We start from the raw sequence: 1098474 nt of genomic DNA on the forward strand, positions 1-1098474 counted from the left end.
GCTTTTACTACTTTCCTCAATTACTAAATATTGCTGAGGCTCTCAGTGATGCACAGACTAGTTTAATTGAAATTTCAGAATCATTCATATCTGAAGAAATACCGATTTTATCATTTTGCTCATAGCTTTCTTAGAAATACAACATACAGTCCTGGTACCAACAAATACGATGGAAACAAAACAAGTATCTACTATTTTGTGCACACAATAGAAAATGAACTATAGGTTTGAGGATACTACATTGAATATATTTGTAAAAATTTCATGATTTTGAATTAACACGAGTAACAGGCAACATTAGTACAAGAATCATTCAATATGAATGCCAGTAAATATATTAATAACACAACAGAATGAGTGTTAATATGCCTGTTTTACTAACTTAAAATGAAAACAAATAAAAACAAAACAAAATTTGGCTCAGCCCACTAAATAGCATCTCACCTTCTTTAAAATAAGATGATTTATCCGTACCAGGAAACCTCACACATTTAACAGGATGTATTTCAAGGACGTTAAAAAGGTCAGCAAGGAAGACAATCAAATTCTGCCTCATGGATCTGGAAAACAGTAAGAGCTACTGATTTAAACCATTTCTTATCTATATATTTAAAAATACAATAATTTAATCAACAATGAATAAAAAGAACAGTATCTAGTGTACTGTGGACTATGTAAGAGTAGGTTAGCTTTTTACTGGAGTAAACAAATGTTAAATTTATTTACATGATCTAAACCAGTGTTTCCCAACCTGGGGGTAACTAGCCCCTGAGGAGTAAAATGAAATTTCCTGAATGGTAAAAACTGTAAAAACTGAACGGCTCAATTCTGCTTCATGAAACTAAATTTTTTTCAAATTATCATTACTACTGTCAGACTTTAACACGGATTATATAAGTTATCAATAATTACTTTTTCTCAATCAGTACAATTAGTGCGGTGGAGGTTGCAGGATCCTCATATAGTCACTACTCACTACACACACACACGTGTTTTGTCTCATACACCGCTGATAAGACAGACACATACGTAACAAACGCTAAACATCTCAAGAAAATGCCTTCTCCACGTTGTTGACAGTACCTGCGGTAGTCCAGAAATTGCTTCACTGCTGACTCTAAACAGATGAATAAATCAGCTGACAGTACAGCTCAGCAATAACTACATAAAGGCTACTGTAGTGCTATACACAGTATTATTATTATTATTATTATTATTATTATTACTATTACTGTTAGTGACTGTGGTCAGACACAAAGTAGTAACAGCCAAAAGCCTTTTAATGTCTGCCACTTCAGAAATAATATGAGCAGCAACCAAGTGAACAGTAAGCATGGTGCACATATTTTAACTTGGTTGATTGGAATTGAGGTTGCAGTTGCAGGTCAAGCAAGTCCTGCAAAGGAAAGGAGTAATGCAGGGGAAATTTTTTTGTAACAACTACCTACCCTCACTGTGAATAGACAGCTTTCTTATCTGAAAAGGAGCCGTGGGTAGCAGCTGTGGTGCTCCACAAACACAAACACATACACATAAACTCAATACCATTCATCTTTCATCATTTTAATAATAAAAGTGTTCCAAGAAACCAAACAATGGAAAATAAAGGATGCAAAGTAACAGTATTATGAAAAGGAATGTTGCCACTCACCATATAGCAGAGATGCTGAATTGCAGATAGACACAACAAAAAAAACTTAAAAAAATAAAGCTTTCGGCCAGTAAGGCCTTCGTCAAAAATAAACGATAGACGTACATAGTGAAGCATTAGAAAATAGCAACAAAGGAAAACAGCACTGGGTTAGGACATGACAAGAGACGACATTGGAGGGGGGAGAGGGCTACTAGCTAATATCTCATTGCACTCTCAGGTAATGGTCTTACAAAGGTTGAGAACCACTGATTTAAGAGTTTAACATATTTTTTTCTAGCAACATATTACAGAGTTTCCAGTCTTTCAACTTCTTATACACAAAGTGACAATTGTTCAATTCTTGAAACTCTCTACCTGGGGAACTTTAACATGTACTCATTTTGGGAAGAAAGTGGCAGTAGCTTAACTGATTCTAACCATATGCTGTGAAACAATTACTAACAAAGAGATAGAGGGGCTGGCCAGTACTTACCTCAGCTCAGTACAGCCGATAGAATCACAAAAAAACAACCGAAAATTTAAGTTCCTAGCTTTCGGAATAAATGTTTCTTCATCAAGGAGGAGAGGGGGGAAAGAAAGGGAAGAAGGGAAAGTGGATTTAGTTACTCACAACCCAGGTTATGAAGCAACAGGGAAAGGAAAACAGGGAGGGTAGCAAGGATGGAGGCATGGTTGTCAGAAGGAAGCCAAATATATTCTACTGTAGGTACTGTGCCAGCTTCAAACCAAAGAGGATGCATACAGAAGTAAAGAGGTGTATAGTATAAAGATGTAGGATGAAAAGATGCATGAATGGCTAAAGAGGAAAGGGAACAAGGAGAAGACTGAAAAGTAAATGGGAGTGAGGTTGTTTAACGTAGGTTCAGTCCAGGGGGATGGCAGGATGAAAGGATGTGCTGGAGTGCAAGTTCCCATCTCCGCAGTTCAGAGGGACTGGTGTTGGGTGGGAGAAGCCAAATGGCACATACGGTGTAGCAGGTTCCTAGGTCCCTAGAATTATGCTGGAGGGCATGCTCCGCTACTGGGTATTGGACATCTCCTAGGCGGACAGTTCGTTTGTGTCCGTTCATGCGCTCAGCCAGTTTAGTTGTTGTCATACCAATGTAAAAGTCTGTGCAGTGCAGGCATGTCAGCTGATAAATGACGTGTAGTTTCACACGTGGCCCTGCCTTGAATTGTGTATGTTTTACCAGTAGCGGGGCTGGAGTAGATGGTTGTGTGTGTGTGTGGGGGGGGGGGGGGGGGGGGGGGATGCATGGGGCAGGTTTTGCAGCGGGGTCGGTTACAGGGGTAGGAACTGCTGGGTAAAGAAGGTAGTCTGGGAATATTGTAGGGTTTAACAAGGATGTTACGGAGGTTGGGGGGACGACGAAAGGCAACCATATGCTGTCTTCCCTTTAAAACTGTCTGTGGGCAGTTGACATTACTTCAACAGCAGGAAGTACGGACACCTTTCACACATGAACATTCATACCTGCATAACTGAAAAACACATCCAACATGTTTACACAAAATTTTAGTTTCTTTTCACATTTTCTCATTTACTGTACGGATACAGGACATGTCTGGAGCTCACAGCAGAAAAATTATCCTTCAATTGATTGTGTCAATGGTTATCATGAAGTTGCAACTATATGCCTTGTCACCAGACACCTGAACTTACTTTTCCTCGAGGAATGTAATTTCTGGAACTGCATGGAAAAAAATTCAATTCTTTTACAGAAAACCTGTAGTAGGTTTCTATTAATAGAAAAATTTGATAAAGTGAAGTGAGAAGCAATGTCAATCCTCTGTCATTGGTCTGTCCAGATTATTCAATAAATGAATTCAGTATTTTAATCTGGAGTGCAATTGGATAAGCACACGTGCTTTGGGTGATTTCCATAGCAACACTCAAAACAAAGTGGTACACAATTATCAGTTGGTAATAGTTTCATATATAAAACACACTTAACCTATACAAGCACATTCACCTAAGCATCTTTGTCAATAAATAAGCAACAGCAACTGTAAATATATTGCAAAATTATGATCATTAAATCACACCACAGCTCATGTTGATTCCAACAACCACCCTTGCACAAGGTAATGTGCAAAAACTGAAATATTTGTGGCAATAAGAAATCATTGGAAATTGTCTGATAAAAATAGACACTCTTATCAAACTGTTTATTTTATGCACAATAAATAAATATAGTGCTTATTTATTAACCAGCAGTAGCTGTAATTATAATGGAGAGCAGGTGACCTACTCTGCTGCTGGTGTAAACCAAAGAAATAGGAATAGGAAAGTCCTGACAGCGATCAAGGAAAGACAAGTTAAACACCAACCTGACCTCTTCCAACTTCAATTAATTTGTAGGGTTAAGACTCAAAAATAATCAACTACATGTTACCTTATCAAAAAAGTAAGTAAACTGTCAAATTATCTCCTCTTTCAATTCACTTCCTACATTTCTGCTTTCTTTTCAACTGAAATACTGAAAAAAATCTTGTTCAACAATCTACGTTTTAACAAGAAGAATCTATAGAAACTCACTAAATTCAGTCTGATATTCTGATAAGTGACTGGTATTACTGAGTGTAAAATATTCATTTTCAAAGCCATGCCATCAAAATGAAAACAACATTTAAAGATGAATACACCAGAGAATTTCCTTCAATGAAATGGGGTTGAAGAGAACACAAAGTGGAATGAAAATCCTGTAAGTAACTCACTTTGGTGAAATGATAAGTAGGATTTCCCTTACCCGCAGTCAAACTTAGAAATTTTAAAAGTAATTTTCTTTTTTTCAATCGCACATGTTGGAGGGGGAAGAAGGGGAGGGATGACATCATAGATCATGTAGGTACAGTGTACTGCTCAGCAACGTACCACAGCTCTTATAATTCCACCTTGTATAAAAGCCAATTATTCTCAACAGTATTCAGTGATTTGAGAACTACAAAAACATCTTCCAGTTTGAAGACAAAAACTGAAGCAATTGTAACGAACATATTTTTGCCTTTAATACAAGCAGAACTGAAAGAAAACCTTAACAAACATTACACATGCTGGTAATCATGAGTACCCCAAGTAATTTCCTGCAATTAATCAATACTTTGTTAAAAGATAAAGCAATTCAGTAGAAACTGTTACAGCTGTGAGTGTAACAAGGAACATTCCGACAAAATTTCTGAATTTATTCATAATGTTAGACAACACAACAATATCAATAAGACGACAAGTGCTCATGTGAGTAACAACACAAATATGCATGTGTGAGGGGGGAGGGGGGGGGGGGGGGGCAATCTCTCTGTTGTGCCTATCTGCAGCTCAACATTTCTGCTATATGGTGAGTAGGAATCTGTCTTTTTCATAATATTCTGAAATTCTAAGGACTGGGTGCCCAGTCCAAATTATACGCAACTGACTACAAACAAAGAGCGACTGTCTTCCTGTAGATGTTCAAGCTTTAATTGTGGAACTGTACTGTCACTTCTCTAGACATGCTGTTTGAGGTGTGTCATTCAAAGGAAGTATTGTGAATTCGTTAATATTATTATCAAGACCCTCAAAAGCCATGTAAAACCAAGATGGTTATGGTTTTTTCTGGCCATTTGAAGATTTTTATGTATGTTTGAGCCATTAAAATCTTATTTCATATCATTACACAAATGCCTAGTTCTCCTGAAGTCTTTTCTCAAATGAAGTTGCTGAGGCTTATTTCTAGTTTCTCATAGCAGAGAAAAGTGTAGCAAAAGTTCATTGCCAGAACTGAAATGAAAGACTTCATTCAGTGAGATTAGGAGGGTGCTGCATGAAGTAATTGACAGAATGCTAGTTTTGTTATTACAAAAGTGAAAGATTCACTAGCTGATCTGCCAACAGCCCAATATCTGAGGTTTCACGACAAATGCATATCTTCGGTCTATGCATGACAGTGCACAGTATTAATTTGTTCCAAACAGCTGTGTGTGAACATGTGATTTTCCAGGGAGTTATATCTTGGGTACTACTGATCACAGAGATGAGGGGACAAGTGTTTTGGTTAACCCCTGGCCTAGTGACCACTGTACGCCTAACAGGAGAACAGGCGAACTGTGGCTATCCTGCAGTAAATCGTCAAAATTTGAACATTAAACACTTCCTTCAGCACAGGCAAATCTGTTCATTCTTTTGCATTGTGTGTGATCTGGGGTGGACCTTAAGCAGGTCAGCACTATTTGTTCATGGGTTGTTCGAGAGAAAACCTAAAAAAAACCATGATTTTTGGGTACCAAAAGTACAAATTGTGGAGATGGCTACTTCCATAATTTCTATTCATTGCAGATCAATGCAATTTAGAGGTTCAAAGTTACCACACTTATACATGTAAAATATGCAGTCTGAGGCATAAATATAATTTTCACAGATATGACAAAAATATGGCAAGGGTTCTAAGGTCACTAAACTATGTTTTCAGACGGCATTTTTGCACCAACAAAGCTTTATAACATACTGTCTCTGTATAATGGGCATTTCACTCCTGTAAAAATACATCCAAAGTTGTACAGCAGTGACAAGAAATGGGCTAAAAAGAGTCCTCACATGCCTGAAAAGGACATAAAATTACTGCCAAAAATTATGCAAAACTGGAAATACTGAAAATTCTGTAAAATATTCATGACATTTATATTCTTTTAAGATACAAACCATAAGTTGGGTGTTTTGGTGAACTGTGATCTGTGAGCAAAGTGTCCAGACAAAATATAAAGCAAACAATTTTACATTTTCCTTATACACTACTGTCCATTACATTTGCTACACCATGAAGATGACGTGCTACAGACCCAAATTTAACCGACAGGAGGAAGATGCTGCAATATGCAAATGATTCGCTTTTCAGAGCATTCACACAAGGTTGGCGCCGGTGGCGACACCTACAATTTGAGGAAAGTTTCCAACCGATTTCTCATACACAAACAGCAGTTGACCAGCGCTGCATGGTGAAACGTTATTGTGATGCCTCGTGTAAGGAGGAGAAATTCGTACCAAGTTTCCAACTTTGATAAAGGTCGGATTGTAGCCTATCGCAATTGCGGTCTATCATATCATGACTTTGCTGCTCGTGTTGGTCGAGATCCAATGACTGTAAGCAGAATATGGAATTGGTGGGTTCAGGAGGGTAATACGGAATGCCTTGCTGGATCCCTACGGCCTCTTATCACTAGCGGTCGAGATGAAAGGCATCTTATCCACATGGCTCTAAGAGACCATGCGGCCACGTCTCGATCCCGGAGTCAACTGATGGGGACGTTTACAAGACAACAACCATCTGCATGAACAGTTTGACGACTTTTGCAGCAGCATGGACTATCAGTTCTGAGACCATGGCTGCGGTTACCCTTGATGCTGCATCACAGACAGGAGCACATGCGATGGAGTACTCAATGACAAACCTAGGTGCACGAATGGCAAAACTTCATTTTTTCGGATGAATCCAGGTTCTGTTTACAGCATCATGATGGTCGCACCCGTGTTTGGTGACATCGCGGTGAACGCACTTTGGGAGCGTGTATTTGTCATCGCCATAGTGGCGTATCACCCATCGTGATGGTATGGGGTTCCACTGGTTACACGTCTCTGTCACCTCTTGTTCGCACTTTGACCAGTGGACATTACATTTCAGATGTGTTATGACCTGTGGCTCTACCCTTCATTCGATCCCTGCGAAACCCTACATTTCAGCAGGATAATGCACGACTACATGTTGCAGGTCCTGTATGGGTCTTTCTGGCTACAGAAAATGTTCTACTGCTGCCCTGGCCAGCACATTCTCCAGATTTTTCACCAATTGAAAATGTCTGGTCAATGGTGGCCAAGCAACTGGCTCATCACGATACACCAGTCACTACTCTTGATGAACTGTGGTATCGTGTTGAAGCTGCATGGGCAGCTGTACCTGTATGCGCCATCCAAGCTCTGTTTTACTCAATGCCCAGGCGTATCAAGGGCATTATTGTGGCCAGAGGTGGTTGTTCTGGGCACTGATTGCTCAGGATCTATGCACCCGAATTGTGTGAAAATGTAATCACATGTCAGTTCTAGTATAGTATATTTGACCAATGAATACCCGTTTATCATCTGCATTTTTTCTTGGTGTAGCAGCTTTAATGGCCAGTAGTGTATAATGAGAAGTCATTCTTTGTTTTGTGTCAAACATGTTGAAGTTTATAAATAAGCTGTCAAAACTTCACTGATATACAAATTTCTTTTTATATGAACAGCACATCCTACTAAGGGAGGAAAGGGGGGGGGGGGGGGGGGGGAAGACAGTCATAGCGGGAGAGAGAAAGTGGAGTGAAAGAGAACAAAAGAGGGATGAAGATAATAGCAGTGGCAGTCGGAGAGAGGAGAGAGGAGAGAGATTGGTTGATCACCGAGAGGAAGTGGCAGTAAGAGATATGGATGGAGATAGAAACAGTCATAGCAAAAGAGAGAGGAGTGGAAATGAAATACACAGATGAGTAGAGACCATAAATACGCTTAGGATGGTGGGAGGGAGGGACGGGGGTGGGCTGCACCCTCCAACTCCAGGGAACTTTTCAACATGTAGGTTCAGTAGAAGGTAAATTTTGGACAAAAATTTTAAACTTGTGTGTGTAGAGAAAAAATAAGTTGGACCCCAGAATTTTTGAAATGCTGAGATATGGTGGAGACAGTGGCAGCGGGAAAGAAAGCAGAAAGGAGACTACATGTGATAGAGGAGACAGTGGCAGTAGGATATACTGTAAATCAATAGGAGGAAAGGGAGGTGGTGGGAGAGGGATAGAGAGAGAGAGAGAGAGAGAGAGAGAGAGAGAGAGAGAGAGAGAGAGAGACTGGCAGGGAGGAGGAGTTGCTGAATATGAAGCCTAAATTACAAAGAGACACTGAGTGAGAGGATTTATAAGTTACGGGTTGAAAGCGCATGCCAAAATTCTTTATGGGGACAGTGGAATGAGAACTGAGGCAGCTGGTTCCCAGTTTTCTGTCAGAGAGTTTAAATGAGGAATGTATTCACCTTTTTGTCTGCTCCAACAGCATAATTTTTCCACTGTTCATTTTATGAAACAACTACTGACTATCAGATGAAAGGGAACAAGTCTGTCACAACAGCGATATTTTGATTCCAGAAAAAAATTTTCACTCTGCAGTGGAGTGTGCGCCGATATGAAACTTCCTGGCCGATTAAAACTGTGTGCCAGACCAAGACTCGAACTCAGGATCTTTGCCTTTAATATTTCGATTGGTTATTTCTGCAGATGATAATTACATAGGATCTGGTAGAATATTCTTTGATACGGCTAGGTGACTGCAGTAATTGGAAACTGAATTAGCATTATGTTGTTTGAAAGGTAAAAAAAAGGTGGGTACTGTTCTTCAAATGTTTCGTATCAGAAGAGCAATGCTGCTAACCACTAAAAATAGCACAATTTAGTTCCCTTTTCCTGGCCACAATGCTAATGCAGAAAGACTGTCCCATTAATGAAGGCTCACTGGAGAGGATACAGACATAAGAAAAGAAGACAGAAATAAATTAAATTTGACATCACTTACGGCCACTGCATGAAGAGTTTGACAGAAAACTGAAACACCCGAGTCGAAACAAGGCCCCAGGAGTTGACAACATTCCATTAGAACTACTGACAGCCTTGGGAGAGCCATTCCTGACAAAACTGTACCATCTGGTGAGCAAGTTGTATGAGACAGGCGAAATATCCTCAGACTTCAAGGGGAATATAATAATTCCAATCCCAGAGAAAGCAGGTGTTGACAGATGTGAAAATTACCGAACAATCAGTTTAATAAGTCACAGCTGCAAAACACTAAAGCAAATTCTTTACAGATGTATGGAAAAACTGGTAGAAGCTGACCTCGGGGAAGATCAACTTGGATTCTGTAGAAATGTTGGGACACGTGAGGCAATACTGACCCTACGACTTATGTTAGAAGATGGATTAAGGAAAGGCAAACTTACGTTTCTAGCATTTGTAGACTTAGAGAAAGCATTTGACAATGCTGACTGGAAAACTCTCTTTCAAATTCTGAAGGTGGCAGGAGTAAAATACAGGGAGTGAAAGGCTATTTACAATTTTTACAGAAACCAGATGGCAGTTATAAGAGTTGAGGGGCATGAAAGGGAAGTAGTGGTTGGGAAGGGAGTGAGACAGGGTTGTAGCCTGTCCCCAATGTTATTCAATCTCTATACTGAGCAAGCAGTAAAGGAAACAAAAGAAAAATTCGGAGTAGGTATTAAAATCCATGGAGAAGAAATAAAAACTTTGAGGTCCGCCAATGACATTGTAATTCTGTCAGAGACAGCAAAGGACCTGGAAGAGCAGTTGAACAGGATGGACAGTGTCTTGAAAGGAGGGTGTAAGATGAACATCAACAAAAGCAAAACGAGGATAATGGGATGTAGTCGAATTAAATCAGGCGATGCTGAGGGAATTAGATTAGGAAATGAGACACTTGAAGTAGTAAAGGAGTTTTGCTATTTGGGGAGCAAAACAACTGATGATGGTCGAAGTAGAGAGGATACAAAACGTAGACTGGCATTGGCAAGGAAAGCGTTTCTGAAGAAGAGGAATTTGTTAACATCGAGTATAGATTTAAGTGTCAGGAAGTCGTTTCTGAGAGTATTTGTATGGAGTGTAGCCGTGTATTGAGGTGAAACATGGACGATAGATAGTTCGGTCGAAAATAGAATACAATAGAAGCTTTCAAAAAGTGGTGCTACAGAAGAATGCTGAAGATTACATGGGTATATCATATAACTAATGAGGAGATATTGAACAGAATTGGGGAGGAGTTTGTGGCACAACTTGACTAGAAGAAGGGATCAGTTGGTAGGACATGTTCTGAGGCATCAAGAGATCACCAATTTAGTATTGGAGGGCAGTGTGGAGGGTAAAAATCATAGAGGGAGACCAAGAGATGAATACACTAAGCAGATTCAGAAGGATGTAGGTTGCAGTAGGTACCGAGACATGAAGAAGCTTGCACAGGATAGAGTAGCATGGAGAGCTGCATCAAACCAGTCTCAGGACTGAAGACCACAACAACAACAACAACAACAACAACAACAACGGCCAGTCTTCACATTCGTATAGTACAATAAACACCAGTTGTTCTGACTTCCATGCATAAATCTCCAGCGAGAAAATGTTAAACATCTTGACTTTATACATGCATCACAAAAGAACAGTTGGCATAATAAAACAAATTATAATGCTATATTTAACTGCTACTATGCATTTGTCCTGGATTTGTGGATGAGGATTATGGCAATCCTATTCTTAATACATATGCACATTATACACAAAAACTTAGTATAAACTGGTTGTTTCATCACCGAACTTTGTCAGTGAAAAGGTTTAGACGACCGAAAGGAAATAGTATACGAGTTGTTTTCTTTCTCTTCTCCAAACTGAGGTTAACAATTTTCTCAATGGTTAGCAACCGTTCTGAAAAAGATGTTTGGTCATTCACAGAAATCTCTTGTTAGTTTTCCCAGAAGAAAATACGACATCTGTTTATGTAACCTTATTGGCATTTATTGTGTTTGTGCTCTAACCTACTTAAAGTAACTTCTATGATGGCTGATATACGAATAAAGAGTTTAACTGCATGTTCGGCAAAAGTAACCGTCGAACAAAACTTAATACATTCTTTGCATGAATGACTCACTTATCGCATATATTTCCCTCTTCTGCAGTGAACAAAATCAATATTAATTAGCAATAGAGTATTTGAGCTCCATATTTCAATTTCCATTTACAAATTATTGACAAACAACTACAGGCAAAACAAATTTCACAATAATTTAAGGTACACAATAGATTTTTCAGTAGTAAAATGGAAATACATTTATAGATGTTGCGTTCAGCGGCCCCCTTGATGCTCTTTGAGAGGAGTATGCATCATCATCATCATCATCATCATCATCATCATCATCATCCCCATCCCCAACACGAACATGACAACGCGCACATGCACACGGAATGGTGTGTGCACACGCACACGCGTACCGTCACAGTCACTTACACTTAGCAGATTGACTTATGTACACAGCTCTTATTTCATGAAGGGACAGTGCCTGCAGGTGTGAAGAATGGGGAGAGTCTTTCCAATTAGGTAACTAAACCTGCCCTATGGAGTCTCCCAGCCATGCATGCCATATGGCTTTCCTTTACTTTGTAGTGTCACATGATATCTAGTACATCTTTAATGAACAAACAACTAAACTGTAAATTTATTCTGCTCCTAGACAAAATTTCCTTCAGAAAATTTTTATATTTTACAACCTCCAATAAAGGAAGTAACATGCAACCAAAGTACCATTCTTTATTTTACTCACCACTGTTAAATGATTAATTCATTACAGTGTTCAACCAAGTCCCCTACATCTGACTTAGTAGTAAATTACTTGCGAAAGTTCATTAGTTAAACAGTTTTTACAGAAAACATGAATTTTCTGTTTTTGATTGAATCTTCCTACATTTTTATAAAATGTTTAATCAAGTCTTTATACCCGTTTCTTTGAAGATATTGCTTCATCACTGGTGACACTGAAGCAATTGCAGTCTAGTGTTTGCTGCATTTTAGTAGGATTTTAGTTTCATGGGAGGGGGGGGAATGCTGTCAGGGTTTCTCTTCAAAATCACATATGTATGATATCTGTACAATGTTTGGTTCTTATGCAATAAATAATTGGAAGTGTTCCTGGACTTTATGTACACCCTGTATATTCCCAATCCACATATGGAAAATGAAAGTCTTTTGAAGTTCCTTTACAAATAATAAAATTATAAATATCACTTCACACTGCAAGCAGATGTTTTCTTAACAAAATGTTCATGAAACCTGAGCAAAGCAAGTTTCGCAAACAATGAATCTGTTAAACTGAGGTTTTATTACACGATATAATGAGTTGAGCACCTCATTTTGTGGTAGGGACTTGACTTGATTTGCTGCATTGCAACTATTCAATGTGGCATTTTTTTGAAGCAGCTCCAATAGTTCAATGAGTTTTCTTGTGTGGATTAAACAATGTCTGCATAGTTCCTACACTTTCAGGATTTGAGTCTTTACAAGCAAATATTTAACAGGTTCTGCAACTCAATGGTTTGATTATGAAGCAAAATGCCATTAAGCAAAAGTCACTTTCCAAGCTGTAAGGCTCTATTTATTAAGTCTTGCAACATTCTACCTTTAGTGACTTTTGACAAATGCAGCAAGGAGTTGCAAAACTTTATAAATGGATTAATATGATATGCCAAATTCCCGTTAAGTAAAGCAGCTGGGGGGAAAAAAAAACTGTCATCAATGAAAGTTGCAATTGCAGCAGTTGGAGCAATAAAGAAGGGGATATCAATACATGGAAAAAGCTGTAACATAGTGAGGCACTATTTACGCCTCGACAATTGTATGTTTTATTCTTCTGCTTGCACCTATTAATATGTCTTTTCATTGATCAGACACATGGTCTGTCAGAAACGATAATGCCAAAGATATTATCAAGCTGATTTTGTAATGTATAGATTATTCACAACGCAAGTTGTGGGGGACTTAGAATTAATGTAAGTGATCACAGACTACTCTTACACACCACACAGCAATGAAAAGAAACAAGCACCTGTGTTTCAATTAAAGCAGAGGTGATGTATTTAGGTAGTGATTAAACAATTTAATAAAATTTAGGCTGGCATACTGTTGCTACAAAACACAACTAAACAATGCTCTAAGTCTGTGTCGGCTGGCCACCAAGAGCTGTTGCAGGACAATTTGATTCACGGATCCAGTTATATGGCTCCTTCCATGTCTAGCAATTTTACGACTATCATGAATGGGGCCTGAAGATGGCATCAATGTAATGCCGTAACTGGTAGCACATAGAAGTTCATAAAATAAAATCAATTTCTACATTACATACAGCTGTTGGTGAAGTATTGCATCCAGAAGCTATTGTGAAGAGTTTTTTTGTTACATAACAATGGTTCTGACTGGAAGCAAGTCAACAGTGGCCACGTTGTGGCAATTACTCTGGTCTCAGCAACCAGTATTAAGCAAAGAAACTAAAAATATTATTCTGTTCCCCACATATGAGTCCTGTAGGGATCATGAAGTTAGGATTGGACTAATTATTGCATACAGAGGCATTTCAGTGATCATAAACCCTCCCCCCCCCCCCTTTTATACAACTGGTAAGAGAAGAAACCACTTCACATGGTACCCTGCACTTCAGACCGCAGATGCTTATCATCTTTGTGATTAATGCCATTGTGAAATCTGTTAAGATCCTTCCAGTATGACTTACTAAGATTGCTTCATTTGCAAAGTACTAAGGCTGCTTCAATTGCAAGAAGTATTTTTACATTGGGAGGATGTCAAAAGGGGATATACCAAATAATTTGCTAACACTATAACATTGTGTTAGATGATTAATACTAAAGTTCTGATGAAGACTGTTCCATCATTGCACATACTGAAAAACATTCTGTGTCAAATTACGCTGCAACTGTGTCAAAGACCAAATTCTATTCTCAATTCACCTTGCATGGGGATTTTCACCAACAAATTAAGATAACTTTTCTACTTCATCAAAACTTTACCACTTCTTTTCTGGTGTGTAGTTCCAAGAGATTGACTGCATCAAATCTTTTGTGTTATTGCTGGTTTTGGTATCATCAGCTATTTTAGTCATATAGGTAAACAGTCTTGCTTCAGTAAAGTTTGAACTTTCGACTATAGTTTTGAATTTGACAATTATTTTCATTTAATACACCCCCCCTCTCTCTCCCCCCCCCCCCTCCCTTTCCTCCCTAAACTAGCTAAAATAATAAAATATACTAACCAACTAAAACTAAAGTAATAAGTAAAATAATAGTGGTTACTTGTACGATTCAAAAGCAATGAACACAGCTTTAATTTCAACAAGACAGTGATACATTAATCGTAAAACAACTATAAATCAAAAAGCTGCCAAATTATATTTGCTCAAAATCAGTAAAGTAAACCCATACCACAATGATATACAGGTAACGTACTAATAACTACTACCCTACTCTGAAGTGACTGCATTATTGTTTACTTACGCTTGCAAGTACGTGACATCCTCTGGCATCATATGGAATACAGAGCTTGGTAAACATCGATTGCAGAAGTTGTATACAAGCATCAAGTTCTGGACTGAATCAGATATCTTTGGTAAGGAGCTAACCACAATATCTGACCATGGTAGTTCTTCAGGACAATAGAATGACACTAATCCTGCCAGACTGACACCATCACACAAATCCTTCAGTTCTCTAACAGGGGGAAATTCTGGCACATGTTGGTGTTCACCCTGCACACAATTAAAAAAACACAAAGTCATTCACAATTTCAAGGCAAAAATTAAAATAAGGAATAGTTTAATAATAAATGCTGTTTAAAAACTCACTTATTCATGCAAAAAAGCTGATAACAAGAAATATCTTAACATGCACAAAATGTACAAGAGACAATTATAAGTAACATGGCCAAGTTTATCTGTAGTGGTGGTGGTTTTACATTCCTGAGTAACATAAAAGAAGAAGAAAATTCAGTTACCAGAGAGTTTTAAACTGCTCATTATGGTCATGCCAATTATATACCAACTACGGACATGCAGATGATTGTGAGATATAATAATATTTGGGAAATACAGCAACTCAAATTAAACTGACAATGATTTCACCATACTTCTGTTCAAAGAAGTGACTCAAATGCAGTCCAAGTGCTCCGCAGGAAAACACATTAAGGATGAAAATAAGAGAAAGACCATGCAAATCAAAGCCATGCAAACACAATGTGATAAGACAAGTGTCAGACTACCTCCCCAGGGGCCAGAAGCTGCTCCTTTTGGGAGGTGAGAGCCAAGCATTGGTTGAAGGCACAAACACAACTTGGACAAGGAACCTGATCATCACCAGTATCGTCCCAACCAGCCACCTTCCGAACTGTTTTTGTGACGAGATGATGGCATGCCTGCAATGATGTTCTATCCACAGGACGATCGCACACACGTTTCGATACCTGTAGGAGAAACTCCATTTGCCCCAAACCACATACACTATTCTAAGACTTCGTAAGTATCTGATCAAAAATTTACTAGCCGGCCTGTCCTCAAACATGAACAATATACAAAACAATCCAGCACATAGAACGGTATTTTCAAAAGTTATTAAATCATTTAGATTACAATGAAGATTTGTTGGTGAACAAATGTGCAATGAATCATATCAAATTCCTTCACTGCTCCTTTCAATCTTATCGAGAAGCACAAACAAGACTGCCACAAACCTAACACACATGGTAAGTGAGGCCCATGTAGTCTAATACATAGTTGACTGTTTTAAATCCTGCAATGACTGCAATAAAATTATGTCTTACAAAAGTCAGAACATAATCAGCAATTACAGACCATTCCACATTACACTCAGAATCACCAAATTCTCTCTCTCCTATTTCACAACAGCTGGTGTAGCTTCGTTAATTCGTTAATACTTTCTTTAATTGTAGCATACAAGTTGCCGAACTTCAATCATCATGACATTTAAAAAAAAAAAAAAAACACACACACACACACACACACACACACAAATATATAAGGAATGTGATGCAGAGAGAGATGGTAATGTTTTGAAGTAAGCATTGTTCTTGTAAATATATTGAAAAATTATGACTATTATATCATCACACCACAGTCCATATTGCTTTCATCTTCCTCTGACACCTTTGCAAGAGCTAGTACCAATATGCACAAACTGAAATATCTGTGGCAGTAAGAGAGCCGCCCTAGGGAATTAATTTAAACTAGTATGCTTATATCATATGACTGTATGTGCAATAAATATCTGCAACTAGCTATTTTCTTCCATTTTGTGGAAAGTGTTATCTTACATTGACTAGCAACAACTTTTCATCTGAGGTCAAAGACTGACCCCTTTAGTTCTATTTCTGGGCTTCTGTTGGGAATCAGATACATTTCAGGGTAGACAGCATTTTAATTATATTTTGTTGATTAAATCTTTTATTATTTTCCACTTCCTTTCTGTGCTCTCCTACCATTGGCACACACAAAAGCCTTACAAATTATCAGATGATTGAGAGTGAGAAGAAAAGAAAAAAAAGGAGGAGGAGGAGGAGGAAGGAGAAGAAGAAGAATTAAAGGGAAAGTCAAAATCAGTTCAACAACTGCATACTAGTCCTGGACTACTGAGAAAGAACATATCATTACATATTTACAGGATTAAAAAAAAATGTATATTTTGAAATGCGCTAGGATGTGTTCTAAAAACACAACTTAAGAGGTATGAGCACTTTGATAATCTTTACTACCATGAAGCAAATTCTTCTACTGACCAGTTCATAAATCTTATGCGTTTCAGAGCTCAAGTTTACTGGATGTTTCTGTACCTCCATAGAATACTTTAACACCCCCCCCCCCCCCCCCACTCTCTCTCTCGTCAGTCATTATCTTCTCCAATTTAAACTGTGGATATATAAATCTGATCAACACTGCAAATGTAACAAAGATATGATGATGATAATAATAATAACAAAAAATAACAAAGCTGAACAATGACTTCCAGCAAAAGTACTTTTCATTCAGTCAGAAGTATCATCAGCACTTGCTATTGCCCTAAACAGCAGGTCATGACAAGGGAGCAGGGGTGGGGAGGGGGAGGAGAGGGGAGGGGGAGTGGTAACTGGGCAGTTGAGTGGCCACAAGTGGATTGACTGGACTGCCAAGACGCGAGTTCTACAGCTACATATACATTCTGTACGTCGCCAGACAGGGTGTGGCGGAGGGTACCCAAACCACTACTAGTTACTTCTTCCTTTCCTGTCTCACAAATGGAGCAAGGGAAAAATGACTGTCTATATGCCACTGTACAAGCCCTGATTCTCTCATATTTGTGGCACTTATGTGAAATGTACATTGGTGGCACTAGGATCATTCTCCAGTCAGCTTCAAAAGACAGTTCTCTAAATTTTTTCCAATGGTGTTCCTCAAAAAGAACATAGCCTTCACTCCAGGGATTCCCATTTGAGTTCCTAAAACACATCTGTAATACTTGCATGTTGTTTGAACCTACCAGTAACAAATCTACCAGCCAACTTCGCAACTGCTTCAATGTCTTTCTCTAACCTGATCTGACGCAGATCCCGAATAGTAAATTTGTGCTCAAGAATAAGTCACACTAATGTCCTGTATCATAGTGTAAACGTGGACAAAGAAAAAAAAATCAAGGATTTCCCGGTTACAAAACACACTTTCTCCCGAGTGAAAATACACTTTTTCCTTGTTACGTGATATTATATTTTTCCTCAGAACTGTAAGACTTATCAATCCTTTGAATGGTTATGGTTTTATACACTACCGTAGAATTTCTCAGTCATTCAGAAAATGAAACTCGGAAAAAAAGATAATGTACACTGATTGTTTTCATATTACGAAAGTATTAATTTGAATTCCACCAAACACTGCATGTTACTTTCTGAAACATTGAAATCGAGATTGGGATGTGCTTTTGTAAACCAGTCATACCTCATGTCACTTCATCTCACCAGCCGATGCAGTGGATATTCATAGCCTAGGATATGTGATGTAGTCAGCCAGTAGCATTATCACTGTTAAGTAGCGCGTACACACAAACAGGAGAAGTTAATGGTGTAAATTAATATGCATAGTGCTGCTACAAGAAAAGCAGAGCTTTCACATATAATATTGGTCTTGATGACTATTAAGCTGCAAGAGAAGCTAAACTTTCACGTATAATGTTGATCTTTTCTGCGCGTGTTACACTTTAAGATGTATCACACAAATGTGCCAGTAGAAATTTTAATTCCAACATAAATGTCCGATCTTCTGGGCTCGAAATTTTTTCTGAATGGTTGTCCTCAAATAGTTGATTCTTAAATTAGAGTCAAATGCTCTGTTATTTAAGAAATTCATCGCACATTCTCGCACTTAGGTCATCTTGTGTAAAAGGAAATTTACTTTGAAAGTAACGCTTTTCAATCAATCATTTGCAATATTTTCCTGCGACTTGTTAAAAAGAGGTTCATTTCAACAGTTTCCAGAGAGCACCAGATAACAGGCGTCACCGCGCTTGTGCAGCTACAATGATACACAAAGCCTATATGTTTGTATGTGTAAAACATTAAAAGATCATAAATTACGTCATAAAAGAAACAAGACATCAGAGGAATTTTGTAAACCATAGTAAAATGCATAATTTGGCTTAAAGTGCACATTCGTATGTTCAGATTAAGTTGTGAATTTTCTTGGAGTACCATTACTGTATTCTCTCATTTTGGTTCTTTATTATAGCATAATGCCATATGTGCTAGAAGGTGAAAACTAAATGCAGCGAATAGCTGAAACTAGCCAATAGTGTGGAATTAAACACTTCGTTTCAAATAACTTGACCGCCTCAGCCAAAAAGATTAATAATGCCATATTTCTTCAGCGAACTGACAAAAACAACAACATTGTTCTGCAAGGCGATTAATGCTTGAATGGAATTGCCACCCAGGACAGATTCCCCGGTTTCCTCCCAGTGAATATGGCAGCTTGCACTCGTCAGTAAAATTTTTCTGGGTAGCATCTTGCTGCTTGCTTATAAGGCTAACAGCCACACTTTTGTAGCCAGAAGCGGGAGAAGTACATGCACGATTAAATTGTACATGTGCATGGGCCCATATGCACTCGCCTTTACCAATGATACATGCAATCCTAAAATTCTCCCAATAAACAGAAGTCAGCCATTCACCTTCCCTACTACAATCATTACATACTCATTCCATTTCATATCGCTTCACAGTATTACACCCACATATTTCAATCAACATAACTGTGTCAAGCAAGGCACTACTAATGCTGTATGCAAACAACAGGTGTTTGTTTTTCCCACTCATCTGCATTTTTCTGCTTTTAGAGAGAGCTGCCATTCATCACACCAACCAGAAATTTTGTCTAAGTTATCATGCATCCTCCTATACTTATTCAATGACAACACTTTCCTGTACACCTCAGCATCATCAGAAAACTACCACAGACTGCTGCTTACCTATCTGCCAGGTCATTTATGAATAAAGAAAATAGAAGTGGTGCACTGGTGCACTCTTGATGAGACCCTTGTCTCTGATGAACAGGAGGGGAGGAGCATTTGGGGCTCTAATGACCACTTGCCATCAAGGAAAATGTACTGGGTTCTGTTGCTTAATAAGTTTTCGAGACACTCTTCTGCCTGGGAACCTATTCTGTATGCTGGAATCTCCATTAACTGTCTGCAGTGGGACACCATGTCAAATGCTTTTAGGAAATCTAGGAATATGAAATCTACTTTTTTCCCTACAGCCTTTATTTACAGGATATCATGTGGCAATACTTACCCTATCATTTACCTTAGAAGATAAATTAAAGAAGGGCAAAACCTATCTTTATAGCATTTGTAGACTTAGAGAAAGAGTTTGACAATGTTGACTGGAATACTCCCTTTCAAATTCTGAAGGTGGCAAGGATCAAATACAGGGAGCAAAAGGCTATTTACAATCTGTATAGAAACCAGATGGCAGTTACAAGAGTCAATGGGAATGAAAGGGAAGCAGTGGTTGGGAAGGGAGTGAGACAGGGTTGTAGCCTATCCCAGATGTTATTCAATATGTATATTGAGGAAGCAGTAAAGGAAACAAAAGAAAAATTCAGAGTTGGGATTAAAATCCATAGAGAAGAAATAAAAACTTTGAGAGCAGAAGAGCTTCTGTGAAGTTTGGAAGGTAGGAGACGAGGTACTGGCAGAATTAAAGCTGTGAGGACAGGGTGCGAGTCGTGCTTGGGTAGCTCAGTTGGTAGAGCACTTGCCCGTGAAAGACAAAGGTCCCGAGTTCGAGTCTCGGCCCGGCACACAGTTTTAATCTGCCAGGAAGTTTCAAAAACTTTGAGGTTTGCCTATGACATTGTAATTCTGTTAGAGACAGCAAAGGACCTGGAAGAGCACTTGAACAGGTGGTGGTTAGTGTTTAACGTCCCGTCGACAACGAGGTCATTAGGGACGGAGCGCAAGCTCGAGTTAGGGAAGGATTGGGAAGGAAATCAGCCATGCCCTTTCAGAGGAACCATCCCGGCATTTGCCTGAAACAATTTAGGGAAATCACGAAAAACCTAAATCAGGATGGCTGGAGACGGGATTGAACCGTCGTCCTCCCGAATGCGAATCCAGTGTGCTAACCACTACGCCACCTCGCTCGGTACTTGAACAGGATGGACAGTGTCTTGAAAGGAGGATGTAAGATGAACACCAACAAAAGCAAAATGAAGACCATAGAATGTAGTCGAATTAAATCAGGTGATGCTGAGGGAATTAGATTAGGAAATGAGACGCTTAAAGTAGTAAACGAATTTTGCTATTTGTGGAGCAAAATAACTGACGATGGTCGAAGTAGAAAGGATGTAATATGTAAACTGGCAATGGCGAGGAAAGCATTTCTGAAGAAGAGAAATTTGTTAACATCGAGTATAGATTTAAGTGTCAGAAGTTGTTTCTGAAAGTATTTGTATGGACTGAGTGTGAGAGTGAAACATGGGCGATAAATAGTTCGGACAAGAAGAGAATAGAAGCTTTTGAAATGTGGTGCTACAGAAGAATGATGAAGATTAGATAGGTAGATCACATAACTAATGAGGAGTTATTTAATAGAATTAGGGAGAAGAGAAATTTGTGGCACACCTTGACTAGAAGAAGGGATCAGTTGGTAGGACATGTTCTAAGGCATCAAGGGATCAAGTTAGTATAGGAGGGCAGCGTGGAGGGTAAAACTCTTAGATGGAGACCACGAGAGAGTACACTAAGCAGATTCAGAATGATGTAGGGTGCAGTAATTACTTTGAGATGAAGGAGCTTGCACAGGATAGAATAGCATGGAGAGCTGCATCAAACCAGCCTCTGGACTCAAGACGACAACGACGACAAGTGAGAAAAGGGAAAACTGAGATACAGACAAGCTACGCTTTCTAAAACCATGCTAATTTATGGACATAAGCTTTCCCATCTCAAGGAAATTTGTTACATTCAAACTGAAAATATGTTTAAGAATTCTGCAGCAAACCTATGTTAAGAACATTGTTCTCTGATTTTGTGTGTCACTTCTTTTATTCTTGTTATATACAGGAGTCACCTGTGCTTTTTCCAGTCACTTGGGACTATGTGCTGGGTCAGAGATTTGCAATAAATGCAAGCTAGGTAAGGAGCAAATGTCATAGAGTACTCTTTGCAAAACCAAACTGGACACTTATTTGCTTTTGGCTATTTCAGTTGTTGCTCTACACCTGGGATGATTATTATTATGCCCTCCATATGGAAATCTGTGTGGTGATCAAATGAGAGTGTTTATACAGTTCTCTTGTGTGAATGATTTCTTAAATGAGAAATTTTAAACGTTGGCTTTTGTTCAGCTGTCTTTTCCTGCCACACCAAACTGGTCAACAAGTGACTGGATAGAACCCTTAGCTTAGGGATTTCAAAAGGGTCAAGAATTTTCTTGGTCTTCTTGGCAGTGGTAGTAGGTGTATGCTTTGCATATCAATATTTTTATGGATACACAAATTTCTACAAACTTTTGCCCATCGTCATTTGAGTGTTCTTGTTTGAATGTGAGAGAACTGTCTTTGCTTCCTTGGCATTTTCTGAATTTTGTTGTTAAGCAACAATGAGTCTTTTCTATCCTTAATCCACTTATTCAGCACATTCTTCTCCAGAGCACAATTTTCCAATCCATTTAAACTTTGCCCTAAATCCTCTACATCCATCATGCAGGAACTAAATGGTGTCAATTCATTGTCTAAATTGTGATGCTAAGAACTGCTTATCTGCTCTTTCTAAAAGAATTACTCTTCTAGCCTTCTGGATTGATTTATAAGCTTCAGTAATCATAGTCGCTAGGATATCATGATCACTAATCCCTATCTCTGTGCTGACACTGTTGATTAGGTCACGCATTTTTGTAGCTATGTGGACTCAAATATTTCCGTTGTGTGTAGGCTGTCAAACTAGCCTCAAGACAGTTTTCAGAAAACATGCTCACACGAACTTCGCAAGACTTTCTTTATGTACCCCGTCCAACAAATCCAAAGCTGTCCGAGTCTCTAATCGTTACGTTAAAGTTGCCTCCAAGTAATATTGCATGATCTGGGTATTTCCGCACTAAAGACCACAAATTTGCTTGATATGACTCAAACTGTCACAGAGGAATCGGATGGCTGGTAAAAATATCCAACCAGAATTCATCTGCACCTAATATACATGACCAGACAACTTCACGGCCAGATTCATACTCAACCTCAAGAGAGAGAATATTTTTGTCAACTGCAATAAACACTCTCCCTTCTATGACATCTAATATGTCTTTTCAATATACACTCCATGAATCAGTGTATATCTCTAGAGCTTTCTACTTCATATTTCAGCCAGCTATCAGTCCTGAGAATAATTTGGGTACAAGAAATTTTTGTGAGGGCAGTACGTTTGAGAACTTTATTAAGAATACTCCAACAATTTACTGATAAAATTCTGTCAGTCAAAGTGTCATTACTCTAACACAGTCTGATTTTGCTGTTTGTCATCTGGTGAGTATTCATCAGAGTACCTAAAACAACCATCTAGCCTAGAAAACATGCAAGTGTTCACCACCAGTAATCTGTTACCCTACTAGGAGCTTCCTTTATGTACTGCACCCCTGAACTATCCCGATAATTCCTACAATTTCCCACCACATAATGCAGGTCCAGAAACCTGCAGCCAAGTTTATCACAGCGTTGATGAAGCCTTTGGTTGAGACCCTCCACTCGGCTCCTAACCAAATGACCCTGATCAACCCTGGAAACAATGCAAATTGTGGCCTCTGCTTGAACCCAACACATGAGGCCAGCAGCCTTCATCACATCTGCCAGCTGCCTCTATGAGTTCAGGACGGCCTCAGAACCCAAGCGACATGTGTTGTTGGTGCAGACGCGAGCCACAACTTCCAGAAGACTGCACCCTGCATGCTCAATAGCTGGCAAGGCCTCCTTTACATCTCTGATGAGGCCCCCCAGCAGACATTCAGAACAAACATTGGCTTTCTTTCCAGCTCTAAACGCTATTTCCCTAAGGAACTCCATACCACAAATAATGGAGCTCCTAACAAGCAAATGTCTGCCACCGTGAGCCTGCTTGAACCATGCTGAAGGAGCAGCCACCTATCAACTCACAGGGTGAATGGCAATGCCAGATAGCCAGTCTTCCCATTGGCTCCCTGCCTAGAGCAACACGAACATGTTACCACCCACCACTCATCCTGCCAAGAGGGCAGTTCCACTGCATCAGGTACACCAGTAGGTGCCTCACCAGCAAAGAAAAAAGCTACACCTGGTGTGTCCCAAGTGATGTGCCAGATTCTCTGCCACCATTACACTCCAAGACAGCAGCCTGTAAATGACTGTAGCTAAAAGCATATCCAGCTGTCCAAGAACTGTGGCCAGCTGTACCTGCATCCACACACAGTATGCCCACATCCTACACACCTTGTATTACTAACTTAAAAATTAACTCGCAGAACAACACACACAGAAGTTAAGAAATATACTACTAAGAAAACACAGAAAAAGCTACATACATAACTTGCTGCACTGAAGGTGTGTGACAGATGACAGTTGGAGCTGACTGGCCAGAGGTATGAAATGGAAGTGAAATGAGGTGGGGTCCATGAGGGATTGTGGTAGAAGGGTGAGTGATGTGATCGTAAGCAGGAGGGAGGGATGCAGAGAGGGCAGTGATGGAGATTGGCAGAGGTGGGGGATCCAGGTCCAAGGGCCCTGTCTGTGAGGGAGGAGTGTGGTGGTGTAGGGGCATGTGATGGGGATGAGTGATATGATTTTTTCAGGGGAGGGGGAGGTGGGAATGGGGGTGGAGGGGTGAGAGAGAACATTGTTGAAAAGAGGCGTGGAAAGGAATAGTAGTCAAAATACATACCATACCACAATTATAGAAATCACAAACAACTACAAAGGTTGCAGTTTGTGTACACGAGAAGTGTCATCCTACGCGAAGTGTCACATTATTAGAAATCTCTGTATAGTAGTTTGAAGATCTTACAATACTCTTAGTTTTATTGAAAACATTAGCATTGTGTCTACTACTAAAATACCATCACAGCTGAAACACACTAGTGAAATGGCATCCTGATTTTACCACCACATCAGAAATAATCACACAGCATTATCAAATTGATTATGCAACTCCATACTTAATACCTGTACTACACTGCAATAAACCACACACTAAGGATGCATTTACAAAAAATTTGAATTCTTGTTTCACATAAAATGCACACGCACTCCGCAATCTACAAACAAATTCTATCTTTTAATACTGTCAGTAACATGTACTGAATAGTTGGAAAAATACATAAAGATTTGGAATTTATTTCCTAAGGCACAGGAACAGTTCATTACGTTGATAGCACCCACTTTTGCAAGAAGGCAAACAATGACGGTCATCATTTCTACACAGTACTGAAATCATGGGATATCAAACTGTCCACCTGTGTGCCTAAGGGTTTAGCCTCCTCCTGAGCTTTCAATGATGGACAATAAACGTATATAAAAGAATAACAATCAATTTTATCACTACAACAGTAGCGATGTTGTAATGACATATAGTATCATTGTAAGAAATCTGAGAACACAGTTCACGTGGATGATTCATCTGCGACTACGTCAATGATCACATATTTTACAGCTAACTTTTAGCTCAGAGTATTTGAAAGCTAGGATTTCAAATTGTGTACCATTGCGGTATACATCCTGACTCCAACAAATGTCATCATTTTTCTAACTTTTTAACTGCATCAATTTACTTTCTTTCCTCAGGAGCACACCACACAAACAAAAGGAGAGAAAGTTGCCATGCAACAGAAGTAATACACACAATTTCTCAATTTTGTACACAGAAATACATGCCAGAATTCATGGACTTCACAATATACAGAATATCATCCTGTGCACAGACACTATTAGTGGCAAAAGAAATACCCATGCAAGTCTAAGATTATTATTTCATTTGGAAGAGTTTCACTATACACACTAAAAACTACATAATTACATGTGCATGCTGCTACAGGTACACCAAACCTTTTCGAGCTATTACTTCCAAAGACTTGAACAAAAGCAACTAAAACAAATATTCCTATACATAATGTACAATTTCACCCCCACCATTAGAAAACATAGGAGGGAAGAAGAAAAAAAGCCCCTATTCCAAACTGATGATCCATCAAAATAAAACTTCATCAAGCTTTTCAAGATTCTTCTAGATTTAATGTGACAGGAAGGAAATAAATGATAAATACAAAATATTATGCAGTCAAAACTGAACTCAATACTAACTTCCTACACACACACACACACACACACACACACACACACACAAGGATCTGCAAAACTGACTAAACCCTAGCACCAAGGCAGCAATGAGCAACAGAGCAAATGCTACTACACTGTCACTGAGTTACGGTTCTGGAAATGAAAACACTAAAAGGTACGGAAAAGTGAAAAACAATGAAAAGTAAAAACATTGTGTACAATATGACAGTGCATAAATGTAAATAATAACAGTCCAATACATGACGAAACGGATTGATACGTTTTGAGACAGGTGAGAGAAGGTGTAGGCAGAGGTCCCAATGACAGAAACATCTAGGTCTTGGCAATTGTTATGCAACTTCATCATTCATCACAGTGCTCTGGTACCATTTCAGTCATTCCTGAGTGACATTTTCAATGTAATTTAGGCAAATATTTACATCCCATTCCCTTCACTCCAAAATTTGACAATACAGTAAAGGTAGACTGCAACAATGGTGGTATTGGTGAAGTCTAATTTTTCAGGAACTGAGGGGGAGAGTGGAGGGAATAAAGCCGTAGCACTGATTTTTGATTGAAAATAGCATTGCCTTCAAATTCTTTCCCAATATCTCACCTTTCAATTCAATAACAAAATAAACTAGTTTATTATGCCAGGGCCCTGGACAAACATACAGGGTGAATATTAACAAAACCGACAAACTACACGGTGGATTCCTGACTGGAAATAGAGGAAGAAAGGTCCTACGAACATGTGTCCAGAAATGCATCAGTTCCTCTGACCACATGCCATGTGTTCATTGTGTGTTGCAAGCTTCGTAATTGATGCATGTACTGCAAGCAGCACAATGGTCGGGCATTTATGTGGGGAGCAAGCCGAGACGGTGTTTGTATATCGCAAAGCAGATGGAAACGGTTGTGGGGCAGCATGGCTACACTGAAACAAGTACTGTCACAGACACTAACCACATCACATAACATTTCAAGGCCTTTTCGCGTGTTTGTCTTTATGAAAGGACCCATGATCACACAAACATGCGGGAAGGTGGTTGACTATGCTTACACCAGATTTGGAGGACCGGGCTCTACAGGATATTGATACGAGCCCTAATACATGCTCCAGGCAAGTGGCCCACCAAAATGGTGAAAGCAAAAGTACAATAACGTGTATCCTGCATGACAACCACTACTATCACTTGCATTATCATGGAGGCCGCTTTGAATTTCTGTTGTGATGTGGATAATTTCTGTTGTGATGTGGATGCAGTCACACTCTGCCATTTCTGGATACATGTTCATAGGACCTTTCCTCCATTTCTTGTCAGGAATTCGTCCCTGCAGTTTGTTGCTTTTATTAACGTTCAACCTGCATATGACAGTGATATATTACAACACACACACAGTGTGCGTGTGAACAAGAAGACACGGTATGAGCCACAGGTTCCTACTCTGTAGTGTCCAGATATACCATTTGTAATCTACACTGTTCTTTACAATCCTCTTCTAAAACAGTACAGTACTCCTGGTACATCATTTTGTAAGATTTAATAATAACAGAGCACCACATAAAATTGAAGCAAAGCAGAAAAACTTTGGTTGCGACATGTTAAGAACCGGCTGCAGATGTTAAACAAACATCAGTAGAAATAGTGCCTCTTCACACAATGTTGATGAGGGATACAGAGTTGAACAATGTCATTCTAACTTGTTTTTTGCAAGATACAGATGCAAATGTACGAAAACTAGCAGTGGAAGTAATGCCCTGAACCTACAAATTTTAATTACACACAGTGACATTCTCATAATCTGGCCATAGTATGAAATGAAAATGAAGAGCAGTTAGAAATAAGAACAAAGTTAATTCAAAAGGATACAGAGCTCGTACAACGCAATTTAAGAAACTGAAGTGGAAAACCAAAAGGAAACCAATATGTAAAATGTTGCTATAAAGCCTAATTAGTGTAACAGATCTGCAGGATGTCACCTTATGTAACTTTTACTGGAAAACTAATTTCCTTTTATTACCATGGACATGCAAAGCCCACAAATTAATTTTCTGCTAAAAGAAAATTGCAAAATTCAGCATAAGTCAGCTACAAAAATAATTGTTACTATTCAAAACTCTCTCTGTTCACACTCTAGGCTTTATTTAAGATTTGACTGTCTATTATCTGAAATTTTTTGTGGCTCATTCATCTAGGAAATAATCCCTGTTACCAGTCGCACGTTAATAGCGTATCCTCGTTGTCATACTCCAAGCAATCACATCCGACACATATTAGCATTAGTTAAAATGTGTCACATTTTACAAGTAAAAACAATTTAGAGCTCTACATTCATTGAGTCTGGAACTCCTTTACAAAGAACTATGTAGCAGCAGTTCATAATCTCACCAGCCATTTACAACATCAAGACCAGACCATGCCTTACCCCTCTCTCTCTCTCTCTCTCTCTCCAGTCTCCAAGACATTTCATACGGCATTCTCTCCTTAAAACATGAAATTATGGTATCACCATTTTAAAGCCAAGAAACATACCTTACCCCTTTTTCTGTACTTCTGGTGCAGATGGGACTTTCTACAATGAGTTGCTAACAGCAAAAAGTAAGAAGAGAGAAAGAGAATTTTTTGCCTCATTAACTACATATCACTTCCTCGCATTTATCAAAGGGAGTTGCTGTGAACTCCATTACTAAAGTCTAAAGTTACTTTGAAATCTACAGAAATCGTACTCTGCAACAAATAAGTTGCGTTCCATTATTACCTAATACCAGTCACACAAACTGAGGAGAGAACAAATCAGATACAGGGCATTAGCTTTCCAATACTTTTGAAATGTCCTGTCATCAAGAACAGCCAGTAAATGGGAAAACTGAGCAAAACCTAGAGCTCTATGGGAGAGAATGTATGGGGGGCCACGTTGACTACACAAATAAGACTATGACGCTTTGTTTAGTGCTATTTTAGATCTAGATTGGAGTTAGTTAGAGCAGTGACAGTAAGATGCTGAGCAATGGGGTTCATTGACAACACATACAAAACTTGTGAGAAAACAAAAGGGAAACACTACAATAAAAATATCATGTGAGAAAATTTAACTTTATTTTATATACAGTTAATTTTGTGTTGTATGTTGCTCGGCAGTATTATCAGCTATCTAGAAAGAAACTTACATCAGTTGGAAATTGATTAATGATATGTTCTCCTGAAGGATTGACTGGATGAAGTTGCATATTGTGTGAACTGTAACTGCTAGAATGAATCATGTAAAGCCGGGATGCAATTAGAAATTAAGAGTTTGATAATCTGTCAACTACTCCTTCAGAGATCTAATACTGATCTCAACCCAACTACCCACTGCCTCAACATGGTATTCAACTTTTCCTCCAGCACACACTATCCTCAGTGAGGTTTCCACTATTCTAATTCCATTCCAGCCCCCTTGTGATCCTTCAGTCAGAGATGCTGCTCCTCCTCATCGTTGATGTCCTTCTTCTTCTTATTCTTATTCTTCTCCTTCTCCTCCTCCTCCTGGCTGATGGTATTCAACTTTTCCTCCAGCACACACTATCCTCAGTGAGGTTTCCACTATTCTAATTCCATTCCAGCCCCCTTGTGATCCTTCAGTCAGAGATGCTGCTCTTCCTCATCGTTGATGTCCTTCTTCTTCTTCTTCTTCTTATTCTTCTCCTTCTCCTCCTCCTCCTGGCTGATGGATCACGAGGGGGCTGGAATGGAATTAGAATAGTGGAAACCTCACTGAGGATAGTATGTGCTGGAGGAAAAGTTGACTACCATGTTGAGGCAGTGGGTAGTTGGGTTGAGATCAGTATTAGATCTCTGAAGCAGTAGTTGACAGATTATCAGACTCTTCAGAGAAGAAGATGCTCTGAAAGAATGGTTCTTGATAACCAGGTGTAAAATTAGTGCACTATAAGAAATAAAGGTCTGAAAATGTTGAACAATCTCTTGATGACCCACCTACTGTGCTGCTTTGTTTCTGCTGTGCTATACTTAGCATGATATGTATGGTCTGGGGAAGAAGACGCATAAAACCTATTTCCAGATCTCTCAAGAAGATAAAGGAGATGCTGTTACCAGTTAAAGACAGTTCTCTGTCTCTGACTCATTGGAATCTGTAAGATTCATTTCAAGTGCAGAACTTCAAATGCATATTAAAAAATCAAGAGCTTGATGAATCAGCAGTTGCTAAGCTGTCTCATAAATAAACAGACAAATTGTTTGATGAAACTAAACTTTTGTTCCACATTCCTACATACTAGGATTCTTTTATTAATGAAGGAGTAGAAATAAGATTGAACCAGGACAATTTCAACCACTACAGTGGCTATAGTCTTAGTGGTGTGTGGGAGAGATCTCTCGATACTGAGAAGCCCCAAATAAATGTGCTTAGTTGTTTAGGTACCTATGAGAACAGTGGTGTCATCAGGGCAGACATGGGCACAATCTCTAGCAAGATGACATGATGATGATTTATGTCACCCAATCAAGCATCATCTATGTGCTGCGGATGTCAAACATGTCTCCTGTCTAATTCCAAATATGGTGACAAAACTTGAGGTTACATATATGACATGGTTTGTGGTGATCATGCTTCTATATCTGACCGAACACTGATCATCCAATAAAAATGAAGGAAGATGGTCAAAATACAACTTTGTACTTTTTTGCTCTTCTTTTTCTCCACACAATTATATTGCTACCATTACACTTAAAAACTAAGTGGGACAGCAACAGTGGATTGGTACGATATAGCATTCTTACTTTAGCATCCCAAAACCATCCAGAAAGAAAAAAAGAGAAATCGCCCTCAATTCAAGTTATAGTATTCCATATGACACTGTACCTGAATATAGGTACTACTGTGTAAGTATGTTTTGGTGAGTTTTAAGAGACTTTGGTGTCTACTTTACAATCCAATTTCATACTTTTATTTTTATTTTTATTTTTATTTTGACATACAAATCAAATTGGTAAGTACTGTTTCTAATTCACAGAAGCAGCTATTAAATGTTTCTGAGCTACTTTCTCAGTGATGCATTACCTTAAGTAAATGGTTTGAGATGATGCGCTGGCACATACCACATTAAAAATACTACTTTAAGATAACCTACAAATTTGTATTTTAAAAAATCTGGAGTATGTATTGATCTCCAGTTTTCTTCAAAATGACTTACTTCTCGGTAATGATAATACATTAACACAAATCATTCTGAGTTTTAAATGAAGTAAACCTGCATACCTGCAGAGGAGATACACGAGAGGTGCAGGAGGTAAAGCACATCATCTTAAAACGTTACAATTTCTAGTGATACAGCCTCATTATGGCAGAAATGTAAGTTGTGCCAAGGGCTTGAAAAGAAATATTTAATACAAACCAGTAATCACTACAGAAATATATCAGAAACATTGTGAGAAATGACAGGCACCTATTAAATGGAGGAAGTGTTGAGCAGGAGAGTGTTTCTATTTTGGCCTGCCACACAGTTTTAACTTGTCACATGCGTTCAATGGAAATTAGAACTTTTTTTTAACATTAATCCAAAGAGTGTGTGCATGCATGTGTGAACTTGCACAACGTGCATTAATCTTAAAAATTCTAACTTATATTGACTATATGAGAAAAGTTAAAATTGTGTAGGAGACCAGAATAGGGACAAGATTTCAGCCTGTACTGTGATAAAATCAGTGCAGGTCTCAGACCAAAGCAAACATTAACATACCCTGAGCTTGTACTCCCTCCCCCCCCCCTTTTCGCAACAGCTCACGGATAGTGCTGAAGCGGTAGTAACTCCATGATAATTAATACAGCAGGGAACTTGGCTTATTTACAGCCTCTGGCTTATGTGAATGTCTCAATCCCACCTCCCCTATTTGGTGAGTATTTTCTTTAATCATACAATCGTTCACATTTCTACCAGAATTTGCCAGGAGCTTTTTCGTGACACAGTAAGTGTTATAAATCTAAAATGTTTATCATAAAGATAGTGTAATATAAACACAACTGACAGCAATACTCTGTCGCACAAAATATTGTAACTGTTGCAGTTCTCGTCTTATGTCTGAAGAATAGTTTGTAGTTGTAATGTCCATGATTCAACTTCCATGTAAGGTTATACTCTAGACAAATACATCTACATTTGATATATTTTTTAATTATGTCATGGTCAAAATATTTTTAATTGCCCAAACAGTACAACTCATTATTACCTTTTGAGTCACATTTGCTAGCATCATCCAACTTAATTCTACTACAGTCCATTACCTAGGCAAAACTTCTACATATCTTTATCTTACAAATTAGACACTATTCATGCTGGTCAGTTGATCTTCAGTGTCTTTTGCCTTCTCTGGCAAAATTACATTGAGTCAACAAATCTTAGTTTTTCTTTCTTCTCACTGTAATTTAGTTTCTTTTCCAAACTTCTCCTTGGGTTTCTTTCCTGTTTGCTCTCTGCAGAGACTGTGTAACAAGTGACAGCCTACAACCCTGCCACACACACTTCTAAACTACTGCTTCCGTTTCATAGATTTCAATTCTTATGGCTGCAGTCTCTTTTCTGTACAAATTGAAGATAACCTTTTGCTATCTGCATTTCATCCTTGCTTCCTTCAGAATTTCAAGGAAACATTTCAGCCAACATTATTAAAACCTTAATCTGGATTTGCAGACACAGTAAGTGTGGGTTTGTTTTATTGCAATCTACTTTTGTAAAATAAGTTGTATAGTTGGTGGTGCCTCTGGTACCATCCTATTTCTCTAAAGCCAAACAGCTTTTATCCTGGGTAAGCTTCCTGCTTGTTGTCCCATTCTTGTGTACATAGTCATAATTAAGCATTTTGCAATAATGGCATATTAAACTGATAATTCAGTAACACACATGCCAACATTTGTATTCTTTCGTATCGGGACTACTGTAATTATCCTCTTTTTAAAGAAAGTAATGCAACTACGTGAGGTTAACCCACATAAAGCCCACAACAATAAAAGATGTTTTTGTTGTTGTTGGGGACTTCAGTCCTGAGACTGGTTTGATGCAGCTCTCCATGCGACTTTATCCTGTGCATGCTTCTTCATCTCCCAGTTCCTACTGCAGCCTACATCCTTCTGAATCTGCTTAGTGTACTCATCTCTTGGTATCCCTCTACAATTTTTACCCTCCACGCTGCCCTCCAGTACTAAATTGGTGATCCCTCAATGCCTCAGAACATGTCCTACCAACCGATCCCTTCTTCTAGTCAAGTTGTGCCACAAACTCCTCTTCTCGCCAATTCTATTCAATACCACCTCATTAGTTATGTGACCTACCCATCTAATCTCCAGCATTTTTCTGTAGCACCACATTTCAAAAGCTTCTATTCTCTTCTTGTCCAAACTATTTATCGTCCCTGTTTCACTTCCATACATGGCTATACTCCATACAAATACTTTCAGAAACGACTTCCTGACACTTAAATCTATACCCAATGTTAACAAATTTCTCTTCTTCAGAAACGCTTTCATTCCCATTGCCAGTCTACATTTTATATCCTCTCTACTTCTACCATCATCAGTTATTTTGCTCCCCAAATAGCGAAACTCCTTTACTGCTTTAAGTGTCTCATTTCCTAATCTAATTCCCTCAGCATCACCCGACTTAATTCGACTACATTCCATTATCCTCGTTTTGCTTTTGTTGATGTTCATCTTATACCCTCCTTTCAAGACACTGTCCATTCCATTCAACTGCTCTTCCAAGTCCTTTGCTGTCTCTGACAGAACTACAATGTCATCTGCAAACCTCAAAGTTTTTATTTATTCTCCATTGATTTTAATACCTTGTTTCCTTTACTGCTTGCTCAATATACAGATTGACTAACATCAGGGAGAGGCTACAACCCTGTCTCACTCCCTTCCCAACAACTGTTTCCCTTTCATGTCCCTCGACTCTTATAACTGCCATCTCGTTTCTGCACAAATTGTAAATAGCCTTTCGCTCCCTGTATTTTACCTCTGCCGCATTCAGAATTTGGAAGAGAGTATTGCAGTCAACATTGTCAAAAGCTTTCTGTAAGTCTACAAATGCTAGAAATGTAGGTTTGCCTTTCCTTAATTTTTCTCCTAAGACAAGAGATAGGGTCAGTATTGCCTCATGTGTTTCAACATTTTTACAGAATCCAAACTGATCATCCCCAAGGTTGACTTCTACCAGTTTTTCCATACATCTGTAAAGAATTCTTGTTAGTATTTTGCAGCTGTGACTTATTAAACTGATGGTTCGGTAATTTTCACATCTGTCAACACCTGCTTTCTTTGGGATTGGAATTATTATATTCTTCTTGAAGTCTAAGGGAATTTCGCTTGTCTCATACATCTTGCTCACCAGTTGGTAGAGTTTTGTCAGGACTGGCTCTCCCAAGGCCGTCAGTAGTTCTAATGGAATGTTGTCAACTCCTGGGGCCTTGTTTCGACTCAGGTCTTTCAGTGCTCTGTCAAACTCTTCACGCAGTATCGTATCTCCCATTTTGTCTTCATCTACATCCTCTTCCATTTCCATAATATTGTCCTCAAGTACATCGCCCTTGTTAGACCCTCTGTATACTCCTTCCATCTTTCTGCTTTCCCTTCTTTGCTTCAAACTGGGTTTCCATCTGAGCTCTTGATATTCATACAAGTGGTCTCTTTAATTTTCCTGTAGGCAGTATCTATCTTACCCCTAGTGAGATAAGCCTCTACATCCTTACATTTGTCCTTTAGCTATCCCTGCTTAGCCATTCTGCACTTGCTGTCGATCTCCTTTTTGAGACGTTTGTATTCCTTTTTGCCTGCTTTACTTACTGCATTTTTGTATTTTCTCCTTTCATCAATTAAATTCAATATTTCTTTTGTCACCCAAGGATTTCTACTAACCTTCGTCTTTTTACCTACTTGGTCCTCTGGTGCCTTCACTATTTCATTCCTCAAAGCTACCCATTCTCCTTCTACTGTATTTCTTTCCCCCATTCCTGTCAATTGTTCCCTTATGCTCTCCCTGAAACTCTTTACAACCTCTGGTTTAGTCAGTTTATCCAGGTCCCATCTCCTTAAATTCCCACCTTTTTGCAATTTCTTCAGTTTTAATCTACAGTTCATAACCAATAGATTGTGGTCAGAGTCCACATCGGCCCCTGGAAATGTCCTACAGTTTAATACCTGGTTCCTAAATCTCTGTCTTACCATTATGTAATCTATCTGAAACATGTCAGTATCTCCAGGCTTCTTCCATGTATACAACCTTCTTTTATGGATCTTGAACCAAGTGTTAGCTATGATTAAGTTATGCTCTGTGCAAAATTCTACCAAGCGGCTTCCTCTTTCATTTCTTTGCCCTAATCCGTATTCACCTACTATGTTTCCTTCTCTCCCTTTTCCTACTACCGAATTCCAGTTACCCATGACTATTAAATTTTCGTTTCCCTTCACTACCTGAATAATTTCTTTTATCTTATCATACATTTCATCAATTTCTTCATCATCTGCAGAGCTAGTCGGCATATAAACTTTTAGTACTGTAGTAGGCATGGGCTTCGTGTCTATCTTGGCCACAATAATGCATTCACTATACTGTTTGTAATAGCTTACCGGCATTCCTATTTTCTTATTCATTATTAAACCTACTCCTGCATTACCCCTATTTGATTCTGTGTTTATAACCCTGTAGTCACCTGACCAGAAGTCTTTTTCCTTCTGCCACCGAACTTCACTAATTCCCACTGTATCTAACTTCAGCCTATCCATTTCCCTTTTCAAATTTTCTAACCTACCTGCCCGATTAAGGGATCTGACATTCCACACTCCGAACCATAGAACGCCAGTTTTCTTTCTCCTGATAACGACATCCTGTTGAGTAGTCCCCGCCCGGAGATCCGAATGGGGGACTATTTTACCTCCGGAATATTTTATCAAAGAGGCTGCCATCATCATACAGTAAAGCTGCATGCCCTTGGGAAAAATTGCGGCTGTAGTTTCCCCTTGCTTTCAGCCGTTCGCAGTACCAGCACAGCAAGGCAGTTTTGGTTAGTGTTACAAGGCCCGATCAGTCAATCATCCAGACTGTTGCCCTTGCAACTACTGAAAAGGCTGCTGCCCCTCTTCAGGAACCGCACATTTGTCTGGCCTCTCAACAGATACCCCTCCGTTGTGGATGCACCTACAGTACGGCTATCTGTGTCGTTGAGGCACGCAAGCCTCCCTGCCAACGGCAAGATCCATGGTTCATGGGGGGTAGCAATAAAAGATAGCATTTTGATATTACTGTCCTGTATCTATCATCTGCATCTGTCATTAAATCATGCCAACATTTAACAGACTCCTCTCAATGTTTCAGTAAGAAGTATGTTTCTGTCACAATATTTTATGACAATCCATATTTTCAAACAAAAATGTACTTCCACAAGCTTTTGGTAATGTCTCAAACAGCTCAATTCACGTAGTGTGAATACAATAATTTAAGAGTTATTTCGTGTTTTACTTCTGAGGAGCAGGCTTAACATTTTAAGAAGTGTCATAAGCATGTAATAATGAAAACTGGAATGGTTAAAAGGATAACATGCTATCTGCCACAAAAGCAGTTAGGTACAGGACTGATACAGAAATATTAATGTGTATGTGTAGTGTCATTTTTCCAGTGCAGGGAATGTAGTAGCAAGCATTATGGGAAGCACAAGCTACCATTTGTCAGTAAAGATGCAGATTATGTGGTAAACTCAACAAAATATACTTAAACATAGATAAAAATCAGTTTGATGAGTACAACAAAAATATTACTCTACATGTCAGCAACAGGCAATGAAAATTAAAATCCGGCCCTACAGGTAAACGTCTGTACTGAATTAATAATTTGTTTTCAGAACAATATCTCCTTTTAAAAATGCACGAACTTTTTACCACAACAACTAAAACGTACTATTGAGCAATGGGTAACATGTTGGTCAATTGTAACAAGACGCATTTTAACTGAAAATAACAACAGACAAATGTAGGATAATCTCATACTAACAAAGAGACACAGAGGCTGGCCAGTACTTACCTCAGCTCAGTACAGCCGATATATACACAAAAAACAACTGAAAATTTACGTTCCTAGCTTTCAGAATAAATGTTCCTTCATCAGGGAGGAGAGACGGGAAAGAAAGGGAAGAAGGGAAAGTGGATTTAGTTACTCACAACCCAGGTTATGAAGCAACAGGGAAAGGAAAACAGGGAGGGTAGCAAGGATGGAGGCATGTCCAGGACAGCCATGTCCAGGACAGCCATGCCTCCATCCTTGCTACCCTCCCTGTTTTCCTTTCCCTGTTGCTTCATAACCTGGGTTGTGAGTAACTAAATCCACTTTCCCTTCTTCCCTTTCTTTCCCGTCTCTCCTCCCTGATGAAGGAACATTTATTCTGAAAGCTAGGAACGTAAATTTTCAGTTGTTTTTTTGTGTATCTATCGGCTGTACTGAGCTGAGGTAAGTACTGGCCAGCCTCTCTATCTCTTTGTTAATATTTGTTTCACATCTTTATATGAGATTTTCCCTTAATTATTTACATCACCTATGTTGTTAATCTCAGTTTGTTCAACAGTTATTAATAAAGAGCTCAATTATATTCAGTTCTATACTTTAAGGAAACATTTAACTGTTGTGATCTTATCGTAAGATTGCATTTAAGAAACATGCATATTCATAAAGTTAAGTGAAATTCATCACACTTAATACCAGCTTAAAACCAAAATGCTTAGAACAATACATTATGAGACAAACTGGGATTAGTGATTTATATCAAATGTATTTTTCGACAGCAAATACTAAGGACACTGTCAGCATGCTATTTGTTCCATTTCTGTTACTACTACAGGACGAAGATCAATAGTGGACTATTTTGTTTCAACAACAATAATGAAATTGCACAAAGAGTTAGTAGATGTCAGACACTACAACAATACATAAGTAATTATACCAAGAAGATAGACTATGATGTATGATACCAACAAATCGAGATTATCCTTGAGGGTATTGTCATGGCTACTGGAAGCCATAGCCAAGCAAACTGCTCAGGGAAAGGAGTAATGTAACCACATTGTAACTACATTGAAGATGAATACACCCCATTATGTGGCGCAGAGGACAACGGTGCTAATGATCATAGAAGAAGAGAAGCTAACACAATTAAGGGATGACAAGTACCAAATTTAAAGAGTAGGAGGGAGGGCTTCAGCCAGAATAAATGTGGTACCGCATATATTGTGAGAGAAAATATTTCTTACTGTCCATACAAACATACCACCACATAACCTTCTACAGAAATATGGATGTATAAAAACAAAACAGAAGGGAGAATATAAATATTATTCATGAATCTATACTGTCCCACACATCAGCTTATGCCCAATTGTGTACTCAGGCAGCATGTTGTAAGTAGACAGAGGTTGTGTGTGTGTGTGTGTGTGTGTGTGTGTGTGTGTGTGTGTGTGTGTGTGAGAGAGAGAGAGAGAGAGAGAGAGAGAGAGAGAGAGAGAGAGAGAGAGAGAGAGAGAGAGAGAGAGAGAGAGAGCACAAGCAAGAGCAAGGAGGGCGACCACACACATGCATGCGAATGTGTGTGTAACCTAGCTCGAAAAGGATTTGTCTGAAAACTAGTGAAGTTTTCAGTCTTGTTTGTATTCTTGTTTATGACTCACCACTTCAACTGTTTGCTGAATTACTGTATTTACTCCTAATTTTTTTACATTCTGCCAGAAATTTTCATACCATATCTACAGGTGATTTTATTTTATTGTGATACCATGTATTCCTCTACTAAGGACTCATAATATTGGTGAATACTAATTGTGCATTGGATACCAATTCATGTAAAGGTAAGACTCCTTAATATTACTCTCTTTAAATACAAAATTATTACGTATTACCTCTGCAATACCATGTTCAAGTTCTTGATGAATCCGACGTTGCAGGGCTAGCGTAGCATGGCGCATCCATAGAATCAAGCCCTCTTCATGGTCTGAAGGAAGCTTCATTTCACCAGCATCCCTGTCATGGCTAAATCGTTGGATTGCTGCTATGACACGGTCTGGTGTAACCACTTCTTTCGCATAAAGTACCATCATTGCTTCTATTACTGCCATGTGTGCACTCTGAAATGAATACTACATTATTAGCGAAGGGTGAGAGCATCATAGCTGTTTGCTCTCAATTCAGGTAAGTTTGAAACTAACACTCAATACTGATGGTATTGTCTTAAGGGTACAACTTTTCCGACTCAATATTATGTAAAAATCAACACGTCTTTCCTTCAGGCACTGTTTAAAATGTATATGTTTAACAGATTTTTTGTTGATATCAGGTAATGCAGCACACTTTCTAAACAAACTAGAAGCATTTTGAATATTTTTGAACCGGCTTAGGGTTATTAAAAACATTACAAAGAAATTGATGCAATTTTTTTCCAAATGCTTCCTCAAATTGAGGTACCATTTAATCCAATGTTATACATTTGAAGGAGACCGAATTTTTACCAGATATGCATGACGTGATGGCTGAGGTACTGGACCTATTTATTTCCAACTATTATGTATATTACAAGATAAAAAATATCACGTCTTACATTTTAATTTTTATATTTTTTCCCCTAATAAAAATGTTATTTTTTCTATAATTTAGTTAATTCTGCAATAAAGCTTAGGTCTACTACATAAGCATGGACTATTGAAAGTTACAGAAAAAGATTAGAGAAATGCTTTATAAACTTTAGGAAATATTTGTACTTCAATTCTGAAAAATACAACTTGTGGGAAATTGCAAATGAAGATATGAGTCCAATTAAACTGTGTCTCAGAACATTCCTGAAGCATAGTCTTCATCCGGCAACATTTCTTAATCTTCAAGCTTCCTCTTGGCATTCCTTTCAGCACTTCTTGCTTCTTTGGTAACTTGAAGAGTTAATCTTTCAGCTTCATGCAACCATTGTCCGTCACATGCAAGCAATTAATCTTCCATATTAGAGCCATATTTTATGCCTGAATTTCTCAGGACTTCCAACCTGCCTATCACTCCGTCATTGAAACATATCACTGCATCTATTACACCAACTTTTAATGTTTTTAGTCCTAAGGAAACATTCTTAGGTTATCTTTCCCATATGCAATGGTTGAAACTTTCATTTGTTTAGTGGCCCCATGAAGGCATTTACTAAGCAAAACAGGGACACTCAATGTCTCTAAAAAAAATTGGTTATATTTCATCATAACAAGCTCAGTAAGAGAATGCTTAGGATGGTATATTTGACCACTTTCTTTTGCGTTTTGGTAACCACACCAAGAATCTGCTCCTTTAGGGCAAAGTCATTGAAAAGGGCGGTCACCTGTGAACAACTCATGAAAGTAGGTGGCCCATACAGCTTTTCTCATTGCTATAACATCATTCAGAGATGCAGTTCATCTAATGGCCAGTCCATAATAACTCTGAAGGAGGCCCATTTCAGTTTCTGTCAATCCCCCTCGGCCAGACAGAGGTTTTCCATCAGACAGCAACTTTCCTTTCATATCTCTTCGTAGCTGCCTCCATCTAGCACCCATCCTCTTTTGCACATATCCAAAACATTCCAGTTTTATTACCAAGGTATCACCATAAACATTGAACTCATTAATTTGATTGAAAGCTTTAAAGTCCCCATCGCCTATGTACTTCATATATCTAACATTATAAACGAGCACGGACCTCTTAAATAATTTTAGAGCTCCATCGCACTCCACACCTCCACTGTAACCATCATAATTCTTAGAACACTGATGTTCACTATGTCCTTCAGTGTTACCATGGCAGGTGTGGCAGTACTTAGATAAGCACTCAACATCAACAACTTTTTCATTCTACAGAGGAGTAGCACTTACAACACCATTCAAGGAACAATGTCTACAATGTTGCCATGTCCCAGCAAGTGCAACAGCAATGTCCCGGGTTCCACTAATATTTACAGTTTCTTCTACTGCATGTTTCATAGATGTTTTAGACAAAACTGTCAAGGCACCTAAGAGCATTTTTATGTATTTGCTGAACCTACTGGGAGGAAGAGGAGGAAGGTCCATCAAACCACAAAACATTTGAGCAGCCTTTTTTCCTTTTCCTTTTGCACGCATTGCATACACTAACTTAAAATTCATATCATATGAATTATGCACAATGTTCGAAATAATTTGAGGTAGATTTATTGCAGAATCTACAAAGAACAACTAATTTTGACGCTAAATCCTTCCTGCTACTTTGTTGTTCAGTTATTTCCAGATAGCCTACACCATCACATTGTGGAAGGGATGTCACTTCCTTTACCAAAGAAGGTAAGATGCTCACATCAACAACAACAAATACACTACAAACAGCATCACGGTTAACACAAAAATTTGAATCACTAGGAGGTGTGCCACGTGGAAGTTTCTTCCCTGAAGGACTGATACATAGGTTACTTTCAACAGTGTGGCTTGCTTTGTTTGTGAACTAGTTAGCACGGAATTTCCTTTTATTTTATTTCTTGATGCATGGCTAGTTTGTATTTACTGCACACTAAAGGACATGTACTTCCACAAATAGAGGGTCCAAAAAAATGTATCCACTGTTTAAAAGTCTGTAACTTGCAAACTTGTTGACAGTTGTCTCATTTTTGGTGAAAGTGTAGCTTAAAGTCCAACTTAAAGATATCACTGTAGGTGTTCGAAATGGTAGCCATTAACATCCACACACAAACGATGCCGCTGAACTGCAGCACAAACTACTGACTGGAATGTGTTCAGTTGGTAATTTGCACATAAATGTATGATGGATTCTAGAAGTTCATCCAACATGCGTGGCTTTTGTCGATGAACAACGTCCTTTACTGTTCCCTACAGGTTAAAGTCCAGAGGAGTTAGGTCTGGGGAACGTGGTGGATACTCCACAGCACCTCTACGGCCTATCCATCTTCCTGGAAGATTTTCGTCGAGATACGCCCTAACATGATTTTGGTAGTGGACTGGGGCACAATCTTGTAGAAAGTAAACTCTTCCGTCTCCATACAAGTCTCGGATGGCAGGTAAAATGGATATCTGAAACTTCTGAAGGTAAACCTCACTGGTAACTGTGCCATCAAAGAAGAATGGCCTCAATCAAGCCCCAGTAAGACAACCCACACCACACATTTTCTCCTGGCAAATTCACGGCTTTGTCTACATGGACGTTTGGATTTTCAGTTGCCCATTGGGTTCAATTGTGGCGATTTACTGTACCACACAATCATCTCTGCAAACTCTTCATCGCTGCACACCATGTTAGTAAACTACTCACAGTACTCCAGTCTACGATCTGGGCCGTCCTCGTTCATTGCGTGTAGCAAATCGTGGGATGTAGCACTTCCACTTTGCTATCTTCAAAATTCGCCGAACACTTGAGCGACTCACTCCAGTGTCACGAGCACACTGTCTCACAGACTTCTGTGGTGAGCAAGTGAATTGTTGGAACACACGACGGGAGTTAGCTGGATTTTTTACTGTTACAGGTTGTCTAGATCATTGTTTGTGTACACCTTTAACACACACGTGGCTTCAAATTTCTCTCAAATGCAATGAATCGTTAAACGTGTCGGTGGCTCTGTTTGATACTCATTTCGACATTTCCGTTGAACCTCATTAATGTTTTCATACTTAAAATACCACTCCAAAACTGACTTCCTTTCATCGAATGTAAGCCTTACGCCAGCCATGTTTACCCGAGTAACTAGGTGCAACTAAGAACAAAACGCTGACTACCTGGCGGCTGTCATCTGACAAAACAAAACAACACAATACAACGCTTGTGTGGCGATTGCCGGAACTACAGACTATTACACTACCAAAGATGAGACAACTTCATCAATTAGTTTGCCAGTTATGGACTTTTAAACAGTGGATACATTTTTTTGGACCCCTCTGTTATGTAGCACTTGGGCAACAAACATTCAGTAACATGTGAACAAACTGCTTCAGTGAAAAAAATGAATAAATACCAGCAAAGATTATCATTTACAGATACTAGAAACCTGCACTGTTAGCAATATATAAAATGTATCATACATATAATCACTGGAAACAAAGTTCACAGTTCTTTTCGAAATAATACTGGTTTCTGTAACAGAAATAAAGGGGGCATGGCACCATACATGACTGTAACTTAAAAATTTGGTATGTGTAGGTCATTTTTTATTTAAAACCCTGTAATGTTTATATCAATGTAATCAGGAGAGACTATAGAATTTAATAAAGTCATAAAAAATTATGATTTTTCAACCTATATCCTTAAAAACCTAATTACTTACACATTAAAACAACTGAACATATGAATCAGAGAAAAATGTAGACGTACCAATTTCAGTGGTGTTGTTTGAATGAGTACAGTTTCCGTCAGCTGGGCATCTGGTGGTTCACTGACAAACACTCCTTTCCTGGCAAGAGCTTGAATTATTGCCCAGTGATTTAGATTGTTGTAATTTGGATCAGAGTATATATTAGCAAGACCTAGGCAGTACAACTCTGCATTTGCTAATGAATGCACTATTTGAGGTTTCAAATGTTCCTGATCCTGTAATCAAACAAGAGATTTTTTAATAGAAGTAATCTACCAGCTTAAGTAAAAAATATTAATTTTAAAAAGAAGATCATCATTTTCAAAATGAGCAAACAATTAATTCAAATAATGAGAAATCTCTCTCTCTCTCTCTCCTCTAACATCACAGAAATTGAGTTTTGAGACCCAACTACTGAACAGAGCAAAGACTGAAGGGATAGATGACAAGGGCAGTTGATATGGAGGTCTCATTTTAATCAGTAAATGAAAGAGGCAGGTGCAAAACTCACTCAATCCACAACAACAATGGTAAGGGGCCATGGGAATGGTGACCTCCCAAAACTGGCAGTCTATACACATAACAAGAAATTCTTTTGTTACAGACACAATCAGAAAACAACTAATGTTGTAATGCACGATACCAAACTATAATTACTACCGATTACAGGCAAGCTCATAACAACAAAACAAATTTCTAAGATGTACAGGAAGTCATGTGTCCCAGCACTATTAAAATGTGGGGAAAGAGAATGAACAGTCTTAAGTAGTATTGCCCTGTCTCGCTTTTTACCCTACGTGGTAGCTATTCTATACTCCTCTGGTCACAACTGACTATCATTCCTTTTACTCATTACACAATCTAAGGAAGCTTTCATACTACCTTTTAATACTAGGTGTATCTGCACTCACTTTGTAGACAATTACATCTACTTCCACTACAAAAGACTCTACTTCAGCTGCACTTAAGTTTTGGTTATTAATGTTTTGTACTACAAACTGAGAGGAGCAATGGCAGAAATGCTACAACTCTAAGGGGAAGGTGGTGGGGGCAATGAAATACAATGTTCAAACCAGCACTGGACACATTGGCACTTGTTATAGCTACAGTAAAAACTACTGCAATTATTATCTAGTCCGAACGCATTCGAAATTTGTTTATGATCCTAGTTTGGGGACGACATGAAGAGAATGTTCTTTCACAACTGATGCAAAGATGTTCATTATTCTTGAATCAATCTATAATTGATATATGATTTCTTTTATTATGTATCTGGGAGATTTACTTAGGTATTCATCAGACCACATATTCACAAATGTGATGAACATTTAATCAATGCAAATATCTGATGGTGTACAGAAGAATTTGTATCAACTTACCACTGAAGTATTTATAATTATTGTATTTCAGATGTTGTATTATGATTATTTGGCTATTTCAGGAGCACCTCTCAAAGAATAAGTAATCTACACTGACCCACAACAGCAGTGTGTCAAGACTCCTTTTCAGGGCCTGTGGGGGCAAAGCTGGTTGCGTCCGTACTGAGAGGGGAGGAGGGGATATTATCTCTCTTTGAGGTATCTTATTTCCTTCTACCATCTTAACATCCCTGATCATTTTCTTCTTTTCTTGCTTCCCTCTTTTGCATACTGGTTCTATCATACGCTCTTAATGGCTCTCAGTTTCTTGTGCGTACTGAGATTTTGCCACTCAGACTTCCAAAGCTGAAAAACCTTGTGGCATAATAACGAACGCAGGTCAGTTGCAGGGAAGCTCATCTCCAGAAGTGGTTTCCATGTAGCCTGCTTGGCCAGCCTGTCAGCAAGTTCATTTCCTGGGATTCCGACGTGACCAGGGGTCGAGATGAACACCACTGAATGACTGAACCGTTCCAGGGCATAGCCAGACTCCTAGATGGATGCTACCAAAGGACGACGAGGGTAGCACTGGTCGATAGTTCTCAGGCTGTTCAAGGAGTCCATACATAAAAGAAAAATCCCCAGGGTATGAACAGAGATACTGAAGTGCATCAGAAATGGCCACCAGCTCTGCAGTGAATACAGTGCAGCCCTCGGGTAAGGAATGCTGTTCAATATGTCCGTTGTGAACGTAGGCAAAGCAAAGGCGACCATCAGCCGTCGAGCTGTCGGTGTAAACCACTTCAGAGCCCTGGAACACGTCGAGAATCAAGAGGAAGTAACAGTGGAGAGCCGCAGGGTTAATGGAGTTCTTAGGGCCACATGAAAGTTCCAGACGAACCTGCGGCCAAGGCATATACCATGGAGGCGTATGTGAACGGACCCAAAGTAGAGGTGGTAAAGGGAAGGATTCCAGCCCTGCCTTGGGCTGCCGATGCGGGAGACGACTGCTGGGGGCGGGAACAAGAGACGGTAATTAGAATGCTCTGGGGAACTAAGAATGTGTGCTGCATAACTGGTGAGCTGTTGCGCACGTCTGATCTGCAATGGAGGGACACCAGCCTCCACCACTATGCTGGTCATCGGACTCATCCTAAAAGCTCCTGTCTGAAGTCTAACCCCACAGTGATGCACAGAGTCGAGTTAATGAAACGCTGAAGGCGCTGTCGAACCATAAACCACACTTTCATAGTCAATTCGGGATTGGACAAGGGACCTGTAGAGCCACAGGAGCATAGAGCGATCTGCACCCCAATTGGTGTAGCTCAGGCAATGGCGGGCACTGAGCTGCTGGTTCCGGATGACGACGCCGACAGAAATGCATGACACACGAATTTGCAGCTGAAAACTGGATGCCATGGGCTAGAGCCCATAACTGCACCTTGTGGATGGCTCCCAGTAGGCGCCAGTCAGAAACACCAGTACTGGAGCAGCAGTACGAAATGCAGAAGTCGTCTGCAGACAGAGAAGGTGAGACGGAGGGCCTGACAGCTGCTGCTAGATCATTATAGGCCGCTAAAAATAGACACACACTTAATACAGAGCCCTGCAGGACTCCATTCTCCTGCATATGGATGAAACTGTGAGAAGCATGAACTTGGACATGGAAAGTATGGAGCGACATGCTTCAGGTTGAGTCGTATGCTTTATGCAAGTCAAAAAAGACAGCAACCAGGTGTTGGCATCTGAAAAAGGCTGTTCGGATGGCAGATTCGATGGACACAATATTATCAGTGGTAGAGCGACACTGGCGTAAGCTGCCCTGACATGTAGCCAGCAGGCCACGTGAATCAAGGACACAACCCAACCGCCAACATATCATACATTCCAGCAGCATACAAAGAATGTTGGTGAGGCTGATGGGCCGATAGCTAGCCACATCAAGCTGGTTTTTACTGGGTTTGAGCATCGGAATGATGCTGCTCTACCGCCTTTCTGAAGGAAAGATGCCATCGCACCAGATCCAGTTGAAGATGACTAGGAGATGTCGCTTGTAGTCAGATGAGGTATGTTTAATCATCTAGCTGTGGATGCGATCAGGCCCAGGAGCTGTGTCAGGGCAAAGTGTAAGGGAACTGAGGAGCTCCTACTCTTTAAATGGGGCATTACAGGATTAACTGCACTGTGTAGTGAATGAGAGGACGTTCCCTTCCAGCCGCCGTTTTAGTGTACAAAAGGCTGGGGGGCAATTCTCCGATGCAGAGGTTCGAACAAAGTGCTTGGCAATCGTGTTTGCGTCAGTAGATAACAAACCATTTATGGTAACACCGGGGACACCTGTTGGGATCTGGAATGCAAAAAGACGTTTGGCACCCAATGGCTGAGATTTATCTCTCCAAACACAACCTGTTTCCGTTGTTTGATAAGTTGGCGAACGCAGGCTCGGAGCCGTTTAAAGGCTATGAGGTGCTCCAGGGAAGGGTGCCACTTACGCCACTGTAGAGCACGCCGACGCTCCTTAATTGCTTCAGCAACTTCTTGCAACCACCAAGGGATTGCCTTACACTTTGGGCACCCTGAAGAGTGAAGAATCGCGTTTTCTGCCGCATATACAATTGTTGTAGTCACCTGCTCAACCATCACATCGATGTTACCGTGTGGAGGGAGCGGGAAGAGGGGGGGGGGGGGGGGGAGGGGGGGGTTTTCAATGGTGGCGTGAAACTAACCCAGTCCACCTTGTTTAAAGCCCATCTGGGCTGGCGTCTGTGGGCCTGATGCCAGGGCAGTGACAGGGAGATGGGGATGTGGCCACTACCACTCAGATCATTATGTGCTCTCCAGTGGACAGATAGGAGAAGTCCTGGGCTGCAAATTGATAAATCAATAGCTGAGTAACTACCATGAGGCACATTGAAACGTGTGGCGGTCAAAGTGTTTAAGAGCTAGAGGTCAAACTGAGACACTAAAGTTTCGACATCTCTGCCTCAGCCAGTAAGCATGCTGCCACCCCAGAAGGGGTTATTCGCATTAAAATCTCCCAAAGTAGGAAAGGTTTAAGGAGTTGATCAATCAGTGCAGCTAATACATTCAGGGGTACTGCACCATGAGGAGGAAGATAGACATCGCAGACAGTTATTTCCTGTGTCGTCGTCATTCTGAAGCCACAGCTTCAAGAGGGGTTCAAAGGGGCGCAGGTTCACTACAGACTGAGTTTACGACATAAACGCAAATTCCACCTGACACTCGATTATTGTCGCTACAGTTCCTGTAATATCCCTTATAGCCACGGAGGGCAGGGGGTCCGCATTGCTGGGAACCAGTTTTCCTGAAGGGCAATGCAGATAGCAGGTGTAAAGCTTAACACATGCCGTAGCTCAGTCAAGCGATGGAAGAAGCTACTGCAATTCCACTGGAGGATGACATCGTGAGACTGGGAAGGCATGGAACATTCATTGTGGCAGTTTACGTCTCAGTCACCTGCTACCACTCACTTATTGCCTGAGCTGTCTATATCCATTGTGTCTGAGGGTCTGGCGAGATCTAGGCCCACAGCAGACGCCAAAATCTCCATCCCCTCCTCAGATGCACAGCTTGTAGGTAGCGGTGCTGTGGGTGTCACCATAATTTCCTTTGTCTTAGGGGTTTTCTTTTTGGATTTCTCTCACTGCTCCTCGAGTTTCTCTGGCTGGGAGGACTTCACTGGCTCAGTCTCCTGGACAGAGGATGAGCGTGAAGCCCTACAACCAGCTGCTTTTGGGCTCTTCAGCCACTGGTGGGTGTCGTCTTTCGCACTAGCAGAAACCTGGGAAGGGAGTGACCCAAGGGACCCTTTCCTAGCGAGAGAAGCTGAAGAAGTCTTACGTTTCTCCGGCTTAGAAGTGGGGACAGGTGTCCCTGATGGTTGGGGCAGTGTTGCTCGCGAAGTAGATGGTGTAGGAGCAACAGGGAGGGGAATGCTCCCCCACCATCAAGGGGGCAGCTATAGTCTTCTGGCTCTGAGAGGTGACTTGGGTTGGTGGAGCTGATGGTGCCAGAACTGTTGTAGTGGCGGCATAAGAAGATGTCATATGCACAGGATGCAGGCATTCAAATTTTCTCTTAGCCTCAGTGTAGGTCAGTCAGTTCAGGGTCTTTTATTCCATGATTTTCCTTTCTTTCTGGAGAATCCTGCAGTCTGGCAATCAAGGTGAATGGTGCTCTCCGCAGTTGCCACAGATGGGAGGCAGGGCACATGGAGTAGTAGGATGTGATGGGCATTCGCAATCTCGACATGTGATGCTGGAAGTACAGTGGGAAGACGTATGGCCGAACTTCCAGCACTTAAGGCACCGAATCGGGGGAGGGATATAGGGCTTTACATCACAGCAGTAGACCATCACCTTGACCTTCTCGGGCAATGTATCACCCACAAACGGCAAGATGAAGGCACTGGTGGCAACCTGATTATTCCTCGGATCCCGGTGGACACGCCGGACAAAATTTACACCTCACCACTCTAAATTGGTGCGCAGCTCATTGTCGGACTGCAAAAGAAGGTCCCTGTGAAATATAATACCCTGGACCATATTTAAGCTCTTATGGGGCATGATGGTAACAGAAACATCCCCAGCTTGTTACAAGCAAGTAACTCCTGTGCCTGGGCAGAGCATGCTGTTTCGATCGAGACTGACCCAGATCTCATTTTGGACTAGCACTCCACCTTCCATAAGTTGTCCTCTAAATGCTCAACAAAAACTGAGGCTTCATTATCAAGAAAGATTCCCCATCAGCTATCGAAAATAGCTCCCATGGTGTGGCCATGGAGGGGAACGATTTGCGGTCTTACTTCTGTTTGTTGAATTGAGCTTGTGAATGCTTAGAGACTGCTGGTGTTTTGCCACCAGCAAGAGATGATGGACTACACTTCATCGCACGTCATCCGTCCTGATGCCACCCACTCTGACCAGGGAACCTCCCCATGGATGGACAGATTTGGGAATCCTGCTGGCCACAAGATAACCTTTACCGCATGCATACAGTTCAAAGATGACATGGATTACCATTGCCCTGCTGAAAAATGGCACGACGATAGCTGCATGAGGTAACACAAAATAACATAAGAAGTCCGTGATGTACTGATATGCCCCAGAGTTCTCTGAATCACCAACAGACATCCAGACGTCACACCTGATGGCTCCCCACACCATGATACTGCAAGTAGCACCATAGCAACTCTCCAAAGATTGGAAGAATATGACTTTTCCATAGGTCCCCACCACACCAGCCGACAAAGATCCTCCAGGTTGGTGGAGAACTGCGACTTACTGCTCGACACAATCTACATCTACATCTACATCCATACTCTGCAAGCCACCGGACGGTGTGTGGCGGAGGGTACCCTGAGCACCTCTATCGGTTCTCCCTTCTATTCCAGTCTCGTATTGTTTGTGGAAAGAAGGATTGTCGGTATGCTTCTGTGTGGGGTCTAATCTCTCTGATTTTATCCTCATGGTCTCTTCGCGAGATATACGTAGGAGGGCGCAATATACTGCTTGACTCTTCGGTGAAGGTATGTTCTTGAAACTTAAACAAAAGCCCATATCGAGCTACTGAGCGTCTCTCCTGCAGAGTCTTCCACTGGAGTTTATCTATCACCTCCGTAATGCTTTCGCGATTACTAAATGATCCTGTAACGAAGTGCGCTGCTCTCCGTTGGATCTTCTCTATCCCTTCGATCAACCCTATCTGGTACGGATCCCACACTGCTGAGCAATATTCAAGCAGTGGGCGAACAAGCATACTGTAACCTACTTCCTTTGTTTTCGGATTGTATTTCCTTAGGATTCTTCCAATGAATCTTAGTCTGGCATCTGCTTTACCGACAATCAACTTTATATGATCATTCCATTTTAAATCACTCCTAATGCATACTCCCAGATACATTATAGAATTAACTGCTTCCAGTTGCTGCCCTGCTCTTTTGTAGCTAAATGATAAGGGATCTATCTTTCTATGTATTCGCAGCACATTACACTTGTCTACATTGAGATTCAATTGCCATTCCCTGCACCATGCGTCAATTCGCTGCAGATACTCCTGCATTTCAGTACAATTTTCCATTGTTACAACCTCTCGATGCACCACAGCATCATCTGCAAAAAGCCTCAGTGAACTTCCGATGTCATCCACCAGGTCATTTATGTATATTGTGAATAGCAACGGTCCTATGACACTCCCCTGCGGCACACCTGAAATCATTCTTACTTCGGAAGACTTATCTCCATTGAGAATGACATGTTGCGTTCTGTTATCTAGGAACACTTCAATCCAATCACACAATTGGTCTGATAGTCCATATGCTCTAACTTTGTTCATTAAACGACTGTATCGAACGTCTTGCGGAAGTCAAGAAACACGTCATCTACCTGTGAACCCGTGTCTATGGCCCTCCGAGTCTCGTGGACGAATAGCGCAAGCTGGGTTTCACACGACCGTCTTTTTCGAAACCCATGCCGATTCCTACAGACTAGATTTCTAGTCTCCAGAAAAGTCATTATACTCTAACATAATACGTGTTCCAAAATTCTACAACTTTCCAATACAACATCATTCATTAGCAGTCCATGCTTTCTGGTCAATCACCACTCCAAACACAACCACTTGTGTTGTGTTAATGGCAGCCTACACATAGGACAGTAAACCCTAGTCCAGCTACTGCTTGTCTCCGACAAATGGTGTGAGATGATACAGAATGTTGCAGGGAGTCCATCACATGGTTGGATAGTAGACACAGGTGTGAAATGACTATGATGTGCTTTATGCACAATACGGGAATCCTTCCTTATGATGGTAAGATGTGGTAAACCATTAACTTGACAATGAGTATGGCTGATTTCATGTTCCCGTACAGTTCAACATCAGGCTGCTGTCATACCCAAGAGCCCCACGAATCAGGATACAGCACAATTCAACCTATTAGCCATATGAAGAGCCACAATTAGCTCCCTTTCGAACTCTGTCAAGTGCTAATAATGCTGTCTCTCACGAGTACGCAGCACCTCTCTGTCCCTCACAGTGATTACTCACTGCCTGTTATTGTTCATTCCATTTACTATTATAACAGTAATGCACTCTAGTGGCCATTCTACTTGTAGCAGAGAAGTAAAATTCTGGTCATTTGCATTGATAGATGATGTGTAAGTGTATGAAATTACACTGATGTCATACATTTCTTCGGTGTGCCTGATTTTTTTGTCAGGCAATGGATATAGAAGAGAGGTATAATTTTTAAACAGGATGCTCTGCTGTAACACATGTGGTATAGTAGGAAATAGAGTACATGTACGTAGGAAGGAGTACCTACACTTTTGTTGATGCAAGGGAGGAATAATATATTCATAGGAACTCCAGCTCTGTGAAAAAACTATGGCTCAATAGGAAAAAATGTGTATTTTGAGAGTTACTCCAATGTTGTACAGAAGAAAACTTGTACAAAATTGAAGGAGCTTGTAAAGTATAAGGAAATAGGAAATTATTGTAGATGGGCAAAGTAATAGTTTGTGGGGTTGAAATGACTGAATTTTAGGAGAAAAGAATCACACAAGCGGTAGGAAAATGTAAGGTGTTTTCATGAAAACTGAATGCCATTTTTAAAAAGTCTTTCTTGAGATTATGTCTTGTGAAAACAGTGTAATAATTTCACTGCAGTGGGATTAAGAGGCAAATAATATGACGACAAATCAAAACTAGATGAATAATCCAGCACCTTACACTAAATAAGTATGCTGTATGGGGCATTAAGGTTGAATGTTTATCATGCTGAGAAAATACTGTGTGCAAAGATAAAAGAACACCCCTTTCAGTTGAGACATGATTAATATTATTCTGTGAATCACAAGGAAACATCCAGCATGGAAGTACGAGAAGCATAGTACTAGAATCACCGTACAAAAATTATTAATTTCATAATACACCAGTTCATAGAGAACTTTATACAAGGTGTTTATTGATAATAAAAGGCTTTGCTAACTTACAGAAATTTTAACATATGAATCAAGCAAAGTAGCTATATTTACTGCCCATTTTTCTAACCCTGGGGGGGGGGGGGGGGCAGTGTTATGTCTTACTCTGGAAGAGTGATATGTATCCCTTTGTATGAAGCATTTTCAGAAACAGTATACTGTGACCATAACAGGGTGTGGTTTTTTGTTTTTTGAGGGTTGGCAATACTGTTTGGTAATGAGGGATCTCCTGAGCAGTGCAAACATCACAGGAACTCCACCAGATGCAAGTCACATGCTGTGATTTGTTTCCTAATCACCTAAAAAAAAGATTTATGACAAAGGTGTTATGAACAGAATGAATGTGTTTAACAGGTTTAGTGGTGGAGGCAAAACAAACTGACTATAGTAAATAAGTAAAATAAAATTATAAACTGAGGAAACTGTTCATGAAGATGCCATTTCACAGTGGATGAAATTTCTTTGAAGTTTCCACAACTCTTCAGAATACTCTCATACAAGACACTGGGATATCAGAAACTTTGCACAAAATTGGTCCCAAAACAGCTGACAGAGCAGAACACGAAAAATCGGGTAAATAGCGCCCACAAGTTTCTTGAGTGACTTGAACTGGAAGGTGAGGATTTTCTGAGCTCTAATTTAAGTGGAGATGAAATGTAGGTGGCTCATTATACACATCAGACAAAATGACAGTAGCCCACTAGCCACAATGGCATCACACCAATTTCCAACGTCCAAAAAATTCAAAATTACAATTTCCCAGAAAATAATCACGGCCTCAATATTTTGGGACAGGAAAAGAGTCATCTTTTTCTCGAATTTCTGCCTCAGAGACCACCAATGCACAACAATATTATGTGACCCTCAGAAAAACTCAAAAGGAGTGTTGAAAACAAAGGATCAGTTGGTTGTTTGGATTGGAGAAGGGACCAAACTATGCGGTCATCAGTCCCTCCGGCCTTGGAATAAATAAAACCGATAAAACCTCACACTATAAGAGGAAACTACAATGACCACAAAATTACAAATTATTGACAGGGAAGGAAGGAAGGAGGCGAAAGAAGAGAGGAGGGAAAGAAAGTGAGTAATGGCAGGGGCATGAAGGAAGAAGCACAGGTAGACAATATAGACACTCAAGATAAAACAGACCTCATAACAAAAGGAGTGGGAAAGCAGAAGGCGGGAGTGAACCACCAAGCCTAGTCGACGCCAGTCCAATCGGGGCTCAGGGGGGAGCAAGACAGCCTGCCATCCCGTCCACCCACTGATTGGTTGGGTTGGGTGTGGGATTGAAGGGACCAGACTGCTAAGGTCATCGGTCCCTTGTTCCACGATAAAATCACACGAAATAAAAACTGTCAGTCGTAAAAACGGAGAACTGAGACAAGGGACGACACAATACAAGAAAGACAGACAAAGACCAGACAAACGGAACTAAAATCACACCGAGTGTGAAGGTGGTTGGCCGACCATGAAAATAAGGAAAAGCCAACCACCAAATGACATTAAAACCCACAGTTTAAAACCACAGGCCAAAGGCCCAAGTCAATACAGGAAATAAAAGGACGAACACTCAAATCATACGATAAAAACCCCCTGCCCGAATAAAACTCAACACGAGGTCCGCCATAGCAACGTCATCACATAAAAGGGCAGGGAGGGTATCAGGCAGCGCAAACGTCTGCCTGAGTCCTGTTAAAAGCGGGCAGTCCACCAAAATGTGGACCACCGTCAGAGCTGCCCCGCAGCGACATAGCGGTGGGTCCTCCCGGCGCAACAAATGGCCGTGAGTCAGCCACGTGTGGCCAACGCGCAGCCGGCAGAGGACGACAGAGTCCGTCCGAGAGGCCCGCATGGAGGAGCGCCACACACCGGTCGTCTCCTTCACCGCCAGAAGTTTGTTGGGCACGGGCAGGGTGCACCACTCATCACCCCAGGCACCAAGCACTTTCTGGCGCAAAAGCGACAGGAGATCACACTCCATAAGGCCGAGTTCCAGAGCCGGTGAACTCACTGCCTGTTTAGCCAGCGTGTCAACCCGCTCATTGCCCGGGATGCCGACAGGACCTGGGGTCCAAACAAAGACCACGGAGCGGCCGCAACGGGCAAGAGCATGGAGCGACTCGTGGATGGCCATCACCAGACGGGAACGAGGAAAGCACTGGTCAAGAGCTCGTAAACCACTCAGGGAGTCACTACAAATGACAAAGGACTCACCTGAGCGGGAGCGGATATACTCTAGGGCGCAATAGATGGCAACCAACTCGGCAGTGTATACACTGTTCCCGGGTGCCAGCGACCGTTGCTCACAATGATCCTCTAGAGTAAGAGCGTAACCAGTGCGACCAGAGACCATCGAACCGTCGGTATAGGCCACGGCAGATCTGGGAAACTCGGCAAGGAGAGAAACAAAGCGGCGGCGGAGGGCCGGAGGAGGGACCGAGTCTTTCGGACCCTGTGCCAAATCCAGCCGAATGCATGGTCGGCGCACACACCAAGGGGGCAGACGGAGACTGGCCCGGAAAACAGGCGGGAGAGGAAAAAACTCAATCCCACACAGTAGAGCCCGGATGCGAACCGCGATCGTACACCCCGACCGGGGCCGCCTGTCTGGAAGATGGACGATCGAGTGCGGGAACAGGAGACGGTAGTTGGGATGCCCTGGCAAACTACAAACGTGGGCAGCATAAGCGGCCAGAAGTTGGTCGCGCCGGATCCGCAATGGAGGAACACCAGCCTCCACAAGTAAGCTGTTAACAGGGCTTGTCCGAAATGCTCCTGTGGCGAGTCGGATCCCGCAGTGATGGATGGGATCCAGCAATTGCAATGCTGATGGTGATGCCGAACCATAAGCCACACACCCATAATCAAGGCGGGACTGGATCAGCGCTTGATACAGCTGGAGAAGGGTGGACCGATCGGCACCCCATCCGGTGTGGCTAAGGCAACGGAGAGCGTTTAAATGCCGCCAGCATGTTTGTTTAAGCTGCCTAATATGAGGCAGCCAAGTCAACCGGGCATCAAAGACCAGTCCCAAGAACCGATGCGTCTCTACCACAGCAAGAGGTTCACCGTCGAGGTAAAGGCGTGACTCAGGGTGAACCGTGCGACGCCGGCAGAAATGCAGAACGCAGGTCTTAGCGGCCGAAAACTGGAAGCCGTGCGCTACAGCCCACGACTGTGCCTTGCGGATAGCGCCCTGCAGCTGGCGCTCAGCAACTGCAATGCCAGCGGAGCTGTAGTAGAGGCAGAAGTTGTCTGCATACAACGAAGCTGCGACGGACGATCCCACCGCCTCAGCGAGCCCATTGATCGCAATTAAAAACAGGGAGACACTGAGGACAGACCCCTGTGGGACCCCGTTCTCCTGGACACGGGAGGAACTATGGGACGCAGCAACTTGCACGCGGAAGGAACGAGACGACAGAAAATTCTGAATAAAAATCGGGAGCGGGCCCCTAAGACCCCACCCATGAAGTGTGGCCAGGATGTGATATCGCCAAGTCGTATCGTACGCCTTCCGCATGTCGAAGAAGACGGCAACCAGATGTTGGCGGCGTGCAAAGGCTGTACGGACGGCAGACTCTAGGGAGACCAGATTATCGACGGCAGAGCGGCCTTTACGGAACCCACCCTGAGACGGAGCCAGAAGGCCTCGAGACTCGAGAAGCCAACTCAACCTCCGGCTCACCATACGTTCTAGCAACTTGCAAAGAACGTTGGTGAGGCTTAGGGGGCAGTAGCTGTCCACCTCCAGTGGGTTCTTGCCAGGTTTCAACACGGGGAGGACGATGCTTTCTCACCATTGAGACGGGAACACACCCTCAACTCAGATGCGGTTGAAAACATCTAGGAGGCGTCGCTGGCAATTCACAGAGAGGTGTTTCAGCATCTGGCTGTGGATGCGGTCTGGCCCAGGAGCCGTATCAGGGCAAGCAGATAGTGCACTCTGGAATTCCCAGTCGCTGAAAGGAGCATTGTACGACTCCGCGTGGCGCGTGTGAAAGGAAAGCCTCCAACTTTCCAACCGCTCTTTCCGGGAGCGGAAGGCCAGTGGGTAATTCGTAGATGCAGAACACTGAGCAAAATGCGCTGCTAACCGGTCCGCAATCGTGTCGGAGTCAGGACACACCACTCCATTCAGCGAAAGCCCAGGGACAGAGACAGGTCGCCGATAGCCATGGAGTCGCCTGATCTTAGCCCAAACCTGCGATGCAGAGGTACGGACGCCAATGGTGGAAACATACCGTTCCCAGCACTCCTGCTTCCGTTGGCGAATAAGGCGTCGGGCACGGGCACGGAGCTGTTTAAAAACGATGAGGTTCTCCAAGGACGGGTGCCGCTTATGGCGTTGAAGAGCCCGCCGGCGATCTCTAATCGCCTCTGCGATCTCGGGCGCCCACCATGGGCCGAGGGCCCCGGATGAACAGGGAATCGCAGATGCCGCCGCAGAAACGATGCCGGTGGTGACCGACTGAACCACCGCATCAATGGTGTCATGGGAAGGAGGCAGATCACGCCACTGGGTCACCTGCTGCCACCGATGGAGGACCAGTACAATCTGCTTCCATGGTGTCTGAGGGTCCGGCGAGATCCAGGTCCTCAGCAGACGCCCGGGTCTCCACCTTATCCTCGGACGCAGGGCCTGTAGGGAGCAGTGGGGTGGATGCCACCGCGTGTTCCTTGGCCTTAGAGGTCTTCTTCTTCGTCTTGTCTCTCTGGTCCTTGGGTTTCATTGGCTGGGAGGGCTCCAGCGAGTCAGTCTCCGGGACGGAGGAGGAGCAGGAAGCCCTGCGACCAGCCTCTGGTCTGCTTTTCTTCCATTGGCTGACGTCACCCTTCCCAGAGGCGGAAACCTGGGAAGGAAGGGACTCAAAGGACCCTTTCCGTGCTATTCGAGCCGGGGAAGTTTGAGGCTTCCCCAGCTTAGAAGTGGGGACTGATGTCCCCGATGGTTGGGGGGTTGCTGCTCCTGAGGCAGGTAGTGCAGGAGCAGCAGGGAGTGAAGTGCCCCCCACCATCAAGGGGGCAGGTGTAGCATTCCGGCTCTGAGAGGTGGCAGTCTGAGGGAGAGCTAATGGGGCCATAACAGTAGTAGCCGCGGCGTAAGAGGCAGTCATTCGAACAGGATGGAGGCGTTCGAACTTCTGCCTGGCCTCAGAGTGTGTCAGGCGGTCCAGGGTCTTATACTCCATGATTTTGCGCTCTTTCTGGAAGATCCTGCAGTCCGGCGAGCAAGGCGAGTGGTGCTCTCCACAGTTTACACAGATGGGAGGCGGAGCACATGGAGTAATGGGATGTGATGGGCGTCCACAATCTCGACATGTGAGGCTGGAAGTACAGCGGGAAGACATATGCCCGAACTTCCAGCACTTAAAGCACCGCATCGGGGGAGGGATATATGGCTTGACGTCACAATGACAGACCATCACCTTGACCTTCTCAGGTAAAGTATCACCCTCGAAGGCCAAGATGAAGGCACCGGTGGCAACCTGCTTATCCCTTGGACCACGATGTACGTGCCGGACGAAGTGAACACCTCGCCGCTCTAAATTGGCGCGAAGCTCGACATCGGACTTCAATAGAAGGTCCCGATGGAATATTATGCCCTGGACCATATTAAGACTCTTATGGGGCGTGATTGTAACCGGAACATCCCCCAGCTTGTTACAATCGAGTAACCGGCGGGACTGGGCGGAAGACGCCGATTTGATCAAAACCGAGCCCGAGCACATTTTGGACAAGCCCTCCACCTCCCCGAACTTGTCCTCTAAGTGCTCGACGAAGAACTGAGGCTTCATGGATGTAAAGGATTCACCATCAGCTCTCGTACACACCAGGTAGCGGGGCGAGTATGTTTCGCTGGCATCCTTAGTCTTTCGTTCCTCCCATGGTGTAGCCAGGGAGGGGAACGATTTGGGGTCATATGTAGTTGCGTTGTATTGAGCCCTGGAACGGTTAGAGACTGCTGGCGGCTGGCCGCCAGCAAGAGATGATGTACCACGCTTCATTGCGGGTCATCCGCCCTGATGCCACCTACTCTGACCAAGGGCCCTCCCCACGGGCGCCACCCAGCCTCAGCAACGACCACCTGGCTGGATGGCCATTGCCGGGAGTCCCAATGCCCCAAGGAGATAGGCATCTACTCCTTGGCATACGCGGGGAGTTAACGGCGCTGGCATCAGCAGAGCGATCCCTGTGTAGTCAGGGGGCTACAACCAACAGGGTACATGGCGGCCCCACCACAACGGACTGGCTACCGTGCTGGATTTCAGGTGATGTAGTCCAATATCGTCATTGACGCATAAAGCGACACAGCATAGCAAACTGCAATAAACTGCACCCAAGAACAAATCCACACCCAAGAGATGGCAGGTGAGCGGGACTGCTAAGCGATGACAACAAACCTGGCTAGAGATGGTAATGCATGATGGACACATCGCTCCTTGTAAGGCGCCCTTCCCCAATCGGCTCGCTCTTCGGAAAATTTAGAAGGATGGAAGTCAAACCCGTTAGGGGACCATCTCACAAGGCCAAAACATTTGAGACTCCTTTTAGTCGCCTCTTACGACAGGCAGGAATACCGTGGGCCTATTCCTACCCCCGAACCCACAGTGGGGACCCACTGATTGATAAGGTTGAAGGTCCCACCCTTAAATAAAGCAATAAAAGCCGCCATCATGAAGAAATCGTAAAACTGGATCAGCCGCTGAGGCATAGTCAGCTAACACCATGGGTAGCGAGTCACAAAAGCTAAAAGTCCGTCGCAGGGCAGTTAAGTTGGGACAGTCAACACTAATCCACAATGACAGAGAGGGGGGTCCTCATGATGGAGGAGATAATCATGAGTCAGCCAAGTATGGCTGATGCGGAGCCGGCAAAGGATGACAGAGGCCTTAAGAGAGGCCCATAAGAAGGACTGCCACATAGTTGTAGAATCCTTTATCGCCCTGAGCTTGTTCGGCGAAGAAAGAGTGAGCCCATCTGCATTCCAAAGTCCCAAATCGTGATGACTTAATGCTGAGCGAAGGTCTATTTCCAGAATGCCAATAGCAAGAGATGCCCTGTTTGTAGCCACTTTAGCCAGTAGATCAGCAAGTTCATTGACAGGGACCCCAATGTGGCCTGGGCATCCGGGTCCAAATGAAGCATCCACATTTATCAAGGAGAGAAAAGAAGTCCTGACAGCTTTGACCAATGGGTGGCGAGGGAAGCACTGGCCGATAGCTTGAAAACTGCTCAAGGAGTCACTACAGATAGTGAAGGACAGTCCTGAGCAGAAGCGGACAGAGTCCAGTGCACGCACGATGGCTACCAATTCCACAGTAAAAACACCACTGTCATCTGGCAAGGAATCAAGTTCCATGTGTCTCGCATAGGTGTAAGCATAACCAGTGTGACCAGCAACCATGGAGCCATCAGTATAAATCACTTCTGAACCCTGGAATGAACTGAGGAGACAGTAGAATTGATGGCCTACAGAGGGGCAGAATCCTTCGAATTGATGGAGAGATCAAGACAGAGCTGTGGCCGAGAGACACACCACATAGGGGTGAGCGGAGAAAAGAGGCGGTAAAAGGAAGTGCTGGAGCTCAGAAAAGAGTGACTGAATGCGGGCAGCCATGGTAAGCCCACATCGTGGCCACTGCCGTGGGAGGTTGATCTCAGTGTCTGTATAAAGGAGACCATAATTAGGGTGCTTTAGAGTGCAGTGAATGCAGAGCATGTAAGATATCAGCTGTTGTTGGCGCAAAACTTGCAGCATTGGAATCCCCGCCTCTGCGAGAAGGCTAATCACAGGGCTAGTCCGGAAGGCACCAGTCACAAGTCATACCCCACAATGGTGGATGGGGTCTAGTATCTGCAATGTTGAAAGTGACACAGAACCATAGACAGGACTCCTGTAGTTGAAATGAGACTGGACCAGCCCTTTATACAATCCCAGTAGAATGGAGCGGTTTGCACCCCAAGTGGTCTTCCACAGACATCTAAGAACATTGAGATGTAACCAGCACATCCTCTTCAGCTGGCGAAGATGAGGGAGCCATATCAACTGAGCATCGAAGACCAGACCCAAGAAGTGATGGGTGTCCACCACCCCGAGGGATTGGCCATTGAGGAACAGGACCGGATGGGGATGGACTGTACAGCGACAGTAGAAATGCATGATATATGACTTGCCCACTGAAAACTGAAAGCCATGGAAGAGAGAGCCCAAGTTTGCACACAGTAGATTGCCCACTAAAGAAGGCATTCTGCAGCACCCACGACGAAGGAAGCGACGTAGATACAAAAATTTTCAGCATACACAGAGGGGGACACTGTCGGCCCAGCAGCCACCACCAGGCTATTAATGGCTATGAGAAAGGGAAAGATGCTCAGCACAGAACCCTGTGGAACTCCATTTTCTTGCCGATGGGAAGTGCTGTAGGAATAACCAACTTGGACCCGGAAAGAGTGACAAGAAAGCAAATTACGGATAAAAACGGGAATAGCTCCACAAAGGCCACATTCGTTAAGGGCGGTGAGGATGCGGTGACGCCAGGTGGTGTGGTAGGCTTTATGCTGATCAAAGAAGACTGCAAGGAGGTGTTGCCGATGGGCAAAAGCTGACCAGATAGCAGACTCCAGGTCAACCAAGTTTTCCACCACAGAGTGGCCACAGTGAAAACCACCTTGAGTTGATGACGAAAGGTCGCGGGATTCGTAGGTCCTAAACAGCCACCAACTCACCAGGCCTTCAAGGAGCTTACAGAGGGTGTTGGTAAGGCTAATTGGATGGTAGCTATCCAACTGAAGCTTCCCAGGCTTCAACACCAGAATAACAATGCTTTCCTGCCACTGGGTAGGAAATACCCCCTCACTCCACAAACGGTTGAAAAAGGTTAGTATACAAGGGTGGCAAGCCACCGATAAGTGTTGAAGCATTTGGTTGTGTGTCTGATATGGTCCAGGAGCCGTGTTGGGTCAAAGGGCGAGGGCGAGGTGCTGGCGAATTTCCACTCACTAAATGCAGCGTTATAAGGCTCCAAGCACCAAGAAACGAAAGACAAAGGCAGTCATTCCGAGCGCTCTTTCAGGAGGAGGAACATGGGTGGATACTGAATCGATGCAGAGGTTTGGGCGAAGTTTTGAGTGAAATGCTCTGCGACAGAGTCCAGATGGTTAAAGATGACACTATGCACAGAAATTCCTGAAACACTGGAGGGAGGACAATGGCCAAAAATTCGCCCGAGTTTCGCCCAGACTTGTGTAGAGGGGATGTGCTGTTCTATGGCAGCCACATATCATCCCCAGCAAATCCGTTTCTGAAATCTGATTAGGTAGAGTGCCCGGACGTGGAGTCATTTAAAGACCAGAATGAGAGCAGTAGAAAGGTGCCGTTTGAAGTGTTGAATTGCACAGCGGCGGCCTTTTATGGCTGCAGCAATTTCCGGAGTCCAGCAAGGGACCATCTTTCCACATGGGAGGGGGTGGGGGGTGGGGGGGTGGGGGACGACCCGGAGGAAGAGGGAAGAAGGGATGGCTGAAACAGCTGCAGAAAGAATGGAGGCAGTCAAAGTCTGTGTAGGCTCATAAATACTGCAGTGTGGTAGTACAGGGGGGATGGTAGCAGAGGAGAAGGCATCCAAATCAGCTTTAGAGAAGGCCCACCTGGGAGGGTGATGGAGCGGGATACACTGAAGGAATGTCAAAACAATCGGGTAATGGTCGCTGTCACGTAAGTCATCATGGATACCCCACTGACTGGAGGGAAGAAGGCCGGGGCTGTAGATGGAGAGGTCAATAGTAGAGAAAGTGCCGTGTGCCATGCTAAAGTGTGTGGGAGGGCCGGTGTTAGGGCCGGTGTTTAGTAGAACAGCTTCAACTGCCCTGCCCAGGGCAGTAGTTTTATGACTACCCCAAAGAGGGTTATGGGCATTTAAGTTCCCTAGAAGCAGGAAGGGATAAGGGAGTTGTTGATGAACAGTGGTTACGGCAAGGGATGTGGGCAGCCTGTCAGGCGGGAGGTAGAGATTACAGATTGCGACTGGAGTCATCAGATGGACCCTGGCAGCAATTGCTTCCAGAGTGGTATGGAAGGGAACCCATTTACTAACAACGTCCTTGCAGACCAAAGTGCAAACACCACCAGAAGCCGGCAAGGGGACAATTCGGTTCCAACGAAGTGTGGATCCCACGAAGGGTGGGTGAGTAAGAATTGACAAAATGAGTCTCCTAGAGAGCAATGCACGCAGCAGAGTAGGAGGAAAGAAGGGGGCTGCAACTCCTGAAGGTGATTCAAATATCCATTACAATTCCACTGGAGGATTTCTAAGCTGGAGTCCAAATGGGAAGTGAACGGACTGGAGCCGGTCACGCTGCCGAGTCGCCATCTGTCACCGATAAGGATGGGGTAATGCCCATATAGGTGGGGTCAGCTTCTATTAGTTCATTGGCTGGAGGAGGGGAAGGCAGCACCTCAGGGGGTACCAGAGGGGTCTTACCCTTGTTCTTGTGTTTCTGCTTCTTCTCTTGTGAAAGAAGAGAAGGGTAGACTGCAGCGTGGTCAGGCACGGAATTACACATGCCAATCTTGGCACCCACCAGCCGCAGTTTGTGCTGCCGATGTGGAGCAGCAGATTGCCTTTCAGGGGAGTGCTGGAAAGAGGAGTCCTGGGAGGGAGGAGTCCTGGGAGGGAGCTCAGTACCAGAGGCTGCCGAAGAAGGGGGTGCACTTCTCCAGTGGGAGAGGGGGAGCAACACCCGAAGGGGTGGGTATGGGTGCTGATGGGGAGGGGCAAGGGGTGTGTGAGAGAGAGTGGGGGGAGAGTGGGGAGAGTGGGGGGGAGAGGGAGAGGGAGTGGGGGGAGAGGGAGTGGGTGGGGGAGGGAGAGGGGGAGAGGGGGAGAGGGGGAGAGGGGGAGAGGGGGAGAGGGGGAGAGGGGGAGAGGGGGAGAGGGGGAGAGGGGGAGAGGGGGAGAGGGGGAGAGGGGGAGAGGGGGAGAGGGGGAGAGGGGGAGAGGGGGAGAGGGGGAGAGGGGGAGAGGGGGAGAGGGGGAGAGGGGGAGAGGGGGAGAGGGGGAGAGGGGGAGAGGGGGAGAGGGGGAGAGGGGGAGAGGGGGAGAGGGGGAGAGGGGGAGAGGGGGAGAGGGGGAGAGGGGGAGAGGGGGAGAGGGGGAGAGAGGGAGAGAGGGAGAGAGGGAGAGAGGGAGAGAGGGAGAGAGGGAGAGAGGGAGAGAGGGAGAGAGGGAGAGAGGGAGAGAGGGAGAGAGGGAGAGAGGGAGAGAGGGAGAGAGGGAGAGAGGGAGAGAGGGAGAGAGGGAGAGAGGGAGAGAGGGAGAGAGGGAGAGAGGGAGAGAGGGAGAGAGGGAGAGAGGGAGAGAGGGAGAGAGGGAGAGAGGGAGAGAGGGAGAGAGGGAGAGAGGGAGAGAGGGAGAGAGGGAGAGAGGGAGAGAGGGAGAGAGGGAGAGAGGGAGAGAGGGAGAGAGGGAGAGAGGGAGAGAGGGAGAGAGGGAGAGAGGGAGAGAGGGAGAGAGGGAGAGAGGGAGAGAGGGAGAGAGGGAGAGAGGGAGAGAGGGAGAGAGGGAGAGAGAGAGAGGGGGGGGAAGGTGTGGGGCGAATGGGGCGGGGCTGGAAAGAGGAGGGAGTAGGAGGGGTAATGGATGTAACTGAAGCAAAAGTAGAAGTTATAGGCACGAGATGGAGCCGGTCATACTTTCAACAAGCCTCAGTGTAGGTAAGTTGATCTAAGGCCTTGTATTCTTGAATCTGTCGTTCTTTCACATACACCAGGCACTTGCTGGAGAGCATTACAGTTTAAGCACACTGGCGGGGGAGCACAGGCACTCCCCTCATGGAGGGGGCACCCACAGTCACCGTAGAGGTGATCACTGGTGCAGTGGGAAGATGTGTACAAACTATAAGCATTTAATGCATCTCATTGGTGGTGGAATGTAAGGTTTTACATCACATCGATACATCATCACCTTTACCTTCTCTAGGAGGGCATCCCCCTCGAATGCGAGGATAAATGTGACTGTTTTTAGGGCTTCACAACACACAGCAGATAAATCGAACTCCTTGTCACTCAAGGTTTGCATGGAGCTCCTTGTCAGTTTGGAGAAAAATATTCTGGTGGAAAATGATGCCCTATACTGAGTTCAAAGATTATTGGGGTGCGACAGATACTGGGATGTCACCGATGTTGTTGTTGTTGGGATGTTTAAGGGGGACTAAACAGCTAAGGTCATCAGTCCCCCATTCCAAAAAACCGGCGAAACAAAATTTACGGAACAGGTAAAACCCCAAGGGGGGAGGAGATGCCCCTCCCCCCAGTCACTGAAAGAACACCAATGTGTCAGCGAACACTAGAGACAAGAAGAGTACAGACGAACACTGGACAGAAAGAAACGGAAGAAAATAAGAGGGTCGGAGACTGGTTGACTGACCATGGGTACAAAAATTGGGAAAGAGTCAACCATCCGAATACACACATTAAAATCTGCAACCAATGAGACACTCGAGGACAAGATACACAGAAAGGGAAAGGGACAGGTCCCCCCTAAATGGAACCATAAAAAGGACTACCACGGATAAAATTTAAAACGTCGTCAGCCATGGAGGCATCGTCGCATAAAACCAAAGGCAACGTGCCCGGGAGATTAAAAGTCTGCTGGAGGATGCGCAGGCGGGGACACTCCAACAAAATGTGGGCGACCGTCAACCGGGACCAACACTGACACAGGGGGGGATCCTCCTGACGCAAAAGATGTCCGTGCGTCAGGTAGGTATGGCCGATGCGGAGCCGACACAGGATGACAGAGTCCCTGCGAGAAGCCCGCAGGGAGGACTGCCACACATCGTCGTCTCCTTGACAGCCCGCAGTTTATTCGGAGAAGTCAGGCTACGCCACTCGTCACGCCACATCTGAAGCACCTTACGGCGCAACGCCAGCTGCAAATCACGAGCCGGGAGGCCGATCGCCAAAGTGGGGGCGTCGACCGCCCCTTTGGCCAGCCTGTCGACACGTGACCTGGCGTCCAAACAAAGACCACCGAACGACCAGAGCGGGTAATGGCAAAAACAGACTCCTGAATAAAGGATACCAGAGGAGAAGAGGTATAGCAGCGGTCGATAGCCTGGAGGCTGCTCAGGGAGTCACTGCAGATGATGATGGACGTACCTGAGCAGGAACGCATATGCTCAAGAGCGCGCAATATGGCCACCAGCTCTGCAGTAAAAATACTGCAGCCAGCCGGCAAGGAGTGCTGTTCAACATGGGCAGCGTGAGCAAAAGCGTAGGCAGGACGACCATCCACCAGGGAACCATCAGTGTAGACAGGCTCACAGCCTGAAAATGAGGCGACGAGCGCAAGAAAACGGTGACGGAGGGCCACATGCGGAACCGAGTCCTTGGGTTCCCGTGCCAAGTCCAGGCGGACGGACGGACGGGTCATACACCAGGGAAGCGTGGGTGCACAGGCCCGGAAGGGCAGCAGAAGAGGGAACGACCCCAGTTCCGACAGCAGGGACTGGACACGGACAGCAATGGAAAGCCCAGACCTAGGTCGCCGGTCGGGCAGAGGGAGGACCCTGGCAGGGAAAAGCAGGCGATGATTGGGATGGCCTGGTGAGCAATGCACGTGGACAGCATAGTTGACGAGCAGTCGGTGGCGGCGAATCCGCAGCGGGGGAACCCCGGCCTCCACCAGCAGACTATCCACGGGGCTCGTACGGAAAGCACCAGTTGCAAGCCGAACCCCACAGTGGTGTATGGGGTCCAACAACGTCAACACTGAGGGCGATGCAGACCCATAGGCCAGGCTCCCATAATCAAGCCTGGACTGCACAAGGGCTCTGTACAATCGCAACAGCGTGCTGCGATCTGCACCCCAAGACGCATGGCTCAGGCAGCGGAGGGCGTTGAGGTGCTGCCAGCACTTTTGCTTCAGCTGAGTAATATGAGGAACCCATGTGAGCCGGGCATCAAAGACGAGTCCTAAGAAGCAGCTAGTGTCCACCACTTCAAGTAGGTGACCGTCGAGGTAAAGTTCCGGATGAGGGTGGACCGTCCGACGCCTGCAGAAGTGCATAACTCGAGTCTTGGCCACAGAGAACTGAAATCCATGAGTCAGAGCCCATGATGCCGCCTTGCGAACGGCTGCTTGCAGCCTGCGTTCGGCGACTCCCGTAGTCGTTGAGCTAAATGAGATGCAGAAGTCGTCGGCATACGAAGAAGGAGACACCGACGACCCCACAGCTGCAGCCAGACCATTAATGGCCACTAGAAATAAGTAAACGCTCAATACCGAGCCCTGCGGGACCCCATTTTCCTGTATATAAGATGAACTAGAGGCGGCACCGACTTGCACCCGGAAAGAGCGGCGCAATAAAAAGTTTTGAAGAAAAGCTGGAAGCTGACCACGAAGACCCCACTCGCGCAACATAGCAAGGATGTGATGCCTCCATGTTGTGTCATATGCCTTCCGCAGATAAAAAAATACAGCAACGAGATGCTGACGGCGGGAAAAGGCCGTACGGATAGCAGATTCCAGCCGCACCAAATTGTCCGCAGCAGACCGGCCCTGACGGAAGCCACCCTGGGATGGAGCAAGGAGACCGCGCGACTCAAGGACCCAACACAAATGCCGCCCCACCATACGTTCGAGCAATTTGCACAAAACGTTGGTTAGCGTAATGGGACGATAGCCGTCCACCGCCAGAGGGTCCGCACCGGGCTTCAAGATGGGAACGATAACACCCTCTCGCCATTGTGACGGGAACACGCCCTCGCTCCAAATGCGGTTAAAGATGGTGAGGATGTGTCTCTGGCAGTCCCTGGAGAGATGCTTCAGCATCTGCGCGTGGATGCAGTCCGGTCCTGGCGCTGTATCAGGGCAATTGGCGAGGGCAGCGAGGAATTCCCTCTCGCTGAAAGGAGCATTGTATTTTTCAGAACGACGTGTGTGGAACGATAACGGCGTCCGCTCGGCGCGCTCCTTTAGAGAGCGAAAGGCAGGAGGGTAAGTTGCAGTCGCAGAGCTCGTGGCAAAGTGCGTGGCAAGGTGGTCAGCAATGGTGGCGGCGTCCGTGCAGACAGCGCCGTCCAGGGAGATTCCAGGGACACCCATAGGGGTCTGGTATCCATAAATCTGCCGGATGCAGGACCACACGAGCGACGGGGAGACACGGGAGCCCAAGGATGAAATGTACCTCTCCCAGCATTCCTGCTTACGCCGTGCAATAAGACGACGGGCCAAGGCACGGAGCTTCTTAAAGGCGATGAGGGTCTCCAGAGACGGGTGCCGCTTATGACGCTGGAGAGCCCGCCTACGGTCGTGAATAGCCTCAGCAATCTCCGGCGACCACCAGGGGACAGACTTCCTCCGAGGGAGTCCAGAAGAGCGAGGGATGGCAGTCTCGGCCGCAGAAATAATTGACGAGGTCAAGACACGGACCACCTCGTCAATGTCACCCTGTGGGAGAGAAGCAATGGTGGCAGTGGAAGTAAAAGCCGGCCAGTCAGCCCTGTTGAGAGCCCAGCGGGGCAGGCGCCCAGAAGAATGACACTGGGGCAGTGACAAATAGATGGGAAAATGGTCACTACCACACAGATCAGGATGAACTCTCCAGTGAAGGGATGGGACAAGTCCGGGGCTGCAAAGAGAGAGATCGATGGCCGAGAACGAGCCATGGGCCACACTGAAATGCGTGGGAGCACCGGTGTTCAAGAGGCTAAGGTCGAGCTGAGCCAACACGTGCTCCACAGCGCGACCACGGTCATCGGAGACAGTCCCACCCCATAGAGGGTTGTGGGCATTGAAATCGCCCAGAAGCAGCAATGGCGGCGGGAGTTGAGCCAGCAGCGCAGCCAAGACATGTCGGGGGAGTTGCCCATACGGAGGAACGTAAACAGAGCAAACAGTAATAGCCGGCGAGACCTCAATCCTGACAGCGACTGCCTCTAAAGGCGTCAGAAGGGGTACTGGTGACCTACAGAGTGGTGAACAAAGAGGCAAACTCCACCTGAAGCTCGTTGAGTCAGCGCGGTTCTTATAGTATCCCCGATAACCGCGAAGGGCAGGGGTCCGCATTGCTGGAAACCAAGTTTCCTGAAGAGCAATGCACAGAACAGGGGAAACACTCAAAAGCATCCGGAGATCAGGCAGGTGGCGGAAATAACCGCCGCAATTCCACTGGAGAATGGAAGCAGGAAGGGACTGGGAGGGCGTTAAGTCCACTAAGAGGCAGACGGCGCCGCAGAGTCAACGGCCGCCACCGAGCAAGAGTCAGCTGTGTCGATAGGAGAGGTCCCCGAGGGTTCCGTGAGGGCGAGATCCGCGGCAGAGGCGAGGATCTCCACCGCATCCCCAGAGCCAGAGCTATTGACAGCAGGCGGTACTGAAACTGCCGGAGCGTCCTTCTTCTTGGACACGTTCCGGTCCTTCTTCTCGCGTCTGTCCTTTGGCTTAGAGGGCTGGGAGAGTTTCTCTGAAGGAGCGTCGGAGGCTGACGACGACGCAGAAGACCTACGACCAGCAGGTGGATGAACCTTCAGCCACTGGCTGACATCCGGCGGGGTAGCAGAAGAAACGGAAGAAGTGAGGGCCACGAGGGACCCCTTCCGCGAGAGAGGAGCCGGCAGAGACAATGCCGGCGGAGACGACGCCGGCAGAGAAGGGGGAGGGGGAGGGATCGAGCCCCCTGGTTTTAGAGCAGATGTCACTCCTGAAGCACGTGCGGGGGGAGTGACAGAAGGGGGTTTGCCCCCAACTGCTAAGGGGGCAACAGAGGAAGGCTTGCCCCCAGACACAAGGGGGGCAGACAGAGATGGACGGCCCCGAGGGCCAACTGAAGGCGGCACAGAGGAGGCGACAACTGCCGCCCGCGAGGGCGACGATAACGTAGCTGCAGCATAAGAAGTTTGAAGAGGGACAGGATGCAACCTTTCAAATTTCAGTTTTGCCTCGCGATAAGTAAGCCGGTCCAGGGTCTTAAATTCCATAATCTTCCGCTCCTTATGAAGAACGGGGCAGTCCGGCGAGCATGGAGAGTGGTGTTCCCCACAGTTGACACAGACAGGCGGAGGCGCACATGGAGAATCGGGATGAGAGGGGCGTCCGCAATCTCGACATGTGGCACTGGATGGGCAACGGGAGGACATATGCCCAAACTTCCAGCACTGGAAGCACCGCATCGGGGGAGGGACATATGGCTTGACGTCACAACGGTAAACCATTACCTTGACCTTCTCAGGCAATACAGCACCCTCGAAGGCCAAGATAAAGGCACCGGTGGCCACCCTGTTGGTCTTGGGTGCTCTGTGCACACGACGGACAAAATGCACACCACGTCGTTCCAAGTCAGCTCTCAGCTCGTCATCGGACTGTAACAAGAGGTCGCGATGGTAAATAATCCCCTGGACCATATTTAAGCTACTATGGGGAGTGACGGTAACAGGGACGGCTCCCAGCTTATCACACAAGAGCAACACCCGTGACTGGGCTGGGGAGGCCGTCTTGAGGAGGATGGACCCATTCCTCATTTTAGACAAACCCGCCACTTCCCCAAACTTATCCTCCAGGTGGTCCACAAAAAACATAGGCTTTGTCGAAAGAAAGGAGTCACCATCAGTCCTGCTGCAGACAAGGTATTGTGGTACATAAGGCTCCTGCTTGGCACTAGATCTGCGTCCCTCCCATGGCGCAGCCAACGAGGGGAACGACTGAGGATCATATTGTGCAGCATCGAATTCAATTTTGCCTCGCTTAGAGACGCTGGTGGCAGTGCGACCACCAGCTTGGTGAGATTTATTGTGCTTCATTGCGCCACATCCGCCCAGATGCCACCTACTCCGAACGAGGGCTCTCCCCAAGGGCGCCACCCAGCCAAAGCAACGGGTACCTGGCCGATATCCCATTGCCCGGAGTCCCCGTGCCCCAGACAAGATGGGCACATACTCCTTGGCATGCATGGGGAGGAAACAGCTCTGGCATCTGTAGTGCGATCCCTGCGTGGTCAGGGGGCTACCACCAAGAGGGTACATGACGACCCCACCACAACGGACTGGCTACCGTGCTGGATTTTAGGTGTTGAAAGGGTCCACAGTTGCCGTGGGCGCTAAGAAGGGGATTGCGCACAAGACGAGGAGGCAACCCAGAAGACATGGGGTGTAAATCCCTCCACACGACAATAGATAGCATGCAATATGGAGGTGCACGATGGACCAATAGAAAAACACCACGTAAGGCGTCCTTCCCCAAATGGCACGCACTAACAACGGAAATTTTGAAAATGGCAGGTCAAACCCAAGTGGGGACCATCACATAAGGCCGAAACTTTGAAGACTCCTTTTAGTCGCCTCTTACGACAGGCAGGAATACCGCGGGCCTATTTGTACCCCCGAACCCGCAGGGGGAGATAGCATCTTGTGGTGGGGTGCTAAGGGTGATGGCAAAAGCAAAGGCATCCCAGTCAGGGCTGTTAAGATTTCATCTGGGTGCTGAGGGAGGCAGAGGACAATGTGAAAATGATTACTGTCACACAAGTCATCATGGACTCTCCAAAGGCTGGAAGGGAAAAGACCGTGACTGCAAATGGAAAGATCAATGGCCAGATAAGAGCCACATTTAACACTGAAGATTGGGGGAGCAACAGTACTCAAAAACTACAGCCAGTGGTCATAGATCCACCCCACAGAGAGTAGTATGGGCACTGAAATCATCTAACATTACCAATGCTGGGCGAAAGACGGGAGATGGGCTGGGAGGAAGGGAGGGGGGGGGGGGGGGCTGAGCACCACTGCTGACAACATGATCTGAGACAATTCATGGTCAGGAGGGAGATACACATTGCAGATGGTTAATTCCAGAGACATCTTCACACCAACAGCCACTGCCTCCAACGTCTTATCGAGTGGCATGTATTTGCCGTAGACAGAGTCCAGAATGTATGTGCAAACACCACTTGATGATCTTACATAGTCAGTGCCATCCTTAAGACAGTCCTGGTAGCTGTAGATGGTAGGGGCCTGCATTGTTACCTGGAGGGCAAATGCACAAAAGATGAGGTAGCTCAGTGAGATGGCGGAAAAAACCACTAGTTCCATGGGAGGATGACACTATCAATATTCTGTGGGGACATCAAGGGGCCAAGGAGGTGCATTGTGTTTCAGGATAGCCTACTGACACCAGTTCCACAGATACGCCATCAATAATCATCAGTTCTGAATCAGGTTTGGGGGTGATCACATGCCACGAGGGCAATCAGGAACTCCACCTTGGGTACAGAGGCAGAACATGCAGGGTCTGATGACATGGGGGCCAATAGAACCTCCATCTTGGAAGTCTGTGTTTTGTCCTCCTCCTCCTTGGATGATTTCTGTTTGAGAAGACCTCCCTACCATAGTTTCAGGGCAAAGGAGGAACCTGAAGCCTTAGACCAGCACCCTGGGTCTCCTTCAGTCACTGACTGATAACTGCTTGCACATCAGCAGAGTCATGGGAAGGGAGCATCTCGAGGGAGCCCTTCAGGGGAGAGGCTGGAGGAGGTTGTTGCTTCTCCACCTGGACTGGGACATGCCTCAGTGGGTGGGGAGTCAACACTCACTGAGTGAGAGTCGGGGAAACAGTAGGAGGAGGGTCCCCAACTACCAGTGGAGCAGCGTTAGTCAAGCAGCTCTGAGGGCCCAACGTGAAAGGCACGAAGGGCAAGGATACTGATTCTAGAGAGGATGATGTCATTGTAGCTGCAGCAAACATCATCCATAAAGGTTGATAATATTTCTCCTTGACCTCCCAATACATTATTTGGTCAGGAGTCTTATAGTCTTAGATTTTCTTCTCTCCTTAGAGACACAACAGTTCGGTGAACAGGAGAATGGTACTCCTCCACAGCTGATACACACAGTGGGAGGAGCATAAGAAGCTTTCAGGTGCAACTGATGTCCACAATCCCTACAGACAGTGTGAAAGCATGTACCTGAATCTAATTCACTTGAAGCACAGTGTGGGAGGGAGAACACAGGATTTCAAACTGCATGTATAAACCGTCACCTTGACCTTTTCACCCAACAAGTCACCTACAAAGGCGAAGATTATGTCCGCAGCATCAACCCTATCCCCACTGGACATGGCAGACAAAATTTACATCTTGTCATTCCAAATTGATGTGTAAATCATCAACAGTCTATAAAAGAGGGTCGCAGTAGAAGTTGGTAATCTGTACTGTATTGATATTGTTGTAGTAGTTACAGGAATGTCACTCAACTTGTCACAGGTAAGCGTGGCCGGTCATGGACATTTTTTGTATGGATGCATGATAGCAAGTTCTTTAGCGCCCACATGAGAACAGATTGAGACGAGTGGCAGTAAAATACACGAAACAGGAAGATGAAACAGCGATGAACCAGCCACTCTGCAACATCTAAAAACTTCAGCCTAAAATTTTTGGCTAGAGTCCATATCCATCACAAAACTTTAAAACCTTAGTCACACTCATCTCATCATCAACTAAAACAGAGGGCAGATCCCCACCAATATTTGTTTCTGCCACTGCATCACGATATAAAATGTACTCCGTTAAAATATGGTGGATCGAGTTATCAACATCACAAAAATGGGGATCCTCTCATCATAGCAAAAAGCTATGTGTGAGAGGGCAGTGCCCAATTCTAAGACACATGAGGTCACTTCAGCCCACCTGAGCAACAGGCAGGAGGAACTCCATGGGCAGGTTGTTGACTTCACCGATCACAACTTACTGGCCATCACCACCAACAATTACACATCCCACAACTGCATGCACTTCCTGTGTATTGCAGAAACAACACCCTGCAAGGGAATAGGACACTGTGCCACTTCCTGTCATCTGCAGGCCTCCTAGGCAGTGCAACCAGCCTGCCCATTTACCCGTATCCTTACATGACCTGGCACCCAGTACAATGACACCTGCTTACCCTGGAGCAAGTTCAGTTGGTCATGTATCAGCTGGACCAACTTCTCAGCTGTGTATAGATTCTGTAAATATTGAAAGACACTAAAGGAATAGGAAAAAATGAGAAAACCGTTCGTCTCAAATACGGGGCATCTGCTCCAGTGACTTCAGGATCATGTGGAGCTCCACTGACAAAATGGTATACTCGCCAGGAAAGCGAATCCTGATGGCATGGTCAGGAAACGTGACAGAGCAGCCAAAGGAATTCCCTTGTTTGGAGCCATCACTGTACACTACTGTGAAATAGCGATGCACATCTAAAATGTTAAAAAACAGAAATTGAAATTCAAATCTGATGTACGATCTTTCTTAAAATTTGTCAAGTTTAAAGTAAGTCTGGGCCTTAAGAGAAGCGAAGGTGGAAATCTGTTCCCACTCCGATGTAAAACATGAAGACCAGCCACACCCCTCTCTAGAAAGTAATCATGTACACGAATCCCATAGGGCCTCATTGCCTTTTGCTGGCTACGGAAAGGCCTTTCCATTGGAGGCTGAGCAACAGCATGGTAGGTGGGTGTATATGGTGTGAACACTATTTTATAAACCTGGTGTATCCTAAGCAGCTACAGCCTAACATGAAGTGGCGGTTCACCAGCCTCTGAACAGAGCCTTGGTATGGGGCTTGTTCCGAATGCCTCAGTGGTCACCCAAAACCCTTCATGGTGCACCACATCCAACATCTTTAAATAAGAGGGTCTCGTAGACACATACACCATGCACCAATAATCGAGCTGAGATCGCACAGATGCCCTGTAAAACCAGAGAAGACAAGCCCTGTCTGCTCTCCAATGTACTGTGGCTATGACATTTTAAAATACTTAAAGCCTTAAGTGACCATTTTTTCAGGTCCTTAAGATGTAGTACCAAATAAGCTTGAAGTCAAATATGAGGCCCAAAAACCTCAGTGTCTTCAAACATAAGGACAGTGTCACTCAACCTCAACTCAGGGAAGTTTAACATGGAACCAGAACGGTTTTAGAACATGCACACAGTTTTCAGTAGAAAACTTAAAGCCACTCTTCTGCGCTCATTTATCCAAATATCAAAAAGTTAGCTGCAACTGACGTGTTGTCATTGTGATGCTTTAAGAAGAGAAAAACACAGAGAAGTCAGCCACAAACAAAGAACACTGGACAGGACTTTTCACTATGGGCATAGTGCTATTAATAACTAAGGCAAAGACAGTCACACTTAAAAAGCTACCTTAAGGGACACCATTCTCCTGCGCAAAGTGATCAAACAGGACATCACTGACTCGGTATCTAAAATATCGTGGCGAGAGGAAGGAATGAATAAAACTAGGAAGACAACCACAAAATCCCCATTCGTGAAACTGCTCCAGGATAAGACATCTCCAAATAGTATCGTAGGCCTCCTCGATGTCAAAAAATATACCTAGAAGGTGATGCCAGCATAGGAAAGCCTGTTGTATAGCTGCTCCAGGAAGGCAAGGTTATCAAAGGTGAAGCGATACCTCCTGCACCCACACTGGTAGCGACTAAGTATTTGCCTGGCTTGTAAGATCCAGACAAGGTGGTGGTTGACCATCCACTCCAAGGTCTTTCCTATGCAGCTAGTGAGGGCAACACTGCATTAACTACTTGGGGAAATATGGTCTTTCCCAGGTTTTAAAACAAGAATCAAAACTGCCTCATCCCACGAGTCGAGAAAGTGACCTGACGCTCAAATGCCATTAAAAAGTGCATGGAGGACAGCCTTGTTTCACCTTGTGAAGTGCTGCAGCATTCTGTAATGGATCCTGTCATGACCAGGGGACTTGTCATGAACTGCTGACATTGCACAATCCAGCTCCCACATGGAAAATGGGAAGTTGTAATCTTCATCAGAGGTGGATTGGAACTCCAAACTGAATCTCTCAGCAACAGCTCTGTGGCACTGGAAACCTGGATCTCGACTAGCTGTTGCAGTAACTGTGGCAAAATACAGTGCCACGGTCTAGGCACTGTCTCGTGGATTGGTTTGGAGAGTGCCGTTCCCCATTACAGCAGCCATGTGGTACCTGCCTCCTCTCCCAGAAAATCTCCTGATGGTCTCCCACACAACGGAACTTTTGGTGAACAATTGATGGAGTTCAGGTATTGTTGCCCACCTTGTTCTTGCTCTCTTGAATAATTTGGCAACACTTTGCCCTCGCCGCTCGAAAGGCTGCGAGATTCTCTGCAGTTGGCTGGCACTTGAACCTACGCAGAGCCGCACGCTTAGTCCTGATTGCAGAGTGGTATTCAGCACTCCACCACGGGACAGGTCTCATAGACTGTACAATGGATGTTCCAGCAATGTGCTGGATCATTTTGGTAATGTGATCCACCCATGCCTCAACATTCGCACAATATTCGAACTAGGCCTACTACCTATAAAGTGTCCAATCAGCTCTACTGGTTCCACCCTATCTTGCAGGTGAATCCAGATCAGGAAGTGATCAGTTCTGGGAAAGTCATCGACCACTTCTGTGCAAGTCATCAACCACTTCCCATTGAGCAGTGAGAGCAAGAACTGGAGAGCAAAGAAAGAGATCAATGGCAAAGAACGGCCCAGTTGTGTGCAGAAGTGAGTGCTCTGTCCCACATTTAGCAAGTATTCGCGTGATGACATGAGAAGCCTCTCAATTGCTCTACCCCTGGGGCAGGTAGCTGCAGAGCCCCAAAACATATTGTAAGCATTAAAATCACCACAAAGGATGTAGAGGCAGAGGAGCTGTGTAATAAGGTCTGTTAGGGCCTTTTCATCAAGTGCATCATGTGGGGGCAAGTAAATGGAACATATTGTCAACGGATGAAGCATGTGCACTGATACAGAAACTGCTTGTAAAGGGGGGGAGAGGGAGAGGGAGAGGGAGAGGGAGAGGGAGAGGGAGAGGGAGAGGGAGAGGGAGAGGGAGAGGGAGAGGGAGAGGGAGAGGGAGAGGGAGAGGGAGAGGGAGAGGGAGAGGGAGAGGGAGAGGGAGAGGGAGAGGGAGAGGGAGAGGGAGAGGGAGAGGGAGAGGGAGAGGGAGAGGGAGAGGGAGAGGGAGAGGGAGAGGGAGAGGGAGAGGGAGAGGGAGAGGGAGAGGGAGAGGGAGAGGGAGAGGGAGAGGGAGAGGGAGAGGGAGAGGGAGAGACGAGGAGTGGTACTCACTACTGAAGAAAATACCTATGCCCCTAGTTCTCACCCCACTCAGGTTGTCCTTTTTTTGTGGAGTACGTAGCCTCGCAGCTCGGGGGTGTATGATTGATAGAAATCAGTCTCCTGGAGACACAGACACAGTGGTCTGCCCTCAGAAGAGACAGAGTTCCTCCACATGTGTCCTGAATCCCTGAAAGTTCCACTGTAGGATGGAAGCCATTTCATCAATGTGGTTTTAATTAACCCCTATCTCTGCACTGCAGAGGTGAAGCACTTTTAGAGCAAGGGGGAGTGGATGGGCTGTCTGGATCCAAGGCATCTAACTCCATAAACGTCCTCCTCATCAGTCAGAGGTGAAAGAATGACGTCTGATGGTGCTCGGGACAGTTTTTCACCTGAACGTCGTGAACCTTTCCCTGCACCCTGTCCCTTCAAGGATGAGGGGGAAAGGGGGCATTGAGAGGCACTCTGCTTGTTGTATGTCTTCTTGACACTCACTACGGAACTGTTACTGGTCTTTTCTGTGAAGATTGCTTGGATTGGTTTATCCTTACTTGTTTTGCTTCGGCATGTACACAAGCAAGTACAGGAGGTGGTGGTGGTGGATGGTTGTACACTAGACGATGTCTGCTTTGAGGCGTTGACCTTAGGAGCAGGTTTCTGCATAATGGAAGCAGAAGAAGTGGTAAAGATAGGAGGTTTCATCTCCCTCTATTCCTTTTTTTGGCTTCAGCACAGGGGATCTGCTTGGTGGCTTTTAGTTCCTGAATTTTTTAGTCCTCTGCAAAAACAAGGCAGTCTCTGCTCCAAACTGGGTGGATCCCAGAGCAGTTAATGCAGACTGCTGGAGGTGAACAGTCAATATCAGCTTCATGGGCTGCCTTTTCACATTTCCCACAGGTCACTTAACCCCCACAACATAGCGTTGTGTGACCAAAATTCTGGCATTTGTAGGACCACATAGGGTTAGGTACATAAGGCCTAACCATAAGTTGGAGGGAACCTGCCATGATGACGTCAGGCAAAGTTGGAGAATTAAAGGCCACAATAAAGGGCGGTCTTCTCAATTTCTTCATTATTCTTACACATCCTTTGCTCTAGGTCCACTACCACTGTAATGTCCATTCCTGTTGAAGTTCAGCTATGTCAACATCCATAATGTCATGGCATGTGACCACACCCTTGCTAGAGTTATGGGAGTTAAGCAGTTCAACAGTAACATCATATCCACCCAAGTTTTTGGTCTTCGTTAAGTAGTTCCACCTTCTTTGCCCTGGTAGTCTCGACCAGTAGGGAATCATTCTGCAGCAACTTAATAGACTTCAGACTTCTAGAAAGTCCTTCCAAGCCTTTATGGATATAGAAAGAGGACACTTTTTCATACCTCCCCTCCCTCTTAATGACCAAACACACATTTTGATTTCTGATTCCTTGAGCTCTGTTACTTTAATTTGACCGATGCAGGTTACCAGGAGGACTATCCTCCCTCATTCATTTGGAGGATTGGTTGTGAATACTCCCAGGCTGTACACCCTTCCCATTGGGAGGAGAAAATTATTTTGAGGGTTCCATCTTGGTCCCACAAGAAGATAAGGAAACAATGGTCCACTCAGAAAGAGCCCCACGTGCCTGAGTAAGCCTTATACAACTGAGGTGCGGCAGGTTCCTCAGATGTTGTCCGCTAACGAGTGTTCCACCTCAACAGCTATACATCACATCAGCGCGCAGCACAACCTTGAGGCTGAGGTTTTTTTTTTATAGAGGTTTTTACCATCCTCGCGATTTGGGCAGTCAAGCCAAGATCCCCACTCCCTGCAACGCACAACGTTCCACTGTTGTGCCATACAGTGGCCATTTAAGCATGCCCAGACCTTAAGACTGGCGGCACTTACCAGTCCCTAGCTCAGGAACCCTGAGGTTGCCAAGCCCAAACTCAGCAAATGAATGCTGAGCCACTGAGGTGGTGAGCAATAGCCATGACTGAGCAGGGAATATGGTTTTAATCAGAACTTAACCACTTGACAGTTTCAAAATTGCTTCCACTTTCCGAAACCTTTCCTCCAGAATAATGCCTTTGTGGCAGAAATGATTCACATTGGTCCTAGAGCAAGCTAAGTGTTCTTGTGAGTGAGTATCACCTTGTTTCTTAGACCTACGTTCCTCCCACATCCAGTCAGGGAAGGAAACATTGTGGGATCACATTGCTATGTACTGTAGTAAACCTTTCCTTCAGGAGAGACTGCTGAGGCTGTGCGGCCATCAGCGGAAATAAGTCTGAGCTGCATCTTTTGTGAGTCATCCGTTTTGGTGCCAACCACTCTGAATGTAGCCTCCGCAAAGGTGCCACCAAGCCATAGCAATGGCTACCTCGCTGGGCAACGGTTGGCTAGCTTTTCCATGCCCCTTCATGACGGGCTCATACTCCTTGGCATACACAGGAAGTTTATAGCACAGGCACCAATACTGCAATCCCTGCTTGGTTACAGGGCTACCCAATGTGCAAGTACTCAGCGAACAGCCTACTCCACCACCACCACCACCACCACCACCACCACCACCACCAAGGTGCAATGATAGAAAGTCACAAAAGATATAATGCACATCAAGTTGCGCAACCTTCCCTGCACAATCTGCAAAATGTCAAACTCAACACAACAGAGACCATGCAGTGAAAGATGACAAGTTGTATGAAGTGCCAGAAGAGAGAGACAGAGATCTTACACCAAATCTAAACCCAGACAGCACCAAGAAGGTCATTCAACAGAAAGTCAGAGAGGAGAAAAGAATAGTATAAGGTTCGACTTCTAGCACGGAAAGGGAAGTGAGGAACGAGCGGGAGCCTCGTGTTCGCCAAGCATATACTCAGAAGATATGTGGTCCCTGCAAATCTTCACCTAGGATCGTCAAAGCAAAAGGTAGGTTGGGGGGGGGGGGGGGGGGGGGCAGCAAGAGTAATTGCTTCTCCAGCCAAATGGTCAGCCAGTTCACTTCCTGGGATACCGACATAAAATGAGACCCAAAGGAGGACAACAGATTAGGCTAAGTCCTGAGAGAAGGTTCTTAACAGCAGATATCCCAAAAGTAACACTGGTCAACACAACAGCTTGAAGACTGCTCACACAGTCACTAAATATATTGAAACGGAGTCAAGGGAGCCACATTTAATATCACAGTGGCTTCTGTTAATGGCCATCAGCTTTGCCATTAAAACACTGTATGTTTCCAGCAAAAAAGGGTGTTCCTAATTGACAGGAGATGTAAAAGTATAACCCATACTGTCCATGGTTTCATAGTCATCTGTATAAAAGCACCATGAAACTCTTGAACAATTGAAAAGAAACAACATCAAAAGGTCATGGGGGTGACAGACTGTCGGTCCTTGAAATAGTTTGGTCATAATTCATGGCGTGGATACCAACAAAGAAGGGTTGTGCAAGAAAACACATTCTTCTGAAGAGGATAGGTGGAGGTCTTGGCAGATGGTTGAGAGGCGCATAACAGTTGGTAATCCCACCCGAGGACAAGTATCATGGGGTTGATGGCCCCCTTGTATGCAGAAAGAATAGACTGTTACATAATCAAGAAACTGTTGAATAGCGATAGCATAAGTGATCAAGAGTTGGTACCATTGGGCTGTATCTGACAGTTTCAAAGACAAAGCTCCCATAGAGCCACAAACCTGTAAATCACAGTCCAATGTAGGATTTCATCCCAGCCTGGTAGATACAACAGAGAGTAATCTAATGCACACCCCAAAAGTTGTAGGCAAGGAAGCAAAGAGCATTAAGCTTTGGCATGCAGTCAGTATTTAGTTGTCGAATATGGGGCAGCCAATTCAGCTTCTTTCGAGAAGAGAGATCCAAAAATAAGGACAGTGTAAGGACGTCCAAGTGCAGTGTAACCAAGTACAGTTCCAGATCACAATGGACAGTGGTATGGAGGGAAAAATGCATGGACCATTTTTTTTGCAGGGACACAATTGGAAACCATGATGGCACCTCGAAGGCGGTGTTTAATCGAGGCTACACAGTGGGAGCTGTATCAAATGCAGAAGTTGTCGATAAACAATGCAGGGGTGATGCATGGACCAGCCTAGATAATCCAGCCCAATGATCTTTTTTTGCATGTGATTTATTTTAGGGCACTTATGTCATAACCTTCAAACGATGGAACATCCAGGATGCACTGTAACAATATTATGAAAAGGATGGTTGCTACTCACCATGCAGTGAAATGCCGAGTTGCAGATAGGCACAACAAAAAGACTGTCATAAAATAATCTTTCAGACAACCAGGCCTTTGTCAAAAATAGTCACCCTCGATCCAGATCAAGAAGATGTCATTAAACACATCTGAACAAGGTGAGGGGGGTTTTTAGGAGTCTGGGGGTTTAAAAAGGACTCCTCTAGATGGTCCATGAATAGAGTGGCACACGATGGTGCATGCAGGTGTCCATAGCTATACGCCACATTTATTTGTAGGTAATGCCTTCAAAGGAGAAGTAATTGTGGGTGAGTATATAGTTGGTCATGGCGACTAGGAAGGAGGTTATTGGTTTGGAATCTGTTGGGCACAGGGCAACCTAGTATTCAATAGCGGTAAGGCCATTGGCATTAGGGATGCCACCACTAAGGGAGGTTGCATCAATAGCGACAAGTAGGGCACTGTTGATAAAGTAACAGGAACTGCAGAGAGTCTGTGGAGGAAATAGTCGGTATCTTCTACGCAGGAGGGTAGATTGCACGTAATAGCTGAAGGTGGTGTTCAACAAAAGCAGAGACTCTCAGTTGGGGCACAGTATCCTGGTTGGTTGGGTTTATGTGCTTGGGGAAGCATGTAGAAGGTGGGGGTGCGGGGAGCGGTCGGGATGAGGAGAAGGATGGACTCTGGGGAAAAGTTCTGGGAGGGGCCTAGTGATTTGAAGAGAGACTGGAGATACTGCTGGATTTCTGGAATGGGGTCTGAAAGACAAGGTTTGCCAACTATGAGGGGAAGTGAGGGAGGTCTGGCGGTTGTTGTAGAGGTGGTGGACAGTTGTAGTCCATGGTGTGAATAGTAAGTGAGCAGGGTGGAGAGTTTCTTTGAGGTGGCACAGTGCATGTTGCTCTTGTTCCTAGAGAGCAAAATTTTAATGTGTGTTGTAGGACCCATGAATTTGGGATTGCGTAGCAGGAAAATTTTACGGACAGAGAGAAGGTACAGTAAGGAGGTTTGGGCTTGATAGATATGGTTTTGCAGGGCTATGTTGGTGAGGGTTAAGAACTGGTGGAATCTGAACAAATGGAGGTCACTGTGGAAAGAGGGGTGGCAACTGGAGATGAGGGATTCCATGAGCCAAGCAACAATGTAGGAACGGTGTGCAGGACTAGGTTCTGGCTATGGATAAGGAAACTTTTCTGTATTGATGCCGATGGAAGAAGAAAGGACCCATGGTGATGGAAGAAACGCGAAAGTAAATAAGAGAATTACGTCCAAAAAATTCGAAAAAAGCAACCAAATATGTGGGGGAAAAAAATCATGAAAGGTTGAAACAGTGAAATGCGGGGAAACATAATGAAATCTGAGGGAGTACGTTGACAGTGAAAGGAGAAAACCAAATTAAATTGGCATGAAGTCACAAAGAGAGCAAATAAGAAATGTAACCAAAAAAAATATTATCAGTTTGCTGGAACATTTCCCTCATGTCGCAGTACCACCCAGGACTGGAGCAACTGATTTATATTCTCCATCAGGGTTTCTACTATCTCTTCACGTGCCCTGAAATGAGAAATGCCCTACCCACCATCCTTCCCCCTCCCACCCCCCACCCCCTGCAGTGGGATTCTGCTGCCTACACAATATCCTCATCCATTCCTAGGCAACCTCTGCTCCCAATCCCTTGCCTCATGGCACATATCTCTGTAATACACCTAGATGCAGCACCTGTCCCATACATCCTCCCACTACTCCAGTCCACTCACAATCACCACCTAACCCATTAAAGGCAGGGCTACCTGTGAAATCGGTCATGTGATCTACAAGCGAAGCATTCTATGTAGGCATGACAACCAATAAGCTGTCTGTCCACATGAATGTCCACTGAAAAACTGTGGTCAAAGAACAACTGGACCACACTGTTCCTGAGCACAACACCCAACATGACATTCTTTATTTTAGTGACTGCTTCACAGTCCATGCCATCGGATCCTTCCCACCAATACCAGCTTTTCTGAGTTGCACAGGTGGGAACTCTCCCTGCAATATACCCTACATAACCTTAAACCATCCTGTCCTAAACCTTCGTTAGTCACAGCCCTTACTCATCTAGTCCCTTCCCTGCTCCCATTCCATCTCTATACTGCCCTCTATTTCCACCAGCACATCCAGGCTTTTTACTTCTCTCTGTTTCTGCTACCCCCCCCCCCCCCCCAACCATCTAACCTCCCAACTGCACCTAGCTGCCCTAACCTCTCTCCACATTGTCCTTGCATGCTCCCTCAGCAGCACTTTACTGTCCCCCCACCCTTATCCTACTATACCTCCCACTCCCCACCCCAGCCTATTCCTTACCCCACCCTGCTGCCTCTCCCATCATCTGCTGCTGTTCATATTCTGGTTTCAGTTGCCAGAGACTGTGGGTCATGTGTGTGCAAGTTACATTTGCGTAAAGAGTGTGTGTGTGTGTGTGTGTGTGTGTGTGTGTGTGTGGGGGGGGGGGGGGGGGTCCTTTTTGACAAAGGCCTGGTTGGCTGAAAAATTATTTTGTGACAGTCTTTTTGTAGTGCCTATTCTCTGCATGATCCATGAATAGATTGGCACAGGATGGTGCCATGCAGGTTTCCATAGCTGTACCCCGCATTTATTTGTAGGTAATGCCTTTGAAGGAGAAGTAATTGTGGAAGAGTTTATAGTTACTGCAACTCACCATCTCCACTACATGGTGAGTAGCAACTATCCTTTTCATAATGTTGTTACATATCATAACCTTGGTACACTAGAAAATAAAATAAGTTAAAAGTGGCTACACATTAAGCCCAATCAATGGAAGGAAGGAGCTCAAAACAATCACTTCTCCTTGGAGAAAGATCCACATAATATGCCATAGAAACAGAGGTGGTCCTGAACTACCTCATTGCTATGAGGGGTGAAAGTAAAATGCAGCTGACAGCCCGCACATCGTCTCCTAAAATGGCTGATCTACATCTACATCTACATCCATACTCTGCAAGCCACCTGACGGTGTGTGGCGGAGGGTACCCTGAGTACCTCTATCGGTTCTCCCTTCTATTCCAGTCTCGTATTGTTCGTGGAAAGAAGGATTGTCGGTATGCTTCTGTGTGGGCTCTAATCTCTCTGATTTTATCCTCGTGGTCTCTTCGCGAGATATACGTAGGAGGGAGCAATATACTGCTTGACTCTTCGGTGAAGGTATGTTCTCGGAACTTTAACAAAAGCCCGTACCGAGCTACTGAGCGTCTCTCCTGCAGAGTCTTCCACTGGAGTTTATCTATCATCTCCGTAACGCTTTCGCGATTACTAAATGATCCTGTAACGAAGCGCGCTGCTCTCCGTTGGATCTTCTCTATCTCTTATATCAACCCTATCTGGTACGGATCCCACACTGCTGAGCAGTATTCAAGCAGTGGGCGAACAAGCGTACTGTAACATACTTCCTTTGTTGTCGGATTGCCTTTCCTTAGGATTCTTCCAATGAATCTCAGTTTGGCATTTGCTTTACCGACGATCAACTTTATATGATCATTCCATTTTAAATCACTCCTAATGCGTACTCCCAGATAATTTATGGAATTAACTGCTTCCAGTTGCTGACCTGCTATTTTGTAGCTAAATGATAAGGGACCTATCTTTCTATGTATCGCATCACATTACACTTGTCTACATTGAGATTCAATTGCCATTCAGTGCACCATGCGTCAATTCGCTGCAGATCCTCCTGCATTTCAGTACAATTTTCCATTGTTACAACCTCTCGATACACCACAGCATCATCTGCAAAAAGCCTCAGTGAACTTCCTATGTCATCCACCAGGTCATTTATGTATATTGTGACACTCCCCTGCGGCACACCTGAAATCACTAACTGATCTGATCTGATAACTCAGATGGCAAACATGCACTGGAATCTAAGCAGTTAAAAAAGGGCATTTGGTCAAGAAATGGGGAACTGTCAAAGGCTGATACAATTAAACACAAAGTGGAGGGGGAGCATCACTTAACAAATGGTGATGGCTAAAAAGACAGTGCCCAATATGCAATCTTGATAAAATAGCTATCTCGGAATGAAAGGGTGAAGAGGAAGTTGGTCAAGCTGCTCGGAGAGGTTTAATTCCCCGGAGCTTGTTCCTATGAAGTGAAGAACATTGGTGAAACCAAAGTATGCCATCAGCAAACAAATGGAAACAAGGAGGTCTTCCAAAGAAATGGAAGAGCTAGCAGACTGAGGTAGGACTGCAGCCTTGGAAGCAGCTTCAGCTTCCTCTTTTCCTGTCAGACCAACATGTCCATGAACATGAACCCACATGAACTCCACAGTGGCTCCCTCACCTGCGAACAAGTGGACCCATTCTTGAACCTGTTGCACTAAAAGATGGACTATGGACAGCATATAGAGGCTCTCAGAGGAATTGACAAAATCAGAGTATATGAGACAATTTAACAGCCTGTGTCTCCAGATGTAATGCTGTGATAGAGGGGGAAGAGCTCTGCTGTAAAAATTGAGCTGTTTCTGGAAGCCAATACCGAAAATCGTCAGGGCTGATGAAGGCACACCCAACACCACAGTCAGTGTTATAGTCACCAGTGTGCATGAAATTACTAGCACTAAGTTGCATGCAAAGGTCGAGGAACTTAGTGATACATCGAGTCCGTAGTAGTGTCCTTGAGATGCAGATGAAGTCCTAGATGAACAGGGGTCGAGGTATGAAGCCAAGGTGGTAAAGGGTTCACACTCACAGGGAACATGAAACGTAGTAAGAAGTAAAGCTGGTAGAGCAGTAGTTGAAAGGAAACCCCGGGAGGTAACACGCGAAGGGTGCACCCCATAGTGACTGTCAACAGAGTTACCAAAAAAAGAGGGCATAGGATGGGTGACCAGACATGGAAGACAAACGGCATGCATATGCATTGAGGAGGACATCATGCTGGTATGACAGTAGTAGTTCAGCATCTTCTGCTTGGAGACACTCAACAGAAGTAGTGTAAAAGGCACCAGCAGCCAAACGTATTCCATGATGGTGGATTGTGTTAAGGTGGACAGATGTGAAGATGAATAAACAAAACATTCATATTCTAGTTTGGAACAGACAAGAGATTAGTATAAATGGAGAAGTGTGGTCTGATTCACTTCTCAAACAGTACCACTTAGGGCCCTTGAGACATTGAGGGACCAGGTACAGCATACAGCCAGGTAAGATACATGGGAGGATCATGACAGCTTCCTATCAAGTGTGAGCCCCCAGGAATTTCACAATTTCAGTGAACAGAAGAGCAACTGGCACAAGAAGTAAAGACGGTGGGGGAAACCCATTGTGCCACCAGAAATTCATATAAACAGTTTCATCACTGGAAAAGTAAAAGCCATTGTTGATGCTCCAAAAGTAAAGACAATCAAGACATCGCTGAAAATGCCACTCAGGGAGACAAATTCATGAAGAACTGCAACAGATTGCGAAGTTGTCCACAATAAGGTTAAGGCTATAGTGAAGAGCAGGACTCTTCAAACCGAGCCTTGAGGCATACTGTTCACCTGGATAAAGGTGTCCGATGAGGCCAAACCCACATGTACCTTGGAAGCCTCACGTGTAGAGAGTAAGGATACCCGTCCTCCAGAAAACTGTTCATGATACGGGTTGACAAAGTGATGTTGTGGTCAACTGATGAACAGCACACTCAAAATGCATACTGGGTAGTGGTTAATAAGCTGCGAGACTTGGGCCACCAAGCAAGCCGGCCATGAATCATATATCCCATTACCTTGCAAACACAGCTGGTGAGAGTAATGGGGTGGCAACTACAAAGAAGGTATTTGTCCTTATAGGCATAGGTATGGGTATGACAGTGACTTCAACAGCTTCATGCGAGTGTCTGGGAAATATGCAATCTGTCCAAATGCAATCATATATATGAAGAAGGTGCTTGTCCACAAGAGAAATATGATGCAATGCCTGAATGAGGACATTGATCGGCCCTGGAGTGGAAGATGGGGATGAAGTAAGAGCATGATCTAGCTAACTCATAATAAAGGCAGCCTCTTAGCACTCACGATTCCAAGAGAAGGACATCATCCAAGCCGCCTCCACTCATTTCCAAGGAAGGAAGGGAGGGTGATAGCAGGTGGAGCTCGAAATCTCTGGAAAATAGTAGCCCAAGGTGTTGGAGACCACAATAAGGTCCACAATGACATTTTCTGCTACAATCAGGCTGGAAATCGGGGAATGGACCTCAGTACCAGAGATCCAACGGAAGTTGCCCCACGTGACGAAAGAGGGAGTTAAACTGTTAAAAGAACTAGTAAATGAAATCCAGCTAGCTTTTTTGCTATCATAAAGAATGCAACGACACTGTGCATGCAACTGTTTGTAACGAATACAGTCCACCATCACAGGATGATGGTTAATCGTGTTGCAACGCACTTCAGTCCACCAGGGAACCAGGACATGGCGTGGTAAAGGTGAAGTGTGAAGTATGAAGTGTGAAGTGTGAAGTGTGAAGTGTGAAGTGTGAAGTGTGAAGTGTGAAGTGTGAAGTGTGAAGTGTGAAGTGTGAAGTGTGAAGTGTGAAGTGTGAAGTGTGAAGTGTGAAGTGTGAAGTGTGAAGTGTGAAGTGTGAAGTGTGAAGTGTGAAGTGTGAAGTGTGAAGTGTGAAGTGTGAAGTGTGAAGTATGAAGTGTTCTGGGGCAGTAAGGATAAAGTTTGTAAAGTACTCTACGTGGTCATCACAACTGGGGAAAAAACGTCATCGGAGGTCGTGAGGGGAGAGTGAAGCCTCCAGTCTGCCTTAGAAAGCTGCCAGTTGGGTTTACATGCAGATGAGGTAGGAGTAAGCAAATAGATAGCGCACAGGAAATGATCGCTCGAGTACATGTCTGCGAGAACGGACCACTCAAGACGACAGGGAAGCAGGGCAGTGCAGGGGTGCAAATGGAAATAGATGCGAGTGGATTCTGAAAGGAACACAGGTGCTCCAGTGATAAGACAGATGAGGTTCAGTTAATTGAGGTCAGCCAAAAGGGAACCTCTTTCAGTGTTCTCAAAGAATCCCAAAGAGGATGGTGGACATTATAGTCGATGAGCAGCAAAAAGGAGTGAGGGAGCTGACCAAGCTGGAGTAAGTCTGCCCCGCCAACAACGAGTAATTAAGTGATGTAGACATAAGAAAGAGAAAAGGTGAAACAAAGAAGGAAAATGCAAACTGCAACAGCTCACAGCTGGGTGTTAAATGAGATGGTTTGGCTGTGGATATCATCCCGAATGAGCAGCATCACCGCCATGCGGTTGAATGGCATCAGGGGAAAGTTCAATGCATATCAGAAAGAAATGCAAGAGGTCAAAGCAATCACAAGGACACTATTTTGTTTCTTGGAGACAGGAAACAACCAGACACTGCCATCCAAGAGTGGCCGTAATTCCTCATTGTTGGACCTAATACCACGAACATTTTATTGGAGAAGAGTCATAACTGGGAATGGGGAGGAGGGAAAAAATGAAAGGCATTCACCTCAGTGGCTGCCCAGTGCTAATTTTCAAAGACTCACAGTTACAAGGAACAGAGGCTGGAGGATCCTGTTCCATGAAATTTGCAGAGGCATTGGCATTCTCTCTGGTTTGGCCTGTGAACTTCAGGGCAGAAAAACGGTAGGTGGTGTTCACCGGCAAAATGGAGGTTGGCCAGGTGAGGGTATCACTCGGCAACATCATTGAAAAGGATTTCCAAGTTGGAGTATAAGAAGACCATTTGCCTTTGTTCGATTTCTTACAGTTTTTATGGTTGGCAGACGAAGACTCAGATGTTTGTTGGCTGGAGTGATGTATAAAGTCTTTGTGGGAGTATTTCTTTTATCCTTTCCAGCCTGCCGGTTGTGTAGCAGGTGATTTCGTCACTGGGGGGGGGGGGGGGGGGGGGGGGGGGGAAGATATGGTGGTTTGTTGCTCATCTGTAGTAGGAGGAGACAGAGATACTACCCTGACACTGGGCGACTTCACAACTGTAGTACTGAATTGGAGGTTACAAGTCTCTGTGGCTATGTTCTTCATGGAGTGTGATGTAGAAAGAACAGTATCACAAATGTCAGATGGTGCACTAACCAACAACTTGCAAACAACAGGGTATACTACTACTTCCTTCACTCAGATAACACTGATGACCTGCTCATCCGAGATACATGGGATTAAGCAGCATGGTCACCATAACAATTGATAAGAGCAGGGAGGAGGAGGAGGAGGAGGAGGAGGAGGAGGCATGCAGGCAGGCAGTCGCTCCTGTCAGCATCTCCAACACAGTAACACATCTGGCTATGTTTGGAAAATATAAACGAGTGTGGTTATAACGTTGACAATGGTAGCAACATGTCAGGTTTGGAAAGTCTGGTTGGACCTTTATGACTTCATAGCCTGCTTTAATCTTTAATTGAACTACTACTCAATCAAATGTGAGAAAAAGAGTGCATGTATGCACTAAGATGGCATCAACATTTTTAATTACCCGATGAGCTGAAATGATGCCCTGATCTGAAAAAGAATTTTGGATTTCTTCCTCAGTCAGACCACCAAGCAGCCAAGAGCAAATAACACCACATGAAGAATTCAGCGTGCTAGACACAAACAGTGTAGCCATGGAGAAGTGACACTGTTAACAACTGTTGGGCTTGAAAATCACAAATGATCTCCAGAAGCAAAGTCCCATTACATAGGAGAGAGCAGGATTTCACAGAGCCTGCAATAGCATCAGCAACTTTCTGTATAATAAATGGATCAACCACAGCAAAGGTCTGACCTTTCTAAGTACCTGACACCATGAGGAACTGAGATGCAACTGCAAGAGTCTTTGAATCTTTAGCCTCGTTCTTTTTACATTCAGTAGATGTAGACTGAAATGGTGATTGGCTCACTGTGAAGAAATCCCCCATGACTAAGTGTGTGTGATGGCGTGCTCCTTCCAACTGGCATCCCCCTTAGAGGGGGCTCACCCACCTTAGGAGACTGTTCACACCTCAGGTCACTCATCCCAGACTCCTGACAGAGGGATTAATTGGCAGTTGAGATGGCAACAGCTCACACAAACACTCCTCCCTGGGGCTGGCCTGTACCAAGGGTATGTGTGAACACTACCTCTTTAAGGGCTGGGAATTACGCATTTCCCAGTCATCTGCTATGCATCAAACATGTGAGCTGGTCTTCAGGAGTGCACATGGAGGAAGAGGAAACAAAGAGAGATCTCAAACACCAGAGCAGAGGAAGGGGAGAAGATGTACAGACAATGGACTGTTCCAATGTTGGGCTACCAAAATTTCAGAATGCATTCTTGCAGATACCCAATACCACGTTCCCCAATAGAGGGAAAAAGAACAGAATGAAGTTAGACATGAAGCATGGAAAGGGAAGAAAAGACTGCAAAGGCCGGGGTCCCGTGGTAGCCAAGCACAGACTCACCAGAGGTGAGCCTCCTTCGGGGAGGGGGGGACTAGCTCACTGATGGTGATGAGGAAGGGTGTGACATACAGGACCCTGTAGGGCACTGTTCCCTTGGACCCCTGAAGAGCTGATAAGTATAAATTCTAAACCAGCACAACCAATAGGATAAAAACTGAATTAAAAACTGTTAGGGGGCATCAAACACCACAGTCAAGGAGAGTAAGTCAAATGTCGGTGTCATATGCCTTATGTAGATCAATAAAAAGAATGCAGTGAGACATTAGCATTTTGTAAAAGCCCTGCAGATTGCCATTTGAAAGCTAAGCAGGTGTTTGGTTGTGGGCCATTCTGCCCAGAAACCACATCAACTGGGGAACAAAATTACTTAACATTAGAGAACAGAGCATAACTGGCAGTTAACCAACCTTTCAAGCAGTTTATGGAGCGCATTTACAAGGGTAATCGGGTTGTAATTATCAAAGGCTGTCAGGTTTTTGTCCAGCTTAAGGATGGAATGATGATACCATCTCCCTATTGTAAAGGGAAGACACCACAAGCCAAATACAGTTGATGATCTGGATAAGATGGAGCCGCAGAAATCAGATTTTGTATCACCTGAGTGTGAATGGAAATAGGGTCCACCGCTGTATTGTGACGCATGCAGGAGCCTGAACCAATTCCCAGTCAGTGAAATGTTCATTGTATAATTTGGCATGCTTGGGTGTGAAGGAGAGGGGAGTTGTCTTCAATTTGTCACTTACAGATCTAGAACACAGCTCACGAGAAGAGGACAGAGACATAGACGCAGTTGCAAAATGGGTCACAAGGTATTCAGCAAGAGCGTGACACGTCCATACAGAGACCATCCTGACAGACGATACTAGGTACAGTTGTGGGTCTTTGATGGCCAAGGAGACTACAGAGCTTGCCTACACTTGGGATAAAGAGGGATATGTTCCCAGAAAGAAGTCTTAGTGCTCCCAGCATTCCTTCTTACTCTGCTCAATTCCATGGTGAGCCTTACCACAAAATAACTTTATAGTGATATGGGTGGTTTGCAAAGGATGTCACCTGTAAAATGCAAGGTTCTTTGGTGATTCTGGACAAGCTATTACCATGTATTTGGTGCACCAAGGCACAGACCAGCGACCTATAGAAATGAAATAGCAGTTGCAGTACCATAGGTGATCACATCGGAAATGTCTTGCGCAACATCGATGATGCAATCTGCTCGGGGGCAAAGCTAAAGCAGAGGTGTACAACCGGCAATGGCAAGTAACAGGATCACTCTAAAGTGCTCACTTTCAAAGACCATTACGTACTGACCAAAGCAGTGTAGTCACCAGGAGATTGTTAGATCAACAGCCAAAAAGATACCATGGGCGACAACGAAGTGGGGAAGAATACCAACATTGAGGAGATGTACATCATGACTAGTAAGAAATTTGTCCAGTAAAAGGCCTATACCAGATAACATGTAGCTCTGCAAAAGGTGTAGTGTGCAATGAAATACCCAAATAGGAGAAAAGGGAGGAAGTAGCTGGAGTAAGGTGACCAACTCAAATAAATGGCCTGCAAGTAAATGTTGCAAATGGAGTTCATCAAGGTCATTTGCACCCGCACCACTATTGCTTCCAATGTGGTATGAAGTGGAATCCACCGGCCGACGACATCTCTCAAAACCAGAGAACAGAACCCAACATATGACCCAGCGCTATTCCAACAGAGCGCATAACAACCACAGAGTGTTTTGAAATGCCCATCAGCGAAAATTGTTTCTTGTACTGAAAGGCAAATTGCAGAAGAGCAGGAAATACAGTTGTGTAGTTCTACCAGGTGACAGTATCCATTACAGTTCCACTGAATGATCACATTACAGTTGTCGACATTAAGCATGAAGAGGCCGTAAGGACTGCCTTGATGCCACCTCCTCCAACCATGGGCTCTGCAATTGGACTCCACCTAGCTGCAGCAAAAGCTATCTCACACAATGGCCACTGCTGGGTGTCCTGATGCCCCAGTAAGACAGACATTTACTCCTTGGCATAGGTGTGGAACTAGGAGTTCAGACACCAGTGTGATTCCTGTCTCGTCAGGGAGCTCAACTCAACAGGTACATAATAACTCCATTGTATTGGATTGGCTACCACATTGGTTTCGGAGCACATACAACAGCCTACGCAGGTACTGTGCACACATCATCTTTAACAGTGTATGCAGTATGTGCTATTTAGGGTGTTCTTACCTAGAAGGAGACCAGAAACTACTACAGTCAAAAAGGTAATGAATGAATGAATGAATGAATGAATGAATGAATATTCCGAGAAAGGAAGGCAGAACCAAAGGAACAGTCAGGTTGATATTGAAGGCTGCCATTATGAGAAAGGGAGCAAGAGAAAGGAGGATAGTCACAGATGACAGGTTCCAGCACACGAAAGGAAGTAGACACTGTGATAGCTTGGTGCCCCAAGCTCACCACGTACACTCAGGAAAGAGTCATGAGTTTCCTGAGGGACTAAGTAAACTAGTATCAGGGCAGAATTTACTGAGAAGCCAAGCAGAAATGTTCAAAGAAAACAGGATTATTGAAATAACTTTGGACAAATCAGCAACTGGAAACCTACTATCTTCTTTCTATACTTAATAACCTTAAATTATTAAGTTAGTTAGTTTGCGCGTGTGTGTGTGTGTGTGTGTGTGTGTGTGTGTGTGTGTGTGTGTGTGTGTGTGTGTGTGTGTGTGTGTGAGAGAGAGAGAGAGAGAGAGAGAGAGAGAGAGAGAGAGAGAGAGAGAGAGAGAATTAATTTATTTTGTGGTTAAATTTAAACTAGTGACCAGACCTGACTTCGCACAGGTAGCACGAAGTATCTAAGGCTCTATAACTTGGAGGGTGTAACAGTAATAAATATGAAACACATCTTCCTCTTGAGTATGTCTACCTGTTGGTGAAAACTGGGGCTGTGGTTGTCTAGTGGGTACAAGAACAAGCTCTAGAGTTCCAGGGGTTAATTCCCTGATAGGAGAGGGTTTTCCCTTGTTCCAGTCCCTCCAGGATGGCTCCAGGTCATCTCAGGCTGCTGTCAAATAAGTACTGGGGTTCTTTGCCGAGGATAAAAACTTGCCACAGTGAGTGACAAGTAAATGTGTAATGTAGAAATAAACAGTAGTATGTGTCTGTGTCATGGAATTTTGACGATATGAAACTGGCAAACTGAAGTGTTCATAAATTTGAACCATGCTCATTGTACAAATGCTATATATTATGATGGTCATTCAATCTTCTTTTTATCAATTTGCCGATGGCCTCAGTCACAATACAAATCTAATTCGACAATCATGTGAGCAAACTCCATGGTCAAATGTGTTGTTTCATAGAATGTAGTACCCTTTTTTAAATTTTAGTAAAGTGGAGTTCTTGGTGAAACAGAAACAATGGAAAGAAAAAAGTTAACAACTAACTATATAACTGTGGCAGTGACTGGTTGCTAGGAGCTGCAGAAAAACAAACACACACACACACACACACACACACACACACACACACACACACACACCTGGTTTTGTCTAGTGTCAGTTCTAGTGATTACCTTGCATGTAACGGATAGCAAACTGATAGGCCTATACTAGTTTTGCTTGCGATGCTGAATTACAACACTGATTCAGGTTTGGGGGATTCTCTCTCTCTCTCTCTCTCTCTCTCTCTCTCTCTCTCTCTCAGCATGCATTCTGGAATCAATTTTGTAAGTTTCTTCTGTATTGCTTTGCCTCTAGCTCCATATGTAATCATCTCAAAAGGATCACCATGGGTTTATACACCTCACCTGAAATTCCTTATGAAATGTTTATTTTCACAATTACATATTTGTATTTCTGACATATCTCGAACTACACAAACACGTAACGTAATCTGAATGACAATGATGTTTTCTCTTGGTTGTCAGTCACTTTGCTATCTGCATTCTAAATTGATAAAATGTGATGCCTACCAAACATAAATTTCTGTTTTGGCTTCTTGATACACTCATTGGTTTATATTTACTCTTAACTACTTGTCTGCTCTTATACTCCATTTCTCAGATGTGGTACTCTTTTTGTACCCTTCATCGTTCCACCAGCAAATATCTACACATTCATGTTTCATTTTCTTCTCTCTTTAGTGCTGAAGAATATTTGGACTAACAATCCAACCTTTGGTGTCCTCAAGAGTGTGTCACTATTAGCCGAAATTTAACTGTTCAGAGAAATAGTCTTTTTACTGAAATAAATTTAAACTTTTTTCTATGATTATATTAATAATTATATGCTTTTAATACAAAAATCTACCAGCAATAGTAATCCATAAGAGTACAGAAAGAAATATCCATGCATGCACACATTTGCATTAGGAAAATGTGAAATACTTGAGCTGATAGTAAATCTGGGAAGGGGGCTGAGCTGTTAAGAATGTGTTATATTTCAATCAAGTATTTATGCTGTTTTGAATATGTATGATGTCCAGAAATCTCATGCTACTGTTTTCCAACTGTCACGGTACATAACTTGTGTAGGTGGTATACCCATTATGCACATAAAACAAATAAACATGTAGTGACCAAAACCCAAATAAATTTTACCTCGTGGTCACGATAAAAAGGTTCTCGGATGTTTTCAGGAACTTTGTTGTTGTATGCTTTTGATAGCAACCATTTTATTGACGCCCGCTGTTTTGCCTGGAACAAGAAAAAGTGAGAGGTTAGGTATGGCTATGTATGTGATGATGTCTGACTAATGTTATTAGTGAGATCTTAACATTATATTTCTCATTATCATATGAAAAGGAATAATATCAGGTTACAAAATAAAGACAATACGGTATATAGTGAAAAAGGAAGCTGGTAGAATATGAAATGAAGTCAAGCAGATGGTATTAAAAGTAAATGATGCATTGGAAAAACGTGCAGTGTTGTAAAACTTACAAGCATTTCATAAGTGTTACTAAAAAAAATGTTATCAGGTCAGTATATGCTGGAATATCATACCATCCATTACAAATCCCTTCAATAATGTCCCTCACTACACCAGGAAAAGTTATAAGGAACAAGTGAAAGAAGTATCATAAAACTTTAATTTTTTTACAGCATTCTCAAAACTTTTATAAACGGTATATATATATATATATATATATATATATATATATATATATATATATATATTAACCATCAGACTACAAATAAATATATTGCCAATGTCACAATTTGTATTTATGAAGTACTGCGATACTGAGAAAGCTATTTATACGTACAGTGCCCATGTACTTTATTCGTTGAACAAATTATACACTACTGGTATATTCCACAATCTGCCAAAAGGTATTTGACAGTGTAAATCGCAATATCCTTTTGCTGGGTCTGACAGGAAACAAAGAGTCTCAGTACAAGACAGCCCACTATTACACTATTATTCATCACACAACTGGGAAATAATTACATGTGGTCTCCCATAAAGTCCCACTTTATTATCATTACTTTTCTATGTGTATGTTAATGATTTTTCGTTAGTATATTAACAAATGCCAAGCTTTCTCTAGAATGAGATTTTCACTCTACAGCGGAGTGTGCGCTGATATGAAACTTCCTGGCAGATTAAAACTGTGTGCTGGGCCGAGACTACCTCGAACTCGAGCCAAGCTTTCTGTTTGTGAATTGTACGAACACCGAAATAAATAGAAAATCAAGTATAACTTTGAAAATGTCAGTTATTGGAATTTTTATGGACATTAATAAATGGTCCCTAGCAGATTATTTGTCATTAAACTCATGAAGTGGTCTCATTTTGTAAACATTAATGGTATATTCTTGTTTGATGACGTGTTCTAAATCCTTGAAGACGGAAGTTTCTTCAGAAAAAAATATTAATACACTGACTAGCAGAACCGGCTACTTCAGTGTAATATGGATCTGGTGCTGGGAAGTTCTACGGAGAAAAAAAGCATGGGGAACAGTTCCGCAATTCGGATGCATAATTAAATGAACGGCATCCTAAGGCCAGCAACTGTAACGGCCAAATTAGGCGTGGCGAGGCGAGCCGGCTACTTGCATTGCTCGCATTAAAGACATCTACGGAGGTCTGACGACATATTTGGAGCATCAGCAATGGTAGGTAGCGCGAGCGAGGCACAGGTGGAGGCGCTCACACAATGATTATTCTTTCGCGTGGTTTGACGAAGTAGCTATATTACTACTGTGTTCGATGAAGTATGAAAACAGCCGTAATAAAACAGCACTGGTATTTTGTACCAAATATTCTTATGCCCAACAATACTGGGACTATGCCTTCGAGAAATTTCTTAGCCTTTTTAACAGCGCAATAGCACGCGAAAATAGATATCGGATGAAGCAGCGACCTCGAAAATGGCCAATATACAGGGTGATTCACGAAGATATGCAAATATTTTAATATGTTATTCTACAAGTATAACTAAAGAAAAAAGTTCATAAAAGCATAGGTCCGCAAACGTTTGGTTACGGATTTACGGCTAATAAGATTTTGCCTGAAATTTAGCAACTTCGGTAATATGAGGCCATCGCAAAACCGTAAAAGATTAAAGTAGAGCACGATTTCCATTCATTTAGTTGTTATTGGTCTGGTGAATCTAATTCAACATGTCCTAGACGTGGATTTGCAGTAGTTTTCCCGAACGTCCAGAGAAGCAAAGATTATTATACAAGTGTTTTCCTTTTTATTGGCTTCTAGCATACAAACGTTTCAGCCCTCACAAATAACTGTACTGACACTCATAACAAGATAACTTTTTTCTACGTCATACATACTGTTTAGGGCATACATTCATATTTTTTCAGATCAAAATTATTGTAATCAGATTACAAAATACAGTTGACCGCTAAAAATGTTAATTAAGTTCAAATCATTTTAGATTTTTATGTCTTCTTCCGCTAGAAACTGGGATATGGCATCGTATGTACTCCGGGTTGTGTCTCCGAGAATTGGGGTAGTACAAAGCGGCTGGCAGTGACCAAGTCTTAAAGAGCGCCTTTAAAAAGTTGACTACCTTTCTCAGAGCGTCTACACTGAAATACGATATGATTTACATCACCATTTGTTCCTCTTCACATTGACAGTAGGATGTCTCCGATACGCCGATTCTATGATAGGTGGCAGGGAAAGATTCATGATTGAGACGCATTCTCACAATGGACGTTATAATTTTCCTTGAATGTTTGAAGTTAGAAAACCATGTCCGTCTTGGTATGAATGTCTGTATACGTGCATAGCTTTCACCTCTTGTATGTTGGCTTTCATTCTATTCTTCCTGCCATGAGAGAATCGCTTGTCGTTTTACTTTTAGGAGGTATTCTGTGTATGGGAGTTTAATGTCCATAGGTCTTCCACTGTTAATCGCATCTCTCGCTAGTTGATCTACTTTGTCATTGTACAGATTGCCGGAATGTGATTTGACCCCTACAAATTCTATAATTTGGCCAGTCTTCTTAGCTTTGTGATAATGATCCAGTATGTCGAGAGTGTATTTACTAGTTATTTTGTCCCAGTTCCTGTAACTAATGGATTTCAGTACGCTTTGAGCGGGTGATTCTTACTGCCTTGGGTATTCTGAGAGCTTTTGCATATTTGATTGCCTCTATAATAGCGAAAGTTTCAGCGAGAAATATGGAAGCATCACCCGGTAGTTGAAACTTCCTATCTTCTGCAGATTCTGGACAGAAGAAAGCACATCCGGTATGATTTTCCATCCCCATTTTTGAGCCACCTGTATATAGTTTAAGATATCCTGCCCACTTTACTGTCAGGATCGATGTAGGTGAAAACTGCCCATAGCCTTTTCCTTTGCTGGAGTAGTCTACTTATGTCACAGGAGTATCGTGATAAGAGCTGTGATAGTCATATAGGAACATTGGAAGAACCTCACTTCGATGTACTTTCTTTTGGAGATATTTCCAGTCTTCGTACCGCTTGTAGATATAAAACTACTGTTTCCTGAGCGTTTCGCACTTTTTTATCAGTGGGTGTTTAGTATCTGCCATCCGCTATAAGATATAACTATCACACATCGTTGCTCTGCGAATGTGTGGAGGCATTTCTGATGCTTCCAGGAGAAGGGCGTTGTTGGGAGAAGAATGCATAGCTCCGAGACAGATGCGTAAGCTTCTGTATTATCCAATATTGCTAAGTACTTAGTACTAGTGCTAAGCAGTGTGATAGACGGTGCATCCGTAGTCTATGCGGGAATGTATCAACGTGAGGTGGAGAGTGAGCAGAGTGTTGGGGTGAGCCCCCCATCATACTCTTATCACTGATCTGAGAAGGTTCAATGCTTTTTCACACGTACTGACGAAGGTTTGAATATGAGGTATCCAACTAATTCTGGAATCGAAGAGAACACCAAGAAGCCTCGCCTGGGATTTTAGTGGTATTTTATGACCATAGTCTTACACTATTCAAGCAGTCTGGCATAGTTTGGTTCCTGAAAGGAACAAGTACCGATTTTTCTGCCGAAATCTGTAACGCACAGCTACGTAATGTTTGATCCAGTGTTACCATCGCCTTTGAAATTGGCTTTTGGTAGGCCTCTTTCCGAGCTATCAAATTGCTAAAAGATTGAAACTTCACCTGGAGTGTTGCAGTATACTTTGGCCAGTCAACAACCTTTATTTTCCACCTGCTGTTTGAATAGATAATTTCTACTGTGTTTATAGGTAAGTCTATTGTGATTTCCAAAGGGAAATGGTCTGAGCCAAGGGGGTCTCGTTTGACCGTTCACTCCGTTACAGAGTTGAAGTCAACAGATCACAATGTCAAATCGACGGCCGACGGTCGTCTGTTTGGGTTATGTATCACAGTAGGTGAACCATCATTTAGAAGAAACAAATTGAGCTTTTCAAAAAGTGTAACTAACTCTCTGCCATCCGCGTTATCTATTTCTCAATCCCATAGTGAGTGGTGTGCGTTGAAGTCTACAAAAAGGAGAAATGGCGTTTGAAGCTGGGCTACAATCTGATCCAGTGAAAGATCTTGTACACTCCTGGAAATGGAAAAAAGAACACATTGACACCGGTGTGTCAGACCCACCATACTTGCTCCGGACACTGCGAGAGGACTGTACAAGCAATGATCACACGCACGGCACAGCGGACACACCAGGAAACGCGGTGTTGGCCGTCGAATGGCGCTAGCTGCGCAGCATTTGTGCACCGCCGACGTCAGTGTCAGCCAGTTTGCCGTGGCATACGGAGCTCCATCGCAGTCTAACACTGGTAGCATGCCGCAACAGCGTGGACGTGAACCGTATGTGTAGCTGACGGACTTTGAGCGAGGGCGTATAGTGGGCATGCGGGGGGCCGGGTGGACGTACCGCCGAATTGCTCAACACGTGGGGCGTGAGGTCTCCACAGTACATCGATGTTGTCGCCAGTGGTCGGCGGAAGGTGCAAGTGCCCGTCGACCTGGGACCGGACCGCAGCGACGCACGGATGCACGCCAAGACCGTAGGATCCTACGCAGTGCCGTAGGGGACCCCACCGCCACTTCCCAGCAAATTAGGGACACTGTTGCTCCTGGGGTATCGGCGAGGACCATTCGCAACCGTCTCCATGAAGCTGGGCTATGGTCCCGCACACCGTTAGGCCGTCTTCCGCTCACGCCCCAACATCGTGCAGCCCGCCTCCAGTGGTGTCGCGACAGGCGTGAATGGAGGGACGAATGGAGACGTGTCGTCTTCAGCGATGAGAGTCGCTTCTGCCTTGGTGCCAATGATGGTCGTATGCGTGTTTGGCGCCGTGCAGGTGAGCGCCACAATCAGGACTGCATACGACCGAGGCACACAGGGCCAACACCCGGTATCATGGTGTGGGGAGCGATCTCCTACACTGGTCGTACACCTCTGGTGATCGTCGAGGGGACACTGAATAGTGCACGGTACATCCAAACCGTCATCGAACCCATCGTTCTACCATTCCTAGACCGGCAAGGGAACTTGCTGTTCCAACAGGACAATGCACGTCCGCATGTATCCCGTGCCACCCAACGTGCTCTAGAAGGTGTAAGTCAACTACCCTGGCCAGCAAGATCTCCGGATCTGTCCCCCATTGAGCATGTTTGGGACTGGATGAAGCGTCGTCTCACGCGGTCTGCACGTCCAGCACAAACGCTGGTCCAACTGAGGCGCCAGGTGGAAATGGCATGGCAAGCCGTTCCACAGGACTACATCCAGCATCTCTACGATCGTCTCCATGGGAGAATAGCAGCCTGCATTGCTGCGAAAGGTGGATATACACTGTACTAGTGCCGACATTGTGCATGCTCTGTTGCCTGTGTCTATGTGCCTGTGGTTCTGTCAGTGTGATCATGTGATGTATCTGACCCCAGGAATGTGTCAATCAAGTTTCCCCTTCCTGGGACAATGAATTCACGGTGTTCTTATTTCAATTTCCAGGAGTGTATTTTAGACTTAGGTGGTTTGAAAAGGTAACGATGGTGAATGCGCCGTTAGGAGTGTAAATTACAGCAGCAACTACCTGGCATTCTGTTGTCCTAATAGTGATGTCCAATTTTTTAAACTTAACTGTCTCTCTAATCAAAATGACTACTCCAACTCATCTTCCATCATCTCTGTCGTTTCTGAAAACAGCGTATCATTTGAATTGTACTCGTTGGGTTGGCTGAAACCAAGTTTCGCAAATTCAAGCTACCGGTACGTGGTTGCTGCTAAGCTCCCGATAAAAACTTTCTCTGTTCGAGATTGCTGACCGTGCAGTCCACTGGAGTATTTTAAAAGCCTTTGTCAGATTTGCATAAGTCTTCAGCAGCATTATGCATAAGAAACAGCCTGTTCGTTACCATGTCTGTTTCGTTTTTAAGAGAAAGAAAGATCTGCATTATTAAAGCACAAAGGCTGTTAATAGTAGTTTCTCAACCAGTATAAGATGTTGCCCGAGGAATGGGAGGATATGGATTGTTTTGTATTGAGTTCTGTGGAACCCGAAATTTGTATCCATATCAGAATAAGCCTGCTTGTATGGACTGCGAGTAAATGGTTTATTTTTGTAAGACCTGGGAGCTGGAACCGACATAACTGCACGCTTAGGTTCCTATTGTAGCCTTTTGTCCGTGGTGTTCAAACCTTTCGGTTCCTCGCATACTTTAGCCCAGTCACTAGGAGAGAGCTCACGTGTTGTAGAAACACCAGCAGTAGTCTGCGCAAATGATGGTCGTGGTAACGAGACGGCAGTTGCATAAGAAGGGCCATAGGCTTCGCTGCGCTTTGCTTCCATGTGCTGCTGATAAATTGGGCAACAGCGATCAGTAGCGAGGTGGTTTCAGTTGCAATGCAGTCACCTGATCTTTCCGGCATGTGAGGTCACATGCGCTCCCATGCATTTGGCACAGTGGGCACTACTACGACACGGCAAACTTAAAATATTTAAGGCAACTGTGACATCGCAAAACTAACTGGACATACGGTGCGTCAGGGCATCGAATACCGCACAAATATACGTACTGGGGAAGTTGTTGAAATTTAAACGTTACAGCACGTTTCGTTGTGGGAAGTACTTTCAACTCTCCATTTTCTATAACTTTCTTTGTGAACCTTCGTACGTCGGTTACTAAAAATTCCGACTTTCTTTCTGCAAGGATATCTTGGTGGGATAATGCAATATCAACATCACGGATAACTCCGCTTCCCTTGGTCAGTGGAATCCTCGTAGTAAAGACGATGCATCTTCTTTGGCGCCAGTTACATTTAACCCTTTTCCCCTCGGCATCGTGTTCCACCACCTATCCTCTGTACAGTACCAGTAGAGTTAACTGTTTCAAGTCCGCGTCCGTAATTGGGTAGTAAGCGTCGCCGATTGACAATCGGATGGCCCAGGTTCGATTCTCGGTATTGCCAGGGATTTTCCCTCGGTGAGCGGACTGGAACGGAGTCGACTCATCGTGATGCCAACCAAGGAGAGGCTTGAAAATTAGCAGCGCCAGATGCCGCCATTGGATGAAGCTCACACGGGCTTGACCTGCCCCATCTGTGGTCAGAACAGGGGTGCTTTCCTTTCCTAACATTAGCATGCACATTCACTGAACTTCGCCGATACCACTGTCACTATCGTACCCTTCTCACTGCCAATAAATTTAATTACTTACAACAAGCATTCTCAGCTAACCTTTCCCAGGTATGTACAGCGAACATGTGAATTTCCCTAGCACCGGGAGCTCGCTTTGCTTTGCTTTGCTTTGCTTTGCTTTGTTGAGTAATTCGCTCTTATTAGTAGCTCCAGCAAGCCGCAAGTCATCTACATCTACATCCATACTCCACAAGCCGCTTGACGGTGGGTGGCGGAGGGTACTTTGAGTACCTCTATCGGTTCTTAGCAGCTTCTATTCCAGTCTCGTATTGTTCGTAGAAAGAAAGACTGTCGGTATGTCTCTGTGTGGGCCCTAATCTCTCTGATTTTATCCTCATGTCAAAACAAAGAAGTGATGTCGCTCTGCAGTCAGCGTCAGTGGTATCGATGAAACAGTCGGTTGTCTGTTATATCTTTTTTTCCCAAGCCAGTTTTACCTGACTGTTGAAACCACTCAATTACCAGTGGCTGAAATAACGATTTTTTTTTTGTTTCTATTCGTATTATTTCCTCCAATAAACGTAAAAATCAAACAAAGATTGAAAAATTTTAAGTCCCTCAGTTTCAAGATACATAAAATCAAAATATTAAAGACACAAATAAATGAAAATGTAGTCCGTCCACTGTCCGGTGCTTTTCTCGAAAAGTAATAAGTGTCTGAATACTATAAAAAACTCACCAGTATTCTCCTATAGATTCAATTTTTTTTGAAACTCTGATCAAAAATCATGTTGTAATCGGGATGAAACCACTACTTGGACATTACCAAGAATGAGTGCTCACGGGTGAAAACTGAGGTTGAATTTTATTTTTCGTGGCGTATTATATAGTCACAGGCAGCACATCAGCTCCTTTCTATTTTTTTTATGATTTCATAGAAACAGACAAATCTTTAATCTTTTAAAGTAAATTAGGCATTGTACTTCATCGTTATGCCGCTTCTTAAAAATATTCTCAGAGCATGGTTAGTGCCATTCTGAAATACAACGGATATACTGCGACGACAGCGGTAAACTACCGTATAGATCGGTAGGGGCAATTCTTGCACACTGCACGTAAACCGGTGCCTTAAGCTACGACACACGGCAGAATGTACACCATCATCTCAGCAAAGCGGTACTGATTCTTATACCGCTCGTCTCGGCATTGTTATTAAAATAGCACTGATCGCTACAATAACGCAATATTTCAAATCAATGCAAATTTTACGAATAAAAATCACTCCATGTTTAAGAAAAGAATTATTTAAAAACTAAAAATTTTAGCACTGCTACTATGATTAGTTTATTTCGATTTTTATACTCGTTTATAATCAGAAAATAAAAAAAACACTTGTTATACCCGAGACAAACAAATACTGAAAAATGTACATTATTCAGAACTAAAATACCGGTATCGGTTTTAACAGGTCGGTTTTTCCCATCCCTAGTCTGTGGACGAAGCAGTGAGAGCGGTGTGAGTGGTAGCCAAAAGCCGGCACCGGGCTGGGTCCAGCTTTGACGTTCGCTGCCCACACTCGACGGAGCAAAGGCGTGGCTGCCAGCTGAGAGGCTACGCGGCAGCAAGGAGCAGGCGACACAGCGCGGCCTTGGCTACCCCTGGTGGGCGGCGCGCGCATTCCGCAGCAACACATCTCGCCGGGTTGCAGCCCCGTTGGTGCCTCAGCACCAGCCAGGTCGCGCTGTTTTGCCATATGCGTGATTATTGACAATCCACGAGGGGCGTTCAGTAAGTAATGCAACACATTTTTAACTGAAAGCAGGTTTGTTTCATTCAGGATTCCAATACACCATATTATTCCCCTGCTCTTCAACGTAACACCTGTTCACTGCGACGGCCTTACGCCATATTACTAGGAGACCGGTATGCTCGCAGGGTACCAACCTACTGGTCGGCGTCGGAGCCATCAATAATCTCACCATAATCCACATACTGCTTCCCGCGAAGTCTCTGTGCAGTCTGAATACGCAAGACCAAGCTGTGGGCGGACGAGGAAGAAGAGCCCCACGACATTTTGTGAGCTTCTATCGCGTGAACAGGCTTATGTGAGGCCTTGCGTTGTCATGGAGAAGTTCGTTTGCATTTTTGTAGCGACTAACATGCTGAAGTCGTTTCTTCAATTTGCTGAGGGTAGCACAATACACTACAGACCTGATCGTTGCACTATGAGGGAGGACATCGAACAGAATAACCTCTTCAGAGTCCCGGAAGACTTTACCAACTGAGGGTCCGGCTTTGATGTGACACGGCGCCACTTCAAGGATTGCAATTTTGTTTCTGGTTCGAAGTGACGAACCCACGTTTTGGGGCCTGCGACGGTGTTCGACAAAAAATTCTCACAATCGATCTCGTATCGCGCAAGCAATTACGCACAGATGGCCCTTCATTGCTCTTTACGACCACCTTTTAGGCAACGAGGAACTCGGCGATCACACACCTTTGAGTTCCCCAGCTGGTGGACGAATGAGTCAGCACTACCAACAGACGTCCAGTTGAGCGGTGAAGTATGTGTGATCTGTCGGTCACGTAGAATGAGAGTGTCCGCACGTTCCAACACTGCAGCAGTCACAGGTGTGCGCGGCCGGGCGGCCCGCGGTTGTTCGGACATGTTTGCGCGACCTATCCGCGATGATGACAGACGCCTCGCACGACGACTCTTCCGTTAAAGCCAGCAATAATTTTCGCAGTCTGATTCCCACGAAATATTTATAAGAGAAATCCCAGGAAGTTGTGGCCATACGTAAAGTCAAAGAACGGATTCAAACCTTGCACACAATCTCTCTTGAACCTGTCTGGTGTCCAAACTGAAGATAGGTTTCCGGAACCAGAAGTTTTAAATTTTGCATCTGAGACCCTTTTTATGCAAGAGGATACTATTTTTAGTTATGTTAGAGAACCAAACTGAAAATTTTTGGAAATTTATGGTTAAGTTCTATGGGACCAAACTACCGAGGTCATCGGTCCCTCGTCACATTGACTCACGGATGGGAGATAATGATATTAGCTTCCCCGGTACTGGAAAAGAAGCAGGACTATTTGCAGCTAAAAACATTGTACCACGCCTTGATAGACTTATAGTTAATTTTTACAATGAAAACTCCGCGGAATTAGCTCCTTTCCTAGCCGATATCGAGACTCGTTTGCGCAGATATTCGACAGGGCAACAGAAGTTCCAACCTGTCACCTGTGATTGGAAGGGAGTGCGAATCACTCCTGTTTTTGAGTCATATGACACACAGAATTATACTTTTGCACTTACGTCGCCAAATTCCGCCTGCTGCGGGTCCCTAAAGCACATTCTAAGCTAAAAATAATATGACGATGCTGGAAAAACATTCTGCTCTCACACAATCAACGTGGATTAAAAAAAAAAAACACTCGCATGTAACACGACGTGCTTACTAAATGCAGGAGAACATGCGGTTTTCTTTTTCCTTGATTTCCGAAAGGCGTTCAACACTGTACCTTCAACTGCTAAACAAGATACGACCACACGGAGTATCTTCGCAATCGTGTGATTGACTTGAGGGATATTTCACTAACAGAATCTAGTACATTATACAGGACGGCGAATATTAAAAATTGAAAGCAATTTCGTGTGTATCCCAAAGAAGCGTAATAGGACGTCTTAAGGTTTTCAATATACAGAAAAGATTTTTAAAATAGGATCAGCAGAACTATCAGATATTTCGCTGGCAGTGCATCTGTCTATAATCTATAGCAAAACATCCTCCTTGAAAGATCGCAAGGCAATATTGATGGACTTTACCATAATTTCCACTCCTTGCAATGAATGGCAACTCTGATTATACGTGGATAAATGTGAGGTAATGGCTGTAACAAAGACAAAGAATCTGATAATATCTAATTAAGAGATTAAGGAGTGACCAGGTTCAGCACGTAATATCATTAGCATACAGGTGCAACATTAAAAAGCAATGGGACGAGCACAAAGTAGTATGAAAGACCGATTTGTTGCAAGGGTTTTTACAAATTCCTGTGTATATGTGAAGGAAATCACCCAAAGACGCTAGTGTGACCAATTCTACAATATTGTTCCAGTGCTTTGAGTCCTTATCACGTAGGCGTGACCAACTGACTTCGAACAAACTTAGAGATGCGCTACTAGGAAAGTAACTTGTCGTTTAGTCCATACGAAAGTATAACAAATGCTCGGGGAACTCAAATGGGAATCCTTGGAAGAACCACGACGTAGCCCTCGCGAAGCCCTGTCCGGTATATTTCAAGTATTTGTATTGGAGAGAAGGATGCACGTGGGGGTAGTTACTCGGAGATGAACAGGCTCCCACGGGATAGAGTAGCATAGAGAGTTGCATCAACCAGTCTTTGGACTGAAGACCACATCATCATCATCATCATCATCATCATCATCATCATCATCTAGTGCCTGACCATGTGAACTGTGAGAGCGCGCATATGTTTGTGAATCAGCTGAGGCGGGATGTGGGTACCAGTCCGATATTCACCTAGTCGGGTATGGAGAAACCGTCTAAATACAACATACAGGCTGGCTGGCACACCGGCTTGCGTTGTTAATCCACCGTATGGGTTCGATCCGGGACCGACGCACCTCCCCGAATCCCGGAAGCGTCCTCCAAATGCGCGGCTGCTCGGATGGATTCAGAAGTGGCGCACGTCATCCTGGTGAACAACATTTGACGCTAATTGCATCTTTTGCACCACTTCATCATAGGCTGCTGCCTGAGAGCAACCTTGCGTCTTTTGAGAATTGTCAATTACACTAAAAAAACAGGTGATAAAAACACAATTTCCTCTTATTTATGCAGGATTTTCATTAATCATCATCACGATGAATGAATTTGCCAAACTAATATTTTTCTCGTCACTTGCACTGTGTTTGGGCTACATTCTCATCTTTCGCTTACTTTTTATTTTGTGCATAGGGTTTACCCAGGCCCATAGGAGTTCATACTTATCGAAACAAGAACACAAGACTGCACTCCAGCTCGGCGTAATATATATCTGTATCTTTATTCAGAATTGCAGACATCGTCCCTTAAATACAATAACTAGCCCTTGTCAGAATTATGTTCCTGCTTAGCAATGTAGAAGCAAAATGAGGTTAAACGTCTGCGACGCCGGCACATTCTATTAAGGAATGCAATCGATCAGCTTGCTAAATTATAGTGGCTGCAGAAACACTAGTTCCCTGCTGCGGCGGCTTGAAGAGCTCGTGGCGCACGCCTTTAAAGGTCAGGAGTACATCCCTTTATTATAACTTCGAATTTTTAAAAATTCGTGTTACAGTAGCATTTAGGTTTCGCTTTTCCTTTCCGGAATGCCCAATACTGTGACTTTCGAAATGTGATATATGAACGTCCAACAATAAGAACGTTGTTTCAAAGATCTAACTTCGTCTTTTGCTTGACTCATACGGTCCATGAGAACAAGAACACGCTATTCACTCTTAATACTCTACTAGAGTTGTCACATTAATTGTAGTTCCTTACAAGGGTAAGAGTAATTCAGTTTCAGACTAACATTGCAGGCTGATCAGGAAGCTACACTGTTGGTAAATTCCAACGCAAACAGCACAGAAGATATCAATGAAAGGCGTTACACTGATTTCTATCACCTCACTACCTAATGGAATGGTGCCGACAGAATATTAGGCAACAACCAACGTGTGATCACAGTGTAGTAACAGCACGACCAAAAACCGGTTTTAACATGATGTTCTGCATGGGATGTGTTTACCCGTCGCTATGAAATTAAAAGGTGATATTCAAAAATGACATGTAAGAACATCTTGAATTATTGCTGACTGGCAGCACACGAAAGACGTCATCGTTGGCTCAGAGCGTACGCGGCAGACATAACATTGATTAACAGGTCATTCATGATGTTGAAAAGATGTGGCTGTTTAAATGTATTTATTCACTCGAATCTCGGAAAAATGTTGAAATGATTGCAGTAATGAAAATGATTTTCGCTATGCTGCTATAGGCTGCACCACACACAATTGTGTGGCCACCCCCAAAAAACACGTTTTTCATATCAGGTGCATTGTGCTGCCACCTACTGCCAGGTTTTCTATATCAGCGACTTCAGTAGAGAGCAGAATGGGGCGCTCCACGGAACTCTGAGTTAGACGGGAAGTGAGAAAACTGATTTCATAAGCCACACATCACGCCGGCAAACGACGGCTCTCTTGGTGTAAGGAGCGTAAACACTGGACGATTGAACACTGGAAACACGTTGTGTGGCGTGACAAATGACGTTACACAACGCGGCGATCCGATGGCAGGGTGTGGGTATGGCGAATTCCCGGTTAAAGTAATCTTCCAGCATGTGTAGCGCCAACAGCTAAATTCGGAGGCGGTGGTGTTATGGTGTGATCGCATTTTTCATGGAGGGGCTTACACCACTTGTTTTGAGTAGCACTATCACAGCGCAGGCCTGTGGCGGAGTGGTTACACGACAATGACATCCTTGTAATGGACTGAACAGCGCAGACTCCTGACTTGAATCCTACAGAACACCTTTGGAATGTTTCAGGAAGTCGACTTCGTGCCAGTAACAGGTGCCGACCGACATCGATACCTCTTCTCAGTACAGCACTCTGAAGAATGGGCTGCCGTTCCCCAAGAAACCTTCCAGCACCTGATTGAACCTATGCCTGCGAGAGTGGAAGCTGTCATTAAGGCTAATAGTGGGATAACACCATATTGAATTCCAACATTACCGAACTTTTAAGTCATTTTGAAAAGATGTGGCTGTTTAAATACGTTTACTTCACTTGAATCTCGGAAAAAGTTGAAGTGATCGCAGTCATGAAAATGAGTTTTTTTATGCTGCTGTAGACTGCGCCACAAAGCACGCACAACTAGCTGCTGCATTTGTCGTGCGCAGTCTTCTCAGCAGTGGATTGTATATAAGAGTTGTGATTAGGGCACAGACCTTTCTATGCTGCCGAGGTTATCAGTTGCTTTCTTGTTTGTGAAATACTACTTGCAACCACAAATAGGCGACTGATTTTTACATGGTTTAAACGACACTTCGTAAGGTTTTAGAGTGTAATAAGAACTTACGAATAAATGTTACAGTGTCTGCATTTTTCCAAAATTTCCTGTCTTAAGAGAGTACAGTGATCGGTGCCGTCCAGGGACGCAACCGATAAAGCTTTAAACATAACCCTCAGAATTTAATAAAATAGGATGTCGGAACATTTTGTATAATTTTCTTGACTGTCCCAATTTGTGTTCCCACACAGGATCACTAGAACTGTTTAGTTAGTAGTGGAAGAATTTCTTTCACTGGCACAAATCTTGTGAATTACTGGAATTTAATCCTAAGCTGTCTTTTTTGTGGGTGTCGCGTGAAGCTTGGAGGAAACTGGTGATGAACTAAGAAGCAAACTGCTGTGCCCTACCACACTCCCCATTTTGTACGTGTCCACCTTTACTCTTCTGTAGCATTAACTTGCAGGGGGTTATTTTGCCAATGTTGGATTCATACGGAACATTGTTGTGTGAAGCAGATAGGCAGTAATGGCAGACGGTTGCAACGTGGATAGGTTCTTTACTCATTTCATTATCACTGTGATTGGCGCCTGAGTTGTCGCAAAGGGAACGGTACACCAACCGCCAAGTTGATCGCATTTCACTTTTGACAGCAGTGATGTCTTATTTTTGAAAACTTTTTTGCATCACTTGTCCCAACTGTTCTTTGCTTGGAATCGAGCGTACTTGGAGGCTAATTCAGCCAACTGTGCGTTATCACGTGTGAAGCTACTGAAGGTGGAAAGCTGACATGCGTACCACACTTTTACAGAACGTTATAGCAACCTATATAAAGGCAACAAGATAGATGCCATCGACTTCTGACACAATTATCTTCAGAAAATTTATATACGAGGGTTGGAACTTAAAAAGAGGCAACTATTTATTCACAACCGATAAAATATAGTTACATGTTTGCACCTGTTACTATCCTTCAAAGTAGTCACCAGCGTCGTGTAGAACCATCGCCAGTGATGTGGAAGGTGTAGTATACCGTTAGCAGAGCCTGTTCTGTTGATGGTGCGAATGGAGCGGTCTACTGCCTGTCGAATCTCTGGAACAGTTGTGAGGCGAATGCCACGCAGTGGTTCCTTCATCTTCGGAATCAAATCAGTCACAAGGACTTAAGTCCGGGGAGTATGGTGGATGGTACAGTACTTCCCAGTCCCATCGACCGAACGAAGCAGCCACAGCTTGCGTTGTACGCGCCCGCGCATTGTCGTGCAAACTGATGGGTGGGTTGCGCAGTAAGTGTCGGCGCTTCTCTCGCAAAGCTGGTCGCAGGTGATGCTCCAAAAACGACCAGTAATACTGTAAATTGACGGTGTGCCTTGGAGGAACGTAATGCGTTAGGGTAAACCCTCACAGTCGTACAGGAGAATCTCCATAACTTTAGACCGCACCATTTGCACCGTCAACAGAACAGGCTCTGCTAACTGTATACTACGCCTTCCACATCGCTGGCAACGGATTCTACACAACGCTGGTGACTACTTTGAAGGACAGTAACCGGTGCAAACATGTAACTCTTTTGTATCGGTGGTGAATAAATAGTTGCCACTATTTAAGTTCCAACACTCGTATCAGCTTTTCCAGCAGACTGAACGGAAAGTACGTCCGCGGCTCCAGTTGCGCGCGGAGAAAAACTCAAGTAGAAAGTCAAGATCGCCATGGCCAAGTTTGGCGGGCAGCGTGTGTGTAGAATGCGGACGGCTGGGCTGCAGGTCGCTGAGGTCACACATCTACCAGCACTCCTTCCTCTTCCTGGTCGCCCACGGCCTCGTCGCAGTTCGGGTTAATATCAGTCAATTTCTTAATTTATCAGTAACCGCTGTATAAATCATTCGTGACCACTGACACTGCGTGAACAGCTACTGAAAATTATCAAAAGAAAATTGCGTATCACAAACGGTGAACAACGGAAAAACACAGCAAACCTGCTGCATATAATAAGCCAGTATTTTTCGGATCCTAAGCAGACGCGGGGTACGAGGGATCGCACCGCCTCATCCCTCGCAACCACTCTTCTGAGCTGTCTACAATACTTCAAATACAATACACGCGATATCAGTCGTTCACGTGACGCTAAGTGTTCAGCTCGAAAAACGCAACGTTCATAGCACACTACGTGAATGGTAAGTTTACGAATACTACTGATTTCATGAGAATTTATTAAGTTTCATATAGACGCCATATGTTAACGGTTGATGTTACATGTGTGTCTGCAGAGACAGTTCAAATAAAAACAATGCTCTGGGGCAAACAATTCAAAATATGGTATGAGGTAAACCTAGATGCTAGCAGTAGCATATTCTGTTGTTCAACAGACAGGAGGTCTAGATTAATCGTCATCAGACAACGGCTTAACTTTTAAACAATGGGTATGAATATAAGAAATTACATTGTTTCCAATGAAAAGAAGAATAATTTGTGAAATTAATCTGAAGAGGCCCACACACCACCCTTGAGTAATATAATGCCGACGACTAGCAGGACAGAATGTTATATTAGCCACAGAATAAAATCCACTATTTCTATTTGTATGTGATGAAAGGGATCAAACTGACTATGAATATCAGAAAGCTATATCCCAAATCTCTACTTCCAGTTATAAAGCGGATGGCAATGCTCCATTACTTAAAAGTCACGGACCTCGCAAAAAATAGTTCAGTCACCTCCACAACATTCTGCTTTATATTATTATCAACCATAGAACACAAATGTTGAACTTTATTAGCATGTTTCGTTTGCTGGTGTATATATTTGACCTCCACTGGTTTTCTGCTCGCTTAAAAAAAAAAGTAGCACTGCATGATCTGAATATTTGCAATACCCTCAATTTATGTTGGGACTGTAATTCAGCTCTCTCAATACAAAAAACGAAATGTGGTCAAAAAGATTATAAATGTAACATTTCGATCGTGTGAGCAATCAAATTTTCCTCTAACAGACTTTACGGTATATTAATACAGAACTTACTGCGCACTACACATGGACGAGCACATGCGTTTAACTTTTTTGTACTTCAGGTACGAAATATCATAATCTCCTAAATTTTGAGACCGTGTGCAATAACACATCTTCGGAAAAGATGTAAAGTCAAACTGCCCGTAGCCATTTATTTTTCGTCGTCGTCAGCTGATTGATCGGAGGCAGCTTTCCACGCTAGTCTATTTTGTGCGAGTCTCAATCTGTGTGTGACTACAGCTACCTACGTCTGTCTGAACCTCCTTACTATAATTGGTTTGTCTCCTCTATAATTGTCATCACCCCAGTCTCCCTTCATTACCAAATTAACTATTTCTTGATGCTTCAGAATGTGTCCTACAATATATTCCTTCCTTCAGAAATTTCTCCGTATATTTCTGTTCTCCCAGAGCCAGTTCAGTATCTATTCATTAGTTATGTAATCGATCTAATCGTAAGCATTACCATTTAGCAACACATTTTTGAGTCTTCTATTTTCTCCTTGTCTGTGCTATTTACATTCCACGTTTCATTAAGGCTACACTCCAAATAATTACTGCCAGAAAAACCGATTAGTCATTTAAATTTATGCTAGATGTTTACATTCCTGACTTTTTCATATATTGTTTTCAGTCTGCATTTTATATTCCGTTACTTTTACCATCGTCAGTTACCAAACAGAAACATTCGTCCACAATTTTCAGCGCCCCATTTTCTAATCAAATTCCTTCGGCATCATCTTATTCAATGGGACTACACACTATTACCCTTGTTTCACTTTTTTATCTGTGTTCATGTAATCTATTTTTAAGATACTAGCCATTACATTCAATTGATCTTCCAAGTCCTTTGCCGTCTGACAATATTACAATGTCATCGGCAAACTTCGAAGTTTATATTTCTTCACGAACTTTAATTCTTTCAATGTTTTTGTTCCTCTTTATTGCTTGCTCTATGTACAGACGGAACTGGGGATAGTCGTCAACCCTGGGACACTCCGTTTTCAACCAATGCTGCCCTTTATCTTCTACTCCTATAACTGCAGTCTCGTTTCTGTAAAAGCTGTAAATAACCTTTCGCTCCCTGTACTTTACTCCTGCTACCTTCAATTCCAGTCACATCGTCAAAAGCGTTCTTTGTGTGTAGAAATGCCACAAACGTATGTTTGCCTTTCCTTAGACTATCTTCTAAGTGAAGTCGCAGGGACGCTACTGTCTCTCGTATTCCTTCATTTCTCCGGAATCCAAACTGATCTTCCTCCTATTTGGTTATCACAAGTTTTCCATTGTTCTGTAAATAATTCGTGTCGGTATTTTGCAACATGGTTTATTAAAATGATGGTTTGGTTATATTCACACCTATAGGCCCTTGGATTCTTTGGAATTGACATTCTTAGCAAGGACTGTAGGTATTTCGCCTGTCTTACCTAACTTGCAAAGCAAATGGAAGGTTTTTTTCCCCTCTCTCTCTCTCTCTCTCTGCCTAAGGGAGTATGTTCTCCCAAAGATACTATTAATTCTGAGGGCTGTAATCTACTCTAGGGGCCTTGTTACGACTTGGGTCTTTCGCAGCTTTGTCAAACTGTTCTTGCAGCATCATATCTGGCCCCTAATCTTCATTTGCTTCCCTTTTACCTTGTATAATACTGTCTTCAAACTTGTTTCCCTTGTATAGACCCTTTATAAACTACTTCCACTCTTTCCCTTATTTAGTTCGAAATAAATTCGTTATATGCGAATAACTTGGTGCCAGCTGTATTAGTTACAGATTTTCTACCTGTTGGTGACATGTGAAAATTTGTGCTGGACCGGGGCTAGAGCTGCTAGAACCCAGATTTCCCGCTTATCACGAGCGGTCGCCTTACCATTAGGCTATCGGTGCACTCCTACTGAACAGACCCAAACTTCAGTGTGTCAGACTGTCTACATCCCCATATCATACTCTCTTACTTTCGTAACTGAATGCTCGCAGCTTAATTCTGTCTTCCCGATGGTGATAAGCTGGAAATTCGGGTTAGAGCGCTTATCCGGCACAAACTGTCATATGTCACCAACAGGAAGAACATCTGTACCAAATACAGCTAACTCCAAGTTATTCGCATATAGCGAATTTATTTCTATCTAATGTAAATATCTCCCTTGTTTGATTAGCGATGGCCTGCCGTCTGAGTTATTATTATTATTATTATTATTATTATTGGTACACCGTACGTACAAATTCCATCATCAAAGACGATTCCGACTTCAAAGTGTGAGGTGAGGGGATGGAGGGAAATACTTCTTCAAAACACTTTTATGATCAACTTCTCGGGGCCCATATGTCTGTCAGTAAGACACCTCCAACGGGTGGAACTGTGTCGTATTGCTATTCTACCAAGGAACGTAGCACCTTATACTGTGTCATGGGAGAGGAACATTCCGCTCTAGATTTTGTACGTTACGTACATTGTACAGAGTCTCGCAGAACATCGGTCTTGTTGTACAATTTCGCTGTCCGTGATCGTGTGCAGACGGAGTTCTGCATATAGGCCGACGAGGTGAGTGAAGCATCTGGTCGCCCGACTACATACCGTTTATCATGTAGCGATGAGATTATTCTTAATTATTTAGGGCACCATCCATGTCTAGAGTTGGTATATCACAATTATTATGATCGTTGGACAAGTTAAGAACGCTGTACAGAACACAGCTCCGTAAAGCTACAAATACTGCGGATTGTCAAACTAAATGTCAGTAAGTAACATACGTGACATAACCCAACTTGTCAGTGCAGTGTACGGAAAGAGGTAAGCAAGCAAATGAAAGCGAATGCTAGGGGACGGGGTGGGGCAGTGTTGGCGAGCGGTCCCAGAGGGAGCAGCCGGTGGCGGCGGGCGGATTAAAGAGCGCTTATTGGGTTAGTACTGCGAGCCGGCGGCGCCATTACACGCCGGGCAGTCCACTACAAAAGCTGCGGCGCCTCTTTCCACTGTGCTTTTGTTTCTTCATTTCATGTAGCTGAGCCTCATCAATGCTCAACGGAGATGCGAGTGACTTATTTAGCAGTGTGCGACGTCCGGACACATTCCCATTTTTTTTTTTTCCTCTCTTTCTTGATGAACACAACACAGTCATGGATAGAGATCTGCGCGGATAAGAAAAGTGCAATCCGCATCCTCTCCGCACCCGCAAGTTCCTTACCCACATCCGCATATATTTAAGTTTTGAATGAGTAGTTAATAGTAATGGACAGTGGTACTTAGAATTATGGTATGTAGTGACATAGTTATTGTTGGGGTGCCATTTCTGCGACAAATTAACTACTTTTTACTTTTTAAATCACAGGAAATGCTCTATACCTACTCTACAGCAGACCATTCCAAACAGGAAAGCATTGGCGCTCCCGAGCACACACAGTAGCGGTTCGGATCTCGTGTGATTGGAACCGCTATTTTAAAAAATAAATTTCAATGTAAAAGTATTAAATGATGAAAATACGTGTACAGAAACTATTATATGCCAAGGCAGCTGAAAATGACGATGGTTTTAAACTGTTACTAGGACATTGCATCATTTACCGACAATTTTTTGTACTCACTGCTTGGATGTGTCAAATTTTTGAAGCCATTCATGTCAGCTGATGATTATATTATAGCTTACGCGTTCAGTCCTCGTCATTTCCAGTTGAAAATATTTACAGTATTAGGCCTACACTGCAAAACGCTGGCGCACCTGTGAAAAAGTTAAACTGCCAGCAGTAATTGACGTTGTTTGGAAGAAATAACTCTTCTTCTAAAGAGTGACAGCAAAATCAGTGGTTATAGAAATTAGGATTGGTTGGATGAGGTAGCAGTTCCTTAGCACTCACTGTACCGTACTTGGCCCCCACATCAATAAGAAACTGTGCCGTCTCGAGAAACAGAGATCCACACGCAACTTCGAATGGTAAAATGTCTTTGCTGACAAGCTTGATAAGTTTTTCTGTCGCGGCTGTCTTCAAATTTGGCGGAACTTCAGCAACTTTCACGTCTCAAAGTAATTAAGCTACTTTGTCGAGCCTCACACGAATGTGTAGGAATTTACTATTTTACATGCAAAAGAAGCCACTATATCTTATCTTTTCGTTGCCATCAAATACGTATGCGATTTTTTTCCAAATTGGCGATTTCAATTTGTTTTCCTTCACTGATGTAAAATCACCTTTTTTCACCTTACACGAAATTGTATCAATCGATATGGTGTTCATTTGAAGAAAGAACTCTCACTGATATTTGCTCCGATGCACGTTGTCACTCGGCCACTACAAAGCGCTAACTGAAGGCAGCGGAAAATTGCAACAGGCACCTGTCTGGTAGACAGTGTGCAGGTTTGCCACCCAGAGAGCACTTCAGGGGCCACACGAAAGGCACGGTCGCGGAAAGGGGTTAGGTGCAGGTCTCTTGGGTATAGCTACGTCGGTCGTAGCCAGGGGCTGAGGAAAACGGACATCCCCTCTACCCGGGACCAGCAAGATTCCAAGAATGTCAACAGACTAAGTTTTGAACATTACAACATACGTACTGGGCAGATGCCTTGCTCATTATCCGCAGATGACCCGCGGATATCCGCGCCGGTCGCGATTTTATCCGCCAAGTAACAAATACCGCGGATATCCGCATCCGCGCAGACCTCTAGTCATGGGTCTAGTATTACTTGGTGTGTGTGTGTGTGGCGGGGGTGGGGATGGGGGGAATAAACAATACGCGACTGTGGTTATGTTCTGCACATTAATTATAACAGTCGCTATGAGCCGTGCACGAGATGCCTGCGTTTACCACAAAAAGTATTTGGACAATCGTCAATTTTCAGAATTTGACTAATTTCGCTGCTACACTGTAAATCTCACACTTCTGTGTAGTTAGAATCCCTCAAATTATTTTTATTAGTAGCTCAGTCTTAGAAATAAGGGCAAATTATGTTGCCTTCTTAGTTTCTGCTAGTGTTTTTTAATTAAACAGCACAAATTGTTTATGTTAACAACTGAACGATCCACTGGACACCGAGATATCAATTTCATTTCTTCCCAGAAATCCAAACTCCCTTAGGCAGAGAAGAAAAAAACTTCAAAAATAAACAAAACGCACCCATCCCCTTCACAAAACAGGTGCCCTTAGAACACAATCTTGTTTTCTAGCACTCAACACTTTGCGCACTGTTCAAAGAACTCGAAAGAGCATTCACTTCTGATAGATATCTCCATCTCCACCTCCCAGCAGGAAACAGGGTAAACAAAGGCTTTCTGTTGTACGGCTAAGCACTTCTATCAGTACTCTATCTTGCCACTTCGACAAATTGTTTATCGAATAAATCGGTATCACTATTCAACGGCATGGTCGTTATATACGTAACAAGCCATTCGTCAACGAAAAATCTTTCGGACAGCACTGTTCTAAACATTTTCTTCCTATAGGCATTTGAAAGGGTCGACTGTTATTCTTGCAGTAATATCGCACGATTTAAATTATGGATTCTGCTCAGTTGTTGTCGAATAACGTTGCATCCTTGGCCGTAGCAATCCACATTCAATCTTACTACACGATGGCTTGCGCCACCAACCTACCTACCTACCTACGTCTGCGTCTCTCTCTCTCTCTCTCTCTCTCTCTCTCTCTCTCTCTCTCTCTCTCTCCTCCCCTTCCCTACAAATGTGTCTTTTAAATCTCTGTCTGATGTGCTGAAAAGTAATGCTTGCGATCCTTAAAGCTTTTTCATATGAAACAAACTGTATTAACATTCTACATCTTTATTCTTCATGTCTACATATTTATTTCTCAACACGATTACCCTGGCGACGAACATATTTCTCTCAACGAGAGACTGGTTTGTTGATACCTTCACTGCAGAATGTTTGGCTTTGTTGGCGCAGCCACAACCTCATCTCTGTTTGCGCCACTTCATCACCATCGAGGTGTAGTTCTGTAAGGTATTCAATCTCTGGAAACAAGTGAAAATAAATGGAACCAAGCCTGTATGGAGGGTGACAGATTACAGTGAACCAAAGGCGTCGGATTATTGCATTCATGAAATGTATTCGCTGTTGCGAGTACGAACTATTACCAGTTGAATAAGGGAATGACGATTACGAAAATTTGTGCCGCACCGAGACTTGAACCCAGATTTCCCGCTTTACGCGAATGGTCGCCTTAACCACTTTGGCAATCCGTGCACGACTCACGGTCAAACTCCCGTACGTCGCCGTTCCTGCGTCTAAATCTGTATTTGTCCACACGTGATACGATTCCTGCACAGGGGACGACATTGTAATTGCAAGCTGCTGCGTAGCATCAGCGTGGTGGATGAGTACGGTACCGCAGTGCGTGTGTTGTTAAGAGAAACGATGCAATGTTCTTGCGGACACGAATGCACGACGCATCTTTCTTCGTTACACAAGCACTGCAATATCGTATCGTATTACTGTATATGTCGCGAAGAGGGTGCTCCATTATGGACGAACTCTTCGAATTCGAGAAGTGATTACAATACTCTGTTCCTCTCACACCGACATAGTTACGTCACGCACCGCCATCTAATATGCTACAATTCGGAGCCCTCTAATGATAAACAAAAAATTCGGAAGCACTGCTTTTCACCATGACCGCGTATCAAGTACCTGCTTATGTCGAACCACCACCACCATTACTAAGCTTTTAACTGTCCCTAAAATGGGTTGTACTTGGAACATGCCTTTAGTTAGTAAATACAATAAAGAAAAATAAGCATTAGAGAACAGCGATACCAAAAACTATACGAAAAGAGAGTAACAAGTTGCGGAGTATATGGGTAACTCTGGCAGGATCATCGCAATTTGGCGAGTGAAGCAGGCGCGTGACGTGCAGCAGAGTATGCGATGATTCAGCTGCATGGAGGCTAGCGCCAGACATGCGTCAGCTTTAAATCTGACCTTACCTTCCTTCAGCAAAGTTAAGAATCTCGGCAACGGTTTTAGGCGTGAGACACACGGCGCTACACCATTCTTGTTCGTCCGTGCCTGCCGATGTACTCACGATGTAATCCAAAATAGCCTCTAGGCGCAGTTGGAATGACTTGGGACCAGGACGTAACGACTATTTAACATGCTCTTACAGCGCTTCGGAACACGTTATGAACACACCTTCCTCGCTGAAAGTAAAGCGACAGTGTTTTCAATAGCTACGCGTCCATCAATTAATTCCCGAAAATATTTGTGCCGTGTGTTCAAACCTAAACCTAGTGATGCTGGATTACGAGGGAGCAGCGATTCCTACGAAAGACAAAACGTGACGCAGAGCATCGTCCTGTGCCGCCAGACAATGCCTCGTGACAAGGTCAATTATATGTGCATCTACCACTAGAGAGCAGCGTAAAGCGCACACTGCTGGCAGATCTGAACAGTCCACTGTGGTGACAAACATCTGCAGTGTGCTACGAGCAGCCTTGCCAAAAACACCGCGTGTGCGCTTGCAATACTCTTGTCCGGAAAACAACCAGTTTCACTGCGGTTTAGCAAAACTATTCTTTCTCGGTTCGGCCAAAATCTTAGAACCGCACTTCAAATACTGCTAAAAGAAAATTAACTGCAAAACGAGAATTCAGAATTTGTAGGCTTTGATGATCAATAAAATGCTACTGGGAACGGAACTAGTGCCATACACATAAAGTAAACATCTAATGCGTCATGAAGTCTTCAAGATACTGAACAATATTTTCGAAGAAGTGATAGCCTGCAGCGTTGCGAAGATTCTGAAAAATCAACTAGCAGAAGCTGCCCTAATCAGTGGCAACCATGGGAAGGTCCCTCTGCCATGCGGTTTAGTATTTTGCGGAATATACATGTAGGTGTAAAAGAGTATTTTGGTGTGTAACATGCGAGTATTTAATTAACGAGATATTGCAGCAATTATATTCTCATAAAATGACGGAATACTTTTTTAGCGGCGTTCGATAGTTCTAAGGTAACAAAAGCTGATGGTAAAAAGCATGTTAATATTTGATTTTAGGTGCTTGTCCACAACGTCGAAGTACTTGGGAGAGTCCCTATCAATGACCCGGTCGTGAACTGTTGTTCCTGATGTACAATCGATGTGATCAAACAGATAGTCTGCGGTAATCTGACAATGTCCATCGGAAGAGGCATTCCCAACCTTAATTAAGGTGGCTGGCATGATTAATGAAGAAAGATTAATGAAAATCAAGCTTTCCCTGGACTTGGGGGGCTACCGGGCGCTACCGGGCACAATGTTCGATAAGGGAATGCGCTGTTTCTCACTTACAAAATTCACTAAATGAAGAGACACAGCGGAATTATTCTGACTCAGCCTATGGAACCAAGCTTTCGAATACCAACACGGTTACTCTCACTATTCTGTTTCCCGAAGATTTATGAATCACTTCCCGCAAACGGTCAGGTGGCTCCTTATTCAAGGTCGTGACTCATTCCTCCGTCAATCCTCCTCCAGTCCCAGTAAATGCCCCGCTTGTAACAGCCTCGCTGCTAACAGGATGTTATAGACACCACAGCGGAAGAGCATGCGCCTACGGACACACGCTTCTCTCAGTGAGACGAGGAGGCAGTCTGTGGAACGCTGCCAAGATCGAAAGCATGTGGTTTGCGAGAATACGTTACGTTTAGTTTACAAGGGGACAATGAGCACTCAAAACTATACTGAGTAGTCAGCGAGTAACTTAAAATTTTCTTGAAGGAGCGAAACCATTTGCTCCGCATTTTTGCAAGAAGCCGGTTTCTGTAACGGTTTAATTTACATCACTAACATTCATAGCCGAAAAGAGCTTCTTCATATCAGTGCAATTACGCAAGCACAGGGTGTACCTCTGGCAATGTAATTTAGTGGGATTAAAGAGCGAAATTTGTGAGGTTTCCCGTGACTTTGTCCATCGACCAGAGCCAGACACATGCAGGTCGACTGCATCAATATTGCCAAAGTTCTAATACAGCATCGAATAAAGTTGTTCTAAACGAAATCAGATAATGTCTCATCAGGCCATAATACCGAACGGCCATCGCATTCACAGTCGAAGGGCGAACAAACTAGAAAACTTCCGATAAACTAGATAGGTTTTTCGAAGTCAGATTCCTACGTGTCCGAAAAGGAGGCTCCAATGCACACCACCGGTTTTGACTTCCTGGATTGTAACAGTGACTCAGTTCTAAGTAGATTCAAACACTGGGAGTGGGGCGGGGGGCTCAGGAAGCAATGGAGTGATGAACGGTTGGTAGACTGACCAAGGAAGTTCTTTCCTGACTCCAACAGCTTAGGAAAGACCGAGACGACGACCTAATGAAAACTGAGTAGATAACGTTAGTAGACATGCAGGGACACGTTTGATGCTTATATCTGAAGCCCGTAAAAACACGGAAAAATTTAGAGGCGACATTTATCCAGCAGTGAATGATAAGCAGCAGATGACGATGATGCACTCAAAGCGTGAAACACAGCAACAAAACTTGGATGCTTCTTTTGTGTGCGTGTGTTCCAGGATCTCTCTGGGACGCCTGTAGCAAGGGCGATGACGTGTAAAAATCATAGAACGGAATCTGCCATTAGGAGATGACGTTGAGAAAAAGAAAGTAACATGCAGAATAGAATTTGCGTTAAGGGTCTGATTTAAGTTCAAAGCAATCTCCTTTAATTCTGGGATAGCTGAAAACCCTTAGCTGCCAGAGCCGCGTTCCCGACTGCCCGCAAAATGCAAGTGTGTTTGTACTTCACATGTTGCAGACGCGATTTCCCACACACAGAATAAAAACTACCTTTTCTGTACAAAATTGGCTAAATACATGAAACTGGCCCTGAATCCAAGCTGGGGGTGGAGCGGGAGTTCTCCTTATTTAGGTTGAAACGTGTTGCGGGCGTCATTATCCCAAAATGGAAGGAATACATATGTTTCAGCATCGCCTAAAGAGCTAAACGTATGATCAAGAACTACTTCCCACTGACGCATTGTGTTCGAGGATACCCGAGTGAAAGGACCAAAAACAATTACCATTATTAATAATGTTAGAATTGGATAACACCAATGGGAGCACTGTATGCCGTGCTGATTTCTAACAGTGGTCAAAAGACCACGCTGATTTTCAATCACTGTGTAGGATAGCATAAAGACAGTCGCTACGGCAGATGCTATTTGCGTACCTTACAAATGCTAATTCTTCCACACAGAAAGGCACAATAATTCAAAACGTATACAAGGAAATGAATTTACGCTGTCTTCCCCACATGAATGAGTTCGAATTAAATCATCGTAATTCAGAGATCCGCGAAAATCTTAAATCTGGGTAGTGGGGCAGTGTTTTAAAGGGCCATTATTAGAAGATGATTTCACTGCCTTGAAACGCCACTAGTTTTGCACTACCCCATCCAACGATCAGATCGGTTTTAGACACCTTTATTCTTTAGTCCGTCACCAAGAGGATGCATGTACAATTATGATAACGACGGAACACCGTGAAACTTTTACATAGCTCAATATTTCAGTTTACATGAAGAACTGTTAAACTATTTTTGGCTGTACTTGAAAATGATAAACCCGTAACAAGTATGCCGAATCGTGTGGTAGTTGCGGCACCAGTTACGAAGTAACCGCTAGTCAAACAAAATTACAATATAGCAGACACGTACAATGCCAGTAGTAGACACAGTACGACCGATTCAGCCAGTCTTGTCTCCGAGTAGACGTGGATGTTAGTGGGTACCATGCACTGAAACAATTCTGACTTCTGGAATGCTCCAAATCAACAGCTAAAATCTAGAGAAGATGAACACATTCACGTACGTGAGATCTATTTAGAAAATGAAGAACACGAATAACATTTCCAAACTAACAGTTAGAAAAATGGGGAAAGAGTTAATCTCAAATCAGTAAAATTCTGATAACAGTAGAGTAAAAATAAAGCCGAAAAACATGAACTGACAATTTTATTTTCGTGTGAGGAGCAAGAGATTAGTTTTTAAAAACAAGTCAAAGAGTCCAGTGTCACTGTATCAATTATTTCAATTTTCCTTTTCAATTATTGTGCGAAATGCCATAATATTACGTAATTATCAATGATTTCTTACATATGTCCACTAAACAGACTAAGGACTCCTCCGTAGTACGAGGGTTTACTGATACGTTTCGATATTTTAAAAATCTAGTTATACTTTTACGAAAAAATTATCACAGCAATTCATCTGCGAAAAAAAATTCTCAGCATAATCATCGGAACAATGCATTTGGTCATCAATAAATAATTCCAGCTCTACATATTACATAATGGCGAGTCCATGATTCGCCTCAAGCGCCCTGATCTCATTAACCCTTTACGTTACGAACAAACTTACACAAAATCCTTCCTTTGTCTCCATAGGTCCGGTGCCAACAAAAGCAGAAAACTCAGCTGCTTCGTGATCAGAATTACAACACAGTATACATCAGTTCGTATGACATGACTATCACCCCCGCCAATCCCTGAATCTTGGCAGGCCTACAGTAGAGTTTTCTATAGCGATACAGTTAACATTATTTAGCACAAAAAACATTTCCAACCGTCATTCACAATATATCATGTCGTCAGGAATCGTAAAACTACTTGATTAATTAACTATTTGTAATAAGCGCAGATTTTCGATGAGGCAACTATGTATCTGACCAGCAGTCCGCAAATTTTAAGTAAAAATGTTTCATCAGTTGTGATTACTCCTAAGAGTTAACTTTGTGTCTCATCGGTTTTTTATAGTTTGAAGAAAAGACTTATAATACCAACACAAACACACAGCATTTACAATAAAATATTACGTCCATCGATTTATCTTTTAGATGCTAAATGGATGATAAGTGGCACACATATAAATAAGCCAGGGTACACTCCATGTCGGTCGGTATCGGAGCCAATATTAGCTGTCTGCCTTATTCCGTTCATGTATGAAGCGAGGGGGAAAAAAACGGATTTACATATGAATGCGTCTGCATGCGCACTAGTCTCCCTCCTTATAATTCCTACGCGAGATGTATCATGCGTAGTGCACAATTATTACGCAGTCTTCCTCGAAAACGGATTTCTTAATTCATCGAAAATGTGTACGCGAGGAGAATTTCCCTATCTTCCAGAGATTCCTATGTATCTTCCAAACTTCTCTGTATCTGTCGAGTGAGATATGAAAGCTAAAACAGTAACCCGCGACTGATCCACTAGCATCTCATACGCAGTTTCCTTTAAAGATGCATTGCACTTTCCCAAAACCTTCCCAGGTCATCCCTACTAAAGATTTGTCGCGCTAGTCCCATTTCTTACAGTTTTTTAGTACTCGCAATAAATGGTTAAGGAATATGTGAGGTTTGAGTTGTTTAGCAGTAATCTTACAGTCTGAAACTATCTAGTTACCTCTACATTTTATTTGACGACATTTAACGAGAGCTTCTGTCCAAAACACAAAATGGAATTACTGTACAGTAATCCACCAACGAACCTTTCCCGAAGGCGACATAGTCTTAGTCAGCGAACAATTAGTATGCTGCTGACACTCGCTGATACATGGTTTATCTACACAAATGACATTAGTGACCCCATTAGGCTTCCATAAGGCACATCCGATGTTAATACCACCTCTGTTGAACACTCGGCGTCCGGTATAAGGTTCTGAGGTCCATCTGGAAAAAATTCTTCGACCTAATCACATCCGTGAAGACAGTTTGTACGATTATATCTTTATGAAATTTAACTCACCCACGAAGAAAGTGGCTTAAAAGGCAGTTTTACGACCGATTCTTGAGTACTGCCCAGCAATCTGGGACCGTTATCACGTAGGATTGAGAGAGAGAGAGAGAGAGAGAGAGAGAGAGAGAGAGAGAGAGAGAGAGAGAGAGAGATGATCCAACGAAGAGCGCCACGGGATCGTTTGGTTGGTGCGAGAGCGTTACAGTGATGTTAGACAACCTCCAACGGCAGACGCTACAAGAGAGGAGCTGTACATCACACAGGGATTTACAACTGAAATTTCGAGAGAGCACTTTCCGGCAAGAGTCGGACAACATACTATTTCTGCCCACAAACATAATACAGGGACTCACCGACAGTTATTCTTCCCACGCACAATTCATGAGGAAACAGGGAATGAGGGGAGTTGGGCGGGGGGGGGGGGGGGTTGGTTAGTGGTACCAGTAGTACCCTCGGCCACACGCTGTTAGGTGGCTTGCGTAGTATGGTGTAGATCCACAAATCACTGTTATCATTGGATAATATGGTGTAGTGTTGGAAAGCTGTTTACATCAACACCGTGTGTACCAATTGCCTAGATCTATCTGCAAGATATCTTGAATGGCGAAAGAGAGTCGTCCTTCACGCCAGTGGTATCTACTGAACCTCTGACGATTCTCCGACAGAAGCTATTTTTGCTCGAGGAACGTCATATTAGAGTATGATCTAGAATCCTGCAAAAGAAACAAGTGAGGGACACAGTGTTTTCATACACACACCAATGAGATGTTTTCTTTTCGCAGTGATAATCGATCGTTCTCTGCGGTAAATAATCGAGATAAATGAAAGAACCATACTCCGTGTAGAATGTAACAGTTCAGCAGCGCCCTGGGGCTGCCTTCCCTTTGTGTAGTTGCAACAGCTCTTCAATACCAGGGGTGTGTCTGGTACAATGGTATCAGAGGTATCTGCCCAGGCAGGAGAGCGCCCTTTGAGAGACGGATACGGTGGTGTCTGTGAGAGGCGGTGAGTAATGGGTGCGCCGTGTGCCTGGAAGCTGCGCGCCGCGGGCCGCGCCGGGCCTGCCGCCGCCAGCCGCCAACCTCCGCAGGCGCAATGCGACACTGCCTGCTGCACCCGCCGCCCGCCACGCTGCACCGCTCCGGCTCATTCCAGGCAGAGCTTTTTGCCTTCGCCGTATAGTGTGTGTCGGCTGGTCCAGACACGTTTACTTCACTATTGCAAACAGAGGCGACCACTTTACCTGCAAGCGACAGAGATCTTGTCATCTAACCACATCTGTCTCCACTTCATCAATTACTTCCGAGCTGGTGTGAAATTCCGGGTAGAAGTACACTGAGATGACAAAAATCATGAGACAGCGATATGCACATACACAGACGGCTGTAGTATCGCGTACACACGGTATAAGAGTGCAGTGCATTGGCGGAGCTGTCATTTGTACCCAGGTGGTCCATGTGAAAAGGTTTCCGCCTCGATTTTGGGCGCACAACGGGAATTAACGAACTTTGAACGTGCAATAGTTGTTGAAGCTAAAAGCATGGGACATTAGATTTCGGAAATCGTTAGGGAATTCAATATTCCGAGAACCACCATGTCAGGCATTAAATCTCACCACGGGCAAAGCAGTGGCCGACAATTTGTGCTTATCGGCGGAGAGCGGCAGCGTTTGCCTAAAGTTGTCAGTGCTAAAACACAAGCACTACTGAGTGAAATAACGGCATAAATCAATGTGGGACGTACAACGGACGTGTCCTTAGGGCAGTGCTGGGAAATTTGGCGTCAATGGGCTATGGCACCAGATGACGGACGCGAGTTCCTTTGCTAATAGGACGACATCGCCTGCAGCGCCTTCGTTCGTGACAACATCGGCTGGACTCTAGAAGAGTGGGGAATCCCGGCCTGGTCACATGAGTCCCCATATCAGCTGGTAAAAGCTGATGGTAGACTTCGAGTATGGCGCAAACTCCAATGAAGCCACAGACCCAAGTTGCATTGTGCAACCTGGTGGTGGCTCCATAACGTGTGGGCAGTGTTTACATGGAATGGACCCGATCCTCTGGTCCAACGGAACCCATTAGTGTCTGGAAGTGGTTACATTCGGCTACCTGGAAACCATTTGCAACCATTCATGAACTTCATGTTCCCAAACAACGATGGAACTTTTATGAATGACAATGCGCCATGTCACTAAGCCACAATTGTCCGCGTTTGGTTTGAAGAACGTTCTGAAAAATTCGAGAGAATTATTTGGCCGCCCAGATCGCCCGATATGAATCCCATCGAACATTTATGGGACACAATCGAGAGGTCAGTACGTGTACAAAATTCTGCACCGGCAACACTTCAGCAATTATTGACGGCTATAGAAGCAGCTTGGCTCAGTATTCCTTGTGGAGTCCATGCCACGTCGAGTTGCTGCTTTTCCCCCCCTCTCTTCTTTTGACTGATTTGATACGGACCGCCACGAATTCCTGTTCCTGTGCCACTTGCACCCTACGACCTCAATTATTTGCTGCATGTATTCCAATACCTGTCTGCCCCCTACAGTGTCTGACCCCCTACAGCTCCTCTAGTACCATGGAAGTCATTCCCTTATGCCTTAACAGATGTACTATCATTCTGTCCCTTCTCCTTGTCAGTGTTTACTCACATACTCCTTTACACTCCGATTCTGTGCAGAACCTCTTCATTCTATACCTTATCAGCTTCCATCATTTCGTCCGTAGCACCACATCCCAAATACTTCGATTCTCTTCTCTTCCAGTTTTCCCACAGCCCATGTTTCACAACCATACATGCGTTCCAAACGTACATTCACAGAAATTTCTTCCTCAAATTAAGATATGTTTGATACTAGTAGACTTCTCTTGGCCAGGAATGACGTTTTTGCTAGTGCTAATCTGGTTTTGACGTCCTGATTGTTTTGTCCGTCACTGGTTATTTTTTGCCTACGTAGCACAATTCCTTAGCTCTGTTTCATGACCATCAATCCTGATGTTAAGTTTCTCACTATTGCCTTTCTTGAACAGAGTATTCGCTGTTACCACCTGAAACTTATTACAGAACTCAATTAGCCTTTTTCCTCTCTCATTCCTAGTCCCAAGCCCATATTCTCCTGTAACCTTTTCTTCTACTCCGTCCCCTACAACTGCATTCCAGTCCCCCATGATTATTAGATTTTCATCCCCCTTTACGTGCTGTATTACCCTTTCAATATCCTCATTCTCTCTCTCTCTCTCTCTCTCTCTCTCTCTCTCTCTCTCTCTCTCTACACTTTCAGCTTGCGACGTCGGCACGCATACCTGAACTATCGTTGGTGTTGGTTTGCTGTCGATTCTGATAAGAACAACCCTATCACTGAACTCTTCACAGGAACAATCTCTCTGCCCCACCTTCCTATTCGTAACGAATCCTACTCCGGTTATACCGTTTTCTGCTGCTGTTGACAGTACTCTATACTCATCTCACCAGAAATCGTTGTCTTCTTTCCACTTCACGAAGCCCTACTATATCTAGATTGAGCCTTTGCATTTCCCTTTTCAGATTTTATAGTTTCCCTACCAGGTTCAAGTTTCAGACATTTAATGCCCCGATTCGTAGAACGTTTCCTTTCGTTGATTAGTCAATTTTTTTTTTCTCATGGTAACCTTCCCCTTGGCAGTCCCCTTCCCCTTGGCAGTCCCCGAATGGACTATTCCGAAATCTCTTGCCATTGAAGAGATCATCATGACATTTCTTCAATTACAGGCCACATGTCCTGTGGACGCACTTTGCATGCCTTTAATGCAGTGGCTTCCATTGCCTTCTGCATCCTCATGCCGTTGATCATTGCTGGTTCTTCCGCCTTTAGGGTCAGTTTTCCACCCCAAGGACAAGAGAGTGCCCTGAACCTCTATCCGCTGCTCCTCCTCCCTCTTTGCCAAGGCCGTTGGCAGAATGAGGGTGACTTAACGCCGGAAGCCTTCGGCCGCTGATTATTAATCAAAATTCCAGCGGCGGCTGGTTTCGAATGCGGGACCGAGAACGTTTTGATTACTAATTAAAGACGCTACCCTTTTTTTGTCAAACTTATTGATCTTTATTGTTCGTTGCATTTATTCGGGGCGGACGCCCCATGAGATGTTTTCAGGTTCATCGTTGATCCGTTCACTCAGTTTTTTATTATTATTATTATAAAAGACAAATAACCCTCTGACCGAACACTCAGAGCTACCGTGCCGGCATTCCCAGACCACGAGTGCTTCTTGCACTACGCAGGTTAAAAAGGAGGTCCGCTTGCACTACGCAGGTTAAAAAGGAGGTCCGCCACAATATTAGGAGATATCCCAGGACTTGTCATCTCAGTGTAATGCGCGTTGTTACCGGCCGCAAGCACGGCAAGTGACCGCGTAAAATTGCTCATAACAAAATTTAAATTGTTGTCGTTGACCAGGAGAAAGCAGCGATAGTGCATACGGAACAGATTGCGTAACGTGCAAGCAAAACGTTAAAGCTAAGTCGCTGGTGTGCAAATTATGGCAGGGGGGACACGATGATGCTGAGATGAGTGGGACTGAGCCATTTACGCCAAGGAAAAATGGGCAAAGTGTGCGCAGTATATAAGGTGAACCAAAATTCGCGTGCTCCGATGCCACAGCGCGATTCTTCGCATGTTAATAGTATTACAAAATCTCGTACCGTGCATATTTTCTGTTCATAACTCAAGATAAAGAAAGGAAATTTGGCGACACTTGCAAAGCAACTACCTTCATTCAATAGAGTATGGCCATGTTGCTCATGTAGTGCAGTGGAGTGGAGTGGATTACGCGTTAGAATCCTCGAGTTCGTGACTTACATTCCGAGTGTAGAGGATTTTTTTTTAAATTTTTTAATTCTGATCCGTCCAATGATTCTGTAGAATTAACAATAAGTAACCTACAACTACAGTTTTCTTAACGTTGAGCATAATTATTGGTCAGGTATGTCAGAAATATTCAAGAAAAGTAATAAACATTCAAAAATAAATTATCTGCCATAGAACAGGGATAACTACAAAAATTACGAAGCAGCCTGTTGGAAAGTGTGAAATATATTATCAGCGACAGCATGACTAAAAACGAAAAAGACGACCTTCATAACAGATGCTGAAAGCGACCTCCCTGAATCTCGAATCATTTATCAACTCTCTGGATCATGCTGCTCTGACTCCATAGCAGCATAATTGCATCCACAGTTAAGAACAGCATTTCCTCCATATTCCCTGTACGTGGAAAAGAGAACGTAGACAATTTCTCCAAACGGACCGCTGTCACTGCCGCACATAACCCCTCTCAAAGGCTATTTTTGGTGGTGTTTTTATATATGGAGATCAAATTTAAGGTTTTTAAAGTCGAATTTAAGTAGCAGGCCATTCCTTGCCAAAGTCAACGGTATAAAAAAATTTCAGAACAGTATGGACTGCTTTCGCAGAAACAAAATAATGATGAATAATTAGTAGTCCGCAACAGGAATCGCGTAACATGTGATGCTCTCAGACAAGTCAATAAGCAGTCAACAGTGAGTGAGATTCACAACGTGTTCTCGCCGTCAGGAAACACTACAATCTTTTGCTCTTCTTTCAAAGTCTCAATTTCTATGTTTTCATCACTACACTATTGAGCGCAGCGGGCAGTCAACGTGTACACGTGCCCGCCCTGTCGTCACATGGGTGTGCGCCCATGTCTCTCTAGCGGCGAGCACGGGGCCTCGGCGCTCTTGTAGGGACCACAACTTCTGCAGTAGGCAATGGCAATTACGACCCCTTCAGCGATTTTCATCTCACAGTCTCTGGCTCGTTTGTTTTTGAATGATCCTTATACCAATTGTGGAGTCTTCTGCTCAGAAAACGCAATCTATTTCACCCTTCCGAAGGCTGCAGCGAGACAACTCGTCATATTCCATAGAGGGTTCAAGTGATCATTTCATAACCCTTCGCTGAAACTTTTCCATACTGAATCTGCAATTATGAATTTTTGTCACGGTGCATTAACAACAGAAAGACGAACGTGTGGCCGCTAACCACACCTACATCTACACTCCTGGGATGGAAAAAAGAACACATTGACACCGGTGTGTCAGACCCACCATACTTGCTCCGGACACTGCGAGAGGGCTGTACAAGCAATGATCACACGCACGGCACAGCGGACACACCAGGAACCGCGGTGTTGGCCGTCGAATGGCGCTAGCTGCGCAGCATTTGTGCACCGCCGACGTCAGTGTCAGCCAGTTTGCCGTGGCATACGGAGCTCCATCGCAGTCTTTAACACTGGTAGCATGCCGCGACAGCGTGGACGTGAACCGTATGTGCAGTTGACGGACTTTGAGCGAGGGCGTACAGTGGGCATGCGGGAGGCCGGGTGGACGTACCGCCGAATTGCTCAACACGTGGGGTGTGAGGTCTCCACAGTACATCGATGTTGTCGCCAGTGGTCGGCGGAAGGTGCACGTGCCCGTCGACCTGGGACCGGACCGCAGCGACGCACGGATGCACGCCAAGACCGTAGGATCCTACGCAGTGCCGTAGGGGACCGCACCGCCACTTCCCAGCAAATTAGGGACACTGTTGCTCCTGGGGTATCGGCGAGGACCATTCGCAACCGTCTCCATGAAGCTGGGATACGGTCCCGCACACCGTTAGGCCGTCTTCCGCTCACGCCCCAACATCGTGCAGCCCGCCTCCAGTGGTGTCGCGACAGGCGTGAATGGAGGGACGAATGGAGACGTGTCGTCTTCAGCGATGAGAGTCGCTTCTGCCTTGGTGCCAATGATGGTCGTATGCGTGTTTGGCGCCGTGCAGGTGAGCGCCACAATCAGGACTGCATACGACCGAGGCACACAGGGCCAACACCCGGTATCATGGTGTGGGGAGCGATCTCCTACACTGGCCGTACACCTCTGGTGATCGTCGAGGGGACACTGAATAGTGCACGGTACATCCAAACCGTCATCGAACCCATCGTTCTACCATTCCTAGACTGGCAAGGGAACTTGCTGTTCCAACAGGACAATGCACGTCCGCATGTATCCCGTGCCACCCAACGTGCTCTAGAAGGTGTAAGTCAACTACCCTGGCCAGCAAGATCTCCGGATCTGTCCCCCATTGAGCATGTTTGGGACTGGATGAAGCGTCGTCTCACGCGGTCTGCACGTCCAGCACAAACGCTGGTCCAACTGAGGCGCCAGGTGGAAATGGCATGGCAAGCCGTTCCACAGGACTACATCCAGCATCTCTACGATCGTCTCCATGGGAGAATAGCAGCCTGCATTGTTGCGAAAGGTGGATATACACTGTACTAGTGCCGACATTGTGCATGCTCTGTTGCCTGTGTATGTGCCTCTGGTTCTGTCAGTGTGATCATGTGATGTATCTGACCCCAGGAATGTGTCAATAAAGTTTCCCCTTCCTGGGACAATGAATTCACGGTGTTCTTATTTCAATTTCCAGTAGTGTATATTCTGTAAACCACTAACGCGCGTGAGAAGACGTACTTATTACACCACCTGATAGGGCATCTTCTCGTTCTATTCGGGTATAGACGCGGGAAGAATGATCGCTTAAATGCCTCTAAGCGTGCCGTAAGTAGTCTAATATTGTCCACGCCGCCCCTACGACGATGATACTTCGATAGCTGCAATATACTCTTATTTAGATTTCTCAATGCCATTCTCCAAACTTTGATGCCATCTGTCTATCTAAAACCTACTTACCATCTTCAACCGTCTGCCAGTTCACGTTTTTCTTTCTTTTTCTTCAGTATATCAACGACGCTCCCGCATAGGTCAAACAAACCTGCCCTAATTTTGCATGTTCAATATACCCTGTTAGTTTAATTCCATCTGGATTCCACACACACATGAGTTTTTTGAGTGCCCCATTTCACGTTTTTTTTTTAATATTTAAAGTGAACTGACTATTTTCGCAGTATTTTGAAATGTTGTTAAGATCTGACAATGTTTATTTAGCTTCACTGCAGACATAATATGCAAAGAAATCTTAAGCTATTAATAAATTGGTTAGTAAGGTCATTAACATACAAGATGAACAGCACTGGTTCTAGCACACTTTATATACAAGTGGACGCATGCCTGAAGTTGCTCCAATGATTCATTTCCAATGATCGTCACATCTCGCCGGTAGATGTTGCTAAAAGAGTAAGCGACGGAACTGGCTACCCTAGTTATTCTTAGCTTTCACACGGCAATGATGGCTGTCCTACTCTTAACGAAGCAATGGATTAATGTAAATATTTTTGCAAGTTTTTCGTGCTGATCTGAGCGCCAACAAAATAGTCAATTTCTGTCGCTTTTCCTTTGTTCCCACGGATAGTTTCTGTTCGTGATTTTGTTTTCCTCCGAACTCGATTCTTGCCTTTTCTCCAAACACAAAGTCGAGCAAGGCTGTTTAATTTTCGTCTATTTGAAGCCACACAGGCTGGCTGGCAAGTCTTTCGTGCCCAGTAACCAGAAAGTCGGCAGGCGAACAAAGAGGCCGCACGCGAATGCGAATTGCGATGCCGAAGGATACTGGCGCGGCCACTTCCCGCCTGCGCTAACTGTAGAGAACGAACCGGTCATGCCAGTTGTGCAGCAAGCAGTCTGCTGGGTTCGTGGGCCTCCCGGCGTCGCGCCGGCAGCTGCCTGTTGGCCGTGAAACAGGTGGGCGTTCACCCGGCGCGCTCTCTCCCAGCACAGCCTCCGCTTACTACGAACCGTCCCACGGCAAGGAGGCTGGCTACCACGAGGTCCTGTGTTGTTAGCATCTTCACAGCTTGCTACATATTAGACATCTTCATGGAGTAGGAGTAGGAGGAGGACCATTGAAGCTTAGTGGCTGATGGTCACAACAGATATCACAAGACTACACAATAGGAAAAGAGGCGGGGGGGGGGGGGGGGGTGGTTAGGGAGACAGGTGAAAAGAGGGATGTTACGCGCAGGATCAACCTTCGTTGTATTTTCTGTCTACCTATAAAGTTGTAATAGGACGAGACTGTACTACGTGAACTTCACTGTCACGACGCCTGTAATTAACATACAGAGACAACTGCGGCAAACTGAATCATGGATAAAATAGTATCTCCTGCGTACATGCGTTGACATCATCTCTCACTGGATATTACTTTCTGCACTGAAACAGTAGACAAGGCCTATCTGGTAATACAGAAACTGCATAACTTTAAATGCAATTTCTGCAAATGAGCGAGGCCCTAAACAGACAGGTACAAAATTTAAGTGGTCTGTGCATAGGAAAAGAAAACGGTCCTCTACAGTATAACAACTCCCTCTAAACAAAAAAAAAACTTCGCAACTTCACATTGACTGATAAATCTTTAAGAGTACATTGTACATATTAGTTTCGGGGAGATCGGCAATTTAATGCAATAATTGTATTTTTTGTACGAAATTTTAGGATATTCCCACTACAGAAAGATTTTACTGATGTCAATCCAGTAATTGGAATGCACAGCTTTCACGAAAAGCATAAGTTAAAGCAATCGACTGTAATTGGGCAGGAGCAGGATTCAAATATCCGCTGACCAAACTAGATTTATGTTTCCAGAGGTTTCCCTGAAACAAATCATGAGAATGGTAGACTTTGAAAAGGCACGGTCAATTTTTTTCCCTGTACTTAGACGGTATGAACTTGTAATCGCCTCTAAACACCTTGCTGTCGGTGGAACGTTCAACACTGATCTCTCCCTTCTTCAATAAAGATGAGAATCAGTAACGCTCGGAAGAGAATAGAAGCTTTTTAAATGTTGTGTGTCAGAAGAATGCTGAAGATTAGATGGGTCAACCATGTAGCTAATGAGGAGGTACTGAAAACAGAATTGGGGGAAAAAAAAAAACTTCGTGGCCAAACCAGACTACACGAAAGGATCGGTTAATAGCAAACATTCTGCCATATCAAGGGATCACCAGTTTAGTACTGTAGGGAAGTGTGGGAGTAAAAATCAGAGAGAGGCTAAGAGATGAATACCATAAGCATATCCAGAAGACCGTAGGTTGCAGTAGTTATTCGGAGATGAAGCGGCTTGCACAGGATAGAGCAGTATGGAGCGTTGAGTCGAACCAGCCTGAGGACCTAAGACTACTATTACTACTACAACAGAAATTCTCTTCGCTTACTGTGATGGAATACATCTGTCTATTTTCCGACAGTAAACAGTCCCTATATAGCAAACAAGAGCGAGCAAGAATAGTTAATGTGTTAAGAGACTAGAATAGCACCGTGCGTAATTGGGCGTTGAAATTTCATTTTGCAATCTGTAATTTATTCCTCTATATTTTCCGTGCGCTACTTGAGGGTAATGCAGCAACTGACTCTTCGAAAACTCTACGCACTGATTGATTTCACAGTTCCTGTTCAATTAAACTAGCGCTCCATCTCGCTTTAACCTCTGTCTTGCGGGAGATTAATACTGTTTCCTCTAGAACATTGAACCAATGAAGGGATGGAACTCATCGATGGCGTACATATAACCTATATGTGAGCTAAGAATTTAGGTGTTGTTAAATATGGCAACACTATCTACAGGACTACGCTGCGATTGGCTGAAGACGGGCCGAAGTCGAGTTTCTTCCCTTTAAAACTCTTGCCGAGCGGTAAATTCCTGTGTGGTGCATACTTTGCGGTTGCCACTTTGGTGAAGTTATGGCGTCCTACTCAGAGGCACTGATTTCCCTGGAGGCCGACGGAACTTTTAACACCGGCGTGACAGCCCATACGGGACGAGGGAGATGTAGCTAGCGATACAAGCACAAACTGTTATACTGCATTTGATAAGCACTATGGGCTCCAACTTAAACGAATAACACTGTAACCGCCAATTGCGTCCGTTCGATATGAATGCGTGTTTCCAAGCGATCAGAATAAGAAAGATGAGAAAATATATAATACGGCTCGCGAAACAACGCACGTGGGTGTGAGACAACTACACTATATACAGTTTAACATCAGCCGCCGATTTCGTATCAGCAGCATTCGTCATCGGATTAGTAATTACAGGAGGTCAAATATTTTATATCTAACGAGGCCACGATAATGCTCTCATCACTTTTGGCATTAGAGAAATGGAATCCATTACAAACGCAGCCCTAATTCATTACAAAACAGTACTATACGTGCGTAAAAATATCACAAAGCTATTTAAAAATTTATAACCGATCTGGCAATCGCTTTCCAGCCGCAACAACGCCCTCTTTGCGACGTGCATAACGGAGAGCGCAAAGTTCGACAATTTCTGGATCTTCTCACAGCAGCTTCTATAACTCAATGTGCTTCCACAAAAGCTGACTAGTTTAAACGTCTGAACGCAGAATTAGAGAACTGTAGTCAAGCGGCAGCCAGCACTGCTTGCTATCTCCTATATAGGGTTCTATACTGCCCCGAAGTCTCTACTTCACTGCAGTATAGAATTTGGGTTCACAAAACTTGTGCGGGTTTCTAAAGATGCCCAACCATTTTTCCCAGCTTTTTTAAGAACAAAATGAGGTAACTGTCCAATGTCCATCGACGTCAAGGTCGTTAATGGCAGAATCCTCGTCCGGACTAGGCAAGAATCGAGAAAGAAATAGGCCGTGGTCTATCTTAGTGCTGGCAATAATCTCAAGTGAATTTAGTAAAAACAAAATAAGCCCAAATCCAACTGCGTGTATGGCAATTCTTGACCTGTTCCTCATGAATATGAGGTCTATCTTCAGCGCTACGATAGATCACTGTTGCTTTTGGAGATCGTACATAACGAGCGAAGTGGAACATTCCTCTAAAAACAACGTAAACACTTGCGTAATACCTATCTCCGCCATTTTTTCGCAACACTAATTTGCCTGTTTTGTTAACTCTCTCGCAAAACAAAACTTGTTGACGAATCACATTACTAACAGTTATATCAGTGGAAGAACTGAACTGAACCCACAAGGTAAAGTGATCTTCATTTTTATGAAACGAAACCCAAATTCCTTTCCTAAAATTAGCATGCATCACCACCCACCCACTCACCCACACACACACATTACATATATATATATATATATATATATATATATATATATATATATATATATATATATATATATATATATATAATCAATCGGCTCTGGGCTAAGCTGTTTACTCAGAGGGCACAGATTTCATGTTTGTGCTAAGTAAAACAAAAAAACTGAAAGGAAATTCCATCTAAGCAACGCATTAATTGATGCTTTACAAACTTTACAGAGACAAGATCAATACGAACTATGTTTAAATTTCTACGGCACGTCTAAAAACTATTACTTCAGAACACCAAAATTGCAGTATACTGGAGCTGGAAGTATTACATCTTTAAGGTGTGTCACTCGGCCAAACAAATAAGCTGATTTTCTATATTAATAATTATATCTCACCTATAATCTTCTGTTTTACGAAAAAGTACAAATTTCATGTCAATGATAAATTCAGTACATAATGCTGGATCTTTGCAGAGTCTTCCTACAAATCAGATGTCGTTTCGATCTTTGCTTCTGTCTTTAGGGCAGTAACACCCAAGAAACGTTGAACACAGCGTGGACATCGAGTTGAGTCTCAACTTAGGACCAAAATTATGTGCTCTCAAGTCCCCTGAGGCATTAAAGAATGGAGAAATATTCAGCGTTATTCGAAGCTGATATGCCAGTTCATGTTCAAACGCACAGAAACAAAGGAGTCAATGGAACAAAAACAAGTTACTCACAACAAAAACATTTAGTTTTCGTATTCTGCAAGAATTATGAGCCAAGAAAGAGCTTAGTGCTACGCTATGATTTTCCACGGCGTGACAGTGATATTGAATGTCATGGTTTCTCTTCTGCCATGCCTTCATTGTAAGGTTTACGATATAGTGACTGTGGCAAACCATACTAGCTGCTACGAAAACAGGTAGGTATACCCCAAGTTCATAATACAGTCTCTGATGTTACATAAACTACAGCATGTACTGGAGCAGGAACTGAAAAATTACATCAATGTGAATATTTCGCCTTTTTACACATTGGCGGCGGCGGCATCTAATCTGATCTCAATGAGATGCATATCTTCTTACAATACTGCGCTAGCGAAGCGTTGCAGGACGAGCTCTTTTTCTGCCAACAACACATAGTTTAAGTGCTGCTGGGCTAATACAGACCCATCAACACATATCAAGCACCAACACTAACTGTACTAAAAGCCTCATCAAAATTTAAGTTCGTTTTTTTCTAATCATCACAGCGCTGTACAACAAGAGCAGCCCAAAAGTTTCTAAAATGTGTTGTTACAGAAGAATGCCGAAGATTAGAACGGTAGATCGAGTTGACAAAATAGAGGCACTGAACATAATCTGGGAGGAAAGAGATTTGGCTGCAAGGTGTCCTTTCTCCTGGTGCTGTGGTTACAGAGAGAGTCCTATGTGAACACAAAAATATCTTAACACAAAAGAGTAAGGAATAAAATTCTCTTCAGATTTAGCATTACTTTTTGAAAAATCATCTGTTTTTCATGCGTTCAAAGACGGCTACAACTTTAAGTAGAGATGAACAGGTTTGCACAGGACAGACTAGCGGGGGACAAGTGCGTGAAACCAGTTTTGGGACTGAAGAGAGGAACATGCTGCGTTCTTGGCCTCACAGCGACCGGTATTGCCTAGCTGCAGCACACGTAAGCGACAAACTTTTCACTTACGTTGGAGGAGGATGCTGCGTTCTTGGCCTCACAGCGACCGGTATTGCCTAGCTGTAGCACAAGTAAGCGACAAACTTTTCACTTACGTTGGAGGAGGTGCAGTGGAGTACTATACGCCGGCTCCTCTGGCTACAACACAGTGGTCCACATACAGTTGCCAATGACGGTGTTGTAATAGAGATGGGTGTGATATGAAATCATGTGGCTGTAAGGTCTCGTGCCATGCTGTCTACGTGCAGGGCCCAATGGTCAATGATCAATGATTTTAAGTATACGCGAATAATAGCAGTTAGACCTGTGCACAGGGCAACTTACGGAGCAGAACCAGCATCAAACCAACAAACTCGTCGCCCTTACATCCGCCAAATTTTCTGACACATTCTACAAGAATCACAGTGTCTCAAGAGGCGTATTTGCCAGCATTGGGTTTACAATTACATATTTATTTTTCTCCAATAAACCGCTCTTTACACTCGAGTTACGGCAGGTCTTGTGTTGCTGCTACAAGCTATCGAGAGCAGGCTACAAGTTATAGAGAGCAGTAACGTCAGCATACAAATTTATATCAACAGCATCCATCTGGTACCTAGTAAATACACTAAGTGAAAAAATAATTAATGTAGAGAAATGAATTTCAGGAATACATTTGTCTCAGTAACATGTTGAAGTGATTAACACTGCAAGATTACAGGAAAGCGCGAGATAATCCACTGCAAAGGTGAAATGCTGGTGCACGAATAACCGGTGCAACTGCCAGAATGTCGAATGCAAGCGTGCGAACGTGCATGCACTGTGTTATGCAGGTACCGGATGTCTGTCTGTGAGATGGAGTTTCATGCCTGTTGCACTCGGTCGGTCAATACAGGGACGGTTAATGCTGTTTATGGATGACGTTGGACTTTTCGTCCCTATGATGTGCCACACATACTCCATTGAAAGACAGATCTGGTGGTTGAACAAACCAAGGCAACATGTCGACAGTCTTTAGAGATGATGTGTTAGAGCAGCGGTATGTGGACGAGCGTTATCCAGTTACAAAACACCCCCTGGAATAATGTTCACGAATTTCAGGTCGAATCACCAGACTGAAGTACAAATTTGCAGTCGGAGAGCGTGGGATAATCACGAGACTGCTCATTCTATCATACGAAATCGCAACCTGACGACTCCAAGTGTAGGTCCTGTACGTCTAGGTCACAAACAGGTTGGTTGTAGGCCCCCCAACTGGCCTGCTTTTAATCAACACATGGTCATCATTGGCACCGAAGCAGAATCAGCTTTCATCAGAAAACGCAACAGACCCCCACCCTGCCCTCAAACGAGCTATCGCTTATCACCACTGACGTCGCAAATGGTGGTGATTTTACGGTCGGCGCAATGCCCGCTTCAGGACGTCTGGTTCGGAGCTGTCTTTAAAGTAACAGATATGGAACAGTTCGTTGTTTCACTGTGGCGCCAACTGCTTCCCAAATTACTGCTGCAGATGCCGTACAATGTTGCAGTAACTTACGCCTAAGACGTTGGCGTGCCCTCCCGGTAGTGCCACGTGGCCGTCCGGAGCACGGTCTTCTTGCGACTGGACGTTCTCGTGACCTCCGCTATCAGCAATCACGCACAGTGGCCACATTTCTGCCACGTTTTTTCTGCAATATCACAGAAGCAACAACCAGATTTTCGTAGCTCTATTACGCGACCTCGTTCATGGCATCTTATTCGCCTTAAAGGCATTCTTGATTAACATCAACTCAGCACGTCCAGTTTCAAGCTAACTAACGCTCACGACCGCTACAGTGTGTATATAAAGCAAACCTTGCTATTTTTCCCATAATGCCACTCCTCCCAGATAAGATTTTCATATTCAGTGCGGTCCCGATAGCCTAAAAATTTTTTTCTATCAATTTTGAGTATGGCCATCGGCAATTTGCTTTGCACGACTACATAATTTAGGTCTACTTATACACCGACGGAAAAAAGACCACTACGCGAAGGACCTAAGTTCGAAACGAACGTGGCCGAGCGGTTGTAGGCGCTTCAGTTCGGAACCGCGCGACCACTACGGTCGCAGGTTCGAATCCTGCCTCGGGCATGGATGTGTGTGCTGTCCTTAGGTTAGTTAGGTTTAAGTAGTTCTAAGTTCTAGGGGACTGATGACCTCAGAAATTAAGTCCCATAGTGCTCAGAGCCGTTTGAACCATTTGTGCGACATAAACCAATGTTGATAGGCGTGTTTCTACACTTGAAGATGATGTATATACAATTTTGCACGTTCGCATTCCACATTCTGGCAGTTGCGACGGTTATTAATGTACCTGCATTTCACATTTCAATGGCTTATCTCGCGCTCACATTAATCAATGATCCTACAGAGTTAATCAAACATGTTACTACACAAATGTATTCCCGGAATTTTTTCACTCTACATTATTTTTTGTCATTTCGATTTTTCCGTAAGTGTATATTCCGCAAACAACTGGACTGCACTGAAGTTTATTAATGGTTCAGCTTTCATTTCAGTTCCATTCACAATAAAAATTAGGTAAACTTCGATGGCAGCAGTTTTTACTGTGTTTAATAATCTGAATCTTCTGCTTCCACTCACATTTAGTCGCTGTCTTAAGAATCTTAGCGCATGACGCACGTAGGTGACCAATGTTACACGTTTTATGCATTGTTTGGTACTAAAAATTCACTTTGAAAGAGTCGTATGAAGACTCTAAGCAGAGAATGTACTGGACGGGAAACAGTCTGCCATGGAATGTCACCAGGAGATGCAACAGCAGGAATGCTGAACAGTATTACACTGAAGAGCCAAAGAAACTGGTGCATCTGTCTAATATCGTGTAGGGCGCCTGTGAGCACGCCGCAACACGACGTGGCATGGACTCTACTCAACCTGAATCCTGCAGTACGAGGGGGTGGACAGCACAATGCAAGGCATCCCATATATGGTCAATGTTCAAGTCTGGTGGCTAGCGGAAGTGTAAACTGAGAACATTGTTCCTGAGCCACTCTGTAGAAATTCTGGAAGTGTAGGATGTCGCATTGTGCTGCAGGAATTGCCCAAGTCCGTCGAAATGCACAATGGATATGGATGGATGCAGGTGATCAGACAGGATGCTTACGTACGTGTCACCGGTCTGAGTCTTATCTACATGTATCAGGTGTCCCATATCACGCCAACTGCACACGCCCCACACCATTACAGAGCCTCCACCAGCTTGAATAGTCCCCTGCTGACAAGGAGGATCCATGCATTCATGAGGTTGTCTCTTATACCCGTACACGTCCATCCACTCTATACAATTTGAAACGAGACTCGTCCAATCAGGCAACATGTTTCCAGTCATCAACATTTTAATGTCAGTGTTGACGAGCCCAGACGAGGCGTAAAGCTTTGTGTCGTGCAGTCATCAAGGGTTCACGAGTGGTCCTTCGGCTCCGAAAGCCCATATGGATGATGGTTCGCACGCTGACACTTGTTGGCCCAGCACTGAAATCTGCAGCAATTTGCGGAAGGGTTGCACTTCTGTCACATTGAACGATTCTCTTCATTCGTCTTTGGTCCCGTTCTTGCAGGATCTTTTTCCGGCCGCAGCGACGTCGAAGATTTGATGTTTCACCGCGTTCCTGACATTCACGGTACACTCTTGACTCGCTCTTTACCTAATTGGAAAGTGCCTGGCTATCTCTAGGTTGTGCAAGATAAATATTTTGCATTATTCCTGGGTTACCTAATGTGTATTTTAGGTGGGCCTATTGTTGTGTTGGCCCTATTGTGTGATGAGAATTTTATGGTGGTTAATATACATTGCTGTGGCGGTTTTTGCTGCCTTAAGTCGGGCCCTTTCGGTGTGGTATATTCCCGAGGTTCGCGACCAGTCTGTTTTCTGACTGCTGTGACTTCTCGTAAAAAAGGTAGAAAAGTCGAGCAGTCTGTTTTATTCTGTCCTTTATTGGCTGCACTCCTGTGATATTATGTAACTCCCTAGTGGGGAAGTCATGGGGCAGATTCATGATCATTTTAAGTATTCTACCCTGGAGGCCCTGCAATCTTCGGACGTGGCAGTCAGCCGCGTTGCCCCACACTACTACTGCATACTCTATTACCGTCTTTATAAGGGCGAGAAACAGCGTAGTACCGCAGCGTGTGGGTAGGGTTGTCCTCGGCTTCAAGATTGGGTACAGAGCTCACAATTTTCCATAGGCTTTACCCCTAATATCCCTTATGTGTGGCCCCCACCCAGTGTCACCTCGAGGTACTTCGCGGTGCGAGTCCATGGGATGAGGCCTCCCATGATCCGCACCGGCTGTAGGGCAATGGAGATTCTTTTCCTCGTGAAGATGATTGCCTGACTTTTGTGGGCCTTGCTGTAGATATGCCCGCTCCCGCACGGACATTGAATGTTCGTCCACTCAGGTAAGACTCGATGAGAAGGGCGTGCCGCAGAGATTTGAAGTTTTACCGGGTTCCTGATATTCCCGGTACACTCGGGAAATGATATACGGGAAAACCCCACTTCATTGCTATCTAGGAGATGCTTTGCCCCATCGCTCGTGCGCCGGCTATAACACCACGTTCAATCTGACTTAAATCTTGATAAGTTACTATTGTAGCAGCAGTAACCGATCTAACAACTGCCCCAGACAGCCGTCTTATACAGGCGTTGCTGACAGCAGCGCCGTATTCTGCCTTTTTTACATATCTCTGTATTTGAATACGCATGCCTATACTAGTTTCTTTGTCGCTTCAGTGTATATCTCCATACTTATTCCACAAGTCACTTACGGACCATGTTAAAGAGTGCTAGCCATTTCATATTCCATCTGCACATGGAGCGAGGGAAAAATGGTTGTATGCCTATATATGAACGCTTGTTATCCTTATTTTACCCTTAAGAGTCCTTATGCGAGAGGGAGTAGAACAGTTACTCAGACCGAAAATGGGGCCTGTGTCCCAGGTGTTCGTCACATGCGAGCTCCTGACTTTTACATTATCTTCCTGCAATACAGTAGTTCGCTATTTGATGTTGTAGTCTTCCGACCGAAGACTGGTCTGATCTACTTCTTCATAATTACTCTGCAATTCACAATTCACTATCTGGCAGAGGATTCATCGAACCACCTTCATGCTATTTCTCTACCATTCCATTTTCGAACAGCGCGCAGGAAAAACCTACACATTTTTCCGTGCGAGCTCTGATGTTTATTACGATGATCATTTCTCCTTATGTAGGTGAGCGACAACAAAATATTGTCATGCTCTGAGGAGAACGTTAGTGATTGAAACTTCATGGTAAGATCCTGCCACAACGAGAAACGCCTCTGCTTTAAACCAATTCACGTACCATGTCCGTGGCAGTACACAGTTGATGCAGCTGTCCATGCTGCTCTCATTTTGTGCGGGCCTCTTCATCTCTGAATAAGTCCTGCAACCTAGACCCTTTTGCATCTCCTTACTGTACTGATCACTTTATCTCCCTGTATGTCTTTTACCCCCCACACTCCGCTACAATACTAATTTAGTGATTCTTTGATGTATCAGAATGTGTCCTACCAACTGATCTCTTCTTTTCGTCATGCTATACCACAAAGTTCTTCCTTCTCCAATTCTATTCAGTAAGTCTTCAATAGTTACGCGATCTACCCATCTAATTTTCAACATTCTTCTGTAGCACATTTCAGAAGCCTCTATCCTCTGTCTACGAAAGGCATTACGTCTGATCATTTGCTGACGTAGAAGCGCCTGGCGTATGAGATGACCGGGCACACGAGAAGTGTGTCAACATGCCGAGGCGTCAGAAGCCGTTTGAGTTAGAAAGCTGTCACTTGCCAAGAAGCAGCAGTCGCCGCCGCCGCACACAAACCCAAATCACTTTGCATCATACCTAAGTAGCTGTTACAGTGCATAATGCATTTCATTAATGAAACCACCTGCCTTGACGGATGCTGAGAAGAACCTGTGTGACGAGCTCACCGACCTAATTCCTGGAGCGTAACCGCATCAAGTGGCAACGAAACATGCGATGTTCGCCAACGTCAAATCTAGTCCCTCAGTGTTTGCGAGCCCAGTTCAATTAACCGTTCTGAAGTAACTAACAAGAAACCCGTAAAATATACTTCAAGATACGCGTGGCTCTGGCGATACAACGTTAAGAGCAAGAGTGCTCCCTGCCACAGGAAGTCTGTCAAGTTGCAGCTGCGAGGATGCTCCCTTGTGGGGCCGTATGTCCCGCTGGATTGGGAACCGAACAGCTTACCTTGACTTAAGTAAATGTACGTGAGAGGAAACAGCACATGTCGTGGCAAGCAACATGACACAATGGTTAGCCATGCTGGATTCGCATGTGGGCGAATGACAATCAAACCCGATTCCGTCTATAGACAGAGGTTTACAGTAGTTTACCAAAATCCGTTAAGATTAAAGCCAGGATCGTTCCTTTTATAAGAACACGGTTGGTTTTCTACCCCACCCATGTCATGTTCGAACTTTTAACTCCGTGTCTAATGACTTCGTCGCCCGTGGTATATTAAAATGTAACCATCCTCCTTACCTCTCGTGAAAAGATCTCTTCCATTCCGTCCTGCCTCGCCACTACTTCTAATTAACAACTCTATGGAGAAACACAACAATCCAAGTCAGAGTGATCAGATATTTTCGTCAAAGAAGCTACTTTCAGTCGTCTAGTGTCTTAAATACTAAGTTCTACGTTTGTATTTTGTGATGAATGCAAGTCGCCAGGAGACACTTGTGGAACTGACGCAGGTTAGTGTCATTTTTTTCATAAACTTTGTTTACTTAGCTTACGGTACCCTTGAACTTACATGCGATTACCGGTAGAATTTGTTTACACTTTTCAATCTAAAATTCTTGACCACGGACAAAATTAACCACCTATACCACAAATGCGCTGACACACGAGCTTAATAAACTATCACAGTATCCTTAAGCTTGGCCGTTCTCGCTGTTATAGGGTCGGGAACGTGACGAAAGCTTAAATGCATTTAAGTAAGAATCTCTTAGAGGTTTATGTTTATTAAATACATAACAATGTATGTCTGGAAGTCAGCCAGCGTGAATTTTGACGAACATAAAAATGCGAAGTGCTATGCTATGTCTGTGGAAATACATCATATTGCAAAAGTGGAAACCACTGTAGTACTTTCTCAGACTGAACTTGAACCACTGTAAACGAACGCGATAGTGGTAAGACTTCATCCGTACGGTAAGTAAACCGATGAACATTGTCAGCATACAGCTCCTTCAGCACAAAAGTCTACGTACATTGAGACTGACGAGTGAGAAAGTCGTGTAAGAGGTATGTGACCATTCTATAAATTTGAAATTTTTATTTATACAATGCTGTTATAGTCGCTGGAGAAAAATGTAGTCACTTTATGTTCAGCAACTCAACTTCATTTACGCGTTTCGAGTAAACTGACCTTCAGAATATCAAAGGAGGTGAGTGGTCTCATACACACGGTAACGCGTCGTGTACAAATAACCTATTACAAAGCTGTACCATTACAGCGATCGATGGATAAAAATTTCAAATACGTAAAAAGAGTTACATCACTTACGTATTTCGTACTAGTTCAGGGATATCGGGCCAGCAGGGTGGTATAAGTAGTCATTACAGTTACAAATTTATTAAAAATTATTATATCTTTCACATGTCATACACTAAACTCTCGTTGATCCACCCCTCAGTAGTCCAGCCTCTAACTCTGCTCATAACCAGGCTCTGGTCGCTCAGACACAAATTACGCATAAAACAACGAATTCTCGTGTGCAGTAATTTAGTTAATTACACTGTTAAACAATGATATCCATATCTTTAACTGTAGCTTTCTTTACAGTTCAATACCACGCCTTCTAAAAGGAAACATTATGTTAGACCTCATGCGGAAATCGAGATCAGAGATAAGTTGAAGTGAACTTCTTTGAAGAAAGCCATGGCGGCTGAGTTCAGTGTTGGGCAACAACAATTTATGACCAAACTTTAACAGACGAAAAGATAATCAAGGGCGTACAGCAAAGTTGTGATGAAACTGATGAAGATGAGGGCATAGGAGAGAACATTAAGATATCTCCCGCTGCTGGTTCTGAAGCAGCTGACATATTCCTGGAATACATAATACAACAATCAGAAACGTGCAGTACCGATGTAATACTTGTAAAGCCGTTGCGTGGTAAAGCATACTACGGTCGCGTATCATCATTGCGACAACTAAAAATTTGGGAAATGTTTCATTGTGAGTGATGCTACTGTATATGTACACACTCAAGGACTAAATTATCTATGAACATGAATGTATCTTTGGATTTAATAAAGTATAATCCGTATGAATTTACACTAAATGTAAGACAACCAATAGTCCGGCACTTCCCTAATCCGGCACCCATGTGTGCAAGGAAAGGCCGGATTAGCAAGGGTCTAATGTACCTACAACAATTTTACCGACATGGTGCTTTCACCTTTGTCACATATTATTTCTCTGGGGTACGACTGGAACAACTTCTCCCATGCGGTTTAAATGAGAGTGAGATTACATAGTTATGCGTAAAAATAGATTTCTCTAAAAATAAAACGGCTGGAGTATTACGTCAAGCTGCACAGCGATAAGGAAAATATATGCGAAGAGAATGGCACATCCATTGAGTTTACCCTGTAAGACAGCGATAAGTAGTATCTTGAAACACGCTCCGCCTACTACGGGTTCGCAGAAAATTAGAGGAACTACGCCAGACTTGACAACGAGCCTAATTAACGCAATCTGTATAGCAGAACGTTGCATTTCATATGTTCACCTGCAACTTGTCACGCTCTGTAACCAAAGACGAGTACCATCTTAATAATTTGTTACCGAACAACAACGCAATTACGCGTAAGATTTTTTGGTTCATCTTATCGTTTCCCCGAAGATAGCCAGGCAATAGCACAGTGCACCTAGTAGCTTGGTGTGTTTATAATGCTCGAGAATATATTTTTTGTAAGTGTGTTACTACTACGAAAAATGTTTGGAACACTATGACCAACAGTTTTCTGATCTAAGAGACGGAGAAATTACTCTTTACTTTCAACCAAAGGAAATAATACTCAAAAATGTTTGCAAACAAATCTATATCATGTTCTGTACTTAACTTGATCAGGGTACTGTGTAAGCATTCGTACACAGCATATAGCTAGAAAGATTTCTGCGGCAGCCAACGCATTCATGGAAGAATTAATTTATGCTATTCCCCTATATTTATTATCTTCTGTGTTACGATCAAATGTGTGTTGACAGCTGTTACTAAACTTCCTAATCAACTTATCCAATTTACAAAAGTGCGTACTCATCAAGCCATGACTTATTACTACCCTCTAGCACCCCCAAAATAGCCGTCGTTTGGAGCAAATAAATAGCACCTACATGCAATGGAAGTTTATCGGGGTATACGTCTGTAGAGGTGGTCTCACCTACGTACAGATATCTTAAGATCCGGGAAATATGATAGAGAAATTCTTTTATGTTTTTAAAGTTCCGTGCAGTCGTTTCTAAGCACTGACAAAGTGATCAGTCTGCTGAAAGATCCCCTCTTCCCACAGAAGAAAATCACGTGGGAGTGAACCCGATCCTCTAAGAACACGTAAACGCAACCGGTCACACGTAACTTACACGGCGATTAATAATCAGAGAGCCACAAAAGCATTTAAGAGACCATACTGCCGTGCCGATTGTCTTGCATTTTTGTACGAACGTTTGTATAGTTGGTGCTTTCGTTAACTTTTCCTTCTGAATGCGGGAGTTCTATATAGTCACAAGTGGGGTGCAGCGAATTTCCACTAGTTTATTAAAAATGGTGTCATTGGTTCGTTCACGATATTTTGAGCACGGAAACAGGAAAACAATCTACAAATTTTGCTATTTCAGAATATTTACACCCCATATCCACCATGAGAGAGTAGTCAATACCCACTTTTCTAATAAATAAACTGCTTTGTTTTATCCACAATAGCAATGATAAATGCATAAAATAACTTGTAAATTTGCTTGTTTCCTCATTTCAAGGAGCACACTACGTGACATGTTATGATGTAACGCACTATCCCAATAGGTACCGCAGTTTGTCCTTTTTCTTCGCGGTGATAAATTTTGTTTAATTGTTTGCTCTCATACATAGCCATGATTCGTGGATTAAGGTGTTATAAGCATAGGAAAACACTGAACCAACCGATGTCATCTATTTACACTGACCCAGATCATCAAAATGGCGGACGCAAGCTGATACTACAATCCAATATGCGTAAGATTGGAGTCATAACAACTGTACAGGACGCATAATACAGAAAACTGTGATCTTATATGCACTACATATACTGAATGTCCAATAACAAAGCATTGCATTATGTTCTGCCAATTTAGGAGTAACTATTTGCTAAGCGGAAGCCCACAGAATCAGTATCATTTGTGTTTCGCGGTTCAATGCCCCAAGGCAGTGAACTCTTGTGAGAGATAAGATTACAGCTGTAACAGCTTGCAGAATAACCGAATAAAAATCAGGTAATACGGAGCGCTTTGACCCTCGCCTGGAACACCAAACTCTCAGGCAGCCTGGTGTCGTGTGTGTATCATGCGGTGGACAGCGAAGGTGGCTACATGCATTTCTGTTGTCTTATCTGGCACAAGGCGCTCACTGGCGCCAGGCACGCCGAGACGTGAGAAGAGCACACTTCTACGGCTCTTCTAGACAGACTTCTTCCGTATCTCGCTTGCGGCGCTCGAAAGCTATAAACGTCTAATGGATAAGATACTTAAGCACGTCTGCAACCCTTCCCTCCACTGGGATCATCATCCTCCTCTCTCTCTCTCTCTCTCTCTCTCTCTCTCTCTCTCTCACTCTCTCTCTCTCTCTCTTTTTTCAGATCAGTGTCAGGTAATCCAACAATGACATTTCGGAGAAAAAGCACTCTATAAACAGTAAAACCCTTCGCTAAAAGTCACCGCCTTTTCCACTCTACTGTGTCTGGTACAAGACAATCTAAAACTGCGACTAAGTTTTAGTCTCAAAACAAGCAGTTAAAATAGAAAGTCACTGACAGACGGGTCCAAACCAGTAAATCAGGATGTTGCGTCTGGCTGATTAGTACTCAAAAATTAGATGAGCCAGCCACCGTGGGGCAAACTGAAATCTTCTGATAATTTAGGTACAAGATAGAGAGCTTTAAATCTAGCAATATCTTTCCAATGCCGCCTACAATCCAGTGAGTACCCGTTGCTAAGACGATTGCTGCTCTCCAGATTGTATCTCATGTTGAATTTTGCTTCCCTCTTTCAAAACGGAGAAACAAAAAGGTAGCACTATAAGAATGAATTCACTGCATCACCACAAGAGGCAGAACTGCCACCAGCTTTTAGAGGTGTAATATCAACTACCAGCGCCAAGTCCTAGAATAGGACAAATTCATGTTTACATCGCGATCATTGCGTTCGGATTGCGTTGAAACGTTTAATGAGGGCAAAAATAAAGTCAAATATCGGCAACGTCTTCTGGTCGGTTGAACAGTCATATAACAGGTGTCTAACAAATGGGGGAGGTGGAATAAATGTAGACCTCAGAGTGTCTTTTACGGAACTGAAAAAAGTCGCTGAGTAGTTCTATACGTCATGTAAATGTCTTAGTGTTTCTAAATTGAAGTATCTATAGCATGCTAGGACCTAAAAAGGCAGCTGTAACATATGAATCAAAAAAGTTAACACACTCGTCACAGGAAACTTCACGACACAGTGAGACAGTGCAGATACCTAACGACGAAACAGGAAGGGATGTTTCTTTAACTTCTCTTTCGCGGTGAGGTCATTTTATATGGTATCCAAGCTTTGCATGTGAGTGACAGGGGTAGGAACTGGCTGAGGGATTTTCAAGGGGCTGCGTCGAGTCGTCTGAAGCGCAAGTCAGGGGAAACCTACGGGATGGCTAAGAGGCACCTTTTATACTTACCGGAAGCTATCCGAGTGTTATTTCTTAGTGATCAGTACTACGCTGTCAGAAGTCAGTTTCAAGTTTGTTGTGAATACAATTCTGCAGAATGCATTTTTATCTATATTTTTCGTTGAAATTTTTCGATGTAAATCGTTAAATGAAAGGCTCAAGACAAAATATCCAGAGAGAACCGCTCCTGCAGAAAGGGTTGCGCAGAGATTTATCACTAAATTTCGAGCAACATGTTCAGAAGCTAACGCCAAACATAACTGTGTAAAGAAAGTTTACTCGCGGGAAAATATTGGACGTGTTCACCGAGACTACGGTATGAAGTCCACAGAAATCAATTAGCCGTCTATGCTTCCAACTAAAAATCAAACCAACGTCACACCAGAAAAAAGTTGAAGCTGTTCCATTTCCGAGAATGCAAAGTAAGAGTGATGCGAGCATTAAAATCTACGGATTACGCACAACGTCAATATTACTGCGAATGTCTTCTCACGCTTGTTGCTGATGGTTATCTCAATCCAAATCTTTACTTCAACTCACACGAAACGTGATTTCACCTTAGTGGATACGTGAACTCTCAAAACACGCGCAATTAGCAAACATACAATCCCAGGGAACACTTTGAGATGTGCCCGTATAATCTGAAAGTAGGTGTTTGGTATGCATTTTCAGGTCAACGGATTATAGATCCCATCTTCTTTAACACCACCATGTACTCTAAAGTCTATGTAACAGCATTGTTGCAACCATTCACAGCGCAGCTAAGGGACGAAGAACGAGAGTATGCGTTTTCCAGCAAGATGGCGCTAAGGCGCATACTTCATGGTTTTCTATGTGGTACGTCCACGAAGCTTAAGGAGAACAACTTACAGTTCCCGCACGTTTATGGCCTCCCAGATCGCCCGATATCTACCTGTGATTTTTATCTGTGGCGTATTTTAAAGGGTAAAGTCTACAGAAAAAACCCAAAGACATCTGAAGAGTTGAAAAACATTCGAATGGGATTGAGGAATCACACTATATGAATTGGCAAAAGTTTCCACAAACATGTTTAGACGTTCTGAGTTGTGTATCGAAGTTTATGGCTAACATTTTCAGCACCTCCTGTGAACTACTGAATGTTCAGTTTGTTGATTTCATAAACACAATTTACTACATCCTATTCTGTATTTACGATAAACAAGTGACTTGTCCGTATGTTGTTTATAAGACATGGGGCCCTATTTTATTCTGGCCACCCTGTACAACTGGATGGAGAAATTCTCTGTGATCTTAAATACTGCGCCATATTCCACAATGTAAGATGGCATAAAGTGAACAGTCAACGAACAGTGAACAGAGGACTGGGCCACCAGTTCGTACGTTTGAACAGTTCCCTATTCTCACGCTGGTAAACTGATAGTGTTACATCTGCTTTACAGATGATTTCCCGCGTTTTCCAGTCTTTGGGCTGTGAGTGCGTAAACAGCGCACTCGGGGATATTTTTCCATACAGCCTGCGGGAATGCTCTTGCAATTGTAGATTCGTAAAAAAACCATTTCCAGTCACTTACCCCCTAAATTACTGCTGCGTTTAGTACGCCAGCATCAAGGACAGGTGTAACAACAATCGCCGTCGAATGGAAATTACTATTGTGGTGAAAGCTACTATATTCTGAATTCAGCCAAGCTAATGTTTTTATTCCTCGTCCCGGAAACGACAGCGTCAAGCACCAATCAACGTGCCTGCACCACATGCTCTCGAGCCCTGCACAGCAGACAATGTCGCCCCGGATCGATGTTATTTGAGAGCGGCCATTGTGCGTTCTGCAGACGGGCAAATGAGCCCGCTTGGAAAGGTGCCCACTCTGATGAATACTTGCGGAAGCCTCCAGACTGCCGTGTTCCTGAAACAATAGAGCGGCGCACAACTCCGGCAACCTACCGCCCGACTATGGCTTTCACTATCACAGAAACACAAGCAGCTTTCCTACGCGATAGATTCAACAAACCGCGTAACGAAGTACTATGAGCTCGTATGGAGTCGCCACACACAGAGCTGACTGCTTGAAGCATACGACAAGTCTGACCTCTGTAAAGAACACTGAACACGTCCTCACATTTCAAGTCGCAGAACACATATCTAACTCGTTTGCGTTGAGAGAAGTCAACTTCTTTAACGAAACACTGCACGCAGACCTGTATATATAATATACAGGCCACCTTACAGTGTCTAAAGCATGCTATTCCATGTACCACTATCAATTTCCACTTTTCCAGTTAAATAGTGTATAGTGTGGCGAAAGAACTATTATCTAGGGTTTCACATAAAACTGAATTTCTCCGATTTTCTTAGTCGTGGATATTTTGCAACAAATTCATGTCTGAAAAAAATAAGTTGCCTGATTTCGTGGGACGTTTGCTTTCAGAATTTTTGCAGAAAACCATTCCTTTATACACAACAGTTATCCTGAAGGGACTGGGACTAGAGCGTGATGAAATACCATATTTTACTTGGAGGATGTCAAACTAAACACTTTTCAGCCGTCAAATTTCCAACCTTATTTTATTTGGCAACCAGTCTCAGCGTTATACTACGGCATCTTCAGGCCCCTGACCGACGTTTAGGAAGGTTGTGATCTAAACAGGGGCCAGCGATACTGGTATTAGTAGATACTTGCTACAGGATCACTTCATCTATCACTTGCAGACCTGTAGCAAGTATCTACTAATACCAGTATCGCTGGTCCCTGTTTAGATCACAACCGAGGTAGATTCTTCCTAAACGTCGGTCAGGGGCCTGAAGATGCCGTAGTATAACGCTGAGACTGGTTGCCAAATAAAATAAGGTTGGAAATTTGACGGCTGAAAGGTCTTTATTTTGACATCCTCTATCGAACAACCTAGTCCCACACTCATCTTTAAGTTGGACATACAGAGATATTTTGCTTGACTTTAAATTTAGGCATTAGGTGAGGAAACAATCTGAGTAGCTGCGTAATGTACACACATTTGTTAAAATTGATCCTATCCACTCAAAGGGTGTGCCTGGTTCCCCTGCCAAATGACGGAGTCTCCCATAGGTGTATCAGTTGCACGCCCACAATTAAAAATAAAAATAACTTTTTCCCATGAATTTGTCAAACATTTATGTCAACTGTTTCTATGCCCGACGCTTCATGGGACACACATTACGCCGGGAATACTTCAAGACCCACAACTGTCATATCGCCGCCTGGATGACAGCATTGCTCGAGACAAATTTCGTTAGACGCTCTAATTCACATATCTCGTACCCACAAAAAGGACTTAAGTTTGTTGCAGTATACTTCGTGTAGTAGAAAGGTCCGTTAAAATCTGAATCAACGACTAAGTGACGATGGTCAGTGGACTTGGTCACGAGTAGGCAGTGGCAACACTTTGGGAGCTCGGGGTAAGGGCAAACTAATTAGCATTTCCTAATCAAATCTCTCCTATTTTAGTTTATCGAGATTACCACGACTTTACAATTAAATTAAAGGTACATACTTCAGAAATTATTTTTAGATTATGTAATTTTTTATTTGGAAAACACGCAATCCAAAGTAGCACCGTACGCAACACATGATCCCTTCTTCATCGTTTCATTGCCGATAAATCCGAAGCCGTAGCAATCAAAAGAAACCCAAAATAAACATTTTACACTTTTGCTGCGTTGGCTCACTCGACGTAACGAGAATGGCTCGATACAGCAGTCGAGAACAGAAACTAGCGTCTCTTGACCATGGAAATGACGATCTATTGCTCTAAATAGACCAATCCGGATCTCATGGTTCCTTCTGATGGCAGGCCTGTATCTGTCCCTCCCCACTTCGGTGGCCCCAAATCGATGATGTCGTCGCCGTCCTCCTCCTCCTCCTCCTCCCTCTTTTCTCTTGTTGCTGTTCTCTGTTGAGAGCGTCACAAAACTGCGCCCCACGGAAACGCCACCCAAGGCACGGCCCCAGCTCCCATTCTGTAGTTACGCCATTTCGAACAGAGTTAAAATTCCTGTCAGGGAACAATGATTTAACTTTCTCATAACTTCATTAAACAATCTTAAGCCACCACGATAGCATCCTATCCTTGTACTTTCACAGTGAGCCAGTGTATCCTGCCTACGATACAAACTACTCTACATTACACACCCAGCCATTCGCATTTGCGTACTTTAATACTACTCCAGCTAAGGGTTTGAATATCGGTTAAGTTCTTGTTGCCCACATGTAAGAGGGGGCATTCTATAAGTAACGGCACATTTTGTTTTGAAAGCAAGTTGGTTTTATTCAGGATTCCAGTACACCATATATTCCCCACTCTTTTGGCTACAATATTTTTCAACATAATCTCCGTTCAATGCGGCGGCCTTGCACCACCTTAATGGGTGGACCTGTATACCCGCATGGTACCACTCTACTGGTCGACGTCGGAGCCAATGTACTGCTTCCTGTGGAGTGCATCCTTCAAAGGGTCAAACGGATGGAAGTCAGGCGGTGCGAGATCCGGATTGACCCATGGATGATGACCACCAACCCAATAAAGTTTTGTGAGTTCCTCTGGGTGAGGCCTCGTATTGTCGTGATTGGTCGATCACCTCCAATGATTGTGTCCGCACGTTCCAACATTGGAGGAGTCACAGCTGTGTGTTACTGGCTGCACAGGGTGATTGGGCAGGTTTGCGGACCTTGATGTGATGCTGATAGACTCGCCGTGCTCTGGTTTTCTGCCAAAAGAAACTCAATAACAGCGCTCTACTTTGAACACGATGTCTCTCAACAAATTCCGTATTGTGTCAACCGAAACTGGCCGAGAAAAAAAAAAAAAACACCTGTGTTGCATTACTTATTGAACGCCACTTGTACGTACATATTCTGTAACCCACTATCCAGTGTGTAGCAGATCGTAATTTGCTTCACTGCTAGGAATTCTATTTCCTATTTGCTAACAGAGTTAAGGAAAAAAAACAATTGGCTACACAAGTCTGTACGAGGTCACACTTTGTCCTTATGACCATTAGGCAAGAGTAATCATGTAGGTGGCAAAATAATTTGCACTCTGTCGCTAATGCTTATCTTTCAACTTCGTCAGTAGCAGTTTACTTAAAGTCTCTTCTTCCCGTCGAATCTAATGGGAATTTCAGTAAAACTCTTACTGTTCCTGCTTCTGAATGCTTCACCTCGCTGGGCAGTGTGGTGTATACTCATTGCTTGCTGATCTCAGAGCTAATGCATAGAAATTGCCCACTACTGCAGCTGGTGATATGGTCGTGGAAGCAGGGATGTGGCCACAGCTGTGCCGCAGTCAGTCCCACGAGGCAGACTGCCTCCAGAATTCCTCGGGCGCTGATGTCGGGCACCGGGGCGCCCTCCGGCAGCAAGGACGCAGAGGGTCGATAGCGAGAATATGTGGGCTACAGCCACACCGTGCCTCACCAGCCCGCGGCGCATTAGCGGCCGCTGCCACCACCAACCACTCCAATTGTGCAGCTCGTTGCTTTTCTGCACCTAGTCTCACTGTGTAGGCCAGTACGACCACGCAGTTCTGTCACCAAGACGACTGTACCAGTGTAATGCGCTGTTCTGAATCTGTTTTCATTCGTCTCAATACTGTGAAATGATGGGATGCAGGTGATTGAATTTACTGTAATACCTGAACAGCTAGTGACAGAACCGCCATACAAGCGAATTATGGGCATAAAGCACTGTGACTGATGTGTGAGATGAGTGAATGAAAAAGCAGCTACACCTCCAATGTGCTGTTACAATTGTCACTGCAATGTGTTATTACTGTACACGTAATACACCGCAGGAAAACTGAAAAATGTTTGTGACGTACCTTCATCAAAAAGGTTCCCTGATTAAATGGAGTTATCAACACTTCTTCCGTGTCATGTGACAATACTTTCTCTCGGAACCATAAAATTTATTAACCCTTTGAATGGTTTAAGTTTTATACATCGGCGTATAACTTCCCGGCACTTTAGAAAATTAATCTCGCCCCCCCCCCCTGTGCCCCGCATAAATGAAAATGTTCAAATGTGTGTGAAATCTTATGGGACTCAACTGCTAAGGTCATCAGTCCCTAAGCTTACACACTACTTAACCTGAATCATCCTAAGGACACACACACACACACACACACACACACACACGCCCGAGGGAGGACTCGAACCTCCGCCTTAGACTGCTCGGCCAAAAAAAAGCGTTTTGGGGAGGTGTTTAATGTGCAGCAGCATGTACGCTGCGTATTTTCGTAATACGAAAATATAGACTTGAATTCCACAAAACACAGCACGTTAGTTTCCGAAGCATTCAAATCGAGACAACGACGCGTTTCAGTAAACCAATCATAGCTGATGTCACGTGATTTCGCCAGCCGATGACAGATATACAGAGCATAGAACAATTGACGTAGTCAGCCAATAGCAACCAACATCACTGTTCAGTACCGTGAAAACACACAGGAAAAATTAATAGTTTAAATTAATATACGTAGTATAGCGACAAGAAAAGCTAAGCTTTCACATATAATATTGGCCTTTTTGCACGTGTTCCACTTAAATATACATCACACAAATGTGCCAGCAAAATTTTAAATAATACATAAACGTCTTAAACGTCTGGACTCTAAATTCTTTTAAGTGGTTGGCCCACAGAGTGTTAAGTTTTAAATGAGAATCATAAGCTTTGTGATTTAAGAAATTCAAATCACAATTGCACACGTAACGTAATACACCCTACGTAAAATTAAACTTTCTCTGAAAGAAGCGCTTTTTAACCAACATTCGCAATATTTTCCCACGACCTGTTAGAATTCGTTTCAGCAATTGTCACAGCGCCAGAAAACGGTGTTACTGCGCGTGCGCAGCTACGATGACGTGGGAAGCTTACATGTTCGTACGTATATAACATTAAGAGATCTTACAATACGTCCTAAACGAAACAGAACTTCGGAGGATACTCCACGAGTATTGGAATTTCGTAATCCAGGCTAAAATGCATAATTCGGCGGATTGCACACATTCGTATGTCCAGATTCACGAATAAGTAGGCCCAAACTGATATTAAGATTTTCAGAGTGATTTTCGGGCTGCAAATTTTCTTGGAGTACCAGTACCGTATTATCTGAAATTTGGTTATTGTGGTGTACGTGCCAAGAGACAAAAACGGGCACTTGTAATTCAGCAAAAAGTCGACATTAGACAATACTGTGGAATGAAACACTTCGTATCAAGTAAATTGATTGCCACTGCGGAAAAGACTAATGGAAAGCCAAATTTCTTTAGCAAATCGACAAAAATAGCTTCAGTGTTCTGCCAAGCAATTACGGCTTGACTGCCAAAAACATGGAAATATTAAAATCAGGAAACTAAAACTAATAACATATTTTAGCCTTCCATAAGTTTGTGAAAGAATTTTAATTCACTTACTAGCTCTCGGCCACAGAAATCCGTTTTGTTTTCATTTGACATGAGAGTTGTAAATGAAGAAGAAACTATCACTAAATCTAAACACGGGCCATGTGGAGACTACCGCTCTCTCCCCTGCAACTTTAAGACTGCTCTGCGCATGTGCGAATCTGGCAGCTTGTGCTCGCCAGATGTATTTTTCGGGCTACTGACTGGTTGCTTGTTGCTACTGCTGATACAGCTAACAGCCGTACTTCAAGCAGCCATAAGCGGGAGCAGGTAATGCTCATACGCGACTCAACTGCACATAAGCACGAGCACGCTGGCAACTGCTCAAAGAACCTAATAGAAACCGTTGTGAACTCATGGTCGTTGAAAGCAGTTTTTTGTTATGAAGTATTGCATAGTCTTCGTCCTACTCTCTTTGACACATTTTGGTGTTGGCAGACACTTGTTTATGCACTGTGTTTTGTTGCTGGAAATGGCGCATTTCCTTTGCAATTTCAAGTTTCTTTTGGTTTTCTTTCCATCGTTTGTGTTTTATTGCTGCAGTATTATTCTGCAGCAGCGGACTAAAGCAAAATCCTTTGTTAGAGTATCAGTTCTTACCAGTCAAAATTGCAGAAATTTAACTGAAAACTGAAACAATGAAAAACTCCTGGAATTCTAAAAAATCATGGATTTTTCCCGGTTGTTCTGGGGCGTATACACTCTGATATAAAACAATTAGACACAGCTTGCAACCGACCGTAGCCTAATGAACTCCGAAGGTAGATGATATAACTCAGCTTTGGATGGTGTTAGTCTGAATTGACTTGTCGGTGCGGTTCGAATCAGTAGCTTCATCAACAGATACCAGTAAACCCACCACCTTTCTTTACAGAATCTGACTCTCGTATCTAAAACATTTAACTTCACATTACTTTTCAAATTAGTTATTGTAACTATTTGAAATAAAGAATGTAAGCGACGATAAAAGATTAGAACAGATTTGAAATTACGTGTAAAGTTTGGTGGAAGTCGCCAAATACTCCCATTCTCAAACAGGCGATGAATAAAGTGCACGTATTTGCGCGCCGTCAGTTACGCTGCTCCACGACAGGTGAACAGTTGCTAACTGTAATGCTTGTCTTACTGCGTTAATGTTTAATACAAGTTTATACCTCTTAAAGCACCAGATTAACAGCATTTTAAATTTGGCCAACATCAATATAAAATTTTAATAGTCAAATTATTGTTGTCTCTAGAAGCTGTTACATGGGCACTCTACACTAGTATAGACGGGGGGAGGGGGTGCTGATGCAATTTTAATTAAAATTGATATGCAAACTACTTAAATTAGTCGATCAATTACCACGACCACGCCCACCCCCAGGTGACTCCACGTGTTTTCCTCAGCCTGCACATGCATTTCCAACCCCTCCCCCATCCCCACCCCCACCTACCTTATAGGTGGGAATTTCTTTGTCCCAAGGCTGTGCTAATGCCCCTCCCCCTTTCGGGAATTGGCGGGAAGTTAAAAATGGTGGTGCCCTTTCCAGGGCTTGAACCCTGGCCCTTATGGACAGAAAGCCCTAGTAAAACCACCAAACACTTTGGACCTGCCCAGTCGCAGGAGAGGAAGATTAAGTTGGCGTACTCTACTTTGGTTGGGAAACTGAAGATGTCTTAATTATGTTATTAGTTATAAATATTGGGCCTAATTACACAACGTTACACAAGGACAGCGTAAAATAGCAATAGAGCTCAAAACTTGACGCCGCCAGCAACAGTTGTTATCCTGCTACGAAAAAAATTCACAATATCATTCTAAACTAGTGGTAGACGTACAACTGTACCCTTCACCTACAAGCTGGCGGGAAAACGGGTTGGATGTAAGGCACTCTATTTATTCATTTATTTATTTATTTTGGCAGGAAATATATTAACGAGTTGCTGGTGTTGGACAGAAAAGAGTTTAGTAAGTGTATTACCTTTAAGCACACATCTGAGGACCATATCCATCAATGTTTGACATCACAGTTCGCTACAGACGCCTGCTCGACAATCACCCAGCAGCCCATGTAATTGAAGCCCAGAATTGAAGCCAATACACGCTAACAACTGATGGAAAGATGGCATCACTGATCTAATTACACTTCGAAATTGTCGTGAAAAAACCAGCACTCCTAATCAATGGGTCATAATCCAACACTTGTACTGGGGATTCGGAAAAAAAACATTGTAACTGCAAAAACCGACCACAGATGATTGCAGAGTGGCAGCAGTGTCCTCGTCAATGGGTGCTCATAAACTATTCAACTTGGAGGTAGTCTTACCCCCCCCCATTCCACCTCTCATCCCTCCCACTCTCCTTCCCTCCCTCCTACCCCTCACTGTAGGTAGGGACAGATGTCTCCGGTGGTCCACAAAGAGATCCTTCTTGTGGCATTGATATACTGTCACCAGTCCGCATAAATCTGTCACAGATAGACAAAAGACTAGAACAAGATATTTCATGCAATCTGTTAAACATATTTCTCGGAAAGACTGACATCCCATGGAACAAAAATGACTTGAATAACAGGAAGCCCTCAGCCTAAAGCGACAACAGACCCCTCATATCTGGGAGCACAGTCTTCCTCAGAATGTGACTGGAGTAGCCTGCAAGACGTGGCACGAGCTCGTGGTCTCCTTAAGGCGACGGTCCTTCGCCAACACGTAAGGGAAATTAGCGGCACAGGCCCGCCCCACGTGCTGCCCCTGGTCGCAGCGCAGCTGTGTTCAGTTGACCCTACACAGTATACACGCCCCCAAAGCCTCCCGCAGAAAATGGCTCTGAGCACTATGGGACTTAACTGCTGTGGTCATCAGTCCCCTAGAACTTAGAAATACTTAAACATAACTAACCTAAGGACATCACACACATCCATGCCAGAGGCAGGATTCGAACCTGCGACGTTGCGGTCGCGCGGTTCCAGACTGTAGCGCCTAGAACCGCTTGACCACTCCGGCCGGTTACATTCGACAACTGCAAGCTATAATTCAAGAGGACGATGCTGTTTTGTACAGTATGGCAAGTCCCATTACACCAATGCGAAACTATATCACACCTGCATTTACGAAACAAATCGTGAGAGCCTGTCTTGTCACAGAACCTCCTGTAAGATTTTACCACGTCTTTCTTCCCTCACATCAAAACCAATGACCATCTGCGTACTTGCAGTACCAGGAAGGTACTGGCATGAGAGAAATGACTATATAGTTAATGATATACAGTTTCCGAATATTAGTCGTGCGGAATGCAACGCTCTTAATACTCTAATGCAGGATATATTAATCCAGCATCACACATGCAACCACCCCGTAAGTTTCCTACACCAATCACTATGGTAACAAACTTTAAAATGGAAAAAAAACTATTTCCTTCCGCACTATTCTGGTGTCCTAGGATGGCATAGAGTATATCCACCGTACGAGCTGCTTATAAACCAATTAGAACGAAGTCCGGAGACTGCTGTCCTGTCTCGTAGGAAATTAATATATTTTATGCGTCGGAAACGTGCGTCGGAAACGTACGTACCCTCAATCACAGTTCCTGCGTCAGTCATCCACATTATTATTATTATTATTATTATTATTATTATTATTATTATTATTATTAGTAGTAGTAGTAGTAGTAGTAGTAGTAGTAGTATTGGTATTGGTTTTGACGAATGCGGCTATGTCTCACTAGGAAAAAGAGTAAAGAAAAACAGGCATGAATATTTTCGATAGCTGATACATTGAGGTACCACCCATACTCTGCTGCACGAAAATGCACATGAAGAAGCAGCAACTTCTTACGAGGCAGTAAGCACCACGACCAGTAGCCAAAGGAGATTTAACAGTCTTACTGCTGTTTACACCCCGCCTCACACTACTTAAGGTGATACATGCAACATCGGTTCCTCCTACAGAACACACTAGGGAATGGCTTAAGTCTGATAAACGCATTGATTCTTATACTTAATGAACAACATTATTTTTGAGAACCGGCCGTAATTCGGTAATACACTTGGTTGACTCCATGTGTAAGAACACAGTTATGGATTGGGATACATATGTTTTGCTTGGTTTAATATGGAGCCTGTGTGTAATACTTTCTGTAGTATATGTTACAAAAACCCACGTAGTTGACGGGGGGGGGGGGGGGGGGGTGAGTGTTAAAAGTGAATGCAGCCAATGCATAATTTTTAAGTTTTCTCAGGCTTTAGTATCCGGGTACCGCCAACCCACCTCCATTGCATGCATTTCGTGGTACTTTTTCTCTAATGTGATGTATTCTTAAGCAATTTAAATGATTTTGCAAGTTTTTTTGCGAATTTATATATTTCGACGTATTTCCCTCACTTTAACTTATTTTCGTTCACTTTGTCGTAATTATACCAGGTTTTCTTCGATTTTTACCGATTGTCAATATTCATATTTTTTGATATTTTTCAGTGTGTATATGGTCATAATGCCGTCATACCCATGCGTTGTTTGATTTTATACGAGGATATTTGCGTGTCCTACACACCAGCATACTAAAAAATCTTACGAATTTCCCTCTTCCCTATGATCTACACACATGCATTGTGGATAGGAGAATCACGAAAAATATAGTAACACCTCATACCTAGATGAGACTCAACAAGTGGTGCAGATTGAAAACTCGTAGCCTGAAAACAAATCCGTCTACTACTACGACATATCAGAGGGCTTGTCTGCAGACTCATGTAGCGACGTAAGTCATTTGTTAGTTGACAGTGTGTCGATTGCACTTAGTTTAATGAACTGAGTTTGCCCTCCTCGTACCTAAAAAGTGCGCACCCCCTGCAACATAATTTATAGACGAACAGTTATGCATTCGAATCGCAACCGTCCACCGCTGAAAGCTCTACACACATACATATAAGGACTATGCATGCATATTACTGATCGCGAAGTCTATTTCAACCACTTGCACGTTATTTTCGACAGTGCTACAGCCACACAAATAGCGAAGAACTCTTCACAAATGGATTCTTTAGGGGATGTAAGCACATTTATATTCATCCTTCTAACAAGCGTAACACCTACGATGCAAGTTGTGTTGCCAACATTTCATAATATTATCTAGATTCTCCAGTAATAACAACTAACTACTCTTTAAAGATCCACAGTGATGGCACATGATCATCCCAGTTCCACTATTTTGTGTCCGAGATGTCCGCTGGATGGAATGAGACAGTCCATATTATTCTTATGTACGGTACAGAACAGCACATTAGTCAGATGGTATAGTACTGTCTCGAATGCGCCTGGTCACTCACAACCAAATATTCTACAGAAGCAATGCATTTCCTCTACTTTTTGTGTGTGTCTATACCCATATATGCGTTGCGGATAGCTCCAATAAAGTTCTGTATAGAAATCACGCAAGAATGTGAAGCATATGAGTTGCCGACAAATATACAGGAAGACGGGAAGTGCTTTAACATTAGCATCATGGAGGAGATACAAGGAAAAAATTAAAAAATAACCCGAATGCTCTCGCCTAGAAGAACTGCAGCAAGGAACTGAGCTAACAGTTCAGCCATAAAAAAGGTATTTTACAGGAAGAAAATTAGATTTGTATTAGAATTCGATATTATACCATCTTTATATTTGTCAAATTATGGTTGGAGAAAAAAATAAATGATGCAAATGTGGATTTAAGTTATAAGTTAAAGTTTAAAGTGGACACTATTACAACTACATCTAACAAAAATAAGGAAAGAGATGTTTTCTGTGAGAAAATGTATATGCGAAAGTTACTAAAGAGATTATATAAGAATATTTACCCGTCCTATTCGCTAACCTACCAAAAATCCTAAGACATTTCCTATATACAACGATCTATGTGCATGTATTTCAGAGTGGGGGTGGCTGGTTGGATGATCTTGAAAAGTAGTTGAAACCAGGTAGCCAAAAGCGTAGTGGCCCCCTTTCCTTACCTGTATTAGTGCATCTGCCACTAGTTTCGAGTGATAGTGTGAAATATTTCCCCGCAGGATAACAGCAGTTGTATGGCATTGTCGAGTTTTGAGCTGTATTGCGATTTTAGGCAGTTCTGGTATAGCGTTATGCATGTAATTCTGCAATTCGATCTTTATGACTAATTACATAATTGGGACCGATCTTTACTTCAGTTTCCCAACCAAAATAAATAAGTACCCTAACCTAGCCTTCCTTTCATGCATCTGGACAGTTTTCATGTATTAGTTGGGTGCACTTGGACTTTCCATCCAAAGATCCAGGGGCTGATTCCCACAAAGGGCATCGCCATTATTAATTTTCCCCAATTCCCGTGTGGAGGATGAGGTGGTATATTAGCATAGACCTTGGGACAAATATTTTCAAACAAAAATTGGAAATTCCCACCGATTGGGTAGGTGGTGGAGGGGCGGCGACTCACGTGCCACCTGAGGGATACGTGACACCCAGAGGGCGTGGGAGGTAATTAATTGATCAATTTAATTTGGATATAAATTTTATACTAAAATTGGGACAGCACCTCCACCTCTCTGCTACTCCCTACAGTTAAGACTGTGCACGATGTACAGGATTAGCCATTTAGTAATACTTATTATTATTATTATTATTATTATTATTATTATTATGTCTGTTCTAATTCGATAATATCGTCAATAACGGCCACCAAGATTTAAGAAGTTAGTTTTGGCAATAATTAGCTATGATCCGAACTTTTAATCCTATAATGGTGGTTTTATCTCGTCGTGGAATATCAAAACATTTTTCAGTCATGCCGCCAAACAATTCCTTATTTTGAAGGGATATCCTGATCAAAACTGATTAAGATACTTCATTCCGCTCAGTGCTGATTCAAGAAGTTACAAGCCAGAGAGAGTGTGATCAAATCGAAATTCCCAGGACCACTATTCCAGGCAATAAACATTACAGCGGTGTGAGTATGGACTATGTCTCATGTTCGTAGTGTCTGTATCAATCACGAACCGACTAAGAGACACTTGAACAATCAAAAACTGATAACATAAATTCTACTAGTCGAATTGATATCTGAATTGGAAAGGAAGTGCTCCGTTGCACGCACAATAATTTATCTTCGTCCATTACCTAGAAGTGCAACATTCTAACGCGAATGACGTCCATAGGTCATAGGTCACATCAGCGCGATATCGGTCTTTTCCAGGACACTCGCGGACAGTGTGGGCGCCAGTATACGCCAACGAGGCCTTAACGATTTAATGCAGTTTTGTATAGTCGCATACGTCCAACACTGACGTGACTTGAAATATACAGACCATCCCCGCATAATATGCCTCACTCTCATTGGCACACTGCCCGTTTATTAACAAGTGCAAATGAATATCTGCAATCTGACCCCCCTCCCCCTTTGTCTTTCACAAGTAACGTCTGTTCAAACTGCATGAGCACTACCACCACATCATTAGATCAGAGAGAACAAACTGACTTGGAAGATTTAATTACGACGGCAGTCTTACAACAACGAGAGTGGCTGTTAGACGGGCAAGTAAGTTCTTTGTCGACTCGAAGAAAAAAGAAAACACCGAGACAGCGACTATACGGAAGATGGGTAGATGTCAGAAAACATGAAGGAGCACCAACTATGCACAACTTTCTGCAAGGCACGGGAAAGCCTAACAGACGTCGTTCTCTGGCAGTGTGTGTCAAATGGTTGTTGATGGGTGTCTAAATTACGGTGAACCAGAACACGGTAGTATGGACCAAAACAAGGAAAGTGTCTAGTAAATATGGGTTCTAAAATGCATACCGTAAGAGCTATGAGCAATTTTTCAGTAGAAGAGAGGTGTTTAACAGTAGCGAAGTTGACTAAGTGCTCGGTGCTCTTATGGTATGCATTTAGACACTTTATTCTCGTTTTAGTCCATACTTTCACTTCTGAGGGTTTTTCAGTAGAGATCTGGTTCACCGTACATTTCTTTTCAAAATATGGACAGACATACACGACACGGCACCCGCGCATGATTGAAAGCTGAAATATCGCTGTCAGTGCAAATAGTTAAGGGCTTATTGTCTGCTTAACGACCTGAATAGCTACGCTGATAAACATGACAGTGTAGCACGGAACTATAACACTGATATGGAATTTATTACATAGTCAGCAAAATCCAATGAACAACTGTGAAAAGTGTTCCATCGGCCAACAAGGCAATGGGAGTATATCATGTAACTGTTAACCCAAGGATCGGAGTTGTCTCATTTGAACACAGATACAATGAATAATTCTATTTGCAAAACTACTTACAAACACTAAATCTCCTTAAACCGAAGCAATAACTGGATAAACGTTCCACATTTCGCCGTAGTATTTATAGTGTAGAAAGCAAGTCAGAAGTGTGTCCAGTATGAAGAATGGAAAGGGATTACAACTCACGTCGGCAGTAAAGTCATTCGTGTATTTTAGAAGGTATCTTCTATCAAGTGATAAGCAGCTGATTCAGAAGCATTCAAACCCAGAAAATGGTCGAATTCTAGCAAAAAAAAAAAAAAAATTTAAATAGATGAATGACTGCTCAATGTTTGGTTACAAGGACTCCTTGGTATCCAGTGGCTCATTAACATAGTTCGTGCAGTTTTGTTACTCTTATTACCTTTGTGATTGTACTGCACTAATGATACGTGCATATGAAAATGTGACGTTCGTTATGCAAACATTTCCACTGATACATAGCACTGGCTTCAAACATAATTAAATTCATTCTTGTGTCTTCTCGTCCGAACTTCAATTATGTTCTGCTCAGTTCTGTCTTGGGATCTTATTCCGGTGCTTAAGATGTGCGCCCCACGATGTCGGGATAGTCGCAGTATAGTTTTACGCCAATTTTCTACTCATTGGAATTTCCTGGGATTTTCGAATGTGGAAGGCAGACCAGGCAGCATCGTTTCGGTAATCATTTTAACAAGTATTACGTATTGTAATGAATAAGGCGGCGATCATGAAGTTTCCGTTCCAAGGAACCCTGGACACCTTGCCTACAATGCCTTACAGCTGCATCGAAGACGTGCTTAATTGCATATACGCTGCTCCAAAGCCCTCAAACGGAAACGTTTTGATCGCCCCCTTATACTTAACTCAACGGATCATTAAGTTAACCATGTGGCAACAATACTCTGTTTTCTAATTTTTCGTTATTCGTTCTTTTACTCTCGACAGCTTTCAGCAGTGTTATTAAGTCAGTATACAAGTTTTCTTTAGAAACTAAGCACGATTATGTACTATACACGATCATGTACTGATGTGCGGGCTTTCTTAGCGTATGACAGAGATAACAGTAAAGCGGTGCAAAGAAACTGAACGAGCTACAAAGAAACAACAACAGATAGTGAGAAATTGAGCACCCTTGTTCTTGGTTCCTTTCGAACCCAATTCGACAACCATTAACTATTTAACCACCCCTCCAACAGTCAAAATTTCAGTTCTGATGAGGTATCGAATCAAGCAAATATGACCAGAGGCTAGGCACGTACTTGCTCAGACATACAGGCCAATTGCTAAAGTACTAAAAACTACAATGTAATTCATGTGGCCAGTAGCAATGCAAGTCCGGCAACAAGATTCACTGCTGGGCATTAACACATCAGCCACTTCTTATGTAATTATGTTCAACCTTCCTAGTTTCTCAAGAGAATTATTTTCTTGCAATGAACGATAATGAGCCAGAATTTGGTGTTCTGCCTCATCTCCGGTTTCCCTCTGTCCCTTTCTGAACCGGCTATTATCGGTCTCCATGCTCTGTAAAAACAGTGCCTTGGAAAAATTGTCTTAGCTGTGAACTCCCACTCGTAGTGGGCCTGTGTGTGAATAACTACGTGGGTTCTGTACAGGATTGCCAGGTATCTCGAGTCAGGCAGGACTGCTCAAATTTCCTGTTGAAAACTCGTCTCCCGATTAAACCTCATCAGAATAGGTAAAAATCCAGAATTGGTAATAGTTCACATAATTGGCCTACTCTGTTCAGTATGCAAGTGTAAGTTAAGAGACGGCCTTATAAAAGTAATAGAAATTAAGGCTTTTATCCCGAAGAGTGCAAATGCGGCAAACCAATAGCCGTTAAATTTAACTTATTCACATTCAGTAGAGTCAAGTCGATCAAAACAATCCGTTCATGTCAGTGTACAGCTCGTTAAACATTTATACAATTTAATTAATCGTCAAAAGAAAAAAATAGTGAAGTATCAGTGCCCCCATATGTACCAAACGTTGAAGCTGAAATCAAAATATCACAATGAATGCTGGAGGATTCAATTCGGCTTAAACAGAGGTAAAGAGGATTGTAAAGCTCACTTATCTTTTTGCCCTTTATTTTATTTTGTATCAAGAAGGCGAAAATGACGTTAAAAAACAAGTACTGAAACAACACACAAACCCTCCGTTCACAAGTCGGTCTAGAAAACGCAAATAAAGAACTTACTTTACCTTCTGTGAAAAAAGTGGTAAGCTGCGGCAGCCTGATGATAAGTGCACAAGTTTTTTTCGCTCATTTTCTACTGGGTAGGCACCAGGGCCTTGATAATCTTTTTTCGCTGCCATGCAAATTGTGCGAACCCGCTTAACGTTGTCTGCCTCGTGTTTTCTGTACCCCATTCTAACGCCTCTCTTCCGAAAAGAATATTTAGCCTCACGAAAAATCTTGGCAAGGTGAGAGGAATCCTCTCACTGGTCTCATTAGAATTTGAATTAGTGATAAACTACTGATGTCATAATACAAAGGCAGCTGAAATGCAAGCAGAAATATCAGTAAAGTGAAATACAGAGCTTATAGTTTTGCTTCAGTTCAAACTTTGTCATTTGTGTCTTTCAAAGCTAAGGATTAATAGTAAATCAGTAATTATAGGACATACGTTTGAGTTGTAAATTTATAAATCTGAGTTTCGAAAAAATCCCGAAGTTCTTCAGTTTACAAATATCAGGTTCGTACAAAATCACGACTTAGTTTAGAAAAATCTTGGTAATCCTGGTTTGGTGTGTTATGCCATGTTTAGTGTACAAAGGACTATTTCTAGCAAAATAAAAAATATTTGAAAAACCCCCTTGTCCAAGTTCGAACGACGTTACTTTCAGCGCTAAAAATAGTGGAATGTATCAAATCGACGACTGTTCCATAATAACTTCTTGCACAATTTGGCTTAACCTCTGGGGCATGGGAGCTGCCGGTCAAGGAGGAGAGAGGGGCAGAGGTACGAAAAGTTGGCGACGCGGCGGCCGCGGTGATCGACCACGGCGCGCCTTGTCTCGCGCACGCCTATCGATTCCGGCGGCTCCAGCTCGGCTCCAGTAGGAGGGCGGGACCACAAACTGTGCCATGTGGGTCAAGGAGGAGGCTAATTGGGATGCAACACGGTTACGCCGTCTAGCGTCCCAGCACATGCCAATTCCTGCCCACCTTCCAGCAACGTAAGACAGTCAAAGGTACGCCGGCAGTGTACTGCTGCTGGACATCACAGATTCAGTATCATCTGGAGGAGGGGGAGGGGGGTAGAGAGAGAGAGAGAGAGAGACAGAGAGACAGAGAGAGAGAGAGAGAGAGAGAGAGAGAGAGAGAGAGAGAGAGAGAGAGAGAGAGAGAATAACGTCCGAAAAAAAAAAAAAATGCAGAACCACCTGCGTTACCGACGGTCTGAGATGTGTAATAGAAGGTATACAGGGAGCGAGTAACGCAAACAGCAGTGGACCCCCACGTCGCCTGCTGCTGTTTGTACATGTGCTACACGTACAAAGGCGCTCTCTGTGCTCTCCTCTCCCAGCTACAGCCGTTGACCTAAAGGGGAAATCGTGAGTAATGCTTGCTTTAAGCATGCGCAACTTCCTGTCCGCATTTCTATACCTCGTTCGTGCTACTGTTAATCACAAGCTTTTGATGGTTCTAATTTCACACTCCGGTATGAAGATTACGATCATACTTCACTGGCGTCACTAGCCAATCCTCTCTCAGTATGGAATACCGACCGAGAGTGAATGTGCATCACAGAATTCTCAGTGCATAACGTGGCCATGAGTCCATGACTGAATGGATGAGGCTATTGTCTCTTTCCCGCTGATGATTTTATCATTTATCAACAGTTCTTGAACACATCCAAAACGCGGGTGGAAAAACAGAGGTGGTTGTTTTTGGGCACGACGTAAATAATGAATAACGAAGGGGATTTGCGTAAAATTCAAGGTCATAGAAATAAATAATAGAAAATATGACAAATTTGCTACAAAAACATTACAAATCAAACACGATCGCGACGTGCGACGTTTCGAATGGTGTTTTCTGTTTTCGTTGAGCAATTACACATAATTACATTTACTTTTTTTTTTAATTCGCGAGACAAACATTTCTGAATTAAAGGAACGCTCACTAAAATAGTCGGATTATAATTGCGGCAGCCAGTCTAAAAGAACAAGTCATACAGTTTAGGTTGGTTGGTTGGTTGGTTAAGGGACTAAAGATCGAGATCATCTGTCCCCTGGTCAAGAGAAAGGTCATGTGTAGTTAATGATGTCTGCCGGAAATTTGATCGAATTGTGAAAATATGTATGAGTGGTAAAATCGCGACAGTGAACGCAATACTGACGTCAGAGCTGACAAATAAGCTTCTGACCCCTGCCAACCCGATTAAGGAACCACGGCAGTTGACGAATAAAAGAATGCATTTTAGCTGAGAGGATTCGTAACAATAAAAGGGTGAAAGCTAAAAACTTTATGAACATTAACTGGATCAACAACAACAGCAACGAGAGAGTCCCTTGGACCTCAGCAAGTGGCGGGATTTGTCCCTCCCTGATCCTTTATAGTCAAGGTGTTAGAAATGGGAACAGGACTCACTATTTGAGAGGAGTATAAAAGTATGTTGACCGGTTCTTTCGTCATCAGTGAGTATGTAGGGTAAGGAGTTGCCTTCATCGGAGTGCTTCTCCTAAATTGTGAAATAGGAGGCTACAGAAGAAAAAAAAAAAAAAAAAAAATGGGGAGGTGCGAGTAGGACTGCCAAGACATCAGATATAGATCACGGGAATTCTAAGATTTTTTGAGAGTTTTAATTTTAAGTTTGATGTAGGATAACAAATGAAATATTTTTTCGTGTGATATAATTACATATTAACAATTTTCCGATATTTTTCTTTACTTGTCTGGGCAACCTTGCTTCTTCCACATTTCATGATTTTAAGTCAATGAGCGAGTTTTCAGTATCTAAATATGGAAGTGGTGGTGGAGGAGGAGGATGAGGAGGAGTTAGGTTCCTATGGCACCAAACTGCTGAAATCATCCGTCCCTAGGCTTAGACACTACTTAAACAAATTTAGCTAAGGACAAGATACACACCCATGCCCATGAAGGACTAACCTCCGACCGGGTCAGCCGCTCGAACCGTGGCAAGGCGCCTCAGACCACGTGGCGATTTAAATATGTGACAAATGGCCGCATATTTTGATTACACTGCCTTCGGAGCGTACATTTATTACACAGCCAAGGGACCACAGATGTTAGTATGTGAGAAATTTCAACTTGATACCTCTACCCATTCATGAGAAAAGGGGGTTTTAACAGACGCACATACGTAATAAATGAAAAAAAAAAAAAGGTTTTTGTTTTCGTTTGAGATAATTACAAATTTGCAGTTTACAGATTTTCCACCTACCTTTTAATGTTAAACCTCGTTTCTTGCCAAACGTCATCATTCTAAGTCAAAGGGAAGTACATTATAGGTTTAGATGTGCGACTTTGCAAGTATCAAAATATGTAACATAAATGGTTGTATCTTTTGGTTGCACTAGTAGCTTAGAAGCTTCAGTTTTGTAGACCGCCAGGGGACTGTGGACTTTAGGATGTGACATGAATTTCAACTTGATGCGTCTACCACTTCTTCAAAAAGGATACTAAACAGTCGGAAGGGCGGACGGACAGGCGAACAAAGTTATCCTATACCAACTGTGGTATGGAATATAAAAATGGGCAAACCGTATCTAAAACCAACTTAAACGAAGGAAAAGAGGGATGACCAAGGCAGCTCGCGAAGGAAATAGGATCAGACTTATAATGCGGCAGGGACCGCCCAATCCCAAACACACCGCTGCCGTGCCCACAGTTGTGTAAAACGTTGTATCTGAGAATAAAAACCATATTCTAGGAGAAAAATAAAATCTCGTTCAACTGTCCGTACGTCGTCAGCGAATATCAGAGGCACGGAATTCAGAAAACCATGCTTAACTCAGAGTGTTAGAAGGAGGGGGCAATGCACCAGTATGGAAGCTGTTGTCAACTGAGCTCCACAGCCACAAAGTTGGGATGCATCATTACATAAGATAAAAACTATGGTTAATGTGGTATGACCAATGCGAAAGAGATCTAAGGCGACGAATTTCTTCCAGAAGGAACGGTAGGAGGAGCGCCAAGCAGTAGCAGTCTCCTTGATAGTGCGTAGTTTTAATAGAGGGGGTAATAGCCCACAATACTATGTTCCATCTCCGAATGAGGAGGGGACCGATTTGCATCCACAAATCTGCACCTGTGATCATCAAAGCGAGTGTTGGGTTAGTAATCGCTTCTCAGACCAAACTATCGGCAAATTCATTTCCCGGGTTATCCACATGTCTGGGAACCCAGAGACAGACAAATGAACAGGCAGTACGACTTAAGATCAGAGAAATGATAGTGAGTAACAAATATAACCGCCAGCGGGCTGCTCAGTGAGTCACTACAAATTAAAATGCGATCGAGGGACGTTTGATTTATTAAAACAACGGGCTCTGTTAATGGCTGCCCGCCTCTGTAGCCGAGTGGTCAACGCGACAGACCAGGCGGTGTTCGATTCCCGAAAATGCCCGAGATTTCTCCTTGGCGAGAGGGCTGGACCAGAGAGCACTCAGTCTCCTGATGCAACCTGATTAGCTGCTTGACAAAGATGGCGGCTCTAAGATCTAAACATCGACAGCTAACAGGAGTGTGGTTTGCTGACCACATGTCCTACAATACCGCATGCGGTGATGAATGGCTGAAGATGATACGGCGGTCGGTCGACTACTGCGTGGTCTTCAGGGCCTGGCCATTGATGGGCATCAGCTCCGCAGTAAAAACGCTACACGTTCTGAGCAACAAATGTTGTTCCTGAGCCGCGGGAGATGTGGGTATAATAATGATTAATAAAACAGAAATTCTACAAGAGATGAAGCAAAATAGTAGCAAACACGAACATTCAAGTGTCTTTGTATTTACGAAAGAAATGGCAGCGGTTGGTTTTTCGCCAAATAAAAAGTGTGTAGTCCTCCGAAGTACCATACGACATAACTCTGTACATGAACAACATCAAAAAAGGAAGCCTGAGGTTGTGAAATAATACAACCAACGAAGTTTGGCGTGGATGTTACGGATCAGCTAGTGCATATTTATACAAGCACAAGACCTACGAAACTTTGGCCCATAGCTCTCTGGTAGAACAATGGACGCATGCACTCTAAATGCATTCGTTCTTTACACAACACAACAATCCGCACACCACGAACGGCGCTTGCACAAGAGGAGACTTTTCATCAAGAAACTTCAAATGAGTTGTTGCCAGGTCTTCCAGTCCCTTTCAACAGAAATCCATATACCCAAACATGGGGGGAGTTCGTTACTATCCCTCAAACAGGAAACAGCAATAGTAACAGCACGGTCGGCCGTCAGAAGAGGAGGGGTTAAACTATTTCAAATTACAGAAAAACAAAGTGTGTGCTGTAAGCGTACAAAACGTGTGCCAAGGACCAATTCTGTTGTGCACCAACTGTAAAAATTAAGGCGACGCTTTTGTGTTCAATGATTTGTTCTGCCGGCCGGAGTGGCCGTGAGGTTCTAGGCGCTACAGTCTGGAGCCGAACGACCGCTACGGTCGCAGGTTCGAATCCTGCCTCGGGCATGGCTGTGTGTGATGTCCTTAGGTTAGTTAGGTTTAATTAGTTCTTAGTTCTAGGCGACTGATGACCTCAGAAGTTAAGTCGCATAGTGCTCAGAGCCAATTGTATTGTTCTTTGTCAGTAGCGTAATCACCAATTAGTGAAGAGTTTGTGATAAATAATACTGGTGGCTTACGTTCAATTTTCATAATGTAATTTATTCAACGAAAATTCTTCATGATTAATATTGTTCTTTTTAACTTCACAAAACTGCCAAAAATTAGGTGTCTTTTACCACACTGATAAACGTGAAAACAAAATATTCGTGCATGATAACAAACACGAAATACTTGCTTGCATTTAAAACCTCGTACTGGACACAACGAGTCAAATGGACCCAGGTTATGTGCGTGTGCGAAAGAGACTTTAGGTCATGCAAGGAAGGGTTAAATAAGCCATTGCACTACATCACTTAAAAAATAAATAAATAAAATAAAAGGCATGTGAGGGCCGTTGTGGGACAATTGGACGTAGAGTAACGGGCCTTAGATGACAAAGGGTACACCTGAAACACGAGCTAATTTTTACTGATGTACGCGATAGCGAGCTTACATTTGAATACACACACATCAAAAAAAGTTTTGCATCACCTCGGTTCTCAGAACTCCTGAAGAGAGACACTGACTATGGATATTGTATAACAGACAATCCCTTTGACTGTTCAGAGATATCACTAAACTCGCCCAAAGATGTGAACAACCATGCATGAGCAGCGCCTATTAAACGGAGAGCGTCCGACATCCGATCAGTTCCAGTCATTCAGGCAGGGAGGAGGTACACTGCTCGTGTTGTCTGTAGTGCAACCATGCCTACACGGTCAATATCGCAGTTCGATCGCGTCTGCACTGTTACTTTGTGTCAGGAGGGGCTCTCAACGAGGGAAGTGTCCAGGCGTCTAGGAGTGAACCAAAGCGATGTTGTTTGGACATGGAGGACATACAGAGAGAAACAGGAACTGTCGATGACATGCCTCGCTCAGGCCGCCTAAGGGCTAATACTGCAGTGGATGACCGCTACCTACGGGTTACGGCTCGGATGAATCCTGACAGCAACGCCACCATGTTGAATAACGCTTTTCGTGTAGCCACAGGACGTCGTGTTACGACTCAAACTGTGCGCAATAGGCTGCATGATGTGCAACTTCACTTCCGACGTCATGGCGAGGTCCATCTTTGAAACCACGACACCATGCAACGCGGTACAGATGGGCCCAACAATATGCCGATTGGACCTCTCAGGATTGGCATCACGTTCTCTTCACCGATGAGTGTCACTTATGCCTTCACCCAGACAATCGTCGGAGGCGTGTTTGGAGGCAACCCGGTCACACTGAAAGCCTTAGACACACTGTCCAGCAAGTGCAGCAAGGTGGACGTTTCGTGATGTTTTGGGGTGGCATTATGTGGTGCCGACGTACGCCGCTGGTGGTTATGGAAAGAGCCGTAACGGCTGTACGATCTACGTGAATGCCATCCTCCGATCGATAATGCAACAATGTCGGCAGTATATTGGCGAGACATTCGTCTTTAAGGACGACAATTCGCGCCCCTATCATGCACAGCTTGTAAATGACTTACTTCAGGATTTACGACATCGCTCGACTAGAGTGGCCAGCATCTTCTCCAAATATGAACCCTATCGAACACGTCGTTGAGGAGTGGGGCAATCTGGACCAATAGTGCCTTAATGAACTTGTGGGTAGTATGATACGACGAACAAAGACATGCACCAGTGCAAGAGGACACGCTACTGGGTATTAGAGGTACCGGTGTGTACAGCAATCCTGACCACCACCTCTGAAGGTCTCTCTGTATGGTGGTACAACGTGCAATGTGTGGTTTTCATGAGCAATAAATAGGGCGGAAATGATGTTTATGTTGATATCTATTCCAATTTTCTGTACAGGTTCCGGAACTCTCTGAAACGCGGTGATGCAAAACTTTTTTTGATGTGTATATTACAACATGCTATACATCAAACGCTGTGAGTGTAATGAACACATATTCCTTTTGGCAACTTGAGAAATCACAATTCACGAAGTATTTGTGCACTATTTCCCTTCGATATGGCATGGCAGACTGCAAACACCTTGAGTGTCTGTCGTACATAAGGACTGTGTTTAGCGTGTGTATTTTACGGGTTGTAATACCTATTTTTGTTGCCTGAACGCCACATTAACCAACCTACCTTAATTTCAATTAAAATTTCTACTTTATAGTGCTTTTAAACAGATGGAAATAGGAAGCGTCCATTCTTTATGTTCGGAATAGGAAGACAATGTTCCGAGATATTTATAATCAATGTGGCACGCGAAATCAAGTAATTCAACAGATTCTGTTTCGATACCACTTCGTAATAAGTGATAAATCTTCTACAATTTAGTATAAGGTGCTGTCATAGAAGCGCTTATCACGTCGCCCATATTTCGGAGAAATAATTAAAACAGATATTTAAGGTGGAAAAGGCGTTGTAGTGCAGGCTTTGGTGCACTCTGGCAGTGTGATTACAATTACATGCTTAATTTTTTCATGAATTACAACTCTAATAATTATACGTAAAAAGACTAACGTTACCACTTGTGGAATTTCAATATTCTCAACCAGTGCCAGTGCACACGGCAGATCACTTCTGGATAACAGCAAGTAAGAACGATAGAAGTAATAATTCATAAAATTTTGTACGAAATCCTACTGGCGACAGACAAAACAACGGCAACCCGCTATTCTAGTACACACTGCGCCATCAGTTTCGAAATGTAAGAGAGTTAGAATGCTGTGCACCTGCTATTTGCCAACATCCACTAACGGATGCAGGTGATGTAGCCAGTTCCAAGTACGTCACTTTTCTGACCTTTGCACTTAAAGACTGCTTTGGTTTACATTACCTTCGTTTGAGGCGCTTACAGACATAGACATAGCTCTCACGAGCTATACACCGTCAGTATTTTTCGTAACATATCTTAGGTTTCAGTTTCAGAGATTCAGAGATATGTATCAATTTCGGAGATTACTAACTACCCTTGAAGCTCAAACCAAACCTGCCTTTTACAAAAAAAATTACTCCTTCACAGTATGAAATCGGCAAAACTTCTGAAATACAAACAATAAAAAGGTAAAAGCTATATTCGTTATTCACGGAAAATGTTCCTGTAAGATCTGAGTTGACGTACAACGTAACGATACGAACTATTAACACCAGCACTGTTCAAGATCATTAGCAAAACGTGCATTTCTCCTTTAAGGCAAAATCATGCTAAACACCAATTAAAAACATATTCTCCAATTCTCTGACTTGTGCGCTTGAAAATTCTCAGACCGGAAATTTTATACTGCCGTGTGTCACATGGAAAATCGCGGTCAAGACAACTCCCGTAGCCTCTTTGTAAATGATCCTCGAGCCGTGTTACAGAGCCTCATCACAATATCGCCCTCGAGCAGATCTTACCTGACAGCCACTTGAACCCCAATTTCTATGTCTTTACACCGTCCACTAAACGGTTCGCTCAATGATACAGACCTACAAGTAACTGTCGCAATTCTCCCAGGAGCAGCAGTAAGTATTTTTGGGAGAGGGAGAGAGGATGGGTAACTGTGCAGTAACATTATTTGAAGCTAGAGCCACTGAAACAGTTCTATAAATTAAAAACCTGAAATCTCAGTTAAAAGCGATAGTAGCTTCTCTAATTGCTTCGGCCATAAAGTTCAACTTGGGGGTGGGTGGAGGGCGGGAAAGACGGGGGAGACAAGTAATTCTAATATCATTGACAGTGTGCACTAAACGTCGCTTCCACTTTAGACATGGGTACAACAGAATTGCTCGAAAATATGGTCGACGTGAGAGAAATGTGCTTATTCCTAGTATTTGTGCAGCTACAATATCACTTTATATTATGTACTAGTAGATTAATATCACACAGCATTTACCGTTTCAAAAACAATCTAGTTATGCCAACAGTAAGTAGTAAAAGATTAAAATGCTTTATGGATTGTAATCCGCTGTAAAGGCGGGAAGAATATCGTACTGTAACGTATGATGACATTCTTCGTAAAACGCCACCAGGCGTGAATCTGCTCAACTGTCATCCTTTCAAATAACACAGAAAAACCGATACTCATTATTTACGTTTCTGTATGTTATCCGTTACTGTTGTGCTATACGTCGGGGTATTGACCAATTATATCAACAGTTTTAATTCACAAAGTAGTACACATTAATAGTGCCATTTACATTCACCCAATACATGCTGCCGTGCACCGATTAACTGCATTTGGCTTTCTCTGAAATACAGAGGCGACCCACTTGAAAGCTAGTTTTGTCAGATGAGTCTTTTGCAAGCCAGGGTTTTGTCTACCCTATGCTTACTCTTAACTCAGCGAGATACTGCGGAAACCGTAAGTTCAACCTGCAGCCTGAATCACAATTAAGTATACAATTACGCTCGTACACAAAATACTAGTGTAAAAGTAGAAGTGAGTGACAAAGAATTTTGGAACCGATGGCAGACCGAAAACTGCATCTCTGAACCTATAGTCTCACACCCATGAAGCCTTCTATCATCATTGTAAGGTACTTCCTTGCCAGCAGGTTGACTATGAAGTGTCTTATCGCCTCACTCTGGATGGTTGTATAAGTGAGCTGCAGTAGAAGTCATTTGCAAAAGAGGTCTGAGATGTCAGGAGATTTGTTTGTAGAGTGCGCTTTAGAGTTTCCCAATAAGCAATTACTTTCGATGGAGGTGAGCCGTGACCCTGTCGTTTCTAATTCACGGTACTATCGCTGACATGAGGCTCAGGCATGTGTAACTTTCGTGAACACACACTGAGGAAATTTCCGAGGTAGTGAGTCCTTCAATTATGCACTATTCCACCTCATTTAACTTATCATCTAGAAAACGTGTGTATGATAGTGAATTTTGCTTCTACTCGTATTTACGTACTATCGGATGCACACGTAACGTAGAACACGTTCGGCCACCAATTACATCGAGAATGACTTCTTTACAGTGCAGTGTGCGCTGGTTTTGAAACCTTATGAGAAAAAAATTGCTCTGAGCACTATGGGACTTAACATCTGTGGTCATCAGTCCCCTAGAACTTAGAACTACTTAAACCTAACTAACCTAAGGACATCACACACATCCATGCCCGAGGCAGGATTCGAACCTGCGACCGTAGTAGTCGCGCGGTTCCGGACTGCGCGCCTAGAACCGCTAGACCACCGCGGCCGGCGAAACCTTATGAGAGGAAAAAAGTTTCTGTGGTGTATTGGGGCACAAATACGGACTCATGGCAGGAATTCGTTCTTACCATACTCTCTGCTTTTTTTAGGCTTGTGCGGTAGACGCGAATTAGCCATCCATTCTTCAAAGGTAACGTGATTTGCATCAGTCTTCAACGATTTAATGCCCTGGTAAACCACACACGGTAACACGCGACAGACCACACACGCAATGGGTGGGGCCCGACCACGCACCGCAGCTTTCCTCTGCGTACTTTCCGTGCCTAGCTAACGGCCCTCAGTTACCGCCTGTTCAGTATTCTTTGAGTGGGAACAAGCGTGAAGATATTATTAAAAGGGATGATGATGTGATACAGAGAGAAGAATTGACAGCGCGTTGAAAGGCCTGAGTCGAAACAACAGCCACCGAATAGACATAAATCTCAAAGAATTATTGAGATCCTTGGCAGAACATTCGTGGCAAAACTATTCTACCTAGTGTGGATGATATGAGAAAGGCGAAATACTTTCAGATTTAAAGAATAATTTAATATTTCCTGCTGGTAAGAATATAGGTGATGGCAGGCATGAATATTACCGAACCATCAGCCTAGTAAGTCATGGTTGCAAGGTTGTGCCACGAGTTATTTGTAATGTAATGGAAAGAAAAGCCAACCTCGGAGATATTTAGGATTCCGCGAGGCAGTACTGACCCTACAACTTACCTGACAAGATACACTGAAGAAAGGCAAACGTAGGTTCATAGCATTTGTAGATTTGAAGGAAACTTATACAATGTTTATTGGAATACACTCTTTGGAAACTTAAAAGTAGCAGGGACAAAATGCAGAGAGCGAACGTTCATCTAAAATTCTTACAGAATCCAGACTACAGTTACACAAGTCGAAATTCGTGACAGGGAAGCAGTACTTCAGAAGGTAGTGAGACAGGGTTGAAGCCTATTGTATTCAATCTATACATTGAGCGAGCAGTAAACGAAGCAGGAGTTTCGAAGGGCGATTAAAGTTCAGGGAGAAGAAATAGAAACTCAGGTTTGCCCCTTACATTTTGTCAGACGTAAAAGACTTCTAAGATCAGTTGGACGGAAATCTAAGCTCCCGTAAACAGTTTTAAGTGAACAACAGTGTAGCAATGATAATGGAACTTATATTGTCAGGTGATGCTGGTAGATTAGGAAATGACACTAAAAGTTGAAGATTAAATTTGCTATTTGGGTAGCAAAGTAAATGATGGCCGAAGTAGAGAGAGCATTTGAAATGTAGACTGGCAATAGCAAGAAAAGCATTCCTGAAAGTGAAATTTGTTAACATAGAATATAAAATTTAAATTTTAGTCTCTTCTGATAGTATTTGTCTGGAGTTTAGGGTACACAGTTCAGACAAGAAAGAATAGAAGCTTTTGAAATGTGATTCTACGCCAGAAAACTGAAGATTACCTGGGCACTTCGATTTGCTGATGAGGAGGTGCTGAGATAAATCAGTAAGAAAAGAATCGAATGGCGTAACTTGACTAAGTGAAGGGATCGATTGGTAGCACATAACGTGATACTAACTGAGCTAGGATGCAGTAGTTCTGCCCAGATGCATGGGCTTGCACACGATTTCCTAGTTCCCTAGCTTAGGGAGCTATATTAAGACAGTCGTGAAACTACAGACAACAGCTACAGCATTTTTATGTTAATAAATTAAAAATTCTTGACTGGACTGGTAAGCGAATAAAAAGAATTCACTGTGTGATCAACAACGATACAGTGTGCGTTACTCAGATTAGCACGAATGGACCTCGCAGGTGTCCGGCGAGAAGTATTTACCTCGGTTTCCAGGCGACGAATTTAAACGCATAGTGTCTGGAAGGTCTGTTTTTATCGTTTGGAATTAATTACGACCTACTGAACATCGAGGTTATGGAAACAATTTTGGCCACAGTTTGCTACCTACAACGGGGCAACAGTTTTGAATTGGATCTTTTCTATCTTCAGCAATATTTATGCTCCGCAAACAAAACTACGATCATGACATAGAATTTCGAAGAAAATGTGATTTTGCTGGACTGCTGGACTGCTCTACTGAAAGCACTCTTGCCTGCCGCATCGCGGTCGGGAAGTGGGGCCGAGGCAGTTACAGGTAAGTTTTTACAGTCTGACGATAATTTATGGATTTGTAGTTTAGCTTGACGATGTCAACTATGGAAAAACGGTAGTTACTGTTATTCTGAAGAAGGTTGGGTTATCCCGACTGAAACATAGGTAAAATCTAGGTAAACGGTGCAACTGAAGCTCCTGAGAGGAGCAGAAGGGAGAGCACCAAACTGCAGTGGGCTCCCAGATTGTGCTGAGTTTATTACTGAGAGCAGTGTCACAACAGATGTCATTCTAATTTTGGGCGATGAGAGATGACGTAAATCCGCATATCCACAACTGGAATTATGAAAGTGGTTGGGAGGGAGGGGGGGGGGGGGGATGTAGGTGCCTGCTTCTCTAGCCAAACGGTCAGCCAGCTCATTCCCTGGGACACCCACATGACTTGGAACCCAGAGAAAGACAACTGAGCTGGTGGCACAGCCAAGGGCAGAGAGAATGTAATGTCCAGCAGAGACCAAAAGATGACGAGAGTAGCATCGGTCGATAGCCTGTAGGATACTCACTGAGTCCGTACATATTAATACACTGTGCAGGGAGACCTGAGAAACAAAATTGAGGGCTCTGTTGAAGGCTAGTAACTCTGCTGTGAACACATTACATGATCTCAACAATAAATGGTGTTCTAAGCTAGTAGGAGACATGAAACTGCATCCCACCTTACCTATCGTCTTAGAACCATAAGTGTAGAAGATAGTGGCTCCCTGGAACTCTACAAGGATAGCAAGTACAGACGATGGAAAACCATAAGGGCGACGGAGACCTTAGGACTCTGTAATAGATCGCCTAGGCACCATCCAAGAGGGTGTGGGTGGTGATGGTGGTGGTGGTGGGATTACACGGGACACATTCCTGGAAGTGGAGATGGAGATGCCGACAGAGGAAAGTGAAATCCATTCCAACTGGCAATCCCATCCAGGGGTGCTTACCAGGAGAGAGGCATCCTCCGTTTGCAAAGAGGACAGTACACGATATGCTCAGGGAATGTGCAAATGGAGACTGCGTAAGAAACTAGGAGTTGCTCTGTCATATTGTAGAGGGGGAATCCACACTTCTGCGAGGAGACTGCCAACGAGACTAGTGCGAAAGGCACCAGTAGCTAGACACATCCAACAATGGTGAACAAGGTAAAGTATTTTCAGAATATCATTGAGATATAATCTAGTCTGGACAAGACTACAACATGGTAAAGATTGAGAAAAGTAGCATGATCTGCACCCCAAGATGTGTGAGCCACGAGGCGGAGAGCTTTAAATTTCGGCAATTTAGTCTTCAGGTGGCGAATATGTAGCAGCCACGTATATTATATATATATATATATATATATATATATATATATATATATATATATATAAGCACAAGAAATGGGACATCGAGGAGCTGGTCGCCTACATAAAGTTCTGGATTGGGGTGTACTGTGGATTGACGCCAAAAATACAAAACCCGCGTTTTGGAGGAGGAAAACTGGAAGCCATGGGAGACTGCCCATGCAGAGGCCTGTCGGACGGTGCCTTGGAACCAGCGATCAGCAAATGCTACAGAGTGGGAGCTCCACCAGCTGCAAAAATCTTCGACATACAATGCTGGGGTAACCACAGGCCCACCAGAAGCTACAAGCCTATTGATGGCTATGAGGAGGAGTGTGACACGTAACAAAACTCTCCATCACTATACGGAAGAGAAAGGCATGCCTTCTCGATCATAATAAACGTATTACATACTGATGGCCCTTCACTGATGTTGTGATAGGAACTGTCGACGTACCCAATGTGCTGCCACTTTGCAACAGTTGATAATGTCCCTATGGCGTGATGACCACAGACCGTCCGATACTCTGTTGTACGGCAGCTGTGACAATGAGAGCACCGTTCCGCATTCATCACTGCAGTATTAATGTTTGCTGGATGTGCGTGTTGTTAAAGTCTGACACACACTAGTTCATCATGGAACCGCTGACGTCACCGGCCAATCGCTGTGATATCACGTCTGGACCACAGGCCTCAACGAGCTGCGCATGTTTTCCGCACCACGTGCTCACTTAGAGCGAACAACTGTTCTAACTGGTTTCTTACAGATCTGAGACCTACTTGTGCCAGTAAAAATGCTGCAAGCCTTATGAAGTGAGTATAAAACGCCAAGGGAGTAACACTCATATGTCTATTTTTGTCTTGGTATGTTACAGTCGTTAGCACACACTAACACAGTAGACTGCACACTGTACAATTTCTTCCTGTTTTCGTTAATTCTTTACATAAAAATATGTAAAAATTATCTCTGAAGCCACTAACATTCCTGATGAGAATGGCCTTATCTGGATATATTAGGGCAAAGTGCAAAGTTGATAACAATAGCATTCTTTTTATTATGTTGGTAGAGATTGCGTAACAACCGTGGTCAGACGTCAAATTCATCTGTGGAATATTTCCTTTTGTATGATTTATTAAGGGAATCGTGTAGTGCGTTTTTCATTCTAAAAGGATGTCATAACCAATGAAAATTCATACAAATTCACAGAGGTTTATAAGGAGTATTTTCCTAATTTTTAGAAGCTCAGAAATTGGTAGCGTACTAATCTTGTAATACAGGTAAAGGACATCCCAAAATATCAACAACAGATTAAAGCCAAGTAGTCTGTGATTAAAGGCGTGTGAAACAATTATCAAAGGCATATCAATACGAACGTCTTACGCAAAGAATTAAGCAAGGGGAAAGTTTGAGCAAGATGGATAGATGTGTGTTTTGGTGAAAGCCAAGATCGCTTGATTTTAATTTACTCCGATTTCCAGTTTCGATAGACTCGTGCTCTCAATTTGGGATTGGCATTACACAGTATAAAAAAAACTGGTAATCGGTAATCTGCACCATATACAATCATTTTTTGGGATGACCCAAATTTTATAAAAACTTTTACATACCTTTGCATACATGTTCATATGCGTAAGTTAAAAACTCCAAATTGATTGTGATTTATAAAACAGAATGCTCCCAAAAGGGTTGTCAAATGAATAAAAGGTGGAAGTACAACTACCGTAGCACCAACAGAGTTAAAACTACACGCCACGTCGACCACCCCTTGTGACTTGACCTGTAGACCTAAGGTGGTGCCATCGTGTTAACCGGCGACATACTGAAGTATTGTGACATTAGCCTCATGAAAATGTTTACACAATTTTAAAAAAATGCATGTTATATACTATAGGAATCACAAAGGTAAATAGTTGTACCTGTTTCTTATACACAGATATGGCGCATTTCACCAATATAAATTAAATGTTTGGAAATACGTAATGGTAAGAAACATTTGCAATTCTCCTACACTGTCATTACGTGTTACAAGGCGATCAATAAATAACAAAAGCCAATGAGCTCGCCTACTGTAGGTGATGGTCTTTTTATTTATCCCCCATACAATTAACTAATCCGTACAAGCTTAGTCATACAAAAAAAATGTACGCACCATAGAACAATAAATCGAAAAATCACAGGGAGGGGGTTGAAAGTTGGGGGAGGCAGGGGGGCCGTGAGGTGAGGGGTGGATAGCAGGAGGAGGAGGAGGAGGAGGAGGAGGAGGAGGAGGAGGAGGAGAGGGGAAGAGGGAGGAAGAAGGGGTGAAGGGAGATAATACGGAAAGGGGGCGGGAAGTGAAGGAATCCTCCCCCTTTCCTCCTCACCTCCACGGCCTCCCTTCCTCCCCCCTAACCTCTCATCCTCAGACTCCCTCCCCTGGGTTTTTGGATGTATTATTCTATGGTGCATGCAACAATTCTTTTCTGTGACTTGGCTTGGATGGATTAGTGAACGGTATGTATAGGGTATAAATAAAGAGATCGTCGTGAACAGTGGGCGAACTCAGTTGTTGCAGTGTATTGAGTCCCTGGTAGGCCATAATGACAGTCTAGGAGGATTACAAATGTTGGTTATCTTTACATTTTTCTATACATCTAATTTATATTGGTGAAATGCGCCAATCTTTATATATGAATCAGTTGAGAATTTTTACCTTAATGATTCCCATAGCACAATTTTTTTAAAAAATTGGGTAAAAATTTTCATGAGATGTCAAAATACTTCAATATATGACCGGTTAATATGATGGCGCCGCCTGACGTCTACATGGCAAGTCGCAAGGGCTGTGCGGCGCCTCAGTTTAGTCCACGTGAGGTCGTCGAAATGACGCAGTTTTAACTCTACTGGTGCTACGGATGTTGTACTTTTACCTTTTCTTCATTTGACAACCGATCTGGAAGCACGCTGTTTTATAAACGACAAACCAAGCGAAGTTTCTTTAATGTATTTACACTTTCTCAAAATTTCGACGGCACATGTATGTGAACATATACGCAAAGGTGTGTATAAGTTTTTGTAAAATTTGGGACATCCCAAGAAATTGTTGTAACTCGTGCAGATTACCGATTACCTATTTTCTTTTCATGCAGTGTAATGCCAATCTGAAGATTATATCACGATTCTGTCGAAACAGGATCGATCTTTTAGGTTTTACATGTTGTTGGGGAGATATATATTATATATCTATCCCAAACAATATGTGTAAGTTACAAGATGGATATCTCATTGGCTGCATGCACGCTCAATGTAAGAGGAAAATTAATTTCTCATCATGTTGGAACGATTTTAAAAATAAAACATTGTGTGGCGATTTATGACTGCAGATGAGCATGGGATCACTTCACACAAGTAACGAAACAGCAGTATAAACAGTAGCCGCAAATGGTGACGAAGAATTTATTTATTAGCAATTTATACAGTGTTCTCCACGATCCAAAAGGGATCCTTCTAACCGATTGTCTTGCAGACGGTAGAGAAACAAATAACTGACAAATAATAAGCATATTTTATAAGCAACCTGAACAGAAATGATACACTAGAAGGGCTTTCAATTGGGCAAAAATTAAATTAGAACAATGAGCAGTAAAAAAAGCCACACTGGAATTGCGAAAACGGAGAACAGTGCGAAAGCTTTAAATTAACAATTTAGACAGATCAGTCACCTCTACGTATATTAAGCCCGACTGACATACTTATCTAAGCCAATTTATGGGTGGCTTTCGCACAGTGAAACAGTACTAGATGCTTATTTTGCATGTCTTCGAAGGCAGCATAACAAATTTGGAACCTGGTGAGTGGGAAAATGCTGGATTGAGATGGAAAGGGGCAATGGCGAAAATTAAGTGCGTCGTTCAGTGGCATATCGAGAAATTTTCAACGTGTCCTCTCATGTCAATCATACTTCTCTGTCTAGTGATCAAAATACCCGCTATCCCTACCATCTATAGTTTTCCACGCCCCACCATCTGAACCGGTAAAGCAGTGATTAAAATGAAGCGACGCCCTCCGCAGGTGGGTGAATTAGAGCGGAAGAAATCTAGCAGCCAGTGAGACAAGTAGTGTGTCTTTGTCCGGAGTGAGGTGGTCCGGTGATTCGGCCAATTACTCCGCAACCCAGAAAGGAGCGACGGGCGGCAAGGCGAGTTCCGTTAATTCGCTTGTTACTGCAGACGCAGAGCGCAACTCCTTAACGAAGTGCTGGCGGTGCAGCACAAACCACCGCGCCCGGGATCCCCCCCCCCCCCACCCCCCTCACAACTTCCTCATAGACCCGTCGCAGCTTCCGCTTCTTATTTTCGTCTCGCCTCTACGAATACCCGACTGTGCCGGCGGGAAACACAATCAGGCGAGGCAGGTGTCGGAAATAGCTTCGAGGCGAAGACAGACTACCGGAATTCAGTGAAATCCTCCATATGCTGGTCGACTACATCAAAGTTACCATCAAAGCGCGAGCCACTTCCACAGACTGTATAGAGTCTGAGTAACGACAGGGGCTGAATTACAGTGGAACATTTTTCTCGGGTGACCAACGGATTAACGTTCCGCCACAGTAGGCAACATTCGTGTGCACACTACTGGGAACGCGGACATTCCCCGCAATTCCAGTTATTGTAATGGACGCTCTTCAGGGTATGTTGTCGCAACATGTACCGGTATACTTTGTCGGAATAGCAGGAATTTCAGAAAGATAAGAATGCTTGCACACGCGGGAGATAAGGAAACTTCGAGCGTGAAGTGCGAACGTTACAATGGGGCCTAGGTGACAAACCATTCGCATATATGAACAGCATTTTACTCTATGTAGGAACGAGTCTGATTTTTCCACGAATTTACCATATTTTCGCTATTGATTTCAGGTTGCCAACTTTATCCATTACAAATATCTTCCATGTATAAAATCATGCCTCTTGCGCTAAAATCTATGTTTTCGTTTTGTTCTGGATTCCAAAAATTTATTGTCCAAGAGTACCATAAGAACACGAACGAATTATTGTTGGTACCATGAAAACCCTCTGCGTTAAAGAGATGTTACGAAGTAACTATGAAGAGCCTACAATCTTTCACATTTTGAAGTCAGTTACGAAACTAGCCATGACGGTATAGTAGCAATCAATGTCGATCTCTACAGAAACTGTAGAGGGAACAAGTTCCTTAAAAGGGGGATTCAAAGGTCAAAACGGATGTGCTATTTTATTTCATCCAAGGCCTAACAATTTTGCTAAATCCTAAGGAAGAGCCCAGTTCCTGACTACAAAGTTTGGTTCATATTTTAGAGAGAAAAAAAGTGACCATCATAGTCTCATTTCATCCGACGGGATACTGTCCCTCCGAACAGGTTCTCACACGCTCCTTATAGTAAATCGTTAAAATGTACACATTATACACACGAAAGCACATAAATACAGTAGCTTGCATAAAGAATGAATGCTTACATTACACGTACACTCCCACAAAAATGAAACTAATTTTGGCACTGGAATGACGCAGTTCTTCGCGAATAAATTGTGTTAATGGTTGGGATGGTCCCACTGTAATGTTCGGACGTGTCACCAACACTTTGCCGAATACAATTTAGAATATGCCGTGGTTACATCTGGCAATGCCAAAGAGCACAACTGAATAGTAAGACTACATCAATACGGTTTAGTTTTCGTGGTCGCACATTGAGTAAATATTGACGTTATAACGATGGCATCCAGGTCTAAATGGTTGGACATTCGATAGAAACATAAAAATATGTATTTATAGCTCGTTTTACCACGCGGCTACATAGCGTAAGGAATACAGATGCCACAAACAAAACTAAGGAATAGCTGGATAGAGAATGGGATTCGATGAACTTTTTTTTACACTTTGTCACGTGCTGCTTCTCATCGATGCCAATACTGTGTGAACAACAAAAGTAAATTATCGAAACTGCGTTCTCAACGCTGTTTAATGAAAACGCGTAATCATGTTACTAGCAAGTTCTAATTATCATCAAAGATCATGTCACATAGGAGACTACTGTGAGAAAATTTTTGCAGAAAGAACCACAAACAAGACAAGGTTGTAAGAGAAAGTATACTCAGTAAGGAAAACTCACTGCGCTAAGGGAGTTGGAAACTCAATTCGGCAACAGTTTTAAGTGGGAGCCCGTTAAGAGTGTCACTCAAACGCAAGTCGTAAGGAGGCGTGTCCGGCGACCCCTAAGCGAAACAGGAAATTGTCTAGGAAGACACAGGTTTGTGACTGACATTTGGATCCTCCACTGTACCCCACAGGGCAGGAGCAAGGGTACGAAAGATGGCTGCTAGTGAAAATACTGGTTACCATAATTTTTGTTGTCTTTTTGTATTTAAAAGTATGTTAATCCTATATTTTCTTCACCGTATTGGAACTAAAGAACGCAGTACATTGTTACACGCCGACCGGCGACATGAAAACTGCACCAGTGAACCACTGGGGCAAAACTAGGGATAACTCAGGGAACTACTTAGATAAGATTTGGTTGTTTGGTTGATTTGGGGAAAGGGATCAAACAGCGAGGTCATCGTCCCATCGAATTAATGAACGTTGGGGAAGTAAATCGGCTGTGCCCTTTCAAAGGAACCATCCCGGCATTTGCCTGAAGCGATATGGGAAATCACGGAAAACCTAAATTAGAACTGCCGGACGCGCGTCCAGTGTGCTAACCACAGACAAGATTTACCACCCAATACCTTATACATGTTTGTATCGCTTAAGTTGGTGTCCAGAGCAGAACAATTTAACGACGATGAGACAAATGAACAGCATGTTCGTTGAAACTTCCTGGAAGATTGAAACTGTGTGCCGGACCGAGACTAACTCGGGACCTTTGCCTTTCCCGGGCAAGAGCTACACAAGCACGACTCACGGCCCGTCCTCACAGCTTCAATTCTGCCAGTAACTCGTCTCCTACCTTCCAAACTTCCAGGAGTGCTTGTGGAAGAGAAATAACGAATAACCCACTGAAAGAAACATTTTACTTTCCACATGAGTGGGTAAAAGATGAATAATCTTGGCACTGATGGCCGGGAGTTCCCATTACGCCAAATAGGACGACTTGCGCGTATATGGTGGTGAAATGATGACAACACAACACCCAGTCCACGAGCGGAGAAAATCTCCAACACGGTCGGGAGTAAAAACCGGGCCCGCTGCATGGTCGGACACATGAGTGGGTAACATCTGTTAATTGCGTACCATGTTTACGTTCCAGGTTACAAACACTTCTCAATGTGACGACCACCTGCGTCCACTACAGGCTGGAACCTCATTACAGATATCACTTCACAATTTGTTCGCATTACTCTTCGAATAGTGGACCATGAAATGTTCAGCTGTCTTGACAGCTCATGCACTACTTAAAGTTCGCACACTGCTTTCTCAGCCATGGCGGCAGTAATTTATTAACAGTTTATGATGCAACTGGCCGTTGGCCTCTCCCGGGATCAGTTCCCAAAGGCCCACATACTTCTAACTCCCGAATCATGTTCTTCAACCCCAGTACAGAAAGAGGACCTTTCCGTACTCCTTTAATGCGTCGATAGTCGCGATGAGCAGCTATACTATTGCTGTCGTATCGATACAACATCTTTACGATCACTTTGTCCAGACCCATGTTGGCTGTCTGCAACTGTAATCCACACCTGTATGTTTCATCCTACATCACCCTACAAGTACTGGCACTTAACGGCAAATTATAACACACACACTGCCAACAAAACAAATTCTGCAACGCATGGTCTGAACACATTTCTATAAAGTTGGGTACCCATAAGGTAAATAGTTTTCCGTCTACAGCCGCTCAAGTAATGGGAGTTTAATTATTACCACCCTGTACGGCTGCAGCGATTAAGGATATCAGACGAAAAGACTGTACGAGGGTTCCCACGCTAGAGAGGCTGCAGATGACGTACATGACATCTGGCGCATTCAACAGAGCCTGGGTGGACCCAAGTTTCAGCGTGAGAAGTACATACGACGCGAGACGTGACAGTAAGGAGAAGATCTGTAATTCATACGCGAATGGTACTGTGGTTTTTAATTATTTATAACAAAAAAAGGCAATCGTCGAGGTGGACCGCAGGCACTACTAAAGCGAAATGGACTTCTCATTATTCGAAACTCTTAAGATTGGAAACACTGAGAGAAGCTACTGGAAACTTGAGTGTTAAAGAGAGATGTGATCAGGTCACTGATCGAGAAAAGGGCACTGTAAGAGAAAAAGTGGATCTCGATTGGATTCCCAGTCCTACATGACATTTTTAACTTTCCGAAAGATTATTAACAGTCTGACAAACCGACTCTAGACGGACATGGTACAGTCAACAATTAAAATACCCAGCTGAGAAAGGTTAACGCTACGTAATCTGAAACATCAAGATACTTTATGACCTGAACAGTTTCGCTTCTTTGCAAAAACAGACATAATGTCTTTTGGGACAACAGCAATCAGTGAAATTATAATGTTACTTAAAAACCGTCTTGATTGCAAATATTTTTAGTCATATGACCGGTTTCGGTTCATTCAGAACCATCTTCAGATCCGATATTTCAGTTACAGGAGTAACCCGTCCAAATCCAGCAGTTTTCAAATGCTACGTCACATAGTTTCGCTTCTATAATGACACAATTATCAAGTGTGTTGCAAGCTTATAACAGAAAACAAAAAAAGAGTAAAGTACCACCTATAATCTAAGTTACATACCGACCAATATGAAAATATTTATCATTACGTATGCTGTGCATTTTTGTCGGCTTCTCAGACGTGCGTGAAATGAAACGTCACTGAAAAACTATAAATGAAGTTTACGTGAATTACTATATATACACACACTTCATTTATAGTTTTACAGTAAAATTTCATTTCACGCACGTCTAGGAAGCAGACAAGAAATGCATAGCACACGTAATGATAAATATTGTCACATTGGTCGGTATGTAACATAGATTATAGGTGGTACTTTAAAATGTTCGTCGCGCTTTTTTGATTGATTTCTGTTATACGCTTGTGAAAGGATATGAAACTTCGTAACTAAAGCGACCGCAATCTGCGTATGCCGCTATGGGATAAAGTATGAGACATCTAGGGACGCAAAAACAATATCGTCAAGTCGTCCTAAAAAATTCAAAGCTGTTCTCTCACAGACAGGATGATGCTCAACGTCTTTTTCGACGTCCGATATTACATACTCATCGAACTCCTCAAGCACGGAAAAAGTTAGCAGTGATGTGTATGAATTGTACTGAGAGACACCCCACAACCTACGGAAGCCCGTCACGAGCAAATACCTTGATAGCTCGTGGAGGGAGGGAATCTGTTCCAGGATAAAGAGAGTTCACCACACTACAAGGTCACACACGTATAAGGTCAAGTTCAGGTGGAAGCAGCTTGAGCATCCGCCCTAAAGCCCGAACATGTCGCCCTGCGACTTCCATGTTTCTGGTCCGCTAAAAAAATCTCAGACGGAAGCGCTTCAACTCTGACGGCGAAATGAAGGTCACAGTGCAGGGCCGGCTTCTGTTCACAGCCATAGGAATTCTGGGAAGAGGGAATCCTTCGGCTCTTAATCAGTGGGATAGTTTTTCTCAGACATCTGGTGAATACTTATGAACATACACTTCAAATAAACCCGTAGAGTTGTTTCGTACTTTTCTGTTGAACACACTCATAATACAACTCTTCCACTTATCTTCATGAAATAGAACATGTGTTTGTAGGAGGAGGAGGAGGAGGAGGAGGAGGAGGAGGAGGAGGCGTACCACCCAGCCTTTAAGGGAGACTAGGGAATTCACCCCACAATACAGAAAAATGGACGACTTTGACCCAGAAACAGAATTTGTGAGTGCGAGCAATTCACGTTAAATAAAGTCTGCATAGTACTATCAGTTTCAGCTTTGATAAGCTCAACTTTATGGTAGGACTAATGAGTCATTTCTCCAGGTACACCTGATCGCATACTCTTATCATTAAAAACTGGAAACATAGGAAAAAACGAAATCTGTCAGGCAACACGAAAGAAATTTGATATTTGACATACGCCATCAGTCATCGCTAAAGTGGAATCTCTCCCTGGAGGATGAATGTTAGCGTCATGGGATGATGCCCAATCCGCAGGCGAGGGAAGACTAGATTACTCTGTTAAGCCTTTGTGGCTCAGAAGGAGCTACACCACGGACGGCTACGGTTCCATCGACTTCATCTTTATTATTTCCAACCGCCCTCCTCTTAATAACTTCTTACTGTGCTCCTCAACAAATAAGTTACTGCAAAAGTAATGCAGTTTGAAACGGTAGGTTATGATACACCATCTCGGCTACTGTAACCGTCCCTTCGTTGTTCCGAATTCCCAAATACTCTAGTATCCAACAGAAAATTATCCGCTTCACATGATGTTGAAGATGAGGGAAGGTATCCTAGATGTTTCTGATTGGGCTCTCTGTTGGATAAATGCAGAGAATATTCGAAGCTCAATTTCAGCTCATGTGTTCCATTGGCCTCAAGACCACATGCATTTCTCCGCCATATACAGAGATTCACTCCATCAGTGGATCCAGCATAGTAAAAATAAGTGCTTTGTCGCATCTACAATAATTTAGACATCGTCAGTATGGAGCCGGCTCCATCCCAGTTAACGACTGAAATTCTTTCAATAAAATTTTTCTGGGTTTGTGACCGCATTGTCAATGTATATGAAACTACCGACGCTTCGGTCCCTATTGCAAGCGACCTCCTTCCGGATGTTTTGTTTAATGCTTCAGTTAACAAAAAACACCCTGAAAAAAAAGGTCGCTTGCAATAGGAACCGAAACGTCGGTAGTTTTATATACAGTGATAATGCGCTCACAGACCCAGAAAAATTTTATTGACTGTGACTGTGACAAGCCTACGTTTGGACTGAAATCAATTCACACGAAGGTTTAGTACTTAGTAAGGATACCAAACAGCTCTGGTATGCGGGAGCGAGTCGCCTTTTCCATGGTTGGGCGGACAAATTGATGGACTGCGGTTGACATCGACTAGAAGAACAAGCAAGATAGACTGCGGTTGATCTTAGATAAAAAAAAACGCACTCCTGCTACACCACTAGCAGCTGACACCGGACGATTAGTGGCGCCTCACCAGTCTCAGCACAGAGGTACAGATATTTGTCACGGAGTTGGTCCCACAGGTGTCTAATCCTGCCCACTCCACTCAAACGATGGAAAGCGACACTGACCTCTAGACGTATAGGCCTTGCCTATCCACACACCCAGCACCCATAATCCAGCCGAGATGGCACTAAAGAGTAGATGTGCTCTCCATTATCTGCGACTAATGTACTTAATGAGGTTTAATACTTTGAGGCCTCGGGAAGGAAGAATATATATATATATATATATATATATATATATATATATATATATATATATATATGTGTGTGTGTGTGTGTGTGTGTGTGAGAGAGAGAGAGAGAGAGAGAGAGATATATATATATCTGTAGGAGACGGGCGTTAACGCGCTAGCCTTGAGAATTCGAAAAATTATAACACTGTCAACAGACGCCGACGCTATCGCCCACATCCGAGGTACAAATTCGTAACGTTGGCACTGTACTCATTTTTTCACAACTGCCACCAGCCATTTACAGCGTTGCTACAGCACACTCTGAAACCTCACTCTTTATAAAATTCAGAAGCCTTTTCTTCTATTTGTGTTAACGTTACGGTTGAAAATCCACGGTAGTGACTGAATCCATTTTGTTATGTGATGTACAACATCGTAATGGCTTCATTATGGTTTAGATGAAGAAATTAGGAAACACATGAGGCACTGCTAAAAAGAGATTAGGACATCAAGTCTTCTTACAATTTTTCGTGCAACTGATGATTTTACAGTTCAAACGTATATTTTTAATTTTTGTTTTGAGTAACAGCTGTCTGAATAAGCTACAATATTTCAGTACGAAACATTATCTACGGATGAGACCCGGGGCGTTGTGAAACAAGAATGGATTACAAAACTACATTTAAGGCTTAACAGCCTGTACAGCCTCAGAAAAACACTGACATAACGTAGTGAGTGTGGAATCAAAATATTGGACATGAGAATGTTAGCCTGTCTATTATGCAAATGAAAGAAAAAAATTAAGTTCTACAATCAAACTTTGGTCATATAATTTACTGTTTCGCTGTGATAAGTGATATACTGATATCTTCATGTCACATTGATCATTTCTGGAAAAATAAATACGCTTCCTCATACGCATAGTATCATTCAGCATGTTTACAGACGATGTTCCGAATAGTTTCATATACATACAAACTGTTCTCATAGTCGTGACGAACCTAGAGACACATCTTTAACAGAGTACAGCTCAATGCGTTTGGACTAGGCGCGCAAATGGTTGACTAGAAAATATCGCACGCAATATCCACCGCAAAAGAAATCCATGTCAGTGTCCCACAACACACGGCTTGAAGAGAAGCTGACTCAGACATATGCACCCACTTTTAAAAAAAATAGTGTATACTCCACACAACACTAACATTTATAGCCCAACAAACAGAAATCTGACGATGGCACAATATACCACTTAAAAGGAGAGGTCCTCAGGGATGCGATCAACTTTTTGAAACAATCTATTCGGTAGTGAATGTCACGGACCCAGTTAAAACACCTTAGAGCCATTCATCAAAGTGCGCCAACATTTGCGAGGAATCGACACGAGAAAGAATTTCGCTTAATGCTACAACAGAAACTTAAATTTTTTAAAAAAAGTGTTGTGAAGCGTGGTTGTGTAGTGCATTGGTTGTTGTTGTTGTTGTTGTTGTTTTCAATCCTGAGACTGGTTTGATGCAGCTCTCCATGCTACTCTATCCTGAGCAAGCTTCATGTCCCAGTACCTACCGCAACCTACGTCCTTCTCAATCTGCTTAGTGTATTCATCTCTTGGTCTCGCTCTACGATTTTTAACCTCCACGCTGCCCTCCAATACTAAATCGATGATCCCTTGATGCCTCAGAACATGTCCTACCAACCGATCCCTTCTTCTTGTCAAGTTGTGCCACAGATTTCTCTTATCTCCAATCCTATTCAATACTTCCTCATTAGTCACGTGATCTACCCATCTAATATTCAGCATTCTTCTGTAGCACCACATTTCGAAAGCTTCTATTCTCTTCTTGTCCAAACTATTTATCGTCCATGTTTCACTTCCATACATGGCTACACTCCATACAAATACTTTCAGAAACCACTACCTGACACTTAAATCTATTCTCAATGTTAACAAATCTCTCTTCTTCAGAAACGTTTTCCTTGCCATTGCCAGTCCACATTTTATATCCTCTCTACTTCGACCATCATCAGTTATTTTGCTCCCCAAATAGCAAAACTCCTTTACTACTTTAAGCGTCTCATTCCTAATCTAATTCCCTCAGCATCACCCGACTTAATTCGACTGCATTCCATTATCCTCGTTTTGCTTTTGCTGATGTTCATCTTATATCCTCCTTTCAAGACATTGTCAATTCCATTCAACTGCTCTTCCGAGTCCTTTGCTGTCTCTGACAGAATTACAATGTCATCGGCGAACCTCAAAGTTTTTATTTCTTCTCCATGGATTTTAATACCTACTCCAAAATTTTCTTTTGTTCCCTTTATTGCTTACTCAATATACAGATCGAATAACCTCGGGGAGAGGCTACAACCCTGTCTCACTCCCTTCCCAACCACTGCTCCCCTTTCACGTCCCTCGACTCTTATAACTGACATCTGGTTTCTGTACAAATTGCAAATAGCCTTTCGCTCCCTGTATTTATCCCTGCCACCTTCAGAATTTGAAAGAGAATATTCCTGTCAACACCGTCAAAAGCTTTCTCTAAGTCTATAAATGCTAGAAACGTAGGTTTGCCTTTCCTTAATCTAGCTTCTAAGATAAGTCGTAGAGTCAGTATTTAGTCACGTGTTCCGATATTTCTACGGAATCCAAACTGATCTTCCCAGAGGTTGGCTTCTACTAGTTTTTCCATTCGTCTGTAAGGAATTCGCGTTAGTATTTTGCAGCTGTTACTTATTAAACTGATAGTTCGGTAATTTTCACACCTGTCAACACCTGCTTTCTTTGGGATTGGAATTATTATATTCTTCTTGAGGTCTGAGGTTATTTCGCCTGTCTCATACATCTTGCTCGCCAGATGGTAGAGTTTTGTCAGGACTGGCTCTCCCAAGGCTGTCAGTAGTTCTAATGGAATGTTGTCTACTCCCGGGGCCTTGTTTCGACTCTGGTCTTTCAGTGCTCTGTCAAACTCTTCACACAGTATCATATTCCCATTTCATCTTCATCCTCTTCCATTTCCATAATATTGTCCTCAAGTACATTGCCCTTGTATAAACCCTCTATATACTCCTTCCACCTTTCTGCTTTCCCTTCTTTGCTTAGAATTGGGTTTCCATCTGAGCTCTTGATATTCATACAAGTGGTCTCTCTAATTTTCCTGTAGGCAGTATCTATCTTACCCCTAGTGAGATAAGTCTCTACAGCGTTACATTTGTCCTCTAGCCATCCCTGCTTAGCCATTTTGCACTTCCTGTGGATTTCATTTTTGAGAAGATGTATTACTTTTTGCCAGCTTCAATTACTGCATTTTTATATTTTCTCCTTTCATCAATTATATTCAATATATCTTCTGTTACCCAAGGATTTCTACTAGCCCTCGTCTTTTTACCTATTTGATCCTCTGCTGCCTTGACTACGTCATCCCTCAAAGCTACCCATTCTTTTCTACTGTATTTCTTTCCCCCATTCCTGTCAATTTGTCCCTTATGCTCTACCTGAAACTCTGAACAACCTCTGGATTAGTCAGTTTATCCAGATCCCATCTCTCTAAATTCCCACGTTTTTGCAATTTCTTCAGTTTTAATCTACAGGTCATAACCAATAGATTGTGGTCAGAGTCCACATCTGCCCCTGGAAATGTCTTCAATCTTTTTCGAGACGATTTTTTATTCGGCTATTTGGTTAAAACCTATTTTTTTTATTTCCAATACTCTGACGCGTCATTTTCATCGTCGTACTGATTTTCTTACTTGCTCTTATTTCTTCTATCACGTTTTTCTTTCATATGGAATCGTTGTCCACGTGATTTTGCTTCTTATTTATCTAATAATATTTAAACGTTTAATAAGTACCAATCTATAGATTAAAAAAATAAAAGATGAAATAATCTACGTATATTGGGTTGTGCAATGGTATTAAAAATGTATTTTTCGTTATGAGATGCACATTTTTTGGGTTGTGAACATCACACAAACATTTAAAAACAAATTCTTGTAGCGCTATGGGCAATAACTTTGACGCAAAAATGCAATGATAAACAGGGTAAATTAAATTGAAGTTAGTAAATACATATAATTAAAATCACGTCAACAAAGATTACAAATTAAAAACCACAGAAAGAAAAAAAATTAGAGCAAATGCATAACTTAATACGACAATGAAACGCTACATCTACATACATTCTCCACAGGCCACCGTGTTGTTCATGGTGGAGGGTACCTTGTACCACTACTAGCCATTTCCTTTCCTGTTCCATTCACAAACAGAAAAAAAAACCTCATGTCTGTACGAGCCCTGACATGTCTTGTCGTAACGTACGTGAAATGGACGTTGGTGTCTGTAGAATCTGTCTGCCGTCACCCACAAATGCCGTTTCTCTAAATTTTCTCAGTAGTGCCTCACGAAAAGAATGTCTTCTTCCCTCCCGATATTCCCATCTGAATTTACGACGCATCACCGTAATATATGCGTGTTGATAGAAACTGCGGGTAACAAATGCATCAGTCCATATCTGTCTTCCTGTAACCCGACCTGGTGCGGGTCCAAAGTACTCGAGCAGTAATCAAGAATGGGTCGCATTAGTGTTCTACACGTGGTACTATTCGCCCTCCCTACAAATCGTTCCATTTCACATCGCTTTACAACTTTACGCCTAGGTATTTAATCGACGTTATTATGTCAAGTAGTAAACTAATAATATTGTATACGATGTATTTCAAAATTACAGGATTGTTTTCTCCACCTATCTGCATTAATTTGCATTTTTTTCTACGTCTACAGCAAGTTCTCATTCGTCACACCGGCTAGAAACTGTGTGTAAGGCATCTTGTATCCTCCTGCAGTAACTCCACGACGATATCTTCCCGTGCACCAAGGTATCATCAGCAAACAGCCATAGAGTGATGCTAATCCTGTACGACAGATCACTTATTTATAGAGAGAATAAAGGTGGTCCTATCACACATTCCCGGGGCACTGGTGAAGATACGCTTGTCACAGAATTAGAAGAAAAAATAACGCATTTCAACCAATTATTAGAATAAAAATACAAGTCATTTCAATAACGATTTACACATCTACATGTCTACTCTATTCCCCCCACTTAATGGTTTAGCAGATGGTTATTCGAACCATTTTCAGACTGTTTCTCTACCGTTTCACATGCTAACAGTGTGTGGGAGAAATGAACACTTAAATCTTTCTGTACGAGCTCTGTTTTATTTTACTACGATGATCACTTCTCCCTATGTAGGCTGGCGACAATAAAATATTTTCGCATTCAGAGGACGAAATTGGTAATTGAAGTTTCGTGGAAAAATCTCACCGCAACTAAAGACGCCTTTGTTTTAATAACTGCACCGCACTTTGTCTATTCGTACCGCGGTTCATATTTGAACTGAAGGTTCCTCGATGTCTACATACAAGGACATCAATACGATTATGGTTGCGGAAGGATTTAGTAGCAAACAATCTCAGCTTGTGGGGTTCAATGTCACAGTCGTCAATTATCCGCATCGAAGTTTTGTGGACTTTCTTCACAATACATCAATAGTAAGTGCGTGACCATTTTCCATTTGGCGAAGCGATGGGTCATCTATACAGGGAGCGGAAGAGAAATCGAGCTCGCGTAGCGCATGTCCAATAAATTTGCGCTTCACGTAGCTTTTAATCACTGCTGTACTGCTGGCTGCTCTCCTACATTTCGGCTTACAGCGCAATACAAGGTAAACGTCCAACACCACGTAATGACAAGTCGTGCGATACACTCTGCTGCGAAGTTCTCACCCAACCAACGGCACTGTGCACAACTGATAAAGCAATCACACCACCAAAGTTTTGCGAAAACTTGTGTGTCACTGAATTTATTCTCCCCAACCAAGTCACCGTCGTGTGCAACTATCTCTTTATTTTAGCAGTAAAGATCTTTCTAAAGGTTGTGGGTATTACATGAATCTATGGTCCTTATCTGTATTAAGAAAGGTAAAATTGGAGTTTGCCGTCTAATCGATGTCTATCTCTCAGATTCGGAGCACAAGCTCTGACTGAAGAACGATAAGGGAAGAAACTACCGTGGCCTTTTTAAGAAACAATGATATACTAACTAAGGTGGAATTACAACAACAAACGTGTAATGTCGCAAAAATTGTTAACTGTGATATTAGAAGGCAGGTGTTAGCCGGAAGACCTAGGCCTACATGGATTAAAAACCATATCCACATGTCCTTTGAGAGTTGACGAAATCGAAAAACAGGAACAGAAAATCTCCTGTCAACGCGAGCTATGTCGTCGTCGTCGTCTTCTTCTAAGGACTGATTTGATGCAGCTCTGCACCCTAGTCCACCCTATCCCAAGTCTGCCTCATCTCTCCTTAAGATGTATTACAACCTACATCCATCTGAACTTGGTTACTGAATTCAAGCTTTGGTCTACTTTCATTACCATTTCACACTTCCCTCCATTATCAAGCAGTCGATTCCTTGCTGATGGCTAGGCTCCAACTCTCTTCAGGTGTGAACTTATGATCCACGTTTCACTTCCGTATAAGACTAGACACCGAACAACAACCTTCACAAAAGAAACAATAACACAAATTTAAATTCAATGTTGACAAATGTCTTATTTTTCGGATCTGTTTTCATGCTTTCGCCAGCCTGCAGTTTAAATTCTCTGTGCTTCGCTCATCATCAATTATTTTGCTGCCCACGTAGCAATACTGGTCTTCTACTTTTAGTGTGTAATTTCCTGAACTAATTCGCGCACCCTAGCCCGAGTTAATTGGACTACATGCTATTACAGTTGTTTTACATCAGTTGGCGCTCAGCTTATAACCTCTTTTTCAAGACGCTATCCATTCCATCCACTACTCTTCCAAGTCCTTTGCTTTTTTGACAAAATTACAGTATCATTAGCAAACCTCAATAGTTTTTATTTCTTCTCCCTGATCTTTAATTACCTATCCAAATTTTTTCTTGGTTCCCTTTAGATTAAATAACATGGGGGCTAGGCTTCTACCCTGTCTCACTACCTTCTCAACTACTGCTTTCCTTTCATGTCCAACTGTATTCTGGTATCTGTACAAAAACCAGAGACTTATTTTCCCAAGATCAGCTTTTACAAGGGTTTTCCTTTTCTTCTCTAAACAATTCGTGTCAATATTTTGAAACTATGGCTTATTACATTGACAGTTCGGTAGTATTCACAACTGTCTGCGTTTGCCTTCTTTGTAATGGGAATTATTACGTTCTCGTTGAAGTCAGAGGGCATTACGCCAATCTCACATCTTGCATACAAAGAGCAATTGTTTTGATATGGTATGTTCTCTCAGGCATCTTGATAATTCTGAGAGCATGTCTTATACTTCAGAGGCCTTGTTCATCTAAGGTCTTTCACCGCCATGTCAGATTATTCTCGCAGCATCATATCTTTTTTTGCATTCACTTCCTCTTCGCTTTCTACAGTATTGTCTTCGAGTTCATTTCCGTTGTACAGCCTGTTCCTTCCACTTCACCTATGCTTCGTATTGGCTTTCCATCAGTTCTCATTACTTATACAGTTAGTTTCGTTATTCCATGCATCATTTTGTACAGCTAATTGTAATGATGTGGAACGAGTCATTTACATCAACGTTACACATTCATATGTAGACATTGCTTCATGCTCACCAGTTACAAGAACTTCCTACCCACAGCCTTTATTCCACAAAATAGAAGTTATTAAGGAGAAACTTTTTCAGTTCGTTTACGAATTCAACTTTGCTGTCTGTCTGTCATTTTAAATCTTTGTGTAAAGGATCAAAAATGGTGACTCGGTGTGGACCCCCTTTTGTGCTAAACGAAACTTTAATGCGCAATAAGTAACGTAATTTCTTTTTCTTCTGTTTTTGAAATTATGTACCGTCACTGTTCTCTTAAGATAGCTCTATTTTTTCCGTAGGCAGCGTCTATCTTTCCCCGATTCTACAGCCTTGCAACTGTAGTTAAGCCGTATCTGCTTGGCCATTTTGCTCTTTCTGTCCATACTTTGACGTCTGTACTCCCTTTTGGCAGCTTCATTTCCTGCATTTCTAAATTTTCACCTTTCATTAGTGAAAAGCTCAATACCTCGGGTGTTATCCAATGATTTCTATTAAGACTTCTTTTTCTTCCTGTTTAATCCTACGAAACCATTATTTCATCTATCAAAGCTATCCATTCGTCTTCTGCCGTACTAATTTCCCTGCTTCTCATCTTAAAATCTGATACCGAAATCCCTGTCACTAATTATATAACATGCCTGAAGCTTTCTGTTGTGTCTATGTCTCTTCCACGTGCACACCCTTCTTTGATAATCTTTAAATCAGTTGTTGGCAAAGATTATTTTACGTTACGTGCAAAATTATACCGGCCGGCTTCTCCTTTCATTCGTTCCCCGCTGTCCATGTGCTATTATTTTTGCATTTCTTTCGTTTCCTACAGTAGGATTCCAGTCTTTCATCACAAATGTTGTGTACTTTAACACTCTGAATAATTTCTTTTAACTAACCATACATGTTTTCATAATGGCAGAAGTAAAGCTGCGAGGACGGGGCGTGAGTCGTGCTTGGGTAGCTCAGTTGGTAGAGCACTTGCCCGCGAAAGGCAAAGGTCCCGAGTTCGACTCTCTGTCTGAAACACAATTTTAATCTGTCAGGAAGTTTCAATCATACATGTATTAAATATCTCTATGTGAAAAGCAAGTAGGCACATGAACATGTACTATAGTGGCAAGTGTGTGCTTTGTGTATCTTGGCTACGATAATGCATTCACTATGCTGTCGATAGTATCTTATCCACATTCCTACTTTCTGAATCATTATTAGACTGACTCTAGCATTACCCCTACTTGCTTTTGTATTTATAGCCCTGTACCAACTTAACTATAAGCCCTGTTCCCCGTGTCACTGCAACTCACCAATTCTCACTATAACTTCAACTCATCCATTTCCCTCTTTAAATCTTCTAGCCTACTTTATTGTTTAACGGGAAGGATTTTATATGCAGAATATTTTACCCAAGATGACGCAAAATCATTAAGCCACAGAGCACAGCTGCATGCCTACACGGGAAGTAACGGCTGTAATTTTCCAGTTTCCCCTTGCTTACAGTCGTTTGTATTCTCAACATAACACGGCCATATTGGCCAATGTTACAATGCTATATCAGTCAAAAAAGTCCAGGATGCTGCCGGCCTCGATACTGAAAAGGCTACTACCCCCTCAGGAAGCGTAATATTGTCTGACTGTTCTCTTTAGATGCCTCTCCGTCTTGGATGCACCTATTGTATGTATATCTGTTCTGTTGAGACACACATATCTTTGCTCTTTTCAGATGCTAACCCTCTTCAGGTACCATAGGACTGTGTGGCCTCTCCAGAGATACCTCTCCATTTTGGACGCAGCTACGGAATAGTTAAATGTGCCGTTTGTGTACTCTTACCTTTTCTCCCACCTTGCAACTACTGATTACGCCGCTACCCCTCTTCAGGAACTACAGGACTGCCTAACCTCTCTATTGGCACCTCTCCATTTCCCTTATCTAATGAGGCAGTAAACGTTCTGAGTGCAATGAAGAGTTCATGGCATAAGGAGAATGGTGCTCTGTAAACCTTCAAGATCGCATTTCTAGGATGGAATCTCCTGGTTTGAAAAGTGTCGGATGAAGTGTACTGACGTAAATAGGGCTTTTGCGTAAAATAAAGACATTCCTGAAAAAAAAATCACTGCCAGCCCGGCCGAGAAGTTATTTAGCACTATTCACTGAAGGCTATGTCGTTAGAAGAAACAATGTAGGATAAACCATGGAAGATACACAAGAAACAGACGACAGTAGACTGAAAAATCCTCTAACCTCTGAATCCGTAAGCTGTTGGTTGGTTGTTTTGGGGAAGGAAACCAGACAGCGTGGTCATCGGTCTTATCGGAGCAGGGAAGGATGGGGAAGGAAGTCGGGCGTGCCCTTTCAGAGGAACCATCGCGGCATTTGCCTGGAGTGATTTAGGGAAAGCGCGGAAAACCTAAATCAGGATGGCCGGACACGGGATTGAACCGCCGTCCTCCCGAATGCGAGTCCAGTGTCTAACCACTGCGCCACCTCGCTCGGTAAACCGTAAACTGTATATAACTTATAAACCTTATACACTGCGCGCACAAAATCCACGCGATACCTCCTAATATAGCGTCGGGCCCCCCTTCGAACGACGTAGTGCAGCAACTCGCCGTGGTATTGACTCAAAAAGTCGTTTGAAGTCCCCTGCAGATATACTGAGCCATGCTGCCTCTATAGCCGACCACAATTGAGAAAAGTTCCCAGTGCAGGACTGTGTGTACGAACTGTCCCATCAAAGTCCGATGAAATCCATGTCGGGCTATATGGGAGGCAATCATTCGTTCGAATTGTCCAGAATGTTCTTCGAACCACTGGCAAGCAACTGTCGCCCAGTGGCAAGCCGCATCGTCATCTGTAAAACTATTTCCAGTCAATGAACTGTTCAGTTGGACCAGAGGACCTAGTCCGTTCCATGTAAACATGGCTCATAACATTAAAGAGCCACCACCAGCTTGCACAATGCCTTGCTGACAACCTGGGTCCACGGCTTCGTGTCGTCTGCGCCAGCGCCAAACCCTACCATCAGCTCTTACCAACTTAAATCGGCCTCGTCTGCCCAGGTCAAGGTTTTCCAGTCGTTTAGGGCCAGCCGATGTGGTCTGAAACGCAGGACGCGCTGCAGGCGATGTCGTGGTCTCATCAAAGGAACTCGCGTCCGCTGTCTGCTGCCACAGCCCATGATCGGATACGTTTCGCGTCCCTCTCACATTGATTTATAAGATTCTTTCACGCAGTGTTGCTTGTCTGTTTGCAATGACAACTCTAAGGAAACGCCTCAAGTCTCGGTCGTTGAGAGAAGGCCGTCGGCCACTGCGTTGTCCGCGGTGAGAGGTAATACCTGAAATTTGGAATTCTCGGCACACTCTTGACACTGTGAAACTCTGAATACTGAATTCAGAATGATTTGAATGTCCCAAAGCGTCTAGCTTCAACTGCCATTCCTCGTTCACAGTTATTAATTCCGGTCGCGTGGCCATAACCGCGTCAAACATTTTCACATGAATCTCTTGCGTACAAATGGCACCTCCGCCAATGCAATGTACTTTTATATTCTGTGTACGCGATACTAAAACAATCTGTATATGTGCATATCGCTATGCCATGATTTGTCACCTCAGGATAAAACTTGCACTGCTTAAGACTACGAGAGACAACGCAGTCTCCCGTGAAACAAGATTAAATGGCCTTGATGGCGACAGAAATTGAAAAAAGAAGGCAAAGAAGAAGCGCTAAGCTAGTCACATACGCAGGGGCAGGCCGCACGTGGTCACCGTGTGACGTGGTGGGCTCAAGGCGTCGGCGAGAGCAAGGTGCGGCGTCCCAGATAGAGCTTGGAGCGGCGCTCCCATATGAGGCGTCGCGTGGTCGTCGGCGTCGCCGAGGCGAGCCAAGGTCACGCCTCCGCCCGCCCACTGAGCTCTTCGTAAGCCGCCGCGCGAGGCTTTCACTGCTGACTTACTTTGCCTGTTGCCACTGCTCTTGCTACAAGAAACTAATCACTTGCTACCCGAAATCACCAACATTTATCCACCAAACTACACTGAGGTGACAAGTCACGGGGACCCTCCCAATATCGTGTCGGATCTCCTTTTGCTCGACGTATTGTAGCGAATCGAAGTGGATGGTCTCACGTCGTTGGGAGCATCCTGAAGAAATATTGAGCCATGTTGCCTCTATAGCCGTACAAAACTGCGAAAGTGTTGCGGGTGCATAATTATCTCCACGAACTGACCTCTCGATTATGTCCCATAAATGTTGGATGGGATTCACGTCGGGAGATCTAGGCGGCAAAATCATTCGCTCGATCGTCCGGAATGATCTTCAAGCCGTTCGGGAACAATTGTGGCCCGATGACATGACACATTGTCATCTATACAACTTCACCGTTGTTTGAGAACATTAAGTCGATCAATGGTCGTAAATGGTCTTCAAGTAGCCAACCATAACCATTTACAGTCTATGATCGATTCAGTTGGGCCAGAGGAGCCAGTGCATTCCGTGTAAATACAGCCCTCGCCATTATGGAGCCATCACCAGCTTGCGAAGTGCCTTGTTGACGTCTTGGGTCTCTGGCTTTGTGGGTCTGCGCCACATCCGAATCCTACCATCAGCTTTTACCAACTGAAATCGGGACTCATGGGACCAGGTAACGGTTTTCCAGTCGTCTAGGGTCCAGCCAATATTCTTGCGAGCCCACGAGAAGCGCTGTAGGCGATGTCATGCTGTTAACAAAAGCACATGCGTCGTTCATCTGCTGTCAGCCCATTAACGCCACATTTTGCCGCACTTCCCTAACGGATACGTTTTTCGCACGTCCCGCATTAATTTCTGCGGTTATTTCGCAGTGTTACATGTCTATTAGAACTGACAACTCTACGCAAACGCCGCTGCTCTCGATCGTTAAGTGAAGGCTGTCGGCCACTGTTGTCTGTGGTGAGAGGTAATACCTGAAATTTGTTATTCTCGGCACACACTTGACGCGGTGGATCTCGGAATATAGAATTCTACGAAGATTTTCGAAATGGAGTGTCCCATGCGTCTAGCTCCAACTACTATTCCGTATTCAAGGTCTTAATTCCCGTCGTACGGCTGCAATCCCATCGGTCACATTTTCACATGAATCACTTGAGTACAAATGATAACTCCACCAACGCCCTCTTGAGTACGCGATATTGCCGCCGTCTGCGTATGTACATATCGGTATACCCATGACTTTTGTCACCTCAGTGTATATTATTATTGTACCACTTCCGCGTGTTCTGCCGTAGCACTATGTTTATCTAGAAGCTCCCAAAGCGTGCTTGCGGGAAAGGAATTCTCAACACTGTTTATGAAGTTTCATGCATACACGCCAATATCGATTACGGAATGCTTTTCTGGCTACCACATTTCCTCTTCCACAATCGGTTTTCGCCCGTATGTAAGCGCTCACACACGGTTGGGTTGTTAGGTTCAGTCTTATTTTAAAAAATGTTGGCTAATCTAGAGAAGCAATATTTGATTGAGGAAGAAGTTACACACCTACCATATTGAAGCAAAGAGAAACGGGTATCATGCTCACTACAGTGGGAGCAAAGGACACCACACGCGAGCGGCGGGTTGCAGTGATTATCCACAGACCGCTCGTATGAGGGGTTAATCGCAGAACGCCGCAATCGATCGATGGCCGCTCTTAATTCTCAAGCAATATGATGAATCGCAGGCGAGGGATCGGTCATATGGCAATATAGATGAATGGAGGGATTCGTTTGTCTAGTTACTAAGAGTCGTTCTCGAGTTCCGCACTGTTTGGCTAAACCCATGGGAAATGAGGAATGTATAGTTATTTATGAAGGGCAAACCACTCTGAAAAGTTAAGCTGAAGGCAATGTTGGCATGACTTAAGAAGGAATACAAAACCAAATCAATGGTTTTCTTGGATTCTGCAATTTGTGTTACAGAAACAGAAATTCATACGAATCACAACAATATACTGGGGTGTCCAGCTGATTATTTTGAGTCCTTACGGAACAACTACACGTATTACTAACCTTAACTTCTACCAGAATGGGGAAATATTAAGTAAACATTTTAAATTAAATGTCGAAGCAATACCTAGTCTTCAATTATACTTAGGTTAAGGGCTTGTCATTCCATATAATCTATTACCTCTCCCACAAAAAACTTACAACGCGAATGATGGGAAGAGTAATGCTGCTTTGATGCTTTATTTTCTTCAAGTATTGGTCCACATATGGATTATCAGCTGCCACTGAAGGTAACTATAGTTAATTATCCATATTAAAACTTGGCGACAGCGGCGTAAAAAAAATAAAAATGGTTAAAATAGGTTGGTACACTACAGGTGTGTGCCGCGATCGTGGCGAGTGACATATTGCTGGCGATATCGCTGCGATACGTCGCTCCAGTGTGCGACTAAACCTCAGCTTCCCAGTGGCCACTCGTATGAAACAATTGATGTGAAAGTAGATGTTTGACCTGGGTAGCAAAAACGGTCCAGATCTAAACATGGTAGAGCAAAACGGCTCCCGAACTTCGTCTTCCGGATGCTATGTCGGATATAAACAAGGAATAGGACTTGTCTATCCTTGGGAGAAGCAGCATTCTCCAGGATCTCTTCTTGTCCGTCGTCCTTTTGGTTTTATAGTGCAATGAATTCATCCTAATATCTGTTAGTATCTTCTCCGTGCTTTCACCTTTCATATATAGTTCCTCGAAAAGCATCATCACTATGCAGTCTCATCACGGAATGCCCACGTAATTAGTTTGCTATTAGTAACGCCTCGTTGACTTCATATTTCTGATTAGCTCCTTTTATATTCACCCACATCCAACCTTTTAATTCGTCTAAATGATGGTTCCACGTCTTCACAATACCCATGGTTTAGTACAAAATAAGGCAACGTTACAAACAAAACACTTCACAAACTCTTTCCTTTCATATTCATCTCTCAAAACTTTCATTTGTTGTTAGTGTTCTTGTTTTCGCATTTCATACAGATCTTTATTTTGCATTCCAAGTACTTAAAACGGCCTTAGTGTTGTACAGTCTCCCCCCTTATTCACACATTTATCTTCATACAATGTTATTAGTGTTCTTGACTTCCTTCAAACTGTTACGTATTGTCTCCTCCTAAGAATGACTTCCAGTAAATCTAAATCGTATAAAATTTTATTTCCACCTACAGCTATTACTTCGTGGAGATATTTCTTTACCACTCGTTCATGATAAATGTTGAATATAACAGGCAATAACCCACTTATCTCAGAGCCATGCGGTAGTTCGTCTCTTCCCACTCTGTTTTTTTCCTATTCCGACTTTTTTTGTCACACACAAATAGCTCATCATAACCTTTCTTTCCAGCAGTCTCCATATCCTTGGTCCACTTCACTCTATTAAACACATCTAAAATAAAGCTAACACAGCCTTGTCGTTGTCAAGATATGTTAGCAACTATTCTCAGAAGTTCAGCACCATCCTTAAAATGCCTGCAGCGGTTCGAACATCTTTCGTAGAAGAATGATATAAATTGAAGACTACTTTAAAAATGAATTTCTCATAAAGCTATCAATTCCCACCAATTCTGCGACAAACAGCATAAAATCCATATGCTACTTTACTCTCAACAGAACAGTTTAACAGATCGCATATGTCTTGACCGCAACAAATTTTGTCACAAGGGTGCGGCTATGTACTAAAATTGTTCCAGAACATATTCAAAAGGCTTTGTGTCTTTCATTCTATTTACATACAATGAAACACTTATAAATATTGTAGCAATCTACTGTCGTTGTACTGACATTGTATTAAAACGCTTTTGGGGCGCCTCAATGAAGTTCTGTGCTACATAATGCCTATGTAATGGCTAAAAGGTATAGAGAAAGCATCCATAAACTGACTGCCAACTACTGGCTCTTGAAACGGTAATTTTAGCCAGGGAATGACTAAACTAGCGTACTGAAAGGTCCATGCGCAATAGAGACAAAGAAGAGAAACAAAAATGCTCGGAAACTTCGCGAATAGTCGAGCCACGCTGTGCCAAAGTTACGAGAAACCTGCACGTACACTCATGACATAGCTTTCCTGGCGCCGCTCCTTATCAACCAGTAACTTATTTACACTTGTGCAAATGATAGCCGTGCTGTTCGATGACACCTACGCCACAATTCTTTGTAATAATACTCGTCGAATTAGTGCCTGCTCTCGACTGCTGTGCGCCTTCTTTCCAAGGCGGTGACGCCCTGGTGACTAACGTGCTCTTCCTGTCTTGCAGCTACAGCGCGCTAGCAACCATGTCTGAAATGCAAAGAATAAGAAATTATAAGCTCTCTGAGAAGACTGTCTCAGATGCAGCAATCTTGCCACTTTATGGCTGGGCGTACCCGTTATTCAGTAACGAAAATATGACTGACAGAACCGGAAAACTTTGCTGTTTCATTAGTTGCATACACTAAATCATGAATCGTTTATAATCATCGAAAGTTTTCCCACTAAACTACAATTTCAGCATTTTATTAAAATTTACGAAGATAAGTTTAATATTTCAACTGCGGAATCCTCCTAGTCTTTGGTATTATGAAGAGAACTATGAGAAACTAGTCTGTCTACCTGGAACATGGGCAGACTCATTCGTTTTGTTGACGCTTCCAATCAGCTCCGACGAACTTTTTAAAAGCATTTTACGTAAATAGGGTGGAAGAGATGCAAGATGTGATCTGTAGTGTTTGCCTCGTGCACTACAGAAGTAACACTCCAAATGTTTCGATTTCGCAGTCTTCCTTGCAGAAGAAACAGCAGGGCCCCAAGAGATGATTCGTACCTGTCTAAGACACAATACACATGTTTCCATTATGAGTTTAAATGGTCGCTAGGAAAATACTAATGTATAATGCGTAGAGATTAATCTAGTCTCTCCTTATTGCATGATAAAAATACTGACCACCGAAGGGCTTTCATAATATATATCAGGCGAGAAGAAGGATTGGAGCATGTCCACTACCGAAGACGAGGTGTTTCAGAGACGGTGTAAAAGTAGTTCAGACTGTAGACGGCTAGCTTTCAACAGTATCAAGCAGCCATACAACTTAAGAGATTTTATGACCAACGAAAAAAGTAAATTTGGATACCGGATGTTGAGTTTAACATTGTAGCTACTGAATGCGATGACCAGACCGAGTCGTCGTCCACGTAAAACGAGCTGTTCCGCATTAATATCTATGCAACAATACGGACTCTAAACCAACCGTTCTCAGGAAATTTTCAATTTGTTGTGTAAACAAGCAAAATTCTTTAAAACCAGTGGGAAAATAAAGAAAACATGCTATGGATAACTTGCTTTTCAACAGATGGAACATTGTCGCGGAGAAGCAAAACTGTGTAACACCAACCCAAGCGGAACAAAAAAAAAATTCATGAAACATAATTTACGAGTAATGAATACTCGTTCTATGAAGAGGGCACTAAAATAAGAACTCAATTTTGCTAAACTAGAAAGATAAGACGAACGACGATTTTCTATTTTCGTAGCTGATATTGCAAGGAGCACGTGTTAGGACAGATAAATGTCTGTCACTTTTCTTGCTGTACCACGCTGTAAAACATGGTATCAAAGTTGGTTTTGTGGCTCTACCTAGCATTCTAGCATACAGACTGATCTCCATATCAAAGAATAATACCTGAACTAAAATACGAACATATTGACTGACGCTGTTTTTATTTGCTCAGTTTCCTTAAACTGAACACCCCCCCCCCCCTCTTCTCACACACACACACACACACACACACACACACACACACACACACGACGGGCAAAACGTGAAAAATAAATGGGGAGAAATTAATCTACACAGTAAAACAAACTCAGTGAACCAAGACTTCCTTTACTACAGAGAGAGAGAGAGAGAGAGAGAGAGAGAGAGAGAGAGAGAGAGAGAGAGAGAGAGAGAGAGAGAGAGAAATCGAATAGAAGTTTGAAAAATCGCATGGCATCGATCCCAAATTTTCTTATATGGTATCGTTATTACTGCAACTATTATATCATTATCAACAATAGCATGCACACATTCTTTTTGCTGTCGAAATGGGGCTGAAATCCTAAAGTGCTTTAATTAATTCAAGCAACGATTATACATTTTCCCATGAACTGCCTATGGTCAGAAGTACCACAATTAAAGTAGAATATCACATTTTCCGTGAGAGCGTACAGGTTCACGGCGTCAGTAATCAGACGATGTACTCCGTAGGCCACTGCCCTGGGCCAAAACACCTGTTACTGTGACATAGTAATCAGTGATGGTTTAGTGTTCTTCCTAGCATTGGATAATGGTATCTCTGAAACAGAGGCAGCGAGCGAAGCATTGCACCGTCCTTTGAACTCAACTTTGGTCCAGAGTTTCGTTCGATAAACTGAGCACATTTAACACTGTATAAGAACCCAATATTTTCCACAGTTGTGTAGCATGTTCGGCTTCTACTAATTATTTAACGAGTAACTAGCAGCCCAGAACATAATGTGCCTATGATACTGCGCGTCGTAGTACTACATTAAACAATTTAAGCACCTGGCATGAAATGTGGTGCTCAGTTAATTTCAGTTCATTCATCTAGGCGAATGACGGGCTCGATCCTCCTGTGTTCGTGGCACGCACAGATGACCGCTCGCATCAAGATTGTTAGCAGGTGTGTGTTCTCGCGGGTTCATATTCAGAATTTAACTGATGTGATGGAATGTGGAAATAGCTTCAGAACGCCAGTTGTAAATAAATAGCGCCGAAGACCAGAGCTGCTGACATGTTTAGTATGAGGGCCAATCCCAGAAAGACGACTTCGCTCCCATCCCAATATAAAAACCGTACTTTATAAATTAACAACAATATCATGACTAATTCGGTTACTATGAAGTACAAGAGTTCAAAAGTATCGCCAGCCTGAACATGGTAAGACATGATTCTTCAGACATCATGACCACTACGTTACTGTATTTCTTTCAGTCAACAATGCTAGTTTGTTAGTACTATAGGTTGCTTTTGTGATCTGGTGGCATTGTACGTTGCTGTCTGAATTAGTACTGCAGAAAACACGCAGGGTCTGAGACACCTGAAAATCCTTGTAGGGATCACTTTCGTAGACTGGGCGCTACTGGGATACGGCAATGATCCGACCATGCCTTTGTTGAGTAAACCATGCTAGTTTATCGTAATTCCATTTGAAGAAACCGTAGAGAGCCAACATCAGGAGGCACAAAACAAGAACGGCACAATTCACAGCCACTTGTGTTACAACGAATTTCGCAATCCAAATGCAACATCGGTTTGTAAATAATACTTATTCAAAAACAAATTTTGCAGAAAGGTTCTCATTGGCTACTACTAAAATGACAAGGCAATAAGAAACTATTTGCTCCAAACATTTCTCAGCAATGTTAACAAGTAGCCTACATCACGTATCTTGCAAATTACCACTATACCCTTCCTCGCTCGATCCGTGGAATATATTTACAGGTCCTTAGTTCTAATAGGTTCTTTTCTTTTAGGTCTCCAACAGAATGTTCAACAGTCAAGAGTGTACAAGCTGGACTACTCGTCAAACAGATGGACCTCGATGTCGTGGATGTACGCAAGGAAGGTTTATCAAGCCACAAGGTGACACACAGGTACACAGAAGTGTAACACCTCACTGCGACAAACTTATGCAATATGATGATTTTTTGAATATTTTAATGATGATAATCAACCATGCTTAGCCTTAGGTGATCAGGATCGTTGCATTAATATTAACCACACAGGCCTAATTAGAAATGTGAATCTGCGACAGCTACTGTGTTAGTATATGGCCACTTTGTAGGCCTTGTAAGAAATATGTGGAACAATTGGCACATTGTGGTTAACACCCGACAGACTTGAGAAATTGTTCTGAACAAATAAAAATTTTTTGTCTACAGCGCATGTGGAAACGATCTGTAAGGCACACAAAGCTTTTTGAAAGCAGCAAGTGTCAAAGTGTAAGCGTGTGCATGTGATACCTGGGATTCCACGTTGCAGTAAATACTAACTAATTATTTTATACCTTACTAAGCTTTATGTCTGTGCACCTCAATCATGATTTCAGCTACGCGGCTGCTAATGATTTTGTCTCAGACAACGAGAAAAAAAAAAAATCACATTTACATCTCCATTCAATTTCTACGTGTGTAGGGCACTGTAAAATGAGCGAACAATAGGGCTTATAGTAGAAGCGCATGCACGTATCTAACAAACCTGGTGCATGAATTATAATAGCGAAGTTATGGTGCACACGTGTTCATGTAGATAATGTTATCATCTGTTAAATGTTGAAACAATAACAAAAAACATTTATTATTCCAAAGTAAATAATCCATAATATGGGGGCAAAAAACACTAAAGATTTGCTATTTTAGATACACTGCAGCTGAAGTAAATTAACTCAGTGTGTACTAGTACCAAATGTAATAAGGGAGTGATAAATGCAATTAGAATATTCAAATGAAGAGTCATCCAGGACTTAACCAACCCAGCTCTGAGCAGATCAAAAGGAAATCATTATAATTCACAATATTGATACCTAATGTCTAAGAGATACAACTATTGCATATGTAAAGACAATTTCATCATAAACTAACACGAAGTCAGAATATAAAAACTTAAACTGTATTAAGTTTTTTTTATACAGTTCGCCGTTCTCGGTAGTGTTTTCACTGAAGACTAATATTAAGTTTTAAGATTCTTTGTCATTCGATTACCAACTGTGTCAGACGTCCAGAATAAATAGTGCTTTATATCACCTATCACGTACTCCATAACCAACGTCGCTATCGATCTTCCAGAAGTCTTCGGGCAGTGCTGTTCACATGAGGACGGAATACAATGAAACATACCTGTCTAGTGTCATACGCGTCCTGCAACTCCAAACTGGCACCAAGTCTGCGTCGGTCTTCACTTCGATCCATAATGCTATCATTCACTCTTCAATATCACCGTTACTCGAGCGTAAGCTCTCAGCTGAAAATAATATAAATATACCACTCCACACTCAATAACTTTCACAAGTCATGATCAGCCCTTCTGTCACCGAAACGCCTTGACCGACCTACACACAACATTTGACAGGCACTGAAATATCATTCAAACTGAGCCAATCTGAAATCTCCGAGCGCGGTTTTCTGCAGTCGCTAAATAATTAATGTAAAAACACGCCATTTTAAAACATCGGAGAAACACAGAACAATGTCATTTAACATCCTCTGCAAATCCACTTCCCCAAACTTTAATACCTCCCACAATACAAAGCTAAAATGGGAGAAATACATGTACTGGGCAATACCCTCTGAGCCAGAGACTTTCCACACAATGTCAAAGCAGTTCACAAACTTGAAGATACGCCACAGCTATTGACATACCAAACATCAACAGTATATTACGTCAATGTATCCGTCACGACTAGTCAAATTTCGAGCAATCGTATTGCTCTTCACGGGGAAAAGATTGTATGTCATACCTGTAAAAATTATAAAGGAACAAAAACTGGGAAAAGTTTTAATTACGTGAACTGTATTTATCTTTAAATAGATGTCAATGTCGTGAAACTTCTACGTTATATGAGATCACAACTATTCTTGGGCTAAAAGACAAATTCACACCTAACCTCACGTCACTTCCCGACAAAACATTAGACCACACATTACAAATGGCTGCATTCATACAGGCCGTGAACGTCACGTCACGTCAAAGTTTCTCCAGAAGAAAGCTTAGAAGGTGACATTGGTAGGACGGAGGAACTGTGCCTGTTAACATCGGAAGTTAACCTGTGCTCCTCCCGCGCAAACCTATAATAGTACAATTTTGTACTTTTGTTTCTTCATAATATTTATTTTCTTTTCTCTTATTTTCTTTTTTTTTCTTGCCAAATTACAAATGTTTGATGACGATTTGTATACTTTTTTCCACTGAGTGCTCTTCCATAAGCGAGGCCAGGTATCAGAAACTGTAAAATTATTTAGATATTTCTTTAATGGAATAGGGCTAACTATGTTTCTAATTAGGAACATTAGTTGATGAAGAAATTTTCAGTAAACAATATTTCATTAACTGAAAAAGTCAACTCTATAAAACAGAAAATACCAGTGTTCATGACATTATTTGCCCTGTAGGAAAGCAAACTTAATGGATCAGGCAAACAGACTCTATGTTTTCCCTTTTGTGACATAAGTTACTGTTCAAGTAGCAGGCGCAAGAGATAAAAGACGAATCTTTCGTTGAAAGAGAATACTTATTATCAGTGTAGTGTTCTGTACGTTACTTACGATTTGATGCGCAATAAAGTTATGTATTGTGTAATCATCTGTGTCTGCAGTTTATATAGAAATTACTTCTTGCCATCTAATTGCCGATAGTCTGAGCTCGACCTGACTCCTTGAAGATTGGGAGATTCAGAACTGAAAGTCTTTTTACAGTAATGATGGACATGACCTCGCAATCGCCAGGGACAGAAGTTAAAGAGGAACAAACCACATCTCTAGCTATGTTGCAACTTTCAAAAGCTGGCATAACTCAGCAAAATCTGCATTCCAAGATCCATTCTGCTCATGTCAACCTCCCGCTATTTTCGTTTAATTCCCTTTTCACATAGTTCACGCACACAGAGTGCATTTTTCAACAAAATGGAATGCACACCAACGAAGAGAGGTACATACAGGGGACAGGCAAAACAATGTGAACATCTGAAACTTCACTGCAGAGTAAAACTGTGTGCCAGACCGAGACTCGAACTTGGGACCTTTGCCTTTCATGGGCAAGTGCTCTACCAACTGAGCTACCCAAACACGCCTCACGCCCCGTCCTCACAGCTTTAATTCCGCCAGTACCTCGTCTCCTACCTTCCAAACTTCACAGGAGCTCTCCTGTGAACCTTGTAGAACTAGCACTCCTGGTAGAAAGGATATTGCTGAGACATGGCTTAGCCACAGCCTGTGGGATGTTTCTAGAATGAAATTTTCACTCTACGGTGGAGTGTGTGCTGATATGAAACTTCCTGGCAGATTAAAACTGTGTACAGGACCGAGACTCGAACTCGGGACCTTTGACTTTCACGGGCAAGTACTCTACCATCTGAGCTACCCAAGCTGTGAGGACAGGGCGTGAGTCGTACTTGGGTAGCTCAGTTGGTAGAGTACTTGCCCGCGAAAGGCAAAGGTCACGAGTTTGAATCTCAGTCCCGCACACAGTTTTATTCTGCCAGGAAGTTTCATATAAGCGCACACTCTGCTGTAGAGTAAAAATTTCATTCTAGTAATGTGAACATCTGTACTTACTTGGGAATGGTTTATTAATAAGGGACTGGACCCCTATTTGCCCATAACACAGCTGGAATTCTTCTTGGGCTCCTGGCATAATATAATGATTGTATGGTCACCAGTAGAATGTTACACCACTCTTCAATCACAGCCCGTTCTAACTCTTGTAGTGATGAGGGAGGTGAAAATCTGCTCCTGAGTCTGCACTCCAATACCAGCCACAAGGGTTTGATGATGTTCAAGTCTGGGGACTGTGCTGACTCGTCTGAACATATGATGTGTTTCCACCGGATCAGCTGCCCAGGCTTTATGCTCCCAACACCATGCTTTACGCTTCTTTTCGTTGGTTATCATCACGAATTGTTCTGGTATAGGAGCACCTCCCCGAATATTTGGTTTTTAAAGTTCTCAGCGGACAGTGTCGATAGAGATGGGGTCGTGAAGATGGCTATTGCACTCTGCAGTCACTTTAGCTGCTTTAGTTATGTCTTGTTTTGATACAATTCGTGTAAGCGTACGATGATGTCTGTCATTTAATTTTGTATTGTGACTAGATCAGGTAGTCCTTGGGCATCTCTATGAGGCATGGGGCACAAAAAATGGCTCCTGAGGATTTTGAGGAGATTACGCACCACTCAATGCCCACACAATTCCCTATCGTTACTCCACGCCTCACGTGACTGACTGTTTCTCATATTCAAGAGTTTAGTGGAGTTCGAGTGTACAAAAGCAATTTTTTGCGAATTGCGGTAGTGCTGGAGGATGTCCAAAAGAATGGTGTAACAGCGTCTTTTGAACTTTACCAATACAAATTTTGAGTTGTATTCGTTAACACCGCAAAGAGTGTTCCCAGCAAGCGAGAGATGCAGTTTTTGGGATATGTAGTCGCATCAGCCAGTCTGTCACTGATTCCTGCATGTTTGGGTGCATTGTAGGATATACCTCTGCCGACAAACTACAGAGAACCTGCAGATTTTTGGGGAAGTTAAATTATTACCAGTGACGTATTCATGGGTTGGCAGGTCAATAGGAAGTACTTACTGCACTGCTCTCTGGCAAGCATATAACCTTGGACTTCCATGATGTAAGTGGCATTTCATTAAGTCAAGCAATGTTTGGCACAGGTAGCATAGTTGGCTCACTATTACAAATCCAAACAACAAAAACTGATCTCCGATGGTGCCATGCCATGTCATGATATGATGTGAAGTGAAAGTCAGTGTGAATTGGCTTCAGGTTCCTTTGAGAGTATTCTGATAAAATAGCCTCATACTTAGCTGTCATATGCAACTGCTCACTTGACGAAAGATGCATACTAAAATAGTGGAAAGTTGTATAGGTCTTGCAGATACCCAAGAAAGGAAAGAGGAGTAATCAGTTAAATTACAGACTCATGCTATTTACATCGATCTTCAATATGATTTTGGGAAATATACTGCATTTGAATATCATGAAGCACATCGATGGTAAGTGCCCATTGACACAGAATCAGTGTGCGTTCAGAAAATATCTTCCTTTCGGAACAGAACTAGCTCTTTATTCGCAAGAAGTAATGATTGTCACCAGGGGATCTCAAACTGATTTCATATATCTAGATTTCCAGAAGAGTAATGGCACCATTTCTCATAAGAGACTTATTCCCGTCGGAAATTTCACAGTACATAGTAATCAAGAGAGTATCATCGAGTAATTCAGAAGTGATATCTGGTGTTCCCCCTCTGCTGTTCCTTTATTATATAAACGATTTAAGAGACAATCTGAGCAGCCCTCTTAGAATGTTTGCAGATTCTGCTGTTATTTACCTTCCACTAAAATCAATAGAAGATCAAAATGATTTAGACACAATATCTGAATGGTGTGAAAAGGGACAAGTGCCTCTCAAAAACAAAAAAGGTGTGGGCATCCAAACCAGTACAAAAAGAAATATGTTAAATTTCTGTTACATAATAAGTCACACGAATTTAATGAATGTCAGTTCAACTAGATATCCAGGGATTATGACCAACTTAAATTCAACAATCACATAGATCATGTTGTGTGGTAGGCAAACCAAAGACTACAGTTTATTAGCAGAACAGTTAGAAGATGCAACAGGTCTACTACATTCAAGAAGTGTAATGTAGGCTGCCTCTGCCTACACTAAACTTGTTCATGCTCTGCTAGATTACTGCTATGCGTTATGTTATCCTTACCACGTAGCATGGACAAAAACATCGAAATGGTTCAAGAGCAGCTCGTTATGTATTGTCGCGAAATTAGGGGATTATGATGGATATGATAAGCGAGTTGGGAGAGGGGGCAGTCATTAAAACAAAGGTGTTTTCCATTGCTGCAAAATCTTTTCACAAAATTTCAGTCACCAAATTTATCCTCTGATTGTGAAAACATTCCATTGTTTCCAACCTGCATAAGGAGAAATGATCATCATAATAAAATAAGAGAAATCAGAGCTTGTACAGAAAGATTTAGGTGTTCATTTTTCCCACATACTGTTAGAGTGTGGAACAGTAGAGAAATAATCTGACGGTGGTTTGAAGAACCCTCTGACAGGCACTTAAGTGTGAATTACAGAGTAATCATGTAAATGTAGATGTAGGAAGCAAGAATGTTATCTGTTCTACTGTATATGTAACTGGCCTTTGAGTAGATATGACATGGCAATGACACTGAGTCAGTAAAAAGAAAATAATATAGTACTCTGTTGATGAGCTTTTAATGATGATCTGATCATTTGGTCAGGATAAATATTAATAGTATACATATTCAGATATTTTATAGTTCCAGTAAATGTTGCATTCCATGTACAACCTATTACAGTTATAAGCTTTATTAGTGTCCTGTTCAATAAATCAATGATTTGACATATATGTTATGAGGCAATAAAATTCTGATTCTTTAATTAACAAATGCACAGCCAATGTATATATTCTGTGCAAATCATTGGTGTTTGTGTGTGTGTGACTGGTTGAATATGTCTTTGAATCTGTAGAATATCATGTACTGTAGGCTAGCTGAGTGGATTATGTCTGACGTTCACTAACAAAAATAAAAAAAAAACTGAAACAGTAAGAAACGTGGCTGATGGAAATGTGTAGCCCATGACAGTATTCATCTTGTAAATCTTAGTACCCACTAATTCATTGTTCATATATATATATATATATATATATATATATATATATATATATATATATATATATATGTGTGTGTGTGTGTGTGTGTGTGTGTGTGTGTGTGTGTGTGTGTGTGTGTGAAGACTACATGTAGACAGTATTGTATTCATACAGTTCTATGATGCTTAGAATTTCGGTGAGGAAAGAGATCTCCTTAAATATACAACAAAAGATAAAAAACGAGTATTCTAAAAGTAAACATATGTGTGAGTGTACACGATTCTCCACCATTATCATACAAAACAGCACAACACAGTAAATATCTAGGCCTGTCTCCTCTCCTCTCTTTCTGTCCACCTCCTCTTCTCTATCTATCTAATGTTGAGCCTTGTTTATTGTTATTGCCGACGAAACCTTGACTGGTAACTTAAATCGTTCAAAATGATTGGGTGGCTCAAATGGGATAATTGATGTATGGGATTTGAAAGACCACTCTTGCTGCTGGGTCAGTGAGGATAGTAAACAGTATTTATCATACTTTTACTCCCCAAATAGGTCGGATTACAAAATTTTGGACAATTTAGATTCTGTAGTAGTATTCTAATCATAAGCCAGTAAACCACAAATATAATGTTCTTGTTTCCTACAAGGAAGAAAACAAAACATTACATAATTATGCTTACACATTTTATTTAAAATTATATATGAGGAGAGAGAATGTATATGGAAGAAACACTCTGTCTATTGTTCAGATACACTGCTATGGTAGTTAAATCTGACTGTGAGAAAGAAAACGAAACTGCATATATTCACAGCACAGCATAGCACAGTATTTTTTTCTCACAGTCAGTTTCAAAAGAAGACCTGCACACCACTGAATAAAGAAATATATATCCTGTGTCTATGTCTATTGTGTAAAAATTTGAAGTAAGTCAGTCAAAAAAGTTTGGGATGCTTGTCGACAACATTTGTCTATTACACATTATATATGCATTTACGTATTATATGTATATATTTAAAAATAGACTCTGTCGATCCAAATGTTTATTAGAGGACCATGTAAAAATTTGAAGCGAAATGGTCAAGAGCTTTTTGAGATTTTTAGGTAACATTATTTCCCTTATATCTACATACATATATAGCCTTTGTCCATACAGCTGTTTATTAGAATACCATATTGTGCAAAAAATAATTTGAAGTAAGTCGGCCAAGAACTTTTTAAGATTTTTGCTAACAATGTTTCGATTTTGATATATTACTTATACATCATTGTGTCCTGTATATATTAAAAATATATAGCTTCTGTCTTTTCATACTTTAATTAGGGCACCTTTAATATATTAGACAGAGCCAGAGAGAGAGAGAGAGAGAGAGAGAGAGAGAGAGAGAGGGAGAGAGATTTTTGGCAGCAGTTAAACAACGACTTACTGTACAGCTAACAGACAAAGAGGAGTCATATGGAATACCACGTCTGAAGATAAATTGAATGAAAATTGGAGATGTCTTGAGCGTCAAACATTAGATTTATTTATTTATTTAATCGTATGGCTAGGGCCCCCCCCATAAGGCAGACCGTGTGCCTGTCTTTCAATTTGACCCCATTTCGGCGACCTGCAGTCGATTAGGATGATAGGATGATGATGAGGACAGCACCACATCCAGTCGCTGGGCGGAAAAAATTCCCCGATCCAGCCAGGAATTGAAGCTGGGCCCAGAGGATTGACACGCTGTCACGTTGACCATTCAGCTACTGGTGGCGGACAAGTATTGGATGAAAGCCCCCAATCATATTAGAGAAAAAAAAAGTTAGTCTTGAAGTAGAAAAATAGGGAAGAAGAAGCCTACAGTTTCATGAAAAGTGTATCATACATGACAACTGGTTGTATATTCACACAACGTTAACTTAATAACACAACAAATCTGACAACTGAACAAAGAAAACGTGAGTTGCGTGTAGGTTTTCAACAAATTCCTAGGACTTGAAATGAAGGACATTGATATGCAGAAAAGACAAAATTGGGAAATTCAGCCTCTGTTTTGGTAGATTCTGGGGTCTGTGGCATTCCTGTTGAGTCTGAGGATGTTAATCTATAAATAATCTTTCAAGGTCAAATACGTGTAAACAACTTTTTTATAAGGTGAAATACAAACGATATGTAGAAAGCCAGTTAACCTTCAGATGATAAGCTTCCTGAACTATTTCGCAACTTCAGAAATAATCACTGAAAAGCTTCGTTATGAAAGGCGAAATAAATAGCTCAAACTGATATAAAAGTCACCTGTTGCTACCTAACAATGGGCAGCTTTATTGTTGCAATTTTCCAAGCAGCAAATCTAAAATGTCACTTTGAACTCCTCCTGAAATTTGCAAACAATATGACATAGTCACTTTGTATTTCTCGTAGCTGTGTTACTTATACATCTTTTTACTACAGTCGCCTTTGCGTTATTTTTCTGCGGCCTTTTATCAGAAGACATGCTGTACAAACCAGCAAACAAGGGAGTGCATAGCAGACCGGTTGTTTGGTGAAGCAACTCGTAGGCACGAGAACGCGCATGCGTATATATGTTCTATCCACTAGTTTTTGTGTGTGTAGTCTTATTCCCATGTGCCTGCGCCCTGCAACTGTTCACATGGAAAGAGGCATCGTGTGGACTTCGCAGGCTTAATACAAAAACCTACAAATTTAGAATCTACTGTTTGTGTTTTGAGAGAATCATGATTGAAAAGTCGATGTCAAAACTCCAGTTACGTCTGCCTGTAAGAGAGGCTGTCGTGCTGCATTGGGCATTAAATATTACTTATACCAGAAATTCTGATATTATGTTTGTAAAATATCTGCTATCACACAGTCACTACGTTTACGTGTGACACATCTTCCGAAAGACGAACACCGAATTTCGGCAACCGTTTCTCCCTGTCTTGTTTACACGTTATTGACTGAAGCGGATGCACTAGCACAGTTAAATATGGAGCCTGAAAAATCGCTGTTACAGTTTCTTGTTCAGTCAGCACAGTGGCAATTTCTCTTAAAAGGCTTCAGTTTTAACATTTCGACTTATCCTTCACTGTGCAAAAAGCCACTCCATCCATATCAGCAGAAATTTTTTATAAACATGACGATAGCTGACCAGCGTAAGTGGGCGAAAATCGATTGGCGAAATGGAACTTCGGCCACTAGAAGTGGATTTCCATAAACGATTTTGAAGCATGTACAAGACCACCCACATGCGGTATTAGGAAATCGGTTTACGAAATCCGATTTTGGAGCCCTATGTGAACGGGGCGGAAGGTGTTTAGCTAAAAGGTCAAATAAATAAATAAAACACTACGTGTCTTTGGCTACACTTCAAAGATCTTCGTTAATTGGGCAACATAGATTGGAAGACAGTTGTTGTTGTTTTAGTGTTTTGTGTAAGAATTGTTGAATCTGGTGGGTTTGGTAATTTGTTGAACAATGACTACCGCTGCCAGGCCTACCTTCGAACCTGCCCGTGGTGGGCAGGGCAGAGGCGAGAAAGATTTGAGTGCAATTTCAAGACAGTATTCGAGCAGAGATTTGCCATCTCATAATAAACTGAAATACAGGTAAAGTATAGCAAGGCCAGTGGATTTTTGAAACGTTTGCAGAGATGTACCTTTTGCGTTCTACAAATGTATTTTCTAAATTCTTTAGTTAGTTTCAGTCGTAGAGAACAGATGTAGTTATTCATGAGCTTATTCTTACTCTAAGTATCTAATAAGTTTTATATGTTGTAAGTGAATAATGAATTGAAGATCTGCAGCCAGTAACAGAATAACTACAAACATTGTGTGTTTAGTGTGTTTAAAAGTAATGGTAGTCATGAGTCAACGTCTGTAGCCAACATGTACGGTTCACGATCTATACTTATAATTTTGCTTGTATACCTGTAGCATCCATATACGTTATGCAGTCCATATTCATACATCTGTTGATATGTAAACATGTGATGTAGGGCACCAGTAAATGCACGTGTAAACCTACATACAGTATGACGAAAATGAAATAGCACAGTGGCAGATAATTTGTCTGTTTGGCCATATATCTTTTGATACCAGTATATACTGAAATAATGCTTCATTAACACTTTTATGATGTATGTGTCTGTCCGCCGTTTATAGTATTAGGCTGAGTAACAACCTGTTAATGGAAGTTTCTGTTCTTGTTGAAACATGCATCCTATTCAGCCTTAGCAGGGAAAAAGCTCTCTCTCTCTCTCTCTCTCTCTCTCTCTCTCTCTCTCTCTCTCTCTCTCTCTCTCTTCCTCATGTTTTGAAAATAAATATATTAATTATTTTCTCACATCAACACTGTCTTTGGTCTCTGTGCTATCTCTACACTTCCCACTTGTTTGATGTGCATTTGCATTTGGGGGATTCCATTGTTAAGGGTGTGACAGTGATACTACATTTTTCAACAGACAAAAGCTAATATAACAAAAAATTACAAAATATAAGTAAATTAAAAAGTGATTGATCACATGAATAGTTGTTTTACCTCCTATTTAATTCCCGATGTCAGAAGTTTACAGCGTGAGCTGTTACTCGTCTGTAAAACTTTGTCTTTGGTGGGACAGTAAATGGTCTCAGCATTGAATGTCCACCAACAATGTACAAGAACTGTGAATTTTGCACATATTTTCTTTTGAAAACATTGAATTCCTGCTATTAAAACAATTCTCTACATGGCAAAATATCAATAGATGTTACATTATTAATAATTACTTATGAAAATTGCAGTAGAAGAACATCACAGTTTTTATGAGTTAAAATTAATTTGATTATTTTATATGAAAGAGCAGTTAATGTATTTGGAGCTCACTTCCCATGTAAATGATTTTGTAGAAAAGTTTTGTTTCCTGTGTATAGCATAAATTACAGTACAGTATTACATTAAAGTCCTGGGTAGCTAATAGTTTTACTTTAAATAAATCCACAACCAAAAATGAACTATGTGGCTGACTACTCATCCAATTTCAATCATGTTTAAATTTCCCGAATACTCATAACGCTGAGTGTCCTTAATGTTTAGACATCTGGATGTACGAAACTAGCAAGCTTATTCAAACTCAATGTAGGATGGATTCTTCTTGTCAAATTAGAACACCCCTACTGATCTCGTACACACAGTCTGTATTTATCCATATTTTTCAACAGCTCTCTATGTGCAGTTGCAGTGTACCTGTATTAGGCTGACTACCTTCTTGCAGTTTGTAACTCAACCAAAGTAAATATTGCTGGGATGAAATTTTCCATAGCAGGTTCTAAGCTTGTAACTACTTTGAGATAGTATGTCTGCAGGTCACGGAGACATGATCAATCATCATTCATCTCAGATTCTGTGTAGCTGAGAGAATATGTGTAGTGTGTAAGTTGAAAAGACTTGATTTCACTGGTTTGTACCAGAAAGAAATCTTACCTTCATAGTCTCGGATGTTATTGAATTTAGCGTATGTTAAAATGGACTAACTAAGGAAGGAAATTTTTTTTTGTTTTCTCAAAAAAATCAACTCCAAAATACAACCTTCTAAAGATGACACTGGGCATACCATTTTGAAGTTGCGAATTTTGGAAACATTTGTGAAATACTGTATCTCTGGAACAGTTCTAGATATTTTACCTTTTTTTTGAAAGACAATTGCTTTATGATTACAATGAAATGATCCATTTGGACTTATTTGTCAAAGTTATTTTACTATAGTGTTCTGAGCATTTTTAATAATTTATGGATTTTTTTTCCAAAAATGACTACATAAAATTTTGATTTTTTTTCTGGTGATTAGTACCATATATTTCTAGCGTGGTGAGTAGTGTCACTGACTCTCGAAATTATTTCCCCCAAGAACCATGGACTTGCTGTTGGTGGGGAGGCTTGCGTGCCTCAGCGATACAGATAGCCGTACCGTAGGTGCAACCACAACAGAGGGGTATCAGTTGAGAGGCCAGACAAACGTGTGGTTCCTGAAGAGGGGCAGCAGCCTTTTCAGTAGTTGCAGGGGCAACAGTCTGGATGATTGACTGATCTGGCCTTGTAACACTAACCAAAACAGCCTTGCTGTGCTGGTACTGCGAACGGCAGAAAGCAAGGGGAAACTATGGCCATAATTTTTCCCGAGGGCATGCAGCTTTACTGTATGATTAAATGATGATGGCGTCTTCTTGGGTAAAATATTCCGGAGGTAAAATAGTCCCCCATTCGGATCTCTGGGCGGGGACTCTCAAGAGGATGTCGTTATCAGGAGAAAGAAAACTTGTGGTCTACGGACTGGAGCTTGGAATGTCAGATCCCTTAATTGGGCATGTGGGTTAGAAAATTTAAAAAGGGAATGGATAGGTTAAAGTTAGATATAGTGGGAATTAGTGAAGTTCGGTGGCAGGAGGAACAAGACTTATGGTCAGGTGAATATAGGGTTATAAATACTAAATCAAATAGGGGTAATGCGGGAGTCGGTTTAATAATGAATAAAAAAATAGGAGTGCGGGTAAGCTACTATAAAAAGCATAGTGAATGCATTATTGAGGCCAAGATATACACGAAGCCCGCGCCTACTGCAGTAGTACAAGTTTATATGCCAACTAGCTCTGCAGATGATGAAATTGAAGAAATGTGTGATGAAATAAAAGAAATTATTCAGATAGTGAAGGGAGACGAAAATTTAATAGTCATGGGTGACTGGAATTCGGTAGTAGGAAAAGGGAGAGAAGGAAACGTAGTAGGTGACTATGGACTGGGACTAAGAAATGAAAGAGGAAGCCGCCTGATAGAATTTTGCACAGAGCATAACTTAATCATAGCTAACACTTGGTTCAAGAATCATAAAAAAAGGTTGTATACATGGAAGAAGCCTGGAGATACTGACAGGTTTCAGATAGAATACATAATGGTAAGACAGAGATTTAGGAACCAGATTTTAAATTGTAAGACATTTCCAGGGGCAGATGTGGACTCTGACCACAATCTATTCGTTATGAACTGTAGATTAAAACTGAAGAAACTGCAAAAAGCTGGGAATTTAAGGAGATGGGACCTGGATAAACTGAAAGAACCAGAGTTTCAGGGAGAGCATAGGGGAACAATTGACAGGAATGGGGGGAAAGAAATACAGTAGAAGAAGAGTGGGTAGCTTTGAGAGGTGAAGTAGTGAAGGCAGCAGAGGACCTAGTAGGTAAAAAGGTTAGGTCTAGTAGAAATCCTTGGGCAACAGAAGAAATACTGAATTCAATTGATGAAAGGAGAAAATCTAAAAATGCAGCAAATGAAGCAGTCAAAAAGGAATAGAAACATCTCAAAAACGAGATCGACTGGAAGTGCAAAATGGCTAAGCAGGGATGGCTAGAGGACAAATGTAGGATGTAGAGGCTTATCTCACTAGGGGTAAGATAGATACTGCCTACAGGAAAATTAGAGAGACCTATGGAGAAAAGAGAACCACTTGTATGAATATCAAGAGCTCAGATAGAAACCCAGTTCTAAGCAAAGAAGGGAAAGCAGAAAGGTGGGGGGAGTATATAGAAGGCCTATACAAGGGCAGTGTATTTGAGGCCAAAATTATGGAAATGGGAGAGGATGTAGATGAAGATGAAATGTGAGATACGATACTGCATGAAGAGTTTGACAGAGCACTGAAAGACCTGAGTCGAAACAAGGCCCCTGGAGTAGACAACATTCCATTAGAACTACTGATGCCTTGGGAGAGCCAGTCCTGACAAAACTCTACCATCTGGTGAGCAAGATGTATGAGACAGGCAAAACACCCTAAGACCTCAAGAAGAATATAATAATTCCATTCCCAAAGAAAGCAGGTGCTGACAGATGTGAAAATTACCGAACAATCAGTTTAATAAGTCACAGATGCAAAATACTAACGCGTATTCTCTACAGACGAATGGAGAAACTGGTAGAAGCTGACCTCGGGGAAGATAGTTTGGATTCCATAGAAATGTTGGAACACGTGAGGCAATACTGACCCTACGACTTATCTTAGAAGCTAGATTGAGGAAAGGCAAACCTACGTTTCTAGCATTTGTAGACTTAGAGAAAGCTTTTGACAATGTTGACTGGAATACTCTCTTTCAAATTCTGAAGGTGGCAGGGGTAAAATACAGGGAGCAAAAGGCTATTTACAATTTGTACAGAAACCAGATGGCAGTTATAAGAGTTGAGGGGCACAAATGCCAAGCAGTGGTTGGGAAGGGAGTGAGACAGGGTTGTAGCCTATCTCCGATGTTATTCGATGTGTATATTGAGCAAGCAGTGAAGGAAACAAAAGAAAAATTCGGAGTAGGTAGTAAAAATCCAAGGAGAAGAAATAAAAACTTTGAGTTCACCGATGACATTGTAACTCTGTCAGGGACAGCAAACGACTTGGAAGAGCAGTTGAATGGAATGGACAGTGTCATGAATGTAGGGTATAAGATGAACAACAACAAAAGCAAAACAAGGATAATGGAATGTAGTCGAATAAAGTCGGGTGATGCCGAGGGAATTAGATTAGGAAATGAGACACTTAAGGTAGTAAAGGAGTTTTGCTATTTGGGGAGGAAAATAACTGATGATGGTCGAAGTAGAGAGGATATAAAATGTAGACTGGCAATGGCAAGGAAAGCGCTTCTGAAGAAGAGAAATTTGTTAACATCTATTATTAACTGAAGTTTCAGGAGGTTGTTTCTGAAAGTATTTTTACGGAGCGTAGCCATGTATGGAAGTGAAACATGGACGATAACCGGTTTGGACAAGAAGAGAATAGAAGCTTTCGAAATGTAGTGCTACAGAAGGATGTTGAAGATTAGATGGGTAGATCATATAACTAATGAGGTGGTATTGAAGAGGATTGGGGGAAGAGAAGTTTGTGGCACAACTTGACAAGAAGAAGGGATAGGTTGGTAGGACATGTTCTGAGGCATCAAGAGATCGCCAATTTAGTATTGGAGGGTAGTGTGGAGGGTAAAAATCATAGAGGGATACCAAGATATGAATATGCTAAACAGATTCAGAAGGATGTAGGTTGTGGTAGGTACTGGGAGATGAATAAGCTTGCTCAGGATAGAGTAGCATGGAGAGCTGCATCAAACCAGTCTCAGGACTGAAGACCACAATAACAACAGTTCTACAGTCCCTGAAAAGGAGAGCTTCCACTTTTAGGTTGAACAGGTTTTGCCATACATACAATGTGTTTTATGACCACATTGTCACATAACAGACTCATAAAGCTGCATTTAACTTTTAGTTTTGTGAGATGAACAAGAGACTCATTTTTCAAGCATTTTAAACGGTTCCAGAATGCATGTAAAAGGTCCAAAGTCTCAAAGGTTTGGATTTTTACAACTTCTGTGCAATCTATTTTGTACTGAAATTAGCCAGTGAGTGAACTAAAAATACACTTCTTCAGTATTTTCGTTTGATACCTTCCTGCTGAATCAATAGGAACTGGAGCACTTAAAAATCTTCAAAACATTGTGAACAGGAAGTGAACACTGATGGCATTGTTGCTGTCCTTCAGCTGGAAACCTATAAGCAGCAGGTGGTCCAAGTGGTACGGTAGTATAAAGTTCACTACAATTTCATTTAACTCATAATAGGTGTCTGTAATCTCTGTAATCCAGCAGTCACAGCCATACACACACACCACAAACTTCCCCCCACTCAGGTTTTGAATCTGATTATTATCCTTCTGTTTCTGAAGCATTGGCCGAACAAACGGAATTTCTTCTTTCTTGGTCTTTATAGTGTGTGCAATGTGAATTTGCCCATCACTTTGAGTCCAAAAATGTGTCTTTGAATTCCTCTCATGGGAGTAGTTTGGTTGGACCATTCTTTTTTTTCTGCTAACAGAATTCTTCGATTTCCTCTCTGGATAAAATATTGAGGGCTGTGGATGTGTAAGATTTCATGACTCTTGTAAAATCCTCAGCATTTTTGGTATTGGTGTGGAAAGATTATGTTTTGTAGCATGGTGTTTCAGGAAGCCTACACCATCACAAGGCCCCTTCCTGTGACCAGTAGCACTGTATACCCAGCCATTTGGCATGAGCGACTTACTCAATTGAAACAGCTGATAGGCTAATGATTTTTAAAATGGCTAGGAGCACCATCAGAAATAATGATGATCTCTGCCCCTGTTTGCAGTTGAAGAATTTCACGCATTGCTAGCAAAGAATGTGCTGAGTCATGTCTTGTGTCATCACTTGTAACTACAACACTTGTGGTTTTGTTATGAAAATATGTCATTCCTGTAAAAATTGAAACCTGGTTATTGCTCCAATGATACCCTTGCACATATTGTGGGAGAATTATGGACCAGTTCTGAGCAAAACCACAGTGAAGCACTATATATAGTCCTTCAGCTTTTACACCCCCTTTTCACTTCTGCAGCACATTGTTGTTGCAATTTCTTCAGATGCCGTTGTGTTACTGCTTTCACTGACCATTTACCAAGTTCATCAATGAAACTGTCAAAGACAACAAGTTTTCTTAATTAGTTCATTTCCCTCCCATGTTGCATATGTAATTTCTGCAGAGTTACCTGCTATGTCTTCCAGGCCAAGTGTCTGTAAAGACAGTCACCACATTCTTGGAACAAACAAGTCTCTCGCTTTATGTCACATACTACTAATGACTTCACATGCCCAACCAATGTGTCATATGTTATGTGCTCCAGTAAGTTCCCAAACGAAGTTCAAAATTACACAGTACACACACAAACAGACATCTCTACGTGGGAATTGAACTACCCTCTTAGGTCATAGTGCATAAAATTTTGATCTTCCAATATGTGAAGTTGTATAGTTGCTCTTATAAATTGCAAAAGTTTCTTTAATAGTGCAAGTCATGTACCTCTTCACTTTCACAACTTTTTGACCTTCAACTGTTACAGTTATAGTGTCTTTTTTGTCGGCACTCTCGCGAGAACAGTCGCCTTTATCTTCCAGATAAAATGACTGCACTATTTGAACTTGTGCTGCTTCTACAGGATGACCGTTATAACGATCTGGTCTTTGAAAACTCATTTTACAGACCTCACATTTTGTGATTTGTCTACCGTGTACTTTGACACTGATGGAATGGTGTTCAAAATTCTTTTATTTGAAAATGTCTCTGGAATAATAGTTAAACTTGCACCTTTTCACTGTAGGATGCACAATATTCAACAGCGGAATTGATATTTGTGAAAAATTCCTGGCAAGAGGTGCAAGAGAGCTTTGGTTCATTTTCTTCTGAAGAAGGAATTGCTACATTGAAGAATGTGGTCAGTTTTTCTATAGGCTAGTGTATTCATCCATAGCTTTTTTATTAATCTGTGCTTTCTTGATGCATAGTGCTTATGACTCGACTTCACTGACCACTGTTTCTTAACAGGACTAACACCTAACTCTCTAGTTGACTGATTCAGGGTATTTAATTGTTTCTCTATTGGTGCAAAATCTGCATCATGTGCGCCATGGGAGGCTTCACCTTGTTCAGATACTGTTGTTGTTGTTATTCTGACAAACCATTCATAACACAAACATCTTCATTTTGAAACAGAATTTTCTGATGAGAACACATGCATGATGTCTTATATATCACTCTTTCATGGATGTGCAAATAGTCACCACACTTCACTCTCCTGTGGCTCCAGTCAGAAGACATTTCAAACAGTGCTTTTCACAAAATACGCTGCAACTGTGTCAACTGGCAAATTCCTCACGAAAACGCATAACTGACTGGATGGTTGCAGATTTCTTAGAAGCCTATTCAATAAACAAATTAGCACTGAACGACTACCATACAGAAACCTGCAATGAACAACCACAACAAAAAAACTGACAAGAAACTACAACAAAGTGTAATAAATATCTGCAACAATGAAAGTGAAAAGAAATAACTGCAACAAAAAAGTGATAAGAAATAACTGCAACAAAGACAATAGAAATAAACATTGTAACAAAGAAATTAGAAGAAACAACTTCAGGGAAGACATACATTACCCTTGAAAGTAAAAAAAGACTATTTCTTTAAAATAATACCTATCCAACTTAAAAGTTCTCCTTGACGGAGAATATAGTACTTCATGGTAATGATGAACAGAAAAAATCAAACTTTTCTGGGTAGGTATTTTTGAGAAACAATTTTTTTCTATAAGTTATTAAAAAAATTCAAAAGATGACACTAAAATGTCTTCGATAGATATGTCCAAGCGGAGGGTACCATTGTAATCTTAAAGCAATTATCTTTTAAACAAAAAAAGTTCTAGCAAAATATCTAGAACTTTTAAGAGATACAGCATTTTAAAACATTTTCCGAAATTAGCTCCTTCAGAATGGTGTCACCAGTGTCATCTTTGGAGGCCTGTATCTCGGGCCAGGAATTTTTTTGGAGAAAACAAAAAATGTGTTTCTTACTTACTCCAGAATTTTAACATATGCTAAATTCAATAACAAGAAGGTAACCCTTCCTGCCTGAAGTGATACAGATTATGCCCCCCTTTCATTGTCATTTACATTTAATGTTTCTGCAAGCTGACTTTTCCTAGGTCGTTGTGTTTTCAGCAGATTACCCTATGTAAGTTTGTGAGATTAAGTTTTCTTGTCTACTAAGAAATTGTTTTGCTCCCTTTTTAGGCAGGCTTTTCCATACTTCCATACATTTTTTTTGTGACAACTGATTTTTTTTTTTTTTTTTTTTTTTTTTTTTTATGCTATGACCACCATGTCTTCCATTCTGAGTGTATACCATATTTCCTGTTTTCCTTAACCACAGTGTTTTTTTCTGCTCTCTTGTCCTTCATGTACATGTCTTTATGTTATAGAAAATCATTTCTGCCCTTTCATATTCTTTTCGTGTCATATTACTAGCTGTTACCTTCTGCATGCAAATTGAAAAAGTGAAGGTAAGCAGTTGCCATATAGTAGAGTCTTTGGACAGTTAAAAAGCATGTAAACGAGAATGGAAGTGGTGCTAAGCTTTCAGACAGTGTCACCCTTCAGAGCTCTCATATCAATTTTCAGATGAATTTCAGCATTGTGTGTACATGTAAATGCTATACTCTTTCACATGTTTAGGTATTCTGGAGATTGGCATTTAAATTTGTTGAGATGTCTTATCTCACGAATTTACTGTTGCTGTTATAATCCCTGTGTAGCGAAACATGCTGAGTTGTGGAAATTTACTGCCGTTAACGAAATATAGCACAGTGTTTGGATAGAATGACATCTTCACATGGTTTGACTTGACTTGCTTTTTTTTTTTTCATCAGTCTACTGACTGGTTTGATGCGGCCCGCCGCGAATTCCTTTCCTGTGCTAACCTCTTCATCTCAGAGTAGCACTTGCAACCTACGTCCTCAATTATTTGCTTGACGTATTCCAATCTCTGTCTTCCTCTACAGTTTTTGCCCTCTACAGTTCCCTCTAGTACCATGGAAGTCATCCCCTCATGTCTTAGCAGATGTCCTATCATCCTGTCCCTTCTCCTTATCAGTGTTTTCCACATATTCCTTTCCTCTCCGATTCTGCGTAGAACCACCTCATTCCTTGCCATATCAGTCCACCTAATTTTCAACATTCGTCTATAGCACCACATCTCAAATGCTTAGATTATCTTCTGGTCTGGTTTTCCCACAGTCCATGTTTCACTACCATACAATGCTGTACTCCAGACGCACATCCTCAGAAATTTCTTCCTCAAATTAAGGCCAGTATTTGATATTAGAAGACTTCTCTTGGCCAGAAATGCCTTTTTTGCCATAGCGAGTCTGCATTTGATGTGCTACGGATCACTTTTATGGAACCAGAAATGCCTGTTTCTTGAGTGTTTTCAAGCCTGTGCTGCTTTCTTATAGAGAACATGGGCAAGGAACCACTGAGGAACTCAGATCACGAGACTTCCGCAAAGAACTGGAGGAAAGAGAACGTGAGAAAGAAAAGAACAATGCCAGGGATCGCCGAACCCAAGAGTCCAGTTCACAGTGAGTTTTCATACTTGCAAGTTGTTTATTGGAATGAGGCATATTTAATGATAATTGACAATCAATTTGTTTCTTTACTAGCAAGAGACCCAAGTTGGACCAGGTCCCTGCTGCAAGCCTAGATGCGGATGATCCATTAGATGAAGATGATTCAGATGATGGTGACAGTGATGATGATACAGCACAGTTGTTGGCTGAGTTACAGCGAATAAAAAAGGAACGTGCTATGGAACAGGCAAAAAGGGTGACTATCTACGTAACATATTGTTGAGGAACATGTTCTGTAGATATTTATAATATAGACTGCAAAGAGATTTGATTGACAATGTGAGCTTGAAGATATGAGCAATGGCTTCAGTGTTGACACCAATCTATTTTTATAGCTTTTTTGTGGTAATAACAAGATAATATTTTGGTGGAGGGTTTAAGCTCAAATCCTTATCCCGTCATTGTGTTTTTTATTTGTTGCAGTGTCCTTGAATCACTTGAGGTAAAACTGGGATTTTTATTTTAGGAACACTACCAATAGTTCCTTCAGAACTTCTACTAATTTAATTCTCCACCATAATTGTATCAGTGTTGCTGGGCTTTTGAACATTTATTTAATTAATTTAAGTTCATTGTTTTGCTGTTTGAGTTTCCCTTTTCATTTCATTGTCATCACGTTAAATTTCACATCCATCTCTACAAGGACTATATGGTCTAGTTTTGATTTTGGTTGTAAACTCTGGATGTGAACGATGATAAAACATTTCCCTTTGCTCAAGAGCAGTAGTGATAAATAGCAACCATAACAGAAATAGTACATTTCTTTCCCTTTTGCTGTTTTTTCAGTGTTCTTTCACTTTCATTCTGAAGTTTCATTCAACTCTCCTTCTCTATACTTATATTTTTCTGTTAAGAAATAAAATGAAAAGTTAATAACAAGAAATGATTTATTTACAACAAGGAGTGTTTAGGTGTTATATAATATCACAGTTTGTCTCACAAATCTAGAATACTTAAACAAGGTGATTTTATTTGTGAAAGGCATGAAATAGTGAAAGTTCCAGCAGTTTTTAAATGTTTAGGAATTTCAAATGTATGCCATCTGTGAGGTAGGTCTATATGTTGAATCATTTACTTGCAAATCAATCTCTGAGATTCTAGCTTAGATAAAACTAATTATGAAGTCCTCATGTTAGGAAATGCGAAACATATGCTGCAGTCTTCCCTGCTCGTTCACGGTGTGTGTGCCATCCTTTGGAGATATCTTTATCGACCATGGGTTTTTGGGCTACCATGTCAATTTTCCATTGCTTTGTTGTGAATTTACAACATTGTTATGATTTCCTGATTCACACTAAAGGTTATGGGTATTTATAAAGTATGATATTAAATATGGATGTATTTGAACACATTTTGTTGACCATCGTAGTATTCACAATACTAGTAAGTTTGCTTGGACTTTGTCCAAGTTTTTTGCTGTATTATGCTTCAAGTAAACAGATGACATAACACAATGGGCACCAGTTTTACCGTATATGTGTTCAAAGTATCTTATTACTGTTGCATTTTTTGACGCCAGCTGTGAACATTGCTACGAGGATTTGTCATTCAAACGTCCTGATATGGAATAGTGTCAGATGACAACAACAGGAAATGATATTTCTATAGATGATGGAGAGAAAGAAAAAGGTTATAAACCACTAGTTAAAACTCCAAATATACTTGTGTTTGGTTTAAGTCTAGCTATTGATACCCAGTCAGAAAATCCCCATCAGCACACTCAGATAATCTCCCACTCTGCTTGATTTTTAGTTATTTCTTTGCAAAGTCAGTACTTTTATTAGGATCAGTAATATAATAATAATAATAATAATAATAATAATAATAGTAACAGTAATCTGAACAGAATTAAGAATAGTTACTGTGCTACACAGGCTGATTATAATTAAACTTTCACTACTAGGGCCAGTGTAGACAGAAAATATGTATGAGTACCCAACTGTGTAGGAATGATGCTCACTCAGACTGTATGCAGCCGAATTTGCGTTGTTGGCAGTGTTAGTGTCATGACTAGCTGTTAGGATCCAGTGCTAGTATGGTTATGTAGGCTTGAAACACAAGTGTGCATTACAGTTACAGACAACAGTACTGCTGCTCCTCACAAGTATCGACGCAAAAGGAATATGGAGAGGCCTCCTTCCTCACTAGGGTTGAAGAACATTATTGGAAAGTTCAAATTAACGAATGATTTGGGAATTGCTCCTGGGAGAGACCGACTGTCAGTTGCAGCACAAGTTCTTGATCAAGTTATTGTTGTCATGGCTGAGAATATTGGATGCTATGTGCAATCTTCAAGGAGTGTGGGCCTTCACAACAGTTTAACAGTCCGTGGTCCATTTTATTTCAGGCAGCAATTGGGCAATCACTAGTGTGGCTCCAGGCTGTTGTGGATGCAGGTGGTCACACTGAGCAAAATTTGTAATCTGCATCATAAGCATGAGACTCGATAAACAGATATTACATTCTCATATGGAAATTGTGTTTCTTTCTATGGTATATGCACTTTTAATATGGAAATTGTGTTTCTTTCTATGGTTTATGCACTATTTCTCTTTGGCCTGTCCTCCCAATGCTTCCACAAATTTTTATTGTCCAATGGTCACTCTTTCTCATGGCGGCCATTCAAAGTGCTGAAAGCTTTATTATAACTCCCCTGTATTGAAAAATGTTTATTATCTTTTCTTACAGCACATTTTCAAGTGTAGTTTCGTAACTGAGAATGCGATGTGATCTATTCGAAGACAAACTTTGAAGAGTGCTTTATTCTGACCATTGTGGATTTGATATGTTTGCTCATAAGTTTATCAGATGGTTTGGGAATTCACATGCCACACAGAAGGCAGTGCCATATATAACACATATCAAGAAATTAATAAGTGGAAAAGAACAGGCTTGCAACTTAATGTGGGAGCTACAAAGTAGTAATTAAGTTTGTCAATAGACAGTGTCACCTTGTTGGTATCTGATGTGGAATTCTTTGCAGATTTCTGTCTGATGCTCCATTAGTCCCAGATCTCCATCCTGCTCTGATTTCAGCTTTTAATAATTTAAGAAAAGCTTAAAAAGTTGATGAAAGTTGCATCAGTGATTTTTTTTCTGGATGTTGAAAGTGATAATGCTTTTCATTCAGAGCTTGCTGATTTGGAAACTGTTACTCCTAATAAGCTAAAGTTGCTTAAAGCTATTTAGACTGCTTTTGATTTCAGAGCATAGAGCATTGCTTCAAAAATTCATTCACAAAATATCACTGTGATCTCAGTTGACTTATCTGTTCACTAAAACTAGGTTTAAACCAATTCTGGATTGACAAGGAAACTTCGATTTTCCATGTGAAAGTGGCACTTATAATAAATGCTGAAAATTTTCATTATTGTAGACATCCTGGAGGAACCAGGGACACATCCATAAGAATGGTCACAGTGAAACATCCTCTCACATATACCAAAAATTATTTTTGTTGAATTTGGATTTCACATTATTGAACTTCATTGTTAAAGGTGTGTGCTTGGCTAGATCATCATTTTTTATATAATGCAATGAGAAAATCATAATTGAATATGAACACTCAGTGGTTTAGTAGTGGGTCCTACAAACCAATCAAATAGAAGCTTGAGAAGTCACCTCCTTTCATCAATCTTTAAAAATATATGAGAATTGAAAATAACAAGTGTCTGTTTTTGTTTATCAGGAGAAAGGAGAAAAAGATTAGCAAGATGTTCTCTCCCACACATATAAGAGATCAGAAAATGAGACATGGACATGGAATCTGTGGTGGGAGGAACTATATCATGACGTGTTCAAAAGTAGCAGCTCGCACAGGCATGACCACTGCCTCAGGCTGCCCAGGCCAAACAGGGAGTAGCTGCGCATGATAGGGGTAAGGAAGAGGCTAGGGCGGGAAGGGGAAGGGATACCAAGGTACGGGTAGGGGATGGTAAAGCACTGCTTGTGGGAGCATACAGGGACAAGGTGGAGGGAGGATAGGAAAATCAGGTGCAGTGACGGGGAGGGGGGGGGGGGGGGCAGCGGAAAAGGAGAGTAGTAAACCAACTGTGTGTCAATGCTTTTGAGAGGCCTCACCTTTTGTCCCACTCCGAAAATCAATCACGCAGGACTTGTTAAAAATCTCCCCTTTTCATCTCAGTCCCTAACAGTGACCCCATTCTAGAAATCCAACAGGATCTCCAGTCTCTCCTCAGATCCTTAGGCCCAAGAATATGTCCCTCCCTCCCTCCCTCCCTCCCTCCCCCCTTCCCTCCCTCCCCCGTCCATTCCTCATTTGTACCACTTCCCACACGCCAGTCTTCTACATGCTTCCTTAAAGTCCATTAACCCCAACCACACAGCACACCCCATCAGGGCTGGTTACTATGCCCCCACTGAGAGAATCTGTGCTCTTGTATACCAACAACCTCAGTCTGTTACACACAACCTACCCTTCTGTACAAAAAACACTTACCATTTCCTCCACCGACTCTCCACAGTTCCTGTTCATTTACCATACAGTGTCCTGCTCACCACTATTGGTGACATGTCCCTTTACAGTAACATCCCTATCGCCTTCGCATCATTGAACACTACCTTTCCCAATGCCCAACAGATTCCAAACCTATTACCGACCTCATCCCTGGTCACCATGACCAACTATATCCCTACCCACAATTATGTCTCCTTTGAAGTCATGGTGTATGGCATTGGCCACCTACATGGCACTGTCATATGCCAACCTGTTCATGGGCCATCTAGAGGAATCCTTCCTTAACCACCCAAAATCCTATAAACCTCACCAGGTTCAGATTAATTGATGACATCTTCGTGATCTGGGTTGAGTGAGGACACCCTGTCCATATTACTCCAGGACCTCAACTCTGTCATATTTGCTTCACCTGGTCCTCCACAACCCATCTAACTTCACCTTCCTCGATGCTAACTTGCAGCTCAATGATGGCTACATCAGAACCTCAACCAACAGCAGTAGTCCCACTTCGACAGCTGCCACCCATTCCGTACCAAGAAGTCTCTTCAATACAGGCTAGTCATCAGTGTCAGTCACATTTGTAGTGCAGTGCATCTCAAAATATACCAAGGCCACATACCATAATTACCCTCCCAATCTTTTAAAGAAACAGCTCTTCTGTGCCTTGTCTCTCCAGTCACCCCCCATCTCCTGAAGTCCCACCTCTGGCTAGAGAGGAGCATTCCCCTTGTGACTCAGTACCACCCTGGAATAGATAAACTGAATCACATTCTCCATCAGGGTTTCGACTACCTCTTATCGTGCTCTAAAATGAGGAATGTCCTACCCACTGTCCTTCCTGCCCCTCCCACAGTGGTATTCTGCCACCCACTGAACTTATACAGTATCCTTGTCCATCCCTAGGCAACTCCTGCCCCCAACTCTTGCATCATGGCGCATATCCTGTAACAGACCAGATGAAAGACTTGTCCCATATATCCTGTCACCACCACCTACTCCAGGCTGGTCACAGGCATCACCAGTCCCATCAAAGGCAAGGTTACCTGTGAAACCAGTCATGTGATTACAAGTTAAGCTGCAGCCCTAGTGCTGCATTCTATATGGGCATGACATCCAATAAGCCGTCTGTCCACACAAATGGCCACTGATGAAGGTGGGAACTCTCCCTGCAATATATCCTATGTTCCCATAAGCCTCCTGGCCTCAACCTTCATTAGTATTTGTCCTTCACCCACCTAACCCCTTCCCCGTTACCACTATTCCACCAACGCAACCAGTCTGTTTACTTCTCTCCTTCTCCGCTGCCCCTCTCCACCCCCATCCCCTGCCCTCTGTCTGACTCCCTGACTGCACGTAACTGCCCTGCCATCTCTCCATCTTGTCTGTGTGAGCTCCCACAAGCAGTGGTTTACAGTCCCACCACCCCTACTCTGTTATCCCTCCCCACCCCAGCCTCCTCCCTACCCCCAACACCCAAACTGCTTCTCTCATCATGAGCAGTTTCTCGCCATCTGGCCTAGAGCCAGAGACAGTAGTCATGTGTGTGCACAGGCGTGCGCCTTTTTCGCCGAAAGCTTTTTCTTGTTCGACAGGCTTTTTGTTGTGCCTGTCTGTGACTCAATCATTTCCACTGTAACACGAGTAGTAATCTATTCTTTTCATAATAATATTATGAAAAGGATAATTCCTACTCACCATATAGCAGAGATGCTCAGTCACAGAAAGGTACAACAAAAAGACTGTCAGAAAGTTAGCTATTGCCTAACACACACACACACACACACACACACACACACACACACACACACACACACACAGCCACCGACCCACCCACACACACACACACACACACACACACACACACACACACACACACACACACACACAGCCACCGACCCACCCACACACACACACACACACACACACACACACACACACACATTGTTACATTCCATCCTGGATTATCCTCTTCATAATATTGTCATGATTCCATCCGGGTTTTTCCGTTGTGTTATTTTGTTAGTTATAAGAAGATGCACTGTTCACTTCTGTCATTTCTGATGTTTCTGTGACTTTTCCATAAAAGAATAGCCTTTGATCCTACTACATGCACTTGCAGGGTGTATACGACCCGGGACAACCGGGAGATCTGAGAAAAACCCGGGAATTTTTTCATCCGGGAGAAATTCGAGAAAAACCCGGGAATTTTTCACTGTTTTAGTTTTCAGTTAAATATTTGTAACTTTGATTGCTAAGAACAAATACTCTAACAAAGAATATTACCGTATCTCGCCACGGCAGAATAATACTGTAGCAATAAAAAACAAATGACCAATAAAAAAAAACGAAAAATAAAACTTAAATAGCAAAGGAAATGCGCCATACACAACACAGTGCTCATACAAGCGTCTGCCAGCAGCAAAATTTGTCAGTGTCTTTAGGAAGACTATGCAATGTTTCATAACAACAAATTACCTCCAATGAGCGTGATGTCACAACTGTTTACATTAGATTCGTTTGAGCAGTTGCGAGTAAGCGTATGTGCATGTGCAGTTGAGTTGCGTACGAGTTGTACCTTCTCCCGTTTCTGACTACAGAAGTGTGGCAGTTGGCTGTATAAGCAATAGCAGCAAGCAGCCAGATGCTATCCGGAAAAATTTTACTGGTGCGCTTAAGCTGCCAGATTCACGGGTGCGCAACAGGCCTGGAACTAGGGGGCGGGGACAAACCAGGGTATATTCATATTATTGAGGAAAAAGACGTTTTTTCACAAAGTCCCTAACAACTAGCGCACGTTGGTCTATCTATTACTCACATGATTTTGAACGCATCCCTGTTTGTTTTTGAACAAATTCTGAGTTGATTTCTGAAAGAATTGTAAGCTGATTTTTGAATGTGTGCATAGTGTACGTGATGTCTCTGCCATAGGAATTCCCATCGCATCTAGAAATAAACTTTCCTGCAGAGATAGGAGACCGGTCTATACAAGCAGAGTAGAATAAAGCTGTATGGGTGAATGCCAATCACTGTTTATGTGGTTGACTGGGTTTTCAATTGATCAACGTTGTTATAACTAGTAGCGAATTCCATAGATTCAGACTACCAGAGTGGAAATAAATGACTAACAGGAATAACAGTCAACAAGAAAATGAAATTTTGACAGAAAATTTTTGGCCAGTCCGCTACACTACTAAGGACCAGTAATACATTCCCCAGCTAGCAGCCGCTAAAGTTTTATTCTGGGAGTTGCGCAGAAAACACGTTTTATGAACACGTAATAACGGCTACCGGAGAATAAATGCGGGATAACTAAACTGCTGGTTGTGGCAGGGTTAGTGAAGTTAACCAGAGAATAAGTTTTGACAGTGGCAGGAATAGTTACAGGATTAGTGATGACATGATTGTTTGTTAGAACATGGAAGAAGAAGAAACAGGGACTCTCACAAATCACGGAACAATATGATGATTCCAAATTTATATTAAAATTTCGTACTACTATTTTTCGACCTCATGCTTCAGAAGCTAGAGAGTATGAATTAAATGTGAAACTATTTCCTAACATAAAACTTTTTGGTTTTAGTAGACTTAATAGGCATTTGATATTGGTACTTCGTGAATTATATTCCGTCGTGTTATAAAAATGACTATTTGTGCCAAAACAGTCTTGTTTATTTGGTGTGTGTAACAATTGCTGCAGTATTAGGCAGGCCTATTTTGTTTTATCTAGCAGTGTCAAATTACACGTAATCGTATCGAGAAACCACACCGTCTTGGGTACTATTTGTATCAACAGCATTTCTAGTATTAGACAACGACACTTTGTTTTTTCATGTAGCAAAACATTGACAAACATTGATGAGGTAATAGATTCTTTCCCAGAAAGGAAAATACACCAAATAAAGCTGTGTCAAGATTAGAGAGAGCAAAAAAAAGATAGGACTTAAAAGGATTGGAGAAATGTGTTCTACTGTCTTGCATGTCTCTTGTCTTTACTCGTTTTATGTATCCGATATTTAATTCTATGTCACGCAAAACAACAAGTTATTAGCTAATAGGCAGTAAAGCTCGCAAATTTTTTGAAGAGTTCTTGTTCTGCCGGTTACAAATAATCCCATCCATTATTAATTGCGAGATTTTTTAAAAGAGGGGCATGATGTCAAACCAGCCGACTGGGAGCAGGAGAGGTACCTCAGGACATTTTAATTTCCACTGACATGAATATAGTTTGATGGCACCCATTACAAAATATTACATGCTTGAATTCCACAGAACGAAATACAGAGATGTGCGATGGAAGAATGCTGTGTGAAGAGGTGTGGCACTGCACTTTGGCGCACTTAAGACCAAATAAAATTTCTTACACACGACCCGTGTTTACCTTAAGTGATTTTGCTGTTTTCTCTTCGTTTATTGCTCTCAAGTAAAATGAAAACAAATCGGATTTCTATGGCCTGGAGCTATCAAATGAATTAAAATACATTCACATAATTACGGAAGGCTAAAATATGTCATTAGTTTCAGATTTTATTTTGTTTCCACCTGTCTGACAGTCAAGCGTTATTCGCCTTGCAGAACAATGAAGTTATTTTTGTCAGTTTGTTAAAGAAATCTTTTCTGCTGAGGCAGTCAATTTATTTGAACGAAGTGTTTAATTCCACACTATTGGCTAGTTTCAACTGTTCGCTGCATTTCAAGTTCATGATTTCATCTCCTAGCACATATAGCATTATGCCTTAATAAAGAACCAAACGTGAGATAATACAGTACTGGTACTCCAAGAAAATTTCATATCAATCTGGACACAAGAATGTGCACTTTAAGCAGAATGAAGCATTTTATTATGGTTCACAAAATTCCCATGCTCTTGGAGTATCCTCTAATGTTTTGTTTCTTTTATGACATAATGTAAGATTTTGGTTGAAAATCAAGAAAAACTAGTCGCATTCTTTAAGACACTAGGAGATAGACATGTCAGTGCTGAATTGGAATAAAGTAAAGTTTGATAATTAGTAGGCTAGCCTCAAATGCGTAGGGGGAGGGGGGGAGGGGGGTTGTTGTGTGCTGATAGTAAATGGGCCCAAGATACAGTGTGGATGGGTTATGGAGCGTGGAAGGGTATTCTCTGGCAGAGATACACTCAACAAATACCACATGACTTTGGTGTTGGTGTTGTGACTTCCCCAGTAAGCATCATCAGATCCCTTATTTTAGTGCTGCCACAATGTGTTGAGTTAGTGATTATGCCCAAAAGCTAAGGGAAGGCAAAGCGTAACAAAAAGGCATGGGAGCTCTGTAAGGTGAAGCGAAATAAGATAACACTCTGATAAGACAGTGGACTCTTATTTGGGAGCACAGCAGTTCATGTCTATATCCACTAATACAGATTTAAGTTTTCTGTGATTTTCGTAAATTGTATAAGGCAACTGTTAGGACAATTCCTTAGAGAGGCCACAACTGATTTCCTTCCCCATTCTGCATTTATGCTGCATCTCTAATGACTTCATGGTAGTCAGGATGTTAAACTTGGCTGATTAAAGGGATACATATGAAACACTCGAAAATATTTGAAGAGTCAGGAATACCATGGAAACATATCAGATTGTCTAGAATGTGCATTGTAGTGTAGGTGAGGGTTGAGGACAGGGAAACTGAATATTTTGCTGTGATGACAGGACAGGAGTATGTTGAACCTGGTATTGGAGGAGACAGTAGCAGAACTGTGAGTGTAGATGCTGAGGTGAAATTGTTAGATTTTGTGAAAAATATTTTTCTTATAGCAGAGTAGGAAGATGAACAAACAAGGACAGCTAGAGTGTTAATAGAGAGATACAAAATAGTGGGTTTGAAGATCAAAGAAAAGAAAATGGAGTTTATAGTAGTAGCAAAGGAGAAGATAAAGAAATAGCAGAGGTAACACTGGAGACACATAGCATGCTGTTCGAGAAGGCTGGATCCTTCAAATACCTGGGAAGAATTAATAATTAGAATAATAACAATGGGAAGGAAATGTGGAACCATATAAATTCTAGAGAAGGAAGTGTGTTTGCAGTGAATGAACTATTTACTGGTAAACTGCTAACAAGAGTTTTGTAACTCCGAATTTACAAGACAGTTAATGTATGGGGCTGAGGCATGGACATTGTAGAAAAAGATGGAGAAGAAATTTATTACTTTTGAAAACAACATTTTAACATTTTGGACAGTGTTTCAGCAAGGAGGTTTCAGAAGACGAAAAAACATTGAAATACTTGCACTGTATGATGAGGTGCATGTGATAACGGTATTAAGAAAGAGGAGAAATGAATTACCAGAACATTTACTGAAAAGGGAAGAAATGATGGTTAAAAAGAGTGCGAAAAGGAAACCCAGAAGGAAGGAGACTCTTAGGTAGACAAAAGTTGAGGTGACAAGGATTAGTCAGATACGATCTGGACACCATGAGAGGTCACGGAATATGACCAGAAGTAGAAAAAAAGGAAGATGGTAAAGTTTCAGTTAGTGACCCGAATTCGTTCCTGTGCTCATCTGGGTAAGGGACAGTTCTCAGGAATCAGATTGTACCAGTGAATGGAGGAGGGATGCTTGTTAGATTGGAGCAGATAGTGAGTGCAAACAAATGAGTGAGTGAGTGTGGAGAACAAAGAAGAATTTTTTGTATTTAGAGTGGGGTTTTGAGCTTCCTGTTCATCCTATACACATCGTTTTGGCTGCACATGCCAGGAGGTTGTTAAGGCATTATTATGCATAGGACCTGGCTCACACAACTAAGTTCATCATGGACAGTCAGGATTGATATGTTGGACACATCTTGTAACAAACTTGTATGGATAAAATTGAAATAGGTAATGCATGCACAACACTTGGGTGTATGAGAACTATCTCTGCTGCTGATAATTTTTCTCAACTACCTATATGTGTAGGAGATTATTTTTGCATGTATTCCGTTATTATCAGCTGTTTCCTGAAGCTGAGGACTTTTCATGGTTGATTGAGGATTTCATCCGATTCATACGAAGGTCTGCTTTTTAAAGTTTTTCAAAAAGACAAAGAAGAAATTTTTTGTCCCCAGTCATTTTATTGTTTCTTTAAATACTCACTTTTAAAATTTATGCACTTTAACACACATAAGGCTAGTAAGACAGTAATTTGATGTTTTCTTCCATGAAATAATAAATTGTTTCACACTGTGTGTGAAATGCGGCATAGCGATGACAAAAAGTGGTGCCATGTTTTTGGTTGTTTGTCCTGATTTTTTTGATGATCTATGGTAAAGAAATAGTTGTACATCATTCGGCATTCCTCTGAAGCAACAAGACCAGTGTAAACAAAAAAACAAATAATCTTTTTTTTTTTTTTTTAATATGCTTCACGGTTTTATCTGTCTGCAGCTTGTACAAATATAGGGTGTATCAGAAATGATGGTCAATATTCAGGGATATGACAGGGATGATGATTTGAAACAAAAAAAAGTCAAATAAACATGGGCTCTAAAACACATACCTTAAGAGCTTTGAGGAATTATTGATCTTTGATACTGTAAAACAAATCTCTTCTACTGCAAGCTCTGTATTTTCAATATTTTGGGAAGTGGTAGTATGAAACAAAACAAGAAATAAATGCCCAGTAAACGTGTGCTAAAATGCATACCTTAAAAGTTATGAGCACTTGTGCTGGACATTTTTTCCCTTGTTTTGGTCCATACTACCACTACTTAAAATATGGAAAACAAAGAGCTCGCAGTAGAAGACATTTGTTTCACAGTATTGAAAATCAAAAACTGCTCATAGCTCTTAAGGTATGTGTTTTAATGCCCTTGTTTACTTGACTTTTTGTTTTGAATGATCTTTCCTGTCATATCCCTTAATGTTGACCATCACTTCTGAAACATCTGTATATCTGAGCTCCATCTCTTGCTATGATGATGTACACAATTTTTTTATTTCCTTGGTCAAATTTTTTGATTATTTCCTTACATTGGTTGCCACAAGCCTGTTTGAGCTTTCGGAAATTGTGTGGATTCTGGGTACAGATCGTTTCACAGCTAAATGCCATGGAAAACTGAATGTACTGCAATCTTTGGTATGTGTAAGTATGGCCCTGTCTCACAGTAAGTCACATATTAATCCTCTTCAATCATCAAAATGAATTTTCAGTATGCAGCAGAGTAAGTGCTAATCTGACATTGAACTTAGAACTTTTGCCTTTCATGGGCAAATGTTGTATCAGCTGACCCTCTCTCACAGCCTTACATTTGTTGGTACCCCACTTAGTACCTTCAAAACTTCACGGGAATTTTCCTGCTTGTTTCACAGGAGTAGCACTCCTGGAAGAATGATATTGTGGAGACATGGTTTACAACCAAATCTCCAGATGTCAGACACTCAAATTGGTACCAGACGTTTTGTGTTGATAGAGTATCAACCAAAACATCAATTTAATTCGTGCTGTGTGCTATCATCCTGTAGAAGATGCGTAAGCAATAATTAGAAGTAACACCAGACCTAGCTTTCGCTTTGTTAGTTGAATGTAGCAAACCTATAAGAGTACATTTGTATAGATAGCCGTGATGTTATCTATACAAATATATGCTATAGCTTTGCTACATTCAACTAATGAAGCGCAAATGGATTGCCAAAAGAACATTGTTACAAACTTCGAAACATACTTTTACATGTCAGAGAAATGTTCTCCCATATAACAATTTCATGCATAAACCGTTAAAAAAAGGTCTCCTCTTTAGTAGGTTTCAAACTCAGGATCTTCAGTCCATCAATTTGACGAGCTTCTGACTCACCTGCCACTGTTCTTCACACTTACATCTCACAGATATGCTTTTCCTATAATCTGTAGTTCTAGTGTTACTTTTAATAACTGTTTACGCATATTCTACTGGACTATAGCACACAGCATGAACTAAATTGGTGCTTTGGTTGATACTCTTATCAACATACATTGTTTGGTACCGATCTGAGTGTCTGACACCTGGAGGTTTGGGTGTTAGCCACAGCTTGGAGATTGTTTCCAGAATGTTCATTCACTCTGCAGCATGTTGTGCACCGGTTCGAAACGTCCTGGCAGAATAAAATTATGTGGTGGACAAGAACTCGAATGAGGAACCTTTGCCTTTGCAATGTCTCTGCAACATCCTTTGTGTTGGGAGTGCTAGTCCACAAGGTATGCAGGAGAACTTCTGTGAAGGTCAGATGGTAGGAGATAAGATACTAGATACTAATGGGAGTCAGGCTATGAGGGCAGGCCGTGACTTGTGTTTGGATAGCTCAGTTGGTAGAACACTTTCCTGCGAAAGACAACGATTCTAGAGTAAAGTCCCAGTCTCACATACAATTCTCATCAGCCAGGAAGTTTATCTTCAATCATGTTTAGCACAGTATCAATATTGTTTTGAAATGCTTGATTTTGGTCAACCTACATAAAGTTTATCGCTTACAGAAGAATGCCTAACAAGACATTTGACACTGGTGCTGAACACTTTTCTGAAGGTTATTGATAACTAAAAGTACAACAAAGCAATTTGAGGCATTGTTCTTGAGTTAGGCGTTCACAGAAATCATAATAAACCATGCAATTGAAAACCTTTAGGTGGAATTTCCATTTTTGCCCCAATGCTGGTTCTTTAAGCGCTCTTTGGTGACAAACTAGTTGGCCAATTTATGAGCTGTTACTGTTTTAACATCAACAAATGACAAATTTTAAAACACTAATAATATCACAACTCAACAAGACTATCTAGCATTTGTTTGTAAAAAATTGGATGGCGATTGTGTAATATGCTGTACATTAGCAAATGGTGAGTCTCTTGTGAATTGTTTGATGGTCCATTGTAAATTCTGTGCACAGCACATACTGTTTCAAACTACAAAAACTGGTTGTTGAAGTAAGGTTCAGTTTTAGAAACAGAATTTGTGAATATACTTTTCATTGTTTAGATTGCGAGAGGAAAACTTAATGAAACTTATGCATTTTAGCAATTGTTGTTTTAGCCTGCAAAGTATAGTTACTTTATGCAGTTGTCATTAACAAACTCTTTATTGTTAGCCAGTAGTTTTAACTTACAACTTTTGGCACACGGGGAGGTGAGCCTGACTGGAAAGAATCCACTTCACAGATTAATGATGGGTGCTGGTGAGCCGGCCATCCTGAGTTTGGCTTTAGGTGGTTTCTCAGATCCTACTACCAGGTGAATACCAGGCTGGTACCCATGTCCCATCTCAGATACAAGTTACTCAAACAAACATTTCTAACATTCTTACACTTGCACATAGTATAAACTCTAGACACAGTCAGATGGGGGTGGGGGGTGAACTAAGAGACTTGGATATTGAGTCTCTTCACACCCTTAATCAGCTGCTAACAGCAGCAGCTGGTGGAAAATACTTGAGTGCAAAATGTCATTGCTTATATATTTAATTTCCTTGCAGTTAAGTTGCTCAATGGATAGGCTCACAGCCCATTGGAGGTAGCTGCGAAGAATTAGAGTTGCATTTGGACCAAAATATGTAATGGTATCAGGAGTTTAATATTGTTGGAAGCGAAGTATGACAATGTTATTTATGCTACTCACCTTGTAACATTGTAGCGTAGATATTGAGTCACAGATATGCAGAACAAAGAGACTGTCAAACAAGTAAGCTTTCAACCAAGAAGACCTAAATCTGAATTGGACAACATACACACACACATGCAAATGCAACTCATACACATACAACCACAGTCTCTGGCTGCTGAGACCGGACTGACAGGTTGACAACATACATATACACACACACATGAAAATGAAAATGCAACTTGTGCACACATGACCGCAGCCTCTGGGTGCTAAGGCCAGACTGGCAGGTCTGTTTTACTCACAGAAATTAAAGTTGTCCTCTTAGGTTCCTGCCTATCCACACACTCAGAAATCACCATATATTTTGCTGGTCACATGAACAGCAACAATTTAAGCTGTTCTCTTAGGTTCGTGCCTAACCACACCCTCGGAAATCTCTATATATTTGACGGGTCATATGAGTTGCAACAGTTTACACTGTTCTCTTAGGTTCCTGCCTAACCAGACGCTCTGAAATTGCCACATATGCCAAAGTAAACAACCAAATATTTATTTCATCCTTCATTCTCTAATGTTAAATTACATTGAATATTGCACAACGTGCTTGTGTGACATTCATAAGAAAGCCTGGCAGTTTGTAAAATTAGAATATAGTGTCTCTTGAAGGCATTGACATTTTATTAACTGATATTTAATGATAAGGGTGACATGTTCATGGCACATTTTCAGTGTGCTGTTGCCTTGAAACAACATACTGCAAGTTATAATTCAAGACAGCTAATTATGGCAAAATGAATATGGCACCTGCCACATCGATTGTTGATACTGCATGGGATATCGGAATGACCTTACATATGCAGAAAGTCTTGCGAGACAAGTGTTACCCTTGCTGATGTCATTATTCAACCTCACGACCGAGCGAGGTGATGATGCCCAGCCATCCAAAGATAGGTTTTCCACCATTTCCTAAAATCACTCTAGGCAAATGTTGTGACAGTTCCTTTGAAAGGGCACGGCCAAATTCCTTCCCCATCCTTGACATAATTTGAGCTTGAGCGCAATCTTTTTATGACCTTGATGTTGACAGGACATTAAACCCATCTTCTTTCCTTCCTTCAATGTGAATCCCAGAAGGTGTCAAAAACATATTTAAGGAACTTAGTTTCCTTTGTATTAAAACAGAAGTTATAACAGTGAAGCATTTATATTGCTTGAAGTACAAAAATTTGCTTTTATTTATTTGTAATTGCTATATTATTGGAGTATATTAACATTTCCACAGATCTTAGTAGGACTACAGGGTGAGCACTAAGAACTTTATATTTTCAAGATTTCGTACAAACTGTTCTAAGACCTTGTGCAACGTGTTACTTGTGATGGACTCTACCGCAATTGCGATTTCCTGCCATAACTGTGGCAAGGATTGGATTGTGGCCATCTGCATCACATGTTAAGCCATATCCCAGGCAGATGTGTGTTTAGGTGTTATGTGTGGAAATCAGGATGTGCGCCATCTTGTTGGAAGGTGAAGTTATTGAAATCTTCTTGCAATTGAGGCAAAAGCCACACAAGGAAGCTTGTGAAGTAGAAAATACCTGTGGCAGTTTTCTTCATGAAAAAGGAGCTGTAAATCTTCTCCCTCACCATTGTGTAGAATTGATCTTTGGCAAATCTCCTCTTCTACCGAGGAGAAATGAGTTTTCTGTTCCCCAAAAAATTAACATTCGGCTGATTAACTTTACCAGTAGTGTGTGAAATGTTGCTTCATCAATTTTAACTTTTTTGTGTCATCATTGTCTATCCTTGCCTACATCTTGGTGCAGAAGTCAGATTGTGCAGCATAATCTCCTGCAGTATGTGGACCATCTGCAGTCTGTATGGTTGGCTTTTGAAAATGGTTGTTTGTGGGATCTGAAGTTGATGACTTAGTGGGCATTTTGATTTCTGTTGTGTTTGCTGGATTACTGCTCAACCATGATCAGTATTTTGCTGCAACACAAGGCCAACCATGACTTTTGCCTGTTTAAATGCAGCCTTTTGTCTTCAAACTGTTTGTACCATGCAAAAAAGGAGACTTTGCTGGTGGCTCCCGGTGGAAGTGTGAGAGAAATGCTCACTGAGCAGCAGTTACTGACTCATTTTTGCTATCTAAGGGACACACTAGCTCTTCGGTTGTGGTGTAGTTGCCACTTTGTAAACTAGCACAGATTGGTGTAACAGCTTGCAACAAAAGAATTGTGCCCATACATAAAAGAAACTTCCAGATGTAGTCTATTAACAGGTGTGACACTAATACTTTGTACTGGTTCGTTTGCATGAATTTTGAAAGTTAGAAGTCTTTCTCAATATGAATGCAGATGGTAAATAGGTATATATGTAAATTGGAAAATTTTGTAGATCTGAATTTACCTGTTGGATTAACCAGATTTATCTCTCTCTCTTCCCCCTCCCCCCTCTTATCTCTCTCTCTCTCTCTCTCTCTCTCTCTCTCTCTCTCTCTCTCTCTCTCTGTGTGTGTGTGTGTGTGTGTGTGTGTGTGTGTGTGTGTGTGTGTGTGTGTGTGTGTCAAGACAATGACATTCTTTAATCAAATACTTCTAAATAATTATAGGAATCTGAGAAACGACAAGAAGAAGAGAGAATAAGAATGGAGAACATTTTGAGTGGAAACCCATTGCTGAATTACTCCGCACAGATGCAGAAGGCAGATTTGAAGGTGATTAAGATATGCTGTATCATTGTCACATGTATGGAGATTCCTATGAAAAGTTCATTTGTTAATTTGTTGTTCTTTCCAGGTCAAGAGACGTTGGGATGATGATGTTGTATTCAAGAACTGTGCCCGTTCTGAACCAGAGAAGAAGAAAGACCAATTTATCAATGATTCATTGCGTTCAGAGTTTCATAGAAAATTCATGGAGAAATATGTGAAGTGACTGTTTCTCTGTTTGCCTCTGAATGTGGGATTACAGAAATGCAGCTTTGGTTTCTGCACAGTTGTGAAAGACAAATTTTGAAAGTACCTCTTGAATCAATGTGCAAGGGTGTTGTTGCAGTGGGACAACGAGTGGTTAACTTGAGAAGACATGCAAATCCATTAATGTTTAATTATAGTCTCAGTTTCTAAAAGTAAATGTGACTCGCGTGGGAGCTACTACTTGGTTATAAAGAAATTAAAAAGTTATATAAAATAATGAATCAAGTGAGCTTAAATACAGCCACTTTTGTGTAATATATGAAACCATATAGTGTTTTACTCTTTGATAATTCTTTACTATTTTGTGATGCCAAATAGTGCAATGAGCATTTATTTCTAAGTAGACAAATGGTGTAGTTATTTGCAGACTGTCGTTTATAGTGCAAGTGTCTAATAAATTATTTCTGATACATTTAGACCATTATCAAGCCTTTTTATGTCACTAGTTACTGATGACAGAAATAACAACTAGTCACTGTACATATTTTTTAATGGGTCAGAATATGTTCACATCATTGTCTGAAATGTATTATGAATGATTAAATCTGTGGCAAGCATTGAGTATTTACAATTTTTCATTTTCAGTATGATTACACATAAAATATTGCAGATTTAGGTTAATGGTTTCTGTCTTATGTTAGTGGTTTCATTTACAAAAGTTGCTGAAATGTGTCTTTGATAATGCAGCAGAGTGGAGGCTGTTACAAAATTTCTTAGCAGATTAAAACTTCATGCCAGAAACAATCCCTATGTTTCCATAATTGAGGACAGTGCAGTAGAATTTATAACTATTTTATAGCTTATTGATATAACACTTTTGGGTTACCAGTGTGGCATAAATGACTGCTGCACATGTTTCAGTGTATAAAATTTAGTGCTATTGGTTGTTCCCAAGAATATCCTACCTATAGCCTTTCAAAGAGGAGCAGGCTGCTGCTGGCTTCTCACAATGCCATTGTAATGTGAATTAGTATTGACAGGTCCAGCAGCAGTGTTGTGTCATCTAACAGAGATTTCCACATACATAAGGGTTTTTAAGCAATGTAAGATACCGTTCAAGGTTACTGTACTCTTTAGCTTTCTAGCTTGAGAATGACTGTCATTTTTGTATTACCAGTATTTCACTGTTATGCAGATGAAGCTAGATAAACAAGAGTTGAAGGGACCCTGATTCCCCCCCCCCCCCTCTAACTCATAGGTGTTTTTCACTTATATACATTCAAAAGTGGTTTCTCTCAGTTATAGAGGTTTTTCTTAACCCACATGTGTGTCTCACTTATAGAAGTTTAAAAATAGGTGGGGAACAGCAAATAAAATGCTTACAGAATTAAGAAACGCATTAATGGCTAATGACATAATTATCTGAACAAGTATTATGTACAATAATACACTTACTGTATTTTGTGGACTATAAGATGCACCTCAAGTTTTAAGCAGTTTTTTTAAAAAAATAACATTTTTATAATTAGATTGCAAATCCAGACTAAAAAAATCATCATTTTAATAAAACCAAACTGACTGTAAAAATCCCAGAAAAGCGTCATCTGAACTTACTTTTTCTTTCTCTTCATTGTCCTCTCTGTATATAAGAGGTCTTCAGTGTCATCAAAAGTGTTATTTATACCACACTTCTTGAAAGACTCAACAATAATGTACTCTCTCTCTAGACCACGACTGTTTTATTCACCGACACATTTGTGTGATTGTAGGTAGTTTTAAAGCACCCTTCACCGTGAATTCATGTTGGGTTTCATCCATCATCCATTTGTCCCATTACTCTCTCATATATACATTTTAATTGTTGCAATTATAAGCCCTCCCAGAATAACACAAGCTCTTTATTTCCCTGTCTCAACTTTCTCTCTTCTTCAATAAAGCACATTGCCTTCTCTCCCACACTCTTATTAATCTACAATTTCATACTAGCTTCTTCCATCCAACCCTTGTCATTTATGTGAACACCACCACCTGACAGTATTTCAGAAGGTTTTGGCATTGGTTTGTTCTTAAAAGTGATCATTGGATTAAGTTTAGTACTGTCAGCACAACCATCCGCCACTCACCGTCAGGTGGCTTACGGAGTATGGATGTAGATGTAGATGTAGAACGTGGAAGGATAACAGTGTAGTGCATTTTTTCATTTCCACTTGTTTTCATAGTTGCAGTTTAGCACCTTTCATGTCAACAGTTCTGTTACTTGGTACATTAAATGTTGGAAGAGTTTCATCCACATTTGCTATTTGGCTTAGTTCCGCACTAGTTTTCTTTCAATATTGAATAACATAAGTGCTGAAAATATGTTTTCTCTTCATACTGTTGTGGCATTTTGTGAGATATTTTGGTTGTAATTCACATGCTAAGTCTCTGACACTTGTGTATTTGAATCATTGTTGTATTAGGTAGTTCCAATGCCATTTCGATGGTGTCTTTGAATCCATTTCAATACATCATCTTATAGTTTTGGCCGTTTTGCATTCAGTTCTCTATTTGCACATTTTTTTCAGTTCTTGTTTACTAGCCTACCAATTGCGAATAATTTTTTCTGTTTGTGGAGGGTCGAGATGCTGCTCAGCTGTCCTGTTTCTGCGTTGTTCTGCATATGCTATTACTATGAATTTATAGCCTGCGTCATATGAATACCTTTTTTTTTCCATTTCAAAACTAGCTACTTACAAAAGCTTTGTACCACTACTGGTAATACAGGTCACTTTAAATTCAAGTCCATTGGCACTGTTAACTGCAATGATGCATCATAGGCTAGACAGTTTTCTGTTTCTGATGGCGGCGTGAGAGGGAGACAGTAAGCTTGTAAATTCTTGCAACTCATGTTCGTTGCATTGGTACGTCACTGCTGTCAGTTGAATCCAGTGCTGCCAGATATAGTTCTTCCACAGCATATAATATAGGGCCATTTTTAAGATAGGCAGGAATTTTAAATCAAGCACTGGACATTTTTACACTAATTTTGAGTATAAGGTGCACCTGAATTTTAGAGGCAATTTTTTGAATGAAAAATGCGTTTTACAGCCTGTAAAATACAGTCTTTAAATAAATCCATCAATTCTCTCTCTCTCTCTCTCTCTCTCTCTCTCTCTCTCTTTTTCTCTGAACCTGTTTTTCAAGCTTGCATATCTTTTTTAAAAATTCAGTAGTCAGAGTCCATACAAAATTTAAAAATAATCTATGCGGTGTGTCTAGCACATTTAAAACTTCTTACTTCTTTAGAAGGTGCTTTTCTACTTCCTCAAAACATCTGTTTGATCATCTTCATTGTCATTGCCATTTCTGCAAAAATGTCTCAATGTTTAGTCTGACAACCAGCACATTGTTGTCCACTCCTATGAATTCTGAGGCCCATTCTTTGTTGCTAAGCCCAGTTTTAACACCAATTCTCTCTGCTCCTGAGGCTTTGTTGCCCGTGCTGATCCAAAACCCAGCTTTCTTGATAGTAACATCACTTACAGCAGACATTGTGCCCCCCCCCCCCCCCCAGCGAATTTCATAACAATGAGAAAATTTACCTCAAGGTAGTGTCCTAGTCCAGGACAGTCAGAATGTGTCTGACTTCTTTGTGATAATAACATTTAAAAGTTTGTGATTTCTTGGTCCAACAGCTGTAAAAAGTGGCAGTATTGCAAGTAAAGAAAATGACTTCAATATTACTGAGAATATGGTCAGAGCAATGGATAATAAAAAGTTTTCTTCCTTTATTCTTCATTTGGTTATAACTTACTTCAACATCTCTTGTCATCCAGGCATTTGTTTTACTATCATAACCAATGGGTCCCTCCCATGAACCATGTACCTTGCCGTTGGTGGGGAAGCTTGCGTGCCTCAGCGATACAGATGGCCGTACTGTAGGTGCAACTACAACGGAGGGGTATTTGTTGAGAGACCAGACAAACGTGTGGTTCCTGAAGAGGGGCAGCAGCCTTTTCAGTAGTTGCAGGAGCAACAGTCTGGATGATTGACTGATCTGGCCTTGTAACACTAACCAAAACGGCCTTGCTGTGCTGGTACTGCGAACGGCTGAAAACAAGGGGAAACTACAGCCGTAATTTTTCCCAAGGGCACGCAGCCTTACTGGATGGTTAAATGATGATGGCGTCCTCTTGGGTAAAATATTCCGGAGGTAAAATAGTCCCCCATTCAGATCTCCGGCCAGGGACTACTCAAGAGGATGTCGTTATCAGGAGAAAGAAAACTGGCGTTCTGCGGATCGGAGCGTGGAATGTCAGATCCCTTAATCGGGCAGGTAGGTTAGAAAACTTGAAAAGGGAACTGGATAGGTTAAAGTTACATATAGTGAGAATTAGTGAAGTTCGGTGGCAGGAGGATAAGACTTTTGGTGAGGTGAATATAGGGTTATAAATACAAAATCAAATAGGGGTAATGCAGGAGTAGGTTTAATAATGAATAAAGAAATAGGAGTGCGGGGAAGCTACTACAAACAGCATAGTGAACGCATTATTGTGGCCAAGATAGACACGAAGCTCACACCTACTACAGTATTACAAGTTCATATGCCAACTAGCTCTGCAGATGATGAAGAAATTGATGAAATGTATGATGAGATGAAAGAAATTATTCAGGTAGTGAAGGGAGATGAAAATTTAATAGTCATGGGTGACTGGAATTCGAGAGTAGGAAAAGGGAGAGAAGGAAACATAGTAGGTGAATACGGATTGGGCAAAGAAATGAAGGAGGAAGCCGCTTGGTAGAATTTTGCACAGAGCATAACTTAATCATAGCTAACACTTGGTTCAAGAATCATAAAAGAAGGTTGTACATATGGAAGAATCCTGGAAATACTAGAAGGTATCAGATAGATTATATAATGGTAAGACAGAGATTTAGGAACCAGATTTTAAATTGCAAGACATTTCCAGGGGCAGATGTTGACTCTGACCACAATCTATTGGTTATGAGCTGTAGATTAAAACTGAAGAAACTGCAAAAAGGTGGGAATTTGAGGAGATGGGATCTGGATAAACTGAAAGAACCAGAGATTGTACAGAGTTTCAGGGAGAGCATAAGGGAACAATTGTCACAAATTTGGGAAAGAAATACAGTAGAAGAATAATGGGTAGCTCTGAGGGATGAAGTAGTGAAGGCAGCAGAGGATCAAGTAGGTAAAAAGACGAGGGCTAGTAGAAATCCTTGGGTAACAGAAGAAATATTGAATTTAATTGATGAAAGGAGGAAATATAAAAATGCAGTAAATGAAGCAGGCAAAAAGGAATACAAACGCCTCAAAAATGAGATCGACAGGAAGTGCAAAATGGCTAAGCAGGGATGGCTAGAGGACAAATGTAAGGATGTAGAGGCTTATCTCACTAGGGGTAAGATAGATACTGCCTACAGGAAAATTAAAGAGACCTTTGGAGAAAAGAGAACCACTTGTATGAATATCAAGAGCTCAGATGGAAACCCAGTTCTAAGCAAAGAAGGGAAAGCAGAAAGGTGGAAGGAGTATACAGAGGGTCTAACAAGGGCGACGTACTTGAGGACAATATTGTGGAAATGGAAGAGGATGTAGATGAAGACAAAATGGGAGATATAATACTGCGTGATGAGTTTGACAGAGCACTGAAAGACCTGAGTCGAAACAAGGCCCCGGGAGTAGAAAACATTCCATTGGAACTACTGACGGCCTTGGGAGAGCCAGTCCTGACAAAACTCTACCATCTGGTGAGCAAGATGTATGAGACAGGCGAAATACCCTCAGACTTCAAGAAGAATATAATAATTCCATTCCCAAAGAAAGCAGGTGTTGACAGATGTGAAAATTACCGAACAATCAGTTTAATAAGCCACAGCTGCAAAATACTAACGCGAATACTTTACAGACGAATGGAAAAACTAGTAGAAGCCAACCTTGGGGAAGATGAATTTGGATTCCGTAGAAATATTAGAACACGTGACGCAATACTGACCTTATGACTTCTCTTAGAAGACAGATTTCCAGGCAGATCTACGTTTCTAGCATTTGTAGACTTAGAGAAAGCTTTTGACAATGTTGACTGGAATATTCTCTTTCAAATTCTAAAGGTGGCAGGGGTAAAATACAGGGAGTGAAAGGCTATTTACAATTTTTACAGAAAACAGATGGCAGTTATAAGAGTTGAGGGATATGAAAGGGAAGCAGTGGTTGGGAAGGGAGTGAGACAGGGTTGTAGCCTCTCACCAATGTTATTCAATCTGTATATTGAGCAAGCAGTAAAGGAAACAAAAGAAAAATTCGGAGTAGGTATTAAAATCCATGGAGAAGAAATAAAAACTTTGAGGTTCGCCGATGACATTGTAATTCTGTCAGAGACAGCAAAGGACTTGGAGGAGCAGTTGAATGGAATGGACAGTGACATGAAAGGAGGATATAAGATGAACATCAACAAAAGCAAAATGAGGATAATGGAATGCAGTCGAATTAAATCGGGTGATGCTGAGGGAATTAGATTAGGAAATGAGACACTTAAAGTAGTAAAGGAGTTTTGCTATTTGGGGAGGAAAATAACTGATGATGGTCGAAGTAGAGAGGATATAAAATGTAGACTGGCAATGGCAAGAAAAGCGTTTCTGAAGGAGAGAAATTTGTTAACATTGAATATAGATTTAAATGTCAGGAAGTCGTTTCTGAAAGTATTTGTATGGAGTGTAGCCATGTATGGAAGTGAAACATGGACGATAAATAGTTTGGACAAGAAGAGAATAGAAGCTTTCGAAATGTGGTGCTACAGAAGAATGCTGAAGATTAGATGGGTAGATCACGTAACTAATGAGGAGGTATTGAATAGAATTGGGGAGAAGAGGAGTTTGTGGCACAACTTGACAAGAAGGGACTGGTTGGTAGGACATGTTCTGAGGCATCAAGGGATCACAAATTTAGCATTGAAGGCCAGTGTGGAGGGTAAAAATCATAGAGGCAGACCAAGAGATGAATACACTAAGGAGATTCAGAAGGACGTAGGTTGCAGTAAGTACTGGGAGATGAAGAAGCATGCACAGGATAGAGTAGCATGGAGAGCTGCTTCAAACCAGTCTCAGGACTGAAGATCACAACAACAACAACAACCAATGGGTCGAGTTTTACCCTTATAAATGATTAAATTAGTATACCATAACATTGACTCATCCTTTTCCTCCACCTTCAAAGCAGAAAATCGATCCGATTAGAAAATTAGACTTATTTGGACAGAAGTAAAGGCTTCCTGTTTAGTGAAGAGCACGGATCACAAAAATCACTTTCAGCTGAGCTGATTGGCTGGTCCTACTGCCAGTTACAACAACTGGCACTCAATCCCCTTCAGTTGATTTTATGGGCCCCAAAAGTTGGCACTGCAATAGTTCTATATGCACATTGTTTGATCGTGTTGTGAACATCATTATGGGGGGGGGGGGGGGGGGGTTAGTGACGGACATCCTCTATCCATGAGGAGCTGCATGGATCTCTGATGCAATAGCGAAATGACAGCCTGTTGGGGAATTGGACGTTATATCTCTTGACCAGTTATGGTACAACTACATGGAATTGAGCCTTGGAGATAACAGTAAGCCCCATTGCAGATAAATACATGAAATACAGAAGAATAAAAAAAATATACGAAACTCGTTATTTTACAGGTAAGAGTGAAAATAAAATGAAATTTTAAGAGGCTAAGTATACAGCAGTCTGCAAAATCCTGTTGGTGCTAGGCTTATTGGTCCGGGGTGTATAGGTGAATTATGCAAAGTATCATTAGATTCATTACAGCATCACAAATTGAGTGTACAGATTTTTTGATTGATAAATAACATGCTCATGGATATTTTTAAGGAACTGTGGGTCATGGCATGGCTGACATTACTTTTTGGATGACAGGATAGCATTTTGTTCACATTAATATTACTGTATTGTAGTTCGAGAAAGCAATCTGTGGTGTGGTGCCAGGTACAGGATATCTGGGCTGGCGATGTGCCACTGTCATGCTGTACTCCAGTGCTAGTAAAGTATATTAAATTGTGTTGCAAACTCACCTTTGAAACAGAGATCATTTTAATTTCTCAGTGAAGATAAGAGGCAGTTTGTTCATCCAGTAATGTTTACGAGTTACCTTTGTAGCACACTTTTTTTAATAATAATAATAATAATAATAATAATAGTTTTATCAGGAAAGCACTTTGTTTTCATTGTAAATGTCATCTGAATGATACTTGTACTAAATAATTAGCAGATCTTCAGTTTACTGCATAGCTTTCCAGAGCCACTTTTTGAAAAACCTGTATTCCTGAGTTTTATTTTGTCAAAGTAATGTGGTTTTCCTTTCACTAATGGTCCATCTATGGGAATATTTTTATCAAGGGTTTGTTGAATTCATTCCCTGAGATGCTCCTCGGTGTTGGGAAATGCAACAGCTCTATTTTTGTAATATTTTCATGTCCCCCTTAGTACTGAGACATTGTAGTATGTCCATCTTTGATAATCTTTTAAAAGATGAGATGAGGTAAGACAAACTCACTTAAAATCACACTTCATGGCATCTTGCTCTTGAAGCACTCAACATTCTAAGTTTGTCACTTTAGTTTTTCACTTTGACATCATGAGAGTGCAATACAACTTACTCAGAGATTGACACTTTTCAAATAATTCATTTTTATCTCTGAAAACATTGTCACTGTTCAGAGAAACTGTAACCAAACCTTTGTCTGTCTGGCATATCAAAACATACACAACACATTGCGTTTCTCACGGTATTTACAAATAAAGAAGTATTTTGTTCATTTGTATACTTAATAATGTATCCAATTTTGAAAGAGCTTAATAACAGAAATGTGTCTAATGTATGTATATTCAAAATGTTCGCTAAAATAACTTATTAGTTAATTGTTTTGCCACATTTCCCTCAAGTCAACCACATATAACACTTAAGCTTTGTCTTTTTAATATTTATTACTCTTGAATATGTATGAATTATATATGTGCCTATAATGCTTTAAATAATGGCATAAATGACTGGTTTTCTAGACCCTACATGCTTTGAGGTGGCTGGTCTCTTAATTGTTGAGATGATGATCTTACTTATAGAGATGTGGACAAGAAAAAATAATCTTCATTAGAGGGGTATCTACCTAGAAGTTCAAGGGAGCAAAGATGAAGGGACCTGATAACTGGTATCACTTATAAGAGTGTCCTTTCTCTTGCCTAGGTTCAGTTGTGTCTATTTATTATGACTGGGTACGTGCTGTAAATGTTAAGGAAGTGCAAGAATTGTTTGATCTCATCAGCTGACTTGTTTCTATCTACAGCTGTCATCTGTTATGGTTATTGTAACTCGTCCAGAAATAAATTCAATAACCTGCTCCAATAACATTTATCATTTTTGAAGGACAGTGGAGCTATATTTTTCTATTCTTGAATGTTTCCACAAATATTATCTTTGGATCATCTTCGTATCACACTGGAAAGTATTGTGGAAATGCAAGTAATTCAAGGAGTAAACGTAAGCACACATTTTGTAGTTGAGACGAGAGATTATCAGGCACATAAACAAGGTTCTTCAGAGCTAATTGATAAACATCGTCTTGGCCGACTACATAGTCTTCGTGCTGTGTATTGATTGGATTGTGTTAAATGTATTTTGTATCAAATAGCTCCAAAGAAAGAGATTGTCCAAAAACAGATACTTTTTTTCAATACTTTTTTATGTGCTCATCAAAAAAAAGCTGTGACTGTACAGTGAATGGCTACCTTTACTCCTTCAATCATCAGCATGTCTTTCATATGTCAGTGGCAGGTGTGCATACGTATTATGCTACTTCGTTTCTTCTGGGAGTTTAGAGAGATGAACCAATCCAGGTGTTGATGTTTTTTCTATAATCTGGCTTTGGAGTTTGTTCATGTGACTGAACTTTCAGAAAACTCCCTCCTGAGTTTTGTTGTACCTATGTAGCTGTGTGTTGCTAATGCACAATTTCTCTAAAATTAATTTAGTGCAGTTTCATAACCATATATTTTTAGGACACACAGATCTTGTTTCTGGTGTATATTACTTCTCATCATTGTTCACTGTTTGGTTTCATGTGGATTTCATTTGTAAGTAAATTCGTGTTCTACTTACTTAATTCATTGAAGACCCCAGTCCTTTAGTCCTTTAATCACAACAGAGTATTCACATGAGTGGAGGCCTTTGCACATAGAGTCCATTTCAGTACTTTTTTTTGTCATGGTGTGAAAACTATCAAAGTTTCTGATATCTCTTATCAGTTGAAGCACTTTCACACCTATAAACTTTTATTAAAATAAACATTGCAACTATACCAATGAAAATAATTTTTGAAAATATAAAGCAACTGGATGGATAAAAAATTTACTATCCAAGCAGTGGCAGGAGTGTGCGCACGTATAAATGTTACAAAAATTTGCAAGCTTATGAAGACATTGGCTGCTGCTCCTGGTAAAAGCTTTGAAGGGAAAGGAAGAAGGATGAAAAAACAGGACTGGTACAATTTAGGAAATGGAGAGTTTGAGAAAGTTGCCCAGAACCCCATGTCAGGAGAGACTTAGTGGATGGGATGAGAAGGAAAGACTAATCATTGGGGAATGCACCAGACAAAATATGAAAACCTGAGGGCTTAAAAGTGGAAGGTGGGTACTTGTAAGACAGATAATACTGACAAAACAAGTCTCGCATGATATTTTCTCAGAAATCTCTATTGCTTATTACCATGTCTTTCACTTCTAAGACCTTCAGTTTTTCAAGTCTCATTTGGTGCACGCCCCAATAATCAGTTATTTTTTTAGCTGTGTGTCTTTTTATTACCAATCCTCCAGAATTTGACTTTTAGTAGCACTAGGGCCTCATATGTGTTCTGATAGTATGTCGCAAACAGTCTGAAGGTCTCTTTTTGTGAATCTCTTTGCAACTTAACTTTTTGCCATTTAAATTTGCATAATGTTTTGTACCATCTGCTGATAACTGGCCCTTTTCAAAGGCTTTGTGTTGTGTTTCCGTACCAATGAGGTAACACTGAGAGAGCCAACAGTGCGATTATCACGAATTGTGGAGCTTGCTGTAGAGGGTTCGCACGTGTCTCAACACAGATACATGTAGAGTAGGTGCGACCACATCAAAGGATATCTGTGGTCAGGTGACACCAATGAGAAGGGAAGGAGACCCTTTTTTCAGTAGCTGCAGAGGCAAAAGTTTGGATGACCGTGTAATCTGACCTTGGATAAATGTTCTGTTTTCAAATCATGTCAATTCAGATAAAGTTCTCAAGCTTCCAACAGCCATCACCAGAAGTTTTAACTTCTGCTTCCAGTATAGGAAAGGTGTTCTGGATAACATAAGGCAGCAGCATCCAGAACATTCCAAATGTGGGCAAGCGTAACACATACGCAAGAAGCCGAGTAAAGCAGTGTATTGCAGCACTTACCCACTACCAGTGTGATGATGATGACAGCAGATGTGAGGAGCTGGTACCATATTTGAATCTGCTCACCTACCAACCTGTAAATGTCAACTCTGATACTGTTCTGTGTCCAAAGCCTGCCCCTATGCCCTATCAAGTGTGTACCCCAGTTCTCCACTCAAGTTATTGTGCTGTATTATTTATAGTAGAATCCCGCTATCTTACTTTGCCTCCTCAAGTACATATCATTTTCCAATTTCCTACATTGCGTATGGTCCTTGTTGTTCAGCAAAGCATTTTGTGACTGTGGATAGTTTGCTAGGCACTAAGTATTCTACAGGTGTTCCAACCTGCTTCAAAGATTCATGAAAATTACGCCATGTTTTAGATTAAGTTGCTGAATGCAGATGTATGGTATTTACTGTGGATGCAGTGGTATTAGTGTAGGACAAACCACCCACAGTTGCCAAGCCCTACACTGAACACAAAGTACCATATAAAACAATGAGAACTGGACAAGTCTGCTACAGCAGAACTTTGTTTATAGAAGGGCCACAGAATATCACATTAGGAGAAGAGACTTTTGGTACAGGAAAGTACACATTAGGGTGGGAAAAAAAAAAAAAAAAAAAAAAAAAAAAAAAAAAAAAAAAAAAAAAAAAAACCAAGGTTTAGTTATGGCACAATAACTTTATAAGAGAAAATGAGTACAGAGTTATCACATGGGGTAGGCTTATGATGCTGGACAGAAGCAGAGGAAAATGCTTGACAGTTACAAGATGGTGGGGTGCTTGTTCCTCATGCCAGCTGTTATCATTGCATTGGTGCTGTGGTGGACTACTTAACTTTCTGTGCACATGTTAATTCATCCCATCTCTAGAATGTTCTGGATGGTACTGCCTCCTGTATACACTATGTGATCAAAAAGTATCTGGACACGTGGCTGAAAATGACTTACAAGTTTGTGGCACCGTCCATTGGTAATGCTAGAATTCAACATGGTGTTGGCCCCCCCGTAGCCTTGATGACAGCTTCCACTCTTGCAGGTGTACATTCAATCAGGTGCTGAAAGGTTTCTTGGAGAAAGGCAGCCTATTCTTTACAGAGAGCTGCACTGAGGTGAGGTATCAATGTCGTTCAGTGAGGCCTGGCACAAAGTTGGCGTTCCAAAACATCCCAAGGGTGTTCTGTAGGATTCAGGTCAGGACTCTGTGCAGGTATGTTACTGTCGTGCAACCACTCTGCCACAGGCTTTGCATTATGAACAGGTGCTCGATCCTGTTGAAAGATGCAGTCATCATCTCAAAATTGCTCTTCAACAGTGGGAAGCAGGAAGGTGCTTAAAACATCAATGTAGACCTGTGCTGTGATAGTGCCACGCAAAACAACAAGGGTTACAAGCCCCCCTCCGTGAGAAACACAACCACACCACACACCACACCACACCACCACTGCCTCTGAATTTTACTGTTGGCACAGCACATGCTGGCAGAAGATGTTTACCGGCCATTCACCATACCCACACCCTGTCATAGGATCGCCACATTGTGTACCGTGATTTGTCACTCCACACAATACTTTTCCACTTTTCAATTGTCCAATGTTTACGCTCCTTACAGCAAGCAAGCTGTCGTTTGCCATTTACTGGTGCAATGTGTGGCTTATGAGCATCTGCTCAACCATGAAATCGAAGTTTTCTCACTTCCTGCCTAACTGTGACAGCACTTGCAGTCGATCTTGATGCAGTTTGGAATTCCACATTGCGACCCTCTTCAACTGTCGGCAGTCTCTGTTAGTCAACAGAGGTCGGCCTGTTCGCTTTTGTGCTGTACGTGCCTCTTCACATTTCCACTTCACTGTCACATAGGAGTGTTTAGGAGTGTGGAAATCTTGCGTACAGATGTATGACACAAGTGACACCCAATCACCTGATCATGTTCAAAGTCCTTGAGTTTCACGGAGAGCCCCATTCTGCTCTCTCAGGATGTCTAATGATTACTGAGGTCACTGATATGGAGTACCTAGCACTAAGTGGAAACCCAATGCACCTAATACGAAAAACCTGTTTTTGGGTGTGTTCGGATACTTTTGTCACATAGTGTGTAAGGTTGACATTTCCCATCAATTAAGAGTTTCAACTCCTGAAAACAATAGCAGCAACTGCTGTTTAAAGCTAGTGAATGTTATCTTAATTGATGAGACTGGAAAAGCAAGAACATTTTATCCACGAAAGACTGACGATATGTGATGTGGCCTTGTAACACTATATAAATGGCATTTCTCTGTTGGAACTGCAGTATGACTGAAAGCAAGGGGAAAATACAGCTAATATATTTCCCAAAGACATGCAGCTCCTCTGTGTTATGTGATAGCATCCTATTGGGCAAAATATTTTTCAGGTAAAATAGTCCCCATACTGTTCTCCATGTGGGAACTATTCAGGTATGTTTGTTATCAGCATAAGAAACAAATCTGGAATTCTACGTGTTGAGTGTGCGATATATATTGTTGCCTTCAGCGTACTTAATGTATGATTACTGTATGATGAGTTGTTATTCATAATTGAATTTAATGTTTCAAAAAATGAGTTGACATTTAATGAAATAGGATGGAATCAGACACAAAGAAAGCAGCACAAATTCATACAAAGGAATTGATGCATTAGTTATGCAGCAATTTTACATGTGAAAGTCAAGACCACGTGGAGTGAGATAAAAATTGGACAGGGCATCCATTTAATTGTAAACAGATAATGGGAAGATACTGATTATCACTTTTTAAGAACCGATTGGCTGGTTTTGGAAAAGCCAGCAAATTAATTCTTGAACAAAACTTACAAAAACTGCTTTTCTTCCATTTTTTTGCCCTTCAAAATTGCTCTCAACATCACCAGTAGACATAATATGCTGTCTGCATCTCACTGTATGTTATCTCTCTTACTCATTACATCAAACCATGTCTTCATAACTCTTCTCTATCGGTGTGTAATTTTTGTTATCCTTCATTAACAAGAGTGCCTGCTACCTCCCTCCTGGTACCATACCATACAGTTAATACAGTTATCAACTTTTAAAATTAATTTTGCTTAGAAGCTTCCACATAGGAAAAATATATTAAAAACAAAGATTCCAAGACTTACCAAGCGGGAAAGCGCCGGCAGACAGGCACATGAACAAAACACACAAAACTCTTTGCCTTTAAATATGTCTGCTTGTGTCTGTGTATGTGCCGATGGATATGTGTGTGTGTGTGTGTGTGTGTGTGTGTGTGTGTGTGTGTGTGTGCGAGTGTACACCTGTCCTTTTTTTCCCTAAGGGAAGTCTTTCCGCTCCCGGGATTGGAATGACTCCTTACCCTCTCCCTTAAAACCTTTCATTTTTCCCTCTCCTTCCCTCTTTCCTGACGAAGCAACTGCCAGTTGCGAAAGCTCGTAATTCTGTGTGTGTGTTTGTGTGTTTTGTTCATGTGCCTGTCTGCCGGCGCTTTCCCGCTTGGTAAGTCTCGGAATCTTTGTTTTTAATATATATATATATATATATATATATATATATATATATATTAAATCTGGCGAATGTCCTGTGGTTCTTCATCTTTCTTATCTGCAACCTTCGTCTCAGTGTGTATATGCTTGTGGACAACAGTCCCTTATAACCAGTGGTTAAGGCACTGGGGTCACATTTGTGAGGAGGTGGATTCAATCTCTATCCAGCCACCCAGATTTAGGTTTCCCATGGCTTCCCTAAATGTATTATGACAAATGTCAAAATGTTTACTATAAAAATAGACATACTTTTCCTTCGCCATCCCTATCCTGTTCCAGACAGTGCTCCATGTCAAATGATCTCTTCAATGGTGTGACTTTCAGATTGAGTGGCATAAAAAAGTGTTGCCAATTCACCTATAACAAATTTGGTTGGAGTATTATGATTGTTCTTCTTTTTCTTGTTCTTCTCCTTCCCCTTCTCCTTCTCGTTCTCTATGAATAATTATTTTCTAACAATAAAGACCTGAAATTTAAGTATGTAAATAATTCCAAATTCAAATTTATAAAATCATTGCATGCATTTTTAGTTATATGTACATTATCTCAAAAATACATTTATATCAAAATTGCACAAAATACGTGTCTGGAGAGGAAGACACAATAGCTAAAATTACGCTATATCACATAGTAATGCAACTCCTCGTAGTACCCAATGATCCGGTGGTTTGTCACTAGGGAGCCACAATGGAGTAATGAATGTCAAATCTGTTCGATTTGGCTTTTTGTAAACTGGACACTGAAAAAAAAAGGCAGGTTATTAATACAATACTTAAAGTACTCAAGCAACATGTAACTTCAAGGGCATAAGTACAAATACCAGAGAAAAACATGAACAGGAAGGGAAAAATGAATAAAATGTTTGAAACAGCGCCAGATGACAATTCGTGAAGCAGTGTTAATAAAGCTCCACAAATCTGGAGGTAATAATACTGTGTAGGTTCTCTAGATGGCCTACACATATAAATAAATATTTGTGATGATTCCTATTCGCACCATCCCCAAGTGGCAAAGACATCAAGGGGAGGTATGATTATATCTGAGTAAGCTGACAGAAAACTGATAGCTATACTATCAATTCTTTTATGTACCTCAACTGTTTTCTTCACCTATCTTGGTGCCTGACAGTCTTCTGAGCTGGTGTGATCAAGATGTATGTGCTTGCACCTTCCCAATATTGCATTAATTAAAAGTTGTAATATGAAGAAGCTGCAAGTTTTCATTCTCGTACCGGGCTACATCTTAATCTTCACATCCTGGTATGACGAGGGCTTACATTTTAAAATGGAGCTTTTTGGAGAAGAAGTCAATACAGAGAGAGAATAGGCGATGCGGCCATGCCAGCATCATCGTACATTATTGGGGAGACAAGGTAAATATCAAGCCGTACACAAAAACACCCAGGAATTAATTTTCAATCAATGTTCCAGAACTGCCACAACATTTCTTAACCCGCGAGCAGCCATAACTGCATGCATTTCTGGACTTACAATTTCTGGTGTGGCTAAACATTTATTAGTATAACTACATCAGCTCTGAATGGTTTACATTACCTCTTCCCCTAACCACTACAATACACACTAGAGAGTCCTAGGTGGAACAAATAATGAAAGAGGAAGAATAACCTCTCATTATATAGATGATTAGTAGGGCAGCTGACAGGCTATGGGGGCTCTTATATGACACTTTTTAATTTCTTTTATAATTTTTCTTGATTTTTGTTGTTCTTTTATTCCATTCCATGTAAAAATGAGCTGTGTGAGGATAAGGGGCAGGGGTGCCAATGTGCCTTCAAAATTGGAAAGCCACAAAAGTGAAACCACCAACATTGCAAAATATCGCTTCTGCATTATTAATTCATTGCCCAATATACATAGTTTGTTTACCTCAGTCTCTCTGACTGAGGCATTCTTGTGACACAAGTTGCATTAGTTTGATTACTTTGTGGATCAGTGACTCCAAGACACAGAGATGGTGAAGCGAGCTGAGCCTTTCCCTTTTACAGCTTGCCCCAGACCACATAGTAGTCTTTCACTTTCGAGGTAGAATAGTAGATGGAAGAGGACCAATGTCATCTTTTTTGGTTCAGGAGAAGATTTATTTAGTTGGGTGTTACTCCGATGAAACAAATGAAGCAAACTCCTAACAATCGAACAAATGTTTATCATTTTGTATTACGGTTTATGGGTGCATGAATTGAACTGTGATTAGCAATAATGATCCAAGATCCAAAATCTCAAACTGAGGTATTGATCCATTTGCAAACCATTTCATTGTAAAATATGTAATAGCTATCATTTCCAAAACTCGTAGACATGTAGGCAGTTATGTACACTGTATTAAAAATGTCTCTTGGATGATTATTGCTAAATTAGCAAACTATTATTGTGGGTCAGCAACAGCAAATTGTGACTATTCTGATGTTGGCGATAGTAACAAACACATATATAAACATTTCACAGCAGTATTTATTTCTTTCATACTAAAGTAAATACAATACGGAGAGATGTAACATGAAACACATGTTCAACCAAATATTCTGCTCACGCCTTATGCAACCTTTTTGACATCATTGCATATCTTCTTCAAAATCAACTACACTATTAAATCTTTTGATGTCATTGATGACTTGATCATCTCAGATAAGAGAATGATAAACATGGTTGGCATTACGGGGTATCAAGTGCAACATAGATTTCAGATCTTCAAGTGTAGGTTTAGATATGCCATTCTCTTGAGGAAGGGTTCAAAGAGTCCACAAAAGTTTGAGTTACAAGGTCTTCCATGCTGCTTCTTTTGCAGGTCCACATTGACATAGGCATAATCATTATGGTCTGCTTTTATGTACAGCTTGTATGGAACTTCCTTTTTCAACATTATTTTAATATTTGTGTCCAGTTAGTTGTTTCCTGTTGTGTCAACCTTATATTTCACAATATGTTTCTCCATTTTAGAACCTCCAACAAATTGTTGGTCTCTATTAAAGTTACAACAAGGGGATTTCTTTTCCTACTAGTATTCATAACATCTAGATAGTTACTTGGTAGGTACATGCAATGCTGACTTTTCAAAACTGAAATATGCATCATTTGACAGAAATGTGTGCCTAGGAATCAGAAGCCTTAGAGAAACTGAAGTATGAGATTGATAGTTTTGTCTGCATTGAAATGTCACACCAGTTGTGAGGAAAGTGACGATCTGTTGGGAAAAAACACAAATTCCAACATGGGTAGAGAAACTGAATACCAAAATTAGAAGCTTTGTATTAAAAATGGAGCAACTACAAAAACGTGCTGGTAGACTGTTAAGACACACATAAATGGAAATAAATGATACTGTTCAAAAACTTGAACACATTTGCGACATTGCAATGCTAATGTTTTAAATATCATTACTACTGAAGAACAGTTTTCCATCTGCTTCTTTAATTGCCTCATCCTCCAAGAACATTGACAATCAGTAACACGATCTGTTGTTTATCCATGGCTTTTCCAAACAGGTTTTCTGCGCTCAGTTCAAATCACTGCCCTAGGTTCTTTAGCCAAGATGTATGTCTTGGACCATGTATGCTATCTATATTTCCTTTGAAGATTACTTGCAGCAAGTTGCATTCCTTGTTCCACATTATATGGACAAAGTATTAGAGTTTTCTTGTCCTGATGGTGCTGAGAATTTCTAAATCTTTGTTTATACACTGTAGAGCTGCCACATTTGTGATATTATCTATTCATGGTATTATTGATATCCTTTAAAACACCAATACTTCAAATGCCTCCAGTTTTGTACCTAATACTGCAGTAAGTGTCCATGACTCCACTCCAAAGCGAGTAGGATACTGAACATGTCACATCAAAGTAGTCAAGTGAGAAGTGTAATACTTATGTCATGGCCTTCAGAATTTTGTCAGTTCCTGAAAAGTGCTTCTAGCCTGTTCAATACTGCAGCAAATTTACTGAGAAAAGTCCCAGTAACTGTTGATTTTACATGTCAAATATTTATATGATGACATTCTTTCAATCCTACTGTTACTGGGTGTAACAGTTATTGAATTTCATTTCAATTTCTGCTGACAACCATCCATTTTGTCTTCTTGACATGTAAACATATCCTCTCTGTATTGCTCCCTTTGGCAACGGAGTTTATAATTCTTGCAGATATGCCATCCTGGTTGCAAGTAAAACAGTGTTATCAGCTTATATTAACTCCATTAGCCACCACTGCTTGATAGTTTCCATCAAGAGCCCCTCAGAAAATCTTTTCATAGCAGATGTTGAAAAGTAATGGGGTAACTTCTTTCGTAATCAGTACCTCGCGTAGCTGACCACTGTACACACACCAGCACTTTGGTTCCAATAGACATTCCCAATCAACTGGATGTCACAACCATCTAGCCCCAGTTCACCAAAGTTTGCACATTAGTTTGCCATGCTGGATAGTGTCAATGGCTTTCCCATAATCAATGAAATAAGCATAAACATTGACATAAACATCAAGAAGCTTTTGAGTCAATACCTGAATGCTCCCTGAGTCCCAACACAACTCCTGGATCCAGAGTCTCCAATGCTCTCATCACAATTACAAGATATTCTGAAATGCAGTATTTTAAGGAATAATTTGAGGGTGCTACTCGTTAAACTGATTATTCCGCAATGATTGCAACACTTTGCATTGTGTGTTTTGGGAAGTGGTACAAACAAAGGTTTAAGTCAGTCATGTGGTAAGATTCTGTTTCGATAGATACTGTTTAACCTTCGGGTGCTTTAGTACTACATTGTGCATTTTGTCAGGACCTGGTGCCTTTGTATTTGATGATGTGGCATGCTCTACTTCTGCTTTTGTGATCCATATCATCACTTTCCCAGTGGTTAGAAAGATGACTATGTTTCATGCATGGAATCACTCAGCAGCTTGAGAAAGAGTGAAGAGCTGAGAGCAAAGCAAATATGAAATCCAACAATTTGGTAAATAATTTATTTATAAATTCATGACATAGATATATTAGAATATAAAATAAAATAAAAATCAATTCCTCATTCTGTGCTGATGACTTTGCTCATATTTTGGTCATTTAACTGGCTGTTCTTCGAATCTTTTTAATCATTTTTTCATCTCAGCAATTGGTGAATTGGTGACAGATTCATGTAGTGTTGAATCAGAGTTACTTGTGTTTGAGGTAGGTATGGGAACACTGATAACACTGACACAAAATTCCATTGCCTCAAGTAAAATGAGAAAACATCATCAAACAGTAATGACCCCAAAGTTTGCTGCTGCCGTTGTGGGCTTAGTCACAGGGAAGTAGTTCATATTCTGATAGCTACTATCCATGTGGTATGGCAGGCATTATCCATATGAAATTATCCTCTTAAGTGTTTTTGAGAGGAAGATGGGCTATAGTAATCTTAAAAAGATTTAAAAATGGTCTGGAAATGATGTGAATAAATTCCATTGCAATTAAGTATGGAAAAGACAAGGAATACTTGGGTCAGGTCAATGTGTCTTGAACACTTGATTTTGATCTGGATACTTCAAGATAACAGCAATCTTGAGAGCGTTATACATAATTTTTAGAGTTTATTGTGATTTTTCTTGGCAAAGCAGTATCTCATGGAGTTTCTTTCCATACTCCAGAGACTATCTATCAGGGTGGAATGTGAAAGGCATTTGTTATTTGAAAATGTTTGTGTTCCATGATGAATTTGAATTATCATCACAGTTTATGATATTTGTATTTTCCTGTCATTGTGTACATCTATTGTGGTTCTCTGCCTCTTCCACAGCCAAAGTGCCATATATAGATTTCAGCATTATTTTGCAGCTTTATAAATATCAAACTGTCGATTGTGATGTCTCTTGTGAGGCTTTCCAAAAATGGAAAAAATGTCTATTGTTCCTGTCTCCTAAATCTTCCGTTTTTGCATCTTTGGTCCTAATTTGTCTTCTGATTCAAAAATCAAAATGTTCAATACATTTGAGCATTAGGGGGAACCATCAGAAGGAAAAACTAATAGAGTTCAAGTAGGAATTGATCAATTCACAGAAATAGTCAATAATGGGATTGATCAGCCAGTTATTAATAAAAGAAGACTACTGCAGTTTTATTTTGCTGGATCTGACCTGAGTGATTGAGTTCTTTAAGGGGAGTATGTATGGCGGAATTGGTCAAAAAGTGACATTTTCGAATTATCATCTCTTATTAATATTTGATCCCTCCTGAATAATTTGATGCAATATTTGTCGAAAAATTCCAATTGGAAGTGTAGTTTTTATCATTTCAAAGTTAATAGCGCATGTGTAAAATTATCCAGAAGTTCTGCACTGACTTGCCTAAGTATCTCTATCTCTTGAACTATTCAATCTAGAAGGCTGTGGTTTTCAGGTATTTATTCTTTGAAATCATGTTAATGTTTGTGTTAAGAGGTTGGATGCACTGTGTAAACAGAAATGGTGGTATAGCACATGCATTTTGTTTATTTACTTTGTGGTTGTTGTGTTTCATAAGTTTTGAACTGAAACCATAGTGGTTTGGTGTGTTATTATACGCTCTTATACCTCTTTTCAACATGACGAAAAGAAGGGGTTGTTTTAAGAAGCAACATTTCCATAGAAATCAGCATATCACAAAATCTGAATCCAGTGTTGATTCTGAAATAGGTTTTTCACAGACCCGTGATAAGGACATGCCTACTAGTGCTTCGAAGAGGAAACTTGGAGACCATGAGGATTTATTTATTGGCAAAGATAAAAATAGTTTAGCTTATGTTCTTTTATATTTGAGTGTGTTAGGACAAGTTTTGCAAGATGCTGTGTCATGTAAGGTTTGTGGTGGGCAAATTAGCATCTCTGAGGACTCATCTGCAAGGACTGGACTGGCTAACAAACTCGATATTCAGTGCTAAGTTTGCAGGCTCTCGACATCATTTTGGACTTCTGAAAAGTGCAAGAATGACTTGTTTGAGAGCAATGTTGGATTCCTGTATGGAATGAAGTGCATTGGGAAAGGATTGGCTGCAGCTGAAGTATTATGTGCTATGCTGAACTTGCCAAACACACCAACCAGATCAAGTAAGTACACAGAAGTAATTGGCGAATGTGTCAAATCTGTTGCTGTGGCTTCTATGAAAGCTGCTGCTAAAGAAGCAGTAGAATTAAATAGCACAACAGACTTATCTGTGGCAGTTGATGGCACATGGCAGAAGAGAGGTTACACATCAAAAAATGCAGTTGCAACTGTCACTAGTGTTGACACCGGCAAAGTTTTAGACATTAAAGTGCTAACTAAATACTGTCATCAGTGTAAATCAGTTGATGAAACAAGTGAAAGCCATAAAACAAATTGTGCTAAGAATTATGAGGGAACTAGTGGGGGTATGGAGGCTACTGCAGTTGTTTCTATGTTCAGACGTTCACAACAGAAGAGAGGTGTGTGTTACACTGAGTACTTGGGGCTGTGGTGATTCAAAGCTTACAAATCAGTAGTGGAAAGCCAAGCTTATGGTAATAAGGAGATTGATAAGATTGAATGTGTGGGCCACATTAAAATATGTATGGGAACATGTCTCCGAAAATTGAAGCAGACAAAAGGAAAAGAGAAGGTATCAGATGGAAAGACAGAATGGTAAAGGAAGACTTACAGACTAAAACATTGATGAACTCCACCATTATTATGGAATGGCAATAAGAAACAATACACATGACCTACAAGGGACGAAACAAGCAGTGTGGGCTACATTCTTCCACAAATCTTCCACTGATGAAACACCTAAATATGGTCTTTGTCCACCTGGTGCTGATTCATCTACATCTACATCTACATCTACATGACTACTCTGCAATTCACATTTAAGTGCTTGGCAGAGGGTTCAATGAACCACAATCATACTATCTCTCTACTATTCCACTCCCGAACAGCGAGCGGGAAAAACGAACACTTAAACCTTTCTGTTCGAGCTCTGATTTCTCTTATTTTATTTTGATGATCATTCCTACCTATGTAGGTTGGGCTCAACAAAATATTTTCGCATTCGGAAGAGAAAGTTGGTGACTGAAATTTCGTAAAAACGTCTCGCCGCGACGAAAATAGTCTATGCTGTAATGACTTCCTTCCCAACTCGTGTATCATATTTACCACACTCTCTCCCCTATAACGTGATAATACAAAACGAGCTGCCCTTTTTTGCATGGTGCAAGTACCACAAAGCTCAGACAGCAGGTAGCGGGGAACAATTTAGGCGCAAAAATAGCATACCATCTGCAGTGATGGAAACTATTAAACCAATATATAGAGAATTAGCTCATCCTGACCTTCTTTCCAAATGTTTCCACGATCGAACACAAGACCCGAATGAATCTTTCAGTAATGTAATTTGGACCCGCATACTAAAAAATGTCTTTGTAGGAAGGAAATCTCTATGCTTGGGTGTTTGTGATGCTGTGATAAAATTTAATGATGGTGTAAAGGAAAGAATTGGGGTACTAGAGGAACTTGGTATCACTCCAAGTGCTAACACACTGCAAGCCTTTCAGCGAATGAATCGACTTAGGATCATGAAAGCCCAGCGTGCAGCAGAGGAAATGACTAAAGAAGCAAGAGGCAGGAAAAGAAGGAAGCTTATAGGTTTGCAGGATAGTAAAGAACAGGATCCAGATAATGCTTGTTATGGGCCTGGCTGTTTCTAGAAGCTGGCATGCCTCCATGTGTAAGTTGACGTCAAATAATATGTTTGAACTTGATTTGCCGGAAATGACATTTTTAAAATTATTTGACCTGTATCTCTAATTTTACATTATGTTACCACTTAGTATACTACAGCTACAGAACCTCCCAAAACATCTCTACCTCTAACAGGTTTTTACTTACAGAAGAAAAAGTGGACTTTTAAAAGAAAATATTGAACAATGTTTTTAAAAAATTATAACTAGCTAATTATTTCTCTGTACATTTTGATTCTGGTTCAGTAATCAGAAAATGAGTGATACTATACATCCCAAAAATTGCAGATCTCTATCTGTCACAGGTTCTGAGATAATGGGTCAACAATATTGCACATTTAACACTGTGGGTATATGATGTATGTACTCGCCTTAAGGAAAATCTTTCACAGTGGCACAAAAAAATTAAGATTTTGTCAGTGCCCTACTCTTGGTCAATAAACTGCAAGTCACAAATGATCTGGCAGAAGAAGGTGAAGGTGGCATTTTGTAAAGTATATCTAATATTGCCATCAGTTTGTGGGGTATAAAAAAGATTTTTTTGAAAGAATTAGGATCTTCAAAAAAAAGTTAATTTTTTTCATCATATTTCCTTCACAAACATTGTATGCAGTAATGTTTTAGATTGTATGTTTAAAGTTATTACAATAAATTTAATAATTAATTTTAATCAGCTGCTTTTGTGTAATAGTTTTAGATAAAAAGTAAATGAGATTTTTTATGTGAGTCTTCATTTAGGAACTGGTGCCTCCTTTTATTATGGAGCCCAAATTACACAAACTCTTTTTTTCATGCAGTAGTACCAATTTGGGGATGGCAGAAAGAAAAACGAAAAATTTCACTGTGAGTAACATAAACAAGGCAGAAAATATTGCTGAGCTTGGTGACTGATGGATGATGGGGACTCAAAAGTTGAGAACTGAGACTGTGCAGATTCAGTGCCACTTATTACTCAGTGTAACTTTTTGTAATTAATTTCACTCACTTTATTACATACAAAATTTTCCGATTATATATGATGACACTCATTACCAGGAAAGTCATGCTAATAATCAATTACTTACCATATACAGTTTAGGATCCTTAGGTGCTGTGCTGTTAATTGCAAACACATGGACTACTGGCATACTGACAAACAACTGTTTTGGGCGAGACTCAACTAGTTTTACAGCTCTTTTGTTCCAGCCACAACCTTCAAGAAATAGACCATGCACATATACACCCTCCTGTAAAATAACGATACAAAAAAGAGAAATGAGATCTAGTATAATGGGGGAGATAATAGTAGATGTTAGTAAATAGCAGTTTTGGCATTTGTGTGTGTGTGTGTGTGTGTGTGTGTGTGTGTGTGTGTGTGTGTGCGTGTGTGCGCTACAGATTTACTTCTGCTGCAACACCAATGAAACCTCAGTTACGGAAAGGAGTAATTTATGAAATCTCAAGTGAAATATCAACTAACGCCTTAGTTTAGCCCAATTTTTTTGCTTTTTTATCTGACACTTTGCCAACAACAACATTAATGGCTGTAAACAGATGAGACAGATCAACGAAATAATGAATTTGCTATGGAACATAACATCAGTGGCCTATAAGATTGTTTATCCATAATTCTTCCACTAAATTTTGTTTGCATTTACAGCACAAAGGTTTCCTTCAAGTTCACTTCTTACAATATGTTTCTGTCCTGTGCTTGCTTATCTTGACTTTCTTCTCACATGTGCTGTTTTCTTATAGAATGCAATTCAATGTGATTGGATGCACAATTTTTATTTTTACTTTGCTACCTTTATGATTCAGTGATTGGGTTTTGATTGGCTGTCCAATGTTAACCACACAGTGTATATGTACTGCAGGATGCCTTATGTTACATAAATATTTTTGATATTAGAATGTCACCCTGCCTGGAAGTTCTCTTCACTGCCAAGAGGTCCCATGCATTGCAAAAAATTCATACCTTGTCACTGTTACAGACAAACATGAAATGTGACTTATTCGCATGTGACTTACCAGCTTTCACACCTCTAGTATCAAATGTCATTATTCCTCTGTTCACACTAATGTTTGTACCTTATGGCTGGACTTAGATCTTTAGGTGTTGCACTTTAATTTTTTGCACTGTTTAAATGGTTGTAAATGATTTATCATGAAATAAATATAAACATCCCTGATTGTGATTTTGTAGCACCTTTTTTCGACACCAGCACCTATTGTATCATTTCTTCTTCTTTCACTTCTTTAACTCTTTCATGATAGATTTTGTTTGCCCTTTCTTTGTGACCCACTGCTGAATGCTTTGGCTTGAAAAAGTTTCTTGTGGAAGACATGTACCCAAATGTTCACATTTTGGTTTTCAAAAAATAGTAAGAGATGTATATCCCACTGGACCTGGCACAGAAGAGTTATTCCAAAAATTTGAATAACCTCATAAAATATCAGTTTCAAATATCAGCGATTTCATGCTTCATTTACGTTTTCTTTATTTCTTGCCCAACCCATGCCATGAAACATGTCCCATTTGAGTATCTTTCTTCTTGATTATACCATAAATGTGTGCTTCATAGCATTCTAAATAATTTCTCATGCCCTTGAGGTTATACCTACATTTCAGTTTCTTCATTTGAAATAGGCATACATCTCTACTGGGGCTATTTAGTCTCACTGGACACCCTGTTTAGCATTTTTAAGCCCCCCATGAACCATGGACCTTGCTGTTGGTGGGGAGGCTTGCGTGTCTCTGTGATACATATAGCCATACCGTAGGTGCAACTACAACGGAGAGGTATCTGTTGAGAGGCCAGAAAAACGTGTGGTTCCTGAAAAGGGGCAGCAGCCTTTTCAGTAGTTGCAAGGGCAACAGTCTGAATGATTGACTGATCTGGCCTTGTAACAATAACCAAAACGGCCTTGCTGTGCTCGTACTGCAAACGGCTGAAAGCAAGGGGAAACTATGGCCGTAATTTTTCCCGAGGGCATGCAGCTTTACTGTATGATTAAATGATGATGGTGTCCTCTTGGGTAAAATATTCTAGAGGTAAAATAGTCCCCCATTCAGATCTCCAGGCTGGGACTACTCAAGAGGATGTCGTTATCAGGAGAAAGAAAACTGGTGTTCTACGGATCGGAGTGTGGAATGTCAGATCCCTTAATCGGGCAGATAGGTTAGAAAATTTAAAAAGGGAAATGGATAGGTTAAAGTTAGATATAGTAGGAATTAGTGAAGTTCAGTGGCAGGAGGAACAAGACTTTTGGTCAGGTGACTACAGGGTTATAAACTCAAAATCAAAAAGGGGTAATGCAGCAGTAGGTTTAATAATGAATAGGAAAATAGGAATGTGGTAAGCTACTACAAACAGCATAGTGAACGCATGATTGTGGCCAAGATAGACATGAAGCCCACACCTACTACAGTAGTACAAGTTTATATGCCAACTAGCTCTGCAGATGACAAAGAAATTGAAGAAATGTATGATGAAATAAAAGAAATTATTCAGATAGTGAAGAGAGATGAAAATTTAATAGTCATGGGTGACTGGAATTCGAGTGTAGGAAAAGGGAGAGAAGGAAATGTAGTAGGTGGATTGGGGCTAAGAAATGAAAGAGGAAGCCGCTTGGTAGAATTTTGCACAGAGCACAACTTAATCATAGCTAACAATTAGTTTAAGAATCATGAAAGAAGAATATAATAATTCAAATCCCAAAGAAAGCAGGTGTTGACAGGTGTGAAAATTACTGAACTATCAGTTTAATAAGCCACAGCTGCAAAATACTAACACAAATTCTTTACACATGAATGGAAAAACTAGTAGAAGCTGAGCTCGGGGAAGATCAGTTTGGATTCCGTAGAAATACTGGAACACGTGAGGCAATACTGACCTTACGACTTATCTTAGAAGAAAGATTAAGATAAGGCAAACCTACTTTTCTAGCATTTGTAGACTTGGAGAAAGCTTTTGACAATGTTGATTGGAATACTCTCTTTCAAATTCTAAAGGTGGCAAGGGTAAAATACATGGATCGAAAGGCTATTTACAATTTGTACAGAAAACAGATGGCAGTTATAAGAGTCGAGGGACATGAAAGGGAAGCAGTGGTTGGGAAGGGAGTGAGACAGGATTGTAGCCTCTCACCAATGTTATTTAATCTGTATATTGAGCAAGCAGTAAAGGAAACAAAAGAAAAATTCGGAGTAGGTATTAAAATTCATGGAGAAGAAATAAAAACTTTGAGGTTCGCCGATGACACTGTAATTCTGTCAAAGACAGTAAAGGACTTGGAAGAGCAGTTGAATGGAATGGACAGTGTCTTGAGAGGAGTATATAAGATGAACATCAACAAAAGCAAAACGAGGATAATGGAATGTAGTCGAATTAAGTTGGGTGATGCTGAGGGAATTAGATTAGGAAATGAGACACTTAAAGTAGTAAAGGAGTTTTGGTATTTGGGGAGGAAAATAACTGATGATGGTCGAAGTAGAGAGGATATAAAATGTAGACTGGCAATTTCAAGGAAAGCATTTCTGAAGAAGAGAAATTTGTTAACATCGAGTATAGATTTAAGTGTCAGGAAGTCTTTTCTGAAAGTATTTGTATGGAGTGTAGCCATGCATGGAAGTGAAACATGGACGATAAATAGTTTAGACAAGAAGAGAATAGAAGCTTTCGAAATGAGGTGCTAGAGGAGAATGCTGAAGATTAGATGGGTAGGTCGCATAACTAATGAGGAAGTATTGAATAGGATTGGGGAGAAGAGGAGTTTGTGGCACAACTTGACCAGAAGAAGGGATCGGTTGGTAGGACATGTTCTGAGGCATCAAGGGATCATCAATTTAGTATTGGAGGGCAGCGTGGAGGGTAAAAATCATAGAGGGAGACCAAGAGATCAATACACCAAGCAGATTCAGAAGGATGTAGGTTGCAGTAGGTACTGGGAGATGAAGAAGCTTGCAGAGGATAGAGTAGGATGGAGAGCTGCATCAAACCAGTCTCAGGACTGAAGACCACAACAACAACAACAACAACAAGCCTAAAAACTCATCTCCAGTCTCCTTGTCACCATCCCCACAATAAGAGAGGAAAGCTATTTTGAAATAAGCTTAATTTTTTGATGATTTATTTCTATTGTAAAGCTTATTGTTTACATATCAACTGTCAGTCCTACAGTAGCAGAAAAGGTACCTTAATACTTTCTGCATAAATGTTTTGACACTTTAACATATAGCTGATGAAATAAATATAATTTCCTAATGTAAGACACCATTATCACATAGTCATCAATAACAATCCATTTTTTCTAATAATAATAATAATAATAACAATAGATATAGAAGAAAAATTTCAGCTGACATATATAGAATACAAAGACACAAATACAGACATTAGACCATTCTTGCATAGACCACCAAATAACCCACAAGTCAAAACAACAATAAAAACTATCAACACAATCATACACAACAAAATAAATGAAAACACAACTATGCAAGAGTTACAACTACTGGTTTATATAGGAGCTCTCACTACACTAAATATACACACTAGGCAGAGATCAGAACCAACCAACACACAGAAGAAACCCACAAAACCAGCATGGCAACACAGACTACAGATAAGAATAGAAAAACTGAGAAAAGACATTGGACAGCTAACACAATTCATAAGAAAAGAAATATCAGACAAAAAACGAAAAAGGTTAGCTAAAATCTCACAACAAGGAGCGATAGAGCAATTAGATGAAAAGAAGCAGAAATTACAAGCATTGGCCAAACGACTTAGAAGATACAAAAAAAGTGAAAATAGAAGGAAACAAAACCAAACATTCAACACAAACCAAAAGAAATTTTGCCAGACAATAGAAAACACACACATTAAAATAGACAATCCACCTAACATAACAGACATGGAACACTTCTGGAGCAACATTTGGTCAAACCCGCTACAACATAACAGGCATGCACGGTGGATAGAAGCAGGAACAGACACATACAAGATGATACCACAAATGCCTGAAGTGATAATTTTGCAACATGAAGTCACCAAAGCAATTAATTCTACTCACAACTGGAAAGCCCCTGGAAAAGGTAAAATAGCAAATTTTTGGCTAAAGAAGTTCACCTCAACACATTCACATCTAACTAATTTATTTAACAGTTACATTGCAGACATATACACATTCTCTGATACACTTACACATGGAATAACTTATATGAAACCTAAAGATCAAGCAGACACAGCAAACCCAGCTAAATACCGCCCCATAACATGCCTACCAACAATATACAAAATATTAACTTCAGTCATTACACAGAAATTAATGACACATACAACACAGAACAAAATTATAAATGAAGAACAAAAAGGCTGATGCAAAGGAGCACAAGGATGTAAATAGCAACTGATAATAGATGCAGAGGTGACATATCAAGCTAAAACTAAACAGAGGTTGCTACACTACGCATACAGTGATTACCGAAAAGCTTTTGATAGTGTACCCCACTCATGGTTACTACAAATATTGGAAATATACAAAGTAGATCCTAAATTGGTACAGTTACTAAACATAGTAATGAAAAATTGGAAAACCACACTTAATATCCAAACAAATTCAAATAATATCACATCACAGCCAATACAGATTAAGTGTGGAATATACCAAGGAGACTCATTAAGTCCTTTCTGGTTCTGCCTTGCTCTGAACCCACTATCCAACATGCTAAATAATACAAATTATGGATACAATATTACTGGAACATACCCACACAAAATCACACATTTGCTATACATGGATGATCTAAAACTACTGGCAGCAACAAATCAACAACTCAACCAATTACTAAAGATAACAGAAGTATTCAGCAATGATATAAATATGGCTTTTGGAACAGACAAATGTAAGAAAAATAGCATAGCCAAGGGAAAACACACTAAACAAGAAGATTACATATTGGATAACCACAGCGACTGCATAGAAGCGATGGAAAAAACAGATGCCTATAAATATCTAGGATACAGACAAAAAATAGGAATAGATAATACAAATATTAAAGAAGAACTAAAAGAAAAATATAGATAAAGACTAACAAAAATACTGAAAACAGAATTGACAGCAAGAAACAAAACAAAAGCTATAAATATTTATGCTATACCAATATTGACCTACTCATTTGGAGTAGTGAAATGGAGTAACACAGACCTAGAAGCACTCAATACACTTACACAATCACAATGCCACAAATATAGAATACATTCAGCAACAGAAAGATTCACATTAAGCAGAAAGGAAGGAGGAAGGGGATTTATTGACATAAAAAACCTACATTAGACAATTTAAGAAAGTTCTTTCTAGAACGAGCAGAAACTAGCAAAATACGCAAAGCAATCACTCATATAAATACATCGGCTACACCACTGCAATTTCATAACCAATTCTACAACCCTTAAGATCACATAACATCAACAGATACGAAGAAAGTTAATTGGAAAAAGAAAACACTACATGGCAAGCACCCGTATCATCTAACACAGCCACACATCGATCAAGACGCATCCAACACATGGCTAAGAAAAGGCAATATATACAGTGAGATGGAAGGATTCATGATTGCAATACAGGATCAAACAATAAACATCAGATATTACAGCAAGCATATTATTAAAGATCCCAATACCACAACAGATAAATGCAGACTTTGCAAACAACAAATAGAAACAGTAGATCACATCACAAGCGGATGCACAATACCAGCAAATACAGAATACCCCAGAAGACATGACAATGTAGCAAAAATAATACATCAACAGCTTGTCTTACAACATAAACTTATAAAACAACACGTTCCCACATACAAGTATGCACCACAAAATGTACTGGAGAATGATGAATACAAATTATACTGGAACAGAACCATTATAACAGATAAAACAACACCACATAACAAACCTGACATCATACTCACCAATAAAAAGAAGAAACTAACACAACTAATCGAAATATCCATACCCAATACAACAAATATACAAAAGAAAACAGGAGAAAAAATTGAAAAATACATCCAACTGGCTGAGGAGGTCAAGGATATGTGGCATCAGGATAAAGTTGACATTATACCAATTATACTATCAACTACAGGAGTCATACCACACAATATCCACAAGTACATCAATGCAATACAACTACATCCAAACTTATATATACAACTACAGAAATCCGTAATTATTGATACATATTACCCGAAAGTTCCTAAATGCAATATAACATATACCATACAGTTAAAAGGAAGTCACGCTTGATCAAGGTCCACGTCACTTTCCACTTTTGACCAGACATAACGTCTGAGATAAGAAAGAAATAATAATAATAATATAAAATGAGTAAGCAAGACAATATTTGTAAAATGGTAATAAAATCACATTTAGCACCACAAGGGGTGTGCAATGTATACTAAGAATAGTGAACTACAATGTGGCAACAGTGTAGTGAGAAACTGGCATTTTCGAGTTCAAAAAGTAATAATGATTTTTTTTACAATAAAGTGGAAATTTATTGCATGTGATATTCCTCTTCCAAGCTCAACACTCCCATTAATAACCGTTATCTGGAGAAGTGTACCAAAAAGTATGTTCCCAGTGAGGGTGCATTAAGAAAGTTACACCTCAGCTGTTATATAAAGAAAAACTGTCACAAATCAGATGAATAGTATCTGATGTTACAGTATATATATTCTAAATGAAATAATTAACAGGCAGAGCAAATCTGTATAGAATATTTTGTGGGACTACTGAATGGAGAACAAATGAAGCCAATGATTTTGTTTGCTGGCAGCCAGATACAGTGGTAACATGTGTGAGGTGTCTTTGTGTGAATGTGTGTTTTCCAAACCAGAAGAAGAAGGTCTTTTTGCTGAAAGCTTACTTGTTTAGCAGTTTATTTGTTGTGCCTGCCGATGACTCAACATCTCCACTATACTGCCACTATTCCATCCTGGATTTTCCATTGTTTAGTAGTATGGCTGTATGATTCAAAATTCAATCATGTCCTGATTTTGATTAAAACAGTTTGGAAACACAAAGTTATTGGTGTAGGTCTTGAGGGATTTGGTATTAGAACATACAAGTTTACTATAGGTACTTTGACTGTAAGGAAGGGTGCTGTCTCTTTCACATTTTCTCTATTTTCTTCCACTTATTAATTTTTAATTACATCCTTTTTACCGCTTTCATTTTCTCATTATGTTCTAGTATGTCTCAGACACAATATACTCATCTTTTCTAACACCTCTAAATTGAGATTGGTACAGTGTTTACTAATGTGCTATATTTGACCTCCTATTCTTTCTGATGCTTTTTCCTTCACTTTTGCTTCCCTTCCAACTTGTCATAGGCGAATCCCACTTGACTTCAATTTGGAATAGATTCTTTCCTTACCTTTCCTATTCAATCTCCCTTTACCGAAGAAGTAAAGGCTAATCTTTCTGTCTCCTTGTGGTTTTAACAATTTTCTGACTTAAGTTTTCATTTTCATGCAGTTAACTGCCTTTTGTTATTGTCCATTATCTGCTGCACTATAGCCTTTATAGTCTCAGTTAGAATCCAAGCTAGCCAATAGCAGTCCTTGTCATTCATACACTGTTAACTACAGCATCTAGACCTGATGGAAGTGTTTTAGATCATTTCTAAGATAAAATTTAAGCAAACAGGTAATTGCAGGTACATAGTGGAAGCTTAGTGAGCAGTACTGTCATTTATTTGCAAAGAAACTCACAACTGGTGGAATTCGAACTTCTTCCAATGCAAGCTTTGTCACCTCATTGTGTAAGGTAACAACGTCCAATGCCCAGCCCTTATGTGCTCTTGCTACCTCCTGTCTCATTGCTGTCAGGAAACCTGTGAATTTAAGTGGATTATGAAAATTTTTGTTTCATACCTTACTTTAAACTGTGATGATAATGATAACAAATGGCACTGGACCATGGACTAAATTAAACATACAAACATCTCTAAAATATTTCAGATTCAATTACAATAATGTACATTGATTTTTAACATCAGTTTTTGTAATTAGGGAGATCCTTATAGTTAAATTAAGTACACCACTTCCGTATTTTAAAATTGTATGAATCAGTTCAAACGTTGCACAAAGATAGATAAATTGATAAAGTCAAAACAAAACTTTTTTAATCCAATATTTTTTATCTGTTGTTGAGATACAATGATTTGAAGTAGAGCTAAATTAAACGTGTAAAATTTGTTCTTGCATGAAATGAATGCACAGAAATGATTTAAAGAGAATCAGCTACATTGAAAATGCATTCTTACAATAAAATTAAAAAACTAACTTGCAAAAATTTAGCTTCATGCTGATTTCAGTGCACCATCCCGATATATTGGGACCATCACCATTATAGAGTTATGAACCTTCTTGTTCCAACATCCCGACAAGAACCAATTTTCTCCCAATTTTGCAAAACACTGTTACGAGCTTGGCTCAAGTACTGAAGTAATGCCATTTGTTAGCACAAAATGTAAAAACAGCTATCTGAAACCCCAGATTGGGTGATGATTAAAAACCATATTTATTTATTTATTTATTTATTTAGTCCTTTGATCACTTGTAGTACAATGTACAAGATGATATTGGACTTAATTCTGGTCATTACAGTAGAGAGTTTTTCAGGATTACAGTATATATAGTACTATGTGTTATACATTACATAAGTTACAGCTCTATACATTTACTGCAGGTCCGGTATTCATTTACTGACTGGATACGGTGGTACTGTAGATATTTTCTAACAGATCATATGGAAGTATTAATATTTAGTATACATTTTATTTCATTTGGCAACTTGTTGAATAATATTATTCCCAAGTAGCATGTACCTTTCTGATATAAAACAGTATTAGCTGGAAGTAAATGCAAATTACCTTTTAATCTAGTGTTGTGGTTATGTAAGCCACAATTTTTTCTAATACCATTATCATTTCCAATTAATTTCTTTTAATATACATTAGAATGAACATACAAGATAGTGGTAGATCTTTCGATGTTTTAAATATTGGTTTACGTAACTGAACAGTTCTGCTCCCTATAATAATCCTAATGGCATTTTTTTTTTTTATTGTGAAGGTCCCGAGAAGTGCTAGGGAATTCTCCCAGAATATGAGTCCACATTTTAGGTATGCATTGAAATATGCATAATAGGCAGACATTAGATCCTGTTCATTTATGCATTCTTTTAGGAACATTAAAAGGTAGCAACCTGTATTCAGCTTGGAATTAACATGCTCAATATTAAAACCTGTCAACACATGGTTTCTTTGGAATTGGAATTATTATATTCTTCTTGAAGTCTGATAGTATCTGCTAGTATTGGCTAGTTCACCCAAAGCTATCAATAGTTCTAATGGAATCTTATCTATTCCCAGAGCCTTGTTTCAACTTAAGTCATTCAGTATTCTGTCAGATTCTTCCTGCAGCATCATATCTCCCATCTCATCTTTATCTATGTCCTGTTACATTTCTATAACATTGCCCTTGAGTATATGTCCCTTGCATAGAACATTTACATATTTTTTCCAACTCATGACAAATGGGATTTAATAGAGAAGCCAGGGTAGGTAAGAAAAAAATACAGTATTGTGTAGTATTTATAATAGCATCAATGGCCTTCTCATAAGCCAACCCATTAATGGTCCATCTAAAGGAAGCTATTCCATCCACCCAGGATCTTAACCCCCTTGTATTGTTCCAGTTCAGTGATTCATGATTGGGACCCAGTGCCATGACTTTCTATCCTCATTCCTCTATGATCTTTACACCCTCATTTCCATTCATTTCATGTGGTACATTTCAGCTCAGAGTGTCATTTTCCCACCTGCTGACCCTCAATACTTGGATGACTCTGTAAAAATCTTTGGGCTTTATAAGCTCACCAACCATCAATGATACCTTAAAAGTCTCTCTTATAAAAGTAGCCACCAGAGGAAATTGTATCTGCAATGATGAGCAGTCCCTTGCCCTTTATGCTCAAGGTCTTACTACAGTCTTAACAGGTAGGTACCACCTTCCAGTCCTAGTCCACAAACAGATCTCCTATAGCACATACAAACATTTAAAAAAAAGGATTCACAATTCTATTCAGAATAGGTAGCTGAAAAGTTCTAAGCCAACACTGTTAATTTAAAAGCATGTGTCATATTCACACACCCTTAGTCATGATTTTCTGGTTCAGACAAAAATTTTAAAACTGCCCAATCCATCATTAGCATATGTGTTATTGATTGAAACATCTTGTGAAGTGCCTTGATTGGTTTAGCAAGGGAGAGACAGAGAGAGAGAGAGAGAGAGAGAGAGAGAGAGAGAGAGAGAGAGAGAGAGAGAGAGAGAAGTCTACATAAAATGTAGAAATGTGGGGCATGGTTCCATGTCCTTAAATATATCAGCATTTTTTCTGATTATATATGTGATACATATGTTATAGTTATGTGAAATGGTGAATTTCTTATTCACGTTCACAAAACTTAATCATTCACTACATAATGTCATCATTTATAATTACAAATCATATTTAGTTTATCTGGAAACTATTTATTTAAAGAATTATTGACCATGATAATGGTGTAAGTTGAATAAATGAATTAAAATTATTAAACATTTTTGAAACCTACAGAACACACAGAGCTGATATTTTCTATAAACAAATAGCTAGTTATGTGTAAAATAATATACCTCAGTTTAAAGTTCTTCAGTGCCTCTTTTCAGCAAGAATTTTTGTTTTCCTGAAAGCTTCCTATTTTAAAAGTTTCCATCTACCAGAAAAAATTATGTTATTTTGACTGTTAAGCATGATTAATTCTAAAACAAATGTCAGTATGTGGTTTTCATGATTTTTTCCTAGAAAAAATGTTTGGTTGAAACATGCATTGTAGTCACAATGTAATTCCAACTACACTGATGGAAAGAGTTGCAACACCAAGGGGGAGTTGTGCGATGTAAGTGAAAGTTGGTAGGCCTGTTTCTACCTCTGAAAGATGATGTCTATTCGAAATTCATGCCAGTTGCATAAGAGTGGTGTTAGTAGTGTGTAGAATGGCTATGAGCATTAGTTACCTTTGAGACTGGACTTGGTGAATTGATGTTAGTTAAGAATGCCTTCAAGGCAACAAAGATACCATTGTCAACACCTAACTGAGTTTGAACAAGGTCATGTGATAGGGCTGTGAGAAGCTGAATGTCACTTCTGTGATTTTTCAGAAAGACTGGGCAGGAATATAGCAACTGTAGGTGATTGCTGGAAGCAGTGATCGTGAGAATCTAAGGGTTGCAAGAAAACTAAGCTCTAGATGACCATGTGGCACTACCAAGAGGGGAGACCATTATGTTTGGCAAATGGCTCTGGTGTATTTTACTGCATCTACAGCAGCAATTTGAGCTGCAGTTGGCAACAGAGTGACACAATGAACTGTTACAGATTGGTTGCTTTATGGACAGCTTCAAGCCAGATGGCCTGTAGCGAGAATTCCATTGATCGCAAACCACCACTATTGGTGACTTCAGTAGTGTCAAACGAGAGTTCATTGAAGGGCACGTTGGAGGTCTGTTGTGTTTTCTAATGGAAGATGGTTCTGCCTTGGTGCCAGTGATGGCCATGTGTTGGTTAGAAGGAAGTCAGTTGAGGGCCTGCAACCAGCCTGTCCATGTGCTAGACACACTAGACCTACTCCTAATGTTACGGTATGGAATGTGATTTCATATAACAGCAGGAGCACTCGTGCTTATCCCACACACCTTGACTGCAAATTTGTATGTCAGTCTGATGATTCGACCTTTTTTTTTGCTGTCATTCATGAACAGGATTCCACCGGGTGTTTTCCAACAGGACAACACTCGCCCACATACCACTGTTTTAACCCACCATGCTCTTTAGGGTGTCAACATGTTGCCTTGGTCTGCTCAATCAACAGATCTGTCTCCAATTGAGCACATGTGGGATATCATCAGATGACAACTCCAGCATCATCCACAAACAGCTTTAACCATCCCTGTATTGACCAACCTACTGCAACAGGCATGGAATTCCACCCCATAAACTGGCATCTTGTACCTGTACAGTGTACTACACAATGCATTCACATTTGCATGCTTGCATTCAACATTCTGGTTCCTAAAGAATGGAAGGTAGCACAGGTCACACCTATATCCAAGAAAGGAAATAGGAGTAACCCATTGAATTACAGACCCATATCACTGACCTCAATTTGCAGTAGGATTTTGAAGCATATACTGAATTCGAACATTATGAATCACCTTGAAGAAAATGACTTATTGATACATAACCAACACGGATTCAGAAAGTATCATTCTTGTGCAACACAGCTCTATATTCCTGTGAAGTAATGAGTGCTGCTGACAAGGGATCTAAGATTGATTCCATATTCCTAGATTTCCAGAAGGCTTTTGATACTGCTCCTCACAAGTGACTATTAATCAAATTGCATGGATATGGAGTATTGTCTCAGTTGTGTGACTGGATTTGTGATTTCCTCTCAGAGAGGTCACAGTTTGTAATGACAGATGGTAAATCATCGAGTAGAACAGAAGTGATACCTGGTGTTCCACAAGGTACTGTCATAGGCCTTCTGCTGTTCCTGAGTTACATAAATGATCTAGATGATAATCTGAGCAGCCCCCTTAGATTGTTTGCAGATGATGCTGTAATTTACTGTCTAGTAAAATCATTAGATGATCAATTCCAATTACAAAATTATCTACAGAGAATTTCTGTATGGTGTGAAAAGTGGCGATTGACACTAAACAAAGAAAAGTGTGAGGTCATCCACATGGGTACTAAAAGAAATCCAATAAATTTTGGGTATATGATAAATCACACAAATAAAAGGGCTGTCAATTCTACTAAATACCTAGGAATTACAATTACAAGCAACTTAAATTGGAAAGACCACATAGATAATATTGTGGGGAAGGACTGCAATTTGTTGGCAGAACACTTAAAAGATGCGACAAATCCACTTAAGAGACAGCCTAAATTACACTTGTCCATCCCCTGCTGGAATACTGCTGTGCAGTGTGGGATCCTTACCAGGTACGATTGATGGAGGGCATTGAAAAAGTGCAAAGAAGGGCAGCCCGTTTCATGTCATCACACAATAGGGGTGAGAGTGTCACTGATATGATATGCAAGTTGGGGTGGCAGTCACTGAAACAAAGGTGGTTTTCTTTGTGTCAAGATCTATCTACGAAATTTCAATCACCAACTTTCTCTTCCAAGTGTGAAAATATTTTGTTGACACCCACCTACGTAGGGAGAAATGATAATCATAATAAAATAATAGAAATCAGAACTCAGATGGAAAGATTTAGGTGTTCATTTTTCCGATGTGCCATTCGAGAGTAGAATGGTAGAGAACTAGTATGAAAATGGTTCGATGAACCCTCTGCCAGGCACTTAAGTGTGAATTGCAGAGTAACTACTTAGATGTAGATGTACATTGGTTATTAATGTATCAGCATTTCATGTTTGCAATAGCTTATCTTGTGCTTATATTAACCAGTGAACGTGCAATGTTCATTACTTAAATATGTTACCTAGACAGATGTATTCCCAAAATTTCATTAGTCTACATTAATTATTGTTTAGTGTTGTGATTTTTTTTCCATCAGTGTATTTTGTTAATTCTCTCATTACACAAACTGTAGTTAAATGGGTACATTACTTTGCCCATTGTAAATATGTATTCTCTAAATTTGCTCTCTTCTGTGTCAATAACTAATACATATCTTCATAATTTGTGATCTATCCTTACACAAATATAGAAATGAGTGTAATGGTCTATGCCACAGGTAATCTTTGGGAGTCATTTACTTTGATAACATCAAATAGGCACTTGTGTTGTGAATTAATATTTAATGAACACTTAATGAAAAGCCAATAAGGAACATTCATTTTAACCTATATCGTTACATGTTTTGTGTTATTCTGTTGAGAGGTGCGATTACACACCCGGAGTGTGCCCCATGCTGTGAGGTTTCTAGGCTTATGCTAAGCTCTTAGTGCAGATAGCTACCACTGTATTCATCCATTGTGAAAAATCTACATGTGTCTATCCCTATTAGGCTTACATACAAATGCTACTTTCGTTATGTGTCCAGCAAGAATGACATAGTACACTGTGCAATGTGGCTGAATGACATTTACATGTTCCAACACTGGAGCTGACAACCCTTCACAAATCCTCTACTGCAATACACATGATGCACACAGGTGCAATGTGCCAGAACAAAAGCATGCGACAGTCAGTTAAGACGTGGAAGATGTGGAATTAAGTCATGCAGAGATGCAATCAACTCCTGCAACACACAGAGGATTTGAGTCTGCTGATGACTGTGCTGTAGACTTTAATCACTAAGACAGTATGTCTCCCACTCATGAGCAGATGAGATTCCCACATACATGTCCCGAAATGACCATAATGAGAAAAATCAAATAAATTAGAGCTAATACAGAGGTTTACCAACAATCATTCATCCCATGCACCATGCGTGAGTGGTACAGGGAAGAGGGGATCAGTTAATGGTACCAAAAGTATCCTCCACCACACAAAAGTTAGGTGGCTTGCCACTTATGGTTAGGCAGTTTGCAGAGAATGATGCATGAGGATGGTTTGGAACGTTCTCAGAATCATCACGAGAGGTCAGCACTAGTGCAACGAGTTGTTCATGTGATATTCATAGGATTGTTGCTCATAAATATGTGCCACGTCAGTGCTCTTGGAAGAGAGCTGTGGTGGTGACATGGCTCTGTTGTTGTTCCTGTGTAGTGATTTGTGAAGATGGAAAAAAATGAGAGTAGAGCTGTGATTAAGTACTTCATAAAGAAAGGTATGAAAGCAAAGGACATTCATGCTGATTTCCAGGATACACTGGGGGTCTCTGCTCCTTCATATTCAACTATTGCCAATTGGTCAAATGAATTTAAATTTGGTCAGGAGAGCTTAGATGATGACCTGTGCAGTGGTTGACCAAGGTGTGTCACTACTACAGAAATCATTGCAGAAGTGCACAAAATGATTGTGGAGGATCACCAATTTAAAGTGCATGAACTTGTTCACACTTTCCAGATGTCATCTGAAAGGGTATATAACATTTTAACTGAATAATTAGAAATGAAAAAATTATCTGCAAGATGGGTGCCGCGACTCTTAACGATGGATCAAAAACACATGAGAATGGATATATCGGAACAACATTTGGCCCATTTTAGGAGAAACAAACAAGATGTTTTGCACCAGTTTGTGACCACAGATGTAACTTGGGTGCACTAATATACCCCAGAGACAAAACAACATTCAAAGCAGTGGAAACATGCTGATTCTTCGCCACCAAAGAAAGCAAAGACAATTCCTTTGGCAGTAAAGATCATGGCATCAGTGTTCTGTTATGCGAAGGGGACTCTGTTTGTAGATTATTTCCCCACTGGGCCGACAATTTCTGGAGGATACTATTCTAACCTCCTGGACAAGTTGCAACAAAAGGTATGTGAAAAAAGGCCAGGTTTAGTGGGAAGAAAGTCATCTTCCATCAAGATAAAGTGCGCCTCCACATGTGTGCCTTCACTGTGGCAAAATTATATGAACTAAGGTATGAATTGTTGCCACACCTGCCTTATTCACATGATATGGCTTCATCAGACTTCCATCTCTTCCCAAAACTGAAAATTTTCTTGGTGGAGGAAGATTCACCTCATATGTAGAATTGATAGCCAGAGTTGACAAGTATTTTGCAGGCTTGGAGGAAACTCATTTTTGAGATGGAATCAAGGCACTGGAATATGATTGGACCCAGTGCATTTGTCTACAAGGAGACTACTTTGAACAATAAAAAAGGTTTCAGTGAGGTAAGTACTTTTTCCTATTCCATTCTAAGAACTTTTCAAACCACCCTCGTAGAAGGGATGGGGAAGAGGAAACGTGTGCATTATATGTTTGAATGTGTATGCGAGTGAAGCCAAAAGTTTGATACACAAACTCCTTGCCTTTAGAGGACCAACACTGGAGGAAGGGTGGGGAGAATTAATAATGCTCCAGCTCTAATATTTGCAGAGTTTCAGACATGCATGTTTTTTTAAGCCCCTACCATACAGGCTGCCTTACACTACTGGTGTGTTGTGTGGGAGTCATATCTGCCTGCTATGCTGCCTGCTTTCCAGGGCAGCCTACAAATCAGGGACAAGAAACAGTTTTTCAGAATACTCCCCCTCCCCCAATGTGTAGACTGTCCAGCACAGGCATGTTGTGCTGGAGTGGTATTGGTCTGCTTTGCATGGGAGCCTAACATCCCGGGATAAAAAGGGTTCCCAAGCCCTTGGCATATAGGTTGCAGTGCACAAGAGGTGTGATGTGGGAGTAGTGAGAGCCTGTTTTATTGACCTCATTTACAGGGGCTACATGTGTGGATGGGCATACCTGGGAGAAAGTTGAGGTAAATACAGGAGATGGAGAGAGTTGGGTGGCAAGAGATGATGGTAGGGAGAGGGGGGATGGATAGGGAGAGGGGTGGCAGAAGGGTATGTGGAGACAGGGAGGGGGAGGAGGCAATGGACATAGAGAGAGAGGGGGGGAGGCTGAGAATTGGGAGGAGGAGACTGACAGATGGGGAGGCAAGGAGATGATGGGCACAGAAGGGAGAGGAGCAGATGGACAAAGAGATGTGCACATTATATGACATTAATGTACACTCACAAAGCCATAGGGAAAAGGCTAGTATACAAATAAAGCCAAGTGTGTGTATGTATGTGCATGAACTCCTCCCAGGCCACTGGGCTGAAGTGAGCCAAATTTGACATTTGAACTCCTTGCCACAAGTGGATTGATGTAGAGGGGGAGGGGGGGGGGGTTTACAACACTCTACCTATAAAATGTATAGAGATACAGACATATGTTTTTTTGAGATTATGCATGACATTCATACTGTGTGAGAATAGTATCAGCCAGCTTTCTCAAATGTTTTTCAGGGGTTTCACATTTGGATGGACTCAGCTGGGGTGGGAGTGGGGTGGGGTGGGGGGAAGGTTGGGATGAGGAGGTTTGATAGAGAGGGGGGAAGGAAGGGATGGATGGAGAGGTGGGCAGGAGGGTATGTATAGGGAGGGGGTGAGAAGGATATGGGCAGAGGGGAGGAGGGGATGGATAGGGAGGGGGTGAGAAGGATATGGGCAGAGGGGAGGAGGGGATGGATAGGGAGAGGGTGCAGAGGAGATGCACAAAGGGAGGGACATAAAGGGAGGGACATGATGAGGAGGAGGAGGAGGAGGAGGAGGAGGAGGAGGAGAGAGAGAGAGAGAGAGAGAGAGAGGGAAGGAGGAGATGGCTAGATTGAGGTGCGAGGATGAGACAGACAGAGAGACAGGGGGCAGAAGAGGTGGTCACAGAGAGGGGGGAGGAGGAGATGGAATGACAGAGGTGGCAAAGATATGGTCAGAGAGACGAGGAGGAGACGGACAAAGAGAGGAAGGGGAGGAGATGAACAGACAGCTGTGGGAGAATGGGGTGGACAGAGAAATCGAGGAAAAAGAGGTGACACAGAAAGGGGGAGGAGGATAAGTGTGCAATAAATGGGTCAAAAGCATATGCAACTGAAGCTACAGGGAAAATCCTAGTCATTAAATATATTCACACAATTGTTATAGCTTATCAGTTAATGCAGTAAGCTATTTAAATAAATTATCTCTCACCAAGCCTCAGAAAAAAACCATATACTCAACCTCTATGTTAGAAAGGGCTATGGTTTCTTGCTTAGCACTTTTCTATGAAACTAGTCACACAATTGAAAAATAAGATCATTGTATGATTTCCTTTATAAATGGCAGTTTGCCAAGCTGTATCTAGAAAACCACATAATTCTAAATCTCTTTTTGTAAACTTTAGACAGTATAAGTCTTAGTTTCCTTAAAATATTTCAAAATTCTCTTAGCACATGATCATTTTTGGCTTAAATAGCTCACACTGAAAGAAATACATTACATTACATATTAGTGTATGATAAGGAACATCATTAACCTTATTTTCTTTTTCAGTTTGAAAATAAATTAATTTCAATGTGAGTTTTTAGGGTTTTACAATCTGTCATACTGAATCTTTCCAATAGCTAATTAGAATGCTTCTCTTGAGTTGAAGCTAACTCTCTGTTAATCTTGTCATATTTGATGTCTATCCCTAAAAATATCTTAGCTCTTAGTTTCAAGAATTTAGTCACACAACTATCATTTGGAAAAGTGTAGAAATCATCAGTATATAATGCCTTTGTCCTTTTGTTTTAGAAACAAGCATGATTCTAGTCTTGATGTTTTGAAACATAAACAATTTGAAACATGATTTTCTCTTTGATTCCACACTCTGGATGATTGTTTTAGTCCATACATAGCCTTTTTTAACCTCAAAAACTTTTCCTTTATCATAATAAAGAGTTTATCCTTCATGTTGCTTATAGAAAAACTTCCTCTGTGAGAATACCATTTTAAAAAGCTGTCTTCATATCAATATGTTTGATGTTTAAATCTAGTTCAACAGATAAAGCCATTATAAATCTAAGTGTAGAATACCTTACCACATAAGAAAAAGTTTCATCACAATCAGTTCCAGGTTTATGAGTGAATTATCTATCATCTTGACAATATCCTAGCAGGATGCTACATCTAAGAGTCACTGTTGACTGTTTTCTTGAAAATCCATGTACACTGCACAACACTAGACTTTCTGGAAGTTTTATCAGTCCTATGCACTGTTGTCTTCAAAAGGTTGTATCTCTTCATCCATAGCATCCATAGCATGTTTCCATTCCTTTGCATCATATTTGGAGTGGTCTTCCTTCACATTTATCAAGTCCTTCATTTGATCTGAAGTTCCAGCAGAAAAATAAGCCTAATAATCATCAAATTTTCTATTTGGTTTGAACTGCCATTGTGATCTTCTGATCTTCTTCATTTTATCTTATTGTGATACAAAGTTTTTGAGTATTAGTTTCTTCCTCCACCGTCAGGTGGCTTGCGGAGTACGGATGTAGATGTAGATTATGGACGTCTTCTCTTGGTATACCATCATACTCAGCTTCTTATTTATTCTCTCCCACTGAACTCATGATTTATTCATGATTCTTTATTTCAGTTTCTATATCACTAACATTTTTCATGTAGTCACATCTCTACTTATTACATCATCATTTGCTTCAGGCTCATAAAGTCTATAGCCTTTTGTGGTGTTGCTATATCATATTAAGATCATTTCTTTTGGCTTTTTCCTAATTTTGTCCTTGTAATTTTAGAATTGGGCATCATGTCTTTGCTTCCAATTATTCTGAGATTACTAAAGGTTGGTTTCTTGCCAGCCCACCATTCATAGGACATTTTATTCAATAAACTTGAATCCTTTTACCAGTGGCATCTTGTGACATTCTGGGTGTGCACAAGTTTTTAGATTCAGATAAATCTGACAATGTGGAATTAATAGCTGTATAACAGTTATGCTTATCAACAAGTTTATTCAACTACAACTGCCAATACTGTGGCAGAACTGCCAGAAAATATTAATATCTTTGCTTTTTTTTGTACTTTGTTTTACTTACTTTGGTTGTTGACTAGTTGGTGTGAGACATTCATCATGACTGTTACTGTGTTGTCAAAAACTATTTCTTTGTGTTTTGATTTATCTTTGGCCAATAAAAATATTACATAGTGAAAGTAAATGGTGTTTTCTGTGTTATAAGTATAACACATGCCATACTGGTGACCTCCGACACGCAACATACGTCCAATTCGATAATGTGGCCGTTTACTTCGACATCTCCACACCGCTCACCCTCCACTTCTTTTGGACTACAACATGATACTAATGGTGCCTCTACACTGCCTTTCCATGGTTTCCTATGCACAACGCCACCAACAACTGGGATAAAATTGGAAGATAAGTTCAATGCCGTGGAGTTTTCTCCGTCATCAACAATGCCGTTGTGGACTCTTTCAACATTGTCAGTGATGTCACCTGCTATGAAATCTTTTTCTATCTTCATCTATAACAAACCAATCATGAGTGCTGTGCCTAAATTTGTGACTCACAGTGCGTCATATGTAAACCTCCTGTGACATGTAGTGTGCAACAGTGCCCCAACACTATGAACCTCACAGACTTTTCGAGCCCACAGATCACGTGGAGCTCCCCACATATTGCTGATAAATCGCTTTTGGACACATTATCTCCCCACCCACTACAAGACTCACTACAAAAACAGATGGGTACAAATTTCAGTGACAACAATTACTGGTTGGACAGTCGTCCTGCCCTGATTGTTTCCGCAGCCCCAGCTGCGCCTGCCATGCCTCCAGCACCAGCCATGTTTAAACCAGACGCCACGAACGCCGCAAGTGACAGCTTCATAAACACTCCGCCATTCCTGTCGGCTGTGCTATCAAATCTGTTACATCCACAACAGAAGAGTGAGAAAATTCCTAAATTACCAAGGTTCACGATGGACAATCCACATACGTGGTTTATTTTGGCAGAGACTATATTCTGTGCCCTAAACATTTATTCAGACAGTGCTAAATTTACTGCACTTATTAATGCCCTAGAGGACGACGCTGAGTGGGTACAGGACTTAGTGCTGTCGGCGGCCCCCGCAAATCGTTATGCACTGGCAAAACAACAGATCTGCAAACGTCTAACTAAGACTATGCAAGAGTCTGTTTTATACATACTGCAAGATGTACATCTCAAAGACTCAACTCCTTCACAACTGTGGCGACATATCAGAGCAGTCTTCAATAGCAAAACTATGCCAGATGAAGCTTTACTTTCTTTCTGGGTTGGAAAGCTGCTGCAAGCTACCCAACTGCAGCTCCTATCACATGATCAGGAACCTCTACAAGCGAAATTATTGCTTGCCAATGCTGCATATAAGATAATCAACAGAAGAAAGTTACCTATGTGTGACCCCATCAATATTAAACCTCCCCCGCATGGCAGAGTCCAATCTTTCCAAAACAGCAGACAGAGTACACTGGTTGAGCACCAGATTCCACATTGTCCTTCACCATCCCATACCACAGCTTCAAGTGACGTCCTTCACCCGGTAACAACACAGGATCAGCAAGTTTATCCTCTCTGCTGGTATCACTCCTTTTACAGTAATACACCCAGGGATTGCTGCTCACCCTGTGCAATGCGCCCAAACACGCACGGTGGGCCGCTATAGATGCACCGGTCCGCACTGTGATGTCAAGTTGCCTAACAGATCACAGGCTAGTACTTCTGAAGTATTCTCTCGGACGTTTGTATATCCAGGATATAGCTTCTCAGAAATGGTTTTTAGTGGACACTGGTGCTGATGCAAGCATCATTTCATGTTCAATGGTCACTTCTACAATCACGCATTTGCCTTACCAAATCAGAGCAGCCAACAATTCTTCATTAAAGGTTTATGGTGTAACGCAACTTCGTATTTACTTTGATGATACACATAATTATGAATGGACATTTTCGGTAGTAGAAATTGACTTCTTAACTGCTCATAACTTTCCTTTGGACTTAATTACACCTGCCCTCTGCTCAGTGGATTTTAAACAAAAATGTTCGGCGAGATTTTCTCCATCCACACCGACAGAATGCAGCTTGAATACATCCTGTCAACAAGACAAAGAGACAGTTTCTGTTCTATCTGAGGAGGTCAAAGCTGCCATAGTGAACTTAGTTATGCAACGCCTTGAAATCGACCAACTGTCTGAAGACAAGGCAAAGCTACTTCAATGTTGTGATGTCCTGACTGATGAATTGCGTGGGTTTAGAGAGGAGATCAAGATTAAAAGTAATAACATGCACGAAACTACATGGGACCTGCATACTGCACCACTGTTTATACACAGCCACAGCAGCACTTGCTATGACCCAGACAGCAAAGACGGCAACCCACTCAGCAACCCCCCACCCTGCGCTTCACCGTCCACCTTTCACCAAAACACAGAGATGACAGCTGTTACAGGCGATGCCGCGCACATGTGCACAATGATTCCTTCGTGCAGTAACGCCATAGTCAATGGAACCCCACTGGCTGTCGCACAGCGCAGCTCCACGGACAACACTGCAGCTTTCGCTGAACTACTGTTCAATGATAAAGTATTTCAGTTTAGTTCCCTTTCATACTTACCGTGCAACGACGATAACGTCGCCCCTCCTGTGTCCCTCCACGTATTTCGGCCACACATATTCACAAAATCAAGGCCATTACTACGAGCATCTGTCACAGGCTTAACACAACTAAGGGACTGCCTATCCGTTCTAGCCCCCGACACCTCAATGCAAAAAAACTTACCACTGCCGAAGAATGTATTAATGAACTTTTACGCTTGGGTATAGTCCGCCCCTCGGACAGAGCGTGGTCTTCCCCAATACATGTCATTCCCAAAAAGGACAATTCCTTTCGACTCTGTGGAGACTATAGGCATTTGAACACCAGAACAATACTTGATAACTACCCTGTCCCACACCTCCAGGATTTTTCACAATCCATGTTCAGTGCCAATTTTTTCTCTGTGTTAGACTGCAAGAAGGCATACCATCAGATTCTGATGCACCCGGAAGATATCCCCAAAACCGCTATCATCACTCCTTTTGGACTATATGAATATTTGTTTATGCCTCATGGATTGCAGAATGCCACCCAGACCTGACAAAGATTCATTGACACCATTCTATGTGGCCTTAATTTTTGCTATGCCTACCTAGACGACATTATTATTTTCTCCACAACTGCCAAGGAACACAAGCAACAACTCCAACAGGGTTTTGATAGATTGGTACTGCACGGAGTTAAGATTAATCATGACAAATCCCAACTGGAGAAGCCAGAGGTTATTTTCCTGGGACATTTGGTCAATAATGAGGGCATTCATCCCATCTCAGATAGAGTGCAAACAATTACTTGACCTTCCCCTCCCTCAAACCTATTAAGAGCTATGTAGATACCTCAGAATGGAACATTTTTTTAGACTCCACATTCCACATGCGGTATCTCTTCAAGCCCCTCTCACTGAGGCCTTAAAGGGAAAGAATACCACAGGTGACAGACACATAGAATGGGATCAGACCATGCAGCGAGCCTTCGACTCACTTAAGTACGCCTTGGTGAATGCTATTACCCTGTCTCACCCTCACCCTGATGCCTCCCTGACAATAACCACAGATGCTAGCGATAATACCATTGGCGCAGGTACTACACCCCTGTGTTTCTTTTCAAAAAAGCTCACCGAAACACAAAGAAAGTGGTCCGCATTTGATTGTGAACTTTACACCATTTATGAGGCCGTAAAGTACTTTCATACAGATATTGAAGTCCAACTTGTGAGAGTTTACACAGATTAGAAGCCCTTTGTTGAGGCTCTCCACAAACCAGCATTAGATGTACTCCCCAGAAAGTTTCGCCATTTGGTATTACAATATGTTTCAGACTTTCAATATAACAGGGGTAATGACAATGTTGCAGCAGACTACCTGTCATGCCTGTCCTCCCTGAAGACAGCTATTGATCCTCACCGCTTACACGAGCTTCAGCTATCCAACCCACAGATACAGCACCTTTTCTCTGACTCTGATACTTCCTTAAAAATTGCTCTACATCCCTTCCCTGATGATTCCTCTTTGTATTGTGACATTAAAACAGGTCATCCTCGGCCTATAGTCCCTAAAGCTATTAGGAAAGACGTTTTCGATACAATCCACAATCTCTCTCACCCGAGCATTCGAACGACTACGCGCCTCATTACAGAGAGATACGTTTTGCCTAATGTAAAAAGAGATTGTAATCCGTGAGTCAGAGTATGCATACCTTGCCAGAGAGCCAAAATACACAAACATACCAAGCCCCCGTTAGACAAATTTACTGTGCCCTCAGGTAGATTCCGTCATGTCCATTTGGACATCGTTGGTCCGTTACCAATATCTAACATCTTCCATTACTTACTGACCATGATAGATCATACCACACATTGGGCCGAGGCTATCCTCATCATGGACATTACAGCCGACACTGTAGCTTACGCTTTTGTACACCATTGGCTTTCTCATTTTGGTTTCCCTACTTCACTTACCACAGACCAGGGGAGACAGTTTGAATCTAATCTGTTTAATTGCATCCGTCAACTGTGTGGTATCAACAAATTCAGAACTACAGCCTATCACCCGCAATCTAACGGCCTAATAGAATGATGGCACCGTACCCTGAAGGTCGCTCTCATGTGTCATTCTTCCTCTTAGACTGAGGCACTCCCTTGGGTCCTTTTAGGTTTGAGGATGGTTTTCAAAGAAGACCTTAAAGCGTCAGTTTCTGAGATGGTATACAGAGAAAACCTCGCACTTCCGGCGGATTTTCTTGATGACCCTACTCTTCTTCTCAAGGATCAACTTCCCGAGTTGGTACGACAGGTTCGACAGCATATCACCAAGTTACGTTTTCCGCAACCTCGATCGCATGCTACCCCTCCAGTTTTCATTCACCCACACCTCAATTCTTGTAACTATGTGATGCTTAGAGAAGACACCATGCATCCACCCCTTGCTCCACACTACACTGGCCCATACCAGGTCCTGTCACGCTCTGAAAATACTTATACGACCCTCTTTAAAAACAAACCATCTGTCATGTCCATTGAGCACTTGAAACCAGCATGGATCCCTAATGACACCGACATACATGATAATGAATTTGTTTTGCAGGAAACTTCAGAAGCCTGTCCTCTCCCTTCTGCACAAGCTAATCAAACACTCTCTGCAAGTCAAGGCCCCCCTCTTCTATACTTCACGCCTCCAAGTGCCAGCAGTAATGAACTAGTGTTTCAAGTGAACTTGAGTGACTATGATGTGGACTCTATAAAAATACAACTTGTGGACACTTTTCTTTTTTTATTTGAAATTCAAAACAACTGTGTGCCATCTGACGAGAAAGACATTAAAGCTATTACAGTGCTTCAATGTGGCTCCTGGTACTTCACAAAATGACATTTCAGCCCATGTAGACTCCAATAATGTTTTATTTATAAGAGTAACCCCCCCTTCTCCTTCGTCTTCCCCGAATCCCCCTACCCCTATTTCTATCACCCGTGTGCTGGCCGCACCGTACGGCCACTTCTCAGACTTCTTACCACTTACTCCTCATCACTCCTCCTATGCGCTCCGCACTCCTCGGAGTAGGGGTGGGGGGTGGGGGTAGGGGGGGGGGGGGAGGATGACGACTCTGTGGCCGAACTGCCAGAAAATATTAATATCTTTGCTTTTTTGTACTTCGTTTTACTTACTTTGGTTGTTGACTAGTTGGTGTGGGACATTCATCATGACTGTTACCGTGATTGTTGAAAACTATTTCTTTGTGTTTTGATTTATCTTGTGCCAATAAAAATATTACATAGTGAAAGTAAAAGGTGTTTTCTGTGTTGTAAGTATAACACACGCTATAATATTAATAACAACAGTAATAATAATAGTAATAATAATAATGATAGTAATAATATGCATAACTTATCTGACAAAAGAAAGAGCTGTTTTTGTGGAATTTTGTTATTTTGTACATAATGAAGTACAGTTTAGGGCAATAATGAAATAATGTGTAAATTGTTGCAATTCTCCACTTCTCATTTTTAGTAAGAGGGCATTTTTGTGCTTTTCCATTTTTTTGGACAAATGTATGAATTTTTTTCCGGGCTGAAAATCAGGTATTCTTACATTGCACCCACACAACAACTTGTGCTAACTGTACACTTCTTTGTTAAATGTTCATTTGTAGTCACACTTGTTTGATTTTGTCACTCTCTCAATCAAAGCATCTATTCTCAGAGGCCCTAGTTCCTTTGTGGATAACTTTTCCTCTTAATTTACTTTTCTGTTCCCACAATGAGATTTTCACTTTCAAGCAGAGTGTGCACTGATGTGGGACATTTGCCTTTTGCAGACAAGTGCTCTACCAACTGAGCTACCTAAGCACAACTCATGACCCATCCTCACAGCTTTGCTTTTCTGTTAGCATTTAAACAGATTCAACATAGTTCATGTTTACACTGCGCACAGAAGCCCATTCCCACACAATAAACAACCAACCTCAAACACAATGTGCCATTTGTGGAAATGATTAAAATCGAGTAGTAATATCTACCAAGATGGTTATTTTACTAGAATACAAAGGAGGCACTGAGATCCATAATGGCCTAAATCACACTGCCGTTGATCCCACATTTAAGTGAATATTAGAGATGCAGTGATACAGCTTTTTGTGAATTTTTGTATACACACAGTGTGGGCCTACAGCACAGATAAACCCTAATCACCATAAGATCAACAGATTTCAGAAGCATGAATAAAATGCAACAATCACACAATCTATGGTGATGTGCTTTAGGTCCTTATGTGGCCTCAAGTGGATTAGTGTATGATAAAATGCGTAACTTAATATACTATAGCTCATTCACAAAACTACAAAATAGGTTTACTGTCAGTACATCTATTGTTGTCTGATCTAATTTTAGTACAGTATATTGTGAGTGAATCTGCATGTCTGAGGAGTGTGCTATCATCTAGCAGAATTTATCCATGTGAATGGGGAGAAAACTGCCATAGTGTGCTACCATCTTGTGGCACTAACATAAACTTCTAGTTGAGTGGCATCATGAACCATTTTTTATCTACATAGCAGCCACCACTGTCTTTCACCAACTGGGCAAATATACTGCATTATTGACAACTTCAGCCTAAAAGCTTTTGTTAGGTTTACCATCAAATAGTAAACATCTTGCCTTTTCTGTCACAGTTTAGTTCAACCTACCTGCTAAACCATTTTGTTTTGATATAAACTCCTGGAAATTGAAATAAGAACACCGTGAATTCATTGTCCCAGGAAGGGGAAACTTTATTGACACATTCCTGGAGTCAGATACATCACATGATCACACTGACAGAACCACAGGCACATAGACACAAGCAACAGAGCATGCACAATGTCGGCACTAGTACAGTGTATATCCACCTTTCGCAGCAATACGGGCTGCTATTCTCCCATGGAGACGATCATACAGATGCTGGATGTAGTCCTGTGGAACGGCTTGCCATGCCATTTCCACCTGGCGCCTCAGTTGGACCAGCGTTCGTGCTGGACGTGCAGACCGCGTGAGATGACGCTTCATCCAGTCCCAAACATGCTCAATGGGGGACAGATCCGGAGATCTTGCTGGCCAGGGTAGTTGACTTACACCTTCTAGAGCACGTTGGGTGGCACGGGATACATGCAGACGTGCATTGTCCTGTTGGAACAGCAAGTTCCCTTGCCGGTCTAGGAATGGTTGAACGATGGGTTCGATGACGATTTGGATGTACTGTGCACTATTCAGTGTCCCCTCGACGATCAACAGAGGTGTACGGCCAGTGTAGGAGATCGCTCCCCACACCATGATGCCGGGTGTTGGCCCTGTGTGCCTCGGTCGTATGCAGTCCTGATTGTGGCGCTCACCTGCACGGCGCCAAACGCGCATACGACCATCATTGGCACCAAGGCAGAAGCGACTCTCATCGCTGAAGACGACACGTCTCCATTCGTCCCTCCATTCATGCCTGTCGCGACACCACTGGAGGTGGGCTGCACGATGTTGGGGCGTGAGCGGAAGACGGCCTAACAGTGTGCGGGACCGTAGCCCAGCTTCATGGAGATGGTTGCGAATGGTCCTCACCGATACCCCAGGAACAACAGTGTCCCTAATTTGCTGGGAAGTGGCGGTGCGGTCCCCTACGGCACTGCGTAGGATCCTACAGTCTTGGCGTGCATCCGTGCGTCGCTGCGGTCCAGTCCCAGGTCGACGGGCACATGCACCTTCCCCCGACCACTGGCGACAACATCGATGTACTGTGGAGACCTCACACCCCACCTGTTGAGCAATTCGGCGGTACGTCCACCCGGCCTCCCGCATGCCCACTATACGCCCTCGCTCATAGTCCGTCAACTGCACATACGGTTCACGTCCACGCTATCGCGGCATGCTACCAGTGTTGAAGACTGCGATGGAACTCCATATGCCACGGCAAACTGGCTGACACAGACGGCGGCGGTGCACAAATGCTGCACAGCTAGCGCCATTCGACGGCCAACACCGTGGATCCTGGTGTGTCCGCTGTGCCGTGCGTGTGATCATTGCTTGTACAGCCCTCTCGCAGTGTCCGGAGCAAGTATGGTGGGTCTGACACACCGGTGTCAATGTGTTCTTTTTTCCATTTCCAGGAGTGTATAACTGTTAATCAACTGATGTATAACCCCATGATTCTTCAGCACGCTGTCAAAACTCACACAACAGAATTCTTTCCTTTATCTGTTTTCACTGTTTTCATTTTCCTTTCTTGCTGTTTTTCCACTGTTTTGTCTTTAGGAAATACATAAATTCTACTTGGCTATTAATCATCTTTCAAAATGAGGAAATACTTTGCATCACGTAACAACACAACTCCCATTGGTCCACAAAGATATGCTTGTATAGCTTCCAGTAGTTTAGTAACTCTAGTGCCTTCATATAGAAAAGGCCATCTGATTTGCTTGCCTTCATTATACATTAGTTGACCAGAACGCTATTGCACATGGGAGTGAGGGCACTTCGGTCAGCTTACATAAGTGAGCTTTTGTTGTGATATTTCACAAGAATGCTCTGAACTACTTGATAGTATATGCAAAAATGTCTTGCAATCATTTACAGTGTGATGGATTTTCTGAAGTCACCACTGTACTGGTTTACTGTAACATCGTTGTGTATTTGTGATAATGGCCACAGAAGGCCGGGTGCAATAATATTGTGGTAGGGTAGCACCACACAGTTTTGTTTACAAATATTTATGTTAATATCCTTACACAATATTCCTCCAAGAGACAATTTTTCATTTTTATAAGGTCCTTTGCATTTAAATGGCCTAATATTATATGCAAACTAGATGCAGTAACCATTCCTAAAAGATTATTTCTCTTGTCAATGTTCAGTTTATAAACACCAGTTATAAGATATACACTTGCAACTAATTCTTGACCACCACTAAATTCAACTGGGTTTCCTTGTTCAATCAATCTGATTACAGATACCAAATGTGTTGTTATTTCTGGAGACAAAACAACATTTTTCACTGTGATATCACAGAAAGTCTTTCCAACTACAGCTGTTAAATCAGCTTCCTCAGAGCATAAAACTGTGATTTCAGTCTGATGTGCTGTAACCATTTTATGCATGCTAACATTGTTCACTATATTCTTCTTACAACTTTTATTTGCTGTGAGATGCACACTAGCAGACACATAGAAAGACCCACTTAAAAGAACTGTACTGAAGATTTTTGAGGTTCTATTTTGTCTGATAGCATTCTTCTCACTCTGAGGGCTCTTACTTTTAAAATGCCATGGCTTTCTTGCCACACACAACACATTGAGTTTCTGCCAAATGTCCCCTGTCATTTCTGTTTCTTTTATGTGCAAATATAAATATGGATCAACAGTGAGAATTATTTTCCCTTGACAGTGGTAATTTCTGCTTGGACTGCTTCTGAGCATATTTTGCCAATAATTCGATGAGCACATCCTCAACTGCAAACACATCTCCATAGGTCAGACATATTTTTAGCTTCAGCACAGTAGTCAAATAATTTGACACCATCATTGTCAAGTAAAACAATTTTTCTTTTGAACAGTAGTATTTCGTGGACTTCAAATAGTAACACATTATTCCTGATCTCTTAACTGTTTTCAGTGACAATTATTTGGATACCTGGGTCCATAAACTGTTGAGAATTCAGTAACATGAACATTTTTGCCAATTACTTGAATTGAGAACACTGGCAGACATATAATTTGACACTTTATAAGACCACTTCATGTTAAAATAAACCCACGCATTCTACTGCTCTCAGTGCTACAAGCTACACAATGAACAGACATGACACCTAAGGCACATAAAACATGACAGGACATGACCAAAGCAAAGACACTCATATATAAAAGAAAGACAAACAAAAGATTGTGGCTCACAGATATTCACTTGAATACTTTGATCAAGCTCAACATATGTGTACTGATCTAATGTGATGGCTGAAAGCAATTTTGCCCCAGATTCAAGGACTGTAAGTTTATAAATTGCTCAGAAGTTATCACACTAAACACATAAAATGAATATTATTTCAGTAAAAGGCTTCTTCAACAATTCATAAATACCTTGGGGATTAAAAAATCCTGTCATCCAGAATGATACAGGGCGTTTCACCCATATCCAGGCAGAAAACTGAGCATTTCGTTCTAGAAGCTCTGTGAACCAGAAGCCTAACGTTGAAGAAGCCCATGAACCTCTTTTCCATGTAGTTGGTACACGGGCATCATAAATATTATCTAATGCATCTCTAAGTGCCTGTAAAATTAAAAATATTTGTTTTGTAAACAGGGACAAAAATTTATTAAGTTTTTTATTTTTTTAATAAAAGAAGGTTAGGGTTTAACATCCCATTGATACATAGATTAAGCATGGACTGTAGAAAGATGGGGACAAAAGTTAGCCACATCTTTTTTGAAGGAACCACTGTGGCATTTGCATTAAGCAATTTAAGGAAGCACAGACAAATTAAATCTGGATAGATGGATGGTGATTTGAACCTCTATTGCTCCAAAGGCATGCCCAGTGTTTTATCCACAGTGCCACATCACTTGATCCAAGCAATTATGGAGAAGCTGCAAGCTTTTAAATCTTTGATAGTTTTGGTGCTCGATTGATTCTAGGTAAAAGCAGTCAGGAATGCAAGTAAATTTGTTGCACTTCAAAAATACAAGTGGAAATGTACAAATTAATATAGAAATCTAAGAGTTAAAGAGGACCAAGCATTTCTGTAATGATGCATTTGTCACTTCAAGGAAATGTTAGATCTATTAGAAAGCTGATTTTTACATAATACTAAGTAATTAGCATTTTTAAACCAATTGTAGGGATATGTGACACACTTCTAGTTCAATCTCTCTAGAGAAATATATTGATAGAGACGATCATGATGTTATTATTAAGCATAAGAGAAAAGTTAATACTTCGACTTCACTGACACTGGAGTGTCCCTGGACAATGTTCTGACACAACATCAAGACAGTTATGATTTGAGCAAGACAATAGACCCTAAGACAAAGTGTTTCATTGAACATCTAAATTGACACAGAGAACAGTCCAAAAGGGACATAGTGTGCCACTATGCAACAGAAAACAAAACACTACTGTTTTTATCTTTGATTTATTGTTGTTATTTTGGGAGGAAGGCATGATAATATGGGCATCAGAAAAAAAGGAGAGCATGGCAGATAAGTTAAGAATTTACACCAATAAAAATGCAAGATAACATAGGATAAACTTAATAAAAAATACAAACTTTAATTAAAGTATGACAAAAAACATAATGACTTCCAAAAAGAAAAATGCTGCACACTATGCTTATTAGAATAAGCTCACTGGACAACAAGATATATTATCTCTAAAACTTAAATTAGATGGATATCAGTTCTGAACTGTAGATTAAAACTGAAGAAACTGCAAAAAGTTGGGAATTTAAGGAGATGGGACCTGGATAAACTGAAAGAACCAGAGACTGTAGAGAGATTCAGAGAGAGCATTGGGGAACGATTGGCGAGAACTGGAGAAAGAAATACAGTAGAAGGAGAATGGGTAGCTTTGAGATATGAAATACTGAAGGCAGCAGAGGATCAAGTATGTAAAAAGACAAGGGCTAGTAGAAATCCTTTAGTAACAGAAGAGATATCGAATTTAATTGATGAAAGGAGAAAATATAAAAATGCAGTAAATGAAGCAGGCAAAAAGGAATAGAAAAGTCTCAAAAATGAGATTGACAGGAAATGCAAAATGGCTAAGTAGGGACAGCAAGAGGACAAATGTAAGGATGTAGAAGCATATATTGTGAGGGGTAGAATAGATATTGCCTACAGGAAAATTAAAGAGACATTTGGAGAAAAGAGAACCACTTGTATGAATATCAAGAGCTCAGATGGAAAACTAGTTCTATGAAAAGAAGGGAAAGCAGAAAGATGGAAGGAGTATATAGAGGGTCTATACAAGAGTGATGTACTTGAAAGCAATATTATGGAAATGGAAGAGGCTGTATATGAAGATGAAATGGAAGATATGATACTGCATGAAGAATTTGATAGAGCACTGAAAGACCTAAGTCAAAACAAGGCCCCAGGAGTAGACAACATTCCATTATAACTACTGATAGCCTTGGGAGAGCCAGCCCTGACAAAACTCTACCATCTAGCGAGCAAGATGTATGAGACAGGTTAAATACCCGCAGGCTTCAAGAAGAATATAATAATTTCAATCCCAAAGAAAGCAGGTGTTGACAGGTGTGAAAATTACCAAACTATCAATTTAATAAGTCATGGATGCAAAATACTAACATGGATTCTTTACAGATGAATGGAAAAACTGATAGAAGTCGACCTTGGGGAAGATCAGTTTGGATTCCATAGAAATGTTGGAATACATGGGGCAATAATGACCCTATGAATTATCTTACAAGACAGATTAAAGAAAGGCAAACCTACATTTCTAGCATTTGTAGACTCAGAGAAAGCTTCTGACAATGTTGACTGGAATACTCTCTATCAAATTCTGAAGGTGGCAGGGGTAAAATACAGCGAGTGAAAGGCTATTTACAATTTGTACAGAAACCAGATGGCAATTATAAGAGCTGAGGGGCTTTAAAGGGAAGCAGTGGTTGGGAAGGGAGTGAGACAGGGTTGTAGCGTATTCCAAATGTTATTCGATATGTATACTGATCAAGCAGTAAAGGAAACAAAAGAAAAATTTGGAGTAGGAATTAAAATCCACGGAGAAGAAATAAAAACTTTGAGTTTGCCGATGACATTGTAATTCAGTCGGAGACAGCAAAGAACCTGGAAGAGCAGTTGAATGGAATGGACAGTGTCTTGAAAGGAGGATATAAGATGAACACCAACAAAAGTAAGGCAAGAATAATAGAATCTAACCATATTAAATCAGGTGATGCCGAGGGAATTAGATTAGGAAATGAGACACTTAAAGTAGTAAATAGGTTTTGCTAATTGGGAAGCAAAATAACTGATGATGATCGAATGAGAGAGGACATAAAATGCAGACTGGCAATGCCAAGGAAAGCATTTCTGAAGAAGAGAAACTTGTTAACATTGAGTATAGATGTAAGTGTCAGGAAATCTTTTCTGAAAGCATTTGTATGGAGTGTAGCCATGTACGGAAGTGAAACAGGGGCAATAAATAGTTTAGACAAAAAGAGCAGATTAGCAGACACATCATAAGTATAGCAAGAATTACATTAGATCACAGCAGTTTTCCAGCTCATCTGTTGAGAATCAGTGTCATGAACAACCACTAATGTGTTTGCAACAACAAATCTATTGAAGATATAGACCATCTTTTCTTTGCATGTTCCATATATGAGGATCATACAGAATCTACATCTACATCTACATTTACATGGATACTTTGCAAATCAAACTTAAGTGCCTGGCAGAGGGTTCATCAAACCACCTTTACAATAATTCTCTATTATTCTAATCTCAAGGAACACAGAAAAAATGAATACCTATATCTTTCCATGTGAGCACTGATTTCTCTTATTCTGTTATGATGATTTTTCTTCCCTATGTAGGTTGGTGTCAACAAAATATTTTTGCACTTGGAGGAGAAAGTTGGTGACTGACATTTCATGAGAAGATTCTGCCACAGCTAAAAATGCCTTTGTTTTAATTATGTCCACCCCAAATCCTATATCATGTCATTGGAACTCTCATTCCTATTTTGTGATAATACAAAATGTGCTCCTCTTCTTTTAACTTTCTCAGTCTACTCCATTAATCCTATCTGTCAAGGATCCCAGACCATGCATAACTAATTCTCTTCCAAAGTGTACCATAGTGATATTCATGTGTCCTAAGCACTACAAATCATTGGACTGTCTCAACACAGGAGGACTCCATGCGTCATGAACAGTGTTCAGTCTGAAGGAATCTTGAGAGGCACTGTTCCTCTGTAAGGTTATCAGTCATGTCGATGTTACACCACTGTAGCCAAACAATCATTTCCTCCTTTGCCACTGCAGGTGCCTTGTCAACAACAACTGAATGGCAAGGAGCATTAGCTGGAACAATTGTTCTCAGATTTCATAGATTTTGAATAAGTGATTATATGAACTACTCTGTAAACCTAGTGTGGTTCATTTCTTCATGATAATTCCTGTCTCTGTTTGGGAGAAATCCTTGTGAGGTGCCTGCATGACAAAGAATAAGTCTGTCCCCCTTCTGGAAGGCATTGCCATTTTTCCTTTACTTGAGACATCTGCCCAGTCCTGCTTGACCAAGCGGCCAGAATTGATCCGCATTTCATCAAGTCACACCACTCCACCAATATTCATGCCATGAAGCTGTCTTAAAAACTGGCATCAACCACACACCTATATCCTCTCTGTTCATCAACACAAAAATATTCACATGAAATCCTAGGTCATGCAAAACTGTGAACAATAATGTGTGACTGCCTTGGAAATGACATGATTGCTTACATGTGACCAATAAGTTTGTGAGTTTCAGAATTTCCTTTGTGCAATAATGATCATAACCATTATGATAAATTGCATTGCCAGTAAATGATCTATTTATTTTCCCCCAACAGTTTCAAACTTCAATGTTTTTCCAGCTTCCTTTTATTTTTTGAATATTTCCTTGCCAATTTGCATAGTAGTGTTTTTGTTTACATTCAGAGCTGCAGCAGTTCTAGCGATTACCATACACTTTAACAGAAAGCAACGGCCCACCATTAAGCTTTTCAGTCTCAAAGCAGGCATTTATGTAATGTACAAACCATTTATGTCAACTGATTTTGTGTGGCAATCCCCTGGCCAAGAGAATGACATATAACCTTTCCACTTCTAACTTTTCAACAAATAACAGTTACAATAAATGCAACAATAGCTCCTGCAACTGTGAAAATGACAAAAAAATCACAAGATGTGACAAGACAACAAGCTGCTTAAAAACACAGTGCTAACAGAAGGCACTGTGGTGGTGGGGTGAAGACTTGGCAATTTTGCTGAAGCTACGAGTGTCCTGGGATTGGTAGAATGTGGTCCATGCCTCCTGCATGGGCTTCTCTCACCTTCCGCCCCTCCCCATTACTTCCATTGTAACTGTCAATCCTAAAATAATTTTGAACAGACTATAGTGTAAAAAATGACATAAAATTGGCTAATCACAAAATCAGTGCATCTGGGACATTTATTTTACATACATAAGCTTATGTCCATTATTCCAATTGTTTACAAATAATAGTACATGTGTCAGATAAATTTGCTGTTAAAATTAGGCCCTAATTTTGTAGCTACTATTTAAACATGCTGTTGATGTTGTTTGCCTATTATCTTTCATCAACTGTATCAAAAGTCAAGTATGTTTTGATATATTGTGCATTTTCAAATGTTAAGTGCTGCAAAAAACATCATTAGTAGTATGTCATCAACTGCAAACTTCTAGAGGGTGCATCTGAGAAATTTGGTGGATCATCTCAGAAAATAAATGAAACAATAGTTACAGAGAGTGCATCTGAGAAATTTGGTGGAACGTCTCATAGAATAAATGAAACAATAGTTACAAACAAAATGCTTTTACTGGCCTTCAAAGCAGTTACCATTAGCTACAATACACTTCTGACATTGGTTGTAAAGCTGTTGGAAACTGTGAGTAAATGCTTCTAGTGGAATCGCTTGAAGCAGTGTGGTCATGCACTGGTACCCACAATGTCTGTGTGCTCAACTTTATACCTCAGTGCAAGGTGATTGTTCTTCAACACTCTACTTATTCTTCTGGTTTGGTGCTGCAGACCTCTTTTTGTTTTGCTATCTTAAATTAGCCCTGAGAGGCTTATGCTTAACCAACATTGCACGTGGCCACAGTGCCTTGAGTGATTCTACAAGAAGAGTTTGTTGACAGTTCCCAATAGCTTGGTGATTACTTTGAGGTTCAGTGAAGGTACTTTGTCTGTAACTCTTGTATCCTTTATTTTCTGAGACCATTCTCTGAGCATTCCAGATGGACCTTGTTCAAATTTTGACAACAGCATTCTTACTCATTTTTCTAACTTCAGTGTACACATGAATAAAGGCATATTTTTGAGAATTATAAGAATTTTATGAGTGTCATGCATAACATATTTCCCTTAACCGAAGTGAAGCAGCTTACATAATCAGTGCATTTTTTCACCTTTTTCGACTTCATCAGTTTGTCCTAAGCAAGTATTTGAAAGTGTATGTTGCAATGATTTCAGTTTTGTTTCATAAATTTGTTGGTGAGCATAACCTCAACAAAATAAGTTATATTCAAAGTTACAAGTAGCACCAATAAAACAGAAAATTTTATCCCATATTTTTCTCTTGTTATAACAAAAATCACTTTCTTGCATGTTAATTACTTCAGTTCTTAAAGGGAATTTATAATCCTTATAGCAAAACAGATCCTGAAATTAAAAGACAATGAGCAAGCTTATTATTCACTTACTGCTCTGAAAAACATTGCACCACACAAAATGCTGCCTCACAGTGTGAGTGCTCTTCTTGTGACATAAGATAAGATAGTTGCTGTTAGTAAGTAGTTGGGAATCTCCTTGAATGTGGTCAAGGATGTGAATGGATGTGTTAATACTATGTCGTCCAGCGACACCACAGTGGTGTTGTGCGCGAAATAACGGTCAACGACTAGCGACACCACAGTGGTGTCGTCTGCATAGTATCACTCAGTGGCCAGTGACACCACAGTGTTTGTGAGTATAGTATCATGGAGTGGCCAGCAACAGCACTTTAATATCTTTTGCATTCTGGTGGTGTTTTTTAGGTAACAGTAAGTTATGCACAAGTTTTTTGTTTTTATGAGTACTTGTGCCCTTTCATCATGGCGGCCGAAAGAGACAATAGGATTATTTACAATTAATGCATGGACATCTTGTCTGATGTTCTGGATGACTTGGCTGATTGGGAAGAAGACAATGGATATAAAAAATGACATTGAAGAAGAATCTTAGGGAGATAGTGAAATACGCTCAAGGTGAATTCAACGAATGCTACAGTTGCCAACTGATTTGGCTGAAACAGGTGAAGAAGACAGTGCACAGTGGTCAGACTTTGATTTACCGAGGACCAATAATAAATTTGAAGGATCCCCGGGTGCAAACATATTTCCCAAAGCTGCACAGAGTGTCAAGGATGTCGTAGAGTTATATATTGGGAACGATCTGATTGAGTACATAAGCAACAAAACCAACAAGTGCTACAGTCAAAATTGCAATAGAAGGAAACGGCATTAAAAAAAAAAAATGCCAAATTTGAAACTTCCTGGCAGATTAAAACTGTGTGCCCGACCGAGACTCGAACTCAGGACCTTTGCCTTTCACGGGCAAGTGCTCTACCAACTGAGCCACCGAAGCACGACTCACGCCTGGTACTCACAGCTTTACTTCTGCCAGTATCCGTCTCCTACCTTCCAAGGTAGACCACTTGCCCGTGAAAGGCAAAGGTCCTGAGTTCGAGTCTCGGTCGGGCACACAGTTTTAATCTGCCAGGAAGTTTCATATCAGCGCACACTCCGCTGCAGAGTGAAAATCTCATTCTGGAATGCCAAATTTGTCGATGTTATGGGACCCGAACTTAGGAAATGGTTTGGGCTCGCTATCCTTATGGGAATTGTAAAAAAAAAGCACAGATCAATGATTTTGGTCAATGAATCCATTGATACAGACACACCAACATTTCACAAAAGGATGTCCCCCAAATGATTCAGACAAATATTATCATTTTTACATTTTTCTGACAGCAACAATAAACCAGATAATGCTGACCGGCTTGTCAAAGTGCAATTCATAATTGATTATTTTTCCAAAAAGTTTAAAGAAACATTTAATCCAAGTCAAAACATCTCAATTGGTGAAGGAATGATACCATTCTGCAATACGATTATACAGCTTTTCAACATTGGGCAATTTCATTTTATTCTTGTACTTTCTCTTGATGGGCAATACTCTTGTCAGAGAGTGCCCTAATTAGGTGTCCTATAGTCCTGTAGTTAGGACAAAGAGACAGAATGACTGGCTAGTAATTAGCATCAGAAGGCAAAATTCTAATACTGCTGAAAGACAGGCTTTTGGAACTACAGTATGCTCCTAATTATTTGGGCTAGTGTAAGGAAGAAGATATATGAATAATTGAAAAATACTGGTAATCGAGTTATTTTTAAATATGTATTCTTTGTTCAAAATTTTATCCAAGTTCTGTGCATAGATACTGTAGACCTGTTTATTTCTTAAAATGTGTTTGATGTTAGCTTGTTTCTGAGAGGAGCTGACATTCTTTAAACAGAATTTCGAATTTTTTTGCAGCCGTAATGTCGTTGTACTGAAACCCCCTCTGGCCCATATAGCCTAGAAGTGTGTTACAATGACTGACAAAGTCACTGTATTCATCCCCACATTCACATACACTGTCCTCTTCTCTGTTTTGTTGTGCAGTAGCAGTCACAATTTCAGTGACACTCATGTACTGGAAGCCAGGTTCACATGAGTTGATTTTTATCAAGTCATTCAAGTCTTCATCATCAACATCTTCAAAACCCGCATGATCAATGCATGTAGCATCTAGAATTATAAACTTCTTTGAGAAAGCCATTAAATCAACCTCATCAACTAGTATTCTCAGCTGACCAGCCCAGAAGTGCTATTTTGCCAATACAATTACACCTTGGTCCATTGGCTGTATAATGGCAGTCATGTAAAGAAGGTAAAAGCTTAGTTAAGATGAGACCATCATCAGAAGTGACAATCCTCTTACAGGGATATGAAGGGGCCTTATCAACCAATAGAGCACCCTATCATGGCAATCTTTTGTAATCTACAAGCTGTCAAACTTGTCGTACAAAATGAGTGTTGAATCAGTTTTTGAAAATTTCACTATCCATACATGCAACTTTTTGGTTTTAATAATGCACAGGGAGATCTCTAGATGTGATATCCTTGAATTCTTGGGGTGTTTTTGATTTTTCAATCACTTGAAGCTTCACTTTGTGATTCCTAGAAGCATTACCAGTGCACAAAATTATAGTGCATTCTTTAGATGACTTATATCCAGGACCATGAAATCCGTCTTAAAAGAAATGGTTCTGGTTGACAGACATTTCCAATACAGACCATGTTTGCCTGCATTATAAATTTGGTCTGGTGCAAAATTCTCTTATTCCACAAATTTCTGGAGCTCTTTCTGAGACGAATCAGCTGCCACAACATTTGAACTAAACTGCTCTCCTTGCATAGTAAATTCATGAATCCCATGACATTGTTTGAATCTGGTTAGTGATGCAGATGAGGCATTAAATTCTCTCTAATCCTAGTGGTTCATGAAAAAATAGCTTTTTTGGTGCACATCACAACTGAAGCAATGATACCTTCTGTTTAATTTTGCTAAACCATTGCAAAAGGGCAGCATCTAATTCATCAAATGTAGATCTCTTCATGCTTTTTCATGCAGATTGTCCAAAACAAGAATCACATTTCTCAACAAAATCCTGTATTTTCTGCTTATTATTTTTAATGTCCCAAACAGTCAGCATTCCAATACTATAATCAGCACTTAGTTTTGCAGCAGTTTCCCCTTCTCAAATCATTCAATTAATTCTAATTTTTGTTTTAATGTCAACACATGTTTCTTTTATTTTTCTTTTGCAAATTTCTTTTAAGTTGCGTCACTGACACGTATACGCAAATTAACATCAGAAAACTGAGTTTGTTTCCAATTTAAGTAGAACATGCTGGCCGATAACAGTGGAAATGGGATTTATTATCACAAGGTGGGTTGTTTATTGCTGTTTGCTAGAGAGAAATATTGTACGTCTTTTATTTTTATTTACGTATATTTTTTAGATGTACAGGTATTCCGCAGTTGGGATAATTTTCTCAGGGACTGAAGAGAGATAGACTGGGAAATGTTACACTTCTTTACTGTTCACTCATGATGTCATGATTAAAAAGTGTTTTCAGGTAACTAGTAAATACACATTTAATGCTCATTCACTAGTTAGTTGCTAATTACTGTTCATAGTCTCTAATAATGCTTAAAACACTCTTGGGACCCTAAGCAAACATGAGGGCATGGTGCATCTCTTGGTAATTTGAATTTGCATAGGATACATTCAGAAAACTTTTTGAACTAATATGTTCTCCTTTTAAACAAGAAAACTTTATCTTTTATAAATGCACATATTCTGTTTCTATTAATTGTTTTAGACTGTGCTGCAGTTTATAGAGCCAGAAGAAACTGGAAAACATTATTTTGCACTAGATAAAGCATTCCAAATCCCTGCCTACAGTCATGTATCAATGTAATGGATCTCGGAAGGGATATAGCAATGTAGTGGCAATAATTTTTATGCCCTTTTTTTTTACACTGAATTAGATTATTTGTAGTGCACTCTGATGATCATGTACATCTTTTATTTATTTGTGAAAATTAATTGTCAGAGCTTTGCTGGTAGTTTAATGCAGTTCAGTGTACATCAAAGCCCATGAACTCTAAAGAAAAAGCAGGAAATTGTATCCTGTCCAAATTCTCTATTGAATGGTAAATTATTTTCAATAAATAGGTGAAGGCAGTAAGAACATAAAATTAGAGAAGAAAGGATTGAAATATTTTCTAACCTGTTATCATAGTAATATATACCACCTACAGTTGCAGAGCGACTAGACTGTTTATCACTTTCTGTGAGAAACTGCACGTATAAATACATGGATTTAACAGAATTCATAATCCCCTCCAACTTTGTAAATAGGTAACAGTTATTCTCAGGTGCTACAGAGAAGTAATAAGCAGACAGTCCAACATGCATACATGCTTGCATGTACATCAATGTAATTTTAAGGTCACAAAACTTCCAATAAGGATATATAACAGAGAAAATAAATTTTGGAGACAAAATTATAATTATTATGTGCATTTTTTGTAGGTACAGAATATGAAGCATACCTCATTCATTATGATTGTGCCTTCTATAGCCAACAGGAGATCTTTGAGTGTAGCACGCACCAGTTTGATAACTCGTTGCATTCTATCTATCTCCTGTCGTAGAAAAATATTCATGGATGACAGACTCCCCATAATTCTCAACCTGTAACAAGCATACATTACAAGTGAAAGCAATGTAAGATTTCACTAGATAAAAGACACTGAACTTGGCATTAATTTTATCAACTATCTGTGTTGAATAAACAAATTTTCCTAAATGTGGTTGATGTACATAGCTATATTTGCATTAATTTTCTAGAGATATGCTAAAAAACTAATTAGCTGCCATGGCAGATAACAACTGAAATGGAAAAGTTGAAAATAAATTACTGAACATCACAGATACAACTTCAGTAGAATTCTGCAACTGCAACACTTGCCTTTCTTTGACATCATTAGGATCATAATCAGGAGGTAGCTTTTGTAACATGTCAATTGCCTGGCGAGCAACAGCAGCTTCTCGTGTTTCGCCTCCAGAGCCACCAGATTCCTTGGGCTGTATACTTAAAATTGTGTCCAGAATCATTTTAGTTGTATTGCTCTGATATCTGTCAAACAATAGATGGTGAAAGAAATAAAATCTATAGAAGGTAACACAAAAGACACAATGACATCCATATTGAAATGAAAGCAGTCATAATACGAAGTTTCTGTAAAGGAAATTATCATCACAGAAACTGATGTTAAAAATATTTTGCTTTAAACTTACGTAATGTCAGCATTTGCATGAAGGCCATATACTTGTGGGGGATCAATGGGAGGCATGTCATCTATTGCCTGAAAGTATTCTTCTAGGTTTTTGAACTTCATAATGCCATAGCCTTTGAAAAATTCAAATGAGTCTGAAAACATGTCCTCCAAAAACCACACTTTAGCAAATGTGTTCAGTAATCTTTTGTCAAAATCATCTGTAACTCGGCCACCATACTGAACTTCACCAATCATGTACCTGAAACAGTTAAGAAAATTTTTATTTTGATACCTGCAGAAATTAGTATACAAATACTTATAAACTGAATGCTGGTTTTCTGTTTCTGGCAGGTGGTAGCAAACAACTGTATAAAAATATTCAATTTCATTCATTTATTTTATTAGTTTAGATCCACCAAGGAGTGCTGCAGAACTAACAAACGTGAAAGGTTAATTCTGTTCAACATACCTGTGTTTCTAGGATAATTAAATAGATCACTTGCATCAAAATAGTTATAATCAGTTTGAATTAACAGTGGTGCAAGATGAGCTTTTGGCATTGAAATATGAAAAAATAAAGAACTCATGAGCAAATTATTAGAGGAAGTTAAAAAAAAGTATTTGACAAATATTGCATCATATGGAGGAAATGTACTAAGATGGTGAGCAGAAATGCCATCAGAAAATAACAGTAAATATTATGAAAAATGATGAAACTTTCTGAAAATCATACTCTATTTCCACATAAAGTAAATTAATCAAACTAGAGTGGGAACACCAATGAATAGATTCTTTGTCACTCTGTGTGCCTTTTTCCTGCATCAGTGCAGGGTCAGCATGGTTAGTTTAAGGGTTGACCAGGTGTCCTCCCTATTGCCACTCCATTACCTCTGCGGTGGTAGGTGTCTACCCAACTGTCTGCATACAGTTATTCATTTGTAAGTGAGCAAAAGTATTGTGAATGTTTGTGTATTTTGTAACTGAGCTGGAGCACAGATACCAGCCTGGTATTCACCTAAGAGATTGTGGGAAACTGCAGGAAAACAACATCCAGGCTGGATGGCACACTGAGCCTTGTTGTTAATCCACTGGACAGATTCAATCCAAGGATAGTGAACCTCTCCATCCTGGGAGCAGAGCTTCAACATGCAAGGCTATCTGGGTAAGTAAATAATAAGTAGATTATTTAAAATTAAAGTGAACTTTTTTTTCTTTCACTCTTCTGCCCTCCATCAACAAAGTTTTTCTTATCAGTTCTCTTTCATTTGCACATATAATTTATTATTTATTTCTTATTTGCTTCCTTCAAATTTAGCCTCTTATCTTCGATCTTTCAACCACCGTCAACTCTTAATATTAATCTTTGCAGTCAGTCTATTGTTATTTCTTAATCATTTCCTGTGATTTTTGTCTTCCCTAGTTACAGTTTGGAGAAATATTTTTCTCCCTTCAGAGCTAGTGCACATACCCGGATACCCTGTACCCTCCACCTCAGAAAAAAAAGCTTGAGATTTAACTGTATGATACTTTTAAATCTGAATGTCTATTATGTTATATATTCAGCTTACACTGATAATTCCTCATAAGTCAGTAGAGAATGAAAGATATGGTAACAGTTGACTGTCCAAGTGTTAACTGGTGTTACATGGAAAAAAACCAGAATTATTTATTTCTTTGTTTTATATGTTCTTGCTTTGTGTAAATGATTTATTTTATTTGAAGAGAGAGCTAGAATTAATTATTCCTGTATGGCACAGAATTACAGTCACAAGACAGAAACATTAACAGAGATAATAATAATTTATGTTTATGGGAAGGCTTTTCCACCATTGTGATAACTTTAAAAAGTTTAGAATATACAACTTATCTAGTAATGTCAGAAATATAGCACCTTCAATGATGCGTTGGAGAGAAACAGAAAACCGAAAAGACACTTATGATTTACTGTGCACATAAAATCAAACAGTGGAAAGTCCATGGTAGTATAATAGTAATATGGAAAGGAGAGATTGCTATGCACCACATAAAGGAGGCACTGGGTCACAGACAGACACAATGCAAAAAATACTAGAAATATGTAAGCTTTTGGAAAAAAGTCCCTCCTCAGAGGTTGAACTTTCACACCTTTGCACAAGAACTCACACACATATGGCTACTGTCTTCACCCAAACTCCTCCATATAGTGATTAGTACTCCATCATTTCCATATTACTGTGTGCATATACTGATGGAAACGTAAACAGGGAAAAGCAATTAGTGGACCCAGTAAAATATTTAGGTTTATTTACTTTTATCATAAGAAGGATTTGCAACTCTAGAGACATAGATAATAGTATTTTCATTCACTGTTGCCTTATTACACATTTTGTGTGAGTTAATGTTCCAAAGAAAGTAGTCAAAATTATTTGCTTGATTCACACACCTACATTTGTTAGAGATGTGTTCGAGCAATTCGAAATACTAACTACAGACTTATTGCAAATTGATGTGAAATGGAACAAACCTGTGAGAAATGTAGTAGGGAAGGTGAATGGTTGACTTTGGTTTATTGAGAGAATTTTAGAAAAGTGTGGTTCACGTGTAAAGGAGACTGCTTTTTTAGGACACTTGTGCAGCCTATTCTTGAGTACTGCTTGGGTGTTGGGGATCCATAGCAGATCGGATTGGAGAAAGATACTGAAGCAATTCAGAGGCAGACTGCTAGATGTGTTACCAGTAGGTTTGAACAATGCGTAAGTGTTATGGGGATGCTTTGGGAACTGAAATGGGACTCCCTGGAGGGAAGACGATGTTTTTTTTTTGAGGAACACTATTGAGAAAATTTAGAGAACCGGCATTTGAAGCTGACTGCCAAGTGATTCTACTGCTGCCAACATACACTGCATGTGAGGACTGTGAAGATAAGATATGAGGAATTAGGGCTCATACAGAGGAATATAGATAGTCATTTTTTCCTCTATTTTTGTGAGTGGAACAAGGAGGGAAAGACTAGTAGTGGTACATGGTACCCTCTGCCACACACCATATGGTGGCTTGCAGAGTGTGTATGTAGATTGCAATCTTTCATTTAAAAGCTGTAATGACCTTTAGCAAATCTGATTTTAGTTCAGAAAGAAGTGAAATATACAACAAAAACCTTTTTGAATGAACTATGATGTTCAATGTCTAACAGCAGGATTGGTATCATGGCCACCCTTAACCACACATCATCAGTCTCCTAGCATTCCCCCACATTCCTAGATTGCTGCAGCCACCTGCTAAGGCAGCAAGCTTTTTCTTCAAATGCCAGCTTCTGCCACAAGCTATGGATTCTGATGTATGACCAGATACCAGGATACTAAGGTCACTGGCTACTGGCTCAAGGTTTAGCAAGGCCTCTGTCAACCTAGCTGCACCCACTCTGGCTCTTCTCCTTATAGTGTTAGCACTGGTTTGGTCCCATGCCCATGTTCCAAGGGACATGCAAGTGGTGACATGCTTGAGGTTGAGACACTCACCATTAAGTTTAAAGATCCTTCTGCACTGTGCCATCTCCGCACCAGTTACAAAGCCCAGTGCGTAACTGAAAGTTCACACTGCAAACAATCTGACCAGCATGTGTTTTGTGCCCATGTGGGTACTGTATGAGTCTACCTGTTACTGCCATTAATGCAAGTGTGACAGCCCTGTGAATGTTGTTCTTGGTTTTGCTGCTGATATTTCCTATGAGAGACAATTAATCCTACACATAGCATCAGCAGCAGTTCAGTGAATACCCTGGGTTGGAATAGCAACCTTGTGCAGCAACTCTCCTAATCTTACCGTGCACCCCTTTACCTCCAGGGACTGTTAATTTGTGAGACTAATTCATGTTCTTTCTGTGTAGCAAATCGGTTTTAAATAAAAGTGTCATTTTTTCTAACCAAATGTTGAACTGTTGTTTATACAGCACCTATCATGCCACACTCCACTGCATTGTATTCAGTTTTAGTAAATTAGACAGGGAAAAAATCCCAACAATGGTGATAAAATCTGGTGACTTAATTTTCAAATTAGGATTGCCATTGGCCAGCTTGTCCTGTTATCCATGCATAACAGTCTCACACACATGTGTATCCCAGCAGCAAATTAGTTAACATGCTATGGGCACTGCTCCATTGTCACACATCATCATTGCTGACCTGACCACAGACCTTGCAGAGCTGGAATGCAGAAACACCACCACTACACATGAACTCACAGTGATGCGATCGCCGGCAGCCTTAATCCCAGTATCAGACACTGTGCTGCTGCCTGCAACCACCTCTGCAACTGCTGCCACTGTCCCTACCAGCCCCAATCCTCAATGTCTGATTCCCTTCCTGCTGCCACCACACTGTTCACCCATGCTGTGGCTTCCCTCTGCAGACACCTCCGCCAACTGTTGTATCACCCAGGACAGCACAAAGTCCACTACGGAGATCAGTCTGGACCTGACATATGCGATGGCGGTACGCCATGTCGTCCCACTGCCTCAAGCCACTGACCACTATGAGGCACTGTGGTGCTGCCTCCTGATGCAAGTAAAGATGCAGCAAAGCCTGATCCTATTTTCTCTTCAGCAGTGCAGGGACTGGCAAGCCTTGTAATTCCTGCATCAAACACCAGGAGCCTGACAGACCCAAACATGGTCTCTGATGGGTTCCTGAACAAAATCGATTGGCCCTGATACAAACAGCTGTGGCATCGCAGACTGGCCTCCTCCTCACTGACAACACCAGCCTTGCTGACAGGATGTATGAGATGCTGGCCTCCCTGACTGCCACTGCTGCTGCCAAGCATCAACTCCATCCCTGCTATGCACAGTCGTCTGACCGTCACGCTCCCTCCCTACAACAAGCTCACACTCGCTGCTGCTAATGACATTACCAATTGCTCACATACCTGCTGGCCCGCAGCTCAGAGTATATGACATGCTCGCCTGCCTCAGCACCAACATGGAAACACTTCAGGCAACTGTGGCCCACCTCATTTCCAACCACCACCCTCTACACTGTGCCAGTTGCTAGTCCAATGGCAGCTACCACAGCTGCAGCTTTAGCCTTCCTGCTGAGACCTCTTGTGACACAGACAGCCTCTGTTGGTACTGTGAACACTTCAGCCTGGACATTGCGAGCTGCAGGGAATCTGCTCTTGGCACACAAACACAAACAGCTGTCAAGATTAGGCAGGCCCAGCTGCTCCTCAGTCTCCCAGCATCTGTTTGTCCATGACACTTGCTCCAACACACTGTTTCTGATCAACACTGGCTCTCAGCTGTCTATCTTTTTACAGCATCTTATACAGGACCCTGGTGCCACCTTATCCATCCTCCTGATGGCAGTAAATAACTCCACCATCCCCACCTACAGCATACATCATGGTGTCTTCAACCTCAGCCTGCAACAATACCTTCCCCTGGATCTTCACTGTCATTGATGTCACTGGCCCCATTAACAGAGTGGGCACTACTGCCTGCTAACTGATGCTGCGGGCCGCCACCTCACTTACAGCGATACGAGGAGATCAACAAAGTGCGCCACTCATTCTGCTGGTTTCTTTGATGTGAAGCAGGTGGCGTATTCTGGCCCATACAATGACCTCCTGGTGCAATTTCCTGCACCCACACATCCACTGAGTATGCCTTGAGAGGTTCGGGCCCACAGCTCATGGTCTAGTGGTTAGCGTTGCTGCCTCTGGATCTTGGGGCCCTGGGTTCAATTCCTGCCAGGTTGGCAATTTTCTCTGCCTGGGGACTAGGTGTCTGTGTTGTCCTCATCATTTCATCATGACAGTGTGAAAGTGGCTCAATTGGACTGTGTAAAGATTTGAACTTTGTTCGGGTGTTGATGACTGTGCAGTTAAGCGCCCCAAAAATCAGACATCATCATCATCTCACTACAGTGAGACCACTCATCTTCTGCTGCCCCTAGCACCACACAAACTCAATAGTGCCAAGGCTGGGTTTAATGAGCTGCTTGGCACTGGTGTGCTGCATCATTTGAAGAGCCTATGGATATCCACCTTTCACATTGCCAAGAAGGAGGGTGACTCCTGGCATCCAGTCATCAATTACTGAAGCTAGATCCCTGCACTATCCGTGACCAGTACTCAGTGCAGCTCCTATGCAGCAACAACAACATTCTGTCTGGACCTACAATTTTCAGCACAAGTGACTGCATCAAGGCTTTCACCCAGATTCCACTCACACCTGAGGACATCCAAAAGACTGCTATCATTATGCCTTTGGTCTCTATGAGAGCACCTTCATGACCTCCAGCCTCCATAATGCTGCCTAAACGTAGCAGTGTTTCTTGGACAGTGAGGCTTGCTCTGCTGCTTTGCCTACTTGGACGAGATGCTCATCAAGCTGGTGCCGTGGCTGCCACAAATGGAAGACAGCTTCTCTGCCACCAAGCATGCCTTGGTGGATGCTATTCTGCTTGTCCAACCCCATCCCACTGCTCCTTGCCATCATTATTAATGTCAGCCAGATGGCCACTGGTGCTGTCCTGTAGCAACACGCCGGCGACACCTGGCATACAACAGAGAGCTCCTTGCCATCCATGAAGCAATCAAATACTTTTGGCTGCCAATGGAGGCCTGTCACTTCATAGTCTTTTCTGACCACAAGCCTATCACTTTTGCCCTTGAAAATGTCTATGACCAGTGCTCATCACATCAATTCTGGTGGCTGTTCTTCATGTCTTAATTTACTGCTGACATACATCATGTCGTATGAATTGACAATGTCATCACTCACTACCTCAGCCGCATCTGCATCATCACCTCTTCCCTGGACTACAACTCTCCCACCTATGCCTGGATGCCACTTCCAGACTCCACCTCCAATGTATACTGGCTTCCAGCTCAGACAGTAGTATCTGGTGCAGTGTATCCTCCAGCTAACTATGCCCACCTGGTTGCACAACCTGGCACACATGCATCCACCACTCTGGTACAGCATCATTTGCATGGCCAGGGGTACTGCAGGACCTGAGTCATACCTGCCTCTCCTCACCTGTCAGTGAGCCATGGTTGGCTGCCACATACACCCCCCCCCCCCCCCATCACCTTCTTCCCAGATGTCAGCTATCACTTTGCCCACATTCATGTGGACACTGTGAGCCATTGTCTCCTTCTGACAGCTGCCACTACCTCTTCACCTTGGTGAACAGACTCACCCACTGGCCTGAGTCAATGCTGATACCCAATTGCTGACTACCATGGTAGCCACTGCTTTCGTCTCCATGGGTATTGCCCATTTCAGCTGCCTGCTGGACAGCAGGCACCAATTCACATCAGCTCTCTTCTGGGCACTGCTGACTGGCATCTGATGTTGAACTACCTTGGTGCCTGTGGCATTGTGATGTGGCTCTGTGGCACCTTGAAGGCCACCCTCACTTGCCACAACAGAAGATGGACCACTGTCCTGCTGCTAGTACTCCATAGCCTCCGGATCACTCACATGACCGACCTTGCAACGTGAACCACTTGACTTTGTTTATGACCAGCTGCTTGCCATACTAGGTGACTTCCTAAGGCCTGCTGCCCTGGCAACAGATGGATGAGGTTCTGCCTTAATTCATTGCCAGCCTGCAGGACTGCATGATCTTCCTGTGGCCCATCCCTCCCCACTGCCATGGCTAATGCAGGACATTTATTCACGGTGAACTTGCCTCATGCACCCATGTTATGATGCACATTGACACTCCTCAGGCCCACTTTTTGCACACTACTCTGGCCCCCACCATGTCCTGAAACAGAATGCCACGATATTTAACCAGCACAACACCACTACCATTGTTTCAATTGATAAGCCAAAACCTATCTATATACTGCCTGATCTCACAACAGCAAGCCCATCTACCACATTTGCCAACATCTCTCAGGGGCATGCCTCTGCTGATGCCAGTGCTGCTGATGATGTCAGCCCCCTGACAGCACCAGTACCACTGTCACTGATGCCGCCACTGTTGACATTGAGCCAAAAACCTCTACCACCAAAGCCCCTGAGGCACTTGCCTACCACATCATGACCGGGTTCATTGTGTAAAACTAAGCTTGCTACACAGGTGCCACCTCTGACCCATCAACCACCAACAACACAGGTACCAGCATCCCCGACACCCAGGGCTCTCATGTGCTGCCCCTCCATCTCACTTGCAAGCTAGGCCCAACACAATGATTCCACCTCTGCCACAGCCAGCAGCCGATTGAGCCCTTGACACAGTCCCCACTTCTCCCAGACCAGCGTTATTTTATGCACTAACAGAGCTGCACCCCAGGCCTGCCACTGCCAGTCTTCACACTAGAGGCACCAGCGGTGCATGCCTGCCGCACCTGGCACCTGTGTTTTCAGCTGTCAAACATGGCCACCCAGCCATCAGCCCCTACCTGCAACCGCCTGGAGATGCCACCACCACCCTGCCTCCACTCCCCACACTGTCAAATGAAGCCAGCATCTTCTCACAGCTGTGCACATGGCACAGGACACAGCCCCAAGCTGAACAGGCCTTGCACCCCCCACTCCCTGTGCCGTCAGGTTACTCATTGCTTGCGCTCACCATTGGCACCATGCTAGAGCTCACTGTCTTGCAGTGGGCAAGCACAACTGACAGCTGGCTGCCCTGACTACCTCACATGTGGAGCCCCAATGTCTGGCACTTACCTCAGTTGCATGACCGACACCAACAGCATCACTTCCACCACCCACAATCTCACCGCTGAAAGATGCCACTTCACTGGTACCAGCTTTCATTGGCACACCTCGCTCTTCATAGAAACTCCACTTTTGTTAGGAGCTGGGAGGGAGCTGTATGGTGGCCCTTAGCTGCACAAAGACCCTAGCTTTCCCACACATTCCTAGATTGCTACGGATGTCTGATAAAGCAGTGATTTTTTTTTCACGTACCAACTTCTCTCACAATCTGCTGATTCTGCTGCATGACTAGATAACGAGATACTATGGTTACCAGCTACCAGTTCAAAGAACATTTTCTGGGTCTGATGAGGCTTCAGCCAGCCTAGCTTTGCCCAGTCCAGCTTTTATTTCATGGTGTCAACATCCATTTGATCCTTCACTCGTATCTTGACAAATATGCCATGTGGTGACGTGCTTGAGGCTGAGACATCCATAGTCACCTCTAAAGATACTCCCACACCACGCTGTTCCCACAACCCCTACAGATCATAGTGAGTAAGTAATAGTTCATGCTACAACCATTGAAACTGGTGTGTGTTTTGTGCCCACATGGGTACTGTACGAGTCTGTCCATCACTGCTGTTAACTCACGCAAGATAGCAATGTGAACTTCATTTTTCATCTTGCCACCAGTATTTCTTATGAGAGGCAATGAATCCCGCATCATGTAACAGTAGAAATTCAATGTTGTGCTGCCATATACTCTGGGTCAAGGTGGTGACTTTGAGCAGTGACTACTACTCTTACCGTACACTCTTTTTATTTAGCGTCATAAAATTTACCAGGTGGTCTTCTCCAAGAACCATTAATTTGTAACTCAGCATCTCCACTATATGGTGCGTAGCAACTTTCCTTCTCATAATATTGTTCCATTCCATCCTGAATTTTCCATTGTATGATAAGGCTCTTTTCTCATGTTTTTCAAAAGGACATGATACACACTACATATTTTATGATTAATGTTGTTGCCAAATCACATTCCTCAGTGACTTAAATGATTTAATACATTTGATTTTTGGTAGTGTCTGGATTAAAAATAATTTTGTTTATTGGTATTCAAAGATTCTTGCTTTTCTCACTATATTGCTGCAAGTATGGATGTCTCTGATATAAAAAAATGAGACAGAAAAGACATTCTTGAAAACAGATAGTATTTTCTGTGATAATCCTCACTTAAAACCAGTCAGCTGAATTATATACACCTACACAGTGGCAGATGTTACATCTTTCCACCCACCTGATAATGTCAGGACATCATGGCATGGACAGCACAAGACACCAGAAATGTTGGGGAGTCATTCTGATCCAGGATCACTCAACTCCTGATTACAAATCATGTAAATTTCTTAGAATTGAATTCAAATCATACACATCTCACTGCATATTGGAGTGCCCACATGAGCTGGAGCCACATATACACTCTCATGCATGTGAGTATTCCTGACACCAGTCTAATTCAATTCTGATGTCCAGGGGAACATTATATTTCTGGAGATATCTGCTGGTGATGATCGAATGGATGCATACGACTGGGCAGTAGGTACATGTATTACCTGCAGATGACAGATGATGGTAGATATATCAGATCCCCCTTTCATCCTCTGTACCCCCCCCCCCCCCCCCCTCCTCCTCCACCACACGAGAATATGAGAATACTTGCAAGATACTGTTGGCAAGATGTACATATTACCTCATGTACACTCCTGGAAATGGAAAAAAGAACACATTGACACCGGTGTGTCAGACCCACCATACTTGCTCCGGACACTGCGAGAGGGCTGTACAAGCAATGATCACACGCACGGCACAGCGGACACACCAGGAACCGCGGTATTGGCCGTCGAATGGCGCTAGCTGCGCAGCATTTGTGCACCGCCGCCGTCAATGTCAGCCAGTTGGCCGTGGCATACGGAGCTCCATCGCAGTCTTTAACACTGGTAGCATGCCGCGACAGTGTGGACGTGAACCGTATGTGCAGTTGACGGACTTTGAGCGAGGGCGTATAGTGGGCATGCGGGAGGCCGGGAGGACGTACCGCCGAATTGCTAAACACGTGGGGCGTGAGGCCTCCACAGTACATCGATGTTGTCGCCAGTGGTCGGCAGAAGGTGCACGTGCCAATCGACCGGGGACTGGACCGCAGCGACGCACGGATGCACGCCAAGACCGTAGGATCCTACGCACTGCCGTAGGGGACCGCACCGCCACTTCCCAGCAAATTAGGGACACTGTTGCTCCTGGGGTATCGGCGAGGACCATTCTCAACCGTCTCCATGAAGCTGGGCTACGGTCCTGCACACCGTTAGGCCGTCTTCCGCTCACGCCCCAACATCGTGCAGCCCACCTCCAGTGGTGTCGCGACAGGCGTGAATGGAGGGACGAATGGAGACGTGTCGTCTTCAGCGATGAGAGTCGCTTATGCCTTGGTGCCAATGATGGTCGTATGCGTGTTTGGCGCCGTGCAGGTGAGCGCCACAATCAGGACTGCATACGACCGAGGCACACAGGGCCAACACCCGGCATCATGGTTTGGGGAGCGATCTCCTACACTGGCCGTACACCTCTGGTGATCGTCGAGGGGACACTGAATAGAGCACAGTACATCGAAACCGTCATCGAACCCATCGTTCTACCATTCCTAGACCGGCAAGGGAACTTGCTGTTCCAACAGGACAATGCACGTCCGCATGTATCCCGTGCCACCCAACGTGCTCTAGAAGGTGTAAGTCAACTACCCTGGCCAGCAAGATCTCCGGATTTGTCCCCCATTGATCATGTTTGGGACTGGATGAAGCGTCGTCTCACGCGGTCTGCACGTCCAGCACGAACGCTGGTCCAACTGAGGCGCCAGGTGAAAAGGCATGGCAAGCCATTCCACAGGACTACATCCAGCATCTCTACGATCGTCTCCATGGGAGAATAGCAGCCTGCATTGCTGAGAAAGGTGGATATACACTGTACTAGTGCCGACATTGCGCATGCTCTGTTGCCTGTGTCTATGTGCCTGTGGTTCTGTCAGTGTGATCATGTGATGTATCTGACCCCAGGAATGTGTCAATAAAGTTTCCCCTTCCTGGGACAATGAATTCACAGTGTTCTTATTTCAATTTCCAGGAGTGTATTTAAGATGTGCTTGTATCCTGCCATCATCATGTACCAACGTGAACCATGACTTATTAGCCCAAGTGAACTTTTTCCATGCTTTGTGCACTGAAAGATGTTTTTGTGTTCATGTAAATATCTATACACCATGACATGTGGTAAGCAGTAGTACCCCTACTGAGTATTGACTTCTGTCTCCCAAAGACACAGATCTGTAATATGCTGCATTATGATTGATCTATCTGCTGTTACAATCCATGATAGTAGTCTGCAATCTCTGTCATCAGCACATGATTGCAGCAATTGACTCTGTTGATGGCAGTTTTCTCTGAACTTATATATCTGCAACTCATCATCTCTGCTAGATGGTAACAACCTATCCTTTCATAAAATAGAGAAATTAAAATGGTATATACATGTCAGTCACATTCATTTTAGTCCCAGATAGTGATGAAAAAGCTCAAGAAATATTATATCATTTTTGGCAACATGACGAGAAGACTGAAGATGTGAAATATATGTCAAAAGACAAAATTGACAGGACAATGAAAAGGATGTATGCATCCAATTAACCCAAGAAAACATTGTCAATCGGTAGTTATTCGTTACATTTATATGTTTTACCCATATAAGGTCAAAATATTGAATCCCATCTTTTGAAATTTTTTTGCAGAGCAAGATGATTTACAGCTTTTCCTTTCAATCATCATATGAATGCTGGGAATTATAGATATTAAGATAAGAGATTGTAGGATAGTGAATATGCTAGCATCTCTCAACAGAGGAATGGCAACTGGACCTGATGGCACACATAACTGATTCTATATAGGTCATGTCAAAGAACTTGTTCCTTTTCCAGTGGGAGTTTACCATAGGTGTTTGGAACAATGGATGGTACCAAATGAATGGAAAAAAATGCAAGGTCATTCCAATTTTCAAGAAGGGTCTTCAGATGGATGCACCAAAGCAGTTACGAGCTACAGTGTTGTAAATGCCACATCTCAGAAGTGTCATAGGATAGACATGCATAACAGCAGGTCCTTGCTTGGGATAGGCTTCAGGTAACACTATTGTTCATATAGAAAGGTTTTTAATTTTTCCATGACTTAAATCAGTAGGCCCAAAGCTACATACAAAGTTCGTATGAAGTAGTAAAAACAGCAGTTGAATAGTGTTGGAGCAGTGGCTTTCAACAAAGTAATTGCTTTTCATCTAACATAGGAATACACAAATCTGCAAGTGATTTCCACAGTTATGAGTGTGAGTAATAATTTGTTGTTAGTATCCTTAATGGATGTTCCTTGCAATGTCTGCTTCTACATGTTTTAACACTATAGTCTGGGTATCGACTGAGTCACTAATAAACTGGTCAATTGTCAAGCTGAGTACTGATCTCTTTGGTTGAAGTCTTCCATGCTCTGTTCCCACAAATACTACTTCTAAGCAAAATGTAAATCTCTTTTATACCATCTGAAATATCTATACTTAGATAATATCATAACAATAGATATAGTTTCTTCTGGTTAGCAAAGTTTGTTGAAATACCATAATTACAACCATGTTTGAAAATATGCAATAATCCAAAACTAATAGACTGCAAAGCAATTTAAATCACAACAGCACTCAGTTTGGTCTGACAGTGGCCAAATTGCCAAATAGCCATCTGAATTACTAAACAGTAGAAACTGAACATAAACTAATGAAATACATAGTGAGCAAAATTATTGTAACAAAAAGTAATTATCCCTTTTAAAATCTACATCTCAACAGAAAGCTTAGAAGATGGAATATCCAGAATACATTTCATATTTTGTGAAACTTGTTGGATTCAGTTGATATTAAAATATCAAACATTTAAACTGCATCATATTTCTGGACTGAGAACCATTTTTGCAAACCAAACATCTACCAAATCTTTGATTTTGAGTTATATATGAATTCACATATTTTAAAATGAGAGGATTTGATTGCACTTGTTAAAATTTAACAAAACTGAACATATGTGCAATTAAACACACATGAAATTCTGCAATTTGTTGCAAAACTTAACTTCTATTGAAAAAGAGACCTTTCCAAAACTAAACATCTACAAGACACTCTGATTTGCATCCATTTTACAGCAAAATTTACAGTGCTTTTTATGTTTATAATGATGACTTTTAATATGTTCTATTGACGATGTTTGTGACCATTCAAGACTGGGAAATGTTTCTATTGACTGACTTTCATAGATAATAGAGGCACAATTTACAATTTTTTTGCTCTTCAAACACTAAACAGCAAACACAAGTGCAAACTTTGTATGTTAATAGTGCAAAGGAATATATTATTTTTGTTTAATACTTATTTTAGATGGATTCCTATCAACTAGTGAAGTAGATTATTCATCTCCCATTCAAGAAGTACCTCATGGACATAAGAGAGGAAGGAGTGATGACACATCAAGAAGCTGAAAGAGGAGTATTTGATACACTCAACAAGGTGCAGGTGAGCCTGATTTTGCCTATACTCATAGTCTGATATACATTGAAACAAGCTCCAAATAAAGTTGCTGTCAGGTAGCAATGCTTTTGCGGAATTTCAATACAGGATGTACATTAGTACTAAAGTAGAGAAAAATATATTTATTTTGATATCTATTAAGGTTAAGATTAAATTTTCTGGATGATGCAGTGAAAAGCAAAAGATCTGTTACTTTAAACTATTTCATAATAAAAATAAATGGAGAAGAGATTGAAGTTTATGGTGCCCCATTAAGGAAGGCAACAGAGATATCAGGAGCCATAGTAGGAAATTTAGCTAGCAGATACCCCCTAAGACAACAAAGGTGACACACCACAAAGGAATTATTCGAATGTGATGGAAACTGATAGATGTGATGTACATGTACAAATAAACATATAAGTACAATCTCAGAACAATTAAATGATTCATTTGAGAGAAAGAGCTTCACAAATTGAGGAAGACAATAAAACATTAGTCCACTTCTGGTTTTTACGCAAGCAGTTATTAGGGCTAGCAGTGACTGATAATGTTGTTGGGTGTTCTCCAAGAGATATTGTGCCAAATTCTGTCCAATTGACATGTTAGATCATTATTAGTCAGGAAAGGATTCTAGATAAAATAGGAGTATGGGGTAGACAGAAGAGTGGTATATAAATTAAGCATGATACTGTACCAAATATATAAACACATTTATAAATTGTGTAATGAATAATGCACAGGTATATGCTTAAATGTCAAAATTTTGTGGTTAGGACATGGTTTCTGAAGAAAGAGGTATACTTGACAGTTCCCATAGAAATAGAACACTGTTGGTTTTAGGCTTACTCCAAAGAGGGACTTTTCTTGATTTGTGGTGATTTAATTTCTATACTGTGTGACTGTGTGTGTGTGTGGGGAGGGGATATCATGACTCACATGAAATTAGTAAAAACAAACGTGGCTAAAACATATAAAATGTGGAGGTGAAGCCATTCTGTAGGATTGGCTTGCCCTCTGACCCACAAGTGAAGTATGTCCCAGCGAAGGATTCTTGAGGTGAGGAGTGGGATAGGTCTATCTTTGAGTTCTATTTTATTTATTTCTTTCTTCAGTTCCAATATTTTTAATCTTTTCTTTCTTTTATTTCCTCTCCACCATAAGTACCATGCCTATCCTCCATCTTCCAAACTCAACAGTTTCCATTTCTGAAATCCTTCTCCTGCCTGGATATTAAAATCAGTTTCACAGGGTTACCAGTTTCACCTTAGTGGACATGTGAATAGCAATAATACAAGAAATTGGTCAAGCAGAAATTCACCATACACTGTCAATAAATTAGAACATGGTGTGCTACATAATTTTGTTGAATAGAGTGTGTGTGTGTTGGGGTTTATGAGTACTCAACGTCGAGCCCTGACACACATTAAAGGGAACAAATGTGGACAGACCTAATAAAACTGAAACACACACGCAAAGAAAGCAGGAAAAGAAGGAAAATGCAACATAAGAAAGTAGAACATAAGGAAAGGGAAAACATAGCAACAATAATGCCACAGTAAATTGTCATTGGCTGGCCACTTACCTAAAATATGGGCGAGCTTGTCACACAGTGAGCAAATTACGATTCTCTCCCTAAAATCTTTGTAAAAACATTTGACATGGCACAGAACTTTAAAACTTTAACCACATTCATCCAAGTGTTGCCTAAAAGAGATGGCAGGTCCACTGGCAAGTCAGTTGTGGCCCGCTGGTCAGAAAATAAAACGCAATTCAATAAAACGTGGCACACAGTGACCTGAATGCCACAATCACAACACATTGGAGGGTCCTCCTGCCGGAGCAGGGAATAGAGGACCCTGGCTTTCTTGAAACTATAGTGAACAGCATTGAGTACCAATACATCATTATATAATTTATTTTGCTTCTTGAGACAGATGGATGTTATTGTTGGTTGTAGCTGGACAGTGTTACATGTCGCACATCTAATGAAACAATTTATTCCTTACACAAATTTTGTGGTGATGGAATCATATTTAAAGGACTATGGTTCCTACATTCTTCTGATTTAACATCCCCAGAATTCTCTCTGTGGGGCTACCCCAAACTAAAGGTCTAAAAAAGGGACAGAACACACTGGCAGAAATAAAGGTTAACATAACAATGGAGATTAACAGCATAGTGTGACATAGTGTGAATGTGTTCTGCAAAGTGCCTCAAATATGGTAAAATGATTTCCTGCAAGTGTTACTGGTGTTACGGGAGGAGGCAACCATTTTCAGCAGACTTTTCAATAACCTAGTATATTGTTCAACAAAATTTTGTATTATCATATCTGTAGGTACGATTCAGTAAGAGAATTTCCCATCTATAAAAGTGAGTAGTGATGACTGCAGTCAGACACTCATTTTGTTGTTGTTGTTGTGCACTTCAGTCCTGAGGCTGGTTTGATGCAGCTCTCCACGCTACTCTATCCTGTGCAAGCTTCTTCATCTCCCAGTATGTACTGCAGCCTATATCCTTCTGAATCTGCTTAGTATATTCATCTCTCGGTCTCCCTCTACGATTTTTACCCTCCATGCTGCCCTCCATTACTAAATTTGTGATCCCTTAATGCCTCAACACATGTCCTACCAACCGATCCCTTCTTCTAGTCAAGTTGTGCCACAAACTCGTCTTCTCCCCAATCCTATTCAGTACCTCCTCATTAGTTATGTGATCTACCCATCTAATCTTCAGCATTCTTCTGTAGCACCACATTTTGAAAGCTTCTATTCTCTTCTTGTAAAAACTAGTTATCATCCATGCTTCACTTCCATACATGGCTACACTCCATACAAATACTTTCAGAAACGACTTCCTGACACTTAAATCTATACTCGATGTTAACAAATTTCTCTTCTTCAGAAATGCTTTCCTTGCCATTGCCAATCTACATTTTATATCCTCTGTACTTCGACCATCATCAGTTATTTTGCTCCCCAGATAGCAAAAGTCCTTTACTACTTTAAGTGTCTCATTTCCTAATCTAATTCCCTCAGCATCACCCAATTTAATTCGACCACATTCCATTATCCTCGTATTGCTTTTGTTGATGTTCATCTTATATCCTCCTTTCAAGACATTGTCGATTCCGTTCAACTGCTCTTCCAAGTCCTTTGCTGTCTCTGACAGAATTACAATGTCATCGGCGAACCTTACAGTTTTTATTTCTTCTCCATGGATTTTAATACCTACTCCGAACTTTTCTTTTGTTTCCTTTGCTGCTTGCTCAATATAAAGATTGAATAACATCAGGGAGAGGCTACAACCCTGTCTCACTCCCTTCCTAACTGCTCCTTCCCTTTCATGTTGCTCGACTCTTATAACTGCCATCTGGTTTCTGTACAAATTGTAAATGGCCTTCGCTCCCTGTATTTTACTCCTGCCACCTTCAGAATTTGAAAGAGAGTATTCCAGTCAACATTGTCAAAAGCTTTCTCTACGTCTACACTAATATTAGATGTATATTCTGTGTTGTAAGTATGGCTAGGAAGAATGCATTAACACTATATAAGACAAGGAGGAAAAATGTTCTGGCAATGCACTGAAATGTTGCAAAGCAGAGTAATGAAACTGCTGATGAGCTGAATACATTGATTGCTTTGCAGCTTTTGTTTTTATCATTTCATGTACATTGTCACACCAGCATCATTGTTGGAGTTGTCAGGCATCAGATCCTACAGTGGTCAGCTGACACTACACGTACAATGGTCTTCTGGTACAGGTTCACTATTGCACCACATCTGCTATGGTGGAAAAAAGCACAGTCACAAACACAGTGCACAACTGGTTTACTGCAAACAAATGCTTGTGAATGAAAACGTGGATCAACAACTTACCAACAGCTTCAACTTTCATCAGCAATTACAATGGGCAATTACAATGTGAATCAACAGCCATACTGTGGATCAACAGCCATGCTCACCTGCACATGGTGAGTACATTGTACTTTTCATAGATGTGAAACTTTTTTTACAGCTTTTGTTCGCTTCCTGCCTGGCATATTTTATGAGTTTTAATGTAGAAGTGACCACGGAATCTTTAAATAACAACTTGCAACATCAAGCAGCAGTTGAGATTTTGATAATAACTAGAGACTGTGTCAGTTGACTGTGGATGCATGTATCAGCTGTGTATGTATTGGTAAAATTGTACTGCTGGTGGCAGTGGAAGGTTGCTTCACTAGTTCAGTTACAACATAAAATCGATGTTTGTGAAACTGCAGTTAAAAATTTTATTATAGTGTGTCATTATATACCGATGCCAACCGACACATCCTGGATGTCTTTGAGAGTTGGAAAACTGAAATTAGAGGCAACAGGCCTGGGAACTTGCATTATTCATCAGTCACCTACCTGTCATCAGTCTGAGCTGTTGCATACTCTTATTTTTCCTAGGAAGCATTCAATATACCATAAACAATCAGAAGCAATGTATAACAGTTTCAGTTCAAGGATGACATATTGCGTCAATCAGTTCTGAATATGGTTAGGCAAGAAGTTTTGGTATTATGTATCATCAGTAATGCAGTAAGTTTAAGGCATGTAAAAGGACTGTAAGCACATATCTAAACACAGAAAGCATATTTTTCTCAATTATAAATGTTTCACTTTAGATTACACAAACAGAAAAAAGCGTAAAACATGTGTATGTGCGGATGGATATGTGTGTGTGTGTGCGAGTGTACACCTGTCCTTTTTTTCCGCTAAGGGAAGTCTTTCCGCTCCCGGGATTGGAATGACTCCTTACCCTCTCCCTTAAAACCCACATCCTTTCATTTTTCCCTCTCCTTCCCTCTTTCCTGACGAAGCAACTGCCAGTTGCGAAAGCTCGTAATTCTGTGTGTGTGTTTGTGTGTTTTGTTCATGTGCCTGTCTGCCGGCGCTTTCCCGCTTGGTAAGTCTTGGAATCTTTGTTTTTAATATATATATATATATATATATATATATATATATATATATATATATATATATATATATATATATATATATATATGTGCGGATGGATGTGTGTGTGTGTGTGTGTGTGTGTGTGCGCGCGCGAGTGTACATCTGTCCTTTTTTTCCCCTAAGGGAAGTCTTTCCGCTCCCGGGATTGGAATGACTCCTTACCCTCTCCCTTAAAACCTACATCCTTTCGTCTTTCCCTCTCCTTCCTGAAGAAGCAACCATCGGTTGCGAAAGCTACAATTCTGTGTGTGTGTTCGTGTGTTTTGTTCATGTGCCTGTCTGCCGGCGCTTTCCCGCTTGGTAAGTCTTGGAATCTTTGTTTTTAATATATATATATATATATATATATATATATATATATATATATATATATAGAACAATAACAAAAATTAAGCCTAAGTGTAAAAATACCACATACATATTACAAAGATATGGCTATGGTAGCCATGATGAAAAAGATGAATCTTACCTAACAGTATTCCAGCTCACACCAGTCTTTGGATCCATATCATCCATATGATTTTGTATAAATAAGGTGCATGCATACCAATCAGCACTGTTAAATTCATATGGAATATTCCAACCAAGTGGACCAAACTTTCTTCGCCCTTGTACTACAGAATGTAAGAAGGAGATGGCATATAACATGGGCAAGTATTGTGGTTGGTTGGTATACTCAAGTACATCTTGGGATACTGTTCCATATGTGCGGCGCAGTCCAGCCCTCATCCCTGCCACACAACAATATGGACATAATTATTACATTCATATTCTACTTGGAGAGTTACCTGTATCATAAAACAGGTCTATTCTGTAAATCAACATAATAAACAATAACTTATTTATTTCACATGTCTGTTTTCTTTAGTCAATGGGTGTTTATTATCAAATAAACAAATGCTCTTTGTCCACTGAAGACATGGCATGAAAACTGTGGTATATGTGCTCTGATACCAAGCCATGTAGGTCAATGTCCAAGAGTAGGCAGTAACCCATGTAACTGCACTGACAATCTACAGCTGACTCCGAGGCACACCTCCCTCAGCACTCAGCACACGTGGCTAGTGCCTCCATGCAGCAACTTAAAGGACACCGCATGGACCCAGAATGTAGTCTGTCTATTAGTTCAGTTCTGTGTGCGTAGTCGAAGTATTGTCCTTGAGATTCTGTTATATCAAACTGGCCTATCTCAATGACTTTCTTTGGATTGTACTCTGGACTTGCTGTTATTCAAGTTAAGCAAAATAAGTTATTTAACATTGTGTGGCCACTTCACTTCATTATTTTCCTCTCTGTCTTCAAACCCACTAATTCCTTGGCATCCACCATTGGGATGACCAGACGTGAGACGATGAGGGAAAAATACGTATGGTTGCTACTTACCATACAAACAGCTTGTGATAACATTAATCGCGTGTCTTTCTTGTTGAACTGTGGTCCTTTGTCAAGTTGCCTGCTCCTTTGCTTCAGTGTTGTTGAGTGTTTCAGAACATTGGCCCTGCAACTGACTGTGTTTTCTCAAAATATACCAAGGATCTTACTGAAGCCTTCACTGACCGTAATTATCCTCCCAACCTTGTACAAAAACAAATCTCCCATGCCTTATCTTCCCAGTCTCCCACCACCTCCCAAGGTCCCACAGTTCGGCCACAGAGGAGCATTCCCCTCTTAACTCAGTACCATCTGGGACTAGAGCAACTGAATTACATTCTCTGCCAGGGTTTCCATTACCTCTTGTTGTGCCCTGAAATGAGAAATGTCCTGCCTACTATCCTTTCCACCCCTCCTACAGTAGTATTTTTCCATCCACTGAACCTATATAAAATACTTCTACATCCTTACGCAACCCCTGCTCCCAATCTCTTACCTCATGGCTCATACCCCTGTAATAGACCTAGATGCAAGACCTGTCCCATACATACTCCTACCACCACCTACTCCCATCCAGTCACTACCATCACCTGTCCCATCAAAGGCAGGGCTACCTGTGAAACAGTCATGTGATTTACAAGCTAAGTTACAACCACTGTGGTGCATTCTATGTAGGCATGACAACCAACAAGCTGTCTGTCCGCATGAATGGCCACCGACTAACTGTGGCCACAAAACAAGTGGACCATCCTGTTGCTGAACACACTGCCAAACATGATATCCCTCATCTCAATGACTGCTTCACAACCTGTGCTATATGGATCCTTCCCACCAGCTTTTCAGAATTGCGCAAGTGGGAACTTTCCCTACAATACATCCTATGTCCCCATAACCCTCCTGGTCTCAATCTTTTTTAGTCACTGTCCTCACGCATCCAGCCCCCTCCGTTCCAATTCCAGCACCACACAGCCGTCATTTCACTGCCACACCCAGTCTTTTAATTTCTTTTTATTTGTCTCCTTTCCGCTACTTCCCCCCTCTCCCCACCTTCTCTCCTGCCCTCCATCTGAACTGCAGTATTTCACTGTCTGTCACCCCACCATACTATCCCTCCCTTTCCTGCCTCAGCCTCCTCCTTACCCCCACCCAGTCACCACTCCCATTATGCACTGGTGGTGCTGCTCACAGTGTGGTTTTAGCTGTCTGAGACTGCAGACGTTGCATGAGTGTGTGTGTGTGTGTGTGTGTGTGTGTGTGTGTGTGTGTGTGTGTTTTGCTGACAAAGGCCTTAATGGGCGAAAGCTATAATTGTGTGAATCTTTCTGTTGTGCCTATCGCGATTCAGTATCTCTGCTATGTGGTGAGTAGCAACTTTCCTTCTCTTATATTGTTACATTCCATCCTGGATTTTCCATTATTTGATTTGGGTTTTCTTCTGCTTTTCAGAGGCTGATTTTTTTAGTGATACTAATCTGTACTTTCTTTAGTGGTTGTGGTGTATTTTGTGTTCATGTATTTTTTGTGTGTTTCATCATGGCTAATCCTCTGAAAGAACCATAACTCAGATTGTTCATTTCCAGGAACAGAAGTTGCAGCAGCTCATGAAAGTGAGGACAAGACTGCTTTCTCTGCAAGCAAACACTGTGGCGTCACCATCAGTGCTACCACACCAAGTAGCACCTATTCCATACCACCATTCTGTGCATTTGATTCGACAGAAGAGAAATTGTTTGATTACTACACACAGCTTGACTCACACTTTATGGTGCATCATGCTGAAGGCAGGGACAAGTGACCTTATTTTCTTGCATTAGTCGGAGCCTCTGTGTTCATTATTCTGCACACTTTCTCCCACCACACATCCTGAAAGTGTTCCTTAGGACAAATAATCGCTTCTCTAGGCAAGTACTTTGATGTCTAGATTAATGTGGCAGTTGCATGTTACAAATTCTTTCACTTGTGTAGGTAAGCCAATTGGGCACAGAAGCAGTGTGTGCCTTTCAAAGATTTACATACCATTGCAATCCAATTTTGAGTGTGGATGTTATTATAGTGATGCCATGATTAGGGATGTCATTATTCAAAATGTATCAGACCTCACTTATGCACATGGACTCTTAAGTATCCTGATCCTAGCTCATAAAAGGTATTGGAATAAGTGGAGTGTCAGTACTCGTGTGATAGTGTAATGGTAGACTCTGATTCCACTCTTATTTGTGCAGTGCAGAGTAATTGTAAACAGGTAGTGCTGAAAGTTTGCATGTCATGCCATACAAAGCCTCAGCCAGGGATCTTAGGGCAGTGTTGTAAACAAAATCACTGTGCTAGGCAGCAGGCTAGCAGAGTTAAATCCTGCCATCAGCATTCCGCAGTATACAAACCATAGACGTGCCCCTGATGTGATGCTAAATGTTGATGTTGTGGAAAGCACAGTCATGTTCAGTCTGACTGTTTGAAAAGGGCAAGTCCAACAAGCATTCTGTCTCAGTCAGTGGATATACATGCAGTTTTTTTGCAAGCTAAATAGTGTTTCTCATGTTCATCAGCACAAGTCAAAAGCAACAGTGAAGAACTTACATACTTCCTCCATCCCATGTCATGCTAACAAATTGTTTGTCACTCTTCAGATTGCCAAATACAAAATATGCAGGCAACTGGACATGGGTGCATCTGTGATTCTTTAGAACAGAAGCACATATGAACTGATAGGCAAGCCAAGCTACATAAATCACAGGTAGGTCTTTCTTGTTATGATGGACATGAAATTCCTGCCCTAGGTGTTTGCAGCCTACCTGCCACATTTCATAACCTTACAAAGACAGATAAATTCACAGTTTTGTGCTCACCTGAAAGTGAAAATATTTTTGGCTGACTCTTTCAATCTGTTTGGTTTGCACATTCAAGACAATGTTCTCCCTGTGAACTCCTCTATGCCTACAGACAAGGTAGCTGAACTCTATGATGAATTTAGAGACTTTTCAAAACAGCCCAGGCAAAATTAATAATTTCATAGCTTACATTACCATGAAAGGTAATGCACAACCACTGCACCACTGGTACAGAATCTGATAGGGATTCCACCAGGCCCTGGAGCTTTGTTTAATTTTAAAGATTTCAGCTGCTTCTCAAAATAACTAACACTAATACTTATTTCACCCACCTTTTTAGTTTTCCTGGGTTTTCATTTGTAAAGGAACATTTGAAAATGGAGTTAAGCATTTCAACTTCTGCTTTGCTACCTTCAATTTCAGTCCCTGTCTCATTCATAGGGACTCGACAGCAGCTTTGGTGCCACTAACAACTTTACAGATGACCAGAATTTTTTTGGGTTTTGTGAAAGATCACTTGACAATATTCTGCTATGGAAGCCACTGAAGGCATCATGCATTGCTCTCTTGACAGCCAAATGTGTTTCATTCAGCAACTCTCTATCAATAGCCCTGTGCTTTGATTTACACCTGTTATGCAGTAACCTCTGCTTCTTCAGTAGTTCCTTCACAATAACGTATACCCTGGAAGGTCCTTCTCATTATGGAGTGTTCTACTGCATACATATTCATCCTGTGCATGGTCAATTATTCCTTTAAATTTGAGCCATAGTTCCTTTACATGCTCCTGCCCTGTGCTGAAAGTTTCATGTTCCTCACTGAGGCATGAATGTACTGAGTTTTTATCTATTTTACTGAATACATATATCTTTCTGCTTTGCACTATGGTAATCATTGTTGCCACAACCATGTCATGGTCACTGATACCACTTTCAATGTGGACATCCTCAAAGAGGCCAGGTCTGTTTGTTGCCATGAGATCCAATATATATCCATCATGAGTGGGGTTCCAAATTATCCTGTGTTACAGAATGTTTTTTGTTGCCAAAAACTAAACAAAACTGTCATTTTCCCAAATGATGGTTGGATGCTTTACATCTCCACCAAAGATTACTGTATGACTGGGGAACTTACATGCAAGTGAACTTAGGTTTACTCTAAAGTTCAAGTGAGTGATGACCACAACATTCCACCCTTAATCCAACAGTGAGGCAGAATACTTTTTCAGAACTTTCCAACAACAGATGAACAAGTTATGTGCTTCCCATGTACAGGAGTAAGCCCCAGTGTACTTCCTCCCATTCTACCATTCCCTGCGACACAATGGCAAATCATCAATGGGCCTTTTGCATGGATGGTCAGCCCTTCCTTTGCATCATTCTAAGTTTAATGTTTATAATTCATTCTTTTTCATACTTTTGGCCATTCACAGATGCTGGGAGTGAGACAGTATCACCAAATTCTTGGGCTGCTCATTGTATGTTGCAGTGGGTCCCACCAGGCTACAGAGGAGCCATCAAAACCAGTTTCATTTGTGTGGGCTGTGTGGTATTGCCACAGTTTTTACTTTGCACATTCAGTGCCCAGGAACACTTCACTTCACAGCCTCAGCCATCTTCAACTCCATCAGATCCTGTGCCACCGGCACTGGACAGGGAGCCAATCGACTTCAACACAATACCGTCACTGCCACTGCAGTGCCAGCAACCCCAGTATGGGAGGTGGGAGCCCTTTGCCTTGCTGCCTTCCAGCAGGCTGCAGTGGACCCTCCAGTTGCTGTTGTGTCTCCACTGATAAAAGACGATGCTCTGTTCAGGGCACAGGTGCACACTCTATGGCTGGTTTTTTGGTTGCTGTTTCCAGCTATTCCCCCCTCTCTACCCTCCCTATTGTCTGCAACAGTAAAAGTACATGACAACAATTAGGAGTTTTGGGAGGGGAGGAATGTGATGATGTGTGCTATCAATACGATGCTACAAAGGTCCACATCTAGAAGTTGGCAGTAAGCCATGTGACTGCACCACCAATCTGCAGCCATCTCCAAGACACACCTTCTTCGGCAGAAGTGGCCAGTGCCACCAAAGAGTCAATTTAAAAGGACGCTGCATCAACTCTGAATCTAGTCTGTTAGTTCAGTTCTGCCTGTGCAGTCAAAACATTGTCATTCAGCCTATGTTTTTGTTGTAGGTATCAAATGAGTCTGCTTTAAGGACTTGCTTGGATTGTGCTCTGGACTTGCTGTTAATCAAGTTAAGTAAAAAAAGTTATTGGACTCTATGGGTGCATCTCATTATTTTGCCCTCTGTCTTAGAATCCAACAACTCCTTGGCATCCACTGCGTGGACAACCAAACTGTAACCAGTAATCTAAAATAAAAAGGCCAAGTTTACCAAACAACCATGCCTTCAGACATTCACAACTACTGATCATTTTCCGTACGATGAGATAACTAGACAGATGGGTTGGAACATTAAACAAATCTTAAGAATTGTAAACTTTGAAGTAGTTTCATTAGAAATATGGAGATTATATTTTCAGGTGCCATCTACATTGGGACAGATTAATAGTGACAAAACTAAATTGAAAGACACAGCATATAAATAAGCAACAAATTATTTCAATGAAGTACTGGGATAATGAATGGCAATGTGCACTAAAGAGTGGTATCAACACATAAAAAGTGCAAAAAACAAGAGATGTTCACTACTTTTCTGGTTAAAACAACCTGGTTAATGAACGAAGTTCTTCATATGTAAGATAAGGACAAGGCCTCAGCAAAACCCTGTACAGTGAAATGTTATATGTGTTATCTGTTCTACTAGTTACTAGTCCAAGCAGATATTAGGTCCAGTAAGATGGAGGATAACCTGTAAAACATTTGCTTTCCTGGCATTCATGTAAAGTGTTGATGTTCAGATCTCCAAGTACAATGAGATTTACATTTCTATAACCTGACACTAATTTACTCAAACGCCCTCCAATGATTTCAGGAAAGCATCAAAATGTTCACAAGAACTACATATATATGTATGACAAAGAAAGGTACAGTACAAAATATGAATTTGAGAATTGCAATTTCAAAATCTTTGTCATCCCATAACTTGTTCACATACAGCACTTTTTCAGTGGAGGCAATAAACTAACATTTTCTTGTGTAAATGGCAACATCACCACCTTTCATTATGTGTTCTACAGTAGAATGTTGACTGGTTATAGACTTCTAATTTGAAACAATAGATGTTATCTACTAATTTCTGGTGTTCTGTAAGAACAACAACAACAACAACAAAAATGGTGCCAACCCTGTGATAAATGATTCAAAACATGTATTTTGTTTCCTAAACTCTGTATGTTGCAATGCAAAAATGGTAGGTTACTCTCTTGTGAGTTTAAGTCTGTGTGAGCTGTAGTCTTACATGAATCACATACACTGGCAATAATTTCCATATGCATATCCAATATCTGTTCTGTATTGTTAATGGTGGCCCAAATCTGTTTGGAATTATTCCTTTCACTAATTTCCCTGTGTGTCAACATTTAGGGCTATAGCTTGTTTGTTTCCACAGCTGCTTCTTCTACCTTGATAGTGAGGTCATTTCATGTAGGGATCCTTAAATTGTGTGATCTTAATGTGTTTATCAGAGAATGAGACCTTTGATTCCATCAAGAAATAGGCTGCCCTTTAATTTGTCCTGGGGTTGCTGCGATGATTGCTTCAGCAGTGTGGTGAATTATGTATCTAATATGACACAGTAATTCCTGGACACACAATGCTAAACCACAACCAAGTAGCCTTCCTTACTACTCATTATGGTGACCTACAGCTGGGAACTGCTCTGTTTAAGAGGTGAATTCAGATCAGCAAGAAACATTGTAGAGCAAATCACTGGTCACTTCCTTTTCATTGAGAATTATCTATGAGGACGCAGCAAAGTAATAAACATCTGATGTTAGTATATCAAAATATGTTCACTGAAGTCTTAATAAAAGAGCACTTGATCATAGAGCTCTGTCATCATGTCCATGACAGCTTTTTGATTTACAGTTACTTGAGGGGGTCAATAAGGCAACAATTAAGTCCCCATGAAGCTTGTACGTTGCTGGTGAGTGTGTGACAGAGGAAGGTGCAAACATCCTACTTGTTCTTGTACCAGTCCTGATGTCAACATTTTTTTGTTTTCTTTATTTGATGCAGTTTTATGAATGACACACATCTGATGATTACAAAGATTACTTTCTTATTCAAGCTGGAATTTATAAAGTTTTTATTACTCACTGTGAAGTTTTCAAATTACTGATGCCTATCTAATATAAGAAAACCAAGGAAAAATTTGGAATAGTAATTAAAATTCAGGGAGAAGAAATAAAAACACAAAAGAAGGGATCAGTTGATAGGATACATTCTGAGACATCAAGGGATCACTAGTTTAGAATTGGAGGGAAACATGGGGGTAAAAATCATAGAGGGAGACCAAGAGAAGAATACAGTAAGCAGATTCAGAAAGATGTAGGTTGCAATAGTTATTCAGAGATGAGAAGGTTTGAACAGGATATAGTAGTATAGACAGCTTCATCAAACCAATCTTCAGACTGAAGACAGCAACAACAACAACAACAACAACAACAACAACAACAGCAACAATAGCAGCATAGTGTAATTAGTTTCACTGGAAATAATTTTTATGAGGAAATATCTGGAGATGAAATTTGCTGTGGCCTGTTAGACACTTCTAGCTCAATTGGCATAGCTCATTTTAACATCCTCATTCTCCTATCTTTTGTAAACATCTTACTTTTTCTAAAAATTCTTATTTCAAAATTGTTTATAATTGAAGTTCTCAAGCTGCAAAATGTTTGAATCTTAGGTAATGTGTATTTCCAAAAGTCAGTACCATAGTTTTGTAGCCCACACTTTCCTGATTTCAAAAATATCTATTTTCACTAGGAGAGCTTGCTAGTTTGCAAATTATTTGAGCTAAAAATTTCATTTTTAGTCATTTTTGGTAAGCTCTGTGAATCCTCATGGAAACAAAAATAATATAAATAAAACAGAACTCATAATTTTGCCTTCCTGCTAACAGAAATCTAATAGTTAAACAGTTCCTTATCATAAATTTATATCTTTGGATTTTGCTCTCTTTACAATTATAAATTAAAATACATCATATTTTGAATTTTATTATTATATGCTTCTATAAGTAGTTGTACAGGACCATTCTAAAGTCAGTTGACACCTTATAGCTAAATTATCAACATCTCCATGTCACTCTGTCTGTAAGTAGCAGGCATTTTTCATGTTAACAAATTTTGTGTCACTTTTAAAGTCAGAATCTGACAGTCAGATTGTACAGTTCTATATTAATCATTCACATGTGGCCACTGTCATTGCTCAGCACTAAGAACTGTCTGCAAATGTGTCTGAGAGGGGAGAAGCTCATGGATACATTTGTAACTGGATCTTAATACCTGTAAGTGACAGCGACAATGTGTGTGTGAGAGTTGCGCTTGTATGAATACATGAGTTTTCTCCTTATAATGAAGGAATTAGTCCAAAAGCTGAATAATTCTTGCATTTTTTTCATTGTGCCTGTCTGCAACTCAATGCCTCTATTACGTGCTGAGTAGCAATCTGTCTTTTCCATATTGTTGTTTTCCTCCTAACATACATATATGTGAGAAGAAAGCAAGAAGGAACCCCTTACCAAAAATTTTGGGTTTGGAATTATGAGATTTTTTATGTTCAGTATTAAATTCTAAACAATTTGTAGAAAGCAGACTTCTATCTCTAAATTGCAGTGAGTTATGGCTGGCAGAATATTTTTGATGGGAAAGGGGTGCTTTGACATAATGAATTTTAAAGTTTCACTTTATTGCCATTGTTTGATTTTATATATTTAAGAAACAAATTCTCCATATATATTTCCCTTAAAATGTCCTTTATTGAATGGCTCAGAGTTTTTAACATATCATTACACATTAAGTGGTTAATCCCTTCAGACCTACAGCACATTACAGTGCCCATAAATTTAAAACCAAATACTATGGCTATGAACTGAGAAAACTCAGCAAACCCAGCATTTTCTTTTTCTTTTTATTTTTTTTTGGCAAAATGTTGGTACTTTTATTTTACATAATGAAATCTTATGGGCCATTGGGCCCAGAACCACCAGAAATTTTAAATTCACAAAACCCCCAATAACAGATTACTAAAATCATTTATTTTATAGTCCAAAAGATCTGATGCTCAGCTTCTAAAATCTTCTGTCTGAAGAGGTTAAAGATCTGTCACCTTCTTCATTGGTTCTGAAATGCCTGGTGGGTCAGGTTTTTCCTTGGTTTGCTTACTGTCACTGCCCTGAGATTCTCATTCAGTTTCTGGTTCTGCTTCAGGACACAAAATGACTTTGTATTCCTTTTAGCCTTAGCTACTGATGTTTTTGAAAAGGTAATCCTTTTATTGTCTTGTCATTCCTACTGGAAGTGCTGTGCCAGGAAACTCAATAGGTCCATTATCTTTGGGACAGATGTGGAGCACAAATTAATGTTATCAATATCAGTTTTGCCATGCACACTACCTTTGTAGCTCACACAGAAAAAAAGTTATGTTTAGTTGCCTGAGGTACTGTGTTAGCATTACTATTCTTCAAGAATTAAGCCATTCATATGTATTCACAGTGCCTTACTTTTTTTCATTTCCGACAGCAACAGCAGGGTTACCATGTATTGTGGGTGTAGATTTCTCAAAGCAGTCAGCACATTCTTGTGTGGAAGAGACATTAGTAGCTCTACGTCTTTTCTTTACAAGTGCAAGTGTCCAGTCACATGCAAATTTTGTGTGACCTATTGGCACGAATGATAAAACAATTCCCATTTTTGTTACTACAGATTTTCCAAGTGTGCTATCCTAATAAAATATTGCTTTTGTTCTGTTCCACACAGTTGTTGGTGTAATGAACACTACGTCTTCTCCATAACTGTAAAGACTAACAACAATGTTGGATACCTTTGTTGTTCCTACATAACTCTAAATATTCCAGTTCTGTATGGGACCAAGAAATAAATAGGATCAGGCTGTAATGCGTTACTGTATATGTGAAACTGATGGGCGATGTTGAAACTGCAGTGTACATAAGTTTTATCACCAACTTCAAAATTTTTCTTAGGCTTTTTGATAGTTCCTTTATACAATTCCCTTTGTTTGCAACAAGTTGTAGATAAGATCTCACTTTTTCAACAGTTTCCATTTTAGTTTCTTCAGGCACTACGGGAATTGTGGTTCCAGATGTGAAATGCCTCCGGCAAAATGCACAAAGATCTGTTTTGGGATTCATGACAACTATTTCCAAATATTATTTTGAGGCCTGCATACCACAAATTGGCAACATCTGTAGGCATTTATAACCCTCATTTAAAAAGGGAACCCTTGTCTTGTTTGGCATTATTGTTATCACAAAATGTTCTTATTTCATACAAAGCTACTCTGAGCTTAAAATATCTCTAAAATTTAGGAGATGCTATTTTGTTAAGCACTGAATATTCAGCTGCGAGATGCAGAAAAGGAGCCTCTTGTCAGGCCAACATTATCCTTAACAACAAGAAGTCAGTTTTCAGAAGACTAATATAGGCTGCTTTTAATAATATTAATGACTCCTTGTATTGAAGACTACAGTTCTCCAAACTTTGAAAATCGATGTTGGAATAATAACAACACCATGAAAAGGATAGATTACTACTCACCATATAGTGGAGAAGCTCAGTCACAGACAGGCACAACAAAAAGATTGCTAAATGACCAAGTGCAACTCGCACACAAATGACCACTGTCTCTGGCTGCCAAGGCCAGACTGCAAGCACCAGCACATGATGGCAGAAGCAGTCTTTGTGACGGGGATAAGGTGGAGGCTGGGTAGGGATGGGGGATGGATAGCACCTTAGGAATGGGGGACGGTAAAGTGCTGCTTGTGGAGCATACAGGGATCAGATGAGGAGAGGGTAGGGCAGCTAGATGCAGTCAGGATGTTAGGCGGACAGCAAGGAAAGGGGAGGGGGTGGGGGGAGGAGGGAAGAATCAAAAAGGAGAGAAGTAAAAAAGACTGTGTGTACATTGGTGGAACAGGAGGCTGTGTGTGCTGGAGTGGGCACAGGGAAGGAGATAGGTGGGTAAAGGACAGTGACTAACAAAGGTCGACAGCCAGGAGGCTTACAGGGATGTACGATATATTGCAGGCAGAGTTTCCACCTTGGCATTCAGCAAAGCTGGTGTTGGTAGGAAGCACCCAGGTGGCACAGACTGTGAAGCAGTCACTGAAGTGAAAAACATTGTGTTTGTCAGCTTGTTAAGCAACTTGGTGGTCCAGCTGTTTCTCAGCCAAGTTTATTGGTGGCCATTTGTTGTGTAGTGATGGGTGAGAATATTGTGTAGGTACGGTGGGCAGTGGAATACCACTGTGGGAGGGGTGGGAAGGGTAGTGAATAGGACATTCCTCATTTCAGAGCACAACGAGAGGCAGCTGAAAACCTGGTGGCACGAGGGGAATGCTCTCTGTGATCAGATGGTGGCACTCTGGGAGGTGGTAGCTGACTGGAGAGACAAGGCATAGGAGAGATGTTTCTGTACAAGATAGGGAGGGTAATTACAATCTGTGAAGGCTTCAGTGAGATGCTCGGTATATTTTGAGAGCGACTGCTTGTCACTACAGATGTAATGACCTTACGTGGCTAGGCTGTGAACTTCTTGGTACGGAATGGGTGGTAGCTGTCAAAGTGGAGGTTTACTGGTGGTTAGTAGGTTTGATATGGACAGAGGTACTGATATTGCCATCTTGCCATCTTTGAGGTGGAGGTCGACATTGAGGAAGGTGGCTTGCTGAGTTGAGGAGGACAGGTATAGTGAATGGGGGAGAAGGTGTAGAAGTTCTTGAGGAATGTGTATAGGGTGCACTCACCCTCACTCCACATCACAAAGATGTCATTACAGAATCTGAACCAGGTAAAGAGTTTGAGATCCTGGATGGTTAGGAAGGATTTCTCTAGATGACCCGTGAGGTTGGCAAAGGATGGTGCCCACTGTCAGACTCCAAATTTTTTCACAACTAATGCCTTCATTGAAGTAATTGTGAGTGAGGATATAGTTTGTCCTGGTGACCAGGAAGGAGGCTGTGGGTTTGAAATCCACCAGGAATTGCAAAGGATGGTGTTAAATAGTAGCAAGGTGTTGGTGATTAGGGATATTAGTGTACAGGAAGGTGGCACCTTATGATAGAGGAACAGGAACTGTAGGGAGTAGGTGGAGGTAATGGTTGGTATTTTTATGTAAGAGGGTAAGTTGTGCATAATAGGCTGAAGGTGTTGGTGTAAGAGAGGGGAGATTCTCTAAGTGGGGGCACAGTAACATGTCCCAATGGGTCTCCTGGGTGGTTGGGTTTATGGATTTCAGGAAGCATGTAGAAGATAGAAGTACAGTGAGTGGTAGGAGTGAGGAGAGAGATGGATTCCAGGGGAAGGTTCTGGGATGGGCTTTAGGATTTGAGAAGAGAGTGGAGATCCTGCTGGATTTCTGGTGTGTGGTCACTATGATAGGGTTTTAAGGTAGATAAATCTGACAGCTGGGAGAGTCCTTTTTGTGCAGTAGACAACACACACACACACACACACACACACACACACACATTCATGCAAACACAACTCACACATGACCACTGTCTCAGACTGCTAAGGCCAGACTGCAAGCAATAGCACATGACAGCAGAAACAGCCTTCATAATGGGGATAAAAAGGAGGCTGGGGCAAGGAGGGAGGATGGGTAGCAGGATAGGAGTGGGGGATGGTAAAGTACTGCTTATGGGAGCACACAGGGATGAGATGGGGAGATGGTAGGGCAGCTAGGTGCAGTCAGGAGGTTAGGCAGAGAGCAAGGAGGAGGGAGGATGGGGGAGAGAATGGAAAAGGAGAGAAGTAAGTGTGCTGGAGTGGGAACAGTGAAGAGGATAGGTGGGAGAAGGACAGTGACTAACAAAGGTTGAGGGCCAGGAGGCTCACAGGGATGTACGATGTATTGCAGGCAGAGTTTCCACTTTGGCATTCAGAATAGCTGGTGTTGGTTGGAAGGATCTAGATGGCTGAGGTTGTGAAGCAGTCATTGAAGCAAAGAATGTTGTGTTGGACAGCTTGCTAAGCAATTGGGTGGTCCAGCTGTTTCTCAGCCACAATTTATTGGTTGCCATCCATGTGAACAGATAGTCTGCTGCTTGTCATACCCATGTAGAATGCAGCACAGTGGTTGCAGCTTAGATTGATCGATTTCACAGGTAGCCCTGACTTTGATGGAATAGGTGATGCTTGTGACTGGGCTGGAGTATGTGGTGTTGGGAGGATGTATGGGACAGGTCTTGCATCCAGATCTACTACACGTATATGATCTGTGAGGTAAGAGGTAGAGAGCAGTTGCTATGTAGTGACAGATGAGGATATTGTATAGGTTCAGTGGGCAATGGAATACCACTGTGGGAAGGGTGGTTTACAGGACATTCCTCATTTCAGAGCACAACGAGAGGTAGCTGAGACCCCTATGGCATGAGGGAAATGCTCCTCTGTGGCCAGATGGTGGCACTTTGGGAGGTGGTGGCTGACTGGAGAGATAAGGCATGCAAGAGATGTTTCTATACATGATAAGTAGGGTAATTACAATCTGTGAAGGCTTCAGTAAGATGCTTCGTATATTTTGAGAGGGACTGCTCATCACTACAGATGCAATAGCAACATGTGGTCATGCTGTGAACTTTTTGGTATGGAATGAGTGGTAGCCATCAAAGTGGAAGTTTTCTGTTGGTTAATAGGTTTGATATGGGCAGAGGTACTGATATTGCCATCTTTGAGGTGGTGGTCAACATTGAGGAAGGTGGCTTGCTGAGTTGACGAGAGCCAGGTAAAGTGAATGGGGAGAAGGCGTTGAGGTTCTTGAGGAATGTGGATAGGGTGCACTCGCCCTTGATCCAGATCACAAAGGTGTCATCACTGAATCTGAACCAGGTGAGGAGTTTGAGATTTTGGGTGGTTAGGAAGGATTTCTCTAGATGGCCCATGAGGTTGGTATCAGATGGTACCCTTTGTCAGACCCCATATTTTTTGCAACTGTTGCCTTCATAGGATAAATAATTGTGAATGACGATATAGTTGGTCCTGGAGGCCAGGGAGAAAGTTGTAGGCTTGAAATCCGTCACGCATTGGGAAGGGTAGTATTCAATAGCGGCAAGGTACTGGCCATTAGGGATATTAGTGTAAAGGAAGGTGACACTGATAATTACAAGCAGGGCACCGTGTGATCAAGGAACAGGAACTGCTGAGAGTAGGTGGAGGTAATGGTTGGTATCCTTGATGTAAGAGGATAGGTTGTGCATATTAGGCTGAAGGTGCTGATGTAAGAAAGAGGAGATTCTCTCAGTGGGGACACAGTAACATACCACAGTGGGGCTCCTAGGTGGTTGGGTTTATGGGTTTCAGGAAGCATGTAGAAGATAGAAATGCAATGAGTGGTTGGGGTGAGGAGAGAGATGGATTCCAGCGAGAGGTTCTGGGATGGGCCTTAGCTTTTGAGGAGAGGGGGGAGATCCTGCTGGATTTCTGGAATGCGGTCACTGTGATAGGGTTTTAAGGTAGATAAATCTGACAGCTGGCAGACTCCTTCCATCAGGTAATCCTTGTGCTCAAAACAACAGTGAAGGAACCTTTGTAAGCAGGTAGGATTATAAGGTTGGGATCAGTTTTTAGGTGATGTAGTGCTGTTCTTTCTGTGGATGTGAAGTTAGCTTGCGCTCTGAGAGATTTGGGGAACAATTAGTAAGGTAAAGTAAAAGTTGACAGTAAGTGATTTGTGGGGTAGTGAATGAGGATCACAGTTGGAGGGAGGGGTGAACACAGACAGACAGGGTTCAACAGCTGGTTGAGTCTGATTGGTAGAATTGGTGGCAAAAATGTGCTTCCACTGTTGGGACTGGGAGAATGAGAAGTACAGCATGACTGAACATGGGAGTGGGACAAAAGGTAAGGCCTTTGATATAGACTGATACTTCTGTGGGTCTAAGTCTTTTGGAATGAAAGTTCATGACTGTGTTTCCGGTCTGTTTAGGTTTTGGATTCTGTATGGTGATAGGGACAGTTTTTCGAGGGTGGGGTAAATGTAGCAGATTTGCAACTAAGGTTTGCCATCAATGAGGGGGTTTGGGGGAGGTTTGTAGGTTATTGTAGAGGTGGTGGGTAGTGGTAGCCTGAGGTGGGAGTTGAAAGTGAACAGGGTGGAGAGATAGTTGAATGGCATACTGCTCTAGTTCTTGGAGGGGACTCAGAAATTTGGGATTGCACAGCAGGAGAATTTTATGGATGGAGAGAAAGTATTGCAAGAATGTTTGTGCCTGATTTACATTGTTTTGCAGGGCTGTGTTGGTAAGGACTGGTGGAATATGGACAGGTGAAGGTCATTGTGGAAGGAAGGATTGCAACTGAAGATGGGTAATTTGATGGTAAGACCATTTGGGGGTTTCCAAGAGCCAAGCGAAAAGATGGGAACAGTATGTTGGGCTGTATTCTGTCTAGGGATAAGAAAAATTTACTGAATTGGTGCAGATAGAAGCAGCAAGGGCCCATGGCAGAGGAAGAAAATGCATAAAATACGTAAATGATGTAGATGTATGTTGGAAAAAATTTGCAAAAATATGTCATAATACGTGGGTAAAATCACAAAAAGAACAAGATGAAACCTGAGGGAGTAGGCCAATAGTGAAGGGTGAAAGTGAACTGATATTGACATGAAAACACAACGAGACCAAAGATAAAAATAAATAAAAAGATTATAATATGGGTTCCAGGTCTTTGGACAGATATGTATGAGGAAGAGGGACATCAGGTGGGACTAGATAAAGTGAAGTCAGTATGTACAAACAGGAATAACAGAGGGGAAAGAGCAGGGGTTGGGGAGGGATTGACAGGATTAGGGATAAGTTCATGTGGCACAGAAACATACGGAAAATAACATACAAAAATATGCAAGAGTGACACAAAAAGAGTGACCAATTGGGAGGTCTAGGATTAATGATATCAGCAGGAGTTATGTGGGTCATGAGATGCTACACTAACATTCAGTGCAGTGAGTTCTGTGCGAATCAGGCAGCAGATAGAGTGGCTTGTAAATTAGAGCATGTTGTGTGGTTTGAAAGGTAACATGAAAAAAGAAAAGAAAGAAGAGAAAGAAAAGGATAGAAATAGAGTATAGTAACGCACTGCAGACCTGCTGTATTTACCTCCTCCTCAAAATCTCCCTCCCACCACCATACAGAATCCAGAACCTAAACAGACCCAAAATGAGGTCATGAGCCTTCAATCCAAAAGCCTTAGCCCCACAGAAGTATCAGTCTATATCAAAGGCCTTAACTTTTACCCCATTCCCAAATTCAGTCATGCTGGACTTCTCTTTCTCCCAATCCCAACAGAGGCGCGTTTTTGCCATCAACTCTACCATTCAGACTCAACCGAAGACTAATGTTGAACCCTGCCTGACTGTGTTCATTCCTCCTTCCAACTGTGATCCTCATCCACTGCCTCACAAATCACTTACTGTCAACTTTTCAGAATTTCTTAACCTCAAACTATACCTCATCAACTGTTCCCCAAATTTTTCAGAGTGCAACCTAACTTTACATCCACAGAAAGAACAACAATCGATCCCTTAAAAACTGATCGCAACCTTATAATCCTACCTGCTTACAAAGGCTCCTTCGCTGTTGTTTTGAGCACAAGGGTTACCTTACTTGTTTAGCAGTCCCTTTGTTATGCCTGTCTGTGTCTCAACATCTCCATTATATGCTGAGTAGCAATTACCTTTTCATAATATTGTCATTATTCCATCCTGGACTTTTCATAATGTTGTTGTATTGCTCCAACCTTTGTGCTCTCCATTGCACATGTATAAACTTATCTAGAAGTAATTATAATAATTATCTGTTTGAGAAGATTAGCTGTTTTGTAGTCTGACTCATTTTACATCACTGAAGGCTCTCCTTTATAACGGGATTGACAGAACACGAAGTCTGAATGAACAAATTTAAAGCATCTGGTTTGTTACTTTGAGTTTTCTAATGTTTTCACTATCAATAACACATGAACTCTCTACTACATATTGGGTTTTGCCAAACAGTTGATAGAAGCCTATGGAGGTGACTACAATACACGCTGCTGAGGAGTAGTGAAACAGCAGCTGCCACAAGTCACAAGTATTTTTGTAGACTACTGTATTGTGGCCACATTTGTGGAATTAAAAACATCTAATTTATTTTGCAATAAATGACTGTGCCTTATATTCTGGCTTTCACATGAAGACCATTGGTTTCTCAAGTTCTTAATGACTTTTTTCATTAAATTAAATTTGTTGCAAGCTCCCTTACCCCCCAAACCTTTGTGTAGGTCTAGTGTTGCTACACTCATAAGTTCTCTGCACATCACAAATCCCTCTCTAGCAGTCAGCTCTATTCTGAGTGGACATTCTTTCAAACACATACTTTCCGTTATGTTGTTTGATGCAGACTAATGTATCAAAAAGAAGAATTTCATTGGTGATATGCTTTATAGATTTTAAATCCCTACCACTGCTCCTAGTATTTAATGTATATGTACTTCTTCCAAATTCCTACACTGTCTCTCTATTACAATTAAAACAATCTGATGAAAAAGATACACTGTTCAGACAGAACATTTTGACCACCTACTTAATAGCTGGTAGTCCACCTATGGTATGGATAACGGCAGTGACACATCATGGTGTGGAAGTAATGAGATCTTTACGGATTGCTGGAGGGAGCTGGCACCATGCCTGTATACATGAGTCACCTAATTCCCATAAATTCCCAGGGGGGTGGTGATGAGCTCATGTTCAATCACATGCCATGTTCAATCACATCCCCAGATGTGTTCGATCAGGTTCAGATCTCATGAGTTGGGGGGGGGGGGGGGAGGGGGCGCAGCACATCAATTGGAACATGCCACTGTGTTTCTCGAACCACTCCATCACACTCCTAACCTTGTGACATGGGGAATTATCTTGAGGAAAAATACCACTGGCATTGGGAAACATGATAGTCATGAATGGGTGTACCTGGCCCGCAGCCAGTGTACACGTGGTCTGCAACCAGTGTATGATAATCTTTGGCCATCATGGTGTTTTGCACGCACTCCATGGAACACGTGGATGCCCACATGAAAGTTCCCCAGAGCATAATGGAGCCATCACCAGCTTCTCTCTATCCCACAGTACTAGTGTCGAGGAGTTGTTCCTCTGGAAGATGATGGATTCGTCCCCTTCCATTGGCATGATGAAGAAGGTATCAGGATTCATCAGACAGTGTAATGCTCTGCCACTGCACCAACATCCATTGCCAATAATCACACACCCATTTCAGTCACAGTTGTTGATTTTGTGATGTTAACACTGGCACATGCATGGGTCATTGGCTGCAAAGGCCCCTCGTTAGGTATGTTCACTGCACTGTGTGTTCAGACACACTTGTACTCTGCCCAGCATTAAAGTCTGATGTTAGTTCCATCACAGTTTGGCATCTGTTCTGTTTTACCTGTCTGTCCAGTCTACGACGTCTGAGATTTGTAATGAGGGATGGCTACCCAACACCAAGACGACGGGACATGGTTTCACCTTGGTTTTGTCACATGTTGAAGACACTCACCACAGCACTCCTTGAACTCCTGACAAGTGTGCAGTTTTCAAAATGCTTGTGCTGAGCCTCCAGGCCATCACAACCTGCACTCAGTCATACGATAGATCACACCTTTCCTGTTCTAGACATGGACAGCATGCTCACTGGTACTACATGCACCATGCATGAGTATGACTAGAAGTCAATCCTAACCAGGTGATGCTGCTATCACATGGATGGGTTTATATCAAAAGCAGCTCAGTGATCATTACGTTCTAGCCGATTAGTGTAAATCCTGTTATTGTCCTTGACCTGGATAAGATGAAGAAGGCTAAGCTATCCTACTCTCTTCCTAAGTTGAGTATTTGCACTCTCTGCCAATATGTTTTGTTGTTTTAACTGTTAAGGCCCATGTAGTTCTCATTAGGTGTAACAAAAATTACAGCCTACTGAATCAAAACCTCATATACTGAAGGAAGCCTTATACAGCTTGGTTGTGGCATAGACTCCAGATTGTATGCTAGTAAGTGTTTTATTTCAACATTCATTCACCTCTTAAGTGCACTTTTCACCTGGCAGCTGAGTGTTTTACTTGATAAAGGTTTTGCACTTTCCTTGTAACTCAGATGATGAAACAGAAATCTCTGCCTCCAATAAATACAACTATCAGTCATTGCATTTGGCTCACAAGCATAGAGATTTTACACAGTTAAGGGGGATGGTAGAAATGACCTACCACCAACTGAGGTACCTCAGGTTGCTATGCCAATGCCCTGCCACCAAAGGTTGAGCTCCATGGGAGTTGCATTTGCAGGTATGAGACAATCATGGAGCCCCTTTTCTATGTTGTAATTTTCTTCATTTTTAAGAATACAATAGCTGTGCAGCCACATCAGAAGCAAAAATATGTGGAAAGCCAGACAAGCACATGGTTACTGAAATTTGGTAGTGCCTTTACAGTAGTTGCAGGGGAAGCAGTCTGGATGATTGACTGATCTGGCCCTGTAACACTAGCCAACATGGCCTTGTTATTTTGGTACTGCAAACAACTGAAAGTAAGGGGAAACTACAGCATTTATGTTTCCCAAGGACATGCAGTACCACTTGGAACTTTAATATCCAGGATTTTACTTTGGTATATTTATCACAGGTTAGCACCTAATTGACACTGTGACTGTTCTGACACAGTAGCAAGATATCAACTACACACTTTCACCGTCAAGTATGAATAATAAATAATATGAACTCCATTTGGTTACATAACCACTATACATAGTGAATATTCAGTTTCTATATCTGGTTGAACATAGTACCTGTACACTTCAATAACTGATAGCTACACAGAACTATTCTCATTTTAACCAAGTAATGCATGCCCCATAATTATAATGAGATGATAAATGCACATCTTGCTTGCTAGTCCCAGACTGCCTGTGGTATTACATATTATGCCCATTTATAGATGCGCGTAAGAATTAAAAAGCAAAACTTGTTTTTACATATTAGTAAGTAACATGAAAGATTGCTTAATTATACAAAATTATAATGCATAAAAGAGCAAATCTGTTTAAGTATGACACGTATTACAAGAAAAAGGTAATTTGTAGATACTATTTTATGGAAAAAATTTTTACTTCCATGATGATTCACAGAGCCCACCAAAACCTACTAAAAATGACATTTCCTGAACAGAACTAAAAAATTAAAAGTTCTTAAAGATAAGTCAGCATTTTTGGAATCAGAAAAATTAGGGATGCAAAACTATGGGACTGAATTCCGGAAATAATCACAAATTAAGGTTCAAACATGAACATTTTCATGACAAATAACTATTTAAATAGGAAGTTTTTGAAAAAAAAGTTACATTTATTGAGAAGAGGGAAAAGAAGGCTTTTGAATGGACTATGTTGAGCTATAACTAAATAGCTGATTCCATATTTCTAGATTTCTGGAAAGCATCTGACATGGAGCCCTATTGTAAGCTTTTAACAAAGATATGAGCTTGTGGAGTAAGTTCACAGATATGTGAGTAGCTCAAAGACTTCTTAAATAATAGAACCCAGTATGTTGTCCTCCGCAGTGAGTGTTCGTCAGAGAATCGTCAGGAGTGCCCGAGGGATGTCTGATAGATCGCTGTTGTTCTCTATATACATAAATGATTTGGTGGACAGGGAAGGAAGCAATCTACCATTGTTTGTTGATGATGCTGTGGTGTATGGTAAGGTGTCAAAGTAGAGTGACTGTAGGAAGCTACAAGGTAACTTAGAAAAAATTTCTAGTTGGTGTGGTGATTGGCAGCTCGCCATGTAAAGTTAATGTGGGTGGGTAGGAAGAACAAACCTGTAATGATTGGATACATTACTAGTAATGTCATGATGACACAGTCAAGTTGTTTAAATATTTGGGACTAATGTTGCAAAGTGGTATGAAGTGTAATGAGCATTTGAGAACTGTGGTAGGGAAGGTGAATTGTTGACTTCAGTTTATTGGGAGAATTTTAGGAAAATGTGGTTCATCTGTAAAAGAGACAGCATATAGGACACTGGTTTAACCTATTCTTGAGTACCGCTTGAGTACTTGGGACCTGTACAAGGCCTGAAAGAAACACTACTGAGAAAATTTAGAGATCCGGCATTTGAAGCTGACTGCCGAACGATTCAACTGCGCGCCAACATACATTGCGCATAAGGACTAAAAAGTTAAGGTACGAGAAATTAGGGCTGATATGGAGGCACACAGACAATTGGTTTTCCCTCACTCTATTTGCAGGTGGAATGGGAGAGGGAATGACTTGTAGTAGTTCATGGTACCCTCCGCCATACACAATGTGGCTTGCCGAGTACCTATGTAGATGTAGATATAACTATTTGCTCACTGAAAATGTCAACTCTACATGTTCTAAAGGAAACAAAACATGATTATTCTTGTAAATAAACTATTTACAGGTAAACTAGTTGTATTGTTGTCATCAGAAAATTACATTATGAATAATAAAGTTTTATGAATTCCTCCCTGAATAAGAAACTAATCATTTTACATAGCTGTAGTACATATACTAAGTACATAACAGAAAGAAGAGAGGTAAAAAATATGCATTTAAGTAGCAGAATTGTAGAAAGTGGAGCCATCATATTGTATGTCTTGATCTGATGGCATCTGACCTATTCGGCAATATTTTACCCAAGAGGGTAATTGTTAAGCCATACAAAATGATGACTCTACTTGCTACAATTCTGCAAGCATTTGGATCTCCAAGAAGGCGCTACATAGGAAGATGTCATCATCAAAAGAAACAAAATTGTTGTTCTAAGGATCAGAGTGAGGAATGTTAGACTCCTTAATCAAGTACACAGTTTAGAGAAATAAAAAAAAAGTTGGAGTTAGATATAATGAATGTAGTGAAGTGCAGAGGCAGAAAGAACATAACAGGAAAAGGGAAGCAGTGGTTGAGAAAGAGTGAGACAAGATTGTAGCCTATCCCCAATGTTATTCAACTTGTACATTGAGCTAGCAGTAAAGGGAAACAACAAAACATTTGGAAATGGAATTAAAGTTCAGGGAAAAGACATAAAAACTCTGAGGTTCCAATGACATCATAATTCTGTCAGGGACTGCAAAGGTCTTGAAAGATCAGTTGAACGATACTGCCAGTTTATTGAAGAGAGATAGTAAGAAGATATTTAACTTACAACAAAAGAAAACAAGGATAGTGGAATGTAGTCAAATTAAATCAATTTACACTAAAGGACTTAGCTGAAGAAATAAGACATTGAAAGCAGTAGATGAATGTTGCTATTACAGTAGTGGTTAGAAAGGATATTAAATGTAAACTGAAACAGTGAGAAAATCATTTCTGAAAAAGAGAAATTTATTAACATTGAATTCTTCTGTGGAGTGAAGCATTGGACCAGCCTCCTTACTGAAGATACTGAAGACCACAACAACAAAAACTGTTATGGGTGTATCATAGGTTATGCATACTGGTAAACTGTCAGGAGAGAAAAAAAATTATGTGTAATAGCACAGTGTACAGGCCATTAACATGTGGGGATTGGGGAGTGGGAGAGGGAGGAGGGGGAAAGGAGGAGAGGGGGGCACTGGGTACGTGGATGCATGCATAGGCATTTGGTCCATTTGGTCAGCACTTTCTAACAATGAGCAAAATGGTGCAATGGCAAATCAATAGACTTGTATATACCCATGTCCAGTTACCCATATTTAGGTTTCCAATGGTTTCCTGAAATAAATAAAAGATAAATGTCATAATGGTTCATTTTAAAAGGATACAGCCAATTTCCTTCTCATTTTCGTTATAATGAGCAAGCTGCATCTCTCAAAACTGCCTAACAACTGGTACAGTATCCACCATCTGCCATGCTATTCACATTCATTTGCGAAGTATTGAGGTATGACATTCAGTACTCTTATTGCTCCTTTTCTTTCTTCTCTATCTCCTCTATTAATCTCTGCATTAAGGATCCCAGACAATGGAATGGTATTCCAGCAGGAGTTGGACAGTCTTATGCTTTATGCTTTTATGAATTCTTCACAGGCATTTGACTGCCATATACTTAAATTTCATCTCAAGTCACTCTGGACTGTTGTGACTGATCTACTGGTGGCTCATTCTGCATAAAATGAGCCAAACAGTCATTTTTAGAAAATCAGGCAAGTAAAAGCACTAACAAAATATAAAATTTAATGATTTGAAACTCATCTTTATTGTATTCAATATCTTTAGTTATGAATTATCAACCAAAAGATTGTAGTTTAATGTAGTCCATGAACACCATGGAAGTTTTTTTACACTGGCTGAACTGATTTGCTTTCTGTGAAATAGACAATACAACAATAACTGGTTATGCTAGTGATCAACTGAATGAAATTCATTTTCTCTTAATTTCAAGCAGTGATGTGGACAAGGCAAACGAAACAGTCAAGGTTTTGGGAAGATGTAATACCAATTCCTAAAGTGCAACCTAACCATTATTTTAGAAACTACGATGGTCATTATGTTTTAGCTGCAGAAATATCTTTCAGTGAAATGACATATCTTCAGAGGATCCCTAAATGCAAGAAACAGCCAAAATTTTCTGATGTTTACCAGATGCTAAAGAGTTTAATGTTGAAGGTAATCAAGCAACAGAAGGAAATAAAGTACAAGCAACCATAAATCTAACTAAGGGAATTCAAGTTGGAACCTTTCTCATCATATAGCTTCAGAGTGAGAAGGGAAATGCACAGAATTTTGTTGCTCTTTGCCAATCATAATGTGTGGCCAATGAAATCAAGCTTATGTTTTTAAAACCATGTGAGAAAAAAAATCGCTTTTGTGCTAATGGAAATGAGATTTCAATTGTTTCTTTACAAAAGAATGTTGTTAAAATTTTGAATCCTCCTGCAATTCAAATTAAAGGAAATTGAGCATTTTATTATTTTATGAGAAAGTTAATCAAGTATGTATTTCTGTGTATAATTCTTTGTTTTGTTGAGTGTTCAATCCTTTATTTATTTGAAAAAGGCATTGCTTCATTCTCCATAATGTGTAATAAGCTGAAGATATGAGAGGATGTTTCAGTTACAAATGAGTTGTTCCTTAGTTTCTAGTAGTAGTAGTGGTAGTAGTAATTGTAGCTTTATTCATCTGTAGACCTCTTGTTACAAGGGTATAGGACATATAAAAGTATTTACAAGTTTAGATCAATTTAAAATAAGCCAATTCGTATGTAAATATATTTACAGACTTTTAGTTAGAGACAATCATTAAATTTACTCCTGGTATACAACACCATTTTTACAAATAACTTATTAAATAATGTAATGCCACACTGTACACTCATATCTCACTATCAGTCACTGCACACATTATACGCATATTGTGTCATTAACACTTCACTCACTACACACACACACACACACACACACACACACACACACACACACACACACACATACATATACACCCTGGCGATCTTTGGGCCATTTTCTGTACTGCAACTTCCCATTTGCTATTCTGAAAAACTGAGTCAGTATCCTTCCATAATAATTGAGATGTTGATCTCAGTGTCATAACACTTCACTCACTACACACACACACACACACACACACACACACACGTATACACACACACTTCCATAATAATTGAGATGTTGAGCTCAGAAAGAGGTGTTAGTATTGTGTTATGCATAGCTTGGGGGTAAGTATTTCTAGAAAGGAGAAAAGAAGGAAAAAAAAAAACATAAAGTGAAGGTGTATGTTCTCTTAAAGAACAGACCTTTTTAAATTAACATCAACAACACTTTAATCATGCAATATGATTCTTTGTTTATGTCTGTGAAATACTGAAAGAAGTTTGTACACGTCACACCCATGACGTTATTATGTTACACCCATGACAACAGAAATTATGCTGTTATTTTGAAAACAATGTTATGTTCTTTCTCATATTTTCATGGCTAATAAAGAAAATTATAGTATTATACACTTATTACATCGTTTACATATAACCATTTGATTCACTGCTTTTTTCCTGTAAAGGTCAAACTGTTATGTTGAACTTCTGAATTTTGTCACACCTGTGACACATGGTTTTTGGTTATTATTGATACTTTCATCAATTACAAAACAAATTGTATTCAGATTTAGTAATATAATCAGTTTCCTTTTAAATGATCTAAACTGAAGGAGGAAACTTTAAAATGGAATATTTTAAATTATTTTATAGTTAATTTATAGAGTTCACGTGTCAAACCTGTGACTATGGAATCAGTGTGGCTCATTTCCCATTCTGGAATTACATAATGTAATGTTTCTTACTTGTATTAAATTTTATTACATTGTATTATTTTGTATTACAATGAGAGATAGTTCCTAGCCTTTGCATCAAACACTGATCATGTGCAAATCCCGCTGCAGCTCCCATCTTATACTGATGTCAGTTTTATTCACTGTAAAATAGCGTCATCTCTATAGTCACAGGGAGCTACATACATGAACTGCAAAATGATTTACATGTACCATGGGTAGCAAACTTCCAAGAGTTAGGTCCTATACTATTTTTTTCTATTGGTTGTATCTCCTAACTGAAGACAATGAACTGGATTTGTCTCCTAGTAAGTCTTCAATCATTTCACATATTGGACTGACATTGTATAAGCACAATGACATCATGCATTATGATATATATACTCTGATTTGTAACACAATTTCTAAATTACTAGTAAAATATAATTTGCTTGGCTCATTATTTGGACTTCATCCATACAAACATGAACCATTTATTTATTTATAATGGGAGATGTGTTGTCAGCAACAAATCAAGATTTCTGTTTATTATGATTCATTGAAAAATTAGTAGTAAATGGTCAATGGAAAATTAACTGAACTATAAGCTTATAGTGTTCTAATTTTATGTTCAGAAATTTTAAAAGATGGAAAGTAATATGATGATAATAACATTGTATGGTGTAATAACTACTAACATGGCCTTTTTAGTTTAGGAAAGTTGAAAGAAAGTACCTTGTGGAGGGTCATTTGTAAATTTGATTGAAATTTGCAGCAATGAAATTGGAAAATTAACATGAACTTCTGTAGTAATCCAACAACGAAAGTTTGGATCACAACTCTCTATTTCTGATAGGTTAACAAACAGCTCTTGCATATAATCTAATCCCAGATGGCAATTCTGAAGAAGAATCCAGCTTCCCTGCAAAAGAAAAAATCAAGCAAAATTTAGTTCAGAATCACAAATGGTAGGTTAAAAAGTAACATGATTCCAGCTGGAGTAAAAAATAACATTTTTAGAGGTATTCAATAAGAAAATAATTTACTGCTTGAACACTATATGATACTATACTATTTCTAGTGGTCTTTCCTCTCAGAATTTCAAGTTTTTGTGGAATTTGTGGGCAGGAGAAAATCAGGAGGAGTGAAGATGTGAGCCAAAAAATAAGATATTTTATTTATCAGCAAAGTCACAGAGAAAATTATTTTGTACTTATGTTTATAAAGAGAATATTTCTGATCACATGTGACAATGTTCATGAGACTTATCCATTATGTATCACCACAGTTTCAACTAAATATTGACATGTTTCTTCCAACAGAGCCATAATTAATTTATTACATTATTAGTGTTGAAATGCAGCAGGATGATGTACAAAACAAGGAAGCATATCCTATTAACAGGAAATTCATTATATTTCACAGATTTTACAATTTCTATATGTGCTTCTTATTACACTTATTCCTTAATCGTGAGGAACCTACAAATTCATTTTTTTAAATTAATTTTTTATGATATGGGGACAATGTGAAAACTTTTGTTCCAGCAGTGTGTATGTGTTTTATAAACTAGGTTTTTTCCTATAGCTTTGCCCACATATGCTTTCAATACGTAAATTGAACACATTTCCTTCGCCATCTCTCTGTGTCCTCCTCTTCCTCCTTCCATCTCTCCACCTCATCCTCCCACCTCGATTTATCTATCTCCTCCTCTCCACTCTCTCTGTATCTTCATCTCCTCCTCCCTCTCTTTGTCTGTTCCCTCCACCTCCTTTTTCTGACTATATCTTCCTCCCCCTTCCCTCCTCCCCCTCTCTTTCCATCTCCACCTATCCCACTTCGTTTTCCACCTGTCCACTACCCCTCTACACCTTCCACCTGCCTCATGCAGCTCCCCCTCCCCTCCTCTATCAATCTCAACCTGCTGAAGCCATGTTCATCGGAATGTGTAGCCCTGTAAGACAATTAAATAAAATGGGCCAATACTACTCCCACAACATGCCTGTCATGAAGGGTAGTCTACACATCTGGGGCTTGCAATCATTTATTTGCCCCTGACGTATGGGGCACCACACAAAGAAGGTCAATAAAGAAGACCAATACTGCTCCAAGACAATACACCTGTCATGCAAGGCAGCCTAAATGCTGTGGTCCAGAAAACCGTTTCTTGCCCATTAGATGTAGGTTGCCCTGCAAAACAGGTTGATCTGGCAGGCCAATAATGTTCACACACAACATGTCTGTCGTGTAAGCATCCTTTAAGCCAGAGGCTGGAAAAAACATGTTTTGGTTTGTATCTCGGCTCCTATTGGAGCTGGTACTCATGAAGCCTGCTGTTTCTGTGCCAAATTTGGTTGAAACGGATCCAGAGGTTTGGGAGTAGATCCTGGACATATGTACATATGTACAGGGATTCAGTTGTCCTTACTTGTGGGTTTTATAAAACCTGCAGTGCCTTCAAATATCACACAGAAATTATTAGTCCTACAGAAAGATCAGCAGAACCTTTTGAAGGAAATTTAATGTATTTAAATAGGGACACGTTTTCCCTAGAGGACATAGTTTTCAAATTGTCCAACAAATATCGTAAAAAAGTGGCCCTAAAATGCATGTTTCTTGAATAATTAGTAAACTACATTAAATTTACTACAAAAAGGTCCTGAGCATTTTTTCCATAGGACTAATAGTTTGAAAAGTAACGATGAGACAATATAAAAATTTCACTTCCCCAAGGTAGAGAGGGCAGCATCATTTTAAGTGATGGCTGATGTAGACAGCCACCAAAGCATCAGGATAAGCCTTCAATCCAGCATTTGCTGGGCAAGGCACTTTCAGTTTTTGCTGTGTGATCTGTAGGGCTACTTAGAAATATTTTTTTTGGATAAGCACAAGGTACCACCCCTAAGTGCCATATGTCTTGCACAACAGTCCCTTTAAAGTTCGCAGCTTCTTACTAAGTTGTCAAGTTCAGTTTTAGCTTGGTGGGGACAGGTATACATGCATTAAGGCAGCATAGTATTAGCCTTCAGAGGAAGGGTATTGTTATAAATTTTAAATCTTTTTAATTTAAATGAAATCAAAATATCCTCAGGACACGTACAAATAAATTATTATTTGAAATTAAATGTTTTTAAAATAGCATGAAGTGTTCTTACATTTCAAGGGGATATTTTAAAATTGGAATTATTTTTCTTGACATTACCTGTATCTTTTTCAGTTCTCATCCAGAGATGCAACTGTGGGACTAACTCATCTCTGGAAAATTTCACCAAAGATAATGGCATGGTTTATTTATGGTGCTTGGGATATCCATGGATATCAATGGATCTTCTACGCCATTTACCATCAGTTGATTCTTCTGCGTTTGGAATGGTTTCTCATTTCCTTGACAAGGGGGTGCCTTGTTGATAAACTCCTAAGAGTGCACTGTCTAAATACTCACTTTTTGAAGTCAGCGTTTAAGCCACCAATTTGTGAGTGGTTTTTGAAAAAGTTGCAGGTTGGATAAAACCCATCAGTAGGGGCAGCTGAATCATCCTTTGTATATAACAGAAAAATAAATTAGACTTACGCACAGGTGTGTTTCATGTCAATATACCTTGAGCAATGATTTTCCAATGAGTACATTCTAGCCCTGAGTGTGTTTCTGGAATATCTAAAAGATACCCATCTAAATTTGCCTTAAAAAAAATTCCACTGTGTGTGTGTGTGTGTGTGTGTGTGTGTGTGTGTGTGTGTGTGTGTGTGTGTTCACTTTTTTCTCGCAGTTGGTCCAGAAGACTTGCATAGCGCTCTCCAGTAACTGTTTTATACCTTGCAGAGCAGTCATGAAGATGGAACCCCTCTAAATTACAGAATCCCACTGGCTACAGACTGTTAAGCAGATAAAAGTTACTTACTTTGCATTCATTCATGCAGACTAACTAGCCTTTATCCCTTGTTTTGATTGCTGTTTCTTTGCTGGCAGAAGTGGTGACCAACACTCTTCCACAATGGAGCAAGTAATTAGATGGCTTCTTTTTAAAATGGTTTAAATATTGTTAAAATATTAATTTTCACATTTGTCTTTGGTCAACATTTGACAGTTTTGACATCCTTTTTGTACAAAGCTTCCTCACAGTTAATTATTAATGTAAAATTTTCATTCCACTATGGCTATGGCATTAACTACGTCACACACCTTTCCTTGATGGTCATCCAAACGCATATATTCATATGTGGTTACCATTTTGAGATATTTAGTTGACTGGACTCCTTAAAAAGCCTTCATTAACTTTGCATGAATTAAATGATAATTAATACAAAACAGTTTTCTGTTTTATCTATTTGAACTTAATGCATTCATAAAAGTACGGATATTTGTAATTGTGGATAACGTTGCCCAAGAGGCTTGAAAAGACAACAACCACATTTTTGTGAAATCACATTTTACAAACCAAGTTAAAGACTACAACCACTATCCATCTGCAAACACATACAGTGACCACAAGTTGGTCCTCACGGCAATTTCATTCAGATTCAAATGTCTGAAGAAAAAGACAGCAAAACAGAAATGGGTAACAGAAAATTTGAAAGCTGAGGGACTGGTAAGGCATCATGTACAGGAAACAAAAAACCTACCTAAATTTTTTTAACACTGAAGAGGGAAATAAGACTGGGAAAAAATTAAATATGAGACATACAAATCAGCAGAAAAGATAGACAGAAAAAGTAAACCTTAAAACAAAAGGAAATGAATAACAGCAATGTTATTCAGTTTATAAAAAAAGAAGACAATGTAAAAAATAACTGGTGAATAAAGAAAAGCTGAATACAGAAGACTGAGAAACTTAGTCAATAGAAAGCTAGAAATGCAAAAGGAAATTTTCTTGAGGAAGTGTGCAGAGAAGTATAAGAAAATATTTGAAACAGAATAACTGATACAGCTTACAGTACAGCAAACACATTTTTTACAAACACAAACAACACTCTCGAGTACAGTAGAAGACAGAGGGAAAAATATTGTTTGGTGAAGTAGATAACATGCTACAATAAGAATTTGAGAAAGTTCTTAAAGATCTACAGGAGAACAAAGCAATGGGCATCGATGACATTCTTTCAGAACTAATCAAGAATGCTGGTGACAGCATGAAATAATGCTGCTGAAACTATTAGGTCCATCTATAACACAGGAGAGATACCAACTAATTTCCAGAAATGCATCATAGTTGCCATAGTAAAGAAGATGGCAGCTACAAAATGTCAACAGTATCAAATCTTAGGCAAGTATCTCAGCATTAAAAATTCTCAGGAAGATAATTCTGAGCAGAATTGAAGAGTAGGTAGAGGATATGCTGAGTGAAAATGATTTTGATTCAGGGTAGGAATAGGAATAAGAGAGGTGATTCTGACACTGTGCAGCAAATACAGAAATATTAACCAACTTATATCAATTTTGTAAACCTGGAAAAGGAATTTGATAATGCAAGATACTTTCAGAGTGCTGAAGAAAGTAGGTTTATAATACAAAGATATTACTCAGCTTGTACAAGAACAAAGTGGCCTTAATTAGGCATTTTCGTCAGGAACAAGAAGCAAAAATTAGAAAAGGTATGAGACAAGGATGTACTCTCCCTTATATATTCAATGCTTACCGTCACGAAGCTATAGACCTGCTATGATCACAGAGTTGAAAGAAGGTCTAGAGAAGATTCTCAGCACAATGGAAAGGGTTTTTCTGTAATCAGTATGGTATGGAAATAAACAGGAAAAAGAGTAAATTGATGGTTTGCAATACTGAAGAATAATACAAACCTTTAAGAATAAGAATTGGAAGAGAAGAGTTGGAAGTGATGGTGCAATGTTCCTATTTGGGAAGCAAGATGACAAGGGATAGTAGAAGATGCAAAGAAATTATGAGCAGACCAAAACTGTATTTAATTTGAGAAAGAACTAACTCACCAGTAAGAGCTTAAGTCTGGAAATAAGGAAATAGAAAATAATTTTTCTGGAGTGTGATCCTATATGGATGTGAAATAGGCAAACAAGAGAGAAGACAGCTAAAATCAATGGAGATTTGATGCTACAGAAGGATCAGCTGAAGAGATAGAGTTCCAATAAAGAGATGCTGGGAAGAGTACAGGAAACCAGATCTCTATTAAGGCACACCTGAAAGATGAACTTGAAGGACATGTTTTAAGACACAATAACATCATTGGAACAGTAGCAGATGGGGCTACTGAGGGAAGGAATTACTACGGACATCCAAGGTTCTCATAGATGCACCAAATTATTAATAATGTGGGATGCACTACATATGTGGAAATGAAGAGGAAGCCAGACAGAAAATGGGAATGATATAATGTTGCAACTCAGAGTTAAACACTGCAGAAGAAGATACAAGGCAACCGGTTTCAACTGCTACATGCAATAATCTTTAGGCTCCCTTAATAGGAGTGCACGTAGTGGTTTAATCTGAAATGCTACACAGACAGTCCATGGTGCTCCAGACATCATCACATTGTCCACTTTGATACTTGTTTTGCTTCAAAACAGTCCATTTCCTGACTCAAGTATGTGACATGGCTGAGTGACCCTGCACAATTCATTTGGGGCACTGAGATTCTCCATGGGAGTATGGCCATCCATAATTCATCGAGTCCTCACTGATATGACAGTTGTGGGATTCTAACCCTTATCAGCAGTAATATCAGGGAATGATAAACCTGTCTAAGTAGGTTACAATCCTTCAGGTGTTAAATTTTGATACACACTTAGACATTTCTCCTTCTTACACAAAGCATAATGAGAGCTTCTCACACATAATCAACATTGAAAAATGACTTTGCTTAGAAACTCACTGATTAATGTCCCATTATTCAGAGTGTCCCACTTATCTTGACTATCCCAATAATTTTTCATCAAGAAGCAAAATTAAAATATTTTGTAGCGAATGTCATTTAGCTACCACAGGTATGTTAATTAACATGTTTGCCTTTCTTGTAGCTTTGTACATTGTGAAGATAAGAACAGTAGTACTAATGAACCATTCACATAAATATAACATTATCAAAATTGTAACACAAATTTTGATTTGACTCTCCTGTATTAGCACACAGTGCAGGTACCCAGAGTAATGTAAGTCATCCACTTGCTGGAGCTAAAAGTAAACAAATGGAAATGCAAGGAACATGCACACTGTTCATTCAATCACCTGTCTTCAGTTGAAGATTTGTGTGGATAAAATGTATACCAACAATGAGAATGTAGAAATGATACTCATCATCTATAGAGAATATAAGTTAGTAGAACAGTAACTGCAGCAATATTTTCTCATTTGCAATGCAGGTACATGTAGTACGGTACTGCAGTACTTTTATACACTCTGTTGTATACATAGGGCAGTTCTTGATTAAAAACTTCATCATTGCCTTTCTTTTGTTGTGGCTGAAAGTGAGCGCATGTTACGCAATTAGAGAAACTTCACGGAGAGCAATATCCTTACAAGAATTCATCTTTCCAATGGATTTTTTCTCATCTTGTGACACTTCAGGGTCTTTGATGGAGACAAAAAGAGGTAGAACATTCAAAGGTGCTCAAGGTGGGGATCATGTGTTGGATGAAAGAATTCATTGCTGCTTCCAGTGTTGCCTGCTAAAGTGTATTAGAAGCAAGTACAAATATGGGCAGCCACTGTGAGCAGCACATCTGCAGTGATGAGAACTACATTGACCAGTATGCTGAAGGTCTTATGAGGATGAGGGCACTATCCCCTAAACCTAGTACACAAAATATTTCTTATGTCATATCCTCAAATAGCCCTAATCCTCCTACTAACTCCAGTTAGCTATAAAGGAGCAGCGCCCTCATCACCCAATAACACACTGGACTTGAGCAGCTGAATCCTATCCTTCACCAAGGCTTTGATTATCCATCACATCTGGGAATGAGAAACATCCTACCTAACAACCTTCCCACTCCTCCTAAAGTGGTATTCCATCACTCACAAAACCTACACAGTGCACCACATGTCTAGCACATGAGCCTGCCACCTCTCCCTCCCACATTCCTAGCCAGCAAACCAGTAGTATCCCTCCAAGTCACTAACTACCCACCTGGAGCCCTCTTTCTGCCTCCCACTTCTATCCCTCTATTTACACTACCCAACACAACCCACACCCCACCCTAAGACCACATGCTGAAATGTAAACCTGTCTGACCGTCCAGCCAACAGCACATATCAAAGCACATATCCCTGCATTTGTATTAGTGATATTATGTATGAACTATTACTGCATGGGACTGAGTGAGGTGGCCCAGTAGTTAGCACATTGGACTTGCATTCAGGAGGATGACAGTTCAAACCAGCATCTGGCCATTCTGATTTAGGTTTTTCTGTGATTTTCCTAAATTGCATTAGATAAATGCAGGGATGGCCCTGTGGAAGGGCATGGCTGACTTCCTTCCCTATTCCAATGGGATTTATGGCCTTGCTGTTTGGTCCCCTCCCCCAAATCAACTGACCAACCAACTACAGGGGAAGGTGATTGAGAAGAGATAATATTTAACATAACACTGCTGCAATGTCTAATCATTTGGAAAAGAGAGGAAAAATCACCATCATTATACTGCCCACATAATACATATATTGTAAGCTCCTCCTCCATTTCCAAAACATGACAGTTCATTTAACCCTAGACAATAAAGGGGGAAATATTACATTGTTACTAATCCATCATAAATTTCATTACTCCATATTTTATTCTAAGGACATAATAATTTGTAGCTTTTGCACTAGTTGATTACTAGTTGATTTATTGATCCATCCTATAAATCTTTCCATACTGTGGGGATACAGGACACACACACACACACACACACACACACACACACACACACACACACACACACACACACAGATATACAGTAATCATTTCGGCAGATACATGAATTTTAGCTTTATCCACAAAGGTTCTTCCAGTAGCTGCACTGTCTTGTTTCAAGTCTTTCATATCTTAAATGATCTAGGAATTATGCTACTGAATAGAAGCAATGATCCAATAAGAATGCCCTTAGGGTTTTATAAAAGAGTAAGAATGATGATATGTCTTTTACTTTATACGGAAGACTATTGTAAATTTGTATAGTGCTGTTTGCTGTGGAGGTTTTACAGGCTGATGTCCTTATTGACTTGACATGAAACTTTTCCTTTTGTCTTGTATCATGTTCATGGGTATTAAAATTTTCATTTACATCTTTTAAATTCTTTCAAATATATTTACAGATTTCTAGTATATACATACAGGGAAGAGGGAGAATTGATGACTTTTGAAAGAAGGGTTTTCAAGAATCTGTTTGTTGAGCATGCTGCATTGCTCTTACAGTTCTTTTTTGAGTTAAGAAGGTGACTGAACTAGGTGGTGTATTACCCCAGAATATAATTCCATACAGTAGGTTGCAGTGGACCTGGGCAAAGTAGGCAGTTTGGACAGTGCTATAACTTGCTTTGAGAGGGAGTAAATGCAGACTGTAACATATTTTATTTAGTGTTCCATTAATTTTGTTTATATGAGTGTGCCATTTGAAGTTATTTTGAAGCCATAAACCTAAAAGCTTTGTTTCCAGAGAAGATGAAATTTTGTTGGAGTTTGTCATACTGGTGTAGCACGCATCACCTTTTAAACAGAAGTTTAGGAATCTTGTTTTTTTGTGTTTATCATAAGTGCCCCTCAAACCATCTGTTTAGCTGTTCTGTAGTCTTTGTAACAGCTGTTTGAAGCTGACTTGGGTTATTTCCTACAATTAGAATGCTTGTGTCATCTGCAAGAAAAGTGTTTGTTTGTGACTCAATGTTCAGGTCTAGATCATTTATACACAGCAGAAAGAGGAATGGCACAAGAATGGGTCCCTGAGGGACTCTTTTATTTAGAACTTCTGCAGCAAAGAAACATGTCCTGGCGTTTTCTTTTAGTTCGTGTTTTATTTGTATTTTTTGTTTCCTGTTCGTCAAGTACGAAGTGAACCATTTTAGTGCAATGCCTCTAATGCCATATACTTGGAGCTTCTCCAACAGTATGTTGTGGTCCAGTATGTCAAAGGCTTTACTTAAGTCTAAAAAAATGCTAGTGGCTCTTTGTTTTTGGTCTATTGCTTGCAGGGCATTTTCTATAAAATCATAGACTGCACTGGTTGTTGATTTATTTTTCCTGAATCCATGCTGAGAATACGTGAGAATTTTGTTTTGTCTCTAACAATTTTGTTACTTTTTCTATGATTTTACTAAAGCCTTTTTTTTCCATTTTCCTATGAAACTGTTCTATAGTTTTTATATATGTTTTGTCTCCTTTCTTATGGATAGGGACCACTTTAGCAATTTTTTAATTGTCTGGAAATGTGCCTGCCAGAAAAGATTAATTTACTGTATCTGCAAGAGGAAGTGAAATGTTTTCAATACATTGCTTTACGATGTAATGAGGAATACGATCAATCCCTGGTGACATTTTCCTACGAGCTGATGCAGAACTGATGATTTCATCTGGGGTTGTTCCATCAATCTAGATTGAAGAGGAACATGAGTGCACTTTGTTTTTCTGTTTCTTTTTAGTATCTGTTTTGTCACTGACTAACAAATTATTTTTGATCTCTGCAAAGTCACATTTAAAAAGATTTGCGATATGTTGGGGATCAGTTATAGTCTTGTTCTTATGGTTAAGAGTGATATTTTCCATTTTATGGGACACTTTTATTTGCTTCCTTCTTTAAGACTTTCCATACTGCTTGGCTTTTATATTCTGTTATGAACTTATCAGGGGCCTTTTTTATTTTTTTATTTTATTTATTTATTTATTTTTTTCTTTTTTATTATTTTTTTCTTTGCCTGTTGTATCACTCTTCTGTACATATTCCTGTATGTAGCTGTTTAGAAGAGGGGGTACGTTATTGTTTTACCTGTATTTGAGTAATTCTCTTTTCCTCACACTTAAAATTTGGTCCCTGTTGTTATCCATAGCTTTGCTTGTTTAGTTGTGCCTGTTATTTCTAGTGTTTTGAGAGGGAATGCAATTTCAAAGTAATCAATAAAGTTGCTAGGGAATTTCTCAAACTTTTTGTTGGTGTCATCTATTTGCAAAACGTTTCCCACATTTCTCCTGATAACAGGGAGTTGAATGTTTCTATATTGTGTGTATGAAACTGTCTTGCTGTTATAGTTCTTTTATAGTTCTGGTTGGGCAGTAAGTGGCTTTGGATGGTGACAACTTGAGCTTCATGATCACTAAGGCTTGTACTTATACATTTTGTAGTACAACTTATATTCACAAACATGTGATCCAAGGCAGAAGCAGCAGTTTTTGTGATTCTTGTTGGGACTGTTATAGTCTGTTTTAAGTTGAAAGTATCTGTGAGGGTGATCAATAGTTGTTTTCTTTTGCTTGTTCCAAGAAAATCAATGTTGAAGTCCCCACAAAGTACTACTGATTTTTGTCTAGATGAAGCCTGTTTAGGACATATTCAAGCTTACTTAGAAATGAGTCAAAATTTCCATTTGTGGAGCAATAAATACATGCTACAATTGTATTTGCCTCACTGATTTCAATGAGAGCCACTCCAAAGTCTGTTTCTGCACTGAGATGTTGAAACTTATTGATTGATGTATGTTTTAACCCATACTTAATGAACATTGTGGTACCTCCATTTTTATAACTGCCTCTACAGAAGTAATTTGCTAGTGTGTATCCTGGTATAGAAAAAGAGTCAATTTGGTCATTATTTAGCCAATGTTCTGTAATGCACAGAATATTTAGTAAAGTTAAGTTCTGGATTTAGTAAGTAGTTATCCAAGTAAGTAGTTAAATCTAATTATAAGGAACCATGCAAAAAACCTTGGCTTACTAATGGAATAAAAATATCTTGCAACCACAAAAGGGAACTGTATCTGACAACAAGAAGGAGTAATGACCCAGAAACAGCCAAATATTATAAAAACTACTGTGCCATATTAAGAAAGGTTATTAAAAAGTCCAGAAGCATGTCCATCATGTCTGAGATGAATACCTCTGATAACAAAATCAAAACAATTTGGAATATTATTACAAGGGAGACAGGACAACCAAGAGTACAGGATGACGGAATCACCATCAAAGCGAATGGAAACTTGATAAACAACAAGACGGAAGTCGAAAACATTTTGAATAATCATTTTTTAAATGTTGTAGAGAAAATAGGATCTAAATGTTCATTAGAAGAAGCAAGGCAGTTAATGGAAGAGGCCTTACCCACACCATTTGATGCAATTGAAGTTTCACTCACTTCTCCATTTGAAATTAGGAAGATAATAAACTCTCTCAAGAATAAAAGCTCACATGCGATTGATGGCATTTCCAGCAGGATAACAAAAGCTTGTTCCCAAGAAATAAGTGGGATTCTTAGCCACATATGTAATAGCTCTTTGAAGCATGGTATTTTCCCAGATAAGACTGAAGTATGCCATTGTTATACCACTGTATAAAAAAGGGGATACGTCTGACGTCAACAACTACCGCCCAATCTCTCTTCTGACTGCCTTATCCAAAATTCTTGAGAAAGTAATGTATTGTAGAGTAGCTTTACACCTTTGTAAAAATAAAGTTTTAACAAAATGCCAGTTTGGTTTCCAGAAGGGTTTTTCAATGGAAAATGTTATATATACTTTCACTAATGAAATATTAAATGCTCTGAGTAACCGGAAGTCACCTGTTGAGATTTTTTATGATTTATCAAAGGCTTTTGATTGTATAAATCATGGAATACTTCTAGATAAGCTCAAGTACTGTGGTATGAATGGGACAGTGCTCAAATGGTTTAAATCATACCTAACTGGAAGAGTGCAGAAAGCTGAAATAAACAGTTCATATAATATGCAAAAAAACTGGTGATTTCTTGAACTGTGGAACAATTAAGAATGGGGTGCCGCAAGGTTCGGTCTTGGGTCCTCTACTGTTCTTAATATACATTGATGACTTGCCATTCTATATTCACGTAGATGCAAAGCTGGTACTTTTTGCCGATGATACAAGTGTAGCTATCACACCCAACAGACAAGAATTAACTGGTGAAATTGTGAACGATGTTTTTCAAAAAATTATTAAGTGGTTCTCTGCAAATGGGCTCTCATTATACTTTGACAAAACACAGTATATACAGTTCCACACAGTAAATGGAATGACCCCATAAATAAATATACACTTCAATCAGAAATCGGTAGCTAAGGTAGAATATTCAAAATTTCTACGTGTATGCATTGATGAGGTGTTGCACCGGAAAAAACACACTGAGGATCTGCTGAAACGTTTGAGTTCAGCTACTTATGCTATTAGCGTCATTGCAAATTTTGGTGATATATATCTGAGTAAATTATCTCACCACGTCTGTTTTCATTCTCTGCTCTCGTTGTTGTTGTTGTGGTCTTCAGTCCTGAAACTGGTTTGATGCAGCTCTCCATGCTACTCTATCCTGTGGAAGCTTCTTCATCTCCCAGTACCTACTGCAACCTACATCCTTCTGAATCTGTTTAGTGTAGTCATCTCTTGGTCTCCCTCTACGATTTTTACCCTCCACGCTGCCCTCCAATACTAAATTGGTGATCCCTTGATGCCTCAGAACATGTCCTACCAACCGATCCCTTCTTCTTGTCAAGTTGTGCCACAAACTTCTCTTCTCCCCAATCCGATTCAATACTTCTTCATTAGTTATGTGATCTACCCATCTAATCTTCAGCATTCTTCTGTAGCACCACATTTCGAAAGCTTCTATTCTCTTCTTGTCCAAACTATTTATCGTCCATGATTCACTTCCATACATGGCTACACTCCGTACAAATACTTTCAGAAAAGACTTCCTGACACTTAAATCTATACTCGATGTTAACAAACTTCTCTTCTTCAGAAACGCTTTCCTTGTCATTGCCAGTCTACATTTTATATCCTCTCTACTTCGACCATCATCAGTTATTTTGCTCCCCAAATAGAAAAACTCCTTTACTACTTTAAGTGTCTCACTTCCTAATCTAATTCCCTCAGCATCACCCGACTTTATTCGACTACATTCCATTATCCTCGTTTTGCTTTTGTTGATGGTCATCTTATATCCTCCTTTCAAGACACTATCCATTCCATTCAACTGCTCTTCCAAGTCCTTTGCTGTCTCTGACAGAATTACAATGTCATCGGCGAACCTCAAAGTTTTTATTTCTTCTCCATGGACTTTAATACCTACTCCGAATTTTTCTTTTGTTTCCTTCACTGCTTGCTCAATATACAGATTGAATAACATCGGGGATAGACTACAGCCCTGTCTCAGTCCCTTCCCAACCACTGCTTCCCTTTCATGTGCCTCGATCCTTATAACTGCCATTTGGTTTCTGTACAAATTGTAAATAGCCTTTCGCTCCCTGTATTTTACCCCTGGCACCTTTAGAATTTGAAAGAGAGTATTCCAATCAACATTGTCAAAAGCTTTCTCTAAGTCTACAAATGCTAGAAACATAGGTTTGCCTTTCCTTAATCTAGCTTCTAAGATAAGTCGTAGGGTCAGTATTGCCTCACGTGTTCCAACATTTCTACGGAATCCAAACTGATCTTCCCCGAGGTCGGCTTCTACTAGTTTTTCCATTCGTCTGTAAAGAACTTGTGTTAGTATTGTGCAACTGTGGCTTATTAAACTGATAGTTCGGTAATTTTCACATCTGTCAACACCTGCTTTCTTTGGGATTGGAATTATATGGCGTCATATTCCAGTGTAACTCATCATTGAGTTAAAGAGTTTTCATTCCACAAAAGCACGTAATCAGAATAAATGCTGGAGCTCATCAAAGATTATCCTGCAGACACTTATTTAAAGAGCTAGAAATCTTCACTGTAGCCTCACAATATATAGATATTCACTTATGAAATTTGTTATTAACAATCCAAATGAATTCAAAAGTAATAGCAGTGTACATGGCTACAACACTAGGAGAAAGGATGATCGTCACTAATCAAGGCTAAATATAACTTTGGCTCAGAAGGGGGTTAATTATGCTGCCACAAAAGTCTTTTGGTCACTTACCTAATAGCATCAAAAGTCTGACAGATAGCCATATAGTACTTAAAAGGAAATTAAAAGAATTTCTTAATGGCAACTCCTTCTACTCATTAGATGAATTTTTTGAATTTTTGGATATAGTAAATGGGTAATTTCCCAACCTCCACAAAAAAAAAAAAAAAAATTGAATGTCATGTAATATTTTGTCTAATGTAATATCTTGTATAGACACCTTTTATTAACTTTACATGTTCCACATCTTAACGAAGTGTCGTATTCATGATCTATGGAACAAGTACTAATCTAAAACTTTGTTTGTTATTGACTGAATATTTTGATGGCAAACAGAAAAATGTTTGTTGCTGTAATTTATTTGATTACCAGTACTGGGATTTGCATTAACATTTGAGATTCCTAAGGGCATTTTTATTATATCACTGACCTCATACTTGCTTGGTAAGGATCTGTCCATAAAAAACCATCTGTGTGGGACAATTATAAAGTCTCCTATGGTATGTCACATACAAAATTAAGCAGCCTATAAAATGTCCTGTTTTACACCCTATAATGACAATAAATATCAGATTGGTACCAATTTCAAAAGTTTAGCAATGTTGGGTTAATTAGAAGGCAACTTCATCTTTTTCATGTGGAACAACACTAACAAACAGATCAGACCCAGCAAGTTTATGATTCAACCTTTTACATAAGTCCATTTATTCCAGAGAAGTCACGTTTCATTTCTGTTGTTTCAGTACGAATATGACGATAACTTTATGTGTACTGTAATGTCGCCTGTAAGTTATTCCGCATGTTGGTATCCACTCAAACAATTCCCATTCACACGAATTGCATAAGGTGACATCTCGTCCCGTAAAATTACTTTTGCTTAACGTGAAAAATTGTCTAATTTACATCTTCTAATTAAGCTTTATATAAAAAATAAATTGTCTAATTTACATCTTCTAATTAAGCTTGATATAAAAAGTAATATACACCTCTATATAACTGCTTAAACATTTCCCACCTTGACTTAAACGTGTCCATCTCCTGTAACAGATTTCAACATTTAACTTGACAGTGCTGTCGGCGCGACACAATGACGCAACCGCCAGAAGAGACGTGTAACAATAATCAGAAATACTTCTACTCTTTGAGGAATACAAGTGCCCTCGGGAATATTTCGGCAACTATCTACAAAATGGCTCTGAGCACTATGGGACTTAACATCTATGGTCATCAGTCCCCTAGAACTTAGAACTACTTAAACCTAACTAACCTAAGAACATCACACAACACCCAGCCATCACGAGGCAGAGAAAATCCCTGACCCCGAACCCGGGAACCCGGGCGTGGGAAGCGAGAACTCTACCGCACGACCACGAGATGCGGGCAACTATCTTCAACATCACTAATATTGCCCAGGCAAACCATATGGTTATTGCCATACCATAATATTGCTACAACTGTCTATTGCTCTCTCAATTGAGCAATGTTGACGAGCTTTGTCTGTGGCAATAAAATCTGGACCAGAAAGCGTTTCAACGGGGTATGCTTTTGCTACAAGATGGACGAATTCGAGCTAGTATTAAGCCGTTCTAGTTTTACATCACACAAGGAATAAATTTAGAAACAAGAGAAATAGTGCTGTGGACGCGGTTTTATTTTTGTAATAAACGGAATGCTTCAGAAAATTTAACTCATGAACTGATGCGGGATACACACCTGTCCCAGAATTTTACCAGAATGTCGAAACACGATTTCCAATATTGCTCATCCCCTTAGCTGACCTGGATAGATATTGGTCAAAGTCAATAGACAGACAGATAGCAGAAAGATTAAGAAAATAACGTTGTTCACTCATGAAAACTTGTTTGTCTCTATGATACAACATTTTTATGATTGCAGACCATCTCCCCCAGAGACCAAAATCCTGAATTCGGCTCTGGTCTTCTTAATTGCTCAGTATTCTTCCCACCTAACCCTCGTCCCTATACGAATATCAGCGACGCGCGAGCGTGTCGCGACGGGCCTCCACCCGCTGATTGGCACATTCTACTTTGCCACACTCGCTCTCCGCTTAGCTTTATTGTGACGTTGCGTAACACGTGACACAGACATAAGAATAGTTGTGGTAGTCTATACAGGGTAGTCAGAAACAGTCTGTGAGTCTCACAAGCTTGTGAGAGTGATGCAGGGTAGATTGTGCTGAGAAACAATTGTTAATAAAAATTCGGTTAAGTTGCGCCGTTTTCGAATTATTAACATTGAAGTTAGACGAGGTCGTTGCAAGCTCGCGGGCCGCCTCGTCATGAGACGTGACAGTAGCGATCCTAGCGCACAAAGTCAAAACTATAGCGTCTGTGACATTATGATTCTAGGAGTATCGCACCCATTTGAATGATACTGATTTCCCGACAAGTCACGCCAACAAATTATTCCTCAAAGCATGCATTTTTGAGTGTACATTCTTGCTACGTTTTACATTGTTGTTGTTTTGGTCTTCAGTCCTGAGACTGGTCTGATGCAGCTCTCCATGCTACTCTATCCTGTGCAAGCTGCTTCATCTCCCAGTACCTACTGCAACATACATCCTTCTGAATCTGTTTGGTGTATTCATCTCTTGGTTTCCCTATACGATTTTTACCCTCCACACTGCCCTCCAATACTAAATTGGTGATCCCATGATGCCTCAGAACATGTCGTACCAACCGAACCCTTCTTCTAGTCCAGTTGTGCCACAAACTTCTCTTCTACCCAATCCTATTCAACACCACCTCATTAGTTATGTAATCTACCCATCTAATCTTCAGCATTCTCCTTTAGCACCTCATTTCGAAAGCTTATATTCTCTTCTTGTCTAAACTATGTATCGTCCATGTTTCACTTCCATACATGGCTACACTCCATACAAATACTTCCAGAAACGACTTCCTGACACTTAAATCTATACTCGATGTTAACAAATTTCTCTTCTTCAGTAACGCTTTCCTTCCCATTGCCAGTCTACTTTTTATATCCTCTCTACTTCGACCATCATCAGTTATTATGCTCCCCAAATAGCAAAACTCCTTTACTACTTTAAACGTCTCATTTCCTAATCTAATTCCCTCAGCATCACCCAATTTAATTCGACTACATTCCATTATCCTCGTTTTGATTTTGTTGATGTTCATCTTATATCCTCCTTTCAAGCCACTGTCCACTCAGTTCAACTGCTCTTCCAAGTTCTTTGCTGTCTCTGACAGAATTACAATGTCATCGGTGAACCTCAAAGTTTTTATTTCTTCTCCATGGATTTTAATACCTACTCCGAATCTTTCTTTTGTTTCCTTTACTGCTTGCTCAATATACAGATGGAATAACATCGGGGAGAGGCTACAACCCAGTTTCACTCCCTTCCCAACCACTGCTTCCCTTTCATGCCCCCCAACTCTTATAACTGCCATTTGGTTTCTATACAAATTGTAAATAGCCTTGCGCTCGCTATGTTTTACCCCTGCCACCTTCATTATCCATCTTAAAAGTTTCTGCCACAAAATTCTGTACCGACATTAGTAAATTAAAAAAAAATGTTCACGGCACGTAAATGAATATGAACTTACGAAGGTGGGTTGCCAGACATCGTTAAATGTTATCATGGAAAAATAAATGCCTATAAAAACAAGTGGTTGCGCCTATTTCATTATAAATTACCTCCAGTTTCAACAGCTGCTGTCTTCTAATACGTCTGTAACAGACACCAATTATTTACTAATGTTAAGAAAGAACAAGGTAAACAAAATACGGCAATGAGATGGGTAATCTCAGGTGGCTGCCCACTCGTGGTCTATGCTATGAAAACAACTGACACTAATTGTATCCAGCGGGCCTCTTGAATTTGCGCTCACAACAGCACAAGCTACCCTGTAACGCCCTTACAAGCTTCTCAGACAGTTTTTGATCACCTCGTATATCCCTATAGTATATCTCCTTATTCCTACTTACATTTATTTTTCGGGCTTACGTCATTAGCTTGTTCGTTCTTTACTTCATCACCAAAAAAAGCCTAAGAAAAGCTAGACAGGCCGTACTTGTATATATTTGGCTGGACACGACCATAAAAACACAGACATGACCAGTTAAGGCCACACGTCTGGCTCTAAATCTACTGCATCCCTCTAAGGTGCACTGTTCACCACTAAGCCTCTCAGTACCAAAAGTTCCAATGCTTCGGTAGAAGGATTGAATGATTTTAATAACGTAAGTTTAAGTAAGAATACATTTTTATTCAGAGTTTATGTTTATATTCCGAACTTATAGACAACATATTGCAGTATTTGTGCTCTGTCTCATTATTAGAGTTCTGTTGCTTCAGGATGTCTCCCACAACAATAAACTGCGATCAGATGCTCCATACAGTCACTCAAATGGAACGGGGAATGAGACAGGTAGACATCACTCGAATCTACGCTTGAGTCTAAGTGACGTCCCTGGAATCTGGAACAAGTTTCTATAGACAGTATCAATTGAGGACCGCCACAGAAGTGCCCGCGAAAGAAAAACAAGTGTGCAGGACAAATGTCTGCATATAACAGAAAGCAGAAACCACCAACACAATGCTACACGTTTACAGCGGCAGTTCGAAACAGCTACATGAGTGCACGTGTCAAAACAATACGATGTAGTCTCAATGGGCAGGGATTACGTGCTACAAGAGCTCTCAAGGCTCTTCTTCCTTGCTGTGTTTGCTGAGGGCTCGTGTCTCATGGGCATGAGTCCGCTCTTGGTGGACTAAGCAGCAGTGGGACACAACGATCTTTTCTTATGAGACCCTGCCAATACCGATATTCGTATGTGGAGGCAACGAGGACAACGTTTAAACCACAATGCATTGTTGACCGCCTCCCCTTATCAACGTGGTTCAGTAATTTTTTTGCGGTGGAATCATGTAAGGCCATACGATACTCCTTGAAGCAATACATAGAGGAACGACTGTTGTGATGTATTGGGACGATATCGTTGCACGCATTGTGGCTCCATTTGGTAAACATATTGGAGCGCGATACACGTTGATGGAGGGCAACACACAAGTCCAACAACACAATCTTCTGCACCATAGACTCAGTTGGATGGAATGGCGTCCATATTCTCCAGATCCCAACTGCATTGGGAATACATGGGCCGTGCTGAAACGAGCGGTTTGCAATTGTCCTGTCACATCTGAGACATTACAGGACATCATAGAGACTGCTATGGAGGAATGGGACGAATTCCACAGGCTATCTGGACAATGTGGTGAGGTGTGTGCCTAATCGCTTTCAGAAGTATTTCCTGTCACGAGGGGAGGGGGGAGACAGTTGTTTCATAAACGATGTGTTGTGCAAGATGACAGTGAGAAGGCTGTGGTTGCACTGGACTATTTTGTAAGGTTTTACTTATTTATTTGCATTTACCACGTGAAAATGTGTTTATCATATTTTTTTCTTATGACTGAAACTGACAGTACTAAATGAGTTATGTTTCCTATTACGTCCAGTATTGACAATAAAGCTACATGCAACAGCTATTTTGACCACTGTATGTGGCTGTATGTACAAGCACAAACTTTCGAACGAAAGCGGAACGATATTGTTTTCGCTTAGACACATAACTGTACCTGAGCCGTGTATCGACTCGTGCTACACCTTGCGTTTAGATTGCATTGGTTTTCCTTTTCTTACCCTGACATGTTTGTTTGATATATGTCGCCTGTCATTAAGTGGCTGCTTGGTTGTCTTTTCCCTCTGCTATCGATATCTGCGTTTTTGCTTCCGGGAAACTGCTATGGAGGAAGTGAGATCTTTGACCGGTTGCAACCTCGTGTGGTGGCGCGGAAGTAGGAGGGGGGGGGGGGGGGGTTGTGCGCAGAGAGTGTGGTGGACACGGGAGGGCAGTGTGGCTCTCCAACGCAAAGCAGTCGTGGTCGGTTGTACCGAGTCGCCACGTGATTTATGTCAGTTGTGTGTAACGAGTGGGTCGAGATGGCGGAAGAGCTCCCCGGGTGTTGGTTGTCTACAGAATCGCCCCACGAGTAGTTGCTGTTCATTTCGCCTTGGTGGTACGTTAACAAGATTCTTTAAATCCTCCGTTTCAACACTGGAGTTTAAAAGGAGACATCTAACATGAAGGAGCGGTCACCACCCGTCAACGTTGCAGAGAAGACGTGAACTCCGGTGACAGAGCGTGTTGTCGCGTGAGTGTGGCGTGTTGGGTACGCTGGCGATGCGTGCGCGGTCGGATGTGTGGATTCTTGCCATCGGAGGTCGTGTACTGCCTGTTTGAGCATAATTGCAAGTTAAGTTCGTGGAAGGTTTAATCATTAAGTAATAATTTTGTGTAACCAGCGTCTCTTCTGCCTTGTGGCCGAAGGCGACAGGGTTTCCTGTCCCCGGCACCAGTGTAATTGAAGACTGTGATCTATCCTCCTCCTCTCGTTACTGTCCGATGGGAGGTGTAGTTTTGGCAATTTAAATTGTTTCGCTATTCTGTCTTGGGTTATGAGTAAATTCATGCTTCTTGTTGGTTGATCATGTGGTCGCTCATTCAGGACTGTGTCGTGTAATGTTTCCTTGCACGAGGTTAGCTCTAATTCTGTCAGCAAGTTAAGCCATCTTATAACAAATTTTCTCTGGCTAAAAGTCGGTACAGTGACCAGCCTGAGAGTGGCAATCGTGTTTATGGGCGTATTTAAATTGGTCAGTATTCTGTCTAGCCTGAGCATCCCTGAGTGGGTGATTTGTGGCCACCTTACACGGGTCCTTCATATCTGTTATATTCAATGATATTCCAGGACACTTATGTTTAAAATTTTTTTAATTCCTCTAAGTTTGTAAATTCCTTTTGTTGCCATTATTCTTGTGTTTGCTAGACCTGTTTAATTTTTTAATGGCGTTGTTGGTAGCTTCACTACCTCACTGTTCTGTATTTACTTTAGTAGCCTGTTTACTAATGTTCTTTAAATTTTCTTAAATTGTTGTGTTGCTATAAATGACTTTGATTGGCGTCAGCGAAGTGTTTTAAAAGGTATTTTATTGCCGTACTGCTAGCTTCTGTTTTTTATTTTTAAAAAATTTTAAACTGTTGTTTTGCTATAAATTACTTGATTGCCGTTAGCTGCGTGTTTTAAAAGGTTTTTTTGTCGCAGTACTGCTACTTTCCGTGTTTAAAAAAATTAAATTGTTGTATTGCTATAAATTACTTGATTGCCGTTAGCGGCGTGTTTAAAAGGCACTTTATTGCCGTACTACTAGTTTATGTAAGATACGAACAAAACATTTGTGAAAATCTCAACTCGACAGTAAACTAATAGAAATTTGGCCCCGTTTCCCAACTTGTGGTGTGGCTTGTAGTAACCGTAACCATGTGTGTGTCAGTACCGCTGTCGGTGAGAGAAGTAAGAGCTGCGAGCGAGAGGAAAGCATTTACAGACAGGAAAGAGATAAATATTGCCTTGCAGCACGAAATATTCTCCATCCCTGGGGTCCGCAGCTCGTGGTCTAGTGGCTAACGTTGCTGCCTCTCGTTCACACGGTCCTGGTTTGATTCCCAGCTGGGTTGGGGATTTTCTCTGCCCGGGAACTGGGTGTTTATGTTGTCATCATCATCATCATCATCATCATCATTCATGACAACAGCTTGAATGGACTGTGTACAAATTGGGACTTTGTGTGGGCGCTGATGACCGCACAGAGCTGGGTTGGGGATTTTCTCTGCCCGGGAACTGGGTGTTTATGTTGTCATCATCATCATCATCATCATCATCATTCATGACAACAGCTTGAATGGACTGTGTACAAATTGGGACTTTGTGTGGGCGCTGATGACCGCACAGTTGAGCGCCCCACAATCCAATCATCATCATCACCATCACCCTTCGGTACAACATTGGCAACTCCTTGGCAATACGTCAGCAACTCCCTGCAACGTCAGCGAGATTGCCCAGCCATACAGCAAAAATGCCGTCTATTGCAGTCACAACGCAGAAATGTTGACGGGAACGCTATTGGAGCCAAATAATACCGTAAAATATGGCCCATATAAAAGCACCTTAACCCTAGCAATATTAAGGCATTTTCCGTAACATGCATTACCAGGGAGGGCACGTGGGAGGTACTTTGTGCCCGACCGAAAAATTTAAAAAAAGGCAGAATTCATTAGTTACTGTTGAATTATATTAACAACATACCTTTTTACACTGAAGAGCCAAAGAAACTTGTACGCCTGCCTAATATCGTGTACGGCCCCCGTGAGCACGCAGAAGTGCCGCAACACGACATGGCATAGACTTGACTAAAGTCTGAAGTAGTGCGGGAGGGAATTGACACCATGAATCCTGCAGGGCTGTCCATAATTCCGTAAAAGTACGAGGGCGTGGAGATCTCTTCTAAATAGCACGTTGCAAGGTATCCCAGATATGCTGAATAATCGATGGGTAGTTTGGCGACCAGCGGAAGTGTTTAAACTCAGAAAAGTGTTCATGGAGACACTCTGTAGCAGTTCTGGACGTGTGGGGTGTCGCGTTGTCCTGCTGGAATTGCCAAAGTCCGTCGGAATGGTGAATGGATATGAATGGATGCAGGTGATCAAAAGAGGATGCTTACGTACGTGTCACTGTCAGATTCGTATCTAGAAATATCAGGGACCCCATATTACTCCAACTGCACACACTCCACACCATTACAGAGCCTGCACCAGCTTGAATAGTCCCCTGCTGACATGCAGGGTCCGTGGATTCATGAGGTTGTCTCCATACCCATACACGTCCGTCCGCTCAGTACAATTTAAAACGAGATTCATCCGACTGGGCAACATCTTTCCAGTCATCAACAGTCCAATGTCGGTGTTGACGGGCCCACACAAGGCGTAAAGCTTTTTGTCGTGCAGTCATCAAGGGCACACGAGTGGGCCTTAGTCTCCGAAAGCCCTTATCGATGATGTTTCATTGAATGGTTTGTGCACTGACACTTGTTGATGGCCCAGCATTGAAATCTGAAGAAGTTCACAGGAGAATTGCACGGTGAACGATTCTCTTCAGTAGTCGTTGATCCCGTTCTTGCAGGACCTTTTTCCGGCCGTGGCGATGTCGGAAATTTGATGTTTTACCGGATTCCTGATATTTACGGTACACTCGTGAAATGGTCGTATGGGAAAGTCCCCACTTCATAGCTACCTCAGAGATGCTGTGTCCCATCGCTCATGCATCGACTATAACACCACGTCCAAACTCACTAAGATCTTGATGACCTGCCATTGCAGCAACGGATCTAACTGCGCCAGACACTTGTCTTATACAGGCGTTGTCCACCGCAGTGCCTTATTCTGCCTGTTTACATATCTATGTATTTGAATACGCATGCCTATACCAGTTTCTTTAGCGCTTCAGTGTAAGAGGCACTGATGTGCGAGTAGAGTTCAGAACCTGAAAACTCTTTTAGCACACTCTCAGGAGTATTAACGTACTATCAATAACGTGTAATATGGAACTTATGATTGCCACAAAAACTTTAAAAAATGCAGATTTCGTTCATTGTTGTTGACTTTTACTGTCATCTTACATTTTAAGGAGATACTGATGTGTAAGTGTTTGTTGGGGCTTATGGGCGCTCAGCGTCGAGGTCATCAGCGCCCTGACACGCATTAAAGGGAATGAATGTGGGCAGACCTAATAAAATTGTAGCACACACGTAAAGAAAGCAGGAAAAGAAGGAAAATGCTACATAAGAAAGTAGAACGTAAGGAAAGGGAAAACATAGCAACAAGAATGCCACAGTAAATTGTCATTGGCTGGCCACTTACATAAAATATGGGGAGCTTGTCACACAGTGAACAAATTAAGAGCCTCTCCCTAAAATCTTTGTATATTTGACATGGCACAGAACTTTAAAGCTTTAACCACATTCAATCCGAGTGTTGCCTAAAAGAGATGGCAGGTCCGCTGGCAAGTCAGCCGCGGCCCGCTGGTCAGAAAATAAAACGCAATCCAATAAAACGTGGCGCACATTGACCTGGACGCCACAAGCACCACACATTGGAGGGTCTTCTCGCCGGAGCAGGAAGCCATGCGTCATAGGGCTGTGGCCTATCCGAAGCCGAGTGAGGAGATCGTCGTCTCGTCGACGGGGCTGAAAGGAAGTACACCACACACGCGTTGCGGGCTTGACTATACGGAGCTTTTTGTCAATCACTTCCAGCCAGTCATCCTCCCACCGACGCATGACTCGTGAGCTCAACAGCGAGGTGAGTGCGAGCAGGGGTATAGCACATTGAGATACTTGTGGATCGAGACACGCCTCCTCGGCTGCGAGATCTGCCCTTTCATTCCCAGCAATGCCGACATGCCCCGGAACTCAGCAGAAAGCCACCACCTTCCCAATCGCTGTAGGTGGAGGAGGGCATCCTGGATGGTTTGGACTATTTTATCTGCTGGACACAAACGTTGCAAAGAGTGAAGGGCACTTAGTGAGTCGGAAGTAACGCACTGAACATGGAAATACTGAATGCATTCAGGGAGGAAAATGGCGTCTGCTACCGAAAATTACATTTTTGGTTAAGTTTAATGAAAAAATTAAATCATATATGGAATCTGGTAGAAGAAATCATTAAAAATAATACATTTTTCATAATCTTGAAATATAAAGTAACTGACTAGATTACGGTATTTTCGAAAGGTAGGGATGAAGTATACCCCTCCCCCCTTAGTACTGTGGCATTTATATAAATGATATGCCCTCTAGTATTATGGGTAACTCTAAAATATTTCTGTTTTCTGATGACACTAACTTGGTAGTAAAGGATGTTGTGTGCAACATTGACTCGGTTTCAAGTAGAGCAGTACATGACCTCAGTTCATGGATTGTAGAAAATAAACTAACGTTAAATCACAGTAAGATTCAGTTTTTACAGTTCCTAACGCACAATTCAACAAAACCTGACGTTTTAATCTCACAGAACGGGCGTATGGTTAGTATAACTGAACAGTTCAAATTCCTAGGTGTTCAGATAGATAGTAAGCTGTCGTGGAAAGCCCACGTTCAGGATCTTGTTCAAAGACTTAATACTGCCATTTTCACTATTCGAACGGTATCGAAAGTCAGTGATATTTCGACACGTAAATTAGTCTACTTTGCTTATTTTCATTCACTTATGTCGTATGGTATTATGTTTTGGGGTAGCTCTTCCGATTCTAGAAGGATATTTTTGGCTCAGAAACGGGCGGTTCGGGCAATAAGTGGTGTGAGTTCACGAACCTCTTGTCGACCTCCTTTCACGAGTGTAGGGTATTTTGACATTGGCCTCTCAATATGTGTATTCCATATTGTCGTTTCTTGTTACCAATATTAGTTTATTTCCAAGAATAAGCAGCTTTCACTCGGTTAAAACTCGGCAGAAAACAAACCTCCATTTGGATTGGACTTCCTTAATTCTTGTGCAAAAAGGTGTGCATTATACTGCTGCATCCATTTTCAATAAGCTGCCACTCGAATTCAAAAATCTTAGCAGTAATCCACGCGCTTTCAAATCGAAACTGAAGAGTTTCCTCATGGGTCACTCCTTCTATTGTGTCGAGGAGTTCCTTGAAAAACTAAGATGATTCGCATTGTATGGCTGATAGCGTTTGCTTAAAATTATGGACTGATTTTCTTTCAGGTTGATGAACATTTATTTTTATCCGTTATTACTTTTGATGTTCATGTACTGACACGTTCCATGACCTCGGAGATTTGGTCCTCAATTTGGTCCTACGGAAGTTGACATTTAAATAAATAAATTGATTAAGAGCGTGAAGAAAAGCAAGGGCCGTGTACGAGGGCTGGTGAGGTGTGACCTGGTGCATGCTGGCGGTGAGCAGCTTCCTGGCGTGCACCTCCTGGCCCTGCCCCATGGAGATGGCGCTGCAAGGCACCTCGAGGCGGCGGGCCAGCCCCTCGATGAGCGGCGTGGGGTCACTGCCCATACTCAGCAGGCACACCAGCGGCGTGAGCGCGCGAGACTCCTCCAGCATCGGCTCCATCACCGTCACCACCGGGTCCGCGTACCGCTGCCCCAGTGACGCCGCCACGTACTTGCGCGACTGCGCCAGCGTGCGGTCCGGGCACCACGCCCGCACCAGCATCAGCCGCCGGAACACGTCCAGCGACTCGTAACCGTCTGGCATCACCTCCTCCTCGGGTGCCTCCTTATCGTACCACGCTCGCCAAGCTTTCTCGTTCACAGCCACCTGCACGTCAAACACCACCATGTATATGTCTAACAAAAAGAGAGAGAAGGACTCTCTCTCTCTCTCTCTCTCTCTCTGTGTGTGTGTGTGTACGTGTGTGTGCCGGCCGGAGTCGCCGTGCGGTTCTAGGCACTACAGTCTGAAACCGCGAAACCGCTACGGTCGCAGGTTCGAATCCTGCCTCGGGCATAGATGTGTGTGATGTCCTTAGGTTAGTTAGGTTTAAGTACTTCTAAGTTCTAGGGGACTGATGACGTCAGACGTTGAGTCCCATAGTGCTCAGAGCCATTGGAACCGTTTTGTGTGTGTGTGTGTGTGTGTGTGTGTGTGTTCACTTGCAGGTACAGGACGCTCCATATTATTCGGGGAGGAAGCTTTTGACGATGTTGGCTATAGTCTGATTAAAATTACTTGATAGTTGACACTTCACGTGTTGGAAGTGTCTTCCTCCAATCAGAGCGCTCAACCACGGCTGAACGGTTCGCCGTTGCCCAACTGCCACAACAAATGATCAGTTAACTTCCAATGCCTTGTCTGCCTTTTGTTCTTGTTGTAGTTTGATCTCGAATCCTGAGTCCGGTCCTTTTATTTCGCGTTTCATCTCTCTCTCTCTCTCTCTCTCTCTCTCTCTCTCTCTCTCTCCCTCACACACACACACACACACACACACACACACACACACACGCACGCACGCACACGCACGCACGCACACACACACACACACACACACACACACACACACACACACACACACACTCATACACATACACAAAACGATGGTAATGAGCTATGCACATTTGTTACACACCACTAGCCAAAGACTATTGGATCCTTTCGCATAAGACGCGATTTATATTCAGTTATCATCACAGAGATCGGCCTACAGTAGGTAAACTTCATACAACATGGTGTAAAACCGAACTTTTTGACGACAGAAAATGATCGTCGCAAGTGGCTCTGTAGATAGATAGTGGTCATTCTTGTAATGGTACTTGAATTACGTAACCATTACGGCACCTCACCTCAACCTCTCGATACCAGCAATATTCTACTGTGTTTCTGTAAAGTAGTTAACATATTTCTGAATCAACATTCAGATTTGATTTCATTAATATAAGGGTACTTTGATACATCGATATGTTTATGTTGCAATGATATTATTCTTACATGTATTCTTTCTTTTGTCACTATGATCTTTTTCGTACTTGTAACTGTGATTTTTGGGCGCGTTAGCGGTTATTAGAGAGTCAAGTTTTGGTCGTCATGTTGAAAAGAAGAAAATTGTAGTCAGTTTATAAAATGTCAACTTTAACAGTGAGGAAGATATTTTCAAGTATGTTTTATATTGTGAAGTGATGTTTTGTGAGTTACGTGATATTGCAACAAAAGTAATAAAAAAGAAGTATAACACGAAAAGATGAGTGGCTAGTTTATTCATTATTTCATGAAATGACTTTATTAACTGTGCTGTAATGACACCAGCCACATAATATAATTTTGTTGTTGCCCGAAAATGCAATATTCAGCAGCGTGAGCAACACTGCAATCATAATTAATTTTTGACCATTGTTGTGGTAGGGATGTTAGAGTCTCAGTCTAGGTGCAAAAGGATGCGGGTGCGAGTATCACCAGTAAGTAACATTTTTTTTTTCTTTTTTAAATCTTTACCAGAATGACTGAAATTATAATTTTCAATTAATTGGTCTCATCTAATTTTTGTATTTTTAGCCTTTTGTTGCATCATTTTCATCGTCGTACTGACTTCATTTGCTCTTATTTTTCTTCCTATCATTATTCTTTCTTTTGGAATCTGCTCGTGTCTCCTATAACCTGTGAAAGAGTTCCATCCAAGACTGCCCATCGATGAATTTCACGTGAGCTCACGTAGCAAAGGCGTGAAGTTGCAGTCCACTTTTAGCGCTGAAACTTATGTTTGTTCTGTCTTGAGATTGCTCTTACAGATCAACTTTAATCGCCGTGAGCAAAGCGAGAGTGATTAATAGTTCTGTCGCAGGTTGCTGAGTGCCACTTTCTAGGATGCAGAGTGTAAATTTAGGGTTCAAAATGCTTTGTCTACTGCCGTTCAGTCATTGGTCATTTAAAATCATCTGTGGGCAGAGCTTCTCGCGTTCCCACCGTACCTGGTTACAGCAGCTACCAACATTGCTCCGCATTACATGAACAGCATGTCAGCACTTGTGAAGTGATCCGATACGTGTTTGCGTATTGCCTTTAACCCAGCGGTTGCTGATGTGGCAACACTGCAGTGCCAAGTGACGGACGTCGACTATCAAGTAATTCTAAACAGACTATAGACTGACTAAGCTTGTCCACGAGAAGTTGATCATTCGTGGGGTGGCTGTAGGAAACAGCAAGAGGCGTGCCATGCTCCGTATGAAGGCTGTCGATGGAGCTATGAGAAGCAGTGCTAAAATTAGTGTAGGGGATTCCGTAACCCTGGTTCGCTACCATGTCGTTCTTTTTTTTTTTTTTTTTTTGTGGTCGCGCATGGTAGCCGAGCTGCTGAGGAGCTTTGTTACGGCCTGCGCGGCTCGCCCCGTCGGAGGTTCGAGTCCTCCCTTGGGCATGGGCGTGTGTGTTGTCCTTAGCTTAAGTTAGTGTAAGTTAGGTTAAGTAGTGTGTAAGCTTAGAGACCGATGACCTCTGCAGTTTGGTCCCATAAGACCTTACCACAAATTTACAATTATTCTTTTTTGGTGATTTGAAGTCTTCGACTTTTAAAGGTATTATTTTCTATTTTCGACACAATCACTTTATGATACAACCATAACCAGTTTCGGCCTTCATGGGTCATCTTCAGATGCTATGGACGGCATTTAATGAACAAGTTTTCATGCATTGTCAACTCACTTGTTCAACAAATGCCGCCCATAGCATCTGAAGATAGCCTTCGAAGGTGGAAACCGGTTACGACAGTATCATTAAAAAAAATCAGCAAACGGGCTGTCGGTTCTTCAGTATTTGTTTTGATTTCTTTCAAAACAGAATTTGGTTCTACAGCGTTGTGTTTCTGATTACTTCCTGTATGTATCGCACTCTCTCCACTGTATTGTGAATATGTTACTATATTCTGGCTGCTTTTTGCTCACATCCTTAATGTTGGGTGGAGTAAATTATTCCATATTTGTTTTTGTATCTTATAAAACAGAAGCTGCTTTCACTACATTTTGTTCCTGCCTAACAGACCAACAGTGTGATTGGATTGAATAGTTTCCAGCAAACAGAATACAGCATGTCATTCTAAGTGGAGAGAAGCCTTCTGATGTAGTATTACAGGTCCATTAAGTTTCAAAATATATATAAATGATATAGCAGACAACATTGTGAGGCAGCCCGCATCTCGTGGTCGTGCGGTAGTGTTCTCGCTTCCCACGCCCGGGTTCGATTCCCGACGGGGTCAGGGATTTTCTCCGCATCGTGATGGCTGGGTGTTGTGTGATGTCCTTAGGTTAGTTAGGTTTAAGTAGTTCTAAGTTCTAGGGGACTGATGACCATAGATGTTAAGTCCCATAGTGCTCAGGGCCATTTGAACCATTTTGAACATTGTGAGGTTCCAAGAGCCTTTTTGTAAATGATACTGTTGTATAGAGAGAAATCGCAACGCTAGAAAATTTTAGCGAAATGTGAGAAAATCTGCGAAGTATCGACACTTCGTGCGGGAGTGCCAACTGACACTCAACGTAAACAAATATGTATGTGATGTCTGTTCTTTTGGACAAGTCCAAAAGAACAGCCACCATTGTGACCCAGCAGCCACTATCAATCAAGGCAGAAGGGAATTAAAGACATAAGCTGCCAGTTGGCACTGATTTAAATCAATGTGAAAAGTTGAAAACTAGTGCTGGACTGGGATTCGAACCCGGGTCTCCTGCTTATTAGACAAATGCGCTGACCACTGCGGCATCCGATCTCCGTAGTCATCTCAGCTGTACTGATTACCCTAGTACGCCTCCCACACACTCAACTTATCCACAGACTACTGATATAGTGCCTCTTGCCCATTATTCTCATTGTTCTCCGCATTTCTCCGATTACCGTTAAGATATCGAGCGTAGTGTGGATCTGAACTCAAGGGAGCACTAGCCATTCTCGCCCTAATGATATATGTGGTGTCTGTTATTTCGAATTCGAAATCTGGGCTGGTACAAATTTTCAACTTTCCTCATTGATTTAAATCAACGTCTGCTGGCAGCTAATATCTTTAATTCCTTTGTGTCTTGATAAACGAATATAACTTATTGCGTATACATATACAGAAAGAATCATTATTGTATGAACACACGATAGCTACACAGTCAATGGAAGGAGTTATTTTCATAAAATATCTAGCAGTGTGCGTACGGAGGAAATTAATGATGAACGACCACGTAAAACTAATTGCAGGAAAGGCAGACGCTAGATGAGATTCATTGGAAGAATTCTCAGAAAATGTAGTCCGTACCAAGAAAGGAGGTGGCTTACAATACTATAGGTCGACCACTACTTGAAAATTGGTCATCAGTATGGGATTCATACCAGACAGGATTGACAGAGGAAACAGAAAAGTTTCTACTGCAATATTTCTTTAGGAGGCATGACACCTGCTCCTCTTACCCTCCCCCTTTTTTCCAACTCGATCGGCCTGCTCCCACTGTTGGATGTCGTCAGGCGCATTCATTAATGTATGTGACGATGTTATCCACGTTCTAACTATAAGGGCCTGAAAGTCCTAGAGTTATTTCCACATACACTATAATCTGAAAGTGATCATTGACCATGGGGGTGGTCTAGTTAGGCCTCAAAATTCGTGATTTTATTTCATATGTCTTCTGAAGCAACAACAACTTACGACTGATCACATACTGAATCGAACTGATCATCGTCTCAAAAACAAAGGCACAGTAACTAACAGGAACCCGAAGCACCTTTAGGTGTGCAGATAGTGGTGACGAAGTAGGCGTTGTCTGCACCAAGAGAGACGCTGCCTACATAAAAAATTTTCATTATTCGGACTAGAGTTTATAGACAGGCCGATGTATCTTAGTGAATTCTGTATGATTGTATTCGCATCATCTCTTTATTTAGCGACTAGTAAGTATGCTGTACGTGTAGTCGAAGCGATTGTTGATTGATTAAGATTCAGTTTTAGAAGCAAGGTCGCATATTAGATAGCTGTGTGTTTATGTGTTATTCTGTTGATTTATTTATGTATTCGCAAAGTGTCATATGCACACATTAGATTGTATTGTGAGGTACACTGAAGAGCCAAAGAAACTGGTACACCTGCCTAATATCGTGTAGGGCCTCGCGAGCACGCAGGAGTTCCGGAACACGACCTGGAATGAACTCGATTAAGTAGTTCTGGATGGAAATGACACTATGAATCCTCCAGGACCGTCCGTAAATCCGTAAGAAGATCTCTTCTGAACAGCACGTTGCAAGGCATCCCACATGTGCTCAATAATGTTCATGTCTGGGGAGTTTGGTGGTCAGTGGAAGCGTTTAATCTCAGAAGAGTGTACCTGGAAAGACTCTGTTGCAATTCTGGACGTGTGGAGTGCCGCATTGTTCTGCTGGAATTGTCCAAGTCCGTCGGAATTCACGATGGACATGAATGGATGCAGGTGATCGGACAGGAGGCTTACGTACGTGTCACGTGTCACAGTCGTATATAGACATAGCAGCGGTCCCATATCATTCCAACTGTACCATTACAGAGCCTCCACCAGCTTGAACAGTATCCTGCTGACATGCACGGTCCATTGATTCCATACCCGTACACGTCCATCCGCTCGATACAATTTGAAACGAGGCTCGTCCGCCCAGGCAACATGTTTCCAGTCATCAAAAGTCCAATTTCGGTGTTGACGGGCCCAGGTGAGGCGTAAAGCTTTGTGTCGTGCAGTCATCAAGGGCACATGAGTGGGCCTTCGGCTCCGAAAGTGCAAGTCCATATCGATGATGTTTCGTTGAATGGTTCGCACGCTGACACTTGTTGACAGCCCAACACTGAAATCTGCAGCAATACGCGGAAGGGCTGCACTTCTGTCAAGTTGAACGATTTTCTTCAATCGTCGTTGGTTAGACTTGATGTTTTACCGGATTCCTGATTTTTACGGTACAGTCATGAAATGGTCGTACGGGAAAGTCCTCACTTCATCGCTACCTCGGAGATACTGTGTTCCTTCGCTTGTGTGCCGACTATAACACCACGTCCAAACTCACTTAAATCTTGACAACCTGCCATTGTAGCAGCAGTAAACGTTCTAACAACTGTGCCAGATAGTTGTTGTCGTATATAGGCGTTGCCGACCGCAGAGCCGTATTCTGCCGATTTACATATTTCAGTATTTGAATACGCATGCCCATAACAATTTCTTTGACGCCTCAGTGTACATTAAGTTTGATTTATTCTTACGAATGATGTTCTGGGTTATGTAAGTTACATCATGAATGAGCCCGGCAGAAACTCTAAAGTACCATGTCTTTTTGGTTGGTTGCTCACCAGAAACCCCCTACCTCAAATTCTTTACAGAATCGAGCTCCTGAACTTTAGGTGGTACAATGATATAATGTTGCAGGTACATTCACTGGTATATGATATAATGTTGCAGGTACATTCAGTGGTATATGTGGATACCATCTGCAAAATGTGTTGCGAATAGAGTTAGTAGTAAAGAAGTAAAAAATGTCATGCCTGATCCTGAAATTTTACTCCATGAACGGTGAAACTGTCTAAGGAGCAGTCAAATGAAGACGATATAGATGGAAGTAAGGTATATAAAATGCCTATTGCTTCAAAAGTAATCGCCATAACTGTTAATTCATTTATCCCACTGTGAGGCAAGACAATCAGTGCCTTCATGGAAGAATGTTTGTGGTTACCTACGGAACCATGATTTTACCCAGACGTGCACCTGTGAACCTGCCCACATGTGGCCAAGGTTACTGCAAGAAGTTTCGCTGGGACGCCCTTATACATCCTGCATACAGTCCCAGTCTCTCCCCTTATGAGTTCCATACTTTTGGTGCCCTGAAGAAAAACACTGGTGGGCGTCGATTTGTTTCGGACGAACAAGTGCATGTCTGGGTACAATCATGGTTCTGTAGGCAACCGCAAACATTTTCCCATGGAGGCACTGAGCGTCTTGTGTCACAGTGGGATAAATGTATTAATGGTTATGGTGATTCCTTTTGAAATAATAAACAGTACTTTTTCCCATCGGTCTGTTTTTCATTTGACTGCTTACTGTAAGCGATAACCCTTTTTTCCTTTCATTATTTTGTGGGAGTTATTGGTGAGGAAAAGTTTCGAAAAGGTCTGAAATTTTATATTAAGTAATTAAGTTTACTGGATGTACACAGTGTGGGTAATCTGCGGGCCGTGAGCTACATTACCTCAAGAAATATACCCAATTTCAATCTTCTGAAAATAAAATTTTCGTGTTAGATACCTGCAACCTGCGACGGTGACCGGGTGTCTTCAACTGTTTCGTAATACAGATATTCTGTACACACTACAATTTGAGCAGTATCTGTTGTGCTCGATTTTGTAATGTTCTGTCAAGGGGCTGTAGCTATGAACCAACACAAAATCACATACCTCGGCTTAAAAATTATCTCGGGCTTGTTCAGTGTGTATTATGTTATCAGATAGATTGAACTGCAAAACTGTTATCAACGTCCCTGTCTATTCGAATAAAATTTCAAGTTCTTGCAGTATTTTTGTTGGTCACCCTGTCTGATACTAGACATAATAACCACATAGAACTGATCTCATGAAAGGCAGATGCCAGACTAAGATTCATTGGATGAATCCTCAAGCAAATGTTATCCATCCACGAAAGAGGTTAGCTAGAAGAAACAAAGCAAATCCAAACAGGAGGAGCGCGCTTCGTCACAGGTTCGTTTAAGTGCGAAAATATCATGGAGATTCTCATTTGTGCATCACGGAATGGTCTACAGTTTAAATTCAGAGAGTGCATGGCTCCTGAAGAGTCAGCGAATACATTGCCTCATCCTAAGTGTATCTCGTGTAAACACCACACAAGTAGAAATTAGAGAAATTCGAGTTCATATAGAGGCTTACCAACAATCATTTTCGCTTCACATCATTCATGGCGATAACAGGAAAGCGGGGAAGTGGCAGTGCTACAGAAAATGTCACACCATCAGATGGTTTGCAGAGTATAGATGTAGATGTAGCATGTAGTTATAATTTTCATCATCTGTGCTTGGTGGTGCCCATTATTTTCACTGATGGTCTGCATATACAGTATCAAATTGCTTACCTTCGGAGTATCGTCTGAGTTATGTAACTGGATTCGCGATTTCGTGTCAGAGTCACAGTTAGTAGTAATCGATGGAAAGCCATCGAGTAAAACAGACGTGACGTCTGGCGTTCCCCAAGGAAGTGTTATAGGACCTCTGCTGTTCCATATCTATATAAACGATTTAGGAGACAATCTGAGCAGACCTCTTAGATTGTTTGCAGATGATGTTGTCATTCACGGTCTTGTCTAGTAAAGTCATCAGAAGATCAAAACTAATTGAAAAATGATCTAGACAATATATCTGTATGGTGCAAAAAGTGGCAATTGACTCTAAATAAGAAAAAGTGTAAAGTTATCCACGTGAATACCAAAAGAATACGTTAAATTTCGGTTACACAATAAATCACACAATTTAAAGTTCCTCAAATGAACTAAACACCTAGCAATTACAGTTATGAACAACTTAAACTGGAGCGATCACATTAGACATTGTGCGGAAGGCGAACCAAAGACAGCGTTTTATTGGCAGAACACTTAGAAGAAGCAACCTGTCCTCTAAAGAGACTGTCTATACTACGCTTGTCCGTCCTTTGCTAGAGTATTGCTGTGTTGGATGGGATCCTTACCAGAAAGGACTGACGGAGGCCATGAGAAAGTCCAAAGAAGTGGAGCTCGTCTTGTGTTATCGCGAAATGGGGGAAAGACTGTCAAGGATATGACACGCGAGCTGGGGTAGCAATCATTAAAACAAAGGCGTTTCTCGTTACGGCGAAATATTTTCACGAAATTTCAGCCATTAATTTTCTCCTGAGAATGTGAAAATATTATGTTGACGCCAACCTTCATAGGGAGAAAAAAAAATGGTTCAAATGGCTCTGAGCACTATGGGACTCAACATCTGAGGTAATCAGTCCCCTAGAACTTAGAACTACTTAAACCTAACTAACCTAAGGACGTCACACACATCCATGCCCGAGGCAGGATTCGAACCTGCTACCGTAGCGATCGCGCGTTTCCAGACTGAAGCGCCTAGAACCGCTCGGCCACACGAGCCGGCTCATAGGGAGAAATGATCGTCGTACTTAAATAAGAGAAATCAAAGTACATACGGAAAGATTTAAGCATTCATTTCTCCTACGCACTGTTAGAGAGTGGAACGAAAGGGAAGTAGTCTGAAGGTGGTTCAGTGAAACCTCTGCCAGCAGACCAATCATGTAGATGCAGATTCAAATGCCTTCCAGCCCACACGAAATACGCCATAATACTACAGATAAGCAACAGCTGAATGTCTGCTTGGTAACAAAATGGACCAGAAGAGAAGTTGAATTACTTCAAAGGAGGAGCGAAAGCAGCTTCACTAGCACCCAGTACTCCAGATGTCAGATACTCGTATCGGTACCAAACGTTGTATGTCGAAAGAGTATCAACCAAAACTGCGCTTTAGTTCACGCTGTGCGCTGTCGTCCATTGGAAGATCCGTAAACGGTAATTAAAAGTAACACCAAGTCTACGGAGTATACGAAAAGCCTGGTTGTGAGCAGCTGATTCAAAGATCTCGCGTTGGTGAGATGGCAGAGCGTTAGGTTCACGTACCGAACGGTCCGTGTTGAAACCCCACTGGTTACAGTTTTTTTAAAACTGTTTACGCGTGAAACTATTTTACGGGAGAACAGCTTCCTGGCAAGTAAAAGAACTTTTCGGAGTTTGTAGCTATGTTCTTTTGGCAGTTGACTTTTGCTTCTTTAGTTGAAAGTAGGAAACCTGTAGAGTACATTTGTATGGACATGTCCGACAGAGCACCACTCTTTTCTATACAGGTGTTTGCCACTTTCAACTAGCGAAAGTAGACTACCAAAAGAACATTGCTACAAACTCCAAAAACTCCTTTTACGTGTCGGGAACACGTTCTCCCATATAACAATTTCACGCGTAAACAGTTAAAAAAAGTGTAACCAATGGGGTTCCAGCATGGAACCTTTGGTACGAGAAACTAAGGCTCTACTAAATCACCTAAGCGAGATCTATGAATTAATTGCTCACAGATATGCTCCTCGTATACTCCTTAGTTCTGGTGTTCCTTTTAATTACCGTTTACGTATCTTCTACTGGACGACAGCACACAGCACGAACTAAATCGGTATTTTGGTTGATATTCTATCGACATACAACGTTCGGTACCGATCTGAGTGTCTGGCATCTGGAGGTTCGGGTGTAAGGGTGATTCTAGTGTCGGCATTACGTACTTGTTGCAAGATGTACTGATAATGACGAAGGTTGGACAACTGCACCAGGTTGAGCCACGCCATATCTGTGATCCACTGGACGGGTTTGGGAGTCACGGCATTCAGATCGAGCGCCGCACCCCCTTTGATGAATGTGTTGAACTCCTCGTGCGACACGTACTCCCGCTCCATGTCTACCTTGAGCGACAGCAGCAGGGTGAACATGAACTTGTGGTCCTCGTACAAGCCGCGGCACTTGTACCGGAACAGTTCGAATGTCATGTACTCTATGATGGACGCTATCCGCTTGGACGTCGCGAGGCTCTTCTCAGAGCGCTGCATGGAGATGTCAAAGCGCTCGAGGAACTGCACCAGGGACGTCTGGTACATGCAGTTGACCATGGCCATGTCGACGATCAGGAAATAGAGTACGCTGCCCCGCGTCGCCACTGGCCGGAACTCCTCACGAGCCGTGTTGATCTTGATCTCCGTCTCTGCGGCCACCGTCAGCTTCTCGCGCACCTCAGCCGCTGTGTTCTTGGTCACGTTCAGCACCTCGATCACCGTCTCGTCGTCCACCAGTGACCCTTGCACCGTGGTTAGCTTGTACAGAAGATTTGCTTCAAGCTCCTAAAATTGGAAGAATCAATTAATTTATTTAATAATAATTTATTTATTAATAACACACTGACGAAAATAGAAAATGTTACACCATGAACACTTTAACCGAATGCTTCCAAGGAGATGCTTCGGAATTTTTTTCCCTGTTAGATATGACGATTAAATTTTCATCCTTATACGTGGGGGACCTAGAAACGAAGGAGAGGCTCTGTCCCAGGTGCAGCCGCAGTGGTCCACAACCCCATGACGATCACCGCAGTCCACTTCAACCCTCCGCCACCCCACATCGAACCCAGGGTTATTGTGCGGTTCGGCCCCCGGTGGACCCTCCCCCCCCCCCCCCCTCCCCCAGGGAGCGTCTCACACCAGACGAGTGTAACCCCTATTTTTGCGTGGTAGAGTAATGGTGGTGCTTGAGTACATGGAGAACTTATTTGCACAGCAATCGCTGACATAGTGTATCCGAGGCGGAATAAGGGGAACCAGCCCGCATTCGCCAAGGCAGATGGAAAACCGCCTAAAAACCATCCACAGACTGGCCGGCTCACCGTACCTCTACACAAGTCCGCTGGGTGGATTCGTGTCGGGGACCAGGCGCTCCTACTGGGTGTTGTGTGATGTCCTTAGGTTAGTTAGGTTTAAGTAGTTCTAAGTTCTAGGGGACTGTAGACCATAGATGTTAAGTCCCATAGTGCTCAGAGCCATATTTTGAACCAGGCGCTCCTTCCTACTCCGGAAAGCCTTGTGTTAGACTGCTGGGCTAACCGGGAGGGCTATACGTGGTTACTTCCAACACTTTCAGTACAGGAAAAAGGCCATTCCTACGGGTGAAGAAAGCTGCGAGTACAAGCCGGCTGTGTCTACAGTTACTGACACGTATCAAGTGGACATCGCAACACATCACGCCCAGAGGACATGCACGTGCAGCTTATTACCATCTTTCGAACTTTGAGGAAGGTCGAGTCATTGGCATGGGCATCATCACACATTGCATAAACAGCTGGTTGCAGTGGAATGACTGCAGAATGAAGGTGATGAGATGGACTCAGGACAACAGCTTGGAAAGAAGAGTGCATATGATACCTTACAGAAGGACTGCTTCACGAGAAGATCGTAGGATTATTTGACTGACTCTCACGAATAGACGGATGACAATAGCTGAAATCCGGGAAGAGGTTACAGGCAGAGTGTCACCACCAACCACCAGGAATAGATTACTAGAATTTCGAATTGCCGTAAGTCATTTATGCCTGACCTCGTGCCACAGACAATAAAGACTTGAATGGTGTAAGACCAGAGTCAACTGGGACAATGAGTAACTGCCTGTGGCGTTCAAACATGAGTCTCGCTTCTGTCTGTGGTGGTCACATTGATGCCTAGGTGTCTGTAGATAATCTGGTGAAAGGTCACAGGATGCAGTGATTCTCAGGATGCACACCATTCTCACTCTCGGAATCACTGTGTGAGGAGATACTGCATATGATAACATGAATGATTAGGTAATTGTAACAGAAAGGCAGTAAACTCACCAAAAAATGGCAAGAATAGTGAAACCTTCAATGAGTAGAGCCCCAAATGGCAATTCTGGTAAGATAGCGTCATACTGCAGTTCACAACATAGACGCCTCGAAGAATGTATGGGTCCTTGATGGGCTTGCCTGATCGCCTCATTTGCCATTCATAGAGAATGTCTGAGATAGAAGGGAAAAACGTACGCTTTCATACTAGTCTCCAACCACCAATCTTCACGCACTAACATGAGCGTGGCAAAAAATTCCTCAAGGTGAAATTTCGAAGCTGTTTGCGTCCATGCCACAGTGAATACAAAAATTTATTTGTGCCCATGGCGGTCAGACCTTTAACCGACGTCAGTTTAAAATGAAAGTTTAACCATTTAATAATCGTTATGTTATGAACATCTTCAAAAGTTTGATGAATATTAAGACTGGTGTTTCATGGTATAACACTTCCCGCCAGTGTACAGTGAAGCTTTTAACAGACGGCATTCACTTCTGATGAAACTTCCAGGATCAGAGGCCGTGTTCAATGCATAAAACTGTTCTATAATGTTACGTCTCTGTCTGGAGGAAATGTCTTCAGAGATGAAACACAGACAGCTACGATAGTAACGCCAGGGTTCCTTGATCAAAGCACGCAGTTGCCGACGTCGTCTCTGTCTCTGAAGATGTACCTCGCACAGGGAGATGAGACTAGAGTGAACACTTTTATGCATCGATCATATCTGTCTGCCCGTAAGTCTTAATAAAAATGACTTTATTCTGACGAGGCCTTCACTTAAAGTAAATTAGAATCTCAGATGCCCGACAGTGAGTTAATTTTTTAACATACAAATGAGAATTTAAAAAAAAATTAGTGACAAAAATGACAAAACCGAAGGAAGAAAACGGTAAGAACGTTAAAAACCTGCCAAGGTGTTTGAGCAACAAACTTTAGCAGATTTCAGTATGTGGGATACGGACGCTTAGTGAGATGTAAATGTTGGGCTACCATTGTTTCGAATTATAAGTTTTTTTTTAAAAAAATGGGAAAAATGCGAACATCTTTTAATTTTAAAGGGCAAAGTCATTCAACACTCGAGTCGCGAAAAACAAAAGAAGTTCGCGTTCGCTATGATGTCTGAGTAAAAGTTATTTAAAAATGTCGGGATTGAGAGTCTCCTGTCAGTTATGAAGACAATAAAACCCTATCGCTCTATATGTCGATATTTTTTTGACTTTACAAACAGTGAGGTCAGTAGTTTTCTAGACACATCAGCTTTGCTTAATCAGTAACGGCATATACTGTTTCCGCAACATTTGGATGCTGAGTCGTAATAACTGTTTGTTTAGAAAGACAATTCCTCTAAATTGAAGACGTGCGGAATAACGGGCTAACCCTCAAAGTGTTGCCACCTGTTGCTGGGTACGGGAACTATTAACATTGACATTGGTCCCACCTTTAAGTGATATTTAGGGATGAGACCAATGTCAATTTTGATAGTTTCCGTCCGAACAACTGATGGCAAAAACACTTGTTTCTCAGTTCTTACATTTGAGCGTTAGTCCGTTCTTTAGCGCATGTCTGCAATTGTTTTACTTAAAGTAAGAACAGAAACAAGTATTGGAGAGAGTTGTACGTAAAAGATAGGATATATAGAAACAGATCATTTTTCTTAGTCGGTACTTCAGCCTAGTGACTGATTTCAGAATCACATGAAGGAATGCGCGGTGGAGACTGCCATAAGCAGTTACCGCCATTACCTACAGTTTTTATTGTTGTTATCAAGCTCTACACGTTTAAGTGCTGTATAAGTTATTTTGAATATATTATTAATTCTTCAATTACAGAATTTTATGGCAAGTAAAACTGTATATTTTTAAAACTAGTTATATAACATGTGGACGGTAAAGCCTGGCTTGTTGATCGTGCACCAACTTGTACCTTGAAACAGTAGGTCTTTCACCATGGAACATGTGATATTTGCTAATTATATGAGTTTCGTTAATGTATTAATAATACTATTTCTCTTCAAAATGGAAATTTGTGTTAGTTTCAAAGAGCTTCAGTTTTCAAATGTGTGAAACTTGTAAATGGTTTTCGATAACACTTGTTCTTAATTCGAGTTCGCCTACTGATTAGTGGTGTGTAGTAGATTAATAATGCAGTTCATAGACTATTAAATATAACGTTAACAATATTTTCTCGACTGCAAAATTTTCATATTTCAGAAGATTATTTGTTTCTAAGCAAATATTAGTACATTTGGAAAAACCTTAATTTTTCAGTGTAATTTTTGTAATTTCAGAAAAAGATTGCAGCGCATAAAAAGTGAAAAGTAAAAGCCATCATTTAAAAACCTAATGTAAAAATGTGCTAATCTTCTGTTACTAGAGGCGAAAGTCAGAAAAGTGCCCCAGCATACGACTGTCTCCAAATGGTTCAAATGTTAAGTCCCATAGTGCTCAGAGCCATTTGAACCATTTGAACCCCCTTACTTACGCCATCGTCACACGAGACAAGTTAGCTAACATTACTTCCTGCTTCAGTGTGGGGCAAATAAAAGTGACCGGACGAGTGGATGCGATTGAACAAGAATATATAAATATAACCGCATCCCGTGACGCGTACACCAAGTTTAAGGCCGCCACGTAATTCACACCGGTTCAGAGCTTACAAGGGAAACACTCCATCGCACGCCCCTCCGATTTAGTGGTAAGAGGTTTCAGTGGACAACCCGTCAAAAACTGAACACAGATCAAGCATGAAAACAGGAAGAAGGTGTACTGGACCGTGAAAAAAAAAAAAAAAAGCAAAACAGAAACAGTGAACAGCCCAAGAACAAGAAGTGCAGATAGTGCAGCTGGGAAGACAAATGGCGTCGTGGTTAAGCTTTTTTTTTAAAATTATTTTCACTGTTCGTTTTATTCAAATTATATCCGTGTCTTGGTGTAACGTCCATTTGCAACAGCGAGGTGTTAGGCAAGGACCTATAATAAAAGTTGCTTCTGCACAACTACTCTATTAGCAGCCGAATGGATGTAGCTTTCTAATCTGAACAGCAAACGTTTTGATGACAAGACGACAAGTCAATCGAATCCTCCACCGGAAAACACATCTGGTGTGTCATACATGGCATTGCGTGTGTCATATTATAGGAATCTCTTATCTACACATCTTAGGTGTTCGTATGAATGTGATCACTCCCAAGGAAATGATGAAGACTTTATAGTCTGTCACATAGCTGCAACAAATGAACGCGTCAGTTTCACAATCACACAGTTTCTCTTCTTCTTCTTTTCTTTTACTGTTCAATCCTGAGGCTAGTTTGCAGCAAAGCGCCATTCCTATCTTCTGTCCGCCTTCCTCTTCATTTCCACGTATGTGTTACATCCAACGTCATCATAATCTGTTGCATGTATGATATCCTTGGTCGCCCCCGGCGTTTCCTTCCCTCAATAGCTCCTTCTGCTATTGTTCCAATGATGTTGTTGTGTCGTAGGATGTGCCCTACAAGTTTGTCTCTTCTTGTTTGAATGTGCCTCCACAGAGATCTGGTTTCCTGTACTCTTCTGATCACCTCTTCCTTTGTTACTTTGTCTCTCCAGCTGATCTTCATCATCCTTCTGTAGCACCACATCTCCAGGGCCTCTAGCCGTCTTCTCCCTACTCTTCCAATTGTCCAAGTTTCACATCCGTATAGGGCCACACTCCAAACGAAACCTTTCATGATACGTTTCCTTATTTTGATGCTGGTGAGTAACTTCCTTCTCCGATTAAATGCAATTGTGGCCTTTGGTATTCTGCTCGCACTTTTTCTTACAAGGGAACCTCCCCATCGCTCCCCCCTCAGATTTAGTTATAAGTTGGCACAGTGGATAGGACTTGAAAAACTGAACAAAGATCAATCGTGAAAACAGGAAGAAGTTGTGTGGAACTATGAAAAAAATACGCAAAATATACAATCTGAGTAGTCCATGCGTAAGATAGGCAACATCAAAAATAGTGTTAGCTCAGGAGCGCCGTGGTCCCGCGGTTAGCGTGAGCAGCTGCGGAACGAGAGGTCCTTGGTTCAGGTCTTCCCTCGAGTGAAGTTCCGCAGCTGCTCACGCTAACCACGGGACCACGGCGCTCCTGAGGTCACGCTATCCTTGATATTGCATATCTTGCGCATGAAATACCCAGTTTGTATATTTTCCTTATTTTTTTCATAGTTCCACACTTCTTCCTGTTTTCTCGATTGATCTGTGTTCAGTTTTTCAAGGCCTATCCACTGTGCCAACGTATAACTAAATCTGGAGGGGGGGGGGGGGTGCGATGGGGAGGTTTTCTTGTTAGCTCTGTCAAAACATACGTTTTTAACGTTTTTTAAGTTGGAAATCTTGATTCATGTATTCCTTTGTTGTAACATAGTTCACATCCGCGTATTTGTTGTTTTCATTTCTGCGAAACGTCTGTGAGGTATCTCGCCTGCTCTCACTATTCGTCACATTTACTTGCGACAGTAACGTATTCTTACAACATGACTCATGTTCTATAACCAATGTATTGTACGACAACAGCCAAGACTACAGAAAGAGAACAAACATATCAATGACCCGACCGACACTTCGTAATGCTGTGAAAAAATAAATAAATAGCACTAGGGAGTTTTGAATACAGCTCGCCCCTTTGTAAGTCCAACAGCATGACCACGTTGCTGTTTCCAGCTGCTCGTTATTGCACTTCTGTTGTTGGACCCTTCACTGTTTCTATTTTGCTTTTTTTTTTTTTTTCACTGTTCAATTCACCTTCTTCTGTTTTGATGCTTGATCTGTGTCCAGTTTTTGACGGGCTCTCCACTGGGCCGTCTTACCAGTATATCTGAGGGAGGTACGATGAAGAATTTCCCTTGTTAGTGCGGCCTCCTGTGTCAGTGTGAGTGGAGCAGTGCAAAGAAGACGATGGTACTCACAGTGGAGCAGTGGGTGTTCGTTGTGGAAAGTTACGTGACAGCAAAGTCGTGGAGACGGTGTGGTCAGTTGTTTGCTGAGAAGTTTAATGGTGTCTAAGTCGCAGCAAAGAGTGCCACTCACCGATTAGTCCGAAAATGGCGTCAGGTAGGATCTGTTTTAAACAAGTCAAATAATATTCCGAAATGTGGCTGCACTTCACCAGAAAATGCTTCAAAGCCCTACGAAATCAACCCGTTGCCCGTCGCAAGAGAGCGGAATATCAGGTCGATCTTTCGGATAAATATTCCACTTGGACCTACACGTGCGTCCCTATCGAGTGTCTGTTGTTCATGCATTAAAACCAGCCGGTGCTCTTCAGTGCCGCCAGTTTGTCAGTGGCTGACCACTGAGATAACAATGAATGGCTTGGACATGGATCTATTCTTAATGCCTGGTGAAGCCTGGTTTCACCTAATTGGTTATGTCAACTCACAGAATCACACATTTTGGACAGCGGAGAATCTGCATAACTTCCACGAAACACCATCGAAAGACTGGGGTTTGGTTTACAGTGTCTGTAAGCCGCAATATTGGTCCCACCTTCTTTCATCGGACACTGACTTCGGCACGTTACATTGCCAACATTTTGAACCCATTTGTGGAAACATTAACGGAGGAGGAAAAGCTGCTGTATTTTGTACCCTGAACTCTGTTCTCCAGGCCACTTTTATATTCCCCACCCTGTGTTTCACGTTGAAGAGCCATTTCGTATCAAGAAACACAAAAGAAGTTCTGCGACAGTTTGGCAATGTGCCACGTAAACTAGAGCCTATAAGAAGCAAGACCGCTCCCTTCGTCACAAGCGGAAAACGTGACGTCATAGTGTACTGGTTTTGATATGTAGAAGTCCATATTAGACGTGTTTTATGTTATATCTTACACTCTCTAAATAAATAGTGTTTCTAAGCACCAACACATTGAATGTTTTGAGAACGAATCGTTATTGGTACGATCTGTTGTAATAAAATTACAGGAAACAGTAGTTAAAGAATTTTCGTATTTAGTAATCTTCGCCTTAGAATTCACGTGTTATGAAAGCAAGCCAGTTTAATGCAACGACACACTGAAGATTCATCAGAAACGTATCGTTCTTGTTAGGATTTGTTATAATTAAATGTTAGTTAATAACATTCCCGTCATTAAAGTCTTTTTAGAAGACTGTAATGTAAAATATAACGTCACTCGTTGAACAGATTCTGGAGTGTAGTTGGTAGAGTTGCCACATTATGGATTAGAGGACAGAAGGCTGTGTCCAATTTTATCCAATTTCTTTTCACTTCGGCGTTTTGTAAACGACGTTGTGACTTTGTTATGAAACTAATACAAATAATTTCTGTAATATTTGATGTTATATCGGTGTAAGTGCATTCTCTGCCAGGAGTGAGTTTCTTCCATTTGGTGAACTTTTATTAGCTGATGTTCTTACTGATTGGACATATACCTCTCCTTTTTGTCATTACATGTTCACGGATATTGAAGTTTTTGTTTACCACTGACAGAACAACGTGACTAACAAATGGACAAGAGAGGGAGTGAGTGTGGTCGATGTGGTGAACTTTTATAAGCTGATGTCCTTACTGACTGGACATGTACCTTTGCTTTTTGTCATTACGTGTTCACGGATGTTGAAGTTTTTGTTTACGACAGGAAGAACAACATAGCTAACAAATGGACAAGAGAGGAAACGTGGGTTTTAATAGAGGTAACGTGGAAATTTCATGCGCGCCCATCTTCGTAAACAAACTGCATGGTTTGCGAGCTAAATAAAACCGACAACTGCCACTGGAGAGCGCTGAGAGCGCAAAAACACGTTAACCAGCTCGTTCCGTGTGCCAACGGCGCTGTGTCTGGTGACGTTGGATATCCTATCAATGTGCACGTCGTCAGCTGCCTCATCCCGTGTGACGACGGCTTCAAAGATATAGAGCGCACGAGGCATATAACGCAATATACGCCTCATAATTGTTCGCAGATTAATGCTCCACACTTCAACACTATTAAAATCAATCTAAAACTAAGCTCGCCTGCACCGATTTGACTCATGAGACAAAGTTAAAAATGTCTGTACTCATATACCAGTAATGAAAGCCCTGTAACAGTTTAAGTACTTACAGAAGAGTTCTAAGACTGAACAATTGGACTGACAACCGTACGCCGATACCAGTTCATACATTGCCTCCATTGGCTCCCAGCAACTTCCGGCGACAATCTCCTCCAAAAACAAAAATGGGATAACCATTTCTAAGTCAAATGGTCAAACTCACACAAAAATACTGTACTTCAATTTTTCGCAGAAAGAACGGAATTTAGTGACTAAACTTCGCCAAATCTGTTACTTTTAACCAACTCAACCTGTATTTAAATACTGGATCCATGATGTCTAACGAGCGCTTGCTGTGAAGCGACAATAGTTTTTGGCCTGCAATCGTAGGCCACTTTTACAAAAGCATCCTGCAAGCTACTCTAACGTTATGTTAAAAAGGCGCTCTGCTACAACAGGAACGCAGTGTTAGAGGAAAGATGAGGTACTATAATTATTAATGTAAATATGAAGTAAACGTATTCTGAAATTTAGAGATTTTGGACTTCTCAGTATGTTCATAATGAAACTATGAGACTTTCGCTATTTGAGCCAGTAGTATTTCCCGTATGGGGATACAATTTTATAGAAATATATAGCTCCCAGCACGTTGCAGACTATTTGTAATCTTCCTCGAATCAGATGTGGGTTGATGCTCTTTGTGTACAGGGCTGTATCATCGGGATATAGCCCCGTTTGCACCCGTTGCGTTCGCGGCACGTCTGCCGTGAATAGGGTATACAAGAGGAGCCCCAATACTGAGCCCTGTGGGACTCCGGCTATTTCCCGTGCTGTTAAGGTCCCGTGTTCTGTCTTCACGTGGAAGGTACGTCCCGCGAGGTAGGAGTGGATCAGTCGGGCTTGTGACACCGGAACTCCTTGTACCAGTAACTTGTAGACTAGTCCGCCGTGCCACACGCTGTCGAAGGCGCGGGAGACGTGTACCGCCCCAAGGTACTCCTCCTCCTCCAGCGCCCCCATCGTGCAGTCGAAGTAGTCGCAGTAGTTGGTGTGTTGTCCCGTGCCCCCTCCTGAAACCGAACTGCTCGTCGGGAAGCAGGCCTTCTTCTCCAACGTCATGGGGCAGTCTCCCGACATTGATTCTCTCAAATTCCTTTGAGACTGTAGGTAGCAGGCTGATGGGCCGGTAATTTTCCGCCAGCCTGTTGTCTTTGCCAGCCTTAAGGATCGCCACCACCTCTGCACTTTTCCAGGCGGGGAGATAGTGGCCGGTCCTAAGGATGGCGTTGAATATCTTCGTGAGGAGTTTCACAGCCTCTGGGAGGACCTCCTTCGGGATTGCACCGCCGACGTTATCGCACCAACCTGCTTTGCGCGGGTCGAGGTGCCGTAGTTGCCGTTGAATCTCTTCTGCCATTGTGGGTTAGATGGAGTTCTCAGGGTTCTGCCGCGAGGTATACACGGAGCCTATCTTCCACCATTCGGATGTGGTCGTTATCTACATCTTCTTCAACTAGCGTGAAGTTGGCCGCGAAGGTATCGAGCAGTACCTCAGCTTTGACGTCAGGCTCGGCCACTGCACGCTGTCCGACGTGTAGCGGCGGGACTCGTTGCCTCCTGCGAAGGAACTGCTTGGTTGCTTGCCAGGCAGTGCCGTCTGCGATGTGCAGGGTCGCTATTCTCCCAGCCCAGTCCCTCTTCCTGTGTTCCGCGAGCGCGTACTGTATGGCGCGGCGCATTCGGTTGATCCGATTTTTCGTCGCCGCCTGGCTGGTGACGTGCCACTCTCGGACCAGCTGGTTCTTCTCCTGGATCATCTGCAGGATGTCGGGCGGTAGCTGGCGGGAGAAATCCCGCGACTTCTGACGTCTGTGCTGCGTTTCTGCATCAGCCGCTCTGATCGCGAGATGCGAGAACGCTGCGAGTGTGACGTCTACGCCATCAACATCAGGATCCGGTACCGCGGCGAGCGTCTCTGCCAGGTGCACCCGGAAGTGTTCCCAGTCGGTGTTGAAGTATGTCTTGCGTCCTTCAGGCGGTGCGGCGGATCACTGTCAGGTGGTCTGAGGACAGGGCCACATGTGTCGTTGAGACTGCGTCGTGGGTCACCCCTATGATGATCGCGATGTCCAGGATATCCGGGCGGCCTCTCTTGGGATAGTGTGTAGGGTCGTAAGGCCCCAGCACCATCGCGTCATTATCCTTGGCCGCCTTAAGAAGCCTCCTGCCGCTGGTTGTGGTGACCCTGGAGTTCCACACCGGGTGCTTGGCGCTGAAGCCACCGCCAATAAAGATGTTGCCGCGCATTGACAACAGCGTCTAGAAGTTATGTTGTCGTAGGAGTCCTCTAGGCTTCCTGTATGCGGCGATGAAGGTCACCTGACCCACGGAGGTGCTGACTGCGACGCTTGTTGCTTCTAGTTGCGTCAGCTCTGGTAGCTGGATTTGGTGGAGTCACAGCGTTCTTCTTACGCAGACCGCAGTTCTGCCGCTTGCTGTGGGTCTACCGTTGCGATAGCACCTATAGTTAGATGCCCTCGCGTTTATGCCGGGCTTTAGCCACGTCTCACACACGAGGCACACATCCACGGCCTCGTCGCGTAAAAACTGCCTAAATCCGCCCTCCTGCTGCCTTATGTTGTTTGCGTTCCATACGCAGACTGGGAGACCTATGACGTGTTCAGGCATCATGGGTGTTTCCAGAATGAGATTTTCACTCTGCAGCGGAGTGTGCGCCGATATGAAACTTCCTGGCAGATTAAAACTGTGTGCCCGACCGAGACTCGAAGTCGGGACCTTTGCCTTTCGCGGGCAAGTGCTTTACCATCTGAGCTACCGAAGCACGACTCACGGCCGGTACTCACAGCTTTACTTCTGCCAGTACCTCGTCTCCTACCTTCCAAACTTTACAGAAGCTCTCCTGCGAACCTTGCAGAACTAGCACTCCTGAAAGAAAGGATATTGCGGAGACATGGCTTAGTCACAGCCTGGGGGAGGTCCCGAGTTCGAGTCTCGGCCGGGCACACAGTTTTAATCTGCCAGGAAGTTTCATCATGGGTGTTGTTGGCTTCCCTTGTGGTGTTGGCCTGGTTAGCCCCAATCAGTGCAGACACGATCATCTGCGGTAGTTGGAGTAGCAGCTGTTTGAACTCCCGCAGCATCTCTCGTAGTTCTGCGGCCTCGGTGGTTACAGTGGTCGGAGGTGGTGGGGCCCGCGTAGGTGACGGCTTCACTTCTTCACGCCCACGCGTTCGGCTGGCCCTGCCCGGCCTCTCGTAGCGCCGCTAGGCCGTTCCGCCTGCCGCGCCTGCTCGGCGTGTTGCAGTGCCGGTCTTGCAGGCGTATCCCCTGCCGCCACTGCCGCGGTCGCCGCTGATGCTGCAGTAGCGTAGTTTCTTCCCGGCTGAACTCTCCTCGTTGGTGCCTGCCGCCCGTTTGCAGCTGCTTTTTTGAAGGCTTTGCAGCCGCTGAAGTTGGCGACGTGTTCTTCATTGCACTTGCAGCACGTGGGTGTCTTCCCCATCGGGAATGGACGTCCCCGGCTCAGGTGCTCCCCAGCGCACATTACGCAGCGTGGGGACATTTTGCAGTATTTTGCCAGGTGGTCGATTCCCTGGCAGTTGAAGCATTGAAGCTGGCCTCTCCGCCTCCTCAGTTTTTCAACTGTGACCCCGCTGTCACTTCTCACTATTGTTTCTTGAAAGCTCGTCCTGTGCTCCGGTGTGTCGTCCAGTATGTCTGTGTTGTATTTCGGCGACTTCATCCGGGATACTGTATTTATGGTGTACTCCTTGACCTCAAGAAGCTCCTTGAAGTACTAGGGGTTCATACTGAAGGGCAGGCGTCGGAAGACTATTCTGAGTGTCTTTGTAGGTTCCGACGAGTACGTGAACCAGTTTAGACCACGTCTGTCAATGAGGTCAGTAACGCTTTTGTTGTCTTCCGCAGTTCGCGTCACGACTCTGTACAAATCGCGACTTGCTGCCCTCGTAGTAAAGGTGATCTTCACGACCGCGAGGATCGCCTGTTCTGTTTCTTTAAAGGAGCCCGGCCATTACACCGTAATGGATGGCGGTGGGGGCCCTTGCTTCTCTTCTGCGGTCCTTCCTCCTTCCCTTCGAGCCTAGTAAACCGGTTTTTGACGACCATGCCTCCAGCAGTGGCCATCTGTACAGCTCTTCAATCTTCTTGCGCTTGGGTATTTGAAACCCTCCCGCGTCAGTGGTCGTCTTAGAGGCTTTGCACCCTTTCAACGACGCCTTTCTACGTGTTTGCAACGTCGGTGCGGTGGCGGGAGCGATGGTAGCCGCACGTTTCCGGTAGCTTTCCGGACTCGTTTCCGCCAGGCTCTTCCTTACATCTACATCTATATTTATACTCCGCCAGCCACCCAACGGTGTGTGGTGGAGGGCACTTTACGTGCTACTGTCATTACCTCCCTCTCCTGTTCCACTCGCGTATGGTTCGCGGGAAGAACGACTGCCGGAAAGACTCCGTGCACGCTCGAATCTCTCTAATTTTATATTCGTTATCTCCTTGGGAGGTATAAGTAGGGGGAAGCAATATATTCGATACCTTATCCAGAAATGCGCCCTCTCGAAACCTGGACAGCAAGCAACACCGCGATGCAGAGCGCCTCTCTTGCAGAGTCTGCCACTTGAGTTTGCTAAACATCTCCGTAACGCTATCACGCTTACCAAATAACCCTGTGACGAAACGCGCCGTTCTTCTTTGGAACTTCTCTATCTTCTCCGTCAACCAGACCTGGTACGGATCCCACACTGATGAGCATTACTCAAGTGTAGGACGAACGAGTGTTTTGTAAGCCACCCCCTTTGTTGATGGACTACATTTTCTAAGGACTCTCCCAATGAATCTCAACCTGGCACCCGCCTTACCAACAATTAATTTTATATGATCATTCCACTTCAAATCGTTCCGCACGCATACTCCTAGATATTTTACAGAAGTAACTGCTACCAGTGTTTGTTCCGCTATCATATACTCATACAATAAAGAATCCTTCTTTCTATGTATTCGCAACACATTATATTTGTCTATGTTAAGGGTCAGTTGCCACTCCCAGCACCAAGTGGCTATCCGTTGCAGATCTTCCTGCATTTCGCTACTATTTTCTAATGCTGCAACTTCTCTGTATACTACAGCATCATCCGCAAAAAGCCGCATGGAACTTCCGACACTATCTACTAGGTCATTTATATATAATGTGAAAAGCAACGGTCCCATAACACTCCCCTGTGGCACGCCAGAGGTTACTTTAACGTCTGTAGACGTCTCTCCATTGAGAACAACATGCTGTGTTCTGTTTGCTAAAAACTCTTCAATCCAGCCACGCTGCTGGTCTGATATTCCGTAGGCTCTTACTTTGTTTATCAGACGACAGTGCGGAACTGTACCGAACGCCTTCCGGAAGTCAAGGAAAAATGGCATCTACCAGCGAGCCTGTATTTAATATTTTCTGGGTCTCATGAACAAATAAAGCGAGTTGGGTCTCACTCGATCACTGTTTCCGGAATCCATGTTGACTCCTACAGAGTAGATTCTGGGTTTTCAGAAATGACATGACACTCGAGCAAAAAACATGTTTTAAAATTCTACAACAGGTCGACGTCAGAGATATAGGTCTATAGTTTTGCGCATCTGCTCGACGACACTTCTTGAAGACTGGGACTACCTGTGCTCTTTTCCAATCATTTCGAACCTTCCGTTCCTCTAGAGACTTGCGGTACATGGGTCATACTGAAGGGCAGGCGTCGGAAGACTACTCCGAGTGTTTTTGTAGGTTCCGACGAGTACGTGAACCAGTTTAGACCACGCCAGTCAATGAGGTCCGTAACGCTTTTGTTGTCTTCCGCGGTTCGCGTCACGATTCTGTACATATCATGACTTGCTGTCTTCGTAGTAAAGCTGTTCTTGACGACCGCGAGGATCGCCTGTTCTGCTTCTTTAAAGGAGGCCGGCCATTTCACCATGATGGGTGGCGGCGGTTGCCGTTGCTTCTCTGCTGCTGTCTCCTCCTCCTCCTTCCCTTCGAGCTCAGCAAACCGGTTTTTAACGACCATGCCTCCAGCAGTGGCCATCTGTACAGCTCTTCAATCTTCTTGCGTTTGGGTATTTGAAACCCATCCGCGTCAGTGGTCGTCTTAGGGGCTGTGTTCCCTTTCGACGGCGCCTTTCATCGTGTCTGGAGCATCGGTGCGGTTGCGGGAGCGACGGTAGTCGCATGTTTCCGGTAGCTTTCTGGACTCGTTTCCGCCAGGCTCTTCTTACAAGGGAACCTCCCCATCGCAACCCCCTCAGATTTAGTTATAAGTTGGTACAGTGGATAGGCTTTGAAAAACTGAACACAGATCAATCGAGAAAACAGGAAGAAGTTGTGTGGAACTATGAAAAAAGTAAGCAATAAATACAAACTGAGTAGTCCATGCTCAAGATAGGCAACATCAAGGACAGTCTGAGCTCAGGAGAGCCGTGGTCCCGTGGTTAGCGTGAGCAGCTGCGGAACGAGAGGTCTTTCCTCGAGTGAAAAGTTTAATTTTTTATTTTCAGACGTTTATTATGTGCCTGTCCGTCCGTCCGATGCGAGGTAACTGCGCCGTAGTATGGGGACGCTACACCTAAACAAACATCGAAACACACGACGTCAGTCGACTACAGCGCACTGAAGAGAGAGTATTCCTGCCAACGAGGCTCCCTGGCTGGCAGTTGACTGTTCGCTACTCTGGACGAGAGTGCATTAAATACGTGAGATGCCGTGGGCAATATGAATCCACCAAATATAGCTCGCGACTTCAATAACAAGGTCAATGAATATTTTCCGAACTGTAAGGAATCGGAAAGTTCCTAAGGGATCGAACGGCTGTCGAACATTTGTATGATTATGTGAACAGAGACGCCAATGAACGAACGGGCAGATCATGACTTTGCGAAAATAAAGAAAGTAGACTTTTCACTCGAGGGAAAACTTGGATCAAGGACCTCTCGTTCCGCAGCTGCTCAAGCTACCACGGGACTACGGCGCTCCTGAGCTTATACTATCCTTGATGTTGCCTATCTTGCGCATAGACTACTCAGTTTGTATGTTTTGCTTATTTTTTTCATAGTTCCACATAATTTCTTCCTGCTTTCTCGATTGATCTGTGTTCAGCTTTTTAAGGCCTTTCCACTGTGCCAACTTATATAACTAAATCTGAGGGGGTGCGATGTGGAGGTTCCCTTGTTAGTGCGGCTTTCCTCCAACCCCATGTCCTCCGTGTCTTCAGCTACCTCTCCGTCGTTCCCCAGCATGAACTGGGCCGTCCGTTGAACGGTGTCCGCGAAGACGTATTTTATCTGCTTTCGTGACCCGACTTCAGGCCAGGCGACTGGGTCTTCAGTGGGCGATGTTACCCTTTCGGGTGTCTCGATTTTGGCAGAGGCGTTCTTTGGTACGCCCACGTCGAGTGCGCGCGTTACTGCGTATGAGTATGGCCGCCGGTAATGTGTGACCCCCGGTCGGCGACACCCCCCGCAACTAGCTTCCTCGAGAGAGGTCGAAGTCGCATAACAGCTACCCGATCCATCAGCGTTGTCTCGTGCTTCATCTTCCGTCGTCTTCCCGGAGCGAGACGTCGTAGGTAGCGAACAGGCCGTATCCGCCGGCATAACCGGGAGGCGACTTCCCCCGCTACTTGCGGCCACTGCCGAGGCATTGGCCTCATAATGCTGTCTCATCTCCCTTCGTCACTCCCCCTGGATCTTCACTGGCCGGTCCGTCGTAAGCAGAGGGTCGGATGGGGCCGCCGACGAAGCAAGCTCCGCCGGGCGACGATCCGCCACTCTGCGCTCGTCTTCTAGTCCCAGGAAATCAGCCTCCGGGTCACACAGCCGGTCCATGCCGGTTGGAGGGCCGGATGGGACCGTCGACAGAGCAAGCTCTCCCGATCGGCGAACCGCCACACCCTTCGCTTCAGCGTCGCGTTCAGCACGGTGCGCCATATCTGAGCTCCTCTCCGGATTGTAGCGAGCAGCTCTCTCGCTATCAGCCAGCCCGTTGACCGGATAGTAGCAGCAGAAGTAAGAATTAAGGACGCTCCTGCAGTCATTCAACCGTGTTAGACAGATGACCCACCGGTGCAACCTCTGTTTACAAGTCATTGGAGGCAGTTTTCAACTTCTGCTTTAACTGAAGTACACTACTGGCCATTAAAATTGCTACACCACGAGGATGACGTGCTACAGACGCGAAATTTAACCGACAGGAAGAAGATGCTGTGATATGCAAATTATTAGTTTTCAGGGCATTCAAAAAAGGTTGGCGCCGGTGGCGACACCCACAACGTGCTGACATGAGTAAATTTTCCAACCGATTTCTTACACAAACATCAGTTGACAGGCGTTGCCTGGTGAAACGTTTTTGTGATGCGTCGTGTAAGGAGGAGTAATGCGTACCATCACGTTTCCGACTTCGATAAAGGTCGGATTGTAGCCTATCGCGATTGCGGTTTATCGTATCGCGACATTGTTGCTCGCGTTGGTCGAGATCCAATCACTGTTAGTAGAATATGGAATCGGTGGGTTCAGGAGTGTAATACGGAACGCCGTGATGGATCCCAATGGCCTTATCACTAGCAGTCGAGATGACAGGCATCTTATCCACATGGCTGTAACGGATCGTGCAGCCACGTCTCGATCTCTGAGTCAACAGATGGGGACGTTTGTAAGACAACAATCATCTGCACGAACAGTTTGACGACGTTTTCAGCAGCATGGACTATCAGCTCGGAGACCATGGCTGCGGTTACCCTTGACGCTGCATCACAGACAGGAGCGCCTGCCATGGTATACTCAACGACGAACCTGGGTGCACGAGTGGCAAAACGTCATTTTTTCGGATGAATCCAGGTTCTGTTTACAGCATCATGATGGTCGCATCCGTGTTTGGCGACATCGGGGTGAACGCACATTCGAAGCGTGTATTCTTCGTCGCCATACTGGCGTACCACCCAGAGTGATGGTATGGGGTGCCATTGGTTACACGTCTCGGTCACCTCTTGTTCGCATTGACGGCACTTTGAACAGTGGACGTTTCGTTTCAGATGTGTTACGACCTGTGGCTCTACCCTTGGCCGAGCAACTGGCTCGTAACAATACGCCAGTCACTACTCTTGATGAACTGTGGTATGGTGTTGAAGCTGCATGGGCAGCTGTACCTGTACACGCTATCCAAGCTCTGTTTGACTCAATGCCCAGGCGTATCAAGGCCGTTATTACGGCCAGAGGTGGTTGTTCTGGGTACTGATTTCTCAGAATCTATGCACCCAAATTGCGTGAAAACGTAATCACATGTCAGTTCTAGTATAATATATTTGTCCACCCCGTTTATCATCTGCATTTCTTCTTGGTGTGGCAATTTTAACTGCCGGTAGTGTAATTGTGTTCCGTTAATGTTGTTGTCTCTTGGTAATAAAGAATTAAGATTTGTTTGTGTTGCGTTTTGTCCTCACAGGAAAATGCAATGGAGAAATTGTTTTCATTGTTCCATGCAACCTCTTAGAGATTGTTAGTTTAATTAATTTTCATCCAGAGGAAACTCCCTCTACTTGTTTAAAAATCCTCACAGGATAACCTGACGTTAAAGAGAAATATTTTTTTTTCAGTGCCCCGTGAAACACCGCAGTTTATCGGTTAAAATGATTTTCACCCTGTATAAGTTAAGCATCTTTTCCGTGACAACGCTAACGCAAAAAACCTACACGCAGCGTATGCTTCGATGTTCGCTCCCTCGCGTTCTATTGCGTTCGCTTACTCGAGGTACAAATCAATATTGTGCGGACTAACGAATCCTCTGCCCAAAAAGCAGCGGAAGCAATCCGTTTTGGATGTACTGATTTATAGAAAAGATGACGGAACTGTTGGACACAGAGTTTATAGGAAACCAACATATAGTACATCTACATCTACAAAGGTACTCCGCAACGCATCGTACGGTGCGTGGCGGAGCATACCATATATCACTACTGGTCATTCCCTCCCCTGTTCCACTCGAAAATAGAGCGAGGGAAAAACGAGAATCTATATGCCTCCGTATGAGCCCTTATTTCTCGTATCTTATCTTCTCGGTCCTTAAGCGCAATGTATGTTGGTGCGCAGTAGAATCGTTCGGCAGTCAGCTTCAGATGCCGGATCTTTAAATTTTCTCAATACTGTTCCTCGAAGAGAATGTCGCCTTCTCTCCAGGGATTCCCATTTGAGTTCCCGAAGCACCCTCATAACACTTACGAGCTGTTCGAACCTACTGGTAACAAATCTAGCAGCCCACCTCTGAACTAAAAATGGTTCAAATGGCTCTGAGCGCTATAGGACTTAACTTCTGAGGTCATCAGTCCCCTAGAACTTAGAACTACTTATACCTAACTAACCTAACGACATCACACACATCCATGCCCGAGGCAGGATTCGAATCTGCGACCGTAGTCGTCGCGCCGTTCCAGACTGTAGCGCCTAGAACCGCTCGGCCACCACGGCCGGCGCCATCTCTGAACTGCTTCGATGTCTTCCTTCAGTCTGACCTGATACGCATCCAAAACACTCCAGCAGTATTCAAGAATAGGTCACACTAGCGTCCTAATGCGGTCTCCTTTACAGGCGAACCACTCTTTCCTAATATTCTCCTAGTAAACCGAAGTTAGCGATTTGTCTTCCCTGCCACAGTTTTCACATGCTCGCTCCACCTCATATCGCTTTGCAACGTTACGTGCAGATATTTAAACGACTTTGCTGTGTCAAGCTGGACACTAGGAATACTGTATTCGAACATTACACGTTCGTTCTTCCTACTCATGCGCATTATCTTATTTTTTTTCCTCATTTAGGGCTAGCTGCCATTCATCACACTAACTAGAAATTTTGTCTCAGTCGTCTTGTATCTTCCTACACACACTCAACTTCGACACCTTACCATACACTACGACATCATCAATAAACCACTGCAGATTGCAGCCCACCCTGTCCGCCAAATCATTTATGTATGTAGAGAACCACAGCGGTCCTATCACACACATTTCCCTGGGGCACTCCTGACGATACCCTTGTCTCTGATGAACACTTGCGTCGAGGTCAACACACTGGGTTTATTATTTAAGAAGTTTCTGAGCGACTCACATATCTGTGAGCTTACTCCATATGTTCGTACCTTCGTTAATAGCCTACAATGGGGCAACGTGTCAAACGCTTTCCGGAATTATGTGGGTTCAACCTGTTGCCCTTAATCCATAGTTCGCAGTATATCATGTGAGAAAAGGGGAAGGTTGGTCTCTTCTTCCTTTATCCACTCACTAGGCACATAAATCTCCAGACCACGATGTACAAACTGCTTAAATTTTGCCCATAATTCCTCTACGTCCATCTTACTCGAACTAAGTGATGTAATTCACTGTCTGAGTGAGACGCAAACAACTGCTTATCTGCTCTATGTAGCAGAAATACTCTCCCAGCCTTGTTGACTGATTTATTATCTTTCGTAACTGTAGTTACTATAATGACATGATTACCAGTCCTCGTTTCCATACTGACACTGTCAATAAGGTCCGGTCTATTTGTCGCTACAAGGTCTAAGATATTTCCATTGAGTGTAGGCTGCCGAGACAGATGCTCAAGACAGTATTCAGAAAACATGTTAAACAGTATTTCGCACGACTGTATGTCTGTACACCCCGCAGTAAATCCATAGGTATCCCAGTCTATTCTCTGTAGGTTGAAGTCGCCTCCAACTAGTATTGCATGATCTGGGTATTTACGCGTTACTGACCGTAGACTGTCTTTGGATAACTAGAATTGCCACAGCGGCGTCGAATGGCTGGTAAAAATATCAAGCAATTAACTTGGTTTCACCTACACCTGTTATACACGACCTGCTAACTTCACTTTCACATTCAATTTCGACCTCAATAGAGACAATATTTTCGTCAACTGCAATGAACATTCCTCCTCCTATGGCCTCTAATCTGTCTACAAATGCACACACGATAATACAGGTCTAGCAATCTGTAGCCAAGACGCCACAGAGTCGACGAAGCCTTTGGTAGACACCCTCCGCTCGGCTCCAAATCAGAGGACTCTAATCAACTCTGGGAACAATGATGCAAACTCAGGGCTATGCTTGCAACCGGAACGCGAGGCCAGAAGTATTCACCACGTCCACCGGCCACATGTATGAACTGAGGATGGCTTCAGAACCCAAGTGACAGGGGCCCGCAGCTCGTGGTCGTGCGGTAGCGTTCTCTCTTCCCACGCCCGGGTTCCCGGGTTCGATTCCCGGCGGGGTCAGGGATTTTCTCTGCCTCGTGATGGCTGGGTGTTGTGTGCTGTCCTTAGGTTAGTTAGGTTTAAGTAGTTCTAAGTTCTAGGGGACTGATGACCATAGATGTTAAGTCCCATAATGCTCATAGCCATTTGAACCATTTGAACCCAAGTGACAGGCATCATTGGTGATGACATGAGCCATAACTTGCACACGATGCATCCTGCATAGACTATAGCCGCAGGCAAGGCCACCTCCACATGCTGGATGAGGTCTCCCGGCAGACATAGCGTGCACACATTGGCTTTCTTTCCAGCCATGAACACTATCTGCCTAAGGGGACTCCATAAGGCGCCTAACATTGGAGCTCTCGACAACTAGTAAACCCCTCCCCCTGTGTGCCTGCTTGGACCCTGGTGAAGAAGCAGCTATTTGCCCACTCACAGGGTGAATGGGCGAGGCCAGGTGGCTAGTTTCCTCATTGGCCCTCTGCCTCGAGCGCTGTGAACTGCCATTCACCCTGCTGTGAGGGTGGATCCGCTGCACCCCTTCGGGTACACTAGGACTACCTCGGAAGCAGAGCCCATGGGCAAAACAAGCGACACCTGGGGTGTCCCGTGTGACAAGCCAGATTCTCGACCACCACCATAGTCTGAAGGTGACTGACTGTAGCCAAAAGCGCATTCATCTGTTCGTGAACTGCGACCAGCTCCGCCTGCGTTCGCACACAGCATACACTCACCCTAACCATCCTAGCACGACTAACTGAGTAAACCACAATAGCAAACGGAATCCTGAATATGCGACTTGCTACCTTCCAGATGTGTCACAAATGGGCGCTGATGTGTTAATGAGCTATGTCACAAAAACGCGAGATTGAACCTCTTAAACAGAAAAACACAGATAAAATTTAATAAACGTACTACGAGGAAAATGCAGAAAAAGATAAGTACTTAACTTGCCGCTCTTAGATGTGAATCATCTGAGAGCTGCTACCTGACAGACTAGCTTACTACTCGGAGGGACGGTTCTCTTCAAAATAAAAGAAATTAGCAGCTACTGCGCTACAGACTGAACGAATTTACACCTACAAAAACTTACTGATAAATATTTACATGCTACCAGTTGTCATCCATCATTTTACGTTTACCACAATAGCTGCAACATCTTAAGGACGTGTTTAATCATAACGGTTATACGGACAGACAGATTCGACGTGCTTTCGACTTCGGATCGTTACCTGAACCGGCTGAAGATACTTTTAGTTCTGTGGCTTTCCTTCTATACACTGGTGACGTGTCTGCCAAAATAGGTAAAGGTCTGAAACATGAAATCAGATGTGTGTTCCGTCCGCCAGCTAAGATTTAAGCACTTCTGGGCTCTATTACGGACGATTTAGGTCTGAGGAAGCCTGGAGTCTACAAAATACCATATGAGTCCGGTAAAATATACATTGGCCAAACTATCCGTACCGCAAATGACAGATGTGTTGACCATCATCGCCATACGCGGTTATTACAATCTGACAAATCTGCGGTGGCTGAGCACTGTCTTACAGAGGGACATAGGATGCTATACAATGAGACCTAGTGGTTGCAAACACCTCGCGTTACTGGGATTGTGTTTTAAAAGAAGCTGTCGAAATCAGACTAACCGTGACAATGGGTAACGATAAGTAAAATCAGGAATCCTGTTTTATCAGATATGAAGAAACAACGGCATCTGAATCGGCCGGCTACGAGTAATAATTTTTAGCGATAAATCTTTTTTTCGTCAGTATTCACCACTGGAGGCGCTGCAACTCTTCGTGCGCCAGGGTGTATCAGCAACGATTGAGCTCTTGAGCCTTACCTTAGCGCGTGCGCTTTTGTATTTTCGTTGCATGTACAAGTTTCGTCGTTCACGGTTTGAATCAGTTATCGGCCAGAGTGCTTTAGCTTTCCTCGCCTGATGCTGATGGCCAGGTGGACCGCGGAAATATTGTGTGCAGATGACGGTTTGATCCGGCTGAAGATCCGACAAGAATCTGATCTGTTAATACGCCGGAAAGAGTACATAGTCACCCCTGAACATTGCATACGAATGCGTTTCGATGTAAAGGGAGTTTAAGAGTTTGCTGAGGCTACAGAAGATCGTCATCTAGGAACCATAGGTTACTACAATGAAGCAAAGAAACTCACCTGCATCTTGCGCTTGTTGGCGGTGACGTCGGTGATGAGCGCCGTTCGCTCCGTCTCGAGCTCTCTCTTCTCAGACAGGATGACGCGACCCAGCAGCTGGTCCTCCAGGCCTTTCATCGTCACCGTGAAGTCGATGATCGATGTGCGCGCCGCTATCTCCGGTGTGTACGCCGGGTTGGCCAACTTCGTCGTGATGTACATCCGGAAATCGTCGTTCACATCCACCTCTTTGTCTCCCACTTTCACCTGCAACATGCAAATTCGTATATTTACTCCTAGTATTCTACTATAAACTCACTGGATAAAATGATAGTTGCCCCCATTAACAGAGCTCACTGGTCGCTTTGGAACGCTGTAGACACTGTAGTGTAGAGCTGGTATTGGGCGGTCATTGACACTCCAGCGCTATGTCGTGGAAATGAAGTGGCGTTCATGTGCCAGACAGTTGTATGGAGTCAGCGCATTCGAAACGATGTGGACACGTAAAAAAAAAATTGCAAAAGGTTCTATCTTATTTGGACATGCCCATGACCACAACACGAATGAGTCTGCCAGATTTGTTAGTGTATCTAGTCAGACTGTCCAACATATCTCTCAGGAATAGTGTGATAATTGCAGTCATATAACGTAATGGTTGGTTGGTTGGTTTGGAGAGAAAGGGATCGAACTACAGGGTCACCATTTCCGTAATGTAGTGTAAGAACAGTGATTGTAAAAAGTTTCTAACCGCAAACGAGTGTCACGCCCTGTCAGTGGCAACCAGTTGCAGAGATGACATCAGGTAATGTTGCTGTCAGTGAACGCAGGTACACTTCAAATAGTTTCCGAACGAACGGTGCAAAAGAGAACTGCTCACGGTGCTACAAGAAGCTACACTTCGTCAGTGGACAAAACAACAGACAATAGAGGCATGTAGTGTGGTCAGACGAGTCGCGATTTGCCTATTTTCAAATGATGAGGCGTTTAACCTGCAGTCTCCCCAGCGCGTACTTCAGATCAATGTTGTTTCTATGACGTTTAAGGGATGTTTTTCGTGTCACGACTTGGACTCAATTTCTAAGGTTACCGCGAGTATGAACCAGGGTCAACATCTACATATACTATCCGCAAGACACCAAACAGCGCATGACGGAGGGTATGAAATCCATTCGTAAAACAGCGGCTGGCCACGTTATAAAAAAAAAATATGAAGACGAAATGATATGGAGGGATTTTTTGAATGAATTACAGAGTAGCGAATTCCAGTCTGCCATGCTTTCTTGGCCCGATTTCCAAATGCCTGCTTTTAGCTTAAGAGTGTTATTTTTTGACGAATGTGCGATATATCATAGTTCACACAGGAAGAATGTAGTGTTCCGGTGTAAGGAAAAGCTGTGTTACGTGCAAGAGTTGAAAATGAACCCGTTTCATGTTATGATATGAGCCGAGATGCTACCGCATCTGTTCGCACTATATTTTTGAAGGGCACTTGTTTGAAGTAAATGCAGAATGAAAGTTCTTATTTGGACATGTTGCATACATGGTTAATAGCTCAGTTCGAAGACAAGGGAATCATGGATAATGTGTGGCTGCAGCGGGATGGAGCACCAGCACACTTTCAGATGTACATGAGTTCCTTGATGAACAATGTCGAGTGTACTGGTTTGCATATGGTCCAGCGACATCTCCAGTCGGATTTAAATGACCATTACGCCATGGGGAACAGTCAAATATCATGTGATTCAACGCCGGAGGAATTGCGAAAAAGTGTTGAGGAAGACTTTCGGAGCTAAACTCCTGAGATGCTCCACAGGTGTCACGCAAAGCATGTAGACGCATAGATCGCTGTGTATGGTACAATGGTGCATATACAGCTTTGCTGAGTACATAGTTTATACATGTAAATTCATCTACACAAATATGCTGCTTTGACCTAGGGGTTCAGAGGTTTCTAGGACGCGCTGTATATCGTCTGACACACACACACACACACACACACACACACACACACACACACACGCACACACACACACACACACACATGGTGTCTCGCTGAATATGATGTAGTGCGAGCTGTACCTTGTAAGTGGATCCCATCTTGATGTGATTCTTCTCGAGTACGTTGTCGAGCATGGGGTCGAGTTCCTCGCCCACGTCCTCGATCAGCAAGGGCCTTCCCAACGACACGCAGTCCTCGACGTGATTTCGGAAGTACTTGTGGGAGAGCGTGGTGATCTGCAGCTCGTTGTCCCTCTCCTTGTTGCGGATCCACGACTTGCCCTGGGTCTGTGGGTCAATCAGCAGCGGGTAGCGGGCTGCCTTGGTTACGATGATACCATTCTGTATGGACAGCTCGTCGTTGGGCAGTCCCTGCAGGTTCCATTCACCGATCTGTCGACACCAGAGAAACCATCGTCACCAATGTAACCAGCTACTAATCAGCCAGAACCTGAAAAGGATCTTAGTGACTTTACACCATCGTTGTTATTTGTTGTTCGAATGGAACTGCCAGCACAAATGTCAGGCTCTGAAGATGTTTTTGCAAAAAGGAAAATGTATTGTGCACTACTGTGCAATTCTAAGCGTCATGGTACACGTCATTTCTGAAATACATGAATTTTATTTAAGTTGACTATGTTTTTAAATCGCAGCTCATAATATGCAACTTTTGAAACATTACAGTGTTTTGTTATTGCAGCACCATGAATTTTTGTATAATATGACTATTTTTTTTTTCAAATTGCAGCTCATAATATGCAACCTTCAAAAGATAACTATGGTTTGTTATTGCAACCATGGTTCACATTCCTTGCCTCTTGGTGGCGAAGATATACCTTCCCGATCGATGGCGCACTATATCTAGTGAATGTGTATTGTATGGCAAACCCGGAATCACCAGTGATGGTATACGTTTCCTGAAACTTCCACTTCCACTATACCATTAACATCAGTAGGTTCCACTAAGAAATTCGTTGATGGAGTAGAAGCTGGTAACCTCTAATAAATTCTTTAGATTCCTCTTAAACTGAACTTTATTGGTAGTAAAACTTTATATGACTGCTGGTAAATTACTGAAAATGTGTCTGGACAGTGTCTAAATTTTTATGAAGCATATTGTTATTTCTAGTGTTGAATCCATGAAACAGTGGTTAGTTTGAATAAGAAAAATATTGTTTATGATAAATTTCGTTGACGGATAAATATGTATATTGGAAACAGTATTATAGCTATACTTATGCCAAGATGCGTTTCGGGGTTTTACCACAAGCACATCAGTGAAACAAAGTGTTTTTACTGTGCATATCCTCGGGAAAAAAGGAGCTACAAAGTACAAAACTAAAACAAGTGCACCTTACTATTAATTAAATGTATAACTATACAACTCAGGATACGTGGTAGACAAACGGTTTATTATTTTGGGCAGGGAAACTTCAACGTTGAAAATGCAGTCGACAAAAACGTTGTATTGACGAAGATCTAAGTTTATTACACTAATTGAAGACGGGTAAAATCCGGGTACGCGACTTGGCATGAACGTAACTACACAAAAAGTGGTTGGTTGCTGTATTTATTAAGTAAAACAGTTAGTTTAGTTACGTAGATCTTTTGTTTTTGTAACTATGTCTTATTTGACTTCGTTGGTAAGGTGTCTTACTATACGACCACTTGAAAATGGCACAAATGCTGAAAACCGATGCAGTGCACAGTAAAATAAAAATATTCATTCTAAGTGGGTAGCGTTTTCGGAAATGATGATGACCTCTTTGGAATTTATTGAAGGCGTGATGCACAATTGTTCCAGACCAGCTCCGTATTCCAGTTGTGACGGACCATACAGTCCTGACTGGCTGCCATGACACCCCCCCCCCCCCCCCCCCCCCCCCGTTTGCCAAAAGGCGTCATTTGGATGCGCTGAGCAATGTGTGGCGTTGTGGCGTTAGTAAAACGCACTTCCAGCCGCTGGCAGCTTTCCAGACCGGGGAGATGCTTCTTCTCCCTCATGTTGCTCCTCTATTGACGTCACGAAAGTGAGTGCCCCCGTTGGTGCCCTCCCTCCAAGTAAATATCAGTGGCAGTATCGAGAATTCAATCCAAGTCCTCCGTTTGGCAGTCATGCATGATGACCACTCGGCTACATTATAATTACTCGTATTTTATTTTGTTCTGGGGTCTCCTTTCTCAACTCACGACACCTCCTCACTTTCACCATTTACGCCTCTGTCAGCTCACGCTATTTTTGTCAGCTCTTGCTATTTTTGCTTGAATTGAAATTTCCTCACGGAAGTAGTTGTACATCGGTGTCAGAAGTGATCAGAGAACTTCTTCTCGAAAATAAGCCCTTTCTCGGAAATGAACTGTAAGTAAATGAGAATTTAAAAGCTCATATTCAGACTGTATCCAAGCTGTTGTTTAGAAAAGAACTGATTTTCTTGGCCGGTAGTTCTGGACCTCTTGTGAAAGAATGAATAAAAAATTAAAAATTAAAAATAAATCTTACATATCAAACTGATTCTGTATCCATTGCGCTTGTGGGGAGGATCAGTGCCTCTTTAAAATAATAAACATCATATGCAAACCGGACTAACTAGGAAAAGTGTCCTTTAAGTGTACGAAAATTGCTCATGAAAATTTGTCACTGTTTTTCCTTGGATTGAAACTGTAATGCGCTATACAACACTCGAGATATGACTTGCTATTTTCTTCAAAAAATACTCATACAGGTCCTACTGGTTTCAGAGAAAAATATCTAGATTATAGTGTCATTAAAATTGTGAAATTTATCTATTTTTGCCGCATTTCTCTTGGGACTTTAACGTTTTCTCACAGAAAGTATCAGTCCAATATTAATCAAATTTTGTGATAATGTTCATCACGTAGCGAGTGTCAAATGCTTAAACGTTCATACCATTCTGGTATTGCTGTCCATGATCAACACGAATATGTGGTGGGATCCTCACTCCCCCCCTCCACCATGTGGCCGAATTCACTCTTTCATTAATTGTGGCATTGAATTAAACAGCCTAAGAACGTCACACTGAAGATATTTTGCCGCATATGAAAACATGTTGCTTGAGTCAATTACGTTGTATGAAAGTATATGACTATCCATTGCATCCCAAACATGTTCTGTGGATGGCAGACAAGGATATCGGGGAGGCCAGTCAAGGACCCTTACTTTCCTCATGACGTCTGCGGTATGAACCCCAGTGTGAGATCTTGTGCTAATCTGCTGGAACATGCCTTTAGTATCCTTGCCACAAAGGGTGTGATAACATATTCTTTCCACATATTAGTGAGCGATCAGCATCCCTTCAACAATTATCAATTATGTTGACAACTCCCCAAACGGTGATTCGAGGAGTTGGATAAGCACGTGTCTCATCAATAGCTACTCCCTGTGATCTTTTACCAGATTGTCTATGGACACACTGGTGTCGTTCTGACCGCCAAAACAGAAGTGAGACTCATTGCTGAATACCACAGAATGCCATTAGTCTGCCAGCTGATTGGCTGTACACCACGTAAATATCTGATGTTAGCGATAAACAACGCAAGGGTACTTGAATTATAAACCCAGCTATGAGTAATCTGTTTCGATGGTTTGTGGTGATATCTGTCTGTAACATCTGCCTGTATTTCGACAACAGTAATCATTCTATTCGTAAGAGCCGGTCGAATACCCTACAGTCGTCTCTTGGTGTAGTCATTCTAGAAAGTCCCGTGCCCACTCTTCTTGCCGCGCTGCTGCCCTGACTCCGTCTCGTCATCATTTGTTCCACAATCTTTGCACAGCAGCCAGCTTTCTGTGTGATCTGTTACGTTGTTATTATGACACTCATGACAATGATTCGACCTTGCAAGCAGTCTGAAGGGTTGCAATAAGGTGAACGTGGAGGCCGTGTGGGCATGCTGTGTTGCGATGTTCAACTGAAAATTTCCACTATCTGTAAGGTGTCAGGCAAATCCAACACCTTCCATGAAAACCCTGACATAATAAGCAAATCTAGTAGCATGTCACATAACTCCGAATAAATCGTGACATTAAATTAACCAAAGTAATACGAGTAACGAGTGAGCAAATGGAATACCACAGACTAACACAAGAATGCCTAAATGCATGTCGTACCTTCCCACCGTGAGGCAGACGCAGTTCCGAGAGAAGAAACGAGAACAGAAGCCGAGAACAGAACCGTGTTAAGCTAGAAGGCCCTACGATAAGGGACGGACTGGACACCCACGTCGGCCGTCTACCGCTAAGTCTACCACCCGCACGTTTTAGCATGAGGTTTTTTCGCGTCCCTATTACGTCAAGGACCACCCCCCAGCCCATGTTAAGAGCTAGAGCCCTACAGAAAAACAGTATAGATCTTACGATAACACAAAAAAGGGCCACTACCACCCGCAAGTTTTAGCGTGAGACTTTTTCGCGTCTCAGGTACGTTAAGGACCACCCCCCAGCCCATGTTAAAAGATAGAGCCCTCCAGAAGAACAGTATAGATCTTACGATAACGCTAAAAGGACCACACCAGCTGCAGGTTTTAGCGTGAGACTTTTTAGCGTCTCTGTTACGTTGCAAACTTTAAAAACATTGCCCCACCACGAAAAGTATAACGTTTCTCATTGGATAGACAGAATCTTTGTAGGCAGAGCTTAAGGTTAACATTGAGACCCTGATTGGTCAGATGAAAACACAGCCAGATAGCTTTTTTAAATCTACTTCGGTAAATTGTAGTAAGGAGAAGTTAGGACAGTGTTGGTTCCGAGACGGCAAGCTGGATGGCTGCTGCGCCGGCCGCTGCCGCCCTGACGCTGCTTAAGCACCGACAAGGTAATGAACGCACACGATGCCGCATTTTTGAGCGCATAAGGCTTCACTCAGAACTGCATAAGTCTCATCTGTTACACCCCCTTTTTGCGTAATACTAGTGTCGATCGTTAATTAAAACTCATGGTGTTCACATTTGCCACTTGAAGAACATATATGAAACGCAATGATTTTTCTTTTATATAGTTATGGAGAAGCAACATCAGCCACTGTAATTTACGACAAATTAGATAAGTAATTAAAGATAATTGAGGGTCACTGTAGACCATTTTGATAGTTTTCTCTTTTGTGAAACTGAATTTAAACCTAGATTATAGATGTGATATGGCATAGGTCATCCTTCGATCCATTGTAAAACTTGGAAACCCATTCAGGGAATATTCGTTCACATTTTTGTTGAACGCAGTTGGTTTTTACAATCCTGTATTAAAACATTTCCTTTTATCAATAGTGCAATTTATAAACGATGTTTTGTGAGTAGAATAAAATTTCCAATGGTAAACTTAACTGTTTTTTCGACGTTATTTTACCAGCTAACTAAAAATAGGAAAGCCTTGAACCCTTTCCACTAAATTTAGTTAGTATTAAGATTCTTTTACAGGGAGTGCAGTGGAGCTGACGCTGAGATCATTTAGTATTTGGTTATACCATCGCTAGTCTCACTGAACTCTACTGAATTCTACATGTCATGTGTGGTCTGGCGTCTCCTTATCAGCAACAGGTCCCAGGTTCAAACTAGTCAATTCCCTAAAAAACACGCTCAGAGCGTCGTTGCGGGAAAGTGGTAGGGAGACACGATATAGAACAATCAGACACCACCATGAATGTTTAGATATCTTTAGACACGACCAATAGTAACCATGTATGAGGGGCAGTCAAATCAAAACCGAACACCCGCTACAACCGGACTACAGTATGGTTTCATTCAAAAGTGATGATTAAACGCTTTACGACATTTATCCCACTGGGAGACGATATGGTCAATTGTGTTTGGTAGAACATGGTCGGCCGCTGATAGATCCACAGCAGCACAACTCTTGCACTTTCTCTTAGAGTGAAACCGACGTCTAAGCATGTCTTTCCTCTGACGGCCAAAGATGTGAAAATTACATGTAAAAGGTCCAGTCTGTACCAATGATGTTGCAGTGTTTCCCAATCAAATCGCTAAAGCATAGACTTCATCCAGTCGGCAGCATGAAGAGGGGCAGGGGGTGTTGTGTTATCACGCAACGGGATGATTCCGTCCGAGAACATTATTGGGCGCTTTGACTTTGTGGTGCATCGCAGTTTGTGCAGACTGGCTTCATAACGGTGGGTATTGACTATGGGTCCACGCTCGAGGAAGTCGACGAGTAGACAGGTCCTTGCCATCGAAGAAGGATAAGGCCAATCAATCTGCCCCCACCATATTAGGTGTAGTGGCTCGATGGATCTGTCCTGCGTGTGCATTGCCTTGCAGTTATGTGCGTCATCATGACCTTATCGGAACTTCTGTGAACAACTTTGGATTTTTTTGTTGGGGGAGACGTGGAATGATTCCACTGTTTGCTATGCCGTTTGCACTAGGGCTCGAAATGGTGGCGTCGCTTTTCGTCCCCTGTTACGATATGGGGCAAAAATGCATGCTGTTCCTCGTGGTACCGCCACAGACGACTCAAGAGTTGAGAAGATTCTGTCTATCTTTTGTCCTTCCGTAAGGTGATGCAGCACCTGCTGCGTGCATATTTTACGATAATGCAAATGATCATTGACGACCGCATGCACGGAGCCATGTCTAATTCCGACCTGAACACGGATTTCATGCTTCATGAGTCGTCAATCTCCCTGCGTCAGGTAACCCTGACTCGATGGGCCTGTCCTGGGTGAGCATTATCTCGCAGTGGTGTGCGCCGTTCGATGACTTTCACGTACTCCAGCACTCCAGCCACCAGAAAACGAACCACACCTCTCTGCTCTTCTTTACTTGCCTCCAAACCAAAAGGTGGACGAACACACTAGTACAGTCCGTTAACAACCAAGGACATAACCCAACAGCTGCGTGCACCTGTGATGTGGCACTATGACATTCCCCTGTCTCAGCGGTGACAGTATCGAAACGTAACAACAGAGGGGCCAACTGTCGCGAGGACAGTTCGTTATGGTGGTGTTCGTGTTTCATTTACTGTCCCGCATACTTAAACCATTCTTCATCCGTAACAATGGCTTATTTCTGTACTGAAAGTAAACTAGCTCAAGGATGGCGTTTGATCAACATACCGAGTGTCCATTATTAAAGTTCCAGTTTCAAAACGCTGTAGAAAGATAACCACTCCTCAGAATGGCGTCAAAATTGAACGGTATATTATTGATGCAGGGGGAAACGTTACAGAACAAAAAAAAAAAAAAAAAAATCTACGGAGAATTTAACCAATATATGGCGCTCACAATATGCACGTCAACAGATGCGCGGCACATGGCTCTTCCTCATTTTGCATCTGTCTCCATGCAGGATCGCGCGTTACTGGTAAAGCTCTTTTACAAGAACGGCCCCTGTGCGCCATTAGCCCTGCAGAAGTTCGAGAAACTCAAGGGTATGAAAAAAGGCATTGGTCATATGTCTGCTAAATGGCTGGAGGAAATGTTTACAGAATTCGGAAATGCAGGTGCTTTTGAAGTGCAACGTGACAGGGGGAGGAAAGCAGTTGATCCGACATCTGTCGAAGATGCGGCCACAGTGCAGCGGATGGGTCGAGTGGTGGTGTGCAAACATGCAGTTCACGGGGAATTGCCAGACGTTGGAGATGCCTGCGAGCACGGTGCACAAAATCCTACGAAACATGCAGCATTGCTGTCCATACAAATTCACCCATATTCAGGAGTTGTTTCCTGCTGACTGCCAGCAAGACAAACGTTCACTCTGGAATTTCTTGCTCGCATGGAAGTGGACAATGAAAAATCGTGGAACATTCTGTGGACAGACGAAGCCCATTTCCATTCCAAGAACACGTCAGTTTGCAGTATTGCAGAATGTGGACAGCAAGAAATCCGCACGCACATCAACTGGTGCCACCCCATTCTGCAAAGATGATTTTGTGATTGGTGTTGATGGCATCGTTTATCGTTGAGATGTATTTTTTCGAGAGATCGGTCCTGCCGGTCTTTTTACCTGTACTGTCACAGGTAAGCGCTATGAGGCTCTTTTGCGCACCAACGTCGTTCCAACCTTTCAACAGCGTGGATCATTTTTAAGCAAGATGGCGCTCCTGTGCACATTGCACAGCCAGTGTAGTGGCTGCCGCAGAGGCATTTTGAAAATGCTAGAATTATCGGCCATTATTTCCCTACAGCCTGTCCGTTCAGATCACCTGATCTTATTCCACGCGACTCCTGGCTGTAGGGTTATATGAAAGATCTGTTCCGTGCTCCATTTATGAACGTAGCTGAATTGAAGGCACGCATTGAGCATCGCATTCTGAAAATTACCTCCAGACATTTCGATCTTCTGTGAATCATGCTGTTTCGCGATTTCAACTTATGGCAGAAAACTACGGACAGCATATTGAACATGTCTTGCAGCAGTCTTAGATTTTTGATTTTTACGCAGTTTTTGGCCTTATGACATTTAAAAACCGATGTCATTTTGCTTTTTATGCGGTTTTTGGCTTCAGCACACTCAAAAACCTGTTCATTCCATCCGATGTGTACGAACTTGCTGTGATGGATGGGCTAATCTAACTAACAGTACCACAAGTGTTGACTGCCAAAGTTGTGCAATCATGCATATCGAACAGTACGGATGGTGTTATGTGAAACTCAAACCATAGGCATCGTATTGCGATTCAGTTGCCACTAGTAGCTGATTCCACTTATGTTAAGACTGTTAGAGCGCCATCTGTTGGTAAAATTTTCATAAAATATTTTTCTGTTGCTTGACGTTTCTCCATGCGTCAATAATATGCTGTTGAAATTTGACGACAGTCTATGTCTCTTTCTACGGCGTTTTGAAACTGGTGCTTTAATTATGGACATCCTGTACACTACAGGTAGCATTAGGTAAGGTGTTCGTGGTGTAACTAAGACTTTCCATTTTTTGTCAGTGTATGAGCAAAAATTTTGGTAGTCCAGTGCTATAGCTGCTACATTATAATGTATGCTGCATGCTATTTGTGGGAGCAGATTTAGCTACGTTAATATACAAGGTTATTCTAAATGACGGATCCATTTTCAAAAATTCGTATGTACTGAAGTACAAATCCAAAACGAACAAGCTTTATACCAATGAAAAGAAGAAGTTTCAAAGTTTTTTGGCGGACGGCGGCGGGAGGGCGGTGATGGTTTCAGAGGTGGCAGGTAGAGTTCGCACGGAAATAGGGCCGTAATTTCGTTTCACTGTCAGTTGTGAGATGGCGACTCTAGAGAACAAGGTTTTCTGAGTTCTTGAGTTCGCGAAAAGTGAGTCGCAAATTGCAGTGCAGAGGGCATTTTGTACCAAATTCGGTATTCAACCACCAACTCGAAAAAGCATTACCCCTTGGTTTAAGCAGTTTAAACAGACTGGGAGTGTGTGCAAAGGAAAAAGCACAAGCCGACCGCGTGTGTCAGAGGATGATGTCCGACGGATTCAAGAAAGTTTTGTGCGCAGTCGCAGTAAGTCGACCAATAGAGCCAATGGAGGGCTTGGAATATTCCAACCAACTGTATGGAAAATTCTGAGATGCCGTTTGCTGTACAAGCCCTACCGATTACAGCTTGTACAGGCTCTTAGCCCCAATGACAAAGAGAATTGTCTCGCATTTTGTGGTTATGTGCTAGCAAAGATGGAGGATGATGCATTACTGCAGCCTGTAATTTACAGCGAAGAAGCGACGTTCCACCTTAGTGGAAAAGTCAACAGACACAATGTTCGAATGGCTCTGAGCACTAAGGTACTTAACATCTGAGGTCATCAGTCCCCTAGAACTTAGAACTGCTTAAACGTAACTAACCTAAGGACATCACACACGTACATGCCTGAGGTCGCGCGGTTCCAGACTGAAGCGCCTAGAACCACTCGGCCACACCGGCCGGCCACATTGTTCGCATTTGGGGTTTGGAAAATCCACGTTCGCATTGCAACACGATAGAGACTCACCGTAGATAAACGTGATCTGTGCCGTATCCCGTACAAAGGTTTGTGGAACATTTTTCTTTGCGGAAAGAACTGTAATGGCAATCATGTACCTGGGAATGATGGAACAATGGCTGTTCCCGCATGTCATGGAAGATTCCCTGGACTTCATTTTCCAATATGTATGGACCTCCGCCCCATAGGGACCATGATGTACGAGGCTTTTTCAATTACTCCCTTCCTCAGCGCTGGATCGGTCGCAGGGGACTTGAGGACCTGGCTCTGCACTTCTGGCCACCGAGATCGCCTGATCTCACACCCTGCGACTATTTCTTATGGCGTTATGTGAAGCAAGCTGTTTACGTTCCGCCTCTACCAACCACTCTGAACGATCTGCGGAACCGGATCACTTTTGCCGTGCACTCAGTAACAGCAGATACGCTTTTAAGTGTGCGGGACGACTTTGGCTACCGTGTCGATGTTTGCCGTGCAGCCAACGGTGGCCACACTGAACATTTATATCATTGTGCTGTTTGAGGCTTTCTCGGCGCTGCATCTGCTTGATAGGTTCCCGGGAATTACGCCGGATAATATAGTAGAAACCCCACAATATTTCAGCGAGACAACTACCCGCCATCTTCAGTTTTCCGGCCTTCAGCACGAGTGCAATCAATGCTGGGCTCTGTTAAAGACAACCTCGGCCTGAGGAGACCAGGAATATATAAAATCCCGTGCCAATGTGGGAAGACTGATATTGGCCAGGCGTGTGGTACTGTCAAAGATGCGACGAACATAAACGTCACACGAGGTTGGGTCAGACAGAGAAATCTGCGGTTGCTGAACACTGCCTTGACACGGGACACGGTTTGAATTATGAAAAAACCCAAGATCCTCTCTCATGCTTCCACATACTGGGACTCCACCATCAAAAAGGCGGTTGAAATACGTGTAAGCAGTGACAGTGACCTAATAAACAGAGACACTGGGTTTCACCTGAGCAAAGCCTGGGAGCCAGCCTTGGCGGCATTAAGGCATCGTCAGCTGCAGATTAGCAACTGCACTGAGTCAACGCAGATGGGAAGCCTTAGCGCAGAAGCCTAAACAGCGCGCCAACACCTCGCGCGCACGAACCGGGTCCGTCGCTCCCGGCCGCATTTTCCCACGCCGCGGCGTGCTTCCGCAGACCGCGACCCGTTTCTCCAGCAGAGGGCTCTGGTTTTCTACGCTGTCTAAGATTAGTCTTCGATGACGTTATGCTGCGCTGGCGCCTGCGCTGTTGTAGAAAGCCAGCATATAAATTGGCGAGCCTCTCAGCGACGTGATCCACATCCTCCATCTCCTTTCCCAATGCTACTTCCACCATCTACCTGTCCCGGATGATGAGCTTCGCCCTGACATCTTCCCTTCCTACCAACTCTAACCCCATCTTCCTGCCTCCTCCTCAGGGCTCCCTCTCCTCCCCCTCCCTCCTCCTGAGCGGCTCCCCCCTCCTACTCCCCCTCCCTCTCTTGTGCCCTCTTTCAGTGTCTCTGCACTTCCTCCTGCCCTGTCTTCCCTCTTCATCTCCCGCCTCACGTGTCTCCTGCCTCTCCGTGTACCCACTGATGCCCCTCCTCTCTTCATCCCGCCGCTTAACCTGCTGCCCCTTGCTTTCCCCTCCTTTTCCATTCTCTCTGACCTTTGCCTCTGCAGGTCCCACCTGGCAGTTTTATTCTTCATCGTGTGTGCTCCAAGTGGATTTTAAGTGTGTCGTTCTGGAGTGTTTTTAATACTGTGGCCGACTTTTAACCTGTGCACGTCCATTCAGTGTCTTCTCTGTGTTTTAAGAATCGCCAAATGTGTTTTTTTAACATTCTGGTGACTTTTTTAACTGTCCTCCATGAACGTCTCCATGTCAGTCTATTTTTACCTCCATTTTCACCCATTATTCTGTTTTAAGTTCCCCTTTTTTATCGCTTTATGTATGTAACATTTTATTCTTATTTTAACTTGTCATGTCACTCGGCTGAAGAGCGGCGGAATGTGCCGCTGACAGCCCTCCCCTGCCCATATGGGGCAGGGGAATGAAATCACAATAAAGAAAAAAAAAAAAGCGACCCGACAGTAGCCCCTGAACATGGCGGGCAGTTGTCTTGCTGAAATATTGTGCGATTTCTACAATATTATCCGGAGTAATTCCCAGGAACCTATCAAGCATTTATAACATTTCTCGCATTTCTCATTATTAAATAATTGTTGTTGTGGTTGTGGTCTTCAGTCCTGAGACTGGTTTGATGCAGCTTACCATGCTACACTGTCCTGTTCAAGCTTCTTCATCTCTCAGTACTTACTGCAACCTATATCCTTCTGAATCTGCTTAATGTATTCATCTCTTGGTCTCCCTCTACGATTTTTACCCTCCACGCAGCCCTCCAATGCTAAATTTGTGATCCCGTGATGTCTCAGAACATGTCCTACCAACCGGTCCCTCCTTCTTGTCAAGTTGTGCCACAAACTCCTCTTCTCCCCATTTATATTGAATACCTCCTCATTAGTTATGTGATCTACCCATCTAATCTTTAGCATTCTTCTATAGCACCACATTTCGAAAGCTTCTATTCTCTTCTTGTCCAAACTATTTATTGTCCATGTTTCACTTCCATACATGGCTACACTCCATACAAATACTTTCAGAAACGACTTCCTGACACTTAAATCTATACTCGATGTTAACAAATTTCTCTTCTTCAGAAAGGCTTTCCTTGCAATTGCCAGTCAACATTTTATATCCTCTCTACTTCGACCATCATCATTTATTTTGGTCCCCAAATAGAAAAACTCCTTTAGTACTTTAAGTGTCTCATTTCGTAATCTAATTCCCTCAGCACCACTCAACTTAATTCAACTACATTCCATTACCCTCGTTTTGCTTTTGTTGATATTCATCTTATATCCTCCTTTCAAGACACTGTCCAATCCGTTCAAATGCTCTTCCAAGTCCCTTGCTGTCTCTGACAGAATTACAATATCATCGGCGAACATCAAAAGTTTTATTTCTTCTCCATGGATTTTAATACCTACTCTGAATTTTTCTTTTGTTTCCTTTACTGCTTGCTCAATATACAGATTGAATAACGTCGGGGAGAAGCTACAACCCTGTCTCACTCCTTTCCCAACCGCTGCTTTCCTTTCATGTCCCTCGACTCTTATAACTGCCATCTGGTTTCTGTACAAATTGTAAATAGCCTTTCGTTTCCTGTGTTTTACTCCTGCCACCTTTTGAATTTGAAAGAGAGTATTCCAGTCAACATTGTCAAAAGCTTTCTCTAAGTCTACAAATTCTAGAAATGTAGGTTTGCCTTTCGTTAATCTTTCTTCTAAGATAAGTCGTAGGCTCAGTATTGCCTCACGTGTTCCAATATTTCTACGGAATCCAAACTGATCTTCCCCAAAGTCGGCTTCTACTAGCTTTTCCATTCGTCTGTAATTAATTGGTGTTAGTATTTTCAGGCTGTGGCTTATTAAACTGATAGTTCGGTAATTTTCACATCTGTCAACACCTGCTTTCTTTGGAATTGGAATTATTATATTCTTCTTGAAGTCTGAGGGTATTTCGACTGTCTCATACAACTTGCTCACCAGATGGTAGAGTTTTGTCAGGACTGATTCTCCTAAGGCCGTCAGTAGTTCTTATTGGTTATGAACTGTAGATTAAAACTGAAGAAACTGCAAAAAGGTAGGAATTTAAGGAGATGGGACCTGGACAAACTGATAAAACCAGAGGTTGTACACAGTTTCAGGGAGAGCATAAGGGAACAATTGACAGGAATGGGGGAAAGAAATACAATAGAAGAAGAATGGGTAGCCTTGAGGGATGAAGTAGTGAAGGCAGCAGAGGATCAAGTAGGTAAAAAGACGAGGGCTAGTAGAAATCCTTGGGTAACAGAAGAAATATTGAATTGAATTGATGAAAGGAGAAAATATAAAAAGGAATACAGACGTCTCAAAAATGAGATCGACAGGAAGTGCAAAATGGCTAAGCAGGGATGGCTAGAGGACATTTGCAAGCATGTAGAGGCTTATCTCACCAGGGGTAAGATAGATACTGCCTACAGGAAAATTAAAGAGACCTCTGGAGAAAAGAGAACCACTTTTATTAAATAATTATTAAAAGCTAATTAATTACAAATTATTAAATTTATTTAATTGACATCAAACATTATGAAAAAACTTTGAAACTTCCTCTTTTCATTGACATAAAGCTTGTTCATTTTGGGTTTTCGCTCGAATAAATACGAAGTTTTGAAAATGGGTCCATCATTTAGAATAACCCTGCACCGTTGTACTTACAGTGGCGGTGTCCACGAGGCAGTCAGTGATGTTGAGGTTGGCGGTGTAGGGGATGGAGCGCTTGCTGAGCATGGTGATCCAGGAGTGCACGAGCAGGGCGCGGTACTCCTGGTTGAAGGGCCCCGTGTAGGACAGGAAGCCGGTGAGCAGCAGCACGTCGCCCACCAGCCGGTCTATCTCCGCCTTGAACAGCGCCGACTGCTCCGTCCAGCGCACTCGCTCGCCCGCCAGACCGTCGATCAGCGCCGTAGCTGCGTCCATCTTGTTCTTGCAGCGCTCTGCCTCGTCCAGCACCGCCTGTCGCCAGTACAATCTGCGTTCGTTTGGGGTTGTTCTCGAGTGGCTTCACGCTATCTACATTTTCACATATCGCAAAAACCTTGCGAGATGTCATGAGCAGTTATTTTGACCACAGTAAATTAAAACTTCCTGACAGATTAAGGCTGTGCACCAAAGCGACAATCGAGCTCTGAGCCTCGGCTTTCCCGGGCAATTTTCTAACCATTTGAGCTATCCCCGATGATCTTTGTTTCATAAGTCCTATTACCGTAAGGTATTCGGAGAGATTTCGTGGCGTTTGGAAAGTAGGAGGGGACTACTGGCAGAATTTAAACTGTGGAAACGGATCGACAGCCGTGCTCGAATAGCGCAGCGAGTAGAGCATTGCCTGTGAAAGGGAAAGGTCTCTGGCTAAAGTCCTGGCGCACCAGATAGTTTTAATCTGCAAAGAAGTTTCAAAGTATCGCAAACTCCCCTGTGGAATGAAAGATTTATTCTACAAATGACCCATAGGTGGTTGCTGAATCATTTCTGTCCTACATCCTTCCTTACAGGAGTGGTAGCCCCACAAGGCACACAGGAGAGTTCCTGTGAATTTACGAAAGAGGTACAGCCGTGACGAGCGCTCGTAGTCTTGCCTGGGTAGTTGAGATAGTGACTGTGTGTTGTTTTGTAACTTGCTGACAGATTAAGACTGTGTCCCAGACTAGGACTCGAACCCTTACCATTACATTTCGCGAGAAATTGTTCTTCTGGCTGAGCTATCCAGGCACGACGCACGACTCAGTCTTACAGCTTCCATTTCGCCAATATCTCTCTCCTATATGGAGGCTATCGCGCTTGGAAAGAAGTACTGTTGGTGCAAGAACTATGCCGTTTTGGGGTGGGATGGGAGCGGAAACGGGGTGACGTAAGAAACGGAAAGACAGAGCGGGAAGGAGGAAATGGACAAAGAGGGAGGGGGAGGGTGAAGTTGGACACGGAGAGGGAGAAGAGAAGGTCGACAGAGAGAGGGAGAAGGAGGAAGTGAACATAGTGAGAGGGAGGGGGGTGGAGGAGAAAGACAAATAGAGAGGCAGGAGGAAATGCGTGCAGTATAGGATGTGGCGGTTATAAGTGCAGGTATTTTTACTGGTGACTGAGGACGGTGTACTGCAGACTAATAATGATAGCTATTACAAGTAGTATGTTTTTAGGTTGGGTAGTGCCACCACGAACGCGTGGCTCAAGCAACTCACTGTTGATTATTTTCGCCGAGATGAATTTGTGAAGCTCTTTCTCTTGAATAAATCATCAATTTTTTTTGAAATTGTAATGATTGGCTTATTTGTACAAGTATATCATATCTACCAATTTAAGTCCCATTCCTATAATGCCTTTGTGGTGCGTATTTTTTATTTTGTCTTAGGGTATAGAAAAGGAAATGTCCTCTCTGATGCACTGACACATCATCGCGCAGCCCAGTACAGATCTTATACTGTAGGCATAGTTTAAGAAAGGATTTTCGAAATTCCACCCATAAGGGAATGAAAGGTTATTTGAAAAAGTTTCTATTAAGGCAATTTCGAAGATGGAATTACAGAAGTTGGGATTTGACTTCGAGGTTAGAAATAAAGAAATGTGTCGGGGATTGAAGTTTCTATGGAAATGCCACCACAAGAACTCAAAAGGGAGCATTAACAATAACTTCGGACTCCAGCTACCAGAATCGCTTCTTAGTCAGATGTCCATTAGAAAAAGACCCTACTGCTATGTCCTTAATTAGCTCGAAAAGTTTAGAACGTGTTGCAATTTGTGAAGTAAATCAAAGAAAGCTATTTAACAGTCACCACGACTAATCGACTTTCTCGGAATTGCATAGAAAAAGAAGCGGCTCAATACTACATCAACTTTTCGGTAGGGTAATATATGTTTATAAAATTATCTTTGTTGCAATTACCACACAAACCCGAGCGAAGGAGCGGATGCTAAGCTAGATTGCCGCTACTATATGATTGCCGCTTATAGAGGAGAATAGTAGAATGTAATCTGTATATTTTGCCCGTTAGTAGACTGACACAAAAAACTGAGGATTAGATCACGACAGGTGCCATAATTTGAATTCCCAGAAGCTCCACTCAGTGGAAGAGGCGTCAAAAAAAGCGAATGCGTGTTTCAGTTTTCCGTAGACAGGCGACCGTTCCTAAGAAAATAGCGGCCAAAGTTTTTGAAGCTCTTTATGTGCCTTTAACGAGTAAACAGTTCAACCGAAGTGGTGGCACAGTGGCTATCACTGCAGCTTCACACTTTTGCGTCCCGCGTTCGAAACCCAATTACTATTTTTATTCCTGTTTTTCATTTATCTACCCACGTCCATAGAAGATTACTACAAGAATGTTTTCCAATGTATATTGAAATAAAGTTGTTTTTATTCGTCTACTTATTGTATGTCTGGCGAATGAATTAAAAAAAAGTGAATAAGAACATTATTTGAAATTTTTTCTTGAAAGTCGTGTAGTGTATCTTGATTCACAATCACATGCAAGAGCCAGTTTTTGGTAAAGTGATTCGATATGTCAGGTTTGCCACGAAATTATTGTTAACGCGTGAAATCTTGAGCACTATTAACAACATTTCTTTCTCGAGTAAGCTTCATACGAAAAAATGCCGCTGTGGCAAACCTGCCTTTGTCTGATGCTCGTGGTATTCGGAATTACCATGTTTCGAATGTTGAACACAATACAAGAATTAATAGAAGAATTGATAAACGAATGAAATATAAGAATATGAGAGTTTAAACAGATTGTAACACCTGGTAGTACCATACAAAAATTATGTAATAATTTAATGAAACTTATTGTGGAACGCACTTGTAATTTTACAATTAATATAACGCCCTTGTATTTCCTGAATCGATAAGGAATATTCATGTAGTAACCTTCAGCAGACATGAGTAGATGAATGAAAAAACAATAATCGGATTCGAGAAAGGGCGCAAAAGTAAGAGGCCACCACGCTAGCTGCCATGCCGAAGTTTCGGCTGAAATTGTTGCGCGCTAAAAGACATTTAAAGTACGTTGAAAACTTTGACAGCAGTTTACTATTACGCTCGAGTATCTACAGAGAAGCCGAGACACGTGTTCGCTTATTCTGACTCGTCTCCCGCTGAGCGGAGTTTCTGGGAAATGGCACTTGCCGTGTTCCCTCGTGAGCAGACAAAGCAAGACGTGGATGGAAGTGCAGACCTGCTTCTCGGACATGGCCTTGTCGAACTGCGCTTTGACGGCGTCCAGTTCGCGCTGCTTCTCGTCGAGCAAGGCCTGCGCCTCGTTGAGCTCCTTCTCGGCGGCACTCAGCTTTGCCATCTGAATGGCCAAGTTGGCCTTCAGCGGCAGCACCTCCTTGTTGACGGCGTAGAAAGACGTCATGGACACCGTCCACTGCAGCAGACCCGCCACGTTGCCGCACGCCTGCTTCGCCGCCTCGTACGTGTACAACGGCGAGTCCAGATACGGCATCAGCAGGTCGATCATCTGCGATAACGGAACATTCATTTCTCAGGCGGCAAGTGTTAACAACTGGAGCAAACAAGCATATACAAAACAGTTCCACTCCTTACAAGGAAAACATTTTTTTAAAGCTGACGAATCGGTTTGTCCAGATTTATTTACGTACTACACGAATATGTAATAAAAAAATGGGGGTTCCTATTTTAAAAAAACGCAGTTAATATCCGTTTGACCTATGGCATCGCCATCTAGCGAGCCAACCATAGCGCCATCTGGTTTCCCCCTTCAAGCTAGAAGAGTTTCGTTCTTTGTAGTTTTTTCGTTTGATGCTTATTTCGTGAGATATTTGGGCCGATCACTATCAATGGATCACCCTTTATACAGGGTGTTACAAAAAGGTACGGCCAAACTTTCAGGAAACATTCCTCACACACAAATAAAGAAAAGATGTCATGTGGACATGTGTCCGGAAACACCTAATTTCCATGTTAGAGCTCATTTTGGTTTCGTCATTTCAATATGATCAAATTGTAAATTTTCACAATCAACATGTGTGGGCTGACGAGAATCCGCACGCAATTGTGCAATCACGTCATCAACACAGATTTTCTGTGAACGTTTGGGCAGGCACTGTTGGTGATGTCTTGATTGGGCCCCATGTTCTTCCACCTACACTCAATGGAGCACGTTATCATGATTTCATACGGGATACTCTACCTGTGCTGCTAGAACATGTGCCTTTACAAGTACGACACAACATGTGGTTCATGCACGATGGAGCTCCTGCACATTTCAGTCGAGGTGTTCGTACGCTTCTCAACAATAGATTCGGTGACCGATGGATTTGTAGAGGCGGACCAATTGCTTGGCCTCCACGGTCTCCTGACCTCAACCGTCTTGACTTTCATTTATGGGGGCTTTTGAAAGCTCTTGTCTACGCAACCCCCGTACCAAATGTAAAGACTCTTCGTGTTCGTATTGTGGACGGCTGTGACACAATACGCCATTCTCCAGGGTTGCATCAGCGCATCAGGAATTCCATGCGACGGAGGGTGGATGCATGTGTCTTCGCTAACGGAGGACATTTTGAACATTTCCTGTAACAACGTGTTTGAAGTCACGCTGGTACGTTCTGTTCCTGTGTGTTGCCATTCCATGATTAATGTGATTTGAAGAGAAGTAATAAAATGAGCTCTAACATGGAAAGTAAGCGTTTCCGGACACATGTCCACATAACATATTTTCTTTCTTTGTGTGTGAGGAATGTTCCCTGAACGTTTGGCCGTACCTTTTTGTAACAACCTGTATACAGGGTGCGTCAAAAAAAATGTATACACACTTTGAACTGTCATAGACAATTTATTTCCCGTTCTACAAGGTTAAATATCTGTGAGAAAGTAATGTTATGTTTCTTCAACAGGTGGCAGCAGTGGCAAGGAAGTAACTACAACATGGGGGATGTGCGTTTGAGCTTTGAAGCGCGGAAGCAGATAATTAAGTGGTACTGGAAGTTTGAGAATGTAGCTGCGGTTCGAAGACAGTGGAGAAGTGACGTGCATAAAGGTCGATCAGGGCGACCTCGTACAGCTACAAGCGATGATTCCGCAACTGCGGCCTCTTGGAACTGTTTCAGCGTTTGCCTCAAAAATCTCCAAGGCAAGCGGCACGTGATATTAATGAAAGTGCTAGTAGTGTGCTACGCAATCTGAATAAAGGCAAGTTTCGTGTGTACATTCCAAGGTTGGTGCAACAGTTAAGTGACGACGATCCAGATCGAAGGTTAGAACTTTGTGAATGGGGTTCAGGAGATGGTGAGACGGGTAGCATAATTTGGTCCGATGAAGCCTAATTCAAACTCACTGGAACTGTCAATAGGCACAATTGTATGTACTGGGCTGCAAATAATCCTCACATTACAGTTGAAAAGCCTGTGAATTTGCCTGGTGTAAATGTGTGGTGTGGTTTGTCTGCAAGGGGACTCATTGGGCCTTTCTGCTTTGAAGGTACTGTTACTGGAGAAACGTACCTAACAATGCTTGCTGACTCCATATTCCCTGCCATTCGTGCATTATACGGTAATGATGACTTTTATTTCCAACAAGATGGCGCCCCGACGCACTATCATAGGGACGTACGAGCGTACCTGGATCACAATGCCAAGCCAGTGGATAGGACGCAGGGGACAAATCAAGTTTCCTGCACGCTCTCCAGACCTGACGCCGCTGGATTTCTTCTTACGTGGCACTGTAAAAGATGAGGTGTACAAACGTAAACCACGTAACCTGGACACACTTTGGAATGAGATTCAAACAGTGTGCGCAGAAATCTAGTTGGACACTTTGGTACGATGTACGGAATCAGTGGTGACTCGTACTCAGAAATGTATTGATGCTGAAGGCCACCAGTTTGAACATTAATCACATTTGCAAAGTACATTTATTTTTCCAATTGGACTTTAAGCTTTCCATTTCCATAAATTTAAAATTGTAGAATGGGAAATAAATTTTCTATTATGCTTCAAAGGGTGTATACATTTTTTTGACGCACCCACAAAAGGTACGGCCAAACTGTCAGGAAACATTCCTCATACACAAATAAAGAAAAGATGTTATTGAAAAATACTCACACACAAGACTAAAAAAGCAGAAAATAAATGTTTAAATAGAATTTTTTAAATGTAACTGGTTTTTTAAACGGACTGATAAATATTAAATCTCTCTCCTAGCTCCATACAGATTCCTAGCGCCATACAGATAGTCCTGAAAATTTGTGCCATGACATTTCCTGTAAAACTGAAAACATGGGGCCTAATTAATTTTCTGTACAAAATATTTATCTTTCGCACGATAAAATGGTTGAATATTCAATTGATTTTGCACTTGTGGAATCATCAAACACTGCCTATAAAATCCAATGCAAACCGTCGTTAAAACGACACAAGATTCCTTTCTTCTTCATATACCCTTAAGGGAATCATTCCACTTACCTTTGCACCCCGAACTAGCGCTGCATTTCGTCCGAATTTCCCAGGATTGGTCCTAGTTTTGAGGGCGTCCAGAGTAGAACTGGAGGGATTTTTATACAACTGTCCGGGGTAAACCTAGACCTTTTTTCGTGTCTGAGGATTCAAATGATTGGAAATAAATAGATTGTAACAAATCTTAGTTGACATTCGTTAAATGAGGACCACACCGAATATAGTTTCTTTCGTTTTACTCTGTTAAAAACGCAGCGGCAAGCACGCTTAGACGCTCTGCTGTGCACATACGGTATGTTCCAATATGATATTTACAGTTTTGATCACGTATATTTCAGAAATGGGAATAGGTAGAAAGGTATGATACGCAGCAAAATATTGACACGCACCTAAAGCTGTTTTTTTCCCTTATTTTCCCATATTAATTACTGACTGGTTACCCTGCCTCTCTCCCCCCAGCCCCCCAGCAGTTGGCACAGTGTATAGAATGGTTGGAACAGACCAGATCTGACACCCAGGTTCTGTGAAAACCCATTGCATTTTTGTCTTTGGGTGGGATTTACACGGAGTGTACGCTCGCACCAGAGCAGCGACAGCACTCGTAAATTGTGGACATGTTAGGCCAGACATGGAATTGGAATACCACTTAGATGTCCTTTGTGTTACAGATGGCGCACACATTTAAGGTAACCATCTGCCCCCCCCCCCCCCCCCCCTCCCTTTTGTCGTGAGACACGATTTTTCTAGTTCTGTCCCGAATTTTTTCAAAGGTAATTCGGGACACCTATTTGTCTCGCATTTAACAAATAGGAACCGGTTTATCCCGAATTAGATGTTTATTACACCTGTATCGGTATGCTGTTCTGAAAGTGTATTTTCCCAAATGAGTAATTATGGAGCAGTGACAAAACACAGCTTGTTGCAGACACTACGAAAGCTATGTTCGTGACTATAGTGAATTATAATGAAACTTGAGTTAAATATTTTCATATGCTGTTAAAAAATACTGACATGCTGAAAAAAATACAGCACTGATAAATACGGCATGTTTGCTCGCAATCATATGGTTCAAATGGCTCTAAGCACTGTGGGCCTTAACATGTGAGGTCATAAGTACCCTAGACTAAGAACTGCTTAAACCTAAATAACCTCAGGACATCACGCACATCCATGCCCGAGGCAGGATTCGAACCTGCGACCGTAGCAGCAGCATGGTTCCGGGCTGAAGCGCCTAGAACCGCTCGACCTCAACGGCCGGCTGCTCACAATCCGTCATCTTGGGAGTTATTAATAAAATATAAATTTATGTAGTTGTACTTTTTGTAACAAATTAAAGTCATTCAATGTGTTCTGAATTTGAGTCTGGAAAATGTGATCACCTTAAACGCACTGAATTCCATTAAGAGGCTGCTAGAACCTTAGGTGTATATGAACATTATGCTACAAACCGCGCTTTTCTACCTCTCTCTATTTCTGAAATATATGTGATCGATCATTTTGGAACAACCCGTATTTTCCTTGCTTCATTATCGAGACAATGAGAAGCCGCCGAGAATAGCCGATTGCATGCCCCGCGACACCGTCCCGCCCGCCAGACAACAGAGTATCTTAAATTCATTTGCCTTCTACTCATTGACCTTCATAAAACGACTTTATTGACGTTCATGTCCGTTACTGAAAATTTGTACTACGGCTGAACGCGAACATCTCTACAATGCGCTTTCGTAAATTCCTGGTCCTCTGGTGTTTTATTTACACTACTGGCCATTAAAATAGCTACACCACTAAGATGACGTGCTACAGAACCGAAATTTAACCGACAGGAAGAAGATGCTGTGACATGCAAATTATTAGCTTTTCAGAGCATTCACACAAGGTTGACGCCGGTGGCGACACCTACAACACGCTAACATGAGGAAAGTTTCCAACCGATTTCTCATACACAAACAACAGTTGACCGGCGTTACCTGGTGAAACGTTGTTGTGATGCTTCGTGTAAGGAGGAGAAATGCGTACCATCACGTTTCCGACATTGATAAAGGTCGGAATTTTGCCTAACGCGATTGCGGTTTATCGTATCGCGATATTGCTGCTCGCCTTGGTCGAGATCCAATGACTGTTAGCAGAATATGGAATCGGTGGGTTCAGGAGAGTAATACGGAACGCCGTGCTGGATCTCAACGGCCTCGTATCACTAGCAGTCGAGATGACAGGCATCTTATCCGCATCACTGTAATGGATCGTGCAGCCACGTCTCGATCCCTGAGTCAACAGATGGGGACGTTTGCAAGACAACAACCATCTGCAAGAACACTTCGACGATGTTTGCAGCAGCATGGACTATAAGCTCGGAGACCATGGCTGCGGTTACCCTTGACGCTGCATCACAGACAGGAGCGCCTGCGATGGTGTACTCAACGACGAACCTGGGTGCACGAATGGCAAAACGTCATTTTTTCGGATGAATCCAGGTTCTGTTTACAGCATCATGATGGTCGCATGCGTGTTTGGCGACATCGCGGTGAACGCACATTCGAAGCGTGTATTCGTCATCGCCATACTGGCGTATCTCCCGGCGTGATGGTGTGGGGTGCCATTTGTTACATGTCTCGGTCACCTCTTGTTCGCATTGACGGCACTTTGAACAGTGGACGTTACATTTCAGATGTATTACGACCCGTGGCTCTACCCTTCATTCGATCTCTGCGAAACCCTACATTTCAGCAGGATACTGCACGACCGAAAGTCCTGTACGGGCCTTTCTGGATACAGAAAATGTTCGACTCCTGCCCTGGCCAGCACATTCTCCAGATCTTTCGCCAATTGAAAACGTTTGGTCAATGTTGGCCGAGCAACTGGCTCGTAACAATACGCCAGTCACTACTCTTGATGAACTGTAGTATCGTGTTGAAGCTGCATGGGCAGCTGTACTTGTACACGCCATCCAAGCTCTGTTTGACTCAATGCCAGTCGTATCAAGGCCGTTATTACGGCCAGAGGTGGTTGTTCTGGGTACTGATTTCTCAGGATCTCTGCACCCAAACTGCGTGAAAATCTAATCAAATGTCAGTTCTTGTATAATATATTTGTCGAATGACTTCTTGGTGTAGCAATTTCAATGGCCAGTAGTGTATATCTGCTGGTCGGATGGAGGTGCGCGCCCGCTCTCGTTGTCAGCACCAAACGCAAGCCGGGAAACATTCCCCCTCTCGTGTCCCTCCTTCCCACGGAACACAGTGGCTATCGTCAAGTTTTTGCCTGGGCTAGGCAATTTAAGTTATGACAGGCCTATCCCAGCAATACGTCAGCTTAGTTACGCATTAATCGCACCTGGAACAATTTAAGCCACAGCAGTATGTGAATCAGTTTTAAATAATAAAGGGAAAAATTTCTTTGTCCAGTATATAATTAAATGAACTTGTATACTGCTAATGTTAACTTTGTCGTACCCCTGAGATACGTCTTCACTTACCCTTAGGGCGAGGACTACCCTCTGTCGGTGTAATGTAGCACTGCTTTAGTTCAACTAATTAAAATAATGCAGGCTGCTTTCACTTAGAAGAATGAACGGATAGTTCGGTCATCTAAACTCTAAAAATGGTTTCAGTAAAAAGAATGTGTATTTGGCTCAGACGACAAAAAACTATTAATTGTTTTCACTTGAAGAGAAAGAATGAATAATTCAGTAAATACTGAAAGCTACAACGGTGTCGAATGTTTTCATTCGGTTCCTCTCACGGCCTAATTAAATTCGAAAAACAAATGAATAATACAACCCACAGGTAAAACTACAACCGACTGACACGATTGTTTTCATTTTGTTGCTCCCACATACTGGTTGCATTCAAAAGAACGAAAGAGTAGTCTGACCAACTGAACGATTGTTTTTATGCAGTTGCTACCACAGACTGGTTTCACTCAAAACAGTAAATGAGTAGTCCAGCCGACTGAATCGACTGTTTTCATTCGGTTGCTCCCACAGAGCAGTTTCACTCAAAGGAATGAATGACTAACTCAACCGATTCGTGTAACTACAGCCGAATGAGTGGATTGTGTTCCAACAACGGAATCAGTCGATTGTTTTCATTCAGTTGTTCCCGTCATTACGTAGTAGGTATGCTGTAGCTTATTTTATTATATGAAGAGTACACCAGGAAAGTACTGTATGTTGAGACCCTTGCTGTTCATATTGTCTGTTAAAGACCTGGCAGATAATGTTAACCTAAGGCTTTTGCGGAGATATTATGTATAATGTAAAATTGTATGGAAAAAGCTCCACAAGTATACGTCATATCTTGATATGGTTTAAAATTAGTGCAAAGATTGGAGACTTGATGTAATCTTCAGAAAAGTAAAACTGAATACTTCGCAGAATGGAGAAACGTAGAATGACCATGACCCCCATATCAATCAATCAATCAGTCAACCCACGCAAATATCTGAGTGTGACAATTTTAAAACCAACCAAAAATTGATATTTAATGCCACAAGTACGAAAATTCGTATTTGTCTACATAAATACATACATTTTGATATACTTTGTTTTTAAAAGATGTACTTTTTATTCAGATTTCCTTGAATAAGATACTTCACCTACAAATAAAGTTGTCAACCGTAGTCATGGTTCATGAGTAACTGAAAAGGCTGAAAAAGTATGTACGTAAAATCACTAAACCCCGGCGAATGAGTGAAAACATTCATATAGCAGACATTGTAAGTAGCGTGTTTATATGTTTGTATGTTGGCAGCGCTATAGACTATATTAAAATCTCTGACAGCGCTGTGCACCCTCTGTAAGAGACTCTGTGACTGGTCGCACTTGCAGTTGGAATAGCCAGCTGTGATGGAAGTTGAAATGAATAGTCAGGAGAGATGGAGATTAGAGGTTAATAATTAGCAGTGTTAGAGGTCTGAAGTATTAGCGCGAGCGGACGGTCTAGACGTTTGCCGTTAGGGAGATTTAATGTAAAATGATAATGAAATTACTGACGATTATCTAATTTTTCGAACTGATTGTCACATGATTAAGGTAAAATCTGCTAAATACGTTGTTTGCTCTGCAACAAAATTTTTACTTTGCTAACCACATGTCTATTAACAGTTAAGAGCCTACAGCAGTTAGAATCTTTTTATTTAGCTGTCTGTATTGATGCTTGCTGCATTGCTTTAGTTCGTGTAATGATGATTTTCTGTGAGGTAGGTGACTTATGAAATGTATGAGTTATTGTCAGGATTTCTTCTAATTCAGGGCCATTCTTTTGAGTTAATTTTAAAGCATTCAGATCGCGTTATCCTTGAATATTGTCGGCAATGAACGAATAGGAGAAGTTTGAGCTCTGTTTGTCATGGCAAATTCTGTAGGTCAGTGTTGAAACGATAAAGACAAGCGAAGTGACAGGACGTCAGTTTCACTCAGGAGATTCAGAATTAAATAACGTAGAAGTTTCACCTTCTCAGTTATTGCAATTTAAGTAAAAAAAAATATTAAATAAAGAAGTTTCAACATGGCCACTGAGGCTAGTTTCATTCTGTTGTTTCATTCAACTGAAAAAACCGACCTAACGAGAAAACAATCGACTGACCAACCAATAGATTGTTAAAAACAGTCGACTGTCTCATCACTGCTACTAAGAAATCCTCACCTCAGTCACAAGTTTCTTTTGATACCTCATAAGATCATATTTTCATTAATAATTATACTGCGTTTGATGATTTTGGAAGTAAAGAAATACGGCATGAGTGTGACTGCATTGATCTAAGATTTCAAGATTTATGAGAACAGCTAGGTTTCACGTGACCGATGTTCTCAGAATCCATGCTGGTTGACCTCAGAATATGTTCAAAGGATCTACTTGTAGATGCATGTGACCTGTGCTTTCTTCCGACTACAGGGCACAGTTTTTAGTTCGGTATCTACACCTTATCTGTAAGGTGAAAATACGCTGTAACTCAGACGTAAATTCTATACAGAATCTGTTAAGGATTTCCTTTGGGCCTGGCGCAAGATTTCCTCAGGGCCTAAAGCTTTGTTCAGTTCTAGAGATTTCTGCTGTTTCTCAATACCACTGACACTAATAACTATATAACTAATCAGTTTCTTTGTCTCATCAATCGAAGTTATCTTTTTCGCACACTGAAAGCCGCACTCACGTGGCACTTTCCTATTAATTAAAGAATGTGATTCTAAGCTAAGTAACATATTAAGCTTTCTGTGTAACCAGTCGTTTATCAGTGGAACATTTCCTGAATGGCTGACATATGCTGAAGTTAAGCCACTGTTTAAGAAGGGAGATAAAGAAATAGCATCAAATTTCCGTCCAGTTTCACTGTTGCCAGCCGTGTCAAAAATTTTCGAAAAAGTTATGTACAGTCGGCTTTATAACCATCTTATCTCAAATAACATACTGTCAAAGTCACAGTTTGGATTTCTAAAATGTTCTGATATTGAGAAGGCTATCTACACTTACAGTGAAAATGTGCTTAATTCATCAGACAAAAAATTGCAGGCAACTGGTATATTTTGTGATCTGTCAAAGGCATTTGACGATGTAAATCACAATATCCTTTTAAGAAAATTAGAATATTATAGTGTAACAGGAAATGCTGCAAAATGGTTCAAATCTTATATCTCTGGCGGGAAACAAAGAGTGTTATTAGAAAAGAGACATGTTTCAAGCTATCAGGCATCATTCAACTGGGAACTAATTACATGTGGGATCCCACGAGGTTCCATTTTGGGGCCCTCACTTTTTCTTGTGTATATCAATGACCTTTCATCAGTAACATTACCAGATGGCAAGTTTGTTTTGTTTGCCGATGATACAAACATTGCAATAAATAGCAAATCAAGTGTAATCTTAGAAAGATCAGCCAATAAAATATTTGTGGACATTAATCACTGGTTCCTATCCAATTTTTTGTCATTAAACTTTGAAAAAACACACTACATGCAGTTCAGAACTTGTAAGGGTTGTCTCACAAGAATATGTCTAACCTACGATGACAAGAAGATAGAAGAAGTGGACAGTGTTGAATTCTTGGAATTACAGCTTGATAATAAATTCAGCTTGGAGGAGCACACCACAGAACTACTGAAGCGTGTTAACAAAGCTCTGTTTGCAATGCCAATTTTGTCAGACATAGGGGATATAAAAATGAAAAAGCTGGCATACTATGCTTTCTTTCATTCCATAATGTCATATGGGATTATTTTTTGGGGTAATTCATCAAGCCAAGCTAAAGTTTTACAGGAACAAAAACGTGCAGTAAGAGTTATATGTGGTGTGAACCCAAGAACATCTTGCAGAAGCCTGTTTAGGGAACTAGGGATACTAACTACTGCTTTCCAATATATTTATTCCTTAATGAAATTTGTCATTAAAATATATCACTTTTTCAAACCAACAGCTCAATTCATGGAATCAATATTAAAAATAACAATAATCTTCACAAGGTTTTAAAGTCATTTAGTCTTGTACAAAAAGGTGTGCATTATTCAGGAACACACATTTTCAATAACTTGCGAGCAGCCATAAAAAGCTTAACAATCAATGAAATTCAGTTTAAGAGAAGCCTAAAGGATTTATTGGTGGCCAACTCCTCCTACTCCATTGATGAATTTCTCAGTAAAACCAACTAATTTGTATATAAGTACAATACAACTTCTGCACAATTTCAGTGCAGTAATGTGTTCATTGAAAATGTGTGTGTGTGTGTGTGTGTGTGTGTGTGTGTGTGTGTGTAAGTACAATCTAACTTCTGCACCATTTCAGTGCAGTAATGTGTTCATTGTAAATAAGTATTATAGTAGTTCTATTACATGTTTATTACCTTATAAATAAATAAAAAACTTTTTATTTTAAATTCAGTGCATTAGTATTTGTAAAATGACTCTTTCATATAGTGTTCATTAAAAAATGACTATCATTCCACTTGGGACCTGTGGAATGGTACATTAGCTTATTTGTTTTAGTTGTAAATATTTGTCATGTATTATTGTTTTTCTGACATGTTCCACATCCTGGAGGACCTCCTCACTACGGATCGTTTGGAATGAAAGTAAATCTCATCTAATCTAATCTATCTAACAGTGTTACTGTAATCTCTTGAGTTAGTTTATCCTGCCGTTTGAGAACTCCATATGCTGTTCATAGTCAGTTTGACAGTCCCCTTCGATTAGCTTTTATCGTGCAGATACCTGCGTCTTTGGAGCGAAAGCTTATTCTGGAAACCATCCCTTCCGTCTGGAGAATAAAATCGAACTTGGTTTCCCTCCCGTATCAACTCCTAGGTCCTTCTGTCTGTAGTCACTACTGCTGTCAGGCTGCTGCTCACAAGGGAACGAACTGTGTGAAAGAAAACGAAAATTTGCATTAAATGAACAAACACTTCACGTTTTCGATCAATTTGTTCATCTACATTTGCATTTATTTTGGACGATTGCGTGGAATATCCTTATACGTTTCTAGAAATAATTTTTACTCTGCAGCGGAGTGCACACTGGTCTGAAACTCTTTCACTGACTAAAACTGTGTGCTGGACCAGGATTCGACCCTGGGAACGTTTGTGGGAAAATGATTCATTGAATGAGCCAAAGCTGCGAGGGTGGGTCGTGATTCTTGTTATATAAACACAGCAAAAAAAGTTTTGCCTCACTCTGGTTCCCAGAACTCCTGAAGATAGACGTTGACTGTGAGTATTGTATCACAGACACAGTCCCTTTGACTGTTCAGAGACGTCACTAAACCCGCCCAAAGATGTAAACAACCATGCTTGAGCAGTGCCTGTTAGACGGAGGGGATCCGACAGCTAATCAGTCCCAGTCATTCCACCAGGAACGAGGTATGTGGCTCGTGTTGTCTGTAGTCCAACCATGCCTAGACGATCAATACCGCGGTTCGATCGCGTCCGCATTGTTACTTTGTGCCAGGAAGGGCACTCGACAAGGGAAGTGTCCACGTGTCCCAGACTGAACTAGAGCGATGTCGTTCGGACATGGAGGAGATACAGAGAGACAGGAGCTGTCGATGACATGCCTCACTCAGGCCGCCCTAGGGCTACTACTGCAGTGGATGACCGTTACCTGCGGATTATGGCTCGGAGGAACCCTGACAACACCACCATGTTGTATAATGCTTTTCGTGCAGCCACAGGACGTTGTTATGACTCAAACTGTGCGCAATAGGCTGCATGATGCACATCTTCACTCCCGACGTCCATGGTGCTATGTCTGCGTAAGCAGAAGAAACTAACGATCGAAGTCCGAAAACAATTTATTGGACTGTTCAATTAACCAAAACAAATCCTCCAAGTATAACACCAACACAAAACAGTGGTCCGTCATCGAATCACAACTACATACAAGAGTAATAGAGAAAACAACTGAAATAATTTCCTACTAGTCTCCGCCAGAGAGTTCTCCGATATACCAAGCCTAATCCGGGGGTCAGCGAAAAGATCCAAGTCGGGCTGCCGGGGTGGGAGCTATACATGTCTGCTGGCGGTCGATGACCTGCCGATGTGCGGCGGGGCGCCGGCGGATGAGTACCTCGGAACTATTTTCCATCACAAAGTTTGACGTGTGAAAATAGTTCCGGGATCTGCAGCGACCTCTTCCTTATGTTTATGTGGGCCGGTAGTGGCCCCTGGTGGCCGCTAGTGTCTTTGCTGTGGTGTTGCTGTCGTGGCCGTTCATCAATATTGCCTGTCGGTTGTGTAGTGCTTCGGTGTGCCTGCGAGGCGGGCAACACGCGGCTACAGGCTGTCAGTTTGGTTGCTGATACTGTAGGCGCCGCGATGTCTGGTGGAGAAGGCCACAGCACATGGCGAGGTCCATCTTTGCAACCACACCAGGCAGCACGGTACAAATGGGCCCAACAACATGCCCAATGGACTGCTCAGGACTGGCACCACGTTTTCTACACCAATGAATGTCGCATATGCCGCCAACCAGACAATCGTCGGAGATGTGTTTGGAGGCAACCCAGTTAGCCTGAACGCCTTAGACACACTATGCAACGAGTGCAGCAATATGGAAGTTCCCTGCTGTTTTGGGGTGGAATTATATGGGGACGATGTACTCCGCTGGTGATTATGGAAGGCTCTGTAACGTTTCACGATACGTGAAAGCCATCCTCCGACCGATAGTGCAACCATATCAGCAGCATATTGTCGAGGCATTCGTCTTCATGGGCGACAATGTACATCTTGTGAATGACTTCCTTCAGGATAACATCACTCGACTAGAGTGGTCAGCATATTATCCAGACATGAACCCTGTCGAACATGCCTGGGATAGATTGAAAAGGGCTGTTTATGGACGACGTGACCAACCAACCAGTCTGAGGGATCTACGCCGAATCGCCGTTGAGGAGCAGGACAATCTGGACGCCGCCTTGATGAACTTGTGGATAGTATGAGACGATGAATACAGGCATGCATCAATGGAAGAGGACATGGTACTGGGTATCAGAGGCACCAGTGTGTACAGCAGTCTGGACCACCACCTCTGAAGGTCATGGCGTATGGTGGTACAGCATGCATTGTGTGGTTGTCATGAGAAATAAAAAGGGCGGAAATGATGCTTATGTTGATCTCTATTCCAATTATTTGTACAGGTTCCGGAACTCTCGGAACCGAGGTGATGCAAAACTTTTTTTGATGTGTGTATTTACTTATGGTTCAAAAACTGGACTTGATTCGCGAGAATCTGTATTCATCTGTGGTCATGCAGATACAGATTTTCCGTACTTCCCATAAACCACTAAACTGGGGAAGTGTGAAAAATTGGCCAAAATTAAATTTTTCGATTTTGTTGCATTTAGTAGTAAAATTTATTGACAACTATTTCCCAAACTTTGATTCTCGAAATCGTATGGGAAATAATGAAAAAGAAATCTAAGTTGTTCGATGTTTTGCGGCCATGCACCAGTCCCCTTCTGTCTATGGAACAGCTATTTCTACACTGACAAGAAATGCATCCCTGTAATGAATGTTGTCTAGCCCACATTTAGGTTACTGCAAATAGTGACCTACTAAGGAAGTGTGTTTATGGTAAAACTCAAAACCGAAAATCCAAATGAGTCTCTGAATGCTCACATCTGGAAACTTTGCTCCAAGACAACATTTTCATCATCTACAGTTGTAAAACTTGCAACATATGGTGCTGTAATTGTATTTAATAATGGGAACACAGGGAGAGTGAAAACGTTTCAGCGTTTGGGCTTCAGGACTGGTGCATTCACTCTGACCATTCTTGAGGAAATTGACCGTCGTCGAGAGTCCAGAGTTGAAATTTCTGTTCAGGACCTAGCAGAGAAATAAGACAAAGAAAGAGAGTTATAAGGGAAGCGTGGAGGACAAAGGGGATATTCAGTACGGTTCTGGAAAATTCTGAGAAGATACAGTTGAAGAAATATGCTTAATCTTTAAAGCCATTTTCCCGGAAACCACATTTTGTGACACTTCCGTACCTCTTTCTCGCGAAATGTGTGACAAATTCCTTTATATCTGATAGATACGTTTCTTACCGTACAACACACACACACAAAGAGAGAGAGAGAGAGAGCTAAATTTTCAAATGTTTTGTTTATACCAATTCCCCCCAAAAAGGTTTAAACTGTTATAAATGACTTTTATTAAAAATATATTCAAAACTGCTTACGTACGTGTATATAAGTTTATGTAGACATTACACGTTTCATCTTTCGCATGATTGGTTTAACAGGTTATGAGTTTTGAAAACTGAATTAAAAATTACATTAATTATTACTATCCACCAAATGAAATTTTACTTTTTTGTCTTTAAGATTTTAGGCACAGTCTTTGATAACACGAAGAGTTTGCGTTTCATGTATGTGCCCTCTTAAGACAAATGCCGGTACGATTTCTTTGAAAATGATACGGCCGATTTCCGTCCCAATAGTTGACTTATTCGAGCTTGTGCTCCATCGCTAACGACCACATCGTCTACGGGGCGTAATATCCGTTTCTTACTTCCTTTGTATTATGTGCATGTTGTCAACACTTCCTGTTGGGATGAAACTCTTCAGTAATATTTGTGGAAGCATATGTTCGTGGTGTAATAAAGGCAATAATGGCAAAATGTTTTACAGTCGTGAAATGCAATCAGTGCGGGTCAAGCTTCGTTTAAAACTAAGGGGCTAAATGTCGTGGTAAAGGGTTATCCTATTTAAAGATGTTCATGCAGGAACGTTGCAGATGCATGTGGCGTATAGCGCGAATGTAGACACGATATCTGCGCAGCCTGATACAGATGTGTTTGTAGTGAACACGGTAGTCCGACATGAGTTAACCCACTTTGAAAATGGGATGATAATCAATGCAAGATGTGTCTTCAACATTGCAGAGATGATGGTTCCGCACGCATAAACTTTCACATTGCACAGCATAAGTGTTCGACAAGCGGACGTCACATCGTCACCCCAGAACCATACGGAGCGATCGACGATCTGCTGTGCGTGAGATTGTTGCGATTCGAACCTTGGGTGTCAGGAACCCATTTATAAGCTTACAGGACAAAAAGTCAGTCACCCTATGGCGCAGACACAGATAAATATTTATGCCTTTACAGATGACGCAGCTATAAAGTCACGTGTTGAACGGCGCCCGCACTGCCTCTACGTGAGCAAAAGGAAACAGCGATCAGTGAGACGTTTATGTTTCAAGCGAACATTGTACGTAAAACATCGGTAAATGTAAGGACGTGACAGAATGGCAAAAAGGGGTAGTCGACTTTGGCCGTGTCCATGGTCAAAAGGTGTGTGAACTTGCTGGATTTGTCGGTGTTTCGTGGCGGTCTGTTCAGTGTTTCTACAAGCGGTGATGTAAGGCACGTGACCACCACGAAACACGATTTCAGAATTGCGGTCGGAAAAAGATCCTGACCGGGAGACACCAGGAGACGCGTCTCAGGGCTTGTGAATCAAAATCTTTTCCAAACCCGACAGAAATTACTGCAAGCAATGAATGTCCAAGCTCACCTGTTAGCGAGTAAACATTGCGACGGAACTACATGCAATGAACGTTTGGAGCCGCTCACCTTGCAAGAGGTCATTGCTCACATAGGCACATAAAGCTGCGTGCCTTCGGTGAGTTAGAAACCATCATATGAGGACAGCAGCTAACTGGTGGAATGTATTGTGGTCTGCGAATCACGTTTCTGCGTATATTCAAATAACGCATGTCGTTGAGTGCACCGAAAGCCAAATGAAGCATTTCATCCTGAAGGTCAGGTTCAAGCCGTAGGTGGGTCTGAGATGTATTGCGTGTGCTTTTCTTATCATGAAGTTGGCCAGCTCATTGAGGTGACAACTAACAGGAACCAGCATCTAGATTTAAACATTCTAACAATCAGGTCTTGCCTTTCAGTCAACATCTGCATGCTGACTTTGCTACCGATACACTTATTTTTCGAGACGACAACAGTAGAGTTCATTGGGCTGGAATAATATGTGATTGGTTTTCTGGACGATCCCCCACACTGTTACAACTCGATTGGCCTACAAAAATCACCTGACTTGAACCACATAGAAAAGCTGTGGGACATGTCGGAACAGCACATGAAACGCCGACATCATTGCCGCAATTTGGTGGGACTGCGCTATCAAATCCTCAGCTTAATCTACATGCGATGTACCTACCCAAACTTGTGGACTCTCTTTCTAACCGAATCCAGGCGTATTAAACGATGGTTGTAATGATTTTTCTAGGAGTGACTAATTTTCTTGTCGGTGAGATTACTAGAAATATACAGAGAAAACTGCAGCGTGCAGGCTTCAGTAGCCAACAAGCGACACGTGACCCTTTGCCTCCCCATCATCTTTGGCTATTGAGTCTAAATTTACGAGCATAACGCCAAAGTTCACAACCTGTCCCAACGAATCGATTAACAATGAGGGATAGTTTTCACTCTTTGTCCGAAATGATACAGGAGAACTATTCATCTTACCTCGGCATTAATCCTGTCTTTGGGAAAGTTTTGCAGGTTAAACAGAAAGCGCGAGTCTGCCATGCACTTGAGGGATTCGGTCCAGGATGGTACGAGGAACTGCTTCTCCATGTCAGGCTTGACTGGGTCAAGCTTCTTTTGGAAGAGGATCAGCACGGCGTCCATGATGAGTGTGATGAGGTACGGAGGCTTGCCCAGCTTCCTCACCGTGGCGATGTCAGCCGCCTGTCACATCAACACCAACATGTCGGCTTTCATGGGCTAAATAACAACAGTGAAAAGAATAAAAAATGAACTGTTAAACAGATTTAAAAATTTAGTAACGTTTATAAAAGGACAAAGGAAAGGAGATCCCGACAGTCACGAAATAATATAAAAATATTATATCCGACATAAAAATTGTGTGATTTCATGGAGAGAACGTCCACAAGATGAAAAGGGCAGTTATAAAAGCTGTAGCGAGTTTAATTTATTTCTTAACACTAGTTTGAGCTTCTGTAGTGTACTGTCATTAATATGGTTCACTGTCGACGGTTTGCTGGAAGAGCGTCATATGGGTACAGTGCAGCCATACTGATCCAAATGACAGTTTTCTTTATTAGAGCTTTTCGCATTGATGCATGAGAGAATATATAAATTTTTATGCTACACTGATTCATGCGCAAAAACCACTGTCTTCTGTAAGAACGTCTTACTTTGAAAAATACAGCCTACCACACTGATCCAAGTGAAAAACCACCCTTGGATAGTTATGGCATCAAGTTATGACTATGACTTAATGCAAAAGCTGAAGAGATCCAAGCCGAACACATCATTTTGCGTGTGGCTTATAGTCTGGAGTTCGTGTAACGTCTTATATAAAAGTCAAAATAGACGCAAAAGAAGAGGACAGACATCTGCACGTCTCAGGCATGGATGGACCTCGTGCAGGGCTGCCGAAGTATGAGTCTTTCATAGTTAGAGATATGACTGACACGTTCCTGGATTTTGAAAGTCTTTCAGATCACTACAAAGACTACCAAGCTGCTTTCGGAGGGGACTCAAAGATATCACAAACGCGAAAAATAACATTCTTCTAGGGGTCAATCCTTATGCATTACAATTATTACTATGCAGAAAAAAAGTATAAAGCGATTGACTTCAAATCTAATGAGACAGATTTACAGGCATTTCTAATAAGCATCCGAAACTACATACTTCCACACGCTAGGGTAGGAAAGATGTAAAAAAATTGGAAGACTTAAAAAAATTCTTAAATTTGTTCCTCTAGTTCATCATATGTTTTACATATCAATTCCGCATGTATGCAGGAGAGGAAAGGGTGATGAGGTCCAGGACGATGAAAACATGCTAGCCTCCGTATCGGGGGATGGTTAAGTTTGATTACCTCCTAGGCTCTTCAGTGTTTCGATATAATGCAACTATAATTTCAGTATTTTTTTCTACCAAAGTGATACAATGATTTATTTAACAGAAGCCAAACTTTTTGTATCTTCCAATAAAAAATTACAATAAAACATTTTTTAAAATTTATTCTAACATATTAGTCAACATTTCATTAAAGATTAAACCATAAAAAATGACACGTTTCTTTAAAACAAAGAAAAACGCGTTTACCTAATTTTATCTAAATGATGTGAATGTCACTTGAATCAGTGTCGTTCTAATGTCGCCATTTGCATTAAAATACTGACCAATTTATTCTACTGCCAGATCTATGTTTGACTAATATCTGCCGTTGTTGTTGTGGTCTTCAGTCCAGAGACTGGTTTGATGCAGCTCTCCATGCTACTCTATCCTGTGCAAGCTTCTTCATCTCCCAGTACCTACTGCAACCTACATCCTTCTGTACCTGTTTAGCGTATTCGTCTCTTGGTCTCCATCTACGATTTTTACCCTCCTCGCTTCCCTCCAATACTAAATTGGTGATCCCTTGATGCCTCAGAATATGTCCTACCAAGCGATCCCTTCTTCTAGTCAAGTTGTGCCACAAACTCCTCTTCTCCCCAATTCTATTCAGTAACTCCTCATTAATTACGTGATCTACCCATTTAATCTTCAGCATTCTTCTATAGCACCACATTTCGAAAGCTTCTATTGTCTTGTTGTCTAAACTATTTATTGTCCACGTTTCACCTCCATACATGGCTACACTCCATACTAATACATTCAGAAAAGACTTCCTGACACCTAAATCTATACTCGATGTTAACAAATTTCTCTTCTTCAGAAACGCCTTCCTTGCCATTGCCTTTCTATATTTTATATCCTCTCTACTTCGACCATCATCAGTTATTTTCCTCCCCAAATAGTAAAACTCATTGACTTCTTTAAGCGTCTCATTCCCTAATCTAATATCCTCAGCATCACCCGATTTAATTTGACTACATTCCATTATCCTAGTTTTGCTTTTGTTGACGTTCATCTTATATCCTCCTTTCAAGACACTGTCCATTCCATTCAGCTGCTCTTCCAGGTCCTTTGCTGTCTCTGACAGAATTACAACCTCATCGGCGAACCTCAAAGTTTTTATTTCTTCTCCATGGATTTTAATTCCTACTTCAAATTTTTCTTTTCTTTCCTTTACTGCTTGCTCAATATACAGATTGAATAACATCGGGGAGAGGCTACAACCCTGTCTCACTCCCTTCCCAACCACTGCTTCCCTTTCATGTCCCTCGACTCTCATAACTGCCATCTGGTTTTTTGTACAAATTGTAAATAGTCTTTCGCTCCATGTATTTTACCCCTGCCACCTTCAGAATTTGAAAGGGTGTATTCCAGTCAACATTGTCGAAAGCTTTCTCCAAGTCTACAAATGCTGCCATGAGCAGTCCTATTTACAGTTGACAAACACGATGGAGGTACAATAAAATCAGTGTAGCACATCGTCAATGTTTATAAATGCAGAAGACGATACTACAGAAAGTTAAGGGGTACTTATCACCACCATATATCGTCCTGTCGATAGGTACATCTCGTTTTATGTGAGGGTTGATGTCAGCCGGACACTAAATTCCAGATAACCTTTCTGATGTCTAGACCACATTTCCAAAATCACCTTAGACGTTTCCACATTCCGTCATTTTCAAAGGCTATAAAATACAACAGAAAACAGGTATCAGAAGATATGAAATTATGTTATATTTCATCACCGATTAGAGACAGAGCACTGTTTACACCTATCCAAAGGTAGTCAAGATGTAGAGAAGCTCTTGCTGTAGCAAAAGTAGATTAAAAAATGGTTTAAATGGCTCTGAGCACTATGCGACTTAACTTCTGAGGTCATCAGTCGCCTAGAACTTAGAACTAATTAAACCAACTAACCTATGGACATCACACACATCCATGCCCGAGGCAGGATTCGAACCTGCGAACGTAGCGGTCGCTCGGTTTCGGACTGTAGCGCCTAGAACCGCACGGCCACTCCGGCCGGCAGGAAAAGTAGTGCAGTGGCATACAGGCAAATGTGTGCGACATTTCTGTTGCCTAGTTTGAAGTCGTAGGGAGAGTTATGGAAACTGTTAACAAAATTTACAAAAATTTTAAGGATTGCTATTGCAAAGGCTACATTCAGATGAAAACGCTGCGGGCAAATAGGCTCAGAACAGATTAGCGAAAGCAGACAATAAACTATTAGATGTAGAGTTTTGCTCTCTATGGCATAAATTATGTGCGGAAGAATAGGTTAAGGCAACATTTAGTAAGTCACGAGATGTTAGTCTGTAGAAAAACGGATAAAATGTCGTGGAGAGACAAAATCTCAAAAAACAATGTTAATAGGGAATGGGTGAACATAACTCTATCTTTACTGTTGTTGGAAGTCGGAAGATAACAATAATTGACACATCTTGTAAATAAGACCTCTGTTGAACGATGTTAGACAGAAAATTTTTGGGTATATCAGGTACTGGAAGAAGAAGAGTCATAGAAAAATTTTGGGTGTATCAGGCATTGGAAGAAGAAAACCACTTGACAAAAGTAAGCCAACAATGAGAGCAAATATGCTCGTATGGTTAAGTCCTCCGTCCACTATCAAACTTGTTTGTCAAATTCTCTCATTTCTACCCGCGGGTTTATTATACAAGCCCGTACACGTAGCAACAACTTTGAAACAGACGCTGTTCGCGTCGTCAAGTATTTTGAAACTAGTGGGAGTGGCTACCAACTGAGACAAAACATTTTTTTGCATTGAATTTAGCACTGTGTTTAAAGAAGAAAGAGAAAACAAGGAAGAGAGATCAAGGGAATGGTTGAAATTCAAGAATCTGCTAAAGGAAATATTACACACAGAATCTGATAATTATATCAACTTCCTCCGAATGGACAGTCAAACTTTTAATAATCAAGTTACTTCGCTCTCACATTGAAAAACTAGACATACGTAAGATATGCGAAAATTTATTCTCATCTACTAAAAATGAGTTTATGAAAATGTCACAACGTGGAAACATATATATCGTTTATGGAAGAACCGCAGAGCTTCGATTTTTAAAATTTTACTCAATCCCTGCTTGTATGTTGTGCGTAGAATACTAATTTTCTTCTTAACCCCCCCACGTAATATATGGCTGGGAAAACGCATCACCTCTACCATTTTGGTAACTGCCAGTGATATTTTGCTTCTATCCGTGACCGTAGTTTCCACAGTTTTGGAAACTCACGATATAATAAGACAAACTGTAATAAAACATTTGCTTGCTAAATATCCGCAGCGAGACATCAACACAATGTCCGCCATCTTGTCAAATCTATCGTCAATAAAAGTTCTCTCAAACACGTCAAACAGCCCTGCTTACGGTCAGATGTCTGACAAACCTGTAAAATTTGACAAATTGTTTGGTCGTGTATGGGAGCCAGTAAAGTGCACTGTCTAGCGTACGAGATAGGAAGGTGTGCCGCACCATACAAAATACGAGTACAGACGATCAAAAGCAACGGGAAATTTTTTTCTGAAAGAATCTTTATTTAGTCATCAACATAAACTTTTTCCACTTCAAAATAATCCCCCTCAGATATAACACATTTATGCCAGCACTTTTTCGTTATGATGTTCAGGTCCTTCAGCAGTTCTGTTTTTTCTCATCGGTGGTTGCAAAACGACGTCCTATCACGGTTCTCTTCAGTCTCGGGAATAGAAGAATTCGCAGGGGAACAGGTCCGGCGAATACGGTGGGTCAGGCATTATATCAGTTTTGTTTTTTGCCAACAAAAAACGAACACGCGTTGAGGTGTGAGCGATAGCAATTGTCGTGTTGCAATTTCCACGAGTCGTTTTGCCACAATTCTGGTCGTTTTCTTCGAACTCTCTCATGCAACGGCGCGTAATTTCCAAGTAGTATTCCTTATTGACCGTACTGCCATAAGCCAGGAACTCATGCTATCTGTTCGATATTGCAATCAAAGAAACAGTGAGAAGAACCTTCATATGTTATTAAACTCGTCGAATTTTTCTTGGTCCTGGCTCTTCAGGCAGTTTCCATTGGCACGATTGGGCCTTGGTTTCGACGTCATACCCGTATACCCATGCTTCGTCAGCTGTTATAACCTTCTTTAGAAGATCTGGATTGTTGTCGACTTCATTGAGCAATTTATGAGCGACGTAATTTTTGGTCGAAATTTAACAATTTCGGGACAAACTTCGCTGCTCCACGTTATCATGCTTTCGCGCAGCAGAAAAAATTGCTTGGCTTGAGCCTAAGGATATGCAGACATCATCAGCAACCTCTCTGACGGTGATACGGCGATTTTCCAGGACTATTTTCTTTACTTCTTCCACATTGTCGTCAGTAATGATGTGCTAAGGTGTCCAGGGCGGTCGCCGTCTTCAATGTCTTCTCGATCCTCTATGAAACGTTTATACAACTCGTATATTATTGTCTTACTCATAGTAGCGTTACTGTAGTTTATTCAAGCAAAATGTAATGCAGATTCTTTGATTCGTCTTTTTCGAAAATAAAAATTCTCCAAGCACTCGAAAACACATGTAACCTTGTCGACTGTCACCAATAAACTAAATATTCAAAATAGGTGAAAATGCAGACTTACATCAGGAACATGTGTACCAACAAGATAAAAAAAATTGAAAATTGGATGTGTAAAGCCCGCGAAATGATGTGCTAAGGTGTCCAGGGCGGTCGCCGTCTTCAATGTCTTCTCGACCCTCTATGAAACGTTTATACAACTCGTATATTCTTGTCTTACTCATAGTAGCGTTACTGCAGTTTATTCAAGCAAAATGTAATGCAGATTCTTTGATTCGTCTTTTTCGAAAATAAAAATTCTCCAAGCACTCGAAAACACATGTAACCTTGTCGACTGTCACCAATAAACTAAATATTCAAAATAGGTGAAAATGCAGACTTACATCAGGAACATGTGTACCAACAAGATAAAAAAATTTGAAAATTGGATGTATAAAGCCCGCGAAATTAAGAAATTCCCTTTGCTTTTTGATCACACCTCGTATGTTAGAATTACAGTGGCTGTTCTAATTATACACGACAACCGATGTGTGGCCGTTCGACGGCTATCCATATTTCTACATTTATGTCTCAGAGATGCAACACTTATACTGCTAAATATGAATACACAAAAATATGTGAGTGTGAAATCTTATGGGACTTAACTGCTAAGGTCATCAGTCCCTAAGCTTACACACTACTTAAACTAAATTATCCTACGGACAAACACACACACCCATGCCCGAGGGAGGACTCGAACCTCCGCCAGGACCAGCCGCACAGTCCATGACTGAATCGCCTTAGATCGCTCGGCTAATCCCGCGCAGCACGCATATACACACACAAAAATATTAACATGATGTACTATCCCACCGCCTATACCTTTACATATGTAATCGTTCTATGTATGTAGATACCCAACCAAGACTGTTAATTATTACAGTAAACAAATACACCGTTAATGATACTCACCTTAATGGTGAGCAGAGCTGCTTCGGCTGCCTCCAGCGCAGGCATGGCCGCTACTAGTTTCTTGTCGGCCTCTGCCTTGTCCACGGCGATGACGTCGACGAGCGCCTGAGCGCGGTCCTTCACTACTTGCACCTCCGCTTTGACCACCTCCGCAGCCTCAGCGGACGCTGTCACCACGACCAGCACCTCTTCGGCGCGTGCCGACGCCTTCTTGATCTCCACCTCCATCACCTGCGCAGCACGGTGCCTGGGGCTAATATTGCGATTCTTTGGTGGTGGTCGGACGCTGTTAAGCACGCTGTACCAATATTAGTCACCTCCGTAAATCGAGCCCACTGGTCACTTTGGATTGCTGTAGACAACCTAGAACTGGTACCAGGCGGACACGTGAGGCTTCACTGCTGACGTAAGTCAAGGAAGAGAAGTGCTATGCATATGCCGAGAGGTTGTATAGCGTCAACACAGTAAGATGGGTCGACGCGGAGATCTGAAATAATGCTAGAAAGGAACTATTGTGTTTGGATGTGTCCACTGCCAGAGCTATTATGTTTGGATGTGGGCATGGTTAGAGTTATTGTGTTTGGACGTGTCCATAGGCACAGCTATTGCGTTTGGAGGTCCTGTGGCAAGAGCTCTTGTATCTGGATGTGTCCATGGCCAAAGCTATCGTGTTTGGGCGTGTCCATAGCCAGAGCTATTGCGTTTGGACGTGCCCAATGCCAGAGCTCTCCTGTTTGGAAGTATCCATAGGCAGAGCGATCCTGTTGGACGTCTCCATGGCCAAAGCTATTCTATTTGGACGAGCCCATAGCCAGACCTATCGAGTGTGGACGTGTACATGGTCAAAGCTATCGTGTTTGGACTTGTGCATGGTCACAGCTGTCATGTTTGGAGCTGTCCATGGCCAGAGCTATCGAGTTTGGACATGCCTGCCATGAGTTACTGTGTTTGGACACTGGTTAGAGTTATCGTGTTTGGATGTGCCCATGGCGATATTATGACTGCAGTTGATTGATATGTCAGTGTATCAACGCATGTAGGGATAATAAAGAGGCCCACAACCAACAGGGATGAGAGATGAGTGTCACGGCTTTTCAATAACAATCGAACTAAAATTTGATAGGAATTGTTGCTGTCAGTAAATACAGTCCAGTTGCGACCACTTTCTGAGCGGGTATTCGAAAGGAACTGTTTTATTGGACATTTGGAGTTGGGTAGCTCGTACAAGGCCACTGCTCTCAGTGATTCATAAAGATGCATCTCTTCAATGGGACAAACAACACAATTTGGACAGTAACTCACTGGAGGTCTAGCGAGTCGCGATTCTGACTCTTTTAAAATAGTACGTGCATCAACGGACTACGAGGTGTGTAGGGTTTGTACCCGTAGTTCAGGTCAGACTTGGCTTTATGATGGTTTGTGGGGTTTTTAGTATCTGAAATGGGCTCATTTGTTTAGGTTGCCATGAATAAGAACAAGGATATTTATTTCAGCATTCTCGGTGACCAAGTGGTGCCCTTTCTTTACATCCTCATGGTAAGTAAGCTGTAGACATTCCCATCTTTCAAGATGGTAGCTATGTTAACAGGGTAGCACGCAAACGTATATAAATTTCGAAGTTCGGTGTGGGTAACAGAACTTAACAGATCCTTAATTCAGAAGGGTAGAGGAAACAGACTACAACTGGTTCGAAGGCTAGCTAAATTTGAATGTTTCTGGATCAGGAAAAGTTGTCAGTTAAGGGTGGATGTAATGGATTTGGGCTCAAAAAATCGGTTTTTATGAATATTATTTTCCTAATCTACAGAGATTAATCTATTTTGTGCATAAATTTTATCTTGATGTCAAATGTGTGGACTCAGGATGGCAGAGTAATCATTAAGACTGCAGCTGGAAAGAAGACAGTCACAAACATGACAGAACTAAATAGTATTAAGTGAACCTACTCGAGCCAAAAGTCAAACTTAACACCATTTGCAAATTTTAACAGTCCTATACTCAGATATAGTCTTGTAATTGTATTAACTTTTTAATTGTTTGTACCTTCAACTAATTGTGTTTGTAACTGTATTAACTTTTTACTATTTTTTGTGTCTTTAGCTGTATCCATTGCTTAGTTTTAGTTACTGCTAATAGTTTTTTCATTTTCTCAGTTTATTCTCTTCCATTCTGTAATAGTTCTATTGCAATTATTAGTCTCTCCTTTAGTTCATTAGTCAACCATCTCTTCGGTTTAAATTGTTCATAACAAAAATCACTATCAGTATCACTTTAGCAAATTTAAATCTAATTGTAGCTTCCTACGATAATCACTACCAGTATCACTCTAGTAAATTTCAATTTAATTCTATCTTCCTACGATAATCTATTAAATATTAAGCTTACTTCTCTCTGCTGGCAGCATCGGCCTCTTAAATCACTCCCCTTTCCCCTATTTTCACCCTAAGCTGTTTCAAATACTCTAATTACATTTCCCCTCTTACGACATAGGATACTCAGTGACACACAGCCGTCACCATTTTGGTCATATTCTCCCTGCACCGAATACCACTAATCCATTTTCTATACTCTCGCAACCTCAGGAAATCTCTTGCAGTCGCCTTTCTTTCGGCACTCGCGGAGTCACAAACAGGGCGCGCAAAATCTCGGACACCCCTGCATTATGTCACTTGGCGGAAACACCGGCCAGTGCCCCTCGCGGCAGGTAGTGCCTAACAAAGGGACAAACCAGTCTGCCACCCTACTCCAGGCTGCTCAGCGGAACGCGTCCGAGCTTTTAGCAGCTCACTGCAACATTCAGTCTTTACCTCCGCATTACGAAGAACTTGGCCTCCCCTTCAACCAACTAAACTACCACGTAATCCTCTTATCCGAAACGTGGTTGAAACCACATATATCCTCTGCATCTATTCATCTCCCAGGGTACACATTTCTTAGGGCAGACAGATAAACAAAGCGAGGTGGCGGGGTCGGCGCATATATACGAACAGATCTCAAAGCGAAAGTCTTATGTACGTCAAACCCTGCTGAAGAAAAAGAGGCTGAATTCATGTTCATTGAAATAAATATACAAAGTCGGAAATTCTTGACTGGCGTAGTGTACAAGCCGCCAAAAATAAGCTCAATGAGTTCCTTCCAGTCGGTATTACATTCACTTCAGTGTCAATACGAACATGTCATCGTAATGGGTGACTTGAACATAGACCTGCTAAGAGACACTCCCTCCGCAATAAACCTAAGAAGATTGTTTAGTTGCAATAGCATGAACATTCTTCCATTACAACCTACACACCATACGGCGCACAGTCATACTCTTATAGACGTGATCGCAACGAAACAGACTGACAAAGTAAGAGATGTTGGTCAATCATCGGCCCCTGGCCTCTCAGCACATGATGTAATATTCCTGGCCTACTCTGTGCAGCCCCCAAGGATCAAATCGCGTTACATAACTTGTAGGAACATGAAACGTATTGACCTTGACGCTCTAACAGCCGATTGCTCAGAAATCTCATGGCATCAAATAATCAGAGAACCTACAATCGACGTCAAAATTAATGAAATTGGTGATAAACTCACTGCCCTCTATGACAAACATGCACCTGTGCACACAGTCCGTGTAAGAAAATCTCCTGCTCCATGGCTGACAGCTGAATTACGTCAAATGATGACTAATAGGGATGCTGCCCACAGGCGTTTCAAGGCAGATCCGAAACCCGAGCGTTTCGAAGAATATAGAAAGCTATGGAACAGAGTGAAATAATGCATTCGCAATGCCAAAATCAGGCACGCTCGCTCCCTTGTATGAAGCGATCTGACACCCACGACTCTATGGAAGAATCTCCGTAGCTTGGGGGTCGGAAAGGCAAAATCGGAAACTACTTTTCATGTGTCAGCTAACGAATTAAATGAATTCTTCTCTGTACCTCTGAATACCAGCACGGCTGATAATTACCGTCCACAAGAATCCCCAAACAGGATAACTAACAACGATACCTTCCATCTAAAACATGTAACAACAAATACGGCAAGAAAAGCAATAATGAGAATCTCTTCTGATGCAATAGGCAACGACAGTATCGGTATAACCATGACAGTATCGGTATAACCATGATTAAGAACGTTGCCGATATCTTAGTACCTGTCTTAACTGACATATTTAATTTTCCCCTCGTGAACGGAATATACCCCACTGCATGGAAAAGAAGCATAATTCGACCCATCCCTAAGATCGAAAACCCGCAACTGCCTAGTGATTACCGACCAATTAGCATACTGCCTGCTGTTTCCAAAGCACTTGAATAAATTGTTCATGACCAAATCACTGAACACTTGCATGAATTCAGTCTATGTGACAAATTTCAATCCGGTTTCCGTAAACATCACAGCACAAACACTGCTCTAATTAAAGTAACTGATGACCTGAAATATGCCATCGACAATCGAAAGGCAACAATATTGACGCTACTGGACTTCAGCAAAGCTTTTGACACTGTTAACTTTGACATATTACTCAGAAAAATGCAACAGCTTAATTTCTGAAAGCTACTTAAAAGACAGACAGCAATGTGTTGTCTGCGCAAATGAGTAATCTTCCTGGAAACATGTTTCTTCGAGAGTGCCACAAGGATCAGTCTTAGGACCACTTCTGTTTTCTTTATATGTCAACGATATTTCGTCGGTTTTGTCCTCCTGTAAACATCATTTCTATGCCGACGACCTCCAGCTCTACCTAAGCGTCAGACCTGAAGACGTAAACACTGCAATCGCTCTGATGAATGATGATCTGTCTTCAGTAGTAACATGGGCGAAAAACCTGGGGCTTAAATTAAATGCAAAAAAGACGCAAGTAATCTTAATAGCCCATCAGAAATTAATAAGTTCAGATTTCCGCGAACGGCTACCTCCTATTCTGCTCGACGGTACTCCAATACCATATCAGAAAACAGTGAAGAACTTGGGTGTAACTTTGGACGAACATCTCAACTGGGCGGGGAATACAGTCGCAGTGTGCCGAAAGACGTCTGCTTGTCTCTATGCTCTCAAAAAGTTTCGGAACGTATTCCCACAGGACTTGAAACGCCAGCTCGTGCAAGCACTCGTTCTACCGAACCTCCACTATTGTGATGTGATTCAACAAGGCATGAGTAGTGAAAACAAAAGACGGCTAGAGCTAACCATGAATGCCTGTGTGCGTTACACCTGCAACATTCGCCGATATGATCATGTTAGTGCTTCATTCTCCGAGCTAGGGTGGCTGCGGCCGGACAAACTGCGTGACTACCACACTCTATGTCTACTTCACCGACTCCTCGTCGCGCAAGCACCCCAGTACCTAGCTTCAGAGATTAAAAACCTGTCATGCCATCATAATCGAAACACGAGGTCACTCTTATCTGGTATCCTAACTGTGCCCACTCACAAAACAAAAACTTTTGCAAACTCCTTCTCAGTTGCCGCTGTTCGCCTATGGAACAAACTGCCCCTTATCTTAAGAAAAATTCAATCTCCTGTTGCTTTTAAGAAGAAGTTGAAGCATTTCCTACTATCATCCGCATAAAATTCTCCACAAAATTAATGTGCAAGGCCAATCCTCTCATCTGTCAAATAGCAAAGCTAGCGCCTCCTGTCTTGCTCCTGAGATGCCTTCCTCTTCATCTATCTCTATTAGCCACGCAGTCTTCTTTTCCTTTATATTTTCCTTAATTATGTTTCATCATGTCTCTCTAACCTTCTCCTCCCTTCACCATGAGTCTCCCTCATACTCCCTGCTGCCAGCACTCCTATCTAAAATCTTTCTCTTCAATAATGTATTTTTCGAGGTGTACCTTTCTATTGTTTATCTCACTTTTTGTATTAGATGTAGTTTAACATGCCTACTAAAACATATGAATGTAAAATAAGTAGAATGCCTGGTTAGATGTAAGAGAGGGCCTGATGGCCCTAATCTTGCCAGGTTAAATAAATAAATAAATAAAATAAATAAAAATAAAAATCTAAAATGCTTTTAAAATATTAAACTTAGCACTCGCAGTCGCTTTCATCTTTTCAGAAATTTGGGAAATGGTGGTGGGGAATCTTCTTTTTTTCAAAGCAGTTATAGATAATAAACCATAAAATACTCGAATACGAAAGTTAGAATGCGATGGCCACACCCAAAAGACGCTTAGTGATATGTTTCGTGAGTTACTGAAAGAGTAGAAATGTGGAATGCCTGAGGATGGAGAAGAACAAGGAGGAACTATTAAAGAAATTGGTTCTCTTCAGTCACATTATGGGAGAGCTAGAAGGAAAAATAGAAACAATTTAGAGGCAATGAAGCGTCCACTGTGGGCAGTTTACTTTTGCATGTTATTCACCGACCAAAGACCGATGCATAAACTGTGTACAAAAGACTATTGCTGTAAGTACAAACAGTAAAGGAAACCTATTCACATAAACACTCACTGTCAGAACCTGTGATAAATGCAATGAAGCACGTAATCAGACATCTTGCAAACTCTGATTTGTTGAGGAGTTTCTTCATGGAAAAATACAAAATGCAAATGAAAGCCCTAGGTAATTTTAATATGGATTAGGTGTTCAAAAAGGACATAATGTGGACATTATGTACTAAAAACAGGTGTCTGTGATGAAATTTTATGTTTTAATTAGAGAAATAATGGCAGAATTGAAGTGGAGGGGAGAGTTGGTGTAAATCCAGGTGTGTTTACTACAAAAAAGTATGTTACACCATTGATGAGAGCAGGATCAAGAAATCTGGCAGATCACTGTCTTAGCAAAAATACAGGCCCGGCAAATTCGAAGGGGAAAGAAGAAAAAGTTGGAGGATGAGGAACATCAGCATGTAGGATTTTAAAATTGAGATAGGTTTATTACATATAGAAATATAAGAAGAAAATCTTTCAATCGCACTTTCTCCGTTTTACATTTTTTGCAATATTAGAAGCCTTTTCTCAAAAACTATATGCGCTAATGCTATGAAATATTCAGGAGTTATTTGAAACACGTTGTTGTCTCATTGGAAGTAAAAAATATAAAATCCTTCTATTTCATATTGATTTATAGGATTATACGTAGGAAAAAAAACATAATTTTGAATATGTAAAATTCAGAACTCTTTAAATAATAAATTTTTTAATATTTCAATGATTGTAGTTCATTCGTGTTATAAGCTTCCTAGGAACCTACAGTAAAATTTTTAAATTCGTTACACCACTAGAATCCGAGTTACGGCTTTTTATAAAAAGACAATAAAAAATTAAAAATCCATATTTTCGGCAAAATATTAATCCTGGGTCTTTTACTGTATTTTTCCATTAAAATAAAGCTCTTTTTATTTACACAGCAAAATTTCGGATCTGTACTTTCATAACTGTGGCTGTAATGATTTTTTAAATAAATGTTTACATTGTCGGCTACTTCCCACTTTACATCCCCTATGGCAGGGCATGGAACGTGTGGAATTGTAAGAATGAGGGGTTCTGTAGGCAGACGATTATTGAGATGTTCGAAGAACTTGGGGCATAGAGGAACTTGATTCATTACTGGGAGGTACATGCAGGGGATACGTACAGAAGTGGAAGATGAGGCAGAGTAGAGTACATGGTACTCAACGACTTGTATTGACTAATGAGTTGTAAAATGCACAGGTTACAAATCATACTGTTCAGTGCTAGGCCCAGCCGAATCACTGCCACAGCCATGTTCTTGTTGAAGGATGTTGTCACGTATTTTGATCTAAGTGTTAACCTTTTACTAATCTCGCTTGCACGGTCTGGGAGTATCATCGCTAATTACGGACTCACCAATCTTAATTTCCGTTCTCGGTGTCAAGGTTTATATAGAAAAGAAAGATGCTTTTCAAGGGAAAGCTATTAGGAAGTGAATAAATACATGAGCGGATAATATCCAAAAAGGGATGAGATAGAAATATTTCCTGAAACATGCACACAAAAAGGTTGCGAGGATAGTATCATGCTAAAGGAAGCAGAAGAGTTTAAAAAGCGTAGTAGGCTGGGGTCTCTAAAGCTATGGTCCAATAGAGAGAATGTAGAGTAGATATTGACGAAGAAATATGCCAGAGGTAGGGAAGATGATACAGGATAGTACAGCGAGGAAGAATATTCAGGTACTGTCATCGATAAGTAGTAGGTTTTACTTATTATGCAAATAACATACTGTTCACTGAGATGAATTGTAATGAGGACGAAGCAGTATTTGAAGAATTATAGACTACAATGATTGTTAAACATCTTGAAGTTTTTGATTGGCAGAGAGACTAGGACAACTGAACCCAAGGCTTAGAGAAGTAAACATTCGGTGAACAATGGAGTCGACGAACTGGACCAAAAATAAAAATCTGAGCTGTTAGAAGAAGTATGTGGAAGCTGTGAATCATCCTACAATATCTGTAGAATCTGTAGAAGACGAAGACAGGAAGAAAAAGTAGTATATAAGATGGAAAAGCACTTTATTTTTCCTTTAGATGAATTGAAAGTCCTGGAAGTTACAAGATCTTTATAAAACCAAATGTAATCTTTCATGGCTTTAAACAGCATAAAATCGGCCTCACAGTAACTCACAAACGGGTATTAAAGAAGCAGCGTGACGACTGATCTCACAGTCAGTTAAATAGAACACATGCACATAAAGGTACTTCAAAGAATACAAGCATCACAGCATCAGTAAGATAATCTGTTTCGGGTGTTAGCAGAAAATGAGTCGTTGTTTCTAGATAAACTTGATTCGGTGAAAGATTTTGAGTGTCACAAAGAAGTAAGAAAACTTGAGGCTATCAATGTGAACCACTAAACAAAAGCTGTGTCATGCAGCATGCAAAACAGAATAAACTAAAAAATTTTTAACTGCGGGCGGGTTGAGGAGAGGGGGAGGGGGGGGGGGGTTAGTTCATCTGATAGGATTAGCAGTACTATCGTGTATTCGGACACAAAGTGATTGTATACAGAGATGTATTGTCGTTTGAAGATGATTTTAAAATGCAAGAAGACTTGGATAACATTTCCACTCGGTGAAAGGAAGCTCACTCTAAATGTGGAAAAATGCGACGTAATGCACGAAACGAAGGGAAAGAACCCAACAGTGTGCGGTTGCACGATGAGTGGTGAACATTTGAGTCTGTCACACAGTTTAATTGTGTGGGGTAACACTAAGAAGCTACATGAAACGGAACTCATACGTAAAATTTGTTGGAAATTTCTGGGAAAAAGCAGTGCGCTTGTAAATGAAATTCCATACAAAACACTAGCTCAGCTGTTTCAGAGTTTGGAGTTCTTATCAAGCATGCAAGAATGCGGGCATCGAACTAATTGAAACAAGCGCTGCTAAGATCGTATTAAGTCGCTATACTCCATGCGGAAGTATAGCAGAGATGCTGGGTGAACTTAAGTGTAAGCAAAGACGATGTTTTTCTCGCAAAGCTCTGCCATATAAATTTATAGAATCGGTATTCGACAGACTGTACCAAAGTTCTGCTGCCTACATCGAATATCTCAGGCAGGGATTTTGAGTGTACCAAAGGTGGTGATGTTAGAGCATGTTATATAGTCCATTTTCCCTCTTGCTCATAACCCAAATGGAATAGAAAACAGGTAATTTGGTGTGATGTAACCTTTGCCACCCACTGCGCGGCTTTCGGAGTACACATGTGCATATAGATGCAGGTGTGAACGAAAACGTAAACGAAAGGAAGTGTCCGATGAGAAAACGTTACCTCTAGGTCTTTGCGCAGCAGGTCGACGCTTGCCGCTGCCTCCACCAACTTTCCGAGCCCCGTGTTCATGCGAGACGCCATCATCTCGATGTTCTCCCTGCGTCCCGTGTAGATCTTCTGGTATCCGTCCAAGAACGACAAGAAAGACTTGGGGGTGACGTAGGTCTGCCTGCGGAAGCGCTCGTAGTACTGGATGCATGTGTCTGCCACTCCATCGTGGACGTCTCCCATCACTTCGATTAACTGCAAGAACACAATGTTTGTAGAGTCACAATATACCTATCGCTGTAGTGCGAATTTAAATAGTCTCAGTGAAACTGAAGCTATGTCTGTACAATAATAGGAACGGGTCTAAAACGATAGATGCTTTTCATTTTTATTCTTACTTGGCTTAGATTGATTGATTAATATACAGGGCGATTCAAAAAGAATACCACAACTTTAGGAATTTAAAACTCTGCAACGACAAAAGGCAGAGCTAAGCACTATCTGTCGGCGAATTAAGGGAGCTATAAAGTTTCATTTAGTTGTACATTTGTTCGCTTGAGGCGCTGTTGACTAGGCGTCAGCGTCAGTCGATGCTAAGATGGTGACCGCTCAACAGAAAGGTTTTTGTGTTATTGAATACGGCAGAAGTGAATCGACGACAGTTGTTCAGCGTGCATTTCGAACGAAGTATGGTGTTAAACCTCCTGATAGGTGGTGTATTAAACGTTGGTATAAACAATTTACAGAGAATGGATGTTTGTGCAAAGGGAAAAGTTCTGGAAGCCGAGAACGAGTGATGAAAATGTAGCACGCAGCCAGCAAGCATTTGTTCGCAGCCCAGGACAATCGACTTGCAGAGCTAGCAGAGAGCTGCAAATTCCACAATCAACTGTATGGAGAGTCCTACAAAAAAGGTTAGTTATGAAACCTTATCGTCTGAAATTGGTTCAAGCACTGTCTGCAGCTGATAAGATTAAAAGAATCGATTTCTGTGATTTTATCCTTGCTCAAATGGAAACAGATGAATTTTCGTTTCAAATATTGTGTTTAGTGATGAAGCAACTTTCCACACTAACGGGAAAGTCAACCGTCACAATGTCTGTATATGGGGCACTGAGAATCGGCGGGAAACAACTCAGTATGAACGTGACTCGCCTAAGGTGAACGTTTTCTGTGCCATTTCAGCCAATAAAGTTTTTGCTCCCTTTTTCTTCAAAGGTGCTACTGTAACTGGACTACAGTATCTGGAGATGTTAGAGAATTAGCTGTTCCCTCAGCTCGAACAAGAAGCACAACAATTCATATTTCAGCAGGATGGAGCGCCACCACATTGGCACTTATCTGTCCGTAACTACCTGAATGTCAACTACCCGAGGCGATGGATCGGCCGCCAGGCAGCCTGTGACAGAGCACTTCATCACTGGCCTCCAAGAAGCCTTGATCTTACCCCCTGCGATTTTTTCTTATGGGGTATGTTAAGGATATGGTGTTTCGGCCACCTCTCCCAGCCACCATTGATGATTTGAAACGAGAAATAACAGCAGCTATCCAAACTGTTACGCCTGATATGCTACAGAGAGTGTGGAACGAGTTGGAGTATCGGGTTGATATTGCTCGAGTGTTTGGAGGGGGCCATATTGAACATCTCTGAACTTGTTTTTGAGTGAAAAAAAACCTTTTTAAATACTCTTTGTAATGATGTATAACAGAAGGTTCTATTATGTTTCTTTCATTAAATACACATTTTTAAAGTTGTGGTATTCTTTTTGAATCACCCTCTATAATACACTACAGGTCATTAAAATTGCTACACCAAGAAGAAATGCAGATGACAAACGGGTATTCATTGAACAAATATATTATACTAGAACTGACATGTGATTACATTTTGACGCAATTTGGGTGCATATATCCTGAGAAATCAGTACCCAGAACAACCACATCTGGCCGTAATAACGGCCTTGAGACGCCTGGCAATTGAGTCAAACAAAGCTTGAATTGCGTGTACAGGTACAGCTGCCCATGCAGTTTCAATACGATACCACAATTCATAAAGAGTAGTGACTGGCGTATTGTGACGAGCCAGTTGCTCAGCCACCATTGACCACACGTTTTCAATTGGTGAGAGATCTGGAGAAAGTGCTGGCCAGGGCAGCAGTCGAACATTTTCTGTATCCAAGAAGGCCCGTACAGGACCTGCATCATGCAGCCATGCATTATCCTGGTGAAATGTAGGGTTTCGCAGGGATCGAATGAAGGGTAGAGCCACTGGTCGTAACACATCTGAAATGTAACGTCCACTGTTCAAAGTGCCGTCAATGCGAACAAGAGGTGACTGAGACATGTAACCAATGGCATCCCATACCATCACACTGGGTGGTGCGCCAGTATGGCGATGACGAATACACACTTCGAATGTGCGTTCACCGCGATGTCGCCAAACACAGTTGCAACCATCATGATGCTGTAAACAGAACCTGGATTCATCCGAAAAAATGACGTTTTGCCATTCGTGCACCCAGGTTCGTCGTTGAGTACACCATCGCAGGCGCTCCTGTCTGTGATGCAGCGTCAAGGGTAACGGCAGCCATGGTCTCCGAGCTGATGGTCCATGTTGCTGCAAACGTCGTTAAAGTGTTCGTGCAGATGGTTGTTATCTTGCAAACGTCCCCATCTGTTGGCTCAGGGATCGAGACGTAGCTGCACGATCCGTTTCAGCCATGTGGATAAGATGCCTGTCATCTCGACTGCTAGTGATACGAGGCCGTTGGGATCCATCACGGGGTTCCGCATTACCCTCCTGAATCCACCGATTCCATATTCTGCTAACAGTGATTGGATATCGACCAACGCGAGCAGCAATGTCGCGATACAATAAACCGCAATCGCGATAGGCTACAACCGGACCTTTATCAAAGTCGGAAACGTGATGGTACGCATTTCTCCTCCTTACACGAGGCATCACAACAACGTTTCACCAGGCAACGCCGGTCAACTGTTGTTTCTGTATGAGAAATCGGTTGGAAACTTCCCTCATGTCAGCACATTGTAGGTGTCGCCACCGGCGTAAACCTTGTGTGAAAAGCTAATCGTTTGTAAATCACAGCATCTTCTTCCTGTCGGTTAAACTTCGCGTCTGTAGCACGTCATCTTCGTGGTGTAGCAATTTTAATCGACAGTAGTGTACGTATCGATCAACAGATGGTACGAATATTCTTGAGGATCTAGAACAGTGGTTCCCAACCTTTCTAAGGGCATTATCCCTGTGTGCAATAAGACATTAGCTAATACCGCCACCCTTCCCCCGCCCCCCCCCCCCCACACCTTACCCACGCGATGTGTTGCCCCTTCCCATCATCAACATTACCACCAACATTAGGACCTAATTAAACTGTAGAATGTAAGACTTTTCTTGTAATTCAATAATTTTTATAATGATGAAAGACGAATGTTATTTATTTAGTGTGTGTGTGTGTGTGTGTGTGTGTGTGTGTGTGTGTGTGTGTGTGTTTGTTGTGTGTTAGAATGAATGACGAAGGAATTAGTGGTGGATCGCAAGTGCTACCCACAACTCCATCTCAGAAAAGAAAGCTAACTATCCACAATGAGAGTAGACACTTGTTACAAAACATGCTTCTCCTGCATTACTCCTCTCCATTGCAGCACTCGCTTGACCTGCACACTGCAACCATATTTAAAGTCAATCAAGTTCAGATATGCGCACTATACTTACTTTCGCAAATCACTTCATTGCTGCACTCTGTTCTTCTGAATTGGCGGAAATTAGACGACTTCAGGATGTTTATGCATTGTTTATATCCAGTCATATAATAGCAGTGTGCACAGCACTACAGTAGCCCTTGTGTAGTTACTGCTGTGTCGTGCTGTCATATAATTTATTTGTTTGTTTCGTAGCGAGTAATGAAGCAATTTCTGTGCTGCTGCAGGTACTATGTACAACTTGGAGAAGACATTTTCTGGGTATATTTTGCATTTGTTACATATTTGCGTCACTTTTATCATCAGCGATATACAGGAAGAAGCACAACCTATGTGTGCAGTGGGTAGACTATATGCAAGTAACTTAGAAAAATTGTATGCTGCTAATTGAGGAAAAGTAATATTTGATAACTTGTATAATGAATATTAATTAACACAAAACTACTACAATAAGAAATCAATATTCATACCAGCGAACATTAAATATTATAATTCAGTTATTAGGACACAAGCAACGTATGGATCAGAGTGTCTAACATTGAATAAGAAAGCTGAATTGAGAGAACTAGAAAAAAGAGAGAGAAGAATACTAAGAAAAATTCTAGGTCTGAGAAAAACAAGGATAATAGGTAGATTAAAAGGAGAAGTGAAGACCTATACAAAAATACAGAAAAGATCGCAGATACAATGAGGAAGAGACGGCTAAAATTTTATGGACATTTAAAAAGAATGGAAGAAACACGGATAACAGGGAAAATTTTTAATTGCGTTAGTAAGTTGAAAAAAACTGTAGGATGCATAGACGCAGTAAAGAAAGACGCCAACAAAATAGGTGTGACAAAGAAATAATACGTGACAGGAATCACTTTAGGCTACTTATAGAAAACGCAAACTATGAAGAAGATGAGCCAAAACCTCGGCCCAAGAGAGTGTGGACAGATGAGTAGAGACGAGCAGTTGTCAAGAAAATGAAGTAGTACTGGGAAGAACGGAAGAAAAAGAAACACCATAAGTCTTAAGTTGTATGCGGTTCATAGCTGGCCAAATTCATAAATAAAAAAAATGAATATTGGAGTCTTACAAAATTGTGATAATACTAATGATTTTTTGAAAATAATTTAGTTTCGTGGCTGAAACAGAATAGAATCGTTTATTTTTTACCTCTTAGAAATTTTCATTTTACCGCTCAGAGGGTTATTACCCCGAGACTGGGAACTACTGATCTACAACATGTCACAGAAATAAAACAAATAATACATACACTGAAGACCCAAAGAAACTGGTACACCTGCCTAATATCGTGTAGGGTCCCCGCTAGCACGCAGAAGTGCCGCGACACGACTTGGCATGGACTCGACTAATGTCTGAAGTAGTGCTGGGGGGAGTTGACACCATGAATCCTGCAGGGCTTTCCGTAAATCCGTAAGAGTACGAGGGGGTGGATATCTCTTCTGAACAACACGTTGCAAGGCATCCAAGATACGCTCAATAATGTTCATGTCTCTGGGGTGTTTGGTGGCCAGCGGAAGTGTTTAAACTCAGAAGAGTGTTTCTGGAGCAACTACACTCCTGGAAATGGAAAAAAGAACAATGTACCCTTTTTAAATCATTGTTCACTTTGTTAAGCATAGTATTGTTCAGACCAATGTTATGTCTGAAGTTCACACAGAATTTTACTCTGTCTTCTTGAATACTTACTTCATTCTAAAATCGTTGTCTTGGAATATCATTTCATTGTAATAGTTACTCTCCCCATCCCACCATTTATCAATACGCATTACCACGTTTCACCATGTGATATAGTTTCGAAATTTTATTTAGAAATACACTCCTGGAAATGGAAAAAAGAACACATTGACACCGGTGTGTCAGACCCACCGTACTTGCCCCGGACACTGCGAGAGGGCTGTACAAGCAATGATCACATGCACGGCACAGCGGACACACCAGGAAACGCGGTGTTGGCCGTCGAATGGCGCTAGCTGCGCAGCATTTGTGCACCGCCGCCGTCAGTGTCAGCCAGTTTGCCGTGGCATACGGAGCTCCATCGCAGTCTTTAACACTGGTAGCATGCCGCGACAGCGTGGACGTGAACCGTATGTGCAGTTGACGGACTTTGAGCGAGGGCGTATAGTGGGCATGCGGGAGGCCGGGTGGACGCACCGCCGAATTGCTCAACACGTGGGGCGTGAGGTCTCCACAGTACATCGATGTTGTCGCCAGTGGTCGGCAGAAGGTGCACGTGCCCGTCGACCTGGGACCGGACCGCAGCGACGCACGGATGCACGCCAAGACTGTAGGATCCTACGCAGTGCCGTAGGGGACCGCACCGCCACTTCCCAGCAAATTAGGGAGACTGTTGCTCCTAGGGGAATCGGCGAGGACCATTCGCAACCGTCTCCATGAAGCTGGGCTACGGTCCCGCACACCGTTAGGCCGTCTTCCGCTCACGCCCCAACATCGTGCAGCCCGCCTCCAGTGGTGTCGCGACAGGCGTGAATGGAGGGACGAATGGAGACGTGTCGTCTTCAGCAATGAGAGTCGCTTCTGCCTTGGTGCCAATGATGCTCGTATGCGTGTTTGGCGCCGTGCAGGTGAGAGCCACAATCAGGACTGCATATGACCGAGGCACACAGGGCCAACACCCGGCATCATGGTGTGGGGAGCGATCTCCTACACTGGCCGTACATCTCTGGTGATCGTCGAGGGGACACTGAATAGTGCACGGTACATCCAAACCGTCATCGAACCCATCGTTCTACCATTCCTAGACCGGCAAGGGAACTTGCTGTTCCAACAGGACAATGCACGTCCGCATGTATCCCGTGCCACCCAACGTGCTCTAGAAGGTGTAAGTCAACTACCCTGGCCAACAAGATCTCCGGATCTGTCCCCCATTGAGCATGTTTGGGACTGGATGAAGCGTCGTCTCACGCGGTCTGCACGTCCAGCACGAACGCTGGTCCAACTGAGGCGCCAGGTGGAAATGGCATGGCAAGCCGTTCCACAGGACTACATCCAGCATCTGTACGATCGTCTCCATGGGAGAATAGCAGCCTGCATTGCTGCGAAAGGTGGATATACACTGTATTAGTGCCGACATTGTGCATGCTCTGTTGCCTGTGTCTACGTGCCTGTGGTTCTGTCAGTGTGATCATGTTATGTATCTGACCCCAGGAATATGTCAATAAAGTTTCCCCTTCCTGGGACAATGAATTCACGGTGTTCTTATTTCAATTTCCAGGAGTGTATGTAGCAATTCTGGACGTGTGGGGTGTCGCATTGTCCTGCAGGAATTGCCCAAGTCCGTTGAAATGCACAATAGACATGAATTGATGCAGAGATGAGGCAGGTATGTAAGTGTCACCTGTCAGAGTCGTATCTAGACGTATCAGGGGTCCCATATCACTCCAACTGCACACGCCCCATACCATTACATTGCCTCCACGAGCTTGAACAGTCCCGCTGCTGACACGCAGGAGCCCCGGTGGGGGGGGGGGGGGGGGGGCTGCGGTTGCCTCAATACCTGTACAAGTCCATCCGCTCGATACAATTTGAAATGAGACTCATCCGACCAGGACCAGGCAATATGTTCTCAGTCATCAACACTCCAATGTCGGTTTTGCCGGGCCCAGGCGAGGCGTAAAGCATTTTGTCGTGCAATCATCAAGAGTACTCGATTGGGCCTTCTGCTCCGAAAGCTCATATCGATGATGTCACGTTGAATGGTTCGCACGCTGACACTTGTTGATGGCTCAGCACTGAAGTCTGCAACAATTTGCGGAAGGATTGCACTTCTGTCACGCTGAACGATTCTCTTCAGTCGTCGTTGGTCGCGTTCTTGCAGGATCTTCTTTCGGCCGCAGCGATGTTGGAGATTTGGCGTCTTACCGGAGTCCTAATATTCACGGTATACTCATGAGATGGTCGCACGGGAAAATCCACACTTCGTTACTCCTCAGAGATGCTGTGTCTCATCGCTCGTGCGCCGACTATAACACTATATTCAAAGTGACTTCAATTTTGATAACTTGCCATTGTAGCAGCAGTTGCCGATTTAAAAACTGCGCCAGACCCTTATCTCATACAGGCGTTTTCGACCGCAGCGTGGTATTCTGCCTGTTTACGTTTCTCTTCAGTTGGATATGCATGCCTATACCAGTTTCTTTGGCGCTTCAGTGTAATTACAAAAAATGGTAAATTGAACTTGAATAAAACCGCATACAGCTATTAAGTTATGATTTATACACGACTGGCTTCTGTGCGTAAAAGCAGCATCTCCATGTGGTTCGTAGTCACAGAATCCAACCCTATGAAGGAGGAAATCGTCAACAAATAACAACCTGCAGAACATTACGGTGAACATTGTAGGGAATGGGGCACTTGTAGTTGGTTGTTGCGAGCATAAAGCACTGGAGGCCTTCAGCTGTTTACTCGGGGAACATGCAGGGTGTCATCTTGTTCAAGTCGAACTTTATGGTTAGACTATTAGTACCGCATTTTACTGTAACCTTCTGCAGGAACTGCGACAGGCCTCAAGTCGCCAAAGAGATGGACTCCTGTGATTTTCCAGGATGACAATGTCTGCCTTCAGACTGGCAGAGGCAGGGGCAGATGCAAACATTTAACTGGAAACGAATGGTACATAAAATGCGCAGCCCCGCCCCCAGTGATTTTCATCTTTCTTGAGCAGTTCAGAAATCGTATGTGTGAGCAGCACTTTAAAGATGATGAGGCTGTGACTCGCGAGGTTACTTGTTGGTCGCTTCAGCTGCCACAATTATTATTTGTTGGTGGCTTTCAAAACTTTGTCAGTAGATGGGATAAGTATTTAAATTTACAGCGGGAGTATGCTGAAAAGGAAAATAAATTTGAGATTAGTACTTCCAGCGTTGATATAGCTATCAAGTTTTGTGATCTATTTCTTGGTCCAACCTTGTATATTTTTGTCGCGCACTTTATGGGGCTTCGGGGAGTATTGATAGAGGTAGGAAAATGTATACATTATGATTGAAGACACTTTTAATGTAAGAGAAACGCAGTTCATTTTGTTATCAAGAGACTGATCGTAATAATGCGACTTACTTGCTGCTTGACGTTTGGTGAGCAGACGATGTAGAATTCCTGCAGGAAGTGGTTAGAGACGGCGACTAGCGCATCCCGCGGCCATCGGGAGAACCAGTCCATAGTACACCCCGAGATCAGCCCCGGGAACTTCAGTGCCCGTGAGCGGAATTTCTCGCCCACCGGCGAGAAGCACAGCACCAAATGAATGTTGGATCTTGATCTCGATATGAAGAAATCGTACAAGTTGTCCGCCGTCGGGGGTCTCTTCGGCGCCTTCGCCTTCATCACTGGGATAAGTTCCCCCGTTATCTCGTCTATTTCGTCCTTCGCGAACAAATTCGCCACCTGTGGTGCACAAAGAGCTAAGTAATTTATATAGCCAGCTGTATAAATCAGTTAATAAACAGAAAAGGGAAACTCAGAAACTCGTTTAGACTATCGTATTTCTGTTGCGATGAAAAAATGAAGCTAACTCGATTCGCGTAAGACGACGAAAAGTTTTCATTGCTCTGTAACAGTGCAGTGATACAGTTCGATGTCAGAGAAGGCCTATAACAATTTTTGAACGCAATGTACAGAAACTACATGTGTAATGTGCTGCGAGTACATACAAAGAAACATCCTTTATAGCCGGCTGGTATGGCCGTGAGGTTCTAGGCGTTTCAGTCTGGAACTGCGTGACCGCTACGGTCGCAGGTTCGAATCCTGCCTCGGGCATGGATGTGTATGATATCCTTAGGTTAGTTAGGTTTACGTAGTTCTAAGTTCTAGGGGACTGATGACCACATATGTTAAGTCCCATAGTGCTCAGAGCCATTTGAACCATCCTTTATCATTTAGCTACAATATAGCAGGTCAGCAACTGGAAGCAGTTAATTCTATATATTACCTGGGAGTAGGCATTAGGAGTGATTTAAAATGGAATGACCATATAAAATTAATCGTCAGTGGAGCAGATGCCAGACTGAGATTTATTGGAAGAATCCTAAGGAAATGCAGTCCGAAAACAAAGGATGTAGGTTACAGTGCACTTGTTCGCCCACTGCTTGAATACCGCTCACCGGTGTGGGATCCGTACCAGATAGGGCTGATAGAAGAGATAGAGAAGATCCAACGGAGAGCAGCGCGCTTCGTTTCAGGATCATTTAGTAATCGCGAAAGCGTTACGGAGATGATAGATAAACTCCAGTGGAAGACTCTGCAAGAGAGACGCTCAGTAGCTCGGTACGGGCTTTTGTTGGAGTTCCGAGAACATACCTTCACCGAGGATTCAAGCAGTATATTGCTCCCTCCTACGTATATCTCGCGAAGGGACCAAGAGGATAAAATCTGAGAGATTAGAGCCCACACTGAGGCATACTGACAATCTTTCATTCCACGAACAATACGAGACTGGAATAGAAGGGAGAACCGATAGTGGTAGTCAAGGTACTCTCCGCCACGCAACGCCAGGGGGCTAGCGGAATATGGATGTAGATGTTTTGTTATTTTAACTTTTTACGCAATGATTTTTTACCTTAATGATAATAAAATTTTATTGTTTTAAGACTGGGAAGGTGTCAGTGGGATTCGCGCTCTGAGAGTTCCGTACATCCATCCCAGAAATCGAGAATCTCGACGAGCTATGCCTGTTATCGACATTCATACTGCCAAGTTAAGTGTCTCAAAAATTCGAATTCTTTGTAGCATATTTTAATTTTGCTTTGAAACAGGATAACAAATGACAAAATAAATATTTTTTCGTGTGATATAATTACAAATTAACAATTTTCTCATTTTTCCTTTTACTTATACTGTGAAACCTTGCTTCCTGTCAAATTTCATGATTCCAGGTCAACGGCAACTGTCCCATAGGTTTTGATGAGTGAATTTGCGAGTGTCAAAATCTGCGACACAAACGGTCGTTTCGTTTGATAACATTCGCTTAGATGCTTCAGTATTCTTGCACTGTCAAGGGATCATAGACCTTAGTGTGTGGCGTAGCTTTCTACCTGATACGGCAACGTGTTCCTCAGAAAAAGGGGTCTTAACAGACAGCCTGTCAGAAAACAAATGACAAAAAATTTAATTACAGATTAACAGTTTTCGCATTTTTTCCCTTTTGTCGTACTAAGAAATGTTGCTTCTTGCCAAATTCCATGACTCTAGGTCAACAAGAGGATCCTGTTGGTTTTAATGAGTGAGTTTTCGAGAGTAAAATATATGACATAAATGGCCATATCTTTTGATTAGAGCTCACAACAGAGGGTTATCTGTTGAGAGGCCAGATAAACGTGTGGTTCCTGAAGAGGGGCAGCAGCCTTTCAACAGTTGGAGGGACAACAGTTTAGATGATGGACTGATCTGACCTTGTAATACTAACCAAAACGCCCTTGCTGTGCTGGTACTGCTAACGGCTGAAAGCAAGGGGAAACTACAGCAGTAATTTTTCTCGAGGGCAAGCAGCTTGATGGTATGGTTAAATGATGATGGCGTCCTCTTGGGGAAAATATTCCTGAGGTAAAACAGTCCCCCATTCGGATCTCCGGGCGGGATCTAGTCAGGAGGACGTTGTTATCAGGAGAAAGAAAAATGGCGTTCTACGGGTCGGAGCATGGAATGTCAGATCCCTTAATCAGGCAGGTAGGTTAGGAAATTTAAAAAGGGGGGAATGGATAGGTTAAAGTTAGATATAGTGGGAATTAGTGAAGTTCGGTGGCAGGAGGAACGAGACTTCTGGTCAGGTGAATACAGGGTTATAAATACAAAAACAAATAAGGGTAATGCAGCAGTAGGTTTAATAATAAATAAAACAATAGGAATGCGGGTAAGCTACTACAAACAGCACAGCGAACGCATTGTTGTCGCCAAGGTAGACACGATGCCCACGCCTACTACAGTAGTACAAGTCTATATGCCAACTAGCTCTGCAGATGACGAAGAAACTGAAGAAATGTATGATGAGATAAAATAAATTATTCAGATAGTGAAGGGAAACGAAAATTTAATAGTCATGAGTGACTGTACTTCGATAGTAGGAAAAGGAAGAGAAGGAAACGTAGTAGGTCAATATGGATTGGGGGGAAGAAATGAAAGAGGAAGCCGCCTGGTGGAATTTCGCACAGAGCACAACTTAATCATAGCTGACACCTGGTTCAAGAATCATAAAAGAAGGTTGAATACATGGAAGAACCCTGAAGATACTAAAAGGTTTCAGATAGATTATATAATGGTAAGACAGGGACTTAGGAACCAGGTTTTAAATTGTAAGACATTTCCAGGGCCAGATGTGGACTCTGACCACAATCTATTGGTTATGAACTGCAGATTAAAACTGAAGAAACTGCAAAAAGGTGGGAATTTAAGGAGATGGGACCTTGATAAACTGACTAAACCAGAGGTTGTAGAGAGTTTCAGGGAGAGCATAAGGGAACAATTGACAGGAATGGGGGAAAGAAATACAGTGGAAGAAGAATGGGTAGCTTTGAGGGATGAAGTAGTGAAGGCAGCAGAGGATCAAGTAAGTAAAAAGACAAGGGGTAGTAGAAATCCTTGGGTAACAGAAGATATATTGAATTTAACTGAAGAAAGGAGAAACTATAAAAATGCAGTAAATGAAGCAGGCAAAAAGGAAACAAACGTCTCAAAAATGAGATCGACAGGAAGTGCAAAATGGCTAAGCAGGGCTGGCTAGAGGACAAATGTAAGGATGTAGAGGCATATCTCACTAGGGGTAGGATAGATAATGCCTACAGGAGAATTAAAGAGACCTTTGGAGAAAAAAGAACCACTTGCATGAATATTGAGAGCTCAGATGGAAAACCAGTTCTAAGCAAAGAAGGGAAAGCGGAAAGGTGGAAGGAGTATGTAGAGGGTCTATACAAAGGCGATGTTCTTGAGGATGATAATATGGAAATGGCAGAGGATGTAGATTGAGATGAAATGGGACATACAATACTGCGTGAATAGTTTGACAGAGCACTGAAAGACCTAAGTCTAAACAAGGCCCTGAGAGTAGACAAGATCCCATTAGAACTACTGATAGCCTTGGGAGAACCAGCCCTGACAAAAATCTACCATCTGGTGAGCAAGATGTATGAGACAGGCGAAATACCCTCAGACTTCAAGAAGAATATAATAATTCCAATCCCAAAGAGAGCAGGTGTTGACAGATGTGAAAATTACCGAACTATCTGTTCACTAACTCACGGATGCAAAACACTAACACAAATTCTTTTCAGATGAATGGAAAAACTGGTAGAAGTCGACCTCAGGGAAGATCAGTTTGGATTCCATAGATGTCTTGGAACATGTGAGGCAATACTGACCCTACGACTTATCTTAGAAAATAGATTAAGAAAAGGCAAACCTACGTTTCTAGCTTTTGTAGACTTAGAGAAAGCTTTTGACAATGTTGACTGGAATACTCTCTTTCAAATTCTAAAGGTGGCAGGGGTAAAATACAGGGAGCGAAAGACTATTTACAATTTGTACAGAAACCAGATGGCAGTTATAAGAGACGAGGGACATGAAAGGAAAGCAGTGGTTGGGAAGGGAGTGAGACAGGGTTGCAGCCTCTCCCCAGTGTTATTCAATCTGTATATTGAGCAAGCAGTGAAGGAAACAAAAGGAAAATTCGGCGTTGGTATTAAAATCCATGGAGAAGAAATAAAAATGTTGAGGTTCGCCGATGATATTGTAATTTTGTCAGAGACGGCAAAGGACTTGGAAGAGCATTTGAACGGAATGGGCAGTGTCTTTAAAGGAGGATATAGGATGAACTTCAACAAAAGCAAAATGAGGATAATGGAATGCAGTCGAATTAATTTGGGTGGTGCTGAGGGAATTAGATTAGGAAATGAGACACTTAAAGTAGTAAAGGACTTTTGCCATTTGGGGAGCAAAATAACTGATGGCGGTCAAAGTAGAGAGGATATAAAATGTAGACTAGCAATTGCAAGGAAAGCCTTTCTGAAGAAGAGAAATTTCTTAACAAAGAGTATAGATTTAAGTGTCAGGAAGTCTTTTCTGAAAGTATTTGTATGCAGTGTAGCCATGTATGGAAGTGAAACGTGGGCGATAAATAGTTTGGACATGAAGAGAATTGAAGCTTTAGAAATGTGGTCCTACAGAAGAATGCTCAAGATTAGATGGGTAGATCACATAACTAATGAGGTGGTATTGAATAGAATTGGAGAAAAGAGAAAAATGTGGCACAATTTGACTAGAAGAAGGGATCGGTTGGTAGGACATATTCTGAGGCATCAAGGGGTCACCAATTTAGTATTGGAGGGGAGTGTGTAAAAATCTTAGAGGGAGACCAAGAGATGAATACACTAAACAGATTCAGAAGGATTTAGATTGCAGTAGGTACTGGGAGATGAAGCAGCTTGCACAGGATAGAGTAGCATGGAGAGCTGCATCAAACCAGTCTCTGGACTGAAGACCACAACAACAACATAATTTTTTGCTCTTTCAGTGTCATCTAAATCCTTAAATTCTTTCTGCATACTATTGTTATGTCGTTTCACAGCAAACATGCAGTTGCTTCCCACTTACGCGAATCTCATCCCTCTCTTTTGTCATTCACATTCATGTTAAGGGATTGCGACGTTAGATCGCTACATGGTCTCTTGTTGTGCAAACTGCGAATGTCCTTCATATCACGAAGAAACAGCGAAGGGTAAATAGCGATGACACTATGACTCTGCCGAACTCAAGAGACTTGTACCGACCGAAAAATGCTGCACCTCATTGTGAAACAAAATGTTGCGCTGTTTCGTGTATTTCCGAGAAGGACCCAGCAAAGCAGAGTGACAGGCCAGACCTAGAACCTAGGCTGCACGCGTGAAATCTGGCTCTAGAGTATCTATGTACATTTTCTAGCTACATGTCTCTATACAGTCTCTCCACAATGTCTACAGACAATCGCTCGATTTTGTCTAAAGTGTGTATTTACCTTTAGAAGTTTTCCTGTTAAATGGGCCCTCTGGTGCACATTTTATTTTTATTTAGTCTTTCGTTTTTCTTGTACAGCCTCTTTCACTGACGTACATTAAATGGTCCGAGGCGTGTTTTTTAAGTACGTACCGTTGTGAAATAAAAAAAAGACGTGCTAAGATATCTCAATAATTTTATTTTTACATGAAAGCCTGCACCTTAATCTACTTTCCTACATAATTTCCGTCAATATTAAGACACTTGTCATAACGTTGTACCAGTTTTTGAATACCCTCCTCATAGAAGTCTTCCACCTGACTTGTTAACCACTGCATCACCACTGTTTTGACTTCGTCATCGTCTTGAAGACACTGCCCGCCCAGATGTTTCTTCAAGTGCAGGAACAGATGGTAGTCAGTGGGCGCGAGATCAGGGCTGTAAGGAGGATGATCTAGAGTTTGCCATCGAAAAGATGTGATGAGATCTTTGGTCTGATTCTCCACATGTGGATGAGCATTGTCTTGCAGCAAAACGATTCCCTTGCTCAACTTGCCATGTCTTTTGTTCTGAATTGAACGGCGCAGATTGTGCAATGTCTTACAGTAAGTTGCTTCATTGATTGTCTCATTACGAGGCAGAAATTCCAGAAGCAATACTCCTTTTCTGTCCCAAAAAACTGTGCACATGATTTTCCGGGCAGAAATTGTTTGCTTAAACTTCACTTTTCTGGGTGAATCTGAATGCCGCCATTCCATGGACTATTGCTTTGATTCTGGTGTGATATAGGTCACCAATGTTTCATCGCCCATAACAATTTGGCTTAAGAAATCATCACTGTCATTGTGGTACCGCTCAAGGAAAGTCAATGCACTGTCTAAAGTTTGGTTTTGTGCACATCCGTCAATATTTTCAGTACCCAATGTGCTCACAATTTTCGGTAATTCAAGTGCTCGGTCACAATGTCACACAAAACACTATGAGAAACATTAGGAAAGTCATCCTGCAAGGAGTAAATCGTAAAGCGTCTGTTTTCTCTCACCTTACTGTCCACTTCCTGCACCAAACTTTCACTAACGACCGTAGGACGCTGACTCTGTTGATCATCATGTACATCTGTGAGGCCATCTTTAAATGCGCTTACACACTTTCTTACCATTCCATCACTCATAATGTTTTTTCCGTAAACTGCACAGATCTCACGATGAATATCGATCGCTATTAGGCCTTTAGCACTAAGAAATCTTATAACAGCCCGTACTTCACAGTCGGCGAGAATCACGATTATCGGAGGCATCTTAAAAACTCAGTACATAACGTAAACAAGGAAGAATCAGACTGTAATGGCGTCAGTGCGTAGACAACAGATGTAGGTACCCAGTGCGCATGCGCAGAACGCCGACCGCAGTGCTGCGGCCGCGGTGTGGCAAAACAGTACTTACTTAAAAAACACGCCTCGTATTACAGACGTATGAATCTGTATTCTAATACTCCTGGACAGAACATGAAAACACTCACCTCTCCAGCACTCAGCACGTTGTTAAGGTACTCTAGGAAAGATTCTTCTTTGATCTCATTGTCGGTGAAGACGAAGCTGACGCCGACTCCTTCGAAGCCCGCCGCCCTGTACAAGAGCTTGAGGTCTTCCAGGAAGTTGCTGGTGCTGTAGGCGCGAGTGAGGGTGATCTGGAAGCAGCGGTAGCCTGCGATGAAAGTGGCCAGCCGCGTCAGAGATTGCTTGCCAGATCCACCCACGCCGACCAGCATGGCGCTGCCGCGTGGAGTCCGGATGATGCGCGAGATGATCATCAGGTGGATGAGAGCGTCTCGGAAAAACACCAAGTCCATCTGAGCTCCGCGTACTGTCTCATTGTAACCCGCCATGAAAGTGCGCACTTTGTCCGTCACGAACTCGAAACTCGGTATTTTCTCATAGATCTTCGGAGCTTCGAGAGACAGGTCTTCTTCACCTTCTTCGCCCGTAGGCTCCGGAGGTTCGCGGAGAAAATCGACGAAGTACTCCTCTTCGGGGTCGAAATGCTGAATATCTTCTTCGGTCAGTTCAGATTTTATACAGCTTCTTATGTTCAGGTCGAACCAAGCGCGATCGGCTTCGTTAGTAAAGCGATCGGAAATGACGCGCTTACATTCGTGCATCCACAACTTCAGCAAAGTTCTGATATCAGGAAGCTCAGCGTCTTGTATGTACAGCATGCCTCCCCAGATACGGGACAAATCTCGTAGATTAAATACGTAATGGAACTTCGCCGGAGTCGGGAGCATTTTGATTTTTGTCTGTTGCCAAAGTCGACGAGTTAAAGGCACGAGTTTTGGTACAAAATCAACAATTTCCTGCTTGAATCGTTCGATACAGAAATAACCCATGCCTATCACACTGAATATCTTATCCATAGAACGATTGGACGGTAATGTGCAGTTGAAGACGTTGAATTGTCTCTTAAGTCGTGGAGGTATGTCGTTCCTGCCGCCACCGGGATGGTTCATAGCCGCTAACAATTGTATGTCCACTATGGTTGAGAAATCTCCCGGTTTGTCCAGGGAATAGAAACCTTTCATCTCCATAAGCTGACGGACTATTTCATTCGTTACTTGGTCACCCCATTCGTTGATTACAGGCATATTGATATCGTCAATGAATATGGTCATCTTACGACCACCTGGTGGTCCGTAGGTCGTGCCAACTCTCTTGTCTACATAACTCTCTATTGTTCTCTGAACCATATTTGGCGTTGTGGCGGAGGAGAAGTTAAGACTCTTTTGCAGGTGAAATTCCGGGTCGTAGTTCAACATGTAACCCTTCACCATTACCGTCTTAGCCGTTCCTTGCTCACCGATAAATAATACAGCTTTCCCTTGCCGGGCAATGGTGTCCATGAGATATGTCGAGCGCACATTGTCCACGTTTGGCACCAGTATGCTCGAGTAGTCTGGGACTGAGTCTGAGGGGTAGATGTACTCTTCCACTCTTTCTGACCAGTGTTGCCATTCGCCTTCTTCGTTCACCATGAACTCGAAAATCGAATCCCCTTCGTTGAGTTTAGGCCATTTGTACCTGGTCGGGTGTTCGAGAACGAACTCCTCCAATTTGTCTCTGTCGTCCAATTCCAGAACAGCACCCAGGCTCCACATAAGAGCAAACAAGAACAGCCGCTGGAGGTGTAGGTCGCTGATATTTGCATCCCCTCCTGTCCTTTCGATGAGGCCCTAAAAAAAAGGAGAAGATTAAGTTTTATGGTAAGATTGACATTTAATGTAAATGTTAGGTGCTATACTCGTGTGCCTCACCGGCATGTAAAACCATTCTATACGGAGTCCCGTTTAAACACCCCACATTTAAAAGGTCCAGAAAAAAATACAGTTGATATTATAATGAAATTGTAACATATGCTAGCGCATTTCAAAGAATTTATTTAATAATAATTATTACACCTTGCAACAAAGCAGGGGGATTTTTCCCCATGTTATGTTTTTATTCCCCCCACCAAAAAAATTTATTTTTTCAATTATTTTCAGTAGTATATTTATATGGCATGCGCACAGTAACAAGAATCTTGAATATTAACTGGGGGTTTAGCCAACATAACTCTTTTATGCATTACATTCTTTTGGTTGATTAGAACTCATGAGAGTATCTGTAATTAATTTACCTAAAAAGCGTGCTAATTACAATGTATGTAAGTATACACCCAATAACTAAAGACTTAAAAGCATTCATAGCTGAAACACTGTTACTGAAATAGAATCTCACATTTTCGCTACCTAGCCAGTGTAATTTAATCAGTGGGCATGCGACAGCATGCGTACCTAGTATGTTCCAAACGCCGCGAATAAAAATGGGGTTTTCTGGTGCTCATACTCCGGGCTCTGTTGGTGATAAAAAGATACAGCCAAGTGTTTCCGACAGCCCTTGGGCCAGAGACCATTTGTATACCGAACAGAAGGACTGTTTTAGTATTTCTATCCTATAGCACAGGGTCAAAATACGAGTATTATATATTTCCTCCTGCTTAGGTAAATGGAGCAAGTCGTTTGGTACTTTTTGCATTTTATGTGGTCTACGGCGGGTTTGATGTGCATTATGAACGCACCATTAGTTGATGGGCAGTTCCTCGGAAAACTCCACAAATTTTTTTTTACTGTATTTTTTCGCCATCACCAACAGACCAAAACCCAGCCGAGAATTCCAAAAAGGCTGTGCACAGCAAATGGCAGAAATTTTTAGAATATATTCCTCAAATCCAAATCTCGAACAACCCTGATAAATCTCGAACAAGGCTGATAATTTTCTTGGTATCTTGCTCCATTTCCAAGATGCAGAGGTTCAAGGTTATCCTATTTCTACACATAAAATCCGGTATGACGCGGCATCTAAATAATAAATAACCGCAACAAATTGCTCAAATTTTAACGTTGTATTCTCCAGGCATGTATGTATAAGAGCTATTTAACGTTTTCAGATGGTTCAAATGGCTCTGAGCACTATGCGACGTAACTGCTGAGGTCATCAGTTGCCTAGAACTTAGAACTAATTAAACCTAACTAACCTAAGGACATCACACACATCCATGCCCGAAGCAGGATTCGAACTCGCGACTGTAGCGGTCGCTCGGCTCCAGACTGTAGCGCCTAGAACCGCACGGCCACTTCGGCCGGCTTAAAGTTTTCAAAAATCATTATCTGTTACCTAGAATCATCCCAAACGCTTGTTTTTTGGGTACCAAAACCCAGAATCAGATTCCGAGAAGCTATACGCAACAGATGGCTGTAATTTTTACGATATATCCTGCCGTTGAACAGCCTTGAAAATTCTTCATACCTTTATTCGTTTCCGAGGCGCAAAGGTTCAAAGTTACGATACTTGTACACGTAAAATACGCGAGTAAAATCCGGGGTGAGGCGAAAACGTAGTTTATAACGTGACTTAGGACGGAGAAATATGCTGTAAAGCGTCTCCGTTGTCATATGGGGACTTCATGTTGTAGCAATGAAGAACATACAAAATTTTTGTGCACATCAAATCCGGTCTGCGGTGTAAAATTAGTTTTGCGTTATTTGTATTTTACTGTGTTAACTATATAAACATCACTGACCAATATATTTCTTTTCGTATGGGTTGCAGATCCTGCTGAGCAGGGAAAAAAAAGGAACTAGCGGAAAAATGGTCTCATTGGAGCACAAAAACTCCGAATATATTCCTACTTATTTTAAAAGACTCTGACTGGTGGGGTACCAGCTGACTCATTCTGCCATCGTCAGCACCTTTAATTATTTTCCCAAAAATTTAGGCATCCGAACATATTCGCACTATTTTATGCTGTGAGAGAAGAAGGCACTAGCAAAGAAACGGAAAAGTAATAAGTAGTGGAAGATATTAGGCAATAGTTGTGTTGTAGAAAGAGCGAGGGAGGCAATGGCGGTGTGAGAAAAAGAGAGGGACACAGTGGCAGTGGAACATAATGTTGACAGTGACAGGACAGTGCTACGAAAAGAGTGAAGGAGACAGTGATAGAAGGAGAAAGTGGCAGTGGATGAGAGCAAATGATAAAGAGAGGCACAGTATATGACAATGACAACGAGAAAGTGAGAGATAGTGACGCTGAGAAGAGGCAGAAGTAGTAGGAAGGCAAGAATGAGGTATTAGCAGTAAGTGAGAGCAAGAAGGGACAGTGACAGCGAGGGGAAAACCGTAGCAGTAGGACAGAAGTAAGGGGACTTTAGCTGCGACACAGAAGACAATGGCAGAGAGACTCTCAGAGATAATGAGAATAAGTTGGGCAGAATAAGTGAGTGAGAAAGGGCAAATGGAAGTGGATGGGTACGAGCGGCTTACAGCGATGGACTAGTGGGCGTCAGTGAGTTTCAGTTAGGGGAGCTTGTGGGAGTCTGAGGTGAGTTGCATGTTAAAAAAAGCGCGAATATGTTCGCATACCTAAATTTTTTTGGATTTTTTTTAAAGGTGCCTACGAAGGTAGAATGAGGCAGCTTGTATCCCACTTATCAGTCTGTGTCTTTTAAAATAAGCACGAATTTTTTGTGCTCGGATATGAGCATCTTTTTGATAGTAGAAATTATTGTTTTATTTAAAAGTTCTCAGTCAAACAAATCTTATTCCACTATTCAGTTATTCAGACACATAAATTATTAACTGTAACTCATGAAAATAAAGCAAACGACACTAGATAACTTAGGTTTTAAGTATTGTAATATTATAAAAGAAATGCTGTTGGAAGGCATATTAGTTAGCCTGCGGAAGGTTATGATATGAGCAAGATCTGTGCCCAAAATTACTGCACAACATATGCAGATGGGTTACCACAATTCTCAAAAGGTGCCGAGTTTTATCTAAATTCTGTGCCTGAGAGTTTATTCAGTGACAGTTTTTAGTGAGTGGCTGTTAACAGGCATTTAACTTCATGAGCTGTGTTAATCTTGAATAATGTATTCTGCAAACTGTGACAACAGCATTGCACTGTGAATTGTGTTACTTTCATATTATGTTTACTGTGCACATCGTTTTTGTACCGAGATGCCTGTTAGACTTCCAGGACAATATTTGTCAACTTTATTCAGTGAATGTGTTAATGATTTACTCGCCACATGTTAATCATTGTGAATCAGTACGTCTATGTTAGGTTACTGCACTCGGATAATCACATTATAGGACATCAAGAGAGTGCAGTATGTGACTGAGCATTTATCTATGCACAAATTATGATAGATGTGACTCGATCTGGCCATAAACAGTGCGTTATTGAACGTCGAAGTGTTTGGAACGTAAACTCTGTGTGGACCATATAACTTGAAATAGCCTATTTGAGACAATCACTTTACAGCCACGTTCGTTGGAGGCGCAACTGCCGATGGCATATTGGCACATCTAAATAACGTAAAGCTGCATGTGAACCATTTCTAGCACAAGGAATGTGGAACCTGCATTCAGTTTCTTGCCATGGTTTCCGAAACATGTCCTCCGCCATAGTTTCAATCGATTCAGCGATACAACGTCTACACACAGGAATATTGTCCACTTTGGTTGCGTAAGGACCTGCACAAGAAGAAACCCAATGGGGAAATGTCGGCGGAACGTGGTGTCCTGTCAATGGGTCCTCCACGTCGATCCAGCCACTGGGAAATTTCGTATCCAGGAACTTAGAAACAGCTGTTGGCCAAGGTGGCAGAGCCGCATCTAGTTGAAAGATGATGATGTGTTGTAAGTCTTGTATCTGAGTGTGAACAAACTGCTCCAACATGTCCAGCTACACTGACCCATTCACTGTGTTTTCTGCAAGGAAGAACGGTTCAACAGTCATATTATGCATTAACACACACCAGATGCTCACGAACACGTTCAATGATAGCGTGCAGATGCCGCGAGCCACAAATCCCAATACTATATTGATTATCTGTTTCTGATACATGCAAGGATACCTCATCTGAGAATAAACATCTTTCCTGGAAGCTGGCATTCTTGTCAATACGCTGCAGCATGTCCATGGCAAATTATTATCGGCATGGTTTGTTGTTCGGCATCAGACGTTGCAAAATTTGCTTTATGGAAGCATACAAACGTAGACGATGGTGTACGACACGATGCAGTGTTGCTCGAAGTACATTAAGTTGCCCAGATGCCTGCCGAATCGACTTACAGTGGGTTTCTGGGCAACGCTTGTCTGATGTCCTCCGCTCTCACTCCCAAAGCGCTACGTGCCTCAGAACACGTTTCAGAATACTTCCAGTTGCCAGCAATTTACAATACCACTCCTTAATTGTTTTCACATCAAGTGAATGACATCGGTAAAACCTATGATAATTTATTTGCGCTGGCCGGTGTGGCCGAGCGGTAAAAGGCGCTTCAGTCTAGAACCGGCGACCGCTACGGTCGCAGGTTCTAATCCTGCCTCGGGCATGGATGTGTGTGATGTCCTTAGGTTAATTAGGTGCAAGTAGTTCTAAGTTCTAGGGGACGGATGACCTCAGATGTTAAGTCCCATGGTGCTCAGAGCCATTTGAACCATTTTTTAATTTGTTAGCAGTTCTACTCATTAGTAACCAAAGAAATCGCTCGTGGACTGGTTGAGTGCTCGCTTCATCATGAAGCAGTACGGCCTTTTCCACTTCGGGTATTCGGTGTCTCCTCGGAGCACCACTGTCGAGCCTGCTGTCGGTGAAGTTATTACTCTTTCTCGAAACAGTTGTATAATTGTAGCGAAAAGGGTATGCGATGGAGTCATACGTTGTGGATAACGATCTTGATAAAGGTAACGAGCAGCTCTTCCATTACTGTGAGCTCGGAGCTTCGCCATACAGAAGGAGTATGTCGATGTATTCTGCAAATGTGAACTCCACCATGTTGCTGTAACACTACCAGACACGTGAATGAGGCTCTAACCAGGTCAGGGAGATAGAACAGACGTTAAATGACACCAGCCAATCCAACCATGACTAACGTGTTGCATATCTGTCTAGAAAACATGTTTTCAAACGGCTGCAGCACGGCAACGGTAAGCTTCCGGACATGGGTTCCAATTCAAAATATTGTCTACTCAGTCCTATCTACAAGTCCTAGAAGCTTGTAACCTGTATAAATATCTGAACCAGCTGTCGTGTATTGACAATTTACAATGTTAAGCTTAAGGCTGTTGGAAGCCAACGATAGCTGTTGATAGGAAATCAGAGACAATGCCGAGAGCATGCAAAAGTGTTAACGGTTAGTTTAGTGGAGGCAACTGTAGTGGTAAGCCCTGCGAATCGCAGACGCTCGAGGCAGCTGTCCCGGGATAGAGGTTTCGCTTCATAGAATTGTCTGGTAACTTCATACATCGCCTAGACGCTGTTGTAGCGTGTTACAGTGGAAGGTGGTCACAAACAAGCGCGCCTTAGCAGAAGCAGCAAGTGTGAAAAACGCTCCTGAGCCACAGCAATTTCAGTAGATTTACACGGATTAGAGTGAGATGGAAACTGGGTAGAGCTTGTGGAACAGCGGGTCCAACCCACGAGAACCCCAAGGGCGGGGCCAAGTGACACACAACACTGTATTGCTAGCCGTAATAGGAACGGAAGTGAAGTTTAGCTTTCAGTTGAAAGCTGTTGCTATCAAACATCGAGTTTGTTAATGTAAAAGTCAGGAATATCCCAACCTACAGAGTGGGATAAGGGGAGGAATCAGAAAGTGGTTGGCTTGAGGCACCCTGGACGTGCAGAGCCGCACGTCAGATTGGCGACGCCCCTAAAGTGACGACAGACTGGCGGGCCGCCTACCGATAGAGAGAAACCAGTCGTCACCACAATCCTTTATAAAATCAGGTTTTTTGTATTCAGAGGAGTTCGATGGAACATCCTCTCCATGTCTCTTGTCTCAAGTCTCGGGTAAGTTCCAGCAAGTCTGTTTTTCTCAGATGGAGTGTTGCTCTCAATGCCTACTTTACAATACTGCTAGTGATTGCTACTTCTGTTAGCCTTCGCCCCAGGGATTCAAGACAATGAATTCCGTTGTGCAATCAGTTGCACCCTTTGCTTTTCCGGTTCTTAGAATTAGACTACAGTGAAGTAGCTAATCTGAAGCAAATAAATAAGTTAATTCAGACAGTTGAGTTCCCTGTGAGTATCCTATTAAGTCCCGAAGTCCGCCCCCCTCGTAGGTGCCCTGTGACTGTGTCTGGCGTTGATCCAAGCACTTACGCTGCCATTACTGGAAGTTTGTCTTTCTGCATTTGTTCCTAACTTCTCGGGGATTGCAGACTGACCTGTAACCTCCTCTTTTACTTTCTCCTGTGCTAGGAGACAACGAAATGCCATAGAAATAAATCTGAGCTAATGATTTATTACTACCAGATACAATAAGGCATTAACCTTTTGTTTTTATGTTGTATTTTAAGACAATTTGGTTGTTCTGTAAGCTTCGTAAGACTGAGCTCCACGATGCCACCGACAGTCAAGTTCTGTTTTAATATGACGCCTCAGTGCAACTTCACATCACAGATCGGTTTAAACAAGGCTGTGTGCTCGAACCTACATTGTGTTGCCCTGCATTTCTCACTTACTGCGCTCGAGACATCATCTGCTAACAGTTACCCTGTAGAAAGTAGGTACTAGTGTAACATGACTTTAATCAAACTTGAGTTCACTGGAGATCTCTAAATACGATCTCTGAGGCAATATGTATTTAGGCATTTATTTCAACTGTAAGATTTGGGGGTAGATTTAACAAGACATGCTTAGTTAGTTAACATTGCAATGTGTGCTGTTCATCAGTAGTTCATAATAATAATGATAATGATGATAATAATAAAAATATTAATAATAATAGACACACAAAAAATTGAAATATGCGTAGTATATCAGCAACATAATAATAATAATAATAATAATAATAATAATAATAATGGAATATTACAAATACATAAACAAACAGCTCTTCATTTCATCCAGAGATTTAAAAAAAGTATCGATATTCACACTTCTAAAAATTCTCAGAACATGTGGTCTTCATTCTAAATTAATACAAATCATTATTCTAACTTTAGTCGATAAAGATAGCAAGGTAAAGATAACAGGAGAAATTTCAAAAGCTTTCACAATAAAAACCATATTTAGACAAGATGATGGATTATCCACCCTGCTTTTCAAATTAGCCTTCAATTACGTGATAAAGATTTGGGAAACAAAGACCATCAATAAGAACAAACTGCCTGGGATTTGCGGATGATTTATCTCACTTAGCACTTGACACTGAAGACGTTCGTGCCCAGATCACAAACCTCCAACAATCGCCTTAATAATAGGATTACAAATACAGCTCGAGAGAACTGTCGTGCCCATGAAACCTCTGCGTATAAGCAAAGTCTTCATTGCCATTATAAAGTTAACATAGTACAACAGTTTAAACGTCTTGAAGTTATCATCAAGCATAACTTAAATGACATTGAAATTATGTCATTAGGGCCGTATCACTATAGGACATGGTGTAAAAAAGATCTGAGGATGGTCATTACAGACTGAAACCGGTCATCGTCTAAAGAATTCATATTGTGATCAGAGACTGGAATAAAATAGCATTTTACAGTATTGGATCACTGTTTGTATACGCGATTATGTCGCAGTTGGTGAAACTAGTGCCAGTCTGGCCTACGACAGAATCAAAAGGCTCTGTAAAGTGAAGCAGAAAATCAGTACCGAGGTACTGAATATTAGATTCAATAAGTAATGTCTTGCAGCAGGTGTCACACCGAATTATGCGAAAGTGAACATTAAACAACGGCCAGCCCTCGCCCTGGTAATCAAAGCCAAAAGTGAGAAGAACTGTATTAGGGCCCAATAAGGTCAATCGTATAAACATAAAGACTTGCTAAGTAAAGAAGCTTTCGATTTACATTTGCAATTGTGCCATTATGGCCGTATCACTTTAGGACATGGTGTAAAAAAGATCTGAGGATGGTCATTACAGACTGAAACCGGTCATCGTCTAAAGAATTCATATTGTGATCAGAGACAGAAATAAAAAAGCATTAAATGAGAAACACCTGCCGGCCGGGGTGGCCGAGCGGTTCTAGGCTCTACAGTATGTAACCGCGCGACTGCTACGGTCTCAGGTTCCAATCCTGCCTCGGGCATGGATGTGTGTGATGTCCTCAGGTTAGTTAGGTTTAAGTAGTTCTAAGTTATAGGGGACTGATGACCTCAGAAGTTAAGTCCCAGAGTGCTCAGAGCCATTTGAACCATTTTTTCGAGAAACACTGTACTTTCCCAGAAGCCACTTATGGCTGCGAAACCCTGTTCCAAATTAAAAATGTAGGAAGGACTGATTAGCTCCTCAAAGGTGAAAGAAGAGACATCATCAGAACTCGCATAAATTAAAAGTGTCAGGTTGAAGGAGTCTGGAGAATTCTCCTGGTTGTTTCACATCTTGCTATTGCAAGGAATGTCAGAAACAAGACAGGAGAGAGATGCAGCAAAGGCTTAAAGCTGTTGGACATCAGATAACAAATGCAGAGAACAAAGATAAAATTAAAACTCTTCTTGAGAACCACAGATTCGTGGCAGAAATGAGACATAGAATGGCTATGGAGATTTCAGACGAATCGAGAAAACTACGATAGGCGATAATGAAACGGTATTGTGGGGGACGAGTGGGGGCGGGGAGTGCAGGAACTGAACAGTAAAATCTTCAAAGAAAATTGAACTTGAAACGACTGAAGTTAAAGTTAATAATGATATGGTATTTCAGAAGTTTTAGTTTAATTGACACTATGTTAAATATTTTCCTGATTACGTTTTCGTAGAAGGTAAGTAAAGACATTTAACAGAAATCTATGGCAGCAGCACAGAAGGAATGAAGAAGAGACGTTGACAAGTCTGTAGAAGAGTGAGAAATAATAGGGTAAACGGAGCATGAGACGAGACGAAAGCAACCAGAAACAGATTGGGACTGGAAGGCATTAGTGCTGACAATACGGCAGAAGTACTGGTTCGCTGACGGCATATGACATGACGACAGGGACACTCCGCTAATGATAACATGCAAACCTTTGAATAAACAGTGATTTTGGACAAGACGCAGGCTTCTGGATGATTTGTTCTAGCGTCGTGCTGCTCAGAATGGAGAACGAGATGGAGAAAGATTGAATGTTAAGAATGGGTTCAACCAAGATGTTGCCCGTTTAACTTGTGCTTTTAAAATTAGTACCATTTTGAAAACCTGCCGCTGCAGTGCCACGGTCAGCATTCAGCACACGTGCGCCGTGTACTACAATCTGTTGGCATGCCACAAACACCATTATATTGTCATTCTGCGTGTTTACCTTTGTTTGTGAGTGTTTGAAAGACCTCTTCCGATTGAGAATCCCGCCGACTATAGAATACACGCTTTTTTTTTTAGCATTAAAGGCATGAAAGCGGCTGAAATTCATCGTCAGATCAGTAAAGTGTATAGGGAAAACACTATGAGTGATGCAATAGTACGGAAATGGGTGACAGCTTTTAAAGATGACCTTACGACTGTGCATGATGAGGGCGACTTTCAGTAATTACTGATGATATGATGCAGAAAGTTGGTGAAAAAGAGGGAGCGAACAGACGTTTTACGATTTCGACGTTGTGTGGTCAAGAGGTTAGAAGTGTCCTATATGCAGCTGTTTCAGAACGTTTAAATTATCGAAACTTATGCTCAGTTCGATACCGAAAATGCTGACTGAGGTATACAAAAGCTAACATTTAGCCAATTCTTTGGCTTTCCTAGAACGGTACAGTGTGGAAGACGGCCAGTTTTTAAGTTAACCTGTCGTAAGCGACAAAACACACATGGTTCGTTACACCTGAATGAAGGCAGCAATTCACGGAATGGCGGCGTTCAACACCAGCCAAGTGAAGATCAAATGAATTACTTCAGCTGTTTTTTTTTTTTTTTTGGGACAGGGAGGGGGTATTACTTGTGGATTTTTGTCTCATGGTGGCACAGTAAATTCTAGCACTTAATGCGGGATTTTTTAAAAAAACTGCGCAGTTCAACCCAGAACAAAAGGCTTGGCACACTGAGTAAGGGGATCGTTTTGCTTCATGACAATGTCCATCCACAAACAACCTATCGAACTCAAAAGCTGATCTAATCTTTTGACTGGGAACAGCTTGATCACCCTCCATATAGTCCGAATCTAGGGCCCAATGACTACCATGTGTTCTTGCATTTGGAGAAGCATTTGGCTGCTCAGCATCACGACAACGATTGAAGATGTCAAAATGGCAGTATTGCAGTTGTTGTCTAATCAGGTGGTAGATTTCGACGAGGTAAGTAATCAAAAGCTGGCTGTGCCATACGACGAGGGCCTTAATGTTGGCGGGAATTACGTAGAAAAGTAAAACACATCCCTTGATGTAAAAATCAAATTGCTACGATAAGTCTACATGTTTCATTTTTATTTCAAAACTGTACTTACGTAAAGACAGGCCTCGTGTAGGATCTTCTACTGCACTCATGAAATCGTGATAGATCTTTGACTGTGAGGCTATGTATTGAGTATACCAGTGACTAAGAAACTGATGAAGCAAAGAGAGCATGTGCAAATCAGGTCTCATGCCCTGTTGCATCTACTGAACTGAGCATAAGATGGACTGGCATGTTCAAAGAATCGAATGTTACAAACATACAACACTGTTCTTTAATACTGCAATACCAAGAACTGTCCCAAATAAAGAAATTTTACTATGCATACGCCGGCCGCGGTGGTCTAGCGGTTCTAGCGGAACCGCGCGGCTGCTACGGTCGCAGGTCGAATCCTGCCTCGGGCATGGATGTGTGTGATGTCCTTAGGTTAGTTAGGTTTAAGTAGTTCTAAGTTATAGGGGACTGATGACCACAGATGTTAAGTCCCATAATGCTCAGAGGCATTTTTTTATTATGCATACACAGTATAGTAAAAAGAAAATGTTATTAAATATGTAGGTGATTTGGGATATACAGGTTGAGAAATTTGATACGAGAGTGCTACCATCTTCGGAACAGCAGTGCCACTAACCGGGGTGGGCACTGAGTCAAACTGAGCGTCGCTGACAGATGCGGCTGTGTCGTTCTACACTTCTTAAGCTCTATGTCGACGCTAATCAGTCTTAGTGGCTGGCAAGTGGTGGCGTGTCAGTCTTTTGGGATTCCATAACTGAATGTTTTCACTGGCTGAGAGATCAGGAGAATGTGCTGGCCAGGGCAACAGTCCAACACCTTCTGTAACGAGGTAAAGCAGAACAAAACGGTCAAGCGGTCTTGCTTTATCTTATTGAAGTACAACGTCCCGATAAACCATGATCCTGTTGCTGTTAATTCCAACACGGAGAACCAAGAGTAGCACTGGACACAAAACCCAGCGATTGGCAGTGGGTGGTTTTGGAGACATCGTCAACTTCAGCCACAAACACTTTAATTTTTAAAACATGATGTCTCTCCTAAGAGTCATTCACCGCTCTGGTCTGTCAAAAGATAAAAAGAAATTTCGCTTTTGCAATGTGTAGTGGAGCCAGACCAAACAAATACTGCTCATCACAAGTTTAATGTGGCGCCCTGCGCCAACAGAAAACTTCCGTGTGTTTCTGTTACAAACCATATTAGCGGAATTACACGTGCCCTTTTGATCTAGTACGAGATTTGTTTCCTCGATATGTAATAATAGCGACGATAAAACACGAAGAATAACGACTACTCCAGCAGCGACCGAGTAACGCTGCTCCTTAGTTGTAGCTGACAGCTTGAGGCAGAACGGCACTCGAGACGGAACAAGTCGGGTAAGGAAGACGTGGCGAATAAATGTTTACCGACTTAACAAGTACGATAAGACAATGTCTTCCGCAGTGGTTGTACCACAGTCTACTTCGCGCCAACCTGTATTGTACAATACCGTATGTACACGCCTTTAGAACTAACAGACATGCTCTCAATTGTGGGAGAGGGTTGCCAAGGAACTCCTGTACTTAAATCCTGTTTAATTGTCGTTGCTGTAGTGTATCTTTCTGACATAATTAAGTAATACGATGTTAAGGTATTTGTAATGAGATTGCCAAGGAGACAACTCGGGTATGCGTGGAAAGGTATCTGGAACGAGAAGGGAGGCTTTCTTGTACAGATGCGTTTCTGACTGTAGTACAATGAAGTCGAGACAGTGGGAAATTGTGGTCAGCGAAACCGTCCTGTGAATAATCGAAATAATGTCACTTGATTGGGTATGGTACCTGAAGATTCGATTCACACAGCAGCACACGGACAGCATGGTGCGTCACATTGTAAAAGACTCAAAAATGCCCTCGTACCGCCGATAGGTGCACGAGACTCTTACACTGAAAGACAATGGCGATTGGATAATCTTTGTGAGCGGGTATTAACCCACCATCTTCCGATTGTCTGGGCCATAGGAAGCAAGAAGGCCGGTCGCATGTCGAGCCATTGAGCCTGTGATTGACGCTGCGCAAAATGTGTGCGTCGTATTGTACGAGGGTCGGTCAAAAAGTAATGCCTCCCATTTTTTTTCTACTTAAAAAAATTAAGTTAAGTGAAAAATTTGAATTTGGTGCCATTCCTCAAACCTTCTTCTGCAATCCACTGCAGTAGTAACTTTCTGTGTCAACAGGTGGCAGAACAGCAGAAGTTTGTAAGATGGCCGACATCGATGTTCGTTTGAGACAGCGTTGTGTGATTGAATTCTTGAATGCAGAAGGTGAAACGCCCATACACATTCATGAAAGACTGAAGAAGGTGTATGGTGTTGTGACAGTGGATGTCAGCACTGTTAGACGATGGGTTCGTCGTCGTAAGGAAGCTGAAGGGCAAACACCGTTGACTGACGAAAAGCGGAGCGGCAGGCCGGTGAGTGCAGTGACTCCACACAACATTCAGCAAGTTGATGACATCATTCGTGGTGACCGTCGGGTGACTGCAGATGAAGTGTGTCGCATTATTTCTCTTAGTAAAGGCAGTGTGATCACGATTATTAAACAATTGGGGTACTCAAAAGTTTGTGAACGGTGGGTTCCAAGAATGTTAACCGATCAGAATAAAGAGGCAAGGAAAACAATAGCCTCCCAACACTTGCAACGCTTCCGTTTGGAGGGAGATGAGTTTCTGAAAAAAATTTTGACCGGGGACGAAACATGGGTGCATTTTTTTGAACCCGAATCAAAGAGGCAGTCAATGGAGTGGCGTCACACAAGCTCGCCGAGGAAGAAAAAATTCAAAACTGTGCGATCGGCAGAGAAAGTTATGGGAACAGTTTTCTGGGATACAGAGGGTGTGATTCTGGTTGATTTTTTGGAGCAGGGATGCACAATAAATTCTGTTCAATACGTCACAACCCTCAAAAAACTTAAAGCACGTCTTAAGCGAGTTCGCCCAACAAAATCAATGGCAGATGTTCTTCTTTTGCATGACAATGCAAGACCACACACCAGTCGTCACATCTCTGACGAGATTGTCAAAATTGGATGGGAAGTTTTGCCTCATCCCCCATACAGCCCTGACCTGGCACCATCAGACTTCCATCTGTTCGGGCCACTAAAAGAAGCTCATCGTGGGATTCATTTTGAAGATGAGGAGGCCGTCAAAACATCCGTGCGTCAATGGCTTAGGAAGCAGAGCTGTGATTTTTACCGTGCTGGGATACATGCCCTTGTTCAGAGATGGACCAAAACTGTAGAGATGGGCGGAGATTACATTGAAAAATGACAAAATGATCCTCAATGTTGTGGTTTTCAACCTATGTAATTGCATTTAAATTTCCTGACAATTAAACGTAGAAAAAAAAAAGGAGGCATTACTTTTTGACTGACCCTCGTATTATTCGGCGCAACGTAAGGAACTGTGAAGTGATAAACAATGTTAGGGCACAACCAATAATTTTAAAACGTCTGGAAAGTAAATGTGATCGATTCATCAGTGACAAAAGTTCTTTATTATATGCAAGTGGATAATGTGTCAGAAACAATTTGTAAATTAATACTTAGTTTCAATTAATTATGTTTTAAGAACATTCGTAGACAACTGGTAATGTTCAGCTGTATGATATTTTTTGAAACGATGAGGTACACTTAATGCATCTCCACAGTTTTTACGTTCCCAAGTCGTTCCACTCCGTTTATTATTTTCTGTAAATACTGTGCAAGCTCTTGTTGGATGATTAATTCACTGGCGTGGGATTTATATGTTTCGGAAAATGACACCAACGTTGCGCATTTAGTTTCATTGATATATCTCAGGTCGATAATGGTCCTCGTCGTTTATAAACTTGTGGCGCACGTTTTGTAATAATGGTTCTGCTATTTGAAGTCTTCCTCATGTTGTTTTACACTGAAGAGCCAAAGAACCTGGTACACCTGCCTAGTATCGTGTAGGGCCCCCACGAGCGCGCAGAAGTGCCGCAACACGACGTGCCATGAACTTGACTAATGTCTGAAGTAGTGCTGGAGGGAACTGACACCAAAAATTCTGCAGGGCTGTCCATAAATCCGTAAGAGTACGAAAGGGTGGAGATCTCTTCTGAACAGCACGTTAAAGGCATCCCAGATATGCTCAATAATGTTCATGTCTGGGGGGTTTGGTGGCCAGCGGAAGTGTTTAAACTCAGAAGAGTGTTCCTGAAGGCACTCCGTAGCAATTTTGGACTTATATGGTGTCGCATTGTACTGCTGGAATTGGCCAAGTCCATTAGGATGCACAATGGACATGAATGGATGCAGGTGATGACACAGGATGCTTATGTACGTGTCACGTGTCACAGTCGTATCTAGACGTAGCACCGGTCCCATATCACTCCATCTGCACACTCTCCTCACCGTTAAAAAGCCTCCACCAGCTTGAACAATCCATTGCTGACATGCAGGGTCCACGGATTCATGAGGTCGTCTCCATGTCCGTACACGTCCATCCGCTCGATGCAATTTGAAACTAGACTCTTCCGACGAGGCAACATGTTTCCAGTCATCAACAGCCCAATGTCGGTGTTGAACGGGCCCAGGCGAGGCATAAAGCTCTGTGTCGTGCAGTCATCAAGGATACACGAGTGGGCTTTCGCCTCCGAAAGCCTACATCGATGATGTTTCGTTGAATGGTTAGCACGCTGACACTTGTTAATGGCCCAGCATTGAAATCTGCAGCAATTTGCGGGAGCGTTGCACTTCTGTCACGTTGAACGATTGTCTTCAATCGTCGTCGGTCCCGTTCTTGCAGGATCTTTTTCCGGCCGCAGCGATGTCGCAGTAGTAACCGATCTAGCAACTGCACCAGATACTTGTCTTATATAGGCATTGCCGACCGCAGCGCCGTATCCTGCCTGTTTACATATCTGTGTATTTGAATATGCGTGCCTATACCAGTTTCTTTGGCGCTGTAAAAAGTAGCATATTAAATACTTTAAAAAGTTTTTTCGGTACCCTTTCAAGTATTTCCTCATAACACAGAAACCTGCGGTCGACACATGTACATCTACATCTACATCCATACTCCGCAAGCCACCTGACGGTGTGTGGCGGAGGGTACCCTGAGTACCTCTATCGGTTCTCCCTTCTATTCCAGTCTCGTATTGTTCGTGGAAAGAAGGATTGTCGGTATGATTCTGTGTGGGCTCTAATCTCTCTGATTTTATCCTCATGGTCTTTTCGCGAGATATACATAGGAGGGAGCAATATACTGCTTGACTCTTCGGTGAAGAAGTACCGAGCTACTGAGCGTCTCTCCTGCAGAGTCTTCCACAGGAGTTTATCTATCATCTCTGTAACGCTTTCGCGATTACTAAATGATCCTGTAATGAAGCGCGCTGCTCTCCATTGGATCTTCTCTATCTCTTTTATCAGCCCTATCTGGTACGGATCCTACACTGCCGAGCAGTATTCAAGCAGTGAGCGAACAAGCGTACTGTAACCTACTTCCTTTTTTTTCGGATTGCATTTCCTTAGGATTCTTCCAATTAATCTCAGTCTGGCATCTGCTTTACCGACGATCAACTTTATATGATCGTTCCATTTTAAATCACTCCTAATCATTACTCCCAGATAATTTATGGTATTAACTGCTTCCAGTTGCTGACCTGCTATTTTGTAGCTAAATGATAAGGGATCTATCTTTCTATGTATTCGCAGCACATTACATTTGTCTACATTGAGATTCAATTGCCATTCCCTGCACCATGCGTCAATTCGCTGCAGATCCTCCTGCATTTCAGTACAATTGTCCATTGTTGCAACCTCGCGATACACCACAGCATCATCTGCAAAAAGCCCCAGTGAACTTCCGATGTCATCCACCAGGCCATTTATGTATATTGCGAATAGCAACGGTCCTATAACACTCCCCTGCGGTACACCTGAAATCACTCTTACTTCGGAAGACTTCTCTCCATTCCCCCGTAGGGTTTCGTTGGTTTCAGCTATGTTCAGTCATTTCTACTCTTTTCTGCTGTGAAGAAATAAAATGGTCGTCCCAGTTCGATCAGAGCACGCTAATATGCCATTGTAGCCTCTCATTATGTATTCCGCTTTTTAAAATTTTGCTTTATTGAAATCTCCCGGTATAGTTTTTTCTGTTAAACCACACCGTTTATCCATATACAAAGATATGTGTCCTTTATTGAGTACTGACTTGGACAACTGCATCACAACAGTTTCAGATGTATTATAATCAAGATTTGTTTAATCATTTCCTGAATATACACTACTGGCCATTAACATTGATACACCACGAAGATGACGTGCTACAGACGCGAAATTTAACCGACACGAAGAAGAGGCTGTGATATGCAAATTATTAACTTTTCAGAGCGTTCACACAAGGTTGGTGGTGTTGGCGACACCTACAACGTGCTGAGATGAAGAAAGTTTCCAACCGATTTCTCATACACAAACAGCACTTGACCGGCGTTGCCTGATGAAACGTTGTTGTGATGCCTCGTGTAAGGAGGAGAAATCACGTTTCCGTCTTTCATAAAGGACGGATTGTAGCCTATCGCGATTGCGGTTTATCGTATCGCGACATTGCTGCGTGCGTTGGTCGAGATCCAATGACAGTTAGCAGAATACGGACTCGGTGGGTTCAGGAGGGTAATCCGTAACGCCATGCTGGATCCCAACGGCCTCGTATCACTAGCAGTCGAGATGACAGGCATCTTACCCGCATGGCTGTATGGGATCGTGCAGCCACGTCTCGATCCCTGAATCAACAGATGGGGACATTTGCAAGACAACAACTATCTGCGGGAACGTTCGGCGACGTTTGCAGCAGCAAGGACAGTCAGCTCGGAGACCATGGCTGCGGTTACCCTTGACGGTGCATCACAGACAGGAGCGCCTGCGATAGTGTACTCGACGACGAACCTGGGTGCACGAATGGCAAAACGTCATTTTTTCGGATGAATCCAGGTTCTGTTTACAGCATCATGATGGTCTCATCCGTGTTTGGCGATATCGCGGTGAACGGACATTGGAAGTGTGTATTCGTCATCGCCATACTGGCGTATCACCCGACGTGATGGTATGGGGTTCCATTGGTTACACTTCTCGGTCACCTCTTGTTCGCATTAACGGCACTTTGAACAGTGGACGTTACATTTCAGATGTGCTACGACCAGTGGGTCTACCCTTCATTCGATCCCTGCGAAACCGTACATTTCAGCAGGATAATGCACGACCGCATGTTGCTGGTCCTGCACGGGCCTTTGTGGGTACAGAAAATGTTCAACTGCTGCCCTGCCCAGGACACTCTCCAGCTCTCTCACCAATTGTAAACGTCTGGTCAATTGTGGCCGAGCAATTGGCTCGTCACAATACACCCGTCACTACTCTTGATGAACTGTGGTATTGTGTTCAAGCTGCGTGGGCAGCTGTACCTGTACGCGCCATCCAAGCTCTGTTTGACTCAATGCCCAGGCGTATCAAGGCCGTTATTTTCGGCCAGATGTGGTTGTTCTGGGAACTGATTTCTCAGGATCTATTATAGCAATAACGCGATGGTACCTCCGAAGTTGATAAATTTTTATCCCAAACATCGCTCTGTTCGAGGGATTAAATTATGAGAAGCGTCCCTTAAATTTCATTAACATCTACGTCTATGTCAACATACGTGTACCGCAAGCCATCGGACGGCGAGTGGCAGAGTGTACCGCATAGCACTACCAGTCGCCTTTCCTGTTCCACTCGCAAACAAAGCGACGCAAAAAACGACTATCTACCAGCCTCCGTACAAGCCATAATTTCGATCCACTTATCTTTGTAGTCCACGCACAAAATTACGTTGGCCGCAGTAGAAACATTCTGCAGTCTGCCTCAAATGCTAGTTTTCTAAATTTCCTCAATAGTGCCTCGCGAAAAGAACATCGTCTTCCCACCAGGGATTTCCATTTGAGTTCACGTAGCATCACCACAATACTTGCCAGCTGCTCGAGCATACCGCTAACAAATCTAGCAGCACGTCTCTGAATCGCTTCGATGTCTTCCTTTTTTCGTCATTTTCGTTCAGTTCAGTTTGAATATAAAATTTATCAAACATGCGCTAATAACACATATCTAATTGTTATTTTTATGAAAAACGCACGTCTTCTTATTTCTAATTACATATCACACATGAAATTCAGAAAATATATTTTTTAATTACTAATCCTTTTTTAAAATGTTGTTAATAAAATTTGTTTCAACTAAAGAAACATTCACGGAAATGCAAATTGAGGCGCACCTTTTTAGCACAGCGGAAATCAAACCCTTGTAGTCAACGTAGAAGGGTGGGGTGGAGGGGGGGTGGCGGGCAAGTACACTACCACTGCGTTGTGCTGTCTGTCGATGAACCGGTCTTACTTTCGGGTATTCAAGGCACACGAAAGGACTTCAAAGTTGATTCTTTCGAGAGTTTTTGAGAGTTGCACTGAACTGCTTTGTGAAATGATATTTGATTTCTGAATTTCACGCACCATAAATATAAAAAATTCAAATAGCCGATTACCAAGTGGTCTCCTTGTCAGTCGCTGCTACAGCACTCATTATTCTTGGAGTAGTTCTGTCCTTGCTAATATATATTGACAAAAACAATACCGTACTACAGTAACGTGGGACTCCACTACCGAGTGGGCACGTAAAATTCCATTTTAAAAATAATTTTGTTTGCAACAGGTAGCAGGTAGCAAAACGACGTTTTCTGTTGGCGTCGAGCGTCGCATGAACTTTTTTTCCCCTTTTGTTGTTATTTCATTCCGTCTCGCCCGTATGGGGGGGGGGGGGGTCTTTCAGCCGTACTGTCAACCCACTCTTCAGCCAGATGGACAAGTAAAAATAAATCATAGATGTGAGATATTTACATAGATTTAAAGATTTTGGATGGGAGAAATTAACTGAAGCATTCATGTGTATGTGAAACAAGGAGTTCATCTTGAAATTAAAACCAGTAATAATAAAAGGGTGCAACGGCAAACAACAAGGGTACGTTTAAAACTTTTAAAATGGAGTTAAAAAATCATTGATCTTAAAAAGAAGCACTTCACTGCCACTAAAACAGGAAGGACCTGCCCTGGGATTGGGACCCTATGTTGGAGAAGATAAGGTTTAGTGAGGAGGAGGTAAGGATGGAAGACTGATGCGTGGTATCAATGGGGCAAAGAAGGCTGTTGGAAAAGCAGAATGGGGAGAGTATTGGTGAGGCCAATATTTGAAGGGGAAATGGGGGATAGGAGCAGGGAAATATGGGAAGGCGAGGGAGAGTGAGTCTTTATGAGGTGGAATGGGTGGGTTGAATTTAAAGTTGGTGGGTGGGTAAATTTCGGGACGGATCGCATGAAACTCGTGATGAGTAGTATCTGTTTAGCCTGGAAGCAAATATCTGCCAAAACACCTGACGCGCTTGACGACTTTTAGGAGAGATACGTGGTTGATTAGTTGGTGTTTTTGGATATTACCTGTATCCCAGAAGAGACTAATGGCTATGTCTCACAGTTCACTATATTCCATAGTACATAAATAACGATAAAGCACGCCATGGAGGTAGTAACAATAGAAGTGAGCAGATGACACGGTGATTATAAGATCGAGCATAGCCAGAGATTTCTGAAGCTGTGCCGTAAATTGCTTGAGCAGTGCGGCTCACGAGGAAGACAAGTCGCAATGCACACATTACAGCACGTGACTCTGCAGGCAGGTCATACGAGCGCCAGCAGCAGTCTCCGGCCGGGAGCGAGCAGCTATTTTGGGCGAGTTTGATAATTCCTAACGATAGCACACGCCAAAGTTCAGGCTTTCGATGGCCACCTTTTGACTGACATACTGATTGATCCTGGACCCTGCACCGAGGTGAGCAGTAAGGCGACTAGTGTGACGTCTCAAGTTCGTCGCGGGACCCGTATTTCTCGTGGACCCGCTCGAGCAGTTCGTGTCGCGATCACTCCCAGTCTTTTTACGATTTGCGCCATGCTGTATCACATAGGATATTCGCATCTGCACTTATCTGCGTAATAGTAGGTAGAAACACTTCACCTGCAAAACGTCGACGCACTGGCGAATATATATCGCCTCTAGTATGGGCATCTTGGCGTGCAGGCGGACCTGCACGAAGGTGTGCAGGTCATCGTAGATGCCATCGAAGAGGTGCGACAGCACGGCGTACTCGCCCTCGGAACGCTTGCGCAGCCAGCCCTCTACGATTGGCCTCCAGCGCAGAGAGGAGGCGCTGATAAAGACCATCCCCATGCGCGACACCGTCGCCGGCGAGGCGTTGTCCACGTTGTCCGGCTCGAACAGCAACTTGCAGTTGGGAGCCATCGTGATGCGGTCGCCGTTGGCCAGCGTCAGCGTCTGCAAGCAGCCTTACATTAGTGAGCATCCGACAAGGCACAAAGTTGCGGGATCGTTACGACAACTGCCGTATTTAAAATTAATTTAGCTGGTGAAACAGGCAAGTGCTTCTGTACCTGCAATAAACGTTACTCTAAAATTCTCCGATTTCAAGTTACGGACTTATTTCGTTTGGGATGTACGATTACACTATGTGCTTTATATGCTATATGGCACTACGTGCTGTGGCCGAACGGTTCTAGGCGTATCGGTCCGGAACCGCGCGACTGCTTCGGTCGCAGGTTTGATTCCTGTCGATGATTCTGATCATACATAAAGGGTACCAGTAGCAAGACGCAATCAATACCTTCACTGCGCGATAACAACGGTGAAGTCACTGATGACAGTGACACTAACGCAAAGTTATTAAACACGGTTTTCCGAAACTCCTTCACAAAAGAAGACGAAGTAAATATTCCTGAATTCCAATCAAGAACAATTCCAATATGAGAAACATAGAAGTAGATATCTTCGATGTACCAAAGCAGCTTAAATCACTTAATAAAGGTAAGGTCTCCGGTCCAGATAGTATACCAGTCAGATTCCTTTCAGAGTATGCTAATACAATAGCTCCACATTTAGCAATTATATACAACCGTTCGCTCACAGAATAATCCGTACCTAAAGACTGGAAAATTGCTCAGGTCACACCAATACCCAAAAAGGGAAGTACGAGTAATCCGTTGAATTACAGGCCCATATCACTAACGTCGATTTGTAATAGGGTTTTGAAACATTTACCGTATTCGAAAATTATGAAGTACCTCGAAGAAAACGATTTATTGACACATAGTCATCATGAATTCAGAAAACATCGCCGGCAGCGGTGGCCGAGCGGTTCTAGGCACTTCAGCCCAGAACCGCCCGACTGCTACGGTCTCAGGTTCGAATCCTGCCTCTGGCATGGATGTGATGTCCTTAGGTTAGTTAGGTTTAAGTAGTTCTAAGTTATAGGGGACTGAAGACCTCAGAGGTTAAGTCCCATAGTGCTCAGAGCCATTTGAAGCTATGGCGGTACATGGGACCAAATAATATTTCTGCTATTTCGTCCGAACAAGACACAGCCAGGGCAAAAGCACCGTAGGCACAAAGACCCAAGCTGGTTCCACTGCCATAGAGTCTCGCCGTTTGCGCGAGTTTCATCAGCGCCAAGGGCGGCGCTAAAGATGAAGATATCGACTTCACCTCGGCCAGTCGCGGGCCGAGTTCAATTCGCCAAAGACCGGATGACAACGGACAGAAGCCTCCTCGGAAGACAGAGGAGCAGCTCTCGCCCGCTTGGCTATAGATCATCGTCCTGGACTCACTTATACAGGGAACGTCGTTCAGTGAACTCTTAGAAGTGAAGAGACAGGAGTTGTAAATTGCATTTTCTAAGTATTGTGAAGTTTACCTACGATTATTTGCACTTAGCCATTAAGGGCCTGTTTTGTGTTATATTACATGCAGTGTTGCAGACTTAAATCATTCAACTAGTCACTAAGACAAATAAACCTTTTTAACTAATTTGTGTGACTTTGTTACTAACTTGTTGGAGTGTTGTGGAACCTTCGTTCTCCTATCCTGTAACCTGACCCTGGAACATAGCTGTATAACTGTGGCAGGGAGAAATTGTCTTAGCAGTGTCCCGCACCAGAAGCTGTTACACGAACTCAAAAACTCGCCCTACCGTAACAATAACGGTAACTTGGCCTCCACAGCGGTGGCGAAGAGGCCTTTGCAAAACTGGTGACGAGGGTCCACGAAAATTTCTTGGTTTTATATGGACATGACAGGTTATCCCTCACGATGGATTTTTGTTCCTACTAAAATATTTCCTATCTTTCATAAAAAAAACTGGTTGCGTTCATGTGCAAAATAATTGTTCTTCTATTTTATGTAAGCACAGTAGCGCATACTGGGTACTTTCTGGTACCAAGTTGAGTAAGACAGACGGACTGTCCTAGTTTTAACAATATTGTTATCCTCTGTCTAGCTACCTGTATTTAGATTTGTAGCGTATGTTTGTATTGTTGTTTTATATTTTAACTTTATGACGCTTGTCATATCGCACTGCTGTTGTGACTGTAGCTTTTGACTATAAGTGGCGCCCCGTAATACTCCCGAATATTTTGTGTAACCTTCTATCACTGTAGAGTCGTAATGGCCACTTTCATAAAGAAAAAAATTCTTTTGAAGTAAGTTGGTTCACAGACATCAGACACAAGATATAAAAATGTAGATCAGTTGATGCGCCTTGGCGCCACGTTTTGTAATCCCACCAGATAGCAAAAATTGCTTCTTGGTCCGGACTCTGCAGAATTGTGTATGTAGTCTGCGAATGTCGTACAACTTGAAACGCCATATTTATTTGCAGCAATCGTTCATGGGTAGGTGTAGTACAGTTTGTGCCAAGTGATTTCAAAGTGGAATGCTAGAGCTGTCAACTACTATGTTATATAAAAAATTTATGTATCTGCTTTTTTGTAGATATCTGACGGTAATAAATTTCTAGACGCGTCATGTGAACAATAAAGTCATTTCTCGCGTGATGTTTGACTTTTGCCATTGCGACCCAGTGCCGCGTATGGAAATAAACGTACTGTTAGTATGAGTACTGCTCTCTACGACCATACTTATCGGCTTTTTTTAATTTGTATTTTGTCATCTGAATAGGACTCATACAACCATCATCAAACATATAAGATTAACACACTGAAGAGCAATGTGCACCTAGGATTTAATACACTGTGGAACAATAGAAATATAAAATTACTGTAGAATCACATATGAAAAGTTGATCTGCTTTTTCAATAAAAATGCATAGGAAAGGCCACATATTCTTAAGTCTTTCAAGCAGAGCACCACCGTGATACACGTCAGCAAACATCAACCGATGATGACCTGACTATGTATCCTTTCGTGCAGTCAAGACTGATGTGACTGACATCACCACAAACTTGCGGGCTAATAGGCCGTTGTCGATGTATAATATTCTCTCCTAACGTTTTCTCTCCGACGTCTTCAGAGGTAAAGTGCCGAAGTGCCATCAGAACTCGAGGAGCACCGAATATATGGGCACTGTGGAGGCAACCACAGTCCATCACGTGACGTCGGCTACGAGATTATCTCTGGTAATTGCGAACATTTTCGATTGAAAGTAGTCGCTCATCATTCTTACGTTGCAATGTTGACATCCAAATTTCATCTAATTTAACATCTTCCTCTTTTCTGTTAATATTATTGTAGTGTTTATAAATTTCAATAGTCTCTCTATATATACGCGCATGATAATGCGATATTTTTGATATGACAGTCGTCTCAGTGAACTATGTTTCATGATCACCCTCTTGGTAAAGATGTTCCGCTACGGCCGATTTCTCCTTATGTCACAGGCGGCAATTCCTGTTGTGTTCAACCAGATGGGTGTTAACACTTGTTTTTGTGTTACCAGCACAAACCAGTCTACAACTAAAAAGAATATTACATGCACTCGGAGTACCTAAATGATGTCGTATATCTTTTGCCGATCTTAAACATTCTTTTATCTTTCTGGTAGTTCTGAAGGTAGATCCACACCGTAATTGCTCAACACTTTCCCAATGCGATCTATAATCTTACTGAAGAACACAAGGAAAATTTTCCCTTTGGTCGGCCGTCGTTCCTCGTCGATCCTGATTCTCTCCCTAGTACTGGGTCTAACTCCTTGTTCGAATAACCATTCTTCTTGAATTGCGACTGTAGATATTCAAGCTCATCTTTTAAATGAATCGGTTCACAAATTTTGTGTGTCCAGTCCAGAAAGGTTTTAATCACACCTTTTCTTTGTCTGGGGTGGTGGTCAGAATCTTCGTGCAGGTAACGGTCAGTATGGGTGGATTTTCTGTTTACTCTATGGCCCAACGTCCCGTGCCCTCGTTTGACAAGAGAGACATCCAAGAAATTCAGTTGGCCATTGTTTTCCATCTGCATAGTAAACTGTATTTTTGGACTGATACTGTTGAGAGAACCACGGTCGATGAGGGTCGGCTGCAGCCCAAAAGGAAAGTTTTCCTTCCGTTCAACAATACCATTACAGACTGTATTGGGTAAGTGTTGAGCAAATTCGGCGCAGAAACTACCTTCATACCCACCCGGAAGCTTAAAGAATTTTTAAGATCGGCTGAAGATGTACGGCATCGTTTTGCTACATCGGGAGTAAATAAAATTCCTTGTAGTTGTGAACTGGTTTCTGTAGGACCACAAAAAGAACTGTTAACAACCGTGTGGTTGAACACAAGAGGAACTGCCGCCTGGGACATACGGAGTTTCGGTCGTAGTGGAACATCTTTACCAGGAAGGTGACCATGAAATAAAATTCGCTGAAACGAGAGTCATATCGAGAACTTCGCATTATCGTGCCCGTATGTATAGAGATACTATTGAGATTTATAAACAACATAATCATTTATCAGAAAAGAGAAATGTTCCGGCGTGACGATAGGCGCCGGCGCGACGATCAAGAACGGAAGAGCAAAGGGGGCTGTGAGACGACGTCAGCCAATAGTACGTTGACTAGCCAATAGTACGCTGACTAGCCAATAGTACGTTGACTAGCCAATAGTACGCTGACTAGCCAATAGTACGCTGACTAGCCAATAGTACGCTGACTAGCCAATAGTACGTTGACTAGCCAATAGTACACTGACTAGACAATAGTACGCTGACTAGCCAATAGTACGCTGACTAGCCAATAGTACGCTGACTAGCCAATAGTACGCTGACTAGCCAATAGTACGCTGACTAGCCAATAGTACGCTGACTAGCCAATAGTACGCTGACTAGCCAATAGTACGCTGACTAGCCAATAGTACGTTGACTAGCCAATAGTACGCTGACTAGCCAATAGTACGTTGACTAGCCAATAGTACGCTGACTAGCCAATAGTACGTTGACTAGCCAATAGTACGCTGACTAGCCAATAGTACGCTGACTAGCCAATAGTACGCTGACTAGCCAATAGTATGTTGACTAGCCAATAGTACGCTGACTAGCCAATAGTACGCTGACTAGCCAATAGTACGCTGAATAGGTCGACACCAAGACAGGAGCGGCCCCTAGACGAAGCCTAGCCGCCTGGCCGCGACCGGGGTGGACGACGAGACGCTACAGCAGCGACTTAAAAACTGTATTGTGTTGCTTGCAATGAAATTGTATACACCGAAAGACACTGATTATTTGCATGTCGCCATTTGCTTACAACACACTTTTGTGAAATGCAAAGTTAAGTATTGTCGATTTAACTAACTGCAATAAACTCCATTAATACGATTTGCTTGAATTGCTGTCTAGCGATCCGAGAAAACATATTCCTAGGCACTATACAGGGTGAGTCACTTAACGTTACCGCTGGATATATTTCGTAAACCACATCAAATACTGACGAACTGATTTCACAGAGCGAACGTGAGGAGAGGGGCTAGTGTAACTGTTTAATACAAACCATACAAAACGCACGGAAATATGTTTTTTAACACAAACCTACGTTTTTTAAACGGAACAACGTTAGTTTTGTTAGCACATCTGAACATATAAACAAATACGTAATCAGTGCCGTTTGTTGCATTGTAAAATGTTAATTACATCCCGAGATATTGTAACCTAAAGTTGGCGCTTGAGTACCACTCCTCCGCTGCTGGATCGTGTGTATCGGAGAGCACCGAATTACGTAGGGATCCAAAGGGAACGGTGATGGAGCTTAGGTACAGAAGAGACTGGAACAGCACATTACGTCCACATACTAACATCTTTTTATTGTTCTTTTTCACTGACTTGCTGCTATTGTGCTATTGTTATTCTGCATTCGTCTCCGCACGCAGACCAACTATAGTACACCGTGTTACCAGACGTCTGTGATAGTGTAGTGTTGTAGGAACTGTGACCATGATGTATTCGAACTCTGAAAAGGAGGAGATGATACTCATCTATGGCGAGTGTCGACGAAATGCAGCTGAAGCCTGCAGGGTGTATGCAGAACGGTACCCGGACAGAGAGCATCCAAAGTGCCGCACATTGCAAAATATCTACCGCCAACTGTATGCAACAGGTAAGATCGTAGCACGCAAACGGGTCCGTAACAGGACCGTCACAGGAGAAGCGGGTGCAGTTGGTGTGTTAGCTGCTGTTGCCATGAACCCACACATGAGTACACGGGACATTGCGACAGCCGGTGGACTGAGTCAAAGTACTGTCATGCGCATGCTGCATCGTCACCGCTTTCACCCGTTTCATTTGTCACTACATTAGCAATTACATGGTGATGACTTTAATCATCGAGTGAAATTGTGTCAATGGGCTTTAACAGAGAATGCGTTGCAGTTCTACCTGTTTACCGATGAAGCGGGTTTCACAAACCACGGGGCAGTCAATCTACGGAACATGCATTACTGGTCTGTGGACAGTCCTCGCTGGCTCAGACAGGTAGAGCGACAGCGACCGTGGGCTGTAAATTTATGGTGCGGAATCATTGGCGACCACCTCATTGGTCCTCACTTCATTGTAGGGGCCCAAACAGCTGCAACATACATCGCGTTTCTACAGAATCATCTGCCAACGTTGCTCGAAAATGTACCACTGGAAACGCGTCGACGTATGTGGTATCAGCATGATGGTGCACCTGCACATTCCGCAATTAACACTAGGCTGACTCTTGACTGGATGTTCGACGGGCGTTTCATAGGACGTGGAGGACGCATAAATTGGCCAGCCCGTTCTCCTGATCTTACACCTCTGGACGTCTTTCTGTGGGGTACGTTAAAGGAGAATGTGTACCGTGATGTGCCTACAGCCCCAGAGGATAGGAAACAACGTACTGTGGCAGCATGCGGCTACATTACACCAGATGTACTGCGGCGTGTACGACATTCATTACGCCAGAGATTGCAATTGTGTGCAGCAAATGATGGCCACCACATTGAACATCTATTGGCCTGACATGTCGGGACACACTCTATTCCACTCCGTAATTGAAAACGGAAACCACGTGTGTACGTGTATCTCACCCCTCATGGTAATATACATGTGCGTCATTGAAAAAGACCAATACAAAGGTGTTAGCATGTGGACGTAATGTGCTATTCCAGTCTCTTCTGTACCTAAGGTCCACCACCGTTCCCTTTGGATCCATACATAATTCGGTGCTCTCCGATACGCACGATCGAACAGCGGAGGAGTGGTACTCAAGCGTCAACTTTAGGTTACAATATCTTCGGATGTAATTAACATTTTACAATGCAACAAACGGCACTGATTACGTATTTGTTTATATGTTCAGATGTGCTAACAAAACTAACGTGATTCCATTTAAAAAAAACGTAGGTTTGTGTTAAAAAAACATGCTTTCGTGCATTTTTTTATGGTTTGTATTAAACAATTACACTAGCCCCTCCCCTCACGTTCGGTCTGTAGAATCGATTCGTCAGTATTTTATGTGGTTTACGAAATATATCCAGCGGTAATGTTAAGTGACTCACCCTGTATATTAGTCGAGTGGGCAGGATAAAAAAAGCGTTAAATTAAGTAGAATATGGATGTCAACAATGCAGAGTAAGATTGTTAGATCAATTACTTTCAAACGAAAATGTTGGCACTAATAATCTCGTAGCCGAAGTCACGTGATGGACTGTGATGCCTCTAAATGCCCGTATGTTCGGTGCTCCCTCGAGTTCTGGTGTAGTTCACCACTTTACCTCTGAAGACGTCGGAAAGGAAACGTTAGGAGAAAATTTTATACATCGACCACGGCCTACTAGCCCAGAAGCTTTTAGTGATGTCGGTACCAGCCATGAAAGCTTTCATTGTATGATGTGGCTGACATCTCCTAACTGCACAGAGGGGATACGACCGGACCAATGTGATGTCGATGCTTCCTGTAACAGCCATGGTTCAACGTGGGGCTCATGATGCTTCCGGAACATCGATGTTCCTCGTGTCAGAAGTAGATAATCGGCATCGGGTTCACTTTGGCACAACCTCTGCACTTGTATTGGGAGGTCTCTTGACATTCTGAGTCTCACTTCACACTGATTATTGATTTCATAATTCTTAAAACGTCCGTAGATGGCAATTCCACGTGTCGTTTCTCTCCGTCTTAGACGATTGCTTTGGCTAGACTGTCTACTGCTCCTTACCCAGGGATGGCACAGAGTGCTTTCACCCATCACATGGTTGTATCGTCCAGTGCTCAGGTGTCTTAATACATCTAGGACTGATCTGGAAACTTCTAGCCCAAGTTCTAGAAAAAAATGGTTCAAATGGCTCTGAGCACTGTGGTACTTAACTGCTGAGGTCATCAGTCCCCGAGAACTTAGAACTACTTAAACCTAACTAATCTAAGGACATCACACACATCCATGCCCGAGGCAGGATTCGAACCTGCGACCGTAGGGGTCGCGCGGTTCCAGACTGTAGCGCCTAGAACCGCCCCGCCACTGCGGCCGGCCAAGTCCTAGACACTGAAGGGCTCGTAGCATACTGAAGGGCTCGTTGCACAGCCAAAAGCCCGGTTGTTCCTTTGGTTAGTTCCTTAAGTAGCTTGCAATACATGCCAATGTGAGAGTCGGTATTCCAGTAACCTCGAACACACCCAACTTCGTCTTCGAAATGCTGGTGTAGATGAAGCTTCTTGCATTATTATGTTCGGAGAGATACTCCGTAAAAACGCAATTATTTGAATAGCCACAACCGAAGCCTATGTTAAATGCAACTGTGGCTCCAATATACCGGTACGGTAATCTAGTTCACACCAGATTAATCTGTGTGCAGGCAGGGTTTTTTCGAGAAATGGGCTAGTGCCCTTGTATGAGGCAGTAAGAGGAGGAAGACTTCTGTCGAGTACCTGTACATGTAGCACAATCTCGTTGAGGCGTGGACGTGTCGTAATATTTGGTCTTCTACGAAATGCCACCGTTTTAGCAGACATTTCACACTTAGGTATTCGTGTCGTCGATACAGATGAGACTCATTTGCTTTGACTGAAACAGCATTGGCTGGTGTAGACTACATTGCTCCTAGGCATACCCTGAGTGCTTTGTACTGATCCAAAACATAGACAAGCACAATTCTCGTACAGACGTTCTAAGGCATGATATAGTATTAATCGAATGTCTGCATTGGATCAACTCACACCCATGATAACGCGCAGTATATTAGAGGACTTTTTGCAGATTACGACAGCTTCTGTGTATTATTACCCAAGTTTGTGGTCGATATGGAGTGTCAGATACGTGACTACTGTCTTGACTGTTAGTTCGTACGGCCCAAACTTCAGTGCCCTTTTGGAGAAGCCTTGTGTCTGGTGAAGAATATATCAAAGCCTTTCTAGGTGATATATCGAAACTATTCTTCTCCGTATAAGTGTGTATTCTAGACCTAGCTTCATCTAATAATGCACGCTACCATGAAGGGTGGCTGAATAAATACACAGGTCGTCATCATACCATAACACTGTTCCATTTTTTGGCAAAATACAGCGTAGGTCTAGCGAAAGACACTGAAAATGAGGGAAGGTATAACTGATCCCTTTGGTAGCGCAATGCTTGTCGTTAAAAGCCCCTTATAGCCATTTCCACTTCTTATTACCAGTGACCGAGGGGAACGTAAGTGGGTAAGTTTGTCCCTCTGTGACATATCTGAATATTTTGTTATTGTCTCGTTCGTGTCCTTTCCTCTCCGAAAACCAGACGAAGTTTCGGGAACGTGTTGTGGTGCTCGTACTGCCACTCTATGTTTCAACAGCTTTTCCAGTACTTTCTGATCACAGTTCAGGAGCGTTATTGGCCTTTATGAGTTTGCTTCATTAGGTGGGTTACCATGTTTTCCTATCGGGACTATTCGTGACGCCTTCTATTCGGGGATAGGCTTCAGCCTTTCTGCATTAATGAAGATAGCATGCGCTAATGCATGTTGTCAGCCCTGGGACGCTACTTTACCCTCATAACAAGGCTCTGTCGAATTCTGTAACAGTAAAGCATTCGTTCAAATAATGGTCTTTTTCCTCGTCTTAGTCATCAATGAGTTGTTCAACTGAGTCTGGAGGCTAGCGTTTCAGGAAATCATCCTCTAATTTGTTCGGAAGCGCTATGTCCTATTGTTGTTCCAGGCTCTACGTATACGCTCAAGTCGTTCCCAGATGGTTGCGTGCGATATGCCTTTGTTAAAGTTGTTTCAGAAGTTGAGCCATGAATACTTGTTGTTATTTGTAAATAATCGCTTTACGTCCACCTTCATGTTAATGCACTTTTCTTCCAAAAGCGTGTCTTTCGTAGAGTTTTGGAGCGTTAATCAGGTCCAACAATGCATTGTTGGATTTCTCGTCCACTACTCTGGTAAGATTTTACTTTTCGGAACAAAGGATTAATTTTTTTTGGGAAAGATACCGTTGCAGTTTCCCCAATACAAGCAATGAAGTTCGAGTAGTCTGTTCTTGTGTCTTCCCTGTCTGCTTAGCGAATCTGTCAAATGTAAGCTGGCCATATCACACTATATATCACTCCTGTGTTACATGTGAAAACGGTGGGTAGATCATCAGATCCAAGGGGTTCTGCTACCGCCCCCAGTGCGACGTGTAACGTTAGACTATGTGACGTACATCTACAGTGCACAATCGCTGGTGTGATACATTTATTCTCGTCGGGAGACCGTAATTTAAAACGATGAAGTTATCGGCGTCGACAATCACTGCTATCATTTCACCGTTGCTGTTTTTTCGGTCGGTGAAGAACATTAAAATCACCCAATTTTATTTTCGGCTGCGCTACCGAATTAACCAGCATACTGTATTATTGTTTCGTTACGATCTCCGTTAACGATCTGTTAATTGACATTGTGTTTACTTCTTTCCTGTTCGTGTGTAATGTACCTGCAGCAGCCTGGAGTGGTAGTAGTAATAATATGCCTGTATCTCCTATTGTTTAGTTGATTATGCATGCAACTGTATTGGCGTAGGAGCGCGCCTTAAGGCGGCGGCCTGATGGTGGAAAGCTGGCCATCTGGATCGTCCTCCAGATGGGCGAGGTTATGCCTGTAAATTTCCCTTTTGTGAGAAGGGCCGCCACCTCAAAGGCATGCCACATATCGCGAATGACTACGGAGGATCTCGTGGGGCCTGCAGTTGTACGCAGGTCGGCAGAAAAAACAGCAAAAGGCGGGCAGCGGGGGCCCGAGAACCCTTGCGGAGCATCTGGCAATTTGAAGAACCAAGTCTCCCACCCCATAGGTGGATGGAGGGAAGGAGGAGTGGGGGAGGCGGAGGTGTGAAGGGAAGTGAGAAGGCCTTGGTTTTCAGCAGTTTGTGATTTACATCGAGAAGAATGCACGTTCATCTACCATCTTTGAGGACGACGATTTTCCCCAGTACATGTGCTGCTTTATGACCAGTTCATTATGAGTGCTGGTTTTTTCACGACAGTTTCGAAGTGTAATTAGAACTGTGACGCATTTTTTCCCCATGAGTTGTGGTAGTGTGTATTGGCTTCGATTACCTGAGCTGCAGCGTGGTTTTTGAGCAGGAATCTGTAGCGAACTCTGACGTCAAACAGCGACAATACTGTATGTATACAGGTAATACACTTTTTAAACTCCTCTCTGTCCAACACCAGCATCTCACCAGTTGAATATATTTTCTGCCAAAAAGAATAAATATAGTACTGTACAACCCAGCATTTTTCCCGCCAGCTTGTAGGTGTAGGGTAAAGTTTGTATATGTCTGTCGCTAGTGTCGAGTGGTATTGCGAAAGTTTTTCCCAGCAGGATAACACCAGTTGTATGGTATCGTCAGTTTTTGAGTTGTATTGTGATTTTATGGCATTCTCGTGTAGCACTATGCATATGGTTGTGTAATTAGGCTGGATCTTTGTGATTATTTATATAATTAGGATCAATCTTTGCATCAGTTTCCCGATAAAAATAAATAAAGTACACTAACCTAACCTCCTCTCCCGCATCTGCACAGTTTCCATATGGGGGTGAACTTGGGCCTTCCGTCCAGTAGAATCAGGGTTTGAGTCCCAGAAAAGGCTCAGCCATTTTCATAAATAAATTAGAAGCAGTCTTGATCGCTTAACTTTTTTAATGGTGACCGGTTTCGATCTTTTCCTCAGATCATCTTCGGACCATAAATGTCGGCCGGCGGCGGTGGCGTATGGCAGTCCTCTTGTTTGTGGCTGGTGGTGTACTGCCACAAACAAGAGGATTGCCATGCGCCACCGCCTCCGGCAGACATTCATGGTCCGAAGATGACCTGACAAAAAGATCGAAACCGGTCACCATTAAAAAAGTTAAGTGATCAAGACTGCTTCTAATTTATTTATAATAATTACAGATTGCTGTTTTCCTGTATAAGAACTATGTTCCTTAAAGTGTTACAGCCATTTTCAATTTTCCGTCAATTGCAAACGCCTCTGGTGGTATAATTGTGTTGTCGGGGGGGAGGGGGTGAATTGGGCTTTCTGCTCAGGAGGACCCAGAATTCGGAAAGGGTAATACCAATTTTAATTTCCCATCAATTTACGGGTGGGGGTGCGTTGGGATGGGATGTCAGCACAACCCCGGCACAAAGAAATTCCACCAAAATTCAAAATTCCCACCAAAATTCATAATTTCTGCCAATAGGGTAGGTTGGTGGAGGGGGAGGAGTGGGGAGGGAAGGGGGAGGGGCTGGGCACAGTCCTGCTGAGAAAAACACGTGACGTCACCCAGCGGGCGGGTGTGGACATGGTCGTGGGCGGGGGTGGGTGGGGTTATTAATTGATAAATTTAATTAATTTTCATATCAATTTGATATCAAATGTGGTGTGACGACGCCATTATACACTACTAGTGGTATCTCTTGTCCTATGCTCTGTTTGAATACTAAGCGAGATTTCTTATGTGAAGTGCATTCCCCCATATCCATCGTCTCTGTTGGCTCGAATTATATTAAGCACAGGAAACGGAACGGTTCATTTGGCAGTAGCCAATTTTCTGAAACTGCACATGCAGATATCTGGTTGGAGCGTAGAAATGTAGGAACCTGTGTTTGTGAGTGTTAATGGAACGAGAGTTTCAGTGCGATACACAGTAATCTTAATAAATGCCGCCACTGTTGAGTCCCACATTCAGCATCGGTTCTGGGATGAATTCTTTTACGTTATTGTTGTTCGACCCAGCCTGTGGGTTACCCGCTGTATGTCTTAGTACATTAATTCCAATATTATAAATTGTCTCGATTAAGCCGTCCTGAACAATTTGGGAATGCGATTGGCACAGGTTGTTTCCTGTCAGATTTGCGTGAACTCTGGTTTTCATAAGCTTTTTACGTGTTATTTGGTAACGAATGTACGTTTACCTGTGAAATTCTCTGTTGTGTCGCTACTGTCTCTTACTGACTCCTATTTGCTTCAATATCGCTTCTCTTCCCAATTTGTTTGGAAATGGGGTGCCATTCACTGGTATACAGTATGTAGCCGGCATTGTTGAAACACATGGTGTCTGTTGAAGAGGCCGACTTGCGGAATAATTGCTGGTTTCATTTTGTGGTTTCGCGTTGTCCTTGTGTATCAGACGACCAGCTGTACTAGGTGAGAGCGTACCTACGTGAGGGAAGTCGCCGTTTCCTGCGGCTAAGGGCGCGTACGTCAGGAATTTACTTGTGTCTTTGTGAGGCTGTTTGCCGGTATGTTATGTCTTCCACTGTCACGAGCAGTTTAATTTTCCGCTGTCGGAGGTGCTCTGGACATTTTCTAGAATTAGACGGATGCCTTCCTGAGCACTGGACGAAAAAAAGAAGTGTTTGTTTGTCACATTCGTTTATGCCGTGTGGCCCAAAGCAGACTGCGGCAGTATTTACTAGGGTGACCACACGGTAGGCAGTTTAAAGCATTGCAGAAAAGATCACACTCACGATTCAACAGAACAGCGCACACCAGGTACGCACAAAAAGGTCGCAAGACACTTTCCACGGCGTTTGCTTAACTTGCTCATTTTACTTGATTTTCTTAATATATCGTTTAACTTGGACTATTGGATGCTGACGTTGAATGACAGCCATTCTATATTTTTCCGAAAGTTTAGTAAGGAATTTTTTTATTATTATTGTCGGTTGTCTGAAATGGAAAGTTGGTATATATACCTCCAGATTGTCATTAGGAAAAACAGTGTTTTGAGCCTTATAATTAGTAGCTGCTGCTGTCTTTAATCGGAATTTAACGCGGTTACAGGCAGATGAACTGATATACGTAACGCTGCTAGTGATCTGTAGACCCGGCCTATTTGTCGGCCCATCTGTAGCCATTGGATGTAATCTCCAAATCCTTCTCTCTCTTTGCACGTGAATAAAATGTAGGGGTCAACATCATACTGCTCATACAAATTTTCAGCAGTTCGTCCTACCTTTTGCTGGAGATGTGGATTTTCATTGATGTTTGTAGCCGTCGCTGTGCTCGCTGCTTGTTATGAAGTTGCTTCAGGGCCCTCTATCGTTTTCATAGTTTTGTGACTGCTTCAGTCACGTTCATGAATCTTTGAACGCTTCTGACTGGAGATTCTGTCTTCTTATGGCGTTTAGACGTTATCTTTTTCCTGATGTACCACTGCTAGCGCATCAGCCACTAGATCGCTTGGTGGTCTTGTGTTATCTACCAATTTGAGTGGAACTGATAAGTGGTTTGCTATTAGCGACACCGCCATACACCGAGGCAACAACACATTGTAACGCTAAACTACTGGAACGCTAAGAGCGGATCGACAACAGATACACAAATTTATCTGCACGGGACCGAAGTTGTTTATAGTGTACTGGAAAATTTGTGGTAAGGACTATGAGACCAAACTGCTGAAGTCATAGGTCCCTAGGCTTAAGCACTACTTAATGTAACTTAAACTTACTTACGCTAAGGACGACTCACACACCCATGCCCGAGGGAGGACTCGAACCTCCGGCGGGGGAAGCCGCGCGCAGCGTTACAAGACGCCTTAGATCGCACGGCTATAACTACACTGTTAGTGAGCACAGACGCGATGTAGACGCGACCGTCTGCTAAGAGACCCGAAAGTGAATCGTAGCCATCACGTTAAGCCGTGTACTTACTTGTTACGTTTAAAACGGTATAGATACATCGGTCTCGAACCCGGCTGATATGCACGCAAAACGGACTGCCAGGTGCAGCAGCAGCGGTGTGTGGTGGAAACGGTGATACATGACGTTCCGTTTTGTGGAGTATACGAGGACAATTCCAAAAGTAAGGTCTCCTATTTTTTTTGTAAGTACATAGACCTGTTTATTTCTACAATGGTTTGCATCAGTTTACAGCTTGAACATTTAGCTATTTTTCGACATAATCACCATTTCTGTTGATGCATTTTGGTAGACGCTGTGGCAGTTTTTTATGCCCATGTCATACCAGCTCGCCGCCATGCTGCTCAGAAAGTTACGAACCTCTTCCTTCACCTCGTCGTCAGAGCTGAAATCGCTTTCTGGCAAAATGTTCTCTTAACCTAGGGAACGGTCGATAGTCACTGGGCGCCAAGTCAGGACTATAGGGTGGGTGGGTGATTGCGTTCTACTGAAACTGTTGCAGGAGAGCAACGGTTTGCCGAGAGATGTGTGGGCGAGCGTTGTCATGGAGAATGTGTACGCTCTTGCTCAACATTCCTCTTCTCCGGTTCTGAATTGCCCGTTTGAGTCTTTTCAGAGTCTCACAGCATCTGTCAGCGTTAATTGTGGTCCCAGTGGGCATAACGTCGACCAACAATAACCCTTTTCGATCCCAGAAAACGGTTGTCATGACTTTAACGACAGACTGTATTTGTTTGAATGTCCGCGGTTTTGGCGAAGAAGGATGCCGCCATTGGCATGCTTGTTGTTTGGTCTCAGGTGTAAAGTGGTATGCCCAGCTTTCGTCACCAGTGACAATTGAGTCCAGAAAGTTGTCCTGTTCGGCTCCAAGGCGGTGAAGAAATTCGTGGGAAGCATCAGCTCGTTGCCGCATGTGGTTCTCAGTCAGTATGCGTGGCACCTGTCTTGCGCACACCTTCCGGTAGTTCAGTGTTTCCGTTAAAATTCTGTGAGCGGTTCATCGGGAAACCTCAGGAACCAACGTGCAGAGATCATCCAGGGTGATCAGCCGATCTTCACGCATGCTTTGCTCAACCTTCAACACTGTCTCCTCACAAACTGACAGTCTCCCGCTCCTTTGTTAGTCGTGAGTTTCGGTCCGACCAGCTGCGAACTCTCTACACCACTTAAGAACATTTCTGACATCCATGCACTACTCACCATACACTTCCGTCAACTGGCGATGGATTTAAATCGGCGCAGTGCCCTTTTCGTTCAAAACCGAATAACTACGCGCGGTTCGCACTTGGCGGCAACATCCAACGGCAGCTCCATTCCCAACGGCTAACAAGCCAAGACTGAGAGCGTCAGCGCGGCGTGTGCATGTTTACACACAGCGCGTAAAGCACCCTTCATAAAAGTGTCACCAACTGCCACACAAACAGAGTTCTGTAATTATAAAAAAATAGGACACCTTACTTTGGGGATTAACCTCCTATATGAATGAGGAAACAATTTTTTCTTTCAACATTATAGTGGCACTAAGCAAACTACAAGATTACTGTAATATGGTTTTTATGGGCACTACAGAAATGCTGAGTATACACTTGTCTCCGCATTTATCTACGTTTAAAACGTGTGACACCTCTTGGAATACTGCTCAAATTGCAATCATTTTGCAAATAGCAGCAATTAAAAAGTCGTTTCCAGAAGTCTGAGGCAAAATTTCGACAATGAAGTCATCGAAACTGACAGACTCAATTAATTTTAAACAATATTCACACAGGAAAAAGATACTTGTTTACGAGGTTCTTAGAATGACATTTTTGTGTATAATTTTGTAAATAAAATTCATAATTTAAATATTTCGGACTTTTCTTCATTTCAGTACTATTAGTGTAATCCACCCCCAAAGAACCTTCGTCGACAAACCGCCTTCGTGCTAACACACGTTTAAAATTTTCAGAAATTTTGAACTGAAGTTGGAACAAGAATCTCACCACAGACACAAATAAAACTAAGTATCTGAATACTCGGGCACATCTAAAATGGACGACTACTTAAAAGTTTTACACTCGTGTTCAAGAAGACAGAGCAGAGGTAGGTAAGTAAGAAAATAATTACGTAAGACTAATGGTTACTCATTAGCTGAGTGGTAGCTGGCATGGCAGCCCAGCTAGTTCGGTCAGGGCATAGGTCACTTTCTGTAAGAAAACAATGAGTGAAGTTCTCGTCGATGCATTTTAGGAGGTGTCACGTGAGATTAACACAGAAAAAAATGACAAAAATGAGAGAAACAGAGAAACAGAAAGAAAAAAAAGAGATTAGCGTTGATGACTGTGATGTGAGGTAACCGGTTTCGGTTCCCTGAACCGCCAGCGATTTTTCCTCGCTTGAGGGACTGGAAGGAGTCCACTCAGCTACGTGGTGCAAACTGAGGAGCTACTTGACCGCGTAGAAGTGGCTCCAGGTCTGCAGAGGTGGGAGAGCAGTGTCTAATCCACGCTCCTCCATAGCACATCCAAATGACGACACTGGTTGAGAATGAGACGACTGTTCGTCGGACCCCACTGGCTCATCTGTGGTCAGAGCAAAGGAGCTTTTCTTTTTGCCACTCTGAGATGGGGAAGTTGACGCAGAAGAGCAATTCCTGGCGCACTGCGTAACACCAGTCACGGAAGACTGATGAAAAAAAAAAAAAAACGATGTTATCCAAAACGAATTTGTAGAAAAAGCTCAAGAGAAAAAATAGCATACTCTCGTGATTATTAATACCTTCAGCAGTAACCTACAGGAAATGAGCGCTGCTTGTCACGATTAAGTAGGAATGTTGTGTCAAGACTCATTGTATACTTGAGTTCGAACTAATCACAGCGAGAACAGATAAGACATTGCACTTTACACAATAGCGTCATTTGGACCCAGTATGGAGTAGCATCGGGTCAGTACACCGCTCTCATGAATGTTGCCGACTTTCCATAATTAGGTACCGCTACTTCTCATTCAGTAATCAGCTCAGCTGATCTTAGACGCTGAAAGCAGCCCGTTTCAATACTCCCACAACGAAAAAATCGCTGACAGTATTGGAAATTGAACCTAGGTCTTCCAAATGACAGTCAGACACGCTAATCACTCAATTATAAGGCTGTCTCTTTTCCTCCCTGCGCCACAATTATAAGGTGGTCTCCTTTCCTTTCTGCGCCACAATTAAAAGTTAGTATTATCGTATACTTGTGATCGTCAGAGTTACGGAAAAATACCTTGTTATCGTCGAGCACAGAGTTGAGGTTCTCGATCCAGACGGCGTCGACAGGCCCGTCGAGAACCAGCCAGATGTAGTCCGTCTTCTTGGCCTTGAGCGTCTTGCGCCAGAGGGTGGAGAAGATGCCGTCAGTCCAGTCGTTGGTGGCGACGTCGAGGCGGCCGAACATCTGTGGCGCCGTGATGGCCTTGGGGTTCATGCGCATCTCGCGATGGGGCATGCCCATCTCAGTGAGCGAGCGCATCAGGCAGTGGATGCACGTCGTCTTGCCCGCACCAGTGGGCCCCAGCGCCATCAGGCCGTGCCGCACCAGCGACGTCTCGTAGAACTGCACCACCTGCAACGAAGCGAGCTCCAGCTCTCGACCACCTCACTCTGTTTCTGTGGTGTGCGTACTGTAAGACCTTCGGTACACATTATTTGACTTGTCGCTCTAACGAAGTAGGCGAGTGTCAGCAGTATGTCTCGTGGTCTTATCGTCGCGTGTTTATCTTCTGCCGTTAGGTCAGACGATAGAAATGCCACTTGCACGCTTAGAGTAGCAGATTGACGGTGGCCAGCTTTAAACAAAACTTGATTAATTTTCACACACATTTATTAAAATAATAAAAAGCATAGAAATAACTTAACTTGGTTCTGGATGCTATTTACAATTGACAATCTGAAGTTCCTTTGGTCTTGGTACGTTAATCTTATTCTCACGTATCTCTGATACTTAACAAAGTGTCTATACATTTCTCGTCATGGCTATGTTCAGGAATATGATAATCTTATAAGGCGCAGACTGAAACTTGACTGTAGACTGGTACAGACTAATGCAGACTGGTACAGACAGGTGCAGATAAATGCAGACTAATGCAGACTGACTAACCAGAGACACTGCGCGAGTGTGATCCGCGAGGAGAAAAGGTTCTGCATTAGCAGCAATCTCATTGGCTGCGTTACATATTAATAAGCGGATCGGCGGAAGCAGAATTTGGTCCGTCTCTAAGACAGCGCCATCTCGTAGTGGCCGGCCTTTGTGGCCGAGCGGTTCTAGGCGCTTCAGTCTGGAACTGCGCGACAGCTACGGTCGCAGGTTCGAATTTTTCGGGGACTAATGACCTCAGATGTTAAGTCCCATAGTGCTCAGATCCATTTGAGCCATTCTTCTCGTAGTGCGGAGACGGACGTGCGCTACGCCTGCGCTGTTGTGCTTACCGGGACGCGCTCTAGTGGGAAAGTTGTGTACGCGCTGACTACGCGGAACTATGTACATAACAGTTTCAATAAAATAACATTCAGAGTAATACAGGGATTGAACAAAATATGGAAACAACGCCAGAAACGGATGGTTGAAGATAAATTTAGATGCTAGCCAAGCCTGCAGGTTGTGCTGTTGTATTTGACCATGTACTGCAACCTCATAATATCCTCAATACGTTGCAAGTGTCAGTTATGGTTAGAACAGAGTTCTGTGTAGTTGTGAGTGCATTATGTAGGAAGTGACTTAGAACGTGGGCAAATGGGTGGCGCTTGTATGGTGAATGCTTCCGTAACCAAACTAGGCGGAATGTTTGGTATTTTAAGAGGCACCACATCGAAGGTTCATACTACACAAGGAAAGCGGAAAAACATCATCGTGACGGACTCTCATTGAAGGGGCTTGTGACGAAAAATAAGAGGGCGAATGCTGCAGAAGTCACTGCAGATCTGAGTGTCGCTCTCACGAACACTATCAATATCAAAACAACACGAAGAGAGTTGTTCCATTAAATTTCGGGTGTACAGCCGCAAGAAATCTCCTTCTACTTCTAATATTTTGACCGTATAACGTTCAGCCATCTTCAGAATGAGCCGAAAGACTGCCGCTGCAGTGCTTGCTTCGTCCCTTTATACTCGTGTACCGCGCGACTGCGCATGCGGCCACAGATGCAAATGCGCCAGAGATGTTGGTCGGCGGCAGAGACGTGCATAATGTGCGAGTTGTATCTATGACTCCCCAGTCGATCTGTGTTGGCATATCGATATATCATTGTGAGCTGCACTGTGACAACGTCTTTGTGAGTTTATTACAGCAAGTGCCGGATTCCATGCTTTATCAAGATTGAAACCACTATCTGTATTTATTAAATTCGTCGTCAAGCGAATTTCAATAGCCTCCTTCACCATCGAGTCCCAAAAGGATGATGTAGTTGCCAAAATTTGTCAAAATTTGTCATACAACATACTGTGACCATTATCAGTACAGTGCTCTGCCACTGCCGACTTGTTAGGCTGTAAAAGCCGTGTGTACCCCCGGTGTTTTGTACATCTTTCTTGGACAGTACGAGTTGTTTGTCCGATGTAAGAAAGGCCACATTCACATGGAATTTTGTAAACTCCAGATTTTCAGAGCAGCAAATCATCTTTGACGGAGCCAACGAGTGCAGCTGGAGGATGAAAAATCACTTTTACTTTGTGTCTGCCGAGAATTCGTCCTATTTTTGATGAAAGGTTACCCACATATGGCAGGAAGATCATCGATTTAAAGGTTTCTTCATCTTCTTCTGCTTTCTTTGTGGCCTCTTTCGGTTTCATTTTCATTGCCCTCTGTATTTGTTGTGGAGAGTACCATTGTCTTCAAACACTCTTTGTAAGTGGGAAAGTTCATCTTGCAGACTGCTTTAGTCAGAAATAACATGCGCTCTGTGGGTCAAAGTTCGGAGAACACTCATTGTCTGGGCAGTATGGTGGCAGTTATTTGCTCGTAAATACAGATCGGTGTGCGTCGGCTTGCTATGCACTTCATATACCAAAGGGACGAAGCGAGCGGCTGAACGTTATACGGCCGAAATATTAGAAGAAAAAGAAGGAGATTTCTTGCGGCTGCACACCCGAAACTTAATGGAATAGTCTTTGCGCTGCCAAAACCTGAAGATTCACAACACGAAGAGAGCTTCATAAGTTGGGAATTGCAGAGCGAGCTAGAGTGCCAAAACCACACATCAGTGATGCAAACGTCCCTAACAGGAACATGTGGTGCTGCAGTCATAAACCTGGAACACGGAGCATTGAAAAAATGAATTTGGTTGGATGAATCTTACTGCATGCTGTTTGCACCTTCTGGTCGAGTTTCCATTCCAAGGGTGAAAATTGTGGGGATTCGATGATAATTTTGGCAGCCATATGGATGCTATTCCACGGGCCCCCTGTTCAATCTGCAAGGTCGTGTTACTTTTATTTATTTTTTATTTACACGTCAAGTTCCGTAGGACCAAACTGAAGAGCAAATCTCCAAGGAGTGGCCCCAACACTGCTCCCTGGGGTACCCCCGATTCGACTGTACCCTACTCAGACCCCACATCACAGACATTCTCAACGCCGTGAATAATAACCTTTTGCTGTACCATTTGTGAGCTACTCCCCGTATTCCGTTATGGCCCAACTTGTGGAGCAATGTTTTGTGATCGATAAATCAAAAAATATGTCCAACGTTCGAAGCCTTTTGTTTAACTCATCCAGTACCTCACAAAGAAAAGAGAATATAACATTTTCAGTCGTTAAACGACTTCTAAAGTAGTAAATTATGTGACATAAAATGATCAATTATCCTTACATACACAGCCCTTTTAGTAACTTCATCAAACACTGATGGCATAGAAATAGGTCAAAAATTGTCTACATTATCCCTTTCTTCCTTTTTATAACGCGGCTTTACTACTCAGTACTTTAATCGTTCAGGAAGCTGACCATTCTTAAAGGAAAAATTACAAATGTGGCTAAGTACATCTACATCTACGTGATTACTCTGCTATCCACATTGAAGTGCCTGGCAGAGGGTTCAATGAACCATCTTCAAGCTGTCTCTACCGTTCCACTCTCGAACGACGCGCGGGAAAAACGATCACTTATGTGCCAACAGAATGTTTTAGCAATCGATGGAGAAACTGGTGATTGAAGTTTCATGACAAGATCCTGTCGCAACGAAAAACGCCTTTGTTTTAATGATTGCCACTCCAATTCACGTATCCTGTCTGTGCCACTATCTCCGCTATTTCGTCATAATACAAAACGAGTCGCCCTTGTTTGAACTTTTTCGATGCCATCCGTCAGTCCCATCTGATGCGGATCCCACACCGCACAGGAATACTTCCAGAATAGGGAGAACAAGCGCAGTGTAAGCAGTCTCTTTAGTAGACCTGTTGCACCTTCTAAGTGTTCTGCCAATTAATCGCAGTCTCTGGTTTGCTCTACCCACAATATTATCTATGTGATCGTTCCAATTTAGGTTATTTGTAATTTAATCCCCAAATATTTAGTTGAATTTACAGCCTTCAGATTTGTGTAATCAAAATTTAGCGACTATCTTTTATTACTCATGTGAATAACTTCACGTTTTTCTTTATTCGTGGTCAATTGCCATTTCTCGCACCATACAGATATCTTATCTAAATCATTTTGGAATTCGTTTTGGGCATATGATGACTACAAGACGGTAAATGACAGCATCATCTGCAAACACTCTAATAGCGTTACCACAGGAAATCACGAATCCAGTCGCACAACTGAGGCGATATTCCATAGGCACGCAGTTTGGTTAGAAGACGCTTTTGAGGAACGGTGTCGAAAGCCTTCTGGAAATCTAAAAATATGGAATCAATTTGACATGCCGTGTCCATAGCTCTCATTACTTTATGAGCAGTATAAAGAGCTATTTATGTTTCACAAAAAAGATATTTTCTGAAAATGGTTCAAATGGCTCTGAGCACTATGGGAATAAACACCTGAGGTCATCCGTCCCCTAGAACTTAGAACTACTTAAACCTAACCAAGCTAAGGACATCACACACATCCATGACCGAGGGAGGATTCGAACCTGAGACCGTAGCAGTCGCGCGGTTCTTGACTGAAGTGCCTAGAACCGCTCGGCCACCGCTGCTGGCGATGTTTTCTGAATTCGTGATGACTATGTGTCAATAAATCGTTTTCCTCGAGGTACTTCATAATGTTAGAATACAGTATATGTTCCAAAACCCTACTGCAAATCGACGTTAGTGATATGGGCTTGTAATTCAACGGATTACTCGTACTTCCCTTTTTGGGTATTGGTGTGACCTCAGCAATTTTCCAGTCTTTAGGTACAGATTCTTCTGTGAGCGAACGGTTGTATATAATTGCTAAATGTGGAGCTATTGTATTAGCATATTCTGAAAGGAATTTGACTGGTACACAATCTGGACCGGAGACCTTGCCTTTATTAAGTGATTTAAGCTGCTTTGGTACATCGAGGAGATCTACTTCTATGTTTCTCATATTGGCAGTTGTTCTTGATTGGAATTCAGGAATATTTACTTCGTCTTCTTTTGTGAAGGAGTTTCGGAAAACCGTGTTTAATAACTTTGCTTTAGCGTCACTTTCATCAGTGACTTCACCGTTGTTATAACGCAGTGAAGGTATTGATTGCGTCTTGCCACTGGTATCCTTTATGTATGATCAGAATCTCTTTGAGCTTTCTACAGGGCAGACATGTGCACCACAGTACTTCAATATTCTGCTGGGCTCTCCATCATATCCATGAGAGTCCTTAATCTTCACTGATTTAATTATTGACTCAATGTCCCCTTTGTCTGTGTCACAGAGGAGTATTTCGGACATCAATATCGGAAAGGCATTTGCCAAGAGCATTATATGATTCCCTGTAGAAACAAAATTTTTATTTAATTCACCAGCAATGCTCAGAAAATGATTGCTAAATACTGTACATGCAGATCTGATTTACCTGTAACAGAAATATTTTTACTACGAAGTGGCTTTATATCGTCGACCTTGCGCTGCTGACCTGACACTTCCTTCACAACTGACCATATGGTGTTAATTTTATCCTGTGAATTAGCTATTCTATTTCCTTGCCACATACCCTTTGCCTTCCAGATAACGTTTTGAAGCACCTTACAATAATGACTGCAATAGGCTACTCTACCTTGATTGTGACTACTTCTAATATTTTGATATAATTCCCGGTTTGTTCTACATGCTATCCTTATCCCACAGCAACCCAGGCTGTGTTTTACCCAGTTTAGAAATACTCCCAAGCATTATGTAATTATGGCTGATCAGATCCATCCCGTGACATAGCGTTGGCTCTCCAATGGGAATGCTGTGTTCCAAGACAAGAGCGCCCCTATTCACTGAGCTTTCATCGTCCAGAGCTGGTTTTGTGAGCACGAGAATGAACTGTCGCATCTCCTCTGTCCACCAGTCACCAGATCTCAAAATTACTGACCCTTTGTGGTCTCTTTGGAGAGAAGTGTGTTTGATCGCTATCCACCTCCATCATCGTTAGCTAAACTCATATACTATTTTGTAGTAAGAAATGTTTAAGATTTCCATGCACAACCAAAATTTGTTCATTCCAAGACGTCTGGAAGTTATTTTGGGTACGAAAGTTTTTCTATACCGTATTAGCTATGGTAATGTCTTGTGTTTTTGTTGCTTCCATATTTTTGTCTACCATCTGCAGGTTCCAAGTAAGAGTATGTGGTGACAGGTATCAATAAGAATCATAGTGTCCGTGGTAGTCTACTATGTCAGTTCCAAGTAAGCACAACGGACAATAAGTTAACCACCGCCAGGAGACATCAGCTAATACCAAGTATCACCACCTAAAGACTTGATAATGGCATGGGGAAGTGAAGGAGGGAGGGTGGGGGGAGGGGGGGCGGAGCGTACTGTTGGAAGCTAATTGCGTGAATGTGATATAGCAAGTACTTCGATTTTCTACATTACAGGCCATAAAATTGCTACACCACGAAGATGACGTGCTACAGACGCGATATTTAACCGACAGGGAAAAGATGCTGTGATATGCAAATTATTAGCTTTTCAGAGCATTCACACAGGTGGCGACATCTACAACGTGCTCACATGAGGAAAGTTTCCAACCGTTTTCTCATACACAAGCAGCAGTTGACCGACGTTGCTTGGTGAAACGTTGTTGTGATGCCACGTGTAAGGAGGAGAATTGCGTACCCTCACGTTTCCGACTTTGATAAAGGTTGGATTGTAGCCTATCGCGATTGCGGTTTATCGTATCGCGACATTGCTGCTCGGGTTGATCGAGATGCAATGACTGTTAGCAGAATATGGAATCGCCGTGCTGGATCCCAACGGCCTCGTATCACTAGCAGTCGAGATGACAGGCATCTTATCCGCATGGCTGTAACGGGTCGTGCAGCCACGTCTCGATCCATGAGTCAACAGATTAGGACGTTTCCAAGACAACAACCATCTACACTAACAGTTCGACAACGTTTGCAGCAGCATGGACTATCAGCTCGGAGACCATGGCTGTGATTACCCCTGACGCTGCATCACAGACAGGAGCGCCTGCGATGGTGTACTCAATGACGAACCTGGGTGCACGAATGCCAAAACGTCATTTTTTCGGATGAATCCAGGTTCTGTTTACAGCATCATGATGGTCTCATCCGTGTTTGGGTACATCGCGGTGAACGCACATTGGAAGCGTGTATTCGTCACCGCCATACTGGCGTATCTCCCGGCGTGATGGTATGGGGTGCCATTTGTTACATGTCTCGGTCACCTCTTGTTCGCATTGACGGCACTTTGAACAGTGGACGTTACATTTCAGATGTATTACGACCCGTGGCTCTACCCTTCATTCGATCCCTGCGAAACCCTACATTTCAGCAGGATAATGCACGACCGCATGTTGCAGGTCCTGTAAGGGCCTTCCTGGATGCAGAAAATGTTCGACTGCTGCCCTGGCCAGCACATTCTCCAGATCTCTCACCAACTGAAAACGTCTGGTCAAAGGTGGCCGAGCAACTGGCTCGTCACTACTCTTGATGAACTGTGGTATCGTGTTGAAGCTGCATGGGCAGCTGTACCTGTACACGCCATCGAAGCTCTGTTTGACTCAATGCCCAGGCGTATCAAGGCCGTTATTACGGCCAGAGGTGGTTGTTCTGGGTACTGATTTCTCAGGATATATGCACCCAAATTGCGTGGAAATGTAATCACATGTCAGATCTAGTATAATATATTTGTCCAATGAGTACCCGTTTATCATCTGCATTTCTTCTTGGTGTGGCAATTTTAGTGGCCAGTAGTGTATATATCAGTGAAACGAAATATCGCACTAGACTATGCTGGGAGCAGTCTATGGAATGGGCACGTAGAATTCCGATTTAAAAATCATTTTAGATGAAACGGGAAACAAACTTACGCATTGCGTCGACGCTTGGCATCGCATGAAACATGTGATGAGCAGTATTTGTTTGGGCTGATACCAGTTACATGATGCAAAAACGAAATCGCAAATATCCGGCGAAATATGTGAGAAAATGCGCCTGACAACTTTTAGGAGAGACACCCGTTATATGTATATACTTTAATAGATTAAAAAAAAGTAGTTACCTTCAGATTCCATTCGGGATGGTTGACCAACTGCATTTCTTCACAGGCTAGGGCAATTGCCCGCTGAAGGTCTTTGTATGTGGATGTACTCAGCTTGATGCCTGGGAACAAATCTTCAATTAACGAGATAAACAGAGGCTCATCTTCATCGACCAATTTGGACAGATTCATATCTCTGAGAACGCGCATCACACACGTGTTCTCCGAATCGTCCGGATGTGCACGTTTCTGTGCGCCCAGCGTCCTCAGGACCGACAAGATATTCCGCAAGCCAAAATCGTAGTGGACTTGCTTCGACAGTTGTTCCTCGCAGAGCTTGTAAAGCGTGTAGAATTTCCTAGACAGCACGATGTTCTCCTTGAAACCGCAACTGGCGAGCTTCACCCTGATGATGATCTGCCTGTCAGGGACCATCATCGCCACGGTGCGGAAGTTGATCTTCAGATTCTCGGGCAGTTCCTGCCGCCCAGCGTATCCGGGGTTCATAGTCAGAAAGAGCCCGAACTCCGGGTTGAGCGGCACGTTGTCGCCGTCGCTGAAGATGAACGCCGTCTTTCGCTGTTTCTTAGCCGCGAGGACGATGGCGATCTGCTGCGCCGCCACAGAGAGCACGGGCAGCTCGATCCTGTTGAACTCGTCGAAGCAGCCCCACGACCCGGACTGCGCCAGCCCCTTGAAGATGCGGCCCAGCCCGCGGAAGTCCATCTGGTCGGAGCAGTTGAAGACGACGACGTACTTGCCGAGCGCCCTGCCCATGTCCTTGGTGGTCTCCGTCTTGCCCGTCCCTGCGGGCCCTGCCGGAGCTCCGCCCAGAGACATACCGATGGCCTGCGCCAGAGTGATGTAACACCTGTCCGTGAGCGGCGTGATCACCAGCCTCTCGGTGCAACCGAGGAACTCGTTCTGGTAAATGAAGTCCACGTCCGTTATTTTCACTATGCACTCGTCCGTGTCCTCGTAAAAGTAGAACCGCGCCTGCTTCAGCCATTCGAAGTCGGTGATGACGCGTACCCTCATTTTGACGAGGGCGTCGAAGATGTCGCGCTGGTGTAGATGAATGGTCACAAGCGTCTCGTACATAACGCGTTGGTACTTGGTGAGATCCTTTATGGTCTGCTCGATGATCAAGTTCAGTAGGTCTAGGAAAGCTTGGTTCGTAGCACGCATGATGTTTCTGTCCACTCTGGAAAGCTTAATGGCATTCTCTGCCTCTCTGGTCCAATACATTTGAATGCCTAGCAGCCCAACCTGTAAAAAAAATTCTGTCGATAAAATCGAAACGCCAGAGCTGCAGCAATAAACTGTTACACTAGGATTGATCTCTTAGTTTTTTTGAGGTGCTTCCGGACTTTCAGCCGAGATGACGTTCCCATTCCACGCACAGTATTTCAATGACCGATCCACTTGTCTTCATCAGACTATACTAGTTGAGCTGTCTGTGAAGTGCTATCGGTGTTGCCCCGAAAAATGGAAACAACTCGACTGAATACCCGGAAGCACATCATTAAACACCACTTTTGTTGTTACATCCAGAAAGTCGTTTCGAAACGGCCATAAATACGACGAAAACGATCGTTCTCTCGATATATAAATCGAAACAGATACGGTAATTGTAGATCTACAGTGTTAGCATATCTTGGTGTATGCTTGAACTGAGTCTGCAGCTGTATAATCCATTTTGTATGGGAAGAACACCCACCAAAGAGCTACAATTTTTTTTTTTTTTTGGACTTTATTCACAGGCCTCTAGGAAATTTCTGTGCAATGAAAGAAAAAATTATGTCAATAAAGAGACTCAGAAAATACACATTTTTTTCTTTTTCAAACACCACCTTCCTTAAATTGTTAATAAGCGTATTAATATCATATTATGCCAAGCCCTAAAATAAATTTCACTAACTGAAAATCATGATAAGATTTTAAATTTTCATTTCGTCACAACTAAATGTTCAAATTATTAAAAAGCATACCCGCTGTATATTGAGCCCGACTCAGAGAGAAAACGAAAAAAAAAAAGAAGAAGCCGCGTTCCAGATGACGCCAGGCCTGCCTGAATACATTAAGGTGACAAAAGTCATGGGACAGAGAGATGTGCATATGCAGATAGCGGTGGCATAGCTTAAGAAAGGTACTGGAAGGGTAGTACATTGGAGGAGCTGTGATTTGAAATCAGGTGCTTCATGTGAAACGATTATGGACGCAAGACGGGAATTGACAGACTCTGAACGCGAAATGATCGTAAACCGTTAGGGAGTTCAATTTTCCAAAATCCATAATGTCAAGAATGTTCTGAGAATACGTATTATCAGGCATTACCTCTCACTACGGGTAGCTCAGTGGCCGACAGCCTTCGCTTAACGACCTAGAGCAGCGGCGTTTGCATAGAGTTATCAGTGCTAACAGAGAAGCAACAATGCATGAAAGAAAAGCAGATATCGATGTGGGACGTATCACGAACGAATCCAATAAGACGGAGCGGTGAAATTTGGCGTTAATGGGCTATGGTAGCAGAAGACGAATGCGAGTGCCTTTGCTAAAAGCACGACATCGCCTGCAGAGCCTCTTCTGGTCTCATGACGATATTGATTGAACTCTAGGCGGTTGGAAAACTGTGGCCGGATCAGATGAGTCCCGATTTCAGTTGGTAAGATCTGATGTTAGGGTTCGAGTGTGGCGCGGACCCCACGAATACGTGGGCTGTGTTTAATGGAATGGACTGGTTCGTCTGGTCCAACTGAACTGATCATTGACCAGAAATGGTTATGTTCGGATGCTTGGAGACAATTTGCAGCCAATCACGAACTTCATGTTCCCAAGCAACGATGGAATTTTTATGTATGACAGTGCACCATGTCAGAACATTCCACAATTCGAGAGAATGATTTGGCCGCCCAGATCGCCAGTCATGAACCTCGTCGACCATTTATGGGACATAATCGAGAGGTCAGTTCCCGAACAAAATCCTAAACCGGCGACACTTTCGCAATTATGGACGGCTATAGAGGCAGCAGGGCTCAATATTTGTGCAGGAGACTTCCAGCAATTCGTTGGCTCCATGCCACGTCGAGTTGTTACACTAGGCCGGGAAAAGTAGATCTGACACGATATTAGGAGGTATCTCATGACTTTTCTCAGCTCAGTTAATGTACTATAGCTTGTGGCACGTCATTACAGCAAAAGGTTGTGTACATCGTACTACAACGTCATACCAGTCCTCATAGACATAATCACACATGTGAATTGTATGTGCCATTACCAAGACACACAATGAAAAGAGTTGGCTTTGAATTTGAAGTTGTCGACATATTCAGGTATCACCTGCAATGTGGATTGTCTTTTTTTCCAGTTATCTTTCTATATGTTTTTAATGTATTGTGGAAACTTTTTTAACAGTTTGAATATTTTGAATGAGATGAGTTCAGAATCTAATTTATTATGACCTGCTGCTGGTGAAACCCTCTTTCGGTCTGGAGTAGTATGACATTCTTATGCATGTTTACAATATCAAGAATATATTGCGGAAAAAACAACTATACTTGTATTTTTTAGATAACAACTTTCTCCTTTATTACGAAAAATCGATAATGCGAAGGTTTCCGAAAGCAGTCTGCGAATAAAATTCAAGAAAAATTCTAGCTGTTCGATGGACCTTCTCCCCCTACAAAATGTTCAGTATCTATTGAGAACTATTGACAACTAGAACTAACGTAAGGCACATTTCATTCAGTGAGATAGATTATGTGTTCCTGCGCTACAGAAGAATGCCGCTTGTCGTTGGAACCAACAAGTGACAGTCATCTGCGCATTATTTATTAATTTACATTACGTTTATTATAACACATATGTTATACGATTTTTTTATCTAATGTGAAATCCAACACTCAGAAACAGTTATGACATAAACAGCAGAAACACCAATACCTACAGCATAAAAAACCCTACAAACGAGAGTCATTTAAAAAGTTCATCACACCATAAAGTTATGGTTCAGTTTTATTTTTGATTTTACAAAATGACTTTAGGGGCCTCCTACGTAATCTCCATTCTTTCAGAAACCGCGGCTCAGACTTTCGGCAAGTCTTGTATTCGCTTAAAACGCCGTGTTTGTTGACCTGTCTGATTACACGGATAACTGCAACGGAAGTCTTGTCAATGCCGTAGAAACATTTCCCTCGTACTGCTTTCTTGGGTTTTGGAAATAGATCATATTTACTTTTGCAAGATATTCGCTAACGATATTTGGAATATGCGTTCGCACATTACAGAGGTGCAGCATCCAGCCTCTTTCACTGATATGTGGTCTTTTGTGCCTGATATGGATTTGCAAAGTTTGCACGTTATCGCTGCAGCATTGACCAGGTACTACTACTACGGCCTAACCTGCTTATCACAACCGAAAATGTTTGTCGAGTGTAGTTATAGGTTATGTAGTCCGACCGACAATCCATGAGCGTACAAGCCGGGACAAAGATCCCGAATGCAAAACACATTTTTGGACACATGAAAATGAATACACAGGAATGCATTACAAATTCATTATTATTGTTGCACGCCGTTCGGTTCATTTTAAAGAAGTTCTCTCTTCATTCCCGCAGCCATCCTTATCCCAACGACTACACTTATTCCAAATACTGTCTTTATTTAAAACTATGAAAGTGCGAAAATTTCACACGGGTCTCTTCGTCTTCCTCTGCATGCAGAGGTGTGGGCGAATGGCCTTTTGTTCGGGACTCAGAAGTCGTGAAATCTACCGAGCACAAATGAATCTCACGTGTAAATTTTCTGTCCTCTAATTGTGGATGGCATCCAACGAAATTTTCAATACTTCAGAAAGTGTTTCTAAGGTTATTCGTCGATCCTCTCTCACAGCAGCGGTGTTAATGTTTTCTTCCGTAAGAGCAGTACCTGGAGCGCCTGCTCCACCTACCTTTGCAGTTTATTGTCCTCCCTCTTTTAAAAAAAATTAAACCATCATCGACTGCACTGTAGGGAGGAACAGACTCCCCATAGCCCTCCTGTTACACTTCATAGGTCTCGGCTAAACATGCTTCCGGGATACTGTACGCTGATTAAAATTTCACTATTAAGCGAACTTATTACGAGTACTTTTACTACAGTGCATATGAAGAATGATGTGAGTATCTGGTGGGTACTGCCTTTCTCTAACGTTACTGGAAATTTTTGAGGTGGAGATCGCAACACAGCATGCCCCCAGAGGACGTGTACGTGCAGCTTACCACCATTCGTTGGCTTACAGAGTCATTATTATTGGCATGAGGGACATGGGAGACCGGACAGAGAGTTGGACGTAGCGCAGCGAGTGCAGAACGAGAAGTGATGACATGGACTCAGGACAACAGTGTGCATGAATTGTGGCTTTCTTTCGGAAGGACTACATCAGGAGAAGGTCCCAGGCTTGTTTGATTGGCTCTGACAAATAGACGAGTGACAATAGCTGAAATCCGGGCAGATGTTACAGTCGGTTCGTCACCACAAAGCGTAGCGGACAGGTTACTTGAAGCTGAGTTGATATCTAGAGTTGTCCTGCATCACTTACCGCTGACACCATAACGCAGCCTCCAGAGGCTTATTGGTTTTGGCTGAGCGGTTCTAGGCGCTACAGCTTGGAACCGCGCGACTGCTACGGTCGCAGGATCGAATCCTGCCTTGGGCATGGATGTGTGTGATGTCCTTAGGTTAGTTAAGTTTAAGTAGTTCTAAGTTCGAGGGGACTGATGACCTCAGCAGTTAAGTCCCATAGTGCTCAAAGCCATTTGAACCATTTGAGCTTATTGGTTTACACTGCTTGACAACTGCTAAGGAACAGAGACATGGTTGGACAGGAATAAACAGGGAATGATGGACGACATGAAACACAGTACTTACGTAACAGAGGTGGAGTTTATAACAAAAATGGTAGAGATTTCACCACAAGGGAAAGCAGGAAAACAGACATAAAAAGGGTACATTTTTGATACAGATCAGACGCCCAACATAAAGGTTGATAAAGGACTCTTAGTAAGAAATAGGCCCTCCTCTGGCAATAAAGCACATTTCGCGCTTGTTATTCATTCTGGCTACCACACTGTTGAGGAGTCCTTGGGAAATATTGTCACACTCCTCTCTCAAGGCTGTTTTCAGTTCTTGCGCGCTTCAGAGAGAGGGTGTTCGTTGAGAAACACGTCTGCTCAGAGCATTCCAGGCATGCTCTATAGGGTTTAGGTTCAGGCAGTATACATGCCATTCCATGCGTTCCGTGTCTTCACTTTCCGCTGGTCATATGTGGGCGGGCACTGCCGTCCATAAATAAAAAATGGGGACCTACCGCACCTCTAAACAAACGAGCATTATACAGAATTATCTCCCTGCTATACCGCCTTGCTGTAACGGTACTTCGCGCAAAGTGTTGTACAGCCATTGTGCATAGTGCTTGCCTGCACCTAACGCCTAAGTTATGCCGATGACGTTTATGAACTTTCTGTGGTGTGTAACGTGTTCCCCCCTCTGTCCACATTAACTGGTGGCCAGAATCACTTGTCCCAGTGAAGCGGGATTCGTCGGAGAACATCATTCTGGACCACCGTTGCTGACCCTAACCGATATTTTCCCTACACGAAAGAACTCTTTATCGACGATGGCGTGGTTGAAGTGGGGTAGATTTAACAGGCACCCGAGCATACGAACCAGCCTGATTTAATCGCCGCGAAGTGGTTTTCGCAGAGACATCTGTACCGGTAGCGCCTACAAAGTCTGCAGCTATTGGCCTAGGAGTCAGATATCTGTTCCTTTTCGCGTAGCGGTTCTCTTGCGCCGTGGTGGTCCATCTATGACCACTTGCACGCTTTCGCATAACATTTCCAACTTCAGTGGCCTTTTCTAATAGCGAGGCAACACTTCCGGACACGCCCATTACTGAGACCACAGTACTGACACACTGGCTGGCTTCGAGCCTTGCAACTGCTCATCCACGATCGTTAGCTCTCAAATGAAGTCTTGCAAACCTGTTTTCGTACCACATGGAATACCGCGCTAATCGGTTCTGTAACAAACTTCGTCAAACACTGTCTGTCATGAACTTCAAAAATGGTTCAAATGGCTCTGAGCTCTAAGGAACTTAACTGCTGAGGTCATCAGTCCCCTAGAACTTACAACTACTTAAACCTAAATAACCTAAGGACATCAAACACATCCATGCCCGAGGCAGGATTCGAACCTGCGACCGTAGCGGTCGCGCGGTTCCAAACGGTAGCGCCTAGAACCGCTCGGCCACTTCGGCCGGCTCCCTCATGAACTGTTGAATGTATAGAGAGCATTAGTCGACAGGCGTTGCCGCAGCTCACACGTCCCGCCCTCTATATTTTTTACTGTCTCTGGTCGGATATTCTTCAGCTATTGTCGGTTGCTCTGTAGGAATTGGTAGTTGTTCCTTAGCAAGTGTCAGTTGTTCCTTAGTAGCTGCAAAGCGGTGTATAACCAGAGTCAACAGGTATACAGAAAATGTACTCGCAACTGCGGATGTAAGCCACCATCAGCTGTATATTAGAATCACGACAATGGAAGTCTGTGCCAGAGTGGGACTCGAACCCATATTTCCCGCTTTAAGCGAACGATCGCCTTAACCACTTTGGGTATCCGTGCACGAATCACGGCCAGATCCAAACTTCCATATGTCGTCGTCCAATTATCCTAACCTGCACTCCTACGTTACCTATATTCCCATCCAGGAAGGACATATTTGAGAGTCGAGGGCTTGATAATGGCGAGTAACTACGAAACAGCAGTGCCTTTGTTATTAAGAAGTACAACTCAATATTCCTTCGGACATACATACATGTTTACAACTGCAGGTCGTGACACTTGGACGACGACGTTTGAAAGTTTGGTTCTGGCCGCGATTCGTGCACGGATAGCCGAAGAGGTTAAGGCGACTGCATACATGAAGTGGGAAATCAGGGTTCAAGTACCGACCCGGCACAGATTTTCATTGCGTCATTCCTATATACAGCTGATGGTTTTTCGTATCGCAGTTGCAAATACATTTCCTCTTCTTCTTGACGCCTGTAGTCGCAGCAGTGCCTGCTCCTTGGGACGTACATGTATGTCCAAAGGAACATTGAATCGTACTTCTTAATGACACAGGTACTGCTGATTCGTATCAACAGGGACATTTTGTCACATTCTGTGGTGTTTAGTGTCAAGTCTCGTTTATATTTTTGGCATTCAGATCTACGCTACAGTGTCCGTAGACGACCTGGTGGGAAGTCACAGGTGGCAGCGATTCCCGTGACCCACACCTCTCCATCTCTTGGAACCATTGTGTGGAGGGATGTTGAATAAGACAATTGGACTGATTTGATAATTTTTGAATGGAGGCTGAATGCACGCCAGTATGTGGCAAGAGTGATAAACCGTACCCTCACGAAGTACCAAACGACAGATTTGTGCAGGATACTTAATGGTACCACACTGCAGTTCACACAACAAATGCCTTGAGTAATACTCAGATCCTCGACTGGGCTGCCTGGCCCCATTATTTGTCTTCTATAGAGCTTGTGTAGGATGCTATGGGGAGATGTACACCAGTCTCCAGTCAGAAACCTTCATGGCAAGCACTGTTTTCAAGCATCTCCGTGTTTTGACGTTATATCTCTTGAACTATGTGCCGTACAATGATATATTTGTGTAGGTACATTCAGCAGCATATGTGGGTACTGCCTGCTAAATACGTTGCGAACAGAGTTACTAACAAGGAAGTAATAACTTTAAATGTCATGCATGACGTGCCAGTTTTTCAGGCATCTCATTGCTTATGACGTCAATCTCTAGATCTATGTGTTATACAATTATATAATTTTGTAGATACAATAAGCAGCATATAGGGGTATCGTCTGCAAAATGTGTTTCAAACAGAATTAGTAGTAAAGAAGCAATAAATTTAACTGTATGTACAATGCGCCAGCGTCTCGCGCTTCTCATTGTTTGTGACATCGTATCCTCTGAACTGTGATACGATAGGTAGGTGTTCTTATCCTAACAGCGATTATTGCTGACAGTGAGGTGTATGTGTATCAAGTTCGGTTGAAATCCGAGGAGATGTGGAACACATATACATACATCCATTTTTATAGTATGTATGGATGATGAAATCTACTGCTGATACCGAAAGAGCAGGCTGTAATATGTGCCACCAAATTGAGTGAAATTTCAAAATACCTCACACAGAAACTGAGCACTGACGTTAAAAAAATATGAGTACATATTTGACAAATCACCCACAAGGATCATAAAAAAGCAATAGCAAGCTGGCAGCATGTGTGGACGTTCTTGCGCTGATCGCCGGATTCGGGAAGTTAGTAGCTGTACAGAATGTAGGGCTTGGAACTGTGAGGCTGCAAACCTGAGAGGGGAACCGCCTCGTCATTTCGAGGAAGTCATACTCAGGATCGTTGAGATAGGCGTAGCAGGCGGCGATGATCTGGCCCAGCGAGTTCTTCTGTTCGTTGAGGAGCGCGCCCAGCCACAACTCCACTCCGCCCACACACACCACCTCGTGCTCCAGCGTGATTTGCTCGCCTTCTCGCGACTTCACCGCGATCAGACGATCGTAATCTCTCTCGTGGAACACCGCCTACCAAAAATAAAAATTAAAAATTAACTTAGTGTCCACCTTTGATTCAGGCTCACAGCTGTAAAAGTAAAGACTAAATTGTAATCGTGCAAGTTTTAGTTGCGGTCTTCATTTCGAAGACTGGTGTTATGCAGCTGTCCATGATAGTCTATCCTATGCAAATGTCTTCATCTTTGTACATCTACTATAAACTGCACCCATGTGAACCGCTTATTATATTCGAACCTTGGTCTCTCTCTACAGTTTTTATACCCCAAATTTCTCTCCCTTACCAAACTGGCGATACATTGAAGCTTCATGATATGTCGTATCAGCTGATTCCTTCTTTTAGTCACATTATGGCATAAATTTCTGTTTTCGTCAGTCCTTCCTATCTAACCTTCAACATTCTTCTGTAGCACGAAATTTCAAAAACTTCTATTCTCTTATTTTTCTGAACTGTCTACCGTATATGTTTCACTTGCGTACAATACATAAACTCCAAACACCTTCAGAAAAGATTTCCTAATGCTTAAATTTATACTCTGTGTTACTAAATTTCTCATTTGCAGAAACGTTTTTCTTACTATAGCGAGTCTGCATTTTGTATCTACTCTGAAACGGCCGTCTTCAGTTCTTTTCTGCTCAAACATTAAAAAACATCGATTAATTTTAGTGTCTCACTTCCAAATCTAATTCCGTCAGCGCCATCTGATATAATTCGACTACATTTCGTTACCCTTGCTTTACTTTTATTGATGTTCATCTAGTAGACTATTTTCAAGACATTATCCAGTCTGCTCAACTGACATTCTAAGTCCATTGCAGTCTCTGATAGGTCATCACTGGCAAACATCAAATTTTTTATTTTATCTTCTTGCGCTTTAACGAGCTGAATAATTCAGAAATTGTCGAAAAACGAGAAACTGTAATGACTGAGGAAAAAAAAATTATCGCAAAGAGAGTCCCACAGGGTTCAATTTTGAGTCCACTCCTATTCCTTATACTATATGTGATTGACCTTTAGCTTAACATTCAACAAGCAAAATTGGTACTTTTCGGAGCTGATACTAGTGCTATAATAAATCCCATTAGAGAGAAAGCAACAGAAGAGTTGGTGAATGATATTTTCTAAAGAATTATTAAATGGTTTTCTGAAAATGGACTCTTCCTAAATTTTGGTTGAAAGCACTGTGCAACAGACTAACAATCGATGTAGCAAATGAAATGGATTCAGTAAATAGGATAGAATGTTGTTTACGCTACGTCCTTTGTGGGAGGCAGCACATTCTCTGTCATAACAAATCAACATTGTAGCCTGGTGGCCAGCCATGTGTTTCCACGACATTTATAATAAGTTTAAGTTTTCTATGCGCCCGTAACTGGCGTGAACTTATCTGAATCGTCACAGCATGTCATCACCAGCTTTTCCCAAGTCTGCAGTGAGATTTTTACTGTCAGAAGTTTTAATTGGATGTTAAACGATAATAATTTTGCATATTTTACTCTGACAAATACATCTAGACCTGAGAGAAAGTAACAAGAAAAAATAAAAAAACAACTGATCTTGGGCACACACTTTCCTACGTTTTATATTTTAATTTAAAGTTCAGTAAATAGAAAGGGACATTTATTACTAAAATAAATATTAAAATCGTAACTGAAAATATTATACTAGTAGAGCAATACATTCCACATGTAGAGAGTACTATATAGGGTACAAGATTTTTTTTCTTTTTTTTTCAAACGTAGAAATCGTCAAGAAATTACTAAAATTATTCTTGCACTACTGTCTGTCTTAATTATATATCAATGAATGGTGTCTGTTCTTTCCAGCATGTCCGGGAGAACAGACACTACGCATTCATCTATAACTGATTCGCCTCGATGGGCAATGAATTCAAAACCGTCAGTGCCGATGCACAGTTACGTTCGACCTCCAGTGGGAATCTACACTGAAGCGCTAAGGAAACTGGTACAGGCAGGCGTATTCAAATACAGGGATATGTAAACGGGCAGAATACGGCGCTGCGATCGACAACGCCTGTACAAGACAACATGTGTCTGGCTCAGTTTTTAGATCGGTTACCGCTGCCACAATGGCAAGTTATCTAGATTTAAGTGAGTTTTAACGTGGTGTTATAGTCGGCTCCGACATCGCTGCGGCCGGAAAAATATATTGCAAGAATGGGACCACTACGACTGAAGAGAATCATTCAGCGTGACAGAATTGCAACTCATCCGCAAATTTCTGCAGATATCAATTCTGGGCCATCAACAAGTGACAGCGTGCGAACCATTCAACGAAACGTCATCGATATGGGCTTTCAGAGCCGGAGGACCACTCGTGTATCCTTGATGACCGCGCGACATGAAGATTGACGCATCGCCTGGGCCCGTCAACACCGACATTGGACTGTTGATGACTGTAATCGTGTTGCATGGTGGGACGAGTCTCGTTTCAAATTGTATCGATCAGATGGACGTATACGGGTATTGAATCCATGGACCCTGCAAGTCACTAGGGGACTGTTCAAGCTGGTGGAGGTTCTGCAGTGGTGTGGGACGTGTGTAGATGGAGTCATATGGGACAGCTGCTACGTCTAGATACGACTCTGACAGGTGACACGTACGTAAGCATCCTCTCTGAACACCTACATGTCCATTGTGCATTCTGAAGGACTTGTGCAATTCCAGCAGGACAATGCGACACCCCACACGTCCATAATTGTTCCAGAGTGGCTCCAGAAACACTCTTCTGAGATTGAACACTTCCGCTGACGACCAAACTCCTCAGACATGAACATTATTGAGCATATGTGGGATGCCACCTCTTCGTACTCTTACGGGTTTATGGAAAGCCCTGCAGGATTCATGGTGTCAGTTCCCTCCAGCACTATTTCAGATATTAGTCGCGTCCATGCCACGTCGTGTTGCGGCACTTCTGCGTGGTCGCGGGGGCCCTACACGATATTAGGAGCGCGGTGTGACCATGCGGTTAGAGGCGCCATGTCACGGATTGTGCGGCCTCTCCCGCCAGAGGTGTGTGTTGTTGTTAGCATAAGTTAGTTTAAATAAATGTGGAAGTCTAGGGACCGATGACCTCAGGACTTTGGTCCCTTAGGAATTCACACACAGTTGAACACAATATTAGCTAGATGTACCAGTGTCTTTGGCCCTTCAGTGTAGAACTGACGCCTAGCAGGAAGGCAACCTACTCGACGCATTAATGCCTACGATCCTTCATGTAGAGGTGTGTAAGTACAAAGAATAGAGAGCCCAAGGCAAGTATCATGAAGACGTCAGACAATTAAAAAAGTGTTCTGAGCTACGGAGCCCAATCCTTACTCATATTGCTTGTTAATGTAAGCGCTTTTGCTATGGTGCAACACTAATAGCGGAAGCCTGGCTTAATGCAACCAGCCTTTCTTTCTCGCTCTTCTGTGTTCGCTTCTTATCTAAGCCTGAGAAATTGTTTCCGCTATATCTTCATTTTCATCTCTATCTATATCCACATTTACAGGTTGACTCAAGAGGAAGTAAACATATGTTGAGAGGTAACAGAACGGATCGTTCTAAGGTGGATACATCAAAAAACCGTTATGTTCTGATGCCTCTGATTAACAGCGTTCGTCATGTTCGCCAGTTGAATGTGCATATCACTGTTTCTGGAGGACTAGGAGGAACTTCCCTGACAAGAAGAGCACATTCCTCATGGTCAGTGACAACACTACTTCCGTGAATGCTATCTTGGACGCTTGAACGGTTGTGGCATCATTGTTGCATGATCAAGAAGTCACCCGACATTTTTCCGCCAGACTGCAGTTTTTTGGGCTAGCGAGAGAGCGAAGTCTTGAAGTCAAATATACAACTGAAGGAGGTACCGCTTTTCGTATTTTAAATGCTTGTGGGAAATTTAAACAAACAAGTACATGTTAGCTACTATTGCAACAAAACATCTGCTGCGATATGCTGGCTATGCATGCTACCTTACCATGTATGATTAACAGAGAAGACAGAGAAGATTCAATTGAGAGCGGCGCATTTCGTCCCAGGGTCGTAGAAACAGCGAGAGTGTTATGGAGACAAACGACAAACTCGTGTTATAGACGCTACAAGAGTGGAGTTGCGCATCGCGGAATGCAGCGAAACTGCCGTACACGGTATGCAAGGGAACCACGGTCACGACCAACTATTTGCACTTGGAATACGTCATCTTGCGAAACAAGTAATATTCTCCACAAATATGGGACGGGTAGCCCATCTGTTCCAGACGCCGACGAAGATAAGGTACGGCTGATTTTTGGAAGGAATGCTAGAAAATCAGTGCGTACAACGTCCACAGAGCTGGAAATTCACAAACAACAAAGAAGACACGGAGAAGATTGCATTTTTACCGTTTTGTGGCTCAATACCAGTGAAGATTAGCTGGCTCCTGAAGAAACATAAAATCGACACAATCTTCAGGCCCCAGGAAAGATCCAGCAACTAACGTAACTTGTGAAAGGCGGTGTAGGCCTCAGAACATCCGGACTATACAAAATACCGTGCGGGTGTGAGCAGGTTTATGTCGGTCAGACTATCCGCATTACTGAACAGAGCCGGAAAGAACATGAAAGATGTTTCTGCCTACACTATCGCGACAAATCAGTTCTAACTGAGCATGCAATGGAAAACGGACACCGAACTGCATTCGACGATACTTCTATTATTAAATGGACCAATGGCTTCTGGAATAGCGTAATAAATGAAGCAATAGAGATCAAAATAACGGACAGCACCCTCAATAAAGACGGTGCATTGCAGCTGAGTACGGCCTGGGATACTGTGATTGCGGAGTTGAAGCGGATGCGGCGGCCGCGTATATGGTGTGGGACTGGACATCAGTGACGTTACTGGTGGCGGCGCGTCTATATAGGGACGCCAGCGGCAGTAGACAGTCACCCACTTGACAATGACAGAGGCCATCTCGGCCGAAAGCTCTTGGCCAGTTAACCACTTGACGCGGCTTGAAACCCGGAATATTTTATACTCGACTGGTACCTTAATTCCACTGCTTATCTGTGTTACTGTGCTAACTAGAAAACTCTGAATTAAATAGTGGCGTGGTATAGGTTGTAATGAAATCGAAGAAATAAATAGGTTCTTAGCGTTACGTTTTACTCCAGCCCAGCAAAAGGTATGGAATAAGTAGCAAGTACCTCAGCGGTATTATCGAAGACGTCGACCAGATGGCTTTGGATGCTGTGTGAATCTGAAGCCTGACCGAGGATCTCGAGGAGCGATGGGTCAGAGATGAAGAAGAACCTCGGGAAGATGAGCCTCTTGGATTCGAGGTAGCCCGTCAGGGACTTCTGGCAACTGTTGAGCTGCTCGAGCAGGTACGGCAGCAGCTGACCCATAGTTTCGTCGCTCACGCAGCACTCGATGACTCCCGGCTTCTCCCTAGCGCGCTGCATTATCTTCGTCCACCACTTGTCAATAGCCATGAATTTCTTCGATTCTGTGGGCAGCTGCTTGGCGATGTCGCCGTCGACGAACACCGCCTCCAGGTAGACCCAGAGGTTCTGCACCTGCATCCAGTACTCGAGGATCTCCGACGTGGCGCTGCAGTTGTGCACCCACGTCTGGATGTCTTTCTTGAAGGGCGCGTTGTATCTGTTGGTGAGCAACGAGCCCAACACCATCAGGCTGTCCTCGAGCGCGGATACGATTTCACTCGTTTCCGTTCCCTTCAGCAGCAGTTCTCCACGACCTTTGAATGACGCGAACTGCAGCTGGACTGTAGACCAGTCGGCGATTACCTGTGAAATACATCACGCATTATAATTACGATGGCACAGTACGGTGGTGGTATGGTAAACCACATAGCAGACAGCTTTGCAAAATACAAATTTATTTCACTACCTAATATCGATTGAGCTCAATGTAATCGAGGATATGTATTTACCGCACAGTCACAATGTTTAGGATTATAAATCTTATGACATTGATTTATCAGCGACGCCTTTCGACCTGCCATCACCATCGCCAACAAGGCGCGCAAGTCTCTTAAACATTATTTACACTACTAATATTACTAACTAGATTATCGCTAAATTTTTGAGTTGCCAGTGTCTTCATAAGTTCTAGAACATATCTCTTCCTACATAGAAACAGACAAAATGCGCGCTGTTTTAAGTTACGTTTCACTTTCTATAACGCTGCTGGAAGCCCTGGAAATCAACAAACATCTAACCTACAATCCTGAGCTAATCTTAAATGACCAAACACAGCTTAATACTTTCTCTCTTCTAAATTTCATATTATCATCATAGTTTTCCATTACTTCCAAGGCTGGCTGTTCCCTCATATTCCCTCAGTTTCCTACATTATTGGTTTGTTTTACTGAGATTACCAATGTACTCCATACATGCTGTAGATAAAATTGCTAATTTTTCTTTTAATTGTTTTCTGTATCACTTTCCATGTTTAATACCTCTTGATGTTGTCTCATCAAGTACTAATTTTACTACGTTTGTTTTTTTTATTTATTGTAAACTGTTACATAAGCATGGTTTTTGAGTACAGCGTTAATGTTTTTCCTATCTTCTCTCTCTGTATTTATTTGTTGTTCAAGTTTTCATCTTTTAAACTGCGTTATCCCCACACTCTCAAAGATGTCCTTTATCGTGTGTTTGTGCGTCAATCTACTTGTGTAGCAGCTTCTGCAATGTTGCTTACAAACATTGTAAGCTCTTCGGCGTCAATAGTCAGTTAAAATCCTACGATGCCTTTGTAAGCCCAGAAACGGTTAACGTGATAAAATAATAATAAAAAAAAGGTTCAAATGGCTCTGAGCACTACGGGACTCGACTGCTGAGGTCCTAAGTCCCCTAGAACTTAGAACTACTTAAACCTAACTAACCTAAGGACAACACATACATCCATGCCCAAGGCAGGATTCGAACCTGCGACCGTAGCGGTCGCGCGGTTCCAGACTGTAGCGCCAGAACCGCTCGGCCACCAGTGGCCGGCGATAAAATAATCCTGTAGAACATAAACTATACAGTGCTATTCATTTATTATAATGTTGTTCTACCAAGAAAAGACGTAGAAATCATCAACATGTCCACAATGTTTTTAAAGTGTGGCTAACACAACACAGTGTACTAATGCATAATATCCCGATGTATATGTCCTCCTTCTGGATGATTAGTAGTTTATATTTACACAGATCATCACAATAATCGTTCATAAGGAGCACATAAACATCGAGTTATTGTATATTAGTATACTGTAGAAAAGAGAAACGTGAATGAAGACGCAACAAAGTAGTAGTACATAAATGTGGACGCACGTGCAGTAAGCCACCACCGTCGTTTCACCAAAAACGTTTATATACCGATGCAAGTGAGGGCTGCCAAAATTTTCTGATTATGAAATCGAGAAAAACAAAGTTACCTAATTAATTATTATTTGTGTGTAGGTTCATATTTGCAGTCCTGATACACAATGAAATTCCGTTTGCTGAAGTATCATTGGAGCCGCTAGAGGGAGGAGCCAAAACAAAATAGCGCAGTCCTTGATAAAGTATTGTATGTCATCGTACGACATTTCGTAGTGGAAAAGCGGCAGATGTGTCATGCCTACCCAGACGGATAAAGAAGTCCTCTGGATTAGCTTTACACAGTCACGTAATACTCGAATTATTAATACACTGCCTGACAAAGTGAAGGAAGCAGAAGAATTTGGCGGATGTCAGCGTACGACGGCTATTGAAAATGGGAGGTAGCGAAATGGAAACCACAGTGAAAATCAAAAATGTTTTATTTGTAACAGTTTGCTACACCTTCCAGCTAATTTTCTACATAGTCGCCGCTCCGACTTAGAAGGCAGCCACCTGTGCATTCCGCCGCTTTCTACGCTGGTCTGTAGTTCGTTGTCCGTGCAAAAATGTCGTCTTCATAGCCAGCGATTCATGTGAGCAGAGATGAACATCAGAGGGAGCCAAGTCCGGGCTGTGTGGTGAGTGACCATTCCCATCGAAAGGGGAATCCCTATTGCCCCTGAAATGTGCGGCCGAGAACTGTCACTAAGAAGGAAATGCCTAACAGGTACATTATGTGAGGTTGCATGATATCAGGTGAAACCTGGAGGCGAGCACCATCATTGGCGGGAGACGCTATTGTTCTAGGCATCTTTATGTGCTCACTGTGTGCTCAGAACGTGACGCGATCGACAGGAATACTTCAGACACTGCCTTACACATCTGTGCAAAGCTTCGTCGGATTTCCATTTTCGTTTCCATTTCGCAACCTATCGGACCTTACTTTCCGAATACCTCTCGTAACTTCATACACTTACACACCATTGGAGAGTGCGTAAACGATCAGAATTGCAGTTTTCTGTGACAGCTTGAATGGCCATCAGTCTACATTAGTGTTGATAGAGTATATAATGGGCTTGAACAGCGTCAGACGTCGAGTGATCACTGTGAACAACACGAGATGCCATGTACTCATGTAAGATAGCATTATCAACACCTGCAGGAGTTTTAAAGGGGCTTCATAGAGGATCTCAATCTGGGCAGCTGGTCGAATCATACAGTATCCTGATTTCTAAGGCATTCGGATGTGGCAGTTGGACTGCGTGGGACATAGAGGGAACGCACGCTCGTCGTCAACGATCCAGTCGACCACATCTGACCCCCTCAACGGTGGATCGCCGTATTGAGCACCAAGCATATCGTAACTGCTTAACATCTGCACCTGCGATCTGACAGCAAAATAATGTACTCTCTGCAACATTCTGTGGCATTTTGGAGAAAATGTTAGCACTAGTTGCACTTTTCTTTTTACTGGTTTCAGCTTGCCCGGCCATTTTCTGGTGGTATACGTCAGACGACCTGAAAGGACACAGGACGACTGGCTAGTCGCTGGCAATTGTCCTGTGTCCTTTCAGGACGTCTGACACATACCACCAGATAATGGCCTCGGGGTCGAAACCGTTAACGGGGTACTAAAAAAAGAAAATTTAAACTGGTGCTGACCGTTTCTGCGCAATCAGCACCAAGATGTTCCGTATACTGGACAAGAAATTAATTATGTGCCATCCCACATCATTGGTCGGAGACTAGCATAGCAGCAGCCGTAATAGAAAATACAACCCCAAGCGCGCGCTGCCGTTACCGGGAAGCAGGAACTGTTGATGAATGGCGTCGCATCGTGTTGAACGACGAATCCCGGTCGTTGACGAGTGTAGCGGCAACTTTGGTAGTTCCCACTCATCCAATGTTTTGGAGAGGCGCCGCAGTGTTACTACTGGTGTTAGGGTAAGGGGAGCCACAGGGCATGACTTCAGATCACGGGGTGCATTTTTCAATACGACATTGCTCGTCCACGTGGTATATGTCTGCATTATGAGACAATCCTACTCCCAGATACGTCCCCCATAAAACATCTGATGGACCAGCTAAGACGTCAAATCCACACCAGCGCTAGTATCCAGGATATGAAAGATCAGTTACTACAATTGTAGACTAGCTTGTCTCAGGAGAAGATACAACGGCTTTATGAAGCCCTTTCCAACGAATAGGTGCATGCATCCAGGGCAGACGGGGTGCAGAGCCTTGCTGATAACTGGTCTCATACTCCCAAGTTCTTTGTAGATTTGACTCGATTATGTAGTCACCGAACTAATGTCACATGTCCTCTCAAACGGTGAAGTTTCAATTCGTTTCCTCCATTCCTTCTGGATGCTTCTGTCTTTTGTCAATCAGTGTGTTAATTATTTGAACATTACTTAAAATTTGATTTCTCTACTTTTCCAGTACAGTAATGTGATCAATGTATGTAAGTGTCGTAAACCAATTTTCTCTTTGAATACGTATGGTTACAAGATATATGATCCCCAGTTGTTATTATATCGGTCAATCGTGCCGGGCATTTACTACCAGGTTTAAAGAACACGTAAGTCTAATTGATAGGAACACGTCGACTGTTGTGGACTGGACATCAAGTACCAGAAATCGAAAACGCTCTCTGATGCAGCATAAAGTAAAGAAAGGTAAAACGATGAATATTTTTTAAGGAAATAGTTGCTTACGATCAGATGAAGAAGCAAGCAAATAAAATTTTAAACTAACAAATAGAATTAACTAATAAAAGGTTCTCACGTAATGTTACTAGGTTTCTGAAGAGATAAACGTAGGAAAGTAATAAGTTCGTAATTTCGTCATTGGGTAAGACACATATAGACTTAGTTGTCAACGAACTTAAACGTAAATAAAGTACGTACCAACATATTGTACAACATTATATGTTATTGTTTTAAAAAGGGTTTCTATTGCTGTGTAAGAGTTTATTTAACGAAAAAGCGTTTGAATTTAACTCTTTTAATTTTTAACACTTATTATATTGATATAGCCTTGACTATGTTTTTTTATTGTTATTTCAAGCCCTCATCTTAGAGAGTTCAGGCTGGGTTGGTAGCGAACAGTACTTCGCTCTTCACCCAAAAGAATTTAAAGCATACGAAGATGGAACAACAGCTTTAAAAATGAATTATATAGAATGTATCACAATTAATGGAGTAAACGCATACGGTTGCAAGTACACGACACTAATACCAAACACGTTTCAGTTGATACAGGTCCACAAACGAATCGTCTGCAAGATAATAGGGACTTTGTGGCTATCAGCCACCGCTGACCTGATTCTGTATGAACCGCATCCCATTTGGGAAATGGTAACAATAACATACAAGATTAATAAAAGTTACTAGAAGTACTTTGGTAGAAGTGCAGGTGTTCTGAATGAAAACGAAAACAGTTACAAGACTGTATTTGTAATAAAAGTAGGCATTCAAAGTGTCGTCCTTGTACCCAGATGCAAGCCTGTACCTGTTGCCACAGTTAATTTTGAATCCTTTCAAACATGCCTGGCTCATTTAGAAATTTTTGACATGCATTTGGAAGTCTCTGCTCCAATTCTTCAACCGTGTGCACCGGAGTGGCATACACTTCATCTTTAACGTAGCTCCACACATAGAAATCCATGGGGCTCACATCGCGTGATCTTGGCGGCCACGGTACGGGTCCTTTTCGCCCAATCCATCTTTGGTCATACCGACGCGTTAGACGTTGCCACGTAAAATGTTATTGCCAAAAGAAGGGTTGCGTACAGCTTCTTTTTGCATCCACTGACAGAACGTTAGTTTAGGACCATAGTCTGCTGCACTAACACAATGAACTCGTTGGAAGTGATACGGGTAATTTGCATTGCGATACATTTTCTCCAAACACTACAGTGCCTCATTCCTGGAATTTATGTTCCCAGTCTCCTTGTTGAGATTCCTGGGGAGAGTTCGATTGTCTCCAGCACTACATCTTTAAGCTCAGATGTAATTAGTGCAGGCATACCTGCTCCCGCATCATATGCAAAACTCCCTGTTTCTCGGAGGCGTTGATGCACCCCTGTAATCGTTCGAATATCATGGTAACTTCGGGAAGGGTACGCTTTTTGGTACAAGCGTGCACTCCGTGCATTGCCGTTAGCTCTACCGTACATGAAATGCATATCCGCGTCCTCCACGTTACTCTAATGTTCCATTTTACCATCAACACTCATGCAACATAACTGACGTGAGTTGCCCTCTGCCTGTGTACGGTACCGTCAGATCCATGCTGCTTACAACTCCACATCCCGAATATGTAAGCGAAAACGGACTGGTATGTGGTGTTTACAGAGAAGCAAGTTAGTAGTGGCTGGTAACCATAAAGGCGCAATTATCTCGCCTAACGTTCGTTTGAGGACCTCTGTTTACTGACATTTCTTTGCTTCTGGTATCATGTACTTTCAACTGTATGCGTTTACGCCATAAATTATGATACACACCGTACTGTGGCCTCCAAAATCATCTGATCTAAATCCCATGAATGTATATGTTTGAGCCTCATTAAGGGTGGAGTATACGCCACTCCGGTTAGTACGGTTGAAGAACTGGAGCAGGGAGCTGTCAACGCTTGTCAAGAATTTCTAAATAATCCAGGCGTGTTTAAATGGATTGGACATTCATTGTGGCGATGGGTACAGGCCTGCATTCGTGTACAAGGACGATATTTTGGACACTTCCTTTAACAACGAGTACAGTTATGAAACTGCTCAATAATGGTTCAAATAGCTCTAAGCACGATGGGACTTAACATCTGAGGTCATCAGTCCCCTAGACTTAGAACTACTTAAATCTGACTAACCTAAGGAAATCACACGCATCCATGCCCGAGGCAGGATTCGAACCTGCGACCGTAGCAGCAGTGCGATCCCGGACTGAAGCGCCTAGAACCGCTCGGCCACAATGGCCGGCTATCTAACTGCTATCGTGATCATCCGAAACACCTGCACTTCTACCAAAGAATTTCTAATAACTTTTCTTTACGTTGTCACCTATTGTCACCTTCTTCCAACTGGGATAACATTTAAACAAAATCAAGTCAGTGGTGGCTGGTAACCACAACGTCCCTAATTATTTCGCAAATGGTTCATTTGCAGATCTACATTTACTAAGCCTGTTTTGCCTCTAGTATCGTATAGTTTCAACTGTGTGTGTTTACGCCACAAATTATGGTACAGATGTTCTAAAATACATAAAACGACGATTTTCAATGTTGATATTTAACGCAAAAGAAAGCACTGTAAGATATTTAAAAAGAATGGACTGCTAGAAAATCAAAATAAACGCTGTACTCTATTACATTTTATATCATTTTATAGAAGGACCTATATTCAGGGAAAATAATGAGAAGAGGGAAGGTGGATTGGTCCTTTGGTGTATGAAAGTCTTTACGGAGCTATATAGTTCAGTCGGGTTGAGTTGTGAGCATGAGGTATCATGTGGAAAGACGGTTCACGAGAGAATATGGGATTCGGGATGTAAATGACTAGAATGGGGCAGGCGAAGGACAGGAGAAACGGGAACGCCACGGAGCCCTGAAAGGTGAGTGGGACAGGTAGAGTGAATGATAGGAACGATAGATGTTAGGGAGAATTTCGTTGTCGTAGAGTGGAAGTTTGTTGAAATTGTGCTGGTGGCTAGTATGGAGAATGTAAGTGTACAATGGGTGGGACGTTTTGTCACATGTGTGCCAGTGTTCCCTGATTTCTGATTAGGGGAGAAACAACTATGTTGTTGGGAGTTATGTTTACGTGACGCACGGAGTATACGAGGCATTCAATGTGGGCGAGGAGGTGAGGAAATGAGATGTGCTGATAAAGAATTCTTATGATGGTGAGCAAGAGGATTCGGGTAGGAACGTCAGGTGCGTGTGTTCAGCGATTCAGATAGAATGTTCGTGGAGCTCATCGCCAGACGACATTCGCGTAGGTGAGACTAAAAGATAAAGTTTTATACATGCCACGTATCGTGAAAGACTCAGTGCTCTTGATCGACCTGTTAGTATAGTCTATTGCGGGCTTTCTTTTGGATGACTAGCAGGATTCCATGTTAGTTTGCGATCAAGGGTTAATTGGAGATGGTTTAGTGTCTTAACTGGATATGACAGTCATGCATCAAAGGAAAATCGCTGACTATGTTGCTGTTTTCTTCACTGTTGTTTCATCCCCTTCGCCTCACACGGTACAATCATTCCGCTCTTAAGCCAAACGATATGAAACGTACAGAACGACGAAAAAATTAAAAGATGAGATATGTACCATGATTTTAAAATTTAAGGATGAACGTAACGGAGTTTTTTTTATAAAAGAAATTTAATTTAGCAGTTTTGAAATTTTAAAACAGGAAACTAAATGGTAAAGCGAAAACAATAAGAAGATATTTAAAACCTTTAAATGCGATATAAGAACTGTGATCTTAAAAATGAAGCACTGCACTGCCACTAAATATTAAGGAACTACCCTAAGAAAATGACCTCTTGTAGGCGAGGAAGCTGTTAGGTGTTTAGTAGGGTGGGAGGATACTGATATAAGTACAGAAAACTGATGGTTAGCATCGATGAGGACGGAGTGAATTTTGGGTAGACAGGAATGGAGAAGTACTTGAGGGTGTCGCTAAGGTCATGTTATGAAAGAGGAACAAGGGGTTGGAAAGACTGAGAGAAAAGGACTTTGATGAGATGGGAGGGGTGGGATGGCATTATAGTTGGTGGAATGGGTAAATGTCGGGACAGATTTCATTGTCTTGGATGGGAGACGGTTGAAATTTCATAGGAAGAGGATGTGGAAAGTGTTCCAGTGTAGAATTGGTGGAATGTGTCGGTATAGGCATGGTAGTACACTAGAAATGGAAAATAGAGGGGAAAAAATAGTGTTATTGATATAGGGTTTGCGTATGGTGTAGTTTGCTCGAAGATGTTCAGTGTGAGTGAGAGGAGGTGTGAATTTGACGAGATAGTAGAGGATTCATGTGGGGGAAGGGAAACAGGAGTGGAATGCATGACGTTCAAGAATTTGGAGAGACTGGTAGAACTTAGAGGGGGGGGGGGGGGGTGAATATCTACGAAACACTTGCGTAGGAGAAGATCGGAAGGACCAAGTTTTTGTAGGTGTGGACATGTGTAGTCTCCAAGTTCGGTCAGTTAGTAGTTTCAGTCTATTGTGGGCTTCAGTTTGGATGGTTACTAGATGAGGTTCCCGCATTAGTTGCTGGCCGATGGTTAGTCCAAAATATTTTAGTGCATGGTTAACTAGATAGGATGGCTGTAAGTTCTGAGGTAAAATCATGGAGGTGGAAGCTATCAGCGATTATTCCAATATTTATCGCCTGGGTTGTGGAGAGATTGTTCTTGAGGAGCCATTGGGTGCACCAGGAGGCAAACTGATTGAGGTGAATTTGAAGGGATCGTCGGAATTTCTGGAGTGAAGATGGACTGGTGGAGGTAGTTTGGACATATTAGCAGTGTAGAGGACATAAAGGAGAAGAGAGAGAATGGAGCCTTCGGGCACACCTGTCGTGGAATGGAAGGTGTTTTTAATAGTCATTATTAATAGTGGCATAGAATGGGCGATTCGATAGGAAGGATGCATTAAGGTGAACATATTTATTTGGAGTGTATAAGTCTAGAACTTGAAATGCCATATGTGTCACAGGCTTTCTCCAGGTCGAGCGATTCATATATGGCGGACTTTTGTATGTTGAGATGGACAAGCGATGATTGGGGTTCAGGAGATGGTCACCAGAGGAGAAGTTGGGACAGAAGGCGCACTGGTGAACAGGAAGCAGGCGGTGCTGCTTCAGGTGTTGATGAAAGCATCGGTTGAAGATGGATTCATGGACTTTGCTGAACACTAAAGTGAGGTTTATGGGGTAGTAAGAGGCAGTATCAGTAGTGGGATTGTGTGGTTACGGAAACCTAGGCTTTTGGAGGTTTCCCGCAGTTTAGGTTAGTAACATGTAGAGAGAATCGTATTATGAAGTATTGCAAGGACGATGAAAGAGGAGAGGCGGCATTCTCTTAGAAGTCGGTACGCGTTGCCGTCTTGATCAGGAGAAGTGATGCGGTTTTTGTAAAATAATTGTTTTATGTCGTATGTTGTGATTGTTGCATTTAATTCTGCTTATGGTATGACGTCCTTATGATGGAAATTGGGAGCCAGGAAAGAGACAGTGGTATTTGTGTGTTCATGGATTGTAGGAAACAGAGAGGAACAAAAGAAGGGTCGTCAGGAATTGTGAAGATGTCGGACACTTAGGATGCAATATGGCAGATTTACTCAGACTGCCAGATAGAGGATGGTTGTTATGGAGGTGGGGGTAGTGAGGGATGGAATTATTGTCGGTGAGTCGACGGAATGCTTTCCAATAGTTGGAAGAGTTACTGGGGGTGTAGCATTGGGTATAGACATGTCTGGCGTCAGCCCGGCGCTTTTTTAGTATTTAACAAGTTCCTGGCGTGTCTCTGTCCTTTCTGGTGACGTGTGATTGTAGCCCGATCACAAGTGCAGAGCGAGGCGCCGTATACCTAACGGCATTCTCGGAGGAGGAGTATAGCTTTTGGGAGGAGGGTGAGTGATGATATCGACTATGTTTTTGAGATGTAATGATTTGCGAAATAGTGCAGCATACAATAATATTTATGAAAGGTTCTATTACTGTATGTCATTAGTGCTATTAGTTTCACAGAATGTAGGTCCTGTAATAAAGAAAGATCATACACCCTACTCTGTCTTAGAAACACGACATTTTTAAAGAAAATTTTGATTTGTATTAATTCACTTAAAATAGAAGACAGAAAATTAGTAAAACTGTATCTCTGGCACTAAAGAAAGGATCTGTGGTGGTAGCATCCAGCGACTTTATTTGTCAAATGTCCCACCTGGTGGTGTGTGTGTGTGTGTGTGTGTGTGGTTTGAGGTTTTCGGGCGCTAAACAGCCAACCTGGTGGAGGCAGGGTGTAAATTTTGGGAGCAGATGGCATAGGTTCAATAGCAGTTGTAAACGGCATAATAACGTGATACCGCGATCGTGGTGAATAAATAAATTTTTAACAGTCCAAGCAGAAAAATTGATTTTTTAAATTATTGTAGGACCGTGGATCCTAGTAAACAGAAAACATGTTTTGTGCTTCATCTGCACCGTAAGACGATACGTGCGCATAAATAACTACACTAAAACCTGCCTCCGCCGCCGAGGTGACTAAAGCACACACGTGCGGAGGCATCCTGATAGAATCCTAATTGTGGAAGAAAATATCGTAGCCAGTATTTGGTTAGCAAGTTAAGGAGAGTTGGCCGCGTAAAGTTTCTGATCGTCAGACTCTGCGCGATTCTCCTCAATTCAGTCCCAGACCTCTGTGCAGTGCCTCCTGGAGTGAGTGCGTGCAACATAGTTGATGACGATACGTCCGTCGGATGGCAAACTTAAGCCATGGAGTCCTTTTGTTGCATTCGAGATGGTACTGGGCTTCACTTTCATTCTCCTCTGATCATTATGCAAGGCAAACATCGCGCCACATCACAATCACGTATACTCAACGATAAATTTAGGACAGGACTCTTATACACCGGGTGAAAAAGGTTCATCAAGCGCGGAGGACCGAAATGTTTTTCATGTGGGCGGTCGAATAATCTCTCTCGTGTCTCCGAGCCAGCATTGTATACGACCCTTTCATTTTATTCTTTCACAAAGAATTCTAGTACTGCAAATGCAATATACTATGTAGTATGCTATTAAATGCAATATAAACTAAATAAATACTATAAATGCTTGCTAACGCAGATAATTAAAATAAAGAGTCTGTGCAAATGTCACTCGGTTACCTGATTCAGTTTGGCTTCTATGTCCTTCTCCTTGATGGCGCTAACGCAAATGTCTTCGACGTCATCCTTATACTTCAGCAGCGGCGCTTCCATCACGTTTCTCAGTTTGAAATCTTCTGCTTCTATGTCGAAGTGGTAGGTCATGAGCTTTAAGAAATAAAAGCAGTTGTCTAAATGTGACTAACCTGAAGAAGCTATTAACAGTTTTAAACGAGGCATATTAATCGATATCAGATTTAGTAGACACGAATAATAATTGTCATTAGTGTCCAAAAATTAAAAGAATTGTTCTTCATTATGCCCCCACTTTGATCCCATTTACTCTATGCCAAAAAATTTGTGGTTCTATTTTATTTGGAAATTGGGTATCTTAATTTGTCATTCGACTTCTTCTTCTGTTATACACCATTTTAGATGAGGCCTCTGTGTTACACAAGTTGTGGCGATTTAATTTTAGCTAACTTTTCGGCTGCATGCCCTTCCTTTCACCGCTCTCGTCAGTCACCTCATTCAGGGAAGTAGTGTGCATCCCCTGTCTGCGGATTGTGTGAACTTTGTTCTGTTTGTGATAGTATTTTGACTGTTTGTGTAACGTGTTGTTTGAGGCAAAAGGTGGAAACCAGCCCAGTTTTTGGCTAAACGAGTGTGGGAAACCACCTAAAAACCTCAGTCATGCTGGTCGTTACACCCGCTACAGTTATTAATAAGCCACACGGATTCGACCCGAATCTGGCTTTACTTCCTGTACAACAAACTTTGCACTACACGTTACACTATGTGGACACGTTGGTTTGCCGTACGACAAATAAATAAAATATGGCTTCGTACTATATCTTTTTTGTTATTGACATCAGTAGCAGTGGTATGAGGACTCCAGTGCATCACTCTGCCTTGGCTTCGAATCTAGAGGTCCCGGCTTCATTTTTGCTAATATTTTTGGGTTGCTTATATGCAGGGGAAATGACTTCACAATCCAATATGTTGCCCACTTTGAACTTAAAAGCGACATAGAACCTTTCAATACCACTGAGATGAAGTGCATCATGTGACAACCCACGTCGTTCTCCCTCCTTACACCAACCTCTCCTTCCCCTGCCCCTCTTCTCCAGACTACCTCAATATAGTATTAAAAATGATGCGTAAAAATAACTCCATGTTCTAATATGTACAGTAAAAAATATAATAACGTAAACTGTTGCTGTTCAGCACACACACACACACACACACACACACACACACACACACACATACACACACACACAATTACTTTACTGTCATGTCAGTGAATTTCATCGATTCGTTTTCTTACTTAATTTTTGTACCAAATACTCTGCTGGCTTGACAATAAATTTCATCTCCTTCTAATTTCATACTCCTGTAATATATATGCCAACGTACTGTACCGCCTCATCTTCAGTATGCTTCATATCGCTCTATTGGGGTCAAATACTGTGTCTCTGTCTTTATAATATACAGTCAAGACAAAAAAAAAGAAAAAAAACGACGCACCACATATGAATTATCGGAATGGGTCGGAAATCGGTTGATGTGGTGTGCATGTACAGAGGGACAGATAATTACAATTGCAGAAAATATGGAAGATTTATTCAGGAGAAAAAGCTTCATAGATTGAGCAAGTCAATAAATGGCTCGTTGGTCCACCTCTGGCTCCTGTACAAGCAGTTTATTGATATAGTTGTTGGATGTCATCCCGAGGGATATCCTGCCAAATTCTGGACTATTGGCGCGTTAGGTCGGCAGAATCGCTAGGCAGTTGGAGGAACCTGTCCATAATGTTCCAAACGTTCTCAATTTTGAAGAGATCTGGTGATCAGTAGTTAAAACTTCCGGGCTGAGAGGCCGTGATCTGGTGATCTTGCTGACCAAGGTAGGGTTTGGGAAGCACGAAAACAAGCAATAAAAACTCTCGTCAGGTGTGGGCGGGTTTTATCTTGCTGGAATGTTAAGCCCAGAATGACTTGCCATGAAGAGGATCAAAATGGGGCGTAGAATACCATAGACGTACCGCTGTAGTGTGAGGGTGCCGTGGATGATAACCAAAGCGGTTCCACGATGAAAAGGAATAGCAGCTCAGGCCGTCATCCCTGGGTGTCAGGCAGTATGGCTGATTACAGTCAGGTTGGTATCCCACCACTGTCTGAGGCGTCTCTAGCCATTTCTTCGCCAGCCATTGGGGCTTCATTCGAAGCAGGACTCATCTATGAAGATAATTCAACTCCAGTCAATGAGATTCCAGACCGAAGACTTGCCTCGACAGTCCCTGGAAAGTGATGGGCTAACAATCTGACTGTCACCCACCATATGGCCAGATAACCAGGAGTGCTGGTATGGGGTGCCATTTCATATCATTGCAAGACCTCTTTGCTTGTGATCAGCGGCACCCTTATTGCACAGCAATGCGCTGACGATGTCCTATGCACCCTTTTGTTGTCTTAATGGCAAGCCATCTTGAGTTTGCATTTAAGTAACATAACGCCCGTGCACGGCGAGTGTTTTGCTTAAACTTATATCTTGAAGTCAATGAGGAAATGAACCGTATGCTATCGATTTGCATGTCAGAGAGAAAGCAGTTATCTCACTGTTAAAGAATCTTTGGTCTCGTCGTGAAACAGTCTTTGCCTCTGCACAGTCTGGTATTTTCTTAGTTGAAGTGTGGTAGATGGACGTATTTAACAGCGCTGTGTTGACTTGTGATTGTATCTGTTAGATAAGGAGAGGTTTACTGTAGAGCACAGCAAGGATGAATATGATATATATATATTGGACAGAGAAAGGAATATAAATTTCCAATAATGTTATAATTTTTGAAGAGAAGAAGTTTGAGGTAAGACTGCAGCTCTGCGCACCTAATTTGTAGAAATGATTACTGGGCGCTATTTAACTTTCTTCACTTGTTAAGAGCTCAGAGAAAGACCATCCCACTTCCCTGAGTCATGCATTAACATATTAACTGATTAAGCTGTTCGGTTTTTATAGAAATTCTCTATTAACAATGTACCCTTTTTAAATCATTGTTCACTTTGTTAAGCATAGTATTGTTCAGACCAATGTTATGTCTGAAGTTCACACAGAATTTTACTCTGTCTTCTTGAATACTAACTTCATTCTAAAATCGTTGTCTTGGAATATCATTTCATTGTAATAGTTAATCTCCCCAGCCCACCATTTATCATTACGCATTACCACGTTTCACCATGTGATATAGTTTCGAAATTTTATTTAGAAATACACTCCTGGAAATGGAAAAAAGAACACATTGACACCGGTGTGTCAGACCCACCATACTTGCCCCGGACACTGCGAGAGGGCTGTACAAGCAATGTTCACACGCACGGCACAGCGGACACACCAGGAACCGCGGTGTTGGCCGTCGAATGGCGCTAGCTGCGCAGCATTTGTGCACCGCCGCCGTCAGTGTCAGCCAGTTTGCCGTGGCATACGGAGCTCCATCGCAGTCTTTAACACTGGTAGCATGCCGCGACAGCGTGGACGTGAACCGTATGTGCAGTTGACGAACTTTGAGCGAGGGCGTATAGTGGGCATGCGGAAGGCCGGGTGGACGTACCGCCGAATTGCTCAACACGTGGGGCGTGAGGTCTCCACAGTACATCGATGTTGTCGCCAGTGGTCGGCGGAAGGTGCACGTGCCCGTCGACCTGGGACCGGACTGCAGCGACGCACGAATGCACGCCAAGACCGTAGGATCCTACGCAGTGCCGTAGGGGATCGCACCGCCACTTCCCAGCAAATTAGGGACACTGTTGCTCCTGGGGTATCGGCGAGGACCATTCGCAACCGTCTCCATGAAGCTGGGCTACGGTCCCGCACACCGTTAGGCCGTCTTCCGCTCACGCCACAACATCGTGCAGCCCGCCTCCAGTGGTGTCGCGACAGGCGTGAATGGAGGGACGAATGGAGACGTGTCGTCTTCAGCGATGAGAGTCGCTTCTGCCTTGGTGCCAATGATGGTCGTATGCGTGTTTGGCGCCGTGCAGGTGAGCGCCACAATCAGGACTGCATACGACCGAGGCACACAGGGCCAACACCCGGCATCATGGTGTGGGGAGCGATCTCCTACACTGGCCGTACACCTCTGGTGATCGTCGAGGGGACACTGAATAGTGCACGGTACATCCAAACCGTCATCGAACCCATCGTTCTACCATTCCTAGACCGGCAATGGAACTTGCTGTTCCAACAGGACAATGCACGTCCGCATGTATCCCGTGCCACCCAACGTGCTCTAGAAGGTGTAAGTCAACTACCCTGGCCAGCAAGATCTCCGGATCTGTCCCCCATTGAGCATGTTTGGGACTGGATGAAGCGTCGCCTCACGCGGTCTGCACGTCCAGCACGAACGCTGGTCCAACTGAGGCGCCAAGTGGAAATGGCATGGGAAGCCGTTCCACAGGACTACATCCAGCATCTCTACGATCGTCTCCATGGGAGAATAGCAGCCTGCATTGCTGCGAAAGGTGGATATACACTGTACTAGTGCCGACATTATGCATGCTCTGTTGCCTGTGTCTACGTGCCTGTGGTTCTGTCAGTGTGATCATGTGATGTATCTGACCCCAGGAATGTGTCAATAAAGTTTCCCCTTCCTGGGACAATGAATTCACGGTGTTCGTATTTCAATTTCCAAGAGTGTAGAAATCTAGCTTAGTCGCTGCCTGCTTGCCGTTTACTGTTGTGCTTTCGAGAATTGTGCAACAATGTTGTCAAGACGCGAGGTAAGTGGAAAACTTGATTAGGGCCAGATAACAGTTTTACTTCCACTGCGCATTTAATATAAAGACAAGTTGTTTTCAGTTGGATAACAGTTGGTGGGTACGTAGTTTTGGTAATACGCAGACTTTCATAAGTGAGAGTTAGATGTGGGCTAAATTTCATATAGAAACAAATATGGTGGGAAGCTTACGGCGTGTAATGTTTTTTATAACAAAATTTACATGCACAGTATTTTGGTTTGTTTTTTATTTTTCCCTTCCCTTTTGTTATCTGTAAATTTATAAAAATGAATGCATGTGTGTATGTCTGTACATATATGTGTGAACGAGAGGCATTAAATAAGTAATGCAATTTTTTCTCGGCTAATTTCAGTTGAAAATTGGGGAACTGATTGTGGGATATCGTGGAATTATGTGTTAAGTTCGTTGCAAGACCCTAAGTGCTCTCATTTTGGATGACCGAAGTCTGCAAAATCGCGCATTGTGGGCTACATTTCTTTTTCACCTCCACCCCCGACACTTTTACAGGTAGGTGGTTCTTACCCTCAGCCCTTCCGGGTCCCAGGGGACCGTCAAAATGACTTTACCGGCCGAGGGTGGGGATTTCAACTTCCTCTTTGGAGGAGAGGTGATGTGGCGCAACCCCATAGATTGCCTCCGCCTCAGTCCCTATAGTTTCATGAAGTTCCGTTAGGTGGGGGCACTATATGAAGCCTTCAGAAAGGCATCGCAGATATTCATAAGCGCTAGCAGAATTTGTACCGCAAACCTGTGCGGTCTCCTACGTACCGGCTGGCTGCCCACAGGTGTGACTCTTGCAGTGCTAGAAAGTGCAGACACTCAAATTCGAGGTGGTCGACGAAGCACGTAAAAAACCTCCTGCTCAGCTGGACGCCTCTGTTGGTAATGCTGAAACACTCGTCAGCTAGTTGGGATACTCAGAGGGGTATGCATGATGGGTTCTTCTCCAATTAAGAGAATACCATAAAGCAACAAAAGACCATCTTGAGAGTTACGATGTTGAACCTGACAACTTCTTGTCGAACATCGTCACAGGTGATGAGACTTGGGTTGATCACTTCGAACCGGAAACAAAACGGCAATCTCTGGGGTTGCGGCACATCACCTCTCCTCCAAAGAGGAAGTTGAAATCCCCACCCTCGGCCGGTAAAGTCATTTTGACGGTCCCCTGGGACCCGGAAGGGCTGAGGGTAAGAACCACCTACCTGTGAAAGTGTCGGGGGTGGAGGTGAAAAAGAAATGTAGCCCACAATGCGCGATTTTGCAGACTTCAGTCATCCAAAATGAGAGCACTTAGGGTCTTGCAACGAACTTAACACATAATTCAAACCTTTACCAAACTTTTTCTCGCTGACAACCCACACAAAATGATCAAAGGCAAAAACTTTATCGCCTATTACTTTTTTGTTGCTCTTGCCGAAAAACTGCTGCACCAGGCTCCACATTTTAATTTATTACTACTTTACTACTAACTGTCTTGTCCGCAGCTCGTGGTCGTGTGGTAACGTTCTCGCTTCCCGCGCCCGGGTTCCCGGTTTCGATTCCCGGCAGGGTCAGGGATTTTCTCTGCCTCGTGATGACTGGGTGTTGTGTGATGTCCTTAGGTTAGTTAGGCTTAAGTAGTTCTAAGTTCTAGGGGACTGATGACCATAGATGTTAAGTCCCATAGTGCTCATAGCCATTTGAACCACTAACTGTATTCACGACATCTTTTGCACACAGTATGAAGAGATGGGCAGAGATGCGACGAGGAGAAAATAAGCACAGGAAGGGAAGAGGAGATGGACAGACAGAGAGAGGACGAAGAGATGGGGAGGAGGAGATGGACAGATAAGGGTAGTAGTGATGTGGAAATGGAGGGGTAGGAGCAGACAGATTGAGAATGGGGAAAGATGGAAAGATGGAAAGAGGGGCAAGGAGTAAATCTAGAGAAGGGACAGGAGCAGATGAACAGAGAGATTCAAGAGGAGCAAGTAGATGCATAGATAAAAGGACAGGGGGGGATAGTCAGTGTGGGGTTGAGGAGGTGGACTGAGAGATAGAGAAGGGGGGGGGGGATAAGGAGCTGGACAGAGACGAGGGTGAAGGAGATGGGCAAAGAGAAGGGGAAAGATGGGCTGGGCTACAAGAATTGTAGTAAATGTATACCTGTGCAATGCCTGATATTATGCTAGTGTAGTATATAAAGAAACAATTTATTGAAACTTTCTGGCAGATTAAAATTCTATGCCAGACCGAGACTCGAACTCGGGACCTTTGCCTTTCGCGGGCAAGTGCTCTAGCAACTGAGCTACCCAAGCACAGCTCACGCCCCGCCCTCACAGCTTTACTTCTGCCAGTATCTCGTCTCCTACCTTCCAAACATTACAGAAGCTCTCCTGCGAACCTAGCAGAACTAGCACTCCTGAAAGAAAGGATACTGTGCAGACATGGCTTAGCCACAACCTGGGGGATGCTTCCAGAATGAGATTTTCACTCTGCAGCGGAGTGTGCGCTGATATGAAATTTCCTGGCAGATTAAAACTGTGTGCCGAAGAGAGATACTGGCGGAAGTAAACCTGTGATGGCGGGGCATGAGTCGTGCTTGGGTAGCTCAGTTGGTAGAGCACTTCCCCGCGAAAGGCAAAGGTCCCGAGTTCGAGTCTCGGTCCAGCACACAGTTTTAATCAGCCAGGAAGTTTCATAACAGCGCACCCTCCGCTGCAGAGAGAAAATCTGATTCTGGAAACATCCCCCAGGCTGTGGCTAAGCCATGTCTCCGCAATATCCTTTCTTTCAGGAGTGCTAGTTCTGCTAGGTTCACAGGAGAGCTTCTGTAAAGTTTGGAAGATAGGAGGCGAGATACTGACAGAAGTAAAGCTGTGAGGGCAGGGCGTGCGTCTTACTGGGGTAGGTCAGTTGGTACAGCACTTGCCCGCGAAAGGCAAAGGTCCCGAGTTCGAGTCTCGGTTCGGCACACAGTTTTAATCTGCCAGAAAGTTTTATATCAGCGCACACTCCGCTGCAGAGTAAAAATTTCATTCTGGAAACAATTATTATTGCTGCGTCATTCCATCGAAATCTTGCTCTTGTTGCTGACTTCTTTGTATTCAACACTGAAGCAGGAATAGCTGAACAACTGTATCACCAGGTACTCATAATTTATCTGAGGAGAATGGTTATTACTAAAGGAACTGATGGCCTCATCAAGCCATATTGGTTGACCTTACTACATATTCCAAATACAATTCAGGTTATAAATTTTTATAAACAGTAATTGACATGTTCTCCAAATATACATGGGTCTCTGCTTTAAAGACTAAAACTGTTATTGAGGTTGCAGATCTGTTTAGAAAAATACATAGAAAATGTAATAGGATTCCGATACATTTACAAGATAATGTAAGTAAGGATTTTGCAATACTCAATTCAAAAAGCTAATGAAATAATAAAATATCAATCGCTACCCATCGTTTTCCAACTTGAAAGCTTCACTTGCAGGGCGATTCAATGGAACTCATAAAGGAAAGATGCTAAGACATTTCACTGCCTACTGTTCTTACAAATGAGTTGATGTGCACGATCTTGTCAATCATTATAACCACGCAAAGCATAGAACAATATAAAATATGATGACGTGAAGGATAACAGCCCTTTGTCTACTGAGTATAATAATAACAAGCTGACAGATAAACGAAAATCTAAATTCAAAGACGATTATTTTGTTAGAATTAGTAAACGTATTTAGATTTTCATGAAGGTTTTCACACCAAATAGGTCTACTACGATATTCAAAGTTCGAGCAGTTTAGGAGACTCTCTAAAGAAAACTAGATATGCATCAACATAATCAGTTTGAAAAGTGATACCAAGAAAAGGAAACAAGCTTTCGTAAAATGGTTGGATTCTGATAAGACTCACAATTTCTGCATTACTGTGTAACAGAGTGCATGTGTAAGGAGTGAAGCAAACGATGCAGGCTTTACGCAACGTGTGTCTGATTTATGCAGTCAGACAAGCACAAACCTGACAAAGCAGCACAACCTACTCTTTGTCTCCGTTTCACAAATGTATGTCTGGTTCCTACGAAGTTAGACTTGACAAAGCTGCTGACAAAAGCATCGAACAGAGTTCTTTGTCTTCATCTGATTGAGTCAGTTTTCATCGGAAATCGGAAATGTGTGATAAGTTATATGGGACCAAACTGCTACGGTCATCGGTTCCTAGGCTTACACACTACTTAAGCTAACCTAAACTACGTTAACGACAACACACACACCCATACCCAAGGGAGGACTCGAACCTCCGACTAGGGGGGGGGGGCGGTGGTTGGGAGGGGGCGGGGGAAGAGCCGCGCGAACCGTGGCAAGGCGCCCAAGACCGTACGGCTAGTTTTCATCAATCGACTAGACGGGGGGGAGGGCGGTGGTTCGGGGGGGGGGGGGGGGGGGGAAGAGCCGCGCTAACCGTGGCAAGGCGCCCTAGACCGTACGGCTAGTTTTCATCAATAATGTAGGAGTACAGTAATTAGCATAATGTGTGGGCATTTTTGTGTATGTCTGTGTGTGTGTGTAGTGAATAGTAACAATTTACACAATTATAGCTTTTTACTGCACATCTTCAAACTCGGCGCCATATTTATGCATCTTTTGTTGCACTTTTGAGTGCAAAATGATCGCCACTTGGAATGTGACGACATTGCCCCTTCATCTAGGCAAACCGAAAATGTTGGCAAAAATGCCCTCTCTGGGTCGTGAAGCCAGGACCTCTATTCCGAACCCAGGGCCGAAGAGTGCGCTGGAGTCCACAAGAGCCTGCTAATGACGTCACTGCAGTAATGACGCCGTTTAGGCTTCAACGACAAATTTTATGCTCCAACTGTAAGTTTAAATGATTCATGAAGCAAATAATTCTTTTTTTAATATGAGCTCCCTTTAAAGTTTCTCCAAATATTTACTACTTGTGCAGCACCGTCTGCACGAAATACAATATATTGAAACTAAATCCACAGTTAACTAACGATTATCTGGGTCATAGCGTACCTGGCACTGCATGGAAAACGGAAGAACACGTATAATCCAAAATACCCATGTTTCTACCGAAAACTGCAATTTGAAAAGCAAGTTACGTATTATATTTGGAAGTCCACTGCAGTACTTACGTGTGACGCACAGGGAACTGCCCATTTACTTTCAAAATTTCACCTAAAACAAGTTGTATTTCGATCGGTTGCTTTCAGTTCACTTTCGGTAAATAACCCACATTTTCTGTTTATGTTTTTCATTCAACTTTTTCCCTGACGACTGTCGTCTTTTTCCGGAGAGTGAAACATGGGTACAGTCAAACAAATTTTGTCCCACGTAATCTAGCGTCAGATCAAAGACGCATTTCAGAGCCTCGGTTTGTGTACTACCGGGTTCCTCGTCCTCGCTCTCTTTCTTCACGGAAGATATTAGGGCCATTGAATAAGAAACAAGCTGTTGGCTGTAAAATTAAAATCGCTAGAGGGATTGTAACACTACTGCCTTCGGAAGAAAGTGTGGCGCACACCCACGTGACAACAGAGCGAGCATGTGCACTCAGTAGTGCGGAAACAGATAACTGGAGCCTTCAAAAGAAGAACAGAGGGGTTTTGTGCGTTTCCTGGTGGTGGAAGGAATGCGGCGAACGGAAATTCATCAGAGAACGGCACAAGTGTCCATACAATTCTCACTCTAAATCCGACTTTTGGGACAATGGTTGCTACAGTTACTCGTCGGCCTTCAGTAACGAGGGCCTCCAACTGCTGGAAAATGGTATCGGTTATGTGGCGTAGGATTCCAGTCGTGCATCACGAGTCAACGATATCCGTCCTTCCGCGAATCGCTTGTGCCACGTCTTTGCTCTTGCAACGGACAAGCAGTGCTCTTCGTGTGCTTGTGCCATTCTTCGGTGAATTTCCGTTCCCCGGACTCCTTCCGCAGCCCTTTACTCTTCTTTTGAGCGTTAATTTGTCTATTTGCAGCACTACTGAGTGCAGTGGACGGCGGACGGGTGCGCGTGCTCCGGAGCCCAGGAGAAATACGGGCCTCGCAACGAACTTGTGACGTCACGCTATTCGGCTTGTCCGCCACACTTCGCGAACAATCGGCTGTGTGCAGGGCCCGTGGGAAATCAGCATGTAATCTAAAAGGTACCCACGAAAGGTCGTAACTCTGTCGTGTGCTATCGAGAGCTTTCATGTATTTAAACGCGTAGTCAAAGACCTACAGTGTCACGTGTTGTGACGTACACGCTACGGCCTGGCTTTACTTCAGGCCTCGACGAGCTCGCTGGATCGTCAGTTGGGTGTGCGCCCATGTCGCTCTAGTGGCGAGTTTGGGGCCTCAGCGATCTGATAAGCACCACGCCTTCTTCTATAGGCAATAACGTTACGATACCTCCAGCTGTTTCCATTTTACAGACTCCGTCTCTGAATGACTCTAATACCTTGTTCACAATATGAGCATAGCTTCTCAAATCCCGGTTGGTAGACATCGCTGTCTAATCACTCGCTGATTTTTTCGTTATGTACGCCTTAACAACAAGAAATTTAAATTGTAAACGAAAATGTGAGTCTTAATTATAACTCAACACCATAGGTTTAACTTCGTTTTTTATCGTTGAACTGTTCACGGCTAATCAGCAGCCGGATAATACGCACCCAGGTAATAGGAAACTTGTTGCATTTCGAAAAGTAAAAGATTGGGTTGTAGAATAATAACAAATCACAATAGAAGATGATTTTCTTTCAAATAGACCGGGTTCGGGCTTGTGCCTACCTTCAGGTGGTTTACGTTCATGCACACGTTTTAATACCTAGTGTTGGGACCGAGCGAGGTGGCGCAGTGGTTACCACACTGGACTCGCATTCGGAAGGACAACAGTTCAATCCCGCGTCCAGCCACTCTGATTTAGGTTTTCCGTGATTTCCCTAAATCGCTCCAGGCAAATGCCGGGATGGTTCCTTTGAAAGGGCACGGCCGACTTCCTTCCCCATCCTTCCCTAATCCTATGAGACTGATAACCTCGCTGTTTGGTCTCTTCCTCCAAACAACCAACCAATCTAGTGTTGGAGATCACTGTTTAAATCAAGTACACTACGAGGATGATTAAATAAACACAAATTAAACTCTGGGTAATCGACATGCGTTGTAAAATATTATAGTACTCACATATAGCTGGTGTATCCATATTGTTTTCGTATAACATATGTCACAATTTCCTAAAAAATAAAATGGTTTTTTCTACACGTTCATCATATATTAGTCATCATGCTAATTATAAGTGCTTCCATACTGTGTCTTTGATGAAGTAGTTGTACTTTAGGTATTAATAAGTCCAGAAGTACATACACTCACAACGTTCAATGTGCTTATATCGGAGAACAGGTTATGGTCAAAGAAAGTAGGCCAAAGTACAGAGACGTTACACATTCATAAACATAACATATATCACAAATTATTAAAATGAAACTGTTTTATGATTGTGAAACCACAGTGTCATTTATAATACACTACTGGCCATTAAAAATTCTAAACCAAGAAGAAATGCAGATGATAAACGGGTATTCGTTGGACAAATATATTATACTAGAAGTTACATGTGATTACATTTTCACACAATTTAGGTGCACAGAGCCGGAGAAATCAGTACCCAGAACAACCACACCTGGCCGTAATAATGGCCTTAATACGCCTGGGCATTGTGTCAAACAGAGCTTGAATGGCGTGTACAGATATAGCTGCCGATGCAGCTTCAACACGATACCACAGTTCATCAAGAGTAGTGACTGGCGTATTGTGACGAGCCAGTTGCTCGGCCAACATTGACCAGACGTTTTCAATTGGTGAGAGGTCTGGAGAATGTGCTGGCCAGGGCAGCAGTCGAACATTTTCTGTATCCAGAATGGCCCGTACAAGACCTGCAACATGCGGTCGTGTATTATCCTGGTGAAATGTAGGCTTTCGCAGGGACCGAATGAAGGGTAGAGCCACGGGTCGTAACACGTCTCAAATGTAACTTCCACTGTTCAAAGTGCTGTCAATACGAACAAGAGGTGACCGAGACGTGTAACCAATGGCACCCCATACCATCACGCCGGGTGATACGCCAGTATGGCGATGACGAATACACGCTTCCAATGTGCGTTCACCGCGATGTACCCAAACACGGATGCGAACATCATGATGCTGTAAACAGAACTTGGATTCATCCGAAAAAATGACGTTTTGCCATTCGTGCACCCGTCGCTGAGTACACCATCGCAGGCGCTCCTGTCTGTGATGCAGCGTCAAGGGTAACCGCAGTCATGGCCCATGCTGCTGCAAACGTCGTCGAACTGTTCGCGCAGATGGTTGTTGTCTTGCAAACGTCCCCATCTGTTGACTCAGGGATCGAGACGTGGCTGCACGGTCCGTTACAGCCATGCGGATAAGATGCCTGTCATCTCGACTGCTAGTGATAAGGCCGTTGGGATCCAGCACGGCGTTCCGTATTACCCTCCTGAACCCATCGATTCCATATTCTGCTAACAGTCGTTGGATCTCGACCAACGCGAGCAGCAATGTCGCGATACGATAAACCGCAATCGCAATAGGCTACAATCGGACCTTTATCAAAGTAGGAAACGTGATGGTACGCGTTTCTCCTCCTAACACGAGGTATCACAACGACGTTTCACCGGGCAACGCCGGTCAACTGCTATTTGTGTATGAGAAATCGGTTGGAAACTTCCGTCATGTCAGTACGCTGTAGGTGTCACCTCCGGCGGCATCCTTGTGTGAATGACCTGAAAAGCTAATCATTTGCATATCACAGCAGCTTCTTCCTGTCGGTTAAATTTCGCGTCTGTTACACGTCATCTTCGTAGTGTAGCAATTGTAATGGACAGTAGCGTTATAATACCTAAAGAACCACTACTTTATCAAAGACATACTATGGAAGCGCCAATAATTAGAATAACAACTAATATACATTTAAAGCGTAAAGAACAAATTGTTTTCTAAAAAATATGACAAATGCTGTGTGAAAACGATATGGATACATTAGCTATATGAAAGTAGTACGATATTTTTCAATAAACACAGCTTATCCACCTCCAAATGTTCCAGTTGTGTTTATTTAGTCATCATTATATTACTTTTGATGTAAACAGTGACCTTCAGCAGTGAGTCAGGAATGTAAACCACTTGGAGATAGGCATAAGCGCGAAACCGGTCGTGTGTTACATGAAGTCATCTTCTATTGTGACCGGTTGCGGTTATCATTCCAGCCCCAATAAAGGAATGGTCAAGGGGTTCAGCTGTATCCGTTCATGATGAAATACAAAATGGTTCGAATGGCTCTGAGCACTATGGGACTTAACATCTGAGGTCATCAGTCCCCTAGAACTTAGAACTACTGAAACCTAACTAGCCTAAGAACATACACACGTCCATGCCCGAGGCAGGATTCGAACCTGCGACCGTAGCTGTCCCGCGGTTCCAGACTGAAACGCCTAGAAGCGGTCAGCCACACCTGCCGGCGATGAGATACATTTATGAAACGTCCCCTTTGAACAATTATACATGACTGTGCTTAAACTGACACACAATATTTTTAGGGCAACGCAATCTGACTTTCAGAAATCCCTACAAAAGAATGGCCCTGACTAACCTATACATTTCACAAATCACTTACCTCACAAAAATCTTCGTTACTCGAACTACTGCAATACAGCGAGCGCCACTACTGCCAGCTAACTAAAAGATTCAAACTACGGAAGTCACTAACTACTGATAGGCACAGTTAGCAAATGAAAGATTTTAATAGAGAACAAACAATGTATTTACCTTAATATTGTTCAAAAGTCATGTTATATATATAAATTCATGACATCCAGTCTTACAAGTGTACTGTCTCTGATGGACACACTTCCATATCATCTGCTCTCAAAAATACGCCATCCCACTTCCCCACATCCACCACTGCTGGCGGCTCACCTCCAACTGCACAACGCTACGCGCTAACAGCCAACTACCCAACACTACAATGGCGAGTATTATAACAATGGCAATCAGCCACTGACTCCACGGAGCACAGCCAGTGATTTTCATACAGAGCGCTACGTGGCGGTACCCTTACCAATATAAGAACCTAAACAGCGTACTTACACATTTAAAATTAATAAATACCTTAGACAGTCTTTGCCAGTGTCGCTCTTTCATGGCTTTGTTCGCCATGAGCTCCAGCAATGGAATGGACTCGTTGAAGTCATCGATCTTTTGCTTCAGGTCAAGGAAAGCGGGCCAGTCCTTCATTGCCTTCGGGAGCTTGCGGCAGCGGCTTTGGAAGTCGGTGATTTCGGTGATGATGGCCTCGATATCGACGTCTGACCAGAGGAGTTCGAAGTAGCCGTCCACGGACTTCATGACCTGCAAGTAGAGGCCGTACAGCTTGCCGAGGAGGTTGAGCTGCTTCTTGCGGTTGTGCAGGATGGGGTAGTCGTTGACGGGCAGGCCGAAGAGGCGCTCGCCGTCGCTGAAGCGCTCGAAGCGCTCCCACAGGTCGTCGAAGCGCGCCTGGAAGAGGCGCGACCGGTCGCTGGCTTCGCGCGCCGGCAGACCGGGCACCATCGGCCCGTTCGCGTCGAAGTCCACGTCGAAGTCGCGCACCTGCAACCACAGCCACCTGCTGCTAAACTCTCTCACCTTACATACACTTCCTTTCATTACTTATTTGCCGTTTTCTTTCTGTCTGTTGTCTACATTCTAACACGATAAAGCTGTATGCGGAGTGATTCCGTAGAAATGTTGGAACACGTGAGGCAATACTGACCCTACGACTTATCTTAGAAGAAAGATTAAGGAAAGGCAAACCTACGTTTCTAGCATTTGTGGACTTAGAAAAAGCTTTTGACAATGTTGACTGGAATACTCTCTTTCAAATTCTAAAGGTGGCAGGGATAAAATGCAGGGAGCGAAAGGCTATTTACAATTTGTACAGAAAGCAGATGGCAGTTATAAGAGTCGAGGGGTATGAAAGGGAAGCAGTGGTTGGGAAGGGAGTGAGACAGGGTTGTAGCCTATCACTGATGTTATTCAATCTGTATATTGAGCAAGAAGTGAAGGAAACAAAAGAAAAATTCGGAGTAGGTATTAAAATCTATGGAGAAGAAATAAAAACTTTGAGGTTTGCCGATGACATTGTAATTCTGTCAGAGACAGCAAAGGACTTGGAAGAGCAGTTGCATGAAATGGACAGTGTCTTGAAAGGAGCGTATAAGATGAACATCAACAAAGTAAACGAGGATAATGTAATCTAGTCGAATTAAATTGGGTGATGCTGAGGGAATTAGATTAGGAAATGAGACACTTAAAGTAGTAAAGGAGTTTTGCTATTTGGGGAGCAAATTAACTGATGATGGTCGAAGGAGAGAGGATATAAAATGTAGACTGGCAATGGCAAGGAAAGCGTTTCTGAAGAAGAAAAATTTATTAACATCGAGTATAGATTTAAATGTCAGGAAGTCTTTTCTGAAAGTATTTGTATGGAGTGTAGCCACGTATGGAAGTGAAACGTGGACGATAAATAGTTTGGACAAGAAGAGAATAGAAGCTTTCGAAATATGGTGCTACAGAAGAATGCGGAAGATTAGATGGGTAGATCACATAACTAATGCGGAGGTATTGAATAGAATTGGGGAGAAGAGGCGCTTGTGGCACAACTTGAGTAGGAGAAGGGATAGATTGGTAGGACATGTTCTGAGACATCGAGGGATCAGCAATTTAGTATTGGAGGGCAGCGTGGAGGGTAAAAATCTTAGAGGGAGACCAAGAGATGAATGCCTTAAGATTTAGAAGGATGTAGGCTGCAGTAGGTATTGGGAGATGAAGAAGCTTGCACAGGACAGAGTAGCATGGAGAGCTGCATCAAACCAGTTGCCGGCCGGTGTGCCCGTGCGGTTCTAGGCGCTTCAGTCTGGAACCGCGTGACTGTTACGGTCGCAGGTTCGAATCATGCCTCGGGCATGGACGTGTGTGACGTCCTTAGGTTAGTTAGGTTTAGGTAGTTCTAAGATCCAGGGGACTGATGACCACAGATGTTAAGTCCCCTAGTGTTCAGAGCCATTTGAACCATTTCAAACCAGTCTCAGGACTGAAGACCACAACAACAACAACAACACGGAGTGATTCTCATTAACATTTAACAAACGCCAAAGCGACGTAGATGACGCTGAGACAAGTAATTTAACATAAGATTCATGGGGTCGCAAATGTCGGAAAATATCCGAAAGGTGGATGACGAATGTTGAACATGTGATGTCACCAAATGACGAAACCGCTGCACGTGCAGCAGTTGGGCTCGTCGAGTCTAACCTCGCCGGTAAGGGGGAGTATTGCTCATCGCTCCACTAGGTTACTCTTTCTTTAAAACACCTTTTTGTAAATACGATCTGTTGTGAACGTAGAAGTTACAAAATTATTGTCCTCGCTGTAACCAAGCAAAAGCCTTTCTTATTTTGAGTTTCTTTCCTTCTTCCTTTATTTTCCTATTTGCACACTTTATTTAGGAAACAAAACGTAGGTCATTTACAGGTACAGATGCAATCCGGAACTTATACTCACTTGTCAAGCAGTACACTAGTTTTTTATTGTATTGTACTTAGCAATAAACCAGCGGGGACGGCGATGATGATGATGATGACTGATTTGTGAGGCGCTCAACAGCGCGGTTATCAGCGCCCGTACAGATTTCCAACCTTTGCTCTGTCCAAACTCGCCACTTTCAGGAATGACGAAGAAATGATGAGGACAACACAAACACTCATTTATCAGAGTCAGATGGGAGGGGGTGGCCGGATGCCCTTCCTGCCGCCACCACATACCCCCTGGGGCGGAGTCAGTGTACACCAGCTGCCTGCGTCTAGTGTAAATCGTGAAATAGCATGCATGTGTTTCAAATGTCTGCGAGTAGTGTAACTGAGGCGGGACATGGGGACCAGCCCGTTATTCACCTAGGAGGATGTGGGAAACCGCCTGAAAACCACATCCAGGCTGGCCGGCACACCGTCCGTCGTCGTTTATCCGCCGGGCGGATTCGATCTGGGGCCGGTGCGCCTACCCGATTCCAGGAAGCAGGGCGTTAGCGCTCTGGGCTATCCTGGCGGGTAACTAGAGTCCTATACAACACTTATAAAGTACGGAAACATTATTTTGAACTTTTTTACATGCTCAGTAATTATTTTGTTGTATCTCCTTCATTTAAATAGTTATAATCATGTGTAATCAAATTACTCATTTGGAATTTCTTTGTACTAGAATGAATTAGTTTTTTTTGGTAAGGGGAGTAGAATAGATAGGATACAAGTAGGAACGCTGATCCAAGGTTGCACGAGGTCCGTAACACTGATGAAATGTGGAACACCCATTCAGGAATGTGTGAGCATCCTTTTCTCGGAAATATTACGAGAGGCGTGCAATAAGTAAACCAACACATTTTTCTCTCGGGCAATTTCGGTTGAAAGAACGGCTGTGGGAATTCGTGGAATATTCCGGCTTCAGCCCCTACAGTTTCATGAAGTTCCGACAGGTGGCGATGCTATACATAGCCTTTTAAAATTGCGTCTGCAACGGATGCGCTTTCCAAGCAGAGAGCTATCATCGTGTTTCTTTTGGCGGAAAACAAAAGCATCGCATATATTTACAAGCTCTTGTAGAACGTCTGCGGAGACCTGGCAGTGAAAAAAAGCGTGCTGAGTCGTCGGGCGAGGCGTCATGGCAACAAGGTCGCGCAAAGCTGCACGATTACCAGCGTGCCGACTAGCCGAAACATACAGTAGCTGTGGCTCCTACAACGTTGAAACGTGCGGACATTCTCATTCGACGTGATCGACGGATCACAATCAAATATATCGCTGCACAACTGGACCTCTCTGTTGGTAGTACTGGCACACTTGACCACCGACTGGGATTCTCAGTTTGTGTGCCCACTGGCTTTTGCGCCACCAAACAGAAGACCATAAAGAGCAAGGAAGGACCATTATTCGATCCCCCTCGTAGATATAGAAAACAAGAAATACGTTAAGAACTCTTCTATCAGGTTGTTGTCAGTATGTTGAACTGTGTGTAAGAGGTTCTACAGGGTGGTCCATAAGTGAAAAACAAATGGAGAAACGGAAATATAAAGCTAGGTAGGATGAGATGGAAGAAGAGAAAAATCTGTTTGGCTGTGTTAGCACCATGGCAGCAATTTTGGAAGCCACCATCTTTGATGCAACTCTTGATTTTGAAATGTATGCAGGTGTCATCTGACAACACAGTCAGATAGAGAACTACATGAGATAATTGTGTCTTTCTTTTGATGATAGTTTTATTCATTCTCGAGTTGTGACTGATCTTCCTTCCTTACATATGACGTGAGACCTGATGGCGTTAACACAGACCGAACGCACAGATCGTCCTGGTATCAGGATAGAGGGGCACCCGTGTGGTCGCAGAGGAGATCAAGCACCACCACAGATAGATTAGTCACTACCTAAAATGTGGCTTTGTCGCAGGAAAAAATATATTATCGTTACAGTGCAGAAGCTGTGTAAAAAAATCTATTTGAGAAGGCCGCACGGAGAATCACTATTGATGGGGAGGGGGGAGTCTTGTTTCTAGATCCAATTTGAGCTAGAAATATGGGGCAAAATTTTTTATGTATGCGGCCATTTGTATAGCCATTTAAACATCTGTCTTAGTTAACCTATGTTACAGTGTAGCAAATTTTGAATGACGAGCCGGAGCTGGTGCCCAGGTAAATTGTGCGGAACAATTAATTCCTTTTGCAAAAGATGTTAATTGGGCTGAAATTAATGCAGCGTTAATGGCATCATTTGTATGTGCACCGTTCAGATTTTACAAGCAAATACGTGCAAAAAAACACGATTTTCTGGAAGGTTTTTGAAGCGAGCCACTTTTGTACCTTAAATGTGTACGAATCTGTTCAAACTTTGCACTGAGATAGATAAGTGGATAAAGTCACAACAATATTTTTGTATCCACAAATCTTTATCCGTTGTCGCGAAACGTTGGTGTAAAGTCGAGCTAAATGTAGCACGTAGAATTCATTAATAGGTGAATTGAATTAAGGGAAGGAGCGGATATGTCAAGGCTCAAAATGGCTCTGAGTACTATGGGACTTAACATCTGTGGTCACCAGTCCCCTAGAACTTAGAACTACTTAAACCTAACTAACCTAAGGACATCACACACATCCATGCCCGAAGCAGGATTCGAACCTGCGGCCGTAGCAGTCACGCGGTTCCGGACTGAGCGCCTAGAACCGCTAGACCACCGCGGCCGACTATGTCAAGGTGTTTTGATTTAAACGTCTTTTGGTGTAAGCTAAATGTAGCACGTAGAAATCATTATTACGTGAATTGAATTAGGGGAAGGAGCGGATATGTCAAGATGTATTGATTTAAAAGTCTCTGAAGATGCAGGATGAATCCCTTCTTTTACATCCCTAATTATGTTCAGGACATATTCGCCTTTTTGTGCTGTGATAGGAACATTTTTCATTCTGGTAACTATACAGAAAAAACTGGACGATTGAAAACGGATAAATCGCCATTAACCACTATTCTGGCATCTTACAATAAAAGTCAGAACTCTGTACTCACCGCATCTCTCTATCTGATTCAGGTGTCACATGACCCTCTTTCCGTTTCAAAATTACGAGCTGAATCCAAGAAAGTGGCTTATAAAATGTTCAACGCCTTGGTTATTAATGGCGTGTGACGAGGGCCTTCCGGCGGGTAGACCGCTCGCCTGGTGCAAGTCTTTCGGTTTGACGCCACTTCGGTGACTTGCTCGTCGGGAGGATGAAATGATGATGATTAGGACAACACAACACCCAGTCCCTGAGCGGGGAAAATCTCCGACCCAGCCGAGAATCGAACCCGCGCCCTTAGGATTGACAGTCTGTCGCGCTGACAATTTTTTTTTTTTTTTTTTGTAATCCCATTTTGTTCGTTATAGTTCGTTGCTATTGTTCGTGGCGGACGTCGCCTGATGCCCACTGAAGTTCATTATTGTTCCATTCACTCAGTCTTTTTATTACAGAGTGCAGCTAGCCCTCTGAACGAACACGCTGAGCTACCGTGCCGGCAAAGAAACAGGAAGCAAAATTGATACGTATGGGTTCAAATGGCTCTGAGCACTATGAGACTTAACATCTGAGATCATCCGTCCCCTAGAACTTAGAACTACTTAAACCTAACTAACCTAAGAACATCACACAACATCCAGTCATCACGAGGCAGAGAAAATCCCTGATCACGCCGGGAATCGAACCAGGGAAGACCACTCAGCTACCGGGGGCGGACAACACGTTGGTAAAATAGTATCACAGCTGTCCTCTATCTCCAGTTGCATACTCCTTGACTTTAAGTTTCTGATAAACGACCCGTTTCCATTTGAGGACTGTGTGGACAGACCACTTTGTAGAGTGGGTACCACAGGGCGACGCACCTCCTGGTCGAAGGTCGTGACGCCCTGGAGCAGCTCCTGCAGGAAGGGGTGCTGCACCTCGACGAGCAGCTGCTGCACCTGGTTGGCGCTGAGCTGCAGGTTGTTGAAGGCGTAGCGCAGCGAGTCCGCGCGCTCGGCGTCCTCGCGCGGCACGTCCACGCCGTAGTGCTCGAACGTGGCGTACACCTCCTCGACGGGCCCGATGGCCATGTCCAGCCGCAGGAAGTTCTGGCGCACCGCCTCCAGGCACGCCATGGCCACGCGCACGTCGTCCAGGTCCTTCACCTTGCGCTGCAGCACGCTCGACTTCTCCTTGATGAACTCCATCATCTCCGCCAGCTTGGCGCGGTAAGCCAGGCTCAGGTACTTGCCCAACAGGATCTTCCACGCCATCGATTCCTTCAGCAGCGCCTCCTTGAATTTGTCTGTGTCGAAGCATATTCACACACTGTTATTGCAAATCACATCGTTTCTACAGAAGGTGCAGAATATTTGAATAAACTCGATCGTAAAGGAGAAGTTACGTGATAGCCATTCTGACACCTCCAGAATAAAGCTGGTCATTAAAACTGGCACACCAAGAAGGATTGGGAAGAACGAAATCGTGCTTATTGTAACAATAAAGTTTATTTCCGTCAATGTTCGAATAAGTTGTTTAATACTGTAAGACGTGTATATTTTTATTGTCAAACCACAATTTATGAAACTTGATTATATTTTATTAATAGGATTAAGTAGGAAAAATTAATATTTGTCATGTTGGAAATAATTGTGGTAGCAGGGAATGTCTGCACCAAAGTATTCTTGGCAAGAGAGGCCGCACATTGATATAATTTTAAAAAGGGATAGAGAGACAGCGTATGGATACATTTTTAAGAAAAGAGCGGGAAAGACCGCGCATTGATACATTTTGTAATGGTAGCAGAGATTGTCTGCCCCAGAAAGCATTGTTGGCAGGAGATACTGCACTTTAGCGTTCGTAGGAAGTCAGTACTAAGCGTGATGTGAAGCGAGTCAGTAGCAGGTCTGAAGCGAGAGGTTGAGACGGCGGTGTGCCTGCCAGCCACTAGCTATGACTTACAAGAGATTGTAAACAGATGTACAGCCACATCAGCTAACTATTATCAAATGAGGAATTAATATTATTGAATAAATTTTTTGATAAACTCAAGGCTACTGAATGTATGTTGGCGCAATGCTAGTTGTAAGATTATTGTAAAAAGGAAGTCCCATTTGAACGTATGTAAAATCATTTCATTCAGAATATAATTGATTTTTGCCAGCAATATTGCATTACTGATTATAATCCATCCCAAAAACCATCAATGTAAAACTTTGAAACATTTTATTGTTGTCAAGAAAAAGTTTAACTATGAATTACGTAACGTTAGTCAAATTAATTAAAGAATAACGTCAGCTTTACTATTGAAGAACACCGTCAGCTTTCGTAATGAATACAGCCACTTATTATGACAGCCCACCAGCAGCTAATAAAGTATAGTAAAACAGAGTAAGTATATTCATGTAGCAGTTCGATGTAGCAGTCAGATGGCGATCCAGTAACGGTATAAAAAGGTAAGGAACAGTTTTGCGTTATTGCAGATAACGACTGAGGGCCACGACGACGACACATTTTATGTTTCGTCGAAATAATCAGAAAATCACTTTTAATAAGCAGCAATTAAATTTGTATGCGAAGATTGAGAAAGAGAATTAATTTCAAAGGGAAGATTTCATTTGTTATTATTAAGCAAGAGATAGAAATCCTAAGGGAAGGTTTCATAGGTAATTGTAAAAGGGAAGGTTGCGTAACAAAAGAGATATAGAGGAGACGGGAAGGTTTCAATACCTATAACAATTTTGAACGACTAGTCAGTATTAGTAGCATATAAATATTTCACAGACATAACGGGGCAGAAGGTGCTACGCTTCAGAACATGCTAGCGGCCACGAATCAATTATAGGCTATTGCTAATAACTAATTATACCCTCACGGATAGCCGTGCACGTTAAAGAATCGGAATGGGCTGAAAACTCTAAGCCAGCACGGTAGCTCAGCGTGTTCGGTCAGAGGGTTAGCTGCCCTTTGTAATAAGAAAACTGAGTGAACGGATCAATGATGAACTTGAACAGGTGTCATGGGACGCCCGCACCGAACAAATGCAACGAACAATAAGGAACAGAATGAGATTAGAATAAAAAAAAGCGCGACGTAGGGAATTGGGGATGTGCGGCAGCCATGGATCGAATCAGTCCGGCTGATTAAGGGGAGCTTTACTATCTTTGGCCCGAAAAAAAGCTTGTTTTTTGAGAATTCTTTTCTCTGGATGTGTTATAGATATCAATGTCAAATTTGATCAAAATGTTTATTGATATTTTCTCTACAAACTAGAACTTTTTCGACCAGAAGTGTCGAAGAGCAAAAGTGGAAGTGCCGTCGGAACGAAACAAAATTTCGATGTAGACCTCCACGCACGGTATGTCACAGGTCAGCCGGCTCGTCTGAAATCAAAACTGAGTTGACGTTAGCGAAGTATGTAAGATTCTTTAGGAGTTGTACCTCGCTTAAGTTATTTGGGACATAGGAAACAAAATGGTGGCCATTTGAAAGAAATAGCGTTTTTTCATCGATTTTTCGAATTCGTCGGCCAAGTAAAAATATTTATATTTGATGGTTCAGAATAAAAGTGGTACAACTCCTAGACAATTTAGTTAGCTTCTTCGGAAACAAAGAATCATGCCAATCGGTTCAGTGCCGGCCGCGGTGACCAAGCGGTTCTAGGCGCTTCAGTCCGGAACCGCGCGACTGCTACGGTCGCAGGTTCAAATCCTGTCTCGGGCATGGATGTGTGTGATGTCCTTAGGTTAGTTAGGTTTAAGTAGTTCTAAGTTCTAGGGGACTGATGACCTTTGCAGCTAAGTTCCATAGTGCTCAGAGCCATTTGAACCAATCGGTTCAGTAAATTTGAAGCTTCCATACCGCGCGATAAAAGAAAGTCATTTCGTGAAAAACGAGTTTGAAGTTTTGATTACCTATTACATATTACCTGAGTTTGACACTTTGACAGAGCACTGAAAGACCTGAGTCGAAACAAGGCCCCCTGAGTAGACAACATTCCATTAGAACTACTGACAGCCTTGGGAAAGCCATCCCTGACAATATCTACCGTCTGGTGAGTAAGATGTATGAGACAGGCGAAATACCCTCAGACTTCAAGAAGAATATAATAATTCCAATCCCAAAGAAAGCAGGTGTTGACAGATGTGAAAATTACCGAACTATCAGTTTAATAAGTCACACCTGAAAAATACTGAAGCGAATTCTTTACAGACGAATGGTAAAACTAGTAGAAGCCGACCTCGGGGAAGATCAGTTTGGATTCCGTAGAAATGTTGGAACGCGTGAGGCAATACTGACCCTACAACTTATCTTAAAAGAAAGATTAAGGAAAGTCAAACCTACATTCCTAGCATTTGTAGACTTAGAGAAAGCTTTTGACAATGTTGATTGGAATGCTATCTTTCAAGTTCTGAAGGCAGCAGGGGTAAAATACAGGGAGCGAAAGCTATTTACAATTTGTACAGAAACCAGATGGCAGTTATGAGAGTCGAGGGACATGAAAGGGAAGCAGTGGTTGGAAAGGGAGTGAGACAGGGTTGTAGCCTATCACCGATGTCATTCAATCTGTATATTGAGCAAGCAATAAAGGAAACAAAAGAAAAGTTGGGAGTAGGTATTAAAATACATGGAGAAGAACTAAAAACTTTGAGGTTCGCCGATGACATTGTAATTCTGTCAGAGACAGCAATGGACTTGGAAGAGCAGCTGAACGGAATGGACAGTGTCTTGAAAGGAGGGTATAAGATTAACATCAACAAAAGCAAAACGAGGATAATGGAATGTAGTCGAATTAAATCTTGTGATGCTGAGGGAATTAGATTAGGAAATGAGACACTTAAAGTAGTAAAGGAGTTTTGCTATTTGGGGAGTAAAATAACTGATGATGGTCGAAGTAGAGAGGATATAAAATGTAGATTGGCAATGGCAAGGAAAGCGTTTTTGAAGAAGAGAAATTTGTTAACATCGAGTATAGATTTAAGTGTCAGGAAGTCGTTTTTGAAATTATTTGTATTGAGTGTAGTCATGTATGGAAGTGAAACATGGACGATAAATAGTTTGGACAAGAAATAGAAGCTTTCGAAATGTGGTGCTACAGAAGAATGCTGAAGATTAGATGGGTAGATCACATAACTAATGAGGAAGTATTGAATAGGATTGGGGAGAAGAGAAGTTTGTGGCACAACTTGACCAGAAGAAGGGATCGGTTGGTAGGACATGTTCTGAGGCATCAAGGGCTCACCAATTTAGTACTGGAGGGCAGCGTGGTGGGTAAAAATCGTAGAGGGAGACCAAGAGATGAATACACTAAGCAGATTCAGAAGGGTGTAGGCTGCAGTAGGTACTGGGAGATGAAAAAGCTTGCACAGGATAGAGTAGCATGGAGAGCTACATCAAACCAGTCTCAGGACTGAAGACCACAACAACAAAAGCATATCTGTAATATTATTCAACTTACGTTCAATCTGCTATTTCGGGTCTATAAACTAGCCCTTGCTCATAGAGGGCGTTCTGCTTGATCTGGGCAATCCTGTGCTGCTCCAGAGCCGCTCGTACGGCCGGTGACAAGCAGTTTTCGGCCGCTTGAATCTGGTTGTCGCCCGAATGCTAGGCGAACTGCGTCGAATGGAGTGCCAGGGTGACGTCCATCGTTGTCACGGTCTTAAGAATTGCTGAATACATTTCGTTGAAGCTGCTCACTGCCAGGAAAGTCGCAATCTCCACAGTATGCGCACCAGAATGCAAATGCTTGGGGGCTAACTTCCAAACACACGCGTTCAAACTTTCATTTGGATTTTGTGTGTTTCCTCCCAGCCACCGGTACAATAACTCGTCTTCCGAAAGAAAAAAACTGTTGCGCGAAGAAGGCCGATTTCAGATAGGTGCATTTTTTGTTCAACATCGAATAACAAACATTTCCGTTCCGTATTCGGAAAAACCGTTTCATGGCTGGAGTCTAAACTCTTTCATGGATCCAAAATTGCTATTTAAAAAAACACGATTTTTAGAACCAAAAGATAGTAAACCTCCCCTTAACGACGACGGCCTGTTTGTTGGCCAGCCTTTATGAAATTTTAAGGCAATTTCCAACATCTCACTTGGCGACTACCAGGCTGGTACCCATTTTTCGCTTCACTTACACAATTGGCAAACATTTGCAAAACTTTCGCTCACTTTCAACTATACGCACACATTTGGGGTACACATGTATTCCACCCCAGGGCTAACAGGTTGGCGATAGGAAGGGCATCCGGCCACACCTTACACTAATCATATCAAATTCGTTAACAACCATGCTCACCTTGCATCAATGCGGGACAAAGGCACAAGAAAAGGAAGAAGCAGATAATGGCTAATCAACAAAAACCGATACAAGTATTAAACAATTTATTTGAGCGCTGATTGAAATAAAGATTATAATTAAAAATAAAATACTCACTGATGTTCTTCGCTATGAGGGGCATTCTATAAGTAATTCAACACATTTTCTTTTGCGAAAGCACGTCGCTTTTATTAAGGATTCTAACACATCATGTTATTCCCCACTCTTTTGGCTACAAAATCCTATTTTTCAACATAATCTCTGTCCAATGCACGGCTTTACGGCACGTTGCCTGGAGGGCACGTATGCTTGCACAGTACCACTCTACTGATCGACGTCGGAGCCAACGTCTTGCTGCCTCAGTAACCTCCCCATCATCCAAGTACTGTTTCCCGTGGAGAGCATCGGTCATTAGGCCAAACACATTGGTCTTTATGGACTTCTGTTATGCGGTGAAGAACCCAACGAATACGCACCTTTGAGTATCCCAACTGGTGGTCGGATGTGTCAGCACTACCAACAGATATGTCCTGTTGAACAGCGGGTGACCGGACAGGTCTGCGCGACCTTGTTACGATGATGACAGATGCCTCGCCCAAAGACTCGCCGTGCTTTTGTACAATTACAAGTCTCCGTAGACATCAATATCTGCGATGCTCTTGTTTTCCGCCAAAATAAACTCAATGACAGATCTGCTTGAACCTACCTCCACTATAGACGCCATTTTGAGGGCTACATATAGCCCCACTACATATCAGACCTTTGTTAAACTGTAGGAGATGAAGAGGGAATATTCCACAACAAATTCCGCAGTTTTCAACAAAAACTGGCCGAGAATAAACTGTTGGATTACTAATAGAACGCCCCTACTAGCAACTTTGTAAATACGCAGGTTACTTATAGTGCATACACAGCACACTGCGATGGTTACACGTTTAAATTCGTAGTGGTGGGTATACACAGAGTGCGAAATTTAGCACACTGGTCTGTCAACTTTGGAAGCAACGATGTCTGTAAGCCAAACGACCTCGATTGAACTTAAACTTGGATGAAAATAAGGTTATGCCAAATGGTTCAAATGACTCTGAGCACTATGGGACTTAACATCTGAGGTCATCAGTCCCCTAGAACTTAGAACTACTTAAACCTAACTAACCCAAGGACATCACACACACATCCATGCCCGAGGCAGGATTCGAACCTGCGACCGTAGTGGTCACGCGGTTCCAGACTGAAGCGCCTAGAACCACTCGGCCACACTGGCCGGCAAAGTTATGCCATTCCATGTTGCTTCAACTCTATGCCAGAGTGCATGAATCTTAATGGAAGATGATCGGTGACGTGGCAGTCTCTCAGAAAATCCATGGCCAGTTTTAACTAAATTGGAATCCGTTGGATCATGGGAGATTGTTTTTAATGGGTTAGAGATTCGGAAAACGTGGTAGTCATGGCAACAATGGAGCACCTCTTCTGTCGCGCTAGATCAGGACAGCATAGAGAAACATCTTGTCTTCCTTACTCTTACTGAAAGATAACGCCACGGAAACGTCGAATACACGTCTTTAGAAAGCCAGAAATAAAGTGATTGTATCTAGAATACTGGATATGCATACCAGAGGTGATCGTGCTGTGTATCCAATGTCATGCCACAAAATCGCGTCAAGTGATAGATAAGTAAGACAACGACGAATGCAGTCTGGCAGCGTCGTTCCCCTTGGAGCCTCCACACACGGATACGTCCATTGTGATGCAAGCAGAAGCAGGACTCATCTCAAAAGACGATGCGGTATCTCTCTTATATCCACTGGTGTTGTAGGTGCCTTTCTCTGCTGCTGCGTCAAGGGAAGCGACAACAGTGGTCGCAGTTCTACAGTCTACGGTGCTCCAGACATCGTCGCACTATCCCTGTGGAAACCGTCTTGTCCCAAACGAGCTCATTTTCTAATTCAAAGAAAATGATGTGACAATACGATCTTCTATGGTGGAGCGACAAGTACGAGTAGTACACTTCCTGCCAGTTTGACATTTGTTGCACGTCGCCTTTTTGGTCTTGCAGTTTTAATAGCCAGCGGTGTAATTTGGCATGACTCTCGGCACAGACTATCACTGGCACCGCAGTTAGTGTGTGGACAATCATGGATGATTAAGTGACTGTAGTTGAGGATAGCAAAACATGGGCGTAATTGCTGAAAACCGTTCTCGGATGTTCTTTAACAAAGGAGGATCCAATAGTACTGCTCCAGGCTTATTCCATCACCACTGAAAAGATGAACGATATGGATATTAGTGTCAACGGCTTTTAGACGCATCTGGAATCGTTAAAAATTAACAAGGTCTGCAGGCCATATGGAACCTCTATCAGATTACCCACGTAATTAGCCGCTAATTTAGTTTTCAGTTCTTGGGGTTAGGAAAGGGGGGGGAAGGGGAGGGAGCAGACGGGTCACCGTTTGCTACTGCCACCCCCTTCCCATCCAAACAGATCTTTCATCATCCTCACTTTTAACGTGTTCCGATCCCTAGATTTTTATAATATAACCACAAAAAAGTAAAATATTTTAAAAGAATAGCCGAATAATAAGTTATTCTCTGATACCGAGTGCCGCGGGTTTCGAATCCGCCCCAGACGACATGGACCTCGATTACCAATAGAGGTCTCTCCAGCCGTCGGACATGTCCGAAAGACCAGACACCATATCCATATAAGTATATAGTTCTGGCAATACCGGCCATGACCGTCCTCTTCTGTGCGGATGCATATATGTTGCCCGAACTCTTATGGGACTTGGTACGAAAGTCTTCCACGAGTAATGAGTGTGTTGGGTAGGGACACTACGAATGTAGTGTGTGGACATATAAGGTGAGAATGTGGGTCTCGCGGGAGGCGAGCGCGAGATAGTCCCTGCAGTCGCAATGTCCTCTGTGCCCTCAGTGGCTCGGATGGATTGAATAGATCTGCTACCCAGAACCCACGCCTACGCAATGAGAAGACACGTTTGGACGAGCTGGCCTGCTGTAGGTGGAGACACTTCAGGTCAGCAGCTCCTGTAAGATCTGATCTTTAACTTCAAGTCGAAAAAAAACTTTTCCTTATTTATTTCTCATAATTTGTTCTTAAAGGAAAAAGAAATTTGGTTTTGGCTTTGAGAAACTTTTTTTTTTTTTTTTTGTTCCGAAAGATTGCTTCTTCGCCATCTAGACGAAGGAGACTAATTTTTGTTTACTGGACGGATAAACGAGTATAATTGGTAAGATGGATAGAGCGTCTGCCATGTAAGCAGGAGATCCCGGGTTCGAATCTTGGTCAGGGCACACATTTTCACCTATCCCCGTTGAAATATATCGGCAGTTGAAGGTATTAATACATGATTCTGATTTGGGCCTCTTGTAAGTTGAACACTGTTCTTATTTAAGTAACATAAATGGTACAGTGCGAAGTAGTATTATATTTTCTCCGATACCAGTCAGCAAAGGATAACATTTTGAAAATGTCGTTTCTGTATAAGATAAACGTAGAAGAGGTAATTAGTGATTCTGAAGCAGCGAGTACAGTTATTTTCTGCATTATTTAAATGTTGACCGGATATTCAGCCTGGTTGAGTTTTTAGTTGTGCATGAATTTTTGGCACTTAGACTTACTTCCTATGCCGTATCCACTGACAATTTCGCAAATCGTACATCGGTGAGACAGTGGAGGTGCCACAGGCACAAACGTGACACACAAGTCTAGCAGAGTGCCGCTGCGGATCACTGCTTGGAATCTGGCCGAATCTGGCCACACCACGGAATAAATATATATATATATATATATATATATATATATATATATATATATATATATATATATATATATATATAAAGATAGAAAGTACTCCTCTGTCATCAGGAACTGTAGACTTGAAGTAGTATAAACCAGAATTGGGAGGAATTTGGCAAAGATAGAGGGTGTCGTCTTAACAAAGCACTAGGTATGATGTGGGCGCAGAATGAAGCGGGATGTGACCTCACTGACAGGCACAACAGCAGGCAACAATCTCCATCACGGCAGCTGGCACCTGGGTTTGGACCATCGACGAGGGGTAAAAAGACGTCTCAGTACATTCCTTAACAGTCACTTGAATATGGCAACACGTCTCGCTAACGTGTAATACCAACGACTCCCTCCGCCAGAACGAGGTGACAATCCAATGGGGCGGTCAAGCGCATCATGACCTCCTCCAAACAAGTTATCAAAATCATTTAAACTTATAATTATGGGCAATAAAGTAGCATGAAGACTAAGTGTTTCGCAAAGGATGAGAACTTCTACATTTTAGCTACTTTCCTGAGGGCCTTCCCACGTGAGTGGGCTTGCGGCCTTACCAGCCGGATCATTTACATGTTGACCGTACTTCCTCGCCATACTCAATGCTAACAGCAATACCGACACGTTAGTGTAGCAAAAACTAAAGACATTTTAGTGAAGAAAAGAATCGGAAACAACCTAAGAAATCAGCTTTCCCTCATTTACTTGTTGACAAATTCATAGTCATAGTCATGTTTGAAATACTAATAACTCTTGGGTTTTAAAGAGGCTAAATTATGGCGTTGGCAAAGTTATGAAATTAGGTTAATATTAGACACCTTAAATCAACTGCACGGCTCATGTATTGGACGAGTACTTTTCAAGTTATAATTACTCTGTAAAGCAATTTCTCCGAGTTACTGCGGGATAGCCGCGCCGTCCAAGGCGCCTTGCCACGGTTCGCTCGGCTCCTCCCGTGGGAGGTTCGAGTCTTCCCTCGGACATGGGTGTGTGTGTTGTCCTTAGCGTAAGTTAGTTTAAGTTAGATTAAGCAGTATATAAGCGTAGGGACCGATGACCTCAGCAGTTTGGTCCCATAGGAACTTACCACAAATATCCAATTTCTTCGAGTTGTGCTATAGCCAGGTAGTAAGTCCTCATGTAAACAAATTATTAATTTTTTACTACTACGTTAAAATATTTTACATATACAGGGTGAGTTTTTCCACATTGTGCAAACTCTAGGGACTGATCGATGAGAAGAGACGGAACAAAAGGGTCTAATGAACTTAGGTCCGGAAATGCATGGTTTCCATGCTAGAGACCATTTATTCAATCATGCTTTGTTACAGAGACTGCGGTCTAATACGCGCTGCACCATGAAGCCGCAGTTACAATATTGGTTTCCTTCTAGAGGGCGGTACTGTTCGTCATAAGTCATACCCTAGCGCTCTCTCCTGCCATAATGATTGGTAATGCTGTATCAGACTCACTTCTCTTGCTGATTCAGCTTGTAGTGTTTACTCACGGAAAGGCCAGTGGCAACGGGTGGTGGGCAGCATTCAATGTCTGCAACAGTGTTTCGCCGTTTGTCTGAGACAGGGTCATTTCAGGAGGCAGGAAATCATGAAGGACGTACCCGAAATGACTGGATACCAGACTTTGAGGAAAATATTATTAACACTGCGGAAGGCGACCGCCATGTCAGTACCAGGCAGTTGGCCCGCCAGTACAGGGTAAGCCAGACGATTATGTGGAACATTCTCCGTGACATTTGCTACTACCCTTATCACTTACAGCGTGTGCAGGGCTTACTAGCGAAAGACTTTCCACATCGGGAGCAGTTTTGTCACTGGTTTCTTCACCAGGCGACCACGATTCCGGGATTTGTATCACCCATCCTATTCACAGATGAGGCCACTTTTACGCGGAGTGGTATCTTCAACTTTCATAGCAGTCATCTGTGAGATAGTATGCAGAACCACCATGGTAAGGTGACAGCGAATCATCAGCATCGGTGCAGCCGGAAAGTGTGGTCCGGTATAATCGGCGACCGTGCTTTGGGACCAGTCTCTCTTCCACATCACTAACAGGCCGGGAGTATCGTTTCTTGTGGTTGACTTTACCTCGCCTGCTGGAAGAAGTGCCATTGACGATTCGAAGGGTTATGTGGCTGCAATATGATAGTGCTCCAGCCCACTTCGCTGTTAACGCCCAGGCGCTTCTCAATCGTGTCTTCCCTGGTCGATGGATCTGATAAGCATTGTCTGCTCGTTCACCAGATCTCAACCCGTGCGATTTATGGTTATGGGGCCATCTCAAAAGTATGGCTTATGTAGAGCCCATCCCAGAAGTGGAGACACTGGAGCAGCGTGTTCATGCTGCCTTTAACACTGTTCGTATGCAGCTTGGCCAATGTGAACGTGTGAGGCAGAACATGCTACGGCGCGTACACGCATGCGTTGAGGCGCATGGAAACTATTTTCAGCACATACTGTTACTGTGGCTGTATGGTAGAGCGCGTATTAGACCGTAGTCTCTGTAACAATATATGACTGAATAAATGGTCTCTAGCATGGAAACCGTGTATTTTCCGACATAAGTTCATTAGACCGTTTTTGTTTCGTGTCTTTTCATAAATCAATCCCCAGAGTTTGCACACTGTGGAAAAAATCATCTTGTATATTTTTATTAGTAATATTATAACAAAACCTTAGACATCCATGGCATATTAAAAGTGAGTAATGACAAGTTATATTTGTTCTCGGAATGTAGGCTTTGGAGAGAAATGGTCAAATTTTTGTGAATTCCTTAGGGACGAAACTGTTGAGGTCATCGATCCCTAGACTTATACGGTACTTAAACTAACTTATGCTTAGAGCAACACACACACACCCATACCCATGGTCGAGGGGGGACTCGAATCTCCAGCGGGGGGGGGGGGGGGGAGGGGAGGCGCAAACCGAGATATACGAGGGTCAGTCAAAAAGTAATGCCTCCTATTTTTTTTTTCTACGTTTAATTGTCAGGAAATTTAAATGCAATTACATAGGTTGAAAACCACAACATTGAGGATCATTTTGTCATTTTTCAATGTAATCTCCGCCCATCTCTACAGTTTTGGTCCATCTTTGAACAAGGGCATGTATCCCAGCACGGTAAAAATCACAGCTCTGCTTCCTAAGCCATTGATGCACGGATGTTTTGACGGCCTCCTCATCTTCAAAATGAATCCCACGATGAGCTTCTTTTAGTGGCCCGAACAGATGGAAGTCTGATGGTGCCAGGTCAGGGCTGTATGGGGGATGAGGCAAAACTTCCCATCCAATTTTGACAATCTCGTCAGAGGTGTGACGACTGGTGTGTGGTCTTGCATTGTCATGCAAAAGAAGAACATCTGCCATTGATTTTGTTGGGCGAACTCGCTGAAGACGTGCTTTAAGTTTTTTGAGAGTTGTAACGTATTGAACAGAATTTATTGTGCATCCCTGCTCCAAAAAATCAACCAGAATCACACCCTCTGTATCCCAGAAAACTGTTGCCATAACTTTCCCTGCCGATCGCACAGTTTTGAATTTTTTCTTCCTCGGCGAGCTTGTGTGACGCCACTCCATTGACTGCCTCTTTGATTCGGGTTCAAAAAAATGCACCCATGTTTCGTCCCCGGTCACAATGTTTTTCAGGAACTCATCTCCCTCCAAACGGAAGCGCTGCAAGTGTTGGGAGGCTATTGTTTTCCTTGCCTCTTTATTCTGATCGGTTAACATTCTTGGAACCCACCGTGCACAAACTTTTGAGTACCCCAATTGTTTAATAATCGTGATCACACTGCCTTTACTAAGAGAAATAATGCGACACACTTCATCTGCAGTCACCCGACGGTCACCACGAATGATGTCATAAACTTGCTGAATGTTGTGTGGAGTCACTGCACTCACCGGCCTGCCGCTCCGCTTTTCGTCAGTCAACGGTGTTTGCCCTTCAGCTTCCTTACAACGACGAACCCATCGTCTAACAGTGCTGACATCCACTGTCACAATACCATACACCTTTTTCAGTCTTTCATGAATGCGTATGGGCGTTTCACCTTCTGCATTCAAGAATTCAATCACACAACGCTGTCTCAAACGAACATCGATGTCGGCCATCTTACAAACTTCTGCTGTGCTGCCACCTGTTGACACAGAAAGTTACTACTGCAGTGGATTGCAGAAGAAGGTTTGAGGAATGGCGCCAAATTCAAATTTTTCACTTAACTTAATTTTTTTAAGTAGAAAAAAAATGGGAGGCATTACTTTTTGACCGACCCTCGTAGATATGGCACCTCTAACTGCGCTGCTACCGGACCGGGCGCGGCGCTATGGGGAGAGAGGTGGTCACTGTAGACATGGATATCTACAGTGAAAGTAGTCTACATACAGGAAAAAAGCTCTGGAGTGGGTGTAGGAATTATTCTCATCCGGGGTCTCTCAAAAGAGACACAACGATGAACCACATTTTGAAAGTCAACTTAAATAACAAATTTGACTCCCCTCCCCCCTTACCTCCCGAATCGAACACTAGCTTCGCGCCTGGGCGAAATACCGAAAAGAACTTACATGAGAAATTCGTGGAGGTAATTTCCGTTCGTGTATTTTCTGTACACATTGTGTTTCGTTGTACTTAAAAGAAGTAACCTCACACAAGTCAATGTGTAATTTCCAATTCCTCTTGTAAACAAGAGTGTCGATTTACACTGCACCAATTAGAGGATGTAATAAATTTGATTCACAATATAAATATTAAGGAACTTTCGTGTATGCTTACCCATGACAATTTCCAGCGTTCTTATGACGTGTACGTCCGGAATTCTCCTTATCTGTTCGCTTGTCTCTTCATATTTCTCAAATTCTTCCTTTATCTCCTGTATAATTGGATCCTTTTCCACAAATTTTATGACTTTCTCCTCTCGGTCATCATCCCACAAGTAAGCATACGTCAAATAATGCTGAAAACAAGAAAAACATACAACGAGCATGGAAAACACTACCACGAGCAATATGGTTTTATCATTGGTATTTACAGAGGTACAACAATATTTATTTGCCGAAATAACGTGGTTTTTGTTGAATGATTCGTATTTTTCTTTGTCTATTCCCAGAGGTAGAGCAAAATGTTGAGATTCGTTACATTACAGATCCTCGATTCAGACGGGTTGGGACTGAGAGGCTCCCAACTGGAGATAAATGGGAGGAAATAATCACGAAAAGTTACAGTTCATTTGACTTAGAACAAAGATAAACCTCCCAAAAACCGGACGCACGCTTTGGAATGCTTTCGTATGTGAGAGTGTATGTTGGTGTGCGTTAGTGTGGGTGGGGGAGGGAAGGGGAGGGGAGGGGGAGAGAGAGAGAGAAAGAGAGAGATAGAGAGAGAAAGACAGCTGTATTCATGGATATGTATATGTGCCAATAATATGAGATATTAGTGATTATAATTTTTGAGAAGTTCTGGCGACTGCGATTGTAGATTACTACTAATAGAAGTGGTGCTGTAAATAAGGCGGCCCTCAGTGTATAGGAAATTATCGAAATAATATGCAAAACTTGCTATAAACACCTCATTTCCGGAACTTCTTTTTTGACTCACCTGTAGCTTCCTAACGCTGTCTTTTGCTTTGTACTATTTTGTACACCGGTACGTCTGTGCTCATTGTGGTCTTACGTTGACTGCCATATTTCCAGACCTTTCACACATCAAACGAGGGCTATTTCTAACAAGGGAAATTGCCCATCGCACCCCTCTCACATTTAGTGGTAAGAGGGCGCAGTGGACAGCCTATCAAAAACGGAAGACATATCAGGCATGAAAACAGGAAGAAGGTGTACGTGTACTGAACTGTGAAAAACAAGCAAAACAGGAACAGTGAACAGTCCATGGAGAAGTGCAATATTGACGAGGCGGAAACAGTCTAGGCACCGTGGTTAAGAGGTCACGGTGTTGGAATATAAAGCGGACGAACAGTGTTTAGCGCTCTCCCATGCAAATTTCATTTTTTTCCTCTGCTGTTCCTCAACCAGAAAACACGTCTGGTGTGTCATACACTGCATTAGTAATAGTACGTGTGCCATATGATAGGAATCTCTTATTGACGCACCTAATTCGTACGCTTCGCAAGTGAGTGAGACGTTCCTACTTGCTCGATTTAGGTGTTCGTATTAATGTGAATGTGATCACTTCCAACAAAATGATGAAAACAGTAATTTCTCACATATGCTGCAACAAATCAACGCAACGGTTTCACAATCACATAGTTTCTATGTGCTCTATGAAAAAATATGTTTTTAACGTTTCTGAATTTGCATTCCGTTTTAGAAGTTTTCACTCTTGAATTCCTGTTTGTAACCTAGTTCACACCCATTTATTTGTTGTTTTCATTTATGCGACACGTCTATGTGGTATCTCGCCTGTTCTCATTATTCAATCCCATATGACGCATATTCTGTAACCAATATATAGTATGACAGCTGCGAATACTACAGAAAGAGAACAAACATTTCAATGACCGGACGAACAGTTCATAACGTTGTGATAAACAAAATAAAATAGTGGCACGAGGGAGTTTTGTACACGGTTCGGCAGCTTGACAGTCCAACACGGTGACCATTTTTTTAAAATTTTCATTTTGTTCGTTAATGTTCGTTGCGTTTGTTCGGGGCGGACGTCCCATGACACCCATTGGAGTTCGTCGTTAATCCATTCACTCAGTTTTTTTTTTTATTATTACAGAGGGCTGCTAACCCTCCGACCCAATATGCTGAGCTACCGTGTCGGTAGCCACTTAACCACGACGCAATAGTTTCTGGCTTTCACAGTCCAATACATCTTCTTCCTGTTTTCATGCTTTATCTATGTTCAGTTTTTGACGGGGTATCCATTGGGCCAGCTTATCAATATGCCTGAGGGGGGTACGATGGGAAGTTTTCCTTACAAGTGCCCATATCTTTGGTTCATTTGGTGAAAATAGTCTCAATTATACTAGAAGAAATAAAGAAATAGGGCAGTGTCTGGTTGTTAGATTTATATCAGAAATTTAATCCACAGCCACGGAGATTAAGCACCATTCTCATGATTAAAATAAGTCTCACTTCTAAAAGTAGTGTCTAGAGTTATTGTATCATCTGTTCTAGAGGTTACAAAATTCAAAGAAAATCTAAATATACAAGTGGGAGTGGAATGCTGGCTAGTAATGGCTACGACAATAATAAGTGAGATTTTAACAGTATAGCATAGAAGGGAGACTGCGTAGCGTTTGAAAAGAATGAAGGTGAACATTATTCTTTCCCGCGTCTTTCATGCACAAGGCCTACCTATGAAGGCACAGCGATCTGCAGTAGATAACTGTTTATTTCTCTCAGTAAGTCAGTTGCAGATCGGAAATTTTGATACTATTTCTACATCGAGTATTCTTGTCTGCCTGCAACAGGCTTTTATTATATTCGTTCTATAATACATTGCGTTATAATCAACTACCAGCATAGGATATATGGGACTTGAATTTCAGTTTGACCATTGGGTAATTGGATGATTTCAGAAACCCAAAATCTGATTTAAGATACACGACTCATAACCTACATCTATGAGTTTGTTGACTTCCGGTTTGAGCATTGTGACAACATTCCTCAGTGTCGACATCGTGCGGTCCACATCGTTGTCAGCGATGACGCTGCGGAAGTAGTTCTTGCCATAAGATGCTATTGCAGCGAAGTCGGCACCCTCTGTAAATAATGAGACAAGTATCACCCGTTAATTTCAATTCCACAACAAGAAACAAAAATACACATTTATGAGAAATATATCCTGTCAATGAGCTTCAGGAGAGCTGGGTGAACAGGGTTTTGAATCCCGATAGTCCTGAATGCAAATTCAGAGCTGCAACTACTTTACACTTCGCCCAGTAAGTGGTACAATGGTAAATGTTTAGAGTACATTAAGTACAGTGTTAGTACAAAGACTCCACATATACTGAAGAATTTACAAACAAACATTACGACGACAGTTACAAACAGTGTACAGTTACTCCATAAAGATCGCGAAAGGAATGTGTGTGTTACTGAGCAGGGCTGTCATTTCGTTGTATTGGTGGCGAGTGTTTTTGTACTTAGTATGAGACTAAGTATTCATTCGCGGAGCCTTTCACTGTTCCGCGCGACTGACTACAAATGATACAACTTTTAATATCGAAGATTAAGCTTTTTTTAAAAACCAAATGGATTTAATTTTGGACTGCTGAAATCCTGGCCAGGCGAGAACTAAAGTCCCTTCACTGCCTGCAAAACACTGAAAATCAGCCAAGTTCTTGGGATGTAGGAAAGGTGTCATCGATAAAAACCACGCCACACTGCAGCTTCTCGCATCATCAGTTCCGAGCAGGAGGTTTAATTTTCTAAAGTATATGATAAAGATTCTAACGACCTAGTTACATATGGTTTCCTTTAATTCATCTCCATCTATATGTTTACTTTGCAATTCGCAATTAAGTGTCTGGCATAGCGTACATCGAACCACTTTCAGTCTATTTCTCTACAGTTTCCCTCTCGAACAGCGTGCGGGAAAAATGAATTGTTAAATCTTTCCGTACGAGCTCTGATTTCTCTCATTTTATTAATACGATCATTTATTTTTGTTGCTTTCAGAGGAAAAAGTTCTTGACTTAAATTTCGTGAAAACATACTGCCGTAACAGAAAATGCCTTTGTTTTAATGACTGCTAGCCCACCTCGCTTTTATATCCATGGCACTCTCTTCCTTGTTTCACGATAATACCAAACGAGTTGCTCTTCTTTGAATTTTTTCGATGTCCTCCATTAATCCTATCTGATGTGGATCCCGGACCGTGCGGCAATACTCCAGAATTTGGATCAGAAGCGCAGGGTAGCTAGTCTCTTCACTATTACATCTGTTGCATTTCTGAGTGTTCTGTCAATAAATCACAGTCTTTGGTTCACTTCCTCCACAGCATTATATAAACTATGTGATCGTTCCAATTTAAGCTATTCGTGGCTGTAATCATTAAATATTTAATTGATTTCAGAGCCTTTAGATTTGTGAGATTTATCGTGTAACACAAATTTAGAGGATTCCTTTTGTACTCATATGAATGACCTCACTTTTTCATTATTTGGAGCGAATCATGGACCTTCCCGTTGGTGAGGTGGCTTGCATACCTCAGTGATTCAGATAACTCTACGGTGGGTGCAACCACAACGGAGGGGCGTCTGTTGAGACGCCAGACAAACGTGTGGTTCCTGAAGAGGGCAGCAGCGTTTTCAGTAGTTTCAGAGGCCACGGTCTCGATGATTAACTGATCTGGCCTTGTAACATCCGTCGATATCACTCATTACTTAACGTGAATAAAGAGCTAGTGGTACTAGGTAAGTACAATATTTTCTGAATCCGTGCTCACTACTTGCCGATCGTTTTCATCGAGGTAACTTATAATGATCGAACGCAGTATATGTTCCAAATTCTTACTCCAAATCGACGTTAGTGAGATGGGTCTGTAATTCAGCAGACCAGTCGAATTTCCGTTCTTGAGTATTGGTGTGACCTGTGCAACTTCCCAGTCCTTAAGTTCGGAATTTTCGTCGAGTGAGCGGTTGTATATGACTGTTAAGTAAAGAGCTATTTTATCAGCATACTCTGAAAGGAACCTAACAGGTATACATTCCGGACCGGAAGCTTTGCCTTCATTAATAAATTGGAACTGCTTCGCTACACCGATGATGGTTCAAATGGCTCTGAGCACTATGGGACTAAACATCTATGGTCATCAGTCCCCTAGAACTTACATCTTATTAAACCTAACTAACGTAAGGACATCACACAACACCCAGTCATCATTAGGCAGAGAAAATCCCTGACCCCGCCGGGAATCGAACCCGGGAACCCGGGCGCGGGAAGCGAGAACGCTACCGCACGACCACGAGCTGCGGGCGCTACACCGATCATATCTACTTCTAAGTCACTCATGTTGACTGCTGTTCATACATCGAATTTTAGTGTGTGTGTGTGTATGTAGGCACGCACGCGCGCACGCGCGCGCGCGCGCGCGCGTGTGTGTGTGTGTGTGTGTGTGAGTGAGTGAGTGAGTGAGTGTGCGTGTGCAAGCGCACGCGCGTGCGCGCGAGAGAGAGATAGAGAGACAGAGCGAGAGAGAGAGAAAGAGGGCAGCCGCCTTGAGAGGATCAAGTGACGTGGCATTGAAGATCTACAGCTACGTGTCTTCTCTGCAATTAGCACTTAAGTGCTTGGCAGAATATAATTTCATAAAAATGATAAGGTAATGAACATCAAACTGTTGCTAAATAAATAAATATCGTGTGACTAGGGTATCACGTCGGGTAGACCGCTCGCCGGGTGCAAGTCTTTCGATTTGACGCCACTTCGGCAACTTGCGCGTCGATGGGAATGAAATAATGATGATTAGGACAACACAACACCTAGTTCCTTAGCGGAGAAAATCTCCGACCCAGCCGGAAATCGAACGAGGGCCCTTTTTTAATTAATTTTTTTATTTTATTTATTTATTTTGCGAAGTCATTTTCGCACCGAGGACAAAAAGAGGAAATGGGGCAAATACTGCTACGGAGTGTGAGGGTTCACGACGAAACTCTCCATCTGCTGTATCATACAGGTATGACTTCTCGTAATGACCAAGGTAGATCCCACGTTGTACCGTGTAGTGTTATATCATCGTCCTGTAATTTCAGCTTCTCTTACCCGTGATGTTCCAGCTACGTGGAGGGTCGTGGAACGAACTCCACAAATAAATGGAAAAATATTGTCGATACTTTGGGTTACGGAGGATCTTGCGATATCGTTTCTGCGAATAGTTTCAAAAGTCTAAATTGTCCTTAGCGCCGTCCTGAAACAAATAATGCACTGCATGTCTACGAAGCCACGTCATTGCATTAGTTTTAGTGCGTGGGTAATACGTCTCATCCGAGAATAAGATAGTCTTGGGGTCGATATGATTCGGCGTTACTCGAAGGAAGTATGCTGACATTTGCCTCACTAAGTGCCACACTGCCATAGACTCGCCACAGCTAAGACGTTGATCATCGTTGTCTTGAACGCCACAGCTCGTGCACGTGGGTGAGTCTACCATATGGATCGCATATAGCCTTGATCTGGTCATCTGCTCACCGTTGACAGTGATGTACCATATCGCCGTGACGTCAGTGTCCAGTGTTACGTGGTGAATTGTCCTCCACACTACTCGCCAGTGACGTTCGGGTGCTTCCTCTCCACGACGTTATCGGGTCGTCCACGTTGCAGGACCCGATAAACCGTCTTTGCCGTCGCAAGTTGAGTCGCAAGTTGAGTCGCTGGTAAGGCAAGTCGAACGTAACTTAGTTCGAGGTAAAAGACACCGATGTAGAAGAGCGAGGAGGGGACGTGGTGTATCGGCACAGATGGCAACAGGGAGGGCGGTGCTAGTTCTTCTATTGACAAACTGGTCAGACTGTCCGGACGGCGGTGCCATAGTTTGATTAATGTGCTCACAAATAGATCGACCGCTATGTCATGAACGTGATAAAGTCCAAGCCCTCCCCGATCCGGGGGAAGGGTGAAAGTCTCATATTTGATCTTGAAAAGTATTCCTGAACTCACGAAGGACCCCAAAGTCGCAAGTATACGGAGAGCTAACATCACCGGTATAGGTAATATCTGGGCGATGTGTGGAATGCGTGACGCTAAATGTGTGTTGACATACTGGGTGCTTTGGACGATGTCCATGGCTCGTAGGCGGTTGTTGGCAATTCCAGTCCGAACATTTCGTAAAAGCCGTGGAAAGTTGTGAGCAGCGGTTCGTCGTATATCGTCTGTGGAATCAATGCCGAGGCATTTCAAACTATCTCTGAGCTGTAACGGGGTGACACTGTTCTCAGACAATCCGACCCCGATGTTCAACGCCACCGATTTTGCGACGTTGATACGACTATCAGTGGCCATGCTATATTTCGCTATCCGATTCAGTGCGCTAGCGGTGTCGTCGCCGTTGCGGATGACAATCACCAGGTCGTCAGCGTACGCTTCACATCGGAAAGTGTGGCCTCGTAACGTCATAGCCGTTAGTCGTTGGCGTAGGCCGCAGAGGAGTGGTCCCATGGCCGCAGCGTCAAGTAAAGTGGACAGAGGCCAGCCTTGGCGTATCGATCGAGAAATGGTGAGGAGCTGCGTAGGTCGGCCGTTGACGATCGCCTTAGACGTCGCGCCACGGAGTAGTCGCATGACGAGAGTGACGAATGGCTGTGGGTACCACATATGTTGGAGGACCGCTTCCAAATAGTCGTGGTCCACTCGGTAGAAAGCTTGACTAAAATCGATTGCCGCCAGTGCACCCTTCAGACGACATGCCCTCGCCAGTTAGATCAAGTCACGACATGCACTGAGTGCTGATTGAATATTATTGTCGCCTCCTAATGACGTTTGATCGTGTGAGATAACATTTCGTAAAGTCTGGTGTATCCGCGCCGCCAACAGTCGAGAAAAGATCTGAAGGTCGCAGTTCAATAGCGTCTACGGGCGGTAGCCCTGCAGTCCTGAGCCACCGGATGGTTTGTGAATAGGAATAATCATCCTTTCCACAAGGGCCGCAGGGAGCGGCACTTCCGGGGATAGTATTTCGCGACAGACGTCCGTCCATCGGGAGGCTAATAAATATTGAAAAGTCCGGTAAAATTCCAAGGGGAGGCCATCAGGTACAAATGGCTCTGAGCACTATGGGACTCAACTGCTGTGGTCATTAGTCCCCTAGAACTTAGAACTACTTAAACCTAACTAACCTAAGGACATCACGCACATCCATGCCCGAGGCAGGATTCGAACCTGCGACCGTAGCAGTCGCACGGTTCCCGACTGCGCGCCTAGAACCGCGAGACCACCGCGGCCGGCGGCCATCAGGACCCGGAGACTTGTTGACAGCTCATTTTCTAATGGCGTCGATCACTTCGTCTTCTGTAATTTCTTCCATCAAGGCCGCTTCCATTGCTGGGGTGACGGTGCCGTAAATCGTCTGCGAGACGTCCTCCAGTGCTGTCGAATCAGGGGTCTGAGCGGAATTGAGCTGGGAATAATGATCGTAGAACGCTGTGTCTATGTCTTGTTGTGTGCTGAGGCGACGACCGTCCTCCATGTCGATGAAGCGTATCAGCGCTCGTTGGCGTCGTTTACGTTCACGAAGGACGTGGAACCTCGACGGGCGTTCGCTCGGTATCCGATCCTGCGTCCTCGAGCGGATGACCATCCCCTCTAGGCCGCGTCGCATATTAGCGATGATCTGAGCCTTGCCACGGTGGATCGCTGTTTGTCGTTCCGGAGACGGCGCCATAGCATCGCAGTCGCGCAGTACCCTGAAGTAAAAGTCGAGTGTATGTCTACTCCAAGCAGCGTGGTCACGACCGTAGGTTATCAACGTTCGCCTCAGTGCCTGTTTGGCGCAGTCCAACCACCAGCGGATCGTTGTGGGACATGCAGGGAGGCGATTTCCACACGAATGCCACGTATCCTCAACGGCTTGGCGGCAATCTGGGTACGACAGGTGAGCGATTAATATCCACGGGCTGCGGCTTCTCCACACTTGTTGCCACCGCAGGGTGACGGCACAAATGTAAGCTGACTGGTCCGAGAAGGATGCAGGCAACAGTTCCGCATCCTGTGTTCCAGCGGCGAGAGTGCGTGAGACATAAATCCGGTAGATGCGACTGGAAGAGTGACTCGTGAAGTGTGTGAATCCCGGTCGGTGGCCGTGAAGATGTTCTCGAGTGTCCACCATCTGCAGGTCTCGAATTAGCGTCTCGAGTTCAGGGCACGGATTATGATGTGGGAGTTGGTCTCTGAGCGCCAATACGCAATTGTAGTCACCTCCAAACACCAGATGGTCGTGGCGGCCTTGGAAGAGCGGGGCGACGTCTTCCGCAAAGAATCGTGAACGTTCGCGACGTTTGTCCGTCCCGGAAGGTGCCTAGATATTGATAAGGCGGACACCCAGTACTGTGAGAGGATATCGTCCGCGACTATCCCTTCCCGAAGAAGTACAGCGACACCGCTGCCTGTAGGGGAAGCTGGAGAGACGCAAGCATCGTAACCGTACATGCCTGGGAAGTCGTCGACGTACACTTCCTGGGGAAGGACTGTATCGATGGAAGCAGAATTCAACATATCCCGAAGCGCGTCCGTATAGTGTTGATGTTTATAGTTGCAACGCGATAAGTTTGAGTTCTATCCATAGCACCCGTGTTGACCATCAATACCCTTGTAAGGCTGTCTCATCACTGTATCTGATGGCGGGAAAGTATCAACACTGGTGGGGTAAATTTCCCCCGTGCCGTCCGACACGATGGGCAAGGAGTTTACCTCACAGTCGTCCGCCCAGTCACCATGAAATACCATCGGCTGTTTGTGGCTGTTAGTGGCTGCTGCGGCACTCGGTGCTGACTCCATCAGCTCTACTGGCTGGGAATCGGCAGCGGCTGTCTGCTTGTGATCCTGCTGTTCTGTGGGGTCGGAGGGGCTGAAGCCGTCACCATGGCAATCTGTTGAGTTTGAGGTTACAGCGGCCTCTGTACCGCCGGTACCGTCGTCGGAATGTCCACAGTCCATGGCAGACGATCGCTGCAAACACTTGTCCGATGGAGCACGCCGTCGTCTCTTGTGTTTTCGCGGGGAACGCTGTTTACGGACGTGTGTTTCAGTACCCGAATGTGGGTGGATTTCTTCAGCTGCTCCGGTGTCTGGAAGAAAAGCCGCTGTCGGCACAAACCGTGAGTCAATGTCCATCCTGCCATCCACGCCTTCTTGCAAGATCGGTCGGTGATTATCTTCAGGTGGAAGCGCCGTTGTAGAGGCCGGATACTGGACTGCAGAATCCATCATGGTCTCGATATCGGGGGCGGCTATCGGACGAATGTGGTCAGCATCGGAAAGGCTTGCTTGCCCGTGAAACTTCGGCGTAATTGAGAGGGATGGTCGTCACTGTAGGAGGAGTCATAGATTCACCTGTCGGGATTTGAGTAAGCCGGCGTCTGAGACAATCTGACCGTCATACATAATGATCGCCCTACATCCGCAGATGACAAGATATGACGGTACATGTTTGGTCAATTCAATTTTGATCTGTCGTACCCCGTTAAGAACGGGGTACGTTGTAAAGGTGTTCCATTTTTTGGCCATATGGCTGATCACTCTGCCGTAGGGCTGGAAAGCCGCGGTGACTACGTCCGGTGGTTCTTCGAAAGGAAGTTCGAAGACGCGTATCGTACGGAGGCCAAGCCCCGAGTGATCGATAGAGACCGCCCCAATATGGCCATCAGAATGTTTGAAATTAAGATCGTTCGCATGTTGCGCACGATTCTGTTGCACACCTCGTCACTTAACAAACTTGACGTAGACAACACTGCTCGTGTTAGAGAGATGGATACCAATTATGTCTCGCGGTTTAATTTTAACGTCGTCACGTAGAAAACGTCACACTTCAAAAGCTCGCGGTCGTGCATGATCGGGTTGAAAACTGATCTTTATGGTGGTGTGTCTGTATGGATGTGTCATGTTGCGTAGGTAGTGATGGACTCTATTAGAGGCAACGCAGTAGTAAACAACTACGGGCGCTAACGACCGCACGGACGGGACGTAAACAAGACGTCCTCGCCGTAGCGCTGCGGAAAGCTAACTCTTGCCCTTAGGACTGATATTCCGTCGCGCTGACCACTCAGCTACCGGGGGCGGGTAAAACTATTGCTGAGCGACAGAAAAGGCCGACGAGTGAGAAAAAATCCTTCTATTAACAACTAGCTGTTACCCGCTGTTTCAGTCTCATATCAGTTGTTGAGTTATGATGAGTGACTGTAAGTAAGTTAGGTATTCGACAGGATGTCGGTATTCATATGGGCTTCGAGCCGTATGTATAAAAAATGTTTGCGGTGGCAGTATGTAGGTCCATAATAAGTGTGTTTCCATTAGTTTACTGTACTTTGAATCTGAAAGAATACATTATATTTTCTAATTACATTTAAAAAGTATAACGATTCACCACATTCGTGCTGAGGTAGAGTTCTAGTGGCGCGCCAGTGTCATCTGCATGCCACTCGCGTATTGGTGTTGTGGTCTTCAGTCTTGAGACTGATTTGATGCAGCTCTCCGTGCTACTCTATCCTGTGCAAGCTTCTTCATCTCCCAGTACCTACTGCAACCTACATCCTTCTGAATCTGCTTAGTGTATTCATCTCTTGGTCTTCCTCTACGACTTTTACCGTCCACGCTGCCCTCCAATACTAAATTGGTGATCCCTTGATGCCTCAGAACATGTCCTACCAGCCGATCCCTTCTTCTGGTCAAGTTGTGCCACAAACTTCTCTTCTCCCTAATCCTATTCAATACTTCCTCAATAGTTACGTGATCTACCCATCTAATCTTCAGCTTTCGTTTGTAGCACCACATTTCGAAAGCTTCTATTCTCTTCTTGTCCAAACTATTCATCGTCCATGTTTCACTTCCATACACTCCATACAAATACTTTCAGAAATAACTTCCTGACACTTATATCTATACTCGATGTTAACAAATTTCTCCTCTTCACAAACGCTTTCCTTGCCATTGCCAGTCTACATTTTATATCCTCTCTACTTCGACCATCATTCAGTTATTTTACTTCCTAAATAGCAAAACTCCTTTACTACTTTAAGTGTCTCATTTCCTAATCTAATTCCCTCAGCATCACCCGATTTAATTTGACTACATTCCATTATCCTCGTTTTGCTTTTGTTGGTGTTCATCTTATATCCTCCTTTCAAGACACTGTCCATCCCGTTCAACTGCTCTTCCAGGTCCTTTGCTGTCTCTGACAGAATTACAATGTCATCGGCGAACCTCAAAGTTTTATTTCTTCTCCATAGATTTTAATACCTACTTCGAATTTTTCTTTTGTTTCCTTTACTGCTTGCTCAATATACAGATTGATAACATCGGTGATAGGCTACAATCCTGTCTTCCTCCCTTCGCAATCACTACTTCCTCTTCATGTCCCTCGACTCTTATAACTGCCATCTGGTTTCTGTACAAATTGTAAATAGCCTTTCGCTCCCTGTATTTTACCCCTGCCACCTTTAGAATTTGAAAGAGAGTACTCCAGTCAACATTGTCAAAAGCTTTCTCTAAGTCTACAAATGCTAGGAAAGTAGGTTTGCCTTTCCTTAATATTTCTTCTATGATAAGTCGTAATGTCAGTATTGCTTCACGTGTTCCAGTATTTCTACGGAATCCAAACTGATCTTCTCCGTGGTCGGCTTCTACTAGTTTTTCCATTCGTCTGCAGCTGTGGCTTATTAAACTGATTGTTCGGTAATTTTCACATCTGCCAACACCTGCTTTCTTTGGGATTGGAATTATTATATTCTTCTTGAAGTCTGAGTGTATTTTGCCTGTCTCATACATCTTGCTCACCAGATGGTAGAGTTTTGTCAGGACTGGCTCTCCCAAGGCCGTCAGTAGTTCCAATGGAATGTTGTCTACTCCGGGGGCCTTGTTTCGACTCAGGTCTTTCAGTGCTCTGTCAAACTCTTCACGCAGTATCGTATCTCCCATTTCATCTTCATCTACATCCTCTTCCATTTCCATAATATTGTCCTCAAGTACATCGCCCTTGTACAGACCCTCTACATACTCCTTCCACCTTTCTGCTTTCCCTTCTTTGCTTAGAACTGGGTTTCCATCTGAGCTCTTAATGTTCATACATGTGGTTCTCTTATCTCGAAAGGTCTCTTTAATTTTCCTGTAGGCTCTATCTATCTTACCCCTAGTGAGATAAGCCTCTACGTGCTTACATTTGTCCTCTAGCCATCCCTGCTTAGCCATTTTGCACTTCTTGTCGATCTCATTTTTGAGATGTTTGTATTCCTTTTTGCCTGCTTCATTTACTGCATTTTTATATTTTCTCCTTTCATCAATTAAATTAAATATTTCTTCTGTTACCCAAGGATTTCTACTAGCCCTCGTCTTTTTACCTACTTGATCCTCTGCTGCCTTCACTACTTCATCCCTCAAAGCTACCCACTCTTCTTATACTGTATTTCTTTCCCCCATTCCTGTCAATTGTTCCCTTATGCTCTCCCTGAAACTCTGTACAACCTCTGGTTCTTTCAGTTTATCCAGGTCCAAACTCCTTAAATTCCCACCTTTTTGCAGTTTCTTCAGTTTTAATCTACAGGTCATAACCAATAGATTGTGGTCAGAGTCCACATCTGCCCCTGGAAATGTCTTACAATTTAAAATCTGGTTCCTAAATCTCTGTCTTACCATTATATAATCTATCTGATACCTTTTAGTATCTCCAGGGTTCTTCCATGTATACAACCATCTTTCATGATTCTTAAACCAATTGTTAGCTATGATTAAGTTGTGCTGTGTGCACAATTCTAGCAGGCGGCTTCCTCTTTCATTTCTTAGCCCCAATCCATATTCACCTACTACGTTTCCATCTCTCCCTTTTCCTACTCTCGAATTCCAGTCACCCATGACTATTAAATTTTCGTCTCCCTTCACTATCTGAACAATTTCTTTTAGTTCATCATGCATTTCTTCAATTTCTTCGTCATCTGCAGAGCTAGTTGGCATATAAACTTGTACTAATGTAGTAGGTGTGGGCTTCGTATCTATCTTGGCCACAATAATGCTTTCACTATGCTGTTTGTAGTAGCTTACCCGCATTCCTATTTTCCTATTCATTATTACCTACTCCTGCATTACCCCTATTTGATTTTGTGTTTATAACCCTGTAGTCATATGACCAGAAGTCTTGTTCCTCCTGCCACCGAACTTCACTAACTCCCACTATATCTAACTTTAACCTATCCATTTCCCTTTTTAAATTTTCTAACCTACCTACCCGATTAAGATAATTGACATTTCACGCTCCGATCGGTAGAACGTCAGTTTTCTTTCTCCTGATAACGACTTCCTCTTCAGTAGTCCTCGCCCGGAGATCCGAATGGGGGACTATTTTACCTCCGGAATATTTTACCCAAGAGGACGCCATCATCATTAATCATACAGTAAAGCTGCATGCCCTCGGGAAAAATTGCGGCTGTAGTTTCCCCTTGCTTTCAGCCGTTCGCAGTACCAGCACAGCAAGGCCGTTTCGGTTATTGTTACAAGGCCAGATCAGTCAATCATCCAGACTGTTGCCCCTGCAACTACTGAAAAGGCTGCTGCCCCTCTTCAGGAACCACACGTTTGTGTGGCCTCTCAACAGATACCCCTCCGTTGTGGTTGTACCTACGGTACGGCTATCTGTATCGCTGAGGCATGCAAGCCTCCTCACCAACGGCAAGGTCCATGGTTCATGGGGAAGACCCTCGTATACCATATTAAGAAATGTTAACAGTATTCAAAAAGATACAATTTTCTAAAGTAGCCTATGGCCTTCCTCAGCGCTAAGACTGTCTCCATACCAAATACCATCGAAATCGGTTTAACGGTACAGTCGTGAAAACGTAACAGAGTGAGTTACTTTCGCAATTAATATTACTGGTATTAGTATGGAAATATGGATTAAACATTGTACTACATACTTTGTAAAGTAGCCTATCTTTCTTATCAGGATTCAAGCTATCTCACGACAAATTTGGTGGATATCGTTTCAGCGGTTTAGTCGTAAATACTTCAAATACAGACTTACTTTCGCATGTATAATATTAGTATGGAAGTATAGCTGACATGGATTAAACATGCTGAGGATTATATAAGCATTGTATTCTAGCTATTACTCACGGCTGTGCTCGCGTTTTAGTAAAGTGAAATGAAATGTGCGTATTGCTTTATTGGCCGGGTGACCCCCAGTTGGGATGTTCGGGAGCTTGATGGAAGATTTTTTATTTGACTCCACTTCGGTGCCCGTCGATTATGATAAAATAATGATGAGGACAACGCATACATCTAAAGCGATCAGAAAAAACCGGTCTGGTCGGGAATTGTGCCCGGGAACCCATGATCGTTGAACAGCAATGCCAAACGTGTGACCACGAGCTGTTCACGAAAATTTGAACGCAACTAAGAAGTTATATAAAAAAAAACGCATGACACTCAGCGGCTAAAATGTGACGGATTTGTGACTGATGCTGGTATGGGAGTAAGGATTAAACAGGTAGAGGATTGTATAAACATTATATTCATTAAATTGAATCGTATTTGTAGAACATATCAAGCAATAAAATTATTTTAATAAATATGAAGTTCGAAAGTCAAAGAGTAAATTGCTTTTCTGAAGATTAATTATTCCTCTGTATTTCGCGGAATGTTCTTCAAATCAATAAATGTGTTGTACTACACACCTTCTTAAGTAGCTTATGTTCTTCCTGAGCGTTCAAGCTATCTCACCACAAAATTTTGTCATAGTCGATTCTGCGGTTTAATCGTGATAGTGTTGTATTGTATTTTAACCGGGGGCCTAGAAACGGCGGAGAGGCTCCGTCCCCGCCGCAGCCGCAGTGGTCCACTAACTCACGAGGACTACCGCAGTCCACTTCACCACTCCGCCGCCACACACCGAACCCAGGGTTATTGTGCGGTTCGGCCCCCGGTGGAACATCCAGGAACGTCTCACACCAGACGAGTGTAACCCCTATGTTTGCGTGGTAGAGTAAACGTGGTGTACACGTACGTGGAGAACTTGTTTGTGCAGTAATCGCCGGCATAGTGTAGCTGAGGCGGAATAAGGGGAACCAGTAGTTTCCAGTTATACGCAGGGTAGTATTAGCTTGCCTGGGGCCGTGGAGCGCTGCCCCCAGAGCAGAATGCTGCGATGCGTGTCGAGCGCCGTGGTCAGCGTTTTCGCCACGCCCGCCTGCAGCTCTTCCAGCGTCGGCTGCAGAGTCGCCGTGGGCAGCGTCAGCACCAGGTGCGCCTGCAGCAGCGGCGGCTGGCTGGGCGGCGACCTGACGGGGCGTCATAGCTGAGTCAGTTTCTAACAACAAGTGTCGATGGAGAGGCCCTAACGCCGTAGTAGTAAAGGCGGCAACGACTATAGTCCGCCATATTGGCGAGTCTAAAAGACTGGGACTGGAGAGTACATTATAACTATCCTCGGCTGGTGCTCTGTGAACAGTATTGAACCTACAGATGCTTGATTTCTAAAGCGAGGATTCTGATGCCGCTTCTTGTGCACTTACACTTCCTTCAATTTTGGAAGCAGAGCCCGTTATTTCTGCTCGGTTTTCGGCTATTTGCAGACTCGTTCCTTGTTTAAAGCTTACGTGAATATTTGTTTCTGTGGTCAAAAGACGTAAATGCTGTAGCTCAGAGAAGAATAGTGTTTTACATCTGATTGAAAACCGATCTGACAAGGAGGGGACGTCTAATCGTCCAAATTAATGGTACATGTAGGGCGTGGCTAGACGAGAAAGTGCCACAAGAGGAAACTCCAGATGGCGAAGCATTTAGGAAATAAAAGGAATTTTGTTACGATCTATCACCATGTGCACTTTATCAATTGTCCCTGTGACAGTGTGTTTAGGAAGGGGTGTTGGGCTCAGCGGTGCCGGCACGATAGCTCAGCGTGTTCGGTGAGAGAGCTGGTTGGCCTCTGTAATAAAAAACTGAATGTAAGGATCAACAAACGAACTTTAACGGATGTTAATGCCAACGATAAAGAAAGACAGTAAGAGATGGGATTCGCATTCAAAGGATCGCAGGTTCGACTCCGCCCGGTGGTAAATATTTTTGTGCTCTTTGACAATGCATACATTACTGATGTCACAGTTAACCGCATCGTCATATATGTTATTTTATTAATTTATATACGCACAAAAAGTATAAGCATAGGATGAAATGCAGGACTCCAAACATTTAATAAGGGATTGTAGTTAAGTACACGGGAAAGTCGTGTATGTAAATCGATGCTTCCATTCTTTTGCAACTGATCAATTATATGTGCCGGAGTGATATTCATCAAAGAAACAGGGAAAGCAACAATTTTGACAGCTTCTTGCGCACTATATAAACGCCGCCATTATGCAGTGACATGGTTTCTTTGTCTCCACAGAAAAACGAACTTGATTGACGTTCTGAAAACAGCTTCTTTCATCGCACAGTCCAGCAGCGAACCAAGCGTAACGCAGCATGTCGCCGAATACGTGCGAGGATAGCTGGTGATGTTTAATGGAATGTAGGTTGATGCAAGCTTCTCGGGAAGTGATTTCTTCTTCTTTCTCGATGAGGTAAGTGCAATTTTGACATTTTTATTTGGCTTTTTACCTGACGATAAAAAAATTCATCGCAGGGTTGCACTAGTGGCGTACTTTTGGGGGAATTACTTTGACACTGCACGTTGGTAATCCGTCCTCATCTTGTAACAGTTCGTCGCATATTTGCCAAGGAGCACAAAAATATTTGCCACTGGGTGGAGTCGAACCCGCGGCGATACGAATTCGTTCTCTTATCGCTTTTTTTAATCTCATTTTGTTCGTAATTGTTCGTTCTGTTTGTTCGTCCTATGACGCTTGTTCAAGTTCATAATCGTTCCATTAACTCAGTTTTTTATTATAGAAGACGGCTAACCCTGTGACCGAACACGCTGAGCTACTGTGCCGGCGACCGAGGAGGCAAACACCGCTTCCTAAACACACTGTCACAGGGACAAATGATAAGGTGCACATGGTGATAGATCCATATAAAAATTCCTTTTATTTCCAAACGCTTGGCCATCTGGAGTTCCCACCTGGGGCACTTTCATGTCTCTCCACGCCCTACATGTACCATGAATTTGGACGAATTCGGCGATGATGAGTAGGCGTCCTCTCCTTTTGAATAAAAACAATAACGGAATATACAGGGTCTGGCAAAAAGTCTTCCCGTATCTGGAGAGCCCGCTGTGCAAGCTGTGATAGAGGTACAGAGGTGGAGGGGGCATCGATCGATGGCGGTGCACGTGCCATTTTGAGCAGGCGCAATGGCTTGGCTAGGTGATATCATGCTTTAGTTGTCAAGGTGTATATTCATAATGGCGGCTCTGCGATTACTCAGCGAGCATGTAGCATTCGGTTCGAACTAAGCCGACACGATTCTGTTCTTGATAGAAAACTATTTGCGTTTGGTTATCGGACTTTAGAACTCCAGGTTCTGCTCTAAAAAGAAAATCTACTGGCCAACTTCGGACAGTAACAACGCCGGAAAACGTGGCGCGCGTGAGAGGTCCGTCCAGCTATCTCCAAAGCGTTCAGCATTTAAACATGCAGCTGACCTGAGATTGTCTGATGGGAGTATAAGTAGAATCCTGCACAGAGATTTTCACATGCACCCACACTAACTTCCACAGGATATTATACGAAGAACTATGCATGTATGAACTATGTCATACATTCCTGCATGGGCAAAACGACGATAATAACGTTGAAAACATTATTTTCTCTTTCTCTCTATTGCGGGAATCCAAGTAATGTATTGAGTATTAGCGGCTGTAGACAGTGTGGCATATGGAGGTTTACATCGGTCCAGGAAGCGTGCACGAATAGCCGAAGTGGTTCAGGCGACAGCTTGCTGTGAGTTGGAAATGCGGGCTCGAGTCCCACTCGTGCAGAAATTTCCATACACAAAAACAGCTGATGTCAAATATTCACAATCAGCGAAGAAGTTTTGTAAAAATTTGTGTCATAGTTACACGGGGTGTCCCAAGATAACCGGTCAGTATTCAGGAATATGACATGAACGCTCATTTGAAGCGAAAAACTTCTTTAGACATATGTCAAATTCAAGATGGGATCAGAGGCAGAACATATTTAATCTACATTTGTTTTGGGCTAGTAACACGCAAGTATGTGCCTTATCCATCCAACCTCTTTGAGATTTTGCTCTAGCCCAACCTGCCTCGTTGCTTTCAGTTTCTTTGCTTGGGATGTATTTTTGTTGTACAAATAGGAGTAGACCCAAATTTGAAGCCTGTAGACTCACTTTGTGATTTATCCCCAATCATTAAAATATGCTACCTTTCCAACACCGTTTGAATTAGTCAGCACAACGTTTTGCACTCTGTTAAGTATGATTCAAAGCAGTTGTGTATGAATCCCAGTTCCTTTAATAAAACTGCACATTGAATGTGTTCTATCTTGGAAACCTTTCAGAATAGGGAATATGTCCGTCTGAAATTTTCACTCTGCAGCGGAGTGTGTGCTGCTATGAAACTTCCTGGCAGATTAAAACAGTTTTAATCTGCCAGGAAGTTTCATATCAGCGCACACTCCGCTGCAGAGTACAAATCTCATTCTGGAAACATCCCCCAGGCTGTGGCTAAGCCATGTCTCCGCAATATCCTTTCTTTCAGGAGTGCTAGTTCTGCAAGGTTCGCAGGAGAGCTTCTGTAAAGTTTGGGAGGTAGGAGACGAGATAACTGGCAGAAGTAAAGCTGTGAGGACCGGGCGTGAGTCGTGCTTCGGTAGCTCAGTTGGTGCCGGCAAGGTAGCTCAGCGTGTTCGGTCAGAGAGCTGGTTAGCCTCTGTAATAAAAAAAAAAGTGAGTGGAAGAATTTACAAACGAACTTTAAAGGATGTCATGTGACGTCCGCAACGACCGAACACAACGATCAACAACGAACAAAATGAAAAAAAAAAAAAAAAAAAAAATTAAAAAAAAAACAAAAAAGTTGGTAGAGCACTTGCCCGCGAAAGGCAAAGGTCCCGAGTTCGAGTCTCGGTCGGGCACACAGTTTTAATCTGCCAGAAGTTTCATGTCCGTATGAAGTTTTTTCTTTCAAATAAGCGTTCATGTCATATCCCTGAATATTGACCATTCCCTCTTGGATGTCCTGTATTTTCGCAACAATGTAATTTCTTGGAACTGTATCATTTGCACTTGTGAATCTTTGATTTTGGAAGCATGATCGAGTCAACATGTATGTAACGAAGTGTGAGGAGAGAATTAGCATGCTTCTAACTCGGGACTAGCTGATTATCAATGGTGGAAAGTTGTTGGCTATTTGGATCATACACAAGGAAGTTTGATATCACTGTTATGATGATAATGGCATTTATCGCGTATGCCAAAAGTACACGAACAGATTTTCATGGACTGTTTGAAGAACTAAAAAAGAATCTTGCGTTTTATTCAAGCAACTGATAAAAACCGAGACCATTATTAACACCAGGTCAACAGAAGAAATTATCCTCGAAATTATGCTGCCTAAGTGTCTGTAATAAAAAATTCAATGTACTCCTCTCCAAGTTAATTCGAAGTGCAAAACAGCAAAAAGCTATCTGCTCTAAAATGAATTCATTAAGTAACTGTTCTCAGTAACATCACTGTGGAAGGCGGGTACATTACAATGTGTGCCAATGTCATTCTTGGAAGTAAAACCGCAGATTAACCGTATAAAAATGTTTGTTTTTAATCATTTGGATTTATAAAGAGAAGAAAATTAGCTGGTATCTTCCACAGGGAAATGCTTTAGCTGGTAACGCTTTTGCTGACGAAACTGGAATACCAACATCAGCCGCAATCGGCCACGGAAATATATTTAGTTGAGACAAGAGAAAATTTGTGACGGACCGGGACTCGAACCGAGATTTCCTGCTCCACGCGAGCGGTCGTCTTAATCCCTTCGCTTATGCGAGCATGCGTCCCCTCCAACCCAAAGTTCCAACTTGTCGCACACTACATACGCAGCGTACCCTCTCGCTAGTAGCTTCAAGACGATTAACGCAAGAAGTCGGACAAAGAGTGCATCCGCATTGAAAAGTCATTACTTGCCATCAAGGCGCATTCATTTGTATATGTGGTGTATGTTCTTTAGTATAAAGAGGTGACAAAAGTCATGGGATAGCGATATGCGCAAATAAAGATAGCGGTAGTATCACGTACACAAGGTATGAAAGAACAGTGCATTGGTGGAGTTGTCATTTGTACTCAGGGGATTCATGTGAAAAGGTTTCCGGCGTGATTATGGACGCACAACAGATTTGAACGCGGAATCATAGTTGGAGCTAGACGTACGGGACATCCCATTTCGAAAATAGTTAGGGAACCCAATATTCCGAGATCCACACTGTCAAGAGTGTGCCGAGAATACCCAATTCAGGCAATACCTCGCACCTCAGACAACGCAGTGACCGACGGCCTTCACTTAACGACCGAGAGCAGCGGCGTTTGCATAGTGTTATGAGGGTTAACAGACTAGCAACACTGCGTGAAAAGCCGCAGAAGTCAATGTGGGACGTACGATGAACGTATCCGTTAGGACAGTGCGGCGAAATTTGGTGTTGATGGGCTACGGCAGCAGACAACCATTGCGAGTGCGTTTGCTAACAGCACGCCATCGCCTGCAGCGCCTCTCCTGGGCTCATGACCACACTGACTGGACCCTAGGCGACTGGAAAACCGTGACCCGGTCACATGAGTCCTGATTTTAGTGCATAAGAACTAATTGCAGAGTTCGAGTGTGGCACAGAGGCGAAGGTCAAGAACCCAAGTTGTCAACAAGGCACTGTGCAAGCTGACGGTGGCTCCATACTGTTGTAGGATGTGTTTACATGGCTGGGTCCTCTGGTCCAACTGAACTGATCAATGGCTGGGAATGGTTATGTTCGGCTACTTGGAGACCATTTGCAGCCATTCATGGACTTCATGTTCTCAAACAACGATGGAATTTTTATGCATGATAATGCACAATGTCACCAGGTCACAATTGTTCGCGATTTGTTTGAAGAACTTTCTGGATAATTCGAGCAAATGATTTGGCTATCCATCGCACATTTATGAGATATAATCGAGAGGTCAGTTCGTGTACAAAATCCTGTGCCGGCAGCACTTTTGTAATGTACACTACTGGCCATTAAAATTGCTACACCAAGAAGAAATGCAGATGATAAACGGGTATTCATTGGACAAATATATTATACTAGAACTGACATTACATTTTCACGCAGTTTGGGTGCATAGATCCTGAGAAATCAGTACCCAGAACAATCACCTGTGGCCGTAATAACGGCCTTAATACTCCTGGACATTGAGTCAAACAGAGCATGGATGGCGTGTACAGGTACAGCTGCCCATGCAGCTTCAACACGATACCACAGTTCATCAAGAGTAGTGACTGGCGTATTGTGACGAGCCAGTTGCTCGGCCACCATTGACCAGATGTTTTCAATTGGTGAGAGATCTGGAGAATGTGCTGGCCAGGGCAGCAGTCGAACATTTTCTGTATCCAGAATGGCCCGTACGGGACCTGCAGCATGCGCTCGTGCATTATCCTGCTGAAATGTAGGGTTTCGCAGGGATCAAATGAAGGGTAGAGCGTCGGGTCGTAACACCTCTGAAATGTAACGTCTACTGTTCAAAGTGCCGCCAATGCGAACAAGAGGTGACGTAGACGTGTAACCGATGGCACCCCATACCGTCACGCCGGATGATACGCCAGTATGGCGATGACGAATACAAGCTTCCAATGTATGTCCACCGCGATGTCGCCAAACACGGATGCGACCATCATTAAGCTGTAAACAGAACCTTGACTCATCCGAAAAATGACGTTTTGCCATTCGTGCACCCAGGTTCGTCGTTGAGCACACCATCGCAGGTTCTCCTGTCTGTGATGCAGCGTCAAGGTTAACCGCATCCACGGTCTCCGAGCTGATAGTCCATGCTGCTGCAAACGTCGTCGAACTGTTAGTGCAGATGGTTGTTGTCTTGCAAACGTCCCCATCTGTTGACTCAGGCATCGGGACGTGGCTGCAAGATCCGTTAAAGCCATGCATATAAGATGCCTGTCATCTCGACTGCTAGTGATACGAGGCCGTTGGGATCCAGCACGACGTTCCGTATTACCCACCTGAACCTACAGATTCCATATTCTGCCTGCAGTAATTGGATCTAGACCAACGCGAAAAGCAATGTCGCGATACGATAAACCGCAATCGCGATAGGCTACAATCCGACCTTTATCAAAGGCGGAAACGTCATGGTACGCATTTCTACTCCGTACACGAGGCATCACAACAACGTTTCATCAGGCAACGTCGGTCAACTGCTGTTTGTGTATGAGAAATCGGCTGGAAACTTTCCTCATGTCAGCACGTTGTAGGTGTCGCCACGGCGCCAATCTTGTGTGAATGCTCTGAAAAGCTAATAATTTGCATATCACAGCATCTTCTTCCTGCCGGTTAAATTTCGCGTCTGTAGCACGTCATCTTCGTGGGGTAGCAGTTTTAATGGCCAGTAGTGTATTACGGGAGGCTATAGAAGCAGCGTGGTTCAATATTTCTGGGCTTCCAACGACTTGTTGAGTCCATGCCACGTCGCGTTGCTGCACTACGCCGGGCAAAATGAGGTGCGACACCATCACGATACTAGCAGATCCACGACTTATGTCACCTCAGAATAAATACCCGGCTCAGTCTCATTAATGTGACCACCCCCTACGTTCGATATCAGTGTGCAATAACTACTCAGAGACGGCAAGTAGAAGCACTTGCACTTGCAATAAAGTGTGTCGGGAGGATGTAGAAAACACTAGTCGTTGTCGTAATGCGGAAAGGAGGGATTTATCTGACGTCCAAAGGGCATGACCATTGGCTTTCGGGCCAAGGGTGGAAGCATTCCCGAAACAGCTATGTTTGTAAACTGTTCACCGGCTGCCGTGGTTATGTATATGTGCATGGGAAACTGGCGCATTCCGAAACCGGAGCAGAGGCAACTGTGGTGCAGTCTCTGCAGCAGACGCCTGGTTCACGCATCCATGCTGATAGCTGTTCATCGGCGAAGTAGGCTGGTATTTGCACACCAGTAGCGCAACTGGACGTCCGCTGAATGGCGTCAGGTGGCACTTTAGGATGAATCACGTTTTATGCTACATTGGACAGAGGGCATGTAACTTCTGGAAGCAAATAACCAGCAACAATCGTCGGAGCGTTATGATCTGGGGAATGATTTCGTGGCATTCCCTGGGTGATTTTTCCATTCTAGAAGACGCACTGGATCATTACAGGCATATATCTGTCCTTGGAGACCATGTCCACATCTGCCCTAGCGGGTCGGAATCTACAGCACGTCAATGCAACGTGTCACACAGTTCACAGTGTACGTGTGCGGTTCGACCAGCAGTGGTCTGAGTTTACCGTACTCTCCCAGCCATCAAATTCCCCGGATTAAAACCCTATCGAGAATCGACGGGACCTCCTCGATCGGGCTGTTCGCGTCATGGATACTCAAACTGAGAAATCTTGCGCAGCTGGCCATGACGCTACAGTCTGCATGGCTCCACGTTCCCGTCGGTACCTCCCGGACCTCCTCACTGATTCTCTTCCTGCGCGTCTCGCAGAGGTCCGCGCTGCAAAATGTGGTTATTCAGGCGTTCACATGCGATCACGTTAAAGTGACCGGACAGTCCGACGCACAATATTTAACCCGTATACGATACGACATCTTGTCTGATCTCTATTTTGTCCACTGTGCTTTTTTCCCGCCATGTACTCTCTGTGGTACTACTGTAAACATCATGTTTAGTACCATTCTGTTACATTTACATTGTCTGAAACCTTTAAGTTCTATAAGCTTATAAAAGCTCCTAGGGAATGAGAATACGTACCCCAAAGCGAGAGCGCGGGTCTCAAAAACTTCGAGAGACTTCCTGGTCGCTCTTATCAGCGCATCATTCACGCGCAGGTTGAAGTACACGAAGAGCTTCATACATTCCAGCTGAACAGCAGATATTTCCATGTTGGCGACGTCCACTTCCTGGAACACTGCAGAGGCCAGCGGCAGATTAGTCGTGTCCATAAATCATGTAAAACTAAAAATCTATTCTACTTTTGTTCTTTGCTAACCACCGCAAAATGAAAAAAGAAAGTACTTTTCACTGTGACATATATTAAGGTTTCTCAAGTTCATTCCACGGTTTTAGCGTGGGGAGAACTTTCATTCACACGTTCTTGACCCAACTGTTACTGTCCCTGTTTCTTGTTCTTCGTCTCTACGGGAGCATGTGCGGTGGGCGTTAATAATATTTGTAGGGTCCGCTCTGCAATATTCTAAGTATGATTTTGTAAAATATTAAGCGTTGTCCTGAAAGTATCTGTCAGTTGAGATTAATCGGCATTTGTTACTCTTGTCCGTGTGTCATATTCCCGTTATTCATCTACGATTGTTGGAATTTTAATTATGGTAACTATACATTTACAACTTATACAAAACAGATACGTGATTCAAAGTTTTACTCTCATTCAAAGTAACTAACAGCATTGTGTTCCTAATAACTGATCGCAAGCTGTGTTCCAAAAATGAATAGCTCACAGAAAGAATCGACAACACTTTCTGCAGGATCCGCTCATTATTTTGCAGGACAATGCTCTGACGAATATGGCGCAAGTTGTGACTGATTTGTATGATCTATGGGGCTGGTAAGTGCTGTTCCACTCACCACACTCCGCGGACTTAAACTCTTGCGGTTTCAAATTGGTTCCTAATCGAAGGAAGCACTTTATGGCATTCACTTCAAAACTATTATATAGATTCGATGGGCAATAGACCGCTTCATTCTATCTGTCAACACAGCTGTCGCTGTTAAGGGTATCCTACGACTTCCACATCGCTGGCAACTTGTTTTACACAATACGAGAGACTACTCTTGAAGGACAGTCAAACTTTGAAACATGCATCTACTTTGTAAAAGTTGTAAGTGAATGATTGACACTATTATTGTTACAACCCTCATATACACTGATGAGCTAAAATATTATGAGCACCCGCTTAATAGCATGTTTGTCCGTTATTGGAACGAACTTCATTACTGATTCTCCGTATCAGGGAACCGGCTGTTTGTTGGTGTGGTTGTGGAGGTACATGTCATTAGATGTCTGTAAAGGTCATGCAATTGGCGTAAATAATGGGACGTTGATTTTCGTACGCAGTGCTGGCGCCCGATAGCGACCCATATGGGTTCCAGGGAATTTATTAACATCATCAGGCGAACCTGGTCGCCTAGACGTCAACATGATGTCACTATACTGCTCCTCAAAACACTGTAGCACGGTTCTGTCTCCGAGACACGGACAATTATACTGTTGAACGATACATCGTCATCGGGGAATACATCAAGCATGAAAGGATGCAGGTGGTTCGCAGCTATCAATGTGTCTTCGATTACTAACACATGTCCCATGCAAGAGCAGGAGCATAACACTGCTCCCACCAGCTGCGTCCGTGGCGCGCTGCACGTTTCGATCCGTCATTCACCTCGATGACGGCGTTTGTAGAGACGAACATCGACCTTGTGTAGCAAAACTGTGATTCACGCGAAGAGCCAACAAGTTTCCATTGATCGACGGTCGAATCCCGATGGTCCCGTGCCCACTGCAGTCGTAATTGACTGTATTGTTGGGTCAACATGTGAACGCTATAGATGCTCTGCTGCAGAGCTGAAGGTTCAACAATGTACGGTGAACGGTGTGCTCCTAAACACTTGCGGGTGCATCAGCGTTGTGCTCCTACGACAGGCATGTTACAGATGGTGATCTGTGGCAAACAAGGATCACCATCTATCCTAATTTACAGAGCAGACAAGCCTCCGAGTCCCACGTTCTGTGAAGAGTTGCGAACGTTCAACCACTTAGCGCCTAGTAATAGTTTCAATGTCCGTCTACCTCTTTCCCTAGATGCTCATGACAGTAGCACGTAACCATTCGACCACCTTCGACGTTTCCGAAATACTCGTTGTTGTTTTGGAGGAGGAGACCAGACAGCGAGGTCATCGGTCTCATCGGATTAGGAAAGGAAGTCGGCCGTGCCCTTTCGAAGGAACCATTCCCGCATTTGCCTGGAGTGACTTAGGGAAATTACGGAAAACCTAAATCAGGATGGCAGCACACGGGACTGAACCGTCGTCTTCCCGAATTCGAGTTCAGTGCGCTAGCCACTGCGCCACCTCGCTCGGTCCCAGATACTCGTTAACAGACTCTCAGTAATGATCATCCGCCCTTTTTCAAAGTTACTTACTTTAGTGGATTTCTCCATTTGCTAGGCTAGGGTGATCTCTCATCCGTGTCTGCTCCGTTTACATACTTTTGATGCCGCGTCACGTGCCCGAAATGCCATCAGGCGGCAGCCAGTGTCGCGATGGGCAGTGCTCATAGTTTTTTGCTCGTCAGTGTATCTACTCTCGATGTCCCTGTTATTGCAATCAGACACGGGTTCCACACCGATGAGAATTATTCCAGGGTAGGGCAAGTGAACGCTTCAATCTTTTTCACAGCCAAGCTGCGCTTTCCCACTACCTTACTATTCAATCCTACTCCGATGTACTTAGAAACAAATTTCGTGAGCAGTCGCAAACACGGTGATCCGGAGACCAATGCTACAGACAGACAATGCGTTGTACTCGGTAACTGCCTCTGGCGCAAACAGCTATGAGAGAAATTTTTGGGGATTCTACCCAGGTACTGAAGACTATTTAATGCTAATTAAGAGTATAAATTGCTGTCGTACGAATACCGCAATTTACTCCATTCAAGACACACGACTGATGCTTCTGCTAGAGTAGAGGTGGATAAAATTCGTGGCATTGTGGCAGAACATCGTAGAATTAAGATTCACAAGGATGTGAACCATGAACCGTGAACCATGGACCTTGCCGTTGGTGGGGAGGCTTGCGTGCCTCAGCGATACAGAGGGCCGTACCGTAGGTACAACCACAACGGAGGGGTATCTGTTGAGAGGCCACACAAACGTGTGGTTCCTGAAGAGGGGCAGCAGCCTTTTCAGTAGTTGCAGGGGCAACAGTCTGGATGATTGACTGATCTGGCCTTGCAAAATTAACCAAAACGGCCTTGCTGTGCTGGTACTGCGAACGGCTGCAAGCAAGGGGAAACTACAGCCGTAATTTTTCCCGAGGACATGCAGCTTTACTGTATGATTAAATGATGATGGCGTCCTCTTGGGCAAAATATTCCGGAGGTAAAATAGTCCCCCATTCGGATCTCCGGGCGGGGACTACTCAAGAGGACGTCGTTGTCAGGAGAAAGAAAACTGGTGTTCTACGGATCGGAGCGTGGAATGTCAGATCCCTTAATCGGGCAGGTGGGTTAGAAAATTTAAAAAGGGAAATGGATAGGTTAAAGTTAGATATAGTGGGAATTAGTGAAGTTCGGTGGCAGGAGGAACAAGACTTTTGGTCAGGTGAATACAGGGTTATAAATACAAAATCAAATAGGGGTAATGCAGGAGTAGGTTTAATAATGAATAAAAAATAGGAGTGCGGGTAAGCTACTACAAACAGCATAGTGAACGCATTATTGTGGCCAAGATAGACACGAAGCCCACACCTACTACAGTAGTACAAGTTTATATGCCAACTAGCTCTGCAGATGACGAAGAAATTGAAGAAATGTATGATGAAATAAACGACATTATTCAGATAGAGAAGGGAGACGAAAATTTAATAGTCATGGGCGACTGGGATTTCAGTGTAGGAAAATGGAGAGAAGGAAACGTAGTAGGTGAATATGGATTGGGGCTAAGAAATAAAAGAGGAAGCCGCCTGGTAGAATTGTGCACAGAGCACAACTTAATCATAGCTTGGTTTAAGAATCATGAAAGATGGTTGTATACCTGGAAGAACCCTGGAGATACTAAAAGGTATCAGATAGATTATATAATGGTAAGACAGAGATTTAGGAACCAGGTTTTAAATTGTAAGACATTTCCAGGGGCACATGTGGACTCTGACCACAATCTATTGGTTATGACCTGGAGATTAAAACTGAAGAAACTGCAAAAAGGTGGGAATTTAAAGAGTTGGGACCTGGATAAACTGAAAGAACCAGAGGTTGTACAGAGTTTCAGGGAGAGCATAAGGGAACAATTGACAAGCATGGGGGAAAGCAACACAGTAGAAGAAGAATGGGTAGCTCTGAGGGATGAAGTAGTGAAGGAAGCAGAGGATCAAGTAGGTAAAAAGAGTAGGGCTAGTAGAAATCCTTGGGTAACAGAAGAAATATTGAATTTAATTAATGAAAGGAGAAAATATAAAAATGCAGTAAATGAAGCAGGCAAAAAGGAATACAAACATCTCAAAAATGAGATCGACAGGAAGTCAAAATGGCTAAGCAGGGATGGCTAGAGGACAAATGTAAGGATGTAGAGGCTTATCTCACTAGTGGTAAGACAGATACTGCCTACAGGAAAATTAAAGAGACCTTTGGAGAGAAGAGAACCACGTGTATGAATATCAAGAGCTCAGATGGCAACCCAGTTCTAAGCAAAGAAGGGAAGGCAGAAAGGTGGAAGGAGCATGTAGAGGGTCTATACAAGGGCGATGTACTTGAGGACAATATTATGGAAATGGAAGAGGATGTAGATGAAGATGAAATGGGAGATACGATACTGCGTGAAGAGTTTGACAGAGCACTGAAAGACCTGAGTCTAAACAAGGCCCCTGGAGTAGACAACATTCCATTAGAACTACTGACGGCCTTGGGAGAGCCAGTCCTGACAAAACTCTACCAGCTGGTGAGCAAGATGTATGAGACAGGCAAAATACCCTCAGACTTCAAGAAGAATATAATAATTCTAATTCCAAAGAAAGCAGGTGCTGACAGATGTGAAAATTATCGAACCATCAGTTTAGTAAGTCACACCTGCAAAATACTAACGCAAATTCTGTACAGACGAATGGAAAAACTGGTAAATGCGGACCTCGTTGAGGATCAGTTTGGATTCCGTAGAAATGTTGGAACACGTGAGGCAATACTGACATTACGACTTATCTTAGAAGAAAGATTAAGAAAAGGCAAACCTACGTTTCTAGCATTTGTAGACTTAGAGAAAGTTTTTGACAATGTTGACTGGAATACTCTCTTTCAAATTCTGAAGGTGGCAGGGGTAAAATACAGGGGGCGAAAGGCTATTTACAATTTGTACAGAAACCAGATGACAGATATAAGAGAAAGGGAAGCAGTGGTTGGGAAAGGAGTGAGACAGGGTTGTAGCCTCTCCCCGATGTTATTCAATCTGTATATTGAGCAAGCAGTAAAGGAAAGAAAAGAAAAATTCGGAGTAGGTATTAAAATTCATGGGGAAGAAGTTCGCCGATGACATTGTAATTCTGTCAGAGACAGCAAAGGACCTGGAAGAGCAATTGAACGGAAATCTACAGTGTCTTGGAAGGAGGATATAAGATGAACACCAACAAAAGCAAAACGAGGATAATGGAATGTAGTCAAATTAAATCGGGTGATGCTGAGGGAATTAGATTAGGAAATGAGACACTTAAAGTAGTAAAGGAGTTTTGCTATTTAGGAAGTAAAATAACTGATGATGTTCGAAGTAGAGAGGATTTAAAATGTAGACTGGCAATGGCAAGGAAAGCGTTTGTGAAGAAGAGAAATTTGTTAACGTTGAATATAGATTTATGTATCAGGAAGTCGTTTCTGAAAGTATTTGTTTGGAGTGTAGCCATGTATGGAAGTGAAACATGGACGATAACTAGTTTGGACAAGAAGAGAATAGAAGCTTTAGAAATGTGGTGCTACAGAAGAATGTAGAAGATAAGGAGGGTAGATCATGTAACCAATGAGGAGTTATTGAATAGGATTGAGGAGAAGATAAGTTTGTGGCACAACTTGACCAGAAGAAGGGATCGGTTGGTAGGACATGTTTTGAGGCATCAAGGGATCACAAATTTAGCATTGGAGGGCAGCGTGGAGGGTAAAAATCGTAGAGGGAGACCAAGAGATGAATACACTAAGCAGATTCAGAACGATGTAGGTTGCAGTAGGTACTGGGAGATGAAGAAGCTTGCACAGGAGATAGTAGCATGGAGAGCTGCATCAAACCAGTCTCAGGACTGAAGACAACAACAACAACAACAACAAGGATGTTGAGAAGATAGGCAATGTATCGATGTTGACATTATGTAACCGTCTCTGTACCGTCAATTAGGACTCGTAAGCGTCCATTATGGACAACAATACGACCCATATAATAACGTGATGCACAAGAGAGCGCCTAAGGGAACACCTGTAATGAAACCTTGATCAATGACAAAGGATTGTCGCCACCGATGAGTGCAGGATTTGTCCGACGCCCGACAAGCGTCGTAGAAGAACGTGGAGTTGTCCAGGAACCAAAGCATATCTTAAGCATGCAGGAATTTGGGTCAATCACGTTTGAGCCCACTGGCATATACGGTCGTCGGACGCTCTCAGTGGCACCCACGGTGGTTTGAGAGCTGTGCACTGTCAAGACAGGATCATCCGACCTATCGTCCAATTGTACAGGCAACATTTCTACGAAGGTTTCGTCTTTCAAGAACACTGTGGTCAGCTGGTGGACACCTTCCTCCAGACGAGACAAACTCCTACCGAATGAAATGGCCTGCGGTATAAACCGATACGGATGCGATTGAGCGTACTTGAAACGAGTTGAAACTTGTAGTGCGGCGTCGCAGGAGCGCTCGCTCTTCACACTTCAAATGGTTCGAGGAAGGCGTCGTCGAAGACTGAGAAGGATCTGCCAAGGATCTTCTCAACATGTTGCAACGCACGGCTCCCTTTTCGAACAGACTGCCTTCATTTCGGTAATTTTCTTTTTTAAAAGTTTCATAAAGCCTAATATTTCATTCCCAGCTCAGCTGAACACGAGTTCACAAAATGCAAACGGTGAAAAACACTTTTTCGAGCTGTGAGGTGTTTCATTGTATATGTGGTGTGGCAAAAAAAAACAACAAAAAAACTGGTCCGGAATATATGTCTGAATGAACAGACACTATCTTCGATCCACCTGCCATCATGAATTAATACACAAAGGAATTACAGATTTTGGCTGCGAGAAGGGATTGATTGAAATCAATGGAGAAAGTTGAAAATTTGTGATAGACCAGGTTTCAAATCAAGGTCGCCTGGTTAGTCGACAGATGCTCTGACCATTGAGCTATTCGGACAAAGTGGCTGTGGCAACTGCACAGACTACTCTAGCACGACTCCTGTCAGATCCAAAGATTCAACTAATCCACATTCTACAAACGTAGCACTCCTTGCCCATTATCCTCATTACTCGCATTATTCGCATGTCTGGAAGAACAGACAACATACACATTTATAATTAAGGCGAGAACATCCAATGATCTCTCCATTGTGGATGCACACCAGGCTCGAACTCTTACAGGAACCGGCAAAATGCTGCGGGTAACGAGAATAATGGGCATTGGGCACTACATCCATAGTGTGTGGATAGGTAAAGAATTTAGGTCTGAAGGGAGGGGCGCTGGGATAATCCATTCAGTTGCAATGATAACTTTGTTTGAATGGCTTAGTGTATAGATGGCTCTCATGCTCTATCGAACGTCGGGTCGTGAGCAGGTGTCGCCCCAGACACGAATTTCATTTCATTGCTACAGGAGCATGTTTCTTTTGTATTTGTACTATCTGTGATGTCTTCATGTGTTTCATTTGGACATTTTTAGTTTTATTCATTTCCTTACTTAATTAATTTTCTAATTAGACACTATTTGTCAACATTTGGACATTGTAGACACTATTTATGTGGTAGTACAACTAAATGTATGTCAGCAAAGGCTGTAAGTCTGACATTGGAAAAATAAAAAAATTATAAAAAAAAAACGAGTAGTGTTGAAGTCTCAGTCTGAGCTTCAAACTACCTTTACCCCATTTTTTCTTACTTTATTACAAAAAGAAGTGGTCAGAGCATCTGCCTAGTAAGTAGGAGACCCGAGTTCGAATCCTGGTCTGGCACAAATTTTCAACTTTCTTCACTGATTTCAATAAACGCCCGCTCGCAGCCAGGGTCTGTAATTCCTTTGTGTCTTGTACATACAAGGAAATTCCTCATCTACTTTACATCTGTCAGTGCGGCTCACAAGGAATATTTCCTTTTCGAACTGGTTTCAAACGGAAGCCAGCATTTGAATGTGCAGTGTGTTACGCACGCATGTCCTCGGTGAACTTGGCGGCGGAGGCGGGCGCCTTGTTGACTTTCTCGGGGTCCAGCCAGCGGTACTTCTCCTCGGGCAGCGGCAGCGGCGCGATGAAGCGGTTGATGAGCTCGAGCACGGCGTCCTCTGCGCAGCGCGACCGCAGCTGCAGCTGCTCGATGGCCTTGTCGCGCGCCTGCTCGGCCACGCGCAGCAGGTCCGCCACCTGCACCGCGCCCTCGGACAGCCCCAGCACGCGCACCTCCGACATGCTCTCCAGCACCGCGTCCACACGGGACTCCTTCAGGTCGCACAGCTGCCACACACCAAACGCCGCCCTCAGCTCGTCGCATGGCAGAAACAAGACTACTCTTGAATCAATCTTTCAATTTGATGATGATGATGATGATGATGATGATGTTTGGTTTGTGGGGAGGGGGGGGGGGGGACTCAACTGCACGGTTATCAGCACCCGTACAATTCCCCAACCTTTGCTCAGTCCAACCTCGACACTTTCAGGAATGATGATGGAATGGTGAGAACAACAGAAACACCCAGTCATCTCGAGGCAGGTGAAAATCCCTGTCCCCGCCGGGAATCGAACCCGGGATCCCATACTCTGGGCCGGCCGGTGTGGCCGTGCGGTTCTAGGTGCTTAAGTCTGGAACCACGTGCTCGCTACGGGCGCAGGTTCGAATCCTGCCTCGGGCATGGATGTGTGTGCTGTCCTTAGGTTAGTCAGGTTTAAGTAGTTCTAAGTTCTAGGGGACTGATGACCTCAGATGTTGAGTCCCATAGCGCTCAGAGTCATTTTTTGATCTTTCATTCTGAGGCAGTGTTCCAAGTCGGGGCTAAAATCTGGTTCCTTGCCTCACAAGCTGAGTAATCTTGTAACGCAGACAATCTGATCAAAAGTATCGGAGCACCTGTTCATGGACATTAATATGAGATGTGCCCACCCTTCGCTTTTGTGATGCGTTGAACTCCGGTGGGGACACTTTCAATGAGGTGCCTGAGTGTCTGCGGAGGAACTGCAGATCATTCCTGTTCAAGAGCCGAAACTAGAGAAGGTACTGAAGTTTAAGTAGGCTGTTTAGGTTTTTATTTTGGTAACGTCACGTAGGGCTCTGCATGAAAATCACTGTCTGTGCTGTGTACAGTCTGTCTGGTTGGCATTGTTGGAATATTCGCTATTGTAGTGTTGGGCAGTTGGATATGAACAGCGCGTAGCGTTGCGCAGTTGGAGGTGAGCCGTCAGCAGTGGTGGATGTGGGGAGAGAGATGGCAGAATTTTGAGAGTGGACGATTTGGACGTGTGTCCATCACAAAGAGTAAATTTGTAATACTATATATAATGAGTTTTGAATATTATTAAGGTAAATACATTGTTTGTTCTCTATGAAAATCTTTCATTTGCTAACTATGCCTATCAGTAGTTAGTGACTTCAGTAGTTAGAATCTTTTATTTAGATGGCAGTATTGGCGCTCGCTGTATTGCAGTAGTTCGAGTAACTATGATTTTTGTGAGGTAAGTGATTCATGAAAGGTATAGGTTATTGTTAGTCAGGGCCATTCTTTTGTAGGGATTATTGAAAGTCGGATTGCGTTGCGCAAAAAATATTGTGTGTCAGTTTAGTGTTGATCAGAATAAGTAAAGAGAGAAATGTCCGAGTACGTTCAGTTCTGCTCAGCTGTTTGAAAATCAAATAACGTAAGATGTTTATCAGCACAGTAATTCATAATTTTTTCTAAGGGGAGGTTTCATATATCGACCCTTAGCCGAGGATACCTCACTGGAATCTTCTGATTTTTTCTCGTAGTTTGTGTAATTAGTGTAGCTATTGTTAATTGCGAGAGCGTAATTGTAGAGAGAATTTCCTTTGTAGTTGTAGTTTTTCATTGTTGTACAGTAAAACAGTTGTGGCATGCATGTAGATTTGCACCAAGTATTTCGCCGCTGCGCTTGCAATTAACTAGATATTATTTTCAGTGGTATGTCAATGTGTTTTCTTATTTTTGCTCTTCAAATCGTGCTTTTCTTGTTATCGTGTGACATATGTGATAATTATGGCGTGTGAAAGACGTAACACTAGGCTCCAAAATAAATTGAGAAATGATAGTGACGACGAGCGTAGCTTATCAGCATCACCATGTAATGAATTAACAGACATTCGAAATAGTAATTTGGTAATTGTGCATATGGAAATGGAGCGGGCGGCAAATAATGGTGTAGACAGTGAAACAATTAATGAACAGGGAAGCATTAACGATCGATCTGTCGGCAACAGCTCGCCTCAGGATTCCGAAATGACAGGACACAATCTTGCAAATACTGTAGATTCAGGTTTTGCGTCCTCACCGTTTTCTCAAATAAGTCAAGACACATTTTCTGCTTTTCAAAATGCGAATATTGCCGGTTTAAATGCACTGCCGAATAGCACTGAGGAACATGTTTCAGACACCAGTGCGTTTTTATTACAATTAATGCAACAAATGGGACAAAAGCTTCAAAAGTTAGACACAATGGAACAACACCAGAGACAAACACAGCACCGCCAGTGCTTTCATACAGAGCGCTACGTGACGTTACCAACATAAAAACATACTTACAAAGTTGGACGCTGTGGTATTAAGCGAAGTCCGCTTTCTAACCATTCCAAATTAGTATCGCTGGGTTCCGGTAGCGACTCCGAGCATGTTAGTTCGTTTTAGGAGATGTTGTTGTCCGCTAACACTTACTTCATAGCTGCTGCTTTAGGACAGGGCTGTTCCTCTACCATACACAGTAAACAATACCGTAAAATTCCTTCATATTGTTTCGTATGTCGCTTTTTCTGAAGTGTAGTAAGAGAACAACTTATTAATTACAAAAAGCACCCCCATACCGTATCGCTGCCTCCTCCGCACTTCACTGTTGGCACTACACATGATTGCAGCTGATGTCCTCTAGGCGTTCGCCACACCCATATACGTTCATGAAATTACCAAAGAGTATAGTTGATTCACCATTCCAAATCACTCGTTTACAGTTATCCACTGTCAAATGGCGTAACTCTTTACACAACCTCAAGCACTAACTGCAGAAATTTGTAGCTTACAAGTAATTCCTCGACCACTGTACCTCCTTATTTTAACTATCTACTCACAGTAATTGGGCTAAATGGCCTGCTGGTAGCATTTGGGATCTCACGAGTGATTCCTTCCCGTGATTTCATGCGATTTTCTACAGCCACCCTCCACACTGATCGATAGTCCCTGCCCGTCAGTAGGTTAGGTGTGCCTGGTCTCGGTTTAGCTGTGGTTGTCCCTTCGCGTTTCCATTTCACAATCACATCGCCAGCACTCGACTGCCAAGCTTTAGAGGGTTTGAAATGTGCCTGATGGATTTTGTTACTCAGTCACTGACGTCTCCTGACCTACCATTCTACTATTACTGCTTCCCAACTGACAACACAATACTCCCCGCACCTTTTTATACGTGATAATTAGTAGTCAATTCCATATTACATAGCGGTGTCCGGATATTTTGGATAAGATAATGTATCACTTACTGCTCGCTCTTGTGTGCTCTTCGTATTGGTCATTGTTTACACAAGAGTCAGTTTCCAGTATCTGGGGGACATTGGTACTCATTGAGCCTTGAAGTGATGGACCCTGAAATTCCTCTAAATGGTTTTTGGTCCAGTCCTACGAGGCTCCCTAAGCTTGTAATTTTCCGTGGAAGTAAGTTTTCCTTCCAACACACGTCGAAAAAAAAGCTTCTAAAGGCATATAGCAATATCTTCCACAAAGCGCTATTAACAGTAGATATAAATTGCCAATGGAAATGCCTCAGTTCTGTTTGTCAGCTGTAAGGGCTGAATATTAAACACTTTTGTGGAATGGTCTGGATCTCATGAAATGATGGCTCTCGCGTGGTGAAGAAGAGAAGTCGTGTGCCTACTGGAATGGAGGCAGTGTATTCACAGGATGCTTCATTGGTTTACGGGCGTTGCGTCGAATAATGCCGTGAAATGTGCACAACATTTGACTAGACAGCTGCTCGTCATCTTCAGGTGCTTACTTGTGTGTTGGTGAAATGGCTCGTCAATATATGCGCTGGCTCGCTAGAAAAGCGCAGGAGCCAAACGTGGGACTATAGTGTCTTCCTTGGATTTAATTCACCAACTCTTTCCACTCCTTGCAAGCACACATATGAAAGTCCATGCAAAACTTCGCCTCTATAAAGCCACAGTCCTTCCAGCGACGTTTTACGGATGCACCACTGGGGGGATGGTGTGTGTATCCAACATCAAACTGCTGCAGATTTTACAAAATCGATGCTTTCGTCTCATCCTTGGGGCACGCAGGTGGGCAAGGGCCAGTGACTTGCACCAGGAACTCGAATACCGATTATCCAGGAGCTTATCATCTCCCACAGCTGCAAACTTTTGGACAAATTGGACGCACTAAGGCCTTCAGCAGGACAGCTGGACTACACCGAGACAGTCACACCTACACATTGTCATCACATCCGAGTACCTCGAGGCATCGTCGAGGAGCTACAATAAAATTTTAGATAAAGTCAAATTAAATCAACCCACACCTCAAATCACCTCAAACCTCACCCCAGAAGGGCTCAAGGACCTCTCCGTGCCCACAGCCTTCTTTTGCTTAAACAAAGAGTGAATCACCCATTTACCTCTCACACAGGAAGTCCAGCCGCCAAGGTGATAGCACTTCAGCACACACAAAAAAAGCACCATGTCAGTAAGCACCTGAAGATGAGGAGCAGGTGTCTCGAAATGTGCAACTCTCGCGACATTATCCGACGCGCCGCCTGTGAACTAATGAAACAGTTACTATGCCGGGACGTCCTCCTCAGACTACTCATAGGATATTTACAAAGTAGGCAATAAGTAATACTCTGTGACCAACTACGTTACTTTTCAATTAAGGAGTGACAACAAGAATCAATACTGCCTTTCCCTGTGCCGGCGTGGAATTATGTTCAGTCACACTCGCAGTTTTCTTAAACAGTGAATGGTGCATATGTTTGGGCAGGATAAGATGTAATAGTACAGTGTCGTACTGTTACCTAGCAGGAGGTGGTGTGACTGACTTGGTGAGTCTTAATGAAAGCCAATAAATTCCATTTGTTTATGTGGAAGCTTGAAGTGTAATGTTATTTGTGTATCTTTTAACAAATTGACTTTGATCTATAATCTTGTTTGGTGGAGAGAGTGTATGAACTGTTAGAGGTGGCATTTTCCAGTTCAATGGTCGGATCTCAGAATCTTCTGGAGGATAGTTAAGTTGCTACAAGACTTGAATTATTGGATTTGGTGTAGTGACAAATTGCACCCTGTTTCACACGTCGAAATGAGGCTGGCTACAGTTTATTTCAACTGATTCATTAATGTGGCAACGCAGATGATTAATCAGTGAAAGACTCTGAGTTAATCTACAGAGCAGCGCGTCACACAGTATGTCTCACGCTCTGCAGATTCTTTAGCAGTGCATGGATTCTGGCCAGGATCGTAATTTGGGTTTCGCATGACGCTAAGAAAGTTCCAAGGCGTGGGAAAAAGGTAAGTTTCAATCTCAACACATGTCATAACTCGAGCATTCAGCCTTATGATGTATTTCACACATATTCCAAACTTCACAGAAGGTTCCTTGAACCGTCCTGCATCAAATGAGGGAACTTGAGAAGAAAACAAAGTCATTCTCCGCCACAATTTTCGTTTATCTTGAAAGGACTCTGTCCCATTTATTTCATTATCTGCATTTGATATAGCGAAGATGTTCTCTCTGTGCCTGATGTATACATTGCTATCTGAAACTTCCTGGAAGATTAAAACCGTGTGTTGGACGGAGACCTGAACGCGGAACCTTTGCCTTTCACGAGCAAGTGCTCGACCAACTGAGCTACGCAAGCACGGATTACAACCCCCCTCCCCTCATAGCTTTACTTCCGCCAGTACCTCGTCTTCTACCTTCCAAACTTCACAGAAGTTCTCCTGCAGACCCAGCAAGACTATCACTCCTAGAAGAAAGGATACTGTAGAGACATGGCTTAGCCACAGCCTGGGGGATGTTTCCAGAATGAAATTTTCTCTCTGCAGCGGAGTGTGTGCTGATATCCCCAGGCTGTGGCAAAGCCATGTCTCCGCAGTATCCTTTCTTCCCGGAGTGCTAGTTTTGCTAGGTTCACAGGAGAGCTTCTGTGAAGTTTGGAAGGTAGGAGACGAGGTCCTGGCGGAACTAAAACTGTGAGGGCGGGTCGCGAGTCGTGCTTGCGTAGCCAAGTTGCTAGAGCAGTTCCCAGTGCAAGGCAAAGGTTCCGAGTTCAAGTCGTGGGCTAGCACATAGTTTTAAACTGCCAGGAAGTTTTATATCAGGGCATGTTCCACAGCAGAGTGAAAATTTCATTCTGGAAACATCGCTATTGGTTGTTGCGTAAAATTCTTTGACAGACCGGAAAGTTTTCTTCGAGCCTTCTGCTCTGTATTTGCTGATTTGTGCCTATCTGAAATTGTTTCCCATTTACTATGGCTCAGAATTTTACGTGGTAAGATTAAGGATAATCTTTTGTACAAATCAATTTTTTTTTTGGGGGGGGGGGGAGTCACACACTTTGATCACTGATCACATTTATTACATTTCATCTGCGGATCTTGATGCTTTATCTCTGTACTTATAGGACTTTCCTTTGTAGAATTATAGAAAGTAAGTTAAGTGTGCAAGAGAGAGCTAAGATAACATAGCAGTATGAGGGTTGGAAATTCCGCCCGCATTTCGTGGTCGTGCGGTAGCGTTCTCGCTTCCCACGCCCGGGTTCCCGGGTTCGATTCCCGGCGGGGTCAGGGATTTTCTCTGCCTCGTGATGGCTGGGTGTTGTGTGATGTCCTTAGGTTAGTAAGGGTTAGTTAGGTTTAAGTAGTTCTAAGTTCTAGGGGACTGATGACCATAGATGTTAAGTCCCATAGTGCTCAGAGCCATTTGACCCATTTTTTGGAAATTTCGGTGAAAATATTGTGGAGAACACATTGCAGAAATTGAAGCTATAAATAATATCCACAGAAGCTTTGTTTTAAATGTAAGGATGAAGGCAACATCTGAAAGCTGTTATGTCCTGGCATAAGGTGGCACCAGCATACCATGCGGCGTAGAGGTCACAAGAAGATCAATCGAGGCCAACGACAGACTCGCTAGAAACGTACCGCCAACGCCCTCTCAGCCACCAGTATATAGATAACCGCCGAGGACCGGACGGCCTGTTAGTTCGAGTTAGTTAGAGTCTGTCATCAAGCGTGTCACCGAGTTAGAGCCACAGACACAGCCTCTAGCTCCGAATGAGGCAGAACATAGCGACCAGAATAGTGTTCATAGCGGACTTTGTACTTCACTAGAGTGAGGCTAAAGTGGACTAGAATAGAGAGCTTGTACGACAGCACATGGAAGAACAAGTTAAGTATGTCTTTGTCTATGTTAATAAAGAACCCAGTTACTAATTAAATGCAGTTAGTGTTATAGAAAGAGGATACCAGCCACCGAACAATATCGTCTCCTGCTTCCCTTGGTACAGCTCTACAGTGACAACAAGACGAAATAAAAGCTGGCGACGAGGATTTAACAGATGGCAAAGAGGATTCAACATAGGCGACGAGAATAATTTTGTGCTGATATTTTGCTTGGTTCTCTTGTGTTTCAGATTGCAGGGGTTTCTAATTGCTAATGTGTTGTCGTGTTCTTGGATGTCTTCCAGGAGAGGGGCCGCAGAACTAGTCAAATTTCTGGCAACTTAACGACACAGAAGAGGAATGGCACGAATACCTGACTAATCGCATTCAAGATACTGTGAAGCTACAATATCTCCTTTCGATTGCTGGGTCCCTAGTGTTCCAGTTAATACGAAGACTAATAACTTTGTAGCGCATGTTACATTGAAAGACAATGCACAGCCTAAGTTCTGGGCACGTCCCGTTCCAATTGCTTTAAGAGACAAAGTAGCCAGTGAATTGAAAGAATTGCAAGATAATGGTGTAATTGCTCCCATTTAAGCTAGTCAGTGGGCAAGTCCATTAATTTTGTTGCGTAAGCCTTCTGGTCGCATTCGCATTTGTGTTGACTTCAACTCTACAGCCAACCCACAGACAGTAGCTGACACTTATCCGTTACCTCGCCGTGAGGAACTCACGGACAGGCCTGATGTAGGAGGTTACTTTTCTAAGACAGATTTGAGTAGCGCCTATTTGCAAGTTCCACTGGATGAAGTATCACAGAAAGTGTTTGTTGTAAATACACACTTAGGACTGTTCAAATATTTGCGTTTTCCCTTCGGCAGTGCTTCCATACCCGCCATTTTTCAACGTTTCTTGGAACAGCTGACTGCAAAACTGCCGTTTTGTTCAAACTACCTTGACGATACTGTTTTCTCAGGTCGTACACCAGGGGAACACATTGCCAATTTGCGTACTCTTTTTCGAGTGTTGTCAGAAGCAGGACTAAAGTGTCACCTCGAAAAGTGTGACTCTTTTCAAACTGAACTACAGTATTTAGGTCATGTAATAAAAAGTCAGGATGTGCACCCCGACCAATCTCATTTCCTGGCAATCCGTGCCCTGCCTGTTCCTCGCAATGTATCTGAACTGCAGTTAGTACTAGACAAGATGAAATACTACATTCGATTCTTACCAAATGGTACACAGATTACGGCTCCATTGCATCGTTTGCGTCGCAAAAATGTTCCTTTTTTGTGGACTGAAAGCTGTCAAGACGCGTTTCAGAAACTCGAAAATGCTTTGCTTAGTGACAGTTGGTAGTGTATTTTGACTCTGACAAGCCGGTAGTTTTGCAAGTCAATGCTTCTCGGCGCTGTGCTTTCTCACAGACATGGTGCACCAGACAGACTTATTGCTTTTGCCTCAAAGTTGTTACTTCAAACTCAGTGCAATTATTCCCGAATTGAAAAAGAAGCTAAGGCGTTGCAGCCATGGACTGTGCTGCTGGTCCCGGCGGAGGTTCGAGTCCTCCCTCGGGCATGGGTGTGTGTGTTTGTCCTTAGGATAATTTAGGTTAAGTGCTGTGTAAGCTTAGGAACTGACGACCTTAGCAGTTAAGTCCCATAAGATTTCACAAACATTTGAACCTTTTTTTTTTTTTAAAAAAAGAAGTTCTCGCTATAGTGTATGGTGTGACAAAATTCCATCACTATTTGTATGGTCGCAGATTCTATTTAGTGACAAATTACAAGTGTTTGCAGTCCATGTTTCATCCGTGAAAGCCGATTCCTACACGCAATGCTCAAAAATTGCAACGCTGGCTGGGATTTGTTACTTTTGCAGTATCAGTATAAAATTGTGTATAGACCTACGGCAGAGCATGGCAATGCAGGCACCCTATCTCGCTTTCCGATTGACCCAGACTCTGGTTTTGATGTACCCCACATCTTGTTGGCTAACTGATGCGCAGAACTCTGAATCGCTGGAATCTTTTTCGCTTGCACTACAAAAAGATTGCACAGACCCAGACCTCAAGATTTTGTTGGATTATATTCGCACGTCTTGGCCTTTTTCATTGAACAGTATCCAGAGCTCAGTTGTGAGCGTCGGCATAGCCATTTAGTTCAACACTGGACAATCCCGCATGCTTATTCCCAAAGTGTTGCAAAAGGATGTGTTGCGATTGCTTCGCCAAGGACATTGAGGAATTGTTCGCATTAAACAGTTAGCGCGACAGCACTGTACTTGGCAGGGCGTGGACGCCACATGGAACAGATGACGTCACAGTGTCGCGCATGCGCAAAAAGCCAATTCGCTCTGCTACAGACAGTCTCAGCTTGGCCTAAGATTCAATCGCCACGGCAATGAGTGCACATAAACTTTGTAGGACCACTTTGGAACACTCGTTGGCTCATAGTGGTGGACTCTTAACAAGTTTCCATTTGTGGTGCCTATGAACTATACCACATCACATAGCGCCATTCAGGCGTTGTCCTCAGTATTTTGCATCGAAGGTTTGCCAGAAGTACTAATGTCGGACAATGGACCACAGTTCACTTCACTGATTTTGAGCAGTTTTGTGATCGAAATGGCATTCTTCATCTAACACGTGCTCTGTTTCACCCGCAGTCCAATGGAGAAGCAGAACGTTTCGTACGTACTTTCAAGCAACAGATGGCCAAGCTTCGCACCACCCACACAAGGGAACATGCACTGTAACTCTCTCTCGCCTCCTATCACTCCCACCCACGAGACGGACCATCACCAGCGGAACTTCTGCATGGTCGCCATCATCGGACGCTGCTACACTTGATATACCCAGCACAGGCATCCGGCGCCGCCAATGGTCTGCAAGTATCGCTTTGTTCTTTTCAGGGTTTGTGGCAACCGTGGGCGCTGGGAAATAAGCGTGATCCAGGAACGCATTGGCTCATCTATTTCCTTAATTGCAGGTCCTGATGGTTTGCAGCGCCACCACCAGAATCAAATTTGTGCATACCATTTGCCCCATGATTCTGCTGCTTTTCTTCCCCCACATTCACGGCCTCATGGGACCACGCGGCCTTCGCAGCCACCCGCTGGTGCCACCAGGGCACCCCAGGAGGAGCAAATGGACGATGCTCCCTCGCCCCCACTGTCGCCTCTCGCCGACCCCACGGACCTGGACCCGCCATCGCCGTTGGCATGGCTATCGCCGTCATCGCCCCAGCACATGCTCTCAGGCCTGGATGTGTGCCCTGGCAGCAGTTTTGCAAAGAATGTTTATGTTGCCTCGCAAGCCAGATTGCAGGGTACAGACAGGAGTATGCCATGCTCCACAGTCACGGTTCCCAGCCCATCTCGACATCGACTGTCCTGCCTCCCTCCTCCCCGTTATCGTTCGTAGCTTCACCACATGACAAGGGTGTAGCGTTTTGGGGAGGGGGGGGGGGGGGGAGAGGAGGAATGTGCTTGCATAACCTAGCGCCAGCACACCATGCGGCATAGAGGTCACAAGAAGGTCAATCGAGGCCAACGAGAGAATTGCTGGAAACGCGCCGCTGACGCCCTCTCGGCCACCAGTATTTTGACAGCCGCCAAGGACCGGAGGGCCAGTTAGATTGGGTCTGTCATCGAGCATGTCACCAAGTTGGAGCTACAGTCACAGCCTCTAGCTCCGAATCAGGAAGCACACAGTGGCCATAATAGTGTTCATACCGGGCTTTGTACTTCACTAGGCTAAAGTGGACTAGAAAAGAGAGCTTCTACCACAGCACATGGAAGCACAAGTTAAGTATCTCTTTGTTTATGTTATCAAGGAACCCAGTTACTACATGCAGTTTGTGTTATAGAAAGAGGACACTGGCCACCAAACAACATCCGCTCCTACTTCCCTTGGTACAGCTCTACAGAGACAACGGGACGACATAAAATTTTATATGCACCGTTTCCCTGTTCCCAATTCCTTGATGCATGTTTTTATGTCTTTCGTTACAATAAAGGAAATACTGCCCAAACACCCAATGTAAATTCCTTGTGGGGTTCATGACTCCACTGGTAGTCAACGGAACAAAAAGTGCTGGTAGTAGGTGGGCTGAAATCTAAGAACAAAGAACACATTGAGTATAGCTTCAAATTTCACCACATTTGTTGAGTTTTTCTTTGTATTTGCTGTCCAGAATGCTTCAACGGACGATTACGTTTTCGTTGCGACTTCATATTCGTAAACCATAGTTTGCCACCTGCATTGATACGATTCAGTATTTCTACATCGTTGTTGACTTCATCCAGCAACACATGAACAACTCGCAATGCTGTTCTTTCTCTTCGATATTCAACTATTTTGGAAGAAATGTTACGTTTGACGTTTCGTACCCAAAACCTGTGAGAAAAATTCATAGAACGAACCAATTGACACGCCATCACAAGCAGCGGTTTCTTTCAGAATCATTTCTTTCACTTTCCGCACGATTTCATCGGTTAATAATGTGCTAGGGCTTGCAGGACGTTTAGTCGTCACGTCTTCGCGGCCTTCACCGAAAAGCTTACACCACACAGAAATATTTGTGTTTCTTTACATCAGCCTCACCAAAGGAATTTTAAATGTTTGTAAAAGTTTGCTCCACTCTATTCCTCAACTACAGTAAAATTAATACAACTTCTCTGATCGATTTTTATATAAAATAAATTGTCGCCGATACTACCAAAGCACATAGTCTTTTCCACAAGTGACAACAGACTAAAGATGCAATATGGCTAACACTGTACAGATATTTTTCAGGTGTGTTTACCAACACAAGAAAGAAAAAGTCGCGCGAATCGGGCTGATATAACAAGGGAAATTACAAAATTTCTGTCACTTTTTGAATACATCTCAAATATCACTTTATTTACATATATAAAATGGATGTATCTGTGTATTTGTGTGTGTGGTCGACTCTCATTTCATATCTAACGCTCTGACTATTTTCTTCGTGTATAGGCAAATGGAAGAGCTGTACAGACCGGAACCAATAACCTTACATGAAGTGAAAGAAACAATCACTATTGTGCCTCCCAGTGTTCTACGTGGCTGTTGTAAACATACCCAGTTGATTACGACAATATTTTGCCAAGACGAGGGTTTTATGTGAAATTTCAACCGATGTCAAACAAAACGACAAGATCTCTTGGAAGAATTATTACATTTTAATGGAGATATCAGCTAACACGATAGTTACAGTAATTAGAAAATAGGAAACGACTTATCGAACACTGACAGTAATATCACCTTAAAAAGTTTGTAGTCAACCACATGTGTGGAAGTATGTTTAGAGTCGCATTGCTGTACGAATCCAGTTAAGATACTTTGTTCGCCGAGGACAACGGAATAACAAAAATCTACCAATGCAAAACGATCCTCTCCATCTCGTTTGTACTCCTGTGCATCCAAATAATCTTTCGTGCCCATTTCGTACCACGAGCAAACAGATAAGCTAGATTTCCGTAACAGCGTGGAGTACTGTCGTTCGCCCCAGTGATAGTAGTGACCCAGTTCGTTGTATGATCTTCACAAACCTCTTGTTGGACAGTTAAGTTGATGTATGAACATTCAACATAAAACTCTCAAGATATTCAACAATGCTACACTCCTTCAGTTACGAAGTATTCTTTACGATCACAGGAAGAGATATCAGATACTAGTAAACATCATCTAGTTACTAGAATGTTCATTGAATGGTTCTACCTCAGTTGTAGAGTGATGGAGGAGCTATTATCTTGCTTAACGTAACACTTATACTGACAAGCACTAGTGTTACCTTACCATCAGTTACCTCAAGATCAAAGTGGATTAAACTAGTGCTATGTAGGATTTTACTCTTATAAATGCTTTACAAATTCCTAATTTAATACATCCCGTCTAATGGATGTTGTCATACCGCCTTTGAGGAATAATGATTTTGTGGATACCACCATGTGCTGAAGAACTTGCAGAGACTTGAAAGGCAGCTCATGGGTGGACAAACACTTTAAAAAGAAATTCTAATTGATTGCTGTTTCTGCCTGAATCATAATATCTTTAAATTTCACTCACGAAGTTCAGCAATTTCCAGAACGGATGAAATAAGTTCACTCGTTCTGCGTTTCTCGATAGTTTGGTCTTAGTATAATTCGTGATCATTCCAACCTAAACCGTTTTGAATATTCTTCCTTTTTCCTCTTCCAGTTTCGCTAATGAGATAAAACAAGACTTACCGAAGAAAAATTTTGCCTAAATATGTGACGGACAGTGACTGTGGCTTAGACGAAAGTGTCGACGCAGATGAATCGTTACTTACATCTTTGAGGAAGTTCTCCATGTCTGTGAGAACTGTGTCGGCTTTCTCGAAAAATTCCGGAATGCGGAGTGAGGTCCATGTGATGCTGGAGAGGCCGTCTTGGAAGGCGCGGTCCAGCTTGGCCAGGTGGAGACGCATCAGCGGGATGTATAGCTCCGGAATCCTCTTCCTGCGAGTTAAAGTTGTCATTACGGCAAACAGCACGCTCGTATCACATATGACTCTTCTCAGTGAGGAGAGGATAAAGGAAAACATGGATTACAAATTTCAGCGGCAAATGATCCACGCTTTTCACAAATTAAGGTAGATTCGAGGTCACCTATTCCTGGTTATACTCGCTACAAATTCTAGACGACTAGACTGATACTATGCTCAACTTTATGAGAAGTAGCTATATATATATCTGTTTGTAATAATGCATAAGTGCCTTCATTTCCCCTAAGCCTGCATATTATTGGATAAACAACAGTAGAATATCTTTTACAGAATAAACGTCAGTTCACTCTGTACGTCACGGAACAATGCTCCATAAAACTGTGGGAATTCAGCCGTAACCAGACATTTCGGATGAAAACCGTCAACCATTTTCGGGCCGAGCCGGGAAGGGCTGACGGGAAAGCTTTTTTCCCCTTTATTATAATTTCATTCCCTAGTCCGACAGGGCGAGGGTGGGCTGACAACGCAGCGATCCTGAACTTTTCGATCAAACGAGTTTAAGGAACGCAAAGATGGGATAAAAACTTTAAGAGTCTGAACTACATACAGATGTTTTGTGATACATAAAAGAACGTTTTTCAATGGGGACAGTTAAAATAACGCACAGGAAAAGGTTGTACTTCATTTAAAAACTATGAGTTTCGAGAAAATTAAAACGAACACTGTACTGTATCATACTTCACTACCACTTGTCAGAGACCTCCAGTTAGAATGAGTATTGCGGAGAAGGAATATGGAGTTGTCGTTTGGGGTAGTTAAAGTATTTGTGGAGCTAATGGGTTCAATAAATTTCTTTTATTTCCATCAATGTTCGTAAAAGTCTGGTCCTTAGACTACCAGTCTACCCTCAGATCTGTTTTATAACATGTCCCAATTCCTAAAACAGATCTGAAGATGGTCACTGCCCACCGAAATCGGTATTCTAAGGACCAAAAGTTTTGTGACCATTGTCCGTGAAAAACGAAAGTTATTCAACTCTTCCTGGATCACTGTTTAATCCGTGACTATTTCGCAGCTTATGAAACGATTGAGTTCAGCTAGGTTGGGGCAAAGCCATGGAGATAATCAAGGTTGTGCTGTATGGGGACGGTAAAGCGATCCCACTCATGTTATACATCGGTAGAACGAGCCAAGCGCGTATGAGTGCACTGCAACTCACTATTGAAGAAATATGACGTGGGCGCCGAGATATCTGCATATACGGCATACATCTCTGCCTGCCGTGTGGTATTTCTTCAACTAAGATTTGCAGTGTAATCATACGCATTTGGCTTGCCCAACTAGTAGACAAAGTGGACGAGAGCGTCCTACCGTCAATTATTCCGGCTCGCTTCATAGATGACTGGTCAGTTTTAAGGCAAAGTATTAAAATGGAAATAAAGTCCCATGCCTCTTTACAGAACGTAGGGGAACGATGCGGGAGACCCGCACCGCCTTACTAGGCATGGTTCTAGTGGAGGTGGTTTGCCATTGCCTTCCTCCGACCGTGATGGAGATGAATGATGATGATGAAGACGACACAACAACACCCAGTCATCTCGAGGCAGGAAAAATCCCCGACCCCGCCGGGAAACGAACCCGGGCCCCGTGGTAGGGAAGCGAGAACGCTACCGCGAGACCACGAGCTGCGGACAAGGCTAAATATTAGCAACAGACAAAGTTTGGCTACGGCTGAATTCTTGCAGTTTTATAGATCAAGTAAAACAATGACGGAATTCGATGGAACTTTACCGTAAAGCTTTCTCGGGAAGAAAGTCTTGACTATGATGGAGTACACTGGCGTCGTCTGCTAATATTGAAATCAGTCCCCTCTTGCCGCGTTCATTCAGGCTATAATACTGAATGTTGTGCTTCCGTGTTTTATTAATCTTATTGCTTGGCTTGTTTTGTGATTGATAGCGAAGGTTGCATAAATACTTCACCTTCTTTCTACGAATGTTCTCCTGCAAAAAAGACCAAATATCCGAAAGTGAAAATATAATTAGGTTTCACAATACCTACACAAAGAAAAAGCCTGCACTGCCATAAAAATGAATATAAATAGGTATAAAAGGTTTTTTTAAAGAAAATTTTTTCGACAGTGAAAAATCACTTCTATTGAGTGAGAAAAAGTTCATTTGACAATATTTTGGCAATTATAAAGAAATCAGGATATATCTACTGCCTCCTGAATCTCACTTGACGTTTTCGTAAGAATATACACTCCTGGAAATTGAAATAAGAACACCGTGAATTCATTGTTCCAGGAAGGGGAAACTTTATTGACACATTCCTGGGGTCAGATACATCACATGAGCACACTGACAGAACCACAGGCACATAGACACAGGCAACAGAGCATGCACAATGTCGGCACTAGTACAGTGTATATCCACCTTTCGCAGCAATGCAGGCTGCTATTCTCCCATGGAGACGATCGTAGAGATGCTGGATGTAGTCCTGTGGAACGGCTTGCCATGCCATTTCCACCTGGCGCCTCAGTTGGCCCAGCGTTCGTGCTGGACGTGCAGACCGCGTGAGACGACGCTTCATCCAGTCCCAAACATGCTCAATGGGGGACAGATCCGGAGATCTTGCTGGACAGGGTAGTTGACTTACACCTTCTAGAGCACGTTGGGTGGCACGGGATACATGCGGACGTGCATTGTCCTGTTGGAACAGCAAGTCCCTTGCCGGTCTAGGAATGGTAGAACGATGGGTTCGATGACGGTTTGGATGTACCGTGCACTATTCAGTGTCCCCTCAACGATCACCAGAGGTGTACGGCCAGTGTAGGAGATCGCTCCCCACACCATGATGCCGGGTGTTGGCCCTGTGTACCTCGGTCGTATGCAGTCCTGATTGTGGCGCTCACCTGCACAGCGCCGAACACGCATACGACCAGCATTGGCACCAAGGCAGAAGCGACTCTCATCGCTGAAGACGGCACGTCTCCATTCGTCCCTCCATTCACGCCTGTCGCGACACCACTGGAGGCGGGCTGCACGATGTAGGGGCGTGAGCGGAAGACGGCCTAACGGTGTGAGGGACCATAGCCCAGCTTCATGGAGACAGTTGCGAATGGTCCTCACCGATACCCCAGGAGCAACAGTGTCCCTAATTTGCTGGGAAGTGGCGGTGCGGTCCCCTACGACACTGCGTAGGATCCTACGGTCTTGGCGTGCATCCGTGCGTCGCTGCGGTCCGATCCCAGGTCGACGGGCACGTGCACCTTCCGCCGACCACTGGCGACAACATCGATGTACTGTGGAGACCTCACGCCCCACGATTTGAGCAATTCGGCGGTACGTCCACCCGGCCTCCCGCATGCCCACTATACGTCCTCGCTCAAAGTCCGTCAGCTGCACATACGGTTCACGTCCACGCTGTCGCGGCATGCTACCAGTGTTAAAGACTGCGATGGAGCTCCGTATGCCACGGCAAACTGGCTGACACTGACGGCGGCGGTGCACAAATGCTGCGCAGCTAGCGCCATTCGACGGCCAACACCGCGGTTCCTGGTGTGTCCGCTGTGCCGTGCGTGTGATTGCTTGTACAGCCCTCTCGCAGTGTCCGGAGCAAGTATGGTGGGTCTGACACACCGGTATCAATGTGTTCTTTTTTCCATTTCCAGGAGTGTATTTTGCAGAGCATATGAATGTTGGTGTTTGGATACGTTTAAACGACATTTTCCCTACTCTTTCAGCTACCAGCACGGGGAACTTAAACAAATGACATTTGCCAAGAACATTCGCAATGAATGTTTTTCTGATTATGAATAACATTGGTAGTTCATATCATCGGTAGTTCCTTAAAGCTGATACTATATTCGGGATTTTTGTCATCCAGACTATCTCTCATAACGTCACTTTCACCGTTTAATATTGGGCTCAAGAGTAAGACCCCATGTAGTGTGAACACATCATCATTAGTGGTGCCGTTCTGTTCCATGACGGTCCGATGACGTCCAACATGAATCGTCCATAACCCTGAAAATACTGAGTATACACGACAGACCGGCACAGAAATTACACTTATGCACCAAGGCTACTGTACTGACAATGAACAAGACAGTTATTCAGTTTGATAGACATTTGTGAAGCTATCGCGATGTAGTATTATAGCCTCAATTTCAAGTAAAATAAGCCATTTCATACATTAGTGCTGGCCGGCCGCTGTGACCGAGTGGTTCTAGGTGCTTCAGTCCGGAACCGCTCTGCTGCTACGGTCACAGGTTCGTATCCTACCTCGGACATGGATGTGTGTGATGTCCTTAGGTTAGTTAGGTTTAAGTAGTTATGAGTTCTAGGGGACTGATGACCTCAGATGTTAAGTCCCGTAGTGCTTAGAGCCATTTGAACCATTAGTTCTGTTGTTGAATTGAAGCTAGAGGTTGACTTAATTATGTTGTGGGAATGTAACTGACTGCAGTGAATTGAAAAGTAGAAAGCATTTTTCATGTATGAATTCTTTAGTTCCTCTTAATGTGTCATGGCAATTTTAGCTCACTCGTCATGTGACGCAGGCTTGTTTACCCTATCCAGCGATATTGATTTCCATTTCCCACTCATTCCAAATCACTGCAGGAGAATATGTGGAGAAAAAACTATGGCCGATATGTTTCCATTTTCCTTGCCCAATCGGGTTGTGTGATGCAATAGTGAAAGACGCTAGTCTGGGCTCTGGGAGGAACGGTCACTTAGATTTGAGTTTTGCGTTGTTTTCCAAAATCGTTATAGGCAAATGATGGAAAGATTTTGAAATGGACCTGCTCGAATTCCTTTCCTATTCTTGTCCGTCTCTAATAACGTATTTGGTGACGTGATATTTAACTACATTCTCTATGTTCTATCGAGAGAACTATTTACGACTACTCAGAAAAAGAAGGTTTAGTGTATACAACCAAGCAGTGTAAATGTCTCTAGACTGTAAGTGGGCTGCTTCTGTGTTGGCAGCGTTGTGTAGCGCTTTGCATTGGATCTCTGACTGCATTTTCTTTGTAAGAGACTCTGTGGCTGGTCGGAGTCGTTGTTGGAACTTAATCGCCAGTAGTGTTGGGTAGTTAGAAGTCAGTCGTCAGCAGTGATAGAAGTGCTGTTGGGAAGTTGGTGCTGAACAGCCAACAGTGATGATGTTAAATGTGAGAAGTTAGCATTAATGGAGGGTAGAGGTCTGAAGTATTAGCGTTAGGCTAAAGAACTGGAATTATCAGACTTTGAGATTGACAATTTTTCATGATTATATATCTTTGTACTGGATGTCAATGACGAGTTATATTCGTGTTTGAACTGGATATCACATTATTAAGATAAAAAATACATTATTTGGCTTGCAACAAAATCTTTCCTTTGCTAACCACATGCCTATTAGTAGTTAGTGGCTTTAGTAGTTAGAATCTTTTATTTAGCTGGCAGTATTGACGCTCGCTGCATTTCAGTAGTTCGATTAATGAAGATTTTTGTGAAGAAAGTGCTTAATGAAATGTAGAGGTTATTGTTAAGATTTCTTTTTAATCAGGGACATTCTTTTGAATTAATTATTTGAAGTCAGGTTGTAATTTTTGAGCAGTCAGATTGCGTTGCGCTAGAATATTGTTGGTCAATGTTGACATGATAAGAAAAAATAAAGAGAAAGTAGGCTCAGTACGTTCTGTTTTACTCAGCTGTTTCAGAATCAAATAGCGTAGAAGTTTCATCTTCTCAGTCATTCTGCAATTTAGGTACAGACACAATCATTTAAATAAAGAAGTTTCAAGATGTTCACTACGAAAATCAAAACACAAATACACTGAGGCGACAAGTCATGGGATATCACCCTGTGCCGTGTCGGACCTCCTTTTGCCCGGCGTAGTGCAGCAGCTCGACATAGCACAGACTCAACAAGACGTTGGAAGTCCCCTGCAGAAACAGTGAGCCATGTTGCCTCCGTAGCCGGCCAAAATTGCGAAATTGTTGTCGGTGCTGGATTTTGTGCATTGTGATTATGCCCCATCAATGTTCAATGGGTAGCCAATTCATTCGCTCGAATTGTCCAGAATGTTCTTCAAACCAATTGCAGACAGTTGTGTCCTAGTGACATGGTGCTTTGTTATCCACAAAAATTCCATCGTTGTTTAGGAGCATGAAGTCCATGAATGGCTGCAGATTGTCTCCAAGCAACGAACATAACAATTTCCAGTCAATGATGGGTTCAATTGGACCGGAGGATCCAGTTAATTCCCTGTAAACACAGCCCACACCATTAGGGAGCCACCACCAGCTTGAACAGTACCTTATTGACAACTTTGCTCCATAGCTTCGTGGGATCTGCACCACACTCGAACCCTACCATCAGCTGTTACCTGCTGAAATCAGAACTCATCTGAGCAGTCAACGGTTTTAAAGTAGTCTAGGGTCCAATCGATATGCTCTGGAGCCCAGGAGAGGCGCTGCAGGCAATGTCGTGCTGTTAGTAAAGGTACTCGCGTCGGTCGTCTGATTCCATAGCCTATTAAAAGCAGATTTCGCCACATTGTCCTAACGGATACGTTCCATATTGATTTCTGCAGGTATTTCACGCTGTATTGCTAGTCTGTTAGCACTGATAATTCTATGCAAACGCCGCTGCTCTCGGTCATTAAGTGAAGGCCGTCGGCCACTACGTTGTCCTTGGTGAGAGGTAATGCCTCAAATTTGATATTCTCTGCACACTCTTGACACTGTGTATCACGCAATACCGATTTCCCTAACAATTTCGGAAATGAAATGACAGCTCCGCCAACGCACTGCCCTTTTATTTTACCTTGTGTGCGTGATATTACCGTAATTTATATACGTGCATATCCCTACCTCATGACTTTTGTCACCTCATTGTATAGTGGCTGTAGCACGTGTGGTAGGCCTAGTACCCTCTGCGAACCTTCTCTTTCCTCAGTAGTTGGAGAAGCTTACCCCCTCCCCACCCAATATCCCTGTCTACAAGCTCTATTGGCGCTCAAGTAAAAGGACACAAACAGCATGAGTGGAAGCAAATACGAAAGCTACCCGGAAAGTAACTTCCATTATCTTATATCATGGGAAAAGGAGAAGGGAATGGACCAGCCTCTTCACTGATTCGCGTAGAAAGCTGCTGTGGGAGAACATGCACCACATTGCCCCTGGTTTACCCACAGTGGCCCTTCAGAATGAATCGTAACCTAAAACCACGCCACATGTGTAATCCGTTGTACAACACGGATTTAGTAGCAAACAGTCTCAGAGTTGTTGACATCACCGCGAAATTTGCGCTATATCTGTGATAAATGTGACTACTGAATGAGTTGTGTCTCAAATGTGTCATTTGTTTAGGAGTGCAAGAATAATATTCATGATCACGACAGAACTGGCCATTCGTCTGTAGTCACCAATGAATTAGTGCAGAAAATTCCCCAACGTCGAACAATTTTGCGCAGTTTTCTCGAAATGTTTTGCGTGAGATCGTGACTAAATGTTTATGATACCACAAGATCCGTGCGCGTTTAATCTCCTTTCTGGAAACCACGATTTAATGCTGATTAAGACTTTCAAAACGCTCTTATTGAAATCTAAGGTGGCAGATTTTGTGGAGAGATAATTAATCCATTAACATATCCACAAAAGAAGCAGGTCTTGTCGAAGGAAAAGGAACTTGTAAACAGATTCTAAACATACAACAAATAATCGAGAAATCGCGAGAGTTCTGTATTTCTGTGTTCATCTGCTTCCTTGGCTATAGGCAAGTCTTTAACTGTTTGTCTGGAAAACGTGATAGCTGCTTGCCAAATTCGGTGTCCCACCACACTTGGCAGCATTGTTCAGAAGTCTACACAATAATCACCTCTCAGCTGTAAAGACAAGTGTTGACACATCTGATTTCTTCAGTGTATCAAAAGGTGTCAGATAGGGTTGCGTACTACCCCTTCAACAGTACAACATCTATGCAGAAAATGTCATTAGGAACGGTCTTGATGGTTGGACTAAAGGCATCTCAATTGATGGTAGAACTACTAACAAATTCCACTTTCCTGATGACGTCGTGCTTTTACCCAACAACGAAGATGAATTTTCTAAGCTACTAACAAAAGTAAAGGACATAAGTCTATCATATGGATTGGACCTCAAACTTAGCATGACGAAACTCATGATAATAGGTCGATAAGCACAGGTGCAACCCACAGGTCGATTAAAGGAACGGAAAGTCGAAAGCTGGGAAGATGAGATAAGAAGACAGATAATAGTATGGCGAGTGCCTAAGGATCAGCTCAGCAAGATCTGGAAGACCAGAGCAGTAACAAATACCACTAATGTCCGGCTTGTTGAAACACTCGTGTTTTCCGTCCTCTTTAATGGTTACGAAACATGGACACTTAAGGGCAGAGACAAGCTGCGTATTGACATATCTGAGCTTTAGTGCTGACTCAGGACTGAAAGAAGAACGAATGTGCCGAATATTGAGCAACTCAATATCTCCAGGCGCCTTTCTTCTCTCGCCAACAACAAAATGTTTCAGTTCACTGGCGATATTGTGAGAAGAGATGGAGAAAGCCTCGAGGAAATAATCATGGAGGAGAAGCTCGAGGAGCAAGAGGCCGATGGAAAGAGCAGCGTGCAGGTGGATATAGCAAATCAAGGAGATCTCTGGTACCTCTTCAGCAAGTTCTGAGAGAATCTGGTGACGTCCAGGATGTAGACGCTTGGTTCGTGGGGTCACGGCACTCAGCAGTGACTTGTGATGAAGGTGGTGGTGATGATGATGATGAGGTATGACAAATTAAAGGTCAGCGTGATAGGTTGTGAGACTGAGAGGTGAGCCGGACTGCCTGAGCGAGGCTTTCGGGCAGCTTCCCATGCTCGTTTAGGCAAATGCTGGGTTGGTCCACAAAACACGATAACACACAGGCGAAGTTCGCAAGATTCATTGACATTCCTTCAGAAGGTTAAATGAAGGTGGTAACAGGAAGGACGTTTGACTACAATGTAAAAATAAAACAGATCTGCCAAATCGTGAAAACAGCGGACCCCATGCGACATGATAAGCGGTAGTAAAGAGATTCTGAAGTGTGAAAAATGCTTACGTTTGATTGACGGTTATGTAAAGACATAGTAAAAATGTGTAGTTTTAATATTTTCTAATAAGTTTGCTTTACATGCTGTAATATTTCACCTGTGGCCCATTGGAATCACTTCCTGGATAGCCCTCGTAGCTATCACAAAAATCTGCCACGAAAATGTGCACAAAAGCTTTCTTGTTGTAGCTGCATAAATCCATGTCAACAACGACGGTTATTCTATTTTTTTTTTTTTTTTGTTTAGGTGGGATCCGTCGTGAGGAAACACAATTTTTTCATCTTTTGCGCAGACACGGTTCAAATGGTTCAAATGGCACTATGGGACTTAACATCTATGGTCATCAGTCCCCTGGAACTTAGAACTACTTAAACCTAACTAACCTAAGGACAGCGCAAACATATTTCGATGAAATTGCAGCATCACTAGTAGTTTCTTTTCTCTTCATTAAACAACAAAAAATGCCCTTTAGTAACTACACATATAAAAATTTGTGTTTTTGAGAAAGTAATCACAAATTTGGAAAACAGACCAGATTTTTTACATATTCGTTGTTACTAGATTGTCAAACAGCAACTACAAAAGCAAGAAGACATCCCCAAACCACATAAAGAAATGTACTTTTACATCTACATCATATTCACGTATGCAACGCGGGAAGAATGATTGATTGAAAGCTTTTGTATGTGTTTTAATTCTTCTAATCTTGTCATCACGATCCCTATGTGAGAGATAAGTAGGGGGTTGTGGTATGTTCCTAGAGTCACCATTTAAAGCCACTTCTTGAAACTTTGTTAGCAGACTTTCTCGGTATAGGTTACGTCTATCTTCAAGATTTTTTCAGTTCAGTTTCTCCAGGATTGCTGTAACACACGCCCATAGATCAAAAAAACCTGTGACTATTCGTGCTGAGCTTCTAATTAAATTGAGTCATACTAAGGGAATTCGTTCTATATCGCCTGTTAGTCCTATATGGAATGGGCCCCGCACGCTTGAGCTGTATTCCACAATGGATTGTAAGGAATCTTCTTTGTAACCGATAGCGGTTTCCCCATATTCCACCAATAAACCAAAGTCTACCATCTGCTTTATCCACAACTCGGCATATGTGATCATTCCATTTCATATCCCTACAAACTGTTGCCCCGTGAGGGGTTGCTGGTCCCCCATCGGGCACCTCCCCAGGTGCCGGATAGGGGTATGCTCGGCCAGACAGATGTCTGGTGGGTACCGGGGCAATTAAATACCCTGGGTGGACCAAAACCAGTGGAGAGGATGTCAACGGCTCGGATGACATGAAGAATTTTTTATGACATTCCAAAGGCAGAAGAGAAGGAAGACATCTCTACAGGGCAGGCAGAGCTCGGAGCCTAGGAAAGGCAGTCTTCCGAAGAAATGGTAACCTAAAATATTACTCAACAAGCTTGGAAGCTGTGAGATGACAGCCCCCTCGCCAAGCTCGACCCACGCATCACTCGTAACGGGGCCAGAGGATTTTATACATACTGGCTCACATCAACGATATGCCTTGGATAATGGGTTTAAAGGAAACAGACCTAGGCTATGGAAGAGGAATTCACGAGATAGAAACAAGAAACGGGATTTCACATTCGGGACATGGAAGGTTCGAAGTCTTAATAAATCAGCTGCGGCAGCGATTTTGATATCCGAATTTAAAAAAAATACAAGACAGACATTAGCTCTAGAGGAAAACAGATGGCCTGGAGAAGGGACACACACGAAGGATGATTGTGTCACTTTTTATGGGAGAGATGAAAAACAGAATGAATTTGGTATTGTATTTGCTGTCAGAACAAGAGTGTTAATATGGTTAAAGAATTCCATCCCATTAATACAAAAATGTCTTACATCACAATGAAACAGCAGCGGTACAATGGAACATTCATAAATGTTCGTGCACCGACTGAAGATGAGAAAGACGAGTACTATGAAGAATTAGATAGGGTAGTTGAAAGTCTTCCAACAAGAAACATAAGAATTATCCTGGTAGACTGTAATTGAGAAAAGGTAAAGAGGATATGTTCACCCCCACAACAGGAAAACATAGCAAGCATTTCTCCACAAAAGAAGATGGATTAAAAATGATCAACTTCACTTGCAAATAATATGAGAATTTGTTCCACGATGTTCCCTCACAAAGAAATTCACATAGGTACATGGTTCTCTCCAGATGGCAAAATTATAAATCAGATTATCACGTTATGGTAGACCAAAGATGCAGTTCATTCATAAGAGATGTCAGAACCTACAGAGGAGCAGATTGTAGCACAGATCACTTCCTGGTGGCAGGAAAGATGAAACTCAAGACGATTTGGAATCAGTAACCAAAATCCATAACAAAACGTAAGTTCGATGTAGAACGACTGAAGGAATTGTCTGTGACTGAAATTAATAACCGGTTTACAGCATTGCCAGAACTTAAGGAGGAAACTAGTGTTGGGAAGGCTTGGGGAAGAATAACGACAGTAGTAACAGGTGTAGCAGAGAAAAGATTGGACAAGAGAAAGAAACTGAAGAAACAGAAATGGTTCAACTAAAAGTGTCAGAGAGCAATGGAAAAGAGGAAAGAAGCCAGGATGCTGTGGCTGCATAATATGGAGAATGTGGACAGGAAAGAGACATTCAGCACAGTGAGAAGAGAGACAGAAAGAGTTCTACGAACAGAGAAAATGAAATATGTAACTGGAGGTTTGGAATCTACAGAAGTGGAAAGCGGGAATAGAGACTCAACAAAGCTGTTTCAATACACAAAGAACAATAAGAGAGGTTATCAAAGTGAAAACCTATTCATAAAAGATAAAAATCAAAACATGCTAACACACTAACACAGATGAAAGATATTCTAGCAAGACGGAAAGAATAGTTCTCCGAAATGTTAAATTTCACTGACCCTCACCTAACCTTCAACTACGCAATGATCGAGAGTAACAGCAGTAATACTGACGAATACAGCATCACAGAAAAGAAAGTGGTACACACCATTCAGAACTATAAAACAAGGCTGCAAGCGAGGATCACATATCAGCAGAGATGTTAAGGGAGGGTGGAAACAAACTATACAAAACATTATAACATTTTCACAATGATCTGGAAAATTGAAACACTACCTGAAGACTGGCAAACTGCAATAATTTGCCCTATGCACAAGAAAGGAAACAAAATGGCATGTGGAAATTACAGAAGAATCAGTTTGCTGAACATAACTTAAGCCTTACACAGAAAACATTATTGCAGAGTACCAGGCTGGATTTCAAACAAACCGTTTCACAAATTATAATCTGTTTACTTTTCAGCAGATCTTTGAGAAACACTGGGAATTTAACAAAAATATCTACTGTCTGTTAATTGATTTCTAGCGAGCCTATGACAGCATCCACAGAAGTAGCCTCTACAACAAACTAACAGAATTTAAGATACCTTACAACGATGCATGGATGGCTCACAGGCAGTTGTGAAGTTCAGAGAATCCATATTCCCCAACTTTCCAATCAAAACAGGCGTACGACAGGGAGATGCTGATTCATGTGTTCTCTTCAACCTTGCCTTAGAGAAAGTGGTTCAAGAGAGTAATTTACGGCTTTACAGTGATCTCCTCCGATTTGAACACAGCGAAGTTAAACTCCTGGCATACGCAGATATTATAGTCTTACTCAGTAAAACAGAAGAAGAGTTGAAGGACATGTATAGATCTCTCAGGCACAGTGCCAGAAAAATATCGGACTTCTGATAAACCAAGAAAAAACAGAATATATGGAAATAGGTCAAGTCATAAACCCAAATCCACACTCTGAAATTGACCGCCATTCTAGATTCAGAAAAGTTCATCAGCGTAAATACCTTGGATAGCGCTTCAGCAGTAAAAATATCATAACTCTGAACATAAGCGAGAGAATTGGCTCAGGATCAAGATGTGCGTACGCTCTAAGCAGCACACTCAGAAGTAAAGCTTTGTAAGTCACCAATAAGATGAAGGTATATAACGCCGTCATCTGCCCAGTAGCACTGCATGATTCGGAAATCTGCACGCTTACAAAGACAGAAAGAGAAAAACAGAATTTTTTTCGAAAGATAAGTGTTGAGAAACTTCTTGGGACCTGTGTTGGAGAACGGCATATGGAGAATTCGAAAGAACAGTGAAATTTATCAGTTAATGAAGCAGCCCATTATCGTCCAGAAATTAAAAAGTAGAAGACTGCAATGGGCTGGACATGTGGCTAGAATGGAAACCAACAGAATTCCTAAGACGCCACTTGAGAGCACTCTCCAAGCAACAAGACCATTGGGCCGACCTCGTACACGGTGGAAAGATGACGTAGAGAAGGACGACGGAGCATTAGGAATTCCCGCAGGGTGGAGAGAGAAGAAGAAGATGGAAGCAGATAGTTAATGCAGCGCGTGGTCCGCAAGGCCTGTGATCGATGAAAAGAAGAAGAAGACAAAGTGTTACATACAAGCATTTATATGAATTGGCCGATCCAACAGTAGCTCGCTGATATTATGGTCATAGGATACTACATTTTTTCGTTTTGTGAAGTGCACAATTTTATATTTTTGAAGTTTTATATTTCTTAAAGAAAGTTGACAATCGTTGCACCACTTCGAAATCTCATCAATATCTAACAACTACTTTAAAACTAATTACGGTGACGGCGGAACCATTGAGAACCTTGTTTATGAAAGGATATCAATTTGACGAGCATAATTGATTATAACAATAAAACGACGCCATTTTGAAGCATAAGTGGGCATTCTCCACAGCGCTCCATAACATCTAATCCTGTGTATGAATATCCACAACATCCCAAAACCTGAAATACGTGTAAAACACATGAAATTTAAGAAAAATAAACATGACTAAGATCGAAATTATCCTATTTCTAGTCCAGTTGTGCTACTAGACCCCCATGAAACTCACACAGAAATGTTGATATTATATTAATAGTCAAATTTCACTATTAAACAGGCTGGGGATCGAATCCAGGACTTTCTATGCTATCGCTAGTTCAGTTGTGCTGTTGGAGCTTTTTATTATGCTGTCACAAACCAAAATCGAGAACCTCTAAAATATACCACATGTAACAAAATTAAACATATTGGGATTCGAAACCAGTCCTTTCTGGCTCCAGGGCTAACTCTGCTGGCTTGGATCAGGTGGGCTGTTGGTGGGGGCAGGGGGGGGGGCGGTGGAAAGATGGCGATGGTAATTATGGTACTACCTTGTAATCGTCAATCCTCATGGCACCGATGAAGACGGTCCAAAACGGGTTCGTACCCCCCTTCTTGCACTACTTCCTTTCTCCTGATATCAGTCCCATCTCAATGTGATGGGCTTGTGTTAATGCCCTCAAGTTTCACGCGACCTTAAGGAAGAAGCATCAGTTGTAACACGATAAAGAATGGCGTCGTTTTTCTCGTGTGTTCTCCATTCGTTTTATGTGTCGCAAGACAATTAGAAAATTATGAGTTGCGTCCAAGATGGAAACATCCAAAACAGTCACCATGTTGGTAACATAGCCTTCCAAGTTTTTCCTCGCCCCATGCCATATAACTTCACAACCTGTTTTTCTTTCAGAATGGTGGTTCCACAAATAGGGACCTTCTTGAACAAGGGTATTGTAAATGATTGATTCGTTTTCAAAGCTCAATATTTTCCAAAGTATTACTTATAAAAACGTGACTGATACACAAACAGAATCTTAAACTCGTCAAAATTTCTTAAGGATTTTCAGTGTCCCACAGTCCCACATAGTGGCGATTAACCTTTCTAGATAAATGGTAGGATACTCCGTCGCTGAAAATCAGATTGCTAGCGAAATGTTCAGTCTCTAGTATCTCCTGCATTGTGATGAAAAATTTAAGGCGCCGGGCGTAATCTTTAGGCTTTAATTGTTGCACGAACTGGAGACGTTGTGGTATGAAAGGATACCGCCGTCACAGCGGTGTTCCAAGTTCGTGGCTTGGCTTGTGCGGACCACTGGTGTCTATTTCTTTTTCTTCTTTTATTTTCTTTTATTTTTTTTAACTGCGTAATAAACTTTTCCTGGTCCTTTCCACAGTTGCATCTGGCACATTTGATCGACTGGTACTTTTCTTTTTAGACAACCAACGTCCCTAAACTGTTGATACCAACGCACAATGCTCTATTTACATTACGATTATGTTCCATAATTCCTCCTGAATGCACGGTGCAGTGCTGTAACGGATAAACATCTCACATATTCCAACACACGACAACTCGTTTCTTCCTTTGTTGTCGTTTTGCCAAGGCACTGTACTTGTAATGCCAACTGCTGAGCACAATGCAAACTCAGTGAGTTTACGGTTTTATTCATGCACGAGTCATAAGCTCAACAAATTAATTGCCCCTAGAGAAATAATTACAAGCGTCATTCAACTCCATAGTATTCCACCACTGGACTTGATAACTACCTGGATCCAGTTAGGAAGTGAGTTCGCAAGCTTGTGCAGATACGACGCGACCAGGTTAAGCCACTCGCTGAGGATTTGATAGCGCAGTTTCATCAGATTGCGAGAATATTTATGTCGGTGTTTTACCAGCTGTTCCAACATCTTCCCCAGATTTACTATGGGGTTCAAGTCAGATGATTTTGCAGGCCAATCGAGATGTAATAAGATGAGGGAGTGCTCAGATGGCCAGTAATATATTTTTCCAGCCCGATGAACTTCGCTGTTGTCGCCTTGAAAAACAGGGATGTCAGTAGCATACTCTTGATGCAGGTCTTGATTGAAAGGCACCACCCTGATCATTCAGAATGTTTAAACATACATGCTAGGTCATGGAAGTAGTCATCTCAAATGAGAAAAGCACACACAAAACATCAGAGACCCGCCCCCCCCCCTTCCGGCTTGAGCCTAACCTTGCAGACATTCAGGGTGAAACGTTTCATTTTGACTTCTGTGCACTCGACGACATGCGTCATTTGATTAAAGGCAAAAACGTGATTCATCAGATCACATTACGTTCAGCCAGTCAGCTACTTCCCACGATCAACGGTTTCTACCCCTGTGAAGATGCGCAGCCTTATTTGCCTGTTTGAACAATGGCCTCTTCCAAGGTGACCAACTCTAAATGTTCATAGCATGTAGTTCCCGTCGCGTTCTTCTGTCGCTGACAGGTTAGGATAGAACTTCATTCAGTGCCTGCAGTAATTCCTGTTGGATCTGGAAGCGATTTTGATTCACAACCCGTAAAGAGCTTCTAGATCCCTCTCAGTCCGGGTTTTTTTCTGCCCACAGTTCTGACGCCGTGTTCCGTGGCCCCGCATCTTACATAACTGTTTGTAGACACGTTGAACAGTCCGCCGTGAAACACTAGCAAACCAAGCAAGTTCACATGTGGTACGGCCTGGAGCACGGGGAAATATAACTGCCCCTTTTTACCACTCTGTCATGTCCCTACATTTACCCTTGTTTACTTACAATGTCCGCTTCGAACGTACAATACTGGCCATTAAAATTGCTACACCACGAAGATGAAATGCTGCAGACGCTAAATTTAACCGACAGGAAGAAAATGTTGTGATATGCAAATGATTACCTTTTCAGAGCAGTCACACAAGGTTGGCGCAGGTGGCGACACCTACAACGTGCTGACATGAGGAAAGTTTCCAACCGATTTCTCGTACACAAACAGCAGTTGACCGGCGTTGCCTGGTGAAACGTTGTTGTGTTGCCTCGTGGAGGAGAAATGCGTACCATCACGTTTCCGAGTTTTTGTAAAGGTCGGATTGAAGCCTATAGCGATTGCGGTTTATCGTATCGCGACATTATTGCTCGCGTTGGTCGAGAGCCATTGACTGTTAGCAGAATATCGAATCGGGGGGTTCATGAGGGTAATACGGAACGCCGTGCTGGATCCCAACGGCCTCACTAGCAGTCGAGATGACAGGCATCTTATCCGCATGGCTGTAACGGATGGTGCAGCCACGTCTCGATCCCTGAGTCAACAGATGGGGACGTTTGCAAGACAACCATCTGCACGAACAGTTCGACGACGTTTGCAGCAGCATGGACTATCAGCTCGGAGACCATGGCTGCGGTTACCCTTGACGCTGCATCACACAGGAGCGCCTGCGATGGTTAGGCTACTCAATGACGAACCTGGGTGCACGAATGGCAAAATGTCTTCTTTTTGGACTAATACAGGTTCTGTTTACAGCATCATGATGGTCGCATCCGTGTTTGGAGACATCGCGGTGAACGCACATTGGAAGCGTGTATTCGTCATCGCCATACTGGCGTATCACCCGGAGTGATGGTATGGCGTGCCATTGGTTACACGTCTCGTTCACTTCTTGTTCGCGTTGACGGTACTTTGAACAGTGGACGTTACATTTCAGATGTGTTACGACCCGTGGCTCTACTCTTCATTCTATCCCTTCGAAACCCTACATTTCAGCAGGATAGTGCACGACCGCATGTTGCAGGTCCTGTACGGGCCTATCTGAATACAGAAAATGTTCGACTGCTGCCCTGGCCAGCACATTCTCCAGATCTCTCAGCAATTGAAAACGTCTGTTCAATGGTGGCCGAGCAACTGGCTCGTCACAATACACCAGTCACTACTCTCGATGAACTGTGGTGTCGTGTTGAAGCTGCATGGGGAGCTGTACCTGTACACGCCATCCAAGCTCTGTTTGACTCAATGTCCAGGCGTATCAAGGCCTTTATTACGGCCAGAGGTGGTTATTCTGGGTACTGATTTCTCAGGATCTATTCAGCCAAACTGCGTGAAAATGTAATCACATGTCATTTCTAGTAAAATATATTTGTCCAATGAATACCCGTTTATCATCTGTATTTCTTCTTGGTGTAGCAATTTTAATGGCCAGTAGTGTAATTTTCTCACTTGTCACTAGTTCCTTAAGCTCATGTAGAGGTAGTGCGCGCATGGTTGAGCACGTGACTCGATTTCTGCGTCATCTGTAAAGACTTAGTGATTCTCTGTGCCTTCGATCTAGGGTGACTAATTTTTTGTCCAGTGAGCGTCTTTGTACATTTAATAATCTGGAAAACATGGAACTTTTAAAACGAATGAAACAATTAAAATTAGCCCTGCATTTTAACGCTGTTACATCAGACACTTGAAAATGGCTACGAGACTGTGCATTAGTGGAAAAGAAAGAAAAGGATTTTCTAATCCAATTCACGGCATTCAGTGCGGCAAATAATTATTGTTATCTAAAAAAATTACTTGATCTATGGTCGCATCCGTGTTTGCAGATATCGCGGTGAACGCACATTGGAAGCGTGTATTCGTCATCGCCATACTGGCGTATCCGACAACAAAGGAAGTAGGTTACAGTACGCTTGTTCGCCCACTGTTTGAATACTGCTCAGCAGTGTGGGATCCGCACCAGATAGGGCTGATAGAAGAGATAGAGAAGATCCAACGGAGAGCAGCGCGCTTCGTTACAGGATCATTTAGTAATCGCGAAAGCGTTACAGAGATGATAGATAAACTCCTGTGGAAGACTCTGCAGGAGAGACGCTCAGTAGCTCGGTACTTCTTCACCGAGGAGTCAAGCAGTATATTGCTCCCTCCTATGTATATCTCGCGAAGAGACCATGAGGATAAAATCAGAGAGATTAGAGCCCACACAGAAGCATACCGACAATCCTTGTTTCCACGTACAATACGAGACTGAAATAGAAGGGAGAACCGATAGAGGTACTCAGGGTACCCTCCGCCACACACCGTCAGGTGGCTTGCGGAGTATGGATGTAGATGTAGATGTAGATGTAGTGGCTAAACTGTTGCAGTGTAACGTAACCTGACGGCATCGTTCCTGGCGATGAGGTGGCGCACGGTGTCGTAGTAGCGGCGCAGCGTGGGCTCGTGCGCCAGCAGCAGCTGCACGGTGTGCGGCACGGCGAGCCCGAGGCGCATCATGCAGTAGGCCTCGCGCGCCGCCTGCCACACGGCCGGGTCGAGCGCGGGCGCCAGCCGGCGCGACTTGGGGTGGCGCACCAGCAGCGGCCACGACAGCAGCTCCGGCGTGCGCGACACCTGCTTCACCCACTCCTCGTGGTGAGCCGTCTCGTCCATCGACAGCTTCTCCGCCAGCTCGTCGTACAGCTTGGCGGCGCGCCGCGCACTCGACGACTTCATCACCTGCTCGTTAGCCTGTACAAAGAGGGGCACTGACTTCGGGGCATTCCGGTGACGACCTACGTCTGCCGGGTTGGACTTCCCTTTTCAAATTGGTAAGCCGGTACGCGCGTGATCACATTGTAACTGATCTCGATGCCCGAACGTGCGAGGGTAAGTCAAATGAAAACCTTAAATATTTTTTTCAATATTATTTATTGTGCAGAAGTGGAACAAAGCTGTATCACTTTTCAACATAATCTCCCCCACGCTCAATGCAAGTACTCCAGGGCTTACAAAGTGCATAAATTCCTTTAGAAAAAAAATCTTTTGGTAGTCCGCACAAGCACTCGTGCACCGCGTGGCGTACCTCTTCATCAGAACGGAACTTCTTTCCTCCCATTGCGTCTTTGAGTGGTCCAAACATATGGAAATCACGTGGGCAAGGTCTGGTGAGTATGGTGGATGACGAAGACACTCAAAATGCAGTTCTGTAATTGTTGCAACTGTTGTACGGGCAGTGTGGGGCCTTCCATTGTCATGTTGTGAAAGGACACCTGCTGACAGCAATCCTCATCGTTTTGATTTGATTGCAGGCCGCAGATGAGTTTTTAGATCTGTGTATGATGCACTGGTGACAGTGGTCCTCCTAGGCATGTAACTCTACAAAATGACGCCTTTTACATCCCAAAAGAGAGTCAGCATAACCCTCCCTGATAATGGTTCTGATCGAAACTTCTTTGGTTTGGTGATGAGGAATGGCGCCATTCCTTGATCGCTCTCTTCGTTTCTGGTTGGTGAAATTGAACCCAGGTTTCGTCCCCGGTAACGGTTCTTGCAAGGAAGCCATCACCTTTCTCGTTCAAGGCGCCGAAGACGTTCTTCACAAGCATCAACACGTCGTTCTCTCATTTCAGGAGTCAGTTGCCGTGGCACCCATCTTGGAGACACTTTGTGAAACTGGATCACACCATGCACAATGTTGTGTGCTGATCCGTGACGAATCTGTAAACATGCTGCAATGTCATTCAGTGTCACTCGGCGGCTTTCCTTCACTATGGCTTCAAGTGCTGCAATGTTCTGTGGAGTCACAACTCGTTGTGCCTGACCTGGACGAGGAGCATCTTCCACTGAAGTCACACCATGTGCGAACTTTCTACTCCATTTGTAGACTTGCTGTTGTGACAAACATACATCACCGTACTGAACCTACATTCGTCGATGAATTTCAATACGTTTCCCACCTTCACTACTCAAAAACCGAATAACAGAACGCTGTTCTTCCCTGGTGCAAGTCGCAAGTGGGGCGGCCATCTTTATACTGATACTGCGACGGTATGTGTGCATCTGCACTATGCTGCCACCTACAGGCCATACTGCACGCCGTTGGTAGCACGCTTACCAACTTACAGGATAACGGCGCAAAATTTCGATTTGTTATTTCAAATTTAAGGTTTTCATTTGACTCGCCCTCGCACAAACTTCGGACAAATGTTGGTGGAATTCGAATCAATTTCTTTTCGTCGATTGACGTTCCCACACGGGAACATTAAACTAATCACGGCAACACTTTTAAAATTAGGGCCTTAGTTGATATTCTAAAAACACTGTCCAAGAGAATTAGGGTAACACATGTATGAACTTCTGGTACGTTAAATTAATGTTGATAGAGGCGGTACCTGTGGTCTTCCAGCATGGCTTGAGATCTTCGCTTACAATGTGAAAGTTAAATCCATTCGTCATCTATTGGCAACGTCATGTCCTACAATTTAAGGCGACCCCTCAGAAGGAAATAATTGCCGGTGTCCCAGAGTTTTCTAGTGATGTACACAAATGGCAGTCATCATTTGTGGATGTTGTATACAACAAAACACATGTAATGCAACATCTGTTCGTTTGATTCACAAACGATGGACTTTCCATCGTGCTGATGCAGATGTCGCTGTCTCTCCATCTGTCTTCCACAGGTTTTGGACAAGCTACAGGGAGACAGGTCAGTACACAAGGCATGTTGGGCATGGTCGCCGAGGCATTATAACCGCATGTGAATACTGATATGCGGCCATATCTGTGTTGTGGCGTCAAAAGGCTACTGCCAGAACACTGCAAGACGACCTCGTAAAGGCCGCTAGAGCCGCTGTGTCCAATCAGACTGCAATGAATAGGTTACGAGAAATGACTGTACGACCCAGACGTCCTGTTCGAGTATCTAGCTTCACATGACAACGTCTTGCAGGTCTCCTTCAGTTCTGTCATTCCAATGTCAACTTACAATTTCGTCACAGGCAATATGAGTTATTCACAGACGAATCCAGATATCCTCTGACGCAAGGGTGGTGGCCCTGTTCAAGTTTAGAGACTTGTGGTGAGTAGTATTGAGAGATTGCAGGAGACTCTCACTTCTAATTTGGTGTTATGCCGCTTCATGTTCTTAGGGAATATGATCTTTATTGCGATTTTGACTTCATACATCGTGATGAAATGGTGGGCAGTAGTTAATGCTCTTGCTTGCGTGCTCTAGGGGAGGAATAATGGTAAGCTTTACCTGCGTTCAAAGGAACAACTGCAGTAAAAGCACATAGTGATGGTGGGCAGAGGGAAGTGCGTTTTTTCTACGGAACCTGGGAGAGACATTTCCGGACGGCTAAGTCACGCGGTCTCATTGTGCAGACACGTTGGTTGGCGCTGGTCGGGAGGCAGCCACATCCAGGTAGACTGACTACCGGCAAGAAGTCGCCGCTGCAATGGCCAACGCATTGTAGACTGGCAATAAAGCAGCGGATGGGCCCTTGTTAGGCAGAAAGCTGACAAAACATCTGTGAGCATTCTGCGAATTTCCGTGGACTCTGTTACAAAACATATTTGTGAAAGCACGAGGCTTTCGAGTTTATGCTCGTTCTTTGGAAACTTTGAAATGGACGCAACAGGGGAGATAACAAGCTTTTATGGAGGGCTTAGATCCATCCTGGCTTTGTTATTAGCAAAACACATGGTGTAACCGCGTCGGAAAGAGGCCGCGAAGCTGAATGTTTTTTCCTTTTTCCCAATTAACTTTAAAGTCTCTGATTGGTCAAATCGGTGTATGCAGAGCAAGGGGCGCTCTCCGAGCTTCGAACGCCACGCTCCAGCTCGTGACGGGCGTGTGCTAAAGTGGGGCAAGTCTGAGATGTAAATGAGCTTTGCTACCGAGCTGAGGAGGAAGCGGACAGAAAGAGAAGAACACTCTCGTACTGGCGCTTCGCTAGTAAGGAACTACAGGTCTCTACCTAGACGGCGAGACTTGTGTCCTTTGCCAGTGTGCCACTTAGAGCATGTGCCAGTCACCATCTAAAGCAACAGAGATACTGCTTCTAGCATAACGCACACAACAAGTGATGTGTGGGTGTACTTATTTGCCTTGAGTCGGCCGTATAAACATTTGACACATTCCGTCACACTTAGTCGTGGCACGGAGTCAAAGTGGTTTAGCAGACCAGCAAATGGGTCCACCTGCGCACTGAAATCCACCAAGATTTCAGAAACTCATAGGAAAGTACCTGCATTCCGAATTAACCGAACGCGAGGCCGCGTACTTGCAACTTTCGGGCGCGCTCCATTAATAACAGATTGCGGCCGTCCATGACTTCAGTCGCCGAACGCATTGTGGTGTGGCGTCCTAACCACCAGGAGGGTAAAGTATTCTCCAATATATGTTTCTCGGCACGCTGTTCTTTCGAAACATATTTTTCATTTTGGAATGGTAGAATATAGGTGCTTGATGGTGGCGTATTTATGTCCCATTACCAGGATTCACGTGTATGAAGTCAGATAAAGCGATTAGTGTTCCGGTTAGTGTTGTGTGTCGATCCCCAGCTGATCACTTTGTCCACCATAGACCCCATGTCAGTGGAAACGTTTGCCGAATAAAAATGTTTGTGTGACGTTTCTTTAGTCATTTTTGTTGTCTTGTGATGTTAAGGAAGAATAAATCTATTGTCATTTAGATCACAACTTCTCCCTGAGTTCTGATTAACAGCACCTTGCCTTTTTATTATTAATGTCTGGATTTGAAACGTAAGTAGAAGGCTTTCAGTATCTCCAAATGTCCAGTACATCGACAGATTTGCATGGTCTTGTATGCTGTAGGGAGGCTTCAGTGATGATAGCACTACAGATACTGTCGTTGTCCATGGCCAGCTAACCGCTAGGCAGTACATTGAACAGATTTTGTCGGGCAACATGGTAGCTGCTGCAAATTGTGGTGGTTCTGAATTCCTTTTAATGCCAAGTAGCATGGCGGAGGCGGGGCGTCGGCAGAGATGTCTTGCAAAGCCTACAACACGAAGAAAGGGGAACGGCCGGAGTCCCCAATCTAATCATCGTGCATATGTGGGACGTGCTTGACAGACGTTTTGTGGTCATACTGTCCCACTACAGACTCTCCAAGAATTCTCATGGGCTCTCACTGAAGAATGGGAACGGATATTACAGAGTGAGCTCCGTAACTTACATTGAGCGCGCCACGTGGGTATCAGGTAGTGACAAGCGCTCACAGAGGGCATACATGTTACTGAAGCTCTCAAAGCCCTATGAAAAGCACCCGGGATGACGGGACGAATGATTGTTTACACTTTCTTTCCAACACCTGTCGGACATTTAAGTTCTTTTTGTGAAATCGATCGAGGATGTAATGATGTTTTCTTGAGTACCTAATTTGTGAAAATTAGAGGTGTAATTTGGTAACATACCCAGTCCTCAAGCATTGGTCAATGGAGTATGGCCCAAAGTTATGTTCCCCTAATTTTATTGAGCGGTGTAACTGTTTCTATATGTAGCACAAATAATTTAGGAATGTGTTACTAATTAACCAAGCTACGTATTATGCTATCCCCTGTGGCTTAGAAATTGAATATACACTACAAACACCATGAGTAAACGAGCAAAGAGGCAAGCTTAGCTCACCTCAAAGATCTTCATGGGCTGCTCGACACGGTCGAGCAGTTGTCGTAACCAGACGACACGGCCCGCCACAGGCGGCATATTGTGTGGGAGGGGCGGCGCCTCCCACTCAGACCTGTAGCGCTCCTTCACGTCGTTGATCTGGTTCTGGAACTTCTCTAGCACCTCCAGGTACTTCTCGTCGAGCTTCAGGCACTCGAGACCTAGTTTCTCAAACCTGCAAATACAACAGCGTGATGCATGGCAGCGCACAAGCCGTTCTTACACTCCTTCTCCTCCATTTGAAGTAGATTAAATTACTGCACTGGACTACTGAAAAATTCCACCAAACCAAAAATTAAGTCACACAAAGGAGCATTACGCTAATACTGTTAACAACGCCTCTAGTATTTGTGAAGGCCACAATTCGGCGTGAAAGAAATTCCGGAAATTAAATGATTACAATTTCAGAAAAATGGAATCATTTTCATTTATTAAAGAGAAAGAGTTTCATAAATTGATGAAGTCAATAACGAGTTGGTCTACTTAGGACCCTTATGCAAGCAGTTACTCGGCTCTCCTTTGATTGACAGAGTTGTTGGGTGTCCTCCTACGAGGTAACGTGCCAGATTTTGTCCATTTGGCGCGTTAGATCGCTAAAACCTCAACACTGGTGGAGGGCTCTGCCCACAATGCTCCGAACATTCTCAGTTCGGAAGAGATCGCGCAGCGGTTCTAGGCGCTTCAGTCCAGAACCGCGCTGTTGCTAAGGTCGCAGGTTCGAATCCTGCCTCGGGCATGGATGTATGTAATGCCTTAGGTTAGTTAGGTTTAAGTAGTTCTCAGTCTAGGGGATTGATGACCTCAGATGTTAAGTCCCATAGTGCTTAGAGCTATTTGAACCATTTGAAGAAATCGCGCAACCTTGCTGGTCAAGGTTGGGTTTGGTAAGCACGGTCTGTAATCTCATTGACTTGAGTAGAATTGTTTTAGTGATGAGTCCCGCTTGGAATTGAGCCTCGATGACCAGCGAAGACCTGTCTGGAGACGCCCTGGCCAATGGTGGGATACTAACCTGTTTGTCGCCCGCCATGTGGACTGATAGCTGGGAATGATGATCTAGTGTGCCAGTTCTTTTCATAGCAGGACCCCTTTGGCTGTCATCAGCTGCACCCTTCCGGCACAACGGTATGTCGACGATGTTCTACGGCCCTTTTTTTGGCATTTTGAGCTTACATTTCAACAAGATAATGCCCGTTCGAACATGGCACCAGTTTCTGCTACTTGTCTTTGTGCTTGTCAAACAGACATCGGCCAGCACAGAAGTAAGATCTCTCCACAACTGAGAACTTTTCGAGTATCATGGGCAGAGCCCTCCAATGATCTCGGGATTTTAAGTATCTAACGCGCCAATTTGACAGAATTTGGAATCCATAAAAAGTACATCCAGTAACTCTATCAGTCATTGTCATGACAAATAACTGCTTGCATAAGGGCCAGATGTGTGACAACTCGCTACTGACTTGATCAATTTGTGAACCCCTTTCTCTTGAATAAATGATCCGCTTTTTCTGAATCTGTAGTCATTTGTTTGTCTGTACATGTGCATCACTTCTACCTATTTCCGTCCCATTCGGATAATTCCTTCGTCGTCCTTCGCCTTTTTTTGTCATAAGAGTGTAGTAACATACATTTTTAAGGATTTAAAGTCGGCTGATTTAGCGCGTCAGTAGAGGTGCTGTAGAGTATCTAAATATTCATCAAAATCAAATCAGCAACATATGGGTGTCACTCTGTGAATACAGTTGTTATTATCTTGGAAAGCGGGAGTTCTCCTGTGAGGTTTGGAAGAGAGGACTACACTTCGTCACTGCGAGTGTTGGAAATAAACATCCTGGCTCATATTCACGGTAACCCTAATGAGTAGGCGCTACTTGTAGTACGACAGACTCTGCCAAAAATCACAGAACCATCTCTGACTTGAATTAATCTACCAAACACTGCAGGTTAAATGCCTCATTGGGTTGTCGACGTACTCAACGCCTTGCATCATTTGAAAACGGCAAAAGCGCGACTTTCCGGGCCAAAACACACGCCTCCAGATAAGAACTGCTCAGTTTCTGCGTTGTATGCACCATTGAATAGTGCGACTTTACGTGTGGCTGTGAGTAATAGCCTTCTGCGAGGTACCCGACTACAAGTGTTCTTTGCAAGCAGTTCACTTCACAATCTACACCCGGAAACTAGTTGAGATCGATCTACATTTACTGAGAGCAGCCATTTCTGTTGACTTTGAAAGCGGTTATCATTGTCATGGCATACCACTATTATCTGGTAGTTACGATCTTTTTACGGCCAGTACTCTTACACCATGTTACATGACTACGAATGTTACATCACCTCTTGTAGACATGTTAGAAAGATAGTGTTGATACACCAACAAAACGGGCAACTTCATCCACTGTGTCATGTCGTCCAAACATGATAATTCATTTCTGCTATTGTTACGTCTCTACGCCAGACTATCTTACTGTGCTAATTCCATACACCACCATTTACGTGGGTGATGGTGCGTCGCATAACCACGTAGTACCAGTCCTATACCATCTACAGCGCTCCTAAATGACCAGTGCATTCTTTTAAGTGGGTGACTAATATTTTGTCCATTGAACTAACGTAGCAAACTAGTTTGTTTTTATGGTTCTTAAAACGTGTGTAACACCAGAAAAAAATTAAAAGTAAGAATGTTGTTGTTGTGGTCTTCAGTCCTGAGGCTGGTTTGATGCAGCTCTCCATGCTACTCTATCTTGTGCAAGCTTCTTCATCTCCCAGTACCTACTGCAACCTACATCCTTCTGAATCTGCTTAGCGTATTCATCTCTTGGTCTACCTCTAGAATTTTTACCCTACTCGCTGCCCTCTAATACTAAATTGGTGATCCCTTGATGCCTCAGAACATGTCCTACCAACCGATCCCTTCTTCTGGTCAAGTTGTGCCACAAACTTCTCTTCTCTCACATCCTATTCAATACTTCCTCATTAGTTATGTGATCTACCCATCTAATCATCAGCATTCTTCTGTAGCACCACATTTCGAAAGCTTCTATTCTCTTCTTGTCCAAACCAGTTATCGTCCATGTTTCACTTCCATACATGGCTACACTCCATACAAATATTTTCAGAAATGACTTCCTGACACTTAAATCTATACTCGATGTTAACAAATTTCTCTTCTTCAGAAACGCTTTCCTTGCCATTGCCATTCTACATTTTATATCCTCTCTACTTCGACCATCATCAGTTAGTTTGCTCCCCAAATAGCAAAACTCCTTTACTACTTTAAGTGTCTCATTTCCTAACCTAATTCCCTCAGCATCACCCGACTAAATTCGACTACATTCCATTATCCTCGTTTTGCTTTTGTTGATATTCATCTTATATCCTCCTTTCAAGACACTGTCCATTCCGTTCAACTGCTCTTCCAAGTCCTTTGCTGTCTCTGACAGAATTACGATGTCATCGGCGAACCCCAACATTTTTATTTCTTCTCCATGGATTTTAATACCTACTCCGAATTTTTCTTTTGTTTCCTTCACTGCTTGCTCAATATACAGATTGAATAACATCGGGGAGAGACTGCAACCCTGTCTCACTCCCTTCCCAACCCCTGCTTCCCTTTCATGTCGCTTGACTCTTATAACGGCCATCTGGTTTCTGTACAAATTGTAAGTAGCCTTTCGCTGCCTGTATTTTACCCCTGCTACCTTCAAAATTTGAAAGAGAGTATTCCAATAAACATTGTCAAAAGCTTTCTCTAAGTCTACAAATGCTAGAAACGAAGGTTAGCCTTTCCTTAATCTAGCTTCTAAAATAAGTCGTAGGGTCAGTATTGCCTCTCGTGTTCCAATATTCCTACGGAATCCAAACTGATCTTCCCCGAGGTCGGCTTCTACTAGTTTTTCCATTCGTCTGTAAAGAATTCGCGTTAGTATTTTGCAGCTGTGGCTTATTAGACTGATTGTTCGGTAATTTTCACATCTGTCAACACGTGCTTTCTTTGGGATCGGAATTATTATATTCTTCTTGAAGTCTGAGGGTATTTCGCCTGTCTCATACATCTTGCATACCAGATGGTAGAGTTTTGTCAGGAATAGCTCTTCCAAGACCGTCAGTAGTTCTAATGGAATGTTGTCTATTCCTGGGGCCTTGTTTCGACTCAGGTCTTTCAGTGCTCTGTCAAACTCTTCACGCAGTATCGTATCTCCCATTTCATCTTCATCTACATCCTCTTCCATTTCCATAATATTGTCCTCAAGTACATTGCCCTTGTATAGACCCTCTATATACTCCTTCCACCTTTCTGATTTCCCTTCTTTGCTTAGAACTGGGTTTCCATCTGAGCTCTTGATATTCATACATGTGGTTCTCTTATCTCAAAAGGTCTCTTTAATTTTCCTGCAGGCAGTATCTATCTTACCCCTAGTGAGATAAGCCTCTACGTGCTTACATTTGTGCTCTAGCCATCCCTGCTTAGCCAGTTTGCACTTCCTGTCGATCTCATTTTTGAGACGTCTGTATTCCTTTTTGCCTGCTTCATTTACTGCATTTTTATATTTTCTCCTTTCATCAATTAAATTCAATATTTCTTCTGTTACCCAAGGATTTCTACTAGCCTTCATCTTTTTACCTACTTGATCCTCTGCTGCCTTCACTACTTCATCCCTCAAAGCTACCCATTCTTCTTCTACCGTATTTCTTTCCCCCATTCGTGTCAATTGCTCTCGTATGCTCTCCCTGAAACTCTGTACAACCTCTGGTTCTTTTAGTTTATCCAGGTCCCATCTCCTTAAATTCCCACCTTTTTGCAGTTTCTTTAGTTTTAATCTACAGGTCATAACCAATACATTGTGGTCAGAGTCCACATCTGCCCCTGGAAATGTCTTACAATTTAAAATCTGGTTCCTAAATCTCTGTCTTACCATTATGTAATCTATCTGAAACCTGTCAGTATAAGTAAGTCAGTATAAGTAAGAATATAGTATCGATTATCTGTAATCCTAAATTATTAGATGGAAGGACATGTATACTTACTGCTGTCAAATAGCATCTGGGAGCATCTGGAAGATTTTCACCCTCATTTATAAGATGAACTGACAGGAGCTGTGGCATCGTGCAACAAGATTATTCAGTTTCTTGGTAATAGGCCTGGGTTCCTTTCCAAAATGGTCTGAAGGAATATTACTACACATCTGAGTGCAGACAGACATACTTGTCTCCTCCAGTACATTTAAAAACAGGTAATCTATTTCCTGAGTAGTAGAATAGCTATGTCGGTCCTGGCCCACTTTGGAGTTAAGTGCAAGAGTTAGTGGTGGTTGCCTACACGTCAGAGGCAATGACATCATAAATTATCTTAATATATGACTCATATATATGACGATATTGGGAATTCAAAAATGCAAAATGGCATAATATTAAAAAATATTTTAAAAATTCAAAATTTCCAATCTAGCTCAGTTGTGTTAGTGGCCATTATAGTGCATTATCAAAAGTATCCGAACGGTGTAAGCCAATTTAAAAAATAAAAAAATTTAAAAAACCGAAAAAGAAATCAATGATTGCATAACTAGCTTACTTGTCCTGGCAGCCATTATTATGCAGTGTTCAAACTATCTGTACAGTCTCACTTTTGCGTTATGTTCAAAAATACTTAAAGATATTGATAATACTACGGTATTTCCAAATCAAAAATACACAAGCTTCCCATGAATTCTGTGTAGATTGGCATAATGTTATAAAGTATTCAATTACTTATCAAAAATACCTGAGAACAGTGACAATACTTGGGCAACTTGGCAATAGTTATCTAACATACAGGTAAAGTAGCAATTCTGAGTGAGCACAGCACGATCAACACGATCAAAGTACCATATTTAATGTATACTGAGGTAACAAAAGTCATGGGATACCGAAATGCCCAGAAACAGAATATGGTCGCACGATAGGATTTAACAGACTTTGAATGTGGAATGATAGTTGGAGATAGATGAATGGGACACTTCATTTAGGAAATCGTTAGGTAATTCAATATTCCGAGAAGCACAATGTTAAGAGTGTGGCGAGAATACCAATCACCATGGACAAGGCAGTGGCCAACGGCCTTCACTTAACGATTGAGAACAGCAGCATTTGTCTAGAGTTGTTAGTTCTAACAGACAAGCAACACTGAATGAAATAATGGCACTAATCAACGTGAGACTACGATGAACGTATCAGTTAGGACAATACGGCGAAATTTGGCAATAATAGGCTATGTCAGCAGATGATCATCGTGAGTGCCTTTGCCAGCTGCACGACATCGCCTGCTGCGCCTCTCCTGGGCTCGTGACCATGTTGGCTGGACCCAAGACTACTAGAAAACCGTGGCCTGATCAGATGAGTGCTGATATCAGCAGGCAAGAGCTAATCTTTGGGTTCGAGTGTGGTGCAGACCCCACGTAGCCATGGACAGAAGTTGTCAAAAAGGCACTGTGAAAGCTGGTGGCCGCGCCTTAATCTATGGGCTGTGTTTACATAGAATGGACTGGGTCCTCTAGTCCATACCAACCGATCATTGGCTGGAAATGGTTATGTTAGGCCAACTGGAGACCATTTGCAGCCACTCATGGATTTCATGTTTCTAACAACTATAGAACATCCGTTGATGACAAAGCACCATGTCACTGGGCCACAACTGTTCGCGATTAGTTTAAAGAGAATTCTGGAAAATTCGCCCAATGATTTTGCCACCCAACTAACCTGACATGAATCCCATCGAGCATTTATGGAACATACTCGAGAGGTCAGTTCATATGCCATGTCGAGCTGCAGTACTCTAGGCAAAAGAAGACCCGACACGATATCAAGGGGAATCCCATGACTCTCGTCACCTTGACGTTCGGCACAATGGATTCTCTACTTAAATATATTCTGTATTAAATTGTTTACGATGCTTGTCAAATGTCACAATGTTCTTCCCATTCTTAAAATGTCTACAATAATACGTCAGCAACATATAAATTCCTATGTCTGTGTCAAGTGTCACAATCTTATTTCCACACTCATATGTATATTTGTCAAAATATATTCCTAAAATACGACTGCAAACTCTCACATTAAGTGCCCCAATGCCATTTCCATTTGTAAATTGTTACGAAACATATGTGGATAAAAAATAACAGCTTTTGCAAGTAGCTGAAATTTCATGTTTAGGCCTAAACGAGGGAAGTACCAAAAAGAACCTGACAAGCCTATAGCTGCACAAAACACCTGTTGGTTAAAATTGTGTGCTAAGCAGGCAAGTTCGCAAACAAATAGACAGTCTGAATTACTTCAGCAACTGGAAGAATGTAAATAATTTCATATCATTGCCTACGCTTGGTTCACGTCTCAACTAATCATCAAATTAAATATTCCCACAGATCAATGATTCTAGAAAACACATGATACTTATCAAGTGTCATTATGTTATTTAATCATCATATCTGATGCCTACTAAAATACAACAGCAAACAAATAGGCAATTTGAATTACTGTGTGCTACTGGAAGAATGTAATTAATTCCATTTCAGGGCTACACCTGCTCCAAGGCACAACGAAATATCAAATAAAATATTTCCACACTTAAATGATTCTACAGAAAACACAATGCCTATCATATTTTACTGTATTAATCCAATGCCTGCAAAAATACGTCAGCATCACATACACAATGTTTATCTCAAGTGTTGTAACGATCGTCTGCATCTGAAGTATCTGTCAAAATATATAAAAACTGTTGGCATTTAAATCCGAGTGTACGTTATTTGTGGGTCATTGAACACACTGTGTATCACCTAAGTTTTAGAAGTTTGTCAGTCGTGTTTCACCTTACCAAGTATCATTTTAGAGGGGAAGAAGATGCTGCATCATGTACAACATTATGAACATAGGAGTATAATTGAAGGCAGACAGGCTAATTTAGCTTTTTTTTACATTTAAATTTTCATGGAAGTCTATAACATTTACCGATCGGAACTATGTTGCCAAGGCTCTCTAAAACGTTTACACACTGAATTTGGGTAATAATGAACTAAATGATACCAAATATCTAATCATAATGCTCCAAAATACGAAATATAAAGCATACAATAAACCAAAATACAAAAGAAATGACCAAGCATAATTTTAGGATGGTCAAAATGTGTTTCGACGCGATCTTTATTTTGATGTATCCGTTAAACTAGTGCAAGATAAAGTTAATAACCTACCATGGGGGTCACTACGCAGTTCATGAGACTTTGGTATTGTTTTCAGCTGTGTTACAATCAGTTTTTGTCAAATTTAAATGGAGAAATAATTATTTAGTTTGGTCCATGAGTATTTTGTAATGCTAGAAAACCAATTCTTTTGTATTTTGATAAATTTAAAGTGTGGTACAAAGGCTGCATTAAGCTCGTTTACTAACCTGTAATTTATTTCGACATTGCCAATATCCAAGCAATGTGCATTTCTTTAATCTTTTAGAACAGTTAAGTTACTATAGTAGTTTCATGTGTGTTTTGTACTCCATAGTCTATATATTTTGAGAAATAATACAATTTTGGTTTGGTACCGAGCCATCAGAGATCTCTAATCATATTTGCCCATTTCGTTAAGAACCTTATGTGTGCGCAGGTGTGTGTGTGTGTGTGTGTGTGTGTGTGTGTGTGTGTGTGTGTGTGTATGTGTGTGTGTGTGTGTACACTGCACTTTACTTATTTTGATAAATAATTTTATTTTTAGTGAAAAGACCGGATTTTCGAGATATCAACCTTTTATCTCTATCTTATTCCATCATTGTCTTTGGCCATATTTCATTTCTCTCTTGTTCAGCCGATCTCTTTGGCCAAGTTATACAGACACATATCATGTTCCGTGCATTATGAAATTATACCAGCGGAAAAATGCACATGTCGGAGCACAAGAAAGGGTAGTATGCTCCCGTTCTAAAATACTTTGAAGAAAAGAAGGGTGCCAGCTGCATCATTCTACCTTCCTCAGCGCTTTTAAAAATTCTCCCAAAAGTTTTTGCATGAAAATATGTCTGCGCTCTTTTTAACATGAAATCTGATCTCACTTCCACTGGCCCATCGCTGTAAGACAGTCATACCCATCCACTCCTACTTGCACATTCTCACTCACTCATTCAGCCCAACGTATTGTAATAAACTCTTTGTGTATCTCTATCACTGTCTCCTCTCTCACAGCCGCAGTTCCTTGGTTCTCTCCTACTACTACAGTCTACTCTTGCAGTCACTGTCTCGCTCTTTCTGTTTCTTGCTGCTCCTATTTCATTCATTCCTTCCCACTGTTGGTATCTCTTCTCACTCAAAATGACGTTCCTGACATCGTCAGCATAACCGCTTAATTTGGTAATGGCGTTGTTGAAGTGGAAGCATTTAAAACTGCTTGCTCTGTTGGTTGGATCATTATGAAACAGGTTTGGATTAACGCGGTAATTTCCAAGAGGGGACCTTTTACGTACAAGAAAACTTCTGAATCATGTACTAATGTAGCCCTTCTGCACTAATGTGTACCTTTCTCCACAAGAATGCTTCAATCTTCAAGCACCGGTTGCTCCACTTGTGCAGCAATCCCCGGTTCTGCACTTAGAGATAAGCACGCACTTTCCGGCTGGTTTTCCACGTTTGTTTGCTCACACTGAAAACACCTAAGTCACTTAACCACAACATCTACATCGACATCTACATGACTACTCTGCAATTCACATTTAAGTGCTTGGCAGAGGGTTCATCGAACCACAATCATACTATCTCTCTACCATTCCACTCCCGAACTGCGCGCGGGAAAAACGAACACCTAAACCTTTCTGTTCGAGCTCCGACTTCTCTTATTTTATTTTGATGATCATTCCTACGTATGTAGGTTGGGCTAAACAAAATATTTTCGCATTCGGAAGAGAAAGTTGGTGACTGAAATTTCGTAAATAGATCTCGCCGCGACGAAAACCGTCTTTGCTTTAATGACTTCCATCCCAACTCACGTATCATATCTGCTACACTCTCTCCCCTATTACGTGATAATACAAAACGAGCTGCTCTTTTTTGCACCCTTTCGATGTCCTCTGTCAATCCCACCTGGTAAGGATCCCACACCGCGCAGCAGTATTCTAACAGAGGATGAACGAGTGTAGTGTAAGATTTCTCTTTAGTGGACTTGTTGCATCTCCTATGGGTCCTGCCAATGAAACGCAACCTTTGGCTCACCTTCCCCACAATATTATTTATGTGGTCTTTCCAACTGAAGTTGTTCGTGATTGTAACACCCAGGTACATACGAGGGTCGGTCAAAAAGTAATGCCTCCCATTTTTTTCTACTTAAAAAAATTAAGTTAAGTAAAAATTTGAATTTGGCGCCATTCCTCAAACCTTCTTCTGCAATCCACTGCAGTAGTAACTTTCTGTGTCAACAGGTGGCAGCACAGCAGAAGTTTGCAAGATGGCCGACATCGATGTTCGTTTGAGACAGCGTTGTGTGATTGAATTCTTGAATGCAGAAGATGAAACGCCCATACGCATTCATGAAAGACTGAAGAAGGTGTATGGTGTTGTGACAGTGGATGTCAGCACTGTTAGACGATGGGTTCGTCGTTGTAAGGAAGCTGAAGGGCAAACACCGTTGACTGACGAAAAGCGGAGCGGCAGGCCGGTGAGTGCAGTGACTCCACACAACATTCAGCAAGTTGATGACATCATTCGTGGTGACCGTCGGGTGACTGCAGATGAAGTGTGTCGCATTATTTCTCTTAGTAAAGGCAGTGTGATCACGATTATTAAACAATTGGGGTACTCAAAAGTTTGTGCACGGTGGGTTCCAAGAACGTTAACCGATCAGAATAAAGAGGCAAGGAAAACAATAGCCTCCCAACACTTGCAGCGCTTCCGTTTGGAGGGAGATGAGTTTCTGAAAAAAATTGTGACCGGGGACGAAACATGGATGCATTTTTTTGAACCCGAATCAAAGAGGCAGTCAATGGAGTGGCGTCACACAAGCTCGCCGAGGAAGAAAAAATTCAAAACTGTGCGATCGGCAGGGAAAGTTATGGCAACAGTTTTCTGTGATACAGAGGGTGTGATTCTGGTTGATTTTTTGGAGCAGGGATGCACAATAAATTCTGTTCAATACTTCACAACCCTCAAAAAACTTAAAGCACGTCTTCAGCGAGTTCGCCCAACAAAATCAATGGCAGATGTTCTTCTTTTGCATGACAATGCAAGACCACACACCAGTCGTCACACCTCTGACGAGATTGTCAAAATTGGATGGGAAGTTTTGCCTCATCCCCCATACAGCCCTGACCTGGCACCATCAGACTTCCATCTGTTCGGGCCACTAAAAGAAGCTCATCGTGGGATTCATTTTGAAGATGAGGAGGCCGTCAAACCATCCGTGCGTCAATGGCTTAGGAAGCAGAGCTGTGATTTTTACCGTGCTGGGATACATGCCCTTGTTCAAAGATGGACCAAAACTGTAGAGATGGGCGAAGATTACATTGAAAAATGACAAAATGATCCTCAATGTTGTGGTTTTCAACCTATGTAATTGCATTTAAGTTTCCTGACAATTAAACGTAGAAAAAAAAAATAGGAGGCATTACTTTTTGACTGACCCTCGTAGTTGAATTGACAGCCTTGAGAATTGTACTATTTATCGAGTAATCGACTTGGCTTGTCGAAATTCAACGTCGGCTTGGTGATTACTAAGGGTGTTGAGCTGTACAGCTGAACAATACTCAGTTAATGAATCAACTCACTAAAAAGGCGTAGACAGAAGCTTACCGTGTGCAGTGTACATGGCCCATGGAAGCCGAACATCCACTACATGAACCATACAGTTGAATAGCTCTCACTGGATAAACTCACTGAAGAGGAGTAGGAAGAAATGTATCAAATACTATACGCATGGCTTGTCGAAGCTGAACATCCACTAGGTAGGGTCGGGAACTGTTCTAGCCACGCAGCTGAACAGTCCTCAGATTATGAAAAAACTAAAACCAAGTCTTCAAATGAATTACAAATAAGGACTACGATCAGCTGTAGAATGGAATGACGACAATGAAAATTTGTGCCGGACCGGGACTCGAACCCGGATTTCCCGCTTATCACGATCGGCCGCCTCACCATTTGGCTATCCGTGCATGACCCACGGCCAGATTCAAACTTCCATACGTCGTCAACCATACGTCTGCGACCTGTACTCGTACATCCATTATGTACATTCCCGTACAGGTCACATGTTGTACGCTAGACTCTCGCTAATCCGCCCCTCCGTAGTCCGGCCTTTCAGTAATCCGGCGCACATCCAAAAACACATGCACAGTGAATTATCGTGCGCAACAATGCTCAGTTAAACAATGCTTTATATTCTGTATTTTAAATTGTAGCTTCCTTACAGTTGGGAAACATGTCTTCTAAAAGGAAACACGTTACGCTAAACCTCAAGCAGAAACTCGAAATTTTAGATAAGTTAAATCGAGGTTCTTCGCAGAAAGCCACTGCTGCTGGGTTTAATGTTGGACGGGCAACTATTTATGACATCAAAAAGAGAGAAGATGTTATTCGACAGTACTCAACACAAATGGATAGTGAGTTGGGAAAACGCAAGGTTATGCGAAAGAGTGAGACTGAAGAACTGGACGTAGACAATGCAGCAGAGGAATTCCAGTAAGTGGCCCGTTTATAAAAGAAAAAAGAAGCTGCATTTAACAAACAACTTGCGGGTAGCAACTTGTTTGCAGCGAGCGAAGGTTGGCTATCAAATTGGAAAAAACCACATGGCATTCGGCAGCTGACAGTCACCGGGGAAAGTCGCTCAGCTAACGATAAGGAATCTGATGAGTTTGTAACAAGATGTGTAAGATAACAGAGGAAGAAGATTTAACTGCTGATGTCTTGTATAATAGTGATGAAACAGGCAGCTTTTCAAGATGCTTCCTTCAAAAACATTAGCTGTCAAAAACGAGAAGGAAGCTCGTGGTTACAGGCAACAGAAACAGCGCTTAACATTAATGGCGCGTTGTAATGTAAATGGGAGTCACAAACTACCGCTTATGGTGATCGGAAAATCCCAACGTCCACGTTGTTTTCAACATACTGACATAAATACTCTAGCAGTGCAGTATTGCGTTCAGAAGAAAGCGTGGATCGACAGACAAATATTCTCTTGGTGGTTCCATGGAACGTTTGAACCAGCAGCGAGAAAAGAGCTAAAGAAGAAAAAGCTTCCACTGAAAGCAGTCCTTATAACTGACAATGCTCCCAGACATCCTCCAGATGTTTCTCTCTAGTCCGATGGTATACATTTACAAGCACTCTTTCTCCCACCCAATGTGAGAGCTATAATTCTGCCCATGGGCCAGGGAATTAATTAAACTTCGTTATCGAAGTTCACTTATCGTCTCCTTTCTGAACGAAAGTGAAAACGACTCTATCGAGACTATGCTGAAGGCGTGGAAAGCAATTAACATACGTAATGTTGTTTTCCAAGCAGCCGAAGCATGAGATAAAGTGGAGAGCGCTACCATAACGAAGAGCTGGAGAAAATTGTGGCCATCCATTGATGCCGAGTTGGATCCAATAGTGCGGGACAGCGATGAGCCAGTCAATTCGGAATTATCAGTTAACTTTGTACTTTGACATGTTCCACAACCTTCCAGGAGGAGAAGAAATTGATGATGAAAATGTTACTATGTGGCTAAATCAGGAAAACTGTGATACGGACAATACTTTAACAGATGAAGAAATAATCAAAAGCGTGCAAGAAAGTAATAATGAAAGTGCTGAAGAAGAGGACACAGGAGTGGAGAGCATGAAGATTTCTCACGCTGCTAGTGCTGAAGCTCACGAGGTCTTCCTGGAGTTCATTATACAACAACCAGATTCATGCAGCAGCGATGTAATGCTTGTAAAGCGGTTGCTTGATAAAGCATGCCACCACCGCGTATCATCATTGAGACAGTTAAAAATGAGGGGCATGTTTCATAGTGAGTGATACGACACTACAATAATGTACAGTGTACACTCAAGGACTAAGTTTTCTTTGAAAATTAATGTATTTTTGGATTTAATAAAGTATATCCCCTATGTTTTAAAATTGTATCCTTCGGTTTAATAAAAGACAGTACACTATATCCCCTATGTTTTCAAAACAAATTAACAAAATAAATTAATAAAATAAATTTCAGACACTCAATAATCCGGCACTTCCGCTAATCCGCCACCCATATATGCCAGGAATGGCGGGATTAGCGAGAGTCTAGTGTACTTAAAAGTCGCTTGCCCGGTATAGGCAGATAAATACGACATTGCAGTGCACTGCAAGGAGTAATCAGAGAAAAAGCAATGTTAAAGAATACACAATGGAAAAAGTAAACAAACAGAGTTTTTTGTACTTCGCATCACTGTATCTACGCGTTCATACAAGTAGCACGTGTCGCTACATATTCATCCCCCCCGAATCACTAATTCATCAAACATCTATCAAGTGTCTAAATATTAACAATAAGGAAAAAATTGTTAAATACTGTTTATTTGTAGCAACTTAAAACATAAGACCTCTTTACGATCTTGGCCAACAGGTTTATTAGAACAACCATGTTGTGATACAGACCACTAAAGGTGCTTTGGAATTCAGTATAGCGAGCGTATGGTCTAAGAAACACCTATCACTATCGCGAAAGGCGGTAAACAATGTAATCTACACTGCATGTATAACTGCGACAGGGGAAACTAGACCTAACAACAAAAAAGCAACTACACATTATGAATTTGATGCAGATTCGTTGTAGACCCTATAATGTGGACGTCATTTGCGTAGTGCGTGATACCTGGCCAGCACGAGCAGCGACTGCCTGACGTCCGGAGTGTCGCTGAGCAGCGCTTCCAGGAACTGCCGCAGCTCCTCCTCCGTCTCCAGCACACTCTCCTTGAAGGTGCTGTAGTCGATGTCGAAGTCCGGCTTCCGGTGCTCTAGCGGATCGTACTTCTGGTACCGGACCTTCTCGTACATTTGGTCGAATTTTTTGGCAAATTGGTCGATTCCTTCGATTTTGGAACTCTTGAGGATCGAATATGTTAGAGCAGTTTGTAACAAATCTTCTATCTGCGAGGAAAATAAAGAAGAATCAGAATTCAGACGAGACATCCCAAAGAAGACAAAACTGCAGAAGTCTAACATAAATTATTTCGAGATGAATGGATATAGTGGTAGAAGCCGACTTTGGGGAGCATCGGTTTGGGATTCTGGAGAAATGTATGAGCACATGAGGCAATACTGACGCTATCTAAGGAGGTAGATTGAGAGAGTATACTATATCTGATATTATGTAGGAAGCAGGGTTCAAATACGGGGACCAAAAAAAAACTTCGAAGGGGGTCAATGGTTCACACAGGAATGAGATAGGTTTCTAGCCGATTCCTTATGTTATTCTATATGTGGATTGAGCAAGCAACAAGGAAACTAAGGAGAAAGTTGGAAAGGGAATTAAAGTTCAGAGTGGAGAAATAACTAACTTACGATTTACCGATCTTGAAATTCTCTAAGAGAAGTGAAACGTGGACAACAATATTACGTGTGTAAATCTTATATCTGACTAGCTTAGCGCCCGCTGCTTCGTTCGCGAAGACTATATGGTCTGCACGGAGTTGTTTGTTTCTCTTTAATCGAATTTTGATGTTGTTCACAAACTGTAACATATTCTAACTTTTCACGCTAATTAAGACCACAGAGTCATGGTCTCTTCCGAATTTACTTCTGACCAAAAAGCGATTCTGGTAATTGCACTCAGAGATCTTTGTTAATCCGGCGTTTTGAGCTGTTGTGATGATATTTCCAAAAAATTTTCATCCCCTTGCATATATTTATCTAGAATTAAAATACAAATTTTCATAGATTTAGCCATAAATATTTTTTAATATAAAGAAATATTTGCATAAAAATTTCGTCCAAAGTTTCACCCTCTTAGGGCTCGAATTAAAAAAAAAACAGTGAAACACATATTTCTTTAGTTCTTATCGAGAAGCTAAATACCAATTCTCACTGATTTAGTTTTAAAAATGATCTCGTAATACAATATTTCCACAGAAACCTTCACCCCCTATTTTATTCCTTTAATGGTTGGATTTTCAGAAGAAATGAAATACGAAGTTTTATTTCCAACCGAAAAGCCAAATACATTCTGTGCAACTAATACAGTGCCCCACAGCTACACACATGGTAAGCTATCGCACACATATCTTTAGTTATTACTAGGATTGGGGTTTTTCACGGAACTTGCCGATTTTTCCATTCATTCCTCGATATGTAACATACATGATCTACCTGAATTGAACATAAATAACCAGAATGAAAAACGCTCCTATTGTAAAACAAAAAAAGGAAATTATGTCCTCGGCAGAGTTAGGAATGTAAAAAAGGTAACTAGCTTTCCGCGTTACCTGGCAGCTTCAAAGACATTTAAATACAAACATATTAATATATTTGCGCTTTATTACTTGTAAGTATTAGTACCCATGTCATGTAATGTAATGTATCTTGTCAAGTAAAGTAACATGATATATGTCACGTCGTATAACAAGAAAACTGCCACCATGTCGCGTAACATCGTATTTATCGGGTCGTGCAATATGACACTCCGGCTACTTCCTATTATAGATGTACCCCCACTCTCGGATACTCGTAGTTACATTTCACTCTAGAAACACATAACCGTACAAGTAACAGGGACTGGGTCTAAGAGAGCTCACAGCGCTGGGAAAGTAGGGTGAACTCGTAAAAAAAAGCACGAATGTGCCAAGATGGTTTGATTTAAATGTGTTTGAAGCTCCCAGATAAGTCGAAAAGTTGGTTCTCTTCTCCTCGAACCACGTTTTCAAAAAACAAAAAAAGATCATAAATAAATGTATTTGTCTACTTTCTTCCAAAATTTGAATCTATTCGCACAAGTTTAAAACATAGAAGTGGCGCGCGTAAGAAATTCATAAAAACGTGTTTTCTGCTCATAAAATCCGAATAAAGCTAGGTTTTTAAAGCGAGTTTTCAATTTCATCGTAAAAATGCATTTATTTATTTGACTCACTTTAAACTGTTGCCGCACATTCAATTCTCGTCATAACGAATTTGTATGTGCTACATTTATCTCGACTTTAAAGCATCGTATTTCGAAAACGGATAAAGATTATTAGATAAAAAAAATTTCGTTTTAACGTTATCCAATTATCTACTGTCGAGAAAAGTTTGAATTGATTCGCACAAGTTTGAAGTATAGAAGTGGGGCGCTTCAAAAACCTCACAGAAAAAACTGTTTTCTCCGTGTAAAATTCAAACGAAGCAAGATTTTTTCAGACGCTTAAAACCTATTTTAAACCAAGTTCCGATACACCGGTAGACTAAATTTGCACCATGAGTCTCGGTCCAGTCCTGAATTATTTAAGGGTGGCTGTTTCTGCACATAAAATCCGAACGAGGGTGCCTTTTGCACGTAAAATCTGAACGGTGCATATGCAAATGGTGCCACTAGCTGAGCATTAATTTCAGCCCAATTAAAATAGTTTTCGTAAGGAATTAATCGATTCACACAATTTGTCTGAGAACCAGTTCCGGTTCGTCATTAAAACCTTGCTTAATATACTGTAACGTAGCTACAGTAAGACAGATGTTCGAATGGCTATACAAATGGCCGCTGGTCCGTGCTAAACCATTGACTTTTTACCCTATGTTCGTAGATCAAATAGGAACAGAGCAGAGAGCCCCCCCCCCTTCCCCTAATCCCTCGCCTCCCCCCCCCCCCTCAACTGCAATTCTACGCGCGGAGTTTTTCCAGGCGGAAGCGCTGTAACAACAATATCAAATATTTTACCATGCGCTGTGCCGTCTGGACCCCTCAATCACTGCATCTTCTCTTTAACTAATGATCACAAAGTTCATAGTTGCAAAAGAAAGCTACACCCCTCCTTACTGGTCGATTACTGCCAAGAGACAAAGCAACAGACAGTTGACAGCTTCTGGGGAATAGTTCCATTTGACCACTGTCTGATCTCGCTCCTGCGCGCTGTCATACGTCTTAACTTCTGTCTCTCTCTCTCTCTCTCTCTCTCTCTCTCTCTCTCTCTCTCTGTGTGTGTGTGTGTGTGTGTGTGTGTCGACGCGCTCAATGTAGAGGTTTTCAGCTCCCTCACAAATATTTAAATAAAAGATTGTTGATAAAGGGCTAAAAACATTTTCATACTCTCTCACTCACCCACTCACTCCAACCTCACTTTCATTGGACCACGCAGTCACTCCATATCACACGCCGTAAAATAAAGGTTCAAATGGCTCTGAGTACTATGAGACTTAACATCTGAGGTCATCAGTCCCCTAGAACTTAGAACTACTTAAACCTAATTAACCTAAGGGCATCACACTCATCCAAGCCTGAGGCAGGATTCGAACCCGCGACCGTAGCGGTCGCGCGGTTCCAGACTGAAGCGCCTAGAACCGCTCGGCCACTCCGGCCGGCGTAAAATAAAGGAAAAGCAGCGAAAGATGCTACGGCTGGGATGAACGATAATAATTTTTGTATCATACAGAGATCGCTAATCGAAACTTCAATTAGCGATGACTCACTGCAATCCGCGAAGACGTATGGGAGGCGCTCCTAGAGACCATATCTCCTTTATCATCATAGCAGCGCCCTCACGCTGAGGTCAATATAGGTTCGAGCTAGCAAGAGAGCTGTCCAGTTCGTGACCGCATCTGAAGGAGTCAGCATCACATAGCACAGGACCAACGAGTAGTTAAAGTGTCACATGAACTTCTACTGTTATTAATGTTGAACATCGTACCTCAAGAAAACAGTGGTTGATCTGTGCATCAAGTGATGCTTTACTATTCAATGAAAGTTGTAAATTATCCACTACTCTTGTGGCAACGAATTTTATGGAAGTTAAATAAATTTTTTATTCACTTATGTAATAAAGTGAACTTTTATTTCATATGTTCCCAGAGCAATCAAAGATCCACTTTTTTGACAGACGAAAGTAGTTTCACCTGATCAGAACAATAATAACAATTCTTTTCCAAGAGAACATAAAGCTTTAGAAGTCCGAAACATCTTTTAGTAAATTCTTCTGTGAGTGTGTTATCATGCAGTTTATTTTTTCTACGAAAACTGTCACTCGTCTCCAGTTCTTATTCCGTATCTGAAGATAAACTGAAAATCCGAAGAAATAAACACTACAGTATCTCCATTTTGTGTGTTTCACCGAATTATGTGTAAGTACAGACGTTAAATAAGACACATGAAAAAATTAAGCAAAATTCAGGAAATTAGCCGCACGTCCCTTTCTTTAATTGAAAGAGTATTTTCAGTTTTTCAGTCATATAAAATGTCTTCAATTATCCTCTCGATAATTTTGTTATAGACGTTTCAGTGAGTCAGGCAGTACGAGACGGCCGCTAGCTAACATCAGGTCATTCTCGTATGTCATGTTCTCACCGTCTCGCCTTACTTGTAGGTCCATTCAGATCTTTGTCAAGCATGACTGGCTCCTGGCTTCACACCAGATACATTCCCGCCCTCCTCCCCCGCCACACAAAAACCGAAGTCTCTCAACCAAAAGATTATTTTATTCGACATATACTGTGCAAAATTTAAGTGACAGAGAACGTTATGTCTAAACACAAGTTAACAGATAAACCGAAATACTGTTTCATGAAATTAACAAACAGACACAGTACCTTAACAAGCCTTGCTTTGAAAGTCTCAAATTTTATGAAAACATGATGGTCGGAAACGTCGAAGGGCCGTTCGTTATGGCTCTTCTTGATCTCTCGTTTTATTTCTTGAAAACAGGCGTAGTAATTGATGTAAAGCTGTATGCAAACCTGAAACAGACGGCAAACCCATTAAAAATTTACTGTTTCTCATGCATAGAATAACCTCTAAAAGTCCAAATTCAAACATACCTCTATTTTATTTACAACTTCTCTTTTCGTCTGTTTATAAATATCGCTCTTGTCGTAATTTGTCAGATATCCTCTACACGCGATCACCATCTGGTTGGTTACCTGCAATTATGAACATCAAATCAGCATTATATTACATGTATTAATGTGAAATGGCTGTTCATAGTGAGAGTATTGGTTGTTTACATCTACATATACATGGATACTCTAACTCTCACTTAAGTGCCTGACAGAGGGTTCATCGAACTACGTTCACAATAATTTTCTATTATTCCACTCTGTAACAGAGCGCGGAAAAAACGAACACCTATATATATCTATGAGAGCTCTGATTCCCTCTATTTTATTTTGATAATCTTTTCGCCCCATGTAGATTGGCATCAACAAAATATTTTCTCATTCGGAGGAGAAAGTTGTTTATTGAAATTTCGTGAGAAGATTCCGTCGCAACGAGAAACGCCTTTGTTTTAATAAAGTCCACCGCAAGTCCTGTATCATGTCAGTGACGCTTTTTCCCCTACTTCGCGATAACACTAAACATGCTGCTCTTCTTTGAACTTTCTCTGTGTTTACCGTTAATACTATCTGATAAGGATCCAACACCGCGCAGCAGTGAAAAGAGAACCGACAAGCGTAGTACAGGCAGTCTCTTTAGTAGATCTGTTGCATCTTCTAAAGTGTTCTGCCAATAGATCGCAGTCTTTGATTCGCCTTCCCCACGGTATTTTCTCTGTGATCTTTCGAATCTAAGTTGTTTGTAATTGTAATTCCTAGGTATGTAGTTGAATTTACGGCCTTTAGATTTAATTTATTTATTGCGTAACCGAAACTTAATTTTTGTACCATATACACATCTTAACTGAATCGAATTACAATTGGTTGTGATCTACTGATGACTTTACTGGACAAAAAAGGACAACATCGTCTACAAACAACCTAAGACAGCTGCTTAGATTGTCTCCTAAATGGTTTATATATATAAGGAACAACAGAGCGCCTATAACACTACCTTGGGGTACGCCAGAAATCACTTTTGTTCTACTCGATGACTTTCCGTCAGTTACTACGACCTGTGACCTCTCTGAGAGCAAGTCACAAATCCAGTCGCGTAACTGAAACGATATTCCATAACCAAGCAATTTGATTACAAGCCGGATGTGGAAAACCGTGTCAAAAGCCTTCTGGAAATCTAGAAATACATAATCAATTTGAAATACCTTGTCAGTAGCACTCAGCACTTCGTGTGAGAAAAGAGCTAGTTGTGTTTCACAAGAAAAATGTTTTCTAAATACGTGTTGATTGTGTGTCAATAGACCGTTTCTAAACATTCATGGTGGTGCCTGTTTGTTCTATATCTTGTCTCCCTACCACTTTCGCGCAATGACGCTCTGAGCGTGTTTTTTTAGGGAATTGACTAGTTTGAACCTGGGACCTGTTGCTGGTAAGGAGACGCCAGACCACACATGACATGTAGAATTCAGAAGAGTTCAGTGAGACTAGCGATGATATAACCAAATACTTAATGATCTCAGCGTCAGCTCCACTGCACTCCCTGTAAAAGAATTTTAATACTAACTAAATTTAGTGGAAGGGGTTCAAGGCTTTCGTATTTTTAGTTAGCTGGTAAAATAACGTCAAAAAAGCGGTTAAGTTTACCATTGGAAATTTTATTCTGCTCACAAAACATCGTTTATAAATTGCACTATTGATAAAAGGAACAATTTTAATACAGGATGGTAAAAACCAACTGCGTTCAACAAAAATGTGAACAAATATTCCCTGAATGGGTTTCCAAGTTCTACAATCGATCGAAGGATGACCTATGCCACATCACATCTATAATCTAGGTTTAATTTAAGTTTCACAAAAGAAAAAACTATCAAAATGGTCTACAGTGACTATCAAAATGGTCTACAGTGACCCTCAATTATCTTTAATTACTTATCTAACTTGTCGTAAATTACAGTGGCTGATGTGGCTTCTCAATAACTATATAAAAGAAAAATCATCGCGTTTCAGATCTGTTCTTCAAGTGGCAAATGTAAACACCATGAGTTTTAATTAACGATCGACACTAGTATTACGCAAAAAGGGGGTGTAACAGATGAGACTTCTGCAGTTCTGAGTGAAGCCTTTTGCGCTCAAAAATGCGGCATCGCATGCGTTCATTACCTTGTCGGTATTTAGGCAGCGTTAGGGCACCATAGCTCCGCTCACCTCGCCATCTCGGAAGCAACTCTTCTATAACTTCTCCTTACTACATTTACCGAAGTTGGTTTAAAAAAACTATGTGGCTGTGTTTTCATCTGACCAATCAGGGTCTCAATGTTAACCTTAAGCTCCGCCTACAAAAATTCTGTCTATTCAATGAGAAACGTTATACTTTTCGTGGTGGCGCAATGTTTTTAAAGTTTGCAACGTAGCAGAGACGCGAAAAAGTCACACGCTAAAACCTGCAGCTGGTGTGGTCCTTTTAGCGTTATCGTGAGATCTATACTGTTCTTCTGGAGGACTCTATTTTTTAACATGGGCTGGTGGATGGTCCTAATGTAACAGACACGCGAAAAAGTCTCACGCTAAAACTTGCGGGTGGTAGTGGCCCTTTTTGTGTTATCGTAAGATCTATACTGTTTATCTGGAGGGCTCTAGCTTTTAACATGGGCTGGGGGGTGGTCCTTGACGTAACAGGGACGCGAAACAGTCTCACGCTAAAACGTGCGGGCTGTGTGGCCTTAGTGGTTTGCTGGCGACGTGGGTGGCCAGTCCGTCCCTTATCGTAGGGCCTTCTAGCTTAACACGGTTCTGCTCTCGGCTTTTGTTCTAGTTTCTCCCCTCGAAACTGCGTCGGTCTCACGGTGGGAAGGTACGACATGCATTTAGTCATTGTTGTGTTAGTCTGTGGTATTCCATTTGCTCACTCGTTACTTGTATTACTTTGGTTAATTTGATGTCACGATTTATTCGGAGCTATATGACATACTACTGGATTTGCTTATCATGTCAGGGTTTTCATGGAAGGTGTTGGATTTGCCTGACACCTTACACGTTCTCCTCGACGTTATTCTCGTCCAAGCACAATATATGTTCCAAAATCCTGCTGCATGTCGACGTTAATGATATAGGCCTGTAATTTAGTGGATTACTCCTATTACCTTTCTTGAATACTGGTGTGACCTGTGAAAATTTCCTGCCTTTGGGTACGGATCTTTCGTCTAGCGAGCGATTAAGTATGATTGTTAAGTATGGGGCAATTGCACAGCATACTCTGAAGGGAACCTAACTGGTGTAAAGTCTGGACTGAAGACTTGTTTTTACTAGGTGAGGTTCAAATGGCTCTGAGCAATATGCGACTTAACTTCTGAGGTCATCAGTCGCCTAGAACTTAGAACTAATTAAACCTAACTAATCCTGCGACCGTAGCGGTAGCTCGGTTCCAGACTGTAGCGCCTAGAACCGCACGACCACTCCGGCCGGCTACTAAGTGAGGTTTAAGCTGTTTCACTTCTTCGGGGATATCGACTTCTAAGTTACTCATGTTGGCAGTTGTCCTTGATTCATATTCTGGAATATTTATTTGTCTTCTTGGGCGAAAGGATTTTGGAAGGCTGTGGTTAGTAGCTGTGCCTTAGCAGCACTGTCGTCGATAGTATTTTCACTGTTATCGCACAGAGAAGGCACTGACTGTGTCTTGCCGGTAGCATACTTTATGTACGACCAGAATCTCTGGATTTTCTGCCAGGTTTCGAGGAAAAGTTTCGTTTCGGAAACTGTTATCAGCATATCGCATTGCAGTCCGCGCTTAATTTCGACCTACTGTGAAAGATCACCAATCTTGGCGATTTTATGTTCGTTTAAATTTGGCATGCTTCAAGCTTTTTTCGTCGGTTCTGCAATAGTGAACAGACCCGTTTTGTGTACCAAGGGGGTCAGCTCTCTCTTTTGTTGATTTATTTTATATACATGTCTCAATTGCTAATGACACAGTTTCTTTGAATTCAAGCAACTTACATTGTTAATTTGGAAGGTGTGGAGATTGTCTCTCAGGAAGTCGTCATGGAAATTTTTATCTGCTTATTTGAATAGGTATACCTTCGTTTTATTAGCTCAGGATTATTTGTTGCTAAGAGGTCAAGTGCGTATTCATAACTGTTTAGCATTCGAGTGGGCTCATGAACTAATTGCTCGAGATAATTTTCAGAGAATGCGTTTAGTACAATTTGGGACGATGTTTTTGCGTACCTCAGGATTTAAACATGTATTTTCGCCAACATATAGAGGGTAAACTAAAATCACTACTAGCTTTAATTGTATGAGTCGGATACGTGTTTCAAATTAGATACCAGTTTTTTTAAATCTTTCAGCAATTGTATCATTTGAGTTTGGACGTCGGTAAAACGACCCAATTATTATTTTATTCCAGTTGCCAAGAATGACCGCTACCGATACTAACTGTTTCAATTTCGGTACGAGATAAACTGCTTGTAACAGCAACAAATACGCCACTCTCAACTGTGTTTAGCCTGTCCTTTCGGAACACCATCACGTCCCTCGTAAAACTTTTGGCTGACATCTCCGCCTTTAGCCAGCTTTAAGTGCCTACAGCGATTAGAGCATCAGTGCTTTCTATTAGCTCTTGGAGCTCTGTTACATTCCCAACACAGCTACGACAATTGACAACTGTTATACCGATGGCTGTCTTTTGATTGGCTGATGTTTGGATCAGGATTGGTTCTCAGAATTCAAGGACAAATAAATAATAATAAACTAAAGAGATATAAACACTTTCCTGGAGCAAATTGAACCAACAACTTTCATAACATCGAGGTTATTGAAACTGGGACAGATTTGAGGTCTAAATTGCTCCAGTTGATGTTCTGCCGAGTAGAGATTAGAAAATCTTTTTGGCAGTTGTCAACAACTGAGGCGTCTTGGAGACGCAATGCAATGCATTTTATTAACAGCCAACATCAGTTGCAGTAGGTTAACGGTAACTTAGCTATCTTATACACTGTGGAGGAAGGTCAAATACTCCATGTCCTGGAAGAAAGTGAAATCTTAAGAAGTCTCCATTTCTATCCTCTTGATACGATAAATGAACTCACTGACCTGTATTACAAAAACATTTTAGTTAATTATGACATTATAACCGAACATCACCCATTGGGATATTTTGTGGTCTGTCAAAGGATTATGATTGTGTGAATCATGAAATTCTTCTAACAGCGAAGTGCATAGTTACAACACTAGAAGAAAGGATGATATTCACTATTCATTCCACAGGTGCCACAGGCACCAAGAATATATGGGGTACCAAAGATCCACAAAGAAGCCTTCCCTTTACGGCCGATAGTGAGTAGTATCAACTCGCCGACCTACAAATTAGCGAAAGAATTGGCTCCGAAGCTTAGACGTTTAGTGAGACATACAGATGCATTCGTCAAGGACTCCACCCATTTTATAGCACTTTTGAAAGAGAAGCGTGTCTCTGATACGGATTTGATGGTCAGTTTTGACGTGAAATCTTTGTTCACGAATGTACCCGTGACGGACACCATGAACATCTTAGAGGAACGCATGGCACCTGACCTGACATCAGCGAGCTAGTGCGCCACTGTTTGACGACAACCTATTTTAGGTGGAAAGGGGATTTTTACGAGCAGACGGACGGTGTTGCTATGGGTTCCCCTCTTTCGCCTGCTGCAGCAGACATTTTTATGCAAGCATTCGAAGAAACAGCACTCCTGTCCGCGCCATTACGCCCGGAATGCTGGCTACGATACGTGGATGACACCTTTGTTATCTGGCCACACGGAGAAGAAGAGCTTCAGAACTTCCACGAACATCTTAACCAGCAGCACAGCAAAATTCATTTTACCATGGAGATTGAAAAGAACGGGGTATTGCCTTTTCTCGACGTAGAAGTTTATCGTAAGCCAGACGGGAAGCTTGGACACAGAGTTTACAAGAAGCCCACCAACACGGACAGGTACCTGCATGCATCCTCCCACCACCATCCTATGCAAAAGAATTCGGCCCTGCGAACTTTAACTAAGAGAGCCTACAGGATCAGCGATGAATACAACCTGCAAGCTGAACTGCAAAACCACAGGACCATTTTTGGAGCTGATGGCTACGACATGAGGCTGATACACAAAACCATGGCGCCGAAGGAGGAGGGCAACAGGGAAATACAGAACGAAGCACAGAACACCGCCGTGCTACCGTATGTACAAGGGGTTACTGAACGTCTGGGCAAAATTCTCCGTCGGGCAGGTATTAAGCCGATTTTTCGTAGCAACAACAAAATAAAAGACATTCTGGGCTCGACAAAAGATACAATTGACAAGTTTCATGCCGCCGGAGTTTATGAAATCGAGTGTGAATGTGGACTGGTGTATGTAGGTGAGACTGGGCGTCCAATAAGCACGAGGCTAACTGAACATGAGAGATATATCCGCCTCAAACAATATAGCAAATCAGCGGTGTCAGAACATCATGAGCAGTGCAGGATGAACATCGAATTTCGAGAGGCCCGAGTACTGGCGAAACAGCCGTTTAGTTTGAGGAGGAAGATTAGAGAGGCTATAGAAATAGCCAAGCGACCCGATAATATGAACAGAGAAGACGGGTACAGACTTCCAGCGTCTTGGCTGCCTGCTGTGACAGCTTTGCGGAAGGACAGCTCGCGCAAAGCAACAGGCGCGCGGTAGGCCCCAGCGGAGGATGGTACACAGAGCGCTGACGCGGCCTAGTCGATACTAGGCAGTTAGTAAACAACGCTACGCTGCAGTCGCCGCTAAGTCTCCTATTCGCCGATTTCCACCAATGGCAGGCAGAAAAGGAAACTCCAATGGAAAACGCCTATTTCCGCCAATAACAAGACGCAATGCAAACGCCAATAAAATGAACTCCTAGTACCCTTCCTCCTCATCCTCACATCCAATCACAACACTCTTCCATAGTATATATGTACCCACACTTACGCTCATTCAGCAGTTAGCAACACACCCTGAGGAAGGCGTCTTGCAACAGACGCCGAAACGTTGGAATTTTATAAATGACAATGCGGTCTCTAACCCAGAAGAATTTTATTGACAACGTTTTAATGATTTATGGAACAAGGATTAATATATGTTATTCGGGAGGTTAAGGTGTGAATGTAACGTAATATTTTTCCTTGTTTTTAGTTATACGGGTCCTCTCCCCTCCTAACGTTGTGATGGTTCCGTCTCCTTTCTGCGGTCACTACCCACTTTTCCAATTTAAACAGTTTACCAGTCGCAAGGCTGATTCGTACCATGTCTGTGTCAGTGCCGACAGCTAGCGATTATTTACTGTTGTTTCGTTTTGCTGTTTGTGTTCCCAGTCGAGGCGGCAAAGGGGGCGGTTTTTGTGTAATTTATGTATGTAATACCACACAATATGTGTTTCCTCCTCCCGTCTTTATTGCATATTACATGATTTATGATGCTGCTGGCTTCCGGTGTCCAGTCGTGATGTCGATTTTTTGGGATTTTTCTGGATCCCTCTTTTTACTCTTTTGACAGGGAACTTTTATTCAGTGACGACACTGGAGTGAGGATGACCTGAGATGGTTAACTGTTTTTATTTGTAAGTGACTTTTTTTTAAAAACACACATAGTGATCCACTTCCAATGTATTGTAGCATAATAGTTTCATTATTGCGGATTGCATCAGTTCATGGAACTACAAGTGTTCCGAAACCGGTCTTGTATGAAAAAAAGAAAAGACTGATTCAGCAACTGCTGTGCGGTTTCTTCATTTTAAAAAAATGCACTATGTGACCAAAAACGAAAACAAAAGAAGAAACGACGCATCACAAAGAAATTATCCAGATGAGCCGGAATCGGTAGATGTGATGTACATGTACCGACAAACAAATGACTACAATTCCAGAAATATTGATTGGATGACTGATTCAGGAGAAATTTCTTCACAAATTGAGCAAGTCAATTAAGTGTTGGTCCACCTCTGACCCTTACGCAAGCCGTTATTCGGCTTGACATTGATTGGTAGAGTTGTTGGATGTCGTCCTGAGGGATATCCTGACAAATTCACTCCAATTGGCGCTTTGGAGTTTCAAAATCCCGAGCAGTTTCTAGGGTCCTGCCTATAATGCTCCAAACGTTCTCAATTGGGGAGAGATGTAGCGAGTTTGCTGTCGAAGATAGGGTTTGGATAGCAGCAAGGTAAGCAGCAGAAACTCTCCCTGTGTATGGGTGGGCATTATCTTGCTGAAATGTAAGGCCAGGATGACTTGCCACGAAGGGCAACAAAACGGGATGTAGAATATTGTCGACATACTGCTGTGCTGTGAAGATGCTACGCATGAAAATCAATAGGGGTGTGGCTATGAAATGAAACGGCACCCCATACCATCTCTCCTGGCTGTCAGAAATTATGGCGTGAGACAGGCAGTTTGGCACCCACCGCTGTCTGGAGCTTGTCCATACATGTCTGCCATGGTCATCGGGGCTCTGTTTGAAGGGGGACTCCTCAAAGAAAACAATTCTATTGGGTTTTTCCATATGTTTAATAAACACAACAAATTCACATAACAGAGACTTTGGTCATCAATAATACATTTTGCTTCACTATTTACAACAGTATGCCAAATCTGGGGTAACTTTACTGGTCCACGACTGTAGAAATCATGTGGTTTTGAGGCGAAGAACTCATTGACTCAACTCTGGAGAACATTTTCACCCAGAAAGGAAGTTCCTTGAAGATCGTTCGATAGAAAGTGGAAAAGATGAAAATCTGAGGACGAAGGATCAGATGATTAAGCTGGGTGGGGAATGACATCCCAGCCCAACTCCTGTATAGTTTCCTGGTCGTTGTTCTTGGATTGCATCTGCAAGACCCCTCAGATATTGACCATAAATGACAGCAGTGATGGTTACGCCTCATGGAAGAAATTCATAGCACACCACACCATCACTGTTCCACCAGATGAATAACATTATCTTTTGCAGATATGCACATGTCTTTGTATGGGGGCTGTTGCTTTGTTTGGGCTCAACCATTTATTTCTTTTCCTTATGTTAGCATAAATACAGCATTTCTCATTACCAATAACAATACAGGATAGAAATGGATGATGTTATTTGCGAGCCAATTGATGACGAGCAAGCAAAATGTTCATAAGGCCACTCACTGATTTTGGCCGTGTCCTAAGTGAGCGACAGAAGCGAGCAACAGCACGCGGCAGCTTCAGTCGACAAAAGACAACCGCGGGTTTACTTATGGAAGTGTCCTAAGTGAGCGACATCTGTGTCGCTGCCTGTCTCCCACTGCAGGTGGAGACGTTTGAATTCAAAAGTGTTTAAATCTTGTCACTGCAGCACTCGCGACACAGAGCGACAGCCACATGTCTTCTTGGCCAAGCAGTGGAGCGGACGCGACGGCAGCTATGAACTACTTAACAACCGATTTTAAGAAAACTATTCGGTGAAAAATTTTGATTCTCCAGAAATCTATAGCTTGATATCCTTAAATGATAAAGGTCAGAATTTATTTTCGTAATTCGTCATAGTTACTGTACTGCACGAAATTGAGTATATGGCTGCACGAAATTTTTAAGAATTTATAGAGGTAAAATCACATTGTGTAGACTTTCCGTATAGCTCATTTAAGGCCATACATTATTGCGTATGAAATGTAACCAATATATCAAAGTCGTATTTAAAGTAGATACCGGAATGATATCTCTTTTCATTCTTGAAATATTGTTTGTTACATCCGCGGACGGCTCGCTCGCGTCGCGTCCGAACCTTTCCTGCGCTTCGGGAATCAAGTGGTCGTAAAAATCGTCGTATCTCATAAAAGGTTCAAGGTATCGAAACGACGATTTTTGGAAATGACAGCACGCAGAAAGGACTATTTTATCATATGATTAACACTTGATACGTTTTTGTAAACGCGTGAGCAGAGTAAAAACTAGACTCCCTATAACTTACACCATGAGCGTTTTGTCCAAATTTCCTTAGACAAACAAACGGAGAGAAACAGGTAAACAGGGTATCAAAGTGATCGGCATAAGGTCTAGTTTGGCATGAAAATATTTAATTGCTTGAAAGTAATCAGGGTAATGAACGAAAACTTAATTAATAAGCCGAGGAAAAATTGAAATATTTCACGAAAAGCTGCTTTAAATGAAGTGTCAAAAATGTCATCTGTTCAAGACCTAGGTATTTTGCACATAAAAAGATACATTGGTGCGCTATTTAAATGTCAAAAAGGCTTCCTTCGAATCAAGAACGTCAGGAAGGCAAATGGGGAGTCAGTAAGATCATGCTTTCTGAATCACTCAAGTATTTTATGAAATTATTTGTGTAAAAGAAATAAGTAGATCAGAGAAATGTTCTACGTGTCTTTGAATGATGCTCGAAATCATGAAGAGGTGCACCAAAAGTTTCCCTAATATTTTTGATTTCATATTTTTAGACAAATCATTACACAAAACGTTTGACTTTCTTTTCAAAGATTTTGTAAGCTCTACTTTTTCAGACTATTTAGAGTAGTTTAAACGCTTGGCCTTAACAATGACTGCTGATGGATTACGTTCGCAACATGAAATATGTGGAAAATTTCATGGTTCATTGTAATTTATTAGGAATTAAATGTGTGAGATATAATGGGATAGGTGTGGAGATCAAGTTCTTTGGCAAGACCTTGAAAATATACTTAGTGACGCAGTGTAAACAGTATACATAAAACTTAGTAATCAGAATCGTAATCGAGTCAGTAAATATATAAGAAATGCCGAGAACTGAACGCAGGACCTTTACTTCGCACATAACTACGAACTGTATACGCTGCCCCTACACCACAGCGACCTATAGTCCACGAATATCATTCTTTGTGCTTATGTTTGTATTTATGTATAGTAATTCCTCCACATTCATTGGCTGATAAAAGTTCTTGGTCATGTAAAAAAACATTTGTATTTAATTTATTGATGAGATAGTCGAATGCTCCTCTGCTCATTCACGTGTATTCGAAGAACTTGTCTGGTGATCTTCATAGTTGGCGATACTTATGAAATTCTCCATGGAGATTCCTCAATTTGTAAATTTCATGCAGAGCGTTTCTTTTCGCTTTGTTTTCTTAAGTAAACCTAACTCTGTAGCCTCTCTCTCCGGCTTCAGTATTCTACAGGTTAAGGACGCCGTTTTATAGAAACAGCTCGTTGGCTCTAAGCAGTCATCTTGAAGCGCGATATGGTCGCTCGCACACAGGATACCCAAGGTTGTCGCCCAATGTTGCTGCTTGTCGCTGGAGTGTCGCGTATCCAGAAGTCGCTTGCGTCGCTCGCTTCTGTCGTTCACGTAGGACACGGCCTTAAGAGGTAACCCAGTTTTTGAACTTTCCCCATTCCATGTAAATGTCGCACGGTCGTGGGATGTTTACAGTTCATCACATATGCTAGTTCTCGAGTACACCGATGTGAATCGTGGATTAATGCGTTTAACGGATCTTCATCTAACCGCGAAGGTCTTCCTGAACGTGGAGAGTTACTAATGTCAAAATATTCCTCCTTAAAATAAATAAACCATTTTCTTGCCGTGCTCTGTCCAATAGCATTATCCCCATAAACGGCACTTATTATTTCTGGCTGCCTCCGCTGCTGTCATCGCTCTATTGAACTCACTCCGAAGAATATGTTGGAAATCTTCCGATTTCTCCAATTGGCACTCCATTTTCTAGCGTCCCAAGTTTCACTCACTATCTCCAAAGGAGACAATGCCAATATGTAAACTTAAATAGCATCAATGAATTACAAATAAAATTGATAATCGATAAATAAACCTGCAGCAACCGGAATACCAAACGCAAAACAAAAACCAAGCGACCTAACCCTACCAATCTAATTGTCAAATCAGTGAGATTCCAGGCGGAAAACTTCTTTGGAGACGTACTGTCAGCTGTGTGATACCAACCTGACTTTCGTCCGCTGTGTTGTACGACAAGTAAAAGTGCTGTCCAAGGTCTGCTCTAAACTGGTTTTAGAGGTGGAATTTTTAGAAGTTTGAGGTTAAAACAGAAGTCAGACAGTGTGATGGCCTCTTCCTGCTGCTCTTTATCTTTGTTTTAGACAAAATCATAATTAGCTAGAGATACAAAGGAACAACCTACAAGGAGACTGTTTAGTGTTTGCAGACGGCCTTGTTGTTTTTCTCAGACTCAATAGAGGTGACCAGTAGACAGAATTTCTGAAAGAAGCTGCAAAAGTAAGATTACAAAGCTTCTTTGAGGAAACCGAATTCAAGAAAAACTTTATGACTGCCGTGAAGATAATGAAAATTAAGCATGAAAAAACTGCAAGAACTAACAAATTCAAGTATCTAAGAGAAGTAACTGAATAAGACATATCAAAGACAGAAGCTATTATAGAAAGAGTTAATAACATTACTTCACTAAGTACATACACAGTAAGAAATCAATACCCTAGCTGCGGCTGCCGTCAGTAAGTGCTGCATTGCATTCTGATTAAATGTCAGTATATTAAGACAGCTACACATCTACCAATGACTGAAGTAATAGAAGTTGCCACTTTTATGAAAGACTCTAATGCAGTTCAAATCGTATGAAAATTCTCAATGTAAAGGTACGCAAGTTCACTAAAGATCGCTTAATCCAAACAAAGTAAATTATACGTTCCACTTTCAAGTCCAATCCAGGATCCAGCTTGGAGGGCACCGTCTAGTATATCATTCGTAGTCACTCGAAAGTAGCTCGATAACCCTAGCTGGGAACTCGTGATAACTGCTCGTAGAACTCAGAGATAACTGTTGATGACTTCCCTTCACTTCCACACTGTAACAGGCTTTGCTATTCAACTGGAAATGGCTGTCCAGGGGCCGCGCGGCCTCCTAAATAGACCTGTATGAAAATACTCGACAAGAAGTTACTTTAAAAGGTAACCCTTTATCATATTAAAATCCGTAGCAGAAACGCAACAAGAGGTGTAGTTGTAGTTGCAACCACATTTCTGTATGAAAATATCTATGAGATGTGAATTAACCAAATGCGAGAATAGACAACGCACCAACGGTAGAAATGGTCAGTGGCAGACTGTATAATCATAATAATTAACCTGCACTGTAACAGATACACACGCACACACCCACACCCACACCCACACACACACACACACACACACACACACACACACACACGTGCGAGAGCGCGCGCGCGCGCGCGCACGCACAAACGTACAAAAATATTTTTTATTTTGGCCTGGGATATCCCAAAGATACATTAAAACTACAATTAGCATGCACGATTTTACACACTCACACACACACACACACACACACACACACACACACACACACACAAACAAACGAACAAACATAGACACACAGAAAGATCTATCCCAGAGATATATTAAAATTTGTTTCAATCCCGCATTCTGAATTCAACTACTGATATTCTTAAAATGAATCTTTACGCGCAGGCATGTTATTTTTTAATAAAAGGTAATAGCAAAGCAAGGGCATTCGTATACTGTCCTGCATAACTTCTCGTTTAAGAGAATTACGAAAACTTTATATTTCGGTTTGTAACTGGCATTATAGGAGCCAGCGTGTCAGCTGTTGGGATACGAGAGAGACTAACCTTGTAGAGCAGAGTGGAGATGCGCTCGGTGGTGTTGTAGTGGCGGGAGACGGTGAAGATGTTGCGGACGCAGTACATGAGGCTGGCGAGCCGAGAGTCGATGGCGAACGGGTCACCGCGGTACAGCGGCACGCAGTACTTCTCCAGCGCGTACAGGTACTTCACGTTGTCCCGCGCCTCGTTGGCAGCGTCCGTCAAGCGGCTGTCCAGCGCCTTCCATCTCTGCACAACAACAAAAGCTATGCCAGGCACGTTCACACAACAAATATGCGGCTTTCAAATTTAAGTGCGCTGATTGACTAAAGCAGCACCCTCTCCTTGTCGACGTACTCAAATGGTTCAAATGGCTCTGAGATCAATGGGACTTTAACATCTGAGGTCATCAGTCCCCTAGACTTAGAACTACTTAAACCTAACTAACCTAAGGACATCACCACATCCATGACCGAGGCAGGATTCGAACCTGCGACCGTAGCAGCAGCGCGGTTCCGGAATGAAGCGCCTAGAACCGCTCGGCCACAACGGCCGGCTCGACTTGCTCCGTGAGCAATGAATGATTCAACATAAATCCAGATGATAGCCCAACCTGCAGGTTGCTTTGCTGTATTTGACCATAAACGGCACCTGGTCTATGTCCTAAGTACATTGCGAGTGTCATTCGTGGTCAGAAATGTGTTTTGGGTAGTTGTAAGTGCACTGTGTCGGAGCTAAGCGATTTGAAATGTGGGCAAGTTGTCGGTGCACGGTTGGTGAGTCCTTCCGTACCCAGTGTAGCCAAAGTGACTGATATTCCAAGAGGAATCGTAACGAAAACTCATACTGCACACAGGTAAAGTGAAATAATGTTATCCGCTAAGCCACAACGTGGATCAGTGTGTGTACCGAGTGATCTTGACATACGGCCTTTCAAGAGGAAACTGAATATCGTGAAAGCTGTCAGCACTAAAATAACACGAAGAGAGCTCCATAACATGGGAACTGCAGAGCGAGCTGGAATTCGAAAGCCACTCATCAGTTATGCGAATACTCGTAACAGAAAAACGGGGTATGGAAGCCAAAAAACCTGGACCGTGGAGCAGTAGAAGACAGTCATTCTGTCGTATGAATCTTGTTTCACGCTGTTTCCAACTTCTGGCTGAGTTTACGTCACAAGAGTGAAACATGACGGGGGTTCGGTGATGGTTTGGGCAGCCATATCCTGGTATTTCAATGCCCCATGACTACTCTGCAAGGTCGAATTACTGCCGAAGATTATGTGACCATTTCGGCTGAACATGCCCAGCCAACGGTTTAATGTTGATTCCCCAATGGTAACGTTGTGTTCCATTACGACAGGGCCCCTCTTCGCGCAGCCAGCATCGCCCATGACTGGCTTTGTGAGCTCGAGGATGACTCGTCGCATCTCCTCTCGCCGCAAGGACTCAATGTTATTAGGCCTTTGGGGTATAGTTTGGAGAGAATATTGTGTGACCGCTATCCACTTCCATCATCGTTACCTGAACGTAGCACTATATCGCATGAAGAATAGTACAATTTCCCCTGAGACACAGATTCTGTATTTATCAACTCCCAGATGACTGGATAGGGTTTTGAGTGCCTACACCATATTAGACATGGCAATGTGTTGTGTATTTTTGACCACCTCCCTCAATTGCGTCTACATCTACACTCCAAATGCCACATTATGCTGTGTGATGAAGGGAACTTTTTGTATCAATACCATTTCTCTCCTTCCCCGCCATTTCCTGTTCGAGTCGCGAATGGTTCGCGGGAAGAACAATCGTTGCAAAGCTTTCGCGTAATCTCAACCACTCAAATTTTATAGTCGTGTTCTTTCCGTGAAACAGACGTAGGGGGGTGCAATATGTGCCAGCGACCTTGCTGCAGTGGTTACACCAGTTCCCGTCCGATCACCAAAGTTTAGTGCTGTCAAACTTGGGTGGGTGATTTTTTCAGGAACGAACTCTCTCGGGATGCGTAACGACTTCAAAAAAGTGACTCTGAGCACTATGGAACTTTACATCTGAGCTTATCAGTCCCCTAGAACTTAGAACTACTTAAACCTAACTCACCTAAGGATATCACGGTTCCAGACTGAAGCTCCTAGAACCGCTCGGCCACACCGGCCGGCCGTAACGACTTCCTTGTAACGTTCGTGACTAGAGTCGGTTGAGCATCTCCTTGACGCTTTTGCTCGCATGGCGGGCGGCAGTCAGGTTGGTATCCCACTGCTGTATGGGGCGTCTCCACATAAATTTTCGCTGGTCATCGACGCTCAGTTCGAAGCAGAACTCATCAATGAAGACAATTTTAGTCCAGCCAATGAGATTACGTGCAGAATGTGCCCGACACCACTGAAAACGGGTTTGTTGGTGCACAGAGGTTAGGGGTAGCCGGTGGACGGTGCGCTGTGAGCTCAGTCCCCTTCCTGTGGGTCGCCTATTAATGGTCCTTGTGGTCACTGAAGCACCAGTAGCACATCGGATCGATGATAAAGACGAATACGGGGCTCTGAGTGCCTCTCTGAAGATTGCTCAGACCTCACTTTCTTTCGTCCCTCTAGGTCGACCGCCTCCTTCTTGACATTGTGTTTGACCATAGTTCACTCATTCCTGTGAACATCATCCAATAGTGGCGTCGCTCCTATCAAATTTTGAGAGATTCGCTGATTACTCCTACCGGCTCCACGGAGCCCAACTACACGTCCTCTCTCAAATACTCATATCTGTATGTATTGTTCACACGCCTGTCTGCGAGGCGTAGTTACTGTTCAACTGGGTACACGGAATGAAATTTGCAAAGAATTCATGCTCTAGTATCGATATGTCCCCTGCTGCCAGTTCTTGCCAGCTGCACGTTGAAAATGCTTTGCAGCGTCACACATTCATCCAGCGGCCGCCAAAGTTTACAGTTTTGAATTTTCCGTCAATGAATCTCAATTTGTGACCAATTTGCATAACTCCTTGTTGTGAATCGTATCTTTTCTTTTCTTCTTAAGAGTGTGCACTTCTTACAGTGGAATTCTCTCGGACCCGTAAATCGCACAACTGGGTATTTCCTGTATATTAAATAATGATTGGTCGAAAATTGCGTAATAAATGTTTATATTTGCATATTTGCCATTTGGTTTTGCTAATACTGGGTGGTTATAATTAAAGTGTAACTACTCACGGAGGTCCAGTGTGGGCTGTAATTATCATATGGCAACGAAACTTGATAGATATTCTAAGGCATTAATGGGTAACCGATTTGGGCTGACAAAGAAAATAATTCCAATTTTGGCCACCAGCTGTAATTCCAGGGCAGTGAATTCAAGATAGATGTATAGAAATGTTTCCTTGTGTAATGGATTAGTAAATGAACTTGGGTAGGAAAGGTCAAACAAGTGAGAAAGGCAAACTGCTGATTTTATTATCAACACAATTTGTTCAGTATGAGCATTGGAGACGTCAACGAGACGCTGCATCCGTAGAACGATGTGGTGATAATTGCTCGCAGCAGTTCCGGCAGAATCTGAGAAACGTGTTCCTGTACACTGACTTCAGGTCAGATAGAGAATGAACGAGCACCTGGCAGGTATCCCTAGAGTGAAACGTCACATGGATTCAGATCAGGTGACCATGCAGGCCTTGCATCTGGGAAACCTCTGGAGACAGTACTTTCGTGGAAGATCGCATTAAGCAAAGTTTTCGTTGGGCGAGAGACATGAGGTGTTGCCCCATCCTGCGTGAAAATGTTGGTTTCCACAAAGCTGCGCTCTTCGAAAGCAGGAATCACGTGTTGTACAAGATTTTGGTAACGTTCAGACATCACGGTATACCGGCAGGTCCTCTGGGTGTATTCTCTTTAAAGATGACCGGACCGAAAATAAAAGTTCTTGTGAATCCACGCCACACAGTCATATAAAGCGAGTGTAATGGCTCTTCGTGCGCAACAGGGGGTTTAACGGTACCCCAAATTCGGCGGTTCTATGTATTCGCTGCACCCTGTAGTGTGAAGCGTGTCTCCTCATTCCACAGAATTCTGCCCGGCCAAATGTCACCAACTTTTATTCGTGCCAGAAACCATTGAGCAAATTCACAACACTGCCGCTGATTACGAGGTTTCAGTTGCCTCACCGTCTGGATCTTCTACGGGTATCAGCGTAATATAGACGGCAAAACTTTCCATAGTGTCGACCATTGTACGGACAATTCTCGTGACACTGCGTGAGCACTAGCACAACCCGGGTCACCTGCTACATGGCCATTTACAGCAACAGCAACATCGTCAACAACTTACAGCGGGGTAGGACGTCTTCCTCTTCCGGGTGCTACACCAAGCTCACTCGTATTTTCAAATTTCATTATCATCATGAGGCCCCACCTCAGACCTTTCAGTCGGTGATACTCTCTCAATTCAGTACTGTAGGTTTCACTAAAAGCACACGGTCTCTCTTCCCGATAACCATACTATTGACTCACGTTATGGTTTGTCAAATGACAGCGTGGTGACGTGCCATCAGACAAACAGCGTACAGCGACTGATTTGCAACTGGTGGCCACACTGGATCTAATTTTTTCCATCGTAAATCAACTCCGCATTAAAGCATTAGTACACGCATCAAAAAAAGTTTTGCATCACCTCGTTTCCGGAAACTGTACAGAAAATTGGAACAGAGATCAACATAAACATCATTTCCGCCCTTTTTATTGCTCATGAAAACCACACATTGCATATTGTACCACCATACAGCGAGACTTTTAGAGGTGGTGGTCCAGATTGCTGTACACACCAGTAATCTAATATCCAGTAGGACGTCCTCGTACATTGATGCATGCCTATATTCGTCGTGGCATACTTTCCAGAAGTTCAACAAGGCACTGTCAGTCCAGATTTTCTCACTCCTCCAGGGCGATTCGGCGTAGGTCCCTCAGAGTGGTTGGTGGGTCACGTCGTCCATAAACAGCCCTTTTCAATCTATCCCAGACATGTTTGATAGGGTTCATGTCTGGAGACCATGATGGTCAGTGTGTCTAAGCCATTCAGCCTGACCGGGTTGCCTCCAAACACGTCTACCACAGTTGTGTGGTTGAAGGCATATGCAACACTTATCGGTGAAGAGAACGTGATTCCAGTCCTGAGCAATCCATCGGCATGTTGTTGGGCCCATCTGAAGCGCACTGCATGGTGCCGTAGTTCAATAATGGACCTGGCCATGTACGCCAGGAACGAAGTTGCGCATCATGCAGTCTATTTTCCTCAGTTTAAGTGGTAACACTACCTTCTGTGGCTGCACGAAAAACATTATTCAACGTGGTGGCGCTGCTGTAAGGGTTCCTCCGAGCCATAATCCGTAGATAATGGTCATCCTCTGCAGTAGTAGCCCTTGGGCGGCCTGAGCGAGGCATGTCATAGGCAGTTCCTGTCTCTCTGTATCTCCTCCATGTCTGAACGACATCGCTTTGGTTCACTCCTAGAGTACTCCTTGGGTAGCAGCACCTTAATTATAACTACATTTAATACGCTTCAAGCAGCTTCAGGCTATCCATTCTATTCATAATTCTACTCCATCGCTGTTTCCCAACTTTGCTTCATGGATTAAGACGAGGTTAGCTAGGACAAGGACACAGTACAAGTCAGTAGATCACAAAGATATGTAACAGCACAGCTTGAAACGGCTAAAATTCATTTCAAATACGCTGCTGTTTATTAAAATTGCAACAGCAAAATGTATAGAAACTTTGCTAATCTTTACTTAATGTAGGTATGCAGGATAGTACGAAGAACGCTTGATTAAATTTGTAGGTTACATTTTTGTTTTGGGACAGAGGGGGCGAGGGGCGCGGCTGGCACCGCTGACAGCAACGGCGGCTATGAGGTGATTGGGCATCAAGTCGAACGGAGCTTGCGAGCCTCGGTCACTGTAGACAGGGATACGTCATTCCACGTTGCTTCAACTCTTTGCTAGAATTAAGAAATGGTTAGGGCTAGGGAGCGGAGGTGTGCCAGTCTCTAGCCAACGAATGAAGAGATGTTTTCAGTAGTTGAGGGATCTGGAGACAGTACTGATGATGGCAACAGTCGAACATACTCTATACCGAGATAGCTAACGAAAGCACAAGCAACATGCAGTTATGTTATTGAAAGTTAACGCCAAAGAGAACTCGAAGATATGACACAGCCATTGGCGTTAACATACCAGAAATATAACGGCTGTTGTGTACATAGTTCCGCGAAGTCAGCGCGTACAGAAGTTTCCCACTAGAGCGCGCCCCGCTAAGCACAACAGCACAGGCGCAGCGCTCGTCCGTCTCCGCACTACGAGATGGCGCTGCCATAGAAACGGACCAAATTCTGCTTCTGCCGATCCGCGTATTAATATGTAACGTAGCCAATGGGGTTGCTGCTAACTTAGAACCTTTTCTCCTCGCGGATCACACTCGCGCAGTGATACATGAATGCGCGAGGTATTATAACGAGTGTACAGATCTCCGATTAGTCAGTCTGCATTTGCACCAGTCTGTACCAGTCTGCATTAGTCTGTACCAGTCTGTACGAGTTCTACATTTATCTGTACCATTCTATAGTCAAGTTTTAGTCTGTGCCTAATAAGATTACCATATTCCTGTACAAAGCCATGAAGATAAATGTATAGACACTCTTATCAATTATCAGAGATATATGTGAGAATAAGATTAACGTACCAATACCAAAGGAACTTTAGATGGTCCATTGTAAATAGCATCCAGAACCAAGTTAAGTAATTTTTATGCTTGTTATTATTTTAATAAATGTGTGTGAAAATTAATCAAGTTCTGTTTAAAGTTGGTCACCATCAATCTGCTAGTTTAAGCGTGCAAGTGGCATTTCTATCGTCTGACCTAACGGCAGAAGATAAACACGCCACGATAAGACCACGAGACATCTTACTGACACTCGCCTATTTCGTTAGAGCGACAAGTCAAATAATCTGATGGTGTGTGTACCGAAGGTCTTACAGTACGCACACCACAATGGCTGTTGCCCGTATCACTGACTATGCGGAAAAGATATCTTCTTGTGTACCCAGTGGCACCCCATATCATCACACCGAGATGTGGACCCATACAATGATGACGAATGTAATATGACAACATTCAGTCTCCTAAGAACTGCCACACACGAATACATCGAGCTTAATGCTGTACACAGAATAGAAAGACATGTGAAAGACGTGTTTCCGCGCCTGCGACCAGTGTTGTCGTAGGAGGCACTATTGTCGGCACACTTCTATCTGCTGTCACAACAATGGTCGATGCGCTGACAGTAGAAACCAGGGCGCCATCACACTGTCCGCGTGGATACGTATCTTGCTGCAAAGAATCCCATTTTACGACTCGAGGTGCGACGCGGCTGTACGATCCGGCACGGCTCGAGAGAGCAATGTACGATATGGACAAAAATGTGGAAATACGCAAAACATTGCCTTGTCTAATACGGTGGAGGATAATTTGGCATTCGAAACAGCGTCTAGTCATTTCGGAATGAATAAATATAAGTCTTTCGTGGTTTTCAACAGAATTATACCATTCTTCCTTGCAAAATAGTGGCAAGTTCAGGTAACGATGATAGAGGTGGTTAGCTATTACGCATCCTTCTCTGCAATGCGTACCACAATGGCTCAATAATATTGCCGTCTGGTGAGTGTGGTGGCCAGGGGAGATGCGACAATTCATCCTCGTGCTTACAAAACCGGTTCTGGAGGATGCGAGCGGAGTGTACAAAGACCTTGTCGTTTTCTAACACAGTATCACCAATGAGGAACAAACATTGTACTGTGGGACGGACCTGATGAGCCAAAGTGGTCATATAATCCTTGGCAGTATTGAATCCTTGCTAAGTAACTGTGGAGCCCAAGGAATACCGCAACGTGGCTGCCCTAATCATCATCGAAGTCCGCCACGTTTCATTCCTGGAGCGCAAAATCGGCCAGAAGATGGAAACAGTTCGAAACAAGACTCAGACGACCAAAATACGTTCTTCCATTGCCTCATAGTTCAGGTTTTATACCTTCAGCACACAATCACTGTAACAGGCTTTGCGTCACTGCTGAATCGTTTTTGGATTCCAGGTCGCCCCGTAGTTCCTAGCTTATGAAGCTACCTTCGTGTTATTTTGGCGTCTAGTTCACGGGTGCGACATTCAGTTCTGCAGTGACTTTTGCAGCTGTCGTCCTTCTATTTTCCAGCATACTCCTCTTCAATGACCGCCTATCACTATCACTCAACACACACTTCCATCTGCGGATGATGTTTTGCCGCTTTCTCTGCATGCGGTATATGTCTTCGATGTACCGCCTGTTGAACACCAAACACTTCTGTTCCTCTGATTGCGGGAGCACCCGCCACACGGGCACAAACAACTTACCTACGTTCGAAGTCATTTGCGACACAGTACACTCATAATTATGCACAACGTTGTTTTGCCCACAACTGAATCTTGCAGAGTACTGAGGACATTGCACAGGGCCATTCATGGTCTGACACAACAGCGCAACGTGTAGACTTCACTAGCGCCTGCATTTATGTTCAAGCAAGCATTTCTCGCCCTGTTTCCATATTTTTGTCCAACCGCTATATGCCTGTCCTCTTCTAGTCGTGAAGGGGAAGGTGCGATCCTCCATGGTTTCCAGTATGGTCCATCTGAAACAACAGATTTAAAATTCGTATGACAACCGTCAGTTCCCGACCAATGAGAGTAGCGCTATCACAGGGTGATAAACAAAAGCCTCGACAGGGCACAATCCAGCTGCTAGCGAATTCAGACACGTGATAGGATTCTCCTACTTATAATAATCACAAAACGATCTCCTCAGAAACTAAGAACATTCAAATACGATTTGTGAATGAGAGACCTGCTGTGTGGGCCTTTCTTTATATACAGAAGATGTAGATAGCGTTAGTGCTATCTATTTTGTGTAGTTGCGCTGGGATGCTAATCACTTGCACAGCCAAACATGTAGTAAACTTACACGTCACGTCAAATTGATGTTTGTAGCAGATCAACTTCATGGTGTTGCAGTTTTCATGGCCACAGTGAAGTTCAGACTATCAAGTCGCAAACATTTTAATAACACTACGTGAAACGTAGTTACTATTATAACTGAAAATACACTGACGGAAACAAAATCGCAACATCAAAAAATGTTTAATGTAATGTAATAGAAATTCGGGAACACATTTTTATTGGTAAAATACGAGGGTCGTCCACAAAGTACGTTTCTATTTCTATCCGCGGCAGCGCTACGATCGCAGTTCCGAGCATGTGCGGCAGTTACTCTGACTCAAGAAGACATGTACGCCATTTTCAGGCCGCTGCTGCGACGCGTAATTTGTAGTGTTTCTTTATAATGTCAGCCGTAATTGAAAATGCTGCCGCTTGTGAAATCAGATCTGTGATTCGTTTTCTAAATGTAAAGAAAGTTAAATCAAAGGAAATTTATCGGCAAATGTGCGAGGTTTACGGACAAAATGCTATGAGTGATTCAATGGTTAGGAGATGGGCCAGACTGCTCAATGAAGCACGTGATCAAGTGCACGATGGAGAACGAAATGGACGCCCGGCTGTGGTTAGTGATGAACTGGTTCGCACAACTGAAGAGAAGATTAAGCACAACCGTAAGTTTGCACTTAGTGCCCTTGTTATGGAAGTTTCGCAAATCTCACAATCACTAATTCATGAAATTGTTATTGAAAAACTGAAATTTCTAAAACTTTGCTCACGTTGGGTACCCAAAATTCTTACTGAACAACACAAAAAACAACGGATGAGCAGTGCACTTCAGTTTTTGACACGCTACAATGAAGAAGGTGGTTGTTTTCTTTGTCGGATAGTCACGGGCGATGAAACTTGGGTATCATACGACACTCCTGAAACAAAACGGCAATCTACGGAATGGAGGCACACTTCATACCCAACGAAGGTTAAGCATAAGCAAACATTGTCACCTCTAAAAGTCATGTGCACTGTTTTTTGGGACAGAAAAGGCATTATGCTGATTGATTTCTTATCACGAGGCCAAACAATCAATGCTCATGGTTACTGCGAGACCATTAAAAAATTGCGCCGCGCAATACACAACAAGCGCTCGGGATTACTGTCAAAAGGCGTTTTTTTTTTCGCGATAATGCCCGACCTCACACGACGCATGTGACCAAACAACTCTTACGGGAATTTCACTGGGACGCATGTGATCTTCCTCCGTACAGCCCGGACCTCGCTCCTAAAGACTTTGATCTGTTCTTACACCTAAAATCTGTCCTGGACGGTCAACACTTCAACGATGATGACTAGCTGAAAGAACATGTTACCACATGGTTGAATAAACAGGCGGCAACCTTTTATGAAGAAGGCATACAAAAACTTGTGCCACGCTAGGACAAGTGCCTACGAAATTTCAGAAACTATACAGAAAAGTAGTTTAACAGTTGTAGATTTTTGTACAATAAATATTTTTTCTGTATCTGTACACGTTTGTTTTATATAACCAGACGGAATTTGCTTTGTGGACATACTTCGTATTTAAGTGATTTAACATTGCAAGATCACAGGTTAATGTAAGCACGAGATAAGCGATTGCAAATGTGAAATGCTGGAACATTAATAACCGGTGCAACTACTAGAATTTTGAATGCAAACATGCAGACGTGGAGGTCTTGTGTTGTACAGGCGCAGGATGTCAGTTTGTGGGATGGAATTCTATGCCTGTTGCGCTTGTTCAGTCACTACAGGGACGGTTAACGCTGGCTGTGGATGACGCTGGAGTTATCGTCCGATGATGTCCCATGTGTGCTCAGTTGAAGACAAATCTGGCGATCGAACAGGCGAAGACAACATTTCGACACTATCTGTAGAGCATGTTGGGTATGTGGGCGAGCGTTATCCTGGTGGAAAACACCTCTTGGAATGCTGTTCATGAATGGCAGCAAAAACTGACTGACAAATTTGCAGTCAGGGCGCGTGAGATAGCCACGGCAGTCCTCCTGCTGTCATACGAAATCGCAGCCCAGACCATAACTACAGGGATAGGATCAGTGTGTCTAGCGCGCAGACAGATTTGTTGCACATCCTCAACAGGGCCCCTTCTAGCAAACACACTGCCATCTCTGGGACCGAGACAATTCCAGATTTCATCCGCAATACAAGAGCCCTCCACCCTGCCCTCCAATGAGCTCTCACTTGACATTGGTCGATCTCAAGTGGTGATCGTTTGGGATAAGTGGAATGCACGCTACAGGGCATCTGACTCGGAACTGTCCTTGAGGAAACCGATTTGTAACAGTTCATTGCGTCACTGTGGCGCCAGCTTCTGCTCAAATCACTGTTTCAGATGCAGTACAATGCGCCAGAGCCACACGCCGAAGACTATGGTCTTCCTTCTCGGTAGTGCTACATGGCCGTCCGACGCCCGGTCGCCCGGTCTTCTTGCGACTTACATTGTCCTGATCACCGCTGCCAGCAATCATGTACAGTGGCTACATTCCGGCAAAGTATTTCTGCAGTATCGTGAACATCCACCTTCTCGTAGCCTTATTACATAACCTCGTTCAAACTCAGTCAGATGTTGGTAAAGGCTTCTTCGTCATCTCAAAGGCATTTTTGACTAACATCAACTCCCTACGTCCAACCTTAAAAGTAACTGGCTCGACATTTTAATAGACGTCATCTTTCAGATGTAGAAACACACCAATTTTCGTTTATGTAGCACAACTATTTGGTGTTGCGATTTTTCCCGTCAGTGTATAAATAAACTATTACTTTAATGGTCTTAGAATCAATCTCACTAACGACAGGGCTGTCGGTGGTGGATGATGAAGGGACAGCGTTGTTTGTGACGAGAAGACCAATAGGGGACAAGGTTGATTTAGAACCAAAGCTTGTGAAAGTTGATTAAACAGTATGCTGTCGCAATGGAAAAAAAATGAAAATAAAAAACAAAAAAGCGATGGAACAAAATGTTGCCAATGTCTTCAAAAAGAAATCCAACACGTAGCACTTCCATACCTGGTCAAGTGAGACCGAACTATTTCGGCCAGTAAAACGTTCACACTGAGGCTTACCTTGGCGAGCTTAGACCTGGCGACTGTGAGGAGAATGACGAACGTCTGACAGGTGGGCGAGGCGGTGTGCTCCGCGACGGAGCCGAACCGCGCCAGCAGGCGGCGCCACTGGTGCAGCTCGTCTAGCGGGCCCGTGTCTTCCCGCACTGAGCGCAGCCGCTCTGCGCGCGTCAGCACCTGCGCCGTCACACAAAGCTCTTGGCAAAACCTTAGTCAGGAGGGCTATAAGCTGTGACGTCACCGTGAACCCTCCCACCACGCTGCACTGCATTGAAGCTTATAGGCACACGGAGCACGCATGTATAACTCATGCGCAGGTACGAATGTAATCGAGATTTTCCATTTTTAGTGTATTATTATTATTGCTAAGCTTTATATTAGCCATACCATTTTTTCTGTGGTCGGTAAAATGCTGGCATGTAGGCCTCCGAACTACGTCTTTTTCAAATTTTGTTAATAAGTTTGAGTTTCCAGAACACTAAGGCTTAAATCAGTAAAACTTGGAAGAACACTAAATTTCCTGAGTCTTCTTTTTAATAGTGACTCCAATAGGAAGAGATTATTTCAGTATGCCTCTGACAAAAGATAATACTTTATAAAGTAGACAAAGCATTGATCCATCCTCTTCATAGGAAGGAGATAAAAAAGACGCCAACAACTACAGAGACATATCCTGTTACCAGTGACATACAAAATACTTTCTAAATCACATTTAAATAGAATAGAGGAACAAGCAGGACCTAATATAGGAGATTATCAAGCAGGATTTAGAAAAGGTAGATCATGTGCAGAACAGATTCTTAATTTAAATACAGTTTTGAGAGTGAGAGCTATGCAAAATAAAAATACAGTAGTTACTTTCGTAGACTTCAAGAAGGTCTACGACTCAGCTGACAGACAAACACTATTCCAGATACTTTATGAATCAGGGATAAATGAAAACAACAGAAGACTTGTTGAACAACCGCTCACAGATACAACCTCAAGAATTAAGTTTCAAGGCGAAATTTCTGAACCATTCAAAATCAAAACAGGAGTTTGACAAGGAAATGGACTGTCCCCAATGCTCTTTAACTGGGTTTTAGATAAAATAGTAAAAACATGGGAAAGCACATTTAAAAACAGAGGCACAAAGGGTATAAGCATGGGCCAAGGAAAGAACAAATTTTAAGTGAAATGTTTAGCCTTTGTGGATGATATGGCACTGATAACTGAAAACCGAACAGACGCAACAGTTATGCTTGATCTGTTACACAAGATTGCTGAAAAGACTGGGCTAAAAATATCCTACGAAAAAACCGAGTACATAATACAGAAAAGTTTATGAAAACAAAGTATGGAAAAATTAAAAGAGCTGATATAGTCAAATACCTGGGGGAGAGGATCCAAGCTAATGGACTGGATAACACAACAAATAAAGAAAGAATAAAAAAGTTAGAATTTGCATACAAATTAACACAAAACTAAATCAATGTCCATACAAGCGAAGATTAAACATTATAATTCAGTTATTAGGACACAAGCAACGTATGAATCAGAGCGCCTAAAACTTAAAAAGAAAGGTGAAGTAAGAGAACTAGAAAAAAGAGAGAGAAAAATACTAAGAAAAATTCTAGGTCCTGAGAAAAACCAGGAAAACAGATGGATTAAAATGAGAAATGAAGACTTACACAAAAATACAGAAAAGATCACAGATACAGTGAGGACAGGATGGCTAAAATTTTACGGACATTTAAAAATAATGGAAGAAACTCAGATTACAAAGAAAATTTTTAATTACGTTAGTAAGCTGAAAAAAACTGTAAGCTGGATAGAAGCAGTAAAGAAAGACGCCAACAAAATAGGTGTTACAGAAGAAATAATACGTGACAGGAATCACTTCAGGCTACTGATACAAAACGCAAACTATGAAGAAGATGAGCCAAAACCTCAACCCAAGAGAGTGTGGAGAGATGAGCAGGAAGAGTAGATGGATAGAAAATGAAGAAGTACTGGGAAGAACGGAAGAAAAACAAACACCATAAGTCTTAAGTTGTATGCGGTCCATATCTGGCCAAATTCATGCATGAAATAAAAATAGGCAATGTGAAGTCGTAGCCTTTGCAGTATCTTCAGATGGCCACTTACTGCACCGTCCTTTCAAAACCATTTGTTGCCAGAAAAAGAGCCCCGAATCACATCTTTTGAACATATTTTAATTTCGTGTAACTCAGCGCTACATCGAGAGATAGACGATCCTGTAAATCTGCATTCTGTTGCCGAAGGTCTTTTATTTCTTTTTCCATAATTTCTAGTTGTTTGCGTAAGCACACGTTGTCCATTTACGGTAGTGTTTGTTTTCACTGTTAATGTTTTATCTAGTAGAAATTTCTTTATTAGTTGGTAATATATTTGCCCATAAAATATCTTCTACTTCTTCAAAATATTTTTGTCTTTGTCCCCATATATTTCTCTCAATATTAGGCTCATTACTAAACCCTAATTCAGCACCAGAGGATGATAGATTCAAATCCTTTTGATAATGCGAAGCACTAAATGCACTGAGCAAAAACTAGTATTTTCAACTGAAAACAAATCCGCATTTTTACAATCATTTATCCATTTTCTCTTCGTCACATTGTGTTTAGGAAATCTATGACACTTAATTCGTAACTTACTTAGTTGTCTGCTGTGGTTCTTAAGTTGGCGATCGTGCAACAAACCAATCTGTTTCACTTAAAAACCTACCCTAAATAATCCCTCAGTACAATAATAATTACGGAATAACTATGAGTTCGATCGCCAGTCACTAATAAAATTTCACACTGGCTCTTAACAGCAATTACAACACAATATGTTATGGCAATTGCGAGCTACTGAAAGGTTATTGGGTGCTCTCTGACGTCAGCGGTGTGTCTTGCTAATGCACTTACGCCTCGTGATACCTACCGTATATTCTAAAACTCGTGCCTTAGACTAATAATAACCTCTTCTGTCCCACTGGTACACATATGTGGACTTCCAAGTCCCATCTCATAAAATTAATAAACTGTTTTTTTGTAGGTTGCGTAGGTTTCGTTTTTTTTTTTTTCAGCTAGATGCACCATATAAGTTGATGAAAAAAAGTCTATTAATTTTACAAAGTGGAACCTCAATGTCCACATATGTGAAACCAAGAATTGAAGAGGGTATAGCGACTTGCCACGGTCAGCCGTACAACGCAAGGGAAGCACCGAACAGCTGCAGGGGGCGCCGAAGACTGAAATTGCACGATCCGTCACTAACCTAATTTATAGCCCGCCCGGCTAACCGCGTGGTCCAAAGCGCTGCTTCCTGAGCGGGAAGGCGTGCCGGTCCCCGGTACGAATCCGCCCGGTGGATTAGTGTCGAGGTCCAGTGTGTCGGCCAGCCTGTGGATTGTTTTTAGGCGGTTTTCCATCTGCCTGGGCTAATTCGGGTTTCCCTTATCCCGCCTCAGCTACACTATGTCAGCGATTGCTGTGCAACCATTGTCTCCATGTACACCTACACCATAATTACTCTACAACGCAAACATTTGGCGTTACATTCGTCTGGTATGAGACGTTCCCAGGGAGGTCCACTGGGGGCCGAACCGCACAATAATCCTGGGTTGGGAGTGGGACGGCTGTGGGGTGGGTGGACTGCTGTGGCCTGTTGTGTGGTTGTGAACCACTGAGGCCTATGGTTGGACGAAGCCTCTCTGTCGTTTCTAGGTCCCCGGTTCAATTCACGACACAAAACAAACTGTACACAATGATACGTGTATAATCCCACCGAAAAATCATTAACAGCAAGAGCAGTAAGAACTGAACAAACGGGTTGTGACAGGTTAGACAGTGGGATAATCACGTCCTGGAATCTGTAGTGTTGTGTGTATGAACTAGCTGGCTTTATGTGGCGTTTCATAATTACTATTTACTACAGGACGGCGAATTACTAACTACTCACAAATGTAGCTCTGTGTACGGTGCTCAACGCGAATAATCCTTTCGAAGTAATTTATTGGTTTAAGCGACTTATAAATTAGTGATATCTCAGCTCATATCAACATTTGTTTTTGATCATTTGTATCAACAGAGCCCCCTTCCCCATCACAAGGTATTGACGTACTACGAATTTTTATAGTATAGTTTAAAAATTTCGGTATACATTACAAAGACTTGCCATTAAGGTATGCGAGCATGGCTGCAAGCAAGAAGCTGCGAGTGGCTGTCTCCAAAGATAATGGAGCAAAAGCAGCATGTGACGCGGCAGGTGGAGAGCAATGGGATTTGGACGGGCCGAGTTTGAAACAAAACCTACTGGTGACACTGTACGGAGGAAGATGCTTGCTGTTTATTCGCCAGATAGTACTATTTTACTGATAAATTGCAACTACGTCAAACATCGCTCACCAGTAGGGACCAGGGTGAAGCACTCACGAACTAAGAGTCAAACGAAAAATCTACAAAGAACGAAACTTGTCCAGCTTGAAGGGGGAAACCAGAGGGCGCTATGGTTGGCCCGCTAGATGGCGCTGCCATAGGTCAAACGGATATCAACTGCCGTTTTTAAAATAGGAACCACCATTTTTTATTACATATTCGTGTAGTATGTAAAGAAATATGAATGTTTTAGTTGGACCACTTTTTTCGCTTTGTGATAGATGGCGCTGTAATAGTAACAGACGTATAAGTACGTGGTATCACGGAACATTTAGCCAGTGCGGACGGTATTTGCTTCGTGATACATTACCCGTGTTAAAATGGACCGTTTACCAATTGCGGAAAAGGTCGATAACGTGTTGATGTATGGCTATTGTGACCAAAATGCCCCACGGTCATGTGCTGTGTATGCTGCTCGGTATCTTGGACGACATCATTCAAGTGTCCGGACCGTTCGCTGGCTACTTACGTTATTTACGGAAACAGGAAGTGTTCAGCCACATGTGAAACGTCAACGACGACCTGCAACAAATGATGACGCCCAAGTAGGTATTTTAGCTGCTGTCGCGGCTAATCCGCACATCAGTAGCAGACAAATTGCGCAAGAATCGGGAATCTAAAAAAACGTCGTGTTGAGAATGCTACATCAACAACTATGGCGCCCGTACCATATTTCTATGCACCAGGAATTGCATGGCGACGACTTTGAACGTCGTGTACAGTTCTGCCACTGTGCACAAGAGAAATTACGGGACGATGACAGATTTTTTGCATACGTTCTATTTAGCGACGAAGCGTCATTCACCAACAGCGGTAACGTAAACCGGCATAATATTCACTATTGGGCAACGGAAAATCCACGATGGCTGCGACAAGTGGAACATCAGCGACCTTGACAGGTTAATGTATGGTGCGGCATTTTGGGAGGAAGGATAATTGGCCCCCATTTTATCGATGGCAATCTAAATGGTGCAATGTATGCTGATTTCCTACGTAATGTTCTACAGATGTTACTACAAGCTGTTTCACTGCATGACAGAATGGCGATGTACTGCCAATATGATGGATGTCCGGCATATAGCTCGCGTGCGGTTGAAGCGGTATTGAATAGCATATTTCATGACAGGTGGATTGCTCGTCGAAGCACCATACCATAGTCCGCACGTTCGCCGGAGCTGACCTCCCCGGATTTCTTTCTGTGGGGAAAGGTGAAGGAGATTTGCTATCGTGATCCACCGACAACGCCTGAAAACATGCGTCAGCGGATTGTCAATGCATGTGCGAACATTACGGAAGGCGAACTACTCGCTGTTGAGAGGAATGTCGTTGCAAGTAGTGCCAAATGCATTGAGGTTGACGGACATAATTTTGAGCATTTATTGCATTAATGTGGTATTTACAGGTAATCAGGCTCTAACAACATGCATTCTCAGAAATGATAAGTTCACAGATGTACATGTATCACATTGGAACAACCGAAATAAAATGTTCAAACGTACCTACGTTCTGTATTTTAATTTAACATCCCTACCTCTTACCAAATGTTCGTCTAAAATTGTGAGCCATATATTTGTGACTATTACAGTGCCATCTATCCGGCGAACGGTCCGGACACTTGGATGATGTCGTCCAGGATACTGAGCAGCATACACAGCATACGCCCGCTGGGCATTTTGATCACAATAGCAATATATCAACGCGACATCGACCTTTTCCGCAGTTGGTAAACGGTCCATTTTAACACGAATAATGTATCACGACGCAAATACCGTCCTCACTGGCGGAATGTTACGTGATACCACGTACTTATATGTTTGTGACTATTACAGCGCCATCTATCACAAAGCGAAAAAAGTGGTCCAACTAAAACATTCATATTTCTTTACATACTACACGAATATGTAATAAAAAATGGTGGTTCCTATTTTTAAAAACTCAGTTGATATCCGTTTGACCTATGGCAGCGCCATCTGTAAGTAGGCTGTTTAGGTTTTTTTATTGGTAACGCCGCCGCCACATAGCGCTCTGTATAAAAATTACTGGCTGTGCCGTGTGCAGTCTGTGGCTGGTTTGCATTGTTGTCTGCCATTGTAGTGTTGGGCAGCTGGATGCTAACAGACCTTAGCGTTGCGCACTTGGAGGTGAGCCGCCAGCAGTGGTGGACGTGGGGAGAGAGATGGCGGAGTTTTGAAATTTGTAAGAATTGGTGTCATGAACTGCTATATATCTTATGTCTAGTGAGGTAAATACATTGTTTGTTCTCTATTAAAATCTTTCATTTGCTAACTATGCCTATCAGTAGTTAGTGCCTTCATTAGTTTGAATCTTTTATTTAGCTGGCAGTAGTGGTGCTCGCTGTATTGCAGTAGTTCGAGTAACGAAGATTTTTTGTGAGGTAAGTGATTTGTGAAAGGTATAGGTTAATGTTAGTCAGGGCCATTCTTTTGTAGGTGTTATTGAAAGTCAGATTGCGTTGCGCTAAAAATATTGTGAGTCAGTTTAAGCACAGGCTTGTATAAATTTTTCTAAGGGGACGTTTCATATGTCGACCCTTAGCCAAGGATACCTCTCTGGAATCGTCTGATTTTTTCTTGTAGTTTGTGTAATTAATGTAGATTTTGTTTATTGCTAGCGCGTAATTGTAGAGAGAATCTCCTTTGTAGTTGTAGTCTTTCATTGTTGTACAGTACAACAGTTGTAGCTTGCATGTAGAGTTGCACCAAGTATTTCGCAGCTGCGCTTGCAATTAACTAGATATTATTTTCTATGTTAATGTATTCTCTTATTTTTGCTCTTCAAATTGTTTTTTCTCTGTGTTGTCGTGTGAAATATTGTGACAATAATGGCGTGTGAATAACGTAATACTAGGCTCCAAAGTAAATTGAGAAATGACAGTGAAGACGAAAGCAGTGTGTTAGCGATACCGAGTAATGAATTAACTAATGTTCAAAGTAGTAATTTGGTAATTGTTCATAGGGAAATGGAGCGGGCTGCAAACAATGGTGTAGACAGTGAAATAAGTAATGAACAGGGAACAATTATCGATCGATCAGTCGGCAACAGCTCGCCTCAGGATTCCGAAATGACAGGACACATTCTTGCAAATACTGTAGATTCAGGTTTTGCGACCTCACCGCTTTCTCAAATAAGTCAAGACTCATTTTCTGTTTTTCAAACTGCGAATATTGCCGGTTCAAATGCATTGCCGAATAGCACTAAGGAACATGTTTCAGACACCAGTGCATTGTTATTACAATTAATGCAACAAATGGGACAAAAGCTTCAAAAGTTAGACACAATGGAACAAAATCTTCAAAAGTTAGACACAATGGAACAAAATCAGAGACAAACACAGCAAAAGTTAGACGCAATGGAGCAAAAGCTTCAAAAGTTAGACTCAGTGGAATATACGCTTGAACAAACACGTGAAGATTTAACTACTGAATTACATAAAATCGAATCGAAATGTCAAAAAGTCTGTAATGACATAAAAACACAAATTTGTGAGCATTTCCAACCTATTTTTTCGCGGCATGAAAATGCATTACAGAATCACGAAGCAGCCATAAAAGAACTGCAAACAATTGTTCATGAAAATCATGAGACCTTGCAAGCTAAAATTGACTCAGTTGCATCTACCGATTCGGTTACGCAACTTCCAAAATCTCAAGAAAACTTAAAGGACACAGTAGATACTCTGAAAATTGGTTCAGAAAGACACATGGAGGACATTAGTTCATTATCAGAGAAAGTAGTTGAACTTTCGGATCAGCTAAATAATTTATCTACGAAGGTAGATAATAATCTGAATGACACAAAACCGGTAGTCTTTAATGACACAGAAGAGTTCGAACAAATTAGGAAATTCAAACAAAATCAAAATCAAATTAATACGCAACACCAAAGAGAAATCCGGGAAGTACAAGATCAGCTGACACAGGTAATACAAGAATTACGTATTTCAGAGGACTCTCGCACACCAATACGGGAAGAGGGACATAAAAATACGGAACTGCCACAAAATAATAAGACAGGGCACTTTGGAGATTATGAAAGAAATTGGCAGAGTACACCGAATTTTGAGATGGAACCGCCGAAACGACGTAACAATGACCGATATGCGACCCGCCGACACGATGATTTTGACTATAAGCTGTTCATTACTACATGTAAATTCAAAACATTTAAGAATTCTGGCAACGACATTCATCCACAAGAGTGGCTCCATCAATTCTCTCATTGTTTTCCCCCCAACTGGTCATTAGAGCACAGATTAGAATTTATGTGTGGCTATTTAGAGAATGAACCAGCTGTAAGAATGCGATCGGTCATTCACGATTTCCACAGTGAAGGAGAATTTTACCATGCCTTCCTCTCAGCATATTGGTCTCAAGACACACAAGACCGAGTAAAACATAGCATCATGATGATGAAACACTTTGAACGATCTGAATTTTCCAGTCTTGTCAAATATTTTGAAGACATGTTGCATAAGAATCAATATCTTTCAAACCCATACAGCCCTTCAGAACTGATCCGCATTTGCTTAATGAAATTGCCGGAACATTTAAGGAATATTATTTTGGCAGGGCGTTGCAAAGACGACATTGAAGCTTTTCAGGGACTCTTACAAGAATTAGAAACTGACACAGACAGTCGCGGGATGCGAAAACAGGAAAACAATCACTACAGGTCACATCCGTCGCAATTCCGCGATGAACGAAATAATAACTGGACACGACAAGGCTATTCTTACAACGCAAATCGTGACCAAAACGGATACCACCCGTATGACAACCGTTGGCAGGTTAGTAATAATTACAGAGAAAGATCGCATTTCCGTAATAATGAATATGACAGAGACAATCATAGAAACAGGCAATATGGCAACCAGAACTATTATCATCACGGGAGACGGAATAACTTCAGACGCAACGGTCCAGCGCGCAGTTACGATTCAGGGAGAAATTCTCCACCACGTGACCGACAAGAAATTAATTACAGAAATTACCGACATGACGACAGACGATATGATCGTAAGGACAGACCTGAATTGCATCAGAACTGGCGGGATTCAAACAGAGCAGGGCCCTCTCGGCAAGGTGAATTGGTAGAAGTTAGGTCTCCTAATCCCAATAACGACGCGCGCCAACAAAGGAACAGACAATGACTCGCACCGCAGGCAGCCGCGTGCGCCGGCTGGCTCAGAGAAAAATAACATAGGCGCTAACCTTGATAAAAACTCCAGTATTCTTTAACGACGTTTACCGCATGATAATTGCGTTCAAGTTGAAACTCTGAGTACTATGAAGGGTCAAGGATTACACCACATTTCACATGTAAAACCAATTTATTGAAATATAATCTGCTTTTTAACTTTGTCTTTGCCATAAAATTTTTCACTTCACGTTATTAGTATGCTTTGTCAGACTTAGAAACTGTTAACATGCAACAATGTTTTGAAGTTCACTATCCAGTCTAGAACCTAGGGAACATTTTTAAACGGAAATTACGAATGCATTGTTATAGTGAACAGACGTCACAGTGTTATTGTGTGTGTACATTCTTGCTTGTTAGTTGCACGATTACGTAACGACTATAAGGCTTACATACTTAGAACATTTACCAGTACTGCTAATGAGATTTTAATGCAAAATTTTGGTTTACTTGAAAACACATTCTTTATTTGAAGTTAATTCGGTGAGATTAAAGATGACTTAGCATTTGGTTTCTCTAATAGCTACACGATTATATCACGACGCTACTAATATGTGACACAATTTACATTGTGCTTTTGCGGTGTATCTGTTTTATATCTGCTCAGTTTTTCTGGATTCTCCTGGAAAGGAAAACACGTTGTAGTAGTAACTTTGTGGTATAGCTACAATGAGACAGCCTTTTCTGTAGCACAACAATACGTTATAGTACAGTACTTACTTCATCACAGCAATAAGCGTAGTAACTACGATATCTATACGCAAAGCATTTCACTTTTGTTTATCATGAGGTAAGTACATTGACTTCTGCAGAACTTCGCTTTCGGATGACGATTGCTACAACTCTTCCACAGAGATTATCTTACAACAACGCACAGTTTAGCGCTACAGTACACGTATTTGAGTGATTAATTTTGTACTTAAAACATTTATTTTTGAAGATATTTGAAGTACAACGATACAAAGGTTTTCCGTGATACATTTCATTCCATTGTTGAAATCTGTAACACCTGAGGATATAATTACATTATTCCTCAGGGGGGTACACGCTTACTTTGTGTACCATGTGTTTGGCAAGCCGAAGGAGCCCTAGCTAATATGGTATTTGTTTATACAACTTTACACATCGGTACCATATTTCTCTAACACATAAATTACACAGCTATCTGGTTATTTAACTGAGAGAGACAAAGATTTATTTTACTACATCAGTGACAGATGTTTACGTAATTGCACCGTTGGATAACTTCACACTTATGAAATTGTATTTTGTCTGTACTTTGTGAACTCTTCATATTTTTCAGGAACCATTGTGATACTATTAGAGCTTTGAATGGTGTATTTGGTATGGGATCATGATGTCTAAAGTACGTTTGAGGTAGTTGACACTTTTGACATGAGCAAAGAATTTTTTTTTTTAGGTTTTGAAATTATTGCAGAAAGCTATGTCGTTTTTGAGATTTGACTGAGGTGTTATGATATTATTACGACGACGATGTGTATTATGCTGCTGAGGTATGTTTATGATCAATAAGCTGATGCTATATGAGTTATTTGATTATGCTACGTATCTGTTATGATGAAATATTGAAAAAGTGTCGACGAATAAGGTAAGGAATAATGAGTAGTGGTTAGGGACTCTGGTTTGTGAAAAAGGATGTCGGAAACCGAGAATCGTACTTTAAGAGCTATGAAATGTATGTAAATGCGTGAATGTATTACAATGCCGACGAAATTTTTTTGGACACTATTATATTTATAGGATTTTGTTTCTACAGATTTGTAACGCAAATTCTCAACCTTTGAAAATATTTTTACATGAGACTGCCACTGTAGCGAAAACTGGTGTCGTAAATATTTCGGTAAGACAGTTAAGTGACCACCTGCAAGTAATGCGTCGTGGGCACCCAGCTGGGCGACAGCCACTGGGAAACAAGCCATTAGTGTATGCGTTTCAGAGGCACAGGTGAAAAAAAAAAGGAGGCCATTATCCTCGCTATTGACATTCCTTTGTAGAAAGCACCGCAAATACGACACGCTCATTACTGAGAAAGACACTTACATCTGACACCTGATAATAACAAACGTCTTTTTACGTGAGTTGAGAGAATTTTACTAACTTATGAAATGTCACATGACTATTGAATGATATTTTTATGCTTTGTCCATAGTTGCTTATTTCATTTGATATCTGTTTTCCAGCTGTGTTGCAGCATTGGTTTTATAAAATTAAATGCATTTGCTAATGTGAACACTTTCTGTCGACAGATCAATTAAATAATTATTTTATGATCCACATTGTTCGAAAAAGGAGCTCTTGAAATGGAAAGAGCAATAAGAAGCGACTAATAACAGTAACTGTATATATAATTTTCTTTTCAAGTACTTGGTAATTTGTTGTAGCATTAGTTTTTGTGGTGCACTACTTTAATTACATAGACATTAAGATGTGATTATAACTTTCCCTTATCTGCATTGTTGTTTTTAGTATACTATTTTTTCTGCTTGTGGGTTTTTTCACGTTTAGATATAAGTTATTACATTTACTGCTGCTTGCTTTGCAAATCTGCATTTTTTTGGGTCATTGCTGTTTGTGTTAATTTGTTTTGTGCTGCTGCATTGCGTCGTCCCTTAGTTTAGCATCTGAGCTCAGTAGGTTTAAGTTAGCTTAAGAGGGGGTACACTATATAAGAAAATAACTATGATGAATTGGAAGAAATGCATTGAGAAGCTACAAGAAAATGGTTTGGCCCAAAAATAGTGTATAGTGGAGAAAAACTATTTTTGAAAGAGGATGTGAGCATAATACAGAAAGCAGGCTTCGATATGACCTTTTGGAAATAATGAAGAACGAAGGGAGATCTCCGAGAAGTAAAGAAAGTTTTGTTTGCAAAATACTGCAGTAAAACAAACCCTGCCCTTTCCTTGTGTTATCCCACTATGTGTTTGTGTACCCTTGTGTATTTATGTTCTTCCTGTCTTTATATGTTTATCTGATAAGACTTATGTTGCAGAATTTTTCTAATACTAAGCTACATTCACTATGATGAGGATTACTGTTATCCTCAAATATAATTTGCATTAATAACATGTTATTTACTTTGTAAAGATGTGTTACACATTATTTATTCTGTTTTGTTCTAATGCTAATGTGTGAAGTTGATGTTTCAAAAGTTATTCTGATCTTTTATGTATGTACTTATAATTTTTGTAACACTGATGTATTTACTATTTCGATTCTTTTGTAAAGCCTGTACTACTGCAAATGTTATCTGTATTGTTATGTTCTTTAAAGATGTATTTTGTACCTTTGTTATTGTATTCTTATGTTATAAAATTGTAATTGACATCAGTTCATCAAATTAAGTAACTTGTAAATTACATTTCACTGCACACGTTTCTGTTGGTCATAGTATATGGACAATATGTGAGAAGTAGGGACTGATAGTGTTTGCACGTGTGTTAATAATTCAGTAAGGGACTGGATAACAGCATTGCTGGTTCTAAGGACATTTCAAAAACAATTTTTGTGAGTGCACAAGTGGTGGTTATGGACTTGCTATATTATCCACAAGACTCTTCAATGGTGATTGTGCGCCTGCACAGTCAAACAGATGGCTGCTGGCCATCTCTACAAGGACTACAGTGGGTCTACACCTTTGATGACCCACCAATACCATTATTTCTACGAGGTCTGCAATGGGTCTGCACCTCTGGTGGCCCACCAATAGTAATCTCTACCAGGACTACAGTGGGTCTGCTCTGTGATGACCTACCTACCGATAGTCTTCAATGTCGACTGACTCTGTTGTGGCCCATTACCTGTCTGCATGTCAAGAGTCAGCACTGTCTTTCCGTTGGAAGGAGAACACTACTTCTTCAAGACTGGATGGAAATCCACTACTTCCATGTGCATTTTCTTTTACTACTCAGACTTTGAGAAAAACACTGCAATTTTACTTTGATGAATGATCAGGACTGTCTTTATGGACTGTGAGAAAATTTTAGCTTTTGACCAGCATTGTATCGATAAGTGTGTGCATTTCATTTCTTTGTCATTGTAATTATGAAAAAAAATTTTCAAATCATTATTGGCCACTGCCCAAAACAATTTGTAAATTTTTTTGTGGGGAGCATGGGGCTGTTTAGGTTTTTTTATTGGTAACACCGCCGCCACATAGCGCTCTGTATAAAAATCACTGGCTGTGCCGTGTGCAGTCTGTGGCTGGTTTGCATTGTTGTCTGCCATTGTAGTGTTGGGCAACTGGATGCTAACAGACCTTAGCGTTGCGCAGTTGGAGGTGAGCCGCCAGCAGTGGTGGACGTGGGGAGAGAGATGGCGGAGTTTTGAAATTTGTAAGAATTGGTGTCATGAACTGCTATATATATTATGACTAGTGAGGTAAATACATTGTTTGTTCTCTATTAAAATCTTTCATTTGCTAACTATGCCTATCAGTAGTTAGTGCCTTCAGTAGTTTGAATCTTTTATTTAGCTGGCAGTAGTGGTGCTCGCTGTATTGCAGTAGTTAGAGTAACGAATATTTTTTGTGAGGTAAGTGACTTGTGAAAGGTATAGGTTAATGTTAGTCAGGGCCATTCTTTTGTAGGGGTTATTGAAAGTCAGATTGTGTTGCGCTAAAAATATTGTGAGTCAGTTTAAGCACAGTCTTGTATAAATTTTTCTAAGGGGATGTTTCACATCTAGAGGGCCAACCATAGCGCCATCCAGTTTCCTCCTTCAAGCTAGACAAGTTTCGTTCTTTGTAGTTTTTTCGTTTGACGATTATTTCGTGTGATATTTGGCCCTGTCACGATCAATGGACCACCCTGCATACATTCAGCAAAAAAAAAAAAAAAGAAAGCCAAGCACTACAAAAGAATTATCCGAACGGAACGGAAATCGGTACAAGTGCTTTACATGTACACAGACAACAATTTCAGATAAATGCGGTGATTTATTCAAGAGAAAGAGTTTCACTAATTGATCAAGCACTGGTCCACCTCTGACCATTATGCAATCAGTTATTAGACTTGGCATTGGTTGATAATGTTGTTAGATGTCCTCCTGAGGGACATCTTGCAAATTCTGTGTAACTAGCGCGTTAGATCGTCAAAATCGCGAGCTAGTTGGAGGGACTTTCCCATAACGCTCCAAACGTTTTTATTGGGGATCGATCCGGCGAGCTTGCTGGCCAACTTAGGGTTTGTCAAGCACGAAGGCTAGCAGTAGAAATTCTCCACGTGTATGGATGTAAGCCCAAGATGGTTTGCCACGAAGGGTAACCTAACGTGATGTAGAATATCGTCTACGTATCGCTGTTCTGTAAAGGTGCCGCGGATGGCAACCAGATGGGTCCTGCTATGGAAAGAAATGGCTCCCCAAACCATCGCTCCTGGTTGGCGGGCCGGCGTCAGACAGGTTGGTATTCCACCGCTTCCAAGGGCGTCTGCACAGACGCCTTCGACCCAGAATCTCATTGACTGGAGTAAAATCGTCTTCAGTGATGAGTCTCGCTTCGAACTGTGCCCCAATGACCAGCGAGGACCTGTCTGTAGACGCTCCAGATATTGGTGAGATACCAGCCTGACTGTCGTTCGCCATATGTACCGTCAACCAGGAGTGATGGTCTGGGGTGCCATTATTTCTCATAGCAAGACCCCTTTGGTTGTCATCTGTGGTACCCTTACAGCATAGCGATTCACCGAAGATATTCTATACTCCGTTTTGTTGTACTTCATTGCAAGCCATCCTGGGTTTACATTTCAGCAGTATAATGCCCTCCCGCCAATGGCGAAACTTTCTATTGCTTCTCTTCGTGCTTGCCAAATTCTTCCTTCGCCAGAAATGTCGCCGGATCTCTCCCCAAGGAGAACATTTGGAGTGTTATGCGCAAGCTTCGAATTTTGATGATGTAAGGCGACATTTGGATAGAATTTGACACGATATCTCTCAAGAGGACATCCAACAACTCTATCAGTCAATTCCAGGTCGAATAACTGCTAGCTTAAGGGCTAGAGGTGGACCTACTCTTTATTGACTTGCTCAATTTGTGAACTCTTTCACCTGAATAAATTATCCAATGTTTCTAAAATTGTAATAATTTTTTCCTCTACATGTTCTTCACATCTACCGATTTGCGTCCCATTCGGATAATTCCTTCATGGCGCGCGGTTTCTTATTTTCTTTTTCTTAAGAGCCTATGATAAGATAAATGACTATTGTCCAACTGTGGAAAATAATGTCAAAATCTACGTATACATTTATACTCTACAAATCACTGTAAATGGCATGACTTAGGGGTTTTAGCACTGTGCCGGTTATTAGGGCTTCTTCTCTTTATTTTCGCACATGGAGCGGGAGAAGGATGAGTGCTTGAACGCGTCCGTGCACCCTGTAATTAGTTTAATTTCGTGTTCGTGATCCTTGCGAGAGCGATACTTAGGGGGTCTCAGACTCCTCATATAAAATGGATTCTTGAAACTTTGAAATTAGGCTTTCACTTGATAGTTGAAGTTAATCTTCAAGCGTCAACCAGTTCAGTTCTTTCAGTGTCTCTTTGACCGTCTCCCTCGGGTTAAAAAAGCCTTTGACCATTCGTGCGGGCCTTCTTTGTATACGTTCAGTATCATCTGTTAAGTCCTATATGGTATGGATCCCACAAGCTTGAACACCATACTGTATGTGACATTAAAGAATTGTTCTCAGAAGACTCTTCGGGCTTGCTGGCAGATCCTGAAGTCCGGTTACTTGTAATAACATATCAGGGCAATAGATCAAAGGTCCTCGCATTTCATTTTCATGCGCAATTGACTTCTTTGAACTGCTTTGAGCGAGGAGTTCGCCATACGACAAATAGCTAAACGAGCACTCACCTGCTCGATCTGCCTGGTCCAGACGGTGATGACGTACTCGACGCGGCCGATGATGCTGGTGTCTTTGTCGAGCACCGACTTCACCACGTCCGGCGACGGCAGCAGTTCTGTCAGCTCCGGTGGTATGTGGAACACCACTAGCTCATCGATGTTCCGCTTCGTGTCTACCAAATAACAACCAAATTTATAATCTCTGCCCATCCAGCGTTGTTCTGCTTTTAATTCTTTCTGGTCGCGCTACTGCCGTTGTAGTTTAGCTTAGATTTTGTGTGCAAGACAAACTGAGCGCAAAGTAATGTTCGTGAGCCTGTTAATCAAGCTGATTCTTGTACATAAAAACCAATTTTTAAAAGCTAGTTAAGTGAATAAGTTCCTTATAGTGGGCTAACAAACAGGATTCAGAGTTCAGCTGGTTGTTCAGTAGGAGTAGTGGTGTTTGGCGGCCGTGCTCTTCTTACGGTGCATTAAACGAGAGCAAGTAATTATTAGATACCTCTCGACGAGCAAATGGGGAGGAACCCAATGCTCGTTGCGATTGTAGATCAGCTGCGATAATGGACATGGACGAGGCTGAGGACCTCAGAAGAGTTATGACGCAACACGACAGGGAGTTTATAGATTTTGGAAAGATCTCAAGAAGCTAAACAATACTCAGGTATTCATTTACACGAATTTATTTATTTATTTTGCAAATGTGTGTTTATGTTAGTACGGGAAGAGAAGATACTATACAAGAGTAATGAAAGTTGCTAACATGTAACTCGACTGGCGAGATGAATAATCTGACCTATCCAATCAAATGTAAGCACATACCCAGTGTGATTTTGGGAAAACGTGGAGGGGAACAGAGCAGATAAGTTGGGAGATAGACGACTGTGAGATTTTTACGGGAAAGTCTGTTGTACAGTGCTTCAACGTATGCTGTGAGGTCGCCCAGCTCTTCGATCGTGGAGAGTGATGAGTATCAGCTGGAATCACTGCTGTTAATGCCTGATGTTCAACCCACCTTATACTACAGTCATTAATACAATAGCAGCCTCCTACCATCTCAAACATACACAGTCATCTGATATCACTTCCTGGCAATGTTCCATTTTCTCAAAAGAAGGTGACCCTGAGACAAATGCTAGTACATTGAGAATGCCGACCCGGTTGGCCGTGCGGTCTGACGCACGGCTTTCTGGGCGGGAAGGAGCGCCTGGTCCCCGGCACAAATCTGCCCGGCGGATTTGTGTCGAGGTCCGGTGAACCGGCCGGTCTGTAGATAGTTTTTAGGCAGTTTTCCATCTGCCTCGAAAAATGCTGGGTTCTCCACATACGCGTACACCACCATTACTCTACCACACAAACATAAGGGTTCCACTCGACAGGTGTCAGACGTTCCCTGGGGGTCCACCGGGGGCCGAACCGCACAATAACCCTGGGTTCGGTGTGGGGCGGCGGAGGGGTGATGTGGACAGCGGTAGTCGTCGTGGGGTTGTGGACCACTGCGGCTGCAGCTGCAGCGGGGACGGATCCTCTCCGTCGTTTCTAGGTACGGTAAATTGAGCAGTCTTCTGAACATCAACAAGTCGGCGGCGTACTGGGCGTGGTGTCGGACCGGAAGACCTTGCTCCCCTCCCGCCAGTTTCTGATCTGCGATATTTGGGAATCACAATCACGAAGGATGTACGTAAAACAGCTGCAGCAAACTACCGACGGTTATTACGGATCATACGCGCAATGGTGCGACAGAACCTGCTCCGGGACTTGAATCAGCTACAACGTGTTGAATACTTGAACCTCTACGTGGCATCAAAACTCAACCATGTGGCACAAGCTGCAGATAGGTCGCCGGCTACAGGCGGCCTTCAGTTACTACGTTTCCGCTGGTCATGTATTTAAAGTACGATACGATACTCTTACCCTCCCAGTGCACAAAGGGCGGCTGGGATTCGTCAACGTCAGGGCGAGAGCAGCTGCCCTTTACATGAGCAACGACGGAAAAGTCAACATACCTCTCTCACACGTCGTTAACTACAGGTTCTGATGCCAGTCTCTAACGTCCCACTGGTGTTGGTTGCGCACGTCGCACCACAGCTCTCCCATGTGTCGACCTTCGTTCTTGATTACAGCTATGTCAGCTCGAACCTCCGCGGCACACGTCCACCAAAGGCGAAAGATTTGTATATCAAACTTCTGCGGGCTGTTCCCCAAAACGTGGTGGAAAACAAGTACTCTCTCTCTGGCGCTGAGCACTATGGGACTTAACATCTATGGTCATCAGTGCCCTAGAACTTAGAAGTACTTAAACATAACTAACCTAAGGACATCACACAACACCCAGCCATCACAAGGCAGAGAAAATCCCTGACCCCGCCGGGAATCGAACCCGGGCGTGGGAAGCGAGAACGCTACCACACGACCACGAGATGCGGGCAAACAAGTACTCTACGGTTCACTGGCCAAGAGTGTGGAAAACGATACACCACAACTTTCTGTCATCCACGGTGCGTTCGAAGTGGTATCAGATCGCCAACAAAAAACAAGACAGCGACTTCACGCTATTGGACTGGCAGACTGGCTATTGCCCAGATTGTCACCTCTTGCATACCAATGAACATCGTTTTACATGCGCATCATCGTCCGGAGTTTGGCGACTAACACAGAAGATATTGGCTTGTTACCTCCGGGTCACACCTGATATGATTGACCCTTAGACCCTACTCTGTCCAGATGAATCTTACCTTCCCGCCGCAAAATATCATACGCTTACATGGTTCAAAGGAATTACCGTCACCTACATCTTTAGAGACGGAGAGAAAGAGCAGCTTGATTACTGGTGGTTCTTACAAAATACTCAAAATGCCCTCAAACGCACACCGAGATACCGAACGCTCTTCGCAGATTATTTACGCAAATGCGATTTCGTTAACCCTCCACTCAGCTGGGGAGTGCCAAGCAGCGGTTAATGTTCTGTGACGCATCACACTAACGGCTGAACGTCCTGCCTTGGCAACATCACTGAAGGAAGAGACAGGGTACTGCAAGGATGCTGTTTTCCTTGAGGCACTAGCGGAGCAGAATGCCTCCGTTGCAGATAGCCTTCAATGGCGCTGTTGGAGATATCAGATACCGATGGCGAACCAGTTACGTTTATTGAAGAACCTTTTAGATGGAATTGCATCAGTGATATACATTTTTTTGTTTACTCTTTGAATGCCACCCTTGTTGTTGTAACACTCAGTGTAACTATGTAAATAAATAAATAAATTAATTAATTAAAAGAATGGAAAGGCGACCGCTCGCGATAAGCGGGAATTACGGGTTCGAGTCCAGGTCCGGTACAAATTTTCATTGTCCCCATTCCATTCCACAGCTGATGGTTGTTCTTATTTGCAACTACGAACTCATTTAATGTATATATGTATTGCAAGAGTCTTGAACATATAATTTCACCGGATGTTACGGAAATGATTACACACGTCAATTGAAAAGAGGATACGATAATGTTTATGAAAGTTTAGATACTGTACCACATCGCCCTTTACTTTTAGTTTGTAATGCTCTTTCCGATTTTGCATCCAAGCAAGATCCAAGACGCGTCCTCATAGCTTCAGCTCTACCACCACATCTCTCCTGCTTCACGAACTCTTACTTCACAGAAACTCTTCCGCGTGCTTTGTTGTGCTAACACCGCTGGAAGAAAGGAAACAAAGGAGAAATTGCTTAGCTACAGGGTAGGAGCTATTTTTGGAGTGTACATTTTACTCTGGTCGAGTTCCAATCCGGCAAACAGTTGTTTGTAATCTTTTTATTAAAATTTCCGAACGACGCACACTCAGCTGCACAGTGAAAGAATGAGTCTGAATACAGACTGACCTCCTTAGTAATACGTACTCATTTTATTAACCGATGTGCAGAAGGGGACTTTTGCCTTTATGTACCCCGATAGGATACTGCCATCTTTAGGATAAGTTATTCAGCCGCGCAAGCAGAAGAAACAGTTAAACTCTTTCCTAAAATCTTATGTTCCTCAGACATTGAGTTCCCACATTAAATCAAAACCTTCAGGGTTAAACAAATACCCGAGGAAGCATGCAAGAAAGAGCTGGAGATTTACCTTCAAGAAAAATAGAGGAGAATGACTGATTCACCAGAAAAAAACTCTTATATAAATAAATATGGAAGAAGTTCGGAGCGAAGGCGTGGATTGGACGGCATGAAGCGAGGTGATAGGCACTAGGGTGTGCTGGTGTGTATCCTAAGGCCGTCGTCTATGACATGTTGTAGTACAGCCATCGAGGACCCTAGAAGAAGACTTCTCCGCGGTGCAGAATGTGTCATGGAGGCAACTGGCAATTATTGCCAGAGGACGTACGGCACTAATTTCTGAACAAGCGTAACTGTTAGAATTTAAACCTAATTTAAAACCATTACCTGCCAGTGCAAATTCCTAAGAAAATTCTGAATATCACTAGATCTGTGCTCTTTACCACTCTCAAGGTCCTCAGCATTCCAGAAACACAATGCTTCCGCCGCAGGTCGCAAACCAGGAGGATTATACTTTGAAGTATATTCAGTTGTAAACTTTAAACTCGTTATGCGAAGGAAATATTAATTATTTTTACTGTAGTTAACATATGTAGTCGTGCGTAACCTAGGATGTAAGCGAAGTGAAACGACCAAGATGTTAGTAAGTAGTTAAGTTAGCATGCAGTTAAATTTTGTTAATAAGTAGTGTAACAACATTCATCATGAAGGAGTTGGGAGACCCTATTTATCTGAAAATTTTAATTAAATACAATTACATAACTGTGCTTACAATAAACAAAAACTTACGGTTTCTGTAGTTTCTAGGTAGCAAATCCGTGTGTATATCAGTAATAATTAAATACACTGACCTTTTGGGGGTTAACTGCGATTTTTGCAAGTTGTGGCCGCTAGATCTCAGTGATTTAATTCCTCGTTTGTCCTCATACGGATGTTGCAGCTTGTCCCGGTCCTCCTACCAAGCAGAATAGTAGTGCAAGCATAGGGTCAGATCTGGAAGAGATGTGTGGCAACCAGACCCACTAACGGTTCATGCAGAAATGACCGTGCGAAACACGTAAATTCCCAAAATACAGACAGCGAAGGGTGTTAGTTACATTTGAGGTGGACAGTTCCGTCGGAATGGTCAAACTGTGGAGGACTGTTACGTTAAATGCTGTCATGCGGCGCTTTTTTCTTTCTATCTTTTCATTTTCTGCAGGTGGTGCGGAGAGACAGCTTTGTTTAGTACTTCTGAACACGTTTTCCGAAAGCTGCCTTGAACAACTAGTTACGACAACTCACACGCACTGGAAATATTTTACACCTTGCAGTTAGAAACAGGCCTAACCTTATCGTCAGTGTCAGTATAGACACGGGGGTTAGTGATCATTACGTCACCATAGCGACGATGGTTACCAAAGTTAATAAAGCTGTCAAGAAGTCCAGGGGCGTATTCATGACAGAAAAATCAGAGAATCAGTTGTCAGCATCCCGTTTAGACAACGAATGGACATCATTTAGCTCCAGTGTGACGGACGCAGAGGTTTCATGGGCAAAGTTTAAACTGATTGTAAATCGTGTTCTTGAGATGTTTGTGCCAAGTAAGCCGCGCGAGGTAGCCACGTCGGAAGTTCGAGTCCTGCCTCGGGCTTGTGTGTGTGTGTGTGTGTGTGTGTGTGTGTGTGTGTGTGTGTGTGTTGTCTTTAGCGTAAGTTAGATTAAGTAGTTTGTAAGCCTAGGGACCGATGACCTCATCGTTTGGTCCCATAGGAGCTAACCACCACCACTCGGCAGTGCCAAGTAAGAGGATTAGGGATGGAAAGGACCCTTCATGGTTTAGTAATCAAATGCGGACAGAGTGAGAGCTGCACTCTCGGTTCAAAAAAGAGCGTGCAAACGTCGACAGGCAAAAGTTAGCATCTCTAAGAAGAGCAATGTGCACAGCACACAACTCCCACCGTCATATCTTAGTGAAAGATCTTTCCGAGAGCCAGAGAAAATTCGCGTCATATGTAAAATCTCTAAGCAGGACAAAGTCTTCTATTCAGTCACTCGTTGACCTGTCTGACGTGGCGGTGGAGGTTAGCAAAAGGAAAGCTGAAGTTTTAAAAAGGCGTTCTCGCAGTGGGATCGTACAGACATACCTTCATTTGACCATCGCACAGACTCCCGTATGGTGTACGTGGAAATATGCATCCCCTGCGTTGAGAAGCAGTTGAAAACAAAGTCGCCAGGTCCTGATGGAATCCTCACTGGCCGTGCGGTTCTAGGCACTTCAGTCCTGAACCGCGTGACTGCTACCGTCGCAGGGTCGAATGCTGCCTCTGGCATGGATGTGTGTGATGTCTTTAGGTTAGTTAGGTTTAACGAATTCTAAGTTCTAGGGGACTGATGACCTCAGATGTTGAGTCCCATAGTGCTCATTTTTTTGATGGAATCCCAATTCTGTTTTACAGAGAGTAATCTGTGGCATTGTCCCCTTACTTAGCCTGTATTTATCACAAATCTGCCCCTCTGCTTATCTGACTGGTAACGTGTTTGCCTACCATGCAGTGGGCCCGGGTTCGATTCCCGGCCAGGTTGGAGATTTTCTCAGCTCGTGGACTAAGTGTTGTGTTGTTCTCACCATCATCTCATCATCACCAATGCGCAAGTCGCCCAATGTGGCGCTTCCTGAAATAAGACTTGCAAATCGGAGGCCAAATATCCCCGAACGGGGCCTCCCGGCGAAAAATACCACACGATCATTTAATTTCATCACGAATTTCTCGCACAACGAAAAATCCCAAGCGAATGGAAAAAAGCGTTAGTGACTCCTGTGTATAACAAAAATAAAAGAACTCTCTCGCATACTTACAGATCAAAATCATAAGCATCGGATTGCTGTATAATTCTTGAACATTTTCTCAGTTCGAATACAATAAATTTTTTGAGACAGAAAAGCTTCTCTCCGCAAATAAGCACGGATTTAGAAAGTATCGCTCGTGCGAAACTCATCTTGCTCTTTTCTCACATGATATCCTGCAAATCATGGGTGGAGGGCAAGAGGCAGTTCCATATTTCAGGATTTCCGGAAAGCATTTGACACGGCGCCCTACTGCAGATTGTTAAAGAAGGTCCGAGCCTACAATTTAAGTTTGTAGACATGTGGGTGTCTCGAAGACTTTTTAGGTAGTCCTCGAAGGCGAGTGTTTATCAGAGACAAAGATACCATTAGCAATGCCGCATGTAAGTGTGACAGGACCGCTTTTATTCTCTGTATACGTAAATGACTTGATGGACAGGATGAGCAGCAATTTACCGCTGTTTGCTGATGATCCTGTGGTGTACGGGAACGTGTCGTCGAGTGACAGTAGGAATATACAAGATGAAATGGTTCAAATGGCTCTGAGCACTATGGGACTTAACTTCTGAGGTCATCTGTCCCCTAGAACTTAGAACTACTTAAACCTAACAAACCTAAGGACATCACACACATCCAGCCCGAGGCAGGATTCGAACCTGCGACCGTAGCGGCCGCACGGTTCCAGACTGTAGCGCCTAGAACCGCTCGGCCACTCCGGCCGGCTACAAGATGACTTAGACAAAACTTCTAATTAGTGTTATCAATGGCAACTTTCTCTAATTTTAGAAAAATGTAAGTTAATGCGGATGAGTAGGAAAAACATTCCTGTAACGTTCGAATACAGCATTAGTAGGGTGCAATCACTTCGATTAAATATCTAGACGTAACGTTTCAAAACGATATAAAACGGACTGAGCACATCAGGTTGGCAGTAGGGAAGGCGAATGCTCGACTTCGTTTTATTTAGAGAATTCTAGAGAAGTGTAACTCATCTATAAAGGAGAGGACGTATAGAACGGTAGAGCGACCCATTCGTAAATGTTGTTCGAGCGTTTGGATTCCCCACCAGGTAAGATGAGAGGAAGGCATTGAAACCATTCGGACGCAAACTGCGAGATCTTTTACAGGTAGGTGCTAACAGCACGCAAGTATTACGGAGATACTTCGTGAACTCAAATGGAAATCCCAGGACGGAAGACGATGCACTTTCCACAAGTCAGTATTGCGCAAATTTAGAGATCCGGCATCTGAGGACGATTGCAGAACGATTCTACTACCGCTAAAGTACGTTTCGCCTAAGGACCATGAAGATAAGATGAGAGAAAGTAGGGCTCGTACGAAGGCTTTTAGACAATTTTTTCCCTCTCTCTGTTCGCGAGTGGAATGGGAAAGAAAATGACTAGATTGGTACCCAGCATCATGCATCGTACGTGGTTTGCGGAATTGTGTATGTAGATGCAGATGTAAATTAAATTCCAAACTTCTCAGTCTCTCATGAAGTGAGGGCATGTGACACTGTTGACGGTGCTGCATCTGCCGAATGGGGACGTAAACACCGGCGGTACTGAATGGAAGCAATAGGCTTTCTACTGCCGCTGGGTTTCATCTTATCCCTTCTCTCATCGTACAGTCCGCCTCCTTAGCTGAGCAGTCAGCAGGTCTGACTGCCCTGCAGCGGGTCCGGGTTCGATTCCCGGTCCAGGTCGAAGATTTTTCTCCGCTCGGAGTCTGCGTATTGTGTTATATTCTTGACTTGCAACTCGGCGGCCGAAATTCCCTCGGATGGGACTCCCAGACATCAATGTCAATGCCAATCATTTCTCATCATACAACATAAACATGACGCCAGACTATACACACACCCGCTGCGGTGACCTACCTCAGCAGATGCACAACTCTCATACATCGCCTGGAAAGGGACACTAAGCACAGGAGGAGAAAATCCTCAGCGAGGTGGAGATAGAGCAATCCGTCGAAATCTCCCAGCCAACAACGCAGTGCGACTCTTTCTCTCTATATCTACTTCTACACTCCTCAAACCAGCTCATGGTTCCCCCTTTCCTTTACCAGCCTGAATCTCTCTAATATTGTCTTCATGATCTTTTCACATAATATACATATTGGGAAGAAATATATTGGCGGAATTTTCTAGGAACGTATGCTCTCGGAATTTCAGCATAATATCGAATCGTCATGCGGAACGGCTATCTTGCAGTGTCTGCCACTGGATTTCGATGAGTGTCTCCAATATGCTTTCACGGTTACTAAATACTCCTGTGACAAAACGTGATGTTGATCTTTGGATATTTTCTGTTTCATCTATCATCATATGACGAGCAACACTCAAGTACTGAAGTACTTGTGTAACCAGGGTTTTGTAAGCTATCTCCTTCGCGAATGGACTGTACTTTCTAAGCATTCTTCCACTAATCCCTGTCTGGCATCTGTCTCTCCTACGGTTACTTGTTAGTGATCCTTCCACTTTAAATCGCTCCGTACACATACTTCCACATGTTTAATTGATGTGACTACCACAAGTGATTCTGCAGTCACGTAATCGTACCGGGTGGTGACTCCTGCCACAGGTGCTTTGGGGTACTAACCAACCCAAAAACATATTGCTCCTAATAGCTGCAATTATTAGTCTGCAAATGAAGTAAATACTGATGTGATGCTTTTCAGCACACTGTCACCAATAAAAATATCTGACTTATACCCCTAACGCCCCGTATACTGTGAACAGTAACGGTCCTATAATACTCGTTTCCGGTACGGTGAAGTTACTTTTACCTTTCAAGATTACTCACCGTTCAGAATGAAATGGTGTGTTGTATTTGGAAGGGACTTTTTGGGTAGTCATTAAGCCGGTCTGATATTCCGCACATACATAGTGTGCTGACTAGGAGACACTGTAGCGAACGCCCTCCAGAAGTCAAGGAACACAGCATCAACTGGCTCCCACTACATACTGCACTGCTTTCTGGCTTTCGTGAAGAAACAGAGAGAGTTGAGTTTCATACGATGATTCCTATAGAGGAAATTTACAGGCTGCAGAAAGGGTATCATACATAATCATTAAAAGAGATCCAAAATTCTACAACAGGCTGACGTCGGCGAGATAGGCCTCTAGTTGTGTGTGTCTGTTCGACGACCCTTATTGAAATTGAGAGTGACCTGCACATTTTTTCAACACTTCCTTCCTCCAGCGATATGCGGTAGACAGCTACTATAACGTGCAACTTCTTTGGCATACTCTGCTGAGTGGGCGCAAAATCCCGCCACCCTCCCTGAAAGATTGACATGTATATGACGTAGTAAACCTTCAATGTGTTGACTTCGCACTGTTGTCTGTTGCAGATTACATAAACAATAGTGGATACCAGTGAGAACACCACTGAAAAAAGTATAATTTGCAAGCACCTGGGTCCATGGGAGTCAAAAACTGGACAGTCGTTGGAACAACTGCGTACTAACATCCAGATGCAACAAGGGCGTGAGCCATCTCCAAAGTGAACACTTCCATAATGGGAAGAAAAACTCTTTCTAATGGAAGTGTATAGGATAAACCAAAGGGTGGTCGGCCCAAGAGGTGTCACAGCAGAGACGTCACAGCATCTGTGGAAATTTCACCAATGAGGTCGGCACAGAAAAGGTCAACGGAACTGGGCATGCAACAGCAAATTTTGCACAAGTATATGAAAGAACGCTAACGGCCTTGCCGCAGTGGTCGCACTGTTCCCGTCAGATCACCTACGTTAAGCACTGTCGGGCTTGGCTAGCATTTAGATGGGTCACTGTTCGTGTCTACCGAGTGCTCTTGGCAAGTGGGGTGCACTCACCTCCTGTGAGAGCAATTGAAGAGCCACTTGACTGAGAAGTAGCGGTACCGGTCACGAAAACTGACAACGAACGGGAGACCGATGTGCTGACCACATGCCACTCCACTGCCACATCCGGTGACGCCTAAGGATGAGGATGACACGGCGGCCCGTCGGTACCGTGGGGCCTACATGTCCTGTTCAAACAGTGAAAGAAATCGTGTGTTTAGGAACTGGCGGTCAATGATTTAAGACGAAGAAAGGGTGGATGAGATGCATTCCTGCAGGTCTTTGATACAATTCCGATGCGTGGCAAGATATTTTAGCAATGAATATGCCATTTACCATAGTTCTCGGTCACGAAACTTCGTCTTTTGGTCAAAGGAGAAAACATATTTTTAAGAGGATGTGGAGAATAATCTTACCCACGTTATGTTATTGTCTGGCTTGGATAGCAGACATATTTACGGTCCATCTTCTTTCGTGGTAACGTCAACCAGTATCAATATCTGCAAATGTTAAGGACCTAGAGTTCATAGCCCTGTTAGATGACCAAGGAATCAAAGAGGACTACTTTTTGCAACAAGATGCTGCGCCTCCTCATTTTGCTGTTACGATGTAAGAACATCTACATGAGATCTTCCCAGAATGCTGCATTGGTCGTGGATCACTTGTATTACCTGCTCCACTTGCCTGGCAACCTCGCTGCCCCGATCTCACATGTGGCAATTCGCTGTGGAGCTCTATCAAGAGCATCGTTGCAGAGCAAAGGTACGTGGCTCTTGATGACCTGAAAGGATCTATGAGACCGCCAATCCAACCGATTACGCCAGGATTCTGCGGAAAATGTCGCACAGAAGCTGGCGTCGAATTATTTTGTGTTCGCAGAACGACGCGATGCAAACCGATGTTGCGAACAGTGTGTACACCGCAAGTGTGTACTTATTGTTATTGGTAGTGTGGACTATTACTAGAGGGTGAATAGTTAATGACTATTTAATAAAAACTATTTAATGTCAACATTTTTATGGGGTTGACGGGACTCAGTGCACACCTTGTATGCAGAATAAAGTCCACATTCTGTATGTAGGATGGTATAGGTATCCCACTGGCCCAGCTGTCTCTCCACCGCTAACGAGAAGAACATGGCAATTGCCATAACCTGATTTCCCACAAAATTCACTCTGTGGGGAGGGATCAAAATAAGCGAGCACTTGTCTCGACTTATCCGTAGATATTCGACCAGTTCTGAGAAAACGATGGTCACAGCTTTTGATGTACTTTATGTGCCTTTTAACAAGTAAATACACAAACGGAATAAAATCGCAACACCAAAAAATAATAAATGTAGAGTAATGAAATTTCGGGAATACATTTGTCTAGGAAACATATTAAGTGATCAACATTGCAAGATCACATGTTAATGTACGAGTAAGTGCGAGATAAGCCCTTACAAAGTGAAATGCTGGTACGTCAATAGCCGGTGTAACCACCAGAATGTTGAATGCAAGCATGCAGACGTGAATGCATTGTGTTTTACAGTTGCCGGGTGTCATTTGTGGGATGGAGTTCATGCTTGTTGCACTTGGTCGGTCAATACAGGGACGGTTAACGCAGGATGTGAATGATGCTGGACTTGTCGTCCGACCAGACAGATCTGGTGATCGAGCAGGCCAAGGCAATATGTCGACACTCAGTGGAGCAAGTTGGGTTTCAACGGCGGTATGAGGGCGAGAAATATCCTGCTGGAAAACATCCCCTGGAATGCTGTTCAGAAATTACAGCACAAAGGTCAAACCACCAGACAGACGTACAAGTTTGCAGTCAGGGTGTGTGGGATAACCATAAGAGTGCTCCTGCTGTCATACGAAATCGCAGCCCAGATCATAACTCCAGGTGTAGGCCCAGTGTATCTAGCACACAGGCAGGTTGGGATCAAGCTCTCAGCTGGCCCCCTCCTAAGCAACACACGGGTATAACCGGCACAGAGACAGATCTAGCGTTCATCAGAAAACGCAGCATACCTCCACCCTGCGCTCCAATGAGCTCTCGTTTGATACCATTGAAGTCTCAAGTGGCGATGGTATGGGATCAGTGAAATGCAAGCAAGGGTGTCTGATTCGGAGCTTTCCTTGACGTAACCGATTTGTAACATTTCGTTCTGTCTCTGTGGTGCCAACTGCTGCTCAAATTGCTGCTGCAGCTGCAGGTGATGCGACAGAGCCCCACGCCGAACACAGTGTTCTTCCCTCTTGGTAGTGCCACGTGGCAGTCCGGAGCCAGGTCTTCTTGCGATCTATTCTCGTAACCACCGCTGCCAGAAATTATATATAGTGCATACATTCCTACCAACCCTTTCTGCAATATCGCAGAAGAAACATCCAGCCTAAAACACGACCTCGTTCAAGCTCAGTGTGGTGTTGATAATGGCGTCTTTGTCGCCTTAAAGGCATTCTTGACTAACATCAACTCACCACTTCCAGTCTCAAAGGTAACTAATGCTCACGACCGTTACAGCGCGGATTAAAAGCAAACCTGATTTGCATGCTCAAAGTGGCGCAACCGCGACGCTCTTTGCAACTGGCGCGTGATTTGAATGGACATCATCTTACAGATGTAGAAACACACCTAGCAGCTTTCGTATATCTCTCACGACTCGTTCTTGGTGGTGTGATTTTTTTCCGTCAGTGTAATTCAATCGAAGCGTTGACAGAGTGGATAGCGTCGCAGCTTCATACTATTGCCCAACGTGTTCGTAACACGATTATTATTTTTGCTTTTATTTTTGTTTTCCATTTATCCACCAATTACAGAATGAAGTTTGAAAGATAGGAGACGAGGTACTGGCGGAATTAAAGCTGTGAGGATGGGGCTTGAGTCATGCTTGGGTAGCTCAGTTGGTAGAACACTTGCCAGCGAAAGGCTAAGGTCCCGGGTTCGAGTCTCGGTCCGGCACACAGTTTTAATCTGCCAGGAAGTTTCAGTCGACCAAATGTCCGTAGAAGATTACTACATTCATATTTTCTAATTAATACTGAAATAACGTTGTCTTTATTAATGTGCTAATTGTATATCTGGTGAATCAGTTTAAAAAAAGAAAGGAAAAATTACTGGAAAATGTTTTCGGTGAAATTTCTGTACTGTATCATGGTCCATAATAAACTCCCAGCGCCAGTTTTCGGGAGAATGATTCGTTATACGTGGTTTGCCGAAAATTATTGTCAACGCGTGAAATCTTCGGCAATGTTAACGACATTTCTTTCCAGAATGAGATTCATACGAAGAAATGTCGCTGTGGCCAACCTGCCGTCGCACAACGCTCGAATGTTTCTGCATTCACTATCATGCAAGGGAATGCTCCAAATCTTCCTGAGAATAACATAAGAATAAAATATAATAATAAGACTTATAAGGACAGAAGAATTTAAAATGATTGTAACCTCTGAAAATACCCTATACGCGTATATTATACCGGGTGATCAAAAAGTCAGTATAAATTTGAAAACTTAGTAAACCACGGAATAATACAGATAGAGAGGTAAAAATTGACACACATGCTTGGTATGACATGGGGTTTCATTAGAAACAAAAAAAATCAAAGTTCACAAAATGTCCGACAGATGGCGCTGGACAGCAAAACTGCTACCGTGACGGGTGAGAGGTACGCCGATATGTTACAGAATCGCATCATCCCCAGCCTGGCTGATAAACACCTGCTGGAACGTACGATGTTTATGCAGGGTGGCGCTCCACCCCATATTGCTAGACGCGTGAAAGATCTTTTGTGCGCGTCGGTTGGTGATGATCGTGTGCTTAGCCACCACTTTCGTCATGCTTGGCCTCCCAGGCCCCCAGACTTCAGTCCGTGCGATTATTGGCTTTGGGGTTACCTGAAGTCGCAAGTGTATCGTGATCGACCGACATCTCTAGGGATGCTGAAAGACAACATCCGACGCCAATGCCTCACCATAACTCCGGACACGCTTTACAGTGCTGTTCACAACATTATTCCTCGACTACAGCTATTGTTGAGGAATGATGGTGGACATATTGAGCAGTAAAATGGCTCTGAGCACTATAGGACTCAATTTCTGAGGTCATTAGTCCCCTTGAACTTAGAACTAGTTAAACCAAACTAATCTAAGGACATCACACACATCCAGGATTCGAACCTGTGACCATAGCGGTCTCGCGGTTCCAGACTGCAGCGCCTAGAACCGCACGGTCACTTCGGTCAGATATTGAGCAGTACCTGTAAAGAACATCATCTTTGCTTTGTCTTACTTTGTTATGCTAATTATTGCTATTCTGATCAGATGAAGCGCCATCTGTCGGACATTTTTAGAACTTTTGTATTTTTCTGGTTCTAATAAAACCCCGTGTCATTCCAAGCATGTGTGTCAATTTGTACCTCTCTATCTACATTATTCCGTGATTTATTCAGTTTTCAAATTTATATTGACTTTTTGATCACTCAGTACAATAAATGGTGACACTATCTATGAAACGAAGATCTAATTTCACATTTAATATAACGCCCTTGTATCTCGTAACTTGATGAGAATCACTCGAATAGTAATCTTTGACGAGCATGAAAACAGAAGAAAAAGAAAATTAACAAAAGCTATCATCGAGTTTCGAACACAAGATGGGTAAGCGAGAGGCCGCGTCGTTAGTCACCATACCACCAGCTGAGCTAACCTCACCCCGCGAAAAAAGGCATCTAAAATACGGCGCAAACTTTGACGGTCGTTTTCTCAGGAATAGTCGAGAAACCACGCATAAATCGAGAAATATGTTTGCTTATGTTGGCTTCTCTTCTGCTGAGCGGAGTTTCTGGGAAATAGGGTTATGGCGCTTGCCGTGTTCTCCTCCTTAGTCATTGTTTTCGTAAGGCGTGTAGTGCGCTCACCGCCCAGGAAGTAGACGCAGTCTGCGAGGTCTCCCTGGAAGCCGGCGCTGTCGACGCTGCTGGCGGCTCCCCAGACGGTCCAGGCGCGCAGCGCGGGCTGCAGAAAGAGCGCGGGCACTGACCGCACCGCCTCCAGCGCCGCCGCTGCGCCGCCCGCTGACGTCATCGACGTGATTGACAGATCCTGCACACGGCAACACAACCTCTCAGCACTCCCTTCTTACCGACGCCATCATAGTTTTGGTTCGATGTCAGTGCTTCCCAGCGGGCGCAGTAAGCAGTGCGCAGAACCAAACGCGATTCTATTACTATCTCTGTGACATCACTGACGAAATCTTAGCATCCATAGAGTAAAATGGAGGATGGTGCGTGGTTCGCGACTGTTATGGTTTACATTTACTTACTTTTGTTTAGTTGGTGACTTGTTAGTAAATACGAGGGTCACTCCAAAAGAAATGCACACTATTTTTGTAAAAATACAGTTTTCATTCTTCATCTGTAAAAATTTTACAGTGTGTAGATTCATCCTTTCCGCTTGTTTTCAACCTTAGTTCAGCCTGTTCCCGTGAGTGGCGCCGTCACAGCATGTCTTCAAGATGGTTGCTACACTTGACGTTCGTCAGAAGCAACGTGCTGTCATAGAATTCCTGTGCTGTGAAAACAAGACAGTGGGAAGCATCCACAAGAGGCTGAGAAAGGTGTATGGAGATGCTGCTGTCTATCGCAGTACAGTTAGTCGGTGGGCAAGTAGGTTACGTGATGAAAGCGGGCACGGCAATACTGAGGATTGTCCTCGTAGCGGCAGGCCTCGTACTGCACACACTCCAGACAATGTGCAGAGAGTTAACGAATTGGTAACTGCTGACAGACGCACAGTGAACGAATTGTCACGCTATGTTGGGAAAGGGGAAGGAAGTGTTTGTAGAATACTGAAAGTGTTGGCGTTAAAAAAAGTTTGTGCCAGGTGGGTTCCCAGGATGTTGACAGTGGCTCACAAAGAAACAATAAAAACGGTATGCAGCGAACTTTTGGAACGGTGCGAGAATGGTGGAGATGAATTTCTTGGAAGAATTGTAAGAGGTGATGAAACATGGCTCCATCATTTTTCACCAGAGACGAAGAGGCAATCAATGGAGTGGCATCATGCAAATTCACCCAAGAAAAAAATTCAAAACCACACCTTCTGCTAGAAAAGTTATGGCTAAGGTGTTTTTCGATTCCGAAGGACACTTGTTTGTGAACATCATGCCAAGTGGAACCACCATAAATTCTGATGCATATGTGACGACACTGAAGAAACTTCAAGCTCGACTGAGTCATGTTGGACCACACCGGCAAAAGCAGGAGGTTTTGCTGTTGCACGTTAATGCACGGCCACATGTCAGTCAAAAAACCATGGAAGCGATCACAAAACTCGGATGGAAAACGCTGAAACACCCACCTTACAGTCCTGACCTGGCTCCGTGTGACTATCATCTCTTTGGGAAACTGAAAGACTCTCTTCGTGGAACAAGGCTTGAAGATGATGAATCCCTTGCGTTCGCTGCCAAACAGTGGCTCCAACAGGGTGGTCCAGAATTTTACCGTGTGGGTATATAGGCGCTGGTTCCAAGATGGCGTAAGGCAGTTGAGAGGGATGGAAGTTGTGTGGAGAAATGAAAATATTGTTCCTAATGGAGGTATCTACACACTGTAAAACTTTCAAATATGTAGAATAAAGAATAGATTTAAAAAAAATAGTGTGCATTTCTTTTGGAGTGGCCCTCGTATATTTTGAGTGTGTGTAAAGCAATGCCAGCTTTTGCTGCTGTTGGCTCTAACGCACACAATCGTAACACAGAAGGAACTCAACTAGTGCTTTATGCTTTTCCCAAACGATGCAAGTTTGCAGAATGGTTGAATGTCAAAATTCAGTAGGAAAGACGCTGTGCGATTGCTAACAGTAGAAAATGCTCTCATCATTCTAAATAAACTAATTATGTTAGACATTTGATTCGGAAATACTAAATTTACAGTGGGAACGATTACCTAAGGCAGATATGTCTACATCGTATAATTTGCCTTGTAGTAGCACGAATGTTAGCACCCCATGTCACTGTAAGGTCAAATCAGGACTGCTTGCTAAACTTTTTCTCCCTTAAAAGAGGCCTTGAACGTTCTTAAGATTATCCAACACCAAACAGTGCAAAGATTCCGCTAAGACTATTGTTGGAAACAAAGGACCATGAAATTCTTTTGTCAAATGCACCGTGTCGTGAGCAAGCTGAAGAATAAAAATAGCACGTTACCTCGATGTCATTTCCTCATTAAAACTGTTCACAGAGCCAACTTAGAAAATTGCGTGCTCATTTCCAACATTCAATTTGAGAGAAAACTGTAAAAACAAGTTTTGAGTTATGTGCATGTTTCTGTGTGATAGTAGCTTCAATTTTTTTAAGTCACCAGCGCCTGTTTAAAAGCTACGCAAATTATACAGAATGAAGCAGTAATATAGGAGTGCATAGTTTCACGGCGATATGTACAAATAAAAGTTTCTCAGGCTTCCAGCTGCGTCAAGTGGTTTGAAACTGTTGTTCACACAGTTCCGTGTAGTCAGCGCGTAAACAACTTTCCCAATAGAGCGCGCCCCGCTAAGCACAACAGCGCAGGCACAGCGCTCGTCCGTCTACGCACTACGAGATGGCGCTGCCATAGAGATGGACCAAATTCTGCTTCTGCCAATCCACTTATTAATATGTAACGCAGCCAATGAGATTGCTGCTAACGTAGAACCTTTTCTCCACACAGATCACACTCGCGCAGTGATACCTGAACGCTCGTGGTATTATAACGAGTGTACAGACCTCCGATTAGTCAGTCTGCATTAGTCTGCATCAGTCTGCAGTCAAGTTTCAGTCTGTGCCTAATAAGATTATCATATTCCTGTACATAGCCTTGAAGAGAAATGTATAGACACTTTGTCAAGTATCAGAGATATGTGAGAAAAGATTAACATACCAGGACCAAAAGAGCTTCAGATTGTCAATTGTAAACAGCATCCAGAATCAAGTTACGTAATGTCTATGCTTGTTATTATTTTAATAAATGTGTGTGAAAATTAATCAAGTTCTGTTTAAAGTTGGTCACCGTCAAGCTGCTACTCTAAGCGTGCAAGTGGCATTTCTATCATCTGACCTGACAGCAGAAGATAAACACGCCACGATAAGACCACGAAACATATTTCTGACACTCGCCTACTTCGTTAGAGCGACAAGTCAAATAATGTGATGGTGTGCGTACCGAAGGTCTTACAGTACGCACACCACAGAAATCCACGAGCTTTCAGCTGAGTACTCCTCAGCCAATGTCAAGTGATGACTGTCTTCTGGTTGCTGCTGCCGTTCTTATGTAGCCGCGCTGCCTTCCGTGACGTCACTGGTACCCGCTCCGGCACCATATATGGTAATGTTGCGTTGTGTGGCCGCCGCGCCCGCTTCAACCTTCCGATGGCCGGGGCCCACGCTGTGTTTAGTTGCAGGCCGCCGTCTCTATTGAGGGTGTTGCCACAAATTTTTATTTCGATCGCTTCTTTTATTATGCTATCCCAAAAACTGTTAATCCGTGTGATAATAGAATTTTTGGCGAATGCAATACGATGACCGTTTTCTAATGCATGCTCTGCTACCGCTGATTTCTCTAGGTACCGTAGACGAAAACATCTCTCGTGTTACACACAGCGCTGTTCAACGGTGCGCACAGTCTGTCCGATATAGAACTGTCTACACCCACATGGTATTTTGTATACTCCTGGCGTTCTGAGGCCTACGTCGTCTTTCACAGGCCTCAAGAGTTGTCGAATTTTTGCTGGAGCCCTGAAGACCGAATCGATTTTATGCCTCTTTAGGAGCCGGCTTATCTTTACTGTTATTTCGCCACAGAACGGCAAGAATGCAAACTTCTTCTAGTCGTCCCCGGAGTCTTTCTGCTTACGTATTTTCGGAAATATATCTTGCGAAATCCGGCGGTTGCCGTAGCCGTTTTCCTTGAATACTTTCCGTAAGTGGCTCAGTTCCTTCGGCAAGTTTTCAGAATCTGAGACGGTGTCGGCTCGATGCACTAAGGTCCTCAGAACAGAACGTTTCTGCGACGCAGGTGATAGCTGTTAGCATGCAGATTTCGGTCTGTGTGGGTGGGTTTCCGGTAAGCGCTGTGGCTGTGACACCCATTTGCTTTGCGGCGGACGAGGATATCAAGGAATGGCAAGGCACCATCTGTCTCTATCTCCATCGTGGACTTGATGTTGTCATGGATGTTATTGAGGTGGTCTAAGGATTCTCCCAGCTTTTCACGTCCATGAGACCAGACAACGAACGTGTCGTCGACGTAACGATAAAAGCAACTAGGCTTTTCAGGAGCCGTGTCCAGGGCTGTGTTTTCAAAGTACTACAGGAACAGATTGGCTACAACTGCAGCTAATGAGCTTCTCATCGCAACACCGTCCGTCTGGTTGAAATATTGTCCATCATACAAGAAATCCGATGATGTCAGAGTACCCTCGAATAAATCCTCAACACTGTCGTGAAATAACTGGGGGAGCAGATCTATATAGTCTTTAATCGGAACGTGCGTGAACAATGGCACTACATCAGAGCTGACCATAATGTCCCTTTCTCCAAGACACAGACATTTAATTCGACTGATGAAGTCGGCTGAATTCTTGATGTGGTGCACACAGTGAGCAACGTGTAGGGTAAGGAGGTGGGAGAGGTGTTTCGCTAGTCTGTAGGTCGGCGATGTAATGGTGCTCACGATGGGGCGTAGAGCAGTGTTCTTCTTGTGAACCTTTGGAAGGCCATACAATGTAGGTGGCCGAGGTGCCCGAGGGAGGAAATTTTTGATGGCATTATCTTCCAGTGAAACCTCTTGATAAGCTCCGACGTCTTCCTCGTTATTCTTGAAGTGGTGTCCTTTGACAGTTTTTGATATGTCTCCTCCTCCAGCATCAACCGAATCTTCGCACTATAGTCGGCTCGTTCCATAATGACGGCTACATTGCCCTCGTCAGCTGGCAGGACTACGGGGTGTGGATCGTTGCGGCGTTCACGAAGACCATTACGCTCAGCTCTTGTCCTGTTCGAAGTCGGCGGCTTGGATTTAGAAAGAATGCGACTCGTTTCTGGGCGAATTTATTCTGCAGTTTCACTGAGAATCTTATGAACTGCTTGTTCCACGTCACTTATTATGTCAGCAAAAGGGATACTCTGCGGCGATGGTGCTTAATTAAGTGCCTTCTTGAGAGCCGACATGGCGCCCGCGTCGTTGTTTCTCGTCATCATGTTGATAACGGTGCGTTCTGTTGTTTTCCGCTCTGTTCCATGCTGTTGCTGTGAAAGCCGGTCGAATTTCCCTTTCTGCCTTTCCGTGGTTGTACTCTGTGATGACATTTGTTGTGCTACTGTGGCTACATAAGTCCATTCCCAATCCAAAGCCGAGACTGATTGCGTCAAGTGGACGGCCATTAGCTCGCTTCCGTTTGTATCCAACTGCTTTCTAGTATGATGTATCCTCTCTGGCAACAGGGCGAAGCTGTCACGACGAAATATTCTCTTGGCAGCAGTGTTAATATGATGGCTCACGTAGGCAAAACGTGGAATAGTCTTCTCTTCACGGCAGCGTAATAGAAAGGCTAGAGAACTTAATAAATTAGCCTTCTTAACATGCAGCTTCCTCAGGCGATTGATGCTGCGCCACGTTTCCTCCTCTTAGAGGTACGTAATATAGGAGTGCATAGTTTCACGGCGTGTGCAAATTTATGTTCATATAGATATAAATAGCAATAGTAATAAAGGGTACATAAATAGAGAGATTAATAGAAGTCAGTTATTTTCAATTAATGTCCAAATTTTGGATTTTTATAGTTTCTTTCCTTTCAACCCGTTTTAATGTGAACTTACTTCTGGTGTCCTTCTACATCTACATCTACATCTACATGACTACTCTGCAATTCACATTTAAGTGCTTGGCAGAGGGTTCATCGAACCACAATCATACCATCTCTCTACTATTCCACTCCCGAACAGCGAGCGGGAAAAACGAACACCTAAACCTTTCTGTTCGAGCTCTGATTTCTCTTATTTTATTTTGATGATCATTCCTACCTCTGTAGGTTGGGCTCAACAAAATATTTTCGCATTCGGAAGAGAAAGTTGGTGACTGAAATTTCGTAAAAAGGTCTCGCCGCGACGAAAAACGTCTATGCTGTAATGACATCCATCCCAACTCGTGTATCATATCTGCCACACTCTCTCCCCTATAACGCGATAATACAAAACGAGCTGCCCTTTTTTGCACCCTCTCGATGTCCTCCGTCAATCCCACCTGGTAAGGATCCCACACCGCGCAGCAATATTCTAACAGAGGACGAACGAGTGTAGTGTAAGCTGTCTCTTTAGTGGACTTGTTGCATCTTCTAAGTGTCCTGCCAATGAAACGCAACCTTTGGCTCGCCTTCCCGACAATATTATCTATGTGGTCCTTCCAACTGAAGTTGTTCGTAATTTTAACACCCAGGTACTTAGTTGAATTGACAGCCTTGAGAATTGTACTATTTATCGAGTAATCGAATTCCAACGGATTTCTTTTGGAACCCATGTGGATCATCCCACACTTTTCCTTATTTAGCGTCAACTGCCACCTGACACACCATACAGCAATCTTTTCTAAATCGCTTTGCAGCTGATACTGGTCTTCGGATGACCTTACTAGACGGTAAATTACAGCATCATCTGCGAACAGTCTAAGAGAACTGCTCAGATTGTCACCCAGGTCATTTATATAGATCAGGAACAGTAGAGGTCCCAGGACGCTTCCCTGGGGATCACCTGATATCACTTCAGTTTTACTCGATGATTTGCCGTCTATTACTACGAACTGCGACCTTCCTGACAGGAAATCACGAATCCAGTCGCACAACTGAGACGATACCCCATAGCTCCGCAGCTTGATTAGAAGTCGCTTGTGAGGAACGGTGTCAAAAGCTTTCCGGAAATCTAGAAATACGGAATCAACTTGAGATCCCCTGTCGATAGCGGCCATTACTTCGTGCGAATAAAGAGCTAGCTGCGTTGCACAAGAGCGATGTTTTCTGAAGCCATGCTGATTACGTGTCAATAGATCGTTCCCTTCGAGGTGATTCATAATGTTTGAATACAGTATATGCTCCAAAACCCTACTGCAAACCGACGTCAATGATATAGGTCTGTAGTTAAATGGATTACTCCTACTACCCTTCTTGAACACTGGTGCGACCTGCGCAATTTTCCAATCTGTAGGTACAGATCTATCGGTGAGCGAGCGGTTGTATATGAGTGCTAAGTAGGGAGCTATAGTATCAGCGTAATCTGAAAGGAACCTAATCGGTATACAATCTGGACCTGAAGACTTGCCCGTATCAAGCGATTTGAGTTGCTTCGCAACCCCTAAGGTATCTACTTCTAAGAAACTCATGCTAGCAGATGTTAGTGTTTCAAATTCTGGAATATTCCATTCGTCTTCCCTGGTGAAGGAATTTCGGAAAACTGCGTTCAATAACTCCGCTTTAGCGGCACAGTCGTCGATAACAGTACCATCGGCACTGCGCAACGAAGGTATTGACTGCGTCTTGCCGCTTGTGTACTTTACATACGACCAGAATTTCTTCGGATTTTCTACCAAATTTCGAGACAATGTTTCCTTGGTTATATTCATTTCCTTCCGCCATCAGTATTTATATGGTGACAGTGTCTATAACAGTTCTTAATGGAGCTGCATCTTCCGAATGCAGGCCGCTTGTGGACCTGACATTGAGATGATGCGCGGAAGAAAAGAATACTTTCTTGGTTTTGCACAAATAACAATTATTATTCAAACATCACAAGTGGCTACCACACACGTCTGACATAAATACGTCTTCTCCACTCGGGAACTAAAGGCAGAGTCTCTCTAATGATTGACAAAAAATTTGAAGGGAATATTTTATCATATGTTATCCGCCTTCCGGCGTAGCAAAATACATCTTATCGGCTCTTATAGCGGCCGCGCTAATAATTATTACCATTGGTTTTAAATTTTTGTCATAGCTTGTTGGGCTTTTCCTTATGTATCTATAAAGGCGATATGTACTAATAGAAGTTTCTCGGGCTTCCAGCCGCGTCGAGTGAAAACGGTCATCGTATTGCATTCGACGAAAGATCTACTATCACATGGACTAACAGTTTTTGGAATAGCATAATAAAAGAAGCGATCGAAATAAAAATTTGTGACAACACGCTCAATAGAGACGCTGCCTCCAGCTAAGCACAACGTGGGACCCGGCCACACAACGCAACATTACCATATATGGTACCAGTAACGTCACGGAAGGCACCGCGGTTATATACGGACGGCAGCAACCAGATGACAGTCACCACTTGACAATGGCTGAGGCGTACTGGGTTTCAAAGTACTTGACGCGGCTGGAAGCCCGAGAAACATTTATTTGAAGTAGTAATGTTCCAGCAGCAGTTGAATGGCAGTCTGAATTTCATGACTTCAGTAGAAACTAAAGTATTCCACAAATATATCGCGTAAATATGCGGGCCATTGTTACAGTGTTGATCCTGAGGCCGAAGCTGTTCTCCAGTGGCGTCACAGCATCAGCCTATAGCAGTGCAGAGCTCTTACTGAAAAAATTAATTTTTCTACAGATCTTGACAACCTCGCAACAGGTACATGCCCAATCGCAAGAGCGCTATATGGAAAGTAACCCATGTTTTCATGTATTGTTGGAAGCGCTGGCTGATATTCGTAGCAAACTTTGTGCTGTACATAGATCACATGTGACGAATCGACGTTATACGTCAATTGTCGTCGTTTTGTAAAGATACAGCACTGTTCTAAAGTATTGCATGTCTCTACAGAATTTTGGTACAGAACTTCTAAAAAGCCATTCGTCTTCGGAATTTCAAATATATGTTAAAGAAGGATAATCTGCAAGTGAGAAGAAACATTAAACTATAGGGCAACATTGTTTCTAATATTTTAATTCAACAGTGCGTACATATCTGTACAATGACATGCCATGTCACTGATGATGTCGAAGTAAATATTAAATATTTAAACGAAATTTTCGTTTAATTTCGTCTTAGTGTAAAGTTCTGTGTATCACAAGTGCATTATTCAGTAGTCATACTTTAAACCATCTTCGTATTTTGTTGGACACCCTTGACCCTTACAACAGCCTTCACTCTGTCACACGGAGTCGACCAATTATTTAATGGTACTGATGCCAATTTCATGGTGCCACACTTTCACAGTCCCCTCCAATAGCTCCTATTTTGTTGCAGGCTACTTATTCTGAACAACTATCCCAATCAGTCGCCACAAAGTCACAGTTGGATTAATGTCTGGCGATAGTTCTCTGATACTCAATTCAGTCATAACAGAAAGAATCTGAAATGATAGATCTGGACGATATGTAACAACAGCAACCTTGGAAATTGTATTACAAAGATAAAATAACCAAAACTCGCCTTTTTTATGTGTAGCATGGAGCCAGATCCTGTTGGAAAATTCACGGTGCTCTGGGAAAGAATCGCGTGCAGTTAACATCAGAGGGCACCAGATGATAGCTTCATACTGATCACTGATCATTGTGCCCTGAACAATGTACGGCCTTCCAACACCTTAGAATGTCATTGCTCCCCACACCATTACTGATGGAGCATGTTTCATGGTTCTCACAAGGCGGTCAGGATCCATCCTTTGATTGGATTCACATTTGACAAGCTGTGGTCTGTCAGTCATCATGTAAAATCGGCTTTCATCTGAAAACACCACAATTCTCCATTGCTCTTTTGTCCAGTTGACGTGCAATCTGGCCCGTGCCAGCCTCTTTTTCCTCATTCCAGCAGTTAAAAATGGCATCTTATTAGCAACTCTAGCCTTCATTCTCATTGCACAGAGTCTTTTCCAAACAACTGATGAGCTGGAATTAACTTCCGTTGCCTCCAGGTTTTGCCAGTTCAATGAAGTAGCACTTCTGTTTTTCCCGTTTAGTCGGCGAAGTATCTGTCCTCCCGGGGAGAAGAAATGCCTTGGGCCTGCTTCGTGATAAATTTTCCATATTGTCTTTGGCCATAGCTTCTGAAAATTTTGCCTCACAGCTGACCTCGAACAGTTTAATCTCTTTGCAATTTCTGTGTATTTTAGGCCTTCGCTGTGTAAGACATCGCTGCACTATTTCTTTCTAGGATTAATTCATGGGTTTTCACCATGATGGTTAAATGCACACACGCACGGCGAGAAGAAAGTTTTAAAAATCCAGCAATATTTTCAAGACCAGAGCTAGCGAACGCCAAACCTCAGTTAACAGAGAGCACATTTTGAGGTAATAACCGGCAGTAAGAGACCATATTGTATCTAGGCACTGTCGCAAAGTATTACCTCCGCCCCCCTCAAAAAATTTACACTTCTGCGTGAAGATGTGTAGCTAACAAAAGAACATCACTGCAACAGTAGTTATAGTCATACCGCAGTCTGCTGCTCGTATCACTTTCGTGTTCCCTCAGCAAGTACGAACGTAATTGTTGAATTAAGGGTTGGATCATGCTCATTACTAGACTTGTCAATGATTTGTGCTTCACGTCAGTTCCAAATGTCGCAACCATACCGCAGGACGATGTATGAAGATGTCGAAGTGTTCCGTCTCGAATATATGCTGAACAGTTACTTGAAATTCATTCAATTTCGAATAAGTGTCTCGTTTCGTGCCTGTTTCTGGGAGAATATTTCAATATAGGTGTTGCTGTGCACGATAGGACTAGACAATTTTATATTTGAGGGTCCTGAGCCTGTACTCTGAAGTGAGAAGTTAACTGCTTTTTATGGAATTATAGAGACACTGTTGTTAAGTTTCACATTGATTATTCAAAGTGACTATCAGTGTAGGGGATAGGTGGCCTAGTTTTTAAGTGGTAGAGGATAAAGCCACGGGGACTACAAGTAAATTATTCGATCACAAACAGAAATGCGTTCAGATAGCAATATAAATCATGATTAGTTGGAGGGCATGTACGACACATTACAAATGGTGCTAGAGCGCGCCCCACTAAGCACAACAGCGCAGGCGCAGTGCTCGTCCATCTCTGCACTACGAGATGGCGCTGCCATAGAGACGGACCAAATTCTGCTTCTTCCGATCCGCGTATTAATATGTAACGCAGCCAATGAGATTGCTGCTAACGTAGAACCTTTTCTCCTCGCGGATCACACTCGCGCAGTGATACATGAATGCACGAGGTATTATAACAAGTGTGCAGACCTCTGATTAAGCAGTCTGCATTCGTCTGCACCAGTCTGTACCAGTCTGCATCAGTCTATACCAGTCTATAGTCAAGTTTCAGTCTGCGCCTAATAAGATTACCATATTCCTGTACATAGCCATGAAGATAAATGCATAGACACTTTTGTCAAGTATCAGAGATATATGTGAGAATAAGATTAACGTACCAATACCAAAGGAACTTCAGATGGTCCATTGTAAATATCATCCAGAACCAATATAAGTAATTTTTATGCTTGTTATTATTTTAATAAATGTGTGTGAAAATTAATCAAGTTCTGTTTAAAGTTGGTCACCGTCAATCTTCTACTCTAAGTGTGCAAGTGGCATTTCTATCGTCTGACCTAACGGCATAAGATAAACACGCCACGATAAGATCACAAGACATATTGCTGACACTCGCCTACTTCGTTAGAGCGACAAGTCAAATAATCTGATGGTGTGTGTACCGGAGGTCTTACAGTACGCACACCACATTAATACAAGCGCGCGATAAGCCATTGCAAATGTGAAATGCTGGAGCATTAATAACTGGTATTATCGCCATAACGTTGAATTAAAGCATGCAAATACACATGAATTGTGTCGTACAGGTGTCGGATGTCAGTTTGCGGTATGGAGTCCACACCTGTTGCAATTTGTCGGTCAATAAAGAGACAATTAGTGTTGGTTGTGGATGACATTGGAATTGTCGCCTGACGATGTCCCATTAACGTTCGACTGGAGACATATCAGCTCACCTGTTGCAATTTGTCGGTCAATAAAGAGACAATTAGTGTTGGTTGTGGATGACATTGGAATTGTCGCCTGACGATGTCCCATTAACGTTCGACTGGAGACATATCAGCTCACTGAGCAGGGCCACAACATGTCGACAGTCTTTAGAGCATTCTGAATCACAACAGCGGTATCTAGCGAACATTATCCTGTTGGTAAGCACCTCCTAGAATGTTGTTCATCAGTGGCAGCACTACAGATTGAAAAACCATAATGACGTGCAGATTTGCAGTCATGGTGCATGAGACAACCTCAAGACTGCTCCTGCTGTCATACAAAATCGCACCCCGGACCATAACTCCAGGTGTAGGCCAGTGTGTCTAGGCTTCAGTCATATTGACTGCAGGCGCTGACTTGGCCTCCTCCTAATCAACAGGCGGCCTCCACTGGCACCGAGGCAGAAATGACTTTCTATAATAAACACAATCCGGCCTCCAATAGGCTGTCGTGTCGCTTGAAGCAATTGAAGTCGCAAACGGCACTGGTTGGGGTTAGTGGGATGCACACTAGAGGGCGTCTGGCTCGGAACTGTCCTCTAAGTAACCGATTTGTAGCCGTTCGTTGCGTCTCTCTGATGCCCACTGCTGCTCAAATTGCTGCTAAAGACGGAGTATGATGCACCACAGCCATAGACCCAAAGCGACGGTCCTCCTTTTCAGTAGTGCCACGTAGCCACCTGCAGCACAGTCTTATTGCGACCACATCTGCCTGTAACCACTACAGCTATCAATCATGTCAGCGGTTACATTTCTGCTAAGTCTTTCTGCAGTATCATGGAAGTAGCATCCAACCTCTCATATCCCTATTAACGACCTCGTTCAAACTCGGTGAGCTGTTGATAATGGTGTCTTCATTGTCTTGAAGGCATTCTTGCCGAACATCGACTCACTACGTCAAATCTCGAAGGTAACAAACGCTCTCGACCATTGCAGCACATATTAAGAGCAAACCTGATTTGCATTCTCACAGTGGCACTACTAGCGCCACTCTTAACATAGTGTGAAATTTCAATAGACGACATTTTTCAGATGTATAAACATCCCTGACAGCTTTCATTTATATCGCACAACTCCTCCTTGGTATTGCTATTTTTTTTCAGTCAGTGTGATTGGCGAAGGAATAGAGGACATCCAAGAGACAAAAATGAAAGTAGACAGGCAGAAGCAATAGGTGAATACAATTTTTGAAAACGAATTCAATGAATGTAGACAATGCAAGGGTAAAGGTAAAAATTATTGTGGTCAGTGTTTCTAATAGATAAGGAACAAACTTACGAAGAGGTGAAGAAAAGTATTAGAAACCTACTCTTCAATACAGGATTGAATGAAGTTACTTTTAAAAAATCAGGCTGTATCATTGCAATTCAACCTACGACAATACACATAAAAGATTGGAACAGTTTCAATAATATCAGTACTTAGCCAAATCAAAGAAAGGGAAGTAAAGGTGAGCCAGCACAATACTTACAGGTGAAGGCTAGACTGTCGTGCGGATGTTCCAGAATGGTTTGAAACATTTAATGCTTTTGTAAATGTTTTCTACACAGGCACTGGTCCAGTGCAAAGCAAGAAGAAATAATAGAAACTGTAAGAAGGAAACCCGCCCCCACCCCTCCAAGATATCCTAGTCAGTCAAGGAAAACCCTAAAAGAATATTACGACAAACTGGCTGGAAAACTAATAAACTTGTACCACTCTTGGATAGAAAAGGATTTCATAATATTTCATAACGGAAGAAATACCATATAATAAGTGTCTTTTGGGTAGTAACCATACCCTAGCAGAATTTTGGGAAAGAGTAGAAGACACTGACAAATGTCAAATGGATTACAATTCTAAGCACAATGAAGGTTAACAGGAGGACAGATGATCTGTAAATCAAATGGATCCGAGAAGAGCAGATTCCCAATGAGAAATGACATGAAACAACAGTGAGGGTACAGCCGGTCATGGGTGAGAGGAAATGACCAGACCACTGCCAGAATTGCCATACTAAGTCCTCATATAATTCCACAGTTCCATCAGGAAAAGGCAAGGTATAGATTAACAACGGACCCAATTTTAATATGGTTTGAGAACAAAAGGGTGAATTATCTAGTACCAAATAATAATAAGAATGATTACAGAAGCAGGTGTAAAGAAAAGTATGTGTCTTTGTGATGTTCAAAAACCAAATGGTAAGGTGCTAGTTATGGATGATGTGCAAGATGAAGAAATGAGACAGCAATCGGTTGATAAACCGTATCTGATAAGCAAAGGTTTGGAAGTGTATGAAGTTGGGCAACAGATAACAGTGCATAATGAAAGCGGAGACAAGACAAATGTAAGTAGAAGGGGCAATACAGTGAAAGTGATATCAAAAAATGGTTCAAATGGCTCTACGTACTGTGGGACTTAACATCTGAGGTCACCAGTCCCTTAAACTTAGAACTACTTAAACCTAGCTAACCTACAGACATCACACACATCCATGCCCGAGGCAGGATTCCAGCCTGCGACCGTAGCAGCCGCCTGGTTCCAGACTGAAGCGCCCAGAACTACTCGGCGACCAATGCCAGAAAAGGTGATAGCAGTGGCGATGGTAATACTGAGAGTGAATTGCTGGTGGGTAGTCTGAGGTATATATATTTGAGGAAGGTGTTGGTGACGAAAATGGCTTTGTGAAAGGGAGTTGAATGTTACAAACAATATGTATACTTCACAGTGTTAAAAAAATGGTAACGAGAAATTAGATAAGGAAGAAGGAATTAAATTGTTCTTTTTATGGAAGGATGATGGAAAGTTTATACTACACTATGAGGGGTCTGAGGTGAAACTATATGCAATGCAGAAAGGTGAGATTAGGGGAAAAGAAGAAAAACTTGATAAAGAGACACAGGAGGCAACTCAAGAAGATTTTCTCCTGGAAGACTGCAGTCATGATGACAAAATACAACAACCCTTAGTGCTTGCCAAGTATACAAAACAAAAGAAAGAACGTTACTAAATGCAAGCTGTCAGATTTATGTTATTTCAGAACCATTTTATGGGAAGATAAAGAAAGAAGAACAACTAATTAATATGCTAGTATTAGGGTTGAGAGTTATGGTAACATCAGGAAGACTAAACAAGATTACTATGAAACAAGTGATAATGGAGTTTCAAACAGAAGAACATCGTGTAATGCTAAATTCTTTTGTAATTCTTGATCTGTTTGTATATATAATTATTGAAATGGACTTCTTGAAAACATGTAGAGCTAACACAGATTGTGACCAACATGTAGTGAAACTGAGAGCAGAAAACAGGAGGATCAGTATACAGTATGATGGAATGGTAATGGACTCAAGCAGTGTTGTATGTAAATTAAAAGTGTCAACCATATCTGTAGGAAGGAAAATGGGAAAATGAGAAAAGAATGGAAAGTGAGATTCAGTAAAAGGATACAAAGATACTAATCTTGAGTCTGCTTGGGGGGTATCAGTGAGTGTTAAAGGTAAAAATCAAGAGAACTGCAGTGTGTGAATAGATGAGCATTTTCAGAGATCCAGATAGAGTTAAGAATTTTGAATGTGTGTTTGATGTAAACCCACATGAACTATTCACAGAAAAACAGTATCCCATACCATTTGCAAAAAGGGAGGCTTTAGAACAGAAAATTAAAATACTGTAGATTTGGGGTATAAAAGAGTAGTACTTGTGAATACGTGAATCCTTTGACGGTGATCGGGAAAACTGATGGAGAAGTGTACGTAATGATAGATGCAAGAAAACTGAAACAATTATAATAAAAGAAACAGACTGACCTGATAATATTGAAGAGAATCTCCAGAAATATAAAGAAGTGAAATACATAACAAGCCTAGCTATTACTGCTGGTTTTTGACGAATTCCATTATGAGAATCCGACAAAGTTTGGAGGCAAGACCTACCATATCAAGATTTTTCAGTTTGGACTAAATATCGGTGTATCTGTTTTTGTCACTGTGTTAGACAAAATACTATGGCATGTGTTGAGTGCAAACATTACTTTATGACTTACTGCTCGCCACATCCACCAAGAGTGAGCATTAAGGAGAGGGGGTTTGACCCTTAGATTGAAAATAATACTAATTTTTGAAGGAAGAAATTAAGTTTTTGGACCGAATTCTTACAACAGATGCTATCAAACCTGACACCTCATCCCCCCAAAAAAAATAAAAGCCTTAAAGCAAGTTCGAGTCCTAAGAACAGAAAACAACTGAATTTTATGTATAGAGACTATTATAGAAATTTTGTACTAGGACAAGTACTCAGTGATTCAAAGCTGAACAGAATGCTGAATGCAAGGATAAATATGAAAGGAATGACAAATCTCAAGAACAAACAGATTAAAGCAACTGCATCTGCAAGACACTCTTTGGCTATGTATGGAAAGAATTAAGGTGTCAGAGCACAAGGCTCTAGGAGTAGTATGTGGTTTCCAGAAATTTAGAATATATATGTGGAGGAATATTACATGCGTGTACAATGATCATTGAGAATTGGTGTTCGTGAAGAAATTTAGATCAGCTCATGGGATGCTAACTTACTGGACATTGTACCTACAACAGTTACAATTGGAGGTCAAATATATTTCAGGAATATATGATAAGATGCCAAATGCACTGTCCAGAATATGGGTAAAAGAGGATGGTATCAATAAGATAGAAGATATAAAGGAATCTCCTGAAGTATATTTTTCTGAAAGGGGTCCCCAGAGAAAAGAAAATTATAGACATATGTAAGAAGGTGAGGTGGTACCAAAACGGAGTTCATGCGCGGAAATCAGTAAAGCAAAAGTTGGGGTAAAGACAAATGATAAACTGCCAACATTTTATCAAACAAATTGTTGTAGTCTGTTCAGGACACATGAAAATACCTGTAGTTGGAGGATCTGTTCACCAGGAGATTGTATGGAAGACTTGACTTAAGTTATGGGCATGTAGTCCCACAAAAATGTGAGGAAAAACTGAGGGCAGCTATTTATTTTGACAATAAGTTAACAAGAGTATATCAGAGGATATGGATATGTGAATGTTGTTAGAGAGTAAAGGTGAATAATCAGACCAGTAGGCTACCCAATGCAAAATATCGAACCAAATAAAGTGAAAGAGCTTGTGGCAGTAGATTATAGTGAGCCATTGCCGAAAAGAAAGAAAGTTTTAGTTCCACATACCTCTCTCTTTCGAAAGTTTTTTTCGAAATTCATCAGGTTATATCCTTCAAAAAAGGTAATATATATGAAACAATACTTGAGCAATTAGAAAGAGATTATTTGTTTAACTACAGTAAATCTATATCAGTACTATCTGACAACTGGCCTCAGTTATCCAGTGAAAGGTGAGTGGAAGTACTGTCAAATCACATCTCTACATACCATTCCTTGAGTAATTTGGCAGAGGACTATAAGGGCGAAATTGATCCGTTATACAGGACATACTGTTCTAATGATCATAGTGCTTGAAGAGCAGTTGCAAGAGGTATCAAAGAAGTATTTAATACTGTGGAGAATGATGTGACAATGTTTACTCCATATGAGATAATGCTAGGCAAGAGACATTTGAGGTTGGTAGAAGAGAAGGTGTGTTTGCCAGTCAAGAAAGAGTAGAGCTGAGAAGAAAAAAAGGAATAATAAAGGGTGGCAGTAAAAAGGAAAAATCGGACTACAAGTGAAAGACATGTTAATAGCGTAGAAACCAAAGGAGAGGATCTGGTATTAGGGAGAACACAGCATAAATCTAAGAAAATCAACGCTGAAATCTCAAGTTTTATTAAAGTTGTTCAAAGTACCAACTACAGTTGCAAGTGACCTACGCTCCAATGCATATTACCTAATACATCTTAAGTCTAAGAAGGTATGCAATCTCATAAATATAGTTGACCTCAACCGATTATAAATCTAGAGAACACCACACAAGAAACACTAACATGTTGAAACTCACAGCAGAGAACCGTATGTGGGATCCAGGGTCGGAAAACAGGAAGAAGACAGAAAAGAAGTCTGAACTAATGAGTTCTAAGAGATGGACAATATGTAAGAGTAATTTGTAAATATTTTATATTGTAATTGATAGATGGTTTCGTAAGAATAAAGAGTATTTTGTAGAGCTGCAAAAATTTGAGGTTGTAATGCAAGTATTTCATGTAATAAAAAGGAGAAAAAAATGCTATTGTGGAATGCAGCTTATAGCTTACGTTCACTCAAGACAAGAGATATTTGACAGTATGGCAAGACATATTTCTGATCGTTGTAATACTACACTTTATTTTGTGACTGAAGATAAAAGTGAAAGAATAATAATTAAAAAGTAGAAAAAACTGACCTATGATGCTAAAAATCATAGGACCATATTAACGCCAAATTGGTAAACATAGCCTGTGATGGTTTATTTCCTCTGTTTAAATCACAATAATATATTTTACAGGAAACAACACAAACGAATTTACATACCATTAAAAGTAACTATTTACTCTTATTTATAGTTCATTATTGATAACAACTTAAGAAAATGCCTTTATTTTATATTTTATGACACAGGGATAACCAACGAAATATAAAAGAGGCGAATAGGACAATGAAAGTAGGCTAATTTGGTTTTTCCTTAAGACAGTGGAGAGGCATTGCCCCATTTTAGAATGCCATACAGTGTGAAATTGTACAACCAAGCACAGCCATATAGGTAGGTGGTGGCAGAAGCTGAGGATGAACCGAACAAAATTTAACATGTGTAGAATAAGCTGTGCTGGTTTCTTCAACCATAGAAATTCCATGATAAAATGTACTTACCACATATGAAGTATAATTATTCTTCTGTCTATGTGAAGCATTCTTTTTAATATTAAATCAGTTCTTTAATTACTGCATTGTCCATATTGGAAAGTATTCGTTCTAGCACTGTTGATAAAATATAGATATAGAAGCGGGAAAAGGTCGATTGTGCCAGCGGTATATTATTCACCGATATATCGATAACGACACGGCAATATCAAATGCCTATTTTTTACACGATTTCTTCCACCTATTTTCGGTAAACACTTGACTTGTTTTTTGAAATTGTAGTAGAAAATAATTTTACTTTCATCACATCCAATCATTCTGTTTGGCTGTGTGGAGCAAGTATAGTGGCCCATGAAGAAGTCTGATTGCACTGGTTGGCGGCGGCGTGAATGGAAAAACAAGATTTCCGCTGTAAAGAAAGAGCAGACTGATCGCGTTAAAAAATAAATAAATAATAAAATTAATAAAACCATTTTTAACGCAACTAGCTTATGCTCTCTTCACATCAGCATTCTTCAAAAACATTTGCTGAAAATTATGAACAATAGTAATCGAAATGACAAGAATGGTTTTGCAGTGGGCAGAGATATGTGAGGGGAAACGCTGATGTAATCAGCGCTCTTCACTACCAACAGAAGCTGCAACACTTAACTTCACCACACAATTTGGACACTAAAGCTGCTATGTCGCTGGTGTTTGCAGAAACGAAAAAAAAAAAAAAAAAACAGGAAAGCCGTTATGAAGTGTTCCGGGAAAATCCAATATGCGACGAAACCAGATAATGGATCCATTGTGCCACTTACATGAAGTTACCATTGTTAGTAAAGTGGTTATTGCCAAGCCTGTGTTGTTTTCAATTCTTGCTCTATGGGAAATAAGGATGCTGCTAGCTTGTTCTTGTACAAAATATCTAATAATAAATCAATACTCAAACACACAGCTCTAAAGGCGGCAGTATATTCACAATGTGCAGCCGATATTTTTATGGGCCTGTACGTCGATATTTTTTCCATCGATATATCGACACATTCTTTCTATATATCAAGGGCTTATAATTATATTTTTGTAAATGTCGATATATAAGATTCTCAATATTTTTAAAAATAGCAATATACATAGTTCATTCACTATTTTTATTTTTATATATTTATATAATTATATACTGCAAATACTTACTATATAGTTCACACATTTTAGTAGAGATAATTATGTACACACATTTTGTTTTAAACTGAAGCTGCATAGGCAAAAGAGAACACTTAGTTGGAATATTTATCGATTATCTTTTTCTATCCTACTGACGTTTTCTATATGATCTGTTATACACCATACTAATTACAAAAGGCGTTAGATAGCTACATGATTTAAAATGAGCAAGAACACTTAGCACACACACAGAACAATGTGGACATTTCATTATGGGAAGTTGTATGGAACATCACATGAGAAAATGGGGAGCACATGTGAAGATAATACTAACATCCCAAATATCAATATACTTATACATTGAAATTGTATACAAATTATAATGTATTGCGCCACAGCTTGTATACTGTAGTAACTGCCAGAGACTGAATAGATCTTATTTTGTGAATTCACTAGCTTTTAGTTAATATTTGCTGTTACTCTTAGAATCATTTGCATACGTTAAAACTGAAAAACTTTTAATAAGATTTAACTATAATAACATTCTGCGAGAGCGAGAGTTTGAATGTGCATCGTCAGGTTGCGAGTTTTGATATAACAATTGGCTGGTTGTTGACTGGCATGTGTCCTCATTAGCAAGTTTACAAAAAAAGTAATGGACAAAGTGGATTTAAATGTTACACATCTTGGATTAATCCCCCACAACGTGGTATAAAGATTGTAACACGGGAACGGTGCAGACATATGTTTATTAATGGGACTGTTTACAAAGCGCAAACGAACTGTCAAATTGCGTTGGGTCGAGTGGCTTTTGCCCTGAATTTCATTACTATGGACAAATACGAAAGCCGTGGCTGTGGTAAAAGAGGTTTATCGGGTGCTGTGACTTCAATATTAAACATATACTCTAAACTGCAGAACAGTTTCAATGTGACTGTTACCAAGAACTAACATATCGAGGGAAAATACGAAACCAGTGTTAGCAAAAGTAAAGCCTTATCGACTGAATTGATTTCAGTATTGAGCACGATAGCCTGCACTGAGTACCACATACAAATATATAAATCTCTAACTGTGGGTACCAGTACTTATCCGTACAGTGAATTCGTGAACATAACATCAGGCGATATGGATAAAATCTGTTTTTACTCGTCGACTACTAACACTTCCACAAAAAGACGATGCACCTCTTTTATCCCATTTTCATACTGTCGCATTCCAGAAGAAAGCTGCAGCGCCATTCTTTATCAAGGTTTACAATTACTTTGTGTGGGATAACATATTTCACACTTAAGTTTCTTTGTACGAAATATGCAATTGTCAGCCAACTCTGTCAGGCAACTCTCCTCTCGCTATTATTTTTTCAAATGATTTGTTACACGAACTCTCGTTTCATTTTACTAAAGTCACATTGTTATTCATTTTATGTAACACACTAACCAAACCTTTTTAATAATACTTACACTAATTTCAAGTACAGAACTAAAACTCTATTTACTGAATAATGCTTCTCACCGCAAATATTAATGCAAATCGTGTCTAACTTCGTTAAATGTTTTCAGTATTTACACGCAGTACACATACTTGATTTCAGGCTACAGTATAAGGCATTCTATTTTGTTTTGAATCTTTTCGTCTTATTATATGTTAATTGGCATAACTAGTGTTTGTATGTGTTGCTCTTTCTTTCATCCATAAACAAACAGAATTAAGCAAAGAAGAAGTAGAAGTTGTGGAAGACTTTGGAAATCTCTAGAAACTACCAACTTCCTTTGTGAGCTACACAAAAAGAAAATGCTTTGCAACCAGTTGAAAATAATATTAAAATCGTTTTTCCACGTATAATGCATGATCATAATTTGGTACTCACTCTTATAACAGTGACAAAAGACACTCAAGACACCTCAGATCTTTCGGAAAGAATGCATCTACACAGTTTTCTTGAGATGTTCACAACATTCTAATATGTCATAATTATTTGATGAAATGTATCCACTACTGTTGTCGTTTCCGTCATACTGCTACGCTACAAACAGCTGGTTTGACTACTGCAGGACGAATAAAATTGCAGAATTTATGAAAAATTACCACATCTGAGGATTGGACCTGGTGCCTGGAGTTCAGTCGCGGCAGCTAGAAGTAATCAGCTTCTTGCGCGGTTCTTCAAAACCGTCCACACTGCATGAGGGGAAAGGCGGCAGAAATACTGAGATGAAGATCAGAAGAGGTGTCATTTGGGTGTGAGGGAATAGGAGGAAGACTCTACCTGTAAGCCCACAACAACGCTACTCTTGGAAACCTGATGTCCTCATCAAGGCATGCTCGCTGAGAGCAATGAGTGTCACTTACCATAAAAATCAATATTTGTTATTATTACGTAAAACGGTGACTTAACGGCAAGTCGAAAGCATAAAAGTGCCCACGACTATGCCAATCGATTTTTCAGAGAAATCGACAAACCTGATGATGTACCACGTTCGTGCAGACCACCAACAAGCATAACAAGAGACAACACCGAGCAAACATGACAGCTGCTGCCACGAAATCGGCCAGTGCCCCTGAGCTTAATATTAGGAGAATTGAAGATCAGTAAGGACAGTTTTAAAACCACCATTCACGAAGATTTAGAGAAGCAGAAGGTACTTTCCCAAATGAACTTGAACGGGCAAAAAACAACACAGAAGAAAACTATTGGAGAGTTGACGGACTGAGTGAGATGTACCTTGTCCACAAAGCGTCATCGCATGGCATAGCTCCTGGTGCTGCCGGTTCAACCCTGTCTCTGGAATAGTAAGAGACTAGGCATACTGCCTGAGGGAAATACAGTGACCACTGTGTAACGAAATTCTTTTACTGTATTTCTCAGTCTCCTGTCACACAATACATTTAACCCGAGGCTGAGAACTATCTTAATAGTGTTTCAATTAAACAGTACTCGGAGATCAAGGTAATGGATCTAACTAACGCTGATCATCTCTTAGGATAGCAATGGCATGTTTCGTACCTGAAGGTTCAAGCTGTCAACATCGAACTCCATCAGTTTTGAACAGGGCGCTGCTACGCATCTAGCTATTTGTGCAGTACGACTGGAGAATGGAGTCTGTCTTACAACAACAGACGCCACCACATACCGTGATCTATTTACACTATGGTTCCGTATCACGTAACTATTAGTGAACGTGCTTCATATTCCACTGCCGTGGCACCTGCAGACTTCCTTTCGCTCTTTCTGTGACAACGAAATCCCCAAAAGCGTCAGTTTTGCAACATACCAGTCATCCAAAGACGCTCAACACGAACGGGTGTAACAGCATGTAACAATTTTTTTATTCCGATAAACAGATTTGAAAAATATGAAAAATCAGCCAACCGGTTGCACAAGTTTTCTATATACCTTGACCAGGTTTCCTCGCCTCTAAGGGTGACTTCATCAGAAGGTAAGATAATTACATGAAGAACTTATCGTCAAAGATGTACAGTGATTTAAGATCTGAGTTGCTCATGTCATACATTAAAATATAAAACATAATGTTCTTCAAAAGGTCAAACATTAAAACATAAATAACACTCACACCACACCACGTCTGCACTCTATCGAGACCTCCTTGTACAGCACGCGATTCCTGCATTAGAAGAGCGCACCCAAAAAAAATTAAGTGTCATGTAACATTTTGTGTAATGTAATATCTTGTATAGACACCTTTTATTAACCTGATACGTTCCACATCATTACAAAGTGCCGTATTCATGATCTATGGAACAAGTATTAATCTAATCTAATATAATCTGTGAAAACCACTGTTTTCAAGCAAGATAGGACAACACTTCATGTTGCTCGCCCAGTGAAAGATGTGCTTAATGCAGCCTTCCACGAACGTGTTATCTCCAGAGGTTTTCCAAAGGTATTGCCTGCTAGATTATCTGATCTGATTCCATGTAACTCTTAGCCCTGGGGAACTTCAGGTACCTATTTATTTTCTATGTTTTATGATCTAATTCATTTCTGACGCACCGTTGTATTTATCTGTTGGGAAGAGATTGTCTAGGTTCAAAACTGGCCAAGTTGGCTTTAACTGCAGACACGTTGAACAAACCATCCCAGTAGTCATCTAAAATAGTTTATGGAAATCTCTACTTAAAGATACACAAGTTTGTTTCGAACTTTCCATCCTGAGATGGCATTACAGGCGTAACTCTCATAGTCTCGTATTGCGGTCTATTGATGGTGCATTGGCCAAAGAAATAACTTGATATTTAAGACTGTAAAGAATCTAGCCCCACTGGAACTAATACTCAGTTGCTAAATTGTACGATACCAAATGGTTCAAATGGCTCTGAGCACTATGGGACTTAACATCTATGGTCATCAGTCCCCTAGAACTTAGAACTAGTTGAACCTAACTAACCTAAGGACATCACACACATCCATGCCCGAGGCAAGATTCGAACCTGCGACCGTAGCAGTCGCGCGGTTCCGGACTGAGCGCCTAGAACCGCTAGACCACCGCGGCCGGCGTGTACGATACCATCTAAAGTTCTGTCAGACATGAGTAGATTTTCTCATATGAATCGTAAATTTCCTATCTGTGAGTGTTCATAGAGTTTTATCATTGCTAGACATAAATTTTCAGTTAGTATATTTTTGTTATATACGGGTGATCAAAAAGTCAGTATAAATTTGAAAACTTAATAAACCACGGAATAATGTAGACAGAGAGGTACAAATTGACACACATGCTTGGAATGACACGGGGTCTTATTAGAACCAAAAAAATACAAAATTTCAAAAAATGTCCGACAGATGACGCTTCTTCTGATCAGAATAGCAATAATTAGCATAAAAAAGTAAGACAAAGCATAGATGATGTTCTTTACAGGAAATGCTCAATATGTCCACCATCATTCCTCAACAATAGCTGTAGTCGAGGAATAATGTTGTGAACAGCACTGTAAAGCATGTCCGGAGTAATGGTGAGGCATTGGCGTCAGATGCTGTCTTTCAGCATCCCTAGAGATGTCGGTCGATCACGATACACTTGCGACTTCAGGTAACCCCAAAGCCAATAATCGCACGGACTGAGGTCTGGGGACCTGGGAGGCCAAGCATGACGTAAGTGGCGGCTGAGCACACGATCATCACCAAACGACGGGCGCAAGAGATCTTTCACGCGTCTAGAAACATGGGGTGGAGCGCCATCCTGCATAAACATCGTACGTTCCAGCGGGTGTTTGTCAGCCAGGCTGGGGATGATGCGATTCTGTAACATATCGGCGTACCTCTCACCCGTCACGGTAGCGGTTACAAAACCAGAATCACGCATTTCCTCGAAGAAGAAAGGCCCAATAACGGTAGATGTGGTAAATCCAACCCATACCGTAACTTTCTTGTCGTGCAATGGAGTCTCCACGACACTTCTGCGATTTTCGGTAGCCCAACTTCTGTAGTTGTGGGCGTTGACAGACCCTCGGAGCGTGAAATGAGTTTCGTCGGTCACAACATGTTACTCAACCAATCGTCATCTTCCGCCGTCTTTTGAAACGCCCACACCGCAAATGCCCTCCGCGTCACTAAATCGCCAGGTAACAGTTCATGATGCCGATGGATTTTGTACGGATAGCATCGGAGGGTACGCCTAAGTGCCAACCAAACAGTAGTGCATGGAATGCCGGTGCGACGTGCGACTGCATGAGCGCTGACTTTCCTGCGCATAGATGAACCCGCTACAGTCTCCATTTCTTCCTGAACTGTCTCAGCAGCACTACGCCTTGTGCTCGGTCGGCCACTGCTGGGTCTATCGTCTAAACAATCCGTGGCTTCGAACTTTGAAATCATTCTCGCCACAGCTGCACTTGTCAACGGACCTTTACCCATTCGAATCTCCGTCCTATGGCGGTAGGATCGTAACGCTGAACTAGCACATTCCCCGTTCTGATAATGCAGCTTCACTAAAAGCGCCTTTTCAGGTAAGGTCAACATGCTGCGACTGCTGGTGCATCTGATTCTCTCTCTCATTACAGCTCCTTTTATACACGATTGTCATGCGCAGTCACTGACGTTTTGCTGTCCAGTGCCATTTGTCGGGCATTTTGTGAACTTTTTTTTTGTTCTATTAAAACCCCATGTCATTCCAAGCATGTGTGTCGATTTTTACCCGGTATATATTGATATGTTATCATGATCCATTATACACCCAAAAATTAGTGAACGCATTATTACCGCCAAATGCTCAGAAAATAGATCTAGTTCATTTAAGATATTTTGTATACAAACAAAATACCTATTTCCACTTATATTTTTATTTATTTTACTATCGATATGAAATAGATGTTGTTAAGTAGCAGGAAGTTTTAATTTCATATTTATAACTTTCGCAACCTTTGTCATTTGCAATCACTACTAACATTCTTTACGTAAATAAAGACGTTCCTAAAATAATATGTAATTTAAATTTTCTAGATAATCTAAAAAACCAAAGTCATCTGAAATCATATTTTGACTTATGGTATGTTGTCGAAGGTTCTGGGATGTCTATAAGCTCTATATTACGGCTATTTTGGAACCAAGCGCATTAGATTGATTTGAAAGTCACTTCAGTTCAGTTTTTGTGGCAAGGGTTTTCATATCATTTCAGTTGAGAAAACTTTTTTGTTTTTCATTTTTTTATGTTCTTTAAAACTGTGAAATGTCATATGAAAAGATTATTAAACTGCACATGTTACAGCAAAGCTATTAATATCTCAGTCTGTTCATTTAAAAGAACACTGGACGTTGGAATTGACTATTACGTCGTAATATGTGCCCACACACTGAAGCCATCTTCAAAAGCTAAGTACACTTTCTAAGTTGATATGTTATGTTACCTCCCTTTAAAGTAGGAAAACATTGTTTGTAAAATGATGAACAATACTTAGCAATGTTATTATAAAGAATATTTATGAGTTGTGAAATTATGAAATATTAAAAGGATGGTTCAAATGGTTCTGAGCGCTATGGGACTTAACTGCTGTGGTCATCAGTCCCCTAGAACTTAGAACTACTTAAACCTAACTAACCAAAGGATATCACACACATCCATGCCCGAGGTAGGATTCGAACCTGCGACCGTAGCAGTCGCGCGGTTCCGGACTGAGCGCCTTAACCGCTACTAAAGGGACATTTAGATGTTGTGAGGAGAGATTAGTATCCAAAGGGACTGGGACGAAGGACCTATGTAAATGTATGTACAGTTGTATATTGACTGCGCGCATATTGTAGGAATCATCCCAGCATTCGTCTCAAGTGGTTTATGGCTATCACAGGAACCATCGAAGTTAGCTCCTTAGCCTGCGATATCTGTCGGAAGCAAGCCCAGAATGAGAAAGTAAAGGCGAGTACTCACGTCTGTGACGTTCTTCTGCTCGATGGCGCGGCTGGTGTTGCGGTAGACGATGGCGCACAGGCCCTCGAACCGCGTGTCCTTGCCATCCGACACGATAACGCGCGGACCGCGCACTGCCTTCCCGTCCGCCGGCTGAGGCCGTCCAGACTCTGCCCCCAACATCAAGTATCAGCCGCTGTTATCCTTACTTAAAATGCGACTATCCCTTGCTCCGGAGGATGTATTCTATGACACATCAAGATCATTTATCTACAAAACTCAGTATAATATACAGCATGTTTGAAAATTAACCAACCTGAAGACTGTAGAAACACAATTCACTGAATAAACAATAGGATGTAACAGGCAGTTGTGACTAGCAGATCCACAGGAGTAACAAATGAAGCATATTTGGTAAAAATCGAATCATTTGCTTGGAAAAATATATTTTATAGACATAATGAGATTCAGGTACCCCTATTGATCCGTTTTATGCAAACAGCACTACGTCTAACTGAGAAACCGTATCCAGAGAGGCGCCAGCCAAGTAATCTATACAGGTTCCCTCTCAGAGATTCCGGCGTCTCTTAGCGACCCTTTTTGATCCGTTTTATGCAACCGGCACTATGTCTGTACCAAAAAGGCTACAGCCAAGTAATCTATATAGGTTCCTTCTCAGAGCTTTCGGCATCTGTTAGCAAACGTAATCATACTGTAAAAAAACACAAGTGAGGATTGGCCATGAGTTATACGGTATTTTTGGACCACGATACACCTTACTTCTGCCTTACTTATCCAAGAGCCTCCAATCTCTCTTTGTGTAATTAGAGGTATAGTCATGTGGGTTATGGATGTCTCCGTAAGTTTATTTCATATACAGCAATTGATCTTTCGTAATTGGTTGAGAAATGTTGCCTCATGAAGTGTGTTTCACCATCAGAAGCAACGAAATTAACAGAAGATATCAAAATAGCAAGCGTGGAAGTAACAACTTTCCGGTAGATAACTCAATGAGAAGATTAATAAATGACTCGCCGCCTTAATGTGCTAAAGTAGCATCATAAACAAAATTTGTACAATAAGTCTAAATGTCTTCGTACACTTTAGCAGTTACTCTGCCATATTTTGACAATGTGCTTCACATATCCAGAGCGAACTGACCAATAACATTGTTCTGTCATGTGGGGTTGCATAAAACTATGTCGGTAGTAGCATCTGAATCAGACTACATCAATTTTGTTAATTTCGTTGTTTCCGATGGTGAAACACACGTTATAAGGCAACGTTTCTGAAACAGTTACGAAAGATTAAGTACTATAAACGGAAAGAATCTACAGAGACATCCAAAACCCTCATGACAATAATGCTAATTACTCAGAGAGATTGGAGACACTTGGATAAGTATCGCAGAAGTAAGGTATACCTTGGTCCACAAATACAGAGTAACTCACGGCCAATCCTGACCTGTATTTTTTACAGTACTATACCGTTTGGTAACAGACGCCGAAAGCTCTGAGAGGGAAATTATATCGATTACGTGGCTCCCGCCTATCTGGAAACCGTTCCTGATACAGACGTAGTGGAGGTTGCATAAAATGGATCAGAAGGAGCAGTTGAATCACCCTTGTATAGTACTTACAGAGTCATATTTCTGAAAACAGAAGCTGTTGTGTTGTCGTGCAGTCTTCCCTTACTGGTCATCGAAGTGAAACTGTGGAGTTTCAGTGGAGTGGTCAGACCCAGTCGAATGAAACAGTATGCACACTTGACTAGAATAACACGTGGACACACCACATAGCTTACAGCACTAGGCCTGATCACACAATTAGAAATAATAGTAAATCAGTAAGTGATACAGAACATTCTAAATTCTTAGGGACTTCTACTGATAAGAATCTGAGCTAAACGTCACTGATCGCCTAAGCTCTCTGGGCTATGGAAATCAGGTCTTGGAGATGAAAGTGTCAAAAAGTTGATTTACTTTTCCTGTTTTGACTCACTAACGTTTTATGGCATCATATTCTCAGATAACTCATGATTCAGGAAAAAAGGGTTGCTTGCACTAATGCATGTAATAAGGACAATATGTAGCTCAATAACATCTTCCGGTTTACGAACCATCTCCCTTCGAATAAAACACTCGAGATTTGGATAACTGTCTCCGCCATCGTCATCGGGAGTTAAAATCACTGACTCTTGGGGCTATCAGCTGTCACGGTATTCTGCTTATATAGTTGCAGTAGCAGCGTCTGGAACCTTCCAGGCTCGAAGACAAGTTGGGTAGCTCCCAGCAGCTCCGACCCCCTCGGGACTGAGAAACGTCAGATGGAGCGGGGGCCTGTAACACCTTTGAAACTGACGCTCCCGCATCCCCACAAAAGTCAAACTTCCGTCTTTGCTTTCTCACAATGTCCAACGCCTGCCCCCACGCCTTACTAAGTGTGTACCCCTATTCTCTGTTAAAATTGTTGCTGTTTATTCTAATTCCGGTCGCTTCTTTTACAACAGAATTCTCTCCTGTTTTGAAATTTTGTTTTATGCCCGTTTTCTAGGCATTGTTCAGTCCCAGTCGACTTCTCAAGTTCTCTTCGTTAAATATGTCACGCGTCTGCATAACACTCAGCAACACTGTGAATAGTTTGATCCATGTAAATGTTACCACAGTCACAGGGGATACAATAACTCAAGGAACTGTCTTTAATGGGTCATAACAAATCTCTTATCTTGGACGCGGGCTGGAACACTGACCTCAGTCCCTGTCTCTTCAATATCCGTCCTATAGGACTGATTGTTGCACAGGTACGGTTTATCCAACATGAGGCAGACGAGGAGCAGGCCGTTGTGGCCGAGCGGTTCTAGGCACTTCATTCCGGAACCGCGTTTCTGCTACGGTCGCAGGTTAGAATCCTGCCTCGGGCATGGATGTATGCGATGTCTTTAGGTTAGTTAGGTTTAAGTAGTGCTAAGTCCAGGGGACTGATGACCTCAGATGTTAAGTCCCATAGTGCTCAGAGCCATTTGAACCATTTGAAGCAGATTAGGAGAAACAGCGCAATAATGCAACACAGCGGTGAAATGGAGTTACTGCAAAACAAGCGAAGTCCTTTGCACACCATCACAACCACGGATTTGTTGTCTTGAGTGCGATTGGAAGCAGTGCGCCAGAACAACAAGTGGACCACAAACCAATATAAATAACCATTAGTTTTAACAGAGGCAGCAGCAGTCCAGCAGCTCCTACAAGGACGAGATGGCCACATTGCACGACCGAGCGATATAGAACAACATGCAGCCATTACGGGTTTGGGCCTCCACCGACACACCATCTGTTAGTCCTCATCTTCGGATGTGGTACTTCTCCACCAGTGGGCTGCCTCCTCATCCAACCCAGCAGCGGCCAGACTTCTGCTCTGGAGGAGAGCAGAATAAGACTGGGGCAATTCAGCCACCCACCCTTCTGTGCTGGTGTGGGCACCTGTGAGCCACGTGCCATCACTCACACGGGCGAGATCCAACACCAGGGGTTGGGATTCCTGCACGCAGTCTGGCAGTCTTCAGCGCCACTGACTCTGTCCACAACGGACTGTGTCTCGTATACTGAGTTGCATGCTACTACGTAAGCGGCCCGACTTCTGGTCTGGAGGAGCGCAGAATAAGACTGGGGCAATACAGCCACCCACCCTTCCGTGCTGGTGTGGGAACCCGTGAGCCTCGTGCCATCACTCACAGGGGCGAGATCCAACACCAGTGGTTGGGATTCCTGCACGCAGTCTGGCAGTCTTCAGTGCCACTGACTCTGTCCACAAGGGACTGTGTCTCGTATATTGAGTTGCACGCGACTACATAAGCGGCCAGACTTCTGGTCTGGAGGAGAGCAGAATAAGACTGAGGCAATACAGCCACCCACCCTTCCGTGCTGGTGTGGGCACCTGTGAGCCACGTGCCACCATCACTCACAGGGGCGAGATCCAACACCAGGGGGTGGGATTACTGCACACAGTTGTATGCGACTACGTGAGCTTCTGGAGTCAGCATTCCTAGGCGCCAAAGTCATGGCTGGTAGCCATTAGCTCGCCACCACTGTGCACCGTCCTCACCAAGTCATGTGAGGGGCACTGCCATCCCCTCCACCAAGACAATATGAGTATAGTCGCATGAATGTTAATAAAATGTTTGGAAGTTTGATGTTGTATTTTTAATTAGTTATCATCGGCTTGCTCCCTCATCTTGTGAAACCACCATGACTCATCTCCTCACTGATGTGATCTTGCACCCCCCCTCCCCCCTCCTAGACAACTCCAGCTGATGTCTGACCGCCATGCAGCATGACGTCACAGCAGCAGCTTGTAGTATCATCACACAGTAAGGTGAGCTAGCAACCTGTTGGGTCTACTTGTTTGGGCAGAGAAGAGGGGGCCTAGGCAGGATCTATATTGGAACTGGAAAGTTAGTCAAATCAGTCAGACTGACTAACATGTAGCAGTTTCGTGGGAACTGCAGCAAACACTATTTGCAGCCAGCGAAATGTTCTCAGTGCACTCTGTTTAGGGCATAGTGCATGTGAGGGTATGGCACCAATACACGACAAAATATTTGGCATCAGTTATTAACTTAAATGGCCGAAGTTATCGATCTGCCACGCCATAGTGTGTGTATTACAGCTGCCTTTGCCTTAGCCGAGGTCAGATGTACGAAATAATCTCTTATCACATACGGTGCTTTGCAGGGAACGGTAATTATTGTCACTTGACATGAACATGACTGTTACAGTTGCAACGGGCAGTGTGGGGATTGTGTGGAAGCAGTGCAGTAGTCGAACTGTTAGGCTGTTTTGCTAATGAATTCTTAAAATAGTTATTCGCATCGCGGTTCGTTACCATACAAGTTTCAGTGTGAACGCGACGCTAACATATGGTATCACATGGAATGTGGCTTTGCTGTGCCGAATTAAAAAAATTTCATAATTCTCGAGCATCCGTAAATGAATTCTATTCCGTCATCATCAGCTTCCCTAAATAATCAGCACCTGCAGTCAGTTAATTATTAAATTCGTGGAGAAAGGTGAGCGAGAAATCGCCATAATATAATAACACAGATATGCTATATATGGCTACCATGACAGGATTTCGAATCCTGCAACTATCTTTGAATTCAGAGTGCGATGGCCAGCATCAGTATATGATGATTTAAAGTTGGTATTTTCACCGGTGCCTCGATTTTTCAAGCAACTTTAGATAGGAAAAGGGATATAAGTTGTGAACAATTAAATTGATAATAATTTGCATGTGGATTATAGATACATATAACCTATACATACATACATACATACATAAGAATCTCTGAAAAATGTAACGATAGATGAGACGCAAATCGATTAAAATATAATCCGACGAGAAATAGAAACGCTAATGCGAGAGAATATACATACATATAACATATACATACAAATAACAGTGGCTAGTCAAACTGAGAATAGTGATGTAATTAACACAGTAGACAGTGCTGATCAAGACGAAGTTGCCATTTAACTCATTAATGAAGCAGAAATGGGTAACAGAAATCAAGTACAAGTGTAGTAGCGGAAAATGAAAATTCATTTTGGGTGTAGATGCTGAATCAAGTGAGTCACAATAGAACACAATCGGAGTGGTGCTGTAGGAAGGGATAATGCATTAACGTATTTCTTATAAAAGGAGTCCAGATTTTAAAAAGAGTTGTGATGATCAGGAGCAAAATTTAAATAAAAAGCTCGACTATCTGGAGTAAAATTTAAATAAAATCTTGAAGAGAATGACAAAAAGCTTAGCCATGCTATGTAGGATTAAATGCTGAGAATGAAAATTGAGAGAGGATCTGAACAAAAAACTTGATGAACATACTCAAAAATTGAAAGATATGTTTGATCTAAAGGTAGTGGACAATCGTAACGAGCTGCTGGGCAAGTTTACTGAAGTCAGAAGGGAACTTAATGAGTCTTTGAATGGGTAACAATCTGAGCTAGTGTCCGAAGTCACGACACATTGTCCGTAGATAAGAGTGGAAGTAACTAAAATACACTCAAGTATACTCACATAAGGAAATTGTGAAACAAGCCCTTTTAGACTATGCACTAACTAATAACGGAGTTTTTCGGGCCAAAATTGAGTGCGAGGAAAATGAAAGTACTATCGGATGTGTGCAAGAACAATGTTCTGACTGAAATCAAGAGTGCAGGACTTGGAAGAATCTCTGAAAAATGTAACGATAGATGAGACGCAAATCGATTCAAATATAATCCGACGAGAAATAGAAACGCTAATGCGAGAGAATCGTAGTAAGTGTTGTTGTCCAAATATCATTGTCGACAAAGGGCTCGGTCAAGAACAGTTTAAGAAATTTGTTGACGCGGTATAAAGTAATGTCTGCACAAATTTGAAATGAATCAGAAAAGATCAATTTTGTGTGCGCTACATGAGTGCAGGTGCGAGAACATGGAGAAATCGGTTGTCAGATCAGTACACGACTTATGCAGGTTTTGAAAATGAGTTTCTCCGCATGTGTTGATCGCGAGTAAAACAGCGAAGTATTAAAGAAAAATTATTTGCATTGCGCAGTTACGATCGCAAGGAAGGAACCATGCATAATTTTCTTCAGAAACACCGGGAGCGGAACAGCTATTTAGACGACCCCATTAATGATGAAGATTTGATTATAATGTTAATAAAGCATTTACCGTAAATAATGAGAAAGCAATTTGTGTTATGCACGTTCGAGGATTCTGACGAGTTGTTGCGGGTTGTTGATCGTTTACAAGAGACCGTTGATGAAGAAACGCCTGGTCAATCGGAACAGAATATGACACGTCACATCATGAATCTCATCGATGCGATGCACCGCAGCAAGATAATTTTGGGCGCCCGTCGTGGACTCAGCAAAGCGACAATCGATCATGACACAACGACACGAGGAAAGGTGAACAATCGCGAAATTGTGCGCATAATGATGATGGGCTCCGACGTGAAGACAGGAGGGAAAATGATTTTGACAGACGGAACCAGCAGGAAACACACGATCGAAGTTTGCGAGAGCATTCACCGCTCCGAAATATGGATGACAGACACCTACATAATGAGCGGTCGCCGGTAAACTGCTATTAAATGGCTCTGAGCACTATGCGACTTAGCTTCTGAGGTCATCAGTCGCCTAGAACTTAGAACTAGTTAAACCTAACTAACCTAAGGACATCACACACATCCATGCCCAGGGCAGGATTCGAACCTGCGACCGTAGCGGTCGCTCGGTTCCAGACTGTAGCGACTAGAACCGCACGGCCACTCTGGCCGGCAACTGCTATTAGTTTCCGTAGTTTCCGAAGAGACCCGCTGCGGAAGAGGCGATCTGTTTACCAGGTCAGACGTGAGAACACAAATGATTAAATGCGATAATAAAGACATTAAGCCTGAACTACCGGAAGAAGGTTGATGTTTTAAGTCCATTGATTAAAGCTAGTGCAAGTAGTCGGAAAATCACAGCATTTCAAAATTCGGGGAGTGAGACCACAATTATCTCCAAGAAGTTATATGAGCAGCTATGAGAGATGGTACAGGAGGCTTTTTCCCCCTCAGTAGTGCGCATGTAGTTACTGCAACTGGACACAGAAATCATGCTGCTATTGGGCAGGCACTTATTAGGTGCACGTTTCTGGAAAGATATTTTGACATGGCGGTGCCAATTATTGATTCTTTTGTGGAGGACCGGATTTTTGGCAATGACTGGCTGCCGGCCGCGGTGGTCTCGCGGTTCTAGGCGCGCAGTCCGGAACCGTGCGACTGCTACGGTCGCAGGTTCGAATCCTGCCTCGGGCATGGATGTGTGTGATGTCCTTAGGTTAGTTAGGTTTAAGTAGTTCTAAGTTCTAGGGGACTAATGACCACAGCAGTTGAGTCCCATAGTGCTCAGAGCCATTTGAACCATTTGAATAACTGGCTAACTGAAAGAAGGTTTAGGTCTGATTTTGGAAAGGGATCTTTAGTTATTTTTGATAGGAATGAAGAATTGGGAAATAATTTCGTAGTTTTTGCCGGAGAAAAAGGAGAAGCGCCTGCTGGGTTCGGATTTAGAATTATCCGAAAGAAGATAGATGATAAGATCCAAGCGCCAACATATATGAAGGTAATGCATCCACAGATAGAGAGGAAGAAAAGCAGGAAGTCATGATGAATATTCAGGAAAAATAGAAAACTTGAGTTATTTGCCCCCACGCCTTATGGAAGAAATGCTAGAAGTTTTACGTGTGCATGCAGAGGTCTTTTCAGGCACACCTGGACTAATGAAGGGATGTAAATGTCAAATTAAAGTGCGATCACACAGAGTTTTAAAAATTAAAACTCGAAATAATATTCTTCAGAAACTCTGTCGCACATCATGGGGATCCTCTGGATCCACACTCCTTAATTCAGTTCTGCGATCGGTTTTCCTGTTGCGGACTATTGCTTAGACAACTAGTGCTCACGCAAGACTTGTTGCCACAAAGGTCATCCAAAACATGGGTCGTATAGCTAGTATAATCAGTAGTACAACTGCTTTCTGTCTACCCCTACTTAGGCACGTGCCATATCCATCATCCCTGCAGAGGAAACGTGTACTTGTACGGGAGTACAAAAAACTACACAAAAATTCTCACCTTCCTGTTCACATAAATATTTTAGCCATCAGTGAAAGAAAGCGTCGTTCTCGTCACACAACCCTGGAAACCGCATGGATGTCAGTTGACAAAGGCCTTAATACTACTGACTCCTTTGGACACACTTGGCAGATTAATGCCACGACGGAACAATTTAAGTTACCGTGCATACTAACCCAGGCACCACCTGGCTCTGAACTGCCGCACTGAATGAGATCGGCTCTTCTACATCTATGTCTATATCCACATACATACTCCGCAATCTACTTTGCGGTGCCTGGAGGAGGGTGCCCTGCACCACTACTAGTTATTTGCTTTCCTGCTCCGATCCGAAACAGAGCAAGGAAAAAACGATTGTCTACATGCCTCCGTACGAGACATAATTTCTCGTATCTTATCTTCGTGGTTCTTATGTGAAATGTATGTTGGCGGCAGCAGAATCGTTGTACAGTCAGCTTCAAATATCGGTTTTCTAAATTTTCTCCGTAGGGTACCTCACAAAGAACGTTCCCCTCCCTTCAGGAATACCCATTTGAGTTCCCGAATCATTTACTTTCATATACTTGCATGAAAATACTTGCATATTGTTCGAACCAACAAATCTAGCAGCTAGCCTCTGAATTGTTTCGATGTCTTCCTTCAATCCGACCTGGTGGAATCCCAAACACTCGAGCAGTACTCAAGATTATGTCGCAGTAGCATCCTATATACAGTCTCCTTTGCAGATGAACCACACACTCCTAAAATTCTTCCAATAAACAATGTCGACCATTCGCCTTTCCCACCGCAATCCTCAAATGCTCGTTCCATTTTATATCGCTCTGCGACGTTACGCCAAGGTATTTAAACGATGCGACTGTGTCAAGCAGGACACTACTAATGCAATATCCGAACATTAAGGATTGGTTTCTAATCATCCGCATTGACCTACATTTTTATTCATTTAGAGCTAGCTCTCATTCATCACCATCTAGAAATTCTGTACAAGACATCTTGAATTCTCCTACAGTCACTCAACTACTACTCCTTCATGTGCACCTCAGCGTCGTCAGCAAAAAACGGCAGGTTGCTGCCTACCTTGTCCTCCATATCATTTATGTACAGGGTGGTCCAAAAGTCTGTAAAAACCCTGATAACATCCAAATGGAGTACAAACAAGGAAACACAGTCCCTACACACGAGTAACTGGAAGGGGGAAACTTTATATGCTATGCCACCAACATGGCGGCCATCTTTAAAGCCGCCATCTTGGATTCAACTCCTAAATTTCAAATGGGAATGTGGTCATGTGACATATCAAACAGAGAGAGAATTTCACCAGAAAAACAATGCCGTTGATATTTTAAACATAGCTTTATTCATTCTCGGGTTATAGCCTATTACTTGCGGCTGCAGTGGGACGCTCGGCAGCGTGAGTATTACGTACTGAGAAGTCATAAAGAGGGGTCTGAAACGGTGCAAAGTGACTATCCCCTGCCTGATATGTTACATGTGTTTAACTGTTAGTTATCATTTACTCATGCTAACGTTTTAATCATTGTTTGCTTATTTACAGGTTACAATATGTCCTTAACACTTGAAGAACGCATTGAAATCATCTTGATATCAGGAGAAGGAAGCATACGGTTCATTGCTGAGGATTTCAACAACCGTCACCCAACCAGACAGCCCATCACTCACAGCGCAGCTGCCAAGCCTTTGGCCAAATTCCAAACAACAGGTTCTGTCGCAGATAAACGTAAGTCTGAAAGACCAAAATCCGCCACCGATGAAGCAACAACAGTGAGCAAGAGTCCGCAACGGAGTACTCGTCGCCTGTCACAAGAATGTGGGGTTAGCCGCACCTCCATACTGCGAATTTTATCGCAGCACTAATGGTACGTGTACAAAATTCAGCTGCTCCAATACCTGGACGAGTATGACCCAGACCGTCGGTACAGTTCGCAGAATGGGTGACACGGCAACTGCAGATAAACCCACGTTTCCCCTGTTAGGTGCTGTTCAGTGATGAATCCAATTTCTTTATCAATGGTGAAGTGAACAAGCAGAATCACAGATACTGGTCCGACACAAATCCGCACTGGATTGATGCTTCCAAAATGGTCGACTCACAAAAAGTGATGGTCTGGTGTGGTGTGTGGGGTACCAAAGCCGTTGACCTCTTTTTTATTGATAGTTCGTTAACAGCCAACTGTTATCTGAGGTTATTGGATGAAGAAGTGTTTCCTTCGTTGTTAATAGAGGACGAGACATTTCCGTAATTCTTCCAGCATTATGGAGCCCCACCACATTATGGGCACAATGTGCCAGCATACCTGGATGTGCAGTTCCCTCAAACGTGGATTGGTCGTAGGGGTGCTGTGGAGTGGCCACCACGTTCACCAGGTTTGACTCCTTTGGATTTTCATCTTTGGGGTCATGTCAGAGCACTGGTTTATTCTGTGAAAATACAGGATTTGCATCATCTAAAGCAGCGCATTGTTGATGTGTGTGGTCAAATTCAGCCAGATGTGTTGATAAAAGTTCATCAGGACTGGGTTCAGAGGATAGCATTAACAATCCAACATAATGGACAACATATCGATCCAATCCTATGGCTGTTGATGGTCTCTCGGGACTGTGTAACATCGGCGTAATGTCTCTTCGGCATATAACACACATGTTGCCAAGCGTCCCGCTGCTGCCACATGTAACTGGCTGTAACCCGAGAATGAATAAAGCTATGTTTAAAATAACAACGGCATTGTTTTTCTGATGAAATTCTCTATCTGTTTGATATGTCACATGACCACATTCCCATTTGAAATTTTGGAGTTGACTCCAAGATGGAGGCTTTCAAAATGGCCGCCATGTTGGTGGCATAGCCTATAAAGTTGCCCCCTTCCCGTTCCTCATGTGTAGGGACTCAGGTTCCTTGTTTGCTACTTCATTTGAATTTTATGAGGCTGTTTCCGGACTTTTGGACCACCCTGTATATAGAAAATACACTCTTGGAAATGGAAAAAAGAACACATTGACACCGGTGTGTCAGACCCACCATACTTGCTCCGGACACTGCGACAGGGCTGTACAAGCATTGATCACACGCACGGCACAGCGGACACACCAGGAAAGGCGGTGTTCGCCGTCGAATGGCGCTAGCTGCGCAGCATTTGTGCACCGCCGCCGTCAGTGTCAGCCACTTTGCCGTGGCATACGGAGCTCCATCGCAGTCTTTAACACTGGTAGCATGCCGCGACAGCATGGACGTGAACCGTATGTGCAGTTAATGGACTTTGAGCGAGGGCGTATAGTGGGCATGCGGGAGGCCGGGTGGACGTACCGCCGAATTGCTCAACACGTGGGGCGTGAGGTCTCCACAGTACATCGATGTTGTCGCCAGTGGTCGGCGGAAGGTGCACGTGCCCGTCGACCTGGGACCGGACCGCAGGGACGCACGGATGCACGCCAAGACCTTAGGATCCTACGCAGTGCCGTAGGGGACCGCACCGCCACTTCCCAGCAAATTAGGGACACTATTGCTCCTGGGGTATCGGCGAGGACCATTCGCAACCGTCTCCATGAAGCTGGGCTACGGTCCCGCACACCGTTAGGCCGTCTTCCGCTCACGCCCCAACATCGTGCAGCCCGCCTCCAGTGGTGTCGCGACAGGCGTGAATGGAGGGACGAATGGAGACGTGTCGTCTTCAGCGATGAGAGTCGCTTCTGCCTTGGTGCCAATGATGGTTGTATGCGTGTTTGGCGCCGTGCAGGTGAGCGCCACAATCAGGACTGCATACGACCGAGGCACACAGGGCCAACACCCGGCATCATGGTGTGGGGAGCGATCTCCTACACTGGCCGTACACCTCTGGTGATCGTCGAGGGGACACTGAATAGTGCACGGTACATCCAAACCGTCATCGAACCCATCGTTCTACCATTCCTAGACCGGCAAGGGAACTTGCTGTTCCAACAGGACAATGCACGTCCGCATGTATCCCGTGCCACCCAACGTGCTCTAGAAGGTGTAAGTCAACTACCCTGGCCAGCAAGATCTCCGGATCTGTCCCCCATTGAGCATGTTTGGGACTGGATGAAGCGTCGTCTCACGCGGTCTGCACGTCCAGCACGAACGCTGGTCCAACTGAGGCGCCAGGTGGAAATGGCATGGCAAGCCGTTCCACAGGACTACATCCAGCATCTCTATGATCGTCTCCATGGGAGAATAGCAGCCTGCATTGCTGCGAAAGGTGGATATACACTGTACTAGTGCCGACATTGTGCATGCTCTGTTGCCTGTGTCTATGTGCCTGTGGTTCTGTCAGTGTGATCATGTGATGTATCTGACCCCAGGAATGTGTCAATAAAGTTTCTCCTTCCTGGGACAATGAATTCACGGTGTTCTTATTTCAATTTCCAGGAGTGTAATAGCGGTCCTATCACACTGCCCTTGGGCACTCCTGACAACAGCCTTGCCTCTGACGAACACTCGCCGTCGCCGGCAATCCACTGGATTCTATTGCTTAAGAAGTCTCCGAGTCAATCACATATCCGGTAACCTATTTCATGTGCTCTTAGCTTCGTTAACAATCTTAAAATGAATAACAACCAACACTGGACGATGTGCCGATTCTCTGCACAAGTGGAAAAAAATAAATGCTTCAAGTTGTAACTATGGCTCTGAAAAGGAGACTGTTCACCATATAGTTCAAGAATGTCCTGTGGGAGCCTTCCCTGGCGATCCGACAGAGTTGCTGGTGATGAAGGAGGGGTCAATAGATTACATTAGTGGCCTGGATACTAGATTATAATTTGAGATAATTGAGGGGCTTAGAGTACAAGTGGTAAAGCTGACATTTTGAAAATGATGTAAGCACACATTTGTAAAGCTGAAGAGTGTCTCTCTTCACAGTAAAAGAACTACAAGCGATTTCCTGCATAGTTGTGATGATAAAGTTTAGGCTCCAAGTCAGTTCCTGGACTGCATTTAGAACACAATAGATAAAATGACGGACGAAAGGAGAATTGCTGCTATCTTCAATGTACTTTCAGGTGCGCATTTTTTGAAAGTAGTGCAACTGCCTAACGTGCATTCTTTTAAGATTAATTATAGGAATATTTAACGCATGTTTAAAAGGGGCCTGTTTTGAAATAGTGGATGTACATCTTGAAGCAAAACAATAAATCACAAGGTCGTTGAATGTGGCCATACGTACGAGGAATGTGATAATGCAAAGAAACACTTGAAATATGTATTTGTTCCGTAAGACAGGGTGGAAGCCTGAAGAAAGTCAGCGTAAAGTTTTCCGTAATGGAAATGAAAACAAAAAACTTTCCTTCAGTTAAAACCACGGATGCCATGGCAAAGAATAAAGTTGTTAAATACACTCAAGGAAACAAAATACAATGGCGAAATGTTAGTTCAAATGGTTCAAGTGGCTCTGAGCACTATTGGACTCAACTGCTGTGGTCATCAGTCCCCTAGAACTTAGAACTACTTAAACCTAACTAACCTAAGGACATCACACACATCCATGCCCGAGGCAGGATTCGAACCTGCGACCGTAGCAGTCGCACGGTTCCGGACTGTGCGCCTAGAACCACGAGACCACCGCGGCCGGCGCGAAATGTTAGTAGGATCAGTATTAGCAACGAAATCTTCTAACTATACCTTTCAAGTATTCGCTGTAAATGTGATTTTGAGTTTATTGAAGAGGATTTTAGGAGGCACAAAATTGGTCACCTACCAATGCCTCTTCTGCAGGCTTTGCATCAAGATGAGTACGATATAAAATTTGATAAGTGGAAAAATTTTCAGGAAACAAGGCACTACAAACATCCAAGTTCTCGTGAGTTCTGTAACAATATATTCCATTCCCAGACAGCAGTTGCCATTTTTTTGTAAGGAGAGCGAATGAAGAAATTAAGTGGTCAAAGAAGGACACAAGCAAAGCTGAGAAATGCACAACGCAGTGGTACAGTATGAGAGTGTTGCCTCAGGAAGAGCATTCTCATAGAGTTACCAAGGATGGAAACTATTCTGATTCTCTACTGAGGCACTGACTGTGAGAGGATTGTAGAAGGTGACACTGAATCGTCCCTAGTACGTGTTGAAACAACATCAATATATTTTTTTTGTATTTTTATGTTGTTTGCCATTTACTTATTGTTTTCCAGTTTATTATATTAATTTTGCATTAATTATACATGTACTGTTTTTAGACAGCGAACATGTACTATGAGGGTCATATGTGTTGCACCAAAAAATCTTCAGAATTAAGCACAGCAAAGAAAATGGTTTTGCACTTCTACCTGATTTAGTGTAAAAAGTTTTATGATGCAAGGAGTGTAAGTATTTTAATACTTTATAAAAAAAATAATGCAGAAGTGCTTACAATCTCTGTCCACACCTACAGATATACATGGAGTAAGTGACCATTAGAAAAAATCTGATTTTTCGATAGGAACTCACATAATTTATAAATATTTGGCCGTTGGGATGAGTACTGGCCGGTCCGACCGGTTAGCCTGCTACTGATAAGTTTATGATAAATAACGCGTAAAAGGTATCTCCTTTTCTGGGATGACAATGACTTTATTCGTTCGTAGGTCAAATAAAACAGAACGTCTTTTAGACGCTGTGTACGCTGTACGCAAAGACAAACTCGATAGAGAACGAATACGGCTCTTGTTCACTCGTTACTAAGGGCTAAGCACAATCAAAGAACTCAACACAGAGTAAACACGAACATGTAAATTGTTATGAACTAAGAGTAAACGACAAGAGTTTGCAAACAAAACACAGAGTTCCTGGCGGCCGGCGCGGAACTAATTTGACAGAGCGAAATCGAACACAAGCGGCGCAATTAACGCTTGAAACACTCGCGCATTACATTATACCGAAGTACTGGTCGCTGTCGTTACAAATAGCCATTTACTTTGGCAGTCATTTACAAAGTTTGCTTCGACCAGCACTTGTACTCTCAGCCCCGCAATTGTTAATATTAGTCTTTATAATGTAGCCGCACGCTAAATAATATCTGAAACAAATAAACTAGCTCGTTGGCCGACAGGAATGTTGACGCACCTGGACCGGGCGGGTCCATATCTGCACACATGAAGAAGAGCGCCTGGCGGCCGCCCTGGGCGACCAGGCTGTGCAGCAGCTCGGTGTGTCGGTTGGCGTCGAGCACCCCCTCCTCCACCAGGTTGGCGTCGATGTTCATGTGCAGCGCCGCCTGCTCCATGATGAAGCGGTGCGTCGCCGTCAGGCCCATCCCGCGGTCCGACCGCGCCTCGCGAGCCTTCGCCTGCACCAAACGTCCCTACTCACTAACTTCACTTTCATAAACCATCAAATGCGGTACCTTCAAACGTAGCCACAGACAGAAACCTTGGCGTCAAAAGGCAAAGTACAACGTGCGACGTAGTCTCGCGATTGCCATTCCCTGGTAAGCCTTGGATACCTGAAAAAATGGTGCTGCGTCGGTTAGTCGCTGGAAGAAATGCATTGTTTGTTACAAAAACAGTTATTAACCACTAACTTGATCATATGTTTCTTGAACACATTTTGTCGTTTCTTGCTATTGCCGGTTTCGACCGTTTCGTTCATTGGATTTACAGGACGAATTATTAATCGGCTGTTGAATGCTTTGAATGGCTAGATGCCAGTGAATGTGTCTTTTTTTTTTACCTATTTCAAGAGTTACAAGTGGCTTGCTATTTGCACTTACAAGTAGGACAACCTTATTTTTCATCAACGTCACATGTTCTGCATGCACTGACAGCAGGCAAAAATGCCACAAAGTAATATGTCATCATACACTGATCAGCCAGAACATTATGACTGCCAACATACTATCGACGTAAAATAGTCCAGGCAATAGTAGCGTCACCTGACAAGGAATGACTAGTCAGATGCACGCATGGTGCATGTAGTATCAGTGAGTGGGTTGTCCATGTGTAGAATGGGGATGCTGCGCGATTTAGCTGATTCTGACCGCAGGCAGATTGTAATGGCTCAGAGGCTCGGCACGAGAATTTCGAAAACTGCACGGGTGTTCGAGGAGTGTTGTGGTGAGCGTCTTCCAAAAGTGGCGAAACCAAGGCGAATCACATCCAGATGTCATGGGGTTGGGCAGCCATCCCTCATTATTGATGTCGGATGTTGTAGGATGTACAGACTGGTAAAACAGGACGGACGGCGAACTATGGCAGAACTAACATCAGTCCTTAATGCTGGGCAGAGTGCAAGAGTATCTGAACACACAGTGCACTGAACACTCCTAACGATGGACCTCCGCAGTGGACGACCCTTGCAAGTACCGATGTCCACTACGACATCGACAACTACCACCGAAATGGGCATGTGACCATTGGCACTGGATGTTGGTGCAGTGGCAGAGCGTAACATGGTCTGCTGAATCCCGATACCTTCATCATGCCGATTGGAGGACGGGGATTCGTATTCTTCCAGTGAAGAGCTCCTTGACACAGGTACTGTGTGATGGAGACAAGCTAGTGGCGGTTCCATTATATTATGAGAACCAAACAGGTGGGCATCCATGGGCCTAGTGGAGCTCGTGCGAGGCACCATAACAGCCACGGAGTACAAGATGTGTTCAAAAAGAAATCGAACTTTGAAATAGTGCGCCAACCAGCAGAGAGAGCGCGCTGCGGCTACTGAGCCACCTAGCGGCAGGTTTAGACAACAATTTGCCATTTGCTTCGTGTCACTTGGACAATTAACAAGCGAGCCACAGCCGCTGAAGTAAGCACATGTACAGTCGGATTAGTTCAACGAAGGAGCGTGAAGAACAACGTGTGTGTGTGAAATTCTGCTACAAACTTGGCAAAAATTTGGCAGGGACATTTCAATTGCTTATGGTGAGGACTGTATGAGTCACAAGCTGTGCTACCAGTGGTTAACACATTTTCAACAGGCAGAACGTCGGTCTGTGACGATTCCAAGTCCGGACGTCCTTCCATATCAACAGATGGTGACCATGTGGATAGCGTTCGTGCTCTCATTAGTGGAAATCGTCGTTTAATTGTTCAGGAAGTTGCTGAGAAGATGGGCATCAGTGTAGGATAATGCCACGAAATTTTGAGTGGAAAACTTGAGATGCATAATGTCAGTGCAAAATTCGTACCGCGTTTGTTGACTGAAGATCGGAAACAGGCCCGTGCTGAAATGTGCGAGGAACTGCTTGTCGCTGTTAATGACAATGAAAACTTTCTTAAGAACATCATAACAGGCGATGAGAAGTGGGTGTACGGCTATGATGTTGAAACGAAGATGTAGTAGTCACAGTGTGTGTGTGTGTGTGTGGGGGGGGGGGGGGGGGGGGAAAGTCGCTTCAGCCAAAAAAAGCACCCATGAATCGGTCAAATATCATGGTGATGTTGGTTGTGTTTTGTGACTAAAAGGGCATTATCCATCATGAATTTGTGCCACATGATCAGATGGTAAACGAGGAAGTGTACCATGGAACCGTCGTGCACATGAGGGATACTGTACACAGGAAGAGGTCTGAATTGGAAAACCAGAGTTAGATGTTGCATCTTGACAAAGCGCCAGCTCACGCTTCACTCCTTGTCTGCGGCTATCTAGCAAAACACTACATTACCGTTGCGCCCGATTCACTGTATTCTCTGTACCTAGCCTCAGCAGACTTATTCCTGTTTCCCAAACTGAAAAAACACGTTGAAAAGGACGTCGTTTCCAAACCATTTAGGGGATACAGAACAATGCGACGAGAAACCTGCCCGCTATCACACAAAATGTGTTCCAGGAGGTGTTCTAAAACTGAAGGAAACGATGGAAGCGGTGTGTTGCTAGTAGAGGGGACTATTTTGGAGGGGGCGGTGCTTAAAATGTTTTACAATAAGCAATAAAGCTGATACAGCAAAAGTTCGGTTTCTTTTTGAGCACACCTCGTATCGTACACTGGCTCAAATCACGTACACCCCTTCATGACGATCAGGTTTCCTGAAGGCAGTGGTATTCTTCAGTAAGATAACGCGCTATGTCACAAGGCCAGTAGTGTGATGGAGCGGTTCGAGGAACACAGTGGCGAGTTCCAGTTGATGTGCTGGCCCCTCCAACTCGCCACATCTGAGCCCAATTGAACACATTTGTGATGTGAATGAGCATGGCGTCAGAGCTCGTCGCCCCCTTCCCGGAATTTACGGGAATTATGTGATTTGTGTGTGTAGATGTGGTGCCAACTCGCTCCAGCGACCTACCAAGGCCTAATTACTTCCATGGCACGACGCGTCCCCACTGTTATCCGGGTTAAAGATGGCTATTAGCTACGTGGGCATAATGTTCTGGCTGATTAGTGTGTCGATGAAATGATTTGTGGCATTTATTGGCCGGGATATCCCCATTGCGGTTACAAAAATTTGGAAATAAAACGAAAAAATGCATGCTTGAACATAAATGTAAAAGACATTTGTTCTATGGATGTCAGAGACGCGTTCCCTAGCTGTGATGGTGTAGGCTTTGCGACGGCAGATGGTTCCTATTGCTGTCTGCTGTTATCAACAGCAAAGTTCTGGAGTCCTCTTCCGTTCTCTGGTATAGCATTATCGGGACAGTCTGCTGCGCTCTTTGTCTGTAGATTATTCTATCGACTGAGTTCTTTGGGAGAGTGCACAACCCAAGATGCATATCCAGGGACGACCCATGCGGCACTGCTGCGAGTATGGCCCCTTTTCATAGCCGTCTGTGCCGTTCTATACTGTTCCATAATCTCTGGACTGAGCAGAGACAGCACAGACAAAACGCACACCTGGATGTATTTTTTTATGGTTTGCACTTAGGGGACACAAACTTTGGCTTCTTGCGCCGTCACACTTGAAACAGATGTAGCTACGGTATCTGGTGATGGGTTCGTTCTGGATGGTATGGTTCGCAGCAACTCGTCGTGTAGTGGCTGACAACCTAACAGTTAAAGCATTTCGGGTTTTCCCTCTTGGTGCACATGTCTTCCATCATTATAATAATTACTTTATGCATATGTGATATGCCAGATAACATGATTGTGCAGAATATCTCTCGCTACAACAAGCGTCAGTGTCGTCTCTTTGTGCGTCTTCAGGTAATGGAGGCATGTGACAGAGCGTAGGCCACATCCGTAGTTAAGATCCTCTTTGATACCGTATATGGACCAGGCTATTTCTGTGCGGCAGGCTCTGGAATATAATCTCCAGTAGCTATCTTCAGAGGACGAAAAAGTATAGAACGAGATCTTAAATTCGTCTCCTGACCCTAACGGAGAAGGTCTCACAGTCGATGAGCTGTTTGAGCTGCTACAGAAGAGTCGAAGAAAAAAAAGATCCCTGAGTGCTGTAGTGGACCTGGAGCATGTGCTTAGCGAATCAACCAATGACCAGTGTTGTCACAGCCCCATAGACAACTATTGTTTTAACTGCAGCCATTTGTGTTTTGCAGCTGAAAGCTGACAACAGCGCTGTCATCAGTCAGGGACCTTCCTTCACTGTCTCTACTATAGTACAGCTATAGTAGATATTAGAATTTGACAACCACTGATGGGGGGTTTTGCTTCCCTCGCTAGCTCCTCAGCTTCCATCTTGAGAGCTTGGAATTTGTAAGCTCTGCTGGCGATACAGTAAAAATAAGTGCCCAACTTGCCGTCCTCTTAACCTGTATAACAGCATCCGCATCTGATGCAGGTTTCGCCCTCTTCTCCCTTAGCGAGCTTGGCGTACTTGCAGTTGTAATAGCCGCCAACTTCTTGTAAACTGACATGGTTCCAACGTGGAAGGTATTGAAAGAAACTCGTCATGAGATTCGGAGAGCAGTAAATTAAGCAGTTTAGGTTCCATGGTGAAATCCGTCTCACTGTCTGTTTACATAATACGATTCGTCATGGAGGTCCTGCTGACTGCGACAGACGACCAGCAGACTCACCGGTCGCCAACTAACCAATCATCCTGGGTGTGAATCCAAAACTCCATACACAGTGCTTTCATGTACTTCCTCACTCAGCAACATCGCTTACTCGAACGACTGACACTGGGTGCCCAAATAACATACCGAGCAACGTGGCGCAGTGGTTAGCACTCTGGACTCGCATTCGGGAGGACGACGGTTCAATCAAACCCGTCTCCGGCCATCCTGATTTAGGTTTTCCGTGATTTCACCTAAATCGTCTCAGGCAAATGTGGGATGGTTCCTTCCCAATCCTTCCCTAATCCAAGCTTGTGCTCCGTCTCTCATGACCTCGTTGTCGACGGAGCGTTAAACACTAATCTCCTCCTCTTCCCAAATAACATAAATTATAGCACATATGTCATGATCATAACTGTAAGACTGAATGCAATACCAGCAAGCAGTGCCGTCCAAAGCGAAAATTAGAAACTCATATGTACGGCGGGTTGCCATACACTGCGGCCCTCAGCGTACTCTGTCGTCTTCGAAGAGAGAAAATCGGCAAACAATGGGATTCGATAAGGTAATCAATTGATAACCGCCTTCCCGGTTAATAATGTCTACAGCCGTGGGTATTCCCCGGCCTCATTAATAGTGGAATATAAAAATGAGTTAGCAGTGGCTTGTTTTATGGAAGAAAAAAGATCCCTGAGTGCTGTGGTGGACCTGGAGCAGGTGTTTAGCGGGTCAACCAATGATCAATGTTGTCACAGCCCTATAGACGACTACACGAAATGTTCTTCCATGATGCGTGTGATCTAACCCACGTAAGCCATACCGCATATCCAGAGGACATGTCCTTTCCATACCAATGATCGTGCAGGCAGAAATGTTTACATGCTCACGTGAATATGAGATCTACACCTGCAGCATTATAGCTACTGGAAGGGTCTCCAAGCCGGACAGGTCTCAGCGAATGAACTTGATGAAGAGTGTCCCACATGTCCCACTCTTCTCACATCTTTCCATAGGTAATTTCCCGTTGTCCTAGGAGCTCAACTAGAGATGTGATGCGATCAACGCTGAGGTGTGTGTGGTATGGAAAGAAGTGCTGTGACCAGTGACTTAGAAGTACCGGGCAATTTCTCTCAGTAATTAGCCTTACAGCAGTGTTTCAACCTTATGTATCCCCAGTTCTTGTGGGGCCAAAATGTAGAATACAGGAACCAACTTAATGCTGAAGAACTTGATGTTACCTCAAATACATAGCTATCAGGTACTGAATTGATGGACACTGTTTCTACAAGTGGATTGGGGGACAGATCAGTCCAAGAAGTGGAAAATGTCACTGAAACGTTGGATCAGATCAAGATCAAAGTCGTACCTAGGGATTGGAGGAGGACCCTTCTAAGAGACAGAGAGTAACGGAAGACAATTAGAAAATCTTGAACTAAAACCTCCAAGAAAATATTCTCACGGGCTGTAAGGGGTAAAGAGACTCCCTCCCACTTCTAAGACAGGGAGTAGGAACACGAGGGGGGAGTCTGTTATTCCCTCTTTCCAGGGTAACAGGCCCAGGGTAACAGGCCTATAGTACTGCAGTCTACCAATAGTGTTGCAGTCACAGTTCTCAAGATGGCAGAAATCCAACAAAGATATCTACTTGTTAATACCACCTCGCAGCAGGAGAGGTTAGTTCATGTGGTCCTTTGAAAACATTGGCGGAAGACGCAAGTAAAGGCACTAAATTCAGGATGATCTATCTGAGCAAACGTGCTCTAATCTTTATCTTGGGGGGAATGGGCGGGGATGCGAACGGTAGACTGGTCGTAGAAGATGGTGCCCAAAATGTCTCCTGGAAGGAGGAGAAGCTGCTGGTTAAGACAGCAGAGAAAGTCACAGCGAAAATGTCAATGCGAGTTTCCAAACTACCGCGAAAGTATGGGTACACAACCAGAAAGTCTCGACAGATGACTGGAGGACAGTTAACCGAAAGGTTGCATCTGACAACCAAACTCTTTTGTGGAAGGCGGTGAGAAATCCTTGAAGGCGATTCGAGAAAAGACATTAAACTGTATTTAGGATTCTCATAGGTTACTTTCAAGCTGATTAAGGACATCAGAAGTGACAATCACGGCAGGCTGACGGCTAGAGACGTCGCAGATAAACCTATAACACAGCAAGGGGGAATGGTCGCCTTGAGTCGCTATCTGAGAAGAAAGGAGATGGGTGTGATTCAGGAACTCTTTTTATATAAGAGGGATATATCAGACCTCAGAGGATCTGGAGATAAGCTGATTTGCGAAAGAAATCGATCTCGAGGAGATGCATTTATGTTAAAAATAGATTTTCAGTCTTGCTGGCAGTGAACTTCCATAACAAGTACTTAGTGACCATCAGGACGAAACAGCATGAGAAATGAGCATGAAGGAAATTCTACTGACCTCAAGTTATCTTCCCTACGAGCAAAGTGCTCGTCCTTCCCAGGAGGTGAGGAGGCTGGTAGGCAGCTGCTTGCAGTTGAATGAATAACTGCTCGTTGAAACTTCTTCGCAGATTATAACTGTGTGCTTGACCGCGACTCGCCCTCGGGATCTTTGCCTTTCGCTGGCAAGTGCTCTACCGACAGAGCTACCCAAGTACGACTCACGACCTGTTCTCACAACTTTACTTCCGCCAATACCTCGTCTCTTACCTTCCAAACTTCACAGAAGCTCTCCTGCGAAACTAGCAGGACTAGCACTCCTTGGATGTTGCGGGGACATGACTTATCCACAGCCTGGGGGATGTTCCCAGAATGAAATTTTCACTCTGCAGCGGAGCGTGCGCAGATATGAAACTTCCTGGAAGATTAAAACTGTGTATCGGACCGAAACTAGAACTCGGGATCTTTGCCTTTCGCGGGCAAGTTCTCTACCTACTGATCTATCCAAGCACGATTCAGGGGGTCTGAGGCGCTGCAGTCATGGACGTGCGGCTGGTTCCAGCGGAGGTTCGAGTCCTCCCTCAGGCATGGGTGAGTGTGTTTGTCCTTAGGATAATTTAGGTTAAGTAATGTGTAAGCATAGGGACTGATGAACTTAGCAGTTAAGTCCCATAAGATTTCCCACACATTTGAACATTTTGAACGATTCAGGGCCGGTCCTCACAACTTTACTTCCACCAGTACCTCGTCTCCTATTAGCACACATTCCGCTGTAGAGGGAATATTTCATGCTGGGAACATCTCCCAGGCTGTGGCTAAGCCATGTATCCGCAATGTCTTTTCTCTCAAGAGTGCTAGTCTTGCAAGTTTCGTAGTAGAGCGTCTGTGCAGTTTGTGAGGTAGAAGAAGATGTACTGGCGTAATTAAATCTGTGAGGAGGGGTCTGAATCATGCGTGGGTGGCTCAGGCGGTAGAGCTCTTACCGCCGAAAAGCAAAGGTCCTGAGTTCGCACCTTCGTCCGGCACACAGTTTTAATTTACCACTAAGTTTCCTATCAGTGCACACTATACTCCAGAGTGAAAATTTCATTCTGAAAACTGCTGGTTGGTTGCAGTGCTAACGCCCCAAATAGAGTGGGAAAACGGCGAGACCAACATCAGAAGTGAGTAACTACTTGTATTCCTATTAGAGAAAAATCTGAAGATCTTGAACAGGGGAAGAAACCTACCTTCAGAAATAGAAGAAGGGAATAAATAATTGACATAACTTTTGGATCCATACTAATAGATCGTTAGTCAAACAATGGCATGTGGTGATGGAGCCATCCTCAATTGATCACATGTTTTACTTATATCCATTTGATATAGAGGAAATGATAGATGAAATGACGTCTGCCATCATGATCTCGTACTTTGCAAAATCTCCAGACACCAAGAAGTGCACAAACAGGATTGTGCCTTGGTGAAACAATAATCTTGAATTGCAAAGGAAGCAGATAAGAAGACTGTCCAACTTCGCAAGAAGGAAAGGAAATGGACAAAATATTGAGGACCCTTGTCAAATATAATCTTGCTATTAAGCAAGCGAAGCACTCATCCTGAAAGATAGTCTGTGCAGAGGTGGAAGGTACAGCTGTCAGGGCCAGACTTCACAAAATTCTCATAAGAATATCAACAAATCCAGAAGGCCCACTAAGAAAGGAGGATGGAAAGTACGCAAGGACAGAGCATGAAAGGGTGGCTATGCTCCTCAGGATTCAGTCCCTTTAATGCACTCTGGTAGATGATCTATACAAAGATTCAGTCCCTGCGAGGTACTGGCAACAGACGGAAGAACTAAGAATCTGCCAGAGAATGTGTTGACTCAAGAGAATTCAGTGGGCGATGGAAATGTTTCAATTGATCAAGTCACCAGACCCAGATGAAATTATTCCGCCTCTAATGCAACAAGAAGAAGGATAAATTATACTCATATGCAGACTGTTTACAGTCATTCTAGTAACAGAAATCAATCCCAACGCCTGGAGGACAATAAAGGTTATTTTCATCCCAAACCCAGGAAGAATTGATCACACCAAGGCTAAGAATTTGAGACCAATCAGTCGGTCCTCTTTTCTTTTAAAGACATTAGGAAAACTGGTTAATGTGCACGTTATTGAATAGAAGTTAACTGATGTTCCTTTACATGAAAACCAACACGCGTATCAACCAGTCAAATCATCCAAAACAACACTTCAGCAACTTCTTGTGAAGAAAATTGTTCTCTGCATCTTCTTGGATATTGATTAGAAATGCAGAAGAGCATGGCCTTAAGACCACTATATGGAGGTGTATTCAGACCCTGCTGACAGACTAAAGGCAGGTTGATGTGAAAATGGTTATCAACATAACAAAATAGTGTCCCTATTACTATGGAGAACCAAATGGCGTCTAGCAATGAATCCCGAGCATTTTTATACTGGGACCGTGTCATGCCGCTGCTGTCTGTTGTGAATGGTAATGCCTTCAAGGTACTCACGTAACACCCTATGTCGAGGACTCTAGAACTCCCACCAGATTTCAAAAACAGAGTTTCGCGACCATCTGTCATCTGTCGTTACTTTGTTTTGCAATCGTGAAGCTTGTCTGTCTTCACAACTGACAGAAGTATTTAAAACTGGTGTTAATGCGTATTCACATTTGGAGTCACTGCAGAGTCGCTTTCATAAAATCTGTGTAGTAGTATCTCCACAATCCACGTATTTCTGAAGAAAACGACATGCATTCAATTCCAGAATACCATCCACGTTTTTCAATTTCCCGAAAGAATTATGCTAAGTGGAAATGAAATTAGCTATGTACTATTTTATGTTACATTCGTCTTAAACATTAGCGTATATGGAGAAACAAATAGAGTTACAGTGTGAAAAAGTAAAGCAGCACTAACATACCTCTTTCTCTCTCTGACTCTCTTGCTCCTTGAGCCAGTTCTTCGCACGTAGATTTCGTTTTCTTGGCACAACATCTCTCCTAAATCTCTTCCTCTCCATTGTGGTCCCCTGTGGAATGAAGAAAAGAGTGCGTCTTGGCAAAAGTAGAAAATACGAAGTTCTTCAGAACAATGACGAGAAAATTATTGTAGCAGACCGTTGACGCTAAATTCACAATATGTTCATAAGATCCTACTTATATCCCTGCCCCTTTTATATTGAAATATGATGCTAAGAAAATAAAAAGAAGCATAGCAGAGTTCAAACGTCTCATGGCAGAGGCTCTTTCAAAGTTGCAGGACGTCTGTTACAGAATGTAAGAAGCCAGCAGCATATTTTGTACATAAATACACTACCTGACAAAAAAAAAAAAAAAAAATCCCCCAGACACACGGTCGGCTGAAATTGTAATTTCAAACAGGTGCACAGAATTTGCGAATATGTAAATGATTATACTGTTGCAATTCCCTGTTACTGTTAGAGAGACCATCAGAGCACAGTAGTTTTGTTCATGTTTAATGTTGTTATGAGGGTGCTACGGTATAAATGGGGCACGGACAGCGGCAGATTTTGAACAATAACTGTGAAGGACACAACTATGATGCGTACTCCTGTGATAAAGCGTTATCAGCAGCTGACATAGTTTGGTCGGTTAATCGAAAACAACAATATCCATATTTGAGGGGCCTGATGTTGGACCGTATGGGAACGTGAAACCAGGCATACTCGTTGTGAAACTTCAGATCGACCATTCTGACCGCCAAAGGTAGTATCTACGCATTTTGCGCGAAGCACATCATCGTCCCTTCATATTTGTGCTATCCAGCCGAGAACAAGTAATGGATAGAGGCAACATTCTGTGCCATCTTGTAACGTTGATTGAAGGCTGTGTATAAAGTGGTGCTGTGAACGAGAAACGTGGACTGCCCTTGAATGGCGTCGCATTGTGCAGAGTGACGAATCGCAGTTCTTAACTATCCTGCATGACTATCGTCGATGACCTAGGGAGAGGTGCCATTGTTTCAATGTTTTGGAGAGGCACAGCGATATTACTGCTGGGGTCATGGTGTGGGAAGCGATCAGGTACAGCTTCAGGTCACGGATGATTGTGACTGAGGGAATTATGACAGCACACCAGTAGGTCTCAGACATACTGCGACCTATGTCTAACCTTCAATGTGAAAGTATCGTTGTGCCATTTTTCAACAGTACAATGCCCGTTCACACACGGCATGTGTCTCTATGATGTTTCTGTGTGATGTTGAGATATTCCTATGGCCAATCAACATTATTATCGAGATAGTGTCTTCATTTCGCGTAATGGGTAATATGGAGTCATTAGCTGGGAGACCCCGAGGGACAGGTTCAATTTATGACTTCTTCCTTCTTCTCACATTTCTTTAGTTTTCCTTTCTCAAAACGTGAAGGTTATGCATTACGTGTAAATTCCTACGACTAGAGCATGTATAGTGCCGTATTTCCATTGTTAATAGAATTATACTGACCTTGGACTCAGCGCCACTGCATTTAAGTAGCAAACGCTATGCAGGACGTAAATAATACCCTTTCTGATTTGTAACTCTTATTTTTGAATGGTTTCACTATTCATTAGTGCAAAATACTTATCCCAGCTTCTCATATTAAAGTACATTGTTCCTCCTAGTCAATAAACTACCAGCTCATTTTAACATCATTATTTCTAAACTTGATCTTTTAAAATTCTTCCTCCATTCTAAGAAATTTAATTTTTTGAATTTGGTAGTCTTGTCGTTTGTTTCTAGTTCTTAATTCAGTCCGATGTAACATGGAAGTGCATCTATTGTTTTATGAAACATCACGACAATTATTAATGTGTACCGATTTTTAGATGTCTCTTCCTCTCTTATTCGTATTGGTATTCTCTCTTTATCTGGTTATACACATGATGAACTCTAGCTATTCACGGATTTAGTTTTACTTTCCTTCTGGGCTAGCGTCATGTTATACCATCAGTTTGAGAATCGTGCAAATTGCGAATTTTATTTCCGTGTTTTAACTGTCTTATAACTGTTTTCTGTTTTGGACATTGGGATACAGAAAATTCACTTAGAGGAATTTGGGAAACAACTAGAAATGATCTCCTCTCAGTTGGAATGCATTGGTCATGCTGGACGCAAATTGATTTTTAATTTTTTTGGATTGTCTACATACGAGGGAGGGGCAAATGCAGGACGACATCATTTCCCCGTACCCTTCTTCCGTTATCCTTCACCCCTCCCTCTGACGCTCACCCTCCATTTCCTCTCTCATCCCCCCAAATCCTCCCTTACGACAACCATCTCCTAAGCCACGCCCCTTTCTTGAAACTGGACGAATCAGGGAGTTCCTACATGTTTTGCTCTCCCAATGACAGACCAGTATTTTACCGTCATAAAAATGCATTTATCTTCCAGAGAGCTTCTTAAATCAGGAATGAGCAAGGGCACGATATCATTCTAGTCCAATGGTGATGGCAGCTGCGTAACATTTACAAATGATTGTCCGCAGTGCATATCCACTTGAGTCCATAATTAAAGCAACAACCGAAATTTATACTGGAGTCCAAAATTAAAACAACAACCGAAATTTTGCAAGGTTGCGTTTATTTTGCCACAAAGTAGTATAATCAGGTGATATTAAAGTAGAAACAATATAAAGAATACAGCACATAAACAAATGCAACTCGCATAAAGGTAGACAAAAATGTTCTTCGTTTTTTCCAACGGATTTGCACACATATTCCGACAACTGGTTAATGCACTCAGTATGGGATGCAACCATCTCTGGCGGCAGCACAGGCCTGACAAACGACAGGGCATACTGCGAATGATGTCATCAATGTCATGTTGAGGCAATAACGCCCATTCTTCCTGCAGCGTTACTCGTAAGTCTTGGAGAGTGGTTGGTGGATACTGACGTGATGCAGCTCTTATCCCTAGTGCATCCCAGACGTGCTGCAGAGCAAGACATTCCATGCGTACAATAGCTTCCGTTTCCAGGAAAATATTAACCACCCATGCTCTGTGAGGTCGAGCATTATCGTCCAGCAATACGAAGTCTGGGCCCACACCACCTCGCAGCAATCGCACATGAGGTCCCAAGATCTTGTCACGATACCTGACAGCAGTTAAACACTGCTGATTTAGTCGTACAATTTCGTGAAGAGGTGTTCGAGTGGTCAACAAAATTCCTACCTACACCATTAGGGATCATCCACGATATCAGTCTCTTTCCACAATGGTTGGGTCCCGAAATCGTGCTCCACGTTCCCTCCAGATGCGAATCTGTCGAGAATCACTGTCCAGAACAAATGGGGACTCATCTGTGTAAAGAACAGTGGTCCATTGTTCGACCGTCCAGGTGGCATGTTGACGACTCCAATGTAAACGTTCCCTTCTGTGAAGACGCGTCAGAGATACAGATACAGCAGGTTTCCGACAATAAAGGCCACTCTGCCGAAGCCTTCTGCACGCCGTTTGTCTCGCTACAACACGTCCAGTGGATGCTTCAAGCTCAGATGCCAGTTGCCATGCATTCTGAGGCGGTGCTGTCGTGCCCTTACAGCCAAAAACAGTTCCGTCTTTCTGATGTTGGGATGTGGTCGGCCCCGCCCTGGTCTCTAGGAAAGTTTCGATCTCTGTAAACTGTTGCCACATCCGAAAAACAACAGAACGATTCACATTAAGCCATCGGGCCACGTCAGTTTGCGACTGTCCTGCTTCCATTCTTCCCATGGCCCCCTACCGCAAAGAGCCTGATAGGCGTCTTCTCTGTGTCATACTGCACCGTCTGTGACTGTGTATATAGCGATTGTGGATGTGGGACTTCCCACATGTCCGTTGAGCAGAATGCCGTCTTCCATGCAGGACACGGTCGTACGGACATCTGTTGACAATGTGTATGATTATATCGTGAATTAGAAGCAGGTCGGGGAAATAGTGGTTTGTTGCTTTCATTTTGGACGCTAGTGTGCTTTGCTTGTCTGCACACAGCCAAGTCCATACATACACTCTCTGAAAGCTATCACCATATACAGGGTGAGTCACCTAACGTTACCGCTGGATATATTTCGTAAACCACATCAAATACTGACGAATGGATTCCACAGACCGAGCGCGAGGAGAGGGTATAGTGTAATTGGTTAATACAAACCATAAAAAAAATGCACGGAAATATGTTTTTTAACACAAACCTACATTTTTTTGGAACCCCTTTAGTTTTTTTAGCACATCTGAACATATAAAAATATACGTAATCAGTGCCGTTTGTTGCATTGTAAAATGTTAATTACATCCGGAGATATTGTAACCTAAAGTTGACGCTTGAGTACCACTCCTCCGCTGTTCGATCGTGTGTATCGGAGAGCACCGAATTACGTAGGGATCCTGGACATTAGGTACAGAAGAGACTGGAACAGCACATTACGTCCACATGCTAACACCTTTTTATTGGTCTTTTTCACTGACGCACATGTACATTACCATGAGGGGTGAGGTACACGTACACACGTGGTTTCCGTTTTCAATTACGGAGTGGAATAGAGTGTGTCCCGACATGTCAGGCCAATAGATGTTCAATGCGGTGGCCACCATCTGATGCATCCAATTGCAATCTCTGGCGTAATGAATGTCGTACACGCCGCAGTACATCTGGTGTGATGTCGCCGCAGGCTGCCACAATACGTTGTTTCATATCCTCTGGGGTTGTAGGCACATCACGGTACACATTCTCCTTTAACGTACCCCACAGAAAGAAGTCCAGAGGTGTAACATCAGGAGAACGGGCTGACCAATTTATGCGTCCTCCACGTCCTATGAAACGCCCGTCGAACATCCTGTCAAGGGTCAGCCTAGTGTTAATTGCGGAATGTGCAGGTGCACCATCATGCTGATACCACATACGTCGACGCGTTTCCAGTGGGACATCTTCGAGAAACGTTGGCAGATCATTCTGTAGAAACGCGATGTATGTTGCACCTGTTTGGGCCCCTGCAATGAAGTGAGGACCAATGAGGTGGTCGCCAATGATTCCGCACCATACATTTACAGTCGACGGTCGCTGTCGCTTTACCTTTCTGAGCCAGCGAGGATTGTCCACGGACCCGTAATGCATGTTCCGTAGATTCACTGCCCCGTGGTTTGTGAAACCCGCTTCATCGGTAAACAGGTAGAACTGCAACGCATTCTCTGTTAATGCCCATTGACACAATTGCACTCGATGATTAAAGTCATCACCATGTAATTGCTGATGTAGCGACGCATGAAACGGATGAAAACGGTGACGATGCAGTAGGCGCATTACACTACTTTGACTAAAAAAAAAATGGCTCTGAGCACTGCTGAGGTCTAAGTCCCCTAGAAGTTAGAACTACTTAAACCTAACTAACCTAAGGACAACACACACATCCATGCCCGAGGCAGGATTAGAACCTGCGACCGTAGCGGTCGCGCGGTTCCAGACTGTAGCGCCAGAACCGCTCGGCCACCAGCGGCCGGCGTACTTTCACTCAGTCCACCGGCTCTCGCAATGTCCCGTGTACACATGTGTGGGTTCATGGCAACAGCAGCTAACACACCAACTGCACCCGCATCTCCTGTGACGGGCCTGTTACCGACCCCTCTGCGTGCTACGACCTTACCTGTTGCATACAATTGGCGGTAGATGTTTTGCAATGCGCGGCACGTTCGATGCTCTCTGTCCGGGTACCGTTCTGCATACACCGTGCAGGCTTCAGCTGCATTTCGTCGATCCTCGCCATAGATGAGTATCATCTCCGCCTTTTCAGAGTTCGAATACACCATGGTCTCAGTACCTACAACACTACACTATCACAGACGTTTGGTAACACGGTGTACTACAGTTGGTCTGCGTGCGGAGACGAATGCAGAATAACAACAGCAGCAAGCGCTACATGCGGACACTGCGACAGCTAGACCAAATCACAACAGTGTACTACAGCCACACTCGTAAACACGGTCGTCATCGTAAACATGTCCCTACAAATACTGCTCGCCGACCGTGGCCCGTGTTTGTTACGACACGCAACTGAACGTAGGAGGTTTCAAGAGTCAACTTTAGGGTACAATATCTCCGGATGTAATTAACATTTTAGAATGCAACAAACGGCACTGATTACGAATTTGTTTATATGTTCAGATGTGCTAACAAAACTAACGTGGTTCCATTTTAAAAAACGTAGGTTTGTGTTAAAAAACATACTTCCGTGCATTTTTGTATGGTTTGTATTAAACAATTACACTAGCCCCTCTCCTCACGTTCGGTCTGTGGAATCGGTTCGTCAGTATTTGATGTGGTTTACGAAATATATCCAGCGGTAACGTTAGGTGACTCAACCTGTATACATGCATGAAGCAGAAGACTATTCTCTATGTTATGCAAGTTCAGAAAGGCATGCTAAAGCACAAGAAAGAGTGAGATGCAGCTCAGTATAGGAGGGGCATTTAATAAGTAATGCAACACATTTATTTCTCGGACAATTTCGATTGATAAAACGTAGAGTTTGTTGTGGGGTATCGAGGAATATTCCCACTTCATCCCCTATAGTTTGATGAAGTTCCGATAGATGAAGGCGTTATACTTTGCCTTCAAAATGGCGTCTGTAAGCAGAAAGCAGTCACTGAATTTCTTTTGGTAGAAAACCAGAGCATCGCAGGTATTCATAGGCCATTTCAGAATGTCTACAGGGACGTGACAATGAATAAAAGCATGGTGCGTCGTTGGGCGAGGCGTCTGTCATTAACGCAAGAAGACCGTACAAATCTTTTCGATCTCCCATCCCATGTGCCGGCCCGCCCTGCACAGCTGTCACTCCTGCAATGTAGGAACGTGTGGACACTCTCATTCGAGGTGATAGACGGATTACAATCAAATATCTCGCTGCACAACGGGAAGCCTCTATTCGTGATGCTTATACACTCGTCCACCAGTTGGAGAACTCAAAAGTGTTGACCCACTGGGTTACTCGCCGCCTAAGACCATAAAGTGCAACAAGAGACCATATGTGCAGAATTGCATGCACGTTACGAGGCTGACCGTGAGAATTTTTTGTTGAACATCGGCACAGGCGACGAAACATTAGTTCATCACTTCGAACCGGAAACTAAACGGAATTTCCATGGAGTGGCGCCACGCCACCTCTCACCCAAATAAATAGTTTGAAGCTGCATCTTCGCCCGGTGAAGTCATGGAGACAGTCTCCTGGGACTCTGAAGGGGTTATTCTATTTTATGTCCACTCACACAGTGGAAGATCAACTCTAAAGTGTGTTGTATCACCCTAAGAAAATTGGAGAAACGACTTCAGCGTGTTCGTCGCCACAAAAATGCAAACGAACTTCTCCGTCTCCATGCCAGCACAAGGCCTGATCAAGTTTTCGCACCCGAGAGGAGGTCACAAAACTTCATTAGATTGTTCTTCCTCATCCACCCTGCACCCCGTTTCTTGCACCTTCCGACGTCCATCTGTCTGGTCCAGCACAGGCTGCACTCCATAGGAATCAGTACATGGAAGATGGGGAGGCTATTGATGCAGCAAGACCTTGGCTCCATCGTCAACGAGTAGAGTCGTACCATGCGTGCATATGGACCATTTCAGTAAGGTGGCTTAAGGCCGTCGCACTGAACGGAGATTCCGTCGAAAAATAGAATTTTGTAGCCAAAAAGAGTGGTAAATAATATGGTGTGTTGGAATCCTGAATAAAACCAACCTGATTTGAGAAAGAAAGCTGTTGCATTACTTACGTAAGACCCCTTGTATTATGGGACGTTACATTTCATTATACATAGGGTGGACAGAAATATGGGAACACCAAAAGCACAGCACATTATCATGCATAATACGCTGTAGTAAACACTTTGGCATTCTAAACAGCTTCCAATTGTCTCGGAGTGGATGAATACCGGTCCTACATGGTCTTCAAGGAATTCGTATACTATTCTTCCTGCAGAACAGTGCCAAGTTCAGGTAACAATGATGGCAATGGACTGCCATTACACACAACGATTGCGCACTCTTCTCCCCATAGCATATCACCAGGGCTGAATAATACTAAGATCTGCTGACAGCGAGGGCCGGGAGAGATGCGACAATACATCCTCGATCTCACAAACCCAGTCCTGGACGACGCGATCTGTGTGAGCAGGGGCTCTGTCGTCCTGGAACATAGCATCACCATTGGGGAACAAATTTTGTAGCATGGAATGGACCTGATCTGCCAAGCCCATGGAATGCCACGATATGACTGGCCAAATCATCAGTGAACCTCCATCACGTTTCACTACTAGCAGCAAGCAGCCTGCGTCGTTGGACGGCGTATGCCAGACGTAAACTCGACGAGGAGTTGGAAACAGTATGAAAAAAGAATCTTCCGACCAAATTACTTCTGTCCATTGGTTCATAGTCTAGGTTTTATTGGCTTTGGTAGCTCGTTTTCCTGTTATGGACATCTGAATCACTGATGTGTGGTTTTGGAATTCCATCTCACCCTGGAATTCCCGACTTACGGAGCTCTCTTGACGTTGTTTTGGTGCTTACATGATTTGCGAGTATGGCATTCTGTTCTACAGTGACTTTTGCAGCTATCGTCCTCATATTTTTCCTCACAATCTTCTTCAGTGACCGCCTCTCACGTTCAGTCAACACACATTATCGTCCGCATTGTGATTTACCAGATGACGAACTCACAAAAGCGCAGAACACTGTTTTGACATCAACTAAGGCTTGCAATGTGTTGAGTGTATTGCACGAATGGCGTTCGAGTTCAGATACAACATCGCCACCTGCAGGCTTGGCTGTCAGCTACATCTACGTTCAGGCACGCATTTGTCGCTATTTATCCATATTCAACCCCTGTACATCTGCAATATACGAATTACAATTACAGTTGCATAATACAGCCATAACATGTAGGCTACAGTTTCATTTCATAATACTTATACGACCAGTAAGTAACAGTTACATTTTCATAATAGATATACAACATTCAGACTACAATTTCAGTTTCATAATACATCTGCAGCAAATAGATTACAGTTTCAGTTTCATAATACATCCACGACATACAGCTTACATTCTCAGTTTCCGTATCTACAACATTTATGTTACAATTTCAGTACTTTACGTTGTGTAATTTACTACTAAATCAGCCATTGCGCACACAGCTGCTGACTAATCCTAGTTTCTAAAAAATGACCCCACGCTACAGTTCTCACTTTATTATCTGGCATGAAACATTTATCATCTTTTGCCGATAGTGTCAATTTACATTACTTTACAGAAGGAACTGTACGCAGCTTGGATCGAATTATATAGTGAACAATCAGTTTATAAACATGACTAAACACACATTCTCGGTAATCATCAGTGCATAGTTCCTTTGCTGATACGTGTTTCACAGTTCACACTTTTTGCTGTACGCATTATGCGTTGTGGTTCAGTTCTGAGAGTGTACCTGTTTGCTCCCAAACCTAGGAATTATTCAGTTATCTTCACAGATAATTCAACTTTCATTATACCCACTTTCTTTTTCCTGATTCATGAGATGTTACAAATGTTATCATCAGGATAAATCGAAACGTAAAACCATTTATGCACATCACGTTTAATAACATCATAAATATTTCTAGTAGTTACACGATATATTATGCTATCTGTGTCTGTGTAACACGTTTCAACATTTTTGCATCAGATTTCTTTGTCATTATACCAATAATGGGAATCTACAAGCAATGTTTCTAAAAAACCCATTCCTACAGTTATTGGTTTGTCACAAACAACGTTAACCCCCTTGAATTTTTCTTACGATTAGATTATTATTCAGACACTGCCTTAAATTTCTGCAGTGAATCACGTAATTTTTTAATCGTATAATGTGGGAACAAGCTTCTTTAGAACTTATGGTTTGCTGATGCTTGGTGGTGGTACTACTTCCTCTGCATATAATGACAGGTCAGAATTAAGTTCATGTACATTTTCTGAATACTAATGATCTACTTCTAAAATATAATCAATGTCTGAATCAACTAATTTACTCATTACATCAAAACTGTTCATAGGAAGCTGTGGAAGCTGTTCAAAATTAGAGAATGGGAAGTATCGCATTATGGCCCACTATAGAAACTTAACAGTGAGGTGTATAATATAAGACTCATCATTATTTTCATTATAATCATCCTTGAAGATAATGTTTGATGTATGTGAATAGTGAATAATACCACCTCTGCCACCAACGATGCCACATTCAACAAATTTTAATCATTGTATGTCCATAATAAGTTTCAATTTTACATTAATAGTTTTCAGTTAAGTACCCCATGTTAAACCAAGTGAAGTTAGTCTTCTCTTCACAGATATCTGCACCAACAGAATCTAATACTAAGCTTCCAAGATCGTCGTAGACATACTCCAGTGCAGCAGTCAGTATAGTGCACCATCAGCAAAGGATTACAAATGTTTCATACTATAAGATAAATTGATCACTGATGCTGGGGGTCATTTTTTTTAGGAACCAGGGCCCGTCAGCAGCTGTGTGAACAACAGCTGTTTTAGTGGTAACTTATTGGTTTCAAATGTAAAGTACAGAAATTGTAACCTATATCTTGTAGACGTAGTAGTGAAATTGTAACCTATATGTTGAAAAAGTGTAAACTGAGAGTGTAAGCTATATATTGAAGACGTGTTATGAAACTGAAATTATAATCTGTATGTTGTAGAAACTGTGCCGTGGGCTTATGCTTGCTCTGCCATGAACACACATTCATCCAAGTTACGTGGGTAGCCAGCTTCCTAGAAGACGACCCACAACGGCTGCCACACTACACACGACCGTCAGACGGCAACTTAAGCGCCGTCAGAGGTCACTGACTCCGTGCACCTCTTTCTTGATGCCCGCTACGAGGTAGTAAGCAGGTCTGATTGTATCCTGGCGCCTGGGGCTGAACTTAGGTATGCCTCTTGGGCCCTGGGAGGCCAGTTCGCTCCAAGCGAGCTTCCCACATAAGACGCGGAATGCACCTGCATTCCATGTCAGGAACTCACTCGGAGCCGGCTCTATGCTGTTACCCCTATTTGTGCCAATCTCCACAATGCGGAACCCTCGACGAGGCCTTCCCACCAGAACATGTAGACACAATCACCATAAACGCTCATCAGGCTCCATAATATTTTTTTCTTGATAACTATTGACATCGCTCCGCACTTAGACTTTGTCGTATCTTCTTAACACTGACTGTGGCTCGTTCTCTCGAATCATTAACCAAATGTACGTTTGTTATTGACTGTGGACACGTGATAGCCGCCCGCGGTGGTCTCGTGGTTCTAGGCGCGCAGTCCGGAACCGTGCGGCTGCTACGGTCGCAGGTTCGAATCCTGCCTCGGGCATGGATGTGTGTGCTGTCCTTAGGTTAGTTAGGTTTAAGTAGTTCTAAGTTCTAGGGGACTAATGACCACAGCGGTTGAGTCCCATAGTGCTCAGAGCCATTTGAACCATTTTTGAACACGTGATATTCTAGCTCAAAATTCTTACAAGCACTGTTCCAAAGGTCCAAGATACTGTGACAGTTTCGCTCACATTAACATTATTTGTGGTCTTTAATTACACAACAAGTCTTTTGTTTCATAAACTTGCATGAAGATAGCTACTGACCTTCAGTTTTATGTTCGTTTATCGAGATAACACAGTTAACTTGTTGAAGTTAGTGTGGCATCATAGACCGATTCCACGCCACTGGCATCCCACAATCGGTAATGGCAGCACAAGTTTCCGACAGACGCCGATAGCAGTCATGTGGAATCCAGCACCCAATGGAGCACACCTGCTGGGCCATGCCTCCAGCGACTCCATAGCTCAAGCGCCCCTGCCGCCTCAATAAAGGTTGGTTAGCGACAGCCACAAGGCCCATTCACAACTAGGCATGGCCCAGTGGCAATGAAGTCACTACCATGAAGCAGCGCAGTCGCGGTCCTGTTACTATCGCTCATGCATTAGTTAAGAGAGCCTCACCCTATGATGTTATTGTTGCTATTGCATTAGCTGGACTCTACTGCTGCATGTTCATTTGTAAAGAGTCGTTGAAAGCTTGCAGAAAGCTACAAGCTAAGCAAAGCTTCTGTTTACAGTATTTATTTGTTCGCTAATCGTTTCTACTCCTGAATACGAAGTCTTTCGCAACGGAGTCCTTGCATAAAAAGTTCTCGTCTTACTTGCCGTGTCAAATTGGGATAAAGTCCCAAGCTTTCGATGACTACCTCCGTCATCTGCTGCTCACATCTACTACTTTCCCCTCTTTGGGTTGCGGCTTTTACTCCCCTGTGTACTTGTGTGTGTGATTATGTCTGTACTTTTTGGTGTCTGTGAAATGTGATGATTGTTCTGTGTGTGTCTGGTGCTTGCCTGAGGTTTGGCGAGATAATTGTGGTTATTTGGGTAGGAGCAGGATTTGGGAAAGGATATTGGGATTTACTCTTTGACTTAGTGGTCGAAGATCGTCATGAGGCGATTATGCTTATCGCAGGACATGTCATACTGACCTAGGGAGTGGATGAGGGCGTTTCCCGACCTGGAAGAACCTTCATAGAAGGCCCTTGCCAGGTCTTGAAAACGCTCTTTCAGGAGTGGGATTTCAGCAGCGGCATGCAAATCGTCAATGGGGAATCCGAGAGGTAGACGCAGTGCCCTCCTGAGGGCGCGGTTCTGCAGCCTCTGGAGTTTGTCCAGGTGCTGCGTCGCCGCGTATCCCCAGACAGGACACGCGTATTCCATGACTGGCCGTCATCTTCGTCAGGGGTAAAACTGACTGCCGTGGACCGGTGAGGCTTCCGCTTTTATAATCAGTGGACGGCTTCTCATTGGCTGGATGACGTCACGCTGAAAACGGCGCGTACGGATGTGGCGGCCTCTATGTCCATAGATTTTGTTTGCGCGCTTTATCCAGCGTTGCTTGCAGCGCCATCCATCGCAACAGGCGGAGAACTGCGAGGAATGTATTGTCTCCCTCTGCGCTCTTTCTTTATCAATTGCGCGCATTCATGCATTTCTGAGTACATAAATGGAGTCTGTGTTGAAATTATTTTCAGAGAGTCTAATTTCAACTGCTTCCCTGATGACAGAGTCCCAATAGTTTGAAGTGTGAGCAAGTAGTCTTGTTTCATCAAATAAAATTTTATGTTTATTTAACAAACTGTGCTCAGCCTCCGCTGATTTTTCTAGATACTTGTATTTCAGGTGACGCTGATGATCCACACAGCGATCAGCAACAGTTCTTATAGACTGGCCCATATAATTTTTGTCACACTCGCAAGGACTGCTGTAAATTCCCGGCATCTTTCACGGGTCGCAACATTTCCTTAATCTTCCTGGGTGGCCCGAAGACTGGTCTGATTCCCTATCGGCTCAGGACTCTGCCGATCTTGCTGGTCGTTGCACCGCAGAATGGTAGCCGTGCGGTGTGTTGGTCCTCTTGATCTGTTCGAACAGCGTCCTTCCTAGTTTTTTTCGCCAGAGTCGATCTGATATCACGATCAAAATATCCATTTTTTTCTGAATTCCGTCGTCAGAAATAGTCCTTGCTCACTTCTGAGCTGGGCGGTGAAAACTACGCGCATCTAGATATAAATCTGTATGCGTCGGTTTTCTGTACACAGAATGTCCGAGACGTCCATCTGATTTTCGCTCCACCAGCACATCTAAGAAGGTTAACTTCCCATCCTTCTCCACCTCCACTGTAAATCTCATGTTCTGATGTATGGCATTCAAATGATTAACAAACTGTTGCAGTGCCAGATTAAAAATGTATCGTCAACATACGTAAAGAAGCAGGATGGACATAAGGGAGCACTTTTCAACGCTCATTCTTCGAAATCCTTCAGAAAAAGTTAGCTGTCTTTGCTTCATCATTACTTGTGAATCCTTGTGCTTTCATAAACTTCTTCAGTGGTCCAAAAACGTGGCAGTCACTAGAAGCGAGGTCTCGACTGTATGGTTGGTGGTCCAGAATCTCACAGTGAAATGCCCAGAGCTTTTTGGCAGTTCTGATTGCCACATCTGGTCACGCACTGTCGTGGAGCATAATCACGTTGTCCACGTCTAGAATCCCTCGACGCCTTCGCCTGATGGGAGCCCTCAGACGTCACAGTGTGGAACAATAACTGTCGGCATTGATCGTTGTACCTTGTGGCATGAAATCTAGCAGAAGCAGTCCACGGCTATCCCAGAAGGCCGTTCACATCACTTTCCCAACAGATGGAGCTGAATTTTTGTCAGAGGCGAACCCAGACGTTTCCACACCAAGCTCTGCTGCTAGTATTCCGGCGTAAAATGCAGTGTCCCAGTTCATCGCCAGTAACAATGCGGTTCAGGAAACTTTCACCCTCCTTGCAGTACTATTCCAGATGATTCAGTGAAGGCATAATTCACTTGCCTATCTTCGTGTCATCCAACTGCTTAGGCGAGAAACCTGCGAGTACCCTAACGCCGTGAACGATATCGTAAGCACTCCCATACAACATGCCAAATTCCCAGGAAATGGCCATGATGTGCACACCCCAATCTGCTTTCACAATTGCATCTCCGACGGCCCATTGTCGAGCAAGACTTCATTGCCTTTGTTGTACTCACAACACACCCCGCCCCCACAGTTCTCAAAGCGAGACAGTTTTCCCCATATGTAGGCTGCATTTCCCTGTAGATCTCGTTGGGCTTTAGGAGAGGACAGGGGAAAGAAATGACTTGGGTTGGGGAAAGGAAGTTGAACGTGGATGGGAGAGTGAGAGGGAGGATAGGGGGTAAGGGAAGGAGGGGAGAGGAACATGATGTCGACATGTATTTGTAGCTGCCACTGTATGTAGGCAATCAAAAATCCAAAGGCCAATTTGTAACCAAGATCCCTGTTGTATTCCTACTGTAATTGTTATTATGGACAAGATAGTAAGAAGATTACGAGTAACCATACAATCGACAAAGAAATCATGAGAGATGGAGAATTAGCTCCATTGAGGAAGGAAAACGTCTGTGTCGTTCGAACGGGTATCCAAAAATGTATGAAATAAACATGCCCAGGTTGCTCTAGGTACCAACTAACCGAGGGCACCCATACTATAGTTTGTAAGTCAGGGGGAGGAAGATATGTTTAATATTTTGAAAGACGAATGGCGACTTGTAAGCAACCACAAAAAGTTCCAATTACGACCAGTTAAAAACCTATGTAACAGCGAATTTTAAAATGTTTTCTTGTAAGAAAAACACCTGACTAAATTCCAGTTTTTATTTTGCCTGAGAGCTAGGAGAAGGGGCTGGGACTTCCTAGTTCCTGGACATGGGCGCCCAGAAACCAGCAGTCTTTGATGTAGCGAACAGATGCAGTTCGGGTCTGATTCACCCTTGGCCAGGGCTGTACCAAGGCCATTGCGAGATAAACCCCACCAACAGCTCAGGCGCAGAGGGACCCCTTCCCGCAAAAATATATATTTAGGGATTAACTGGAGAAGTACATGCAGCAGGGCCTGTGAGAACAGGTCTTTCACTAAACCCGAGACTGTTAGTTAATTAATTAGTTACATGTTCCATGGATCATTGTGCACAATAGATCATAATGATGTGCAACGAGTCATTTTAGATTCACATCAAAAATTAATTTCCACATAGAGCTACATTCGGAACATTTCCAAGTTGATTTTTTTTTTTTTTTGTCTCTCCCCATGATTTGTACTGAATCTAAGCACAAATGTGGCTGGGCTAAATTGTTTTAATGGTTTCAAAATGTGTTTTTCCAATTTAAATTCTCATCAATATGGACCCCTAAGAGTTTTGAAGTTTCCGCAATATTTATTATTTCCTCACCATGTGTTTCACTTATCATTTTTGCAGTACCTCCAGATGTGCAGAACTGAATATGTAGTATCTTTTTAAGGGTGAGACCATTTGCAGAAAACCAGTTCATCATACTTTTAAGAACTCTGTTCACCATTTCTTCTGTTCCTGCATGTATGCTTGGATTGATTACAATACTAGTGTCATCTGCAAAAAGAGCTAATTCTGCTTGTTGTATAATAGACAGAAGATCTTTTACTTACATGAGGAAGAGTAGTGGACCTAAGACTGAACCCCATAATCATTCCCATAAAACATCAATTTATCTAGGAGAATACTGTGATTCACACAGTCAAACGCCTCAGAGGGGTAGTAGAAAATACCAGCTAGGGCTTTTTTATTATTAGCATTAGCTTGTTAAATCTGGTGAGTGAATGTGTAAATGGCATTCTCAGTACAGCAACCCTTCTGAAACCCAAATTGTGATTTGCTAAGGACACTATTGTTGCTAAGGTGAGATACTATTCTAGAATATGTCACCTCTCAAAAATTTTAAAGAATGATGTCAGCAGTGAAACAGCCCTGTAGTTATTGGTAGCTCCCTTATCATTTTTCTTAAAGAAGGGTTTAATAATGGCATATCTCAGTATCTCTGGAAAAATGCCTTGAGTTAGTGATGAATTACATATTTCAGATAAGGCTGGGTGTATTAGATGAGCATAAATTTTTAGTTATCTATTGGAAACAAGATGGGAACAATGGCAGGAGGGTATCCACAATGAGGAAATCAAAGAAAAACTGGGAATGAAATCTACAGATGTAGCAGTCAGGGCGAACAGGCTTAGATGGTGGGGTCATGTTACACGCGTGGGAGAAACAAGGTTACCCAAGAGACTCATGGGTTCAGCATTAGAGGGTAGGAGGAGTCGGGGTAGACCAAGAAGAAGGTACCTGGATTCGGTTAAGAATGATTTTGAAGTAATAGGCTTAACATCAGAAGATGCACCAATGTTGTTGTTGTTGTTGTGGTCTTCAGTCCTGAGACTGGTTTGATGCAGCTCTCCATGCTACTCTATCCTGTGCAAGCTTCTTCATCTCCCAGTACCTACTGCAACCTACATCCTTCTGAATCTGCTTAGTGTACTCATCTCTCGGTCTCCCTCTACGATTTTTACCCTCCACACTTCCCTCCAATGCTAAATTTGTGATCCCTTGATGCCTCAAAACATGTCCTACCAACCGATCCCTTCTTCTAGTCAAGTTGTGCCACAAACTTCTCTTCTCCCCAATCCTATTCAATACCTCCTCATTAGTTACGTGATCTATCCACCTTATCTTCAGTATTCTTCTGTAGCACCACATTTCGAAAGCTTCTATTCTCTTCTTGTCCAAACTAGTTATCGTCCATGTTTCACTTCCATACATGGCTACACTCCAAACAAATACTTTCAGAAACGACTTCCTGATACATAAATCTATACTCGATGTTAACAAATTTCTCTTCTTCAGAAACGCTTTCCTTGCCATTGCCAGTCTACATTTTATATCCTCTCTACTTCGACCATCATCAGTTATTTTACTTCCTAAATAGCAAAACTCCTTTACTACTTTAAGTGTCTCATTTCCTATCTAATTCCCTCAGCATCACCCAATTTAATTTGACTACATTCCATTATCCTCGTTTTGCTTTTGTTGATGTTCACCTTATATCCTCCTTTCAAGACACTGTCCATTCCGTTCAACTGCTCTTCCAGGTCCTTTGCTGTCTCTGACAGAATCACAATGTCATCGGCGAACCTCAAAGTTTTTACTTCTTCTGCATGAATTTTAATACCTACTCCGAATTTGCCTTTTGTTTCCTTTACTGCTTGCTCAATATACAGATTGAATAACATCGGGGAGAGGCTACAACCCTGTCTCACTCCTTTTCCAACCACTGCTTCCCTTTCATGCCCCTCGACTCTTATGACTGCCATCTGGTTTCTGTACAAATTGTAAATAGCCTTTCACTCCCTGTATTTTACCCCTGCCACCTTTAGAATTTGAAAAAGAGTATTCCAGTCAACATTGTCAAAAGCTTTCTCTACGTCTACAAATGCTAGAAACGTAGGTTTGCCTTTTGTTAATCTTTCTTCTAAGATAAGTCGTAAGGTCAGTATTGCCTCACGTGTTCCAACATTTCGACGGAATCCAAACTGATCCTCCCCGAGGTCCGCATCTACCAGTTTTTCCATTCGTCTGTAAAGAATTCGCGTTAGTATTTTGCAGCTGTGACTTATTAAACTGATAGTTCGGTAATTTTCACATCTGTCAGCACCTGCTTTCTTTGGGATTGGAATTATTATATTCTTCTTGAAGTCTGAGGGTATTTCGCCTGTCTCATACATCTTGCTCACCAGCTGGTAGAGTTTTGTCAGGACTGGCTCTCCCAAGGCCGTCAGAAGTTCTAATGGAATGTTGTCTACTCCCGGGGCCTTGTTTCGACTCAGGTCTTTCAGTGCTCTGTCAAGCTCTTCACGCAATATCATATCTCCCATTTCATCATCATCTACATCCTCTTCCATTTCCATAATATTGTCCTCAAGTACATCACCCTTGTATAAACCTTCTATATACTCCTTCCACCTTTCTGCCTTCCCTTCTTTGCTTAGAACTGGGTTGCCATCTGAGCTCTTGATATTCATACACGTGGTTCTCTTCTCTCCAAAGGTCTCTCTAATTTTCCTGTATGCAGTATCTATCTTACCCCTAGTGAGATAAGCTTCTACATCCTTACATTTGTCCTCTAGCCATCCCTGTTTAGCCATTTTGCACTTCCTGTCGATCTCATTTTTGAGACGTTTGTATTCCTTTTTGCCTGCTTCATTTACTGCATTTTTATATTTTCTCCTTTCATCAATTAAATTCAATATTTCTTCTGTTACCCAAGGATTTCTAGCAGCCCTCGTCTTTTTACCTACTTTATCCTCTGCTGCCTTCACTACTTCATCCCTCAGAGCTACCCATTCTTCTTCTACTGTATTTCTTTCCCCTATTCCTGTCAATTGTTCCCTTATGCTCTCCCTGAAACTCTGTACAACCTCTGGTTCTTTCAGTTTATCCAGGTCCCATCTCCTTAATTTCCCACATTTTTGCAGTTTCTTCAGTTTTAATCTACAGGTCATAACCAATAGATTGTGGTTAGAGTCCACATCTGCCCCTGGAAATGTCTTACAACTTAAAACCTGGTTCCTAAATCTCTGTCTTACCATTATATAATCTATCTGATACCTTTTAGTATCTCCAGGGTTCTTCCACGTATACAACCTTCTTTCATGATTCTTAAACCAAGTGTTACCTATGACTAAGTTGTGCTCTGTACAAAATTCTACTAGGCGGCTTCCTCTTTCATTTCTTAGCCCCAATCCATGTTCACCTACTATGTTTCCTTCTCTCCCTTTTCCTACACTCGAATTCCAGTCACCCATTACTATTAAATTTTCGTCTCCCTCCACTATCTGAATAATTTCTTTTATTTCATCGTACATTTCTTCAATTTCTTCGTCATCTGCAGAGCTAGTTAGCATATAAACTTGTACTACTGTAGTAGGTGTGGGCTTCGTATCTATCTTGGCCACAATAATGCGTTCACTATGCTGTTTGTAGTAGCTTACCCGCATTCCTATTTTCCTATTCATTATTAAACCTACTCCTGCATTACCCCTATTTGATTTTGTGTTTATAACCCTGTAATCACCTGACCAGAAGTCTTGTTCCTCCTGCCACCGAACTTCACTGATTCCCACTATATCTAACTTTAACCTATCCATTTCCCTTTTTAAATTTTCTAACCTACCTGCCCGATTAAGGGATCTGACATTCCACGCTCCGATCCGTAGAACGCCAGTTTTCTTTCTCCTGATAACGACATCCTCCTGAGTAGTCCCCACCCGGAGATCCGAATGGGGGACTATTTTACCTCCGGAATATTTTGTTAGCACTGAATAGGGGATCATGGAGGAATTTTATAAGGGGGATTATGCTCCAGACTGAACGCTGAAAGGTATAATCAGTCTTAAATGATGATGATGATGATGATGATGATTGGAAACACCATCAAAACCAGGCCAGCTTTTATTTTTGAGGGAATGTATAATTTTCTTAATTTCAGAAGGAGGAGTTGGTGATATATTCATATAACTGAATTTTATGAACGTTAGAATTTTAACATACTTCTGTGATTTTGCTCTTGGACTGTTTATTACTATGCTTTCTACTGCATTTAAGAAATTATTAAATGCATTTGCTATCTGTGATACATCGTTTACAGCCCTTCCATTCAGTTCAATAGTGATTCTGTCTTGTTCTGTGGCTGGTTTTCCTGTCCCAAATTTCACTACATTCCATATAACCTTAAGTCTGTTGTCAGAAATGCTGATTTCTGACATTATGAGCATGTTCTTTGATTTTTTAAATAACATGTCTTTGTAATGTTGAGCAGTTTTTGTAGTGTGCAACTGCTGCAGGGCCCCTAATTGTTCTTGCTGAAAGATACATCTCCCCTTTACTTTCACAATGTTCTTTAATCCCTCTAGTGATCCATGTTTTTTTAGCTCACTGTTTAGTGTCCTTTGTGATTACCTTATGCAGAAAGCTACATTCAAATAATGATATGAAATTATCATGGAATAGATTAAATTTTATGTTAACATTTGATTCATTATGAATTAAATCCCGTCATCTCCTGTAAAATATTATTAAAAACGTCTGTCCTGGAGTCATTAATTATTCCAACTGATTTCCATTGTAGAGTATCCATACTGTAAGGCGATATGTTGTTTATCCTAACTAACTGTGCATCATGATCAGAGAGAGCATTGTTATTGGGTAAACAGTCATTTCCTTACTCTGACCTTCATCAAAGAAAACATTATCATTTAGGGCCCTACTATCTTTATCCACCCATGTTGGAAAATTAATTATTGTGGCCAAATTGTTGGATCAAAATAAGGTTTCCAGGTCATTTTTCCTATCAGAAACTTTCAGAAAATCTACATTGAAGTCACAACAGACTATTAGCTGCTTGCTGCTACCCAACTGATAGCACAGTTAGGAACCCAAATTCTTCAAATACACTTCAAATTTCCCTGGTGGGGATCTATGCACAGTTACAATTAAAAGGAAACTACTTTTCAGCATTAATTCTCAGGCACACACTTCTATGTGATGATCACTACAAAATCTACTTGTTTCAGAGTTTCTGAACTTGTGTTCTGTCTTAATGTATGTAAAACTTCTCATTTTCCTATGTTATTTCTGCGTGAGTAAGCTGCAGTAGTATAATTTTTTCATATGTAACTTACCTAACCCTGTGGTTATGTAGTACTCAGACAGGCACAGGATCTCTATCTTTTCAGAGCTCTCTAAATTTTCCAGACAGACAAGAAGCTCTTCTACTTTACTACTCAATCTTCTAGTATTTTGAGAAAATAAGTTAACCATACCTTTCCGTGCATTATCAAGCTTTTTGTGGGGCTCATTTGTTATTTTCACTTCTTTCAAAACAGGATGCATGAATTCTGATTCTAACCTATAAAAGGTGCCCCTCTAACACAAGTAGCCACAGGGATGTGTGTGGTGTGATGGTTTGATGACAGCCACCCCCCCCCCCCCCCCTATCATTCCCTCTCTGATCCAGGTGCAGGCCATGTCTAGTACATTCCCATCTCCCAATTATATCACCTGGCAGTGCACTCATATGAGATTTAATTTCAGTCAGTAGCAGCCTGTTTAACTCAGTGCTCACACAGCTCACAGCAGTGTTTATCCAGGACTAGTCAAGGCGCTGCAGGACATCCACATTTATGTGTGCAGTTGCTACTCCTACTTCATCCAGGTCACCCCTAACGCCGTAATTACTGTTCTTAGCCAGGCTGTTCCCTGATCCACCAACTATAATTATCTGATCCTCTTTGCCAAGACCTTTGCACAAATTGTATATGTCCTCTGTCACCTGACAAACGCTTCACAATGCCTGTGACCTGGTACCATGTCTCTAATTTGTTCTGTACTGTCTAGCATACACCCCTACCATGACTACTACCTAGCAGAAAAACTCATTTCTACCTACTGCCTTTCGGTACCGACCTACATTGAGTTTCTTTGCTAGAAATCTGTTGCACCTTAGTGTGACCTACAGTTGGATGAGGCTTTACCCGTCCTACTTCAGCTAACAAGTAAAATTTATTCGATACTGTTAACTCAAATGTAGATGAAGTTGAAAAGCTGTTCTCCTTTTGCCCATTGCTTGTTACAGTTACTCAGTTCCCAAGATCTTTTGCCCCCTTCAACCTACCTAGTACAGATATCACAAGATCTAATTCAACCTGAAGGGCACAGCTCTTTGCCGCCTGCTCAACGATTCTCTGTCTTTTTTGCGAAGCCTACTGTTGCGTGGGAGGGACTGGTTGGGTTCCCTATTCAGTTCCCCACATTAGCTGGTTTTCTGCGAATGGCCTCACCCTTAAAAATATCTGCATCTACATCTAGATCCATACTCCACAAGCCAACTGCCGGTGTGTGGTGGAGGGTGCTTTGAGTACCTCTATCGGTTCTCCCTTCTATTCCAGTCTCGTATTGTTCGTGGAAAGAAAGATTGTCGGTATGCCTCTGTGTGGGCTCTAATCGCTCTGATTTTATCCTCATCGTCTCTTCGCGAGATATACGTAGGAGGGAGCAATATACTGCTTGACTCCTCGGTGAACGTATGTTCTCGAAACTTCAACAAAAGCCCGTACCGAGCTACTGAGCGTCTCTCTTGCAGTCTTCCACTGGAGATTATCTATCATCTCCGTAACGCTTTCGCGATTACTAAATGATCCTGTAACGAAGCGCCCTGCTCTCCGTTGGATCTTCTCTATCTCTTCTATCAACGCTATCTGTTACGGATCCCACACCAGTGAACAGTATTCAAGCAGTGGGCGAACAAGTGTACTGTAACCTACTTCCTTTGTTTTCGGATTGCATTTCCTTAGGATTCTTCCAATGAATCTCGGTCTGACATCTGCTTTACTGACGATTAATTTTATATGATCATTACATTTTAAATCACTCCTAATGCCTACGCCCAGATAATTTATGGAATTAACTGCTTCCAATTGCTGACCTTCTATATTTTAGCTACATATTCAGTTCTGCACGTCTAGAGGTACTGCAACAATGATAAGTGTAACACATGGTAGGAAATAACAAATATTGTGGAAACTCCAAAACTCTTAAGGGTCCGTATTGATGAAAATTTAAATTGGAAAAAATACATTTTGAAACTGTTAAAACAACTTAGTCTAGCCACATTTGCGCTTCGAATCATTACAAATCATGGGGAGAGACAAACCAAAAAGTTGACAGCCGCCCCCGTTAAATTCCAACCTACACTCTGCAAATACTATTCCGTCTTTCACTGTCCTACGGCAACATCCAAATTTGTCATGCATTGCAACACTGTTTACACGCTTAAAAATAGAAGTAAATCACTTAACACATTTACACTAACGAATTTTCGTTATTTATGTGCAGCAAAAATTAAGCATGTAAACGCACGCTTTGTCATAGTGTCATTACATACAAGTAGCACCCTAATGAAAGGATTACTTCCGAACACGGGTTATTTGTCAACATTGCACTGGGCCAATACAGTTGCCGACTACGCAGTTCATGTTCAACTATGGGGTTTTTGCTCAACTTCGTCAAGATTTTGTAAGATTTCTGCCAACTGAGGACTGGATTGAAACTATTTAACAAAAATGCTTCAAATTATTTGATAGAATAATATGTGAAATGGGAAACATCTCACATAACAACATGCTATTTCAAACCACTTTAATTTCCTGTTAGGAACGTGTTAAACGAAAGCACTGCATTTTATTCTGAAAAATATGCCGCAGATTTTGGTGTCAAGTACAGAAGTATATCGATCCAGCTGACCTAGTCAACGAAACAGCGGCTTTCAAATTCTAGCAGAAAGAACTGAAGAAGAGCTTTAACGGAGCTTCCCATTTAGATATCTTGAAGTTTTTTTTTTCAAAGTATGCTTATTCAAGCGCTGAAATAGATTTGACAATATTTATAACAATGCCAGTGACTGCAGCATTTTGTCAATGCAATGTCAGCAAATTAAAGACGGCAAAAAATTACTTCATGTCGAGTGTAGGTGCAGCAGTCTGTCAAATTCAGGTATCTTGTCGATAGAATACATCACAGCTGCGAAATTTGACTTCAGTGGCATAAACAAAGAGTTTGCTTCGCTCAAAGCAAGGAAACGAAAACTAAAACTGTAATAAAAACATAATTTTCGGAAAGAAATTACGTTCTCAACACTTACTTACAGCCCTTTTCCATTTATCTCCAGTTAATAATTTAAGCTTATTAATGATTTGTGAATAACAAATAAAACTCTGTTATTTATTGTACATCATACAAAGAGTGTGCATTAGGTGACAAAAAATAAGACAGTAATTTTGCTTTACTTTCAACTTTTTAGAAAGTCTCCGCAGTTTGTGATTTATTTACAACGATCATGCATTTTATTAGTTGTCTGCAATTTTTTCGTATGTTGGCGTTGACGGGGTCTTCATCCACATGCTAGTCTATCCCATATAAACATCTTGATCTCTGCGTAACTACCGCAACCTACATCCGTTTAAACCTGCTTGCTGTACTCGAGTCTTGTTCTCCCTCTAAAATTATTATCCCACAGTACTTACTTCCGTCGCCAAATGATAATTCCTTGACGCCTCAGGATGTGTTCTGCCGACCGATCCTTTCTTTTAGTCCAGTTGTGCCTAAACTTCTTTTTTCATTTAGATTTGTTATTCCATCTATCCACCTAATCTTCAGCATTTTCTTCTAACGCCACATTTCGAAAGCTTCTATTCGCTTCTGGTCTGAACTGCTTATCATCCACGTTTCACTCCCGTACAAGGCTACACTCCAGACATATATCTTCAGAAAAGACTTCCTAACACTCATATTTATTCAGGACAGTTTTTTATGCTATTGTCAGTCTGTATTTTATTTAGTCCTTACTTTGGCCATCATCAGTTATATTACTGCCCAAAGAACAAGACTCATGCGCTACATTTAGTGTCTCATTACATAATATAATTCCCTCAGCACCGCCTGATGTACTTCGACGACATCCCATTACCGCAGTTAATTTCAATTGATGTTCATCTCATCTCTTTTCAAGACACTATTCAGTCCGCTAAACCTCACTTTCAAAGTCCTTAGCTGTCTCTGACAGAAGTAGAATATCAGCAGCAAACCACAAATTCTTATGTTTTCCTCCTGAGCTTTAATTCCATTCCAAAATTTCCCATTGTTTCCTTCACAGCTTGCTCAACGTAGACTAAATAACATCAGGGATGGGCTACAACCCTGTCCCATTTCCTTCTCAACTAGTGCTTCCCTTGCATTCCCTTCGAGTCTTATTGCTGCCTAGTTTCCGTATAAACCTTTAAAATTTCAAGAAGTTAATCCAGTCAACAATGTTAAAAAGGTTCTGTAAATCTACCAATGCTACAAATATAAGTTTCCCCCTCTTCAACCTATCTCCTAAGGTAAGTCGTAGGGTATGTATGGCGCGTTTATAGATTTCTTTGGAACCCAAACTGGTCTTCCCCAAGGTCAGCCTCTACCAGTTATTCCATTCTTATTTAAATAATTCGTGCCAATATTATGCAACCACGACTTACGGTTTGGTAGTACTTATACCTGTCAACACCTGCTTTCTGTGGAATTGGAAATATTATATTCTTTCTGAAGTCTGAGGCTAATTCGCTTGTGTCATATGCTGCACACCACACAAAATAACTTTGTCATGGCTGGCTCTCTCAAGAACCTCAGTAATTCTGAGGGAGTGTTGTCTACTCCAGGGGCCTTGCTTGAGCTTAAGTCTTTCAGTGCTCACTCAAATTATTCAAGCATTTCCTGTTGTTGTTGTGGTGGTCTTCAGTCCTGAGACTGGTTTGATGCAGCTCTCCATGCTACTCTGTCCTGTGCAAGCTTCTTCATCTCCCAGTACCTACTGCAACCTACATCCTTCTGAATCTGCTTAGTATATTCATCTCTTGGTCTCCCTCTACGATTTTTACCCTCCACGCTGCCCTCCAATGCTAAATTTGTGATCCCTTGATGCCTCAAAACATGTCCTATCAACCGATCCCTTCTTCTAGTCAAGTTGTGCCACAAACTTCTCTTCTCCCCAATCCTATTCAATACCTCCTCATTGGTTACATGATCTACCCACCTTATCTTCAGCATTCTTCTGTAGCACCACATTTCGAAAGCTTCTATTCTCTTCTTGTCCAAACTAGTTATCGTCCATGTTTCACTTCCATACATGGCTACACTCCATACAAATACTTTCAGAAACGACTTCCTGATACATAAATCTATACTCGATGTTAACAAATTTCTCTTCTTCAGAAACGCTTTCCTTGCCATTGCCAGTCTACATTTTATATCCTCTCTACTTCGACCATCATCAGTTATTTTACTTCCTAAATAGCAAAACTCCTTTACTACTTTAAGTGTCTCATTTCCTATCTAATTCCCTCAGCATCACCCGATTTAATTTGACTACATTCCATTATCCTCGTTTTGCTTTTGTTGATGTTCACCTTATATCCTCCTTTCAAGACACTGTCCATTCCGTTCAACTGCTCTTCCAGGTCCTTTGCTGTCTCTGACAGAATCACAATGTCATCGGCGAACCTCAAAGTTTTTACTTCTTCTGCATGAATTTTAATACCTACTCCGAATTTGCCTTTTGTTTCCTTTACTGCTTGCTCAATATACAGATTGAATAACATCGGGGAGAGGCTACAACCCTGTCTCACTCCTTTTCCAACCACTGCTTCCCTTTCATGCCCCTCGACTCTTATGACTGCCATCTGGTTTCTGTACAAATTGTAAATAGCCTTTCACTCCCTGTATTTTACCCCTGCCACCTTTAGAATTTGAAAAAGAGTATTCCAGTCAACATTGTCAAAAGCTTTCTCTACGTCTACAAATGCTAGAAACGTAGGTTTGCCTTTTGTTAATCTTTCTTCTAAGATAAGTCGTAAGGTCAGTATTGCCTCACGTGTTCCAACATTTCGACGGAATCCAAACTGATCCTCCCCGAGGTCCGCATCTACCAGTTTTTCCATTCGTCTGTAAAGAATTCGCGTTAGTATTTTGCAGCTGTGACTTATATTTCCTATCTCGTGAATATTATCAATAGTGGATGCTGCTGAACTCCGTGACTGTTCCTTTATAGAAAAATTTCCGCTACCATTCACAATAAAAGATTATTTATTCATCACACGATCGGTTTCGGACTTGTACCCATCCTCAGGTGTTTATACATTCATGTACATGTTTATATTGCTAGAAATCGCTGTTTAAATGTAAAGAAAATTATTTGCTGGTATTTAAACAGTGATCTCCAGCAATATTAATATGTACATGAATGTTTAAACACCTGAGGATGGGCACAAGCCCGAACCCCTCGTGTGACGAATACATAATCTTTTATTGTGAGTGGTAGCAGATATTTTTCTACACACTATTTCCTGTCTCATCTTCATCTACTTCCTCCTCCCTTTCTGTAATATTGTCTTCAAGCTAGCTTTCCTTGTATAAGTCCTGTATATATTCCTACCATCTTTCAGCTATCCCTTCTTTGCATAGCACTGGTTTGTTTTCTAAGGTCTTGGTATTCATACAGCTGCTTCTCTTTTCTCCAAAGGTCTCTAATGTTTCTACAAGCAGCATCCACAACTCATCTGGTTACGTATGTTTCTACAGCCTTTCATTTGTCCTCTACACCTTACTGCTTAATCATTTTGCACTTTGTGTGAATCTCATTATTTAGACGTCTGTATTCCCTCTCGCTTGCTTCATTGGTTGCATTTTACAGTTTCTCCTTTCGTCAACCACATTCAATAATTCCTTAATATTCCAAAGATTTCTACTACGCCTTTTTTATCTATTTCACCTTCTACTGTCTTCGCTGTTTCATCTTTCAAAGCTACCTGTTCGTTTTGTATTGTATTCCTATTCCCAATTTCTGTCCAGCGTTGCATAATGATCCCTCTGAAACTCTCAACATTCTCTGGTTCCTTCAAATTGTCGAGGTTGCATTTCCTTAATTGCTTGCCTTTTTGCTGTTTCTTCAGTTTTAATCTACAGTTAATATCCAATAAATTGTGGTCAGAGTCCACATCTGCTTCGGGAAATATATTACAGTTTAAAATTTGTTTCCGAAATCTCTGTCTAACGATTATATAATCGATTTGAAACTTTCCAGCGTCCCTAGGTGTCTTCCATGCATACAGCCTTCTTACTAGATTCTTAAACGAATTATTGGCAATGATTCATTTATGCTCTGTGTAAAATTCTGCCGAAGGGTTCGTTTTATTCCTTTTCCCCGTTCCATTCGCCCCTGATTTTTTTCCATCTCTTCCCTTTCCTACAACCGTATTCCAGTACCCCGCCATAACTAAATTTTCGACTCCCTTATCTACCTGAATAATTTCTTTTATCTCATCATACATTTCTTCAATCTCTTCGTCATCTGCGGAGCTAGTTGGCATGGAAACTTGTACTACTGAGGTAGCTGTTGCCATTGTGTCTATCTTAACTACGGTAATGCAATCACTATGATGTTCATTGTAGCACCCCCGCATTTGTATTTTCTTATTCAGTATTAAACCTTTCCTGCATTACTCCTATCTGATTTTGTGTTGCTACCCTTGCTCAGCCCTGATAAAAAGTCATGTTCTTCCTGCTACTGTACTTCACTAATTCCCACTAAATCTAACTTCAGTCTATCCATTTCCATTCTTTAATTCTCTAAGAATTAAGAGATTTATCATATCACTCTCGGACCCATAGAATGCCAGTTTTGTTTTACCTGATGACGATGTTCTCCTAGGTAGTCCCCGTCCTGAGGTCTAAATGAGGGAACTGCTTTACCTCTAGGATATTTTACCAATAGAATGACATCATTATTTAACCACACAGTACAGCAGCATGCCCTTGGGAGAAAAAAGTTATGGTTGTAATTTCCCCTTGTTTTCAGCTGTTTGCAGTGCCAGCACAGAAAGGCGATGTTGGCTAATGTTATAACGCCATATCAGTCGATCATGAAGACTGTTCCTCCTGCAAGTACTTAGAAGGTTGCTGCCCCTCTTCAGGAACCACGTGTTAGTCTGATCTCTTCACGATACACCACCGTTGTGATTGCACCTACGGTATATCTGCTTGTATCGTTTCATCCACATAACCATTTGTGTAATTCTTTGGAATAACGCTCCGTTTGTATTAATCCTACCTTACCTTAAAATTACAAAATTTTCTAAGTCCATGTAGGAAAAATTTAAATGAGGCAACTTTTTATGTGTGCGTGGGGGAGGGGGGTAGCCTTGCCATTTCTGCTTAGGGTGCAGTAGTATCTCGGTACTGCTCTGCGCCCGATAATAGTGCTCGTATAGTATTGCGTACATAAAGAAAAAAAATGATGTGGTGTACCTGTTGATCCCCGAACTTTAATGGGTGTTTCTTAATCACACTACATTTTAAAAAGAATGTATGATAAGGCACACCTTTCTCATGTTCTGTTGTTAGATGCAATAAAAAGCGCCACGTTGTAGAGATATCTAGCGAGACGATGACGTCTTTTTGGCTATATTTTAAAAGCATTTATCATTCGAAGTGCGTACTCGCGCCCTACATTCAATATTTACAGCATGTTTAGACGTTACAGAGAGGAAGGGCTAGACAGGCGCTGTTTTAACAGATGACGGCGCTTGAGGCGCGAGTTGTGACAAAGGCGAGTAGGTAGTGCTTTCTGCTAGAGGCAGATGATGCTTAGACTATGCAACTGGTAGAACGAAAGGACACGAAGTAACCCGACCAACATGGGAATGGCAAGTAGTCTAGAGTGTCACTACCGGTCGAATACAATCAATGCACTTGGCTATTGCAGGACACTTATAGCGTAATCTAGCGCCATGCCTTGGAGTCAGCGGACGAGAATTTATTTCTCGGTCACAAAATGCATAAAATCCATACTATTATGTTTATAAGTTAAGCAAGAAGACCAAATGAAAAAGACAAAAGAGAAGAGTAAGTGCGTCCAAGCGCCCTCTCGGTAAACAAAATAGAATTAAGATATTGTAGATGTAAGATCTGGAAATACTGGAAATACCTATGACTTAAGAAATTAATGACTTCTAAATGCCCTAAACGATGTTAAAGAGCCAAGTGTCGACAGATAGCGCTTTCACAGCACAATGGAAGTGCGATTATTGAAATTTTATTAATAGAACATGTTTTGAATTAATAGCTGGAATGTTCATTCTGACTATTAATACCCTATTTATAAATCGGTAAGTGCACCGGCAGTGTGAGACAGCAGATTACAGCAGCTGTCTATAGTCATGTTAATTTCGTTATGTTTAATAACAGTTAATAAGAAATAACGGTAGCCTATCTCGCCGATTAAAAACTAAGGACCCCAGCTAAAATCTAAGGAGACTGCGGGAAATCTGGTCAAATTCTGGTCGTAATTCATATGCAGTATGTGGAGTTGCAATAAGCAAAAAATAATTTGAGAATTTTGCAACGATAAATCTCATTTTATTTAACTCCTATGTTGACACCGAACAATTCACTTTGAGATTTGGCAGAGAACAGACGTATGGTCATACCAGCGGCGTGCCTGTCTCGGGTTCAGGTGACTGAAACTTTCTAAGCGACAGTTCCACGTAGGAGTTCTTAAAATTAGTCTAGAACATTAATGGTGAGCCGATACATGTTTGGACTTGCAAATATTTCGACAGCTAGCATTATGAACATTAACTTTTGAGCAGAAGCACTGGACTTGTAACAGTTTTCGATAGGTTGCTTCACGAGCTGTAGTACCGTGTGCCACAACTAGCACTTTCATAATTGCGAGGGATTCTACCTGTAATCGTGTTGCTTTCACGGTCTTAAAGCTTCAATAAATATTTTTAGTGCTTACGGTGTTACGTAACCTCCAGCGGAGTGATGCTTATCGCTGGATGTTCTTACTGACGAATGATACTCGCAAATGGAAACCCTAAAACAAGTTATAATAGAAGAGGCATTTGTTATTTCATTTTCACGTGATGAGGGATGGCATATGTCTTAAAAATGGGACGGCGATCGCAGTTACTTCGTGAGAGGAAGTACCTACGTGGACACGAATATACACTCCTGGAAATGGAAGAAAGAACACATTGACACCGGTGTGTCAGACCCACCATACTTGCTCCGGACACTGCGAGAGGGCTGTACAAGCAATGATCACACGCACGGCACAGCGGACACACCAGGAACCGCGGTGTTGGCCGTCGAATGGCGCTAGCTGCGCAGCATTTGTGCACCGCCGCCGTCAGTGTCAGCCAGTTTGCCGTGGCATACGGAGCTCCATCGCAGTCTTTAACACTGGTAGCATGCCGCGACAGCGTGGACGTGAACCGTATGTGCAGTTGACGGACTTTGAGCGAGGGCGTATAGTGGGCATGCGGGAGGCCGGGTGGAAGTACCGCCGAATTGCTCAACACGTGGGGCGTGAGGTCTCCACAGTACATCGATGTTGTCGCCAGTGGTCGGCGGAAGGTGCACGTGCCCGTCGACCTGGGACCGGACCGCAGCGACGCACGGATGCACGCCAAGACCGTAGGATCCTACGCAGTGTCGTAGGCGACCGCACCGCCACTTCCCAGCAAATTAGGGACACTGTTGCTCCTGGGGTATCGGCGAGGACCATTCGCAACCGTCTCCATGAAGCTGGGCTACGGTCCCGCACACCGTTAGGCCGTCTTCCGCTCACGCCCCAACATCGTGCAGCCCGCCTCCAGTGGTGTCGCGACAGGCGTGAATGGAGGGACGAATGGAGACGTGTCGTCTTCAGCGATGAGAGTCGCTTCTGCCTTGGTGCCAATGATGGTCGTATGCGTGTTTGGCGCCGTGCAGGTGAGCGCCACAATCAGGACTGCATACGACCGAGGCACACAGGGCTAACACCCGGCATCATGGTGTGGGGAGCGATCTCCTACACTGGCCGTACACCTCTGGTGATCGTCGAGGGGACACTGAATAGTGCACGGTACATCCAAACCGTCATCGAACCTATCGTTCTACCATTCCTAGACCGGCAAGGGAACTTGCTGTTCCAACAGGACAATGCACGTCCGCATGTATCCCGTGCCACCCAACGTGCTCTAGAAGGTCTAGAAGGTGTAAGCCAACTACCCTGGCCAGCAAGATCTCCGGATCTGTCCCCCATTGAGCATGTTTGGGACTGGATGAAGCGTCGTCTCACGCGGTCTGCACGTCCAGCACGAACGCTGGTCCAGCTGAGGCGCCAGTTGGAAATGTCATGGCAAGCCGTTCCACAGGACTACATCCAGCATCTCTACGATCGTCTCCATGGGAGAATAGCAGCCTGCACTGCTGAGAAAGGTGGATATACACATACTAGTGCCGACATTGTGCATGCTCTGTTGCCTGTGTCTATGTGCCTGTGGTTCTGTCAGTGTGATCATGTGATGTATCTGACCCCAGGAATGTGTCAATAAAGTTTCCCCTTCCTGGGACAATGAATTCACGGTGTTCTTATTTCAATTTCCAGTAGTGTATGAGCTCCTCTCATCGCCGGACTTCGGTGGACAAGCGCGTAGACGTCTGACAATAACTGTGTTTGCACCCGAATTAAATAATCATAAAATGTTATTCTGATTTCATCGTTCATTGCATAAAACTGTATGTTGCGGTTTCGTGTTGGGCAATCTGATTTGACGTTTTATGTTATCTAAATGATATTCTATAAGTTTGTGGCCAATATATGAATTATTTATACAAAAGGTGTCCACATAATTATTCAAGAAAAGTAGATGCAGCAGTATCCACTTTCCTCCAGCAAGAAGCAAGTAAGGAAGAAACGAATTTTGTTATCGCCGGATCCAAGGCAACTAGTGAACAAAAGTAAGAGGTTAAGAAAAACCATATTAAATCTTCATTAATTAATTCGCGTCTACTTCAACGGAAACACTACACGATGAAATTTAACTAGATGGTGTTTAAAACAGTTTTTATTTTTCACCACTCATCACAATCCTGCGTGCAATTAACAGTTATTGAGAAGTTAACAACAGTTAACAACCCTGAAGAGAACCGCAGCAAGACGGTCGAAACGTCGGTAATCTAGTTTCTTTATTGTCTCATAATGACGCGGAATAATACCCAAAATTATTTGATTAGAAATGTATATCAGTTAACAAATCTATTTAGTGGGTAATACGACAGGTGTGTGACCATACCCTAGAAACCAACGTAGCCAACGAACATTAAATCTAACTAAATATGAATCCACTGGATGCCGGTGTGCACAGGCAGCTGAATATTCAAATGATAGAAGGACCAGTCAGTCGCAAAAATCTAATTTATTGCAGATCAAGATTTCGACTATAAAGTAATCATCGTCGGTGCATTACCAGAAGAGTCATACAGGTACCAACATGTCAGAGCATAAACTTGTGACAAATGATACTAGCCTTTACATGGCAGAAACACCATGTAAACGCTAGTGTTATTTGTCACAAGTTTATGTTCTGACATGTTGGTACATGTATGACTTCCGGTTATTCAGTGACGGTAACTATGTTATAGTCAAAATCCAGATCTGTAATAAAGTACGGATTTTTGGGGCTGACAACTGTCCTTCTTTAAATTTGGAACATTAAATCGGTCACGCACTTCATCCCACTGACATTCTAGGATACCAATAGTATTAAAGGGGGACAAGTACACTGCAATCTAAATAAAGCTTTTTAATTTAGAGATGCCGTGATTCGTATAATAATTATTGTTTCAACATGTGATACCCCCATATTACTTAAAAGTAAATCATCCTTTGTGACTTTCATTTTTAAACCATTTAAAAAGCTCCCTGATGACACTCTTGACCTTATAAGCTGTGCATTCTATATAACTGCCACAGTTGTTGGTACCTTTTAAATGAAGGTATCCCTATTTCTTTTGAAGCCATCCCAGTGTCCCAGTTCATCTTGAACTGCGACAGTAGTCGTTATTTCTTTTTAAAAAATCTGCATAGAAACCACTCATACAAGTTCTTTCGTGTACCAGAGCAGGACAAACACTCGTGGAAGAAAGGCTCAGTCCCAGACGATGGTCGCGCGTGGTAGCCGGGCGATCTGTGGCGTCTAGTCACAATCCGCGCGGCTCCCCCCGTCGGAAGTTCGAGTCTTCCCTCGGGCATGGGTGTGTGTGTTGTCCTGAGGGTAAATTAGTTTAAGTTAGATTAAGTAGTGCGTAAGCTTAGGGACCGATGACCTCACCAGTTTGATCCCATAAGACCTTACCACAACTTTTCAAATTTTCCGAGGAGTGTTTCCAGGATGAAACGTTCACTTTGCGTCCTTGAAATGAACTTTCTTTACATGTGAAAACTATGTCTCAAACAGGAACTCTAACTCAGAGCTATGACTTTTGCCGGTAAATCTCTACCATCGGAGCACATCTCACATTTCTGTTTACCTCCCTGCGAATTTTTGTGATGAAAGAGAAAAATACTAACTCACAGATTGCGTCTCAACGTAACGAGAATACTTGGACAACGCGAGTGTGCTCACAGAGCTCAGCCAGATCACTCCACGTCTTGAGTAGAACAATGTTTCTAATCTTGTAGAGTGTCCGCTCCGATAGCTGAATGGACGCCTGCGCGGTAGCTCAGGGTGTTCGGTCAGAGAGCCGGTTGGCCTCTGCAGTAAAAAACTTAGTGGAAGGATCAACAAACGAACTTGAGTGGATGTCATGTGGTGTCCGCAACGACCAAACAAAACGATCAACAACGAACAAAATGCAAAAAAAAGAAAGAAAAATTATCATAAAACACATTTCCAAACTATTTTGCCGGCACCGTAGCTCAGCGTGTTCGGTTAGAGAGCTGGCTGATCTTCGTAATAAAAAAAACTGAGTGAAGGTAACAACAACGAACTTCAACGGACGTCATGTGACGTCCGCTGCAACCAAATACAACGAACAGTAATGAACAAAGTGCAAAAAAAAAAAAGGGGCAATGGATAGCGCCGCCAGATCATAACGGAGTGTGTGGTAGGGGGGTGGTTCGTGTTGCTGGTACGGTAGCTGAGCGTGTTCGGTCAGAGGGTTAGCTGCCCTCTGTAACAAAATAATAATAATAATAATAATAATAATAAAAATCCACCACTGCCGGTCCCAAGTCCGGGGCCTCATTTAGCAAGTGATGAGGAAGGAGGAGGGGGAGGAGTAACACCTCGTTAAAAAACCTGGGTCCATCTGGCTCCGGATGGTAGCACCCTGTAAGGTCCCCTGCCTAGGATTACTGGGTGAAAGCTGATCAACGCTCTCAAAGGCGGAAGAGGAAGTTCTGATTCCCAACGGCGGAGAGAGCGGAAGAACTACCTCCAGGACTCACAATCTTGATTGTATATTTTGTGGCCTTTGAGCCACACCCAAAATAACATTCATCAATCATGGAAGTGTGTGATGTAAACTATTTCACCCCAGGTGGACGATCCACCGTACGCCAGTACGTCAGCAGACATTCGGATTCTGGGGAGTCTGCAACATTGCACAAAGACAAGTCGGAGTGTCTTGGAATCTCATCCAAATTTCAACATAGGCAATCAACGTACCTAGCAACTACCAATGCAAACTCATTGTTGAAAACCGGAAAACTAAAACATCTAACAGATACGCTAAAGAACCACAACGTACTCATAGCAGCCATTCAAGAAACACGATACATGGATACAGATTCCTTCGATTCCGAAGGTTTTAGGATATACAAAGGGAAAGTGGGACCGAGAGTAATGAAAAAAATGTACCACATCGTGGGACAGCCTTTATAATCAACAAACAAATCTTGAACTCAATAGTTGGCTTTGATTCACAATCAGAAAGAATCTCAAGTCTTACATTCACAAGCACAAACAAAACCTACACAATTATCAATGCACATGCCCCTATAAACGAGGATAACAGGAAAAACAAAGAAAAAGTGGAGGCCTTTTGGAATCATGTAGATGACATTATTCAGAAAATTCCAGATAAAAACATCATCATTCTTCTTGGAGATTTTAATGCACAGATTGGTAAAGAAAAAAGATATAAGAAAATAGTTGGAAACTATCCTGCACACAAGAGAACAAACAGAAATGGTGTGAGACTAATAGAACTTTGCCAAACACACAATTTATTCTTAAATCCACAGCTTTCAAGAAACTACCACGAAGACAAAAGACATGGGTATCTCCAAATCCTAGCCTTGGGGAATTTCAACTTGATCATGTGGCAATCAAGAAGATTTCTAGCAAAGAAATCATGAATGTTAGGGTACTCAGGGGTGCAAACTTGGATTCAGACCATTACCTCTATAAAATTAAGTTCAAAGTCATCCCAAACAGGAAACGCAGCATGAAACAAATTAAGGGTTGGAAGTATAGCACAGAAAAGATATTAAAATCAGATGAATTCACAAAAGCAACAGAAACCATTCAGACACAAAGCTGGGGGGATATCAAGGAAAACCTCATTACTACAGCTGAGCGGATAGCACCTAACAAAAAAAGTAAAAAACATGCTTGGTGGTCACTGGAATGTGATGCCCTCATTGAAACAAGAAAACAGGCATGGCAAAATTGGCAATCACAGAAAACAGAAGAAAGTAGGCTGAATTTCATATAAAAAGGATTAAGAAGACACATGAAAACAAAACTCTCCTCCAAATTGATGAAGAATTTGCTAAAAACAACACAAGAAGCTTTTACAGAACTTTCAAACAAAGGTTATCAACATACAAAGCACCCACCCTCCAATGTCGAGATGTAAATGGGACCATCGCTCACAACAACACGGAAAACTGCAAAATACTAGCAGGCTACTTTGAGAAACTCTTGAATTGTGAACCCATCCTTGAAAAATTTGAATCCATCCAAAACAACCGTGAGAAGCCGGATTCGGAACCACCGATGACTGAAGAACTACAGAAGGTCATTTCAGAACTTAAAAACAACAAGGCGTCCGGAGAAAATCAAATAGTGGCCGAACTATGGAAAAAGGCTGACAAAAATGCAGTTACATCCCTAAAGTGTGTTTTCGATCAAATCTGGAAAGAAGAAGAGATCCCCACAGAACGGAGAACAGCTCTCATCCACTCTATCCACAAGAAAGGTTTGAAGACAGACCCCAACAATTACAGAGGAATATCACTGCTGGATATAACGTACAATATTCTTTCTAAAGTCCTTTTGAACAGGGCAGAGCCGCAATTGGATCTGCAAATCGGGGAATACCAGGGAGGTTTTAGAAAGGGCAGATCATGTTCGGAACAAATACTAAATCTCAAAAACATTATGGCATACCAAAAATCAAGGGCAAAGACGTACGTAATCTCCTTCATTGATTTCAAAAAAGCATATGATTCCATTGATAGAGAATCTCTGTTGTCAGTCCTGGAAGAAATGGGTTTGGATAAGAAAACAACTAATATTATAAAAGCGACCCTTACAAATACGTTTTCGAAAGTTAAATTTATGGGCGATCTATCGGAATCCTTTGAAATAAAAACGGGAGTGCGACAGGGCGATGGGCTCTCGCCGTTGCTGTTCAATTGTGCGCTTTAGAAAGTAGTCAGAGAATGGAACACAAATATTAAGAGTGGTATAAGACTGGGTTGCAAAAAGAAAAACCTTAAAGTAAATTGCATTGCTTTTGCAGATGATATGGCCCTGTTTGCTGAAACAATGGAAGAAGCACGGGAGCAAATCCTTGAACTAAAGAAACAAGCAGCTAAAATTGGTCTTCACATCTCCTCTGAAAAAACTAAGATATTGACAAACATCAAACACTCATGTAAATACCTCAACGTTCAAGAACAGAAGATTGAAATAGTAAAAGAATTCACATATCTCGGAGAATGGATTAGTTGGAATGATGGGGAAAGCAAAGCAATGGAATCCAGAAAAAATAAACTTGAATAGGGCCTTCCAACTAACAAAAAATACATACAACAAAAAATCCCTTTCATGGGGGTCCAAAATTACACATTACAAGATAGTAATTAAGCCAGAAGCACTGTATGCAGCAGAAACACTTAACATGAATTTCAAAGGCCAAATGGAGAAACTTGAGGTAAAGGAAAGAAAAATTTTAAGAAAAATCATTGGGCCAAATTTCAAGACAATAAGATTATATACATAAAAAATGAAACTCTCTACACGAAAATTGAAAAACTTTCAGATTCTATGCGAAAAAGGAGAATAAATTTTTATGGTCATCTTCTCAGAATGAATTCCAACAGATTAACTAAACAAATCTTTGACTTCTTCCGTAACCGAAAACGAAGCCCAACTGGTTTAAAGAAACTTAGAAAGACCTAGTGGAATTAAAGATTTCAGAAAATTCACTTATTGATCGAACTGCTAAATTAATTACTAAAGATGAAAACATAAGGTTCCAAGACAAATCCACACAAAAGTCCAAACCCTTCATCTCGGAAGAAGAAAGGGGAAGAAGATCAGAAAGAATGAAGAAATACTGGGACCTAAAAAATGAACAACGCACAAAGAAATGATTGATCCAGCGTACCCCAAAGAGGGTGAAACGAAAGAAGAAGAAAATAAAAATAAAAAAAACTGAGTTAATGGATCAACGACGAACTGAAACAGGTGTCTTGCGACGTCCGCCCCGAACAGATGAAAAGAACAAAATGATATTTTTTTAAAAAAAAAAAAAAGGTCAGTGTGACGGACTGCCGTCCTAAGGGGCCCGGGTTCGATTCCCGGCTGGGTCGGGGATTTTCTCCGCTCAGGAACTGGGTGTTGTGTTGTCTTCATCATCATTTCATCTCCATCCCTCGCGCAGGTCGCCCAATGTGGCGTCGGATGTAATAAGACCTGCACCAAGGCGGCCGGACCTGCCCCGTAACGGGACTCCTGGCCAATGACGCCAAACGCTCATTTCATTTCCATTCCATTTCAAATGTTAAACGCACTCAGCTTTTGCCAAAAACAAAAGAAAATCTGTCAACGTCAGGAGCTATAGAGAGCAGTTAAAAACGAAGCTGATAAGAGTTCCAAATCCTACGGTCGGAATTACGCTTAGAATTCTCGTCTCTCAGCGAAGGTATTGTTGCGCACTGACTAGTGACTTCGTAGTTATGGCAATGATTCTGATGGCGAAGAAAGCACAATCACATATTCTGAATTTTTCTGTCTGATACTAGGGAACACTACATTTCAATTCAATTTTTTTGTCCCTTTTATTCGCCCAACGCTTTCGAATGAGCCGCTTGATACAGCATGAGATCTGCGTTTCTCGAGCTGGACAGCGAATGTGGTTACCCAACGCACGCTGGTATGATACGTTACTGATTCGGCTGGAGAAGGAAAAAAAAGAGAGAGTGCTATAACAGATATGCCCGTCTCGTATTTATCTGTTGTCGCTTATCGCCGCGGCGGCTAGTCAACCTACTTGAGCTAATCTGCACACTCAGGAAAGAGTTCTGCTTACTGGTTTCGTCTCGGACATTCACTCGTTCATTCATTCGTGCTCCATAGATTCCACCAAGAAGGACCGTCATGGGTGTTCAACGAGTCAAGGTACACATTAACAAAAGGCGAGCAGAGCATAGAAACTAATTGTACTCTGTATTAACTATTGCTATACTGCTTACTGCTTTTTATGTGGACGACAGCTAAATTTAACTTAGAATATTAGAAAAGAAGCTGTAGCTTTCAAAGAAGCAGTGCTGCTTATTCAGTTGCATTAAATAGCTGCTTTTTATCCGTTGCTTGTCATGAAGGTTTACAATGGGCACTTGTATTTGCCCTGAAAGCAGGATGGCAGTTGTATCCGGTTGTCGCGCTGCCACCACCTAGTTGCCATGCAAACACAGAATATTGATTATAAAATATATCCTCATGTTCCCGATGACCTGCATTGAAACCAAGTACCGCGAACTCTAACGTATCGACGAGATCAATTCATCACACCTTTGAATTCATACTTGCGCCTCATATTGTGGAAACTGGAATCTGTTTTGTGATTCCCGAAGTTAGGCAAAACATTTATAAGTGTTGGTGTGCGCAGAAGCGCAAAACTAGAACTAGCAAATGGTAGCAGACAGTTGTAATCGTAGCTAGTAGAAATCGCATCTTTGTAACGTGTATAGTCACTATGTGAAAGCCATTTTAATTTACACGGAATCAATTAATCGCACATGCACAGTTATCAAGACATGATGTGAAAGCACATCTGTACTGACACATTGCTAATTACGGCCTCATGTAAGAAAGTGGTAGTTCGTAAGTTAGCGTTATTAATGCAACTGATGATTAATTAACTGACCAATAGCAAAACTGTCATTTATTCAAATTCTTTACAACTTGTAATAAATATGATGCAGTGAGTGCATGTGACTCAAGGAGTACACAAGTTGAGGTAGTCGTATATGTTGGTACAGTTGTATTGGACTCGACATTCATAATTATATATTTTTCGTGAGACTTAGATTTTTGGTGCTCACTGGAATATTGTGTATTGTACGCTCGGAGAGTGTCCAGCGTGACAAGACGCATCTTTCGAGGTATATTACTCACGTCTTTTGTGTGTTGAATTTAAACGGTGTCCCAAAAAGATTATTTGTGAACCACGGGACAGGATACGAGTGCTGCGAGGGTATATAAAAGTGTAAAAATGGTGCGCGGGGTCAGTCGGTCATTCTTGGCCGCAATCCGTCATTCTGTCATATTGCAGAAGAGCTGCTTGCTGCAGTCAGCCTGTGAGACTTGTTACTCCGCCTTATGAGACCGCACATTTTCAACTGATAAGACCGCATCGGGCTTTGCCGGACCCTCAAGTAAGTTAGATGACAGATTATATTTGAGAAGGTTTTCAACTTAAGCCTCATTTAGATCCAGTCCAGCTGAGTGAAATATTCTCGAAGGAAGGAAGAAGGAAGATTAGTGTTTAGTGTGCAGTCGACATCTAGGTCATTAGAGAGGGAGCACGAGCTCGGATTAAGAAAGGGTGGAGAAGGAAAGCGGCTGTGCGCTTCCATAGGAACCATCCCGGCATTTTCCTTAAGCGATTTACGGAAAAAGCGGGAAACCTACACCAGTGCGAGTATCTGAACCGTCGTCTTCTCGAACACGTCAGGTGTTTCGATCACTTCCGAATTTACTACAGGTACTGGTTTTGGTGATGGGAAAGTGCGTCTGTTTTGGGCTCTAGCATTGGACCACTGTTAGGCAGTTTTATAGACTGACAAACTTGGAATATTTTCGATACTTTGCAACTTGAACTTTCATTTCATTTTGCTCTGCGGCTGCAGGACTTGAGCTTAGTTAGAAACACTTCATTACGTTTATTTTTGCTGAGCCAAGGCGCGAAGGGACGTGCCCACACTTTGTTGAACTCAAGGTGATAGTTAGCTACGTAATATAATAAAAGTTGGCAACTCTTGCTTCGCTGACGTGAGATTAAAAATAATCACAATATAAAATTATAAGAGAAAGCCCTCTCAAAGTGAAACCTAATTTTTAAAAACTGCTTAACTATTGGAATAGGTAAACTAGACGTGCACTAGAAACATCACAGATGACGCGATCCGCGAGCAGTAAAGTAGTAGCTCGCAGTCGCAAGTATCCCCATTTTTTTCTTTCTTTTTAAACAGAGCTTCTGACGATAACATACAAAGAAGCAGAATCTGACACTGATACGGTGGCCTGAAGCCGATGAATACACTAAATGAATTTCTATATTACGTTTCAGATCGCTGTAATACAAGTAGCTGAAATATCTCTGACGCTAAACTGATTATACTCGCAGGACGGAGGGAAAACTAAAATCATTTTTGGCGGGAATAAATGACTTTTCCCACAGTTTGTGAAGTGTAAGAGTTAACCGACTACTGCATACCATTGGGGGGCCTCTGGAACTCTCACCGAGTCAGTTGAGGGCTATACCTCAAAGATTGATAGGATTTTTTGTGAAAGACTGTAGTTCCCATTTATAATACGCTTTGATCTGTTCTTTTATAAGTAAGCATCAGTTAAAACGCACATAGGCACATAGGAAGCATTATCATAGCCTTGGATGAATAAAAAAATCGTATTATTAAAGCTATTAGAATGTAACCGAGGGAGTGTCGCATAAGTCTTCTAGGAAGATGTCGACTGACTGGTTACGTCTATAATGATGTTACATTTGATTGTGCTGTAGTATTTCACGCATGTGTTACACCACTCATCGCTACCTCAGGTTCGGTTCTAAACTGAGTGCAAAGTACGATAATCTGATTTAAATTAGTCGCCATCTGGCGTTCAAAGTCCAAAGTTGTGAGGTTGTCGCGAGATGTAATTGTTACAGGCAACCGCCACAGCGCTCCACACTCTGCGGCGACAGAAAATTCACTTAAAGTCTCTACCTACTAGGAAAAATACCACTTAAAATATCTGAAATTCACGTACGGTACGGAGTTCTACAGCGTTAGAAAGTGTGTCAAAAGCGAAAGTGAAGTTGGTGGCGCAAGTCCACGGCAGGGCTATTGGCCTGACTGTACAGTCTTTCCTTTCTGCAGCGTTAGAAGGGGAGGGTGGCGGGCGCATCGCCCTGGTCGCCTGGAGTGGACCTGGGGCTCCCTGGAACGAGGAAAAATCTCCGCCTCTCTCCGAGTTTGAACCGGAGATCTCCAGAGCCTGCTTTAGCGCTCTAGCCGCCATTCTCAGTTCTGAGTAGAGCAAGTCTTATAAAGTTTTTGAAACGGGGTAAATTTACCACCTGGGGAATAGCTTCAAACGTCAAATCTCAAAAACTGCCGGCCGCGGTGGTCTCGCGGTTCTAGGCGCGCAGTCCGGAACCGTGCGACTGCGACGGTCGCAGGTTCGAATCCTGCCTCGGGCATGGATGTGTGTGATGTCCTTAGGTTAGTTAGGTTTAAGTAGTTCTAAGTTCTAGGGGACTAATGACCACAGCAGTTGAGTCCCATAGTGCTCAGAGCCATTTTTTCTCAAAAACTATTGAATCCTGGAAATACGAGGGTCAGTCAAAAAGTAATGCCTCCTATTTTTTTTCTACGTTTAATTGTCAGGAAATTTAAATGCTATTACATAGGTTGAAAACCACAACATTGAGGATCATTTTGTCATTTTTCAATGTAATCTCCGCCCATCTCTACAGTTTTGGTCCATCTTTGAACAAGGGCATGTATCCCAGCACGGTAAAAATCACAGCTCTGCTTCCTAAGCCATTGACGCACGGATGTTTTGACGGCCTCCTCATCTTCAAAATGAATCCCACGATGAGCTTCTTTTAGTGGCCCGAACAGATGGAAGTCTGATGGTGCCATGTCAGGGCTGTATGGGGGATGAGGCAAAACTTCCCATCCAATTTTGACAATCTCGTCAGAGGTGTGACGACTGGTGTGTGGTCTTGCATTGTCATGCAAAAGAAGAACATCTGCCATTGATTTTGTTGGGCGAACTCGCTGAAGACGTGCTTTAAGTTTTTTGAGGGTTGTGACGTATTGAACAGAATTTATTGTGCATCCCTGCTCCAAAAAATCAACCAGAATCACACCCTCTGTATCCCAGAAAACTGTTGCCATAACTTTTCCTGCCGATCGCACAGTTTTGAATTTTTTCTTCCTCGGCGAGCTTGTGTGACGCCACTCCATTGACTGCCTCTTTGATTCGGGTTCAAAAAAATGCACCCATGTTTCGTCCCCAGTCACAATTTTTTTCAGAAACTCATCTGCCTCCAAACGGAAGCGCTGCAAGTGTTGGGAGGCTATTGTTTTCCTTGCCTCTTTATTCTGATCGGTTAACATTCTTGGAACCCACCGTGCACAAACTTTTGAGTACCCCAATTGTTAAATAATCGTGATCACACTGCCTTTTCTAAGAGAAATAATGCGACACACTTCATCTGCAGTCACCCGACGGTCACCACGAATGATGTCATCAACTTGCTGAATGTTGTGTGGAGTCACTGCACTCACCGGCCTGCCGCTCCGCTTTTCCTCAGTCAACGGTGTTTGCCCTTCAGCTTCCTTACAACGACGAAACCATCGTCTAACAGTGCTGATATCCACTGTCACAACACCATACACCTTCTTCAGTCTTTCATGAATGCGTATGGGCGTTTCACCTTCTGCATTCAAGAATTCATTCACACAACGCTGTCTCAAACGAACATCGATGTCGGCCATCTTACAAACTTCTGCTGTGCTGCCACCTGTTGACACAGAAAGTTACTACTGCAGTGGATTGCAGAAGAAGGTTTGAGGAATGGCGCCAAATTCAAATTTTTCACTGAACTTAATTTTTTTAAGTAGAAAAAAATGGGAGGCATTACTTTTTGACCGACCCTCGTACTTTCCTTTCGTTGACAGTAAGTATACTTCCTCTTGGCAACTGATCTTGCTAAAGTCCCATATCATATTGCGTTTGCTGCAAAGAAGCATTAGAAAACAGTGAGTTTTCTGTTGTTGTTGTTGTTGTTTTTTGTCAGTATTTAACATGTAACAAGCACGAAGTTTGAAGTTTTATGATCCCACAAAAGTCACGAAAACACTCTAAAATTCATACGAGGTCACCCTAAAGTGCGCGTCATTTATGACGGCGGCCGAGTTTAGGTTCGTTCTGCGCACCTGACGTCACAAAATACAGTCAGCCAATGAACAGAAAACGACGTTGCCAGAGCTCGACTGCAGTGCACAGCACGGACGAGTGTCTTCAGTTTTAGAAACGATCAGTCATAAATAAAGTAATTGAACAAAAGCAATGTCTTGATAGCAGACTTTGTTTTATAGAAAGTTTGGAAAAAAAACATTCTTTATACCAATTGCTTCATATTCTATTAATTAATCAAACCAAACGAGCAATAAACCTCCTAATTCAGGCAACAGCAAGGAAAGGTGTTTGTATCATTCTCACTAACCGCTTTTTAGCAACAAAGAACAGCGGTAATTGTTTATTTCCTATTGTACTTCGACGAAACGTGAGTAATTCATAGTCGTACCAACAATGTTTGTCGGTATTTTGCGTGGTATTTTAAATCCTCCAGGAGATCTCTTGAATGATGAGCTGCGTTAGCGTATTGGTTATAGTGATTGGCTGCTAAGCGAAAGGTTCTGAGCTCCAACCCTGTTTGGTGCTTAATGTTTTCTATATTTAAAAACAATATCGCAGTGTCTTACTTCACGAATTTTATTCGTTTGAATGTAATTTTTTGAAATTTCTAGTGGCAACTAAAATCGACCATATGGAAAGTATACGCTATGGACTTTTACCTCTGCCAATTCTTCAAAATTTCGTGCAATGGCTTACTACATCTAATGCTGCACAATAACGGCGTTGAACATCGAAACAAAATTAAGTCATTTATGAGGGGAAGGTATCAGTCAAGAAGACGTGTAAAAATCAAATTTTTGGGCCAAATAGTTTTTGTGAAATCGAATGGTAAAGTGTGTCACAGCGTTCGAAACACCATAAATCTGTACAGGCGAGCAATGCAGTGATGACAAAATCGCGGAATGCGGTGAGCACGTCTCTTTAGCAGCGAAAGGGTTAATGCGGCCGTGGTGGCTTTACTTCATAAACTACGCGCTCCCCCCTAAACGCAAGTTTGCGAACTATACTATACTACGGCGCTGCTTCTCTTGGCGAGTGCAACTGGCAACGTAGCAGTCTCCCGCGTCTGGGAGGGAATGCGCGAGCCGCCAAGATAAAAGAGTTGAATTATAAAAATGTCATATATCTGTTCGTAATTTTATTTGGGGTCAAAGTTAAGTTTTTACCTAAAGTTGGAGATATTTTCGCGTGCGGATTAGTTTCCTACTTTAGCATTAGCAGATTCAATATTTAACACAGCGGAAGCGACAACATAATTATTGTATACCAATGACAAAGGCAGGTTTCCATTAGTGTAGTGATAGCGGGTATAGTCCTGCGCACTATAGCCGTTAATTGGCAACTTGTTTAAATCCGTCTACAAATACAGAAACTTCGAGCTCCTATCACAAATTCCATAAATCCAAATTGTGATAAATCACAAGGATGTGGAACGTGCCAGGTTTTCAAGCAGGGAGATACAGTACACTTAATAAAAAATATGTACAATGACAAAAATGTAGTATAAATTGGAGAATAAGTTTAAAGGTTGAGATGAAGTTAGCAAGACATAGTTCACGTAACACGACATAATTGCAGAAAACAACTTTAGATACAGGAAAAAGATTCGTGCGCTGTCCATCTTACACATTTTTGGCTAACGCGTAACAAATATAGAGTCTCAAAACATAAAATACAAATAATACAAATCTGACTCAGCAGACTTGTGGTGGGAACCAAGTAGAAGAAGCAGTAGGCACCCGATTCGACGCAAAGTTGTAAAATAATCTGGACATTGTAGCAACTGTATTGTAACTAACACGGAACAAGGTTCGAACACAGGTGCAACTAGAAACACCGAATACACACTCTCAGATACGAGAATTTTGTGTGTTGTCACCGAGCAGTACTACCATTGAACTACTTGGTTACAGCTGTAGTAATTACCCGAGTCACAATGAATTTCTACATCTCATTAACTGAGAAAAAACGGGAGAGTGGAAATGTTATTTTATATATACCAAATAAAACAGTGTTGTTATGCTCCAATACAGCTGTAGATTTCTTTAGCTGTTATTGATAAAATAATATTACTTTATGTGTTTGTTCGAGTGCTACGGAAATTACTCAAGAGTTACGTTCTTCCCTCCCATTCGTATTTTTCAGAACTGATGTCCAGTATATGTACATAATATACCCGTAAACACTCTCTGGAAGTTATGCTGTAGATCTTTTTCGACATTACTTTGCTAACCCTCAATTTAATGACGATCATTCTGATCACGCATTAGTTATTTTTGGAGTGTCCTTTCTGTTGATAACCAGTAGTTTCGCAAGTAGCGCTAGAAAACGTTATTTCCCACATAAAATGTTTTTTTAATTGTATTAAATTTTTGTCTTTCAATTTAGTCAAACATATAGCATGCAGTCCTCTTTTTTTTGGAGGGGGGGGGGGGGGGGGTGGAGGGCGTTGTCAATAGCGAATCTAGACCTTGGGTACACTACCTCAAACTTCATTTCGTATTCACATTAGTCGACTTCGGCAACTCACAAAGGCTTTACAACCCCACACCCGAGCGACATAACTCAGCGATCTTGGCAGCGATATCGCTTGTAGTCAATCGCTCGCTTCATTTCCGCCACGTAACGAGCGATTTACCAGACTGTTTTGACCATTGTTTCGAACTTTTCTGTTTTGTGAACAATTGGTATTGAGAGTAGACTACGTTTAGTAACGGTGGTAATTTATTTTTATACTTTGACAAAAACACGTAAAAATACCAAACGGAACTTGAAAACTTGTATTGGGGCGTTTTTGGAAATATATGCTATCCACTAAGGAAGTGTTCAGATTCAAACTATTTTCAAGCAGTTCCTTATTAGCTTGGTCCATTTCTTCTGTCGCAGTTTTTGCCTTGTTCCAGTTGCTCTTATCGTGTTGCTGCAGGAAGTTATGTCTCCTTGAACATGCATACATTTTGGTGATTTGATTATTGCTTTGCTTGGAATTGTGCCATACAACTCGTGACGTGATTTAATCCTGTCCCAACCACGTCCATTTATCGTACTTTCTATGATGTTCTGATACTATTTGTGACTCAGGCAAAAAAGACCTTTAAATATATTTATGCAGATATGGTGGCTGGTGGGGGGAGGGGCGTGTCTCGTTAACTTAGTTGAGTTGTATACATCTTTTCAGACTGTATTTCCCAAATACATTATAAAGTCCTCTGTTCTTTTTTTTTAAGCATTAGTCTTACTGTTCAAGTATTTACACATGGCTGTGCACTCTCTATATGTCTACAAAAATGCTATCAATAGGAGCACTGCTGCCAGTAACTGTTGATGTTAACTGTGTAAGAGTTAGATTAATTGAAATGACAAATAATGTAGACATAGCTCTAGAATAGGTGTTTCATAAAAACATTAAATTAAAATCTCCATTTAGTATCACCTTATTCTCGTTAGAAGTTAAAAGCATCTAATAATACATTAAGTTGTTTATGAATACTCAAAACCACTAGCTGGAACCCAGTATGTTGTGACTGTTACTATGAACTTCGCTTTAATTTCTACTACATCACAGGCTTCAAATTGCTGGCCACAGCTAAAGTTAAGAGTATCAGTATTTTTAGGTCTGAACGATCTTTTAATACAAATGTCAACTCCACTTTCAAATTCAAATTTCAGAGTCGCTCATGCTCCTTGTATAACTCCATAAATTCAGATGTAAAAGTCCTTACTCCACCGTGCCATAACGAAAGAAACTAAACATAATCACGCTTGTTGACTCCGTCAAAACTAGCCGTATTGTTACACAGAGCGATTGGTCGCTTGCAATTCATAAGACTGCTCGAGAATTACGAGGGATCAGCGATTCACCGCTGCGATTTGTGCGTACATGTGAGAAGCTCGCTCAGTCCGTCAAGATTTAAAGAAGGCGGAAGGGTCGAGAGGGAGGCAAAACTTTCGAACAGGTAGGAGGTCATTATTACATTAGAGTCCCCGAAATTATATTTCCAAACACGAGTTCACACTCAAAAGGATACCGTGTCATTCCGAACCAAAACCCCTCACACCACTAGGCTCGGATTGGGGGGAGAGGGGGGGGGGGGAGCGAACGTGTTTCATTGGAGGGAATTATGACAACCCAAAAAGCAAAATCACTTTAATAGCGACTGATGTAAAAAATTACATTTGTTTTAAAACATTTTATACAAGATTGTTGGAACTTTAATAGCGGCAACTATTTATTTACAAAATAGATACGTGTTTCAAAGTTTTACTGACCTTCAGAGTAGTCACCAGCATTGTGTATAACCCGTTGCCAGAGACGTGGAAGTCGCAGGATACTCTTAGCAGTGCCAGTTATGTTGACAGTTCGAGCGGCGCGGTCTATTGCCCGACGAATTTGTAGCAGTTGTGAAGCGAATGCCGTTAAGTGTTTCCTTCAGTTTAGATGTTTAAATGTTTAAATGTGTGTGAAATCTTATGGGACTTAACTGCTAAAGTCATCAGTCCCTAAGCTTACACACTACTTAACCTCAATTATCCTAAGGACAAACACACACACCCATGCCCGAGGGAGGACTCGAACCTCAGCAGGGACCAGCCGCACAGTCCATGACTGCAGCGCCCGAGACCGCTCGGCTAATCCCGCACGGCCTTCAGTTTAGAAATCGAGTTGAACTCACGAGGGCTTTAGCCAGGGGAGTGCAGTAGGTGATATAGCACTTAGCAGCCCCATCAGTCAAACAAATCAGTAACAGCTTGCACTTTACCTTCTTGAGCACTGCCCTGCAAAATGGTGATCAGGTGCTGCAGAAGGTATCATCACTTCTGTCTCTAAGCTGATCGTAGGTTCTGTTCCAAAAACGAATCAGTAACAGTTTGCACTGTACGTGCTTGAGTATTGTCCGACAAAATGATGGTCAGGTCCTGCAGAAAGTGTCATCACTTCTATCTCTAATCTGGTCGTAGGTTGTGTTCCAAGGATAATCAGCATAGAGACAGAAGTGATGACACTTTCTGCAGGACCTGACCATCACTTTGCAGGACAATGCTCAAACACGTACAGCGCAAACTGTTACTGATTTGTTTGACTGATGGGGCTGCTAAGTACTATACCACCTACTGCACTCCCATGACTAAAGCCCTCGTAAGTTCAACTCGATTTCTAAACTGAAGGAAACACTTCACGCCATTCGCTTCACAACTGCTATAAATTCGTCGGGAAACAGACCGAGCCGCTCTAACTGTCAACAGAACTGGCATTGCTAAGAGTATCCTACGACTTCCACATCGCTGGCAATGGCTTATACACAATGCTGGTGACTACTTTGAAGGTCAGTAAAACTTTAAAACGAGTATCTATCTTGTACGAACTGGAAATAAATAGTAGCCACTGTTAAAGTACCAAACCTCGTATATTTAATTGGGCATTTTTCAAGAATGAATACCTACGCGTCTGTGGCTCGTTAAAATGTGGACGTGACGGCAGATTATATCTGAACGTGATGAGGGGGAAGGAGGGACAGTGAAAATCTGTGACTAGTTTTGCGGATATTACGATGCGTAAATTTGTTCAGGAAGTTGATTAATACATCCTCAAGCGTGCCTTGTGCCGCACGCGAACATGTTCTTGTTTTATGAAATCATCTTCTGCAAATGAGCAGCATTTTGTGGCATATTCGTGAAAGGATGGCGAATGTGGTGTATGGACAATGAATGTAGATTTTAGATTCTTGATTTGTGGCACAACGAAATTAATAAGAACAAATGTAACTGAAATAAGTATGAAGTATTTGTTGAAATTTTGTTTAGAAGCAGGAAACGGACGAGGAAACGAAACCACTGACTTTACAATATTCTAATTCAAAACAAAACTTCCATGACGACAAAGAAACACTGATGAAGAGGAATGTTCCCTATACCGCAAGATGTGCTACAACTATAACGATTCCAACTAATTTGCAGAAAAGCGCTGCAACAGCTCTTGCTTATCGTTGGCAGTTTTCTTCGCTTAGTTCTAACACTAAAGTTAATCCCAGCGAGAACTGTTTCGTTTTATACCGAAAGCGTTAGATAACTCAATGTTAAAACAAAATGACAAATAAACACAATAGCATGACCACCTCCTCCTGTCCCCCATATTGGTGATAAAATGTTAATAGCAACAATTTTTTCCTTAGTAAGCCTGACACACACATACACACACAATGCGCGCAAACATACACACGCACATCACGTGCAAAGACCAACACATTACAGCGCGTAAATTTCTGTCCCATGTGCAGAATGTATTTTTCTCTAAATTAATTACTGAGTAATAACCGCAATTTTTGTATTCTAGTGTATGTTGGTAAAATGTCACTCCGCAGAGCATCACTATAAAGAAGGAAGTCACAACTATATATTTTCTGAGTACCGGTACGTCTTCCGTATTATCTCGTTTGTTGATACATCTAATTTTGAATATATTGCACCACTGAACTTACCTAAATAAAATATTTATCCCTTTAGTCAATAAAATACATATTCACTAATAATGGAATGAGGAACATAATGAAGTAATGTGAAGCTTTTGTTTCAAAGAGAATATTTACCAGGAACACGACATAGCTATTTTTCTTTGCTCAGCTTTAGTACTTTGTTCCAGCCTTTCTTCTTCCATATGAAGTTGTCATTGTTAGTTTGCCTCAAGCCCTTAAGATTGCAGTTATCTTCAGTCACTACACCTTATTTAAACCTTTTCCAGTCTCATACATTTATTTTCATGTACATTTTTAACCAATGTAGTATCAAGATCTATTTTTGAAAGAAACCAAGTGTGAATTAGCAATACTGTAGCACGTTAACAACGCTCTGTGGTAATGGCAGAATCATGTCGTAATGATTTTCTTACGAACATCTTTTGTGAAAATTGTAAATAAATGAAGCCGTAGGATTCAAACATTTCCACGGGCAATATTTCTTTGTATGGGCGCAAACAATGTTTTTACGCGATGTACCAAAGCCTTTAATTTGTTATAGAGTTAAGTCTATTTCGACTTTTTGTTACTTTATCGGCAAAATTTTGGTCAGTGCATATACACGACTGATAAGTTTCAGCAGACTTACAGAACACGAATAATAAATAAATGTTGTCAAGTGTGACTGGATTATAGAATCAGTGAGAACGCGTGAGCACGTCAAAATATTAGCTCTCGACATCAAACCACGTCAGGTAGATGGGCTTACAGCGCTTCAGGTCTGTTAGGACGGTACGGTCATGCTGGTGTAAATGAACTGTGTAAAATTTTGGAAAAAAAATAATGAACAGCCGATGTGGAAACGGCGACTTAACCCTTTCACAAACTGCCAGCACGAAGTCTGTGATCCAAAACTGACGGCCGGCCGATGTGGCCGCGCAGTTCTAGGCGCTTCAGTCTGGAACCGTGTGACCGCTACGGTCGCAGGTTCGAATCCTGCCTCGGGCATGGATGTGTGTGATGTCCTTAGGTTAGTTAGCTTTAAGTAGTTCTAAGGTCTAGGGGACTGATGACCACAGATGTTACGTCCCATAGCGCTCAGAGCCATTTAAACCATTTGAACAAAACCTGACGAAAACATCTAGGGAAGTAATTGAAACACGGTGGAAGAAAAAACGACGTCATTAGCTCAGCTGCAAAAACATAAACTTGGACATCATTGCATTATCATTCCATTTGGATTGAAGTTTATCTAACTTGAGGCTAATACAACAGTGTCATTGACAAAATAAAGATGGTTCGGATACTCTATCACTTTCGACCCTGCATTCGGGGTACTATTATTTCTTCTTCCGATATTTTGACTGATACTCTTCCAGCCATCTTCAAGGGGACTAGCTGGCAGAATTAAAGTTGTGACCGCTTCCTCTAGGGCTTTTGAAAATAGTAGAGGTTTACCACAGTTCCGATAAATTCTAATGGAAGTTGTAGCTCAAAAAAATGGTTCAAATGGCTCTGAGCACTATGGGACTTAACTTCTGAGGTCATCAGTCCCCTAGAACTTAGAACTACTTAAACCTAACTAACCTAATGACATCACACACATCCATGCCCGAGGCAGGATTCGAACCTGCGACCGTAGCGGTCGCACGGTTCCAGACTGAAGCGCCTAGAAGCGCTGGGCCACGAAGTTGTGGCATTGATGTATATATGCACTGATGAGTCTCAACATTATTACCACATCTACATCTACACTTATACTGTGCAAACCACTGTGGAGTGCTTGGCAAAGCGTAATTCCCATTTTACCAAAATGTGTGTGGATTGCTAAGGGACCAAACTGCTAAGGTCATCGGTCCCTAGTCTTAAACACTATGTAACCTACCTTAGACTAACTTCCAATAAAGACAACACAACAGCCATGCCCGAGGGAGGGCTCGAACCTTCGACGGGGGAAGCCGCACGAACAGTGACAAGGCGCCCCAGACCCCCATATTACCAGTTATTAGCGCTCTTTCCCTTACCATTCACGTGTGGAGCGCAGAAGGATAATTGCTCAATCGTCTCTCTGGGTCTAATCTTGTCTCCGCTATGCTTATAGGGCCGATACGTACGGGGTCATAGTATACGTCTAGATCAGGGATCCCCAAACTATTTTGGACAAGTGACCCTTTTTCCAAAATGAACTGTTACCTCAGACCCCCATGGCCAAATAACTTACTTTTCAGATCAACCCCCTTATTCATAATGGTCCGCTAACTTAAAACAGCTGCTACAGAGTGTTATTTTTCATTCTGACTGAGGTCAATAGAAGAAGACAGAGTGAGAATTAGCAATGCTTTAAGTTAGCACACTATTATGAATAAGGGGCCTATCTGTAGTTTTTTCCTATTGATACAAAATACCTAGGTACTAAGGTACCTCGTCGACCCCCAGAATCAGTTTTCGTTTATGTCGACCCCTAGGAAACCGATATCAACCCCTTGGGGTCGATATCGACCACTTTGGGAATCCCTGCTCTAGATGTACACTTCAAGTTGGTTCTTGGAATTTTCTAAGTAGACTTTCGTGGGGTAGTTTGCGTCTGTCTTCAAGAGTCTGCCAGCTCAATGCTTTCAGCATCTCCGTGACACTCTCCCACAAGTAAAACAACCCTGTCATCATTCGACCTTCCCTTCTTTGTATACGCTCAATATTCCTTGTTAGCTCTGTTATGCATGGTCCCACACACTTGAGGATACAGACTGTCCCCAGAGGAATGGTAAATACACAGGGATATGACAGGAACAATCGTGTGAAGCAAAAACGTCTAGGCCGACCGTAGTTGCCGAGCGGTTCTAGGGGCTACAGTCTGGAACCTACTCTGTAGGAATCAGCATGGGTTTCGAAAAAGACGGTCATGTGAAACCCAGCTCGTGCTATTCGTCCACGAGACTCAGAGGGCCATAGACACGGGTTCACAGGTAGATGCCGTGTTTCTTGACTTCCGCAAGGCGTTCGATACAGTTCCCCACAGTCGTTTAATGAACAAAGTAAGAGCATTATTTGATTGGATTGAGGAGTTCCTAGATAACAGAAGGCAGCATGTCATTCTCAATGGAGAGAAGTCTTCCGAAGTAAGAGTGATTTCAGGTGTGCCGCAGGGGAGTGTCATAGGACCGTTGCTATTCACAATATACATAAATGACCTGGTGGATGACATCGGAAGTTCACTGAGGCTTTTTGTGGATGATGCTGTGGTATGTCGAGGGGTTGTAACGATGGAGGATTGTACTGAAATGCAGGAGGATCTGCAGCGAATTGACGCATGGTGCAGGGAATGGCAATTGAATCTCAATGTAGACAAGTGTAATGTGCTTCGAATACATAGAAAGATAGATCCCTTATCATTTAGCTACAATATAGCAGGTCAGCAACTGGAAGCAGTTAATTCCATAAATTATCTGGGAGTACGCATTAGGAGTGATTTAAAATGGAATGATCATATAAAGTTAATCGTCGGTAAAGCAGATGCCAAACTGAGATTCATTGGAAGAATCCTAAGGAAATGCAATTCGAAAACAAAGAAAGTAGGGTACAGTACACTTGTTCGCCCACTGCTTGAATACTGCTCAGCAGTGTGGGATCCGTACCAGATAGAGTTGATAGAAGCGATAGAGAAGATCCAACGGAGAGCAGCGCGCTTCGTTACAGGATCATTTAGTAATCGCGAAAGCGTTACTGAGATGATAGATAAACTCCAATGGAAGACTCTGCAGGAGAGACGCTCAGCAGCTCTGTACGGGCTTTTGTTAAAGTTTCGAGAACATACCTTCACCAAAGAGTCAAGCAATATATTGCTCTCTCCTACGTATATCTCGCGAAGAGACCATGAGGATAAAATCAGAGAGATTAGAGTCCACACAGAAGCATACCGACAATCCTCCTTTCCACGAACAATACGAGACTGGAATAGAATGGAGAACCGATAGAGGTACTCAGGGTACCCTCCGCCACACACCGTCAGGTGGCTTGCGGAGTATGGATGTAGATGTAGATGTAGACCACTACAGTCGCAGGTTCGAATCCTGCCTCGGGAATTGATGTGCGTGATGTCCTTAGGTTAGTTAGCTTTAAGTAGTTCTAAGGTCTAGGGGACTGATGACCTCAGACGTTAAGTCTCATAGTGCTCAGATCCACTTTTTTAAAAAGAAAACGTCTCGTAAACAAGGACTCTGAATTGTGTACCTTAAGAGCTAAGAGCACTTCTTGATTAGATGTGTGTGGCGTGGAGGGGAAAGAGATTTTAGGGCAATGGTTACGATTATAAGCTTTTCTCACTGTGTCACGTGGCCCCTATGCCACCACGCGACATTCAGTCCCACACTGGACAGTGTTCATAATGTTCTGGCTCTTAAGTGTACATTTCAGTTTGTTAAACTGTTCCCTTCTGGAACAAATCCTTCAATGAAGCATAATAATTTTTGTAGATGAATAAATGAAAATAAAACAAGGCTGTCCATCTTTGAAGAAAATAATCAATGGTCTTGACCAATTTTGAAAGTAGCTGCTGTTTTAGAATTACTTTTATGCAGCTTATTGGCAGTTATGAGGTGTACGTTCACTGTGAAGTTAACACATCTTTGTGTAGGCACAGAATGTGTGCCTGGTCAAGATAAATGAATCAGTGGCCATTCATAGGGAGAGTAAAAGGAGAAGGTGAAATGTGCATTTTAAGAATTACGGTTTATTCCCGGTTTGGCGCCAATTAGCTTTGTCGGGGGCAAGAGATGATGTTACAAGACTAACTCTTCAAATGGTTCAAATGGCTCTGAGCACTATGGGACTCAACTTCTGAGGTCATTAGTCCCCTAGAACGTAGAACTAGTTAAACCTAACTAACCTAAGGACATCACACACATCCATGCCCGAGTCAGGATTCGAACCTGCGACCGTAGCGGTCTCGCGGTTCCAGACTGCAGCGCCTAGAACCGCACGGCTACTTCGGCCGGCAAGACTGACTCTGAACACGTGGGTGCACAGCAGCAAGGTTAACACGTCCTGGCCAGCTGGATTGTATTACAGTGTCAAAGGTTGTCAAGAACGTCGTCCTGTTACTCATCGTACTGCTAACCGTTGGTTTCATGAGGCCCTTTGTGCCACTCCTTAAGCCTTTGCGTGTCGATTCTGAGCAACGGTGTATCTGACAAAGGAGACGGCACGAGCGTGGGGTCGGGGATTTGTCCGCAATTTTGTGTGGTGAAAGAGGACCCCTAACACCTCACGTGGTTAAAATATTAGGACGCACTACCCTGAAAATCCAGGGAAAAGTCGATCCAAAGTTTCTTAGGTGCCTTGTGAGTATAAAATGTTAGTCCGTTGCCGAGCCGCCGTCTGTCCTAGCACCTGCAAGTCACACATGAGAAATAAATCAGTAGTGCAGCAGATACAAGAATATGGCGACAAACATCTGGTGTCTGATATAAAGGAAGATCTTGAACTCCCTATGGTTGCGTTTAGAAGGCTGGAACTGATAAAAATAACAAGGCAGTGAAGTATTTTGCCATGTCGCTGTTCGGGACTGCTCTTCTGTCCCCGTAATTTACCCTGGAAGGAACACACATCAAGGATTTACTGAATGATTAATTTGGGTCTGGGAAATGATGATGAGGAACCGGCTGCAGAAGAAGAAAATGTGCTGCTGGACTGCAACCAGTTGAAGGTGACGCTGAAGGTGCTAAATTGTGCTACTGCTAAAGACTCATTCTTTGAATGCTGTAATTTATGACTGCAATTATCTGTCACCTTATTTATGTCATTTCATTGTAGCCATTTTTGTTACTGTTTTTGTGAAATAAAAAAAAAGATGGTTAGGGCTCTTACTCTTACGCCAGAGGTCTCGGGTTCGATTCCTCCTCCGGCACTTCTTCTTTTTTCTTCTGTTTCTTTTTCTTTTGTTATTCCACCAATTATTCAGAAAGTTTCCCAAACCTACATTATCTTTAACAAATTCGTTACATTACTGAATAAAACTTATTTTCTTTTTGTCCAACAACACAATTCATGGCGCTGGGTTTTCCATTTTTCATTGTAAAGTATATAAGGAGAATCATTGGGTTTTTAATCAGAATAACAAATTCGATTGGGGGACATTCCATTTTTATACATATAATAATTATAAACAAGAACTGCAGTGGTAATTATCGTAAAAACAAATAAAGCAATAATTTTTGCGTCATCTGGGGAAACATATAATAGTGGATTTTTTACAATCACAGGGCGTTTGCAATAAGTTTGCACAAAAATATTCCCCATTAACATTTACGAAAATGTTTTGAGTCGTTGAGCGAGGCATCTGTCAATCGTACTTTGGCAAGAAGTGTAGATGTGGTAGAGAGTCAAATGCTTCCTGTAAATCAAGATATACTGTCTCTACTTGACTGCCATGTTATGTGGCTTTCAGAATGTCGTGTAAGAAAAGTGCGAGATGGATTTTAAATGGTCGATATTTTCGGAACCCATACTGGCTGGCATTAAGAAGGTCATTTTTTTCGATATATGTCATTATATTTCAGCTCAGAATATGTTCTAAGATCCTACAGCAAATCGAGGTCAAGGATATTGGACAGTCATTTTTGGATCACTTCTGCTGCCCTTTTTGTAGTTGGGTGTGACTTATGCTGTCTTTAAATGACTAGACGCATTTTTTTTTTCGAGGGATCTTCGATATACTGTGGTTAAAAGAGGGGCTAACACAGCTACAATATGATAAGATTCTAGTAGGCTATGGAGTTTCATTCAGTTTCAGCTGTTTTACAACACCACTGACACTAATATCTATTTCAATCACCTTTGCACTGCTGTGAGAATTAAATTTGAGCAATACCCTTGGATTTTCCTTTGTAAAGGACCATTTGAAAACGAAGTTAAGCATTTCTGCTTTTACTTTGTTATCCTCAGTTTCAGTTCCTGTCTCATACATGACTAATTGGACACTAACTTTGGTACCACTAAAAGTCTTTATATACGAATAGAGTTTATTTGGGTTTTCTGAAAGATCATTTGACAATATTCTGCTACGGTTCAGTAGTCTGTTTCTTTAGAAGCTTCTTTATAGTGATTGTATACAATGGAGAATCCCTCCTATTAGGGTTATTCTGCTGGGTTCTTACCTATCCAGTGCAGGGTCTTCTGAACTATTTCTTTACATGCTCCCGTCCTGTGCTAAAAGTTTCGAACTCATCAATGACATACGATGCCGCTGATTTTTTATCTGATTTGCTGAAAATATAAATCCTTTGTATTTGTTTTAGTTGCTTTTGTACTTTTATACTCATTGTTGTCACAACTGCCTCGTTATGACTGATACCCGTGTCTATGCAAACATCCTCGAAGAGATCAAGTATATTTGTCCCTAAGAGATCTAGTATATTTCCAACTTGAGTGGGCTACTTTTCCAGGTAGTTCTCTGAGAATTCATTGCGTAATGTTTCGCAGGACGTCTTGTCACCCCCAGCACGTACAAAACAGTAATTTTCCCAATTAAGTGTTAGATTATTAAGTCTCTACCAATGAAGAGAGTTTTATTGCGGAACTTTTGTACTAGTGAATTTAGGTTTTGCATAAAGTTTTCGGTTACCTCTGAAAGTGAGTCTTGTGGTCGATAGAAGGAGAGAATTATAAGTTAATGCCCACCCTTGATACTGAGTCGTGTCTGGACAATCTCATATGCAGGTTCAGTGTGTTTTATATTTACTGCGACAGTCACATCAACTCAGTTTGCAATCAGCTTACTCTTTCTATATCCACTTGAATGTTCCCCAAATATCTCACTGCTGTCTATTTCGTGTTGTAATCAACTTCCTATATGTAACATAATGTGAGCTCCACAATTTTTAGGAGCCTTTCAAACACTGGCTCGGATTCTTCGCTGGTTAATCACTATGATTTTGGCACTCATACCTATGGGGACATTTCTTTCGATCTTATACTAACACGTCCAGGTCCTCTACAGCTATGTTATCTGAACTGGCTGGAGGGTCACCAAGAAACCCCTGTGCATAACCCCGCCCCCCCTCCTCCCTTCTCACCCACCACACACACACACACACACACACACACACACACACACACACACACACACACACAATCAGCTGCCTGGATTGCAGTCTCTGGCGTGTAACTAACTCTTAGAGGCACCCTACAGTTCTCAACCCAATGGCTAAAGTGAAGGAAGTCGCAGCATAGCTCATCACAGGACTTTCAAAGTCTTAGGTTCAGTCTGTCCACTTGACTCAGAAGTAGGGGACCACTGTCAGTTCTAGGGAAAATACTGCAAATTGTGCACTTTGTTAAAAATCCGTGAGCAGGACTAGTCTTACCAACCATCTCTGTCAGTCTCTGGAATAATCCAAGTATAACCCCAAAGCCCAGACGACAGACAAAATTTGTCCCAAAGCGATCCATGACTTGCAGTTTCTTGCAACCTGCTCCTTCAATGGCTGCCAGAATATCCTCTTCAACATGTTGAGTGAGACCTCCAGGCTTACACACTGAATGCATCTGGTGTTCTTTCTCATTCTTTGCTTCAATTTCACTAAGAGGTACCGTTATTCACCATGCGTTTGAACTGAAGACGAGTAATAGACCCTAGCCTTTTGTGTTTGCCTGAAACACCAGGACTCCCGCGGGATGTAGTGAGTCTCACTAGCTCAATTTTAGTTCCAGTGGAAGACAGCTTCTCGGACACGTTGATTGCTGGTATCGCCACAACACTCTGAGTTCTCCCTGATTGTTGTCTTCCCTTTTTAGGGTGCCTAGCCCTACAACCACAGTCAAACAGAGATCTCATACTTCCTGTAGAGAGACAGGATTCACAGGAGAGAATATTACTTGGGGTACCTTTGCTGTCTCTGGTATGTGATTCTCATGACATTTCTCATCACGTCCATTCAAGCAGCTTCTAATCGTTTGGCAGTAGTCAGGGCTATTTCCAGCTTCTAACGAATGTCAATTAATTCATATTGTATAAAGCATTCAGAGTGGGGCTGAACTGTAGTTGGTGCAATGTTTTACAGAACAGTGGACAAATAACTTTAAAATAAGCTTGCTGATTCCCTTTTAATTTATGGATCTTGCTAGGGTTTGTTTATATTTTAAGTTACCTCATTGTGATCTTCAGCTCAGAGTGGTCTGCGAACCCCCGACTTGTTAAATATTCTTCTTTTTGTAGAATGACTTAATTTTTAGTAAAAACCAATATTTGGCAACTCAAATCTTTCAAGGCTTTTATTGCGCCTTTAAATACAACACATATTAGATCATAAGCATCTTGTTACAGGAGACATTCTGTGTAACCAATAACAAGCCTTTTTTCAATACATACATCTACATATTATTGATATAAACTTCTGGTCATTGGTATTCCTTGACAGTGTGGCTGTTGCAGAAGACTCTTTGCTGCCTTTGACTGCTTTGCCCTTCAACTCCAAGCACTTCTTCAACTTTCTTGGAACGACAAAACCAGGCAGAATACCTAACGCAAATAAAAGAAGACAAAAAACAGGACATGTCCCCTAATAAATCTGCTAACATAATAGTTAAAACTTTATTTTCTGAACGATTATCCTGTATAACAAAAATGCATATTATTCTACTAATCAAGCCTGTTCATTTATATTCCAAATTAATGTGAGATTTCACTTCCACCCAACGAAATTATTTACTTCCAAACTTTAGCTACAAAATATCTGGAAAATCTCATACCCTCACAATCTGTTAAACTAAAACTATTATTATCTGTTTTTAAGAACTGAAGCAATTAGTACTCAAATCGAAATTTGTACTAAAGCAACAGTAAAAGCTGACATAAAAGTTAACTAATATCCTTATACTTTTTTGAGGTTGTCTATAAAAAATTTCAAAATTGCATTAATGTTCGATAAATGTAGATAATACACACGTCTGCTGAAAGGTAAAACTAAATGCAATACAATATGTTAGTTATAATATGTGCTACAGTAACTAAATCACAAATGACTATTTACTATGAAACAGGTTATACATAACACTCGTGAATTCCGAAAATTCTAAAAAAAAAGTATATTCATTCACGTTGATATGCACTGAAATGCAGACTAAATGATTCTTTGAATGAGGATATTACTGCTAAAACTGTGAATAGCAATGAAGCACGAATGTTGAATACAACTGATGCTACAGCAGGAAAAACTTTTTTCGAAGCACACAATGCACGAATTATCATGACACATACTCGAGTTTTACACATTCAATACGAGAAACCCTTTAAATTTTACATTAAGTTTTTTCGTCCTAAGTTTTCGAGGCGAGTTTGACACATGTGATTTTACTCGGGCCCAAAGGAAATACCAGAAGCCCAACTGCACACGTACCGATTTTGCACGTAGCTGGTTTACGTCACCTTCTGGACTGATGTGCCAAAGATGAACACTCCAGCTTCAGCATACCCCACACAAACAGCGTAAAATGTGCAACACAACCAACTAAATCTTTCGTTTGCTGCAGCTATGACAATGTTGCTTAAATATACCAAATAGGACTGACAAGGAACATCGAATATATACAAGGTTGGGCAACACTAGTGGTCACCTGTTTGTTTGACCAATGGGAGAGTATCACAGAAATGCTGAATAAACGAAACTGGCAGTTACTTAATGGCAGACGCAAACTATCCCAAGAAAGCCTACTTACAATGTTTCAAAACTCAGTTTTGAATGATGAATGAGGAATATATTGCAACTTCCTACGTGTTCCTCCCATAGCAGTTGTGAGGAGAAAATTAGATTAATCACAACATGCGAAGAAACATTTAAAAGGCCATTCTTCCCACTCTCCATTCGTAGATGGACTGGGAAGAAGCCCTAATATCTGCTACATTGAAAAGTACCCTCTGCCGTGTACTTCGCAGTGGTTTGCAAAGTATGGGTGTGGATGTAGATGAGGCCTCAAATGGCTATTAATATAAAAAATTAGTGCAAAACAAAACACACCCAATGGATGCTTACTCTTCCAAAATTCAAATAATCGTGAACTGTCAGGTGCTAATTTCAAGTAGTATATTGTATTATATTTCATTTCATATGCTGAACAGGTGTTGTTTTGTACTTTGTGGCCGTTGATCAGTACATGTTCACAGAAGCAGGAAGTCATCATCACTGATATTACTGCCAAACTATGTTACACAACAGCAGGTGGCATTCATTAAGTAATTGTTGCACAACATCCTTTATTAAATAAAAACTTCAGCTGTAAAAAATGGTATGGGATAGTTGACGAGAAACTGCATATAAATGTGGTATGTGATGTGCTGTATTCATATTTGTTGATCATTCTACCATAAACCGAGAACTAACAGCTCTATCTCTAATTTCACATTCTAATGGCGACTTTCTCAAGATGTGTGACATGTGCATGCAAACAGTGGTAAGTGTCAAAACCATTGCTACCAGCAATAGCAACTTGCCAGTGTTCATACAAGGAAAATGCTTCTCGGGCATTATGTAGATAACTATGACTCAGATAAAGATGCTAAACATGTTCTTGAATGCAAATACAATAAAAAAGTTGTTGGTTATCTGATAAATGTGAATGAATATTTAAACAGGCAGTCATTGTTATCTCTTACCACAGTTTACATGACTGTGAGATCGAAGAAATGTTAAGGACCATTCATAATATTATTAATGTGCTGTAGTAAGGTGGCAATAAAATTAATTTTATATTGTGCTGTATTACAGATTAATTTTTTGAAATTGTTATGCTTTATTATTGCAAAAAATTATATTGAAAATCTTAGTATCATAAACTGAAAGAATTCAGACTTTTGAAATTTGTATTTTTGGATACAATTTATGTTTTTAAAAATACATGTTTCTCTAGAAATGTTTGAAAACTGTGACTTACCAAAAAAAGAATATCTTAATTATGAGCTTTTATTGAAACTGTACTACATAATTTCTCAAAACAACCAACTTGTCCCCTCCAGTTGTTTACAGCTGAATTCTTTAATTAATTTTATACTCACATCTATAAATAAGCACCACATTCGGGCTTGAGTGTCTCTATAATGCACTGTAATGAAACTCTGCTCATGAGTACAACATGAAGGTGTTGTTCACAATGAATGAAAGTGTCTCTCAATTTTTCTATAGTCAACAAAAGGTCGTACGTGAGCAATGGTGCATGAATGTGGGTTACTTGGAAATTTGTGCATTGTGAAGTGTAAAACGATAGGCAATAAAGAGGAAAAATTATCGACAGTCATAAGTTTTTTCTATCACATAAACGAATGAAAACTGAAAGCGAAAGTGAGATAATTGCAAAATATTCTGCCAGCAATGAAATACAGCAAGAAAAGGGTGAGCCAAATTCAAATACCTCTATTAAAAATCCCACTAATTTTACTAGTTGAGAAAATATAGATCTAGCTAGTACCTCTGCTATATTCAAGTGCTTTGATGAAAAGGCTACTGGTATTTCTGTTGTGAGAAGTTATGTAGAAAAAAGGGAGATTGATGAGTTGTAAAGTATAAGCATTTACAGAATCCATGGCAACATGACAAAAATTATACAATAATTTCAAGAATGACATAAAGAGGACATTTCACTTGGACTGGCAGTCATTATATCCATGATTTGTTTATTCTAAATGTGCACCTCCAAAATTGTTTATGCTTTTACACCCATCTGTATCACATGGCAGCCATAATGATGTATTCAGAAGCTGTCAGTCTGTGAACTTCAAAAAGTTTCACAAATCACGAAAAATGCATATCAGTTCTGAATTGCATAAATGAGCAACTGAAAAGTTAAGCAATTTTATTAATTTTATGACAACTGAACAACAGTGCAGAAGCATTTGTCAGAGACAATATTGCAAAATTGGTGCAAACTAACTACCTAAGTTGAAATAAATTGTTCTTGTGTATTATATGGGTTATCTATAAGAGGAGAAACGAATTTAGATGCAGTTTTTGATTATTTATTGCAGTTTAGAGTGCAATCAGGTGAGGAAGCACTGTTCCAACATTTTGAAAGTGTCCTTAAAAATTGCACATATATTTCTCATAGAGCCAAAGATGATACAGATTCTGAAACAAACTGTACAGATCTAAGCTATGCATTATCCTACAGATCATATGTGAGAGTGAACGCGACATTGTTTCCACATAAATCGATTTGAAAATCCATGTTGAATCATGTGGTAGTACAAAATGTGGGAAACATTATATACCAAAAAAAATTATGACAGGAAAATATTGTAAATGGTGGGAAAACATAAAATCTAGGAAAGTAAAAACAGAGTTCATTATAATTACACCATTAGCTTCTTTACATTTACAAAGCTGATCAGGCACTCAACGGTGCACTGTAGAAACAAATAGGTTTGAACGATGAGCATATAATTATGTCCTCAATATTTTAAAATCAACAGCGTGGCGAAAATGCTTTGTCCTCACTGAAATGAATATCTGCAGCCACACTTGCAGGTGAGTGTCACAATAGTACAAACAGGGAGTTATCGGCAATACTTGTACTCGCACAATAGGTCTGAGAGATAGATCTCAGCACCACTAATACAAGACTATAAGGAAACCTCTTGGGGTTTTATAACAATCAAATCTGAGTGGGAGCCCTGCAATGTTTGATTTTTGGTAATCCATAACAGGAGCAACTATATGGTGTTGAAATAAGGTGTTTATTCCTGTGGCCACGGGAGTAAAAATATGAAGTAACACAGTAATCTAGAAAAACAGTCAAGTTGTGCAAAGTATTTAGATGATAAAAATATTCCAAATGTTGACCTTCAATTCAAAATCCAGTTTAGGAGGCAGAAACTCAAAGTGGAAAACAATATGGCGTCTAGTAACCCGAAATAAATCAAGCTGTCAGTGTGAAACTTAATGATGGTGTTAGTTAATCTCTACATACTCATCCTTCAGTGCAACACTATCGTCTCAATGATAGATGAATTGATGGAGATCTTTGTTGGGCAATTCTCCATTATAAGTATTCAAGACATGTTCCACCTCAAAAACTACCTCATGATCATTCTGAAAATGCCTACTATACAATGTTTTCTTTACCTGAGGAAAGAATAAGTCACTTTGGTACCACATCAGGATAATAGTGGTGGTTGGGAAAAATTTGATACCTCAAACAAGCGTTATGAGTGATTGTATCATGTGCAGAAGGAATTTGGCCAATATTACGGAGCAAAAGCGCAACATTGGACAATGATTCCTTGTCTTGGTAGCCCCAACCTAATGAGAATATTTTGGTTGTATGCCCCTGTGATGTTCTGTCTCCTACAAGCATACTTTATCACTACCACATTAAGACAGTCTCAAAACCAACTCAGTCTCACCTTGTACGAGGCTGGTTGGATTTTTGCCATTTCTGAGGCTAGTGAATCCACATTTCTACTGTTTGCTCAGGGGTTTGAATGATACACCAGCACTCATGCCCAGTAATTAGCCAGCTAAAGAAGACATCTAGGTTGGGCTGGCACAGCATCAGTATTTTCGCTGCTGACTAAGCTCAGGGGGCTTTTTGAATAAATGGGAGCAATTGTTGCATCCAACAGGAGCAAAATTTGTTATGTCCAAAATGCAAGTTGTTGGAAAGTGGTTTATGAATGATTTTCACTATTTTCACCACAATATTAATAACTGCATCTGGAGAAGAAACTTGTCATGTCTCCTGATCACCACAATGAGACGATGTGTGTGATATGAAATGAATAAAACACAAACACAAAAGTATTACATAATCTCCAAGTTCTACATCTCAAAGTTGCAGCTGATGAAAATACTCACTTTACCCCAGCACCAAATAGTGGAAGTGAGATTATAAAATAGTTGGTATACTACAAAAGATGGGAATCCAGTTTTAAAATTAAGGAAGAGCAATGACTGTAAGTCTTATTAATGACTAAAGCAAAATACACTCCTGGAAATGGAAAAAAGAACACATTGACACCGGTGTGTCAGACCCATCATACTGGCTCCGGACACTGCGAGAGGGCTGTACAAGCAATGATCATACGCACGGCACAGCGGACACACCAGGAACAGCGGTGTTGGCCGTCGAATGGCGCTAGCTGCGCAGCATTTGTGCACCGCCGCCGTCAGTGTCAGCCAGTTTGCCGTGGCATACGGAGCTCCATCGCAGTCTTTAACACTGGTAGCATGCCGCGACAGCGTCGACGTGAACCGTATGTGCAGTTGACGGACTTTGAGCGAGGGCGTATAGTGGGCATGCGGGAGGCTGGATGGACGTACCGCCGAATTGCTCAACACGTGGGGCGTGAGGTTTCCACAGTACATCGACGTTGTCGCCAGTGGTCGGCGGATGGTGTATGTGCCTGTCGACCTGGGACTGGACCGTAGCGACGCACGGATGCACGCCAAGACCGTAGGATCCTACGCAGTGCCGTAGGGGACCGCACCGCCACTTCCCAGCAAATTAGGGACACTGTTGCTCCTGGGGTATCGGCGAGGACCATTCGCAACCGTCTCCATGAAGCTGGGCTACGGTCCCGCACATCGTTAGGCCGTCTTCCGCTCACGCCCCAACATCGTGCAGCCTGCCTCCAGTGATGTCGCGACAGGCGTGAATGGAGGGACGAATGGAGACGTGTCGTCTTCAGCGATGAGAGTCGCTTCTGCCTTGGTGCCAATGATGGTCGTATGCGTGTTTGGCGCCGTGCAGGTGAGCGCGACAATCAGGACTGCATACGACCGAGGCACACAGGGCCAACACCCGGCATCATGGTGTGGGGAGCGATCTCCTACACTGGCCGTACACCTCTGGTGATCGTCGAGGGGACACTGAATAGTACACGGTACATCCAAACCGTCATCGAACCCATCGTTCTACCATTCCTAGACCGGCAAGGGAACTTGCTGTTCCAACAGGGCAATGCACGTCCGCATGTATCCCGTGCCACCCAACGTGCTCTAGAAGGTGTAAGACAACTACCCTGGCCAGCAAGATCTCCGGATCTGTCCCCCATTGAGCATGTTTGGGACTGGATGAAGCGTCGTCTCACGCGGTCTGCACGTCCAGCACGAACGCTGGTCCAACTGAGGCGCCAGGTGGAAATGGTATGGCAAGCCGTTCCACAGGACTACATCCAGCATCTCTACGATCGTCTCCATGGGAGAATAGCAGCCTGCATTGCTGCGAAAGGTGGATATACACTATACTAGTGCCGACATTGTGCATGCTCTGTTGCCTGTGTCTATGTGCCTGTGGTTCTGTCAGTGTGATCATGTGATGTATCTGACTCCAGGAATGTGTCAATAAAGTTTCCCCTTCCTGGGACAATGAATTCACGGTGTTCTTATTTCAATTTCCAGGAGTGTAGATTATAAATGTTCTTCACTAAGGTTGTATGTTAAATTTTCAATATTGCTCAAAATTCAAAGGATAGGAAATTAGTCTTTCAAACATTTCAAAATGTTATCATATATTTGGTTGAGAAAGTATATACTTACACACATATCAAACAATACTCATAAGGCAATACATAGTGCCTTTTTAGTTTATGTGTTATATTTCGTTTTCTTTCTACCAAATGATGTCAAGAACCTCAGTATTTTTCATTTAGTAGAGCTGAATATTTTAATTTTAAACATTTTTATATACACAGGGCATCTGTTTTAATTGACGACATTAAAATATCTCGAAAACTACACATCAGAGCAAAAAACTTATAATTCAAATTTGTTTGTATCGGAGGGGCACGCAATGATATCACACTCAACCCCTATTCCACCCCATACGTGAAATATTCCACAGGAACTCCATTTTTAATGAAGGTAACGATTCTATGGCAAAATCGGCATACGTTTTGTCTGAAGTATTTTCTTCATTTCGCCACACATCGCATTGTAATCTGAGGAATAAAAATGGATACACAATCGTAATTTATGACATGTTACTCGATGGGCCTTGAATATTCAATAGCATGTGGGAGCCCACCTCCATACTGTGATGGTAGGACACACCAGAATTTCATAACTTTTAATTGGAGACGCCTTTTTGCACCATTGTATTTCTCTGACATATCGAACATGTGACTCCTCAATGCGCCATTGTGGCTTTGGCTCGAGGCAAGCATTACTCTACTCTTCCAGATAGTGTAAGTGTCGAAATGTAATACTGCCAACTTCAGTGCACTTAGTGATCCACCTTTCAAATGATCATGCATAGGACAGAAACATATCTGCAGGAATGTCAGCACAGGCGTTTCTGATGTAGTCAGCCATGTCTTCATGCCCTGTTGCCACCTGCTGGTCCTCCTTATCTCTTAAATATCCCCACAGAAAGAAATCCAAATCCAGTGACCTAGTGGGCCAACTATAGGGCCACCTCTGCCGATCCACCGACCAGTGTAAGCAAGGTCTATTACCACCTGTTTTTCAGTTGTATAATGCCCTGGGCAATCATCATGCTGAAACCACATACATCGTCCAGGGCAATATCCTGCAATAGTACCAGTAGTTTCTGTTCCAAAAAGTTCAATTTTTGCTTTCATTCCACGTGCCATCGATAAAACAGGACTAATGAGTTTGTTCCCCATGATGCCACATCATACGTTAACTGGCCAAATATATTGATGATCTGCTTGCCATAACCAGTGGGGATTGCCTACACTCCAGTAATGCATGTTATGCCAGTTAATGCGAGCATGGTTTGTGAATGTAAACTCATCGGAATATACTACCTTGGCAAAGAATGTAGGGGTCGTTTGCATTTGTTGACATGGCCATTCACAAAACACTACCTGGGCATGGGAATCGACCCCATGAAGCTCTTTATGCAGTGACACATGGTATAGATGATACTTATGTTGATGCAGTATTGTGATAATACTACCTATGGACATAATGGAATTGTGGTGCAATTGCCAAGCGCTTATCTGTGGACTGTGATACACTGCCATTAGTATAGTTATTTCATTACCTGCTCTTGTAACCCATTTGTTTCGTTTCCTTTTGCCAGCCTGCATGTTGCCATCAGACATAAAGGCATTCACAACCTTGTTAAAGAATGAATGAGAGCGAGCTTCTCTGGAAAACTCTCAGCATACAAGGGAACATCAGTCTCGACATTTCTCCTACATTCTCTATAAAGCAGTGTTAATTTACGTTTTCTTTTATTCTGTGGTTGCAACATTCATCATTCACTTGCACATCAGTTCTCTAAATGATAGGTAGGTGTGCAGCCAATAGACACTGTGCAAATATTGTAAGGTTTAGAGCTGCTATCTGTTCTATGTCTGCATGGTCAGTGTACTGCCTGTTATAATTGTTGTTGTAGTTCACTACATGACCATTATGGTGTGTTGAGTAGTCCCCTGTTCGATGTGTCAGAGCAATACAATGCTGCGAAGGGGTTTCAGATTAGAAGTTATGAAATATTGGCCTGTCCTACCCTTGCAGCATGGAGGTGGATTCCCATGTGGCATTAGATATTCAATGGACATTGGGTAGCATGTCCCACGCATGGGATGGGGTGGTGGGTCGAGTGTGGTATCATTGGATATCCGCTTCTGAGACAAATAAATTGGAACTATAACTATTATTTTATCTGATGTGTAGTTTTCGGGATACTCATATTTCAATGTCTTCAGTTAAACTGCACACCCCATGTCATCTATTTACGTTCTTATTTTTGCACAGTATACGTCCTCTATAATAGCATACTCTACACAAGTCAGCGCCTTCAATACAGCACCATTGTCCAGTTGGATACTTCAATATTTTTTACACTGAGTGTTATTTCACAAGAGAGGCCTAGATCTCTGAAAGCGAAAAGTGATTTCGGTCTTACAACACAGCATCAGATCAAAGCTGATGTCTACACCGCGTATAAATAAGGATATAAATAGCTAAAGCAATTTTCATTAAATAACATTTTTTAAGTGAAAAGGAGAAGGAGAAAAGTACAGTTATTACTGCCATTATTTCCTTCATAGGAAAAACAAACCGTGAATAACGCTAGATTCTATGTATCCCCTTTTAAGTATTGTTTGATGTGTTTGTATGTTCACTACCAAATAAATATCGATATTTTAAAATTTGTTTTATTTCTCAACATTTTTCCACAGACAACTGATAAAGAGCAACTGTTATGAAGTTTTCTGTAGACATTAACAATAGAGTGTGCTTGCTCTTTAATGTTACATGAGGAAGTGCTTGGTTTATTGTGTACACATTGATGACAAGTGACATTTGCTTTATCATTTATTACAGTAATTTACATTACATCATACAATGGTTTCAAGTAACATTTAAGCTTTTGCTCAACAACAGTTACATATGTTATAAATGCTAATTTCTTATATTGGAATAATTTACTTGCAAATTAATTTCCTTCAACTCCGAGTGAATGCACACTAAATTTTTTTTCAGAGAACTGTTGTCTGAGAGTGATTTTTGCAAACAAAGTCATTACAGGAGCTGCATCTTATTGCTGTGGAGATATTCTTTGCTCTTCCTTAAATTACACATCTCCCTTTTTTCTTCACTGGTTTCTCTCGTATATGTGTCTCTTGAACTTGTGTAAATATATAGATATATGCCAACAATAATTGGTAAACTTAGTTTGACAGATCTTTCGATAAGATGTGGCTTTTCATACCAGCCACGTTCAACAATGCTTACTGTACAGCCACTGTCCACCTTCTTGTCATTTATATTACTGTATATTTACTGCAAATTTGTTCAACAATACCAACCCCACACTTTGTCTTATTATAATGTGAGGTATGTTGTTGACCTTATCTACTTTTCCTTCTTAGTGGATTTTGGAAATGTGTACAACCGATTTGTTACATTTAGTTACATACAATTCCATAGTATCCAAAAATTGATGAACTGATTTTCTTATTCTTCTTGAGGAAAAGCTCAGCTGGGATTTCTTTTGTATCCTTTCTTAGGTTTCCTACATAAGTGATTTTGTTTTGTAGCAGAGAGAGAGAGAGAGAGAGAGAGAGAGAGAGAGAGAGAGAGAGAGAGAGAGAGAGAGAGCTAGTGAACAACTCATAAACCAGTTATCTATTGTCACATTTCTATTTGTGCCTTTTATCAGCTCAGTTAATCCCCACTCAATATCAGATGGCTTATTAGAAACGCAAAACGGCCCTTCTGGCTGTTTGCCACAATACACTTCCAACAAACCAGAGTAGCATGACTAAGAATTGCACAGAACAAATATTTTGGTACCATATCTAGATGGTTTTGAGGAATGTGTTGTGCAAAGCTGCACCTCTGAATGGTCATAGTTTTTCATCAATAGTAGCCAATTTTCCAAGAGTACTACTGTTCATGCAGTTATTCACAATTGCATCCCAACAGCTACTAACAGCTGCTGACCTACTTGTTTTACACCTCATATTCTTAGTTCCTTTACTGTCGTATCTGATACACCTGAGAAGTAATAAATATCTCTTGTAACTCATGCAGGATCTCATAAAAGTCATTCCTCTACCGTCATTTGACAAAAGCCCCAATGCAGTTTCGTGGCTTCCACCTTTGAGGCCGATAAAATAAAGAATGCCTATGTTGTTGTTGTCCTCAGTCCTGAGACTGGTTTGATGCAGTTCTCCATGCTACTCTATCCTGTGCAAGCTTCTTCATCTCCCAGTACCTACTGCAACCTACATCCTTCTGAATCTGCTTAGTGTACTCATCTCTCGGTCTCCCTCTACGATTTTTACCCTCCACGCTGCCCTCCAACGCTAAATTTGTGATCCCTTGATGCCTCAAAACATGTCCTACCAACCGATCCCTTCTTCTAGTCAAGTTGTGCCACAAACTTCTCTTCTCCCCAATCCTATTCAATACCTCCTCATTAGTTACGTGATCTATCCACCTTATCTTCAGTATTCTTCTGTAGCACCACATTTCGAAAGCTTCTATTCTCTTCTTGTCCAAACTAGTTATCGTCCATGTTTCACTTCCATACATGGCTACATTCCAAACAAATACTTTCAGAAACGACTTCCTGATACATAAATCTATATTCGACGTTAACAAATTTCTCTTCTTCAGAAACGCTTTCCTTGCCATTGCCAGTCTACATTTTATATCCTCTCTACTTCGACCATCATCAGTTATTTTACTTCCTAAATAGCAAAACTCCTTTACTACTTTAAGTGTCTCATTTCCTAATCTAATTCCCTCAGCATCACCCGATTTAATTTGACTACATTCCATTATCCTCGTTTTGCTTTTGTTGATGGTCATCTTATATCCTACTTTCACAATACTGTCCATTCCGTTCAACTGCTCTTCCAGGTCCTTTGCCGTCTCTGACAGAATTACAATGTCATCGGCGAACCTCAAAGTTTTTACTTCTTCTCCATGAATTTTAATACCGACTCCAAATTTTTCTTTTGTTTCCTTTACTGCTTGCTCAATATACAGATTGAATAACGTCAGGGAAAGGCAAGAACCCTGTCTCACTCCTTTCCCAACCACTGCTTCCCTTTCATACCCTCGACTCTTATGACTGCCATCTGGTTTCTGTACAAATTGTAAATAGCCTTTCGCTCCCTGTATTTTACCCCTGCCACCTTTAGAATTTGAAAAAGAGTATTCCAGTCAACATTGTCAAAAGATTTCTCTAAGTCTACAAATGCTAGAAACGTAGGTTTGCCTTTTCTTAATCTTTCTTCTAAGATAAGTCGTAAGGTCAGTATTGCCTCACGTGTTCCAACATTTCTACGGAATCCAAACTGATCCTCCCCGAGGTCCACATCTACCAGTTTTTCCATTCGTCTGTAAAGAATTCGCGTTAGTATTTTGCAGCTGTGACTTATTAAACTGATAGTTCGGTAATTTTCACATCTGTCAGCACCTGCTTTCTTTGGGATTGGAATTATTATATTCTTCTTGAAGTCTGAGTGTATTTCGCCTGTCTCATACATCTTGCTCACCAGCTGGTAGAGTTTTGTCATGACTGGCTCTACCAAGTCCGTCAGTAGTTCTAATGGAATGTTGTCTACTCCGGGGGCCTTGTTTCGACTCAGGTCTTTCAGTGCTCTGTCAAACTCTTCACGCAGTATCGAATTTCCCATTTTGTGTTCATCTACATCCTCTTCCATGTCCATAATATTGTCCTCAAGTACATCGCCCTTGTGTAAACCTTCTATATACTCCTTCCACCTTTCTGCCTTCCCTTCTTTGCTTAGAACTGGGTTGCCATCTGAGCTCTTGATATTCATACACATGGTTCTCTTCTCTCCAAAGGTCTCTTTAATTTTCCTGTAGGCAGTATCTATCTTATCCCTAGTGAGATAAGCTTCTACATCCTTACATTTGTCCTCTAGCCATCCCTGCTTAGCCATTTTGCACTTCCTGTCGATCTCATTTTTGAGACGTTTGTATTCCTTTTTGCCTGCTTCATTTACTGCATTTTTATATTTTCTCCTTTCATCAATTAAATTCAATAATTCTTCTGTTACCCAAGGATTTCTAGCACTCCTCGTCTTTTTACCTACTTTATCCTCTGCTGCCTTCACTACTTCATGCCTCAGAGCTACCCATTCTTCTTCTATTGTATTTCTTCCCCCCATTCCTGTCAATTGTTCCCTTATGCTCTCCCTGAAACTCTGTACAACCTCTGGTTCTTTCAGTTTATCCAGGTCCCATCTTTTTAATTTCCCACATTTTTGCAGTTTCTTCAGTTTTAATCTACAGGTCATAACCAATAGATCGTGGTCAGAGTCCACATCTGCCCCTGGAAATGCCTTACAACTTAAAACCTGGTTCCTAAATCTCTGTCTTACCATTATATAATCTATCTGATACCTTTTAGTAGCTCCAGGGTTCTTCCATGTACACAACCTTCTTTCATGATTCTTAAACCAAGTGTTAGCTACGATTAAGTTGTGCTCTGCGCAAAATTCTACTAGGCGGCTTCCTCTTTCATTTCTTAGCCCCAATCCATATTCACCTACTATGTTTCATTCTCTCCCTTTTCCTACACCTGAATTCCAGTCATCCATTACTATTAAATTTTCGTCTCCCTTCACTATCTGAATAATTTCTTTTATATCATCGTACATTTCTTCAATTTCTTCTTCATCTGCAGAGCTAGTTAGCATATAAACTTGTACTACTGTAGTAGGTGTGGGCTTTGTATCTATCTTGGCCACAATAATGCGTTCACTATGCTGTTTGTAGTAGCTTACCCGCATTCCTATTTTCCTATTCATTATTAAACCTACTCCTGCATTATCCCTATTTGATTTTGTGTTTATAACCCTGTAGTCACCTGACCAGAAGTCTTGTTCCTCTTGCCACCGAACTTCACTAATTCCCACTATATCTAACTTTAACCTATCCATTTCCCTTTTTAAATTTTCGAACCTACCTTCCCGATTAAGGGATCTGACATTCCATGCTCCGATCCGTAGAACACCAGTTTTATTTCTCCTGATAACGACATCCTCTTGAGTAGTCCCCGCCCGGAGATCCGAATGGGGGACTATTTTACCTCCGGAATATTTTACCCAAGAGGACGCCATCATCATATAATCGTACAGTAATGCTGCATGTCCTCGGGAAAAATTACGGCTGTAGTTTCCCCTTGCTTTCAGCCGTTCACAGTACCAGCACAGCAAGGCCGTTTTGGCTACTGTTGCAAGGCCAGATCAGTCAATCATCCAGACTGTTGCCCCTGCAACTACTGAAAAGGCTGCTGCCCCTCTTCAGGAACCACACGTTTGTCTGACCTCTCAACAGATACCCCTCCGTTGTGGTTGCACCTACGGTACGGCCATCTGTATCGCTGAGGCACGCAAGCCTCCCCACCAACGGCAAGGTCCATGGTTCATGGGGGAGGGGAAGAATGCCGCCTAATACTACAGAAATCTCATTTCGATCTATCAGTTTAGCATCCCCATATACATCTACATATCTACATACATACTCCGCAATCCACCATACGGTGCGTGGCGGAGGGTACCTCATACCACAACTAGTATCTTCTCTCCCTGTTCCACTCCCAAACAGAACGAGGGAAAAGAGGCTACCCATATTCCTCTGCACGAGCCCAAATCTCTCTTATCTTATCTTTGTGGTCTTTCCGTTAAATTTAAGTTGGCGCTAGTAAAATTGTACTGCAGTCAGCTTCAAATGCTGGTTCTCTAAATTTCCTCAGTAGCGATTCACGAAAAGAACGCCTCCTTTTCTCTAGAGGCTCCCACCCGAGTTCTTGAAGCATTTCCATAACACTCGTGTGATGATCAAACCTACCAGTAACAAATCTAGCAGCCCGCCTCTGAATTGCTTCTATGTCCTCCCTCAATCCAACCTGATAGGGATCGCAAACGCTAGAACAGTTCTCAAGAATATGTCGTATTAGTGTTTTATAAGCGATCTCCTTTACAGATGAACCACATCTTCCCAAAATTCTACCAATGAACCGAAGACGACTATCCGCCTTCTCCACAACTGCCATTACATGCTTTTACAACTTCATATCGCTCAGCAATGTTACGCCCAGATATTTAATCGACGTGACTGTGTCAAGCGCTACACTACCAATGGAGTATTCAAACATTACAGGATTCTTTTTCCTATTCATCTGCATTAATTTACATTTATCTATATTGAGAGTTCACTGCCATTCTTTACACCAATCACAAATCCTGTCCAAGTCATCTTGTATCCTCCTACAATTACTCAACGACGACACCTTTTCGTACACCACAGCATCATCAGCAAACAGCCGCACATTGCTATCCACCCTATCCAAATGATCATTTATGTAGATAGAACAACAGCTGACCTACCACACTTCCCTGGGGCACTCCAGATGACACCCTCACCTCCGATGAACACCCACCATCGAGGACAATGTACTGGGTTCTATTACTTAAGAAGTCTTCGAGCCACTCACATACTTGGTAACCAATCCCATATGCTTGTACCTTAGATAGGAGTCTGCAGTGGGGCACTGAGTCAAACGCTTTCTGGAAGTCAAGGAACATGACATCCATCTGATACCCTTCATCCATGGTTTGAAGGATATCATGTGAAAAAAGGGCAAGTTGCGTTTCGCAGGAGCGATGCTTTCTAAAGCTGTGCTGATGCATGGACAGCAACTTCTCTGTCTCAAGGAAATTCATTATATTCGAACTGAGAATATGTTCGAGAATCCTGCAACAAACCGATGTTAAGGATATTGGTCTGTAATTTTGAGGATCTGTCCTTCTACCCTTCTTATATACAGGCGCCATGTGCGCTTTTTTCCAGTCGCTCGGGACTTTACTTTGGGCAAGAGATTCGCGATAAATGCAAGCGAAGTAAGGAGCCAATGCAGTAGAGTGCTCTCTGTAAAAAACCGAATTGGAATCCCATCAGGACCTGGAGATTTATTTATTTTCAACCCATTCAGCTACTTCACAACCCCAGGGATGTCTATCATTATGTCCTCCATATGAGAATCTGTACGAGACTCAAACGGCGGTATGTTTGTACGATCCTCCTGCGTTAAAGATTTCTCAAATGCTAAATTTAAAATTTCAGTTTTCGTTTTGCTGTCTTCCGTTGCCAGGCCAGATTGGTCAGTGAGTGACTGGATGGAAGCCTTCGACCCGTTCACCGATTTTACGTAAGACCATGTAACCTCCCGCTCACTTATCGACCTTAATGACAGTGAAAAATTAAACCGCGTGTACCTAATGGAAATTTGGGAAAAGCAATCGTCACCGAAGTTAATCTGTCGGTAAAGAGGGAGGAAAGTGTTACATCTAAATGAAAGGAAAAATGCAAATGAAACTGGTGGAAATTAATTTTGAAAAGGGGTAAAGTTGATAAAGAAAGTAAATGTGCGACCATTACGTTAACAGTTAACTAGTGGTAATTGGATATTTGAGATTTGGGGAAAATTACAGTCGCCAGTCCTATGAACAATTACTATAGTAACCAAAAAAGAAAGGTCATTGCACATATAATTAGCACTAGAAGGGTGGCAACTGAAGGTTGACACATGTAGTGCGAAAACTGAATGTTTGTCAGAAGTAATAAATTTCGCTACACTTCGACTTAATTTAGCAAAAGAATTAATAAAACCGGAAAACTGAAAGTTAATTTAGTGACTGAAATTATTAGTGAGCTTTGTTTCTGAAGCACATCGAAATTCAGTAAAATACGGTTAGTATTGGGATACCTCAACAATCATTTCAAAAGCTAGTTGAATCTACGCAATTTATAAGTAAGAGATTTAACTTTGAACTTGAATTAAATGATTCTGAACAATTAACAATAGTAAAATTTATTACATACGAAGCTGAGCTGCACTCACAGGTAAGCTAAAATACGGTAACAAAACTCACACTCTTAATTTGTGCTTTTGTAATCTAAATATTATAGCAAGCTATGAATACCTTAACTGAACTTTGAAATTAAAGCAGTGAAATCGAATTATATTACTTTAATGCTGGCGTTTGAATTTCAACGACACTCAGGTTCATTCTGGAAAAGGAAGGGACCCTGCTTGGTAATGCATTTGGGACAATGAGCAACAAATGTTCATGCTATGTTGCTGTAATTTAGCGAGAAAAATTTAACAGTTTGAAAAGCTGAGGTGTGCCATACAGGTCTAAAACTTTACGTGCTACCAGTCTTCCTTGTTGGTTGATTGATGGGTTTGAAGTCATCGGTCGAGGAGGTGGCGACAGTCACTCATTGTTGGCCGTCGCTGTTGCAAAAGCTGAATGTTGGCGCGCCTTCTTCTCGACACGGTCTGCAGCCGAAACGGGCTCTTGATGTGTGCCAGCTAACACTTCCCGTCCGCGACACCGTGTCAGAAACTATCATAGCAATTCGAGCGCAATTACATGCTGCCAAACCCCGAAAGCGCGGCAACTCGCGGGAGCGTCACACAACACACCTGCTCCACTGCACTACTCTAGCCAGACCCTCCCTGCCCGCGCTCCACGCGACAGCGTTAACGCTACCAAAGTTCCTAACCACTTTGGTTCTCCACACGACCTATCGATGTATTCGTTCGATAGCATAGTTTTCCCTAGGCAAGACTCAGCGTAAAAATACAAATAATATTTACAAACCCTATATATATATATATATATATATATATATATATATATATATATATATATATATATATATATATATATATAGGGTGTTACAAAAAGGTCCGGCCAAACTTTCAGGAAACATTCCTCACACACAAAGAAAGAAAATATGTTATGTGGACATGTGTCCGGAAACGCTTACTTTCCATGTTAGAACTCATTTTATTACTTCTCTTCAAATCACATTAATCATGGAATGGAAACACACAGCAACAGAACGTACCACCGTGACTTCAAACACTTTGTTACAGGAAATGTTCAAAATGTGCTCCGTTAGCGAGGATACATGCATCCACCCTCCGTCGCATGGAATCCCTGATGCGCTGATGCAGCCCTGGAGAATGGCGTATTGTATCACAGCCGTCCACAATATGGGCACGAAGAGTCTCTACATTTGGTACCGGGGTTGCGTAGGCAGGAGTTTTAAAATGCCCTCATAAATGAAAGTCAAGAGGGTTTAGTCAGGAGAGCGTGGAGGCCATCGAATTGGTCCGCCTCTACCAATCCATCGGTCACCGAATCTGTAGTTGAGAAGCGTACGAACACTTCGACTGAAATGTGCAGGAGCTCCATCGTGCATGAACCACATGTTGTGTCGTACTTGTAAAGGCACATGTTCTAGCAGCACAGGTAGAGTATCCCGTGTGAAATCATGATAACGTGCTCCATTGAGCGTAGGTGGAGGAACATGGAAAATGAACTCTAACATGGACATTAAGTTTTTCCGGACACATGTCCACATAACATCTTTTCTTTATTTGTGTGTGAGGAATGTTTCCCGAAAGTTTGGTCGTACCTTTTTGTAACACCCTGTATTACAATATATAAAGACACAGAAATGTTATATCTTCAGGTAACAAAATAAGGAAAAATCTTTGCAGTGCAATACATGGAAATAGGAGGATATGCATTTCCAGCGTTTCAACCAGAATTTCCTTTGGTTTTCAGCAAGATCTTTTGCTAAGGTATGTCGGAGGTAGCAGTTGAATGCTTCGCGCATCGCTCTTTTTACAACAGCATGAATCTCTACTAACTTTAGCCTGTCCTCATTCTCCCGATCTTTCTTATACCACGAGTGCAACTGCCTTTGTTTCCTGAGCATTCTCCGAATTGCTCTGTTAAACCACTGTGAGTCTTTTCCGTCCGTAACTTTTTTGGCACATATTTGTCCAATGTGTTTAAAATTTGCCCATAATTCTTCCACGTCCATAGTACCGATAGTAAATGAAAAAAATGAAATGTCGTGTGGATAGGGCCTACCCGTTGGGTAGACCGTTCGCCTGGTGCAGGTCTTTCGATTTGACGCCACTTTGGCGACCTGCGAGTCGATGGGGATGAAATGATGATGATTAGGACAACACAACACCTAGTCCCCTAGCGGAGAAAATCTCCGACCCAGCCGGGAATCGAACTGGGCCCTTAAGATTGACAGTCTGCCACGCTGACCACTCAGCTACTGGGGGCAGACACCGGAAGTAAATGAAGTCGATTCATTTACTAATTGGGATGCTAAGAACTGCTTATCTGCTCTTTCTAGTAAGAATACTCTCCTAGCCTTCTTGAGCGACTTTTTAACTTTCATAAACATAGTCATAATGACAACATCATGATCACTATTCCCTGTCTCAACACTGACACTGTCGATGAGGTCTGGTCTGTTTGTGGCTACCAGATCTAAAATATTTCTATTACGAGTTGGCTGTCGATTTAGCTGCTCCAGACAGTTTTCGGATAATGTGTTCAAATGTAATTCACACGACAGCTTGTATGTACCACCCGTAAAGAATCCATAGACATCCCAGTCTATACTGGGTAGGTTGAAGTCGCCTCCTACTAATGTAGCATGATCCGGGTACTTCAGCGATACAGAATGTAGACTCCCTTTGAATGATTCTAGAACTGTCACGGTGGCACCTGGTGGCCAGTAATAACACCCCACAATTAACTTTATTTCCCCTAGCCCTGTTAAATGTGTCCAGATAATTTCACAATCACACGCTACATCGACCTCAGTAGGCACAAAATTTTTGTCAACTGCAATGAAGACACCACCTCCTACGGTGTCTAATATGTCTTTCCGATACACGTTCCAACCCTCACTAAATATTTCGGAACTTCCTATCTCAGGGTTCAGCCAGGTCTCAGTCCCGAGAATAATTTGCGCGCCACACGCTTCCTGGAGGGCAGTAAATTCAGGAATTTTATTTCAGACACTCTGAAAATTTACTACTAATATCTTGATAGCTGAAGTGTCTTTACACTGAGCGCATCCTGATTCCCCAGCCTGCCAGTCGACTGGTGAGTGTTCATCAGGACACCTCGCACTACTGCCTAGCCTAAAAAAAACCCATGTGCACGCCACAAGTGCTCTGCTACCTGAGTAGCCATTTCCTTTGTGTAGTGCAGCCCTGACCTATCTGGGGGGTCTCCTACAATTCCCCACCCAATAGCGCAAGTCTAGAAATCTGCAGCCAACACCGTCACAGAGTCGACGAAGCCTCTGGTTGAGACCCTCCACTTGACTCGAAACCAAAGGACCCCGATCCACTCTGGGAACGATGCTGCAAATAGAGAGCTCTGCTTGCACCCCGCGTACGAGACCAGCGGTCTTCACCAAATCCGCCAGCCGCCTGTACGAACTGAGGATCGCGTCAGAACCCAAGCGACAGGCATCATTGGTGCCGACGTGAGCAACTACTTGCAGACGACTGCACCCCGTGCGCTCGATAGCCGCAGGCAAGGCTGCCTCCACATCTTGGATGAGACCCCCAGGCAGACAAAATGAGTGCTCCTTATATTTATTACCAGTCCTGGACGCTATTTCCCTAAGGGGCTTCATCACCCGCCTAACGCCATCTCTAAAATAATTTTCTTATTGTCCTTTTCTGTAAATTTGAACATTTGCAAAATATACAACTTTATCTGTCATATGAATACTTTTTATTTTATGGAATGCTTCATTTTCCTCTACAATACCGCATGCTGTCATTTTAGGGTCAGGAAAGATTTTGATAACATTTTTTGCTGGTACAGGAATGTTTTTTATACATATCAGTTTCCATCCACTTTGTTTGTTTGTTTATTGCTGCTAGTAAATATGGAGTCTTCAGGATCAAAGGAAGATAATCTTTCATCGCATTCCATTTCAGAGTCATTATCATGATCACTCAGTCACTATCATGATCGCTCAGTAATATTATTTCATCCTCTTCAACAGAAAAAAAAAATTATCAATATCTCCGCAGTTTTCTGCTTCTGCAAGCAACTCTAAAAGAGTCTGCTATAATTCCTCCTCTAGCAAGTATTTTTTTGCCCTAAAATAAGAAACATGAGCTATTGTTAAAAGGTATTGAAGTGTAATAACGGACATCTCTGGAATACGTCTCTTTTTTTTTAACACTGTTTCGTGTAAACGTACAGGACATAGTGTTGACAATTTCGAATAGTACGTACATGATCACACGCATAATGTGTGCGGTACACGGTTGCTGCAGTTCCAGGTGTAAGTTTTCGATACCCTTGACCTGTTGACGCTACAATAGCTTTGGTACAACAAAACATAAGCTAAACAATGACTAGAAAGGTATTGAAAATTAGAAGGCTGTTAGGCTTATCATTTGTCCGGTAGAGGGGAAAAGGGGTTTTTGGGTACAAAAATGCACCGAAGCGTCTTCTCTAGGGTTAAGGTTTCGTCTAATGTGGAATCTCCGCCATTTGAAGGTGAAGTGGGCTGTTGTTTCGTTGACAACTTGTGTGAATCGGACTTTTAAACACTTGCTGTTCCGTCAGCAGTCTGTGTGAACTTTTCCTTTGAAATGATTGCATATAGTATTTTTTTAAAAACATTTCATTTCATGACGTCCCGTGTGAAGCGGGTTTCAGCGATAGGTATTCTAGAGTTATCAATTTGCGCATCCGGCTCTTTTCTCCAGATTCACAGACGAAAAGTCAGGATAATAGCTTTTTCCCGGTTTTTTTATACTAAAAATTCACTTAACAAGTTTGTGCTTTCGTTTATTATATCCCGATGTTCATGACAGTATTCGTTGCTATAGGATATCTATCATCTGTAAAGAGTGTGTTAGTAGTGAGACTGGCATTGAACTGTTTATATCGCGTGTATAAGTCGTTTTTAGCAGAAAAATGTTGAGCAAATTGAATAACTGTTTTACACCAATACATTTGCAATGCAATTCCACTATTTGTTGTCGTAAGCGTGTATCCTAGAAACAGTCCGAAGACTGAAGATCTTTGACTACGGATATTACATAGTAGAGCGAGGTTTTGTTGTATGCTGTGAAATGTGTAGGCGTGAATAGTTGAGATGTGTTTGTTGTTAGTGGTGTTCGTGTGGTGGCCACCGTTTTTCAAATGAATAGAACTTTGGAAATTTTCGTCTGAGTTTGGCGGGTATTTTACAGATATGGTTCCAACTTGACAGCGAAACTTTGTGAACTGAGTTTAACATGTATATATTTCAGAAATTGAAAGGTAAGGTAGCTGGGAGTGAGTAGTTTTAACAATAATAAAATTCTAAAGGGGTAGTATCAGATGAATAGCTGTACCCACAATGCTGCTTATGTTGTGCCACCATTCTAGCGCGAGACTGACAGACAAAGAACTTGGGAAAACAGTGATCTGTGAATTTTCAGTATATTTATTCATTGCTCAGAACTGCCCCCTACGTGTTTACATTTCTTGGTCACAGAGAGTTATCGAATATCAGGATTTAGATTTACTTACGTGGCAGTTCCCTTCAGAACCCCGAAGTATCGAAAAAATTTAAGCAGTATGAGAGAATGATGAATCCCACCAGTACTGGTGTTAATTTTACTAATTGCAATGGTATGAATTCCAAGCCTTTCCTCTTCCACCTCAGGGACCAATAACCCAGCTGTCACAACTCAGTAAACAGCTGACGACAACAAGACCTGTTATTTTTCTTCCAATTAATTATCTGTAAGGTATATAGTATTCTACAACAAAAGCCATAAGTAACCATTCTGTTATCGCCCTTCATTTACATTTAAAATGAGGGTGAATTGCTTGTCCTTCTAATTCATAACGACGGATGTGGCGTTTATAATGTTTTTCTGTTTGCAGAAGAAACACTTACCAAGAATTACATTTTTACCTTAGCTTGGGAACTGCTTCTAGTTATTTGGCCACCCATCTAGAAGACTTTAGGAAAATGAAGCACACAACCCCCCCCCCCCCTCCCCCACCACGCACACATGCATAAACAGAGAGTTGGGGAGTTAAATAACGAACAGACTTAATTATTTAGTGCCAAAGTGTGTAGAATTTCTGCTGTTTGATAGAAGGCCTGATACGGATTCTGCCATTTAGTTATTGTAAATAGTGAGCTGCAATAAAATAAACCTACCGTTTATAACATCTTTTAATATATTGTATGTTGTTGTGGCGTTCAGTATGTAGCAAGTCTGTTCATTTTGAGAAACGGGGAGGTAAAGGTAGATGTCCATGAGGAGGATTGAATTATTTCAAAAGCTTATTTTCTTTTATCTCATTATACATTTTTGTCAATCTCTTCCTTGTATGTAGAGCTGATTGGCATACAAACGTGTACTATCATGGAGCGTGTTGGTTTCATGTCTATCTTGGTTACAATAATGTGTTCATTATGCTGTTTGTCGTAGCTGTCTGCATTCCTATTTCCTTATGTGTTGCTAGACCTACTCCTGAATTACCTCTAGCGACCTATATTGTTTTTATAACCTTGTACTCAGCTGACCAGAAGTCCTGTTCATCCTACCACTGAACTTCATCATTCCCACTAACTTCAACCTATCCATTTCCCTTTATAATTTTTTAATCTACCTGCCTGATAAAGGGGTCTAATATCTCATGCTCCAACTTGTAAATTGCCAGTCGTGATTAGTCCTGCCTGGAGATCAAAATGGGAACTGTTTTATGCAAGAGGATATCAGTATCATTTAAACATACAGTAGAGCTGCATATCCTCAGGAAAAATGGCAGCTGTAGTTTTTAGATGCTTAGCTGTTCACAGTACCAATACAGGAAGTCCATGTTACATAATGTGACGAGGCTATATCAGTCATTCATCCAGAATGCCTCCCCTGCAGAAAAGGCTGTTTACCACTCTTCAGGACCAAAGTTTGGCTGGCCTCTCAAAAGATACCCGTCTGTTGTGGTTGCACCTACAGCATGGCTCTCTGTATCATTGAGACATGCAAGCCACTCACCACAGCAAGGTCCGTGGTTTGTGGGGAATATGTTGCACAGACACAAAATTTTCTATTTTGTGAAGTACACAGCACAGTTTGGAAATACAATGGGTGGTGCTGTTCTTTGCCACGATGACAGAAAAATTTCACTCTGCTGAAATATGTTGCTTAAGAAATAGCTGGTTTCTCAGGGTTTTATTAACAAAATATTATAGTAGTTTCATGATAACGGTTGCTAGTAAACTCTAAACTCGAGCTATAGTGTTGTACCATTACGTTTAAGGGGTTATGGTATGAAGTCATCGGTTATTTGATCATTGGGTCATTCCATGTCAGTTCAACCAGGGGCTCCAGCCCATACTCTCAGATTTGACTGAAATTCTGTACACTAATTCTACCATGTGTGGAACACTCGTGTACAATGTATTAGTTTCCCCTGCCAATTAGTTCCAGAATTATGACTTGTGAAAGAAGGTGGCATGGCCTGGAAATTGCAACCCACATCTGGCAATCTATCTTCAGACCCAACTTCAGGTCTTAATAACTTGGGAACTATTCTACACAGTCCAGTGAAATTTTTACAACCCAGTAACATCCATTTAGAGAACACACTCCATGAATCAAAACGCCAACAAAATATTTCTGAGGGAAAATAATAAATTCCAAAATGTGATTAAAAAATGTAATAAGTTAAAAGGTACATATTGTAGTTGCCCTCTATGCCAAGGAAAGAAACTTCCACATGGGAAAAATATATTAAAAACAAAGATTCCAAGTGGGAAAGTGCCGGTAGACAGTCACAATAAAATAACACACAAGTGTGGTGTGTGTGTTTGTGTGTTATTTTATTGTGCCTGTCTTGGAATATTTGTTTTATATATATAGACACACACACACACACACACACACACACACACACAAGTGATATCCAAGCCAAATTTCACACACTGCATAAGTAGACCATAATGATATATATCTCAAAATTTCAGCATATTATTGCAAGACATTTGTGTACAATGAAAGTTGAGATATGTATTTGATGATGTGGCCATTGTACCACTACACAATTTTGTAAAAACATATTGTAAATTGTTCTGCCTCTTCTTGTCCTCTCTCACAACAGTTTAATCGCTATGCAACAACATATAGACAGATTAACACAACCTATCATTAATGTTTACTGCACCTTAACTGCTAAAAACCAGTCGATTGTGCTTTGAACTGAAGTTCTCCCACACTTTAGCTACTTTACTCTGTACATTGAGTGGCACTGTGGTAGGAACTGGAACTGTCATAAGAATATGTTTAAAAGGAATCCAACACCTGTCTGCCAGAGTGGCCAATGAAATGATACTGCTGGTGCCATGAAGTTCACAAATAAATCATCATCTGCTTCACAGCACTCTGCAACACATCCTAAGTACCATTTGTCATCATAAACAGCTATAACATAGCAACCTGTTTGTATGTTGCTGCTTTTGCTTCTGAATCCTGAGTCAGACACACTGTGAAGACACATGTTGTGCATGAACCTATAGTTATAACCGGACAGTCTGCATATTGTCAGAGTCCGCTGGAGAGAAGTGATGCTGGCTCCTTGTGCCTGAAACAGTTTTAACGTGTTCTAGTGTGTTTTTTAGCAATTCTTCAACTGATTTCACCTCATCTTTCGTAACATAGAATGATTGTACGCCAGAGATATTTTTCTGTACCCAGGTAAACAATGGAAGAGGTGTTAGAATTTGACCTTCTGTAGGGTGTTGCAGACCAGCTCATGGTGGCATGTGCTTAATGGTAGCATGAATACCATCACATATATTTTTACCATGACTTGTTGCGAAAAAATTCCATTCTGCATGAATCTGAAAATCATGGTAATGCATGCATAAATTCTTGAGATTTTTTGTTTTTGTACTGACTAGCTGCCCCATCACTGAAGTATTTCGCAAAATGTATGTGAGGCAGCTTGTTTTTCACATATGCCATGACAGTGCGAATATGGGAATGAACTGCAATGGCATCATGAATTGTAGTCGCTAAAAACGCACAGGTTCATGACAGACACATCACCTGATTCGCCTCTATAGTAAATTGCAAATGGCTGGAGAGTTGCTTGACAGCTGTCCCAATGATATCCTTGGATGGCATTTTGAACTATAAATGCATAATTTTCAGAAAAGTCTAGTATTACTGTAATTTCATCTTGTTTCAAATTGTCCTTACAAAACTGGAGATAATCCGATTGTGCTGTTGCTGTGAAGGTGTGTGTGGTCAGTTTGTCTGTTTTTTGACATCCCATGTCAACAAAATCTTCCACTGTACTTTGCTTTGTTTCAAGACTTGTGCAATCCATATGTGTCCATTGTTTATAAGAAACAAGTTCATCATCATCCATAAGTAGTTCACCATACAGATTGTTATTCATGTGTTCTGCAAGATTTGCCTTACCAGGACACTTTTCACACCTGTGTATCATGCACTGGTAGGAACTGATGTCTCACACTAACAGCTTCATTGCACCTTTGTAATGCAGACCAGAATCCCTTATAGCAGCAAACATCAGCTTAGCATTATGTTGGGTCTCACATACACAAACATTGTATGTGCCCCTTGCACTTTCAGGCACAACCCATTTTGGCCGAAAATTGAAAAAGGTTGATAAACCTACTTTGGTATTGGGATATTTTTCCTTTGAATTCTACATATAGTTCTGACATGTTGCACAGCAAGTCTTTTTTGCATCTGTACATGTACATTTCCTATTTTCACCATTACATTGTCTTTTTTTCCAGGCATTGTTCAGATGTAGTCATTATTTTTGTAAAACTCCGACACTAGCACCTTTATTTCTGAGCTCGATTGCTTACCCTGAGCCTGCTGGAGTTGTGGAAGCACTCCTTGTGTTGCTTTTATTTTCATAGCTTGCTTTACCATATATGTAGAAACATTGAATTCCTTTGCAGTGTAGTCAATAGACCAGGTGGAAGGCGCAAGGGTAAAAATTGCTACTTTTTTCTGGCATGTGGATATGGCAGATTTTTCTTTCAAATAATGCACAATTTTGCCCAAATCAGAGCATTTCTGGCATGATTTCTGTTCCTTTGGAGCAGATAGTTCTTCCTCTTCCACCATTAGTGTGTCAGCTATTTTGTGTTTTAATTCCATTTGAGCTTCTTGTAGTTTTCTTCTACCATAGCTGGGCCTATGCCTTTTCCCAACTTTGTGTGTTTTCATGGGAGACAAACCAAGAGCAGTCACTGAAGTATTTAATTGCTCATCCGCTGTGGTTGGAAGTGGCTGATACTCTTCGTCACTGTCGTGTAAATCATCAGAATAAATCTTTTGTTCTGGTTTCATGTTAAGTCCCATGCACTGATTCACTTTCAGTACTGATTTTATATCAATTTCTCTGAGACTACACTTCACTGACTTCTTATGAATCCAAAATGGATCAAAACAACTTCTTTGTAGGAAACAATACTTACCCAGAAACACTTTCATATGATGATAACAAACACTAAAGTTTCCTGGAACTGTACTTCTTGTGCCCACATGGTGTATCCTGGATCTCCATAGCAACAAATCTTGGTCCGATTCATCCTGGTCATACTATTTCCTTTTCATAATATTGTTATATTCCATACTGGATTTTCTGTTTGAAAATACGAAAATGTGGTAAATGAAGCAGGAGAAACGGAATACAAATGTTGAAAAAAAGGAGATTGACCAAAAGTGCAAAATGAATAAGCAAGGGTGGCTAGAGAATAAATGAAAGGACTTAGAAGCATATATGATAAGGAGAAATGTAGATACCATCTACAGGAAAGTTAACGAGACCTTTAGAGAAAAGAGAACCAGCTGTATGAATATCAAGATCTCAAATGGAAAATCAGTGCTAAGGAAAGAAGGGAAAGCAGAAAGATGGAAAGAGTATATAGAGGATCTATGATATTGCATGAATAATTTGACAGATTGCTGATAGACATAAGTTGATAAAAGGCCTAGAGAGTAGGGACTTTTCACAACTGCTGAATATCATAAAAGAACATATAAACAAAATCTGGCATTTCGCTTTGTACTGTATGACCAGTAGCATCAGTATTGCCTCATTTGCTCCTAAAGTTCTCCTAATCTTCCCCAAGGCCAGTTTTTCCATTCTTCTGTAACAAATTCATGTTAGTATTTACAGCCATGACTTATTAAACTGGTAGTTTGGCAATATTCACACCTGTCAACACCTGCTTTCTTTGGAATTATTATTTTCTTCTTGATGTCTGAGGGTATTTCGCCTGACTCATACATCTTGCTCACCAGATGGAAGAGTTTTGTCATTTCTGGGAGTAGACAACATTCCACCACATTTTCACCAACCTCCACCACCAGGGTTAACCTTCTGTTTAATCACTCTCCAGTCTTCTGTCGGGACTTTTGGGTTCTGGGCCCCTGTTTTCCTGAACAGAGTCTTGGGAGAGACTTCCTTAATGTTCTTGGGTATCCATAATGATATCTTTGCGGTCTTAAGAAGCTCCGCTGTCATCTTTACCAGTAGCTTCGCATCTTCCCACGGGGATGTCATGAGCAACTTGTCCTTGAGCCATTCTACTGTGTGCACCCCCTCACAGACAAAAATGAGTGCACCACGATCTAGATAGACCTTCCTGAAGTTGGGACCTGGGCCAGCGTCCCCCCCTCCCCCAATCTTTTCAAAGAGCGCTATCCTGCTGCAAGGTAATGGCCACCAGTGAATAACATTCCTGGATAGCTGCCATCCTAAAAACCAAGACTGCAGGACTATAGGTCTGTTTCCCTATTTCTTGCCTCAGTTTTTCTGGACTCGCTTATCCAGGGAGGAGGGAGTCTTTGATTCCTCCCTTATCCATCTTTGACATTGGGGGGGGGGGGGGGGGGGGTTCTGCGTGTCACCTGCAACCTGAGACAGTTTTTTCCTGGGAGGTCTTTGGTTTTAGTCCCTTTACTTCCCTCCATTTGTGTTTAGTAAGCCATTCTTTTCCTTCCTTTTCCCTCTGTTCCCTGAGTAGCTTCCTCCTTATGGTCCCAGACAAGCTTTTGATCTTAATCTGGTCTAATTCTCGGTTACAGTTCCCACTTCTGGCTCAGGTCGAGACCGTGATTCAGTAGTGGAAGTTCCTCCTAATGTTTGGCTATCTGAGGTCTCAATTTGCCCCTCAGTTCCTTTTTCTGTAATTGTGTCCATGTTGGTCCTTCGAGATTTGGGGATCTAGAAGGTCCACAGTACGAATACCCTGCGCGGTGTAATGCTAGTTACACAGGGAGGTCGCCCGGTATCCCTGAGACTCCGTTTGCAACACATCTTTCCATGTGCCACACACCCCTCAGCACGGATGCATCACACCTTGGGTTGGATCAGGGAATAGGGTAGGACTGGGAATGGATATGGAATAGGGGACATTGTGGGACACTCTTAGTCTGATCCATCGGCTGAGGCCTTTCCTGCAGTAGGTCCTGTACCTTTGGCATAGCCCTCAGCTTCCCGCGGATATGCAAGCCTCTCCACCTGCACGGACAGTGCTTTGTCAAGGTGGTGTGTCCCCCGGAGAGGTTGTTAACATAAAGTATGGATTTAAGTGTAAGGAAGCCTTTTCTTATAGTAAATGTGTGGCATGTAGCAAGTATGCAAGTGAAACATGGATGATAAACAGTTTAGAAAAGAAGAGAGTAGAAGCTTTTGAAATGTGGTGACATGGAAGAATGCTGAAGCTTAGATGTGTCAATCACATAACAAATGAGTAGGTACTGAATAGAGTTGGAGAGACAAGAAATTTGTGGCACAGCTTGACTAAAAGAAGGGATTGGTCGATAGGACATATTCCAAGATATCAATTTATCACCAGTTCAGTGTATTGGAGGGAAGTGTAGGTGTAAAAATCATAGAGGGAAACCAAGAGATGACTGCAGTAAGCAGATACAGAAAGGGGTAGGTTTATTTATTTATTTATCCATCCGTAGACAATCAGGATTGTATGGATGTTGTCAACATGAGTATATACAATAGGTACACAAATTTGTAATTGTCACAATCGGAATTCATGAATATTATAACAAGATGCATTTTTAAACCACTTAATGACACAGTTACTAATTTTTACTTATTTCTATGCATTCACATCATCTCAAGTAATCATTGACAGTATAAAAGCACTGTTCCGAGAGATATTTTTTTAGCGATTTCCTCAGGTTATCTATTTTGCTTATGTCTTTGATCCCTTGTGGAAGTTTATTGTATAATTTAATTCCATTATATAACATGCTATTTTGAGTTTTTGATTTGTTTTTCCTATAGAGGTGTAAGTGTTGTCTGTGTCTGGTGTCTTGTGCATGTATGGAACTGTTTATCGGGAACTGGTCAATGTGTCTTTTTATGTATATTACTGTCTGCAAAATGTATTCACATGGAACTGTCAATATACCCAAAGATTTAAATAACTCTGTGCAGTGGGATCTACTGCTACTTTTTGTTATGATTCGTACGGCCCGTTTTTGCAACTTAAATATTGTTTGTCTGTTCTGCTCTGTTGATCCCCAGAAGGTTATGCCATAACTAATTATAGAGTGGACATACGCAAAATATGCAGTTCTAGTACACCGGCTACTACACACTGAATTTATAATCCTAAGTGCATAGCATGCTGAAGCTATTCGCTTTACAAGTACTGCAGTGTGCTTGGTCCAATTTAGTTGAGAGTCGACATGCATGCCTAAAAATTTTGTTGATGGTACACATTCTATGTGCTCGTCATTAACTTTTAGCTTGCTACTGTTCGGTTTTCTGTTTAAGTGGAAGCTAATACTGTTGGTTTTTTTTTTTACATTTAGGGTTAATTTATTAGTCTCTATCCATTGGCATACATGCTTAAGTGTTTCCTCAGCTTTTTCATTGAGTGCACTTGGCGACTCAGCTTTGATTAGGATGTTACTGTCATCAGCAAGCAGTACTGATTCACCATGTTTGACACTTTGTGGAAAATCGTTTATGTATATAAAAAAGAGGATTGGGCCCAGCACACTTCCTTGGGGGACTCCTATGTTGATGTATTCTGGGTTTGAGAGGTGTGAAAAGGTGTGATTAGAGTTGGTTTGAGTGATCTCCACCTGTTGGACCCTGTTTTGCAGGTATGAATGAAACCACATGTTTGTTACTCCTCTTACTCCTAGTGCATTTAGTTTGTTTAGCAAAATTGTGTGGTCTACCGTGTCAAATGCTTTGGTCAAATCAAGGAAGATCCCTGTTATGTGGTCTCCTTTGTCTAGTGCTTCGAGGATAACATTTGAGAAGTGAGCTACAGCTGAATTTGTGCTTTTGCCAGCCCGGAAACCAAATTGCTCTTTACTCAGAAGATTGAACTTTGTTAAGTACCCCATGAGCCTGTTTTTCATTATGGTCTCTATGACTTTTGAAAAGGATGACAGTAATGAGATTGGTCTGTAGTATTCTATGATTTCTGGGTCACCTTTCTTATATATAGGTAGGATTTTTGCATGCTTTAGTATTTCTGGGAAGCAACCCATGGAGAAGGATTCATTGATGATGTGCACTAATGGGTCTTTGATGTTGTCTATGCAGACCTTCAGTAAGCACACAGGTATTTCATCTATGCCTGCTGAATTTTTACATTTTAGGTTACTCACAACATTGGATACTTCTTCTGCTGTGGTTGGTCGTAGCATCATTGTGTGTGCTATTTTGTTCAGCGTTTGTGATTGCTTTGTTTTGTTGAACTTCAGTTGCAGTCTGGTAGCCATGTTACTAAAATATTGATTGGCAAAGTTTGCTAGTTTTTTGGGATCATTTATTTTGGTATCATTGTGCTGAAACTGTATGTTTACTGGCTTTAATTTTTTTCCTATTAGTTTCTTGTTTGGTGATTTTCCATGCTGCTTTGATTTTATTACTGGATTTTTCTATAAATTTGTCATTTTGGTACCTTTTAGCCACTAACAATACTTTTCTATAGATCTTTCTGTATCTATGATAATAGTTATGAAATGCTGAATCATTACGGTAGTTTTTCATTGAGCTGAGGTGCTTGAGCGTTTCAGCAGATTTCCTTATCCCATTGGTTACCCAGCTGTTGTTGTTGCATGATTTAGTGATTCTTAGAACTTAAGGGAACACTTCTTCAAACCTGAATTTAAATACTGACAGAAACTTTGAAAACATCCCATTTATAGTAGGTTCTCTGTACACTTCCTTCCATGTTTCACTGTTAAGTAGTGCAGCAAATAGAGCTCTTTTTGACTTAGAGAAAACCCTACTGTACTTGTGTATTTTAGTGTTATTATCTAATTCTATACCCAATTTTAATAACTGACTGGAATGGTCTGCGATGCCAAGGTCATCTATGACAACGTCACATCTATCTTGCTCTATGTCTGTTAGCATATGGTCAATACTTGAAGCTGAATGTCTGGTTATCCTAGTGACAGTGTTAATTAATGGTGATACACCATAGGCATACATAATGTTCAGAAAATTATTGTACAACATATCTGGGTTCATCATGTTCATGTTTAGATAATTTTGCCTTTGGGGCTGGAGACCATATCTAATGCTTGGGTTAACTTTGTAGTGAATGTGTCCATGTCACCACTGGGAGCACGATAAATACATAGTACTGTTAGCCTTTGGAATACATCTAGGTTTTTTATATCTAAAGCAGATATTTCTATGTGTTTATCTTCACTTAATGCCATGACGTCATTCCTAATTTTATACATAATCCCCTCTTTCACTTATATGCATGATCCACCACATTTCATAGTGTTTCTACTGTAATGACAGGCTAGAATGTATGAATGTAGTGCTACATTTGATAATTCTGAACCGTTACACCAATGTTCTGTTAAGCAAACAGGTGAGCTGTCAATAGACTGCAGTTCCACTTCTAATTGTTGCACTTTGTTTCTTATGCATTGCATATTTTGGTGGAAGACTGAGAAGCACTGAGCACTGCTTACCTTGTAGTCTTTACGTTTCTCTTGCCTTGGTCTAAAAAATCCTTTTGGTGATGGGGTGTTATGGTTATCCTACTGATTGATGGACTGGCCACTGTTTCTTCCGTTGGATCCTCACATTTTCTCGCTGTTTTTGTTGAAGATGATTCTGGCGCTGCCTCTTCTTGTTCAAGTGATGATCCTGGCTGCACTGATGCTGTGGCTGCGACTAACTTACTAGTTATGCAGCTGTTAAGGTGTTTTCGTATTTCCTTGATAGAAACTGGCTGTATTGCAATTGTATTTCTTACAGCGTGGTCGTCTTTTTGTATTAGTTTTGTCAGCATTTTGCTAATGCACGACTTCCCAGCACTGTTATAGTGTTGACCATGTTTCGTGAACAGTTCTCATGAATTGGGAAGCTCAAAGAATGTTACGTTTTGATAGTACTTGCATATTTTACGAAATTGTCTATTTATTTTTGTAAGCTCCAAATTTACGATTGAGTTGTCCTGCAGGTCGTTTCTATGAGGCATGCTTGTGACTACGATATTCGGCACTTTGAGGTTCAGTAGTGTTGTTTTTAGACATTGTGTGGCAAATTTACCCTCGTTTCGGTATACATCGTTGCTTCCACCCATGTTGTAGTAGTTATTCAAAGATGAAGAGACTCACATAGGATAGAGTAGCATGGAGAGCTGCATCAAATCAGTCTTCAGACTGAAGACAACAACAAAAGTAACCCATTGTTAAAGCTGTCAGTGCCTCAGAGAGGAGTTCAATATGCAGCGATAAAAATTTTTGATCATTTGCCCAATAACATAAACTGTCTGACAGGCAGCGAAGCAAAATTTAATTTAAAATAATTTCTGCTGGAAAACTCCTTCTAATCCATTAACGAATTTCTACTTAAAAACTGGTAGCAAGTAAAAAAAAAGTTTAGTTGCACGAGTGGGAATAAAAATGATAGTGTGTTCAGTAATGCTAACACTAAGCTTGATACATGTCCTGTAAACTGACTCATTCTACATCATTCGGTAAAAGAATCATTCAAATGAAGTATGGAACATGTAACTAAGTAATTAACTATAGGTGACTAGCCAACTTTATATATATGCTCTATGTAACCATCTAACAAACTATTGGTGACTAGCCAACTTGATATACATGCTCTAAAAGTCATTCCATGTGAAGCGACCAAAGGATTGCGCCTCAACCCTCTCCAATTTTGACGAAGTTTTTGCAGGATATACGTGTAGATTTTACATGAAGCCTTGCCAAATTACAGCTCCATAAGTAGTATGTTTAGGCCAATAGACACATCTTTATGAAGCCTACTTTTTTGACATTATGAGTTGAATGAATAAATCATTGAGTTTGTTTTGCCATGGCTCAGAATCTAAATGACTTATCATGACAAAACTTAGTGATCCTGTTCAACTTTCTGGGTACAACAGCTTAGTTGTTGAACAAAAGCTCGAGTTATAGTAAATTTATTGTAATATGCTATGAAGGTGGCTCACAAATGTTGCAGTAACAAATTTGGACTGTATTTTATTGCCCTGTATGTATTGAAAGAGTAACGATGCGAAGCAGATTTTTTAGTCATGTGTAGTGTTATCTATGTTCAAAGTCTACTCAAAAATTTAATTAGTCAGTTTTGACTCATTTTCAATAGGCCATATCTTGAAAGCAATCATTGAAAAGAGCTCACTTTGACGTATCAAGTAAAGAGTCTTTCATTTTTGAGGCAGACAGGTTTAAATACAACAATGAAGTATAAAACATGCTTTGACCTCGGTGCCGAAGGGCACTTTTGTGTGGCAAAAAATGTTCAGATTTAATGTGTGCATTTTTAAGTGCTGTATAGTCTGTTGTAATTACTGGCTAAATGTGTTTTCCTGTAAATAAAAATTATTTCAAATTATCTGCATATTAAGAAAAGTTTATCTGGGTATTTAAATTTCTTTTGTTCTGTTACAAAATTCCCCGCAAAAGTTTTCGTCATCTGTGATTGTTTAATTTTTTCGGGTGGAAATATGAATTGTAAAATATTGAAATCAAAGGCAATAGGAGGTGAAAATTAAACGGTAGTATCATGGATATCAAAGAACTTTCAATGGCAGATAGCACTGGCCTTGCAGATAATTCTGTGTCATCGGAAAACATTTGTGCATCAACCAGGCTTCAAACTAATCTCATAGAATTTTCAGTAGTACTACAAGAATTACTAAACCAAAGAAGTGAAATATGTCTCATTGAAAATGTCCAAATATGCTTTCATCACAAAGCGATAGCCTACTTTTGAAATGGAATAAGTATGAATTTCTACAACAATCCCATTGTAAACCTTTTGGTGCAAAGAACCATTCTGTGAAAAAGGGGTTATGGATTGTTAATGCAAGAATAGCCAATCAGTTGTAAGCTGTGCAAAGAGCAGTGTGAAACCTGCTCAGAAGATTTGTCCAATTTGAAGAAAACAGTTTTCTGTAAAGAACACAGCAAAGTCTCGGTTAAATTCATCCCAGTCAGATGACGAACCAGAGTTAGCATAGCCAGCAGAATCATTCAGTACAAGTCTAACTACTAGTGGGGTCGCTCCTCTAAGATTTCAGTGTACCAACAAGGGATGCCGAAAGTTATATAGAATGAAAAGCAAGTGAAACTCAAAAGGCAGTTGTGAATAACATTGTTGCTGCCGGATGCTTTAACATAAAAGATTTTCAATACCTACACAAGCAAGGCATATCCTGAATGTGAAGATTAAAATCAATTGATTAAAGAATTGAAAGAGAAGTTGCAATTATCATTGCAACCTGAAGAATTGCAGATTTTGACATTGTACGTCAAGGCTGGACAGTAAACGAGGTAATGCTGCCAAAGAACAGCTGTGGCAAGAAGATTCCACAGGTTGTAAAAGAAAGAGTAGTAACATTTTTCAAAATAAAGAACTTAGCCGAATTTTCCCAGGTAGAAAACTGTAGTTCAATTAGAATAAATGGAAATGTAACAATGAAAACAATCAGTTATTGATAACATTATTTAATTGAATAGATAAAAATCTACTCACCAAACAGCAGCACAATAAAAACGTAAAAGCTTGTGATTGGCAAGCTTTCAGAGCCAGTGACTCCTTTATCAGGCAGAAGTGTTGAAGGGGAAGGAAGAAAGGTGAAGGAAAGCGACTGGAGAAGTCTGAGAAAAGGGGTAAATTTTGCGAAAGAACCGTGGGTCAGGGGAGACTTACTCTATAGGATCAGAAGGAAAGACTATTGTTGGGGACTGCATCGGACAAGATTTGAAAACCTGAGAACTTAAAGGTGGAAGACAGGGTACTATCCAAGACAAAGATTACTAGTAAAATATCGTGCACAAGTTAGTGGGGATTGAGAAGCTAAGTGCATTGTACGTAACAGAGGTGGGAGGGGCAGTGAAAATAGATGGGAAAGAGAATGAAAGGTGTTGAAAACTAAAACTAAAACAAAGAGTAGTACAGTGAAGAAAAGCTGGGATGGAAGAAATTAACGTAAATTAATGCCAGTTGGATGGCGAGAACCAAAGACATGTTGTAGTGCTAGTTCCCATGCGCAGAGTACTCAGAAATTGGTGCCTGGGGGCAGAATGCAGATGGCGCATGTGGTGGAACAGGTGCCAAGGTCAAGAATGTCATGTTGTGTTGTAGAGCATGGTCTGTAACTGGATACTGTGTGTTGCCAGTATATAGCCTGTGCTTATGCCCATTCATCCCAGTTGATAATTTGGTGGTAATCATACCGATGTAGAAGGCTGAACAGTGTTTACATAATAGCTAGTATATGATGTGTAATTTCACATGTGGCTCTCCCTTTGATAGTATGTTTTGCCAGTTACATGGATGTTATAGGTGGTGATAGGAAGGTGCATAGGACAAGTCTTGCTGCAGGGATGGTCACAAGAGTTGGAGCCATATGGTAGGGAGCAGGAGCAGCATAGGGTCTGACAAGAATATTGCGGAAATTTGGACAGTGATGGAAAGCTATTCTAGGTATGGTAGGCAAAATTTCAGACAGAATGGATCTCATTTCAGGGCATGATTATAGGAAGTGGGATTGACGGTATAGCTCACTCGAGTCCATTTTAATTGATATTATCAACACGTTCAGCGACTGACTCAATGAGAACTGAAACAGTAGGCCTTAGGAACTACAAAGAGTAAGACTAGTAGTGGCAAAGCCAACATGAACCAATGCAAGACCGCGCAAATGGTATGTTTTTAATCTAATGAAAGAATAAGTTTGTTTGTTCTTAAATGCAGTGTCTCGAAAATAAAAACATCTTTTCTGATCAAACAGAGTAAACTCTTTCCAATGGTGGCAAGGAAAATCAGATTTGGGTGATCCCTTTTGAATTATGGCCTCTTGAAAATGTGCAGAAAAAAAAACTAAAAACATATTCAGAAGACTTGAAACTTAGATAAGTCAGTTTCTATTTGAACCATCAAGGTGCCACTTATAGAGCTTTTTGACTTGCTGAAAGGCTGCAGATGACTAAAAATTCAGCTTCAGAAAGTTATTCATTCAGTAGATACAGGCTGATAAAATATGATCCAAATTTATGAGCCATTTTGATAAAGTTATCATAATATGAGCTTTCATTCTACAACTGAGATGAACCCAAAAAGTTGGACAGGACGACAAGTCTCTTAAGTCACAAACAATCATAAAACAGAAAGAAACTTCCACATGGGAAAAATATATTAAAAACAAAGATTCCAAGACTTACCAAGCGGGAAAGCGTTGGCAGACAGGCACATGAACAAAACACACACACAGAATTACGAGCTTTCGCAACTGGCAGTTGCTTCGTCAGGAAAGAGGGAAGGAGAGGGAAAAATGAAAGGATGTGGGTTTTAAGGGAGAGGGTAAGGAGTCATTCCAATCCCGGGAGCGGAAAGACTTCCCTTAGGGGAAAAAAAGGACAGGTGTACACTCGCGCACACACACACACACACACACACACACATATCCATCCGCACATACACAGACACAAGCAGACATATTTAATGCCAGGTAATCAATTTCTACCTAGCAGTAAATCATGTGTAAATTGTGCAACGGCAGCGTAGACTCGATTTTTCAACTCGGTTAAATTGCTTGGTAAGGGAGGAAATTCCAGACCAAGAAATCCAGTGGTGTTAAGTTTGGAGTGCCAGACGACCATGCTGTTGACTCTTCACGTCGTGTCCACCGATCTGGGAAGCGTTTATCGAGGAATCCTTGAACTTCCATGAGGAAATGAGGTGGTGCCCTGTCTTGCTGGTAGTAAACAATATCATCGGAGTCATCTTCATCAATCTGTGGATGTAGTCCGCCTGGAGTTTGCCATCTGAACAGGTTTTGCCCAGCACCACCCCTTATTGTAGTCTTCTCCAATGCACATAAAGCTTATGATATCACATGGCGCCATCACATTCTTGCCAACTTAACATGAGCAGAGCCTCTGTGCTCAATCCCAATTTTTATACAGAACTTTCTTCCATGTCGCACTTTTTGGGTACAGGTTGACACCTCCCACAGCGGGAGAGTGGGTTTCTGCAGGGTTCTGTCTAATGTGTCCCTCTCTTTTTAGTGGCTATCAATGGCCTGGTGACAGCTGTGGAGAGTACGGTGTCCCTTTATTTGTGTGACTATTTTTTTAATTAATTAATTTATTTATTTATTTATTTTATTTTATTTTATTTTATTTTTTTCCCCTTCCGCGATGGACATTGCAGAACACTGACTGCAGTAAGCAAGATGCAGAGCATAATCTGGGCTGTCACCCATGACTTTCATTTTTCAGCTGCAAAGACCTGCATCATGTATTTCTGTTGTTCATGTATAGTACATCTTCATCTAGATATGTACCTTGATGGCCAGTCCCTCAATGTGGTGGGCTCTCATTGTTTTCTGGGACTGTTCTTTGATGCCCAGTTGACATGGCTTCCCCATCTTCATCAACCAAAGTGGACAAGTTGGTTGCACCTCAGTATTCTTCAATGCCTCAGCAACACCAGCTGTGCAGTGTGGACCGCTCTGCTCTGATACGGCTCACACAGCAGTGGTCCAGGCCTGTCTAGATTATGGGAGTTCACATACGGCTCGGCATCACCTTCAACATTACAGATACTTTATCTGAATCATCATTGTAGGGTACGATAGGCAACTGGCACCTTTTGAACTAGCCACATGCTCAGCCTCCTAGTGCAGGCTGGGGTTCGACCACTGCGGTTTTTGCGTCAACAACAATTGATCGCTCAAGTTATGTTTCTGCTGCTCCCTGGAGCACCTGAGCTACCATCTCTTCTTTCCAGATAAGGAGGTCCACATTCCACAACAGTGACCCAGATCTGGGGTTTCAAATGACTCTGCATCTAGTCCTTATTTTCTGAACTCCATCTTTTCCCTCTGCCACCTCTTCTCCCTGTCCGCTCATGTACACCTCCGTGGTGCACCCTTCGTCCACAGTTCTGTCTATATATACCACAAGGTCTGAAAGATGTCGCTCAACTTGAGGCCATTTCTTCTCCATTTTCTCAATGTTTCAGGGTTCAGAAGTAGTCTGTACTGATGGCTCGATGGTTGCCAGTCATTCTGGCTTTGCTAGTGTTTATGTGGAATATGATCAACTCTGCTCCTTTCTAGATGACTGCAGTGTTTTCACTTTAGAGTTGGTAGCGATCTCTCATGCTATTGACTATATCTGTTCCTGCACCAGTGATTCCTTCCTCATCTGCAATGACTTTTTGAGCAGTTTACAAGATTTTGACCAGTTTTACCCTCACACGATTATCCAGTATACCTTTGTCGCCCATGAGCAATGTAGACACTCATGGTCTTTGTCTGAACCACAGCTCATGTTGAGATCTGGGGGAATGAACTTACTGACAGGTGGGTCAAAATGGCTCCTGGCAAGCTGCCTCTTGAAATCAGTATTATGGAGGTGGACCTTCGATTGGTATTATAGCATCAGGTTCTAAGGATTTGGAATATGGAATGGCTCACTCCGACTTTGCTGGACGAACTACAGACAATAAAAAGAGACAAAATTTGTGCAGGTCCTCCATGTGGACCTCTCGCAAGGACTCCATTTTCCTTTGTTGGCTCTGCATCGGTCATGCTCAACTGAGTCATAGTCATCGTCATCTCCTCTGTCACAAGGACCTGCCCCACTGTGACTGTGGTTCACATTTTGTTGTGCTATCCTATCCTAGCCAACCTGTGACAAATATTTAATCTCCATGACTCGATACGCGTGGTAGAAGCAAACGATGCCTCAGCAGCTGACCTTGTATTAAGGTATATTCGTGAAGGGTGCTTTTACCCCACTCTCTAAGGGAAGGTGCCTCAGCCTTGTTGGCCCAGCAAGGAGCTGGCAGAATGCCCTGTTGCCTTTTCTGCTCTGCCCCCAATGAGCAGCAGCCGTCTGGGCTTGGAACTCTTCCCCAGACTTCACCCTGCCCGCTGTTTTGCTCTTCTTCCTCCACCTTGCCTTATTTGTTTGACTTGGTGTCCGTCCTCTGTTTTCCTGTGCTTCTCTCGCTCTGTTAGTGTCACTAGTATTTTCTGGGTATTGATGGGTGGGGTGCCTCTGACAAGTGGTGAGGGATATGTGCCCCATCACACTTGCTGCATTCGGGATCCTCCGGCTGTTCCCTGGATGGGGCACCTCGCATACCTTCCTTTTTTTCCCCTCCTTTCTTTTTTCTTGTTCCTTCAGCCAATATTGAGGTTTCCTTTCCTAGGTTTCGTGCTGTAGGCCCATCTTTAATGTGTAGTTTTGCTGACTTGCCTGTTCCAGGGGGGACTGGTGACCTCATAGTATGGTCCCTTTAATCAGTAAGCCAACCAATCAGTTGTATTCATCAAACAAATAACATTGATACTTACTGCAGAAACAGCTCTGTCCATGACTGTGGGACAAGATCTGGACTGCCAAGGAATAAAACTGCAATAAATTTCCTAAGGAGATTAACAAAATTGCTAAGTTTAACTTATTTAAAAAGGCAGTTAAAAAGTACCTGTTAAACAATATATTCTGTACATTGAACGATTGCTTGGATAGTAAAGAGTAGGACAATGGTGGAAAAATAACACAAGTGAATAATAATAGTGATGATGAAAAAACCACACATACACACGTACTGCTAAAGCCGTGCAGTGTATAATACTAATATCTTATCCTCTATCTGGACTCAGTATATCACTTTCTAAAGGGGGATGTTGACTCAGTTTTTTGGACTAGAATATCAGAAGTAGCAGCACACAAAATGTAAACTAAGTATCCTCACTGTAGTCCTGAAGCCAGATGATTGTGTGTGTAGCATTCCATTATGAAACCATGTGTGTATAGTGTGTGCAGTGACAAGAGTGTGAAACAAATGAACAGTGAACGTTTGATGTTTATAGTATGAAATTGTAAAATAGTATAGGGCTAAACAGAATGAGGGTAGCACCAGTTTTAAACAGACTGGCCTTGTATTCAGGAGGAAATTCTCCATACAAGCCAAGAAGTATGTGCCCATCATGGTTGGGACACAACAGTTTCCTGACCAGTTAACCATTGCCATGGCTGGGTGGTACCTGTGGGGAGAGTCCCCATTTGGAGTGGGTGGTATCATGCCGGATGATTCACACAAGAAACAGTGGCTGCAAGGCCCCAGCAGTCTCTTCGGATTGGAAAGATTATTACAGTCCAGAGAGATACGGCCCCATGACATTTCCTTCACTGGTTACACTGTGGGGAGGAATGAGCTAGATGTCTAAGAGGGAAACACTTCAGCTGGTACTTGGTAGGAGTTGTGGGGATAGTTTTACTGCAGCAAAATCATTATTTTTTTGTCAAAAACATTGAAGAAAAATTTGGGGAACTTCAGTCTGCAAAATAAAAATGTGAAATGGATTATTATTAATTAAAACTCCCTCTGCTGCCCAATCTACAGATCTTCAGGCATGTGATTGTCTAGATGACATTACTGTGACACACACTAAACTTCAGACATGGTCCAGGGAATCATCTCTCACAGAGATCTTATATCCCAAACAGATTAGAAGCTCTGCACTAACCTCCAACGGTGATGCATACATTTATATGCAAAAAGAGTTCCAAGGATAATCATAGGAATTTTATCTTAATCTATGAAGGAACGTTCTACCAGATAAAGTAAAGGTCATAGTGTGCAGGTGAGAGTTGAAACCATATGTCCCATTGCCTATGAGATGCTTCAGATGATTACACTTCGAGCATATGTCATCCCACTGCTTGGTGTACCCAAAGTGAAGCAACTGTGGACGATCAGTCCACATAGGTTGTCTTTGTTACTCTCCATGTTTGCCAGTGTACACAGTTATCAAGAAAGAACAGAAGATCCAGGAATACAAATCTATTGCCTGCCTATCATATAGTGAGATACTAAGGCACAGAACTAATATGAATTCCTACATCCTGCTGACATGACAATTAGTTACGCTTACATGACCATCCTTGCCCCCCCTCTCCCTCACAACCACCTTCACCAGACCAGATCCCCCACCACCCTCCCCTCCCATGGTTCCTACAGTACCTTCTTCAGGATCTACGTCCCACACTTAGCCAGAGAAATGTTGTTCTTCGGCAAGTGCTTGTGACAGAACTCCTTCTTGGGATCCCTCTCTCTAGCAATCCTCGGACTGGAGGCATGACACCAAATAATGGCTGAACCAGCCTTGGTCTCAGGAGCACCTACTTTTCATCTGTCCTCGCACTCAGTGCAGATAGCCGTTTGAGTGAACCTTGCCCACAAAATAGGAAAGCAAGAATAAGAATTAGGACAAGGCTCTTCTGTTGCCCCTGGAGTTCTCAGACCCCCCCCCCCCCCCCCCCCCAAATGCCATCAGATTCTGAACAGCTGTTTGTGGATCTGGTTCCATTCCCACTGGTGACATGCAGTGATCCTGTGGCGTGACTGGTCTTCGTGTCCCCTTTTCACTTAACCTTGCCAACAGTCGTGTGATTGTTCAATGCAATTGTAATAGGTACTACTGTCACCTGTCAGAACTACAATACCTTATTGCCTCTTCTTCAGTTTGCACTGCTCTCCAAGAAACAAGCTTCACTAATGACCATTCTCAAACACACTGTGGTTATTGTGCATTCTGTAGGAACTGTGCTGGTACCGAGAGGGCATCTGGAGGGGTCTGTACTTAGATTTGTATTGATGTCATCAGTGAATGGATTCCCCGTCGTACCTCATTGAAGGCAATAGCAGTGTGAGTCCAAAGAACCTCAGCAATGTTTACCTGCCTCCAGGCAGGCCACTTACTTATGTTGGAGTGACCACATTAACCCAACAATTCCCCCCTTTTCTCCCGCTTGGGGTCTTCGGTGCACACTAGTCCTTGTGGATTAGTACCATTACATCTGGTAGGGTCTTACTTATTGACCAGCTTCTCACAGATCATGAGCTGTGCATCCTCAGTGATGGTTCTCATACCCTCTCCAGTGCTGCCCATGGCACCTTTCCAGCTATCTTAAAACACAGTAAGAAGTAGTACTGGGAGCGCTGTGTCTCCTCGCTGGGGATTTATGCATCTTCATCTCAGGTGCGGGCCAGTCTCCATGGTCTTATGGGCAGTGAACAATCAACAGCTGTTCCAGGTCATGTCCTACAGAGTAATATTTGTACTGATTCATCAGTTCTTCCAGAATACCTTGTGATCCACTTTGCAACAGATAAGCATCCTCTTCTTATACAGCAACCTTTCTACTGCAGAAGCTACAAGTTGAAGATAACCCCATTATGTTTCACTTCCCACCAAGCTGAATCCTATAATGGGCACTTCACTGACGGGACCTACTTCAGGCTCGTGCCTTGTCCCACAACACAACCCCAGGCCGTGATGCAATTCACAGTCAGATTATCGAACACCTGAGTGTTCCCCGAAGGCAACATCTCCTCGGGGTCTTCAACCATCTTTGGCTCCACAGTGTGTTACCCTGCAATGGCAAGACAGCATAATTGTCCCAGTCCTTAAACCAGGCAATAACGCAACATCTCTCCATGGTTACCTGCCGATTAGCCTTGCCAACATACACTATAAGCTGTGATCTTATAGTGTTTTGCTTTTGCTCTTCATGGATATGCTGCCGGATTTGATCGTCTTCGCTACACGATATTTTTGTGATCCATCTGGCCGCCATCTTCAGGTGAGATTGCTGAATACACAATCACGCCAGAACTGAATGAACATCAAAAACGGCAGCTGCTTTATACGCCGGGTCCAGGCCACTGCACCTACGCGAGAAGCGGAAGAGCTGCCCCCTGTGAAGCAAAGAATTGCAGCGCCGCCGGTGGTAGAAACTGGCGAAAGTGATAAATCGCAAATTAAGATTTAGCGGGTCGAAAATCAGACTTGTCATTTTGTATCTGATAAAACAGCGTTCCATAGCTTGCTTAAAGGAAACCTTTTATCTCTATTGATAATGTCATCAGATAATCGTATGTCAATGGATTCCGTGAGCACACGATCCCAGTAATGAGAAGCCGGAGCAGTGATGTGCGTCTCTTCAAATGACATGTTATGCTCTTCATTGAAACAGTTTTTGGCGAGGGCAGATTTTTCAGGCTGGAACAAACTTGGATGATGCTCGTGTTCCATACATTGGTCATGAACAGTGCGAATAGTCTGTCCAATATAGGCATTTCCACAGTGACAGGGAATTTTATAAACTCCAGGCTTTCTCAATCCCAAATCATCTCTAACAGATCCAAATAGGACTCTAGTCATGGCCAAAGGCAAAAGGACACTTTTAATATCATATTTCCTCAGAATTCTAGAAATTTTTGAAGAGATACTTCCAGCTAAGGGTAGAAAAACAACTGATTTACTAGTATCTAGCGCTGCTTCTCTTAATGGTCCAAACTGAAAAGCACGATTAATTTGATAATCAGTAAATCCGTTGAGCTCGAAGACAGCCTTAAGATGATTCAGTTTCTGTGTCAAATTTTCTGAATCAGAAATGGCATAAGCTCTCTTGACTAATGTACGTAGAACTCCCATGTGCTGATGTGGTGGATGACAGCTCATACAATGAAGATAGCAGTCCATATGTGTGGGCTTATAGTATACACCATGTCCCAAGGTACAATTTTCTCTTTTGTGTACTAGAACATCCAAAAAAGGTAATTTTCCATCTTTTTCAATTTCCATTGATAATTTGATGCTTGGATGAAGACAGTTAAAATGATCTAATAACCGATTAACAGCTTCCATTTCATGTGGCCAAACTATGAAAATACCATCCACATATCTCCAAATACATGTAAGTTGAAGAGAAGTAGTCCTGAGTGTGATATCTTCAAAATCCTCCGTAAAAAGATTGGCGACATAGGGGAAAGAGGACTCCCCATAGCCACACCATCAGTTTTTTTTTTTTTTCCAAAAATATGTCATTAAATAAAAAATATGTCGATGTCAACACATGACGACACAGGGGCTCTTCCAAAGGTACCTGGGTGAAAAGAGAAACCGTATCAAAACTAACTATAAGGTCAGATGTTTCATTGCATAAAGACTTCAACCGCTGAATAAAATCAATCGAGTTGTATAAATGATGATTACATTTCCCAACGTAAGGGCTGAGGGCGGAAGCAAGATATTTGAGAACTAAGATTCTTATCTTCCCTCAGTGACCGAATGGCTTTCCTTTCACTGGAAGAAATATTACTCTGTTATCAGTGCGTGGTGAAGATGATAAGAAACTTCCTGTCTAACTTCCTCTGCCAAATCTTCAGGAAAGCGAGCAATGGCCTGCTCAACAGCATTAATAAAATCAGTAATAGACAGGTTCCTAGATGTAGGAAAAAAGCTCATACCTTTTTCCAAAACTGACAAAGTAGCATCATCCAGTTTTCTTGTCGGTTAAATTAATAACTGTCCAATGATGAGTAATGTTGTCAGATATGGATGGTTGTTGGCGAAGTTGAAAAAATTTCGGCGATTGTTCCTTAATTGTATTGTTCTACATAGAATCCAAATAGGCCCGCGAAGCTTCATCAGTGCACTTCCAGGATGCGGGAGACAGATGAAAGGGAGTTCTAAATGCAAGAAATACAATTCTTTGGATATCAGATCCAACCATTGACGTATGAAACGAATTCTCTCCCATACTAATGCAAAACTAGCACGTTTCTCGATCCTTTTTGCCATTTTAGTATCAATAAAATGAGAAAATTGAGCAAATTTGGGAAAAATACCTTCATCACAGCATCTCAATAAAGCTGCAGGGAAGGATGGTTTGCACACAAATTATGCTGCATTCTTTAATCTCATGGTCTTTTGTACTCCTGTCGCTGTTGTTTCTGGGAGGGGTGATCCACAACTGACAGTCTGCTTAGGTTGGAAACTCCAATCCAACAAGCTTTTTCTAAACGCCAACACTTTGTTGCAGCCTTTTTTGACTTGCATAAGGCATATGACACACTCTCGATGACTGGGGCTTAGGAAGCCACCTACTGATTTTTATTTCTCAGTATTTATTGCATTGATTGTTCAGGATTAGAGTCGACACCTCACTCAGCTACCCACATGCCTAAGAGAAAGGTGTCCCACAAGGCTGTGTATTGAGTATCACTGTCTTCCTTATCACCATCAAAGGGCTAGTGACCTCTTTTGGGCCACTGGTCACCCCCGTTTTATTTGCATTTTGTACAGCTCCCACTTGGTAACCTCTGCCGAATGCAAGCTTCACGAGTGCCATCTGCCAGGCCTCTGCTTAAGCTCTTTCCCGTGGTTTACAGCTGTGTCCTACAGAAATGCAACTCTTGTGTTATGCCATTATACCACGGTCCATCCTGACCAGGAACTCTTCTTTAGTACCTAGCATCTGCTCGTTGTAGCCCAGTCCCACACCTTGTGCCTCCTTTTTGATAAAAAAAAGCTGACTTGGCTGCCTGACATGTCACCTGAAGACTAGGTGCACGTGAAAGCTTAACCCTCTCTGCTTCCTTGCCCACACGTCTGGGAGTGTGAACCTTACCCATATTTACTGGGCCGTGGTTTCATTCCAGGTGGACTACAGTTGCCTGATTTATGGCTCAGCTGCTCTTCTCTCTTCAGATTTGGTGGTACCAGCTCGTGGTCTTCTGTGCAATTGCCATTCAACAATTCCCTGATCATCCCACGTATCCCATGGTCTTTACATACAAGGAGTGTCATCTTCCTGATTCCTGCCCTCGGTTGTGATTACCAGGTGGAGTGTGCCTCGCTTTCCTCTGCCAAGATTCCAGTCTCCCCTCACTGAATTGTTCATGCTGTGTTTTCTTGTGCACTCCTCCTTGTTTGGTGTCCAGGCCATGGATTAGGACCAATCTCTTCCAAGGTCCAAAAGTCTTAATTGCCCCAATGACCTTTTGGCATTTCTTTCATCCAGCTTTTCCAGAGTTCCAGGGTGCTACTGTCATTTACACCAATGGCTCTAAGACTGATCAGACAGATATGCTTTTACTTCTCCCGGCAGTGTGGAACGCGATTTGCTACCGGGAACATGTAGTGTGTTTATGGCAGAGCTGACAACTGGTAGCAGACCTTTCAATTTTATTAAATGAGCCTCCCTTGACTATGATTTAATATCTACTGACTGATTGAACATGAGCAGTTTCCAGGCTATTCACGGATGCTGTTCTTGCCACCCTTTGGTGCCCACTGTTCATGATGTTCTCACTGACCTTTGTCGGGCTGCATTGCTTACCCACCATTCACTTTGCCAACCCAATGTGTGAATTTGTGAGATCACATGAAATAACTGCTCACTCAGAAATGAAAGACGACATCTGGTTAGCTACTGCCCCACATAACAAAATCCTCACAATCAAGGAAGCTACTGCAGCATGGTGCTCTTCCTCCCACTTCTCCCAGAAGGAATCCACAGACCAGTATTGCCTCCACATCAGTCATACCATGTTAATGCATAGTTTGCTTTTGTGTAATGAGCCACTCCACTATTGCTGTTGTGATACACTCCTGGAAATGGAAAAAAGAACACATTGACACCGGTGTGTCAGACCCACCATACTTGCTCCGGACACTGCGAGAGGGCTGTACAAGCAATGATCACACGCACGGCACAGCGGACACACCAGGAACCACGGTGTTGGCCATCGAATGGCGCTAGCTGCGCAGCATTTGTGCACCACCGCCGTCAGTGTCAGCCAGTTTGCCGTGGCATACCGAGCTCCATCGCAGTCTTTAACACTGGTAGCATGCCACAACAGCGTGGACGTGAACCGTATGTGCCGTTGACGGACTTTGAGCGAGGGCGTATAGTGGGCATGCGGGAGGCCGGTTGGACGTACCGCCGAATTGCTCAACACATGGGGTGTGAGGTCTCCACAGTACATCGATGTTGTCGCCAGTGGTCGGCAGAAGGTGCACGTGCCAATCGACCTGGGACTGGACCGCAGCGACGCACGGATGCACGCCAAGACCGTAGGGTCCTACGCAGTGCCGTAGGGGACCGCACCGCCACTTCCCAGCAAATTAGGGACACTGTTGCTCCTGGGGTATCGCCGAGGACCATTCGCAACCGTCTCCATGAAGCTGGGATACGGTCCCGCACACCGTTAGGCCGTCTTCCGCTCACGCCCCAACATCGTGCAGCCCGCCTCCAGTGGTGTCGCGACAGGCGTGAATGGAGGGACGAATGGAGACGTGTCGTCTTCAGTGATGAGAGTCGCTTCTGCCTTGGTGCCAATGATGGTCGTATGCGTGTTTGGCGCGGTGCAGGTGAGCGCCACTATCAGGACTGCATACGACCGAGGCACACAGGGCCAACACCCGGCATCATGGTGTGGGGAGCGATCTCCTACACTGGCCGTACACCTCTGGTGATCGTTGAGGGGACACTGAATAGTGCACGGTACATCCAAACCGTCATCGAACCCATCGTTCTACCATTCCTAGACCGGCAAGGGAACTTGCTGTTCCAACAGGACAATGCACATCCGCATGTATCCCGTGCCACCCAACGTGCTCTAGAAGGTGTAAGTCAACTACCCTGGCCAGCAAGATCTCCGGATCTGTCCCCCATTGAGCATGTTTGGGACTGGATGAAGCGTCGTCTCACGCAGTCTGCACATCCAGCACGAACGCTGGTCCAGCTGAGGAGCCAGGTGGAAATGGCATGGCAAGCCGTTCCACAGGACTACATCCAGCATCTGTACGATCGTCTCCATGGGAGAATAGCAGCCTGCATTGCTGCGAAAGGTGGATATACACTGTACTAGTGCCGACATTGTGCTTGCTCTGTTGCCTGTGTCTATGTGCCTGTGGTTCTGTCAGTGTGATCATGTGATGTATCTGACCCCAGGAATGTGTCAATAAAGTTTCCCCTTCCTGGGACAATGAATTCATGGTGTTCTTATTTCAATTTCCAAGAGTGTATTACATAACAGTCAGTAATAATCTGAGAGAGGTGCCAGCAGGAAAAAAGAACATAAACTGTAGGCAAGCACTTGCTTTCAGAACCAACAACAGAAATTGGTTTACTGAACACCATTCACTCCTGATTATTGCTCAGTATGAGCCTGTTGTGTCGGAGAGAAGTTTTCTGTAAAAGAGTACGCCACTAAACTATAAAATTGGAAGTTAATGCAAATGATTCAGAAAATGTTACATGTAACTAAGTCCACAGGAGTTAGAAGTCCAGCTCGAGAGTGAAAGCATCCAAAAACTCCAACATGAACAAGAAAACGCCAACTACTGCTTGTTCATATTGAGTAGCACACAGGAACATGAAGAAAGAAAACCATTTTAATAAAGTACAGCATAAGGAACATTTCAAGCAACATCAGGGAAGTCGAAAGATAGCGTCTAAAATTTGGCCAATAAATTTCATGTTACAGGGAAATTTACCGACTGAAAACAGGGGGAGGTCGCAGCACTATCAAAGATAAGGAAGTTACACAAGCTGTAAAGAATGATATCAAAACACACAGGCTTAGAGAGAGCCACTATTCAAGGAAAATGTCCAGAAGAGGTTATTTACCATGTGAGCTGAATACAATCAGAATTTGGGAACAGTTCTGTAAAAAATGGGAATTGTCTGGCTTCCCTGCTTGCTCTTTATCGAAATGCAAACATATTTTTGTGCTCAACATGCAGGAAGATTGGTCTACTGAAATTCAAAAAGGAACAAGATCTGGACAAGAAGAATCAATTAATAACAAACCACAGGATGCACAAACTTCATGCATAAAAGTTCTATGCAGTAAAGGAGAGGAGAAAATCCTAATGCAGTTAAAGTATGTTTTGATATATAACAGAATCAGCCAATACCAAAGTTCTGCATAGGTGAAGTATTCTAATCAAGACAGGTTTGGGTATATAATTTTTGCGTTAGCTTCATTCTTTAGCACAGACAAAAGAAAATACTACTTTTTACATTTAGCTTGAAACAGGAGGACCAAAAGTACGTAAACAAGTAGCCTGTGCTTTTTGGGTTTTGCCAGCAACTTGAGGAATCCCAGCCAGAAAATGGTCCAAATGAAATTCATTTATTTCCTGGCCTCTATACGACTTAAACTAAAAGCCCTTGGCTGCCAAAGACTGGTCATATGTGTATGAGTTGCATTTGTGTGTATGGTGTGTGGGTTTTTTTTTTTTTTTTTTTTTTTTTTTTTTTTTTTTTTTTTTTTTTTTTTTTTTGCCCCCTTATGAAGGACTGCTTGGGATGAAAGATTTCTTTGACTGTGCTTTTGTTGTGCCTGCTGAGTCACTCAACATCACTGCTATATGATGAGTAGCAACTATCCTTTTCATAACATTGTCCTAAAAAAATACAATAATTATATGCATACTAATGACCTTCTTGGAAGAGAGTAGAAAATTTAATAAGCTGGAACATAATTTCCCTGTTCATGGTCACAGCTGCATGCCCTCAGACAGTGCGTTGGTAGAGTGGAAAGACCACTGAAAAATGAAGCTATTTTGCCAACTGCATACTATAAAGTGATGGAACAATATACATGCTTGCCATAGGTTCTGGAAGTCAGGGAATTTCAAACGCATCAGAGATATCAGAGAAATATCTGGTAAATTTGGAAAAAAGAAACTGGAAAAGTCTCATTGTATGTCTCAGTAGATGAAATGCTTTATTTACTGAGGTGTCATGCAACATCAGTGGCTGGGCGCAGCTGAGTACATGCACTGCTTTCCTACTCCTTCATTCTTATTGTTTATCTCCTTCCTGTCACTCCCCTCAGCTTGCAGTCAGTGCTGCCACCACTTCTTGCCACTAGCCTAGCAGCTGCTGAAGAGAGGCAGGGAGATGTGAGGACTGGTTTGTTTGGATCTGATTGTCAGAGAGGCAGACACAGCAGCCAGAGAAGGCGATCATGTGTGCATGAGTTGTATCAGAGTGATTGTGTGAATAAGTGTATGCTCTTGTTTTCTGACAAAACCTGTGGCTGAAAATTTAGGTGCAAGAGTGTGATTGGCTTTTCTACAAGGCTGTCTGTGGCCCAGCATTCAATTTTACGGTGAGTTGCTACCTATCCCCATTATTATTTATGCTCAAAGTATATGAACAAGTTACCTGTTTCGTGGATTGATCACCATAGTCTCATTTCATCAGCATGTTGTCTGTGGCTCATGAATAGCTGGCTACAAGAGTGGACTTTCACAACAGACCAAAACTGTTTCTGTGGGTATTTGTAATGGATCAGGGCTGCCGATCTGAAACCATTCAGTTCCCACTAAGTGTAGAGACCCTTCCTGTCGGATCTAGTCTCACTGATCTGCCTGCAGGCTAGTTCTATGGTTTATCCATGGACTCAGGACTGCAGTGCTCCTCAGCAGGCCAGAGGCCATGGGAGATGGATTTCACGAATTGCGACTGTCTCACTGCAAGGATTTTGTACTGTGTGGCATTCTATAGACATTTTATTTGTTGTAGTACATTTTGGCACTTCAAAAGTAGTTTATATGTTAGAAAGTATGGATGATAAGAATAAAATTGTGTCAGTCACTGGCAATTTGTACACTATATACTTATTTATTTCTCAACAGAAAAATCACACATTACCAGTAAAATAATAGATATAATACAGTGGGTAACAACCTATAATAACGAACATATAGAACCAAAATTTTATTGGTGGTCACCTACAGTGTAGGTGTATACAGTTCTTTCAAGAGGTCTACTTTTTTCTGTTATTTCTGAAATCAGTGAAAGTATTTTAAATCTGTCTTGTGACTCCAAGGAAATGTGTAGTTTTGTCACCAAATGTGTTTTGTTTTATTGAAATAAAATAACATCACTGGTCGTCATGAAGCACACATTGGCTTATTTTCTCCTTCTAGAAACAGTTCATTACAAAACATATTGATGTTAATACTTAAGATTTTTGCTCCCATCAGGAAATGCTTGCAAGGGTTTTTTTTTTTTTTTTTTTTTTTTCCACTGTCGTTTCTTGTGCCATAGCTGGAAAGACATATTATCAACTTATGTCTTAATTTATACTTGAGATCTCAAAATTTGTCAGGGAAAACTGCTAAAACTTGTCTGGAAATCGGGGAAATATCCGGGAATTTCACTCGGGAAACGGGTGTCAACCCTGAACATAGCATCATTGAGATACTAAATAAAGTTTGGGAAGAAAAGGATCTCAAGTCCATTGCACTGAAAGTCTTATGATCAAAACTTGTTCCAAAATAACTGCACAACGAGGAATGGTTTTTATAAAAAGTCAAAGAAGAAGGTATTGTTGTCAGTATTGGACACAGATGATTGAAGTTCTTTAGAGATTGAGGTACAGAAATCCAGAAACTGCTGCCAGGAAACGAGGAAGGCACCCACCTTATAAGAGAACAACATGGACAGCAAGTAAAAGAAAAAGTATGTCTTGGAACTTATAAGGTGTTTTAACAAACCAGAAGGAGCAGAAGAGTTTTGTACGGACATTATTGAAAGTGGTCAATAGATTTCCAGTTTATTATTGTTATAGCGAGTGTTCTGTTTTGTATCAGTAGCATTTGTTGCTATTTTGCACTTCTGCTTATCAAACATTTACTGGAAAGCGGGATATTAAAGTGTTATATTGTAGTATTTTATCATATTTCTTTGCAAAATGAATGATAAAATAGCTGCTTTGTTGTAATTGTAGATGAAAAAGAAACAGAAAAAAATTGCTTTGAATATGTATATTAACAAAACTTTTAAATTTCCTGTTTGCATTTATTGTATTTGAAAATAACTTTCAAACTTTTTCATCTACTCGGATATAAAAAAATGAAATTTTAGAAAAGTCAAGCACACAATCAGAATCATGCATACAAAAGTGGTGTAGATGTTAAATTATCTCTCTTTTTTACGTAATTCGTAGTTCAGTATGATACTTTACAAAATGTGTTTCCTGCAAACTTTAAGTTTTTGTGTCTATTGACTTCTGAGCAAACGCCACTCATATATTTCATAACTGTGACAGTGTAAGAGTTCGTGGCTTAGTGTAGTGCTTTTGCAAAGAACTGAAGTATTTATTATTTCTTTCCTACTGCATCTGCTGTGGCTAAATGTGTCTCATAAATTAGTTTGAACAGTGTGCACTATTTAGAGAATGGGAAAACTGCATTTTTTATGCACTTTAACACAGGGTTTGGTTTGCAAATACTCTTGAAAAAGTATGTATTTCTGGTTCAGACAACATTCTCTCATAAACCTGAAATTTTGTGGGATTTTCCCTGCCTTCCTTTTGGTTTGTTATCTGGCAGTAATTGTCTGAGAAGCAAAAATCTTCTTACCACATTTCACTTTTTCCTGCTGCTATCTTTTAGTACATGGTGTAAGACTGATGCTGTATTTTTGTTTACACTTGTGGCAATTTTTACTTTCCTGCTATGCCAGATGTGTTCAGAATGTTTAGGAAGTTTTTACCAATTTTGTTTTTAACACGTGTGGCAATGTTTATATCTACATCTAAGATTGTCAGTTCAGGAAATTGATACCGACCAAGACGGAAGTAAATTTGTCGTAAAAGGTACCGACATTGTCACTAGGTGGTCTTATATACACATAAAGTAATTAATTTTTGGTTGATGTCAATCTCCTTGTTTGTATTTAGTAGCTGACACTTTTCACTAGTTATAATCAGATCCTGCCTATCTTTAAAATGTTCACTATTTATGATACAGATGCACAGTCCACCATTCTTTATGGTAATTCTACAGTAGCAGCTCGTCCTTTCATGTGGTGGTAATGCTACATGGTGTACTTCAGCATCACTACATCAGTGCTTTGTAATACATACCACTGTGCTGTTGAAAGGCTGTAATTCAGCTTCAAGGCACCATATTTCTTGTAGTCTTTGTCCTTACAATTTTTATTTTTTTCATGTTACTGATGAGTGAACCCTCCAATGTAGTACATTCTGTCTTCTATGTACCTGGTCCTGAAATCCCTATACGGGTTGAGACATTTTTAAACAGGGGAACCTTTTATTGTGATCTATTATGAAGAGTTAAAGCTGTGAGACGTAAATTGGTCTTGATTTTATTTGCCACTTATCTCTGAATTCCATTTGTACACAAAAATGATGTTCCCGATTATGACAAGGATGTTGATGCATGTAAAAATGTTTTGAGACTATGAATATTTTCCAAAAAGTATGACTACTGTTGATCTCTTCATGACTACTTCTCTTACAGGATCTTCTCGATAATGAAGAGTGTGTTGAAAAAGACACGAAATTCTGGTTGAATGTTTTCCTCGGGTCTGAGTTGTAACTTACCATTTCCCAGCTGCCTGGGATATCCAACAGAAGCTGAAGAACTTATTCCAAGGATGGCTCGAGAGCCAGTCATCTTGAATGTTTATGACATGGTAAGAAGTTGTAGACTTGTTTCTTAAATTATAACCAATAAGGAAAAATCATTATTTATTTTTATTTTCTCGTACCAGTCACTTTCATTTCTTTTGTTTAATTTAACATAAACACATTTCAAGGATGTCCTGCCCAACTTTAGGTGTTGTGCATACAGAAAATTATTGTTTAAAAATAAATTGTCTTAAATTAGATTAACATATAACTTTTTGTTTACTGTTCACTGCTGGAGGGGTATTTGGAGGGAGGGGCAGGAGTTGGCCAGAAACTGATGTCCAGTGATGTCTTCTGCCAGTGTGGAACTCACTCTCATTGTTTATTTATTATGATGGACAGCGCAGCCTCTGTGGGGTGGAGATAGTTTTGTATCAGTTCTTATGTTGCAAATTTGTGTGATACATTTTTTTATATGACAGTTATTCATCCTCAGTACACTTGCGGAGCTGTTGTGTAACATTACACTATTGTACTATTTATTTTGTCATTGTTTATGGACATAACTCACTGCATAAATGTTTCTATATACATGTAAACTCTGTACACTTAATAAAATATGGCAGTCTTGTTACATGTGAATGAGTGTAGACTATTGAATTTTACAGTGATTTTTGTTATACTGTCAGTCTGGTGGTCCCATGTTTCACATTGGCACGTCTTAAATCTGTTTCATTAGATTAGGCTTAAAACTGCTGAAGACTTGAGTTTTTTTAACTCTGTTATCACATTAAGAATATTCTCTCCATATTTTGTATTATGAACACTTCCATTTCTTCTGTGATATTCATTCTTTAACTTTTTCTGAGTTTGTGCAAAATTTCAAGATTATTTTCAATTTTGGAAGGATGGTATGTGTCTTTAATATATGTTGCTACCACTAATATGTTACATTTATCCAGTTTGTTGCAGTCTCTATGGTTTTTAAATTGAGTTCTGAAATTTCTGCCTGTTTGGCCTATAGGGCAGTTTTATCTCAAATGAAACAGGTCAAGAGTGAACTATTGTAAAGTTTGCTGAAATACATATATGTTGAAGTTCCACATGATACCTCTTCAAAACTACAATATTTTGATTTTCTGATGATTTGTTAAAGTGTTACAGACCACTATAAATTGAAAAATTGTAATAAAGAAACGAAAAGTGATAGCAATTTGATTTTATTTTCAATAAATACTTTGTTCCCAATACTATGAGATATGATCAATACATGCACACTTCTGAGCTTTTTCTTTTTAGCCATGATGATAGCCATGTGAAAGCACTAGCAGGAGCATGAGGTGTTGTATCTTGCAGCTCATATATGCTGTGAAAATTTTTGAGTTTTTGTGACTTCCAAAATTATGTTTTGAAAATAAAAATAGTCACAGGATGCTAACTGTCGTGAGAAATGATAAAGTGGAAGTACTGCTGTCAGTTTTGACGTTAACACATGACACATGAAATAGTTAAACTGTCAAAATATTTGTACGTAAATTGTTTAGAAATTATTTCCTCCAAAACCCCTCTTAAATGTTATGAAAATTTCATGATATGTTAGTTGATCATTGTACTCAAGGAATGTAACAATCAGAGTGTGCAGTACTTGTCTGTACAAAATTTGAGAAATTTTTTAGGTAGACCTAGCTTTACTTCAAAGGTCAAAAAATTGTGGACATTTTAAATTGACCACTGATTTTAAGCAAATGTCATGTAAAACTGGTATTTCTGAATCAAAATATTTATTTACAACATAAGTGGCAAAACAATTTATAATTTTGTTTGAAAACATATTATAGCAAAAATGAGGTGCATAGAATATTTATGCCACATTTTCTTTTTATGGTGTTATTCACAAATTATTATTGTCTTCTGTCATGTTTTTACTTCTTTGTGACTTTCCATGAAATCTTCTCATTGACTTTGTATAGTCGAGCTGAATTTGCACACGGACAATGATAATCTAACAAGAGCAGTATTTGGAAATTAGAACTGCACACAGATCTTATGATGATAGCCATGTGAAAGCACTAGCAGGAGCATGAGGTGTTGTATCTTGCAGCTCATGAGAGACACTTATCATCTGTCTCACCCACCACTGATTGTCCTGCCCACAGCGAAATAAATGGCTCACTACAGTCTTCTAATGTATACTGTGGTCTCTGTGTTGCACACACAATAACAGGATGTGTATCGTGGAGAACCATTCCTGCAATGTATGTGCCACTGTGGTATGCAATCCAGTAGTGACTTGATTGAATTCCTACCACAGGCTTCATAGCAGACCACTCTTCTCTCTTGGTGTGCAATCCAGTAGTGACTTGATTGAATTCCTACCACAGGCTTCATAGCAGACCACTCTTCTCTCTTTTGTAAACAGAATTCCCTTAATTTACTTTCACTCAGAATTAAGAGTCTCATGTTTGTTACTAGTGTGGATATGGTGTGAACAAATTCAGTAGCATCTCTTACATTATCAACAGCTTCATGCTGGATATTAAATCTTGATGTCTACAGAGACCTATAGCAATTTTTTCTCTTAATTCCTGTACTACACAGTTGACCAAGCTCATAAAGCTGAAAGCAGTTTTTAAAATGAGATGCTGCACTATCAGTCACATACACATGCTAAGGAAATGCATTGCCTCGTGATTCTTTGTTGTTGTTGTTATCGTCGTCTTCAGTGCAGAGATTGGTTTGGTGCAGTTCTCCATGCTACTCTGTCCTGTGCAAGCTTCTTCATCTCAAAGTAACATCCTTTGGAATCTGCTTAGTTTATTCATCTCGTGGTCTCCCTATATGATTTTTACTTTCCACACTGCCCTCCAATACTAAACTGATGATTCCTCGAAGCCCCAGAACATGTCAAATCAACCAATCCCTTTTTCTAGTTAAATTGTGCTGCAAATTCCTCTTCTCCCCAATTCTATTCAGTACCTCCTCATTAGTTATATGATTTACCTATCTAATCTCCACCATTCTTCTGTAGCACCACATTTCAAAAGCATCTATTCTCTTTTTGTCTAAACTATATATCGTCCATGTTTCACTTCCATACATGGCTACACTACATACAAATACGTTCAGAAAAGACTTCCTGACTCTTGAATCTATACTTTTGTGTTAACAAATTTCTCTTCTTCATAAACACTTTACTTGCCATTGTCAGACAACATTTTATATCCTCTCTACTTCAACCATCGTCAGTCATTTTTCTCCCCAAATAGCAAAACTCATCTACTATTTTAAGTGTCTCACTTCCTAATCTAATTCCCCCAGCATCAGCTGATTTAATATGACTACATTCCGTTATCCTCATTTTGCTTTTGTTGATGTTCATCTTATATCCTCCTTTCAAGACACCGCCCATTCTGTTCAACTGCTCTTCCAGGTCCTTTGCTGCCTCTGACAGAATTACGATGTCATCAGCAAACTTCAAGGTTTCTATTTCTTCTCCGTGGATTTTAATTCCTACTCTGAATTTTTCATTTGTTTCCTTTACTGCTTGCTCAGTACACAGATTGAATAAAATTGGAGGTAGGCTACAACCCTGTCTCACTCCCTTCTCAACCGTTACTTCCCATTCATGCCCCTCGACTCTAACAATTGCCATCTGGTTTCTGTACAGATTTAAATAGTCTTTTGTGTCCTTTATTTTACCCCTGCCACCTTCAGAATTTGAAAGAGAGCATTCCATTCAACGAGAGCATTCCATTCAACATTGTCAAAAGCCTTCTCCAAGTCTACAAATGCTAGAAATAAAGGTTTACCTCTCTTTAATCTATGTCCTAAGATAAGTCTTATGGACAGTGTTGCCTCATGTGGTCCAACATTTCTACGGAATCCAAACTGATCCTCCCCAAGGTCAGCTTCTACCAGTTTTTCTGTTCGCCTATAAATAATTAGTGTTGGTATTTTGCAGCCATGACTTATTAAACTGATAATTTAGTAATTTTCACACCTGTCAACACCTTTTTTCTGTGGGGTTGGAATTGTTATATTCTTCTTGAAGTCTGAGGGTATTTCGTCTGTCTCATACATCTCGCTCACCAGATGGTAGAGTTTTGTCAGGGCTGACTCTCCCAAGGCTATCAGTAGTTCTAATGGAATGTAGTTTACTCCCAGGGATTTGTTTCAACTTAGATCTTTCAGTGCCCTGTCAAATTCTTTACGCAAAATTCTGCCAGGCCACTTCCACTTTCATTCCTACCCCCTTTCCATATTCCCCTTCTACTTTTCCTTCTCTTCCTTTTCCTACAATCGAATACCAGTCCCCCATGACTATTAAATCTTCATCTCCCTTCAGTGTCTGAATAATTTCTTTTATCTCATCATACATTTCATCATACATTTCTTCAATTTCATCATCATCTACAGAGCTAGTTGGCTTATAAACTTGTACTACTGTAGTAGGTGTGGGCTTCGTGTCTATCTTGGCCACAATAATGCATTCACTATGCTGTTTGTAGTAGCTTACCTGCACTCCTATTTTTTTTAATTCATTATTAAACGTACTCCTGCATTACCCCTATTTGATTTTGTATTTATAACTCTATATTCACCTGACCAGTGTCTTGTTCCTCCGGCCACTGAAATTCAGTAATTACCACTATATGTAATTTTAACCTAGCCATTCCCCTTTTTAAATTTTCTAATGTACCTGCCCAATTAAGGGATCTGATATTCCATGCTCCGATCCATAGGGTGCCAGTTTTGTTTTTCCTAATAACGGCGTCCTCCTGAGTGGTCCCTGCCCAGATATCCGAATGGAGGACTATTTTACCTCTGGAATATTTTATCCAAGAGGGTGCCATCATCATTTAACCATACAGTAGAGCTGCATGTCCTTGCAAAAAATTACAGCTGTAGTTTCCCCTTGCTTTCAGTCGTTCGCAGTGCGAGCAGAGCAAGGCCGTTTTGGTTAATGTTACAAGGCCAGATCAGTCAATCATCCAGGTTGTTTGTTGCCCCCTGCAACTACTGAAAAGGCTGCTCCCCCTCTTCAGAAACCACGATTGTCTGGCCTCTCAACAGATACCCCTCCATTGTGGTTGCACTTCCGATACGGCTATCTGTATCATTGAAGCATACAAGACTCCCCACCAACAGCAAGGTTTACGGTTTGTGATTTTTTTTTTGGGGGGGGGGGGGGGGCTAGATGTTATGTCATCAATTATCAGTCTGACAGCGTAACATGCATGTGCAGTGTCCTGAATGGGATCATCACTGACAGTAGCCAAACCGTGTAATGTTTCAAGGAAATGGGCAACACACATGAAATAGATGCCTGTTATGTGTACCAGTGGTAGCTTTAAATTTCATTCTGCAAAGCAACAGACCAGATGTCAGAAAATTCAAAATGAAGAACCAATGTGTCAGTATTCTGGGATGTCGCTGATTTTACTACTGCTATGACTTGTCTCTGAATCCTCTGGATATGGTGGTGAGCTGTTTCTTTCATAATTAATGCCTAACCTCTGTAACAAACTTCTCTTGCTCTATGGTCTTCTTCACCAACTCTCCTCCCTCCCACAGGTTATGTCATTGTCAGTATCCTGAAGGTGTAATGCTTCAACAGTCACCACTTCAGCAGCAGGGCACATGGTACACTCCTGAAACCAACATTTATCTTGTGCCTCTTGACATATACACAGTAGTGTCAGGTCCATCTCTGTGCTCTTCTTTCCTGTGATACTGCTTATGGTGAAACAAAGAAGTTTCAAATTAGTGCAGTAAATACATTTCATTGGCTGGCATTTTACCCATTTTGGTCGTAAGGAGTAGAATTTTGAGAGACTAATTTTTAAATTCAGGTTCTTCTCTTTCAGTAGGAGATATGCTTCTGTTATTGATCTTGTCATATATCTTTTTACCTTTTTAATGTTTTCACCATTTTTACTAACATAAAACATCAGTGTGGATAGGACTTTGCCTGCTGCAATCTTTGTCATCATTTAGATAATATTCCAGAGCAAAATTAAGCATATCATCTTGCAACGGACGCCCACAGTAAGAATCTGTGCATGCCCAAATACCTTTCTCATCCTTTGTTTTATGAGCTTTTCAATCAAATAATGTGAGGAAGGGGGTATGTATTTCTGTATCTGCTGCTTAGAGTAACTACCTGGTATCAGTGTCGGTAACTGTACTTCCTCAGTATGGGTGGCCGCTGAGATAGCAGTATTTAGGTTTCAAAACTACACACCGCATTTTGTGCACATATCACTATCTTCAGGTTCGGCTCCAAGTGCATCTACATTATACACTTAACAAAGTTTTGAAGACGTTGCTTGTGCAAAATTTGTTTCAATTCTTCTCCTTTTCTTTTTACATACTGTTTTCTTCTTGTGTGTCCTACCTTACCTGCACATTTGATTGGGGATATAGGGGCTACAGCAGAAATGTTAACATTCAATGCATCAACAGCTCACACTCAGGAATATAAGCATCTGCACTGTCTTCTTCAGTTTCACATCCGGGTGATGGTGATTGTTCAAGTGGGTTATCACTAAATTTTTTTTCGTAGTGAGTGTAGGAATTGCTGCACGATGGATGAGATGCTAATACCTTTACTCGAGGACAAAGATATTTCTGCAGTGCCTCTGACAGATATGCAACAACTGTGAAGTGTTTTTCACTTTTGTTAAACACCACCTTCTTGTTTCTTTTTTCATAGTCCATACACCTCAGCCTTTCAGTACTGTATTTCCTCACTGACATTGTATCTAACAAAGAGTTCAAACCACACACAAAACTCTATGCAGAATGGTTTATGTGCGAGTTATCACTTGTTCATTAGAAACAGAAGAGAACTGGAAACACTGTTGCCAACTTGCATATTTTAATCTAGAAATTCAGTGATGTGAACTATCCAGAATGTTGAAAAATTTTTGACGCTCTGCTCAGCAAATTATTGCACACTGTGTTTGCACTGACTACTAACATATTAACCAAACAATACTTTGTGTAATTCTGAAAAGTTTTTGGATGGGGGTTTTTGAGTAAATAATTCATAATAATTCATAAAAACTCAATTTTTTTACGTTTTTAGTAATAAATATTTATATAATACAGATAGCTGGAGCAGAGAAGATACTGTTTATAATTACATCAGTAGTATCTGGCAATATGACAGAAAAGATAATGTTCTGTGAATTTCCAAAGTAGAAAAAAAATCATTGTAAGTGGAAAAAATAACTTAAATTTTGTATTTTCATCATAAATTTCTAAGTTAAAGGTTGCCCATAAGTGTGGCGGAGTCAACTAAATTTCAGCACACTAAGAGGGAGCTTTAACGCAAAACATCTGCCAGGTCTACAGTGCTTTTGGTTTATTAGTTATATATATTTTCTCTACTTTTTAAGAGTTGTTTACAAAATTTCCTTTTTGCAAAGGGCTGTACCACTTACAAAAAAATAAGATAAAATGAAAATATTTTACCACTTAACACTTATGATATAGAGGTCTAATATATATTTTTCCCAGAGAAATTCATGACCACAAGTTGACATGACCTGTATGATTTGAGATGAAATCACCCTATACGATATTTGTTGCATTGGCTGATAATTTTGTAAATGCCAAATACATCAAGATCTGTATCTGGCAGTTTTATACAGTGAACAAACTTCATACTTTGGTTGTTGATGCTGTGTTTTTGCATGTGTTTTTGAAAAGCCTTGCTAATTTGCCAGACATTATACCAAAATATGGCAATCAATTTTCTATATTTATTTGCATACTGTGATACTGTGAGTTGTGTATGTAGTTTGATCTTGTTCATTCAGTTCTTTTTTAGCTGTTGTGACATTGTATGAATGAGTGAAGGATCATATGCATAGTTTATTGTGACATTTAGTGTTTCTATTTCTTGTTGGAGTTCTATATGTTGAAGTGGAAATTTTCAGGCCCTGTATAGCATTAATCTGTGTGAAGATTTTTTAGGGGAAGCGGGATGCGTAGAGAAGTTGGGTATAATGGTGTGTGTAGGTTTTCTGTAAACACAGCATCCACATAGCCTGTGGTAATCACAATAAACAAACAACATGACAGCTCCACACTAGCAGAAGACACACTGGGCATCAATTTCTGGCCAACCACTGCCCCCCCCCCCCCCCCCTCTCAGATGCTCCAACATCCTCTACAGCAGTGATCACTAAATTGCTTTAAGACAATTTATTTTTAAGCAACAATTTTCTTTGTGCATAAATGCCTAAAGGTGGGCAGAAGATGCTCGAAATGCGCGTTATGTTAAATACAAAACAAATAAAAGTGACTGGTAGCAGAAAATACAAATAAATAATTATTCCACACGCTCACAGTTCCCAAATGAAGCCAATATGGCCACAATTAATAATGAGGATAAATTATTTAGACTTTGCTTTGTGAGATGCAGCAACTGATTTATCATGTGCATTTTCACCCCTTTTCTAGCAAAATTTGAGCAAAATGTGAGAGGTGCATTAATTTATTTGGCTATGATGCCTTCAGTGTCGCAATATTTGGCTCTTAACAGTATATTAGATAACTTTGTAAGAAATGCGTTTTTTTAATCAAAGATGATATTTTTGATTCCCTTCTGTTCTTAAATCATCAGGTTTTTCCTATCCCACAAAAAAGTTTTTTTTTTCAAACAGGTATCCTATGATTACTAACCCAGCTGCTACATGTAATTATGTGTGGCTGTGACTGGTTGTCTGACCATTTTATTGAGCTGATATTTGGGGCTCTAAATCTGAAGCTTTATATGTACAGTGAAAGCTTTATCAGTAGTAAAATGCACCACTGATACTAATAATTGGCAGTGTAATGAGTCTTAGCCTCCAAAAGGAGACTGAATTATGCCATATATTCAAGTTGTTGTAATGGCTAGAAAATTATAGTTACTGTCACAGTTAAGCATAATTAGCTATTACACTCTGAGTCCAGTTGTGTTTATTTGTAATGGGTAGCAAATTATAATGTGGACACAGCTTCAGTTCTTCAGCTGTCTGTTCCTGTATTAGACAATCTGGTATCCACATATGATGATTTTCCTGATACCCTCCTGTGTATATTCTTGTAGATATCTGTTAGTCCAATTTCAGGATTACAGTGAATACTGTTAATTTTATGGAAGCTCACTGTTTATGGTCTGAATTTGAAGAGTACTTTATTTGGCAAGTTGTTCATCAAACTTCTGAAAACTCATCTGGTGCCTGTGTGAAAAGCAACTGCTGACAGCTTGAGTAATTTGCTTAAGTTCTATACTACAGTATTATCAAAGAATAATCTTACATAGAGGACCTCTCCATTTATTAAAAGAAAGAAATCACAGTTTTTTTCCTATAAAAAGTCTTTCTGTATCTGGGGAAACTGTTTAAGAAGACAAATTGCCCAGAATTACTAAAAATTGTGTGCTATCAGGTAATGTAAGGTACATAATCTTGTTGTAAAGAAAAAGGCATGGTAGTCACTGATAACAGTGTGAGAATTATGTCACATCGATCATTATCTAGTAATGAGGCAATATGCAGCAATCATGTTGTACACATAAGAAAAGATTCTATAGGATAAATTTTAAATCATGTATAGAGTGCCTTAGGGTAATTGATAGGTGATGGTATGTTTGATCCAAGAAATTTTACAAGACACATTATTTGTTGGATGAATAACTGAGGACTCTATTCCCTTCAGTGGACCAGTTGGACAAAACTGAGGCAGGTGTCCAGGATCTTCTTCTGCAGTATCATTTGATTTATTGAATGATAGCACAGGAGGTGCATGTTCTTAAAACTGTTTTTCAAGTGAGTAATGAAATCCTAAACTCTGATTGGAATGTATACCGCAGAGATAGGCTGGACAGTGAAGGGGGAGGCGTGTTTATAGCGATAAGAAGTGCAATAGTATCGAAGGAAATTGACGGAGATTCGAATTGTGAAATGATTTGGGTGAAGGTCATGGTTAAAGCAGGCTCAGACATGGTAATTGGATGTCTCTATAGGCCCCCGGGCTCAGCAGCTGTTGTGGCTCAGCACCTGAAGAATAATTTGGAAAATATTTTGAGTAGATTTCCTCACCATGTTATAGTTATGGGTGGAGATTTTAATTTGCCGGATATAGACTGGGAGACTCAAACATTCATAACGGGTGGCAGGGACAAAGAATCCAGTGAAATATTTTTAAGTGCTTTATCTGAAAACTACTTTGAGCAGTTAAACAGAAAACCGACTCGTGGCGATAACATATTAGACCTTCTGGTGGCAAACAGACCCGAACTATTTGAATCAGTTAATGCAGAACAGGGAATCAGCGATCATAAAGCGGTTACTGCATTGATGATTTCAGCCGTAAATAGAAATATTAAAAAAGGTAGGAAGATTTTTCTGTTTAGCAAAAGTGACAAAAAGCAGATTACTGAGTACCTGACGGCTCAACACAAAAGTTTTGTCTCAAGTGCAGATAGTGTTGAGGATCAGTGGACAAAGTTCAAAACAATATGCGTTAGATGAGTATGTGCCAAGCAAGATCGTAAGAGATGGGAAAGAGCCACCGTGGTACAACAACCGAGTTAGAAAACTGCTGCGGAAGCAAAGGGAACTTCACAGCAAACATAAACATAGCCAAAGCCTTGCAGACAAACAAAAATTACGAGAAGCGAAATGTAGTATGAGGAGGGCTATGCGAGAAGCTTTCAATGAATTCGAAAGTAAAGTTCTATGTACTGACTTGGCAGAAAATCCTAAGAAATTTTGGTCCTATGTCAAAGCGGTAGGTGGATCAAAACAAAATGTCCAGACACTCTGTGACCAAAATGGTACTGAAACAGAGGATGACAGACTAAAGGCCGAAATACTAAATGTCTTCTTCCAAAGCTGTTTCACAGAGGAAGACTGCACTGTGCTTCCTTCTCTAGATTGTCGCACAGTTGACAAAATGGTAGATATCGAAGTAGACGACAGGGATAGAGAGACAATTAAAATCGCTCAAAAGAGGAAAGGCCACTGGTCCTGATGGGATACCAGTTCGATTTTACACAGGGTACGCGAAGGAACTTGCCCCCCTTCTTGCAGCGGTGTACCGTAGGTCTCTAGAAGAGGGAAGCGTTCCAAAGGATTGGAAAAGGGCACAGATCATCCCCGTTTTCAAGAAGGGACGTCGAACAGATGTGCAGAACTATAGACCTATATCTCTAACGTCGATCAGTTGTAGAATTTTGGAACACGTATTATGTTAGAGTATAATGTCTTTTCTGGAGACTAGAAATCTACTCTGTAGGAATCAACATGGGTTTCGAAAAAGACGGTCGTGTGAAACCCAGCTCGCGCTATTCGTCCACGAGACTCAGAGGGCCGTAAACACGGGTTCACAGGTAGATGCCGTGTTTATTGACTTCCGCAAGGCGTTTGACACAGTTCCCCACAGTCGTTTAATGAACAAAGTAAGAGCATACGGACTATCAGATCAGTTGTGTGATTGGATTGAGGAGTTCCTAGATAACAGAACGCAGCATGTCATTCTCAATGGAGAGAAGTCTTCCGAAGTAAGAGTGATTTCAGGTGTGCCGCAGGGGAGTGTCATAGGACCGTTGCTATTCACAATATACACAAATGACCTGGTGGATGACATCGGAAGTTCACTGAGGCTTTTTGCAGATGATGCTGTGGTGTATCGAGAGGTTGCAACAATGGAAAATTGTACTGAAATGCAGGAGGATCTGCAGCGAATTGACGCATGGTGCACGCAATGGCAATTGAATCTCAATGTAGAGAAGTGTAATGTGATGCGAATACATAGAAAGATAGGTCCCTTATCATTTAGCTACAAAATAGCAGGTCAGCAACTGGAAGCAGTTAATTCCATAAATTATCTGGGAGTACGCAATAGGAGTGATTTAAAATGGAATGATCATATAAAGTTGATCGTCGGTAAAGCAGATGCCAGACTGAGATTCATTGGAAGAATCCTAAGGAAATGCAATCCGACAACAAAGGAAGTAGGTTACAGTACGCTTGTTCGCCCAATGCTTGAATACTGCTCAGCAGTGTGGGATCCGCACCAGGTAGGGTTGATAGAAGAGATAGAGAAGATCCAACGGAGAGCAGTGCACTTCATTACAGGATCATTTAGTAATTGCGAAAGCGTTACGGAGATGATAGGTAAACTCCAGTGGAAGACTCTGCAGGAGAGACGCTCAGTAGCTCGGTACGGGCTTTTGTTAAAGTTTCGAGAACATACCTTCACCGAGGAGTCAAGCAGTATATTGCTCCCTCCTACGTATATCTCGCGAAGAGACCATGAGGATAAAATCAGAGAGATTAGAGCCCACACAGAAGCATACCGACAATCCTTCTTTCCACGTACAATACGAGACTGGAATAGAAGGGAGAATCGATAGAGGTACTAAGGGTACCCTCCGCCACACACCGTCAGGTGGCTTGCGGAGTATGGCTGTAGATGTAGATGTAGATGTAGATGTAGAGTGCAAAATGTCACAATCTTTTTCTGATGATCATCATCAATGGTGATGAAATATGGTGCTTAAATTATGATCCATTCACAAAATACCGCCCGCAGGGGCTCAGCATTCACTTGTTGAGTACGGGCTTGGCGACCCCGGTGTCCTGAGCTGGGGACTGGTCAGCGCCGCCAGTCTCCTGTCACCGTAACCCCCGGACATGCTTCAGCGACCACCGTACGGCGCGGCGGTGAAATGTTGTGGCCTGCAGGGAATGGTAATCTTGGCTTGACCGCCTGGATTGCGAGGAAGGCCAACCTTTATAAAATCCCTCAATCTTTCGGTGTGCTCTGCGCCTAGAAGATGCATGGCTGTTGGGGTGGAACAGTCGCAAGCGGGCAACCTCTGGGGCACCTGTCACACCCCAGTTGTATAAGGCTTACTCAGGCACGCGGGGCTCTGTCTGAGCGGACCTTTACTTCCCTAGCTGCTTGTGGGACCGCAATGGACCCTTCGAACTCTACATTTCCACTGGTAGGAAAACACCCCATCGAAAAAGCGGCTACGCGCTGCGAGTCCTCCAGCGCCTGGTGTTGCTAGAGATTTAACAGACTGTCGTAACGGAGCACATGCTGATAATCAGAATGTGTTTTTGATTATTAAACGGAAGGTGGGTAGCTTTGAGAGGGTTTCTCCCTTTTACATCCACAAGGGTCTTGAGGGAATTGCAGGAACACTGAAATCTGTGAAGCGACTGTGCAATGGGACTCTGTTAGTTGAGACTTCTAGTTCCCGTCAAGTCGCTTCCCTTCGGAAAGCAACCTGTCTAGGAGAGTACGCTATCTAGACCGAGCTCCACTCCACTTTGAATTATAGTAAGGGTGTTGTGACGTGTAGGGACTTGGTGGATATCCCCATAGACAAGTTAAAATCTGAGTGGGCTGACGAAGGTATTGTAGACGTGCAGCATATTATGAAAAGAGTCGATGGGGACCTCGTCAAATCTGACTCGTTTATTCTCACATTCAGTTGCCCGAGACTCCCAGAGCATGTTAAAGCGGGGTTCTTACGTTTGCCAGTACGGCCATATTTCTCCAACCCAATGCGCTGTTTTAAATGTCAGCACTTTGGGCATACTACGTTGGGGTGCAATGGGATAGCCACTTCTAAATGTGGTCAGCCTGCCCATGGTGGAGCCGATTGTTCATCGCCTGTGAAGTGCGTGAATTGCTCTGGGAGTCACCCTGTCTGGAGCCAGATCTGCCCCCTCTATCTAGAAGAATGGAAGATACAGGAGATTAAAACATCTAAGCGCATCCCCTATGGTGAGGCCAAGAAGCTCTTTAAGGCCATGCAACGTCCTTTGTTTTCAACATCTTTCACTTCCTCTCTGAAAAAACCGGTACAAATGGCCACTGTTGCTATGCAAACAGAGGTTGCTAGTGTTAGCACTAATACCTGTGTTTGCCAGTGCACTTGTGCTGCTGCGGTTGTTTTGCAACCTGCGGGTCTCCCCACTACGTCGGACAAGGCCGTGGTTGCTGTGATTGGGGTACTACCTGCCTCTCCCCATATGGCACCTTCTGCCCAGGCAAGTAAAGCTCCAACTTTTGACAAGGCTCTGCATTCTAAGTCCCCCAAGACAAAGACGCAGAAGGTGAAGGTTTTGCCACCTGAGGAGACTAGTCAGGGTCGGTCCGATGACGAGGCCATTGTACTGTCTGACATCTCCCATGGGTCGCCATCGTAGCTTATGGACATTGATGTCGACCGGGGGCGATCTTCTCGCCCCAGAAATAAATCTCCGGCCAGTATGGGCTCTCCTCCAAAGCACAAGGGCAGGGTGAAAGTTCAGCTACCCTGATCACTGGCTCCCATATTACAGTGGAACCTGAATGGATTCAGGACGCATGTGGCCGAATTACAACTCCTTGTACGAGAGTGCCCCTTGTGCTTATGTCTCCAAGAGACACATTTTCAGGCCACTGATGCTCCTTCTTTACGGGGCTATACCGTATATCAAAAAGATGATCTGACGGGGGAAAGGGCAAAGGGTGGTGTTGCGGTTTTTGTCCGTGACATGCACCCCTCATATGAGCTCCCTCACATCACCGACTTGCAAGCAGTTGCATTTGACATTCTTGTGGGTCGGAGGCTCACAGTCTGTTCAGTTTATTTACCGCCTCAGGATGCAATAGACTCTGAGGCTCTCACAGACCTTATTAGCCAACTCCCCCGCCCATTTCTTCTTCTCGGGGACTTCAGTGCTCATAATGTCTTATGGGGCTCTCCGACTACTTCCCCAGGGATCGCATTCTGGAAAGCCTCATGATGTCTGAAGAACTGTGCATCCTCAACTCTGGTGCTCCCACTCATTTCTGTACTGCTTCCGGGTCGTCATCGGCTATTGACCTTTCCTTTTGCTCTCCAGCACTCGCGGATTCTGCTCAGTGGGAGGCTGCTGCTGACCTCCATTCTAGTGACCACTTCCTCCTTTGGATTCGCCTCCTTGATGAGGCTGTGGCATTACCAGTGTCGCCCCGGTGGCACCTCTGCCGAGCTGACTGGACACTTTTCAGCCAACTGGCTGTTTTGGAACACCGTGCCAGCGTTCACGAATGGGTAGACCATGTTACAGCCGTGATCTCCCATGCTGCTGAATTGTCAATCCCACACTCATCCGGTCATCCCAAGAGGCGTCCTGCCCCTTGGTGGACCACTGAGTGCCGCTCAGCCATCCGAGCCCGCCGTGCAGCTCTGCGCTGCTTCAAGTGCCGCCCCTCAGCTGACAATCTTGCGGCCTTTCAGGTGGCAAGGACCAAAGCGCGGCGAGTGATTAAAGAGAGCAAATGACGCTCATGGCTATCGTTCTTGAACTCCATCTCTCGCTCCACTAGTTCTACGAAAGTATGGGAATCCATCAGGAGGATTTCCGGGAAACTCGGCCAACTACCTGTCACGGCACTGCTGCATCAGGGATGTCTCCTCACGGCGCCGAGAGACTTTGCCCAGACCCTGGCCATGCATTTTGCGGACTCTACCGCCACTATTAACTGTGATCCAGATTTCTGCTGCTACCACACTGCCATCGAGAGGGGTCACTTGGACTTCCGGTCTCTAAATTCTGAACCCTATAACTCCCCCTTCACAATGTGGGAACTGGATTCGGCGCTGTCTGTGGCTCATGATACTGCGCCTGGTCATGATCAAATCTGGTACAGCATGCTGCGGCACTTGTTGCTGCCATCCAAGGAAGTTCTCCTGAACTGTTTTAATATGATATGGTTATCCGACACGTACCCTGACTCGTGAAGGGAGGCAATTTTGATTCCCCTCCTCAAACCAGGGAAGGACCGAACGCATCCCAGTAGTTATCGCAGTATTGCCTTGACGAGCTGTGTTGGGAATACGTTGGAACGCATGGTCAACCGACGCCTGGTTTGGCTGCTCGAGACCAGGCAGCTCCTTAGCCCCTCTCATCAGCGTGGCTTTCGGAAATGTCGTTCCACTATAGACAACTTTACCCTGCTTGAGGCAGCCATCCAGCAGGCCTTCCTACGTAACCAGCATTGTTTAGGTGTCTTCTTTGACATTAATAAGACGTATGACACTACTTGGCGCCACCTTATCCTCAATCAACTCCATGAGTGGGGCTTTCGTGGTCGTCTCCCCATCTTCATTCGGTCCTTTCTTTCTCACCGCCTCTTTCGGCATCGGGTTGGTAATGTGCTATCTGATTTGTACGTGCAGGAGAATGGTGTTCCTCAGGGCAGCGTTTTAAGTGTCACCCTCTTTGCTGTCGCTATTAACAGTATCACATCCACTATCCGGAGTCCTGCCCAATGCTCCTTGTTTGTGGACGATTTTGCTGTTTTCTGTTCTTCCTCCAGTCTTGTCACTGCTAGTCGGCAGTTGCAGCTTACGATAAAGCGCTTAAGAGGCATGGACTGCAACGACGAGTTTTACCTTTTCTGCAGACAAATGTGTGTGTGTTCATTTTAATCGTTCTCGGTGTCTATTTACCTCCCCTGAATTGCGTCTGAGGGACACCGTTCTTCCTTTTAGAGACACTGTGAGGTTCCTGCGCCTAACTTTTGATTCCAGATTGTCATGGTTGCCTCGCCTTAAAGACCTCAAGGTGCGGGCCCTGAAGGCACTGAATATTTTGAAGTGTCTGAGCCATCGGTCCTGGGGAGCAGATCGGGCGCGTCTGCTGCAGTTTTATTCGTCCGATCACGTCTTGACTATGGTTGCACCGTGTATGGGTCAGTGAGGCCTTCATATCTGAAGATTCTTGATGCAGTACACCATGAGGGTATCATGCTGGCAACTGGTGCCTTCCGTACCAGTCCCATCCCCAGCCTGTGTGCTGAGGCAGGGGAACTGCCGCTCGCCATTCGGCGGAAACTCCTCATGGTGCGACGGGTGTGTCATTTCCTTGCCTGTCCTACCTCCCCTGAGTACCCTACCATTGTCCGACCGCCTATGGAACGTCTCTTTTCCAGTCGTCCCAGGGCAACGAGACCATTTGGTTTTCATGCCAAGCTTTTGCTTGAGTCCCTTGGTGTGGAATGTGTGACCCCCAACGACAAGGTTTTACTCGCCTGCCTCCCTGGTTGCTCCAGAGGCCCAGCATCCTTCTAGACTTGTCGGAGAACCGGAGGAGGTGCACTCCAGCATTTGATTTTACCTCCTTATTTTCCAATATTTTACACCAGCATCCCGACCATGTACCAGTATTTACGGTACAGGGGGACTCTGTTGGTTGTGCTGTTGTTTTCCCTGATTGAGTCGTCAAGTTACGTCTTCCTGCGGCATTTACCATCTTTGATGCCGAATTGTTTCCGATCTTGCGGGCATTGGAGCAGATGAGATGTGTTCCCTGTCTTGAGTTCCCCGTCTGTTCTGACTCCCTGAGTGCCCTTGAGACCATGCAACACTTGTACCCAGCGGATACCGTCGTCCAGAACATCCATGATGCCCTACTCCACCTGCAACGGCAGGGGAAGGAGGTTTCTTTCTGCTGGGTGCCGGGGCACATGGGTATTAGGGGAAATGAACTGGCGGATGTGGCTGCCAAAGATGCATGTTCCCTCCCTCACGTTGTTGAATGAGCCGTCTCCCTCCATGCTGTTACCTCCCTCCTGCATTTTCGTGTTATGCTGCAGTGGGAAGAGGAGTGGCTGGCAGTCGGTGAAAATAAGCTGCGTCTGGTCAAGGCCACCACGCGGCCATGGCGTACATCCTACCAGTCGTGCAGGTGGGATGAGGTTCTCCTGACTCGCCTCCGCATCAGGCACAGTCCTTTAATGCATGGTTTTTTACTCCGGCGGGAGGACCTCCCAATCTGCAGTGCTTGTGGCGTACAGATTACTGTCCACCACATTTTGCTTGACTGTCTTTTATTCTCTGACCAGAGGGCGGTGGTTTCTTTGCGACCGGATTTGCCCTCTATTTTGCAAAACAACGCAACGACTGTGGTTAAGGTCTTACGGTTTTGTGTCCTGTCCAGTTTATTGCCTCGGATTTTAGGGAGAGGGTTTTAATGTGCTGCCGGGTGTCTGGCTCACCCAGTTTTTAGGTAAGAGGTCCGTCAGTCGCGATTACCTCCTTGTTTCCCTTCGATTTCTGTTTTCCTTTCCTTGTGTTTCCTTTCCTTTTTTAGTGTGTTCCTTCTCTTGTTTTGCCTGTGTATGTGAAGATTTGGAACTGCGTCAGGTCTGTGTCTTTTAGCTATTCTCCTTGTTCGCTGTTCGTCTTAGTCCCTTCACTGCATGTGTTCCTGTTTTTATGCGTTTGGGCGCTGATGACCACGCTGTTTAGTGCCTGTAAACCTCAAACACACACACAAAATACCAAGCCAGTGAATGTATGAGCTTGAACAAAGAATCCGGAAATGTGAGGGCTGTGCAGTTGAAGATGAAAACTATGTTCATTTTATTTTCTAACTGTATCAGTATCATCTACAGACTCACATTCAGTGGACAAACTGTTACTGGAAAGTGCAGCAAAATAGTGTTGGATCACAACTACAAAAGTCAGTCACATGCGACTAATTTTTTGTCTAATGAGGAGTGGTTTCTGCAGATGTTGGCATGTGCCTCAATGATTGCCAGCCAATTTTTCTACCAAACACTAGGTTGCACCCTCCCCCAACCTATACACTCACTCAGTTTGAATCACTGGATATTTTTCTTGTTATAAAAGTGAAAGGACTTGCAAACAGTGGTGATAATCATTAAAGCAGGTCTTGTACAAATGAATAAATTCGTGTATTCACAAAGAGAAAGTGGTCTGGCTAGTGCTAATCTTCAGGAGTCACAACTCCCATTTCTCCATTAGAAACACGCAGTAATTGATAGGAAGCTATCAGTGAGAAATTCTGAAACTTTACCTAAGTAAGTTGTATCTCTGAAAGAGTACTTTATTGAGGCTCTGGAAGCCTTTGTTGCTCTGGGTAATGAGGGGGGTATTCTGATAGTCTTTGGAAATTAGAGCTATATTGGTCAGAGGGTGGGGAAGAGGATGCAGCTCATATTGTTAATGGATGTTGGTTATGTATAAGCTTGAAATAATAAAATTTTCTATACACCAACATATATATGTTGGCAAGCTTTTAGAGCTCGTTCTTCAGGCAGAAGGGTTGAAGGGAAAGAATGAGGCGTGGAGGAAAAGGACTGAAGAGACGTAGGAAAAGGGATAGATTTCGGGAAAGTCACCCAAAAGTGTGGGTTATGGGAGACTTACTGCATGGGATGAGAAGGAAAGAAGTGTGTGTTCTGCCGCTGCTTGGTGAGTAGATTTTTTAATCAATCCAATTAAATTATTTTGTCAAAAATTGATTATTTTTCATTGTTATAACATATATATTTTACACTAACTTTCCTGGCAGACTGTGTTTGACACGTACACAGAAACAGGGCGGTGTTTTCTTTCCCCTCCAAGAAGAGAAAGAAATCACATGGGACCATCTGATCCCCAAAGTATATTTGGGAATGTCTGAATTTAGGACTAATCAGAATAGTTATATTTTGGAAATGTGAGCAGATACGTGATTGCAGTGGGGAAAAGATGTTTGGGAGATATGTTTCAGGCTGCTTTTCTTACGCAAGGAATTTACAACAACATACTTGTGCATACTAGCTCGTGGATACTCTCTCCTTCATATATTACTGACACGTGTGCGATTAGTCTTTCCATAATCCATGCTCTCTTCATATCTATTAGACAAAATTCATCATGGAAGTTCCTTGCACTGCTACTGCCTCTAGGTGAAATTGGTAGAGAGAGTTGCTTTGTCATTAGCTGTAATACACTGAGGTGACCGAAGTTATGGGATAGCGATATGCAAATATATGGATGGAGGTAGTATTGCGTAGACAAGGTATTAAAAAGGCAGAGCATTGGTGGAGCTATCTTTTGTATTCAGGTTTTTCATGTAAAAAAGTATCCGACATTATTATGGCTGCACAACAGGAATTAACAGTTGTAGCTAGAAGCATGGGACATTCCATTTCAGGATCACCAAGGAATCCAATATCCAAGTGTCAAAGACTGCACCGAGAATATCAAATTTCAAGCATTACCTCTCACTATGGACAACATAGTGGCTGACAGCCTTCACTTAAAACCAATAGAAGCGGCATTTGTGTAGAGTTTTCAGTACTAACACACAAGCAACACTGCATGAAATAACTGCAGGAAGCAATGTGGGAAGTACGATGAATGTGTCTTTTTAGGACAGTGTGGCAAAATTTGACTGATGTGAATGCCTTTTCTAATAGCACAAAATTGCCTGTGATGCATCTTCTGGGCTCGTGACTATCAGTTGGACACTAAATGACTAGAAAACTGTGGCCTTGACAGATGAGTCCTGATTACAGTCAGGAGTTTGGCACTGACCCCATGAAGCCTCCCCCTGCAGGTCCGGGGGTTAGAATAGGCCCGAGGTATTCCTGCCTGTCGTAAGAGGCGTCTAAAAGGAGTCCCTCCCCCTCAAGGGGGTAGTTAGCGCCTGCGTCCGGAGATGGACGGTTCCATGACCTATATTTGCGTTCATTTTGGTTTTTCACTTCTTCTGGTTTCTTCCTTCCTTTGGTTGGTTCCTTTCTTTGTTCTTCTCCATCTCACTGTCTTACTTACTGTTCTTGCCTTCGTCTCCTTGCCTTCGTCTCCTTGCCTTCGTCTCCTTGCCTTCGTCTCCTTGCCTTCGTCTCCTTGCCTTCGTCTCCTTGCCTTCTTCTCCTTGCCTTCGTCTCCTTGCCTTCGTCTCCTTGCCTTCGTCTCCTTGCCTTCTTCTCCTTCTCTGGTCTCCGCTTCGGCATTTGAGACAGTCTGTCCTTTCTTTCCCTCTCTCCTTTCTTTTTCCTCTTCTTCCTTCCTCCCTGTGCGTGCCTGAAGGGCGACCCACGCGTTCGCACGCGTAGCCGGTGACGGGGTAACGCGTAATTCCCCGCCCTGGGTAGACAAGTAAGGCACGCACGTACCCCCTGGTAAAGGCCAGGCCCAGGGAGGGGTGATTGCCTGAGCTGACACCTTCCGACCGTGCCGATTGGTCCCTCCGTCCGTTTCTTGGGAGGTGTGACCTGAGGTGTGAACAATCACCTAAGGCGGGAGTGCCCTCTGAGAGGGTCCCCACAAGGAAGGAGTGCACCATCGGAGACGCTGGCAATCATGGGGGATTCCTACGCGATGGATTTCTCTTCTTCTTCTCTCTCGACTTCTGCCCACAAACGGAAACTTAACCAGCCACCAGTGACAAAAGTACTACCGCCTGCCCCACAGTTCCTCGTAGTTTCTCGATCTGAGGATGGAAAGGATTTTTCCTCTGTCAACCCTTTCGTTATCCAGAAGGGCGTAGATGCCATAGCCGGATCTGTCAAGTCTTGTACCAGGTTGCGTAATGGTACCTTGTTACTAGAAACTGAGAGCGCTATTCAGGCACAAAAACTGCTTCGGGCCACACTCCTGTACACGTTCCCTGTCCGGGTGGAGGCTCACCGCACTTTGAATTCGTCTCGTGGTGTGGTCTATACTAGATCACTCGACGGATTGACTGACGAGGAGATTCAGTCTTTCCTCGCTGAGCAGGGCGTGACGGCTGTCCATAGGGTCATGAAAAAGGTCAACAATGACCTTGTACCGACCCGTACACTTTTCTTGACCTTTGATAGTGTTCAGCTGCCGTCGCGCATCAAGGCGGGCTACGAGGTTATTTCTGTTTGCCCCTATGTCCCGACACCTACGCGCTGCTACCAGTGTCAGCGTTTCAATCACACTCGCCATTCTTCTTCCAATGCGGCTACATGTGTGACTTGTGGCAGGGATGCCCATGGGGGTGACTGTCCACCTCCGTCTCCTTGTTGTGTGAACTGTCGCGGTGACCATGCAGCGTCCTCCCGCGACTGTCCCGTCTACAAGGAAGAACGCTGCATCCAAGAAATTCGGGTCAAAGAGAAAGTCTCCACCTCGGCTGCTCGCAAGCTATTCGCTAGTAGGAAGCCCACGTTGCTCCCAGCGGGAAAGTACAGTACTGTCCTCGCCTCTCCTCGGACTACCAGGGAGGTGGCGACGCAGACATGCGATCTGACCTTCAGCACTACGGTCGTCCGTTCGGCCAGTGCTAAGATCGCCCAGTCGACGTCTCCTCTTCCTCCAGTCGCCCCTCCGACACAAGCACCTTTATCAGCTTCTGCCAGGACGAAGACCCAGAAGTCAGAAGCACGGGCCTTCAAGAAAGAACCGTCTCGTGCAGACCTTCTACGTACCTCGAACCCTCAGCCATCGACCAATCCTTCTACACAACGACCTTCCAAGAAGGCTCATAGGAAGCACAGTTCTCATTCCCCGCCACAGCGCATTTCTCCTCCTGCGCCCCCCAGCCGTTGGCGCCCTAGGCCGTCATCCATTTCGCCTGGCCGCACTGCTGGTAGCCGAACATCTGGCTGTTCACCAGCGGAGGAAGCTCCCCCTCCCGGCCGTCTTCACAAGATGGCCAATGAACCTATAGAACAAATGGACGATGACTGTCCGCCTCCTGCAAGCGGCGGCAGTGCTTGCTCGAAGCCGGGCCCTCAGCGGCCATCTAGATGACCCCTTCTTGCATCTTCTTCTCACGATGGCACTTATTCACTGGAATATTCGCAGCATTCGTTCCAACCGAGAGGACTTGCAATTGCTGCTCCGCTCGCACCGTCTGCTCGTCGTAGCCCTCCAGGAAACGAAGCTACGCCCATGCGATCAAATTGCCTTGGCACACTACACCTCTGAGCGTTTTGACTTATTCCCTGTGGCAGGTATTCCGGCTCATGGAGGGGTTATGTTGCTGGTCCGGGATGATATCTACTATGATCCCATCATATTGCACACCGGCCTGCAGGCAGTTGCCGTCCGCATTACTCTCCCCAATTTTACATTTTCCATCTGTACCATTTACACTCCATCGTCGTCTGCCGTTACCAGGGCAGACATGCTGCAAATTATTGCTCAGCTCCCTGCACCATTTTTGTTAACTGGAGACTTCAATGCTCACCATCCTCTTTGGGGCTCTTCAGCATCCTGTCCGAGGGGCTCCCTGTTAGCAGACGTTTTCAACCAGCTCAATCTTGTCTGCCTCAATACTGACGCCCCTACTTTCCTTTCAGACACCTCTCACACCTATTCCCATTTAGACCTCACTGTATGTACTACCCAACTTGCACGCTTTCTGATACATATTCGAGCGACCACTTCCCGTGTGTTATCCATCTCCTGCATCATACACCCTCTCCGTGCTCAATTCGTTGGAACATCTCCAAAGCAGACTGGGGGCCCTTCACTTCCAGGGCGACCTTTCAGGATCAAACCTTCACAAGCTGCGATAGTCAGGCCGCACACCTCACGGAAGTCATTCTCACTGCTGCTGAATATTCCATCCCTCACACTACTTCTTCTCCACGCCGCGTACCGGTCCCCTGGTGTACCGCAGCATGTAGAGACGCCTTACGTGCTCGTCGACGTGCTTTACGCACCTTTAAACGCCACCCTACAGTGGCGAATTGTATCAATTATAAACGATTACGTGCACAATGTCATCATAATTTTAAAGAAAGCAAGAAAGCCAGCTGGGCTGCTTTCACAAGCACCTTCAACAGTTTTACTCCTTCTTCTGTTGTCTGGGGTAGCCTGCGCCGGCTATCTGGCACTAAGGTCCACTCACCAGTTTCTGGCTTGACGGTCGCGAATGACGTCCTTGTGGCCCCTGAGGATGTCTCCAATGCCTTCGGCCGCTTTTTCGCAGAGGTTTCGAGCTCCACTCATTACCCCCTGCCTTCCTCCCCCGAAAACAGGCAGAGGCGGCTCGGCCACCTAATTTCCACTCCTCGAATTGTGAAAACTACAATGCCCCATTCACCATGTGGGAACTCGAAAATGCACTTGCCCGGTCACGGTCCTCCGCTCCGGGGCCTGAGTCTATTCATATTCAGATGCTGAAGAACCTTTCTCCTGCGGGTAAAGGTTTCCTTCTTCGTACTTACAATCGCATCTGGATTGAGGGACATGTTCCCGCATGCTGGCACGAGTCTATTGTTGTGCCGATTCCTAAGCCGGGGAAGGACAAGCACTTGCCTTCCAGTTATCGACCCATCTCGCTTACCAGCTGTGTCTGTAAGGTGATGGAGCGAATGGTTAACTTTCGTTTGGTTTGGCTGCTCAAATCTCGACGCCTACTTACCAATGTACAATGTGGATTTCGTAGGCGCCGCTCTGCTGTTGACCATCTGGTTACCTTGTCGACCTTCATTATGAATAACTTCTTGCGGAAGTGCCCGACCGCGGCTGTGTTCTTTCATTTGGAGAAGGCTTACGACACCTGTTGGAGGGCGGGCATTCTCAGCACCATGCATACATGGGGCTTTCGCGGTCGCCTCCCTCTTTTTATTTGTTCCTTTTTAATGGATCGACAGTTCAGGGTACGTGTGGGTTCTGTCCTGTCAGACACCTTTCGCCAGGAAAATGGGGTGCCACAGGGCTCCGTTTTGAGCGTCGCTCTCTTCGCCATAGCGATCAATCCAATAATGGGTTGCCTCCCAGATGATGTATCAGGCTCCCTTTTTGTGGACGATTTTACCATCTATTGCAGCGCGCAGCATACATGTTTCCTGGAGCGCTGTCTTCAGCGTTCTCTTGACCGTCTTTACTCCTGGAGTGTCGCCAATGGCTTCCGTTTTTCTGCCGAGAAAACGGTCTGTATTAACTTCTGGCACTACAAAGAGTTTCTCCCACCGTCCTTAAGACTTGGCCCCGTTGCTCTCCCATTCATGGAGACAACAAAATTTTTAGGTCTTATATTTGACAGGAAACTTAGTTGGTCTCCACATGTGTCATATTTGGCTGCCCGTTGTACCCGTTCTCTAAATGTCCTCCGTGTTCTCAGTGGCACATCGTGGGGAGCGGATCGAACCGTCCTACTTCGTCTATATCGGTCGATCATCCGTTCCGAGCTGGATTATGGGTGCTTTGTATACTCCTCTGCACGACCGTCCATCTTACGCCGCCTCAACTCCATACAACATCGGGGTTTACGGCTTGCGATCGGAGCGTTTTATACTAGTCCCGTCGAGAGTCTTCATGCTGAAGCCGGTGAATTGCCACTCACCTACTGGCGCGATATACTGCTTTGTCGTTATGCCTGTTGGCTTCTGTCAATGCCCGACCACCCATCGTATCGTTCCTTTTTTGACGACTCTCTCGACCGTCAATACAGGGTTGTATGTCTCTGGCCTGCTACCGCCTGGAGTTCGCTTTCTTCGCCTCCTTCAACACCTTGATTTTTCACTCCCTGCAACCTTTAGAGTGGGCGAGAGCCACACGCCACCTTGGCTCCAGGCTCAGGTTCGCGTTCACCTTGACCTCCGCTCGCTCCCAAAGGAGGTTACCCCCGGTTCAGTATACCACTCCCGTTTTGTCGAACTTCGTTCGAAGTTCATTAATATGACCTTCAATTATACAGATGGCTCTAAGACCAATGACGGGGTCGGGTGTTCTTTTATTGTCAGGGCACAAAGTTTCAAATACCGGCTACATGGCCATTGTTCGGTCTTCACAGCGGAGCTCTTTGCCCTCTACTAGGCTGTTCTTTACGTCTGCCGCCACCAACATTCTACTTATGTCATCTGCTCCGATTCTCTGAGCACCATCCAGAGCCTCAGTGATCCGTATCCGGTTCACCCTTTCGTGCACCGGATCCAACGCTCTCTTCAGCAGCTGGTGGACGACGGGTCTCCAGTTAGCTTTATGTGGGTTCCTGGCCATGTCGGCGGTATCCCTGGGAACGAAGCTGCAGATGCCGTGGCCAAGGCTGCGGTCCTCCAGCCTCGGACGGCTTCTTGTTGTGTCCCTTCATCAGATTGTAGCACGGTCATTCGTCGGCGCATTTTATCACTGTGGCATGCCGATTGGGCTGCACTTAGGGACAACAAGCTTCGGGCCTTGAAACCTCTTCCCGTAGCTTGGACGTCCTCCTCACGTCCTTCTTGGTGGGAGGAGGTCGTTTTGGCCTGGCTACGAATTGGACACTGCCAGTTCAGCCATCGCCATCTGCTGACGGCAGCGCCGGCGCCGTTCTGTCCATGTGGGCAATTGCTGACGGTCCGCCACATTTTAACGTCCTGTCCGGATTTTACTACGCTGCGTCTTGATCTTGGCCTGCCATGTACTCTGGATGCCATTTTAGCAGATGACCCAGGAGCTGCTGCTCGCGTTCTTCGTTTTATCAACTTGATACACCTGTCTCAGGACGTTTGATTATGCTGTAGTTTTTTAATCCTATGCCTGTTAATACGTCTTTTATAGTGTTGTCCCTTTTAGTTTCTGTTTTAACCTTGTGCCTCGCGGTACATTCCTAAATTAGTCAGGGCACTAATGACCATTGTAGTTGTGCGCCCTGAAACCACAAAAAAAAAAAAACATGAATCCATGGACCCAAGTTGTCACCAAGGCACTTTGTATGCTAGTGGTGGCTGCATAATGGTGTGGACTGTGTTCACGTGAAATGTACTGGGTCAGAGGTCCAACTGAACTAGTCATTGACTGTAAATGGTTATGTTTGGAGACCGAGCGAGGTGGTGCAGTGGTTAGCGCACTGAACTTCGGGAGGACGACGGTTCAATCCCACGTCCTGCCAACCTGATTTAGGTTTTCCGTTATTTCCCTAGATCACTCCAGGCAAATGCCGGGGGGTGGTTCCTTTGAAAGGGCACGGCCGCCTTCCTTCCCCATCCTTCCCTAATCCGAGCTCGTGCTCCGTCTCTAATTGTCTCGTTGTTGACGGGACGTTAAACACCAATATCCTCCTCCTGTTATGTTTGGAGACAATTTGTAGCCATTCGTGGATTTCATGTTCCCTGACCCTGACAACAATGCAATTTTTCTGGATGACTGTGCCATGCCACCGGGCTGCAGTTATTCACGATTGGTTTGAAGAACATTCTGGACAGCTAGAGCAAACAATTTGGCCAACCAGATTGCCGACATGAATTGCATTGAACATTTATGTAACATAATCAATAGGTCAGTTTGTGCACAAAATCCTGCACTGGCAGCACTTTTACAGTTATGGTCGGCTATAGAGGCAGAATGGCTCAGTAATTCTTCAGGGGACTTCCAACAACTTGTTGAGTATGATATGTTGAGATTCAGCACTGCCCAAATAAAATGATGCCCAACATGGTGTTAGGAGGCATCCTGTGACTTTTGTCACCTCAGTTTATCGATTACTTTTGTTCTGGCTTGCTATAATTGCACCTATCAGGTGTTCTTTGGGCTTAACTGCAATTGTTCAGCCATCTGTTCCTATATCAGCAATGATGGAATCTTCTTGTGGACAATTCATGATGTGAAGACACTTAAAATTGCTACACCAAGAGGAAATGCAGATGATAAACAGGCATTCATTGAACAAATATATTATACTAGAACTGACGTGATTACATTTTCACGCAATTTGGGTGCATAGATCCTGAGACATCAGTACCCAAAACAACCACCTCTGGCCTTAATACGCCTGGGCATTGAGTCAAACAGAGCTTGGATGGCATGTACAGGTAGAGCTGCCCATGCAGCTTCAACACGATACCACAGTTCATCAAGAGTAGTGACTGGCGTATTGTGACGGGCCAGTTGCTCGGCCACCATTGACCAGACGTTTTCAATTGGTGAGAGATCTGGAGAATGTGCTGGCCAGGGCAGCAGACGAACATTTTCTGTTATCCAGAAAGGCCCGTACAGGACCTGCAGCATGCGGTCTTGCATTATCCTGCTGAAATGTAGGGTTTCGCAGGGATCGAATGAAGGGTAGATCCACGGATCGTAACATATCTGAAATGTAACGACAACTGTTCAAAGTGCCGTCAATGAGAACAAGAGGTGACCGAGACGTGTAACCAATGGCACCCCCATACTATCACGCCAGGTGATACGCCAGTATGGCGATGACGAATACACGCTTCCAATGTGCGTTCACCGGGATGTCATGCGACCATCATGATGCTGTAAACAGAACCTGGATTCATCCGAAAAAATGACGTTTTGCCATTTGTGCGCCCAGGTTCGTCGTTGAGTACACTCCTGTCTGTGATGCAGCGTCAAGGGTAACCGCAGCCGTGGTCTCCGAGCTTATAGTCCATGCTGCTGCAAAGATCGTCAAACTGTTTGTGCAGATGGTTGTTGTCTTGCAAACGTCCCCATCTGTTGACTCAGGAATAGAGACGTGGCTGCACGATCCATTACAGCGATGCGTATAAGATGCCTGACATCTCGACTGCTAGTGATAACGAGGCTGTTGGGATCCAGCACGGCGTTCCGTATTACCCCCTGAACCCACCAATTCCATATTTGCTAACTGTCATTGGATCTCAACCAACGCGTGCAGCAATGTCGCGATACGATAAACCACAATCGCGATAGGCTGCAATCCAACCTTTATCAAAGTCCAAAACGTGATGGTACGCATTTCTTCTCCTTACACGAGACATCGCAACAATGTTTCACGAGGCAACGCCGGTCAACTGCTGTTTGTGTATGAGAAATCGGTTGGAAACTTTGCTCATGTCAGCACATTGTAGGTGTCGCCACCGGTGCCAACCTTGTGTGAATCCTTCGAAAAGCTAATCATTTGCATATCACAGCAACTTCTTCCTGTCGGTTAAATTTTGCACATGTAGCACGTCATCTTCATGATGTAGCAATTTTAATGGCCAGTAGTGTATATATTCTTGCAGATACCCACCAACCCAATTTCAAGAGTGCAGTGAACATGTCTTTATATTTTATGTTCACTGAACATTAGTAGCAGTCATTGTTGTTAGTAGTTCATTAATTTTATGGAAGCTCACTGTGTATATCTGAATTTGCAGAGTACAAGCTTGGCCTGTGTGTTACAGGAGCTACTTATTTGATTTCTTTCTTTCTTTCCATTCCATTTTGTTTTTTCAAAAAAATATATTTTGTAAAGCACTGACATCTCTTGAATAAGGTTTTGAATAAAACATCACTCTTACTTGTCTTGTTATATTTAGCAAGAGATATGTCCCATTTCTTTCTCTAAGAGTTTGATTAACTTTTAATTAGATTTTTGAATTATTGTGTACAGGCACTCAAAAATTTACCCAGCAGTTTTTTGCACATCATAATACAAACCCACATTCTTAACATATAATGATCTGAAAACCGAGATTTCACTGTTATATGAATCCTACATAGCAACATATGTCATCACTGTCAACAGTAAATTAAGAGTAGTAAAGTTGCTACTCACCATATAGCGGAGATGCTGAGTCGCAATAGGCACAATAAAAAAATTCACACAATTGGCTTTCAGCCATTAAGGCCTTTGTCAGCAGTACACACACACACACACACACACACACACACACACACAAACGCAACTTGCACACTTACCTTCAGTCTCATAGAGCTGAGACCACACTGCAAACAGCAGCACTAGTGCATGATGGGAGTGGCGACTGAGTAGGAGTAAGGAGGAGGCTGGGACGGGGATGGGGAGGGATAGTATGGTGGGAGTGGTGGACAGTCAAGTGTTACAGTTTAGACAGAGTGCAGGAGAGAAAGGGGGAGGGGGAGAGTAGCGGAAAAGAGAGAAATAAAAGAAATTAAAAGACTGGGTGTGGCGGTGAAATGATAGCAGTGTTGTGCTGGAAGGGGAACAGGGAGGGGTCTGGGTGGGTGAGGACAGTGACTAACGAAGATTGAAGCCAGGAGGGTTAGGGAACATAGGATGTATTGTAGGGAAAGTTCCCACCTCCGCAATTCAGAAAAGCTGGTGTTGGTGGGAAGGATCCATTATTGTTAACATTCCATCCTTGATTTTCCGTTGTTTGTAAATTAAGAGTAAATTTATTTTGTTCATAATGCATCAATTATCTGTTTCTTGGTTTGACAGTATATGTTCTGCCTGTTACAGAGCTAGTGTAGGTGGTGGTAGGAGGGTGCATAGGGCAAGTCTTGCAGTGGGGGTTATCACAGGTGTAGGACCCAAAGGATAGGGAGATTGGTGCAGAAGGGGTGTAGATTCTGACAAGAATATTGCGGAGATTGGGAGGGCAACTATTCTAGGTGTGGTGGGCAGTATCTCACACAAAATGGATCTCTTTTCAGGTCAGCATAGTTCAAAAGCAGATTTTGCAGGCCACCACATCCAATCCTGGTACTGCTGATACCTCGAAAAGACAACTTCAAAGCACTCCACCGGTCACTCTGTATTATCCTCATGTGGACTGTATTAATCACCTACTTCGACAAGGCCATGACTTCCTAAAACCATGCGCAGAAATGAGATCTAATCTGTCGAGATTTTTCTCACCACACCTAGAATAGTTTTTCGTCGCCCTCCCAAAGTCCACAATATTCTTGTCGGACCCTATGCCCCTTCTGCACCCGTCTCGCTACCCTGTAGCTCCTACCCCTATGACCGTCCCTGCTGCAAGACTTGCCCTCTTCAACCTCCTACCACCACCACCACCAACACCAGCCCTGTAACTGGCAAAAAGTATACTATCAAAGGGAGAGCCACATGTGAAATGACACATCATATACCTGCTGTTATGTAAACACTGTTCAGCCTTTTGCACTGGATGACTACCACCAAATTATCAGTTAGGATTACTGGGCATAGGCAGAGGGTGTATACTGGCAACACAGTTGCAGAGCATGCTCTACAACATGACAGCCATGACATTGATGCCTGTTTCACCACATGTGCCATCTGGATTCTTCCCACAGACACCAGTTTCTCAGAACTCTGCAGGTGGGAACTACCACTACAAAAAGTCCTTGGTTCTCACCACCCACCTGGCTTTAATTTATGTTAATTTCTTCCACCTCAGCATCTCTTCATAGTAACTACTACTTTCTTCACTCTGTTTTAGTTTTCTACAGCTCTCATTTTCTTACCTGGCTATTTTTCGTCACCACCCTCTCACCTATGTTATGTGCAATGCACTTAGCTTTTCACACTTATTAACTCATACACAGTGTTTTAGAAATGATCTCTGTCTTGCATATTACCCTGTCTTCCTTCTTTAAGCTCTCAGGTTTTCAAATCTTGTGCGGTGCAGTTCCCCACAATCAGTCTTTTCGCTTCTTATTCTGTCCGGTAGGTCTCCCCTCATCCGCAGTTCTGGGTGACTTTCCCAAAATCCACACCTTTTCCTAGACCTCTCCAGTCCTTTTCCTTCAACCATCTAACTTCCCCTTCAACCCTTCTGCTTGAAGAAGGAACCACTACCTCTAAAAGCTTGCGTAATTTTTTTTTTATGTGTTCAGTTATATAACAATGTGGAAAGGATAGATTGCTACTCACCACACGGAGGTGGTGGCTATAAGCAGACAGGCACAGTGCAAAAGAAAGACCTATTTGCTATTAGACTAAGTACTTCATCAGATGTAAAAAATAGACACATTCGTACAAGCACAGTTCACAAACCAGTTTCCCCCTATGCTCCAGGCACTAAGGCCCAACTGCAACAGCATCTGATGGATGTGATTAGCATGCTTTGTTTGAATGCATATTAGGGGCACAGAAGATACGTGGGACAGGAAGAGAGTGGGATAGGAAGGTAGGGGTAGTGAAAGATGCCTAGTGTAGCCTGCGGGATTGTGCAGAGCAGAGACATGGTGGGGTCAAGGTAGGGCTGCTGGGTGTTGCATAGGGAGGCTATGCTGGGGTGGGGAGAAGTAGAGAAAGGGATAAGGACTAACCATTCTGCTTTGCCAAGACAGAAGGTGTATGCAGTACTGGAGTGCATGCAGGCAAGGAGATAGGCGGATGTGGGGGCAGGGACCAGTGAAGGTTGAATGTGGAGGTTACAGGAACAAAGAATAAGTTGCGGGGAGAGTTCAGACCTGTGCAGTTTAGAAAATAAAGTGTTGGTGGGAAGAATTCACATCGTCAAGCAGCTATCCTATCTTGAGAAATGAGGAGATGGTTTGCATTTCTCTGAGGCTATAGATACTGCATTTATCAGTAGCTTAGTAGTTAGCTCAGTTGAAGATGAATGGAAATCTCTAAAAATGGCAGGAGCAGACAAACATAGGTAAAAGAAAGCTAATTGTGAAGAAACCTGTCAGGTGACATGCCAAGTAATTGGATGGTCTGGAAACACTGATCATTTGTGTGTATAGACACCTTGTTGTCAAGCCCACTTAGAATGTGGCATAGTTGTTGCAGCTAAGTCGATAGGTCACTTGGCAGCTTTAACTGTTAGTGCTGTCTTTTTTGGGGGGCAGGAGATGCCAATGGCAAGACTGCAGTAGGTGGTAATAGGAGGATGTGTGGGGCAGGTGTTGTCATGTGCTCTGTTGCAGGGCATCTTTGTTGGAGGGTATAAGGCAAGGAGTTGGGTGCAGGGGTTGAATAGGGACACACAAATATATTGCTTAGGTTGGGTGGCCAGTGGAATAGCACTGTCGAGTGGGTGGGGAGGATATTCCTCATTTCAGGTCATACTGAGAGGTCAAGTACTAGCAGAGAATATGATTAAATTACTCCACTCCTGGGTGGTTCTGAGTCATGAGGGAGGTGCCCATTTGTGGCTTGGCAGTGAGTGTATGTGGGATGGTAGGCTACTTGGAGACGAGGCACAGGAGATCTACCTTCTAGACAAGGTGGGGTCGGTAGTCTATTTTTTTCCACTGTAGACTCCACTTTTTACTTAAATTACATCCTTTTTTATTAACTACATCTACATATATACTCTGTAAACCACTGTACAGTGTGTGCTGTTCCATTCACAAATAGAATGAGGCAAAAACAATGGTCTATATGCCTCTGTGAGCCCTAAATTCTCGTATCTTATCTTCGTGGCCCGTACATGCAATGTATGTTGACGGCAGTAGAATTGTTCGGCAGTCAGCTTCAAATGCCAGTTCTCTAAATTTTCTCAAAGTGTTTCTCAAAAAGAACATCATCTTCTCTCCAGGGATTACCATTTGAGTTCCCATAGCATCTCTGTAAAACTTACATGTTGTTTAAACCTACCGGTAACAAATCTAACAACACGCCTCTGAACTGTTTCGATGTCTTCCTTCTGTCCAACCTGGTACAGATCCCAAACACGGGGGCAGTACTCTAGAATATGTTTCACCAGCATTGTGTATGCGGACTCCTTTACAGGTAAACCACTCTTTCCTAAAATTCTCCCAATAAACTGAAGGCTACCATTCAGCTTTCCTGCCACAGTTCTTAAATGCTCATTCCATCCCATATCACTTTGCAATGTTACAGCCAGATATTTAAACCACTTGACTGTGACAAGCAGGACACCAGTAATACTGTATCCGAAAGTTATAAGTTTGATCTTCCTACTAATCCGCATTAACTTACATTTTTCGACATTTAGCGTTAGCTGCCATTCATCACACCATCTGGAAATGTTGTCTTAAGTCGTCTTGTATCTATCGTCTGTCACTCAACTTTGACACCTTACCATACACCTTGGTATCATCAGCAAAAACATATTGCGGCTCACCCTGTCCGCGAAATCATTTATGTATGTAGAGAATAACAGTGGTTCTATCACAATTCCCTCTGGCACTCCTGACGATACCCTTGTCTCTGATGAACACTTGCCATCGAGGACAACATACTCTGTTCTATTATTTAAGAATTCTTTGGGCCACTGACATATCTGTGAACTTGTGCTTGTACTGTTGTTTACAGTGTGCAGTGGGGCACTGTGTCAAATGCTTTCCAGAAATGTAGAAATATGCAGTCTGCCTGCTTCCCTTCATCAATAGTTCTCAGTATATCATGCAAAAAAAGGGCAAGCTGATTTTCACAAGATCGATGCTTTCTAAAACCATGCCAATTCGTAAATGTAAGTTTCTCAGTCTCGAGAAAGTTTATTATATTCGGACTGAGAATATGTTCAAGGATTCTGCAGCAAACAGAAGTTAGGGATGTTGGCCTGTAATTTTAGCAGTCTGTTCTGTTACCCGTCTTATGTAATAACGTCTCAATCACTTGGGACTTTGTGCTGGGTGAGAGATTCATGACGAAAGCTAGCTGGGCAAGGAGCCGGTGCCAAAGAATACTCCTTGTAAAATCAAATTGGGATTCTGTCCAGACCTGGTGATTTATTTACTTTCTGGTCTTTCTGTTTTCTCTATGCCAGGGATGCTTATTACTATGTCATCCATATGGGAGCCTGTCCAATGGTCAAATGATTGTATGTGTGTACAGTTCTCTTGCGTGAAAGATTTCTTAAACACAGAATTTAAAACTTCAGCATTCATTTTGCTATCTTCAACTGCCACACCAGAATGGTCAAAAAGGAACAGAATGGAAGCCTTAGACCCACTTAGCCATTTTACATAAGACCGGAGCTTCCTTGGGTTCTTTGCCAGATCTTTTGTTAAAGTGTGATAGTGGTAGTTGTTGTATGTTTCGTGCATAGATCTTTTCACAGGCACCAGAATATCTACTAAACTTCACTTGTTATTTATTGTATGTTGCCTTAGGAGTCGAGTTTGCAACAGCCTCTGCTTCCTCAAAATCCTCCAAATTTCGTTATTAAACCTTGGTGAGATTTTTTCCATGCTTTATCCATGTACTCGGCACACAACTCTCTAGTCCACAATTTACAACCTGATAAAACTTTGCCCATAATTCCTCTACATCCATCTTTCTGGAACTAAGTGATGTCAGTTGACTGCCTAAGAGAGATGCTAATGACCACTTATCTGCTATACCTAGCAGGTTCTCCTGGCCTTCTTGACTGATTTATTAACTTTCATAATCATAGTTGCTTCAATGAGATCATGACCACTAGTCCCCGTTTCTATACTACTGACATTGTCGAAAAGGACTGGCCCATTTGTAGCTGCAAGGTTTAAGATACTTCCATTGTGTGTGGGCTGGGAAGCAAGCTGCTCAAGACACGTTTTCAGAAAAGTGTTCAAAAGTATTTTACATTACTGTCTGTCTGTGCCCCCAGCAATGAATCCATAGACATCCCAGTCTATACTCGTTAGATTAAAGTCGCCTCCATCTAGTATTGCATGATCTGGGTATTTACGCTCTACTGACACTAGACTTCCTTTGAATGACTCTAGAACTATCACAGCAGAATCGAGTGGCCAGTAAAAACATCTAGCAATTAACTTGGTTTTGCCTACACCAGTTAATTGCGACCAGAAAACTTAACCCTAGAATGGTCGAGCGAAAAATAATGTCAAGAACAGTCGGGCTGGGTCTGTGGGACCCAATAAATAAATCACTTGTAACAAATGACAAACAGTATGTTCAGATCAAATGTAGAATTTTTATTTTGATTAGGTACTACTAAATGCTATAGTGACATTAGTTCAGTTTTCTGCATCATACAACAATTACTGAAAAAAAAAAAAAACTGAAACGTATACATCTTTGTAGTACTAAATGTCGGTAAACTGAAAATACAAGTAAATTTGACTGAAATAAGAATATAAATGAGAGTAAGTTGGAGAAATAAGAAGCAAAAATGATGAACATTCGTTGTATAAATGGAAATCGTGAATTTGAAGAATGTGCCCCTGTAAACTGTTAGCACAATTGAGGCCAAGGGGAAAACAGAGACAAAAACTCAGAACATAGGGTGTCCAGTCACTTGACCTGACACTAAATTGACGTCAACAGCATTGGAGAAAGCAAAAGTGTTAAACACATCTAACTCAAACAGGTGTGCTGTATGGGAATGATCCACAGCAAGGAAGGTGAGAGGGCGAACAACAGATTTGTAAGAGATGTGAGCAGAGAACTGACCTAGGATCGGAATCTGCTGTTTATTGCAGGTAACCAACTTCTGTGAAACCCGCGTGAGGTGACAGGAGCCCAAGTCCTTGTATGTTTATGTGTTTATTAAAGTCATTGCTGCTCCTGTTTCCACTTCATTTTTAGTGGTTTATTACACACACACACACACACGACAGTAAACAATTTGCTCAGGGAAACAGTCATACAGAGATACAGTTTATGTCCTTCGGTACTACTGTGACGACCACATTTGAAGGGAAGTTACACACGAATGCAATGTGGCCTTTTTTTACGCTTGTTGCAAGCAGCCAAACGTTACGGCATGCAGCACACTCTTGCTGGACTAAGCAGACAGAAGGGGGGGGGGGGGGTATGCCGCGATGCTTACTGTTGCTGCTGTGGTATAACCAACACTACCCCCAAGTGACAGTGAGTCAGAGGTTTTACTGTTCCGACAGCTGTGCCTAAAAGGAATTGACTGAGCAGCTCCCAATACCTCCCCCCCCCCCCCCCCCCCCTCTCTCTCTCTCTCTCTCTCTCTCTCTCTCTCTCTCTCTCTCTCTCTCTCTCTCACACACACACACACACACACACACACACACACACACGACAATCTGATCATTTGTGGACTGTGACACTTCAAAGGACTGTGCTGTATTGAGCACATCCGTAAGCATTGAATTCTCACGATGAAGTGCTTTTTGCAGAATTCCTTGTCCCTGGCCAGACAAATAATATCATGCACCATGTGATCGACATAGTATTCGTTATGGGTACTAGTGACAAATTTATGATGGCTCAACACATGTAATTCTGCAGCTCAGGCTTTGTAAGATTGGTTTGGGCATTACTGACAACTGCAGTGACCTCCTCCTCTCCCCCCCCCCCCCCCCCCCTCCCCAATCGACAGAGGAGCAGAATCCATTTTGTTTCAGTAGAAACTAGTCAACTCTTCTGCTGGATTAATTATGTAACTGAAGTTATTATAAATTTCTCCATTTTTTTACAGTATTGGATTAACGAGTATACTACCCCTATTGGCCTCGGTGTCTTCCATTCTGGTGTCGAGATATATGGGACCGGTAAGTTGTACTTGGTGTAATTTCTTTTTCTTATCACCATATGTGGCAACTTACGCATAGTCTTGTTTCCATATTGTCACCATTTTTATCAGCTATTGTAATTGATTCTGTGTGTTACATAATATTACATAAATTTCAATAGAAATTTGTTTTAGCACTTGTACCATTTCACATTTATGAGCGTCACTTTTCTATTGTTGTGGTTTGTTAAATCCTCACTAGAAGACAGTAATGAAGACTTGTAGATGACTTACACCTATTTGTAAGCATCACATTGATGTTTTGTAATAGATTGCTGTGTGAAATGGTAACTCCTCCAGTTTTATAATCGTGCCAGTTTCAAAGCCACTGCTGGGTAGTGGTCTCCTCTATACTTTCTCATACGTTAACAGTTTTCACCTATGGCTCCCCTAAACCTCCCCAATGCTTACTGAGCAGCTGTCAGGTTGTAACAGTTTCTACATTAAAAAAATCATGTATCACTTTCCAGAAGCTGGTAATACATGCTCACTGTAAACTTTGTGTTTCAGACCAAATCAGATACTTTATTTTCAAAATTTGTTTTTTGTTTAGCAAAAGCACCCTAGGCCATATCTGCACTAGTTTCTCACCCTTCCTCATCATCTACTGATCGTTTCCACCTTCTGTTAACATAAAACTTCATAAACTGTGCTGATGCTGTTGCATCATTCTTGTGTACAATGTTTTCAGTGTTTTGACTTTCCCTTATTTTATTCATATTGTGATTGGTTTCTGGGGCAATGTTCACACTTGCTCTGTTAAGTTTTTTAAAACACATCTTTTTTTTACATTGTTATAACCAATTCTGATCCGCTAGTATTCATATTGAGACTAAAGGCACTAGCTGCAAGCAGTTTTCGTTGTGTTTAGTTGAGAATGCAACATAAACCACTTGCAGCATGTTCCTTTAGCCTGCAGATGACTATACAGTTCTGTATAAAAAATGAGAACATAATTGTCCAACCACTTAATTTACATGTTGTTGTTGTTGTTGTTGTTGTGATCTTCAGTCCTGAAACTGGTTTGATGCAGCTCTCCATGCTACTCTATCCTGTGCAAGCTTCTTCATCTCGCAGTACCTACTGCAACCTACATCCTTCTGAATCTGCTTAGTGTAGTCATCTCTTGGTCTCCCTCTACGATTTTTACCCTCCACGCTGCCCTCCAATACTAAATTGGTGATCCCTTGATGCCTCAGAACATGTCCTACCAACCGATCCCTTCTTCTGGTCAAGTTGTGCCACAAACTTCTCTTCTCCCCAATCCGATTCAATACTTCCTCATTAGTTATGTGATCTACCCATCTAATCTTCAGCATTCTTCTGTAGCACCACATTTTGAAAGCTTCTATTCTCTTCTTGTCCAAACTATTTATCGCCCCTGTTTCACTTCCATACATGGCTACACTCCATACAAATAATTTCAAAAACTACTTCCTGACACTTAAATCTATACTCGATGTTAACAAACTTCTCTTCTTCAGAAACGCTTTTCTTGCCATTGCCAGTCTACATTTTATATCCTCTCTACTTCGACCATCATCAGTTATTTTGCTCCCCAAATAGCAAAACTCCTTTACTACTTTGTGTCTCATTTCCTAATCTAATTCCCTCAGCCTCACCTGACTTAATTCGAATACATTCCATTATCCTCGTTTTGCTTTTGTTGATGTTCATCTTATATCCTCCATTCAAGACACTATCCATTCCATTCAACTGCTCTTCCAAGTCCTTTGCTGTCTCTGACAGAATTCGCGTTAGTATTTTGCAGCTGTGACTTATTAAACTGATAGTTCGGTAATTTTCACATCTGTCAACACCTGCTTTCTTTGCGATTGGAATTATTATATTCTTCTTGAAGTCTGAGGGTATTTCGCCTGTCTCATACATCTTGCTCACCAGATGGTAGAGTTTTGTCAGGACTGGCTCTCCCAAGGCCGTCAGTAGTTCCAATGGAATGTTGTCTACTCCAGGGGCCTTGTTTCGACTCAGGTCTTTCAGTGCTCTGTCAAACTCTTCACGCAGTATCGTATCTCCCATTTCATCTTCATCTACATCCTCTTCCATTTCCATAATATTGTCCTCAAGTACATTGCCCTTGTATAGACCCTCTATATACTCCTTCCACCTTTCTGCTTTCCCTTCTTTGGTTAGAACTGGGTTTCCATTTGAGCTCTTAATATTCATACAAGTGGTCCTCTTTTCTTCAAAGGTCTCTTTAATTTTCGTGTAGGCAGTATCTATCTTACCCCTAGTGAGATAAGCCTCTACATCCTTACATTTGTCCTCTAGTCATCCCTGCTTAGCCATTTTGCACTTCCTGTCGATGTCATTTTTGAGACGTTTGTATTCCTTTTTGCCTGCTTCATTTACTGCATTTTTATATTTTCTCCTTTCATCAATTAAATTAAATATTTCTTCTGTAGCCCAAGGATTTCTACTAGCCCTCGTCTTTTTACCTACTTGATCCTGTGCTGCCTTCACTACTTCATCCCTCAATGCTACCCGTTCGTCTTCTATTGTATTTCTTTCCCCCATTCCTGTCAATTGCTCCCTTATGCTCTCCTTGAAACTCTGTACAACCTCTGGTTCTTTTAGTTTATCCAGGTCCCGTCTCCTTAAATTCCCACCTTTTTGCAGTTTCTTAAGTTTTAATCTACAGGTCATAACCAACAGATTGTGGTCAGAATCCACATCTGCCCCTGGCAATGTCTTACAATTTAAAACCTGGTTCCTAAATCTCTGTCTTACCATTATATAATCTATCTGATACCTTTTAGTATCTCCAGGGTTCTTCCATGTATACAGCCTTTTTTTATGATTCTTGAACCAAGTGTTACCTATGATTAAGTTGTGCTCTGTGCAAAATTCTACCAGGCGGCTTCCTCTTTCATTTCTTTGCCCCAGTCCATATTCACCTACTACGTTTCCTTCTCTCCCTTTTCCTACTACCGAATTCCATTCACCCATGTCTATTAAATATTCGTCACCCTTCACTATCTGAATAATTTCTTTTATTTGATCATACATTTCTTCAATTTCTTTGTCATCTGGAGAGCTAGTTGGCATATAAACTTGTACTACTGTAGTAGGTGTGGGCTTCGTATCTGTCTTGGCCACAATAATGTGTTCACTATGTTGTTTGTAGTAGCTTACCCGCATTCCTATTTTCCTATTCATTATTAAACCTACTCCTGCATTAACCCTATTTGATTTTGTGTTTATAACCCTGTAGTCACCTGACCAGAAGTCTTGTTCCTCCTGCCACCGAACTTCACTAATTCCTACTATATCTAACTTTAACCTATCCATTTCCCTTTTTAAATTTTCTAACCTACCTGCCCGATTAAGGGATCTGACATTCCACACTCCGATCCGTAGAACACCAGTTTTCTTTCTCCTGATAACATCCTCTTGAGTAGTCCCCGCCTGGAGATCTGAATTGGGGACTATTTTACCTCCGGAATATTTTACCCAAGAGGATGCCATCATCATTTAATCATACAGTAAAGCTGCATGCCCTCGGGGAAAAATTACGGCTGTAGTTTCCCCTTGCTTTCAGCTGTTCGCAGTACCAGCAGAGCTAGGCTGTTTTGGTTATTGTTACAAGGCCAGATCAGTCAATCATCCAGACTGTTGCCCCTGCAACTACTGAAAAGGCTGCTGCCCTTTTCAGGAACCACACATTTGTCTGGCCTCTCAACAGATACCCCTCCGTTGTGGTTGCACCTACGGTACGGCTATCTGTATCGCTGAGGCACGCAAGCCTCCCCACCAGCGGCAAGGTCCATGGTTCATGGACGGCATGGACTGCATAATTTTTCCAAATTGCTGTATTATATTCTTCCGTGTGTTAAAGTTTCTTGCTGACAGGCTCTCAAAATAATGTCAGTAGCAAGACTAAGGTGGTTGAGGTACTGTCCCGGTTTAAGGCTCTGAAGACCTCCTCTATGGCTGTTTAGAATAATTTTGGTGTTGTGTGATGCCCTTCTGTCGCCAGCCTTTCACTACATTATGAAGTCTAATGGAAACTAGCATTGATGAAAATATTATTCAGTATACATTGATTGAATTGGTGTTTTATTTATCATGGGCTGTTGTTTCAGATTTGTTTGAGAGTAATACGGTTTTCAAAATGTATGAGTCCCAGGTCAGGTGGTAATGCATACTTATTGTGTTGTTCTGTAATCTTGTTCAGGACTTGCAAATGACCCATTGTATTATTTCCACTTCAACATCCAGTTTATTTCTTTGATTGATTAAAATCCACTGGTTTTTCTCTGCAGTTGATGAATTTCAGTGATTATCTTGAAGAGGAGCTTAAAAGTTCTACACTTTTCCTCCCATTAGTTGTGAAGTAGAATAAATGGAACTTTTTGCCAGTATGGAGATTTTTTTTATTTTCTCATCCACAGATATACTGTTAACAATTTTGTGAGTTTCTTTTGCATTGCTTTATTTCAGGCTTTAACCATTTCTATTGAAACATCATCTCTAGGCACCTTTCTTTTCTTCCTGTCTGAAATGGCAACATACACCATATTTTAAATAATGTCCAGAATATTGTTATTTTCAAGTCACTACCTCTTGATTAACTATCCAGACATCAAAAGAAATTTTCAAAGGATGTACAGTTTTTGTGACATCGTTATTGTGCCGTTTAACTGATGGAATGTGGTGGGTACCCAACATAAGTTATTGTTTTGTTACATTTCTATACCCTTTTTCTTTTTGATTATTCATCTTACCATATTTTTGCCATACCTTCTCCATAATGTTAGAAACATTTCCAATTAGTTTTGTTAAATTCAGGTCAATGCAGTACGTTTCTAATATTGTTTGTTTGAAAATCTCGCCACCCTCCCCTTCCCCCCCCCCCCCCCCCCCCCCGCCCTCCCCCATTTGAAATTTTATTTTATTTTGCTTTCTTTATGGTTGCAACATCTTTTGCTGTCTAAATAAGTACTTGTCTTAGCCCTTTCCACTCAAAGTTTTATGCTCTGTACTGAAATGAAATTATGTCAAGGCCAACCATAAACTAAACAATAAAATAAATTACATGTACATTATAATACTGATCATTTCATGTTTTGTTTTTGATTTCATGTATTTTGTCACTTAGGTGCTATGTCTTCAGGGCATGATACTTTTCGAAGCATTGACCCGGATGGAGTTCTGGTTCTCTGGAACATGCGTTGCATTAGTAAACAGTTTTCCTTCTACCACTTTTTCTATTCCTGTTACTGCAAATAGCACAATCTTCACGGTTATACTTTTCATTGGAGTAAATGGAGTGTGGCGCGCGCGCGCGCCCACACACACACACACACACACACACACACACACACACACACACACACACACACACACACACACATATATACGCACACACACATCCGCACATATACAGACACAGGCAGACATGTGATACGTCTGCCTGTGTCTATATATGTGCGGATGGATATGTGTGTATGTGCGAGTGTATACCTGTCTTTTTTTCCCCCGAAGGTAAGTCCTTCCACTTCCGGGATTGGAATGACTCCTTACCCTCTCCCTTAAAACCCACATCCTTTTGTCTTTCCCTCTCCTTCCCTCTTTCCTGATGAAGCAACATTGGGTTGTGAAAGCTTGAAATTTGTGTGTGTGTTTGTGTGTTTTTTATTGTGTCTATCAACATTCTAGCACTTTCTTGTTTGGTAAGATACAGTCCAGTAGCTTGTTAGGATGTTTTTGTGAAGTCTGATTGATTTCTGTATTTTCGCCACCCATCAGAAGCATGCTGGTCATCAGTGTCAGTGCTACTTGTAGACTGTGTGTATTCATCTCTATCAAATTTCTGTATTTTGCCTTCACTGTCACTGTTTCATGAACTATAATTACTATTGTCATTACTCAAATCACTTGTATCACTCATACTTATCAACATCTCCAATATTGCTGTAGGATTATCACATAAATCGCCATTTTTGTTATTACGGTTCAGGTCACCGCCTTCAGAGTGAACTAGAAATAATAGCAGTTTTCATTTGACAAATGCTTCACAAGGAATACATTGGTGCAAGCCCTGACATAAGAGTTGTAACTAATTGAAGTTTGTGTTGGGTGACCCACGACATACAAATCTATTGCAATATTTGTGTGGTCGGGTCTGCCCTGCCAGTCGAGTGCTAAGGGCTGAATAAATATTTTGAATTTACTGCTTATCTTAATCGGGTATACCTCTGTTGTTAAACAAATTTCTGTAAGAGACCTTTCAGATTTCCTGCCTAAAGGATCTGTTTGTTTCTAGCTTTGTATCTACTTTTGGCCTGTACTTTTGAGTCTATGATCTCTTGCAATTTGTCACATCCTGCACAGTTTCTTTATTGTTTGTTGTAGTACAGTCAGTTTTGTTTTCATTTCTATTTGCTCCTTGCTAAAACCATTGTCAGTTTGTTTTCATTTAGAAAACTTGTAAGGCCTCTTAATGCTTTTCATCTTACATTTTTGTTTAAACTCTTTTTATAAACTTACAGGTGTTTATGATATTGTTTTTAATTCTATTTATCACTGTACTGGATGTTACAAAATGAATATCAGGGTTTTAAGACTTTGTAGTGTTTATTACAATCAACTTACAATTATAAATAAAGCATCAAATGAAAGAGCAATTCAAACAGTTTATCTTATAAGTGTTCATGGTTTAAGCCAGAAAATAAGACAAAATAATGTCACACAAATAAAAATTTACATTTGTGCAAAATTCTGCTAGTAGAAAGTTTTTTTAAATTGTAATCAAGGTTTTAAAAATGAAATATGTGTATATTGAATTCAAGCTAACAGTAATCTGCTAAATTATTACTATTATTTTTAATTAACTTTCACCCATCTAAATCCACACATCCTAATGTCTTACCACATTGGAATAAGTTCGCTTTTATGCCTGCACCACACACTGAATGCTTTTTCAAAATCAAAGTTACTTCGAGATGGCTCTTCAGTTTGATCATCAGAAGTGGAGTAACTCTTTCTGCAGAAACAAGATTTCTGATATCTGTTTTTGTATTGTTTTTACAGCTAAACTCTCACTCACATTTTACTGTGTGCATCATGGGAATGTTAATGGCATATTCTATAATTCAATCTGAAAGAGAGAATTGTTCACTCGTCTTATCAACATAAATGAACAGTATTAGCTCTTTGAAATTCATTCCATGTATCTATTATCCAACTCTCTCTTAACTATGCCTATTCCAAAAATAGATCATTTCAGTTTACAGATATGGCAGAATTGATTAGTACATATATATCTGCAATTTACATTTACCATACTCTTCATTCCTGTAGTTTTTGGGTTACAATATATCAAACACTCCAATCTTATCTAAATCCCCTAGTCTCTCATTTAAATTTATAAGCAAGTTGTGTAAGAATTTGCAAATTGTGTACTGAAGAACACTTCTGTGCTGCAGTGAATCTTGTGTTATGTTTCCACAGAACTCGAACTCACTTTCTTGAAATTGTGGAGGTATTTTATCAAGTAAAGGACTGTAATTTGGACCAGGTTTCTTGTATTCACAAGTTCATGAACATTTTCATGCACTCAGGATCTAAATTCGATTTTTGAAAAATCAGACACAATATGTTAACAAGAAACATGGCATTTTTCATAAAAGTCATTATTTACAAAATTTTAGACACTTTGCATTTTTTAGCAAGCCAACAGCTTTTATTACCTTTTTCCAGCACATGTACCAAAGAACTCTAATTTACATATTGTGAATTTACTGTCTCCCCAATGAGAGCCAGCAAATGGCAAAAGGCATGACCGTTCAAAATAGCTATAAACTCTGTTTATATCATCTTCAAACTTTACAAGCTCCAACCGGTATTCAGCTGCTTGACTGACTGCTAGAGCTAATCAGTGGGGCACACAGTGCACAGATAATGTATGGGGGTAATTGTTTTCAAAAAGAGTTGCCACTGCAGATCGAACTCCTGACATAACAGATGCACCATCAGTAACTGTTGAGGAGCATTTGCTCTTATCAGTGCCACATCTATCCAAAATTCCAAGAACACATGGATATATATCTCTCGCAGCACCCCAAGCAGACACAGTGTGTGTACATATTCCCCTTCTTCACTGTTTTTGCATGAGTTTCTGTTTGAGTAATGGCAGTAGACTCTTCCATTCATGATTGAATGCCACCAAGCTGATTTTATTTTTGATAAAATATCATCAGTAATAATTTTACGCATTGTATATTTCATATCGTGAATACTGTCATAACTTTCATAATTTGCGTTGCCACTGGACGTTAATTTGGTCAAAGGAGGACAGCCTAAGTCTCTGCATAGTTCTTTTAACATAGAAAACTTTCTTGTAGCAATATTTTCCCTCTTTACTGTGTAGATGACTTTCATAGTGGCTACTACACTTTCCTCAGAATTTTTACAGAATGCAGCTACGGCTTTGACAAAATTTAGTGTCTCTAACAACTCTCGAACTGAAGTGTCATGGTCTGCTGAGATTTCAGACCTCCTTAATGTATCAGCTTTGACAACGCAATATCTTAGCTATAAAAGAAAAATAAAGAACCTTTAGTGTTCACAGATTTACTTGTATGTAGCTTAGAAGTTGTAACTAGAGTATGATGTAATATATAGAATTCAAATTATTTATTTCCGCAGAAATAATTTAGATGTAGATTAATGCAGAAATAGATGTACAGCTTCCAACATCTAAGTTCGCTATTGTGCAGCTTTCATTGTGATGACCAGTTTCAGCAAACTTCGTTGTCATTGACGAGTCTTCTGTGCTACATTTCACTGAATTCTGATCAAATGCATCTTATTTCATATCGGGCATCACAGAACGATATTTTATGAACAAGAAAACTACAGTATATCAGCAAGTCTAGCATAAAAAATTAATACGTAAAACACCATACGTATTGCACTGATTATACAAGCTCATGTTCGTACACTAGCAGAATGAAGCTTCAGAAGATCCTGTGATGACAACGTGGTTTGCTGAAACCAGTCATCACGACATTGGCTGTACAATAGCAGTCTTGGCTGTTTGAAGCCATACTTCTGTTTCTGACTTTTTTTCCAGGGAAACCTAATTTGAGTTGGATATATAGAGAATGATTTTATATTCATCATTTGCATTGCTATCTACATAAAAAAAATACCTATTTAAGCTGGTAAGTTCTCACATTTGTTGTGAATTGTAATTAATGCTGCAGCTTACCTGTTGATGACACTGAACAGTTTTTCTTTCTCCTGCTCTTGCACAAATTACACACAAATAATGGAGTTTCTCTAGAACACGGCACTTTGCACCACTTACTTGACATTTTCCACTTTTCCACTAATTGTTTATTTTGTATGCCTATTTTAGTATCAGGTGTTGTTTCTTTTGTATTTCCATATTTAGTTTCATTGGCACTAGGACTTTGTTCCTTTTTCTTCCTTAAAAAAGTTTATCCATCACTTCTTAAAATGCTCAAACATACACAGTGTGCATTTGACGAGAATAAATAAACCAGGCAGACCTGACCACTAATGAAATCCACTTGCTGGAAGGGAAAGTGGTATATCGTTCATTTGAGTGACATATTGCTACTGCCCCTTCAAACCTGGAAGATTGTGGTTTTAGCATCTATTGTTCAGTTCTGTGGCAAATACGTCATCACATTCTGGGAGGGAAGACAGCATTTCATTTGTTTCTGAGACAGACTGTTACGGCTTGTCTGTGTTTGTAGCCTAATTGGGAGCCTCCTTCCCCAGTGCCAGCTTTCACAAGGCTCAAAAGAACAGAGTTCCACATGTACCCGCTCTCTCCTCTTGGAGAAGGAATGAAAGGTGAGATTCTCTCTCTCTCTCTCTCTCTCTCTCTCTCTCTCTCTCTCTCTCTCTCTCTCTCTCTCTCTCTCTCTCTCTGTAAGTTCTTTCTGTTGCAGAATGTTGTTGCATTTTTGTGATTGCTATTTTAAAGTCTGTTTCTTTCTTCGACCTTGAGCAGCAGGAAGTGACAGAGACTTGAACCCTGGTTGTTCACACTTCAGCTGCTAGTTGCTTACTGACTGTAGTACTCTTAGCACACTAACATAGTACTCTCATGCCTTTTCCTTTGGTGCACTTAACACCTCACAAACATCGGGAGCTTCCCTCCACCTTTCCTAATCATTTCAGTTCTAACTTTCAATTCCCTATGCATAAATAAGTCAAATCACTTCCTTACGTTCAGTTTTTTAATTATAAAAGAAATATACTTGTTAATAACATTAAGTGAAAGGAATACATACATTTGAGAACAAACACTAATAATAATAATAATAATAATAATAATAATAATAATAATAATAGACTAATACTCACTTAGATGACACAGAAGTGTTACTGTCATTGCATCAGTGGTATAGTGTATTGGTGTTTCAATCTGACACTCGAATTAAGACTGAATACAGGGAAGATCATTAGCAGATTCTAGCAGTTAGTCACCCCAGAGAGGACCACTGTAAGGATGGTTAAAATGTTGATGGTATAATTGTTTTAGTGTTTTCTTACAATTCAGTCCCATACTCAAAATTATTTTATTTAAAAAGAGATGCTTTTTTTTATCTCTTGTGAAATGTATTCCATACATAACCATCACTGTGGGAAGAATAGACCCTGTTTAGGGTTTGAGTTAGGAACAGAGCAGGGAAAAAAATTGGCTGTAGCCTTTATTATCAGTCACAAAATTGAAAAGCAATAATAGAACTCATCAAATACAGTGGAATGTCAGGTCTTAAATGGCTACACAGGATAATTGAAATGGCGTGGGAGTCGGGACAGGTTCCATCAGACTGGACAAAAGCAGTAATCACACCAATCTTTAAACATGGAAACAGAAAAGATTGTAACAACTACAGAGGTATCTCTTTAATCAGCGTTGTGGATAAAATCTTCTCAGGTATTGTTGAAAGGAAAGTGCGAGTATTAGTTGAGGACCAATTGGATGAAAATCAGTGTGGGTTTAGGCCTCTTAGAGGTTGTCAGAACCAGAACTTTAGCTTACGGCAAATGATGGAGAAGTTTTATGAGTGGAACAGGGAATTGTATCTACGCTTTATAGATCTAGAAAAGGCATATGACCAGGTTCCTAGGAGGAAGTTATTGTCTGTTCTACGAGATTATGGAATAGGAGGCAAACTTTTGCAAGCAATTAAAGGTCTTTACATGGATAGTCAGGCAGCAGTTAGAGTTGACGGTAAATTGAGTTCATGGTTCAGAGTAGTTTCAGGGGTAAGACAAGGCTGCAACCTGTCTCCACTGTTGTTCATATTATTTATGGATCATATGTTGAAAACAATAGACTGGCTGGGTGAGATAAAGATATGTGAACACAAAATAGGCAGTCTTGCATATGCGGATGACTTAGTTGTGATGGCAGATTCGATTGAAAGTTTGCAAAGTAATATTTCAGAGCTAGACCAGAAATGTAAGGACTATGGTATGAAGATTAGCATCTCCAAAATGAAAGTAATGTCAGTCAGAAAGAAACATAAACGGATTGAGTGCCAAATAGGAGGAACAAAGTTAGAACAGGTGGACGGTTTCAAGTACTTAGGATGTTATTCTCACAGGATGGCAACATAGTGAAAGAACTGGAAGCAAGGGGTAGCAAAGCTAATGCAGTGAGTGCTCAGCTACGATCTACTCTATTCTGCAAGAAGGAAGTCAGTACCAAGACGTAAGTTATCTGTGAACCGTTCAATCTTTCGACCAACTTTGTTGTATGGGAGCGAAAGCTGGGTGGATTCAGGTTACCTTATCAACAAGGTTGAGGTTACGGATGTATGAAAGTAGCTAGGATGATTGCAGGTACTAGTAGATGGGAACAATGGCAGGAGGGTGTCCGCAATGAGGAAATCAGAGAAAAACTGGGAATGAACTCTATAGATGTAGCAGTCAGGGCAAACAGGCTTAGATGGTGGGGTCATGTTATACACATGGGAGAAGCAAGGTTACCCAAGAGACTCATGGGTTCAGCAGTAGAGGGTAGGAGGAGTCGGGGCAGACCAAGGAGAAGGTACCTGGATTTGGTTAAGAATGATTTTGAAGTAATAGGTTTAACATCAGAAGAGGCACCAATGTTAGCACTGAATAGGGGATCTTACCCAAGAGACTCATGGGTTCAGCAGTAGAGGGTAGGAGGAGTCGGGGCAGACCAAGGAGAAGGTACCTAGATTTGGTTAAGAATGATTTTGAAGTAATAGGTTTAACATCAGAAGAGGCACCAATGTTAGCACTGAATAGGGGATCATGGGGGCTATGCTCCAGACTGAACGCTGAAAGGCATAATCAGTCTTAAATGATGATGATGATGATGATGATAGATATTAAAGGAATCTCAGACAGAAGATTAACGCTTGTTGTTTACTCATTCCAGTGTATCCACCAATGCGCTTACATTGTTTAGGAGGCTTAAAGGTATCTACAAAGAGTTATTGAAATTGACAATGACGGCAAATCCCTGCTACAAGGTGATAACAGAAGACTTCGGCATTACAGTAGGACAAAATGAAAGAGCATTTCATCAGTGGAAAAATTTGTTTGTGATCATCAGAGGAAAGGCGGGGGAAATCATTAGTAAAATTTATTTAGAAAAGCTAAGTATTTGTCTTAATACATTATTTCACAAGAAAGTGAGTGGGAAAGAGTCTAGGCAGTGAGAAAGTAATAGAATATTCTGAACCAAACAGCACTATTCAGAAATTTCTTCAAGAAAATGTGAAAAATATTTAAATTTCATTACACAAACAATTGTAACCGGTAACACTACGCAGAAAACATAGCAGGAATTTATCCTGACTAATTTCCTCATCTTGATGGTGGACAGCATAGTAACTAACAACAAAAAGAAAATTCGTAGATCTTAAGGAACCTGCAAAACTGTTTACAGAAAGTCTGCAGCGGAAGTCATTTCCCCAAAACGGGGGAATTCTGTAATTGTTCTTGTTCTCACTGATGGAACATACAGCATAAACAGTTAAACAACTGTCAGATATTTTTCCATACTGTAGAAAATATGCAGGAAAATTACCACCAACTTCAAGAAAGTTTGCTTTTTATCCAGCAAAGAAATTTGCAGGCTTCGTAACTAAATGTATCACAATGGATCATTTGCAGATCACAAACAAAATTATAAAATTGAGTAATGAATATGAATTACTAGCTTGAGTAATAGAGTTATAAAATCAATTGTGTCTGAAATATAAAGTTTACGATCTGTGCGTTACCAGTTTTGACTTGCAGGGGTGGTAGGTGTAGCTTTAATGTGGAAACCATTAAAAAACTGAGGACTTTAGAGTGAGCAATGAGAAGATGGATGTTGAGAACTTCCAGAACAGACTTGAAGGCATAATTATCACTATAATGAAAATGAAATGTATGTAGGCAGAATCTTCACCTTGCCCTCTTAATGGTTGGTGTACCACAGTCCTTTGTGGAATTCCAAAATTTATCCAGTTTATGGTTTTTTTAATTGTAGCTTTCTTTATGTTTTGCTAATGGCTCCCCGGCTTCACACTAATACCACTAAGTATATATTGCAGGATCACTTAGCTGCCATATATTCGTAAACCTTGCTCATTAATCAGTCTTTCTGTTAGTGAAAACTGTTATCAGAATCCCAACAGTAGTACCCGAGATTAGTCTTCATATACAGACAGAAAAACTCGTGGGAGACTTAAATTTATAATATGTATATATATGACATCAAAAGTTTCAAATCTTTTCTACAGGAAAGTAGATGCAAACTGACATTGAGTAAAGACAGCTGTGGGGCAGAAAAGTCATATAATCCTTGCTTTCAATAAATTTTTGGATTGACCATTTCTCTTTATCAAGGTTGCTCGTATCCCTGATGTCTTTCTTGTTACATTTCTGTCCTTTCTGCAGTGAAAGAACAAGATTGTTTTTATTTTATTTTGTTTGCTGGTTTTGTGTATTTCAGAAGAATTATTTTTGTTATTCATATTTCTTCAGAGTATGCATATGGAGGACACCCATTTCCTATATCAGGAATATTTGATATCACTCCAAGGAATGCAGAAGAGCTTGGAGAGCAATTCCAGTTCAGGTAAGATACTGTCATAAATAGCATTCATTTCATTTGGTTGAACAGTCTGTATGTACAGGGGGAGTGAGGGGGGGGGGGGGGGGGGCCTCGGATGGGCGGGGTTTCCAAATTCTACATTCTTGCAAGTGAAGTAATACTTGAGTTGACTTGTATAAAAGCCAAGAAGTTTTCTGGTAACCACAGATAAGCTTTCTGGTTGTGTAAGTATACAAAATAGCTGTAGGAAATTTGATAAGCTGCACCTCTATCTGCACACATTAAAACAGATGATCTAGTAAGAAACTTGTATGAATTACGTAAATTCTATACACACTGTGAGATCAAAAGTATGCAGACTACCACAATAATGTAAGTTTTTCATATTAGATGCACTGTGCTGCCACCTACTGCCAGGTACTCCAATATCAATGGCCTCTAGTCATTCGACACCGTGACAGAGCAGAATGGGGCGCTCTGTGGAACTCCCAGATTTTGAACGTGCGCAGGTGATTGGGTGTCACTTGTGTCATACATCTGTATGCGAGATTTCCACATTCCTAAACATCCCCAGGTACATTGTTTCTGATGCGATAGTGAAGTGGAAACGAGATGGGACAAGTACAGCACAAAAGCGTTCAGGCTGACCTCATCTGTGGACTGACAGAAACCACCGACAGTTGAAGAAGGTTGTAATGTGTAATAGGCAGACATCTATCTAGACCATCACACAAGAATTCCAAGCTGCATCATGATCCACTGCAAGTACTATGACAGTTTGGCGGGAATGAGAAAACTTGGATTTCATGGTAGAGCAGCTGCTCATAAGCCAAACATCACGCCGGTAAATGCCAAACAGTGCCTCGCTTGGTGTAAGGAGCGTAAACATTGGACAATTGAACAGTGGAAAAATGTTGTGTGGAGTGATGAATCATGATACATAATGTGGTGATCCAATGGCAGGGTGTGAGTATGGTGAATGCCTGGTGAGTGTCATCTGCCAGCACATGTAGTGCCAACAGTAAAATTTGGAGGCGTTGGTGTTATGGTGTGGTCATGTTTTTCATGTAGGGGGCTTGCACCCCATATTGTTTTGTGTGGCACTATCACGGCACAGGCCTACATTGATGTTTTAAGTACCTTCTTGCTTTCCACTGTTGAAGAGCAATTCGGGGATGGCGACTGCATCTAAAACACCTTTGGGATGTTTGGGAATGCCAACTTCATGCCAAGCCTCACGACTGGTATCAGTACCTTTCCTCAGTGCAGCACTCCATGAAGGATGGGCTGCCATTCCCCAAGAAATCTTCCAGCACCTTATTGAACATATGCCTATGAGAATGGAAGCTGTTATCAAGGCTAAGAGTGGGCCAATACCATATTGAATTCCAGCATTACCGATGGAGGGCGCGACTGACTTGTAAGTCCTTTTCAGCCAGGTGTCCAGATACTTTTGATCACATAGCACATAGCTTATGTTTGGTGTCATACAAATGTACAATTCCATTTTGAGGCAAAACTGTTTGAACAAACTTTTATTTTCCATGTTCTATCTGTTGCGCCATATACATCTTTCAGTTGCGCATACCAAATACTGTTTTTGTCATTTTAGTCTTTACTCAAAGTATGTTTAGTTTTCTTGTATTGTATGTTGCACACAGTTCCATTCATTGAATACACTTATTTAACAGTTCATGATCAGCGATTTAATTGCACCATCAAACTTATCCACTATTATGTCTCTTTTTTTTCATTATAAATACGTAACAAAGTGTGTTATGTGGGTAATTTCAGTTCTACCATATACTACGACGCCTGCCATTTCATATTTCAACAGAGGCACCAGCATTAGTAGCACACCGTTGTAGATGGTCTGCAACATTCCTGACAGATGGCTGCAACATATCATTCGATACATGCTTGTGCTCCTCCCTAGTCGCAGCTTTGGAAGTATCCTTCATTATCCGTTAGGGTGAACCTTATGATAAACTGGGTTCTCTGTGTTGTTGTCTCAGGAACTTCTGAGGACGTTTGCACAAATGCCACAGCGGCATTAGCTTCAGCTTATTCAGTGACAACTGTCTTTGTGGGCCCAACATCCTGTTCAATAACCGAACACACTGAGCAATCTTTTTATTATTTTCACATCCATAGTCATGTGTCTCCTCTTTTCCGATCTCCACCATATCTGTACCACCGTAGGTGATTGCCATACTCACATTCTTGCTGCAATATGAGCAGTCAGAAAATTTAGCCTATGCACCATCTTTACTTATTTTTGATTAGATCTAAAACAAATCACAGTTATGTAACAATTAGGTAAAGGTTATGTAATGGCGTAGAATAGTGCACAGCGAGATGTTAAAATCATTTCTGACAGCAGCAGTGAAACAAAAATAGGGATATGATAGTGGATCAACCACTTGCCCATTTGTGAGATCAGGATCCCAATTTCTCGTTACATTGCTTTCTGAGCTGTCCTGGAAGCAAAATGGCCACAATATACATGCACAGTGAAAATGGGAAATGTGGGATGAAAGTGGGACTGCAATAAAAGAATTGGTGTGGATGTTTGAATCTCTCTCTCTCTCTCTCCCTCTCCCTCTCTCTCTCTCTCTCTCTCTCTCTCTCTCTCTCTCTCTCTCTCTCTCTCCCTCTCCCTCTCCCCCTCCCCCCCCCTCGTTCCATCCTCCCTGTCCCCCTCCCCCTGTCTCTCCCTTTTTTATGCTTAAACCTTTGAAATGTCATATATATTATCGTATCTGGTAACAACAACTGAAAAAGAAAATTACTCATATGCAGCTGATTGATGGGTGACGCATACACACATAGTAGCATTGAAAATTACACCAGTTTTCACTCTTTTCTTACAGTCTGATTAAAACTGTTATTTTTGCCTGCTGCACTGGTGACTGTTAACCTTTTAAGTGGACATGATGGATATATCCGTCCACTGCATTCTGTGGCTAGTAGCTATTGGAAATGAGGAATTATCAGCCTGCCGTTGACACTGTGGTATTAGTTGAACTTCGTCCACTAGATGGCAGCTCTTGTCACGCAACACAGCATGTTCTAGGCTAGTTATAACATTGTCCACCCGAGCACTTGTTGAGAAAACGCGTCCTGTGAAGCAGCCGCAAAAGCGTGCCTTTTTTGTCTGTGTATACCGCAGCATTAGTGAGTGAGTGATGGCGAAAAGAAGTCGTTTATCAGATTTGGAGGTGGAGAAACTGCTTTTAGAAAGTGATGATAATTTCAGTGACAGTTCTGAAAGTTTTCAAGATACAGATGTTGAGGCTAGTGAAAGTAACTTCGATTCAGAAACATCTGATGACGAGACACTACTGCAGCAGATGGTACCTAGTGATTTTGTGCGTGCTAGTTCAGTTCGTATTCAATATTTGTTCAGTGGTAATAGTGGTACAGTTGTGCCTTTAAAACAAAACGATGTGATGAGTTGTTTTATGTGTTTTGTGGATGATGCTTTGTGCACAATGATAGCTGAACAGACGAACTTACATGCAGAACAGTTCATAGCTTCTCATCCCAATTTAGCAGCACGCTCCAGGGTTCACAGTTGGCAGAATACTACGCGCAACGAGGTAAAAACGCTTATTGGAATGCTTGTACTTCAAGGAATTCTTCACAAACCAGACCACAAAATGTACTTTTCAAAGAGGGAATCAGTTGACACACTTCTCTTCAGGAAAGTGATGAGTGAAAAGCGGTTTCATCTTCTATTGAAATTCCTCCACTTTGCTGACAATACCTCATATGACCCACTAGGCACTATCAGCAGAAAACTATTCAAAATTCACCCCATTATGGAGCATATGCGGCATAAATTCAGATCAGTGTACATGCCAGAAAGGAACATCACCGTTGATGAATCGTCGTTGCTCTGGTAAGGACGGACTGGATGAAAGCAATATATTCCATCAAAGCGTAGCAGATTTGGCATCAAATTGTATGAACTCTGTGAAAGCAGTTCCAGGTATGTATGGGACATTATTGTTTACACTGGAAAGGACACTAATTATGGTAGACACTATCCAGACGAAAAAATAACCTCTCGAATTGTTTTGGAGCTTGCACACGATCTACTCGGGGAAGGCCACTGTATTTATCTTGACAACTGATACACCAGTACAGATTTGGTGGACAAACTAACCAGCAATAACACCGATGTTGTCGGCACAATGTGGCGAGACAGGAAGGGGTTCCCTAGCTTCATAAAAAAGGAAAAACTGAAGAAAGGTGAGTACATAACAGGGTACAAAGGCAAGCAGATGGTAATAAAATGGAAATACAAGAGAGACATTGTTATGGTCACCACCTTCCATGACGATACTTTTGTAAATGTAAACTCGAAGAAGGGAATCGTTCAAAAGCCGCAAGTTGTCGTTGACTGCAACAAGAATATGGGAGGGGGTGGATAGGTGCGATTCTCAGTTACAAAGCTACCAGATGGCCAGAAGCAGGCTGAAAAAATACTATCAGAAGCTTTTCCGCCACTTGTTGGACATTGCATGCTACAATGCATACATTCTGTACAAGAAGCATGGTGGCGAACAAAGTAGAATGAGCTTTCTGATTAGTCTTGGTGAACAGTTGACCATATCTTCACCACATCAAGGGACGTCAGTAGGATGCCCAACTCGAACACCAAAAGCAACACGCCTTACAACCAGGCATTTTCCAGAGCATCTGCCACCCACAACAAAGAAAAGACCAACAAGGAGGTGTGTGGTGTGTACGAGAAAAGGCCTTCGCAAAGAGGCTTCTTACTGTTGCGCGGAATGCGAAGTTTCCTTGTGTGCAGCACCTTTTTTTAAAATGTTTCACAACGAAAACGACATGTAATATTGTGAAAATACAGTTTTGTTAACTTATGCAATATATTTTAGTCATTTTCACCCAATATCAATTTAAATTCAATAATGGAAACGCGAAGGAAAACGTGAGAACAGTGCGCAGCACCACCGCGAACGGGCGCGCTGGCGTATATTACCCACCGTGGAAGAGGGGCGCGCGCGCAAACTACCCCCTTAATAGGTTAAATGGCTTCTGAGCAGCATATACACAACGCTATTGCAACACTTCAAGTGAACTGGCACTTCATTGTGGTGCATAGGCAATGACAGGGTGGTTCATGGATGACACTTAATATCTCTGATTGGTAGAACTAAGGTCCAAAGTACAAAGTATGAAGTGCTAACTAACAAATAATTTTAATTAGATTGTAGGAACCTCCATCCCTTCTCCCATAAACACAAATTCTTTGGTGGCTGTCTGGATTGGTGTGGAGGAACAGGAAAGAATTGAAGCACCTGTAAGGGTAAACGCATGTGGGAGACAACTGGCTTCCATTGGGAATTGTGGGGGTTAAGTAGGATATGACATGTCTTCTGGTCCTGCAGAACATTTCTCCATTTTATTCTTTAAAATGCAGACATTCTTGTGTTACTCTAGCATACTTCAATGAATAGCCAAGGATTTGAATATAGCAAACAAATTTATTGCCTCTTTTAAATACAAAGACATCCTCAACTTCAGGGATCTCAGACGACTGACTTTCACTCTTATCCATTTGACATTCCTTCATTATATAACATCATTAACACTTTTCCAAGGAAGGCCTTTGCCTGAAGTGTTCTGTGGAACAACATACAGTGTTGGGTTCTCTCTACTACACCTTTGCTGACTTCAGAGCATCTGTCACTGTGTTCACACCACTGCACAAAGCCCAACGGATACTTCAGACAGATGTTATGAAAGACAAGCATATACTTAATCTAATACATGTTACGTAATAAATCATTAACAAAATCTAAAACTTATTAGATGGTAGATCATATTATTTAAAAGTTTCGATATAGAATGTTCAGTCATTCATATTTAATGCTGATAGTACAGAAATTTCAAATCAAAGAAGATATTCATGGGAGTCTTCCCAACCAAAATTCCAAAATTTCGTTACCTTCACATGAAAGCAACATGAGGTTCAATCATGAGAACCCTCATCTTACTGAGGGAGTGGAGAATGCAAGAGAGAATGAGTGCAAGAAATAAAGTGGAAACTTAATTTACAGAAGAGAAAAAGATCAACAACCAGGATAATGTTGTGACAAGGAAGCAGCTGAGAGTGGGCATCAACAGAGGTAGAAGCCCAACGGTTTGCAAGAATGGTGGATCCACTGGAGGCCTAGATGCAATGGAAACACAGTTCACATGTGCATCCGTGTGTGTGTGTGTGTGTGTGTGTGTGTGTGTGTGTGTGTGTGTGTGTGTGTGTGTGTGTGATGGGGGGGGGGGCATCATTTTATTGTATGGCCAAGTCCTGTGCTATTTTTCACCACATTCGGTGTTATTTTTTGCCAGATTCATTTTTATTTCTAACAAATTGGTTGTTGTTTTTTTACTAAAATTTGGCATGTTTATTTGCCAAATTTGGTGTATTTTTTGCCAAATTTGGTGTCTTTACCACATTTTCTGCAAAAAGTCAGTGTTCTTTTTGCCAGATACGTAATTTGTTTGCCAAATTCGATGACCCCTTTTTTTGCCAAATGTTTGGTAATTCTTTTGCCAAATTTTGTAGTGCTCATTCACCAAAATCACTATTTTTTTTGCCTTTTCTTGTTTTCCTTTTCTTCTCTCTCTCTCTCTCTCTCTCTCTCTCTCTCTCTCTCTCTTTCTCTTTTCTCTCCTAAATTTATCATTATATTTTCACCCTATTCAGTAATTTTTGCCATTTCAGTGTTACTGTTGTGCGATATTCTATGTTAATTTTGTGCGTAAATTGGCTCTTTTCCTGCCTCCAGAGTTCGGTCTTATTTTCCTTGCCAAAGTTTCCATTACTTTTTTCTCAAATTTACTGGTATTTTTTGCCAAATCTGGTGTTTTTGGCCAAATTCTGTGTTATTTTCATAGTCATATCAAACTGCAAGTTTAAGATTATACGGGAAACTTAGACTTGAGAAGATTAGAAGTCAAATTGCAGTTTTAGCATGAGTAATTATCAGTTATAAATATTGGTATTAGTATACTTCTGTCATTTTCATGAATTTTTCCTGTTCCTGCATATATATTAAATCTAATGTTGAAGTCAGAATTGTGGCTGTGGTCATGCTGCACACCAAGTGGTAAAGTTTGTAGTTAGTGACAGTGTATGTGATGTCATTGCACTCAGATGCTGCCTTACCTTTGGTCAGTTTCAAAAAGCCAGTGACTGGACTCTACTAACAGGTGATGAGCGGTTGCATGGGACATCTCTTGCACCTGTTTCATCCACATGGGTAAGATTCATGGGAAACAAAAGTGGGGACAGAAGCAGCATGGGGGTGGACTAGGATATAACACAAGTTGGGTGAGCAGTAGACCACTGCTTTCACTTTGGGGAGATTGGAGGCTGAGACCTTAGGTATGAAGTCCGTCACATCGGAGCACAATGAGAGGCAGTTAAATTGATGGAAGAAGTGGTTAAATTCTTCAAGGCTTGGTCATTAGGGTAACAGTTAATGGCTGGTTTACCATGGCAGTGAGTGAATTGGTTGTCTCCTTGTTACCACTGCTTTGGGGGGGGGGGGGGGGGGGGGGGTACTGGGAGTGAGTGGTGAGTGAGAGCGAGCTTATGTGAAAACTAGCACAATTTTTTTAGGTGCTTTGCATGTGTTTTTCACCATGTATAAGTCGATTGGAGATGAGTAGTTCCCTTTGCATGTGTTCTTTTACAACCCTTCCTCCGAGAACATGTATGTTCCATTACTCTGTTACTAAATTGGTAGCATTTATTTATGGTACTGTTATTCTAATTTTTAAGTTTACATTTGTTCTGTTTTATGGTGTACGAGGGTGTGCTGAAAAGTAATGCTCCAAATTTTTCATGTGAAAATTTGAAAATCTTTCTAAATAAAACAAATGTTAACATTCTACATCTTTGTTCTTCATGTCTACATACTTATTTCCCAACATAGTGATCCTGGTGACCAACAAATTTCTCCCAACAAGAGATCATCACTGTAGAATATTTGACTTTGTTGACTGAGCTACAACCTACCTCTGCTTGCTCCACTTAATCACTATCAAAGTGAAGTCCTCAAATGTGCTCTTTAAGTTCTGGAAACAGATGAAAATCAGATGGGGCCACTTCGGAACTTCATGGAGGATGATGGATGACAGTGAACTCAAGGTGTCGGATTGTTGTAGACGTTGCAGTGCCTGTGTGTCATCTGGATTAGATCAGATTAGATACTTTCATTCCAATTGATCCATAGCGAGGAGGTCCTCCAGGATGTGGAACATGTCAGAAAAATAACAATACATGACAAATATTTACAACTGAAACAAATGAGTTAATGTACCTTCCACAGGTCCCAAGTGGAATGATCATCATTTTTTTAATGAACACTATATGAAAGAATAATTTTGCAAACACTAATGCACTGAATTTAAAATTAAAAAAAAAGTTCTTTTTTATTTATGACATAATAAACATGTAATACTTATTTACAATGAACACATTACTGCACTGAAAGGGTGCAGAAGTTATCTCTCTCTCTCTCTCTCTCTCTCTCTCTCTCTCTCTCTCACACACACACACACACACACACACACACACACACACACACACACACACACACACACACCAATTGGTCCTACTGAGAAATTCATCAATGGAGTAGGAGGAGTTGGCCACCAATAAATCCTTTAGGCTTCTCTTAAACTGAATTTCATTGGAGTTGTCATGCTAAAGGAGAAGGGCTCCATGTGTGGATGGACTCTTCAAATTCAAAACTCGGTTAGAGCATGCTGTTTTTTGCACACCAGCATAATTACGGTACACTCAGCCATGTCAATCGGAGCCCTCTAGTGGCAGAGGGCTGCAAATATGTATATGGTGAATAATAAATATGTAGAAAGTTAACAGTATTTTAATTATTCAAAAAATCTGTACAAGTTTTCACAAAAAAATTGAAGGCATTACTTTTTAGCACACCATTGTGAATGAAAATTTTGGTTCTATAGGTGAATTACCATTTGTAATAAACATTGTTTGGTTATAGGTTTTTGCTATAAAATATTTATTGTAATATATTTGTTTTCTAGACAATCTGTTCATATAGGTAACACAGATTTCACAGATGATGAAGTTAAGAGAATAATAGTAGAACTTGGGAAAGATTTTCGTGGAGATCGTTACCATTTAATGAACAAGAACTGCAATCACTTCTCCGGCTCCTTCACTCAGGTGAGCATAATAAGTGTGTTGACTTAGAAAAAGTACCAATGCATTCTGTCCATTATAATTATTGCAGTAACAGTGATTTACTGTAGTCCGTCATACTGTTATTCATTAATATGATAATAAGTTTACTTTTTCAGAGTTGTGTAGTTGTAGATATGCTTTACACTGTCTGTCCAAAAAGTTCAGAGCCTGATTTTATTCCTGTCATAAAAAGGATATCAGCACTGTAATTATGGTGGTGGCTTGGATTAACAACTGTAAACAACAGATGTATATTCGGCCAGTCTGACCTGAGCAGGCAGTGTTAAGCAGAGGACATGCAACTGTAGTGTGTCAACTTTGTTGCGTCATAAATCACAATGGAGCAACATCTCTAACTCACGTGTTCAAGAGTCTCCAGAATGTTTTGAAGAAAAGAAAAGAAAAGTGTATGCAAAGTTTGTCCTACATTCCTTGATTCCTGGAAAAAAAAAAAAAGAAAGAAAAACCGGTGAGGTGTGGGCACTGGCTTTGACTTGGTTGAAATGCAAAATATTGACTATTCATTTCTGGAAAAAATCATCGTGGGTGATGAGCCTTTGTGTCATCATCATGAATCTACCACAAAACTACAAAATGCAGAATAACATGAAGGGTCAATGTTTTGATGACATAACTGACATTCAAGTCATTGTGACATGCAAGTTGAATAACATCCCGAAGGACCTCACTGACAATTTTACATGGCATATGAATTCTGTGTATTGTATTCAAGACTGTGTAGAACACTTAAAGCATTAAAACCACGATCTCAATGTATCTCTGTTTCATTTTAAAATTCAGTATTGAAACTTATAGGACTGACAGGATACATGAATTAAGTTCCATTCTCTGGAACTGAACTTACCATTGGTGTTAGAAAAATAGGGCACATGTGTCTGCTAAATCAGTTGCTGGAAGAATCAGTGAATTATACATGTAATAATGTGTAGTTGGTTTTTTGATATGTTTTCTGCATGAATATCCTTATCATTTGAAATTAACCAATTAGCTGTTCATTCTCACAAATAAAATACATGTATCACTTGAGTTTTCGACTTTTACTGCATTGTGTGCCATTGTGTAATGTAAGAGAGCTGCAGAAAAACTATAACAGTCACCATTCACCAAAATAATTGTACACAATCACTTACAAATTTCTAAGAGTGAGTTTTGTGACTCAGTCCAATTATTTCCTCAATTTCTTTTAATTCCAGTCTTGACAAGTTTTGGACTTGTCACCAAGAACGTTTTAATTATGTTTGTTGAGGATGCCTAAGATCCACAAACATGCCACATTATCATTATGACACAGATGAAAGCAGCATGCATTGGTGTGTGTGTGTGTTTAAGAAGTGCCAAGATATGAAATAAGGTGAACATAATGAAAGGGCTATCGACATAATCAAGTAATTCATATCAGTCCATGACAACAATTAATATTCCATGTTTCAGACTAAATCAGGAATAAAAGGCCATTGACACAACATAAATACTTTGTGTGTCACCAATAACAAAGTTCCATACTTTATACAAACTAATTTGTATGTCTATTGTCACAACAACTGTTCTCCGATTTATACGAGTCTATTAACAGCTACATAAAGCTGCAACCTCAATGTGTGGCTACAGCAGATTGTGAATGAAAGACCATTAACGAATTGTGAGTAGTCCATACTTTCCAGCTAACAGTTGATCATTGGCAACTACATATTGTGTTCCCATTGTGTGCCTCCAATTTTCCAAGGACATATATTGGGAACATCTCTGCTACATCGCAAAAAGGAGCAGCATGTTGATGCCCCTGTGTAAAACTTGACCAGATGCTGGCTGAAAACTACTGTATTTTATGTATTGCTTTCCAGAAAGGGGTAATCTGTGCAAGTGAAATATGAAATTTTTGCACTAAAATATAATTTTTTAGCACTATCACTTTACAATATGCCAATATTGTCTTGAAAATAAGAGTGACAAAAGGACTGTCATACAGTATCAACATCTCACTGGGTACAAGCTGCAGATTTGCTCTCGCGTACTTATCGCCTACCATGGTAGCACAGGCTGTACCCTACCTCTTGTCAATGTAATAAAACACAGAGTAATCAGATGAGTAATTTCACTCAAGTCAGTTCAAATTGTAGATAACATTGCAAAAAGAACTTGTTCAGCCTTACAAAAGTCTCAACTTTTTTTTTTTAAATAGCTTTTCCAGGGACTAGGATTCAGTGCAGTAATTTGAATGGCAGCACCTCACCCACCTCCTTCTTTCCAGTGGATCACAATCCTATAAATTAATGTCACATAATGATGCCACTTTGAAGTAGCACAATTCTAGAATTAGCGACATTTCGTGCTGGATAGATTATGACTTGTAAGCGAACGGTCAGTGGTATGGCACTCTACCCGCTACATACACCTAAAGACAGAAACTTCATGACTTATACTGTATTATTATTTAAATATGTCCTCATGGTTCACTTAACATTTTACCAAAATTGGGACAGAGCTACACACATTTCAAATGGCACTAAAGCAGACGAGTTGTAATCAAAAAATACCCATTCTCCTCCAACTCTTCACTCTCAAGTCATTTAATGTACCCATCAGATCATACAGGACTTTCTTCTTCGCCACCAAAGGCAGAGGAGAGGTACATGTAGTATTCTGCTCAGCTCCATCTCATTATATCGGTGTTTTTGTGGGAGGACTGTGGTGTCATTTGATTTTCTTGCACATGAAAATATGTTTTTCATACAAGGTTGAGCCCATTTTGTCCTTAACCCACCAATAAATGGAAAAAGATCTTGATCTACAGTAAATTTAATGTAAAGATCTTTTAATTTTAAAAGAAGTAGGCAGATTGTGTACTTGAGAGATACAAATTGTAGAGAGTGAGAGTGTTATTAATTCAGGATGCAGATGCTTTAATTATTGTATCTTCCTATAATTTCTCAAAAATATTATTAATCAGTAAGATATATTGCAGCTAATGTTCGGTGCATTACCCATACTTGCTTGATTAGTGCTGTATTTAGAAAATCTGACTGACTGAGAACTTTGGTCATATCACAATGCTGTCTTTTGAGTTTAGTCAAACTATAAGAATATGTTTTCTAATTCGTGTTTGGGTCCGTCACATGATTCTTCTCTCTCTCTCTCTCTCCCCCCCCCCCCCCCCCCCCCCCCTCCTCTCCCTCCTGGTATGTGGTGCTCTAGTTTTTACCATAGCAAGTTTTGTATGGAAATTATTTGCAAGGCGAGATCCATGTTCTGAATGAGCTTGAGATTCAACTTTTTTGGTTACAGATTCTCTGTGGTCAAGAGATACCATCTTGGGTGAACCGACTGGCGTACTTCAGCTCGTGTGTTCCTTTTCTCCAGCGCTGCTTGCCTCGTGAATGGTTAACACCCATGGCATTGCAGCATTCTATAAGTTCACATCAGGAAAATTCATCAGATACTTCATTGTAACATTGGTGATAAATAAGTTTCAGATGGGAACTTGTTGTGGAAAGAAAAAAGTAGGCCTAAAGAGAATGGAATGATTATAAATACCGGTATTACAATTAAGTGTTCAAAGTACAATACTGAGCTCATTATTCTGTCCAATACATAACAAAATACAAAATATTGTTAACAGTCAGGTAGAGATGAAACCTTAGCATTTTTAGAGTTGGCAGGAGATGTTCTGATACTGTATGAGGTAAATTTTATTGTACATGGAAAACTATGCAAGTTAAAGAGTAAGGTGCCCTGAAAAACTAGTATATAAGTTTGCAATGACACATCTTTATTCATAAATTTCAAATCTTTTATGCAGGTTCTTTAACTATTTTATTTGCACAAATTTAGTTTTTTTTATATTATAAGGTAATAATTGGAACTATTATGACTGAAAAATGTTCTACACAGTGCTGAAGTAGGAGTAATTTAAGGAACTATTTATTTTTTTAAGATGAGTAAAATTGCAGACATTGTACTCATTTCTGGGAGGCTTAGAAGAACTATTGTTTACCAAAATGTTGGACAACTACATACTGAGTAAGTGATACATAGCATTTCAGTTACATGAGTAAATGGAATAACAGATCAAGGTAAGAAAATGAATACCTAAGTGTTGAAACGTCATACGAGTGAGAGTTGAGGACTGTATCATATTGATAAACGGTGAAGTTGTAAGATGGCTACAAAAAAAAAAAAAAAAAAAAAAAAAAAAAAAAAAAAAAAAAAAAAAAAAAAAAAAAAACCCCTCATTTTTCAGGGGAAATTTTACTGAAATGTATGGCACCTGTAAATGATGCTTTTAATGCAGTGCAACCAAAAGTATGATAATTTACATACAACCCAGAGTGGACAATTTTCACAACACTTATCTGTGTTCAGGGAAGTAGTAATGATGAAAGTGACAAGTAAGTAATACATAAGACATACCTGTCCCTTTCATAATTTCTTAAAGCAGTTTGAATGGTATGTATGTTGTATAGGACAACAGTATGTATGTTGCAAATATGCCTTTGTTGTGATATAACATACAGGTGTATGTATATGGTCTCCCAGTATGTGGTTGGCTTTTAGTTGCAACATTATTTTGCGTTTGGTTTTATCAAAAGCCTTAAGCAGCATTTAGTTATTACTACCACAGTGCATGCAAGACGTCTGTCTTTGATATTCCATAAATATTCTGCTGCTGCTGCTGCCCAGTTTGATTGAGGCTGCCAGATGAAACTGTGTTCCCTCTTGGTCTCACGCTGTACTCAGCGTATATTTTGATGTCCCGATTTCAATATTGATCATAATTTGCCTTCTATTTTTGTTGTTCTGCATTTGTATACTGTGCTCCAGCCTTTAGATTTAGTATTGTATCTTGGTACAATTATAGTGACTTTGGTTTCAACATTGCTTGCGCACACTCGCATGCACGCGCACACATATACACACTTTCACTATACCACTCTAGTATATTCTTTCATGCTTCTCATTTACGCACCATATATTTCAGCCTCAAGTAGTTGGAACACTATAGATTTTTAATTGTCAGCGATCACTGTGCTTAAAGGCTCCCAGGAATGAGAGGATCACAATATACTGTGAATGCAATGATTTGTGAATAAGACAACTTCTCATTTGTTTCCACCAATCTCTCTTCAGTCCAACCTTCAGGTAATTGATAGTTCATTTAGTGGCTACAATTGTTATTTTTCTTACTGCTACTAGTAATATTAGTATTTATTGCAGTTGCTATTACAGCTTATTTAAGCATTTGTATATGCATCCTGACATGATATGTAGGTAGTATTGACAGTAAGGAGAATAGAATTTCTTTGTAGAACTGTACGTATCTGATGCATGCATTTCTCTTAATTCACAAAGACTTTAGAAGTACTTTGACAGTAGCTTGATTTTTATGTATTCGGTACTTGTTCCAGTCGGTTAGTGAGGGTTCTAGGTGTAATATTTTGTGTGTGTGTGTGTGTGTGTGTGTGTGTAGAGAGAGAGAGAGAGAGAGAGAGAGAGAGAGAGAGAGAGATGGTCTTTTAAGATGGTGCTTTTAATTGATAGTTGGATATGTTAAACATTACGTAAATTGTGAAAAATCTTCCGTGTGTGACAGAGATGAGATACGTTTCTGTTATATGTTTCAATTTATCTTGCCAAATATATAAATTTAGATGATGGTGATCATCATGATCATAATTGATTTGCTAAGAAATTTCTCTTCCTCTCATGTGTTGTGGTGGCATTGAGAACAATATTAATATTTTGTGATTGTTTTTTCTACAAATCTGGAAAGTGCAGAGAATTGTGTGTAAGTCGTATAAACAAACACATTATAATGAATTGATTACACTAAATTTCCAATAAAAATATATTTTTCTTCAGATAATGGAGTGTTTCATATTTATGCATTAGTATGAATGTGTTCATTTTCATTTAGTATTATTTAAAGATGTATAATGTACCTGTGTAAGGAGAAAGGTAAAAACTGTAGATGAGTATATTTGTTAATCTTTCCACTGAACTTTGACATTTGTTTCTGTAAAATTATTTACTTTTAGGAAATCACGTTTTTAATAAAATACCTGCAATGATCTGATACTTGTTTAACATTATTCCGTGCCTTTTTTAAGGTATTGTACAAGCATACTCTCAGCTTAAACATTGAGAGGATTTTCTGAAGCAATCCTGTTACTTTCATGTAAGTTTTCTAATCTCTTAAAATCTGTTTATCTTTTTTTATAAAAGTTAATCTTTATAATTTGATTGTATAGGTAATTTATTCATTTAAGTAGAGAACACTTGACATAGAAGAGTTGTCAATTATGATATAATTGTAAAGCATCTTTCTTTTAATTAAGAGTTGAAGGCTGGAGTATGTGTTTCGTGGTACCAAGTGCCATTATTTCTTCCACAAGATATTGGAATTGGACTGCAAAATGATTATTGTCATTTCATAAGATGATGCCTGTGATTCATTGTTAATGGAATTGTTGGAGTATTAGTGGAATTTTAAATGTATTATTAAGTTACAGAAGACTTTTGATACATCTGTTAGCATGTGTCATTACAAAAAGAAAAATCTGTTTCTTGTATGTGAATTCATCTGTTGTTGTTGAAATAAATTGTTTACAATGTATCCACGTTGTGGTCTCTCTCTCCGCCTCTCCCTCTCCTATACCCACAAGAAGCCAATGTCTTACTCTCATGAAAATTGTTAAAAGAAAATATTTTATTACCAAACTTGTCATTTGAAATAATACTCTACAGCATTGCCATATGTACATTATTATTTGTCACAGGATTTAAACTTTAGTAAGAAATAAGTCTTATTTTAACATTCCATAACAATGTCCAATACACTCAAATATTCATTCATTGTTTGAAATGTCTTGTCAATCCCATTGTTCCATTTACCCATCAAAGTGCCTTCCACTAATTGGATACAGTCTTCATCAAACAAATTATCATTCTTTGTCAAGTTCTGCATTTGTGAAACAAAACCAACAAATTGATCAGTGCATTGGCTGTAATGTTCAAACCTGCCACAGACAGTCAATACAAATTTTGACAGATTTCCTGTAGGATGTATGTTAAAAAATTTGTTGCTTTATCATCGTGGACAAGTAGTTGTAAAACTTGTACATGGCTTGAAACTAACCTTGTCCCATGTACTACTTAAGAGCATCCACCTTCATTCACTGAAAATGTAGCTGTGTAAATTGTTATTATTATTATTAACTGTGATCTTTGTATCTGCACTTTCTTCATTCTTTTATTAAAACTTGTCTCGTGGAGAAATCTGTCAATCACCTTAACATTCATAAGTCATGCACCAATACCATTCTTGTGAAAATAAAATTCTTTTTTCAAGATCTTTCAGTAGCAGATCTAAAATGGAGATTAGCTGTTATAATTTGACTTATTCATTCAGTACAAAGTCTACGGGACAGATAATGTAAAGACTCTAGGCCACACTATGATAACATTAACAGAACAATTATGTATTAAGTTTGTATTTTCTGTGGTGGGCACTAGAGCTGTATTTTGTGCCCTTGTGTGCCAGCATTTTTCAGGGGTAATTTGGGACACACACACACACACTCAGACTCACATTCTGCAAAAATTAGGCCTCTGTGCATTCTGTCTCTTCACATTGTCCTCATTAGCTGTTTTGATTCTAGACCCTCATATTTCAATATCCTTCCTAAGTGAAGTTAATAGTCGCAATTCTTTTCTTCATATGTTTGGTATTTTCAAATTGACTGGTGCAGCATCATCAAACACCCACCTCTCTGTTTTGTGATAGTTAAAATGTGGGTTTACAGAATTATGTTCATTGCCGTTGTTAACAGTGTTTTGATAACACACTGGCCTACTTTTACCTGTTTCTTAACTTCAAGAATTTAATCTTGTGACAGATCACAGAGTTTGATGTCGGTGGAGATGAAAGGGATAACCTAATGAATAAGGGAAATGGTACAAATAGACATTTCTTCAGTGCTCTGATTGTTTAAGGAAGACTGTACTGTAAAACTTCTCTAATTAAACAAGAACTATAGTGAACAGGAGTTCAAACTTAAGAGTATAATGCACATATGGACATATCTCAGTATGCACCTCAGTGGGTTGGGCCATTTTCTTTTGGCTCATCTAGTGGTATGTTACAGTAATGAGGTACTAGGACTGGACAAATGACCGCAAATGTAATTTTTTTAAGATAATGGTTAAGGCTTTGACTATCCCATTAATGCCAGCAAACATATAAAAGCCGACGAGATAATTTGTATGTAGGTCACTCAGATTGAGAATGACTCGCACACCATCTTCAGTTCGAAGGCTGATTTGCTGCAGCTTTCCACTCTAATCTATCCTGTGGAAGTTTCTTTATCTCTGTGTAACTACAGCAAATTACATTCATTTGAAAATGCTTACTGTAGTCAAGCCACTGCCAATTGTGCCCCCCCCCCTTTCCCTCTATTATCAATTTAATAATTCCTTGAAGATGCCACAAGATGTGCCCTATCAACATTTTTTTCTTGTCCATTTATGCCATAAATTTCCTTTCTCCCCTATTTTATTCAGTATGTTTTCATTTGGTAACTTACCTACACATTATAACAAGCCCACAGGTATGTGTGTGTGTGTGTGTGTGTGTGTGTGTGTGTGTGTGTGTGTGTCTGGAATATTGTAGGTGGCGATACAGCTGTTACTAATTGTGTGACATGGTGCACCTTTTGATATTATATGTTTCATAACATTGGTAAAGAGTATTATGTCAATGTGAGTTTAATTTAATGTCTGGGGATCCATATTTACTTTGTCATATTTCTTTATCTTGTTTAATCCAAATACGTAAGTCTGTATTTTTGAGTTTCTTCTGAGAACATTGATATTATATGTGGCTAATTGCATTTCCATTTATCACTCATCAGCAGAGAATTTTGATCTTTATGACATATAAAACTGTCAAGAGACCCATTATAATTTATTGTTTCTACACTAAAACCTAACAAAAAGTATTTACTATTTGATGTAAACTATTCGCATCATCTGTGAACAAATATCAACATGAATCATATTCTGTCAGTGTGTATACGAGCCGAGAAAAACCCGGGAATTTTTCATTTTCCCGGCGGGGTAAGGGATTTTCTCTGTCTCGTGACGGCTGGGTGTTGTGTGATGTGGGACTGATGACCATAGATGTTAAGTCCCATAGTGCTCAGAGCCATTTGAACAAAAACGAAAATAACTTAAATTGCAAAGGAAATGCCCCAAATGCACAACGACACACTGCCTTTGCACTGTCTGCCAACAATAAAATATGTCAAAGGCTTTAGGAACAAAACACTGCCTCCGATGAGCGTGAAGTCACGACTGTTTACATTAGATTCGTTATTGCAGTTACGAGCGGGCTCATGCGCATGCGCAGTTGAGTCGCGTTTGAGCAGTAGATTCTCCCGCTTCTGGCTACAGGAATGTGGCTGTTGGCTGTGCGAGCAGTAGCAGCAAGCAGCCAGATGCTACCGGGAAAAGGGGGCGCCAAATTCATATTCTCGAGGGGGGAAAAAAACTTGTTTCAAGAAGCGCCAAACATCCAGCGCACTTTTGTCTATCGATTATTCAATCCCTGTTTATTTCTGAACACATTTTAAGTTGATTTCTGAATGAATCATATGTTGATTTTTGGAAGAGTGCACAGTGTACGTGAAGTCAGGAGAATCCTCGTCACATCCCGAAATAAACTTTCCGCAGACGAAAGGGGAGGGGCTATACGAGCTGAGCTGAGTAAAGCCGAACGGATGAATGCCAATCGCTGTCTGATTATGTGGTTGATTGGGTTTGCGAATGATCAGCGTTGTTATAACTACTAGCGAAATCCATAGATTCAGACTACTAGAATGGAAATAAACTACTGACAGGAATAATAGGTGAGAAAGATTATGTACTATTTTCTCGGTGTACCCAAGAAAATGAAATTTTTACAGAAAATTTTTGGCCAAATCGATTCACTAGTAAGGACCAGTTGTACAGTCCCGGCTAGCAGCCGCTTAAGTTCTATTCGAAGTAACGCGGAAAACTGTTGTACGAACACGTAATAACGCGTAACCGGAAAACAATCGCGGAATAATTAAACCTGTGATTCTGGCACGGTTAGTGAAATTAATCGGCGAACAAATTTTGACAATGGCAGGAATAGCTGCAGAATTGATTATGACAAAATTGTTTGTTAGAACAAGGAAGGAGAAGAAACGGGGACATAACACAAATTATGGAAGAATAAGACGATTCCAAATGTATATAAAAATTTCTTAATACTACTTTTCGATCTCATGCTTGAGAAGCTGGTGCGTATGAATGAAATGTGAAACTATTTCCTAACATAAAGCTTTTTGCTTGTAGTAGGCCTAATAGGCATTCAATATTGGCACTTAGTGAATTATATTCTGCCATGTTATAAAAATGGCCATCTGTGCCAAAACGGTCTCGTTTATTTGGCATGTCTTACAAAATTGCTCCAATATTAGAAAGGCCTCTTTTGTTTTATCTAACAAACAGTGACAAAATAGACGTAATCTGATCGAGAAACCACGCCAGTTTTGGGTATTATTTGTGTTCATTGCTTTCTCAGGATTAGATAACGACATTTCGTTTTTTCATGTAGCGAATCGTTTGACGAGCTTTGATGAGGTAATAGATTTTTTCGCACTAAGGAAAGCATGCCATGTAAAGTTGTAGCAAGATTAGAGAAAAAAAATGCTAGGAGCTAAGGATTGAAGAAACGTGTACTTTCTTGATTGTCTCTTTTTCTTTACTGGTTTTATGTATCCTATATTTAATTTTATGTCACACAAAACAGCAAGTTATTAGCTAATATGCAATGAAGAGTGCGAATTTTCTGGAGAGTTCTTGTTCTCCCGATTACAAATAATCCCATCCGCTATTAATTGCGAGAATTTATGGCGAGTGGGAGCAGGAGAGGCACCGCAGGACATTTCAATTTCCGCTGTCCTGAATATAGTTTGATGGCATCCATTTCAAAATATACACGTTTCAATTCCACAGAGCGAAATACAGTGACGTGCGATGCTTTATGAAGAGGCGTGGCACTGCACTTTGGCACACTTACGAACATGTCTTACATTTCCTCGAACACATACGTTTTATGTTTCAGACTTTTCAGAAAGATGTGCGCTACAAGATGAACATATTTTTGAAAATTCGATTTTATTTTTTCATTATTATTTCTTTTTTTGAAGTATTGACCCGGTTCGCAAATATCGTAGCTCCGAGGCTTATGCGCAGAGCAGTCTGAATTACAGTGTATAGTCTCCACGTGACACATGTTTACATTCAGCGATTTTGCTGTTTCCCTTTCGTTTACTCTCACGTCAAATGGAAACAAAACAGATATCCGTGGCCGGGAGCTATCAAGTGAATTAAAATACATTCACATAATTACGAAGGCTAAAATATGTCATTAGTTTCAGATTTTATTTTATCATCACCTTTCTGACTGTCAAGCATTAATCGCCTTGCAGAACAATTAAGTTATTTTTGTCTGTTTCTTAAAGAAATTTGACTTTTATTAACCTTTTCCGCAGAGGCAGTCAATGTATTTGAAACGAAATGTTTAATTCCACAGTTCTGGCTAGTTTCAACTGCTCGCTGCATTTCAAAGTGCACGTTTTCATCTTCCTAGCACATATAGCATTATGCCATAATAAAGAACCAAACATTATATAATACAGTACTGGTGCTCCAAGAAAATTTACATCCCGAAAACCACACTTAAAAGCTTAATATCAGGTCGAGGTCTACTTGATTGGGAATCTGGACATACGAATGTGCTCTTTACGTATGCACTTTAAATGTGCACATTTTAGTACAGTGAACGAAATTCCGATGCTATTCGAGTATCCTCTGATGTCTTGTTTCTTTCATGACATAACGTATGATCTTTTAATGTTTTACACGTACTTACTTACGGGCTTCCTACGCCATGGTAGCTGGCTAGCTGCGCAAGCGCGGTGACACGTGTTATCTGCGCTCTCTGGCAACTGCTGAAACGAACCTATTCCTTACAGGTCGCGGGAAATTATAGCGAATGGTGGTTTGAAAAACGTTACTTTCAAAGTAAATATTCTTTTACGTAAGTTGAACTATGTTCGAGAATGTACCAGAGCGTTTGCCTCACATTTAATAATCAGATCTTTGATGACAAGCCATTTAGAAGATTTTCGAACCCTAAAGATCGGACATTTGTCATTATTAAAAATTTTACTGGCATATTTGTGTGATTTTTAAAGTGTAACACGCGCAAAAAAGATCTACATTATATGTGAAATCTTAGCTTCTCTTGCAGCTTATTTACCTTAGCTTAGCTTAGCTTTGCTTTTCTTGCATCAAAACTATATATATTAATGCAAACTATTAACTTTCCCTGTTTGTGTGTTCGTGCTACGTAACAGTGATGTTGCTGTTGGCTGACTACATCACGTGTCCTATGCTCTGAATATCCGCTGTCATCGGCTGCCGAGATCATATGACATAGGCTATGACTGGCTTACAGAAACGCATCGCAAATTTGATTTCAATGATTCGGAAAGTAACAAGCGGTGTTTGGTGGAGTTCCAATGTATACTTTCGTAAATACGCAATGTACATGTTGCTGCACATAAAAAATATTTCCAAAAAGTGTCTTTTTCTCTGAGTTTCGTTTTCTAAAGTGTCGGGAAATTCTACGCCCGTGTATAAAAAACCTTAACCATACAAAGGATTGATAAGGGAAATTACACTGTCACTTAACACGGAAAAAGCGTGTTTTCACCCGAGAGAAAGTGTATTTTTTAACCGAAAAATCCGGGAATTTTTCCCTTGTCCATGTATACACCCTGTCAGTGAGCTATTGAAATAAAACTTTTGTATCTTCAGTTTATGTTACTTTTCTCTGTTAAGAGTTGGTAGTGTACCATGGAGGAATCAAATGTATCAAGAAACGTGGAAAAATTTGTGGTTATTTAAAAGTGAAGAATAAGTACCAAATTGACTTCAGCCGGCGTTTCATTTTTAAGGAGTTACATTTACACATGGTTACATTATTTTACATATTGTACTTAAACACTTTCAAGATCCAGGTACCCTCTCACAGAAATCATACCCCATTTATTTTTAGGACAATGAGCAACAACTATAGCAATCAAAAGATGAATATTATTTTCAACATTGAGTTTCCAAAACAACTATGTTGATCAGGGGCACCAGCTACAACCTCATGACAGTTACGATGCTCGTCATGCTGGCACACTCCTTAGCAGTCACATGGGAACATCAAGTACAAACCCACAAGGAGGTGCACTGAAAGCTGCAGATCACCAGGTATCTTGGCAGGCATCCTAGCAAGAGTTCACCAGCCACACCTCAAAAACCATGCCTCCACCCTGCCCGAGTGACTAGGGGCAGTATGTCTCTTCCTGAACAGTGACTATTTAAGCCAATCCAGGGCCACTGTGGGCAGTTCCCATCAATGAGAGCTGGCTGAGTCCTATGCTGACTGCTTGCAGTCTATCAATTAAGCTCTTGTCAACATGCCGTTGGAGAAGACTGTGTCACGTGGAGAAGTTAGGCTTCATAATAGGCAACAGTTCCTAGAGTGCTAGTTTTTTCCATTTTAGTTCATTTCCCAGGAGTTAATTGGAGCCTATACATCTGAATTTTATTTAGTTGAAACTGCTGAAGATATGGAGTTAATTTTTTGCTATCCCTATTGTAACCAGCAGTTTTTTTTTTTTTTGTGAGGTAGTAAAGAAGCTATTTGTAATATATACCGGGGCTCTCCTCAATTAGTTACAAAAAGAGAATTTTTCAAAACTGTTCAGTGTTAATGAAATAGTTCATGCACCCATGCTTTGCAATTTATCTTAACTGATTCTATGTCTGGTGTTCACCAACAGAACTGTGATTGTTCTTTTATTACATCAGTTATTCAATCATTTTTCAATTATAGGTAGTACAGGGTAGCATTACATCATCTAATTATCAGCATACTTCTGTAGCACCACATTTTACGAGGCCTGTCTGAAAAGTATCCAATCTGTGGCCAGAAAAATTATTTCAAATACCTGACAGGGTTGGCACCCTAATCCCCTTCAAAGTAGGCCCCTTGTGCTTGCATACACTTAGCCCACCGATCCTTCCACTGCCGGAAACACCTCTGGAAGTCTTCTTTTGGAATGGTGCTCAGCACCATCATCATGTTCCACATTATCTCTTCTCCACTCCCAAAACGGGATCCTTTCAGTGGTGTCTTCAATTTTGGAAACAACCAGAAATCAAGGAGCCATGTCCAGAGAGTAGGGAGGTTGGCAAATGGTTATAATTCCATGTTTTGCCAAGAAATTTTGGATCAAGTGAGATGAATGTGTGGGGGCGTTGTCGTGATACAGATGCCAGTTTTTTGCTGTCCACATGTCTGGTCTTTTGCACCAAACTGCATCACAGAGTTGCCAGAGAACATCTTGATAGTACTCCTTTGTCAATGTTTGTCCTTATGGTGCAAATTTGCGATGCACAATTCCACAGACATCAAAGAAGACAGTCAGCATCACCTTGATTTTGCTTTCCACCTGTCGCACTTTATTCGGCCTTGGAGACTCAGGATGCTTCCACTGTGGTACCTGTATTTTTGTTTCTGGGTCATACCCTTACACCCATGACTCATCTCCAGTTATCATGATGTTCAGAAACACAGGATCAGTGTTGGTGTCCAGAAGGTCCTGTGCAATGTTCAAATGGAGGTATTTTTTGTTCCGGCGACATCAATTTGAGCACGAATTCCACAGCCACTCAGTGTATGTTCAAAGTGGCATGTGCAGAAGCTTTACTCACCCCAACCTCTTAGACAATCTCCCGCACAGTTAAATGACGATCTGGCATCACCAAATTTTGCACCCTCTCAGCAACAGCTGTTGTCAGCAGTTTGGGTTCTGCCAGAACGCTGGTCATTCTCCACCGATGTGCGGCCATTTTTGAATCGGTTGAACACTCCTTAATTTGTGTACACCCAATCACATCTTCTCCAAACATTTGCTGAATCTTACAAATCGTTTCGCTTTGAGAATCACCAAGCTTTTGACAAAATTTGATGCAGTATCTTTGCTCAACACATTCAGTCATCTTAAGAGAATTGGTAATCTGACGAACACATTGTGTAGCACCTCACTCGGCGACCGGCAGGCAGCGACTGACATGCTGGAAGACGGGGACAAAATTCATGCATGCACATAAAGGTCTCTTCCTTTACTGTGAACAGTGGCGCTGCACTATCATTTCTATTTTGTGCGGGAAAATCAGAAGTCGGATACTTTTTAGACAGGCTTCATAAATGCTTCTATTCTCTCCCTGTCCGGATTGTTTATGCTCCACATTTCACTTCCATACAAGGCTACACTCAAGACCCATACCTCCAGAAAAGACTCACTAATACATTTATATTCGATAGTTGCAAAATTCTCTTCTTCAAAAGCACCTACTTTATTATACCAGTCTACATTTTACATTGTCTCTCTTTTGCCCATCATCAGTTGTTTTGCAATCCAAATACCAAAACACGTGATTTTAGTGTCTTCCCTTTCCATATTTCTGCATTTCCTTTACTGCTTGCACAGTGTACAGACTGAATAACTTTTGAGTTAGGCTACAACCCAGCATCACTCCCATCTCAACTAATGTTTCCCTTCCCTGTCGTTCGATTTTTAGAGATGCAGTCTGGTTTCTGTACAAATTGTAGGTAATCTTTTGTTCCCTGTATTTTACACTTGCTACCTTCAGAATTTCAGACTGCATTCCAGTCACTATAGTCAAAAGTTTTTTCTAAGTCTACAAATACTATAAATGTAGGGCTAAATTTCCTTGACCTATCTTTTAAGTGAAGTTGGAAGGTCAATACTGCCAGTCGTGTTTCTCCAGACCACTAACTACTCTTCCCTGAAGTCAGCTTTTACATTATTTTGTAAATAATTTGTCAGTATTTTGCAGCTATGTCTTATAAAAATGATGGTTCAGTAGTATTCACATCTATCAGTACTTGGCTGCTTTGCAGTTGGAATTATTACATATTTCCTGAAGCGTGGAGTAGGGATTAAAATCTATGGAGAAGAAATAAAAACTTTGAGATTTGTCAATGACATTGTAATTCTGTCAGAGGCAGCAAAGGACCTGGAAGAGCATTTGAATGGAATGGACAGTGTCTTGAAAGAAGGATATAAGATGAACATCAACAAAAGCAAAACGAGGATAATGGAATGTAGTCGAATTAAATCAGGTGATGCTGAAGGAATTAGATTAGGAAATGCGACACTTAAAGTAGTAGGTGACCTAAATGATTAATGGAAAATCTTCTCTAGAATCCTGCAACAATGAACCGAAATTCTAATTTACCTTACTTGTAATTTGTTAATGTCAATGGGTGTTGATCCATAAAAAAAAGAGTATGTTTGCACAAAAAATAGGTTTTTTAACTATTATTACAATCTGTATATTGGCTGACAGTGTGAGCTCCTGACTACCAATCCTTTCTATGAAAACCTTACATGAATTGCACTTTCCATTTCTGCCATGTCTGTGGTGCAAGTTTTAGGTGATTCGCCCTGTGTAGATATAGGTCTGAAAATGCTTTATCTCCATGTAAGAACTCTTCAAGAAACATAGTGTCATCTGTAAACAGCACATTTGTAGTAAACTGAGTGTTGACACATTGTTGAATGAACCATGTGCAAAAGTATACCTATGCAGGAAAACCAGCTCCTGATAGTGCCTGCACATGCTGTACATTGTAGAGATACAGCAGGTTCTCATGTAGCACTCTCCAGACTGTCACGTGATCAACATTACTTGTTGCAGATGATTGTCTTGCTCTGACACTAGGATTGTCATCAATTGCACAAAAATGTTCCTCATATAGTTGAGACGTCCTCATGTTTCTAGGCCGCCTCCAGTTACAATTAGTAGGATTAAATGCCCCATGCTCCCTACAGTGACTATCAATTGCTTCAGACATCCCTCTACTGGGGCACTGACATTCTAGAAATCTGTTGCAATACAAACATTGAGCACTCCGCATCTGCTAATTCATAGAGTAAATGAGCATGTGCCAACTCAGCATTTGACTACACTCCCATTGCAATATATTGGGAACCACGTTCATGACGAACAAACAGCGAAGCTACTTGCTTTTGCAGGCCATGATGAAAATTTAACAGTTGGTGCTATGCGCTGATGCTAGTAGAGCAATGAAGCGAGTCACATTTCATCATTTCCTTTGTTCCATTGGAACAACACACACTCGTGGTTAATGTAAGAATTACAACTTATTGAACATTCTAACCAAATGAAACCAAGAGGCCATTTTAAACATGTCATATAAGAAAATATTTGATGTAATCCTGGTCCATTCTCTTTCTGTGAATTTCTTGTAATTAGTGTGATTATGAAGAGAAGTGGAAAATGAGATCTAATATGAAAATAAAATGTTTCTGGGCCCCTATCCATCTAACACTTTTTATTCCTGTATGTGTAAGGAATGTTTCCCGAAAGTTTGGTCATACCTTTTGTAACACACTGTAATATTACACGTTTAAAGAATAAGTGTATAGTAGCTGATGCCATTGGCATATCATAAGGAGTATGGTATATTTTATACGAATGATTAAAGGAGAGAGAGCTTCGTCAGGGGTCTTGCTTGTAGGGAATGCCAAACTAAAGCAAACGTGAATATAAATTTCTCACCAATGTTTGAGTCATTTAACATAGAGAACAACTTATTTTGTTTATCAGTGTGTTACTGTGAATGACATGTGGCCTTCTAGTTCATCACAGGGACAGCAATCAAAACTGGATGAAAGTTAGTCACTCAGCTTAGGTTGATTTCAACTGCCAGAATATTTGTGACTAGAAATTTCTGGGATGCAAACGGATTTTTATTACTCATTTGTCCTTCACTAATTAAACAATACCTGGTGAATACTAAGCAAATCTTCTGGTCCAAATGGACAAAGCAATATATGAGAGGAGGTTTGGATTGATCTCATTTGCCAGAATAGTTGGGGCTAGAAATTTCTGGCATGAAGAAGGGATTTTTCTTACTCATTTGTCCTTTACTCATTAAACAATAACTGGTGAATACTAAGGAAGTCTTCTGGTTCAAATGGATGAGACAATATGTGAGAAGAGGTCTGGATTGAAACAGAGAACAGTCATCTTTCACAAGGGCAGTGCATTTGCTGAAAAAGGCGTTTTGGTCATGAGAACACTGCGCAATATGAAGCAAGAGTTGAAACATCCAACTTATTTGCAGATTTGCCATCTAACTTCCATATATTCTCAAATCTGCAGAAATTTATGGTTGAAAACATTCTTGCATTCACTGATGTTGAAGTGATAATTGCTGAAGTTTGTGATGACTAGCTACATGTTGAGGAAACTCTTCAAAGAATATGGCAAATGAAGTTTAAAAATAAAGGCAAAGAAAAGTATGGTTGTGAGTGGTGGCAAACAATATAATTTAGAGGCTGCAGATTTTTGGTATTAAAGGTTATTATTTTAAATATCTAGGTGTCACTCTACCTAACACAGAAGATATTACAAATGAAATTGGATAGGAAAACATGTCATTCAACAAGTAAACTCTACACCAGAAATGAAGAAAACCAAACAGTGAAGGCAGTGGAAGGGTGCATAATGGAAGATATTTAGAGGAAGAGGTTACTGAACAGATGGCCAAAGAAGGTATGGAGGTTGTTCGTGGGAGGAAAAATGGAAATAGAGTCAACCACGTAGAAGATTGGTGATAGATATCAAGGAAGTTATGGACTCCAGGAATTTCCAAGAAGGGACTGGGAAGACTAAAAATTGCTGTCTCAGAATCACATTTTTGGGATGGAATATATTCACTGGAATAATTGTGTATTGGCCTTGATGGAGAGCTCTGAAGAAAGAAAGAAGAAAACAAGTGGAATATATAATAGAAAGAAACTTCCACATGGGAAAAATATATTAAAAACAAAGATTCCAAGACTTACCAAGCGGGAAAGCGCCGGTAGATAGGCACAGTAAATAAAACACACAAACACACACACAGAATTTCTAGCTTTCGCAGCCGACGGTTGCTTCTTCAGGAAAGAGGGAAGGAGAGGGAAAGACTAAAGGATGTGGGTTTTAAGGGAGAGGGTAAGGAGTCATTCTAATCCCGGGAGCGGAAAGACTTACCTTAGGGGGAAAAAAGGACAGGTGTACACTCGCACACACACACATATCCATCCGCACATACACAGACACAAGCAGACATATGTAAAGGCAAAGAGTTTGGGCAGAGATGTCAGTCGAGGCGGAAGTACAGAGGCAAAGAAGTTGTTGAAGACAGGTGAGGTATGAGCGGCGGCAACTTGAAATTAGTGGAGTCTGAGGCCTGGCGGATATCGAGAAGAGAGGATATACTGAAGGGCGAGTTCCCATCTCCGGAGTTCGGATAGGTTGGTGTTGGTGGGAAGTATCCAGATAACCCGGACGGTGTAACACTGTGCCAAGATGTGCTGGCCGTGCACCAAGGCATATTTAGCCACAGGGTGATCCTCATTACCAACAAACACTGTCTGCCTGTGTCCATTCATGCGAATGGACAGTTTGTTGCTGGTCATTCCCACATAGAACGCTTCACAGTGTAGGCAGGTCAGTTGGTAAATCACGTGGGTGCTTTCACACGTGGCTCTTCCTTTGATCGTGTACATATGTGTGTGTGTGTGTGTGTGTGTGTGTGTGTGTGTGTGTGTGTGTGTGTGTGCGCGCGCGTGCGCGAGTGTACACCTGTCCTTTTTTTCCCCTAAGGGAAGTCTTTCCGCTCCCGGGATTGGAATGACTCCTTACCCTCTCCCTTAAAACCCACATCCTTTCGTCTTTCCCTCTCCTTCCTGAAGAAGCAACCATTGGTTGCGAAAGCTAGTAATTCTGTGTGTGTGTTTGTGTGTTTTGTTCATGTGCCTGTCTGCCAGCGCTTTCCTGCTTGGTAAGTCTGGGAATCTTTGTTTTTACACTCGCACACACACACATATCCATCCGCACATACACAGACACAAGCAGACATATTTAAAGGCCCTTACTCTTTGCCTTTAAATATGTCTGCTTGTGTCTGTGTATGTGCGGATGGATATGTGTGTGTGTGCGAGTGTACACCTGTCCTTTTTTTCCCCTAAGGGAAGGAAGTCTTTCCGCTCCCGGGATTGGAATGACTCCTTACCCTCTCCCCTAAAACCCACAGCCTTTCGTCTTTCCCTCTCCTTCCTGAAGAAGCAACCATCGGTTGCGAAAGCTAGTAATTCTGTGTGTGTGTTTTGTTCATGTGCCTGTCTGCCGGCGCTTTCCCGCTTGGTAAGTCTTGGAATCTTTGTTTTTAATATATTTTTCCCATGTGGAAGTTTCTTTATATATATTACTGCCAGGCTGAGTGAGAACTTGCACCTTCCCTTCATACAATCATATATGAAATTCAAGAAAATGTTCAGGAATGTGTGAATAACATTACAAATATGATTTAATGTTTCACTTGACATGTCCACTTCTGAGACCAATGGTCAGCTCAAGAAGAAGCCAGTCTTTTGGCAGTGATGAATGTCTTTATGGAGTCAGACAGGTATCACTGTGGCAATTTTAAGATTTAGCCCAATATTTTGGGCTGAGATGACAAAGACACACGCGAACAATTAAATAAAGCAGTAAGAATGTTAATGAATAGAGGTCTTCATTTCAGTACATAGTTTGACAAAATGTAGTATAGTATGGGTGCTTACATGGAGGATTTCAGACAGAGTGATGCAAAGTTCTCAATAACATCTGTGCTTTTGAGCTGAAAATTATCAATGGGGTTTACAGGCCCACAAATAGATTTAGCTAGTCTGTTGTCAAACTTCAGAGTTAAAATTCCTTTGTATCTCCTTAAATAATAATTTAAAAGGAAAACAACACACTAATAAGCTGATGAAAACTCCCTAGACCTACTTTGCACTATATGTATTCTATTGTCTTGATTTACACACAATAAAGCTATCATATTTTGCATATTTCTACCCTTACAGAATGATCTCAGGCATTGCAATAAAGGGCAACAACCTAATCAATGTCAAAAAAGTAAGCAATAAGAATGTTACATACCAATAATAAATTAATCTCTTGCAGAGCCCTTTTCAAGGATCTAGAAATTCTTTAACTAGGGTGCTACTACTTTAGTGTTACTCATTGCAAACAATAAGGGTCAGTTTCACTTGAAGTGTGATGTACATGTAAATACACAACACAAATGCAATCTGATGTATAACATCTGTTTTCCTGTTTAGGATGAAATTAAAGTTCTTTTTCTCATGCAAATCATTGCTGACAAACATACAGTGGAAACTCAAATTAAAATCAAATTTTATTACACACTACTCCTGTAAATGGTCTGAACATCTCAATTCTGGGTTTGTAATTCCTGTTAGCAATGCAAAATCTGAGTTTTTGTTGTTATAAATAATGTCAATTTAATAACAAAAACAATCAATTTTTGGCAAAATAATTTAACTGGGTAGATAGAAAATCTACTCCCCAAGCGATGGCAGAACCCACACACACAAAGCGCAGTTGTAATTAGCCAAGCTTTCAGAGCCAGTGGCTCCTCCTTCAGGCAGAGGGGTTGAAGGGGAAGGAAGAGGGATGAAGGAAGAGGACGGGAGGGGTCGAGGAAAGAGGTGGATTTTGGGAAAGTCACCCAGAACTGCCGGTCTGGGAAGACTTACCGCAAGGGAATGAGAAGGAAAGACTGAATGTTGGGGACTGCATTGGGCAAGAGTTGAAAACCTGAGAACTTAAAGCAACATGAGTAATATGCAAGACAGAGATAGCTGCTTGAACATCATGCATGAGTTGATAAGAATGAAAAGCTAAGTACATTTACATAACAGAGGTGAGAGGGGGACAGCAAAAAATAGACAGGTCAGACAATGAAAGACACAGATAACTAAAACAGAGTAAAGCAATGAGTAGTTACTGTGAAGAAATGCTGAGACAGAAGAAATTGACATAAATTAAGGTCAGCTGGGTGGCGAAAACCAAGGACATGGTGGCGCTAGTTCCCACCTGTGTAGTTATGACAAACTGGTCTCTGGGAGAAGAATCCAGATGGTGTGTGTGGTGAAACAGGTGCTGAGGTCATGATTGTCATGTTGTAGAACATGCTCTGCAACAGTATATTGCATGTTGCCAGTATACACCCTCTGTCTATGCCCATACATTCTAATTGATAATTTGGTGGTAGTCATGCCAATATAAAAGGCCAAACAATGTTTACATAACAGCTGGTATATGATGTGTCGTTTCACATGTAGCTCTCCCTTTGATGGTATATGTTTTGCCCGTTACAGGGATGCTATAGGTGGTTGTAGGAGGGTGTGTAGGGCAAGTCCTGCAGTGGGGACGGTCACAGGGGTAGGAGCCATACGGGTAGGAAGATGGGTGCAGAAGGAGTACAGGGTCTGTCAAGAATATTGCGGAGATTGGGAGAGCGACAAGAAGCTATTCTAGGTGTGGTAGGTAAAATCTCAGACAGAATGTATCTCATTTCAGGGCATGACTTTAGGAAGTCATGGCCCAGTTGAAGTAGGTGATTAATACATTCCAGACAAGGATAATACTGAGTCTCCAGTGGTGTGCTCTGAAGTTGTTTATGGAGGTATGAACAGTACCAGGATTGGATATGATGGCTTGGGAAACGTACTTTTGAACTAGGCTGGTGGAGTAATTACGTGCAGTGAAGGCTGTGTATTGCTGTAAACAGTCTGCGTCTGAACAAATAAGTTTGCCTTGGATGCCAAGGCTGTATGGGAGGGAACATTTGACATGGAAAGGATGGCAACTGTCAAAATGTAAATACTGTTGTTTGTTGGTCAGTTTAATGTGGACGAAAGTGTGTAGCTGGCCTTCGGTGAGGACGAGATCAACATTAATCAAAGTGGTGACTTTGAATAGGATCATGTGAAATTTAATTGGTATAAGGTATTCAGAGATTCTAGGAATTTTAACAGGTCAGCCTCACCATGAGTCCATATGTTAAAAATGTCACTATGTATCCAAATCAAACCAGGGGCTGAAGACTTATGGATCCCAGGAAAGTTCCCCCCCCCCCTCCCCCCTCCCCCCTCCCAAGCGACCCATGAAAAGGTTAGCATAGGAAGGAGCCATCCTGGTTCCCATGGCTGTATCCCTCATCTATTTGTGTGTCTCCCCTCGAGAGTAAAGTAGTTGTTTGTAAGTGAGTATGAAAGGTGTCATAGGAGTGGAATCAGGTGGGGCTGACTGACAAAATGTTCAACAGCAGACAGACCATGTACATGAGGGATGTTGGTATAGAGGCAGGTGGCAACATTGGTGAAAAGCAAGGTGTGTGGTGGGAGTGGGACAGACACAAATTTCAGACGTCTCTACAACATGACCCTAACTTGTCCTCTGGAGAACTCCAGGGTCTACATTCCCTAAAAGCTGATGACTCCATCATTATCCTCCCAGTAGACAATGGATCTACCACTGTCGTATTTGACCGAAAGGAGTATGGTAGTGAAGGTCTACACCAGCTGTCTGGCACCTCTACTTACAGCATTTGCCATCAAGATCCCATCCCTGTGACTCTAACTGACCTGCAGTCCCTCCTTAAAACCTCAAACCTCTCACTAGGACTAACACCTCAATCCATAGAACTTATGACCCAACTCAAACCACACATTCCCAACTTTTACCTTCTTCTTAAGATCCACAATGGTTGTCCTAAAGTTGCTGGCTTGAAAGCACACACCAAGCCGTATATCTGCCTTAGTTTATCAGCACCTGCATCCCATAATACAAAGACTCCCCTCCTGTATCAAAGATACCAACCATTTCTTATATCATCTGATATCTATGCCTGTCCCACTCCTACCATGCACCTTGCTTGTCACCATTGATGCCACCTTCCTCTATACCAACATCCCCCACATACATGGTCTGTCTGCTGAACATTTCCTCAGTCAGTGCCCACCAGATTCCAAACCTATGACATCCTTCCTACTCACCTTAATCAACTTTATACTTACCAACAACTACTTTACCCTTGAGGGGCAGACATACAAACAGATCAGGGCTATGGCCATGAGAACCAGGATGGCTCCTTCCTATGCCAACCTTTTCATGGGTCGCTTGGAGGGGACTTTCCTGGGATCCATAAGCCTTCAGCCCCTGATTTGATTTAGATACATTGATGACATTTTTACCATGTGGACTCATGGTGAGGCTGACCTTTTAAAATTCCTGGAATCTCTGCATACCTTCTCCCAATTAAATTTCAAATAGTCCTATTCCGAATCCCATGCCACTTTCATTGATGTTGATCTAGTCCTCACCGAAGGCCAGCTACACACTTCTGTCCCCATTAAACCCACCAACAAACCACAGTACTTACATTTTGACAGTTGCCATCTTTTCCATGTCAAATGTTCCCTCCCATACAGCCTTGGCATCCAAAACAAACATATTTGTTCAAATGCAGACTCTTTACAGCAATAACACCCCCACTCTCACCCAGTGTGCGGTATTCAGGGGGGGACGGGGGGGGGGGGGGATTTCACCCCTCTGCATCAGACCATCCCCTCCTCTGGTTTTAGTTTATGCATCCCAACTTGGGATGTTTATTTCCCACGCACTGTAGCAAAACTGTACATATAATTTAAATTTGTGGAGCCGAACACTGAAAGTTTTTAATAAGTCTTACTATTAATACTATTAATATGTTTCAGTTTTCTATCATCAGAATACGTATAGCTTTTCACAAATGTGCCTCTACTTTTTGAATTCCCCTTGTATACCTGTATGTAGATGATTTTGTAAATAAGCTTTACCTATAATGTACTTTTAAAGATATAACAACGGATGACTTTTCTGATAGTGCATACGCGTGAATAGTGAGTTTTGGCATTAACATCTATTTATAAATAGTTGTTTAACCATGCGTAACACCACAGTCCAAGCTAGTAACATATATAATTCTACTAACCCCCTAAGACATCCCCCCCACTGGTAAAAGCACAAATCACACCCTGCTCTCACCTCAGCCTTCACTGGATGCAATTACCCCATCAGCCTGGTTCAAAAGCAGATATCCCGGGCCATTGCATCCAATCCTGGTACTACTGATACCTCCAAAAACAACTTCGGAGCACAACACTGTTGACCCAGTGTTATCGTGGTCTCGAATGTATTAATCAGCTATTTCAATAAGGCCATGACTTCCTAAAATCATGCCCTGAAATGACACCCTTTCTGACTGCGATTTTACCCATCACACCTAGAATAGCTATTCGTTGTCCTCCCAATCTCTGCAATACTCTTATCAGACCCTGTACTCCTTCTGCACCCATCCCCCTACCCTATGGCTCCTGTCCCTGTGACCATCCCCGCTGCAAGACTTGCCCTATGCACCCTCCTACCACCACCTCTAGCACCCCTGTAACTGGAAAAACATATACTATCAAAGAGAGACTACATGTGAAAGGATACATGTCATATACCAGCTGTTATGTAAAAACTGTTCAGCCTTTTACGTTAGCATGACTACCACCAAATTATCCATTAGAATGAATGGACACAGACATAGGGTGTGTACTGACAACATGCAATATCCTGTTGCAGAGCATGCTCTACAACATGACAATTGAGACCTCGGCAACTGTGTCAACACATGCGCCATCTGGTTTCTTCCCCTAGACACCAGTTTTTCAGAACTTCGCAGGTGGGAACTAGTGCTACACCACACCCTTGGTTCTCACCACTCACCTGGCTGTAATTTATGTTAATTTCTTCCATCTCAGCATTTCTTCACAGTAACTATTCTTTTCTTCACTTCGTCTTAGTTTTCTACATCCTTCATTTACCTAACTGTCTATTTTTCGCTGCCCCTCTCCCATCTCTGTTATGTATCATGTACTTAAGTTTTCACTCTTATTAACTCATGCATTATATTTAACCAGCAATCTCTATCTTTCATATTACCCTGTCTTCCACATTTAAGCTCTCTGGTTTTCAAATCTGGGTTGATGCAATCCCCAACAATCAGTCTTTGTTTCTCATCCCATGCAGTAAGTCTCCCCTGACCTGTATTCTAGGTGACTTTCCTGAAACCTACCCTTTGTCCTAGACCTCTCCAGTCCTTTTCCTTTACCCCTCTTCCTTCCCTTTCAACCCCCCTGCCTGAAGAAGGAGCCACTGCCTCTGAAAGCTTGGCTAATTACAACTGCCTTTTGTGTGTGTGTATTCTGCCATTGCTTGGTGAGTAGTTTTTTATCTATCCAATGAATAAATAATGTCAGTTGTGCAATATGCAAATGCCCATAAGTTAGGAATCAAGACATCTGAAAGAACATTGTGCCATGGCAACAATATGCTAACTAAACTCTGGCAAAGCGAAAACAAAGACTTTTCACATACACAGCACAACAGGAGGAAACCAAAGCGTAACATCAAACACATTTAAATGAATTATGTGTATCACATTGCTGTCAGGCTGTGTATTTCACCTGTGAGAGTTTATTCAGGATGTTCAGTGATCCATCAAATGTATTCACCTCACATGAAAGCATTGTGTGATCTGATGAATGTGATATCTTGTCCACTGTGAATGAAGCTAGAACAGTAGGATAATGTCCTGTTCATGGATGAGTTGCAGTTTAGCTGTGTCTGTGATGGTCTCTGTCTGAGGTCACATAGCAACACTGCCATTATTGCGGAACAGGACCAGCATGGCTTTGCTAGTTTTCTTGTCTGATTGATGGATTGATTTTTTATTGGTCCAGTTATATCATACAGCACAAATTACACAATTGATATTGGACAGGTCAAATAAAAGTTGAAGTAATATCCTGAAGATGAATTAATGAAGATGTCTTAGCAAAGAGTAGCAAATTAAAATTAGGTACTTATTCTTCCAATTTAATTTTTAAGTCTTTTTTTTTTTTTTTTTTTTTTTTTTTTTTTTTTACATATTCAGAAATTCTTTTACAGAATAGAAACAGTGATTTATTAGAAATGCCTTTAGTTGCTTTAAATATTGGATAGTGGCAATTTTATTTCCTTCAGTTTCTTATTTTATAGTATTACACCAACATTAATTATTCTCTTCTAATACACTGTAGTTCTGTGATATTTTTGGTGAATGTTTGATTTTCCTCTCGTACAATAGTTGTGTCCATTTTTGTTTAGTAGTAGTTTGCCTGTTTTCAAGAGGTAGTCTCTAGTGAACAAGATAGTTTTATAAATGAACAAGCTTGCAACATTCAAAACACTAAGCTCAGTAAAATGAGATTTACAAGATTCCATATTTTTAAGGCCAAAAATTATTCTTAGAACCCTTTTTTGCATTCTAAGTATTGTGTCCCCTAGAGCATCGAGATGTTGATATTGTTACAGCTGTAATCTATAAGAATGACATCTGCAATGGTATGTGAACATTTTTTGTGGTGCACGTGGACCTAGGTTTCATCAAGGGATGATAATTCCTGACTACACAGATGAGTACCTGCAGCATAAGGGCATGCCCCAAGTGGCCGCCCTGGTTCACAAATTTAAATCAGCCAAACCTGCATGGAACAGTCAGTGGATTCCTGCCATAACACTGCCATCATGGAGCATTTATAATTGGCTTCTAATCTGTGTGTTGGGAGTGTTATGCTGAAATAATGATAATACTTATGCGGTGAGAAGAAAATATAATCATTAGAATTACAATTCCTCATCATTTTTAAGTTGATGTTGAGGGAAATAATTTTTTACTTGGCTTGCAGTGGTAGGATCCTGCTTGCAAAAGAGTTTCAGATTTTCAGTATACATTGTAAAGTGTGTTTTATTAATAATCTTGTCACATACCCACATCCAACTAATGGCAGATCCAAAATACAGCACTGCACCCAAAACATGCTCTACACAATACTAATACTTTAATGATACGAATTCCCTTCCTCCTGCCACACTGACTCCAAACATGATAACAGTAAAAAGTAAAGCAGTCAACAATTTGAAGATTGTTTTGAATACTACAGTGCTTTTCTAGGCTCGGTCCTGTTAGAGGTGATATAGCATTTCCTTCCTCCAACCTTTGAGCTGACTTATCCAGCCAGTTATTGTGGGACTTACAGTTTATAGTTCTGAAGCATAGAGCAGCTCAGCATTTTTCACTTGAACACACATTGCCAGAGCTGATAGAAGCACTAAGTGACAGATGAGAATGCTAGGACTTACCAGTGATCGAACCCAAGACCTTTGCATTTGTCGTATGGCATTTTAGCAATGAGCCACCATACATTATAAAATTATCAGTCACACTGCATACAAAAGCAGCTTATTCCTATTGCACATTTTTTTATTTTGTAAATGTTTCAATAATAATAATAATAATAATAATAATAATAATAACAATAATAACACCCAATGTATCCAGTTATGCAAAATGTGTACAACAATTCTGAAATTACATCATTAGAGTGAAAGTAATTTTTATTTCTGCATTTTATATTAATACATACATGAATGTTAAATTAATAATACCTGTATTATAATTATAAATATAAATTATTGTTGTATATGTTTTACTGAATCACAGTGTAAATTAAGTAAGTGTACATGTTCTTTACTGAATAATGAGAAAAATACCACTGACCAGTTTCATTACACACTTCAAACATTACTTCGTGGTTTGCAGTACAGTCTGTAGTATACAGAGAAGTTGCAGCATTAGAAAATTGCAGCGAAATGCAGGACGGTCTGCAGCAGATAGGGACTTGGTGCAGGTAGTGGCAACTGGCCCTTAACATAGACAAATGTAATGTATTGCAAATACATAGAAAGAAGGATCCTTTATTATATGATTATATGGTAGCGGTAGCAGTTACTTCTGTAAAATATCTGGGAGTATGTGTATGGAACAATTTGAAGTGGAATGATCATATAAAATTAATTGTTGGTAAGTTGGGTGACAGGTTGAGATTAATTGGGAGAGTCCTTAGAAAATGTAGTCCATCAACAAAGGTGGTGGCTTACAAAACACTTGTTCAACCTATACTTGAGTATTGCTCATCAGTATGGGATCCATACCAGGTCAGGTTGACAGAGGAGATCCAAAGAAGAGGGGCGCGTTTCATCACAGGGTTATTTGGTAAGCGAGATAGCATTACAGAGATGTTTAGCAAACTCAAGTGGCAGATTCTGCAGGAGAGGTGCTCTCCATCGCGGTGTAGCTTCGTCCCAGGTTTCGAGAGGGTGCGTTTCTGGCTGAGGTATTGAATATATTGCTACCCCCTACTTATACTTCCTGAAAAGTTCAAAAATGTAAAATTAGAGAGATTCAAGCAAGCATGGAGGCTTTCTGGCAGTCCTTCTTCCCACAAACCATATGCTACTGGAACAGAAAGGCAGGTAACGACAATGGCACATAAAGTGCCCTCCGCCACACACCGTTTGGTGGCTTGCAGAGTATAAATGTAGATATAGATGTAGTTGAACTGTTTTGAGAGTACAACATTTATATTGACATTCAATATTCCACTAGTGGTGTGAAATAGTTTTTAACTAAAGTAATCTATAGGAGCAATTCATCACAGCTGTAACTGAGGTACTGTCTGTTTTGAACTCCTCTGTTCTGCCTTCTTATGAGATCTAAGGAACACAAAGTAAGAGTTGTGTGGTTCGCAGGAAAGCCAACACCGTGTTACTAGAGGAGGCTGAAAGGCACGCGATTTAGCTCAAGCAGGCTGGCGTGTGGTCTGGAACAGGACAAGGAAATTAGAATTTAGAAACAATGGACGTAGCTGGTGGAATACTTAACTTTAATCCATTAATGATGAACGTTGCACTTGACGGTACATAGTTCACAATATCAATAGTAACTGATAATGGCGCCTTGCTAGGCCACAGCAAATGATGTAGCTGAAGGCTATGCTAAACTATCTTCTCAGCAAATGAGAACGTAAGTAGGCAGTGAACCATCGCTAGCAAAGTTGGCTGTACAACTGGGGCGAGTACCAGGAAGTCTCTCTAGACCTGCCGTGTGGCGGTGCTCGGTCTGCAATCACTGATAGTGGCGACACGCGGGTCCGACGTATACTAATGAATCGCAGCCGATTTAAAGACTACCACCTAGCAAGTGTGGTGTCTGGCAGTGACACCACATTCCTCCCCCGCAAATCGGCGTACGGTTGTGGCATAAGGCTTCCGCCTGCCGTGGGGAGGACCCCATGTTGACGCATGCGACAAGGTGGGGAGCCTAACAACAGGCAAGACTGTGCCACCCGCACCCTGCCATTCAACCGCAGGGAGCTAGGAAACACCTGAAAACCTGCTCCAGGGTGCATGCCAACATGCGGTGAATGTGCCCATAGAGAGACAGGAGGGGCCGAAGGGTTGACCTCCATCGGGCCGGGGCAGCCAGCGGGCGAAGACGACATATGGTCCAAAGCAGGCAAGAGTTCCATGTCGGAGGACAACTGGTCACGGGAAGCGATCGACGGTGCGTGACTCAGGGAGGTGCCCGGCGTTTGCAGTGACGCGTCCACTGCGGGTGTCGCAGGCGGGAGAACAGGGGGCGGCGGCGGCGCGAATCGCCATGGGGCAAAATGGAAGGCAGCATCGGTAACACCTGGGGCTGAGGCGAGCAAGTAGATGGGTCCCCAGGGCGCTGAGCGGACAGCACCGTCGGTGAAAGCAGATGGCGAGCGGCAGATCCCGTGCGACGACAGAGGCGCAACTGATTGAGATGCCGACGCACCTCACCAGAGGCCCCCAAAACCAGATATATAGCGCGTCTGAGGCAGCAAAGAATGCGCCCTTCGAGCCAACGCCGTGAACCTCAGTAGTGGCGATAGTATACAACGTCGCCTGGAGCAAAAGCAGGTGTCTGCCACTGCACAGGAACCTGATGTGGCGGATGTAGCAAAGACATCAAGGTTCGCTGATGACGACCGTGGAGCAACTCAGCCGGCGAGCGACCATCTCAGGGCTGAGAGCGATATGAGAACAAAAAGAGAAATAACGCGTCCTCCCGAGAATGCGACTCTTTCGACTTCAACATCTGTGACTTGAAAGTCCTGACCAATCGTTCAGCGGCACCGTTTGACTGTGGCGAAAACGGCGCGGACGTCAGATGTTGAATACCATTGCCCTTGCAGAATGACTGAAATTCTGCGGGCATGAATTGTGGGCCATTGTCGGAAACAATAGTCTGTGGAAGACCTTCAATGCAAAAGATAGCGGATAACACTTGGATGGTTGCAGATGACGTCATGGAAGACATCCACACAACAAAAGGAAAATTACTGAATGAATCTATCACAACCAACCATCGAGCATCCCAGAATGGACCAGCAAAATCAATGTGTAAGTGCTGCCAAGGGGAAGTGGCTTTTGGTCATGCAAAGAATTTCTGTGGTGGTGCTGACTGTTGTTCGGCACACACCATGCAAGAAGAGCACATATTCGTAATCGCGGCATCGATTCCGAACCAAGTACAGTGCTGACGAGCAAGTTGTTTTGTTCTCACTATACCCCAATGTCATTGGTGGAGAAGCTGTAAGACAGAGGACTGTAATGAATGTGGTACCATGACCCTGGACTGATCATTATCAGAACGCAACAGCAAAACACCACATCGTACAAAAAGTCTCTCCTTGTGAGCAAAAAATTGGTGAACCAACTGGTCCCCGATTGACAAGGGCCATTGCGTAGCAACAAAACGCAGAACGGGAGCAAGGACAGGGTCGGCAGCTGTGGCTGTAGCTACACGACGAAAATCAATCGGAAACGATTCGACCACGTCATCGGTTTCCACATCAATGAACATGCAAGCAAGTTCAGAGGAATCAAATGCCCTATCCTCAGCAACAGGCAAGCGGGACAACATATCAGCATTTCCGTGCTTAGCAGTGGACCGATACAAGATATCGTAGCGGTACTGTGAGAGGAAAATAGACCAGCTAATGAATTTCTGCGCTGTACATGGAGGTACAGGCTTGGTCGGATGAAAAAGCGATGTCAAAGGTTTGTGGTCTGTGATTATGGTAAAGTGACGACCATACAAGAAATTATGAAACTTTGTAACACCCAATACGAGAGCCAATGCTTCTTTCTCAATCTGTGAATAATTTCTTTGAGCAGACGAGAGCAATTTGGACGCAAAGGCAATAGGACGATCGTGCGATCCATCTTTGTGCACAAGCACAGCACCGATCCCGAAATTCCATTCTCGTTGCCAATTCTGTGGTTGGCAGAAAGGCAACACCGTGTTACTAGAGGAGGCCGAAAGGCACGCAATTTATCTCATGCAGTCTGGCGTGAGGTCTGGAACAGGACAAGGAAATTAGAATTTAGAAACAACAGACGTAGCTGGTGGAATACTTAATTTTAATCCATTAATGATGAACGTCACTCTTGACAGTACATAGTCCACAATATCAATAGTAACTGATAATGGCACCTTGCTAGGTCATAGCAAATGATGTAGCTGAAGGCTATGCTAAACTATCTTCTCGGCAAATGAGAACGTAAGTAGGCAGTGAACCATCGCTAGCAAAGTCGGCTGTACAACTGGGGTGAGTGCTAGGAAGTCTCTCTGGACCTGCCATGTGGTGGCGCTCGGTCTGCGGTCACTGATAGTGGTGACACGCGGGTACGACGTATATTAACGGACCGCGGTGGCCGATTTAAAGGCTACCACCTAGCAAGTGTGGTGTCTGGCAGTGACACCACAAAGAGTAGCGGATGAGGCCTCAGTTCTCACATTAAAGAGGAATACAGCATCCCTTTTCTGCATAGCAAATGGAATATGCATTACAAGATATTTGATAGTGGCACAGCAACTGCACACAGTTAGGTGTACCACAGAAAATTTGCAACTACTTTCAGGATGTGCCAAGGAGTCTTAAACTCTATGACACCATGTCAGCACCATGACAAATTCTCATCTTCACGGAAAGAAGATATTTCAGTCCCATATATCAAACCAGGGAAAGTATCCTCTGAAATTATTATATTGTGTCTTCACTAACTATATAGTGAAGTCCTTCAAGCACATGGTGAATCATTGCTTGATTTAGATTTTAAAATCTATGAAGCATTCTTGTCACTCTCATGTGGGCTGTGCAATTGACTCATTTGATAACTTTACACTCTTTCCAATAAGCTTTCCTGTATTGGAATATATCCAACAAACAATTGTGGTCAGTGGATGTAAGCGCTCCTCTACTATGAAGACGTTGGTGCAAAAGAGCAAATTGTGTTGCATCAAACCAGCCAAATGACTGACAATTCCCACAAAATATTACGAGTTTCAGGGTGTACAGCTAAATCTTAAAACTACCATAGTGATGCCAGCTTGACACCATAAAGACATTCATTAGTACCATAAGACTGGCTACTTCTGGAACTGACCAGTGGTCACAGAAGTGGGCTTATCAGTGAAACATTAGATCATATTCATGACGTTATTCACACATTCCTGAATACTTGTGGTGGGAGTACCTGTCTCTACAGTGTGTGTCCCAAGCAGCTACAAGTGACACTCCCCCTCTGCACTTAAACACATTTTTAAATTTTTATGTACACATTTTCTTTATCTTACAGTTTTATTTTCTCACCATGTTTTAGTCATACTGAATATGATGACCCTTCTTGGTTCATCCTTCAGTGATGCTGATATTGGACAGGAGTAGAGAGTGCACTTCTCACCACAGATATATGGCATGGGGAACTCCAGCTGCAGCCGCTTCCACACTGGTATACATTTTCCATGAATGGCTACAGTTTCTAATTGCCTGGGTTTTATCTCACTAGGTCCGCAACTCGTGGTCTCGCGGTAGCGTTCTCACTTCCTGAGCACGGGGTCCCGGGCTCGATTCCCGCTGGGGTCAGGGATTTTCACCTGCTTCATGATGACCAAGTGTTGTTGTGTTGTCTTCATCATCATCATTCATCCTCATTATGGTCGGAGGAAGGCAATTGCAAACCACCTCCACCAGGACCTTGACTGGTACAGCGGTGCAGGTCTCCCACATCACTCCCCTAAGCTCTGTAAAGGAGTATGGGACTTCATCATCATCATCATTATCATTATCTCACTATTAACGATCCAACTTATGCTACTTTCATGCAGATTTTCTACCACAGTGACAAATCTCAGACCCTGGAGCTGACAAAATTCCTTTTCTCATTTCACATTGTTTTATGTGAATTTTCAGTGCAATTAAGGACTGATATCCAAGATGCATAATACCTTTAAACCCATAATCATCATACATTGCCTGACAAAACAAGGGAAGCACACAGAAAATACTGTAAGATATCAATGTAACTTTGTTCACATACACACCATTGGGCGGGTACATAAATGATTAGAGCTGAAATTCCCTGTGACAGGCAGAATTACCACCAGAGAGCATTGATGTTGTTACCACACTTGTTAGCATGTATAAGACGCATGAACAATGTCAGATGTTTTTTCACTGTGAAGGACATGAGGATGCTACACACAGTATTATCAGCACTTGACAAAGTATGAAAGGGGCCTCATTGTGAGCTTCCATTTGACCAATTGGTCAAATCATGCAGTATCCATATTTGTGAAGCACTCAGATGTGACAGTGACAAAATGCTGGACTGCATGGGAATGTCAGGGCAGGCGTGCTCATCATCAAGATTCCAGTCGAAGACATCAGACCACCACCACCACAAGGGAGGATTGTTGTATTGTCCACCAAGCATTGTGTCCCCTTCACCTATGCACCTGCCATCTGAGAAAAAGTAATGGATTCCCTGCAACATTCTGTGTAATCCTGCACCACTGACCAGAGGCTCACAGCAGCCACACTGGAGAATTATTGTCCCATGTTAAGTATACTGTTAACACAACAACACAAATGGCTATGATTGGATTGACACTGTGACTAGGATGCATAGAATGCTGATGAATGGTATCACAATGTGTTCAGCTATGAAATCACGGTTCTGCAGTACCCCAGGTGACCATCATCAACAAACGTAGCAGTAACTTGAGAGAGGTCCTTCTCATCCACTGTTTTGGAGAGGCACAGTGGTGTCACTCCTTGTGTGATATGAGAACCTCTAGGTACGACTTCAGGTCTGGGTGGCAGAAACCGAGGGAAAACTGATAGCACAATGGCACATCGTGGACATTCTGTGACTTGTGTGTTATCACTCACACGACAGTATTGGGGTGCCATTATTGAACAGAGCAATCCTTGTCCTTACATAGCACATCTCTGCGAAATGTATGCTTGATGTTGTGGTGCTCCTGTGGCCAGCAAAATCTTCAGCTCTGGCCCCAATAGAACTAGTGTGGAACCAGCAAGGGCATGAACTTCATCCCAGTGCCAGTATCCAGGATATCAAGGATCAGTTACGACAGTTGTGGATCAGCTTGCCTCAGGAGAAGAGACAGTGGCTTTATGACATCATTACCAACTGAATCCAAACCAGAGGGTGTGCAATATCATACTGATAAGTGGGCTGGTACTGCCAAGTTCTTTGCAAATTTGACTCAGTTCTCTAATCACTGAAATAATGTCACATCCCTTCGGTCTACGGAGTTACAAGCACTGTTATAATAGCTGTCTGCATTGAATTAGAATCAGGTGTTTCCATATCTTGCCCAGCTATTTGCAATACTATCATATCATAGCCCAGTGAAAACTCTGATCAGCATCATTGAATGATGAACCAAGAAGTATTAGCATATTCGGTATTACTAAAACAAGGTGAGAAAATAAAAAATATAAGGACTGAAGAGCTAATTACCTTGAAATGTAAGGTAAAGAAAATAAGTGAGGCCACTTGGGACACATGCTGCAGAGCAAGGTACTCCTGCCACATTCACAGCTCACACTGAAGTGCCTTACAGTTTTTCTATAAATTCCACTTTCCCTCAGGAAACTTATGACTGTTAACTGCTATCCCATCATCATATAGTATCTGGGAAAGGTAGGTCAACAGATTGATGGCTCATCTCAGACCACTCAGCAGGCCACACTGAAAAAATAGCTTACTCTGAGATGACTACCACAACCCATCCTGACAGTGGAATGTGTTAGCAAGTGGCTTACATACCCAAGTCCCAACTCAGTTATACAGTTCACAAGCATTTTGAAAGCAGTCATGCACTTTCATTATGATAACACTAATCTCAGAAAGTTATAGCCTTCAAGAATCGCAGAAGAACTGTGTTGTATGCACCTCGAGATATGTTGCTGAGAAACCTGAGAGTATTAAGTTTCCTAATGCAGTTTGCTTTTAGCTGGCATACATGTGGTGTAACTGTGTTAAGTTATTGTCAGATAAAATGCCTAAAAATTTAAAATTTTCAATTACTTCTAGTAACTGTTTACTGATGGTACAGTTCTGGGTACAGTTCTGGGTGCAGATGCACAGTCCTGAATCGACTAAAGTTCGCGAAGTGAGTTTTCATGGGGGAAAATTGATATCCATGATTCAAGGCACAGTTATGCACTCTCTGTATGCACTACTGAATTTGGTGCAATGATAGAGGCCTGTAATATAGACAAAAGTTGTCCGAAACTAGTGACAGTGAGACCCTGGACAGCACTACAGTCATGATACCATTGACACTAAGAACCAGTCCCTGAAGCTCCATTTTCCTTTACGTATAGATTGCTGACAGCTGAACCTATACGGACCTGTGTAACGATACATATTACTTCAGAGTATTATCCCTTAGTTGTTCTGACTCAACAATATGTGGCAAGTCACATTACCATTTTTATCTTAGTATTGGTAATTGAATGCATATTAGTTGAAATTTAAATTGTAAAAAAAAAAGACTAAAAAAATGACTGTTTCTTTTTTACGTGAGCAACACTGCAAATATGTGAGAGACGATAGCAGTTTTCACCGCAGCACTAGAGTTTGCATTGCCAGGTGTAATCCTCCCAGAGTAGATGGTCATACAGAGGAAGAAAATGCCTAAAGTGGCACTGAATTGCTGTGTTAACTGCTGCAAGAATGTAAAAAATAAAAATACTGTTTGTAATGGAATATGTTCAGTTCTGATCTGGCCATAACTGGTTTTCCATATATGCTGATTAAATTGAAGTTTCATTATTTGGCAGTAGAATGTACATTTCTCTGAGCATATGTTTGATATGTTGAAGAGAACAAAACACATTGTTGTAGTGATTTGTTACATATTACCCTGACAAACATATTTTTGAAAATTATCTACTGAGGAGATACTTAAACAAATCGATAGTAATGATTTAACACTTACAGGCCATTAAGATATTACAGTGATATTTTATAGTTTATGTTATGAATACTTGAATTTAGCATTGAATATTGAATATTTTGATGTTATTGAAAGGATAGGAGCAAGGCGTTGCCTATCAGTGAAAAGTATAATACTTAAATATCCGTAATGTAATCATAGACTTCGTGGTACATGTTCGATAAAGCATAGCAGCTGGTCTCACTTCCCTTTTACTAGACCAATGAAAGATATCATGTGAAAAATATGACTAATTAGTAGTAGCGTAAAGAGCATCTACTGTGTCCAGGTTTGTCAGAATTAATGAGCAGATATGAGAAAGAAAGTGACAATTGATGTGTAAATTTGGACTGGCCTGTGAGGGGCACTTGCATTTTTGCAGTCATGCTTTGGGGGTGCTGAGGACTTCAAAGAAGAAAGGAGTCTGGTGACAATAGTTGAGCACTAAAGAAAAACAAACGTTGTTATATAAGACTCTGTGCCATGCTATTTTGAGTCAACCTACAAACTTATGGTTTTGGCCATCCATTGAAACATCATGTATCAATAGGTTGCTTGAAAAGCTTTGTCAATTATTAGTTGTTGCAAGTTGAGAACTTATTTGAATATAAAATAATTATAGAAACTGTGCTTCGTGGTTTTGTAGTGAGTTGTTTAAATGTAGAAGCTCTCTTGTAGCCCTTGCCCCCCTACAATCAGAAAAGAAGTCAGCAGTCAAATACATAGCACTGCCCTAGCAGTACCACATCAAGAGAAAACAAAGATGGTGATTGGGAAATTCAGAAAAGAAGGTAACTGTTAGTACAGGGAATGAGTAAATATATCAATCACTTAAAATCGACCAACAACAAGAAAAACACCTCATAATGGACACAGACTTCAAAATACCAGTTAATAATGGACTGAAATTAAGTATTTTACTTTTCATGGATTGTTGCATACTATGACACCGCACTTGTAGATTATCTCTGGTTGATACAGTAACACAATCAACTACACAACTAATACACATCTTTTCATTTGAACATTTAGATATTTGTTATTATAAAAGGAAACAGACATTGTGCCCACAATTTAACTGCAAGAAAGCAGTAAAGTATCTGTTTCTAAACAATTGAAATATTTAGAAATAAGAGAAGTGTGATCCTAAGGGTGGTAGCCAATTCAATAACAAAACAACAATACTGATGTCAATTCAATGCAGCACAGTCATTATGCTAACACCAGAAGTGTCATACCATTTCAATATAGCAACCATTTAGAAGAATGAATTGTGGGCATAAATAATGTAATAAAAAAATTACCTGAAAAAGGAGAAACAACAGATAATAGGAAGTAAAGCAAGAAGAAACAAAATGTAAGTAAGTAAGTAAGTAAGAAGACAAAGAAGTAGTTAACTATGCATGTGCAAGAAAAGAGTAAGACACCATTTGGGGGGAAAGGAATTTCTTTGTACACATTTGATACCAATAAGACAGGGTGAACTTCCAAGATGTCAAGCCATAACCAACCCTTTCAGTCAATGTTCTTGCAGTTTGCAGTGCTGTGCTGAGCCAAATTCCTGCAAGCGCACCACAATCAGGCAGTTGGTGCACATCACATGACCAGTGTGTCCTGCTACCACCAGACACACTCGGAGTTGCTTTGGACTCACTATATCATAACTAACATGTTTAGTCAGTTTAATTGGTAGACCCTTGGCTAAGCATTTAGTGACTCTAAAGTAAACATTACAACTCACTGAAATAGCTAGTTTGTGACTCAGAAAAGCTAGAAAGCTAAAGAAAATTTTGTTTCAAGATTAGTGTTTGGCTAAATAATAGGTATTTAAGGTGCTGTGGAGCTATCATTATTTTACAAAATAAATTATAATTACACAAAATGGAAACATGGTATCTTCATCTGATCTTTACCATCTTACCAAAGAACTATCAGATTTAGCTTATAGGCAAGAAAAAGCAATGAAAGGAGTTACTGGTAGTTTAGTAGCTACCAGTACCAAATAAAAAATAGAGATGTGAGGTAAAATGGAAGAAATGGCAAATAAGAATGACAGTAAAATGGGAGACATAGCAAGTAAGCAGGATGATCATATGAATCAAGTTTTAGCTAGGACAGAAAGAAGGTCAGCATTGGTTGTAATATGATCCCTGTACATTCCACAGTTGTATTGTAATATGTACTGTTGTAACTATGCTAAGTCTACATGACTATCTGTAACACACTGATGATAGCTGTCCTGTTAGCTGAAATCTAGATCTGCAATATAATACAGATGATATTTTGACTGATGCTCACTTTCTTCTTGTTTTGGATTACGTCATGGTTGTGGGGCACAATTATTCCCATGGAATCAAACCTGATGTAGTTTTAGCTGTTAGTAATAACAAGATAAAATAGGAATATATGATCAGTAGTAGCCTAAAGATAAAAACTGAAATGGAGGAAGAAAAAATTAATGTAACTGAACAATTAGATATCCATATTAAAGAAACTCAATTAGAAAAGGAATCCATCAGAGCACAATCAGAAAATTTTAACACTACAAGTTTAGATGCACACTTTCAGGAGTCTACATTAGAAAAAGAACAAATGATTCAAAAGGTACATAAGCCAAAGAAATAAGTAATTTTAAGGCTATGTCTAGAGGAAATCTTGAAATAAAGCTAAAGAATGTCCAATAGAGAGTAGAAAAAAAAGTTGCAGTAATAAGGGGAGGTTTAATATATTCATTAGAAAAATTAAGGTCAGACAGTGCCAAACTACATGAAGAGAAATTTAAAAAGGTAGATGATATAGCAGAGCACCTAAGAGTTCAAGTACAAAATATTAATGTCCAAAGAGAAAGTGAGTAAACAGAGCTTCATAATATAAAAGCACAGCGTAAAAATTTGTGTTTCCCATGAGAAAGAAGTTGGCTATGGGAATCCTAAGATTTCTAATGAAGTAAGTAAACTGAATCCTGATATGTTTTCTTCACAGTTATCAGAGGCTAGCATCGATGACAGTTCCTATGATGTAAGCTTAAATTACTCTTAGGAGAGATCGCAGGAAAAATCCCCATGAAGGGGAGGAAACTCCTAGTTCAACTAGAAATCTACAAGATGTATGTCATTTTGAAAGCAGTAATGGTATCATAAATAAATTCCAAACTCTAAACCTGGAAATATGGTACACCTCACCAGGTTTTAAGAACATTTGAGGCTGCTTTTCCATCCTGGCGGGATATAGCAAGATTCAGTTTGTTATAGAACATTTAGGAGGAGAAGGCTCAGAATAGACAGTATTGAACTAGGATTAATTTACTAGCTAGAAGGAATGTTGTAGAATGTTTAAAGAAAAATGTTGGTCCACAGTGGAGCAGCAGAAGCTCTTCAGTGAGTTAACTGATCCAAGACAATGTGGAAATAATTGGGGAACGGAGGGGGCGTGGGGGATGTAGGAAATATTTCAAATGGCTTGTGAATGAGGTGAAATTAATAGAGGCACCCATTGATGAGTAGGATTATTGACAAAACTTCTACCCAGTCAAGTGACCAACAAAATGTTAGGGAAAGATCTGAGCAAACCAGGCAAAATATTAACCTATCTCGAACAGTTCTCTAGTTTAGATAAGGAAAAAGAAGACAAGTGGGGGGGGGGGGGGGGGGGGCTGCTGGAATGAATACAGGTTTCAAAATGGAAACGATAATCTAAAAAGAGATGCAGAGGTAGTGAATAGACAATATTATGAAATGTAAATGAAAAAATTTAACAATTCTGAGAAACGTATCCAAAAAAATTATAACAGTCAAGTACAATATCACTGAAGCTCTCTCAAGAATCACATCCAGTAACAACAGAGATTAATGAAAATATGTAAAACAAAGAAGGTCCCACAGGAGGAACCAAACTGGGAGCCCAATAATGAGTAGCAGTAGGTCCAAAAGATTACGAATGTAAAAATAATATCAAGAAAGAAGACTGAGGCTGTTGTGGTTGGCAGGAGAGCCAACTGTATGGTTAAAGGAGGCCGATATGCATGCGTTTTAGCTCACGCAGGCTGGCGTGAGGTCTGGAACATGACAAGAGAATTAGAAGTGAGAAAAACGGACGTAGCTGGTGGAATACTTAACTTTAATCCATTAATTACGAAAGTCGCTCTTTATGGTACATGATTCACAATATCAATAGTACGGATACGGGCTCCTTGCTAGGTCGTAGCAAATAACGTAGCTGAAGGCTATGCTAACTATCGTCTCGGCAAATGATAGCGTAGAAGTCAGTGAACCATCACTAGCAAAGTCGGCTGTATAACTGGGGCGAGTGGTAGGAAGCCTCTCTAGACCTGCCGTGTGGCGGCGGCGCGTGACCCTGGGAGGCGCCCGGCGGTTGCAGCGACGCGTCCACTGCGGGCATCGCCGGCGGGAGAACAGGCAGCGGCGACAGCGGCAGCGGTGGCAATGGACGCGCGTCGCCATGGGGCAAAATGGAAGGCAGCGTCGGTAACACCTGGGGCTGAGGCGAGCAAGTAGATGGGTCCCCAGGGCGCTGAGCGGACGGCACCGTCGCTGAAAGCAGACGGCGAGCGGCAGATCCCGTGCGACGACAGAGGCGCAACTGATTGAGATGCCGACGCACCTCAACAGAGGCCCCCAAAACCAGATATATAGCGCGTCCAAGGCAGCAAAGAATGCGCCCTTCGAGCTAAGCCGTGAACCTCAGTAGTGGCGATAGTATACAACGTCGCCTGGAGCAAAAGCAGGTGTCTGCCACTGCACAGGAACCTGATGTGGCGGATGTAGCAAAGACATCAAGGTTCGCTGATGATGACCGTGGAGCAACTCAGCCGGCGAGCGACCATCTCGGGACTGAGAGCGATACGAGGACAAAAAGAGAAATAACGCATCCTCCCGAGAATGCGACTCTTTCGACTTCAACATCTGTGACTTGAAAGTCCTGACCAATCGTTCAGCGGCACCGTTTGACTGTGGCGAAAACGGCGCGGACGTCAGATGTTGAATACCATTGCCCTTGCAGAATGACTGAAATTCTGCGGGCATGAATTGTGGGCCATTGTCGGAAACAATAGTCTGTGGAAGACCTTCAATGCAAAAGATAGCGGATAACACTTGGATGGTTGCAGATGACGTCATGGAAGACATCCGCACAACAAAAGGAAAATTACTGAATGAATCTATCACAACCAACCATCAAGCATCCCAGAATGGACCAGCAAAATCAATGTGTAAGTGCTGCCAAGGGAAAGTGGCTTTTGGCCATTCAAAGAATTTCTGTGGTGGTGCTGACTGTTGTTCGCACACCATGCAAGAAGAGCACATATTTGTAATCGTGGCATCGATTCTGAACCAAGTACAGTGCTGACGAGCAAGTTGTTTCGTTCTTACTATACCCCAATGTCCTTGGTGGAGAAGCTGTAAGACAGAAGACTGTAACGAACATGGCACCACGACCCTGGACTAATCATTATCAGAACGCAAGAGCAAAACACCACGTTGTACAAAAAGGCTCTCCTTAAGAGCAATAAATTGATGAACCAACAGGTCCCCGATCCGTGACTTTGACAAAGTCCATTGCGTAGCAACAAAACGCAGAACGGGAGCAAGGACAGGGTCGGCAGCTGTGGCTGTAGCTACACGACGAAAATCAATCGGAAACGATTCGACCACGTCATCGGTTTCCGCATCAATGAACATGCAAGCAAGTTTGGAGGAATCGAATGCCCTATCCTCAGCAACAGGCAAGCGGGACAACGCATCGGCGTTTCCGTGCTTAGAAGTGGACCGATACAAGACATCGTAGTGGTACTGCGAGAGGAAAATAGACTAGTGAATGAATTTCTGCGATGTACGTGGAGGTACAGGCTTGGTCAGATGAAACAGCAATGTCAAAGGTTTGTGGTCTGTGATTATGGTAAAGTGATGACCATACAAGAAATCATGAAACTTTGTAACACCAAATACGAGAGCCAATGCTTCTTTCTCGATCTGTGAAAAAATTCTTTGCGCAGACGAGAGCAATTTGGTCGCAAAGGCAATACGGCAATCGTGCGATCCATCTTTGTGAGCAAGCACAGCACTGATCCCGAAATCAGATGCATCCACCATCAACAAAATCGGCTTCCGGGGATCGAATGGCATAAGGCAAGTATTGGAAAGCAACGCCGATTTCAACTGGCGAAAGGCGCGTTCGCATTCCATCGTCCAGTCAAACGGAACAGCCTTACAGCGTAAGCGATGAAGTGGAGCTGAAATGGAAGAGGCATGTGGAATATATCAGTGGTAATACGTAATTTTTCCTAGCACACTCTGTAGCTGCTTCAAATTCTGCGGCAAAGGCAAGTCTTGTATGGCACGGAGGTGCTTGGGACTGGGATGTATGCCTTGGGCATTGATTACATGTCCCAGATATGGCAAGTCCCGAGCAAAAAACACACATTTGTCCTTTCGCAAGCGAAGACCATTTTGTCGCAAGACCTGAAATAATGTTCTGAGATTGGCCAAATGTTCTTCTTCCATCTTTCTGGGGATCACAATATCGTCCAGATAATTTGCTGCAGTTGGGACCGAGGCACAAACAGTTTGTAGATATTGCTGAAACAATGCAGGGATGCAGGGCCGGTAAACCTGACACACCGCTGGCGAAGTTTCAAATGATTCCTGAGCAAAGTCAAGTGTGTCCTGCTGATCCAATACGTCCATTACTTGTTGAAGGGAGGGATTGACTAGTTTCAAAATCTGTTCCCTTATACGAACATCAGAAATGTTCTGTACAATTGCATCACGTACCATAGTATCTGAATAAGGGAGTCCACATTGACACTCAAAAGCACAATCGCTAGTAAGGCCTTGCAAGGTTGCAACCCACTCCCGATTAGTCTGACCTGCCGTATGTTTTGTACGAAAGAAGGTATACCTTTTCGCAACTACATTGACTGATTCTTTGAAATATGCATCTAATGCAGACAAAATTTCTTCGTAAGACAGAGTTGCTACATCGTGTCGGGGAAATAATTTGACTATCACACGGTACGTGGTCACGCCGACAGAAGATAATAAATAAGGCTGCCGCTCGTTACCTTGAATTCTGTAGGTGGCGAGATGGAATCCAAATTGGTGTGACCACTCCGTCCAGCTTTCCAGTGCAGCGTCAAAAGGTCGAAAAGTGGGTGCAACAGTGTGTTGTGGCTGCGTTAGTGGTGAAGCGGCTGCTGCCGCATTGTTTTGCATCGCACGTTGACCCTGGACGAGTTGTCCAAGGGCGTCCAGTAAGGCCTGCGTCTGCTGATTCTGTAAGCGATAAAATTTGGACAGTACATCTGGAGATTGTGGCGAAGCCATTACACAAATAAATCAGGGCAATATCGATACAAACGCGGTTTTGCCTCGTTGCCAATGTTGTGGTTGGCAGGAGAGCCAACCATATGGTTAAAGGAGGCCGATATGCATGCGTTTTAGCTCATGCAGGCTGGCGTGAGGTCTGGAACATGACAAGGGAATTAGAAGTGAGAAAAACGGACGTAGCTGGTGGAATACTTAACTTTAATCCATTAATTACGAAAGTCGCTCTTTATGGTACATGATTCCCAATATCAATAGTACGGATACTGGCGCCTTGCTAGGTCATAGCAAATAACGTAGCTGAAGGCTATGCTAACTACCGTCTCGGCAAATGATAGCGTAGAAGTCAGTGAACCATCACTAGCAAAGTTGGCTGTACAACTGGGGCGAGTGCTAGGAAGCCTCTGTAGACCTGCCGTGTGGTGGCACTTGGTCTGCAATCACTGATAGTGGCGACATGCGGGTCCAACGTATACTAACGGACTGCGGCCGATTTAAAGGCTACCACCTAGCAAGTGTGGTGTCTGGCGGTGACACCACAGAGGCAATAGCGATTAGATGAAAATGAATTTCAACAAGAAGTTGAACGTACAAGACTGTTAGTGACAGGAAAGGTGGGAAATCAAACTATGAAGATTGCTCTAGATTCTGGTAGTTACATCAATGTGTTGAGCAAAGATTTTTTGAGCAAGTAAGAAAGAAAGAAAAATATCCTAAATTCTCTGTAATGGGGGTACATATTGTTGGTGTAGCTGGTTGTAGAGAAAAACCTGTAAAAGAGGTGGTTCTGATAGCATTTTCAATTGTCAATGTAATGTGTGACCACAGTTTCCTAATTATCCTTATTATAAATGTTTCTATACTCATGGGATTAGACTGGTTGGAAAAATATCAAGCTTTATTAGATTTTTCCCATAAAAGGTTAGTTCTGCCTTACCTAAATCCAGTAACTGAGATCCCCTTTATCAGTAATAGTCAAAGGAATGATAGCAAACCAGTTGATGATTTGCACCAATGTCAATAACATAGGATTTTCAGTTAATAAAAATATTGATGATGATAAAAAGGCAGAAAATAGGGACATCAAATATAAAATTTTGGAAAAAGTTTGAGCTAGTGAGTATTAAGTTGAACTAAGAAGGAAGAATTACTGAATATTCTGGTACATCACAAGAAGATATTATTGAATCAACTGGGAACTATACAAGCTTATGAATGTAAGACAAGAATTAAGAACCATAAACTTTCCTGCATTAAACCTTATTCTGTTATCTTTGCTTTAAAGGAGGCAGTCAGTCACGAGATTAGCAAAATGCTTCACCAAGGCATTACTGAGCAATCATGAGGTATATATAACAATCCTTTGCCTGTTGTAAAAACATCTTGTGGAGATATTAAGTCTAGTACCTGATGCCTGTATCCTTAACAAAAATTCTGATATGGAAAGAAATAGCACTGACATGGAGAACAGATGCCTTTTGTAGTCACTCCTCTGGAGTACAGATGCTATGTTCCTTTCTGACTTATCTGCCTACTGCACCATACCAGTGGCCTCCATCTCCACTGTTATTGCCATTTAGGGTTAACAAAAAGAAAATGATATAAGATCCATGAGGAGTTGGGACCATAAACATTCAGGAGTAACCTTATCTACCACAAGTAACAACATTTAAGTATCTTAGACCTGCAATCTTTAGTGATGGTCAACTTACAGATAAGGTCAACACAAGGACACAGGCAGCCTGGATGAAGTGGTAAATGACAACTGATTCTTCTGTGATTGGCGGATGATGGATCATCTGAAGTCAAAGACCTACCAGACTGCTATCTACCCCACTACTCTCTACAGCACAGAGTGTAGGCCAGCTACAAAAGAGGCAGAACAATGGAGATGAAGGTGTTTGTTTGGATTGACAAGTGGCATCACTCAACTTGAACTTGTTTCAATTGATACCCTCAAGAAACATTGTGTGGTCACATAGATGCAGAAGAAAATTTGAGAAAGCTTTCTGCAATAGTTTGGACACATGCTGCATGGAGAGGACAATTCTTTAGCAAAAGCCAACTACACACTGGAAGTCATGGGAAAGAGACTCAAAGGATAATCAATGATATGCTAATACTCTGCACAATGACCTGAAGGCTGTAAATCTTCATCCAGACATAGCCCACAACAGAACAAAATGGAGACAATGAATTCACTCAGTGGACCATGCTGTCAGGTGAGACATCTGACGAAGAAGAGGAAAGAAAGAAATATTCTTATTCCTATTGAAGAAATTCTGGTAAAACTAGAAGGTATCAAATATGTAAATTACACGGATCTCGCCTCTGGATATTGGCAGGTTCCTTTACATCCCAGTTCTACACTGATTAAGGCATTCTTATTTGAAAGCAGGTCTTACCAATTCACATTTCTACCATTTACAAAAACTTTTGGAGAAAAGAATCACTATAAAATTGTGATGCAATTTTCTTTCGGCAATCAAGAGGTTAATTATTTAGGGGGTTGGGTTGAGTTGTTTGGGGTAAGAGACCAAACAGCGAGGTCATCGGTCTCATCGTATTAGGGAAGGACAGAGAAGGAAGTTGGCTGATCCCTTTCAAAGGAACCATCCCAGCATTTGCCTGGAGCGATTTAGGGAAATCACGGAAAACCTAAATCAGGATGGCCGGACACGGGATTGAACCGTCGTCCTCCTGAATGCAAGTCCAGTGTGTTAACCACTGCGCCACCTCGCTCGGTCTAATTATTTAGGGCACACTGTAAATGTGGAAGGTATAAGATCTGACTCAAGTAAAATAGAGGCCAATGAATGAGAGAATGAAGAGAATCATTGAAGTATTATGTTTACCATCTGAGTTTTAGGGAAACACGAACTAAATTGTACTATCACTGAGAAGGAAGCTTTTGTCATAATTCGGGGATTCAAAAGATTCCAGTATCTATGGGCAGGACATAGAACTATAGTATACACAGACAACAAGGCCCTCTCATTTCTAATGAATAGCAAACAGCTGCATGGAACAACTGAAGAGATGGGTATTATTTCTTTAGGAATCGGAGTGTGAGATGCATTACATGGAGGGCAGTAGAAATGTCATATCAAATGCTCTATCAGGATTGCCCATACGATTAGAAGACCATTATGTGAGGGACATATGGGAGAATGAGTGCCACATTTATTTCCTGAAATCAAGAGTCAAGAATGTAAATGAAAAGACACTAGTATTAGGTATAATGAGCAACCAAGGCACAGATCCTTATCTACAAAAGGTCATATGGTCTTTCGAAAATAAGAGCTGACCCAAAGACTAAACAACAATTGGCTAATTTTTCAAGGTATATTTTACTGACGAAGTGATTTGGAAAGTGACAGCTGTAAGATTTATATACTGAAACCTGTGGTAGACCTGCTGATTTCATATATTCATCAAGATTATGGTCATTTTGGTATAAAAAAATTTAACCCACATAAATAAATTTTATTACTTGGTGCTTGAGGAGCTGTATAACATGCCAGTGGGCAAAAGATATATACACCAGATGTAAATTCCAATTGAATGTCAGTTTAATTGTGGTTCACTTCTATTGACTATGTCGAAGGGAAGACATAGTTTAAAGCATGTATTTATTATATTAAAGTGTTGGTCTAAGTTCATACGACCATATCCATTAAAATATAGTAAGGTGAATAGTGTCATTCATTGCTTAAGGAAAGATTATTTTATAAAGTATCAAATTCCAGAGTGATTAATATCTGATATTGGGAGTCAATTCATAGAGATAAGTTTAAATTGTTCTTAGAAGAACACCGAGTTGAGAATATAAAAATTTCTAAGTATCATCTCCAAGGAAACCCCTGCGGGTGATGAAAGAATTTGGACGATCATGTGGGACATATTGTACAAAGTGACATAGCAAATGAGTAGAAAATCTAACAGATTTTGAGACACAGCTAAATGAGTAGTTACACATAAGAGTACAGGTTTAGCGCCACTGAAAATTTTGGACAGAAAAATAATGGGAGAGTCATAGTTAGTTACTCTAAAATGCCCCCCCCCCCCCACGCTGCCCCCCCCCCCCCACACACACACACATCGACCCCCCCCCCCCCACGCCACCAATGTAAAAGAGATATACCAGTTTCATCACATATCACTGAATAAAAGCATAAATGGAATGCTCAGCAATGACTAAAAAAACATAATGCACTTGCCTATCTATCTACATTTTATGTAGGGGATTTGGTAATAGTAAAAGCCCATGAACATAGTTCCAAGTTAAACAAAAAGATGGAAAAATTTTGTTTCAGAAACCACAGACCAAGGGAAATTGTTGAGATAAAACACCCAAAAGCAGTAACACTGAAAGACTGTAATGCAGGAGAATATAAAGGCTTACATAATGTAGAAGAAACAAATAAGTGCTGAACTTTACAAATATTAGAAAGTGGAGTATCTGGGAGAGGTATGTTTCAACTCGTATTATTGTTGTTTAGGCTTAGGAGAATATTATGGAAATACTGTATCTTATGATGCTCAAAGATACAAATTACAGTTTAGGTATATGGACAGATATCATGATCTAACATACATAAAAGAAAAGGTGGGATGATTGTATGTGTTTCACATATGAAAAAAAGTAATGTGGTTTGATATGTTAGAAAAAGACTGCAACTGTCAACACATGCAGCAGAAACTACAGATGAACAATACCGATTATGAGTTTTGGGCAAATTTACCTTTACAGGAACATAACTGAATGAAGTACCCTATTAGATACAGACATAAGAACTGACCAAGCGATATGGCGCAGTGATTAGCACACTGGACTTGCATTTGGGAGGATGATGGTTTGAACCTGTGTCCAGCCATCCTGATTTAGGTTTTACATGATTTTCCTAAATCACATCAGGCAAATGCCAGGATGGTTCCTTTGATGTGCATGGCCAACTTCCTTCCCTATTTCCAATGGGACCCTAATCTAATGGGACCAATGACCTCACTGTTTAGTCCCCTCCCCCCACATAAGCAACCCATTAGTACTGAACTAATAAAGCCAAACAAATAGTAAGCGAGTGATGGTAAGAAGTTGGCAATGAAATGTTACACTCATTATGAATGGATGTAGCATCTTAGTTATTCTTACCAAAAAAATGATAACACATGTGGTAGTTGACTGCTAAGTATTAGTGACTGCATTGCTTACTAGTTAAAGTGATTAACTATTTAGTATTAAGTTACTAGTACTGGTGGATTCTGCAGCAGACCAGACATGGCAGGTAATGAGGACAGGCTGTAAAAAAAATAAAAAAAAATAAAAAAAAGTTGCAAATATTTTTAGAGGTGACAGACCCATCAAAATGAGGAAAAAAGTCCATGACACATGGGTCTGGAAATGCTTGCTTTCTGAGCTCTATACACTTGCTCATAGTGGCTAAAAAAAAAAGTGTCCAGTATTGTGAGTGGTGGTAATACACATCACAACATAAAAACAGACAGGTCCAGAAACACCTGTGACCTCCTCTAGCACTACTTTTCCTCAACAGAAGTAGTCAACACCAAGAATAATTACAAATTTTTAGACAGATTAATATTATCTCAACTGTGTTTTTAAAAGAACTGCCTATGATTTTGTATGTGATGTATTATATTTCAGGCTAACATATAGTAAAAGAAATTACTTTATTTCCATTGTTACAATCGATATGTACTAGCTCTGAATGGCACAGTTGAAATTATTTTCTTTTAGAAACATTTGAAATTATGAAATATTCAGTACACTTAAAATTTGTATTATTAATTATGCAATGTGACACTAAATATTAAATTTATTTCTGAATTCATTTATAAAATAATGGTATAGAAATTAATAGAAAGTCTTTTGTGTAGAAAATTTATAAACTCTTTGAAATATTGTTAGTATCGCAGAGCGGATTAGTAGCTGGCATACCTATGATGTGATTGGACATGTTTTTATTTTTGGCAATAACAATGTCATTTTCGGTTTTGTTGAAGTGGAAATTGTAAAGACAGTGATATACAGAAAAATTTGAGAGAACAAAATTAACATAAAACTGTAAATTGCTGCTCAGGCAATTCTTCATAAGTTATTACATTAACTGGGAAACCATGAGAACCTATAATGTCAAAAATTTCAGCTTAAGAATCAGCCCCTTGATGTGAAGAATGGGAGCCAACTATGAGAAAAGAAATTAAGTTAAAAGTTTATTGTTAATCTTACTCCTCTCAAAGCTTATTAAATGAGTTTACTCTGAAGACGGAGACAATCAACAAATGATGTGCATGAGGGGTAGATTACAACCTGCATACGTGTTCATAGCAGAGATGAAACCTAATGTCCATTCATAACATTATAGGAGGTACTCAACATGACTCCTGTCCATGGCAATACCTCCCTCGTCAGCATAAGGAATCATACACTCTTTGGAATACATGCACTGCTGGACACAACTGACTAGAGTGGCATGGACTAATGCCGTCAAGTGTCTTCATAGCCAAAAATCTGGGGGACTGAAGTCTGGGGAATACTGAATGCCAAGCTGTGGAGCCTCCTTGAACAATCCAGTAGACTTGAAATGTCGGCATCAAATGTTCACTCACATTGTGGAGGAAATGTGCTGATGTGTCATTATGTATAAACCACATTTCTAGGCTTTGCTGACACGATACATCCTGTGAGAATGTAGGCACAACATTAACAAGAAATTGATGATAATGAGCCCCATTTAATTTTGTGGTAGGATGTGTGACCCTAGTAATTTATAACCATCCATTGGTGGAGAAACAGTGTTGATGCTCTCTTTTTGCAACAGTATATACACTCCTGGAAATGGAAAAAAGAACACATTGACACCGGTGTGTCAGACCCACCATACTTGCTCCGGACACTGCGAGAGAGCTGTACAAGCAATGATCACACGCACGGCACAGCGGACACACCAGGAACCGCGGTGTTGGCCGTCGAATGGCGCTAGCTGCGCAGCATTTGTGCACTGCCGCCATCAGTGTCAGCCAGTTTGCCGTGGCATACAGAGCTCCATCGCAGTCTTTAACACTGGTAGCATGCCGCAACAGCGTGCACGTGAACCGTATGTGCAGTTGACAGACTTTGAGCGAGGGCGTATAGTGGGCATGCGGGAGGCCGGGTGGACGTACCGCCGAATTGCTCAACACGTGGGGCGTGAGGTCTCCACAGTACATCGATGTTGTCGCCAGTGGTCGGCGGAAGGTGCACGTGCCCGTCGACCTGGGACCGGACCACAGCGACGCACGGATGCACGCCAAGACCGTAGGATCCTACGCAGTGCCGTAGGGGACCGCACCGCCACTTCCCAGCAAATTAGGGACACTGTTGCTCCTGGGGTATCAGCGAGGACCATTCGCAACCGTCTCCATGAAGCTGGGCTACGGTCCCGCACACCGTTAGGCCGTCTTCCGCTCACACCCCAACATCGTGCAGCCCGCCTCCAGTGGTGTCGCGACAGGCGTGAATGGAGGGACAAATGGAGACGTGTCGTCTTCAGCAATGAGAGTCACTTCTGCCTTGGTGCCAATGATGGTCGTATGCGTGTTTGGCGCCGTACAGGTGAGCGCCACAATCAGGACTGCATACAACCGAGACACACAGGGCCAACACCCGGCATCATGGTGTGGGGAGCGATCTCCTACACTGGCTGTACACCTCTGGTGATCGTCGAGGGGACACTGAATAGTGCACAGTACATCCAAACCGTCATCGAACCCATCGTTCTACCATTCCTAGACCGGCAAGGGAACTTGCTGTTCCAACAGGACAATGCACATCCGCATGTATCCCGTGCCACCCAACGTGCTCTAGAAGGTGTAAGTCAACTACCTTGGCCAGCAAGATCTCCGGATCTGTCCCCCATTGAGCATGTTTGGGACTGGATGAAGCGTCGTCTCACGCGGTCTGCACGTCCAGCACGAATGCTGGTCCAACTGAGGCGCCAGGTGGAAATGGCATGGCAAGCCGTTCCACAGGACTACATCCAGCATCTCTACGATCGTCTCCATGGGAGAATAGCAGCCTGCATTGCTGGGAAAGGTGGATATACACTGTACTAGTGCCGACATTGTGCATTCTCTGTTGCCTGTGTCTATGTGCCTGTGGTTCTGTCAGTGTGATCATGTGATGTATCTGACCCCAGGAATGTGTCAATAAAGTTTCCCCTTCCTGGGACAATGAATTCACGGTGTTCTTATTTCAATTTCCAGGAGTGTAGATCTTCAACAGCCCAAATATACTAGCTATAAAGGCTCACAATGCCTATCTTGTGAACCCCACCTCTTTGGTAAATGAAATCTTTAATAAAAAACAGTCAAACTGCAGCATACTTCTGCAAGAGCCACTGACAGAACTGCAGTCTGCTACATTGGTCTTCTGGACTGCCTGAATGCACTGAAGATGGTATGCATACGTCAAATGTTCATTAATACCACCAAAATAAGATGAAGACTCACGTCTTCTGCTCCTGCGAACTTGCCACACACGGGTTCCAGGTTTGTTGTCCAATAAATGAAGCACATCTCCTCCATCTGAGGTGTGCAGACCAACTGAGGCTATACACTGTTCACCTTGTGGAATGTTAGAAAATCTGTGTGCCGAAGACAATGAAAAGCCAGCTGAACAACTTACCAGGTGGTATTCCATGACACAGATATTTTTATGTATAGAGGGCAAGGGCTTGCAGGCTACTTCCTTTTGCTAAGCAACAGCAGAAAATCTTATCTGCTATATTAATTGTGGAATAGTACACTTCTGTTGCTAACATGTTGAAGAGAAAATTTACTGAACCATTCATGTACAGGACAGTACAAACATCTGTCACAGATGTGTTTCTTACAAGAGCAAGACATCTCTTGGACGATTGGGTCTGTGAAGTAAACCAATGGTGGCCATCAAAAGATTAGTTCTTTATTCTTTTTTAAGTTCACGGTGGACTTGTAACATAAATAGACATATCCACACATGTATTCCGTTAATAAGAGAATGGCTGGAAATTAACTTAATCTCTGGGGTACTATTGATAGTTGCCAAAAATGGATCCATTAAATTGCATTTTTGGATCCATAAAAGTGTTTATAATCCACCTCTGAAACGGTTTTTCCAAATACATAACAGAAATTTTTGTTCTTCGCAGTTGAACAAAAAAATGCACCTGCCTGAAATCGGCCATTTTCATGCACCACTTTTTTACGGGAATTGCGCCTTCGTAGCCGGAAAAAATTATTCTATGTGCTTGCCCATGACAAAAACTGACTCAAACAATCACTAGATGGTGCTGAATGTCTACTTCATTTACTGGCTGTCAGTAAATATTGTGATATAGATTCCTATGTAAGATTCACTTCTTGGATCACTTTAGTCCGTGTTCCTGGCATGTAAACTTGTGACGAAAATACAGCAAAAACCCAGGAGAGAGCATCACTTGATTGAGAGTCCAAGGAAATTGAAAGGGAACCAGCACACAGCTGAGCACGAGCCAGCACACGGCTGAGCACGAGACTAAGTTCGCGAGCACATCAGTAAAAAAGCCGAAATTCACTGGCTATGATGAGATCGAGATTGATCCTGGATTTTCCTATGTGATGCTGGACTTTTTGGCAGTCTTCAATTTTTTATTGACAATGTTAAAAGTGCAAGACATGCAATGGTGATGTTAAATTCACCTGAACCAGTGAACGAGGCCTTGGTTTCAAGCTGACTTTGCAAGTGTCCTGTACGTCATGTCAAATCAACATTGATGGTGAACCAGTCGTATGAAATTAATCATCGCTTTACATTCGTTATGTGTCTGTTAGGACAAGGCATGAGTGGCGTGAACTTATTTTGTGGGCTCATGGGTGTGTGAGTTGGCTTCTCTACTTCTCTGTACTACAATTGCCTGTAAAATGTGTATGTTGCTGCGAAGACTGTATTTGAGGTCATTCAGATGAGAGCAGTATCTGAGGAAGTTGATCTAAATGGACAGAGGGGTCATAAACGAACACATTTGTCAGTCTCAGGTGATGGATCGTGGAAGAAGCGTGGCTTTTCCTCATTGTTCGGAATAACTTTGCTCATCGGCAAATATTCCAAGAAAGTATTAGATTGTCAAATAAAGTCATCATTCTGTCGGAGTTGTTGTGATATGAGAGCATCACTATATCCCGCAGAGTATGAAAAATGGAACAAGTCTCATGAAGAACAATGCAGTGTGATTCATTCCGGGAGTGCAGGCAAAATGGAGGTTGACACCGTGAATGAGATGTTTTGTCATTCGGAAGAGTTATTCAGCGTGAAGTACAAGTACTATATTGGGGACAGCGATACAAAAACTTTCAAAGGCTTCGTTGATTTGAGCCTGTACCCAGATGTGATCAGCGAGAAGAAAGAATGTGTAGGACATATAGAGAAAAGAATGGGCACGTGGCTAAGAAATGCAAAGAAACAAAACAAAGGCATTGGAGGAAAAGGACAAGTGAAGCTTACTGATAAAGTGATCAAGCTTACGACATACTATGGCTTGGCAATTCGACGTCATTCCGATTCAGTGGAACAGATGAAGAAGGCTATTTTAGCAATGTATTTCCACAAGTGTTCGACAGATGACCACCCACAACACCAAAATTGTCTGTCTGGGGAAACTAGTTGGTGCAAGTGGCGCATTACAGAGGCTACCGGACATCTGGACGAGTATCAACATGATCAGCCGCTCTCCAAAGACGTTCAGAAAGTGATTCATCCAATCTACAAGGCCCTTTCAGAGGATGAGTAATTGTACCGGTGCTTGGGAGGAAACACACAAAATACAAATGAAAGTTTGAATGCGTGTGTTTGGGAGTTAGCCCCCAAGCATTTGCATTCTGGTGCAAAGACTGTGGAGATTGCAGCTTTCCTGGCAGTGAGCAGCTTTAACAAAGGGTATTCAGCAATTCTGAAGGCCATGATAATGATGGATGTCACTCTGGAACTCCATTTGATGCAGTTCGCCAAGCATTCGGATGACCACCAGATTCATGCGGCCGAAAACTGCTTGTCACTGGCCGTACGAGCAGCGCAGGATGGCCCAGATCGAACAGAATGCCCTCTATGAGGAAGCGAAAGTACTAGTTTATGGACATGGAATAGCAGGTTGAAAGTAAGTTGCATAATATTGCATTTATATGTAGTTGAAACTTCAAATGTGTTTTTCTCAAAATGATTTTTTTTAATCACGCAGTATGGTAACTTCAAATCTGCTGAACCGATTGGCATGATTCTTTCTTTCTGATGAAGCTAACTAAATTGTCTAGGAGTTGTACCACTTTTATTCTGATCCATCAGGTATAAATATTTTTACTTGGCCGACAAAGTCGAAAAATCGATGACAAAAACACTATTTTTTTTTTTTTCAAATGGACGCCATTTTGTTTCCTATGGTCCAAATAACTTAAACAAGGTACAACCTCTAAAGAATCTTATATACTTCACTAACATCAACTCAATTTTGATTTCTGATGAGCCGGCTGACCTGTGACATACCGCATGTGGAGGTCTACATCGAAATTTTGTTTCCTTCCGATGGCACTTTCGCCTTTGCTCTTCTATATATCCGGTTGAAAAAATTCCAGTTTGTAAAGAAAGTATCTATATTTTGACCAAATATTGAATTGATATCTATAACACATCCTGACAACAAAAATTCTCAAAGAACATGCCGCAAGCTTTAGGGAACCAGTGGCTCATTCTTCTGGCAGAAGAGTTGAATGGGAAGGAAGAGGGGTGAAGGAAAAGGACTGGAGAGGTTTAGGAAAAGGGGTGTAGTTCAGAAAAGTTACCCAGATCTCTCGGTCATGGGAGACTTACCAGACAGGATTGTCTTTCCTTCTCATTGCATCCAGTAATTCTCCCTGTCCTGGGGATCTGGGTAACTTTTCCTTCGCCCCTCTACCTTCCCTTTCCACTCTTCCGCCAGAAGAAGGAGCCACTGGCTCCCAAAAGCTTGCGGTGTGTGTGACTTTTTTATCTATGCAATCACATTATAAGGCATTTATAGTCTAAGACAATACGTAATATCATTTCTTATCATTTATTTACTGATGTATTATAATCTTGAGAAAAAATTATTGTGAAATTTGGTGTTTCCTAATGTAAAGCAAAAATAATTTGCAATATAAAATAATTTCCTTAATGTTAACAGAATCTTCCGTCGGTTCTTGGTAGAACAACATTATAATAAATGAAAACCACCTGTAATATTGTAGAACAAAAGCAAACTGGTGCTTTTCATTTATTAATTTCCTTAATATTAATAATGGGTTTTAAGTTGATGGAACTATATATTGCGAGACTATATATTGAGAGACTTTGCTGTAATATTCTGTAGTTGTGCTGCCTCAATGATATATGGTGAGTCACTTTACCATTTTATCATAGTGTTGGTTAATGAACACATATTAATAGAAATTCAAATCGGAAAAAAGACCATGAAAAGGTTGCTCACGTTTGTTTCTTTTTTACAGGAGCAAACAGCAATGTGTAAGAACCAATGGCAGTTTTCATCTCTTGAGAGGGTATGGGATTTGCTGCTGTTTTATTGTTAAGGATTTCAAAAACGGAAACCATTTGATTAATAGGAAAATCCCATACTAGCTTGATATATAAGTGAAGAAGTGTACATAGTTGTGCCTTTTGGTAAAGTTGAGTAGAAAGGTCATTTTGAGGGTTAGAACAATCTTTATTATGTATGAAGATTTATTACAAACACATTGTATTGTGGTTGTTCTAATTATTTGCCTGGGGTATTCCTTATGGCCTTTGCCCTGTGACAAGAACTGTAGTGCTCCTTGAAGCAGCAGAACCAGGTAGAGCAGAGCAGAGTGCCAGCAGGTATAACAGAGCAGTGGAGGTTGGCAGTGGAGTTGCAGTTCACTGAATCATTACAAGATGGCACTAGCAGAGTAGCAGTAGCCGGTCGCAGCAGTTGTGGATAATGTGATGTGATGAAACATAACTCGTGACAAATCAGCCCAGTATGTGCAACAATATTTATTTTATTTTTTTATGAAGTGTTGCGATTTTGTAGTGAAACAGATGCTGGTACATGAGATATAGATTTCTCTAGTCAGTTATTATGATGCAACACATTTACTTACAGGGATCATGAAGTTAGGCAGATAAGTTATGAATTATGTTTGTACATTAGTAAATTTACCTTTTGTGGTTTAACACAGAAATATGTAGATTTCAGGCTACGAAAAGGACTTTTGCAGAGTGTGGTATGACCAATGAAGAATTCATGCAGACAATCTTAGGACAATTTACACATATGAATAACAGATTCACATAAACTGAAAATGGATTCTCAAAAATTGACAACAAATTAATGCAAATTGATAACAGGTTTACAAATTTAGAGATTAGAATCAGTGATATGGATGTTAAACTTAATGACCCCACTGCCCAGCTTAACAGATAAATGATTAGATTAGAAACACAATTGAACTTAGGATTTGTCACATTTCAGAAACAGATGAGCAATTAGAAATTATAGAGAATAAGGTTGATGGTAAACTTCAACATGTACATGATGTAAAGACAAAACTGACAAAGTGTCGCACAGCAATTGAAGCTTTAGAAAAAGAACTGTCAGACACTAGAGCACTATTACATAAATATACAAATAAGAATATTGATATTTTGTCTCCAATTATCAATGAATTAGAACTTTGATTGCAAAAGCTTGAACTAAAAGGACAGTCACAAAATAAAGAATTGTACACTAAGTCTAAATAATTTTTCAAAAATAGGTCCACATGTCCCGCAGCTGCACTTGTAGCAGAGGGAGCTTTAATAACAAACAGTTGTGGAAATTTTTCTATCCCTACAAAATAAGGATCCCACAGTAATACTTAAAGTATATTACATAATTATATTACATTACATTTATCATTTTCCATGGATTCCTTGGAGAGGAGTCTCTGGGATGTGGAAAGAGTCAAAGTTTTTTTTATTTTAATTAAGTTCAGAAGAAACAACAAAGGAATTAAGAAAGGAAGTAGAAGACCTGTTAACAAAAAGTAGAACATTAAGCAATAATTGTGACAATTTCACGCTGATACAAAGAAAAGATTGAATCAAAAATTTACACTTTCAGGAGACATGCATCCTGTACTGTTTCTAAAATCTTTTAAGCATATGTTACCAGAATCTTTTGACTGATTACAATATGATATGATTTGTAATAAGTCATATGACAGGCAACGCAGCCTAATAAGATATACTACAATTAGAATATTTTACAACTTATCATGATTTTGAAACAGTTTTCAAATCTAAATACTGTAGTAATGGTGCACAAAGGAAATTATGATTAGAACTTTCAGGCTCCAAACCTTACAACAGTAATGCACGGAGTGGCTATAGAGATTTTGTAGAATGGCACATTAACAAGGCAAAGTATTTAGGCAATCCAATAAGAGAAGAACGCTTACTGAAGGTAGTAATTAGCCAATTACCATGAAGAGTGAGAGACAAGCTAGTAGAAAAGAAGTGGACAAAAGTTAACAATTTATTAGAATACCTAGAACGTGCTGACACAGGGAAAGACAGTCAGGAAGATGGCAAATAGGTAACATTATCAGTATAACAGTAACAATATAGAATCCTGTTTACCTACGGAAGACACTAAAAATGTAGCAAACAGAGGACACAACAGTAAGGGTCATATTCAGTATGGAAATAGATACAAAAATGGAAATAACAACAAAAATTATCAAATTAGTACAATCAATAATAGCATGAACACAAAGAGGAAAAACAAATATACTTCCAGAAAGAGGCTTTGTCCTCTGATGCAATGCAAAATGAGCCACAAGAAATTGCTTCAGGTTTGATAAGGCATGATCATGACAATACATTAACAGAAGAATTACTGAAAGAGAATATACAACCAGTTCATACTGTTATCATCATTTATAGGCTTAAACTTAATTGAGCTCTTTTAAAATTTTGGATAACTGTAGGCCTGTCCTCATTCAAAACAATCATTCCCTAATTTAATTGCACAATTACATGAGAAATGGCTTATTCTTGAAAATTCTTAGACGTTTACAAAACTATATTTTCATAAGTTACTGGTACGAGTGTTTTGGACAAAATTTATTTCATAGTGATCAACATTTGTTGTTCACTGCTCTGTCAAGAATATGTTACCCCTGAATTTCATTGTAAATTAACAGAAATAAAAGTGTGTTTTTGAGAATTTTTGGAAGGTACCATTGTCCTTCGCATAACTATGAGCAATTTGTAGTAAATCAGCGTTTGTGATGTAGTTACTGTAGCAGATATTCTAACTAACTTACTTTCTTACATGTAGTATTTCCTTAAAGAGGAGTAGCGCTGTATATTATCTGCATCTGTCTTAAATAATATTTGAGTTAACAAACAGCCATAATTTACTTCAAAATGTTTTAAGAAACTGGTAATTTTTACCACAGGTTTTTGTATTGGTTTAGTAGAAATCTTGTTTTGTATATTTGTTTCAATCTTTAAAGAGAAAATTAGCAACTTTTTAGCTCAACAGATTAAAAGATAATCAGTAGGTTTAAATTAAAGTTATTGTTTCATTGCCTTGTGCTACATTGCACCAGCCAATGCTGTTCTCAAACACAGGATGAGTTGGTTGAAATTCATAAGCAGCTGGAAATCACCCTGACTACTGTCAAATGACTGGCAGCTGCTACAAATCAGTGTGTTGGAAGAGCTCCTGAGAGTTATGTACTTGTGATACTGGTACGAGAGGTACCTCACATACTATCATCTCCTGTGGATCCTGTCTCCTCTGCAGAAAGTACAAGATCTGTCATTACTTGTCCATTAAATGGTGAGTGGCTTGTCAATGGTATCATGTGCGGGATGGAAAGAGAGCAGGGAGGACTCAGAGTGTTGTACCGATCCCCCAACCAACAACTTTCAGGTGCTAACTTTCACTGAAACTGAGCCAGTGGGACTCGCTTTGCCTGTTTTCGGGAGACCTATTTTGTCTAGTGTCAGGAGAAGGTAAACGCAAAAGGCTAGGGGTCTATTAATCGTTGGCAGTTCAAATGTATGGTGAATGATGCCACCCCTGAGGGAAATGGCAACAAAGGACAGGAAAGGACACCAGGTGCACTCAATGTGTATGCCTGTGGGCCTCATTCAACATGATGAAGAACATATTCCAGCATCCATTGAGGGAACAGGGTGCAACCAACTGCATATTGTGGCATGCATTGGAATAAATGATGCCTGTCATCTGGCATCTGAGGTCATATTTAGGTCATTCCAGTGACTGGCAGAGAAGGTTGAGAAGACCAACCTTGCACATGGGGTCTCAACAAAGCTATCAGTTTCCAGCATTTTCCTCAGAAATGATCATGGCCCTTTGGTCCTGAGTCAAGTGGAAGGACTGAGCTAGAGACTTCTAAGGTTCTGTGACATGCTAGGCTGTGACTTCCTGGACATGGACCACAGGGTTGAGAGCTGTAGGATCTCCCTAAATAGGTCTGGTATGTACAAAACATCAAAGGCTGCTATTGAGGTAGCTACTGTGTGTGGGATGCGCACAAGTGTTTTTTTTAGATTAGGTGACTCTCCAGCCAACCCAGATACAAAAGCTGTAGGAAATGCAAAAGTATCAATGTAAGATCGAAAGAAATGCTTCTCACAGGTGAGCGTATTAAAATCTTAAGGTAAACTGCTGAAACATTTGTAACAAAGTGCCAAAGTTTGAATTGTTCATGAAAAGCAGTTAAGCTCACTTAATACTAGGTACAGAAAGCTGGTTGATGCCTGAAATCAATAGCAACGAGATTTTTGCAGAAAATGTTAAATGTATATCAAAAGGATAGGCAAACAGGAAATGGAGGTGGTGCATTTCACACAGGAGACAAGAAACTCAAACCCACCAAGATTGAAATCAAAGCTGCATGTGAGATTGTTTGGGCAAGACTCAGTAACAGGTGTGGGCTTAAAATGATAATTGGATCCTTCTACTGCCCACCAGACTCATCTCCTGATGTAACCAAAAACTTTAGACAAAACCTCAGTTCACTTGCATGCACTTGTATGTAAGTTCACCAATCACACTGAAATCATTGGTGGTGACTTTAATCATCCAACATTTAATTGGGAGAGGTACACTTTTGTTAATGGTTGGTGTGAAAAGACATCCTGTGAAACAGTACCAAATGCCTTCTATGAAAACTACCTAGAAAAGATAGTTAGGAACTCCAGTCATGAAGGAAACATATTGGATCCAATGGCAACAAAGAGACCTGACCTCTTTGAGGATATTCACACTGAAACTGTTGTCAGTGACCATGATGTGGTTGTGGCAACAGTGATTACCAAAATACAAAGGACAACTAAACCAAGCAGAAAGATATATGTGTTCAGTATACTATATAAAGAAATCAGTACTCTTGTATCTCATTGAGAGACTTGAAACTTTCAGCACCGGACAAGAGCATGTAGAGGAACTATGGCTTAAGTCTAAAAGAATAGTTGGCCATGCACTGGATATATATGAACTGAGTAAAACAGTTCATAACAGGAGGGAACCTCCATGGTACACAGTCACTGTAAAGAAACTTGTACAGAAACAAAGATTACTCCATAATAGGTGTAAAATAAAGCACAGGGCTATAGATATGCTGAATGGACATATTTGGCTGTCAAGGGAGCAATGTGTGATGCCTTCAAGGACTACCATAGCAGAATACTGTCAAGTGATCTTTCACAGAACCCAAAGAAATTCTGGTCATATGTAAAGGCTGTTAGTGGCACTAAAGTTAGTGTCCAGTCGCTAGTGAATGAGACAGGAACTGAAACTGAAGTTAGCAAAGCAAAAGGTGAAACATTTAACTCCATTTTCAAATGTTCCTTCACAAAGGAAAACACAGGAGAATTGTCCCAATTTAACCCTTGTACCACTGAAAACATGAATGAAGTAAGTATTAGAATCGGTGGTGTTGAGAAACAGCTGAAATAGTTAAAATTTAAGAGAGCTCCAGGTTCAGTGGAATACCTGTAGTTTCTATATTGAATCTGCAGCTGAGTTAGCCCCTCTTCTAGCTACAATCTATCATCGAACACTCGAATGAAAGACCATTCCAAGTTCTTGGAAAAAGGCACAAGTAACACCTGTCTACAAGAAAGGTATTAGAAGTGATCCACCAAACTACCATCCAATACCTTTGGCATCTATTTGTTAATCTTAGAATGTATTCTGAGCTCAAACACAGTGAGTTATCTTGAACAGAATGACCTCCTCAATGCCATCCAGCATGGGTTTTGCAAACATCGATCACGTGAAAACCGACACGCAATTTTCTCACATGACATATTGAAAGCTTTGGGTCAAGGCAATCAGGTAGATGCTGTATTTACAAAAAGCATTTGACTCAGTACCACACCTACACTAATTGTCAAAAATATGATCATAAGGGTATCAAGTTAAATTTGAGACTGGACTGAAAACTTTTTGGTAGAGAGGATGCAGTATGTGATCTTGGATGCTGACTTGAAGAAACTGAGCTTGTAGTGACCCATGCCACACATGGAAGGGCATGTACAATGTACGGTAAATATAGAGCTTAGACTAAAGATGTGCGTGATCCCAATTAGTTTGCAAACATCAACCCACATACTGTGGGAGAGTATTACTCAACAGGTATGCAGTTTACTGCTGTAGCGCATTTGTAATCTCCATGGAGTGAGGAGGAATGAAGCAGCTTCGGTACCATGGAATATTTCTGGCACCGAGGAAGATGATGATATTTGTATAAGCAACTGTTGTTATATACTATTCACAGGATGTTAACGAGAGGTCTTTGAGACAGTTGTATAAGTTGGTTCCCATGTAACATTTTGTGAAAGATTGTGACAATATGGAGAGTTAACTGGAACCAATCTACACTTTATTCAAGTAGAGAAGCACTGTTTTGCTTTATAGCTTCTTCACACATAGGAATCTGCATGGAACAAAGAACTTTGAGGAAGAACAGGGCACAGCATAGCTGGATCCTGAGGTAAATCACAAGAGTTACAAGGTTAAATATCTACACCAGTCTAATAAGGGAGTGTTAAGGTAGCAGTGTTAGGTGTAGATGGATGGAGTGGTAGTTCTAGAACAGGCATTGCTCAACCAGTCAAAACGTCAGCACACTAGCTAAATACAGCAGTCATCAGCTACTAATAAATGCTACATGTGGTGATCATAAGGTTACAAATGGAATGTGTCAGATAGAAAACAGATTGAAAGGAAGAAATTCTGTAATAAATCAGCAAAGAGAGGACGTGTTTTCGGGTGCAACAGGGAGCATAAATAACAACTTCAATGCACCTGGGCGCATCTGTCTAAACCGACAAAACATGCAGCCCTAGATCACCTGCCACACGCGAGCACATAGCCAGTGATGTCCAGCCAGCATGAAGCCTTTGATGACTGATCCATTAACAGAGCGCAGTCTACACATCGTGACACCGGCACACAGCCCATGCCATTGCAATGCCAACATGCAGTCTACACCACCGCAGTGTCAGTATAGAGGCTAAGCCACTGGATCATCATCATGCACTCTTCGACAACCACACCACTGCCAGCATGCAGTAAAACTACGGTGAACTATACCTAAGTTTCACTTCAAAATTGTTTTTATGGGTGTAGTATGGTGATTCAGCAATATTTGTGAGTTTGTTTATGCTGGTGATAACAAGGAAAATGTCAATAGCGGTTAATAGTGAAATGTTGTTATAAAAACTGAAAACACACAGAACACTTAGGAAATCAGATGAAAGACACTCATAAGCACATAGTGAAAAACCAAAACAGACTGTGACCATAATCAGAAACTCAGATTAAAGAACTTATGAAGTGTTAGGGATGCATTTATGACATAAGCTAGACCAAAGACTCATTGTGTTTACAGAAGAAATACACACCAAAGTCTTGAAACAATGTGACTTAGTTTGGGAAGAGATTCATGAACATATTAAAGATTTGCTTACAGGCTTAGATAGTTCATGTAACTTCACAGAAACAGAATGTGACTTGGTATAAGATCAGATGTCAGATACACAAATGTGCATAGAAATGTTAGATCAGAGAATTGACAATGCAGACTCCATATATTCGCACGACATACATTCAGGTTTGGAGGAAAAAATACAAGCATTGTTAGATCAAAAATTTCTGGAAACTCCATGCACTTTAGGAAGTGGGCCACTTTCTGTGGAGGAAGTCACTAACACCAAAGAGTTTAAAAGATCATGGGACGGACGGGCAAAAACTGAAAGGGAATTAACATAAAATCAAATTTTTCCATGCAACAGCACTATTACAGGAATTACAGCTGGGAAGTGGAATGAATTTTATAAGCATTTTCCAAAGTTTAAGCCAGATGGGGAAGTACATCCAACGTACTTACTGCAAGTGTTTCCCAGGTCATTACGACAAAAGTGGGAAGACTCTACAAAGATAGATTTGTTTTGGAGAGTAAAGAAAATTAGTCTCAATTGGAGATACTATACACTGAAATCTGTAGAAGCCGATTTAATTACTTTTATTCATCAAGGGTATGGACACTTTGGGGTAAGAAATTGTGTTCAACTTAGTGTAAAATTTAACTGCTTAAAGAACTTAGGTAAAAAAAGTACTGTCTCTACTACATGCATGTCAAACATGCCAAAATACAATAATCAATTGGTATTATTTAAGTTAGACTTGATAATAGCTAAAGGCTTATATGACCTCACGGTTGCTAATTTCTTTGGCCAGTTAGCACCATTATTGTTTACAATATATATAAATGATCTAGTAGAAATAGTCAGATGTTCTTTAAGGCTGCTTACAGATGATGCAGTTGCCTAAACAAAGTACCAATGACAGAAGATTTTAACGATTTACAGAATGACCTCCAGAGAACTGATGAATGGTGCAGGCTCTGGAAATTGACCCTGAACATGAATGAATGTAACATATTGCACACACATAGGAAAAGAAATCCACTACTGTATAGCTACACTATTGATGAGAAACCCCTGGAAACAGTATCTGCCACAAAATATCTAGGGGTAACTATCCAGAGCAACCTTAAGTGGGATGACCATATAAAACAGCTAGTGGGAAAAGCAGATGCCAGACTCGGTTTCATAGGAAGAATCTTATGGAAACGTAACTCATCCATGAAGGACGTGGCTTATAAGGTACTTCGAGAGAGAGAGAGAGAGAGAGAGAGAGAGAGAGAGAGAGAGAGAGAGAGAGAGAGAGAAGAACCAATGAAGAGCGGCACATTTAGTCAAGGGATTGTTTAGTCGGCATGAGAGCATTACAGAGAAGACATTACAACAGAGGGATTGTGCATCACGGAGAGATTTACTACTGAAATTTTGAGGCAGCACTTTCAGGGAAGAGTCAGACAACATATTACTTCCGCCTATATATGTCTCACATAATTACCCTAAAGAGAAAATTAGAGCCAATACAGGGGCTTACCAACAATCTTTCTTTCCATGCACTGTTATGAGTGGAGCAGGGTTGGAGGAATACGTAGTGACTCATGCAATTCATCAAAGGGCATATACCACATATGTCAAATATAAAACACAGAGTAAAGATGTGCATGAGCCCAATTAGTTTGCAGCTTTGGGCCACATACTGTGGGAAAGTATTACTCAACAGGTATGGAGTTCACGTGCTGAAGAGCATTTGTAATCTCCGTGAAGAGAGGAGGAATGACGGAGCCTTGGTACCATGGAAGATTTCTGGCACCGAGTAAGATGAATATTGTGAATATAAGCAATTGTTGTTATATGTTGTTATATACTATTCACAGAATGTTAATGAGAGGTCTTTCAGGCAGTTGCATTTGTTGGTTCCCAAGTAACATGTAACCTTTTGTGAAAGAATGTGACAATGTACAGGGTTAATTGGAACCAACCTACACTTTATTTAACCTTCGATCGGGTGCGCCGTTTTTCATAACATGAGCAGGTGCATGGCGCACTTTGTACACATGTATAGAATAGCTTTCCTTATGTTACCAAGGTAAGTCAGGTATGATCAAAATCATAGTTTAATCTTAGTTTATTTCAACAAGGAGTAAATAAACTTACATAATATGAGCTAAACTACTGTTTTATTAAACAATAATGAAATAAATTTTCACTATAACTCTCTGTGGCCAAGGACAGGTGTTAAAGAGTCAGTAATGACTCATTCAAAGCATTAAGCAATGCATTTGCATCAGATCTTGGTCAGCTGCTTATTTCATCACTAATTATTTCATAGACAGCTGCCTCAATGTGGGATTATGTTGCTAATTTGTAACTGGGATCATTTTTTTGAACTGATTGTAAATTTTTTCTCGCCTAGCTTGCTTTGTATTTTATATTACTGCTGTTCACTTGGACATATGGCAACACAATTTATCGCTGTGTTACCTGAAGCAATACTGAAGGAATAGGTATAGGTTTGCAGTTGAGGGTTAAGTAGAGAAGCACTGTTTTGTTTTATAGCCACTTCATTTATAGAAATCTGCACAGAAGAAAAAAATCTGATGCCAAGGAAGAACAGGACACAGCATAGTTGAACCCTGAGGTAAATCACAAGAGTTGCAAGGTTGAATATCTACACCAGTTTCATAAGGCAGTGTTAAGGTAGCAATGTTAGGTGTAGATGGCTGGAGTAATAGGCCTAGAACAGACATTGCTCAACCAGTCAAAACATTTGCTACACTGGCTAAATCGGCAATCATCAGGTTGCCAGTAAACACTCCAAGGTGACCACATCAAGGGTGTCCAACCTGTCTAGTTCCATCTTCACCATGGCCTGGAGGACATGAGGAATTGGACATGTCTGCACGAAGCACGAGGCTGAACCTGGCATCAAATGAAGGTGTACCTTGACAGATGCCAACTGATCCAGACCTGGACTGAACAAATCTGGAAAGGATGTCATCAGATCTTCAATGCATTGAAAATCAGTATCCAGGGATACTAAATGTTCTCAGAAATGAAAAACTCAAACTGCTTGAAGCCATCTAACCCACTGTTCCCGAAGACACCACCAAAAATGAAAGCATGTGGGACACATTTTTATATGAGATCTCTGTCAAAAACACACCCTACACTAGAATTTCACCACTTCTTCTGAAATGGGGACAGCACCACAGGCAAAACAGATAGCTGACCACTGCAGACAGCACAAGTGTGAATGCTAAGGGAAACACTGAGGACATGAGGGCACACCACATTACCCCATGTGATTGCCAGATAGGGAAGGAGACACAACCTCCAAAATGGAACTATGACTGGGAACACTCAATGTATTGCTGTCCAACTCAGAATGACTGCAGGGAACAAGTAGTTTACTTGGAATGCTAGGATGCACCCTGGTTTTCCTAGTGCATGCTTATGGTATGGGTGCTACCAAGCTAGCTCTCATGGCTGAGACTCTCCTCTACAGCCTCTCCAGTCCAAGTCCTATTTGAGTTCAAAAGCCACAGCAACTTTATGAATTTCGTCTCAGGAAGAATCTACATGGTACATAGCTTGTGTGCACACTTCACTATCTGATGCAAATTGAAGAAGAAAATCCCTGAAGCTCTGTGACCCTATCCTTATATGATTCTGGCAGCAACTTCCACCACAGATAGAATTCCAACCTAGCACATGCCACCTTAAACTGCCATTTCACAGCACTCTGACAACAAAATGCAAATAACAGGAATTGACAAAATATCAGGATTTGCCATAGAAGACAACCTGTGGAGGCAAAGCTAACACATCTTGAGAGGACCTTGGCAGAAGAAAGGATCACTTCCAATTGGTTTTAATTAGCTGGTACACTTCAAAATGATTGCTGAGGCGCTGTAAATGCCTGTCCCACTGTCAAGCTATCCACGAAGGAAGGAAATGAAGGAACAGCCAGGGGCAAGTCACCCCTCGCAGTTAACATCAACAACTGTTATTGCAGTAGGCCCAAATGCTGATGCTAATGCTGTTGCTCCATTAACTGCCCATATAACACAGGTTGGTCCTGTTGTTGTGCCTGATACTGCTGCAACAATTCTCGGTCCATAATGTCAGAGTAATCAAAGCACTGCAAGTCCGTAAAGACTCGTCACCACTGTTGAGGTTAACACTTACTAACACTCATTATTCCTTGTTCACTGGATAGACTAATAGTGAACAAGAAGTACAGAATCACACAGTCAAAGAACAATCTGGGTTCTAAGTGGTAGTTGTCATCACAAGGTGGCTGGCTCAATATGTGAGTCATATGTAACAGCAATGGGAAGTGAAGTACCCACTTAAATGAGGCAGGTTGGCTACCAGATCCCACCAGGTGACATGGCAATCACCTCGTGGGCATGGCTTCCTTCCAGCATTTGTCTTGTAGTGGCGAATCACAGCTCACAGCAGCATCAGTAGTGTGGGCAGCACGTATAGACTGATTTTGGACAGTTGTGATATCTCCATTTCACATTGGAGTTGGTTGTATCAGAAGACAGACCTGAAAGACTGATACCCATCTCACCCCCTACCCCAGTCCTCGACAGGTTCTTCACCAAAGAATTGGCGAATGAAGTTGTTTGGCATACCCTGCAGAATGGACTTCGCCAGCTACAACCATACAGGACCTGAAAACTGGTTAAAAAAAAAAAAAAAACACACACACACACACACACACACACACACACACACACACACACACTTGAGAGTGTGGTTGCATTTGCATGAGAGTGTGGTTGAGTGTGGTTGAGAGTGTGTGTGTGTGTGTGTGTGTGTGTGTGTGTGTGTGTGTGTGTGTGTGTGTGTGTGTGTGTGTGTTTCCTCTACTGTTGATGAAGGCTTTACTGGCCAAAGGCTTTATCTGTGACAGTCTTTTTGTTGTGTCTACCTGCAACTCAGCATCTCCACTACAAGGCGAGTAGCAACTTTCCTTGTCAAAATACTGCTACATACCATCCTGGATTTTCCATTGTTTGAAAAAGAATATAGAAATAGAGATTCTTCTGAAAGTAGTATATGAAACTCTACAAAAATCACAGAGCTTTACTGGGATGTGGCCTAGTGTAGTTGTTACAGGGAACATTACATTGACTGTTATAAGGCCAGTTTCCTCATCAAACACCTCCAGCACTTTTAAACTGCCACTGAAGCAGAGGTTACATGTTCTGAACAGTTAACAAATATTTGTCAGGCTCTTGTCTCATTATCACGGCATCTTTAAATTAGCAAGTCGTAAGGGAACAGTTCAATCCAACACATCAAAACCTACCATGAAAACTTTCACGTATATCAAAAGAAATGCACTGTCCAAATTTTAGCTGCTAAGACACACTGCAAGTATTTTTTTTTTTTTAATGATGAAAATTCCCAAATTTATAGCTTGCCAGGCAGCTGTAGAAACATATACCCCTACTACAGCTGTAACAGAAAGCCCATGCATAACATGACATGCACATATTCTTGACTAACAGCACATCAGTAAATAGGTAATACAATGCAATCATAATTTGTAATGTGAATTTGTTCACAGCTACTATTCACTCATATCTGTAAGTCATTTACTATCGATAGCAATTAGCAGGTGTCTTTGTGGTACCAGTAAGTGTTGAGAATGGAGGTAAAACTGAATTAATTTTCCTTGTATTTTCCTTTTATATGCTTGCTAACAGCATTTGTCCTTGTGCAGGTTCCAGAGTTTCACAATAAAGTGGTATCCAATCAATGTTTTCAACCTCACAAAGGCAAAATAAAAAAGTGGTACGCATTTGAAATCACCTATCTCTCCTGAAGACCATCATATTGTTATATATTAGTTAATTTCTTGAGCATTCATTCGAATGATGTTGACATTTCATTTGGATTGTGGAAACAGAGATGTCATTAATAGCTACTAGTACAAATTTGTAGCTTCTTGTTATCACCTATAGTGATGTGTATAAAGCCAAAACCAATGAGTCATGTTTTATGCATGAAGTGTGCAAACTGCACTTTATCATATCGAGAAAAAAACAAAGAAATAAAAAATATGCAACAATGCCAGTGGTATCAGTGGATTACTGTTTCTGCACCTTTCTTATTTGTCTTAAGGGTCCTCAAGGGAAATTAGGGCCAAAAATAAAAAAAATAAGCCTGCTTATATGCAAAAATCCTGTAACATAGAAAAATTGGAGAGAACAATTTTCAATACTACATCCAAAATATTTTCTTACAAGTTAGACTCGTGGCCTGGACATAACAACACCTCTGTCTTGAAGAGGATGGAAAGGCTGTTAATATAATTTGGATTCCACCTGGAACCAATAATGTGATTCAGCCCTTTAATAACGAAATTTTTCAACAATGTAAAGCATGTTTCAGAAGACTGTTGGACAATATAATTTCCAATAGTTCTTTGTCACTTCAGCTTTATCAGTGTAACATTATTGTTAAACTACAATCATTTGTGCATTATCTGTTTGCAGCATTGCATTTCAAGTATGTCTGGCATGCAGCACAAAATGTGTGTTCTGTCTAAATAAAACTAGTAATTACTGTGAAGTGCCTGAATGGATTAATTTTTCTTTTATCAGGTATGCCTTGTATAAGGAAATTGTTTTCATCATCCAATATCCATTTTGGTGTTAACTGCTGAGAATTAATAAGGAATGTATAACTGTTAATAAAATATACATTATTCAAAAATTATCATAAAAACTGTGCTATGGCAACTTTTACAAAATATTTGTCAGCAAATTAAAGTCTTGCCTGACAGATGTTGTCTGTAATGTAACAAATGTAACACACTGCCCTGGTAGAATCATATGCTATTTTTAAAATCATCAGATGTACAGACTCTTGGTCTCAGCCTGATTGCTTTAATTTTTAAAATAGTTTTAAGATTAAAGATTCGTCGGGGCATGATCCATTAGGTCAAAAGTCTGTTTGGTAATCTGAAATTGTACATTTTAGTTGTTCTTGTGCCCTCTTTACGTGACACAAAGCTTCTTGGATGATTTGAGTGAGTTCTTTTAAGGAATTTGGGCCAAGGTTCTTCAATAGCTCAGCTACATTTCCATCTTCTCCCAATGACACTACTTTTGAGCTTTTTAATGTGACTATAAATTTCTTCTTGAGTTGGTGGTACTGAAGTTTCATTCGCGTGTTCTGATTGTAATCTGAAGAATCTCGTACTTGGTTGTCAGCAATTTAGAAGCTGTGAGAAATATTTGGCTAATTCTTGACAATTTTCTTTGTTGGTTAGTGTTGATTTTCCATGTTGTTCCTGAAACAGAGGTTGCATGGAACGTGTCCTTGGATTTGATGTGTGAACATTTTAAAAGTCATGTGTTTCGTGGCTCCTAAAGTCTTTTTCAGTAGAGTTCAGCTGTCCATTAAGATATTTTCTTTTAGTCTGTTTAAGTATTTTAGCTGTTTGTTTTCTGACTTCAAAAAATTTCTGTTGTGTGGTTTCTTATTTGTCAAAATTGTAGTTTAAGAAGGTTTGTTGCCCCTCTTCTATTGGATTATCACGATTTGTATTCTACCATGGGTGTTGAAGTTTTCTTTAATGGGATCATATCTTTTGCTTTCCATATAATCTCTCCAGTTATTTGTAAGATGTTTTTCCCACACTTCTGTAATTTTTGGTTCCTGGGTTTTTTCAAATCAAATTTGGGAATTAGTGGTGTTTTTCTTACGTTAATTTAATTTTGACTCTGATGAGACTGTGGTCAGAATCTATAATTGCCCCTCTGCGGAGTTGAATGTTGCCTATTTCAATGTGGTCTATTTGAAATTCACCTAGCTAAAGGATTGGAACCTTTTTTTTGTTTCTTAGGCTTCTTTCAAAGTCATGTGGACATGATTTTTAGATTAAACTTGATGCCATTCTTGTTCATGAATTTGTGTGCAGGGTAACTGCTGACTGGCTTTTTATATTTTCTCTCATTACCATTTGTGCATTGAAATCACAGAGAACTTTTACACCCTCTTTTGGAATTTTGAGCATTTCAATTTGAAATTTTTCCCAAAATTTTTCAGTCTTCTCAAGTAATTTTTTGTTGTCAATGTTACTAGGTGCATGAAAATTAATAATTGTTTATGTTTTGTTGCTGTGCGTATACACATGGTCATTAGGCTGTTGCTGATTTGATTTACATCTATAACAGAGTCAATGATGTCCTCATTCACAATGCAGGCCATACCAAATAATGCAGTTCCTTTTGCATATTTTCTTGTTTGCTTTGCTTTTAAGGATACAGTAGTAGTTGTAGTCTGCTGTTTCATTGGTGAATCTCATCTCTTGAAGTGCACGGACCTGAATTTTCTGTCTGTTGAGTTCTGTAATAAGATTCTGTAATTTTCCAGTTTGAATAAGTGTTTGGATGTTCATAGTGCCAATATACTACATGTACGAGATTTTCATGGAAATTTACCAGAGAAGTTCGACTTTCTGTGCAATACGAGCCCAAGCTCATCAGAATCAAGTAGCCTAGTTGTCGCCACAAGGGAGAGTGGATTGACCACCTGGGATAATTTTAACATTACTTGTACAACTCATTCTGCTTGTAATTAGGTTCCTTCTAATGTTGGTTGGGTAGAACTAGGGATTGTTAGTTTCTGGAGCCTAGTGTTCAGATGTCAGGTCACATGATGACTAGACACTGACCAGGGTACCGGTGGTTACCACACAGACATGTCTGAACTTTTAAATATTTTATCTTCTTTATAAAACTTGCCTCTTCCACCAGTTCAACTGTTCCAATGATCTGCATCTCTACTTTCACTGCCACTGAGATCTTTGCTGTTATCCTGGCAAAGAGAGCTTACAAGGTACTATCACCCGGGTCAGGTTAACTAAGATTTGTTTAACAATGTCTTAGTCCTTTTCCAACCGGGACCACTTTAGGTGGAATTAGTTTGTTTCTATTTACTAATGTAAAACTTTGTTAATTGTAAAGTGATGTTTCTTATGACACATATATTTTGTACATAAGTATATTATAGAGAGCTTTTCTTTTTGACTCTTAAGTGTCTGCTAAGAAAGCAGCTTTTGGATGTGGAATCCCTATAATTTTGTATCGATTTTCATAATGACGGAAAAGCTTGCTCATTTCTTTCTTTGGTTCTGAATTGTTATGACAGACCTTCACTAGCATCACGTCGTGTAATCATCCAGTTCACCATTAAAACCATGCACAATAGACTTGATCAAGTGGACCATTGATTGGTTGAGCCCACATTTGCACTGAGGGTCTTTTGCGAGGCCCCATGTTGTCATCATCTCCCTGCATTTTCCGACACCCCGTCCTCACAGGGTTCAGCGTAGTCCACACTCTTCTGGAAAGCTTAAAGCCCTCTATTGGTATGCTTGGGTCAGTAAACAGTTTTCTGTTCTTTACTATGCTTCTACTCCATAAACTTTTCCATTAATTTTCTGGGTCGAAGGGAAACAACTCTTCACCTGTTTGCCATATGCTCCACTGGTTCTTTACTGTCCATAATATTGGATGGCAAAGTAAAGTCTGATTGGGAGCTAAGACTTCCTGTTATTCAATCTGGTTCATCTTTTTCAGCACACTACTTCTGATCGGACTTATTTTCTCAAAGTGCTGCAATTACTGCTGGAAGCTAAGACTACATTCAATTCTCAAAATAAATACGACTCCTCTGATGAATGACAGTCATACATTGTACTCTTTTTTACAGTGTTTATGCAATACAAAAGTACTTTACCACGTGGAACATAAAATATATTTATATGGACTACCAGTCCAAAAATGTCTGTCTTATGTAACAGATTTCAATTGAGTCCCTGTATAACAAGTTTCTCTCGTTTCCACAATGTCATACGCATCCTCGATGGTGTGCACCGTACCTCCAAGGCAGGAGCCGATAACACAGAATAAACCATCCAACCAGCAGGTATCGTGAACATGATCCACTGTTTATCATTGTTTTATTTCCAAATAGTAGATTATCGAATATATAATCAAAATAAACTTTTTATAGCGGTGACCATCATCCGTCAGTACGAAAAGTGCTTATACAACACATCATGTGTTACACTACAAATGGTAATGCATCTTGTACTTTATTCTGTGACCCTTTTATATGATTACTTTCTATCTGACAATGGAAACTCCAGGTTGGAATATCAACAATGTAGGACAAGATATATTGCTACTTACCATAAAGATAATACATTAAGTTGCAGACAGGCACAATTAAAAGACACTTACACATCAACACAGCCACAGACTTCATCAGAAAAAGAAAGATAAACACATGCTATTCATTTACACAAGCCAAGCACACCTCAAACAAACAAGACAACCAACTGTGTGCCGAGGTGTGCTTGCTTGTGTTGAAGAATGATGTGTGTTTTTCCTTCTTTTTATGATGAAGTCTCTGACCAAAAGCTTCTGTGTGTCATTCAATTGTGCCTGTCTGTGACTTGTGTTATCTTTATGGTAAGTAGCAACTAACTTTTCCTACCTTATTAATTCCTATCTGAAATATTCCTTAGGAAGAACACGCATTTGCATTAATTGATTATGTAACAATCTACTTTCCATAAGAAAAGCTAATGCTTGATGATATGTCTAAATAACTAATTTAGAGCCCCAAATTAATGTCTGAAACTTTTGTATGCTCCATACAATTGCCAACAGTTTCTTATCAATAACTGTATAGTTACTAGAGTTTGTTTAAACTCCTACTTGCAAAGGCAATCATTTTATGCTCTCATAAATTATGGCCCCATTCACCCTGAAATAATTCACATGCAACTTCATATTCTGAGGTATATGTCACACAGTTAAATGTTTTGAATAATACTGGGTGTTCTACTATAAGAACGACTACCAAGGATTTGTTTATATTTTGAAAGGCTTCCGACACACATGCAGCCCATACTCACTTTGACCACTGTTTTAGTAAGGACAACTGTCTTGGATTGTTCATACACTGATCTTTAATAATCCTGCCAAGTAATTTCTTCACATTTCTAGGTTCTGAATAACCCATGCTCACTCCTATTCATTCTGGATCTGATTTTATTCCATGTACATCTACTAGATACCTGAAAAACTTTATTCATGAAGTTTGATAGTAAAATAAAAAGTAAGGTTGGCTAATAATGTACAATGTTCTTCTCAGGTCTCAGAAATTACTACATGTATGATTAATACCTGTAGCATTTCATTACCAAAGCTGCTTACCGTGCATGTATAAACACTGCTACAGGAATGTTTAACTCGTAATGCATAACTCTATACTGATACGACTTCCCTTCAAACAGAAAAGTGGTGAGACTGCCTCGAATTTTCATGCAGTATTACCAGCCAACATCCAGCAGTTACGTCTGCCGCACTACAGTACTTTGCTTATTTGTATTTAGCCAATAATTCAGTACAAACTGTTCTGTCTCTCCCTGTCTCTATAAGTTGGTCAAGAGTGTGTGTGTGTGTGTGTGTGTGTGTGTGTGTGTGTGTGTGTGTGTGTGTGTGTGTGTGTGTGTGTGTGTGTGTGTGGGGGGGGGGGGGGGGGGGGGCACCTAATACCAAATGCACTTACCCATTAGATTTTCATACTATTAATAAAGAATTGTTACATACACTTACATTACTTCAATAATCTCATTTTCAACTATTTTACTAATTTCCTTTTGTATTGCTGATCTTAAGCTTGGTGGTACTGGATACAGTTTATACAAGAAAAGTGTCCCATATTTTATCTTAAACTGGCAAATGTATTCTCCAGTCACTCTTGATTTATTTGAAAATATCTGGCCATATTTAAATTTAAATATGATCTTGCACATATCTTGTTTTTGCTCTGAGGTTAACAGACTTGATTCACGAGCTTCGACATATATGCTCATCGATTTTCCCAAATCTGCTAACGACTCCTCTCTGGTCGCTACTTGTGCAGAAGCAACTAAATGCTTTCAACTCAACTGTTCATTTTGTTTTTCTGTTGAGTAAATAGTCTTATATGTTACTATACAAGTAGTCCAGTACAAGTCTTTAGTGTCAAAATTCAATGCCACTTTAGACATTAACAACCAATCAATGCCTAGTTATGTTTTTAAATTTGTATTTGGCGCTACCAATAAAGCTTGCATAAACATAAAATTACTTATGATTAAGGAGAATCTCATTTATTCTTTAATTAATTTTTCTTCATTGCCATTTATTCATACAATATGTACATCCATCACAGGTAATATAGGACACAGATTCTTATTGGCAATTGTTTCAAAAAAATTCTGGGATACTAAGGATTTTTACTCCCTGGGTATATGCAGAGATCAACTTTATTTTCCTATTCTTCTACTGTTGTAGATTTAGTTTGATCCTTCTTTAACATTTTGTCTTCTTCTAGTGGCTACTTACGTGTTGGTACAGAAAGTGTGAAAGTAATTAATTCTTCTACATATGGGCCTATTATTGCATTGTAACGTACTAGATCCTGGCCCCTGCCACAGGACATTCCATGTTTCCCACTACAATTATTGGATAAGCTCCCGTTGAGGGTCCTTGATTTTGAAAAGGCTTGTTAAAACTTCTAACTGCAATATGGACAAAAATTTGTGATTTTATATTTTTCTGAATATTACACACCTGGTTACATCGACTGATTTCTTTCATTCATGCTAAAAAAAATTCTTTTTTCTTTGGAAACTTATTTGGGTAACAACCAGTCTCATTTTTGTCATTCATGGGTCCTTCCCCCCTGTGTAGTTGCCTCTTTCTTCAATAAAAAGTAATAGATTGTTATCATTAGTCCGTCATCTATATCAGATCTCGTTTCTTACATAATAACGAAGTCTTCTTTCTAATACTTTTACTGAATGTGTCTCTTCAAATGAGCTGTGAAAGTATTTTGACCTATCAAATGCCACTCTATTTCTTGTAACTACCCAATGTATGACTATAATATTGAGGATCTAATAATTTCAATGTCAATTTCACTTTTTACTTGATGATCAGTACCTTCTTTTAAATTTCTCTTGGAAATCGTTACACATTTTGAAATCCTCAGAATGAGCATTCCCCATCCTGCTGCATCGCCTACCAGGTAATTGAGCACAAAACCATGTTTCTTGGGTAAGGACCCGGAGAAAACCCTCAAAAAATATACAGATGCACTTCTCCATCTGGTTTAAATTTCAGAAATTGTTTGGACAAATTGAGTTCATTTCCTAACTGTAGTTTCTCTAACAAATCTCCCAAAATACCAGTACTACCAACAGTCTGCCTTTTTCTAACTTCCGTTTTAGTTTTTTCTAATTCATCCCACAGCTTTTGAAACTCCCTTCCATTTTCTTTAGTATCCCTCACAAAATCAGTTACAGTATTAGGAGAGTCAACTCTTTCTTATAGCTTCTGCTCCACTAGTTCTTGTAAGTGCTCCTCAAAACTAATCACTGTATTCTGTGGACTTAATGCTCCATTTCATCAATTACTCTGCCCTAGCACCTCTATCTGTAAATTGCATCTGAGATTTGCTCATTTACATTCACAAATTCATGTTTAGTGAAATCTTTCCTTTGTTTCCCTTTGTCGTTGCCTCTAAACTGCTCTTGAACTCCATTCCTGACTGAGTCACATTTTTTAATTATTTCCATTTGTAACTCCTTAAGTAGCGACAATATGATTGCTTATACACTTTTTCTCTTCCCCTTGGGTTTTAATACCTTTACACACACCTTCCCCTTCAGTTTTAATCCTAGAAGACAAATCTTACACTTGCATTTTGATAGTATCAAGTAATACCAGATCACTATAGGTCAGCTGTTCTTTAGAGGCTTTAATGCTATTCGGTAACTCTTCAAATTTTTTTAAATGTTTCTGCTAAACTACCTTCCATCCTGCATGTCATACTTACAGTATAGACAACAATGTATATATAGTCCTTAAATAATGCGACTATGTTTTCACACCGTTACACAAAACCAGAGAACTTTGTCACAACGAACAAAGAAAACCAAGTTTTGGGTTGAGTATAGCTCACCGCTACTTCAAATACCTTTGCGTGCTGCAATACCATCGCATAGCTGAGTTGATGTGACACTGAGCTGCAGCAGTGTTAATGTGTACATGACTGGACCTCCCAACACTGTTGCATGATGAGTCGCCTTCATGATGAATTCTGATTGCTATAGCATCATTGGGAACTGATGACCCAAGTGTAGTCCTCTGATCCAAACCAAGAAATTTTCTGTATTTTTAAACAAATTTCCTTCTATTGTTGTGCCCAGTCTAGCTTCAGCACAGACATATTTACATCTGCTGTTCTTGTTGTTATATATGACCATGTTAGTTGCTTAACTCTTTGTTAAAATTTTAAAAATTCGTTCTTCGTAATTTATTTTATGTTACTGTTTTCTTATATACACTCCTGGAAATTGAAATAAGAACACCGTGAATTCATTTTCCCAGGAAGGGGAAACTTTATTGACACATTCCTGGGGTCAGATACATCACATGATCACACTGACAGAACCACAGGCACATAGACGCAGGCAACAGAGCATGCACAATGTCAGCACTAGTACAGTGTATATCCACCTTTCACAGCAATGCAGGCTGCTATTCTCCCATGGAGACGATCGTAGAGATGCTGGATGTAGTCCTGTGGAACGGCTTGCCATGCCATTTCCACCTGGCCCCTCAGTTGGACCAGCGTTCGTGCTGGACGTGCAGACCGCGAGACGACGCTTCATCCAGTCCCAAACATGCTCAATGGGGGACAGATCCGGAGATCTTGCTGGCCAGGGTAGTTGACTTACACCTTCTAGAGCACGTTGGGTGGCACGGGATACACGCGGACGTGCATTGTCCTGTTGGAACAGCAAGTTCCCTTGCCGGTCTAGGAATGGTAGAATGATGGGTTCGATGACGGTTTGGATGTACTGTGCACTATTCAGTGTCCCCTCGATGATCACCAGAGGTGTACGGCCAGTGTAGGAGATCGCTCCCCACACCATGATGCCGGGTGTTGGTCCTCTGGGCCTCGGTCGTATGCAGTCCTGATTGTGGCGCTCACCTGCACGGCGCCAAACACGCATACGACCATCATTGGCACCAAGGCAGAAGTGACTCTCATTGCTGAAGACGACACGTCTCCATTCGTCCCTCCATTCACGCCTGTCGCGACACCACTGGAGGCGGGCTGCACGATGTTGGGGCGTGAGCGGAAGACGGCCTAACGGTGTGCGGGACCGTAGCCCAGCTTCATGGAGACGGTTGCGAATGGTCCTCGCCGATACCCCAGGAGCAACAGTGTCCCTAATTTGCTGGGAAGTGGCGGTGCAGTCCCCTACGGGACTGCGTAGGATCCTACGGTCTTGGCATGCATCCGTGCGTTGCTGCGGTCCGGTCCCAGGTCGACGGGCACGTGCACCTTCCGCCGACCACTGGCGACAACATTGATGTACTGTGGAGACCTCACGCCCCACGTGTTGAGCAATTCAGCGGTACATCCACCCGGCCTCCCGCATGCCCACTATACGCCCTCGCTCAAAGTCCGTCAACTGCACATACGGTTCACGTCCACGCTGTCGCGGCATGCTACCAGTGTTAAAGACTGCGATAGAGCTCCGTATGCCACGGCAAACTGGCTGACACTGACGACGGCGGCGCACAAATGCTGCGCAGCTAGCGCCATTCGACGGCCAACACCGCGGTTCCTGGTGTGTCCGCTGTGCCGTGCGTGTGATCATTGCTTGTACAGCCCTCTCGCAGTGTCCGGAGCAAGTATGGTGGGTCTGACACACCGGTGTCAATGTGTTCTTTTTTCCATTTCCAGGAGTGTATGTAAGTCAATCCATGGAACATCACACTTGTATACACTGATGTTTTCTCTGTTGTTGATGTAGGCTATTCAGAGCAATGGCATATTTTTCTTTTCTGAAATTTTTCTCTAAATATCTTTTTCCAGTTACCTCTCTCTCTCTTGCTTTAGCACTTCTAATTTCCATCTTGCACTAGGGTGCCAAATTATGTGAAATATGGTCAAGGAAGTGTGATTTGTGGAAACTGATCTGTCACCCTCTTGCTCTCGATGATGACATCTTCTAATAAAACTTCATGTGCAGTCACCTATATTGGTGTTTTCTTGATTCGGAACTGCAATGTCCATGTTCCAATAGTAGTTTATGGACTATGCCTCCCCTTGCATTGTTTATGTGCTGGAAGAGCACCCAAACTTTCTTCCAATCTACTAAAATTTGTCACAAGAACTCCACGCTTAACTCCTCCATTAACTCTTCTTAATACAACCCATTACTTCCACTCACAATGACTTCAACAGTCTTCAAAATATGTCATTATGACTGACTGATCTTTATATCATCTTAGTTCAGACAAGTTGGTTTAGGCAAGTTACAACTAACAGTTCATTAGATTATTTTATTGTCACGCCATTTACATTGTTGTTGTCGCAGCCATTTTCTCCATGGCTGCAAATATCTCCAAGCTATGGTGTCAAGTGTGGCTCCACAGCAGGTAGAGATGCTTACTTGCTGTCCTGCCTTGTAGATATGTGTTTCATCATGCCTGTACCCATTTCTCCCACAGTGTGAGATTCACAAACTAACTACTAATAAAATAAACTTTCTTCAATTCTCGCAAGCATCTTTCATAATTATGAAGGCTCGAGAGGTCTGATATGATCTACCCTGTTATCAAAATTGATGTCACATCTCACATTGCAGTGAGTACTAAAAGATATAGCCTAATACAATGTACATCATATGCCATGAATATGAGATCGGGAGACTGTTACAAATTTTTGAATGATTTGTGCTACATGGGTTATACACAGAGACTTACTACCATTTCACACTCAAAGTAAGAGTGATGACCAATATTTGTTAGAACCTAGCCCACAAGCCTTCATATGAAATACTGAAAATATCTCCAAACAAGAATTGGACCAGACTGATGGAGTTAAAGGGACCAAGCTACATGGTCATCAGTCCCTCTAGCCTATATGCATCAAGCCGTGTAGAGTCTCAAAGAGAAAGGACACAGAAGACAGACTGATTAATCTGACTGAAGTCAAGAATCAATAAAACCAGAAAATACAAATAAGTAGAAATGAGAAAGAGATAAAGCGTGAAGGTAGCAGGTTGCTCCGCCCAGAATGCAGCTGAGCTGGAGGCCCCCAGGACACATGATGGGATGGAAGACGCACCCTCTGCATCTGAAGGGTGATCCTCACCCTCCATTATCACAAGAAAACTAGCAATACAAACAAGTAGATAAAATCTCAGGAAAGAAAATGATCATGAGGCAATAAATCAACAACAGATGTAAAAAAAGAGAGAGAGAGAGAGAGAGAGAGAGAGAGAGAGAGAGAGAGAGACAGGAAGTGCAGGAGCCACGCCGAATCACTGAGAAAGGGCAGCCATGGCTCCCCTAGGTTGGAGCAATGGGACACTCCTTCAGTCCCTCAAGTGGCAAAAGAGGGCAATGTGCCCTAACTCACATAAAGGAGCAGAAACCACCTTCAAGTGTAAAACATAAAAGCAGATCAGCCACTTTGGTGGTGTCTGTTGGCACCAGAGGCAACAAGTCAGCTAGTAGGCTGTTCACAGAGTTGTTCCAAAATGCATCTGTTGCAAATCCGACTCCACAGTGGTGTATTGGTTCCAGCATCTGCAATGCTGAGCCGTGACTGAGGCAGAGCAGAATATTAAACTGTGTCCAGCACGTGTGCTGAAGTTGGGAAGCAATGTCAACCAGGTATCAAAGAACCAGTGCCAAAAAGTGATAAGACTCCAGCTTATTGAGCAACTGGTCATCAAGGCAGAGCTTTGTATGTGGATGGGCAGTATGCTCTTTTCATATACAGTTGGCATTCAGCAACACCCCTGTGGAGGAGCAATAGTCAATACAAAAACTGTCAACATACAGGGTGACACTGAAGACCCCACAGCTGCAGCTGGACAACTGATAACCACTAGAAAAAGAGGCACACTCAATCCCGAGGCCTACAGCACCCCATTCTCTTGTGTCTGGGGGAAGGGGGTGGAGGGGACTGGGCTTATTGAGGGAAACATCCATTTGAACCCAGAAAGTCAGGTGTGACAAGAAGCTCCAAATAACAATTGGGAGTGAGCCCCATAGACGCATGTGGATATGGATGCAGTCTGGCCTGGAGCCATGTTAGAGCAAAGGGCTAGAGTACTGAGGAATTCCCACGCAATGAATAAAGCATTATATTGCTTCAGGTGACATGTAGTGAAAGGGAAGTGAATTTGTTCCACTCACTGTCTATGGACATGGTATGCAGCGCGATGATTCTCAGATACAAAGTTTCGAGCATAATGTTCGGTGACAGGATTTGGGCAATATAGACAACACTATTCAGGACGATGCGAAGTACATCTATGGGGAACTGGTGTCCACAGAGGAATCAAACCTCTGTCCAAACAAGCACAGGAGTGGTATGCGATATAATAGTAGTAACATACCATTTCCAGCATTCTTGTTTCTGTCCTTTTTTTTGTGATGGACCTGAGCATGGAGCTATTTAAAGGCAATGAGATGCTCCATCGCTGGACGTCACTTATGGCACTGAAAGGCTCACCTGAGCTCATCTGCAACCTCTAACAGCCAAGACGATTTCTGAAGTCCACATAGGTACTGTTTACCAAGAAAGGGGGGTGGGATCCTAAGGAATATATCTCTGCATTATAGTAATTCTTTCCTGAAGAAGAGACTACTGGGGCCATTTGGCGAGCACCAGCTTCATTTGTGAATCATCCACCTTGCTGCCACCAACTCCAAAGGTGGGGGGGGGGGGGGGGGGGGGGGCCTCTCCCCATGACACCATCCACCAACAGCAATGGCTACCTTGCTTGTTAACCATCCCCAGAGTCACCGTGCCCCAGCCATAGCAAGTGCATACTCCCTGGCATAACCATGGAGTTTCCAGCATAGGTGCCAATAGTGGGATTCCTGTGTAGTTGGGGGCACCACTGTGCAATTACTTTGTGACCCCCCCCCCTCCCCCTTTCTCCCTTTCTAGGCCCCCCCCCCCCCACACACACACACTATGGCTACTGTGTTGGCTTTTGGGGATATTACTATATTACTTTTGCCAGCCCCTCGCCCTCCCCCCTCTCCCCCATTAATCACGGACCTTGCCATTCATGGCGAGGCTTGCATGTCTCAATGATACAGATAGCCGTACCATAGGTGCTTCTGCAATGGGGAGGCATCTGTTGAAAGGCCAGACGAACATGTGATTCCCGAAGAGGGCCAGCAGCCTTTTCAGTAGTTGCAGGGGTCAACAAACAGTCTGGATAATTGACTGATCTGGCCTTGTAACATTAACCAAAATGGCCTTGGTATGCTGGTACTGCAAACAGCTGAAAGCAAGGGGAAATTACATCCATAATTTTTCCTTGAGGCTATGCAGCTTTACTGTATGGTTAAATGATGATGGCGTTCCTTGGGGTAAAATATTCCAGAGGTAAAACAGTCCCCCATTCGGATCTCCAGGTGCGCACTACTCATGAGGACATCATTATCAGGAGAAACAAAACTGGCATTCCACGGATTGCAGTGTGGAATGTAAGATCCCTTAATCAGGCAGGGAGATTAGAAAATTTAATAAGGGAAATGGATAGGTTACAGTTAGATCTAGTGGGAATTAGTGATGTTCAGTGGTAGGAGGAACAAGACTTTTGGTCATGTGAATAGAGTTATAAATACAAAATCAAAAAGGGGTAACACAGGAGTAGGTTTAATAATGAATTATAAACATAGGAGAGTGGGTAAGCTACTATGAACATCACAATGAACACGTTATTGTAGCCAAGATACACACGAAGCCCACACCTACCACAGTAGTACAATTTATATTCCAACTAGCTACGCAGATGACAAAGAGATTGATGAAATGTGTGATGAAATAAAAGAAATTATTCAGATAGTGAAGGGAGACAAAAATTTAATAGTCATGGTTGACTGGAATTCGATAGCAGGAAAAGGAAGAGAAGGAAAAGTAGTAGGTGAATATGGACTGAGGGAATGAGAGAGGAAGCCGCCTGGTAGAATTTTGCACAGAGCATAACGTAATTATATCTAACACTTGGTTCAACAGTCATGAAAGAAGGTTGTAGAAATGGAAGAGGCCTGGAGACACTGGAAGGTTCCAGATAGGTTATATAATGGTAAGACGGAGATTTAAGAACCAATTGTAAGACATTTCCAAGATGTGGACTCTGCCCACAATCTATTGGTTCTGAACTGTAGATTAAAAAAGAAGAAACTACAAAAAGGTGGAAATTTAATGAGATGGTACCTGCATAAACTGAAAGAACCAGAGGTAGTAGAGAGTTTTAGTGAGAGCATTAGGGAACAATTGTCGAGAATGGGGGGGAAGAAATACAGCAGAAGAAGAATGGGTAGCTTTGAGAGATGAAATAGCAAAGGCAGAAGAGTATCAAGTAGTTAAAAATATGAGGGCTAGTAGAAATCCTTGGGTAACAGAAGAGATATTGAATTTAATTGATGAAAGGAGAAAATATAAAAATGCAGTAAATGAAGCAGGCAAAAAGGAATACAAACATCTCAAAATTGAAATCGAAAGGAAGTGCAAAATGGCTGACCAGGGATAGCTACAGGACAAATGTGAGGATGCTGAGGCATATATCACTAGGAGTAAGATAGATAGTGCCTACAGGAAAATTAAAGAGACCTTTGGAGAAAAGCGAACCACCTGTATGAATATCAAGAGCTCAGATGGAAAACCAGTTTTAAGCAAACAAGGGAAAGCAGAGATGTGGAAGTGTCTATAAAAGGGTGATGTACTTAAGGGCAATATTATGGAAACAGAAGAGGATGTAGATGAAGATGAAATGGGAGATATGATGCTGTGTGAAGAGTCTGACAGAGCTCTGAATGACCGAAGTCAAAACAAGGCTCTGGGAGTAGACAACATTCCATTTGAATTACTGATAGCCTCTGGAGAGCCAGCCCTGACAAAACTTTACCATCTGGTGAGCAAGATGTAGGTGACAGGCGCAATACCATCGGACTTCAAGAAGAATACAGTAATTCCACTCCCAAAGAAAGTAGGTGTTGACTGGTGTGAAAATTACCAAACTATCGGTGTTATAAGTCACAGATGCAAAATACTAACACAAATTCTTTACAGATGAATGGAAAAACTGGTAGAAGCCGACCTCGGGGAAGATCAGTTTCGATTCCGTAAAAATGCTGGAACACATGAGGTAATACTGACCATACAACTTCTCTTGGAAAACAGATTAAGGAAAGGAAAACCTATGTTTGTCGCATTTGTAGACTTAGATAAAGCTTTTGACAGTATTGACTGGAATACTCTCTTTCAAATTTTGAAGGTGGAATAGGTCATACAGGGAGCGAACGGCTATTTACAATTTGTACAGAAACCAGATGGCAGTTACAAGAGCTGAGGGGCATGAAAGGGAAGCAGCGGTTGGGAAGGGAGTGAGACAAGGTTTTAGCCTGTCCCTGATGTTATTCAATCTATATATTGAGCAAGCAGTAAAGGAAACAAATGAAAAATTTGGAGTTGGAATTAAAATCCATGGAGAAGAAATAAAAACTTTGATGTTTGCCGGTGATACTTTAATTCTGCCAGAGACAGCAAAGGACCTGGAAGAGCAGTTGGACGGGATGGCCAGTATCTTTAAAGGAGGATATGAGATGAACATCAACAAAAGCAAAACAAGGATAATGGAATGTAATCAGGTGATACTGAGGGAATCAGATTTGGAAATGAGACACTTACAGTAGTTGATGAGTTTTGCTATTTGGGGAGGATATAAAATGTAGACTGTCAATGGCAAGCAAAGTATTTCTGAAGAAGAGGAATTTGTTAACATCGAGTATAGGTTTAAGTTTTAGGAAGTCTTTTCTGAAAGTTTTTGTGTGGAGTGTAGTGATGTATGGAAGTGAAACATGGACAATAAATAGTTTAGACTAGAAGAAAATAGAAGCTTTCGAAATGTGGTGCTACAGAAGACTGCTGAAGATTAGATGGGTAGATCACTTAACTAATGAGGTGGTACTGAATAGAAATGGAGAGAAGAGGAATTTGTGGCACAACTTGACTAGAAGAAGGGATCGGTTGGCAGGACATGGGCTCACCAATTTAGTACTGGAGGGAAGCATGGATGGTAAAAATCATAGAGGGAGAGCAAGAGATGACTACTTAAGCAGATTCAGAAGAATCTATGTTACAGTAGGTACTTGGAGATGAAGAAGCTTGCACAGGATAGAGTAGCATGGAGAGCTGCATCAAACCAGTCTCTGGACTGAAGACTACAAGAACAACAAAAACTACTACTTTTGCCAGAAAGAAAGACACAAAAGGTGGAATGTACACTGCATAGGGTGACCTCCCCATATGAACCACACTTTGAGGAGGAATGGTAGGTCTAAACCAACAATGCGAATTATGTAGTTAAGGATGAAAAGTTGTTTAAAGTGCTGGATTAGGGGAAAAAAACAAAAAACCGTGTGTCCAAAATCATAAACCAAATCCAAGTGTGATTGGAGCAGGGTCATCCAAACAACAACACATGTCAAAGCTGGTACATCATGACAGAACAAGTAAGGATGGTCGCTGCATGACACAGCCATGAATGAGATGTCGGCGTAGACAAGCCCTCAAGAGGTTCCATTTGTCGCTGCTGCTGAAAGAGTACTTACGTCAGAGCACAGTGCTGCTCAGCACACTCTGTAATCATCGTTTAAATAACAGCATTGTCTTACACCAGATCCAGCAGTATGAGTTGTATTAGAACCCACAACTATGTAAGTTCATGATGTGAGGTTATCATTCTGTATTGTGTTACGTGATGAAGAGTTGAGTGACTGTAACAAATACATAGATATTCCTGTGGACCTGGATTGTTTTGTTTTCAATTTAAGTTCAGATTGTTCAAGTTTTAATAAAATGATTTAATACATTGTGTGTGTTGTATCTGCTCAACCTCCTCCAGAAGTACATCAATGCTTGCTAGGATCCACTAACATGCAGACACAAATATCTCAGGTGTTTCTTCAACGAAAACTACAGTTGACACTAAGAAGGTAATCCAATGGAAAGGCAGTGGAGAAAAAAAAAATTGTAGAAGGATGGACTTACAGCACGAAAAAAGCAGCAGCACTACAAGGGCCAGGGCCCTGTGTTGGACAAGCACATACTCACAAGTGAGAGGTGACCCAATTTAGTTATATCAGAGGTGCACACATTTTAAGCTATAGAAAATCTGTTCGCATTTGTGTAAACAGTATGAATTGGCAACTACTGAACTAATTAAGCTGGATGCCCAAAAGAAGTTCATCATACTGTGTGTATACAACTCACTCAATTGTAATGTGGGCACTTTCTTCAATAAATTAACTGCAGTCCAGGAAAGGCCTCAGCCCCCTAATGTAATATGACATGTGGAGACATGAATATTAACAAGGCATTGAGGGCAAAATTAGTAATAATCTTATAAAAAAACTTGAACACTTTTAGCATGTTAGAAATGGCAAATTTAGTGAATGATTTTTTCTCTGCAGAAAAGTTGCAACAAACTCTTCCTACTACACGTGCACTACCCACAATGACTTACAGAGTGCTCACAATGTTGATTCCCACCCCACAGAGATTAACCAGGAAGCCAGTATGGAAATTAAAAAATAAGAAGTCAGTAGGTACGAATCAAGTTCCCGTCTCTGTTCTGAAGATATGCACAGACAGCATACAAGCCCCATAACATGCATGATCAATGAATTTTTTTAGTTCAGAAGTGGAATAGAAGGAGCACAATATCAGCCATTAGCGTTGCCAAAAGTGGTACTTGAAGCTCTTGACAAGTGTGAATGTGTTACAGACATATTCTTAGACTTGGCCAAGGCTTTGGATGCTGTTGACTGTGAAATACTATAAAAAAAGCAAGGTGTGTGAGGAATAGCAAATTAGTGGTTCAGTCTTTCCTGACGCTTTCTATGTGGGAATGACCAGCAACAAACTGTCCACTCGCATGAATGGACACAGGCAGACAGTGTTTGTTGGTAATGAGGATCACCCTGTGGCTAAACATGCCTTGGTGCACAGCCAGCACATCTTGGCACAGTGTTACACCGTCCGAGTTATCTGGATACTTCCCACCAACACCAACCTATCCGAACTCCGGAGATGGGAACTCGCCCTTCAGTATATCCTCTCTTCTCGATATCCGCCAGGCCTCAACCTCCGCTAATTTCAAGTTGCCGCTGCTCACACCTCACCTGTCTTTCAACAACTTCTTTGCCTCTGTACTTCCGCCTCGACTGACATCTCTGCCCTTACTCTTTGCCTTTAAATATGTCTGATTGTGTCTGTGTATGTGCGGATGGATATGTGTGTGTGTGCGCGCGCGAGTGTACACCTGTCCTTTTTTCCCCTAAGGGAAGTCTTTCCGCTCCCGGGATTGGAATGACTCCTTACCCTCTCCCTTAAAACCCACATCCTTTCGTCTTTCCTTTTCCTTCCCTCTTTCCTGAAGAAGCAACCATCGGTTGCGAAAGCTAGTAATTCTGTGTGTGTGTGTGTGTGTGTGTGTGTGTGTGTGTGTGTGTGTGTGTGTGTGTGTGTGTGTGTGTTTTGTTCATTGTGCCTGTCTGCCGGCACTTTCCCGCTTGGTAAGTCTTGGAATCTTTGTTTTTAATATATTTTTCCGATGTGGAAATCAATGACTTTTCGGGCAGTTGAAGATACGGAGAAAGACAACAATACTATAATCACTGGTAAAATAGCAGAACTCCTATTACAGAAAGCAAATGAATTCACCAAACGAGAGGGCAGAATGTAATAAATTTACACTGGATATAAAGGAAACAACAGTGTGCACAGAGAAAACAACTGCGTTGTATTAAACACAGATGATAAATCTATAGATTGTCTGACTAACGCAAAGTAGTTAAGGATGAATAACATTTAATGAGCATACACAAAGAAATTAGCAAATAAAATATCATCAGCACGTTACACTCTTAAGGTTCTATAAAAAGTTTGTAACAGCACGTGATGGCATACTCATCTTACTCACATTCCATTCATAGCTATGGACTTCCTTTCTGGGGACTGAAGGCATGAAACATGGACACAATTTTTAAGTTGCAGAAAAGGGTTATATGAATAACCAGAAGTAGTAGTACAGCTCATTGTAAAGAACTATTTAAAAAAAACTGGGTATCCTCGAGCAAGAGGCAGTTTGGACCTGCATTTATCAAGGAAAAAACAAACAAAAACTCAAATTGTCATTTTTATGGGGGATTAAGATTATATAACAAATTCTCCAAGGAGTTGAAAGAGATTACTAAACTACATCTGATTAAAAATGCAGCTAAAAATTCTTCGTAACTGATGCACACTACACAAAGATTAAACAATGGAAAATCCTAAATGGAATAACAAACAATATGAGAAGACAGATTGTTCCTCATTACATTGAGGGGCACACAAAAAATTGCTAGTTATTAGCTATCAGAGTTAGACCTTGATCAGACACAGATAAAACAAAACTTGCACATATGCCATCTCATACATATATAGCCATTATCATTTACGGATACTGGCAGTCAAGCCTCCTGGACATGACAGTGGCCATGTGTGCTTGAGATGTGTATGTGTGAGTTTTGTTTTGTCTTTGTCTGGTTAATGACTAAGTCTGACAGCTGACAAATAGGCAGTTGTTTTCAAAGTACCTGTCTGCCACTATGTGGCCTATGTGTTGAGTAGCGATCTATTCTCTCCATACTACAATTAAAGATTACTTTGAGAATTCAGAGTAGTGGTTAATAATGAGAGGGGATAACTACAACATCTTGTCACATTAAAATACATGATCACAACACAATGCTTTGAGAGGAAAATTATATGCTAAGATCTAGAGTGCATGATAGTAATATCTTGTCATTCTCCTGAGCTATACATATTAATCATGGAAGGGGGATGCTGACTCAGTTTTTCAGGTAGACATAGGGGAGAATATGAAGACATACGAGGTCTGTTCAAAGAACCTCGAAACATTTGTAATTTCACGTCAATTGTGTGTATGGGAGCAAAATCAGTTGGCATCACTGCACATGCCTGTGTTCAATGTGTAACTGTCAGAAATTTCATTGTGATAAACCTGTTAATTATTGTTCAGTGTTGTACTGAGTAGAACATTGTGTCGCACAGTTTGTGAATTTCAAGATGGCACAGTTAGAGGAGCAATCCGTCTGCAATAAATTTTCCATGAAACTCAAGGAAACCTTTACCGAGACACACCAAATGATGCAGGGAGCCAATGGCAATGAGTGCTTAAGCCGTACTTGGTGTTATGAATAGTTCACATGGTTCAATAATGGCTGGGTGCAAGTTAAAGTTGACCCTTGTTCAGGACACCCTTCAACATCAACCGATTGTGATCTTGCCAGAAATACCAATGAAACCGTGTGTGCCAGTCAAAGCTGACTGTATCGTGCAAATGATAACAAGACGATCTTTAAGAGAATCGTAACTGGTGATGAGACATGCGTCTACGGTTATGATATCGAGACCTAGGTTCAGACTTCACAACGGGTCAGGAAACATTCTCCAAGATTAAAAAAAAAAGCTCATTAAGTCAGGTCAAATGTCAAAGCCATGCTGATAGTTTTCTTTGTCTTTTAAGGAGTAGTTCATCATGAATTCGTGCCACAGGGACAAGTCGTTGATCGATGGTACTATTGGGATGTGTAGCGACACCTACGAGAAAATGTGAGAAGGAAAGGGCCTGAAATGGGGCGAGACAATTCATGACTCTTGCATCACGATAATGCACCTGCACATTCATCCTTGTTGGTGTATGACTACTGCACGAAAACAAAATCACTGTGCTACCTCAGCTTCACATTCTCCAGACCTGGTCCCTGTGGACTTTTTTTTTTTTTTTATTTATGAAGTTGAAAAACCCATTAAAGGGATGAAGGTTGGCAACAATAGATGAGTTAAAAGAAAATTCACAAACTGCATTTTGTGCAGTCCAGCAAGAGACATATCAGGACTGCTTATGGAAATGGTGTTGGGAGTGGTGTATTGATTGTGGAGGAGAGTATTTCAAAGGAGACAACACACAATAGTAAAAGATAAGTGTACAAAAAATTTGTGGACAAAGTTTCGGAATTTTTTGCACAGACCTCATACATGGAGTATAGTTGCACGTTTTGGGCTTGGAGACACTTTTCTGAACACATTGAAGTTAGTGCAAGTGGTGTAGCCACATGTTCTTGGTGTCCTTAGTGTGTGCAGCAATGAAGTGCAAAACAGTGTTTCATATCATAAGTTATTTGGTGCAAATCAAAGAACATTGTAGAACAGGCACCAACCAAATGTGACACTGACCAACATATTCAGGAGGATGGGATTTCCTCTGTCCAGCCATCTTGGTTTATGTTTTCCTATACCATTTCAGGCAAATGCCAGGATGGTTCCTTTAACAAGGCTCTCTCTCTCTCTCTCTCTCTCTCTCTCTCTCTCTCTCTGTGTGTGTGTGTGTGTGTGTGTGTGTGTGTGTGTGTGTGTGTGTGTGTGTGTGTGTGTGTGTGTGTGTGTGTGTGTATTTTGAGATATTTATTTTAATTACATTATGATGACAAATCCTACATCATTGCCAAATGATCTCTGAATGAATAGATCAAATCAAATCACATTAAGTTTAGTCTTTACTGTAAATTTGAGAATGATCAACACAATACAAACATACATGACAAAACAGTGTTAAATTTACAACATAGTTTTAAAGCACATTTACAAAACAGTCATCACTGCTAACAATGTTCTAAAAACTTTCCATGGTTATAAGTAAATACATTAAATGTTAATGCATTTTATGATTCACAGCCATATGCATAATGAATTAAACATCTGGACGGACTGCACAATTTTATCATTGTGCTATAATGTGGTCTCCATCAGAAATTGCGAAGTATGCAAGTTCCTCCAAGTCATTGTCAATGGGATATTCCAGGTAAGGAGCCTATAGATTTAAACATTTTTCTGTATTAGTAACAACACAGCAATGTGCAAGAGAAGTATGACAAGTCACTTAGCTCATATGACATGTTACTCATTATGAAATCGCTTTAAAGTCCACAGATACTTCGAGAAGATACTTAAAAATTAAAATTTCAATGTAAGTAAACATTTTTTGTGCAATACATACTTTTTTATTTCTGCAAGACAGCTGAGAAATTTCATTTTCTAATTTAAATAATTTTTGTATCAATCCTTTAAACTTCTGAACTGTCATGTTTCTAGGAACTCTCTTTGTTATAGGTTGGTGTTTACTTTCTGGAACATGGATTTCTACAACTGTCAAAATTTTAAGGAATTTTACTTGAGTTGAGAACACAACAAAGAATTAATGTCCTTATACATTACTGAGAGAAAGACAATTCAATATTTACATGATCTAGAGGTATCCACCTAGGCAAGTAACGGAGGATGGCACACGTAAGAGCATATACAGAGAAACTTGGGTCCAGATTGTTTAACAACTGGCAAAAGCAACATCAAATGTAGCATCACAATAATAGTATGTAAATAATATACCATATTCAGCAATGTATGGTCTTCAGAGAGAAAAACTTCAAATATATACCAGACAGAACAGACTCCATTTTTCAAAATATGCAAGTGAGGTCGTATTTAACCACGAGGGCTTTGGTTCTAATTCAGGATGTCTAAGAAAGTTCTATCACTATTATGTAGTCAGTAGGAGGGGAGGTTGAAGCATTAAGTTTTTGATCACTAGGCACATTAAATCACAAGCCTTTTCACAATGTTTTATAAGAGAAACAGTCATTAAGTATCTCCCTTGGGTGCTGCTCAACAGTTAGGTTATTAGTCATTCACATAAAACACACACACACACACACACACACACACACACACACGCACACACACGCACACACACTCTCCACACTTCAGTATGCCCCATGTCACAATGAATAGATTTTAATTACTGGTGCAACAGAATTTTAAGACGATTAATATTAAAATCTCGATGGGATTAAACACTCTATTAACAGAAGACAACAATGATTATCGAGTGAGGTGGCACAGTGGCTAGCACACTGGACTTGCATTCGAGAGGATGATGGTTCAAACCTGCATCCGACCAGCCTGGTTTAGGTTTTCTGTGATTTCTCTAAATTGCTTCAGGGAAACGCGAGGATGGTTTCTTTGAAAGGGCTCGGCCAGCTTCCTTCCCCATCCTTCCCCAATACAGTGGGACTAACGACCTCGCTGTTTGGTCCCCTCCCTGAATCAACCAACCAACAATGATACATAGAACAGATGCATTGACATGGACTAATTGCAACTTTGGCAATAACTAATTACTGTCAGTTCTTAATCTCAGCATTCTGAACAAAGATAAGTTGAAAGGTTTATGTCTCCCAAACACTAATGATGTTTGGCCCTAAATTAGATGGATAATAATAAACATGTATACTACATAAGCTTCTGTACAGTTCATGACAGAAGGTGTTTTTTGCACCACTATTAATGACGACCTAAACTATTTTATTTGTGTGTGGAATGAGGGATAAAATTTATAATTCTTAGTGCATTCTTCCAATTGGATGAAACAGATTAGCAGATGAACTAGTTGTTGCCCTACAGGCATGATGTGAAGCAAGTTCTTCATTCTGTTAAAATATTCCACCATTATGATAACAAATGCCTCCCCCCATGAACCATGGACCTTGCCGTTGGTGGGGACGCTTGCGTGCTTCAGCGATACAGATAGCCGTACCGTAGGTGCAACCACAACAGAGGGGTATCTGTTGAGAGGCCAGACAAACGTGTGGTTCCTGAAGAGGGGCAGCAGCCTTTTCAGTAGTTGCAAGGGCAACAGACTGGATGATTGACTGATCTGGCCTTGTAACAATAACCAAAATGGCCTTGCTGTGGTGGTACTGCGAACGGCTGAAAGGAAGGGGAAACTACGGCCGTAATTTTTCCCGAGGGCATGCAGCTTTACTGTATGATTAAATGATGACGGCGTCCTCTTGGGTAAAATATTCCGGAGGTAAAATAGTCCCCCATTCGGATCTCCGGGCGGGGACTACTCAAGAGGATGTCGTTATCAGCAGAAAGAAAACTGGCATTCTACGGATCAAAGTGTGGAATGTCAGATCCCTTAATAGGTTAGGAAATTTAAAAAGGGAAATGGATAGGTTACAGTTAGATATAGTGGGAATTAGTGAAGTTCGGTGGCAGGAGGAACAAGACTTCTGGTCAGGTGACTATAGGATTATAAACACAAAATCAAATAGGGGTAATGCAGGAGTAGGTTTAATAATGAATAGGAAAATAGGAATGAGGGTAAGGTACTACAAACAGCATAGTGAACGCATTATTGTGGCCAAGATAGATACGAAGCCCACACCTACTACAGTAGTACACTTTTATATGCCAACTAGCTCTGCAGATGACGAAGAAATTGAAGAAATGTATCATCAAATAAAAGAAATAATTCAGATAGTGAAGGGTGATGAATATTTAATAGTCATGGGTGACTGGAATTCGGTAGTAGGAAAAGGGAGAAGGAAATATACTAGGTGAATATGGACTGGGGCAAAGAAATGAAAGAGGAAGCCGCCTGGTAGAATTTTGCACAGAGCACAACTTAATCACAGCTAACACTTGGTTCAAGAATCATAAAAGAAGGTCGTATACATGGAAGAAACCTGCAGATACTGACAGGTTTCAGATAGATTACATAATGGTAAGATTTAGGAACCAGGTTTTAAATTGTAAGACATTTCCAGAGGCAGGTGTGGACTCTGACCACAATCTATTCGTTATGACCTGTAGATTAAAACTTAAGAAACTGCAAAAAGGTGGGAATTTATGGAGATGGGACCTGGATAAACTAAAAGAACCAGAGATTGTACATAGGTTTAGGGAGAGCATAAGGGAGCAATTGACAGGAATAGGGGAAAGAAATACAATAGAAGAAGAATGGGTAGCTTTGAAGAAGAATGGGTAGCTTTAAGGGATGAAGTAGTGAAGGCAGCAGAGGATCAAGTAGGTAAAAAGACGAGGGCTAGTAGAAATCCTTGGGTAACAAAAGAAATATTGAATTTAATTGATGAAAGGAGAAAATATAAAAATGCAGTAAATGAAGCAGGTAAAAGGGAATACAGATGTCTCAAAAATGAGATCGACAGGAAGTGCAAAATGGCTAAGCAGGTATGGTTAGAAGACAACTGTAAGGATATAGAGGCTTATCTCACTAGGGGTAAGATACATACTGCGTACAGGAAAATTAAAGAGACCTTTGGAGAAAAGAGAAACACTTGTATGAACATCAAGAGCTCAGTTGGAAACCCGGTTCTAAGCAAAGAGGAGATAGCAGAAAGGAGGAAGGAGTATATAGAGGGACTCTACAAGGGCGATGTACTTGAGGACAATATTATGGAAATGGAAGAGGATGTAGATGAAGATGAAATGGGAGATATGATATTGCGTGAAGAATTTGACAGAGCACTGAAAGCCCTGAGTCTAAACAAGGCCCTGGAGTAGACAAGTCACAGCTGCAAAATACTAATGGAATGGATAGTGTCTTGAATGGAGGATATAAGATGAACATGAACAAAAGCAAAACGAGGATAATGGAATGTATTCGAATTAAGTCAGGTGAGGCTGAGGGAATTAGATTAGGAAATGAGACACTTAAAGTAGTAAAGGAGTTTTGCCATTTGGGGAGCAAAATAACTGATGATGGTCGAAGTAGAGAGAATATAAAATGTAGACTGGCAATGGCAAGGAAAGCGTTTCTGAAGAAGAGAAATTTGTTAACATCGAGTATAGATTTAAGTTTCAGGAAGTCATTTCTGAAAGTATTTGTATGGAGTGTAGCCATGTATGGAAGTGAAACACGGAAGATAAATAGTTTGGACAATAAGAGAATAGAAGCTTTTGAAATGTGGTGCTACAGAAGAATGCTGAAGATTAGATGGGTAGATCACATAACTAATGAGGAAGTATTGAATAGGATTGAGGAGAAGAGAAGTTTGTGGCACAACTTGACCAGAAGAAGGGATCGATTGGTAGGACAAGTTCTGAGGCATCAAGGGATCAACAATTTAGTATTGGAGGGCAGTGTGGAGGGTAAAAATCTTAGAGGGAGACCAAGAGGTGACTCCATTAAGCAGATTCAGAAGGATGTAGGTTGCAGTAGGTACTGGGAGATGGAGAAGCTTGCACAGGATAGTGTTGCACGGAGAGCTGCATCAAACCAGTCTCAGGACTGAAGACCACAACAACAACATGACAACAAATCCTACATCAGATAAATAAATAAAAATTTTTATATCACTTGCACAACACACAGGTGGGACAGGCTGCGCGCGCGCGCGCGCACACACACACACACACACACACACACACACACACACACACACACACACACACACACACACACACACACACACACATTATTTATTTTTAATGATTCAGTGAATCTAGTTTTGTGCTACGTACAATAGATATTGGAAACAGTCCTCAAGTACTATAAAGCACTAACAATTATTTTCCAATTAGAAGCAATAGTATGTAGTACTGTATTACTGAGAACATTTCATATTTTTTCTACATCTATATCTACATCCATACTCCTCAAGCCACCTGACTGTGTGTGGCGGAGGATACTTTGAGTACCTCTATCGGTTCTCCCTTCTATTGCAGTCTCATATTGTTCGTGGAAAGAAAGATTGTCGGTATGCCTCTGTGTGGGCTCTAATCTCTCTGATTTTTTCCTCATGGTCTCTTTGCGAGATATACGTAGGAGGGAGCAATATACTGCTTGACTCCTCAGTGAAGGTACATTCTTGAAACTCAACAAAAGCCCATACCGAGCTTCTGAGCTCTCTCTTGCGGAGTCTTCCACTGGAGGTTATCTATCATTTCTGTAATTCTTTCGCGATTACTAAATGATTCTGGAACGAAGTGCACTGCTCCTCGATGGATTTTCTCTATCTCTTTTATCAACCCATCTGGTACGGATCCCACACCGGTGAGCAGTATTCAAGCAGTGGGCGAACAAGTGTATTGTAACCTACTTCTTTTGTTTTCGGACTGCATTGCCTTAGGATTCTTCCAATGAATCTCAGACTGGCATCTGCTTTACCGATGATTAATTTTATGTGGTCATTACATTTTAAATCACACCTACTGCCTACTCCCAGATAATTTATGGAATTAACTGCTTCCAGTTGCTGACCTGCTACATTGTAGCTAACTGATAAAGGATCTTTCTTTCTATGTATTCGCAGCACATTACACTTGTCTACATTGAGATTGAATTGCCATTCCCTACACCATGCGTCAATTTGTTGCAGATCCTCCTGCATTTCAGTACACTATTCCATTGTTACAAGCTCTCGATATACTACAGCATCATCCACAAAAAGCCTCAGTGAACTTCCAATGTTATCCACAAGGCCATTTATATATATTGTAAATAGCAACGGTCCTACGGCACTCTCCTGCGGCACACCTGAAATCACTCTTACTTCGGAAGACTTCTCTCCACTGAGAATGGTATGCTGCTTTCTGTTATTTAGGAACTCTTCAGTCCTATCACACAATTGTTCTGATAGTCCATATGCCCTCACTTTGTTCATTAAACAACAGTGAGGAACTGTATCAAACGCCTTGCAGAAGTCAAGAAGCATGGCATCTACCAGGGAACCCGAGTCTATGGCCCTCCGAGTCTCATGGACGAATAGCGCGAGCTGGGTTACACACGATTGTCTTTTTTGAAACCCGTGCTGATTCCTACAGAGTAGATTTCTAGTCTCCAGAAAAATCATTATACTCGAACATAATGTGTGTTCCAATATTATACAACTGATCGACATTACAGATATAGGTCTGAAAGTGGGGATGAGCTGTGCCCTTTTTCAATCTTTGGGAATGCTATGCTCTTCTAGAGACCTACGGTACACCGCTGCAAGAAGGGGGGCAAGTTCCTTTGCGTACTCTATGTAAAATCGAACTGGTATCCCATCAGGTCCAGCGGCCTTTCCTCTTTTTAGCGATTTTAATTGTTTTTCTATCCCTTTGTAATCTACTTATATATCTACCATTTTGTCATCTGTGCAACAATCTAGAAAAGGACCTACAGTGCAGTCTTCCTCTGTGAAACAGCTTTGGAAAAAGTCTTTTAGTATTTCAGCCTTTATTCTGTCATCCTCTGTTTCAGTACCATTTTGGTCACACAGTGTCTGGACATTTTGTTTTGATCCATCTCCCACTTTGACACAAGACCAAAATTTCTTAGGATCTTCTGCCAAGTCAGTACATAGAACTTTACTTTTGAGTTCACTGAACGCCTCTCGCATAGCCCTCCTCACACTACATTTCGCTTCGTGTAATTTTTTATAGTTTCTATTAATGTAATTTCTAAGGCTTGATGAAAGTTTTGTAAAAAGGATACGAATCAGTTGTGACTTTAATGTATGGGATGTAACTTCAGTTTCTCCATTTTCAGGTGCTCCATATTCTGCCAACAGATTATACAATAATTATTAGGAGAATATGTCATTAAATCTATCCACATAAAATATCATATAATATTAAAACAAATATAATTTAGAAGCATGAATAATACATACTGTCAACTAGGTATTGGTAACGAGGGTGGTGTAGAGTGAATTCATTCAGCTGTTCTTTTTTCTCTGAATTACTTGTCAGAGACAGCCATGAGTGAGCATGACGCTTCATATAGTCATATTCAGCTCCTCTCCTCTCTTCTGGTGTTACTGATATTCCATTCAGAATCTGCAACATGAAAATGGATGGCAAACATTTGGTTATTGCAATTCCCATATTTTGTTTAAAAAATTATGTTCTACACAACCACAATCAATCAATCAACCTAACCGATCACCCACTCACTCATCCTAGCACCCTCCCATTCCGTGCCTTATATTCAGCCAATCAGGACTGGTATGGTACTTCTCCAATTTCATACAGAACCATACATGTTTATGGACTAATTACGAGCAGATCACAATTCTCAAAGACATTTTAAAAATAATGCCAGCTTCCCAATCCCCCGCCTCCCCAGGAGGCACCCATGTACCTGTTCTGTCTGTGTCTAGTGTACACTGCACGGTCAAATGTGACTGTTTATCACAGTGTTTGCACATTATATAACTGAGATGGAACGTAAGAACCAGGTTCCACATAAATGGATGTGGAAAACTGCATAACGACCACATCCAGGAAGGCTAGCACAATGGCCCCAGCAGCTAATCCATAATGTGGATTCGATCTGTGGCTGGCGTGCCTCCCTGTGGCCTGGAAGCAGGTGCTTTAACATGCTCAACAATCCCTACAGACACACAACTGCAATATGAGACGAAAATAAATTTCATCTAACTTTTTCCTCTATGCCTCAAATTCGGAGTGGGCTTTCATATTCTGGTGAAAATACCTTCAACGAAACTGTTAATTTTACAGTGGCAAATTCAGCCACTGTAAGACATAAATACTAGGTACAGATATACAGTAATCGGCTATTATTAATGTGCTGTGAAGATTTAGTTATCAACAGCTGCATCTCTTTTCATTAATGTATACCTTTACTTGTTCTCATCTATGATGGACTAATAAGTGTATAGTGATTGACTGAAACTTAACTGCACTAACAAAAACTATCACTGTACTGCATCATAGTATTTGTGGCTATACCATCTTAATGTAACTTGGTAAATTATAAGGATCATTATTTTGATAATAGGTGCTCCCACATCAGTTCTACTCAATAGCTGCTGTTGATTTCCTATCACTAACTTGACAACAACTTTATTACACTGGTATTTTTCATAAGAACAGTTAACTACAGATGAAACTAATGGGTCTGTCTACAGCACATTATCCCTTGTCACACAGCTTCACAATGATAGCTGCACTACTTGTCAGGTAACTAACAGAAATTTTCAACCCCTGTATCTGTAAACACAGATAATCTGAAAAAAAAAGGAGTTACTAATAAATAATTAGGTATGTCTTTAATTTTCTTTTGAACTATTTTGGGATTCCCATTTCCTTACTTTATGTTAGACTAGCTGTTACCCATGGCTGTGTTTGCATATTGGCAGCTTTGTTATGATAAGTTATGGTCAGTAAGTAAGCTGCTGTACATGCAATGACATCAGCTACCCTAATGTGTCTGCCTGTTTGGGACAGCATAGCATATGAAGTGCTTTCAACTCTCACTCCTCCCAAGTTGTCCCAACGCATGGTGCACTGGCATGCGTAGCGTCACTGCCGAGCAGTGCATACAGAGGGGTATGGGCAGGAGTGCATATCTGTGCATCATGCTCTTGAAATAGTGTGAGGGTATGGACTAAACACATTGAAAGATTGTATAAGCACTGTATTCATGATTTTGAATCTTATCAAATAGCAAGTATTGACCAATAAAATCATTTTCACAAATATCAAGAAGTTCAAGAGTAAATATTATTCCCTAATTTGCATAACATTTTTTCAAATCAATAAGTACCTTTCCTGCACACTCTCTAAAGTAGTCTATGTTCTTCTTCAGGGTTCAAGCCATACTGTTACCAAATTTCATCGAAAGAATTCAGGGGGGTTAGTAACAATAAATTTAAGCGTCATGCATAATGTGCCAGTTTTTCACACATCTCATTGTTTATGATGCCATATATACTGAACCATTTGTTGTACAATGATATAACTTTGCAGCTACATTCAGTGGTATGTGTGAACACTGTCAGCAAAATGTGTCATGAATAAGTAATATAGCCTACACTACTACTTCATCCCTGTCACCACACCTCTGATACCTAGGTTCTTATTGCCACAGTGATTCTTTCCAGAATCAAGACAAAGTTTGGCTGAAATCAAACCAGTGCTCCAAAAGGAGATGTGGAACGTACATACATACATTTTTGCAATATGCATGGGTATCTTTTGTTTCCCATCATGCAGTTTTGATACAGTGCCCCTAACTATGCTTACATAATCTGCAAAAACCTTGTGAAAATTCATCTAGTAATTTAGAATAAAAGCGTGTCCAAAAACAAACAGGCAGGCAGGCAGGCAGACAGATACACAGTTTTTCAGATTTATTATTAGTATAGATGGGAGCTTGTTGGACCAGAGTATGTAACTTCACTTTCAACCTACAACAAAGAGGCAAACACTACATGAATATTATATTTGTGTCTTGTATTCCAATTCTGTAGATCACAGTTAAACTGAAACATATCTTTATCATTGACTATACAAAGCATTTAAGAGTAAATGTATTTGAAAGTTTGTGTAAGAATTAAAGATCTTTAAATAGGCTACTGCAAAATGTGCAGTAATCTACTTTGCACAATATTTTTACTGGTCACTTCTACTGAATAAATAATGTATTTTATTTAGGTGCCTTGCTTCAGAAGATAATTATATAACACAACAGAGAGTAGAAATATGCAAAATTGGCCAATTCTCAAAATTTTAGATAATAGATGCTTCTTGGGAAAAAACATGCTGAAATGAAGTTTTTGATTAGTTTCTTTGTGTGTAGACTCAATTTTAATTTTTTATCCAGCTGAGCCTCAAGTAATTTTAAATACACAAATAAACTGTCCCCCCCCCCCCCCCCCACATGAACCATGGACCTTGCCTTTGGTGGGGAGGCTTGAGTGCCTCAGCGATACATATAGCCGTACCGTAGGTGCAACCACAATGGATGAGTATCTGTTGAGAGGCCAGACAAACGTGTGGTTCTTGAAGAGGGGCAGCTGTCTTTTCAGTAGTTGCAGGGGCAACAGTCTGGATGATTGACTGATCTGACCTTTTAACACTAACCAAAACAGCCTTGCTGTGCTGGTACTGCGAACGGCTGAAAGCAAGGGGAAACTACAGCCGTAATTTTTCCCGAGGGCATGCAGCTTTACTGTATGGTTAAATGATGATAGCGTCCTCTTGGGTAAAATATTCTGGAGGTAAAATAGTCCCCCATTCAGATCTCCGGGCGGGGACTACTCAAGTGGACGTTGTTATCAGGAGAAAGGAAACTGGCGTTCTACAGATCGGAGCGTGGAATGTCAGATCCGTTAATTGGGCAGGTCGGATAGAAAATTTAAAAAGGGAAATGGATAGGTTAAAGTTAGATATAGTGGGAATTAGTGAAGTTTGGTGGCAGGAGGAACAAGACTTCTGGTCAGGTGAATACAGGGTTCTAATACAAAATCAAATACGGGTAATGTAGGAGTAGTAAAGAAAATAGAAATAAACTTCCGCATGTGAAAAATATATTAAAAACAAAGATTCCAAGACTTACCAAGTGGGAAAGCGCCGGTAGATAGGCACAATAAATAAAACGCACAAACACACACACAGAATTTCGAGCTTTCGCAACCGGCGGCTGCTTCGTCAGGAAAGAGGGAAGGAAAAGGAAAGATGAAAGGATGTGGGTTTTAAGGGAGAGGGTAAGGAGTCATTCCAATCCGGGAGCGGAAAGACTTACCTTAGGGGGAAAAAAGGATAGGTATATAATCGCGCGCGCGCGCGCATACACACACACACACACACACACACACACACACACACACACACACACACACACACACAAGGAGACACATTTAAAGGCGAAGAGTATGGGCAGAGATGTAAGTCGAGGCGGAAGTGTGGAGGCAAAGATGATGTTGAATGACAGGTGAGGTATGAGTGGCGGCAACTTGAAATTAGCGGAGATTGAGGCCTGGTGGATAACGAGAAGAGAGGATATATTGAAGGGCAAGTTCCCATCTCCGGAGTTCGGAGAGGTTGGTGTTGGTGGGAAGTATCCAGATAACTCTGACGGTGTAACACTGTGCCAAGATGTGCTGGCCGTGCACCAAGGCATGTTTAGCCACAGGGTGATCCTCATTACCAACAAACACTGTCTGCCTGTGTCCATACATGCGAATGGACAGTTTGTTGCTGGTCATTCCCACATAGAAAGCATCACAGTGTAGGCAGGTCAGTTGGTAAATCACGTCGGTGCTTTCACACATAGCTCTGCCTTTGATCGTGTACACCTTCCGGGTTACAGGACTGGAGTAGGTGGTGGTGGGAGGGTGCATAGGACAGGTTTTACACCGGGGGCGGTTGCAAGGGTAGGAGCCAGAGGGTAGGGAAGGTGGTTTGGGGATTTCATAGGGATGAACCAAGAGGTTACGAAGGTTAGGTGGACGGCGGAATGACACTCTTGGTGGAATGGGGAGGATTTCATGAAGGATGGATCTCATTTCGGGGCAGGATTTTAGGAAGTTGTGTCCCTGCTGGAGAGCCACATTCAGAGTCTGATCCAGTCCCGGGAAGTATCCTGTCACAAGTGGGGCACTTTTGGGGTTCTTCTGTGAGAGGTTCTGGGTTTGAGGGGATGAGGAAGTGGCTCTGGTTATCTGCTTCTGTACCAGGTCGGGAGGGTAGTTGCGGGATGCGAAAGCTGTTTTCAGGTTGTTGGTGTAATGGTCCAGGGATTTAGGACTGGAGCAGATTTGTTTGCCACGAAGGCCCAGGCTATAGGGAAGGGACCGTTTGATATGGAATGGGTGGCAGCTGTCATAATGGAGGTACTATTGCTTGTTGGTGGGTTCGATGTGGATGGATGTGTGAAGGTGGCCACCACCCATTCCATATCAAACGGTCCCTTCCCTATAGCCTGGGCCTTCGAGGCAAACGAATCTGCTCCAGTCCTGAATCCCTGGACCATTAGACCAACAACCTGAAAACAGCTTTTGCATCTCACAACTACCCTCCTGACCTCTAGCATTTGTAGACTTAGAGAAAGCTTTTGACAAGGTTGTCTGAAATACTCTCTTTCAAATTCTAAAGCTGGCAGAGGTAAAATACAGGGAGCAAAAGGCCATTTACAATTTGTACAGAAACCAGATGGCAGTTGTAAGAGTCGAGGGACATGAAAGGAAAGCAATGGTTGGGAAGGGAGTGAGACAGGGTTGTAGCCTCTCCCCGATGTTATTCAATCTGTATATTTAGCAAGCAGTGAATGAAACAAAAGAAAAGTTCAGAGTAGGCATTAAAATCCATGGAGAAGAAATAAAAATGTTGAGGTTCACCAATGACATTGTAATTCTGTCAGAGACAGCAAAGGACTTGGAAGAGCAGTTGAACGGAATGGACAATGTCTTGAAAGGAGGATATAAGATGAACATCAACAAAAGCAATACGAGGATAATAGAATGTAATCGAATTAAGTCGGGTGATGCTGAGGGAATCAGATTGGAAGATGAGACATTTAAAGTAGTAAAGGAGTTTTGCTATTTGGGGAGAAAATGATGGTCAAAGTAGAGAGGATATAAAATGTGGACAGGCAATAGCAAGGAAAGCATTTCTGAAGAAGAGACATTTGGTAACATCGAGTATAGATTTAAGTGTTAGGAAGTCTTTTCTGAAAGTATTTGTGTGGAGTGTAGCCATGTATGGAAGTGAAATATGAATGATGAACAGTTTGGACAAGAAGAGAATAGAAGCTTTCAAAATGTAGTGCTACAGAAAAATGCTGAAGATTAGATGGGTAGATTACATAACTAATGAGGAGGTATTGAATAGAACTGAGGAGAAGTGGAGTTTGTGGCACAACTTGACAAGAAGAAGGGACCGGTTGGTAGAACATGTTCTGAGGTATCAAGGGCTCACAAATTTAGCATTGGAGGGCAGCATGGAGGGTAAAAATCATAGAGGGAGATCAAGAGATGAATACACTAAGCAGATTCAGAAGGATGTAGGCTGAAGTAGGTACTGGGAGATGAAGAAACTTGCACAGGATAGGGTAGCATGGAGAGCTGCATCAAACCAGTCTCAGTCTCACAACAACAACAACAACAACAAATCTGTAATCAGGGGATTACAATACCACAGAATAACTAAAGACAAATTTATATAAAGTCCAGAATAAGTCTAGACTGAAAGTTACTTGCATTTACCAAAAAGTACTGCAATATTTTAAGGAAAATCATTAAATTGTACAGAAACATGCACAAAAAAATTACTAAGACTATATGAAATGGATCACAGGACAAACAGTTAGTGTACAAGATACTGCAACAATTAAACTAAAGGAAAATGATGTGGCTGAATATTTCAGAAGTTGCAAGTGTTAACTATCAGTTTCTAAATGTAGCAGCAAAAATATGGTTAAATGGTTCAGTTGAAGAAATAAGAGCATATATTAAAAATTGTCATTCCACAAAACTTTAATCAACTAGAAGCGACTCCAACCTCCTTCACTGAAACTAATAGAATTCAAAAATATCTAAGAAACGAAAGCATGAATGGTGTTGGAGTTTCAAACAGAATGCTGGAACTTTGTTTTAACTTAATAAATATTGTCCTCAGTGATGTATGTGATCCAGTAGGAAATTTTCCCAGACACACAATAAAATTTTTATCTGTGGAACTTCTTTATAAGAAAAGTAACAAAAACTTAAATGAGTATCATCTAATTTTCTAACAGATATCTTTTTCCAAAATATTTGACAAAGTAATGTACTCCAGAATACTCTCACATTTAATTGGTAACAATTTACTTAGCACATTGCAGTTTGCATTCAAGAAGGATTACTCAACTGAGAATTCTACTTATAAATTCAGTCGCCAAATATTACAGGCCTTAAACAATAAAATACAGCCACATGGTATTTTCTGTGATCATTCCAAGGGTTTGATTGCATACGTCATGTTACTCTCCTACAAAAACTTGGGTTTTATGGAACTGATGTCTTTAACCTTGACTGGTTTCAATAATATTTAACAAACTGAACACAAAATGTTTACTGGGTAATTCAAATAATGCTACAAGGAGAAGAAATTTCAGTGACTGGGGAGAAATCATGAACGGAGTCAAGTTTCAATTTTGTGTCCACTCTTATTCTTCATATACAGGGTGGTCCGTTGATAGTGATCGGCTCAAATATCTCACAAAATAAGTATCAAACAAAAAAACTACAAACAATGAAACTCATCTACCTAGAAGGGGCAAATCAGATGGCACTATGGTTGGCCCGCTAGATGGCACTGCCATAGGTCAAACGGATATCAACTGCGTTTTTTAAAAATAGGAACCACCATTTTTTATTACATATTCATGTAGTATGTAAAGAAACATGAAGGTTTAGTTGGACCACATTTTTCGCTTTGTGATAGATGGCGCTGTAATAGTCACGAACGTGTAAGTATGGTATCATGTAACATTCTGCCAGTGCGGACGGTATTTGCTTCGTGATACATTACCCATGTTAAAATGGACAGTTTACCAATTGTGGAAAAGGTCGATATCATGTTGATGTAGGACTATTGTGATCAAAATGCTGAACGGCCGTGTGTTATGTATGCTGCTCGGTACCCTGGATGACATCATCCAAGTGTCCGGACCGTTCGCCAGATAGTTACGTTATTTAAGGAAACAGGAAGTGTTCAGCCACAAGTGAAACAACAGTCATGACCTGCAACAAATGATGATGATGCCGAAGTATGTGTTTTAGCTCCTGTCACGGCTAATCCGCACGTCAGTAGCAGACAAATTGCACGAGAGTCGGGAATCTCAAAAACATCTATGTTGAGAATGTTACATCAACTTCGATTGCACCCATACCATACTTCTAGGCTACAGGAATTGCATGGCGACGACTCTGAACGTTGTGTACAGTTCTGCCACTGGGTACAAGAGAAATTACGAGACGATGACACATTTCTTGCACACATTCTATTTAGCGACGAAGCGTCATTCACCAACAGTGGTAACGTAAACCGGCATAATATTCACTATTGGGCAATGGAAAATCCACGATGGCTGCAACAAGTGGGACATCAGGGACCTTGGAGGGTTAATGTATGGTGTGGCATTATGGGAGGAAGGACAATTGGGTCCCATTTTATCGATGGCAATCTAAATGGTGCAATGTATGCCGATTTCCTACGTAATGTTCTACCGATGTTACTACAAGATGTTTCACTGCACGACAGAAAGGAGATGTCCGGCACATAGCTCACGTGTGGTTGAAGCAGTACTGAATAGCATATTTCTTGACAGGTTGATTGGTTATCGAAGCACCATACCATGGCCTGCATGTTCACCAGATCTGACGTTCCCGAATTTCTTTCTCAAGGGAAAGTTGAAGGATATTTGCTATTGTGATCCACCGACAACACCTGACAACATGCGACAGCGCACTGTCAATGCATGTGCGAAAATTACGGGAGGCGAACTACTCGCTGTTGAGAGGAATGTCGTTACATGTATTGCCAAATGCATTGAGGTTGACGGACATCATTTTCAGCATTTATTGCATTAATGTGGTATTTACAGGTAATCACACTGTAACACCATGCATTCTCAGAAATGATCAGTTCACAAAGGTACAACCGAAACAAAATGTTCAAACATACCTACACTCTGTATTTTAATTTAAAAAACCTACCTGTTACCAACTGTTCGTCTAAAATTGTGAGCCATATGTTTGTGACTATTACAGTGCCATCTATCACAAAGCGAAAAAAGTGGTCCAACTAAAACATTCATATTTCTTTACATACTACACGAATATGTAATAAAAATTGGGGGTTCCTACTTTTAAAAAAATGCACTTGATATGTGTTTGACCTATGGCAGCACCATCTAGTGGACCAACTATAGCGCCATCTGGTTTCCCCCTTCAAGCTAGACAAGTTTTGTTCTTTGTAGTTTTTTCGTTTGACGTTTATTTCGTGAGATATTTGGCCTGGTCACAATCAATGGACCACCCTGTATGTGAATGATCTTCCACTTCACATCAATCAAGCAGAATTCGTAATTTTTACAGACATGAATAGTGTCATCATAAATCTCATTAGAGAGGAGCAACAAAAGAGACTGTTAAAAACACACTATACTTGGTCCTGTACAACAAATAGGGTCTTACCAACCACTGACGCAGCATCTGTGCAGGAATCAGTAAATAGGGCTCCAAATTTTTGGCTGTACATATTGATGAAAATTTCAACTGTACAAAACATATCACACCAATATCACATCACTGAGATGCTCAAATAATTAAGTTCAGTTATTTTTACTCTCTGAATATTTCCATTCTATAATAAGTAACTTATGTAATAATTTTCTGGGGTACCTCATTCATTAGTAAGAAAGCACTGACTACACAGGAGTGAACAGTAAGAGTAATATACAGTATTCACCAGCAATCATCATGCAGGTACCCCTTCAGAGTTAGAAATTTAGACGCATTACGCAACACATATGTACGCTAATAAAATTCATCGTAAATAATCTTTCACAATTTGAGAAGAACAATGAAGTCCATTCCTACGACAACTGGAGGAGATAATGACATTTATGATCCATTATTCACACATCGAGTGCCATGTGGCCGCTGGCTGCTACAGCAGGTGGCTCTGCTGTGCAGCCACCCACCTCATGGCCATCAACTTGTTAAAGCTGCAAATGGCTCAAAAATTAATTCAATACGCACTAAAAAAAATTTCATTATTTCCCCAATAAAATAAATTGTATGACAGGTAGAAATGCAAGTTTTTATTCTACTTCTCCATTTTATTAATCTATGACATCCTTCATTTCTAATATTTTTACGATTGTCACAGCCGAATTTAATTATTAGTTGCATTTGGTCCTTACCAAATAGTTTTCCAACTTTTTCCCCACAAGAATATACAATTGACAAACATGCTGTCTCACCAATGTCTACTACTGCTATCATTATTGCTATCATATTCAAAATTTACAACGAAAGATATGTTCTATGATTTTTCTCCTGCTTCTAAACTAAAATTATAGTTGTATGTTATTTGAGGTATCATCTGTTGTGCTTAAACAATGCTATTAATGTTTCGAAACAACATTATGTGGAACAGATAACACATTCAAACGTATTTTGAATATTGCAATAGAAGCATCTGAGGTGCAAATACAACTCTCCGCAAAACTCAAACAATGGAAAATCCAGGATGGAATGTAACAATATTTTGAAAAGGAAAGTTGCTACTCACCACACAACAGAGATGCTCGGTCGCAGATAGGCACAACAAAAAGACTGTCACAAATAAAGCCTTCAGCCAGTAAGGCCTTCAACAACAGACATAGGCACACACACATCCACGCACGGAAACAACACGTTTTGTGTGTGTAAGCGCGTGCTTGCATATGCATGTATGTCTGTAATCTATGGTTGATGAAGGCCTTACTGGCCAAAAACTTTATTTGTGACAGGCTTTTTGTTGTGCCTATCTGTGACAGGCTTTTTGTTGTGCCTATCTGCTACTCAGCATCTCTGTTATATAGTGGGTAGCAACTTTCCTTTTTATAATATTGTTCTCCCCAGAAGATTTGCCAAATTTGTGATTGTAGATAGGTTTTGAAAGTAGCAACCTTGTTAACAGAATGGTTTGACTTTTTAAGTGTGAAGGTGCTGCTTGGCAAATGACAGTAGTCACTTTATCGACACAATGTTTGTCTGAGAAAAATGGAACCTTACAATATATTGTTGGTTTAAGTACCAACGGTTTCATTTTGTTCCCTTCGTGGACTTTCCTCTTAATGAGAAAATCCATTCTTGCGCAAATCACGCTGTCAGTACATTGCTGATGCTGCTTCTCCTTACAAGTGCCAATGTTCCACAGCATTACTATTTCAATTTAGTCAGTAACACTTACTTACGATTATATGTTTTTCCCTTTTCTTTTTTTTTTTTTAGTAGTTTGTTTTTGTGCAACATAATAAATGGTATTTTTAGGCCAAGGATGGAATAACAACAATATGAGAAGGACAGATTGCTGATCACCACATACAGGAGGTGTGGAATCACAGACTCCAATGAAATGACTATTGAACCTTTAACATTCAGACAAAAACATCCTCCTCCAGAAGCAGAAGAAACACACACACACACACACACACACACACACACACACACACACACAGCCACACACAAATAGCTACTGTTTATGGCCACTGTCATAATAGACATTAGCTGTGTGTGTGCGTGCACACACAAGAGAGAGAGAGATCTTTTGTTTGAAGAAGGGGGTTTCTGTCTGAAAGCTAAAAGTTTAGCACTCCATGTCTCCCCTATGTGGTGAGTAGCAATCTATCTTTTCATACTTTGTGTGGCAGATAGCATACTCTTAGAGCATGTAAAATAATCTCCAGTCTTATCAAACTTAAAATATAAATGTATTAAAAACAAAGATTCCAAGACTTACCAATTGGGAAAGTGCCGGCAGACAGGCACAATGAACAAAATACACAAACACACACACAGAATTACTAGCTTTCGCAACCGATGGTTGCTTCTTCAGGAAAGAGGGAAGGAGAGGGAAAGACTAAAGGATGTGGGTTTTAAGGGAGAGGGTAAGGAGTCATTCCAATCCCGGGAGCGGAAAGACTTCCCTTAGGGGGAAAAAGGACAGATGTACACTCGCACACACACACACACACACACACACACACACACACACACACACACACACAAGCAGACATATTTAAAGGCAAAGAGTAATATAAATGTTTACCAGTGATTACACTATCATCACACAACCTGTGCTAGAGAGCAATAGTTGTCACGCATGAGAGGACCTACTACTCTTTCTACTCCTACGTGACGTCTGTGTCTATAGTATCAACATTGAAGATATGAAACTTCACCTGCATTGTTTGCAAAGCTACCATTTTGAAGATCCATTAGAATATGAAATATGGCAGAGCAAAAGAGAGAGCTTTCCAAATTTATTAACATTCAACTTATGGAATTGATTAAGGACTCATACCTTTAAATTGCCAATTCTGGCTATTATGAGCTGAAAGCATGTTTCCACAGTTTCGTGCTGTAAAGCCGGGTTGTATCTGTCTCGCGTGTGT

General features: G+C 42.0%; 6 protein-coding genes across 25 annotated transcripts in view; 2 read left to right on the forward strand and 4 right to left on the reverse strand.

The window, feature by feature from the left end:
* Positions 1–215792, reverse strand: part of LOC126326569 (patronin) — a 377528-nt gene extending 161736 nt beyond the window's left edge. For 9 of the 19 annotated variants that reach the window (XM_049995768.1, XM_049995778.1, XM_049995752.1 and 6 more), the window contains exons 1-7: positions 214997–215450; positions 95153–95248; positions 43475–43690; positions 39019–39243; positions 15516–15716; positions 14756–15006; positions 445–560 (exon numbers count right to left, since the gene is read on the reverse strand). In XM_049995768.1, the coding sequence (XP_049851725.1) occupies positions 445–560; positions 14756–15006; positions 15516–15716; positions 39019–39243; positions 43475–43690; positions 95153–95248; positions 214997–215068 (1177 nt within the window). In that variant the 5' untranslated portion in view covers positions 215069–215450. Of the gene's footprint in view, positions 1–444; positions 561–14755; positions 15007–15515; positions 15717–39018; positions 39244–43474; positions 43691–95152; positions 95249–214996 lie in introns of all 19 variants that reach the window. The other 10 variants (XM_049995785.1, XM_049995783.1, XM_049995781.1 and 7 more) reach the window with 5 other exon arrangements.
* A 7288-nt stretch (positions 215793–223080) lies between these two features.
* Positions 223081–253125, forward strand: LOC126326739 (protein CWC15 homolog). The gene is made up of 5 exons (XM_049995786.1): positions 223081–224113; positions 234367–234492; positions 234574–234736; positions 252196–252300; positions 252383–253125. The coding sequence occupies exons 1-5, from the start codon at positions 223983–223985 to the stop codon at positions 252518–252520; spliced, it is 663 nt and encodes a 220-aa protein (XP_049851743.1). The 5' UTR covers positions 223081–223982; the 3' UTR covers positions 252521–253125.
* A 14867-nt stretch (positions 253126–267992) lies between these two features.
* On the reverse strand, positions 267993–714089 carry LOC126335843 (dynein axonemal heavy chain 8-like; the record flags this gene model as incomplete). The annotated part of the gene is made up of 40 exons (XM_049999312.1): positions 267993–268229; positions 277267–277428; positions 285959–286080; positions 308471–308660; positions 319348–319489; positions 319767–319934; positions 320096–320335; positions 339821–340082; positions 366765–366951; positions 392911–393303; positions 403820–404428; positions 427433–427678; positions 429491–429802; positions 443654–443950; positions 447157–447444; positions 464367–464591; positions 471302–471532; positions 481035–481277; positions 489828–490154; positions 497244–498950; positions 519717–520034; positions 538383–538721; positions 546785–548032; positions 556182–556412; positions 561593–562195; positions 573644–573790; positions 588587–589066; positions 594911–595335; positions 608942–609122; positions 611750–611892; positions 618432–618713; positions 624931–625103; positions 633737–633893; positions 642089–642389; positions 674655–674663; positions 680187–680400; positions 695068–695342; positions 699960–700106; positions 700188–700289; positions 713832–714089. Coding segments are annotated over 40 exons (12510 nt in total), but the record flags the coding sequence as incomplete, so codon positions are not given.
* An 11652-nt stretch (positions 714090–725741) lies between these two features.
* LOC126335844 (dynein axonemal heavy chain 5-like) lies at positions 725742–801333 on the reverse strand. The gene is made up of 6 exons (XM_049999314.1): positions 801144–801333; positions 785434–785582; positions 758017–758200; positions 742428–742591; positions 725912–726088; positions 725742–725753 (listed from the first exon to the last, which is right to left on the reverse strand). Exons 1-6 carry the CDS (start codon positions 801331–801333, stop codon positions 725742–725744), a joined length of 876 nt encoding a protein of 291 aa, XP_049855271.1.
* Positions 801334–850763: 49430 nt separating this feature from the next.
* LOC126326755 (deubiquitinase DESI2) lies at positions 850764–993368 on the forward strand. Of its 2 annotated transcripts, none has more exons than XM_049995788.1 (6): positions 850764–850904; positions 926404–926578; positions 963288–963360; positions 977403–977496; positions 986578–986719; positions 990041–993368. In XM_049995788.1, the coding sequence occupies exons 2-6, from the start codon at positions 926456–926458 to the stop codon at positions 990203–990205; spliced, it is 597 nt and encodes a 198-aa protein (XP_049851745.1). In that variant the 5' UTR covers positions 850764–850904; positions 926404–926455; the 3' UTR covers positions 990206–993368. The 2 variants fall into 2 exon arrangements, with proteins under 2 accessions (XP_049851745.1, XP_049851744.1); XM_049995787.1 differs by lacking the exon at positions 850764–850904 and adding an exon at positions 893610–894017.
* An 85841-nt stretch (positions 993369–1079209) lies between these two features.
* Positions 1079210–1098474, reverse strand: part of LOC126335845 (tubulin-specific chaperone E) — a 64288-nt gene continuing 45023 nt past the window's right edge. The window contains 5 exon segments of the mRNA XM_049999315.1: positions 1079210–1079541; positions 1079728–1079876; positions 1086016–1086081; positions 1086194–1086359; positions 1098384–1098464. Of these exon segments, the coding sequence (XP_049855272.1) occupies positions 1079452–1079541; positions 1079728–1079876; positions 1086016–1086081; positions 1086194–1086359; positions 1098384–1098464 (552 nt within the window). The 3' untranslated portion in view covers positions 1079210–1079451.

The sequence above is a fragment of the Schistocerca gregaria genome, chromosome 2, assembly GCF_023897955.1.
Source record: "Schistocerca gregaria isolate iqSchGreg1 chromosome 2, iqSchGreg1.2, whole genome shotgun sequence".
Lineage (NCBI taxonomy): Eukaryota > Metazoa > Arthropoda > Insecta > Orthoptera > Acrididae > Schistocerca > Schistocerca gregaria.

Bases quoted from the DNA above. Each gene is read 5' to 3' on its own strand.
- LOC126326739 (XM_049995786.1), top strand. From the start codon at position 223,983: ATGACTACCGCTGCCAGGCCTACCTTCGAACCTGCCCGTGGTGGGCAG. The intron at 224,114-234,366 runs GTAAAGTATAGC...GCTTTCTTATAG, and splicing joins CATAATAAACTGAAATACAG to AGAACATGGGCAAGGAACCA. The intron at 234,737-252,195 runs GTGACTATCTAC...AAATAATTATAG, and splicing joins CTATGGAACAGGCAAAAAGG to GAATCTGAGAAACGACAAGA.
- LOC126335844 (XM_049999314.1), bottom strand. From the start codon at position 801,333: ATGGGCCTGACGGCGACGCACCGCTTCATCATGGAGCAGGCGGCGCTG. The intron at 785,583-801,143 runs GTGCGTCAACAT...TGTTGGGGGCAG, and splicing joins TATGGACCCGCCCGGTCCAG to AGTCTGGACGGCCTCAGCCG. The intron at 742,592-758,016 runs GTGAGCGCACTA...GTTATTTGGTAG, and splicing joins CTGCGTCTACTTCCTGGGCG to ACACGAAGCGGAACATCGAT.
- LOC126326755 (XM_049995788.1), top strand. From the start codon at position 926,456: ATGTTTTCCTCGGGTCTGAGTTGTAACTTACCATTTCCCAGCTGCCTG. The intron at 926,579-963,287 runs GTAAGAAGTTGT...ATTTTTTTACAG, and splicing joins TCTTGAATGTTTATGACATG to TATTGGATTAACGAGTATAC. The intron at 963,361-977,402 runs GTAAGTTGTACT...ATATTTCTTCAG, and splicing joins TGTCGAGATATATGGGACCG to AGTATGCATATGGAGGACAC.